We start from the raw sequence: 1,153,433 nt of genomic DNA on the forward strand, positions 1-1,153,433 counted from the left end.
AAAATATTAAAAATGGAAAACAGGATATTGATACAAAATACATTTTAGAATTATACATTAAATATGATTATATTAGTATATTCAATTTTGTGTATTTATATTCTTAGAGCATCCATTACCAGAGATTTATTGTAAAACCTACTAACTGAAAAATAGATTTTGTTTTGAAATAAGTAGATTTTGGGGATCCCTGGGTGGCGCAGCGGTTTGGCGCCTGCCTTTGGCCCAGGGCGTGATCCTGGAGACCCGGGATCGAATCCCACGTCGGGCTCCCGGTGCATGGAGCCTGCTTCTCCCTCTGCCTGTGTCTCTGCCTCTCTCTCTTTCTCTCTGTGTGACTATCATAAATAAAAATAAAAATTAAAAAAAAAATTAAAAAAAAATGAAATAAGTAGATTTTGTTTTAAAATCAATGTAATATCTATAAGGGAGCAATACTTGTTAAACTAAGCAATTTTTCAAAACCAAAGGTGTATTTATTCAATAAAAATAAGTTCTATAGATTTTATAGAAAAAACATAAAATATGTTTTAATTTCATTTAATTTAAAAAATCTCAAATGTTTATCAGCTTACAAAATTTGAATCTTTCAAATTTATTATAGATGTAACTTGTATGCAACCAGAACATAAAGGTGTCAAATACAGATAATACTCAAATTTGGCGATTTATGATGTACTCCTAAGCTATTAACGTGTGCTTGAATTTCTAGAGTGCATATTCTCTGATAACTGTGAAATTTAATGTATTTATATGCTTATCTTATAATTTGTTTACAGTTAATTTGTGTTAATGTTACTATTTTTACCATGAAGTTGATACCCAGATATATTATTATATCATGGAGTGCCACAATGTTTTTCTCACTTAAATTTCCTTTGTAAAAGTGAATATTAAATTGGACTCTTCTTCCAAGTAGATAAAAAAATCAACTTTTGTTTTAAAGATTATAGTTTTAAGTAATTTCTCCACCCAACATAGGGCTAGAACTCATAACCCCAGACCAAGAGTCACATATCTACTGAGTCAGCCAAGTGCCCCCAAAATAAACAACTCCTAATTTTATATTCTATCTAATGTATATTGATTTAATATATATTTTTTAAAATTTTTTACTTATTTATGATAGTCACAGAGAGAGAGAGAGGGAGGCAGAGACACAGGCAGAGGGAGAAGCAGGCTCCATGCACCGGGAGCCCGATGTGGTATTCGATTCCGGGTCTCCAGGATCGTGTCCTGGGCCAAAGGCAGGCGCCAAACTGCTGCGCCACCCAGGGATCCCTGATTTAATATATTTATAAATTTTCCATAACACAAGTCCTATACTCTGACTAGGCTGGGTTTACAGAAGCTTCAAGCCTGAATATGTCAATCTTTCTTCCTAGCCCAGTCATACTCATCTTTTAGCACCTAGTTTAAAACAAGCTATATTTTGTGGTTTTTCCAAGTAACTCCTGGACATATGACTATTATTCACATTTCTTGTGTTTCCCACTTTCACATATTCAATAATACCCATGGCTGTTTCTAAAATATACCTAACTAGAGTTTTCCCATTATGGGAAGTAGAAATTTGTAGGAAGGTGAGAGTCGGGATTCTACTGACTGATGGTAGCCCACAGGCTAAGGAGACGTTATTGAAAGTAAATAGATAATTCAATTTGAGTAGGTGTCATTTTGAGAGAAAAAGAAAGAACGACTTTAGAGTGAGATCCACCAAGTATGAATCATGGTCCTGAATCCTGATACTGATCGTCAGTGTGACCCCGAGAGAAGGAAATTTCTTCTCTGAGCCTCAGTCATATCATCCATAAAATGGCAAAAAAAATATCTTCTTACATTATTACTGTGACACTTTAATAATATTCAATGCCAAACATACACAGGGTTTTAAAAATTAGTTCCTTCCATATAAGGTTAAGCCCCATGTGTGTTTCTAATCAAGACAGTGAGAAAATTATTGAAGCGGGTATGATCTCTGTTTGCAACTCGGCTGAATCTGAAGTTCGTTGTTTTGTGGCAAAGCTTTCTGTATTTTTCCTTTTCAAATGTAACATTTATGTCTGTTCCTAATGGGGATGTATTTATAATCTTGGGACAAAACACTATTTCACTGTAAGAATACTCAGTTAATATACAGATGATAAAATATGTAGTTGCTGTAGATTCCTGAGGGCTGGAGCCTTTTTCTTTTGTCTCCAGAGATTATAGTGTTTATTATTTTGCCTTCACCATTCACCTCAACACAAAATAATGCACACTGTAGGATTCAACAACTGTTTGTTCATGGATTATTAAAATATCAGTTCATGAAGTAAAAAACATTATTTCTTAATAATCGAGATTTTTTTCCCACCATTGATATCAAGAACTATACAGAACTGCTATGATACTTACTGTATTCATATGGCAGTAAAGAAATATTAAAGGCAAGCATTAGAGTTTAGTGATTATTAAAATGATCTCTGGAGTTCAGCCACCATGACTCAAATCCTGACTCCACTGATTACCATCCTTATGATAAATACATGATACTTAACTTCTCTGTGACTTTGTCTTCTCATTTCTAAACTGAGGAAAATAGTATTATCACCTTCACACTATGAAAATATAAGTGAAGTATGCAGCCCTAATTCTGGCATCTAGTAAGTGCTCAGTAAATATTAATCCATTTATTAGTACTAACAGTTGTCGTAGCGATGACTATTGCTATTGGATGAGTAGCTGAGTCTCTTATTTCAAACTCTGTGGCTGTAGTTTCCCTCCAGTTGTTTCAAATCATCAGCTTACCCTAGATGATCTGGGTACTCTGCCTTAATCTGAATCCTGAAATATTTGGCACCATAGATTAGTAAATTTGCCTTCTTCTTCTACCCTTGGTTATTGACATAACTGGTATCCCAGGATATCAGACGACAAGCTTACATTTCCTTAGGCCCTCTGATTTCAATTGCCGCTGAGGACAATCCATGTGGATGTGATCCACTTTCATGTACACGGTGAATCCCCCAAGTGACCGTAGTTTGTCTTCATTTATAGCTCTCAGTCTCCTTTTACATTGAAAAGAATGGTGGGAGTGCCTCCCCTGTGTATATATCTCAAAAGAGGGGTAGGCTAGAGGGATAAGAGAAAGGAGCTTCTGGCCTTTGGATTGGAAAATTCTTGGAGGTATTCTGTATACGTTTCTAGAAATCCCAGTGGAATCAAGCCATGCTACTCACAGTGGCCACTTTGATCAGGCCCATTGACCCTGGTTCTGGTGATCAACTGGTACACAAACCATGTACACACGGAACTTTGATTCATCCTCTGCTTTAAAGAAAAAGCAAGGAAAGATGAATAATCTCCAAGGTTTAAAATACTGAACGCTGATGTTTTTCTTCTTTCTGCTTGTCTACATCTATAGCCTCACTCAATAGCCTAATAAAGTCCTCTAAGTTTTTCCCATGTGATTTTTTTTTTACATTCTTTTTGTCTGTTTGAAACCATTTCAATTTAACAGTAAGTACTACATGTGAAATGGCAAAAGAAAGATGAAAGAAATACGATCTTTACCCTAGACATGCAAACTACCTGGTAGGCAACCTCATCTTTTTGTTGGTTTAAGGTCAGAGAAGTATGAGGTAGATTATAGGTTATATTTTTCCTCAAGATAATCATTGGCCCTTCCGGTTCTTTTCCTATAGGAAGATTACACATCTTTGTTGTACTGACATCATACTTAGTAAGGTGTCTGTGACATTCTTTGGCCAAAGAAATATAAACAGAAATGATTTTCATCACTTCTGAACAACAGTTATTGTTGTTTGAATGAGAATCTCCTGGTATCTCTGTTCTTTCCCTCTTCTATGAGTTCGGGGATGTCTCATTGGCCTGGTTGGGTCCTGGATTAAGGAAGCTGTGAGGCAAAGCTGATCAATCATTGTTGACCAACAACAGATGTATCGAAGAGATACAGATACGCGTTAAGAAATGGATACAAGGGATCCCTGGGTGGCTCAGTGGTTTAGTGTGCCTGCCTTTGGCCCAGGGCACGATCTTGGAAGTCCTGGGATCAGCTCCCACATCAGGCTCCCTGCATGAGGCCTGCTTCTCCCTCTGCCTGTGTCTCTGCCTCTCTCTCTGTGTCTTTCATGAATAAATAAATAAATAAATAAAATCTTAAAAAAAAAAAAAAGAAATGGATACAAATGTCTAGGGAGGAAGGATAAAAGCCTGAACCAAAGCAATGACAGTTGTGGATAAGATAAATGATAAAATGATGACTTTAGGAAGTCGAGTTGACGGAACTTGTTAACTCATTAAATATTGGTGTAAGTATGGCAATGCTTGAGTCCCTGGCCCATATTACATCGTATTTTAATTTTTCACATCCTTGTGATGAATTTTCCTTTCTCTTTATTTCTTGCCAACAGAGTAATCTTCCTACTGTATAATTTTGATGATGTCATTCCTTCTCGAAACAGTCTCCATGGCTCCCCATTGCTAAAGAATTAAGTTCTATCTCCTTAGCCTTAATTGTCTGTCATAATTCTTTTAAATATTTATTTCCTACTTTTCAGGCCATTCTTTCCTTAAAGAAACTCTACTAGTGTTATTGTTCTTTCCTCAAAAATGATGTTTGGGTTTCCAGTTAAATGCCTTGTTCTAGTCACTGCTTTTGCTTTGGCACAGTTTATCTCTAGTTACTTTAAATTTTACCTACTTATTCGAGTCAAGATAGACTGGGTTCCTATATGGTAACGCATGACCCTAAAATCTCAGTGGCTTACAAATCAAAGCATTATTTACCTCTCAAACTACATGTTCATCCTAGGATAGCTAGGACTCCAATGTTCTCTTCATTCAACAGCCCAGAGTGATGGAAAAGTTTGTGTATGAAATGGGTATAAACTTATATTTATTCTTCAGTATTCGGCTTGAACATGATAATGTCCTCTCTATCTATATTTTGAAGCAAGACATATAACCAAGATTAGAAAGGAGAGGTGTATCCCCGCTCCAAGGTGAAGTAGCATTCAATTAAAAAACATATAACAGTATAAGTTACCTCATAATTTGCAATCGATTCCAAATCCTATTGATTCCATTAATCTCATCCTGTCCATCCCATCTTCAATTGTTATTTCTTTCTCAATTCTTGCCAACAATACTAATTATATAGCTCGTCTTATAATGTGTTTGATAGGGGTCAACAGAGTTTTCCTAATGGGGGAGAGTAAACATTTTCAGCCTCAAGTCATAGGTCTCTGTGGCAAGTACTCAGCTCTGCCATTGTGGTGCAAAAGTAGTCATAGAAAATATGGACAAAATGGGTGAAACTGTGCTCCAGTAACAGTCTATGTACAAAAGCAGGTGCTGGTCAGCTGCAGTAATTTGCAGACACCTTCCTTAGAGCAATGACTCCCAAACTTGAGTGTGCGTTGGAATCACCTGAAGGGATGTTAAAACATAGATGTTTGGATACCACTTTTGGAGTTTCCAATTCAGTAGGAATTAGAGAAGGGCTTGAGAATTTACCTTTTCAGTAAGTTCCCAGGCGAAGCCTTAGCTAGTGGTCTGGAACTCACACACGGAAAACCATTGACCAATAGAACAAAGACAATGTTGTATATTTCAGTGACGTGTTCTTTGTGATCCACAAATGAATTCCAATAAAGGAATGCATGTTATTATAAAACTAAGCAGTAAAAAAAAAAAATTGTTGATAATGATCATTTAGTTAGCGTATTCTTTCTTCACAAAAGCCAGGTGACTAGTTAACCAGAGAATGGTTCTGAATAAAATTTTACTGGCTACACGAGTGACTTAAGATAAAGTTAGCTTTCACCTTTTTTTATAGCAACACAGCCATACAGTGCTGTAAATATTACACTTTTCCATGGCTCCTTCACATGATGGACAGGTAACAAAATTGTTTTGTTTGTAAAGTCTCCCCGAGCTATTTCAACTTGTCACGACACACAAAGCTTGGCTACACCAAATGCATCAACCCATTTGTATTACTTCAGTGAAATAAAAAGATTTCAGAAAGACGCATTAATTTTATTCCTATTCAACAGTGACATTGAAAAGACATTCTTATTTGTGCAGTTGTTTGAGCTACCAAGCCTGCTCGTACTCACACAGATTTCTAAAACTGTGGAGATTTCTGTGCTCTTGAGAGTTTTGACATACTTAAGATTAAATGATTATCCCAGATTTTGCTGCATCCTTGACATATAAATGATAGTGACTTGGATTCTTGGAGAGAAAACAAGTGACTCCCAGGAACTTGTTTAAGCAAATTTCAGTACTTAGTAGCTCAGAAGTGAAACTGTTGGAGGAGGTCGATAAGAGGACGTGACCTCCAGTTGACCCGCCTGTCAGACCCAGGTCATCAGAGGCTCCTTACCCTGTCCTTGGGATGTCTTCAGGGGGCACTGTTCCCATATTAGGAGCCACTTCAAGACTTGAGAGGGTAATGTGTTCTTGAGAGCATCTGGACTACATACATGACTGACCCCATTAAGAAATCCATATAAGCTTTTAAAAGTCTAGGGGGCAAGTGTCTAGATTTCCAAGTCTTGGGGCCACCAAACGCAATCCTCATCTGTAAGTTCCCTTGCTTATTAAACCTACCTCTGACCCACCTGGAGCAGCCTGGCTCTTTCTTTGGTCTCCCCAATCCCTCACTCAGCATACAGGGCCAATCTTCGAATTTCACCCACATCACGAATCAACAGAAATTTTGAAGGAAGATCATCACAGATAAACCATGCATGCATTTTTGGAATTTGGGAAGAGGTGGCAGTACTGCGTCCAGCAGTGTCACTTTTCACTGTGGGATCTCTTTAAATCACTGTAGTATTCTGTACTGTGGCGAGTAACCACTAAATAGCTTCCCTCACAGACATGAACGTTAATTCTAAAAAGCTTGTAACACATTTCTTCCCCCTTCCCTTATATTCCCTTTCACTATTATTTATATTCCCCAAATGAATGAGAACATATAATGTTTGTCCTTCTCTGACTGGCTTACTTCACTCAGCAGAAATGCGTGGGAAATATCAGAAAGGGAGACAGAACGTAAAGACTGCTAACTCTGGGAAACGAACTAGGGGTGGTAGAAGGGGAGGAGGGCGGGGGGTGGGAGTGAATGGGTGACGGGCGCTGGGGGTTATTCTGTATGTTAGTAAATTGAACACCAATAAAAAATAAATTAAAAAAAATAAAATAAAAAGCTTGTAACATATATATATATCTGTGCAGAAATTAAAGAAACCAGACTAACACACAGCCTGGACACATTTTAGCTCCTTAGAGAACCGGACCAGGTCCCAATGGCAGAGAAACAGGTAAATGGATTAGTAGAAATGTTTTTTTTTTTTTTTTTTTCTTTTCTTGATTGAAAAGAGAATTGACTGCTGGACTTGGAGATTCCCCCCCCCCCCTCCCTTATTTTTTCAGTTTAAATTCAGTACTTCAATTTGCCAACCTTTAGCATCACACGCAGGGCTCATCCCTTGCAGGGAAACCTCTTGGCCAAGGTTAGCCGCCAAGTAGCAGCGGAGGCAGCGTCTGGAGACCGAGACCCCTTGCAGCTGAAGGGGACAGAGCGACACGGCGGTTAGCAGCGGGAGGGGGGGGCTGGAGCGGCGCAGCCCGGGTGCCCCGCAGGCAGGTGTCCTCGCCCCGCCCCGCGCCCCCCGCCCGCCCTCCCCTCCCCTCCCTCCCCTCCCCCGCGCACGCACCTTGCACCCCCGGGACTCCGCGGCTCTCCGCACGCGGCGGCTTGTTTGGGGGGCGGGGCGCGGCCGGGGGCGGGGGGGGGGTCCCGGGCCCCCATTGGCTGCCGCCGGCCCCGCGCAGGGTGCAGGGGGCGCGGGCGGGTGCGGGTGCGGGCGGGGCCCAGACGGCGGCCCGCGGCCCCGAGCCCAGAGCGGGGGCGGCTGCGCGGCGCGAGGCTCCGGCGGCGCCCGAGGGGACGGGGACGGGGACGGGGACGCTCCAGTGACTGGGGCCGGGACGGGGACGGGGACGGGGCCGGGGACGGGGCCGGGGCCGGGCCGGGAGGGAGGGGCTCACCTCCGGGCGAGCTGGCTCCTTGCATCTGCTGCCGCGTCTGCTCCCGCCGCTGCCGCCCGGCCGCCAGGTAAGGCTGCCCTTTCCTTTCTCCGGCCTCTGGTCTGTTTCCTGCCAATACGGGCCGCGGGCTGCGAGCCCCGGGACGGGCGGCCGGGACCCAGCCTCGCCGCCCGCCGTGGCCCCGCGCACCCCGCACCCCGCAGCCCGCACCCCGCCCGGGTCTCGGTCTCGGTCTGGTCTGGTCTGGCCCCGGAGCGGGCGCGCGCTGCGGGCCCCGGGAAACTTCCCTGAAGTTCTCAGCGAGCCCCCGCCAGGCTCCCCCAGGCTCCCCCAGGCCCCCCAGCTCCCCCAGGCTCCTCCAGCTCCCCCAGCTCCTCCAGCTCCCCCAGGTCCCTCAGACTCCCCAGCTCCCCCAGCTCCCTCAGCTCCCCCAGGCTCCTCCAGCTCCCCCAGCTCCCCCAACTCCTCCAGCTCCCCCAGCTCCTCCAGCTCCCCCAACTCCTCCAGCTCCCCCAGGTCCCTCAGACTCCCCAGCTTCTCCAGCTCGCCCAGCTCCCCCAGGCTCCCCCAGGCTCCCTCAGCTCCCCCAGCTCCTCCTGCTCCCCTAGCTCCCCTAGCTCCTCCAGCTCCTCCAGCTCCTCCAGCTCCCCCAGGTCCCCCAGCTCCCCAGCTCCCTCAGCTCCCCCAGGCTCCCCCAGGTCCCCCAGCTCCCCAGCTCCCTCAGCTCCCCCAGGTCCCTCAGACTCCCCAGCTTCTCCAGCTCGCCCAGCTCCCCCAGGCTCCCCCAGGCTCCCTCAGCTCCCCCAGCTCCTCCTGCTCCCCTAGCTCCCCTAGCTCCTCCAGCTCCTCCAGCTCCTCCAGCTCCCCCAGGTCCCCCAGCTCCCCAGCTCCCTCAGCTCCCCCAGGCTCCCCCAGGTCCCCCAGCTCCCCAGCTCCCTCAGCTCCCCCAGGTCCCTCAGACTCCCCAGCTTCTCCAGCTCGCCCAGCTCCCCCAGGCTCCCCCAGGCTCCCTCAGCTCCCCCAGCTCCTCCAGCTCCCCTAGCTCCTCCAGCTCCCCCAGTTCCCCCAGCTCCCCCAGTTCCCCCAGCTCCCCAGCCCCCCCAGCTCCTCCAGGTCCCCCAGCTCCCCAGCGCCCCCAGCTCCCCCAGGCTCCCCCAGCTCCCCCAGCTCCCTCAGCTCCCTCAGCTCCCCCAGCCCCCCCCAGCCTCCCCAAGCCTCCCTCAGCCTCCCACAGCCCCCTCCAGCTCCCCCAGTTCCTCCAGCCTCCTCCAGCCTCCCCCAGCCTCCTCCAGCCTCCCCCAGCCTCCCCTAGCTCCCCCAGGCTCCTCCAGGCTCCTCCACGCTCCCCCAGGCTTCAGAGGCACAGGTTCAGTTACAGGGGAAGGGAGAGGCGCGCCTTGACCCAGAGGATCCTTACTTTGTGGGGCTGAATTTTCCAAAGGAAAGCATTTTGCAGGGGAGGTGTTGCACTGGTTGTTTTGTTAAATGGCTTTATCCATCTATTTTTTAATGACAAAATTCTGCTTTATTTTCAAAAAGCTTCTGTAAATATACCCATCCCCACTTTTTTTTGTTTGTTTGTTTAACTACAGTAACATCCCCACATCCTTCTCCACTGATGTGTATTGAGACATGTGTATTTTAAAACTTCATTCTCCGCAAGAGAACTGTAAAGCTATTTAAGTACTTTGATAAGGAGTCTCTCAGCATCCAGCTATCCAAGTTTCCTACCAAAAAACTAATTGGAGACAAGTGCAAGAGACACAGATGACCAGATCTGCTGTGGGTTATATAATATGCATTTTTTAAAGAATCTTAAAGGTATCAATCATTTGATCATACACTTAGAAAGCAAGACACATGTGCAGTATAGGGCATGCTGACAAATCTTTTTTTTTTTTTTTTTCGAGACCTTCAGTATTTTGCAAACGTTTTCTCCCTTTTAAACATCATTCTTTCTCCGTGGAAATCACAGTGGCTTCAGAACCTCTGTATTCAGAGTGCTTGATGGCTCTTAAGACCTGTTTCTCTGTATGTACTCTCTGGAGTGAGAACTGACATACTTTTGGGTGATTCTGTGACCATTTCATGATTCTCAATTTCTTATCAGGTATTTTGAAACTCATTCACAAACTCCTCAGCTAGAAAATTACCTTACGTACTGAGGTGTGTGTGGGGGGGATTAAATAGAGCAGGTTCTGAAAATGTGTTTACAGCTTTAAATTACCCTAAACATGACCAAAACATGAAAATCCAGCCATGCCGACCAGGTATTAGTTGGCTCCGTCTTTTCAGCATACCCGATTGGTTTTTAGATTTATAAAATCCAGATGCATAGCTGAAGCTCATCATTCAATGGCATCATTTATTCATTAAATCATCCTAAGCAATTTGAGAATCACTTTAACTTCTATGTCTTTATTATTATTTCTAAGAAGGAAATTAACTGAATGGGTTTTTCTTATAAATATTTCCATGATTCCAGCAGAAAGTCTTTTCAGAATTGAAAGGCAGATGGTTACTCTTCCCAAGCCATAAGCAGTGGATTGACGAATTGTTTTGGAATGCTCGAGAGCTTAGCCACACACCAAGTAGAAGCTTCCACTTAACTGATTTAACTAACTGGCACGTTAGCTTGTTCAGTGACCAGATCTAGGGACAGTTCCTCTACCTGCCGTAGAAACTACTGTAGCAAAAAGAGGTTTCATGTTAACTTGAAAATCCGATTCCAGAATATATTTTCTCTTTTACTAATAATTCTTACTTCAAAGACTGACTTCCTCGTTTAACCCTGTAATTGTTTAGTGCCTTTCTCATCAACATAAAATAATCAAAAACAACAACAACAGCAACAACGTATTTTCCACATTTTTTTTTTTCTTCTGTTGTGTTAAGCAAATCTCCAGTTTCTGGATTCTTAACTTCTACTGCTATGTACCATTTTCAAGCAGTAGGGGGTAGTTTTCAAGCTAAGAATGCTTTTTTTGCTACTGGACCTGATTCTTTCCAATGATCTGCTTAGTGATGTAGTGATGTGATCATTTTAGATAATTCAAATAGAGCCGAATTACAATGGGAGGGAAGCATCATTTGTTTTATATGTGGGATCATACATATTAAGTTCTTATCACAGCAAAAGCAGTGCTTAGTTGATGGGGAAAAAAAAATCCCTGCTGATGCCTCACGTGACATACTTACATCTCAGTATGACTGCGTCCTTAAAGGATGGAGCAAAAACTGGTCTCCTTAGACTGAGCATCTTTCGCATCTATTTTCGAAGAACATATTTCATGTAATAGGCTGTGATATTGATTGAGATCAATCTTTTATCATTTTGTGGTTAATAAGAATATCTGTCACTCACCTCTTAGAATGCTTGGTGATGAACATCAAATCACTCTTGCTGATGAAATGGTACTGCAAATAGTCTGCCGAAACTGTTCTTACACGAAATGTGAAATATTACTGTGTTTTCATACCTATGTCATTTAGATGTCATGTCTTTAAATCTGCCTAACAATTGTGATAGGAAGATGCATACAGTGATGGTTTTCTTCAGAAGTGAGCCATGTTTTCATGTAAAAATATCAAATCTAAGGACGGTGTAATAAAATGACTTACTAGTAGACTATTAGACGTGTCTTCATACTTCCAGAGGAAAAGTGTGATTGCAGATGTCTCATTTAAGGTAAGATATCATTTCTTTAGTCTCTTAACAAAGCTGTGTTTAAAGTCATTATGTCCTGTATTACCATGTCCGTGTTCCCACATCAACAGATAGTATTTTGCACCAGTTCGTGACTCTGTTTGTATTTAACTGGAAGTGGAAACTATTTTATCTTTCCCGTTTAACAAATATGGAATTTTATGTTGATGAATTGGCTCAATTTATATCTTGAAAAGTAAAATAATGAATGAAGATTTATGATTTTACTGGGAAATTTCCTTTCACTTTACTAATACATGATAATTGAGCAATTTGCACTCTTATGGCTTTTAAAAGCATTTTAACTTTTGGCTTTAAGGTAATTGCATTTTTTTTTCTAAATTACTATGCTAAAAGGGTGAGATGTCTTTACCAAACTTTTAAAGGGAAGTGCCTTGTGCACGCGCGTGTGAGTGTATTTATTTGTGTGTGAATGTGAATAATTCCGTCTGTGTTGAATATCAATAGTGGTTACTCAAAGCTATTTTTAAGCATCACATGGTAAGATGACTAATAATATGCAGCAAGTCACATTTTTAGAAAAGACTAAGAAAATTATGAGTACTGTAAAATTGAATAACAGATGGATTTCACATAGTGTTATTCTACTTTTTTTGAAATCCTGGTTAACATCCTAAGAATTCATTAGTTCAGTTATTGATTATCACTTAATTTAATAAGCTTTTGTTAAACTATGGGAAACAAGCCTTATATTTACTATTTTTGTGAATTTAGCTCCATTCAGGTTTGTATCACTTTATATTATAGCTCGTGGTATTAAGGGATCAACTGAGTCTTCAGTATGCCTCAGTTATTTTTTTTTCGCTGAAGGGTTATGGTTTTCTTTCATTACCCTTGCTCTGTGAACATCTAAGTCATTACTCTACAAATGGATTTATATCACCTAGAATATAAGGAATGTGCTATTTGAGCAATGTAAAAATCTTCTTAAAATATGTGTATCTCATGCATAGAGGTATGAAGATTCTGGTCAGAGAAGGAGAGGGACCAATTTGTGCACAGATACCCAATGGAGAAATCCACGACTCGTGTATCAACTCCTAAATCTACATGTTCAGATAGCTGAATGATGCATACTTAATTCCAAGTACCAAAGAAGTAGATATTGGGCACAGGCTGTGACTGTAGACTAACGCACAGAGTAGGATGCCAGTTACAGGCATGATTGATTATACTAGAAGTGTACCCTATACTTCGTAAGTTCTGTAACTTCTATTGACCGGAAAGTTATTATGATATCCAAAAAGAATGTTTTTCTCCAATTAAAGATGAGAATCTTGATTCACTGTCTGCGTGATGATGTGGGAAGATCAAAACTTGGGAGTCAGACGATAGTATGAATCCAAATTTTGAGACTTATTCTGTAGGTACTTTGGGGTATATGTTTTACTTAGCTTTTTGATCTTTGGTTTCTTCTCTTGATTTAGTACCACATAAACAACATTCACTAATAGGTCTTTCTCTTTAGAAATTTCCATGACTATAGCAGTAGATTTGTAGAGATTAACTGCAGCCAGAGCTGGCTCCGTGGGTTAGATGAAAACATATAGTGGCCAGCATTTGTTATATGCTGTAATCTGTTTGCCATGTTGGGATGGAAGTGGTTCACAGGTCATTTTCTAAAAATAATTCCACTTATTTTTTGGCAAGAATGCTTTTTAATGAATAGGCACGGATGTTTCTGGTAGTTTAAATAATCAGCGAGTTTAGATTGTGATAAAACTGTTACCACCATATTTCGAGAGGTTTTTGAAGTCAAGAAAAAGGCGGAATAGATCGCTAAATAGAAAATACAGAGTCAAAAAAAAAAAAAAGAAAAAAAAAAGAAAATACAGAGTCAAGGGAAGTTTGTGGGATTACTATTTTTTATAGAGACTTGAGCATGTGACTAGGTGAGATGGAAATCATTAGAAAGAGAAAAGAATATGAATGATGGATCAAGATCCTAGAGTGTGGGAGGAGGTCATCAAAAGGTTGTGACCTCCTCTTGAGCCTTGAGCCAGATCTGGGCAATCAGCGGCTCCTCTTCATCCTCTCCCCTGTCCTTGGAATGCACTCTCTGCCCGCCATTCTCACACAAGGAGCTATTTCAAGGGCATAGCCTTAAGAAAGTAAAGTATTATTGAGACCGTCAGACCGAACATGTTATTGAACCTCATGAAGGCCTCTACAGAATCTTTTAAGATTCTGGTAGGCAGATGCGGAGATCAACTCATCTTGTGGGCACCCACAACAAATCTTGTATGTAGGCTCTTTTACTTGTTAAAATCCACCACCTACCAATCTGTCTTTTCTTGCCCCTTCATCTCTAGGAATTTCAAATTTAACCTGGAAAACTCTGAGTTTTTGAAACAGTAGAAAGAAGATTAGAATTTACAATAACCAGGGCATAGGGGAGAAGATACAATTAGAAGGTGTCATTAATTTTAATAACACAAGTGAAATAGTCTCCAAAAGCCAAATATCAAATAAGCTTAGCTGACATTTCAACATTTATTAAAATATCTTGAATGCCAAAAAGGATTGTTAGGAGATAATCAACCAAAATGTGATGCTAATTAATTTATCTGAAGTAATACTTTTAAATTTAATTGGCAGAGATCAGGTGCCTGGTAAATGTTGAGAAGTAGAGGAAATTAACATTAAAAGACTGCCCATGGGGAAAAATGGTATTATGTATTTAAAATTATTTCGGGGCGGGGGAGCGCCGGGGGTTCAGTGGGTTAAGCAATTGCCTTCAGCTCAGGTCATGATCCCAGGGTCCTTGGATGGAGCCCCGCGTCAGGCTCCCTGCTTAGCAGGGAGCTGGCTTCTCCTTTTCCCCCTGCTCATGTGCTTGCTTGCTCACTCTCTCTCTCATTCTATCTCAAATAAACAAATACAATTTAAAAAAAAAAAAATTCTGAGTAGAGAATATAGGAATACTTGGAGTAACAAGGAAATAATATTGTATCCAAAAGGAAATGTCCTCCTACAACTTTGTGAGTCAATATTTATTTCCATGAAAGGTAGCCATTACTCCAAGGGATGTGATTTCAGGCCGATTTAAAAGTAAGATTGTGCTGAAACTCTACTCTTCTTTAATTACTAGCAATAAGATTGTGAGTGGAAAGTGAAAAATAAGCTCTTGGCAAGGTTTTATGTTATATTTTTACTTAGGCAAGAATGGGAAGCCAAGAAGACTTTTCTGAAATAGAAGAGAGTCTCACACTAAGACAACTCATTATCTAAATCAATATCTGGTATTTGTACTAAACGGGCTACTAGAAGGTCACCCCTTAAAGGTCCTTACATAGAAGGAGGTTCGGCATTAGAATTGTGGCTGTTGCAACTAGAATTAGAGTTGTAAGTTGTCATCAAGTAATCTTGCATATACAACATATTCTTGTATATACTAAATATAAACAAAATAAATTTTAACTGCAGTATTAAAGAGACAGTTATTCTTAACACATTCTAATCTTCAGTATCTCACATGTTTATTTAACAAGGAATTTTATATGACTATCATTATGTAATACCAGTGATGAGGGGAACAATGGTATAAATGAAAATTTATACGTGATCTGTCCTAGCCCCGATGTTTGCACATACCTCCGGACCAGCAATATTGTAATATAGGTATTACTTTTGAAAAACAAAAATGTCAGGCATATTCAAAATACACAATCATACCACGAGAACACCAGCCCATCTCATAGATTTTTGGCTATGTTATAAACTGTGGAATCTTTTTGGAGGGAAATTTGGCAGCATCCATCACATTTCAAAACCTAGCAGTTTGGATGCTCGCATTATCTTCTGCAGAAATATTTTCACGTGCTTGTCATTGTCTTCTGATTTTGTTCTTTTCTCACTGACCACTTTTTCTCATTTTCTGCTGAGTTCTCTTGTCTTCAGATCTATGAATAGAAACTATCAGGGTATCCCTGCTCACCTCTTTAGAAACTTACTGAAGAGGTAGTCCCATCCAGTAGCATAGGTTTTAATCCATTTTAATGACTCTTTCCAAATCTATGTCTTTGTCTCCAATTTTTGTGCTGAGCATGAGACCCTAACCTCCAGATGCCTACTCAGTATTTCTACTTACACGTCTGTATTTGGCTGCCTGGGCCGCCAGAACACAGTACCACAAACTGGGTGGTTTAAGACACAGAAACTTCTTTTCTTATGATTCAGGAGGCTGGAAGTCTAGGATTAAAGTGCTGGCTGATTGGGCTCCTGGTGAGAACTTTCTTCCCGGCTTGTAGATGGCTGTTTTTCCACTGTGTCCTCATGTGACTTCTTGGAGCTCCTACATGGAAAGCATGGGAGTAAGTTATCTCTTCTCTCTTCTTACAAGGGCACTAATCCCATGGTGAGGACCCCACCCCTATGACATCATCTAACCCTACCTACTCCCCAATGGCCCCACCTCCAAAAACCATCATATTGGGAGTTGGCAATTCAACATATGGGCCCCCCCCCAGAATCACATGCAATTCATAGCAACATGTAACAATCATATGACACATTTTTTAAAACCAAGCTCCTAATGTCTACTCCTCACCACAACCCAAATATATTCATTTTTCTAATCTGCTTCATCTCAGTTAATTAGGTAATGATTTGTTCAATTTCTTAAGAATTTACGGTGAGCACTAAGGCTCTGCTTTTCTCTCTTCTCTCCACAATCAGCACCAATATCAAATCCACCGGCTTCCTGGTCTTACTGTTAAGTACATCTTTAATCCAGTCACTTCTACTTGTATCTTTTATCCAACCACTATGTCCCAGTTTCCAAATAGGTCTTTCAGCTTCTATTGTTATCTCCTCCCCTCCCCCAGTTCATTGCATAGTAACCAGATGCAAACCCTTCAATATCACTGTTAAAGTACTTTCCATGGTTTAAAGACAGTACCTGGCTTAACCCTTTTCTTTTCATTCTCATTATGCTGAGTTTATCCCTGACACAGGGACTGCATTCACCCAACTTATCCTTCCCTTTACATAGATCTTGGTTTAAATATCCCTACTTCAGAGCTACATTTTTTTAATCGCTGTCTATATATAGCATTTCCTTCCCTAGAAGAAATAGCTCCACCTTTATCCACACTTAATTTTCTTTAAATAGGACCTGCTTCAGCTTACATGATGCTACATTATATTGTCTGTCTTCCCTAACAAAATGCAGACCACATGAGGAAAGCCATACAATAGTGTCTGTCACTTAGGAGCCCTCTAGAAGTGTTTGAGTAAATGAATAAATTAATAAATGAAAGAATGGATATGGGCACATAAATTTACTTAAACATACACATGCATATAAATAGAATTTGAATGATTTACATGATGATATGTTAAGAGTGGTAATCTTTAGGGAGGAGAGTGAGGCATTCTTGTGAATTAATGTGACTTTTTATAGTAATATATTCGTGCATATAACTTGGCCTGCAAATATAATAATCACTAACTGCTGATGCCGTTTGTGCCTGTGTTCAGTACTGAAACAGTGTTCTGTTAAGATTATTGAGGGAATAAAAGAATATAATTTGAGTGTCAGCCTACCAAAAAAAAAAAATGGTCTTAAACTTAAGGCAGAATAATTTGGACAAGTACTAGTTATCTTTTCAACTCAAGATTCAATACTGTCCCGGATTCCCCATGGTGTCCACAATTAAAATAAACCTCCCAGGATACACTAAAAAGGGGGAAAAAGGGCCTTTAAAGATTTGTCTTAATTGGCTCTGAGATTCAGTTTTGTTATCTGGAGAGAACAGAGGAGAATCAGTATTAACACCTGGACTTGTGTCTGTGCAAAGTCCAGAGCTCCTAAAGTAACAATTAAATGGCTTAATCTCACAACCCTCCAAGGTTTAATTCAGTAGCTCTCTTCAGAAGGGCATTGCTAATTCTTCCTGAATTGCTGCTACTTCTAACCACACTGCCTTAATTTGAACAGTATTCAAAATTCCATTCTCCCTAATGGAGTTAATTGCATTATGAAAGTCGGTTTAGAGTGGAAACTTATTTCCTCTTGTGGAGTATCTCTCCACAGAGTCCTTTCTTTTCCTTTCAACTTGACACATATCCACATTGATGCAGGATAATCTCACAAATGCAGCGCGCCCTGTTTAAACCACGTTTCAAAGAATATTCTTTAAAATATTTATATACACACCAAAGCGTGTTAGCTGTCCAAAGTGCCTACAATTTTGTACATGCTCAGGCCATCTTATCTGATAGACTCTTAAGTCCTTGGAACATTAACGAATCTCTGAGCTTTTGTACAGGTTATGACCTATTCATTGACAGGGCTGCTTCAATAAACGGAGGCCCACTTAGGTTAATGATGGATCATGGAGCTGTTTGATTTGCAGGGAGCTAAGTTGCCCATTATCCCCTAACATGCATGTGGGTCATGTTATCACAACCAAATAATGAGTCAGGCCCCTTCCCTTGCTCCTGTAGGTTTCCAAGTCATTACAGGAAATCTTAGTGTGCAAGTCCAATGAAGCTTTATGCCTTATAACTCCAGATGAATCATTTTTTGCCAGGAGTATCAAAATTTCAGCGAAGGCTCAATTTCTTCATAAGAATATCAGCTGCTTATTCAGGAGTTCAGCTGGGTATCTTCTGGAACAGAAAGGCAGACATTCTCTTTGTTTTTCCCCCTCCCTCAGTTAAGCATCCCTAAAATTGTGTTCACATTCACTGTCTGTCTTTGCTCCCTTGCGCACATTTACCCAGACATGCAGAGAGACAAGACTGGGACATTGAATCAGTCTTTCACTTAAAAAAAAAAAAAAAAAATGTTAGGTCAATTATAGATGTCATATCAAGGAGCCAAAGATCTGTTATATAATGCCAAATGGTGATTGCTTCCTCGATATGTCTGTTTTTGCTATTAATTATCGTCTCTTTAGAGGCACGTCTCTTTCTATGCTAAGAAATCTTGAAAGTTAAGGAAAATCCACTGGAAATATATTTTAAATGCTTCTCAAAGCATTTCTGTGATGCCCTCGCATTGCATGTTTATCACAGTGTTTGCATGTGTGCATACAGACACAAATGTTAAAAGCAACTTCTTCAGTAACATCTCTACAGCTAGCTAAATGTTTCTGATAGAAGGCAATAAACCCTTTGGCATTAATCCTTCCTAAAAATGAAATACTTCTACGCTATAGAGAAAGCTGTATGAAATATGAATGACAGGAGAAAAACAACTTCATTTATTCTTGCTCGGTGATTTACGGTGCAGGGATGACAACCATGGGGGAGGTGAAGAATGGTGAATTCTTCTGGGTTTGATGCTAATTTTACAGCACTACAGAAAAAGAGAGCAGTGTGCCATATCCTGGATCTCTAAGTGAATTTATTTAAAGATGGTCCATTAGTTCATGTCACCATGGAGAACTAGTAAATTATGAGTGTTTTTACAAATAAACTTGGGAAAAATTCCCCAGTATTGTGGATTCACAGAGAACTACCCTGAAAAATTATTATATTCTGTGTCCCAGTCACAGAGCTATGACTGATAACTTTAACACAGAGCCAAGATATTTTTATTAATGGTTATTACTTAACCAATTTTTGTAAATGTATTTATTCTTCCATTTTTTAATGCCAAGGAAAGTTTCAAACTCCATGATAATAAGAGGCTAATTTTAGGCTGAAGAGGTAGAGACCAAATTCTCTCTACAATAACAAACACACAAACAATGTACCCGTCTTTCCCTCATAAAACTTAAAGAAATGTAAAAACATTACAAAATGTATAAAGGCATGCGTTTTTTACTTTTCCTTTGGCTTATTATGCATGATTTGAAAAGCATTTTAGGAAATGACATCAAAAGGTTTTTATCATGGCACGAATCAGTTTGAGGATTTTTGATGACTCAGTACAAAAATATCAAGACTTCTAGTCTCTAATTCCCCATCATTTAATTCTTGAAATGTTTTCAACCTTCTCTGGTAATTCAGCACTTCCAGTTTTATTATGAGATTCCACGTAGAGTTCTGGGATGACCGCTCACCTTGTAACTTACCACTCTAGAGATGTCTTATTTCTGACTTACCATGTACCTTTGGCCTGAAAGGCGGTGGATCATTGGTTAGTACTGGATTGCGGGTTATTTACTTGACCTGAGCTGGTCCTTAACCCTTCTCAGGCTCAATAATGGTCAATACCGTTGAGGACTCCTTTGTGTAGGGCTCTTGTGGGCCGTGTCCTTCATGGACAGCCTTGTATTGGATCACACGGCCCTCCTATACCCCATCCTCTTCCATGTTCAGTGTCATAGGACGTTCATTTCTCTGATGTTACAGACAGCTTTCGCTTAACTATCTGTGTAGATATAATAATAGTTTTAGCCATCTGTTATTTAAAATATTTTTGAGATGACTTATTCAACATCTATCGCGAGTGACATGTTTACATTTTAAAAGAAGCCATCTGAAGGTAATGTTTAAGGATTAACAGGAGTTTGGGTTTCGATTATAGTTCCATGGATACTATTTTTGAGGATTTATGTTTCTCTTTCCTTTTTTTTTTTTTTTACTCTTCACAAATAACCTCTTTGATGTTTTCATCAGTTGTCATCTAATATATTTTTTTCTTATAGATGGCGATTATTTTTCTAGCATTAGTATATTTTTATATTTCATTAGAAGTGAAATGCATACCCATGGGGAAGGAAATCAGTTATTGCTGGGTGTGTTAAACTGAAGTGTTCTCCCTTCCTGCTTACCTGCTATCTCACTTCCTAGAGATAACTGTTCACGCCAGCAGTTTCCTATGTATTCTTTCAGAAACTTTCTGCCAATTCATAAAAGCATGAATATAAAGAAGACTATTCTCTATATTTAATTTGTATCGTGATTATTTGGTCCAATTAATTTCTCTCTCTTTAACATCATTTCTCTCTCTTTAACATCATTTTATTTATTTTTTAAAAAGATTTTATTTATTTATTCATAGAGACAGAGACACAGGCAGAGGGAGAAGCAGGCTCCATGCAGGGAGCCCGACATGGGACTCGATCCAGGGTCTCCAGGATCACGCCCTGGGCTGCAGGCGGCGCCAAACCGCTGAGCCACCGGGGCTGCCCCTTTAACATCATTTTAAACTAGAATCCTCAGATGCCCATACACCTTTGGTTTTATCTTTTACCTCCCGAGCCATCCCTTCATAGTTTTATTTGGTGGTTTCTTTTCCTCTTCCCTTAATACTGAGGCAGCTTTCATTTTCTCCTGTCTGTCTACACCCACACACACGCAGTGATCTAATCCAAGTTCATAGTTTTAAACACCATATGTTGACAACTCCCAGATCTATGGCTACAGCTCGGATCTCCCAAATTCTAAATCTCTTCTACCCAACTGCTTTCTTGGCATGTGATACACTTGGATACCTAATAGACATCTGAAATTTACATGTCCAAAATGAACTCTTGGTCTTCACTCACAAGTGTATTCTATTCTCAGATTTTACCATGTCTATTGATAAACTCCATGCTTTCATTCAAGCTAAAATTTCTCAAGCTCTCTTACATCCTCTCCTTTCACATCACATATCTCCTCTGCCAGGAAATCCTCTCTACTTCCAAAGCTGATGTAGGATCTAACCCATTCTCAGCAGCTTCACTGTTGTCCCCACGATGCTGGTAGTAAACATTGCTTACCTGGATACTGCAAGAGCCTCCCAACCCATCTTGCTTCTAGTCCTCCAACGATTAGCCTCGACAGCAAGAGACATCTTTTGAAAATATGTTAGATCATGTTACCATTGTGTTCAAAACCAACTGCCATCTCCCCATTTACCTCAAGAGGAAATGCCAAGGGTCTCTCTGATCTGTGCTGCCTCGTTTTATTTCTGATCATTCTTCCTACATTCTTCCCCTTGTTCATTTCTGCTCACACAGTTATTCTCTTGGCTTTTCCTGAAACTTAACAGGCTGACTCCCACCTTTTCCATCCATTCCTTCTGACTGGAATTTTGTGTCACAGATGCCGACTTGGCTAGCTGCCTTCAAGCGTCTTCAAGTTGCCCCTTCTCTATGAAGTCTATTCCTACTATTCTGTTGAATAGTAGTGCCAATTGCACAAAACCCTTAGGCAGCACAACCTGCTGTCTCCTCTTACATTGTTCTTTTTCCGTGTCATGATTATTGTTTATTTCTATTGCCTCTATAAGCACTTGGAGAACATGGATCTTTACATCTTATGTACTAATATATCTCAAGACATAAACTAGTGTCTGGCGGGCTAGCACATAGTAAATACTTGCCATCTTTATAAATAGATTTTATATACATAAATAAATGAATGACTAAATTGCTCTAGATTTCATATATGACTTTTGTGTGTTGTAAGTATATGTGACCATACTTTAGAGTGAGCACACATACTCAGTATTATTTTTAAAGAAAAGTAAAATCACAAATAATCTTACATATTTGCTTATTGTGAGATAAATGTTGCTCTGAGTTCTAGAACTAGGAAATGAAATCTCTGTGGTATTTAGTTCTGGTTTGTGTGTGTGGCTTTAACTTTGTGGTCTCAATTGTACTTGATGAATTGAAATCAGAGTTTTTAACTTGACTGTTCCTGAAAATTCCTTTTCAATGGTACCTTTCAAACAAGGTAAAAATTACCTTCATTCACTGTTTTCTTTCATCTAATATCCATGTACTTTTAAGTGTTCAGCAGCTTACAAACCAAGGTGAAAGTGTGGATGTGCAAACAAGTGTCTCCTTATGTGTCCGTGTGCCCATGTGTTTGTTACTAAGTTGACTTAAAGCAAATTGGAATTTGCAAGTTCCTGGTGGTATAAGTCATTTCAAGTGTAAACTAGACTTAGAAACACATATGTACATATACACATATATCCAGAGAGAGACAGATGGGGGGAGAGGGAGAGACAGAAATAAAACTTAAATGTTGTTTATGAAGGATAAGAATTATGTGCATTTATATGAATTGTAAACATTTTCCATTTATAGATATTTTATATGATATTTGACTCCTTAATTTTTCTAACTTGTTACAAAGAACTTAGGATATATCAAGAAAATAAGAGAAAGAATAAAGAAACCAACAAATATATTTGGCAAAAATAACAAAACAAAACAAAACAAAAACATCATGTTGTGTTAACATAAAAACAACCATGAGAAACCCCCAAACTTTTTTTTTTTTAAAGATTTTATTTATTTATTCATGACAGAGAGAGAGAGAGAGACAGAAACACAGACAGAGGGAGGAGCAGGCTCCATGCAGGGAGTCTGACGTGGGACTCGATCCTGAGACTCCAGGATCACACCCTGGGCCGAAGGCAGGCGCTTAAACCGCTGAGCCACCCAGGCTGCCCCAACCCCCAAACTTTTAAATAGAAAAATTGCATTAAAGGCCAAAATATACATTTCAGGAAATGTCTTTTGCCTTTAGGCAAATTTCCCTTTATCTGCCTTAGTCCATTTGGACTGCTATAAAGAATTACATAAACTTAGTGTCTTAAACACCATTTATTTTTCACCTTTTTAAAAGCTAGGAAGTTCAAGGTCAAGGTTAGTCAAGTCCAAGGTCAAGGTGCTGGAAGATTCTTTGTCTGGTAAGTGTCATACTTTCTGATTCATGGACAGTGGTCTTCTTGTCCTCACAGGGTGGAAGAGAAAAGAGAACTCTCTGGGGTCTTCATAATAAGGGCACTAATCTCATTCACGAGAGCTCCACCCTCATTTCCACCTTCCGTTTCCCAAAGGCCCCACCTCCCATTACCCTCATATAGAGAGTTAGGGTCTGAAGATAGGAATTTTGAAGGACACAAGTATTCATTCTATATAGCACTTTCTTTAATGGAGGTGTTGTTATTGTTCTTTCAGTATTGATAAACTTGAATCAGTGTATTAATTATAATTAGGCTTCAGTCATGAAAGCAGAATGGACTCTAAATTTCATGAGAACAAAGGGTTATTTTTTAGCATGAATTTATGCAATTGACAGTGAGCTGGGGAACTGACAGTCTGGAAGGTGAGTGATGAGGATCAGAGAGAAGCAGCCTCCACCTATTCTGAGTGAAGCACTAGTAGAGGTGGATCCATCACAGGTGCAAGGAAATCTGGGAACCCAAGCAGTGGGGCTATTGAGGAGGGAGATCATGATGTGTTGCTCCTATAGGGTTCTACAAGAAGGCGTAGTCTCATCTGAGCAACTACCTCTATGAGTCGATAACCAAGAAAATAGGGGTCGTTGGGCCTGAGGTTGCTATGTTTCCTTATGGCCAAGCATCAAGAAGAACAGCTAACGGAGGGATGACGAGGACCAGCCAGACCCACTTGTTCACCTCTGGGTCTGTTCATCAAATATCTGTCCACAATGGTCTTTGAGAATAATGGTTGTCGTACCGTGGGTCTTCCAGATTGTGCTTCGAGTCGGTTCTCATGAGAACCATCTGGAAAAGGAATCTGTAAAATCTATCCCCAGCCCTACAAAGCTGATAGAACCCAACATAGCAGGCATTCCTTATCAAGTTGGCATCCAAACATACCTCTTTAAACTTCGTTTAACTTCCACATAAAAAAAGTTAGGAAAAGTGGGCTTCAACCTAACATGATAGTTCTATGGTTGAACATCTAAGTGCAGTTTCCATGTAAGTTGTATTTTAATGTTTAATTGCTTATTATATTTAACCAGTCTGTTCCTACTCTGGTATAGTATATATATTAATAATGAAAAACAACATGTAATAAAATGCCCAACACTGCAATTTACCCAGAATGTACATGGAAAAAGATGTGATCTTTCATTTCTCTTTTCATGACGATAAACATATTTTAACATGACTAAAATGTCAATAACCTAATGGTATTCTCACTTATGGGTAATGCAAAATGTTTATCTGACATATGGCGGCAGGCTGAAAGGCTGAATAATATCCCTGAACCTTCAAAATATTATCATCGTGTGTTTGAGATTCTTTTATATTGAAGCTGAGGTTCTGAGGCTTTATTATTTTTCATCTCAGTTTTCCATTTAGTGAGCATTTATTTAGTGATTAATATATGCCAAATCCTGTTCTAAGTCGTATACATATAGCTAGAGAAGCAACGAAGTCCAGTTATATAGGACTTCATACAATTGTTTCATAATTCTTTACAAAGTTTTTTCTTTAAGCAATATTTGTCCCTAATCCACGTATCCCATTGAATGATAGCACTGTCGGAGTTACAGAAGTTCAGATAAGGAACTTAAGAAAATTAGCTGGTGCAGTTCTGGATTACTCACAATCTTGAAGTTCCCATAAAAGCAGTGGGTAGAAAGATAGTGACCATTGTGGGGTAACTCTGTCAGTTATTTGGTTACTTGTAGTTTCTAGAACTTCCTATACTAAGAATTGTAGCAGTTTTGTTGCAAAGAAAACAAAACACTTATTTACTGTTTTTGAATAATCACCGAATCCGAAAATGAATTCCCATCATTGTTTTTGTTCACATTGCTATAACATTTTTAATTGAGATATAATTGATATAACATTGTATTAGCTTTAGGAGTAGGATATAGTGATTTGATATAGGTATATTAACTTTAGAAATAGAACTGCCAATTATTTTACCAGAAAAAAAAAATGGGCTTATTTGGGAAAAGCAAGAGATTGGAATCTGGGACAAGGTAGTCTATGGCAAAACCATAGGCAAGTCCAACAAAGAAAACGTTTTTTTTTTAATAGAGGAGGAAGAGGAGGGCGTTGGGATGGTTGTTTTGAACAAAAGCCCCTTAGAGAGAATTAGAAGAGCTTAAGGTGGTGACTTTTTCTCATGGCTGAGTTGCAGGTGTGGTCAATTCCTTGTAGAAGATGAGGTGTACATACATTTTCCTGTTGGGACTTGTCATAGATGATTCTTTCTTGTTGAAAGAAAGAAAGATTCTCTACTGTGTCTGTAATTGACAGTTCTTGTAATTGGCATTGAGTAGTAGAGCTCCCTCCTCAGCCTCCCCTTTTAGCATTCCACAACCACTTTAGAGGGTTTCCCTTTATTAATTTTCACAATATATTGCAAAATGCTCACCCTATGAAGTTAGCATACGTCGCCACACGTACTTACAATTTTGTATGTGTGTGATGAGAACCTCTAAGATTCACTCTTGGCGACTATTAAACATACAATATTGTATGGTTACCTGTCGTCAGCATGCTGTACTTTACATCCCCAGGTCTTTCTTATTTTATAACTAGAAGTCTCTACCTTTTGACTAGCTTCACCCATTGTTCTGAGCTGATCACCCACCTGTCTTTGGCAACCACTGATCTGTTCTCTGTATCTATAGGTTCATTTTTTGTTGTTGTTCATTTGTTTTAAGACTCCACATATGAGTCACATTATATATCGTTTGTCTTTTTCTAAGTTATATTACTTAGCATAATGCCGTCAAGGTCTATCTATGTTGTTACCAATGGCAGGATTTATTTCTTTTTTTATGGCTGGCTAATACTCCAGTGTGTGTGTGTGTGTGTGTGTGTGTGTGTGTGTGTAGCACATTTTGGTTTATCGATTCATGAGCAGATGGACACAGGTTACTTTTATGTTTTGGCTCTTACAAATCATGCTGCAGTGAACATGGGGTGCATATATCTTTTCAAGTTAGTGTTTCCATTTTCTTTAGATAAATACCCAGAAGTGGAATTGCTGGATCATATGGTAGTTCCAATTTTAACTTTTTGAGGAACTTCCATGCTGTTTTCCATGGTGGCTATACCAATTCGCATTCCCATCAACAGTGCACAAGAGTTCTCTTTTCTATACATCCATGTCCACACTCATTATTTCTTGATTTTTTGTTTCTTTGGGGTTTTGTTTTTTGTTTTGTTTTGTTTGATACTAGCCATTCTGAATGGTGTGAGGTGGTATCTTCTTGCACTTTCTATTTGTATTATTTGTATTTCTCCGATCTAGCTCTTCTCTGCCTAGTTCATGCAATGGTCTCCCTTTAGATTAGGCATCTATTCCTGGTCTAATTCTTGATTTGACATTTTTATCACACAAAGCACCTATGTATGTAACCTCTTTCAAAGGAGAGAATCGCACAATTGTTTGACAGACATTGTTACCATTGTCCAACAACTCACCTCCCTTCCTGGGAACAAAGGAAGATTGTAGTTTCAACATTGACGTTAGCTGGCCTCTGACTCAGTTTACCAAGTGAAATTTGACCTATAGGGACAATTACTTCTCTCTGGGAGAAGTTAATTGTTGCTGGGTTTTTGCTCTCTAGTTTTCCTTCAGCTGTCAGGTCCACTAGCAATTAGGGAAGCATGAGCTCATTTGGAAGAGAACTGATGAGCCATTGCATTGAGAGTGCTGCCCTACAGACTTGCCCACGTCCACAGTTGACTTTGCATGGGTGAGAAATAGAGTAAAGGGCCTGATCCTGGAGACTGTGGATGGAGTCCCACATTGGGCTCCCTGCATGCTGCTTTTCCCTCTGCCTGTGTCTTTGCCTCTCTCATGAATAAATAAAATCTTTAAAAAAAAAAAAAAAAAGGAAGGTGAGACTAATGGTTTGTTAGTGAAGATCCTATAGTACATGCAAATACAGTCCCCTTGACAGAAATAGGTACTGTTGAAATAATGGCTTTGAAAATTGTTACATTGAAGAGAGATAATGACAACTGAAGAATGATCACTGAGTAAACCCATCTCCTTATTAGTAAGATAGTTCACCTTGATCTAGTTCTTGATCTCTTAGGACAGTCTAGTTTCCAATAATTTATAGATCTATTAATAATTTGATTGTTTTACATTTCCAGAATATTTTCTCTGTTCAAGAATTAGAAGATATAACAGGCCTAAGAATTTTGGTCCTGAAAAAGCAAAAATTAAATATGTGTGAATAGAGTATGGGTAAGAATAGTAATAAGATGATAATTAGATACACATTGAGTGTTCCTCTAAAAAAGTTGTGCATTTTAACAGAGAACTAACAAATTCTTGCAGGAAAAAAATCTTCAAAACCCTTTCTCATTGCAGTATTTTGTTAAATAAAAATGCAAATTTTATTACAAGATTGTGAGGTTTTATTTTATGAGCACATTTGGTGCTTTTTCATTTGTTGAAGTACCAAGCTTTTATTCCATGGTGTCTTTATCTCTTCTTTTTCCTTCCATCCCTCCTCCTTCCTTCCCTCTTTCCTTCCTTCTTCTAGATTTTCTTTTGAAATAAAGTATTCTAAGCTCTCCAGAGGCAGGATTCATTTTGTTTTTCTAATAAATTTGTCTTATCATAGCATTGTCATCCCAGTTTAACTTGGTTCCTGAAAACACCTCTCCATACAGTGAATAATACTATTTTTAAAGAGTCTTATATCTTAATCTCTTATTTAAAACCCTACCAAATTTTTACATTTTCCCTGAAAGTGTTTGTTACCATTTATCTCCATTCTTTCAGCATACTTCTTATTCACATTTGTAGATCTACTGTACAGTTTTACTCACATAATAACACACTGTCTTAACCTTTTTCTTATATAATGAATCCTTATTTATTGAGTGCTTACTATTTTCCATCACTTATTCCGCAATGAAAATAAGTGATGAACAAGATGGACGTATTTCGTCTGTCATAACTCCCCTTTCATCCCTTTCCCACCAGTTTATGGTGAATGACTCATTCTTTATAGAAGTATGGCATAAAAATGTGATCATTTAGATTACTTGCCAATAAAATGTTATATGATATATAGTTGAAAATAGTTGTAGTTTCTTATAGTGTCCCTAAAATACCAGTAATAATTTAGTTGGCTTCCAGGATATTTGATCTACTGAGTGGGTAATTTCTACAGAATGAATATAACTTCCTTTAATCAGGGCCATATTGAACTTTTTCTTGGCTTTGTGCTGAAAGGGAATAAGATTAGTAAAAAGAACTTTTAAACTGCACCTATTTTAAAATAATGGTTAAAAGAGTGCATAATTTTTGTAATGGATGTGCTCATTACAATTAACATACTTCAATTACTACATACCTGCGAGAGCTGTACTTGGAAACATTTTTTGTTAGTGTTGAGGTCAAATTAATTAAGCACTTGAGTTTTCTCAGTATCTCGTCATTCTTTCTTGTCTTCTCTATAATTATTATAAATTAGTTATTTTATTTCCCCATTGTGTTCTCTGAAAGCTACCACTCTGGCTTTCAAACACAGGATATGAAAAAAGGAAAAAAAACAAAACAAAACACTTAACTCTGTTCCCCTCTCTCCTGGCACAGCTGAAATGGTACTAATGCTGACCACTCTGTTCCAAAACATAAGGATAATTCATTAATGAACGAAGAATTTCGCAATTATAAAGTGCAATCGACGCAGCAAAAATATTTTGTGTTCGTAGCCAAAGGTCAAGGATTATTAACTATAACACCTAATAGTCGTGCTGTCCAGCATATCTCATGGGGAAACAGTGAGTGCAGACTTAATGGAGGGTCATGTCCTTTGGTTCAAAACAACACTGAAGAGGATGATTATATGTTTCATAGGAGTGGTTGTATTTAGTGGAAGTTTATTTCCTAATGACTTTACTTGATTATGAAAATAATTATGTATTGTAGCATTGACAATTTGGTCAATGAAAAAGTGATTTTGCAAAAGTGACAAAAAAAAGTACTTGGCAATTATATGTCCCTAAAAGAGTAAATTGTTACCATAGAGAGTATTTAAAATATTTAAAAGTTTTGAGTACATTAAATCTGATACTGTGGTCTACAGTTCCTGCTATCTGAAGTAAGAATACTTCCATGTTTGTACTGACCCTGACTTTATAAGTTCTTGATAATTTAGTGAAAATATTTTGTCATGCAATTTGTAATGAGGAACTTGATGGTCAATCGTTTAACAATAAGAGGGATGGTTTGTCATTGTTAATTGTAATAGGACTTTCACATCAGTTTTGCATACTTTTAATTTAATTTAATTTAATTAATTTAATTTAATTTTAAGGATTTATTTATTTGAGAGAGGAAGAGAGAGAGGGGAGGGGGGAGAGGGAGAGTGAGTCTCAAGCAGGTTTCACACCCAGTGCAGAGCTCAACATGTGGCTTGATCTCACAACCCTGAGATCATGACCTGAGCTGAAACTAAGAGTCAGCCACCTAGGAGCCAGCCAGGCATCCTTGCATAGTTTTCATTCTAAACAAATCATAAAATTATTAAAAATCTGGCATACAAGGCATTTCTGCTGAGTCTTATCCATGTGGCAAGCCCTGTGCTCTGGTCTGAATCGATCCCCATGAAGGCAGTTTATCTTTATTTCCTTTGCCCTGCTCTCCAGTCAGTGTCCTACCAGCAAAGTGCATCGTGACACTGTCAGGAACATAGAGAATATTCTGGATCTTGTTACAGTGATTGTGTTGACTGCATTCCTTGGTTTTGTGAGACATTCCCGCTAGATTCTAAAGCTGAAAACACAATCCAAACTGTCAGATATCTAGTGTGGGGAAATATTAAAAAGTAGTTTATCCAGACTAGGACAAAAAAATTAGTCACACAAAGCCTAAATCAATTACTGGTTATAGATAGATTGCCTGGGAGATATCTTTTCAGGAGTAAACTTTGAATTTTGTGAATCAAGTGTTTGCCGATTAAAAAAAGACAATGGTCTTGAAAATTAAAATAAAAAAGCCTGAATGTTACTAAAGATGTTCATCAAATATGAAAGGATAATTATCATAGATTTAATTAGGATATTAGCTCTGAAGTCCCAGACCAAAAATATTTGTATAAAAAAATGTTTGTTGGTAATTGAGATGTTTGCTCCTTTCATCCTATCCCTGGGTCTCCTGCAAAACCATGTAGTTGTCAAGTATTGAAATGAATTACAGAATAAAGGAAGGGAAATGTATCATTTTAAATTTTGTCCTTATAACAAATATATTTAGAATATTTTATTGTATTCTATTAAATTTTTCAAAGTTCTTCACCCTTTTGTACCCATTTCTTTTTATTTTCTTTCACAGGTATTTCCCATTGGGACTGTGATAATAACTCCGATTCCCATGCCTCTTGCTTGTCTTACCCCATACATTCTTTCTAAGAAAAATCACCAATCTAATAATTTTGATGAGCATATATATGCTATATATTCCTCAATGGACATCTGAGTTCCTTTCCAATGTCTTGAACTTCAGACTTTGCTGAGACCTAGGAATGAACCTGTGACTCCTTATATTTACTCTTGTATTTACTCCCAGTATTTTCCAAAATATTGACTAATGTTTTTAAATGCTTATTTAATGTCAGATACTATATACTAAGTACGTATATTATCAGAGTTAATGTTTGAATAATCCACTGAGTGACTACATTTCCCATTTTACATTTGAAGATACCAAATCCCTGAGAGAGCTAAAGTTAATGGCAAGGTCACAAAACTATTAAGTGCAATAGCTGAGGCTGGAAGCCAATTGTGTCTGGTGCCAAAGTCCATCTTCTTAGGTATGATTTATACCTCCTCTATTTTTCACCACAGGCAGTAATAACATCTCTCATCCAGTCATACAAATCTGTAACCTGGGAGTCTCCCCTATCCTTTCTTCTCCTCCAGTTCCCCATCTAATCAGTCACCAAGACTAGATAAATTAAATTCTAACTATCTTTCAAAGACAGTCCTATTAATGCTTTCATATGGGCTCTAATAATTTTTTCTGCAAAATTAGTTTGTATTTTAGTGGGTCTTATTTTCTATTTTCATAGCTCACTTTTGGAGAAATTGATAAAATAATCTGTCCAGGAAGGATTGACCATGCCCTTTCCCTTGAGCTCATTAGTTTACTCTTTAGCAGCTTAATGGTGAAGTTTGGAGGCCCAACTGTGGTATCTAACATGTTCTATCCCCTATTTTTTCAGGCTTATTTGAAGCACACACTCACATGCACACCTTTATTCCTTCTCCTCTTCTATTTCAATTCTCAAGATGACTCCCATTTTTCTTTGTAATACTCATATTTGAATACACAACTTAATTATTTTCTAAGAAGCCTCCCTTGAGTTCTTCCCACGTTCAAAAAGAAAGGTGACATCTCATTGTTTGTGGAAATCTGTTCTTCCTTTATCTTATAACATTTGATTTATTGATTTGTCTCTCAACTTAGATTATAAGCACTTAAAGGAATCAGTAGGGACTGATTTATCTTTGAAACAGAATGTGGTATGAAGTAGGCATTCAGTTATGCCTGAACCGAACTAAAATATACTATACCAGTTAGGTAAGGTAGGTAATTTAAGGAAAGTTCTGTTGACACAGTTAATTAATGAAATGGAACTTTTGTTGATTTCATTTTTGCTTTTAGTATGTTTTGGTTATTAATATTTAATGCCTATCATATACATTACACACCAGTGGTTCAGTAAAACATAGTCCATACATATTTAAGAGGAGTGAAGAATAAGGCTTTTAAAAATTCTCTAACAGAATCCATTAAAACTAAACTAATACAAAATTAAATAATTGGACTTGGATTTTATTTTATTTTTAAAGAAGATTTTACTCATTTATTTGAGAGAGAAAGAGAGCCAGAGAAAGAGAGAGCACACAAACAGGGGGAAGGGGCAGAGGGAGAGGAGAAGCCCACTCCCTGCCTAGCAGGGCTTGATCCCAGAACCCTGAGATCATGACCTGAGCTGAAGGCAGATGCTTAACCAACTGAGTTACTCAGATGCCCCAGGACTTGGATTTTATTTGTTTTTTATTTTTATTTTTATTATTTTTACTTTTTTTGGGACTTGGATTTTAAAATCAAATATGTTTTATATTAAATTCAATTCTATGGACAATTTGGAAAATCATTCAAAATCTCTGCTCTCTTTGGAATCATAACTAGGAAGATGAAACATAAGGGTGAATATAAACAGAATAAAATTATTTGAGAAGAAGGAGACTGGACTGACAGACTTGAACATGAAGGAAAACATTAAAAATAGATACCACCTCTTTTTTATGTAGAGTTTTTCTTTTTTAAAAAGATTTATCTATTTTAAAGAGAGTGCAGGGGGAGGGAGAGAGGGAGTGAGTGCCAAGCAGATCTGCTGAGTACAGAGCCCGATGTGGGGTTCATCCCATGACTCTGAGATCACCACCCCAGCCTAAACTAAGAGTTGGGCATTCAACTGACTGTGTCACTGAGACACCCCTCCTCCCTTCTTTGGTTTAAATTCCAGTTAGATGACACACAGTTCAATATTGGTTCAGGAGTAGAGTTCAGTGATTGATCTTTTACCTATAATACCCAGTGCTCATCATAACAAGTGTCCTCCTTAAACCCATCATCCATCTATCCTATCTCCCACCACCTCCCTCCATCGATCCTGTTTGTTCTTTATAGTTAAGAATTGCTTATGATTTGTTTCTCTATCTCTCTTTGTCTCCATCCCAAATGTTCCAATGTTTAGTTTCTTAAATTCCACATATGAATTAAATTATATGATATTTGTCTTTCTCTGACTTATTTTGCTTAGCATAATACACTCTAGTTCCATTCATGCCATTGCAAATGGCAAGATTTCATTCTTTTTGGTAGCTGAGTAGTACTCCATTTTATGTATGTGTGTGTATTGTCTTCATCCATTCATCCCAAAATACACATTCCAAGGAGTACATGCACCCTGATGTTTATAGCAGCATCATCAACAGTAGGCAAACTATGGAAAGGGCCCAAATGCCCATTGACTGATGAATGGAAAATGAAAATATGGTATAGTGGTCCCTGGGTGACTCAGTAAGTTTAGTATCTGACTCTTGGTTTCAGCTCGGGTCATGATCTCAGGGTCCAGGGATCAAGCCCCATGTTGGGTTTTGTGCTTAGTGAGGAGTCTACTGGAGATTATCTCTCCCTCCCTCTGCTCTCCTTTGCTGGTGCACACCAGCGCGCTCTCTCTCTCTCTCTCTCTCTCTCTCTCTAAAATAAATAAAATCTTTGGGGAAAAATGTGATGCACACACACACAATGGAAAACCGCCTCTTTGTAATGGGATATTTTTTTCAGTTCAAGAGAGAAGAAGGAGAAATAATGATATTTCAAAATATATAAGTAAATACCTCTGGTCAAAGTTCTGATTAGGTCTCATTTATACTATGGGATAATATTCATGTGCTAGACTATAGCCAGTTACTATTATATGTAAATATATATATGTTTTATATATATATAATATGTAAACATATAATATATATATGTTCTATATAAACAGCTAGTTTTGAAGTTTTTTAAACTATGTAAATAATAATTATACCGTTTTTACCATACCTACAAGAAAGAAAGAAAGAAATATTTTTTAAACCATTTTTCTAATACAATATTTAGAATAAATGAAAATTCGCTTTGCAGATTTACATGACGAAATTCATGTTTTATCAGAAATTAATTTTTTTTGCCAAATAAGTCTTTGATTTAACATTAAAAAAATCTTTAGTAGTGATTTAATAGCTACATTTTATATCCTAATAATTGATACATATATTCTATGCTGATATAAATGCAGAAAATATCTAATGTTACAGAATATTTGGTTTTTCAAATTCATCCATATTAGCCATCTAGTGTTGTAATATTGCTGTAAAAGAGACCATCCATAGCAGGCATTTATTCTCATGCCCTTGTGTCTACCAGTTGAGTTTGAAAAAAAACTATTTTTTTTTATTTTTAAGATTTTTTATTTATTTATTCATAGAGATGCAGAGAGAGAGAGAGAGAGGCAGAGACACAGGCAGAGGGAGAAGCAGGCTCCATGCAGAGAGCCTGACGTGGGACTCGATCCAGGGTCTCCAGGATCAGGCCCTGGGCTGCAGGCGGCGCTAAACCGCTGCGCCACCGGGGTAGACTGGCCTTGGCTAGGCAACTCTATTTCAGGTTCTAGTTAGCTAGGTTAGGTCATTGTAAATGTTTTCATCCTGGAGACTTGTAAATGACAATGAATACTTGGGTCAGAATCTTCACTTTATGAGAATAGAAACAGAAGAGGGCCATACTAAAGCAAAAAAGAACATTTAGCATGTCTCTTCTCTTCATGGTAGCCAATATCCCATTGGTGAAGCAAGACATATGGCCAACCCTAAGTCGGGTTGTAGAGAAGAACATCCCTCTTACCAGGAGGCCAAGACAAAGCCATGGCTATATAATTCCATGACAAGAAGGTATAAGTGGGACCACTAATTCAATCTGGTAAATCACTTCAGTATTTGGGTGGGAAATTTAAAATACAACCACTCCAGGTTTCTCATATTTAAATATTACGTATCTTGAAGATGTTGCAATTGTGAGATACTGTGAATTATATGAATTAGTTTTGATAATGTGTCAAATAGTTCTGAGTTTACCTGACCCTGAAAATAATTAGTGAAGATTGTATATGATAAACTAATTTCCCCAAAGTCTTCTAGCTAACAAAAGATGGAATTTAAAATCTACTTATGTTTGAGTTAAAAAATATACCTCCTTCTTTTCCAACAACTCATCTATTGTTAGAATTCCTTTTTCAGCAAACATATTATGAAATTGACCAAACTTTCTTTGAGTCCTTCAACAATGAGAATTCTTCTTGAAGCTGTGCTTGGACTTACAAAAAAATTGAAAATGGTCTTTGTCTAGTTTCTTTTTGTTACCATTTGTTTAAGCCCTATGAAAATATATGGGGGGAAATCCCCCTTTTTCCCATCAGAATATTTGGGTAACCAATATAATACTTGTTCAAGGAATGGAAATAGAGACACCTCTCAATTTCACTCTTTGCAGCTTTTGGCTTTCTAGCACAGAACACAGTGAAAATTATGACTTCCATCCACTGAAGATATTATGATCTAATAGCATCTAATAATTTGTCCTCAGATTATATTAGTTTGTCTGGTAACCATAAATATTTATTTCTTTACCTGCTATTCTTACTAATTTCTAAATCCTTAGGTCTTTCTTACCATACATTGCTATTACTCACTCATTGAGATGAGCTTTTCAATTTATTTTAGGTTACCAACTATTCCTTCCTACTTTATGTTAACCAGAGGCATGTCTATAACTTCTAACCTGGATACACAGATTAGTGTTTATTTTTTATTTATTTTAGTTTTTTAAATATTTTATTTATTTGAGAGAGAGAGAGAGAGAACATGGGATCGGGGGATGGGCAGAAGGAGGAGGAGAAATCGACTCCCCACTGAGCAGGGACCCCTATGGGAGGCTCGATCCCAAGACCCTGAGATCATGACCTGAGCTGGAGGCAACTGCTTAATTGACTGAGCCACCCAGGTATTGCCCCCCCCCCACACACCATAGATTAGCATATAAATAAAATAGGATTGATGGCATATCCCAGTGACATTTCGGTGAAACATCTAACACGTTTTTCTTTACTAAAAATCTATATAATTTTGGTAAGGCCATTTTTTCAGCTGCAAATTATCTAATTTAAAAAATACATTTTCCCAAATCTTTGAATTTTGTTCACTGATCTCTAATTTATATATATATATATATATATAATATTTACAGATAACTCTTTTTTTTGCAGATCCTCTGGCTTATAAGCCTTATGATATTTTTAGGATGAAGGTTTACTCTTTTTTTAAAGATTTTATTTATTTATTTATTCATGTGAGACACACAGAGAGAGAGAGGCACAGGCAGAGGGAGAAGTAGGCTCCGTGCAGGGAGCCTGATGTGGGACTCGATCCTGGGTCTCCAGGATCACACCCTGGGCTGAAGGCAGCTCTTAACCGCTGAGCCACCTGGACTGCCCAAGGTCTACCCTTATTTATGTCCACTGAAATGAAATTGTTTCATATTTCTAACCAAATTTCTACTATATTTCATCAGAATTTCTACTATATCTACTATTGCTGGTCTGTAGAAACACAATTATTAAATGTTAATAGTACCCAGAAAACTTGTAAAGTTCTCCAGTCTCCATAATATATTTAGAATTGTTATTATTTCCTAAAACTTAATTATCCGTGAATTACAAGTCTTTTCTTCCAGTGCTTATTCATTTTGCTTTCTCAATTGACTAGGAAACAAAACTTTCTGAATTGACTAGGGTCAATATAAGTGGCAATGGTGGGCTTCTTTGCATCTTGCATCTTGCCAGAATTTATATGCTTACTCTGTTTAATTCATCAGTCAGTGAATCGGACGTGTCCTGCAATATGTATCCAGACCAACCAATTGTTAGCACCTACAGATCACGTCACCACCATCTTTATTATGGATTTTTGCAGTGTTCTTCCTCCTTCTGCCCTTTCTTACCTATAATCTATCTTCAATACCACTGCTAGATTGATCCTTCATGATATGAGAGGTCACTTTCTTAAACCAGTCTGCTCAGGACTCTCCAACGGCTTCACATCTCATTCACAGTACAAGCCAGGTGTCTAAGAGGACTTAAAGTGTTTAGAAGACTCAACATAAGGAGCACCTGAGTGGCTAGGAGATAAAGTGGCCTCTCTTAATATGAGCCCAGGTCATGATCTAGGGTCCTGAGATGGAGCCCCGGGTCTGGCTCCATGCTCAACATGGAGTCTGCTTGAGATTCTCTCCTCTTTTTTGCCCCTCCCTCCCGGCCACTCTCTTTCTCTCAAATCTCTAAAACGAAACAAAACAAAACAAAACAAAACAAACAAGCAAAAAAAAAAAAAAAAACACCACACACCCAAAAAACAACTTTACATGATCCACCCCTGCCCACTTTCCTTTTTCCCCTAAACCCCAACTAATCTTACCCTTATTTATTCACTGACTCACTGACTCTCCCATTTAACTCACTTCCAGCCATATTGGTCTCCGCTATTTCTTAATCAAACCAGAAAGACTCCCAGCTCACAGTGTTTGTACTTGCTATACACTCTGCTAAGAACATATTTTCATCAGATATTTGCTTGGCTTATGCTTTAACCTTCTCCAGATCTCTATATAAATATTATCTTTCTGCTCAGGAAGACTTACCTTGATCACCCTGTCTAAAAGTGCAACCTTAACCCAGTCACCAAATCTTTCCCAGGGATTACTTAATATATCAGGTCTGCTGTCTCCTCTTACCAAAAAATAACGTCTGTACCCATCTATCTATCCATGCTTGTCTGTGTACATGTACATGCATACCCTAAAGGTGTTTTCTTTCATTGCTTCTTAAATCATCAGTGGTCTAGAACTGAATATGGCTCTTGGTGAACTTTAAAAATAACTATTGAGTGAATGAAGAAAAATGAATGGGTGAATATATAACAGTAGATAGATCTCTGTCTGTCTGTAGTTGTTTTATAGCTTGCTATGTACATGATTAGAGTTCAGAACCTCTTAGTAGAAGTAAAACTTTTTTTACTGTAGCTCTCTTTATCAGCTAGTTCTTCACAAAGCCTTTCGACTGACCAACGTCACTACAAAATTTCTTTGTATTTTTCAATCCTTTAACTTTCATATTATTGTATAATTTATTTTAGGTATGCATCCTGTAAACATTACGGGCCAGTGTTGTGCTGTTGCTATTTTATTTATTTTTTAAAGATTTTATTTATTGGGAAGCCTGGGTGGCTCAGCGGTTGACCATCTGCCATTGGCTCAGGCTGTGATCCTGGCGTCCCAGGATCAAGTCCCACATCAGGTTCCCTGCATGGAGCCTGCTTCTCCCTCTGCCTGTGTCTCTTCCTCTCTTTCTGTGTCTGTCGTGAATACATAAATCAGATCTTAAAAAAATAAAATATATATATATTTATTTATTTTAGGGAGAACAGAAGTGTGAGTAGGAACAGAAGGAGAGGGAGAAGGAGAATTTAAAGCAGACTCCCCGCTGAGCACAGAGCCCAATACTGGGCTGGATCACAGAACCGTGAGATCATGACCCCAACCAAAATCAGAAGCTCAACCAGCTGAGCCACTAAGGCTCTATATTGATATTCTAGAATCCAAGTTGAAGGCCTTAGATTTTAATTGCTAACATAATGTCATTTGTTTTTCTATCTTATGTTGTGATTTCATTTACTCAACCTTTCTACAGTTTATTTCTACTTCCTTGCCTTACTTCATATTGATTCCTTTTAAAATTCATTTTCCTTTAGCACCATGGCATTTTTAAAAACTTCTCTGTAGTTTTTTAATGATTAATGGTAGGAATTTATCATATATACATAACTTAAAATATCTAAAATTATTACATGTTTATCTTCCTCCTGAAAAATACAGTTCTTTAGAACACTTTATTACTGACCATATTAATTTTCATTTATATTTTTTGTTATTACTTTTTAAAAGACATCTATTGTGATCTTTAACCTTACTAGAAATTATTATTATTTTTCTACATAGTCAAATTTTGTTTAAATTGACCCCCATATTAGGGCGCCTGGCTGGCTCATTGGTTGAGCATCTGCCTTTGGCTCAGGTCATGATCCCAGGGTCCTGGGATGGAGTCCCGCTTTGGGCTCCCCTCAGGGATCCTGCTTTTCCCTCTGCCTGTGTGTCTGCCTCTCTGTGTGTCTCTGATGAACCAATAAATAAAAGATTTTTAAAAATTGAAAAATAAATTGACTCCCATATTTGCAAATTTCTTAGCTCATCATTCTTTCTTGTATGACAGATACTCCATCTGGAAAATCTTCCTTTCATCTTAAATATATCCTTGAGAATTCCATTTGAAAGGAGTTGACAAGTTTCATGATCAGTTACTCTTTGCTTGAAAATGTATTATCGCTACTGAAAAAAAGTTTTGCTGGATATACAGTCATGAATTACCATCCTATCTTAATGCTTTGAGGATCCAGTGTCTTGTATTTTTTTACTGGTGCTATTATTAGTCAGCTCTAATTATAATCTCTTTGAAAAGGATTACTTTTTCCTCCTGGAGTTATTCTAATTATCTCTATCTTTTGTGTTCTGAAGATACATCATTACACAAATTTATTTGCATTGGTTTTAATTCATTTCACTTGGGATTTATTTTACTTTGGATTATTTGGATTAGTAACTTTTATCAATTCTGAAAAAAGTTACTAATTTTCAAATGTTTCTGCCTCTGTTTTCTTCCCACTCTTATTGAATCTTCAATTACTCTCTTGAAACAGTTTTTCCCATTTTTAAATTTTTGGTCTCACTGTGTCACATTGCATATAACTTTAGCTATATGTTCTTGTTTGTTAAATTTCTGTTCAGTTTGTTAAATTTATGTTTATTAAACATATCCGTTTGCTGTTAAATTTCAAAAACATCTGGCGTTTGTATCTGGATACCTTATTTGCCCCTTAGTTTCCTAAGATTTTTTTTCCTGTTTTTTGTTCTTATTTCCTTTTCCCTTTGTATATTTTTAGAACATTGGACATATATTTTATATTGTATTTGATAGTTCTACATTTCTTTTATATATTTGATTCTCTTGTTGTGTTGCCTTACACTTACGGTGGTTTATTTCCATGTAGGGTGCATGTGTGTGTGAGATGTTTTAGTTTTGATATCCTATATCTTTCCATATCAAATGTAGGCATTTTCTGAGGTCTATGTTGGGGTAACTTTGCTCCAGAGAAAATTTACATTTCCTTGTTCCAGATGCCCTAATGGAACTCTCAGCCTGGACTATGTCATAACAAATTCTCAGTTGCAGATTTTTTGGATCACCCAAGTTATTATGGGTGCAAACATATATAAAAGATGCCCTTGGATACATTTATTTAAAAGAGTTTTCTCTCTTTTCTTTTCCTTTTCTTTTTTCTTGTTCTCTTTCCTTTCCTTTCCTAGTTATACTTAGCACCAGGTCTCAAGACAGGACTCACTGCTGAGTCTGAAATGTTGGGTTAATTTCCAGTTCACTTTTATGTAAAAAATTAAATTCCTATCAAACTTGTAATGTTAAGCAGGGCCACTTTGTCACTTGCACCTTTAGACCTATGAGCTTCAAAAAGACTTAAGTTCAGCTGGTGGCAGTACCACCAGGGTATAAACCTGATTCGATTTTCTGCTTACATACTACATATTTCTTGGTCTTTGATTATTTCTTGTTTTTCTTTTTCCAACTCACTGATTCACTTTTGTAAGACTTTTAATCGAGACTTTAAACATATTTATTAAGTGGGCCAATCATGTTTCTGTCATCTTTCTAGAACATATAAGTAGTAACCTTGAAATCAATCTCTTTTCTTACTAAACAACCGTTATTTCCCTTCCAGTTGACAAAGCATACAAATAGGTTACTGAAAGCAAATTACTAGTGATATATAATTCTGTAAAGCAGCGAATGGATTGTATTTTATATATATATATATGTATATATGTATATATGTATATATTTTTTTTAAGTTCATTTACTTTTGTAGTAATCTCTACACCCAATGTGGGGCTCAAACTCATGACTCCAAGAACAAGAGTTACGTGACTCTTCCAACTGAACCAGCCAAGCCCCCTCTGAGCATATTTCTGAAACATATCAAAGTACTTTAAAACCTCACTTAACTATTGCTTCTGTTCAAGTCTCTGGTGGTAAAGGGAAATTATCCTTTATTTCAAAGAATTTTATTGTTTACTCCTTATGCCACTGTCATAAGGAATAAGCAGAGAGACTGCTAATGTGGCATCTTCTCTGGCTTCAGCACCCTTCTCCATCTGCCCTACACACAGAGATGCACATAGTCCCACACATACCTACATTCCCATGCACACACATATACACACAGTCATATGAGACTTAGGGAAATTAAGCAGAACTGTTTCAATAGAGAATATTTCTTGGATGTGAGAGAAAAAGATAGAAGGATGTTGAGAATCAGTGGATGGCAGTGGTGGTGGGTTGGAGGGAATCTTTGATGTGTAGTAGACAATGTGAAACAAATGGAACCATTTGCTCATAAAACTATGATAGAATAAAATCATAGTCTAGTAGAGCTGGCTGGGACCATGAGAGAATGAAGAAAAGGACACTGAGTCTGGACTTTGCAGTGAGTTTGAATGGCTTCCCCTACAGTGTGTTCTTACAGCTTCACTAGGACTGCAGTGTCTATTCTAATTGAAAACACGACTTTGGAGGGGCACACTGCTATTTGAGGAAGGTCTTTGATTCTGGTCTAGTTTCCTGATATTTAAAAGGCATTGTTGAATATATGCCACGCTTTGCTGCTGCTTGATTTTTATGTTCTATTTTAAAGCACAACCCACATACTACACAATCCTTCCACTCTTCATTCTTCAATACCTTTCACTTTCCATGGTCCACAAAATCTATTTCAGGGTTTACTTGGAACATAACTAGCAGTGTGCCTGCTATGAATTTAAGATGAACAGCCCTAAAATTCAAGAATACCAAATTTGTGCTTCACAATTCCTTTTATGAGTAAGTTATGATATTAGGCGATACATTTTTACATTTTTATAGGATAAAGGCTTAATAAACTACACTTATAAGAGACTTATTCAGCATATTATATGGCTGTTTCTTCTCGATTGTAAGTTTATTAAGATCACATGACTTAAACATAAAACATTACATGTGGACTTCTGGTTTATATTATTATAATTGAAATAGATTTTTACTACTTAAGAGAATGCAGTAACATCCAGAATTTTCTGAACCAATGTATAAGTAACAATGTTGAAATTAATTTTATTTTATTAAAACTACTTGAAACTCATTAATTTGACACTTAGCATTTTTGGCTTTTTAATACATTTTTCAGGAACAAATATATAGCTACTCCTCTAAGATAATGAAATCCTTAAAAGTAAGGAATAGCACAGGTTAGTGCATGTATTGCTCTAAATTCTAATATGTATTTTATCCAAACTCATATTTGTTTAAATATGAGTATTTGTTCAATAGTTTGTTAAAGTAAGATTGCAATTTTGTGTCTGTTTCTGTGTATCATACACTGTGGTATATTATTTTTATATATACAAAATATAGCTGTGCTAAAGATAAAAGGTATTTACTACTTCAAAGTAAAGTGTGTGGTTTTTCTTTCATGTTATTAACAGAAGCATCAGAGAATTCACAGAAGTGTTAGGTGAAATTTCTACAATTCATATCTTTTATTATTTCTTTATTATTATTTTTTTAAAGATTTATTTGTTTATTTTAGAACAAAAGAGTATGTACTGGTTGGGGAGTAGTGGGAGAGGGAGAGAATCTCAAGCAGTTTCCCCACTGAGCATAGAGTCTGACATAGGTTCAATCTCAAGACCCTGAGATCATGACCTGAGCTGAGATCAGAGTTGGACACTTAATGGACTGAGCCACCCTGATGCCCTGCTGTTTTATTATTCTCATTCCTTTTAGGGTTGGTGAATGTTAGCTCAGTCCTTGAATTTTTTCTGTCAATGAATGGGCAAACTTAATGGTTTAGATAAATTTCATGGTGCTATCCATGCCCTGAAACACAATGATCATTAGCATAAATGTAACATTCAATAAGTTATATCCTATCGTCCTACTAACAGTATAAATGGATCCAACGTTAATACCACCAAATATGGGCATAAGTAAATTAACAGGATTCTTTTGAAGGAAAACGAGAGGAATGTTCCAAATTCCAAACCATTTGCTGTTTGATATGTTATTTTATAATTCTTACATATGGACTTTTTGGTTACTATTTTATGACTGCAGATACTACCTCTCTGAAATAATTCCTGGGGGATTCCTAAGGATATCAAGCCCTTTAATTTTCACGGCCTATGCATATTAGTCAAATAATCCTTGGCTTGAGTAGAAGTAAGGATTTATGTTTAAATCATGACACGCAGTTTTTATGTTCTTAACCAATGAAGGATTTCAAAGTTGAGATTATATTTATATTTTTGACTAGAGCTAAATAAAGATGGACTAGCTAAATAAATCAACACATCTTACAGAAATTAGATGAATACATACAAAATTACAATTAAAATGTCAACTGACAAATATTTGAATATTTGCGATCTGTTTTTATAATTAACAGGTGTTTTAATTAATTTTTCATGTAATCAAAATGTTTGTCAAACTACTGAAATTTTTAGTTCAACAATAGAGGTGTCTCTGATGAATGTAAAAGAAATACTTGGCTTTGCAAATGTAATCACATCCTTTTATTTTCAAAGATTGTAAGTCGTAAATAAAGAGGCTCATGTCATGGGTTTCTGATGTGAATAAAACATATTTGGACACCTGAGCAGAAACATTACGACTGGTAGCATTTTTCCTTTCGTGTAGAGATCACCTGAGAGAGAGGCTATTGGGAGGTCGGGAGAGATCGGATCGGATATGAATTTGATAAGTTAGTTTTAAAAGAGGGAAGTTCCTCCAAGTAGAAATGTTGAGCATGGAGAAGAAAATAAATGATTAAAATTGTCATGAAAAGGTTCTCCTCAGAGGAATCATTAATCATATCTCTCCCTTTCTTGCTTAGGTGGCAACTAGGTAGAGAGACGCTTGCCTTTTATAGTAGTTTGCTGTTACAGAGGAGCACCTTTCGCCCAAATAGCAGAGGATTGTTTACCCCCGTTGATTCCAAGTGTGGATCCATGTAGAGCTGGTGGGTTCGTTCAGGGACTCAGGCTGAGGAAGGCTCTGGTGTAGCTGTGGCAGGCAAAGTTGTGTCAGTCTGTTGTCTTGGGCACATCTAATCGGTGCTAAAAGTGTTTGAAAAATTAGTATGTGAATGTAAATGTTTTGCATGGCAGCGAGTAAGTGGTCTTACTCAATAGTAGCTATATTGGATTAATCATCCAAGACGAGTAGATGCTTTCCTCCATGGTTCATGTCAAAACTGACAAATTGATCTTTCCTGGACTGTTGGCTGAAATACTCTCATTCGCTTTTTCAGCCTTAATAATTAGGCAAACTCTCCACACCTAAGAGGCATAGCTATTCTAAAGCTGTAAAAAGGAATTCAGCACTCCAAAAAGAAAGAACCCTATAATTTTATGGATGGCCCTTGATTTGGAATCCTCCTGTCAGGGTGACTTCCTTGGGAGGGTTGATTGACTTTCCTAATTCTCATTTTTTTTTTTCTTTCTGTTAATTTGGGATAATAACAGAACCACCACCACAAAGCGCTAGAATTCAATCTGGTTCAAGTCTCTTAACTTTAAACAAATTTAAGAATTAGAAATGAGCTTTGAAGTAATGTTAGCAGGGGAGGAGCATGGAGTTTATGGGAGATGAACCCGATTTTATTCCATAGGAAAGATTTCTCACAACCCTTCCTACTGTATGCTCTGCCCATATGGGACTTCTTTCAAGTCCGTTAACCACTTTCATAACTTTAACATCTTTTTTTCTAAGCCTATAACAAAACTTTGTTCCTCTCCAAACTATAACCAACCTAATTTCTACTCTTTCAGGTTACAGCTTAGTCAGGTTTTCCTCTTAGAGGTCCTCTCTCCGGTAGGATATCTCCATGTACTTTTTCTTAGAGATCTCCCTATTGACCCTCTCATAATCTCCATCATTCTTCTTTTTTAAAAATTTATTTATTTGACAAAGAGAGAGACAGAGAGCACAAGCAGAGGGAGCAAGCCGAGGGAGAGGGAGAAGGAGAAGCAGGCTCCCCCTGAATAAGGAGCCTGACACAGGGCTTGATCCCAGGACCCTGGGGTCATGACCTGAGCCTAAGGCAGATGCTTAACTAACCGAACCGCTCGGGCGCCCAGTCTTCATCATTCTCAGTTATGATCACCCACTGAAATTTGTATCTCCTCTATTATAATTTACGTAAAGGAAAAGACTCCAGAAGTCACATTCGTTTTTGTGACTATAGTTTCTGTGCTGAGACCTCTCAGATAATAGATAATAGATAATAGGCTCCGAAATATAAGTAGTGGCAAAAGCAAGCATGATCTATTTAACTACTACATTGCAAATTCTCAAATTTCACTGTTGATTAAGCAGTTGCCCCCTGTGTGACCAGCTTCACTGGTGACGAATTGTGTGCTGCTTTCTCGTAGCTGGACCAGAAGCTGAATATGATCATCACCAACTTATTTTAGCATCCAATGCCAACCCACCTCTAACTGGCTTTCATTTTCTCTTCCTTAAACAGAAGTCAGACCCTCTCCTCCATGCCAGAAACCCTAGTTGGACAGTTAATATTTTCTGACAAGCCTGACATCTCTAATATTTTATTTCTGTATCCTTCTTTTTCCTCTCCCGAAAATTATCTGGGCGAAGATCATGTAGAATTGGTAGGGTTTTTCATTTATTTATCCTTACCGTTTTCATTATTACCATTCTTCTACATAAACTTTATTTGTATATTTAAATGATCTACTAATCATTGTGAGAAGTATTTTTTTATTTTTTTGATTTTTTAATTTTTAAAAATTTTATTATTTTTTAAAGGTTTTTATTTATTCATGAGAGAGAGAGAGAGAGAGAGAGAGAGAGAGACAGGCAGAAGGAGAAGCAGGCTCCATGCAGGGAGCCCGATGTGGGACTCGATCCTGAGACTCCAGGATCACACTCTGAGCCGAAGTCAGATGCTCGACCGCTGAGCCACCCAGGTGTCCCAGGAGTATGTTTTTAAATTAGACATATCAGATTAAACTTTAAAACTCTGTAGTTAGACCAGGTAAACAAAATCTGAGAACAGCCAGTGAAAACACAGTAATAATCATAATAAGCTGAAAAAAAAAAGATGAAAATAATTATGCGTTAGCTATGATTGAAACTAAATTGAATTTAGACTTTTTTCTTTTCTTGCAATTTGTATTTCCTTATGTTTAGGTAGTTTAAGAATAATTTCATTTTGGGGTCCCTGAGTGGCTCAGTTGGTTAAGCTCTGATTTGATTTCAGCCCAGGTCACAGTCTCAGGGTCATGAGATGGAGCCCTGAGATGGGTTCCATGCTGGGTGTGGAGCCAGATTAAGATTCTTTCCATCCCTCTCCCTCTGCTCATGCATGCACACTCTCTCCCAAAAGGAAAAAAAAAAAAAAAAAAAAAGGAATAATTTTATTTTACATCTATTGAAATAAGAAACTTTGCAAAGTGCAGTTAATAAATGTGCAGTGGTTTTTATGAGTTGGTTTGTAAATGCCAAAGCAGAGATATTCATAGAGCTATAAATCTTTTGGTAATTTTCTTATCTGTATTCCTGTAATAATTGAAATAGCGCATACTGAATTCTTAGTAGCTATTTGCCTGTTTAATATGTAGTTCTTATGGCAATTTCTTTTTATATTTAAATTATCTTGGTGAGGCAGATGAGGCATTTTAATATGTGACTTAAACGTATGTTTATTTTTGACATTCCAAGCTGACGATGTGGCAATCTCTGAGTGGATTTACATCTGGGACTCTGTTGGCCAAGCATTTATAATACTTAATATGTTTAGATTAAGAAAGGAATTAGTCTTTGTTCCCAGACATACTTTGTTTTTAATGACCAAATCAGCAACTACTCAAGCATTCTTTAAAATCTCTGCAAACTTCCAAAAAATAAATAAAATAAAATAAAATAAAATAAAATAAAATAAAATAAAATCTCTGCAAACAGATTAATGTGGAAAAACAGGCTTTTGTTGAACGTATATATAATTTAGGAGAATAGGATTCTGAGAAACCTATTGTCTCTTGTTCCTTAACAGTATTTCCACAGATTTGTATACTTAATGCACACTTGTGGTCTCAGAATTTCTGTGGGTCAGGAGCTAGGGTGGGGCTTAGCTAGGTTCTCTGCTCCAGAGTCTCACAAAGTTCCAATCAAGGGTTTGGTATGGGCTTCAGTCTCATCGGAGGCTTGACTGGGGAAGGATCCAACTCTAAACTCAGGTGATGGTCAGGAGCTTTCAGTTCCTTGTGGGCTCTTTGACTTAAGGACTCAGTTTCTTGCATTTGAACAGTTGATCAGATTTGGCTCTTAGCTTCTTGCCGTGTAGACCACTTCATCGTGGCTTTTTGATTCCTAAAGGCCAGCAGAGAGCAGATTTTCTTAGAAGGATTAGTTAACATTATGTAACATTATGACAGAAATTATATCCTTTGTTTTATTCTGTTGGTTAAAATGAACTCACTGGTCTTGCCCCCACCAAAGAAAAGAGATCACCAAAGGCGGGAAAGCCAGGATGTGGGGATCATGGTTACCACCCTAGTGTTTTTCCACTACTGGAGGATAGTAGAGATAGATAGAGATAGAGATAGAGATAGAGATAGAGATAGAGATAAAATTTCATGGTGGTAGACATAATAAGAACAGCTTTTTATACTATAGGTTCTAAAAGGTGTAGGATGTTTTGAGACAGAATACTTATTATTGAACTTCAGTATTTTTGCAACTTTTTTCACAATATTTGAACCTCACCTCCTGGGCATAATTAAAATTTAGAATCTGTCCATGTTACTACAATTCTATTTGTTACTTATGATATAGGCTGACAATTTCCCTTGATCTCCCAGACCACAGAACCAAGAAGATGTATTCCTATCCTATCAGCTCCATTTACTCACTTATGATCTTGCAAATAACTATTTTTCACTACAGTATGAGCTCTTTCCACTCAATCTCAATATTGTTGCTCATTTTTCCACTGAATTTATAAAGAAATTTGGCACCTGAATCATTGCCTTCCTCATTCTACCTAAGTAATTCCAAATTAGTGAGATCAGCAGCCTTGTGATGGTAGCCCCTTCCCTACTTTTCTTCAGCCACAGGGATCACCTTGCCTGCCTCCCTCATGGTTCTTCAGTCTCCTCAGCCACAGGCATTCACTGTCAGTTGTCATCTTTGCTCTGTTTCATTCCACAATTGTTAGTCTTTGAAACAAGGATCTCTAAATTCTATATTTGACTGTAAATTTTATTCTAGTCTTTTTTCTCCCCAAATTGGTCTCTGTTCTTCAACTTCATTGAGATCTCCAGTCCTTTGCATCCTCTTTACTGCACTTTTCCCAGACCCCCAACATGACGCTTTAGTTGGATTACAGAAACTAATTTGTGGAAGTTACTGCTTCCTTTGCCAAGTTCAGACACTGGCACCTCTTGGTTAGGTAAGCTTCAGGGTGTACAATCTGTATGGTCACATTGGGCTTCCTTTCCAAAGAGAGGCCCTACATTTGGTTTAAGTCTTTGCTGTTCCATATTGAAATTCTTTTTTTTTTTTAATTTATTTTTTATTTATTTATTTTTATTTTTTTCATATTGAAATTCTTAATAACCTTTTCTTTGAACTTGAGCTTTGTAATTGGTATTTAGCGGGGCAGTGGAACAGGTGCATTTGCAAAGGAGGTGTGCTCGGTGGTAGTGCACACATAAGATCAACTCAAAGACTAAGTGTTATATCTTCCACTTCTCAAAAATTATGCACCAATCTAATCTCTACACTACTTTGTAATGGAGCTCAACACTGCAGTTTACACAAGATGTCCTACTTTTTCGTGCTTTCATAGCCCTTTGTACAAGGAGTTAAATCCTTCCTTATCCCAATGGAAGCTAAGTTCAACTGAGAAATAGTTCCTTTACAACCAGCCCAGCAAACAACTGTGGATTGGGGTGAGTACTCACCATTAGCCCCTTAAGAGCCACTATCTTCTTTTCTTTTCTGTCATACTTTCTATTCCAGAAGGCTGACCTTTATGGATTATGCCAAGGATCTTCTCTATCTTCTCACCGAGTACAACCAGGAAGAGCCCTGACGATAGGGAGTTTTCTTTCCTGTGTTTCCTCCTGTGGAAGACAGTGGTCTTATAATTCCTCTCTTCAGGGTCTCAATTTCTCCCACTTGTCGTCACTTGCAGTTTGTGACTGTCCTGCTTCTGCTCACCCCAGGATCCTGCACTACCTACTGTGATGACCCTACACCCATCCTCAGTAAAATAGTGCCTCTGAAAATAAACATTCCTCACGTTGTTTACCTAAAAACAGTAAAAACATTTCCTTTTTGTTTTAGCCACCCCCGACATCCTCCATCCCCATGAGGTAAGAGAACTCATTTCTCTCTTTGTTTCACTTGAGTTCCTCATAGAAGCCTCCATTTTATCACCGGGTAAATAGTTGCCATAAATCATGGTAGCGGCAGTGGTGTGTCTCTCAACCTCAGCTCACTCTGAAACTACTTCTCTGACCCTGGTCTGATCTAGTCGGAATCCTGTGTTATCCCTCTCTGCACCCAGGGCCCGTACAGGATGCCTGTGGCTCATGACATCAGCTTATTTGGGGATTTACAATTGACCAGGAACAGTGAATAGCAGATTCTTAAGACCTGAAATCTTAAGACCATTCCCCTCTGTTCTTCTGTCTATATCTAAAAACTCTCTTCCGCTCCTCTAGTTTTTGTATTGTATAACTCTTCAAATAAACCCGCCTCTTCTGTTTCTAATTGCTCTCATCTTCTGTCTCCCCTTGTCTAGGTTTTAGGATGTAAAGTACTGCTGAGTAAGAAAGACTCCATCTCTCAGTGGGCTTGCAGTGTTCTTTGAATTTTTATTTCTGCTTGAGTTCTCACTGTGAGAATAAAATTGTCCCTTGGAATATAAGATTTTTTTAAAGTAGAAGATGGGAGAAATAATACAGCATTCATATTAATAACAGCCAACGCAGATTTCTACATTTTAGTTTTACCATTAGCCTGAAGCTGCTTGAGGCTTAGGACTGTGTTTTATTCATCTCTGCATACTGAGGAATTAACAGTGTGTTGACCTTTGGGTATGCTTAATAAATCTTTGTTGAATAAAAGATACTAAAAAGATTATGAGAGATTCCTCATCACTAAAATCTGGAGCTTATCCCAAAGGCGATTCTTTCCTTTTGGGTTTCAACATTTTCTTTGTCTACTGCTGTTGAATAAATAAAAGCTAATGATTCGGGAAATACAAATCTCATTTGGTTCATCCTATGTTAAATTAAAGGTACAGAAGCATAATATAAAGTGTTTTAAAATATCCATTATAAACAATACTGGTGTTAACTCAATCTATCATTGTAGGTGACTTTTATAATACCAAATGTCATATAACAGTACAAAGTTTAAGAAATATATTATGGATGTTCTTGAATTGACATATTTATACTTTGATCAACTTTTCACAGAACATTTTAACTGTTTTAACAGGAAATATATTGGTAATTTTACGTAAATATTTTCTACCACTACTCTGTTGAAAGACACCAAGTAATTAAAATCTTTGCAAGCGTTTTTTTGGACTTTAAAAAAACAAGTTATATTTTCTTAAATGTAAGAATTATTCTTCCTCAAAGCACAAGACTTATGTTCTGTAGTTCCTACGCAAGTGCTTCCCTGTAGCTTTTTATTTTCAGCAAACTAGAGCCATAGGTACTGAATTTTGGTCTACTAAAGAGATCACTTGTTTTAAACATCTTTTTCTATTTAATATTAAATATTTCTATCAATGTAAGTCTGCTTATATTCAGTTGTGCTTAATGTTTTATTTACTTTGAGCATGAAATACATGAATATGTATACTTCTAAAATGTATATGGACATATATTTAAAATTGTTTTATACACATATGTTTCTTTCAGAAGAGGTACTTTATAAAATCCCCTTATTTTACATTTTTACATTAGACCACGTGTTTAGGTTTGACAGTAAAAAAAACATGGAATTATTTTATAATCAGAAGTCAAAATATACTTGTGTCTGGCATCACATGACTGACTCTTGTAATAGAAAAAGATAAACTTGTGATAACTTCAAGATAACAAGTGACAATTGATATGTCTTAATGAATAAGATATTAAAATACATTCTGAAATGTATTTACAAGGTTATTACTTCAAATTACATATACTTCAATTTCAGAAATCAAATGACAGAGGTATAGGATCCTTGAATTTTTTTTTTTTTTGTAGTTTCTTTGCAATCAGATGGCTTTGCACAATTTATCTTACATTATTATTGTTTAGGTGTTTATGGTCTTTTATGACATATTTCCCATTGCAGCTACATGCTTTAAAAAAATAGCCAAGCTAATATTTTATACATGTGCCTCAACCTGGAGTTGAATATTTTGAAGATTTGCCTTTTTTTTAGCATATCTATATAAGTTTATGATATTTATAACGAAGTAACTACTCTCTAATCCTCGTTCTGTAGCATGCAATAATAAAAAAATATACTAAAACAAGCTGTTGCTTTTAAACTAAGTCCATTAAAATCTCATTTAACTCTGTTTTTTAATGTTCATCAATGTGAGCCTTTTAAAACTTCTGAAAAAGGACCATAAGGATATCATTCACCTTTCTTATTCATCAAGCATGATTTGAATCCATTATAGTATATAATAAGGTAGTTTGTAAAGCAGAGTTTGGTCTCTAAAGTATCATTTACCTCTGCCTGAAATGACTTCATTGTGTTTACTAGACCATTCAGTATTGAATAGGGAAACCATGGAGTAGATAGCATGAATGTGATTAATTCTTATAACACTGAAATGAATTCTTTATGCAGATAATGTGAATCACTGTAAACAATTGTGTGGAGTCTTTTATTTAATTTAGTGTTTTTGAAATTGTATTATGTGTACACACTGACGCAGAATGTTTTCATCCATTATAGTTTAAAAATTCGCACCAAAGTAACTCCTTCTGTTATTATTTCTTATTTTTGAGATTTATTTAACTATGTGTATATATATATATATGAGTTAATAGTCTAAAAATAGATAAGCATTAATATGTACATGTATGCACTTTGAAGAATGTTTGAAATTTCAGAAAATAGAATATATGCCGTTTGTCATCACGTCACCGAGTTAATCCCTCTTAAAATTTTGATACAGTGTCTCCATCTTATTTCCTCTGTGCATATAATAATTGAATATTTAACAGCTTTGGAATTAGACTGCTATATAATTTCATGTTTAGCTCTTCTCATTAAAGACTTACCTTAGTGTTTTATCTTACACACATAAAGACAATCTAGTAAAATAATGTAATTGCTAATTTTTTGAGAATTTTCATTTTGAAATATATAAGCTATACCAAAAAGGATATAATAATATAAAATGAATATATAATGCTCGAAAATTAACCAACCGTAAACCCAGAACTCATGTTAAAGATAGAATATCAACAAATGCCTTTTAAACTGTTGTCATGCCATTTCTCAGTTGCATTCTAGATCCTCTCCTTTAGATATAGGTATTCTGATTTTTAGATAATCCCTTGTGGTGTTTATTTTTTGTGTGTAAATTTTACATTTCATGTTGCAAATAATCTGATTGTGAGGTCAACTGCATTGACATGTGAAGGTATAGCATATTCAATTCCATGCTGTATCTTACATTATTATACAAATATATCTTGGTTTATCTGCTATTATGTCAATTTACATTTGATTCCTTCTGTTCTATTAACATAATGCTATGAAACTATATATGAAAAGATTCTCTAGGACTGAAAATTGCTACATCATGAGTTTGCACATTTTGAAATGTGTCAGGTCACATTACATTGTTTTCCCAACTTAACAGCATTTTACATTTCTACTAATAGTGTATAGCATTCCTACTGCTTCATATTTTTGCCTGTACTTTATAGCTTTAACCACTTCTAGGCAACATTTTGAGATTTAGTGTCATAAAAATAAATAAATAAAAACAAGAACAAGAAAGAAAGAAACTTCTCTTACTTTCCTTATCTCTATTCAATGAGTTAAATTTCAGTGTCTCATAAAATAGTGTATGTGCAATTTCACGACTATGTAGTACTAAATCGTATTCTATTTGTGACAGTTTTGTGTCAACTTGGCTAGCCTATAATACCCAATTATTTGATCAATCATCAATCTGGCTGTTTCTGTGAGGATATTTTGTGGATATAGTTAACATCTATTATCAGTTGACTATGGAAGATTACCCTTGACAATTTGTGTGGCCCTCGTCCAATCATTTGAAGGTCCTAAGAGCAAAAACAAGCTTCACAGAGTAGAGATTTCTGTCTCAAGACTGCAGTAGCAAATGCCTGAAATTCTAACCTGCTATCCTGCCCTACAGATTGGATTTCAGACTCAAGATTGCAGCATTACTCCTTCTTCAGTTTCCAGCCTCCTAGTCTGCACTATAGATTTTGGATTTGCCAGCGCCCAGGTGCATGAGCCAACCCTTAAAATCTCTTTTTCATTTTCCCTCCTCCTCCCCCACCTCCCCTTCTTCCTTCTCCTCGTTCTCTTTCTTCTTCTGTATCTTCTTCTTTCTCTTTCTTACACACAGTTTTAATTTCTATCTATTCAACAAATTCCAATGTAGAAATTGTAACGTGTTTCTCAGTTTTGCTATAAGAATTTTGTTTCTCTTTTAGTGTCATTTGATTATCAGGAATAAAAAAGAAATCCTTCTGAAGTAGGATGGATTTCAAGCAGGTCATATAAACTTTAAAATATAGCAATAAAAACATTTACTTTTCATAGTTCAGAATTATAAAAGCAGGAAATTTTTTTCATTTTTATTTAAAGTTTTAATAGCTCTTGATTATTTTTTTCTGTAAGAAACATGGACTGATAAATAGCTCTCAAAAAGTCATAGCAAGATTTACATGTTATAGAGTTTTGCAGATAAATACTCTGCTGTTATATAGCTACGACACAGAAATTTAGTTTGTATGTCAGGACTGATAACACCACACACATACTGTGAAGGGGTTTGAGAGGTTTATCAGTCGTAGTATGACGCTTTCTGGGGATAACAAGGAGGCTCCCAAGCACATTCAAAATAGCTTGAGAGACCAGGGAAATGAGATTGGCTTCTGTGTGTTGGGGGGGGAGGGGCGGTTATGCAGTGTGCCCGGAGTGTGGTTTATCTTGTGTAGTTTGAACTTGCAGTGAATGTTAAAGAAGGTTGCATCAGAGCTTTCTTATCAGCTCTTGCAGTTGTGGGACAGAAGGAGAAGAGTTAGGGATAAGGATTAAGAGTTCTTAACAGTCAAACATAAAAAAAAAAGTATAGTCCCCCTCTTCATTACATATGTGTTATAAGAACTAAGCATAGGGTGAAGCCATTGTACTTCATTTTAGAGGGATTTTCACTATCAGTGATTCCTGTAGCCTTAGCTACTCTGGAGTAATTGTAGTACCAAAAAGAACAGACACTCCTTTATTATCAAATTTTGGGAATTTTACTGAACTTAGAGTACATGGTTTTATCATTAGGACCTTCATATTCACAGGTACCATTTAAAAGAGTAAATTCTACAGGTTGATTCCTTAGAAAAAAATTGTAGCTTCTGTTCACGGAAATCTGGCAGACTAAATAATTTGAAATGATGCCTGATGGAAATTTTTGTAAATACAGTCATTTAATACAAAATAATATTATGAGTACAGAGAAGAACTTGACTGGGGAAACACCCATTTACAAAAAGCCATTTGAGGTGGTGAGAAGGTTGTTGATGGAGCTTCCTATAGTAGGGGGTTGTGAGGAGCTGCTGATTTTTGAAACCTAGAGACTTGGGATTTGATGCCCACTTAAAGCGCAGAGCTTGGATCTTTTTGATGAATTTCTATTTCAAGTTATACATAAACTTGTAGCCTTGAAGCAGCTGACAAATTAAAAGAAACCATAGACTAGAGATAAATTTCTTAACAGTACTTTCTAGTATAAAATTCCAAACTTTTCATTCTCCATAAATGTCGGTTATGTTAAAAAAAAAAAAAAGTTTATTTTACGAACTCAAACTTAGATTTGTGTTTGTTGTGTGTTTGGGATTCTCATTTACACTACTCATTGGTCTGGTAGCCAACAAAATGAGAAATTAACACAAAATTAATCTAGAATTGATTATATCCCTGAAACGCCTGGTATAAACAAAGGGAAAGACACTCTAAAAATATAAACCCCAATCTGTTATCTAGAGATTGCTCCCAGAATAAATCTGTCTAAATATTGCCTCACAATTCAATATGACAAATACATGAGAATAGGAGAAAATATCTTATGGTAACTGAGGGTCCATGATGCGATAAACAGAAATAATCTAAATTATGATAAAATAAAACAAAAACAAACTCTTCAGAATTAGAGTTTAATATTCAGTTTGACTAGCACATTAGATAAGGGTGAAGAGAATACCAATGAATTAGAAAAAAATAATTCTAAGAAATGACTTACAGTGTTGTCTAGCAAAATTAAGATACAGAAAATGAAAAGGATATTAAGAACAGAATTTGATTGTACATATATATTCAATAGAAATACAGCATAAACATTTCAAGGAAATAAGGAAGAGGTAGTATAGATGGTATAAATGAATAATAATTTCTCAGAAATTGGTTGAAAAATGGATCAAGCAGAGTGAATTAAAATAAATCCACATCTAACACATCTAAACATCAGATAGTATGACTGCAGAAGGACACAAAGAGGGACCACCAAAAATCACTTATTAACTAATAATAAGAAATAGTATACAAAGGACGACAACGAGGATGACATCAGTCTTCTAAATGGAAGCAGTTGTGGCGGAGATAAATGAAAACCATCTTCAGAATCTGAGAGGTAATTGTCAAAAAGGTTCACATTTATAGATAAATAATTATTAAGACCGCAAAGAAATAAACTTTAAAAAAATCAAATTCTGAGTGAAGTTACTACTGACATTCTGAGTGAAGTTACAACTGAAGAAAATATGTTAAAAGATATGCCTCAGAATTGCAAAAACTGAAGGAAAGATAAAGGATTCAAGACGTTTTGGTGAGCGGAATTGAGAAATACACAGGTAAATCTAAACAGGCAATGAATATTTAAAACAGCAATGGAATTAAAAGTTAATATGTTTCTCACTCTGTCCTATCCTTCTCAACTGCCCTGCCTTCAAAAACATCTTCATGTAAAAATAAATAAATAATAAATAAATAAATAAATAAATAAATAAATAAATAAATAAAAATCAAGAAGGCTTAGGGCTTTAGTCTTTGAAACCTCTTTCTTTTTAAAGGCAGGAATAACAATTGGAATCACAAGTTGCCTTTCCATTAAACAAGGTCAGTAGATGAGAAAGATGGATATGTGTACATATAAACGTTGTAGAAGGTAATTCTATTTATAAATGCTATTCAGAAAGTGAGACACTGTTTGCTCAGACTAAAAGCCAAGACAGGATATCAACAGGATATTAAAAGACAATAAACTTACCAGCCGGAGGAAATCAAAGAGAACCAGAAAGCAGCCTAAAATGGACAGAAAATACTCGCTGACTTAAAACAAAAACATCTTTTTAGAAGTTGATGACCTGAAATCTTTTCAAAGGCTTCCCCAACCGGGCCTGTTGCTTGGTTGATGAAGGCCACATTGTTAATTAATACCTTCGGCAGAAGGGGCTAATTCCTCTGACATGCTGAAGTATTGCAACTAGAAGTCTATGGAGATCAAAAGGGAAGAGAAACCTGACCTTGACCCATTCTAAACAGAAAGGAAAAGAACAATGCCCTTTAATCAAGACATTTCAAGTGCATGTGACCAATAGTTGCTGCCATAGTTTTCCTGTATCATTGACAGCAGAAAAAAAGAATACAAGTCAAAATTGAAATTATGATTATGGTAGTATTTATGACAGACAGCTTGCAAAGTACAAATATAGCTTCTTCCCCAAGCTCTGGATCCTTAAGTCCTCATAGTTGAGTTAGCTACTACCCCCAGCGATGACCAGGCCATTTCTCTAGACCTCTCTCGGAAACCTTATGTCATTGTGTAATTACCAGTGTATCTGCTGTGTCTGACAATAAAATCTATTCAAATATTATTATGAATCAACATTTAATTACATTAAAATGTTCTCACTGTAAACCCATAGTTATTATTTTTTTTTTAAAGATTTTATTTATTTATTCATGATAGTCACACACAGAGAGAGAGAGAGAGAGAGAGAGAGAGAGAGGCAGAGAGAGAAGCAGGCTCCATGCAGGGAGCCCGACGTGGGATTTGATCCCGGGTCTCCAGGATCGCGCCCTGGGCCAAAGGCAGGTGCTAACCCGCTGCGCCACCCAGGGATCCCCAAACCCATAGTTATTATTAAGTAGTCTTTCAGTTTGTACATTTTTATTAAGATTTCCAGGGATTGAACTCTGAGAGCAGAAATTATGCTTATTAATATGTTTTTGTTGTCTTGTATTTTTAAATGGCTATATTTTTAGTAGTTCAAAATATGTGAACTACTATTTTCTAGCATAAAATTAGTGTTTAAGAAATATTCACTAACTGAATGTACAGGAGCACTTTATAATTAATGGATAGAATTACCTGTTGGGGATTTCAAAAGATAGTTGTTTGGAATTGCAAGAAGTCAATTAAAGATAAAGATATTTTTAAAAAGTGTTTCATTACCTGAAACAATTAGTGTTTTCTAATAGTAACATCTCATCATCCCTAGTTAGAAATAAAACTTCAACAGCTATTCCTCTCTGCCTACTTTACTGTATTAGTTTTCAATCCATTACTTCTAACAAATTAATAGAAACACATATATTAAGAGAAAATATTGAAAACACTCTATATTATGAAGTTAGAAATTATAAATTACTTACAATGTTTTTATATCTGGAACCTCGGAACTAGCCTATTCATTTTAGGGAAGAAAATGTTTTATTACTCTATAATTTGTAATGTTCCTATAATATTTTTATTTTCATGGTATATATTCTAAATGCTTTATCAAATGCTAAGAACTGTTCTTATTACAAATTCATTTTCCACAGAGAGAAGAAATGCTTAAGCTACTGATTCCATGAACCTAACATAGGGAGACAGTTTTTATCATGGTCATGAAATTTTTAACTGAAAAGCAAACAGAAGGCCTTTAGAAAACACTATAATTATTTGATAAAGGTTTCCATTATTATACTAAAAATATTTGTATAGAATATGTAAAATTACCAACTTGTGCAATAGTGTAAAGTTGATATTTAAGTACAGATTATATTGGACTATCTTGTGAATATTTTTGAGGTTATTTTGTTAGGGTGAGTCTGGTTATTAGGTTTTATATCCCTATGATTATTCAGAAGCGTGTTTTATGATAAAAATCAAGCTCAAAGTGTGTGTTTGTTTATATTTGTACTTGTGACAAAGTGTGTGTATGTATAGATATAGATAAATATTTGGATTTTAAACAATCCGCAAATAAATTAATGTTTTTAAACTATTATAATTTTTAAGTAGCATATATTTACCAATGATGTTTTCATCAAATTAATGGTCAGAAGATAGTTTATAGGCCTCGGAGGAAATAAGCAGTTGAGGTAATCATTTTTAATTGAAATTGAGTAGGAAGACTGAATGTAGAGGAATAATCTGAAAAAGATAGGATGAGATTAAACATTATACAGTAAAACTGAGCATGACTTGTGAATTTTTTTTTGAGGGAGGAGATTAGAAGAATATATAAGTGTAAAGTTAGAAGCAAAGTAGGAAAAAGTAGGAGGATAGAAAAAAATATTTTTTTTCATAGGTTTGCCTAAGGCTTCCTGAGCAAACCTGGTGAGAAAATGTTACTATTCTACAAGGAATAACACTGAAATAACAATGTGTCTAGCACTGTATGGAGAGAATGTATCATGTTATTTATTCCTCAGAAGTAGCTCTCTGATCCAGGACTATTATTCCCACTTTATATATGAAAGAACAAAGACTCACATTTTCTAAAACTCACTCAGGTTAAGGAATTCAAAATCTCGAACCAGATATTTCCATCTCTAACTATAAATTATCATCCAGTGAGACCTGGGAGATTAAAGGTTAAAGGAGGTAAAATAGTAAAATCCTCTAATATATAAACTAAAAGGATTTTTCCTGATTGTAAGCATTGCTCAGAATCTTTAATTTCTATACAGATGATAATTCCTTCTCAAATTTTTCTCTGATGACTTCCAGAAATCTTTTTTTTTTTTTTTTTTTTTAGTTCTTGTTTCTTGTTCTGCTTTTTAGGAGTATATTCCAGGTATAATATTATCTGATCCTTTAACTTCACTCATGCAATCTTTCATTATTAGACCTAAAAACCCATTAATATAGACCAAAGTTTTCTTGCCTGGTTAAAATAGAACATAGTTCCTCCAGGGTATCGCCTACTAGTTACTAGTTTTCTAGTGCTCCAATAGGCCTTGCCCGTTTTCTGTGTCTGGCATGAATGATTCCAGCCTGTCCTCTCTTGCAGTGTCTTGTGTGATGAGACATCAGGTCAGGTTTAAATAAAAGGTATTGTTTTCCAAGACTTCTTCTGAGATATATGGATGTCCTCACTGACTATTTTACATACATTTAAGACACAAGGAACAGCATGGGAATTTAAAACGGAGGCAATATAACTTAAAGATAAATAAACACAAGTAAGAAGTATATCCATGGAAATATGTAAAAATGTGATGAGTGTCAAATATAGAACAATATATTTTCTCAGACTTAAATCCAAGTTTCATGTTGGTGAAGAAATCAAGACTGTGTGCAGTTTTAAAATGTGCGTAGAAAAATATGCTTGCAGAGACGCTGTAATATATGTGTGTCTTCAATCTCTCAGTCTTTGATTTGGCTCGGCTTCCTTTCCCACCTTCCAGCTTCTGCTCTCTCTGCCTACTGGCCACACCTTACGGTGTCATTTTCTCTTGCAGGGTTGCTAGTCGGCTAGGATCTTCCTGTGTGTGTAGACCAATTCTTTTAACCTATCGGTTTTTGCGATTAAGCTGGAGTCTGAGTTGGTGAATATGATCTAACTCCATATGGATTTTAAATGTGCCCCTTCGTGGTGCTTTCCTACGGCTGCTGTTACGAATTACCAGAAATCTAGTGGCTTAAAACAACACGTATTTCACATCTAACCCCAAACAACATCCAACTTTCTACAAGTCCGAGGTTGTAAAATAAGGATACTTCATTCTTTCAGATCAGAGGTCTTAAATCCAGATTTCATTCCTTCTGGGGTCCAGTAGAGAATCCATGTGTTTGTCTTTTTTCTTTTTTTAAAAGATTTTATTTATTTATTAATGAGAGACACAGAGAGAGAGAGAGAGAGGCAGAGACACAGGCAGAGGGAGAAGCAAGGCTCCATGCAGGTAGCCTGATGCAGGACTTGATCCCAGGACCCCAGGATGATGCCCTGGGCTGGAGGCAGATGCTCAACTGCTGAGCCACCCCAGTGACCCTGGTCCTTGTCTTTATTTCAGCTTCTAAATGCATCTGCATTCCTTTGCTTGTGGTCCTTTCCTCCATCCTCAGAGCTTTCACTCCTTTTCTCTTCTCCTTATATCTCCTCACTGACTTGGACTCTCTGGCCTCCCTCTCATGGGACGTCTTGTGATTTCGTGGGGCCCACCAGGATAATCGGCCCACCTCAAGATTCTTACCTTAATTACATGTGCAAAGTCCCTTTTGCTATGTAAGGTAACATTCACAGGCTCAGGGCATTACATGGACATCTTTGCCTCTGTGTGTGTGTGTGTGTGTGTGTGTGTGTGTGTGTGTAGGATTATTCTGTTTACTGCACCCTCATCTGTGTTTTTCCACAGCTATTTTTTTTATCTTCTATAAATTTTTGTCCCTTTCTGTGAATCTTGTGTTTAAAATAAATAAAAAGATGGATCCTTTCTTTCAGTAGATAAGGGCTATCCTTATTGTTCTGATCATCAGGTGGATTTCTCACAAGTCATCCTGCACAAGGCCTGTTAGACTCAGAACCCAGGCCCTGGTCCAGTGATATTGTGGTGAGAGGAGACAGGTCACTGTGATACAAAGCAGTTAGCCTGTAGTAACCAGAGTTACGTTAGCTACTTTCTTCTGATGGAGCTGGGAATTATGACACTTTCAGAGTTTAGTGGGTTCTTTTCAGAAGCTTTCATTTTGTTGTTGTTGTTGTTGTTGTTGTTGTTAGTGAAATTGGTCAGTCACCTGCTTATCTGTCCAATTGCTTCTGGAAATGAAGATTGATTTGATGGGGAAGCTTTTGGGCAGGGAAACAAGCACTTGTGAATTGTGTGGACCTTTCTGGGACACATGAACTGTTTGGTACAGTTGTCGTTTTGGGACGTAGGTGATCATGGCAAGCCAGATGTGGAGAGTTCAAGAGGTACAGAAATTAGAGCTAAAGAGACTGAGTATGGTAGTGACACCCTGGAGAGAGTTAAATCATGCACCATAACAGATATCAAGGCCTGATAGAAAAAGTGTGGTAGTACTTAAATGCAGATTATCCAATCAGTCCGCTAACAGCCATAGGAAATAAGTTGTAGCCAGTGTAACAAGTTGTTAAGAAGAGACATTGCCAGGACATAGTTAGCACCTATAACTTTTTTGCCTTTTTTTTTTCTTTTGTGTGTGTGTGTATGTTTCCATAAATGGGAAATGCACAAGAAAAGCAGGTAAAGGGTGAGGGCACATAATGAGTTCAGGTTGTATGTTTCTTAGAATTAGTGAGCATTTTTTAAGACTGTGTCACAGCAGTTTACCCTCTTTTTCTCGACACAATGTTAGACAAATTGATCAAAGACAGGCTGTTGATGGATTTTGATCAAAGCATTGCCCTTGAAGATTCTGGTGACTAGGACACAAAGATGTGAACTAGATGGTAAAAAATATGGATTTATACCTAGGTGAAAGACCATACACAGTGGAGTCAGTTATCTAAAGAGAGGGTCCTAGCACATCCCTCAGGATCTTAATTCAGTCCTGTCCATTTCAGTCATCATAACCCATCAAGTTGTCCCTTAAACACTCTAGAGTAATTGTAACCACCAGGTTTGAGTGTGACAAAAGCAGGGAGGCTTGGTACGTACTTGGACTTTATATTACAGAATAAAGAATCCACAATGTTTTGGACAAGAAAGAGGGAAGGACCAAAACAAATAAGCATTTTAAAGTGATAAACATAAGGTATTGTCCCTAGGTCCCAAAAGCCAGCCGTACGAAGGATAGGATCACTTAGCAATCGCATGTGTCACAGAGATTGTGGATTGTAGTTGATGGTGAGATCGGTATGAATCAATAGCGAGATTAATTCCCACAGAGCTAATGGGATCTTCTGTTTCATAAACAGAAATGTAGTAACCAGAGTGAAGAAGTGATAGCCAGGCCGTGCAGGAGTCTTATCAGTTCTGAGTACCATCCCACAGGTGCTTGGTGAAATGAGAATGAATTAAGAGAATGACAACCCATGAAATGAAAATAATTGTTTGAGGGCCCTTAGATACCCAACGCTTCATAACTGCTTCATAGATGTTACCTCCTTTATCTAAAAGGAAAAAGTGGCATAAGTAATGAAGTGTGTGTGGGTGACATCAGGCAGAGTTATCTGCTTGTCCCCTCAGGGGCCTCTTTGGTACAATTACCCCGATGATCCTGACTGTGACTGGGCCAGAGTGGATCCGATCACAACAACAGTGGATCTATCTTTCAGGGCTGATTCGAGTTCACTAATCTCATGGACCCAGATTTTACCCAATTTGGCAAGGCCGGGTGTGGTGGGGGGTGGGTGCGCGGGGAAACCATATCACTTCATCAGCACCTAAAACTGATAAGGGACCAGGACAGCATATTTTTGCCACTATCAACATCATATACCAAATTGCAATCAGAAGGTAACTTGATGCATCTATTGCCTTAATGGGTCTAGATTTGACATAAAACTATATAAATAGGGCACCCGGGTGGCTCAGTCGGTTAAGCGTCTCCCTTCGATTCAGGTCATGATCCCAGGGTACTGGGATCGCATCCCACATCGGGCTCCCTGCTCAGCGCGGAGTTGTCTTCTCTCTCTGCCCTTCCCCTTGCTCATGATTCTCTCTCTCTCTCTTTCTCAAGTAAATCCTAAAACAAAACAAAACAAAACAAAACAAAAAAAAAACAAAAAAAAACAAAAAAAACTGATTTATCACATCCTCACTTCTAAAGGTGCTTCAGTGGACACCACTGTTGTTTATATGATTACAATTAAGGAAATGCTCCCTGTTAATTCTGACAATACCATTGATGAGAAGATGCAAATCAATTTTAGAATACGAATAAAATGATGTGTCCTAAGATGGATGAACTAGGTCACACATAGGTCTTGCCAGCCTGAAGAAATGTTCATTCACATTAAAGAACATTTTCACATCTCTTCTCTGAAGCATTAAATCTGGATTGAACTCTCTGGCAGTGTTGTTACCTGCCTATAGAGATATCCCTTATCTTTGATGGTAGAAGCCCAATGGTTGTGGCCCCAAATAATGCCTAATAGCATTACTGTTTCCGTTCTACCTGTAAAAGCATAGACTTTGGTGAGGAATCTTTTCCTTGGTGACAGCCTCACCATCTATCTCTCTTCGGGCCCTAGGCCTCTTCTCTGGACTATCCCATGTTGCTGTGTAACTAGCAGGCAAGGAGGAGAGTCAAATGCTGCTTAGACTTCCAGTTTCACCAAATTTGTATGAGAACGTAATAGTTAAGTCATTGATATGTAATGTTTCTAAGTGAATTAGTCAAGGTAGCTTACAATTTCCTTGTTCCTTGACTAAAATGCATGTAGACCTCAAGGCACCATCCCGGAAGACTGAAGGAAAACTAACGTTGAGGATGATTGAGGCTCTCTCTATAGGGTTAAGAGTCTGACACACTTACATGATGTCTATCGAAGAGCGGAAGGTCCCTTAGATTTCATCCATTATGGTTGCCATGTATGTCCTCTCAGGAGAAACTGGCATGATCCCTGCCAGGAGAAGCTGGCAAGTGGTGTTCTCTTTGAGCCCGAGCAGGACACACTAGGTCTGTAACTCCTCTTCCTCTCCATCCCCACTAATCCTTGACCACAGGCCATGGGCCCTGGTCGTTGACACTTCGCATAATGGCTCCATTAATTTAGGTGTTCACAGAAGACAAGTGACGGTATGCTCAGGTAAATCTTGTTTGGGCCTGTGAACTTCCTTACCCACAAAAGTCTGACAAATCTTGAGAAACAGATTGCGGGGTAAAGAGAGTCCGAGACGTGGTGCAGAGAAATCTCAAGGGAGTGTCTCTTCTGCGTCTCTGTAGAATAGCTTTCTTCAGATACTTGAAAGATTGCCACGCAGAGGAGGGATTCACTTTTATTCCACACATTTCCCAAGGAGTGATATGAACCCATTGGATAGACTTTCTCTAAAGACCAGATCGTAGTTCACCCAACAAGGAAATGGATAAGTTGAAATTCGCAGTAATGGGCGGCCTGCCCTCTGGGTAGTGATCTCAAGATCGGTTCTATAAAGGGGTCTTCGGGGTTGGATTTGTTGGTGCAACAGAAGTGTGCTGAGCATCCGTCTGTACTAGATACTCTTTTAGGTGTGGTGATGACAGCCGAGGAAATGTTTTCACCAAATGGTAGTGACGTGGATCATTTTGCTAGGTTATCGTTCTAACTCGTAAGTCCTGATTTTTAGGTGGACAGATCTGCTTATAGGAAGGCTATTTAGAACACCTTTGCAGAATTATAAGGTTGTTGGTCCAGAATGGTTTTCTTCTCAGGTGTTAAGATATCAAATTCATCTTTAACCCGTCCTTGATTCTATTATCTGTTTTGGTCTTTGCTGTCTCTAACCTCCCACTTAAACCAGCCCCTGCCCCCCGGCCCCATCCTTTCTTTTTTAGTGGGAAACTTCTCCTCTCTTACATGTCACCTCCCCGATGTAATGCATTTTGTTTCTTCTTGGCAATGAAATGAACAATCATTTTACCGCAGTTTTAGCATTAATTTGTAATATTAATTCTTTTGGAAAATGCACCTCTCTTGTGGGCCATTTAAGTGCTCACGTAAGAACAGGCTGTTGCCTCTGTATGTTTGTTAAAAGTTCAGGAACTGCTGTTGCACAAAGCAACCGATATTTATGTCATTTCTGAGTCTGATAGAAGAGGGTAAGGATTCCTAAATTATTGATTACTTTGCTGTCTGAGGTTTTAGTCTATTTTAAATAAGTCCACTAAGTGAAAAAAAAAAAAGTAAAATTGGAAACTATTTAATATTTAATTTTTATTTTATTCTTAGAAATGAATATATCGCCATTATAGTTATGCTATCACTGGTAAAATGAACTCACTTAAAGGTTCATTTTTCATATTGAACCAACCAAACTTCCTTGTTATATTTAAAAAAGAAATCTTCTTTCAGTTTTAAAATTTCTGCAATTTGAGAGTTTATCATCCAACAAAACTAGCCTGTTGTAAATCAGGGATATAAAATCACAGAGCCTATGAAAAGTTGTGTCAAGCATGAAATTAATACTTCTGAGACACTTTTATGAGAAATATATTAAATCCAATAAGTTGCTTTGTTCCAGAACCCTGCAGACTTTAGTGAAATAACTGTAAATTTGTCTCTTTTAACTAAAAAGAAATATTCATATTAACATTTGTGTGCAGTAAGTTTTATTACACAGTACTGTTACATTTTAAAGAATCTAAATATGATTAATTTCTGTTTACAGATCTTGTATTCCTGAGCTATGTGCAATTAGGTCTTGTAATACAAACTTTTTTCTTTATTATATCACTTTAATTCTTAAACTTCAGGGTGTCTCATTGTTCTGTGATTTAACTGTGTACAGTATATGACATACAACTGGCATAAAACATATCCCAATTCTTTAACTGTAATATCAAATTAAAACTAACCTTCTCCAAAGTTTTATTTCCTCTCCCCTCCTTTCTTCTTTCATTCCTTCCTCCTTTTCTCTTTCCCTTCCTCCAAAATTCCTGCCGAAGTTGTGTGACTTTTTTCCCTTTGTCTTTTTCCTTTCTCTCTGGACAAACTAAGTCCCTAAGCTTTGACCTTTAAAAAACCATTTTAGGCCAATTTCCAGAAAACTCAAAATCCACTAATTTCTTTACTTATTCATCCAACAAATACTTGCTGATTCCCTGACATGTGCACTGAAGATGTAGTCCCTTATTAGTGTTTTGAAAATATGTATATTAATTGAGTTTTAAGGCATGCTGTTGTCCATGTTTGAGTCCATGAAGGGAAGCATGATGGAGCTAGAAGTGTGAGCTTCATAACCAGACTCTCTCGGCTAAAATTCTGGTTCCGACAAGATTAATTTAATACTTCTTCATCTTCAGTTGCCTTATCTGTAGCAGCAGAATAAGAGTATTACCTTCCTCAAAAAAAGAAAGTGTGTGTTTATATGAATTTATATTTATAGAATTTTTGTTCTATGCAGTCTTATATTTGTATAAATCTACATATACTTCTAGATAAACTATGGATAGATGCTTAGACTAGTATATTGAGTATTCATTGCTTTTATGATAATGACCTGTGTTTTCTTTAACTCCATCTCTTCTCTTCCTCCATCCCACACCCCCTTCTGCCTCGTTGTGCTTGCTCTTTCTCTTCTTTCCTCTTTCTCTTTTCCTCTTTCTCGTCCTTATTCCTCATAGCTCCAAACACCTTAATAAATTTGTATCCCATAAAAATGAATGTAAATGTGCCTTCGTGATACAAAAGCAAGATAATTATAGCAAAAAATATTCATGGCTTTATGGCATGTTAAAGTGGCTTTCACAGCTAATAACTGCCTTTGAGAATAAACTGGCAGCTACCAAGAGTCTTTTGCATAAAGACTATGGTAGGTGGGGCATGCTAAGAATCTTGTAAGAAAGGAAATAAGAAAGTTTAGAGAAGTTAGAATAACGCAGGGAAAACGGCCATGTGGCCTGGCAAACATCTTACAACTGTTTTAGCTTCATCCTCTTTCTTTCATTCCTTTGGATTGCAGTGGGCAGATTTGAGGTTGGCCCTCAGAGATCCTCCCACCATTCGTGCCCTTGTATAATCCCCATCACTTGAGCTGTGGATGATGGATTTACTGACTCACTTCTAATGAGTACAATACAGTACGAGTGTGGATATATCGTTTCCAAGGTTAGGCTCCTGCTTTGCTTGCCCCCTTTTGTTCTCATGCCTGCCCTGTGAGAAGTCAGCTGCCATGTTTTTTTTGTTTGTTTTTGTTTTTTTAAAGATTTTCTTTATTCATGAGAGACACACAGAGAGAGGTAGAGACATAGGCAGAGAGAGGAACAGCTCCTTGTGAGGAGCCCAATGCAGGACTCGATCCCAGGACCCAGGGATCACACCTTGAGCCAAAGGCTCAAGTGTTGAGCCACCCAGACGTCCCAGTTGCCATTTTTTGAAGTGGTCTACGGAGATGTCCAACTGGTGAGGACGAATGACTCTGGACAATAGCCAGGGAGGATATGCTTGCAGCCATGTGGTCCACTAGATTTTCCAGTTGGGCCTTGAACTTTCTGTAGATAACACCTGACACCTTGATTGTAGCCTAGTGAAAGAGACCCCGAGCCTACAGAAACCACAAAATAATAAATTTTTGTTGTCCTAGGCCACTACATTTTGACATAATTTGGTATGTAACTGTGGATAACTGACACACTCATGCTCTATGTCTTTCTTGGCATCGATTAGCACTAAAGTCCTTAAAAAGAAAAGATTCTGCTTGTTTCTTACAAATGATAGTAAAATATGTAAGGTATATGGGTTGGGATGACAGCTCGGTGGGCTAGCAAGAGCAGTGTTACATTAGCGGATCAGGAGATCATCTAGTAGATTACAAATGGCTTTTAATTCACATGTAATGGAATTGATTGCATTAAAATTAAGTGCATTAGAATGGAATGTCGTAGAATAAAATGGAATGGAATGGAAGAAAATCAACTGGAGAGTCAACAGAATCAAAAATGCTTGTTTTAGAAGTAGTCCGGCCGAGTACTGGGAGTGTGTATGTGTGTGTTCAAAGCCCTGAGAACGTGTATACATTCAGTGATTTGCTGGAAGGACTTTCAGTACTCCGAGGCACTTGTACCCACAGCCATATTTTATTAATACAGTCAACAAGAACAGACGGGTTAGGCTGAGTCTGGAGGAATCCAGGCCCACACGTCCTGTGTTCCCTCGACCCCCACTCCCACTCCACACTCACAGACAAGTCACACAGGCTGTACTCCTCAATCCAGCAGCAAAGCAGAGCAACATGTGTGCAGCCCAGGAAAGCCTGCTCGACCCTCAGAGTCCGGGGTTTTTACTGGGGACAGGTCATGTACCAGAAACTACCAGCCTCAACTCTTGTCATTTCAGACTTCAGGAATGGAAATCAGGTCTTCAGCAGCCCAGGCTGGTGAAACAGCTAGGCGCCCAGCTGCCGGCCAAGGGCCGACCCACAGTAGGCGAATAACGACTTCAGGCCTGCCGTTGTAATGCTCTCCTGCACAGGGTGTGTATACCTTTGCATATTAGAAAATAGCAGCCCTTCTCTTATATCAGGCCTGAAGTAAAAAGACCCCTATATTCATTTTTGAAGAGTCAGTCCATGGTTTATCTCCCAACTTTTTCTAAACATCTGAGCTTCCTCATGGTATTATTTGCACCTTGATGAGGGGGTGTGTTAGAGTCTTACAGCCTCATGGGTTTCACTCTTCCTGCCCTGACAACCCTGTACTCTGTGGTCATAGACATTAGACTCACATCAGCCCAACGCTCTGTTAGAACAGACCATATCATCATATATGCTTTCCCCTTTTTTAGGTATTAGCAAACTGTGGCTTGTGGGTAAATTTGGACCACTGGCTGCTTTTGTAAATAAAGTCTGAATGGAACAGGGCCACTCTCATTTGTTTAGCTATTGGCAGTGGCTATTTTTGCAATCAACCAGACTGGAGTAGTTGTACTAGAGACGTCATGGCCTTCAAAGCCAAAAGCAATACTAAACAAAATTGCCAACCCCTGCATTCAAAAAGCAAAGTGGCTTGCACAAATATTGAATGAATTATTCAACACCCTTAGATAATGAAAGATTGATAAAAGAAATAGCAATGACAGTTGATAATAAATTTTATTCCGATACTGTTGTTTGTTTTCCTCACGGATATTTGTAAAGCAATTGTGATGTAATGACACTTGTTTCTCTCAAAACTTCGCCAGAAATATTAATTACTATTTTGTGTAGTATTGACTTAAGCCTCCACTAAACCTAAATCTATTAAGCAGCAACCTTTATACTGAGATCATAAGAAATAAATATTAAGAATAAATAACTAATGATCTTTTGGGAACTATTTTCTCAGAAATTTTATTATTTCCAAATGTCAGAAAAAAATATTTGGCAGATATGAGCAGAAGTAGCAGAAAATAACAGATTAATTGGAATGAAGTTTCAGTAGCAGTGGGCTCACTGAGAATTCAGAAGATTTTCACCTTGTCACTGTCATCTTATATTTAGTAAATAATAGGAGATTTGAAGTATGAATCAAAGTTATAATTAGTAGCAACCAGCATGGTTCACTATTGAGAACTACACATTTTCCACAGGTAAGAATGAGCCATTTCTGAAGCAAAGAAAATAATCAAAAGCTCTTCTACCCATGTGAAGGATCATAGAATTTATCTCCTACATGCTAGTGTTTCATAAATTGCATAAAATCCTATTTACTTCCCTTTTAAAAAGTTTATTCACATTTATTTAAAGAAAAACTTAAAAAATGCTTTTAGCAGGGGCGCTGGGGTGTCTCAGTTGGTTGAGCATCTGATGGATGATTTTGGTTCTGGTCACAATCTTGGGGTCATGGGATCAAACCTCGAGTAGGGCTCCATGCTTGGTGTGGAGTCTGCTTGGATTCTCTTACTCCCTCTGTCCCCCCCCACACACTCATGCTCACTTTCTCTCTCTCTCTCAACAGATAAGAAAATAAAATCTTTTTTAAAAATGACTTTAGGGGGTGCCTGGGTGGCTCAGTCTGTTAAGCATCTATCTTTGACTCAGGTCTTGATCGCAGGGTCCAGGAATCGAGCCCCATGCCGGGCTCCCTGCTCAGCGGGGAGCCTGCTTCTCCTCCCATCTGCTCCTGTGTGCACCCTCGCTGTCCCTCCCTGTCAAATAAATAAATAAACTATTAAAAAAATAAAATAAAATAAAATAAAATAAAATAAAATAAAATAAAAGACTTTAATAGTACTGTGAAATAAAATTATCACCACAGAGGGCATACTCCAAAATGAATACACTGAAGCAATATTTCAAAATTTTAATTATGTATTGCTGCTTGCTAGTGCTTCAGAGACCAAAAAACTTTCTTTTTTGGTACTGCAGTTGGGGTGCTATATTGTAATGGATCTAGGAAAGCGAATAGATGAGAATGAAGTGGGATGAAATAGAAAATGATGTTTTCTTTTTATCTACATAAGATGTGATAGTTTTAATAGCAATTTGAGGAATATTTAGGAAGGAAAAATTAGTAGCACTTGGTGGTGACCAATGAGGGCGAGTTGATGAATGAAGGAGGAAAACGATTGGGTAGGGAAGTCTTTGTCTGAAGAAGGAAATGTTTGAAGTGGAGGAAGTTAAGAGAAGTATAAATATGAATTAGAAAGTGGCAAAATATAGTGAGAAAATGGAAAAACAAGTCTTTGGAGTCAGGACAGAGGCTTGCATTATCAAGAAAAATACTAGACTCTGGAGAGAAGCAGGTACATTGTAAATCATAGCCATAAATCTGCTACTAATACAACACTATTTGTACAGGAAGATGAATACAGGAAAGTATATTGCTGTTTATATAAGAAAATTATACAGAAAATGGCTATATTTATGAGGAAAAAAAGGCACATTAAATACCAATAGCTATATTGGCAATACATAGGAGATGAGTTATATTTAATTCTTAATAAAGTTATATAAGAAAAAGTTATCCTCCCCCCAACATAAAAAATGGGAGAAAATCTTGCAGGGAATGGCACATACATATGTGCTTGTGATTTGAAAAGGCTTGAGAGTAATTTATCAATAGAGAATTTGCTCTATTCTGATGAATAAAAAAAGGAGGAGGAACACTATAAAATGACAAGATGATGTCACTTCTGCGTGGGCACATACATAGCTTATTCAGATGAGTCTTGGAGACTCAACTCATCAAACTGAGGTTCTGAAGATGTCATTTGCTTCGCAATATTTCACAGGCACATATATTGCTTGAAAATGTTTCGTTCAGATCAGGACTAGTTACCGTGGCTGCTTTTTCTCTTCTTTATTTATTTTTTTTTGTATTGTTAGCAAATTGGGCACTTTTGTATAAATTTCTGATATTAGGTGAATAGTATTAACAATAGCAGCAATTCATTTTCATGTTGCACTTTATATTTTCCCGAGCAATTTTTGCGGTGATGTCATCTGCCTTTACCCTCTATAGAGTTCTGAGTTCTTAACTATAGAACACTTTTATTAATATCATGGTTTTTAGTTCCTCTCTCTGAGAAAACCCATTTTCATTGAATCATCTGGTTTTAATGAGGCCTACCTAACCCAGTTTTCTACTTGGGTTAACAAAGCCAGAATGAGTCATGGAACTCAGCAAAGATCTGAGGGAATGGAGTTGTTGAACTTGTTTCTTTCTTTTTTTTTTTTTTTTTGGAAAGGGAAATGGGAGGAGAGGGACAGAGAGAGAGGGAAAGAGGGAATCTTAAGCAGGCTCTGTGCACAGTGCGAGCCCCACGCTGGGCTGGAACTCACAACCCAAGGTCATAACTTGAACTGAAATTGAGAGTTGGAGATTTAACCACCTGAGCAACCAGGTGACCCTGAACTCATTTCTATTAACTCCCAGCTTTGTCTTCACTTCAGGATAAAATTCACTGGCCTGGGTCTCTCGTATATTTATAAACAGAAATGAACTTTTCCATGGTATTTTATGAACCTTACTCTTGATAATAACATTTAAAGTGGCAGATGTATATTTATGAATGTGTTTCAGATATTTAAAAGGTTGAAAATATGGGTGTAATTTCAAATTTTGGTGCTAAGTGAGAAAAATCTATCCATTTTCACATGAAATTATTTCCCGGACATAGTTTTTGCATTATATTATATGTAGTCAAATGGTATTCGCTATTTTTTAAAGCATGGGAAAAGGGCATCTGTGTCTACCTCAGTTGGATTCTTTTTGTTACAGAGTGACTCTGTTCTTGTCCCTGATGCACCAAAGAATGGGAGACCTGAGACCAGAATGGGGAGATGGGGTTTACCGGGTAGACAAGTATAGGCCCTTCAGGAGGGAGAGTGGGCCACTGTGGGAGCAAGAGGGACAGTGGCCCCGAGTAGTCAAGCTGCATCCTTTTAAGCCTGCTCTGTGTACCTGTATGTTTGGCTTTCATTGACATTTTTGATTGACAGCTGGTGGACATAAAAACTTTGGCCTCTGCACATGCACCTACTGATGATGCATTCTGTTACAGTTGTGTTTATTGATGTATTGTGCATTTATGAGTGTCTAATGAGCTTTTGTTGTGACCTTAAAATGTAGTAAAGGACAAGTTGCCCCTTTGGTGCACGTGCTCAGTTCTCAGATGTCCCCTGTGGTTTTGCGGCCAGCTGTGCCTAGGCCTTTCCTGCACTGTTAGCCCTTAGAGGTGGCCCTGAAGGAGTGGCTGTTATCCCCCGGGGGTTAGCACCGAGGGGGCGGCCAGTACCTGCCTCGTCCCTCCTTGTGTATGCCCGCCTACCTAACTGCCTAACCTGTTCATCCTCAACAAGCGAAAAGATCCAGCTATAATCCTTTTTTAGTCTATGTGAATGTTACTGGAGTGAAGTCCACCAGAGAAGTAACTGGGATGGCCTACAGCAACTACTGTGAACGAACATGTGATTGGGCCCACGTGTTTCTTTCATGCTGAAGACTTAAAGCGTGTCCTGTAACACATGATCAACACGTGCTGCTCCACCAAATCCAGCCCATACTTGCCCAAGTATGGTAAGTTGCCCAATTAAGAGCAGTTAAAAAAAAAAAAAAAAAAGCAAACAAATGGAAATTCTAGAACTTTATATGCCACAGAAGGATATCAACAAATAGCATTCAAATATTGGACTGTCAATGAATAGGTAACCTAGACCATGGATGAAAATCTAAAGGTTCCAAGAAAAATATTTCTTTCAGCATATTCTTTACAGTAAACCGTTTTCAACATCTTCTCTGATCCACATCCTGACGTTTGAGAGCCATTCTAGAACATGAATGTTCCTCACCTCACCGTCTTCCCCTGCAAATACATTATGGCTCAAGAAGAGGGGGAGAAATTAATAGGTTCGGTTACTGTGCACTAAACAGTACAATCACACTCACTTATTTCCCAAGGAAAGCTGCCCATTGCTGCTGAGAATAAGAGCTAACAAAGGAAAATAGGTCAGTATAAGGGAAGAAATGAGAGAGGAAGGATTGGTTGGTGGGAGGAGATTTGAGGAATGTCAGTTTAGTAACTGCAGAGCCAAAGAAAAGAAACAGACCAGAAGGAGGAAGAAAGGAGACATGTGCAAAAGTCTCTGCATATAAATTACACTTACCCTGTGCTCCCAAGCACTTTTCAGTTTCAATTCTTGTTGCTAAACCAGAAGATTTGTATCAATTCCAGTCCATGCAAAAATATTTAATCTTTGGAATGATTAATGAGATTGAATGTGACCAAGCTTCTTGCCACAGTTTTGAGCAGCAAAGCGTTGCTTAGAAAAATCAAGCCTCATTTTTTTTTTGAGTGCAGCACTTTGCATAACATCATACGAAATTGGAATGCACACTTTATATTTATAGAGGATTCAAAATATATTTAAAAATGGAACAACTTGAGTATTTGAAATAATCAGCTGACTGATCCTTGATCATGCACAGTTCATCCAAAATTCACTCTTTTCATCAGTGTGTCACATTTATAGTGAAGAGAAAGGATTTATAGGAATGAATAAAGTTACATAGAGTTTGCTTTGCCCAAAGAAGTCTTATTGTGTCAGTAGTGATTGTGTGTAAGCTGACAGCGAGCTGTTTCTATTCCTGCTAAAATTACTGTTTACAAGCTGCGAGAGCAAATATTTCTACTAAAAATTTATGGAAAAACCTTTTTATAAAAGTTATAAACACATGTTTGTCCATGGATCATATATTTTAAAAGCCAAAAACCATCATTATAATTTTTTCTATAAGTGATTTTTACTTTGTTATAGAGAAGATAGATTTTGACTACATAAATACAATAATTTAAAAAGTATTTGTGTATTATATACCAGGATCCAATTTCTGGGTGAGGCCCTGATGTAGAAAAGTATAAAAAAAAAAAATTGTGTCTGTTTTCAGCGATAGGGTTAATTATCATCTGAAGGATTGATAATGATTTTTTAGTGTTTTCATGAAGTTCTGTGATCGAATGGGCAACTCAGCATAAAACAAGTAATTAAGTTTATTTTATATGGTTGTGAAACTAAATCCATCTGACCTAAATCTCCATTTAATCTGTTCTCAAACATAGGAAATGTTCCTTGAGAAATGTGTGTGTTTATTTTTTTAAAAGATTTTATTTATTTATTCATGAGAGTCACAGAGAGAGAGAGAGAGACAGAGACAGAGACACAGGCAGAGGGAGAAGCAGGCTCCATGCAGGGAGCCCGGTGTGGGACTCGATCCCAGGACTCCAGGATCACGCCCTGGGCCAAAGGCAGGCGCTAAACCACTGAGTCACCCAGGGATCCGAAAATGTGTGTGTTTATAGTAGAAATACTGTCTTCCATTTCTCTGAAACATTTTTAAATATAAATAATGGAGATAGACATTTCTGCATTTCTTCGTTCTTTGTTTCACGACTAGAAGGCTTTGATAAACATCAAAGTGCTGCTGCTAAAAAATGTAAAATCATTTAGAACCCAAAGCAGACAGTAATTTAGTTCCTCCAGGATTGAAGCATATATAAATCATTGAAACCCATAACCATAAGACAAACTCCCAAAATGCATAATAGTTTGTTTGTTTGTTTGTTTTTTAACTATCATAAGTGTACTCTATTATTTTAATGAGAAGAAATTCTGGACTAACTTTCTGTCTTTGACTTTGAAGATAATACTCTTTTGTAAAATGTTTTTGTTCTACACATAAAATTGTAGTTTAGTGACCATTCAGTAGTTGAAAGACATTGTTAAGTAGGAAAATTGAAGAGAAGAACTGATTTAGGAATGTACTCTTAAGTACTTTAGTTTTTGAACTTTTGATCCCTTTGGGAAAATGACATTGTAACCAAATTATTTCAATTCAGCAAAATCTGTTAAAATTTAGGATCTCTAGAGAATGATTAAAATTTTTCAATCTGTGAAAGTGATCTAGGAGTAGAGATGGGTTCTCATGCAAAATGAAAATAGCCTATCTTCTTGAGTGAGAATAAAAATTAAAGAAATTTGAAGGTGACGAATATTTTCACTTAGATATATCTTACCCTGAGTGATGCCAAACACACTGTATAACTCAATCCACTTGTAATTTTTTATTTACTTACCTTGTATGTTAATTTTTTGGAGCAGAATACCAAAGCCTTCCCCTTGGAGTTGGACTTCTCCAAGACAATAACTCTGGCTTCTTGGGTACTCCCATTTCCCAACAAAGAAGAGATAATGCAGGGGGTAGATAAGAATGACCCAAAGGTGCAAGAAGTGTAAACTATCCTATCTCAGCCTATCCGTCATTTCCTCATTTCCTTTTATGAATATATCTGGTGCTAGCAATTGTAAATTCTCTGTTTGCCATGAAGAGCCCATCCCCAGGACAAGTGCCTCCATTTTGGAATTCTTCTAGTGACTTTTATCTTGTAAGTTGATTATTTGGAGCATGGAGATAGTAGCAAACCTGCAAGGTCGGAAGACCAAAGGTCCCTGACTCAATCACAACAACACCAAACTGAATGAAAACGTGTATACATATTTTTAAAATTTTGGAATTGTGAAAATTTTTCCAAACATGTTAATTAGACTCATAAAGGAAACTATTTAACATCTTTATTAATATATTTATGGTAAAATAAACATAAATAAGTTGAAGGGGAGTTCAGCAGTTGAGAAAGGGTTTTTTGATTCATACAAGAATTAATGATTTCCTTAAAAATATAAAGCATTCATGATTTCCTTATACCCAAGAATTTTTGGCAAAATTACCTGAGTCTCTACCACCAGCACAAAGGGTAAATAATTTAAACAGACATTTCACACATACACAGTCAATAAGCCAGTGAAAGGGTGTTCATGCATAGACACTGAAAATTTAATTCAGTGATTCAAATAATTTAAATGAAGTTATTTTTAATTCATATGCATGTCTATTCTGTAATAATAACAACTCACCTCATAAGACTTGACACCAAAGAAGAAACAATCCCATGAAGTACTATGTCATAGAAAAGAAAAATTGTAGTCTGTCTTAGTGAAAACACCAAAAACAACCTCTATAGAAAAAATACATCTATTGAGCAAGAAAAAAAAATGTTTATGTAAGTAACGGACGAATTAATATTGATGATATATATATTCAATGAAATGCATTAAAAGTTTATATTCATGGACTGAAAAGGAAGAGAAGACTTGATGGGTAGTAGCTGGTGGGAAAAGGAGAAGAGGATCTTTCTTTTCTTTTCTTTTAGGATCTTTCTTTAGAAGATTTTTTCTCTTTCTATACTATTTCTTCTTCTCCTTCTTTTTCTTCTTCTTTTTTTTTTGTTTTTTGTTTTTTTTTTTGTTTTGTTTTGTTTTTTTGCTTCTCCAGATGGTAGGGTAACTCATGGCTATCCAGCACTTAAACTACATCTAAACATGAAGTTACTAGTATTTCTTAAGTAGTAGATGCTAAATACTGATTTTGTTGAATTAATTATTATACAATAAATAGGATCAAAAAATATAATAAGTGGTAGGGTACCAAAAACTTTATTATTATTATATTTATTTATCTGTGGTAGATTAATTGACTTACTACTTATTTTTAACTAGTCCAGATTCTGGGTAAATATTCTCACTGTTCTGTTTATATTCTCACTGTTCTGTTTACTTGCTGATTGTCCATGAACTTGCAAAGCCTTCCTGGAGAGAATGAGCACTGGGGTAATTATGAAGGAGTAATGGGGCCATGTGATGAACAAGTGTGCATGTACTTTGTAGCATGTAGAGACTATGCTATTGACCTTTCACTTTTCCTTTTCTTCCTTCCAATGTCTGCATAGGTCTCAGGAAGCAACTTATACAGTAAGTGCTTCTATCAGTAAAAGGAAGAAAATGTAAATGTTTGCCTCAATGATACTCTTATCCGCAGTTTCCTGTTGTCCGAGTACATTGGTTTTAGTTCAAAATCACTCTTTTAATAGTTCAATATTCTAATTCTCTAAATTAAGTCAAAATGAATGTATTAGGAGGAATGTATTAGATTAGTTAAAATGAAGTTTTCAGTTTGGCTTAGTGGCACGGCCAACACAGGCATCTTCCCTGTTCCTGGAATGAGATTTTCAAGTATATCTTTGTGAACCACCATGACCCCAAGGTAATGTTATGGGTTGTGATTTTGTGTCAGTGTTATATTGATTTTAGAAATGACACAAATCTAGTTTTGATTGTGGCATCCTTTAACCTGTAACTTCTATGTAACAATGATAAATTTTAACATTATAATGTACCCCATGCTGTCAAGGCTAATCCATCCAAGCACAACCAATAAGGATTTCACTTTACCTTGTGAAAAAACAAAACAAAACAACTGTGCTTCTTCAATTTAATTCATTGGAGTAATAATCATCCTTGGGGAAAGAATATATAAGTGTAAATATATAATCATATTCTCTCTATTTGCATAATATACGTATTAGCTATACATATTTATAAGTGCATATGTGTAGTATAAAATTAATGGACAACGTAATTAGTTTTTTATATTTTTTACCTGCATACAGATTTTTGATTCTGAATTTCTCTTTTTAATCCACAATATTATTAAAAGCAAGCATCTTTACATGTCATTAGGCTTCTTACTAGGCACTAGTATTTTTACAAGTCATCGTCAAGCATCATTCATACTACTAATGAAGTATTTTGAGATTGAGCTGTGAAATATATCAGGACTAAATAAATTTTAAATAACTTTAAATATTATTTCAATCTGTTTAAAGTTATGAGTAACTTTAAATTAATATTGTGCAGATATACTGGCTGTGGATCCTTAATCTACATTAATCAGGCATGATTTCTGCCCACCTTGCATGGCATTTTGCTCTCACATGCATTTCTCCCTTTCAGCTAAGTTTAAGTTCAGATTGTCATAGAAATATGTGTAACAGGTTTATTAAAAGATCTAAGATTTGTGAGCTACAAACAGAAATAGTCAATATTTTTCTTTTCCAATGGGGTTTCTCCTGCTATGGATCTTAGGGTTGAATCTTTTACTCTTAAGTGAAATCAGTGGAGAATCCACAACTCTTATTATGCATTGCTTCCCTTATTTGATTATTTTCAAATGAACTCTCAACCTTGACCCCTTACTTCTGGGAGTCCACTATACTTTTGAAGAAAGACACCTTGTTCTTCTCGGTGGTCGTTTGGAATGGGGTAAATTTCAGAGATCCCAGTCTTTGTTCCAGCATTGTGGAACTAGAGCTCACTTCTGAATCAATCTTCCTCATGCACTGTGCCAAAGGCCACCCTATTTACTTGATGGAATACATCATTAATAACTCCCTACGCTGCTTTTCTTCCAAATGTATTCTCTCCCATCTTCAAACAACATCCTCTTGTCAAATCACAGCGGCCTTCTTGCTGTTTCTTGAGTACAAATGACTTAGGGACTTTGGACTTTGTACATAGTTCCCTATGCCAGAATGATCCCTCAAACCTTCCCATGTAATTCTATTTCTTGTGTCAGGTCTTTACTAACATATCACTTTTAAAAATTATCCTCCCTAAACTAGCACCCCTACCAAACCATATTATACATTATTCCCTTATTTCTATTTTCTCATTTTATCTCACTGCTATTTTTGTTTTACCTATCACTATTTAAAATTATGTTATAAAGAATTGTGTTTACCTGTTAGTTTTACGTGACTCTAGAACTAATCATTTGTTTCCCCTGTATAATTCAGAGTTCTGCCAAAAAACAAAAACAAACAAAAAAACAAAACAAAACAAAATAACACAGAACCTGTGTATACATTGTGCATGTGTGTGAGAGAGAAAGAGAAAAAAGGGACTTGGGGAGGGAAGGAAAAGGGAATTAAGGAATTTAAGGAATTGGCTCATGTGACTGTGGTGACCCAAACTCAAAGATCTAGAGGGTAGACCAATAGGTGGGATAACCAGGGGCTTGAAGTTGCAGCTTGAGTCCAAAGGCAGTCCAAAGACCATACAAAAAGTGGCCTAACTTCTGATAAGGATGTATGCAGCTATATTGTATAAGATCCTGTTTGGTCTATAAATGAGAAATAAACATAATTGAAAGTTGGAATATTTCTATACCAACTTAAGTTCATCTTTACTATAATTTAAGTTGTACTTCCTTCAGTTACAAATAGGTGATATTTCTGCTATGCTTATTGTGACAATAGCGTTTTATATTATAATAAATAGAAATTAAGAGAATAGTAAAAAATGTTTCTCCAAGTTTACAGGATCATCAAAAACTGAAGTTAGATCAAGTCATTTATCTTCCCTTGTCATATTTGGTGTCCTCTATTCATTGAAAGAAAGAACTAAATTATCTTCGTTTCTTAAAGATCAGATATAATAGGCTTTTGTATAGACAGTGTCTTCTTTCAGCTTTGCTTTCCTTTTACTATAAAATTCATATACTCATTATTGTTAAGGCCCATCAGCCAAAGACCTTGAGGAATACACTTGGCAAATTTGAGTTTATTACTTGCTGCTGCAAGAGAGACTATACATGCAGAAAACACTGGGTTTCTCAAAGAGTAAGGATTGTTAGTATTGAATATTTGTATGGTTGAGGACATGGAATGAGTCCTAGAGTTAATCTTTTCTTTTTAAAAGATTTATTTATTTAAGAGATAGAGAGCATGAATGGGAGGAGGGGCAGACAGAGTGGGAGAAGGAAACCCGCTGAGATTGAAGCACAACTCAGGGATCCATCCCAGGACCCTGAGATCTTGACCTCAGCCAAAGTCAGACATTTAACCACCTCAGTCACTCCTATTCTTATTTAATCTAAAGATATGTTAATACTAGCATGATGTCAATACTGTGTGCCCTGTGGAAATATTAGTCTATTTTATTTTTTTTTTATGATTGGAATGGACAAAACCCCAATTATAGCCAATTGAAGCCTAAAATAAATCTATATATATTCTCAAACATGAGAAATTTGTAGAAGTTGCTGACATAATCAAAACTTGATAAAAATAGAAAGTCAGAGATTTAGAGCTATCAGCCTTCTTTCCCTGCATGCTAACTCTGATTTCGCTTTACTTTACCTTATTATCCTGTGGTAGACCTCATGCACACATGTCTATGAGAAACAGAGGGTTTAGTCTTTCTTTATCCCAATACTGTTCATCAGTCTGTACTCAGGGACATGCAAACACCTGTGGTACCAGCGACCACAGAGGAGTCAACTTTTGTCGATTACCTTGGTAAGACAAATGAAAAAAGACAGTGTAACTCAGTGAGTGTATTATAGTTTATATGTTTTCTCTTATACAAGGTTCGGTGTGTCTGTCTCTGCCTTTTTAGGCAAAGAAGCTTTCAGAGACCATGGCTTTCAGTTGGCTGAAATATAAGCCATAGTTAAGAGCTAGTAAATATACAAATTACTAGGTGTTCTTTCTACAACAAAAAAAATACTAGAGCCGTATGTTGAAATTCCATGAAATAGTGTAACAAAATACTAGAATAGTTTTGACTACTCACTACCTTTGTACCTAAATCTGCTCATTTGACAAGCAAGTGTCTAAGGAATCGGCTCATGATATTGCCTGCTTAGCCCTTCACTTTCTTCTTCAAGAGATATATTGAAGATATATTTCATGCCTATGGAAATTAGTCAGAGGTCATAAGAAAAAAATATTTTTACTTAGAGAAGGCTGTAAGGTTTTTTTTTTTGTGGATTTTTTTTTTTTTTTTTTTGCAGGGTGGGTGGGGAGGAGAGGTGCTGCTGAAAAATCATATAGAATTCTGATGTTTAAACAGCCTAAACAAAACAGAGTATATAGTTCTTTAATAAGTTATATTTCAAATATTTTAATTTTAGTCTTTCTATAATTTTTAATCTTACTACAAAATAGTGATATTGGAAAAAAATTAGCTATCCTGAATTGTGTAATTTTATACTGGGGAATTAAGTTTTCTAATAATTATAGGACAACAGGTTATCTCAATTATCTCCTTCATTTTATACATAGACAATGAAACAAAAAAATGAAGCCCAGGGAATATAAGTGATTGTTCATGATTAAACACTATCAGTGGCAGAGACTAGGGTAGATCCCATGTGCCCTGACTCCCAAAGTTGGGATTATCCCACCTATTTCTAGATACTCTCTTGTTTTTTTTAATAGGTGAGGTTAATTAAATGTAGCTTCTCTCAGTTTCTACTGAAATGTTTATGTTCTGAGTTCCAGTCACGTTGAATTCTGAGAAAAAAAAAACAAAACCAAAAACACTTTATTTACTATACAACTATACTAATACAAAATCACTACCATATGGAAAATTCATATTCTACATTTCAAACCCATTTAGGTAGTAAATGCTTGAGAGCTGTTTCCTTTCAAAATTGTGTCCCTCTGTCTTGGCTCAGTTCCTGGAACATATAGTAAACACTCAATAACGATGGTTTTGAATGGAGTTTTTGAATTCAGAGTCAGTTCTATTCATTTCAGAATGTGTTATGATACATATTTTGTTTCCAGATGATAGAATTATCCTAACTATATTTTCCTTAGAATTGAATTAAGATTTTTCCTTTCTGAGGTTGTCTTGACTAAAAATTATAGAAGCAAATAAATTACATGAGTTTTGTGGCTTATATGGAACACAACCTGAGATTAAGTAGTTTATAATATTATTTTGAGTTAGTCTTTCACTATCTCCTTGGAATAGTGAACACAGGTTACAATTCCAAATACCGAGATCAAATTTTTATGTAATTTATTCACTAAATTTATAACTGCAGTACCTGATAATCACGTTGAATTACATGATGAGCCCATTAAGAATACTTTCCCTTTTCTAATCATGGACCATAGTTTAAATGACTATGCTCTATATAGAAAATGTGAGGTCAAAGAGAAATACTGCCTTTAAAGATGGCAATATTCTAAATCCCCAGGTATAATTTATTATTTTTATATGAAGCTTTGATATAAGAGGAAAATAATATTTTCTGTAACTATAGTAGATTGTCATTCCCCAGCCTCCAAACGATATATTTTTAAAGAAATTGTAGGTATAATTTTGTTTAATGCTACTCATTGCAGGTGGCTGGATATAATTAGTGTTATTAATTTTGGTTCACAGCTCCTTGCAAAAAGCAGGAGAGGTACATTAAAAATCCATAAATAAATGTTCCACAGTGATTGTGTGCTTCATATTTTAGGTGGTTATTATAAAATGTTCCTTTTTTAAAAAATAAACTCTGATTTAAATAGGTGGCTATTGTTGGCATAATCTGTTTTGCCATTCAGTGGACCTACTGTTCTCTTGAGAAGCTGCATCTTGATTTAATTTGTTTTTTCCATGTTTAGTTGAAAATGCAAAAGAACAGTTCTATCAAAATCAGAACATGATGTTTTCATGTTGAATTGCCATTGTAAAGGAGTCAGCTTAAAATTACTATTGATTAATAATGTTATGTTTACATTCTATTAAATGACATTCAGAGTCCAAGCTAATTTCAGTGTTTGATGCATTCACAGACTTCAAGAAAACAGGGTATTCATTTTGCCTTTTTACCATGCAATAGCTTAGTATTCAAAAGGCCCTGTGTTTCTTTTTTTTTTTTAAGGCCCTGTGTTTCTATATAAATTATATTAAAGATAAAATCAATGCCTAGACAAAATGAATTATTTTAAAATCCACAAACACTAGACTCAGTATAGTCTTATTTTTTCAATATTGCAATTGTAGTCAAATACATGCAATAAGTATAAAAGTATAAAGTGTATTCTGAAATTTCTTGTGCATATAAAATGATAAAGACATTTAACAAGTACTGTGTACCTACCACATGTCTTGAGGAATAAAATACTACATATTAAGTTGAAGTCTCCTAGAACATATTTCATGTTCTATTTCTTTTCGCATTCCATCAGAATGTGTTTCTAGAGTGCCATTTTAATATATTAAAGTTTACAAAATGAACTTATAATTTTCCTATCTTCCTTCCATCTGGTTTTATAATTTAATATTATAGTCTAGTTATTGACCCATACTTACAGATGTAGTTCAGTTTTAGGCATTTTGGCTGTTGGATAGTGCCATTGCAGGTAGTATGGATTTAGCCATTCCCTTGCTGATTTAATTTATTTCTAACTGCAAATGAAAGTGCTATAAAAGTTATTTTTTAAAAAAGATTTTATTTATTTATTCATGAGAGACACAAAGAGGGAGAGAGAGGTAGAGACACAGGCAGAGGGAGAAGCAGGCTCCATGCAGGGAGCCCGATGTAGGACTTGATCCCGGGTCTCCAGGATCAGGCCCTGGGCTGAAGATGGCACTAAACCGCTGAGCCACCCGGGCTGCCCTGTTATAAAAGTTCTTATACATATCTTTCTACACCTGTGCAATCATTTTTCTAGGATATCTAGAAGTAGAATTTTGTGTATGCATATATACTGCAAATGCATATATACTGAAATTATTCCCTAAATTGGGTATGATAATTGACACACTCACTAGCATTTAAGAGTTCCCATTGTTCTACATCCTTGCTAGCCCTTGGAAATTAGGTGATTTTTTGGGTTTTTTGTTTTGTTTTGTTTTGTTTTGTTTTTGGTTTTGCCAGAATTAAGGTTAAACTGCATACTCTTGTGATTTTAATTTCAATTCCCTGACTATAATGAGATTTAGCATTTTCTCAGGAGTTTATTGATGATTTGGCTTCCCTTTCTTAAATTACCTTCTTATACTTGTCCATTTTTTTAACTTTACTGTCAATTGTTTCATTTTAACTTTATAGGAATCCTTTCTATATTCTGTTTAATAATCCTTTATTTTAATGTTTAAACTTTAGTTGATCTTATGAGAAATTTTTTTTGTACATTCATGATATGCGTATCTTGACAAAGAATCGTAAATACTCTAAGGACATAAATGAGATATGTTATCTTTGCTTCCAAAAGTTTTGAAAACTTAGTTTTAATGCACATAGGTTATTTAAGGGATGTGTAATTGCAAAATGTATTTTAAATCTATTAAGGTGGAATTATCTTATAAAATGTTTTAGAAATGAAAATCTGGGGGCACCTGAGTGGCTCAGTCAGTTAAACATCTGCCTTTGGCTTGGGTCATGATCCCAGAATCCTGGAATCAAGCCCTGATTGGTGGGGCTCTGTGTTCCCATCCTAGTACATGCATCACCAGAATTAAAATGATGAAACATGTGGGTAAAATATTTAATATTTTAAAATAAAGTACATGCAGTAAACTAGCCATGAGTATGTATGATATGTTTTGGTGAGGATGAATCTATCGAATGTTCTGTATTAAAATATGCCTCTTGTAAAATTTACCTGCCAGAAGACTAACTTCAGAACCATCCTCTCAGAGCTATAAATTTTACCTGGTCTGACCCTTCCAGAAGGAAGTTATGCATTCACACCCCCAAAGTGAAAACCAAGCTATTTTCAAAAAGCTAAGTATTTGAATGACAGCCCAAAAGTAGTCAATCTGACATATTTCCTGTACTGTAACTAGTAATAATGATCTTACCCTAGAAAATACTGGTAAAAGTTGCTACCTCCTGTCAAACGGTCTCTCACAGTCTTCCATAATCCCATGGATTATGCAGGCCCAAACAGCAAACCTCCATATTTAACCAGATGAGTGACTCTCCACTAAATCTATAACAATGAAGACTTTTTTACATAATTAATTACTCTGGGAGATTAGGCATATCATTCTTCTCTACAACAATAATACCTTCTGGGAATTACACTTAAATTCTGTATGTAATAGATATTTCAGAATTAACTCCTTAGTGTATCTCCAGTGTCATTCAGCTGCTTCGGTTTCTAAGGGTATGCACTTTCTGTGTGGGCTTCAGTCAGTCAGTAATGGTAAACCTGAAGCAGTCTAAAACTCACTGATTAGGCTAGCAGAGATGGACCTCTACTTGAGCACTGTTATTAATCATGAGAATAACAAAGTCGCTATTCTGTACTTCGAGATTGATTGCCATGGATCTTAAATGTGATATTTTTATCAATAGTGCTTTTTTTTTCTTTCAGTAGTGCTTTTTAACACAAACAGAATTACCCTAGTGTTAGTTTTTATGGTATGCTAATCCCTCTTTCTAGTATTAATGCATTCAGTTTCATATATTTTTAATACTGTTTAATCTGTACCAATTTCTCAGACTTACTTTGCCTTTCATGATCTTGATATTTGTGAAACATACAGGCAATATATTTAGTAGAATTACCCCCAGTTAGAGTTTTCCAAATACTTTTTCATAGTTTCAAGTTAAACATTTTAGGCAGGGAAATCATGGGAGTGATACTGTCTTCTCATAGCAGCATCTCAGGAGGAATGTGGTTACAATTTGTCCCATCAGTGGCAATCTTCACTTTGATCCTTCATTAAGAGTTAAATAGTGCTTGATTTTAATTTTTTCAGTAGTTTCTCCAGTCAGTATTTGCCTTTATATTTAACTAGTAATTTAGGAGGAGTTTAGTTGAGATTTTATGTCATGTTCTTCATTACACCTTTACCCTCTAATTTCATTGTAGTAATTGCATTTTAGTAATTTATTCTACATTTATTATAATTCTACCATAAGGAAAAGAGTTTCTTCATTTCCTATATCTATGGAAGCTCTATATCTTAGTTATTGTCCACTCCTAAATACTGTGTGTTCTTTGTGGCTCTTAGGTATTGTCCACTCCTAAATACTGTGTGTTCTTTGTGGCTCTCAGATATTGTATTATATAAGTATTGAATTTTACTTGGTGAATGAATGTAGCTGAAACTTAGAAATGAAAATGTGTGATGAGTGATTAGAAAAATAAAAATATTTTTAATATTATTGCTCAGTGATTAGAAAAATAATAATATTTTAGCTACTTTTGGAATCTCTAGCCAGTGGCTTACAATTCTTATATCATGATTAAATTATGAGTATATGATTACCATTTTCTTTCACATTATTTCACAAATTAATACTGTAATTCAAGTAGGAAGGTAGAAAAGTGTGCTTCCCTTTATATTTTGATACTGATAGCTTCTGATTAATTGTGTTATTTGAGCTAGAGGAAAACATGTCATATTATTATTATTGTTTTGAATTGTGATGCCTGAGAAGGTGGCAAAGTAGGAGGATCCTAAACCCACCCTGTCTCATGTTTATAACTATGTATCATGCACATCACTGTAAATAAACAGAGAACAATCCAAAGGCTGACAGAACAAGCTCCACAACTAAATACAGAGAAGTTGCATCTGCTTGATTAGGAAGGGCAGAAATGGTAGTCAGGACTAACTGAGGAGAGAAGGAGCTGCAGACATGGAGAGGGTGCAAAAATGGTCCTTTGCATCAAGGAGCCCACACAGGGAAGACAACTCTCCAAAACAACTGGGTTTGAAAACCAGAAGGATTTAGTTCGTATAACCAGTGGGACTTGGAGGCTGGAGCTTTGAAAGTCAGCTGACTGGGCAATGGGCTAGCAGGGAGAGTCAGGGATTGCTGGGTCCCTGCTCTTAAAGAGGCAGAAACTTGCAGAGAGCCAATGCAGGAGCTAGAGTCTGCACAATGCATGGGGCAAACAGGTGAAAGATTGGTTTACGCTGCTTTTGGAGATGTTGGGAAACTTTTTCAGGAGCAAAGCTTTTCCTGCCTGCTCCTTGGCAGAAACAGTGTACATGCAGAAGGCAGGTCTGCACGGACACCTGCTACTTAACGTCCCAGCAGTCTATCCCACACATATGTTCCCCTGAGGACTCACTCAGTTCAAGCCTGCTGGCCTTAACCCTGGGCTCAGCACAAATTGTACCAGCACTATGCATGTCCTGCTCCGCCACCTCACACAGACACGGTGTATACCTGGTTGCCACTGCACTTCAGAGGATCTGGCCTAAGACAGGGGCTCAAAACATATTTTACTAAAACCACCCCACCCTGGCCCTCTGGTCATGCTCCTTCAGAACTGGCATGCGGGGTCTCACACCATAGGTAGCAGGCACAATCCAGAACAGGCAAAGAGTCAGTGCAGACATTTGGACTGAAGGAAAAAGCAAGTCTGATGCACAATAGCAGGATGCAAGCAACACACATAGGAGGCTCCCTTGAAGTGCCAGGTTCTGGTAAACGGGGACACTGCACTCCAAGGCACTCCAGGATTTCTTCTTCATAAAGGAGAAGACATAGCTGACTTTACAAACACAGAAGCAGACACAGAGAGGTAGTCAAAATGAGGAGACAGAGAAATATGACCCAGATGAAACAAGAGGACAAAATCACAGCAGGAGATCTAAGCAAAACAAAAATGAATAATTTGCCTGCTAGAGGATTTAAAATAATGATCATAAAGATACTCACTGGACTTCAGAAAAGGATGGAGGACATCAATGAGACCCTTAACAAAGAGATCAAAATAACATATCCGAGATGAAGAACTCAATAAATGAAATTAAAAATAGACTAAATAGAATAAATAGTAGGCTACAGGAAGCAGAGGAATCAATGAGCTGGAGAAAAAGTAATGGAAAACTATCAAGCTGAACAGGTTAGAGACAAATACTGCATAATGAGAATAGACCAAGAACTCAGTGACACCATTAAGCATAATAACATTCACATAATAGGGATCCCAGAAGAAGAGGAAGAGAGAAAGGGGGATAGAAAATGCATTTGAAGAAATATTAGCTAAAAACCTCCCAAATCTAGGGAGGGAAACAGAAATCCAGATTCAAGGGACATGAAGATCTTGTAACAAATTCAACCTAAGTAGATCCACAGCAAGACACCTAGTAATGAAAGTGGCCAAAAAACAGTGATAAAGAAAGAATTTTAGATGTTGCAAGAGAAAAAAAAGACAGTTCCATACAAAGGAAACCCCATAAGGCTATCTGCTGATTTTTCAGCAGCAACTTTGCAGGCTTGAAGAAAATGACACAATGTATTCAATATGATGAATGGGAAAATTCTGCAGCCAAGGATATTCCATTCAGCAAAGCTGTCATTCAGAATACGAGAGATAAGGAGTTTCCCAGACAAGCAGAAGTTAAAAGAATTCATGACCCCTAAACCCTAGAAGAAATATTAAGGGGGACTCTGTGAGTGGAAGATGAAGACCGTAAGTAAGAGTAAGGGCAATAAGAAGAACAAAAGAAAAAAAAAAAAAACACACCTGTACAAATCAGTCAAGAGAAGCATGTAATGAAAGAATGTAAAATATGTTACCAAATATCTGAAAGGTGGAGAGAACAGTAAAGAATGAGTTCAAAGTTCCGTAACCATTAGCTTAATATAGACTACTATATGCAGAAGATGTCATGTATAAACTGAATAGTAATCACAAATCAAAAAACAGTAATAGATATGCAAAAAATAAAAAAAATAAGGAATCCAAATATATCACTAAAGAAAACCAGCAAACTAAGGAAAAGAGAGAGAAGGGGCAGGGAAAAACTACAAAAACAAGCACAAAACAAGTAACAAAATGGTGATAAATACATGTCTATCAATGATTACTTTGAATGTAAATGGACCAAATGCTCCAATCAAGAGACATAGGATGACAGAGTAGATAAAAACAAACAAACAAACAAAAACCAAGACCAATCTATATACTGCTTGCAAGAGACTCATTTCAGACTTAAAGACACATGCAGATTGAATGTGGGATGATAGAGAAACATTTGTCATGCAAATAGATGCCAAAAGAAAGCCAGGGTAACAATACCTATATCTGATAAACTAGACTCTAAAATAAAGTCTATGAAAAGAGTCAAGGACTTGACATACTAATAAAGGAGATAATTCAACAAGAAGATATAGCAATTGTAAATATTTATGCACCCAATATGGCAGCACCTAGATACATACAACAGTTAATAACAAACATAAATAATCAAATCAGTGGTAATATAATAGCAGTAGAGGCCTTTAATAATCCACTTACATCAACGGACAGACTATCCAAACAGAAAATCAACAAGGAAATAGTGGCTTTGAGTAATTCACTGGACCAGATGGATTTAACAGATACATTCAGAACATTCTATCCTAAAACAGCAGAATACACATTCTTTTCAAGTGTACATGGAACATCACGTATTGGGCCACAAAACAAGTCTCAAAAAATTCAGAAAAACAGAAGTCATACCATGCATCTTAGCTGACCACGTTATGGAACCATAAGAAAAAATAAGGAAAAAGCACAGATACATGGAGGTTCAATAACATGCTACTAAACAATAAATGCATCACCCAATAAATCAAAAAATAAATTAAAAAGTATATGGAAAAACACACAAAAAATGAAAGCACAATGCCCCCAAACCTTTGAGGTACAGCAAAAGTGGTTCTAAGAGAGTTTACAGCAATACAGGTCTACCTCAAGAAATAAGAAAAATCTCAAGTAAACAACCTAAATTTACATTTATTTATTTATTTATTTATTTGTTTGTTTATTTTTAAAGATTTTATTTATTTAATCATGAGACAGAGAGAGAGAGAGAGGCAGATACACAGACAGAGGGAGAAGCAGGCTCCATGCAGGGAGCCCGATGTGGGACTTGATCCTGGGTCTCCAGGATCACGTCCTGGGCTGAAGGCAGGTGCCAAACCGCTCAACCACCCAGGGATCCCCTAAATTTACATTTAAAGGAGCTAGAAAAAGAACAACACACAAAACCCAAAATAAGCAGAAGAAAGAAAATAATAAAGATTAAAGCAGAAATAAATGATACAGAAACTAAAAAGAAAACAAAAACGAAAACCAATAGAACAGATCAGGAGACCAGGCACTGGTTCTTTGAAAAAGATTAACAAAATTGCTATACCTTAGCCAGACTCAAAACAGAACAACAACAACAACGAAAACAAACAAATGTATAAATAAAATCACAAGTGAAAGAAAAATAACACCACAGAAATACAATTGCAAGAGAGTATCATGAAAAACTATACACCAACAAATTACACAACCTAGGAAAACTGAATAGATTCCTAGAAATAGAACCTACCAAAACAGAAGTAGGAAGAAATAGAAAATTTGAACAGATCAGAAAGGAGGTTGATTGAGTAATCAAAAAAACTTCCATCAAAAAGTCCAGCATCAGAGAGAGCTTCATAGGCAAATTCTATCAAATATTTGAAGAATTAATACCTATTTTTTCTCAAACGGTCAAATATTTTTTTCTCAAATAATAGAAGAAAAGCTTCCAAATTCATTCTATGAGGCCAATATCACCCTGATCCCCTAACCAGATAAAGAACTCAGAAAAAAAAGAACTACAGGCCAATATCTCTGATGAACATAACTGTAAAAATCTATAGCAAACACTAACAAAGTGAATCCAACAGTACATTTAAACAACAACAACAACAAAACATTCACTATAATCAAGTGAGATTAATTCCTGGGATGCAAGAGTGGTTCCATATTCACATCTCAATCAGTGTGATATGCCACATCAATGAGAGAAAGGATCAAAACCAAGTTTCATTTCAATTGATACAGAAAAAACAGTTGACAAACTACATCAATCCATGATAAAAGTCCTCAACAAAGTAGGTTTAGAGGAAACATACCTCAACATAATAAAGGCTGTATATGAAAACAACAACATAGCAAACAATGTATTCAGCGGGGAAAACCTGAAAGCTTTTCCTCAAAGATCAGGAACAAGGCAAGGATGTCCACTTTTACCACTTTTACTCAACATAGTACTGGAAGTCTAACCACAGCAATCAGCCAACACATGGAAATAAAAGGCATCTAAATTGGTAAGGAAGAGATGAAACTTTCACTATTGGCAGATGACATGATAGTACGTATAGAAAAACTAAAGACTCCACCAAAATCCAGAACTGATAAATGAATTCAGTAAAGTCGCAGGATACAAAATCAATATGCAGAAATATGGTCCATTTCTATACAACAGGATAATGGAGAATATACACTAATAATGAAGCAAAAGAAAGAGAAATTAAGAAAACAATCCCAAATTAAGAAAACAGTTACACCAAAAATAATAAGATATCTAGGAATAAACCTAACTGAGGTGAACGATCTATACTCTGAAAACTGTAAAACACTGATGAAAGAAATTTAAGATGATGCCAAGAAATAGACATTCCATGATTATGAGTTGGAAGAACAAATATTAAAATTAAGTCCACAGATTTAATATAATCCCTATCCAAATCATGACAGCATTTTTCACAGAAATAGAACAAAAAATCCTAAAATTTGTATGGAACCCCAAAAGACTCCAAATAGCCAAAGCAATTTTGAAAAAGCAAAGCAAAGCTAGAGGTATCACAGTTCCAAACTTCAAGATATTATAAAGCTGTAGTAATCAAAACAGAATGGCAGTGGCACAGAAATAGACCTAGAGAACAATAGAGTGAAAGCCCAGAAATAAAACCATAATTATATGGTCAATTAGTTTTTGACAAAACAGAAAAGAATATCGAATGGGAAAAAAAAAAAAAAGTCTTCCCAAGAAATGGTCTTGGGAAACACATGCAAAAGATTGAAACCGACCACTTTGTTACACCAAATACAAAAATAAACTCAAAATGGATTAAAGACATAAATCTAAGACCTAAAACCATAAAAATCCTGGAAGAGAGCACAGACAGTAACCTTTGACATCGTCTATGGCAACAATTTTCTAAATAGGTCTCCCAAGGCAAGGAAACAAAAGCAAAAATAAATTGTTGGGATTTCATCAAGATTAAAAAGCATCTGCACAGCAAAGGAAACAAAAAACTAAAAGGCAGCCTACAGAATGGGAGAAGATATTTACAAATGATATATCTAATAAAAGGTTAGTATCCAAAACTTTAAAAACTGATATAACTCAACACCCCAAAAATGTATAATCCAGTTTAAAAAAAAAGGGCAGAAGACATGACCAGACATTTTGTCAAAGAAGACCTAGCGAAGTCCGACAGGTACATGAGAAGATGCTCAACATCACTCCTCATCAGGGAAATACAAATCAAAATGACCGTGAGATACCACCTCACACCTGTCAGAATGGCTAAACTCAAAAAGAAGAAACAACAAGGGCTGGCAAGGATGTGGAGAAAAAGGAACCTGTGTGCGCATTTGGTGGGAATGCAAAGTGGTGTGTCCACTCTGGAAAATATTATGGAGTCTCCTCAAAAAGTTAAAAATAGAACTACCTTATGATCCAGTAATTGTGCTATTATGTATAACACAAAGAAAAACACTAATTCAAAAGGATATATGCACTCCTATGTTTATTGCAGCATTATTTGCAATAGTCAAATAATGGAAGCACCCCAGTGTCCACTGACAGGTGAATGAATAATGGATAGAGAAAATGTAATATCTATCTATCTATCTATCTATCTATCTATCTATCTATGGTGTATATGTACATATGTGCATATTTACACACAATGGAATATTCAGCCATAAAAAAAAAAAAAAGAATGAACTCTTACCATTTGCAATGAAATGGCTGGAGCTAGAGTATAAAGGCTCAGAAAAACAAGTTAGTCTGAGAAAGACAAACACCATGTGATTTCATTCCTAGGTGGTATTTAAGGAACAAAACAGATGAGCAAAGGAAAAAAAATGGGAGAGGAAAACCAAGAAACAAACCCTTAACTATAGAGAACAAAGCCCTGGTTGCTAGAGGAGAGGTGGGCGGGGCGGGGGAGGGATGGGTGAAACAGGTGATGGGGATCAAGGAGTGCACTTGTCATAATGAGCACTGAGTGATGAATTACTGTTTCACTGTATTGTACACCGGAAACTAATATAATGATGTGTGTTAGCTAAACTGGAGTTAAAATGAAAAATATGGTATCTCACTGAGTTATGTGAAGCATCAGTCATATTTTTATCATTCTATAGATGAAGAAAAGTAAGATCTAGAGAAGCAGTTCTCAGACTTTTGTTCTTTTACTGAGACACATTCACACTATAAGAATGTCCAAGTTTTCAACCTAATTCAGAGACATTTTTGGATTCGTAGGTTGCCACACAGACAAAAAGTAAGTTGTCCACTCTTGGCTGTAGGAAAACACACACATACACAAACACAAAGTGAGTCTAAGTTTATTGGACTTCGAGCAGTAAAATTGAATAACGATGTGACGATTCTTATTAGTGCCTTGGAAGTATAGACATAAACATAGATTGTTTTTTTTTAATGTCTTATGTTTTTAGTGTTTGGGGATGCGGGCTTCAGTGGGTTTTACTTTTTATTTTTAAATTTTTATTTATTGTTTTTCTTTAGTGGTTTTTAGAAGATATTTACATTCAGGGAAGTGGTTGTGAGTGAGTAAAGCTCATAACATAGTAATTTAGAAATGGTGTGTGGGAAAAGGTATGAATATTGAAGCAAGTCATGATAACTAAACTGCTGTTTGAGAAGAAAATTGTTTGCTCAGGTAAGATAACTGATATCCTAATACACATTTTGTTTGCCTAAATGGATAAACTCTTTGTCCAGATAAATCTGTTTACAGGGATTTCCTGAAGTAAACAGTAAAATTATTAATTTATACCCTTATCTTCTTAGAAAAGAATGTTCTGGACAAAGTAATTATGTCAGTTTGATACAAATGATCTAAGTTCTCAGTCCTGATCATTAAGCTGTGTGGATTCAAGGGGTCTCATCTCAATTTTCAAGGTTATAAATGATTCCCTGGATAAAAAGGTGATGATAAAACATTCTGCTTCACTCAGGAAATGATATTGCAATGTAAATCATTGAGAATGATGAATAACTCTAATTTTTAACATAAAATGAATTATTCACCAGTGTTATTTTAAATGAAAAATGCTATTCTATCAAATTATTTATAAAAAAACTTAAAACTAAATGATGTAATACTCTTTTTTAAGAACCATTGCCGGAGAACCAAACTTAAATGCCAATAAATTTGCATGATGAATTAAATTTCCTCTTTTCTAACATCAAGGGAAAGATCTGTTTTATAGAAATCTATCCTTACAATTATTATTACTCCTTATACATAAGAATCATGTACTTTAAAAAACCTGATTTCCTGTATGTACACATAACCAAACAATTAAGGTTAAACACATATGCACACATACCTGGGCATGTGCACATACTCACCTAAGAACTACTGAGGCAGAGGTGCCTGGGTGGCTCAGTCGGTTAAGCATCAGCTCTTGATTTCAGCTCTGGTCATGATCTCAGAGTTGTGAGATGGAGCCCTGTGTGGGCTCCACGCTGGGTGTGGAGTCTCCTTAGGATTCTCTCTCTCTCCCTCTCACTATTCCCCTCCCTTGTCCCATTAAAAAAATATATATATTGAAGTATAGTAGGCTGGGTTTTGCAATTTCATTGCCAATGTTTTGGTTTAACTTTTCTTTTAAATTTTTTTTTTGTTTGTTCTTGATGAAGTGTTTGACAAATTCACTTCTCTGAGCATACCTTTTTTTTTTTTTTTTTTTTTTTTTTTTTGGTTTGTCAGGAAAATTAGAGCATTGAAATTTATAATCTTTAAGATTCCTTTTCTACCATCATTCTTTTGTAAAGCTAGATTGTGTTTGGGTGTATGTGTCTATATGTGTGTGTTTGAAAAACTGTAAAATCTGAAATTCTGTAGAGGCTTACAGTATAATTATCATTAGGACACAGTGAGTCATAGACATGTTTTGTTTGTATTCTAAAACCTTTTGAAAAAAAAAAAACACTACTCTTTTATGATTTCTCATGAATTTTTTTAGAGCTAACCATAAATTCAACATTTTGCAGACATTTTTGATGACCAATTAAAACATCAATTTTACTGATATACGAGTTTCTTTTTCAGATGAGCAGACTCTAGGTATAGATAAATTGGCTTATACAAATTTCCTGAATCAAACAATAAAATATTTATTAGTTGCCACACATGTCTAATGTCAGGTATAAATAGTAAAGTCTCTTTTGACTGGCAATGTCATAGGACATTTGGCACGTAAGGTACAGAGATGATACTGTTGTTAAATTTGTATCATGGATCTCTGACGTGTTTCTTAATATATAGATTGGAAGATGGATGAACCCAGAAAAGTGCCATTTCCTTATGTAGTCATAAGTAGAGAAGGTTTTAGTTCAGTGAATCTTTTAAAATGTTTCCCAGGAACTTTAATTCAATCTGACAAATATTTACATAGCACTTAATATTGTAGATAATAATTCATTGTCATTACAGAGTCCTAGGTGCTTGCCTTGGGATGCTGGTCCTTCATAAAACTCTGCCAGGGTGCCACTTTTCCAGGGAGTTTCAGTTCTTAACCGAAATAAGAAAAATGCGTTGCTTTCAACAATCTTTATAAAGATTTAAGAATGACATATGTGAAAAATCTTTTAAATATGAAATGCTATGAATATAAAGCCCGGGATATAAATCAAGGAGCAGAATAGTTCTTCAGTCTTCCTGAACACGACGGCATCAACTTGATGCTCAGTTATCTTTGTCACCTGGAGCTTTTTGAGATGGACACCTGTAAACACAAGTGGTAAGTCTAGAATCTTGAAAATGTCATTAATTAAGAAATGAGAGGAAATATTAAGGAGAAGTATGAAAAAAATATATTTAAAGGATTACAGCATGCTGGAGCTCTGTTTGTGAAATGTGAACATGCTAAACAAATCACCAAAGCAGCTGATATTTGCATGAATAATGAAAAGAATTTTGAAAGAATGAATTTCTCATGCGAAACGAAATTATTGTCAATCATGGTAAAAAGATATTGAGTGGCTTCTGTGTGTTTTGTGGGTCTAGATATTTGTTTTACACACATAGTAGTTTATGCTATAATTATATGTCTTGTACATATTGAATTTCAATTACTGAAATGCAAGAGAGTTTCCACAGTACATATGTTTACATAATGAGGTCATTTTGAAAATAATCTTTTCCTGCTCTGCAAATAATATACCAGGATGTCTGACTTATTAATTTATTTATTCATTCATCTATCTTTCAGTTAGTTACTTGCTATCAGTTACTGTTTTAGGCATTGAGAATATTACAAAAGTCTCCATTCCTGGGCACTTGGGTGGCTCAGTCTGTTAAGCATCTACCATCAGCTCAGGTCATGATCCCAGAGTCTTGGGATGGAGCCCCGCATTGGGCTCCCTGTTCAGTGGGGAACCTGCTTCTCCCTCTCTCTTTGCCCTTCCCCCTGCTTGTTCTCTCTCCCTCCTTCTCTCTCAAATAAATAAAATCTTAAAAGGAAGAAAAAAGCCTCCATTCCCTCTTGAATCTTATTCTTTCACATAGATTCTGGACTTAAGAAACTGGGTTCGCTTATCAGCTGTGACACTTCTGCATATTTGCATTTCTGCAAATGGTGTGTCAGCTGCCAGTTTCCCAGTAGACCACTACAAACATTGTTGATCAAGCAAAACTTAAGTTTACAGGCATACCTCGGAGATATTGCAGGTGCAGCTCTGTACCACTACGGTAAAGTGAATATTGTAATAAAGAAAGTCAAATAAAGGTTTTGGTTTCCTAGTGCATACAAAGTTATGTTTATACTACACTGTAGTCTATTAAATATGCAAGAAATATCATTATGTCTAAAGAATGTACAGACCTTGGTTAAAAAAATACTTTATTGCTAAAAAATGTTGTCATCTGAGCTTTCAGCAAGTCCTAATCTTCTTACTGGTAGAAGGTCTTGTCTTGACGCTGATGGCTGCTGACTTATCGGAGTGCTGGGGTGGCCGTGCCAATTTCTTAAGATAGGACAACAGGAGTTTTGTTGCATCAATTGACTTGTCCTTTCACAAATGATTTCTCTGTAGCATGCGAGGCTGTTCGGCAGCATTTTATTTTATCCACAGTAGAACCCCTTACAGCACTGGAACCAATCCTCTCAAATCCTCCTGCTGCTTTATCAGCTATATTTATGTAATATACCAAATCTGTTTTTGTCATTTCAATATACTTCACAGCATCTTGACCAGAAGTAGATTCCATCTCAAAAAAAATTTTTTTTCCTTTGCTCATCTGCAAGAAGTAACTCCTCATCCACTAAAGTTCTTTCATGAGATTCCAGCAACTCAATCCCCTCTTCAGGCTCTGCTTCTAGTTCTCTTGCTATTTCTGTCCCATCTGCACTTACTTCCTTTACTGAAGTCTTGCCACCCCTCAAAGTCATCCATAAGCAGTGGAATCCACTTCTAACTCCCATTAAGGCTAATATTTTGACCTTTTTCCATGAATCCTGAATGTTCTTTTTTTAAGATTTTATTTATTTATTCATGAGAGACAGAGAGAGAGAGAGAGAGAGAGAGAGAGGCAGAGACACAGGCAGAGGGAGAAGCAGGCTCCATGCAGGGATCCTGATGTGGGACTTGATCTCAGGACTCCAGGATCAGGCCCTGAGCTGAAGGCAGATGCTCAACTGCTGAGCCACCCAAGTGTCCCCAATCATGAATGTTCTTAATGGCATCTAGAATGGTGAATCCTTCCCCAAAATTATTCAATTTAATTCACCCAAATCCACCTATGGAAGCTGACACCTCATGAAATGTGTTTCTTAAATAATAATACTTGAAAGTCAAAGTCACTCCTTGATCCACGGGCTGCAGAATGGAAGCCGTTCTTAGCAGGCCTGAGAACAACATTTTATCTCACTGTACATCTCTGTCAGAGCTCTTGGGTAGTCAGGTGCATTGTCAATGAGCAGTGGTATTTTAAAGCTTTTATTTATTTATTTATTTTGGAGAGAATGAGAGCCCACGTGGGAGGGGCAAAAGGAGAGAGAGAGAGAGAGGGAAGCAGAGGGTGACATGAGGCTCGATCTCACCACCCTGAGATCACAGCCTGAGCCGAAACCAAGAGTCAGGTGCTCAACTGACTGCACCACCCAGGCTCTCCAATAAGCAGTGATATTTTGAAAGTAGCAGTAGATCTTAACTGTGGGCTTAGAATATTCGGTAAACCGTGTTGTAAACCGATGCACTGTCACCCAGGCTTTGTTGTTTCATTTATGGAACACAGCATTGCTTTAGCATACGCTTTAGGGGTCCTTGGAGTTTCAGAATGGTAAGTGAACCTTGAATTCAATGTGAAGTCACCAGCCACATTAGCTCCTAACAAGAGAGTCTGTCCTTTGAAGCCTTGAAGCCAGGCATTGACGTTTCCTCTCTAAGAAAGTTCTAGGTGTCATCTTTGTGTAGTAGAAGGCTGTTTCATCTACATTGAAAACCTGTTGTTTATTGTAGCCACCTTCTTTAATGACGTGAGCTACACCTTCTGGAGAGCTTGCTGCAGCGTCGACACTGTCGCTTGCTGCTTCACCTTGCGCTTTTAGGTTAAGGAGATGGCTTCTTTCCTTCAACGTCATAAATCAACCTCTGCTAACTTCAGACTTTTCTTCCGCAGCTTCTCACCTCCGTCAGTCTTTGTAGAATTGAAGACGGCTGGGGCCTTGGTCTGGATTTGGTTATGGCTTAAAAGTGGAATGCTGTGGTTGGTTTGAGCTTCCATCCAAGTTTTTTCCACATCAGCAATAAGACTGTTTCCCTTTCTTATCATTCTTGTGCTCACTGCAATTGGACTTTTCATTTCCTTCAAGAGCTTTTCTTTAGTATTCACAACTTGGCTAACGTGTTTGGTGCAAGAAGCCTAGCACTTGGCCTATCTTGGCTTTGGAAGTGCCTTCCTTAGTAAGTGTAATCATGTCTGGCTTTTGATTTAAAGTGAGAAGCATGAGACTCTTCCTTTCACTTGAACACTCAGAGGCCATTGTAGGGTTACACACTGGCCTAATTTGTGTCATTGGCCAATATTATTGTGTCTGAGCAAATAGGGGGGACTGAGGAAAGGGAGGGAGACGCAGGAATGACTGTTGGTGGAACAGTCAGGTCACGTACAACGTTTATTGACTAAGGATGCTGTTTTATATGGGTACAGTTCATGGCACCCCAAAACAATCACCGTAGTAAAAGACCAAAGATTATTGATCACGGATCAACATAACAAATATAATAATGATGAAATTGTTTGAACTCTTACAAAAATTACCAAAATGTGACAGACACACACAGAGTGAGCAGATCCTATCGGAAAGATGGTGCCGATAGGCTGGCTTGATGCAGGGCTGCCGCAGACCTTCAATTTGTAAAACAAGCAGTGTAGGGAAAGAGCAATAAAATGACATATGCTTGCATTTAATTTGCTGCTGTAAGACATGTGACGTTAAGTTTATGTGTCATTTTGGCGAGGCCACAGCGCCCAGGCATATGTTGACATGCAGATGTTGTTGGAGACCTATTTTTAATGCGAGTAACATTGAATTAGTAGACTTGAGTAGGCAGATTAGGTAGGTCCCATGATGTGGGTAGGTCTTACCCAAGCACTTAAAGATCTTAAGAAAAGGACTGTTTTCCTCCGAGGAAGGGGGAATTGCGCTAACACAATGCCTCTGGACTTGAACTGCAACTTCACTTCTCTGGCTTTCTAGCCTTGTGGCCTATCCTACAGATTTTAAGCCGTGGCAGGCTCCCCACTCACATGAGCCAATTTCTTAAAATAAAAAACTCTCTCTCTATAAATATACATCCTATTGATTTTGTTTCTCTAGAGACCCTGATTGGTACAAGTGATAACACCATCTTGACAGAGTTGTTTTTTTTTTTTTTTTTTGACTGAGTTTTAAGAACATTTTGGAAAGGAGAAGTCAGGGACAAATGAGTACAACATTTCATTAGAAATGATTTCTTAATCCAAATAATTTTAAGCAAGTCTTGCAATTCAAGGAACTAGTTTTCAATGCTCAGAGTTTATGGCCCAGTAGTCCTCTATCGGTGGACGTGTAAATGAGACACGTACTGGCAGGCCGGACACCTGCTAGTGCTGATAGCTATGCTATTTCAGTTAGTTCAAAGTCTTCAAGGAACACATATCTCTTAGAACAAGCAACAAAGTTTTTTTGCCTAATCTCAGGGTTTGTTGTTGTTGTTGCACAGAAACAGGAGGGAAAAGAAGTTTTTCCAGAATTTGTTTAGAACTAGGACAAGAGAGTGTGTCCTTTCAGTTCTAAGATTTATATGTGGGTATAAGAAGCTGGAGATAAAATAAGTAGATGAGTACGAGGCTTTGGAAGAAATAATCTGTTTGTGGTGGCCTCTTAGAAATCAGCCTGAGTATTTACTTCTGATAATTGCAAAGCCATCTCATCAGGGAATTACATGCTGGGTCACCAGTCAGAAAGCCAGGTTGCCAGTTCTGATTCCATGTCTCACCCACTGTAGGATTTAGTGAAGTCTCTTAACATCTCTGAGTTAGAGTTTACTTACCTTCATTATGGTATCTTGGCCCAAGGTCTTATTCAATTTTTCACATGATAGAAGTAGAGAACACATACTTAAGTGATGTCTCATGGAATGTTACGGAACGGAAGATTTGGGACACACCAGACAATAATAGCTTTCTCTGTAAGTAGTGACTGAAGCATATTGAATATAGAGATGCTTATTTGAAGCCACCATATCCTAGTCATTCAGTATACAGTTGAGTAGCCCTTCCACTGGCCACTATAAGTGAGGAAGTAAGCAAATGCCAGGCTCTTGTGTCCATGAAAATTCAGCCATTCAATGGATGAACAAACCTTTGCAATTGGAAAAGTTGATGTCAAATTCCAGGATTGTTAAATAGCACAAAGCTTACCCTGCTTGGCTAATACTACTTCTGCCTAATAAGAGAATACTACTTCTTTTTTATTTATTTATTTATTTATTTATTTATTTATTTATTTATTTATTTATTTATGATAGTCACACAGAGAGAGAGAGAGGCAGAGACATAGGCAGAGAGAGAAGCAGGCCCCAAGCACCGGGAACCCGATGCGGGACTCGATCCCGGGTCTCCAGGATCTTGCCCTGGGCCAAAGGCAGGCGCCAAACCGCTGCGCCACCCAGGGATCCCCAAGAATACTTCTTTTTATCAGAAAATAAGAACATCAGGTTCTGGCAAAACCTGAAAATATCTGTGTACTAAATGGATGTTAGAGAACACGATGTTGAAATAGAGAACACGATGTTGAATGTTGACTTTTATAATTCACAATTTTCTCTCTCTCTCTCTCTCTCTCTCTTTTTTTTTTTTTTCATTCAGGACAAATTTTTGTTTTATTGATTTTCTGCGGGCTGGGATGCAGGGCAGCAAGCACGATATTGCTGCTACTCACAGGGTCTGTGGGCGAACTTGTTTAGAGATACTTTGTCAGAGTGGCTAAGAGATGGGCCGGAGCAGTCTGAAGTGTTTTAGAGACATTCTTCTTCATTTCGGTTATATGCTAGATAAAGAAAACGCTAGGCTGCGTGCTATCCATAATGTAGTTATTTGGTGAAATTAAGGTTGCATTGCACTGCATGCCCTTTACCTGTACAGGTCGATGGCACGTGGGTGACAGGGAGTCCCTGCCGCAGGAATCAGCGGCTGCCTCTGCTCTCCGCCTCCAACAGTGGTCCTGTTAATTATCCTGCCTTAGTGTCTGAGGCAGATAGCAATCTCTCCTAAAAAGCAGACAGATTTAAAGAGGCAGAATTAATTAAAATTGATTCACACACTCTGTCATGTGCAGCTCTGCTGGGGACCTTTCTTTCAGACCCCCCTCCCCGTTTTGTGATGTTGTACAACAGGGTACAGGTGGGAATCCCTGCCTTGGGATACTAATTATGGAGCTTGAATGGGATTAGCCACAGTGATTGGCAGTGTGATGCATGAAAGGATTTTTAAAATTTACTTCATTTAAGGGATTTCACGTGGGACCAATTCTTTCTTCTAACTTTTATAAGTGGTTATTGAGAAGTTGACAAAGCTGAAAATCCAAGGTCACTAAGGATTATCAGAAAACTTACAAACGAATTACACATTTTAGTAGTTAATTGTTCACGATCGTATGCTTTAGAAAGGCATAGGAGGTTCTGGGAAGAAAGATAACAGAAGTACAAGTGGACCGGTGCATATTATAGTTTTTTTTTTTTTTTTAATGAAGGAATGTGTCCTATAGAATTTATTATACCTGAATATAGAAACTGGCTAATAAGAAAATAACTCGATGACCACATAAACTTTTTTATGCTCCATTACCAGTTTCTATCAAAAAAAAAAAAATGAAGCAATATCACCTTGAATCAAAACAGTCTAATCCTGAACACCATGGATTATGTTTTCTTCCCCAAGGAAGTGGTTGATACACAGATTTTAGGCTGCTGTAGCAACAACAAAAAAACCCAAACAGGTAAGCAAGATAAATACTCTCTTACATGTCTCCAGTTTGAAGGCTTCAAGAGCGTGAATACTATCTTTGATAGCAGTCCAGAAGAGGGGTCCCGGGGCTGATAGTGTGCCATCCTCAGCACAGCTTTCATCTAGGAGCCCAGATCCTACCTTCACATCTGCAGGGAGGAGAAAAACTAACCTGTGGGAATATTACCTCCAGGAAGGAGGGAGGCATGCTTTGAACAGTAGGGCCCTATACTGGCACATTTCAACTTTGTTCAAATACCATCAACCAGCCATTAGCCAAGTGCCGCTGCCCAGCCAGACGCCCGTTTTGATGAAGGAAGCAAATGGTGGATATCCAAGAACAGACAACATCCGTAGGAAATGAAAAAAATAAATAAATAAAACAAAATAAAGGAACAATTAGAATCAACAAGTTGAAAGACTTTGTAATGGCCTGAGTTTTCATTATATGCCCCATTTAATATATTGGTATCCTAATAAGAGTTAGAAGTTTCATAAGGAATGTAAATCATGATTTGGGTAACAGAATAAATCATGTGATATCTTTCTTTCATGTTTCACTGATGTTGAAATAGTATTTTATGTAAGATGTGAAATTAAGTGTAGGAAGACCTAAGGACTGGAAGAGGCCATTAGTCATTACGTTTATCTTTTCAAGTATTCTTTATTCTTAAAGTTGACTGAAACGTGTCATTCCTTATAACCAAATGAAGGTTTCTGAAGAGAATTTGTTCCTCCTTGAACGTTAAAATTATCACGTGTGACAGTGTTATTGCTATACACGTAATAGTGCTTCAGTCACTGCTTACCATCTGAACATGTGCTTATTCTTTCAAGAAGCATGTCTAAACTACTGAACACGTGTGAAAATCCGGTTAGGAACTTTGAGTCATACACAGGAAAATAAAAGCAGTAACAGGACCTGTTACTTCAGGGCACTTAAAAATCTGTCATTTTAAATTAAGGGGTTTTTCCGATGAAATTTACAGTATCAGATTTTCTTAAGGAAGTATTAGCGGAATCATTCCGTTCAAGAATCACAATTCTAATAAAAGCAAAGATCTACTATTACCTTATAAATATTGCATTTTTTTTTGTGATTCTAACTTGCTTATCCCAAAACATAGCATAACAACTTAGAAAAAATTAAAAGAGTTTCTTCTCTTTTTTTTTTTTTTGCAGGCTACATATGAACAAGTATATGCCCAAAAAGTGAAAGGAAAAACAAAGCCTTGATATTTTAGAAATATAATCTTATCTAATTTCCTATACATCTGGATAATCACAGATTAATAATAGGAACCTTGAGAGGATCCTATATTTGATACAAAAGGGGAATAATGTCAACATGGCTCTGAATTTAAAACTTTTGTTTCTACCAAAAGTGGTTTTATTGTATAAATTAATATATTTTGGCTTTATTTTTTTACATTTTAACTGGATCTTTATGTAATATATTTGGAATGAAAGCAATTGGATTTTATTGGGATTTTTTTAAGATAGCCAGGAGTTAGAGAATGGTAAAATTTGCATTTATACCTCCTTGCAAATTGGAGCCCTGTGCCGAAAAACAGATGTGGAGGAAACGTTTGTTAGCTTTTCCTCAAAGTAGTATTGTTTGGGGGGAATTTTATATTTCCATACATACCCCTGACTTGGTTTATTTCCGAAGCAAAGAAGATGGATAGCTCTCTCTTCAAAGCAACCTGAGGTGGAGACTAGAAAACAAGAACAGATTCGTTGATCTTCAGAATGGTACTTGGGGGTCCAAAAGTCGAGTTCTGCAATGGAATCAGTTGTAGCTACATGACTACACGATTTGTAGCCACATCAATCGATCATTTGTAGCTGTAGGTATATACGAAGGCCGATTTTTCAAATTCACTCATTATTTTCACTTATACCACTCTCAATCATATAAAAACATGTTCCTTGATTATAACCAGTTAATACATTTAAACCACTTAGAAGGAACAACTGCTTATTTTCCACAAGTCCTATATCCCATAGCACACATGTATGGCAAATCACAGTGGTTTAGTAAAGTTAGTTATCAGCATTGAGAAAAGGAGGGCAGGGCCTTTGTGGTTCTAGTCTTCTGAGCAAATATGCCAGGAGGACTGAGGTCACTGGAAACTGTCAGAGAATGGACTTGGGGGTGGGGGTAGAAGCCATGTTTTGCTAACATGGGGAACTGGGGAACTAATTTTACAGTTTGCCCCCTCTGCTTCTCTCCCCCGCACACTCACTAGCTGGAGGATGTGACTTCCTGAATGCAAGCTGGATCAAGAGCAAAGAATGTCCAACATCTCTCACATTCACTAAATTGGGAGAACTCTGTAACAGGAAGCTTCTTTCCAGTATCTGGAAAACCAGACTCTATACCCAAATAAAAATGTGACTGTATGATTTAATGTGTCCTATCATTTTTTCTCATGGCACTATGCTATGAGATCATTTTACTTTTTTTTTTTTTTTTTTTTTTGATCTCCATCTATTTAGCCTCCCCACCCCCACCACCTCCCCTCTGGTAACCATTAGTTTGTTCTCTATAATGAAGGGTCTGTCTGTCTGCCTCTTTGTCACTTACTTTCTGTCTCTCTTTTCCCCTTTGCTTGTTTTTTTTTTTTCTTAAATTCTACATATGAGGGAAATCACACAGAATTTGCCTTTCTCTGACTGACTTATTTCACTGAGCATGATACTCTCCAGCTGCATGCATGTCACTGCAAATGGCAAGATTTCATTCCGTTTTTGTGACTGAATAAGATTCCAGTGGGGTGTGTGTGTGTGTGTGTGTGTGTGTGTGTATCACGTCTTCTTTATTCATCAGGCAGTGAATACTTTGGCTGCTTGCATACCTTGGTTATTGTAAATAATGCTGCTTTATAAACATAGGGATGCATGTATCCCTTTGAATTAATGTTCTTGTATTCTTTGGGTAAATATCTAGTAGTGTGATTGCTTGATCATAAGGTAGTTCTATTTTTTAACTTTATTTTTTAATCATAAAATATCACATTTAAATTTTCTAGTTTAAAATATAACAACATCCTTATGAAACATTTGTAATTATTCTGATGATTAGAACCGTGATATTGCTGTAGTCTTAGTCCCTTTAGCATGTAAGACTGTTACTGAGAAGGAAAATATTTGATTAACTGAGAAAGAAATTCTTTTAAATATTTTATGAAAGTACTTAGTCCTGCTTTCTACTATTATTATTTTTTTAAATTATAAAGAAGGCTATCATAATTGGATCATTTATTTTGTTAATATTAAAGTGTGCCTTAAAGGTTACTATTCAGTAATTTATGTTCTGTTTTTTTTTCATGTTCTGTTTTTAATGCTTGTATTAGTTTTCTATTTGCTACTGTAACAAATTACTACAGATTTAGTGGCTTAGACTAATGCAAATTATATATTTTTTATATATAGTTCTGCAGGTCAGAAGGTTGACTGTGGGTTTCACTGGGTGAAAATGAAAATTAAGGTGTTGGCAAGGCTGTTTTCCTGTTGAGGGCTCAGGGGATGAATATTTTCTTGCCTTTTCAGCTCATAGAGGCCTTCCACATTCCTGGGCTCATAGCCCTCTTCCTTCATTTTCCAAGACAGAACTCTTTCATTATTCTGTCCCAGCTCCATCCTCACATCTTTTTTCTGTCTTGTTGTTCCACTTTTCTGCCTTGTTGTTCCACTTATAAGGCCCTTGTGATTAGATTGGTTAGACCAGATAATCTAAGGCAATCACCCCATTATGAAGTCCTTAACTTGATCAAGTATATCAAAGTGCCAGGAGCAGTACATTCAATACATATTTTCAGTTTATCAATCAATATAAAATTTGGAAGGTTTATTTTTTTTAACTTCAAACAATAAAATGATTTTAACAATGGGATGATTATGTATCTAATAATGAAAATGACATTAGAAAGCTGTGCTAGGAAACTTTGATTTTAAATTTGTCACACATTACATATGTGGTGAGTGAAATGAGCAGTCATGAAAGAGGAATGGGTACAACTAACCGATTTAAAGGACAAAGAACAAAAGGCACTAGAAAACAGTACTAAATACCTACCTTAGATTCAGATTTGCTTGTTCTTCCAGACAGATCTAACTCCAAACCTTGCATTTTTTGGTAGAGATTATCCTCTGTAAATAAAGCAGAAGAACACATGAGAATGGAATATACATATATTCTATATCTGGAATATAATGGTCTATATATTGAATATAATGGGATATAGATATGTAGAGAATGGATATACATACGTAAGGGGGACCTATATTCACAATGTAGAGAGGAGTCCTCTGGGCCCCATTCCCCACCTGCTATATGCAGCTAATATTAAAGGGTCTCATGTGGGATGACAAGATGTAAGTATTTATGTAGATATATAACTTATCACTACAAAGTCCTGATCAGTGTCTTTGACTTTTCCATCTTCTCCCCTCCAGGCCATTTTCCACATGGCTGGCAGACGTGAGCAGACCAACTGCTGTTAGTTCTGTGCCCTCCGCCTCTGTGTCCTCCTCCTTCCTCCTCTTGCTCTGAATAATTCCACTCCTTCAGGTCTCACCTTAGACTCTGACCGCCTGGATTCCCTAATCCTCATTCTGCCCACCATCTGGCATACTCACCATTCTGTGCTGTTCTCGCCTACTGACTTGTCCAAATCCCCCTCGAATGCATAATCTCTGTGAATCCAGAGACACTGTTTTGAGTGAAGCTTGTTTCTAGAACAAGCTACCCTAAAAATTCACTTAGCAAACACACGGACATCCCCTCTCGTTGACCAGTACACAGTGTAATGGCTTGATTAGTCAAATTTTAAAAATGTCTACATTGTTTACTGGTATTTTTTTACTGGTTCAATTGCCTCCATAAAATGATTTTCATTATTTTGGTTTGGTAATGGATGGTTGCTAGATTATTTTTGTCCTTGAGATCAATCACTAACTCATATTCAGTGCTTTTGACCTTAAATAGTCAATCTGGTTGGTTACATTTGAATTAGGCATCACAGGCTTAAGGACTGCTTAATGATACACTTGAAGTTTATAAAAAGAATGTATGGATGATGGTAAACATCTGTTTCCCTTTTCATTAGGAAAAAAAATGAGAAAATGGATGTAATAATTGCAACAGGCAGGATTCAAGTTAGATAATAGGGATTATGATTTCTCTGGTCTTTTGTTAGCAAAATAAATTGTTGTGGAATATTTAGAAGAGCAAATAGAATAGTGATGGTTCTTAAAGTTAAAATTCAGAGGACAGAAAGAGAATTAATCCAGGAGACATCATCTGTTCAACAACAAAAACATATATTCAACTATTTCTTTACCTATCTATTCCATCTATTTCATTTTTACTCCTGTACCGTGCACTATGCTTCTAATAGCAGTTGGCTTCTACACTTCCTCCACTTCCGTTTACTCAACACGTAATGTCAAAAAACATTTATCTTTTCTTTGTAACTTACTAGGTCACCCCTCCCCCCACTGCAAATGTTCTAATGCCTTTGTTCTGCATTTAGAATAAAATCCAAACTCCTCACCAAGGCCTAGAAGACTCAATGGGATCTTCTCTTTGTTTCACCAACTCATCTGCTGTCTTACTCCTTCAGCCCATATATTCAACCCATTGAATTTCTTTATCTTCCTTGAATTTATCAAGCTTGTTCATATCTTAGATTCTTTGTAATTGGTATTTATTCTACGTGATTGTGCACCACCAGGTCCTAACATGCCTGGCTGGGTGTCAGTCTGACCTTTGCCAAAACACCACCTCTTAATGAGATATTCGATGCTCATTTTATTCTAGCCCAGGCTGCCTTCCTTTGTATTCTCCCTATTAATTTCTTTGTTTATCTTCTCCACAGAAATTAGCACTATACAAAACCCTCATGTGTCTAGGTATTTGTGTGTTTATTGTTGTCTTCGTCTGTCTCCTTCAGGAAAATGTGTTCTCCAGGAGAGATGCCTTGTCAGTTTTTCTTTTACTCCTTCATCTCCAACACCTAAAACAAAGAGCAGGCCTAGCTTGATAAATGATACGTGTGGAGATTCTCATGTGTGGAATACCACTGGATTGGAGAAAGAAGATACAGAAGGAAATGGCATAATGTTTCATGAAAATCATTGTTAATACAGCTGTCATACTTTTTGGTTTCTTTGGAAGCCTAATTACTGAAGTCATTCTACTGTTAATTAATTTACTACATGGTACATTAAGGTTCCCCCCCCAACATTCTATATTAACAGATATTAGAAGAATCTCCGTGGGTATTTGACTGCAAACATTTTCTCTAATGGGACTACCCATGGAGAAAATTTTATAAATCTATGCCTAAAACAATATTAATTATACCTGCCGTGAAGCAAAAACAAAATAAATAGCAGCTGTTGCTGTACTATAATACATTTAGTTTTTAACAGCTAGTACTAGGTTTGCTGCTTTTTCTTTTAAACATCTCTAGGTGGAAATGATAGCAATTAACTTCAACTACACAGCGTCTGTGAGCTGACTTGGTTTAGTCTTGTAGCTGATCACCTTTCCAAAGGGGGAAAAAAAAAAAGGATCTAGCATCTGCTAGCTAATTGTGTAGAGAAAACTATCCATGTAGATTTCTGTGTACCAATAGTCTTCAAGCAATGGTTATAGAATGTTTATATACATATAATGACACTTTATTATCCCACAAACAGTAACTGTGTCTAGTAGTATTTTATCATAAGTGTTTCGAGTAAAATATGATCAAAATATTACTGTGAAGTCTCATTAGATTATTGGATGGGTTTTGCTAACTGGCAATATAACCAAACCGAAGAAACTTAGAATTATCAGTTAGCGCAGGACACTGGTTTGGCAGCAGGTGTATTTGAATGATAAGTGAAACTGCTTGCAAACACCTTCCAAATGGGTAGAGGAAACATTAATATTCTATGCGATTATTCTGTTCTATTTCCGGAATGATGGTAAATCTTCCAGAGATAATAACTAACTTTTTCTGTAAAATAACAACTTATATGACATCTAGAGAAGTGATGTTAGTTAACTTAATATGTGAAAATAGCCATGAATATAAAAGACTCTTAGCACTGTGTGGGCATGACAGAAAGAGACCAACTGAGACCATGTATTCTGGGAAGACAAAATAAAGTACTCGGAAGACTTTATATATCTTGGTCATGATGTAATGATGTTATCCTTCTAAATTTCCATGCTACTCAAATATTCTCAAAAGTGGACCACTAAGTTGTCTTGATCTATCTTATAAATATTCTTAGATGAGTGCTATCTTCAAGAAATTATATTTCCTTCTCATTTCTTCTTTGAGCTCTGACCCAAAATTTCCGTTTTCTGCAAATTAAACCATTTGTCTCTCCTTCCTTCTCCATTTTTAATACATTATTCTCAACACCTCAAGTCATTTATTATCCTTTGAACTGAAATTCAAAGGTTTATTTATTTATTTTTAAGTATTTTATTTTATTTATTTTATTTTATTTTAATTTTTTTATTATTTATTTTATTTTATTTATTTTATAGGGAGAGTGTGCATGCAAGCAGCAAGGTAGTGGGTGACTGATGATTAACAGTATTATCAGTATCCCAGATTGGACACTCTAGTATATTTTACATTATTCCATCTCTTCCACTGCCCTATATAGATTAGTCACGAACTCCTTCTCACTCTGACCTAGAAATATCTGTTTGGATGTTGGCTCTTTTCTGTATCCCCATTACCACATCTTGTGGCTTGTATGTTTCTTTTTAAGATTCTATTTTTAAGTAACCTCTACACCCAGCGTGGGACTCAAACTTACAACCCTTGAGATCAAGAGTTGCACATTCTGCTGACTAAGCCAGCCAGGCTTAGTGTGTATATATATATATATACACACACACATATGTATACACACACACACACACACACACACTTTAGTTTTATTCCATTACTATTGTCTTAATTAGGTTATCATATCCTCTTATCTGGAGTACTGCCATTTTTTTCTAATTGGATTCTCTGCCCATTATTCTTGCCTATCCAATCTAATTACTTTGATGATATGGAAAGTAGATCAAGTTATAGCCATAGCTTAAAGACTTCAAATGACTTGTATTTTTCCATAGTTTAAAGCACAATTTCCTTTACGTGGTACTGAGGATCCTTGATAATTTGAACACAGTCCTTGTTTTCAGTGTTAGCTTCTGTGGTTCCCCATGTTACAGTTTAAATAGTGTTCTTCTATAGTTGTTTTCTTATCTCTGCAGGGAAAAAAAATAATGCATGTGCCTTCCACTTTGCTTCCACAAATTAAATCAAATACATCTAGTATATATTTAAATATGCAGTTATATTGCAGTATATATTTTTCTCCATAGGAAGAATGTGTCCCGTAGGTTAAAAATAATGGTTTACCAGAGGGCTATGTCCAAGACATAAAACAGTCAAGGAGTATATGGTGAGTGAAAGAGTGAGAAACTGATAATTCTTATGAATTGGAAAATTACATGTATAAGTCAGTATATGTGTGTGTGTTTATGAAACTTAGAAACAGTGATACATAACATAATGACTAAGCACTATTTGTAATAGGATGTGTGTATATGGTAGGAGAAAGTATGTATTTCTGAACAAGAATCAGGTAGAGAGGGCTACTTCTCAGTACTCATTTTCATGCTCTACAGAATTCAGCTTTGCCTTTTGTTTCATGAAGTAATCACCCTAAATGTTTGGAGAAAAATGGGTACCATAGACACAGTGGATATTTAAAATATCTCCTCTCCCAGTTGGATTTCCTAGGGTACTAAATGTATTCTACTCATACTAGTAATACCAATTTGATCAACTTAAAAATACATATATCATCTTGTCTCTGCATAGTAAATCTGTAACATTTCTTCCTTCGTTTTATAATCTGGCCCCTATTTTGGCATTTGGAACTTTAAGACCATTAAATCATTCCCTCTAAACTAAAGAGAATTTGGGGAAATATCTAGTATTCCAATTATGTTATTTTACACTTCATCAAAATGTAAAATGCTGCACGAGCTTTGCAAAACATTCATTAGGCATTCCATGAATCAGAGAAATTCAAGACAATAGGAAATTTTCAGACATCATCACCATATGTCCCCTTCTATTCTCATTTCTCATGTGGTCTCAGACGTGTCTCTCACTGAACCCTATTAGCGCTCATGCCTCTGTACTCTGGATTATGCTATTGCTTCTGACTATACCTCCAACCTCCTAGCAAATTACAACTCATGTGCCAGTGTATCAGTTGTCTGCTCTAACACACCCACCCGAGCCAAATACTGCACAATTAACTACTTCTCGCAAGTATCTTAAAAACGTTCTGCTTAAAACCAGTAAATCGCCTTGCCGTCCCACATCAGGTATGCCTTCACCATGGTAATTCTGTGCTAAATCTCTCCATGTCCATCTCCCAAACCAGTGGATTTCAGATACTGTAGCTCAAGCACACGGAACCTAGTGTGATGGCAATCAATAATTGATGAACTGAAATCAAAACACCCCCAAAAACGAAATCCTTGGGAGAGATTATTTTTGTTTTCTTTTATTTTTCCATTAAAATTCAATGAAACAGCATCTCTAGAGAAAATATGGTGGGAGGCTCCTAATGTAAATGTAATATTAAAATTTTGTCACATCATTAAAATATCTGCCGTATCTACTAATATTTCTCTAGGATTTCATTTCTGTATCTGTAATACTTGCCATTGAGTCTTTCATATATTCTAAAAACAGGTTGCTTTTGATCTTAAAAGTGTGCTTTTCTCCTTTTGAATTATAAAAGATAGCCCAAGCCTTTCATTAAGTGTCTGGAAATAGTGTCCAAAAGACAACAAAATGCATCTTTATTTCCATTCACACAATATTCTATACTGAGCAGGTCAAGGTTATGAGGCCTTGCTTTTATCTTTATCTTTTTTTTTTCCTCCTCCACTCAGGTCTCACAAATGTTTTCCTTGAGTTCTCATTTTCTGTGCTGCCAGTGTTATCTATATTTTGGGAGCACTTTGCTGTATCCAATCTACCCATTTATGTCTCTTATATTCCATCATCTTCTTTTATACAGAGCCACTTCCAGCCCTGCAAGTGTTTGAGCACTCTCTCCGATATTTCATTTAAAACAGCACGACACTGGAAATCAATTTGTCCAGTTTTATACAGAAAATAGAACTTATGCTCATCAGCACATTTGTCCATTTTCTTTAAAAAAAATCTTTTTGTGTCTTGTGGTTTAGTTTTACACACATGTTATTTGAAGACAGTTAAAAAATAGTTTGTTCCTTGAAAAAGTTTTAAACATTTATTTCTTCTAAAGCATCCCAATGGCAAGGATCTTCATTTCGGCATTTCATCAATGTTGCTCTCAATGATTATAGTATATGAGTGCTTTTTTTATGGGAAACTGTTCTTCTCTTCTAATTTATCTAGATGGAGACAAATGCTTCTGAATTACCAGAATACACGAATATGGAAAATGGAAACGTATCCTCCTGCCACAGCTTGTTACAACTTTATTACCGAATTAATTTCGAAAAACAAAACCATAATTAATAAGAAATTATTGATTCATTACAAGGCAAAGTTAGAAACACTTGGGATTATAGATGATTTGAGTCATCTAATTTGTAACGCTCTTTTTGAAGAATAAGTAAGAGGACTAAACATTTTGAGCCACAAGACCTCTATATGAGGCTTCAGTTATAATTGAACAGCTGGTAAAGGAGGAAAGAAAACCCACTTAAATACAATATTCATTTATTTAGACATTGGTTTTGAATGCTTAAATGTCACCATAATTCTAATAATTGCAAGTTACCAATTATGGATAAAGCCTCCCTGTAAAAGAAACTTAGGATGACAGACATTTTCATCACTTTTCTATTAATTTTCATGTGACCTTGCATTTGGAGTTTTAACTTATTCTTGCCTCATACTTAATGTTTGAAGTACCCATTGCTTTAAAGATTTGGAAGTATCGAGAGACATAGGATAGGACATCAGAATGAAGGTAGGTATCAGGTGATGGAGGTGAAAACAAGTTACCCAGTACCTCACCCCAGTTAAGCAATCATCAATTCTCAAGTGGTTCTGTGGAGAGCTGCATTGGGTAGGTTGCTGCTATCAGTGTCTATCAGATAATGAATATATGGTTCTGTTTTGTGGACTCATAGAAGGAGTTGTAAAAATTCTTTATTTTAAGATATTATTTTATTTAGAGAAAGAGTGCATGCACAAGCAAGGAGAGGGCAGAGAGGGAGAGAGAGCATCTCAAGTTGAGTACACGAGCACAGACGACTTGATATCACAACCCTGAGACCATGACATGAGCCCTGTTTAAGAGTTGGACACTTAACTGACTGAGCCCCACGGGTGCCCCACTGAGTCGTAAAAATTCTAATGTAAACATCTGAAACTAAATTTTCTTATTGAAGCCTACCATAGAATTCTACAAATGTACTTTACACAGAACTAGGTAGCATGCTGATTTGACATATTGCCTTATAACACTGGGCTGAAAGATGTTAATAATAAATAACAATTTAATCCATTGCAATTGTCAACCCATTAATAATTAGAAACTAAATGAAGAAGAGTAGATACACATGATACTTATGCTTATTAAATTTCCAAACAATAATGTGTGGCTTTAAGTATAGGTAGCCCCCTGCAACAAGTTGGCGTGAATTGACACGTGCACTCTTGTAATGTTTAACTGTTCTTGTTGGTGTCCCAAAGAGAAACAACTACACTAAATTCTCTACTTTGGCAAAATTGACAATATATCCATATTTACACCATTTTAGACAAATCTCTGTTAAATCAGGTCTAAACATAGAAAAACAGTGATATTTGCTCTATCTTCCTTATGTCACTTTTTTAGCACTTACTCATTAGAAGAAAGGGAAGATGACCTTATTTATTTTTAAATTGTTGCTATTGTTGTGGCGTTTGGTGGAGTGATAATTGGATATCTCCAAATAGCCTCTGAAGACCAATTAACAAAAGGAAGATATGCAGTGTGCCAGCCTGTGTTTCAATTAATTGTCCACTTTAGTGATACTCAGGAAACATATAACTTCCATATATGCAAATTGTATTCTTGCTATATTCTTACATCATACTTCGGAAAATATACTAAAATATTTTCTTTCATTTGACAAACCAATTATTCTATTTCACATTAAGGTCAATTATTTTATTTCACACACTGTAAATAATTTTGACCTTTGAAATTGCTCTGTCCTTATAAGAATACAGCTTTGTTTCTAGAACAACAAATTAAACACTATTTTAAATTGTATGACTTTGATGTTGCTAGGTGAAAACATGTAATTTTGAAAACAGATACTCACACACGGATCTTTACTTTTAACGTAATTAAAATTAATCCCAGTTTGGTGCTTATTAGTTTGCTTGCCTAACTCTTCATTTGAAAACTTGATGTAATGATGCTAAATTTTACCTATGGAAGAACAATGAAGAGATATTTGAATAATAATGGCATGACATTTGTGATCTTATGATTTAGTGAACATGCTGCAAAGCAAAAATAAAGTTTCATTCTAGATAGGTCAAGGAAGGGTCAGTAATTCTAGAAGAAGATCCAATATTTAAATATATTTAATATTAGAATATATATATATTCTATATATATATAGAGAGAGAATCTATATATATATATATATAGAGAGAGAGAGAGAGAGAGAGAGCTATGCAGTAGTTAATTACTGTGTTAAACTATGCATTAGGTTCTTTTTAAGTTTTCTTCATACACAGATTAACTTATCTTTAATTCCTACCCCATCAAGTATATACTATTACCCTGGTTTACAGATGACACAAAGCCCAGGTACCTCTGAGCTTTCCTGGGGTCACACAGACAGTAAGTGATAGAACGCTTGCTTCTTAACCCTGCACACTTCAACATTATGGTGAAGGGGACTTTTCAAGGCCATGGCAAAAAAAAAAAAAATGACCAAATTAACAAGCATTTTTTAATTGACTGAGGGATTATTTGGAAAACCAGAGATTAAATGCTTACCTAAGAGCATGTGCAGAGATAGATGCTTAAGATTTAAATATAAAAACAAAACTATGGATGGTTATCTATAAAGTTTCTGGGAGACACATGCCTTTTAGGGTGATACCTTTAAATTATAAAATGTTCTCAACTATCAGGAAAAAAAAAAGAAGATTTCTCAATAGAACTATGGACTAAAATGTATAAAAAAGATGACATTTTTAAGTACCAATTGGAAATAACAACCAAATTCAAATTAACAAATATTTTTAAGGACAAAAATGGATTCGTAAAGTGTTAATTAAGAACATTGGCCAGAAGTTGATGACAAAGAGTCTGTTTTATAATACTGGTGTGATCAAGGCAGTATATGTTCTGGGAAGGCAGTTTGTCATCTAATGTCAAAACTATTAAAAATTACACAAATTCTTTGAACCATAAATTCTACTTCTAAGGAAGTATTACAAACACACTTCAAATAAGGTAATGTCTAACAGTAAAAAGTTGACTTAACTCCCAAACATCACATACCATGTAAGGAATACTTCAGGCAATAAGAGACAGTTACTAGAGGTTAGCTATGGTTGTGGTGAAATAATGTCAGCTATTAAAGAGTTTGATTGTTTTAATACAGATATTGTATTTTTTCATGAGTTGAGATAAAAATCACTATAACAGGGTAGGAATTTAAAAATGTATTGCTGCCTTTAATATGTTAATATATACTTAATATATAAAATATAATAAAGTTAATAATTCAATATGGAACTACTACGGACCATAAGTTAAATGTTCAGTTTAATGCTTTATGTATAATTACCTTAAATAATTTATCCTCCCCTCCATATTAACCTGAACACATAGTCTTAGAAATAAGAGTGCTAAAAATCTACATGAGTACAAACTGAAGAGAATAGCATTTTGTGTTAATGTATTAGCATTCAAGGAAGACAAATATGTCTGACATTTTTGCATTGTTTTTGTGACAATTTGTTAAGGCAATACTTCCACTGCCCAAGAGTATTCTCTCGTAAGATTCTATGCCTAATGGAAAGAGAACCAACAGAATGTATTTACATGGGGAGATCTATGTATTTACATACATATCTGCATTTGCACATATATCTGTATAGACCTCTATATTTCTATATTATATAGAGAGATATAGATAGATACAGATGGACAGAAGGATAGGTAGGTAGATAGATAGCTGAAAAAGATTTAGTATGAGGAATTGGCTCATGTGATTATGGAGGCTGACAAGTCCCAAGATCTTCATGGTGAGTCACTATAATGGAAATATAGGGGCCAATGTGTAGGTCTGAAGGCCTGAGGAACAGGGACACTGATATGGTTCCATCCAGAAGGCCCACGAGCTCAAGATGCAGGGAGAGCTTATGTTTCAGTTCGAAAACAGGCAGGAGAAAATTCTCTTTTATTCAACAGTGGATTAGCCTCTTTGTTCTGTTGAGGCTGTGAATTGATACGGTGATGCCCACCGACATGAGGGAAAACAATGTGCTTTACTGGGTTTACACATTTAAAACTTCATCTTATCCTAAAACATCTTGACCCAAAAACCCAGAACAATGTTTGACCAATATCTGGGCACCCTGTGGCCCAGTCAAATTGACACATAAAATTAACCATCTCATGAAAGAATGTAAATGTGTGTTTCTGTATATACGTTATATGTGTGTGTATACTATGTATATATAAAATAATATAAAGGTATAAAATATGGAAATGTCATTTTCAAATTGGGCAATAGATTCTAAATATGTTTATTGATATGCCTGTGTTATTTAGTTTGAGCAGCCTGCTGTGTAGCTTTGGTAGTTCCTTTATTTAAATGTCCACAGTAGAGATTGAAGGCTTCCTGAGTAGAGAATTTTTTATAAGTTACCTGTCTGGCGGTCCTCTATAGAGACATGGCCAAGGAATCAACTTCTTATTCTTTCTTGAGAACCTTTACACAGATTCTCTGAACATCAGACCCACTGTGTTTCTTTATTAGCTTGCTTTCTTTAGAGCAAACCATGTGGACTCTTACTTTATTTTTTTTTCTTACTTTATTTTTTTGTTTGATTTTTGTTACTTTTCCACCTTGGTTTTCTTACCCCTTAAGACAGAGGCAGAGCACACTCTGATCCCTCAGGTTCTTAAGACCTTGATCACAATGAAGATAAACTTCTTGTGACACCTGGGTGGCTCAGTGGTTGAGCGTCTGCCTTCCGCTCAGGGTGTGATCCTGGATCCGGGGATCAAGTTCCGCATTGGGGTACCCGTAGGGAGCCTGCTTCTCCCTCTGCCTGTGTCTCTTCCTCTCTCTCTCCGTGTCTCTCATGAATCAATAAACAAAATCTTAAAAGAAGAAGAAGATAAACCTCTTATTTCTGCTGTTGTTTCTGTTGTTAAGATTCCCAGTCAAAATAATGAAATCTTATATGGAGGTCTCTGTTGGTGACTCCCCGATACTCATTCCAACTTAAGTCATGGTGAACCCATGCATCTGCTAAGGATTGGCATATATCTTTGACACAATGGTGACGAGTGTGGGTGTAGAAGGAAGAGTGTTAAGAGAGCTATGGGACAGTGTCACTACTTTTATGGAGGAGATACGCGAAAGTGTTGCTCCCTTCTTCCTCTGAACATTGCCACATCGGGTTATTACTCTTAACATTTACTGGTGTCATTTTTATCACACTGAGGGAGGCTAGTTAAGCATCTTTTACACATGGAGGCTAAGAAGCAGCCCAGGGAGTTGTTAAGATGCTACATCAGTGAGTTCTGGAGCCCACCCTACCTCTAGACATCATGGTTGGGAATACAAACCAATAAGACTTCAAAGATTCTTATTTCAGCAAGTTTGATTTGAAATTTTCTGATATTTGCTAATCCTCACAGATGTAATGCTAATAATAAAAATAGCAAATACGGGAAATAACCTACTTTATTTCATTAAGTGTACCTTAAATTTCTGTAAGCATACAGATTTAAATTAATAATATAAAAGCAAAGTCTCTATCTCATTGTTACAGATTTTCAAAGTGTAGACAATCCTTGGACCTAATCTTGGGTGTATGTCAAAGCTTCTTTTTATCATCAAAGGTCCTCTAGAAATTCTCCTTCAAGTGGGCTTAGTTTTAGACAGGATGATACACTCCAAGGAAAACAATGGATGCTTCCTACATTCAAATATATAATTCACTCTTCTCAAAACCTTTCGAAATAGATCTCTTGAGTTACACTAAATGTCAGATTCAAATATTCTCTAAATTCTTTTCTTCTACATAAAAGTCATATTGTAGGTGATTTTGAATTAGAGTGGAGAAGGCACTTGAAATCTCATTGTTTCTGAAGTATGTTATACTTTGCTTTTATAAATAGGGCTATTTAAGAATATAGCAATATTTATTTAATGTGTTAGTTTTAAGACAGACGATCTTTCTTACAATAAGTCTCATATATTTCATTTAAGAGACCATTTAGGTTCTATAGATAATACAGTTTTAACCTAGCGAATGGTAATATACAAATGTTCTTTGAATTACAAAACTGTTCAACTAAATCCTTTAGCCTCTTAGCTCTAGGGAGATGAAATATTAAAACATCTGCTTAAGGAATCAGATTCCAGGATCTAGATGATTGTGTTTGCCATACCTTTGCCCCAGTTAGAATATATCCCAGGTATGTCAGCTGTAAAAATAATAATTGATATGGAGAAGCCAGTTTTGGAATCTATCTATATATATTATATAAATGTTACATTTGATAATGGCCAAAAATAATCAAATTAATAGAAATGTTTCCATTCATAGAAATCTTATTTTACTGTCACTTTGAGAATTTCAATTACAGCTAATATCTTTTGTGATTCTTCTATGTGATGTAGGTAGTATGCTTTGCCTCTGAAATAAAATTTCAAGGAAACCTACTATTTAGTGCATTACAAACATCAAATAAATATTTAACAATGACTTCTAACAGTCACTTCTATAAACAGAATGAGAATCACAAACAGTAGCCTCTTGAACAACTCACCGTAAGACATAATTGAAGTTGAGTTTTTCTTGTACCTAATGAATATGTAAGTAGAGATGGTCTATTCAGCATAACTACATGATTGTGTGCATATAAAAGAACAGCACTCTGATCATGTAGGAAATGAGGTTAATGCTGAACAAATTAGTGAAGTAATTCAAGCAAAGAAAATCCCTTAGAAGAATAGTGAATGAGATCTATGTTGTATAAATAAGTGGCAAAAAATTAGGGAAATAGGAGCTTCTTTTCCTGAGAAATACGGTGTTACTTCAATTTCCAAGTACGTAAGACTGCACTGCAATGTAAGGAATCTGCATATAAATAAGGACATTTTGTTTCCTATTAGAGACTGGAAAGAATATTAATATCAATTATATATGAACCCATTCCTATTTGCCCAAAAGCAAATTATTTAATATTGCAATTGAGAAATCATAAATTCCATTTCATTTGACGTCTTAAAATATATTAATCCACGATGAAGACATCCAATTTAATGTCTACATGAGTTTCTACATGAAGCAAGGTCTAGTAGCATAATTTTATCCCTATTTTATACATCTGAAAGACTTAAGGAACTTTCTTAAGGTCGCAGAGAAAGTAAATTTCAGCATCATGTTGGGAACCTAAGTGCGCATAATCGCATTTTACAATTTCATCCTAGTACAAAATACTTAGTAACGGAGGCTAAACTGTTCTATTGGGGCCCTGGGGGAAGGGAACTTAAAACACTAAATACAATTTGACATGGCAATCAGTTGAATTATAATTTAGACAATATGGCATATCCCTTGGTAGGATAACTTCAGTTGCACTATCAAATCTGTTTCTTTTACCTTCTAAATTATTGTTTTCATATAAAATAGAAAAAAAATCAGGTGTATAATAATTTGTACCCTAAAGCTTTTTTGGTGCTTCAGTCTTCAGGTCCAACCAAGCACCTATTTAGTGATTATCCCCCAAGAAACACTCTTGAAGCATCAGAAATAGAAATATTTCAAAAGACAACAAATCAAACAGCAACAACCACAACTGAGAATGACAGGGGGAAAGAACAGCTATAAGCTCTGATGCATTTTAGGAAGACAGAACTCAGGGGGAACCACACTGTGGGATAGGAAGGATCAAAGGATCCCACTCGGAACATTTACAGGAGAAGGCTCTTCTAGAAGCAGGAACTGTTTATTGCAGAAAAACCCTGCCCTGAACAAATATGGACAACTCACCCAGGGAGAGCAGAGAGCAGAGGGATTTTTCTAAAAGTCCTTGGAATGACATTTTACATATTTCTCCACATCTGCCTCTGCCTCCCCACTCCAGTGTCTCCACCCAAAATGTGCAGGAGAGGGATCCCTGGGTGGCGCAGCGGTTTAGCGCCTGCCTTTGGCCCAGAGCACGATCCTGGAGACCCGGGATCGAATCCCACATCGGGCTCCTGGTGCATGGAGCCTGCTTCTCCCTCTGCCTATGTCTCTGCCTCCCTTTCTCTCTCTCTCTGTGTGACTATCATAAATAAATAAAAAAACTTAAAAAAAAAAAAAGTTAAAAAAAAAAAAACAAAATGTGCAGGAGAATACATTTCCTCCAGATGAATCAAGAAAATGCTTTTTTTTTTTCTTAATGTTTGAAATTTAAACAACTTTTATTTAGGGAAAATGCTTCTTAATGAATTGATTTACATTCATTGGAGTAGGGAGATTGGAGATTGGAGCTCAGTATAGGAACTTAATGTAAAATGGGAGAAAATGGGACGTCTGGGTGGCTCAGTTCGTTGACCATCTGCCTTTGGCTCAGGTCATGATCCTGGGGTTCCGGGATCGAGTCCCACCTCGGGCTCCCTGCATGGAGCCTGCTTCTCCCTCTGCCTGTGTCTCTGCCTCTCTCTGTGTCTCTCATGAAAAAAATACATAAAATCTTTAAAAACAAAATAAAATGGGAGAGCATGGAGTGCTTTTCCGACTCCACCTCTTATAAATACTCGAAGGTAGAGCCACTAAAGCAGTGTGCATCAGCAACGTAAGACCCTGGATGTCACCCCTGACCACCAGTGACAAAAGACAATGATGATTAAAATGCAAGACAGATTAAGATGATTCCAAATATATATTTCTTCATTAACATAATTATGGAATTAAGGTTCATCAGAAAGTTGAGGAAATTCAGCACTAAGAGAAGGTCATGAGGACCGTGAAACAAAGATTGGATCCCTTAGGGAATAACTAATATAAACAAGAAAAAAGAATCTTAAAGAGATTTGAATACATGAGAGGCAAGATGATCCAGTAATGAAATAAGAATAGGCTATTTTGAAACATGGTAATCTGAAAAAATTAAAAAATAACATTTTTTAGAATTTTATAGATAGGTAGAGATAGCTAGTTATAGCTATACTTGGATATAAATATATAGATATAGGTAGTAAATAGGTCAGTAGGTCACTAGCTAGCTAAGTAAGTATGACTGCCAAAATTAAAATTAAGGAAGAATTTTTAAAGAAAAAGGCAGTCTTCAAATCCAAAGACTCACCCTACCCACCTCAAGAAGGACAAAATAAATAAAGTTCTTCAAAGTGTTTATTTCTTTGAGATTTCAGAACATATTAAAATTTTGTACACAGACCTTGAAGTAGAAGAGGTATCTTGAAAAAAAATAAAAAAGAAGAAGAAGAGGTATCCTGAGGATTTGGGCTGATGAACATTATGTTAGTTGCTAATTTAATTTGAAATGGGTGGCTCAATAGTTTAGCATCTGCCTTCAGCTCAGGGTGATCCCAGGGTCCTGGGATCGAGTCCCACATCGGGCTCCCTGCATGAGCCTGCTTCTCCCTCTGCTTGTGTCTCTTCCTCTCTCTCTGTGTCTCTCATGAATAAATAAAATCTTTAATTTTTTTTTTTTAAATTGAAATGTAATCCTTAGTTTGCTTTGTAAATTTTCATAATGGTCTATTAGTTATTCAGAACATAAGAACAAAGGGTTAAAATAGAGTTATCTAATTATTTTTTAGCATAGTGTTGTTCAGAATATTCCCTTCTATTCATTTGATTCCTATAGGCAGTGGTGTCCCCTCTTTCATTCCTGATTTTAGGTTTGAATCTTTTCTTGTGTTATTTTTGGTCAATCTATTTAAATTATTTTTCAGTTTTGTTTCTCTTTTCACAAAAACAACTTTTGGTTTTGTTGATGGTCTCTGATGTTCTGGTCTCAATTTCATTAGTTTCCTCTCTAAATTTATTTTCTTCCTTCTGCCTGCTTTTTCTTTAGTTTATTCATTTTTCTGTGTCTTAACATGGAAGGTTAGGTTATTGATTTGAGCTATTTTTTCTTTCTTAATATAATCTTTTACAGCTATAAATTTTCCTAAACACTAGTCTGACTTCATCCCACAGGTTTTGTTATATGTACCTTCACTTTCATTTTTTAAAAGTATTTTTAAAACTTCCTTTGCTATATTTTCTTTTAACCATTGGTTATTTGGGATAGTTTTGTTTAATTTGACACATCTGTGAATTTCCCAAATTTCTTTCCCTTATTGATTTCTAATTCCATTGTGCCGAGGAAACACACTCTGTATTATCCAATCCTTCTAAATATATTGGAGCTTGTTATGTGATATATCATTTATTCTGGGCAATATTTCCTGTGCTTTGAGAAGAATATTCTGCTGTTGTTGGGTGGAGTGTTTTCTACATATCTGTAAGTATAGTTAATTTTTAATATTGGCCAAATCTTCTGTTTCCTTTTGTATGGACTGTATAATTGTTTTCTCCATGTTGGATGTGGGGTTTGGAGTTCTTGTGAAGTATGTACATATATGTAATTGTTATATGTTATTGATATATTGACCTTTTTTAAAAAAAAAAGATCTGTCTCTGGCAAAAAGTTTTTGTTTTAAAGACAAATTAAATTAAATTTGTTTTAAATTATCTTTTTTTTTTAAATTTATTTTTTATTGGTTTTCAATTTACTAACATACAAAATAACCCCCAGTGCCCGTCACCCATTCACTCCCACCCCCCGCCCTCCTCCCCTTCTACCACCCCTAGTAAAAAAATAAAAATAAAAAAATAAAAAAATAAAATTACAGTTAAATGTAAAAATAAATAAATAAATAAATAAATAATATAAAAAAAGATAAATCCAAAAAAAAAATAAAGACTAAATTATCTGATACTAGTGTTACCTACACCTTTCACATGGTTTTTCTTTTTTAAAACTCGTTTTTCTATCCTTCTGCTTTCAGTCTATATCTTTGAATCTTAAACATGTCTCTTGCAGAAAGCATAGTCTTTGAATCCAGTCACTTCTGACTGTTGATGTTGTTTAATTCATTCACACTTAATGCTATTATTGATGTTAGGACTCATATCTGCTATTTTATTTTTTTCTGTGTGTTTTAGTTACTTTTTTTTTGCTTTGTCTTAATGATTTCATTTTTAATTTATTATTATTTTTTTATTATTTCTTTAAATTTATTTATTTGAGACAGTGAGCAAGTGATAGAGCATGAGTAGGGGGCAGGGGCAGAGGGAGAGGGAGAAGCAGACTCCCCCACCAACAAACAGAGTCCCATGCAGGCCACATTCACAGGACCCTAGGACCTGAGGCCACAGCAGTTGCTTAACCAACTGTGCCATCTAGGTACCCCGATGCTTTCATTTTAATTAAGTGAAGATTATCTAGAATATAATTTTAATTATTCAAGTGAATCTCACTATATTTTTGAGTCGTTTACTTAGTGCTTGCTGCATACCATATATATCCAAATTTATCAGAATCTACTTTAGATTTATTCCCATGTTGGGATGCCTGGGTGACTCAGCAGTTGAGCACCTCCCTTCAGCTCAGGGCTGGAGTAATCCTGGGGTCCCGGGATCGAGTCCCACATCGGGCTCCCTGCATGGACCCTGCTTCTCCCTCTGTCTGTGTCTCTGCCTCTCTCTCTGTGTCTCTCATGAATAAATAAAATCTTAAAAAAAGAAAAGATTTATTCCCATGGTAATAGAACTTAACTTCTCTGCATCCTTATTCCATATTCCTACTTTTTAAATATTACTATTGTTATGGAAATTGTATCTGTATATCTTGAAACTCAAAATACATTCTTCTAACTAAATACTTTGTATAACTTTAAATCGTTTTCTAAAGCTGAGGAAAGGCTAGCAACTGATTGTTTATAGGGTCTGTTGTATTAACCTTCTATTTACCACTTTTGATTCTCTTCATTAGTTACTGTGAATTTGGGTTACTATTTGATGTTATTTCCTTACTTCTATACAACTTAGCTTTCACCTTTTTATTTTGTGCTATAATTGTCAAATATATATTATGTATTATAGTCCTAACAATGCAGATGTATACATATTGTTTTATATAGTTGTTTTTGAGCCAGTTTAAACAAGAAGGAGTAAATCTGCATGCATACTCTTTTTTATGATTACACAATCCCCTGTTCTGATTGATTCCTCTCCCACCAAATCTCTGCCTCTGCTGCCGAGATGAGTGTGGGGATAATGGTATGCTTTTCTGAGAATGCCCTTGATTGGTGAGCAAGAAATTGAGTGAGGGAGGAGCCTCTGGTTTCCTTGGTTTTGTTATTGTTGTTGTTTGTTTGTTTGTTTGTTTCTCCTAACATGGAAATTTGATGCTGTGAGTGAGTGGGAATGAGGGCCTTCTGGGCCCCAGTATTCTCAGCCTGTTGCCTACTGGGTAGAGCTTCCACCTTACAAATTGGAACTGAATGGAGGAAGAAATTCCAGACCTCTTAGCCACTCTTGTCTAGAATAGAGCCTCTGCTTGAGATGTTGAGAAGTGGGAATGTCTGTTCTGCCCTTTCTATGGAGATCCTGTAGCCCTGGACTAAAAGCCAGGGGGAAATGAAGCCATGTGTTCTTGGCTTCATGAACCACCCAAAATATATCTCCTCTTATGCTAAACCAGGGAACCGAGGAGGGAGTAGAGCAGGTCTTGGCTCAAATGCCATAGATCCTGGCTTTTCTAACACAGATTTAGTAGATTTTCTAGAGTTTTTTTTCTTTTTTCCACTTAAAATATGTCTTTAGGAAATTTTCCCACAGATTGTAATATTTTTATTGTTTTTCACCAGTAATAGTCATTTTATGATGAAGTGAAAGTCTACAGAATTCCTCACATGACCAGTCTGTATTGTTTTTCTAGAATTAGATTGCCATATAGAAGTTTTATGCTTGTTTCATCATATGTTTCTGTCTTTGCTGTTCAGAAACACCAGAAATATTTTTGTTTTCTTTTAAAATACTTATATATAAAGTAGTAAATTAGATTCTTAAATATAACATTTGCTCAGAAAATAAAGTGGGAAATGGCTATGGATACAGATTGTAGTGGTATTATGAAGCTTAGGTTTTTTTCTTCATTTTAAGAGAAATTAAATTTCTTAAGTTTAAATAAATTATAGTAAGTGTATTTTGTCGTAGTAAAAAAAGTAGGTCCTGGGGATCCCTGGGTGGCTCAGCGGTTTAGCACCTGCCTTTGGCCCAGGGTGCGATCCTGGAGTCCCGGGAACGAGTCCCCGGGCTCCCTGCATGGAGCCTGCTTCTCCCTCCTCCTGTGTCTCTGCCTCTCTCTCTCTCTCTCTGTGTCTATCATGAATAAATAAATAAATAAATAAATAAATAAATAAATCTTTAAAAAAAAAGTAGGTCCTGAATAAAGGTATTTTATGCATAAAATCTGCAATCTTTTTTTATGAAAGTGATTGTAAAATAAAATTACATGTGAAAAATCTTTCAAACCAAACTAATGTAATTATATTTTATTGACATTTGATGTTTCACTTTAACCTTAATTTCTGCCTTAAAAGATATATAAAGAGTAATGGATACTAATGTATAGTTTTCCTTGTATAAAACAAACAAGGGCCCAATAGAATTGGTGAATGAGTAGCTGAGCTTTTCCAAAATCCCCTATAATTATGTATGGCAGTTGTGGAACATGAAGATTTTTCTTCTTCTTTTCTCAGATTTGAAAAAAAAAATAATTAGAACTAGGAAAAAGGGAAATGTATTAGAACCAAAACCTTATTAGCACTCTGATATAGAGTATAAGGTGAATTTGTAACTTACTACTTTTGTATTACACTTTCACAATAACATACACATTCATGTTTTAATTCCCTATTTTGTGGAATGTCATGATTTTATTCCATTTAAATTTATATCTTTAACACATTAACATATCGTGGCAAAAATGCATTGTTTTTATGTGAGTTGATGACATTTCAAATGACATGTCCCTTTAAAATTCTATATTATTGCCTGTGTGTCATAATTTAAGAGATTACCATCCTCCAAAATCTGTAAAAGTTCTAGGATCTATGTCTCGAACAACAGCAACATTTCTCTTAGATGTCCGGCATCTACTTTATCAACAACCTGTAGGGAATGGTAGCAGAGAGAAATGTTGCTCTTCATTTTACTGGTTCAGTTATTTGGGCATAACAGTTTCAAGGTAGCAGTGTTGAGTCTGAGGAAGAGTCGTTTTTCTCAGGACTAAACCAGACATTGTCAATGTGGCTGTACTTTAAGAAAATATGTTTTCTTGAAATTTATTAAGGCAGGTGTCCATAACCATGGGATGCAATAATAAATCAAACTGGAGTAAAGCAAGCAATAGACAAAGTAAAGTATTACCACTGACCTTAAATAATGTAATGTCTGCTCTCCTAAATGGGCCACAAGGCCCATAGCCATGGGATCTGCTGAGACACCTTGCACCACTAGACCTTGCTATGCTTCCTCTTAGATCTTTTCTACTCTGAGCAATTTCTGGCTTCTACTCGGTATTTTACGTTCTTACTTCTGGCTGGGCATCTCTGGCCGAGTTCAATGTATTATTTCCTTGCAGTACAATTTTCAGACTCTCCAGAACCATTTCTTCGCAGCCAATCACAACTAATGCCCTTTATAACCATTTAATCCATTCCCCAAAGTATCTCATTTTAGCTGGAACTGGACAAATGCTTTCTAATAACTTTAAGCTGAATGTGGAGAAAGGAAATTAATGGGGAAAAGAAAAAAGATACGTTAAATTATACTGTGGCTTGGCATTTGTATGATTCTCAGTGGACTGAATGCATATATTTTTCATTAATTATAAATATTTCTGAAATAAAACTAAATGTGAACTTTGAATTTCATAATTGTATGTTCTCCTACATAAGTTTTTGCTTATTATTTTTGTTACTAATTTGCTAGCCAAAGATTAAGTAGGTAGAGCTCAGAGTATGAAATTGGGTTGTGCATGACATTATTAATTTTTTGGTATATCTTAAAGTGAAAATAGGGATATCAAAAGATCAGAAGGACTCAGAATTAAACATGTAAGATAAAATATATAATATTCACTGGTAAAAGAAGATACATAATACCAGCTGCTTTTTATAAAAATCAGAGGAAAGCCGCTGGGAAATAAAAGAAACATTTAGTAAAACCGTGGAATGGTTCTAAAATTTTACTATGAGACGCTTCTGTCTTTGCGTGTCTTGGAAAAAAGCAAAAGTGTAGTCTTAACTATACATTATTTCATAAAGAATGTATTGCTAGAAATCTCCCTAAATGATTATACTTCTTGAATTAAATTTCAAGTAAAGTGTTGCTTCTGCCTGAAGATGGGCTGTATTAACAGTACCTTAAAGTTCTATATTAAATGCACACAGAATTCATTCCCCTACAACTTGGACCAACTCTATGGAGCTTTGAAAATTCTTCTTGTGTGGAAAAGGATAATATGAATATAGCAAGATTATGTTGCTATGACAACTATGGCTTCTCTATTTCTAGTCTTTCTTGCATTTAAACTTTCAGCCTTCGGGTTGTATTGCCATTTTCCCCCTTAATCTATCTGATACATATGTGAAAATGCTGACGAAAGTATAACAAGGAAAAAATATTCATAGCAGTTTTTGAAATATTATCCCTCAATAAAAAGAAACTTTGAAGTAAAAATTGCTGACACCAACAGACCAAGTACTTTATTTCCAATAATATCACAAATATGTATGTGTATATAAGGAATATTATTAAAAGTATACCCTTTTGTTAAAAAACTTAGTCTTGGAAAAGAGCAAAGGCAATAACAAAATTAAATACAATAATTTGGCTTGTAAATACATTTTACCAAATAATGCAGGAAGGATTTTGTTCGATTCAACCAATAGATTATCTCATTTTGCTTAAAAAATTAGCATACATATATACACACATATTAATTGAACACATAATAATTGAACTAAATATCTTTATTTGTGGCATTCATATATATATGTATATATAATATATAATACATATATATAATATATACATGCACAGATAAATTTTAAAGTATAAATTATGTTGCTAGTACGTTATATAATGTGTCATATATAATCTCTACAATCATGTTTTGGAATGAAACTACTCAAATTTTTTAGACAAGGAGTGCCAGGCTCAGCCAGTTTAAGTAATTTATATAATTTAGGTAAAATGATTAAGTAATCGTTAGGTAATAGAAAATCAGAATTTGAGCCTATTATACGTATTTTGTAATTATTCTACAAAAATACATTTGAAACTTGGTTTAGTACTTCTGTCATTAATTTTTTGGAGATTTCCTGATAACTTTTCATATGGATATTTCTTCAGCTTGATTTTTAATAACTTAACGAATAAAAATGTTTATAGACTGAAGCCCAAGCTCATTTCTGAGTAATACATTGATTTTTCAAATAAACTAGAAATAAGTAATATTTTCAGTCACAGATACTTGAAATTCACGGATATTTAATCCATTGATTTTCTTATAGGGATAGATGGGTCAATTTAAATTTCTTTAGTAGTTCTAAAAATATTTCTTCCTTGACATTATTTATAAAGAGAACAGTTCTTCTATCCACTGTGTGTGTGTGTGTGTGCATGTGTGTGTGTGTTTACTTGAGTAGAAGACTACTGTAAAAGTATACATTCTGTTCCCAGGAAATTTTAGGACCAAAAACTAGAATTCAAAAGTGTATTCAAATATGGATTAAATATCTATATTTTAAGCTTCAGTGGTTTTCCATATAAATTTATTTTTTCTCCCCATGATTCTTAAAGATCTGTGTTTATATGTGTATGTGTGTCTGTATATACATACAGACACACATATATACATATTTTAAGAAAATCTTAAAAAAAAAAAGAAAATCTCATATAAGGTTTTAAGTAAGGCATTCTAACAGGTTAACCCAGTATCATTAAATGACAATCTCTCATGAAATCTCTCCTACATTGTGCGTGTAGAAAGAGGTTTAATATAAAGATATTGTTCACATGCAAATCTGAAGGAGGCTGACAGATTAAAAGCTCAAGAAAAAGTCATAGTTGGAATCCAAAGGCAGTCTGCTATAGAACCAGTGCTGCAGGGGAAGTTCAGAGTCAGCCAGGGAATTCAGTCTTGTTGGGTAAGGTCGACTTTTTGTTCTATTTAGACCTTCAATTGACTGGATAAAGCAAACCCACATTATGGAGGGCAATTTCTTAATCTAAATCCACTAATTTAAATATATATCTCATGTAAAAACATTATCATAGAAACATCAAAAAAAAAATCGAACAAAACAAATAGGCACTATGGTCCAGACAAGTGGACACATAAAATTAATTGTCACAGTTACTTAATATATTTATACCTCATATTTCTTATCTTTTAATGCTAAGGGAGCATTTTTTAAAATGAGATAAAAGTCACATAATATAAATTAACCATTTTGGATTAACAATTCAGTTGCACGTAATACATTCACAATACTGTACAATCACCACATCTGCCAAGTTCCAAAGCATTTTCATCACCCCACAAAAATGTGAACCCGCTAAGCACTTAATCACCTTACCTTAGCAACCGCCTATCTGCTTTTTGTCTATTCTGGATTTATCTATTCTGAATATTTCATAGAAGTGGAATCATACAATATGTGATGTTTTGTGTTTGACTTCTTTCACTTTACATGTTGTTTTTTTTTTTAATTCACTCACACTTTAACATTGTAGCATGCATCAGTACTTCATTTTTACAGTAAATATCAATTGCAGAGCATACGTATATCATAATCTGTTTTTCCATTCATTTGTTGATAGGCGTTTGATTTGTTTCTGCCTATTGACTTTTGAGAATAGTACTACTATGAACATCCATGTACAAGTATTTCTTTTACTATCTGTTTACAACTTTCTTGGTATATACCTATTAGTGAAATTGCAGTCATATGGTAATTCTGTGTTTAACTTTTTGAGCAACTGCCAAACTGTTTTTCTAATGGCTGTACCATTTTAGCAATGCACAGGTGTTCTGATTTTCTCCACATCATCCCCAACATTTGTTTTTTTTTCCATTTGTCTGATGTAGACAGAATAATAGCTCCTCTCCAAAGAAGTCCATCTCCTAATTCCTGAAACCTGTATATGTCACCTTACATGGCAAAAGACTTTCAAATGTATTTAAGTTGAGGAAATTGAGATGAGAATATTATCCTGGATAATTAGGTGAGCCCAATGTGAGTGACCACAAAGGTCGTTAAAAAAAAAAAGTCAGAGAAGTGTGAGGACAAAAGCAGAGTGTCAGAGTCAAGAGAGCATTAATATTAATTACTGACAAAGTAGGGGCGCCTGGGTGGCTTAGTCAGTTAAGCATCTGCCTTCAGTTCAGGTTATGATCTCTGGGTCCTGGGAGCAAACTCCACGTCAGGCTCCCTGCCCAGTGGGGAGCCTGCTTCTCCCTCCCTCCTCTGCTCATTCTCTGTGTCACTATCTCTCTTTATCTCAAATAAATAAAATATTTTTTGAAAATTCCTGACAAAATAGATTTCAGAACAAGCAAGATAGGAATAAAGAAAGGCATTACATAATGATTATGGGATAAATTAACCAAGAAGAAATAATAATTTTATATATATATATATATATATATATACCTTGAAAGAGAGTATCAAAATATGTGAGATAAAAAATCAATAGAAATTAAAGGAGAAAAAGAGAAATATATGATGGCCATTGAAATATTCATTACCACTCTGTTAGAAATTGATAAATCAACAGATAAGAAAATCAATAAAGGTACGAATGGCTAACACTCTTAATTAACTTGATCTAATTTAAATGTGTAGAATATTCCAACGACAGCAGAAGACATTCTTTTTAAACTCAAGAGAGTACATTCTAGGCTAAATACCTTAACAAGTTCAAAAGAATGAATACCTGCAAAGCATGTTCTCAGGCTATATTTGAATTAAACTAGAAATTAGCAAAAGAAAAATAGCTGGGAAGGAATCCCTAGTATCTGTAAATTGAACAATGTATTTAAAAATAACTCGTGGGGACGCCTGGGTGGCTCAGCGGTTTGGCTCCTGCCTTTGGCCCAGGGTGTGATCCTGGAGTCCTGAGATCGAGTCCCATGTCAGGGTCCCTGCATGGAGCCTGCTTCTCTCTCTCTGCCTCTCTGTGTCTCTGCCTCCCTCTCTGTATTTCTCATGAATAAATAAATAAAATGCTTAAAAAAGTAAAAATAACGCGTGGATAAAAGATATCCAGAGAGACATAAAATTAATTGATGATTAAATGAAAATGCAACTCTTCAAAATTTGTGGGTTGTATCATCAGCTATCTGTATTAGAAAAAAAAAAAAGAAAAGAAAGATCTAAAATCATTCAACCTTAGGAAACTAAAGAAAATCAAATTGATCCTAAAGCAAGCCAAAGAAGAGTAATAACAAAAACTAGTGCAGAAATCAATGAAACTGAAAACAGGAAGACAGTAGAGATAAAAACAACGAACTGACCATTCAAATAATTAATACAATTAATATGATGCTAACTAGGATAACCAAGAAAAAGATGAGAGAGAAAGAGATGACTGATGTCAGTGAAGTGAAGTGAACATCCATTAATGTGGATTCTGTGGAAATTAAGATGATAATAAAAGAATGCTGTGAGCAAATCTGTGGTTACAAATTTGATAATTTAAATGAAATGATCAATTCTGATAAATACGAACTACTCAAATTTACACAAGGAAAAATAGATAACATGAATAGATCTATATCTATTAAATAAATACATAATTAAAGACTGTACAAGTAAAATACCTGATACAGAAGGTTCCATTGGTGAATTCTATGAAATATTTAAAGTATAAATAATACCAATCTTCAACAATTTTCTTCAGAAAATAGAAGCAGAGGGAATACTTCCAAACTCATTCTGAGTCCAGCATTACTCTAATGCAAAATCAGATGAGACCACCACAAAAAAGATTACAGACCTATATCTCATGAACATAGATATAAAATCCTCAAAATGTCTTTGCAAATCAAATCCAACGATATAAAAAAAAAGAATTAGCCACCATAACCATATGTCACTAAATCCAGGAATGCGAGGCTACTTTAATATTAGAAAATCAGTTAATGAAATTCAAGATACTAGCATGAGAATTTTAAAAAAATTGTGTGATCATAAATATTGATGCAAAAAGAATTTGACAAAGTCTAACATCGATTCATGATAGAGGAGACTTCTTCGACTTAATATAGTTCATCTACAGAAAACTATAGATGGCGCCGCATTTAATGGTCAGAGAATGGAGGCTGTCCCCTAAGATCAAGAACAAGTCAGGTGTATCCCTCACTGCACCTACGTTGTACTGGAAGTATGTGCTGGTACAGAGCAGCAAAGGGAATAATAAGGTATACAAATTTGAAAGACGTAATAAAAGTTTTTGTCCCCAGATAACATGATAGTTATACTTTAATATTATGATTACCCAAATTGTTCATTTGTATATGAATTTACCCTTTTTTTCATGTATTTGTTCCCATGTATTTATTTAATTAAAAGTCACTAATGGACTTTGCCAATAAAAATATAATTTGTGAGTTTGGGAGACTATAGAGTATCTGTTCCTCTTCGTACATCCTTTGTTTTTTTAATATAATTTACTAGATTATTTCAGAAACTCCTGCTGATCAGTGTGTGGATTTCTCTAGCCAAATGATTTTTTTTTAATTTAAAATCAAATGCCACCATATAGTATGACACCCAGTGCTCATCCCATCACGTGCCCTCCTCAGTGCCCCCGTCACCCAGTTACCCCATCCCCCTGCCCGCCTCCCCTTCCTCTACCCTTTTTTCGTTTCCCAGAGTTAGGAGTCTCTCATGCTTTGTCACCCTCTCTGATTTTTCCCACTCAGTGCCCCTCCTTTCCCTTATAATTCCTTTCACTATTTCTTATATTCCACATATAAGTGAGACCGTGTGATAATTGCCTTTCTCTAGTTGACTTACTTCACTCAGCATCGAACCTCCAGGTCCATCCACGTCGAAGCCAGTGGAGGGTGCTCGTCATTTCTAGTGGCTGAGGAATATTCCATTGTATACAGAGACCACATCTTTATCCATCATCTGTTGATGGACACCGAGGCTCCTTCCACAGTTTGGCTATTGTGGACATTGCTGCTAGAAACATCGGGGTGCAGGTGTCTTGGTCTTTCACTGCATCTGTATCTTTGGGGTAAATCCCCAGCAGTGCAATTGCTGGGTCGTAGTGTAGCTCTATTTTTTAGCTGTCAAATGATTTTTTTTTTTTTTTTTTGTCAAATGATTTCTTATGCAGTAGTATTTTCCTCTCCTTTACCCCCAGACTAGTGCATAGGTGCTATAGGAGGCAGCTCCATAATGGGAGGAACATTCTGTTTTGTGGTGATGGCAAAGAGTGATTTCTGCATCCTAAAGCTATGAATTAGCTATATATGGGCAGAAGCTGTATACAAATTATTCTGTATAGTTTATAAAACAACTCTTTGATCCTGCCAAAACTTGAATGGAACTACCACCCTTCCCCAAACTAAAGACTAGAGCCAGGCGTTTTATTGCACTTCATTAGATAATGTGTGAAAAGCTATGAACACAGGAATTGATCTATATGTAGCTCCTTTTCTTCCTATAGATTAGGATTTCTCAACAGTTTTTTGCAAATGTCATCTTGGGAGTATAGTTTCTCACTTTCATTTTTCCTTATTTAAAAAATCATGAAAAAATTTATGATGTTGCTCTAAAAACGTTGGGAATTCAGGCGTCAACAAGTAACTCTACCATTTCCTATACCTAAATACAGAATAATTAAAAACACACAGAAGATCATCAGGGATCGGTGACTATGGATGCCATGCACTTTCTAAGCATTTTTTAAAGGTTTTATTTATTTATTCATGAGAGACACAGAAAGAAAGGCAGAGTCACAGGCAGAGGGAGAAGCAGGCTCCATGCAGGGAGCTTGACATGGGACTTGATCCCGGAACTCCAGGATCACGCCCTGGGCCGAAGGCAGATGCTCAACCACTGAGCCACCCAGGCGTCCCACTTTCTAAGCATTTGATATTTTTTATTAGATCATTTAAATTTTACAAAAACTGGAAGAAGGACATCATAGTGTCATTTTCATCTTAGATTTTAGGAAACTGAAAAACAACGTGTTTAAGAAACTTGTCTAAAATCACACAGCTGTTCTATACAGGAGCTAGAAATAACACTCAGGTAGTGTGTCTTTAGAGATTTAATTTTATGTCTGCTAAATCCTTCACTGGAGATTGGGAAGCCCGTGTAGCTGTTGTCAAATGGGCATACCAACACTCTGCCAATCTTCAAACCTGGGTGGGGTGCTCTGTTTCAGCATATGATAGCAACTAGAATATACCTTTTCTGCAGGCTGGCCAATTCTGAAACAAAAACAGAATATGCTAAATTAAGTGTTCTTTGGTTGCTTCTACCGATCTTACTAATCAGTCTGTCCTTTTTAGGAAAGAACCAGTTAGGCCAAGAGTGTTTCTGAAAAACAAGTGTCTCCATAAGTAAATATGAGAAATTTGGGAGGAATGCCCCCTCAATTAATAACAAGGATATCTTATAACTTGTTACTGTATTTCACATGTGACTTTGACCATGCTACACAATGAGCTGAGTTCATTTTATAGAGTTGGGCTTATGAGAGAAGAGGAGAGGTTAACTTTACATGGAAATGATATGTAGTTCATCAATTTAAAGTTTTGTATTGGCAAAAAAATATGACATCATGTGTGCATAAAAATGAACCAACACAGCACTCATAGACGTTAAAAGAGGAAAAAGTGGGAGAAATGAATCATAACTTGACACACAGGATGAATATGCTGAACTAAAAAAAATAATGATTCACAAAGAAAATGACAATTTTATTTCAATAAAAAAAAATCACAGTTCATATAAATATATGTATTTTTAACTTTACTGGTTTTGTACACATTTCTTTCGAAAATATCCATAGCAGTAATGAATAAAAACTGAAGATGAAACTCATGCCACATTTTCTTTCTGAAAATATTTAATTGGTATCATAAAACTAAACAGTAATGACAAATGATTTAACCTTTTTACTCATTAATGACACTCTGTGAATAACTCAGATAGGAATGAACCTAATTTCAACCTTATTTGAAAGTTCATTTAAGGTCTACTGGTATTTAAAATTGTGTTTATTATTTACTATTGGTTCTTAATAGGGGTAGCTTTAGTTATTTCTCAGTGATTCTGTAGCCTTGCCAAGATATATCTGATACACAGATTATTTCAGATGATTTTTTAAAAGATTTTATTTATTCATGAGAGACACAGAGAGAGAGGCAGAGACACAGGCAAAGGGAGAAGTAGGCTCCGTGCAGGGAGCCCGACGTGGGACTCAATCCTGGGACTCTGGGAACATACCTTGAGCCAAAGGCAGATACTCAACCACTGAGTCAAGCAGGCATTCCATTTCAGGTGATTTTTAATGATTTACTTAATATTCACTTTCTAAGTCTGAAACAAATTGTGTTTTGTTAACCCCTTTGGAAGACTATTTTGAAAGGGGACATACTGGTTTCCTGGGGGTCCTGTAACAAAGTACCATAAACTGATGCCTTTGGACCTAAAATGTATTGTGTCACAGTTCTGGAGACCAAAAATCTGTGCTGACAGTGTCATCAACTTGCTTCCTTATGAGGGCTGTGCTGAAAGATGTGTTTCATGTCTCTCTTTTAGCGTCTGGTGGTTTGCTGTTAAGCTTTGACATTCCTTTGGCTTGTAGATGCATTACCCTGACTCTGCTCATTTTCACTTGGCATTCTCCCTCTGTGACTGTATTCAAATTTCTCCATTTGAGAAGGACACCAGTCATCCTGGTTTATGAACCTAACCTCCTCCATTATGACCTTGTCTTCACCAATTATATCAGTGATAACCTTACTTGAAATAAGGTCAGTGTCTTAGGCGCTGGCACGTAGGACTTGATTGTGGACTAAATTGTGTTCCACCAAAAATTCATGTTGAAGTCATAACATGACCTCAGAATGTGACTATATTTGGAGTTAGGCTCTTTAAAACAGTAATTAAGTTAAAATGAGGTTGTAGGCTGAACCCTAATACGATATGATTAGCATCCTGGTAAGAAGAGTAGATTAGGTCACAGCTATGCACAGAGAAAAGACCTTGTGAAGTTGCAAGGAAAAGGTAGCCAACGACAAGCAAGGAGAATGGTTTCAAAAGAAACCAACCCTGGCAAATACCTTATTCTCTTATTTTGAGCCTCCAGAATTGTTAGAAAATAAATTTCTGTTTTTCAAGCTACCCAGTCTGTGGTACTAATTAGCAAACTGATATAACAAGCTAATACAGACTTAGCAAAGTAATACAGAGGTCAACATTTGAAATTTTGGTGGGTACAATTCAACCCATAAGAGGGAGTTAAGAGTTAACCTCTCTCACATTTTTTTCTGTTTTTCCTTCATTATTGTTACTACGTATAATATATATGTACTTATATATACATATATAATATATATGAAAAACCATATTAACTATATTAAAATCATGTTAATGGTATTAGTTAGCTTATCTCATAATTTGTTTTTCCTTTTTTCCTTCAATATTGTTACTATATACATTTATATATAAGACATATATATAATACTTATATTTTATAAATATATTTATAAAGCTATATGTAATATATGTGGTTATTTATACTGATTTACCTTTAGTTATGGTCAATACTAATTTCATGTATTAGTATTAAAAAAATTGTATTAAGCTGTATGAAAACAATACACCTATGGCATTTTAATTGTTTAAGATGCAGATTATTTTAGTTGAGCAGTGTCATAGTTGTATGTAAAAACTGAAGGAAGTTTAAATTAGCAAGTTCTTATTGCAAATTGATTCATAAGTCAAACACAAAATTAGCTATTGCAATTTAGAAGGACATTTAAGTTCAGTTCAGTGTAAGACCCTCCAAGACCTGAACAGTCATAGTCCTTTTGCCTGTCACTTACAGAAGCAAACTTGAAATAGTAAGAGATTATTGAATATTGATTGATAAAAATTGTCAAAGAATGTAACTGAGATTATGCAGAAAGTTAAATTGGACCACCTCTGCTCATTCTCCAAATCAAATATTTTAGCCTTTTGACTTAAAATCAATGAAAGTAAAATGTATGTTTTAATGTTTATATTTGTATATATTATATATTGACAATCACTACTGATATATTTATTTCTCTACCTAGTGACAATACTATATCATTAAACATGCTCATAAACATAGCTATATGCTTACACAAAAATATATATACCCTCATGGTAGGATTTAAATTATTTGGAATTGGTATGTTTATTACAACAGCCATGTAATACACATACAGGTGCTCAAATCAGTTACACACCAAGCTGCCGTGGGCTGGATTCTTGCCTGAGGGCCATGTAGGACATTTTAAAATAGTTGTTATTAAATAAGTTTCAGGTGTACAACATTATAATTCAACATCTGTGGATACTAGAAAGCAATCATCCCCAAAAGTCTGGTTACTATTAAAATCCTAATATTTTAATGACAATAAGATGCTTCCTGATTTCATAATCTGTACATCCATATTTTTTTATTTTATCCCCATATTTTAAATAGACTTGACTTTCATACATTAACTACATTTGGCCTACAATAATTCTTTTTTTTTTAATTTTTTTTTTACAATAATTCTTAAAACATTGGTTCTCAAATCTGGTTTCACATGAGGATCACTTGTGGAGTTTTAAAGAAATTGATGACTAGAGAATTGATCCTTCTTTCTAAGGATTCTTGATTAATTAGTGTTTCGTGAAGCCAGGCAGAGAATTGTGAAAATATCTCCTAAGGATTATAAAGTGTATCAAGGTTCAAGAACCACAGTCTTAAGGGATGCTTTTGATGAAAATGAGTTAGAGGAGGATGGAAACTAAACAGATCTATGGGAGGAAGTGAGACCACTTGATTCAGGAGAGAACAGTTCCCAATTCCTAGCACCAATATCTTTTTAATGTTTTAATTATCAATTGAGCCAATAAAAAGTAAAGAATTTGACTACACATATATGAGAAAAGGATTTTTAGTGGCTATTTCCTCTATGTTTCAATTTTTGTCTTTGTCTATATTAGTGTATTTTTTTTCCTTATAGAGAAATTTATGTGTAACAGGAAGAAGTTACTTCAATTCTAATAGAAAACTTTCAGGTGATCAAAATTATACAAAGCATCCTTCCTACATTTCATTTTATTCCCAATGATTTTTCCCCCATTGTGAGTTTCAACTCCTCTGAACACCAATTACTTAAGCTTTAGAATTCCTAACTATAAAATGAACGAAATATTTTCAACAGCTTTGTTCAAATCTCACAGATGGCCTTTTGTGCTTTTTTCTTAGTTCTTTATAATTATGTGTGACACTCTTCTTTGAGGATTGGTGTGAATGTACTAAAACATTATATTCCAACTTGAAGTCAAACATGTTCAACACGATTTGCCTTAAAAGCTGTGATCACATCCTGTGTTTACGTAGCTATACAGCTAAGAGTAATTTTTCTTACATTGTTTTATGTCTACTGCTGAAACATTTTTATAAAAATATTTTTATAGACTAGCAAAAAAAGTATAGAGCTTACCAAAAACTGACCCCAGGACAAGACAATTTGTCTCATTTAGGATAATGATTTTCTAAATATCTACTCCAGAGTTTTAAGAATAGTAAAAGGTAAAGAATGATAGAAAGGTATAATTTTGTGTGTGTGTGTGTGTGTGTGTGTGTGTGTATGCATTTGCTTTTTATTTAAATATCTGGTCATAACTCATCCTTTGGATTAAAGTAGGCAATATACAATGAAGTCTCCTATTTCTAAAGATGTGTGTTCTTTGGGAATTAAAATATAGATGAGTAAACTGCTTTCCATTTATCTGCATTTTTTAAATATAAATGCCTTTTTTTCTAAAGTTTAATAATAAGAAATAAACATTCTGAAAGTTAACTTTTATTATATATGGTATAGTGGTCAAAGCCACTGTATATATCTTAATTTAATTCTCACAGTAATTCAGTATTTTAGATAATGTAGTTACAAATTAATAGATCTAAAAAAATAATCGTAAAGAAATGAGAAACTTTGCAAGAATTCATAGAAGAGTAAGTGGAAACCTGAGATTTGAATCTAATTAGCCCATTATACAAACTGATATTCTGATCAAATGGGGAAAATTGTGAGGGAAACTTTTAAAGTACTGAACAAAAACTTTACCTAAAGGAGTTCTGCCCTCAGTAATGAAAGAGTAAGTGTTCAGGCCAATGATTCATCTGAGGATAACTAGAAAAACTAAAAAAATATTTAAAAAATAAAAAAAAAAAGTCTTTCTGAAGGCATTGATGGGTGGGGTAAAGTTACAGCCCCCGAGACACTTCCTGCCACACCTGGTCCCTGAGACTGTCCGTATGAGGAGATATCTCCTCATGTGTTTGCTCAGGTAAAATGGACATAATTAAGATGTAATTGAGATTAGTAAACATTGACTTTGAAGCAGGGGGATTATCCAACTGTACGATTTCATCATATGAGCCCTTACATTAGCCCTTCTGCAGAAGCAGAAAGCAGAGAGATTTGAAACATAAAGATAAATCATCGTGCCTTTGCTGGCTTGAAGATCCAGAGGACCATGTGTAAGGTATGAGAGGAAAATGACCTCTATCAACAACCACGGAGTTCGGAAAGGAGCCAGAAACTGAGAACCAGAGCCTCGCCAACACTTTGATTTTGGGTTTATGAGACTCATGCTGTCTCTGAACTTCTGACTCACAGAAACTCTAAGAGAATAAAGTTTAAGACTGGAATAAGTAAAAGAGCCACCCTGTGAATTCTAGCATGGCTTCAATCAATTTGAGTGTGCCAGTGAATCTCATTCTCTAAGATTGGGTTAAGTTAGTGGATCTTAATGGGTGGCAGGTTATTGTTTTCTATTTTTTGCTTTTCCCAAGGGACATTTGGCAATGCCTGGAGATATTTATGGTTGTCTCAACTAAGGGGATGATACTGGTTTCAAATGAGCAGACACCAGTGAGACTGTCCACTTTCCTATAGTGTATGGAACAGCCTCCAACAACAAATACTTATCTGTCCCCAAATGCTAATAATCCTCTGTTCATAAACCCTGTTTTAAGTTGATCCCATATAGCTACTGCCTGAGATGCCCAGGAGAAGCAAACACAGAACTTCTCTGGAATAATTTAATATTATGCCAGTCCTCAAGATATTACTACAAACAGTTCTGTGAATAAAATATCCAGCCTGAAGTAAAAATTAATAAAGCAATTGAGAAGATAAGACAATATGAATGACAACAAAAAGAAATATGACAATCAAAAGAGACCAAGAGAATTTCTTGGTGAATAAAAGCATGTAGACTTTAACTTCCTTATTGTACTCAAAAGATAAATTAAAAGATTGAAAACTTTGACAGAGAATTAGAAAATATAAAAAAAATCACATAGCAGAATTGTCAAATAGAATAATAGAGGTATCAAATAGAATTACCAGAATTACAATATGGTAACTAAAATTAGGAATCCAATCAGTGGGTTTAAATGTAGAGTGGAGAAGATAAAGAGAATTAATGGTGAGGAAACCCTGTATAAAAGAAACGTGGAGGTAACAAGATGGAATTTATGAGAGATATAAACTATACCGAAAGTAGAATTAAAAGAACTTACATATTTTTTTGGGATCCCATAAGGAGATGAGAAAACAAATGGGGCAGTAGTTGTGTATGAAGAGATCCAAGACTGAGATTTATTTGATATGAATGAAATAGTAACTTAAAGATTCAAAAAACTCAACTTTTAAACAGTATAAGTCCAAGGAAATTCACAATTACACAACTACTACTAGCAGTATGAAAATGCAGATAACAAAAATAAAAGATAATAAAAAAATACATAAAAATGATTTACCACATTCAGATGAACCATTGAGAACTGACTTCTAATGAGAAACAATGGAAGCCATAAGACCATTGAATGTCTTCAGTGTGATGAAAGAAATGAAAAAAACAAAACAAAACCCAAAAACAACCAACCACTTAAAATTCTCTCCCTATCTAAAATACCTTCTAAGGATAAAAGCAAAATAATTACATTCTCAGACAATACCAAAAGGAATTTATTACCAGGAGACACAAACTTAAATAAACATAAACTCAGATAAACATAGTACTGTTTTAAAGGAACACTTGGTTCTGAAGATACTTGAAGCAGTGACAAGGCATGAAATGGTAAATACATGGGTAAATCTAAATGAGTACTGATGAGATAAATAATGTTTTATAAATAATATACTCAGAAAAATGACATGTAAGTTATGGATGCACTAGATAAGTGTTCTAATTTTGCTGTCTTATCTGCCAGGAAGAGTTATAGTACCAAATGAATTAACTTGCACTATCTTCTTTTTTAGGTAAGTGTGAAAAGTAAATAGGGATTAAAATCTGAATCTTCCAAGTCTTTCAGAAATATTTAATCAAGAAAAATATGTAGGGGCACCTGGGTGGCTCAGTGGTTGAGTGTCTGCCTTTGGCTCAGGTCGTGCTTCTTCTCCTTCTGTGTCTCTGCCTCTCTCTGTGTGTCTCTCATGAATAAATAAATAAAATCTTAAAAAAAGAAGAATATGTACTAAAACAGACTGATCAGCAGTCAGATAATCTAAGCAATTGATATTCTCATTGATGTTTTGTATAATTCTACTTAGTACTGAATGGAAACACTTATGAAAGAACTTCAATATCTATCCATTGAGTTTTCTATTTTGCAAGTTTCTTTTTTTTATTTTTTTATTTTTTTTTATTTTGCAAGTTTCATCTTAATTCTTAGTAACACCCCAGATAAAGATCAAAATGATAAGCCGATGCTCATAATCCACCTAATGAATAATAGATATTTTCTTAGGTGCAGAATAATGATAACGTCTCCCATTTATTCATTTCATTTATGTTAAATTATATCTAAAAATTACTTTGAGAATGCTAAAGAAATGTATATGAGCATAATGTTATTTATTTTTAATATAATAAGTGTTTATAAAATAAGACAATGAATGAATATTAATGGAGTTTTTATATGAATGCAGAGTCTACTGCTTCATCAATCCCTATAGGTCCTGTTTGCCCAGCTTCTAGGATGGTCTGAAATTCTTTGTGGTCCTAGGAAGAAGGCTGTCCTCAGTATCTCCAATAATTGGTTCCGTTATATTGAAGTAAGCATAGAACTTTTACAGGCTTTGAAGTGTTCTCTTCTGTGTGTCTGGATATCACTACACATCAAATAGGATGGTCAACATGCACAACCCCGAGACCACCAAATGCTGGTGAGGATGGGGAGCAGCGGAAACTCTCCTTCATTGCTGGTGGGGATTGTAATGTGGTGCAGCCCTTTTGCAAGACAGTTTGCAGTTTCTTACAAAACAAAATGTACTCTTACCATGAGATCTAGCAGTAGTGCCCCTTGTTATTGACCTAAATGAGTTGGAAAACGTAGATCCACACAGAAACGTGCACATGGATGTTGATAGCAGCTTTGTTATAATTACCAACACCTGGGTGTAGCCATGATGTCCTTTAGTAGGTGAATCAATAAATACACTGTGGTATGTCCAGACAATAGAGTAATATTTCAGAACTAAAGAAAAAAAAATGGTATAAAGTCATGAAAGGCATAGAGGAACTTGAAATGTATAATATTAAGTGAAAAAAGCTGATCTGAAAAAAACAATATACTATATAACTACAACTATATGACATTTTGGAAAAAGCAAAACTATGAAGATTGTAAAAGCAATAGTAGTGGCCAACATTGAGACAGGAAGGAGTGACTAATAAACCAAGCAAAGAGGATGTTTGGGGAAATGAAACTATCCTATATGAAGCTGTCATGGCAGGTACATGTCATATTATACTTGTCAACACCCATAGAATACACAACACCAAGAGTGAGCCCTGCTGAAAGACATCAGGGGACAATGTTGTGTCAGTAGAACGTTATGCTCAATTTTGTTGTGAACCTACAACCGCTCTAAAAAAATAAAGTCTACTAAACAATAAAAATTAAAAAATATATATATCATTTCTAAAATGAGTACATGTTGTATATGTCTTTACCCTTTAAAAGAGAATCAGAATCTGGGGTGCCCGGGTGGTTCGGTCTGTAAGCACCTGACTCTTGGTTTTGGCTAGGATCATGATCTAAGGATTGTGAGATCAAGCCCCACATTAGGCTCTGCGCTGACTGTGGAGCCTGCTTGGGATTCTCTCTCTCCCTCTGCCCTTCCCCACCACCTCTCAAAAAAAAAAAAAAAAAAAAAAAGAAGAGAGAGAGAAAGAGGGAGGGTGGGAGGGAGAGAAAATCAAAATCTTTGGAAGCAGGAATTATAGACTTTGTGTATTACTTCATAAAATTCACACAGAATGAAGAGATCAGAGCCAAGAATGAAGCAGAGAATGAGCTACCTTCATAGGTAGCTGCTGTAGTAAACACGATCAGTGTTTCAGTTTCTTGTCCCACACTTAAAAATGTAATTCATCCATTCATTGTGGTATCGACAGCCAAGAATGGAGGTTTGGATAGAGCTTTGCAGTTGGGAGAGCATGCTCACATAATATTTACTTATTTTTTTTTTTTACCAGAAGCCACTGAATTTGAGGGTGCAAGTCACAGACCTCTTAGGGAGGTGAGAAGATCAAAACTCAGAAAGAATTCATGTGTCATGTCCTATAGCTGAGAATTGTGCTCACATCTGGAATTTCTGTTCTGTCATAGAAGAGTCAGAGATGTTGATATATGTCTAATAAAAATTGCCTTAAAGATCACAGAATCCCAACACACTAAAATTAAGTTGGTACTATTTTATGTTACTGAGAATGATAAGCTGCGTCTTTTCATAGGCTCCCGATGAAACTAAAATGGGTAAAATTCTATCAGAAATCATTTGAAAATATCTATAGAAAACATTTTTTTAAGTTCAAAGTCATTAATACAGAAACAGGATTTTTTTTTTTTTGCAGCATTATCAAGGCTGAATTAATGATAGCAAGAAAATACAGTAACAGGATTTTTGTTTTTTTGCAGCATTATCACAGCTGAATTTGTGATAGCAAGAAAATATGTTTAAAAAAAAAAAAAGAATGATTGATTAGGTGAGCCCTAATATCTCCAAAAGATAGAACGTTATGCAGCCATTTAAAGTTATATTTTGAACAATTTGTTGTGGCATCAAAATACGAGTTTTTGGTGGGGGGATGGGATACGTTAACGATGGATGACTGTAAATTCTCCATTGCCGTGATTATGAATTCAGACCCCAATTCCAGAGTGCCTGAGTTCACAGTCTGTCTTTGGCAGTCGCTCCCTATGTGATGCCAAGGAATTTACATAAATTTCTCTGCCTCAGTTCGCTCAACTGTAAAATGGAGAAAATCGTGGCACAGACTGATCATGCTGGTGTGAGGATTGAGGAGAAAATAGACAAAAAGAGCTTAGAGATGTTTCTTAGAACATGGTATGTTTAATGCTTTCATTTTATTGTCATCACCCTGTGGACTGAATACGTGCTTATTATATTTCTTTTCCGTCAGATTTCATTTCCAGAAACTATACTTTGAAAAACCAAAGGAAATAATCCCTAAGATTACTTCCCTCCTTTCCCCTTTCCCATTTATAATTATCCAAATAAATCTTGAAAAAGAACATGAGAGGAAAAGCAAACGACCTTTTCTTAAAGTTAAAGTCTCTGAGTTCAGAATCCACGGTGAAGGTTTTGGGCTTTGAGAACAATGATTGTGTCAGGGAGTGTCCTGCAATTGTAGATCTTGGTCTATGATAGAGGGGATTGTGTTGTCTCATCTGTCCATGGGGCCTTCATGGACACCTTCACTCTTTGCCCCAGACTCAACTGTTTTATATCTAGTATCCTTGCAGATGTTTTTTTTTTTTTTTCTATTCATTAGTAGACCCCAGTTTACTTTTTTAAAAGATTTTATTTATTTGAGAGAGAGAGAAAGTGAGAGAGAGCATGAGTCGGGGGAGGTTAGGGGAGAGTCAGAGGGAGAGGGAGAGGGAGAAGCAGACTCCCTGCTGAGCCAGGAGCTCAATGCGGGGCTCAATCCAAGGACCCCAAGATCATGACCTGAGTCAACGGCGAACACTCAACCACTGAGACACCCAGGCGTCTCTAGACTCCAATTTAAGATTAAACGTTTAATTAATCCTCCATTTTTTTTTTAATAGGAAAGCACATAGACTACAATCCAGTAAAAGTTACTTTCTGTTTTCTACTTGTAATACAGTATAATACATCCATGAGGAGTGTGGGAAGCATGTGTGTTTATTCTTTTTTCTTCCAACAGCTTTCCACCTTTTGTATTTTTGTAAATTTTCAGGATTTTCTACAATGAGCAATAAGAAAAAAGGGCTATAAAATGAGAACCGTGAAAACTTTTTAGAGGAAAGAATTAGCAATTACCTTCTTTGCAGTAGCGTTATATTTTCTGATCTCCCTCAGAGTTATCATCGAGATATGTTGAATTATATTGCCCCTCAAACACGAAGTGCTTTTCAGTGTTTACAAGCTATTTTTAAGGGATGCCCCCAGTGAATTTCAGCTTCATTTAGGGTGATATTTTACAATAACTCTGTGCCAGAAATGATGCAACAGGAATAGAAACATCAGAATTATACACTTTGCTCATATACGACTCAAGGTACGTAAACACATATGGGCAGAAACGCAAATCTAGCATCAATTTAAGAGTTTTCCCTTCGAGAGCAGCTATTTTCATCTGTACACTCATTCTTCTTTCATACTTGATATGCAAGCACACACTATTTCCTGAGTGAATATGGATATACATCTGCTTCAAGAGGACATATGTATGAAGGAGCTAAAGACAGCAGCTATGTGTACTCGTATTTGGCAAGACATCTGGGTGGATTTATTTTACCTAATTTGACTGCAAAATTTATATGTTTCACTTGAATTTGTGAATATTTAAATCGATTGCAGGCTCTTGATTCTTCCCTGCCTTAGGATTTATTACATTATGCCCTATTTTCTGTAGTTAGAAATGAAAAATATACAGGCGAGTCCTTGTGTATTTTAACTGTACACATGTAAAGAAACCTCTCTTATATTAAGACCATGGGCTTTAAAATAAAGAGTGGTTATAAAATAGAGAGGCCGCAACATAGCTTCCTTATGTGACTCCGGAAGGGATGGCATTGGACCTAGCCCGAAGGTGAGCATGATACCACCACACACTCTTTAAGTCTTTATGTTTCACATCGTTTGCTTAAGACAGAACCATGATGACTACATGCCGGGTGTTGCTGGGGGTGCAGAGATGCACGAGATATGTTCGGGATTTCTAGGAGCTCACAGTGCAGGAGGCAAACAGATAAGTACAGCCCAGTCTGGTGGGTTCTCTAATGCCTGTTACAACAGGGTCACAAAGGTGAGAGGAGACACTCGGTATCATCCAAGGGCTGCTTTGATGGTGGCACAAAGATAATTGTTTTATTTTATTTTACTTCAAAGATAATTGTTTTATTTTATTTTACTTGGTCTTTTTTTTTTTTTCTTCAAATTGTAGTGCTGGGATAACAGCACATTGGAAGAGAAGGCACATGCGTAGTGCATTGTCCCAGTGTCTTGTGTGTGGCAGAAAGTAAGGCTGCCATGCTTGGTTCAGCCAAGGTAGGCTTTGAAAAGATTATATGACACCAGTTTCCCTTACAGGAAGCTCTAGCACCCAAGGAGCCTGCTGTCCATTATAGGAAATACACATGCAAACAGGTTATTGGATAAAAAACAACAACAACAACAAAAAGCTGAAGTCGAAAGTATGCATGCAGAGGGCTGGGAGAAGCACAAAAGATATAGTTGCTTCCCTCATGGGGTGGGGGTGAGGGTTGTCAAAGCACAGTTTAAATATATGATGTCTCTTGGTTTTACACACATTAATGTCCAAAAATATATATTTTAGGATTGAAGAAGTGGTGAAATTAAGGTTCCTTTTAAAGAATGTGAAATATCTTTGCAGGTAGAGAGGACGAAAGGTTTTCTGGGGTGGGGTAATGGTATACGCAGAGTTGTGAAATTGAAGAAAGAATATTGGACCTTTCTAAGAAAATTATTTTGTTAGTAAATTGGGTGTGTGCATGTGTGTACAAGACTATTGATAAATATGAAAGTTTAATTATGACACCAAAGGTTGTATAATAATAATACATTTTTTCCAGAAGAAAGTCATCTAATTGTTATATATTAAAGGTATCTCAAAGTTGAAACATCTATGAGGTTTTTTAGACACTTTCTGAATTGCAATTACACACAATACCTCTAAGTATATTCTATTTATTTTCATTTTTTATTTTAACAAAAACAGTCATTATACCTACCAGGTGTAGGAATGTTTTGGGTAAGAACTACTGATTTAGGCTTCTATCTCTCTGTTATTCCATCTGGAGAAGTTCACAATCTATAGCTATTTCTTCCCATCCAAAGTGAGAAGAGGCGAAGGAAGGTCACAATCAGAAAAGTTGTCTTTTCAGAATGAGAGACCACGTTTCTTAAACTTAACAGAAGTATTAAAACTAATACGTTGATTGGCAGTATGACATTTAATCCTCAAAAAAGTTATTTGAAATAGATGCCAATATAGCATTCATCAGGATGAGGATATGAAAGCTAAGTCGAAGAGAGACTAAGAAGCAAGTTCAAGGTCAATTGGTTCAAGCCAATAAATAGGGGAGGGAAAAATCTCAGATCTTGATGGAAACCATAGAGAGTCGGCTAAGCCTTTAAAAAAGAATAGTGAAGATAACATTTTAGGAAATATAAAAAATTCTCCTTTTCCCTGCCCTGTACCCCTCCCCTTCAGAAGAGTAGGTAATGTGTTGCCTCCTTTTGCACTAGGCAAAGCAAATCCAGAAATGATGGTCCATAGGGAGGAAATTTTATGATCCCAGTCCCCCAAGACTGCCCTCATTTTGGATACAGCAATAAGTTTGGGGGCCCCGAGATCACTCTCGCCTTAGAAAAGCTAGATATGAATTTAAGAGTCCCTGCTAACCATCCTCAAGTTTGAGAATTCACTACTTGGACTTATAGAACTCAATGAAAAATGTATGTTTATGCTCAGACTTTATTATGGGGAAAGGGTACAAATTAAATTCGGCCAAGGAAAGAGACTACCAGGCAAGACCCAGAAGGGATCCAAACTTGGAGCTTCCAGTCATTCTCTCTCTGTGGGGTCATGGGAGCTTTTACCCCTTTCCAGTCATGATATGTGACAATATGTGAAGTACCACCAGTCACAGTCTTTGGTGTCTGGAGTTTTAACTGGAGCTTGATCACACACTGCCTTCTTGGCTGACCTGCACCTTCCAGCCTCCCCCAAAAGTTTGGGCTCCTACCTTTAGACTTTAAAATCCCGCATCAAATTAAATAAATAAATAAATAAATAAATAAATAATAAAATCTCGCACCATAAATTTAAATTTATTAAGACTTTCTGGCAGCCAAAGTTCTAGTAAAGCAAAGCTATTCCTATCTGGCAGGACTCCTATCTGGGAGTCTAGAAATCACTTCCTGGTAATCGAGGGCCAGCGTTCGTCACTATACTCGATGTCCCAGGAATTTAACCTTAAAAAAAAAGTAATATTTATAATGCCTTTTAAAAACCTTAACTTTAATTCCTTGATCAAAACCCAGTGAAGTGTAACCTGCAACAACAAAAATATCTGTTCCCAGTAGAAGCAGCACTAGAATTTCCAGGGTATTTTATTCTACATCTGTGTAAAGTGCTTCCATCCACAAACTACTAGAGCTCTCATTTTATTATACAGGTGAGAATGGGGGTGGATGGAAGGAGAGGTATGATTTTTTTTTTTTCTTTGAGAAGAGGGGATCAGAGGGGGAGGGAGAGTGAATCTTAAGCAGGCTCCAGGCCCAGCAAAGAACTGGATATGGGGTTCGATCTCACAACCCAGAGATCCATCATGGCCTGAGCCAAAATCAAGAGTTGGATGCTTAACAGACCGAGCCACCCAGGTGCCCCAGGAGGGGTACGATTTTCAAACTTAGTATTTACCAATTTATTTTTTTTCAGGACAAAGCATGATATAGCTCCCTCTAATCTACACTGAATTACTGAGTATTTATATTATTTTTTTAAAGACCTAAACTGATGTTCTTCCCAGGAGATGGAAATTGAGGACTTGATGAATTTGAGTAGTTTTCACAATAAATGTGTATCCAATAAACATCTGTTAGCTAAAATAGCCATTCCTAAAATGCAGGATGGAGTCAGAAAATGAATGCATTGTTTGGGTCTAGGGTTTTGCTGTGAATTAAACATACCCATGATTTAGAAAAAGCCCGCATAGTAGAAAAATCTCTCTGTCTAAAAAAAAAAAAAGGAAGGAAGGAGGAAAAAGAAAGAAAAAAAAAGAGAAACTCTCTCAACTTAAACAGCATTCCATCTAAGGAAAATGCTTATGTTTTCTCAATGGAGATAGACACTAATTTTTAGGCATGACAAGGAAAAATGTTAACATTTAACCCAAAAGGTCTAAATTAGAAGACTATGAGAGTCCTGTATAGGGCAGCACAGGAAGGAGTTCCTTGACTGGAACCTCCAGGCAAACAGGTCTCCCTAGAATACTAGAATTTTATTACCCCCCACCTGCCCCTACACGCACCTTAGCAAATAATTCAAATATTTACCAGAGAAAGCACCAAGAAACATATTCTAGAAAACACTTTTTCCCCCCATATTATTTATCTACATCCCCTTCCTGAACTTGACAGCTGCTTTCTGTGGCTTTGCACATCCTTTCTTTTTAGGGCCTGTGTTCCCGCTACCTGTCTCCTCATTTCCCCGTCACCGTCCATCAGTAAAGGCTCCGCTACTCTCTTCCCTCTGATTTTGATAATACTTTGGTTTTCCATCCTCGTCTTCAGCTCACAAAGTTGTCCACGGAGCCGCCTCTATTTTAAGGAGTCAGGTTCTGTGCTCTGTTTTGCACTGGGAGAGACAGGCACCCTCTCTTACCCGTTTCCCCGGGCTCCACTCAATCCCCAGTCACAGTCTGGTACAGAGTCTTAACCCAGGATGTGACGGGCGAGCCGCTGACTGAGGGAGGTAACCAGTACCTCCAAATAAGTTTTTCTCAGGGGTGCAGATGCACTCTTTGGATGGAACCGACTTAGAGTGTTCTTCAGTGAGCTGAAGAAATGCTATCAAATTATAATTCATGAAAACATGCTTAGGCAGCTGAGGTCATATCATCAAATTATTTTTCGGGGAGATGGAAAGGGTAATTAACAAGATTTCTTAGATTTATCCATTAATATCAGATGTCTGAAGGAATACTGTGATGTTAAGGCTTAATTTTTGAAAATCACCTGAGTGCCTGTGCTGATGACTAAGGAGGAATAGAACTTTCTAGAGAATAGATGTACCGGATGGCAACTCTAATGTTATAGCACCCGAAAATTTGGAGACACCACTTGCACTTTGCCTAAACAGAAATTCACTTCTCTCGTGCATGGAATAGGCTTCTCAAGGGCTAGTGGTTAGGACCAGCATTCCATCTCGTGATGCACTTTGAATCCATTCAAGTACTCAAAAAATTCCAGATTAAATCCAAGAATTTAATTCCAAATAGCTTGGAAAATAAATTATTTCGGCCTGAGTAGTTATTTTGGAACAGGTTTCCTGAAATAAATGCATCTCGATATGATTACCAGAGAACATCTGATTTAAAATATTATTGCAATATTAGATGGGCCTTTTGAAATAAATTAGCCATTTATTTATTTATTTTTTTTAATTTTTTTAAATTTATTTATGATAGTCACAGAGAGAGAGAGAGGCAGAGACATAGGCAGAGGGAGAAGCAGACTCCATGCACCGGGAGCCTGATGTGGGATTCGATCCCGGATCTCCAGGATCACGCCCTGGGCCAAAGGCAGGCGCCAAACCGCTGCGCCACCCAGGGATCCCAAATTAGCCGTTTAATGTGTGGTGTGGTGGTAATGAGTTCTTCACTAGGGCAGGGTCATTTAAAAGTTCATGGATTATCCTAGTTTCAAATTATCATTAAACTTGTTTTTTTTCTTCCTCCACTTCCTTCTTTCTTACCCATATTTAGCAAAAAGGTCTAAATGGGCTCCTCATGACCCGTCATCAGATAACGAAGTTTATTTCGTGATCATTTTATTGAGAAATATATCAGTACCACAAGTGTATACCAGTCATATGTGGAAAGGGCTCACGATTAAATGAGGAGAGATAGTCTTGCCCTGTGTGCAGATATCTGATTCCTATGACACACTCAAGGGCCCTGAGATCATGACCTGAGCCATAGTCAAGAGTCAGATGCTTAACCAACCAAGCCACCCAGGTGCCACCGACATCACATTTTATGTCAAACATTTAAAAAAATAATAATAATTGTATTTACCATTGTAAAATGTCTAACCCACCCAGATTTCAGGGGAAAGAAATGGAAGCCTTACTGTCAATAAGAACCTAGCGTCACTTAGCATTTACTGTGTGTTTTGCACTGTTTGAAGTGACATAAGGTTAAAATACTGATGCAGACATAGACACATGTGTATGTATACACAAAATTTATGAAATAAAATTTAATTTGAACTCAAAAGTTCTGCATAATAATGTGTGAATATTAGAAAACGTAGAACTTGCATAGTAACTTTTTCTTCAATAATTGCAAGTTAACCTAAGCCTTAGATTATGGATTTGGTTATGTGATGAATGGCCCTCACGTTTTCCTTTCAGAGAGCATGAAGTGATTTTTGTTTCATCTCCGTACTTAGTTCAAGTGTTTTTGTTTTTTAAATCAATCAGTTATTAATTTTTCCTTTGTTATGTCACAAGCTTTTTTTCTTAAGTTTTCTCTAAAGAAAAGGTTGACAAATTATTTAGGGAAACCAATTAAAAACATCCTCTACGAATATGTATATGGTAAATCCCATATTCCACTTAGTACAAATTCATTTACCGGGAATTCTTAAACATAGAGTCAGATTTACATATTATTTTAATGATTTACAACAAAATCTGCTTATTAGTGAATTTCAGAAATTTAATACAAACTTATAGAACTTAAATGCAAGACATTTCACACCCTCAAAAACAAAGAACTATACATTTTTTATCCCTTAAGTTTGAATTTTGTTCCTTAAAGAAGAACCTTCTTGAAGTCTGTGTGTGTTTTTTGTTGTTGTTGTTGTTTTGTTTTGTTTTGTTTTCGGAAGAGGGTGTCATTAAGCCTTTTAAAATATTGTCAGGTTACATAAGGAATGGAAAACCTTGTAGGACTATTTGTACATCCTTTGATTTCATATTAACTCCTTGCTGTTTTGTTTAATCACTTAATTTTCCACCATGGTTTGATGTCTAGAATCCATTGCAGATTTCTCTGTCATATTTCATATGACACTATGGCATATGTTTCTATTTCTTATTTTCTCCTATATTAAAGTTTTGTTCTTTGTCATTCATTTTTCCCCTGGATTTTCTTAATTTTACAAATAGTTGTTTGGGAAAGTACAATGATAAAGAACACTGTGTGATGCTTTAATGGATAAGCAAACAATTTAGAATGAAGACCGTTGATTCTATGTAATAAGAGCCTAATTGACACAAGATATTCATGCATAGTGACCAAGTAGATATTAAAGAAATAATAATAACAAATAAAGAGGGGCATCTAGGTGTCTGGGTCAGTTAACCTGCTTTTGGCTCAGGTCATGATCCTGGAGTTCTGGGATGGAGCCTCAGCATTGGGCTCCTTCTCAATGGGGAGTCTGTTTCTTCCTCTCCTTCTATTGCTCCCCCTGCTTGTATGTGTGTTTTCTCTCTCTCTCTCTCTCTATCTCTGAAATAAATAAATAAAATCTTTAAAAAAAAAGATAATAAATAAATAATATTTCCACTTCTTGATGAGTTATTCCACTCCAGTAAAATTTCTACTTTTTGATGGGTTGTTCATTTTTAATTGTGCCAGTAACTTTCCAATATAATTTTTAGTCCTCGCAAGAATCCTGTGAGGTTATCATGAATTTGGTTTTGTTTTGTTTGTCTTGTTTTGTTTTGTTCTGAGGCCACGAACAGAATCCAAATAGGCACAGTTTTTCCAACCCCAAGTACCATGTCCTCTCCGTCAAGGTTGTCAAATGGAAAAGGCAAAAGGCCAGCTAACTGTGAGGTAGAATTGAAAATTCTCTTATTCTGTGATGGGAAGGTATAAATCGCTTGCACCATTCTGACTGTGTTTCCTCCTTTGCAAATTTTTAATGTTCATTGGGAGCCAGAAAAAGGCCATGACTACACTGTTTATATTAGGTAGGAACCCTACCCCCCAGAAGGTTGAGATAAATACTAAATACAACAACAAATACAACTAAATACAAATAGATAAATACAAAAACAACTTCTTGATCCTAAGTAGAAATCTTATTCCAGAAATCTTTATGTAGCTCAATTGTCCACCGCCCCTCTCAGCTCCTCTGGCTGACAGTGCCCTTTGCTCCTGTGTTAGAATCTCAACAGCACCACATGTGGAATGATAATTTTATTCATTGTGATGAATAAAAAAATGTTTGGAAAGTCAACCCTTACTTTAAATAAACTTAAATGTATTTTATTTCTCTTTACTCAAATGAAGAATACGCTTAGAAGCAAAAACTAAGTATGAAACATACTGACTGACTCCTGGGTGGCTTAGCAGTTGAGCATCTGCCTCTGGTCCAGGGTCTGATCCTGGAGTCCTGGCATCAAGTCCCACAATGGGCTTCCTGCGTGGAGCCAGTTTCTCCCTCTGCCTATGTCTCTGCCTCTCTGTGCGTCTTTCATGAATAAATAAATAAATAATCTTAAAAAAAAAAAGAAAGAAACATACTTCTCAAAGTCAAACTAAGAGCTTGAGGATTTCTGAGGTAGACATTCTGTATTCTTGAAATTAATTTGAGTTCTGTGTTGATTGGGAAGTAAACTTGGCAATGAAACGACACAAAATAATAGGAATTTGATGGAGTATTCTCTTTCCTGTAACAGTCTAGGTTTAAGTGATCCAGTGGAGGTAGTATTTTAGTTCAGAATTGTCAGGAACCTGGGATGTTCTACTATCTTCCATGTGGTATGACTTACATCTTTGTGATATAAGGTAACTCACCTATGTCAAGATGCACTGGCCAGAAATCCTATATATAATCACACCTGAGTGCAAGGAGGCTAGAAAATGCAAACTCTACTCCAGTTGGCTATCTCCCAATGAAAAGAAAAAAGAGAATCAGTGTTCCTGTAAGTGTCATAGAACTACAGTTCTCAGTTTCTACCATAAACTAAGTCATCTGAGCTCTCAGTGTTCTGAAAAAAAATTACATTTTAAACTTTATGACTACTTTGCTTCAGTGGCAATTTGTCAGCACTATGTGGATTTTCCCTTTTTGATGGATTGTTCCATTTTTAACGTACTGACTTCTCTTCAGTGAAGGTGGAGTCTGTACATTTGAATTTCCTTGCAAATGCATTAAGACCTAATAGAAGATTGATTTTCATAAATAGTTCACTTATGTAAGAGAAGAATATGCATTCTTTAATGATGTGGTACAGAAATACACATTAGGTCAAGATTGTTCATATGTAGTTTAATGGGCTCACATTAAAATCTCTATAATTTTTTCTTATTTGATTACCAAATGAAGATGTGATAGATTGCTAAATCTGATGAGGTCAAGGATGGCTCAATATCTCCCTGTAGGGCAGCCCGGGTGGCTCAGTGGTTTAGTGCCACCTGCAGCCCAGGGTGTGATCCTGGAGACCCGGGATCAAGTCCCACGTGGGGGTGTGTGGAGCCTGTTTCTCCCTCTGCCTGTGAGTCTGCCTCTCTCCTTGTGTGTGTCTCTCATGAATAAATAAAAAATATATATGTATATATATATATCTCCTTGTAATTTCATCAGTCATTATATATTTTTCTAGGCCATTTTTTAGATGCATGCACCCTTAAAATTTCTGTACATTTTGGTCCAATTTTACACACTTCCTTCTGCCAAATATAGCTTTTTAAATTAAAGACTATTTGGCTTCTTCTGGTTATTTGTTTGAATTGTCATTTTCCATTCTTTTTTCTATTTTTTCCACCAAATTTCATGAGGATGGGGCTACATTTAGGAGCTTGCAGTGTATCCATCTGTTCTCCTCCTCTCCATCAACACTGGGGCCTGGCAAAGGCTGACCAGCTTTCTTGATTTCCCCTTTATTGGACAGAAAAATTTCCCCCAACCCACCTTTTTTTTTTTAATTTTTTTTTTCATTTATTTATGATAGTCACACAGAGAGAGAGAGAGAGAGAGGCAGAGACACAGGCAGAGGGAGAAGCAGGCTCCATGCACCGGGAGCCTGATGTGGGATTCGATCCCGGGTCTCCAGGATCGCGCCCTGGGCCAAAGGCAGGCGCTAAACCGCTGCGCCACCCAGGGATCCCCCAACCCACCATTTCATAGTTGAGTGCCCCTTAGTGTTTTCTTGGTCTCAGGTCAAGCTGCCTCTTGCTGATGCCAAAGATTTCACCCCTTTCTTCTTTTGGCCAAGGGTCCAAGGCCCATGATCCTGGCCCTTGACTGTGAGTGGCCAGCATGGCAGCAGAGGTAGTGGCAGGTTGCACATTCTGTTTCATTTTGTGTTGTGGCAATTTCCGGAATTTCTTGCGAATTAGTTATATAAACATACTTATCCAGAATTTCTAGGTGTTTTTGAATTTTCATTTCCAAGGCATCTGGTCATTTTCATGTCATGAACAAGAATCCTTGGATTATTTAGTGCTTTTGCTATTCTCTGATATGAGCAAACTCTATTCTTTATCTAGAACAATTACTCCTGCATTCATGATACATGTTTTTGTTTTGTCACCCTTAAAATATCTTTACTCAGTTTCCTTTACTAAATTCAGAAATAAACCTAGCATAGGTTTTGATGTAGGATGGCATCATCCAATTACTCTAAATAACTTCAGTTGTGTACCTCTGGCCACCTCCACATATTGGGCCATCATCCCTCTGTGATCCAGCCACACTTCCCTTGACTGTAGTGACTTTGCACATCCTGTGCAGCTGGACCTTTCCCTTGGAAATGACATCCCTTCCCTTTCACACATTTATTCAACCTCATTGGACACAATACTTTCTCAGAAGAAACATCTTTGACCTCCCTTTCATGATCAAATTACAACTATAATTTCTCAGCACAATTGAAGAGATCTTAGAGTAGCCGTTGATTCACATTTACATGTGTCTGCATGTGTTTGCTTTAAGTGGATGTTGTGAAGGCATAGGCCCTGTGTGTCGGAGCCGTGTGTCTCCCTTACTCACCACGATGTCTAATGTGCGGTGAATCGTATATATGCATCAGTTTCAAAACCGAAATAATGTGTGAATCTACTCGAATGACGAAGTGAGTGAATAGGCTTTGATAATATTTTCATCTTGAATGAATAGCTTATTGTACTGTCACTCTCTCAGATGTATTTGTTTAAGGAGACTAGCTGTGAATACATCTAGCATTGCTACTTCAGCATAATTTTGCACCAACCACCCAGTCATTTTGTTAAGAGTAGATTGGCCTTATTGTACCAGTGTTACAGCACCAATTAATAATTGGAGAAAGACTAGGTTATTTCCCCAATTATTAGTTTCCCTGAACTAGCAAAAGGTTTTTTGAGACTATTTGTTTTAGCATCTACCATACTTTTACGATCTAAAGATAACCCCCCAAATAAAACTTACAGCTAATTTTAACCTAGAAGGAACCAAGCTCTAACATGAAATATGAAATAGGATATAAAATTAAAGCAAATGTTCTGGGTTTTCATTTTAGAAAGGATGGGCACGTTACAATTCAGATTTGAGCCTGGAGCAACTAAATCAAATATTTTATATGTCATAATGGAAAAAAATCAATTCTTTTCTATGAAATTTTCAAGAAAGATTAATTTCCTCACCAAACAGTAATTTCTTTTAGAAGGGTCACTTAATGTGATGGTGTTTTTTCTTGGTGATGTTTGTTTTATCAAGAATGACGTTGTGGTACAAAGACTTAGATACACCATTTCTTCATGGAACTCAATATTTAGAATATAGATGAGAAGTGGTATACAAAAATGGTTAAAAAGTAACTTAGGAGGACATGGTAAATGTGGAAATAAGGGCACAATCATGGTTAAAACTTAACTCTCATTTCAGTAGAGATGTTTCTTTCCTATTAGTATTGCACAATGAAATTTCAGGGAAAAATTTACAAAGAATTTAATTTGCACAAATAATTACGTTAGCGCAGTAAAGGAATATTAACAATCAGTCTGCATGTTCCACATGAATATGACCCTGCAGAGTTTTAATTGAAGGGATTTGTGCATATTTAGTAGGCTTAGTGTTACGTCTTCTTCAACAACTTTGTTGTGTAGTATGGGTGGGTGTGATTAGGTTGTCATATGGCCAGTTCACACTGGTGCATCCACAATGAGGGTCCAGATGTGTGGTAGGTGCAAATGGGATATACTACCGAAGAAAAATATTATGGTTGTAGGAAAGACTGTCTGCACTTGGAAACTTGGATCTGGGAGGTATTTTTTTAAATGAGCCTGTCTTGTTCATGCTTAAACTTGTTTTGTTTTCCAGACACTAATGGGATATTAAAGTGAGATTTTTTTTCCCTTTCAGAATATTAGTGAAAAACCGTATTCACCAAGAATATAATGAGATCACATATTATAAAGAAATTAAAGCCTTAGTTTCTCTGGCCTTGATGCCTATGAACAACATTTAAAATGCCAATAACTTTTGGCCCAATAATTCAAATAGTGGAGCTTTAATGTAATGAAAATTTATATGCAGAGATGCTCATTATAGCAATGTTTATAGTAGCAATATATTCAAAACAAGTATTTATCTGTGGACGAAGGACTAACTAAACTATGATGCATTAAAATAGTTGAACCTTATATACTCTCTAGTTGAGACATATAGCATTCTCTTATGCATGAGAGAACTTACATTACGTGAGAAGTTGAAATATTGAATGGGGTTTGGAAGATAAAAGTGAAAAAAAATAAATTATAGAAAAATGAATAAAGTATAAAAAAATTTATATTGTTTACCAAAGCATCATTCATTATATATGATTTGCTTCCATTCCTTGAACTTTTTAGTTTGTGTATATGTTTTGTAATGACTCCATTGCTCTTATAATATGGTATATACATGAAAAATTATAAAAATCAGAGTATATATTTCAAATACTAAAATTGAAAAATATAAACACACATGTTTTTTTTTTAATTGAAGCTACCCAAGGGAATAATTACAAGTTAATGTCGTGTCATTATTAATAGAAAAATTTAAGAGAACACCCTATGTATACATACTTTAAAAGACATAAAATATGTAGAAATTAAACAGGATGGACATCTGTATCTGCCAGCCAAAACCTACTAATTTAGTTATTGCTTTAGAACTAAGCAGCATAAGCCAACTATACTTTATCTCAAAAGAAGTTTCTTTTTGCCCAAAGCGCATGTAAGGCTTTGAGATACCAAGTTTGCAGCAGACATTTCCCAGCTATCTGAAGCCTCTCCAAAATTAAATGATATAAATAACACACATCATATCAGCTTTTATGACAATTATTCAAGGAAAGATGCAAGTAAGCCATAATGTATGGAAATACCTTTCCATTCACCATATTACAGCATTTTGATAAAGTGTACCATTAGGAAAGGAAAAAAATAATGCTGAAGAAATTTTCATCATTTTTAGTCTTATTAACAAACACATAAAAGTAATGATTAAATACCAAACAATGTGGTAATGTTTACTTTTTCTGTTTTATTATATCTCTTTATCCCTCTGTGTGTATTAAAAACAAACAAAAAAAGTAATTATCATCTCCCTTGGTGGCATACACAGCCTTATTTTTTCCACTGTGCCATTTATTGAATTTAAGGACTGCTCTCTATTTTCCTTTCCCCAAATGCTTTAATATTGAAAGTGTTTTAATAATTCCCATTATGTGTTGCACAAATCGAGAAATATATGTGTGTTTGTGTGTGTGTGTGTGTGTCAGTATTTTTGTAGCGTAATCCTTTTTTCCTCCAAAGAGATTGCTTTGACTTTGTTTTATGAAATGGAAGCTAGAGAGTTTATATTGCTATCAATTTCTTGATAGCTGAGAGCGAGGTGACATGATTTTGGATTTGTTATAGAAAAGCAGTATGTTTTACTGACCTTGTTAATATCCTTGCTGCTCAACCATTCATTAACTTTGTAGCCCTGAGCAAGTATTTTTAAACTTTCTGCATCTCAGTTCCTTCTGTATTTTGGGGGAAATATAAATTACTACCACAGAGAACTGATGTAAAGGATACACACACACAATATATACATAATATATGAATATTCTATCGATATATAACATACATAGAGTTAGGCGGATCTATGCATTATACAAAGATTAATAATTTATTCGATTGGATTTTTTTTTTTGTATAAACCAAGGAGACAACCTAAACCTATCTTCATTTCTAACATTATATATGTTTATACGTGGTGTAAAGAATATGAAGTCTTGTGAACCCTAACTACAATATGTGAGACAAAATAAACCTGTAACAAATGCATCAGAAAATTCAGTTCTCCTAAAGGTGAAAGCCACAGCATATATCACTCGTCTGATAACGTGAATTCAATATCCCCTTAAAATACTTGGATTCCTAATACCCCGAAGAACATAAAAGATGTTGATCACCTTATCATCAATGATAAAATATCATTTCCAATTTTTTCCAGAATATTAAATAATTCTAGTCTCTCTCTATGAATGTAGGTGATTCTGAATCCCCTGTTATTAAAAATTATAAATATTCTAACTTTCTGTTGTTGTGAAGTTGCCATAGGTACTAATATTAGTTCTCCAAAAACCAGCCTTGAGGCTTACTCTTTCCCAGTCTCTCGCCCGTGAATTTCTCTTGCTGGACCTTTGGCACTTCAATAGCATAACCCTAATAATTTATGTAATTTCCCTGGGGAGTATTTCCAAATAGTTCTGCTTTAGCTGAAAGCACTTTTGATTGCAAATAACAAAGTAACTTGAACTGGATTAAGCAAATGGATTTTATCACAAGGAGATAGGACTATTTTACAGTCTCCAAAGGCAGTAGCGCTCCGTAGTGACATATTACTCCCCCCACTTCTCTGGGTATCCTTCTTGGCATGATCTCTTATGGCTTCTCTTTCTGCTGCTTTCCCCGACTTTTCTATATACGTGGCAAGTTTGTTTCCCATCTTTGGAGGAGCTGTTCTATTCAGAGGTGCTTCAGACAGAGATGTGGACGCAGAGTTATTTGGTGGGAAAGGAAATGGGGAGAACATGTTGCCTGCCTCTGTGCATCCAGAAGCTTGAGTGGCTCTGAGCTCTCCTTCCTTCCCTTCCTTCAGTGTGGGGGGGGCGGGGGGGGAGGGAATGACCACAGAGTTTCCATGTTTAGAAATCCTCAGTTGCAACACTTTGGGAATCTAATGGTGAAAAACGTGGGGCGCCTGGGAGGCACAGTCAGTTAGGCCTTTGGCTCTCGGTGTAGGCTCAGGTTGTGACCTCTGGCTCATGAGATCCAGCCCCATGTGGGGCTCCCTTCTTGTCGTGGAGTCTGCTTCAGAGTCTCTCTCCCTCTCCCCCTCCTGCTTGTGCTCTCTCTCTAAAATAAGTAAATCTTTAAAAAGAAAAAAAAAAAAGAAAAATACTGTCAAATTTCTAGAGGAGGAATTTTAAATACCCAAGATTAAACCCCCTGTCAGTGATGTGGCGAGCACCTGGCATAAAGAAAACAATTTTGAGACTCTATGTGTCTCTTTTTTGGTGTGAGGACAGAGAAAGGAAGGTGTGTCATGCTGAAGAGCCACTTCAGAGTATTTCTGCTCTATTAATCATAACTATTTGTCTGGGAGTCTTAATTTTAAAAAAAGCATATATACGTATTGCTTTGACTTTATTTTCTTTGTGAAGAACCGTTCCAAAGACAAGGGGACATTTGGGATAGAAAACCAGTTCCAGCTTTTCCTATGAAAATCATACTTTCTTAAAGTAGCATTGTCTTTTCTGTGATTCTCAGTCCTATCATTTCTCTTTATATATATAACTATTAAATATGTATAAGTATATGTATTAAATATCGAATATATATATATTATTTTGATTCATTTATGTATAGCAAGAATACCAAATTAACCCCCTAGTGGGGTTAAAAATGGCTCAAAGAATTTCGAAGATAAATTTTTTGCCATAACTTTCTTAGCTTTGACTATCATTTTGAGGATATACAGCATCATATATTTCACAATTATAAAGGCTTGATTTAACTTTCCACTGAGACACCCTGTCAATAATTAATTTCGAGCACCTGTTCTTTTAGGAGAAAAAAAAAAAAAGATGCTAGGTATTGTAAAATCTCATTTTAAAATAGTTTTCTATTAACAAGGAGTCAGAAAACTCCGGTGAAGGCCTGTTATCATGGGATAATGTCAGACGGATGCTGTAGGATGTTAGTTCAAGTAAAATTCAGAGAAACGAGAAATCGTGCAAGGCTATACTGCTCAGAAAGGGAGGGATGGTATTTCCAGCTGGGAGTTTAGATAAATAAGGATAATGTGGTATCCAGGTTGGGGAAAAGATTATCTGAAGACACACAAAAGCACAGTGTGTATTCGTTTGAAGCAGAAAGATCCCTTTGACTGTAACACAGGTGCTTATACACAAACTGAGGGAAGAAAAGCTGGAAATGTTAGTAAGGATTAGAGCTTGCATAGATACGTGCTTTTAAATGGCAAAGATGTGGGAGGTTATCCTGTAAGAAATGGGAAGCTAATGAAAATCTGTGAGCAAGGGAGTGAAATAATAGGAGAGATACAGTAAGTTCATCTTCATTCTTTGGCAAGTGAAGTTGAAGCAGGGAAGGGGGAATAAGAAGAAAAAAGATTGTTGACAAAGAAAAGGTTTATACGTTTCACAAGGTTGTTTAGTATTAATGCAACAGGAAGTGATAAGGTTTTAGGGGAAAGATGGTGAAGTTTGGAGCACTACTGGAGAGTATTATGTCAAGGGACCAGGAGTCCCTTAACTCAACCCAGATGAGGTTCAAACTGCTCCAAAGATTTCTATAAGGAATTGCACAGAAAAGAAAAAAGAAAGAAAGAAAGAAAGAAAGAAAGAAAGAAAGAAAGAAAGAAAGAAAGAGAAAGAAAGGCAGGCAAGGCAACTTTTTGCTGTTATCGTGCTTGTGTCCTTATCTGCAGGATAAAGAGCTTTGATAAAACTGGATTGGGAACAAGGCAGATGGAAAAGAAAAATGTTTTCTTACTCCGTAGTCCATCCTCAATGTGGAAAGGTGTCACATTCTCACCAGCTACATAAGAAGTCCAAACAGATCTATGGGAGAAAGAGATATTATTGGTTGATCATGAGAGAGGGAGAATTCTTAGGCCATTGCACCATTTAGTCCTTATGAGTGTAAAGAAAAGAAAGAAAAAAAAAAAAGAAAAGAAAGAGAAAAGAAAAGAAAAGAAAAGAAAAGAAAAGAAAAGAAAAGAAAAGAAAAGAAAAGAAAAACAAACACCAGAGAAAGAGGTGGTGAGTGGTAGTAGAATTTGACCCACTTGACCAGGCAGGAAATGCAATCTGGGTGGTGGGAGATTGTCAGAATTTGCCTTGTTGTTCCTATCAAGATGTCGGGTGGAGGAGATGGAAGTTCTTAAATCTCTCTCTCTCTCCTGCCGTTGTCAGTGGGTGCAGGCCTTAGGCTGGAGAAAATATACGGCTAATAAAATAACCTTCAGCGTAGCTTGAGCAGTTGGCGTGTGCCTGCACGACCTAATGGTGACTCATTAAGCTGTCACTGTGCTATCATGAATTGTATGGGAAAATTGAGGAACGTAAGTGTCATGTAACTTTCCATAGATCGCAAAGTTAGTGGAAGAGGCAGGATTCAAGGACAGACCTTCTAGCCCAGAATGTGCACTAAAGCCTTGATAATTTATTACATGACCCAGAAAGAACTGGGGAGAAAAACAAGAAAACCCTCCTAAAGCAAACTCGAATGAGCTAAGAAACGCCGAGCCCAAAACAACCTCTATGGTCAAATCACTATCAAAGAAATGAATTATTCATACATCCCTACACTCATGATGTTTATTTTGTGCCAGACAAGAGTCCTTATACTGAAGATACTAGAATGATTTCCACAAGCCCGTTTCTTGTTCCCAAAGACTTCGTATTCTAGAAGGAAGAAGTCCAAAAATAAATTATTTCAGAGTGTTAAGTACTGTGAATAAAACACAAATTTTATTCATTTATTTGAATATATGTATTGGTCACCTGCTATGTTCTCGACACAGACAGAGGTAATGCGACAGTGAAGGAAGAGCGACGAAATCCAGGCCTGGAGTAGCTTGAAGTCCTGCGTGAGGAGGTTCACAGTGAACAAGCAATAAACGTTCTATCTCAGACCTCAGTAATAAAATGGCAAAAAATAAAATAGGGAGATTTTAGGAAAGCTGGGAGCACAGTCAGGGAGTTGATATTTTAAACAGCATTTCCCATCAAGCCTCCACTAAAAACATGACATTTGCCTGCTAACCTCTAACATTTGAAACATTTTATGAATTTGCATGAGCGATGTGACAGAGGGTACCGGAAACAGATACTGTCTTAGGTTGGGTAGTGAGGGAAAACCTTTTCAGAAGATAATGTTTAAACTGAAATTGAAATGAAAAATCCTGGTAAGATCTTCGAGGAAAAGGCTGCTCCTAGACTGATATGGAACTAGCAAAAATAGGCAAGGCTTTGGGACATGAAAGGCATGAAGAATCTAGAGCAAATCCAGAGTGGCTGGATTTTACTTAGGGAGGATGAATGCAGTTTTAGTTGAGGTCAGGGAGAGAGGCAAGTCAGCTTCTGTAGGATTTTCCATGATACTGTAAAAAGTTTGATTTTTGTTGTTAGGACAATGAGAAGTCATTGAAAATTTTAAGCTGGGAGGTGACAATCTGATCTGGTTTTGTTTTTAAAAAACCACATTGCTCTAGAATGGGGATAAGGTGATGGTGCTTAAGACAAAGGTTGTGGATTTGGAGAGCATTAGGACAGCTCAGGTTATATTCGGAGATGGTGGTATTTATGGGTTATAAATCAAGGAGGTTGTCAGTAATAAGGAACATTTGGGGAGAACTTGGTGAATAACATTAGCTTTGTTGTACATGAAGCACCTGGGTGGCTTAGTCAGTTTAGCCTCTGACTCCTGGTTTCTGCTCAGGTCATGATCTCAGGGTCATGGGACTGAGCTCCACATGGGGCTCTGCAACCCGCATGGAGTCTGCTTGAGATTCTCTCTCCCTCCACTCCTCCCCTCTGCTTGTGCTATTTTTTTTTCTCTCTCAAATAAATAAAATCTTAAAAAAAAAAAAAAGTATATTGTATATAATCAGTTGAGTTGACCATCAGACATGGAAATGGATGTGTCAGCCGGGAAGTTGATTATGGAAGTCGGGAGACTCTAGAGAAGTCTGGTTGGAGAAATAAATCTGGAAGTTTGGGGTAATTGGATAGAATTATATCCATGGAATCTAATCAGATCACCTATAGAAAGAGTGCGTCCAGGAAAGGTTAATAGGTCAATGACTAAACACTAAAGGAAGACTCATAAAAGGGAAGAAAGGAAGGGTATTCAAAGGAAAATGGAAGAATGTGAGCTACATTTCTCCTCCTTAAGTGGAAACAAGTGAGAAAAATGTGGAGAGGGATCCCTGGGTGGCGCAGCGGTTTGGCGCCTGCCTTTGGCCCAGGGCGCGATCCTGGAGACCCGGGATCGAATCCCACATCGGGCTCCCGGTGCATGGAGCCTGCTTCTCCTTCTGCCTATGTCTCTGCCTCTCTCTCTCTCTCTCTGTGTGTGACTATCATAAATAAATAAAAATTAAAAAAAAAAAAAAAAAAAGAAAAATGTGGAGAGAGATGTCCTGAGATTATTTTACAACTTCCTATTCCTTAAAAAGTGTTTTCAGCGGCAATATCAATACAGCTTCAAATTGGCTCACAGTTAAGGGCTAGTTTATGTCTCATGCATCTGGGCATCCAGACGTAGCACTGCTGCATTCAGTAGGTGAATGATGCCATCGGAGGCGTTTTTATCCGTTCGTTACGACCAATATTGGCCCAGTCCTTAGTGTAGTAAAAAAGGAGATGGCTTATAAGACAATAGCTGTAGCCGTTCCACCTGTGGTATCCGGATTCAGTAATACTCAGGGACAAGCAGCCCTTCTCTTGTGATTTCCACTTAGGAGATAAGAAACTTCCTCAGAACACACTCAACCTATTTCACTGTGCATTTCACAGGCCAGAGTTAATAACATAAACACGTTTGAACAAATCCCTGGTGATAGCTAAGGTAATAATACTGAGAGCAAACCCAAGCCCTATTTGAGTTGAAACTGAGGCCAGCCACCCTGAACACATCCCTGGGTGGTGTAGGGGAGGATTCCTAAGCAACGTCACAGTTCCGGCAGGAAATCCGAATGCGAATCCGGAAAAGGATGCTCTCGTTCTGGAGGGTTCAAAGCAGATCATTTGTCCATTAGACGTTTGAAGGCCACAGGATCATATTTGTGTATTTTGGCAAAAGATCTCTGACACTCTTCTTGGGACCAGATCACAGGCACTGAGCCATGAGTTCCTTCCATATGGGCCTATGTAGTATCTACACAAGGCTTCCCCAGGCACCACTGTCCTCCTGTTTGGTGGAGATTTTTCAGCTTTTTGTTTTTTTTTTTAAATGCCCCAAGTCACGTGTACTTTGGAGATTTTGGATGGCAGGGCCTTTTCAATGTTTTAATATGTCCGTAAATCTTAGATAGGACCCATGGGGGACTCTTTTGCAGTAACTTCTACTTGCCAGTGAACTGTATTCATACAGATTCATTGATATCATTTCTAAATAATTGTTCTTAGCTTAACCCTCTGTGACAAAGATAACCACGATTCTAAAGATATATTTTCAAAATTTTTTTAAGATTTATTTATTTATTTATTTATTCACGATAGATGTAGAGAGAGAAAGAGAGAGGCACAGGCACAGGAGGAGAGAGAAGCAGGCTCCATGCCAGGAGCCCAACGTGGGATTCGATCCCGGGACTCCAGGATCACGCCCTGGGCCAAAGGCAGGCGCCAAACCGCTGAGCCACCCAGGGATCCCCTATATTTTCAATTATTAAATCACTAATGAGTTGTAGGATCTAGAAGATAAATACAATTGGGCGATTTTAGAACTCTTTTGTGTTAAAGAAAACAAACAAAAAAACAGCACCAGATGTATAAATAGGTCTGAATTGTCTCCTTTTATTGCTCTTTTAGCTTTTGATGCACATGAGAAGAAATATGTAGGTGCTCACAGCCTTTTATTTCTTTCTTGGTCGCATCACTGCTTTGGAGGCAATACACCAAATTATTTTTCAGATCAGCACACTCGTGCATTCCATCCACAGCATACACCACTTACTTTCTGTCTTAATAAGCAATGCATATCAAACACAGAGGAATACAGGTGTCACAGCAACCACTGCCTGGCAGTCTTCGGTCATTATTCCTTTTCTCTCATACTCTTTCTATCTGTATTTTTTATATTCTCAAGATAAAGAGGCACTACATTCAGTGGGGATAGATAAAATCCCTCTTTCTTTTTCCAACATCAAGTGCGTACACAAGATTTAGTTTTCCTAATTGTTGATTTTTCTCTCTCTCTCCCTCTCTCTCTCCTGCACACATACTGGATATCTCTGCATCTAGAGATTCTGCGCAACTAGACGTGATGCTCTTCGGTATCATACTTTGTAGGTGAGAGTGATGATGATTAAAACTTGTGTGATTGACATACTTAGGTGGATCCTTTGAGTCAGCCACGAAAAAAGGGCGCGTGTGATTGTCCCCGTGACTGCTACAGCTACTGTCAGGCTCCGGTGAGTTAGCATGAATAAGAGTCTGGAATTACGTAAGTCAGTAAAGCTCTGTTTTCCTGGCAAAATGCTTTCATCTATGTGGCCATTAAAAACGTGTGACCTGGGCAATAGTTTCCAAAATAGAAAGTGAGTTCTATCGTGTTAGTCTGCTCCGTTGCCACACACTGTATGGCCTAAAGTACAGAAATTCATTTTCTCTCAATTCTGGAGGCTGAGTCCAAGATCAAGATGCCACCTGGATTAATTTCTGCGGAGGCTTCTTTTCCTGGCTTACAAATGGTTGCTTCTTTATCCTCACAGGCCTCTTCTCCTTTGTATAGAGACATCAATCCTATGGATTAGAGTCTCACCCTTCTGACCTAATTATCTCCTTAAACACCTTATCTCCAATTACATTCACGTTGGTGAATGTAATTGGGGTGAATGCCCCAATTCACAGGTTGCTTCCACGTGTGAGTGTTGGGGCAGAGGGGGCATAGTTCAGTCCTTAATACCAATGTTTTGCCAAAACAATGGGACTTCTTTAAAAGTGAGTAGGTGATTAGATGAAACGCTCCTCCGGATACGTTCCCTCTTCTATAAAGCAGGGTCTAGCTCTGAACTTAAAATGCAATATCTCTGCATCAAAGCCCTTTACACTGTCACCTGAAATCATCTCTTCTCTATAATTTAATATAATTTGCTTTAACTGTTCCCTGTGAAAAAAGCGTAATAAGACCACAGGAGCATGATGTGTCATCCAATGAGTTTTTATAATAGTACCCTAAAAAAATTCCCCGGCTGCCTGCCACATGGATCTGACTCTGGGTTCAGAATTAGTAGTCCAGCTCTAATGAAAAATGGTTTTTAAGTCACTTCAATCTGCTGCATGAGATGGGAATTATTTTTGAGGTTAACAGTTTTCTTTGAAAGTTATGTTCATGCTTTGCCAGGAAGGCCAGGGATCTGGTGTGGACTTCCTGCTAGTTTCTTTCAATAGCAATGGAATTCCTGGCATTTCAACCTTGCAATATTATGGAGAAGATGACATAAAACACCACATGCATGACTATTTTGAAGACACTAAAATGAGATGCTGATACTGTTGGAATGTGAAGTAAAAGATGTATTGGACTGACAGAAAGGACAAGAGGAGAAGTCATTCTAGCTCATAGAAGGGTGTACCTCAAAAAGAACGTCGCTTTCTTTTAAGAAATATTGTTATTAAGTTACCTATAGTTATGTGAGTGGAAAATATGTACTCATCTCCACTCTGATGATGTAAAAATGAATATGTTGAAAAAAATCAGCCTATGAAGAGGACTGAATAGGAAAAATAATGTATTGACACAAAATAAATGCTAATGGATATTTGACAGAACTTGATAGCTATGCCTGAAAGAACAGAGAATTTCTGTTCTCTCAGTAATATCAAAGGGCTTTTACTTTGATGCAAAAGAAAATGATAGTGAAGTTAAGGGGAAAAATAGTTTTTAAAGGACTAACCCTGGAATGAATTTTTTTTTTTTTTTTGGTGGAAGTAGAGACTAATAATATTTACAGATAAACTTATATAATTTAAAAACCAACTAAAAGAACCAGTTTTTACTGAACAAGTTTGTTAGATACAAAATTAATAATCATAAAACTATGGCCAATTAAAAGAGTAAGTGGACAAATTTAATTCATAAAACTTTCTTGAGAAAATAGGGAGAAATAAAACTTCACTTTTATATATATATATAAAATTTTCCTGAAGATTAATGAAGAAAATTTGAATTATGGATAGTAAGGTTTTAGATGTCACCAAAAATATTATCCAAATTTCAAATATTGCAGATTTAATCTCAGAATTCTAAGTGACTTCAGTTAAGTGTCAACAAAAATTGTTATTGTTTATTAAAAAGAATAAACAAAAAATTGTCAAGAAGTACATAAAAAACCTAGAATAGTGAAGATTTAATTCTGTATTATACGTAATTTAAAAAATATATTAAAATATTCTAGAGTAATGAATGATACTAATAATGGGAAATTGAGTTGGGGGCATAAGAGGTATAGGAAATTATACTGTCTTTTGATATAAAAATAGTGAATATAAAATATGAAAATATAAAAATCATTCCCTGAGACATTTATTTGAAAATGTGTTATAATTCTTCAATAATCTAATTGAAGAAGTACTGAAATAGAAATACTGTTCTGCACAAAAATGATAAGAAGCAAGTTTTAGAATTCGGAAGAAATGATTACATAGTAAGTGTACCATCTAAACAAGTAGGGGAACAATGAAATAATTAATAATTGTGTTAAGCAATTTATTATTTAGAATTGTTTGGAAAAATATTCTCCCTCTTAACATATCAAAATTAGCTTTAAAATAATTTTAAAACCCTAGTATAGGAATGAGGCCGTATCAATAGCATGATCAAAGTAGGTAATATTTTATTAGGTGTTAGGATGTAGAAGGATTTTCTAAGGAGAAAGTCATGGATGGAAGTTGTAAAGAAAATAAAATCATTATCTCAGCAATTTGTCATTTTATGTCCAAGCTTTAGCAACATTTCTTCTAACTTCTCTGGTAATTCTAATTTTGCAATTTATCCTTAGGTAAAAATATCCATCATATAGTTATTTTATTATTGAAATAATCAAGCATTTTAAAACAATGAGGTAGATAAGTCGTGGAACAGTAGACTATTATGCTACCATCAAGATAGTAGTCTAAAAATGTATTTTGTAGCAAAACAGATACATAAAATGTGTATAGGTCTACATAATATATATACTGTATAGCTTCAATAAATACATTTTGTTTGATCAATTATACAGTAGAAAGCTTGTCCTTTGGGGGCACCTAGGTCAGTTAGCTAAGTGTCAGACTCGATTTTGGCTCAGATCATGATTTCAGGCTTGTGAGATCAAACCCCATGTCGGGCTGTGTGCTGGCATGGAATCTGCTTGGGATTCTCTCTTGGTCTCTCTCTTCTTATGTCCCTCCCTCTGCTCATGCCCTATTGGGAAAAAAAATGTGTTTTACTTAATAAGATATCATATTTTATCCATATATCTGATATATATATATATATATATATATATATCATTGCTTTATTTTATATATATCTATAAATTTATAGACAAATTGCATATGTGTACATATAGAGAATTTTTGAAGCCAACTGTATATTGGGTTGATGAATTGTTTATGAAGCATGTTCATTTATTCTTTTTGCTCCAATTTCCTAAAATATTTGTTACTTTGGAAAAAAAGAGAACACAAAGTGAGGTGTTTACCTGAGATAAAATACAACTTCAGTCTAGGTCCACTTGTCCTGTCCTTCTTTTTACTATTCCCATGGCCATGGCATTGTGGCTGGGTAACTGGCATCCCCTGCCACTTCACGGCCTACTCCCCACACGCTGGCAGGGGAGGGGCAGTCATGTTTTTTTTGTCCGGTGCTCTCTGCCTTGCTCTTACCACTGTACCTGCCTTGTGAAAGGTGCTAGATGAGAATATGAAGAATAAATGAAGAAAGGCAAAATGACTTGGCCTGGGTCAATTAAACAGCACCAGGCTAGGATGTTTCCAAAAGGTAGAACAAACTTTGATAAGAAATCAAAGTATGGAGTAAGTCCAAAAGCAGAGACGTATTTCGTGTTTCGAGTAAATTCCAATCTCAAGCTCACTTTAAGATACTCTCTGTAGGTGAGTATCTGCTATTATTCTTTGAGAATCCAACAACCTGAAAAATGACATAACACAGGAGGCAGTTACTTACCTTGGGAGAAAAAGGTTAAGTTTAACCCTAGTTTCTATTAAAATTTTACAAATTTTACCAAGATAATATTGAAACACATCACGAAACAGCAGGGAAAACACGAAGCAATCATTAGAATCACAGTTTTCTCGTACATCCATTTATTTTTTCATAATGTTAGACCAGACCACTACTGCCCATCGTGGTGCGGCTCGCAGGGACCAATGATGCCTTGCTTGTTGCCCCCCCGCACACCATTTCGGGTTCATGGAAATCATCAACTAATTGGGTTCAAACCAAATCCCTCATACAGACACTGTTTTTTTTTTCCTCTCTTTCTTTCTTTTTATTTTCCTTTCTTCACTTTTTTATCCTTTTAAGCTGGCATATAAACTATTTGCTGTCTTTGATGTTTATTTCATTTTTTTTCCAAACTCTTTTACTATCCTACACCTGACATTCCCCTGTATTGGGTTGAGAAGGTGAAATTAAACAAAAATCCCACCTTCAGTAGCCTCAGGATCTACTCAGGAGCCAAGGAAACAACTAGCTGAAATGCCATTCAAAAAAATATGTTGTTATGATAGACAGTGAAGAGGGAGAGAGAACATTTATTTATTCCTTCCTTTCTTCTTTCCTTCCTTTCTTCTTTCTTTACCATTTGTCTTTTTCCCCCTTTGATCCTATATGTAGTTTCTACTAATATATAATTAATTATAATCTCACTAACTTTTCAGGGTTTTAGGAGAAAGGAAACCCTCTCTGCTGAGAGCAGGAAGGGAAGCCAAGAAGTGATGTTTCCAATTTGTCTTTAAGGAAAAAGTGCATCACAAGAGATCTCAAAGGCTTTTGCCTGGAGCTTTTGAGGGTTTGACTTCTTTGAGGAAAGATTTGTTAGGTGCTCTCATACTCTGTGTAACGGAAATCATTATATTCAAAGTTTAAAATGTTTTTGTTCTATAATCGAAACAAACCTTTCATTGGGTATTATGCTCTAGCTTTTAACAGGAGTAATCCAGGATTCAAATAAGTGTGATGTTTGAAGTTGTATTGAAATAAATTGTATTACTACTTGTGCATCTTGCAGGTACCGCATGTCTGAGTCCAAAGTCAAGGATTTCCCCAGCAAATCTCATGCGGTGTGAGGAGCTACGCTATTATACTGAGGGACAGACTTCTCACCGTGTCTTGGTGAAAAGATAGTGAAGTGTGAGCTAGACGATAGTACTGTTAGCTAACACGGTATGTAGTGGGTTTAACAGGAACTAAAGAACACAGATCCACATGAAAAATCACTATTATGCAACTAAAGTATGTTTTTTTTCTGTCCTAGTTAAAAAAAAAAAAAATGACACTCAAAAAATGTCCTAGCCAAAAAATACAGTTTTTAAAATTTTCTTTAAAACATGTTTTATTTATTTATTTGACAAGGAGAGAGAGAGAAAGAGAGAGAGTGCTCAAAGGGGGGGTTTGGGGGGGGTAATAACAGAGGAAGAGGGAGAAGCAGGCTCCCCGCTGAGCAGGGACCCCAGACACTGGGCTCCATCCCAGGATCCTGGGATCAGGACCCAAACCAAAGATGCTTAACGGACTGATCCACCTAGATGTCCCAGGTTTTTGTATTTCCACTTAAAATGTTATATGTTCAGCTACACACATGTAATTTTAGGGCATTTCCTGACCTTACTGAGTTTCTCACAAGTTATTTGTGTACTATTGCTAAGAGAAACAACTACCCAAAACCTGACATCAGTCCTAAGAAGTTTTAGTAAAATACTGTGTGTAGCTAAAAGGAGATGAAGCTCACTGTTACGGGAGAGCTTGGTTCTTGCCTCACGTTGTTGAAGAATGAATCTCGAGGACACAGGATAGTGAGCAAAGGGATGAATTTATTAAGTAAGGATACAGAGAAGGCTCCCAGGAGGGAGAGGGGTCCCAAACAGGCTGCCACTGGGGGCTTGTAGGGCTGGTCTTTTATTGAGAACCTAACCAGGACATTTATGGCCTTGAGATTTTTCTGTGCCCTCTTGAGTGAATGACATGTGGCTGGTTTTGGGTTGGTGAGTCTGTGATTACTTGGTGGCCATCAAAGGAAGATACTCCCTAACATTTTGGAGCCAGGGGGCCAGATTTACTTCCTCCTCTCTGTTTTTGTTGCCTTATCTCTGTTTCCTTGGGATTTATAGGAGCCTGACTCCAGGGCCTCTCAGTGTCCTTTTGGGGTCTTGGAGAGGCCAGAGGTATAGGAGAGCCTGACTCTGGGTCTTTCCTTTATCTTTCCCTGCCCAGCCCCATCTGTCCCTCATTCGTCAGCCACTGAGCAGGGCTTCAGTGGTGTTGAGTTAAGGTCTGGTCATCACAGCTTGAAAGACATTAACAGTGTTGCCCAGTGGAGAACCAGAAGGATCTTGGGTGATCTGGAAGCTGTCTCTGAGAAACAGAGGGAAGAAGGAGACAAACAGCAGAGGCCAGTGTAATGGGGAAAAAGAACACAGAGAAGAATCAAATTATAAATATTGACAATGACTGAACAATACCAGCCAATGATCTCTAAGAACCTTATAAAGGCCCCAGAGGTAAATATCAAGCTCAGAGGGATTAGATAATTTGCCTGAGTGGCACAAAAGAAAAGTTGCATGACTTTCCTAATCTTACAAAAAGGTTTTGCAGATGGCGTATCTTTGGACTCTCTGTCCATTTGGATGCGGTTTGAAGCAGTGGGGTTCGGAGCAGACAGCCAAGAAACAATCCTTGACACATTTTAGATGCCAAAAGGTGGTTTTATTAAAGCACAGGGAGAGAGCCTGTGGGCAGAAAAAGCTGCCCTGGGGTCATGAGGAGTGGTCCATTATAGACTTTCAATTTGGGAGGGGAGGGATTAGCACAAGCCTTCAAGGTATTTTAGAAGCAAGGTTTCCAGGACTTCAAGGGGGCTAGCTGTTGTTCGGAAAAGTCATTTATTGCTGCCTAATACAACGTTAGTCGTGAGACCCTCCAGATGTATACCAGTGGGCCATGTGCTTGGAGGATGGCTGCCAACATGTATCTTGGGGGAGTGGTAGAGATAAAGGAAACTTCCAAAGGAATCTTTATATGTAAAGTAGACTCACAGGATCTGGGGGGTTGGGCTAAGATTGTCTTTTCCCTTTAGCAAAGTGGCAGCTGAGTTCCCAGTGGAAGGTCACTCTGACTATTTCAAGGACTTGTCAGTGGGCTGTGAGTAATAAGGAACTTTAATTTTTCTCTTGCCTTTGTTTCCCACAGCACATTTTTTCTTTCCACCATACTATTTGGTTCTTCTCTCCATGAGTTTATTTATTTATTTTTTCTCTTTTTTTTTTCTCCATGAGTTTATATCTATCCAGATAGAGAGATGATAGATAGATAGATAGATAGATAGATAGATAGATAGATGATAGATAGATAGATAGATATAGATGATAGATAGATAGATGATAGAAGATGATGATTGATAGATGATAGATAGATGATAGATGATGATAATAGATGATAGATAGATGATGATGATAGATGATAGACGATAAATGATAGATAAATGATAGATGATAGATAGATACATAGATAGATACATAGATATAGATGATAGATGATAGATGATGATGATAGATAGATGATAGGAAGATAGATAGATGATAGATCATGATAAGAGATGATAGATGATGATGATAGATGATAGATAGATAAATGATAGACAGACAGATAGAGAGATAGATAGAGAGATAGATGTAGAGCAATGGGATGTCTCTCGACCAGGTGGGAGCCCCCAAGTGTGGGGCGATGATGGAGTGGAGGCTGGTCGCACAGGTGGTGAAAGAATTCACCTGAGACCAAACAAAGACATCGATTGAAGACACCACGAGCGATCGGCAGGCAGGACAGCAGAGGAGAGACTGTCTGTCACAAGGTAGTGGGTGGGAGCTATTTTTAAAGGAGGAAGACGAGGAGGTATGGCAACATATGGGATTCTCTCTTTTTTGGTAATTTTGCCTAGTTGCTAGCCTATGGATATTTTGAAGTGGGTCGCCTGATGGGCCTGTCTGTATTCCCTTGCTCAAGCCTGTTTGCCTAAAAGTAGCCTCTACTATATATATGGAGAGAGTCATAGGATATAGGTGAGGGGAAATAATTTCCTACAAGGATATACATATGATATATCATACATATTGTAGGATAAAATAGAGTATATTATACACATTATATGCACTGTAGTTTCTTGTCTGGAGAACTCTGGTACAGATATAGATGAGATGTATCTATAGAGAGGGACAGAAAGAGAGAGAGAGAAATGATAAGGAACTGACTCATGTGATGATGGAGGCTGAGAAGTCCCCCGATCTGCCATCTGTAAGCTGGAGACCCATGAAAGCTGGGGATGTACTTTGAGTCTGAGTCTGAAGACCTGAGTCTGAGTCTAAAGACCTGAGTGTGAGGCCAGGAGTGCCAAGAGTGTGTGTGATATTATGAGGCCAAGAGGAGACTCATGTCCCAGCAGCTCAAGCCAATAGAGAGAGAAAATCTTCTCTTCCTCTGCTTTTTTGTTTTCTTCAGGCCTTCAGCAGACTGGAAGGTGCTCCGGAATTGGACAGGCAATCTGCTTAACTGCTTCACTTAGTTTATTATGATTAAAATGCTAATCTCTTCCGGAGAGAGGTACAGATATACTCAAAAATAATATTTAACCAGATATCCGACAAATCAAGATGACGTATAAATTAACCAGCATGTTACAGGAGTTAATGAAATCCATTTCATTACATTTATTTGTACCTGTGACTTTGCTCCTGTCTATATGATATTGAAGAATCAAATCCGTGTTGTACTTCTACTATGATGCTAATCCCCAAACCCCATCGCTTTCAACTTGGCTCCTAATATATACAGGCAGCTTTTTAAATTAAATATTATTTGAATAGAACCGAATATTTGCAAACTAAAGTAAGATTTTTGGCCTGTGCCTGTCCAGTGTGAATCTCATGTATTATTCTAATTAATTCAATCTTACTTTGAGTGCAGAGTTCTTGCAGTTTATACAATAATCCCTCTGGAGCCAAACATATGGATAGAATTCTTAGTTATGTATTTCCACTTAATGTGGGAAAGTATCTTCCAATTTTAATGACTTTTATTTTGTTGTCTGTTAGTAAATGACCTCAAAGATATACTCTGAATGCTGTACCTATTCACATATGCCATCTTTGTAAGGCTTCTAAGAACAAGTATTTTCTTGGTACATTAATTATAATATGACGTGCATCTATCCATGGTAAGCTGAGGCCCACGGGTCGTAAGGTGGCCATATGGATACCGCTTAACCATTTTCCATCACACAGTCCTTGATCCAGATATTCTTGTTCCACCTTATGTGCCCATTCCAGAATCTCTGTAATATAAAATGTTTGAAACCAGGACATTTTGCAAGTTCTCTCAGCACATTGCTGAATATTCTGAAGGGGGAGATATGTATTGTGATCTATCCTAGCATGTTAGGGACTGTCCGTGGTGTTAACGTCATTATGTATAAAGTGGTTGTTTTTACTTGTATCTGGGCTACCCTTCTTTTCTTTTTTGTAAACACTTATTTTAGTTTAGGCTGTGAATATTTTTCACAGCTCTAGTTACAAAGCAGACTTGTATTATTGCACTTTGAAATCAATCATTTAACACCTGCTCCAAAAGTAAATAAATGTTAATTGGCAGTTTTGTTATCATTCAAAACACCCTCTTCCTAATTAATTCAGGGTGAGAGTCTCAGTCATCATCCAGTTCTAACCCAAGTGCCAAGAGCCTTAAAAATACGAGATTTTAGTAATTAATAGCATAGAGCATTGACATTGTTTGTGTTTATGTGTTATGGTTTTATATAAAGTTATACAACATCCCATCATTTTGGGCACTATTTTTTCATCCAGTGCAACAAGAAAATATTTCTTCCATTTGCTTTTCTTGAGAAATCCCCTTTCAGTGGGATAATTACACACTCTTCTGATTTTCAGTGATGAGAAAAACACGCAGGTTGGCAGATGGTATTATTGGTCATTGAGAAAAGAATATATAGAAATACTCCATTCCTGCAGGATCCACTATTATTAGCTGACCAATGGATCCAAAAATCTGCACAAGATGAATTCAAAGTAGGGGGGAAAAAGAGTTCCTGGTCCAAATAACTTACTATTGTTTTTATTTGAAAGCTGTGAGAATAATTTAAATATGCATGCAACTCTATAATCAGTTTACATTATTTTAATACCCATAGAATTTATTAGGACATTTGATAATATTCATCTAGGGCTTTACATCTTGCTAGCATTTCCACATACCCTACCTCACTTAATTCTCAAGAAATTCCATATGGCTTTTGGCACTCCCATGCAACAAAATGGGCAAGCGTATGTAGGGGAAAACAATTCAGTCAAGGTCACATAGCTGGATACTTGGAAAGGCTACCTATGCCTTTGATTGAGTCACTTATATCTCTGATTGAATAGCTATGTATTAGAGGTCCCCAGGACTGCCTCCTCAAGTTTGATAATTTACTAGAATATACCACAGACCTCAGGAAAGTGCTTTGCTTACTGCTACCAGTTTATTAAAAAGGATACAACTCAGCAGCAAGACAATGGAAAAGATACATAGGGCAAGCTGTGGTGGGGTGCTTCCTGGGGTGATCACCTGGAGGTGTTCTGTGCATCTCATCGTTCAGGGGGCTTTATGAAGATTTAATTACATAAGAATGTTGATTAGATCATTGGCCATTGATGATTAACTCAAGCTTTAGCGTTTTCCTTCCTCCCAGAGGTTAGGAGGGTAGGCCTGAAAGTTATGAACTTCTCACCTTTGTGCTGATGTGTCCTCATCCTGAATTGATCATGGCTCCAAGAGTTGCCTCATTAAAACAAAAGATGTTCCTATCACTCCTATCACTCAGGAAATTCCAGGGATTTTAAGAATTCTGTGCCAGGAACCAAGACAAAGACCAAGTATCTTTTTTATCATATCACAGTATGGGACACTGGTCATTTAGGAGCCTTCAGTATGCAAAGAAATAATGTTAGTGTTAGGCTACTATATCTATAGCTACAAAGGAACATAGTTCCATTAAAGAGTTGCCTTTTTCTGATGTTACAATTCTGATTCTTTTTAATTTTTCAAATTATTTATTTATTTATTTTTAAATATTTTATTTATTTATTCATGAGAGACACCGAGAGAGAGAGAGGGAAGCAGAGACATAGGCAGAGGGAGAAGCAGGCTCCATGCAGGGAGCCCAACGTGAGACTCCATCCTGGGACCCTGGGATCATGCCCTGATTCCGCAGGCAGATGCTCAACCATTGAGCCACTCAAGCATCCCACAATTCTGTATTTTTAAGTATGAATTACCTTATCAGGTATTTAAGTGGTAACTGAGAGACTCACAGGGAGACCATTTATTTGTGCATTTATTTTAGCAGGGGTCAGAAGATAAGAAAAAGCACATTTTGAGAACCAAATTCTTAAAAAAAAAAAAAGAACCAAATTCTTTCTACAACATCAGGTGACATACTGAGGAGACAATGCAGGGGACACGTCAATCCCTGGAGATTTGTTAAGAGGTAAAATGCAAATACTATATGTTAAACACATATAAAAATAGATATTAGAAATTTTATATGCATTACTGAATTCAATCCTGAAAATAACACAGGCACTTTTATCTATCACCGCATCCTGCTATGGAAGCATAGTGGCATAGAAGAAGCAAATATCTTGTTCTTAATTAACCTGACTTTTTAACACATGTGGAGTAACTGGATGCTTATATGCAATATGTAAAGATGGACTCTTCCTCAAAAGTCTCAAAATATTAACTTAAAATGGATCATAGACCAAAATGTGAGAGCTGAAAAATGTAAAACTCTTAGACGTAAACATAGGAGTAAATCTTCATGAACTTGAGTTAGACAAAGACTTCAAAGACATGATATGCAAACAAAAAAAAAAGCAAAAGAAAAAAATAGCTAAGTTATATTTCATAAAAATTAAAAATATTTGTGCATCAATGAACACTAACAAAGTGAAAAGACAACTCCCAGTATCAGAAACATATTTTCCAATCAAATACATAAGACGTATATGTGGAATATAAGAAGAATTCTTACAACTCAGTGATGATGAGACAACCCCTTTAAAAATGGACAAATAATCCTAATATATTACAATGCCCAATAAGCAAATGAAAATGTCCTTTTTCATTAGGTGTTAAGGAAATTCAAATCAAAACCATGATGAGAAAACATTTCTCACCCACTAGGGTGACTATCTGCAAAAACAGAGACGATAGTGTTGCAGTTTTGGCAAAATTGGAATTCTCCTACATTGTTTGTGGGAATAGAAATTAGTATGCTGCTTTGGAAACCTAAAAGAAATAAAAATATGTATGCAAAAACTAGTTCATAATTGTTCACAATGGCATTATTGCTAAGAGTCAAAAAGCAGAAATAGTCCAAACTCATGCAGAATGATGAATGGATCAAGAAAATGTGTTTTATCCACACAATGGAATATTAGTTGACACTAAAAAAAAATAAATAAATACTGAGACATGCTACATATGGATGAAACCTGAATAAAGCAATCACTAAAGACCACTAATTATTGTATGACTTGATTTATACAAAATATCTAGAATAGGGAAGTTTTTAGAAACAAAATAAATTAATAGTTTCTTAGTAACAGTGGATGGAGCATGAGGATAGGAATGACTACTAATGAGGACAGTTTTCATTAGGGTGATGAAAATGTTCTATAGTTCTACTGTGGTGATGGCTTCACAACTCTATGAATATATTAAAGCCATAGAATTTCACATGTTGTTTAAAAGCCATAGAATTTTGCATTTTAAATGGGTGAATTGTATGTTTTTTAAACTATGTATAATAAAGTTTCTTGAAGCAATTATAGGATATGAAGTCAAATTTTCACTTCAAATAACCAGATAAAATATGTGTATAGAGGGACCACCAAATACCTATATTTTTCATCAAAGGTATAAACAGCCTCATTGGCAAAATTATTTTTTTTAAGATTTTATTTATTTATTCATGAGAGACATAGAGAGAGAGGTGGAGACATAGGCAGAGGGAGAAGCAGGTTCCATGCAAAAAGCCCGATATGGTACTCAATCCCGGGACTCCAGGATCACACCCTGAGCCAAAGTCAGAAGCTCAACCACTGAGCCATGCAGGCGTCCCTCGTTGGCAAAATTAATTTTGCATTTTGGCTTTTGAGCCTATTGGAGGAAAAAACTGATGTGTTATGTCTGGTGTTATTCACTGAGAAACACTGTTTGGCATTGATTATGATTGAAGGTTAAGACGTAGACTGGTATTGATTATGATTGAAGGTTAAAAGCCATTGACTGGGGGTATGTATGTATATAGGCACATGCGTGTGTGTGTGTGTGTGTGTGTGTGTGTGTGTGTGTGAGTTGCATTGTTTATGTAGAAGTCTAAACTGAATGAAAGTCAGACATAACTGTTAAAAGTCTAGTACCGAGTGTTGTACATACAACCTTTTACATCCAGCCCTTCAATCAGAGCATAGGGGCTGAGTTTTCCTACTACAAATGCATTGACACTTTTTGAAGATACTTAGTAAGTCCAGCTTCTTGCAGATTTTCGTTTGTTTCTTTGTTTTGGACTCTTCCAGATTCTTGAAACCAAATAATAAGTTGCAGCCCATATTTTGCATTTTACCTGCAGTGACATTGTTTAGTTAAGTAAAAGGATCAACGGTTTTCACTTAGCCTTCGTGATACTTTGATGGCCGGGCCCCTGTTAACGAGCAGATGTCTAGACCTTCAGCTTTTAAGTCACAAGTGTTTCTTCTTTCCCCTGCTTTCCCCTTCCTCAGGCAAGGTGCTTATTCATCAGTTTTGCTGGTCGGAAACGGGGGGCCTCAGGACACTATGTGTATCAGAATGTCTGTGACTGTTCCTTGCTTTCTGTTTGGAGATCGTTGGAACAGTGGAAAATGGAACTGTTAGTGAAATACATGTTGGAGGATGTACGTTGACATCCTCAGCGTTGTCGTTAGCTGCAGTCCTGTCCTTGCTTTTTATTGACCTTGACCTCATGTTGACACAGAGGGATCCCATTGAATGACTGGAGCGTACCTTCCTCCTGCATGCCTGGCCTTTAGGGCAAAGGGACTCAAGGTTACTTCCTGCGGCTCGATGCTCCGCGTTGTCTCAGGTAAAGAGAGGCTGGCTCCCCAGGGCCTGGGTGGCTTGCTTACTGTTGGAACTCTATGGGCTGAGGGTATAGTCCTAAAGGAAACCTTCCCCTCTACTTTAAACCTGTGGTGCACAAGTTCCATTCCAAGTTGTTTGTCCAATTTCTTCTTGAGCAGGGAAGGTGATAGAAACCAAAGAAGGGAGGGAAAGATGCTGATTTATTTTAGGCACTTAGCTCAATTTGCTTTTACTTGTTTGGGAAATTGCTTTTTCGATGCAGAAAAATGTGTTGCAGTGAAGTAATTCCATGGGTTTGATGACACTGCAGTGTGTTTCTTCCCTGTATCTGTTATAAGGGTAAATGAAATGCACGGACAGCAGGATTACCATTATTTACTTCCCTTTATTGCCTCTCTCTTTCTTACCTTCTAGATTACATGTGTGTTAACTGAAGTTACTGTTCACACTTATTTAACAGTATTGACTGAAATAACCCTGAATCTCCTCCAGTGAGGACTGATTTAGCTACAAATCACTGTTCCAGCTCTAAAATCATTAATCAGCCTTAGGCAAGATCCATTATGTGGGATTTCAGCGTAGAAGAAATATTAACAGCTCCCTGGAAGAAACGTTACCTTCACATTGGCTGCGACTCCCTGCTGGAGCAGCAAATTACCCTCAAGTAATAATTATAATACATTAGTAGAGGTTTAATTTCCAATAAGTGCTGTCTGTTTAAGAAATGGCAATCTCACCATGGCTCAGAGAACAATAGATCATGTTATCAGCAAGAATAAACCTACATGGAATTAAATGAAAGATAATAAAAAATTCATTACAGTTTGAAAACTGTAGAAAAAGAGAAGCCGATGTGAGTTTCTCAGTTGCATTTTTATAGAAAAACTTCATGTTTATAGATCATCTCACTGGATGACACTAGGTATGACTGTGAATTTTTCTTCCTTATTTGATAGCAAAACTGTTAATTTACTAGTTAACATCTAGTAGGATAGGTTAGCAATAGCTTTTTGCTGAGGGACAGAAGCTTTTGAAAAGACTAATAGAACTCCAGGGAAAACACATTCTTGAGCTAACTATGAACAGTGACCCACTTTTTGGATCTAAGTTAATATTTCAGTAAAAATTTTCAAAAGTAGAGAAAAATTCGAATTTTATAGGAGAAATTCTTACCGAGAGAATTTACTTAACAGGCAGTAGGCTATTTCTATGAAGTTAGACCTGTAAATAGTTTAGAAATATCACCGGTTCCTATGAGGTTTTATAATCATCTGTGTTCCAGGGAGGCTGCAAATTTCCATTTAAAATTTTGAATGCAACCTCTGCTGTGTACAGGGTTCCAAATTAGGGATTTTTCAAGTGTATGTTGCCTTCTACCTTTTATCGTGAATTGTAAAACAAGCGTATATATATTAAGGAGAGTTGCTTAACTTTAAGTGCAGTGAATTTGATTTACGGTGCTGTTCAGGTGTTTTTTGTTTTTTGTTTTTTGTTTTTGTTTTTGTTTTTGTTTTTGTTTTTTACCAAACCTCCGTTTCTTCCAAGATTATTAACTATCTAGGCAATGCCTGTGAATACTGATGTAGTGACAGGGATATTCTGAAGTTTTGATAATCAGAAGTGTCTCGTGCTGAAGGGGTCCCTATCGTAAAGGTATTTGTATTTTAACAGCTGAACTCCGTTCTCATATTGGACAAGCTCTAGCACACTGCATAAACCAGATTATGTAGGTGCCAGTGCATGAAAATTGTTCACGTTCAGCGAACTATTGATTAAAAAAATTCAAAAATTAAAAAAAAATCCAAGATGATTCCATGACTGAGTAAAGTGATTCATATTTTCTCAACACAGTAAAATCTGTAGTTTGATTTATGTGTCCATGAATGTATGTGTTTGGAGGGTTTTTTTTTTTCTTCTTTTTCTCTTCTACTGTTTGATGGATTTCATGTCATGCCATCACATATGGAAACCAAATATAAAAGAAAACCATCCTAAGGAAGCGCTGCCCTCATTCTGTAGTAAATAATGCATTAGGATTGATGCATATAAAATTCACCAAAAACAAGTGAAAAAAAAATACACCTCCTCCTAGTTCTATCTATAAATCAGACTAGAAACCTAGCATAAGAATGATCATGTATCTCAAAATCTGAAACAATCACAATGTTTCAAAATGTGTCTTTAGCAGCATTTTTGGAAAACACACCTTGTGCCTTTAGTTACAGGTGTCTTTAGAAAGAAGAGTGTACAGAATTTCGTAGATGATTTAAAAAGTTGAAGTCAGTCTTTAGCTCTAAAACACCCACAAATTGCCCCTTTTATAGTTAAATATGCATCATCCCTTAAAAAAAACTCTCCCTAAATTCATTAAAATGAGGTGATGTGACAGGTCATGATTTTGCAGCCCCTGTTTCACCCAGCGTGTGATGATCCCCACTAATTACCTGAGAAAATATGAGTCAGGCATGCAGCTTATCAAAATGCTTTTACACCATGAAATTTTTTCCTTGGGTGAGAAGGAGATGAAACACAATTAAAAATGAACTTTACTGCTTCATGCTCATTGTTAAGCTATGCCATTCAGGAATAAGAAGGAAATATCTAGATATTTTATATATGTATGATTTTTACCCAAGTAGACCCCTAAAGGCTTAATCCTTTTGCTTAACAGTTATTGCTGTTGTAAAACCGAGTAGCACAAAAATGTATAATTTCACAGCACTCCTGCATTATATGTGATGTTAGAGGTTGTCTACTTAGAAATAATTCAAGTGGTTTAATCATGCAGTAATTAATGACAATTAGCGGATTTCTTCGACACCTTCTATTTGAATGCAGTGCACATAAGCATATATATTTTGCATGTGTGTAACAAAAAGTCAACCTCAAAGTTTTTAAATTTACATTTTTTAAAATGCAATGAGTGCGAAGGAATCATACTTCTCGTAGAGGAGCACTAAAATACCATGGATCAGAGAAGGCATACAACCTTTGGTGTATATTAAATGTGTAGTGATGTGATCGCGCTCTGAAGCTCATGAGGAGTACAGAGGGTGAGGGTCAGTGAGGGGTGCGTTCCAGAAAGAATGAGAAAGAGATGAGATTTGATTAGGAATGCAGATGAAGAGTGAGAGGTACACCCTGTTTAACTCCAAAAGGCTCGCCGTGGCCTTTCAAAGTGTCTTCTGGAAGAATAACTGAATCAACCAATGTCCTAACCCTCATATCCTAAAAACTGGCTGCCAAGGACTCCATGCTGTCACAGGGTACAGTTACGGTTGTCGAAAGAATGGTAAACCTACAGTTAAACAACTGGATTTCATTCTAGATCCTGCCATTTTCCATCTTTGTATCTTCAGGCAAACTGTCATCAAAGTGCCCTGAGCTTGGTTCGTTCTTTCTTTCTTTCTTTCTTTCTTTCTTTCTTTCTTTCTTTCTTTCTTTCTTTTTCTTTCTTTCTTTCTTTCTTTCTTTCTTTCTTTCTTTCTTTCTTTCTTTCTTTCTTTCTTTCTTTCTTTCTCTTTCTTTCTTTCCTTTTTTTTACTTTTTACCTGGAATAGTAATACTTAAACTCACAGGTGTTTTTTTTTTTTTTTTCTAACTCAAAAGAGAAGAAATAGTGAATAATCATATGAATAATGTTAAACACAATGATGAACAATAATTACAATAACGGTAGCAATCATTTAGCACTCATTGAGCTGGTGTGCTAAGCCCTGCTCATGTATTTCACTCATTACATTACCAAAACTATGTGAGATATTTAATGTAGTCAATGTTACTGTTTTCGTGTTAGAGAGAAAGAAATAGAGAAAGATTAAATTATGTGCCCAGGTCATTCAGTTAGTGAGTAAGGCAGGTCCAAGTCCAGAATTTAAACTGGTTGCTAAATGGTCCTCTCCTTGTTGGTTGGGTATTGTTTACACACTTGTAAGCTAGACCTTATAGGGCAATGTCATTCCCTGTTAACTGTCTACTCCTGAAGGGGCTTGGTTCACTGGTTAGGAAACATCAGCTGGACGAGATGAGATGGTGAATGCTTGCCACCTATGCACACGTGCGGCCTGGTGTTGTATTGGACCTGGCACATGCAGAAAAAGATGTTTTTTGTTTGTTTATTTTAGATGTAAACAGCTTATTTAACAAGGATAGCTCTTATTTTAATTTTTATATGTTAAGTGGATGGGTCTTCATAATTTTGCCTATATTAACATCTCAATGTGATGTCTTTCAAGATAGTAGCACCTAGAAAATGTATTATCATCCGGAATGTCAAGTGCTAGGGTGACAAATGATTATACTTCATATATATCCATGATTTTAAGTTATTATAATTATCAATTAAAGTAAAATTGGTATCATATGATATACTCTATGGATTCTTTTTTTTTTTTTTTTTTTTTTTACTCTATGGATTCTTTTTTGATTCAAATACTTTGCCCAAGAGGTCTGCCCTTTGCCCGAAGTAATATGATCAGTATGATCAGAAAAAGCCAATATTAGGAGACAATATACTAGGGGAATTTAGTGTGGTAGATAGTCTGCATATAGATTGACCCCTCAGTCGCACGTCTTTTTTACTAGAGAATCTTGGAAAAGACAAATCCAAGGTTTAAATTTTTTCTAGTGTTAAAACTTCGTGGTGAGAGACTATAACATTACATTTCTTAAAATTCATTTTCTCTTAGAGGAAGAAAAGAAGCAGAAGATGTTTTTGTTGTACGTGAAATTCCTATTTTTTTTTCGTAAATGCAAGATTCCTATAGGATTGTACATGCATAATAATTTCATTTCACCAGTTGTCCAGTTTTATTTACCAATAAATCTCTGGTAGTTTCCTAAAATTATACATAGTAGTTTTTGGTTAAAAGGATGATGACATCATTGCATTCATTTAGGAAATGAATTATTGTCATATGCTTTTAGAATGCCTGGGGGCATATATTTTAAGACACTGTGGTTATGGATTTTCATTGTAGCACACAGCTAGCTATTACTGTGAATATGCCTTCTCTGATTGCCCTATGGATAACCTCAAATATACTTCCATAAACTTGGAAAGTTTAACAGAGATATATTGATTTCTTAATTTAATGGAAAATGTCTGTGTAATATAAAATAATGGATTCATTTAATGTAGTTACATCTAAGAATACAGATCTCTAAAACTCATGCCTTACATGTACTTAAAGTGATTAATAATCAGAAAAGAGGTAGAAAGAACCTTCCCAGTTTGTACTGCGTGGTAAGACTTTAAAGAATTAGCTCTTCACATTTGGAATTCCTAACTACGGAAACTGTGCATTTTTATTGTTCTCTCCTTCTTCATTTGAAAATAATCTAATTGTAAACAAGTTCAAATGTTAGAAAAATATATTTGGTTTTTACTTCTGGGTTACCCCCTTTTGATCCCCCCCCTTTTGTTACTAAGCAATAAAAGCAAAGTTTTTAAGGTGAGTGAAAAGTACGTTTTCTGGTTTAATTTTAGAGCTTTCTTTCCACACTACTTAGAATGGCATGTTTTGAGTGACTTCAGAGGATAGAACTAATGGTCTCATCATACATCATCAATTCATTCTTTATGAATCATGGCTTCATGTGATCTATAAAGGTGGGGAGTGCAGAGGATTAATTTGCCTTAATCTTTAAATAAAAAAAGAATACTTTTAACCTTAGACAATTTTATCCTTTTATTAGTTACATAATATCATGAAGGTTATTATTTCTGTCTATTCGACAGTAAGGCTAACGTTAAACTAAGATTTCATTACTAAAAGCAATCCCAAGAAAATATCTGGGCATCAAAGTTGCTTCTATGCACATTAAAGAATTTAGCACCTAAGAAACCTATTTAATAGAGTTTTTTTGTACAGTAGCTGCTGTTTTGCTGAAGGTTTTCTAAGCCAAGTGTATCCATTATGATTGGTTCGGGATTAAAGACTAACACCCAGTGACTTGTGGCTGCCTAAAGAAACAGTAATGCAGAGGTGTTTGCAGGAATGCAGAGTTTTACAGGCACTTCTGGGAGGCACAACATCTGCAGGTTCTGTTGGGGACCTCTTCTTCCTATTACTCTCTCTCTCTCTCCTTGTCTGTGGCTCCATTGAAGTGTCCACAGTCTCTGATTAACCTCGCTCAGAACATTTGGCTCAGGAATCTGTGGTTAGGGCACATAGTGAGGAGTAGCAGTAAAACCAATCCATAAATCAGTATAAATCTATCACCCAACCTAAGTTTGCATCCACCATCAACACTCAACTCAGCTGCATTTAGCCACTCTGTTTTTGTGGTCAGTTTCTATTTTTAATCAGGGTACTGAGCTACCTCAGAATCATTGAGGCAGAAAAAAAAACTTTTGCTTACCTAATCTCTAATCTATGTTAAGATATCTGATAGGTTGTATAGATGCACATATATCGGACGAGTCTAGTGTCTCAATGAGAGAACTACTATTATTTATAGTTAAAAAGAAGTAAAATATATACCGAGCCAGTAGTTTAAATTTTTTGAAAGTTTTTTTGTCCCCCCCAGAAAATATTAACCCCAACAAGTTACCCTTGTGATATTCACCTAGCTAGTATGGGACTCACAATGCCATGGATGTTTATGCGTCTTGCTAACCTTCTAGAATCTAGTACAAGGTCTAAATCTGAGGATGGCTGTATTTCTTCTTTATATTTTTAGTGTTTGGCAGGAGTGCTTCACAATATTCTGAGTGCCCAGTCTATATATGGCCCTGTGGAGGGTGGTAGGGGTACAGGGATAAGCAAATGGGTGTGGCCCATGCCCTTAAGTATGGGGGCAGATGGATGTTGACACGACAAAGCCCTACAAATAAACGGGAAGTTAGGTATACATTCTCTGACCAAAAGTTATATCATGATGTGAGCATTCATGAAAGGGTCTTCATAGTTCTTATCTAATCACTCCTGACAATGGTAAACATACTGCTTATAGTACTTTAATTTTCTGATGAGTTTTGCCTTCATCAGATTGACTCACTGTTTCAGATTATCTGGTTTGTCCCATATTATAAAAGTCGCACACCTTATGTTTCAACAACAAAACCAACAGTATTGAGGACACATTAATTTATGAATTTGAGGGAAATAACCACCAACTTAAAATTTGGTATAAAATATAATTAATGCACATAGTGTTATCTCTAAATATATTTTGTTTGGTGGTTCTGTTTTCTTATACTGCTTTTCTGTGTTCTTTAATGCATCTGAAGATCCTGCTTTAATAATAAAGCAGTACAATGTAAAATTTAGTAAAACTGTAATAATTTAGTCTCAGTGTCCCCAAAGCATGTAAACTTGCTTGCTTGAATTTTAGCCTTGTTTGGTTATAAGGAAATGAGCTTTTTAATAGGCTACAGGTATGTCTCTATGTTCGTCAAACCACATAAAGATACTGTTTTGCTAGTGTCTCTACAAGGAGAAAACTTGTCGAAACAGTTTTCTGCTACATAGACATGGGCTCCTAGACCTGATATTATTGGTTATGGAGATTCTGGGTAAGGGAATCTTACATTTTTCTTTATTTTCTATGAACTTGTTTACTCAAATGTGTTGTTTAGTATCCATCCAATAATTGATCTTTTCAATATCAGTTTCAGAGTGTGAGTATGAGAGAACTCTTTCTTCTGTATTAACACGAATCTTTAGAAGGACCTTTATGGCAAGTGATCAAGTTCATGGATGGAGAAGCGATGAAAGAACTCTGAGGATTAAGTCCATATTCACTTATATAAATGATTTCTAAAGCTACCTTTAATAAGTATATTTAATTATCTTTGGTTTGGGGGCATCTGGTGAACGTAGGTAAATTAGATACCCAGGTAATCTACACATTTCATTTTTCCATACAGTTAGAAGTAACCTTCCTAACAAAATCCCTGCAAGGTCTGTTATTTGCAGTAAAATCCATTGCATCAAAAGTACATTAACATGAAATCTGTGTTAAAATTGCTCTTGGATACAAAATTTACCATTACTCAGTGAAGAAATAAAACTATACAAGGTTAGTATTAATCAAGTAAGCAGTAATGCAGGAAGCGTATTTACCAAGGGCAGCCTTTTTAAGACTATATCGTCTTTTACAAACCAACAAGATAAAAAGGAAGTGCAAGGACTTTATATTCATAAAGTATTCCAGGAAGAACTTTGATTTTGCCAAAAGTTGTCACTCTACCTAAAATTATGATAGGTGTGTGGAAACAATATAATTGTATTTGTTGAAAAAGGAATATTCGAGTTTGTTTTTAGTGAGAACACTATGAAATGTTCTTAAGAAGGAGTTATCCAATTGACATTATAAAATCAAATTATATGTTGCATAATTTACACTCTAAGTACAATTAGGATCACAGAACTGGAAGCAGCACGATGAGAGCTGAAGTATTGATAATTGGCTGCTTGTGTAAAGAATTCATGAAATATGAAAGACTGGTTTATAATGAAGATTCTATCAGTGCAAGGAGGAAAGTAAAGCAATGTCCAGAGTCCAAATTATGAAGATTTTAGCTGTTTTGGAGAAATTGACGTTGGTTTTAGACAATGGTCAGAAATGGCATTAGTTATCGAAAATAATGCAACATTTTCGAAAACTTGGAGAACTAGGGAGATACATTCAGACTTCATTCATATGATTAAAATTGTGTTTTAGTGAACAGTCATGGACTATGGCAAAGTCCAGACCCCCACACATTTAAACTGAACATTGACCCAGTCATTTTCAAACTACTATATCTGTCCTGCCACACACGTGCTTGAGAAGCAATATCTTTATTGACTAAAGGCAGTCTTCGGTTGTGATAACATACACACCATCATAGATGGTGAAAAAACAAAAATCGATAGTGGCTAATTGTCTAGCTTCATTTGTTGCAGGAAGAAGGGGTGGATCGCTTGTATACAAAAAACTATTGACAGTGAAGGTGTGAGATAAGGAAGCTCCGTAGATGGAACCCATAAAGTGGGTCCAGACAGTGGCTTTGGCAAAATAGACACAGAGCATGGTATGATTTTTGTTTGTTTCCTAAAAAACACCCACGTGTATCACAAAAAGAAAAATAAATGGGGAAAATGAGGGTGCTTTGTAACAGTCACTGACCAAACACTTTCCTCTGCTTCCTTGACTCACATTTAGCTTCCCTTTCTTTGCGGTCTTCCTAGAATGTTGCCTCTTGGCTGTATTTTGGCCTGTGGAACTTAAGAATGATAAGCAGTATTTCTGAGCTTTGCTCATAAAACCTTTCTCTATTCAAGTGCTCCTCAACCTGGGGAGATTTTGCTTCCTACGGCACGTGTGGCAATATCCAGAGGCATTTTTTTTTTTATTAGTGTATCTAATCTGTAGAGGTTAAGGATGCTGCTAAACAACCTACAGTACAAAGGACAGTCCCCACAACAGAGAGAATCTGATCCTAAATGCCAACCGTCCTGAGGCTGAAGAACCCTGCTGTGTTCTGTTTGCCCTATTGCTTCCAGTGTATTTCACGTCTAGAACAAACTTGAAAACCAGATATTGGGATGCCTGAGTGTCTCATCAGTTAGGCGTCTGCCTTCCGCTCAGGGCATGATCCTGGAGTCCCGGGATCTAGTCCCACACCAGGCTCCCTGCATGGATCCTGCTTCTCCCTCTGCCTGTGTCTCTGCCTCTCTCTCTCTCTCTCTCTCTCTCTCTCTGTGTGTGTGTGTGTCTCAATAAATAAATAAAATCTTAAAAAAAAAGAAAACCAGTTATTAAGAAAAGTGTGAGAAAAAAGTAAATTTCTGTCATTATACAAAAATATGTTAATTATGGTAGTAACCCTACCTTAACTAAAAGAGAAATAGGGGCACCTGGGTGGCTCAGTTGATTAATTAAGCCTCAGCCTTTGGCTGGGGGCGTAATCTGGGTCCTGGGATTGAGCCCCTCATATGGTTTCCTGCTCACTGGGGATTCGGCTTCTCCCTCTCCCTCTGCCTCTCCCCGACTTGTGCACATATGCATGCTCTCTCTCTCTCAGTGTCTCTCTCAAATAAATAAATAAAACCGTTAAAGCAATTTAAGAAAAAAAAAGAGAGAGAAATAGATTAGCTTACTCATATGCACATGAGTCTCATAAGGAACTTCCTTCAGTGGAAGGCGGCTGGAGGAAGAATTTTAAAATAAAAAATATAAACCTACTACAACACAAAGTGAAGATTCTACTTGATTTATAACATTGACCATTTTAATTCTTAATGATATGAAGAGTATTGTATGAGAGAAATGGAAAGAAATAAACACCCACATTATTGAGGTGAGTGCAAATTAAAATAAAAAGTCTAAAAAATAAAATAAAAAGTCTACAGGTTATTTTAAAAATATATAAAAACTTGAAAAGATATGTAGTCTAGATGGAATTCATATCAAGGAAAGATTTATGATCTATACCTTTGTAATATTTATCATGGAGAATACCCGTAAAATACCACAATTTCTGAAAATAAGATAGCTTAATAACCCTGTGGGGAATATATCAATATGATGAAATATTTTCTACCATTAAATAACATTGTTATTTAAAAATGCCATGCCAAAAAAAAAATAATAATAATAAATAAATAAAAATGCAATGCCTTATTATATAGAAATATATACATGTCCACTAAAAAGGATTTATAACCCAAAAGGAGAGCAGTGGTTATGTCTAGGTGATAGAGTAGTGGGAGACATTTTTATTGTTGTTTATAATTCTTCTTTGTTCGATGTTATGAAAATTACCATTTTGATAATCATAAAATCTTATTCTAGAAAGTAGCCTTTAAAAAACTCTGCTGAGGGGATCCCTGGGTGGCGCAGCGGTTTGGCGCCTGCCTTTGGCCCAGGGCGCGATCCTGGAGACCAGGGATCGAATCCCACATCGGGCTCCCGGTGCATGGAGCCTGCTTCTCCCTCTGCCTGTGTCTCTGCCTCTCTCTCTCTCACTGTGTGCCTATCATAAATAAATAAATAAATAAATTAAAAACAAACAAACAAAAAAAACTCTGCTGAGTCTACATCCTGTTCCAAGTATGAGGCCTCAGAAAAGCACTGCAGGAGTTTTCTTGCAGTGCCCACTAGTATTTATTTACTTACTTATTTTTGGAACTTTTTCCTGCATTTTACCCTTGCTTAACTCCTGTCACAAACATTATGGCTGATGATCCCATTAAGAGGCCAAGAAAAATAACTTAATCAATAGTGAAAATCAATGCATGGAAGAATTGGAGAGGTGATATAACCAAATATATAATGTACAGTCTCCTGCACTTCATGATTCTGACCTTTTTCTGCACCATTAGAAAATTACTGTACGTTAGAAATAGGCTTTGCTGTTTCTAGCGCAAGACCCAAATCACATTGGCTCACGCTATAGGGAATGTATTTTGCTCATATGAGAAAACATCTTATTCATCTGTGTTGTCACCATTGGCAAAATGGCCTTTTAAAAAGCTAAATAATATTCCATTGCATTGCACTACATTTTCTTTATCCACTCATGTGTTTATGGACACTTGGATCGCTTCCCTGTCGTGGCTACTGTGAGTAGTGGTGCAGTGCACATGGGAATGCATACATATCCCCCAAGATCATCTTATCTATCTATTATCTATCTATCTATCTATCTATCTATCTATCATCCACGTATCATCTATTTTTCAGTTCTTTTGGATTTATACCCATAAGTGGAATTGTTGGATCATATGGTAGTTCTATTTTAATTTTGTCTTAGGAACCTCCACACTATTTTTCATAGCTGTTGCACCATTTCTGTTCCTCCAACAGGCCACAAGGATTCCAATTTCTCCATATCCTCATGGCTAAGTGGAATAAGCCAGTCACAGAATGACAAATACAACATGATTCCACTTAACGTGAGATATCTAAAAGAGTCAAATTGTATTCTCTAGGAGCAGAGACTACAGTAGTGTTTGTCAGGGGGTAGGGGCATATGGAGAGTTGCCGCTCAGTGGGCATATACAATTTCTCTTATGCTGCCTGAAGAGGTTCTAGAGAACTGCTACACAATATGGCATTTACAGTTAGCAATATGGTATCGTGCCCTTCAAAATTTGTTAAGAGGACAAATCTCATCTTCAGCGTTCTTACCATGCACAAAGAAAAACCCAACATATCAAGAAATAAAAAGCAGAGGGGCACAAGGAAACTTTGGGAGGTGTTCATATATTTATTATGATTTTGATGATGGCGTATTTTTTCCTGTGCCCAAACTCATCAATCTGTACACCTTTAATATGTGCAGTTTTTTGTATATCAAGTGTATCTCAATAAAGCTGTTAAAAAAAAAAAGGAGGAGGACAATGAGGAAGAGGAGAAAGAATAATAATCTGGAAGGATATGGTGATCCAGTTTTGGTTCTGGGCTGCACGTTGAAATGAAAGCCCAGCAATGTCCACATGTTTTTACCCTTATTGTTAATCTACAGTATCAACTCTTCCTCTGCAATCAGTCTGTGGGTGATAAGGGAAAGACAAAAAGCAAAATGTTCCTGCAGAATGAGCCTGTGCCTTTTAGAAAAGCTTTGCTGGGAACCAGCCAGACTCTGTTTACATTTCATTGGTCAGACCTGAGTCACATGCCCATTTTCAGTTGCAAAAAAGACCAGGAAAAGTAGCTTTATTTGTTGCATGGATTGTCATCTCTAAACTTGCATCAGAAAGAAGGGGCGAGCAGATATTGGTTGGGCCACCAGCTCCATCTGCCCCAAATACACACTCTCTGATTCTCTAAGAACTCTTTTCTCAGCATTGTCCCCCCGCCTAGCTTTGCCCTTACAGAAAGTGTCTCCAGTCTTGACTTGGGATGTGTATTTAACCATTTAAAACTATTACGGTTTCCTTCAGTTTTGAATGAGCAAATTTGTCTAGCACTAGTTCCTGAGTTGTAGCTTCATCTTACAGGCTACATAAATGTATTTTGACCAATCCACAGATCTGTTTAAGGAGAAAAAATTAGAATGCTGTGTTTGAGAATTTACTCTTAATGAAAAATGGCTAAAAGGGAAAATGCAATTTTATATTCATCAGCTAGAGGAAAAGAGCAAGTGTTATGATAACATATTTGAAGACCTAAACCAGTAATGAATCCTGGTGCTTCAAGTTAAACGATAAACGCTGGCATGATTGAATATTGAGATACTTAAAAACTCTGAATAAAGAATCAATCTGTGTGTGTGTGTGTGTGTGTGTGTGAGAGAGAGAGAGAGAGAGAGAGAGAGAAGCAGGGAGGAAGGGAGAGGGAGGAAGAGGGATTGAAGAAAGGATGAGAGAAAGCACAAATGACACAGAAAAAAAATATAGAAGTGAAGTGAAAACAATTATACAAAGGTTTACTATTTCTATAATAAAAAGCATACGCTGATAATAAAATAAATTAGATGAAATAGCAGAATTTAAATGGGGGGTAAAGGGTGGAGGGAATGTGCATTTTTATGGAAAAAAAGACCAAGTAGTATTTCCATATTTGCTGAACCATTATGGAATTTTAAAACCCTGCATGATTTGAGCAATTAGAATGTTTTTCTTAATATAGTCTAAATATTCTCTTATAATACCCAGAATGAAATAATCCTTTTGACATTAAGTGCATTTCTTTCTCATTTCTTGGTACAAACCCAAAGGCACATTTGAATGGGAAAAGAAGTAAAAGCAAATGAAGCGAGTTGCTGGCAGTGTTTATTGTCAATATGTACATCAAGCCTGGGACATATTTATCCTTAGAGGACACTTCAGGTCTTCAGAGCAAATAGGTAAATAGTTTCTTAAGTTTCTAGGAAGCCTTTTAACCATTATGTTGAAGGCTTTGACAAGAGTCAGTTCATTATGGACACGCTGGCACTCATCCAGCTCAGACCATAACTGTTCATTGTCACCTAGTTGCAAAGCATCACGTAGATCCGTAGAGCAGAAACCAGAGCAATGCAGACCAGATCGTTCTCAACACACAGAGCCTCAAGTTTCGGAGCGTGGACAGAAAGAGGCCCGAGCCCAGTGAGGCTACAACATCAAATCACTGTTGGCCTGCGTATTCCTAACAAGGGGTGGTGAAACGGCTGCCCCAAATCTCACACTAATCCCGTCGCCTGAGGCACCTGACTGTTTAGGATACAATCCCAGTGTGTCTTCTTATCAATGTATACTTCCACCACACACACACACACACACACACACACACACACAAGGTTAGAACACAGAAATGGAAGAGGAGAATGGACAGTGATGATTCGTTGAACATTTGAGTTAACACAGCAGAAACCGTACTGCAAGGGATTTGGTCCCAAGGAAGATGACAAGATAATTATTTTCTTTAGAGAGACACAAAGTCCCCCTTGGAGTGCTGTAGAAAACAGAGGAAGTGCATATTCTTTAATTCTGCAGTTTCTCTTGCACATTCTGTGCAGAAGGGCCACGCATGCCAGCTTCCCGAAGGAGGAGTGAGCGGAAGAGGGCGAGGCATGGCCGGTGCCTGCACTGGATGATCCGCTCCAGTGCAGGCAGAGACAGGGAGTCCGGGGACAGCATCTGCAAGGTGGTCTAGGCCATGCTAAGCATTTTGTTGTTTATCTTTAAGAGCTACAGGAAACCACTTTTTGCAGCGTTAATAAAATGTTATCTCTTTAATGTGCCTGCACACATATAGAACTGTAATGCATGCATTAGTTATTTATTTTATTTGCCACTGAAGAGATTTAGACAATGTGTGTGGCCCCATTTCGGTTTGGAAAATTTCACACCTGGTGATGTGCATAGAACGTAGTGAAGGTAGGAAGGAATCCATTTTTAAAGAGGACCAATTAGGTGACTTTTGCAGTAGCCCAGGTAAAAGTTGGTTGAAGTTGGCCAGAGATGGGAACAGTAAGAAAGGTATGGAAAGCAGATAATAATTATCCCAAAAAACAAAAAACAAACACCCAACCTGACTTGAATATAGGCCAAATATGAGCGGTACTGGAAGGAGCCATTCAGAAAGGGTCCCAAGTGTGTGACCTGCATAGTCACATTTGTATGGGTTTCATTTTCTGAGATAAGAAATGTAAAAAGAAAGCAAAATGTAAAGGAATATCGGGTTGGGAGGTTTGGTAGGGGGTTAGTCCTCAAGATGCTGATTTTGAGGTTCCTATAAGGCATCTAGGTAGAGATGGATAATATGCAATTGAAGGATGAGTCAGAAGACACGTGGGCAGGCTGTTGGGAATGGAGTCAATTTCCAAGGAGGAGGAGATCACCTCAGGAGACTCTCTAGGACCAAAGAGAACTGGCTTAAAGATTAAACTGGCAGGATCCTCAGCATTTAATACCTGCTTGAAAGAAAAAGGGGCAAAGGTCGAGAAAGGTCTTCCTGAAAGCTAGATGAAAACAGAAATACTGTGCCAAGGAGAAATATTTTGCAAGAAAAGGAGATGGTTCAAGTGGTCAATGGCCAGCAGAAGGAAGAGGAAGATGGATGAGGAAAAAAAAAAAAGAAACAATTACAATTTCATGAAATGTGGCAAAATGAGATACCAGATTGTCTTAGTGTGTAGAAGCCTTTCTAAAGCAGAAGGAGTATGTCCAACTGATAAAATCCTATCAGCTCAGACACCCCCTATGTGGTGTTTTTATTTAAGGACACGGACAAGAGGGAGAAAGATGGGTCAGAAAAGGGGATACTTGTTGAAAGAGGTTTTCACTAAGATAGAGATGAATGAAGCATTAGAAATACTGACAGGAATCACCCCCTGAGAGGAGAAAGTAGAAAATACCTGAGGAAAAGGTGATAATCCCATAGCCTAATGTTGCTGAGAAGATGGGAAACCAAAGCACAGATGAAGGAGAAACGTCTCCTTCCAGACACCATTACTTGCGTAAACAGAAGATTTCGAATTAAAAACCAAATGAAATAGCAAAACAAGACTCGTATGGTTTATTATGAAGACCGTCAGAGTGCCTCAACCCTGAGACCTAGAGTGTATCTTAAATATTCTGTGTAATTGTTATTGAATTAAATATGTTTAGGGCATATATATATATAAGTAATATATACAATTTAGCATAATGTGTATAATAACGATACATATTTAAGATGCATGGTTTTTTAAAGATAACTTTGGGATAATTGAATGAATCACCAAGTAATATAGAAATCCAGTTAGTTTTTAACAGTTATTTGGCCTACAGTACAAAAACAAAACAAAACAAAAAAAGACAAAAAACCTTTTTCTTATTTCTGAAATTTGTGACCTGTATCGAGCTAAATTCTTTTTTTATTTTTCAAGTAATACAAAATGACTGTCTAAAAGCGCTTTTCCTCATTTCCTTTAGGCAAAATTATGTATAAACCCAGGTCGAAAAAAAAAAAAAAAACAGGTCAAATTTCTCTGGGTTCAGATCATGAGTATGATCCCCAGTATCCTTGATCCCTGTCCCTGTTAACCTTAAAAATAACTGAACACTTCCCACATGCATCAGATACAAATTCACTCATATTAAAAACAGGGAAATTACTGTTGATTTCTCTCTTGACAATTCGAAGAAGGGAAAAAGCCCATGAAGCATATTTCATGACATAGAACAACTGTGAATCCCATTAGACATTTCTTTCTGGCCAATATTTCTAATTTGGCTTTCATCCTCTGATAGTGGTACCATCTTCTGGCCCTAATCTTTATACTCCTTTCCTCTCCATTTCTCGCCCCCTTCTCTTACATCTTTCTCCCAGAGACTTTGGGGAATACATTTTTCAACCAGAAGAATTGCTTTCCCTATGAAAAGCTTGGCTAAAATAAATTCATACAATCAATATGTTGAGAAGAATATAGAAAGACATCCTCTTGGTGGGCTAATTGTGGGACCAGGAGCTATGGGTTGGTGGGTGATTGTGATGGGAAGTGAGCCACCACGACTTATTTCTCTCCGTGCTGTATTATTGCCCATAGTTTCACGGAAAGAGTGTGAGCTCTAAAAAAACTGTTCTGTGAGGAATATTGCCATCGCATGTAGACATTTAGTTACATTCAAATTAAATCCATTTACATGAAATCTGAGATATTCTTCCTAAATTCCTAGCAAAGTGGCTAGAATACTTATTTGAACTACCTTGTTTTGCAACCTGCTTACATAACCTTAGACAAACTGTTTAACTGGCCTATTGCTTGGTTTTCTCATAAGTAGAATGGAGACGCAATGTTACACAGCGGTTAGTGGTTAAAGGAAACAAATGTGTGGGGGACACAGTAAATATCCAATTACTGTCATTATTACTGTTGTTGAGAATAGAGTGTCCCCATACAGATAAGGCAGTTATTTTAAAAAATATTTTATTTATGTATTCATGAGAGACACAGAGACACAGAGAGAGAGAGAGAGAGGCAGAGACACAGGCAGAGGGAGAAGCAGGCTCCATGCAGGAGCCCGATGTAGGACTCGATCCCAGGTCTCCAGGATCACGCCCTGGGCCGAAGGCGGCGCTAAACCACTGAGCCACCCTGGGATCCCCAGATAAGGTAATTATTAATAACAAATCAGTGCCTATAAGCAAATGCTGAGATTATGCTGTATATGTTAGAGGTTAGATGAATTCAGAACTCAACATTTACTGTTGAAGTAGAAAATTCATTAAATATTTCAATTGTATTTTAAGGCCTTTTTTTTTTTAAGATTTTATTTATCTATTCACAAGACACCCAAAGAGAGAGACAAAGACATATGCAAAAGGAGAAGCAGGCCCCCTGTGGGGACCCTGATGCAGGACTCGATCCCAGGACCTCGGGGTCATGACCTGAGCTGAAGGCAGACGCTCAACCCCTGAGCCGCCCAGGCGTCCCTTTAATGCCTTTTCAGACTATGTTAATGTTTACCGAGCAACATATTACAAAGGATTTTATGTCCTACGGTTCTACCTTCTTCAAAAATGAACACACTGAAGCTTGTGTCATTTGTGTGACTTATACACCAGGCTGTATGTGTGACAAACATTGTCTAGGCTAAGAAAAATGTAGCAAGTTTTTAAATATTCAGATATGACCAAAATGCGTAATTACCTGATTAGTTTGGGGTTTTATATATAATTATGTTACTTGAAAAAAATATTAAGTAATAAAAACTCTATACCAAAAAAAAAATGTAATGTGATAGACTGGAATTTTTTATTCTGGAAATTTGCTATACTAAGTAATTCTCAAAAGTCAAAAACTTCAAATAATAGGAACAAATAACAATTCTCTTTTAGTAACATTTTATGTGCCTAACACAGTGCGCTATGCACACTTTACATGTGTTACAGCGAATGCCCTGGCCTCACTGCTGACATTGAATTTAGTTTCTCTCTCTCTCTCTCTCTCTCTCTCTCTCTCTCTCATTACTCTTCCTCAACCCCCTCTTTTTTACTGGAATATTACCCATATCTGTTTTTGCCTTCTTTCAGCCAGGTTCCTGCCAAAAAAAAAAAAAAAAAAAATCCAAAATATTTGGGCTTAATAACTGATTATAATGTGTTTAATGTTGTAACATTTATTTAATCTTCACTGAATTAAACACAATTATTCTTATAACACATCATGGCTCTTTATGTGTGACCCTAAAATTTATATGGATGAAATTAGGACTTCAAAAGAATTATACACCAAAGTTAAAAGAAACCTATGGAGATTTTACTATATTAAAGTAGGTAACGAAATGTCATGTTAATCAAATGTTCTGAATCAGCAAATGTTATTAATGGGAAACAAAACATTATTACGGTGATCACTTATATGAGGCACTACACTTGTTCTCAGAATAAGTAACTTTTAATTGTGAAGAGTAGTTTGCTTTGAAGAATATAGATTATTTACTACTATTCTTCACAGTAGACAGTGACAACGTAAAGAAGAAATTTCTGATAAAAAGCAATACTCAATGATAAAAAGAAAGTAAAAAAAATAAGTGTGGGGTTTTAGGACATAAGTGAGTTGTCATCATTACCAGTTGCATGACTGTCTTTGATCATGGCAAGAACTAGCTGTCTTATTTGTAAAATGCAAAGACTAACACTCAGGTAGTTGTCAGGAGAAAGTATGTGAGATTTTTTATGCATGAGATGGGATGATTGAATGAAAAGCATGGAATATGTATGACTCTGAGAAATACTTCTTTTTCTTTGTGCCATTTCACTGGTTCTCATAGTTTAGCTAAACATATTGTAATTTTTTGTTTAGGTCCCCTAAATTTAATTTTTTAAATTTATTTTTATTTTTTTAAATTTTTTTTATTTATTCATGAGAAACACAGAGAGAGAGCAATCTTTTATTATCGTAAAGTTGAAGTGAGCATATTTGTCCATAAATTTTTTTTCCTGCATTTAGAATTTTTCAGGCTGAGTTCACAGAATAAAAAACCTGATCCCAGGTATATAAATATTTTTTTCAAGATTGTTAATGTAACAATAAATTACGTGTTATTTAGTAAATGGACAGGAGATTACGGTTGGTAAATTTTAGAACAAAGACCAAATGGGTTTTTGCCATTGTTTTCCCTGACCTTGTAAAGAGATTTACAATCTGTGTGTTCTCCCAATGGGGGAGAGTGACTATCTAGTTATAATTATGCAAATATTGGCAGCATTCAGAGTTGTTTCTCCTTTTGTGCCCAACAGTCCGATTGCAGCACATGAACAAACACTTCCCTGTGAAAAGATACGGAATCCTGTGCCAGAACTGCATCTTCAGGGAACAACTGACAACAGATTTCGTGAACTTTTTAAAAGACGTACTGCCAATTAGCGACATTAAAATAACCTATTTAGACCTTGGCTTTATGCAACCGCCATACAAGTGAAACATTCCTGTAGGTTAACCTAATATTTATTATTTTCTCTCTCTCTCTGACATTTGACTTTTTTTTTTTTTAACAAAATGTTGGCCAAAGTATGTCATTTTTTCTTTTATAGGATTCATGTTAAGGTGCTAGCATCTCTCTTCCCTTTTTTTTCATATGTCTCCTTGGTTATGCCTTCCATGCCCACATAGTTCCCAGTGTCTGCAGGATTCCTGCACATAAAGTTATTCAGGCAGCCTCTCCCCTCTCTTCCCACTTCCTCTCTCTAAATTTATCTCTCAAAAAATTTTAAAAAATAAAATAAAATAAATTATCTTTCCCTCAATTAAACCTTGGGCTCCTTTGCCTTCATCCCTTAAGGCTCTGATCTTCCCTGACCCCAAATGACAACTTCTTCCTAGGTGATGATGGTAAGACATGGCTCAGTGTCTCTCAAACCTAAGTTTTAAATTTTAAAGATCATCTCTCCTCAAACCAGAGGAGTAGTGTTGACAATTGATGTCCATGTGGATCTTCAGCTTTTTTCATAATCCATATTCAGAATTCAACCAAAAAAAGTGTGAAGAGAAAAGAAAACTGTTATAGTTTATTCTCTACACGTGAAAAAATAGTTCTTGTTAAATATTATTTTATTTAAATGTCCATTTCTTGTATAGGTTGAATCAATTTGCCACTGCTAGTAATTAAGTTTTGGGAAAGATATCAGGGAGAGTCAGCATGGTGTGGAAATGAGTCCCAGAAGCCCAGGAATCCACATTTCTGGCCAGGCCTCTTACACTACATGTTAGAGTGACCCAATTCCGTATTCTGGTTCTTTGATCTATGAATTGAAGAACGGGTGATGTGATTTCTAAAATTATTTTAAGATCTTAAGTCCACAGCTAGGACGTACTTGAAAGCAAACTCATCTTAACTAGTTTCTAAGGTTAAAAACTGACTCTTGCATAGTTGACAATGCAATACAGTTCTTCCTTAAAAAAAAAAAAAAATATATATATATATATATATATATATATATATATATATATAATTATCTGCACTCAGAATGTGTACTTGGAAATTTTCTTAAAACTCTGCATTAGGGTAGCACCAAATAGAATAGTCTTTGATGAAAGCTTTAAGGAAAACAAAAGGGATGATGTTAAAAGAGGGATGGGTACTAATAATGAGGTTCTAGCGCTCAACCCAGATCATAAAAAGACAAACAAGGAAAGAAGCTAATTTCGTTCAGTATATTCACTTGGCTGCATCTAGTTCTTTGTTAAGAATGAGATTAAGTGGTGGAGTTGTAGCTCTGAAATGATCATGTATTCACATTGATTGTACCGTCTCATTAGCTTTCTATTTGTATAAACAAGGTTTCTTTACTTCCTCTAATTGCACATTAGAAGAATCAGGCTCTACTGGGAAGCAGAAATCCAAATTCTAATACAAGGTCTACAGAGATGTAATTGCAAAGAATTTAGAAAGCTGCCCAATGCAGATCCCTCAATTCCTTGAAGTAATAAAAACTTGAAGCTGGTTGTTTTTTTGTTTATGTTTGTTTTTCCTCCTGAAAAAGCAAAGTTCGTTTAATCAATGCATTTTAAGCAGTCATGACTACATCAAAAATCGTATTTAATTTTTAAAGGGCCACTGCAAACCAGTGGTATTATTTAAAAACTCGCGTTTTAAAAATTGCCTAAATGGAAGCACCGTATTTAAATCTGTGAGTAAATGAGGTGCAAAATATGTTTAAAAAATGAAGGCAATTAATAAAATAGCGAATTAATGTGAAGTGGTATTGAAGCCTGAAGGAGAAAAAATTCCCTCTCCATACTTTTCTGAGTTCGCAAACAAATTTGCTAAATTTTGTTGGCGTGTGTGTGTATGTGTGTGCATGGTTTGTAACATTATTTTCCCAAAGGAAATATTATCTTAGAACTGCTAGTGTCTTGGTAGATGACACTGGCACAAAATGGGTCAGTATCAGTTGCAGCTAATATTTATCATTTCTAACATAGCACTCTGATGTGAGAGAATTAAAAAGTAATAATTACTGCCAGTCAGGTATCAATCTTTAAATAAGAGACCAGGTTGCAGTTTTAATGTAGTGACGAATGTGAATTCTTGTCTGTTATACATCCTGCTCCATAATTTAACTGTCAACTCATAGTAATAAATGATTGGACCTATGCCACGCTTTACAGTTAGAGTAACCCTGAAATAGAGCAACTTTCCTAAATACATTTTGTGTGTATTTTTATTTTTAGTATACGTGCATTTGCATATAAAGGTGTGTTTACTTTTTCCTATCCAGTTTTTGTGTTAGTGATTGTAAAATGGGCTCTAAAGATCTATTTTTCAGGGGATCCCTGGGTGGCACAGCGGTTTGGCGCCTGCCTTTGGCCCAGGGCGCGATCCTGGAGACCCGGGATCGAATCCCATGTCGGGCTCCCTGCATGGGGCCTGCTTCTCCCTCTGCCTGTGTCTCTGCCTCTCTCTCTCTCTCTCTCTGTGACTATCATAAATAAATAAATTTTAAAAAAAAGATCTATTTTTCAGTGCTTTTGAGACATATATCTGATATAACCAATTATCTTTTCCTTGAACCAATTTAACTCTAGTGCTTTTTTTTTTTCCCCATCTACACTGGATTAGATCCTGGTCAGCAGTAAATTCCTATAAAGACCATTACTGAAACACATGGCAATATTTCATGATAGAATTTCAATATTAACTGTAACTTAGGTCACAGTGCAATATCATGTTAAAATTTCTGATTTGTACATCTCCACAATTGTAATATAAGGGGATATTTCTGTTTCTAGAAAATCACTGAAATTTAAGGATAAATGTGAATGATGGCTGCAGCCTAAATTTTAGTAGCTCTAAACAAGAATATATGCCTAGACATATATTTGTGTCACATGCGTGTATTTAGAGACCCAGTATGTGTGTATACGTGCACACATACCCATCATCTATCTACTCCTGAGAGAGACAGAGAGACTATGAAAACTGCACAAAAGTTAGCAATTGGTGCAAATGTGGTGATAAAGTGTCCACAGATATTTTTTTGTTCCATTCAAGCAATGCATTTGTTTAGTTTTGAAATTATGAAAAAATTGCATATATATGAATAAGTACATATGTATTTTTATCCTGGCTCAAGTTTTCAGACAGCGTGTGCATAGTTAGAAAATCCCACGAGAGCTTTTTCCCAAGTATAAAACTTCTTTCCATTAAGCAGATACAATCCAAACTATCACAGTCTTCTCTAATTTGCTGACTGTCTTTGATAACAACACTGTGAATCAAGCATTATATCTCCTAATCATGTGTCTGATCCACACTTTGAGATGTGGGTAATTTCCCCAAGTTCATAAATGGCGGAAGTAGACTTAATAGGCAATTGTAGATTCCTGTATCCTCTTTCTGTGCTTTTTTCCCATGTGTCTACTGTGTCAGACTTCCACCTCAAACAATACAATTAAAACATGGCTGAGGTTTGTTCTGTTCAACATATGGGGAAAAATTCTGTTTCATGATGAATGCAAAGGAAATTAAACAGATTTAGATCTTTGTTTAAATACTTTGTTCCAGTGTTATTCCCACTGATGTTTTAATTCAAGGACCTAATGTGAAAATTGCCCCTTTGGGTACTAAAGAAGCTAGATAAATTCATCTGTTACCCTCATTGATGATTTTATTAATAGAGATATATTTGAACTGCTGGACGCTAAATGAAAATATAAAATAATCGCCTCTTCACAAGCCTTTGCTTTGGAGAAAATAATAGTATCGAGGAAGACCATTTCCTCCAGTGAAATGTACCTAATTTATGGAGAAGAGCAACTCCCACTTTTGCTACATAGCAAGAATTTTTTGGCTTTTCCCTGACTCTGACTCATTCAGCAGATCTTGACAGAGCTATGAAGGAGTTTTATTAAGGGGTTGGGCAATAAAGATTCAATAGAACTCTTGAGACACGGTGATTTTTTTCTGATGTGGAAGGATGTCTTCTTTCTTAGAGACTGGGACCAGCTGGGATTATCCTATTTGCTGCCTTTGCATTACCTCCAAGACAAGCATAAACTAAAATGAAAGATTGGTGAGGATCGCTTTATTTCTTCCAGAATAAGGACATTTGTTTTATTACAAATGATTTCTTATCACACTTTCTTTTAGTCAGAATTGTAAATTCTATTGAATTTCAGTAGATATCTATAATATATCAACCTTCTACACACATACTACAGAAGCAAATGTGTAACTTTTCGCATTAATATCACAAACTAAAATTACATATGCAAAATGATTATTGTAGATAGGGTAAATTTGCCCCATCTCAGTGGTTCAGAACACCTGACTGAGGGACATAAACCCAAGTGCGGTGCCAATAAAAATATACATAGATATATATATTTAGCAGGGACTCCCTAACTCTTCGTTAATCACAGATAAGCAGAGAATCATGTAATAGGCACATGCTCCCCTAGGGGATCTCCTGCAGTAAAGGAGTTTTCCAGAACATCACTGTATTGCTGTGTTTATTTTGTTCACATGTCTGTATCTAGCTTTTTTTTTTTTTTTTAATCTAGCCTTTTTTAAAACCTAATTTGTATCTCAAGAGTGTAAAGAAGCTTATCAGTCCTTGAAATTCATTATGGATCAAAGAATATAATTTAGTGTTTTTAAAGAAAAACAAAAATAAAATTAGATTTAAGATGTGAAAAAAAAACATTCACAGAAAGCAAATTATAGTGATTTTCTTTTTTTATTTTATTTTATTTTATTTTATTTATTTTTTTAATTTTTATTTATTTATGATAGTCTCACAGAGAGAGAGAGAGGCAGAGACACAGGCAGAGGGAGAAGCAGGCTCCATGCACCGGGAGCTCGACGTGGGATTCGATCCCGGGTCTCCAGGATCGCGCCCTGGGCCAAAGGCAGGCGCCAAACCGCTGCGCCACCCAAGGATCCCTATAGTGATTTTCTAATCTACATAGGAGATTCTGAAAATTTCCTAAGTGTTTTAAATTTTTCTTAGTAGTTGTAAAATTTTACCCAAGAAGCTCTGGATACTGAAGACTTCTACTCAAACGACCCCTAAATTTAATTGAGATTTTAGGGGATAGAGCCTAAATTGTTTTCTAGTGAAGTAAAACAGTGTGGAATGAATAAAAGTGTGATTTTATCTTTAGAAACAACATTTATACAAATGTTTGAGGGTCAGCAATGTTCTCATCAATTATCTTACAGGTAGGAAAAGCAATTTGGATTATTCCATTTTTAAATGAGGGGGAAAACCCCATTGAGGGCCAGAGATGCAGTGATTCAGAGTTTTTCATTTATTTACTTATTTGAAATCACACCATACAACCTACTGGGGCAGATGCAAAAAAAAAAGTAAGAGATGGTGCCTCTCCTCAGGGCATATATCACAGACCAGGCATTAGAGTTGAGATTTTCATTCCTAATCCAGTGTTCTTTCTTCCAGAATCACAGATCCCTATTTTTAGTAACGAAAATCTACAATGCTTCTCAGCTGGGATTTTTTTATTTACTGAACTTTTATTTTTTGAAATTTGTTTTTGAAATTTTATCAATATGATAGGAATATAGCATGAACTAATTCTATTACTTTTGAATCTAAAATGATTTCCCCACTACTCACATGCTTTTAACATCTATTCATGCATTAGCCCAAGGTGCATGGTGCTATTTCTTTGCCTATCTCTGAAGCTCTCAATCTTTTAAAGTATGGTACCAAATGGAACGAGGTAGGTTGTCGCTTGTATTCTGGATAATTATATTTCTGACCATTGCAGTGGAAGACAAGGGTAGCTCTTTGGGCAGTCATCTCCAATTGTAAGCGTCTGTCAACCCTGCAGTGAACTAAAACACCCATGTGTGCATGAATGCATGAGTACATGTCAATTGTGTCTCTTCATATGGATTGTGCAATTTTATAAATTTTAGCTGGGCACATGACACTGCTCAGTAATTATCCACCATTTTTGTGCTGTCCCCTTCTCTCTCGACAATTGTCACAACTTCTTTATTTTTGTGACATCTCTGATTCTTTCTTCCCCATTCTCATTTTCAGCTGTTGCCTTCCTGGCTATTGTCTTGTAGAAATTAAATCCATCAGGATAGATGAAAATATCTAGCCACTGACCAATATCTATGTACATTTCTTGTGTTTTCTATATTTTTTCTAGATGAGCTTTCTGAGTTTTCATCTGAAGCTGACTTCTCCATATAGGTTTGAAAAGCCAACACTTACATACTCAAGGACATTGTTTCAACATTTGTCTCCTTTCTCAAAACTGTTTTCCATTTGTGCTGAATGATTTCATTGACAGGTTTACATGCTATTATTCACTTCTTCACAACATAAAATGAACTAAAGGTGAAGTAAAATTATACAAAATAAACATTTATGTCCCTGTCCGATGCCACTACATTTCTTCCAACTCCTAAAACAGTTGCTTTTTTATTATTATTATTTTAAAAACCGTTGCTTTTACAGATTGCTCTTAGTTCCTCTCCTCTCATGTTTTTGTTTTAACTTTTTTTTTAAGATTTATTTATTTATTTATTTATTTAATTATTTATTTATTTATTTATTATTTATTCATGAGAGACACGGGGGTGGTGGAGAGACAGGCAGAGAGAGAGGCAGTGACACAGGCAGAGGGAGAAGCAGGCTCCATGGAGAGAGCCTGACACGGGACTCGATCCTGATTCTCCAGGGTCAGGCCCTGGGCTGAAGGCAGCGCTAAACTGCTGAGCCACCCAGGCTGCCCTGTTTTAACTTTTTAAAGAAATATTTATTTATTTATTATTTGAGAGAGAGAGAGCTTGTGTGCAAGCAGGGGAAAGAGCAGAGAAAGAGGGAGAAAGATAATCTCAAGCAAACTCCCCACTGAACCCGGAACCTGACTTGGGGCTTGATTCCAGGACCCTGAGATCATTACCTGAGCTGAATCAAGAATTGGACGCTTAACTAACTGAGCTACTCACTTTTTCTGATGTTTTTCTTTCACTACTTTCAAACTATTTTCATCTCCACAATCCACTGAAATTACTCCTGAAATGAATATCATAGTTCTTCACCACGTGCTGTTACCAGTTCTCAATACTCATCCCAACTTGGCCAACGAAATAGTAGATCACTTCTCATCCTGCCCCTGTCTTCACTTCGGGGTCACCAGAGCCTCCTGATTTCACTTCTCCTCACTTTCTGAGCTCTTTCATCTCCTGTGCTGATCCCTTCCTTTCCCTGATATGCTAATGTTCTAATGTTTTGTTTAACGACTTGGTCCTCTTTTCTATATATATTTCCTTTATTGGTGATGTCAGCCTGTCTCCAGGATATAATACCATCTGACCTAGATGATTCTTATATAGTATATAAGTTTTATTATATACATATATATACACACAAACACATATATACCTTATATATATAAGGTAATAAGTAATATATATTTAGTATATATTAAATATATATTTATATTTATAAAATGTATTTTACATTTATAAAATATATATTTATATTTATAATATATTTATATTATATTTATATATACTTAAATTATATATAAATATAATATATATTTAATATATTTATATATTATAAAACTTATATACTATGAGTATATAAGTTATACATATATCCCCAGCCAAAGTATCTACCCTGAATGTGTGCCCCAAGGATTCAATGGCTTACATATGTTATCACTGAGATGTTGAAGAGACAGTTCAAAATATGTGTATGGTAGGCAAAGCAATGACGCCTCAAATGTCCACATTTTAATCCTCAGAATCTGTGGATATGTTATGGATATGTTACCTTACATAGCAGAAGGGATTTTGCAGGTAAGAAAAACTAGGGACATTGATGGGGAGATGATTTGGGATTATTTGGATGGATTCTATATTAAATCATATGGGTCCTTAAAAGGAGAGAACCTTTCTAAGCCGCACGGAAGTGTGACTACTGATGATCAGAGACACAACTTTGTTGAATTTGAAAATAAAGGAAGGGGGGGTCATAAGCTAACGAATGGAAGTGCCCTCTTGATGTTGAGAAAGGCTGGAAAATGGATTTTTACTTAGAGCCTCCAAAAAAGAAAAGCAGACCTACTGACACCTTGACTTCATTCCAGCTAGTTCTGAGGGTCTTTTCCCCTCCATAACTCTAAGATAGTAAGTTTGTATCATTAGAGTCATGAAGTTTGTGGTGATATTTTTTTTTTTTTTTTTTTTTTTAATGAGAGCCATCAAATACAAATACAAGGGGCAGCCTGGGTGGCTCAGTGGTTTAGCACCATTTTCAGCCCAGGGCCTGATCCTGGAGACCAGGAATCGAGTCCCACATCAGGCTCCTTGCATGGAGCCTGCTTCTCCCTTTAACTGCCTCTCTCTGTCTCTCTCTCTCTCTCTCTTTCTCTCTGTCTCTTATGAATAAATAAATAAAATCTTTAAAAAATACAAATATGATATATAAAATTAAAACTTTACCTACAAATTGCTACTGGAATCAGTGACAGATAAGATGACTCATTTGCAAATCCTATTAATATCCTGAAATATTAGGTGTTATGTTTATTCTGTTTAGACTATGAGAGTTGAATTTATTTGAAGAAAGTGAGCTCTCTTTGAGTTTTTGAGCCATTATGAGTCTTCATTGTTCATTTTTCTAATTTGTGAGAAATGCTCCCCATAATTCTGTTTAATCAATCTAAATGTCATTGTACTTGAAAGATAAGTTAAAAGAAAAATTGTACACACTATTTCTTGCTTTTTTCATCAAATAGTGTTAACTTCTACATTCAAAATATTGCTTTATTTCTTCTATATCTTTAATTTGCCTTATTTTGAATGAACTTCAGTTTGTACTTTGGGAAATTCTGTTATAAGGCATCATGGAATAAATTTAGATATATAATTTATTTGTTGATAATAGCTGCCTTATATGGCCATTTCCAGTTAATACTTGCACGCATCTCATCAATCAATATAATCATTACTCTGAGACTTTTTTTGTTCCAGTTTTTAAAATTTCATATGAATGGAATTCTAATTACAACATCTTTTCTCTCTGGCACGTTTACTTAATAGTTTAATCTGTACTTTTTCATCTAGAAATAGTTTATTTTATTGCTATATAGTAATTAATTGTTTAAGAACAGAAAAAAATGTATTCACTCTACTATGAATGGACACTTCTGGTTATTTCTTGTTTTGTCTGTTATAACTAAAACTTCTATTATCATTTGAATATATTTTGGAGGGCATATATGCACTGAATTCTCTTGGGTTTATTTTAGGAATTGAACTGTTCAGTCATAGGGTAAGCTTATGGTTAGCTTTGGTAGATCAAGCCAAACATTTTCTTTTTCTTTCTTTTTTTTTTTTTTTTTTAAGCCAAACATTTTTTTTCAAACATTTTCTTGAAGTGATTTTTTTTTACCACTTTACACTTCTATTTGCAACATGTCCAAGTTCCAGTTGTTCACATATTTCCTAATATTTGATATTGATAATATTTTTAAAAAAGTTAAAATCAGCTACTCTTTTTGTGTTTTTCATTTGCATTTTCCTGATGATGTAGTGATGTTGGGCATATTTTCATATAATCCCTGGCCATTTGGAATTTTTTTTCTGCATTGCCCATTCGTGTGTTTTGTACATTTTGAGTACACTTTTAAAGGGAAATATCCAATTGGAACTCAGTTTTTCCCTCCAAATATCAAGAAGTTATTAGCATAACCACTTTTTTTGAGTTTAAAATTATTCAGAGAGAACAAATATACAGAATATAATATTTGAATTAATATCATAAAATAAAACTCTTGAAATATAAATATTTCAATTAAAAAAAACCACACAAAGTACAGAAGAGCCATGGAGTATAGGAACAAAAAGCACACACACACACATTTATATTTATATTTATATTTATATTTATATTTATATTTATATTTATATTTATATTTATATTTATATTTATACAGAGGCTTGAATATTAAACTCCAATGTATAAAACAAAAATAAATTTGACTGGCTTTGGTTGAAGTCTGAGGTGATAGTGATCAGTATTTGCTTGACTTCTCTTCAATAAGTGATACTTGAGAAATTTCCAAAGCAGTAGTCTGTGTCTTGGTGATTGGTATATTCACCATCACTGCAATGTCCTGTATGAAAGTAATTAAGTGTAAGTAAGTCATGCATGAGAACCATGGTTAGACTTGTTTAAAATTCTGGTTCCCACATGTAGAACATGTTCAGGGATTTCTGTGTGGCTGAAGGAAGGGGATTGTGAAATGAGAGATGATGCTGAGTATAAATAAAGGCAAATAACAGATCATATAAAGATCATGTCCCATGGTAAAGACTTCCAGTATAATTCCTCAGTCAAAAATGCAAAAATAATTTCAGTATCAGGTCAAATATTAGGTCCTCCTTGAAAGATGGAGTAACATATACAAAAACAAAATGGATCTCATTTGCTTGGAGAAATGCAAATAATTCAGTATGGCAAGATACTAGTGGAATATGGTGGGTGGATTATAAGTGAAGTAATTATATGTTAAGTAATGAATGTTTTGAATGAACTAGCTATTCTGGTGCCTTTAAATATTTTTAGAGGTGAGGGGAGTATAAAGAAGGACCATTGAAGTTTTTGTAAGGAAGTGATAGTCTCTACGTTGCATTTTAGAGTGATCATACTGGCATGGCTTGGATGACGGCAGATCTGAACAGAGGGGTATTGGTGAGGAAGCTGTCACTAGCATCTAAGGAAGAGGTGATATGGAATTATCCACAGTGTTGTCAGGATAGAAAAAAAAAACTAAAGCAAATTGAGATATATTCATGAGTTATAAGTCTCTAAACATGATGAATGGTTAGTTGGTTGGATAAAGCCCACTGACATTAACAGTTAATCATGATACTAGTAAAGAAAGACAGAATTTTTGGCAAGATAAGGGGGAGATTAGAGAGGGTTAGTCAATTTTTAAAAGATTTCAAGACAAATTGCTCATTAGGAAATTTAATATTGTAATCTGAAGCTTAAAAGAGAAGTATTAGATGGAAATAAAAGCTTGGAAATAATACATTGGTGATATTTCAAACCACAAGAATGGATAAATATATCCAAGAGAGATTGTGTGTATGCATGTATGTACTTAATACATAATGGCAAATATGATCAGAATAAATTCAGCTGTTAAAGAAAAAGCAAGATCAGAATGGAGTACAGTGAGTTAAGTGAGCCATAAAGCCCAGAAGGGTTAAAATATAGCCTGATTACACAGCTACATGGGGGCCATGGTATAGATTTTGGATTTTATCCACAAACTGTTAAGGAAGTTATCGAAAGATTATAAACAGGGTTCTGACAGTATCTAATTTGCATTTTTAAACAGTTATTCTGGTTCTGGCTGCTTTGTGGAACATTGGAGGCAATGGGCTGCATCACAGGCATCCGGCATGTTAGGAAAGTATTGCTCTAGTGGAGGTAAGAGATGACAATGGAGGACAAAAGGGTTAGTAGTGGATTAATATGAGATTCTGGGTTTATTGTAAAGGTAAAGCTAATAGGACTAGTTGTTAGACCTGTCAGCACTTATGAATTCTGGTTTTTTTTAGTTTTTACTCAGAGTTACTATGTGAATTGCAATTGTACTGGGGTGGGAGGTGAGTGCTTAAGAAGAGCAGGATGGTTGGAAGGTGATATAATTAAGAATTTAATTTTTAAATTCCTATTTTTCACCTCAGTGAAGATGTTAAAAAGGTAGTTGAATATATACAAATTTGGAACTAAATGAAGAGCTGTGGGCTGGTGATATTAATTGGAGACTACATTTAGGAGTTATTTAAAGCCTTAGGTCTGGGCAAGGTGACCCAGGTAATGAGTATGCATCGGGATGAGCATAGGTAGGCATGCACAGCTCTGGAGAAGCGAATAATGATGATTTTGGCAACGCTATAGGATATAGGAAAAGATCTACCAATCTGACAAAATCTATCGTTTTCTCTAGGATCTACAAGTAAGCTCTCTTTTCTGAATATTTGTTGGTTTACGGAAGTGAGTATATTGCCACATGTCCAGTGTCTCCCTCATAAAATTTCCATCTGATATTTCGTTCTACTTTACTTTTTTGAGGAGGGCATAGAGCCATTCAGCCCCCTCCCCACGACCTCTTCTGAATAACCAGTGCTCTCACGTACAGAATTTTCTAGGTAGTTCTCAGGAAGATTCAAATTTCTCACTGATTATTCTGCAGATGATTGTCTTTTGCTTACTCTCTGACCCCCTTAGAATTTCTTTCCGCACCCAAAGCAGTTTATCTAATTACTTCTTGCAAGCACATACATTTTGGAGGAATGGTTGTGTATTTTCAGACATATATTTTGACTAAATAGAAATATGATTTTCATTCAAGTTTGTGCTCATGATATAGCTGTGTAACGGACATACAAAGTTTAAACATTAAATCTAATAATATTTAATTTCAGCTACATTCTTTAATGCATCCGAGGAGTACTGCAAGATGAAATGATAGAAAATGGTGAGGGAAGAAGAAGTAAGAGGTGAGGCAGATTTTATGGAGTTACTTGGGAGTTGCTCTAAAATGCAGCTCCTCAAAATACTGCCTCATAATTCAAGAACCAATTGTACGGTGTATAATTCAGTTTGACTGATAGAGCTGGAGATATGCCTCACTTACTCTTTGATAACAGTGAGCTAAAGAATGTCAAGAAGGAGGCTCTCTTTTTAATATATCACATGTAATTTTAACTCTGGAAAACACAGGTGTTGATTACCGTTGTACTCTTGGATGTTGTTATTATATCACCTCTTAAGTGCAGCACAGGAGACCATTTACATAATGAACTTATTCATCTATTCACTCTCAACCCTCACTATGTTGTTACCTTGTTACCGTCTTATCTCAGAATATCTGTTGCATCCTGTCTTTATCATCTTGGCCCTACTTCACATTTTAATCTTTCTCTATTTCATGGTTTCCATGTATATATGAATTTCAGCCTACTCAACAATCATCTGGAGCCTAGATTTTTGCCATCTACCATTTTCGGACGATAGCTTACCTTCACTCTTGTAGCTCTACTTGATTGATAGTTTTAAAATTCTCATTGCAATGGACTGAAGTTTGTGTTTGCCCAAGTTTATATGTTGAAACCCCCCAACCCCAGTATGATTGTATGCATAGTGAAGACTTTGCTGGGTCATTAGGTCCTGGGAGTGGGGGCCTCCTGATGGGATTACTGTCCTTAAAAAAAGAGACAGTAGGAAGCTTGCTACCCTTCTCTCTTTCCACCTCATGAAGATACAAAAAGAAACCAGGAAGAATGTCCTCAGTAGACACTGGTTCTGCTGGTGCTTTGATCTTGGACTTTCCAGATACCAAAACTGTGAGAAAAAAAGATGTTTTTTGTTCAAGATACCCAGTTAATTGTCTTTTGTTATAGCAGACCAAACTCAGACACCGATGCTTCAGTGTCAGAGAGCGAACTTCCCTATGATCTTCAAAACTTGGAACTTAGATCTTGGAGATATTTATACCTTCATAATTCTTAAATTCTTTTTGAGATTTCACATACTGTATGATTCATTCAAAAATGTGCGTGTACCACTTAAAAGTACACTACTCAGTGGCGCTTGGTATATTCACAAAGTTGTGCATCTGTGATCACAGTCAGTTTTAGAACATTTTATTTGCTTCCAGAAGGAACCGTGTACCACATTGCCATTGGATATTTTAATAGGAGAAAAAAACTAAATCAGAGAAGTAATAACAGAAGTGTGGTTTCTGAGTGGGGGGGGAAGCAGTGTGCAATTATAGAGAGAGTTGTCAGGGAAGGCTGAGAAGACCACATTGAAGTCAAGACTTGAAAGAGCTAAGATCATTTTGGCTTTTACACAGAGTGAGATGCTTTCAAAGCACTCTTCCATAATCTTTTAAACCTCTTTTGGGTGTGGTGGGTCTTGATGATGTAAAGGAACCAAGTCTCTCTCTCTCATCTCCAAGGAAGATGTCTTTGAACTAGAGTTTTCTGCTCTAGAAGGACTCACCTGGTAATAGATATGGAAATCCACTAAATATAAATATTAATTGTAGTAACTCTAAAAGCATACCATGTGGGTGTTGGCAGTGATCCCTCCTCGTCTGTCCTGTTCAGATAGGCTAACATCCCAGGGCTAGTTATGCTTTTAACCTAGTTGCAGTGGCTGATAAGGACCTGCCATTTCCTCCTCAGGAAGTTCTCATGTCAGTGTTGGAAAGTAGTGGCTCAGTGATGGGTGGGTGGCCTGCAGAGAGGGATGGCTCGTTATCCCAGATCATCTCCTACTTATTTCTCTCATTTGTGAATGGGGGGTGCAAGATGAAAGAGGGGTAACAGGCACCATCCGCCCGGGGTAGACAGAGTGCAGTGCTTAATAAGCAAAGAAGATTCCTTTCCCTTGAACTTCTAAATGCTTGTAGCAATTATCTTACCCTCGTAATTATTCTTTGGCAGGTGTCTACGTATGATTTTGTGTGCAGAGCACATTTCTAAAGGAGTGAGGAATTGATGAGCAGTTGCCCCTCTACATGGCACTATGATCATGAAATATTCAGCTTAAACATCTCCGATATTCCCAAGTACTGCTTTATTGTTTGTTTAGACAACGCCATCACAAAATACGCATTCAGAAACTATATGTTGTGATGCGTACCTAAAAACAGCACCACCAAGAACGTAATAAAAGGAACAAGTGTATACCCGGTGCCAAGCTTAAGATGGAATAGAAACCCCTCCTTCGCAGGCCCCTGAGCGTGTCTCTGCTGTGCTGTCCCCCCTCAGTGGCAGCCACTAATCCTGAATGTGTCATGAATCACTTTCTAGCATTTCTTTATAATTTTTATATGAAGGTGTGACTATCACTCAGCAATGAATTTTTTACTTTTCACTTTTAATTTTTAATGTTTTTATACATAGAGGCATACTAGAAGTACTCTTTTATGATTTAGTTCTATACACATGGTCTTGATATTTATCTGCTATACAGATACACTCACACACACACACATATGTATATCTAGGCACTGAAATAGACCGGAAGAATATAAACAAAGCATTTATATTTTGTATATGTGGATATATTATATATATTATATACATATATAGTTATATATATATTATATATATGACTTCTATTTATACATTAAATATTCATGCATTAAATGCATGCAATAAATATTCATGCATTTCCATGGTGAGAATTGAGGTTCTCTTGGAGTGAATGTCTGGATTTATCATATGATTCCTCTTTAGTTTGACTAGGTCACGCCAAAAAAATGTCCTCCAAAGTGATTATAGCAAACTTGTACCATCATCAGTTCATGAGATATATACTCTCTAATTTGGCATTTTTATGTTGTTTTCAGATAAACCTAAGGTGTTTTGTTTTGTTTTGTTTTTTAATTCTGTTTAAGAAAGATAGTAATAAACTAGGCAGTCAAATGTCAAATTACCTAAATGCCATATGGTCCTTCTTACCTGTGAGATCTTAAGTTTTCAGGATGCTAAATGACACAGAGATAAAACTCAACTCTGTTTTCCTGCTACGCCCCATTCCTTTTGTTTTGCTGTGCAGTTTGGATTATTCTGTAAAGAAATATGAGTTTCTTTATTCTTCTACTCTCACGTGTGAGGCTACATAGTGCATGGAAGGAAGATGGTCATTGGCAAAGGAAAACATCCATCCGAGTCAAAGTTCTTCTACCCTTGGGCCATCACCTGACCTTTCATTGACTCGGCCAGTTCATCTATAAAGGGAAAGTAACAAGGCCTCTCCATAATAATGGTTGTTGTAAATACTGGAAATATTATATTCATAAGCCTGGCAGCATGCCTGATTCATTTCCAGGTGTTAATAAAAGGTAGTTAACATTTTTATTATGAGGATTTCATGTCAAAGACCTTAGTCCTCATTTTACCTGTTAGCTTCCTTGCCAGTCTCTTTTTTTCCTTGCCCTTCATTGTCTGGTTTTACTTTATCCTTCCACAGATAGCTTCACAATTGGGTAAAATTTCCACCTTATTTATTTATTGTTAAAGATTTTCATTATTTGAGAGGAAGAGAGAGAGAGCACAAGAGTGGTGAGAGGGGAGGGAGGGGGAGAAGCAGAGTCCCCCTGAGCAGAGTGGAATCCCAGGACCCGGGGATCATGACCTGACCCGAAGGCAGATGCTTAACCAACTGTGCCAGCTAGGTGCCCTAATTTTCCATATTTTCTTAATAGGCCTTCCTTTGAACTGTCTGTGCAGCCTGATTCCCACAATTTGCACTTTGTCTTCTTTTTCTGAGCCCTAGATTTTTTTTTAATTTTAATTTAATTAATTAATTAATTTATTTATTTTATTATTTTGTTGTTGTTAAGCTAAAGTAATTGGCAGGAAAAAGAGTTCTCATTATAAAATGAGAAAAATATCGTGGAAACATTATGTAATTCTAGAAATGGTAAAAGATAGTTGTCAGTATTTACCATCTTCTACTGGGTAAACAGTGGACTCTGCATTGACATGGTGGGTAAAACAGACCCCTCAAGAAGCAACTCTAACTTATAAACTTGGCCTCAGAATACGTTGACCATTGTGTTTGGTCAAAATCATATGGTCTAGCGTGTATCAACGTGAAATGAAACCAGATTACTAGGTTTTAGTTACACCTGAGCATGTCTGAAAAACTACTGGGGAGGGTTGTAAAAAAGGCATTGGTAAGGACCCAAGGGATCTCTTAAAGGGTAATATGGCCAGATTTTTCTAAACCCAAAACAATGACCTCAAGAGAACATCAAACCCTAATTAATGGGGCAAGATGGAGGTGTTTGCAGTCAATACTGGTTGGTATGCAGCCCCTTTGATACTGGTGTAGGTTGTAAGGTAACAGAACAGAAACAAAAGAAAAAAAATGTATAATAAATGTATACGCAATCTGTAGTAAACCCCTATAGGAGATATTGCTGTGTCGTCTTGTGTATATTAGACCTCTACTTTATGCATCAGTAGCACTGAGCATGATAGTAGAAAAGCAGCTGAGAATACTGGGTGAAGAATTATGATATTTGAGTTAGATATGCTTCACGTGGGCACTTCCATGGGCACCTGGAGAGGAGTGTCTGTCCTTAGAAGGGATCAGAAGTTTAGGAGCAAGTGGATGCCATAAGCTAATTAAATTTCACTTTTGAAAATAACTACAAGAGCACCTACGTGGCTCAGTCAATTGAGCATCTGCCTTTGGCTCAGGTTGTCATCCCGGCGTCCTGGGATGGAGCCTCACATCAGGCTTCCTACTCAGCATACAATCTCCCTCTCCCTTTCAAACAAATAAATATTTAAAAAGTTAAAAAAAATCACTACATTTATATACATAATGGAGTCTACGAAAATTCGTCTTAACTTAGACTATGAAGATTAGTGGCATATTATATAGCCAATTCATATACAATTAAAAGTTAGCTGTTAACACCAGTATCCCTAACATATAATTTTGATTTTAGGTGAACAGTTGCACTGAAATTAAAAAAAAAAAAAAAAAAGCACTTGCATCAGCACTTGTCAAAATTTATCCTCTGTTTCTACATTATGGTGGCAGGTAAAATAAGCTTCTTAAGAACCACTACAAATTATTCTAAAGTAAATTATTGGCAAGTCACAGATATTTAGTAAACAATACAGAGTTAAAGGGGCACCTTGGTGGCTCACTTGCTTAATCATCTGATTCTTGATTTCAGCTCGGGTCATGATCTCAGGATGGTGAGATCCAGCCCCACAGAGGCTCAGCGGGGAGTCTGCTTCTTTCTTTCTTTCTTTCTTTCTTTCTTTCTTTCTTTCTTTCTTTCTTTCTTTCTTTCTCTTTCTCTCTCTTCTGAGAAAACATTCTCTTCTTCTGAACAATATTTCTCTTCCTCTGCCTCTCCCCCCACACTCTAAAATAAATAAATAAATCTTTAAAAAACAATCCATTGTTAGAAGTGAACTTTCAAAATGTTGATTAATCAGAGACTGTGATGTACTTAAGCCAAAGTTTATTGTTAAACCACACACACACACACACACACACATTAATATGGACTCATTTTCAACTTAAAAGAAAGGAAACCCTTATAAGATAATATGGAGTGAGACCTTCTATAGAAATATGAGTGCAGGGAATCTCTAGAAATGAAATTTGGTAGACTGTTAGAACTAGTTGACAAAGAAATATGGTAAGTATAATAGAAAATAGTAGCATCAACATTAGAAAACTTAGAAGGAGCTTGATATTTACTAAGTTGTGTCTCTCCCAAATTCATTTGTTGAAGTTCTAACTCCCAATATGACTGTCTTTGGGTACAGACAGAGCTTTTAGAAGGTATTTAAGGTTAAATGAGGCCACAAAGGCAAAGATCTAATCCAACAGAACTGTTGACCTTATGGGGAGAGAGAGTCACCAGATATCTGTCTCTCCCATCCATGTGATGACACAGGGAGAAGGCCGCCATCTATAAGGCCTGTCACCAGAAACAGACTATAATGCTACCTTGATCTTGGATTTCATAGCTTCAGAACTGTCAGAAAAAATTTCCATTCTTTCAGCCACCAAGTTATGTTACTTGTTACTTATTAGTCTGTGCATCCCGCACAGACTAACAGGGAACCCAATTATCACTTTAAAAAAAAAAAAGTTTTAAAAATTTTACTTATTTATTTGAGAGAGAAAGAGAGAACATGAGAGTGAGAGAGAGAGCATGAGCAGGGAGAGGGGCAGAGGGAGAAGGAGAAGCAGACTCCTCACTGAATAGGGAGCCAGGAGGGATGAGGGTTGATACCGGGACCCTGGGGTCATCATGACCTGAGTGAAGGCAGATGCTTAACTGACTGAAGCACCCGGACTCCCCCAAAGTGCCAACTGGTTCATTTAGTTACATAGCTCTTCACTGTCAGGGCATGGTTATAACTCAGAACTGTTTTATTGCTCAAGCAGTTCTTCTTCAGGAATTGAAAACATATCCAACTTATGCCTGGCTGCTAACCTACCACTTAATTCTTAGGGCATGTATAAGAACTGGAAGGTTGGATTGATCGATTGATCAATTGAGCAACTGAATGAGTTTCATTAATTGTATTCCCACCTATCCTATCCCTCTTTTCTGACAGAATAGACCAGAAAGTAGAGTCTAATGTGGATTTTTCCACTTCTGTAATTAATATCTTTTATTTTTATCAATGGATGCATAAAAGACCTATGCAGGACATCTCCTTGACTTTGACAATTACAAAATATGTCTCTCTCGGTACAACAGTCTATTCCTTTAAACCTAGAAGGTTTTTTGTTTGTTTGTTTGTTTTTGTTTCTGTTTTTACTTTATTTCTTTTATGTATTTCCTTTTACAAGTTTGCTGAAGCTATTTGAATCATTGGAATGCTTAATGTGCTCAACTTTAATTTTTTTTGGCAAGAACTTAGAATTGACTTGTCTACATCACCAATAATGTACTGAATAAGTTGTAGAGCATGACATTGCCCACAATCCTGTGCCAGATAAAACCTACATTTCTTGTATATTCACATATAAGTATTCAAAAATGTATTATTGAAAAAAGAGATTTTATTTTCCCTTCTTCCAAGTTGTTTTACTGATGTATTGAAATACAGTGTTTGCAGCAAAAGGAAGCTCTCTTTTTAATCAATGATAGGCAGATCACACAAAATTCAGGGGCTCAATCAGGACACAAAAAAAGTAAATCACAATAGCAAATAGACATTAACATGAAACCAGGTAACTTCCCAGAGTGAATAATCAACGTTATTACAATATAGACTTATGGGCGGAGAAGACGATTGGGAGTCATCATTAAATGCTGGATCTATTTCATGGAGTCCTAATATTGTTAAATAATTGCTATCCCTTTCAATCTCCCTTGCACTTTTTTTTCCCCAATGCTAGGAAAGTCAGGTATCTCTGTGACCTTACTTTAATTTGATTTAAGCATCAATACAAAAGCTTCATAGGCACATTGTAAAGGAAAGTGATTTATTTTTCCATTATTACCTCTGGGAATTATGGAGCATCCTGGACATAAATTCCAATGAGAGTCCTGTTCACTTGGACAGTAACAAAAAGAAAAGTCAATTCTAGAGACAAAAACTCAAATAATAAGGTAGGGATGAAATTGGATTGTGTATAACCATTAAGTTATCCCTTTTAAGGTAGAATTTTTATCTGTACTTAGTTTTATATAATCGTTTCACTTTAACTTTGGCAAGTTCAGTAAATAGATGTTTTCTAGTGACCCTTAGGAAGCAGTATTTTGATGATGTAACTCTTAGTAAATTACATGCATTTCAAAAATTGTTTTTAATAAGATATAACAAAATGATGAAAACTTTGACTAGCTCTCTTGATGAACTCTCTACTGCTCAACTTATATTTCTGGTATTCTCATATTCATATATATCATGCTCAAAACTAAGATTAACCTGGTACCATAAATATCATGAACTTTCTTCTCTTACGAGTCAGCTATCTTTTTTTTTTAATACCAAGGTCATGGATTTCACTCTTAAATCATCTGACTCTTTTTTCAAATGAATGTCATTCCAAGGTCATAGGGAAAAGAAAATTTACGAATCACAGAAAATCAGAGCAAACGAAGCAGAAAGATATAGAGATCATGCCTCCTAAAGAAACTGCCCCACATGCTTTATCCTCATGCCAATGAGCAAATTGAGTTATTCTAATAGCCTAGGGACATGAAATATTTATACATCATTTAGCTCAAGAGTAAGCCATGAATGTCAAATCACTTATTTTTTATGTAATATTTTATTTATGAATGGGGGAAGGGCAAACTACAAATCATCATCCTTATAAAGTATTAGAGATTATTTACATTCACTTATTATTTTATTGATGTTAAGCTGATAAATGATATACTGCTTTTTTCCTATTGTGAACAGCGAGTTTACTCAGCTATTTAGGTGACAAATATTTGGGATCTTACTGCATCCCAGACCCTGTGCATAAAGCTGGGCTGTGAAGATGGAGGCCACATTTGCTTCTGGTCTAGCAGGAGACAGTGCTGTATAAATAAATAACTATATCTATTCATTCACCGGAATATGTGTTACGTTCCTCCTGTGACAGGATTCAAGGAGAAGCAGCAATGAACAAGGCTGAGAAGGGCCTCCTTCTTCTCTCCTGGGTTTATAGGTCAGTATGAGGAAACAGATAAACAAATAAATTTTAAAATATGAGAAACAAGATCATGTGGCTTTGGAAGGCATCATTCTGGAGACGGTGCTTTGCCTGATACCTGAACTACTAAAGTAACTCTCAGTGAGAAGAACACCCTAAACAAACAAACAAACAACAGAAAGAAGAGCAGCCTAACAGAAGCTTTAGTTAGTGCAATGATCCCGCAGCAGGAATAAAGTCTTTAAGGAAAGGAAGCGAGTCCAGTATGACTGAGACAGAACAGGTAATGGTGAAATAAAGCAGTGGGGAGGCACATCAGAAAGAGCTTTAAAATAAGAGATTTTAATCCAGTTTCGAGTGGAGGCTACTTAAAAGCTTTGAACTAGGGGTGAAATGATTATCTTACATTTTACAGAGAAGATTCTGGTGGCTGGTGGAGGATGTGTTGAGCGATGACAAGAGAAAAAGCAGGGAGACTATTATTGCTAACAGCCCACACAAGACATAACTTACGTGCTTAGATGACAGGAAAGATGAGAGAAGCAGCTGGGTTTTGTATTATTGATCATTGATAAGATATGGGTATGTGAGGTGAAGGGGAAATTAAAAAAAAAACATATTTTTCAATGTTGTTGGTATAGTATGGAATGCACAGTTAATGTTGTGGGAGGAAAATGAAAACACTTTTCCATTGAAAATTGTAATTGGGGAGATGCCTGGGTGACTCCATCCGTTAGGCGTCTACCTTCCGCTCAGGTCATCCTGATCATCCACGATCAAGTTCCTGCATCAGGCTCTCAGCCCAGCGTGGAGTCTGCTTCTCCCTCTGCACCACCTCTTGCTCATGCTTTCTCTCTTGCATGCACTCTCTCTCTCTCAAATAAATAAATAAAATCTTTAAAAAGAGAGAAAATTATAATTGAACTATTGAAAATTCAACAGCAGCAAAAAATAGGATGTTAAACTATAGGTACAGAAATGAGCCAAAGATGGAGATACTACGGTCATGTAATTCTGGGCACTCCAACGTGATGAGAACCAAGAAATAGAGATGAGACGAACACTATAATTAGAACAAGTCTGTGATTATGCTAAGAAGTTTGGACCTAGCCTATAGGAATTCAGAATATAGAGAGCACATGTTTTTGAGATTATCAAAATAACATAAAAATAATATTAGATTTTTTTTTGGTAATTATTTATAGTTTTCAAAGGCTTCTTATATATACTATTACATTGCATGATACTGTGGAACCAAAAAAGAAGAAATGGCATGCTCTCTCACAAGGTTTGCCAGCAAGAAGAGAAACTGCCATGGAAGTTGGCAAAACTATAACCAATTTCTGGGCAAAGTGTGATGGAGACGATCCATATCAAAAGCATCAAATGGAGATATGTTTTCACTGTGTGGCTGTCAGCCACAAAGCAGCATAATATTAAAGAATATTTTGTTACAACTCCCTTTGTTGTTGATTTTCTGCCTCTGCATCCCCCTTCCTCCTGGAATATAAACTAAAGATGGTGAAAGTTTTTACACATTTCGTTCACAGACGTATTGCACGCATCAAGCACAGAATCTGATACAGTGTTGATACTCAGTATATTCGATAAATTAGTCAATGTCTTTATCTGAGAAGAATGGAGAAGGAGCAGAGGAAGATGGTTTTATTTGCAGAAATTAAGTAAAAGAACGACCTCAGTTAAATCTTCCGGATTAATAAGTCAAATACATATGAGTCATATTGGAGACCCGGGAATGACATATATTTGACAACTGATGCACGATTTATATTTATTATTATTATTATTATTATTATTATTATTATTATTATTATTAAAATTCTGAGTTAGCTGTGTTGAGATGAGTCAGATTTAAACGATTCATGTTCTAGTACTAATGCAGGTCCTTCTGGGCACAGAGAGCCAACCAGAATGGAGGTACTTGGTGAAGACAGAGTCAAAATACTGAGTCTAACAACTGAAAATGAGAGCATGTTCACTTACAAGGATTTCAGTCCTTGGGAAGTGAAAAGCAGAAAGTTATTTCTAAATCCCACACGCTCACCTATGCAGAACACCTGAGAGCCTGATGACAGCTTGGGTCTCCATTGGCTGTTGGGGAGTCTGCGGGCTGCCTCGTGATAGTTGTGGGCCATGGCAAGATGGGTCCTTCCATGTGATTTGTGGTTCAATGAATAGGAATTTGAAAGAAAGGCTAGATGTCATCTCAGAAAGAGTAAGATTTTTCTCCCTGCATTAGTAATTATTGGCAAAGTTGGAACTAGAACTTAGGTTAAATGACTCTGCATAACTCTGGGGGTGTGAATGGGAAAGACTTTCCCTGCCTGCACTCTTCTCTGCTTCATGTGCTGTGCTGGGCTGCTTGGAATTTCTCTCCACGTACATACTGCTCAGCTTTCTATGGTGGGTCGTATTATTTTCACTCCATGAATCATTTTTGTGATTTTCATCTTCTTTAAAGATAACTACTACTTGGTAGTGGACAGTTTGGCTGAGCCCTCTCCTTCTCCAGGCGTCCTGACCTGACAACCATCACTCTTGAGACGGTGGGTCCTCAGTACTTCTTGTGTAGTATTTTGAGCACATCTCTAGCACCAAGATATATTTGTGTACGTATTAAGCTTTCCCACTAGACGCCGTTTCTTCATGATGATTGTATTGGCTAATCTGAATCTAAAACTCAATATAGTTTCTAATATATAAATGATTTATGTTATTGATAATTATCAATAATATTTGATTTATATTTTATAAATATTTATATTTATTATTACTATTATTTGCATGTGTGTGATAGAGAAAGAAAGAGAGAAATCAGTCTGGTTCTACCCTTTCGTGGTTCCATCAGGTCTTATTTCTTAAAATATAATGTTTTTTGCCAGAGGTATTTTCAAGAAAAATAATAATAACGACAATTTGAAGGTGAAGGAAGTAGTAGTATACAGAGTCTCCATTTGGTTTATATAGTTGATATTGCTGTTATTTTTTTTCCTCTCTGAATGCCATAGTAACTGACCAAAGAGGAATCCGTTTTCGCTAGTATATTCAATATGCTCTGATGATTGAGAGTTTAAACCAAGTGCAATTAAGAAGATAAACAACTTTTATGTCAACTAGAAAGACATAAAACATACCCGTTTGTTCATTTTTTTCAAGAAGCTTTGATGAGACCATGCTCCTTAATCATCTGCTGATTATGAGAGAGGAAGCACAATCTGCGCCATTTTGCTGTTCTGGTGAGGCAATTTGCTGCACTTCATCCCCCGACTGTGAAATTCAGTACTTTCGTCCCATGCTTATGCCGCACTTTATTGCATCTGCTGCTTGTCGTAGTGGATGTTTTAGTTTCTGTTTTGGTTTCCCATTCTTCATTCTTTGAAAGGATTATCATAAGCGTAATGAAGGATTTTTCAGGGTTAACAGGTAGCTGGTAACCTGTGGTTGGCATCCACCTCAAGGGTTGGGGAAGGTTGGTAGTGCCTGGAGAGGAGATTAGCACAAAGAGTTTTCTGATGCACAGAGCATCAATTAGCAGAAAAGTCATCGTCAATGACATCAACTTTTATAAAGATTACTTTCATAATAATAGTAGTAATAACAATTGTAACCTTGTGTTGTTTACTCAGCAATGGGTAGTATGTGTCTCAATACCTTTTTTTGATTGAGATATAATTGACTTACAACATCACATTACATTCAGGAGCACAACATAATGATTCGATATTTGTATATATTGCGAAGTGCTTGCAGTAAGTCTAGGTAACATCTATTACCACACAGAGTTCTATTTTTTTCCCCTGTGGGAACTTTTAAGATCCATTTTCTTAGCAATTTTCAAATATACAATATTTTGAACTATAGTCACCATGCTGTGCGTTACATTCCCAGGATTTCTCTATTTTATAGCTTGAAGTTTGGACCACTTTTACCGTTTCATCCACGCTCCACTCCCCACCTCTGGCAACTGCCAGTCTATTCTCTGTGCCTGTGAGTGTGGTTGCTGCTGCTGTCGTTGTTTAGGGTCCACATATAGGTGAGATCAAAGGTATTTGTCTAACTCCGACTCTTTTATTTCACTTAGTACAATGCTCTCCATGTAATTTTTGCATTGGCCAAATGGCAAATGGCAAAATTGCAAATGGCAAGATTTCCTTCTTTTTATGGCTGAATAATATTCCATCCTTCATCTCTCCTTTTTTTTAGATTTCATTTATTTATTCATGAGAGACACAGAGAGAGAGAGAGACAGAGACAGAGGCAGAGGGAGAAGCAGCTCCCTGCAGGACTTGATCCCAGGACTCCGGGATCACACCCTGAGCCGAAGGCCGATGCTCAACCACTGAGCCACCCAGGTGTCCCTATTTAATCACTTTTAAAAACAGCTTTATTGAGACATAATTCATACGCCATAAAGCTAAACCGCTTATAGTGTACAATTTAATGATTTTTAGTACAGTCACACAGTTGTGTGGCTGTATCACCACAATTGAACTGAAGAGTATTTTTATCACATTCTCCCAAAAAAAGGCAGTCACTCACCATCCAACCCTCCATCTGGCCCCTCACATTCACTAGTTTTATTTCTGTCCTTCTAGATATACTTCTTCTGGACGTTTGATATAAATGTATTCCTACAACATATGACTTTTTTGTGACTGGTTTCTTCCACTTAGCATCGTGCTTCTACAGTGGAGCATGTCTTAATACTTCATTTTTATTGCTGAATAATATTCCATCATAGAGGTGTGCAACACCATATTAATCCATTGATCATTTCTTTGGACCTTTGGGTAGTTTATGCATCTGAGCTGTGATGAATAATGTTAAGGTGAACATTCACAGTCCAGTGTTTTCTTTGGACATATGTTTGCATTTCTTTTACCATTTTTAGCGGTGGGATTGCTAGGTCATGTGATAATTCTGTTTAACATTTTGAGGAACTTCCAAAATATGTTCCAAAACTGCTGTCCTATTTTATTTTCCCATTCAAATGTGTAAGGGTGTCAATTTCTCTACATCCTCACCAGCACTTGTCATGATCTTTCCTTTTGATGATGGGCACTTAATGAGTATGAAGTGGTTTTGATTTGTGTTACCTCAGTGTTAATGACGTTGAGTGTACCTTTATATGCTTATTGACAATCGTTACATTTTCTGGAGGGAAATGCCTATCAAAATTCTTTGTCAATTTTTTTTTCTCTAATTGGGCTTTCTTTTCATTATGAAGATGGAAACATTTTTTAAATATTTTAGATAAAATTGCCGTACCAGATATATAATTTGCAAACATTTTCTCCCATTCTCTGGGTAAATGTTTCACTTGATGACGTCTTCGGACACAAAGGTTTTAATGTTGATGAAATCCAAATTATCTGTTTTTGTTTCTTTTGTTGCTTGTGTTTTGGTGTCCTATTTAAGAAGTTCTTGCCTAATCCGAGTGCACAAAATTTATTCCTGCCTCTATATGTTTAGGATTTTAGCTCATCTGTTTATGTCTGTGATCCACTTTGAGTAAATTTTTAAATATAGTTTGAAGAAGAATTCAAACTTCATTTCTTTGAATGTGATTCATTAGTTATTACAGTATCGTTTATTGAAAAAAAAGCCTTCTATCTCCATGAATTGTCTTGGCATCCTTTTCAAAATCAGCTAGCCATAAATATAAGGCTATATTTCTAGATTCTCAATTTTATTCCATTGGTCTATATGTTTATTCTTATGACAGTGCCATGTTGTCTTATGTTCTGCAGAGTAATACTTTGTGAAATGGAGATGTGTGAGTTCTTCAACTTTCTCTCCCCTTTTTAACTTTTTTTTTTTTTTTTGGTCTATTCTAAACCATTACGTTATATGATCATCATAACAATTTCTGCAAAAAAGCCAGCTCCATTTTGATAGGTATTTTTTTTTAATGTTTTGATAATTCAAGAAGTATAGTCTTCATATTAAGTCTTCTGATTTTTGAGCAAGAGACGTCTTTTAGTTTACTCAGGGCTTCTGTAATATCTTTATGGAATATTTTATAGTTTTCAGCATATGAGTTTTATGCTTCTTGGTAAGATTATTCCTATGGAATGTAATCTTTTTATGTTATTTTAATATTTCTGATATTTATTTCCAAATAGTACAGTGTATAGAAATATGACTTATTTTTGTACACTGATCTTGTATCCTATAAACTTGTTAAACTTTTATATCAGTTCTAGTAGATGAGTGTGGATGTGGGTGCGTGCATGTCCATTCCTTAAGATTTTCTGTATAAAAGAAATAATTAAATAACTACCTCAATGCTTTTACGTGTAATAGTTTATTCCTGTTTCTGTTTCACATTGAGTCAGTTTTGGTAGATTGCAGATTTTTAAAAATTTCTTCATTTCATATGGGTTATTCACTTCAGTGGTATATAGTCCTCCACAGTGTTGTCTTATGATCCTTTTTGTTTTTAGAAGGTCAGTTGTAATGAGTCCACATTCTTTTCCTGACTGGTAATTTGAGTCTTCTCTTTTAATTTTCTTTGTCAATCTAACTAAAAGTTTGTCAACTTTATTGATCTTTCCAAAGAACAATGTTTTGGTTTTATTGATCTGACTTTTTTTTTTTTAGAAATAATTATATTTATCTCCTCTAATATGTCCTTTTCTGCCTTTAGCTTTGGGTTTAATTTGCTCTTTTTTTTCCTAGTGTCTGAAGATGGATGATTAAGTTATTTGAGATCTTTCATTAACTTTAATATGGGCATTTGTAGCTCTATATTTCCTTTGAACATGGACTTGACTATATCTCATAAGTTTGGATATTTTTGTGATTTTATTTTGATTCACCTCAAAGTGATTTCTTCTTTTATTTACTGGATTTTAGGGAGGGTCCTATTTAATAGGCTCATGTTTGTGAATTTTCCATCATTAATTCCTAATTTTACTACATTATTGAAGAAAAACATGCTTTGTATTGTTTCTATGCTTTTAAGTTTATACAGTTTTGCTTTAGGGCCTAGCATATGATCTGTTTTGGAGGAGGATGTGGGCATTCTTGAGAAAAATATGTATTTGTGTTTTAAGTGGAGTATTGTAGGATATCTGTTAGGTCGATAAGGTTTATAGTGTTTGAGTTCTTCTAATTCTTGGTGTCTATCAAATGCTGAAAATGGGTTATCAAAGTTTCCATCCATTATTCTCTAATTGTCTAGTTACCCTTTCATTGCTGTTTGTTTTTGCTTGGTGTATTTTGTGCCTGGATTATAGTTCCACATAAGTTCACACCCTATGTTTTCTGGATGAATTGATACTTTTATCATCATATTCTTTGTATCTGTAATAACTTTTGTCATAATGTACATTTTGTCTATTCTGTTTTCTTCTTTTAAATTTTTATTGGCATGGCATAATTTTTTTTGAAGACTTATTTATTTATTTGAGAGAGAGAGGGAGAACACAAGTGGGGAAGGGCAAAGGGACAGGGAGAGAGAGAATCTCAAGGAGAGTCCCCACTGAGTGTGGAGCCCAGCATAGGGCTTGATCCCAGTACCCTGAGATCATGACCTATGCTGAAATCAAGAGTCAGACACTCAACCAGTGGAGCCACTCAGGGACCTTTGGCATGGCGTGTTTGTTTGTTTGTTTGTTTTCTATTCTGTTACTTTGGATCTATTGATTTCTTTAAATTTAAATCGTATCTAAATTGTATCTCTTACAGATAAATAGAACCTATAAAAGTATTTTTAATGCACTCTGTTAATCTCTGTGTCGCTGCCTTTATATTGAAAGATTTACAATCTATATTTAATATCATTACTAATAATGTAGCACTTGCTCTGTCATTTTGCAGTTTGTATTCTATATTTTTAGAACTTTTTTGTTCTGCTTTTCCATTCCTTCCATCTTTTGCATTAAAATATGTAATTTCTAGCATAACATTTTGATTAAATTTTTTCATAGTAGGCCTGGGGATTACAAATACCATATTAACTACAGCAATCTTGTTCAAATATATGCAAACTTAATTTAATAGCATACAAAGCTTTATTCCAATAAAGCCCCTTCTCTTCCTCTTCTTCTATGGGATTATTTTCGAATTACATGTTTAAATACTATGAATTCATGCAATGATGTTTATAACTATTGATTTATGCCATTTTTTCAAATAATAAAATATTTACAAACCTGCAAAATCATTTGCATAGTTTTTATGTTCCCATGTAGTTACCATTACTCATGTTTCTTATCACTCTGTGTATTTGTGTTAAAATCTAGTGATTTTTGATTTAAGTATGAATGATTCCCTTTAGAGTTTTTTTGTAGGGCAAGTCCATTAGCAGTGACTTCTCTCAGTATTTAATTGAGATTTCTTCATTGCTAAAGGTTAGGTTTACTGAGTATAAAATTCTTGATTGACTACTCTTCATTCATTTTTAATATATACTCCCACTGCCTTCTGGTATCCATTCTTCTGGTGAAAAGGCAGTTCTTTTTTTTTTTTTTTTAAGATTTTATTTATTTATTTATTCATGAGAGACACAGAGAAAGAGAGAGAGAGGCAGAGACACAGACAGAGGAAGAAGCAGGCTCCATTCAGGGAGCCCGACGTGGGACTTGATCCCAGATCTCCAGGATCATACCCTGGGCTGAAGGTGGCGCTAAACCACTGAGCCACCTGGGCTGCCCGAAAAGTCAGTTCTTAATTGAGGATTCCTTATATGTGATGAATCCTCTCTTCGGCTGCTTTCAAGATCTTCCTTCCTTTCTTTCCTTCCTTCCTTCCTTCCTTCCTTCCTTCCTTCCTTCCTTCCTTCCTTTCTTTCTTTCTTTCTTTCTTTCTTTCTTTCTTTCTTTCTTTCTTCTGTCTTCTTTCTTTTTGCCTTTAATACTGTTTATTTTGCACTTTGGTTTCTTTATGAGTTTTTCTTTTTTAAAGTTCATTGAGTTCCTTGAGTGTGTAGATTAATATTTTTCACCATATTTAGGAATATTTCAGCCATTATTTATTTATGTATTCTTTCTGACTGTTTCTCTTCTCTTAAACTGAGACTCTCATTATGCATTTGTTAGTATAGCTGATGGTACCTCACAGGTGTCTGAGGTTTTGTTCATTTTATTCATATTTCTTCTTCCTAGTTCTTATCCTGAATACTCTCAATTGCCCTGTGTTCATGTTCATGGAGTCTGTCTTCCACTGGCTCAAAACTGCTTTTCAACAGATTTTTTTTTTTTTTTAGTTACTATACTTTTCAACTCTAGATTTTTTATTTATTTTTTCTAGGAAATGATTTCTAACTCTTTATTGTTATTCTGTATTTGATGAGAAATTGTTTATAAACTTCCTGCTAGTTCCTTAAATATATTTTTATTTATTCTTTGAACATATTTATGATATCTCATTTGAAATATTTGTCTAATAAATCATCATCTCATAATTTTCCTACCCTTGCTAAATGTTTCCTTGACATTTTAAGTTTAACAATTTTACAATTGAACTTCACTGAACTTTCTATATAGTCTTGCATAAGTTTGCTCCTGGAGTTAAACTTCACTTGGCCATGATGTCTTATTTTTAAGTACATTTCCAGATTGGTTTGATACTAGATACAAAAATCTTAACAATGTACTCTTCACTGCAGTATTTCTCTCTTAAAATCATTTGGCTACTTTTTTTTTTTTTTTTTTCTTTTGTAGCTAACAGTTATTACCTGGAAGATAAATCATCTTTTTTTTCTATTCCATAGAAGTGTTATATAGACTGACACTATTTGAACTTTTAATCTTTGGTAAAATTTTGTTGAAATGACTGAATTAGCACCTGAATTATTTTATGGCAGTTGGATAGGGGCTTTGCTATTGTTCCTTTTTATTTACCATTTATAGGATCATTCATATTTTATAATTATCTTGAATCATTTTGATAAGCTGTGTTTTGAGCAGCCTACATATTACATTTTAAATTTTCGAATTTAATGTTACCAAGTTGTTCATTGGCATACATTGCAGTGATTGTAGTATGTCCTCTAAAAAAAAAAATATATATATATATCCTGGTATTGCTTATGCACATATTCTCCATTTTTCTTTTTTTTTTACGATTTTATTTATTTATTCATGAGAAACACACAGAGAGAGGCAAAGACATAGGCAGAGGGAGATGCAGGCTCCCTAGGGGGAGCCTAATAAGGGACATAATCCCAGGACCCTGGAATCATACCCTGAGCCAAAGATAGATATTTAACTGGCTGAGCCACCCAGATACCCCTAAATATTTGTTTTTGCTGAACTTTGTGGGTCCTCTTTTTATGTTACAATTGTTTTTCACATTTTTTGACTAGTATTTTATTCCTTTAAATTTTTTTTTTTAATTTTTATTTATGATAGTCACAGAGAGAGAGAGAGAGAGAGAGGCAGAGACAAAGGCAGAGGGAGAAGCAGGCTCCATGCACCGGGAGCCCGACATGGGATTTGATCCCGGGTCTCCAGGATCGCGCCCTGGGCCATAGGCAGACGCCAAACCGCTGCGCCACCCAGGGATCCCTATTCCTTTAAATTTAAGTTTAGTCTGAGGTTCTTTTTAAGATTTCTCAGATTGCATGTTTAGTTAAGTAGTTTTGAGCCTTTCTTACTTTCTAAGGCAGGCATTTATAGGTCTAATGTTCCTTTGAATTCTGCTTGCGGCTTGTGCTAGGCAGAATAATACCACCCAAAAGATAACCATAAACTGATTCTTGATACTTGTGAATATGTTATCATATGTGACAAAAAGGTGTGGCTGAATTAAAGACTTTGGTATCTAACAATCATCTCGTATTATCTGGATTGACCCAGTGTAATCAAAAAGGTGCTATAAACGGAAAATAGAAGCAGAGACTCAGAGACTTGAACATGTTATGTTGTTGGCTTTGGGAATGAAGAAGGGTCATAAGCCAAAGAATGCAGGTGGCCTCTAGCAACTGAAAAAGTCAAGGAACAAGATTTTCTCTAAGAGTCTTCAGAAGGAATGAGGTTCTGCTGACATGTTGATTTTATCCCAGGAAGGGTGATTTTAGAATTCTGTCTTCTAGAACTTACAGTTCTGGAAAATAAATTTGTGTTACTTAAGCAACTAAATTTGTATTAATTTGTTACAGCAGCAATAGCCAACTAATACAGTCCATTTACTGTATTCAAAAAACTCTTTTCCCAGTTGTCACCTTTAAATATTTTGCAATATTCATTCAAATATCTTCTTTTCACCATATGATTTCTTTTTTTAAGATTTTATTTATTCATGAGAGACAGAGAGAAAGAGACACAGGCAGAGGGAGAAGCAGGCTCCATGCTGTGGGACTCGATCCCGGGACTCCAGGATCACGCCCTGGGCTGAAGGCAGTGCTAAACCACTGAGCCACCCAGGCTGCCCTTACCATATGGTTTTACACTGTTTTTAATTGAATTATTGCACAAATAACATTTTTTTTCAAGTATAATTAGATTATGGTTAAATAATGGGCCTGTATAACACTAATATTAATGACACATATGATCTATAATTTGATCATCTCCTATTAATTTCATGGTTTATCTACCAGAAATAGAATATTGTACTCTAAAATAGGAAGGATACAATGTTCTATAAACAGGAGTACATTGAGTTGGTACTATTTTCTATTTTGATTTGCTATATTTTTGTTGACTTTTTTCTAAAGGAAGATTTTTTTTTTGCTCGAATAATTGACAAGAGAGTGTACTAAATTCCAGATAATATAATTATTTTTGTATATGATTTTATGTTTCTATTTAAGCTCTATTTTTAGACTATAATATTAAATGCATACACTTTTAGAAATGTTGTATCCTTCTAATAAATTAAAATTTTAATCATTATGTATAGCCACCCTCTCTATTTTTCACTTATTATTTTTTCCTCATTACAAAATCTCATTATGGTTCTCCTTCATGAGTAAATTCAGTGATATATTTTAAAAGTATATTTCAGTCCTTAATTTGTAGTTTCATGTTGAATGACCATTCATTCTGTGTATCTGTTCTTCTATGTTGATGAAATAAAAACTCTAATTTGTGGCTTCCATTCTGACTATCTCATTTCATTTCATAGCATTACACTTAACTATAATTAAAGGAAAATAAAACAAATATTATATTATTATATCCACCAAAATCTTGAAAGAATATTATATCATATATTATATTCACCAAAATCCTGACTGAGTAATGAATAATGAAAATATCATCATGAGAAACATAATTTCCTAGGTTTTCCCTGATAACATGATTCTGTTCAATATAAATATTGCAAAAATAACTATATGATAGCATTTTGCTTCCATTTTAAATGTATACAGTAAATTTGAAAAAAAATAATTTACCATAATTTCCTTGACAATTTAAGAAGTGCTTTGCTGTTTCTAGAGCATGCCATGATGCAAACAAGGATTAATTTACAATGTTGATAAAGCAATCCTGTATACAGTCATTAGGGAGAAATAGAACACTAGTAAACAGAAGAGCAATTATTTGTTCAGAAAATGCTGAATTAATTTGTAGTAGGTCTCGGTGTTATCAGGGGAGAGCTCACTTCATAGGAGAATTAAAGACCTGGTTTTAGTGAGAAGCATAAAATAAATGTTGAAAATTTGCTATTACATACAAGTCAAATAAATTGAAGTGTATGTGTTGGTATCATAAAAAAAGGGATCAGAAAAAAAAAGATTTAAAATATTAAAAAAGGAATTATACAAATCCTGGTTAATTTGTATAAGATACAAGATATAAAATTGTTACTCAGAAATGTGTATTCAGGATTCAGAGACAAGATCATAAAAGTTAAATTGAAAAGCCAAATGCCCATGTAGTTATGACTCTGGTCAGTGTTTAATATAAAATCAGCAGGAGCTGACATACTTTGGATCAAAGTAACAGAACTTGCTGTGTGGTCTAGGCAATCTGCTCAGACAAATGAATTTGTGCCTCTTTTTATAGCAATTATGCAGAATCTTTTGGTAATGTTCAACATATAAAATATATATTCTTTCTTCATCTGAAAAGCAGCACAATATATGAAAGGCAAAGAGATAGAACAAAGCAAAGAACCCCTCACTGATAGAAATTGAGTCTTTTCTGAGTCTGCCATTAGAAATCTGGCTCACCCAAATAGGAAAATCAAATAATGGAAATAGAAGAGGGCTTTAGATTTCACGCTTAGGATATTTTTTAAAAACATATCTTTGAATAACCTACAGAAGCAAGTAAAACACCTCACTCACTGACCCCTTAGATATTCAAGAAATGTGAGTTTTTTTTTTTTTTTTTTTCAAAACGTGGAGTAATATTCAGACAGCAAGGTACTCAGTTACTGCTACCAGTTGGGCAGCACACAATTCAAAGTTCAAGTGTAGTGCCACAAGAGTTTTCTGAAGGATGCCCTGGGTATTGACAGAAGCTTTGCATTGGTCTCCAGTGTAAATCTAGAACTATGTCTACAATTGCCAGCAGGAGCACATCCCTGACTGAGGGTGCTGTAGGTGTCAGCAATGCAGATAATAGGGGATTCCTAGCCCTGGGGCCCAGGCCTTGGAAAAATGCTGATAAAAGTCTGCAGTAGCCTGAGGATATAGCTATTCTTAACTTGCAATTGCAACAACAACAAAAAAGTAAAATGCTGTATGAAAAAGTGAATTTATCTATGTTCTGGAAATCATATTGCAATCATTAGTCTAATGGAAAATGATATATTATTCTGAGTTGTGCAAACTATTTTTTAACTTAAAATAGAATCTGGGATGTAAAAAAATAAAAATATCTAAAAATATATATGAATGAATGAATGAATGAATAAATAAATAAATAAATAAATAAATAAATAAATAAATAAATAAATAAGGCAACCCAGCTCAGATACCTTTTAGGAAATTGACCTGGTCAGGTTAAGTTAGTTTACATCTGATTCTCAGTGTCTGGATCTGTGATATGAGCATAATTTGTCTTCTACGTTCAGTTTAGCATCAATAACGCGTTGAGTACTTATGAATAGTCTTAGCTATTGTTGTCACCTTTAGGTTCTACTTTTGGCAACTTATGGAAACAGTGAGAGTAAGTTCCTGTAGTTGTAAAACTGTAGTATTAGGCCAAAGCCTGTGCTTTTTAGGAAACACAGATTACAACTGAATTTGCAAGTTATCCTGTAATTGGGTTGTGCATAAACTACTTCTCCCTCTTGCTCTCCTCGCGTGAAATGAATTATGTTCAGACATAGGTAAAGAAGGGCAAAGCCTATTTAGTGGGTATTGCTATGAGGAACCTGGATGTTGGTCAATATCAGGTTAAGAAATTGAAACCAGAAGTTCTGAAAATAGTACCTGGTGCTGATAAGATATACCGGGATTGGGCAAAGAGTCAAAAGTTCTGAAAATAGTACCTGGTGCTGATAAGATATACCGGGATTGGGCAAAGAGTCAAAATGTAGGTACCAAGCAGAGAATGTAGCTAATAGGCCGACTTCAGATAATCTTGCAACTTGTGTACCAAAGAGGAAAAATGTTAGGCATTTTAAAGGAATGTAGTTTCCCTAAATGTCTGATCTTCCCTTTCTTTCCATTCCTTCCTTTTCTCCTTTACTTCTTTCTGCCATACCAACAAATATTTATTATTGCTATTCTTTGACAATTTCTCTATTTTTGTTTTGATTTGTTTTGGAAGACCTAAAACATACCGAAGAGTAAAGAGAAAATATTTTAAAAATTCATAAAGTTCTTATCAGATGTTCGCTAGATATACTTTACTGGTCTTTTCCTAAGGAACCCTAAATATAATCACAAGCATCTTGATTTTGCATCCTCAAGTACTTCAGGATTCACTTCTAAAATACAAGGATGACCTCCTACATGTCACAATTACTTCTTACACTAATTCCTTAATGCCATTTAAGTCATTGTTCATTTTCAAACATCCCCTGTTTTTTTTTCTAAAATACCTTTTTATACATTTTTATTTAAAACAAAACACATGGGGCATTTGGGTGGCACAGTCAGTTAAGCGTCTGACTCTTGGTTGCAGCTCAGGTTGCGATCCCAGGTGGTGTGATCAAGCCTCAAGTCAGGGTCCGTGTTCAGTGTGGAATCTGCTTAAGATTCTGTCTCCATCTCCCTCTGCCCCTTCTCCCCACACTCACACACTCTCTTTCTAAAATAAATCTTTCAAAAAAAATAAGCAAGACACAACTGAGGATTATAGATTATATTTTGTTGCTATGACTCTTCTCTTTTCTCCATTTTTTTCTGTAACATTGAACGCTGAAAAGAGCACCTCAGTTGACCAATAGATGTTTACTCAACACAGTGTAAATATATTTGACACTCATACTTCACAGGTGATGCTGTGCCTCACCTATTATTTCAAATTACAAGGCATCCAAATCTCTGGTCATCCCACTCATAATATTTACAAGACTAGTCATCAGTCAAGACAATGGCAACCAGATCCCTGTGAAACCTCACCTTTCAAAAAATGTATGATCTATGAGCCTATAAATAACATGTGAACATCCAGTTCCTCATTAATGCTTTACCCAAAGATTTCAGTATGTGTGGATGATCCACTTCCTCAGAAACCAAAAATGAATTTCAAACTTGCCATTCACCATACATGCGTTCATTAGCTGGCGTCCTTATATAAAGAGCATTTCCTCATCAGTTAAGCTGTTTGGTTAATTTTAAATGTAGTTTGTACACAAAAGGCAGTATGAATCTTTATTTTCATTTACAAACTTTTAGAGTAAGAAAATAAGTATAATAGCCATCTCTAATTGTAACTTTTTTTTTTGCTAGTTTATTAGTTTGTTAGTTTATTTTATCTTGTTTTGTTTTGCTTTTCTTTATCTTTATTTGGTTGGTTGGTTATGTCTTTCTGTTTAATCCATGGAAGGATATAAATTTTATTCAACAGGGAACTCAAGAGTAGCATAAGCACCCATTTGTGAAATCTCTGCTACTACCTAAGATTTCCAAAGCACTAGAAAACTTTCTTTTCCCAGTATTTCCAAATATAAAAGTAAGAAAGGTTTTGACCATTTTTTATGCATAATGAGTGGCTAGGTAGATAGGTATATATGGAAACAATATAGCACCACAGAGAAGGATTTTACCTGGGCCTGATACAAGTAGTGAAGCAAAAATATATTGTTTTCAGTGATTGATTGTGATTAAAAACAACAACAATAACCCAAAACTGTGGTTAGCGAATTCGAGATACATGCGACACTTTAATGTAAGAACCTAATCAAATAAAGGTGATGAGAGTCATGGAATTTTTGTTAATTGCACATGATTTAGAGTGTTGGTTTTCCATTGTATCTAAATGAAACTCTGTAATGGATTAGCCAGGAAAGGAGGTTCAAACACCAGAAGTGCCCACAGCCCTGTCTGTTTACTGCATGATCTGGTCTTTGCTGCATCTCCATCAACTCCTTTCCATACCTCTCTTCCGCACTTAAAACATGCTGACATGTTTTTGATTTTCTTAAATTAGCGTCTTCCCAATTGGATTTTCAGTTATTTCGAGTTAGTTTATCTCTTTGCAACTGCAGAGCCTTCGCAAGGCTGTTTTTCCCCTTCAGATCATGTTTCCACATTCCCCTTTCCCACTGTCTTCTTTACAGTTGATTTCATCCATGATGGCTCTGGTCAAAATAAGTCCAAATAGGGAAATCTTTCCTGATTCCCTCAGGTGAGGTCAGGTTTCCAGCTTTATTAACAGCCTGCTGTTGTTCTGCATGGCATCCACTCAGAACATGCAATTATATAGTTAGTACATTTGAATAATGTGTGCCTGCCTCTCTCAGTTCTCAGAAGACCTGTGCCAGTTTCACCCCCCCCCCCTTTTTTTTTTTTGCAAGAAGCCCAAAAGAGAGCCTGTTGTACCATAGACATGTAATAAATGTGGGGTGAATATATCAGTGGAACCTGAATTCCCCTCTCTATTAGTAGCATCTATACTGATTCCTACTTTATACTTCACAAAATATGGGAAGAGCAAGATTGGAGAGGAGGCAGGCTCTCACTTCCTCTACGTCTGCGTCAGACTTGTTTAAATCAAGAAGTATATTCTGTTTTATAATTAAAATGTAAAATAAATCTAATAAAAGATGTTGAACTTAAGTTTTGTAGCTATACTCTAACATTCTGGGAGTCTGTCTATTTCCGCACATGTGATGCATACCGTCCCTAGTGAATTAAAAGAAGATATTTAGCCAAAATATAACTCACCCTTAATCAAAGCAATCGCCTCTCTATATCACTCAGTATTGCGTTCACACTCATCCTTGCCAAGTTTTATTTTATTTTGTCATGTATGTATTTTGATCACATTTAATCTTTTCTGGAACAAGTCAAGACATGAATAAATACATACATAACACTTTGGAAACAGCATGTAAAGATGTTTTGGCAATCGCAGATCTATACTGAATATTTTCAAATATATAGGTTAAAGCACTGGTTTATTTACTATGTACTGAAAGAGATTTGCGTCTCCTAAATCATTACAACCTTGTCAGAGCACTTGAGTATTTTGACTTTCAATGTAGCTGTGAAAGTCTACAGAGGATGCCCGCTGTGTGGCTATACGGGGTCACAATTATTTAAAAATAATATTTACATATATGTCTGTGTGCATCGTAAGATTCAATAAAGAAGTATTAAAGTCAATATCAGTATGTACATTCACTGTATTTAAAAATATTATTATCTCTTTATCTGATGATTCAATTTGGCACTTAAACCAAAACTTATTCTTGTTTGAAGTCCTCACATTTCAATCAGCCAAGGGTCAAGAGTGATAGATGTTTCAGGCTTTCCACTTCTGTCTCCTATTTACAGAGGTTCATAATTCAAACAGAAAATTAGCTCTTGGATGAAATGTGACATGTAGATTTTATGGATGCCATCACATTAAGATGCTTATCACCCACTTGCCCCCTTTTTTACCTCACCTAAACCGAAAGGATATGAAGGGTATGGGAAAGTTTACAGGTAAATTGAATAAAGAAAGCTATGTTCTGCTATATTCAGTATTCATTATCTGTGGCTTTTTGTAATTTAATTTCTTCCAGATTATTTCTCTATCTTAAACTGGCCAATATTTTCATCATCTAACCTTTAAATAAATCCTTTTGGGAGTATGTCAAGTTTGAGGAATATATATATATATATATATATATATATATATATATATATATATTTTTTTTTTTTTGCTTTGATTGCTTCCAGAAAAGTCTATGCATATTATTGAGTTGCATTGGAAAATCTCACACATAAACAAGGGAGAAGGGTAAAAAATACCAGAGATCTAGTTAAGTAATATAGTGTCAAGGGGAACACACCAGACAGTCAGAAATACTGAATTATAATCTTGATTCAAATACTCAAATATGTGTGACATTAAACATGGAGCTTAAATTCACAGCACCCTAACTTTATGATTATAAGATAGGTAGGCTCAGTCAATGGAATTTATATTTGTATCCACTGCTAGCAGAACATGGTTGCATAAAAGGAAAGCAATGAAAGAAAGGTAAATTTGTTTTTTTTTTAACTTTTATTTTATTTATTTTATTTATTTATTTATTTATTTATTTATTTATTTATTTATGATAGTCACAGAGAGAGAGAGAGATAGAGACATAGGCAGAGGGAGAAGCAGGCTCCATGCACCGGGAGCCCGATGTGGGATTTGATCCTGGGTCTCCAGGATCGCGCCCTGGACCAAAGGCAGGCGCCAAACCACTGCGCCACACAGGGATCCCAAGAAAGGTAAATTTGTAAATGAAAATAAAGGTATTTAGAGAGATACAGGATCATCAATATTGCCACATTTTCTTTACTTAGTTTCTATCAACCATCATTACCTCATAGTAATTAACAGAGCATTCCCAATTCAAGAACGAAGTATAGATATTGTAGATATTCATACACTAGACTATAATAAGACAAGTGTTAATGTATAAAAACATACAGTAATATAAATGATGAGCATCAATTTTTGCTGAAAACTAATGGAACTTTCAAAGAAAATGACTTTTGAGCAAGTTATTAAAAAAAGAAAAAAAGAGGGACACCTGCGTGGCTCAGTGATTGAACATCTGCCTTTGGCTCAGGTCATGATCCCAGGGAACTGAGATCGAGTCCCACATTGGGCTCCCCGCAAAGGAGCTGCTTCTCCCTCTGCCTGTGTCTCTGCCTCTCTCTCTCTCTCGTCTTTCATGAATAAATAAATAAAATCTTTAAAAAATGAAAAAGAAAGAAAGAAGAAAAAGTAAAGAATGGAAGGAAGAAAAGGAGCTCACCAGAAACAGGGTGTTGAAGAGGGTTTATAATAGTATGGCTATTTAAAATAGCATGATTTTAGACCATAAAGTGAGGGTTATAACACATTTTAAAGAGGGGACAGATTTTATTTTTTTTTAATTTATTTTTTATTGGTGTTCAATTTACTAACATACAGAATAACCCCCAGTGCCCATCACCCAGTCACCCCCACCCCCCGCCCTCCTCCCCTTCCACTATCCCTAGTTTGTTTCCCAGAGTTAGCAGTCTTTACGTTCTGTCTCCCTTTCTGATATTTCCCACACATTTCTTCTCCCTTCCCTTATATTCCCTTTCACTATTATTTATATTCCCCAAATGAATGAGAACATATAATGTTTGTCCTTCACCGACTGACTTACTTCACTCAGCATCATACCCTCCAGTTCCATCCACGTTGAAGCAAATGGTGGGTATTTGTCATTTCTAATAGCTGAGTAATATTCCATTGTATACATAGACCACATCTTCTTTATCCATTCATCTTTCGTTGGACACCGAGGCTCCTTCCACAGTTTGGCTATTGTGGACATTGCTACTATAAACATCGGGGTGCAGGTGTCCCGGCGTTTCCTTGCATCTGTATCTTTGGGGTAAGTCCCCAGCAGTGCAATTGCTGTCTTTCTTCCAATGGATAGTCTTTCCTCCTTTATCGAATATTAGTTGACCATAAAGTTCAGGGTCCACTTCTGGGTTCTCTATTCTGTTCCACTGATCTATGTGTCTGTTTTTGTGCCAGTACCACACTGTCTTGATGACCACAGCTTTGTAGTACAACCTGAAATCTGGCATTGTGATGCCCCCAGATATGGTTTTCTTTTTTAAAATTCCCCTGGCTATTCGGGGTCTTTTCTGATTCCACACAACTCTTAAAATAATTTGTTCTAACTCTCTGAAGAAAGTCCATGGTATTTTGATAGGGATTGCATTAAACGTGTATATTGCCCTGGGTAACATTGACATTTTCACAATATTAATTCTGCCAATCCATGAGCATGGAATATTTTTCCATCTCTTTGTGTCTTCCTCAATTTCTTTCAGAAGTGTTCTATAGTTTTGAGGGTATAGATCCTTTACATCTTTGGTTAGGTTTATTCCTAGGTATCTTATGCTTTTGGGTGCAATTGTAAATGGGATTGACTCCTTAATTTCTCTTTCTTCAGTCTCATTGTTAGTGTATAGAAGTGCCATTGATTTCTGGGCATTGATTTTGTATCCTGCCACGCTACCGAATTGCTGTATGAGTTCTAGCAATCTTGGGGTGGAGACTTTTGGGTTTTCTATGTAGAATATCATGTCATCGGTGAAGAGGGAGAGTTTGACTTCTTCTTTGCCAATTTGAATGCCTTTAATGTCTTTTTGTTGTCTGATTGCTGAGGCTAGGACTTCCAGTACTATGTTGAACAGCAGTGGTGAGAGTGGACATCCCTGTCTTGTTCCTGATCTTAGGGGAAAGGCTCCCAGTGCTTCCCCATTGAGAATGATATTTGCTGTGGGCTTTTCGTAGATGGCTTTTAAGATGTCAAGGAATGTTCCCTCTATCCCTACACTCTGAAGAGTTTTGATCAGAAATGGATGCTGTATTTTGTCAAATGCTTTCTCTGCATCTAATGAGAGGATCATATGGTTCTTGGTTTTTCTCTTGCTGATACGATGAATCACATTGATTGTTTTACGGGTGTTGAACCAGCCTTGTGTCCCAGGGATAAATCCTACTTGGTCATGGTGAATAATTTTCTTAATGTACTGTTGGATCCTATTGGCCAGTATCTTGTTGAGAATTTTTGCATCCATGTTCATCAGGGATATTGGTCTGTAATTCTCCTTTTTGGTGGGGTCTTTGTCTGGTTTTGGAATTAAGGTGATGCTGGCCTCATAGAACGAATTTGGAAGTACTCCATCTCTTTCTATCTTTCCAAACAGCTTTAGGAGAATAGGTATGGTTTCTTCTTTAAACGTTTGATAAAATTCCCCTGGGAAGCCATCTGGCCCTGACTCTTGTGTCTTGGGAGGTTTTTGATGACTGCTTCAATTTCCTCCCTGGTTATTGGCCTGTTCAGGTTTTCTATTTCTTCCTGTTCCAGTTTTGGTAGTTTGTGGCTTTCCAGGAATGCATCCATTTCTTCTAGATTGCCTAATTTATTGGCGTATAGCTGTTCATAATATGTTTTTAAAATCGTTTGTATTTCCTTGGTGTTGGTAGTGATCTCTCCTTTCTCATTCATGATTTTATTAATTTGAGTCTTCTCTCTCTTCTTTTTAATAAGGCTGGCTAATGGTTTATCTATCTTATTAATTCTTTCAAAGAACCAACTCCTGGTTCTGTTGATCTGTTCCACAGTTCTTCTGGTCTCGATTTCGTTGAGTTCTGCTCGAATCTTTATTAACTCCCTTCTTCTCCTGGGTGTAGGATCTATTTGCTGTTTTTTCTCTAGCTCCTTTATGTGTAAGGTTAGCTTTTGTATTTGAGTTCTTTCCAGTTTTTGAATGGATGCTTGTATTGCGATGTATTTCCCCCTTAGGACTGCTTTTGCTGCATCCCAAAGATTTTGGATGGTTGTATCTTCATTCTCATTAGTTTCCATGAATGTTTTTAATTCTTCCTTAATTTCCTGGTTGACCCTTTCATCTTTTAGCAGGATGGTCCTTAACCTCCACGTGTTTGAGGTCCTTCCAAACTTCTTGTTGTGATTTAGTTCTAATTTCAAGGCATTATGGTCTGAGAATATGCAGGGGACAATCCCAATCTTTTGGTATCGGTTCAGACCCGATTTGTGACCCAATATGTGGTCTATTCTGCAGAAAGTTCCATGTGCACTTGAGAAGAATGTGTATTCAGTTGAGTTTGGATGTAAAGTTCTGTAGATATCTGTGAGATCCATCTGGTCCAGTGTATCATTTAAAGCTCTCGTTTCTTTGGCGATGTTGTGGTTAGAAGACCTATCGAGTATAGAAAGAGCTAGATTGAAGTCACCAAGTATAAGTGTATTATTATCTAAGTATTTCTTCACTTTGGTTAATAATTGATTTATATATTTGGCAGCTCCCACATTCAGGGCATATATATTGAGGATTGCTAAGTCCTCTTGTTGAATAGATCCTTTAAGTATGATATAGTGTCCCTTTTCATCTCTCACTACAGTCTTTGGGGTAAATTTTAGTTTATCTGATATAAGGATGGCTACTCCTGCTTTCTTTTGAGGACCATTCGAATGGTAAATGGTTCTCCAACCTTTTATTTTCAGGGGACAGATTTTAAAGAGTTTTTTACATTATTAAATATTCTGTAGCTAGGTCTGAAGATGCAGGGATTCCATTCAGAATTTAATGTCGTGAAGAATAAGAATCAGATTTCCCATTTTGAAAGAATACATGACTTTAAGTTAGAATGGAAATTAGGGGCTAGGGAACAAGTTAGGAAAAGAGATGAGACCCTCAAAGGCTCACCTTCCATTCGCCCCTCCAGATCCACTCTTCAGCATTCTATGTCTTAATCTTTTCCCTAGAAGGCTGAGTTAAGTGCATTCGGAGGCCTCCTAATTTCCAATTAGATTCTGGGTTCAGCCAGTGGGAAGTGGTGATAGGAGATTTGGCAACAGACATGGAGTCAGCTAAAAATAATTATTTATTTGGCTGTATCCCTCCTGGGCTATTTTTTTTTGTTTTTCCCAAAGACCACTTATGTCAAGCCACCTCCGTGTATTAATAGCCTCTCTGCTTTCTGGTAAGTGCTCTTTCTCTTTCAAGCTGACTAGTGGTGAGGGCTACTCCAACGTTAATAGTCTAGGGTACTGTGTTGTCTCGGCTGACTTCCCTAAAACTTCCCCTAAAAATAGTTCCTGTGTTAAACATTCCAAATGTAGCAGATTCCGTGATCTTCCTGTTTCTCACTGATACTGTGACTCACACAGAGATCAAGATGCAAGGACAACACCAAGAAGGAGGTCAGAACCAGAGTTGGCAGGACTTGCTATTTACCCAATAGGTGGAATGAAATAGATACACCAGTGGAGGGTGATTTTCAAGTTTGTGAATGGTTTTGCAGGGACTCAGTACTTAATGGAGAAGGAGAAAATTTAAGTGTGTACAAAATGGAATTGGTTTTGGGTTAGGTTGGTGATGCCACAAGAGCGTCCATATCTCAGTATCTAGGAGACACTTAGAAACATGGATCTGAAAATTATGAGATATTTAAGATGAAGATACATATTGGCACATTGTTAGAATAGAGTATGTAAAGTGACGAGAACAGTGACATTTTTGAGCAACAATGAGCACGATATAGTAGTTGAAGGTACCGAAGAGTCTGATAGTAATTCAGCTTAAATTAAAGAGCTTGGGTATAAGGTATATCTTATATACCCTCATCTTTCAAATGGGATGACATGCAGTGTTGTATGAATATGATGCATATAAAATCACTTTCCACAGTATCTGAGTCATAGTAAGTGATCAAAAATATTATTTTTCTTCTCTTCACATTAAGGGAAGACTGGGTCCCATTATTAACCAAGTTTATTAAGAACATATTCAATATACTAGCATAGAAAAACATGTGATATGACAAAGACTACAATAAAAGTTAAAATAAGACATTAAAACTCGAAATCTGGGATCCCTGGGTGGCGCAGTGGTTTGGCGCCTGCCTTTGGCCCAGGGCGCGATCCTGGAGACCCGGGATCAAATCCCACGTCGGGCTCCCGGTGCATGGAGCCTGCTTCTCCCTCTGCCTGTGTCTCTGCCTCTCTCTCTCTCTCTCTCTCTCAGTCTCTGTGACTATCATAAATAATAAATAAAAATTAAAAAAAAATAAATAAATAAAAATAAAAAAAATAAAACTCGAAATCAAAACCCATTGTTCCATTGGGCTGATTGCAATTATAAACATGATGAAGACTTTAATTTCTTTTCTTTTCTTTTTTTTTTTTTTAAGATTTATTTATTTGAGAGAGAGAGGGCACACACAAGAGTGGGAAGGGGCAGAGGGAGAGGGAAAGAACCTTAAACAAACTCCCTGAGGAGCACGGAGTCCATGGCAGGGCTCTGTCACACAACCATGAGACCCTGGCCTGAGCTAAAGTCAAGAGTCAGTGCTTAACCAATTGAGCCACTGAGGCGCCCAAAGACTTTAATTTCTACATTAACAATAGTAAATATATATATATATTTATATTATATTTATATATATTTATATTTATATTATATATTTGAGAGAGAGTGTGTGCACAATCAGGGGGGAGGGGCAGAGAAGGAGAGGGAGAGAAAGGGAGAGACAGAGAGAGAGAGACAGAGAGAGAGAGAGAGAAGCAGACTCCCCGCTGAGCATGGAGCCAATGCCATGTGAGGTGATTCCAGGACCTCTTGAGACCATGACTGGAGCTGAAACCAAGAGCCCGCTGCTTCACCCACGAGCTACCTGGGAGCCCTGGAGGCCTTATTCTCTTTACTTAAATGAGCATGCAGCGGATTCTTTGAGATTACATAAAGTAGAAAATAAGATCACTTGAGAACTTTTGACATGATTAGAATGCAGAGTAGTATACAAACCGCATTGTCCTAGATCTGCAGGAACTGGATTGGTTTTATTTTTTTTAATCAAGTATTTTCCTTATATGCATTAATACTGAAATCATGCGTGTTTGTTAACCTCCCTTAAGATTCCAAATATATGATGATCCAGATGGAATCAAAACTTACTTCTTGCTTACCTGAAATCTAAAATAGGTGTTCCATTTGGTGGGAGGCTATCCTTCAAGGTATGATGCAAGAACTCAGTCTCCTTGCATCGTCTACCAATATGGTCTTTTCCTCCCAACCCTCCGCATCACACCTTGCATTCAAAGAGAGCTCAACAAACTATTTTCTTAAGCAAGGGCAGTTCTCTTCTTAAAGGAATTCTGATTTTATTTGCTTAAATTTTAGCATTCATTACCACCGTATCTGTATGGCGACTTCTATTTCTGTGCATGTTGAATTTTGCAGGCATTTTTGAACTTTTAAACTCTGGGCAGTGAGCTAAGAATTGAAAATGGAAAGATACATAATATATAACAGCTATTCTTAGAGTCTAGCAGGGAAGGCAAACACTTGGGCCAGAAACTTTAGTAAACATTACAAGTGCTACAACCAGAAGTGCCTTAGGAGTGCTATAAGAATACAGAGAGGGAATTTATGTGTCAGTGGTGCGCACCCAGGATGCCACGAGGAAGAAAAGATCTCCTATCTTAAGGAGTGACATGAATGAAGCACTGAAATAGTTTCTGTGCATAAGTATGAGCAAGTGGTTAAGAGGGCCTCCATTAACTTGGGCTGCACGGCTGAGATGATACCCTAAAGACTCTAATAAAAAAGAGAAGAAGAAAAAAGAGAAGATACTGACACCTTGGAGAGAGTAAGGACTGGGTGCATCTTCAAAGCTGAGAGACAGGTGACCACTTCCCCCATCTTGGTGGTTCTTTCAGGATTTAGAGAGATCAGATATCTCTCCTGATCCTGCAGCTGGGTCCCTTCTGGCTTTCTTGCTGTTCTGGGCTTTGGGATGGTGTGTCATGGTGGAGAGAGCATCGGAGCTCCCCCAGACGGGGCAAGGGTGTGGATACTACATGTACTTTGAGCTCCTGGCATCTCCCATTGCTTCAAGCAGTACCTCCAACCAGCTCACGAGCACCTGGGTCCTGCAGCTCCAACCAGAAGAACCAGGTCTTGTTCCAGAATTCCATACAGATGTTCCTGGATGACCTGACAAAGAACAGCCATCTCCGGCTTCTGCTGCAAAACTCTTTGGCGGGTGGGCGCGAGATTCAACTCACCTGGCTGCTAATGAGCTGACACCAGGGCTGGGAGGCCTGCTTGCACTTCTGGACCACCGCGAGTCCCTTCTGGCCTGGAGTACCATGGAGGAAGGCATCCGACTGGTGCACATGGCTCGGCATCCTCAACTGGATCTGCCATGCTCTGAGGCCCCCCTCAGAAGACATATCCTGCAGCACCTGCCAACAGCTGTCCCTTCGAAGTTGCAGCTCTTGCTGGTCAGCCTGTTGGTCAAGGGCATGGCCAGGACTGAGTAGCAATGCAAACTGTCACTGAGGTCCACTTGCTCAGACAGAAGAATGAGCCTAGCCTTGCCAAGCTCATGCTGGGACGCAGCCCAATGCACATGGACTTTGTGGCCTGGCCCCATGGCCATTGCGTGCCCAAGAATAAAAAGAACAGCCCCAACCTTCTTTCTACACCCATCATTCCTTCAGGGAGTCGGGGAGGAACCACCGGTGAGCCATGGTCAGGCCTCAGCCGTGGCAAGGGGGCGGACAGGGAAGTAGGGGAAGAGAGGACACACCTGAGATAGATCATCTTCCTGCCAGGCTTTCACCTTGGTCTTCACCTCCCTCTTTCATGAGTGAAGATGGGAGAGAGAGATTACTTTCCAGGGGATGCCCCGGGCGCCTTTGTGTTCAGGAGAGAGGGCTCAGGGAATGTCATTGTGTGGCCCTCCGGAATATTGTAGTAGCCAAGAGGCCTTGAACTCTTGGCAACCTCTGTACAAGGAGACAAACGGCCCTTGAGTTTCCTGTGAGGAAGATCACAACCTGACTGGTGTTGCAGGAGCCCGGAGGAGAGAGAAATGTCCTCATCTCCAGCCACTCTCCTGGGGGGGGAGCAGCCAAAGCTGATAGTGGAACCAAGTGAGCCAGAGTCAGTGGCCGTGCCAGGTACACTGGGGCCTCTGGAATGAGTCAGGGCCTCAGACGTAAAGCATTTCATCTCCTGTTATGTTTGAACCTGTGCAGCGAGGTGGCCAGGCGAGGGAAAGTCCTCTGCCACATGGTCCTGCAAGCAGTAGAGGACAAGCTGGCACAGCCCTTGGTCTATAACATGAGACCATCTTGATGGTTTCCCCTTTTCTTTTCATCTTTCTTTTCTTTTCTTTCTTTTCTTTGTTTTTTCTTTTCTTTTCTTTTCTTTTCTTTTTTTCTTTTCATTTTTTTCTTTTTTCTTTTCTTTTTTTTTTTCTTTTCTTTTCTTTCTTTTCTTCCCTTTTCTTTTTTTAGTAGGTTCCATACCCACTGTGGGGCTGAACTCAGGGCCCTGAGAGTGCTGTCCCAACTGAGCCAGCCAGGTGACCTGACAAATTTACCCTTTCTGAAGGTCTTTAAAATTGCAATATTATTTTCTTAATCTTTTTTTTAAAGGATTACATGCGTGACCCTTTAGTTTTAATGATGCTAATTTCAGTAGTTGTAATTTTTTTTTTAAGATTTTTTTTTATTTATTCATGAGAGACAGAGAGAGAGAGAGAGGCAGAGACACAGCCAGAGGGAGAAGCAGGCTCCCTGCAGGAAGCCCAATGTGGGACTGGATCCTGGGACTCCAGAATCACGCCCTGGGCTGAAGGCAGATGCTCAACCACTGAGCCACCCAGGTGTCCCAGTATTTGTAGTTTTTTTTAATCCTACGACTTTTCTTTTTTCTGGTAATGCTTTTCCCTTTTATTTATTTATTTATTTTTATTTATTTATTTATTTATTTATTCATGAAAGACTGAGAGACAGAGAGAGAGAGAGCGCCAGAGACAAAGGCAGAGGGAGAAGCAGGCTCCATGCACCGGGAGCCCGATGTGGGATTCGATCCCGGGTCTCCAGGATCGCGCCCTGGGCCAAAGGCAGGCGCTAAACCGCTGCGCCACCCAGGGATCCCTGCTTTTCCCTTTTAAAGTGTACTTTTTTGGGATCCCTAGGTGGCGCAGCGGTTTGGCGCCTGCCTTTGGCCCAGGGCGCGATCCTGAAGACTCAGGATCGAATCCCACATCGGGCTCCCGGTGCATGGAGCCTGCTTCTCCCTCTGCCTGTGTCTCTGCCTCTCTCTCTCTCTCTGTGACTATCATAAATAAATAAAAATTAAAAAATAAATAAATAAAGTGTACTTTTTTGCTGATCATATGGGGAAAGGGAGCAGCAGCCACCTCTGAAGGGTTGGGTTTCTTTGTGGGTTCATGAGTGGCTCAGGACAGTTCACTGTGGGTCAGCTCTGGGTTAAGGAGCGTGTGGAGATAGGGATCATAGCCGCTTTGTGAAAATGCACAGAGCCCTGGCAGCTGGTCTTCGTAGCCACAAGTGCTGGGCGTAAGCGAACCCATTACTTGATGGGCTCAGTGGCTCTTTAGCATGTGCATTTAAAAAAGCTCATATTTACCACCTGTAAAAATGTACTGGGTGTCAGTAACTTTCTAATTGTCATCTGCCATCCTCACAGTCACTGGGGTAGGTGCATCCTACGTGTCTAGCCCACATACTCTGATTTTCTTATGTTCGAGCACATAAGATGTGCTCCCTTATGCTCCCTTCCATCCCACAGCGATAGTGAAGCACCTGTGTTCCCTGGGGAGGCCAGACTCTCCAGCTGTGAACTGGATTGCCTCACCTTTCACCCACTCGAGGACCTCTCATGGCACCCCCCCTCCTGCCTCACCCCTATCACCCTCTGTGGCCCTTTGCATTAGCACAAAGTCCCTCTCCTAAGGACACTTCCCATTTCACCAGTGAGTTCATTTCGTGCTCCCCTTGCCAGGAAAGCTCCTTTACTGCCTGTGATATTTATCATGGTTCATCTTCCATTCTCCTGGAAACCCCTAAAGTCACTCTTATACCCAAGCCTTCAGCAACCTGTTTTTATTAGAGTTGCATAGTGGAAGCACAAGGTCAGGTCAACGATCTGTTTATTTGGCTCCCAGCAGCATTGAAAACACTACATCACCCCCTCGTCCTTGGAACATTTCTTCCCTTGGCTTCTAGGTCAGCAGTCACCTCATTTCCCATTGGGCCTCAGTTTTTATTGCTGATACATCAGATCTCCCTGACATCCACTCTCCGAATGTCCTGGCACTCCCTCGTCGAGGCTGCTTCTCCTTCGTAGCTGTGTGTGTGGTATCCGTGTTTACTCCCACCCTCCGCCTAGACACTCAGCAAAATTTTTTATATTCTTATGCCACTGGACATTTTTACTTGGATGTTTCATTGGAATCCCAAACTTCACACATCCAATGTTTAATATCTCACTTGTACCAACATCTTAACCATGATTATTTTAGAATAGCAATAAAATACTTATTTATGTGAATGTGTCTTTTATGATTTTTTTTTTTTTTTTTTTTTTTGTCTTGGCCACCTCACTCCATCCCTGCCTTTTTCTGTGAGAGAATCCCAGCCCTTTATACTTCAGATGCCTTGCCCTTGTATAAGCTTTTTATTTGAAGAAATTTTTCTGCTTCTAAAGTGGACCAAATGATCTATAATCCTTTGATTTGCAGATAGACAGAATTTTCACTCAAGTCAATAGGAGCTGTGCTTGAGTAAGGAGAAAGTGATCAGACTCTTATATCTAACCTTTGTTTTCTGAGTCGAGCATATGTTTCTTCCGGAGGTGGTATTATGTCAATGGAAAACTCAGAGTCAATTATCTTCAAACAAGATCCTTTCTCCAATCAATAAAGAACATTTTCCTGTTTCGATTGGCAGACATGAGTTAAATGTTGGCACAGCATTCAAATACTTACCACTCTGTTAATGAGGGTATTATTATTATTATTTTTTTGTAATCCCAAAGGAACTGGCATCACAAAATGCCAGATATAATGTAGTGTATTATGAGTGACAAGAGCTTTTAGCTAGAGTAATTGAAATGCACAGTTATTGACATGAGACTATATTACCTGTCATCGCATAAGGAACAATATTAACTTTGGGAAAAAAATAGTATTCTAGTTAGTTCCTATTTGATCATTTTAATCATAATATTCTCTCACCTGGCACTTTGTTTTTTGGATCTTCTGCATGATTTTTATGGGTTCATTCCATGCAAGTCTTCGTTTTTACATTAGGAAGACAATGAATAGTTGAGAAGTTGTTCTTGAATCTGGAGCAAGTAATGAAACGAGAAGCAAGATTCGTTTTGCTTTCCTTTTGTTCAGTACTCGTTTTACTTACTGGTAGGATGATGATACTTCTCCTTAATTGTTGAATTGTTCTGACATACGGGGCTTCTTTTCTTTCACATGGCTAATCTTAGTGGCATAGCGAGATTAAGCAGGACACTGAGTCCGTCCGCGATAGTTACAAGAGACAGAAGTTCTTGGTTGAATGGAAATGTCTGGCACTTATTGAATCAACAAAATCAAAGCAGGTCATAGGTGAAAGAAGTTTTGCTATTTTAAAGAATAACACGAGCTCTTCTGCTTTCTGACAGCTAATTATTTTGACATACATCAGTAAATTATGAATTCTTTAATAGTGGGAGATCATTAATTGGAAGTTATTTGAAATGACCATCTTATTCAACTGCTAATAGTAAAAGGAAAATACATAATTTGAAATTCTACTTAATGGTTGATTTGCATATATGGTTATTACCCTTTGAATGTTCTTAGAGATCTTGCATACTGATTGTCCAATTGTACAGTTGTCATGCACACACACACGCACATACTTACACATTTTCTTTCTTTCTTTTTTTGAAAAGACTTATAATAATAGGGCAATGGGTTTCAGGATACGAACTCATTTTCTGCATTAAAAGGTAAAAACATGGGATGCCTGAGTGGCTCAGTGGTTGGGCATCTGCTTTTGGTTCAGGTCGTGATTCTGGGGTCCTGGGATAGAGTCCCACATCGGGCTCCCCATCAGGAACCTGCTTCTCCCTCTGCTTGTGTCTCTGCCTCTCCCTGTGTATTTCTCATGAATAAATAAATAAAATCTTTTTGTTTTTAAAGGTAAAAACATTACTTCAGAGTAAGGTTGACCTACAATTTAACCCCTTCTCTGTCCGTTAATATCAACCCATTTGAGATGCATATTTGGAATCTCTAGCCTCATTTGTCTGTCATAGCTCTTGAATATACTAACTACACCTCTATGAGGTATAAGGATTAAATATGATCACACATATATAGAACATATCCAGCGGAGTGACTTACAAACAAATGGCTAGCAAAAAATAGTAATTTCATTTTAAAATGGGAGGAAAAAAAATTAAAAAATAAATAAATAAAATGGGAGGAAATTTCAGCCCAAATAAGTTTAATCTTTTGGTTAGTAAAGCCATAATGATGCATATTTAGTTCAACTTCTTGTATGCATGTGTAGTTCAATACTTACTATCTCTCCTTAGTTTACTACTTTATTAGCCCTGTACACTCTCATGTCAGAAACTCTAGGCACAATAGGTCTTCCTTCTCTTAAATATATGTTTTGTTTATTTTTTCTTAGGTTTGCTCTGAATGTATTCAATATTTCAATAGAAATATAACACTTAAAAACTTGAAAAAGAATATCTGCTCAATAAAATTCTTGTCACAATGCAAGTTCACAATAAAAATTCTTTTAAAGATTTTATTTATTTATTCATGAGAGATACAGAGAAAGAGGCAGAGACACAGGCAGAGGGAGAAGCAGGCTCCATGCAGGGAGCCGAGTGTGGGACTCGATCCCAGGACCCCGGGATCACACCCTGAACCAAAGGCAGACGTTCAACCTCTGAGCTACCAGGCGCCCACACAATAAAAATTCTTCAGTGACCATATCTACCCTGATAATAGCTTCATTTTCAAATATTAAATATAAATAATTGTGTCATGTTGTGTGTGTAATACCATATACAACTCTATATGGTATTAGAGGGAAGACATTTATGAACCTATTAGATATATAATTTTGTCTGTATTAAATCTACTGGAATTGAAATCTTTGAAAGCCTAAATTTTGAAGTGGATGTGAATTCTGCATATTATGAGTTGTGCTTTCCAAATATATCAAGCGAAATGGGTATCAGCTTATTAGTCCCCTAAAATATACAATTATGTAAAGGATGTAATTAAAAAGTGAAAAAAAACAACCCTAAAAAATACCAAAGGAAAGCTAGCATTGTTAATAATTATTTTTAAAATGGTAATAAAACCAAATGTGTATTCATAAGAGAACAGAGCATTAATTTATATTATAGTGACACATGGAGTAATATAAATGTGAAAATGAATAAACTACATCAACACTATATTTAATTTAGAAGTATTGACTGGCAAAAAAAAAAAAAAAAGTTACACAAACTACATACCATAATGCAGGATTTTTAAAGAACTCAAAAGTAAAATAAATAAATAAATAAATAAATGCACCATACCTATTAAAACTGGAGATACATGGATGTCTTCTAAGACTGTAAAAATGAAGATAAATTAGAAACCAATTCTGTTATAGTCGTCACTCTGAAGGGTGGAGTGGAATCAAGGGGATGGGACAGGAGAATCGTAGGGAGGTAGATGAAGCAGCAGCGTCAGGGCTGCCGCAGACATGGGACGGTACTGTTTGCCAGACTCTGTTTCAGGTGCCTCACATAGAGTGACTCAGTTAATGCTCATAACCATCGCGTACAACAGGTGCCGCTGTCACCCCCATCATACAGATGACGCGACTCCAAGAGTCAGCCCAGTGTTACACAGCTGTTACCACAGAACCCACATTTAACTCAAACATCTGGACCCAGAAACTGTGTTCTTCATGACTGGGACAAAGTCTGACGTCCATATGATGCTCAAGTTAGCTTTATTAGTATGCTAGTTTATGAAAAATGTATTAAAGTCTGAACCAAGAAAGCAATATGTGGCTGGAAGTTACCATAAACCGTAAGAATCATAGCAATGGCATTTTTCCAGAGTGTTCTCTTTTGAGAAAAGAATGTACAACATATGATTCTATGGGGATCTCTTGTGTACTTGTGAAGAGTAAAAGACAAAGTACACTATAAATACCCTAATGTTAATATACATATTTGATACGTACATATATTTATTAATGTTCTAGTGAACTAATGCTCATTTTCACCAAATTTCATACTTTCTAGCAGTATTTCATACAACCCGGGGTGTTTGACTCTAAATTGGTATGTTCTTTTACATTTTAATAATCCAGAAGTAGTTTATAGAGCTGGCACAATTGAAAATGCCTTCTCTATCCAAAACTATAAAACCCCAATAATAAGGTATGTAAGCAAATTTCAAAAAAAAAGGGGAAGATATATTTTTATTGAGATTTACCAAATACACCACAAAAATTTATTGGGAGAATGACTAGAGGGGCTAGAAATCTGGGCTAGAAATCAAATATCAAATATTTGATTTTTTCTTAAATTTCTTTGATGTTTCATAGTATGTTTTTATTTTGTAAAGTTACTCTCATGAAGGAGATAATTCTGTGTAAATTACAGAAAATGCCTAATTCTCTATCCAGTGATATTGAATTCACCTAGACTAGAAATTCTTAAAAAGAAAAAAATTGTCAGGAACAGAGGGACACTTTGTGTCTTTCCTTTTGTCTTGTTTTCCACTTGCTTTGGTGTCTCCACTACCAACTTTGCCAATTATTAAATGTTATCGGTATTCTTTCCTCTAACCAAAATTGATTGGATGGTACAAAGGATGACTGTCAAGTTTCCAGCACAACAAGTGGATAATGAATGGTGTCATTTTCTTTGTCAGGGAATATGGTTAAATGGGTTTAGGAATGACGTTTTCTGAAATGTTGACCTATAGGCAGTTATAGGATAACCAATTGATAATATCCAGTAGGCCACTAATATATGGGTCTGCATCTTATGAGAGATCCTATGAGAGACATTCTGAATTTTGACTCAAGTGTAAACACAAATGAGAGCAGATAAAGCATAATTGGGCTGCAGACAGATCCAGCACAATGGAGGAAATAGCATTGATATTATTAGTTAGAATATTGACTTAGTCACAAAAAGATCAATGTCTGCCAGCTGTTGTGTATATTTTACTGAATCACTTAAGCTCTCTAAACATCAATTATCTTCCTGTGAGGGATGCAGAGGTGAGGAGGGGAAATGGAAGGATGGAACCATCTCTGATTATACGTAGGGCCATGTATATATTTGTATACATGTGAGGGTCAATGAAGATAATGTAGGTGAAATTTCCTTATAAATTACTAACTAATGTGTAAATTATACCTAAAGTGTCACACAAATGAGATATTACTATAATTATCATGAAATGTAGATTATTGGTAAGCTTTATCTACTTTGCAAAAAAAAGAAAAAAAAAAACCTTGGGAAGGTATGAATTCAATGAACAATACATATTTATCTTTATTATTCTCAAGGATGTGTCAGAAATACCTCTTCTTCCTGAAGTCCATTTCATTCATTGAACCTTAAAGTTGGAAGTAGAACTTCAGGATAACATGATCCAAGCCCTTAATTGTATACACACAGAAGACACAGATTTGGTTTAGCTTATTGATATAATTAGAATTCAGGTCTCCTGATCTGAAGTTTAGTGCTCAAATTTACCCAGTGTGAAAATGGTTAATTGATGGAGAGTAGAGCCGGCTCTTCAAAAACTTCTCCATTCCTAATCACTCCATTCAATTAACTCCCATCTAGTTTATTTTTTTTAATTTCTTTGTAGTGTATTTTTATTTTGTAAAGTTACTCTTGTGAAGAAAATAATTCCTTACCTACAGTAAATGCCAAATATAGCTGAAAGACTGTACATGAAAATATTTGCATGATATTATGGAAATCTGCAGTTTCTGAAAGATGCCTCTTTGATGAATTATTCATCCATGTATCTATTCAGTCATTTATGCTTTTGTTTTTTTTATTGTTTTAACAAATATGTATTGACTATCAATTATTCGTGGGACATTATTTTAGGTGTTTGGGAACAAACACTCTTAAGAGATTGGCAAAACACAAGTTAAAATAAAATAGATGAGGAACGTGGAGATAGTAATATATGCTCTGAACATCATCTGTTGAGCTGGGTCATGAATGATGAGTCAGCCATGAAATGATCTGGTGGGGATGGGCGTGGGAGGAGTCCAAGCATAGGGACGAGAGGTACAAAGACATAGTATGTTCAAGTGAAGGATGAAAGCACTGCACCTACTGTAAACACACACACACACAAAAACAAACAAACAAACAAAAAAACAAACAAAAAACAAACAAAAAGAAACAAGCTATAAGTCTTCTCATCTCTGCAAACAGTATGTAGGGCCTGGTTAGTTAGAAAGATGTGGCTTACTTTGTGCATAAATCGCATGATTCATTAAGCTTAAATTTAGCTAATTAAACAAGATTTCTTAAAATGTAAAGATTTCTTAAATGCATACTATTTAAATTAAGTTGATGTAGAGTAAAACATGTAATATAAGGAGGAAGAAAATGTAAATATGGAACAGGGTTGTTTAACCTGAGAGAGTGATTTTGATTTGTGGTTATGTAAGTTTTTAGAACCAAGAATGTATAGGGGGAATCTTCGTTTTTTTGTTGTTGTTTTATTTTTTGTTGTCTTATTCCTTATTAATGGAAAGACTAATTCAGTAATTATCCAACTTTGGTGTGGATCAGAATCACTCAGGGAAATTAGTTAAAATAGAGGCTTCGGTTTTATCTCAGTTCACCAGGCTTGGGCCCCTGGATCCATTCTATTCTTTTCAAGGTGGTTTTAATTGCACCAAAGTTTGGCATCCACTGATGACTATGTTGTCAGAGGAAGCACGGTAACAATTATTGTATTGTAGAAGATACAAATTGCAGGTTGTCTGATTTCTAGTTTGGAAAATAGAAGACATACTAATCATGAAAGAGGATTTTCAAGATACAAGAAGCTGTTGAAACAGAAGCTTGTTAGTAAGTTCCACATACTGCTAATACCAAATCCCAGGTTTAAAATAGGTAAAACCACGTGTTATGATATCAAATAAGAAATAGTCATGGAAGCCGTGAATCACATTTTCTTGAGTATGAAGTAAATATACTTGCACAGCTCCCATCTAACCCTCCATTGATGTAGGTGTTTTTTTCAATGAGTGGTCGGATAATTGAAAATTGACTATGTAGATTAAATTGGTCTTAGGCTCATCATGACCTGGCATATCAACTTTTGCAATAGAGTATCTATTGCAATTCCAGACATTTTTCCTTGAGATCATCTGCCAAAATGTCTGTGTACCTGTGTTTGACTTGGATACGACCTACAGATAAGATGCTCTAGCTGTGTCAGATACGCTTTTTAGTTTCCTGAGATCATATATGAAGCTCTATATTCAATTTTATATCCTACATTAATCAAAGCATAAAGATGACTTTCTTGCATCAGAGAGAACCAACATCATATAAAATAAAAGTTTATGAAAAAAAGTATAATTGTGTTTAACCACATTTATAAAGTGGATTTTTGTGACAGTTTTTAATGTCACTTCTTTGCATAGACTTTTCATTAAAAATAATTGGCCATTTTTGTTTAATTATTTGAGTCTTAGTTAAAATTGGGGGGAAGGGACATAGTCACCTATGCAAAATATGGTGGGGAGGATTATTTTATCTTTAGGAAAATTACTGAGTTCTAGATAGTTGAAAATTGTACCAGACTGTTACAATGAAATGCCAATTCAGGATAGCTATGGATCATTAACCTAGGGAAGACTCATGGAAAAGTACATTTTCCACTAAATTTTAGAAGCATTCAGAGAGAATAGAGAACACCCAGTCCTTTTTCTCTTCCCCCCGCACAATGTGTTCCAGAAATAGGCTTCAAATATCAAAAATGCAATGTCATTTTTGGCCCTATAAAAAATTAGGCCCATATAAATACTTGGCTTTTCCTCCCCCCATTTATATCAGTACATTAAAATGCTCATATCAGGTACTTCCTGTGCAGGTTCAGCTGCAGAGACTTGCGTTAACAAGTATTTGCTGAGTTGATTCTCTTTGCCAGGAATTCCTCTAGGCACACTTCTCAGTGTTATGCCCAATGCAAGAATTTGGGCTGTATTCATCAAGTATCAGATTTGTACGTTAGATAAATATAGGCATCCACTATTTAGCTTGTCAAGCATTTTCCTTCTTTGGGTATCAGGCCCTCTCTATCCACAGGCCTTTTTTACATTGAACAGATATGAACACACTCCACACTATAGGATGGGCATGAGCCTCAGACTGGGCCAATTCAAACACACCTTCCTGTGGTCCTTCTAATGGGACATATAACAAATCAAGTCAAATCAAATCAATTACTTGGAACTATCAGACAACAGGCATTACATCAATATGTTGCTCAATTACAAATTGATAAACTATACCTGAGAGCACCACTATGAGAACAAACAGGAAGAGGCAAGTAAAACTGAAGCATTTGAGAGACAGTAATGGATGATATTGTCTGCATACTTGGGACCAGTCATGCCTGAAGCTGAAATTTCTTCCAAACTTGCTAGACCCAACAAATTCATTTTTCTGTTGTTGCTCATTTAAACTAATTGGAATTGAATTTTTGCCATTTTCAACCAAAAGAACTGTTACTAATTAAAATAACCCTATGAAGAGAAATAATTAAAATGTAAATTTTTAAATCTGATATAGGAGGACTTGAGATAGGAGAATAAATAAAAGCAAGCAGAGAGTTTTGACATAAAACTGGAAGGTTGTAATGATTAAATTTGAAGATAAAAAAAGTAGAAAGGTAATTATTACTTCAAAGATAGTAACTAAAAGAGGGAAAATGAAAGATGGGGCGACGTCTGGGTAGTTAAGGAGTGAGGAGTTTGTTTTGGGAACATTGTGTTTTGGTTACCCATTTGACATTAATGTGGGATTTTAGAAAGTATTATGAATGTATGCCTGATATGGAGGAGGAGTATTGCCCCCAAGTATATACATTTAGGATTTGTTAAATAGTTGATAAAATGAGTCCTTGGAGGTGAGTCAAATATATTAGTGTCTCAGGTGCCGAGGAGGGAGGGAGTCCCACAGAATAAGATGAAAATTGTGTAAACTCAATAGTGTAATTTTTTTTTTTTAGTAGTAGAATTTAAGCAAAGTGAGGGTGAGTAAAAATTGCCAGATCTTGCCTTTAAATGTTATCATTATTTTCAATAATAACTGTAAAATGGGGAGAACAATCACCAAATTGCAGTAGATTTTGGGAATCTGAATCTGAAGCCAGCAAAGGCAAATCATCTTTTTAAATAAATATGGCAATGGAGGGGGACGCCTGGGTGGCTTAGTGGTTAAGCACCTGCCTTTCGCCCAGGGCATGATCCTGGAGTCCCAGAACCGAGTCCTGCATCGGGCTCCCTGCATGGAGCCTGCGTTTCTGTCTGCCTGTGTCTCTGCCTCTCTCTCTCTCTGTGTCTCTCATGAATAAATAAATAAAATCTTTTAAAAAAATCTGGAAATGGAGGAAAAATATCATATAGGGTAATACTTGAAGGCATGTCAGAAAAATTGTTGTTATGAATTTATGGAAGTAGGAGAAGGGAGACATAGAGGAAAAGGAGAGATGTTAAAGATTAAAGCCACAGCCGAGAAGGAGGTTACATTTTCCATGATTTTGGAGAAGGCAACAAGCTTCAATCCTGGGAGGAGATGGGGGATAGTTTCATCTGAGCCTGGAGGGAAGACAAGGTGATGAAGAAAATTAGTTCTGAGATAGAAGATGAAGAGGAAGAAAAAAGCACTATTTACCTTGGCAAGGGGGAGGCTTGCTGAGAAATTGAGACTACAAGGCCAGTGGGATTTGGGTCTTGAGGTTTCAAAACAGCCATATTGGAAAATAGGAAAAGGCCTAGATGAGTTGACTGGAGGTAATTAAAAACGGAAAACAAAAACTAACCCATGAATGTAATTGGGTTTCCACAGAAATCTAGGAACTTTGTAACTGAAACTTTCTGTGAATATTTCTCTTAATAATGTTGAGCTGCTGGTGCAATATCTGAGACATGAAATGATTGGGGTTTCCCAAGGTTTATTTTGGCCACACAATTTTGGTAGAAAACTAGAGTAGCAGAGAACTCAGGCTAATGGTGGAAGGCAAGGCTAAGTGTTTGATATTATGCACAAGATACAAGCTGAAAAGCTTGTAAAGGGCAGTAGCAAGAGAGCAATACACCAGGAGAGCAGGTGCATCAAAGGACAGGGTTGGTTAGGAGGGAAATCTAGATAAGGATGTGACACCAATGTCCAGTTCTTAAAAACTGTACATCCAGGGTGATGACAGGTTCCATGATGTATCTATCGATAAATAATATTCTATAATATCTATAGTCCTATGCATATTATAGAAAACTCAAGTTGAATAGGACTGAAATTTATTGTCATGAGGGGAAGTAGTATTCTTGAAACCAGGATAGCAAATGAGTTAAAAATATGTGTATTAAAAAAAAAAAACATGTAGTGTGAGGTATTTCAGAAGTTGGAAAATAAAAGTTTGGAAATGACAGGATATGAAGGACAGAAAGTTTTCACAGATTGGCTACATTCAAGAGAATGTGTATCGAAAGAATCTTAACCACACATTCACGGTCATAAATACATTTACGAGCGAGTAATATATTCTAAACTGCAAAATGAGGAGTATGTCATTTTTTTAGTGTTGTCTAGGACATAACTTCTGTGATATTACTTCCTACAGGTCTTTGTTTCATTGAGAAATCTAAACACATTCTATTTATTTATTTATTTATTTATTTATTTATTTATTTATTTATAAATAGGTTATTTATTCATAAGAGACACAGAAAGAGGCAGAGACTTAGGCAGAGGGAGGACAAGTGGTCTCCATGCAGGAGCTAAACGTGGGACTCGATCCCGGGTCTCCAGGATCACTCCCTGGGCCGAAGGCAGGTGCTCAACCGCTGAGCCACCCAGGCGTCCCTAAACGCGTTCTTTTTTATAGCTAAGTTTATTTTTACTCAATACTACCCTTTCTCAGTTGACTATACTTAAGTATTGTATCTTACATAGTGTGGGAGCATGGCACCCCCCAAAAAAGTCATAATATTCCACCTTTCAAGAAAGGCAGTTGACTTTATATTAGTTTGTGGTGTAAGCTTTGATAAATGACCTACATGCAAAGCATTTGTGAGAAATTGCACGTGGGGAAAGGGGAGTTTTGAGATTATAAACAAAACTGCATTAACACTGGGCTGGAGTCACTTAGAAAAGGAAGGCGATAGATCAGGTTTAAATGGGCACCATTAATGGGAGTTATGGGCACACATCTCAAAATGAATATACCCCAAAGAATTTATAGAACACCTCTCATAATTGGAAAAAGACAGATTTTACAATTATCCTCAGGACAAGCCGCCAATAGAATACAATACATAGCTTTAGTGTCAAGAGAAATGTATGAGACAAAAGGGAGACTTAGTTGAAATTGAAAGGAAGAAAAGAGGAAGAAACATGGAAACACAAATGTAACAGAACAGAGCTGCAAATAGGCCCTCACTGGAGTGGCATATATATTAAAAACATGTAGATGCTGGACTAACATAATGTTTAACTGCTATTTTTTTTTAAGTAAATTTTTCGCTAGAATAAAACACAAGAAGTTAATAAGCATTCCGGTCACAAAAGCAAATATATTAGATCTTTGCGATTCTTACTACTTTGAATACATTGTAAAGATTAATCTTTACCTGTGCTTGTCCAGGATTTGTTAAAAGTCACTAAAGAATATTTGGTGAGGAAAGCATTCTCTATAAAGCAATGTTTAGCTATTTCAAACTTGTAATCAGTTTTATATTAAATATTTGCATATTTTGTGGAAGAAAATTATAATCATTAGAAGATCTAAATTTTGGATGTTTTTTAAAATCACTGGATATATCAAATGGTAATTGCATGCCCCATTGTGTAATTCATACTTATTTAGTTGTATCAGATGTTTGAGGGTTTTATTTTTCATTTTCATCCTTTTTTTTTTCTGTTTTTATTTTATGAGACTCATGATCTTCAGATTCAGTCATTTGAAACAGAAAAAAAGCCTACATATTTAGGGAGACGGCCTATTCCGCTACCTTAAAACTGATGTAACTGCATTCACTGCCAGTGTAAAATCAAATATCATTTAAATGCCTTAAGGAAGAAGAGTCTCATTTTCTTAAACTTTTTGTCTTATAATAGCCTTAGATTTATAGAAAGTTGAAAAGGAAGTACAGAGTTCCTATATGCAGCAACCTCAGTTTCCTCTGAATTCAACTCTTACGTTAGTATTATGCATTTGTTCTGATCAATGAATAACATGGTGACATCAAATGCCTACTAGAGTCTCAACTATGTGGGTAATACTGAGTTAGAACCCAAAAGAGAGATGTGGGGTCTCTATAAACTTGGCAGTTGTTATCAAAAAGGTGGTAGGTAATATCATGAGATAAGATAAAATAATCTAGGATGTGAGTTGTAGAGAGAAGAAACATGTGAATATATATAAGGGAAGAGAAAGGGATTGAGAACCAGATTTCGAGTACCCAGCATTGAGATGCCAGGAAAAAGAGGAATCCGAATGAAAATTAGTGCTGGTCAAGCAGGAGTTCAGTAAGTGGAGGAATGTCCTAGAAGCCAAGTGTTCCTTTCAGAAGGGAGTGGGCCCCTCTGTTACATGTTGGAAGAGGGCTGCTGATCACCCATCAGAATCATCAAGGCAGTGGTCCTGGATGACTTGTCGTGAGTAGTTTCATAAAATACCATAAATATAATTCATAAGAAAAAAGGCAAGTACAGAAGTGACAGCAAGAGTAGGTTTAACTGGAGGAGTAATGTACCTCAAAAGCCCGTTGGATTACAATACAACTATTTATGTTTATATCTACATATTGGTTGTGCTTGGCCGATGTGTGCTGGGTTGTTTCAATATTTATACCAGTCTTATTCTTGACCTGGTAAAACTGCAGGCTTCCGGAAGGGTTCAGTTTTGTTTTGCACATCTTCATTCTAGGGCCTAGGCCAAAGGTCCAGCGTTTAAAGATTTCATGTGCTTCTCGGGTTACCTCATAGGAATTCAAGAGAGCAAGAAGAATGACAGGAGAGATTTGAAAGCTTCTGCTTCTATCATGTCCATCAGCATTCCATTAGGCAAAGCGATGTGTCCACACCTCATATGAACAGGCATAGGAAATGATCGCAAGCAAATTTGGAGGAGGTACTAAGGATTCATATAAAAAATATAATGAGATCTATGACAGGACTCTTACATCAAGTAAACTTTTTTTTTTTTTTTCTCCTCTTTGGAATTGGAGTGCAGTGTTGTGACTGTGTCCTAAGGAGAGTGATTCCATAGAGAAGGGGAATGTTACAGTGCAGGAGCAGGGCTCATTAGGGGATGTAGATTGGGATGTAATCCAGTGCAAAACTTAAAGGGCTGAGTTTGAGTGGGATCAGGGGCAGTTAACACACTGTGGTCGGAGAAGGCATAGAATAGAGGTAAGGTCTGGGCAGGCTGGTGCATTGGTGGTCAGCTGACAAGATAGTTATTTTACAATTAAATCTCTCATACGCTTTCTTCCTCATGTTTTTGTCTGGCTCTTATTCCTTCTGCCCCTGCATAATGACGTTTTCCAAAAATATGTCTTTGTGGTCTTTCTGTTACCAGGTACTGTCTTGCTGTGACCGTGTCATAACTGCAGTCATTCATCTATGCAAATCTAACCCAGATCAGTACGACAAGCCTTACATCATGTACGTTCAACCCTTGCAGGTCATATTGCGAGATAGCTTCCATGGCAAAGTTTGCTGACTCCTCAAAGAGCATATGGAAATGAGTTAAGAAACGTAGCTATTATATTTTTTCTTCATATTTTTTTTAATATTACTCTCAGTTTACCATTCTGTAGGGCATGAAATCTTAGTTTATGTTATCATGACTATTATTTAACATGACACTTAGTAAATGATCTAGATTTGTTGGATTTTAACATGTGTGTGATTTTAACATATTCATGTTAAATGTTCTAATTTCTTGTCTGTTGCATTGCTATGCAATAGTTTGGAAATGTCATGTAAGTATGCACATGTATGGGACACCTGGGTGGCTCAGCCGTAGAGCATCTGCCTTTGGCTCAGGGTGTGATCCCAGAGTCCTGGGATCGAGTCCCACATCAGGCTCTCTGCATGGAGCCTACTTCTTCTCCATCTTCCTGTGTCTCTGCCTCTCTCTCTCTCTCTGTCTCTCATGAATAAATAAATAAAATCTTTAAAAAAAAAGTATGCATATGCACAACAAACTAATTGAATAGAGGTCCCCCAAATGAATATTATATATTATTAAATAGTGTATATTATAATATTAGTATATAATATATTTTATATTATTTAAAGTAATGTAGTAGAATATTAGTATATATTATATATACTATATTGTTATATGGTTATACTAAATTTACTATGTATTATATATTTATATATGTATATATTATATACTAGATATTACACATGTAATATATAATATTATATATTATATATAATACATAGTGAAATATATATTATGCATTTTAAAGGTTTATTTATTTGAGAGGGAGAGAGTGGGGGGAGGGACAGAGGGAGATAAAGAGAATCCCAAGCAGACATGGGGCTCAATCCCAGGACCCTGAGATCATGACCTACACTCTAACCAAGAGCCAGCTGTCTAACCAACTGAGCCACTCAGGGGCATCTATCATGTATTTTAGGTATATGTATCTGTATCTAAAGACAACAGGTCTTTCAAAAATATTTTCACAGTAGCTGTTATGTTTAGTAGTAGCTATTGAATATCAATTAACAGAAAAATAATGTGTTGTTCTAGGTCCACATTAATCAGCTCAGAGAGAACAAATGGTAAAGAAGAATAGATAACTGAGAAAATTTATTTTTTTTGAGAAAATTTAAGGGAAAATTGTTACAAAGCTCTGAGGAGAGTTGAGGTGAATCAGCACATACTGCAGCTGTGTCCAGGTCTAGCCACAAGGAAGCTGGAATCACCTCCTGCCCTGAAGAGGTAAAGGATGTAGACATCACCGGACCCAGATTATAATGATAGTGCAGGCTTTTGGACAAGATTATTGGCCTTCATGAAAGATCACAGCCAGTCTCTGAGGAAATAGAATGGAAGATCTAGGATCATGAATACTCCAGCTGGCCTCGCCTTGCCCTCCTAGCTTTTTCCAAAGATTCTAACTAGACAAACACAGTAGAAGTCAGTGAACATAGAACCCCATTGATATGGTCAAAATGGGTCTCAAATCATCATGGGAAAGTGTGGAAAATTGATATAAGAGATATTAAGCAGAGCAAGGGTCAAACTATTTATTTATTGTTTAAGGTAATTATTGGATGTCATTGGCTATGAGCAATTTATTTCTCAAACTCCATACCTCCTTTGCAGAATAATTACTTTATGTTTTAAAATAAAATTTTTAAAAATAATTTTGAAAAAAATTCTCTAGACACCAAAAAGCTTATAAAAATAACAAAGCAGGTACGCCTGGGTGGCTCAGCGGTTGAGCATCTGCCTTTGTCTGGAGTCATGATCCTGCCGGGATCGAATCCCACATCAGGCTCCCTGTATGGAGCCTGCTTCTCCCTCATCTCTGTCACTGCCTCTCTGTGTGTGCGTCTCTCATGAATAAATAAGTAAAATCTAAACAAAAACAAAAACAAAACAAACAAACAAACAAAAAAAAAGCAGATTTGAAAAATAACAATGACAACAAAAACAATTGGAAAAAAAAAAAAAAAAAGTGTAATGAATATATCCCTGGGCAGGTTTAAGAGCAAATTATCCCCAGTTGAAGGGACAATTATTAACTGAAACGTAGGTCAAAAGAAAGTTTTAAAATGTAACACAGAGAGAAAATGTCATTGAATATTCACAAAATAAGTTAAGAGACTTAGAGAATAGAATGTTGAGAAGTAACATGTAGGGGCAGCTGGGTGGCTCAGTCGGTTTAGCATCTGACTCTTGATTTCAGCTCAGGTCATGATCTCAGGATCCTGAGACCAAGCCCCATGTGGGCTCCGCACTCAGTGGGGAGTCTGTTTGAGACTATCTCTCTCCCTTTCTCTCTCTGCTGACCTCCAGCTCTCTCTCTCTCTCTCCCTCCTTCAAATAAATAAATCTTAAAAAGAAAAAAAAAGAAAGAAAGAAAGATGTAATATGTATTTACTTAGAGGCCCAGAAGAACAGAGGGAAAAAGGACCCATGGGCAGTATTTTTAAAGAGATTATTTTGAATCATTACCAAGAATTGTTTAAAGACACTGATCCATAAATTTAAGAAGCCCAACAAATCCTGAGCAGAATACAGAAAAGATTTCTAAGCCTAGTCAAATAATGATAATGATGCATTAAATCAAAGACCAAAAGAAAATCTTTAAAGTACCAAGAAAATAAGGAGAGAGTACCTTTAAGAACATGGCAGGTAGAAATATCTCTTATATCCTACCATCAACAATGGATGATATGAAGCAGTAGAATTAAACAGTCAGGGTGTTGAAAGAAAATGTCCTCCAGTGTAGACTTCTTTACATGGAAAAGTCTTTCAAAGAATGACTAAACCATGCTATTTTTAGAAAACAACCACAATGAAAACAAACAAGAGAAGCTTACTGTACCAGAAGATCCTAATTAAAGAAAAAAATAGACCCCAAATGGGGATGCTTGGGTGGCTCAGTGGTTGAGCAAGTGCCTTTGGCTCAGGTCCTGACCCCGGGGTCCTGGGATCAAGTCCTACCTCAGGCTCCCTGCATGGAGCCTGCTTCTCCCTCTGCCCGTGTCTCTGCCTCTCTCTGTGTCTCTCATGAATAAATACATAAAATCTTTAATACATATATATATATATATATATATATATATATATATATAGAGAGAGAGAGAGAGAGAGAGAGACTTTCAAATGGAGGGGTCTAAGAAGCTTGAAGGAAGAGATCCAAGATGTTTGTAATTGAAATGAAAGGTAGCTCTATTATAGAGTAGTATTCTCTTACAAGTATTTTTTTTTTAATAGTAGAATTAAAAAACAACATAATATGTCACAGGTCAAAGGAGTTAAATGCTTTTAAAAATCTGTGCCGTCATGGTGCCGGTTAGGAGGGTAAAATGATGATGATGATCGGTAAACTATTAAGTGTAGAGTATGTGTATTTTCCTTTTGAGGCTACCTGATAAAAGAAAACTAACAGAACTTAAAGAAGAGAAAGAATGGAATGACGAAAAGTAATCAAGATATAAAAGGAAAAGGAAAAAGCTGTAGAGAAATACCACAACCAAAAACATCAAGTGCATAAAGTGAAAATGATAGGTTTCTAAGTCTATACCCTCAGAACTCATGCACTCATGTACGGGGCACAGATGAGAATATTCATGTCAGCACACTTCACAATTAGCAAAAATTCAAAACAACTGAAATGCCAATCCGCAGTGATGTTGCAGTGGTACTGCAGTTCATTTTTTTTTTAAACGACAAATTGTATAGCAATAAAAATTAGTGATTTTTATTAACAGCTTCCAAAAAATAAAAGAATTATCTTTAAAAAATAATAGCAGAGAGAAAAATCTCTAAAGAAAACAATATGATTCTATTTTTATAAAATTCAAAATTAAGAAAAAAAGTAAACAATATGGTTCAAGGATACATTAGGACAGAACCAAGAAAAAAATTTAGCATATGTTTCACTCTAGGGGAAATGAGTCAGTTCTGATTGGGAAGTGACAAGTTTGTATTTCCCATGGGAAACTGATAATATTCTATTTCAACAGATAAGGCTTGGCTACACATAGTGTTTATCGTATTTGTAAAAATTGCCCAGTAACAACTCAGTACATTTTCCTTATTAATCTCACTTAAAAAATTATATAGTTATGAAAACTTTTTGTAAACTACTGAGGAGTCCTCTTTCTTAATAATTCTCTTTTCCAAGTTAAATATCCTCAGGTTCTAAGGCATTTGTTTCTTCATCTAACTTCTTCCCAGATCCCAGCACTGTTCTGATGTCACTCTTGGCTCTGGTTGACTTTGGTTTTACCTTATCTCTCTAAACCTTGACACCCCAAGGAAAATAACCTCCTCGATATAATGTAAAGAGAACAATGGAGCTGAGTGGATTAGGATAGTTGGCTTCCATTAAGGGAATCTGTTATTCTTTCATCTTATTTTAGCAAATTCAGCATAGTTTTGGCCCACCGTGGCAATCATGCGAAGTTAAACCCATCCATCTCTCTTTAAGCCAGTTCTTCTATCTGTATTTATATATGGAAATTTAAAAATATCAGTAACAGTCTTAAAATTGGTCTTCTTGGTCACCGTCATTCATGGCTATTGAAATCATCTGGAAACACAATTTGACCAATTTCTGTCCTGCTACTTTTCCCAGCTTGAAGTTCTCTTTGCATTTAACATATGCAGTTGCAATGCCTTCACTAAGGAGACTGATTGAAATGTTGACTACAAGTGGGTGTACAACAGAGTCTACAAAGAGAGCTTCAGAGAATCCTTTCTCAGTTGAGAACTTTGGTTAGAGCCCCTCCTCAGCTCCCCAACCTTCCCGGAATCTCCTGTGGAGGCTGCTGTTGGTGCTCCGCTCAGATGCACTGGGGTTCCTATTACTATTTCTATGTGCCTCTGTGCTTGCTCCAATGGGGGTTTTCCTGTAACAGTGCAGTTATTTACTGGTCTAGGGAAGATGCCCAACAGCACCAGGAGCTTCATGGCTTGCACAGAGCCAGAAACACTTCGGGGTGTGTATCACACCGCGTCTACTGGCCCATAGCCAATTACTAACTTCAAGAGTCCATGGGGCACCTGTCTGGGTCAGACAGAGAAGCCAAGTGCCTCTTGATCATGGGATTGTGAGTTTAAGCCCCATGTTGGGTGTAGAGATTAAAACACAACACAACAAAACCCCCAAAACGAGAATCTGCAACCCACTTTTCCTGCCTCCAGTTTGACAAATTCAGATGCTATTTTGCCCATCCTTTCTTTAAAGATAATGTAAGAGAATCACAGTAGCTTTTTTGAACGCAAGATGCACGAGTGTGCTCAGTATTTCTTTTGCCTCAAACATTAATTACAGAGAAATCATACCAATAAGGGAACACAAATTAAAACCACAATGTGATCTGACAATACCATGTCCCACTAACAGAGAAGAGAAGTTTTAAGAATTTGGTCATAACAAGTGTTACTAAAAATGTGGGGCAATGGGAATACTCCTTCCTGTGGGAACAATGTGGGGTTATTTGGTAAAGTTCAAGATGTAGGTTCCATGCTGTTCCGTAACTTAAGCCCTGTGCATACAGATTTATACATTTATCAGGAGGCGTGTATAAGAAGGTTCAAGGCATTATTTTAGTGGAGGAAAAAGTGGACACCATGACATTAACAGTAGAATGGATGAACATATTTTGTCGTATTCATAAATGAGTCAGTGCTGCCTATGTCACTGTGGATGCGTTTCAATAATAGAATAGGCAGTTGATGGGAAGAAGGTTACGCAAGAATAGATAAAATGGGATGCCATTTACGTTAAGAAGAAAACATGCATAACTTTGGTTAGTAAATTCAGAAATGCATAGATATGCTGCAAAATAATATAGAATATAAAAACTGAGCTAAAGGCAAACAAAAGGGGGGTGTAGGTATAGGTAGAAGAAGTGGTGGGGAGTGCCCTGGAGGGCTACAGGATCTGGGGGTGTTCCTTTTGCAGCTAGATGGTAGGCACATGTATCTGTAATTTTTTTTTAACTTCAAGCTATATAAGCATATAACCTATATAACTCTAAACATCATAATAATATTTAAAAGAAAATAAAATTTAGTCTAGAATTGGAATAACTTCTTATTAGTCGTTCATGCTTTCTAAATTTTCTAAGAAGTGATCTCTTCTAAGGCATCCTATAGTGTTACCTGGAATAAAAGTTGAGCTTAGCTTGTATGTAAAACATACCCTCTTTTCTTCTTAAAGTCTCTGATATTTCCCCGTTTCTAATTGTTGCCTAATAGACCCCAGCCTGTCTTGCTCTCATAGATTTTACTGTGAATTTCGGTGCTGTCAGAAAGGATATTTTCAAGATGTAGAAGCGTTCAGGAGAGAAACTTGCTGAAACTCTTCCCTTCCCCATTTTCTAATAGAAATGTCAGCACAGGGCAGCCCAGGTGGCTCAGCGGGTTAGCGCCGCCTTCAGCCCAGGGCCTGATCCTGGAGACCCGGGATCAAGTCCCACGTCGGGCTCCCTGCATGGAGCCTGCTTCTCCCTCTGCCTGTGTCTCTGCCTCTGTGTGTGTGTGTGTTTGTGTGTGTCTCTCATTAATAAATAAATAAAATCTTTTAAAAAAGAAAAGAAAATGTCAGCCCATACTTGTTTTGTCACAGGCATTTGGTAAGAAAACCTAAACATGTAGTCAGAATATTTCCAGTCCAACCTTTGGACTATGTCTCCCTCATCTTGAGTTTTCTTAGAATAGCAAAATGCATAAACAAAACAATGGATTTGGTACATATATAAATAATAAATCATAGCAAAACTATAAACAAAATTTATGTTACCAATCCAGCATAATACCTTACTGGCAAGGCAACGACTTTAATTGAAAGAAACAATTAGAAGACTAAAAAGGGGAAAGGATATTAGTCAGAATAAAAAGAATTCCTTCCCAAGAAAAATCTGTTGTTGACCTCATAATGTCTGACATGTTTGAATAGATTTATTCTCATCATTTTTTTTTTTATGATAGTCACACAGAGAGAGAGAGAGAGGCAGAGACACAGGCAGAGGGAGAAGCAGGCTCCATGCACCGGGAGCCCGATGTGGGATTCGATCCCGGGTCTCCAGGATCACGCCCTGGGCCAAAGGCAGGCGCTAAACCGCTGCGCCACCCAGGGATCCCTCTCATCATTTTTTAAAAAAATGTGTCGTAGGACTAGAGACAGTGTCACCCAGGGAGGCATCCCCAGCAGTGAGGGGGAACCACTATCCATCAGCTCCCTGCTTTGAATTAGATGCCCAGCATAACTACTAACTGTATAGGGAAACAGGAGCACTTAGACAGTGAGGGGGTTGGGAATTTGAACCCTGATGTTCTTAAGCAGTGTAGTTGGTGGAAGTGATGGAAGTTCTAGGCCTTTGTTATGTCTCTAATTGTCTAAACCAGAGAGAAATGGGATGCATGCTGAGATAAACAGGATCACTCACAAAGCAGTTCCTTGGTTAAATCATTTTATTTAAAAGGCGCTCACCACGGGAGAATACCATAATTTCACCTAATTGAACTCTGAACCTAAAATACAGCAACGCAAGAGGAGGAACGATTCAAGACCGAAATGATCAAATCAAATGAAACAACAGTTAAATTTCCTTTCTGGAGAAATAAGTATTCAAGCAATAGTTCTTAAAAAAAAAAAAAAAAAGGTGAGGGCGGAGAACAAGAAACAGTAATATGTTCTAGCCTGTTTCTGAACACACACTGAGCTCAGAGCCAGTAAAAAGGAGAGATTTTGAATTTCTGGAAATAGTAGAAACTATTTATGCATTTGTTTGTTTATGTATTTATTTATTTATTTTGTGGGAATCTATAGTCAGGTACTTTTTTCTGAGCCTCGAGGCATATTGATAATCTGAAACCATATTCTATAAAAGACTTAGATTTGTCTTATGAGCACTGACACATGGTTTGAATTGCTACGACATAAAAGCGTGATGCTGGCTCAGTCACTAACCTGTACTAATATGCTGAGAACATGCCCCTCCCGTTCCATTAAAGAGAAACATTGATAGTTCCTACCAGGGTTTTAGACACGGCTAATCCAGACCTAGGAGGTACGATTTTCATGTCCCTCCTGGAACATGGGCCATTTTAGGATTAAAAAAAAAAAAAAAAAAAAAAAACTGAAAAACTATCTCAAGTGAAAACATTGTTATTTAGGGCCATGGCTATTGAAGCTCTTCCTATTGGTTCATTGATTGCCCTTTACAGAAACAGGTGGAAAGGAGCTGATATAAAGCCTCCATGGAAAGGGGGATATGTAAAGGTAGCAAAAAATAAGAGTGATGAGGAAATCTGACACTTTTAAATTTTTCTGATACTGGGCTACAAAATACCTGCTTCCATGCCCTCGCTGGGTTGTTATAGATGCTAATACATTCAAATGAGTGTGGAGTTATGTCCCTTGTGATATTTGAGCATACTAAACTGTTTACAGAGGTTAATTTGGGACAATATAGGGAAGCAGTTTTCCAGCTGTAATTTAGCTTAGTTGTTCCTTTTAGGTTGTGAGGCAATCAGGTTTTCTCTGCAGTAAAGAACATTTGAGGCCGCGTCACAGATTATTTTGAATACAGCTTCTTTCTTTGATGAGCGCTGCGTAGATGATTCTGAAGATAGAAACAACTTGGACTAATATCAGTACTTCAATATGTTTTCTGTTACCTGGACATGGTTGCTAGCTGTCTAATTTACCTAAATGATCTCCTGGTGTCCTCTGGAATTGAGGATACAATCTTATTCTCGCCATTCCATTAACTGCCTGTAATCTCAGGAATTGTTTACACTTTATCTAGTTTCCTTCTGGGCTGCCTCCCCCGTCGCAGCCTACACATTCTGGAGCTGCTTCAGGCTTATTACGGTGATGTAGGAAGTTATTAAAATATGTTAATTTACCTGAGTGACATGACTTTAAATTTAGCCCTTACAACTTCCTGCCTTCCAGGCTGTCTACACTATGTAATACCTGGAACAAGATATTATATGCAATGGAATAGTTATTCAGGGGAAAAAAAAAAAAAAGAAGTCTTTCCCTTGTAACTGTAACCATTTCTACGGTATCAGTCCTATAACTGAAGTAAAACCTGTAGTCGCTACCGTGTACTGATCCTGCTGGCTCTGGGTCAAGCCGTCTCCTACACACTTTGCATGTTGTGTCATTATCTGTGTTTTATAGATGAGGGCTGAGTGGCTGATTGACTTTTACATCATAGAACCAATCAGAGACACAACCTGGAGTCCTCTCAGGCTGCCTGGCTCTAGGGTCAATGCTCCTATGATATTACTATCATAATATTTCCTTTTAAATGTTATGATACATAGAAAGAGAGGCAGTCCTCCTCTATCATCTATCTATCATCTATCTATCATCTATCATCTATCATCTTTCATCTATATCTCTATCTACCTATCATTTATATCTATCTCCATCCATCTATCATCTATCATCTATATTTATTTGTATCCATCTATCTATATCTGTCATTTATCTATCGTCTATTTCTCTCTATCTCTATCTATCTTTATCTACCATCTATCTCTATCATTTATATCTATCTCTATTATATCTATCTATTATCTCTATCAATCTATCATCTCTATCTATCTGTATCTATCTATCTCTATATCTATCTCTATCATTTATATCTATCTCTATCTCTATCCATCATTTATATCTATATCTATCTATCATCTATGTCTATCATTTATATCTATCTTTATCTCTATCTATCATCTCTGTCTCTATCTATCTTTATCTATCTCTATCATCTGTATCTATCTATCTATCTATCTATCTATCTATCTATCATCTATCTATCCTCTATCCTATATATGTGCTATGGAGATTATAGATAGATATAATTTTGTAAATACGATTCTAATGGAGGGTTTGGATTTGACCTTCAGGAAATGAGGAGTGACTTAAATAGTTTGTAAGTTCAGGGACTTGCTCAGATTTGAGTTCCAGGAAGAACACTGCTGAAACATGGAGAAAAAGGTTGGGAAACATCTTTACCTGGACGCACGTGGTCTCAACACCTCAGTTCTCACTTTCGCCTCCATCCTTTCCCTCCAAATCCAGCACTTGCTCCGTTGAACCATTTTCCATTAGCCCAAGATGCCAGGGCTATGATCCCCTTGGAGCTCTACATAGGAGGACTCGTCAACCCCCTCCATGCCACACCCAACTTTCCTGGCTGCCACCTTTCGGGACTTTGTTTATGGGGCATTTCTTCTGATTCTGCTTCTTTTACATATAAGGCTGGGTTAAGGATCCTGCTTAATACACAAAACTCTATGGAACATAATAGTATAGTGAGTAATTTTAATACATCTATTTCCCTGCTCATATAAAGGCACTAGGTGCCTGTTATTCATCTTTCTGGGGTGCTGTTCAAAATTTCTAACAACTAGTGGGGACAGACACTTTGGTACCTAACACCAACAAGAAGATGACCTTCTCTTCCCCAACCCATCCATGCTCCTACCCAATCTGGTCAGTGAAGTTTGGGAGGTGTACATGGCTTGGTTCTCCAAGGTAAAAGAAGGCAGTGGTGAAGCCCAGAAGCCAGCAGGTGGGATCATTTAATGGGTGGCTGGACATGGTTGTCATGCAATCAGGAATTTTCTTGTCCTCCGCAGTGAAGCAGAGTCCAAGCCACCCCTGCTGGGACACGCATTACACTTTTAAGTTTATAGATAATAGGGGAAGTAGGAGGTTCCAGGGGAATAGCAAATGGGATGAGGGCTTCTGTGGGCAGCGGTTGTTTACCAAAATGTAAGGAAGTCCTTTTCAAAGCCACACAGATGCATACCAGCTGAACATCAGTTGTGCTCATAGCCCCAATTCAGAGTGCACAAAAGGCAATCAGCTCACATTTATGGAAGGATGGAAAAGAGGAAGAGGATGAGGAAGTTGGCTGAGTATGTCAATGGAGTGTAACAGGGCCAATGTCGCTAGAAAAGAGAGAACAAAGGGAAAAGTGAGGAAATGAGTTCAGAAAGGAAATCACACCACATGGCCTTCTGAAGGCCGTCATGAAAAATTCAGATCAATTTTATTCTAAGTGCAATAGGTTACCGCTGTGTTTTATAAGCCTACCATGTGTGTGCCCAAGTGTATTTGACATTAAATCATCTAAAAACTCAGAGAACTTTTAGCTATGCTAATCTTTGTAAGAAGAGATTGGACATGATTTGAATTTCCCTGTGAAGAAACATTATTAACAGGCTTGTATTCAGTAGCATATTAGTAAATTCTCATGTTAAATGCTGCAGGACAGTTTGTAAAATGGCAGATAATATGGATCACCGTGAAGAAGCAATGTTTAAATATATTTTATTTTTTTATTTTATTTTATTTTTATTTATTTTTAAGATTTTACTTATTTTTTTTCATGAGAGACACACAGAATGAGAGAGAGAGAGAAAGAGAGAGAGAGACAGAGAGAAAGAAAGAGAAGCAGAGGGAGAAGCAGGCTCCATGCAGGGAGCCCCACGTGGGACTTGATCCCGGGTCTCCAGGATCACACCCTGGGCTGAAGGCAGCACTAAACCGCTGAGCCACCTGGGCTGCTCTAAATATATTTTAAATTCCCATGTAATGCATTCAGAAACAGATGTGTCACAAATATCTCTCTCAAAAAATATTTATAAAAACAACAAAAAATCCTCAAATGATACTTAAAACCACTATATAAGTGTCTTATTTCCTACTGGCCCATAAATAAAGAGATAGCACTAAAGCTAATAAATGTGTTAAGTGAAAAACAGAAAAAAAAAATCAGAATGGAGCTCCCTGGTTCAGCCAGAACCAGAATGAAGACACATGTAGGATAGTGAATGTCCTCGAAGGTTAGGATAGGAATTGAAACCACAAAAATGTGCTTTGGGGAAAATGATCATTTTACAATGTAGTTGATTTTTTTAATTAATGTTTCTGTTTCAACATAATGCTCTATTCCAGGAAATCTAATTCCTGCCTGTAAGGTTTTCTCTGAGATTAAGTAGAAAATAGGAATTAAAGTTTTCTTGTAACCTGTCTCCTTGGCTTTGCCTTCCCTCTGTGAGGGGTTACTGTTGGGAGTATAGTCTCTGAGCTCCTTCTTGCTTCTAATTTTGAGAAAAGGAGGTAAGCAGGGGAAAGAGGAAAGGTAGAGCTTATAAAGTTTTATCACATCTGACAGAAATCCCTATTAAAAAAATGTCTTTTGCACATCAAGGGGAGTCAATATTGCTCAGTCCCATTCAGTGTGACACTAGTTTCTTGCAAAAGGAAATTCTGTTTCAGTAGCTTAGAATGGGCACACTGTACATCTGACGGTACGCACTCATACCCCACAGCCCAGCACAGGAAGTTCATGGTTTGGATTTTTGGGACAGAAGATATAATCCCTAGTTTCAAGGAGCTTATCTCACATTTTGCTCATCAGAGATCATAGGGAGTAAACAAGAATATTTGAAGAAAAAAATAATAAATGTCATGGTACATAGCATATATAGGGCTAAAGAGCCTGTTCAAATAAAGTAATAGCATTTTCACACTACAAATTACCTGAGTTACTGATATCAAAATTTTAATTTTTAGAAGTGAGTTCTTTCTTTTAAAAGCCCGTTTGTGTTGATAGGTACCAGTCAAAAAATGTATTCTGGTCATTATTTCCTTGTTTCTTTTCTTTCTCATTATTTTGAAGATTTATTTATTTATTTATTTATTTATTTATTTATTTATTTGAGGGGGGGAGAGAGAGAGAGAGAGAGAGAGAGAGCAGAGGGAGGCAGAAGGAGAGGGAGAGAATCCTCAAGTAGCCGTCCCATGGAGCGCAGAGCCCGATGCAGGGCTCTATCCCAGGACCACGACCTGAGCTGAAATCAAGAGTGGGACCCTTAAAAAATAAAAAAAAAAAATGAAAATAAAAAAGAGTGGGACCCTTGACCAACTGCACCACCCAGGTGCCCCTTTTTCTTCTTCTTTTAACCTGTATTTCACCAAACACATATTAGCGTAGTGATGTATATCCAAATGTTCTGTAAACTTTACTGTAATTAATTTGTTCAATATGGAGAAATCCTCTCCAAAACTGAACTTAACACGTTTAAGTTTTGTATTAAATCCCCAAGATATCTTTGAGACCTTGAAACTGGATTTAAAAATGTAGATAGATAGAAAGATGATAGATAGATAGATAGATAGATAGATAGATAGATAGATAGATGATAGATAGATAGATAGATGATAGATAATAGATGTCACACACACATATATGTATCTTTAGGTATATAAATATATTGATTAACAAAAGGAGAGTGTTGTGAAAAGTTTTCCAAATAGTGTTCTGATAATAACTCCAGGTTTTATATTAGAGAAGCAATAAAACAGCTTTTAGTGGCTCCTATAGGAATATCTACTTTTTGTTAGTATGTGCTCCACCAGTAGTGCAAATTTTAAAAATTTCTTACATCAGCAAAACAAACTATTTCATGAATCTCAGAGAGGGATGTTTTGCATTGAGGCAAAAGAAGCATCACAATTTTGTGTTCTCTATTTTCATTACTCAGGTGTTTTTGTTTTTGTTTGTTTTTTGTTTTTTAATACAAAGCATTTCGGTTTCAAAACTGTGAAATCACTTGGGGATGGAATAAAATAAATTGATGCCTGCTGACAGTCCTGAGGATGTAAAACAGTGGTTTTCACCTGCTGTGTCTCTGGGAGATGAATGAGGATAGCATTCAGATATGTTTCTGAACTTGTGTAAAGAAAGGCCCTTTTAAGAGAGCACTTGACAAAACTATAGTTCTGTTTCTTGGATCTATTTTCATTCTTCCAGAACAAGTGAGATACAGAATTTACTTAGAAATCAGATGAGAAGAAGGGAAGCCGGAGTCTTAGCCCTCACACTATTTAATTGAAAAGCAAGTATCATTTTCTATGTATGTTAATGTATAAATGGAGTTGATGTTAACCTGAGACGCCGGCAAATCCAATATAACAAGCCTTGCTTTTTACAGTTCTAAAATGAGTTCAGAGTAAGGATTTCAAAACCTCGTTACTGTCTGGAAAAAAAAAAAATCCCCAGTGTAAAAGAATTAGAAGGAAAGGAACCTTGCATACACAATTATGTCCCACCAAATGCTTTTGTGAAAAGAATAAAATAAGTATGAGGTTTTCTTGTATTTAGGTAATGAGAAGAGACAGTCCCTTTTGATTTGATTACTTAATACTGGCATGTTTCTGTCAAATAAATTTTCAAAGAAGAAAAAAATACAGCTCCACCAGTAATTATTTTAGTATTAAATGTTAAAGAAAAAAGACATTGCATTTCATCACATATATTAGACTTTTTAGCAACTTGATTTTGTTTCGGTAAGTTAGACTTGCAGGACATGAATAGGATATTATATGGCATTTCCTTGAATTTGTTCCTCTGAGGGATGAATCATATTTAAATGATTAGAAAGCCAAATATTTATTATTTAGTCATTTTATGTTATTCGGACCCAGTGTGCTCTTAGCATTGAATCTCTCTCTTTAATCTGTTTTAAGAATATTGGTCTGAAGAGCTTTTATCCAACTTCCTATTGAAATATCACTTACGAATTATTGAATTTGGGTGCAGACACATTTACTATTTAACACATGAAATGACATGTCATGTCAGAACGGAGAGGGATTGTCTTCATTTTTCACAAGTATTTGAAACAACTCTAGCTGAATCTGGGGACCAGGAAGCTGCAAGTGCAGATTGAAGTAGTATCTCCTTCTGTCCTCAGGTTGACTCCGCCTACATCCTGTTCCCGAGATGCTCACGTCTTAATTTCAAAGAATCATAAAACTCTTGGAAGCACTTAGCTGGACATGCAATTGACAGCTTGGGGTTCAAATAAATTTAATAAGTTCTCAAAGAAAGTAAACAGTGCATAAAAGGAAAATTACAGTGCAAAGCATTTTTATTGTATTTCTTTAATCTTATGCTGACACTCTGACAGTAAACTCTCATTAGCATAGGTTTTTAGGCATCTTAAATTGCAAAAGGCTTTATGTAGGGTTCAAAGAGCCATTAGAATCCGAAGTACAATCCATTTATTTTTTTCCCAGTGCCTTAGTAATAAGTCAAAGCCTTTTACATTAAATTGTTATTTTAACATTTATGTGGAAAATTAGATTGAAATAAAGTGTCTTGCAAAGTGGTACATGTTATAAACACTGGATAAGTTAAGCAGCGAGAGTTTATCTGTGTTAAGCATGTCAGGTCTATGCAGGTGTGTGGTGGAGTTGATGATAAATCCAAATATGACATAGGGTGTAAGTGTTAAGAAATGTGCTTCACAATGTGTAAAGCGTGCTGATGCTACACCTGCATCTAGTGAAGTACACACACAAACATTTACTGACTACCAATCGCCAATCAATAAGTAACCCAAATTTTGGCAAAGAGGGTCTGTTCAACCAAAATTTACCAAAGCAAATGTTGTCACTTTCTATTTCTGCACTAAAAGAAAAGAAAGAAAGAAAGAAAGAAAGAAAGAAAGAAAGAAAGAAAGAGAAAGAAGAGAAAGAGAGGGAGAAAGAAAGAGAAAGAGAGAGAAAGAAAGAAAGAAAGAAAGAAAGAAAGAAAGAAAGAAAGAAAGAAGAAAAGAAAGAAAGAAAAAGAAAGAAAGAAAGAAAAAGAAAGAGAAAGAGAGAAAGAAAGAGAGAAAGAAAGAGAGAAAGAAAAGAAAGAAAGAAAGAAAGAAAGAAAAAGAAAGAAAGAAAGAAAGAAAGAAAAAGAAAATTTAGAAAACCAAAGAAAAATAAGCAAAGAAAAAAAAAATCTTTGTGTTTGATTATTATAACAGCTGTAGCAGCAAATATAATCTCTCCATGAAAATACTATTTGGTCAAATAATCTTCTAGGCTTTAAGAACTTTTTTGAGAATGCATATAAAAATTGCCCTAAACTATATGTGGTTTTAAAAAGATGGGAGAAAATTGGGAGGTACCAATGAAATGGAAATACCTTGTGCCCTGACTTTGGGAAATGAGCCCTGATAAGGGAGGGACAAATGCCCATGCTGATCTTTAGAGCAAACACCATTGCTTTGAGAATCTTTTGAGATGGTATTTCTAGGTTTAAGATTTTCAAATCGACTTTCAGGTCGATTGTGACTTACCCTTAAATGGTGCCTCTTGAGTGCACTTTCTGCACAACGGTTGAAAGTGACTTTGACATAGCATGACCAACTCAAGACCTTGGAATAATGATGCCAACTGAGGTATCTTTAAAAAGGTAGTTTTTTTTTTTTTTTTGATACATAGCTATTACACTTAGCTTGAAAATAATTATTTTTCGATATTAGAGCAATTATATTAAAAATACTAGAAGTTGTATTTAAAAAACATTCCAGTCATAGTGGCCATACTGACTGCATGGATTAAGTCTTCTGCAGTCCCCTCACTAAGGTCCTTAGTCACCCCTCATTTGTCCTGACTTGGTATCTGTGTGTCCCAAAACCAGCAAGAGGAAAATGGGCAGAGTTATATTAAACAGCCTCAACAAAGCACACCGCATGGCAGCCTGTTCTGCTTGTGAATGTCTCCTGTCAGCTGCGTTATTAAAACACACAAAAAATGCAACGACAAAATAGCAGACATCTACAGCACCATATTATCCAGCAGTGTTTTTGCCCACCCCCACCCCCCCGCCCTGGGTCTAAACTGTTGAATACTTATACTAATTAATTTGGCATGTAAGTCTCTCACAATATCCTAATTAGGGCCTAGATCCTGAAAGTGCATCTGTTCACTTTGCTTATCAACAGAACACAAAGAGAGAGAGGAAAAAAAAAAAAAAAAGATTCTGAGAAGCCTCATTCTTTTTTGCTTTTAAGAGAATCACAGCCATGTTTGTGTTACAGAATAATTAATTGAAAGACACATAACTTGTACAAATACTTTCAGGTTTTTTCCTTTAATATGTCTACTTGGCAGTCTGCCCATAATATCTATTGGGTTTTCTGCTTTCAGTAGTGGCATTCATCGACTCTTCCCCTTGAATGGAAGCTGGAGCCTACCTGAGACATCAGCCCAACCCACACAATTTACAAATAGGCCTTGGATGCAAAAGCCTTGGATGCTAATGACTTCCCTCACCATTGCAGAACTTGCAAAACAGCCATCCATAGGGGTCCAGATCCAAGAGCTCACCTTGACCTGATGTGTTTTGTTTTCCAAATTTCCATTCTCATTGCTTCATAGATTGTTGTTGTGTCTTGATGGCAAGTGAAATGAAATTTAGAATACACCTAAAATAACAACAACAACAAGTTCCTTTCACAATCACCAAAGATCCTGAAGCATTGTAGAGGATCGTGGGGGATTTCCAAACATCCTGAGCTCTGTGGACCCCCTCTCTCCACTGGGTGCTCAGCCTTGCCGGCTGCCCTCAGCTCTGATGTCCTTCCTCAGGGCGTTGTCACTCTTGAGTGAGGCAGCATGCGCACATACCTGGAAAGAGGTTTGCCCACAACAAGAGCTCTGTAAGTATGACTTTATTTTTTATTTTTTTTAAGATTTTATTTATCTATTCATGAGAGACACAGAGAGAGACAGAGGCAGAGGCACAGGTAGAGGGAGAAGCAGGGGGAGAAGCAGGCTCCATGCGGGGATCCCGATGTGGGACTCCATCCAGAGACTCCAGGATCACACCCTGAGCCAAAGGCAGATGCTCAACCACTGAACCCCCCAGGCGTCCCTAAGTATGACTTTAAATATGGCTTTCCTCCCTCCTTTTCTTTCCCAAGGCAAAGAAAAATGACCTGTTTTGGATAACCAAAGTATATCATTTTCATTCTGCAGGATCCCTGATTTCTAAAGGTTTTTTTTTGTTTGTTTGTTTGTTTGTTTGTTTTTTACTGTTTTGTTTCATACACTGATGAGATGGTCAATTCTTTATTCAAGTAAATGAGCTAAGAAAAAGCACGTAAATCTATAAAGAGTTCATTCCTAAAAACATTTTTAAGAATTTTTTTTATATTTATTTATTTATGATAGTTACACAGAGAGAGAGAGAGAGAGAGAGAGAGAGAGAGGCAGAGACATAGGCAGAGGGAGAAGCAGGCTCCATGCAGGGAGCCCGACGTGGGATTCAATCCCGTGTCTCCAGGATCCTGCCCTGGGCCAAAGGCAGGCGCCAAACCGCTGCGCCACCCAGAGATCCCCTAAAAATATTTTTAGACAATTTTTTTGTATCATCTACTGGTGATTGCTTTCATGACTTTTGAATATCTGGACATACCTATATTTATTTATAAACCCCCAACAATGAGTTAACCTTACATATGAAAAACATAAAGATTTTTTGAATTTCTTCTAGCCCCCTCTTATTCTGTCCAACACAAGTTTGATGTTTCTGTCAGTCCTGTTCTTCTATTGGTGATCTCTGTCACATTAAAAATGTATATGCAAATATCGTTTCTCATTATTTTGTGAAGTTTTAGTGATTTCTTTTAACTCTCTGAAATTTGCCCCAATTTTTTCCCCTTTAAATTTTTTGTCCATTTCACTTTTATTTTTCCCATATTGATGAAAATACCATTTAGATTCCTTGTAGCAATTCTAAACATCTTATTTCATTATGACAAAAATGTAATTTAAAACAATGAAAACCAGGACACATGGTTTCACAACTTTGCATACTCAATTTTTTGGTTTTTAGATATTGGATGAAGGAACGCAGATGGATACACTTCCTTTCCTAGCTGCTCATTTTCACAAACTTGGCCCTAAAATGTTTCTGTCTTCCATGAGGTTTCTTTGACTTTAGCTTTTCCTTTTATTGTTTTAAACATTTATGATTTAAAATCTAAGAAACGAAATTCAAATTAATCACTTAATTTAGGAGAGTTCTTCTGGAATATCTCTTAACGTAATTGATTAAAAATATAATTATTTTCTGCATCCTTTATTGTCTCTCTTTCCTCTCGGGTCAAGATTTTTGTATGCATATTTTGGCATTTTTCTGGCGTTCCTCAACTTGCTAATTTATTTAAAAAGGAGGGACTGCATAACTGGCTCATCTTCCCTCTGTTGAGATGGTAAAAATGTGTCCCACTTTGATCTCCATATTCTGATTTTTTTCTGTGTGTGTTACTTTCATAAGAAAAAATAAATTCAATCCCTCCCAGTTTCCAATTTCTGTAAAGTCATCAACGTTTCATTTTCTTCACTGGTACAGGTTTTTCTTCTCTTGAAAATCTATATATTTATTTTAGCGTTAGGAGAGACCGGTCATGTCAATATCATTTTGCTTTTTATTTATTTTTTTTTATTAATTTTTTTTTTTTTTTTTTTATTTATGATAGTCACAGAGAGAGAGAGAGAGAGAGAAGCAGAGACACAGGCAGAGGGAGAAGCAGGCTCCATGCACCGGGAGCCCGACGTGGGATTCGATCCCGCGTCTCCAGGATCGCGCCCTGGGCCAAAGGCAGGCGCCAAACCGCTGCGCCACCCAGGGATCCCTCATTTTGCTTTTTATTTTGTCATATTCACTTTAATAAATGGAGCTTGTATTTTTTTTTTTTTTATTCCCGTAAGTCCCTTTCATTTTTGCGTTGTCACCTGTTATCAACAGTTAAGTTACAGTGGTGGAATAAATGTCTTTTTACCCTACATATTCTTACGATTTCAATTTTAGAACACTCTATTTCCTACTTCTTATCAATAAAAAGATTGATCCATTCATGTTTCCACTTACCTTAAGATATCTCTACTTGGTAAATATTTAATATTTGCCATTCATTAGTGTATGCAGTAGGATCAAAGCACGAGTAATGCCCAGTTCCCACCTTAGAAGAGCTCACCCAGATGTGATTCTTATGCAAAACTCGACACACTCCTAACTTGAAATTTTATGCTCTGTATGCAGTTTGGAGATCCTGCATTCCAGATTCTATTTAGGTCCCTCTTGACTTCCGTTTCCTTTGGCAAAAATTGCTACTCTCATTTTTTCTATAAAACTCACTTAGCTCAAAGTTGGAAGTGAATTTTTGCCTATTTGTATTAGATAGCCTTCATATTCTGGGAACTCTCATATACAATGTGAAATTCCCACCAGGCTGAAAAATAGGATAAAGAATTACTTTCAACTTCCTGAGGTTAAAAAGGGGGGGGGGGCGGGGGGAATCGTGGACTGATTGTCTTTTTGGAGATCTAGCTCTGCTGCCTTTAATCATTATTTGTTTGTTTGAATTTACATAATTATTATATATATATATATGTATATATATATAATTATTTCAAATTAAGTTATAGTAAGTTCCAATTATTCATTAGGTTAGAATATTCACTATTGAACTGATGAAGGGAAATGAGACATTTGACTACAGAAGGGGTTGTGCCTATGTGTGGGTAAGGAGAACAAGTTTTCCTGGCTACCTGGTCTTAGTCTGCGATACCTATAACTTTTATGAGACTTAGCCCACTGACAGCAACTCAGCCCACTTTTTGAATGTTGAATGTCTCCAAATATGGCCACTTTTTATCAAAGTCACTTTGAAACCCAGAAAGGTTAACAAGGATACTGACAAATGGCGTTGTTTAAAACCTTTATTTTTCAAACAAAGGAATTTATTTTTGAACCTAGGGATTTAACGTAAATAAGTTTAAATCAATTTGGTGTTTTCTTCATTTTTAAATGCAAAGTAAAAGAATGATGTGAGACGTCCTAAACAGCCAAAACGTAGCATTACTGTCTGTCTTTTGTGTGTCTTGCCACACAGCAAAATACCAAGTAGCCTCTCACCTCTGGTGTACCAGGAGAAGACTATTAGTTATGCACAAAACAGCATTCTACTCTAGGAAGCATATAATACAGTTTGCGGTTTAAGACTAAATAAAGCAAGCAATTTTCTACTCTCCGAAAATCCACAATGCAGAAATCAACAGTTCCCTAAAGCACTTTAATATAAAATAAACATCTTTATAAGGAAGATAACCCCAAATTTGACAGTTGCAGCACATTACATCATTTCCTCGGTCTTCTTATTTTACAAAGATTTCTAGAGGAATTAATTTTATTTTATTTTTTTAGGTTCCTTTGAGATCATCTTAAATTTGCAATATTATTTTTGCTGTGACTGTTTTTGTTTTCGATGTTTCATTAATCATACGGTAGGTGGGGAGAAAGATGTTTCAATTAGGTCTATATAAATAAAGCAAGCTGAAGTAATTTTAAAGGTGCTTTTATCAGCCCAAAGACTCCTTCATCCACACAAATTATCACAAAAGTACAGGTTTTCAAGGGGAAATACCCTGGAGAGTAACTGGCACGTACATAAGTACTAGATAGTATTTTCAGGTCATATTTCTGACTTCGGTTTCAAGCAGTCTATGCAATCCAAGATAAAAGACAAAAAGGCATTGTTTCAGAAAACAAGCAGAAATAAAACAAACATTTTATTGGGGCTTAAAAGAACTTTATGGATTGCATCATATAATATGGAAAAATATGAAAACTACTTTGATTGATAACCTTAGAGGTTCTCCATTGTTTAAGGCCAACGATACTTGAGAAACACTATTGTCAAAAAGCATAATGAGATACCAGTGGCGCATGCTAGGCTGGCTTGTCCTTCGGTGTTGTATGCACAGCTCTTAATTTTCATACTGTTAAAATTTCCAGAAGGACTGAGTGGAAAACACGGAAAGTTATCCATGTGGAATATTACAAACAATTAAAAAGAAATAAAAGCTAGCGTCACCAAGCGCCTCTGAGTATTTGGTTAGTTCTTATTTTTTTTGGAATGAAATAAAAGTACTCGCAACCCTATTCCAATTTCAAATTGGAAATCTATGTCCTTTGACATTTTTCTGATATAGGTTCATGAAGTAAAAGTACCATGGAGTCAAGAATTTTTACTCTGCTGTTCCTTTTGCTTTTGTTATTTGATTTCCTTTTTATCGGGATTTTTATACAGCCTAGCCAAGGGTTCCTATGACCTCTAAGTTGTTTTATGGGATAAAGTTACTTATCTGCCAGTTTCACTATCAGGACTGGAAGGATAACCTATTTATTTTTATTTGAACAACAAATCTACAGCTAGTTCCCCAGTACTGAGAACTTCAGGGCTTCAGGGAGTCTGAAGAGGGGTGTCAGGACCCGAGGGAAGGAAAGAAGGCAGTGCAGTCACGTAAGCCCTGGAGAACAAACCAGAGAGGCCTGGCTTCTCTTTTTTTCTCTTTTTCCATTACTAAATACCATTTCTTTAAATAATATTTCTATTGGGGCCCCCAGGTGGCTCAGGGGTTCAGGGTCTGCCTTGGACTCAGGGCATGACCCTGGGGCCCTGGGATCAAGTCCCACGTCGGGCTTCCTGCACAGAGCCTGCTTCTCCCTCTGCCTGTGTCTCTGCCTCTCTCTCTCTCTCTCTCTCTCTCTCTGTATCTCTCATGAATAAATAAATAAATATCTAAAAAAATTAATATTCCTATCACTTTACATAGTTGTCCATTGCTTCACTATAGTACGATGGAAGGATGAACTCAGTTGCACCTCTGCTTTTCCTATTACATTAAAAGAAAAGGTTTCCAGTCACTGTTTTGTAAAATGACAATCCTTCCTTTTCCTTCATTCTTTTCTCCTTTTCAAGCCTTTGATATATTAACTGCACATTCCTGTTTTAAAGATTCTCCTGAGTACATTAATGAGAGATTATAAATTTCTCTTCAGTTTCCTAAATTATCATCTTGAGTACTTGGATTTTCTCTCTTTGTTTATTTTTGAGTGTGTGTGTGTGTGTTTGTGTATTTTTTTTTTTTTTTTTTCAAATTGCAGGCGTTCGGGATCTCTAGTCACTTTTTGTTCGCTCTTGATGTCTAAGAAGGAAGCCACACAAAGGCTACCTCTTAGTGGGTGAGGACTGTCTGCTGCAGACTTCACTTTGTAGTTGGCCGCCCAGGAGCCAGTCATGTCCTTGGGAGTCCTCCCAGATGCTGGAAGAAAATGGCTTAACGCACCTTTGCTCCAACCATTTCTTTTTATGTGTTTTGTAAGTTCCCCCCTCCCTCCCTGCCCCTCCCCAGTCGCTAACAGTCTTCTTATTCCTTTGAAATAAGTGCTTGGCTCCTGTCTCTCTTCGGTTCTGATCCTCCCTTTCAATTCCTCTTCTCTCCTCTGAGCATCATTTCCACCGTTTATTGTAACCGCTCCCTCTGCTTCAGAGGCCTTTCTGCTTTGTTTGGTTTTCAGCCTTATTGAGGTACAATTGGAAAATAAAGTTGTATACGTTTAGGTTGTACCAGGTGCATTTTTTAAGGTGCGCAGACATGATTTAATGCAGGTATACACCGGAAATGATGACTACAAGCAATTTAATTAGCAGATGCAACCCCTCCCGGAGTTACCTTGATGTGTGTGTGACGATGACAGATAAGGATCTACTGTCTTAGCACATTTCGGGTAGAGGATACAACAGTATTAGGCACCAGGCAGTGTATTTGATCTCCAGGAATCATCCTAAACCTCAAAGTTTATATCCTTGACCAACATCTCCCCGTTTACCACACCTGAGATCCTCTGACAACCATGGTTCTGCTCTGTTTTTCTGGAAGCGTGACTTTTTTAAGCATCCACATGTAAGTGAGATTGTAGGGTCTCTGTCTTTCTGAGGAGCCTGTTTTGCAGAAATTTCTTCTGCTTTAATCCTGTGCATATGCTCTCTTCCCTGGCCTCTGCCAACCATGCTATCTTTCCCATGAGCTCGTTTTTTTTGTTGTTTTTTGTTTTTGTTTTTTTAAATTCTGCTTCTTGTGTCTCCTCTTTATTCTCCTCATGATTATGGGGTTTTACTACTGTTTTTCCTTTATTCTAATTGGAGTAAAGCCTTAGGAACAGTGGAAATAAGCTCAGTCAGTCATTGCAAACTTGGAAGCATTTTGATTTTTTTTAGGACATAAATAAATTTGACAAAGATATTTAATTTATAAACTGAATAATAATAAAGAAAATTACATACTTGAAGTTGCTATCAATTCTGTTTCAAAAAAAAAAAATTCTGTTTCCCAAAAGATTGGGAATGATTAACTTATATCAAGTACACTCAGCTGATCTTCATAATGCAAGCTTCTAACTTGGTGTATTATTGATTATTTTTCGTAATTTATGTAAAAACATTAAGATATGTCATTGCCAATGATTGTGCTGTTAACTATAATTCAAGTTAGGCCCAAAGGAAATAATGCAGATGAAATCTTGGCTTGAGCGTTCTCGAAGTTAGGAAGAGATTGCCCACTGAAATGGACTTTTATACGTTATATCCATGTTCTTGTTACTTTTTCGTTTCTCATTCTCCCATAGCCTCTTTTTGTTGGTTTATATGATCACTTCCAAATTCCTCTTTTCTTTGGGAAGAAAGCTGAGAATGCCTTTCTACGATATATAAAAGAATTACAATCATCGTTCAGGTTTCTATTCCAGCAGGACCTCCTGGGTGATGCCATCGTGGCCTCTCTCTACAGAACAGGGCGTGTTTCATCTGCTGCCTATTTTACCTATTGTGGAAATTCAATTGTTATATTCTCATATTTCTCTCAATGCATTTATAAATTTTTATAGGAAATAAATGGACTTTTAAATCATTGATTCCTGTTTTTAAACTTAGTTCTCTCTTGGTTTGTGTGAAAATATACGTATTAAAGAATGTGCATATCTGTAGCACGTATATTGTCATGAAAAGATGCACTGGACAAGTTAAGTAAGCAAGGGAGATTTTATTAGAGACCATTGCAGTAGAGGAGAGAGATTAAATCCAACGTCTCTGAAAAGAAAGGTGGGAGGACTTTAAAGACAGGGTTGAACTATTGGAAAAGCACTGGAGACCTCAGAGAGGACGTTGGTCACTGTGATGCAGGTATCTGTCTGTCAACTGGCCCTTAGAAGTTAGGCTTCTACTCCTACGGAGCATCAGTGATAAGGGCTCTGTCATTCTTGATGATTGAAATTCAAGGGGATGGTTCCCAGGCCTCCAGAAAGTCATTTGTCTGTTATAACACTGGGAAGAGACTAGAAGGAGATTTACATCTCAAAAGGTAGGGGAGAAATTTACAATTGCAAGTTTTCTGAAGTAAATGCTTTAGGAGAAGGGAGATCAGAGGGCTTATAGTCAGAAAGAAACCTGTCTAAAGTCAAGCTGAAGGGAATCTTAGGGCTATCTCTGTCAATATTTTCTAATAAGAAATCTGAACGAAAACTATATATATATATATATATATATATATATATATATATATATCATACAGAGTGTATCAGTGAGAGTATCAACTCAGTCTATATAAATTCAGTCATCAATTAAAATTCTAAAACAGCCATTGGTTATCAGGTAATAAAATACTGGACCTGTTCAGACCTGTTCTCTCAACATAAAATAGTCTGGGTGGAAAGATATCTGGATACATACACTGAATATTAAGGGCACCCCTAGCTGATTCTTGAGAAAGTATCTTTATGTCCTAAGTCACTATCTTCTCTCACTTTCTTATGGAGCTGGAATATCCATCCATCAGGTTGGACTTGTCTATTTGTTTTCCATAAAAAGTGAATATCACAAATTCATGTAATACATATTTTACACATTCCATCGTGCAAATGCTGGGGATTAACTTTAAATAAAGTTAGTTCTCTGACTTCATGGATTTTAAAAATCTGTCCCCCTTGCAATCTGCCGACAGAGCTGCTCTCTGGAGGTGTGAGTGCGCTGTGTCTCTGCCTTTATCAAAAGCAAGTGCACTTGTGTGAGTGACGCCCTTACCAGTTTTATCTGTTGTCTCTCTCTTCCTGTCCTGTTAAATTTTATTTTTGAACTGAATGTTGAAAATATTTCTTTTCTGAAACACTTCGGTGTTTTTTCGTAGCAGATAAAGAGAAGAATATGATTGTTCCTGAACTATGCTTTGATATGCAAAAAGTTTATCAAAGTACGAATCTGACCTTTAGCTATTGTAAATCCTGTATGTGTGTGTATATATGTCTTTTTTAACATTTTGTCATTTTTTATTGTAATGCTTATCTTTCTTGGTCTTGTATTTTTTGTTGATATTTTATTTATTATATATGCTTTTAACAAGGCACCTGAAAATCTTTATGACATAATATGAAGTCTAAATATATGCTATCTTAAATAAATAGATGCTTAAGGAAATGCTGAATTGAGATATGGCCTTAAATACACATATACTATAAAGTCTATAAAAATCAATTGTTGGGCAGCCCGAGTGGCCCAGCGGTTTAGTGCCGCCTTCAGCCCAGGGCCTGATCCTGGAGACCCGGGACCGAGTTCCACGTCGGGCTCCCTGCATGGAGCCTGCTTCTCCCTTTGCCTGTGTCTCTGCCTTTCTTTCTCTCCGTGTGTCTCATGAATAAATAAATAAAATCCTTAAAAAAATTAAAAAATAAGAATCAATTGTTGAAGAAAACCATGAGTTGAAAAAGCATTTTGAAGTACTGGGGACAGAAACAACGACAAATCCAGCATCTGTGGTTTAATTATTTTATATTTAAAACCTATGATTCTAAAAAGCATTTTCAATGAAGAAGACACTGTATATTTTTGAGCTTTTATATTTTGCAGTGTTTTGTATTTCGGGCAGAACAAAAGGTTGGATATTCTTCCCACGTATAACTCATTTTGAGGGTATTTTTTAAAGAAATGGCACTTTATTTTCCATAAGCATACAGACTGCTGCTTTCATGGTGTGGTTGGTTTGTTGTGAAGACATGGTGTCAGTGAAGCATCCAAAGAAAGATTCAATCTGGAACTCTTGGGTTTATTCATCTCTAATCGTTCTCCAGGGAGAAAATTCATGACCTTATTTGCTTTCTAGTCATATTTTGTAATTTATAAAGGAATACATGAGATGTGTCTTTCATATCAAAGTCAGAGAGCTCTCTCCTCTCTCTCTTCTCTCCCTCCCTTATGCATGCATTCATTCATTCATTCATTCACTCCCTATCTATCTCTGTGAGAGAAAAGGTGACAAGAAGATACATTTAAGATTGAACTGGATGGTCAGGAAGGACAAATGGTACTATGAGTTCAATAGACTGAAAAATAACCTTTATTTAATCTTTTCAGTCCAGCAGTATTCTGTGATAGATTAACTGATATATCATCCATTTGAGATTTTCCTTCAAGATAAATATGAATCAAGTATACTCTTCTTGGGGAAGCAACCTTTTGTTTTAATTTTAATTGTAGTATCCTATTACTATGATTAAGTTCTTGAGAGTGGAATAACTGGAATTCTACAAGTAAGTCGTTTTCAGTAGATTTTAGAAGTTCTTGTTTGACTTTTATTTTTTTCTTTTCTACAATAAATGACTCATGTCACATCCCAGGAATATAAAAGAAACAAGATAATAATATCTGCGTGAAATTACATGAAGTCAATAGCAACAGTAACCTGCTTTATGCTCGCAGACATCATTACATAATTAAATACTCTATTGGAGCGAGCATTTTCTCAGACAAAGACATGCCCGGTCCTGCTGTGCTGCATTTAACGAGATAGTCTGTGGTAGTTTTAGACATTTTATTCCATAGTCATCCCTATGTCAATAATTGATTCATTAAACAAATATTGCCAATGTACTCTTTTTTGTGATATATTAATAGACTTATGGTTTAGAGCAGTTTTAGGTTCACAGCAAAATTGAGTGGGACGTACAGAAATTGCCCATATGTCTCCCACCCTCTTGCATGAACAGCCTCCCCCATTATCAGCATTTCCCACTGGAGTGGAACATTTGTTCAAACCTACATCTGATGAGCTTACATTGACACGTTATAATCACCAAAAGTCCCTAGTTTACCTTACACTTCACTCTGGGTGTTGTGCTTTCTACAGTTTTGACAACTACATGATGACATGTATTCACCATTATAGTATGAAAACATTAGTTTCATTCTTTTAAACATCTTCTGTTCTTGGTCTATTCATTCCTTGGTTTTTCACCCCTTAACCCTGGCAACCATTGATCTTTTTACTGTTTCCATAGTCTTTGCTTTTTCTAAAGTGTTAGATATGGACCTTTTTCAAATTGGCTTCTTTCAGTTAATAAAACTTTGCTTTCCAGTTCTTTTCATGTCTTCATAGCTCATTCTTTTTAGTGCAGGCAATGATGTCCCATTGTCTAGATGTAGCAAAGTTTACCTACTGAAAGACATCTCAGTTGCTTCCAAGTTATAGCAACTGTAAAGAAAACTGCTGCAAACGTCTGTATTCAGGTTTTTGTGTAGACCTGTGTTTAACTCCTTTGGGTAAAACCAAAGAGCATGATTGCTGGACAGTATGATAAAAGTATGTTTCATTTTTAAGAAGCAATCAAACTGTCTTCTAAAGTGGCTGCACCATTTTGCTTTTCCTCCAGCAATGCATGAGAGTTCCTGTCACTTCACATCTTCCCCGGCATGTGCTCTTGTTGGTGTTCTGGATTTTGGCCATTATTATAGGTACATAGTGATATCTCACTGTTGTTTTAATTTGCATGTCCCTAATGACATATGATTTGGAACATCTTTTCATATAGTTATTTGCCATCTGTGTGTCTTCTTTGGTGAGGTGTCCAAGTCTTTCTCCTGTTTTTCTAACTGCCGGATGTGCAGTTGTCTCCTTCCTCCTGCCTGGGCTGGTGCTTGTCTAGCCTGCTCAGGCTGCCATATTGGAACACACTGACTGAGTGGTTTAAACAACAGACTTTTATTTTCTCACATTTCTGAAGGGTGGAAATTCAAGATCCAAGTGCCATCAGGGTTGGTTTTGATGAGGCCTCTCTTGTTAGCTTGCAGATGGCTGTCTTCTTGCTGTGTTCTCACATGGTCTCTTCTCTGTGTTTGCACAGAAAGAAAACTGTGGTACCTCTTCATCTCCTTATAAAGACACCAGTCCTTTTGGAATTAGGACCCCATCCTAACTGCCCTATTTAACCTTAATTACCCCCTTAAAGGCCCCATCTCCAAATACATTCACATTGGAGGTTAAGGCTTCAACAGATGAATTGGAGGGGGAGCATAATTCATCCATAACAGTGTCTAATGCAGACAGGTTTTATGCCTTCTGAATCCACTGATGCTGAGTGTGATATAGAGTAGTTTTGGGAAACTGAACATTTGGTTCAGCCTAAGATAGATCCCCTGAGGGTGTTGGAGTAATGTTTATTCGATTTATACTTATATCATGCAATGGTGATAAAAACTGAATCATTCTCGTTTCACTGGTTATCAAGACCATTATCGTCTCAACTAAATGAAATGTTTACTATGTGTTGGGAATTAAACTAAAATCTTTCCTGGATTTTCCATTTGAATCCTGACAGTAATCTAAGGAAGACATCCTAATATTATTGGTACTGCACATAGGAAGTCAAGCCTCTAAAATGTCATAGTCTTTGCCCAAAGCTACATGCCAGTGTGTTGCAAACCCAACATTTTATTAACATAACTTAGTTTATACTTTGATGGAACTCTTACCTAAATAATTTTGACCATCTAATATATCGACACTATAGCGATATGTATTCCAGAGATCAACTTAGATTTGTCATGCGTTTGCATTTATTACTCAACATGTTGATGATTTCCAACATTAGAGTGACTGGGTCAGTATTACTGACTTACTAGTATTATCAAAGATTACCTTTGATCAAGTAAATGCCTTCTGTATTACAGATATTTACACATATTAGTATAGAACACACCATAACTGTCATCTTAAAAGATAATAGAGATCACTACTAATTTGTAGAATAGAAAACTATGGTTTCAAGAGATCAAGCAGCTAGCCCCATATCACATAATTAATTGGATAGAAGAGATGGGTTATTCATGTCCTTCCACTCATTTATCTGATATATATTTAATGTAGATAATTATCTATCTATCTATCTGTCTATTTTTAATTAATTATTTTTTTTTTTTTTGAGCGGGATACTGGGAACAGAATAAAAAGCCCTACCTAGCTAAAGAATAGAGAAGGTAGACTGGGCAGAAAGATGGAATTAGGAGGCAGAGGCCATATATAGAGCTTTACAGGACATGGTGAAAAGGTTGGATGCTATTTATTTGCAAAGGAAAGCCAATAAATATTTTAAGCAGGGGAATGATATAATTAGATTTAAGCAGTTACATAACTACCTTGTAGGCTCATTGGAGAATGGTCAATAAGGACAGGGATAATAGCAAGAAAACCATCAGGTTTGCAGTATCTGGACAAAATAATGATGGTCATTTGCACTTTAGTTTTAATGGTAAATATCTTGAGTAGTCAATTCCGGAGATACTTTGGAGTCAGAATCAAATGGGTGCTTTGAAGCTTTCGATGTAAATTAGTATCTTGGATTTACCCTGAACATCTAGAGGGATTAAGTGACTTTTACTGAGAAGGGGAAGCCAGAGATGAAGGATAAGTTTTTGTAGGAAAATAGGATTTCTGAGTCGGACATGTTACACTTAAACTGTTTTCTAGGCAGTTGGATTTGTTAAATTGGGGATGGAAAATGTAAATCAGGAGTTTCTAAACAAAATCAGAGCTAAAGAGACAAATGGTATTTAAAATCATGTCACTTGATGGAATCAGAGAATAAAAGAAGAATTAGAGGAGAGGATGGAGAATCAAACCTTTGATCTAGATGGGAAAAACCAAGACAGGACACAAAATTCTACTGAGATGTGAGTGGAAACAAAGAAAAGAGGGAATCATGGATTCCAAGGGAATGAAAGGTTTCAAGGGGTTATGATTAACTGTAAAATGTGGCTTTTTACAGTTGAATGAAAGGAAGACTGAGAAATGACCATTGCATTTGGTAAAATAAAGCTGTGGGTGAATTTGTTTGAAGGTGATTTCAGTGAAGTAGTTGGATTTAAGTTCAATTTGGATAAGAATGGAGACAACAGAGTGGTGCTAGCAAATACCTTTAGAACAGTCAAGAGTTTTGATATGTAAGAGACCTATATATGAGAGACACAGTTGAGGGTATTTTGAAAAATGTTTCCCTTTAAATTAAACTTTGAGGCTCCAGGGTGGCTCAGTTGGTGAAGCATCTGCCTTGGCTGAGATCCTCATCCCAGGGTCTGGGATGGAGCTCTGTGTCCTCCCAGCTCTCTGCTCAGTGGGAGCCTTTTTCTCCCTCTCCCTCTGCCTGTTGCTCCATTGCTTACGCGCTCTCTCTATCTCTCTGTCAAATAAATAAATAAAGTCTTTAAAATAAATAAGTCAAGTAAGCTACATTTGCTCTTTTGTAAAACCTAAAGCCTGTCAATCATTACTTTATATTATGAAACCAAAGTTCAGTTACCTCATACAGGATTTTTGGCTTGAGGATTAACCATGACACCAATACGAATAGTGTTCATCTATGAAATATCTGTAAATATCATATGTTTTATTTTTAGAGCTACATAGCCATTACTAGATGAATTACAATCATTACACTATGTCAGTACTTTCTTATTCACTGACAAACCTGTTACAAAGAGAACCAACAACCATATAACATTGATTTGTTTGTTCACTCAAAACCAAATCAACTTTCTTGAAGGACAAAAAGAAAAAGTTCATTAGAGAATATTAAGTGCCTTGGATATGGTGCACATCAATTGGGATTTGATACCTTACACGTAGCAAAGGTGAGAGATCCAATGATGGAGAAGTATATATTTTATTCCTTCATCTCCATCTTTCCAGAAAGGAAGGAAGGAAGGAAGGAAGGAAGGAAGGAAGGAAGGAAGGAAGGAAGGAAGGAAGGAGAAAGAAAAAAAAGAAAAAGAAAGACAGAAAGAAAGAAGAAAGAAAGAAAGAAGAAAGAAAGAAAGAAAGAAAGAAAGAAAGAAAGAAGAAAGAAAGAAAAGAAAGAAAGAAGAAAGAAAGAAAGAAAGAAAGAAAGAAAGAAAGAAAGAAAGAAAGAAAGAAAGAAAGAAAGAAAGAAGAAAGAGAGAGAGACGGAGGAGGGAGGAAGGAAGGAAGGCAGGCAGGCAGGCAAGAAGGAAGGAAGAGGAAGAACAGAGAGAAAAACAAAAATGTCCACATTTGGGTTTCTCTTAAACAAATCTCAAGACATGGATTTGGGATCAAATAATTTTGAGGAGAGGCAATTCTAGGAAGCACTATGATGCAGTGGGAAGTTGAGGCAGGGAGAAGATGGCCATGAAGGGTAGTCTCTTTGGCAACCTTCTGAGGTAAATTGTGGAACTTGCGTCAGAATTTTCTCACTGAGGGATTAGGAATCCGGGATATTTATTTACTGCCTTCTGCCTCCCAGTAGTTGCCCTGCCCCACAGCTGGTCGGATGTGATACGGTGAAGTAGAGGAGAATCTAAAAGGTGAGACATTGCCAGCAGCGGGGCTACAACCACCTCTAGTCAACCTCTTCTTATGTGTTTCACATCACATGGGGGGTGGGAGACCAAAATTAATTTCTCTAACTTTCTAGAAGTTTTAAAACTAGAAAGCACTAGATATACTGCTTTTGCTGTATTTCTATATACACAAAAAATACACTGTGAAGATTCAGATTATATAAGGTAGACGAGCTATGGAAGTGTTGCAGGAGCATTAGAGAAGAGGGTTACAATGATGTCCTTCACACACTCTACCTTCTTTGTTTTTTTAAAGATTTTATTTATTTATTTAAATAAATAAAGTTCACACACACGTGGGGGTGGGGAAGGGCAGAGGGAAAGGGAGAGATAGGCTCCCTGTTGAGCAGTGCACCCGATGTGAGACTGGATTCCAGGACCCTGGGACCATGATGTGAGCAGAAGTCACGTCAGCTGGTTAAGCATCTGGTGCCCCCTACTTTCACTTATTATTATATATTTATTTTATATATTACTTTTATGGCAGGAACAAAAGTGAGAGAAATCTATGTGCATAAGAAAACTGTCTAAGCTACGTTAACAAGACCATCTAGGCCAGCATTTTTTTGTTGTTGTTAATTGACATAGTTTGTTTATTGTTGAAGTCTTTAAAGTTGAGGGAGTATATTGAGTGGCAGGTTAAAAGGAAAAATAATAAGTTGACTATTAAGTCAGTTTTTTTTTTTTTTCATAAATCTAGATTCAGGAAGTGCGGTGACATTTATTAAATAGGCTCAAAGAAAGTTCAAATTCAAGATCAAATTAATTATGCAAGTTGTTTGACAGAATAAGCAAAATAAATTATTTCAGTCCTTCAGACCCAGTGTAGTTATTTACCTGTAAAAACTACCCCAAAAAAGGTTAATTATTGAGACATATGGGCAGAGTGGAGGCAGAGGGAGAAGGTTCCCAGGAGGGAAATATGGTGTTCAAGAGCCGTATTTTCACTCGCTGCACCATTCATGATTGCAGTCCTCTGCTGAGTCCTTCATTTAGTCCTCCACGGAGTATTTATATTTCTTAAAGATTTTTTTTTAATTTATTCATGATAGACATAGAGAGAGAGAGAGAGAGAGAGAGGCAGAGACACAGGCAGAGGGAGAAGCAGGCTCCATGCAGGGAGCCCGATGTGGGCCTCGATCCTGGGACTCCAGGATCGCACCTTGGGCCAAAGTCAGGCACTAAACCGCTGAGCCACCCAGGGATCCCCAGTATTTATATTTCTATAAATACCTTTACCACCTCCAGACTAGTTACCTCTTTAAAAACTGGGTGAACTATAATTTATATGAATTAACCCACTATTGAAACATTGATCAAAATATGTATTAATTGATAAATCATTTTCAAAACTGTATTTTTATATTTCTCTATTAAATAGGCTATATTATTAGCCCTAGAATGTGTTGCCACACATTATAATTTTGTCCCAAATTTAGAATGCAACATAAGTAGAAAAGGGAACTGCTGTTTACTAAGATCATCTTCAGGAAAATGGTATAGTTTAGAAACTCTAAGAGTAGTGTATTATCTGAAAATATTCTTTTAAAAAGAGATTTATTCTTACTAAATTTTTTTTTGAGGAACCTCGGTACTGTTTCCAGACTGGCTGTACCGATTTACATTCCCATCCGCAATGCACAAGGATTCCCTTTACATCCTTGCCAGTACTTGTTATCTTGTCTTTTTGATAAGTTATTCTGATGGGTGTGAGGTGGTATCCCATTGTGGTTTTGTTTTTTTGTTGTTGTTTTGTTTTGCATTTCCCTGATGATTAGTATGCTGAGCATCTTTTCGTGTTCCTGTTGGTCATATGAATGAATGTCTTTGGAAGAAATGTCTATTAAGGTCCTTGGATTTGTTGTTATTGAGTTATATGAGTTCTTTGTATATATTAGATATTAGCCTCCTCTTGGATGTGTGATTTGCAAAGATCTTCTCCCATTCAGCAGATTGCACTTTTATTTTATTAGTGGTTTCCTTCTCCAGATAGAAGCTTTTTAGTTCAATGTACTTCCACGTGTTTATTTTGCTTTCATTACCATTGCTTTGCAGTCAGATTTAAAAATATATATATACCCAAAAAGATATATAAATATCATATATATTTTCATTAAATAAATATATAAATATTAATATATAATATATTAATAATACATATTATATAATATGTAATAATATAATATAATAATATATAAATATTAATATTAAATGAATATATATTTATTTTATTTTATATATATATATATATCTTTATCTCCGGAAGCAATGTCAAGGAACTTATCCTCTCTGTTTTTTTCCTAGGAGTTTTATGGTTTGGGGTATTATATTCAAGTCTTTAATCCACTTTGATTGATTGATTGATTGATTGATTTTGCATATGGTTTCAGAGAGTGGTCTAGCTTAATTCTTTTGCCTGTGGCTGTCCAATTTTCACAACAGCATTTATTGAGGAGACTATCCTTTCCTCAGGATATAATCTTGCCTCTTTTGTCATAAATGAATTGACCATTTGATTTAGCTATTCCACTTCAGGGTAATAATTTGAAAAAACTAACAATAGCAACAACAACAAAACATTAAAAAAGATACATGATCCCCTATATGCTCTCCTATGTTAATTGAAGCTTTATTTGCAATAGCCAAGCTATGGAAACAACCTAAGTACCTACTGATGGATGAATGCATAAAGAAATGGGATATATGGGCAGCCCCGGTGGCCCAGTGGTTTAGCACCGCCTGCAGCCCGGGGTGTGATCCTGGAGACCCGGGATTGAGTCCCATATCAGGTTCCCTGCATGGAGCCTACTTCTCCCTCTGCCTGTGTCTCTGCCTCTCTCTCTCTCTGTGTCTCTATGAATAAATAAATAAAAACTTTAAAAAAAAAAGAAAAAAAAAAGAAATGGTATATATACAAAATGGAATACTACTCAGCCATAAAAAGAGTGGAGATTTTCATTTTGTGACAAGGTGAATAGACCTCGAGAGTATTCTCCTAAGTGAAATAAGTCAAGCAGAGGAAGACAGACACTGCATGATTTCACTTATATGTGGAAACTAAAAGTCAAAACAAACAACATAAAATGAAACATAGACATAGAGAAGAGACTGGTGATTCTCAGAGGGGAGAGGGGTTAGTAGTTGGGCAAAAAGGGTAAAGGGTGTCAGTTGTATGGTGACAAGCTGGTAACTGGATGATCTTGGTGATCACTTTGTAGTGCTTGCAAATATAGAATTATTATGTGATATACCTGAAACTAATATAATGCTATACCAGTTATACCTCAGTAAGGGAAGAAGTCCCTTCACTGAGGAGAAAATGGGCTGACAGCTAATTAATGCATTTATACTCACAGAATAGCTTCTCAAAAGAGATATACCTCTGTATAAACTATTAAGTTGTTGTGTAATTATGTAAAAAAATCTCTTGTATTATACAGGGAGATCCAGTAAATAATGCACTAGACAGTCAAAAGATAACCTTTAGGAATAATTTTCACACTAATTCTCCCTGGGCAGTTTTGCCCTGTGACTGTTTTTGTATTTTAATTACAAGAATTCCAAGGTTAGTTTTCCTCAGGACATTGCTTCTCACATATATTCTATATGAGACACTTCGTAAATGGGCATGCACCATTCAAAATAAGTCAGTGTGATTTAAATTGCGAAAGTGGTCTCCTAACGCGTGACCATCTGAAGCACCTTACAAACCCATTTTCAAAATGGGTATGTATAGAGACAGGGAGGTGGATAGGCCTATTTAATCCATCTATCTGTGTCACAGATGAAACCCGAGTAGGTTAGCTGATTTGTTTTGCGTTTGCTTGAGATTAGAGTAAGGTCATTAGCCTTGGCTTTCGTAATACTCCAAAATACGTAAATGTTAAAATTAGAAGTGGAGCCCTAGAAAACAAATTTACTTTGACAGTCCGTACAAAAAGCTTTCAATATATTATGAAATATGTGTGTACATAGAGGTAGTAGAAATTCTTTCTAGAACAACGCATTACACTTTCTTCCTTCTTGACTGTGTAGCAGTGATGCACTTTACTAAATTGAGATGTCGAGCTGTAATACAATGTTGTCTAACGTAATATGCTCTGTGATTTATGGTGGAGTTCAGTGTAACACCAGTGGAAACATCAAAGAACAATATTTTTTTTCTCCAGGTTGCAATAAAGGTCTCACAATATTTTACTGATAGGGTATTATTTAACATTATCTAAATTAAACAGTGATTGTTTTGTTTGCACATAGAAATTTACGCAGTAAAATTGTCTGAAAATGCTGGAGTGTTTTCAGGGAGTTTTTTAAAAATTTTTTTACTGACCGCTGTTATTGTTTTCATAATTTATATTCATTAATATGAATCTTTTATTTCATTGACTATAGAATTAATAACATGAATACATTTAGCAAAACTGTAAAATTCAGACACAACGAATCTAGATGCTGTTTTACTGACATTATAATGTAACTCACCCATATATTTACTGAAACAAATATTTCCTATAATTATTCACCCGTAAACGTTTTTCTCAGTGGCTCTGATAATTTTCTTGTACTTCAACAATTACATAGGCGTCCAAATAGGCCAACTAGATGAGGAAAACAGAATGAGTATAATCATATTGAACATATCTATTTGTACATCATTTAAATGTGTAGAAGAAGGTATTTTGTGGATTAAAATAGAATTCCTAATGATGGTGCATGTGCTATCTGCAAGACGTCTCTTTATTTTTATAAATGCTCACCAAATGTTCTAAAATATGTGGTCAGAGGCTACAAATTGTAGCCGCTGCTAGCCTTACCTGGTCTTAGTGTAGTTTGTCATGATCCTGCTATTCTTGTTTCCCAAGCAGATCCTGAATTATCTAGGGGTCTATATTATAGCAGTTTTATCTGTCTTTACTCTGCCCTACATGTCTGTTAGTATATTAATTCTTGTCACACAATTTCAAAACAATTTCATGGCTTGAAGTGGCAAAAGCATGGCCTGCCACTGCTGAAGCTAAAGATAGTTCTAGCTGATTTAAATGCTGTTGCAGTTGCTCTTCTGTCTACATATCCAGGATAACCTAAGAACATTCTTTACAGGCGGAGTGGCCCCAGCATCGATGAATATTGAGCTCGCCATGGAGATGGCCTCTTTAAGTCTTTTGGACTACATTGCTCTGAGTGTCTCTTCACAACAACTGGTAATTTTAGGGTTAGGGATCTGTCCTCTCTCTTTGCACACACGTTCACCTCACAGGTAGCCAGGCCCGACTTGTAAAAGCCCATGACAAAATTATGTGCTGGGGTGTTATATGTTGGCAAATTGAATTCAAATAAAATATTAAATAAATAATTAAAAAAAAAAAACAAAATTATGTGCTGTACAGGAAGATAAGTGACTGAAACGCTGTGTTGCAATTTGCATGCTAGTATGTGCCTGGGCAGGTATAGGATTTTTTGTTGTTGTTGTTGTTGTTTTTGCCATTTCTTACTAGAATACAGTTTATACCCATCTTCTACCAATTTAAAAAAGTGAAAAGTGAAAATCACCTGTAACCTCTCATTCTGATGGTGGCATATAGGATATTCTGGTCATATGGTCACTGCCGGGAGGGAGGAAGTGACAGTTTGTGATGTGTTACAGGACAGAGAACTTTTAATGCACTCCCTGCTTACTCAAAGATGGATGAGCCAAGCTTCTCATATTAGGGATACTCGTTTAAACTTTGTACAGAGTGAGACACTCCTTGAGTTTATAAGGGGAAAGCTGGTCTCGTTATATGGTGGAGGGGGGGGTCTAGAACTATTCTGTGGAGTTAGTGGCTGCTGCCAGATAATTAAATCTCATTACATACGGAACTGATCTATCCTCATCAGTTATCTTCTTGTCATTCTTCTGTTTAATCTTTCGTCAGATTTTAAACAACACGAATCTTGGTTTGCGCACATTGTCTAATTTCATACTGGTGTGCATCAGTGCAAGGTGATTGTGATCAGTAGGGGACAACCCAGAGCACAGAAAATTGATCCGTTTTTGCCTCATCATTTTCTTTTCTCACTCCGTCTACATGCCTTTCTTTTTAATTCTTTGGTTTTTGGATGAAGGGGAAAAGAAGAGTCTTAATTTTTTTTTTCAGGTTTGTTGAAATACAATTAACATAGAGCACTGTGTGACTTCAAGTTGTACAGTGTAATGGTTTGATGCATGTATATATTGCAAAATGATTAGGCAGGAATATAAGTTAACACATTCATCATTTCATCTGCTTACAGTTGTGTGTGTGTGTGTGTGTGTGTGGTGAGAATTTTAAAAATCTGCTCTTTAAAAAAATAAATAAATAAAAATCTGCTCTTTTAGCAACTTTCAAATTTGCAACATGGTATTGTTTACTGTAGTCAGCGAGCTGTACAATACATCCCCAGAACTTTATCTTACAACCAGAAGTTTGTACCTTCTGGCCATCTCCCCCCACTTCTCCAACCCTCCCCCCCCGCCCCTGGCTCTGTTCTCTGTTTCTAGGAGTTAGTTCATTGTTAAAAGATGCCACGTATAAGTAAAATTGTACAGTTTGTGTCCTTCTCTGTCTGGCTTATTTAACTTAGCATGATGACTCATATGTTATCACAAGTGGCAAAGTTCCCTTCTTTTTTATGGCTGAATTCCATATATATTTATATTTGGTTGCATGGATTTGTACATAACGGTTTCCTTAACCATTCATCCCTTGATGGATACATGTTTCCATGTCCTGTAGTGAACATGGGAGTGCAGATGTCTCTTTGGGATAGTGATTTAATTTAATTTCCTCTAGATCTCTATATCCGGAAGTGGGATTGCTGGATTATGTTCTATTTTCAATTGTTTGAGGGACCACCGTATTGTTTTCTGCACCAGTTTGTATTTCCATCAACGGTGCACAAGAGCTAAGAGGGAGGCTTCGGATTGTAGATTTGTGCTGAGGCACTAAGGTATCTGTCTTAGGGATGCCAGGAGCTGCTTGAATAAACAAACAAACAAACCAACAAATAAATAAAGTATATTTGGCATATTACAGAATCGCACTAGTGTGGGATTGCGGCTGAAGTTGGAAAATGTGAAATTCAGCAGCATCATTTTAGACCTAAGACGGCTGAGGTACAGCCATTAAACGTGCTTAGCATGGCACAGCTAGTTTGCATTCAAAGTGGGTGTGAGTGCAAATGTGAATGTGTGGTAGAAATGAGCCTAGAATGGCAGTGCCTCTCTTAAAAGTCTCCTTTCTGCATTGTAGGTTCTTAGAAATGAAAGCTGTGACGTGTACTTCTTGGGTATCATTTTAATATTAGCTTTTATTTTCCTTGTGGTAGTTCAGCATTAGTAACACCGCCGACTCCAGTGTCCATATTCAATGGGTATTAATCTAAGAGATCATAGTTCAATTAACAATTTCTATTTTTTATTTTTTAAAATATTTTATTAATTTATTCATGAGACACAGAGAGAGAGAGAGGCAGAGACACAGGCAGAGGGAGAAGCAGGCTCCCTGCAGGGAGCCCGATGTGGGACTCCATCTCAGGTCTCCAGGGTCACGGCCTGGGCCGAAGGGAGGTGCTAAACCGATGGGTCACCTGGGCATCCCTAATAATTTTCAAAAGAGGTTTTTTTTTTTTTTTTTTTTTTTTTTTTTTTTTACTTATTTGAGTGAGAGAGAGAGAGAAATAGTGAGAGAGCATGAGTTAGGGGTGGGGGGAGGATAGAAGCAGGCTCCCCCCCTGAGGCTCAATCCCAGGACCCCAAGATCATGACCTGAGCTTAAGGCAGGTGCTTAACCCACTGAGTCACCCAGGTGCCCCTGATGATTAACAATGTTATTCGTGTAAATGACTGTTTTGAAATACCAAATATTCTTAACTCGATCATGAATTGGTGAACATTAACTGGAAAATTTAGGCTCTCATTGTCCAGTATCTATGTCATATCTGAATTTGCCAGGTTTTTTTTTTTTTTTTATTCAGGTTTTTATTTAGCACTAAACAGGAAAAGAGGTACGTTACAGCCTTTAAGAAAATATTTTAAAAAATTAAAGCAGTTTTGCATACATATAAAGCCAGAAGAATTCACATGCCACCCCACTGGAACAGAGCCCAGCCACGTATTGTCATTGACAAAAGTGTGTAAGTTTAGTCTTTTTATGTGCGTAACATGAAGAAGTTGGCTGGTGATTCACATGTTTGTGTATATTGTCTTCTTTGATCCTGCCATAAACTCGGTTATGTATCCTGGCACAGGCTTTTTTAACCCCACTTGCTGCTTAGGAGACCTAGCCAGTACATAACGTATGTGCCTTGTCTCCCAGTAAGCTAGATGTGGAGATTGAGAATGAGCGTGATTCCCCTGGCTCTAATTTTATTGCTCTTTCCCCTTAATTGAAGAGTTGCAAGAACTTATAGCCAGAGTTTTCTTTGACCTTCTTAAATAAATTGCTGGTAAAATCATCTTACGACTTGAGAAGACTTACATAGGAAAATGCCTTATGAACAAATCATGTTTATTGCTCTTTGCCTATTTAGATGCTCCTGTCAAAAAGTACCAATGCCGATGAACGTAAAATTGAAGTCAAGCATCTGTGAATTCCACGCACACGTTTGCAGAGCGCTGTAATCTGTATCATAGGCATCATTAACTTAAGCAATTAAGTTCAATGTCCTAGTTTCTGTTGACAAGCGTTACTATTTTTAGGATTTTTCTTCATGTCTTCTATTGCTTCATTGCTCTTGCACCTCATGAGGAAAAAGAATCGCGTTTATGTTAATTCTTTTTAAAATTCCCCACTGCAGCCAAAGGGTGATAAACATGAACTGTCTCAGTAATTAAGTCAGAGTGCTACTCTTAAGGAAGTTCCACTTAGAAAAAGCCATTGCTAAAGGGGGTTGCTTTAAATGCAAACCAATTATTAATTTCAGGGCCACTTCTGGGGGCTCTCCTGGTGATTATAAATCACTACAATTGGTTTACGACTGCACTAATATACTGTAAAATAACTTAGAAGAAATCATGATGGAACCACCATTTGGCAGTTGGAACCCCTTTCTCTTCTTTACACACTGATTTCTACCAATTATTCTACAGGAAATTATCAGATGGATTTTACTGGCAACCTGTGTAATTATTTACTAACATATTTTTTTTTTCTTTTGAAATCCAGGTAGAGTTTATGTAATAGGAAGTTGTATGTCAGCCAGAGCATTAGTGCTGGTACCAACGGGGACAGGAATATCACCTTGTCTTACTCGGGTTTGCAGATAAAAACTATTTTGCAGTTGTTAACATTGATCCAACATTATAAATTTGAAACCACGATCAAAAAGCTACCAGGTCTTAAAAGCAATAATGTAGTCATTTTTTTTCCCCTAAGGCATGCACCTCTTTCAAAGCTTAGCAAAGTGATCTATACAAGTAATGCAAAGGCAATGAACTTCATCCTTCAGCAGCTTTGCTAACCGGGCAAATAAAAACAGATGCCCATGAACCAGTTCTGCTCAATTCAAAAGTGATATATCAGTGAGTTATAGGGGGTCTTTGACATTGATCCTGGAAGAGTCCGAAGAAAATCCTCGTTCTAGTCCTAATGTTGGCAGCCCCAAGGCTTAGTTCCCAGTTTCTCTCGCTTGTCATTGGAGAGGCCAGGATGCCTCTCTAAGATACAGGTCCTCAGTCCGTCCTTTGTACCACTGGGGACAAGCAGGTGTTGAAATTCAGACTTTTTTTTTTTTGCATTTTAAAATGACAGTAAGACACAGATGAGGTAGGTTATGTGCCATCACCGCCAGGTTGTGGGGCTGCTCCCCGTCATCCCATTATGATTCCACAGGGGACCAGGGCCAGCCTCACTGAGGAGCCACTTTTGCTCTCCAGTGGCCTTACATGGGATCACGGGTTACCACCAAGGGAGTTGATGTTGAACTTTGAACAAATATCTTCGCTTGCAGGACACGTGGGATATTAGAATTTTAGGAAAAGCCCAGCTTGACAGTTCTAAAATTACGTTTGTTTTAGATGCTAGGGCTTTACATCATTTTGCTAAGCGTTGAGCACTTCATCTCACTCCTTCATGCGCAAGCAAAGAGGCAAAAGCGTGAAATGAGTTTTTGGCAAGGCTCCAAGGCCCTGCAGCAGCTGCGTGTCCAGGTGGGACTTTATGGGGCTTTGACTGGGGAAGTGTCACTCAAGTGTCTGACACCATTGTCTTCTCATGGCAGGAGGTGGGACATTTGATGGCTTAGTGGGCATGATAGCTACAATTAATCCTGCCAGCAGAAATGGCTTTTATACAGGACTTATTAGTCATTTCTAAAAATACAAACCGAAAGATCAGGAAACAAATGACTTCCCCTGGAGACCAGGAGACTGAACATCTCTTCTCTCTCACCAAGATAACCCCGCCAGAAGGGTGAGATCATTTTTTACATATCAACTGAGGAGTATTCAAAATATGGAGAGTCCCCTCTTGAGGCACAGGTGTGTGCAATTAATTAAGGTGTTGAAAATACTGGAGTGTGTGCACGCGTGCATGCGGATATACAGACGTAGAGACTTATATGCGTCCCGTGCTTATATCCATACGTAACCGACGTGCCATATGATAATTTTGCCTAACAGAATGAACGCCTCTTTTTTTTTTTTTTTAATTTTTGGGTCTTTCCATGAAAGGAGCTTGCTTGTAACTCTCGGTGAACAGGTGCCACGGTTGTCCAACTGAAGCTGGCTTTCCATGACACACGAATTCTTTAGATTTAAATGTAGGTGGGATCATATTTTCACCTCACCAGAGTGACAGCGTACTAAAAGTAAGCCCGCGTGAATCATTTTGTTCCTAACACATACCATCCCTTCTGAAGCACTCTAGGCTTGGAATTTTACAAATGAATTTCTTTGCAAAGACTGTAATTTGTATATTAAAAAATAGCTTCGGAGGAAGTTCTTTACACCACAGCTACTAAATGTGAAGGCAGCTGCTTTCAAAATGTGAGATATATTCTTTCTTTCCTGGCTCCTATTGAATAATGGTCATGGAAAATTTTAAATTGCCAAAAAAAAAAAAAAAAAAAAAAAAGAACCAACAAAAACACCCCGTAAAAACAAAAAAGCAAACCACAACCACTACCACCACAACAAACCCTCAGCCTCTTGCAATGGCTTATTTGGAGTTAGGCACCAATCATAATTTCTACAACATTGCATCATTTTCTTCCTAATATAATATTGAATCGATGAACTGGTGATATGGACTCTCTCTCCCTCTCTCTTTCTCCGGGCATAGAATACACCTCATGGTATCTGATGCCATATCTAGAGAGACATGCCCATCCTTAGACTGTCTTGCGTGATTCTTCAGTAATTAAAAATATAAAAATCGCTCGATGCTGGAGAAATAAACATTTTGTCTCCGTCAATCAGCATGCACATGTTTGGTTGTTCACTTGGAATATTGGCTTAAAAACAAGAAATCACAGCAGTTCATCTCATTGACATTCAATAGGAAAATACTGCTGACAGAATGTTACAAGAACCACAGTGGATCGAGGCCAAGAGAGTGAATTAAAAACAGTCTGATAGCTGTCTTAACATTTTACAAGGCAGGCAATATGATCAAGTTGTTGAGCTGACATCATGAAATCATTGGAAACCAAGACTGGGTTCTGGTTCAGAGATACGCTCTTCGTGACCTTGCTGCTTGGATGGCACGGTGCCCCTCCGAAGCCCTGGAGCAGAGCATCTGTACGGGTCCCCTCGCACACACTTTCATGGGTACCCTCGAGGACAAGTGAGCAGACCTTTCCAGGGACTGAGTTCGACCATCGCCTCCTTTATCTGCCCACTTATTTGTGTCTTTTTTAACCCTCTCATATTCATACCAGACTCTGATGCTTATTTTCACAGGACACCTCATCTTGACAGTACAGACCCCGTGGGCAGGCGAAGGAGGTGGTCTGCTGCGCCCACTGACACGAGCAGATGTTTTACTACCCTTTTCAGGAAAAGCGTCTGCTCCGTCAGTCCTTTATGCACTCACACACTCGTTGATTAACGGGCAACAAAATCAAAATTGAAAATAAGCACACAGTCGGTAACTTGCTTCTTTTTTTATTGAGCGATTACTGTGTGCTCGGCATCATTCGTGGGGCTGTGCAGATACGGCCTCAGCTCTCAAAGACCCCACGTCGGTGAGGTATCTCTCATGCAAATCACTTACTTTGTGTACCTTAAAGGAGGGAAACATGCCCTTTTCCATTCATGTAATGAAATATGTGTATAAATATAAGCAGATGCTGCTTTGGTATCATACAGAGTATCAGTATGCGCGTGCGTCATTTACTCTTCTAAAGGACTCACCCCCTGACATTTTGGTGCGTGCAAACTCCTCTTGGGCCTACGTCCAGATCTCTACCCATGTGTTTCAATAACATTCAAGTTGCCACATCTGTTATTATAAAAGGGATTGTTAGTACAACTCCTGACGAGAGGTCCGTGCTACTCTATTTTAACGTGTCCATACCGGGGCTGCTCCTCAAACATTTTGATATCTGAAAACAACGAGACACTAGTTAAGCATTACGTGTTCCATAAATGTTTTAACAAATAGTATCAGTTTGAAATAGATTGGAATTAAGCAAAACAAAAGAAAACTCGTCCTTCAACACGGAGGGTTTAAGAAGCACGGATCTGGACGGGTATTTCTCAAGTAGGTGTGATTTTTGCACCTCCCTTCACCCTTGGGGACATGTGGCAACATGTAGAGGCCTTTTTGGTTGTTACTCCTGAGAGATTGGTGGTAGCAGTAGAATCTAGTGGGTTGAATCCAGGGCTACTGTGAACACCCCACGATATACATGGTAGGCGCCCCCCACCAAAGAATTTTCTCGCCCAAGGTGATGATACTGATGAGAAAACCTGCCTTAAAACTGGTCAGAGGAGTTTGGAGTGTGTAGTAGAGAGGCTATACCATCTTTTTTCATGGTCTTTGAAGACAGAGTTTCCCTCAGAAAAAAATTTAAACAGTTGCTAAGGAAGTGATAGGAGAGGGGCCTGCTATCCAGAGAGAGAGTTGATCGACTGAGAGAACATTGCAGTAATTTAAGGGTGAAGAAGGAGCAGGCCACAACTTGAAGAGATGGGGTTGGGAAAGATGAGCCAGGCTTTGAATGTCTGTCTTGTTGTGTGCCGCTCGGCATCCTGCAATACACAGGGCAGCCTTCGACAGAGAATCTCCCAGCCCATAACGTCTGTCGTGCCAGGGTTAGAAAGCCTGGTGTTATGGCCTGAATGCTTGCGTGCCCATGAATTCATTTGTTGAAGCTCAACTCTTAACTCTTAAATGACATTTACAGTTGGGACCAACAGCAGGTGGTTGGGGTTAGATGAGGCCCTAAGAGTGAGGCCCCAGAGTGATGGCATTCGTGCCCTTGTAAGAAGACAAACCAGAGGGGTTTTGTTCTCATTTTCTTTCTCTCAATCTCTCCTCCCTACCCCTTGCCCCACCATGTGAGGAAACAGCAAGAAGGTAGGTATCTCTAAGCCAGGGAGAGAGGTGTCACCAGAATCCTACCAATTCTGTTGTTCTGATCTCAGACTTCCAGCATCCAGATCTGTGAGAAATAAATCTCTAGAGTTTTAACCACCTCGATTTATGGTATTTTGCGATGGCGGCCCAAGCCGACTAATACAGCTGGTTTAGACAGTTGCAGAACACTAAACGTAACCATCTTCCCAGCCCTTAAGAAAAGTCTTAAGAAGTGATACCAGCATATTAACCCCCTTGAGATTACATGCACAGATTATTTTTATTTGGAATTAACCTTTCTCCTAAACCAGAGATTTAAGTTTGTTTCTTCTGTTTAGCTTCATTCTTCAAGCCGTCTTTAGCAGGTGCTTTATTAACATCGCAGTTTAATGGCAACATGCTCAGCCAGTGGATACTTGGATACAAAGAACATTTCGTTACCAGTATTTAAACCCATTACCTTTTAAATTTTGCCTGATGTGCACATTACTAAAGTTTCGGCCTACCCTAATGCTCATTTTCTACTAACGGCACAGTAAGAAAATGTCTATGTCTCAAGGTCATAATAAAAGGTGCTTATTTGGTCTGCAAGAATTGGAAGCAGAGGCCCTTGGTGTGTCAGCACTGATGGGGTCAAAGCCCAAGGGTTAGGGCTTTAATCTTTTTAATGAATTTTGAATATTCTTTTTAAAATTCAGTGTTATTTCTATAGGTCACACAAAAGGCCATTTATATCAGGAAAACCATCAAAAAGAAAGCTAAGGAGAGGTCTTTGTGCAATCAAGTGGACTCTGAGCTGAGCTAAGCATTGGAATGTGCAGCTTAAAGTTCATATAATTAACCTGCGACGTAAATAAACAAAAAAAAATAGTTAATGGTCCCCAAGTAAATTGAGTTTTCGATCACTAGTTTAATGGCTTTTTCTCTACATTTTTAGTTACGCACGTCTTGTAAATTCAGGTGTTATGTTTATATAGTTTATATACTTAGAATTTCTAAGAAAAAGGTAGCATTGTAGGTAGGCCATTCAGTATGGCCATACTTTCTCAAGGTCATATAAGATATTGGCTGATGAAAAACATTAGCACCATTCCCAACAAATAAATAACTACATTAGGACCTGTAAAAACATCATTTTCAATAGCTGATAAATAAAAATGCCTTAGCTAGGTGACAATAACAATTGCCGACATTGATGGAGCATGTGCAATATGGTAATTATTATTTTAACCGCTTTACATCTACTATATTAAAAGCCTCATAGCAACTATGCAAACTAGATACTCTCATCACTTTTTGGGGGGTCAGGAAAGAAGCTAAGACAGAAAAATGATGAGATTGCTAACCCAAGATCAGAGGCAGTATCTAGGCGCTGAGGATCGTGATGGGGTAAAATTCAAAGTGAACACAATGCAAGAATTTGCTGCTTGAGAACAAAAATTATATATTTTCATAGCCTCCCCCCCAACACACACCCAACATTTATCACCCAAGTGCCTGCAGATGATTTAGTATAAAAGGGTTGTGTGGTCCAATAAATTCTGGGAACTTCCCATTTTATATTTGTCTCCTGGAAAATCGTAACACATTAGCTTACTAAGGCTTACTTTTCCAATTCATAATTTAAAAAGACTTTACTTTCTCATCAGCATACTGCATTTCAGCTTTTCAACTCCTAGTTCTCAAAAACCCTTTTATCTCACCCACACAATAGTAATATCAAGAAGAATTTGTGTTTTGAGTCTATAGAAAATACTTTGAAATTATATTGAGTTAATGAATGTTAGTCTAAAAGCACTGTGTGTGATCAAGTGCAGTAGGAATGCTAACCTGGCCTAGGTTAAAGAATCATAAAATATATGTGTCTATAAAAGTCATTCAGCGTAATGGGATTATATAGCAGTACACGTCAAACAAACAGTGTTCCCTCTCCTTTGGCTATGTAAGTGCCAGTTACCCTGTTTTAGTTTGTAGGACTAACACACCACCCCAAAACTTAGTGACTTAAAAAACCAGGACTACAACACTAATAGGGGTTAATGTATGCAGGTAGGTGTGTGTGTGTGTGTGTGTTGAAATATTTATTCACTTAATATGTATACATAAGATTTATTATGTGGAATTGGCTCACACTGTTTTGGAGGCAGGAAAGTCCCATGAGCTGCCATCTGCAAGCTGGAGACCCTGGGAAGCTGTTGGCATCGTTGAGTCCAACTCCAAAGGCCTAAGAGCCGGGGGAGCCAATGTTGTAAGTCTCGGTCTAAGAGCAGGGAAGTGCCCGTGTCCCAGCCTAGTCAGACAGGAAAAGGGGTGAATTGTCCTTTCCTCGGCTTTTTGTCCTATTCCAGCCCTTGAAGGAATAGAGGCGGCCAAGGGCAGTCTGTCCTGAGAAGACTGATTCCAATGCAAGCTTCATCAGCTGTATCCACACACCCAGAACTGCTAGCGCTCGGCACCCTTGCTCCAGGAGATCTGAGGCATGACCATCACCAGTACGGGGGCACTCAGTTGTGCGCATTTTCTGTTTCGTGGAGTCCTGGCTTCTCTCACAATCGTGAGACCCTTCTCCACTTTCTCTCTTTCTCTCACTCTGTCTCTGTCTCTCTCTTTCTTACTATCTCTCCCCCACCCCGCCCCCACCATGCGGCGTGTCCATCTCCAGGAGTCTGGCTTGGACATACTCATAGCATGGTGGCAGGTCTCCAAGAGGACAGGAATGTTTAGATTCATATAGGTGTGCACGTATTCATTGCTTGCATATACACGTACCGCCTATTCTGTGCTTTTGGGCAAAAATTATAGAATCAAAAATAAAGAATGTTTTAATGAATTAGGACATGTTTAAAGCATAAGGGGAATCAGCCAAGCAAGGCTTTTTTATTGCACATTTTATGTGATTTTGCTTAGTTCCAAAAAAAAATGTTTCACAAAAGCAAGGACCGGAACCTTTACAACTTCAAATATGAAAAATGTGAATATTAGAGATGTATATATTTTTGAAATGAATATATACACACATGTCTTAATCTACACAAGTACCTAAAAATTTCTCTAATTTAACTTTATAAAATGTGCTGAGTTGTATCACCTTTCTCAAAATTCTTAAAATTCACTAATAGCCCAAACTTTTCAACTGTACTCCGAAAATCCCTTAGGGTTTTTTCTTTTTTTTTTTTCCTATGAAGTTGTGACTGGGGCTACCACACTTGAATTCTAAACCAAGAGAGAAAGGAAATGTTTTTAAAACAGCTGGTGAATGGAGAGAAACACAAGAGAGACATAGTGCAATACCCGGGAACATGCATTTTATTGTGATAATTCAACAAGGGATTTTTAGGATACGCTTCTTTAAGGCATCAAATAATAAAGTGATTTGCCCCGTATATTTTTTTGTACTATGATGACAGTAGTTTTGTTTAATATCTTTTTAGTTTATGTATTTTTATTATTGGATGAAATAATGGCATTCTGCAATGCATAAAATATGCTTATTATTTGATATTTTTACAGAGGAGGAGGGGCAGAGGGAGAGAGAGAATCGGAAGCAGGCTCAGCCCAGAGCCTGACCTGGGGCTCGATCCCATAACCTTGAGATCATGGCCTCAGCCAAAATCAAGAGCTGGATGCTTAACTGACTGAGCCACCCAGGCACCACTTACTTGATATTTTAAAATTCTGATTACACTCATTACAAATAGGTCACAAGTGCTGCAAGAGCTGTGTAAGCTTTATGGTTTCGATTTCCATCAATTCTAACACTTTTGGGGATCAGTTCTAGGTTTTTGTCACACCATGTTGATAGCAATTCACACCTGAGACTTTGTATACCAGAAGTCATCAAAAAATTTGAGAGTAAGGAGGACTCAGCATACTATAGATTTACAAGTCAAATCTGGATCTGTGCTTCCCTGTGGTGAAATTAAATCAAGGCTTCATTCAGCAGAAATGTAAATGACCAGAATTGGAGCTCGAATAAGTTATTTTTGAGCTCTGGGAGGCCTCCTTTAAAAAAAAAAAAAAAAAAAGACCAATGTATCCTAGATTGATTGAACCCAGATTTTTCACCAATTGCAGAATTTTTTTATTATTGCATAAGGACAAAAACATGAGATATTTGTCATGTGATTATCAGAACTGTCTATACCAACACAGATCTGCTGGTAGCAGCCGTCCTGCGTGTGTTGTAGTTTCCCAGGTAAAATCCCCTTACTATGTATAAAGGAAGCTTTCAGAAAGTTCAGGAAGCCCAGGCCAGTTGGAAAGGCAGCATGTGATTGTGCCAAGGTAGGAATCAGAAAGCCTGGTGGAGGGCACCCGGGGGGGGCTCAGTGGTTGGGCGTCTGCCTTCGACTCAGGGCATGATCCCGCGGTCCTGGGTTCGAGTCCCACATCGGGCTCCCTGCAGGGAGCCTGCTTCTGCTTCTCTTTATGTTTCTATCAGGAAAAAATAAATGAAATCTCTCTTTCTTTTTTTTTTTTTTTTAAGGAAGCCTGGTACAATATATTTGAGAACATCACTTACTTTTTCTCTCCTTCTTTTTCTACCTTGTCTTATTTTTTGTCTCTTATTCCAGACCTCTTGCACAGCGTCATGTAGCTTGTCCCTCAAAGTCTCTGAGGTGTTGACCCCTTGCCACACGTATGTACTTCCTGCGTTACAATACTAGAGAGAATCCCCTGGCCACCTGCATTGGGGGGATTCAGTCTTTGTCCTCAGCTCTGCTTGGTGGCCTGAAGCCCGGAGACCCCCTGTGACAGGATTCCAGGTGTCACCTCAGGGTCAGTCATGGCCTGGGAGGAGCTGTACCCGGGCCCTTTGGGAAACTAGAGGGAGTTCCAGCTCCGGCTGCTTCTTCCACGGGCTTTGAGCCAACCGGGCTATCTTCACATTTATGTGTTCCCTTAAGTTGGAAGGTACCAGTTGCCTCCTTCCTGAGTCCTTTCTGGATTCTTTGGTGTGAATTGGACTTTCTCTTTATACCTGTGCATGCAGATAAACTAAGTGTTTTTTCTCTGATGTACTCAATCCTTTATCATTGCTCTTTCTACTTTCTAGCATGCCAGATTTTGTTACTGTTTTCCATCATGTTCTTTGGAACCTTGTGGGTGTATTTTTTGTCTTTTAAAGAATAATCTAATTTTTTAGGAAGGAGTAGAGATAACACATGTTCACACCACTATTTTTAACCCTCATGTCTAAATCTCTGAGTGTTTCTTTACACCAGAAAATTTACAAGATAATTGAAAAGTGAGCTTGTAACTTTGATAGAAATTTATACTTACATATACTTATAGAGTTATTTGAATTTAGAAAGTCAACACATTGACAAAAGTGAAAAAAATATTGCTATTTCACGTACTGGTTGTTGGGTCTACTACTCTTTATGTTGATTTATATGAGCTTGATACTCTTATCTGTATCTATTTCATAGCGCTAATATTAGAAACTCAGGATAATATTATTATTTTAATAAAAACACTGTTATTACTGAAATGCTAATTTACATATTTTTACATAATATATTACACAGTAGAATACATACATATTCTAAGTTCAGAGTGATACCCTCACCCCCTGCCTTCCCAGGAACATGGTTTTGCTGATGAATGCAGTGGAGATTAAGGTGAAAATATCCAGCAGTTCATCTTAATGGATGTGAAGGATACAACAGAAATTCAAATTGAAAGCATTTATAAATTAGCAATGCTGTTTTTTGTCTTCTGTTTATAGTTTTTATGATATTTCTAATAGATCATTCAATTATAGACCTAAGATGAAAAACAGTGGAAAGAATTAACGAAGAGATAAGCACTGAGAGGGCATTGTAGCATTTGTCACAATTCTCATCCATCCTTTCTCACTGAAAAGCCTGACCTTCCAAAAATGATTACATGGACATGTGATTAAACACGAAAATGAGACTGAATTGTACTATTTATCTTAGGGTATTATGTTCATTCCTTCCAGTGGCTGGGGAGGTGGGCAGCAGAAGATGATAATGAGAGGAGTAATTATTTAAGAATATGGGGGAAAAAAATATCCGACACACATATACAAAATCTTTTTTTTTTATTAAAGATTTTGTTATTTATTCATAGAGACACTCAGAGAGAGAGGCAGAGACACAGGCAGAGGGAGACGGAGGCTCCATGCAGGGACCCCCACGTGGGACTCAGTCCTGGGTCTCCAGGGTCACACCCCAGGCTGGAGGTGGCACTAAACCGCTGCGCCACCAGGGCTGCCCTACAAAGTCCTTCATGACATGTGCATATGGCTGCATGCATAGGCTCTGGAAGAAATATTACGGTTCTGTAATGAGGAATATAAATTAAAAAAAAATTAGCTCAGGCTTAGGGAACTTTTTCAGAAAGAAGAAAATAGGTAAATTAAAAAAAATAGGTAAATTACTTTGTTATTCCAATAATAAACCTATCTGGATTAATACAAAGAGTAATTAAAAATTTGAGAGGAGCTATTTACTATTTTATTTGCACAACTACAAAAAACGAGAAGATATAGTTATGCTAAGGTTTTTTTGTTACTGATGATAAAACTGAATTTTAAAGTGTATTATTTTTTTCATCTCTGTTACTTTTAAGATGGTCTAAAAAATTCATTCAGCCTTTTGGGGGAAAAGTTCAGTTTAAAGCATTAAATATAGCCTTTTTTTTTTTTCACTAGAAAAGAAATTGCACTTTAAAGTTCAAACTTAGCAAACTAAGCATTTTAATGAGGCAGGTATTTCTATTGGGCCAAAGTTTATTCAAAGAACTAATACTTCCATGCTTTTAGCAAAATGTTAGACGTGTTTAAATTTTGCCCTTCTAAAAACATCTGAAGCCGATATATTTTAATGGACTGTTAAGATAATTTCTTATCTTTTCTTTCAAATGAGTCCATATAAAATTCATCTAGGTTAATGTGGGAGTTAAATGTATGAAAAGACAAATTTGTGACAAAAATGAAAAGTGTATATGCTCTTATAATTATTTCCCTAATGTTACCTTTTCCTAAAATTCGATTGCCCGGAATAAAAATGAGCTATTTTCAAGGTGGAATTTTATTAAGAATCCCATTCCTGCAAGATGCATCCTTCAGAGGGGACTTGCTTATTGCTTGGTGGTTTAAATTTTACTTACAACTGACACCTTTAACTTAATAATAGCTAATGGTTTGAAGCAGGAATGACAAAAGTCTAAATCAAAATAGTTGGGGACTACACTGGATGGGGAACTTGAATCGTAACAGGTTAATTTAATTCTTTTAGAGTTGTCTTTTATCTGTGATGTGCCCCAGTGGGCTGCCCAGGAGAACTTTCTCCAGGTAGCATGTTTGACAATCACCAGTCTATAATTCTTCCAAGGGCCCTTTCATGCTGACCCTGGTTATCAGATCCTGGAATAGAATGATCATTTTGCAGTAGAGAGCCAAATTTTTCTTCCTACCCCCAGTCAGTGCCTCCCAGCACCAGGGTGAAGATGACTCCTGCCTCTAATGTCCTGCCCCAGTCCGAAGGGGACTATGATGGTTAATTTTGTGTGTCAGTGTGACTGGGCCAGGGAGTGGCCAAATATTTGGCTGAATATTGTTCTGGGTGTGCCTACCAGGGTATCTCTGGGTGAACTTAACTCTTTGAATCAGTAGACTATGAAAAGCAATATTGTTCCCCCTAACGTGAGTGACCTTCATCCAGTCAGCTGACGGACTGAATACAACAAAAAGGTCAGACTCCCATGAATGAGAGGGAACCTCCTCCTGCCTGATTGCTTTGAATGGAGATATTTGTCATTGCCAGTCTTTGGACTGGAACCAAAATATTGGTTCTTTCTGCATCTCTAGACTGCCATCCTGTGGAATGGAGCTGTACCATTGGTATAGCATGTATATATTGGCACATATAGATAATCTGACATACATATGTGTGTGTGTGTAAAATATATTGGTTCTGTTCCTCTGAAGAATCTTGACTTCTATATATTTTGGTACAGTGGTTCCAGAGAGATGGAATTTTAAGGATGAGTCTTCTGAATTGGTTCTGGGGTTTCTGGAATTCATTCTCTAATCCGATTAGATTTAAAGATTGTAAAGCCACCTCAGTGGCAGAATTGATTAAGCCGTCAGCTCTTGGTTTCCGCTCAGGTCGTGATCTTAAGGTCATGAGATGGAGCCCTGCATCAGGCTCTGCGCTGGGTGTAGAGCCTGCTTAAGATTCTCTCTCCCTCTCTGCCCCAAACCCCTCTCTCTAAAATAAATAAATAAATCTTTAAAAAAAGATTCTAATGACTATTTCCAATTGCAGAGAGCACACTGATGGTCTGTGGTGTGATCAGGTAATAGAGATACTTGAAATATCTCCTTAGATACTCCTAATTCACCACTGCTAAAATGTAAGGATCTCAGGGACTGTGTATATGATACTTTCAAACACTTTTCTCAAACTAATGAATATAGAGTTGATGGCTGGTGACCAATCATCATCACGTTGCCTAATGTCACTGGACAAAGTAGGAAAGTAAAAGATGAGCTCAAGGATTTGAATTCCCAGCTTTAGTGACCCACAAATGACCTGAAGACTTCTGTGTGTGCCTTGAGGAAACCTTTATCTCCTGTAGCCACAATGCTGAGATTGCTGAAAATCAAATGCAGATTCTCACCCTGGAACCAGCCGACTTACAAATTGAACTCCCAGCCCTGCAGGGGGTTTACTGTTAAAGTGAATCATTGAGAAGGAAGGAAATCCTGAAAGTTGGAATGGGGATGTGTGGGGAGACCTTATGAAGCTGGGGATATTGAGCTTCTAAATTCTGAGGAGTCTTCTTGGTCAATGAAGAGGCCTCTCCACCCTTAGTGTAAGCAACCTCTCCTCTCCTCTCCTCTGAGGGGATTAATCCTACATTGCCTGAGGAAACGGAATGGTCTCCTCTTAGATAAGTGCCATGCAATGTTGATTCTCCTCAGGACCCATCTCCGCCATCCCTTTTTGCTTATTGATCTATAACTGGGACTCAAGTATGAAGAGGCCCTTAAAGTTGAGGTGCACAGCATGGTTCACAACAAGATGTGCTTCATACCAAAAGAGTAACTTAAGTTTTCTAATTTATATAAACAGAAGCCTAGGGAAAATATACAAGAAAGGATATTTAAGGGCATGGGATAATGGTGGAAGGAATATAATATTGGATCAGGCCAAATTTATTGTAATAACCTCACTAAAAAGATATTCTGCATTTAATGTTGTATTCTGGGGAGTTAACAACTTGGTTGTTTGGCTGAAACATGAAGGAAACTGTAGCCCATGATCTTGGAGTTGAACACGCAAGATCTGCCATGGTTTAACATATATGAAGGGATTCAAATGCTTAAATTTCACAATGTTATAATGGGTTTGTCATTTAGAACCTGCTCGAATATCCAGGAAGTATCCACAAGACATACCTCTCACCACAACTCTGAGAAATACAGTTGCGAGAAGAGCCCGAACATCCTTAAACAGCTCTGTAACTACTCTTCTCTATATGCCAGATGAGGTTAACATTTAAGGCAGTAGACTGAGTAGAGATTGCCCTTCTAATGTGGGTGAGCCCTCACCTAATCATTTGAAGGCCTGAATAGAACAAAAAGGCTGACTCTTTCATTAGTCAGTGGAGGGAAGTGGAGGGAATTCCTTCTTGACTGCATGGACTAGATCTTGGGATCTTGTTCTTCTCCAACCTTTGGACTTAGATTGAGATATGAACTTTTGTTGTATCTCTGGCCAGAATTCTTCTTGGCCTTGAACCAGCTGGTGTTCACATAGAACTTACATCTGTCTTGGTTTTGAGGCCTTTGGACTTGGACTAGAATTACATGTTGGCTTTCTCGGGTCTTCAGCTTGCCAACTACAAATCCTAATGCTTCTCACATCTCCAGGATTTACTCAGTGCTCATCTAGGTCATAACTGCCTAATTTTCACTATATTGTAGAGTCCACAGTCTGAAGGAAATTCATTTGTTACAGAGGTGATTTTGCTTATAACCTCTCAATATTGACTTTACTAATGGGTCCTGAATAGGCTGCACTTGTTCCAGATGAGGTACTATCCCTCCTCCCTCCAGTCAGAAACACAACACTATTCTCCAGGCTAAAGTTTGTTCTTTAAGAAGGAACCCACAGTAGGAAAACGTATAAACAGAGAGTGAGAGGAAGTGTTTTGTGGGAAGCGTAAAGGACAATAACCAGCATGTATAATAGAACATTCTTAGCCATACAAAGGGCATCTTTCATGCACTCTCATGTCTATATATACTATTCTCCAGATATCATATATTAGCTCATTGAGGAACCATCTCCTCAAGGGCGTACCATTGTTTCCTGATGTAGATGGTTTATCTGTTCACCAATATCCTCTGCCTCTCTCTGACCAGAGACCTCTCTGAGAGACCTTAAACCTCTCTCAGTTTAAATTGGTCATAGTCACGTGAGTTGTTTTGGCCAATGTAATATGAGATGCGGTATGTGTCACTGGGAGGACATACAGTGTGAGCAAGGAAGATTGGTTTGTGTCATAAACCACTCTAATTTGAAGACCTGAGTTGCAACCATATAGCCTTCTCTATCCCGACTGACTCTAGAGCAGTGCTCCCTTTCTAGGACACCTATTTATTCAATACCCTTAGTCCAATGTGAAGCCAAAGGAATTATCGTTTTATGTTCTCAACTAAAAACCTCATAATAATCAACAAATAAATGTGTATATATAATATGCTTATCACATGTTTACATTTCTATAGTGAATAAATATAGTTTTGGTGCTTAATCATTTTCAAATATGGCAGAGGATATTAGATGATGGGATAATTGTCATAAGAGATGCACAAGGTAGTGACTCCCAAAGGAAAGGGGTGGTGTCTTGCTGAGGAATTAAATGAAAGCAATCACGGGGGAACTAGTATTTGAGATGACTCTGGAAGAATAGGTAAAATTTTTCAACCCTAGAAATTGTACATTAAGTATACACTTCAGGTATTAGAAATAGTGAGAACACATTTTAGAAGTGGGATGGAATGCTTCAGTCTGGCTGGAGAATGATGAGTCAGTCTGATTCAAGTACAGAGAATAAGAAATCGGATATGTCATCCAGGGCCATACTGGACAAGCATGGGTGTTGGAACGGGAAGATAATATCTCTTTTATTTTTAAAAATATTTTATTTATTCACTTGCAAGAGAGGGAGAGCGCAAGCCAGAAGGAGGGGCAGAGGGCAGGGAGCCCCAGTCTGGGCTGGATCCCAGGACCCTGGGATGATGACCTGAGCCGAAGGCAGATGCGTAACTGGTAGAGACACCCAGGTGCCCGGAACAGAATAGTTCATTAAATGGGCTTAAAAGCCATGAACAATGTTTGAGGAAAAGAGAATTACATGATGAGAAACCTGAAAAATATTATCTGCTACTGCTAATAGGGCTTAAATTTTTAAGCTGGTGAGAGAAAAGGTTAACAAGGTCAGTAATGGAGTGGAGAAGCTCGACGATTGAAAACAGCAGCACAGGATAAGAAAGAGAACATTGAATACAAATTATATTGCACGGGTAGTACATGCAAGGTTGGATATCTGGGAAAATAACTATGAAAAAGAAAGAAAAGACTTAAAAAAAAAGAAAGAAAGAAAAAGAAAAGGCCAACAAAGGAAAAGAAAAAGAAAGGGAGGGAAGGAGGAAGGAAGGACTCTGAAATCGGAGCCATAGATGACTAAGAAAGATTAAGAAAGATTGGTTTTCATCGTGGGACTACATGGACTGGGTTTGTTTTAGGCCGGATTGCATTTAAGCGGTTGGTGATATATTTATGGAGAGATGTCAGACAGCCTGCTAAAAATGGAAGACAGAGAATCTGGAGCCTATAGAGCGTATATAGCTGTAGAATCTGCATAGAATAACATTTGAATACATGAAAGTAGATGAAATTCCCATGGAGAGGACTATGAGGAGAGAACAAATGTGACATAAAATCAGCACCGCCACTTGGATAGAGAAAGCAGAAATTAAAAGAAGGCTGTCCCTGAAGAGGTCCAGGGAAAGAACAAACTGAAGGAAAACCCAAGAAAGTATCTCCAAATCAAGAGAGATTAACAACATGAGTTGCCACCAAGAGATCCAGAAACCTAGTGCTAAGTCCAGGTGGGGGTTGGGCTAGTTTCCCCAGAATGGTTGGAACCCTTGAGAGGTCAGTTTCAGCAGACCCAGGGGGGGCCGAAGCTAGAGCTTCGGGGACGTGGTGTAGGAGGGGGTGGCACAGATGCTCAAGAACGGAGACCATTTTTTTTTCAAGAGGTTTTGTCGTGAAATAGATGGGGAGCAATTGGAAATAATGTGAGAGATGGAAGGATTAAGATCAGGCCAGAAGAAGCCGGGGCATGTTTGTAGGCCGAGGATTGGAAGCAGCCGTGTGAAAGAAACAAAATCATAGCTGAAGACAGACTTTGGCAGTAGTGGGAAAAGAGGGAAGCGAGAAGGTTGCACAGGCTGGTTCAGGGAAGTAGGGGAGGATTATTTTGCAGGGAAAAACAAAAGAAAAGAATGAACTACTTCTAAGTTATTTGGAGTAAGAAGAAGTGAAGTTATAGGACCTCCCATAAAATGGTCTTAGAGTCTAGTGAATAGAAAACAGGTTCATTGCTGAGTCTAATGAAGGTGTGGAGAAAATCTGAGTTTTTGGAGGAAAGTGGAAATGCAATATAGAGAAAGCTGGTCAGGGATCACTGAAATTTGCAGTGACTGCAAATAGCAAGTCACAACCCCCAGCAAAGCTTAATCAGACCAGACCCAGAGTGAACAATACACACAGTTGAGTAATATTTTTAAAAAGGTGGTGGTGGTGGGGGTTGAATCAGGCAGGTTTGGAAATGATATCTGATGCTTTGATTTAATTTGCCGTGGGCGTGACCTTGGTCAGTCTACATATTCATGCTGAGCGTCAGACTCCAAATCTGTATTCTGGGGACAATACTTCTTCCTATTTGTGGTGTTGTTTTTGTATCACTTCGGTAGAGTGTATAACTCTAGCGCTCATCTCATATTTAGTTGCCTTCAAGTGGTGACTGTCTGACCCCAGTTCCAAACCAATGGCTCTCCTCCTGTGAAAGCTCTTGTCTTAGGCAGTTGCTACCAGGAGTCATTTGTGAAATGTCATCCTTTCCTGATTCACTTAAGGAGACACCGTGCTCATTGTTGTTCACTGTGACTCAGACCATACTGGACTCTGATGTATTTAAGCCCTTGTCACCAATTTGGTTGTGTCTTCTGGACTTAGACATGGATTAACGCATCATGAAAATGAGTCTCAGGTTTGACAGGAAACACATTTTGGGAGACCTCAAATTTCCTTTAGTTTAGGAGTCCGTAAATCTATGACCTGCAGCTCCAATCTGGCTGGCTATCTCTTTTTGTGGAGAAAATGTCAAATATGCAGTACAGCCACGTTCAGTCAAGTATTGCTTTTTTTTTTTTTTTTTTTAATTTTTTTAACAGTCAAGTATTGTTGATGGCTGCTTTTATTTTTTATTTTTTTAATTTATTTATTTATTTATTTATTTATTTATTTATGATAGTCACACAGAGAGAGAGAGAGAGAGGCAGAGACACAGGCAGAGGGAGAAGCAGGCTCCATGCACCGGGAACCCGATGTGGGATTCGATCCCGGGTCTCCGGGATCGCGCCCTGGGCCAAAGGCAGGCGCCAAACCGCTGCGCCACCCAGGGATCCCGATGGCTGCTTTTACACTGCAGTGGCTGAACGGAGCGGTTGCAACAGAGACCTACTGCAAATGTTGACCTATTGAATGTCTAGCTCTTTAGAAAAAAAGTTGGCTGACCCCATTCTAGGTCATAAACTAATATTGCTAGCAAAATACTGCCTAGCTATCCTAGGTCACCATTGCCATAATTAGCATTTGTATTTATTCATGAACAATCTCTGTCACTTTATAGGGTGGTAGATAATGCATGGATTAGGGTCTTCATTCTTCTGGAAGTTGAATAAGGGTACATAATACATTTGCTTTCTGTATTGTTGACGAAAGACCTGACCGTACATACGGGCGCCAAAATTTTAATATTGTTCCTATTTACTTTTTTACTTATCACATTCAAAGAAAAAAATGTTAAGCGTTATATGCACACACTTCAGAGCTGCTAAGGGACTAGCAAAAAAGATTAGTTTTAAAAATGCAATTAATATACATTACTAAGAAAAAATATCATTAAATATTCATATAATAAAATATTCATGTCTATCAGTTATTTCTGCTTCCCCCATTCAATTGCCCATTAAGTTGTAAACACAGATAAAGTTCAAAATTCTAATTGATAAAGGCGGGAACAAAATACTTCCTGTAGGGATTTTTCTTTTTAATGAGCTCTGTGTTACTAGAAGCATATTAGGGACATGACACAAGCTACCCCCTTTCCTCCTCCCATCTCCTCCGGATAAAGAACTATTTGTTAAAAAGAATATGCTCTGGTAAGAAAGAGAAGGGATAAAGAAAGCAAGCTTTATTGCTTGTCTTACAAATAATGTAACAGAGCAAAGGCATCTAAAAGGTAGATAGCAGCATTGCACAATGAATAATTAACCCAAACCAAGGGCGAAGTATTTATGTGTACCTATAATAAAACAAATGATGGTCCTTTTAATCTAGTTCATGTCTAGCTACCAGATATTTCATTATATTATATGTCTTAGTCACACATGCAGTTATCTACAAATGACTACATGGTCTTTCTAAAACAGGAAGTCCCTTTTGCTAAATACTAGGATCACGGAAGGGCTATGTGTTCCTTCCACGTGAATTGACATCATTAATTAAAACCCTTATGTATTGAGCTCCTACACACCTTTGTACACAGTGTCCTTTATCTCATGCTCCAATAAATATGACTCCATATTTCTTTTTTTTAAGATTTTTAAAATTTATTTATTCATGAACGACACACAGAGAGAGGCAGAGAGATAAACAGAGGGAGAAGAAAGCTTCCTGCAGGGAACATAATGCAGGACTTGATCCCGGGACCCTGGGATCATGACCTGACCCAAAGGCAGACGCTCAGCCACTAGCTACCTAGGGGCCCCTCCATATTTCTTTCAATGCTTTAAGCCAGTTTGGATTAGTGAGACCATACGACTGTGTTATCCATACATGTATGCATGTGATGATATGTACATTGGTCTTAATGGCCCCTCCATAATTTTTCTTAGAGTTAGTTGGATCTAACTTATTTCATGGATTCCTTATAATGGATGTCCTTACGTATAACGAAGACTTTGGAAGAGCAAAACCTATTTCATTGCAAAAAGCCACATGTATATTTATCCATACCTGTCCACGTGTGGAAATATAATGTCCCAATCTGCATCGAGGACATGTCAAGTTTCCATTATATTTATGCAAATCTAATTTAGATAAATACAAAGAAATTATTATTTGTAATTAAGTGAATGATAAATATTATCTTTATTCATGTTGTGTTTTTGTTTTTCTCTTGAGCTAGTTCTGGCTGGGATTGCAAAGCCCCTCATTCAGGGGCTTGCTTAGGAGCTCTTCTAAATAATCTGTAGACAGACTCCTATTTCTGCTCCTAAATCTCACAGCAAAAATGTAATTTAATTTCCTTTTGTTACAGCTCTTTTTCAGCACAGAAGGTAAATTCTAACAAAGTATGATTTTTATATTTCTTAATTCAGAAAAGAAAAATAACGCATGCCTATCATTGTATAAGCACAGATATACTACCTCTATAATGTATGGTGTGTGCTATATTCCAGAGCTGTAATTTACAAATAAAAAAATATATATATGTATTATAATATAGATATATGTATATACGGCATTTAAACCTCACCACAACTCCATCAACTAGATAGTACATCCATTTTATTTGCAGTAAAACGGTGATTCCATGAAACATTAGACGCTGTGCCTTGAGGCATTCTATCATCTTGGCTCCAAAGTTGACAATTACCATAGATTGACAGAGTTAATTAAAAGTGAATATGGATACAGGGAAGTCTATAAGTTGGAAATGAATGTTGGTAACATGAGAAAATCCCACTGTATATCTTCAGTGTTCCTACTAACGTAAAAACTGACATTATCTGGAAAAAAAAAATGGTAATGAAGAGATAGATATTTAAAAGAAAACACAAATAGGTTTAATGGAGCAGTACAACACTTGGCCCTGCCCTCAGCCTGTGCCTTGTGGGACCCTCCTCCAGTGCTTCTTCCAACTCTGATAGTATGTCAGGACAGGGCACAACAGATCCTGTCCCACACATGTCCCTGCCGTTCAAGTGTCTACCTCAAAATCTTTTGTCTCCCTCTAGTGACATGGCATAGCTGGTACTGGCAAAGCCATCTTGGCAGAGTGTGCCCCTGGAAGTTGGCAAGGTCACCCTACGCTAGGCAAGGTCCAGGCCTCATGGCAGGCAGTCCTCCAGGGTTGACTGAGCCTGTCTCCCCAAAGGCTTCTGAAGACCAATGCTCAGTAATCACAATGGTATTCATTTTCTCTCTTGCTTCCAATCAGTGTGATGACTCATGTTACTCAGGGTTCGTCTTGTGCTGTGTTGGACAAGGGACAACAATTCCCTGTGCCCATGAGATCGCTGTTTTTGTTCTGCTATAGTCCCTGCCTATCCTCCCATCTCATGACAGGCTGAGGAGTCAGGGGTGAGGCCAACACTGTAAAATAAAAGATCATATTCTAGAAATTCAAGGATTATGGACTACCAATCCAAGAAAAGGCATGGTTGGAATGTGTCCTGTTCTGCATTTGTGCCATAAAATTCCAAGCAGCAAATTTAACATATCCAGAAAAAAAAAAAAAAAAAAAAAAACTTTAACATTTCTTCCACCTACTCTAGAAAAAGTTGCATTCATGGTTTTCATTATCAAAGTACAGACACAAACAAGTTTTGAAAGAGTCACTGAAAGCCAACATTCGTGGACAATACAATGGGTAGTAATGACATAACGTTTATTAAGGAAGTAGTATTAGGAAACTGCACAGGCAAGATCAGCATAGTTTCAACACAAATGGACTCCCAGGCGCCATGGTGAGTGATAATGCTGCTGCTACTGCTGCCCTGTTGTGGCAGAAAGTGTGCAATGAACCAATAAATGGTGCATTTGAGTAAAGGACACAGAGGTGGTTCTTGGATGTGAAAACGGAGAAATAGTGCTTGGACACTGGGGATCACATGCACTGTTGTGGGAATAAATACAGCGGTATCTCTTTTCTAGTCTTATTTTCAATCTTTATCAATAAATCACTGTACCTCACAGAAGCCCAAAGATTTAGCAGGATGGCTTTTAATCAAAGTGTTTGTATAGACAGAGGCCCGTGAAAATACCTGCCTGGACCCTGCACACCTTAGTGGTAACTGCAAGGAGTTGGTGTAGGGAATGATCATGAAAGCTGATGAAAGATGCAAGGACGCATGGAGGGCCCAGCTGAGGTTGGAGGCCAAGAATTGGGAGTGACATTGGTCTATAAAATCATGACCCAGGGATCCCTGGGTGGCGCAGTGGTTTAGCGCCTGCCTTTGGCCCAGGGCGCGATCCTGGAGACCCGGGATCGAATCCCACGTCGGGCTCCCAGTGCATGGAGCCTGCTTCTCCCTCTGCCTGTGTCTCTGCTTTTCTCTCTGTGTGACTATCATAACTAAATTAAAAAAAAATAAAAAAATAAATCATGACCCAAATGTTTGGTTGTTGAAACAGGAAAGAATCATTTTTGCTTAGTTTCTAGTAAAATGAAAGTGAGAAACAAAGGGCAAGGAGAGAAAGAGAGAGAGTAGAGCCAAGGATCATTAACTTCTACATGTGGTATCATGACTGTATGGGGGTGGGGGCTTAAATAGAAAAAGTAATGGTCTAGTGTCCTTCACAATTTATGGCAGCAGACGCACACCCTATTTTGATGTGGCTTTGCTGGTCACCACTGTAATGTTTCAGCAGGTTATTTTATTTTAAAACCATCCCCAAAGGAGGTTTGTTCCCCAGATCTCATTGACCTCTACACATTTGACTACGTTGATACCTTCCTTCTGAAACTCCTCTCATTTTTTATTTTCTTGAAAATTCATGTTTATCCTCCAAGATTTACTTTAAATTTTTAATTATTTGTGAAAAACCTAATTCTCTTTGCTGTTTCAGTTAATTTCTGCAACTCTTTGTCTCCATAGAACCTCTGTTACGGGACTTGCAATATTTTATTTCCAACATTTGCCAATTTATCAGTTTTATCTTCAATGTTGCACATTTCCTCAGGTCAGAAATTATATCTAATTTATTTTCCTATTTGGTATCTATTCTATTATCAACACTTTGCTAAATGAATAATAGAATAAATACTGGAAATAAAGCTTGGAAAACAAAAAATGACCTACTCTGTCTCTTTTTCCCTTTCCTTTTCTCTGGCCTTTTCTTCTTATATAACAGAGAAAAACAAGAAGGGTGGTATTGTACTGTCCAGTTCAATAAGCATTTAATATTTGATTCTATATATGCACTTTGAAGGACAACATAACTTCCAGAAACACATATGCACAAAACACAAGAGATATATTAACTTGAGATAAAAATTCAAATTACCATTTTGAATAAATACATTTATACTGACATTAGGAAACTTAAGATTTTGAGACGTAGAAGTAATAAGAACTAGAAACTCTAAATCTTTTTTGTTCTTTTTTTTTTAGATTAAAAATTAATTTAGACAGCACACACACATGTGTGCACACGTGATCTAGGAGTAGGGAGAGGGACAAGCGGACTCCTTGCTGAGCTGGGAGCCAAATGTGGGGCTCAGTCTTATGACCCTGAGATCATGACCTGAGCCAAAAGCAAGAGTTGACTTAACTTATTTGACTGAGCCACCCAGACACCCCAAGAGATTTTTGTTCTTTAAATGAAATAGCAGAATGCCTATGTCCTGGGATTCTAATATTACTAATTTATTGTTAGAAAAAAAGGTTGCAAAAATTCTAGCTTTAACAAGTGTCCTAATATGTAAGTTATAAAATATAGATTCGATATCAGGAATTTAATGGAGTTTAATAAGCTCATTAGTCCTGTGGTTAATTTTATAGTTTTAAATAAATTTAATTTTAATAATATGATTTCCTTCCACATGTGGAGGCTCTAAATTATTTGCTTTAACAAAAGTTTTCTGTAGTTTCTTGGCTAATACTGTTAACTTCATTTTGGAATTGATATTTTAAACTCCCTATGAGCATAGGATTTTCAGGTGAGTAAAATGTGACTCTGCTATCAGAATGATAAATAAAAGTACAGAATTTGCATTTTATAAAGATGAAAAGTTTTTAAGTGTGAGAAAGCAAAACTTTAAATATAATACTATTTAAATAAACGTTAAGGAAAAATATTTTTTTTTCATTAAGGGTATTTAAACATTATTTGTAATTATAAATATTAATACCAATTTTCAAGCAATCTTAAATATTTTTAAAAATCTAAATACATCTTCTTATATTTTAAAAATATTTCCTTATTTTTGGGGGGGAAGGGGCTGAGGGAGAGGGAGAAAATCTCAAGCAGACCCCTACTGAGCACAGAACCTGAGGTAGAGCTGGATTCCAGGACCCTGAGATCATGACCTGAGCCCAAATCAAGAGTCAGAGGCTCAACTGACTGAACCATCCACCAGCCCCTAAATGCATTTTATTTAGAAAATATAAAATATTTAAAAAGTATATTATATTTAGTGGTTTTATCTTTCATTTATTAGTTTGCTAGAACTAATACTCTTTTAAAGATGCACATTATATTCCTTTACTAATATGTAACCTTACTATGGGTATTTTAAAAACCTTAGAAAAAGGTGAAGATACACATAATTCAGTGATGGAAGGAACATCATTTTTGTATGTATAGAATTGTTCTCATCTTCTTTCTAGTATTTTTTTGTCCATTTATTTTTTTAACACCTTTCTGATGATTCCATTTCTGTATTTATATCTTGTTGTCCCTTTACTTATTTTCTAGTTGATGTAATGAATATACCATATTTCAATTTTGTTAGCATTCCCTTATGTGTTTGTAATTACAAATGTAGAGTTCTCTGATTACCAGAAATTAGAGTACAGCAATTAACTTCTTAATAAAAATGAAAAATAAAATGCTTAATTTTCATAATTTATTTTACTAACTCCTAGACTTTTTTTGATGTAATAGAACCATTATGTCTCTTCTTCAAAAACAGCAAATCGTGGGTGCCTGCGTGGCTTAGCATCTGCCTTGGGCTCAGGTCATAGTCCCGGGGTCATGGGATCAAATCTTACCTCAGGCTCCCTGCTCAGTGTCTGCTTCTTCCTCTCCTTTTGTTCCTCCCTGAAATCATGCTCTTTCTCTCTCAAATAAATAACATATTTTTTTTAAAAGCAAATAAAATTTATATTACATATCTGTATTTAGAATCATTCATACTTATTTCCCTGTCTTTGATTTTTTTTTCCTTTTTTGTATAATTGTTTATGCCTAAGAGTCACTATTTTGGGTCAACTGATATTCATCTGTTCATGGCAGGATAGTGACAAATTATTATATAGGTGGCCTGGACCGATTTATATTTCTGCCAATACTATAGGAATGTTCAAATAGTTCCGCATCTTCTCAGCACTGGTAATTTTTGTAAGTTTTATTTTTGCCAGCTTAGTTGTCAGTTGCATCTTACTATGGCCTTAATGTATTTGATCTCTTTACTAGTAGGTTTGGGTATCATTAAATAGATTTTAAAAGTCCATTTATATTACTGTTTTTTTCTTAAATATGTTTATGAGTTGCAACTAATTTAAAAGAGAGTGTATTTTTCTAGTTGTATTTGAGAGTTACTTTATATAATCGGAGTAATGATCATTTGTCATATCTATGACAAATATTGTTTCTCAAACTGTGCCATGTCTTTTTATCTTATTACATCTCTTGGTGAACAAATAATTTTAACTGTGTTAAAGAACTTTATTAGCCTGTCTTTGTATGGGTAGAATGTTTTAGTACATTTCTAATAATTTCCTATCCCAAGTTAATAAATACATTTTGTTTTGTCAAAAATTTTATACTACTTATTGAAAAGTCTGTGATTCCCTACTAGTTTTTCAATTTTTTTTTTCTGTATATCAGGTGTTCACATATGGGCATGTGTGTATGTGTGTGTTCTCATCTGTTTCATCATTTTTTTCCCATAATTCATATGACTGTTGTAAGCCATATAAGCCTTAGTCTTGCATAGGACAAAACCATGTGCTAGTTAATGTGTGAACTATTCTCACCTTTATATTATTTAGTATCACTTTTACAACTTTGGTGAAAAACCTTATTTCTTTTGCCCAGAATTATTTGAATTGATAGACTCTTGATACTGATTCAGTAAGGAAGGTGTCTCTCTACATGTATTTAGTTCTTATTTAACAGTTATCAGTCAAGTGTGACAATTACATCAGAGAAGATTTCAAAAGACAAATTGAGGCATATTAAAAATTTTAGGATTTTATTGGAGCAAAAATTGCTTCAAATTTGGTACCACCAAACCAGAAGTCTGGGACTTCTGGAACAATCTGTCAACAAGAGGTAAGGGAGAGACTTCTAACAGAGAAAGTGCAGAGGCCAAAAAAAGGACATTACCTGATTGGTAATAGCTCAAAGCCTCGTTGGCTCTTGGTGATTGGTTGTCCTTGGGTTCAATTTCTTAACCTTGAGGCATTTATAGGCTTCATTTTTGGTTTGCTCAGGGAGGCCGCCATGGCATTTGAGCCCCATCAGTCTAATGACCTCCTTGTTTAACTGGACAAAGGTATTACACCTTTTTTGTTAAATATATTTCTAGCTATTTAATGAATATTTATAAGATAAATGCTTTTTAAATTGCACTTTTTAAATCTTGTTGCAGGTCGAATGGAATGCAGTTATCTAAATAAACATCGTTTGGAAACTTTCCTAAAATATTTTATTAGTTGTGATTTTTCAATGGATGGTTTGATGAATGAAACTTTGAGCTTCTAGTGTAAAATGCAGACTGGCCTCCAAAAACTTTTAGTGTTCTACTTTTATGATCCTGTCTCTGCTGTTTCTTGTTCTTATCTTTTTATCTTATTGAAATATATAGAGCATCTATTATGTTGTGTGATTTTAGACCAGAACCCATTATATTTGTTATAATTCAACTTTCAAGTTTTCTTTGTGGTGGAGGTTGTGAAGTCTTTTCTGCAGGGATTTGTTGTCATCTGGAAGGTGTTATATAGCCCATTCCACTTTAAATCCAAGTTTTGATGTAAAGATTGATTTTGAACCAAATAATGTAAATGAATTCTCCAAATTCAAATGAGAGCTGCCTTCAACCACACATCCTCAGAGCAGACTTGTAGTGTTTTTTTTTCTTCTTTTGATTTGTTGTTGTTGTTGTTGTTTTAAATCTCCAGAACAAAGATAAAGCTGCTTTGTTTCCTCCTTTAAGAAAGCCATTTTTTTCCCCCTGAGTGATAGCCTTCCTGGACTCCAGTTTTCTGCTTTTTTTTTTTTAATTTGCCACTAACTCTGCCAATACAGAGCCTTCATTCACAGAACACTTGGGCTGCCAGCTTCTTGGATTCTTAATTAATCTCTTGTCTACAATATTCACTTACCTCCCTGTACTTGTCTGCCAGCTTGGCTCCTCACTGTCGACTCTTCTTTTATTTTTTTTCAGGTTCATCCACTCATTGAAAAATGTGTTTGTTTCTGTGTGTATTATCATCTTGTTTTGGCTTAGTTTTTTACTAACATGTTTGTCTATTACAGTAAAATTTCTATTCCTCCATTTTATGGGAAATCATTAATATTATTTTAAATGTTATGATACTATCAGTTACCCTAATTCGGACAAACCTATTTTTATACTATTCTAGTCTTTTAATGATTTATCTTTTTGTGTGTGTGTCTTATTTGGCCTATTAGTCTCTTTGAATGTATTGAGTGAAATACTCTTGTCATTTTAAAACGTTTCTTCCTTCATTTCTTTAGCACATTGGTTTTCTTTACATGTTCTGCATTTTAAGTACTCTATTCTTAAGTATTACTCATTCTTTCTCAGAACTTCTAATGTATTTTGAACACAGAGACCTTAAATCAAGCCAAATATACATTGCAAAAGTCAGTATGTTGCTCTTTGAAACATGGGTGATGCTTCAGTGGTCCATGATCTGAAGTTAGAAATCTGGGGACTATGATATTCATTGTCATATTTATTATTCAGTGGGTGTGGGTCAACACCAAGGTCCTGAGAGAGTGCCTATAAGGAAAAACCTCTTTTTTATCCCCCTGCATAAGTAACCAATCTTACACATCTGTTTTTCTATTTAATTGGGCCTCCTTTGCGAGTAATAACTGTATCAGGAGAGAACTTGACCACCTGCAGATGTTCCATTGGTTTGGCTGTGGTTTATTGGTGGACCTCACAGTGTGGTTGCTTCGAAAGTTCTGGAAACAAAGCCTTTAAATAATTTCTAAGTACAGCGTTCCACAGAGGCGCCTCGGTTTTTAAGTCTTTTAATTTGTGAGATATTAGTGGGATTTTATCAGAGCACTCTACCTGTTTTTCATTATAACATTTTTGGCAGAGATAATTACTACAGGAATCTCAAGCTTATTTGTGAAATAGACACATCTCATATTTTGGCAGAGATTTGTCTCTGATCCCTTTCATTACTATCCAGCATTATATAGGTTTTACTTCTTTTTAAATATTTTTTTCATTTTGGGAATGCTATTGGAAATAAGACATATGTTTATGTCCAACTTGCAATCTTTGCAGTGAGTCCTGTCACCTGATAAAAGGTAACTACTAGTCCTCAGCTGATGTTAGTCCTAGGTTTTCTTACCTTAGTTGAAATGACCTCATGAATTGTGCTCTTTCAAACTTACTTGCTTTGAATACTGCCTGGGGTCTTGTTGAAGCACTTACACCACCTGTTTTTTTCACACTTCCCTCCATTTATGGTTTTCTGGTGTCATTTATTTTCATTGCTGTACATCTTGACCACTACCCTGCAATGAAGCAGGTTAGCTGCTAATAAGAGGATTTATCTTTATGGCAGAAGCAGCTAAAAGAACACACAAAAAATATCTGATCCTTAGATATAGCCTTTTTACCAATAAAATGGGTATCTGGTCTTATTGCTTTGTCACCTAAGAGCCTTTACTAAGTATAATTCTCCTGAATCCAGTGTCATCCTCTTTTATGAAAGTGCATGGCACTGGCCCACCATGTTTTCAAATATTTATGTACTCATAACTCATCTTAGTAATACTAATCTGTTTTGTGATTGTTTCTCCTAAGTTAGGTATATTATTCTTTTATTTTTTTTTAATTTTTATTTTATTTTATTTTATTTATTTTTTTTCTTTTTTTAGGTATATTATTCTTAATCATGATTACAATATAATAAAAAAAACACTTTATTTGCCTTATCCAGCATCATACATACTCAACATACAACATAAATCCCTTGCATGCAATTATATGCACACATGCACGTACAAACCAAAAATACTGAAAATGTTTTCCAATAAATTGTAAGTACAAATATTTTTATGAATTTAATCACTGAAATGAACACAATAATTCAAATATATAAAGTAATTAGTTATATTTGCATTTGTTATGAATCAGGTGGTTTCAAACATGCCGATTACTTTGGGAATTTGAACAAAGTTACAGTAAACATTCTTGTGCCTTTCTCTTTGCACATATGTGCAAGGCTTCATCTAGCATGGTTATAAGGAGTGAAATTGCTGGGGCAGGGGTTGCTTGCATTTTCAACTTTACTAGATACTGCCACATGGTTTTTCAAAGTGGTTGTAACAATGTTCACTTCCAACACTCCACATCCTTGCTAATTATTGATCATATCAAGCATTTTATATAATTAAAAGCTATTTTTGCCAATCTAATTGAAGATGGAACAGTATGTCATTGTTATTTTAATTCGCATTTCCCCCATAATAGCTGATGGAATCCCTTTTTGGTACTCTTTTTGGAAGTCTTGTTTTCCTTTCTGTAAATAGTTGGCTTATAATTTCAATATTTTTGACTACTGAAATTCTTATATAATCTATACTTGAAACTTAGTTTCATAAATTGCAAATATCTCCCTGGAATCACATAGCTTCCTTTTGTTTGTGAAATTTAATTTTGAATACATTAATCTTAAGTAAAATTTGTCATTATTTTGCTTTGTGCTTTTAACATCTTTGTTTCAAGAAAGCTTTTTGATTCCTATTTCATAAAAATATGTTCTATATTTTCTTTTATAATCTTAAGCTTTTATTTCCCTATACTGAAAGTTATTTTTGGGTATGATCTGATAAAGGAAACAATTTTGCTTTCTTCTTTTAACTCTGAAAACTTTAAATATATTATATATCTCTTCCAAAGTGTTCTATTATTTCCAGTTCTTAAAAAACAAATTTTCCATTCCATTGCTTCTGGTGATGTTCATTCATGTGTTTTGCTTTCATTTACTATTTTTTCCCTGCGATGGGAGTCCCGTGCCTTCGATTATGAAAGAATACTTTAAAGACATTTTTGTGTTTGCTCAGCTGAGACTCTGATGCTGTCACCAGTGCCATAATAATTTGGGTTGGAGTCCCCATATTGTACATGTGTGTGAATCTGGACCTCCTATACACACACAGACTATGCTAACCCTATGATTTCTCCATGATGACCTCTTTCTGTGATCCTCGGTGAGAGCTAGTATTTGTGCAGCTTCACAGAACTGATGTGCAGAAGGGTTTCTCATTCCCATCCCATAGACGGGACAACCCTCCTTACATTTACCCATTGCATGCAAGTGTCTTGTTCCTAGTTCCTTTAGTTCATATGGCAGCAGTGCATGTGCCCTTAACAGAACTGGGAATTGAAACCTCACTGAAGCCATCATGCTTTTATTTATCTTGGATAATTTCGAACTCCTCAGCTCCTACTTCTCTTACTTGATTGCCAGTTCCTTTTTTTCTGTCAGGTTTCCTTAAAAGTTGACCTGGCATGAGCTATTTTGTAACAAGTATAATAACTTCTAAATGCAGTATGTATTAGAATTTACAAGGTGTTCCTTTTAAAATTTGTCTACAGGTTTACTTAATTAAGATTTTTCTAAAGATCATGGAGCTATAATTCAGAAACTTCAGTCCTGTAGTAGTATTCAACGAAGCATAGCATAATGGTAGATTGGCAATGGTCCTAGTCTACCAGGAAGAGGAATGATCAATTATTTAAGTTACAATATAAGTAATATCCATCCCTCAAAGCAAGTTAAAATTATGCCTGTGTTATATTGTCTTAAACCGTATCTTAAAACACTCTCTCATTGTGTTTGATTATATTTCTAATACTATCAGGGCTACACACATTGTGTTATGTGAAATCGACTCATGAAAAAAGTATTTTGTTCTAGTAATGTTCTCTCCTCTATGGAAGGAGATAGGAAGGTGGTCTGTGGTAGGCTGAAAAATAGCCTCACAAAATATAGCCATATCCTGATTCATGAAACCTATGAATTTTACCTTTTAAGGCAATAAAGGGTCTTTGTGAATGTGATTAAAAAGATCTTGAGATGGGAAGGTTATCCTTGGATGATTTAGGTGAGCCCAAAATGCAATTACATACAGATCTTCCTGAGCAACATTTTAACGAACCCATTACAAGTTGAAAATATCATAAGTCAAAAATGCATTTACAACTCCTAACCTACAGAACATCACAGATTAGTCTGGCCTCCCTTAAACACACTCAAAACATTTCAATTAGCCTACAGTTGGGCAAAATCCTCCAACACCAAGTCTATTTGATAATAAACTGTTGAGTATCTCATGTAACTTACTGAATAGTGTCCTGAAAGTGAAAAACAGAAATGGTGGTGTGGGTGCAGAATGATTTCCAGTGTATCACTTGTTTACCCTCATGATGGGATTGTTGACTGGGACCTGCACTTGCTGCTGTCACCCAGCATCATGAGATGATCCTACACATCTTGCTACTCCAAGGAAAGGTCAAAATTCGGGATTCAAAATTAGGTTTCAACTAAATGTGTATCACTTTCATACCATCATAAAGTCAAAAAATCTTAAGTTGAACTGTCCTCAGTTGGAGACTAACTATAGCTATAAGCACAGGGAGTTTTAACACACAACTGAGGGGAAGCAATGTGAATGAGGAAAGAAAGATTTGAAGATGCCAGCCTTGAGGATTGGGAGGGTGGCCACAAGGCACAAACCGTGCTGGCAGTCACAAGAAATTAGAAGAGATGAGGAAAGAATTCTGCTCGAGGTCCTCTGGTGGAAAAAGAGTCCCACTCTCCCCTTGATTTCAGTTTTCTGACCTCTAAAATTGTGAAAGAATAAATTTCTGTTGCTTTAAACTAATACGTTTGTGGCCATTTCTTGTCACATCCACAGGGAATTGATACAGATTTTGGAATTTTTTAACCAACATTTCTAATATAATTTAAAGGTTTGGGATGGCTTAGAATTTCTTTCTTTCTTTAATGGTTTTTAATCTTAAGGATTTTGTCTGAGAGGTAAAACTGCTGTTAGTTACCAGATCTTTCAGTCTGCTCAGGCTGTCATAACAAATTACCATAGACTGGAGGGCTGAAAAAGAAAACCTCTATCTCTCATAATCCTACAGATTGGGAACTCCCAGATCAAGATGCTGGCAGTTCCTGGATTCTGAGAGCCCTCCTTCTGGTTTGCAAATAGCCGTTTTCTCCACATGGCAGAGAGCAGGGAGGCAAGCTCTCTCCTGTTTCCTCTTATAAGGGCACTAATCCTTTTACTTTCCAAAGCTTCACCTCCAGATACCACCATATTGGGGATTATGACTGTAACATGTGAATTTCAGGGAACATAAACATATGGTTCATAACACTATAAAAACAGAAGCATTACAAGAGTTGATTTTTACTTCCAGAAAACAACCCATATGGATTACCAGTCTAGCCTATTGTTATATTTTCCAGTCAATTTTTGTGATAAAAGTAATAAATGCCTTTAAGTATTACAATTACAGTTTAGTTACAATGTTTATGATTACAGTTTAGTTACAACATTTAATATGCAGATATTGATTTTAGCTGTGTTATAAATTCATTAAACATAAAAATTCTCAGGTAAAATTAATTTAACTCAGATGCTTAAAAAATTTAATTATATGGGGCACCTCGGTGGCTCAGTTGGTTAAGCATCTGACTCTTGATCTCAGCTCAGGTCTTGAGCTCAGCGTCTTGAGTTTGAGCTCCATGTTGGGCTCCATGCTGGGTGTGGAGCCTACTTAAAAACAAACCAACCAACAAATAAAAAACAATGAGCTTTTTGGGAGCATCAGGCCAGCTTAGTTGAAAGAGCATGCAACTCTTGATCTCAGACTTATGAGTTTGAGCCCCACGTCTGGTGTAGAGATTATTTAAATAAACAAATACTTTGAAAAAACATATGCAACATAGGCATAGTAATAGTATCTACTATTAGAAGAAAATATATTAGTTTTTATTAAATAATATATGTTTCTATATGCACCTTTTTTTTGTATTAGTGTATGACGCTTGACTAAAAATTCAGGCAGCTATGGTTGTGTGCACACGGCAATGAAGACTGTTTTTTAAAGTATGATGAACGTCAGTAAGAATAAGTGATAATACATATCCATGGAGTGTCAAAGATTCTCAGAATCAGACACCAGAAAAAAAAAAAAAAAAAAAGAATCAGACACCAGAGATGTATTTTCTAATTTGTATGGGCATCTTTCTTTGAGGCACTCCTTATATATTACCGAGATAGGAACATTTCCAGCAGAAATATAAGGTGCATTTTCAATATTATAGTAAGACCTAAGACACTATTTATTTGAAATATATTATGTGATTAGAGTCAGAGATATCAGTATAAAATAGTGGTTTCCATAAGAGAAACTTTTATGGATAGATATGTATACATGCCAACAGAAATACATATATTTCCCAGGTCAGCCCACAGAAAAGGGTTAGAAGCAATGGCGCCCCCATAGCAACAGGCACACTTAGTGCCTAGACAATGGTTTCTAAACCATTCACCAGTCCAAGAAACCAGGATCCCTGAAAATATTGCTGAGTCTAGGGCTGAGGCAAGAAATACATAAGATTAGCATGAATTTGCTCCAAGTGTCAGAATATAAGGAACTGCTCAATAAACATATTTGTATGGAATGTCAAAAGGTCACAAAACCAAGTGAAAGAGTTCAAAAAGGCCAAAGCTGGAACCAAAATAATCGGTGTACAAAATAAATATCCATGAATTCATACTGATGTAGACAGATTTCTGAATGAATTAATGACTGATTGAATATACAAACAAGCAAACAAATTGGGTGAACAGAAAAATCTTTCTTGCAGAAGAATTCCAAATAAATCTTGAAAATATTTCCCACTCCAGGAGGTGGAACTTCATTCCCTACCCCTGAGCGTGGACCGTGTTTGTTGACTTGCTTCCAAAGGCACACTATGGAAGGAAGACCAGAAATCAGGCTGGTGTCGTGCATCCTCAATGTGAAGTTATGAGAACGACACTACCTGTATGGTCCTCCTCCAAAAACCAGCTTAAGGAGAATAATTAGGACCATCCATCCCCCTGGTCCAGTCATGAGAATATCAGGCAGATTCTAGTTAAGAGACATTCTGTGAATGTCTGATCATTACTCTTCAAAACTCTCAAGATCATCAAAAACGAGGAAAATCTTAAAAAAACATCATCTTCCAGAATAGGCTGAGGGGACGTAAAGGCTAAATTCACTATGATATGTGGAACAGAAAAACGGAGAAAAAGGGAGAAAAGGGAGAAAAACTCATGAGTCAGAATAACGTATCAGTGTTGGTTCATTTGAGTCTGTATATCGCAACATATCACAAGTTACGATAATTAAATCATTGTAATGTAAATGCTAACAATAGAAAAAATGGATATGGGGCTTATGAGAACTCTGACCAGTCTGTGCAACTTTTAAAGTATATCTGAGGTATTCTAAAATAAATGTATATTATTAAAATTTTTTTGACATTACAACTTTATGTATCTTTGTTTTCCCAGCTCTGTCTGACTCTGGGAATACAGTCTATTTGGAACTCAGTAAAATGCTGGAGTTTTAAAGGATGCCAGCCTTTTCAAAGGTAGGTGACATTTAACTACTGTTAACTTATGTGTTGCTGCGTCTTAATAATTCAAAATTCAAATTCTTTTAAAAACATTTACTTTTAAAAATATTTTATGAGAAATCAAAATATTCAAACATTTATATGCTTATAGACAGTTGACATGAACCTGACATGACCATCAAACTTAAGTAGGCATTTTTTTTAAGCAAGAGTTCTATATATTTAAGCTTCTTCACTGAATTTTTCTCACACCGTTTCAATTTACATGCAGATTTGAGAAGACCTAGTGGCTATGTGCCTCCTTAAGAACAGAAATTGATTTTCTCCTTTTATATTTTTATGACACATTGCCTACTCCCTCATAATTAGTGGATATTACTTTTGTTCAATTGGACATGTCTCATTTCAAAGGCAAACTTTAGATGAAGCTCTAACACAGGAAACAAAGAGACACTGTCTCAAATTTTCTTGTCTTTATTAATATTAATATGGCAGGCTAGCTCAGTTGTTTCTTGGGCAGGTGAATTGTAGGCTGCTTTTCCTTTGCTGATGGCAGGAAACTGAACTCTGAGATTTAGACACTTAGAGTTAACCTTCTCGAGATGGTAATTAAAGCACTGCCTTGACACTCCCTGCTTGGTAATTGCAGCATCTGTTCTTAGGCTCTAGTCAAAATAAGCTTCCCATTCTCACTTCTCAATCAGTGATCAATTAAGATTAACCACTGATATAATAGCTCAGAAAGAAAAGGTTAAAGAGATAAGGCAAATGTAATTAAACTAGTGTGGCTTTATGGATCTTGCTGTGATATTTATTCAACTCTCTCTGCATATTCACATTTAATAAATGAGAAACTAAACCGTTTCCTTTTGTTTTTTAGCTTTTCTTTGATGAGACCTATTTATTCAAAAATTATTACAGTTTAATCTAGTTTTATAACATAATCAATTAATTTCAAGTATCAGATTTGAGTAAAATCCATACGAATTTTAGATACAATTTTTCAAGAGTAATAATTTGAAATGGAATCAACCATTTGATATCAAATACTAATTCCTTTTGCCATCTATCTTACTTTTCAATTTGTTTTCATCAATATGCAGAATTTCCATATGGAAAACATCTTACTTTTACCTTGTAAAATTTTCACATTTATATAGAAAATTTGGATACTTTTGAAATCTCTGATCTCGGATAATTTTGGAGTGGGGATTTCATTCCAGATCTCATGCTCAAATTGGTAGTATAAGAGAGCCTCCTAGTTCAGAATTAATTCCAGTAACCAGCAAAACCGATTCCCGTTTTGTCTTTTTCACAAAACCATGATTTCAGCGACCTAAATATTATCTATGATACAAGTATGAGTAATCAAAAATTAATACCACATCATACTAATTATTAATGCAGGAGTTTACGTCTTTTTCTTTGAAGCATTAAAATGTCCAGAGATCCAACTAAAAAAGAAGCACACTCTTCTCAAATGTCCTTTGGTTCTCTCTGTGCTATCACCAAAGTTAAAAGGAACATATAGGAATTCGATCATCATTTTATATAAGAATAGTTTAAATATAGAAACTTGAGAAAGGATAACTTTAAAGTAATTAGAATCTTCACTTGTTTTCAATGAGGCAAGAATTCAAATGAATGCAGAAGGCATTTGTAGAGAATGACTTGAAATTGCTTTCCTTTTAATGTGAGGGTTTTCGTGAACTTCAGGTAAGAAAATAGACCTGAAAGTAATCGCAATGAAATGATATCCAAGAGAGTGGATAGATAGAGTGGTAGGTATCCAAGAACATTGAAGATATAGGTTTCCAGCCCAACAAACTTAGTATTATAATATTTGTCTTTCATTAATTCAATTTTGAATAGAGTAATGCTCTGGGGCCTGTTTAAAATCCTACCATCTCCTTGCATAAATACACTTTTTGAACAATCAAAGAATAAGCAATCAATTTCTCTTCCAGAATTTCATAAAGTTTAGTGTTTGTCCTACTTGTCATTTACACTCATAATTACTTAACAAGTAATTAGATTAACTTACTACAAATCATCTGAAAATGAAAGACAAGATAAAGGAAATGATTCTTTTTTCATATGGCCAGCCCATACTTTGATTACTTAATAATTTTGTGTTCCAATATGAAAAATGTTGTGGTTGCAGAGAAGTTTGGATGAGATTTCTTTGTATGTTATGCTTGAAAGAGGAGGGAAAATGCAGAAATGATGCATTTGAACTGGACTTTAAAGCTAAGTGGCTACAAGTACGTCAGGAAAGGAGGATAGAGGTACATAAGGCATGAAGGTGTAGAACAGTTCATGTGTGGTGACTTTTAAGCCATGTGGACAGTTAGGAAATGCAGTGTATATCAAGTGTAAGCACAGTTGGTAGATAAATCTAGAAGAGTAGATACAACAAATGAACCTTGAAGAAAGTTTAAAAACTTATCTGGGCTGTGAGGTTTGTTAGGATATATGGAGCTATGTTTGTTGTTGCTACTTATTTTTGAGTGTGGAGAAACAACATGATCAGGGTGTGTGTGTAAATGTGTGTATTTAAGAAAATAATTGCTGGCAATGCATTAAGGGATTATATAAATGTATATTTATATATATATATATATATATATATATATATATATATATATATATATATTTGCCAGATCTTTAGGAAGTACCAATATCATCTTACTTGTGTCTAGACTCTATATTTTCTTAGACAATTACTTGTATGTAATCAATATTCAAAAGGCATTTGTTTATTTAGAGATATATTTAGTTTAGTGTAGAAACTAAATCAGATCCTTCAAGATTCCTTTAATACTTCATTTCATGATGCCAAGGGAAAAAGGAAAGTTTTGGAAATGAATACGGAGACTGACACAGAGGTAAACAAATATGAGATCTGTCTTAAAAAAAAAAAAAAAGTCTTTAGGGCATTGGTATGAATATCAGGTCTTGACACCAAGGAACCATGCCTCTCAGCAGTGATGAAGTGAAAAGGAAACTGATGAAAACACAGAGGGAGCAACAGATCTGCTCAGCCAGGAGTGGATTTGAGCATTTCTGGTTTTAGTGCTCACAACATCCTGCTGAGTTGACAATAGGGTTCAAAAAATGAATTGCAGAGCCATCTGTTTAAAAAAGAAATGTACTTTGTAAGGCATTACTAGAAATCATTTTGTAAATTTTGTTAGTGAGGTTTTCCCCTGATGGGTTATTGTTTGCACTGCAATTAGCACATTTGAAAAAAAAAAAAAAAAGGTGCTGGGATATTTCTAATTTGGGGGAACTGTCAAAGGCTAGTCATTTGAGACATGCCTGTAAGGATTTCACAATGGACTTGTCATTAGGAATTATGAGTCGTCATCTGCACAAAATAATAAGCAGAGAAAATAAAGGAAAATACTGAGGAAGTTGACTATTTCTTCTTAGACTCTGCTTGACTTCTTATTCAGGAGAAAGAATTGTTCCAATTACTCATGATTGCTGCAAGTTTCCAGGATTATTAAAACAGGTTTACTACAAGCGATCACAGTAGAAGAAAAACAAAATCTAAAGAGGTACTTCGATCTTCCACAAATTTTCCTGTACATAATTTTTTTTTTTTAAATTTCTTTGTCAGTATTTGGTTCAAAGAACCATAGGCCACAAGATGCTCTTAAAATCTTGCACCCTCCAAGACTGAAAGGTCGCTTAACATGTGTCTTTATTGCACGGCACATATCTTTAGTTAATTTTAAAGGTCACTTTCCTTCTGTGAACCTGAAGGTGGAGTTCCTTAACTAAAAAAGAAAGATATAAATACACTGAAAGGTTTTTCTGTTTTGTTTTGTCTTCTAGCTTGAAAGTAATCCTGTTTATATGTCATGCTGCTTTGATGTGTGACAGGTCCTAATCCAGGTTGTGGTCCTATCATTCAGGTTAGCTTAAAATTTCTTTAGGACGTAAGCAAGTAAAACTGTACATGGTCTTTGTTCTAAAAAAAAAAAAAAAAAAAAAAAAAAAAAAAAAAAAATTCCTGCAGGAGAGATGAAGAGAATGCTTGGTTCTGGTCTATGGGACAACAATCCATAATTTACTTTGCAGATGTCTGTGTAATTTAAGCAGCAGGGGGAACAACCACACAGTTGTAGCTGCTCTGGGGAAAGGATGCCAGGAGGCTCATAAATCATGGTAAGGATTAAAAGCAATGAGTATTCATCTTCTTAGCCTCGTAAAGGCAGTATTGGAAAGCCAAGGGTTAGAACGTACAGAGCCTGGAATCTTCGTGCAGGGATAAAAGGTGTCAAAGTTTTTCAGGCTTTTCTCAATTAACACTGACCTGCCATTTGCAAGTCAGCAGAACATAATTTTAAAGCTGGTTTTAAAAAAGCCTCCTCTCCGGAGAGAAAATGAGTGGGCGAAATCAGAGAGGGTGACAAAGCATGAGGGACTCCTAACTGGGAAACGAACAAGGGGTAGTGGAAAGGGAGGTGGGCAGGGGGATGGGGTGACTGGGTGACAGGCACTGAGGGGGGCACTTGACAGGATGGGCCTTGGGTGTTATACTATATGTTGGCAAATCGAACTTCAATAAAATATATATGCAAAAATATAAAAGGGATAAAAATAAATGAAAATAATTTAAAAATTAAAAAATAAAATAAAAAGATAAAAAGCCTCCTTTCTTTCCGCATTTCAAAATAAGTGATCAGATGTATTTCTAGGGCGGATGAAAAATGGAGTCAAATTGTAAAGAAAGGCCAATCATCTTCTTAGATTAAAACATGTTTCGTTTTGGACGGTATCTGGAAAGTGACCTTAAAATAGCTCATCTGAAAAGACTTTATCATTTAGCTAAACATTTTTGATGTGAAATGTCATGAGGAAATTCTAACTTCACAATAGTCAAATGAAGGAGATATAGACAGCTGGGTGTCTTCTATAACATTTAGTAAACAAATGGCCTGTTACTAATTGTTTATATTTGAAGAATTATTCTAATCAAGGGTCTTTGGATGCAAATGAGTGAGTTGTCCACAGTGACAAGTTTCATTGTTTGTTGTTGTTGTTGAAGATAAACACTTTAATCGAATGTTAAAGCTTTTGAAAAATACCAATTTGCTAATTTTTTCAGTATTGTTTTAAATCAGTTCATGATATAGCCGAACTTGGCAATTTTATAAAAACACAAGTAAAGAGCAGAGAATAACAAAATTGCTTATTCGAGGATAATTATGAGCTTATTAAGGAGACACAAATAGACTCCAGTTTCTGATTCCCTAGTTCAATATCAAATATCCCTTGGCAAGGATTTATTTTTTTATCGTAGCCGATACTTAATTATCTATTTCAGTTAAGAGGAGCGATGGTGTGAGTAATCCAGAGTGGCCTATAATTAAAAATATATATTTGGCATTGAAACATATTTTGTGTCTTGATTTGAACATGATTTCATCTGACATTTTAGAAAGTCTTAACTGCCCTTCTTTGAAAACAACCAGAGTAACATAGCAGACATTTGAATTTGGGCTACTTCTGCACCGAATGTAACCTGTTCTGCACCCCGTGATGGGGACAAATAACCTTTCTTGCCGTTTGGCAGACACTACGATGCTACTCCAGTTTCCTTCCAATACCTTTTTAGCTACACGTTCCCTTCCTCTGGAAGGGTGATCCAGGACCATGTGTTTCCAGACAAGCTTGTACAATGATTTTTTTTGAGTCAAACAGCTTTGTTGTATTGTGTGCCGGTGCATTTGGTTGTTGCTTGATCTATTTTGGGACCACACCACCCTGCATATTCCATTAACAGTTTAAGAGAAGGAGGGTACAGAACTTGGGGACTCAGTGAGGCTTCTTTGCCTTATATCCAGTATCACTGGTATTGATGTTTTTTTATTTGGTGGTGCTAAAGATATGGTGGATACTTAATATGTGTTGTTGGATTAGACATCGACTAAATCACTTTTGACTTCATATTACTTCATATTATTACTTGCTATTTAACCACGAAATCGTGGGTCCTAAAAACAAACAAACAAACAAACAAACAATCTCCTAAAAATCAAACAAAAAATAATAGGCTACCAAAGAGCAAATATTTGCCCCTGAATTACTTTCAGTAATTATTAAATGGGGAAAATTGATTAGAGAGAAATGATATTATTTGTTAAAGGGATCTCAGTAGCATTTTAAAATGCTGTTTTATGTTTAAAATGCCTCTGTAGAATGAGTGAAGTAGAACAAAAACTAAATTACTTTTCCTCTTTATTTTATTTTTCCTTAATAATTTTCTTCTTAATCTACTTAAAGCATCCGAATATGGGGTTGGGAGGACTATAGATGATATAGATGATACAGATTCACGGATTAGTTTACTAAAAAGTAGTTTTGAAAATAGTCCAAGTATTAATTTGTGCCCAGAACTCTTCTCCAGGTAGTGGATAAACTTATGAAAAATACCATTAAAAATTAGTAACCACCATTGGTATTTTCATTCTAGCAAAGAGAAAAATAACCCAAGTAATGAAATTATAAAATTTTTAATTTATATTAAGGTTGTAGATAAAATTCTTTTTAAAATTCATAATGCTATGCAGAAAAATAAGTCAGGATGAGGGGTAGGTAGTTTCTGTGTTGTAGAGGAATGGAGAAATAATATTTTGCTAATTCTAAATGTATATTTGGAGAAGGTCCTCCCAATTAAATAATATTTGAAAAGACTTGAAGGAGATGTTGGAGCAAGCCATGAAGGTACACACGTACACATATAATGCATGTATGTCAGACATAGATGTTCATCTTAAGACATTTTAAATGATCAGTGAAGTAATTAGCAGAGCAACACAAGATCTAACTCTGGAAATAGAAGAGAAACAAAGTGTAGGAAAACAACCACCAAGGGTATATTAAAAATTATGAAAAAAGCCAGAGAAACTTAGTATGAATGTTTCAAACTTTTGCAATGTAAGTCAGCTGGCTTGAAACGGAAGGGGACCCATGGGTTTCTGGCATCAAAGAAATACAGAAAAAGGAGAGTATTCCACTCCCTTCAAATCCCAGAGAAAAACAAAGAAGAAACCCACTTAAACGGGTTTATTACAGGTCAGACACTGTTCTAAGCATCTGCAAATGTTATATGCAAACTTAAACTCACATCGTCCTTATAACAACCCTCTGAGATGACACGAGTTTTAAGTCTATATTATCCTATGTTATAGATAGAGGAAATGAAGCTTGGAGAAGTTAAATAATTTGCCCGCATTAATACTACTCATAAATGGCTATCCTGGATTCCAATCTAGACAATCCAGTGAAAAGATCAGGCTTATAAATTCTACAATTTGGTGCCACATCTACGACCTCTAACTCCTGGAACCTTAAGCTGTTCAGGTGACCCATTAGGGCCCAGTAGAGTAGATGCTACTTTGTTAACCATATGATAGATAATGCATTTCGTTTTATGTTGCTGACATGAAAAATTTGTTTTTGACTCTGAGTTTACATCTCTGGGAAAAGTGGTGAAACATAATGTAGATTTATTTTGACCTGTGTCACTTTGTTATAATCTTTCATTGGTAATTTGAAATGCGTATGACAAATGTGTTTTAGGACTTTTGAACCATGAACCACAAGTATGTCTTTATTTGCTTTAAAATGGCATAGAAATCCCAAAGATAAACTGCTCTTTACACCTAAATAATCTGCATGCCCCCCGCCCCCCGTATTTTAGCTGCATAGTTGGTTGTAATAGGCGCTATAAGAGGGGTGCCCACTAAGGGTGTTTTTACAAGAAAGTGAGAAGGCTACACCACTGAAACTGTACCAAGGGTTTAGGATCAAGAGAAGAAATCCTGAGGGTGGTTTTGGAATAAGATAAAGAGTCATAAAGAAACTCAAAATGGTGGTAAGAGTCAGTGAAAGTTCGTGTTGCCAAATGGGCTGCATATAAAGACAGGAGGTATATGATCAAGAAATGGTGATGGAATTCTGTATGTTGACAAATTGAACACCAATAAAAAATAAATTTATTAAATTAAAAAAAAAAAAAAGAAATGGTGATGGAGGTTTTCTGACCAAAGAAAATGAAACACTGCCAGGCTTTTAGAACTGCCAAAAATGATCGGATCTCAACTTAATTGCCTGGGTACTCTAAAGTCTTTGTAAGAGCCAGAGCATGGCAACAGTGGAAATGAGTAAAAACACTTCACCTATCTTTCCACCAAAGCACCATCGCTGAATATTGAGATTTTTATGGGGTTAGAAGAAATCATACTGTGTCCTTAGTATAAATTAACCAAACAGTTCCATCAAATTTATGGCAGGTACAAATTATAACCTTTCCTATGTTCTTACCTTGCTCTGATTTTCCAAGAACTATAACTTGTGATATCCAAAGAAGAGATCATCAATTTACTTTGAGGCTTCTCATAAGGTAGTTCCATCAATAGGATATATAGTAATTCAGTCTGAAAGGCCCTTGTACCTGCATCTAATCTACATTATCAAAAGTGTATTTTTAAACTTCATCTACCTATATTTTTCACAATAATCATTTATCATCATTACATGTTATTATAATAATATATATATATATATATTATTTAAGATTAGTTTTAGCCAGTGCCCCCAAATGATAAGGAGGCATATTTCCTAAGAATTCTTTTCATAATTGCATGGATTGCAATGTCACAGACTATATTTGCAGTGAGACTTAAATATGTAATGACAATATTATGTCTGTTTTCAGAACCTATATGACATTTCCCGTGAGCAGCCTCTCCTTCGGTTTAAAATTTCATGATGTCCAAAAATTTAAGTAGTGTCTGAAAATGCATATCAGTATCTTTAGGGTATTGTTCATTCGGTCTGTCACATCCTTCCCTGGGCTTCCCTTAAAGATGCAAGGGGCTCATGGGATCTTGTAGAATTGGGAGCAAGAGGGCTCCTTGGAACAGTGATGAGCCTGTCTTGTGGAATGATTGGCATCTGCTCAGTTCCTTTGAGTCCAGTTGCTTCCATGAACAGATTTGTTATATATTATTGATATTTTTGGCTAATACACATGTCATCTCTTCTTCTCAGTTCATTGAGGTCCTTCCTCTGTTACCCATGCTGCTTCAACCTCATGAGTCTTCTGAGGTTGCAGATTTTGAGTGTAGCCACCTTGTTGCCTTTTCGAGTGCCTGAGAGCACTGAGTTTTGACTCATTTTCCCCTCGTGTGTTTGGCTGTACCCATTCGATGACTCTCTTCGTATGTTCTCCATAGCCAGACTTCACTGCCAGATGGAAGCTGCTACTTCAACTGTGGACAGACACAGGGTCCTTGGAAATCAAATACATTGTTTGTACATAATGCATAGGGTCTCATGCCCCTGTTAATTGAATTAATATTTACAAAAATACATCCTCCTCTTCTAGCTTAATAATTCTTTCCCACACATGGATAGCCTATTACCACAGTGAGTGTTCCAAGACTTTCAATGAACATTTTTTTCAAGGCATGTTTATATCAAGAGCAGTAAGCTCCTTTAAAGTTTTTGCTGCATATGATGAGACAGATGGAGAAATTCATTTCTTTAAGCACGATATTTATTGCATCTTTCTATGTTATTTGAAACCCATTCTTCCTCTTGCCCCTAGGGGATGTCTGTCATCTAAGCACATGTTTGAAACTAGATAGAAAGCATATGCCCTGTGCATCCCATGAGGGAGACAGAAAGGGTGAAATATAGGATAACTGCATCTTCAGTTGTGCAAAAGGGAGTCTCCTTTTTGGGACTGAAATTCCTTGCATAGTGCATGATGCTGTGTGGTAGCCTTCTGGTAGTTTAATTATCATTGCATTTCATTTCATAACTAGAATGGGTCTTCTGGAAGCTAAGGAATATTGAAACTTGGCATAAATGTCTCTGGGGTGTAATTATATCTAAAATCGAATTCTTAGGCCTTATCACAGAGTACTCCTTGTGTTTCAGAGCAGCAATAGGTAACTCTAGTGACAAATTTATCCTGACCTTATGTGTCTTACAAAGCTCTTCGCGGTCTCATTTTTGTTTTGCTGCTTTATTTAGAGCCACTCTTCACCCGGTACTCTGTGCTAACACATACACACTACAAAACCTCCAGTTTCTCAGCTACAGCCTGACAGGGCTTTCGCATGCTCACACTTGGCCCAAAACTCCCCTCCCCTGCTGTCCACCTGCACATGCCTTCCCTCCCCATCTCACGGCTCACCACTCAACTGTCCCTCTGTTCTCTGCGTCTTTCTTGTCTCCAGAATCTGTGGCAGGTTCATTAGTTTGGCCATCCCATCGCATTGGATTCTAGGCTGTTTGTTTTTCTGTATTGGATAATAAACTGCAGGTATCATGGTCTCCTGGCCTCATCTCAAGCCCTGGCTCCACGCCTTCCAATCGCCTATTCTCAATCTAGTATGTTCCTGTTAGACTGGCCTTCTTCCACTTACTCGGTCTCCCCATCACCCATCACCTCAGGATATCCATATACTTTTCCATCTTCAAAGCCACAGTTTTATCCCCTTCCATCCATAATTACTTGAGAAGAATTTTACTCAATTTTCAGATCACCTCAATGGATACTTATTTGGGGAAAAATGAAGGTTAAGAAAAAAAAAAAATCTGATTTAATTGAGGTGAGCCTAAATTGTGAGCAACAATTACATTGCATTAGATGTTTGGCTTGTAATTTTGGATTTAGAGGAATGATTATCACTGACTTAAGGGCCTAGAAGAATTAGGTTAGTTTAAAAAGAAAAACATGTTAAATACACCATAAGACTTTAAGAGGGGTTCAAAATTCAATCTTATAAAATTAGTCACTGGAGCACTGCATGGCAATGCGATGGTGGGAGAAAGGAGTAAACATCAGTCACGTTATTTCGGAACTGTGTTATCAAGGGATACATTATCATGCTGATTCACTCCAACAGACTAGCATAAATCTGAGGCTCATTAAGAGATAACAGGAATCTCTATGTTAAGCAGAAAGTTGATTTTTATGAAGAAGTACCTGTTTGAAAGTATGTAAGCTACGGTGGGAGGAGCTGGTGCTGTCTAGACGTCCTGGAATGAGACTCAGAACACCATCAAAGGGATGGGCAGCCAAAGGGTTGTCTCCCTTGGGACAGGAAGGAACGTGGGGAGAAGAAGGTACCGACAGCTCTGGGATAATTCGTAGTCAAAATCCCAAAACTCCCCACCCACAGCTGACTGCAAGAGCACATGGCCTTCCCCACAACCCATGTATGGGGAGTTGCAGCTCCAAGGGCTGGCTTAGCAACACGCCCTCCGGCCAGATGGATACCACTAAACTGGCTGATTCCACATCATCGTCCTCTCTTTTCCTGCTTAACTTGGTTCACAGCTAAATGCAAGGATCTCAGAACGCGTCTCATTGGCAGAAAACAAATCATGTGGAGTCCTAGCTTGACAAAATGTGAAAAGCAAATTTCACTCTCTAGCATCTGCCGGATGTTAAAGCAACACTCGAAGGCAGTTGGTTAACAGTTCTTCAGCGAACCAGTACCCTTTACGTTAAAAGATATTTTTTCAAATATTACTCTGAACCCTTCATAGGTGCTATTTTTTGTTGAGTAAAAAGTGAGTGAATATTGGCAATTTTTTATTATTTGAACGATGTGCATATAAATGTCATATATATGTTATATATATGTATATAATTTCCTTAAATGGAAACCGTTGTCTGTGCCACCCAGACCAGCCTGCTCCGCCTGCAGCTGCACAGCTCCCCACCGCCCTTTTTTTAAAGCCCCATTCCTGCTCATTGTTTTATTTCTCTTGTGCTGTTCCAGTCCCTGAGTACATCAGACATAGGGCTGCGTTAGGACGGCATAAAAAAGCATCAGTTTCACCTCCCAACTCTGCTAACTCCTCCAGTGAACATACACATGGATAATGGTCTTTTAACATACCTGGCAATTTAGAAGTCTTTTCTTGAATACGTTGAGAATGTCTAACTCCTGTTGGAAACTTTAGCTCTTTAAATGTAGAATCTGTATTGTCAAACCGTATCTTTTTTGTACTTGGTAGGAATGGTGTAGTAGACACATCATATTTAATTAAGCAGCAACCTCCAGTTTCTGCTGTGGGGGGTTTTAACATCATTGGTTAGATCTTTTGTTTTATCTTGCTCTTTTTCATCATCTTGAAATACCATATTTCTAGGCTTCTTTTCCATTTCTGGTTTTCCTGACTCTATATTAAAACCTATATCTTCACTGTTGACATCCTGGATATATTCCCTGGTTGCACAAGCCTCAACATTTTCTCCATATTTGACTTTTTCTTGACTCTTCATTGCTAGAATGCCCGCAATTACATGTCGTGTTTCTTGGATAGGCTGAGCCCCTGCCAAAATAGTTTTCTCATAGATTGTGATGATATTTTCAATAGGACTTGTGAGTGGTACAATAGGTACAAGGCATCTCCTAATCTTAAGTTTTTTGGCATCTGGAATATATATGTTATATAAATGTCATCGGTCATGAAAATAATGAAAAACATTAGTTGTTGATAATAGGCCATTGGATAGAGGTAAAACAGTATCTGTAAGTTTTGAATGTATAGTCTGAACCTATAGAAGCTGATGCTCACAGAGAAAGAATAGTCATGCAAGTACAACTAGATCCAATGGTACTGCATTTTGATTGCCTTCTTTTCACCTTGGTAGAGGGGGTGCAGCCCCAGGGTTACAGCCATCACTGAACACACAATACCTGACACTGGGCAGATGCCATGGACAGCAGTTTATTAGGCGCACATACCCATAGCATGGAGGGGGGGACACTGTGCCATATGGGGACCGCGTGGGGAGCATACTTGGGAAGAGTAAACAAGCAAGGGCTGTGGGAGGCAGGCTTGGTAATAACAGGATTAGATGATCTCCTGTGCCTGCAGGAGTGACTTTGGTGAATAATCCCGTGGGCTGCTGGGAACTGACATTTGCTCCCTGGGGGTAGTCAGGCACTGTGCCTGATTCCTGTGATTAGGACAGTTGTTTGGCGAGTAGACCTTATTCGTGGGCCCACAATGAGAGGGGGAAGTTGCCATGAAGACGTTCAAGGCCCTCCTGGTTCCTCCCCCAGCCTCATGCCAAGGAACACACAGTAGCAGGACTTAATTTTAGGCCTTTTACCACAAACGGTGGTATGTTCGCATACATAATGTGAATATAATTCTTTTTTTTTAATTTGGAAGTAAAGACAATTGATAAGTTTCAGATTTCTTGTAGGAAGTGTTTTAAATTGACATTTAATAAGATTATAAATTTAGTTCCTTTCTCTTGAGCCACATTTCACATGTCCAAGAGCCACATGCATGTGATTAGTGACTGTTGTATATAGACCATCATTGAAACGAACAAATGGGCACTCAAATAATTAACATTTATAGCCTAGTGGATGCAGAGATTAAAACTCGGTTCTAAACTTACTTAAACTATCAGATATTTATATTTCTTGTTTGGGATCATATGGTAGTTGGGCTAGAGATGGAGAAAACGATACCTCTTTACAAGAGAATACATCAGAGGAAACACATATGTAATTGGACAACCAAATTAAAATTATACAGAAATAATTCAGGTGAAGTGAGAAATTCAATCTTCTCTACCTAATTTTAAAAAATGTTATTCTAGTTTCAGTAATAATGGCATCTTAAAAATAATGTGTGCTCCATGAACCTTAAATCTATTCTCAGGGCCATGTTTAGTGCCTCGCAAATATTGGGTACATGAATGAAATTGAGCATGTGCATCCGTTCATCGAGTTACTCGTTCATTTAACAGTTTTCAGCCATGCAGTCTAAGCACAATTTGGTTGCCTTGGGATATTTTTTTTTAAGATTTTATTTATTTATTCATGACAGAGAGAGAGAGAGAGAGAGAGGCAGAGACACAGGCAGAGGGAGAAGCAGGCTCCATGCAGGGAGCTCCACATGGGACTTGATCCTGGGTCTCCAGGATCACGCCCTGGGCTGAAGGCAGATGCCCAACCACGGAGCCACCCAGGTGACCCTCCCTTGGGATAATGTTGAATGAACTCGATATGTGTCTGCTCCCCTAGAGTTTTCCATTGTGATGGAGAATGACAGAAAAATCAATGAACGAATTATGACTCTATAATAAGAAATGATTAGAGATTCATAAAGTACAATGAAGTCAGGCAAGTTGATGTGATTGGTAGCATCTGGGAGCTTCACTTCTGATTGGCGGTCAGAGTACCTGTCTCTGAGATGAAACCATAAGACGATGAAGTCCAAGAGATTGTCAGGAGCAAATATGGCAGATCTCGTTGGCACGATAAGGGGCTTGGGTCTTCTCTGTATGACCAGTGGTTGTTAGACTATTATGCAAGGGAATAGTATGATGAGAAAACCCAAAGTTACTAACTTCTGAGGAAAGCAGAGAGGGAAAGTTTGTTTACAGGGGTAGGGGACTGAAGATGGACAGCTGCACACTCGTGGACTCCAAGCCTAGGGTGGGAGATGGTCCAGCAAGGACAAAGAGATGACCCAGAGACAGTGCTCGAGAGCCACGTCTGTTGGGGGAACTTACGTACAGGGAGCCTGGGAGCAGCAGACCGGACAAAGCATCTGCTGCTGGGATCTGCACACAGCAAGCTTCTGTAGCATAGCAACTTGGCCTAGCAACTCTCTGCAGCTTCTCCCTCCTTGCATGGCCAGAGTTTCAAGGACATCAAAGCTTGACATCGGAACACTCTTTGTGACAAAGGAGATACTCCAGGTTGGCCACCCCCTGAGCCCCTGACTTTGAACGCTGAACATGTTCTTCTGCATATTATGCTTGATGGGGAGACAGAGGGAGGATGGGATCTTTGTATCTCAAGATAGTGATTAACAGGAACATTCTGTGCTTGCTTGTGCAAGCTAGCTCTGCAGCGCGTACCGTGCACCCCACCCCTGCACCCCCGCATGCACTGGGTGGCCTACATATTCCCTATGCACCCCTGTCCCTGGGGCCAGGTGTGCTGAGGGGCATTGCAACCAAATCCCACAGCAACAGGACAAGCCACAGCATCGAAATGTAGCACAAATAACTAAGAAAACTATAGAAAAACATTTCTCCAGGGGAATCTAAGGTGTTTCATAGGCACCAGAAAAAGCAAGTCACCATCGTCCAATAGAATTCAGGTGTTGTTGTTGTTCCGGGCTAACACCACCCGAGCTGGGGCTTCTCTCTAGGTTGGTAGCACCGCATTGTTTGCCCTCCTCTCTGGTATGAGGTGGAACAAACCTGGAAAGGGTAGTAGAGGTATAACAATGCTCCATAAGGTCATCATGACCATGTCCTTTTTGTAATGAGAGGCCTGGGGGTTACGCACTTTCCCTGTCTTTGGTGGAGTAGAGCACAGAAACGGGGTGATGGTTAGGTCCTGTTTTATCCCTGTTCCCGAGGGGACTGGAAACCCCAGCAGACCCTAGGTGACCCGTGTATTTGTTACGTGCCCCTCGGCCACAGTGTCCCTGGGGCCAGGTATGTGGAGGGACATTGCAGCCAAATCTTGCGTGCCATCCCCAGGGCCCTTTAATGGCATGTTTCCCTAGAGTTAGATCTTGTGGCAAGGTGACCTTGGGTCCCTACCTGTGGCAAACAACATCCTTCCTGCGTGCTGCCTCATTTTTATTCTTTTTTTTTTAGATTTTATTTATTTGAGAGAGAGAGAGAGAGCACAAGCAGTGTATGTGTTGCAGGGGCGGGGGAGGGGCAGGCAGAGGGAGAGGCTGAGCATAGAGCCCGACATGGGGCTCGACCCCGGGACCCCATGATCATGACCTGAGCCAAAGGCAGACAGTTAACCGACTGAGCCAGCCACGTGCCCCTGTGCTGCCTCCTTGTGTTCTAGGGGTGGCATCAGGTGTTGAGGGGGTAGAGAATAGGCACCAGACCAATTGGAACGTACATGGTTACTTAATACCCGTGTAGCTGTTGACAGGTAGCATGTCTAAAAGGTCAACGAACCGGATATCTCCCCAGAGTTGTTTCAGAAATCCGTCCATGCAGACTGTGTGGTAGATGGACATGCCGGTGGAGGCCCTGAGCCTCGCCTTCTCTCGCATTTCACGTCCTATAGAATGGGAGCGTCGGTTGGTGTCGGTGCCAGGGGGAGGCCTGTACACCGCACGCACTTCCAGACCACAGAGGGTGCCTTCTGCGCACTGCGCCTCCCAGGGAGGCTCGCAGGAGGCCTACGTTTCAGCACACGTCAAAGCACGACGTCAGCTATCAGAGAGGAGCGAGGGACTGATGTCAACATCAGGGGGCCGCCTTCCTTCTTGCTGACTGTCTAGTGTCTGTTGGCAAAGGTCACGGTCATTCCCAGGCACAGGTTGGGCACCGTTGGCAGACGGCTACCGCGGCTTTGTCATGCAGCGGTAGCAGTAGTCCGCAAGGTCCATTACCCGCAGTGTCCCATCTTCGGGCCCAGCCAGGTGGCGGTGTCTTCTGCTGGCGCATCGTCTAGGAGGCAGACACAGGCCAGCTCATGAGCCTGTGGATCGCCAGGTGGGGCGTGTGCCGGGTGTGCATCTGCATGATACACGGTGATGTCCATACCTTGTAAGTGCGTGTCCTCCCACATGCTGTTGCCTTAGAGCGGGTGTCCGCTACCGCTACCATCCAGTCCTCTGCGTCTCGCTAGAGAGGCCGTGTGGTCAGTCCTCTGGGGGATGCCCAGCTGTCTGTCCAGAGAACAGTCGGCAGGCTCCTGGAGCCAGCCAGTCCATGCTGCTCACAGTTTGGCCCTCTGAGTACCATGTCCAGCGCCAGAGTCTACCCAGAGAGTGTCAGCTGGGGGTCGGGTGGCAGTAGCTATCCAGGTGCAGGGCTTGCCCCTCGCTGACCCTTCAGTGTCCCAGGCATGCTCAGGAACTGCTCTGTTCCTTCCTGCACAAAGGATGGCAGCTGCGGTGGCTCTTTCAGAGGTGACCTGAATCACCGGGCCAAGAAAGGACTGTAAGGGGGGCTCTTTGTCGAGACGGTAGGCTGTTGCAAGTAGGCATGCCGTTTGGCTACAGCTTAGGTTATAAATAATCATATAAATGCCTCTGTGATTTGGGCTTTTGGAACATACCCTTTAGCCTTCCTGCTGTAGGATACAGAGTGTGAACAGTCCCTGGGGTCCCTTTGGGGACGCCTTCTACTTTCTGTAAGGCATGATTAGTAGCACACAGCTATTGCTCTAAGACACTACATTGTAGGGGGATCCCTGGTGGCTCAGTGGTTTAGCATCTGCCTTCGGCCCAGGGCGTGATCCTGGAGTCTTGGGATCAAGTCCCACATCGGGCTCCCTGCATGGAGCCTGCTTCTCCCTCTGCCTGTGTCTCTGCCTCTCTGTGTGTCTCTCATGAATAAATAAATAAAATATTAAAAACAAAACACTATATTGTGTCTCAGCTCCTTCCCACAATTGTGACCAGAAGCCCAATGGTACTTGTTTGTGTCCTTGCTGTTACCACAAGCCCCATCCAAACCTTTCTGGGGAACTGGCTGCCTCCAACTTCCATGGCCTTCCCTGTACAAGGGCACCGAAGGCAGATCTGTTTAATGGCCACCTTGGCTTGGTCCAATGCTTCAGTGTCCTCGGAGGACCAGGCCCACTGGGCTTCCATTTTTAAATTGCTCTATAAAGGGGCCAAAGCGATAGAGCCAGGCAAAGGATACATGGATGCCCATTCCCTAAGAGATCTAGGAAAGTTTGCAACTGCTGTGGGGTGTTAAGACATGGGCACGCCTGCATTTTTATTAATAGCTGCTGCAGGGACAACTTCTGTTTTACCGGAGCACGTAACACCCAAGTACTTGGCCACCAAGCCAGCGCCCTGGTTTCCTGTGGATTCACAGCCCATCCTCTCCCTCTTGATGCTCCAGCAAAGCCAGCAAGGTGTCTTGTAACACTGGCAAGTCTTTGCATTTTGAACATTGCCTCGTGAGTTGATGCGCTCATCTCACTGATTTGGGGAAGGAGAAGAAGGATTGGTCTTGGGCCATCACCCCTTGACATATTGAAATTTTTTTTTTAATTTTTATTTATTTATGATAGTCATAGAGAGAGAGAGAGAGAGAGAGGCAGAGACATAGGCCGAGGGAGAAGCAGGCTCCATGCACCGGGAGCCCGACGTGGGATTCGATCCCGGGTCTCCAGGATCGCGCCCTGGGCCAAAGGCAGGCGCCAAACTGCTGCGCCACCCAGGGATCCCTACCCCTTGACATATTGTGGGGCCACGCAGGTAGCCTTGGGGGAGACTTGAAGGGTTTCTCATTGTCCCTCCTACATAAAGGCAAAATGATCTATCTTAGTGATCAGAAACCTGGATTTGTCAAAGTCTTTTCCATGAATATCCTGAAACATGGAGTACTTTTGCAGGAATATATATATATTATATTATATATATTATTTTAATAATATATAATAATATTTTAATTCAATAATTAAATTATTAACAATAAATTCATAAATAAATTATAAATAAATAATAATTTTAATTTTAATAACATATATTATTTTAATATAATATTTATAATGTATTGTTAATAATTGTTAATTATTGTTAATAATTAATAATTCTGATTTTGATAATATCTATTATTTTAATATTTATAATGTATATTAGAAAAAAGAAGAATATATGATATATAATATATTATATATAATATTATTATATAAAATAATATTATGATACAATAATTATAATTATTAAAATTACTAAATAAAATATTATAATATTATAATTATATATTTATAAATATATGAAATTATTATATTATTATATTATATTTATATATATATTATATATTTTTCTTTTTTCTGCCAAAGTGTCAGGGTAAGACAAAGACTCCATAAATAACAAAAGACTTTAAAACGGCCATTGTTAAAGATCTGGTGAGTTTCTTGTAAACCTGGTAAAGACAAAACATGGAAACTTGGTTTCTCTGGGCAGATAAAGGGAAAAAAAGTCACAACACAGTAACGGACCTTTGTTTACAATATCTTGTCAAGAGAAGAGAGAAAAACCAAATCCTAATCTTATGCCAGTGTATTCTTAAAATGTATGAATTTCGATCTTAGTCCTGACCACACACAAAAAAGTCTTCTCCAAAGATTCCCCTTCACAAACCTTCTACAACTTTCTTTTTCTATTCAGATTTTGACCTAAGTCTTCCCTATCTAAACAACCAGTCTTATTTCAGGACAAAAATTACTTTCTTTTCCCTTAACCAAAAAGTACTGTCATTCTTCGGCACACATTTCCTATTTTCCTACACGCAGCGTCGCTTTCCTTGTCATTTCCAGCTGTCTTAATTTTAAAGAGCCTCCCCCGCCATGCCCCTGCCCCCCTTTATTTTTCTTCAGTGTCTGTGGGCCACGTTTTGGTCATCTTCAGGGGTGTTTACATTTTACAGCCATGATCAGATTTACAACTTCAAGGGACAGAGAGGGGAGGTGGTTTCTTCTAGGAGTTTTAGGGATAATTAATTATATTGAAAAATTTCCTTCATATCAAGTGTTAGAAAACGTGGGGCATTTTGTCTGTTTTCTCATCAGTTCCTCGTCAGGCAGTGTTGTGAGTGCCCGGATCTTAACCACGACACCTTGTGCCCTCCTAGTTTTGGAAAACATCTCACTGAGGTCTCTAACTTATCCTGCTCTCCCATCTTGTCCGCCAGTTGGTCCTGAGGCCATCAGCCGAGGGCTACTTTCATTGCCTTTTCCAATCTTAGCTAGTCTCTTAACTCCCAGGCATGAGCCTCAGCCTCCAGCCTGGCATTGCTCATCAGATCCACTGCCCATAGTGGAGGCCAACCCACTGTGACTACCATGTGCTTCCCTCCCTGGCCGCAGAGCACGCTTCCTCCAAGTGCATTAGGCCACCTGGCATTTTCAGGCTCTTCCCATACTTATACTCACAAATATCTGATATGCAGGCCACCTCCCTCCCTGACAGAGGGCAATGGCCAACAAGGGACTTCCCCATAGAGTCCCCCTTTTACCCTTTCCAACATCTTGGGTTTTCCTCTGGCCTCTGGGCTGGCTTGCTCATTGGGTAGCTGCACCCCCAACTGACTCTAAGCCAAGGGTGGGAGATGGTCCAGCAAGGACGAAAAGATGACCCAGAGACAGCGCTCGAGAGCCACGTCTGTTGGGGGAACTTACATACAGGGAGCCTGGGAGCAGCAGACCGGACAAAGCATCTGCTGCTGGGATCTGCACACAGCAAGCTTCTGTAGCATAGCAACTTAGCCTAGCAACTCTCTGCAGCTTCTCCCTCCTTGCATGGCCAGAGTTTCAAGGACATCAAAGCTTGACATCGGAACACTCTTTGTGACAAAGGAGATACTCCAGGTTGGCCACCCCCTGAGCCCCTGACCTTGAACAAGTTCACATGTTCTTCTGCGTATTATGCTTGATGGGGCGACAGAGGGAGGATGGGATCTCTGTATTCTCAAGATAGTGATTACCCAGGGACATCCAGGATGTGCTTGTACAACCTAGTTATCCAGCGCTTACAGATGACATCCGGAAGGCGTTCGGCATGGAGACAGAAGTAAAAGAATGAGCAGTATTTTGACAAATACATTTAAGGCAGGACTGCCTAATGGTAGAGGGAGAAAAAAAAGTGAAGGAGTTTTAGGAAGATTATTTGGAAGAGGTGAACTTCACGCTTAGAGTGTTGTATTTGCCTAGAAAGAACGCTGCAAGGTCACTGGGTGTCTTGTTACCTTCACTGCTGTCTCCTTGTAGAGGACGTGTTCTGCTCCTTCTCTTTTGCATACACCACACGCTGAATTCTCCAGTGGGAAAATATTCTTCATGGCACTGCCGTTTCTGCTTCCGCAAGACTGTCCCTTGGTCACAGCTTTCAATAGTCAGACATGCCCTGTGTCATTGGCTGAACTGTGTCCCTCTCCAAATTCATGTGCTGAAGCCCCAACTCCTAGTACCTCAGAGTATGGACTGAGGATAATGTCCTTAAAGAGGTAATTAAATTAATGAGGTCATTGGAGAGGGCCCTAATCCAATACTCTTGTGGCCTTAGAAGAGGCACTTTGGGCACAGACAGGAGCAGGGCTGATGTGAAGATACAGGGATCACACAGTCATGTGGAAGCCAAGGGGAAAGCTCTGGATTAGATCCTCCTGTGGGGGCCCTCAGAAGGAATAAGCCCCGCTGGCACCTTGATCTGAGACTTCGAGTCTCCAGAACTGAGAGACAATGAATTTCCGTTGCTGAAGGCACCCGTCTGTGATACTGCTACGACAGCCCTATCGCACCATCCCGATGAACTTTCGTAAATCCTAACAAGGGGATCCATTTATATGGAATCCAAGGAACTTGATATTCAAGGGGAGGAAGGAAGGAATGACTAGAGCTGAGCTCCCACACACCCTGCCCACACCATCAGTCTTTGAGGAGTTGACTTCTTCTATATAAAACCTGCAGGGTTCTATGACAAGAGGTACTCTTATTACGTCCTTCCCATGTTTTTACTATAAAAGAAATCTCTTTACTTATAAATGATATCACATTAATAGCAGTTAGTCATTGAAGGAGGTTTAAGATGTTGGTATTTCGTAGAAAAAAAGCTGGCAAGCTGTGCTCATGCCACTATATTTTAACAATTTTTGATTAAGAAAATTCCAAAGCTGAGAAATCTGCAGAGGACCATATTTTTCTCTTTTTTTTTCCCCATTATAGATTTTCTGTCTTTGTGGATCTCCTCTTATGAATGGTAGATATTTATTAGCACTTCTTATTTCTTGATTTTCCTCCTCTCTGACCTATATCCTAGTATGAGATGTCTGGTTACGAGGAATTTCTTGGTTTGACTAAAGTATTGCTATTCAGCGCAGTAAGGAGAAAGCAGTGCTCTATGGGATGTAGACAAAATGGATTGCTTTGAATCTAGGGCAGTGCAATTGGGATTATCAGGGAAGGGATGTAAAGCAATGATATGAGAGAATAAATACTAACTTTATATAATATTCATCTTCCCCTCATTGCAGCCAAGCTTGACTTGAAATTAGTAGTGTAAGTTTTTCTTGTGAGTGATGAACATAACGTCACAACACTGTCTCTACACTGTGGTTGAAAATCTTTTTCCATGCAGTTGAAAAAGTGAAAGCAATATATTTGCCATTATTGTTCCAGCTACTAAGATTGTAATAGTTATATTCGTAATAATATAATTTAAAATCATAATTTTTGTGTCTCAACAGGCAGACTCAAAGAGCATCAAAGAACAATATGAAGTTAAGGATTTGACATACACTTAAGTAAAAGTGCTTCACTGCACACAAGGCATGGTGAAGTAGTCTGATAAAGTTAGGATTTTTTTTTTAAACATTTTATTTATTTTTTCATGAGAGACACAGAGAGAGGCAGAGACACAGGCAGAGGGAGAAGAAGGCTTCCCTGAGCCAAAGGCAGATGCTCAATCGCTGAGCCACCCAGGCGCCCCCAAAGTTAGGACTTTTTAAAGTTATAGTTGCAACTGTAAATTTGCAGCCAGTGCATCTGAGATTTTAAATAAAATCATGTCCTGTTAATATTTAAAATCCTTACAATTATTTTTTGTGGCATTCCTTTAATATCTAAGGTATAACCATAAATATGCCAATAATAGAAAGGTCACTTTAATTTTAATGTCATTATATGACAGGATGAAAAAGTTGTTTTCAAATGGCCTTTCTTTTTAAGATTTTACAGAAAAGGCTGCTGTTTTGATGGTACCTGGGATCTATTTTAATCAGGTACGGTAAGACATGCAGAAGTGAATGAAAATGACAATCATAAAGGAAGAGATTTTTACTCAGTTCCCTGGAAACGGAAGGTAGAGCACATCGGGCAGGGCCTCGTGGGGAAGCACCAGGGTTGGTCAGCAGGTAGAGGGAGCAAGGGAGAAATCTGGGGAAAGAGAACACGTGGAAGCTCTAATAGTTCCCACAGGAAGGAATGGGTGAGACACAATGAGCAGGGATAGAATGGGCTAGTGTCTTAATCATAGGAAACAAACTGAGGGTTGCTGGAGGGGAAGGGGTGGGGGACCGACACCCCCGTCCCTTACTGATGGGCATCGAGGAGGGCACATGATGTGATGAGCACTGGGTGTTATACAAGGACTGATGAACCACTGAGCTCCGCCTCTGAAACCAATAAAATTGGTTTGTTAACCAATAATTAACAAACCAAGATATGTTAATTAATTGAATTTAAATAAAATTTTTAAAAATGCAAAAGAAAAATAGAATTGGCTAGTGTGAATAATTTCCGTGGGCTCTGAAATGTAGGGGTTTTCCTTACTTGCCTAATACCTGGCCTCGGGTGGCTAATGGCTCAGGATGTAGAAGCCCAATAAAGCAGGTGGTTACTGGTGGGCTTCGGGTGGCCTGCATAGGAAGAGTACACTCCTCATGAGGTGTTTGCTGTTTTTAGAAATGTGCTATGAGAAGCAATACCTCCGGGGTGAACATGGATCTACAAACAGAATATAGGCAATAAAAAGCATAGTTCATACAACTGCATTCACTTGCTTTCCTTTACAAAAATTGTGATTTTTAAAATCCATATTTTTTATACAGTCAATATATTAAAAAAGAAGAATCACTGAAATAACAGTAAGGTAAACTGGCACCAGTGAACTAAATTCTTATTTTGTGCTGTATTAGACATGAAAGACCTTTCGTTTATGATTTAAACCATAGAGTCACTTTTGCTGAATAATTTAAAATAATGAAGGAAGAGCAGACAAAGAATATTGTCAGAATTTGTTTGAAGACTTACTTAGCTGTCAGCGTCAGTACTTTTCTGTATCAGCTTTGCCAAATCATGTTAAGTTGGAACACGACATCGATACGTTTCTTCGTGATAAAGGACTTTCCTCTGAGTTACATCGTTCCCAATTCTGGAACGCATTATGTGATTTTTTGTTTTTACCACTAAGTCTTTACTGTGATGGATGTTGTACGAGAAGTAGTTATCAAAGGCAATTGGCATTTATATTACCAGATACGTCTTTTACATGAAATAAATGGTACATTGATGCGACCAGGCAAATATATGATTTTGTGAAAAACTAAACTTTAGTATCCAGGATTTCATGCCGATTGTAGATGCTGTTTTCAGATGCTCACGTACTGTCTGATGTCGGTGTGAGGTGTTTGCTTATATGTGTAAAGACAACAGCACCTGTGTGCATGTTTGGTTTTGCGAGCCCTGAGGGAAGCAGCATTCATCTTCTTCAATGCTGTACCTGATTTTTAGCCATTAACCGAAGAATAGACATTTCTTTATAGGACTTTTTTCATCTCTAATATCTATCACTGACATTTCTGCAATTCCTAGACTCAGTATTTGGCTCAGCTTTATGTTTATTTTTTCCTTTTGACTGTTTATTTAATGTATTTCTGTATATTTTTTGCTTTATGTGTTCTCGGTATTCCATTTCTTTCATCTAGAAGCAGAATTAGAGTAATTCCCTTCAGGACACTTCTGCTTTTTTCTTCTATCATTCATTGGCAGTCTAGGTGACTTATATTTTATTTCTACTTTTCACCCTATTATCCACCATCTACTCTGTTTTAACAGTCAATATTATTTCTTGTCTGATTGCTTGATAAAAAATCTGCTCATTTTTTTTTTTAATACACATTTCCTCTTAAATAGTCTTATTCATTGTCCACTGCCGTGGCGTTATCTGACACCAAAGTTAGGGCAGGAAATCCTCACAAATACTTGCCCTCTCCAAACATCAAAGTCTAGATGTAGAAATTGGAAATATTAGCCTCCTCGCTGTAAAACCCAAGATTAGGTATATGTTAGCATCTCCCATAGTTGGTATATCTGGTGATAAGTAAGGTTGTTCAGTTCTGCATCAGAAGGGTATAAACTTTCAGCCAGAGGATGAAAAAGTCTGTGGATCTAATTTAAACATGGTGACTATAACTGATGACAGTGTACTGTATGATTTAAATTTGCTAAGAATAAGAACTTCAATGTTCTCATCCTCCCCACCTCCCCGCCCACCAAAGGAAGGGTGACTATGTGAGGTGACAAAAATTTTAATTAATAGATTGAGAGTATTCTTTCACAATATGTAACTATATCAGTCATTACGATGTACATGTTGAATGTCTTACAGTTTTTTTTTTTTAAGATGTTATTTATTTGAGAGAAAGAGAGAGGGCACAGGAGCAGGAGGAGGGGCAGGGGGAGAAGCAGAGTCCCTGATGAGCAGGGAGCCCAACGTGGGGCCGGATTCCAGGACCTGAGCAGAGTCACACACTTAACCCACTGAGCCACCCAGACACCTTACCTTACAATTTTATGTCAGTTATACCCCACCCAGTAAAGCTGATTTTTAACTCCCTATAGGAATTTAAGAAAAGAAAGTTATTGGTCAAAATTGTTAGTTTTCACTTCTCATCCTTTTGCCTCATCAGTAATTCTAACCTTGGTTTGCTTGAAGCTTATATCCTTGTTGCCCTGGTATCCTCTTAGCAAAGCACTTTGTAAAGTATTACAAATGTATGAGTAAATTTAAAAAAAAAATAGAAAAGTGGGTATTACCTTCATGATTTTGCTATGATTTATCTCTTATAACAAAGGTGTTTTCCTCTATTTCCTGGAAAGCTAAAGAATGATTTCTTATGTGTTGTAAATGTTTTCTGAGCCCATGGAAATATATTAATTGAGCTAAAATCTTAGAGCTATATTTTATTTTTTATTTGTTTTAATTTATTTTATTTTTTATTGGTGTTCAATTTGCCAACATATAGAATAACACCCAGTGCTCATCCCATCAAGTGCCCCGCTCAGTGCCCGTCACCCAGTCACCCCCACCCCCCGCCCACCTCCTTTTCTACCATCCCTAGTTCGTTTCCCAGAGTTAGGAGTCTCTCATGTTCTGTAAAGCTATATTTTAAACTGAGGGGTAAGGACGCCAGGAAACAAAATGGAAGATAAAACTACAAAAATAGTAGTCCGATTTTAATTTAATCAAAATAATTTGTTGAGAAAATCTGAAGGATGTATTTTTATGTTGTAATAGAAATAAACGTAAGAATAGAGGAAGGAAGCGTGATTCTTTTTTAAAAAGGGCTCACAGAGTAGATAAAATATTTGTAAATAATAAATATTCTGTGAATAGTTCGGTAAAATAAATAATCGATAAATTTTTGTGCATCTCAACAATATTCATGTTTATTGTTCATTTTATTGATATATCAACTAAGAGATGTACACTGATCTTTCTTTACAAAAAGCAAACTTGCACCATACATTTTTCTAAAACAGGTAAATTTTTATTTCCCCTAGTATTCTTTAGATACTTTAAACTATGTATCCAAAGGCTCTTGATGACTAGAGTGCTATATTATCATGTAAATTAAAAAATGGAAGAAATCTACACCATGAATTTGTATAAACATGTTTGTGAAATATAAACAATTGGTAGAATTTGTACCAGTTTTTGTGAAGTTCACACACATCAGCAGTAGCCTGGATGACCATATGTTTTGGTAAAAGTAAAGTGTACCTTAATTCCTGAAAGCCCTCACAGATTTGAAGAGCTAGACAAACGTGTTCATGTTGTCTAAGTTCACAGTGATCACTTATTCTTCCAATTTCAGGGTGTATTGTCTACATTTTCCATTAGACAGATCTCACCATGCTTTCAAAGCTTTTATGTCTCACCCAGAATGACCACGATATAGTAAACGCAGTGGTGTCAGCAGAGAGATTTCAGATGTAAATCCAGCCAGAGCTGGGCCTGCTCTATTAACACTCCAGTTTACTTTATTTTTATTTTTATTTTATTTATTTATTTTTATTTTTAACACTCCAGTTTACTTACCCACAGTTATCTTTCAAATAAATCTCCTCTGGTAAATCCCCTTTTTAAGACTTATCTGTGGAATCTCTGCTTCTTAAGAAGTCAATTGTTTATCTTTTTATTTTTTTTATTATTTATTTATTTACTCCTGAGAGACACAGAGACAGAGAGAGGCAGAGACACAGGCAGAGGGAGAAGCAGGCTCCACGCAGGGAGCCCGATGTGGGACTTGATCCCAAGACTCCAGGATCATGCCCTGAACCAAAGGCAGATGCTTAACCATGGAGTCACCGATGTGTTCCAAGAAGTCAATTATTGATACAACATCAGGAATTAAATGCTACTTTAGTATAAATATATTTTACAATATATAATTTTACTTTAAAAACTATATCTAAAATGTTTTAGATAAATGAAAAGTCAGTAGAAGACAAAAAAAAAAAAAAGTAGATGCCACTCTTAGCCCAGACTCCAAAGATAACATTCAATATTTTGCTTTGTAATTTTATTTTCTATGTGTTCCCCCTAATTTCTAAGCTTAGCAATGTTCAACTCCATAAATTAGATACATCATGAATCATATAAATAATTGTTTATTGTAGAACAAAGTCTGTTCCTGCATTTGGAGTTTCTCGCCTCATATGATTCCTGTTTATCACTCGCTTATTCTTATATCTGTACCTAAGACTTGCCCAATCTTCAACAGGCCAACTTCAGTTCTGTGTTAAGGGTTCCATATTGCCATTTCCTTCGGAGGTCACTTTTCCAGCAGATGTTCACCCAGCATGTTCCCTTACTGTATCTAGATCTCTGATCAGATGTCTCATTGTTACAGAGGTCTTTCATCACTGTGCAGTTTTAGAATAGCAAACCCATCAGCTATCTATACCCTTCCATTACTTTGCTCATTTGCTTTGCAAAATCTTTATGAGAGCAGAAAGCAGGTCCACTGCTATGGCTCACCCATTACCAAAAACAGCTCCTGGCATTCAGTTGTTACTGAAGGGGCGCCTAGGTGGCTTAGTCAGTTAAGCATCTGCCTTCAGCTCAGGTCATGATCCCAGGGTCCTGGGATTGAGCCCCACATTGAGCTCCCTGCTCAGCAGAGAGTCTATTTCTCCCTCTCTCTCTCTGCTCCTACCCCACTCTCCCATTGTACACTCCTAATCATAAATAAATAAATAAATAAATAAATAAATAAATAAATAAATATTTTAATAAATTAATAGTTACTGAAAAACAAAAGAATATATCTTTTTTTTTTTTTGGTTTTCTTTATTTGTTTAAGCTTTGTTTCTCTAACTAAATCATAAGAAAGTTGAGGGTAGCAAGAGTGTCTTACATTCTTTACGCATCTCTTCCCATACTTGGAAGAATGGCTTGACGAGGTATAATTTTTAACATGGCATAGCCTCAGTCAGTAGTTAATATTTTCAAAAACTTTTCTTTACAAAGTCAAATTTCCTTTTGTAACCATAATAGTTTATTTTTGAAAATACAAAAAAAAAATTAAAAACACACAAAAAAACTGTAGACCCTAAAAGGAGCAAAGAGATGAGAAAGAGCAGTAATGAGAAAAGAGAGATATGTCTATCTTCCTATATACCTTCTGAAAGTCACTAGATAATTTTTTTTAGGAAAGTTGAATGAAGTACCAGCTAAGCAAATGAAGCATTAAATTGTCAGAGGGTGTCCATCACTGAAAGAACACTCTGGCCATATGGATGAATTGACTGCATTAGTTTGGACATTTTATGATGGAGATATATCAGTTCATCATCTTCCAAGGTGAATGGTATTTGTTGGGAAAATCTCTGACACAATCATATTTATCACCTTGGTAAAAATTTGATGATGGGGAGTCAGTTTAACATATGATAGGAAGTAAAAGAAAGAATGTTCAGAGGAATGTATTTTAATAGCTTGATAAGGAACAAATTATATAATTCTCTTATATGGACAAAATTAAACCTCAATAATATAGTTTAAAAATTGCCTAAACTATATTTCATTTAAAAAATATGGAATGTGGAGAATTACTGCTTATTATTGATAATTTTATAAAGAATAGATTCAGTTACATAAGGAATACATTTGAAATCATTGGTTTGCTTTTAAGAATGTTTTCTTCTGGTTTTAACTAGTTATGTTCCAAATAAAAGCCTATAAAAGAGAGGTATACTGCTTTTTAGATTAAATTGGAGATTTTTTTTTTTTTTGACAAGAGATATAGGCTAGGTGGAGCTAGGAGAGCAAATGATCAGCTGATATGTCTAGCATGCTGTGAGGTACTTCATAGTAATTTTGTGAAGAATGAATACTCTTTTCACAAAAATTTACATATATATATGAATTCATATATAAAAGTCCTGTGGAATGTAAATCAAGGCTCCTCATTTTTTTAGAATTTGGTTTTCTCATCAATAATAGCAGCCTAGTAAATAATTTTTAAACTTAGTATTCTAACATTTAATCTTTTATAGATTCTTTTCTCAAGTAGTCACTGTCCCAACAGACATCAAGATTTTATAGGTAATCATTGTTTATGAAATTTGCATAGGCTTGATTGATTTGCATTAATTTTATTATTACAATTATGGTGATTAGTGAATTTAAATAGGATGAAAGCAATAACCAAATATAAGCATAGGAGACACCAGACATTACCTACAGAATTATTATAGAACAGCTTTAATTCTTATAGTAATTAATAACTAGCAGGGATGAAATAAAATACTCTGTCTTGGTTGCTTAAAATAAGTCTTAAGGAAATGTGCTGTAATTTAACTCATGCTAGAAAAAGATTTGTGTTTCTTTTTTTTGTTTTAGTGACATTGCACCCAACTTTGCAAATAGAAAGAAGATATATAAAGAGCCTTAGTTATTTTCCATTACTCTTGGGATTCATTTCTGTCTATAGTCTGGCCCATGGGCATTCATAGATGGAAAATTTTAGAGCAGACCTAGTGATCAGAGGCAACTTCAAAAACTATTATTTCAGGAAAAGCTTGTGTGCTTTTGTGAGTTTTACGCTTGTGCACATTGGGCAAAACTCACAAAACTGAATCCCAAAGTGCATTTTAAATGTACTTTGTGAATATACCTAGTGAATTTAAAGGTGCTTAGTGAAACTGTCTAGTGAAAAAGAACAGCTTTTTTTTTTTTCAAAAGAAAATCTGGTATAACAGAACATAACAGCAAGACCATCTTAGAATATACATTTTTGCTTAGTTCTAATTTGCACGTGACCTGCCAATCTTGTTCATTTTGTGAACAAAAATATCAGGAAAATATAGTTGGTGAAATTTGCTCTGGATTCAAATACATTTTAAAAATCTTGCCTGCATATATAAAATCTAGTTACCTTATTTTTCAAAGGAAGGCTAGTATTTTTATTTTGGAATATTTGAAAATCAAGTCATAGAATCTTAGTAATTTTTCTGAGGATATTCAAGTAAAGTCGTGGGAGACTGAGTTTAATGTGTTTATCTTTGGTTTGGTTTCGGTTTTGCATAATGAACACATTTTGTTCTCTTTTTCCTATATGGATGCCAGTAAATACATATCACAATGTGTAAAAGTTAATTAAAAAAATAAAGGTGCACTCCTTTCTAAATACCAGTCTTTGCTATATTTAATGAATTATTATAATTTTTACTGAAATGTGACTTTCATTCAGTTTCTTACCCTAAGATTTATGTCAATATCCATTTTCAAACAAATAGACACCTACTTACCTGATGTTTTAAATGTTTGTAATTAGCTCACAAAATTTTGAGGTGTGAAACCAGGAAGTCTCAATTCAGGGTATCAGTTCCAGTCAACACATTGGTAGGCTCTGTCTCCCCTGCACGTTTCTGAGAGGCTGGCCCTGCCACAATTCTATTGTGGTTTCTTCCTCTGTATCTTGGGTCCCCATCACTGACTACTTTGTATGGCATATTATTTGTGTCTTCTTTTCTATAGGGTCTCCCTTTCCCACTAAACTATTAGCTACATTAGATCAGAAACATATTCCTGTTTTACTATTTTATATGAAGTGATTAGCGTAGTCCTGGGCACTTAGTAGCAGATTAGTAAATGGCATTTTGTGTTTGTTCATTTTGAATAAAAGCATGTTGAACACACATTTGCTATAGTCTATCAGAGACTGTTCTGGAAATTGAGAGTATAAAGACTAAAGGAACCATATTTCTTCTTATTGTATAATGGGAGAGAGAATTTTTAAGTCTATAAATAAAGAAACAGATAAAACTTTCGTTTTGAAGAATGTTAAAGAAAGCTTTTTCACTACTAAAATTTGGTAGAGTGGTGGATTAGTCATTAAAATAATACAATGAAAAAAAAATCCTACAGCAGGTTGTGAACGGTATGTTTAAAACTAATTGTAGGACAGCCCGGGTGGCTCAGCGGTTTAGCGCTGACTTCGGCCTGGGGTATGATCCTGGAGACCTGGGATCAAGTCTCACGTCGGGCTCCCTGCATGGGACCTGCTTCTCCCTCTGCCTGTATCTCTGCCTCTTTCTCTCTGTGTGTCTCTCATGAATAAATAAATAAAATTTCTTAAAAAAAACTAATTGTATTATCTTCAGAAGTTGTATCTGAAACAAGAAGTGTTCACTGTAAACACTCTCCTCAGGAATACCAGGGCACCATGTTTCTGCAGTCTCTGGTTTTGAAATATGAACCTGTTGTTTATGATTGCTTTTCTTTTTCATGTATTCAGTTAATGGCCTCTAAATCACTCAGTGGAAAATAAGAACCAAAAACATAAACTTGCAAGAACACTTTGAAATATTAACATAGTTAATTGGATTTATAGTATCATTTTCTATGATAAAGAGCAAACTGAAAGGCTTTTCCTCCTTTTTCATTCTTCAGTTATGCTAGAAAAGACCTTTCAAAATTATCTAAAGGATAATATCTATCTATTAGCATTTTTACAAAAAGGAAAAGAAAAATAACATCCAGAGAAGGATTTATGATATATAGAGTTTAATTGTATTAGTAAATGGATGTGCTATGTGATTTCAAATCTATAATTAACAACAAATGGGGCTTTCTTTTCCCCATCAATTCAGTCCCTCTAGTAACTAGACTTTTGAGTCAAACCAAGACTTTTAGGCTTGGATAATACAAGTCAATGCCCCATCATAATACATTTGCTTTTGATCTTATTTATTTAAGTACTCTGAAAGAGTGGCTAAACTTGCACTTCTCTACTTGAACATACACTTCTCTTTCAGATATTATTAATATATTTAGCTGCAAATGATTGTTTTCTAGATTGATCTAGACTGCTTAATAAAATTAAATGAAAATTATTTTTCAACTTGAATATTTAAAGTACAAATACCAATGGAAATGTCATTTTTCTTGCAATTTTCAAATAAATTTTGACCTGAAAACTGGATTCCTCCCTGTCAGGAATATGCTAGAAATAGTGAATCTCTCATGGTGTAAAACGTGAGTCAAATCCATGGCTTGGATTAAATGTGTCTTATCATGTTTACAGTGATGTGATCTTATATAGAAAATGCTGGGAGATAAAACTGATAACACAAAGGTGAGCCCACTTTTGCCATTTTCAGACAGCTAAGTTCTCTTACCAGAGTGGGTTTGTGGGTATGACTCAAGACGTGAAACCTTTGCATTATCTTTGTAGCACCATTAATTGCAACCAGTACAGTTGAAAGAGTTGATGCCCTAAGAGTTCTTGTTGCTCATGAGGTTTTTGTTTGCTGTCTTTTGTTGTTATTCTGCATGTTAGCTCTGAGGATGGCCCAATAGTCCTAGTAGGCCCAGTAGTGTGTGTGTATGTGTGTGTGTGTGTGTGTGTGTGTGTGTATAAAAGTGTTGAAATAGGTGGATAAAGCCTAATGAGTTCCTAGGCTTCAAGGAAGAAGGCCCTTCTGCAGGGCCTTGGGATAAGCTTTTGGAAAACCCTCAATCCACCTCAATATACTCCTTACTATGTATCTGCCACCTTCTCCAGTTATAAAAATAGGTAAATAAATGTTTGATTAGGACTCTTCCATTTGGAAAGCATATGAAGTAAGAGATTAAATCATTTATAATACACTATAAAATTCCAAATATCTAGTACACTGCACCTTATATAGTGAGTGTTGGATAATTACTACATATAGGTTTGATACACAAATTTGAAGATACATTGAAAATTGCATTTTAAAATACCTCAATATGTTAATTATACTCTTTTGTGTGTTATCTTATACAATTAAATATATTGATTCCATATAAAATCACAGAATATAACGGTCAATTTAATCTCATACTTTTAAAAGATTTTATTTTATTTATTCATGAGAAACACAGAGAGAGGGGCAGAGCCATAGGCAAAGGGGGAACCAGGCTCCCTGTAGGGGACCTGATGTAGGACTCAATCTTGTGACTCCCAGATCATGCCCTGAGCTGAAGGCAGATGCTCAACCACTGAGCCACCTAGGCTTCCCTAATCTCATCTTTTTCAATGATACTAAGTGGTTATGAAGTGAGAAAGGCAATGGAAAAGGTGGAGAAGGGAGATGAGTCCAAGTGGCATCTCACAGGTATCACCATCAGTATTACTGATTTATTAATTAGGGAAGGAGAAGAGAAAAGACCGGCCTGCTTACTTTACAAAATGTGTGGCACCCCTAAATTTCTTAAGACATGAATTTCATATTCAGTTTGGATTAATCATTTCATGAAATCAATTTAATTACACTATGCAATGCACCATTTAATAAATAAAAATGATCTTGATTTTATTCTTAAGCTCAATTGTCTTAAGGATACTAAAATCAAGTAATTTACATAATAAAAATTATAAAATTCTGAAACACATATATTATCAATTTGTTTTTTTATTTTTTATTTTTTATTTATTTTTATTTTTTATATTATCAATTTGTTTTTTTATTTTTTTATTTTTTATTTATTTTTATTTTTTATATTATCAATTTGTTTATGTAAGTATAGACTTAGGTTGGAATTAATATTGCAGTTAATGAAAAATAAGCAGGATTTCCAAACATGGCAAGTAGACAGCTGATAGACCACTAAATGCATAAGTCAACCTCATTTTACCTCAAATATTTATAAAGATAGATAAGTAGAACAGTTATATGAAGAGAGGCATAATTTGAAAAGCAATTATACAGGTGAATGCTTAAATTTTTTTCATAAAATAGCTAAGGATTTAACATTTAGATGGAAGGCAAATTTTCATTACTATTTTTTATTAGTATATTGATGGCTGAGAGGAAAAATAATCTCTAGGAAATTCTGTGAGTGATATATTAAGTGTTATTTTTGCAAGACCAGGTAAATTACAGAGAATAAAGCTTCTTGTATTTAAAAGTGATCTGAGCTCAGGCAGTCCAAGATAGCAGTGTAGGAAGGTCCTGAATTCACCTCCTCCCATGGTCATCCCAAATCTACAGCCACATCTGGAACAATTCTCTCTGAAAAAGGACTAAAATGTAGCTGAGGAGTCATTTCACAACAAAGAATAAAATGATTACATCAAGATAAGTAGGAAAGGAAAACTTATCGTCTTGTTAAAAACCCCAAACTCACACAGAGAAGAGATCTCACAAGCTTGGAACTTCTCCCTGAGGAGCAAGGTATTGGTGCCTCTCGTCAGGCATCCAATGCTTGGACCTGCACCAGAGAGACATTGGCTCTGAGATCCAATGGTGTTTATGCCCAGGAAACCCAAAGGACTGTAGGAACTTGAGATGTTCCTTGTAAAGGGTTTGCATGCAGACTTACTTTCTCTAGGACCTAACACAAAAACAGATCTTTGAAAAGTACCTAGATGATATGTGAAGAAGATTCATTTTATAATCATCAAGCATCTTCTGGAGGGGCAGGCACCAGTCAGGATTTTCTCCAAGGAGAGAGGTACTCAGGGGATGCTATTTTGCACTCTTCCTCTGTCTCATTAGAGGGGGGACACACACAGACACAGTAACTTCCTGCTGCGTCACTAAAGCCAGCAGGCAAGGGCAGTCCACTGAGGACATCTCTTGGTCACCTGGCCCTGGTGGCCAGGGGATCTTGTGTTCTGTGCCCCACAGGGCTGTTTTCCCCGATTGGTTGCCAGTGAAAAGTCCTATGTATTAGTGCTGGAACTTCATCCAACAAGACAGGCTTCAGGTTTGACATGCATCTTGAGGCTATGGATGTACTCTTAGGGAAAAAAGACAGAGAGACATCATCTTTGCACCCTTCTTTGGCTTCACTAGAGCTTGTTGGTACCTCTAAAAAGGAACTTATATACTCCCTTAAGCCTGGTTTCTCCAACTCTCTCCCAGGGGCTCTCTTCCAGATCTCCATATTTGGAGGCTAGCAGGGTTTATGATTGTGATCTTACAAGACTGTAGGATGTATGCATTTGTGTACTTTAAAAGTTTCAGCCTAAGGATTTGGCATCCAATCAGCCTGAAGCTCTGTGCTTACAGAGATCCCTACTGACAAGTCTTGACAGACCATCAATAAGTGGGATTATACTAAGAATAAATCTGGCTACTTAAATGATCATAAAACCTTTAGAGATGGGGATCCCTGGGTGGCGCAGAGGTTTGGCACCTGCCTTTGGCCCAGGGCACGATCCTGGAGACCCGGGAATGAATCCCATGTCAGGCTCCCAGTGCATGGAGCCTGCTTCTCCCTCTGCCTGTGTTTCTGCCTCTCTCTCTCTCTCTCTCTCTCTCTCTATCATAAATTAAAAAAAAAAATTAGAGATGACCAACAGCTATGGCAAGGTTGAATGATAAGTTTGATTTCTGACACAAAACCACTCCCTACAGGGATCCTTGGGTGACGCAGTGGTTTAGTGCCTGCCTTTGGCCCAGGGCGCGATCCTGGAGACCCGGGATCGAATCCCACATCGGGCTCCCAGTGCATGGTGCCTACTTCTCCCTCTGCCTATGTCTCTGCCTCTCTCTCTCTCTCTCTGTGTGTGTGTGACTATCATAAATAAATAAAAATTTAAAAAAAGACCACTCCCTACAGAGTGGGTATGACTGCTATTTCACCTAATGCATAGCAACAAAATGCAGAGAGCCAAGCAAAATGAACAGAGGAATATGTTCCAAGTGAAAGAGCAAAAGAAATCTCATAAAAAATACTTTATTGAAACAGAGATAAATAATCTACCTGTTAAAAAATTCAAAGGGATGGTATTAAAGATCCTCGCTAAACTGTGAAGAAGAATGGAAGAACACAATAAGAACATCAATAAAGAGAAAAATATAAGAAAATACCAAACAGAAGTCATAGAGCTGGGTCATACAATAATTGAACTGAACAATATATCAGATAGGATCAAAAACAGACTACATGAAGAATAGACCAGGGACCTCGAAGACAGGCTACTGGAACTCATACAAACAAAACAGCAAAAAGAAAAACAAACAAACAAAGGAGGATAGTTTTAAGGGATTTAAAGGACAAAAGCAAAATAACATTTTGTGGTATAGGAGACATAAAGGAGAAGAGACAGAGAAATGAAAAGAACTGTTATTTGAGGAAAAAGTGTCTGAAAACTTCCCTAACCTGGGGTAGGAAATAGACATCAGGTCCAGGAAGCACAAGGAGCTCCAAACAAGATAAACCCAAAGAGATACATACCAAGATGCATTAAATTAACATGTTAAAACTTGAAGATAAAGAAACCTAAAAACAGCAAGATAAAGGCAAATTGTTATTTACAAGAGAACTCTTAGAAGACCATTGGCTGATTTTTTAGCAGAAATTTTATAGGCCAGAAGAGAGCGGTGGGATGTATTCAAAGTGCTGAAAGGAAAACAAAACAAAAAAATTCCAACCAAGAATATTCTGACTTGCAAGGGTGTTATTCAGAATTGAAAGATAGATAAAGATTTTTCCAGACTAGCAAAAGCTAAGGAAGTTACTCACTATTAAATCAGGCTTACAAGACATGTTAAAGGGCTTCCAAAGCTAGCATATAGGTTAAAAGACAAAACTAGTAAAATTAATTATAACTATAACAATTTATTAAGGGACACATAAAATAAAAAGATGTGGAATGTGACATAAACAATACAAAATAGGGGGTTAAAAGCACAGAGTTTTAGACTGTGTTCAAACCTCAGATGGTATCGACTTAAAATAAACTTATGTATATAGGCTATTACATGTGAACCTCACGATAACCACAAAGCAGAAACCAATAGTGGATACACAAAGGATAATGAGAACAGAATCTAGACATGCTAAATAAAGTCATCAAACCACAAGAGGAGAAAGCAAGGTGAGAAAAAGGAACAGAGAAGAACTATGAAAACAGAAAGCAGTTAACAAAATGGAAATAAATACATACATATCAAAAATTCCTTTAAATATAAATGGACTAAATTCTCCAATCAAATGACAGAGTAGTTGAATGCATTAAAAAAAACAGAAGACTCATCTATATGCTGCACATATGAGACTCACTTCAGATGTAGGGTCATACACAGAAAGAAAGTGAAGGGATGGTAAAAGGTATTATGTTAAAATGAAAGTGAAAAGAAACCTGGTGTAGATGTACTTATATCACACAAAATAGACTTTAAAATAGAGACTCTAATAAAAGACAAAGAAGTTCATTATCTAATGATAAAAGAGTCAATCCAGCAAAAGGATATAACATTAGTAAATATTCATGCACCAAACATAGGAACACCTAAATCTACAAAGCAAATATTAACAAACTTTGAGAGAAATTGACAGCAATAAAATAATCATAGGAGATTTTAATACTCGATTTCTTCAAGGGATAGAACAATCAGACAGAAAATTAACAAGGAAACTTCAGCTTTAGAAGACACATTAGGGGGACTCATTAGATATTCCATCAAAAAGCAGGAAATTACACATTTTTCTCAAGTGCACATGGAATGTTCTCCAGAATAGATTACATGTTAAGCCAAAGAACAAGTCTCAATATTTAAGAAGACAAATATCATATCAAGAATTTTTTCTGACCACAATGTTATGAAACTAGAAATCAATTATAATAAGAAAGCTTGAAAAACAACAAAAAAGTGATTAAACATGCTGCTGAACAACTGATGAGTTAGTGAAAAAAGTCAAAGAAGAAATTAAGAAAAATATCCTGAGACAAGTGAAAATGGAATTACAACATTCCAAAATCTATGGGCTATGATGTGATTCCCAAGCAGACCTAAAAAGGAATTTCATCATGATACAGCCCTACATCAAGAAATAAGAAAAATCTCAAGTGAATAATATAACTTTGCACATAAAGGGACCAGAAAAACAACTGGAGTCTGAATTAGCACAAGGAAAGAAATAATAAAGATCAGAGGAGAAATAAACTAAGAACTGGTTCTTTGATAAGATAAACAAAATTGGTAAGCCTTTAGCTAGACTCACCAGTCAAAAAAAGAGAGGGCTCAAATAAATAAAATCAGAAAGAATCCCATTTCCAATTGTATCAAAAAGGGTAACCAAAGAGGTGAAAAACCTTGACAGTAAAAATTATAAGATATTGATAAAATAAATCAATAAGACACAAATAAATGGAAATCTATCCCATGCTCACTGGTTGGAAGAACTAACAGTCTTAAAATGTCGATATTATAAGAAGCAGCCTACAGATCAATGCAATCTGTATCAAAATTCCAATGGCATTTTTCACAGAACTAGAACACACAGTCTTAAAATTTGTGTAGAACCCCAGAAGTCCCCCAATACTCAAAGTCATCTTGAGAAATAACAAACCTAGAGGCATCACACGTTCTGATTTAAAACTAGACTGCAAAGCTAAAGTAATGAAAACTGTACAGTAATGACACAAAAACAAAAACTAGATCAGCAGAATGGGATAGAGAGCCTAGAAATAAAGTCACGCATATATGGTCAATTAATTTATGACAGAGGAGGTAAGCATATGCAATGGCATTTGGACTGTCTCTTCAATAAATGGTGTTTGGAAAACTGGGCAGTCACATGCAAACAAAAGAAAGTGGACCACTTCCTTACACCAAACACAAAAATTAACTCCAAGTGGATTAAAGACTTGAATGAATGTAAGACCTGAAACTTAAACTCCTAGAAAAAAGCAAAAACAAAAACAAAAACTCAAAACAAAATAAACCCAAAACAAACAAACCAAAAACCCAGAAAACAAAAAACAAAGGTGGTAGCTTCTTGACATTGGTCTTAGCAATTAATTGTTAGATCTGACTCCAAAAGCAAAGGCAACAAAAGCAAAAATAAGCAAATGGGATTACACCAAACTAAAAAGCTTATGGACAGCAAAGGAACCCATCAACAAAAAGAAAAGGCAGTGTATTGAATGGTAGAAAATATTTGCACATTGTATATCTGATAAAGGAGATATAATCTATATCTATATTTATATTATTAATTATAACTAATTAATCATATAAATTATTATTTATATATATAAAGATATATAGAGGTATATAAAATCTATATTTATATAGATATACCAATGTATATAAAAACTCAAACAATTCTTCAATAGCAAAAAACCCAAGCAATCCAATTAAAACATGGGCACAGTATTTAAATGGGAATTTTTCTAAAGGAAACAGAGATGGCCAATAGGCACATATATAGCTCAGCAGGGAGCTATACAAGGATGCTCTACATCACTAATTGTCAGGGAAATGCAAATCAAAACCACAATGAGGTATCATGTAATACCATCTTGAATGGCTATTATCAAAAAGAGAAAAAAAGAACACATGTTGACGAGGATATGAAGAAAAGGGAACCTCCTTGCAGTGTTGATGGGAATGTAAATTGGCGCAGCCACTATGGAAAATAGTATGGATGTTTCTCAAATACCTGAAAATAGAAAATAGAATTACCATATGATCCAGCTATTACACCTCTAGGTATTTATGTGAAGAAAATGAAAACACTACTTAAAAATTACATACACCTGTATGTTCCCTGCAGCATTATTTATAATAGCCAAGCTAAGGAAACACAGTAAATGTCCATTGATGCGTGAATGGATAAAGAAGATGTAATATATATATTATGTATACTAATATATATTGATATATTAATATATTATGTATAATATATTATGTATAATATTATGTAACATATATTATATATACTAATATATATTAATATATTATATTATATATATCCATCTAATGACAGGCCCATTAGCATTATCACATCCTTTCTGTTCTTCACAAAACATACATGAAAAAACAAAAAACAAAAACCTCTTCAACAGCATGCTACATACTTTGTGACTTATTATTAAGTCTTTAATTAAACAGCCCAAATATATTCCAATATTGTGTATTATGTAAAAAGAGGAGCTCTGAATTATAATTCTGTTGTTTCGTCACGTAATAGCCATGTCACTTTGAGCCAATTACTCAAATTCACTACATCTCGAGATGTGACTTTTCTTTTTCTTCAAATCTGTGGATTTTTATCATTTTTTGAATGTCGCTCTATGATTTCTTGAGAGAGTGCAATATTATTGAGAAGAATATAGACAGAGACTGACACTGAGAAAAAGAAAGTTCTAATTTATATTATATTTACACCAAGTTACACTACATCAGGCTTAATATTCATGACCTTAAAAATTGAAAAAAAAAATAAAACACATGTGTGTATACTAATTTAGGAAGGTTTATAATATGTATAATCATAATGGTTAAGACAGTAATTCCTTTATAAAGTTAAGGACACTTTCTATGCATTCAAGTTTTTTGTTCAAAATTTTTAGAATTAATATAAGGCAGACTTAGTTTTATATCCTATCTTCTCTCCCCAATTTTAACAACATTACTTCTATATATTAATTCATAAAGGTTTTTATCCTTGGGCTTCTTATATACTTTCCAAAATGAAAAGTGTTTAACTTAGATGAGCACTCTGTGACTTTTATTCATTTAATATTGTGTATTAAATACCTACCATGAAAGGTTTAAAGTATTAGGATACAGCAGTGAAAGAAAAAAAGTCAAAATGCTTCTTATAATTTAACTTATATTTTAGTAGGCCGTAGGCAAACAATATGTTAATAGATGCTAAGTGCTCTGAAGAATATAAGTCAAGCTCTGTACATACAGAGTGATGGATTAGGAAGTGGATCTATTTATATAGAATCTGGAAAGCCTTCTTGAATAAATTGATATGTGAGCAAAGATGTAATTTAAGTGAGGAAATGAGTCATATCCAAAATTAAGGGACAACATTTGGAAGAGGGAATATCTAGAACAAAGGCACAGATGTAGGAATACGTGTGCAGTGTTCAAAACTCATCAGTCATTGTGGCTGGAACATAGTGAGAAAGGCCAGAAAGATGCAAAAGTTGTTGAGGTTGGAAGGTTGAGAAGAATTCCAAGGACAGACTGAGTAAGGCCTCAAAGGTCCTGATAATGAACTTGGATTTGATTACAAAGATCCTTGTAAAATAGAAAGTCATTGGAGGACATTGAGCAAACATGACTTACATTTGAAAAGTATTGCTCTGGTTTCTGAGTGATGAATACAATATGAAACAGGCAAATGTGAAAACAAGAATTGGTGGGAGGCTAGCATAATAATCCGGATAGAAGTTGAAGATATTATGGGCCTGCATGATGTTGCTGGATATGGTAAAATTTTGAACGTCTTTTGAAGGTTGAGCCACATGGGCTCATGACAGAATGGAGGTAGTAACAAAATAAAGTATCAAAGGTAACTCCACAATTTAATGTGATATATGGGAAACACTGAGGGCAGAGGTGTTGGTTTAGGGAAGAAAATCAAAAATTAGATTTGAGAAATGTTGAGATGTCAATTCATATAATGAATCCAAGCAGGCATGTATGGTAGCCAGTTGGATACACATAACTGAATTTAGGGAAAATACTCAGGTTAGAAACTAAAAGATGAAAATTGGAAGAATATAGATTATATTGAAGGCCACAGTATAGGATGAAATCAACCTAGGAATAAATATGAAGAAGATAAGGGGCCCAAAGACTAAGTTCTGGGGCATTTTACATTCAGAACTAGTAAAAAGTGGGATTTGAGAAAGATTCTGTCCTTGACCAAACTTAGGCAGGCCTCCATAATGTCTTTGGCTTTTCCAGCCTAGTCTTGACAAGAATCTTGCTTGTCAATTTAGTGGGGATATTTCCATCCTTGATACCTTATCACCCTTGATGTCTGATCAAGGTCTTCATCCCCCACCTATGATGTATAAGTCCTTGACCAGCCTTCAGCAGGAATCTGAAATCAGTTTTGCAAGAATCTCTCTAACCCTAATCTCTCCTTTTAGTAATTTCTACCCACTGAACCCCCTCATTCTGCCCTTTGGCTGCAAATCCCCAGCTGCCTTGACTGTATTCAGAGTCAAGCACAGTCTCTTCCCCCTCATGCATTTACCTTTATTGCAATAGTGGTGCATAAAATATTCCTTACCATTTTAACAAGTGTCAGAATAATTTTTTTAATAGCCTCAGCAAAACAACCTAAAATGACACAATCTACAAAACTGGAGAAAACTGAAAAGAAGGCTCAGAAGAGTTGACTTCTGGAAATTAAATACAGAAAACACTGCAGAAAATAAGGTGTGATTGATTTGTGGTATGTGGTGCCATTAGAACAAGGTAATGACAGACCTACTGGATGTGAAGTCATTGGTGACCTTAAACAGACCCTGACCTGACGGAATGGGGATAAAATATTTGGAATTTGTTCCAGGGAAAATTTGTGTGTTTTTAAGATGAATTAGAGATGTGTAAAAGATGAATTAGAGACAGAAGGTAGAAGTTTTATCTAATATTAGAGCAAGCATAGCCTTGTATGTAGAGTGCAATGTGGGATGAAGGAAGTATTTAGCTTGGGGCACCTGAGTGGCTCAGACGGTTAAGTGTCCAACTCTTGATTTTAGCTCAGGTCATGATCTCAGGGTTGTGAGATCGAGCCCAGGGTGGGGCTCCACCCTTGGTGTGGAACCTGCTTAAGACTCTTTCTCTCCTTCTCTTTCTGCCCTACCCCTCCCTGCCACTCATGCTCTCTCTCTCTCTCTCTTTAAAAAAAGAAATAATAATAAAAAAATGTTTTATAAAAGGAAGTATTAGGCTTGCTTTGATATGGAACATCATAATACAGAATACTTTCATATCTCTAGTAGTGATAGAAGTTAGTATTTAGTCCATAGGGACTAAATAAAAAGATGGTGATGGAAATATGGCAGACTGCTGTAAGAGTAGAAAGTTTGTGTAGAAGAGAGGTTATAGGATCCCACGCACGAGGAACAGATAGGCTCTGGACTTGGAACATGACCTTTCTTACATTTTGGTAGAATGCAAGGCAGAGAAATACACATTTATATGTACAAGCAGGGAGTGTGTAGATGGGGTGTGGGGAGAGTGTATAACCTTTCTTCAGAAGTCTTCCTATTTTCTAGACAACAGAAAACTCATCAGCTAAGAAGGAGACACGTACAAGAACCTTTTCTCTTTGGTAAGAAAAAAGGTTCTGTGATTCCTCTCCTTTGTGAGAAAAGGAAGGAAATGACTAGAGAAATCTAGTTGGATTCCAGGTAGCACTAATGGTCCACTTCAGGGAGATGCTTATGAATTGAAACTAGGAACAGTTATTGTGATTCTGTCTTTTTTTCCAACAAAATGTAGTTTTACTGTTGCAGCTGCAGAGTGGCAGGGATGTGGGATAAAGTAAGAATTAGGGTTTTGTCGATGAAGCGTGAGGGAGGGACAAAGGATCAAGGATGCCGAGGGCTCAGAAATACCTTGTATTCAACAGCTGAAATGGGGAGACATTCTATCTCTTGGTCTCCCAAATAATCTGAGAACATTATCCATCTTAAAAATGGAAAAGAATGATTGTATCAATTATTCATAACATGGAAAAATGAAGAGCAAAAGAGTAAAAATTTTAAAGTACCCGTAATAGAAGTGCAACCAAATTAGGAAACCGATAGCTTGCTGTGACCTTCATTGGTTCAGGATTCTTTTAAGGTAGTTACATAAGGGAAAAACTTCGGAATCTAACACCCAGATCTTCAAGGAGCTTGCTTATCAGGGGAGGTTCCTTTTGCACCCTGAGATTCAAATGGCACAGTCTGTCAGGGCTGGTGTTAGGAGCAGCAGGTTGTGCTCTTGGGGTCTCATTAATTATTCATCATGACAAAGGCTTCCAAGCCTGAAGACTTTACCTTGTCTTTGATCTTTTCACTTTGGCCAGGGCTAACCCAGCAGTTTTCATTCTCTTGTCTTAAGGGTTCCTGTCTTCCAATAAGTAAATACATACGTACACACATACGTAAAAGAGACATGCAGACTGAGTGGCAAATGGGAAAGAATTGCCTCACACCCTGAGGACTTATTCCAACTTGGAAGTTTTGACAAAAACAAATGAGAAATTTCTCAGAGATTATGAGAACTTTTTGTACTTCCTGTCCACAAAAGTGTCTAGACACATTCACCTCGATCGCAAAGCCAGCCTCTCCACATCTATGATTTTCTCATAATGGTAGAGGGAAGAAAGCTTTTAAATAAATGAGCAGTGAATATATCTCAATTAACAATTGGTAAAATTACATATAGATGAGTAATACTGGAAAATAAATATTTGTCTTTGAATTGTTATGAGTTGAATTGTGTCCCTTCCTTAAAATGTATTTGTTGGGGTCCTGACCCTCAGTACCTAGGAATAGGACCTTATTTGGAGATAGGGCTTTAAAAGAAGTAATCAGCTTTAAAAAAAGTCATTAGGCTGAGCCCCAATCCAATAGGTTGTGTGCTTTTAAGAGGAGGAAACTCGGATACAGACCTGCATAGAGGGAGGATTAAAGTGGGTTAGGGAGAAGACAACTATCCATCAAGGAGAGAGGCCTGGAACACTCTTCCTTCACAGCCCTCGGAAGGATCAAACCTTGTTGGCACCATGATTTTGGACTTCTAGTCTCTAGAATTGTGAGACAATAAATTTCTGTTGTGCAAGCCTCCCACATTATAGTGCTTTGTTATGGCAGCCCTAGCATATTCACTTGGAACCCATTTAATTTTCAGTTGAAAACTATTTATGTGTGTTCCACTCCACAATGGGTATAATTCAAGGTGTTCTGTGGAATGACATGCCTTTTAGAGTAGCAAGTTTACCTGTTTGTTTGATGATGACAGTTGTCCTAGCCACTCACTCTCAATAACTTTGATTCCATTGGTTTGAGTTAGGGTCCAAGGAAGAGTACTCCAGGTAACTGTAATCTTCAGGCGAGTTAGGGAAATTATAATTTACTAAAAGTTGTATAAGTAATGTAAACAGTTACAAAAATTCCAGATGTGTGAAAGAAAGAAGAAACTGGTATATCACATGATGAAACTTTAATTATGTCCAATATATTAGACAGTGTAAACATTTCACTACTTTGGGGAGGAGATAAGAGTATGTATATCTGTATCTATACCTAAAATTCTATCTGTCATATATATGTGCGTCCATGTATCTATGTCTGTACTTATTTATTTAAGATATATGTTGGACACACAATGTCTCACCATAAATTTCACATTAATGGAAAAATTATGATGAAAAGCTATTATTGTTTCAAAACTATATCCCTAATGCTAAAGACATCATTGGCATCCACAAGTATTAAAAACTGGGATACAAATGCTCTTATAAACATCTTGATAAAAGTGAAATGAGTTTTATTTTCACGAAGGAGGTGGGTATGTCATGAATTAATGATAACAATTGAGATTTCTTATTGTGTTTTCCAAATACTGAATGTTATATTTGGAGAATGAACTACATGCAAATTGAAGCACAAAGGTGTTTCACATATTTAGCTATGTTAGATGGTTTATCAAGAGTATATTTGGAAGCCTCACTATTAAACATAAAAGTTTGAATGATATACAGGACTGTGTAATGACTGTCAAGAGCCTTTAAAGTGAGAAATTTGAAGATTAGTTGGAGAGCTATTAATATATTGAGTACTCTCTTTGTGAAAGCATGATTATATAGTTATAAAATCACAAAGATCCAATATGCCAAAGGGGCTAAAGGGGATGGCCAAAGCTATCATTTACTTTAGCTCTGTGAACCTGATGTGCATTCCCCAGCTATTCAAAAGAACCAAAATTGGGGCGTGTGGGTGGCTCAGTTGGTTGAGCATCCTGCAACTCTTGGTTTTGGCTCAGGTCATGATCTCAGAGTTGTGAGATCAAGCCCTGTGTCAGGTTCCACGCTCAGTGCGGACTGTGCTTGAGATTCCTTCCCCTGTCCTCCCTCCCCCGAAGCACATGCTTGATCTCTCTCTCTGTTTCAAACACATATATAAATAGAATCAAAAGAACCAAAAGCTTTCTCTCTGTGAGATTCCTTAGATACTTAAGAGTAGAATGTCTACTGTTGAGGTGTTGAGCCTTAATTCACGACAAAGCCATTTCGACTTGAAATATCCTGAAGACAAATGCTAAAATTAGGAAATTCTAATCTATATTTTGGAGGCCTACAATATCTGACTGAGGAATATGAGTTTTTCTTTGTGTGGGGCTCTGTGCTCAGTGCAGAGTCTGCTTGAGATTCTTTGCCCTGCACATCTCAGTTCAGGTACAGGGTGACTGTCCTCCCATAATCCCTATGTGCTCATTGCCTCACTAATTTCCAAGAACTAAAAAACAAATGCACAAAGAAAAACAAACAAAAACCCCTCATATCATTCACACAGGAAAACAAGGAAACACTGTGTTTCAATTGTTACCAACCTCTGACCAAGGTATGTAGATGGAAAATGTGTCCAGGTCCTAAAGCAAGAGAAAGCTTTAGCTGATTGGAAAAAAAAAATTAATAATAATGAGATGACCAGTTCAATAGAGTTAATTTAGACAAAATAAGAATAAAAACTGATCTAAATTGTGGCAATAAGGCAAATTGTGTGAAGTCCTGTGAACTATGGTAAATAGTCTGAATTTTATGATGGTGGCAGTTAGGAGTTGCTGGTGGGTTTTAGTAAAAGAATGAATTAAAAAAAATAAAAAATAAATAAATAAATAAAAGAATGAATTAATCTGGTCTGCATCACGAAAATGATAAATTCTGGTGTATGTGTAGATACCAAGAAATTTCATGGACTATTACAATTTAGGTATAAGTAATTGTATTTTGGGATTATGGTGATAGTAAATGTTCACAGTCAGTAGTAGATGGACTTGTATATAGTGTATATAGAAGGTGGGTCCACTGGATCTTGGTGGTGAATCAGATGTAGGAAATTCAGGGAAATCAGGAATGAAGAATGACTTATAGATTTTTCACATGACACACTGAGTACATGATGATGCCATTTGGTGAGATGTGATAATGGTATTGGAAATAATTATGGGAGACATAAGTCTGGAGTTCTGCTGTGACATGATTGTTTGGAATATCTGTGAGGCATCTAAATTGGAAACATAAAGTAGCTGTTTGGATATTTGATCCAGGAGTTAGGTCAGGGCTGGAAATATAATTGGAAGACAAATATATTAGATGATTATATCACTAATATATAAATTTCCAGCAAGCAATTAGACTAGATATATAACAGAAGGTCTGGCTGGAAATCAGTAATGGATTTATAGATGCAAGAGGATTCCAGAAACTCAGAGCTGGAAGAAGATTTTCAACTTTTTTGATGTCCACTCAATTTTTGAATGCAAATTGACTTTTCTCACTGCATGTCGGTAGGATATCTGGAACCACTCATCCAAAGTTTTTACATATTAGAGAAATGGGGTAACTTGAAGAGAGAGAGACTATAGAGTTGAGGAAAGGGCTATCCTGGCAGAAAACTAGATGGAAAATGACATCTGCTAACATGAAGAATTGGGTCCTGTAAGAGAAAATAGTCTTGTCACAAGAGCAGAAATAGAATCAATCCCACTAATGTGAAGGGAAAGAAGTTTAAATGAATGACAATTGCTATAAAAAGTGAGGAAGGATAAGAGCTGATGAAACACCAAAAAAGAAATGAAAAATACATTTAAATACTTGTGGAAAATATTTGAATTTTAACATAATAGAATTTTGCTACATAACCTCTGCTATGGACTAACTATGCCCTTCCCAAACTCCAACGTGGATCCCATAACTCCTGATATAATGATGTTAGGGGTAGAACCTCGGGGAGGTGATTAGGATTAAATCAGATTATGAGGTTGGTTTCTTCAGGGTGAGACTAGTGCCTTTATGACTGGAAGAAGTGAACGAGGGTTCACTCGTTCTGAGGAAAGGGCGTGTGAGGGCACAGCTAGAAGGTAGCTCTCTCCAAGCTGGAAAGAAGGCCAGGAACCCAGTCCTTGAGCTTGACTTCCAACCTCTAGACTGTGAGAAATAAATGTCTTGTTTTAGCTACCCAGGCTGTGGCATTTTGTTATAGCAGCCCCAGCTGACTAAGACAACCATGGAAGAAAGTTAGACTAAAATAGGAACATTCAGGGGGAATTAGTGAATATACATATATATTTTTTTTCTGAAGAGTATATATTCTGAATTTTTTAAAAGATTTTATTTATTTGAGAGACAGACTAAGAGGGGGAGGGGGAGCACACAAGCAGGGGTAGAGGCAGAGGGAGAGGGGGAGGGAGAGGGAGAAGCAGACTCCCCACTGAACAAGGACCCACCAGATATGGGGCTCCCAGACCCTGGGATCATGACCTGAGCAAAAGCAGATGCTTAACTATCTGAGCCACCCTAGATGCCCCCCTGAATTTGTTTTACAAAATTATCTGCCTTTCCAGCACCTGGGTGGCTCAGTCGGTTAAGCATCTGACTCTTGGTTTTTGCTCAGGTCTTGATGGCGGGATCATGACATGGAGCTCCAACCTCAGTGTGGAGTTGGCTTGGGTCTGTCCCCTTTCCTTACTCCCTCTGCTCTCTCTCTCTCTCTCTCTAAAGGAAATAAAATCTTAAAAGAATTATCTGCCTTTTTTATTGTCAGTGTAAAATTATACTTAGTTTGAAATCATTAAACAGTAGAAGGGGTAACATTAAATGTATCTAAGTAAGTTAATTTATTAATACATTGATAAATAATTCATTAGGTGATTTACAATTCAATAGCTTTACTTTTAAGAACTTTATGCAAATCGTCTCAAAACTTTATTTGCAGTTTAGTTGGGGGTCTGATAGCTTTCCTATATTTCTCATCTAATGTTATATATACATATACTGCATATATATATTCAGAAGAAAATTGGGGAAAAAAGTCAAAAGGGTTGAAGGAGGAGCAGTATACTGGGTATATATATCTTTGTATAATGTAACCTCATATCGTAAAACATTTTTTAAAAAATATTTTATTTATTTATTCATGAGAGACACACAGAGAGAGGCAGAGACATAGGCAGATGGAGAAGCAGGCTCCCTGCAGGGAGCCCGATGCGGGACTCGATCCCAGGACCCTGGTATCATGACCTGAGCCACCCAAGTGCCCCCATAAAACATTTTTTGTGTATATAGTATCACTATGAATACATTGGAATTTATGGAACATTTTACAGTTCAGATCATTTTCATTGAGTATTGTTCAAAAAAGAATTAAGAACTTGATCATGAGTATTTGGGGCTGTGTGTGAACATAGTGCAAGTTCTACTGTTCAGAAGCGTTGTGCCATTTACACACATATACAAGCAATTATGGAGTGATCCGTTACAGTTGCATGTTGCCAGCATGGGTTAGTATACTTCACTAATTAGATTAGCAAAACAGCTATTATTCATTACTTTGTCTTATGTTTCTCTACTTTTAGTTTAAACAATTTTCTTGATCTATTCCTAACTGCACTCTATCTTTTGCTAAATTGTATGTTTGTGGTCTGGCTGGTTCATTTACTAGAGTCATAGCTGTTTTCTTCTTATATTGTTTCTTCACTTAATGATATATTATTCTCTTGGCATCTCTACTGAAACAAATTTCCCACCATCGATTCTGGTGGTGATTTTGAAACTCCCTTACTAATTCCCCAAGTGACTAAGTTAACAATATTTATATGGAATGAGTTGGTGGACATTCGCCTGGTAGTTAAGTTTTTTGTTTTTTGTGTTTTTTTTTTTTCCCATTTATTTTCTTGTACTTCATGGGTTTGCCTGAAGAGTGTGCTGTGTCTTCTCTAGCGGTTTTGCAGGTGCCTTGTGTTTATAAACATTACTGTGGTCAGATTTTATTTTTAATTCTGATAGAATCCAATGGATCATATTGGTTCTAGTTCAACTTTTTATGGTAATGTCTCCCAAGACTCAGTTTTTCACAGGGGCAGGTAACACCTGATGCTTTTCTTGTGACTATTTTCCTACCTTTGGCTCAGGGGTATTTTTCTACTTGCCACTTAAAACACCGGAAGTCTCTCTCTTCTTAACTCAGTCTTGTGGAGAAAACCCACTTTCATACCTTCTGAAAAATGGGCATAGCCTTATACCCAGAGTTCCACAAATTTCAACTTTGGCTCTTACAGTATGTACCTATTCCTGGTTTTAACTCCTCTCCTTCCCTCTCTCACATCTCTGGCATAGATTCCCTCTTTGTTTCTGATGACTGGTTTGTGATTTTTGCTTTTCACTCAATGATACGTTTTCAATGTTTTTGTTTTATTTGTCAGACTTTTTGATGGTGGATTTTCCTATAATATCCCTAACAGTTTTTTTATTGTTGTTGTTGCTCCAGAATGCATTGTTGTTGGGGTTATTTCTGTTATTTCTGTTAGACCTCAAAGAGTCATAAGCTATCATTCTTTCAGTGTTTGATAAATAATCCTTATGATATATTTCAGTTTGTTTTCAATGACACTTTGATCATCCGGAATGAATAGATGCATAGTATGAGATCATTTTTACAATGAGGTAAGGTTTTGAGTTGGTTTCTCCCAACTGTTAAGAAATATTAGTAGTATTTATTGAGTACCCTTTCTGCGCTCTTTCTTATGCTATCAATATTTTTATATAGTGTTTCATAAATTTGTGTAAAAATAGAAAGATTTAATGGTAAAAACCACAAAGCCCATCAAGATCATCTCCTAGTTAACCACAATTGAAATAAAAAGGTGAATAAATAATAAGCAAATAGAGGCCAAATAATGAAAGTAAGATATGAAATTTCCTATCACCCTCCACTTTGGACCTTCGCAAAGGTTTATATGTGTCATTTATATTGAACTAAAAAAATATTTTCACAAAGGCAATCCTAGTACACACACTGTTCTGTACCTTACTGTGTTCACTAATACGCCTCAGAATATATGCATTTCTTTAGCCCTTAAGATCATTCTTTCATGGACTCATAGTTTTGTTCTGTTTTATTTTATTTTTGGCTTTTGACCTATGGATGACCTATATCTTATTTAACTGGTTGTCCTCTCTTCAATACATGTTGCTTTTTCTAGCAATAGCCAAAAGATTATCCTGTACTAACATCTTCTTATGATCATTGGATCAAAATAAAGCATACTGAAATATTGTTAATATTGTCAACTGTTCTATAAAAATTATATCAGCCAATTTAAATTATCAACAGAAGATTGTGAACATTTCATTTCTTATGCCTTTGATATTACTGGATATTATGAAACTTCTTAAATGTATCTCCTGTAAGTGGAAAGTTAAAATAACATTTTTGTTATAATTTACATTTCTTAAATTAGGAATAATTTTTTAGTTACACTTTAATAATTTCAATGAATGAGACTCAAAGTTAAATAAAGTAACATATAACAATTTTTATTTTATGTTTTTATTTTTTTAAATATTTTACCCATTTATTTGAGAGAGAGAGAGAGAGCGTGAGAGAGAGTATGAGCTGGAGAGAGGAAGATGGAGAGGGAGAGGCAGACTCCACTGAGTAGTGAGCCCAATCCCAGTCTCGATCCCAGGACTCCAGGTCATGACCCAAGCCAAAGGCAGATGCCCAACTGGCTAAGCCACCCAGGTGCCCCACATACAACAATTTTTAAATTCATATTTGGCCTTTCAAAAGAAACAGAAAAAACTTCTGTAGGTTTTCCAGTGTCATTTCTAAAATTTTAGTACTTTATACTTGATATTTACAATTGCCTCTAGTTTCCACTCTTGCCTGTTCCCTGTACTTGCTTTATCTAATTTTCCACTTTTTTTTGGGGGGGGGGGAGTCATCTATTTTTAATTCACAATTATTTCGGGATCCCTGGGTGGCGCAGCGGTTTGGCGCCTGCCTTTGGCCCAGGGCGCGATCCTGGAGACCCGGGATCGAATCCCACATCGGGCTCCCAGTGCATGGAGCCTGCTTCTCCCTCTGCCTGTGTCTCTCTGCCTCTCTCTCTCTCTGTGACTATCATGAATAAATAAATAAAAATCTTTAAAAAAAAAAAATTCACAATTATTTCTTTGCTTTGTCTTCTATATCAATTATTTCATTGTTTTTTTATTTTATATTATTTTCCTTATTATTTTTCTAATGTACTCCACAGGAATATGATTTTCTTCTCCACATGCTGCGGTTTAACAGCAAAGTAATTTCCTGTTTCTATTATTATTGCAGTCACATGCATCTCATTCACCTATTTGAAAACTTAACAGAGATTCTTAGTCTTTATACTTCCTTTCAGCTACTCCTGGCTCACAGAGTAATTGAGTTGTTTGTATGATGTATTATTTAGTTATTTATTTATTATTTGATTAAAGGAAGCATAGATAGACAACATTTTAATGTTGGGATATATTAATTTTTAATTACTTGTAGAAGATTGTATAAGATATATAATAACTGCAGTCTTAATTTTGGCATTAAAGTAAGAATAAAGTGTTATATGACTGATAATTCATTTTAAATTTTATAGTAAAATTTAATTACATACATAAAACAAACCAAGTAAATGATGGGTAAATAAGAAAATTTGTTTAATAACCTGTTATGATGAAATGTCTTTTTAAGATAAAAACGAAAATATGAGTGATATATAATTAATATTTAAATTATGAGGGAGTATGCGTTATACTGTGAAAATTCTTAGAGAAACACGTAAAACAGTTGGGGTACTAATTCTGTTGCTGAGGGTACAGTTTAGCCTCATACCATGATTATAGCAATAAAGTTAATGATATCATTACAGTCACACCAACATTTTTATAGTGCTATTAAATGGATATACTTACTCAAGGTGCATGAAAGGGAGCAGGTTTTAATAGTTTAAAAAATGATGTTTTCTGCCATTTAGATTTTTTTTTTTAATTTGAGATGAACAGGAAGCATGATTAACTATAATGGAAATGGATTAAAAGGAACAATTGAATGAAAGCACTTTGGAGCCTCATGTTAAATATAATTTTAATTTGAATGTACAAAGTGAATGTTACTGAAATATAATTATAAACTAACATGCAACATTAAAATATCTAAAAAGATACATTTTATATTAAATTTGAAAATGTTAGTATCAATTTTGTGGTGTTACCTTCCTTTAAAACTCAGACCTACTGGGGCACTGGTTGCTCAGCAGTTGAGCGTCTGCCTTCAGCTTAGGTCGTGACCCTGGGGTCCTGGGATCAAGTCTTGCATCAGGGTCCCCACAGGGAGCCTGCTTCTCCCTCTGCCTGTGTCTCTGCCTCTCTCCCTGTGACTCTAATGAATAAACAAATAAATCTTTAAAAAAATAAAAATAAATAAAGCACATGCCTACTAACTATGCAGCAGCAATTGTGTCAGCTAAAATCTGTGATACATTCAAAGGAGGTATTTACTCTTTTAGAAGCAGAATGGGTCACACTTAGTAAGGTGTTGTTATAGATTGAATTGCTCTGCAAAAAGATTATGTTGGATATTCCCCAGTACCTATGAATGTGGCCTTTTTGGGAAGAGGATTTTGCAGACATAATCAAAATAAGATAGTCATTAGGGCGGATCCTAACCCAACATGATTGATGCCTTTAAAAGACAAAAAAAAAGTAAAGATATTTAAGGTAAAGTCAGCTCATATTGGAGTGACGCATTTGCATGCCAGCTAACTCCATGGTTGCCAACAAAGCACCAAAAGCTAAGAAGAGGCAGGGAAGGATTCTCTTCTAAAGATTTCAAAGAGAGCATCGACCTAATGTCTTTGATTTCAGATTTCTAATCTCTAGAACTGTGGGGCAATACATTTGCTGTTTCCAGCCACCAGAACGTGGTATATTTTTCTCACGGCCTTAGGAACCTAATACAGACATGGCACATTTGGCATATATCCCCTGGCCGTTATAGGGGCACTTGTTTGACAAAGGAAAATGCCTTGGCTTTGTATGAATTCTACTCATGCCCAAAGTTTCAGAATCTAGGACTGTTTCTGAGGTTTCATGTGAGGAGAAAAACTCCGAATTTTCAGGAGATAATTAACAATGTTTTTCTTTTACTTTAAAATCACTTCACAGCACTAAAAAAAGAGAGAGAGGGAGAGAGAGAGAAAGAGGGAAGGAAGGAAGGAAGGAAGGAAGGAAGGAAGGAAGGAAGGAAGGAAGGAAGGAAGGAAATCCATAAATGATTTGGTGGTTCAGACCCACCGGGTTGAACGACCGAGCTCACTTAATTCTGTTGTGCACCCTCTTGATCTACTTTGCTATGATTACCATACTTGTCTTTTTTTACCTTGAAACTCCAACAAAGGTCAACTGCACAGAGATCCTGTATTCTTGGGTGACATATATCTCAAGTTGGAGAAAATGTGTCAGGATTTTGCATAAATTTTGTCAGAATTGAAATTTGCATGAGCTAATTCATTTATATCATGAATATAACAGAGGAGATTTAACCTTCCTAAGTTTCAAAGTCTTGCACAGAAATGTTCTTTCCACTCAAAATCTTTTAGAGCTAGAAGGAGCTGGTCATAGATATACTAACTAATGGATAATTTTATCAGGAAACTGTTACATGTTTAGATATGTGCTCTTTGATTTAAGGATATATATTACACAGTGAGACATGACTTGGACTTTTGAACAGCACAAATTGAGTAGATGATACAGAGCTAACAAATAAGGTGTGTGTAAGTACACTAAGGGGTTCATAGGATTTGGAGAAAACCTCACTTGAAGCCTTATATATGTTAGCAATGATTGCAGGAGTTGTTTCCTACTGGCTTAGGAAAGATTAGTAAATTCTCAGAATTTTTCAAGATTACTAAATTTTCAGAAATTTTTCAAGGCGGGTGTCAAACACAGCCATTATTAAATTAACTACATATTTATAATTACATATTGTATAAAACATCAATTAATATTAAAAACGCATTTGTTTCTAATTATTTTACTACATTTTGCTATCGTCTACATTTTTGAGGGTATTTTGTATGTAATGCATATATACGGCAGACATACTATATAATGGGCTGCTATATATTTCTTGGCAAATCTACACTGTACAGTGATGTCAGGTTGGTAGCTTGAAGATCGCCATTCTGGGAATTACAAAGTAGAAATTGGCAAACATTGCTAATTTGCTTTTGTTTTCCTTTTTTGCCCCCAGAGAGCCACTTAACATTAACCAGTACCCTGCACGGTGCTTTCTATGGTGTGCTCAATTTCTCAGCTTCCATGAATACTATTTATGTTTCTCCTTTTAAAATCCTTTTCTCAAAAAAATAAAAAAATAAATAAAAATAAAATAAAATATCTTTCTTCACTTAACTTTCATGGTATATATTACATCCCTCACTTTCCTCCTGTCTCTCTGGGTGTTCCTTTTTCACAGACTATCAAAAATTAGAAATCTTGATCTCAGTCTTGGCACTTTTTTCTTGTCCTTCTCAATATAGGTCATTTCAACCGTTTCTTTGCTTTTAAATGGTATTTATATGCTGATCACTTCCATATTCATGTTTATGTCTCAACCTTCTGCTTTGGAATCCTTAAATCATGTGTATGGATTTGTGTAATTGACATTCTCTCAAGTTTAGTCACAGCATGGTTCTCAAACTTTACCTTGTGTTGAAATCAACTGGAATGTTTGTTAAAATGCAAACAGTGGGCCTCAAACCCCAGAATTTCAGACTCAGTATCTCTGGGGTTGGGCCTAAAAACATTAATTTCCAACACTCCTCCACGTAATGCTAGTGAGCCAGGACCCACACTTCGAACAATACTTGTTTACAGAGATTAAAGTCTATCATTTCTAAAAGGTACTCAGTTAACCAGCTACTCTCTTTTAACCCATCCTGGGAAGTGGTAATAAACTTATTTTATTTTATTTTACTTTAGTTGTTTTCATGCTGGTGGAAGCCTCCATCAACTTTCAATTGGGACAATAGCACTGGTTATTTTCCTGGATGTTTTACTTCTAATCCTGCCCCCTAAAAACATTTCACATCACAGCCAACATTAACTTTTAAAGACCCGCATTTGATTTTATTTAATATTCCAAGGTTTCTCTTTCTTTTTAAAACTGAAGTATGACTAACATTCAGTGTGGTATTCATTTCAGGTAACACTGATTCTATACATTACTTAGTGCTCACCATGACAAGTGTAGTCCTCATCGGGCACCGTGCAAAGTCATTACAGTACTATTGACTATATTCCCTGTGCTGTACTTTTCGTTTCTATGACTTATTCATTTTATAAATGAAAGTTTGTACCTCTTAGTCTTTACCTATTGCACCCATTTCCTGCCTCTGAATAAACCATCAGTTTGTTTTCTGTATTTAAGAGTCTATTTTTTGTTTGACTTTTTAGTTCCACATATAAGTGAAATCATATGGTATTTGTCTTTCTTCATCTGGTTTATTCCATTTAGCATAATACCCTTTAGTTCTGTCCATATTCTTGCAAATGGCATGCCATTCATTTTTATGGCTAAGTATTATTCCATGGTGTATATATATTCATTGTGTGTGTATATATATATATATAAAATGTATATTTCTTATATTTATATATGTACATATACACATACATATACACACACATATAATATACCATTTCTTATCCATCCATTCATGGATAGATATTTGGGTTTCTTCCATATCTGCTATTGTAAATAATGCTGCAATAAACATAGGAGTGCATATATATTTTCAAGTTAGTGTTTTCATTTTCTTTGGTTAATTATGAAGTAATGGAATTACTGGATTATATAACATTTTTATTTTTAATGTTTTGAGAAAATTTCATACTATTTTCCACAGTGGTTTACATTCCAGTAGTGCATGAGGGTGCACTTTTCTCCACATCTTCACCAACACTTGTTATTTCTTATCTTTTCCATCCTAGCTGTTCTGATTCATGTGAGGTGACAGCTTATTGTGGTTTTGATTGCATTTCTCTGATGATTAGTGATGTTGAGCATCTTTTCTTGTGTCTGTTTGGCATGTGCCTGTCATGTTTGTATGTCTTCTTGGCAAAAATGTCTATTCAGATCCCATGCCCATTTTTTTTAAGTGGCTTGTTTGGGTTTCTTTGGTATTTATTTGTATATATTATGAATTTTGGATATTAACCCCTTATCAGATATATCGTTATATTTTAAATAGGATCTACACAGGTCTTCATATCTCCACCCTTATTAACCTCTCAAAGTCCCCCCCTTTTTTTTTTACACCTCATTCCTTCACTTGACTACTGTAAAGCTCTTTTGAATAATTCAAGCATCTCTCCTCACTTAGAGTCTTCTCACAGCTGTTTCTTCTCTTTTCTTGTAGGGTTCTCATTTATATTGATAGAATCTCAAAGACAATTTAAAAATAAACACAGAATATTCTTATATCAGGGAACTTAAATAATATTTTACTATTGAAAAGTACTATTAAAAAGTACTATTCTTAAAAAAAAAAAAGTACTATTCTTTTAATACAGAAATCCTACTTCACCTTAAAATGCAAACTGGGCTAAAAACTTAATGTGGCTTCTTAATTTCTAATGACTAAAATGAAGACAAATTCAGATTTCCCTTCCCTATCACCACCATGGACTGCAAGTATTAATGAGAGAGCAGGAAAATTCAGGGATATAAATTATGTTTTGACCACAGCATTTTTCTTTATTTTTTTAAAGATTTTATTTATTTATTCATAAGAGACAGAGAGAGGCAGAGACACAGGCAGAGGGAGAAGCAGGCTCTCTGCGGGGAGCCTGGTGCTGGACTCGATCCTAGTACCTCAGGATGATGACTTGAGCCAAAAGCAGATGCTCAACCACTGAGCACCCAGGTGTCCTAACCACAACATTTTTCTTACAGTGAATATACACTTAAGAACTTACAAAAAGTGGCATTTTCTATTTTTCACTTCATATTCTACTTCTAAAATTGAATATCATATTCAAAATATTAAATATCTTCCTTATTTTGGTTATGCAATAATTTTAAATATAGATGTTCATGGATTAATTAAAACTGCAATTGCAATGCTGAAAATTGTACCTTCCTTCAAAATTCTCATATATTTATATCTACGGTGCTAAGCACGCCTTCCCAACAGGTGATAAATCAGTCTTTGTTAGCCATGGCAGGATTGAATTTTACTTAAAATAAATGAAAATCATTGGTGAATTTGAGACAGAGAAATTATATCATGTAATTTATGTTTTAAAGAATCGTTTGGCGGGGTAGCCCCGGTGGCTCAGCAATTTAGCGCAGCCTTCAGCCCAGGGCATGATCCTGGAGACGCAGGATCAAGTCCCACGTCGGGCTCCCTGCATGGAGCCTGCTTCTCCCTCTGCCTGTGTCTCTGCCTTTCTTTCTCTCTCTGCCTCTCATGAATAAATAAATAAAATCTGAAAAAAATAAAAAAGTAAGGAATCATTTGGCTGGGAAATATGGGGTGAGAACGGAGGGAAGATGCCAAGTTAAGAAGTTATTACAGCATTTCAAGTGCAAGATTCTAGTAGTACTAAGAAAGGAAATAAAAGGAGAGAGGAGAAAATAGGATTTGGAATTACATTTGGAAAAAATATGCTAAAAATTGATACAAATGATAAGGAAAGATGAATGATTATATAGTCTCTATGTTTTTGTCTTGAGGAACTGGTGTTCTTTGTCAATAGAAGACTTTGAGTGAACAGACTTAGAAGAAAAATAGATCCACATTTCTGTTTTGGCCATGGTCATTTTTAGCTCTTACATGCTTATTCACCTGGAAATATCAAATATAAATCTAAAACCTGATATATGGCAAGAACATGCTATATATTATGTGACCACTCGCTTGGAAGGTCATTTGGCTTTGAAGAGCTAAAAAATAATACAGGATATGCTTGTAAAGTAAATATTAGCTGATTTCAATGAGCTTCGAAAGAGGCTATTATAAAAACAAGAGGTCATTATAATTTTTGAGTAATGTCATAGACATAATTGTGAAGTATCTCTAACCAGTTTCTATAATTAAAGAGGGAAGTTGAAAAGGGTGTTTAGTTCATTCTAACTTCAATATGTTAGTATTATAATTTTATCCTTTTATAATGAGGCAGTGTTTTAGACATTTAAAAAATGGCTACATTAAATCATGAAGATAAAAAAAAGGAAAAAAAAAAGGAAAGGGGGGGCTTTCAATAAATAAAACTGTAACCCTGTCCATATCAATGAACTGAAAGGAATGTGTTAGTGTCCTCATGTAGCATGATTCCTCTCCTGTCTAACATGGCCAATATTTTTATTTTTGCAAAAGTGATTTATATTTTTATTGCCTATTTATCATTAAAAGTAGTAGGTATTCATATCTGATATCAAATGTGTTCTTTCTGTTTCGCCTTTCTAGTATTTTCCCCCATTAAGAAGGATAAGTATTGAGTGAAAAGTTAATTACAACCAGTTTCCAAATGATCTCATTTGAATATAGCCAATCACCTCATTTTCAAAGTTATTTCCTGATTATACATCTTTCATTTCAAAGTCAGAAGGAGAGCAGGTTAGACACAGTTGGTAAGTTTTTATGTAAGGAGTCTGAAGACCCCTAAGAAACAGTATTATTTTGAAAAATACTTGTGATCCAAGTGAAATTGATATGACACTCCCATTTTTACAGTTCAGCATATCTGAAACTTTCAAAAACTTTGAACCCTCCAACGATCCTCGTACACTTTGTCAAGGGAGTTAATGGGGTGGGAAATGACAGGAGAAAGCTGTGGTGCACTTTCCCTAAAGAGGCATGTTCACATTGCATTCCAAACAAGGAATTTCAGATTTCCTTAACTTGTATATGAAAGAGGTGCGTATTCTGCTCAAGGATCAGTGAAGACTTTCATTCATTCTGTCAGTGCTGTTTATTTCTTGTCAAGCATTATGCTGGATTTTAGTATAAGGTAGACATTGTAAAAGGTCTGTCCTGTGACACTGAACAAAAAGAATTAATAAAACAATTAATATATTGAAGACATTATATATTATCAACTGGACGCCATTCTTCTTTATCTTTTAAAATTCTTTTTCTTTTCGTTTTCTGCTCTTTGTTTCTTTTTGTTGTTGTTGTTATATAAAGACATTGAGGTAAACAAGAATTCTCCTTGTGACAGTCACACAACTGTACTTAGTACCCAGGTGATATTTATTGAAAAAATGAGCATCATAAGGCATTTATGGATCCATTGTTTCAGTTGCTGTGGCCTAGTAGCAAAAGAGACCTCAAATTCTTATATGTTGTTGAAACCAAAGTAAATATCTTGAAAAAAGTATAGGAAATATAGTTCTTTGCATCTAAGCTGAGCCTATTTTCTTTACTAAAGAATTAAAGTACTAATTTTTGAAAACTTAATGGGAAAAGTGCTTTTATGATTTTTAAACATATCTTAGTGCTGCCTCATTCTAATGTACTTGGAACCGTACAATCAAAGGGAGTTTAAAATTAGTGTAAGAATTCAGGGATTTAGGCATACAGAAGATTAAATCCCTTGTTATTGTTCTGCATTATTTAAATTTCTTGACCATATCACAATAATTTACCGGATAATGGCATTTTGATCTGTACTTCTACATAACTTAATTATTGTTGAGTGACCTTTTAAGAAACTGAAATTCATTCTGATTATCTGGCTTAGAATGTGCCTGTTTTATTTATTTTGGGGGTAGGTAAGGGAAGGATAGAGGAAATTGAACTCACTGATGTAATTTTTATGCATTGACTAATGCTGAAGTTGCATGATATATTGGGGTGTCTGGGTGACTCAGTCAGTTGACTCTTGCTTTCAGCTCAGGTCATGATCTCAGATGGTGGGAATGAGCCCCATGTTGGGCTCAGCGTGGAGTCTGTTTGTCCCTCTCCTTCCCTCTCTGCCTCTCCCATCTTCTCCCTCCCCACCTCAGATGCATGCACATCTCTCTCTAAAATAAATAAATAAATAAAATTCTGGAAAAAAAAAACAAAAAACTTTTATGATATATTCCCTATATTGACCTAAATATAAGGATTTAATTTTCCCTTATTGTTATTTTTTTCATTTACTAATGCTTCAGTGTGTATCCTTTAATATCATTATTTTAAATGAAATGGCTTTATTTTAGATAAGTTATAGCCAGTGGTAAACTTATTTCCCAGATATATTGTTGTTTTGTTTAATTTTGGTGGTTTGCAGATACCAAGACCAATCTTAGTGATAGCTCAAAAAAATTGATATTGGCTGTTTCAATTCATTGATTATCTGGTGACCTAAAAAGGTACATTACTAACTCCTCCTATTCCATGATTAAAATCTGAACAATACTTTCAGATTTTAAAAATATTTATATTATATATATATATATTATATTATATATATAAAAATATATATAAATATATATAATTATATATTATAATATTATATATAATATATATAATTATATATATTATATATAGGTATGTTGTAGATGGTCATAGCTTGAGTACAAAAGATTCTGAAAAATATATAATTTGAAGGCATAAATCAATCCATTGCATGAACATAGCTATATTCAGCAAATCCAAAGTGTTGTTTCTTTTTTTTTGCTTACCTATACGCCATGTGTAGGTTTGATTCTTTCTGGGTTCCTTCTAGTCAAGAACTTTTCTAGACCATAAGGAAATCTTTTCATCTCTTCATTGTTATGTTTGTTTATAAATATCCTGTCCAAGCTACACGCAGATAACCTCCTACAAAAGAGTTGACCGAGCGTTGAAGCACAGGCTTTTTTATTTCATTTTTGGTTGAAGAGAATGTAAATCAGTTATTCCCATTTTCTCAAGTAAGACCACCCAGATAGTGCTAGCAAAACTGTTGATGGCGCTTTACCCATGGGAAGTTATAAAAAGATTCAAAGTTGAAGTAGTCAGAGAACTGTAGATTCAGAGAGAGGTTTTTTGGAGTGCTTCAGTGTATTGTAGGCCCACAAACCTGGGGAGAGTGGCTTTAATGTCACTGCTTGGGAAGACTGACAAGTGTCTCCTAAACTTTAAGGACACGACATAAGTCAGACTCAAAGCATTCCACAAGCAGAGAGTTTAGGGTTGACAATTGTTCCATGGATAGAGTAAATAGAGTTTGCTTGAGGGGGGATTGCTTGCTTGTCCAGCATTTCTCAGAATAGAGGATGCCTGTTTTCCAAGGAACCTTGGATAGAGACACCCTGGATCGTTTGAGCAGGGCTACGTGACATCAGGGGAAAGAAGCTAGAAGTACCCTGAGACGTTAAGAGGCCTACCAGACGAGATCGGGTGCGATCAGGGTGGTATGGCCATATCAGAAAGAGAGACAGAACATAAAGACTCCTAACTCTGGGAAACGAACTAGGGGTGGTGGAAGGGGAGGAGGGCGGGGGGTGGGGGTGAATGGGTGACAGGCACTGAGGGGGGCACTTGACGGGATGAGCACTGGGTGTTATTCTGTATGTTGGCAAATTGAACACCAATAAAAAATAAATTTATTATAAAAAAAAAGAAGAGTCAAACTCAAGGAAAACAAGAAAAAAAATGAACAATAGCTTCTGATTTTTATAAAAAAATAATAAAAAAAAGAGGCTTACCAATGACATGCAAGTAACTCACCAGTTTGTCTGTGAAAGGACACATCTGTCCAAGTAGAGGAAGCTTCAGGTAAGATCCTCAGGTGATTTTAGAATGGAGGAGGGAGCTCTGAGGAGTTGCCACAGTGCCACCTGAAGGAAAGGCCAAGCTTCAAAGAGCATTCATGCCCACAAGGTACCAATGCTAACTTACCAGGACAGCGCCACAGTAGAGCTTTCCTGCCCTTCACTTGTCTCTCCTCCAAGTTTCACCCCCTTTCCATCTTTGGAGGTGGTGAGGGAAATTTGGATGTAGGAAGAAAAAGGTCGACATTCTTTTTTTAAAATTTTTGTTTTTATACATGACCGGATCTATTAATTACAAAAATAGAATGAACTAAAGTAAAAGTTTCTCTTGACTGAATGAAGCAGACATTTTAATTATCTAAACGTGACCAGAATATTCCTTGTGACATGCCCTAGATTTCATCCAAGGGGAAGGAAAGAATGAATTCTACAGAATAGTAAAGTGGGAATGGGGGTGGGGAGAGAAGGGAGTTGTATTCTGATTATGTCCTGTGTGGATAGTTTGTTCATCCGTGTTTATTCAGCTCCAGGATTCAACTGGACTCTTCATTCATTTGGGGTGTGTGTGTGTGTGTGTCTGTGTGTATATTCACAGCAAATAACTATTAGAAAATCATTATATCTGAATTTCAGTGGCATTCCATAGTAAACTGAATTTAGGCTAAAGTTATAGATTCATACTATTTCTATTAGATATTTTTTCCTCTTAGTAGTTGTGTGATTTTACTTGGTTATTTTAATTAAAAACCCCTATTATCATTATTTTATCTCTTATGGCTCTTGATTTGGTTTGAAAGCTAAAAGCGATTCAATCCCATCATTGTTCTACATTTTCTTGAAGTCCTTCCAACCTTACCTCCTTTTTTTGTATATGCCAAAATGCTGGCTTGCATTTAAAACACACCGACACATACATATACAGTATACATGTGTATGAATATACATCTGTGTGTATGAGGAAGAGGTAATTTATTATTTCAGAAAATGAAAAGACTTTGGAACCAAAACCAGTTTTGGAATATAATCATTTCAAATCCCTCATTTGATGGCCAATGTCTATTTAACCAGTACTAGTTCAATTAGTTGCATTTTTTCCTAATAATTATGCATTAATGTATACAAGCTAAGTGGGATAAATAAAACTTTATTCTAAAGTATTTGTATCACGGATCGTGATAGCTTGAAATGTATTTTAAATCAAATGCAAGCATGGAATCAAATCCCTTTACATTTTCTGGTTCATGTTTTGGAGGTTGAATTGATTAATAAATCTCTACGGCTGCTTGTCTTACATTCACAATATGCCATTTATTCGAAAACTGTCATATGAAACTTCTTAAGAACCAACTTTTACGCATAACTGGTGCTACTTTTTATTTTCGTGATAGTTTTAGGATTTAACAAGTCACTATGGGCTCATTTTACATATGACAGCCTATGCCTCAGACTTCAACAATTAGTCATTAATTTTTAAGGCTGCCTTGAACCTTCTCCACAAGATAATTCAGAAATGTATGGCCTAGTGTTGGTGTGTTAGCCTGAATAGAGTGTCTGTGGATAGGAAACACGTCACGGGAAAATCATTTGAAATTAAATGATAATTTTCAGCTAGTTTTCTTTTTTTCTTTTTTCTTTTTTTTCTTTTTTAGTTTTCTTTTTTAAATAAGAAGATTGCTCCAACAGTTATGCCAACATGCTATCTAACATGGACTTTTTCACTAAGTCTGCTTCTGAACACGTAAGCATTGTTTCAACAGTGAAGGGTTCCAGAAAAATAATGTTCTGTTTGAATGAACATGAACTAAAATTGACCTGTGACATGCTTATGCCATTCAACATGCTGTCTCAGATACAGTGTATTGGGATTGCTCACATCGCACTAACTTAAAATGATTAGACTAATGATTCAGTTACCTTATATATACTCAAGTCTGGAACCAGGCATTTTCTTTACACCGTCAGTGGAACACTGATTCCCCTTCACTTCTCAACCACTTCCCATCAAAGATGACCTGTGATAAAACTCTAGACACCTTATCCATTCTTAAGACTCTGGGGGCACCTGGGTGACTCAGTGGCTGAGCATCAGCCTCTGGCTCAGTTCATGATCCTGGGGTCCCGGGATCCAGTCCCACAACAGGTTCCCTACAGGGAGCCTGGGTCTCCCTCTATCTGTGTCTCTGCCTCTCTCTCCGTGTCTCTTATGAATAAATAAATAAATAAATAAATAAATAAATAAATAAATAAATAAAATCTTTTTTAAAAAGACTCTCATTCATTGATTCACTGCAAATAAACCTCATTATCCTTTCCTAGTGGATGGCTACATGTAGAGTGTAGACTTAAATTGAGATGCCTGATTATACCCACACATTATCACAGCAATATTAACAGAATAAAAAGCAGAGAGAGCACAGAAAGTTTCTTGTGTCACAATGAGACATAAATACAAGCCACTGAGACCTTATTCATATCTGGGACTCATAGTCTTCATATTGCCTACTAATAATGCAAAAACATAAAAGGAAAAGAAAGCAAAGAAATGAAGAGTGTCAAAGTAGAAAAATGTGTAAGAAGGGTCAGCAAAATCACAGCCAAAAGGTAGTAACACATATAGTGACTTTATGTCACTTTCATTCACCAGTGTTTTCCTTACTGAAACAAGCTTTTATAATTTAATGAATAAATGAGCAAGATACTATGAGAATGACATTTTAAATATAGCCATTCCATTTGTCACTTAGGATCCTATTTTAAAAAACTCTTTGTTATTTTTAGACTTCCTTGGAGAAAAGATCTCTTGGCATTTCCTCTTTCTACATCTGCAAACCAAGCGTTTAAAGTTTTTATTGCTAACCCACATCTATAAGTAAAAATATGTCTATGTCCATGGTCACAGACATTCTCAGACACATCATATAGGCTAACAAAAATGCAAATCCCACTTTTATAGCAATTCCATTCTCCAAAAAATGTACACTATGATATATATCAGTACTACTTGGTTGTTGGAAGCAATAATTCATCATTTCTTTTTTGGTGTTTGAGTTGCTTTCCTTTACTATGTAGTTATTTTGCTACAAAAATATTTAATAAGGAGACATTTTACAACTAAAATTATACTTGGAATCATGGAAAACACAACATAATTACTTGAGTTTGAAATCATAGCTAGAAAGCCAGAAGGAATCATGGAAAACACAACATAATTACTTGAGTTTGAAATCATAGCTAGAAAGCCAGAAGAAAATTGTCCTGATTCTCTAAAAAAAGACATTCACAGGAAAAATGCAAAAAAAAAAAAAAAAAAGGCAGTAAGTCATTGACTTTTGAAGGTATATTTGAGCCATATTTTCTTTTTCCTAGCAAACCTAGATTTGAGTGCCAACTATTAACCAATGTCTTCACATGAATAAATTGTCAAAAATTAAAAGACTAATTTTGGGAGTATAATTATTATATGTGAAGCATTTTGGGGACAGTTTTCCTGATAATATAAAATATTTGAACTTTTAGTGTTGTTTGACTATGGGATTGTGAATTTAATCATAAATACAATAAATCATCCTTCATCATAGTAGCTGTGATTTCATTCACTATGGGAGACAAACTGATTTTCTTAAAATCTTAAATTAAGGGATAAACATCATTATTTAAACTAATCTGATAATATTCTAGAGGTAACAAATAGTGAATTAAAATATTTTAGAAAACAATTTTTCAGATAATTGGTTTCTATTAAAACTGTGATAAACATCCATGTTTCATATTAATATCTGGACATTCTTTTATTTGTATTTTTTTAAATTCTCCTTTCATAATTCAGGATTACATTAGAACAAAAATAAGGAAGCATAAAATATATACCTATATTATGATTTTACTGTTATGTGTGTGCTTGTAATAAATGGAGAACAGTAAAAAACATGTTAGTTCAATGAATGTTTGGTTGGAATGATTAGAAAAGAATGTTTTACAAGTTAAAGCTACTGACTGGTTTTCATTTATGCAATCAAAATCCACAATTAAAACATTATAATAATGTAAAAAATATATTTTAAGCCATTTTGTAGATTTTCAAGCACGTGGTATTGCTGTGTTCCTCTTATTCCAGCAATTGTATATTTGGATCATACAGAAAGAGATTCCATCAGGTTATATGAGTTGCCTTCTAGAACATACTTTCAGATAAATATATCAGCATCTTAGCTTTAAAAATAACTCTCAGCAACGGAGTGGCTATCAGTTACTTCCCAACAAAGAATAAAAAAGTAAAAGCACAATAATTAAATACATGGGTATATATTAACAACTATTTGGAGGTCTATATATTTTGGAGCATAGAGCAGATATTATCAAATCATTTACAGAATGAATAGCAGGGGGATCCCTGGGTGGCTCAGCGGTTTAGTGCCTGCCTTTGGCTCAGAGCGTGATCCTGGAGTCCCAGGATCGAGTCCCACGCCGGGCTTCCTGCATGGAGCCTGCTTCTCTCTCTGCCTGTGTCTCTGCCTCTCTTTTTCTCTGTCTCTGTCTCTCATAAATAGATGAATAAAATCTTAAAAAAAAAAAAAAGAATGAATAGTAGATCCACCATAAGCAGTTGTACTCTTCTGACCTGCAAAAAAGTCATGTGGCCTAAGGCTTGAAGCACCAGCTGAAATCTAACCTGTGCTCTGCTCCTGAGGCTTTGCATACTCATAACAAAAAAATGAAGCATATTTTTCTAAGGTTCCTTTATGACAGGCTGAATAATGCCTCATACCAGACTTCCATGACCCAATCCCCACAGCCTGTGAATATTTTACCTTATGTAGGAAAAGTCGCTTTTCAGATGTGATTAACTTAAGGATCTTGATATAGGAAGATTATCCTGGCTTTTCGAGGTTGACCCAATATGATCACAAAGGTCCTAATAAGAGGGAGGGAGAATGTCAGTGTCAGAGAAGGTGATGTGAGGATGGAAACAGAAGTTAGAGTGATATGGGAGCACAGGCAAGGAAGGGGCAGCATTTTTAAAAGCTGAAAGAAGTTAAAAAAAAACAAAACAAAAACAAAACCTGGAGACTCTAGAAGAAACACATTTCTGCTGATACACTGAGTTTAGCCCAGTGAAACTGATTTTGGAATTCTGACCTCTAGAACCATAAGATAATATACTCATGCTGTTTTAAACAGCCCATTGGGCAATTTGTTAGGCAGTGGAAACTAATACAACTTTAGAGACTAGAATTGACTTGTATGATAGAAGAGGTTCAAAAGGATAATGATTTCCCATTTTAAATGGACTGTGGCTGTCGTGATTAATTGTGGATAATATCTGTTCCAGCATCTTGCATTAGCAGTCGGTAAATCTCGATCAAACATACGTCTTCCTGCACGTTAATTCATACGTCACATTTCTCATTCATTGTAGTTCAAGGAACAACTCAGTTCCCGCTTCTTTATGGAGCTTTTTGTATTATGTAAACTTCCTTAAAGAATCCGATGCACAAGACTTTAAATTTGCTTCCTATTCTATGCTACATATACTTTGGTGGCACACCGTTCTACATATGTCCTCCACCACTTTCTAGAACACTAGTCTATATTTAAGAAACCAGTCTCATGTTCATAAGGATGAATATCAGACAAAACTTCCTCTTCTGTCTGATGTCGGTCTAGGGGCAAAATTCTTCCCTTCCATTTGCTGGCCAGTATAATAATTAATTTGACATAGGACAGATTAACAGGAGAAAACAAATTTAATTATGTACATAGGGGAGCCCCCACAAAGACATGAAAACTCAAAATCAATCATGCATTTGAGGTTAATTAGAGTCCTGAGCTAAGGAGGAGAGACTAAGGGTCTGGGACTTCAAAGGAGAGGAAGACAATTCACAGGGAGTTGAGAAGAGGAAAGGCACAGTCAACAAATACATGCCACACCAGGCAGGTAAGTCTTTCTGATATAAATAACATTATCTCTGCTAATAGCTGTTTTCCTGGTACAGGCTCCCTATCTGAGGTCTTTTAGGCAATTAAAGGAGAGGTAATAAACTAGAAAAAATTAAAAAATAAAATAAAAAATAAAGGAGAGGTAAAAAGTTTTTCTTGAGTCTGCTGGGTCTTCAGTGCCTTCATCTCAAAATAACCCACATACCAAAGCGATGCATTTCAGCATGGCACGTTCTGCTCCCCTTCATGGGTGTGAACTCTGAGCAGAGTTGGCGCTCATCAATATTGTGAGAAAGAGGTCAGTGATAATAGTTATTATTTTGCTGTTGTCTCAACGGTGACAGTTACAAGTCTAAGTCTAAACAAAAAAAAAAAAAAAAAAAAAAAAAAACAAGTCTAAGTCTAAACAGGAAAAGAATACAAGCGATGAGTTGTTTTCATAGAGCTCCTTTGTCACAGGAACATCAACATATGTTCGTTAATGAAAAGAATCTTTAAGCTCCCTGCAAGCTCCCAGATGATCCTGCTTAGTTCAGGTTACATTTAAGAACCCATCAAATTCTTTCAGAAGACTTAACTTTAGACTTTCACATGAGGTTTCGAACATACTGTTCACCATCCTTTTAATTCTGGAGAATGCCCACCCTCCTGCATGCTAATTTGGTGTATGTAGTTGATAACCAACTCAGGTTTTCCAATTCTTTTCTGAAAGGAGATTTCAAGGCCAAATTCCGAGAACACCATACAAAACAGGATCTAGACTTAGGTATTCCGGAGATGTATTGGAATGAGGCCTTCATATTTTAAAAGACAAAATGTCTGCTTTGCCTCCATCAAGGTTGATAGCTTTTAGTTTCGGAATGTCAAAGAACTTATCTATTTTGTAACATAGAAATTGATAGAATTGATTGTTCATTGTTGTTTTATTCTGAATCATTCACTAAATATATGCAAAACCCATTTGACCCATTAAATCATTTCCATGTTACAACAAATTTTTACAGATTATTAAATGATCTTGAATCTTATAAACATTTTCTTGAAACAATGAATTTTAAGGTATTTATTAAATGTAAGGAGTAATATTTTCCCATTATGTATGCCTTTTGACAAAGTAAGGAGTCATTTTTTATTACCGGATAATATACCTTGTCACTGTCCAAAACATTCTTGGCTTTAACTCTAAAAATTTAATAACTGTTTGTATTAACCAGATAGAAGAGTCAACTTATATGTCCCAAATTAATATTGGAAGTTATCGTTTTTTAATTCTTTCTTTTATTGGCTTATCCATGGTCATCAAATTAACCTGATCCTCAATTTACATTGTGCTTTGTAGACATAAGCAGTATTAAATTATTTGTCTTAATTAAATCTCTCCTCTCTAAGATGAACCTAATTTCTTACTGTCTGTCACTGGCACAGATAAATCATAGGTTCCTTGTCATTTTTACATTACAATATATTTATGACTTTTACGCTGAATGGTAAGACTAACTAGATTTAAATTTACTTCTCAAGTAAATTTTTATTTTTGAACTTTTTGTGGATCTTTAAAAATAATAACTCTCTTTAAGATTAAAGAATTCCTGGGGAGGCAAGAGGCTGTCAGTTAAACATCTGACTCTTGATATCAGATCAGGTCATGATCTCAGGGTTCTGGGATTTAACCCTTTGTTGGTCTCCATACTCAGCAGGAGTCTGCTTGAGGATTCTCTCCCTCTCCCTTTGCCCCTCCCCCCAATAAATAAGTAAATAGTTTTTTAAAAAGAATAAAGAATTCCTAGATAATTACAGAAATACAGACATACCCAAATGGAAATACGCTTAGTATTTCAGTTTCAAGAAGTGCTATTTATTAGTTTTGTATGAGAGGTTTTGGATAAAATCAAGCATGAGCAGTGCTGTCTGGTAGAATTTTCTGTAAAATTGGAAAAATTACTTTGCACTCTCCAGTATTAGTCATTGGTCACTTGAGACACTGAACATTTGAAATATGCCCGGTGTGAATAAGGCCCTAAAATTTTAACTATATTAATTTAATTTAAATTCAGGTTCAAATACCCAGAAATACCTGTGGTTACTGTATTGAAAAATGTAAATCTAGAATAAAGAATTTTGAGCTATGGTTAAATGGTTTAGATCTGAAATGTTGCTTAAACTTTCCACTCACTTAGCCAGTTAGTTCTATTGGAGACCCTCATATCACCTCTCTAAGCTTCAGTGTCTCTATTCAATCAGTGTATATATATTTTTTAATTGAATATCTACTGAATCCTGTGAACTTTTCTAAGTGCTGTGGATACAGTGATCATTTTATCAGAATTGGCATCTCTAGGGGGAAATGATGCTAATGATGCTATAATTGTTTGGTTAAAGTTGTGAAAAAGATTTTGGAAAGAAAATACAAAGTCTAATGAAAGCATATGAGACTGGAGACCTGACTAGATCTGATGGATCTGAAAAAGCTTTCAGGAGGAAGTGATTTTTGAATTTAGCTTAGAATGAATGTTAGACATTTCTGTGTAAAGAAATGAGGTACACCTAATTTGCCATGCACTTTTCTAGTTACTAGACATTCAAAGGACTTTTACTACCCTTAAAAAATTGTGGGGTAACAAAAAAAATAAACAATTTAGGGATTGAGCTATCATCAATCCCAAACAAGTGTTGCATTAAGTAATCTTTATGACAAAAAAAGATGATTTTAATGTTCCAAAATGTTTAGAAAAGCTGGGATTTGACAAAGATAAATTTCTAAGTGCTAAGAATTATTGGAACCTTGGGTATATTTAATGTAAAACTTTATTGGCACCTTGGTTATATTGGAATCATGGGTAATACAAATCTTGGAGAATAACTTACCTAGAATTTTTCCCATAAATCTTGTAACCATAGCAAATTTTTCTTCTCTTCTTTTTTCCTTCCTCCTTCTTCTTATTCCTCCCTCTTCCTCCTTCACCCCACTTTCTCCTCTTCTTTCACTTCTCTTCTTTCTCTATCTTCTTCTCAGTGAGGATTCTTAGCAGCATAGTTCCCATCGTGGAGTTCTCCAAATATAATTTCAGAAAACTCCATTATATTTACATTCATGACGTATGTAATTTGAAGGTGAGCAATGGAATTAAAAATCTGAATAAGATTTAATAAATCTTCTGCTAATTGGCATTGTGTACAATCCATGATATTATATAAGTAATATAATGACAGGATGCAAGGAATATGAGATGGTATTATGATAGACTATGTTGATGATTATCCTATTTGACTGAAAATAATAGAGGTAAAAGATCATTTGTGGAGTTAATCTGATGAGGTCTATTTTTTAAAATTTTTTTGATGAGGTCTATTTTGAATATGTTTTATTTAATGCTTCATTAATATTTAATGAATACATTTTATTTAATTTATTTAATGTAACATACCCAAATGGAAATATCTAGTAAATCAATGGAAAAGGAGGGTCAGTGTAGTCCTTTCAATGTAGGACTAGAAAGAAAATTAAAATGGAGGAGGAAATTTGTATTAGGTGTATATTTTAAGATGTCAATGTAGGGGTATTTGTGGAGAAAATATATGGAGAGATATTCTTGGTAAACATCAAACTCTAAGCTACGCAGACTATAATGATTTGAGGGGAAATTTCTCATCTGATCTGACTTTGCCTTTTCTTTCTTCTCTCCATTAATTTCCCCAAATTCTATCTAATATGTCCACATTTCAACAGATCTTAACATTTCATAGAGATTGTATATTTTGAGTAGCTTTATACATGGACATGGCATCATTTCTGATCCCTTTCTAATTCCTTGATCCTTTAAGAGGTATTTATTGCAAGCTTACTATAAAGGATGATTCTTCTAGGGCTCAACAAACTTATACCTTGAGAAACGATTTTGTGACCAGAAAGACTCAGAACATAGAATGCATAGTCTATTTGGGGAAACAGATTCCTTTACAAAAGAGCAGAGCTACATACCATTTAAGTTTCATTTTAGGTTTCAAAGATTGTGATTCCAAATTCTGAGTTTTAATACTCATGCTCAGCTCATTAACCATTTGATTTTCAAAAAACCACTTCCAAACTATAAAACATGTGCACACCCATTAGTTGAAGGGTACAGTGCCCTGTGGCCAGACTGTCTGCATTTGAATTCCTCCCCACCAGTAAGTTCTTAGTTTCCTTCGTAAAGTCCTTAATTTTCTTAACTGCTAATTCACAAAACAAATGCTACTATTTAACTTATTTTATAGTTTTGATGTAAGCTTAAATATATCTGTATAGATTTTGTGACATAATAGGAGATTGATAAATGTTAGCTATTACTTTTATTTTAAAATTCTCTTGTTATACTGCTTATTATATTGTGGTTTTTTACGCATCTGTTGAATTCATCAGATTGTGAATTCCTTAAGCAAAGAATGCATTCATATGAGCTTTAGCATTTCTGATATCATACCCAGTACTCACTGGGAATCGAATAAATTGTGTGTTGAACTAATGAATGATTGCACAAACATATAGCAGAATGATAATGAATGCTATTTGAATGTGTGATTATGAAAAACAAACTATTGTTGAAAAAAAAAGGTGAAAATATGAGCTTATTCAAGAGCTGGCTTCAATTCAAAACAAAGTTAATCAAGGAGAGTATAAGAAGAAAAGAATGGGAGAAGAACTCTAAGCATAGGAATAGAGACCAACATAAGGGTAATCAAAAACAACAAAAAAATAATTTTCTCTATATCAAAAAAACAAAGTGTAAATTATTTGTTAAGCATTTTGTATCTGTCTATTAAAATATTTTTGAAAATGCAATCAATTAAAATAGCAATGACATACTACTAGGTACCTGTGAGAATGGCTAAAATCTGGAACACTGACAACACCCAATTCTGGTGTGGATATGGAAAAATAAGAAGTCTCATTCATTGCTGGTGGGAATGAAAAATGGCACAGCCACTCGAAAGATAGTTTGGCAATTAATTTCTTACAAGAGTAATCAGATGGATCATAGGATCCTGCAATCACGCTTCTTGGTATTAATGCAAAACAGTTGAAAATGTCTGTCTACAAAAACCTGCACACAGGTGTTTAGGGTAGAGAGATTGGTAGTTGCCAAAACAGGGACGCAGTCAAGGTATCTGCCAGTAGGTGAATGGATAAATAAACCGTGGTGCTTTCAGACAAGGGAGTATGAAGGCAAAAAAGAAACGAACTCACAAGTCATTGAAAGACATGAAAAAATTTGGAGACGTATTACCAAGTGAAAGAGGCCAGTCTGAAAAGAGTTCACATACTGTTTGAGTCGAGTAATATGACATTCTGTAAAAGGCAAAACTATGGAGACTGTATTAACTATGATTTTAAAGCCACTGCAAGCATATGCACGTAGGAATATTTCTTAATATCATACATTCCTATGTGTTCATTTAAATAGGTCATGTTGTCACATGCCAGTGAGAAATGTTTACTTCTCACTCTCTTTCACTTAAAATCAACATACTACAAAGAAATATCTAAAGAATTCTTAATATACAGGAGCTCAGAAGTGAGCTCCTTGCTAAGAAAAAAAAAAAAAAAAAAAACAACAGTCCCTAAATTTAGCTTCTTGGTAGGTGAGAAGCACAAAACCAAATCATTGCTGGCTGCCACATTATATACGGTGGTAAACAATTCCATTTGCCATAATTTCTACTGTGTGATAGCGACTTATTCCTGGTATAGATTTTCAATTGCTTAGTAACAGTCTATTGCAGTATACCTGTGCAGCGTTAACATATGCAATAAAAAACCAGGAGGAGAGACAGCTGTGGTCTTGCAGTTGATTTTTCAATAACTGCAGCACTCAGAAAAAAAAAATACAAAACTGAGAAGAAGGAAAAATGCAGGTTAAATAAAGCGACTTTTATTTTATTTCTTACTTTTATTTTTTTAGAGAGGGAGAGAAAACCACGGGGGGTGCAGAAGGGCGGAGGGAGAGGGATGGAGAGAATCTTAAGCAGGCTCCATGTCCAGCTCAGCATGGGGTTCGATCTCACCACCTGGAGATCATGACCTGAGCTGAAGTCAAGAGTCAGAGACACTTAGCCAACTGAGCCACTCAGGCACCCCTAAAACTGGACCTTTAAAACCTTCTAATGAATTTTGTTTCTCTTAATCTACTCAAATGGGATGTGAATTCTTACTCATTTTCCAAATGAATTTTCCAAAACTCTTTTATGTGTGACAATGTGTTATTTTCTCTTTTCTCTTTAATTTGCATGAGATGGCCACCAGTGTCCTGTTTTTCTTTACCTGAGAGATGCATCGCTGAAAATTCTTTTGTCTCTCTATAAGCCATGAAGTTCAAGAGATCTTCATGAGGTTTGAGTGATCACCGTTATTACCATGAGCACTCTTTGAACACCTCAAATAGCTAAAGTTTCTGGAGCATGCAAAGAGTACATTGGAAGTCAGTGGGAGATTACTTCCAACAAATTAATTTAGCAGAAAATTACTTCCCTACTAGGATTGCAAGAATTTGAACTATTTTCTTAAGTAGTGAAAGGATCTTGAGGATATGTAAAAGACCAATGTAAAAATAGCCAGTCTTTATCATGATAAATGGTAGATACTGTAACCAGTACATTACCCTGGGATAATTCTGGAAGTATCTTTGCATTGAGCTCTTATTAGTGTCTTTCAGTCTTTAATATCTCATTATTTGGCTATCAGTATTAATTGGATACTCTTCATCTCTTATTCAAAGATGCTATGACTTTGAACAGTCCAATTAATTATGCAGTGTTTCAATGTCCTAGACAAAACTTAGTAACTTGCAAATATATCAGAATAACTACATATAGATTTTGCAAAAACCACAAAATTATGTAAATTCCAATATGGATAACTTAGCATGAAGTATCTCTACTTCAAAAAAAGGGTAATCTCTATAGGAATTGTTACACTGGTCTAATAAATCCAACTACAATGAAAATAAATAACAGAATGGTACAGACAGGAGAAAGGGAAAATAAAAATAAGAAAATACAAAGCATCATAGAAAGGTATGATCAACTAGTAAGAACTAAGAACTCTTTCTTCCTTCCTTCCTTCCTTTCTTTCTTTCTTTCTTTCTTTCTTTCTTTCTTTCTTTCTTTCTTTCTTTCTTTCTCTTTCAAGAAAGTTTTCTCTGGAGGGTGAGTTTATTGTTTTTAATTTTTTTAATTGGAGTTCAATTTGCCAACATATAGCATAACACCCAGTGCTCATCCCATCAAGTGCCCCCCTCAGTGCCCGTCACCCAGTCACCCCCACCCCCCGCCCACCTCCCTTTCTACCACCCCTTGTTCGTTTTCCAGAGTTAGGAGTCTTTCATGTTCTGTCTCCCTTTCTGATATTTCCTACTCATTTTTTCTCCTTTCCCCTTTATTCTCTTTCACTATTTTTTATATTCCCCATATGAATGAGACCATATAATGAGTTTAAAGCAGCTAAAAGAAGTTGGGATGTTGATTCACAAAAAGAACATTTATGGCCAAACAAGAGGCAAATTAATAGTTTCAGATTATAATGAAGATATTTTATGTGAAGATTGGTATTAGGTTGGTCTGTTCTTGAGTTATAGTCAAGATATAATGTGACAAAATGGTGTAAGGTTCAAGAGAACATTTGGAATCTTGAAGAACATGTGATTTTGCTTCGAGATATTTGGTATTGCCAATATATTCTTAAGGGAAGTTTATCCTTTCAGTTTAGTAAGGAATTGCATTAAGTCTGGTAAGTGGATTTACCAGAGAAGAGAAGAAAATGCTTTAAAACCAGGACAGACTTTGATCCCTCAGCTAGTCCATTCTGCATCTTGCATATTAGTGTGATGGATTGACATCTAGCTGCTCTCTTGGACCATGAAGACAAGGATTGCACACTAGCAATGACAGACCATAACCTAGAACCTAGAAGATACCTTCACGTGTGAGGGCTTTTTGGGAGCAAAGTTGCTATACCTTCTTTGGCTAACCTATATCTACATGTTTATGTCAGAGGAGAGTTTTGTGTTATGGTCAGTTGGGTGCATCTACTTCTCAGAGTTAAATATAATCATGAATTCTACAAATACATTATGAATGCTGGCCATTGTTTTCTATGTCTTTTATATATTTCATTATGTGCATTTATATTGTAATATGTATTACACTGTAGGCATTACATCTTTACACACAAGAATACTGGTTTTCTTGCTCTATAATAATTAGAAAACTTCATGGAATAAATAGTTTCTTGAAGTTCTTTAAATGCAATTTAGCAAATGAAAGTCATTTTACCTACTAAATATCTTGCAGGCACTTACCATAGGAATACAAAACAGACAATTGGAAAAAAAAAAAAAAGAGAGAAAAGAGAATCCAAGCTCTGTGTTAAATGGTTTTAGTTTTATGACTAAGAGATGTAAGGTAGGTCAGATGGAAAGTATCCCATTTATTCTCTGAAGGGAACCATCTTTCCATGAATCAATGGCAGCTACTTAATAGCTGCCTGCCTATTCAGATATCTCTACAAGGGAGCTGAAGAAGAGGGGAAGGAGAAGCACAGGGAGAGAGGAAGGTAGGGGATGGGCAAAGTGGAAGAAGGAGAGAGAAGAAAGACAAGAAGCTAGAGAGAGAGGTTGAAGTGGGGTGGGAAAGGCAGAAGGGGAGAAATTATGAAATATCAGGATGAGTTTGCTTAGGAGTAGGATGCATCAGGAAAAACATCCAAGCTCTATGTGGTAGTTTTGCCTAAAAGTCCCATTTTCCCCAATTTTTAAAAAGATTTTATTTATTTATTCATGAGAGAGAGAAAGAGGCAGAGACACAGGCAGAGAGAGAAGCAGGCTCCTCGCAGGGAGCCTGATGCAGGACTTGAGCCCAGAACCCCAAGATCACTCCCTGAGACAAAAGCAGACGCTCAACCTCTTGAGCCACCCAGGCGTCCCTCTCCAATTTTTCTGAATGATATAATACAAGCGAGGAATGCCTGTGGTAATGTGATCAACTGCAATGTGAAAACATAATAGACCTCTTGTAATGATGGAGGTCAGTTGTCTGGACACAGGTTGATTTAGTATAATTACATTTAGATTCTTTTGAATGACCAGGAAGCTAAAGGAATTCATCTTCCCAATTGATATTCATATCATCTTCATATTGATATGTATATCAATATACATATCAATAAATATTTATATTTGAGGGTTACTATTTTTGTAGATAACTAGAATCTTTGGGATATATTATCCTATCGTTTTGTGTTGTATGTACCCCAGGGCATCTTTCCAGTTTATGAAGTCAAATAGCAAGATATTTATAAATATAAAAGGAGTGTAAGTGGACAATAGGTATGATTCCTTCCTTCCTTCCTTTCTTCCTTTATACTTTATAAGAACTTATGCTTTGGTAGCAAAAAAAAAAAAAAAAAAGCAATAGCATATAAAAGAAAATAGATTTGAAACATAGGTGAGGCCAAACTGAATAAAACAATTTAAGAGGAAAGTAGCTTTTATGTGTCTTAAACAATAGTTTTACAAATTTATACGTGTAGGAGCTAAATTTTCTAGAAAGTCTGTGTTGATAGAAGAACATATGAATATGTGGCTAAATTTAAGCAACATACTTAATGTGTGTGTATGTGTGTGTTCCTCAAAGTAAATTTGATTTTATGGGATTGGTAAATGGTAGTATTATTTCCTTTAAGTGAACTGATCAAAATGATAGTTGTTTTATTGATATTTTCATTTGTAAGGAATACATATTAAGAAACTACAAACTTTTCCCCATATGAAAAAACAGAGAGGACAGTCTCAACTAATACAGGTTAGTTGTGCTAGCTATATAATGGATTAAAGCAAGTATCTTTGTTCAAGTAAACTGAAAAACTATTTTATCATTGGTTGTTACATTATATTTCATATTAAAAATGGATTTTGCACTTAATAACAAAATATTTCAAAGTATTTGTAGAGCACCTACTTTATATAGTAGCTCGGCTACTATATAGGAATTCCCAGCCAGATCTCTCAGTGATCCATTGCAAAAGAACAGGGTATAAACAAAAATTGTTCTATGAGAAAGTAAGAGCTCTTTTAACAAAATAATTTCAATTCTTGGAAGTTATTCTAGAAATATAATCCCACAAATTATACAAGATGTATTTATAAGGACACTTATTCACATACTACTTTTAAAGCAACTGAAACCACACACACGTACACACGCACACACACACACACATCTCTCAAATTAAAAAACAAAACAAAAGTCAGTTTCTACATCCACAAAACCATAGCAGTAACAAACCTATATTATGATTCCTTTAAAAAATAAATAGATATGAAATGCCAGTGTCCTAATGTCTTACAGACTCTAATACCAAGTGAAAAACACTTTGCAGATATTACTGACATATAACACATGAAAGGAATACTTATTTTTAATTTAATTTTCTGGGTATTATATCTATCTACTTGTTCTGTAGATCTCAAATTTTATATTTAAAATGAATTTTAATAGTTGATTTTTTCTATCTTGTACCTATTAGTAGTTTTAAATTGTTTATATTTTTTCTCTGATTACATTATTTATGCTTGTGGTTAAAAAAATCAACTAATATACATTTTCTATTAAACAGTATATAAAGAACAGAGAAAGAACAGTGTAAGAAATTGAATGAGGAAGACTAGGTAAGAAGGGCAAGGTGAGGATACTCCAGGAAGAGGGAATGCTTTGAAAGAGGAATGCAGTCACATACAAAGAACACTGAATATCTTGTAAAGGTAGAACGTAAAATGTGTATCAGCTTTTGTTTAGTAACAAAACACCACATAATTCAGTGGGTGAAAACATAAATCATTTACTTACTTCCTGATTCTGCAGGTTGGCAGGTTCACCGGGCTCACATGGGCAGTTGTCTGGTACCACTCATGCTTCTGTTCTCAAGTGCCACTTAGTTGGGGTTGGCTGACTTTCAGCCGAAGCAGTAGGGGTGATTAGGTCATATGTCTCTCATCCTCTAATAGGTTAGCCTGGGCTTTTTCACCTGAAATCATTCACAAAGTTCTTAAGAGAAACGAAAAAGAAGACAAGCCTCACTCAATCCACTGCTTACATCCTGTTAACTCTGACCCCTTTGGATGATACAAGGCATAGTATCAAGCCCAGAGTCGGAGTAGGACCCCATTCCTAGATGCATGGTGAAAGGATGTGGATGCAGGGAGAGAAAGAACTTGTGATCATTTTTACAGCCCACAGTCTGGTCCTATGGTCACAGATGTTTCAGGGACCCCATACAAGCATAATACCATCACCTCTTCTGAGTACCACCAAAGTGTCATCCAATCAAATAGACCTACCCCACATTGGAAAAGTCCAGGACGGTGGGAATCAGAGAGGTCCCTGGGCCGTAACTATTCTAAAATTCCTCAGAGCAGGATTGCTAGGCTTGCCTAGGCTGGAGACATGGATTTTTCTTGACTAGATTCCGGTTCTGCCCCCTTAGAGTGGCTTCAAATCCCTTGTCTTCTACTATTTCTTAGGATTGGTTCTTGAATCTAGCAATTCTCAAGAGTGATGCTTGGACGTCTGGGATACCCTAAGACTTTTCAAGGGATCCTGAAATCAAAACTATTTTTTAGGGATTTATGTTTTTAATTTATTTGAGAGAGAGAGAGAGAGAGAGAGAGTAAAGCAAGCCTGTATACGCATTTCTGCTAGCATCCCAGTAAACAAAACAAATCCTATGAGTGGACCCAAGTTATTATGGAAAGCAAGTTTCCCAGAGGGAGAGATGGATACAAGAAGGGAAATAATCTGTTTCCTTTTTTGTAACCTACCAAGAAGCGATATTAATTTTGAAATTATCCCTACCATTATTCTCTAACCTTGTGGACAGCTTGTTCCTTCTAAAACTGTGACTGGAATTACTTCCCATAATTGCAGTCAGTTTTCAAATACAAACAATAAGGTATCAATTTCTTTTTTTTTCCATTTTGCTAAGGTTTATTTTTACGCATTTTGAAAAATCCTACCTACACTAGTTAAAGAATGAGCGAGAAGTCTAATCATTTGTAAAATTTGTACCATTATTTTTACATATTATTTTCATGGAAACTTGCATAGTCTAAAAAAAAAAACACAAAGGTTATACTTGAATTAGACATTTTTACCCATCCTGTGTGTGAGCTGACATATATCTTAGTAAGAAAAAGGACTAATCTGAGATTTATCTGCTGAGGCAAGAACAATGCATTAGTTACTAAATAAGCAAGCTTCATTTTTATTATATGCCTCTGATATATAGTCACTAATTTTATTGAATATATCTTTTAATTAACTCAGGATGTTTTTGAATGGTCTGAAGTTTTTTTTTTTTTTTTTTTTTTTTTACTTTTCTATTTCTACTAAAGATGTTATCATTAGAAAAGGTAGAACTAAATAGACTACATTCCATTTGACTTTTGAAATATATAATTGAAATACAAAAATTACGTGTGGGACATTAGTATTAGAATTGTTAATGTGCAAGTGACTTTTGTTTGTTCATTGAATCAGTGATTCAGTATAATAGGTATAGTGATTCCTACATAGTAAGACTGTTCATTCCAAATATATGAATTACCCAGAACAGTATTAACATTTGGAAAATTTTGAGCACATTGAGAAATTAGTTTTTGTGAGAACCTTTTTTTTTTTTTTGTGAGAACCTTCTAATTCAGCCATACCCTGCTAAAATAAAAAAAAAAAAAAAAAAAAAAAACATACCCTGCTAAAATTTTAAGCTACCCAAACTTCTTTGTTCTTGAAAGTTTCTGCTATTGACTATCAATTATTGTGTAGAAGTATGGCATATATAATGTAAAATCTCTAGTTGAAATAGGAATTTGACTTTGCCATATTGAGCTTGTGAATCTTTATTCAAACTGCAATATCATAATCTTGGAGTAATTTGAATAAATGAGTCCCTCTGCCATTAAAATAGTGATTGAGAGGACCCTGCCTGGCTCAGTCAGCGAAGCATGTGACCCTTGATCTTGGAATCATGAGTTTGAGCCCCACACTGAGTGTAGAGATTACTTAAAAATAAAAACTTAAAAAGAAACAATAATCGATTAAAAGTTGATCTCACATGTCTAAAAATCAGTCTGCATCCTTCTGATAACCTAATCAGCATGAAACTGAATGGCTTAGTTGCTTTCATGTATGTCCATTATATTAAGTGTCTGTGCTGATTATTTAGGCTTATGAGAACAGACTTTTTTTAAGGATTGTATTTATTTATTTATTTATTTATTTATTTATTTATTTATTTATTTTGAGATAGAGAGAGAGACAGAATAGTGACAGAGAGCATAAGCAGAGCGGAGAGGGAGAAGCAGGATCCACACTGAGCAGGGAGCTCGATGTGGGGCTCCATCCCTGGAACTGGGATCATGACCTGAGCTGAAGACAGATGCTTAACCTATTGAGCCACCTTGGTGCTCCATGAACAGATTTTAAATATATTTTAATTCCACATGTTCTTGCCTACCTGAATTAACTCAGATATTTTCAGTTTGAAACAAAGCATGTGAAGTATGTCCATTTATGTATCCACATAAATTATATATGTAAATTATCTGAGTTTGAATTTGGAGACCAAATATAATTAGTTACCAGGCTTAGGGAAATTTTTATTAAATAATATTTGAAAAGTAAAGAAAAAATATAAAATACTAGTGATATATGAAGAGAGAGAAAAAATGTAAAATGAGCTACAAAGAACAGGAAACTTAAATTCACTTGGAATTTTTCCCCCAAATAGTGACATTAACATAATCAAAAAAATCCCAAAGAAAATGAAGCTGGGAAATGAAAAGACAGAGAGTTTTAAATAAAATAATAGAAAGTTGTTAAAGTAATGTGAAGATACACTGTCTGTGTGATATGAATACCTGTATGTTTTGCTAATGTAAAGAAATATTATTACTGTAAAACTTTGCCTTAAGCAAACACAACATGCCATAGCTATTATTCTGTGACTTTCCATCACTGCCAGAGTCCTTGAAATAGAAACGTGCAACTACTGTGTCTGCCTCTGCACAGCCCATTTATTCACATTGCAAAGCAATATAATCTCATTTGTTCTTTCCATTGAGGCCTTTGTCAACAAGTTCACTGTGACTTCAAGTCGGTGTAGTCTATCATCCATACCCTTCATTTCGTGGGGCATTTTAGAGCTCTGATCATCTTTCCTCTGTAAGTCTGATCTCCCAGTGTTCCTCTACTGCTTCGTCCTAATTTTCTTGTAAATTCTCTAGCCAGGCATGCTTGTTCAAGTTTTCTGCATTATTTTTCCAAAACCTCATGAACTCTGAGTTTAACACTTTCTCCCCTGACTTTTCATGACAGGTATAATCCCGCCAAGATCCTTGCCCCTTGCATGGCTCCGACAATCATCTAAATTCTGGTGAATTCAAATCAGTATCTCTGCTCTCACATTTTTCTTAATGTGTGGAAATTCTAATGGATAGGAATAGTAGAGTTAAGCAAATATAGTTTTGAATGAGATATTAAAACATACCAAGAGTGAAGAAGGATTTATCTATCTAAAAGAATGGCTATTAATGTAAGACCAGAGCTAGAATGATGGTTGATGGCTTTAGGGATGTGGCTTGAAGGAGAGTTTTTGTTTCTTTGTTTGTTTATTAAGTAGGTTCCACGCTCAGAGGGGAGCCCAATGTGGGGCTTGAACTCATGACTCTAAATTCAAAACCTGGGCTGAAATCAAGACTCTGTTGCTTAACCGACTGAGCCACCCAGGTGCCTCCTAAAGGAGGATTATTTTGATATTGGAATATCAAGCATTTTAATATTTTGATGAAAACAGCTAAAGGAAGAGAAGTACTGAAAATGCAATAGATTGTGTATGATTGATTGCATACCACAAAGAAAAAATAATAATAATAGGAACCTACACAGAGGTGGAAAATTGGCATTAGGCACAAGGAACATCATTTCCTCCAAGACAGAAGGATGAAAACAAGGATGCTTGTTTATGTAGAGCCTGTATTATCAGCCAGGAGTAGGCATGGATTTCTCATCCTCAACAGTAGGAATCTTCTTATACTTATTTTTTCTTCCTTTAACTAAGCCACATTTTTCTTCTCAATAATGTATATAGTAAATGGACCCAATCCTTTTTTTAGATGATGTTTGTTAAGGGTACATCATAAGGGAAAACCTACACATAGTGAAGATATTTATAAACAATGTAAGCCACAGTTAAATGACTATTGTAGTAAATAAAATGTAGTTTTTAGTTTATATTTTAGTTTATATTTCTGGCAGCATTTTACTTTTATGCACTATAAACTTATTCACAATAACTTTCTATGAAGATAAAATAGCAGATTACAGGTCAACATTAATTTAATACACATTACATTTATTAAGCACTTAGAATTTATGAAATATGATTCAAAATTGCATTAATATTATATATTAAAAGTGATTGTTAGCCCTAATCTTAGCTGTCAGTGATCCTGTAAAATAAATTGAAAAATATGCACACATTTCTGAATTGCAATCAAACTTTGAATTCTGATTCAATTGACTACCATATGGACCCAACCTGGGATTTTTTCTACATGTTTTTATAGTAATAGTATATGAATATTGTGATTGATACTTCATTTTAAAGCACAGCAATGACTGTGTGTGTGTGTGTGTGTGTGTGTCTTATCCCTATTAGAATTAGAATAGTGTGAAGTAGCTGATTCTTATGTATAGTAAAGACTGGAAACTTTGATCAAGGGAATACTGATATTTTCTTTCAAAAGATGACGGAAATTTCAATGTTGATGGGCATCTGGGGATGGGGATGAAGGAAAACATTTTGAATTCAAAATGGTCATGCTTTAAAAACACATAGTACATGAATGTGTGCACTCTATTGTCACTTGTCAACTGAATACGTAGAATGCCTTTAGAGAAGAAAACCAAAACATTGCAATTGAGATAACATTGCAATATAAGATTAAACCATTATCCAATTAATCTAACCCAGTTGTCACCTCAACAAAAAGATTGATGAGGTGTTCCCTGAAGTCTTCATGAAAATGCACATAAACCTATCCTCCAAAGTCATTATTTTCCCGGGATGCTATATAAGAACCAGGGCTATTGTAATAAAGATAACATAAATTGAAACTGTCTTGTCTGAATTTCTAAAATATAGTAACCAAAACGTCAGGTCAAAACTACGTAAGTTAAAAAATAAGTGCACTGTTCAATAATATTAGTGAATGAATTACATTGATTTGAAGGTTACAACTCATGCAATTTTTAGTTGTCCTGTTGCAGGAAATCATATTTAAAAGTAGTAACATAGAGTCATCTTTTGAGGAGTTGTGCTAGCCAACATCTCCTTTAGAAGCTTTATGGCTTAAAATCACAAGGCGAAATGGGTGTTGGGTTTTAAAGAGGACACTTGTGATGAACATAAAAGGTTGTATATAAGTAATGCATCACTAACTCATACACCTAAAACTAGCATTACACTCTATGTCGACTAACTGCAATTTAAATAGAAACTTGAAAAAGAAAAAAAGTGAAAATTTAATAAAAAAATAAACTCACATGATGAAGTGAACCAAAATTACCTGTAAATCCGATGAACTATCAGAAAGATAAAAGTAGGAAGCCTGCCTTTTACCATTTGCTCGTTAAATCATGTGAATGAAGCTGAGTTTATCATCTATAAAATTGACATGAGATAACTGGGTTAATTCCTACCTGGTTGATGCATTATGATAATCACTAGTACTACACAGTCACCGGACTATGGGTTATCAGTTGTTATAATACATCTATTAATGGAAAAAAGTTTGTACTATTAACTGTATTTCATCCATTTTTAAATTATTGTAAATTGATTTTTAGAAACAAAATTCAGCATCTTATTTTCTCCCTTTTTATCTTCTTTTTAAATTGTGTATCTTTTCTCACAAATTTATTTCCAGACACTTTTCATAATTAGAGATGGCAACATTCTCCTTCAATAGAGTGACTTTATTCCAAAAAAGGTGTTCTTGCTCTTTAGACTCCATCTTTATTATATCAGACCCACTTTTCTTTCTAGTTTTCTTATCTATACATTGGCCAACTGGAAAGGCATATTGGTGTGGCACATTCAAAGTCTAGCACCTATTATGCTACTCCTTCCCTCATTATCCTTCTTTTGGCAGATGTTGTCTCTGTTTCATAAAATCTAACATAGACTATCTCTTCTCTATCCAAAATGTATTTTTTAAAGAAATTATCATCTAATCTAGCATTAAATTTCTTCATTGGAATGAACACTCTCATATCCCGCCATTTTTGCTATTCATAATCCAAATGAAATGTCAGTTTTAGTTCTGGTAAGTAAAATTGTGATAATAACAACAATAATGTTATTATCACAGTTTGCATAAAGTAATGGTCATAGTCTGTGCTTTTATCTTACTTGCTGCGTGCTAGCCACTATTCTCAGCATTTAACTTCCAGGTGTGAAAAATAACACTAACTGAACTGACCCAGACATTCTTTAGCAGCATTACCACATCTTAGCCTCAACACTGTTAGTAATACCATACTCTAGGCAATCAATATCATGGTATTTAGGCTTTGGCCTACCCTTCCTTTTAAATATTTAGTCTATTTACTCTTATTTTCAATGGTCGTCACACCATTGAGCTTTTATTCATTTGTGTAAGAAACATTGAGTAGAGGTAATGGATTTATCTTCAATTATGAAATAGAAGAAAAAAATTCAAACCTAGCTTAAAGCAGAGAAGTGTACAATTCTCCATTAACATGGATTTTATCACAAAAAAGAGCAAAGATACGTGACTGTCATCTTGTGCTTTATTTTTTCAAATCAAATAATGTCTTTTCCTTAGCTCTGTAAAATACATTAGTTTTTAATCAGTTTTCTGTTGGGGAAATAAGAAATATAAGTAAATAAAACATGGATATATTGTCCTCTTTTTTTGTTGTTGTTCTTGCATTGGATCATGCTATGTTATGATTGTGTACCTCAAAGAAGTGGACTTAGAAAACAGAGTGAAAGCATATGTAAGAGGTTTCTCTAAGAGGAAGAGAAAAAAATTTTCTAAGTGTCACAATAGCTTAGCTGCTGTGGAAATCTTTAATTTAGAGAAGAGAGTTCCAAGACTATGCTCTCTTACTCTTTGAGAACTTACATAAGGGACTTTTACACTCTTATTTTTTCCTGCACAAAAGATACCTTGAAATATTTATAGGTGATCCCTAGAGATGTATTTTAAGTACTGTATGTGTAGGTAGCTTTCTGGAACTTTTCATTAGTGTGTTAGAACAAATATCCCAGCCTACAGTGTATGGCTTCATACTTTTGGTGATAGGTAAATCAGTGTAGCATATTGTAGAAGGCTGATAATAGATATTCCAACAACTTACTAATTATTGACTGAAAAAGAGTTCACGACATCATGTAGTGGAAACATTATTATCTGTCACCATCATTGAAAGAAAATGGGGTGAAGATAGAAGAATAATTTTACCAATGGAATCGGTTATCATTTCAGGGGCTTTTCAGAACGTGATAGAATCTGCTTCTTCTAGGTATTTTGATTTAAATGATATTGGATCCAATTTAGCAGTGAGGCTATAGTGCATATTATACTATACTATACATATACTATGCTTGCATATGTGTATATAATGTTATTTTGTATATAATCACATAATTTTAAATAACCCATATATATCATATGACTATATATTTATGTACATATAATATATTTTTAATAAAATATACAATGTGAATCTTACAATGCTCATTGGCAGCAAGCTGATGTTTCTGATTGCCTCTGTTGTTCCAGGTCATAAGGTTGCCAGATATTTTGAGGAATGTATTAAAAATTATTTTGACAGCTAGAAACTTGTACATTGGATAGTTGACCTACATTGGGACCAACTATTTTGAAGAGTAAGCACAGGGGAGGAGGTCATGTATTTAGAATCCTTCTGTGCTAGATTAGACCTCACTAGAGTGTTGCAGACATTGATTTCAGTTATTCTTGAAATAAAGTCAAAAGTCTCTGAAATTCAAACTATCTGTAGTTTCTTAACTTTAAGGATTTAGGTTGTTTAATTAGTGGGGGATCTGATTGAAGATTCTTTCTCCCTCTCCCTCTGCCCTTCCTCACAGCACTTTCTCCCTCTCTCTCTCTAAAAATAAATAAATCATTAAAAAATTAAAAAGATTGTTTATGAAAGCATTTTGTAATTTCCAACCACCCTATAAAGAAATGCTATTAGTGTTGGCTTTGCTCTTGTTTTTGTGGACTTCCAATTCATTAGATGAGTCTATGTAATAGTTGAGTCCATTCTGTCACTATTAAGTCACATTGATTGTAACTGAATTAAAAAAAATACATTTTATTTCCCACTCTGCCTACCATTTTCCCACTTTCTATATCTTAGATAACCCTGGTAAGGATTTAAGTTTTAATTTTTTAAATTAATTAATTAATTAATTAATTAATTAATTAATTAATTTCCATTCAGTTCCTGTCTTTGGCTTGGCATAATATTTTGGTTGAAAACCAGCACTTTACTTCTGCATTGAAATAGGTGAGAGCTTTTGAAGGTTCATAAAGAGGTGTCAACTAAATATTTTCAGAATGCTGAATTAACTTTGTAAAAATTATGGACAGTTTTGCTTATTTTCAAAAAATTTTAAATATATGTATTTTTTTCAGTATTAATTCCCAGTGCTATAGAACGAAGTCACTATGAGGGTTTAAACAACAAAGTTAGTAAGATACATAACCAGCCTTAAAAAAAAATAAATCCCTACTACCTTGTAAGCAAAAAGATTGTTAAATATTTTTGACACATAAAGTGAAGCAAAGTACTTAACTTTAAAATATGCTTCGTGGAAAGACACTGATTTTGACACTTAATAGTTTGTGATATCTTGTAATTGTTAAAACACCATGTGGTTACTAAGAATGCAAGGGCACACATAGAAATACTGGCATTTCTTAGATGCATGCCTCTAATTGCAAAGCTGTTTCCTCAAACACACACTTCCTTTGTAATTATTCTTTCCTTGCTCATTTCTACAGGTATTGTAGTGTACAATATATCATGTTAAAGGTCTAGTCATTACTTTGATGCATGAGATTCATTTTACTGGTTAGAAAGGCATGGCTGTTAGAGCAGTTTTAATCAAATACATAATTTAGGCAAGTATGTAAGAACATTTTTTTCTGCCCATTAATGTCCTTCTATGATGTTGCCTCCATGTATTTTAGCTAATAAAACAAACAAACAAAAAAGAGCAAAAAAGTCAGGCTGCTTGATTATAAGGATAAAATAAACTGGGAAGTAGAAGCCAAGTTCATATTTTTTTATATCACTAAAATGAATATTGAAGCGTATAGCGTATAAAAGGTGTAGAGACTGTAGAATGTACAGGAAGTACTGAAAAGGGAACCAAGGATTTTTATTCTAGTCCAAATTCTACTCTAATCTATATAGGTGAGCTTCTGTGTGTCACCTATCTGAATATCCTCAATTAAAAATGAAGGATTTAGATAGCCAGACCTCAAAAAATTTGTGATATTTGTATATAATTTTGTGATATTATATATGTATATATAGGCATATATATTTTGTATATATATGTACATGAATATGTTTTATATAAAGGCATATAAAATAAAATACGTATCATCTGTAATGCTAATCTGATCTCTAAGGTTAATTACTTAGAGCTTTCTAATATGTGCTTGAATCGATTCGATATTGCATGCAAATAAGTATGATAAAAATTGATTCTGTAATTACTGTTCTGGAAAGGTTCAGTTGCTCTTTCTTTCCTACCTGGCATTCACCTACCAGAAGGACTTCAAAACAACATTCCAAGTAAGTATTATTACTATGTAAGCATTATGTAGTAACATACGTAGTTGACTATTGTACTGCATTACACTGAACTATACAATCATTAAAATTTAATGCCATTTGAAAAATCAGAGGCTAGGTGAAGCAACTAATGCACTGAGGTATGCCTCTAATGACTGGTTCAGCAAGAACTAGAACAATTGCAAGAGCCTAAGTCCCCATCATATCTTACCATCATATCTTACCACCGTAACATACATCTTAGTTTCTTTTTTTTTTTTGTTACATTCTAGTTTCTTTATTTATTTTATACGAGCGATGAAAATCTAGTCATACTGATTATAGCAAATTCATGAACAGTACTAAGTCCTCAACATAAATGATGAATACCCTGCTGCCTCTTGGTCTTCACAAGGCTGTGTGCACATTACTTCAATTAAGGTAGTGCCATTTATGATTGAGACTTCTGTGAAATCTTTCTTTGGTGATATCCTGACTCTGATCATAGATACCATGGTTTGTTCCCTAGTCAAATGCATGTTGTAACTCCTCTGGGGATTGTGGTTGCTTAGATTTTTTTTTTTTATTTTTTTTTTTAGAAAAATCTGTATCAAGAACATATTAGAATGATTACAAACTGAATGAATCCCTTCATGATCTGTTCCGTCCATTGTTACACATTGAACTGCTCAAAAAAGTAAAGTGTTTCTCCAGAGATTATTTGGAATATTAATTATCTGGTGTCTTAAATTCTTGAGTACAAAAGCTAACTTTATTTCCAAACAGTTGTGTGACCCCAATGAAATTATTTAAACTCTTCAAAGCTTCATGTGCCCACATGTAAAGAGAATGTACTGTATATCACCTTGCTAGCATTGCCATAACAATGACCATAAATGAGGTGATGTAGAAGCATCACTTACAGTTCTAGAGATCATAAGTCTGAAATCTAGGTGTCAGCAAATTTGATTTCCCTCTAGAGGCTGTCCTCTAGGAGTTGTCCCATGCCTCTCTCTATGCCCTTGGTGGTGGATCCATTACTCTGGATACCCTTAGAGTCGTCCCTCCTTTATTTGAAGGTTAACACACATGTGTTCAGCTGAGTAACTCTTTACCTCCCTGTAGAATCCCAGAAGACTGACAGTCTTCCTTTCTTATATTGAATCTCTTTCTCTTTCAGTCTGGGCTGGTGGTGTTTGGGCTAGTACAACATTCTCAAAAACTTTGCATTTTCTATGTATGTTGAGGAGATCCACAGCATTAGAATGACAATTGTGCCCAAACACTTCCTAAATAATGTTGCTCTATTACTGCCTTTATTAAAATGGTTAATTGGATACATTCATCATACACATAATCTCTTCGACAACAGCTTATCACACTCTTTATCTTGTCTCCAGAGCAGGCTTTACAGTGACATCCTTTGCAATCTGAATAGGCTAAGAACCTCCTAAATCAATTTCTGGTTCCTTCTTGTTTAACAATTATTCATCAATTTGTCTCTCTCTTCTATTTTGCTATAAGCAGTAAGGAGAAACCAGTCTACACCTTCATCGTCTTCTTTAAAAATATTTCTGACAATGAGACACAATGAGATACCACCTCACGCCGGTGAGAATGGGTAGAAATTAACAAGACAGGAAACAACAAATGTTAGCGACGATGTGGAGAAAGGGGAACCCTCTTGCGCTGTTGGTGGAAATGCAAAGCTGGTGTGCCACTCTGTAAACATTGTGGAGGCTCCTCAAGAAGTTAAACTATCCTACGACCCAGCAATTGCACTCCTGGGGATTTACCCCAAAGATATAGATGTAGTGAAATGATGGGACACCTGCATCCCAATGTTCATAGCAGCAATGTCTATGGTAGGCAAACTGTGGAAGGAGCCACAATTTCCTTTGACAGATAAAGAAGACGTGGTGTGTATCTATATATACAATGGAATATTACTCAGCCATCAGAAGGGATGAATACCCACCATTTACATCAACATGAGTGGAACTAGAGGGTATTATGCTAAGTGAAATAAGTCAATCGGAGAAGTACAATTATCATATGTATATGTTTTCACTCATATGTGGAATATAAGAAATAGTGAGAGTGACCAGAAGGGAAGGAAGGGAAACTGAATGGGGAAAAATTAGAGAGGAAGACAAACCATGAGAGACTCTTGACTCTGGAAAACAAACAGAGGGTTGCAGAAGGAGGGCGGGAGGGATGGGGTAACTGGGTGATGGGCATTAAGGAGGGCACGTGATGAGATGAGCACTGAGTGTTATACTATATGGTGACAAATTGAATTTAAATTAAGAAAAAATCGGGACACCTGGGTGACTCAGTGATTGAGTGTCTGCCTTTGGCTCAGGGTGTGATCCTGGGATCTAGGATATAGTCCTACATCAGGCTCCCAGCAGGAAGCCTACTTCTTCCTCTGCCTGTGTCTCTGCCTCTCTCTCTGTGTGTCTCTCATGAATAAATAAACCTTTAAAAATCATTAATTAAAAATATCTCTCTGATAAATGTCTAAGTTCATCGCTTATAGCCAATGAATCCCCCATGAGTAGGAAACAGTCCAGCTAAGTTTTCTGAAATTTTATAACAAGGATCACCTCCCTCTTGATATATAACAACATGTCCTTTATTATATTTTGTGACTCACCAGAAGCACCTTTAGTGGTCATATTTCTACCAACATCTGTTCATAACAATCTGTGTTGTCTAAGATGATAGAAACTTTCCCAGTGATTCTCACCAGAATAGTCATTAACATCCATGGTTCTACCAATCATCTCTTCAACCTTGGGTTTTTCTATTATGTGCCCCCAGTTCCACCAGGCTCTATCTATTACCTAAAACCAAAGCCACCTCTTCATTTTTAGGTATTTTAAGTATTTGTTGGAGCAGTAGTCTACTTCATGGCAGCAAAATGTGAATTAGTTCCCTAGGGACACCATAACAAATTGTCACAAATTTAGATATCTTAAAACAACAGAAATATATTCTTTCAACATCCTGGAGGTCAGAAGTCAAAAATCAAGTGTTGGAAGCATTGGTTGCTTCTGAAGAATCTGTTCTATGCTACTCCCTAGCTTCTAGTGGCAGAGGCAACCTTGACATTCCTTTGCTTGGACACCCTAGACCCATTGTTCTAATCTCAACCTCCAACTTCACATGTCCTTTTTTGTATTCACAAAAGGAGGCTGTGTCTCCACATAGCCTTCCATTCTGTGTATCTTTATCCCCTAATTATCTATCTTTTATAAGGACACTCTCATTGGATTTAGGGTTTACCTTAATCCAGGATGGTCCACCTTGAGATCCTTACTTTGGTTAAATCTGCAAAGATTTTTTTTTCAAACAAGATCACTCTCAGTTTCCTTAGGCATATCACTCAGGGGTTCAACCCACTAGACACTATTATTATTTGTTGGTTGTATAATAGTTTGAAAGTTGAATAAAGTAGTAGAGCATTTGGCATGCAATATACCTCAATAAATGTTATCTATAATTAATGTTTACCTCCAGTTTAGTTTAGTACCATCATTTCCTACCACAACTGTCAAAAGTATATATTCATAAAAATATGAAACTACCATAAAATATAGTTCCCTTGTGTTATAACTAAATCATAATGTTAAACATAATGTTGAACTTAAGGAAGACATCTGTGATAGATGACATTTTTACTGAATGAATATTCTTATAGAAATAAAGACTAGGTTCTGTGGGTTTTTAATGAAGGGGGAAATGTGATTGAGGTGTGGGTTCTAAGTTTTAGATCTTAGGTGGGAGGAATAAGTGATAGATGTAATTAAAACTTTCATATTATGGCTGTATTATATGGAAGGGATTTCATGCACAGAAGAAAATTTCCAAAATGTCCAAAAAAATGAGAAAAGGTTAAAGGTTAAATTTGTCTATTTAATAATTTAATTTTCTAGATCCTTTAGTTATGATTAAGCTTGACTAGAAATAACAAGAATCACAGATAATAATAGCTTGATGGAATAGAACTTTATTCCCTTCATGGAGGAATTCAGAAATATAAAAATTGAGTGCAGTGTGGTGCTCTGGTCCACAAAGCACAAAATCCATTACTTTTATCTCATTCCACCTTATACAGCCTCCATTCCCAAGGTGAACTCACTTGCAGGTTGGTCGGTCCACCACAGCCATCTCATTTGCATTCCAGTCATTGGGAAGGCTTAGGTCAAAGAAGAAAGGACAGAAGTGACATGCTAACTGTCATTTTAAAAATGTTACTGGGTATAACTCTACTTACTTCCTAGTGGGCAGAACTTTTTTGCATGACTACACCTGCAGTAAAGCTTAAAAAAAATTGCTACCTGGACGACAAAATATCTGACAGTCTAATGATAGGAAAGAAATGAAGCAGGGCACCTGGGTGGCTAAGCCAGTTAAGCATCTGCCTTCAGCTCAGCTCATGATCTCAGGGTCCTGGGATGGAGTCTGCTTCTCCCTCTCTCTCTGCCCATACTCTCTCTCTCTCTGTCTCTCTCAAATAAATAAATAAATAAAATCTTACCAAAACAAAACAAAAAAAGAAGTGAAGAAAATACATAAAGTTTCTGCCAATAGCTGTTTAGAACCTTACACACCTGAACATGGCATTTAATTAATTAATTAATTAATTAATTGCTTACATCCAACATTCAACTTCTCTTCTAAGGGCAAAAAAAACCTTAAAATCTCAACTCGTTATTTCATTCAATTCAGTTTCCAAGATCACAGTGTGATAGACAGCCCCCCATCAGGTCAAATATACAGCTTTTTATTGTGCTCTGACCTCCATAAATAATGACCTCCAGTCGTTTTAAAGAACATACAATTAAAACAATTAATTAATTAATAAAAAAACAATAGCAGCAAACTGAATTCAACTCACTTGGTAAGGAGATACACTAATACAAAAAGAAAAAAAATTAAAGTACTTAATGAAGTGGACAAATTAGAGGCATCTCATTGCTAGAAAGGATGGAAAGTATGTTATGTGACTTCTTCTTAGTTATGCTAATGAGATTGAAAAAGTGTTGTCTGGTTAGGAAGAAATAAGTCTAGGGGTCTGCATAGGAAAGATTAAAACAAGAGCCATTGTTCAGTGGTCAGGCCAGTGAGGTTCTGGCATAGTGGGGTCAATTAAAGATCATTGTACTTTTAATAGCTTTTCTTGGTTATAATGGTTGTGATAAAACACAGCACTCAGTTTCAACATTTCCTATTCAAGTACTGCTCTAGATAGACACATTGACTTTATACATGTAAATTGAAATGCGAGTTATATGTCCCTAACACATTCGGTATCCAATTGTACTGAGATGGTAAGTAACCCATTTCAAAACCCGCTTTCAGAAAAAGGAAGAAGGGGAAGCACAAGGCGGTCATTACTCTGGGAAGGAATTGAAGGCTCCTTGCACTGGCAGTGTAGTTAATTCCTGTTAGACCATCTGTTAATCGCTGGATTTGCTTTCTGGCAGGAGTTACCTTTTTCATTGTCCTCTATGGCCTCTGGATCTCTCTTTCTGCAAGGTTTATTTTTATCCATTATACGCTCTGTCCACATGTGAGGTTGGCAATGAAACAGATGTCCTTTTTAGAGCCTGAGTGACTTTAAAATGACAATTATATTGATGTAGGTTTGTTGGCCCAGGGGTTGTTTTGAAGGGTTGCAAACTACACTTGTAATGGTTTTATGCTTATTTTTTATGTTTGTTCTTTGCAATACAGTTCTCAAAAAAAAAAAAAAAAACTTAGAATACTTCTGACACATTTGCTCTTTGTCACATCCTTTTGCCTGTTCTTATATACCTATTAAGTCTGAAACTAAAGAACTTGAGGTGTTACCATACTTGTAAGAATAGATAGACAGATAGGCAGACTGATGGACAGGTACACAGACACACACATATATCAGCAGAAACACCAGATACTGATCCAAGATAAAAGAAAAAAAAAAAGCTTTTTATTTATTCCCAGAATACCTAGTGCTCTCTTGCTATTTTCCAACACCTCAGTCCCTCATGGGGCCACACAATAAAAGCCAAATGTACCCTGAGTGTACAGGGTGGTCTGTACCACAGGATAGACACTCCAAAATTATGAATCTTGAAGCTTATCTAGGTGCTGACACAATCCTCATCCCATCTGGAGTTAAGAGAAAGAGTCTTTTATTCTGAAACGTCAACAGACCTTCTTTTAGAGAAGGAAGAGAAATTTCCACAACCAGGAATGTAAACCTTGGCTCCTCGAGAGATAAGAAAGGCTTTATTATACGTTGAACAGGAGCAGATGTCTCTGGTGAAAGGAGAAAAAAAAAAAAAAAGACTCCGTATATCTTCCACCTTTAAAATCCAAAGAGCAGATGGTATGGAGGGAAAAGCAAAGGAGACATTTTCTATCATTATAGTATGTAAATGTCTGTTGCTGAGGCTGTCTAGACCAAGCAGAAACACCAGCCGACCCAGAACAGACTGCCTGAGGCTACCACCCATCATCTCACTAGAGGAGACTTGTGTCTGAAGGCATACATGGTGTGGCCTTCTTTTTTTTTTTTTTCCTAATTTTCTGATGGATGACCAGAAATAAGTTTCAAGGGGTGGTGGTGCTGGTGTGAAGCAGTGATCCAAATTAGCGGTTTCACCCAGGCTGACTTGTACTGTGTGGCTGAGAACTCCTAACCACAGGTCCAGGAAAGAGCTCTGAGGCTAGGCCTTATCTCCTGCTGAGGCTCTATCTACCTTGAGAGCAGTTTCCCGGAGAGGTACAGCAGCTGTTGACTTTCCAACCCAGCAATGTGCCGTATTACTGGACCGCTGTGAAGATGTAGACGCTGCCTTCAGAGGAAGCCTTCGTTAACTCCTCTTCATCTCTCCCAGCAAGTGGTTATCTATGTGCTAAGTTTCTCTCTTTCTTACCAGGCTTGCCTCATAGTGGCAAGACGAGTAAGTGCACAATATGATTTTGGTTATCTCTGTATTAGTTTTCTAGGACTGCCGTAACATGGTAGCTGGCTTACACAGCAGAAATTCATTTTCTCATGATTCTAGGTGCGGGAAGTCCAAGATCAAGGTGTCAGCAAGGTCGGTTTCTTCTTAGGCCTCTCTCTCTGGCTTGTAGATGGTCCTTTTCTTTCTGCGTCTTTGCATGGTCATCTCGCCCTTCTTAATTTCCTTTTGTGAGGACACTAATCATAGGAGATTAGAGGCTAATCTCATGACCTCATTTTAAATTAATTACCAAAAAAATAAAAATAAAAATAAATTAATTACCGCTTTAAGAACTTTATCTCCAAATGCAGTCATATCCTCAGGTACGGGAGGTGAGTACTTCATCAGAAGAATTTGGAAATACATTTCAGCCCATAGCAATTCCTGATAATGTCTTCTTCTTAGACAACTTCACCAGTTATGAGATAACTGGTGTCTTATGAGTTAAAAGAGAGATAATTTGTCTTATGAGATAAAAGAGAGTCTTGAACCCTGCTTTACTACTGCACCATTAAGTCTGTGACATGAGTCCTTGCCATCTGCGGTCGGACAACATCCATTAAACCAATGACACACGTTCTGTTACCCTCCCAGTTGGAAATTATTAAGAAATCAATATTACCCAAGATTCATTTCATGTATAAATGGCAAAGACTCCCATATACAAGTGGTGCAAGTAATGCAATTCTCATTTACAGGTTCTGAGGTAGGTAGCACCATCTCCTAAACCAGCTCAGCTCGGTGTGTGCCAAGGGACACAGGTCCTTTTTAATCTCATTGCTTCTCTCCTAGTGGCTCTATTTCTGAGTATGACATTATGTCTGCATTCCAGCCAGTGGGAAAGGATCAAGGGTGAAAGGGGCTTTGCCATTATTCTTTCAGAGAATGAGTGTGGGATCTGCTACACGATATTCTACTTGTTTTCTATTGGCTGTGGCTTGATAACAGAGGCACACCCAGCAAGGAGGCCAGTGAGGCAAGACAATGTTGCTTTTCTTCTGGGGGACTAAATGCCCCACTGAGGGAGAGGAGGATGAATATTGGGTGTTGGGAAGCAACCAGCAGACTCTGATACACTGAAGTTTGTGTGCACGTGGGAGAAGAGAAAATAACAATGATTATTCGTTTTAATGCCATGGTGATCCAGAGAGAATTCGAGGAAATTAGAAGAGAGAATATAAAGTCATCTAGGAAGACCAGTGGTGGTGGAGATATTTGGGGTTGGGTGGCAGACAGTGAGAACGACTAGAGGAACCTTTGTTTCAGCCAGATTTCCTTAGTCCTCATCGCCTCCTAATGCTGACCTCTGTAGCTCATCGCTGTTCCTTTGTACACCAGGAACACTGAACAGAAAGACCTTTTTCTTTCCCTAATAATATTGATATGGTTCTTTTGTTCCAGTGATATTTTTACCCAAATCCTTTGTGGATTTTTTTTTATTTTTTTGGGGGGGGGTGTAAAGAACAATAGCAATATACGTTTCAGTTTAAAGAAACTCTACAAAAATGTAAAAACCAATCACCATCAATACAAACCAATCTTAACTTCTGTGAAGGTGAATCCAGTAGAAAGTGGAGGACAGAAGTGAAGCGAGATTGGGGTGCCCCAGTGGCTCAGTTGGTTAACTGTCCAACTCTTGATTATGGATCAGGTCATGATCTCAGGGTTGTGAGGTTGAGCCCTGCATCAGATTCTCTGTCATCTCCCTTTCTCCATTGCCCCCTCTCCCCCACCCACTCCTGCATGCTCTCTCTCTCTCTCAAAAAAAAAAAAAAAAAAAAAAAAAGAAAAAGAAAAAGAAAAAATAAAGAAGAAAAAGAAGAAAGGAAGGAAGGAAATGAATCTAAGATAGGGGATGAGGGAATTCAACCTCATGTTGAAGACTGGAAGGGAGTTGGGTGCTTTCTGGAGCACAAGCCACATAACCTCATTACCTTTCCCTTCTTAGTCTCCTTCCCCAACTCATTCTCCTCATATGTGGAAGTCTGGAGTACTTCAGGCCAGCTTAACACTTCTCATTAACACCATTTGAAGTAAGATACCTCAAACAGCCCTTATCTTTAAATATCATCTTTGTATCCATGTCCCCTACATTTATTTTCCCAGGATTGGCATCTCCACAGATCTTCAGACCCATGTATCAAACTGCTTACATCCCATTCCCACTTTAATGTGCTGGGGGCATCTTCTATTTAGTATACCCACAATAAAAATACTGATTCTCAGCTCCCGATAATCAAAAATATTCTATCTCAGTTATGTTAGCACAGACCCTCACAGAAAGAGAACTCAATATAAGACTAAATTGCAAAGGTTTTATTAGAGAGGATTAGTTTCCTGTTGCTGCCATAATAAATTATCACTAACTTGGTAGTTTAAAACAAAATCAATTTATTCTCTAAATATTTTGGAGGGTCTAAGTCCAAAATCAATGTGTTTACAGGGTCTCACTGCCTACAGACACTGTGGACAAATTCCATTTGTTTTCTCTTCCAGCTTCTAATGGCCATTTACTTCCTTGGAATATGGCCACACATCACTCCAATCTCTGCCTCAGTGGCCACACTGCCTTCTCCTCTTCTCCCTCTCTTTTTCTCTTCTATCTGGCTCAGGTTCCTGTGCCTTTCCTTTAAAATGACACTTGCTTTTTTGTTTAGGTCCTATCCAGATAATCCAGGATTATCACTTTATTGCAAAATCCGTATTATAATTACATCTGCAAAGACTCTTTTCCAAAATAAGTTAACGTTTACAGTTTCCAGGATTTAAGATGTGGAGATGGGAGCCACCACAGAGAACCCCACAAAATTCACGTGTATCCCATACACAAAATGCACCTAGAACATCTACAAATTCCCAGAAGCCTCAACCCACTACAACACAAACTCTAAGTTCATAATATCCTCTACATATCCTGAGGTTAAAAATCAAAATCTTATTTAACTCCTAAATCAGGTATAAATAAGACTCTGAGTATGATATATCCTGAGGCAGAAGTGTTCTCCACTTGTGGACCTGTCAAACTAGAAAACAAATTATTTGCTTCCAAAATACAGTGGGGGGACTAGCATGGGACACACATTCTCGTTCCAAAAGGCAGAAATTCTAAGTACTAAAAGGTTCACCAGTCCCAAGCAAGTTTTAAATCTAGCAAGACAAGTTCCATTAGGTTTCAAGGTCTGAGCATAATCATTTGTGACTTACTGCTACGCTGTCTGCACTTGTGTCTCCACCTTTTGGGTCCGATGATCCATCTGTTTCTGCCTCAGAGTCATTCTTCCATTTCCTCGAAGGAAGACACATCTTTGCAGCTGAGTATATACTCTTGTTGCTTGCCTGTAGGATTTTGGAAGCCCACCAGCTTTGTGCCATATCCCCCTATCTTGTTCCATCCAGTCCACACTGGTGGGATCCCTGCTGATGTAACATTCTCAACAACTTTGTGGCTCTCCTGTGTATCTGCCAATAATCAGACCAGTGGACAAGAGGGGCTCGCCTCAGATCATTCCTGAATAATCTCATCTTCACTCCTGGCTTTCGCTAAAATCTTTGAATTGATCCATAATTTATAAACTTTCCACATAAGGCTGTCCAGCCCCACTCTCAGATCTCCCTCCAGAGTACACTTTCCTGCTAGTGAATTTCCTAATTTTAGCTTCCTTTGCAATTTGGACAGGCTGAAAACCTCTACCATCATCCATGGCTATTGCTTTTTGAACAGTTCCTTCCTCAGTTTATCTTCTTCTCTCACATTTTACTGTGAACAGCAAAATAGGTAAGTGTATCAAGATGCATCTTCAACACTGTGGAAATCTCCCCAGGGTATCACTTAAAAGTTGTTCTTTCCATCCAACGGGAAAACACAATTCAGTCAAGTTTCTACACATGAGATAACCAGGCTTGTCTTTCCTCCAGTTTCCAATTATGTGTTTCTCCTTTCCTTCTGAGCCCCTCCCTGCAGTGCATTTAACACTTGATGTCCATCAATATTCCGATTATGAAAATACATTTATTCTCTAAAACATTACACACTGTCTCTACCATGCTCTGTAATTCCATCTAACTTTTGCCAGAATGAACTTTAGCATCCTTTTATCTGCCAACAGTCTTTTCAAAAGCAATCCAGGTGTGCTTCTCCAAGTTCTTCCAGCCTTTACTCATAATCTGAGTCCAAAACCACATCCACATTTTTAGGTATTTGTTATAGCAGTGCCCTACTTCCCAGTATCCAAAGCCTGTGGCTGCCATGACAAGCTATCACAACAAATCAGTGGCTTAAGACAAGAGAAATTCATTTCCTCACAGTTTTGGAGGCCAGAAGTCTTAAAGCAATGTGTCAGTAGGGCTTCATTCTCTCTGGTAGCCCCGCAGTGTTACGGGTGGAGTGGGAGAGGCTGCTTCCAGTAATTTGGGGAACTCCTCCCACAGGTTGGGAGTGGGGAGTCTTTGACCCTACAAGATTAGTCCTGGAATCATCATGGCACGCTTTGTTCATGGAGGTTGTGCCCACCATGCAAATGCATCATAATGATTCTAGACATTACCCTGAGGCAGAGGTGGAACAAGAGACCACTTGGTCCATGCCTTTGGCTTTTGATTTCTCAGGCCCAAGGTGTCGGAGGCCGCAAGGTCAGGGTGTTCTGCTCCCAGGTTTCCAATATGTAACTTACTTCTCACTGTCCTTGCCTCCAGCCCATGTCTCTACCATTCCCCTTCAAAGACTTCAGACTCTTCCTTGGGGTGTTCCTTCCACCATTCTTGCCCACCTTCTACCTAACTACAGATACTCTCTATTTCATCTCTTCCAGTCTCTGTTGGCCACTAGCATTTCTGTCTTCTTTGGTTATAATCACATCACTCCACTCATTGATTTGGTAAATGATGTTTTCCTCTTTTCTCTGTTTTCTTCTCTGCTATCTCATATTGCCCTCTACCTTCCTGTTATAAGGGCACTTGTCATTGGATTTAAGACTCAGATAATCAAGAATAGTCCCCCCTGTTTCAAGATTCTTTTTTAAATCTGAAAAAAAAAAAAAAAAAACCTTTCATTCCTCAAAAGGTGATGTTCCTTGGTTCCAGGGAGTAGGATGTGCAGATAGCTTGTTGAGAGCCATCATTTAATACACTACTTGTAAGAAAAATCTATGCAAGAGAAAATAGCCTACCTGCAAGTGATTGCAAAAATAATTGGACCACAGCCAAAATCTCTCTCTAATTGTTGCAGGAATGTGCAGTCTTTGGTGCTTGAGGTTCTTGACCATGCTGCTTCATAGAACAAAGAGGTAGACCAGAGGAAGAGTGGTGGGCAGCAAAGCAAAGTTTATTGAACAAAGTATAAAGTTCCCAGAGAGGGTGGGGGCCTGAGAGGGTTGTCACTGGAGTTTAGGGCTTTTTATGAACTTTTTTGTGAACTCTCATAAGTGATCAGCATGCACTAAGTCATGCCAATTGGGGGCTTTGGTCCTGTATCTACCTATTAGGTTGGTGTCTAGGTGCTGATGGTCTTTTTTGGCTGACATCTGGGGGTCTTATGTCTTAATTGCCTCTTGCTCATGATAGGGACAAATGCTTTGTGGTTAATCTTCTTATTTCTTATTTCTTATTTTGCGGAAGTCATTTCTGCAAAGTCTGTTAAAACAGAATGCTAATGTGGTCCTGTCTAAGCTTCAGAACATGATGTTAGTGTTGTTTTATATTAGCTGTCCTGACTTCATGCTTTCTTGTTGAGTACCCTGGCCCTGACTACCTACCTGTCCAATTAACTCCTAACATAATAACGGAGTGTGGTTAGGAAGTTTGAGAGCAATATAAAGATTTTCCAAACTACTCCCTCAACCACACTTGGTCTACTGCTGTCCCAGCTCATACCAGCATTACTGCTCATCTGGATGACCGCATATAACTCTTCTTCCTACTTCTCTGTAATCTAAATGATGCTTTCTATGGTGGTTTTAATCAATTCTAATTCTTTTCTTTGTTCAACAAAGACCTTACTGAGATGAACCTTAGATACCTCCCTGACCTCACAATTAGAGCTATAAAGGGAGGAATAAATAATGTTTCTTTAACATCACTGAAATCGTGCTCATTTTGTGCCATATGGGGCTAATCGCTTTGAAAATAATAGTAATATTAATTTAATGTTCAAAGAAGCATTATCTTCATTTAACAGATAAATACATTGAGATAGAGTTTTCATTTCTTGTCCATTACAAAGCCAGTAATGGTACAAAAGTAGTTGAGAGATAGACTCGAGGATCCAGCAGATTGAGACCAAGTGCCAACTCTATCATCATTGCCCAAAGGTTGGAGAATGGAGCGTATGTGTGATCCTTGCTTTCCTAATATTTACATTAGAGTAAAATAAGCCTACACAACTTGAGGCTTCTCTGCTGGCTTGGAAAGTACCTAGAAGAGAAGAGAACCCAGAGGAATTACTCATTCATGTCCAAGTTCCTTCCCCAAACACTGTTCAATGTCTCCCTTACTTTCCTGGACTAGACTGAACAAAGAGATAGAGCGAGAGACCTGAAAATGGTACCTTTGCATGGAAACATGAGGAGTGAAGAACACATGTTTTTGCCTGACAGTCCCCAAAGTTGTTCACTATCTCTTCCTGCCTTTAGTCATTGTCATTTGCTGAGTTCTCAAGTTATACAATGATATTCCATTAAGTTTTGGCCCATAGTATTATTTTTTGTTTAAAATAAAAGAGCTTGCTGCTTAATAAAAAGTGGTCTGTTGAGAGCAGCCCAAGATGGCCGACTTCGAGGATCGGGTGTTGGATGAGGAGAAGGTATGCATAGCTGCTAAATTCATCACTCATGCACCCCCAGGAGAATTTAATGAAGTGTTCAATGATGTCCGGCTACTACTTAATAATGACAATCTCCTCAGGGAAGGGGCAGCACATGCATTTGCCCAGTATAACATGGATCAGTTCATGCCTGTGAAGATAGAAGGATATGAAGATCAGGTCTTAATTACAGAACACGGTGACCTGGGTAATAGCAGATTTTTAGATCCAAGAAACAAAATTTCCTTTAAGTTTGACCATTTACGGAAAGAAGCAAGTGACCCCCAGCCAGAGGACGTAGATGGAGGTCTGAAGTCTTGGAGAGAATCCTGTGACAATGCTTTAAGGGCCTATGTGAAAGATCATTATTCCAACGGCTTCTGTACTGTTTATGCTAAAACTATGGATGGGCAACAGACCATTATTGCATGTATTGAAAGCCACCAGTTTCAGCCTAAAAACTTCTGGAATGGTCGTTGGAGATCAGAGTGGAAGTTCACCATCACACCACCTACAGCCCAGGTGGTTGGAGTACTTAAGATTCAGGTTCACTATTATGAAGATGGCAATGTTCAGTTGGTTAGTCATAAAGATGTACAAGACTCAGTAACTGTTTCGAATGAAGTCCAGACTGCCAAGGAATTTATTAAAATCATAGAGCATGCAGAAAATGAGTATCAGACAGCAATTAGTGAGAACTATCAAACCATGTCAGACACCACATTCAAGGCCTTGCGCCGGCAGCTTCCAGTTACCCGCACCAAAATCAACTGGAACAAGATACTCAGCTACAAGATTGGCAAAGAAATGAAGAATGCTTAAAAGCTGAATGTAGGATTCTTCAGTACATGGAAAGAAAGAATTCAACATGCGGTCATATGATAAATAAGTGATTTATAAACAAGAGTGATATTTTGCTAGGGCTTTCAGAGTTAACAGGTTTTCTAACCGATAGCATTGTCTTGATTCTTTTGTGTTCTCTGCCTTGTAATTTTTTGTTTTCACTCTATCTACTTGTAAATTTTTTCTTTTTTTAATTCTGCCACATTTAATGATGGAGAGAGAGACAGGCAGACAGACCTATCCTGGAGTCATTTTACTGTTTAGAAAATTTTCCTAGCCATGAAGCCCTGTTACTGATATAGACAGGTAATATGCTCAGTACTTTTCTACCGCTATCCTTCAAAACACTTCTGGTACTTCAGCGGTTTTTACTGATCCACCAACAACAGCTAAAGAGGCTATGCTGCAAACTAGCTGAATGGAAGACACACTCATCCTTCTCCCTCTGACTGCTTTGATCATCATTTATAACATCTCATAATTGTAGTTTTGAAAGTTTAGATTGGGCTTTTCAGGTCCTTTTGTGAGGGCAAAGGAAGTTTTCTGGAAATTCCATTATAGCCAGCTTCTCTGGGGAAGTTGTTTTTAAATCCAAAGACTTGAACCACATTCCCTGCACATGAACATGTTTGCTTTTTTCTCTTCCCTCATTGTCTCCTTCCCATCTAATATCATTATAGTTAGAGACATCTGCATTTTTAGAAGAGTTTTACCTGTTTATTATTATTTTGTATTATTCAAAAACTGCTGACCTCCTAGGGGTGTAGTAGAGTATAAAACTTAAAAAATGCAGATGTTGAAGGAATACTAGGTATCTTGTGCTTTAATACTTTGTGGCAGGATTACACTATAAGCAGATGAGTCAAACAACTATGTAAATCACAAACAAAAAAACTAAAAATGAACCAAAGTGAAAAGGATATGTTCCAGGCAGTATCTTTCTATTGTAACCTGTTATTTAAGGGAATACTAGTGATTCGTTCTAAATAGGATGTAAAACTTGTTCCAAATTACTCCTCAGTCCTGCCTGCCAAGAGCTCAAATGTAACTGTGATATAGCAACCCTTCCCAGGTGTATTGGCAGGTAAATGTGTGATCTCAGAATACACAGGTGACATAGATATGATATGACAACTGGTAATGGTGGATTCATTTACATTGTTTACACTTCTATGACCAGGCCTTAAGGGAAGGTCAGTTTTTAAAAAACCAAGTAGTGTCTTCCTACCTATCTCCAAATAAATGTCAAAAAAAGAAAAAAAAAAGTGGTCTGTTTTTTAAATTCAAAATATTATGTATAACATGGACATATCAAGCTGAAGTTTCCTGCTATCATTGGTCTTATTTGATTGGGTTATATTGACCATGATTTTTATGAAGTGGATGCTTGAATTTTTACATGATTTCTTATTTTTAGCTCTAAACTACACAGTGAAGGGATCCCTGAGTGGCTCAGTGGGTTTAGCACCTACCTTTGGCCTGGGGCATGATGCTGGAATCCCAGGATCTAGTCCTATGTCAGGCTCCCTGCGTGGAGCCTGCTTCTCCCTCAGCCTGTGTCTCTGCCTCTCTCTCTGTGTGTCTCTCATGAATAAATACATAAATAAAATCTTAAAAAAAAAACTACACAGTGAAATATCAAAACATTTTTCTTTCTTTTAGGATTTTATCAGTAATAAATAAACATTTTATATTGGTTATTTAGGGCGGACATTGATACCATTCGTAATGTATTTCATGTAACGTATTTGGTATTTAAGTACGTAGTTATAAAATAATCAATGGGCATAAACATCAATCAAAAAAGAAAAAATATGTTATTAATGTGGAGTGAGAGGAATAAGACTCAAGGAAGTTTCTTTGCACATAAGGCTCAAAATAATTTAAATAGAACTGGTGGATTCAAATTTTTATGAGGTTTTAAAAATATATGTGCACTCAAATGACTGGCATTCAATATATATTTATTGAATAAATGAATTACTAATGAATGATAATAAATTACTTGGAGTTTATCTAAGTATTCCTATTTCATTTTGCCTTTGGGTTTTGAACAATCCGTTCGTACTGTTTAGAATGACTTTCCCGGAGTCTCCCTATTTATCCTTCAGGTTTCATTTTGAATGTCACCTCCTGTGGTCCACATCCCCGACAATCCCAGGTCCTCTTTGACTACATTCTGTGCGTGGGTCTATCATAGAGAAAGATGCAGCACTCCGTTCCCAGCACTACCATAGAGTGACATCACTCCGTTAACAGAGCTGCAAATCTCTGTAATTAACTGTGTCATAGGATTTAGCATCATCTCAACCAAACAAGGCCTAATCCAACTCTGCCTCTTTAGTAACTAAACTTTTTTTGCACATTAACATTTGAGTCATGTTTTTAAAGTCAAATATTAAGGTTGCTATTTTTAAGTTCCCACAGTTTGGGGGCATAACATATATTTAAGATTGTAGATTAAAAAATACTATGCTGCAATGATTTATATGCAGTCCCATGTGATGCTTTTCATGCAAGTAAGGTTTGCCCTTGTGTTCTTGGCCATGATTCTGTCTTTTCCACTGTTAATATAGCAACTGTCAAACCAGCTGCTGTCCTAAACTTGAAGGATACCATTTTTTAAGCAAGTTTTAACAAGTGGCTTTTAGGAAAACATATCCACAAGTATATGCAGAAAAATACTGAATGATGTATGTCTCTAGGATGCTAGACTATCTCTGAATCTGTATCTCTGTCTATATCTATCTACGTTTTTATATTTGGTCTGTAATATTTTTTATCTCAAAACAAATTTCTATGACATTATAAAATATCATGATCATTATGTAGTTTTTTTAAACATAAACATTATTTTTTAAAGGAAGAGAATTTAAATTGGTGTTCTCACCTACATTTTATTTGCATACCAAAGAACGCATTCATATTTTGCCTATACTGATATTTCAAGCAAAACTCACTTCCTCTTGGATAAGAGTATCATTTGCTCTTTTACTTACAACAAATTACGAACGTTACTTATTTTTCAAACTGAAATTAGAGCCTCCGTATGACCCTACATGGATTTCAACCTCCTAAAGATTGTATATGTATATCTAATGTACACATACATGAAACTTGGCAATACATAGTATATTTTGTCATACATAATCTATTTCAGCTTGTTCTTATCTATAAGGTCTTTTTCTTACTTGAAAAGTAAAAGGAAGTAAGGAAAAAGTGGTATTGCTAAGGTCATATTAATCTATAATAAATTAGCTTTAATGTGCCAAATAGTAAGTCCACCCCAAAAGCTCATCACTTTTCATTTTATGTATTCAGGTAAATGAGTCTGGGAGACAGATAGCCACCTAGGAGGACATCACTCTTGAAAGCCCAAATGTAGCATAAAGGAAATGGACATTAGTTGGAGCTTACAGTAATCTCAGAGGATCTTTATAGATACCAGCTTAGTCGTAAATTGACAAAGAACCTTGTTTGCCCTCAGCTGTCAAGAATCATAAGAAAAGATGTTTAAAATGCTTTGAAAAACTTTAATGGATGGCCATTTGTTTAAACTCCAGCTGTGGTACTTTGCTTGCATGATTTCCCTTTCTTGGAAGTATTACAAAAAATAAATATAAGCCCTCTAGCTATAGATTTTCATAACTACTCAATGCTTCTGTAATCCCAAATATTGATCAAATTGCATTTAAGAGTTATCAGAAGAGTTATTTTTAAATAACATCTCTTCCCAAAAACATTTCATATTTAGATGTAGAGTTAAAGCTATTGTAATTTTAAGATGTTTTAAAATTAATTCTATTTTTTAAATGACTACTGTACATATGTCATAAAATTGTTTGTTGTTGTTGTTGAGATGCTTCAAATTGGGACTTACTAAAAAATACTTCATATTAAAAATAATGAATGCAGATCTTAAAATATACTTTTTTCCTTGTCTTGGAATTTGTAATATTGATTAATGTTCTTATCAAATCTTAATATGAAATAGTCTTTTAACCTCTATAATCTCAGGAAGTTATGCTTCTATGTTGGACATTAATTATTTTTTTTTAATTCTCAAATGAATTGTCATCTTATCTCTATTTAAACACCTCTTAAAATAACATGATTTTATTTTTTGACAAAATATATTATAAATGAATAGAATTTAGTTTTCTGATCTCTTTACCTATATTTGTTTCACATGTGAAAGAACACTTTTATATGTATTTTGATGATTTTGAGTGTAAAGTAAAATTCATGTGGGGAAAGGAAGCTTTCAGAAAGTACAGAAAGCTTAGGCCAGTTGGAATGGCAGCATGTGATTGTGCCAAGCTAGGAATCAGAAAGCCTGGTAGAGGGCACCTGGGTGGCTAGTGTTTGAGCATCTGCTTTGGCTCAGAGCATGACTCCAGGGTCCTGGAATCGAGTCCTGCATTGGGCTCCTCACAGGGAGCCTGCTTCTCCCTCTACCTCTCTCTGTGTCTCTCATGAATAAATAAATAAAATCTTAGAAAAACAGAAAAACCTCATAGAGATGGAAGTACTAATTTTTGAAGTCAAATTCAAACTTCCTCTGTGTTCTAAAAGTCTGATCCCACAGTGATGTCAACTTTCCAAATCGTTGTAGAAGTGACTCCCTAGAGATGTGTGTAATTCTTAGTAGATTCCAACTATTGTTAATCAAAGTTAAATGCACTGGAATTATTGCAGTAAGAATGAATATCATCCTAAACAGTCTATTTCTTCAAATGGAGGAATTAGGGGAGAGTATTTATAGGATTGGTTTTGGAGCCTGGACTGGGAGGCAACACTGATCATTTGCTGTGTTAGGCAAAGGTTATCACACAATGGCTTTGGATTTCTGGGCAAGGGGTGAGTTAGGTTTTTGAAATGAATATTTTGAAACAAGTTTCGTCTTGCAATCTGTTTAATTGGTTCATGCTGTAGAAACTAGTGTTTCTTTGATCAAAGTAGTTAACAGTTGTTTGGTTTGGTCTTGGGATTGTTTAACACAGGGACAAAATAATCTATTTTTGTCAATTATCAGCCCCCACCTCCCAAGCTTTTAGGATTTTTAAGCCTAAACTTAAAGTATGGGATTACAATGAGACCTAATCAGTATAGATCTCCACCATTGTATATTTTATGTGTAATGTATAGAGTGGTATTGTGGTAAGTTTTTGAAGGTAATTGTTTCAATATCTGTGTCAGGATTTTCTATTCTCTGTGCTGGAAGATCATTTTTTGGATCATTTGATTGGCTAGCAATTACATAGGAACATTGCATTCTCTTTGAGCATTGCAGCAGTGCACATACCTAGAGAAGGATTATAATCAGAATTTGTAGTTCACTCCTAAGGAAAAAGCCAAGAAAGCTCATATTAAATTACAAGAACCATTTACTTTCCATCAGTCCAAAGAACCCATAAAAGTCCATTTGGGAATATTAGCCAAATTACATAGTTTTTTGTAATTTTTTCTTTCATAATTATTTAGTAATATTCAGTGTAACAGATAAGTCTATAAGAAAGTAAATACAATTATCTTACCCTAAGGCAGCATAAACTCTACCTCAAATCGACACTATTAGTTCTTTAATTGCCCTATTGAAACACTGCTTATCCAACTTCATGAAGCTGTTTGATAGTATTTTGATCCTAGTGACAAGATCTAGTTCTACTTTTCTCTGAACTATAGCATGAAGTAGTCTGCTTACTTCCATGACTCATAAAACATGAAAAGGAGCTTTGGGGACAGAAATTGGTAACACAAACATTCCTTCAGTGGTTGAAGTTTGTGAATTCAAATGGAGGTTGTTTTGTTCTTTTTATAGGTTAAATTATCTAAAGAGCACCCTCTTTCCCTTCTCTCCCACCACATCCACCCCAGCCCTCCCCCCATTCTCAATTACAAGAAGGAAGGGACAAAATAAATTCCAAGTTATATTTCAGACATCCTGAAACGACCATCACTCTATTGAGAAAACATCTCTACTCCAATGTGTAGACACAGCCAATAGGCTCTTATGCCACAAAGCCAATGCCAGTCAGCAGAGCCATCCATCAGTGATCTGTCTTCAGTCAAAGCCACTCCGGCAAAACCAAAGGCAATTCAGCTTTAAAAGACAGCAGGTATGAATTTTAGTAAAGCCAAAGCAAGGAGATTCAGAAGCAACAAGCATAACAAAAAAAGGAACGCATACTTTCACAGACAATACCTTTAAAACAATAATTTTTAGGAATGTAACTTTTTTAAAGCACTGTTGAAAAAAAAAAAAAGCACTGTTGGTCAAAATAACAGGAATATGTCAAAGTTCGAAGAGTTTGTGAATATTTTGGTGTTAAAGGGAACTTCTTCCACCTAGGCATAGGATAATTTGGCCAGTTTACAGAAAAGAAGCCCAAATTCTAATCTCAATTTCTATAAACAATCCAAATCATAATTTGTACTCAAGCCTTAATGAACATATTAAATTATGAATGATTCTTTCCATATGGAGTCAACTTTGTCAACACAATTTAATATAATTGTTTCTCCTAAATTAATAATTGTATGTATTATAGACTAAAGTAAAAATAATTCACATTTCCAAAGTTTTTACAATTATGGCATGCTCTCAAATTTGTCTTTTATTATATTTTGGCTACTAATAATTTTTTAAATTAACCTCAAAGTCCAAATATGCCTATGTATGTACACATACAAAGTTATATAAGTATGCAAATAGATGGTATAATTAAAACTTTTAATTTCATATTTAAAATATAGGCAGTCTTGTCACAGAATTGAACAGTACAATGCATGTACTGTATTATTGATTTTTATCTTAACGAACAATAATAGACTAAATATTTTATATCCCTACTGCAATTTCTCTGTGAAGATTTACATATTATTATATTTAAAGAAACTAATGAACTTCTTTTTCCCCAGATACAAAAGAAACCCAGAGAGCAAGAGAGCAAGAGTTGTTCAAATAACTCTTTTAAATAAACACATATTACATACCACTGTATTTTCTAAGGTATAAGAAATATTGTACTGGACATAATTAAACAGACAAGGAAGACTTTATTCTAGAGATCCAGACTATTGCAATAGAGGAGAGAGATTGAACTCCTCTGCTGAAACAAGGCGGGAGAGTTTTAAGAACTGGGATGAGCTAGTAAAGTACTGCAAGACCTTAGCTTGGAAGTTGATCAGTGTGATTAGGTCATCTATTTACTGATTTGTACTTATGGATCTTAGCCTCTTTTCCTTTCATAGAAATTGGCAGATAGGAGCTCTGTCTCCCTTGATTAGATTTCAAAGGGATAATTCCCAGGCCCTTGAAGGAGATATTATTCCTCATTTGTTAAATCTGCAAGAGGTAGAGAAAGGATTTACCCAACTAAGAGGGAGAGAAAGAGTATCCAACCAAAAGTTCCCTAAAATAAATGATCCTAGAAAAGGAAGGCCAGAGAACTAGAATCAGAAATAAACCTGCCTAAAGTTTAGTCAACCTGAGGGGGACATTAAAGCTATCTTGGAAAAGGTTGCAAAATAAAGAAAACTATGTAATATATATGGTGTGTGTGTGTGTGAGTGTGTGTGTTTGTGTGTGTGTATATATATATATATATATATAGTGAAGTATAATTATATTATAATATATTTATATAAATATATAACTAATATATAAATTAATATATAAATATTTATATAAATATATAATATATGATGTCTAATTATATATAATGTCTAATTATATATGTGTATATATACATATATACACACACACATACATCCCTGCATATATACATATTATATATGTGAATATATATATTTAAAGAGATCTGGCTCATCATGGTCTATTAATCTTTAGCTAACCTGTACATAGAGATAAGAAAGAAGAGCAATATAAAACTATGTACTGTAGCTAATATATATATTTTTTTCTTTTATACTTGGAAATTATCCAGATTTCCAAAGAATTACAATTTAATATTAGTTTAAGGTCTTAAGCTTGACATAAAACCCTTGAAATAACATTTTAATTCAATATATTGTCTTTATGATTTGTAGCATGATAAGAATTTATAAGATTTCAGTCTTTTTAAAAAGACATCCCTTAAAAAAAGGCATACATCATTACAATTGTGTTTAGCTTTACACAATTTTTTGGTTTGAAATAAATTTTATTTATTGCTTAATTTATCCAAATTGTAGAAACCATGATAGACTATGGAATGCATAGCACTCCTGTAGTTAATTTGAAATATTCAATTCATTAGAAATAAAATCTTAGTCTTATTAGCTAATGTATATTGTACCAACATTATTTTAACACTGTTCTACCATAACAAAGAAGAAATAGAGTTTTTTCTAAGCTAAAATCCAATCACTCTGATTTGCTCAAAATGTCATATGTTAATCAGGGTTATTGTATGAACTATCTTTAATGTAAATAAACCTCTGTGGCCGTACATGAAAACTTTTGAAGACATGAATTCATACTAAGAGCTCTAAAGAACCTAAGTATTACCAAGCTCACAGTTAAATTCTTCCTTCTGAGCTTCAATTTTAGTAATGGATAAAACTACTAGAGATAATTTCTTCTGAAAATTCTGTAATATTTATCCAAACTACAGAACAAAGTTTCCTAAGAAAAGACAAGAAAAAAAAAGTGAAAGAATTTAGAGAGAGCTGTCTTAAGACAGATATGAAATAATTACCATAAAAGTCTAATTTTCTTTGTGCTCAAAGTTTGGGAGAAAGCATACAGATGATAGGGAGGGAGGGTTGGAGAGAGTGTGCACTTACATTTCAAATAAGATTTAAATTTTTTTTTGTTTTGCTTATACTTAATCTCCTACAACCATTTTTATATGGAAAATTCCCCAAAGTAACCAATGGAATTTAATATTTTCTTGATTTACTCATGCTAGTTAGAGAAATATACTCATGAATTAAGGGATTATTTTGGCCTGGGATGTTTAGTTGTTAAAGAAAACCCATGAGAAGTAACTGCAATGCTCAGTAAGAAAATAAGCCATCAGAGACTGAAATATTATCAGAAATATTTTTCCTACTCTCCAAGTTCATCCTACACTTTAACCAAATGAAACTATGTGGTGATGTCAAAATACAGATAGATGCTCCCTTGCCAGGACTTTGCTTACATTCTCTCAAAACAATATCCCAAGCATGACCTTCTCCATCTCTACCATACAGTAGTTGTCCCAACATTCTCAACATTCATTATGATCAACACTTTTTTCCCCTAAGTTTATATCCTATTCTGTGTAACTCACTGGATTGGTATTGGCACATTTGTAATATTTCCCTCACTCTTCCTAACAATCTAGTTAGGATGTAGTAGTTAATAAATCTTCCCAATTATAGTGCTAGTCTTCTGAGAGCAGGAATTCTATTCAGTTTCATATCCTCAGTAACACCAATACACTTTTTGTAATTATTTGTTCAATTATGAAATTTTAATACTGAATTTAGCCCAAGATTGACTCAGTCCCAGCGCTTGGAAGTAATATCTATTTTCTTAATATAACACTAGTACTAAATTCTGATTTTACTACTTTTATAATGTAAAGGAAGGCTTCTGTTAAAAATGGAAGGTTGCATAGAGACATACTAGCTCTTTCTGCATACTAAGAAAGTCACTGAAATGTTTTATTAGTGGTATGAGTCAATTAGCAAGGAATTTGTAGAGGAAATACCATCAAAAAACTGTTTTTTTTTTTTTTTTCCTAAAGATGCAATGTTGATGCACTAAGTAAAGCTTACCTAGTGGACCTGAGAAATTCCTAAGACTTGAAACTAGAGGAAAAAGCCAAGAAGCCTCAAAGTGCAACACTCCGTGATTGATGTGGATGAGTGCCTCTGGAAAAGTAGTGACAGTGGATGTGCAACAAGAGGATTAGTTGAAAAGTCATTCTTGTAATCTCTATTAGATTCTCTGATTCTCTTCTTGACTTCATATTACTACATAAAGGTCCTCCCTACTCTGGACAGAAGAATGAAGGTTGATTCTTTGGAGAAGTTTCTTTGGTGTCTGTGACTTAGAGAGAACCAGATATATTTGAGGATAGATGTCTAAAGTAAAAATGAAGGGCTAAATTAAGAATGTATACACTGAAAATGGAGTGCCCCCAATCCATTACCTATCCAAACCCAATAACCATGATTCAGGGTATTACAGTCTCCACGGGAAGTCTTTTCTAAAACTAAATATAGCCAAATTCTCACCAAGAGGTGGGGGATAGGACAGTGTACCAGAATGCCCAACATCTGAATAATAAGAAAACTAATAAAAGAAAATAGAAAGAGTATATGGGAATAAAAATCAAAGAACAAGAAAGATATAAAATGTCCTGGGAAAATGTGAGTTTTCACATTAGAAGAGATCACTGCACGGCCAATCCAAAGGTTGAAAATGTTCTTTTCAGTAACAAATTATCTATTTACAGAATATTTTTGAAAGATTATCTGAATATAGCAGTTTTGATGCTTTTGAAATATTGAAAGTAAAAAGGTTATGGACCGAAAGCATAATTTTTAGTTGACTACTTGAGAATTTGAATGTGTGCATAATAGTTTCACATATTCTGAGGGAGGAGAGTCAATAACTACACTTTTATTTCAATTCAATTCAATTTTGATGAGCATATATAAGAATGACACTTTTCCCCAAGGGAAAGATAGAATAGATTACAATTGTGATCAACTACATCAATTTTTATTCTCTTATGCTAAGATCAATTACCTTTTTTTTTCAATTTAAATGAACATTGTCATAATTTGTCTTCTTTATTGTCATAGAGAAAAAAAGGGGGGCAACTCAGTATCATATCCTCCAGCATTTCTTATATAATACCTTCTTGAATCTCATTTACATCCTTTATGAATATATTTATTGTACTGAAAGCCGATTACCTAATGTTTTCTAAGTTGTTCAAGGCAGTGAGCCAGGAGTTTTCTAACTTATAAGCATATTGATTTTGACAGTTAAGAGAATTTGAGATTTCTGTATTAATTACTCTGTTTACATAAAAATGAGCTTTATGTCATTTGTGCATTCTTATTATGCACATTTGCAAAATTATGGGGCAATTATATGAATTGCTAAAACAGTAAGAGATGCCTAATTTAATTTAACAAGATGCAACTACATCATTATTCATATATCATAAAAATAAGATATATTAGAAATTATAATAAACTGTTCACTTTAAGAATGTAGTTCTTGATTTGTATGCTTATCTGAAAATAATTATTTCATGAAATCTATAGTAGTTTACATTTGTCCTATGCATGTTGTATCAGAGTATTACTTGATAAATACAGATTACTGTGACAAGCTAGTGTTCAAAGCATTATATTACATTACACTGTATACATGACCAAGTGTCAGCAAAGGCATTTTGAGTTGATGCCATTCTTTTCAGGTTTTTTGGAGAGAGGTATAGTAAAAAAAAAACTTTGAGAATAAATAATTTAGAAGGGAGAAGGAAATCTGGCTATGTTAAGGCTTTCTAAAGAAATAATTAGTATGACATACGCTAAGAAGTCCCCAGTGGGGCTTAATCAGTTTATGTTAATGTTGCTTGAGGAATAATGATTTGTCATAAGTGTGTTAACTCCGAAGTCTCTATGCCTCAGCTCTTCTATGAGTTTATATTTCTTTACCTCTGTCCAGCTCTTTATCTCTTGTAATATTGCATTAATATTAAAAAAATAGCTTTTTTTTTTAATTTTAGCATTTCTAAAGTTTGGGTGGGCCTTCACAATTTAGCACATGAATCAAACACATTCCACCACAAGAGTCTTAATGATGGTCCCTAGGAAGGTGTGTTATGATTCCCAATACACTATTAAGGAAATAAATGCTGGCCAGAGGCTTAAGGTTGTGCAGCAGATAAATGGAAGACTTAAACTTTTAAGCGCAGATCCGTTAACATTGATTTCAGTGACATTTCCGCAATGTCACAGGTGCTACTATTTTTATCTCCCACGTGAACAAGTCATTTAATCATGTCAAGGATCTGTAGATCTGTTTGTTTCTTGTCCAGTGGGGATTCAGAGTAACTTGAACCCTTGAGATAATGGAAATTTTGGAAATACTCTTTGTCATTCTAGCTAGAAATATCTAGGGTGCTAGTTTCGTATCTACTGACTGTATCTCTCTTGCACCCCCCTTCCCAAAACAAATGGTAACTGAACATTAATTTTTCTCCAAAACATTTTGTCCTAGGATGTGATGACTTTTTATAAGTCATATTTTACCACAATTTGACAGTTTCCTTCTTAAAGGCAGCAAAACAGTGTTTTTTGGTTTTTCATTTGTTTGTTTGATGCTTTCCTAGGACCACAGTGAGTTTCTTTTTTCTCTTTTTTTTTTTTTCACAGTGAGTTTCTTACTACAATTCTGTAAACCACCCATGACTTGTCCCAGCTTCTGAACAACCATCTATGTTTCTCATGCTACCTATGATATTTACTTCTATAATGCTAAGTGTTTTTTTTCTTCTTAGTTTCAATATGATATCAAAGAAATGACTGAATTTTGTGACCTGGCAAAATAAATATAATTTCTAAAGAGAATTTTGGTAGCTCTAGGTAGTAGCTCAATACCGAGTGAATTTGAGTCAAATGTCGTATAATTCTCCAAAAGTATAATGTAACTCATCTGTTGCTATTGATCTTATTCTTAAGTTTAAAAAATATTAGTGACTCATATGAGGAGATGCTACCCAGCAGCAGTAAGCAGCAAAATATATACAAGAAAAGTTATGTTGAGTGTAAGTACTTACAAAATAATCCCCCCTTTGTTTTTGGAAATTGTATTAGTGGTCATTTTAGGTGATTTAAATCCTAATTTATAGTTCTTTATTTATATCCATCAGAACCAAAAGTTTATTTTTCTCCAACTCTATAAACTATATGATTTTACTTATCAAAACTACTTTTGCTATATATGTCTACTGTAGTTGAGTTATGATACCGCTTGTTCAGTTAATGGTAGCATTCCAAGACATTCATCATTAACCAAACCAAAAAATACTTCATAAATATTTGCAATGAAATAGTTTTGGGGCAAGCTGTAGTAATATATGTGATCTATATTTATCAGAGGAAAAGTATGAATTTTAAGAATGAGAAAAAAGTCCTTCAGCTGTTTCCCTTCCAATACCTTAACGCATTTTGTCTTGAATTTCAATAGCTTCTGAATAGCAACTGATTCTATCTACACCTTCGGGGGTTTTACATGTACATGTTACAACTCCATTCTGGGATGATGAGGTTCAGGACCAAAACTGAAGATACTAAAATGTAAACATCATGCATGTTTTTTCACTAAAAGTAGTGGGGAGAGGGGTGGAGTTAAGTGTTATTAATTATAAAATTAGATTTTCTAAGCCTTAATAAATATTATACCCTCAAAACTATTTTTCTCCATTAGTGTGTGAAATGATATTAGCTTTATAAATTAATCTTTGCAATATTTCCAGCAAATTTTAGTAGATTAACAATATGACATCATACAAATTTCCAAATGCATTAGATCACCTTTGGTATTATCATGCCCACTAAATGAAATGAAGCATAAGCAAGCTCTGAGCGTTAGGAATTTAGGGTGTCATTCATGCCTCCTCCCTTATGCTTTGAGAAGGTATGATACAAGTGTCACTAGTCAAATGAGAAGTGATATATGACTTTATTAAGTATGTAAAATGCTCTGCATCACTGGCCATCAGGGAAATACAAATCAAAACCACAATGAGATCCCACCTCACACCAGTGAGAATGGCCAAAATTAACAAGACAGGAAACCACAAGTGGTGGCAAAGATGTGGAGAAAGAGCAACCCTCTTACGCAGTTGGTGGGAATGCAAGCTGGTGCAGCTACTCTGAAAAATAGTGTGGAGATTCCTCAAGAAGCTAAAAATAGAGCTACCCTATGACCCAGCAATTGCACTACTGGGGCTTTACCCCAAAGATACTGATGTCGTGAAATGATGGGACACCTGCATCCCAATGTTCATAGCAGCAATGTCCACAGTAGCCAAACTGTGAAGGAGCCTCGATGTCCTTCAACAGATGAATGGACAAAGAAGATGTGGTCTATGTATACAGTGGAATATTCCTCAGCCATTAGAAAGGACGAACACCCACCATTTACATCCACCTGGATGGAACTGGAGGGTACTATGCTGAGTGAAGTCGATTGGAAAAAGACAATTATCATATGGTTTAATTCATACAGGGAATATAAGAAATAGTGAAAGGGACTATAAGGGAAAGGAGGGGGAAACTAGTGGGAAAAATTAGAAAGGAAGACAAACCATGAGACTCCTAACTGGGAAACAGAGTTGCGGAAGGGGAGGTGGGTGCGGGGATAGGGTAACTGGGTGACGAACACTAAGGAGGGCACTTGATGGGATGAGCACTGGGTGTTCTATATGGGGCAAATTGAATTTAAATTTTAAAAAAAATGTGAAAAAGAAAAGAAAACTGAAAGCATCATATTGGAAATTTGTCGCAGGGAATGAGGTGTGAAAGGTATAGACTGTATTGCAATGAAGATGCTCAGTGAAAGAGGGGAAAATAAGACCTTGACTATGCAGTTGTAAAACATTTAGCTCGATGAATTCAATAAAAGTAAAGCTTGTGACAGCTTTTCGTGATTGTCCTTGCTATCTCTCACTCTAGATGCAGTTGAGGAACCAGTTGGCCCTCGCTGCACTGGAAGCCATCTTATTCCACTCTTTTTAGACTAAAGTTAACATTGTTCATACCAGGGAAGTAATGAAACTGTGTCCTTGATACATTTGTTGAGATGCTGAATCTACTATATTTTCGTAGACTCTGTACCCACCCCTGGAAAAAAAAAATAAAGAATATCAGTATGTCCTTGATATTATTGAATTGCTGAATGAACCCAAACTGAAACCCACAGAGTCACTCTGGGAGCAAACTATGTATACTCACTTAAGATACAGCATTAAGGAAACTGATAGGAAAAAAATGTTGGAAGTTGTGCACTGAAGTCTGCTTACTATCTTTGGTAAGGTTTTATGATACCTCTAGTGGTTAAGTTATAGGCCAGTGCATTGTAGTTAATGACCCAACCGATTCAAATGTGAATTTCTATTTAACTGTGATGCAGTGCATGTTGGTTAATATTTATCACCCCCCCCCCCATTAGTATGCTAGCCACCCTAACCTAAGTTAGCATCATCTCTGGACTAGTTACTTGTAATAGGTCTTTTTCTTAACTAATTCCAAATTAGTCCTACAATTAATTTCTTGAATTGAATCCTAGGTAAGGAACACTAATCTCATCATATCTAGTTCCAGCTTAAAATCTACCAAAGGTGTTCCAAATCTCTAAAGATACAGGATGGAATCCTTTAACATCCTTCACAAAGTCCCTGAATGTCTGGCTCCTTTTTACATGCTCAAGCTCATTTTTCTGAACTCTTTTACCATGTTCTTTGCTCTGACCAAAACATTATTTTTTTTTTCATTTCCTTGAGGGTATCTGGATTCCTCATGCAATAGCTAGCTGCTTGCCACATGCAATTTTATATATCTAAAATAAACATAACTGCTTTTAAAAGCCAGTTAATTTACTTAATGAGTAATGCCCAAAGATGCTTATAAAAAGATCAATGTCCATACAGATTAGCTACCATATTGATAAAAATTCTACTCAAAGCCCTAGCCAAGGTAGCTGTATTTAAGACTAGTTGGTAATAAAAAAATAATCAGAAGGGATCACATGGAAGACTTAGTGTAAACTCAATCTCTTGTTTGAAAGTAACATCTCAAGTAACATCTTTTTTTACTGAAAAAGTAAAATCATATTATTTTAGAATTTGGAAATAGAACTGTTAATTTCAATTATGGGTTAAATTATATTACTTATAAAAGCAGCATGTTAAAATTAATACAATTTTGCTTTGATTGAGCTTTTAATACATATATATATAAACATTTAACATGTGTTGTACATTTATTGGAGATCTTTTTCTGCTTTAAATCACAACTATTTTCATGGAATTTCTCAGAGTTCAGTAGTTCATCAAATACTTCAATTATGTTCTTAAATTACCACCTAGAAAAAAAAATTACCATCTAGAATAAATTAAACTTATTAAATTCTCCTGCAACTAAAAACAAAACTCTTAGAGACTATTTCAACCTGCAAAGAATTTTCTTCGTTATTAATTGTACTGTGTCCTGTGTTACTATACTTTACCTTGAATTATTTTCTGATTAGATTACTTCCTTACTATCCTTTTGTTATACTTCTCTTCAGTTCTTTACTATATTTTCTGAAGAGAAGTCTAATTTGTGTCCATGTGTGCATGTGTGTGTGTGTTCACTCATACTGTTTCCCAGAATGGGAAGCCTTTTTGTTAATCTTGAAGGCCTTGCTAATTATTACATTTCCTAGAACTTGGCCAGTTGTTTGCCTTTTAGATGGAGGCAGAGTAGGTCAGATTTTCTACTTCTTGGTCATGTCCTTTCTACATGTATGACCTGCTGATTTAGAGTTGCCTTCAGCTTTTAATCTGTTTCATCAAAGTACACCAAAGTTTCCTATTAAACGTGGCCATATTTTCTCTCTGGTGAGTCTATGATCTTGATTAGCACAAATATAGGTACATAACATATGTCAAGATTTTTTTTTAATATGAAGTATTTCTCTAGTAAGAAAATACTTAAGGGCACCTGGGTGGCTGAGTCAGTTAAGCATCTGCCTTGGGCTCAGGTCATGATCTCAGAAACCTGAGACTGAGTCCCCATCAGGCTCCCTGCTCAGTGGGGAGTCTGCTTCTCCCTCTCCCTCCCCCCTCCACACTTGTGTTTTCCCTGTCTTAAATAAATAAATAAAATCATTAAAGGAAGAAGAAGAAGGAAGAAAGAAGAAGAAGAAGAAGAAGAAGAAGAAGAAGAAGAAGAAGAAGAAGAAAAGAAGAAAAGAGAAGAAGAAGAAGAAGAAGAAGAAGAAGAAGAAAAGAAGAAAAGAGAAGAAGAAGAAGAAGAAGAAGAAGAAGAAGAAGAAGAAGAAAAGAAGAAAAGAGAAGAAGAAGAAGAAGAAGAAGAAGAAGAAGAAGAAGAAGAAGAAGAAGAAGAAGAAGGAAAGAAAATACTTAAAAGGTGTTATCCAAAGAACTTGAGAAAAATGATTAAGGATTCCATAAAATGTTTGTTTTTAGAAACCCAGACATTATAAATCCTGACCAAGGAAGCTAGAAATGGTTTGAAAATTTATTCCCTGGCAAAAAACAAAACAAAACAAAACAAAAAATACAACAAAAAAACTGATTCCCAAATTCATTTACATGACAGATTCTATTGTTTGTCTACTCGAAAATAATCACTCAACTATGTTCATCTCTTCTTTGCTCATGTTTGACAAAGGGCCCATGTTACCCGGGAGTGAAGGTTAAATGGTCCAAGCCCATTATGATGATCTACTTTTTCCTGGTGGTGATTAGCTGAAGAACGTAGTGCAAGGAGACACATTTCTCTGGTTAGCAGAGGAAACAGCAAATAGACTTCTGATTCTATGACAGAATCATTCGAACAATGTTCCTGAGGAAATCTTTCAAGTACATTAATAACTCCTGCTGATTAAGTCATTTTATTTGGGATATTTTTCTGTTATTGCACCTGAAGTCACCTAAACTGACATTCTATTTTAGGGAACATTATGATTGATTACAAGTTTTGGTTAATAGTAGTTAGTAACTAGTTAATAGTAATAGTTTTTTTATTATTATTATTCACTATTTTACCTTCTAAGGCATTTCACATACTCTGATGGTAGCTGTGAGTGATTTTGAGTGTTTGAAACTAACACAGAGGACAAATTTAAGTTTTAGTCATCAAATTCATGAGTTGAGTGATAGAGATTTCATGTTTGAAGATCATAGTGGGATGGTGGCATTTCTTCAGTCCTTCAAAGGGAGTGACACTCTCCTTTTGTGCAGCAAAAATTGATTACATTAACTTTAAAGTGCATTTAAGAAGTTAAATAAAGCTGTGTCCTTATAATCAGAAATCTTAAGGACACGTGTTGATTATTTTTTAAGAATCTTATATAAGAAATTTAATATGATATTATCACCAGGATGATACTGTTATGGGGTTTTTTATTTTTATTTTTATTTTTTTAGAAAAAATAAGTGGGAAAATATATCCTAAGTGCATTTAAACAAAGACTAATTTTTTCTTTTGAGTTATTGCAATTTTCATTAAATGCTCTTTATTATTAGAGATGACATTATATTGTTTTCTAAAATAAAGTTAAGCAAAAATGTTTTCTTATTAGCTTTGACATAAGAAGCAGAAGACAGTGCTTTGCCCTTAGATATTTAACAGAGGTTTGAGGGATACCTATTTGCAAAAAAAAAAAAAAAAAAAAAAAAGAATAAAGTAAAGAAAGAAAAAAGAAAAGGAATAAAAATAACTTGAGACACTATTTTAGAACAAAAGTTCTGTAAATGATTTAAATATCTGACAAAAATATAAAATTCAAATATATACCATAAATTTTAAGTTCAAATGTTTATATGATTGCTACTGATTAATAATGAATATGTATTTGCTTTTAATTTCACAAATACAAAACAATTTGTCTTAATATGTTTCTACAGAAACAGAAGGTTGAAGAAATCATTTCACGTTTTCATGTAGTATCAATATAAATGTTTGGAGGTTTAAATTAATTTCATATTTCTGGTGACAATTCATAGAGAAATAAAAGGCTAATGTAAATATGCAGTTCATGTGTTTGTAGGGTAAAATTATGCGTTCATCTGCCTCATTTATAGAAATATTTGTTTTCATGGATATAATGTGGTATATGAAAACAGTGGTAGATACGAATCTGGAAGCAACCCCCAATATTTAACACATTTACAATTCTTGAATCCAAAAAGCAACATCATAATAATGAATTCTATGAACATTTATGAATCTTCAAGTACTTGAAAAAGAAATAGATGAATCCTTATATGACAAAACTGCTATAGTATAATCTTTATTTTCAGAGAGGAATGGATTCCTGTGTTTGCCTGATAAGAACATTAAAACATGAAATATAAGCCCATAAATAAGCCAAATAGAGGAGGTAGGAGGATATGGAAATGTCCGACTCTATCCTAAGTATGGACAAACCTGTGACCCAAAATGTGAGAGAACCCTTGGTATTCTCTGTTGTCCCAAAGTATCACATTTAGCAGTAGGTTTCCTTCCAGGGTAATACAAATCTTTTTCTTTTTTTTTTTTTTTTTTTTTAAGATTTTATTTATTTATTCATGAGAGACACAGAGAGAAAGAGAGACAAAGACACAGGCAGAGGGAGAAGCAGGCTCCATGCAGGGAGCCTGACGTGGGACTCGATCACAGGTCTCCAGGACCTGTGCTGAAGGTGGCACTAAACCACTGAGCCACCCGGGCTGCCCAGGTAATACAAATCTAATGCTGAAGCTACCACCGACTAATGTGTGTTTTATTAAGTATTTGTGGGAATACAGGATGAAGGAATACATAATACCAAAGACAGCAAACTTTATCAAATATCCCCCACAGATATTGCTAATCACTGCTTTCCTGCTTGTCTCCCTAGCACTGAGTTTCCTTCTCCACCAGCACTTCAGCTTTCCAGCACTTCCTTCTCCCTGCCCAGAGGAAGGACATAGAAGTAATTAGGTCAATGAGGTCACTAGGTACCGGGAGCAAAGGTAGGCAGAAAGAAGGAAAAGGTATAAGCAGGACAAAATAAGATTTTACTGTGTGAAAAGATTAAAAGCAAAATTAAAAAAAAATGTAAACAAGCAAACAAAAGAGCTTAATAGTGCCCTCTGAATTATTTACTAGAAATAATTCATTTGGAATTTTTTTTTTTCTGGATAGATACACTGAATGTTATTTCAGGCTAGTTCAATTAAAAACAACTGTTGGATGCTTGTTGAACAAAGAATAAAAATTTTCATGTCTTCCTGCTCTTTTCCTTTTTTTTTTGTTTTTGTTTTTGTTTTTGGTAATCAGTACGATAGCTTGGACTAATATTTGGTTTCTTTAATTTTTTTTAAGATGTAATTATTTTATTCAAAGAGAGAGAGAACATGAGTGGAGGGGAGGGGAAGCCAAGGAGGGAGAGAAACAATCTCAAGTGGACTCTGTGCTGAACACAGAGCCCCAGGCGGGGCTCGATCTGCAAAACCTGAAATCCTGACCTGAGCTGAAATCAAGAGTTGGGAGCTAAACCATCAAAGCCACCCAGGCACCCCAGTTTCTTTCTTTTCCATTTGACTCTAACAAACTGAAGCTAACTGACAGAATAATGATGTTGATGCATTTTCCTTGATGAAGGAAGGGGTTAAAAATAATAGCTACAAGGGAGTTGCTGAATTTTTGTAGATCAATCAATTTTGAAATCAAAGTTATGCTGGATTTCTTCAAGAAGAGAGCTTTTCTCCGCAGAGATTTAATTAATCTGGCCAGTTAACTTTCTCTATGCATTCATAGAACTTCTGTCCTTTTTCTCATGTTGTGACATTTATTAGCGTCTTTTTATCATATCCTTATTTAGACATATTATTTATGTCCTTAAGGCATATAAACTCTTTGAAAATGACAGATTTACCTTGTGTAATCCAGGAGCTGGGCATCTAGAGGTCATTTAATAATAGCATTGAATAAATGTCTCTCAGTGAAAAAAATTGCTTTCTAAATATTACAAACCAAATATATCATTGAAAAACTAGAAATGATATGATTTTACTGGAATGGTAACATTTATCAGCTAGGCCCAATTTCTGTAGATATTTGAAGAGATTAGATCCCGGGTTTCATATTGTTTCCAATTTATTTTCCCCTGATAAGGAAAAGCAAGATCCTCACCTTCAAAATTGTATATCCTTGTATCCCTAGAATTCTACCCACTGGCCATATCTATTGCTGGAAGGAGGATACACATATTAATAAATAAAAAATGAAATGCCCAGTTATTGTATTAAAAATACAAATATTTGAGTTTTGAATTTGAATAAACTCAATCATCTTGAAGAAACGGAGTCAGTTCCACTGTTCACATTTTAATTTGAAATGTTGAAGAATATGTTTTTATTTAGGAAGGAGGTAAATATTTTTCTACCGTTGCTTTCTCTCCTCAATGAATATTTGCATTGATGTCAGTGTAGACAAAAGTTTGAAATAGCTGAATTTTGTTATTGGCCAAATCTCATCTGTTTGAAGCACCCTCTCTGACGTAGATACACTTGTGCAAATTCTGCGCCATCATCACATTCACAATAGAGTGATTCACAAAATTCCCAGACCAAATTCATAAAATTCATGGAGACAGCAGATGGTAAGGTAACATGAATGAGTTATTCTTTTATGAGATTATCTGAAACCATTCATTCATCCATTCAGTTGTTGAGGAGTGACTGTGACTAGCAGTCTTCTAGGTACCAAGAACCTACTTCACGGCTATGCTACAGCTGTGTCTTGGTTTGACCCTCCCATTCTTCTCCATTTATTCTCTCAAATGTAGCATTTTCTATGAATGTAAGCCTCCCGATTTCCTGCTGTAAATTACCACTTAGAAAAACTCCCATGTGGAATCCCAACCACCAAAGGTTCTTCACAAATCTGTCATGAACTAGGGTAAGTGATTTCCCAGGAGATACACAAAATTAGGTTTATAAATCAAATCTCCTTGTATTATATATGATTCACCTAGAAATCTTTTGGGTTACTATTTTAACTCCTTAACTACAGTTTATTAAACCATAGTTTGTTTTTTTTTTTTTCTTTCCATCACTCCTGTGTTAAGGTACATAGGCTTCCCTTTTTTTCTCTTCTGTTTTTCCTTACTCATCTATCCTTTGTACCACATAATGGAGAATATTCTGGGGGGAAAAAAAAGCTATATAATTTCATTTCTTCTGAGTCATGCAATACCTTTTTGGCCCAAAGTAAAATACTCTTGTCTTTTAAACCTGGACTATATTAAATTAGAAGCCACAAATACATTTCTTGGTATCAGTTTCAACACCTACTTTATTGTGAACCACAGACCATGAGCATGAAGGCAGTGTCTTTATACTGCCACAGGATAAAAGTAATTTTTTATGAAAACCATCTGATAAAAGCAGCATGGTGGTTGGCAGCATATGAGAAGCCTACTAAGGAATATCTATTTTCCTTTGTCTAATTTACTCTCTAATAATAGATGTTTGGTTTTACTTGGATTGACTAAAGATGATGCAGATATTGACTCCATTTCTACTCAATATATTTTGTCTAAATCAATATGATATTTCCAGATTCCAAAAGATGCACTTTTTAAAGCTTTAGATCTGTGAAGTTCTTGTTGCTTTGAAGAATTATTTAAACAACAAATGTATTTATGAGCATACAAATGCAGCACTTATAGGTGAATGTTTGTGTCCCCCCAAACCCATAGATTGAAGCATTAAACTCCAAGTGAGAGTACTTCAAGGTAAAGCTTTTGGGAAGTATTTAGGTTTAGATACTGTCCTGAGGGTGGGGCCCTCCTAATTACATTAGAGACCTGATAAGAAGAGACCAGATCTCTCTGTGCCTTGTACAGAGAGACATTTGCTGTCCTGCAAGCCAGGAGGAGAGCTGCTCTAAGTACTGAATCCGCCTCCACCTTGCTCTTGGACTTGTTAGCTTCCAGAACTCAGGAATGAATGTCTGTTGTTTAAGCCATAGTGTATATGATATTTTGTTACAGCAGTTCAAGCTGAGCAAGACAGCAATGAATATTTTCTGCCATATAATGGCAGCAGTTCTTCAGCTTCCCAAGGGCATCCTACCTTTAAAGGGGGAAAAAAGAAAAAAAAAAAAGAAAAGAAAAAGAAGGAGCTTATTAAGTCTCAATGTTTTACATTTTTGGAGATAATTTCATCAATAGAGAATATCTATGAGAAAGACTTTTTAGAAGAATGGAAATGTCTTCTTCATGCCTTTTAATAGACATCACACAAATATTTTTCATACTCTGCCTGTATAACAGACCCAGTTGGCATATAATTAAATGGTTGTTTTCATTCTCTAAGATAAGTGTTTCTCAAATGAATTAACTGCCATTTAAAGATCAAAATATTTAATAAAAATGTAAATACACCTGGAAAAACATATGCTGATAAAGGCCATCTGCATTTCTCCATTAACTTTGCATATTGATAAATTTAAGAAACTTGTAAGGATATTTCCATTATTCATTTACAGACTCAGTTAAGTGTTACATTTTAATTATTTAACCTTAGTTATCAATTTTCTCTTCACAGTCTCTAAAATTTATCATTTGAAAATACATATCTATTTAACTCAGAGTTTCATCTATTGGTATATTATAATTTTTTGGTATATTATAAATTTTAAACATTTATTTAAATGTCTTCTAGGTACAAACATAAGTGCATAGAAATTTTTTTTGAGTAAAATGTTTATATTCTACATTAATAGCAACTTTGTCAGTTTCAAATCTGATGAGCCATCATCAATATAAGCAGAATTCAATGATTCAGTTTATATATACTACCATTTATTTATTTATTGATATGGGAAAACAGCAGATGAGACTTTTGCTTAATTAGTCTTACTGTTACCATGGGTGGAACAAATAATACATTTAGTTAAGTGGTAAATGAATTTTCTCTGTAAACATTTTTTTCAGTTTTTGCTGAATTTAGTAGTTCTGTGCTATAGATGGCAGGCCACATGATATTTGAAAAAATAGACTATTTTTATTAATCTTTGTTTTAAATCATTTATGTATATTGCAATTGTCAAATTATCCAGATTTATGACACTCCAGACACTAAGTCAGGTATTACATATAGAATAAGCCTGAGAACACCGGAATTTGTCAAGTTCATTAAACGGAAGACATTTTTATATTAATTGAAGTCTCTTTTTTATAATCATGACGATGGTTACTATTTTATGCACTACGATATCTTCTATTTGAAATATGGAGCTTATGTTTGATATGGATCTTTTGTGAGCAGACAACTTTGAGATCTATGCAATCACTTTCAATATGTCAGTTTTAAAATAGTTGTCAACTGCCCACCTAGATAGAAACAGAGGTATAACTAAATACCAGAAATCGGAAATAATTGACAGTAGCCACAAGAGTAAATAATGCACTTATCTCTCACGGGAATACCCAACCTAGGCAGTTTTGTAATTCTGCTGTTTTTGTCTGTTTCTGCCATTCTCACTCTTGGCTTATCAGAAATAACTATATTATCAGTTTGTCTTCCTTCAAATGGCAGAAGGAATAAAAAAAATGTTTCTATCTCTCTGCATATAGACACATATTTAGAAAAGGCCCATTCAACCAAAGTCTTCCAGTTGCTCAGAAATTAAATTAATTAAATTAACTCCCCTGAAGCTGTTTTTCTTAATTATTTTAGTTGCTACTGATATTTTTTTCCATTAGAAGCAATCTTTTTTTTTTCCCCTTATAGCATTAATTAACATATCCAATATGGTCTCTAGTTATTTGTGTATACAGTTCATGTCTCCAAGAGAATCACTTGGTCCTTGAGATCTGAGATTTCATCTCAAAGCTAAAATAGTATTGAGTTTGTTTAGAGTGTTGTTAATGAGATATGTACCAAGATATGCTTGGAGTTTATCATGGTTTGACACTAATCTGCAATATGTTCTGTTTTTTTTTTTTTTTAATTTTATTTATTTATGATAGGCACACAGTGAGAGAGAGAGGCAGAGACACAGGCAGAGGGAGAAGCAGGCTTCATGCACCGGGAGCCTGACGTGGGATTCGATCCTGGGTCTCCAGGATCGCGCCCTGGGCCAAAGGCAGGCGCTAAACTGCTGCGCCACCCAGGGATCCCTGCAATATGTTCTGAACCAATATACCAATATATGTAAATTATTTAAGACTCAGTCTGATATACTCACACATGTGTGTATACCCATTATGTTTGTATACATAATGGCCATAGTTTCCTAGAACTGCTATGAAGATTTCTTTAAAAAGAAATGTGGTAAAGCACTTAGTTTAGTTAAAAGGAAGAAATATTTTTGAGTAGTCATCATGACTAATTTTGTTGCTTTCTTTTTCTAAAGTTACTGTCTCCTGATAGTAGATATTCAGTAACTGTGTATTAATAACTGATGGATATGTGTATATATTTGCCTAATATAGATAGTGCTTTAAAATAAATAAACACAATCTGCTTTTGGCAAGGGAAAAATAGATGACATTAATATTTGGGACTAATTCTGCAAAAATTATGTGGCTTAGTTTTACACAGGCCATTTCGATAATGGTAAATGACCTAAAGGCATAGTTTGGCTGGAGAGAGCAAAACAAGGAGATGGAAATAATGAAGGAAGGATGGAAAGCACAATATGTGAAAAGAGTTGGAGTTATGTAGTGGGAGATTGGCGCAGATAAGGATACAGACATATGGTTAGTGATAAAGTGGTCAAACTTAATATTCAGTTTGACTTGTTTGTTATTCTATGTGTAGCCTTCATCTATCTTCCCAGATAGGTAAAGTTTGCTATATATCAAATATGAATATTTTTATGTGTTTGTTTGAAAACTCAAATTAAATTGGGTTAATGTAGATAATTACTATATGTCAGCTGTAAGAGGGAGCTCAGCAGTTGCTGTGATTAAAAAATTTGAGTGACCCTGAAAATTAGTCAGTCTGAACATTAGTAAACCTACTGTGAAAGCCAACCTACACTACTCCAGAAAGTGAGATAAGATTCAAGAAAAGTCTATTTCATCCAAAGGACAGTGCGAATTCAGATGATATTCAGGTTATATATACATTGTAAAGAGAATAATAAACATATTTTAAAATGATCCTTGATTGATTCAAGTAAGTGGTATAATGAAACCTGTGTTTATCTAAATGTTATATGACTATCTTTTTTTTTTTTTTTTTACTTTCAGTGTCATATATGTAAAGTCTTAAAATATGCATGGTTTTATGGATCATTATGAGATGATATGAGATGTTACAGATCTTATTTAAGTAATATTACTATTCTCCTCCCCTAAATTTACAGAAATAACACAAGTAGATTGCCTTGGTTTTACTAAGCTTAAAACAAAAAACATTTCTGAATTTGGCTTTAGTTTATATATATAATCAGTTTTAGGCTTTGGAGAGGAATGATTTGCACTTAACCATGCTGAAAAGTTGTTTGATCATTCTAGTTACTTTTATTTTATATTTGGTTAAATTAATATTAAAGGAATGATCAATGGTTTCCTGTTTTAATAGGGCATCCTCAGTAAGACAGTAATTTGATATGTGAGCTGATGATCTATTTATTTTTTTTAAATTTTTATTTATTATTTATGATAGTCACAGAGAGAGAGAGAGAGGCAGAGACATAGGCAGAGGGAGAAGCAGGCTCCATGCACTGGGAGCCCGACGTGGGATTCGATCCCGGGTCTCCAGGATCGCGCCCTGGGCCAAAGGCAGGCGCCAAACCGCTGCGCCACCCAGGGATCCCTGATGATCTATTTAACTGGTGGGAAAATCCAATCCAAAAATTATTTCTGTGCTTTTATATAAATATATTCCCCAGGTTCTACTATGTAATCAGAGAATTACAGCTCCTTTTTTTTTTTTTTTTTTTTTATTATGAGCATTTGTTGCCTGATTCAAACCTATGCTCATGTACAACATCCTAAGGGATGCAGTGCGAAGAATGCCAAGATTGAGAATATTGGATACTGGATGATAATCTGGATAAGATCTGGAACCAGGATCTTTTTTCTTAGACCATTGACATGGGACAACCAGTGCTCATTTATGTAGAAAAAGACAGTTCATTTAAAAATATACAGCTACACTTTCAATTTTAAAAAAGATTTTAAAAAAGATGGTATCTTTTTAAATCAAAAGGGTAGATGGATGCCAGCATTTAATATGTGAAATTCTGTCGAAAAAAAATACCCAACGACTTAACCAGTGTTTTATTATTATTTATTTGTTTTTTATTAGGACTTCAGGATTATCAGGAATCTTTCTATGTGACAATTTAAGTTCACTAAAGGCAAGCTGTATTCTGATTTCCAGTGTTGCTAGAGCAAGTTTAAGAGGATTATTACTGTAGAATGAGAGAATCTCCCCTGGCAGTAAATTACCTGCAAACAGGAAGATATTACCCATGTAATCTCTACTTCAAAATGCAAATTTATTTACTAATGAAAGTAATTATGATGTCCAAGTGGAGCAGACATTTAAAATAATTTACAACAATGAAATTAACTCTACTTAAAATGAATACCTGGCTATAAATCATTCTTTTTATAGGTTTATATGGTCTTTCAAGACTGCATGGTCCATGTATTGAGCAAAAGACACTAGACTGAGAAGTCTATGGTGTGAGTCCAAGCTCTGTTGGGACTCAGTTGGCCTTAATTCATTCAGTTAGATTTCCAGTGACTTAGCCTCCCCCTTGTTGAACATCGATATCCCTAACCCTGATGATAAAGAACAAGAGAAATAATGCTAATGAAACTGTTGGAAGATTATGAGAAATTACATGGATGATATCTGTTTGTTTTATTTAGGATCATGAAGTACAGTGGGAAGATTAAAGAAAAGCTTTTAAATACTTTTATATGAATCTATAAACATCTCTTTCTTTTGGTCTCTTAAAAAAATATTTTCCCCCTATTAAATTCATCTGAAAATGCTGCCTCGGGAGTTGGCTGTAACTGGTGCTACTAAATTTGAAATAATATACTTCTCAATTCTTTCACTATTCCTTCCTGCACGGTCAGCCATCTAATACAGCCCGAGTATCCTTCAGAGAGCTTTGCTTAGTGCCAGGACCAAGCAGATAATCTTGCTATCAGGAGTTCTCTTCTAATTTATATGTGCTTTCTGAAATAATCTGTTATCTTCTGTCTGAGTGTTCAAACATCTAGGATGTACTATATATTACTAACCACAGAGACAAGTTTGAAAGACAATCCACATTCTGTAGTGGTATTGCCAGGCTACGTATCAAACACGTCTTCATTTATTATGAGAGATAGCCTATGTGTGATGATTTTGGAGTACTAAGACACAGATGGAAAATAAATGTTGTTACAGACATCAGAAGTGTTACACCATTAGGATCTTCCCAATAATGCTTACCTGCTTCTATCAATTGGATGCACTTTCTAGAAAAATGAAGCCACATAATTGATTTTTAAACCCTTTAAAAACTTGATGTTATTTTTTCAGTATATATTCTGTCTATCCCAAGTCTTTCAATCCTGGGGAAATTGTTACTAGTTCTCACACTAGGTAGACTAACTCAGTAGTTTTTACATGTGTGTTACTAGTTCCAGTCCCATTTAGTATATTTCCCAGGTGTCAGAAGGGAGAAGAGGTCCACGTTGTTCTGCTGCACTTCACATAAGTATTTTACAAAGCACCTCACCTCCAGTGTTTATGTTAATTTTGAACCGAGAAGCAGATGCCAAACTGATTCTTTTTGGTGACATTCTAACCATTAATGGTATCCAGAACTTTTTATTTCCCAACTCTTGGTAAAGAAGTCTGTGGGTGAGATTTATAACATTGTCTTCTAGCTTCTATTTTTTCTCTCATTGGTATTCTTTACAGGGCTCATATAAACTCAGCAAGTCAGCAGGCTAATCCTGTCAGATTTCAACTTTTTCTTTTCTCTGTAATTCTATTGCTGCCAGAAAGCAACTTCTGCACTGTAGGCTTTATTTTTTCCCTTCCTTTCCTGTTATTTTATTTTTTTTTCTTTTATAATTCCCTATATCAGTGTGTCTCCTAACACTAGACAACGTATAAGAAGAAAAAAAGGGTCAGAAATATGAAAAGAAGACGAGCAACTACTAACTCAAACTACTGAGTAACAAAAGACCAGTAGACAAGAATGGATTCAATTTTATTGACAGCAGATACTAGGGATAAAATAATGCAGCTTTCTGAAAATGTAAAGGGAGAGCTAGATAATAAAGGGAAAAAATCTGCTGGATTCCCAAGTACAAGAACATGGCTAAAAATATTAGACCAAATGCCAACCAGGGCTTTCAATAGCAAATATTTTGATTTATTTGATGTTACTTGATAAGTTGGAAAGTAAATAGGGACATCAAAAATCAAAGTTGATATGGTGGTGAGATAAAATATACTCTCCTTCATTCAGAGAATTTTTCCTTTCTTTCCCAAGTGAAATGTTTGCTGAATTATTTTCTATCCAATTATTACTATCTAGGTCATTGAATCTAGTAGTAAGAAAAGATGTTATTTGTCAAAAATAGTCTAAAGTATTTCATTTTTACCATGAGTGTAAATTGTAAAATTCTAAATTAAACATATTTTTGAAAATAATTTATGCACATTAAAAAATTGGAAAGACCCTGCCCTTGTGGAATATATATCGCTAAGTGATTATAATAGATTTCTATATGGGGGAATATCTTAAAATAATATTTGATATGAGTATATTAAAAACCATTGCTATTATTCTAAGTTTTATGATGCTGCAACTATGATTTTTGTAGTGTATGTAAATTGGTAAGACATTTATATGCAGCTTTGAAGACTTGCATTTTAGAAAGTATGATGGCGTCTTATTAATTTATTAACTAATTAACTTAATTTTTTAATTTAAATTTAATTAGCTAACATATAGTACATCATTATTTTCAGATGTAGTATTCAATAATTCATCAATTGCGTATAACACCCAGTGCTCATCACATCATGTGCCCTTTTTAATGCTCATCACCCATTGCCCCATACCTCTACCTACCTCCCCTCCAGCAACCCTCATTTGGTTTCCTTCCGTTAAGAGTCTCTCATGGTTTTTTCTCCCCTTCTGATGACTTTGCATTCTGCTTTCCCTCCCTTACCCCAATTTCCTCTGCACTGTTTCTTATTTTCCACATATGAGTGAAACCATATAATTTTCTTTCTCTGATTGACTTAAAATGGCATATGACACGCCATTTTGAAATATTATAGCTTTTGATTCAACTCCTCTTATCCTCAAATGAGAACTAATAATCTTAAGCCAATGTAATAAGGCACCTATTTTTATTTCATTCTTGCTAAGCCAACTTACTATTTAAAAAAACCCTTCTATACACTAAGCTATTCTAGTTGAGCTCTTTTGACAGGACCGCCATCTTTGCTTCACTTGTCCCTACCCATCAGTGCTCAAAGCATGACTTTAGCTCACCCTCATTTTCATTTTTTTCTCTGCTTCCATTGTTCATCAATCTAATGTACCTAAAGACACGGCCTTTATTTATTTTTATCTTTGTTATTTTGTGTTTTTCTTCATTAAAAAAATCAATTTAATTTAGGAAGCTCTTATAGAAAACTCTTGTAATTTCTGTGCAGTTTTGCTGCCATTGAGGTTTTACAGCTACTTGGATATAACATACCACTGTGTAAGCACACAAAAATGGTTGAAGTTAAAAACCTTACCCTATAAACCCAGACTTTTTGCCTAATTCCTTATCTTGAGCTTCCTATTAAAACCTTGTTCAACATGTAACTTAGGCAAAGCCTCTTTTGAGGGTGTAGTTTGATAGCCTTGAGAACCCACTACTCTACTCTGTGAAAACCCTATCCTCTGTTTAGATTATCTCACCATTAGCTACAAATGTAAAACCTAAAGGAACTTAAGATAATAATTCAATAATAATAAATTAGATTAAAATTAGATTTCACATTAATTCTCAACATTTTGACTGTCTTGACTGCATGCTTAGCCACTTGTCTATCTGCATTTTGATTTTAAACTTACTATAGCTGTGAATGATTAGCAGTAATTGTACACACAACAGTGGGAGAATGTCAAGCAGTATTTGACAGATAAAAATTAATTAATTTTTTCTCCAACTTTCTTTAGTAAATAAGGTCACATTTTGTAATAATATTCAGTTAAACATTGGCTAAATCCTGTACAGATCCTTTGATATTGAATAAAAATATGCAACTAAACTATTTTATGATACTCAAATTTAAAAGAGAAAAGTTACCCCTTCTGGTTTCCTTCATAATCTGTTCTACTCATAAGTTTACGTCCTAGTACATCGGTAACTGTGCCGTTCTAATATGACATACATTTTAATAAAAGAAATGGAACCACCATTATGTAAAAATACAATAAAGTCCAACTCTTTTTTTTTTTTTTAGTTTGTTTACTTTTATTCATTCTAAGAGAGAGGGAGTGGGAGGAGGATCAGAGGGACAGGGATAAGCAGACTTTGTGCTGAGTACAGAGCCCAACATAGGGCTCAATCTCATACTCTTGTGATCATGACCTGAGCCGAAACCAAAGTTGGACACTTAATAGACTGAGCCACCCAGATGCCCCAAGGTCAAACGGTTTTTCAAATAAATTTCTCCAGTCTTTAAGAACATTACTTATCCACAACAACAACAACAAAAAATTGTTTAGATAATAAATTTAAATCTTTTATTGTGATACCTATAATTTATATAATTTCTGGAGTAGAATAAAATGAAAATCCTAGTAAATCAAGTGTCTGGAATCATAGATTCAGTATTTTCTATGTATTTCATCTGTTGTTGAAATTATTATTTTAAACTGAGTTAATTAACCAAGTAATTCAATTTATTTAAACTAAATTATTTAATTAATTAAAATGTATAGATGTGTGTATATGCTAATGGTACTCTGTATTAAATAAAATAATAGGAAAGGAGCCCTTGCTTTTGGGAGATTCATAGTCTAGACCTGTGTGCATACTCATTTATTTATTTGTTAATTTTTTAATGAGCTCTTGATTCACACATTAAAAGATTAACTAAACTAGGTTTATGGGGATTATAAAACAGTGGCATATAAATGAAAATACAAGGTTTTAGGAATGCAGAGACCATATTTGGGGATGTGTAAATCATCAATCTTGTCTGATGTAGTAGGAGCAGAGAGAGGTAAAGAGAGAAAGACTTTTGAGAAATGCCTTGAATGTCAGGCTAACATATCATATTGATGCCATATTGAACCAGGACAAAAGGGAATTGAAATTAGGAAGAATCATACTCACTGAGTAAAATGTATCTTAAAAATATAAAACTAAAGGAGCAAGTCCTATACATAGAATTGAATTGTGAGTAAGGCATATATAAATAGAGAAAAATAAATTATAATTTCAGATTGATAGAAATTCAGATATTGTATGCTTTACACCATTAACAAGAGATTACCATTCTTTTAATCTGGAAGGACCTCCACACAGCGGTCCCCTATGGAGGAGATAAAGGCATTTATTGAGTGCCTGCTGTCTGCCAGGCTCTATGCTAACTCTACCTCCTGAGATGTATGCCCAGGGTACCTCTCTGGTTATTGCTGAATTCTGTGTCCCTGATGAGTGCCTGGCATAAGGGACATCTCAGGTATATCTGTTAAATAAGTAGATTAATTCAATCTACATACTATCCTGTTAGGTTGATACCATTAGTACCAGTTTACATATAAGACAACTAAAACTGAATACTCAGGGTAAATGAGCAAGCAAATCCTAGGTTAATGATTTGATTTAAAAACATCCTTGTTTTCAAGTATAAAAGTCTGTCTCTTCATGGTTTTACATGCATGGAAAAAATATATAGACATGAACAATCATTTAACGTTGTTTAGTTTATTCCCACACTATCTAGTTCCAAGGAAAAAAATATATTTCTGAGTTGAAGCTTTAAATAGCAAGCAGAATCTAAGTAAAAACAAAAGCCTTTTTATTCTAATCAAATTACTGTTGCACTGACTTGGTTCAGCAGACAAAACAACTTCCCACACCAGAAATAAATGAAACTGAATACATGATTTCAGGAAATTGACAGTAACCTCTTTGCCATCTCTAATGTTTCGGAGAAGGGTTGTCACTCTCTCTCCTCTGCTTCAGAAGCTCTCGGGCTTAAAGGAAGCTGCGAGGTTTATTTCAGCAAGACGACAGGAGCCAGGGCTAAGGGCAGCCAAGTGAGATTGTCCAGATCCTTACTCTTTTAGAGCTGTGGTAGTTTCTGCTGCCTATAGCCTTGGTGCCGGACTAGACCATACTGTACCAACAGCCTCCTCCACGATAGTAGCTTTCAGATTTTGTCCCTCGCCACAGAGTTGTCAGGCCATCAGCTTCAGTTTGGGTTATTGGAAGAGGAAGCATTCTAAAGCAGCACCAAAGCTCCAGAGGCAGAAAGCTTAACCCAACTTCATGACCTGCAGTTCAGCAAAGCTACAATCAGTGCCGGAGCTAACAGTAGTACTAATGATACTGCAACTACAAATAATGCTACAAAAAATGTGAATCATCAACCATCATATGCCTTAAATAATGTGTAGGTTGTAAATAAACAATAATAGTACTGGTGCGCCTGCCTGGCTCAGTCAGTTAAGCATCTGACTCAAAGTCATGGGATCTAACCCCGTGTTGGGCTCCATACTCAGCGTGAGGTCTGTTTGAGTTTCTCTCCCTCTGACCCTCTCCCTCCTTGTGTACTTGCTCTCTCTCAAGTGAATAAATAAAATTATTAAAAAAAAAAAAAACAGTAATAGCAGTAAATATTTATCCAGTACTAAACATGGCTCTGGTAGCCATAATCTCTTTTATCCTTTGGAAATGAATCCAAGGTACATATTAAACTCACTTTATAAATGAGGGAAGTCCATCTGGAACTGATTTTCTGGATTATTCAAAGTAAGATAACTAGCAGATGGAAATGGGAAACTCAACTCCAGCTTTCCCCCAGTTTGATTCTTTGTTGTTGTTGTTTCCTTTCCAGTTACCTAGAGGTGACCTGAAGTATACGCACTCTAATCTGTAGTGAATAACATTTCAAAGAATCATTAAGACATAAAACTCCCCGGCTTTAAGGGTTTTGACTTTCCATTGACCTTTTCCAGCAGGTTGTACTATACATGAATAGATGCCTTTTAAAAGAGCTCATAGTGGGCAATCGACCCCTGAACAACATTCTACTATCAGGCAATGTCAAGGGCCCCTGGAGTGAGTGCCATGTTTCATGTTCAACTTTCCTGTGATGCACCAATTCCCAGGTTGAAATTTCCTAAACGAGGTATTTTTAGTACATTTTTGAAGTGTGATTTTATGTCTCTAAAACCTGGAATCTATTAACTGAGGGTTACATTCATATACTTTTGTGTGGAAAGGTGACCTATCTGTGACATTTTTTAACAGTAATTTAGGTGGTGTTCTCTCTCAAAGTATGTGAAGCTAATGAGAGGAACAGTTTGTCTTAAATTGGGACCACAATGAACCAATTACTGAGGTAGATGGAAGGGAGAGAAATCTGGAGAGAAAATAAACTTGTCATTTTAGAAATTCTTTAAGAAATCATGTAAATAAACACAAAGATATGAAAATGATACCCTTTTCAAAAGTGGAATAAAATGGATTTGGTGAACTAGGAACAGTTGAGATTGATGTTAATCTAAAGTAAATTTCTACAAGGTCAAATTTTTTTTTTTTTAAAGTATGCGTAGAACCTTAAGATACAGTGCAGAAGAGGTGCCTGGGTGGCTCAGTTGGTTAAGCGTCTGCCTCGGGCTCAGGTCATGCCCCACACCAGGGCTGCCTTCTCCTCTCCACTTGTCTTTCCCCTCACTCATGCTCTCTCTTGCCCTCTCTCAAAATAAATAAAATCTTTTAAAAAAAGAAAAGTTGCAATGCCATAACCACTAAAGCCAGTGTTGGTGTCAGAAGAACATTATTGCAAAAGTTCCATCCTCCTTTTTGATAGATTCCATAGAGCACACAATCTTGAAGTTGCTATGGTTATGTGTAGTGTATCTTGATCTCAGTAAATCTTTGACAAAGTTTCTTTTGATATTCTCTTCTGAAATATGCAGAAATGTGAATTTACAATTAGGTGGTTTTAATTGGTTGAGCAAACATACTCAAATAGAATCAATTTATGAAATTACAGTCATCAATCAAAGGTTAACAAATAAAATGTATTTAATAGATTCATATTTATTAATGTTAAATAATATATTTAACATTAGCATTAGCAAGTTACATGAAGATCCAGTACAGTTTTAAAAATCTGTAGCTGAGATAAATCTAGTTAAGACTCTCATGTCTTGGACTTTAGAATTGTGATGCAGAGAATTTCTCCAGATTGGAGTGATTTATACTATTAAACAAGGCATAAGAGATCTTTCACATTAAATTTCAAGAGGACCAACTTGACAATTACAGGACAGGGGCAGGACTGGTTTAATAGCATTTCCTGTGAAAAAGTACCAAAGGTACTAGGATTAATTGACTGCAAGCTCAGTGTGAGCCAACAGCATGATATGAAGACCAAAAGAAAAAAAAAAAAAAAAAGAAAAAAGAAAAAAAGGCATTTGAGCTGCATTAATGAATGAATAATTGTCAGAATAGGAATGCCATGGACCTTTTTACAATTTCCTCTAGACATTAGTGCTAGAGTGTGCTGTTAAGTTCAGCCTTCTGTCTAATTTTGAAATTAGCAAATTTCAAATCAAAATTAGTAAGGATGCTGGTAATTTTAGAATCTATGTCAATTAGAGAGATGAGTCATCTTGGAAAAGATCATGTTAAAGAGTTTTGATAACTTATCTAAATGACTCTCAGATACATAGTAAGGAAAGGATAAAGAGAATTTTAAATTCGGTGATACACACATATATCTCTGTTCAGGGAGGAGAGGATAGCACATTGCCTTGTGAACTGGTTGTCACTGGAAATATCTACAAATATCAGTGATGTTAATGATATGTCTTACAATTATAAGATATTTTATGCCAGAATCAAAATAACCTTGGGAAATACATGTGACTGTTCATGCTTTCCTTTTTTCCTTTTTTTTTTGCCTTATTGAGATATATTTAACAAATAAAATCATAATATGTTGAATGTGTACAATATGATAATTCATATACGTATACTTTGTGAAAGGACTTTCACCTTTGAGTTCATTAACATATGCAGCACCTCACATATTTGCCTTTTTTGCAGGTAAGAATACTTAACTTCTTCTCTCTTAGCAAATTTCAGTTATACAATACAGAATTGTCAATTAGAATCATCATGTAACACATAAGATCCACAAACCTTATTAATCTTATAACTGAGAGTTTGTACCCTTTTACCAATCCTTCCCTATTTCTCCCACCCTCCGGCCCCAGGCAACCACCAAATCTACTTTATGTTTCTATGAATTCAACTTGCTTTTAGATTCTACATATAATTGATGCCATACAGTTATTTGCCATTCTCTGTATAGTTTACTTCACTTACCGTAATGTCCACCAAGTTCACCATGTTCTCACAAATGGCAGTATCTCCTTCTTTGTAAAGGCTCATTACTATTCCATTGTGTATAAGTCTCACATTTTCTTTATCTGTTTGTCCATTAGTGGATACTTAAGCTGTTTCTATTTCTTGGCTACTGCAAATGATGCTCCTGTGAATATGGGAGCATAGATACCTCTTTGAGATCATGATTTCATTTCTTCAAACATATACCCAGACGTGGGGTAGCCTTAACACGTAGTATTTCTAATTTAGTAGTTTTTAATGTCCTGAGGAGACTCTGTATTGTTTCTCATTATGGCTGTACCAGTTTACATCCCCATCAACAGTGTACAAGGGTTTCCTTTTCTTCACATCCTTGCCAGCCCTTGTTATCTCCTGTCTGTTTGATGATAGACATCCTTAAATGGGGTGAGGTGGTACTTCACCCTGGCTTTGATTCACATTTCCCTAATGACTAGTGATATTGAGCACTTTTTCATGTACCTATTGGGTATTTGTTTTTCTTCTTTGGAAAAATGTCTGTTAAGATCCTTTACCCTTTTCTAAAATTGGGTTCTTTTTTGCTATTGAATTGTGCAAATTCCTTGTATATTATTTATATTAGCTCCTTATCAAAGAGGCAGTTTACCAATATTTTCTCACATCAAGTAGGTTCCTTTTTCTTTCACTGATGGCTTCCTTTGCTATTTCTGTGAAACATTCCCTTAGGATTTTGAGAGGGACTGTATTGAATCTGTAGATTTCTTTGGATAGTGTGGACAATTTAACATTATTAATTTCTTCAATTCATGAGCATGGAATATCTTTCAATGCATTTGTGTCTTCCTCAGTTATTTTCATCAGTATTTTATGGGTATCAGTGCAGAGATCTTTCACCTTCTTTGTTAAAGTTATTCCTGAATATTGTATTGTTTTTGATGCTATTGTAAACACAATGGGTTTTTCTATATTGATTTTGTATCTTGTAACTTTACTGAGTTTGTTTATTAGTTCTAATAGATTTTGGTGTAGTTTCTGGGTTTTCTATATAGAATATTATCTCATCTGCAAACAGAGACAGTTTTGCTCATTCCCATTCCTTTCCAATTTGCATACCCTTTATCTCTTTTTCTTAACTGATTGCTGTGGCTAGGACTTTTAGTACTATGTTGAATACAAGTGGCAAAAGTGAACATCCTTACCTTTCTCATTGGATGAATTTGAATGCCATGTGTTTGAATTTGCCAGTCCTTTCTTCTACTTGTTATAGCCCAATGTTGAATCTGTCTGTTGAATTTTTCAGTACTTAACCTTTGACTTCCATTTGATATTTTCAAAATACTTTCTTCCTCTTTGTTGAAAGTCTTATTTTGCGCATGCATTAGTTTGCTGACAGGTGAGCATCTTTCTGAGTGTCGCTCAGAACTCTCTACTGGGTCATTACATCTCTCCATTTCATAAAGATTGGTTTCTGGAGATGTATCTTATTCTTTTGTTTGAAACATATTCTTTGTTTCTTCATTGTCCTTAACTCTTTGTGTTGATTTCTGCACATTGGAGAAAACAGCCACCTCTCCTCGTCTTAGTACACTAGTTTTGTGTAAAAGCTGAACATCATTACTCATCCCAATCCAAGCTCTCAGTTGCTTCTCAAACCTTTGTGATTGTTCATGCCACCGTCTCATCACCTTTGGACTTGGTGACTCCAAGTAGTTGAGTATGAGTTAAGACTCGTCAGTGTCCAAATCGGAGGATCACAGTAGCACCTAAATGCAGGCCAATTAGAAGTCAGACTCCCAGTCAGCAACTGGGAATGCATGAGCTCAAACTGGTGCAGGAAAGTCTGCGATAGCATTATGCTGAGCCCCCCTTTGATAGCAACAGTGAATGCTTGCATGCCTGTTAACAACTACTTCTTTTGTTTACCTAATACAGCAGGTATCATGAGTGAAAGGCATGTTGGCTATCAGAGTTAAGTGATCTGGGGGCCCATCCCTCAGGTAGCAGCTTAAAAGTTTGGGGTGGTACATGTGTGCTTCAGGCTTTTCCATTTCAGGGAGAAGCTGGGAATTGAGAGTTCCCTCCTGAATATACAGTTATGTTGGGGGAGGGGAGGGTTTACGGTAAGAGTATGTTTCAGCTTTTCCACCTGTTTTGAGGTGGGTATTTTCTCAGTCATTCAATGTATAGGAATCACGCACCTAGTTTTTGGATTTCTCTCAAAGGGAACTTTTCCATGTGCAAATGTATATTGTGTCCATGGCAAATGGGAAATTCAGGAACCTCCTATATCACCAGCTTAGTCCAGAGTGGAGTTTCATGTTTTATAAAAATGAAGACTGGAGAGTGCAAGAAGGTAAGCCATTTTTTTCATGTTCACATATCTAGTAAATAGCTGTTCTACAACCATCCCATCTGTAACTCTCCTTTACTGGCATAGAGGTCTCATAGTTACATAACTGTCAGCTATGGGTGGTTGTTGCTATACATGAAATCTGAATCTCATGCTACCTTAAAATCTCATAATGAATTGAAACATTTTAAATTGTGTTATGGATTAAGTGGTCAAATTAATTCCATTATTGATCATCAAATTAATGACTACATTAATATTGCCATTTAAAAAAAAATCTATTTATTTATTTATTTATTTATCTATTTATTTATTTATGAGAAACACAGAGATGGAGGCAGAGACACAGGCAGAGGGAGAGTCAGACTCCCTGCAAAGAGCCTGATGCAGGGCTTGATCTGGGGACCCCAGGATCATGCCCTGAGCCAAAGGCACATGCTCAACCGCTGAGCCCCCTAGGCATCCCTATTGACATTTTTTTTATAGATCCACCTACTTAGTCCTGATATGACATTTCCAACATTGAAGTAAATGCAGAAACAAATTCAGTTTTTTTTTAATTTATTTTTTTTAAGATTTATTTATTCATGAGAGACACAGAGAGGCAGAGACGTTGGCAGAGGGAGAAGCAGGCTCCCTGCGGGGAGCCTGATGTGGGACTTTATCCAAGGACCTCTTGGATAAAGGACCCCTGTCACGACCTGAGCCAGAGGCAGATGCTCAACCTCTGAGCCACCCAGGTGCCCCCAAATTCAGTTTTCTAGCTTTTCTAACGTGGTGAAGATAAGATTATGGTGTAGGGATTTAAAGTGATTAGTATGTATAATACAACAAGAAAACAAGTACTATTTCCTTGGGGTTCATAAAAATAATTGAAAATGTATATGGTAACTACACATTTGTGAATAAGCTATCTTTGATGTCAAGGACCTGAAGCCCAATTTTTCCTTGTGACAAGGCAATTAGTTTTGGATGGCTTCCTCTAGACATTTTTCCCCACTCTTATTAGAACTTTATTTCCGCTAACCAGAAGACCATAATTTATTTTTCAAGCCCTTCAAGTTGTTTTCAGGTGATTTCCTATATTTAGCCTTTCCCAAAGTAACATTGCTTTGGGTATTTACAAAGTATGAACAGTTTCAACTTGTTATCCTCTTGAATGAATAATGATGCAGTGCACTAAGGAGAAAATTAACCTACAACATATGCCATGGTAAATTGAGCAATTAACACTAGATTTTTGTGTTTAGAGAGACTTTACTGTTGCTGGATAATCCTGAAAAATTGGAAGTGACTTTCAAATATGTTCAAGATGTGCTTTAAAAAGAATTGATACTTATATGTGCAGAGTTAGCTTTTTGACTGACCCATAGTAATCGTTACCAAGAGAGAGGTATACAGCTTATTTTTCCTTTCATCATCCTTTATTCTGTGTTTTGTGTAAGGGATATATTTTCCCTCTAAACTACTTAGATTTATTTTGGTCTGATTTAGAACTCTTAAAAGATGGAGGACCCTGAGTATATAGAAAACTTCCCATTTTATTCTATATCCTACCTTGAAAATACCAGGGAATGTAAAAATCTGACAAAAATCAGAAGTAGCGGGCCTATCTCCTAAAGTATCAAGAACAAACAATAACAAACATTACTGAATTCTGTTCGATTTGCCCATGTCTATTTTCCTACAAGACGTGAAGACACATCATTTATTAATAAATAGTGTTATTGAAATCTCTGATACATACTCTAGTATGTACAAGAGTTATATAGCAGTTCTGATCATCTTATGATGCAATATTAAGTAGAACAGTACCCTTCTTTCCTTCCCCTAAGTCCTGCTCCCAGACTCAGCAGTGGTCCCTCTGTCTCTGTAGAATGAAAAGATTTGGAGAAAAAAAGCACTAGGATTGCATGAAGAATTCTGGGTTTGGTTCCTGGTTCTATCCAGAGGTATGATTGCCTGAGAGTGAAAATATCTTATGAAGAAGTTTTTGATATAATGAAAGGTAAAAGCTGCACTACTTAAACAACTTTTATCTGAAATAGTAGCTTCCTTGATATTGCTCAGGATATTTATCACCTTCCCTCAGTAAATACACCACTGCTATTGTGCACCTGAATAGCCACAAGAAGATGAGTAAATGGGAACTACTAAATAGCAAATGAACCTACTTTTACAACAATTTGTCATTACAGCTTTTTATTGTGGATCCATAATGAAAACCATGTTTGTCTTTGTATCACATCTTAATATGTCCAACACAGTCCTCCTTTCCACAGTCCAAAGGGCATTCCTTATAGATTAGCTTTGCTAGCTTGAAAGCGTGTTCATTTATCTTTTCGGTAACTACTCAAATACAACATAGTCTATATTGTAAGTCTGATCATTCTTTATGTTGAAAGATTATCTGTTCGTTTTTTTGTGGACAGAGAGACACCACGATATCTGAATATTGAGAAATTAAGCAGTTCTTAAAATGGAACAATTTACATTATCCAAAACTCAAAAATACACAGGTTATAGTAAGACTCATCCACACAGGCTAATAGAATGTTTTTAGATTTGTAAACTAAATGACAGGCTGCATGAAAATCTGGAGACAAAAATTAACCTCAAGTAAAATCTCTCATTTATATCACAATTATAAGGAGACCAAGGAATTGAGTATTAGGACCCCAAACGAGGGACACCTGGGTGGGTCAGTGGTTGAGCATCTGCCTCTGGCTCAGGTCATGGTCCAGGGTCCTGAGATCGAGTCTCACATCAGGCTTGCTGCAGGGAGCCTGCTTCTCCCTTTGCTTAGGTCTCTGCCTCCTTGTGCCTCTCATGAATAAATAAATAGAATCTAAAAAAAAAGGACCCAAAAGATTCTGAATAATGGTTTTTGTGGGAAATTGTATTTTTAGAATCCCAAGTCATTCAGAAGAATAAATGAAAAAATAGACTCCAACCCTTCAATAAACTGAGATGGAAAAGCTCTTGGTGACATTTACTGTTCACATCTATAACAGTTTACAATACTTTAGAAAACTTTGCAAGACCAATATACAAAATAGAATTATTGTCCATAAATATTTGACTTAGCTTCTCAAAAAAGCCTTGGGAGGCACTCAATAAATATTCGGGAATACCTGAAAGAATAAGTAAATGAATATTTTCACATTAATGACAACACTTTGAAGAACATTTTCTAGTTTGAAATTAGTAGAGTTTGAAAAACAGTATTTTCAGAAAATATCAATAAATATATTTAATACATTAATGAATACATTAATACATAAAAATATTAACCATAAGTTTTGAAAGGGAAGGCTTTGGGAAAAAGCATTTTTCTGAAGAGTGCTAATGCCTAATATACATATGCATTTCAAGTAGTCTCAAGAAAGTTGTTTAAAAGACAGTCTGTAGATGTAAAAATCTCTAGAGTAAATTCATTTCAGTGTTTTTCTTTCTGAATGTTTAAAATAAGATAGTTGAACAGATGTCTTTGAAAAAATATGTATATACATAGACACCTATATGTGAAGAATATAAGTAATAAATAATTTTAAGTTAAGGAATCCCAAAAATCTATCATGAAAAATCCTTTGTATTTATATGTGTAATGCCTCTCTCTCATTCCTCTGCTCTTTATTTTAAAGGAAAAATAAATGTTCAATAATACCCTGATACTGGCAATCTGTTTTCTTTCATCTGTTCTTTGAGGGCCTGCTGGAGGCTTGTGAATTTTGTTTACTAAAATCATTGAATTATATTTTCACTTTTCCAAATGAAGTAAAGCCAGATTCTGGTGGGTTTTTGTTTTTGTTTTTGTTTTTTTTTTTTTTTTATACTTACGTTTATTTACCTCATTTTTTACTTTGCATGTTCTCTGGATCAAATTTCTTTCAGGGTTATATTCCTTCATGATTTCTTTCTCACAAATCATTAGTTTTCATGTGCTCCTCCTCATTCTCCAAATTAGCTCAATTATTTCTCCTTAAAGAAAAACAAAACAAAAACCACTCCCAAACCAAACATTTATAAGCATAACTAACATTTTTTTTTTTTTTGCAGTCTTACTATGTATCAAGCATTTAACCTGAATTAACTCACTTGCCTTTCACAGTAGTTGTACGAGATAGCTGATACCTTCTTTGACTGATAAAGTCATTGAAATACAGAGAACTTAAGTAATGCTCACCACACTAAAACTTGTCAGAGCTAGGACTTTGAATCCAGGCTCAGATGCATTTTCTGTTTGTTGAGTCACTTAGCTCTGCTTTACCCAAGGCGGAAAAAAAAAAAAAAAAAAAAAAAAAGAAAGAAAGAAGAAAATTGCCTGCAAGATTCCTTTCCAGACTGGGCTATTTTTATACAGTTCTATGAAAATGTATCACAAACGTAGTGGCTTAAAATATGAGACATTCATTATGTCACAATTTCCACGGGTCAGGAGCCCAGATATAGCTTGGTTGGTTCCTCTGATGAGCAATCACAAGGCGGCAGTGAAAGTGTCATGGGACATTGTTTCTTTCTCAAACTCTACATCCTCTGTGAAGGGCACATGAATGTTGGCAGCATTTAGTTTCTTAAAGTTGGAGGACGGAGGCCACTGCTTTTTAGCTGATGTCAGCTAAAGATTGCCTTCTGGTCCTAGAGGCTGCAGTAGTCTGTTACTTCCCCTGCACATGGGCTTCCATGGGCCTCCACCCAACATAACCGCTTCCTTCTTTCAAGCCAGCAAGAGAATGTCCCTCTCCAGTCAGCTACCAGGGGGTCATATACCATTACATAATTCCAGAGTGATGTCACCCGCCATATTCTATTGGCAGGAGAAAACCCGAGATCTTAAGGAAAGGGGTTGTATGAAAGTGCAATTTCATTAGGAAATGTCTTACGATTTTGCCCAATGCTCAGACCTCCCCACCCTCCAGAGCTTTGGGCCTTTTGGTTCCCTTGTTCTTCAGCCTCTAAAGGAAGAGGCTCTATGTGCAGCCTTGGACTTTTTTCAACTTCTCTGTGAGTTCCATCCTATTCAGATCTGACTTCGACACTCAGTTTGGTAGCCTGTTCTGTTTTGGTTTTAACCTACATTCTATTTAACCTCCCTCTAGCATTAATTTTGTGATATTATTGGACCACCCTAGAGAATCGATTATCAAGGTCGGTTTTATTCTAAATTGAGTGTTAATTCATTGAGCTCAGAATATATTAACTACTCAATTTTCTTTGAAAATCTCTGTAAATTCTCACTTCTCGTATCCTAGTTTATCTGTCCCGCCATTCCTCCTCAGTTTTCTTTAAGAGCATCCTGGTGTGGATTCAAGTATCCTTTCAAGTCTCTGGGGCTTCTCACTCTTTCTGCTTCCTTGGAAGATTCTATATGCAAGAATTCCTACAATCTAATCCCTAAACCCAGATTTCTCTAAAAGGCTGCCGCAGATCTGACCCCAAAACCAGTTTAGCATCTTCTCTGTTAATCCTTCCCCATGACCTTCTCCTCTCCTGTGGCATTTTTTTTGACTGCCTTCTTTTGCCAGATGCACATATTCAACACCTCCATTTTTTTTTCTATTTATCTCCTTCTTATTTCTATGCAGACATCAAATCCAATAGTTTTACCACACAATGGCTCTTCAGTCTTCTTCCATATCATTCAGTCACTCTTCTCAGTTGTATATGTTTACCTTGTAAATATAAACACTATCTCAAAAATAATTGGAATTTTTGTTTTCCACATGTAAATATTCAGTTTTATTTGTAGAACAAGGACACAAACCAAAGTCTGCCCCAATCATCAATGACTGAAATGTATGGCTCTCTAGGAATATGTATTGGCATGAGTTGTCTTTAATAAATGTGTATAGAACAAATAAAACAAAATCTAGACAAGCCTGATATGTCTTATAGACACAGTTTTTAAGAATGTTGAATATTGAAACCATTTGACAATAACTAGTAACCACATAATGAACAGTAGTAGAGCTAAAAAGTCTAACCATATATTAAAAAAAAAAAAAAAAAAAAAAGGGTAGCCCGGGTGGCTCAGCAGTTAAGCGTCTGCCTTCAGCCCAGGGCCTGATCCTGAAGATCTGGGATCTAGTCCCACGTTGGGCTCCCTGCATGGAGCCTGCTTCTCCCTCTGTCTGTGTCTCTGCCTCTCTCTCTCTCTCTCTCTCTCTCATGAATAAATAAATAAAATCTTAAAAAAAAGAAAACTGATTTGGTAAGGTAGAAACAATCACTTAAGTCTCAAATAGAACTTTAGGAAATAGAGAGTTTGTGAGCCTCAACTTTGTGTAATTTAATAATCTGTGGAAAGTAATGCCCATTAGGCCTTTCCCTTTTTTCTATCTAAAGCCAACCTCCCATTCCCATTTCCAAATACCATAAATTAAGCCATAGTGACTATATTATTAAATGAGATGCTCATGCTTTTCATTACAGTACATAAATCTACTTTCAGATGTACGTACGACTAACCTACTAACATATTAAACCATTATAATCTATTTACATTTATTACAGAAACATATTTTTGGAATATATTAGCAGATTGGAACTGAGCAAAAGCTCTCAAGGACAGGTCCCAGGACAGGATCATTTTGCTTAGGTCAAGACTGCTAAAAGTCTAAAACGTATAGACTAGGGAGAGGAGAGGAGAGTGACCCAAAAAATTTTAGCAGGAGATGACTCATAACACAATAGTAAAACAGAGAAGGGTATAGATTTTCAAAACTTGAGTGGTCATGGTAACAAGAGGTTAAAGGAAAAATCTCTTTTCCTTTATTTTTGCTGAGGATCAGCCTTCTATGACCTTCCAAAGGAATGACTTATTTAACATGGATAAATCTTGAGAATATACAGAAAGTGTCAGTCTATTTTATGTAAATTGCCTCCAAAATGCAATTGCAATTTCTCATAGGAAACACACTTTACATACACATAAACACATATAGAGAGATACACATAGACACATATTTTATCTTTCAGTCAGTGGTCCTCTGGGTAAACTACTATTTTAATACAAAATAATAAAATACTGACAGTTCATGAAGAATATTACCATTTTAATGGATGTCACTTTTTTTTTGCTTATTTTTATAATAAAAAAATGTGTGTGTGTGTGTGTTATGCGGGGAAAATGCAATTCTTCCCTGGCAAATCTGGAGATATTACACGTTGACCTTTCATTTCACGGAGTCCCTGAGTTGGGGGACAAAGCCATCTGACCTCATGTGACACCAATTAGACATTTCTATTGTATAAATGTCTCATGTCAACCAGAAAAAATATTTTTCTTTATTCTTTTGTGCCCTTTAGGAGAATGATGTCTTTCCTAAAAGGAAGGAGAAATAAACACTGTGAAAGGAAATGGTCACTTCATAAAAAAAGATTTCGCTTTTCCCTCCTCAATGTATTTTTTCTCTTTATTAATCAAAAAGAACACGATTCCAAGACTCCTTAGACAGTATGATTTGTTTCAACTCCTTTGTTGCTTTGCATACCTGAAAATTATTTTTCCAACCAGACTTTGAGACTGCATATGTAGCTGGAATAAGTGAAATGCAGCCTATATTACAGTGTCTTGAATATCTTGAAGCACTGAACCTTGCACTTTTAATATGATCAGTAACCATGGTAGAGCTAGAAATATGACTTGATGCACAGTATATTTTCATTGTCAGATATAGAGGCAGTTTTGTCAGGGTTTCACAAGTACAGCTTTTCACAACTGAAAAGGAAACATTTATTCCTTGTGTCTCTTTCTTGTTCTACAATTCAGTCTGTCTGGGAGAGTTTGGGCCATGTAGTTGATGCAATGTGCTGTTAGATGCCTGGAATGTTAACACGGTTATTCTTTGTAGTTTCATGGGTTGGAAAGCCAACTGGGAAATTGAAATCCTGCAGAACTAGATAAATCCTTGAATAAGGGCGTGAGTTTTATTTTGTTTTGTTTCCAAATACTGACATTAGGAGGGAAAGGGGGAAAAAAAAAACCTTAATGTATATAATGTTTCAAAAATGTAATATTTCACAGTGATATATATGATATTAACCACCTGCAATTGGATTTATTACTGCCCATTCCCTGTAGGATCATCTTCAGTCTGAATTTCTCACTCATTAATCCAATTTATTTATCTTGATGAGTTCCATTGCTTGTGATTACCTGTGTTTTGGGGTTAGTTACACAAGTGAAAAGCTTCACTCAGATTGGAGAGTTGGTCTACCTTCTAGAATGCCGAGAGATGATACTATAAATTTAGATCTTTCAAATTGTTTTGTCTAGTTAATGCGATATGATGGAAATAAAAATTTAGATTACTTTCTGGATGCAACATATATACTTTCTCATAATGGTGTTATATAATATCAACCTAATAAAACTATTATAATTTATATTTATAAATACTATCTGATTAGACTTTCCTCCCCTTCTAAAACTAGACTTTAATGCACTTTCTAGCTTTTTGTTTTGTTATTTAGTATTATGAATTTTATTTCCTGTGTAACATAAAATGAATACAGCCTTGAGTACAATCAAAAGAAGATTATTATTATTATTATTATTATTATTATTATGCTATGACTTATATTTTTACATTATTTGTATATAAATACAAAAACAGTTTTTGGATTTTTGCCAAATTCTAAATGATATATTTTTAGACCATCAGCAGGTGTAATCTTTCTACCCAGAAAAATACCACTATCATTTTCTTACGGGTTAATTTCTGCTGCTGAGACATGTGCACTGGTTTTCACTGACATTGAATTATTACCTACAGCTATAAATCTTGAGTCAATTTTCTATGAATGGCATTTTACAGATATAGGTTATATTAAGCCTACCTCCCACTTAGATAATGGTCTTCCCACTATGCTTTATTAAGTTGGCCAACTTTGGTTTATGTTGTTTAATGTAAACTGACCTCTAAGTTTCCTGTAAATTGTTATATTTGATTATAAGCTATAGTGAAAGAAACCTCATGATCAGATTTGGGATAAAGAAACTTGTGTTCTATTCTTAAAGGACAAATCAGCAATGAGGGTTTAAAAATTAAAGGTTATATCCAGTTATAATTATATCAGTGTCCTCTTTTAAGCTGAAAATAATAAATATAAATATACATAAATATATTTTCCCTGCTATTTAAAGTTAAGCAGTTAAATAAAACACTTAAATATATTTTATGAGATAATACCATTTGATTATTTATTGCGTATGAAAGTTTATTTTCATACATATTATTTTTTGTTAGATTAGGGCTTGAGATCTACTCTTAGTAAAGGTAATCTATGGACTCGATAATTAAGTAACTTCTCAAAATCCGATTTACACAAATGTTTGTTATACATTTCAACTTATAAGGATTACGCTGTCACTCCATAAATGATGTAGTGTAAACAAAGGTGAATTTAGAATATTTCTTATGTGAGACACCTGAGTGGCTCAGTAGGTTAAGATTCTGCCTTCAGCTCACATCATGATCTCAGGGTCCTGGGTTCGAGCCCTGAGTCAGGGTCCCTGCTCAACAGGGAGCCTGTTTCTCACTCTGCATCTGCCTCTCTCTCCCCTCATGTGCTTTCTCTCTCATGCTCTTTCAAAATAAATAAAACCTTTTTTTAAAAAAAGCATCATATGGATGGCTGAATAATATTCTATTGTATCTATATGCCACATCTTCTTTATCCATTCATCAGTCAATGAACATCTGGACCCTCTCCATAGTTTGACTATTGTTGATAATGCTGATATAAACATCAGGGTGCATGTAGCCCTTCAATTCTGTATTTTTGTATCCTGTGGGTAAATACCAAGTAGTACAATTGCTGGATCATAGGGTAGCTCTATTTTTAACTTTCTGAGGAACCTACAAACTGTTTTCCAGAGTGGCTGCCCCAGTTTGCATTCCCACCAATAGTGCAAGAGTGTTCCCCTTTACCTGCATGCTCACCAACATCTTTTGTCTCCTTTGTTGTTAATTTTAGCCATTCTGACAAGTGTGTGCTGGTATCTCACCGTAGTTTTGATTATTTCCCTGATGATGAATGTTATTGAACATCTTTTCATGTGTCTGTTGGCCATCTGGGTGTCTTCTTTAGAAATGTGTCTATCCATGTCTTCTCATTTCTCACCTAGATTATTTGTTTTTTGGGTATTGAGTTTGATAAGTTCTTTATAGATTTTGGATACTAACCCTTATCAGATATGTCCTTTGCAAATATCTTCTTCCATTTCTTAGGCTGCCTTTTAGTTTTGTTGACTGGTTCTTTCCCTGTGCAGAAATCTTGATGGAGTCCCAATAGTTCATTTTTGCTTTTGTTTCCCTTGCTTCCAACAACACAAAGTTGTTGGAATAAGAAGTTGCTACGACCGAGGTCAAAGAGGTTTCTGCCTGTGTTCTCCTCTATGAGTTTGGTGTTTTCCTGTCTCACATTTAGGTCTTTCATCCATTTTGAATATATTATTCAGCCATGAAATGAAAATCTTGCCATTTGCAATCACATGGATGGAACTAGATTATGTTAAGTGAAATAGATCAATCAAAGAAAGACAAGTATCATATGATCTCACTCATGTGAAATTTAAGACAGAAACAGATGAACCTATGGGAAGGGAGAAAAGAGAAGAAGAAAAAAAAAAAAAGAAAGGAAAGGGGGGAAATAGGGAAATAAGCCATAAGTGACTCTTAATGATAGAGAACAAACTGAGAGTTGATGGAGGGAGGTGGGTGAGGGATAGGCAAGATAGGTGATGGGTATTAAAGAGGTCATTTATGATGAGCAGTGGGTGTTGTATGTAAGTAACGAATCACTGAATTCTGCTCCAGAAACCAAAATTGCACTGTATGTTAAGTAACAAAATTCAAATAAAATAATAATTTAAAAATAAAGTAAAATACTTCAGATAGAAACATAAACCTAGGGTATCTTTTTCTCAGAAGTGGTAAATGGTCTTGCTTTACACAAAAAATATGTGTTGTTTTGCCAATAAGATAAAAATTTGACAATTGTAAACAAAATGTTGGAATTTACTGATCTATTTCCTGACTTCCTAGTTACCATTTAGTTTGTAGTAAAATTTGTATCTCTGATTTTTTTATGACCTATGAATTTTTCACAAAAATGAGGGGATAAACTTTCTACATTATAAGATCATCATTGCAATAATTGTCTTGACTAACGTAATCTGATCATTACTGTGAATTTTTTTCCTTTGTATTGAGAAAACAAATGCATTTTATGCTTGTGCAAAATGAACAAAGTGATAAAACAACACTTAATTTGACTATTGGAGGAAAAATTACAATAATGGTATGTTTATTTGAACTAAATTATTAGGAAGTGGATTTCATGAGAGTTAATTTGATGGGCTTCATGACTCTGAAGTTAACTCCTATTATGTACATTTTCAGTTGAAGAAATGAAAGTTGTAAGAAAGCAAGTAATTGATCTAAGCTTAAAGCAATGCTCTGGAAACAAACACTTGTTTGTTTCGAGTTTTTATTTTTATTTATTTATTTTTATTTTTTTTTAAGATTTTATTTATTTACTCATGAGAGACAGAGAGAGAGAGAGAGAGGGAGAGACAGAGACACAGGCAGAGGGGGAAGCAGGCTTCATGCAGGGAGCCCGACGTGGGACTCGATCCTGGGTCTCCAGGATCACGCCCTGGGCTGCAGGCAGCGCTAAACCGCTGAGCCACCGGGCTGCCCTTTATTTTCTAGTTAATTAACATGTAGTGTAATATTGGTTTTAGGAGTACAGTTTAGTGATTCATCACTTACATTCAACACCTGGTGCTCACCATAAGTGCCCTCCTTACTATCCATCACTCATTTAGCCCTTTCCCCATCCCTGTCCCCTTCAGCAACCCCTAGTTTGTTCTCAATAGTTAACAGTCTCTTACTGTTTGCCTCCCTCTGTTTTTTTTTTTTCCTTCAACTATGTTCTCTGAGGCATTGAGATGTGTAACACACGTATGAAAAGATGCATCACTTATGATCAGAGAAATACAAATTAAAACCACTATGAGATATGACTTCACACCTGTCAGAATGCCTAAAATTAACACAGGAAACAACACATATTGGCAAGGATGTGGACAAAGGGAAACCCTCTTGTACTATTGGTAGGAATGCAAACTGGAACAGCCACTCTGGAAAAGAGTATGAAGATTCCTAAAAAAATGAAAATAGACCACCTTATGACCCAGCAATTGCACTATTAGATATTTGCCCAAAGAATACAAAAGTACTGATTTAAAGGGGTATATGCACCCTGATGTTTATAGCAGCATTATCAATAACAGTCAAATTATGGAAAGAGCCCAAATGTCCATCAACTAATGAATGAATAAAGAAGTTGGGATCTAGACTATAGACTTGATGTATGACACATTTCTGCTCCTTCTCCTCTCCATAATTTATTTTTTCTCCTCTCCATAATTTAAAGCAAAAACCAATCAACACTCAATTTTGTATTTGTGTGATGCAACTCCTTATCTTTTTATTTTAATCTTGTTTCATTATTCCATCATTTTCTGCCTCTCCCAGATCTTATGCATACAGACCACTAGTTAGTTGGAGATACATAGCTTCATTCTTTCTATAGACACTCATTTCAAATTTAAGACATCATACTCTTAGTTTCCATGTTTCATATTAAATAACTTATGCCAATAAATATAGAACTTATAATCTTCTATTTGAATTTCTGAAAAGATGAGTATTTATAGTCAAAGACCAATAGATAAAATTTATTTGATTTTTATTGTTGTAGCTAATGAAAAAAAAAATCAGTGTTCATGAATCTAAAACTGCTCTAAAAAAAAGCCCTATAGAAAAAATGTAAAAGTCCATGTAAATAAGTGTTCCTTCTCTAATATAGCTTAGGCTGACATTTTTGCATGTCATAAATTGTGTTAAAATATTTTTATAAGACTTACAATATACCTGATTAAATATTTGTATTTAATGTAAGTTTTTATTGTAATACTTTGAAACATATGGTGATTAGAAGTAGGTCTAGTTTAATTTCTATATTTTTAAGAGAGAAGAAGCATGTAACATTTCTTATGAGTATAGAACTGTTCTAATTCTGAAATGTTTACAGATTTGAGGCCGAATGTACCACTGTATAAGTTAAGCTTTCTGAAGTGATACACATCTCATGAGTGATAAATCATCATGCCGTTGCTGATCAATTACAAATGTGACTGTATTGCAGCAAGCAATTGTCTCTTGCCTAAAACTGATTAATCTTCTTACCTGACAAGTCACTTCACAATTTTAAATGAGAACCGAGGACCAAATATACAGATTGGTTGCACTCTTAGGGTGATTGATAAGGATTTAATTATAAATCATATTTTAATTCAGTTACTCTGTTCAACCAAGTATAACTTATGAAATTTAATGTATAAAATATTAATTCATGCTATAATTGAGTTTGTAGTTTTACAAGGGCTCATTGCCCCAGAATGCGGTGGGTGACATCAAAAAAGATAGCTCACTAACCTGCCCAGTGAATGAGCCTAATAAATAAATCCTGCATCATCAATATAAAAAGCCTGTGTCTGCAGTTTTCTCACTGCTCATCAAAATATAGCAGAGACAAAACCAAAATAAATCTGACTTCAAGTTCTTTAGAAAGACAAATTCAAAGTTAAAATGCATATGGACTTAGTAACTGATTTTTCAAACTGTGTTTGTGTGTCTCAGGGAAGTTATCATCATCATCATCAATTTATATGTATTGAGTTCCCACTGGGTATTTGGCACTGGAGCAGACCAAGCAGAGAAAATGATGATTTAAAAAAAAATATTTCTGGGGTCCTAACCTTCACGAGAGTATTATTTCATGCATTCATAAATAACATTAAATCAAAGCAGATTACCATTTGTATTTTTAAACCAAAATACATTTATAAAACTTGGAGTATTTTTTTTAAAAGGATTTTTTTTTTCTGCTTCTGATAATATTTTCTTTTAAAGAGTGGCCTTAACTCCAATGAAAGAATCCTAAGCTGATGCCTTGGAGAATCTTTTGAAGGCATATTGTTATGCTTCTCTTTCAGCGAACCTAAATGGCCTTTTACTTTTCATTGTCTGCTATGGTTTTTAAGTGCTTTTTAAGTTTTCCTGACTCGCATCCTACACAGGAAGCTTCAGTGAATACACAATGTGTGGTTGCAGTCAGGAAAGTCACACTCATTAAAATGATTTTCTGAGGTTGCCCATTTATTTGCTATTTATGAAATGCATATCGAATTTGCTTATTGTGTAAAAGTCAAGGACTGATTGTTCCGTTAGGACTGGAGACAGCTTTTGATCTGAAATTTAGCTCTCTACCTTCTTTTGTCCTATCATCATAAAGATTTTCTTATTCTGCTCTTAACCTATGTTTGCTTTAAAGATAGTGTGCTGCTTGCGATTGTACAGCAGGAGGCTGTGTGGATAAAGACCTGCTCTGAGCTACTAAAAAAATTAAGTTAAAAATTAACTCAAACTATCCATCAACCAAATGCTGTTGAAATATAAGCCTGGAAGGTAGTGATGCCTTTAATATTTGAATCTGTTGTTCTGTAAGACGATAATTTTCTTCTTATCCCCTATCGGTTTTATGGCCCTTTTACTAAAATTCAAGTTTCATAGAATGAGAGCTATTTTATTATGAACCTTTAGTCAAAACTATTTATTTACAATTTATTTTCTGCAAGCTAGTGTGGGGTAGTACGTAAGCATTTGGAATAATTTCCTTGCCCTGTCTGAAATTATTGTACAGTTGGACTATGATGTACTGCATTACTATTATTCAAAATATGTTCTGACCCTCCCTTCAAGAATTATAGACTTACAGCATCTTAGATGGGGGCCCTTCTACCAGTCTGGAACCTAGAATGAAGATAAAGACCAGCGATGGACATGAGCTGTAAGCAGGAAATAGACCTTTCTCTTAAAAGTCCCAGATCATTGTAAAACTTAGCCTCACTAATTAATGCTGGGAGAAAAGTCAAAGATTTCATGCCAAATGTTTAACCTTAGATCTCTTTCTGACACAGCATTAAATACTAAGTACATGTATCTTCAGTAAATAATTACCAGTGATTTGATTCCTGGGATTTTACTTGTTTGTTTGTTTGCATTCCACTTGGCTACGTTCTACTTTAAGGATATTCAATATATAATCATTCTGATTAATTAATAAAAACTTGGGATCTTGGTATGCCTGGGTGGCTCAGTGGTTGAGCATCTACCTTTGGCCCAGGGCTTGACCCCAGGTCCTGGGATCAAGTCCTGCATCGGGCTTCCTGCAGAGAGCCTGCTTCTGCCTCTGCCTGTGTCTCTGCCTCTCTCTGTGTCTCTCATGAATAAATAAATAAAATCTTAAAAAAAAAAAAAAAGAAATAAAAAAACTTGGGATCTGTATTTAATAAAATACTTTAATGAATTTACTTTAAATAGAAAAAAAAAGCCATTCAAGTTTTAAAACAATGAACGTACAGATATTAAAAAAAAAAACAAAAAACAAAAAACACCAAAAACCTGCTGATAGATTGGACAAGGCCTTGCAATTTTCCCATCCCAAGGTAATCGAATACATGGACTTTATATGTAATATCTTTTAATTATTTTTTTTCTTTTAATTATTATAGTAAAATATATCAATTTTATATCTCCCGTACCTGAAACATAAAATCACTTATAGTTAATTTCTTCACTTTTAATATGTTTTCTGGTCTCTTCGTAGATGTCAATTGATCATTGTCACTTTCTATTTTTTCTCACTTTATTTTTTTAAATACTTTATTTATTTATTTATTTATTTATTCATGAGAGACACAGAGAGAGAGAGAGGCAGACACAGGCAGAGGGAGAAGCAGGCCCCATGCAGGGAACCCAATGCGGGACTCGATCCCAGGACTCCAGGATCACGCCCTGAGCCAATGGCAGGCACTAAACTACTGAGCCACCCAGACATCCCCAATTTTTTCTCACTTTTCCACTTTTTCAAGTCAAATGTTCTGAAACTGATCAAGAAAAACAAATCTCAACCCTTCCTCCTGGGTCAGAATAAGGGAGGACCCAAGTGGCTTTAGTTCTGAAGGAGTTGCTTTAGTTTAAGGTTGAAGGCTTGAGAATATGGTACCAAATATCTGCCTACTGCTCAACAGATGTAAGCCTCAGTACATTTCAATCTCCTTTCCCTTCCTTCCTCTTCTTTTCTTTCTTCCTCCTCCTTCTCCCCCTCTTCCTCCTCCTCCTTCTCTCTGTCCCCATCTCAAGAAATCTAAAATGATCACAATGGAAAGGGGGATGTTTTATTAGCCTAGTTCATGTGTCCTTTGTTTTGGTATGAAATGAAAATTGAAATGAAGGATTTATAAATATAGTTTATGCATATGTTTGCAGAATATTTTATTACCTAATTGCCATATGTTTCTATTACTTTCTATTTCCATAATTAAATTCATGATTTTATTTAGTTCTTCTGATCTACCATACTCTGTGGTCACAGCCCTGAGCAGTGGAGGCCTGTGATGCCAACTATATTCTTTTTTTGTTTCCTTGAAGTAGAGTTGACACACAATGGAACATAGTTCCAGGTGTTCAACATAGTCATTGGACAAGTCTATACTCCATCTATATTCTTATAAGCTGAGAAATTTACCATTCCAGACAGAAAAATACTAAATGCCCATAGAATGCCACTAATCTGTGTAATGTCTTCTGTCTGTAAAAGACACATCCCCTTTCCTTCCCACATCGGACTTTGATCCTGAGCTATTTTCTTAGTTCTCTCATCTCCTTTCTAAGGACTAAGAGACCTTGACGTCCTAACTTCCTTGGGAATTTTTGTTTGTTTGTTTCTTCTATACTCCACTCATCATCCTCTCCTATTTCTAGAGTATCATATGATTCTATTTTTATTCTAATTCATATAATTGGGACATCCATCTGCATTACTTATCCTTCCTTTAACTCACGGTGCTGAATTAGCATCTCTAAAATATTTCCTGATTTGCTTTAAATCTAAGTCAGTCTGACATTTCCTTTGCTGCATCATGCCAATTGGGTGTGTGGTGAAATATATATATTCCTCTGAAAACCAAGGTTATGGAGAATCAGTACATGAAATTGTCGTAAATTATCTTATATTTTTTCTAGGCCCTCAAAAATTTGAGATTTGCCCCCGCCCCCTGAGAGCATAGACATCTAAAGTGTATGATTTGTGTATAAGACCATTAACAACATTTTTTCCCCTTGTGGATCTATGTTTTTTTATGATTGATTTACACAGGCCTGAGGATCTCCATGTATAAATAATTTAAAAAGTTTCAACATTTAAGAACTATGTCTGTGCATATGTAGATGTACGTATATAAGTGTATGTGTATGGACAAAGGGCAAGTGGAAAGGGATCCCTTCTATAGGTACAGAGCAAGGTTGGCCTGGAAGAAAATCTACCCTGAATAAGAATCAAATCTGACACAGCCCCTGCTGGCCTGAGGGCCAAGAGGACAATGGCTTCGGGTCCAGTTTGAAGCCTATTACTTGAATTGCCTCAATCCATACGCACTAAATTTTTGTGAGCATTCACTGGAGGAAAAAAAAAAATTGTAATGCTTGGGAGGCTGTGTAATCTTCAAATGGAACTTTGATAAGTGATACTCATATAGGACTAAGAGGAGCTCCCCCTGCACATTTCACATGGAATGAACTTTGATTCCGAGCTGACAGTTTGATGCAACAGTGTGCACTCATGCCTGGATGGTGGGTCAGCAAAGGCGGTGTGCTAATCCTTGCAGGAGGCGGAAAGCCAGGAATTGGTGATATCGGAGGCAGCCTGAAAAAAAGGCAAATTGGCCAGGTTTATTTGTGCCCTGTGATCTGTCTATAGACTGTGAAATACCAGAGTCAAAGTGAGCTGCATGCGCCTCTTAACAAGAATCCCTTTGTTCCCTCTGGTTAATGAGACCTAAACACAGGAGGACTGTTTTCTAATATGACTTGATTTGACAGTCTGCTTGGCTCAAAAAGTTGCTCTACTGACCGTTTTCAAAATTAAGAATTGAAATTTCAGTCCTTTAATTTCCTCAAAGCAATCAAAACGATTTTTTCCCCTATTAAAGTATTCCGGACTGAGTACATTAAGATGGGAAAAAAAGAGGAACCTGTGGACAGGTTCAGACAGTGCAGCATCTGCTTTAGTTCCTTGGATGGTTATGCGACTTGCTTAAACACTGAAGTGCAGTTCTAGGCCAAACACACTGACGAAAAGTGAGTTTTGCTGTGTGTCAATGCACTGGTGCCAGTCACAGCTGCCTTCGGTAACCTCTTCGCTGTGTGCGTAGAAACGAAATCTGAATTCGCATCTGGCCACTTTGTATGGGGACATTTTATATCATTAATTTCATTATGATTACATTAACACTGTTAATGGCATGAACAAGGATTATGTGTTGCCCAAATGTTTATTATACCTTGAGTTTTCCTTATGGCTACAAGGCACAGAGTAGATAATTATTTAACAATACACAGGTATCCCCCACTTGTCAAAAGTCTCTGTTAAGCCACTTGGCTCTTATGAAAGACCTACATTTAATACCTGTTTTCACCAACCAAAAGGAATTCAAAGATTTTCACGTTTAAGAAAGAAGGTGAAAAAGCAAAAACAGTGTGCTGCATTAGTTTTGGGGGGAGCCTTTATAAAGGCAGCGCGCACCCGAGCAGCAAGGTGGCCCTGTCCTGCTCCTCCCAAGGATGCTACACTTAGTATTTCAGCATCCGGCCACCTTGTTTTAACTGTGTCTGTGCGCTTAGCTTTATCTTGATAGATTTTGTGGAAGCATTAGTCAGACGTGTCCTGAGGTATCAGAAAAGGCTAAAATAGGTAATTTTTTGACTGAGGAAGTCCAAAAATTTTTCTTTTAATGTAAATTAATGGCAATTGCTTCTTCACTTTACACCATTCTAGCTTACAAAAGTTTTCATAGGAATATTGTACATCAAATGGTGTTGGGGGGGATCCTGTATGTAAAAATTTCTCATTGTTTATATATATAAACAATATTTGACATTTATTTGACAGAGAAAGAGAGACAGAGACAGAGACAGAGAGTACACGCAGGGGAAGCAGCAGAGGGATAGGGAGAAGCAGGCCTCCCCCTGAGCAGGGAGCCAGACTCAGGGCTCAATCCCAGGACCCTGGGATAATGACCCAGCTAAAGGAAGATGCCCAATTGACTGAGCTACCCAGGTGCCCCATACATATTTTTTAAAAGTTAGAACAACCAGCATTTTAGGAAGTAGGCATCCAGATTACAGTCAGTTCAACAAGCATTAAAAATGTATGACATTCTGGGACTTTCTCTTCTTGGTATTTGCGGTTTTATTACTATTTATATATGTGTGTGTGTGTGTACATGTGTATGTATATTGTGGGTGAATATTTATTTTTGAATTAAAATATGTAAATAATATGTGTAATAAATTCACTTTTTCGCTCTAAGAGATGGTGTCTTCTGACTTGTAATCTCCCTAAGCTTCATCCACCTTCTTCCTTTCATTTCTTATTAAGTAGTTGGAAAACCATGTAAATACAATCTCATCAACCTGATATGCAATCTAAACTCTTTGCATATGCTGTTATTTCTACTATGATAAAGGGGTAAATGATTTTTTTCCTTATACAAAATATTAAATGAGAGTCTGCTTTCATTCACCATACTGTAAACAAATATACTATAAATATTTCCTTCTTTTTTAAAAAAAATATTTTTTTTATTCATGAGAGACATACAGAGAGAGAGAGAGAGAGAGAGAGAGGCAGAGACACAGGCAGAGGGAGAAGCAGGCTCCATGCAGGGAGCCCGACGTAGGACTGGATCCCAGGTCCGCAGGATCATGCCCTGGGCCGAGGGCGGCACTAAACCACTGAGCCACCCAAATATTTTCCTTCGTAAGCCAAAAAAAAAAAACTCAATGATCCCAATGACCTCAATGATCTCTCACATTTATGATCTTTCTTCACTTGATACTATTTTTTTTTTTTGGAAGGTTCTACTCCATCTCATCAATATAAATTTTTTATCCTCTTGGATAACCTTCTGCCCTTCTTCTCACCTTTGTGTTTTGGAATCCCCTTTCACCCACACTCCAATAGCTATAAGCTCTTCTTAGATGAGGTAGCATCTAAAACCATATGCATTAGTGTGTGAGGGCTGCCGTAATAAGATACCACAGACCTGGTACCTTAGCAGAAATGTATTTTCTTGCAGTTCTGGAAAGTGCTGAAAGTTCTGGATGAAAGCAAGCAGATGATGGCCTTCTCACTGGGCTTCACATGGCGTTTTCCCTGTGCAAGTGCACCCTGGTGTCTCTTCTGCTTCTTATAAGGACACCATTATTCAACCATATTGGATTAGTGTCCCACCCAAGGTACTGGGAGTTGGGACTTACAACATATGCATTTTGAGGGGACACAATGCAGCCTATAACAACATCATTAAAAAAAAAAAAAAACTGATTATTCTGAGTTTATGTCCAGGCTATTCAGATCCAGATTTATACACATTGTCTCTTGCCATTGCAAGTTTGATATGTAGTGCCCGTCTCCAACTCAGTATCTGCAAAATGGAACAAAACAACACCCAGAATAGCCTCTATTCATCTCTTGAATAGATGATTGCCATAGTGTCCTAATAGCTTACACTTTCTGCCACCAACCCCCACCCAATCATATATTCTTCTTGAAGCAGTCAGAGTGATCATTTAAATAAAATCTATATAGCCTGATCAATCAATCTGGTTTGCCTGAGACAAAATGTTCATAGAAAAACAAGACTTCATTGGTGCCTGCGTGGCTCTGTTGGTTAAGTGACAGACTCTTGGGTTCAGTTCAGGTCCTCATCTCAGGGTCATGAGATGGAGCCCGCCTCAGGGCTCAGGGCTTCGGGTGGAGTCTGCTTGGGACTCTCCCTCCACCTCTCCCCACTGATCTTCTCTCTCTCTCTAAAGTAAATAAGCAAAGAAAGAATGAAAAGAAGGAAGGAAGGAAGGAAGGAAGGAAGGAAGGAAGGAAGGAAGGAAGGAAGAAAGAAAGAAAGAAAGAAAGAAAGAAAGAAAGAAAGAAAGAAAGAAAGAAAGAAAGAAAAAGAAAGAAAGAGAAAGAAAGAGAAGAAAGAAAGAAAGAAAGAAAGAAAGAAAAGAAGGAAAGAAGGAAAGAAAAAAGAAAAGAAAAAAAAGAAAAAAGAAAGAAAAAGAGAAAGAGAAAACAAGTCTTTCAAGGCAAAAACAGAGCATTCCAGGCAACCAGGATGAATTGGTTACCTTAAATTCATATTATGTCACTCTGGTCAACAAACCTCCCAAGGGCATTCATCTGACCAGAGTTGCCATCAGGATTATTTTAAAGATCCATGTACCACTCTCACTTCAGCTTCTGCTTTTCTCTTTCTCATTTGGTTTTGACAAGATATTTAGGAAAGCAGGGAACTTCCTCTCACCACAAAGTCTAGCTTCAGAACTCATCGCCTCCATAAACAGTGTTCATACCCACCCTGCGCCTTCCTGGGGCAGAAACCTCAAGAATCTCTCAGGCGATGGTTTGCAACCATGGTCTTCCTCCCTCCCAAGTGACACTTTTCTCCAGAAAACTGGAGACGCTTGGCAAAATCTGTTAACAGTTTCTGTCGCCACAAGTTGGGAAGGGGCGCTACTGGTAGGTAGTGGGTGAGGCCTGGGTTGCTGATTATGGGCCCAGTCAGCGTCCCAACAAGCTCCGCAGCCTATAATAACAAGGGTGCCAATAAACACTGTCCTAGGAGGTGGAATGACACAGGGAGACCTGTTCTAAGAGAAGGGTAAAATATCTCTTAAGCATTTGAAAATACATTCTTGTTATTCTTGTTGACTTATTACGCACCGACCTCTCCACCTCTATACCTGGTGCTTCTGAATATGAGGGGAAAAGACTGCATTCTCACCACTACAATGTTCAGAAAGTAAGTGCTCCACAAATATCTGTTGAATACACGTATGGAGAAAGAAAAGATATATTGACATTTGGTAGGAAGCAGAAAACAACTAGTTTCCAAAGAAATAAATAGAGAACCCCCCCCCAACTTGACAACATGCCGTATATAAATTTATCATCATTGTCATCGGTTTGGAATCCCTGCAGGATCCCAAATGCGCGATAAGGCACCATGAATGAAGAAATTCAAATGCATAATCTCACAAAATACCCTTTTTAGTTTGTAAACCCATAAGTAGAGTGAAAAGCCAAAAGCAAAAAAAAAAAAAAAAAAAAAAGCCAAAAGCATAAGAACACATGAATTTTTTTTTCTTTTTAAGAACACATGAATTAATGAATAATGGTGAACACTTGTATTAATGAATAAATAGGAAGATACAATACAAAAGCCAGAATATGAAGGTACATTTATTTTTTTATTCTTTTTTCCTAGAGTCATCTAATTTTTTAAATTAATGGCTTTAAGCTAATCATCGATTTACATTTGATTGTAAGAAATAATAGGTTCCATGAAACTTTTACCCAGTTTCCCAAAACATCAGATAATATTACAGTGAAATGTGACAGTCAAAATATTTTGACAGGAAGGCACCTGGGTGGCTCAGTGGTTTGAGCATCTGCCTTTGGCTCAGGGCGTGATCCCGGGGTCCTGGGATCGAGTCGCATGTCAGGCCCCCCTCAGGGAGCCTGCTTCTCCCTCTGTCTGTCTCTGCCTCTCTCTCTCTCTCTCTCTCTCTCTCTCTCTCTCCCCCTCTCTCTGTCTCTCATGAATAAATAAATAAAATCTTAGGAAAAGATAATTTGACACACACCACATACAGAACATTTCTGTGATCTCCAGGGACATTCATGATGCGCTTTTATGGCCACTCTCGCTTCCAACCTGCCTCTAGCCCCCTTAGTCAAACCTAGAATTATCTATCTATTTTCCATTTCAACAATTGTGTCATTTTTAGTTTGAAGATCATTATATAAATGGACTATGAAATATGTAAACTTTTGGAGTTGGCTTTTTTTTTCCCACTCAACATAATTCTCTGGAGATTCACCTAAGTTGTGGCATGCATCCATAGTTTGTTCCTTTTTTAATATTCTATGGTACGGATGTACTTCATTATGTTTAGTAATTCATCTGTTGCAGAACATCTCAGTTTTTTACAGTTCTGGGCAATTATACGTTGAGTTGCTATGAATGTTTATTTGCAGATTTTTGTTTGAGATACATTTTTCCTTTCTCTTGAATAAATGCCCAGAAGTCCGGTCTTTGGTCATGTGATAGTTCCATGTTAGTTAGTTGCTTTTCTATTTTTATTTTCATTTTTTAAAAAATTTATTTATTCAAGACAGCCACAGAGAGAGAGGCAGAGACATTGGCAGAGGGAGAACCAGGCTCCCTGCAAGGACTCGACCCCAGGTCCCGGGATTGCGCCCTGAGCCAAAGGCAGGTGCCCAACCACTGAGCCATCTAGGCATCCCATTAGTTACTTTTTAAAAAAACATTTATTTACTTATTTATTATTTGAGGGGGGAGAGTGGAATGAGGGCAGAAGGAGAGGGAAAGAATCTCCAGCAGAGACTCTCCACTGAGCATAGAGCCTGACTGCAGGGCTCCATCTCACAGCCCTGAGCTTGAGACCTGAACTGAAATCAAGAGTTGACGTTTAACCCACTGAGACACCCAGGTGCCCCATGTTTAATTTTATTTTTTAAGAAACTGCCAGTTGTCTGGAATGATTATACCATTTTACAGTTACACCAGCAAAATTTGAATGTCTCTGTTTCTTGGGAGCCTTGCCAAAATTTCGTACTATCAGTATATTTTATTTTAATTTATATAGTTTTGTTTTTCAGCTTTAGGGAGGTGTATAGCAAATTGCACATATTCACCATATACATTTCGGATGATTTGGGGCATATGGATACATACCTGTGATGCATTTCATCATTACAGTCAAGGGCATAAACAAACATATTCATCACTTCCAGAAGTTTTCTTGCTTCCCACTACCCCACCTTCCCCTTTATTTTTCTTTTGATAAGAACACTTAGCATGAGATCTAGGCTCTTAAGAATTTTTAGTGAAAATTGCTGCACTATTAGCTATGCTAACTCTAGGCACCATGTCTCAGAAGATCTCTACGTCTTACTCATCTTGTACAACTGCAACTTTATACCCATTGAATAACAGCTCCCCATCCCCATTCTCATGGGTGCATAGTGATAACATATTATTATTATTTAAATATACATTCCCTAGTGAGATAGGAATTAGTGCTTCTTTTAACATTTTTTTATTTCTTTTTTTAATTTATTTATTTATTTATTTTTATTTTAATTTTTTTTATTTATTTATGATAGTCACAGAGAGAGAGAGAGAGACAGAGACACAGGCAGAGGGAGAAGCAGGCTCCATGCACCGGGAGCCCGATGTGGGATTCGATCCCGGGTCTCCAGGATCATGCCCTGGGCCAAAGGCAGGCGCCAAACCGCTGCGCCACCCAGGGATCCCTTTTTTTTTATTTCTTCACTGAAACTATCTAGCCCTGGAAAATTCTTTTGGGAGAGAGTTTTTAATTATACAATCGATTTCCTTAGAAATTTAGAGGGCTATTCAAACGATCTTATATTGGATAAGTTGTGGTAAATTATGTTTTTGAGGAAGTGGCCCATTTCATCTGAGTTGTCAAATGTATGGGTTTAGAGTTGTTCATAAAATTTGCTCATTACTTTGATGACTGCGCTTTCTGATATGTTATCCCCTGTTTCATTCATGATATTGATAATTTGTGGCCTTTATTCTCCTGTCTTTGTCAGTTGTGCTGGAACTTTGCAGTCATTTGAATGAATGTGTCAAATTATCCATTCTTGCTATATTTATTTCTGTATGGATTCTGTTTTCAATGTCATTGATTCAGCTTTTATTCACATTATATCTTTCCTTGTGCCTGTTTTCCTTCTTTTTGGGTTTATCTGACACTTCATAGTTTTCAAGGAGACAGCTTAGATGATCAATTTGAAGTCATCTTCTAATATATTTATTCAGTGCTGTACATTTCCCCAGTAGCAATGCTTTACCTGTTTCTAACACGTTTTAATATGTTGCATTTCATTTCAACTTGGTTCATATATTTTGTTATTTCCCTTGAAACTTCCTTTTGGCCCATGGATTATTTAGAAGTGTGTTGTTTAGTTTCCACCTGTTCTGAAATTTTTATTCTATTTCACTATTGATTTCTAGTCCGATTATTCTCAAAAACACATTGATATTAGCAATTTGAGGAAGGTTGATTTTATGGGTCAGAATATGCAAATATAGATGTCTTGCCCTGTTATACAGATAGATCCTGTTGGTTGGTGGAGTTGTATTCTGTTCAGATATTCTATCAATTATTGAGGAAGGAATGTTGAATATCATGGCAGTAATTGTGAATTTTTCTATTTCTCTCTTAGCACTATCAGATTTTGGTTTCACATATTTTTGCAGCTCTGTTTTTTGTTGCATAAAAATTTAGAATAACTGTGTGTTCTTGTTGGATTGATCCTTTAATCATTATGTGTTGTCTTTCTGTCTTTGTAATTTTCTTTGCTATAAAGTCTTCCTTATGGGATATTAATATAACATTTACTATTTTAGTTTGATTAATGTTTACATGATATTTTTTCTATCCTTTTCCTTCCTTCCTTCCTTCCTTTCTTTCTTTCTTTCTTTCTTTGTTCTTTCTTCTTTCTCTTTCTTTCCTTCTTTCTTTCTTGTCTTCCTATGGGTTACTTCGATATATTTTAGAATTTTACTCTAAAGTGTTTTTAAGTGTATCTTTTTGTATAGCTTCTTATTGGTTGCTCAGGGTATCACATTATCTATTCGTAACTTATCACAATCAATTTATGTGACATTTTACCAATTTAAATGAAGAAATCTTACCTTCCTTTGTGTTCCCTAGTTTCCTTCATTTATAATATAATTGTTTTAAATATGTCCTTTCCATGTGTTTAGAACCACTCCAGACAATGTTATAATTTTTGCTTCAACCACTTAGAAGACTGTTGAGGAAAAGTTAAATGTAATATATTTTCACATACTTTTATATTTCTATTGTTTCTTTTCCTTCCTGATGTTCAAAGATTCCTTCTCTATCATTTCTTTTTTAGTTTAAGATCTTCTTTTAACCATTTTTGAGGATGTGTTGTTGGCAACAAATTTTCTTAGTTTGCCTTCACCTAAAAATATTTTGGTTAAAAGATATTTTGATTTCTGTGTAATTCTTGTGGTATATATTTTACTAGATATAGAATTCTGAGTTGATAGTTTTTTTCTGTCCGGGCTCAAAAACTTTTCTGGCCTCCATGGTTTCTAATGAGAAATCTACTTCGTTCATCTTAGTTTTTTTTTTTTTTCTCTTATGCATAAGATATCCTTTCTCTCTTATGATCTTTTTTTTCTTCTGCTTTTAGTTTTCAGAAGTTTGGATGTCATGTTTTTAGGTGTATTTATTTCAGTTTATGTTGGAGTTCATAGAACTTAGTGAGTCTGTAGGTTTATGCCCTTGGCCAAATTTAGGATTTTTTTTTTTTTTTGTCTTTGTTGTTGTTGTTTTGTTGTTGTTGTCATTGTTTTAAGCACCTTTCCAACCTCAACTTTTTCTCTCCTCTCCTTATGGGACTCAAGTGATGAGAATGTTAGATCTCTTTATATAGTCCCATAGGCTCTGTTCATTATTTTTTTTTAGTTGATTTTCTCTGTGCTTTTTAGGTAGCATAATTACAATTGTTCCAGTTCATTGTTTCAGTTCATTGATTCTTTTATCTGCCATCTCCATTCTGCTTTTGAGCCCAGCCATTGCATTTTTGTTGTTGTTGTTTCATTTTTAGCAATTTTTTGTTAAGATTTTATTTATCTATTCATGAGACACACATGCACAGAGGCAGAGACATAGGCAGAGGGAGAAGCAGGCGCTATGCAGGGAGCCTAATGCCGGACTTTATCCCAGGACACGGGGATCATGCCCTGAGCCTAAGGCAGATGCTCAACCACTGAGCCACCCAGGTGTCCCAAGTTGTTTAATTTTTTAAATAGCAGGGACTTTCATGGGAGGGGGGGAGGCTGTGGATGGAGTGGAGGTTGACTTCATTACCATCAGCAAGGATGAAATCTAGCCCCTACTTAACCATTTCTGACCTAAAACTCTGACAGGATGATTGGGGCACCTCATTAGAGCCTGACAAGTGTAGAACTCCTGAGCCCCTAACTTGGTCTCTTCTGGCATGGATGATACAAGGAAACTCTTTCTTTCTTTCTTTCTTTCTTTCTTTCTTTCTTTCTTTCTTTCTTTCTTTCTTTCTTTCTTTTTTTCTTTCTTTCTTCTTTCTTTCTTTCTTTCTTTCTTTCTTTCTTCTTTCTTTCTTTCTTTTTCTTTCTTCTTTCTTTCTTTCTTTCTTTCTTTCTTTCTTTCTTTCTTTCTTTCTTTCTTTTCTTTTTCTTTTTTATGTGTAGTTATGCCAAAATACAAGTACTTATTACCTAAGATTTTCTGCCTTAGCTGACTCTTTTATGTACTTTGGATAAAAAGCATGGGTGTTTTTTGGGCTTTCTCTGTACCCAATGGCCTTTCTGGGACACCAGCTCCTTCAGCTTCACTCTAATATATATGAGGCTAAAAGAAAATTAAAAAAAAATTAAAAAAGAAAAAAAAAGAAAATCTAGAACACACATCATTGTGCCATTTCTTGGGTTCTGAAATCCGTAGTTTATTCTCCTTTTTTCTATCTCCCTTTCAAGGGTCTTCTATGTTCATTTTATATATAATGCTCAAGACTTTTAGTGTATTAAGTGAGAGGAATAGGAAAGCATACATCTACTCCATTTTTCTGGAATCAGAAGTCCAATCAAGTCGTTTAATTTTAAAACTTGACATTACTCTAAGAGTTCAACACTCCAAAAGCTGAAGTCATTTTATAGCTTAGAAAATCTATAGCAGTGAAATGAGCTGCTTTGTCCAGGGACCAGGAGGAACTGGCTAATAAAAGATCATAAAATCAGTCAAGAACTTTTTTTTTTTCTTCATTACCACTCTGTTTCTTTAAAATCTAAGAGAAAGAAAACTAAAGATGATTGTATAGTTCTACTAAAGTCAGTTATCATCACAGAGATTCAGATATAACATAGGTAACTTTCCTTTTCTTTGTCCTCTTCTTTATCACCTAGAATAGCTATGGAAGGCAAACACTTGATCTCTAATACCTTTAATAAACTGTTAGTGTAGTCCTACACACCTGTCCTGATACCAGGAGATATAAACCTGAGCTTCTATTGTCTCTTATTCTGTAGGAAATAAGCAGTACCATCTAAAGCCACTTAGAGTCTATTGGAATAGCAGCTTGATTTGTTTATGAAGCATAGTATAATAGCTAAGACCTGGGTTTTAGTTCTAATTCTGTCTGGGGTTTAATCATGATTATTATGTAGACTATGAACTCCTCCAAAGGTTTCCAGTAATGACTGTCTCCAGGATTATTAAAATTATTGAATGAAAGGATGTATATTAAACCCATACAATAAGTTGTGTACTCGGTAAATAGCAGACATCAAATATTATAGTACATATTAGGGGATTTTTAAACTATCTGGAAATTGAAACAGCACATAATGTGAGAAGCTTATGTTTTTTAGAGACATCATCTGTGGTCCCTGCTGCTGACCACTGACCAGTCCTGCAGCTGTGCATCTTGTCATTAAAAAGAAATTACGTTAAAAATTAGAAATCCATTATAACCATTCATTCAGGGTATACCCACCCCCATAATGCAGTCAACATTTTTATAAAGAACATCCAACTTGATGACATATTCACAGAATAATCCGTTTTAGTTCATGATCTCTAAGCATATAATTTATTTTATTAACTACTATATTAATCTTTTTGCCAATAATGTATTTCTGTAGAATTTTTTTTTTCTGAGGCAAGCAGCATATATCTACTTCTAATAGTGTATTTTGATATCTGTCCTTGAAAAGTTTCAAAAGATAATTAATCCAAATATTTATGTATTTACTACTTTTAGCTTATGTTTTATAAGTTGGTCCTTTATGAACATAAAAGTTTCGGGGACTTTTAATATTTAGATTATAAACACCACTAACACATTTAATGAAATGAATTTAAAAAACTGGAATATATATTTTAAATGTATATTAGAGCCTGCCTAATTACAAAAATAGTTTTGGGAAAATTTAATAAGTTCTTAAAATACAATAAAATAACATAAAATAAAGAAATAATATTTTAATAGAGTTGAAAAAAGAGCTGGCAATAAAGTAGAGGGCTTTCTAGCTATAAAATATGCAAATAATCCAAGAATTACATCCACATAATTAATCAGAATACCATCTGAGTTGCCAAGGAAAATAATTTTCATTTTCATTACTGGGTGGGAAGGAACATCTGAGACTTCAGATGGTGAGTAAGGGTGACTTTGCCCTAATTCATGAAAATCAGGACAACACATTCCAATATGATCACATTAAAAAGAGCCCAGGGAGCAACCATGTCGATAAAAGATGACTACGATTAAAACTTGTGTTATTTAGACATTGTTATTGACACCATAAGTATCACCATGTGCTCTGCAAGCTGCAGTGTGCCCTCAAGGTGGTCATATGGATAACAAGATCCATTTTTTTCCCTTTCTATTAGATGGATGCCAGGGGACAAGCTTGCCTGAAATAGAAAGGAAATTTCAACATGTGAAAAAGGAAAACATCAAACAGGAGAGTTATCAAATTAGAGACAAAAGTTTTGATCAGATGAGCTACAATAGCATGACTTATTATATTTTTGCCTTTGTTCTTTTACTGTTGTTTATTTGTTTATTAATGGGAGGACTTGGGAGCCAGAGGATTCAAGATAGGCTTTTAATTTGGTTCACTCTCCCCAAATTAGAAAGCTTGCTGAAGTAGTTTACTTCGGAAGAATGTTGACTGGCAGAAACTATACAACAAAGTACTTGTTAGTCTTTGAGGGACCCACTTGGAAAGAGATCCCCTTGATGACCTACTCTAACCTTAAAGCATTATAGAATCAAAAATTATAGTTTGAGGCTCATCAGCTGCATCTGAGAGTTTGACACATGCACTTTAAAATATATTTAAAGATACCATACTTTTATCCATTTTTATCTACCATTTCCTCTCTTTTTCTCTTTTTTCTTTTTTTAAAGATTATTATTATTTATTTATTTATTTATTTATTTATTTATTTATTTATTTATTTATCTTTGACAGAGAGTGAGAGAGAGAGAGCACAAGCAGGGGAAGCTGCAGGTAGAAAGAGAGAGAGAAGCAGGCTCCTTGCTCAGCCCGAGGAGCTCAAGAGCTGAAGGCAGATGTCTAACCAACTGAGCCACTCAGGCACCCCTGTTTTTTTTTTCTTTTTTTTTCTTCCTTTTCACTTTCTATATTATTATGATTTTTTTTAATATGTTATTTTTTGAGAGAGAGAGAGAGAGATTGGAAGTGAGCAAGGGGCAATGGGGAGAGAAAATTCTGGAGCAGATTCTGTGCTGAGCGTGGAGCCTGATGAGGGGCTTGATCCTGAGACCCTGAGATATTGACCTGCGCTGAAATCAAGAGTTGACTGCTTAACCAACTAAGCATCCCAGGTGCCCCTCTCTAGGGTATGAGTTTTAAGCCTATGCTTTTTTATTGTTGTTCTGTTAATCTTCTAAATTCTTGGGATATTTAGAAAAATACACACTCTTGTATTTCTTCTTACCTGATAGTGTCTGTGGTCCTGGACCATTTACAGTAACACTTTTCCATCTAAAATACCCATTAATAATAAGAAATCCAGCCCAATCTTGGAATAGAAAGGAAATTTAGTCAACATCTCTTTCTTTCTATGCGTTTTGCCTATTCCAGAAAGAATCTTAGATGACTTCCAAAGAATCTAAAATAAAAACAAGAATAAAATTATAGAAATTAAACTTTCACTACAAACTATAACTGGGAATTGAGCTGAAACTGCATACTGTAGTGACCCATATTAGTCATCTGAGTTAGAATAGAATTTGTTAACAACCTTTAGAAAATTGATGAGAGAGGGGACACCCGAGTGGTTCAGTGGTTGAGCATCTGCCTTTGGCTCAGGGCATGATCCTGGAGTCCCGGGATTGAGTCCCACATCGGGCTCCCTGCAGGTAGCCTGCTTCTCCCTCTGCCTGTGTCTCTGCCTCTCTCTGTGTGTCTCTCATGAGTAAATAAATAAAATCTTTTAAAAAAAAGTTCCATATAAAAAAATTGATGAGAAAAAACTCTTTTTTTTATCACAATCTTAAATGGCCTTGCTATAAAAATAAACTAATTGTCCAGGGAAAACATAATACTTCTTGATGTAATAATTAGAAAATAATAATCCCAATTAAGGCACTGTAATAAAATGGAATCATGCTTCCACAAATACTTATCCAGCCTATTGTGTGTCAGACATGAATACTACATGCTTGGGATTCATAAAAAAAAAAAAAAAAAAGTAAAACTGTCTTCACTCTGGGCATCCAGATTTTTTCAACTCACTCCAATGTCCTCTAAAGGGACTTAGAATGAGTTACCTAAGGCACCACCCCACAATCACAACTTAGCGAAAGCAATTATTATAAAGACAGGCTAGACTGTGTCCTTGAAAATCATTTAGCATCACAATTCTTATAGTAAATTTTGGCTGACATTGATTTGAGATTTTACTCCTAGCAAATGCCAGAAATACAGCTCGTCTATGTAGCCATGAGAATTGAGAGCCATGTTCCTTAGGAATAGTCAAGGTGGGGTTAGGGTTATAATCCTTTTATGGAGGCTTAAAATTTCAATAATGCCTTCAGGGTGAGCTGTGGGCATGTCCACATTCGGGACTCAAATTCTCTTTAGAAAATTGTTTTGAATCAACTTCACCCATAGAATTGTGGTGAGCAAGGATTCCAGATTGACTCTATAAAGTAACTTCGTTTTACTTAGAAATAATGTCATATTAGGATGTAACTAAATACACTTGAATAGAAATAGCATCTTAATGAAACACCCATAGAATTTTACACTGAAGAGTGATATTCTATATATATTTTTTAAATCAGACAATTAAAAAAAAAACATGGCAAAGATTTTAAAGTTGTAAGAATTTTAGTGCAGGAGCATGGTACATCTAATTTTTTTTTGCCATCATTTTATTCTTGATATTTAACACATTAGCTTATGAAGCACCGAGGTACTTGATTTTCACACATATCTTTGAAATAACTTATTAAAAAGAGGCTAACAATGTTGCCAGTAGGTAAAAGAGACAAGCCCATTCAACTGATACCAGAACACAGAGTTGTAATAATTATATTTTATTGAGCACAAATTGTCCAGAAACTATAAGTGACTTCCCTTTCTAATGTCTCTATGTGTTATCGCCAGTATTTTATATACTAGGTAAATAAAACTCAGGTAAAGTAACTTTCTTGATGTCACATGGATGATTATTTGGCAAGTAGGTTATTTAAAAATACTTATGTGACTTAAAACATCTCATTTTTAACCAGTTGATTTTCCCCTCCTTCTCTTCCCCATTCTCTCTCCAACCTCCCATTGTCTTCCTTAAATCTCAAGACGAAACTATTGTCAGTGCCCACATGTACTAGGCACTTCCCCAGGAACTGTTCCTACAGATGTGACACTTATATTTCTAAAGAAGCAAGGTAAGAGGTGCCAACGTTTTTGCTTGGTATGGATCTAGTTCAAAGAAGGAAAGTATAAACTGCTGCTGGTGGGCAGTGTTTTGTTTTGGGTTTTTTTTTTTTTTTTTTTTTGTGGGCAGTGTTCTTATAAGAGAGTGAACCCTTACCGGGCCAGTATGAAAGGATGTAAGAAAGAGCCAGAGCAAGAGGATAAAACCTTGAAGATCATGGCACAGAAAGAATTATTGCAATTCTAGGGGACAGTGTTTAGAGAAATGGGAGTCAGGGGTTTGGGTTCTCCCTCTGACCCTCCCTGTCTTTTGCTTTCTCTCTCTCTCTCTCTCTCTCTAATAAATAAAGAGAATCTTTAAAACAAACAAAGAAAAAAAACCCAAGGATCTCACCTCAACCACCATCTCAGTGTCTACTCTCGGAGAACCCCGTCTATGATAAGGCCCATGTAACTCGAATTGAGGCTTCGTTATCAAAATTGGAAATACCAAAGGGGAAAGCAGTAGTAAAACATAGTTCATTCAGTTTTAGAGTATTGTGTTGGGAGGAAACAGTGGGTGAACAAGATGACCTCTTGCACATGGAAAGATATTCAGGGCTCTAGCTCACGAGTAAAGGGTGAGTGGAAATTTGCATTTGGGAAATTATTTTTAAAAAATCCAAAATATATTTCATATTTTTATACACCGTAGAAGTAGTTCCTAGCCTATTTTTCCAAGATTCTAATTAAAAGCAACAAAAAATTCATTCTGCGCTTACTATGCGAAGATTTTAGAAATCTTCTCATTGTCTATTTGAGTATTTATAAATTAATTCTGCTGTGCCACTTGGCATCGTGGAATGTTGTTGATGGCTTACAGCAGACAAGTCCAAACTGAAGTCAAGATTCCATTCCCTGAGCAGCTCTCTCAGGATGTGGCATCCCTTATGTCAAGCTATTTTCTTTATTGCCCAATTTATACATAACTGACAAGGTGTCCCAATTGCCTGGTTATGATATCCTTGCTTCTTCTTTGATGGGAAAGTGATTATGTTTTAAGGGGCTTTCTACACACACATTTGTCAGCTTTTAGCTCTCGCTCATGTCCTCAGTTAGTTATAATTGATGCCCAAGGGTAACTTGTACATTTAAATGAGAACTGTTAGTGATTATTCACATCATATCATCTATAAACACAGAAACAGATACAAGAAGGTTTATTTCTTCACCTTCATATCTCCTCCGTGTGTATTTGAATGCTGAGTGGCATCCTCAAGCTGCCTTATTTTCTATTTAGCCCTTTTATGCCTTTTTGATTTCACATTTCATTAGTTAATAGTATTGGATTGGTGCCAGGTAAATAAGATATCCCTGTATGACTTTGAAGTTAGACGTAAGAGTGCATAAGATGACAGGCATCTGCTACTAATAATCAAATGGAAATGACTTATGTGGACATTGCCATGCACACACACACACACACACACACACGTGCACACGCTGTGTCTTAGAAAGGTGATATGGAGAGATTGAGCCTATAAATGGTACTTAGTAGTTAGATATTTGACAGGAAGAATTAGTGTAAACAATGCTATACCCTCTTTTAGCTCTTTTATCTAATAAAACAGGCAAAGATATTTAAAAGAATGTAATGGAGACCCTGTGTCCTAGTGTGCCTAGAATAGTCCTCGTTCCTGAGTATTGTTCCTACACAGTCACTTACAGCATCCCTTTAATCTTCCCAAGTATCCTGGCTTGCTTATTAAGTCCTGTGGCCACTTTACCTAGAGTACTTCTAGGTTATCTAATAATTTAGTCTCTCAGTAGGCTGGGTAGCATGTGACCTGTCACAAACTTTTTATTAAATGATTCTAGGGGCACCTGGGTGGCTCACTCTGACGACTGCCTTCGGCTCAGGTCACGATCCCTGGGTCCTGAGGCCTAGCCTGGCATTGGGCTCCCTGCTCAGCGGGAGCCTGCTTCTCCCTCTCCCTCTGCCCCTACACCCCTCACCCACCACCACCACTCATGCATGCTCCCTCTCACGATTACTCTGTCTCCCAAATAAATAAATAAGTTCTTTAAAAATAAATAAATAAATGATTCTAATCTATGAATCAAAATATTATTCCTAGAAGGCAATAATGGTTTGAATGGTTTGACTGTTACGGAATATCTATTATAGTTTATTTTGGAAAAATGGGACATTTACCATTTAAAAATTAAAAAGGTCTTAAAATATGTTAGTTTCTGAGTCTTACATCATCAACGTGATGGTACCACACTCCCTGATCCACAATGCAGGAGATTGTGGTATTGATCATTTGCTCTGAAGCTTCGTTGGGACAGCCCCCTTCAGCTTCAGTATTGTCTACCAATGTGCTTGAACATAACTGAAACATCATTTTTTGAAGTAGTGTCTAGGTGTGTAAGATAAAGAGTGAAGAAATCAAGGTCTTGCTTGATTTCTGTGACACAAATCCTTTCAAAATACCCATGATTCTGGAATGCTTGGAAAACAAAGATGTTAGTGATGATAAATGCCACTGCATTTGCGAATTCATACTGGCTTTCATTACTGCTGACTTTATAACGTAGAAACCATGATACTGGTAATAAAAATTGTATCTCTATAGTATGTATTTACTCAGAGTTCTTCCTCTAATTCTGTAATCATCACTCTCCACATAGAAATATGCTCTATCCTCAGTGAGTTTGTGCATTATAATTTTCAAGATTTTAAAGTAAATATTTTACTGACATTATAAACACTCTCAAGTGTTCGATGATTGTACCTTCATGAGTCATCAAAATAATGTGAATGAAAGTATTTATTTAATTTAGAAGTAATCAATAAACCTAAGTAACAGATGTTTTTCAGTGAAATGACTTTTAGACAGAAATAATAATAGGTTTGCATTATGTAGACAAGAACCATTTTTTTTATTATTATTATTTTGAAATCACTGCAAAGTCTCTGACCTTTTAAAAAAACATGTTTTTTTCATATATTTGAGACATTCGTTTCTCAAGGAGTTGTCGTCCTGTCAATTATGACAGTTAAATCAAACTTACTGTCTTCCTGTATCTAATTCAAAATATATTGCCTTAAAATATTTGTATCCACTTAAAAAAAATCTCTAGTTTTCTTTCTCTTCTTTCCTTCTCAGTCAGCTATTGACAAAAGCAGTGTGCACTTCTTGTCTCCCAAACCTCAACCACACTCAGATTTCAACATTTATGATCCAGATTAGCCTTCAATGTTTAAAACTGAATGTTTAAAATTATTCCAATGTTTAAAATTAGTCTATGATGATTGACAATTAGAGAGTTAAGAGAAAGAGAGAGAGAGAGAGAGAGATATGTGAATGCTCTTAAGTGATTTGATATTTCTAGAATATTTGCCATTGATGGATAATTTCTTCTCAAAAGTTTCTCCTCTTTTCCATGTTAGTGAAGTGTTCATTTTACTCATTTCTAAAGTCTTTTTTAAATTTGCTTTTCTCTGTTATGTATATTATTGAAAAACCTGTGCCATAATATTTTTACTCTTTTATAAGCCTATCCTCCTTTGAGGATTTCATATATTCTGATGTTTGAACTTCTATGTAGATGATTTCAAACTCTTTAAACTCTCTTAAAGTGAGAATTGCATTCCCAGCTACTTCTTTGACATCTCCTTCTAGATAGAGTCCTTGTTAAGCAACTTAAATTCAATAATACATGGAAAACTCAATGAATGTCCCTTTCCTAGAAAAAAAATGTCTATTTAATCTACATTCATTACACGTTTTCCCAGTATTCCAGGAAGGCTCTCTTGGAGTCTTCCTTGATGACACCTTTTCTTTTTCTTGTTCTTTTTTTCTCTGCATACCCTGTGGATACTTAATTGCCAACTTATATAAACTCCATTATGCCATACTTGGTTTAAATATTTCCGTATTTGTAATTTCTTGACATATGAACTAATTTGCCTATGCCTCTGTGTGTGTGTGTGTGTGTGTGTGTGTATTTTCCCCCATACTTATACAATCTGCAAGGTACTTTGTACATTTCTTTGTTACTTTTTTACTCTTGTTTTACTCCTATTCATTTTTATCTTCTTGACTGTTTAAATGAATTCCCTTTTCACACATTCAACTACAAGCATTTGTATAATATATAAAATGGACAAGATAATAATATCTTGTATTTTATGAATTCAATTATTTAATTTGAATAAATCATCTTAACATATATGCTTGCATAGAGTGAAATATGTTTCAGTAGTTAATAAGCCCCATTATTATAAAGTTAAGCAAGTTATTCACATGTTTATGTTCTACTGTATTTTGCACTGTATTTTATCATGAGCTAAACTTCAGTTAGCTATTTTGTAGAAAGTGATTTTCTTCATAATCTTTCAATGATAACTTTCTTCCCCTGGTGCTTTAGTCACATTTGTTTATGCATCCACACTACATATTTGATGACAGTAAATGCTTCTTATTATCCTTGTCATCGAAAAGGACTAAATGAGTTCTGGGCATGGCATCACAACCAGTTCCAGGTGCATAGGGTGTCCTTGAAAACTGTTTGTTGAATAAATGGATGAATGATTTTTTTTTCTCCTGGTAGTCTCTAGAGGACAAGGACAATATTTCTATGTGTTATAATAGCCACTGTATTCTAACATCTGACTAACAGTTTTCTAATAAGCATGTGTAGAATTTAAATAGTCTTTGGTAGAAAATCTTGTTCAATAAAAATATTCAAAACAGTCTCTAAAATAAAAGGCAAAATTTGGAACTCTAAAAAAAATTTAAAGGACAAAGAAATTTTTAAACTTTTCTAACTGCTATTGAGAATGAAATTAATTTTAGTTTTCATTGTATGGCCATGGCTAATGATGTCAAAATACTATTTATCCTATCCAAAATAATCAGTTTTATTATTGATACATTCAAAAGGTGTTATATAAATACTATTTAATTGAAATTGTATGTCTCTGTATATATAATTATATATATATATAATATAATATATATATAATTTACCTTGGAAAAGAACTTTCAAAAGAAAATTGATAAACGTCAAAAATGCTATTAATTTTCTACTTCAATTCTATACATCAGCACAATATTAAACATATTTAAAAGATGAGTAAGTTTTATACCTGACCATTATGAACTCTGCATGGAAACAGCATTACACATACAAAATACAAAGATCAGATTGTTAATGGCCGCATTCTTGATTTTGAGAAATGTTTTGTAACATTTCACAACATTATGGTGAAATATATTATACTGAGAATTGATCATTATTGCAGCAAGTTGAAAATGTATAGTTTCAAAATGAATGATTGTGATTCACATTTTCAGTTGGAATCTGGAATAAAGTAGGGCTGATAATCAGTTCTCTGAAAGTCACAGCTGTAATAACCTGGTAGGGAATTCTCAGAGTAGTTCACGATCTTGACCTTTGGAAGGTGTGGATTTAAGGGTGGATTTAATTTGGAACTACAGATGGAAGATGCATCCACTTTCCTTGGCTAATATTGGAGAGTAATTTAAAAAATCAAGAGGAACCAATTATGAGTTTCGCACAGAAGAGAGGAACCAGTGTATACATATTGTGGGTTTTTAATAAATGTTGTTGTCATAGCTGTAGCTCTCACATAGCCAGAGTGCACACCACAGACCCAATGGCACCCACACTTTTACTTTGTGGCTTCTGGCTGTCCACATCTTTAATACAAATAGATGTACCTTTTAGACAAGGCTATTTTTGTGTGAAGTAATTTCGTTTTCATCCAAATGTCATTCTCTTAAGCTTCTATTCACTCCTACCACCATTCCAACTTACTTAAAAAAATGAATTCCATCTAGTTTGGCTTAAATGAATATATGTGGATTTTAAAATGTAGGATTATAACTTCTTAAACTATTACCGTCCTTTGTACCTGCATACTCCAGTGAAAGTCAGTTGAAAATCTAGCCAATTTACTTGGGATTTATTTTTCTAAAAAGTGTGTGAATTTGCAAAAGAATAGGAAAAAGAATAAAAATGAACTTCAAGTTATTACTACACTATCTCCTTTCAGCAAATTAAAATTGTTTCCTACTCTAGTATCAAAAAAAGTAGAAAAAAATACTTTCCTTCCAAACAACAAAAGACAGTTTGACAAAGTGAATAAAACACAACTACTGATTTCTCTAACAACTTGAAAACCAAGGTATAAGGAGTTGACTCAGAGTTCAGAGTCCTAGAAATTTAGATCTGAAATGGAAGAAGCATTAGAAGTCACACCTGGCAATCTCTCTCAGCTAATAGGAAGCTGAGGCCAAAGAGACCTAGTGACTTACTCAGGTTCACAGTACCACATATTCAAGGTCTTTTAAAAAAAATTATTTGTATTACACTATTCTACTTCTTATGTAATCATTTAAATGGCATTTATTTTTATTTTTTACTTCATTTTTAATGGCATTTAAATGCATTTTTAATAGCTGTATTTTGTAATTTTTACAAATTTGTTCAGAAGTAGCTTAAGTACTCCAAAAGATTTCTAAGTCCAACTTTACCTCTTCTTTACCGCAAACCATTCGCTGGCCCCCCATCTTATTCAGAAAAAAAGCCAGGGTCTTTCCAGTACCCTACGTGGTCAGAGATGATCCATTCCACCCCTGTTTTCTTTTAGCCCATCTCCTATTTCTCCCTCCCTCAGCAATTTGCTCCAACTATATTGGCTGCCATACTTTATGCAAACATCTAATCACGCTTCTGATTCTAGGGTTTGCACTTCCTCCTTCCTTTTCCTAGAATGCTCTCCCCATAGATATAGGTGTGATTCAATTCCTTGCCTTCTAGAGATCTTTAAGTCTCACATTCTAAATGAGTCTTTTCCTGACCAGCCTACTTAAAGTTTCTCTTCTATTTTATTCACTGATGTATCCTTACCCTCAAAAACAATGTCCGGGTCATAGGATGCCATCAGTCTTTTTGTTGCTGAATTCATAAATGAAAAAAATTATTAGTTTTTATTAAAGATAAAACATAAATTATGTAAGTCCAATAGGGAATGTCAATCAAATACTCTCTTTGAAGACATAGAAGAATTGCGTATTGAGTTGTTGGCGAAAAACAAATGAAATCTTGGAATATTTAAAACCTTACCAATAACGGAATAAACTATTTCCTATTTTATTCTATCCTATAGCATTCTTGCCACCTTTGGTCATTAATGTGGGCATCCAAGAGATATTTATATCTCTCTTTCATCACTGGTATAAACAACTAACGGAAGGAATGAGAACAGTGAATACTTAAAATCTTAAGAAGATATAAGTTATCTTCTGTAAAAGCTGTATGTACTCTGGAACTTAGTTCAATCTTTGGAGAAAAATAAATAAATAAAAATAGTTATTTGGAGATAAAAATTCATTCAAAGCTTCCAGCTCCTGAATCCATCACTGGAAGAAGAGTAAATAGGCCAAATGTGGTAGCTACATCTTAATGGAGCATTATGCAGTAGTATCGACCAGCAGACTGGACCCATCCTTAGATGTATACATAGAAACATGGATAGAACTTTAAAAGAGGCTAGTTATCAAAAACATAAGAAAGAAATTATATCTATATATGCATATATATGGCATTTGTATATTTGTGTATACATATATGTGTACATACATATATGTAAACACATATATGTGTGTCTGTGTATACAAGCATGGCATGCATACATATGTATATAATTACATATAAACAGATATGTAAATATATGATCTTAAGTTTTAAATGTATATATCAGTATTTTTAATAGAGGTATTTTACATAAATTTATCAAATTTAAAAACATGATGAAAAAAAGCATGGTTTCAAAACATGGTTAAAAATGGATTTTGAAAAATTCTCTGCAAGCAAAACTTAGTTTAAAATAAATCAGAAAAAGAAAAAAAAACAGAAAAAAATAAAATAAAATAAAATAAAATAAAATAAAATAAAATAATAAATCAGAATGTTTCCCGATGATTGGAAAAAGGGACAGAAGATAAAGAGATAAAAGAATAAACAAGGAAAGGAAGACATTTCAAGGACAAATGATGACAGTGTGCCCTAATCTGAGAAATGTGATAAACTAAAATCAATTAATCAATCAGTGTTGCCAGTACAATTAAGACTTTCTTATTTCTGAGAAACAAAATATCAAATGTTTATTAATGTAATTTTACACTTTCATAGTTATTTCTATTAAAAACAGTACTGTTGGCCTGGCTGTCTCACTTGGTAGAGCATGTGACTCTTGATCTCGGGGTTGTGAGTTTGATCCCCACATGTGGCATAGAGTTTACTTAAAATTAAAAAAAAATTAAATACAGTACACCAAAAACTATATTTAATAACATTTTCCATTTTTTTCTTTTCAAAACATGCACTAACCAAATGAATTTGATGTGTATTATACCAAAGTTTTAATATAATTTGAACCCTTTTTTCTAATTATTACTTTGTAATTAAATATTTAACACAGACTGTGACCTCCCAATTTATTGGTGCCCTCCAAAACAAATGAGGAAAGTTTCTTATCTTCAGAAAGTATATATGAAAGTTAACAAAATAAGAATATGCTTTTAGAAAGAAAAAAATTATTTTGGAAAAATTAATAAGCAAAGTGTTGTTAGATAGCTGTATAAGAAAATACCTCTATAAAAATACCTATATATGCATTTAAAACTTATACATATATACATAATAAAATGTAAGATATATATATATGTATGTGCACATATATATATGTACACATATATATGTATATTAATTTTGAATTTGGTTATTTTAAATTTGTCTCCTGAACCCGATCACCTGAACCAAAGGAAATAAGTAAATGGAAATGATTCTTAGAAAACTGGGTACCAGTTGTAAAAACATCCTGATTCCATTGAAAGTTCTCTATCCTATAAAACTCTTGTTTTACAAATGGTATATTTCTTCCATAAATTCTCTGGTTCAACTCTCTCTAACAGCCTCACCATGGGATAGGTATTGCACCTTTCTTGCAAGCAAGGTCAGGGCTCAGAAAAGATACAATTGTTCTGTTAAAAAAAAAAAAAAAAAAAAAAACAGGGCATTTAATTTTGTTGGTAATTTCTAATCAATATAAGCTCATTCTGCAGATAAAGATTCTAATTTTAATCTTACATCAAATAATATTTTAGATTATTTAAAATAGGAATTAATCAATATTCAATTAATTTTACACCACTATTTTTACAAAAACAGTTATAAAACTAGGTAGACAGAGTAATGGAAGTGTTGCTATAGGTTGCTGAACACCAAATAGCAAGGTTTTGGTTTTCTCTTTTTTACAACCAACAGTCAGGGGATAATTTCATTGTTTAAAATCAACATCTCCCATCTATGTTTAAATAAAAGATTTATTTCAAATTTGAAGATAAACAGCAATTACACAGAGATTAAATGATTTAACTTAAAATCAACAGTCTCTTATCTGCATGCTAAAATCTCTTTCCATCTTCATCTTCAATCCAGCAATTGTAAATTGATGTTTGGAAGACATTTAAATTCTATTCAATGTACTTAATAATTGAAGGTAAATTATGAATGCAAATACAATTTGTGTAGTATAAGTCAGGTTTAGAAGCAGCTGCAGGAAGCACTTTTTCACTGTGTATGTTATTGATTACCTTAGATCAAATCTAGGATCATGGAAGGAATGCATAAAAGTCCTAAATCATGGTTGTGTTCTTCTCAGATATCAGTATAAATCACATCTTCTTTTAAAAACTACGCATAATCTAACCGATTGGTATCATTCAACTCATTCAGAAATACACGCACATGCACACGTCACTTTCCAGTCAAAACATAAGTACAGAATAATCATGTGCTTTTCAAAAGGCAATACTGACATTTTGTATGCTTTAATAAAGCTATTTATTCCCTCTGTGATCATACTTTCATAGTATTATACATAAGAGTGAAGGCCTGCTGTTTTGTCCTCAATATTTCTTTGTCTATTGAATAACACGGCAAAACTTTATTGCTTATTATGTTTACTGAGGGGGCACCTGGGTGGCTCAGTATGCTGAGCTCCTGACTCTTAGTTTTAGTTCAGATCATGATCTCAGGGTCGTGAGATAGGGCACTGGTCTCCATAAAGGTGTTAGGTGAGGAGTCTGAGATTCTCTCCCTCGGCCCCTCCCCCCATGTGTGTGCTATCTCTTTCAAATAAACCTTAAAAAAGAAAGAAATATTTGCAGAGAATGGTTTTTCTGAAATCATTTGAAAGCTCTTAAGTCAGAACTACACTCTCCAAACAGATAAGCACAACTTAATTTTCTCCATTAATACTCAATTTCTCTAAGATGCATAGCACATGTACTTGAAAAGTCAAATTAATTACAACAAACTAATGTCTATCCAATAGTTTGCTTGGAAATATCTAATATTTAGTAGTTTCAATACATTTTTTTCTACTTTGGAGCTTATTCATTACAGGAAGTTATAATAAACTACAAAATAAAACCTCTCTGATTTGACAATGATCCATCACAAATTGAAAATATTTCACCTTTAAGAATATTCATGATCTAAACCAAAATCATATTGAATTGATCCTAATTCAGCTAATAGCCCTTATCCATGATGTAGATATAACACATATTTATTAACCCTTTGCCATTGAGTGGAACAGTTATTTGCACATACTAGCCACTAAAATAACATTTTAATAAGTATATTTGTATATATACCCAGAGGCATTTATGCTTTTATTTTTTATAATTTAAGTTACTAAGCGTGATATTGCTGGGTTAAGTATAAATTTGCAATTTGGAGAGAAGTCTCAGATTTACTTTCAAAAGCAGTGTGGCAGTTTGGACTCCACTAAATAATGCCCATTTCTCTGCATTATTGTGCACAATAATAAACACTTGAATCTTTAACCAGATGATGTTTGGAATAAGGAAACTTGTGGTTTTCATTTGTAGAGTCTTAATCAGGAATGAGGTTAATTCTAATATTACATTATTTTCATGACTTAAGTTTCATCCCTTGAAATTTATTATCCATAAATTAAAAGCAAAAGAAAATGAAACAAAAATTGCACCAGATGGAACAGGAAAGAAAGACTTTGCTGAAGACTCTTATAATACCCAAGAGAGACTGATTTCAACTTTAATAAGACAAAGGAGGAGAATTTTTAAGCACTAGAGTGAGCTACTTGAAAAGTACTCGAAGACATTTCTGGAGAGATTAGTCAGTGTGATTAGACCATCTGTGTTTAATAATGGATGCTTATGGAAGTTAGGTTCTTATCTTCCCACAGAGACTGGGAGAAGGGGCCATATCTCCCACTCCCAACTTTATTGAGATATAATTAACATATGATATTGTATGCATTTAGGGTCCACAACCTGTGGATTGGACACATATATATTGCACAGTGATTGCTACCATAAGATTAGCTAGCACCTCCATCCTGTCACATAATTCTTTTTTTTTTTTTTTTTTTTCTGGTGAGGACATTTAAGATATACTCTCTTAGCAACTTTGAAATATATTATACAGTATCATTAACTATAATCACCATGCTGTATATTAGATTCCCAGAGCTTTTTAACAAGTCCATCTTTCTTAATGATTACGTTTCAAAGGAGTGGCCCTCAGGTCTTCGAGAAAGGTACTCCTGGTTGTCAACCTAGCGAGAGGCTGGGAGAAGAATCATTTCTCAAAGAGACAGAGAAAGAATTTGCAACTGTAAGTTTCCTCAAGTAAATCTCTAAAAAAAGAGAAGCAAGGGGGCCGATAATCAGGGAAAACTTGTCTAAAGTTTAGTCAAGCCAAGAAGAACCATAAGGGCAACATTGCTGCCATGGACAAAATGACCTGTGACTTGACTACATCCTCTGAGTGTAAAGTACTTGCCTAAACCTCTCCCCTCAACCACCATGTGGATGAGAAATTACTATCTTTTAGTCTTTGTCCTAGTTATAAATTTTGCTCCGATTGATCTAGCTAGCTAGCTGATTATCTATCTACCTACCTACCTACCTGCCATTACCTACCTACCTATCCATCTATCTAATCTTTTCTCTCACCCACTTTTAAGTTTAGACTATTAAGTATTTACTAAGAGTGTAACACCTCTAGTTCACTAACTTTTAAATAATACTTATATGAAAAATTCTAATTATATTATTGACTAAAATGTGTATTTATAAATATCAAAATCATGGTTTCCTTTTTTTTTTTTTTTTTAAATTCATGGTTTCCTACATGGTTTTTGTATCTTTATTCTCCATTTCCTAACAACTCTGGATTCTATAAGCTACTAAATTAAAGTACAAAAATATTAATTAATTAATTAATTAACTAATTAATTAAGGTTCTTTCCTTAGAGTTGTCCAAGGACACATGGGAAAGCACAAACTCAGAGTTTTTCAGTGTTTGATACTAGCTTCCTTTTTAGTTTAAATATAGAATTATAACAATTTTAATAATCAGCTGTTATAATCGGAATTATAACAATATAGCTTTTTTGAACAGCTGATACCTTATTTCCATCACCCACAGACATCCTTCAATTACCTTTATGTAGATGACAAGTTTCACGGTGCATATTTTGTCTCTTTTAGGAAAACTTTTCTTTCTACCCCAATTATTTTAAGGATTTCTTTCCCTTTTGTTTGGATTAAGGATTTGTGTCAGGATATTCTGTAATGTGTGTCATTTTTCATTAATCTTGTCTGGGACTTGATAAGCACTTTAAATCTCCAGGCTCAGAGAAAACATATCTTTTGTTTGATTTTCTTTTTTTTTTTTTTTTTTTTTTCATTCCTTTCTCATTCTGGAACTTTTTCCTCCATGATGTGTTATTACATGTGCTATGTGATACAAGTCTCTTAGCACTTCCTTATTACTTTCCATTCTTTGTTTTTCATTTATGTTTATTTTTTAATGTTTTTATTTAAATTCAATTTAGTTAACGTATACTGTATTATTAAGTTTCAGAGGTAGAATTTAGTGATTCACCAGTTCCATATACCACCCAGCACTCATTACATCTTGTGCCCTCCTTATTGCCCATCACCCAATTACCCTATCCTCCCTCCCGACCCCTGCCTGCCCTTCAGCAACTCTCAGTTTGTTTCCTGTAGGTTAGGGTCTCTCATGGTTTGCCTCCCTCTTTGTTTTCAACTTATTTTATTTTCTATCTCTTTTTATACTTCTTCAATATTAAGTGCTCTGTGATGCTGCAGAACATCAATTCAGGTTTTAGTTGTGCTTATCCTACATTTTTATGTAGTTAAAGACATTATAAATTCAAAGTTTATTATTGCTAAATATTATGCTCACATATGTGGTCCATTTCTTCTGGGTAAAAATGGCAGGGTCCTCCTGACTACGAAGAATGTAAGCAAGTCAGTCCACTCTTGTAGCTACCAGCAGGTGCTCAGAGTCAGTAGGCTCAAGCAGATCTGCCCAGAGTCAAAAGTCTAACCAGTAGCTCTTCCACAGGTGGCAGTTTGCAACCCAAGTGTCCTTAGACAACATGAAATTTGTCTTTATACCTGCAGGAAAACCCTCTCCCCTGCTTCTAGTTTTAAGTCCTAATCTTAAATCTCTTCTTAAGGAGAAATCTAATCTCTTCCAGGGAGAACAAATCCTTTTCTAGAATATCCTAAGAATACCGTACGTTTAGATATACTTTCCATAGAAGCAAAAGGAATCACAAACATCCTACCCAATCCCTTTACTTTCCAGAATCCAGATTACTATAGATCATCATTATAACATTAAAAACGTTGCCTTGGAGTGAGATGGAAAAGATTTTCTTGACTAATGTTGGAAAATATTTGTTCAGAGCAAGGAGAGCAGAGTGGTCAGATTTTTCAAATACCTATTCTCTTTGTACTATAAATAGATGTGAGATAGTTTTCAAACTACTTGGCATAAACACAGCAGGGGTATTTCTAATATTCAGGGTTATGATAGATCTTTAGTTTAACCCATGACAATTTCAGGCCAGAACATGACATCAACCAGCAAGCCTTCCTCTAACCAGCTCCTGTCTATATATCTCAGCAACCTGTCAAAAACACAAAACGTGCACAAAACAACAGCTCACCCAGATCTGTCATTGACTTATTATCCTTCTTTTCTCCCAAACCCATCTGGCATTCGTAAGTGTAATAATATAAGTAGAATAGAAAAGAGATGCAGATAGAGATATAGATATGAAATTTAATTTTTATTCAAACAAATGACATTATTTTGAAGGAGCATCAGGTAAACTATGTATATATCAAATGCATTCAACGTTAATACCATAACTGTACACTTACATCCATATGTAATTTTAAAAATGGATCATTTTTACCCTAGATATTTTTCACTTCTCTATTAAGCAGCAAGATTTTTGCTAGTGCCTCCCACCCGTAAATCAAGACAAATAAGATTTGAATAGGAGACATAGGGAGACACATTTGCATGTGTTGTCAATGAACCAGAAAATGAATCTGACTTTTACATAACAATCAAACATTTTAATCATGGAATCCAAGGAGATTGTCTTATTGTGCAGTAAAATCTGAAATTACATCTGAGGGTACTCAGAGAGTCATGATTAAATAGAACTTCTACATAACCCTCCATGCCATCCAAGACTCATTTAATTGCATGGGTCAAATGTGAGTATTCAGCACTCAACTAAACATTCAAACGTGGGCTTAACCAGAGAGCCTGCACTTGGAGAAGAGCTGTGTCCTAGAAAAAGAACTGAGCACTGTTCTCTAGAAACTCATTAATAATTATTGTCTTGGTAACAGTTTCTCAGAATATACTATTATAAACAACGACAAACCCAAGTTAATTTAAAACTAGTTTATTTCATATTTTATATAGGGTATATTTGACATACAATATTGTTATTGTAAATTTTGCTAAATTAATGTTTATTTGTACTAAGCAAAATTTATATTTTGAAATATAAATCGGCATTTATATGATCAAATTTAAGCCTCTTTCTGAGTTAGTTTAACAAAAACAATATCAGAACACCTAGTGGAATATTAATGAATCCGAATATTATTTAGCATTCTTTGGATTGTAGGTAAAAGACAATAAAACGACCAGACTTATGGCAAAAGGAAAATATTATTATATGGATTTAGGGATGTATTGTGGGACCCAAGGGCAGAACTTTGGCCATGTAGATAGGTAGAACAAAGTGTTAGAGGCAAACCAGAGGCTGTTTGTCTTCAATGCCCACGGCTGACTGTATCTCTACTTCATTTTCCTCCATGGTCTACCCGCTTCATTTGTTTCTCATTGACATAACACCCTGAATGGTAACCCCAGGGTCAAGTATAAGACCTCTTCCATTGCAATGCTTGTTCAACTTTCAGCTCCTCCTTGAAGCCCCACCTGGGTATTAAAACAAATCGGATTTTTTTTTTTTCTTTAATGTCTCATGAGCCACTGAGGGACTTTCTAACTCTCAGGGACAGGAAGGTAGAGCATCCAGTATAAACTGCATTACATCTCAAATGTATCAGTATCACCAAATCCAAAATATAATGTATAAACAATGGCTTTGTTAGAACTGATTCAAAATACCTTTTCTTTCAAAGAAGCCAATTCAGCCAGATATGTGATCATATCAACTCAAAGGGTCAAATTAACCCTTACTGCAAATTATTGACTCACTAGTTGATCTAAGAGCAGAAAAGAATGTGTGATTTATTGGTTGAAAATGCTGTGTAGACTAACTTCTTTCTATGAGAGGATTTCTGTTACATTCATCATTCTTGACATCCCTGCTTCACATTTCTTGTAGACCTCACAAAACATGGATATTACTTTTTGTTCCTCACCTTGACCATTTAACATCATTGCAGAAGATGAAACCTGACTCTGCTTTTCTTTAACCTCGTATGTCTAGAATTCCATTTTATACTTTTAGGTTTATATAGTAGAAGTGTTATAAGGTAAAGAATGGCCCATCTACTTTAGGTGCCAGCCAAGATGGATGGCTTGTCTTAGATGATACATATTTTTTTCAAGCCAATTGAGTGTCTGATTAATTGAAGGGGGAGAATTATTGCAAAAATTGCTAGCATGCCATTTATTCTCCTTCTGTTTCGCGTGACTTGCCTTTGTGAGAATTACACTTTTGATTTGATTTCTAGCTGTATTGTTTTGTCCAGAGCATTACATCTAAGACATTTTGATTCTGCAGAAATTGGCAAGCAATGTGTAAGGTAAAATGCAGAAAGAAATCTCTGTGGCTGCAGAAAATAAACAACCAGCAAGGTATCTTATGAAGCAAGCTAAGAATATTTATATTGTCAGTATGGTATCAAGTTTCTTATTAATGTTATAAGATAAATGGCAAAGTAATAATAAAGATTGAGATAAAATCATAAAGACAATTCGAAGAAAAGTCTATGTGCGTTTATATTCTATATGCCTACACACGTGCAGGAAAGTCACCCCTGTGACTTTCACTGGCATGCCCTTCTCTGCTTTGTTCAGAGGCAAGAAAGGGGCTAATGCATAGCCCCTTTCCATAAATAGCTGGTGAATAAAGGAAGAACCTGACAATCTTTTAATGCCCTTTTCAAAATTTTCAGGGTACAGTGAAAAAAAAAAAACAAAATTTGAAGATTTTTTTACAACTGAAAATTGACTTTGATAACAAGATCAACATTTTAGAAACTAGATTCTTAAAAAAAAAAAAAAAGAAACTAGATTCTTCCTTTGAATGCCAATTGATGTGGGGTTTGCATAACTCCATATAATACTAATAATCCATGCATCTGATGGGTATTTAGTAAACATTCCTTAAGTGTTCAACAAGGGGCTAACAGTCTTATTGTTAGTTTTCTCACTACCCTAAAATAATTATTCATTTTCATATTTCTACATGTGGGAACAAGGCTTAGCATATCTCTTCCAAAGTTACACTGAATAAATCAAATATTTGCCAGGAAGCATGTAATTAAAATATTGAGGAAATGTATATCTAGGTTTCCTACAGTGTAACCATTCATATACATGAAATTCTGAAATTAAGCTGTGAACAAAGAAAGAACATGTACACCAGACTTAAAAATATTCGCTTATATTTATAAGTCTTGGAAAAAAGTTATTCCTCCTGTAACCATGACCAAACTTTTTGGGGAAAAACTACATTTTCTCAATTTTTAAAAATAATGGTTATGATGGTTATAAAACACATTTTCCTCCATTATTTTTTAAGTGGCAGAACATTATTTACTTATAAATTACTGCCCACAGCCTCTCCCATTTGGAGTGAGAATTACTTGATTTTTGGGTGACTTTATTCCACAACCTTGTAAGATAAATAACCTATTTTTTCAATGCATGCTATCTTGGCCTCAATAAGAGGCTTTAAATTTTAATTATTCACCTTTTTCCTTTATTTAATTTTATTTATTTTTTTTTCTTTATTTAATTTTAATTGTACTTCCATTCATTTTTTTTCATTTCTGATTTCCTTCTTTCTTTCTCCTTTGTATTTATTCTTATTTTCTTTTTCTTCCCCAACTTCTCTGCCTTTCTCCAGGCCTTCTTTTTGTTGTTGTTGTTGTTTTATTTGGTTTATTTGCTTGCATCCCTTTGTTCTTTCTTCTTTGTTCTACATTTTTTTAAGCAAATCCTTAAATAGAATGGGGTTAAGTCCTGGCAGGCTGACTCTAAACTGTGTCTCAATCGTCCCCCACCTCCTGAAACTCATACCTTTCATGGAATCCTCTCCTTGTGAGTGTGGGCTGACACTGAAGTTTGTTTCTCCCCAAGAGACTATGGTGAAAGTCATTCTCGTAATTAGGTTACATAAGATTGTGACTTAAACTTGCTAGCGGACTCTCTCAACTGTCCCCTTGGCTTCCATGCTTTGATGTAACAAGTTCCATGCTGTAGGGGCCCATATGGCAAGGAACTGGTGGTGGCCTTCAGCTAACAGCAAGCAAAAACTGGAGCCATTTGTGTAACATCCTTCAAGAAACTCAGTTGTGCCAAAAAATCAGGTGAGCTCATAAGTAAATCTTTCCCTAGTTCAGTCTGAAAATGAGACAACATAGCTAACTAACATCTTGATTGTAGGATATAAGAGGACCCAGTTAACCTGCACCTAAATCTGCCAACTCAAAGAGATTATAAGCTAATAAATACCTATTGTTTTATCCCAAGTTTTGTGACATAATATTTTAGATGGTAATAAATAAAAAATACATATTTTTTTCTGTGTTACTTCTATATTAATCCTTTTATCATATTTTTAAAAGATAAATAGTCCTTCAAAGGCATATTTTTTACTTCTATTTGATAGAGACAAAGAGAAAATGTTGGTACACTGCCATGCTTTAAATTTTTAATTTTTCTTTGTACTGAGTTAGCTTGAACACAAAATTGATTGCCAATAAAAAAGGTATAGTCAGTAACTCAGTTTATGTATTAAAACACTTATAAAATTAACAATACACTTTATTTTGAATGATAATCATAATTTATATAGACCTGATTGTGAGTTATATGTGCACACAACCAATTCTGATTAAATTCTTAATTCAAAAGAATACTACTTTTGCTCCCATATTATAATCCACCTAATTTTGTATGTGTGTCATTGTTGAACAAATAATTTTATATTTCATGTTGAATTTTGTTACTGAATATCCACTAATACCAGCTCTGTTACCTATGAAAGATTGAAAAGTCTTGAATTTTTTGATACCATGGGCTGGATGGAAATACTGAATTCTAAATCTGAATTAGCAAATTTTCTACTTGAAACACATAATGACCAGGGCTGGGACCAGGGTGAGGCAAATGAGGGGGCTCTAAGGCACAACATCTGGGAGACACTCACACTAAGAGTCACACAGGTGTCAACTTTCATTTAACTGGCAAGATCTAAAAAAATTTTAAAAATTAAAAAATATAACTGGCAAGATCTTTTTCTATTACATGGTTAATAACTACCATTACTTCACTTTTTGTACATCTATCAGAGACTGTAAAATAAAAAAAAATTAAAAAGAGTGTATTTAATTTAGAAGAAATAGGGATCCCTGGGTGGCGCAGTGGTTTGGCGCCTGCCTTTGGCCCAGGGCGTGATCCTGGAGACCTGGGATCGAATCCCACATCGGGCTCCCGGTGCATGGAGCCTGCTTCTCCCTCTGCCTGTGTCTCTGCCTCTCTCTCTCTCTCTCTTTATCATAAATAAATAAAAATTAAAAAAAAAGAAAAAAAATTTAGAAGAAATATTTTTGGTAAGATATGGACTTGCCCACAAGGACATATATAAATATATCTCCCATGGCTGCATATTTTACAGGTAGTCTTGTAACATAACCTTCTTAACAGTAACTGACAACTTTTGAGTAGATGTTAATGCTTCTCCTACAAATTTTTGTCTTGTGTTTTCCATGTTACATTATTGTCGAACCCCTGGTAGATGTCATACAAATAATTTGTGCAAGTTTTATATTCATGACCACCTTTCTTAATAAATAAAATTTGATACTTTCTTTTTCACCTAACATGTGCATATTTGACTTATTGATGCCAGATGGTTTATTGTAATTTTTAAAAGGCTTAACTGAACAAAATAAATGTAAAAAACAAATAACGATTTGGGTTCTTTGGAGATTTATTTATTTATTCGAGAGAGAGAGAGAGAGAGAGAGAGAGAGCATGAGCAGGAGGGGCAGAAAAAGAGGGAGAAAGAATCTCAAGCAGACTCCCTGCTGAGCAAGGAGCCCCACGCAGGGCTCCATCTCACCACCCTGAGATCACACCCTGAGCTGAAACTGAGAGTCCCATGCTTGATTGTCTGGGCTCCCCAGGTGCCCCAAACAAATACACATTTAGATCTTCCAGTCAGTGAATAAGCCATATGGAAGGAACATATCCATCATGTACCCTATCTGTTCTGTTCAAATTAGTTTATTTTTTCAAGTGTCTCTACTATGTGATTCAGCCCCTGCTTCATTCATCTATTTGAGTAATCTAAACTCCACACTTTTGCCACTGACCTCTCCAAGTGCAGCCTGAGTCCTTCATGTATCCCCTGGTTTGCTACATTGGGTTGCAGATATGTGGTTCAGACTTCTGCTCCCCAGCCCTGGAGAACCGAGAGCGTGCATACCCCTGTGTATTTGTGTTACCAGCATGTGTCCTCCATGGTGTCTTTTAAAGTGCACAAGATTTAGAAAGGCTCAGGAAGAGATATGGGTTACCATGGGTCGTCATTCACCTTCAGCCCTGTGTTAAGGTGAAAACCATTTTTGGCACATGTCTCACAGACCACCAGCCAAGCCTGTGCAGAACCTGTTAGTACAAAGGTCATTTATTAATAGGAAGTGACGAACCATTTTAGATTGTTCTGTTGTAACTATATAATCCTTTGTTTAAAAACCCTGTCCAAATGCATAAAGCCACACAGGACCCCGTGACAGCAGGCGCAAACGTAGATTGCTGCAACCACACAAAAGATAGTTTATGAGGTCCATAAAGTGAGTCTGCTTATACCTAGTTTACAAGGAAAGTATCTTAGAGAAACTACACATCCAGATAATTAGTAGTATAGCTAATAATCGAATTTCGGTTATATAGGTCCAGAACCCACATTTTTTTTACATTACACTGTTTTACAAAAACTTGAAAATTATTTAGTAGATGCAAGTTTATTGCTTATTAGTTTTTCTTTAACTGTAGCTTCCATTTCTACAATATCGCATTTTCATTGCTTTTCATGCATAGGCATTGAAAATGATCATATATAGCGTATGTAACAAGGTGCAGTGCATATTGTGACTATTTGTCTCACACTGAACTATATCCTCAGAATTATGTCCTTTAGGAATTCATGAGATTTAGCCAACATTTTTTCTTTGCCTTTTAGATTTAGAGAAATCATACACGCTAAATTAATATAAATAATTTATCAAAAAGACTGGTTTTTATTACCTCAATATAATGTAATAAATTGTAATTTACCATCCAAGTTTACTTGACTCCACTAGTTCGTAGGAAATTAGTAAAAAAAAAATAATAGGGAAAAAGCATTAAAAATCATTAAAAATAATTGTTAACATCAGAGATATTACACATAGTTTCATCTTGGCATAACTACTACTAATTCTAAAACCTAACACCTGCTAAAAGTAATCTGCAAAGCTAACATATTATATAACTTCCATGGAGCCTAAAGCATGCTTCATATTCAATTTATATTACTTTTCAGGTGTTTCCAGGTTTTAGTCAGAATACCAGAATGTCTATGGGTGAGGAAACATATGAATGTTTAAGTGCAGATAAATATTTATATTATTATGAATATTTGTCTACAAGTCTGAATATAATATATATCAAAATAATATATGTGACTACTTTTTTTGCCAGCTATTTTAAATAACAAGGGTTCAGGAAATTTGAAGTGGAAAGATTTTGTTTGTAACTTGTGCTGTTTAGCACCCTTGGAGGTACACTCAAAGACCTTGTAAACTCATCCAAAGAGATTTGAAAAATGTTTGTGCGTTTCTTCTGTTGCAATTTTAGCTTTCTCTGGTCTCTTTAGATAACATAATGACCCCTACAGCTGCTTTCACCTCTGTTCTTTGAAAAGCAAAATTATTTAGTCTTTAAAAGTAAGATAGGAAACTATGCAACTAGAGAATGAGGTATATGTTTCACAATCCATCAAAAATTATGTACGTTAAACTAAAAACTAGAATTATATCGTTGAATAATACATATATTATATTTAAGAAGGAAGATATCCTACATAAGTGAATTTTCAGATAACTGGATTTATCTGTTCAAGTGCAAGAATCTAACTGAAAAAAATTATGGCTATGAAAGATTTCTAAAATGCCTTACACTCCCCTACTTCTCTTTCAGCAGAGTCAAGTGATTTGTGTCTTGTCATTTGTGTAACTCAGCATTTTGCAAGGAGGGAGAGTTAGATACTCATTTGAACACTGTCTACATTGTCTCATTTATTTGATTCATTTTCCCATCCTTCTGGCTGACACAGGTTCAGTAGTTAGGCCAGGTGGTAGAGCCAACAAATCTTCAATAGAATGTAAAGTGTTGGCAAAATCAACAAAGCTCAAATCTTAAATGTCATACTAGCATTTTCATTGGCCTCATTATTTTACTTTATTCAATTAAATGAAAAGTGAGTTGGCTTGTGCATTACTGATTTCTATGATCAACTGTTTCATTTTTTAATTACAATATACAAAATACCTTTATCTTTTAGTAAAGAATGTTGTACTGTTCTATCATTTGCTATTTGGCAATTAGGTCAATAATATTCTTTCCTCTCATCTATTTGTAAGTGAAATGCCCCATCTTTCAGTTTTATATTCAAGTGCCCACATGCCAATCATTAGAAGAAGTGCAATCTTTATTTCTGCAAGGTCATTCCTGTAAGTTTTAATATCCAGCTAAACCGGTGTGCTGCACACTTGTGTCCAGGATGGGGGAGGGATGCCCGTATCACATCAACCATAGTTGGGTATTTTAGCAGAGCATCCATCTTTTATGAAAGTGACTGGCCAAGGAGGTGTCTCAGAGAAGGTGCCCCAGAGAAGAACTCTCTGGTCAGAATGACCTGTCCTACCCACACCACCTTCCCAGGATATGTTCAGTGATGCAAGATTTCTGCTAAACCAGCCAGGACCTTCATAGCCCAGGTCTTCTGTAGTAGGACAGGTTGAATGAAGAAGGTTGTGGGGTCCATCATGAGTGATTGGTGACAGGAGAAAAATGAGCTCATCTGGAGCTAGTTTGTGTGCCACTGAGAGTATAGTTGGCCAAGAAATACAGGTCATCATCATAGAGAAGCACACCAGCTTTAGCAGAGCTATCTAACAAGGCTCAATAGCAGTGGTTGGGAGCAGGTTTCAAAGTTTATTGTCCACGTAGTAGTTAGTGGGATCAGTCTGCTGCCTCAGCCAGCAGTACAAGTCTTAAGGATAAAGAAGCAGAGAGACCTGAGTTAGTTTACAAACACTGAAAACTGACTTCTTGAGTTGAAATTCTAGCAGTATAATTAAGCTCTCCTATCCTGGGTGAGCAATTTAGACTTTGTCTCCTTTTTCTCATCTATGAAATGGGTGTAATATTTGTAACTATACTCATAGGATTATTGTGAGACAAATTGTTAAAATGAAGTATCACAACAGTCCCTGGTACATTATAATTACTCAGTAAATATAACAATAATGATGATTTGCTCACATGTGGCATTCCTGGTTTTAATGTTCATTTGCAGAGTGAATGATTATTTCTGCTCATGGCAAGTGAGTAATTCCTTCAATACGTATCACCTACATGATGAATTGCAGATTATAAATCTTCCATCAAGAGCGTGGGTTGCAACAAGTACTTGCGGTTGCTTCTTTTGATACCAGCACTTGTTTATATGAAATGAGATATCCCCAAACATGGAATATTAGTTCAAAAATTTTTGAACTGATAAACACATTTTTATGGCTGTTTTTTTTTTTGACTGATTTATCTTTATTCCTCCACACTTCAAACAATTATTCATATTTGAGTTTAAGGTACATTATGAGGGTTCTTTTATCATCCATCTCTTGGATCTTTCTTTTAATCTCCTTGAGTATCTAAAGATAATGCTTACACTTTGTAGGATGAAGGGAATCATTTAAATGGCAGTCAGAAAGTACAATGATGCTTTTCAAAACAATTTAATCTCAGAACACTTAAAGCTTGATTAATAAAACCTCAGTCTAAATTACTTAGACAGTTATTAAAAGTAATGAATGTGGTCCAGACTTTACATTCAGTTCCAAGAATAGTTGTTGTCATATTGAAGATCTGTAATACAATATGATCCTTTTACGGTTCTCCATATTTCATTATGACACATGTTAATTTTAAGCATGAAATACATTTGCTTTGTAGGGTGCTTCTTTGTCATGGTGAGAAGAGCCAAGCAGGCAAAAAAAAAAAAAAAAAAAAAATGATGCAGAGATTTCTCTTCATCTAAATTAAGTATTACACCTTTTTCACTGGCTTTAGGAAATCTAATCTCTGTAGTTCTTTCTATGCTTTGATGGAAGCCACATAGTAAAAACACTCTCATGCCTTTTTAAGTTACTCAACAACATGAATGAGTTTGGGCTGGTTGCTTAATCACTGAATATGCAGATGAATAAGGATGTGTGTGTGCCTAGGTTACAGAAAATAGCAACACAAAAATAGTAACAATGATACACATAAATTTATATTTATGTTTAATGTATTTGCCATACAAATAAAGAAAAATCAAGAGTCCAAGTCTAGAGTCTAAAACCGTGCCAAAATTTCAGGCTTGTCAAATAAATCTTATATATTAATTTCAAGAAAGGTTCTAAATAGTAAAGTGTAAAGTCAATACGTGGTAAATTGTTTTTAAATAAATGAAAAGTTCAATGAAATTCAATTATAAAAATGGTAATATTTATTTGTTATAGTTTGTAATGTTAAAATTACCTTGGAAATATTTAATTGGATCTTCCTTTACTCCTTTCCTATAAAACTCCACGTCCTGTTTTCAAAATGTATACTTTAATTGAAAATATATGGCAAATACTTAGCACAATACTTGGCATATTATAAAAGCTAAATAATTTCTCACAATTATTAATTGCCATTATTGTAGGAATAATCGAAATAATGCATATACAATGCATAATAAAGTACCTGGCATAACAAAGTCTCCACAAGTATTAGCTATTATATTCTTATTAAGGATTTATAACTGTGGCTCTAAATTGAAAATAGTTTACATATTCTTTAAAAGCCCCAAGTTAATTTTGGTTGATGAATATTTCTGATATCACTTTAGTGCTATGATTTTATACAGTATAAATCAAGAAAAAATAGAATGCCTCACTGAAACAGATTTCTATTTCCTTACTTTTTAAGCTCTTATTTTAAGGGAAGGAATATAAATGAGTAGATACAGCAAGGATGAGGAAACAATCTAATCAGTCTTCTCATTTTGTTCATAAACAAAAGTGAAGCAACTGATTTTGGAGACATTCCTGGCACAAACTAAGAGGAGGTAAAAGATTATTTCTGTCAAAACAACTTATTGCGGTAATAAATGCAAAGAGAAATAAGGCACTAAGAATTGTCACTGTTCAAATGGAAATATACAAACTATATCATAGTTACGATAAGGCTTAATTAATGAAATTGTGCGCATAAAATATCCAGAACTGTAAATAGTATTATTTGGTTTCCCACCCTCCTTAAGGAGTGAGATGGCCATTGCTTTCATTACTACTTGAGCTGTTTACATAATGTGAGACAGGTGAAAATCCTTTGTAGTCTATAAAAATCCTGGTAATAGGGATGTGAAATTTCTGCCAATCATGAGAAATATGACCTTCCTTCGTGAAATTCAGAGCCTATTCAGAGCCTTTTACTAATTTTTTATTAGAGTTTCAGTTAAGGCAAGGATTTTCTCAAGGCCAGAAACTGCAAAGTTTACCTTGGATACACACTGTTCTTTGCTACGTTTGAATAGGAAAGCATTCCTAAAAGAGCAGAAAGCTCCAAGTCTAACTGAAAAAAGAAAAAAAAAATGCATTTGAACATATTAGAAGAATGATTTAAAAAATGAAGCTTTCAATAAAATTTTATAAATTCTTCAATGTAAGATGACACTATATAAACAAATTTAAAAGTCAAGTCACCTATGCATGGTCTCATTATGCACCTTTTCTCCAATTTCACTTCGGTAATTAGATTAATTTACCAGAGCTTTCATAACAGAATGCCACAGACTACACAGCTTAAACAGAGAAGTTTACTTTCTTACCCTTCTAGAGGTTAAAAGTTCAATGTCAAGGTATCAGCAGGTTTTGTTTCTTCCAACACCCCTGTCCTTGGTTTGCAGCTGGCCATATACAGAGGAAAAAAAAAAAAAACAAACAAAAAAAAAACATATGAAGACCCAGAATCCCTACTGCATGTCCACATTTCCTCTTCTTACAAGAATTCAGATTGGATGGAACCCACCGAAAGGGCCTCGTTTCAACTTAATTACATTTTTAAACACCATATCTCCAAATACAGTCACATTCTGAAGTTGGAGCCTAAGGGTTAGGGTATAAACATAAATGCACAATACAATCATAAGTTAAGATGATTCAGAACATAAAGATATATTTTATTTCCAAGTTTCAGACAAACAGTGAGAAAAAACAATCCAACACTGATAAGTGGGAGAGTAGACTAAATAGGATCTAAAACACTCAATCCTATGTCCAGTCCACTTAAACCCAAATGAAATTAAGTTCAGTACCATGGTACTAGTGCTTGTACTACTACTGGAGGTAGGAAATAGTTGACAAGAGGAAATACTTCAAAGTTTCCAGCTCACTGCTGATGTCGTGGTGAGTAGAAGCCCAGACTATTCCTCCAGCGGGTGATCAGACTGGGGTGACGTGGGGATCAGAACTGAATATCCCAGGCCCTAGAGCCTCTGTGGTCTGCAGTCACCATGGGCTGGCTATGACTTCTCTCTTCTTTGCTGTCACCAGGACATTTTTCTGTCTTTTGAACTTGGCTATTTAACACTTCATATGTTATATTTTATCCAGCACATTCCATGTGTTTTTAGTTTTTAGCAAGATATGGATTTTGTGTAAGGGCTTAGTCTTCCTAAGTTGTCCCAAGTGTGATTTCTCTCTCTCTCTCTTTTTCCCTCTTTCCTTTCTTTTTCCCATGGGTTGTTTAATATTCTTTTCTTTATGTTTTATGGTCAACTGGAGTAGTATCGAGGGGCAAAAACCCATACCTCATAGCATAATTTGCACTTTTTGTTTTTCCAATTACTTTTAATATGTTATTCAATATACAGGTTGTCTTTGAATTAAAGAAACCGTTAGTGGAGATAGTGAGCACAGGATTAAAAGTATAGGGAGTTATTTTTCTCATGCTGAAAATCTGGTCTTGAATCTAAAAGTATATTTCACTTATTAAAGAAAATTATAATGAAAAAAAAATACTTGTTCACAGTACGAAGAGCAGGCTGTTTGGCAAAGAGAAAGATAAAATGAAAAGAAAGTATTTTCAAAACTTTTGCCATCAGACATGAAATATACTCGAAACTGATCTCTAGCATCCCTTTAATTTCAGCAATAAGAATGGAAAGATGGGAATGTCCTGGCAGGAGGTCTCCTTCTGTCATTTCCATCCTGAAAACGTCAAGTTCCTAATGAGTAGAGTGGGATCCAGGACGAGAAAAATAAAACATTAAAACAATAAGCAGAATTCCAGATTTCCAGCCTTTCCCACAGATGGCTTTAATTTAGAAGATACCTTTATGTAAATGGTGACTCAGACGACAAAATAAAAACGCTACTTTAAAACATATGAATATGTATGCAATTATCCATACTGAAATAAGTACGACCAATCACAATTTTATAATTTGAAGTATCCTTCCAGGAAATGCTTCTGTCCTGATGGTGGTGATTTGTTTTTTAAATGAACATTAAAATCGGTCCCAAGCTTGTACTAGACATTTATGTGGTATGAACTTCAGTGTTTCTGAACTATTTCCACTGAACACATTTAGTATCTTTTTGCTTTTTATTTAATACCAAAAAATGAATTATTCATCCAAAGAGAGGTACGTAATTGATCGCATCATGTTCTGTAAGCAGAGGTTCGTTTCCAATGAAGGATGGGGACCTTGTCTGGAGTTTCTCATGTCATCAGCAGACTGTCTGCCTTGCTCCATCAAAGATCAAGGCATTCGATTCTATTTTGGTTTTTGTGGCTTTACATTGGTTTGAACATGGAGTAAATTGCTCTGATATGGATAATATGAGAAAAAGTCTAGGTAACAGAAGTTAAAAAGCAATATGCCTATTTGAGAGAGATGCTGTATATTTAGGGGAAAATCCTACTTAGGATGCAAACGACCAGGCACAGGAGATTCAATAACACATGGGTGAAAACAATGACTTTAAACTGAGGGTTAATAGCATAAAAAAGTGGGGAGAGGGTAGAGACAGCTATGATATCCTGTGCATTCTGTGTTAGATACTATGAAGAATGGAAAAACCTAAACCACAGTTACACGTATGAATTTTGTGTTTTCCCAAAACACTATTTTTAATCAAGCAATAATAATAACACCGGCTAAATGAGAGATGGGAAGAGAATACTGAGAAAAAGGGAGGCTTGCAAATTCACCTGCGATCACGAAGCATCTAAGTAAAGAGCTAGGACTGAGGCCCAGCAGGATGCTCCAGCGCTGGTGCTGTCAACCACTAGCCTCACCAGTCCTTCCAACACACCTGCATGTGCACCCACTCACTCCCTCATAAAATGTGCATAAGGAGATCACATTTAATATAATGTACAATACGATGTAAAGAAATACCCCATAATTATTTAAAACATGTGAATTTTATGTAAGAGGTGCTCAATAATTACAAGCTGTCATTTTCCTGGAAAAATAAAACCTAGTTATTTTTAAAAGATATTCTACTTGCCAAATAATACTACCCTGTGTTTTGCAGATAATAGACGTTAAAGAATTAAGAGCAACGCATAATATAGTTTGAATAATTAAAATTGGTTATTGCCTCTACCTTAACATCTTATGAGAAGCAATAGATTTTTTTTTTTCTAAAAGGAAAATTAGAAGTGTATGTTGTTTTATCCTGTTCAATTCAGACATACTATGTCTTCTTATATATTTTATAATTTGGACTAAACTTTAAAACTTTTCCAACTATACAGATAATACTTCTGTTCTCCATTAGAGTTGGGCATTTGCTTTCTTTTTCCCATGCAGTTCTAGCAAACAGTCTATTGCCCACCGCTTCTCCAAAAGTTTATCCTCTAAAATGCAGTGTACCCTATTTGTCTAAGATGGTGTGGGTAAATTCATAAATACATATACACACACAAATGAGGATGTGAGATAGAGAGAGAGGTGGCGGGTGGTAGAGAAAGAGAGAGATTACTTTGAAACTTCTCTTCAAAGCCATCACTGGGTTCATTTTGAATGACCATTAGGATTTAAGGCAATGTTTATGGATTTAAGGCAGAGTTTATGACTTTAAGGGAATTCCCTTCAAGTCCCTTTACATACTCCCCATTCCCTGTCTACCAAATACATGTTCATCATGCCCAAGAAGTGACAAAGGATTGTTTCACTTCCTTAGATGGTCTTAGAAAGCACTCAATTGATCTTACCTAAGCACAATGTTTCTGTATAATAGTTGGAAAACTTAAAATTTTAAGAAACGAGAAATGCAAAGTAAATGTAAACAATTTTGTTTTTTTCACATGGCACATCTACTTCCAGGCTCCAGCTCCGGTTTCCGTGTTTCTCATGGTTTTATCCACTGCCATATACCATATTTTGATATCTTCATTCAGGTGGACCTGGCATATCCAGAGATTAAAAAAAGTCTTTCTTGCCACCTTCTTTTAAAGATCTAGGGACCCTTATGCACAAACAACAACAGAACAAACAAGCAAAACATCTTTTTGTCTGCCATTCATTGGTTAGAACTATAAATAGGGACCACTACAATTGGTCAACGTCAATCAGATTTTTCCCCTGGAGCATGTTATACTATATTCTAACCTGAATCAACTGATGGATTTTCCAGAAGGCCTATACCTTTTGAAAATAATGGGTTCCCCTAGGGGAAAAAAAAAGGGGTGACTATTTGGCAGGCAGCATAAAGTGTCTGAAATGAGATATTATTCAGTGGTATTAATGGGTTTGAAATAAGTTTGTCTGCATCAGTCTAGAACTAAGCAGCCTAATTTAGTAATCGTATAGATCAAATAACCAATGTGTTAATATTTTAATTTTCACCTGGTCCTGTTGGATTCTAGATCTCATGACCTATTGACCAACATTCACTATAGATTTTGAGGTACTGAGAAATTAATTCAGATTCCTAATAACCAGTCAATCAATAGAATGAAATTATTCAGCTAGTTCCTCCAAGAATAATGGATTTTCCTCCTTTATTGCTTTTCCAATCTCTCCTTCCTGTCTCTACAAACACAAATACAATAGTCATGCATTGGTAGTGAAAGATATGCTGCAAAACAAAGCAGCTTCAGAGACACTGGAGCTGGTGATGGGAAGGGAGTTAAATTGACTAAATTTCTTAACTACAAGTATTTCATTTTTGTTGAGAAATTGCAGACATGTATATAACTGGTGAGGTTTTTTAAAAAATTTTATAGCTTGGAAATGAAAGTGCATAAAAATAATATATATGATTTACTCTGCATGCATCTCAGACAGTCTAAAATATGATTCAAAGAAATCCAAATTATGTTTGACAAAAGAAAAAATGTAGTGGCTCTTTGAGATAATGAAATCCTTTCTTTTTTTCCCAAAGTAAATGGAAATGTAGCGAGTTGAAACAGTTCTGTAGGAAAAGGAGGTTTTACTTTTGTCTAAGTTGCATATAAGTACTTTTCTATTAGAAATACCCACTGATCAGTAGAACATATGAAATATGTTCCCTGCAATGATTAAATTGTTCTCCATAATCTAAATGTTCATTCATTTTTAAAATAAAATGGATGCATAATTTAAATCTCCAGAGAAAATATGAATTATTAAGACTTTTACATATTTCTCCTCTCAAAAAAATGGGTTTACATAGTAGTGGCATGCAAGGAAAGACAGTAGGCTTGTGCATATTGAAATGAATTTAATTCTAGTGTGAAATGTTTGGCGCTCTTTCCAGTATCCTCTCATTTCTAGTTGAATCTATGCAAACTTCCCAGAATAATACTGTCTCCCGGACAAAAACAGTAGACCACCCAGATCACCCCTAGCTGTACTGTCATAGGAAAATGTTCCTGAGATACTGTGTTAGATATCTTAACTTCTCTATCCCCATTATGAGACGATGAGCTCCTTGGTAGCACAAACTATTTATTAACATTATTTCCACAGCATTCATAGCACAATGTTGGATATGTGTGTCAATATGTGAAATGAATCTTTATGGAAAACATGAAAGAAAAAAAGGAAGAAGAAAGAGACTTACTTAATTAAGGATGATCATTTTTTTATAACCAATATCATGTGACTTATTAAATATAAAAAAAAAGTCTTAGAAAAAAAGTCTTAGACACAGTGCATTTCAAATATTTTCTTCATGGTTTTAAAAACTAAAATGACTCGATTTTATAAGAAAAGTAAAGTTGGGGGGCACCTGGGTGGCTCAGTTGGTTAAACATCTGCCTTCAGCTCAGGTCATGATCCTAGGGTCCTGGGATTGAGACCCACATTGGGCTCCCTGCTCAGTGAGGAGTCTGTTTCTCCCTCTGCACCTCTGATTGTGCTGTCTCACACTCTCTCTGCTAAGTAAATAAGTAAAATCTTAAAAAAAAAAAAAAAGTAAAGTTGGGCCACATTTGGGAGATATTAATTCCCCACATATATTTAAGCCCAACTACTGAAAATATTGTACAGATAAAGAACTGTTTATAGTTACATTAATTTTAAAGAGATGTGTATGGACCCTGGTGAATTTTATAAGTAACAATTGATGCAGCTGACAATTAGTAGGTAAGCAACTTGATTTTTATATAATAACTATTCTTGCTTTGAAATTGTCAACAATTTTCCACAAGGTCCCAATTGTTTAGAGACTCCATAGTTTGGCAGTCTCACTGAACCATGCATTTCTCCACCAGCACAGCATGCCGTCCATGAGGCTTTGTCCGTGCAAGTTCCTTATCTGGGGGTAACCTCACATTTACAGGCAGCTCCATGCAACCTCAGAAATCTGAGCCTGGCTTAAAGCCCACACACAACATGATCACACCAGTCCTCAGTGTTGTCTGCTGGGTGTTCACCCAACAGAGACTTCAGGGGACAGGGCCTAGGGCCTGACAGGTTTGCATGGGGCAACAAAATATTTAGACTGTGGAAGAAAATCCAAATGAATCTACAAATCTGTGGTTAATGTTTAATTAAAAGTGGAGGAAGCATAGATAGCATTATGTCAGGTGGCACACACATCATATTTAATGTGAGGTGTAATACTCTATTAACATGTTAGATATGTCACTGACTTAGCCTCTAAAATTTAGTTAGCTCAGGGATGAAGGAAATATTTATGTGACCCTGTTTGTAAGCTCCTCAATCTTTAGTTGCACTAATTCTATCTGCATGTATTTTATTTTGCTTTATCCATCTTTATATCTTACCTTCTGTAGTATCTTAGAACCCTTTGAGAATAGGAAACACTTCTTAACTCCTGTCCAGAGTAAGTCGAGGCTCATGTCCAGACACCCATTGAGTTAATTTCTGTTTTAGCACATATTTCCCCAACTCGTATTATAGAAGTTGTTTTCATATCACCCTTTTTCAATTGATTGAGGGTTCCTAGAAAACAGAAGACACATCCTCCATCTAAGCTAGCATCCTTTAAAATGTATAGATTTCAATGAATTAATTCATTGTAAAAATAATATAGCTAGATAAATGTAGCTGAGTATTCTCTATCAGTTCTATTTCTAAATAAGAAAATTAAATGTGAGCAAAAATAATTTTGCTCTTTAAAGAGAAGTTTGCAGTGTAATTACCACAAAACCAGTAGTTAAGTATTCCAGAAGTTGAGGAAATTATAACTAGATTGTTAAAAATATAATGAAATTGCATCTTAACTGATTATTTCAGACAAAGAAAAAGTGTTTGTGTTAGAATCAGTCACCGTAATTTCTGCTTAAAAAGTATCCCATTTCTCCTATTTTCAATTTTCTTCCCCACAGATATTTCTCCTAACATTCTAAACTTGTGCTGACTGATGTTATACATAATGGTCCTCCATTGATATTTTGTGTGTTGCATTTTGTCAGAGACCAATTCATGTATCTCCAATGTCCTTTGCCCACAACTCTTGTCTGATTTAATTTGTTGTCCTTGAAGTTTGGTGGCTAGCTTCTCGGGTAGCTGGGAAAACTGCAGGCTAACAGAAACTATTCAGAGAAAAGTTATTGTGAAAAGATTGCTCTCAGTTCCCAAACTGAGGGTCATTTACAGTAGCATGACCTTGACAAATGTCTATAAGTCAAAGAATGCCTTGCCATAAACGATTTGGGGTGACAGGCCTATAACACATTGCAGACACAGATTGGATTCCCAGCGGGCCCCAGGGCAGCGCACACATCTTGCCTTATGCAGGTGATATCAGGACAGTTAGAGTTAAGGAAAAAGAAATTTATTTGTGATGTGAAGAAAGCAAAATTTTATATTACAACCAAGTAAGTGAAAGATGATCTTGTAGTCAACTCGCTATCACATTTTAGGTCAAAATCTACCACCACATACCTCAGAGGGCATTCACTGATACCCATTATATTATAAGTGATGACTTTATTTCTTTTTTTTTTCTTTTTTTTTATGGGTTTATTTATTTGAGAGAGGGAGAGAGAGTGTGTGTGCGTGAGAGCCTGTGAGTGGGGGTAGGGGCAGAGGGCGAGGGCAAGAGAATCTCAAGCAGACTCCCTGCCAAGTGCAGAGGCCTTTCTAGGGTTTGATCTTAGGACCCTGATGTCATGATCTGAGCCAAAATCAAGAGTCAGAAGATTAACCAACTGAGTTTTAAAAAAATCAGGTGCCCCTGATTTTCTTGATATAATTAAAGTTCTGGGGGGAAAAAAAAAAAAAAAAAACACTCCTGGACTTTGAGAGCTAAGCATGAAATAGGATTGGATATAGCCTTTTTGTAATGAATCAAGACCCCAAATGCCTACTCAGACTTCACTGAACTGACTAGAAATAGAGTGAGAGAGATAATTAGCTCCTGTGCCCTCTTTATGATGTATGCTGTCATCGCCATCAGGATACTTCCTTTCTGGTCAGGGCCTCATTGTCTGAATATAATAAAAATCACACACTTCCTAGGGAGCTCTTAACTTTGTGGGATGCTGACCCTTTCTTAAAATAATATTTTTAAATTCATCAAATGAGATACTTTAGATTTTTAAAAAATAATCTAAAAAAAAACAGCAGTATTTGAAACGTATGACATAGTAAATAATATATGCATGTCATTACTAATATATTTTTAGAAAAATGCAGCCTAGTGGTGGGCCTAAGAATTACTATATGTGACTATCAGCAGTACTTTGAGATAGTTGCAATAGCTTTAAGTGAAATGAATTAACTGGGGTTGTTTTAGTGTTAAAGTCACAGGCATTGACACTACTACTGTGGTTTGTTGACTAAATATTTAATTGAAGGAAATACTAAATTTCAGTTGGAGATTACTGAGAACAAAGATGTGTTTTCCAGCCAAGGTCATGACCTCTCAGTTGTGATCCATGGACCCATGGAGTAGGAGACAAGCCTTCACATTTAGATTCTCTTGGATAATCAATTCTCTTCCCCAATGTAATCACCATTCACCATTAATGATCTGAGCTATGATTATGTCTTTAATAAGTTCAGTGAGGTGTGATTCATTATCAACCTATTCAAATGTTCAAAACTATTGGCACGTGAAGATTCACGATCTAGGGATCCCTGGGTGGCGCAGCGGTTTGGCGCCTGCCTTTGGCCCAGGGCACGATCCTGGAGACCCGGGATCGAATCCCACGTCAGGCTCCCGGTGCATGGAGCCTGCTTCTCCCTCTGCTTATGTCTCTGCCTCTCTCTCTCTCTCTCTCTCTATGTGACTATCATAAATAAATAAAAATTTAAAAAAAAAAAAAAAAAAAAGATTCACGATCTAGCTGTCATGATCATTCCGGGCATCTCTTCTAATGATGGCCTCTGACAAATACCTCCACACCTTAGACAATAAAGTTTAAGCTAAGTTGAGTTTCTGAATTTTTCTTTTATATACCTAACATTTTTTTAACTCTGTACCTGATTTCTCTATTTGTGAATATAATTTTGCCATCTCTAAATCTAATAAATTTTATTACAAATGCAAGTTAATTTACTAAAGAGAATATGGAATTAATAAAACAGTATGGAGATAGGTTATGAGAAAAATGAGGAAATAAATTTATTTAAACATTTAAACAATATTTAACTTCACAAATGATTAAAATATGAGTGAGGTCTCATTTCACTACTATTTGGTTAGAAGTGCATATTTGTACATGTGCATACTTACACACATACCTAATTTTATACTGACGGGGATATAGATTAATAATTACATTGAGTAAATAGAATACAATCAAACCATATGCAAAATAACATTTTGTTTCACTAATACCACTTTCATTCCCTCAGTCCTGAGGGAGTAATAGGAAACCAATAAACATATTATGTGAAAATGTTCAAAGCAATGCGGTTTCTTAAAAGGAATGGCAGGAAATAACCATTATTTCTAATAGCAGGGAAATAAGTTAAAACAACGGCAACTAGTGAATGGCATCTTAAGATGAGAAATATGTAACATAGTGGTGAGGAACACATTATATAGATCTATTGCCCTGCTTTGAATTTTGGGTTTACTGTCTCATAATCATGAGACCTTGATCCCATTTCCTAAACTCACTAACTCCATGTTTGCTCTTGTATATAAAGTAGAGTTAATAATAATACTTAACTTGAAAGCTGCTGTGAAGATGAAATAAAGATGCGTGAAGCACAGAGTAAGAGCTATGTAGGTTTTAGCTATTATTACGATTATGATTTTTTATCATTATTATGGCCATGTAAACACTATAAAGTTTTCAAATAAGGATGTAATAAGATCAAAATAAAAATTGTATCATTACATCTTTGATAAGAACACGGATGCATGTATTTCCAAAAGGAATGGAATTACAAAAAGACACGGATGTGAATAGGGTGATGAGATTTTGTTTGACTTTTAGTATTCATGATGGGGCCTGACTTCTATTTAATAATAAACTCCTGACTTCAAATTCTTTAATAATAATAGCTTCTCTATGTGAATGGCTTCTCTTGAATTTTCCGAATGGCAATACTCTTGTTGCAATGGAATTCTCTCTCTCTCTCTCTCTCTCTTTTAATTTTCTCTACTCTTTTCATATCTTTCCTGTATTTTCTTTATTTTTATTTGTTTCTGCTGTTGCTTTACACACAAATAAACATTAGTGTGGTTTGAGAATACTTACCTACACACTCTGTGAATGATTTTAGTAGGAAGTATCTTGAGATAGAACATTTTTCTTTCCCAAAACCTTAATTCCTGCATCCAAGCATGGTATAAACCTGCTTCTAATTGACCATGTCTTTGCTTTTGGATGAGTATCTAAAGAAACACAACATTGATATAAAACCATGCAGTGATATCATATAAATTGCTCTTTGCTGGTGAATTCAAAATTGTGTAGAATTAGACAAACATTTGTGGAGTTTTTACAGTATTTTTCAAGTGGTTTTAGAAGGTTGTTGACACGAAAGTTTCTTTCTCTAAATAGAGCCTTAACATATTTTACATAGTTGTATATGTAAAATACTGAGATACTGGGTTGTTGTTTGAGGGTAAACCACCTGCCATGAAGGATATTTATTTTATGACCACATATGTTAGTGTTGGTTGTTTGGAGGAAAGCCACCATTTTTTTGCCTTCCTTCTCTCCTAGAACTATTCTTTCAACACCTGTGTGGGACATATGCAAATTAACAAAGACAACTCAACCGCTTGAAAATAAACATCATCCAAATGGTTGTTATTATTATTCTGGGTGTATATATATCTTCAGTTTTTGATTTATGTTTGCACCGTTCAGAGGATTGACTACATTAATTTGCTTCGAAATTGTAAAACAAATTTGCCTCAGGCTATGACCTTATACACCAAGATGATCTCAGCGTGATTTTTGCAGTTGAGTTACAAACCTTTGAGAAGTTTTTATTACAGAAATGCTAACACCAGTTCAGTTGTAGCAGTGTGCATGATCTGGCTACAGTTTTGTTCAAGAACAGATAACAGGCAAAATAGCTATTAAGAATGAGTATATCTTGAAAATAATAAGACAAAGGTAGGGGGGGAGAGCTGGGGAAAAAATGAGGACAGGAAATAAATTAACAAGGAGAAAAATGAGAAAACTGGGAGGATACGTGATCAATCTTTTTGATATTTACTTTTAAGCCAAATTAAACATATGAACTATACTCTTCAACTTTTGGGAGGGAGTTATATGCAGTACTTTGCGTGAGGTCTGTTGAAAGATGGTCATCTTGGAGTTTGTGATTAAAAATGTTCTGTAGAATAGATAAAAATTAAAAAAATAAAAATAAAAAAGGGATCCCTGGGTGGCGCAGCGGTTTGGCGCCTGCCTTTGACCCAGGGCGCGATCCTGGAGACCCGGGATCGAATCCCACGTCGGGCTCCCGGTACATGGAGCCTGCTTCTCCCTCTGCCTGTGTCTCTGCCTCTCTCTCTCTCTCTCTCCCTCTGTGACTATCATAAATAAATAAAAATTAAAAAAATAAAAAATAAAAAAATGTTCTGTAGCAGGTGACACATTTGATTGTTTCGAATTCTGTTGAAGTGCTAAGGTTTTAGCATTTCTACAATTGAATCATTTGTTATAATGCTCCTTGCTTTATATGTATACAGTTTTACTTAAGGAGAATACATGTGTACATATTTTTTGTGGGAAATAAATTTAATTGTGTATGCACCTGTGATATTTGCCTAACCAAAATTAGACTCTCAGTTTTATTCATGAGAGACACAGAGAGAGAGAGAGAGGCAGAGACATAGGCAGAAGGAGAAGCAGGCTCCCTGTGGGATGAGGGACTCGTTCTTAGGACTCCAGGATCATGACTAGAGTCAAAGGCAGATGCTCAACCACTAACTCCCCCTTTATTTTTATTTTTCCCCTTTATTTTTAAAAAGGTTTTATTTATTTATTCATGAGGGACACAGAGAGAGTAGACTCTCAATTTTTGTTGTGCTATTATTGTAAGAGAAATAATAAGCTAGGTATCTACTTTAAAATTACATTCTATGGTCAGAGTTATCATCTCCTTCAAAACATTTCCCCACTTTATAAAAATAAAATTTAAATTTCACTAAATGATGTAGAATATATCACAATCCTAAGGCTTAAGCATTTCACCTTAGTCAATTCGGTGTCTTTCTCGTTGTATATTTGTACCCCTATTCTCCAAGGAGTAAAATAATTTAGTTTTTCTTTACTCCCTTAACTCTCTAGCATTTGCACACTTCTAGTAAGTCACTTTTTAAAATTCTTGATTAATCAATGAATTTTATAATTCCTTATTTTTCTTCCCATTTGCAAGCCCTAGTTCACTGTTACAGGTGTCTAAGTAGATCTGAGTAAATACTAGGCAAGTACACACTCTTCTGTGTTTATATGTCTATTAAGACTTGATTTTACACCCAAAGGATATGTTTCATCATACCTGAAGTTGAAAGGGTCATTTTCCAAAATTAGTCACAGCTTTTATTTACTGGGCACTTATTATTTGTTTACTGGGCATAACATTTACTCTTTGATGAACTTTATCTTATTTAAATCCCACAATAACTGGATTTCCAGATGAGAAACCAAAGGACAGAGCAACTTCATAATACACTCATGACACACAACTGTAGGTTGATATTGTCTGGATTTTAATTGGTATCTGTTAATTATTTTCCACGCTGTAAGTTTATTAAAATCCAAAACTTGGTTAAGTATTAAAACATTATAGATAGTTTATTAAACATTCAACTCTCAATTGTTATAAAAACTGAAGGTGTTTATCTGGAATAGTGAAGCATCTTTTAGGTTCCCAAATATATTATAATCAACCACAGGTGTTTAATATATAAACATCTGAAAATAATTGTAAGTATGCAATTATGATTTTATGCCCATAACGTGTTTATCTTAGGAGCACCTGCATTCCTTAATATAAACACAGAAATACTGTACTCTTTGGCATAAAAAATGAAAGGATAATTAAAGACAAAAAATGAAACCCTGTCTGAAGGATTAACTCAGTGATCTGATTGATCTTCTATGTCTTTTATGATGTTAAAATATCTCCTTTGAAGGTAGTAACAGGTACCTGTCTTGTTTTAATCCTGAGAAATTTAAAATTAACTCTGTGCTGGAAATATTTACATTTTTAAGTAGTTCTAGGGACGCTACTAAAAAGAACAAGGTATGCTATAGGTAAACCCGGTTCTTTGTTTCTTATGTATCTCTTCCTAGAATAAAAAATTCCTGGAAATTTATGGGGTCACTTTTGGATTAAAAAAAATACACATGTTGGATGGCTCAGTGGTTGAGTGTCTCCCTTTGGCTCAGGGTGTGACCCTGGGGTCCTGGGATTGAGTCCCACATGGAGCTCCCCACAGGGAGCCTGCTTCTCCCTCTGCCTATGTCTCTGCCCATCTCTCTGTGTCTCTCATGAATAAATAAATAAAATATTTTAAAAAAAAGGATACACATGCTAACTTTTGGAAGAAATATTTCTAACTATGTATTTTTAATGGTGCTAGTGCCCTGTCTCTTCCATCTGTTAAAGAACAGCTTTGTTCACCTTTAGGGTCTTCTACTACTAATCTCTGTGTATGTTTTATTATTAATTTGCCAGAATTTTGATCTGAGGATCTTCTATTCGGTCAACTTCAAAGATTACCTCAGCAGAGGCTGAATTAATTACACTTGAATAGTTTGTTCTCCAAGGCCAATATCTTAAAAAATACATCACTGCTAGTTAAAAAAAAAAAAAAAAAAAAAGAAAGAAAGAAAGAAAAGAAAAAGAAAAAAGAAAAAAAGTACTTTGCATATCTTAAATTACCTGCAGATCAAGGGATAATATGAAAGAAAAACAGCAACAAAGCAAGTATCTCAGGTATATTTATGAAAAGGCACAGATAGTTTCATTATTCTAAATTTCAGCTGATAAGCATAGTTGTTTCCTTGGGCTTAATAAATTAAAACCCCAAAATGACAATGTTTATATATCCACTGTTCCATTGTGATAGATAAATTGCTCATAATTAGAATAATGACTACTGACATTCTCATTGTTTCTTTTTGAAATGTTTAGAGCTGGGAAAATATTTCTAAAATCTGAAATAGCCATCTTATTTATAAAAACAAAAGTTATTTTTTATAACTGTGATTAGACCAGACCCACTCTTCAAACCAGTATTAGCAATCTACTGGGGCATGGCATGAGAATTCTAAAACCTCCTACAGGATATTTTCCCATACATTTTTCTTCTTGTTGCCAATAATAATAATCACTTGTCTATAAAGAATATGCATATATCTAATTTTTTTGAAGTCATATACTGGGCATTTGAGAGTCAAAATTAATTAGATGAGTACTTCTTAGATTATCTGGGTGAAGGACATTTTGCTTGTTTTGTTCTAATTTCCTATTTGTCATGAGCTAATAATTGGGTTCTATATAGTGTTCAATGAGAGAAGTCTACTGATCACTGTAACTTGTGCTGCTTACCTAAAATATGTAAGTTAAGCACGTTCCAATGTGCATTTGTTGGTAGAAAAAAAATTCAAATTGAATGAACCAAAAAGAAAAAAATTGAATGAACCCATTGATACTGATTACATCCAAGCTTTGATTGAGGATAATACAGTATGTGATGTGATACATTCACATGAGATTATTTAATAATATTTTAAGATAAAATATAACATTTGGAATATTACATGATGTTTGAAGTATAGCCTAGAATAAATGAAGGTGACTATCTTTCCTTCACGAATACCACTATTTGCTTTAGTTTATAAGTGATAAACAAATAAAACTGCATATGATCTACTTATTTAGGATTCTTAAACTAAAATTAGGAAATTTTCAATAATGATACTTAAAGTCAAATGAAGTGACACGAGTACCAATTTAATTGAAATAATTATAATTTATCACAAAAATGCTTGTCTGAATTATCTAATAAATTATATGCTCTAAATAATTATGTATCTCCCTCCCTGTGCTTTTCTTTCTTTGCCCAAAGGTTTATTTTTATATTTCATTCATATAGTTCCTACAAACACATCTTATTTACACTGAATCCCAAAATATTGACTGTAACTTCTCACCTTCCTCAACAGTCTTTCAATCTAGTTCCAAAAATTTCTGAGATCCAAATACTCTCTTCCCCTCCTCTTCAGTTTTTCCTTCTCTCCCTTAACCTTTCAATTCTTATGCTCTTCTCTCTGGGTGGAGGAGGCTAGAAATTGTAATTAGTAAACAATGATGCATTAACATGAGAATAGAGTTTTAAAACACAAACTTGAAGGTCATTAAATGGCAGTAATTACTGAACACATGCACTATGCACTTACAAATATTTTATTGTCTTTCACAAATATCCACAAATTAGAATCATAATGAGAAATCAGTTGCTGGAGGGAAAACAAACTTGAGAAGCAACTTGTCTGGATTTTGCAATGAAGCTACCTCATTGGTTTCTAGGCCTGCCCCAGCTTTTTTCTTCTCTTGCTTTTTGTTGTAACCTGATTCTGCAGGAACTGTTAGGCAATATGCTTGAATAATTATATTTAGATAAACAAGAAAGAAAAATACCATAATTTCAGGGATTGGACTAAATGAAGGTATAGAATGAAAAATTTCTTTGAATGAACTCTTCTCTTCAAACTGACGGATAGGAAACAATTAAACTAAGATCACAAATGAGGAAGAGTTCTTTTTTTTTTTTTTTTTTTTTTAGAAAAAGAGGGCAGAAAGAATAATCCACTGACACTGAATAGAAAGCACTGAAGCACTGAGGCCCCTGGAAAGGAGGACTACTGGTACACATCAGAGGGGGAAGCCAGTGGGGATACAACCCAGAGACCCCGAGGTATGTGGAGCTTGGGGAGGCTTAAGATTGAGGCAGGCAGTGGTTCAAGCAGGGGAGAGTCCTTGAAGTCGGGAAGCAGGGAGGTAACAAAATGAGATTTGATATTTGAAAAATAAATAAATCATTCCATCTGAAGCTGGGAGGACGATTAGAGAATGGTAATGTCTCCAAATGTAGCTGTAAGAGGATTTGCTGTGATCCAGGAGAGGCACTGGTGGATCTGATGGAGAAGGGAAGAAATGGCAGACACTGGGGGAGACTGGTGGAGGGAAAGTTGTTAAAGCTTGTGATGATCTGGGTCTAGGCTGGAAGAGGAATAGTAATCTAAAAGATAAGCCCTGGGCTTCTGATGATTATTTGGAGGTTGACCATGGCATTCAGCGAGAGAGGGGTGTTGAAATAACAATTTTGGATTAGACAAATAAAAATAAAAGTCCGAATAGAAATCTGTATTAACTAAAAAGCAAGTGTTGGAATCTAATCTCTAATATCTTCTTAATCTTTATTTTTGATATGCAATGACATATACATAATGATGCTCCAAAAAATTATGGTCATCACACATGGGCCAAATAATGTTGTTCCATTTACTATACATGCTCATTCTAATTTTTTTTTACTTCGACATTTTAGAAATTAAGGATGCATCTGACATTAGATAAACAACATTAATATTGTAGCATTTTTTTTTCTTTTTCTGTGTTCTTTTATTCCCAGAAAGCTGTTCTTCTTCTTCTTCTTCTTTTTTTTTTTTTTTTTTTTAAGATTTATTTATTTGCGAGAGAGAGTGAGCACATGCAGGGATGGGTGAGGGGCAGAGGGAGAGGAAGAGAGACAAACATAAGCAGATTCTGTGCTCAGCATATAGCCCCCCATGGGGCTTGAACTCAGGATCAGGAGATCATCACCTGAGCTGAAACCAAGAGTCAGATGCTTAACTGCCTGTACCATCCAGGAAACCCCTCCAAGAAACCTGTTCTTGAGTATGACATTCTTAGGGAATATGACAATTGAGAACCAAGAAATTTATTTATTCATCAACTCACTTGAGTAATGAGAAGTTAGCATAAAAATCATCAAATCTATTTGGTTAGATACTGTTTCAAAGAAGGGACTTAATTGTAGCGTGCCTGCATGTTAAAGAAAATGTGTTATTTTTAAGCTCTGATTATTTCTGGGATGGTTTAAAAACTACCCAAACGTTCATTATTCTACGCTATGTTTGGGAATATATTTTAAAATATTTTAATCACAAGAAATGAATCTGGGTTTTTTTTCCTGCTGTTTGAACAACGTCCAGCTCACTTAAAAATATTTCTTTAAGTAATATTTCCCCCAACGTGCTGAAGTAACATACTTCTACTAAGATTATTAATGTACATTATTAATGTACAGTGATAGTCGATGCCATTGTTTTCTGTGGTCGGAGCACTTTTGGTTTAATACAAGTATTTTTTTTTAAGAAGATTGATTAATGTTTATATGGATACACCATGTGTCCCACGCCAGCCTAAGTCCAGTCCTTAAATCAAGTTATTTAATAAACTCCATCCCTGCTTTCCAGATAAGGGAAGTGAGGCAATGAGAAGTTGAGAAATAAACTCATTTTGGTGCAGCAACTCAGTGGCAGGGTAGGAAGAGATGAGGAAAGCTCCTGCCCCTGCTCCTTACTTGCCAAGGTGTGTACTCCAGCACCAATGTATACTGATAGCTTTCCAAACTCAGTAATTTGCTTCCTAGTCTTGACCAGATTCTCTACTTCACCGAATCGTGTTCCTCTCTCACCTACACCTTATCTGAACCTGTGCACTCTCCATCTGTTGAAGACACCCTTCCTCTGGTGTTAAGAATCACACACAGAATCCTACACATCTACGTCTTACCCTTCCAAAGTAACTTCAGCCTTTTCCAGTGAAATCTCAGCCTAACCCGTTTTAAGACAAGGAATCAAGACAAGTACAAATAAAAGGAAGTGTCAGCTCTCATCCACCTTCTCCAGCTACTTACTATGTAGTCTTCTCTCCTGCCTTGGGTCATTAACCTCTATGTATTTGCACTTCTCAACTTTCCAGTGCTTTGTTAGCCTAAGAAATTGTTTCAATTTGGCTTCCTCTTCCAGGATTTTTTATGCTAAGTTATTTTCCAAGATGTATTACCGTTTTACTCATTTTACCCTACCTCTCTGCAGCACCTCCCTTCCTAGGTCTCTTCTGTCTTTCCTGAAAGTGCATTGTCATCTGACCTTTTCCCCCTTCCCCTGCTGTAACCCATTGTGTCATTGCTACTTTCTGCAATAGTATTTTTTTAACTGTTCCCCCTTCCATTAAATGCAAGCCCTCTCTTGCCAATTTACCACAAAGCTGCCGAGACATATCTGATAGTGCCTCTTGTCTGTTTGAAAATCCCCAGGATGAAAAAAAAAAAAAAAAAAAAGAAAATCCCCAGGATGGATATATTTTGCCATTTTTAGTTTAGAAACAAAACAATAATACCAGGTTTTATTTTTCAAAGATGGCGATGTGAAAATATCTCTTCCAACATGCTCTTCTTCCAAGGTGCTCTTGACATTTATTACACTGAGAGATGAGGTCTAATTTTCCTTCCTGTGCATATAGACTGGAGCGAGTGACTAACCTCTAATGAATAGCATGTGGCAAAAGTAACAGTGCATGACTTCTAAGGCTGGGTGATAAAAAGGTGGTGCCCATCATTGGAATTCAGCACCGACCTGTGAGGGTTCTGATCAGAGCCCCAGCAAAGGTCTCAGCTGACAGCCAGCATCACTTGTCCAATGTAGGAGTACAGGAGCCTTTAGATGATTCTGAGTGCTGAGGCCAAATATGCAAAGATAGGTTGCTCCTTTCAGGCCCTGTACAAACTGCAGATTCATAAGAGGTAAGTCCTTTTACTGTTTAAAGCCAGTAACCTTTAAAATACACACACACACACACACACACACACACTTTTAGCTTAATCCAATGCTCTCTAGTGCTTCCTAAACTCAAATTATATAAAGATCATTAAGGTCTAAAATTCCCTATAGACAGCATATTTATTCAGATCTCAAGGATTTTGAAAATTCTATTCAGTTCTTTCTGAAACACTTTCCAACCTACTCCATCCACTTCATGGAGCTATTATTTAGGTCTCCATTCATGATACTTCTTCTAAGTGGCTCCTCATTCTCGTCTAATGCAGTTTGCATTAGAATTCCATTCTTTCTTTCATCTTAGCATCATACATAATGCGATGTAGATGTTGAATTAATACAGAAATTTTCATTGCATTGCAATTAAAATATGTAATGTACCAAAATATGATAAAGATAATATAGCAAAATTTCTTTGTGAGTCAACCTTAGTAATTAACATTAATTTCAGAATCATAAGTACAAGCTGATAATGACAAATGGAGTGATGTTAGCTCTGCTGTGTTTATGTTTCCTATCCTCTGGGGAAATAAAATTGGTTGATGATTCCATTCATGAACTGTGATCGTATCATTTCAGATACCTAGCAAGTAACTATGGTACTGGCATTTTGTTGTTGCTTTTGAATTGTATTAAAAGGAAACCATCTCCTTGGGGCTCTTTGATGTGCAGAAATGTTCTTCTCCTAGATTTGAGTTATTACAGATCTAGGTTTGTAAACTTAATCTCTACACAGTTGGTCTCCCCCGCCAGCACTTTCATTATTTCCCACCCCACCTCCACTTCGACCACCTTACCTTATCTCTTTTCCCCATGCAGCTGTGTCCAATCACACTTGGGAATGACCACTCCACAGTCTTCTCTTCACTGTCCTAGGAGTTTATTCCCTCTGGGTATACCTGTGACAAATTGTTATGCCTCCTTTAACCATGACAGATAATTCACAGGGGTCCAGGGAAGAGCTGTACGGCTCCAATATTCACAGCTGTTTTATGAATCCAAAATTAATTGACACTATGGTTCAGTGAAACTTTTTTTTTTCAGGTTTTTTCTTCAGTAAAAAGGGATTTCGGTCATGGAATCACAACTGCATTGCAATGTAGTATTTTCTTTGGGCATTCACAGAAAAATCATAAAGAGTTTATAGATTCATTACTACATATAAGTCCCAAGTTTTAAATTTCGTATTTATGGAGTGGAAAATTATAGAAAGAAAGGAAAAATAAAATGTTGAGTAAAGTTGCATATAATGAGATTGGATTTCTGTATAACATTTTTATTGAGAGCATTCTTCTGCTCATTGGAAATATAAAAGATTAAAGAAAACACAGTATTTCATGATAATGTTTGTTATTTTTCTGATAAGCAAAGGAGCATAACTCCAAATTTGGAGTACATAATAATTTATAAATCAGTCACAGTTAACACAAAGCTATCAAATTTGGCGAATGTGAAAAAAAAAAAAAAAAAAAAACAACCCTCCAAAATACTATTGACTAGATTCCTCAGCAAACATAACAAAAGTATGATTCCAAAAATGAGTATTTTGGTCCCATCTTAAGTTTCTCTTTTTTATTTTCATTTATATTTCATTCTTTGGTGTTAGTCAAAAATGTGATATCCAGAAGTGATCATGTTCCATGCAATCAAGTGAAAATAGAATTTTCTGCATGTATTTATATGCAAATACCCTTTGTATAAGACAAAGGACTACAGAGGTTGCAGACACATTATTTTCTCTCTGATTTGAAATATCTCCTGAAATTGTTCAAAAACTCTGAAAATACTCCTGGGAGTCTCTTGGTATTTAGGGTTTGAAATATTAATGATTAAAAATAAGCCAAAATTGGAAAATAAGATATTCTTGATATTAAAATGACCCACCTTACAAAAGGTGTATTACCAAGTTTAAGCTCTTGGGGCATCATGGAAAGATGTTGAATTTTTCATGAATCTGTGCAAGATTTGTTCATTTAAATTTTGAGCGTGTATCTGCTGATAGATCTGTGCACATTTGTTTAGAACTGGAGCAAACATATAATTTTTGCTTTGTATAACTATTCCATAATAATTATAAATACTCCATAATAAAAGAGTGTACTAGACATTAAATGATATAAAGAAGTTTCTCAGTCATGGTATTTATTAATATGGAGGCAAGTTGTAATGTGGTGGTTTTCCCTGATGCTCAAAGAGGTGAAGCTTTATGAAGCATTAGTCTGAGTGGAAGTTGGAATCACTCAGAGTAATGATTCCATAGGAAGAGAAGGCAAAGTAGCTGTGTATTTAGTGGATATTTGCTAACTTTATTAGGTCATATTTAATTTTCCACTTTAGAATTAATTCTGGTGCAACCAGCAAATGTCTTTGAATGAGGATGTCATATAAAGCTTACTTAACCTCCCTGAGTGTACTCTGAACTGATATTGAATGTCTTTTTAGCATTAAAGGTATATATATATATATATATATGTAAAATCTATCTTAGGTACTTAATTGTGTATAACCTTGGACATATGTTACAATTTAAATATAGTCCAGAATTTTTATTTACGTAATTGAGATGATATGATTAACTCAAACAGCTTAATCATTCTATTAAAGTCTTTGAAATATGAAATGTTAACCTGTTATTTCTTTGCATGCTAATTTTAATAATAAAAACTTGACTCATTTTTTTGAAGAATATAAAAATACTTAAGAATAAAATAATCCAAATAATGTTTTACAGGTAAATGATATTTCTAATAAAAGATAAATATAACTTTATTTGGGAATATCTATACTTAAAAAGCTATCCTATGTCATTATCAAAGCCAGGTTCATAAGTCCTTAGGGAGAAAAGGCATTGTATTCTATGGAGCACAATTAATAATCACCTAAGGAGTTACGGGTTTAGCTGAAATACACAACTTGATTTTTACAAAAATAAAATGTTGAAATTTTAGCATTTTTCTGTTTTCTCTTCAAAGATTTATCCAAAATGACTTAAACATTTTGTCTTTGAAAATAATGCCCGAAGAACTGAAATTACATTGTATTTTCAATATTGTCTTCAATCTATATTTCATTTTCTTCAGAAATGTAGTTAAACGAGTTACTAAAGTAGAACTGAAATCTCAAAGTTTACATTGTAGAATGGGCTTTTTTCTTCTTTATTAGTTCAATCTCTTTTAATTTCTGTGACTTATGTGTTGTTCAGATTACCAGACATTAGAGCTCAATGTCAGCTTTATATGGAAAATTGAATAAATAATCTTAGACTCTAAAAATGTTAAGGCTGGCATTATGTCTTACTGATCAATGTATTTTCTTTGGCATCCTATACAGTGTCATTAATAACCATTTATATTTGAATTAATTAGCACTGAAATATAATGACAGACCTATTCAACTGGACTTCAAAAATATAATTCTTCTTTAAAGCATTAAATATCCCCTATATGATTGACATCCCCAGGATGGTGACATAGGAGTTTTCTGAATCTCTCTTCTCCTTTAGATGCACTGATTATACAGATTCACTCTAATCAGTTCTTTCTGAAAGAAATTCAGAAAACCAGTTGAGTGATTCCTACACATCTGGTGTTTGAGAAAATACCCACTTTGAAAGAAGTAGAAAAGCCTGACATGCTCCCTCTATAAACTTTGTTCCTCAAAGAGGGCCTTACAATTGGAAGGTAAGGGCCACCTGTGTGACTCAGTGGTTGAGCTTTTGACTTTGGCCCAGGTCATGATCCCTGGGGTCTGGGAATTGAGCACTGCATCAGGTTCCCCACAGGGAGCCTCCTTCTCCCTCTGCATCTGTCTCTGCCTCTCTCTCTGTGTCTCTCATGAATAAATAAATAAAACCTTTTTTTAAAAAAGCACTTGGAAGGTAACCCTCAAATCCCAGCTTCTCCCTAAGGAGCATAGGATTTGGATCATACATACTTTTAGGATCAATTTAAAAGCTCAACTTTTAAGTCTGTCACCTAAGCAATGGATCTCCAGTTCACCTATTTCTGAGAACCAGGGAGGCTTGATTTTATGAATCCCACAGCACTATAGCGAACAAAGAAGCGGTTGTTAGACAGTTGTGACTATTTATAAAGTATGATGCACTCCAAATTTGGACTTACGCTTTATTACTTATCAGAAAAATTAAGTTGTTAAACACTTCTCAGAGCTATGCCCCCTTACCTTAGTACAGAAGGAAGAGATAAAAAAAAAAAAAAAAAACATGTATTACATAGTTTGTTCCTAGAAGGAGTTTGTATCCTACACAAGCTGCTGCCTGACAGTTCAGCTTCTAACCTGCCTATGTTTTAGAACTAAGTGGGATCCTCCAAGGAACCTGAAAAAGCTGGTGGGCACTTCCCCTGCCTTGTACTTCCAACTGGCTTCAAAAATAAAATGAAGCCCACCATTGTCTCCCTGAAAGGAGCATATCCACACAGCTGTTGCTCCCACTTTTGTGACTGCCACCCAAGGGACATGCCCTCTGATCAGAGTGTAAATAAATGAAGCAGAAACTAGAAAAAGAGTAGAAAAGATCAATGAAATTAAGAGGTTTTTTAGATAAAAATGGACAAATATTACCTGGTTAAGAAAAAAGAGGGAAGATAAATCAGAAACCAAAGAGTAGACATTATAACGGACAACATAGAAATACTAAGGATCATAAGAAACTACTATGAACAAATTAGATAATCTAGAAGAAATGGCTAAAGTCCTAGAAACATACAATGTCACAAGATCGAATCATGAATAAATAAAAAATTGGAATAAACCAATGACTAGTAAGGGAATTGAATCACTAATCAAAAACTTTCCAACAAAGGAAAGTCCAGGACAAAATAGTTCCACTGGTGAATTCTATGAAACATTTAAAGAATACCAAACTTTTAATCTCTTCAAAAAAGATTGATTAGGAAGGAACCCTTGCAAACTGATTTTATGGTTTTATGATTTACTGTGAAAACAAAGTCATACAAGGATAGGAGAAAAGAAAATTATAGGCCAGTAGCTATGATGAATGTATATGTTCTTCAATGAAATAATAACAAACTTAACAAATTTGGGAAGTACCTCAACCCAATGAAGGCCACATGTGACAAGCCCACAGCTGCACCACAGTCAAGTGTGAGAAGCTAAATGCTTTTTTTCTAAGATCAGCAAGAGTACAAATGCCCACTCTTACCACTTTTATTCAACATAGCGCCAAAACTGGAATCCCTAGCCAGATAAATTATGTAAGAAAGTGAAATAAATCATCCAAATCCAAAAAAAGAAGTAAAATTGTCTCTGTTTGCAGATGACTGATATTATATGTGGAAAGCCCTGTAGACTCCACCAAAAACTGTTAGAATGAATAGATAAATTCAGGAAAGTTGCAGAATACAGAATCAAAATAAAAAATCAGTTGCATTTCTGTATATTAATAACAAATCGTTGGAAAGAGAATTAAAGAAACAATCCGTTTTAATAGCATAAGGAGGGATCCCTGGGTGGCGCAGCGGTTTGGCGCCTGCCTTTGGCCCAGGGCGCGATCCTGGAGACCCGGGATCGAATCCCACATCAGGCTCCTGGTGCATGGAGCCTGCTTTTCCCTCTGCCTATGTCTCTGCTTCTCTCTCTCTCTCTCTCTCTGTGACTATCATAAATAAATAAAAAATTAAAAAAAATAGCATAAGGAATCAGATATTTAGGAATGAGTTTAACCAAGGAAATGACAGATATGTGGACTTGAAAACTGATGAAACAAATTAAAAAGGACACAAATAAGTAGAAGATATTCCATACTTGTGGATTTGAAGGACTAAGTGCCTATACTACCAAGTAGAGTCTGCAGATTCAATGCATTCCCTATCAAAGTTCCTAGGGCTTTATTTTTTTTCACAGAAATAAAGAATGCAATCCTAAAATTTGTATGGTATCATAAAAGGTCCCATATAGCCAAATAACCCTGAGAAAGAAGAACAAAGTTGGAGACATCACATTTCAGACTGTATCACAAAAATATAAAAATCAAAATATTAAAGTTATTGACATGAAACCCTTAAACACATAAAAGCTTAGGTGAATGTAACACAATAGAGGGCCCAGAAATAAACCCATGCATATATGGTCAATTAATATTCAACAAAAATACCAGGTATACAATGGAGAAAAAGAATATTCTCTTCAATAAATGGTGTTGGAGAAACTGTGTAGCCACATGCATAAGGATGAAACGGGCCCCCCATTTTACACAATACACAAAAACTAACTTAAAAGAGATTAAAAAACTAAATATGAGATGCGAAACCACAAAATTCCTAGAAAAAAAAAAAAAAAAAAGAAAGGTAATCTCCTTGACAATGATCTGGGCAATTAACCTTTTGGATCTGACACCAGAAACAAAGGGAAAAGAAAAGCAAAAATACACAAAAATAAAAAAAAAATGTGATCATATCAAACTAAAAGGCTGCAAGCAAAAGAAGTCCTCAATAACAGCAACAAAAGGCAAGCTCTAGAATGGCAGAAAATATCAGGAAACCACATATCCAATAAAAGGTTAACATCCATAATATACTAGGAACTCATATAACTAAATAGCAAAAAAGTGAATACCCTATTTCACAAGAGGGCAAAAGACTAAGACATGAAAATGGCCAGCAGGTACATGAAAAGGTGCTTGACATCACCAAACATTAAAGAAATGCAAATGAAAACCACAATGAGATGTGATCTTTCACCTACTGGAATGACTATTATCAAGAAGAAAAGAGATACCAAGTGTTTTGTCAGGATGTAAAAAAAAAAAAAAAAAGGAATCCTTCTACATGGGTGGTGAGAATACAGATTGGTGCAGCCACTGTGGAAACAATATAGGGGTTTCTCAAGAAATTAAAAATAGGAATACCCCAGGATCCAGCCATCCTAGCTATCCTAGCTAATCCTGCTCTCTGAGTAGGTATTGAAAGAGATGAAGTCTTTGTTTCAAAGAGACATCTAAACTCCCACATGCATAGTAGTATCATCCACGATAGCCAAGAAATGGGAACAATCTAAGTGTTCATTGATAGACAAATGGATAAGGAAAATGTGGTATATGTAAAAAATATATAATATATGTATTATATATAATATGTATTATAAAAATATATTCTACATTCACAATATATACATTATATATAATAATATTATATATTAATTATATATTATATAATATACATATATATTTTTGTGGCCTTACACAAAGGAAGTGCTGCCATTTGTAAGAACATGGATAAATCTGGAGGGCATTATGCTAAATGCAATAAGCTCAACACAGAAAGATGAATACTGTGTAGTTTCACTTCTGTGTGGAATCTTCAAAAGAAAAAGTAGAAGAGCGCTTGCTGAGGATTTTGGCAGGGGCTGACGGGGGTTGTGTTAGATGTTAGTCAAATGTAGAACCTTACAAAACGTGTAGTGTCTGGGGGTCTAATGTATAACGTGGTGATCCAAGTTGCTAATATAGTTGTAACTGAAATTTGCTGACAGTATGCTTAGCAAAAAAGAGAGAGAGAGAGTAAATACGTGAGGTGATATGTTAGTTCAAAAAAAATAGGAATCCTTTCACAATTTATACATATATGAAATCATGATGTTGTACCTTTTAAGCATTTTACAATGTCATTTGTAAATCACAATTTAATAAACTTTAAAAAATACCTATTGTATAATTTGTGTGTAAATTGGTGTTAATCATCTTATTGCAAATATAAAAACTGTACGCTAAATGAGACATTAAGATAAACTTTCAGGTTCAACTGTTATGTCCCCGATATAATGCTGCCCCTTCTTGCGGAGCTACACCACCAGTCTCCCATCTCCACACCAAAGCTAAGTTGCACATTTATCATTGGATGTTCTAGGTCATAAATCCTCTTACTATTCTCATTCAAAAATAATTGATTTAGCTTATGTAATAGGAGGGTGGTGAATCTGGACAATCTCCTTAGTATACAGTTACTATTCATCTATCCACTTGCTAATTCACACCTATAACTAAAACTGGGGCCAGATCTCGCTGGAGAGCCCCCAAAATGAAAGATCCTCTCCCTTCTCAGATGTAGATATTAAAAATGTGTTTACCTCAGAAGCACAAGGTATTGATATATATTCAACTCTAGCTTTCATGAATATTGTGCTTTATAAGAAGAAAGTCTTTCAAAAGAGAAAATCTTTTGGAGTGCCTCCATCGAGAAATAAAATAAAGACAAGTAGATCTAAGAGAGCGTTTATAGGGGATTATAGACACCAGACAACTGGGAAAAAAAAATAGGAAGAGAAGTCAGAACTAAAACTTGGCAGCAGGAAACTTTTACCAGAGGAGACAAGACTGAAGAAAAAAGGAGAAATAGTTGATCGAAGCCAGTAGCTGCGTAGGGGGTCCTACAGAGTCGGTGCTCAGCTACCTGCGGAAAGAACGTTTCCTGAATGACTGGAGTCTCAGAGGGCTTGATAGGAGGATAATGGTTGGTTCAGATGGAGCTGGAAAGGGCTGGAGGCTAGTAGCACCTGTCATTGCTTGGGATATCCTGCCTATGCTGGAAGGAAAACAAGGAAGACATTCTTTTACCCCTTTTCCAAAGCCTGCTAAGTGCTCCCAATCGTCATTGGCTAGGAAGTCAGCTGGAAAGAGTTAGGAAATGAGGATCCCCAGTGATCCTGGTCCCAACATTGCACGCAGTACAGACTAGGGAAGAGTGGATATAGAGATGAAGGGTTAGAATATGGGCACCTTGGCTTTCTGTTCTTTGGGTAGGACTATATTAAATTCAATGAGCAGAAAGCTAAGTACCTGAAATTTATTGGCTCTGCCTCTTGCTAAAATGCCTGCAGAATTTTGATTTAATACACAGCCTCAAATGAAAAACAATGAAAGAAGTGGCATCTTAGAATAAAGGAAAATACATGCATACATGTCTGAGAATCCACGTATACAACTTGCCAAAATAATTTAATTATTTAGTGGTTTAATAAATTTCTTTATAAATGTTGGAATAATTTCATATTTTTTCATAATAGAGCACCCACTATTTACCGTTTAAAACATTCCTACTGATTGACTCCTATTTAATACAGATGTAGGAAAGTGTTGGCTAGGAGTATGATAGTAAGTTTGGTAAAAATACATAGAAATAAAACACATAATGGATGTCAGTGATGCTACTTTTAGAGCTTATTATAGAAACAACATTGGTTGTTATAAAAAATTAGGTGAGGAAATATGAGTAAAGATATCATCACTATACGTATCCCTATAAATGATGGTAATAGCTATGGTTAAACCTCTTTGTATATAATGTAAATATTATGCAAATTTGTAATGACCCATGAAAAAGAATCTGCATATTTCACACTTAATTTTACTAAATTAAATATACAATTTATGCAAAGGTTCTTTATTGTTTTCTTTATTGTAAGTCAAAGGCTAAAAATTTGGTTGGAATTAATTTAAGCTATTTATATAATGCATTTTATAGATATTTATCGATAATGTTTTAATTAACCCTCTTGTAGCCATAATGACAAGTAAGCTAGAGTTAGTTGTGTTGATAATGACTCTTGTAATTGTTCTGACACGAAGCAATTTTAACAGGAGGTTCTTTACTCTTCCACTATGATTTAGTTGTAGCACAACAAACTATGAAATGCTAGAAAAAAAAATAAGCGCATTACATAAAATACATTCCGAAAACAGCATTTTCTAAAAATAGTAGTCACCAAAGCATAGACCATAAAGATATGTGGCAAGATTAGATTGTATAATCTGATTTCATTATAAGGCAACAATTCAAACACGCGTGACACCAAACTGTTCCAGAACTGCTCTGATCATAAGTTTTAGTTAAGCCATTCATTCAACATGTGGGCCCTGATGACAAAAATTTAACTTAAAGTTGTTTTAAATCTGAATTTGAAATTATGATGAGCTGGAATAAAGTTGTTATTTCAATATCAAATAGGAGTTTAGTTTTGAGAATGTGGCCTTTGTGGGAAAATGTATTTTTATCTGTCACCAATAGTTTAAATATAAATAGTCTTTATAAAAAAGAATGTATGTAGTAACGCTTTCAAACATTAGCTTCCTAATGTTATAAATTGCAATCCACAATAAGAAAAACAGTTTTACTTGGCGTGTCTACAGTTTTTAAAAATTATGCGAAATAATATTTACCCTTATAAGATCAAACTGTTACTGAAATGTCTTTCTATTCTAGTCTAGTGTAGTCTACACTACTGTGTTCTATTCTGTTCTTTCTATCCTCCAACTATTCCTCTTTCCCTCCTCCTCACTACTACTTCCTCTCTTTTCCTTCTGTATTTTTTTCCTGTTGATCACAGCCTATGATGTGAAAAATTACTATTGTAAATATATGCTAATAATTACTTCAGAAATGTTATTAGTTCATTTTCTTGACCATAATGACACAAATTCTGCTTAAATTTTTAAGTGAATTAGAGGAAGGATTTTCTGTGTTTGTTTCTGTGTTTATGGCTTCATGTTTTGAATTGTCTTCTTGCTTATCACAGACCTGGTGACCATTACTTTATCATTTTTGTGTCACATAATTAGATTACAGTTATATTGCACTATTATTCTAGTGCTCATTGCTGGGTATATGCAGGTAATATTGGTGAAAATGATCATAATTCAGTTGTCTAAACAAAAACAGTAAGGTGTCAAAAATCATATTAAAAATTATTGTGTATCGTTTTTGTAAGTTTATAAGTATTTCAGAAAGAATTGATGGAGGTGACTCTGGAGTTAAGAAATCCTAAAATGGGGTTGGAATTTCTAAGAGTAAATGAATTTTCTTGAAATTTATGTATGCCTTTGTCTATAATGATGGGAAGTAATCTTCTTAAAGATTTATTTATTTATTTATTTATTTATTTATTTATTTATTTATTTATTTATGAGAGAGAGAGAGCACACAGGGAAGGACAGAGAGAGAGAGAGAAGGAGATTCCACTAAGTGCAGAGGCCTGTGTGGGGCTTGATCCCACCACCCTATGATCATGACCTGAGCTGAAATAGAGTCAGGTGCTTAACTGACTGAGCCACCCAGGTGCCTCTGATGGGAAGTAGTTTTTAAAGAATTCTTCTAAGTAGGTGTATGCTACAATAAGTTTTTATTTTTATTTTTATTTCTTTTTAAAATGTTTTAATATAAGTAAAATTAATAAACAGTTTATATTAGTTTCAGGTGTACCAATATGATTCAACAATTCTGTACATTTCTCGGTGCTCATAAGTGTACTCTTAACTCTCTTTATCTATTTCACCCATTCCCTCACCACCTTTCCTTTGGAACCACCAACTTGTTCTGCGCTTTGAATCTGGGTTTTTTTTTTTTTTTTTGGTCTATTTTTCTTTGTTTCTTAAATTCCACGTATGAGTGAAATCATATGGAATTTGTCTTTCTCTGACTTCTTTCACTCAGCATTATTCCCTCTAGTTTCATCCATGTTGTTGCAAGTGACAAGCTCTTGTTCTTTCTTATGCCTGAGTAATATTCCATTGTGTGTGTGAATGTGTGTGTGTGTGTGTGTGTGTTGAACACTTATCCTGTCATCTATCAATGGACATTTGGTTTGCTTCCATAATTTGGCTATTGTAAATAATGCTGTAAATAAACATAGAGGTACATATATCTTTTCAAATTAGTGTTTTCATTTCCTTTGGGTAAATACCTAGTAGTGGAATTACTGGATCATATGATAATTCTATTTGTAATTTTTTCTGAGAAGCACCAGTACTATTTTACACAGCGTCTGCATCAACTTTCATTCCTACCAATAGTGCATTAGAGTTCCTTTTTCTCCGCATCCTTGTCAACCCTTGTATTTCTTGTGTCTTTGAATTTAGCTATTCTGACAGCAGTAAAGTGGTATCTCATGGTGGTTTTAGTTTGCATTTAACTGATGATCTGTGATGTTTTTAATATATTGTTAAATTTGGCTTGCTAGTATTTTGTTGAAGATTTTTGCATCATATGTTTCAGAGATAATGGCCTATAGTTTTGTGTGTTTGTTTTATTATTATTATTTTTTGTAATATATTTATTTGGTTTTGGTATCAGAGTAATGCTGGCCTTGCAGAATGAATTTGGAAGCTTTCCTTATTCTTCTAATTTTTGTTTGAATAGTTTGAGAATAATAGATAATAACTCTTTAAATATTTTCTAGAATTTACCTGTAAAGCCATTTGGTCCTGGATTTTTGTTCATTGGGAATTTTGGGTTTTTGCTCGTTTGTTTTTATTACTGGTTCAAATTTATTGCTGGTAATTGGTCTGTTCAGTTCTTTTTCTTTTCTTTTTTTTTTTCTTTTTTTTTTCTTTCTTTCTTTATTTTTTACCTTTTTCTGATTTGGTTTTAGAAGGTTATGTTTCTAGGAATTTCTCCATTTCTTTCAGGTTTCTAACTTGTTGGCATATAATTTTTCTTAATATTATTTTATAATCATTTCTGTGGCATTGGTTGTTATTTCTCTTCCTTCATTTCTGATTATTTTTTTTAGTCCTCAGTCTCTCTCTTTTTTGATGAGTTTGACTAAAAGACATCAATTTTCTTGATCTTTACAAAGAAGCAGCTCCTAGATTCACTGATCTGTTTGTTTCTTTTTTTGTTTCCATTTCATTTATTTCTTCTCTAATCTTTTTTTTTTTTTTTAAAGATTTTTTATGTATTTATTCATGACAGTCACAGAGAGAGAGAGAGAGGCAGAGACACAGGCAGAGGGAGAAGCAGGCTCCATGCACCGGGAGCCCAATGCGGGATTCGATCCCGGGTCTCCAGGATCGCGCCCTGGGCCAAAGGCAGGCGCCAAACCGCTGCGCCACCCAGGGATCCCTATTTCTTCTCTAATCTTATTATTTCTTTTCTTCTAGTGGTTTTGAGTTTTCTTTGTTTTTATTTTTCTAGACATTTTAGTTGTAAGATTAGATTGTTTATTTGAGATTTTTCTTGTTTCTTGAGGTGGGCCTGTATTGCCGTAATCTTATAACTTGGAAGAGCTTTCGTTGTATCCCCCAAATTTTGTTTTTTTCTTTCTTTGTTTAAGATTTTATTTATTTATTCATGAGAGACATAGAGAAGTAGAGACATAGGTAGAGGAAGAGGCAGGCTCTCTGCAGGGACCATGATGTAGGACTCGATCCCAGTACTCTGGGATCACGCCCTGAGCTAAAGGCAGCCACCCAGGTGTCCCAAGATTTTGGATTATTGTGTTTTCATTTTCATTTGTTTCCATGTATCTTTTAAAATTTCTTCTTTGATTTCACGGTTGTCCCATTCATAGTTTAGTAGCATGCTATTTAGCCTCCATGCATTTGTTCTCTTTCCAGATTATTTTTTGTGATTGATTTCTAGTTTCATACTGTGGTGGTTTTAAAAGATGCATGATATGATTTCAATCTTTTTGAATTTGTTGAAACTTGTTTTGTGGCCTAACATGTGCTCTGTTTTGAAAATATTCCATGTGTGCTTGAAAAGAATGTATATTGTACTGCTTTTGAGTGTAACGTTCTTATATTTGTTAGGTCCATCTGGTCCAGTGTGTCATTCTTTGGTGGTTTTTCTCTCTGGATGATCTAGCCATTGATATAAATAAGCTGTTAAAATTCCCTACTATTATTGTATTACTGTCAATCACTTTATGTTTGTAAATAATTGCTTTATGCATTTAGGTGCTCCCATGTTGAGTGCATAAATGTTCACAGTTATTATATCCTCTTGTTGGATTGCTCCTTTTATCATTATGTAGTGTTCTGTTTTGCTTCTTGCTACAATCTTCATTTTAAATCTTCTATTTTGTCCAATATAATTACTGCTATCCCAGCTTTCTTTTTATTTCCATTTGACATGCTATAATATTTCATATCAAGGAAGATAATATATTGATTGTAAGAAGCAGTATTGGGATGGATATCCTCCTACAAATGTTATCTAAATAACTGGAATCATATTAATTGAACTGAGTCCTAAATTTTTGGTTAAAGTAAAAAGGACATAAAAAGAAAAAAAGTTTTATTCTGCTCTGGTACTCTGTGCATCTGATGCCTGTTAGCTTGTCACTAATAATGGATTGTTTCACTTCATGATACAAGAAATTCAATTTACCTTGAAATTATAACTATGCTGGCAGTTCTCTCTTTATAACTTTATATATATATATATATATATATATATATAGAGAGAGAGAGAGAGAGAGCAATGTTCTCTATTTCAAAATGGGCAAGATAATTATAAAAGTGCATTTAATGAAAATATATGCAATAAGGCTCTCATTTGATATTGTATTCTATGAATTTTGGATTTCATGCAAAATATATGTTCCTCTTGGCACGTTTGAGTTTGTTCTGGTTATACTCACTTTTAAAATTAGCAAGTTTTCTTTCACACCTATTGGATAAAAAAGTTTTTAATTATCTGCCTTATATTAGCACTGGCAAGAGAATCTTCCCAATGCCTTTTCTTTCCCTCCTACAGTCTTGCCCCTTTTCAAAGCAGTTCTTTTAGTAAGGCCGACCAAGCTTCACTGGCTTTATTATGGCCTCCCTTTCAGGAATCACAAATATTCTCATGGATTTTGTTTACACTGAGAATTGTTGGAATGGCATATAAGACACACAAGATTGCTAATTATCTATTTGAATTCTCATAATCATCAAGCCCTCAAACAAAGATGGATTGCTTGACTACTTCTCCAGCTGTTTTCTCCAGGAAAACTTCATGTGTTACACGGGCTTCACCAGGAAAAGACATACAAGTGACAAATGACAGTGTTTGCCAACTGTTAAACACATGCAAACCCTTGGAGAAGTTCTTCCCAGTTACAGCAGGGTGATAGCTCTGTTGTGTAGCTTGGGAACGGAATCTATTTTAAACGTTGCCCGGAGAGGTTGGTCTGCTCTTGAAGCTCCTTCAAGAGTTGGCATTCAGAACAGGGTCAGTCAAGAAGGTTGCTGGCTCCATGCCTGAATCTTCTGTTTTGTTTAGCTCAATTAGATTCAAATACACAAAACATGCCAGTGAGAAGAGAAGGTCAATCATTTGGAAATTATATTAATCCTATCTTGGAGGTAATTTTTGCCATGTCTAGTATATCTTCATTATGAATATGAAAATTAAGGAGAACACTATAATAAACTGCCATTATATGGAAAAATATATTAGAATCAAGTCAAAAGCTTATATATAATAATAAGGCATCCCTGGTGTTATAAATTGGCCTGCTCAGCATGTTGCCTTCATCATCTTCTGTTTCACAGAGTGGATTCTCTTTCTAAACTACATGTGTACCTTGTCATTATCATGCTTTGTAAAAGGCTTTTACCTTAAATTTTCACAAGACAAAGTGAAGTATAAATGGGAAACACTTTGGGCAGATCACTTGAAAAGCCAAACCACCAGTATTAATTTATTTTTTCAAACTCAATATGCACGACCCTCTTTTTTTTTTCTCTTGTTATTCCTTTATTTTATACTATCCCTATTTATTTTTATACCTCCTATCTTCCATTCCGATATAGGAGCCTAAAAGTAGAGAAATAATAACAAAATTAGTATTTTACCAGAAGAGTTAAAGGAAGACTATATAAGATAATTTGTTTTTTAACTCAAGATGTCAATCTGCTTCTGTTTATTATATATACTAATCATCACATGACATATCCTATTATACTGATGTAGTTTGACTTAGTGTATATCCATACATTCATTTCTCCCATGGCTTATAAGTAAAGTTTTAGGTTTTATCAGACAAATTAAGGCAAATCATATAGCATTTATGCAAGATGATGGTCTAAAATGCAAACATGTAAATAATGATGTATTATTTCTGGAGTTTGGTCAGATATTATTTCATATGCTTATAAATAACTTCGAATGTATCCTCATCTATGTATCATGAGCTACCTGTATAAGTCTCTTCCAAGTTTTTGATTGGGATGTCAGACTTTGTTGATTTGTATGAACATTTATATAAAGTAAAATAATAATAATAATAATAATAATAATAACAATAACAACGCTTTGTCTTTCAAGTGGGATGAAAATATTTATAGATTTTACTAATATTTTTAATTTATTATTTTAATATATGTATTGATGCATTTGCCTATGTGCTTTATGGCATCTGAGTTTTCTGTCTTAGAAAAGTATAGGTAGAAAATTTAATACACACACACACACACACACATATATATATATATATATATATATATACATATTCACAGATATTCAAATAATAGATCTAAGGTAGCATAGGTATAGCTCCATCTGTATTTGTAAGGTTTAGTTTTATTGCTTTTTTTTAATTTTTCTACATAAAATATATTATTTGGGATAATTAAATATCCTAAACTGATACTTAGATGTGTTTTTTTGCAGACAAATGAATTTGGAAACCTACAAATTCATTTTTAAAAGGAGATAGGAGGATCCCTGGGTGGCACAGTGGTTTAGCGCCTGCCTTTGGCCCAGGGCGCGATCCTGGACACCCGGGATCGAATCCCACGTCGGGCTCCCGGTGCATGGAGCCTGCTTCTCCCTCTGCCTGTGTCTCTGCCTCTCTCTCTCTCTCTCTCTGTGTGACTATCATAAATAGATAAAAAATTTTAAAAAAAGTAAAAGGAGATAGGTAACTCATAATTTTTTATTTTCTTCATTTAAAATTTTCCATATCAACTTGTAAAATGGTAGACATTTTGTACATTTTTTTGTATAAACTAATCCATAGTGATCATATAAACAATAATAAATGACACTGTTGGGATTATGGATTAACAATTTTTTTAATTGATGGAATTGTGACACTTGGGTCATGTCGAAGTGTACTTATTACCACGATTATTGGACAGAACAGTGTCAACCAGTTTAGTTCCAACTAAACTTCTATAAAATATGAGTCACATTTCTGTGTGTTGTCTTGAAATTTATAGGCCTTATCTAGTTTTTCTTGTCCCAGTTTATATCATTCACTATCAAAAATATAACCATGACACTGATAAAATGTTGCTGTTCATGTTGTTCAGAAAATACTGTACCTTAGGAGAGTCTCTCTATAAAACACCATTCTGACTCCGAAGAAATGGCATTTGGTGTTTGATCACTCGCATTAATATTGTTTTATTTTTATATCAAACAGTAAAGCGGCAGTAACATTGAATTACTGATGACATTTTTATTAGCAAACTGTGGACTTGAGATGATGCTTCTAGTTTACTGGACACAGTAGCAAGCTAACAAGTTAGAGTGTTTGAAACATTCAGGGGCTTGTACATGAGCAAAATTGCCTTTTGGCCACACCCACGAGGTCATTTAAGATAGCCACATATAGAAGGAGCTGGATATTTCTTATAGTAGAACCTCAATAAATATATATTGAATTGGAGGCATAGTTACTAGAACTCCAAGAAAGAGACAGAAAGGCTGAGAAAGATAGAGAAGGAGAAGGAAAAGAGGGAGTTAATGACGGAAATGGAGAGAGAGAGAGAGAGAGAGAGAGGAGTTCTCAACTACGTAGATAAAGAATTTTTTTTACAGGGTATTAGAATCATCTAGAAATTAACTATTTCCAGCTTTATATTCCAATACAAAAATAATATCATTGGACACTAAGAATAACCAGCCATTAGAAATTTGTAATGTTATCTTACTAACCAGTATTTGGTGTCATTGATGTTCTCCTAAAGGTCACCGCTAGATGCAGTGGTTCTGTGTTCATTAGATAGTTATTGGTAGGAGATAAGGACATTTATATTTAATGTACCAAATACTTTCTATCACTTAGAGTTCTTTAAATTTTTACTTTGCCAGTCGTTTCAGGAAATGACTTACGGTTCTGTGATTTTATAACTCAAAGTTGCTTCCAGGATTATATAGGATATATTTCCAAATAGCTTTTAAAACAATACCATTGTTACATACAGTTCTCTGGAAAATAATTGCAATTCACAAAAGATGTTTCTATTGTCTTGAATAAAAAATTAATGACATGTTTATTAAGACAAAATATCAAATAAACAAATTGGAAATAGAAAGCAAAATAGTGATTTATGTTTTTTGATTATTTAATATAATCCTATTTATGAATTACAATGAAATGCACATTTTTCTGTGGTCCTTAAGAATGTAAATGACTAATCCTTACAGACTATGTTTAAAGGGCTTTTATCAAAAAAAAAAAAAAATAGTCCCTATTTTAATTTAATAGTTTAGGGATTCTTGGAAAATATATTCTGAAATTTCTGAAATACCTGTATTCATGTTTAGATTCTTGCTTTTCCAAGAAATTTACCTGTTTTTTTCATGTATGATGTAAATTCCTACCCCCTCATTATTTCATTCATTTCATCAAATTATTTTTGATTGTTATATAGATGATGCATTCATAATGGTGAGTTGACTTTATTTTTGTCATTCAAGCAGGTCAAACAAAAATGTTGTTTTTATTTCCATATATAGTAAACTTGATTTTTTTGTGATTTTTCTATTCTGTTTATTTAGGCACCACTGTTAATATCCCATAAAATGTATAATTTATGGTGAAAAAACATACTTGGTTTTTATGTCTCTATAGGGAGATAGGAATAAATATGCCTCATGGTGCAGTAGTTTTCAATAAAAGGTTTACCTTGTGAAATATGGTTTCCATATGTATCTCTTGGTACCTACTAAATAAAGAGTTGTTTTAGCACTAGCATTTTTCTTACATGCTATTTTAATGATACTATAGATCTTTTTCATTTAATTTTATTAATAGTATTGAACATAAAATTCCCTAATGAACAGTTTTGGAATACCCATTCAATTAAAAAGAAAGAAATAACCATTAAAATAATTAAGAAAACCAGAGTTATTCTTCATAAATTTTCTAGACTTTGTGTTTAATCACATCCCACCCCACAGGAAATTTGAGCCAATAGATGTTGTTCTATTCAAAGCTCTCAGTCCAATTTATAAGGCATAATCAGTACTGTAAAGTGAGAATTTTCCTCTTTAGTGTTAATTTCCAGATAGTTCTGTTACATACTGATATAACACAAACATTAAAATGGAAAAGGGTCTATATAGATAACAATTTCATGGTTGTGGTGAAATGGATTCTGTGTGTGTGTGTGTGTGTGTATGTATATGTGTGTTTGTGTGTGTGTACACCCCATACAAACACATGTGCACACACGCATAGTTTCTCAGTATCATCAAGATTATTATCTTAAGGATAACTAGGTTTCTCTGCTACCTGAAATGGAGCATTCCCATGAAAGCTTTCAAAAGCCAAAATGACATAAGGAAGCAATCCCCATTAATTTATAAGGAAAAATTTTTGAGTATCCCTAGACCCTAAAAGTAACCTATTTTAGGCTGTTCTGATCCTTCACACATATCTTGCTAATGGTTGCACAAAATCAGTAGAGATAAAGCACAGATGCTCACAGACCCAGTTCAAAGCTTTGGGGACATGGTGCTAATCTAAGGTGACTGAACGTGGTTCTCAGAGAGGGAGCTGGGCTGGGCCCTTCTCGTTGCTCCGGGCATGCACTGCCTCTACAAGAGTTCACGGCAAAATGAATGCTGAACACTATTTTCAGTCTTCTTTCTTTTTCATAAAAGCAGAACTCCTCTTCAGATTTCTTTTAGTTATCAAAAACCAGTACTAATTGAAGTCATTCTAAAAGCAAAGTGACCTAATGTGAACTTTCAAAAAGCAGGGGCTACTTATATAGTCTTGTTTTCCTAATGTTCTGTGTGAAATTCAAGTCACAAAATATGGCATTGTTATGTGAAAACAGTAAAAGAACACGCTAATGTGGCCATTTCGATGTGATTTACTATTATTATTCCATTTTATTTATTCATAAATCTGCTAAAGATGATAAGTTAGCATTCCACCCATTTCTTACAACAGGGTTGAAAAAGTAAAAGAGATGTGCAAATGCTTTGTGCAGTCTTCTCCCATGAATCATCTTGGTTATTAAAGAATTATGAACTCATTTTTGTGACAATAGTTTGTAAACAAAACAAACTACTTTGGCACAAATCTATTTTCTAGTGAATGGAAGGAGTAAGAATATGAACAGGGCAATCTGTCTGATTCTAATGTAATATTAAGAATATTGGGAAAACAAAGATAACATTATTATGTATTGTATCACACCAAAAAGGTAGCCCAAACAAGCTCCCTTTACTATTTGCTCACCAGTGTGCCATTTGTCCTTGAAAAGCACTGAATAAAAAGCAGGAAATCATCTCTCTTTCCATTTTTTTTTTTCATGTATGCCTTTGTATGTGTGTGGATGTGGGTTTTCTACATATTCTTAGCAACAAATTTCTACATATCCAAAACAGTCAAATCGTTTTGAGCATATATTTTATGCTTGAATTTCCAAATTATCTTGAATTGATATTCTCAATCAGTTTATCTGTAGTCCCACTCTCATTCATTTAGTGACAGACATTACTTTTTCTCACTCATTTTCATTAACCTTTGAAATGTCACTTGGGAAGATTAAAAATTAACAATGAAAAAGAGCTTATTATTTAAAATATAGCATGGATATAAAGTAAAGTGTGTATGTGTGGAGGAATCAAAGGAGGTCAGCTCACATGGCATTAAGACTTTGGGGGCAGCCCGGGTGGCTCAGCGGTTTAGCACTGCCTTCAGCCCAGGGCCTGATCTTGGAGACCTGAGATCGAGTCCTGCATCGGGCTCCCTGCATGGAGCCTGCTTCTCCCTCTGCCTGTGTCTCTGCCTCTCTCTCTCTCTCTCTCTCTCTCTGTGCCTCTCATGAAGAAATAAATAAAATCTTAAAAAAAAAAAAAAGTTGGCATTCTTGACTCTGCTGACAGATTAAATGCAGAGAATATCTGGAATACAGAATGAATTGTAGATATGATGACCTAGAATTATTTTGGGAGAAATACCTGAAAGTTTAGAAACTAACAGGGAGTTAATTTTCCAAAATCTCGCAAATATCATTACAAAACATATTTTAACAAATAACTGAATACTGGGCATTCCATGTGAGGCATTCTTGTAATTTATATTATTTGCATTTACTTTCATGCTCTTTTAACATGAAACAAAGCCCAGTTCTTATCTTAGACATAATACCTTGTAATTTTTTTTTTTTTGTGAAAGCAGAGAAAATAAAGTAAATTTAAATTGCATGTGCACTTGATCTTAGAAATGAAAGCAAGATGATTGAATAGAATAGGTATAAGTATGCATTTTTACTCTAAAAAATGAGAATGGAACACACCATAATAAATATAATCCAGGGAATTGCATTACTAAAGTTGGAATTGTATTAGTAAAAAGAAGGAGGCCCCTCACAGTGACAGTGAACAAAGGAAAAGATTTGTAAATATGCTAGAAGGAGGTGATAACTGCTGCTATAAATCTGATACTGTAAAATTCTTAAAAACAAAACAAAAACAAAAACTAGTGGTTTGATTGAAGATCTACTCAACTGAAGAATTATGGTGCCTGTAATTATGGATGGACAACTTAAATATCCCCTTCTGTAAAGGCAGTTTTATTAATATAACTATTAAACCAGGTTTATATATAGTGAAACAAAAGTTGTTTCTTTCAGGAGTTCATTGTATCTCTAATTACGTTGTGTTTATTATGGAACCTATAATTTTCATTAGAAGAAATAATTGAAAGAAAGAATGAGGTTTTTGTAAATTTTTTTCAGGATATGATAAATTTGACATGTAGAAGTGGTGACCAGCATTCATCTCTCATATCTGATTAAGGGATTTGTGCTTTCCCAGGGCACATTCAGGCTAATTAAAATCATGCTTGTGTTTTCATTAATGGGAGCAGAACAGTAATTCTTCAAGCTTATGATAAAAATGTATACTACATGATATGAAATTGAGTTCCCCTTTTGATTATCAGAGGTCAGGAGAGTAAATGATTCAGTTTTCCTTTATGAAAAATGTGTAATGCATGTATTTATTTATTATCTGTTTATTTTTTTTCCCAGAGCATAAGGGAAAACTGTTTATATACACGGAGATAATCTCATTTTTCATTTGGAAAAATACCCACTATTAAATATTAAAATAGTAACATTGAAATTATGCTGAGCTCAATTTTTTTCTTATTATCTAACAGAAAAAGATATGTACTGTACTATGATCTAAAATGTGAACACAACATGTTCTACTTCACAATTACATTTGGCCAATGTCCCTTTCAGATCCCTTTCTGTTTAGATCTATTTTTTAATACACATATCGCTACTTGTTATTAAAGCTATATTAGTAATAGTAAGTAACAGCTACTATTAAGAACTAAGTATTACTGAAGCTTTCTTGAATGTGTTACTGAAATTAGCCAAAGATCTTAAATGTAGGTATTGTACTCCCTATTTGACAAATTTCAAAACAAAAGTTTTGAAGATTTACTAACTTTGTCCAGCTTTGGAGTTCTCATTTCATACCCAGCCTAATGGGACCATCATGCCCATATGAGGGTTAATGTTGTTGGAAAGTCAACACCACGGACAACTAGAGGACAAGGGAATCCTAACCTTGCCACAGGTTTTAATATTTTTGAAGTTTCTCAGGCCTTTGAACAAATGAACAAAAATAAATAATAAATAACTGTATAAAATGTCTGTTGTACTGCAATGTCTTGTTTTCTCACACAAAGGAATGTTCTTGGAGAATCTAAATTATACTAGTTGAGGAAAAAAAATTGTAATAGTTGAGGCTTCAAGTGTAGTTGTTCTTCAAAATTCTCACCGTGAGTAATTTGTTAATTAACTTCAAGAAATTCTGGGGGAATTCCTCCCAAAATGAAACAAAACATTCCTTGAGCAACCTATTTCCAAAATGCCCCAAATGAAGTCATCATTAATATGTTTCTAATTCTAAAAGATAATGTATATGGGACCTTATTCACCTACATAAACTGGTTCATTTAATTTTTTAATCTCTGGATCTCTCAGTATCCAGATGATCCCCCAACCCCAAATAATAGATATTTTGCCTGATTCATTGAAGGAGAATACTTACCATATTGGGATTAAAACAAATTGGGGAAAGCCCAGACCTCTGGCCAACTCCACTCGAGATCCATCCAGGTCCTATTTTATAATTCATTGGAAGACAATTGGGAGGTCTTTCTATATCACCCCAATTTTCGTAATCCTGATTGATTTGGATATGTTAAAATATACAACATGTCACATATTACCAAAAATTAAAATGGAATAAGAATACAAATGGCTATTGTCATACTACCTCAAAATATTATCTTAAAAATTGGAAGTACCCGGTCTTACTCTTGTTTTCTACCTGTTAAATTGAGTCAACACATTATCAGAATGGGGGAAAGGGCTAGTCCAAGCCACGTCATTAAAGGTCAGTTGTTAAGGTCGTCTGTGGCAGTCCATTCATTCATGTGATTAACTGTTTCATTGTGAGCACATATCATGTACCTGGAATGGTGCTGAGCACTTGTGATACAACAAGAAATAAAATGTGCTATCAGTAGGAAAGAGGCTCGAGTGAGTTGCAATGGATAATGTTAGTTTTCTGATGCTGTGTAACAAATTACTACTAACTTCACAGCTTAAATGAACACCTGTTTATTAGCTTACTTTTTGGTATACCAGAAGTCTGGGCAGACTTACCTGTGCTCTTTATAGTGTCACAAAGTGGAAGTCAAGGATTTCCCCAGGCTGGCCTCTTATCTGGATGATCTAAGGGAAGATTCCAACCTCATTCAGGTTCTTGGCAGAATAAAGTTCCCATTGTAGTAGGATTGAGTTCCTATTTTCTATCATCTGGGAGTTTCTCTCAGATAGAGGCTACTCACAGGTCGTTTCCACGGGGTCTTCTCTATTTTTAAGCCAGAAACAGGCCCCTCCCTTTTCGAATCTTTGACTTCGTCTTTGTCTTCTGTCCCCTGTTGGAGAAAATGCTCTGCTTTTAAATGGTGCATTAAATTAGATTAAGTTCACCAGGATAATATCTTTATTTACTTTCAATTGTAACTCTAACTACATCTGCAAAAATTTCTTTTACTATTATGAAAGAGTGAGGATCGTTGGGATTATTGTGGAATTCTTTCTACCACCGACACAGACAGGAGCAAAAATATAGAGAATAGAGAAGTTAGCCTTTGCAGAGTTCTCTTTATACTTGCATTTGATGCTGCAAATATCTCAGTCATGCAAACATCTAAACATAAAAAGAAATGTTAAAAAAAAAAAAGGAAAAAAGGAGATTATGAAAAAGTGAGAAAGAAGGGGACCAAACTTCTCTTTTCCCAACCGAACCTAATTAATAATCTATGTCTGAATCTGTTATTCCTTATTCTGTTTCATGTTATACTCTTGATCCCTAGGTGTTTAGTTTTTGTTGCTGCTACTGTTTGTGTTGTTGTTATTGTTAGCTAACCACTATGTATTTGATGTTAACATTATAAAAGATTTACTTCCCTTTGGGAATTTTGCAGAGAGGTTTTAAATCATTAATCAAGTGAGTGTCTAGGTATATCAGTTAGGGTTACAGCAGAGAACAAGAACCAGTAGGCATGTGGATTAAGAATTTGATTGCCAGGAATTGGCTCATGAAAATGTAGGAGCTGGGGGGGCAAGTTCACCATTTGTAGGGCAGGCCATCAGAGGGCCGACTGAATCTCGGCGGCCCAAGCAGAGCTGCTGTCTACAGGCAGAGGGTTTTTATTTTTTTGTTTTTTGTTTTTCAGCAATGCTCTTCAAGACTTTCAGATGATTGAGTCAAGGCCACCCAAATGATTTGGGATTATCTCCCCTACTTAGAATCAGCTAATTATGAGCTTTAATCACATCTCCAGAATACCTTCACGGCAACACCTAGATTACCGGTTGATTACAGAGCTGGCGACTGTCACCTGGCCATGCTGACATAGAAAAAACACCATCGCTAGTTCTTGTCTTTGCTTTTAAACTAAGAGATATGCTTACTTTCCAAAGTGTCATCATGTCACACTCTGTTGGAACCAGAGAGTTTTTTTTTGCATTGATTTCCTCAAATGCATGTTAGAACGTCCAATACAACCATGCAGAAGTGTGTGAGCAAGTTCCTGGTGGCCTGCTACGTGACTTGGCCATCATGGTATTCTAGGAATAATCAGCCTCTTACATTTTTTTTTTTCCATGAACAAAATTAGCAGACATCAATAGCACAAAGTAACACTATCTCTATATATTTTATAAGCTCATTTTGCCATTACAGTAAGTCAACTCACACTTCAAATTCTGGAGCTGGTCATTGGTGTCCACAGTCAGAGTAGTAGAAATGGTATCGGGACAAACGCAAAGCGGCACAATCCTGCATCCTCTTTCTACTTGGTGCCATGTTTGCCAATAATCCGAAGAAAGGTCTTGAATATGGCATGATGAATAAGGCAACACTTATTTATTTGCCAGACTTTTGTGGTTACCTTGGTTCTCCAAGAGAATCTGTTGTTTTTCTTTCTCTAAGCCTTCCCTAAGATTACTTCAGTTCATATATCATACTATAGAATGACAAATTGATACTTTCTTTTCCCTAGGTAATTTCTTCGCGTACAAATAAAGGAGAAAGAAAAGGTCATTCATTTATCTACAAAAATGTTCAGTCAATAAACTTTTCTCTAAAAACAATGGCATTGTCTTAAAAATTTCAAGATAAAAATATTAAAAACCCATAGTAGAGCTATAATCCTTTTTAGTGATTTTTAAATGTCATTTCAGTTGTAGTACCAACAATTGCTGTCACTATCTTTAATTCATCATTTATTCATAGAGAATATAAAGACTTGGAAAAGTGGGAAGACCAAATGATTTGTTTTAATTGCTATATGAAAGAGTATATTGACATTTTTCTTGTTTTTATATTTAATAAAAATCTCCCATTTACTTATATTTGAGTAAAAACTCAAAAATTTTTTTTCCCAAAGTTTACATCCTTAGGCTATTTTTTTTTTCCCTGAGGGAAGAAAAAAACATATTAAAGAGCTATGCTTGTGTATGTTTATAAGCTTAGAATTCCTTTCTACATTATCATAAAAAAAATCATAATTAAAACCACAAGATCATCATTGTCTGGACAGGATGTACAACCCTATTGTTATGAGGAAGAATGACTGAATGACTTTGGTATGCTTTTTGAAATGCTATGAGATATACTGTGTGATTATTTCAATCCACAGATTTTACCTATGGAGAAGAAAATGTAAATATAAATCTATTTTACTGCAAGACATGATAACTTTATTTTGAAAGGGAATATTTGACAAGTGTTTAACTGAAATCAAAATATTAATGTATATAAAATATAGAAATTATTTCCACTATTTTATAAATTTATGGGTATCACTGTTATTTCATAGTGTGTTCTGTGCAAATCAAAATTTATGTTAAATCTCTTCTATACGAAACACAACTCGAGTAAGAGATGCACAATTCTTTTTTTTAATATTTTATTTATTTATTTATTTATTTATTTATGCGATACACAGAGAGGCAGGGACATAATAATAAGGAAATAATAAGGAGATAAGGAATAATAAGGAAATAATATGCATGCCATCTCTTTGAAAAGTTTGTAACACTATAAACACATAGAGCTGGACTTCCGAGCAGACTCGAGCAACTGATGACTTTCAATCCCTAGTAAGCCAATTCCCAACATTATTGATTTGAGGAAAGTTACCCTAAATTAATCTAAGTACTCTACCTAGCAAAAACTTTATATAACCTAGTTCTTTGTAAGAGTTGAGGTACTGCTAAGAAGTAGCTGTTGGTATACCTCAATGTCCCTGATTAGCTCTTACCTGCTTCCCTCCTGGAAAACCGCCTCCATTGCCCTTTGGCACTGACAAATTTCCTGATAATCATTGGTTTCTTCTGGAATGTTCCTCTTATGGGATTTGCTGTCTTTGTGGTTCAATGGTTTTGAAAATACTCGCCCCTCATCTTCCTCCTCAATTCAGGCCGTGTCTTTTATTGCCTGGATATTTCTTCTCAAGTCAACTTTGATTGGTATGTCAGTGTTTCATAGCCCTTCCCACACTAACTGGAAATCTGTCTTTTTTCTGACTTAATCTCCTCCTCAATCATCCAGGATACTGAGGGGCCATTGCATACAGTGCTTGGGTGGGTGAAACCCCAACACTGAATTCCAAATAGATTCGGGCAGAGTTCCTAATATAAGGATTCCCCTTTGCCTACATGAATGTCGTACATCTCACTTGTTTGCTTCACAGCAATGGTCAGGAAAACCTAAGAATGAATTCCTTCTAGTAGATGTTCCCATGTTTTATACCAGGTCATAAAACCCAGTGGTACAACAGGGCTTCTCTGTTTACTTTGTCTGTGAACCACACCAGCAAAACTCCCTCATAAAGAAGCATCTGTGTACTAAATCAAACAGAAATATTTGTATTACACTACTAAAATTTTGGTTTTTATTGATGCCTTCTACATAGCGTCAAGAAAAGAATATGTCAGTTTTCAGTTTAGGGCCACTTCAAGACACCCTCAGCTTCAGCCAGCTTCTGGATAATTCTGTGTCTCTTAGTGACTTACACTCATTACCAAACCTCAGGTCTACTGAGCATTCAATATTTACCCCTAAAAGATGAGAATTTTAACACATTTTTAACACCTTTGACCAGCCTGTGTATTTCCCTAGCTTTTCAAAAGTTGAATTGAGTAGATGATCCTGAGATGGCTGGTCCCATATGGATCCTCAGCTAAGATGTTCACTCAAGGATCACATAAAAACTTAATTCAGAAAAGCATCAATTTTGCCATAAAGTTGCTCATTTTGAAAACAATCAATATTCACCAGAACAAGTATAATAATCTCCCCCTTAATTGCAAGTATCAGAGAGAAAACATAAAGTTTACATGGTAATAATTCTGGAATAAGTAGAATTATTTCAAGTTATTTATAAAGGGGTTACTCCTGTTCTTATTAAAATTTTTATGTATTTAAATTATTGCTAAATGATCATGCTTTAGAGTAAGTCTTATAGTTATGCAATTTTTTTCTTAATTAAAGCCACTAAAAGCAGAGTATAGCAACTTAGTTTTACGATAGTCCATCACCTTACAACTAGTTGTGTTTGCCCTCCACTGTTAATATAATGAATTGTATGCTTTAATTATGAACAAATATGTAAATTATGAAATGTTAATTTTCTCAAGAAATGTTTATTAATAATATATAATTCTTACATTTTCAGATCCATAGGACTGTGTTTAAAATTAGTAAAAACAAAACAAAACAAAAACACAAACCTTAAGTTGACAATTTTATGAAATGAAAAATAACTCATTTTTAAGTGGAGAAGGGTACATACACAGACTGAAAAACATTCGATTAAATTGTAAAGTTGTTTTGTCATGATGAAAGATGACTTGCATAAAAAGGCACCTTAAAATAACTAGGGTTTCTCCATTAGAAATCAAGCCCCTAATTTTGTGTCTTTAGATAAGAAAAATAACACTATGTGATAAAGGTAAATGGTCCTTGTTTTGTAGCTCCTTTGAGATAACTGCCCTGAATAAAATAGTTCTGGTGTGGTGACTTGTGATAGCTTTTAATATACCCAAGCAGGGCAGAAACATCTGGAAGCCTAATTCCCCGAAGAGTTTCCTGTGCTGGTTTTAAACAGAATAGTAAAATGATGGAGCAGGTGAACATCTGCCAGTTACAGGAAACCAGTATTTTGTTCAATAGGGTATTATACTGTGTGTTCAGCAAATATTTACTGAGGATCTATTTTGTATCTAGTAACTACATTGAACACTGTGAGAGCTATCAAATAGTATAGGTCCTTTTATATAAACACATCATGTTGAAATTTGGAAAGAAGTCAGATTAGTCCCAGGAATGAAAATCTAGAGATCAGGAAATTATTTTCTGATAACAATTAGAATAAAGAGCCTGGCTGTTTTCTTTGAAATGGTTGGAAGTCACTTTATAGGCACATCAAGGTGAATTTTTAATTATAGGCAAGAAATTTACATTTTATTCAATAAGCAACTGGGGAGTATGGAGCTTTCCTTGACAAATGAGTGACATGTCAATTATTAAACTTTATAATGAATAATATACCTTCAGTTGTTCTTAATCACGATCAATAGGCTATGTTGGGAGGTAGGGGTAATAGCTTCTGGAATCAAGTTTGAGATATTATTGGCCACCTAACCTCTCTGTGAGGACTGCAAGAAAATAATAACCCCCTATACCACTATGAGGAACATAGCTGCAGTCCAAAAGCTGAAATATAATGAGTTCGACTAAATTGTCATGGTAGGCCCTATTAGCATTAGTCACTTAGAGCCAAAGCCAAAGAAAACACACTGCGTTAATGATATTATGGATATGCCGGGGTGGAGGAGAAGGAGCCCTTATCTTTTACACAGCATACTGAAATATTTACAGATGGAATAATAACAGGTCTAGGATTTGCTTCAAATGTATCCAAGAACAGAATGAGAGAATATAGAGGAAATGAGATTGGCCACAAATAGCCAAAGGATGAGGCTAGATGATGTGGACATAGATGTCTATGAATACAGTGTCTTTTACTTTTTATATTTGTCTGAAATTGTGTAATGGAAAATTGGAAAATAATAGAAACTAAATGAAAGGAAATGGGCTCTTTCTCTATTTCTACTCCAGTACTCACCACAAATCTCAGGTTTCACCCCTTGAATACAGTGACCCTTCCAGAGCTCATTCAACATTTAAGAGCAGATTACACAAAAGCATGAAAGGGACTTTGCTCAATACTAGAATATTTATAAATATATATATTTTGTGTGTGTGTGTGTGTGTGTGTGTGGTTAAGGCTTCTTCCTACAAGCCATACTCTGACATGGTAGCTGCTCTGTTTTTCTATGGGATTAGAATCAGTTTTATTGATTTTACCCATCCTTGATGAAATAAGACAGAGTGAAAATGAGAATACAGTCGATATCACTTCTCACCCCTAAGGAGTTGGTACTGATGGTTTTCAGTTGGTGCAAATTCCAGTATCACCTAAAACTGACCTAGGAGAAAATCAACATCCGCTCTGAAAGAAGTCATATATCTCTAACTTAAAGTATTTAAACTGAACTTTATGAGATTATGTAAATTATAGCTGGCCCCTTCACCTTTACTTATTACAGATATATACAAAAAAAAAAAAACAAAAAAAAAAACAAAGAATTGGAAGAGGAAGAGATAAGTAAAACAAATGAAAGATTATCCTTTTTCTTCATTTCCCTCTAGCTTACACTTCTTACATACAGGGGCCGGTGAGTTAGCCTACCAAAGCTCCAAAGTCAATCAAGAAAAAGTCTTTAGTTTCTCATGATGCATAACCTTCCTTCAAAAATGTGCAAGTAGGCTGTTGTATATTACCGCCTGCTTTTTTCTATAAAAAGACTATGAAAACGTACCCATGTTCAAAATAGATAGATACAATATGTTGATGATGCATTCATTTATCAAATTTTCTTATTTATATTTAATCAGTACTTCAGTATCTACAGTTTTTCACTATTAAAAACAATGAGATACTGTGCAAAATGTTCTCAATAAACATCTCCAGAGTCATCCACTTTATGTATACACAAAGTGACATTTTTGTTACAAATGTCAAAATTGTTCCCTTGAGATTCGTAGCAGTTTATATGTCCAATGGCAATTAGTTATAATGCTATAATTATAACATAATTGCCAAAAAAGAATGAAATGGTATAATCTTATTTTACATCTTTAATGGGAAAAATAGCCTCAGGATTCCCAATATAAAACAACACTGTGACATGTTTAGACTACGTCCAATTGGACATGATCATTATAATTAAAAACAAAATTTTCGTTAGTGTTTCCATAGTGTGTATATTGCCAATTAATGAAAAACAGCCATTAGCATTTGTTCAGCCTTTATTTTCTAACAATTACCTTTTTGGTATTTGATGTCTATTAACTCATAATCCTCTGCCCTCATATCCATGAATTCTTTTCATACTATCTTACTTTCCTTTCTTATCTGAGGAAACGAAGGCAAATGTGGTTTAAGCAACCAGCCCAAAGGTTCACAAGCACTGTGTGCTCCTGTGGTGCTGCTGTGTTGTTTTAACCCCAGGGAGTGAGCCACCCATCTTCCTTGCTATTTTTTTCCTTGCTATTCTTATCACAGTTTTTACCACTGCACCATTATTACAAAAACTTCAATCCATATATTCGATGCGCATAAGGTAGTAAAAGTGTTATCTTAGACTACTCACCAGTAGTCTGGTGAGTAAAGCCCTGTATTCTGTGGATAGTTTAAATTATTTTAATAAGGAAAACAGAGTCAGCAAGACAGATAAAAGTGACCTATTCTTTACGTTGTGGCAGCAAATTATTGACTTTTGCAGAGACTGAGAAAGAACAAGTGGGCACGAGAGGAAACTGGGTATTAGAGTCAGCGTAACCGAGGGTGGAAGGAAATGCAGCATTCAGAAGTTAATGAAATCACCATAAAACCCAAAGAAAACGTTCAATTTAGTAATAAGAGTAAGTAAGAGTAAGGGGGAGATCCTTTTAGAGCCACTGTGTACCAATATCAGGTTTATGATGCTATATAAAGTATTTTCAGCTTCAGGCCTGTCAAATGCAGTTAGAGCCTGAGAAGGCTCAATTATTTTTCTGTAATATAGAGTCACCTGCTGTGGCATCGATGCTGAAGATACGCTATGGTAAGACTTCAATACACATTAAAGAGAAGTTAGAAATAAATGGACAATGATAGATGTGTATCAAGAAGTAATTAAGCATTTCACAGCAGCCATTGTTTGAAATGGAATGGCACTTTATTTCCCTATATAAAATTTTACTGAACTATTATCTGGATAGGTACTAGGACATTAAGTTTAAAGTTGTCTTAAACTGTGATTGAATGAGGGATGCTGTGTACAATGTAAGAAACCTTTAGAAATACAAAGTGGGTGATTTTGTGCCGTCCTCAGTATGGCTTCTTTAGAAAATAGGACACAGAGTTCAAGGTGTGCACATGGTTATCTTAGTATGGATATGAGATAGCATTAGCCGTGTAATTGCATTCATGTTCTATTAAAGAAAAATTGAGGGAGATACGTAGTTTTGCGACTTTATGGAACTTTAACATATAAAATAAGCTGCACATATTTAAAGTGCATGTTAGATGAGTTTTGGTGGATGTGTACAACGGCCAAACCACCACCATCATCAAGATAGGGCACATTTTCATCATTGCTTTGCCATCCTTTTGCCATCCCCTTTCATCATGCCTTGGCTACCCCCATCCTCCATCAATCCCTTTCCTGCCTTCTTGGTTGAATTTCCATATTTTTAAATTTCTCCTAAATGGAATTATATACTCGTTGGTTGTGTGCTGTCTGTGTCTCACTCTTTGGAGTCAGCACAAAGACCTTGTGGCCCGGTTGTTGAGTACATAGGTGGTGTGTTCCTTTTAATTGATGAGTAGTACCTCATAGTAGTTCGCTCTGTGAGTATACCTGTTGGTGCATTTGGATGATCTCTGTTTTTTTTTTTTTTTGTTACTATTGTGAGCAAAGTCAGTCATTTGTATATCAGTCTTTGAATGGAGATTTGCTTTCTCTTCTTCAGAGTAAATACTTTGGAATGAAATATAAGCATCACACAATGGGCATCTATTTAACTCTTTAATAAACTGCCAAAATGTTCTCCAAAGGGATTCTACCATTTTGTATTCCCATGAGTAGTGTGTGAGGGTATAATCCATGGTCTGCATCATTGTCTGTACTGAGTATTGTGTTTTTTTTTTCTTTTTCTTTTTAATTTTAACTATGTTGATAGATGCATGGTAGTAGGAATGACTTTAAACAATTAAACATTTCATTCTGAATTAGAGGCTCCGTGTAAATTAGGATTCGCTAGTTCTAGTTTTTAGTGAACAGCAAATTAATCAGCTACTGTTTTTCACTTTGCTGCTCCCAGGTCTTTCTAACGTCCATAACTTTATACTCTGGACCTTCCCTGCTTTCTGACTACCCACAGAGGGGCAGAATATCTGCTTCATAAAGAAATAAACACATCTTTCTTTTTTCTACTAAGTAAACTGTTCATTACATGGTATTTTACGTGTATTTCTTTGCTGACTTGTGTTTTAATCACTGCTAAAAATGTGTGCGGCTTGGAATTTATATCCATAATTCCAGACAGCATTCGTTTTCGGTGGTTTTAAGTAAATTTGATATGAATTGAATTTAATGATCTTAAGGTTGAATATATTATTTACTTCATTTTGTTTGCACTTAATCATATCTACAAGATGCAAAATAAAATAAATCTGAGCTAACAGGAAAGGGGTGAAATGCCAAGCAATTGTGTCTACTGAAAGCCATTTGTTTTCTTTTAATTATGTCCTGTGCTTGCCTGTTTCACTTTAACTTTATACTAAAGTGTAAATGTAGAAGGACAAACATTATATGTTCTCATTCACTTGGGGAATATAAATAATAGTGAAAGGGAATATAAGAGAAGGGAGAAGAAATGTGTGGGAAATATCAGAAAGGGAGACAGAACGTAAAGACTCCTAACTCTGGGAAACGAACTAGGGGTGGTAGAAGGGGAGGAGGGCGGGGGGTGGGAGTGAATGGGTGACGGGCACTGGGGGTTATTCTGTATGTTAGTAAATTGAACACCAATAAAAAATAAATTAAAAAAATAAAATAAAAAATAAAAAAAATAAAGTGTAAATGTGGTTTTAAAAATACAAAATATATAAAAATAAAAAAATAAAAATACAAAATATATTAATGTTATATGTTCATTTTTAAATTATGTTTCCTAATTTAATTCTCAATCATTTTAATTAAACCACTTTTCATTTTAAATGACCAGGACAATGAAGAAATAGGCTAAGAATCCATTCTAGTTGTAATGTAACAATAATGTCCCTTAAAAGAGATGTATTAAAAAATAAAATAAATAAAAGGGATGTATTGTAGTTACTTAAAAAAAATAGCAACTTTTTTTCATGTACTCCATGTGCAATTCCAAATCAATGACTCGTGGCTGATTCTTAAGTTGCTTGAGCTATGAAGACAAAATTATTTTCCCATAATGTCATTTACAGAATAAAATAAAACTTGCATGACAGAGTGGGAGAGGGGAGAAAAAATGGTTTGCTCACAGCCTTTTTTTCTTGACTGCCTGATTATTTCTGAATTAAGTAGAAAGGATATCCCAAATTGTTACCCAAATAGGTAGCATAATTTAAGAGCTGACTGAAATCTTAGAGATAATATATTCTAATTTCCTCACATTTTCCATGACATTTTTAAATGGAAGCTTTTTATCATTATTAGTTTTAATTTTTTTAAAGATTTATTTACTTAAAACTGTATTTACTTATTTGAGAGAGGGCAAGAAACTGATATATATATATATATATATATATATATATATATATATAGAGAGAGAGAGAGAGAGAGAGAGAGAGAGAGAGAGTATGAATGGAGTGAGGGGCAGAGGGCAAAGCAGACTTCCTGCTGAGCAGGGAGCCTGATGCAGGGCTCTGTCCTTAGACTCATGAATCATGAGCTGAAGGCAGATGCTTAACCCACTGGGCCACCCAGGTGCCCCAAATGATTTATTTACCTATTTTAGAAAGAGATTGAGAGAGAGAGAGAGAGAGAGAGAGAGAGAGAGAGAGAGGAGAAGGGGCATAGGGAGAGAGTCTCAAAAGGACTCCTCACTGAGCATGGAGCCCAATGGGGGGCTTGAGCTTATGACACTGGATCAGGACCAGAGCTGAAATCAAGAGTCAGACACTTACTGAACCACCCAGGTGCTCCATTAACGGGAAGCTTTTTTAAGTGGTTCCAGGTTATAAAGCTAGTGGTGACAGAATTTTGAGTGTAGTCCAAGCTTTCTAATACCCAGTTGAGCTTTCTTTATTCCCAGAAGTTCGCAGTATTTCAAACTCATGAGTATTGGGTGCCTGGGTGGCTCAGTCAGTTAAGTGTCTGCCTTTGGCTCAGGTCATGATCTTAGGGTCCTGGGATCGAGCCCAGAGTCACACTCCCTGCCATAGCGGAGTCTCCCTTTCCCTCTGCCCCCACCCCAGCTCGTGTTCATTCTCTCTCTCTCTCACAAAAATAAATAAGTAAACCTTCAAATTCATGAGTTTTTTTTTTTAAGATTTTATTTATTCATGAGAGGCACAGAGAGAGAGAAAGAGAGAGAAAGAGAGAGGCAGAGATACAGGCAGAGGGAGAAGCAGGCTCCATTCAAGGCTGGGCTACCCAGGCTTCCCGAAAATTCACAAGTTCATATGAATGAAATTGCCCTCATTCATGTGAGCTGGCTTCAAAATGGGGACAATTTACCTTAAAGGCTGTTAAATTCAGCCATTCCACTTCTCTCCTTACACATAAGCAGAAACAGGTATAATATATGAGAATGTTATGTACACTATATGAGAATGGTAGTATTCAGCAAACATTCCTGTGTTAGTATTAGCTCAGTGCTGCTGCTGAAAGGTCAATCTGTTATTATATTGTTAGGCTGCTTGCTTGTTTTACTTATTTATTTCTTAAATTTAAAACCATTAACACTAATGTTTTGGGATTGCCTGTCTCCTGATAATTAAATCACCCCAAAAAGATGGAGGGAGGTAATATTTGAATCTGAAGTCTGGACAGAAGAAGATGAGATTGATGTAAGAATCATAAGACTGATATTTACACAATTATCAGAATAGAATAGAATGGAATAGAATGGAATAGAATAGAAAGCCTTCTTGATCTTGACTATTATTACATGAGAAAAATATGAGAAATCTAAGTGGAGAAATTTCGGGACATACCAATCACAACCTTCCTACTAGCTCAGAGTATTTTTCGTATTTATTACATGATAATCTCAATTCTCACTCTTTAGCACAAGCCCAAGTAAATGAAAGGAAGAGTGGTTTTCTATTAGAGTCTTTATTGATGGCAAAATGACTCAGACAAACATTTTTTTAGATTTGGTGAAGAACAATAACCTTTGTCTGGAAAGGAAGACATCAGATTTTCCACTAAGTATCAAAGACCAAAGGACAATTACTTGGCTCTTTTTATTCCTAATTCCCCATCATTAAAATATGAATAAAATACTTATCGTAACTTATATCATAAGATTCCCGTAAAAATCAAATGAGATAATAGGTGGGAAATTTCTTGGCAAAGTTTAAGGACTGAATTAATTTGAGTTATCATTATTCTTTTCTTTTAGACAGGATTTTTATTATTAGAAGCCTTGAAAAAGTGTGGTTACATTTCTCTGTAAGATTATGAATGTGTCTGATAATTTCAGCAGACCATAGGAAATGATGGAATCAAGTGAGGTTTAAGAAACTTCTAGATAATGCATAAACATGGTGGAAATGAATTCTTCAGGTCCATCATTCCTATGAGCAGTTACTTTCTTCTGCTGAAGAAATGAAATATCACAGGACATCAAAATCTTGGCTTATTATATAATTAAGTGTTCTTGACATAGACATGTGTTAGGGTAAGGTCATTTTCCTGTTTACAAAACAATAATTACCATTTTTGAAGAAGGAGAAGAGATTGCAAAAGGAATTTTTGTGTGTGCTGATGAAATTACATTGTTTGGAAGTTCTAGATCATTTATTTTTTAGGCTAAAGAAATTTCTGTTGTTGGTTTCTTTTGCTGCTAAAATATAGGTAACTATTGTGGCTAAACTTTTATAGGATAATATTTTGTTAGTTACAAGACTTCATTTTTTAAAGATACAAATGTGTATTTTTCACATTAAAAAAATAAGAAAAGTTTCCTATTCTTTTAGAAGCAGGTATTTTTTTGTTGCTGTTGGTTTTAATGTTTGGAAATTTCCAAGCACGACGATTTTACTGTTCAAGTGACCTGAGCTTTAATGTCGGATTAGCTCTGTACTGGCTGGGAGGCATTGATAAATTTAGTTGCTCCTCAGAATCTTAGCTTCACTCATAAAAATCTTAAAAAATAATAATAATACCTGCTTGATAGGACTGTTCTAAGCATTTCATGACAACTGTCACAGTTAAAGTGCGTGCAAGACACCTGACATGTGGTGACAATTGAATGCCTAATATCTAGAGTTATCACTGCTCCATCTTCACCATACTTACCCCCCCATACTTATTCTTTGTTACTCATTTTTTTTACTTCTTTGTAAAATCAATTATTTGTTCAACTTGGGTTAAAAAGACTACCACAGAACCACTGATAGTCTCTGCAGAAAATATATAAGGTAAAAGACACTTGGAGCCTATGAGAACAAGAAGACCCATCATTTAGAAGTAAGATCGGTGCAAATCCTATGCAGTCGGGGCTTTCTGGGTAGAAACGACCTACAACAGCACAGTGTCAGCTGACCTTAGCAGACACTTGTTAGGGCCCAGCTTGTGCAGTTTTTCAAACAGCATTTTAAGTGAGCAGTGATGCTAATTACTAGGGTTCAAGAAAATCAGCACTGTCTTAATTAAAAAGTTCTAAAAAAGAGGTTGCTTTTTTAAGATCTTCAGAACGGGGCTTAAACCAACACAAGAACAGAGTGCTTTCATTGCACGGCCACCCAAACATGAGAACCTTGGAATCCGTCAGATTTTCAGTTACAAGTGCTGTGTTAACAACTCGTCAGGCTCCTCACGGAAGAATTTGCCGTTGTGTTTCCTGTCGACTATTTATTTACAATTTATGTGCATCAATTTTGATTTAAGCAGCCTCTTTTCTACTGGAACACTCTAAGGCCAGTCTATAATTGGATAATGGATTTCCTGTTTAGCAGCCCCAGAAGCTACTCTCCCTCTCCTGGAGCGTATGGACTGGGTTTCTTCGCCTTCACCTCTCCCCCTCCACCAGAGGAGGGAGCAAGAGTCCTCCTCTGCAAGGCACACAGGCTCAGCCTGGTCCTGGGGCTTCTCACCTGCGCCTCTGCTTTATTCTAGGATCTGTCCTATTATAGAAACTCGGTGATGCTCAAGTTTTATTTTGTCCAATAAGTTACAACAAAGAGCTTGCATTTTAATGAAATCCCTTTATCTTTCTTTTTTTTTTTTTTTTGGAAATGTATTTGGGAAACGAATGCTCTATAATGCGTTGCGCATCCCTTTATTGAAATGTGACATTTTTCTAAGATAGATGTTAATATTGAAATATTATGATGCAAAAGCGCCCCCCCTTCTGTCTGTCTTACAGGCACACGTCAAGGGAATGCCATATGTCCCTAGTGAAACCAACTTGGAAAAGCAGAAATGCTGAACATATCACACAGTACCATTGTGAGGGGACATTTGTCAGTTTTCTCCCTGGCAATGAGATTTTTCTCACCCTCAAGACATGCAAATGACTTTTTTTTTTTTCATCTGTTCTTTTTATGTCATTTGGATAATCTTCCCCTATGGAAGTGAGGGCTGTCAAAAATTAACCACTTGGGGCGTCAGCCTTTAGCTACGTGACCTTTTTGAGAAACCAGATCTCTTCAGGGGAGTGGTAACTTTTAGGGCAGAGCTGCCCAGGTGGCCAGTGGGCAGGTACCAGCAGGTTGTTCCCGGCATGTGACTGTATAAAAACGTTTGACATTTTTTGGGGGGAAAAATAAATAAATAAAACGCTTGGCACTTTGGATGCCCTCATCTTCTGGCTTGTTCTTGTTTTAGGAATCACTGTTTGCCCTGATAACGGGAGAGAGGATTCCGTTAGGTGTCCCGCGGTCACTCAGCCTCATGGTATCCTGCAAATGTTTCTGCAAAGCCCGCTGCTCACTTAAAATGCTAATTTGCAAGACCACGTACCGGGGCAGGGCCGTATTCTCGGCGCCTTGGTTTTGAGCATCCCCGTCCTGCAAGCCAGCCTACTGAGTGCCAATACTTTCAATACATCAGAGAGTCGCGCACTCCGGAGGGCTGGGATCAAGCTCCAAAATCCATGTGACGTAGAGCTGGGTTGAAGAGTGTGCCAGGCTTGGAGCGGAGGCAAATGCAGCTCGTGCGCTCTCTCTCTCGCTCTCTCGCTCTCCTCTCTCTCTTTTTATACATCCCATTGCTTTAACCATTTTTCAGCTTGAGCCTTTTTTTATTTTATTTATTTTATTTATTTTTTTTATTTTTTGCAAATCAGCCCTAGCAGCCTAACTGCCTCCGCGGACCTGCCCCCTCGCAGGGTGCCCGGCACCTGAAGTCCCGCGGGCTGCACTGCGCGCCGGCGCGCATCCCCGCGCTCCTCGCAGCCAGGCTTGCGCGCCCCCCCGCCCCCGCGCGCCCTGGGCTGACCCCCCCGGGCTGGGAGAGGCCAGATTCCCAGGGGAGGCCCGGGGAGCCCCTTCGCGATTCCCCGGGGGAGGGGAAGAGGGGTGCCCAGCGAGCCCCCGGGAGCGCCCCCCGCCCCAGCAGGTGCGTGGCCGCGGGGACCCGGCGGGAGCCTGACGCGGCGCTCAGGGAGCCGGTGCACCCCGTCGGCCCCCCACAGCTCCCCCAGGGGTCCTCGCCTGCTGCTCGCTGCCCGCAGGAGCCCCGGAGCATCGCAGGCTGCCCTGGGCGTCCCCGCAGCCCGCGGTGGGGCGGGGAGAGGGGCCCTAACCTGACCGCGGGGAGCGCGCGGGGGTTAGGGACGCAGCGCAGGCGGCCGCGGGCAGGTGTCCATGGCCAACTTGGGCCCGTCCTCCCGGTTCCCGGCTGATGAGACGCGTTCCTCGCCGGGGTCGCAGGGAAGAGCTCCGCCAAGGTAAGGGGGCTGCGCGGGCCGGGCTGCGTCGCCCCGAGTCGTCCGCAGGGAAAGTTAGGGACCCCGGGGCCGGTCTGCACTGCAGCAGGCACCTGGCTGCGGGCGAGGCCGGGGGTGGGGGGAGCAGGGTCCCCCCGCCTCGCACCCGCGCAGGACACAGGGGCACACGGGAGCGGGCCCCCCTGCTCCCTCCCCCAAGCTGGTTAGGGACCTCAAGAAGTGTGCGGGGCTAAGGCGGCTGCGTCCGGGTTGCAGGGGGTGGGGGGCTGCACAGGAAAAGCTTCCAAGTTAAATGAGATGGGAAGAGAGGGTTTGCAAACGAGAGAGCAAGGGTTTTGTGCAGCTTTCTGCTTTCCCGGTGACCCCGGGCTCCCTCCGGGTGGGTGAAAGGCTTTAGGGCTGATCCCTGACTGTTGGAATAGTGTCCATTTAGGAATTAAAATCTCAATGGTAAAGTTTCTGATGTAGCTGTTCACACACACACACACACACACACACGCCGAAAAGGCATTATTAGTGTGCTGATTTATAGTTCTTGCACAAGGGACCGAGTTCTTTCATGAAATAGATGAACAAAAAAAGGAAAGAGAAATTGGCTTCTTTCTAAAATGCTTATTATTTATTATTTGTTTTTTTGAAAGGACACTTCTCCAATAAGGGATTAGGTGTTTGCTGAAACGTTGGCTTTTATGTTTGAGGTTGCTCTTTGTTACCAAACTAAAGTGAATGGAGGCGAAGCTTGATTGTGCACAGTTTAGGGCAATTATCTAGGTAATTAGGATGAGCCAGTCCACATTATTTCCTCTCCACCTGTCTTTCCCATGAGTTCGTTAAGAATATCCGGAGAGAATGGAGGAATTGTTTTCGCTTTTCAAAGTTAGGTTTAATTATCTGGACTTTTTCTTTTCTACTTTACTTTGCACCTATAATCTAACGGTTTTAGCCCATATTATGGTAAATTTCTATGTAATCAAGAATAATAAAGTAATTCTATCACTATAATTATATACGATGGGTTGATTTTGCCCCCTAAGCCTGTGAGTGAATGATAGCAATCACTTAGCCTGTTATAATGTAGTACTTCAACATGATTTTCAAATGATGAAACATTATTTAAAATATAGGCACATGTCATTATAATACACAACTGAATTTCAATAACTAATCTCTTATGCTAAGACATAATCGAAATATCTAATAAGTATCTAGCTGCTTTCCTGTAAAGACGTATAGTGGTATCTTGAATGTGCTTTGTAGAATGAGCACTCATATTTCATGAAATGGTGATTCCACCTTCCTCCTATAGGTATCCTGAGATGTAACATTTCACAAAGATGTCAAAACACTCTTTATCTTAATTGGCTATCCTTCTGAAATTCTCTAGAGAGCTTTTCAGGCTGATGTCGAGGTTACTACTTCTCTCACAGGAATATAATATTTTCAGGATACCCATAGGCATTGACATGTACCTGCTGGTTGTCTGTATGTTTTTAGCCAAAGCCTGAAGACATTTATCTACCTCTGTTGCATTGAGACTTCTGTTTTCTCCAGGGAGTTGGTTTCTCAGCTGATTTGAAGAACCTGAGACAAATGTGTTGACTACAGCTCATTGCTACTGGGTTTGGAGCTTCTCTCCTTCTTCTTCTTCTTCTTCTTCTTCTTCTTCTTCTTCTTCTTCTTCTTCTTCTTCTTCTTCTTTCTTTTCTTTTCTTTTTTTTGTTTTTGTGACACTGATAAACAGAAAGAGGCAGCATTAACCAAATAAGGCCACATTTGCAATCCCCACACTTGTACATTGCTTAAACTATCTCCGTAGTATAGACTATCCTTGGGCCAAGTTCACAACTGATGGTGGCGAACTTATTATCCTACCCAATAATCTTTTATTGGAAGCACTTTCTTGATGTATATGGCCATTGAAAGATGTGGTATAGTAGAATAAAACATTTACGCCTAAAAAATGAAGGCAACTGTGGCTCTTATTCAAAAAGTTATACCTAAAGTTTTTAAAGGGGTTTTATCATTGTAGATGTTGTCTTCATTTGCATTATACAGGCTGAAAAGAAAAAGGAAAGGGAGAAAATCTTGGGTACAATTGAGAATTAGGAGCAATAGCACCTGAATCCTCAATCAGATTTCCCTTTTTGTTTTTCTTCCTTCGCTTATTATATTATCCCCAAGTGCCACCTTACCTCTAGATTCTATATTGAATCCCATTTTTCATTTATTTGACAGTAATTTATTCCCTCTGTGAGATCAGAAAGCATCTTATAGGATAAACTCACTTAGAGTAGACAGTTTCAAAATTCAAACCAAAAAGTCTGTTAAAACTTTCCTTATGATTTATAACCTGCTTTTCAGTATGTGGTAGTTTCAATAAAAGACGACTGGGAGAGGCAGTGTCTTACAGGTTTTCTAGATACCGAACAGCTGGGATACAAACTTTGAGTATATGGTTTTATAATCATTAGGTCAAAATGATAACATCGAGGTTGTTTACCCCAATTCTCCAAAGGGGAGATGTGGGCAAGGAGAGGATAGGTAACTGAAGCGAGGGCAGGCCGAAGTTAGTGGACCCCTGATTCATGCTTAGATCGCGCTGTGTTGAAAGATCCTAATATTTATGCTCTACCTTGTTATCACCTAGTATGTGGTGACCCTTTCCGATGTTTGACATGACACTCGTGAATATTTTAAGACGATTGATAAGATAGTACAGCTTAATTATATTACCTACAAAATAGTTTAACTCTTGATTTACTCAAAATAAGTGACTTCATAAATTCTGCAACTGCCACTGTTTGAAACGAGCATGTTTTGTTCTCTTTGGTTCTAAAAGAGGTCAGTGCACAAGCGTTTGCATCAAGCTGACTCTGATTACTGTGAACAGATAAAGCTCTCTACTATATGGATAATCAGCACTGAAATGTAGTATCAAGAGGAGGAGATATACTCTCACAATAAAATCAAATTATAAAGTAGAGATATGAATTCAATGCCACTTACTCGAAATGAGATTAAAAGGAAGTTAAGGAGAATTCATGTTCATGGCAAAAGACATTCACAATATTAGAAAAGATAAAGGAACTAACAGTTGGAATTGAATGTTGGAAAGTGGACTAAAAAGATTAATACTTAAAGGTACAGAAGTGTGTTTGCTCTACCGACTTCATATAAATCTTCCTGGGTGTACACAGAGGTTTGCTATAGCTAATGTTGCTGATTTGTGACAATATTATCCAAACCAAATTTTTCTTCCAGTCTATGTCAAAAAGGAAGAGGTCTTACAAAACCTGGAAAATCTATCATGATTGGCTGTCGTATCCAAGGATGTACTGAGATGGTAACTGGAAGTTAGTTAGGCAGCATAGTTATAAAATACCATGTATTATGCTCCAACATGTTCTCAAACTTTTAAAAAGTTAACGGTGTAGCAGATATTGTGAATAATGGATGCAATAATGATTAGAAACACGATCAATAAATATATATGTGTATAATATCCAACTCCCAGCCTACTTACTTTCCATTCTCTAGGGGTTATTTTTGGCAAGTGATTGGCTTATCCTAGTTGTGTATAAGAATAACAGGAAAACTAAGTATATATAGTTAATCTCCTTTATTACTATCCCCCCAAAATAAACATGATCGTATTAAAAAGCAGTATTGCAGAGGAGTCTGTTATGTTCATGATACATACATAGGTCTCTCCATCCAGAAAATGTGCCTGTGTCTAGGCCCCCACGTAGGCACAGTAGATTTGACTTGGAGATGTTAAGAGAATCTTCTCTAGGATGACCAATGGTTACCGTGTGGATTACAAAAGAACCATGCCAGTACGGGATACTCTTTACTAGATAATAAATACCTGACTTGGTGACCTTTAATATGAAATTAATATGTATAACAGCAGTTGACGGACGGGCAAGAGCAGACATTGAAAAACACAGAGATGGTAGCCTGCAGAAACCATGAATAAGCTGACGTCATGAGGTGGGTAGGAAGGAAAGAAGAGCTTAATTCCCTTAGGTCAGTTAGAAGAGATGCATGTGCTGAGTCACCATAATGGCTAAGCACAGGAAAGAAAGCCTCTCCCTTGTGGAAGGGCAACGCGTCTGTGTCATCCTACATGATCATTCAGACACACCAGGCAGTGGTGAGGCATTTTCCTGTTTTCCACACTTTTCTCTGTGGTTGTGGTCTCATTTACTAATGTAAGCTGAGTAAATCTTTATTTCTTACAAACTAAAAGATTGTAACTGGCCCCACATCCTAGGTATTCATGGTCTCATTAGGAAATGCATAAGGGCAAAAATCTGTAGTGGCTGTAAGTACAGGTTCTGGATTCAACCACCAACATAGGTTCAAATGACCACTTGAAGGTACTTCCTGGCTCTGTGACCTTGGACAAATCAGTAAAGGTGTTTACACTTTGTTTTTTGGTGGTTTTTAAAATGGATCTAATGATAGTATTGTAATCCTGTAGCACTGTTGTGTGAAATAAAGGAGATAATTCGTATCATGTAATGACTCAGGTGATCAGGAAATTATAGTTATTATAAACAAGAAACCTTGTTATGAGTCCCTCACTTTATCTGTCAAGTGGGGAAAATTAGGGATATTATCTCTCCTTAGCAACAATGCACACTTGGACCTGACCAGAAGCTCCTGGAGCCACTTCTTGACACTGCATTTATATCAGTATTTGGATTTTAGGAACATGTAATTTTTTTCTATTGGATTTAGACAGATGAGTGGATGTTTCTTGAAAGAAAATAATTCAGTAGACAGTTTATAGAAAACCTTTGTCAATGGTTGTTTGCATGCACAAAACCAGAGCTGAATAGTAGAGCATAAAGATATTGTTGGGGTGCAAAACTGGAAATTTTTCCTGTTTCATCTTTTGCAGAAGCTTATTGACTCCTTGCTTAAATGAGAAACCTAATTCATGTTGCATTTTTTTTATTATGAGCATAATAAATATTTGGTGGAATATTTTTTAAATGTTTTGAAGATGATTATCTAAATGTTTATTTCCAGAGAGACTCAAATTTATTTTCTCTTCTCCATGAACTCATCCATATTTTACTATGGGATTTTAATCTTCTAGTTATAAATGTTAAAATTGCGTATATATGCAAAAATATTCCAAATTTTACATATTGATTTCGATTGATTCAAGTAAGAAGTGTAGTGAAACTATAGTTTTTGCAAAGGAATTCATTGTTTTCCATCCTCCAAAGCCACACATTCTTGTATTTTTGGCATATATAGGAATCAATGTCTATGTGTCTTACAACAGCAGCTTCCTGGTCTCATATCTAAAGTATTGATTTAATAGGTCTGAGAGAGAATCCAATAAACACAGTTTTGACATATGAAGGTTATTGTGATAAAATCAGAGTATATAGGAATGTGGCCTAATTACTGGGTTTTAAACAATTTTCCAGGTAATCCTAATATTCAGACAAAGTTGAGGATTACTGCTATAGATCAGCAACTCCAAACTTGAATGGGCATGAAGATTATCTGGGGCTCTTGGTCAAGTGGTTTTGGAGCATTACCTTAGACTATGCATTTCTAACAACCTTCCAGAGATACCAGTGCTGCTGACTGGTGAGAAGTGCTGTTCTCATTCTGGCCGCACTCTGCCCTATGGTTCCCTAGGGGGTACATTTTCTAGGCCCTAACATAAGACATGACTTACAGCTCAGTTTACCTGGGTCACAGGTTGATGAAACTTCTCAAGAAACTTTCCATTGCAGAAGGGTGATGAAGGATCAAAATTTAGACTTTTTTTTTTAATTTATTTTTTATTGGTGTTCAATTTACTAACATACAGAATAACCCCCAGTGCCCGTCACCCATTCACTCCCACCCCCCGCCCTTCTCCCCTTCCACCACCCCTAGTTCGTTTCCCAGAGTTAGCAGTCTTTACGTTCTGTCTCCCTTTCTGATATTTCCCACACATTTCTTCTCCCTTCCCTTATATTCCCTTTCACTATTATTTATATTCCCCAAATGAATGAGAACATATAATGTTTGTCCTTCTCTGACTGACTTACTTCACTCAACATAATACCCTCCAGTTCCATCCACATTGAAGCAAATGGTGGGTATTTGTCATCGATTCCCACTTACCTACTCTGGAAATAGAATGATTGTGTGTTTTAGAAAGCAACATATCTAGGTAAGCATTGCAAATACTTAATTATTTTCAGTTAAGGTAATTGTTGGGGGGTAATTGTTGCTTTCCATTTCCACTTACCAGTGCGTAGAAATTTTTGGCTTTAGCACTACCTAGGATAACTCCATACCAGAGTTCCAAAGTTATTGGAAAATTCTGACTTCTTGGACTACATTTCAGTTTTCTTCATCCTAGGAACGCGGTCCTGAGGCTTCATTATTTATCAGTTCCACTTTCTTCTCTCCCCAAACTAAGATGGAAAGGATATTGATTTCAGCTCTCTCTTCTATTTAACCTTTTTTTTTTTTCTATTTCCACCTGCAACATTTTCTTTGTGTTGCTCAAATCTATAAAACATTAAGGGAAATATCATATTTCATTAGTTTAGACACACATTTTAGCTAATTGATATTATCATTTTAAAATTCCAAACCTGCCCATTGAATATTCCCTATTAATCCTCTTTATTTTTTCCTTCCAGAATGTTTGACATTGCATTAACCATACACCTGTTCATTTATCTCCCCTCTCACATTAAACATGAGAATGTAATGTCCACAAAGGCAAGGTTTTTGTTTCTTTTGTTCATAGCTGCAACCCAGTGCCTAGAAGAATGCCCGGTGTGGAATAGATTCTCAGAAAATATCTATTGAACAAAGAATGTATGGGCATTCTAAATGAATCAATGAATTACGTGTCCCATGTGTCAGGATTGAGTCAAGTACCTAAATAGCCATGGTTGTCCTTTTGCTTAGAACTGTAAGATTCAAGCACACTTCTCATTTCTCAAAAAGCTTACCTTCATGCATTTAATTTACTCCATCACTATTGTGTACCTCTTAAGTGTCAGATGCTCGGCCAGGTGCTAGGGACATATGTTGATAAGCCCCAGTTCCTGTTCATATTTTGTTGTTCTTGTTGGGGAGATGGGGAGTCAGATGAGAGAAAGGGCAGTTACAATATTCTCTGGTGTTCAATCATGGAAAATACAGACAGGGTGTTATCAATCATGGATTAGCTACTGACTTAACTCTGAGGGACCATAGGATACTTCTGAGAAGTTATCTGAGCTGTATATTGAAGGACACCCGGCATTTAGACAAAGAGGCGGGGATGTAAGCTCCTATAATCATAGCAGTTATACTATGTGCAAAAGTGCAGAGATGTGATAAGAGAATCCCTACCACCCTCCAGGACCACATTAGTTCCATATAACATGACAGAGTAATGCTGTATGTGTGAGAAGAGGCAACTTCACATCTGCCTTATGTAAGGAGTTTAAACCTCAACCCAGAAACAGTGGGATCCCATTAAAGCATTTGAGAAAAGGAGAGGCAGATATATGGGTGCTCTATTCTGAATCTTGCATTTTATTTTTTACTACTTCAGGTTGCATTATATATATGTGTGTGTGTATATATATAATATGTATGCATGTTCTATATAGTTTAAATATTTATATATTTATATATATTTGTATTTATATATAATATGTACATATATACAAATTTGTATATATATATTTGTGTATATATATATATATGCAAATTAAAAGAAACATGAAAATGAAAAACAAAACAAAAATACACCAGAGGAGAAAATTCCTTTTTGGTGGGACTCAGGGAGAAAGAGTAAGACACTCTTAAAATGCTGTGCCAAGGATTATGAAAGTTCAGAGGTTGGAACCAAAGAAGGGGTTGAAGGAGGGGAGATTCGGCCAACTCTGTATCCCTGTGTGACTTGTTGGGACTCTATTACATGATTCGGTGAACCCATTTATTTCAGTTTCAGAGTTTGGGGAAAATGGCAGCCCACGGATGGCCATCTCTGCTAGTACTGACATGGAAAAATGTTCACCTTGTCTTTCCTCCAGACTCTAATCTGACAGCAAAGGCCACCTTCTCACCTCTACCCGTGGGTAATCAAACTCAAGGTGAACTATTCAAACCTTATGTCACTCATATTCTCAGGAGGATAACATTTTGGCCCTTCCGTTTCAGAAGTAGAATGCGAGGTGTTGCTCTGGCAGAAACTGCCTCTTTCCTACCGTACTTGATGTCGTTAACGGTGGCTGAAATTAAATAGACGCTATCTTTAATTGCAGATGTTTTCTCTTACCACCCTCTTACCACCAAAAGAGCACCCCCTCCCTTTCTTTTTCTTTACTGCTCACCTGACATTTAGCCCGTATTGCCTGATGATGGGTTCTTCAGTGGGACTATCAGCTCCTTGAAGATAGAAACATTATTTTGTTCATTGTGGAAGCCCCAGGACCTAGATTATGGACTATGCTATAGTTCGTACCTATACATTATAGGAAGGAAATAAAGAAGGAAGGAAAGGAGGAAAGGGAGAGGGGGATCAAAACATCTTCCCATCTTGACCCCCAAAACCTTCTTATTCTCTCTGCACAGTCTCAGTAAGTGACCCTGTAACCTCTCCAGTGGGCCACGTTAAAACCCCAGCTCTCATCTTTGCCTTTCCGCGTCTCCCACCCTCCGTATGCAGTCTAGTTCTTTCAGGTCTGCCATCTAAATCTCTCTCACATGGATTTTGACCTTTGCCTCTCCACGGTTCAGCCACCTTCATCTGTGACTTGCTTGTGGCCTCTATGTTACACTTTCCTTTCATAAAGTAATGCCCCTTCCCGCCAGAATGGTGACCTCTCTAAATACAAACTTGATCTTATTATCCCTGTGGTAAAAGCTTCCTTTGTGATGTCCCATCTCTTTTAGGATGTAATTCAAGCCTTCATGAGGCATCCGTTTATATGCAGGGTCTGGAGGCTGCATCCTCTCTAGTCTTGCCCAACGTCCACTAGTCTCTTCTGCAACCATCTTTTGTTCCCTCAACCTTGAGGTTTCATGGTTTCCGCCTGACATATTAATTTGACTTTTTGCCTGGCTTAATGTCTTGACCCTCAGAACAGAAGATGGCACTTCCTCCAAATACTTTTTGGCCGCTAGCAGTCTGGTTAAAATGTCCCTCCTATCAATTTCCATCACACACTCTATGCCCCTTTCTCTCCAATCACGGAAACTCATTACATCATTTAATAAGACTGAATTCCAAACTCTGATGGCAGGCTCTCTGCCTGTCCCGGTCACCCCTGTATTCCTGGGGACAGACTTGAACGTACACAAAGCATTTGGGAAATGCTGAATTCAAAAACAATCATTTATTCCTAACCTTGTCCCTTCCACTTGGGCACTTAAATTCCTGCCATTCTGAATAGAATTGTGCTCCTCTATGTCACCTCTGCAAAATGTCAATAACAACAACAACAACAACAACAACAACAACAAAAAACCCACAAAAATATGGTAACAACTAGGCTAATTCAAAAACTTGCCATGCCTGGAAACCCTGAAATTTGTTTAATGCATTTCATACATTTTATCCACCTTGTGGACTATGTAGATATCTTATCCTATAATGAACAGCAAAAATTGTTCACACACGTTTGGTAAAGGTCACCTATTTTCAATCAGCACCTTTCTGTGTAATAACTGGGTGACATTTCTCATCCATTTGTGTGTGATCAATGAACATGCATATTCTAACTCAGAAGTCTGTTCTCTTTAAAAGTACCCCTCATGTATCTTCTTATTTCATAACGAGATGGTATTTAGTGCAGGGAAATTATACTAACTCTTATTCTCAGGGCTTGTGATCTTTAGAGGACAATAATTGGTAGGACAAACAATAGAAATGGCCTATACTGGAGAATCAGTAGTCAAAAAGCACACCCAGAATATTCTTTGGTGACTTACGTTTAAGGAATAATTACACTGGTATATTTAATATTACTGTAATTAAACTGTACTTTATTACTTGTCTTTTAGATGAGGCGAGGTGAAACGCTCTAAAAATCAATACGGAGTAAACAACAATATTAATTCTGGAAAATATTTCTTTCGTAGATACTCAGAGGCAATCTTCCTTGGAACCATAATCCTCAAAAAAGAAATCACAATCCTTGCAGAAACAGTTTAGGTCATCTGGGTCTAGGTCTCTGGATTTTTCTTAAAGATTTCAACAAGGCACAAATGACATTTTAAATAGCTTGTCAGGAAAGAAAGTGATTTTTAATGCAGATCCACCAAATATAATGTTTTTTATCAGTGCTCCCAAAGGCAAACATCTGAAAGGCAGAGAAAAACATAATACCAAGATAAATGTTGTGAATACTGTCTAAAGAGGAACATAATATTCAGATATTAGAGAAATATCTCTTGTCAGGAAAAAAAGAGAAGAGTAAACAGGTTTAATATCCCACAATTCTATAATTTACTCAGAAGTATAATTAGACATTGGGATTTTTTTCCCTTACCAGATGCTAAGCCAATTTATTTTTAAGACATTTTAGGGAAAAATCCCCAAAAAACAACCAAAAAAAAAAAAACCCAGACCCATTTATGTTCTGATCAGCAGACATGGGGAGAGGAGCCCAGCAGAGTTAAGCAGCAGGGGATGCAAAGTTAACAAAAACTCTCAGGCAAAGTAATGAAAGTATTACACCGATTCCTTCAAAGATGTTGTGTAGCGATGTTTTATGTTACTCTTGGTCTTGGTCAACTATCGACTTATGAGGTTGCCAGCTCCTGTTTCCCACTACTCCCTTCGAGATATTCTTAGTCCATATTTTTACAGATTTTATTTATTTATTCATGAGAGACACAGAGATAGAGAGGCAGAGACACAGGCAGAGGGAGAAGCAGGCTCCCGGTGGGGAGCACGACGCGGGACTCGATCCCAGGACCCCGGGATCATGACCTGAGCCGAAGGCAGACACTCAACCACTGAGCCACTCAGGTGCCCCTTAGTCTAGTTTTTATGGACTCTTGGGTTATCAGCTCCTCATGACAAGGTAGCCACATACCTGTAGACCTAGAGACCTTTACTGCCTGTAGACCTTTACTGTCTTTTGTTTGTGTGTCTTTGGCGGCACTATTCTACTCTAGAAGTTTGGTGATTGGTATGAATAACAGCAGTAAAATGAAAATGTTTGCTTCTCAAAGTCATTCATTCATCTTTGGAGGAAACTGGGGAAAAAAAATCCCTCCATTTTAAACAAAATTCTCTATTCATAGGTACCATACTCCTCAGAACCATATAAATCAAATATTGATCCTTTGATATTCAATTTGTTCTAAAAAGTGAGACTATAAATTAATGAGCAAATCAATAAGCAAGATAAAATTCTTCCATATGAAAAGCGCCTACTGTATCAAAGGTCCCTGGGCTCTGCATCCTTGCTACTTCATTGCTTCCTCTACAGATAGTGTGTGAGGTCACGTACCTCTCTAGTGTCCCCCTTGGATACACAGCAGCTTGAGGTTACTGAGAGACCATCCATTCTCTTTCCTCTGACCCACACCAAATAACCAAAATTAGGCCCCACTTCCCTGTCTGCTTGGTCTCCAAGAAAATTCAACCTTCTCAGGGTTGATAAACATCTCAAAATGTTGAGGGTTGGTAAGAGGGTGACCCTGTTAGTGTTACACTCACAGAAATGTTAAATAGGTTTTGCCATCCAAGAGAGGAAATTCCAGAATGAAAAACATTTCTGTTCTCCTGGAGCCATTACCAATGAAAGTAAAAGACACCTTTGAAAAAAATCAGCCTTGAGACTTGAGTAAGAGCTACTTGCTGGACACAGCAGAATTGTGACAGTGAGGTAGCAATAAAAACTAGAATTTCCATAGGTCCTGCAAGTACTTAAGTCTGACAAGAGCATGACAACGCATGCAAATGGAAAAAAGCTCAGCATCGAGGCTGCCAGACATAATTCAAAAAGCAAAAACATTTTGTTGGGCATTATGCTCTTTTAGTGTTAGTCATGATTGGTATATAAAAATAAAAAATACTGAAGAATGTCAAAAGTGCCTGTTTGTCGTGTTTTCTACTAGGCAAATTGTCAGATAACATAACTATCTATCATCTGTATACCATGCTCACAAAAGGTGTTCGTTTGGTGTGCAAGATGCATTTGAAGCCTAATTTCAAACATATTAATAATTGTATAGAATGAGGACATCTCAGTGGCTCGTTACTTAAGCCTCTGCCTTTGGCCTGGGTCATGATCTTGGGGTCCTGGGATCAGCTCCGCATTGGGCTCCCTATTCGATGAGGAATCTGCTTCTCCTTCTTCCTCTGCCCCTCCTCCTTGCTTCTTCTTCTCTCTCTCTCAAATGAATAAATAAACATCTTTAAAAAATAATTATATAGAATGAAACTAATAAAAATGTCATAGAATTATTCACTTAGGCAACATTATGAGTGCTTTTTTTTGAGGTGGAGGGTTAGCTGAGAATGGGACCCTTCTAAGGTGCTAGAAATAAGCACTTTCATGTGAATAGTGATTACATGGATAGATAGGTAGGTAGACAGACACATACATAGTGAAATTAAAAAAAAATAAATTATCTATGCTACATGGTTAGTTAAGAATTTTTAAAAATATTTTATTTATTCACTAATGAGAGACACACAGAGAGAGAGAGAGGCAGAGACATAGGCAGAGGGAGAAGCAGGCTCCATGCAGGGAGCCCGATGTGGGACTCGATCTCAGGACTCCAGGATCACACCCTGGGCTGGAGGCAGACACCAAACCCCTAAGCCACCCACGCATCCCAGGAATTTTGTTATGATTATAAATAATCTTGTATTTTTTTTATTTTCAAATATGATGGAGGCTGACTTTTATTATGACAGAAATAATACTTATTTTCTTGGGTTATTTTTGTCATAATGAATTTTATCCTGCCAATTTGCAAGTGAAGAGCACCATGCAAAGTCTTTTATAGTCTTCAAACTAACTGCGCAGAAATACGTAAGAATAGAAAAGAACAAGTGTGTAAGAATTTTCTGCAAGAAGCACACAAATTCATTAATCAGAAGATCCATGTTTGTTTTGATAGCTTATGAATTTTAAAGGTAATGATTTTGTGTACAAGGAGGTCATCTTGGGAGAGTCTGAAGCAGAAATGAAATAATTGCCCCAAACTTTTTACTGTACAGATGTATTTTAGCAAGAAGTGATAATAACATCATAATTTTAGATGAGGACTCTGTAATAAGGGCACTTTCCGGATACATGATTTCATAAAAAGCAATAATAAAAGCCAATTTAGAATAAAACAGAAGAATTGCCTAAACAGATAAAACTGCTGAAATCTACCTCTTATCCCAAGTATCTCCCTGGAGCATTCGGATAAAATCTACACTTCCCAGTATTAGTTCCACCCTTTAATCTGGGGGTACTAAGGGCACTAGTGCTAGAAATGCAAGTAGCGGGATGCCTGGGTGGCTCAGTGGTTAAGCATCTTACTCTAGATTTCGTCCCAGCTCATGGTCCCAGGGTGGTGAGATCCAGCCCTGCGTCCGTCGGGCTCAACATTCAGCAGGGAGTCTGCTGGAGATTCTCTCTCTCCCTCTGCCCCCCCCCCCACTAAAATCATTAAATACATCTTAAAAAATACAGAAATGCAACTAGCTGTTCCGTACTAATCAATGCCTTACCATAGTATGTTTTCATCTCATTGGTGTTGAGAAAAATGGGACTGGTGCACTCTGAACACCAAGCGTTGGCGGAAAGAAGCAAGGTCTATTGTGTGAGATAAAGGGAGAGAGGACCCAACAAGGACCTACAGTGTGTCCCAAAGGCACTGGTACATAACCCGAGGGAGAGAGCAGGGCACAGGACCCCCGGATGGGGCACAGAGACAACTAACCGAGGCTCTGTGAGGAGTTGTCCCAGCCGGATCTGCAGGTTGGAGTAGATTCCCTTATTCCTTCTTGCAGATCTCCATTTTTATGGGCACCTGTAAGATTTTGGAAGCTGGGATCCCTGGGTGGTGCAGCGGTTTAGCGCTTGCCTTTGGCTCAGGGCGGGATCCTGGAGACCCGGGATCGAATCCCACATGGGGCTCCCGGTGCATGGAGCCTGCTTCTCCCTCTGCCTATGTCTCTGCCTCTCTCTCTCTCTCTCTGACTATCATAAATAAAAAAAAAAGATTTTGGAAGCTGTGTAAAGCCTTCTACATACTTGAGGTCAATTCAAGCGACCGTAGATGTGCCTTGCCTACCAGTTGCTACCTGGAAAGGAGCCCTACGGACAGTAATAGAGAAAATTCTAATTTTTCCTTAAAAATATGTGTATATACATATAGCCTATGTATGTGAAAGTACAGGTGTATATACATACACACATATACATGCATATATGTACTTTTATTCATTTAAATATGTATATATTTAAATGAATATATAATATTTGTTTGATATTTGAATATTTGAATATATATATATATATATATATATATATATATATATATATATTTATTTATTTAGACACACTGTTTCCCCAAGACTTCTGGAATATAATGTGCAAAGTGAGATGTGGCATGTTCTTATTTATGTTATTTAATTCCATCTAGACATCTAGAGTTAAATCATGTCATGAATGAATAGTTATCTTATTAATAACAGGTTAATGCTGAGAAAATGTGATTAAGTGTGTATGTGAGGGAGAGAAGGAGAGAGGGAGAGAGAGAGAGAGAGACAAATAGGAAGAGAGAAATGCCATACAGAAAAATGAGTATTTTATCCCCAGACTTTTATTCCCTCATGATGAGCTAAATTCAGGAACAAGGAGAAAAAAAATACTGGTGGAACATTCTCCATTTTGCAGAGAATTATGGAAGAAGAGAAATCTTCACAAGAAAGAAATCTGGTGGCATTGGAGTAAGAGTCAGGGGACTTTTTCCTTCTTTGCGTGTAAGAGGCATAAATCACACATTTTAATATCCCATCTTTGGTGGTTTGAGGATTAAGTGAGATAAAGTGTGGGAAAGTACCTACCATGGTACCTGGTGGACAGCGATGGCTCAAGGAAACAATTGTTTGTCCTTTGCCTTGCCCAACCTCAAGGGGCTCACCAGCAAGCACCACCAGGACTACGAAGTGCACCTGGAAGGTGTCGTGATGTGAACTGAACATAATGGGATTTCCAAGTTCAACAGATGGAAATTTCAATCGGACTCGATGACTTACTCCTTGTGCAGCTTTAGGTGATTTTCTTCCCTTTTCTTTCTCGAGCATACCGATAATCTCCATGACCTCAGAGGTGGTTCTATAGTGAGATGGCGTAACAAACGAGCTTAGCAAGGTGTCGGGCCTGGAGCAAGCGCGCTGCTGCTGTAGATGTTGTTATTATATGAACTGGATGGCCCAGGTCCCCATATTGCGCTGGCATTCCCCATTTATTCTCTCAAGCTCTCTAGGTTTCAGGGTTATTAGGATCTTTACCCGTGACCCCAGCTCCCACATTGATAGCCCCAGGGTCTCTAATAATTTCGAGCTAAGAAAGCCGTCATTTGCCCAGGGGATGAAAAATTAACTTTTGTTGAGACTGGTGACAACTCAAACATGGAGGCCTGAGATCGTCAAAGACCATCTTGTTCTCACCAGTACTGCCTTTGTGGTGGCTCAGGACCCACCGCCTTGATACTCAAGTCTCCCTGGGCTGTTTGTGAAAGCTCCCAAGGTGCTCACTCTTGCTCTCAGAAACTAGATTCTTGGGTTCCCCCGTCTGACCTCCTGCCTCTGCCAGGCCAGACCCCTTCTGCTGATATCTCTTGGGAGACATCAACTCCTCTGGGCAACAGTGTCCCCTGTCCTGGTCTCCATTGCTCACAGGTTTGCAGTTACAGGAAAAGAACACTCCCTTTGCCTTTATCTCTTCTTACCTACAGCCTGAGCATGGGCTTTTCTTTAAGCCACACAGCACTTGCAGACCAAATGGCAAGTTTTTCATAAAGCAAAGAAATAATGGTAGGGAGTAAGATCTAGAAGACAGAAAAAACAACAAAAATAAGTGGCAGGCAGCATGTCAGCTCTCAAGCCCACAGGCCTGGTACTGGAATGTGTCATCTCTCTTAACCCCTGCTTGTCATCGGCCAAAGGTCAGCTTTCTTTTCCCAACTGGACTGCGTTCAAGTAGCTCTTCTGGCACAGAGGCCAGGACGTGGCTCCAGCAAAGGGTCAGAGACATCACTCCAGACTCCATCCTGGGTCTGATTGATTTTGGAACCCTCATTTCCATTTCCAGATTGTAACTTGTGTGAGAATGTCCACTGATCTCAGTGTAAAGCAAACAAGACAAACAAAAAAAAAAACTTCTTTACTTCCACCCACTGAGCTATTCTTAATAGAGAAAGTAGAAGAAAATAATCTCGTCTAAATTCATTCTGTATTAACAATTCTTTAATGACGTCTTGTGCGGGCTGCCGTTTGTCTAAGAAGTCGAACTGGATTAGCCTAGGCTGTTGGCTCTTTTGCAGGGAAACGGTGCAGTGGAGTCTGATGGTCCATTCAATAGTCCTCCTGGGTCTTTGCTCCTGGAAGACAATACATGAACAATCATACAAACATGGATCTCCCCGAGAATTTGCCTAACAAATTTGGCTGCTTAAAGACATTCGTACACAAAGCAACAACCTGAAAAAAAAAAAATGTAGCTCTCATCCCAAATACCAGAAAGATTATTACCTTCTTGTTCTAAGCGATGCACATTCAAGAAGTTGGTTGACATCCATCGCAAAGTAGAATTCTGACCCAAGATCCACTTGTAATCTTCAATGCTTGGGAAAGTGGCCGAGAAAAAGAAGGAATGAGTATATGTTGTTGAAAGCGTAAAGGAAATGGAAGTTTTCCCATCATCTAACACTTACAGCTTCAGAAAACATTACATTGGAATTTGGTTTCAACCAATTTACCCCCTGACATCTCTTTTTTGCTCTTGTTCAGAATTCTGAATGTGCTTTCTCCTAGAAACGCCAGGCCCCAAATTTGGGAAGGCACAATACCTTTAGTTCACGTTGGACGTTCTATGTACAAATTGGCAAGAACATTATTCAAAACCAAACAAAAGACCTCTATATACGACTCGAACTTATGAGTCTGATGAGCCAAAACACGTTTGTCAAACGTACCATTTTGCCCAGCAGGCGTATTGGAAGGATGAGTACCTTCTGTATTGTCCTGTAGGGTAACTTTCCCCTACACTTCCTCCCTGTAGTGTGGTCCTCTGTTGTACTTCTTAACTCCCTGACCCTATAGCCCCATCTGCATAGTTGCTGTTTCTCTCTTAAAGTCAGGCCTTCATTCTTTTTTTTTTTAATTTATTTATTTTTATTTTTTATTTATTTTTTTTTCAGGCCTTCATTCTTTTAGGGACTCAGCCTCCTTGTCAATACCCTGGCCTCCAGTCTCCTCTTCCACGACCAATCTCTCCCCAGCTATGATCCTTGTAACCTTGCCACTTTCTAACATGGAATATGAGGCCACGTCCCCAGCTTCTCCCATTCCCTTCCTCTCTGGCCGTCCCTTTCCCTGTGCAGTGCTCTTTAGTCGTTGTGAATCATTCGCAGCCACGCGAGGGAGCACGTCTGTGCACCTGCCCGAGAACACACACGTGACCTGAATAGTTTCTTTGTCCTCCGTGCTGTCCATGGTGCTTACATGCCTGCACTTCTTTTTTTTTTTTTTTTTAAGATTTTATTTATTCATGATAGACACACACAAAGAGAGAGAGAGAGGCAGAGACACAGGCAGAGGGAGAAGCAGGCTCCATGCAGGGAGCCTGACGTGGGACTCGATCCCAGGTCTCCAGGATCAGGCCCTGGGCTGAAGGCGGCGCTAAACCGCTGAGACACCTGGGCTGCCCTGCACTTCTCCTTCTTAGCCTGTGTGCCTCCATCACGTTCCTGGCTAATCCCCGTTCTCTCTTGGAAACTCAGACCTGCCATCACTTTCACCAGGAAGCTCTTCTTCGTCCCCAGCCATCAGCCTAATTCGACTGTTTGACTACAGGGGCCTCATTACTTATTGCTTCCTAATTTTCTCTTTGTGGCTTTGTGTCACCTGATAGATTATAAACTCTGTGCAGGCTCAGACTGTGTCTTAAGTATGCTGAAACCTCAGGGTTTTGTGCTCTGTTTGTCATGTATTAACACTTGAGTACTGATTTTGTAGCACACGAACACGTGGATGAAAGATTCTTTAGGGACTGTTGATACATATGATGCCAAGTTGTAAGTGCTGAGTAATGACTTTGGGGACCTCTCCCACCTATAGTCATTGGCTACATGTTTTGGTCCTTTTGAATGATACCATCTTATGCTTCATAGATTTAATAGTGGAGTCTCTTGTATGTCAGAAAACTGGGCTAGATCCAGGGTAATGATAAGCTCAAATAATCAGCAAACACCATAGACAGGTACAAGTGGGGAAAGTGCTCTCTGAAAGAAACGTGAGTGGTGCTGTGAGATATAGAAGGGAAGGGCCTGACCTGGTTTAAAGCCAAAAGAAGCATTGGAAGGACCAGTGTCTGAACAGGGATCTGAGGATGTGTTGTTAACTAGATGGAGATGGAAGGAAGATGGTGCCAGGCCGAGGGAAGACGTGCTTCATCCCAAAGCAAGTGGGACGTTGGTGTGCTCAAAAGGTGGAGAGACATGGGGTGGGCGGAGCAGACGTGGAGGGGCGCAGCTCTGTGAGAGGAGGCTGTGACGGTGTGGGAGACAGAGGCTTGGAAACGGGCAGGAATGGGGGAGGAAAACTCTTATGTTACTTTAGAAAAATACCAGGAGTCCCCCCACATTGTGGTGATGGAGAGAAACGGGCGTGACGACTGAGTTTTGGAGCTGGGCTGGGGTGGGGGGGGGTGGACCTTCACTGAGGAAGGGCTGGTCAGGGCGGATCAGCTTCTGTGAGGGAAGGAGCTACCTGTGAGTAGAGGAGAGATCTGACCCGTCTGCTTTGAACTGTTGATTTTTGGTGACTTTTAGCACCAGAGTTGTCCCATAGGACCTTCTGGGAATCACAGATGTGGGCAGGATGTGAAGAGAGATGAGAGAACTCATGACCCAACCATAAGAAATTCTAACATTTGTAGTTCTGTAAAGACAAAAGAGGAGAGAGGGGTCATCTTCAGTTTTTGTTTTTTTTTTTTGTTTTTTTTTTCAGTTTGTTTTTATGTATGTGGTTTTATTATGTTGTAAACTTTGTGGGAAAAAAAAAGGAAAAAAAAGAAAAGGCACCTTTTTTTTTTTAAATGTGGTCACACAGTCCCAAAACCATGCAGCAATCAAAGTGGGATCTCTAAAACAAAAGAAAACCAAACAAGCCTCGTATATGAATTGAATTGAATACTGATCATCTAAGAAATCACTACAGGGACGTCTGGGTGGCTCAGTGGTTGAGCGTCTGCCTTTGGCTCAGGGCATGATCCCGTGGTCCTGGGATCGAGTCCCATGCCGGGGTCCCTGCATGGAGCCTGCTTCTCCCTCCACCTATGTCTCTGCCTCTTTCTTTGTGCCTCTCATGAATAACTAAATAAAATTTTTAATAATAATAAAAAAATCACTACAAAATCTGATTAAAAAATAAAAATTATACATCTATACATAGTGTCATTTTTTTAAAAGTACGTTCATTCTAGGGGAGAAGCGAGGGGTATTTTTGTTTTTTGAGTAAGCAGTGTATAAAGGATGATTTTAAGACTATCTCCGTTTGAATTCAATACAGACCCGGTGGTCATCACCCAGGACAGATCATGATGACTCAATATGAGGATTAATCATGAAAGTAATCCTGCCCGTTATCTAATTATTCAAATCTTAATTGTGACTCTGCTGGCCCAATTAGTCAGAACACAAGGCTGATGTTAAAGATGGGCGGGTACTCAGCATCTGTGCCTAAGTGAGAGGCATCTGTTGCCAAGAGGTTAAGCGATGGAAAGTGTCAGCTCACCAGCTGTGAAGAGAGCAAGGAAGGCACCGGGAGCCCATGGGTGACTTAGCACACGGGGCTGGGGCGGGTTACAGGGAGGGCGTGTGTGCTCCGCAGGCATCCTGAACCCCCAGGAAGACGCAGGGCGCCAGCCACGGCTTGTCTCGCTCTTGGGTGCCACCACTAAAAACAGGAAAAGAAAAGAAAGAAAAGAAAAAGAAAGAAAAAGAAAAAGAAAAAGAAAAAAAAAGAAAAAGAAAAAGAAAAAGAAAAAGGAAAGAAAAAAGAAAAAGGTATGAAGATATCTCTATTCCTTGTTCTTTGCCAATGGATAATGTCATGAAAAGACAGGAGTTAGCAGCACATTTTAAAAAAAATAAATGTATTTTTATAAATTCCTTAGGATCATTGATGGCTTCTCACATTTACCTGATCCACATTATGTCTCATAGAAGAAATTGAATTATCCAGATGAAATACCTTATTCTAAGTATAAATAATAAAATAATAGATTCCTGATTGGTGGTATTGATTATGACTTTAGTAGTCTATGATATATAATATCTCTGCATCTCATATATTTATATACTGTTATTGATTTTGACCCTATTACATAGGAAGGATTCTATTAATAATGATATTGATTTTAAATATATGTATTATTAATATTTATCAACCTTTCCTGTTGCTTTAAAATCTGTATTGAACGATGATCAATTGTTGGGGGAAAGGGAAGCAGTGTATAAAGGATGAAAAAACTGATTAGAACTTCAAGTACGTCAACTTTTGACCTCGCTGTGGATTTGCTTTCACTGAGTGTCGGCGGCGCCGTAGGTTCAATTTTTATTAATTCACATTCACATTTTGGGATGTGCGAACGGGAGAGTGTTTACATTTATTGAAGTCAGAAAATGTTAATTTATGTGAAACGTATACACATCTTGCTTGTGAGCGTGATGGAAACGATTTCAACTTTTCACATTGGTTTCACAGAAGAAAAGTGCATTTCGACAAAATTAAAAGAGTTTGGGGAGCTTTTTCAGCATTGCATCTTCATGCTCCCTTGTTATTGAATCACAATAAGAAATCCTGTTAGTTCTCTGCTACTGAGCAAATTGCTTTCCACAATTATGGTTTATGTTTTAATGGGGATAGCTTCACATTAGGAGAATTATTCCAAACCGGCATTGCTTCTCGATGCCGCGCGGAGCAGCACCCTGCCTACTTTACAAAATCCATGCCTCCCATGTTGCCTCTGAGGAAAATATATAAATAAATGCTTGCCAATCTTGCTTCTGAGAGAGGTTTAATTGAGGATAATGAAACATCCCTAGCTCCAGAATGGGAGTATGATGGCCACAAAGCCCTTTAAAATGCTAGTAGGCAGAAGGCGTTTGTAGAAGTTTTGTGAGATGATGCAGCATGGTAGTAAGTGTAGGCAGGTGACAATTTGTCAGGTTTACCTGCAGTGATCAGACCTATTTTCCCGTGTTCCGATGCCCACTTGAATGAAGGATTTAGGATGACACAATGTCGGCACCTTCAACACTAAGCATCCTGCCCTTTCAGCTGTAGGGCATCTGCTCACCACCCATTAAAAAAGGGGGGAATGACCAGCAAGATGCAGAACCATTCATTATATGTGACTTGATGTTTCTTGGTCCCACTTCCTGTCCCCGTTTCAGTTGTGTTTTGCCCACAGAATACCTCCCTCTTTTAAATCACAGTGACAACACGAACAGCACGGGTATGCTTTAACTAAGCAACTTACCAATTCAAGGGGCTTGCCTCAGCTGTAAGACATGAACTCAGAAGTGATAAAGCATGGCGCTGCTTCAGTAAAATGGAATAAGAAATCACTTTGACAGAGCCTGGATTCTGGTCTGGGTTGCTAAATGTGTTTTTTTACCTCCCTCACCCTCTTTTTTTTCCCTCTTTCAAGGTCGATGTTCTTTATTTTATGTGGAGTATATCTTAAGTGACAGCCCAGGAAGAAATGTCGACAGCCCAGGTTAATGCATTTGGGGTCAACATGGGCTTCAAAGTGAAGGGAGTCAGCCCTCTTGAGATATTCAGCGAACATTCACAAGTTTAAAAGGAATCCTGATTAAATGGCCACCGAAATGGTCAATGCCAAGAGCTATGGGAGGCATGAAAGGAACACTTTCAGTTGCTTGTTAAACAAAAGGAACCTCTTTATTTTCTTTTGACTGGGATACGGTGCAGAGGTGTGGTTTAGAATGCTTTCCTGCTGCAGCCTCTTCCTCCTCAGGGATTTATAAATGGGATATTTTCATTTCTGAGTTGAAAGTGTTGGCCTCTGGGACTTGAAATGACAAGTGTCTTTGCCCACCTTCATCACCTGCCAGCAACTTGAGCACCATCTGCCAAAGTGTCAGGTACTGGTCTATAGTTCCTAGGGGACTTCACCTGACTTTGTGTAAATGTTTCCTGAGGGTAATCATTTGCAAATCACATGCATTTATTGCTAACACCACTAATTTATAAAAAGAACACCTGAAAAAAAAAAAAAAACAAAGAAGAAATCATGAGTTAGTAGCTGAAAATCAAGAGCGGATCCTGATGATTCATTTGTATACGAGCTTCCTTTCTTTTATTGTGAAATTCCTGATTCTCTATTTTGTTTTATAGATTTACATTTCAAATACATTAAAACATTCTGGGACACTTAAACATGATATGTGATAGCATCCTTAAAACCTCGGTGAAATAATTGTCCTCACGAAATCTACTCAGACATTTTTCATTAATACTTTTTGTATTATTAAATACTTTTTAACATACCTTTATTTCTATCTTACTCCAAATTAGAAGGATAAATATTCGAGGGTCTATCAGCGGTGTCATTAAAAATTAATTTGCTACTCTAATGTGTCTCATGAAGGTTCATAAAAAGCTATACATTGTGTCCACGAAATGGCTGTTGTGTCTCTCGAACTACTGTAAAAAAGATGTGTGAACAGATATTTTCACTTTCTTTAGCTACAAACATTCAGCAAGTTCTGAATGATTGTGGACCGACTTCAAAACTTTTCTCTATGAAGTCAAATCAAAAGGAAGTGGACAAACAATCGGACGTGATTACATTGTGATTCAGGGTTTTCCCTGAATGACAATAGTTTTGACTTGTAGAAAGCTCTACATATGTGTGTGTTTTAAATTGACTTTGAAAGAGCTAGTGTTAACTTAACTTAAGTTAGAGTTGAGTTAACTCTGCTGGAGAGATCCTCCTCAAAGGCCCTTAAGGAGAGAAGAGTCCCGTGAGGGGATGCCCAGATGAGTTTCTATCAGGTTTATTTAGAACCAAATGAACGACTAAAGTGTGTTTCTTCAAAATGGTCAGGGAATTAGAAATGTGTTCAGTTTGACTGGGATCTCCTATCTGTTGCTCTCAAGTCCCTCAGCATTATTTTACATTATTCTTAGCAAAAACCACAAAGCATTCACCTGCTTCTGTGAGCCTTAGAATATACAAACGGTTGTATACAGATAAAAAAAAAAAACCCTCTTCTGTGTAACGAATGTAACTGGCACTGATCCCTCAACACCTCCTTCATGTCATATTTCAGTGATACATTATCAAGGCAATTCTTGCAGCGTATAAAATAAACACCTTGCTGCAGTGTTGGGTATTTCTTTTTTTTTTTTTTTTTTTCCATGGAGCCTCTTCCATTACCTTATAAGAAAATAAGCACCAGCGTTCTCTCACTTACACACCTAAATTTGCTTGAGATGAGGAATGGTCCACGTTGCATGAAAAGAGACTTCCTGTGAATGTCAAGATAACGATCTCCTTGGTTCTATGGTGCACAGCTATTTCTTTCAGACAATTTAGGATTCGGGTTGCACGCCGGTAGCTCCTGTGTGCCGTTGCTGCAAGAAGCCTTGATATGTGCATCAGAAAGAAGGAAGGTGCTGTTCTTTTTCTTTTTCTTTTTCTTTTTCTTTTTCTTTTTCTTTTTTTTTTTTGTTCTTTTTTTTTTTTTTTTTTTTTTTTTACAGAGGAGCAAAATGGAATGTTTTATTTGGAAGAGGAGGGAGGAAGAAGATTTATAAGTAAACATCTTGAGATAAACAGTCTTGATAAAATAACGTAATGAAACAACCAAAATGAGTATCTTGAACGCTGATGATGCGTGAGTTTTCCCATTTTAAGGGAAAACTTCAGTTGGATCCAATTTCTAGTTGGAAAAATGACGAATGCTGGTTTCCCACACTAGGAGTGTGACATCCCCAGCAGAGTGAGGAGCACGGCCAGTTGATACCTTGACGTGGCCTAGTTCTGTGCCTGTGAAGCCAGTGTGGGGACTCTAGAAGACACACTGTTCAAGAAGACTTTTTTTTTTCTCTCTCTTTTTCTGGTTAATTATCTCTTTTCTATGAGAAAGGGGGTTTAGAATTTACTGTGTTCATTTTTGTGCATATACGTATATCAAAAGCAATCATTCTTTATTTGCTTTGGGCGACTAGTTGTGTAATTATTAGGAAAGGAAACTTCAGACTTGGGGAAAATGTCTTGCTATAGCTGTTGAGGAGTGAATGAAGTAGTAGCTCCAGGCAAGGGGTGTTTGTTTATGGTCCTGAAATTATATTCTCCCTTGAACTTCAGCCCAGTGGAAGGTGGCCATTGTAATGTTTTTTAGTGACAGTTCGACACCGTATAATTTTGAAAATGAAACACTATTTTTAGTTTCAAAAAAGAGGATTAATTTTATCCTCCGTCCACTATATTCTTTCAATTTAGGACTGCATCAACAAGAATGGTGTTATCGACTCTTAGGAATGCATCACATGCAAGGCGTTTGGGTAGACTGTCTTATTTCTTCCTCCCTGCCATCTTAGGAGTAAGGGTTATTACCCACTTTGTAAGTGGAGGAACTGAGGTGAGAGACATTTCAGGCACCTGCCTAAATTCAAACCCTTAGGGATTCGCAGAGCTGGAAGGTCAGGTTCGTGTCTCTCTGATTCCACACTTTGTGGTTTTTGAATCACTAAGCTATTTAGACTTCCTTTCTAAATTATCCGTCCTTCATACATTAGATCAGAACATTTTTTTAAGAAGCCATTAATACTACTTTCTATTCTGGGCATTGTCACGTGGTATCCTCCTTAGCTATTTGTTTCCTTACTATTATTCTTTTTTGGGGGGGTAGGATTTATGGTTTTTTTTTTAACTTCTTTCTTGATCTTTTCAGTTTAATGTCCTTGCAGAATGCCTTTTATCTTTCTGAATTTTTAACATTCCACTTGAACCCCAGTCAGTTCTGTTTTGCTTAACTAATTTGTCTGTGGGTTTGGATGAGCGTCTCTCTGCTGCTGCCCCACAGTACTTTCCTCCCATTGCAGGACCAGGAAGTGACCTTGGGGGCTAGCATGAGATATAATGGGTGCCGTGGAAGGTTAAGACATTTGGTTTTATTAAATATCACAAGAAAAAACATCTACCCTCCCCCCCCCAAGCGGCCACCAATCTAGCTGCCGCCATATAGTTCTTTCTTTTTATAACCAAAAATATTTAAAGACTAGTTTCTATTACAATTTCTGGTGCTTTCTATCCCATTTACTTTTCAGCCTAATTAGCTTAATTTCTGCCCATCTGAGTCCAATGAGGATACACTTGAAAATTCCAGACAAAAATTTAATCACCAAGTATGAGGGACCATAATTTTTTTTTAATCCTCATCTTGATGCATCACTCTTTTCTTGAATGCCTTTTCTTGAATGTCCCATTTGCTTGTTTGCCATTACCCAACTTGCTTTTCGTTTTCTTTCTACATTTGTATTTTTATCTATTTCTTTGGACTCAAATCCCTTCATTTTTTCTTCTGCAATGTAATTATCCCCATGGCTCAGTCTCTTAAGTGTTCTCAGCATATGACTTTATCTGCCACCAGTACCAAGGACTCCCAAACTCATTTCCCCAAAGTCCACCACTCTCGGGACCACATGCTTATCTCCATATCCTTCTAGACTTCCCCATATCCAAGGAGTCAAATTCAGCCTTTGTAAAAAGCAACTAAGACTTTACCACAAACTACTCCTTCTCTTCTACATCTGATCACTAACTTAGCCAATCATTTGCTCAGATGGCTTCTATTTTCTCTGGTCCAGCTTAGCCAACCAGAAACAAACCCTACATCAATATCATAAATATCTCTGTCTCACCTTTTCCTTTTTAACCCAACTGCTGTTGCCTTGGTTTGTATCCTTCATCGAGGCAAGAACCTAGATGTAAAATAACCTAATCAATTTCACTATTTTTTAGAATAACCTCCCTCACTCCTCCAGTTTCTTTTTTCCTGCTGTATGTAATTTCTAAAAACAAAAATCCTACCCCCAATCCTACCCTGAATAATTATTTTTAATACTTTTCCTTCCAACATAATAAATTTTTATCCTTTTAGGTGGACATTTGTTGATTGAACTATCTACCAAGCTAGATAGTGAAAAATTGATACTGGCACTGAAACAGCCCTAATAGGCTAGGTGAGAGGAGCCTTAACCAAGTAGCTTAGAAAAAAAAAAAAAAGTAAAATTACAACTTAACATATATTAAGAGCATATACTAGAGATCTGAGAAACCTAGGAAGTCAGGCAAGGAGACGTTAAGTTTACAACTGGATAGGGATAAAAGCTAGGTTAGAGGGAAAAAAATTTCAAAGAAAGGAAAGAAGAAAGAAAATGAAGGAAGGAAGGAAGGAAGGAAGGAAGGAAGGAAGGAAGGAAGGAAGAAAGAAGAAAGAAAGAAAGAAAGAAAGAAAGAAAGAAAGAAAGAAAGAAAGAAAGAAAGAGAAAGAAAGAAAGAAAGAAAGAAAGAAAGAAAGAAAGAAAGAAAGAAAGAAAGAAAAATATTCCTTAATAGGAAGAGGCTCTGAAAATTTAAGAAATGAAAGGCCAATATATTTGGACACAGAGCACAAATAGATTATAACTGACTGTTCAGGGATGTAAAAACCAGAAGTCTGTTTTTTTTTTTTTTTTGTTTTGTTTTGTTTTTCTAAAATCAAAGGAAATTGAATGAAAAGACTTAAGGGCTGAGGTGAAAGTGATATGATTAGAAAGGAGACTGGAGAGGCAGGGTGGATGTGGGGAGGCAGCATAGAAGGTATTGACAAAAGACTGTGATAGCGTGGGATATGAGGGCTGTGATCATTATGGAAAGAAGCAGCAAGACTTAGAGGGGATATTTTAGGAGTACTTTCTTAATTTTGCTTAAACGTATCACTATACTTGTTCGTGGGTTGTATAGAGGAAGGGAGGAATCAAAGAGAAGGAGATATCAAGGATGGCTCTTAGATGTCTAATGTGCAGAAATGGATGAATGTAGATGCCATTCATTGAAATTAGGGACCAGGAAAGACGACAGATATTGAAGGGAGGAACAGAGCCAAATGATGATGTCTGCTTTTGTGCTGTTAGATTTAATGTGCCTCTGTGAAATAAAATATAATGATACCAAAGGGATAGTTGAGTATATGGAATAAAACTGAAAGTTTCATGCTGTGAAAAAAACATATAAATAAAACCAAGATTGAAATATAAATCTTGGAGATGTTGGCACACAAATGGTAATTAGAACTAGTTATAAATGTGATTATATATGGAAAGAATATAGATCTCAAAGGAGAGAAAGCCAAAGATGAATCTCTAAGAATTTCATTATTTAATGCTTTTACGGAAGATGAGAAGCCTAAGAAGTCTGCAAAGTGGGGAGGGGGTGGAACAGTAAGAAGAAAACCAGGTGAGTGCCGTGAAACGCAAGTTAGAAAAGAATTCCAAAGCTAAGGGAGGCATCAAGTATCTTTAGTGATATGGAAAAAAAAAAAAAAAAGCCAGTACATGGGTGACCTTAGCAACAACTTTGGTAAGTAATAGGAATCCATAATGTACTGTTGGATCCTATTGGCCAGTATCTTGTTGAGAATTTTTGCATCCATGTTCATCAGGGATATTGGTCTGTAATTCTCCTTTTTGGCGGGGTCTTTGTCTGGCTTTGGAATTAAGGTGATGCTGGCTTCATAGAACGAATTTGGAAGTACTCCATCTCTTTCTATCTTTCCAAACAGCTTTAGGAGAATAGGTATGATTTCTTCTTTAAACGTTTGATAAAATTCTCCTGGGAAGCCATCTGGCCCTGGACTCTTGTGTCTTGGGAGGTTTTTGATGACTGCTTCAATTTCCTCCCTGGTTATTGGCCTGTTCAGGTTTTCTATTTCTTCCTGTTCCAGTTTTGGTAGTTTGTGGCTTTCCAGGAATGTGTCCATTTCTTCTAGATTGCCTAATTTATTGGCGTATAGCTGTTCATAATATGTTTTTAAAATCGTTTGTATTTCCTTGGTGTTGGTAGTGATCTCTCCTTTCTCATTCATGATTTTATTAATTTGAGTCTTCTCTCTCTTCTTTTTAATAAGGCTGGCTAATGGTTTATCTATCTTATTAATTCTTTCAAAGAACCAACTCCTGGTTCTGTTGATCTGTTCCACAGTTCTTCTGGTCTCGATTTCGTTGAGTTCTGCTCGAATCTTTATTAGCTCCCTTGGAATCCAAAACAAATTAGAATTAAGTTGAGAATGTTGGTGAGAGGGAAAGAAGTGGACAGAAACTCAGAGAGTACATATGCTTCTTGATAATTTTGCCTGTGAGGGAGAAGAGAGGATGGTGTGCTATCCCTTAGAGGGTCTGCTTATTAATTTATTAAATGTATTTGAATGGGTTTAGATATACAGGGGAAAGATTTAGCTAAAAATTCAATGTCAAATATATAAAAGGGAAAAGTGTAGTTCAAGATGCCCCAAATTATATGCTACGAGATATCTAGCAAAATATGTGACCCTGATGGGCAAAACAGCCATCTCTAAAGAACTAAATTGTTATAGATTCTGTGGGTAACTGCAGGGTGTGTCCTAAAGGCGTTCCGATTTTAAGACTTGAATTGTCCATCAAGTATTAAAAGCTTTGGTGAAAGGATTGTTTTACATAGGGGAACAAATGATTCACCTGCCATAAAAGGAAAAGTCAAAAAATATAAAAGGCAATTGTAGATGTAAGTGAATCTGTATGTCTGAGGAAGAAAGGTGAGGTAGTTCCCAATGTATAGATCTAATTTTCTCGACTAAGTAGTTAAAAAGATCATCTCCTGAAAGGGGAACTGAAACTTGGGAGTACTGAGGAAAGTACCTGTAAGTACTGAGAAACTGTAGGGTGGCTTAGATGGAAGAAGTAGCAAGATTAAGCTGGGAAATAATTGATGATCTAGGTGTTTCCATGTCATTTACGATGTTAAGAGGTGGGGCAGATGCTATGAGAGGGGTAAAATCTCTGAGAGTTTCCACATTTCTTGATAAATGGGGAAAGTGAACAAGATCTGTTCTTTTTAACGTTAAGTCATCCTCAACTATCTTTCTGCCTTGGACTCACAGTCTTCTATGTCAGGCTTTTCATGCAACCACCCTAGTTTCTCTGCACCCTGAATTTCCTCCCCAGGTTTGCATGCTAGTTACTTCCTCTGCTTAATAATATCTGTCCACTCTGGTGAAATAATGCTACTCGTTCTTGAAGACGTACATTACGTAATTTTCCCACTCTTCATACCTCCCTAGGTCTCTAAAGTCTAGAACGTTGCAAGTGCTCAGTTAATAAGATGGAAGGGCAAATTTGTTCAGTACGTTAATTTAGGTGGGACTCTATTTTAAATTTGTTTCTGAGGGTCTTGTTTAATTCTGAAGTACTGTTGATTTTCCTTCAATGGGAATACTAATGGCCAAACTGAGAGACTTTTTAAAAGTATATTGTAGCACACAGGAGCTCGTTTTGCCGTGTTTGTTTGTTTAACTTTTACCTGAATAACAATCTTTTAAAGGTAATTTATTGCATTTTTTAGAAGAATTGTAATTTGAATTTTAGATGTGTATTAAAATAATTAACTTCTGAAACATTTAATTTGTCTTCCAACTATGAGCAAAACATCATAGTCTATATTTAATTTCAATTAAATATTTTAAGACAAAGTCCAAAAATCTTTAAGTGTTTTCTATTTATAGCACTAAATCTCTTAATATTGGATAAATGCAATTAACCTGCTTCAAAAAATAGTCTATAAAGTTTCATAAACCCATTTATGATAACACAAATAATCACATTCACCAAATTAGTTTTGCTTTATTGTATTCATTACCTTTGGAAGAAATATCACAAGGAATAGATGCTCAAGCACATAGAGAGGTGAAGTTCATTTTGTACTGATGAATGTACAATTCTGAGGTGCTATATTAGTCATTAGCTTCCTATTGTCATGGTTTGTTGACTGCCTGGTGTATGCTGGTTGCATTCAGTTAACGTGCCTGTCCTGTGTTCAGGATTTCTCTAAGTCCTCAACATTTGTAAGACCATTTTTGACCCTAAGAGTTGTTATCACCCTCATATTCTAGATGGTTAACTGTGTTTCAAGTGCATGTGCTTGGATTTGGACTCAGATCTGTGTGAGTCTTTACCTCACAATTTTAACCATTGTTCAAGATTGTCTTTTCAGAGTGAAACCATTAAAGAGATTTTTCAAATGCAAATAATTTTAGTGTTTGTAATTGTTAAAGTGTAATCTAGGGGCACCTTCAGCCCAGGTCCTGATCTGGGGTCCTGGGATGGGTAGAGCCCTGAGTCTGACTCCCTGCTCAGTGGGGAACCTGTTTCTCCCTCTCCCTCTGATCCTCTCTCTCTCTCTCTCTCTCTCAAATTAATAAAATCTTTAAGAAAGTGTAATCCATTCATGAAATCAAATTTGAAAGTAGATTATATATAAACTAAAAAAAGAAAGTCCTTTAATCCCAAACTCATGAATGATGTTAAGACTTTGTTTTCTATTTTCCAACATTCTGTTGGTAAAAAAAAACAAAAACAAAAACAAAAACAACAACAAAACAAAACCACAAAACAACATACATAAACTGTGTCTGAGCATTGTGAAGTTGGAGCAATTCATTAAAACCAAAGTTTGCAGTATTTGGGAGCAAAGGGCCCCTCCATGGGCTATCAGAAGAGTAAGAATTGATACAGACTTTCACAGTGGCAACTTGACAATGTATGTTAAATGTTGACACATGTACCCAGCAATTTCTGTTTCTAAGAATCTAAAGGAAATAATCAGAAAAATTTACAAAGATGTTGGAACAAGATGCCCATTGCATTGAAGTACTATTTAAAACAGAAAAAAAAATGGTTTTGAACATCTGAAATATATATGCATTTAATAAGAAATTTCCTGCAAAAATATTACTATTTATAAATAGAGATAGTTATAATTCTGAGGATAAATAATATCCTCTATAAAAATAATGTATCACAGTAACCCAAGAAAAGCTTTAAGGAACATATGAATAATTAAATCAATGACATCTCTGCACATCCATGGTGCTTGAGTTGAATTTACTCTCCTGTGGAAATTTTTCATTTGGAGAAGGTGGTGACCCATCTGGAGGAGTTTAACTTTGGTCTCTGATTTGCTATCAGATTAGAAATTAGCCAGAAAATGAGAGGTATTAAAATTCGGCTAAGCAGAGAGGAATGACCAGTTAAAACTACAAAGAGGAGAGAAAGCCTTGAATATTTGCAATTATAGCTTTTTTAGGTCTTTTAAAAATTATTTTTTAAAAGTTAACATTTGCATAAAAGAAGTAAAGACAAGACATAAAGAACAAAGTTATCCAGAATTACATTTTGGTGTTCATGGAACATGCTGTGGAAGTAAACCACAGCGGATAGACGTAGCGAGGGGGTGCCTGGGTGGCTCCACTGGTGTAGCATTTGCCTTGGGCTCAGGTCAGGATCCTGGGGTCCTGGGATGGAGCCCCACATCGGGCTCCCTGCTCAGAGGGAGTCTGCTTCTCCCTCTCCCTCTGCCACTCCCCCTGTCTGTTCTCTTTCTCTCTCCCTCTTTCTCAGATAAATAAATAAAATGTTAAAAGAGAAGAAAAAGAAAAAAAAGAAAGAAAGAAAGAAAGAAAGAAAGAGAAAGAAAGAAAGAAAGAAAGAAAGAAAGAAAGAAAGAAAGAAAGAAAGAAAGAAAGAAAGAAAAAGAAAGAAAGAAGAAAGAAAATTGAGAAAAATGCAGAGGAATCAAATCATTTCCTTTCACTATCAGTAATGATACCAACATTTCCTATTGCCTTTAAAAAAATAATTTGTAGATAGTGAAATGTTATTTTATTTTCAGAATTAAGAGTTGACAGAGCCATGTTTATTAATGCTAGCCACATATTTGTCAATCAAAATAATCTATCCTATCTAAAAATGTACAAAGAGTTGGAAAAGCTAGCAGAAAAAACTTCTAATGTTTTTAAAGAACATGTGAAGCAACCCCTCTATAGGTAGGGTATCTCTAAGTGTTTGGCTATTTAATAGGTGGGTGGCTCTTCTCACTTTTTTTAGTTTCATGGAGCAAGGTTGTGCTAGGACAGCAGTCTTGACGACTGTAATCCAGCCATGTGTGCGATTAATTTCTAAATGCAGAAATCAATCTGTATATAGCTTTAATCACTTTCAAAGCTATATACAGATCCAACAGAAAACTAACTTCAAATTAAAGTCTGCACTTGAATATGGATTTTCTTTGAATAGTTGGACTTTCAAGGAATTCATGGAATTTTCTAGGTCGATGCTATATCTGCTTGTTGTGCTACACATTTTAAGCTTGGGATTCATACTCCTCTCCTTGTGAGGCAAAGTACTACAAATGTGATTCCCATGTGCAAGTAAGGGGAAGTTTCGTCTTTTTTTTCTAATATATTCTCATTTTATTAAAAAAAATACAGTTGGGGTGCCTGAGTGGCTCAGTCGGTTAAACATCTGCCTTTGGCTCAGGTCATGATCCTCGGGTCCTGGGATCGAGCCCCAGCCCCGAGCTGGCTCCCTGTTCAGCGAGGACCCTGTTTCTCCCTCTCTTTCTGCCCCTTCCTGTATTTGTGCTCTCTCTCTCTCTCTCTCGATCCCTCTCAAATAAATAAATACAATCTCTAAAAAATAAATAGAATTAGCAACAACAACAAAGCAAAGGAATTTCTGTGTAAAATAAAATAGATTCTAGAGAAATGCACAGTTTGGGAATTTGTTGATTTGGCTGTACTCTGACCATGTGATTTATATAAACACTCCGCTAATGAGTATTTCTTCAGAGTCTTCTGCACTAAATTCCAAGGGTGCGGTAATAAACTAGAAAGTTAAATTCTTTGTTTTACAGCATTGATACTCCATGAAGCAATAAACAAGTAAGTATGTATTATATAAGGTTATTATAAATACTACAGAATAAAAATTAAGATTAAAGGAGCTAGATTATGAATATGTGCCTGTGTGTGAGATTCATTGGTAAGAGAAGGCTTTTCTGATCCGCTGGCCTCTGAGTCAAGATCTGAGGGAAGTTAGAGGACAAAGCATCAAGATATCCAGGCAAAGGGTGGCCCAGAGAAATATGGCCCGAGGATAATGAGAGAAGCAGAGAGGGGATGCTGGATTGTGAAGCAGAAGAGATAGAAAACAGCGGATCCTACAGGGACTTAGTGTGGATCTTGCTCCTGACAGATGAGGAATGGTACGGCGGGACTCAATGAATGCTTTGGCTTTCCCCTGGGAGATTTGGTTTGATGAGAAGGAAAGTGAAGGCAGAGAGACCAGGTGGGATGGCAGTCAAGGTCGAAAGTGATGGGAACTTGGAGTAGGGTATTTGTAAGAAAGAGTTGGAGCCAAGTGGAAGTACCAAGAAAATATCTGAGATAGAAACTACCAGACCTGCTGCTAGACTAGATAAGGAAGGGGGGGAAATGATGGCCTCTAGCATGTCATATGAGAAACTAAGCTGCTGGTGGTTTAAGTGAGCAAGCAGGAAGAAAACAAAATATGCGATAATGGAGCAGTGTCACTCAATAAGCGTGACCACCCAAACATACTATTTCAAGTATAAGAATGACTGTTTCTTTTCTTTTTTTTTTTAATTTTATTTATTTATGATAGTCACACACACACACAGAGAGAGAGAGAGAGAGAGAGAGAGACAGGCAGAGGGAGAAGCAGGCTCCATGCACCGGGAGCCTGATGTGGGATTCGATCCCGGGTCTCCAGGATCGCGCCCTGGGCCAAAGGCAGGCGCCAAACCGCTGCGCCACCCAGGGATCCCAGAATGACTGTTTCTTAAAAGATGTTGACTAAAATATCATAATTGGTAAAAACTTACCTTAAAACAGACTTTCTTTTTTTTTTAAGATTCTTTATTTATTTATTCATGAGAGACACAGAGAGAGAGAAAGAGGCAGAGACACAGGCAGAGGGAGAAGCAGGCTCCACGCAGGGAGCCCAAGTGGGACTCGATCCCGGGTCTACAGGATCATGCCCTGGGCCAAAGGCAAGCACCAAACTGCTGAGCCACCCAGGCATCCCAAAACAGACTTTCAAAAGGGAAAAAAAAAAAAAAAAAAAAGGAAGAAAACAGTGAAGGAATTTATTTGGTTTTAAGTCTTTCATTTAGCATGAAATGTCAAGATTTTGTTTCTACATTTAGATGTAAGACTGTTGTCCTATACTGTGGAGGCCACAGATACACCACTAGCACTATAATACAGGTTGTGTGTGTGTGTGTGTGTGTGTGTAAAATATATAAATTTGGGAGGAAAAGTATACAAACGGAGAAGTGGGATATGACCCCCCCTCCCCGATCTCTCAGCAATCCGTAGAGACTACTAAGATAAAATAAAGCTGGGCTGTAATCACTGCAGGAAAGACTGGAACAGAGAGACCCCACTCTTGTAACGGTCTGCAGATATTTAGGGGGAGGGATCAAAACATTTAGGAACTTTACTAAGATTTGTGCTTCCTGGTTGAAGAAGTGGCTCCATTAAAGGGAGAAAGTTCTGAGCTCTGCCTCTGGTATCATGTTTTTTCTTCAAGTAGTTTAGAAGAGCTGAACTGGTAGCTTGCTAAATTACTGGAAGGGTGAAGACAACGAGCTCCCGGGGCATCCAAATTTGTCTTTCCTCATTCTGATTAGACTTCATTCTCCCACTGGCATTTCACTTCCCATTGAAATGTGACCTACAGAGATGCCACCTCTATTAATTCCTTTTTCAGGATTATCCCATTCAATTTAAAAATCCTTAGCTGCATTTTCTTCAAAAATTAACACCATATTCTCTTTAATTTTGTTACAAAAGTTAACTTTTTATTCTGAGATTTAGCAAAACTTAGGAAATTATATATATATATATGTGTATATATATATATACATATATATATATATATATATAATCTCATCCCATTCTCAGGTTTTCCACATTTTATAAATCAATTTTCCCGTTAATCCTAAACCTCTGTTTGCCTTCAGAATTTGCCAGAATGACCTAATAGACATAGGAGAAGCTAAAGTTTTTTTTTGCCTGTATTATAAACATAGGTTTTCCCCCCAAATCTCACAGTGAATAAATTGTTCACTACTTGTGCAGAAGAAAAACATGGCTATACATTGTATTTTCCTAATTGATGCTATCACTTATGGGTAACAAAATATTGGTAATTGTTAAGCCAGTGAAAAGAGAGTCTATTCAATCTAAAATAAAAAGAATGAGTTTATTTTCTATATGATTCATGAGGCCAAGGGTTTTTGTCTTTTATCTGAAATGTCTAATTAATTGAGACATAAGTATTTTTATATTAAATAATAAATCAGTTATTATATATCTAAATTAATCAATATTTTATTGATATTTTCAATTTAACTCTAGGTAATTAGATATAGACCATTTATAACAGTAACATTTGTAGGGAGAAGAGAAGACTAATATAGAAACTAAATAAAGTCATTAGAGCATTGGGATGGTTCCCAGTGTCTTACATTCATAAATAGTAAAAATTATTTCATAATTAATACAATTTATGACATTTGATTAAATCTTCCAGCTTTGTTGGGACATCTGGGTGTCTCAGGGTTTAGGCATCTGCCTTTGGCTCGGGTTGTGATCCCAGGATTTGGGATCAAGTCCCACATCGGGCTCCCTGCATGGAGCCTGCTTCTCCCTCTGCCTGTGTGTGTCTCTCTCTCTCTCTGTGTCTCTCATGAATAAATAAATAAATCTTAAAACAAAAGCTTCCAGATTTACAAAGTGAGTTGGTATCAGGAGGTTATGTGTATATAAAACATATTTTTCATATTTTTTATTATTAATGACCATAGTGTGAGGGCTTTTGTTAATTACAAATCCACATTAATATAGCCTTTTTTAAGTTTACTTTAGCTCAATCTTTACTTGTCCTTAAGACAAATGGTATTGACTAATTCCTGTGGTTCACTTAATAGAACATGTAGAACTCCATTTATATTCATTATGGCCTGGATTAATCATCCCATTTCTTACCTAGAGCTATGTCAAAACAGACTCCCCAACTCATGATTTACATCTGATTTCTCGCTGAATTCTAGACTTGCAGTTTTGATAGAAAGGAAGACTGAACTTTATGGTCTTGACAAGCTTTTGGAAATATTGTAGATCTTGAACTAATTAATAACAATAATTTTGTTATATTAACGTGCACAAAATACTAGGCACATAGTAATACTTCTTGCTTGTGTGTTTCCTGCTCTAATAATAATTACTATTCAATCAGATGAAATTTGAAGGAAGATTTTTTAAGGGATTACAAAGGTATGAGGCGCTGTCCTTGGTGCTGAAAATAAATGGAGACTTCGTGTGTTTGGAACAATGATGAAACCAGAGGATTGAGTTGAAGTTGGAGCCCATTTTAGTTTTTAATTTGTGATTAAACCTATTTATAACTTCAACTTGCTCATCTACAGACTGAATGTAGCATGGATTATTGATCTAACCACCTTAAACGTTCAATGAAAATAATTATATATATGTACTTCACTCTCTATATATTTTCTCTCTCTATATATATGTATGTGTGTGTATATATAGTATTTTGTGAATTGCAAGTCATGAGATCAACCCTTCCATCAACCCTTCCATGATGGGGATCCCTGGGTGGCACAGCGGTTTAGCGCCTGCCTTTGGCCCAGGTCGCTATCCTGGAGACCCGGGATCGAGTCCCACGTCGGGCTCCCGACATGGAGCCTGCTTCTCCCTCTGCCTGTGTCTCTGTCTCTCTCTCTCTCTCTCTTTCTCTGTGTGACTATCATAAATAAATAAAAAAAATAAAAATAATAAATGTTAAAAAAACCCTTCCATGATGTATTTCATAGAACACTGGCTCTGCTATGAATCAACAGCAGCAACATAAGTGAAGCCTGGTCAAATACTTGGGAAATGCAGCATGGTATCTCCATTCCACTCGAGTGGCATGTTGCATATTAACTTTTATAGGCTCAACAATTTTGTTTAAACTAAAATTCTCTAGATTTATTTAACTGAACTCCTTTATCATACGATACCTATTAGCACTGCAAAAAAATTATTGTACCATGGAAAATGCAGAGGAAATTATACATTATGTAAATGTTAGTTGTGTCTTTATTTTTATAGTCTAGTAGGAGTAACAATGTAATTATATGAATAGCTACAGCACGCAGCAGACTCTCAGTATAATAAAAGCAGTACAAATGATATCTTGCCATCTCACAGAAAGGAAATGTTAACCGATGTTGTGAAAATCAAGCGATTCTTTAAAAGATTTCATGTAACTATTGTGGAGGATTAGACATAAAGTTTTCTAAAGTCCATTCCAACAGTAAGATAGGTGGGCATGTATGTATTTGTATATACACACATGCATCACTAAAGCTACGCAAAATAAAAATTGGAAAATCAAAATGTAGGTTCTATATTAGAGAACAGAGCCTGGAAATGAACAGACTGGTTAGGTGGAGTGTTTTGTTTTTGTCATGTGTGTGTGTTTTATTAAACTCCACATTTTAATATGATATGCAGAAGAATATGCACATCAAACATAAATGTCATTGGGTCTGATTATTAAATCTTATGTCCTGTCTGAATTGAGCTTGAAGAAAAACGGATTATAGAATCATAGAATTAGAAGAAAATTTAGTTTAATTCAGTGCAACAGAATCTAATGGACTAAAATTTTCTGTTGTTTTGTTATATAAAACGTGCATTGAGACATGTTTAAAATTAACAGCAGTTAAATATGTTCATTCTCACATTAGGAATACCAAGTATGGGAAAGACAAAAAGGAAGTACATTCAATAAAATATAAGGATAATAGCAAACTCATACTATTGTCTACCCAATAGACATTTCCCTTTCTTCCGTTTAAGGGGATGATAATTGTGTTCATGAACTACATTCAGTCATGAATCCACAGGATCCAAGGCATGAATCCACAGGATCATGGCAATATGTGAGGAATACAGAGGAGAAACATTGAGTCTAGTCTTTGATGAGGATGTTGAGATAAGGAATTGAAAATTAAATGACTTTATCTCTGGATTTCTTGTTTCAAGAGAGAATGTATTTTATGGTTTTAAACATACTGTTTTGGGGTTTTATTTTTATTTACAGCCCAAATTATCCTAGATGATGAAAGATTAAAGAAAAATCATATCTATTCCTTTTCTAGACACGATAAAATAACTTCATATAACATGTCTTTATTTTTCATGCACTTAAAAACTTTGGAACACCAACAGTACACTATTATACCAAAAGATTAGGAAGCAAATGGCAAGCTTCACATGGAAAAGGATGCTCAGGCTGTTTGATTCTGACTCCCACTCTTGCCTTCTTATGCTGCAATTTTACCTTAAGGTTTTGTTGGTGGTGGCTCCTCCTGGACTAATTTTACAGAGTTTCTCTTTAGTGGGCTAGTTAAGCAAATAGTATATAACTGAACTCTTCCCTTTTCTTGAACAATAGATAAATAACTATGACATGAATGTAAACCTAAAAGGCATAAAAGGCATACAGTATTAAGGAGTGGTCAAGCATGGGTGATCTGAGGTAGTTTTTCCTTTTTTTTTTTTTTTTTTTTTGAGGTAGTTTTTCCAAGGATTGTGTGTTGGTTCTACCATTTATTAGCTGTGTGGCTTCGGGAAGGTCATTTAAGTGTCAGTGTCCCACTTCCCCCATGTATAAAATTAACAAACGACATTTATACACAGAAATATTGGGAAAACGAAGTACTTATGTAAGTGCCTGGCAGAGAGGGAGCACTCTTACACATGCAACTGAAAAACGATATAGAATGCTGTCTTTCACTTAGCTCACTCAAAAAGTCTAACTATAATCCAAAGGATATATATTTTAAATCAATGTGTATTGTACTCAAATTATCAGAGGAAATAATTTTGCTCCTAACCATGGTACAGTCAGTCACTGATATTACACTGAAGCAACATCTTATAATAACAACACTTAATAGCCATATAGCACATTTATTCTAAGTAGCTGGAAGCACTTAACAGACATTATCTAATTAATCATTACAGATCCCTCCATGGTAGGTCAGAGTTATTATCTCACTGTTAGAGATAACGATACTGATATACAGGACCAGTGAGCTACTTGCAAAACCTGAATGATTGCTTCAGCATGTAGTCAGGAATAGATGCGAAGGTCAAGGATGCTGTTAAGTGCACCATGCTAGTTCTTGGACTAGACATTCTTAAATTATTTTCTTTTAAATACTACATAAGGGTATCTGTTAAAACTGGCAAGAATAAGTGCACGTGTACCTCTGACAGCACCTATTTCTAAGCATGTATCTACCAACATTTTGATTTGAGATTCTCATGAATTCTAACAACTTAGACCGGTGGTTAATTAAAATTTTAATTAACTGTAGCTACTGACAATGAATAAAATAAGATAAATGCTAATTTTATGATTCAATCTAATTGAAGGTTAGAAAAAATATCTTACTGTTAAGGTTATTGTTATTGTAAGGAATGTGCCACCAGTTCTCAGATTCAGTGAACTAGTGGCTCTGTTGCCAGAGGGTAGATTATACAATGTTGAGCTAGTTGTAGTCCCTCAGTATAGAAAAGTCAGTATAGGAGGAAGAATGATGATTTGGTGAAAAGTACTGATTTAAAAAAAAAAAAAAAAAAAGAAAACCTCCGCATATATATTCCTCATTTTACTTACCGCCTCTCACCTCTCTAACTTTGAACACAAAACAACCCTCTTACCTCCAGTTAGTCATTTATTTAATTGAGGTCAATTATATCTCCAATTTAGGCTTAAGATCTTTTAAAGAATTAAAATTACCTAACAGAATCCAACCTTTAGATATCCAGCCAATGTCAGTCGAAATGGAATGTGGGAAGCCAATTGAATCGTTTAACATGTTCAATTCTCCAGTACTGATATCCCTAGAAAATCAGAACTACTGATTGATATCCAGAAGTGAAGTTTTAGATCATATTATTCCTTTTCACTTTTGGATATCGATGTCCTCAATGAAATATCTTCAAGAGAAGCAGGACTGGCTTCCCCTCTAACCCCATCAAACAATGGTTTTACTATTTTTTCATGACACTTGGCTTTCTGACATTATACATGTTATTCAGCTATGCCTTTCACCCATTCAGAAATTACTATATGTGAGCTTTCAGGAAAAGATACTAATAAACTCATGAATCCAATGTCTGTAATAACAAATTAAAGCTTAATGGATTCCTCCAGTTTTGTTTATTTGGCTTTTTAAAAAAATATATATTTTACTTATTTATTTGAGAGATAGAGAGAGCAGGGGGAGGGACACAGGAGAGGGAGAAGCAGGCTCCCCATTGAGCAGGGAGCCCAATGTAGGGCTTGATCACAGGACCCGGGGATCATGCCCTCAGCAGAAGAAAGATGCTTAACTTACTGAGCCAGCCAGACACCCCTCCAGTATTTTTTTTAAAGACTTATTTATTTGAGAGAAAAACAATGTCTACATGTGTGTGTGAGAGTGGGGGGAGAGGTAGAGGGAGAAAACCTCAAGCAGACTCCCTGCTGAGCATGAAGCCCAACTAGGGGCTCCATCTGAGGACCCTAACGATCTGAGCTGAGACCAAGAGTCAAATGCTCAACTGACTGAGTCAGCCAGCCACCCCAGTTGGTCCAGTTTTAAGAATATTTTTAATAAGCAGGAGAGTTACATAACAAAAAAATGAAACCCTTATAGAAATTTGGAAACATTGGAGATGGGCTGATGAAAGAGATATTAACAAAGAGCAAAAGGTGTACTTTTAGTACCCCTGAGTCTGGAGTTGAATCCTAAATATAACGCTTCTTAAGCCTATGATGTCAAGTAAGTTAATCTGCTTTCCTAAAACCTAGTTTACTAATGTGTAAGGCATGCATAACTCAGATAAATACATGACGCAGAACATAAAATGCTATATCCCATATAAAACAATTAATATTGCATTTAGTCAGTACTATGCATTCAGTAGTCATTTCTTTTTTCTCATTTCCCCTACACCATATAATGTGGGCACAGATTCAGCCCCGAGGAAGACTGCCTATCGTGGGTATAATTTAGACTTTGAGGAACAGTAGATGCAAATTATTTTTGTTTCAGGTGTTGTTTTCTGAGAATCAGACTTTACTGTGCGATTTGTCAAGGTCATTGTGTGAAACAATTCTATATGCATTCCTGGAGTCAGAGGTCTAAACGGGCTGTATAACAGTTTGATGGAAAAGGCACTATGCAAATCTAATGCACGCTGTCATCATTATGGATAAGACTTTTCATTTTCAGACTCTTAGGAGGTTTGTCGTCTATAAGAAAGAACTTTGACTCAGTAAGTGGGTTAGTGTGATTGATATTTTACTCTGCAAGAGAGCAGAACAGTAATGAGTTTAACCTATAAAGTGTAAATTATCTATCTCTCTATATTTATAAATATGAGAAAGGGATAAAGTAAAAATGAGGAAATATGAAGGAGCGTGTGTGTCTGTGTGTGCATGTGTAGACAGAGAGAAAGAGAGCCAGAAACAGAAATAGAGGCAAAGGAAAAAAAAAAAAAAAAAACAGGAGGAGATTGAGATTGAGAGCCAAAGAAAGACACCACAGAAAAATGCAGACAGACAGGACAGACAGGGAAGGGGGAAGACAGGCAGCCAACAATATGGGGGAAGGGAAATAGTCTGTGATTTAGACAAGAGAAATAGAAATGGGATGGGCAGATAGAGGGGCAAAGAGAGAGAGGGAATATAAAATGCATCCAAAGTAGCAGTGCTTTATTTTTGTCTGACATAAGAAAGGATCCTTATTCTTCCTTAGTGGAGTGTAGTTATTGTCAATGGGAGGTCACCAGGGAAGATGTGTGCCTCACAGCAAGGACTGCTGTCTCTTTGTGCTATTTATTTGTGCACTGTATGCCCCACGCGCACATTATTTACCTTGATTATTCTTTGAAGGAATGTATTAGACTTTTTATTTTTATATATGACATATATCAGACTTTGTACCACATAACTCAAAACAGTACTTGAATCATGTGCAACACAAATAATATGTGTCCATATTTGAGGGCTGCAAGGAGAATCAGGACTGCAAGAAGTTGAAAAGCAAAAAGCACACAAAAGCCAATTTTTGCTCATTTGCTTTTAATTGTGAAGGAATGAAAAGGACATAGGAAAGAAATAAGCATTAATATTGCCGCAAATCTGCATCCATCTGTCTTTGGTTCTGTAATGCATGCTGAATAAATTGTTTTAAAATTAAATGACCTCCTCCTTCAAGTAGCTCAAGATAGCCAAGTCTATCACTATATAATTAGTCAGAGAATTGAGCTCTAACTATGAAATAGAATCCAGAAAAAAAAGGGGGGGGGGCAATATCTGTGGAGACCAGTATATAATAATGGGAGATGAGACATGAAGAAGAAAATCACAAACTTTAATTTGTCATCCATTAAAAATTGCTACATCCTTGCAAATATCCGTGCTATCTCCATGCATATAAACATACAGCACAATCATCCCATAAAGTTAAGAGGCGTGCTTCATCAGAACAAAGGTGCTATTGGTGCAGAATGCACAATGGCTAGAAAGAAAGAAAGAAAGAGAGAGAGAGAGAGAAAAAAGAGAGAGAGAGAGAGAGAGAGAGAGAGAGAAAGAAAGAAAGAAAGAAAGAAAGAAAGAAAGAAAAGAAAAGAAAAGGGAGAGAGAAAGAAAGAAAAAAGAAGAAGAAGAAGAAAGAAAAAGAAAGAAAGAAGAAAGAAAGAAAGAAAGAAAGAAAGAAAGAAAGAAAGAAAGAAAGAAAGAAAAGAAAAGAAAGAAGAAAGAGAAAAATAATTCTTTTCTCCTCTGACTATCCTCAGCTTCCCACCTTCATGGCCTAATTCTCTTGTTCTTGTTCAGGTGCCATAAGTGGCCATTATCTGTATTAGGAGGGACATAATGACTTTTAGAAACAATGGGGAAGTATCCGTTCTTCATGATGGTGTTGTGAAGAGAGATTGGGGAAAATCAATGTGATTGAGAAAGTAAAGGTTGATGCCACCCTTTGGGTCAGATATATATTCACGTGTCAGAGGAAAGCTATTACAAATGGAATATGGATTTTTAAAGCTTAACTGTAATGTCATTAATGAAACCAGACCCAGAAGAGCCCTATCAGAATACTTCATAAAAGAAAATACCCAAACCTACATAAAATGAGCAAATCTTGTTTTCATCATGCTATCATTACCTGTTTATAGCACTATAAATGTGCAGTATTTATATGTTCCAAAGTAGAATTAGAGATTTAAATTATGTCTTTTAAAAATAGTGCCATGTTTTATTTTCTTAAGGTTGATTCCAGACCTACAGAAGAGAAATGGGGCATGCCAGAGCCATTGAGTCCAAAGAGCTATATATTTGAAGAACTTGTCATGATAAACAAAAATCAAAGCTTTTAAAGTTATAACTCCCCAGAGTACGAGCAAACCAAGGACACCAATACCATTACCACTGTCAAAATCTGTCCATGGCATTAAACTTTTCAATCTGCTTTGGGTTGGCAGTGTAAGGTCATTCTAATTCCCTTGGGTATCTTTCTTTCAGCAAGGCATTGGCTCCCCGTGAGTAATTTACTTGATTGGGATTTATATATTCCGATGCTTAAAAATCATACCTGTGACCAGCAGCCCCAGAATATAAACAGAGATTCTAACACATTGTCTCACAAACTGTATCTATTCTCAGATCTGTTTTCTCCTGCTGGTTGAGTCTGTCTAATCTAAAGAAATCGAGGTTTCTATTTTCTTATCCATATGTATGTCTCACGCCATTAAAGGTATATGACTATGAAGGGTGAGTGATGATTTTGATGATTTTGAGACTAGCTTATTAGTGATATAGTGATGATTTTGAGACTAGCTTATTATTCTCAGTTGGAAATCACGTATTTTCTTTCAAAAGTACTTCCATATAGAGCATAACGATTGAGGGTCAACAATTCAAGTTCCATATGAACCTCAAGGTATTTAGACAGTATGACTTATCAGTTAAAAGATTTCTTAGATTTCATTCAAATTAACATTTGCAGTCTTTTTTTCTTTTATTTTTCTTTTTACTTTTTAAAGTTAGTATATGCAAGGTAGAGATCTAGTGATAAGTCAACTAAAAGCAAAAGGATCCCTCCATGCGTGTCCTTCAATAACCAAGGCTGGGGATCCCTGGGTGGCGCAGCAGTTTGGCGCCTGCCTTTGGCCCAGGGCGCGATCCTGGAGACCCGGGATCGAATCCCACGTCGGGCTCCCGGTGCATGGAGCCTGCTTCTCCCTCTGCCTATGTCTCTGCCTCTCTCTCTCTCTCTCTCTCTCTCTCTCTGTGACTATCATAAATAAATAAAAAAAAATTAAAAAAAAAATAACCAAGGCTGGAGGAGGGAGAGGACAAGACAGGATGTTTTGACAATGGTACATAAAGAGGGAGAAAGGAGAGAAAATACCACTTTTCAACAGTAAATATGGTAATTTATTATCCAGCTACCTCCATGATGAAAATGACTATGATAAAACCTATTAAGATAATGAAGATATGCCTATGATTATACATATTTGTCTTAAGAAAATGTCCTTATTTTAATTAGAAAATGGTGCATGGGTGTACCTTTCATGAAAATCAGTTCTGTTTTTTTAAGATCGTAGTACAGTTTTTCTCTAGATACATCTATCAAAGCCATATTATCTCCTTACACAAACCATTCCTCCTCTCCTTTCTCCCTCAAATTCACCATGTCCCAAAAATCTACTCTGGGAAATGTATGGACCTCTTAGAGCATTCGTATATTCAAAAGCTAAAGGACACCAAGGCCAGCAATACAGCTGTGAACCAAGTTTTAAAGAATAAAGTTTCGTTGTATATGTAAACTTTGAAATACTGCAAATAAAGCTATTATGAAGAGACCTGGCACTTCAAAACTGAGGGGACATCATTATAAATCTTGCCTTTATTATTTTTCTGAAGCAATAGTACAGTAGCTAACACAAGCGATCATTAGGGCTAGTTTGTCAGTATGTAGTGGATCAAGCAGTTAAGTGTGTCAGAACATGCATGTGTGACAGTGCACATGTGTGTACTTTTGTTTTAACATGCATTGTGAGCACACAACCCCAAAAAGTATATACCGTGTAATCATGATATTAAAATTGGGTTTACAAGGGCTAGTACTGGAAAATACTGGAAAACAAGCCCGCACATGTAGCGCAACAGACACTAGGTTCAGAAACACTCTCATTGAAGCTGGATTATCTCCATATTTTTAAAGAACACATTCATTCTGCTTCTTATATTTGTTCCTGTGGGAAATTTAATCTCTCATTATGTGAATGTAAGGTCTTCACAAATGGATACTTCAATGGAAGGCAGCTGTGTCGTGCCTGCCTCAGAACAGCTTGCTGTGGACCAACTGAAAACACATGTACATCACTTAAAATGACATTGTGATAAAAGCTCAGTAAATATTTTTTATTCTATTATATCTAAAAATAATGGGGTTTGCATGGAAGAAAGAGATAAAACCATTCTCTCCTCCAAATGGTGCCCATGACCAATACTACACCAGAACACTTTTGCAAGGTACAGTGAGTGGGCTGCTTCCAGGAACCACAGCATAAGCCAGGGTTATCAGAGGCCACATTTAGTGGCACTAAATAGACTTTCCTAAAACAAAACAAAACAAAACAAAACAAAATATATAAATAAATAGACTTTCCTAAGTTAATGTAGGTGTCTAAATAAGATGGCCTTATTTTATTTTTTTTTAGGGAAATTCATCCCAAATTGCAAAAAGGAAAACTATGAAATGGCCATACAAGAATCCATTCTAAAGTTGTAATCTCCCTCTGTTTTATAGATCCAGCTCAAAATATTAATTTGAATCCAATAGAGTGGGACACCTGGGTGGCTCAGAGGTTGAGCATCTGCCTTTGGCCCAGGGTGTGATCCTGGAGACCAGGGATCCAGTCCCACATCGGGCTCCCTGCGTGGAGCCTGCTTCTCCCTCTGCCTGTGTCTCTGCCTCTCTCTATCTCTCTCTCTGTGTCTCTCATGAACACATAAATAAATATTTTTAAAAATGAATTCAGTACAGTAAGTTGTAATACGTATTTTGTTTACATCTAGACATTAGTTTTCATGATTACAGAATAAATGTTAGTGTATTCAAGTCTCAATATAATAAATACCCTGGAGAGAAAACATAGGAATAGACTGGAGTTTAGACTCCTTGCCACATTTTTATTTGATTTGTGGTCCATATAGATTCACAGTTAATTGTAGGTGAGATTCGAATAGGTATACTAAAGACTTCATTATAATTAATGCCGTTGAATTTATTTTTAATTCGAAGATATTTCAGCATTGTCTCCTTGGTTTTTATTTATTTTTAAACTAAGCTATTGCACCAACTAGGAAAATATATTCTAGACATTTATTATCATATAATAATATAAACATTTATTTGACATTTAGACCTTATACATTTTAAAGGTTAGAATAAAATAAAGGGGATTTTTTTTCTTAGATTTATGGACGGCAACCTAAATATCTTTCCCTCTTGTATATTTGTTGGCAAATGATCTGTATATCCATCTTAAGATCATATTTCACCAATGACCTTGCTGGGACAATTCAATTTTATTTGGTGAATGTCAGGTCAAATGCATCAAATATGCCTCCGTGTATGTTACTTTCATTTCCTGGTATATGTATAGGTCTGAGGATCTGTGAGAAAATATTATCATTATGTGATATTCTTGAACCCTAGGAACACCCACAAGATTACTCTTCTCAGTTGAGACATAATGAGCTCCTCTTTATGACCGGGTTCAATCTTCCTTCCTCACGGAACAGGTAACAGGAAAGAGAGAAATTGCTCAAGATGCAAATTATGCAGACTCCTGTGACCCAGGTGAACCAGACCTTACAAACTGCCTGTCAGGGAGATGTAAATTTCTCAGAAGCAACTAGATCACTTGACTCAAAGGAAGTTATTGATTTTCCTGCAATGTCTCCCATGCAGAAATGAAAGACAAGTGTGTGAGGGAAATACCTTCACATCTTTCTTTTGTTAAACTGCCTTTTTCGCCGATTAATACTAGAGTTCATACAGCCTCGAGACATTAAAAACATGTTTTCTCCATTTTCAAAAAAAAGGAAACAAAAAAAAAAGGGAGACAGACATTCAAGAAGGATATGATCGGGAAAATTCTAACAACGTGGCATCTCCATCTATACTTTAATCGATACACATTAACACGAGCTGCATTATGCATATGTAAGAAAATGCTTGCCATCTTAGCAAAAAATGGCACAGCAATTAAAATGTCAAAAAGGCTAAGAAGACAGTGTGAGATTAAGTGCAGTTATAATTTCATTTTAAAACTTCTCAATTCTCTAGTGCTCATTGGAGTGTTTGTTTTTAAGGATTTTAAATTTTGAAACACTTGCAAAACTCAGTCACTCAGTATCTTATGTAAAAATTACATATATTTTGATTGCCTTTATTCTCTGGCCAAATTACCTGATGGTCTTTTACATTTTTTTTTTTTCTCTTCACGAGTTAGATTAAAGGCAGAAAATATTCCGTTATGTATTTTCCTTCCTTACACAAAGGTAGCTGTGACCCCATAAGACTCAAAGAAGGACCCCCTACCATTTATTATTTGGATAAGACTTCAGAGACAAATGTCACTCGATAATAAAAATCACATTCACTAAAATGTATTTGAAAAGTCTGTCAAAAAAAAAAAAAGAAAAGTCTGTCAATTCTCTCTGCCATGTTTTCTTTTTTTTTTTTTTTCCCCCATTCAGGTAGAATTTAAATTTACCTTCCTTTTATTAGTTGAAGCACTTAAGCTCAGCTTGTTTGCTGGCTGCCTCTGAGTAAGCTCAGGTGATGTTATGGCAAAGAGGGAGCATGCTTGTCCACTGAATACGGTTGGAGGCAAACTTCTGATGAAGCACGTAGGATAAAGAGCATGCTTCGTGCACAGTTCTTAAGCCATGCCACATAATCTCCACTTTCATTGTTCTTGGTGAATGCATAAGTGAAACCGGGAGCTGAATATTTAATGCTATCTTTTTTTTTCCCTCCTTTTTTGTCAGTAAGTAAAGATGCAAACCTGCACAGCTCCACCTCGGGGAACCCCAAGGGGTACATTTGCACAGGGACTAAACCATCCACATCAAGCACTGAAGAAGCAGGGTAATGAGACCTTGACATGCTACCGGCTGACATATAGGTTTTATTAGATTAAAAGCTCTGAAATGCCCATAAGGCAGAATGAGTCGTTGCATATTCTCCAATTCTAGAAGGCAGAAAAATGTTCTAGTCCATAAAACAAGTGCATGCAGCTCATGGCTGTAAATCTTTTTTTAACCAGTATTGCCTTTGTTTCCTTCTATTGTAGGGAAGTATATTTCCTTAAACATATTCATGATGCTTGTGCAATATTTCTTATTTGATATCAATTGTCTTTCCTTCTGTAAAACTTTTAATGTTATTTTGAGAGATTTTTGAGTGCTTTAAAGCCTGCTATCTTTTTTTTTTTAATTAAGATTTTACTTATTCATGAGAGAGACAGAGAGAGGCAGAGACATAGGCAGAGGGAGAAGCAGGCTCTCTGCAGGGAGCCCAATGCAGGACTCGATCCCAGGACCCCCAGGATCATGCCCTGAGCCAAAGGCCAAAGGCAGACGCTCAACTGCTGAACCATCCAGGTGCCCCTAAAACCTGTTATCTTCAGTGATTGCTTCCAGGCCTCAAACCTGCACAAAATACATCATTCCAAGAAAATCATTGTGTTTCTAAAATATAAAGGGTTTTTAATTGTTAATACTGTGATTATGTGGTAAAAGATCTTTATATCTGCTTAAAACTGAATTTCTAACCATGAGTGTCTACTAATATTTTGGGTCAGGTTGTAATTTGTATTTTTTTTTTTACTTGAGAATTAAGTTTTCAGCTCTTCAATCACACAATGACCTCTTTTGTTTATGGTGGCCAATAACCTGACTTAGCCCCTGGGACTTGCCTTCCACGGTGGTACACTTCTTGCATGTTCCCAGGGACTGTGACTATGACAGATGTGACTTCCGCAGTTTGCTCTGGTAGAGGGCGGAATCGACCTTAACATGGGACATGATTTAATCACACAATCCTTTTTTTTTTTTTTTCTAAAAGAGAGTTTTCTCTGGTCGGGAGCAAAAGAGGAATTAGATTTGTTGTGTGGTACAGGTTCAATGAGATGGGGAACACGTGGCGTAACCTGAACTCAGCCTTTAGAGGATGTTGGTCTAGGTGACAGCAAGACCACAGGGATCTCAGTCCTGCAACCACAAGAAAATGAATTCTACTGACAGTCTGAGGGGATAATAGAAGCAGATCTTTCCCCTGGTCAAGCCTCCAGGTGATGACGGATTTGGACAACACTTTGGTTTCAGTGTTATGAGACCCTGAGGGGAAGACCTAGCTGAGTGTACTGGACCCTTGAGTAACACAAAGGGCTTGATTGTAAATTTGTGTTATTTTAAGTTGCCAAGTTCATAGCAATGTTTTATATCCCGATAGACAAATAACGCAATGTTATGTAGATTGAAGAAATTCGGTGAGGGGCTCTATTTCTTGAATTTTCTAAGTGGTTTCTTAAGTTAAAAATATCAGTTTAATATATACTGAACCTTTCCTATGTGCCAGGCACTATGTCCCTATTCTCATGTGGTCTTTACCCCCACTTAAGGGTGAATAAGCGGAGTCAGTCTTGGAGGGCTTAAGGAACTTTCTGAAGGTGAGAATGGGTACTCAGTGTCAGGTCCAGAATGCAAAACTAAGCACTTTGATGGTACTATCCACATACTTATGTCTCCCTTCAGGACTTAGTAGAACTTAGAGCCCAGGGCTCCAGTTACATATTCTAAGAGGAAAACAAGCAGTGAAAACTCGTGACTGGAATAAGAACACCACCTCTTGTTAGAGATGCAGAATTCTAAAACTAAACCCAGACCTGCTAAATCAGCACCTTCATTTTAGTCAAGAACTGGAGGTGAAAAAAAAAAAAAAAAAAACTGGAGGTGATTCATCTGCACATTAAATTTAAAGATGCATGTAAATTTCTTCCTTGACACGATGGTCCTAGGCAATAGGGCCCAAACACCCATATTGTCTCACATTTCTATAGAGCAGTGAGAGATTAACAAATATATATATATATATATATATATATATATATATATATATATATATTTTTTTTTTTTTAAGAATTTAATTCTGCCCAAATGCCCAACACATTATTTGCCACGTAATAGGTAATTAACAAATAAGAGGTGTCTTATTTTTTTTTCTTTTTAAAAATTTATTTATTGGAGAGAGAACACAGTGAGGTGAGGGTCAGAGGGAGAAGCAGGCTCCCTGCTGAGCAGGGAGCTTGGCAGGAGGCTCAGTCACCGGACTCTAGGGTCCTGACCTGAGCTAAAGGCAGACTCTTAACCAACTGAGCCACCCAGCAGCCTGTTTGTTTTTTTGTTGTTGTTAAAGATTTTTCTCAATAGCCTGTGAATTAGTGTTGTTACTGTGTGCTTGCTTCTTTCTCTGAGGATAGAACCATATTGATGAAATTGAAGTAGAATATTGTTTTATTTTCCCCAAAATGTAAGAGTATTCTCTTTATGTTCTTAAGACGTTTTTTGTATCATAACTATGTGTTTTTCAAAAGTTGAGACCGTGAGATCAGAGGCTGTATAAACGGGAAACACATTATTCTTCAAGTCTTTTTATGTGGCTAAGGAGTATGTGACAAAATCCTAATAATTAAATATATTGACTTAAACTGGTTTTAGTTATACTCTTTTAAAACCTACTTTTCCTTTTTTTTTTTTTTTCAAACTAAATCATCGTCTCTCTGCATACTTAATCTTCACTCTTGGAATGGCTTCCGAGGGGAAAATTACTTTTAAAATAATTTTCTCTACAATTGAGAAAATTACAATCTTCTAATGTTATGTATTTTAGCTGAGGTCTAACAAGCTTTTAATTTGGGGATTACTTGTTTCACTACTTGGAAATCAAAATTACTAACAGTGGAGAAAAGCAAAGCAAAATAAACAGTTAACCCCTTCTCTGTCTTCAACTTTGGAGAAAAGATTTTAGCCTAGTACAAAAACTATTTAGAAGGCTAAAACTCATGGAATGGTTTCTAAACTTCATATTTAAAAAAAATAATAAATGCGTAAGATGCTCTAAGCCATTATTTCCCAAAGTGAGTTCCTTGACTTAATAATGTCTCCTATTTATTGCTTATTATTCCTTTTTTTAGTAGTGCAAAGTTCTTAAATTTATTTTAATTCCCTTCATCAGAATTCCTTTCATCAGTTTGGAGACAGTATATTGTTCATGAACAGGGTTTTGGTGTCTGATTGCATATATATATATATATATATATAAATATATATTAAAGATTTTGTTTATTCATGAGAGAGACAGAGGCAGAGACAGACAGACAGAGGCTCCTGCAGGGAGCCTGATGTGGGATTTGATCCCAGGACCCCAGGATCACAACCTGAGCTGAAGGCAGATGCTCAACCACTGAGCCACCCAGGTGCCCCTGACTACATATATTTGAAACCAAAATTACCATTTAAAGGTGGTGTGACCTCTGGCAAGTTATTTGAAATAATCCGTGCCTGATTTTCCACATGATCAAAATGAGTCTGTGCATGTATAGATTCATACTGGAATAGATACTAAGAGGGTTAATTCACATAAGGCACTAAAATATAGTCCGTGCTTAACACACATTAAGTATTTGTGCAAAGTGTTGATATCACATTTCCTTACCAAGAAGTCTTCTCATTCTTTGAGCTAAAGCCAGGACCATCGTGTGTGGTTGTTCAGTGTGTGCATTGCACAATGGCATCTTGTGGAAGGAGGCTTTAAGGTTGCAGTGTCATCTCTGCTGCATCACCAAGCCACATGCTCTTTGGCTTGAGCCTACTATGGCCGGTCTGTTTTTCTGATTTGTCTATGTAGGAGGTACAACTCTTGATAAGCAAGGAACTAGGAAAGGTACAACTCTATTAAAAGATATAACCAACTACACCTCTGTCTGCCTTAACTCTGAGGCCTGAAAAGGGTTTTATCTATGATTCAGTAACAAAAAAGACTGAGTTTTTCTTGGCCACTTCATATCTAGAAGAGATTTTATTTTTCTTAAATACTTAAAAAGCAACAGTTGTCTCTGATAATGAATGACAAGCATAGATGTACACAATTTTATATATGTTTAAGTTATGTTTGTTTGCTATGCATATTAACAGTCATTGAATACTGAATGTATAGTATGGTGGGATGAGCGACCATAAGGATATGATTTTGTGTACTTGACTGTGAGGGGCTTACTTTCTTTTTCAGAAGGCAAAACCGGTATGTATAAAATAGTAAAACAAATGAGTTTTAAAAATGTAACAAATATTAACTCTTAAAATGACTTTGTGAATAATTCATGATATTTGTCAGGTTAGAAAGCCAGAGGAAAGAAAGGAAAGAAAGAAAGAAAGAAAGAAAGAAAGAAAGAAAGAAAGAAAGAAAGAAAGAAAGCCAGAGTAGACAGGGAGGCCAAGCACATAATGAAAGAATGGAGAGGACAAATTTTACAAAAAATTTTACAAACAGAAAATATTCATAACTGAGTTGATATTAATACATATATGAAGAGTTAAGGGTATCTCTAAGGTTTTAAGTCAAGGGTCATTGGTATGAGTGTGTGTGTGTGTGTGTACACATGAGTGTATTTTTGTGAGTATGTTGTATGTATTTGAATGAAAAATTTATTGAATAAATGACTTTACAAATGAATTAGATAAAATTAATCAAAGTGGTTTTGTTCACTTACTAATTTGCACTGTATTGAGTTTGGAGACCATCAAATCAGATGTGTGGAAGGTGTAGACAGTCTACTGAAACTCAAGTCTGAGAGTTTTCTAGAGATCACAATGCAGAAGAAACAATAGAACTAGACAGCCATGGAAAACATGACTTATTTGGGGTTAGCTGAGTGATTGTACTTTTTTTTTCAAAATTATTTTCAAATTCTTGTTAAGGATGACTTGAAATTGGGTCTAGAAAAAGCATACAGGGCAAGACATAAGAAATAAGTACAGCAAAGCATTATGGTGGAGACCATGGCAGGAGATATCCAGTAAAGCCGAGGGTCATAGCTCAGAGCAGTGTGCTATATAATTGAACATGCAATTTGAAATCATACATCATATTGTTTTGAATTTTGTTACCCCAAAAGATATGTTCATGTCCTAACCCCTGGTGCCTATGGATGTGACCTTTTCTGGGAAAAAGGCATCTGCAGATGTAATCAAGTTGATATAAGGTCATAATGGATGAGGCTGGGCCCTCAATCTGTAGTTGTGTCTTTAAAAACAAAGAGAGGGATATTTGGATACAGAGACATAGAGGAGCCACAGTGAGAAGAAGACCGTATGACAATAGGTTAGATATTGGGAGTGGTGTAGCTGTAAACCAAGGAACACCAAGGATTGTTGGCATTCACCAGAAGCTAGGAGAGAAGCATGAAATACTTTCCTTAAGAGCCTCCAGAAAGAACCAACTTTGCTGACACCTTGATTTTAGACTTCTGGCTTCCTAAACTGTGGGAAAATGCATTTCTGTTATTTCAAGCCACCAAATTTGTGGTAATTTGTTATGGCAGTTCTAGGAAACTAATACAGACATCCTCAAATGCGTTTATATCTCTCCTGTGTGATAATAGTTACTTCTCAAAATCTTAGTACTATGGTGGTAATTACTTTGCAATTTATAAATGGATCAAACCCACACATTGTACACCTGAAGCTTATACAGTATGATGCGTGAATTATATCTCAACAGAGCTGGAAAAAATAAATAAAAGTAAATAAAACTGAACCAAAATCCATGATAATTTCAGTGAAAGAAATGTAGAAAGTGGCTATACATAATGCACAACTCAGAAAGCTGTGAGCCTAAGTGTGACAATATAAGAACTTAAAGTGATGTCTGAAATACAGAAAATGCTTAATAAATGGTAGTTTTTAGTTATAGAAGTAGCAGTAGTGACAGATGGATGAAGCTCAAAGGTGTAGGCAGTTGACATAAGGAAATCCAAGCAAGCATCATACATCCAGTCACAAGACAAGTCTTTAAGTACTTGCTAGATTTGTAGGTGGTGGTGATGAAAAGAGAGCTGTATGGGAACAAAATCCCAAAGGAGCTGGCGTACCAGTTAGGAAATCAAACAGCAAAGAAAAAAGAACATGATTTGGGGATGTGAGGGTAGAAATCAGGGTATGAGACAGCCAGAATGGGAAACCGGAGATCATAGAACTCTACGATTGTACCATGGATTTCCTTATTACTGTCCGATAGATGCTATTCATAGTTATCTCTTGTCTGGCCTCGGTGGCTCAGTCAGTTAAGAGTATGACTCTTGGTTTCGGGTCAGGTCATGATCTCAGGCTCGTGAGATCAGGCCCCAGGCTTCGCACTCAGGGCCGAGTCTGCTTAAGACTCTTTCTGGCCCTCTCGCTGTGCTCTCTGGCACATGTGCATACTCTCTCTCTCTCTTTCTTTCTCTCTCTCAAATAAAATAAATAAGTCTTTAAAAAAACAATAATCTCTAAAAAAGATTAGGTACTTGTTATGAATAACCAATGTCTGTTTCTAGTGATTATTATTATTATTAATTATTATTATTACTTGATAGAGCAAATCCTGGTGACTATAGCTCCCTCTTTGTGCTGGATTGGGTACATATGACTTCTGCTGAGTCCATTAATAGTTTACCTTGGAGTTTAATGTCAAGTGGATGACAGGGAAAGAGAAGACAAACATCATGAAAAGAGAATGAGAAAGTATTGTCAGCTGAGTGAAAAGTTGGAGATGCAATGCCTAACCGGCTCCATGAGATAAAAAGAAACTGGCAATCATCATGAAATGGCACTGTTTCACTAAGAAAATGGCCCTGGAGTTAAATTTGATTGAAAGGTCTTTTATGAAATAAAAATAGGGTACAGAATCACAAATAATAACGGGTACGGGAATAAGCTGTTACCTAATTTTTACAACTGATGAATTTCTGGGAAGCTAGGACTGGATGCACAAGTTAAGTTTTCATAAGAACACGTTTGGAGAAATAATATTGTAAAAATGTACCTATAGATACATTTCTTATACGTACCCGTTTGCAGTAAACACCATTTCCGGACCTCCCTGAGGTTATGGCCAAGTGGGTCCTATTTCATATGGTCTCGGCTTGTTTATGTGGATGTGTAAATGGAAAATTCATAGCCTCCCAGGAGGTTGTTGCTTCTCAGCGATACAAAGTAAGGATGATATAACTGTTCACGGAAGGACCCATCTGAGCACATCACCTTATTATAAGAGCAAACCCACCTATCTTCCCACTTTGAGTACATAATTACTTTTTATCTCTATTTCTTAATAGAGATAATAATAGTAAAAGTAAACATTGATTTAGGGGCATTTTCAATGTTTAAAATGTACTTGAATAAAAACACATATCTCCCTCTCACTCACACATGATCTCCTTTCTAGTTAGAAGTATGCTATGGCTCCTTCCCTCAATTGGGGCAGCTAACGGTCAGTAATAATGGGAAAATGCTATAAACATAATGGAATAGGGGGTGTGGAATGAAAACTTACAAATGACGTTTTTGTGATCAAGTTATTGTGTCTATGCCTTCTTTTGAAAAAAAAATTACACAAAATGTATATTCATTTTGTGTTAAACTCTCTACGCCCTTTATTCGATCTGTTGTTAAATTATATGAAAAGTTAAAAATGAAATACTGATTGATATAAAGGAAAACATGAAAATACCTATCCCAAGAATGCTTTTCTGGCTCTCTCAGTAGTAGATGAGCATTAGTAAGGTGATGTTATAGGGACTTTCACTTGAATACTTAATATAAGGTATATCATATGCATTTCATTTCATTGCTACAAGATTAAGAACTTGAATATACCATAAACAGGAGAATTTACATTATAATGGCCACTAAGAGTATGTCAAAGGTGTTTTGGGGTTGCTGCTTATTTCATTAACAAATATTGACTGGAATTCTAGTGTTAAAAATATATTGAGTGTTTTGCATTTCATTAAAATTGTTCGCAGCCACTAGAATCATATTTGGGTAAAGTGTGTACTGTATAATTCAAACACATTTTCCTGTTTGAAAAATGTATAAATTGTAAGAAGGTTTTTAATTTTTTTTGTTTTATTTTGTTTTGTATGATGAATAGAGGTTGGCAATCACAGTGTGTCTATTGTAAGGCACTGGATTGGAGTATATTCAGATTGAATTTCTGAGCTATGTTGTACTTCAGAAATTTCTATACTTCTAGCCTCAAATCTTAGATCTCCTCTTTCCCAGCTCATCTGTGAATCAGGTAGTTAATTCCTTCATCAACACATTATTTCATTCTGCCAAAAAAAAAAATATTTGTTTCGGGATCCCTGGGTGGTACAGCGGTTTGGCGCCTGCCTTTGGCCCAGGGCGCGATCCTGGAGACCCGGGATCGAATCCGACATCGGGCTCCCGGTGCATGGAGCCTGCTTCTCCCTCTGCCCGTGTCTCTGCTTCTCTCTGTGTCTCTCATGAATAAATAAATAAAATCTTTAAAAAAAAAATTTGTTTCATACCCACTGCATCCCTACCATGTGCCTGACATGAAACTGCATTGATTCAGCAAAGTACTTTCTGCTACAGTTTACACTGTTTTAGAAATGAAATACTTTACTGAATATGTTTATGCTCATTTAGTCACCATTGCCATCCCCTTCTTCCCTTGTCTCTATTCCTTTACATATCTAAGTGGTCTAAAAAATGGGAAGATAAGTGTATTTATTTTAGGAAGAGTTAGAGAATAGCTATCTATAACAACTCATCTTGGGTAAAAGCATCACAGTGTGAATAACTAATTTAGAGCTTTACTTATTTGGAATCAATGTGAATTTGTTCAGTACCTATTGAAATCAAGGAGACAGCCTGAGTCACCATCATTTATATTATTTTAGTAAATAACCAGAAACCTCCCTCATGAATAAGGTGAAAAATCTAAGGGAAAGAACAGAGACTGAATGAAAAGGCAATGTGATACCATCATTGATTCTCTAATAACTAGTTTATGACCTTAAATAAATGTTGATAACTTAATTTTATATATTGTATGGATGTACTTACACGCATGCATACATAAGTGTTTTTACATAATGGTATATATAACAGTTTTAATATATGATTTGATCACAAACAGTAATAACCATTTTCTCACAAAAGATGACTCTCTTGACATGGGGTTGAAGAAAATTGAGTTTAAATTACCATGTTCCCAGGGCTCCTGAATGGTTTAGCCAGTAGAGCATGCAACTCTTGATCTCAGGGTTGTGAGTTTGACCCCACGTTCCAGGAAGAGATTACTTAAGAAATAAATAAATAAGTCACCATGTTCTTGGAGTCTCTCAACTCTTTAGACAAAGAATTTGAACTGCTTAGAGTTTTAGCGTCTTCCTCTGTACAAGTCAGCTCTAGGAGTCTACTTCCCACCTAGAAATTCAGTTAAATTTTCCAATGTTGCCATAATCTGGTTTGATTTTAAAGAATATATAGTTTATTTGACTGGATAGTACTGAAAAAATATATAAGCTGTAAATCTCATGAAACTGGAATAACACAATAATTTCAATTGACACTCTAATGCATACATAATAAGAAAAGTAAAAAATGATTACCATCTGAATCAAGGTAATTTGAATATAAATGATTATCATTTGAATAAGGTAATATCTGTTTCTAATTTTATATTTTACTTTGTAGAAAGTCCAAAAATATTAACTTAAAATGTGGAAAGGTTGCCATTGTTTTTTTCAATCGGAAAATAGCAGTAAGGATGGTCATAAGGTAAGACAATCAGAAGTCTTTAGTGATCATTCATCATGTTGGGATGCATACAACAATAACAAAAAAGAAAAGAGCCTGATCTTGAGGAACTTGAAATTTTGATAATTCCAGAAAGAGAGAATTCTTAGGAAGGAAAATACATAAAATATGATAGTAACCACTGATAACAAAATGAAAGCTAGAGCGAGATGAATAAATGACAGGGTGTTTGAAGAGGGTATTTGAGGCCAGGCTTTAATAAACTGATTTGAGAAAGGATTTTCCTGGCAGACGGCAGAGAAGAGTCAATGTCATGAGGCCTGACCTATTAGAAAAACAGGGAGAAGGTCAACAGAACTAGAGCACAGGAGGCAAAAGGGAAAGAAAGGACTCAAATTCAGAGACACAGAGACAATCTGGATCTTGTACTCCTTCAGCTACCATGAAAATTTGCCAAATCTCTTATTCCAGGTGTGATGGGATGCCAGTGGAGGGTGGCAAGCAGGGGAGGACATAATCTGATTTATAGTTTTCAATAATTACTGGCTGGAGTAGGAAGAAATCATTTTAAGGAGAAGAGCAGGAGACAATTTAGGAAGCTACTATAGTAATTCAAGTGAGAGAGGGTGGTGGCCTGCTTTAATGTCCCTAATGTGCAACGTGGGATGGGACGAGAGGTGGCCCCACAGGGTGATAGGGAAAATCAACAGTTTGCTGATTAATTCTTAGATTAGAAATAATGAATAAGTTCTATAGATCTTAAAGAAATATAGACAAAACCTTAGCATTGTTCAAAAGCTTGTAGGAATGACTTGGAAGAAAGAAACAGGGGCACCTGGGTGACTTCGTCAGTTAAGTGTTTGCCTTTGGCTTGGGTCATGATCCCAGGGTCCTGGCATTGAGCCCCTGCTTTTCCCTTTCCCTCTGCCGGCAGCTTCCCCTGTTTTGTGCTCTTTGCCTCTCTCTTTGTCAAATAAAAAAATAAAAATCTTGAAAAAAAAAAAAGAAAGAAAATGGTGGCACAGAAGAGATTGGATAATTGCAGGAGAAAATCTGTATCTATATATCTATAGTTACAAAACATTGGATGCTGTAGGATAAAAATACACTATGTAAGTAATTTGGATTTTTTTCTTAGCTATGCTTAGCTGTAATTAATTTTCTCTAAGAATCTAGGTAAAAATATTAAATTTTATGTTTAAAAATTTTATTTGTGCTGATTTTACACATATTTCGTAATCAGATCAAATATTTCAATAAAGTTTCTCTGAAACTTTCTAGTAATCGCAATTTAGACATCCATTCAGATATTCATATGTATCTTCAAATGGTGAGAATATTACCTGAGAAACAACTCTGTGTCCTCCATAGACATTCAAGGTGATGTTTGAGAGGTCAAGATAGTAACATGAAAAACATTTTCAGAAAAGAATTTACAATCTTGTGAAATGGTTATATCAGACAATCTCATGTTTTTGATGTCAAGTAAATTTAACTTAATTTAGATAGAATTGCAATGCATTTATCTACATTTTCCATAAAATCTACTTGACATTTCATTCTGAATCTATATGTTTAATCACATAAACTTAATTTTGGCTGTGTTTTGAACTGTTTCTGGCATGTATATATATATATATATATATATATATATATATATATATATATATATCTGATGTCAGACTATCACTCACTATGCAGTAGACAAGATTGTCACTTTTACCTTATACAAATGTTGTGAGTTGAGAAGAAATATTTATATAATTCTTAGTAATTAATCTAAATAAGTAGAACACTATAATTGGTTAAAATGGGATATAGGGCAGATACCTCTTTGTAACAAATGAAATGCATCACACACTTCAGTCCCAATTTTCCATTTTACCATTAATGCAAAAAATTTAATTAAATTTTGGACCATGGGGCCTTGACCATGACTACAAAGATAATTGAAAGAGTTCATATCTGTGTCTCCATTATAGTTGTATTTAAAATTGTAAATATTGCCGTTTCCAATACTAGTCCAATAATCAAAGTGATATAACCTGCTGGTAAGATAAATCAAAGATCCTTTTCAAATATTAGTTGGATACGTTTAACATTAACTCAAATCTGCTTATTTTTTGGAAAGGTACTTTAACCAAGAGATGTGCTTTTCAAGATTCGCTGCTAGTTGGAGCTTAGAAGTCAAATACATTTCTGAATCAGTTAGTGGATGCAGAAAGAACCTATTATGTTTCTAGAGGAAATAGTGTATTATTTCCTAAAATTTTGGGATCCCTGGGTGGCGCAGTGGTTTGGCGCCTGCCTTTGGCCCAGGGTGCGATCCTGGAGACCCTGGATCGAATCCCACGTCGGGCTCCCGGTGCATGGGGCCTGCTTCTCCCTCTGCCTGTGTCTCTGCCTCTCTCTCTCTCTCTCTGTGACTATCATAAATAAATTAAAAAAAAATTAAAATAAAATTTTGCTCTTACTAGGGTAAAGGAACTGACCTCTTATAGATCACAGTCATAGATTTATGCATGAACAGAAGTGGTCTAAGAACACTAGGAAAAATATATAAATGCTCAAGTGTAGCCTAATGAACAATCAATAAGCCAATAAATATTCTTAGAACATACACGATACAGTTGATGGTCCTTTCCTTGAGAAGGGCTTCCCTGTAGCTCTGTGATAGCCTTTTCTCAGTGTTTTTGTGCTTGCTTGTTTGTTTGTTTCTCCTACTCAGGAGGCAGTTCCTTCCCAGAGTCCCATGCTAGTCCCTCTTTCTCTATGCGGCACAGCATTTACTTTCTCGTACTACATAGTGTAACTCTGGATGATCTCATTTGGCCCGTGGCTTTAGCTGTCATCTGTGCCGTGATGAGCCCCAGAATGCCATCTCCTGCTTACATTCCACTTTGAAATGTCAGATCTATCACCTCCACTTGCACATCACGGAAAACACCTCAAGTTCAGCATACCCCAAATTCGAGTCTTATACTTTACCTCCGCCTCATTCCTTCTTTAGTGTTCTCTGCTTCCATCAACGTGGTTTCCCGTTCCACAAAACCCGGAGGCTGTGTTTAAGTGACAGATTCCAGAGCCAAACCACTAGACTTTAAATACCAGTTCTACTAAATGGCAAAGTGACTAATGTTACTTTGGGCAAGTTATTTGATCTCCCTGTGCTTCACTTTTGTAATCTATGGTATTGGAATAATAATAGCACCACTTCATATGGTTAGTGTGAGAATTAAACAAACTAATACACGCAAAACACTTGAAATAGTGGTAGGTACTGACAAGTGCTATATGAGTGTCACCTATTGCTTTTATTGTTGTTTTTCACTTTATCTTCCTTGACCCAGAGCCTTCATATTTGATCAACCACTAAGTATTCCCATTTCTGACTCCAAAACATTTTCCAATTCTGTTCTCTTTGTTTTCACCATGTTGGCCAAATTCACCGTAATTGATACTCTAGTTGCAGATTTACTCATATCGGTGACCGCTTACTACTGCTTAAGAGCTTCCCAATATTCTTAGAGAAAAGGAGAAAATATTCAGTAATATAAAACCCCTGCTGTGCTCACTTCAGGATACATATATGAAAATTAGAGTGATACGGAGATCTGCTTACACAGATATGACGTAAAAACTTTGCTGACCATCCTGCCCTTAGGCTACTCTTCCTCAATATCTACTACTTAGTTCATATAATAGCATGCTGGGGACTCAAGACCTGATCTAATTTTATTCAAAATATTGACAGTAATAAAGAAAGGTGTTGATTTTTGCTGTACGTTTTTAGAATACAATTCTTAACTTACAGATGCACACGCATGCACACACAAAAATACGTATCCATACACACACACACACACATGCAGGGGGTGGTCTATAAAATATATACCAAAATATGACTGGACGTATGTGAAAATGGAACTATACCATTTTACTTTATACACTTCTTTCTTGTTTGAAATTTTCCGTCCAGCATACCTTTTAGCATTACTTGTGTGATCAAAACTTTTAAAATATAGTTAAACATAAGATGAATATAAATTAAAATATAAATAAGGAAGCAGAAATACGGATTTAGTTCAATATACATTGTATGATAAGTATGCAAAATATATCTTTAGCTGAGAAATCGTCACATAATTACCTTGGTTAAAGGTAATGTGGGACGCCAGCATATCACTAGAATTATGAGCATCAATAGTTGTACGATTTTAATCGCTAATAGTTAAGCCTTGCTTTTTGATGCTGATACGTATGTAGGTTTCTCTGCTTCAAGCCATCTCAATTAGCTATGCAAAGGGGGGAAAGTTCCAGGGATTTGTTTGGCAACATGTTTCTGAAAGGCCGTTTGATGCAGCTGCCTTCCATTTGTTTCATCAAGAGACTAAGCAAAACTAAAGTAGTTCTTCATGATGAACTGGCAGGAAAGTGCCAAGATCATTTTATTGCTTAACAACTTGGCAGTAGGAAATGTTAAAATATTACAATCCCTCATATCTATGAACTGAGACAGGCTTTCAATGGATGGCTCTCAAACTCATATGTGATTAAGATGCAGCCACATGGCCTTGGCTTATAGTTTGGGCTGATGGGAGGAAGATAGAGAAGTTGGATACTTTTAAACGTATTAATAGCAATTTCTTAGGAAACCCTTGCTGGTTTGAGCCAAATGCTAATCTAAGAAATTAAGCTGTCTCCATTTTGATGCTGATAAACACTGCAATCCCCATTGATCAATGGGATTTCCTTTGCATTTGGGAAAAGAGGGCTACGTTTATTGAGAAATTGTGTGCCAAGTAAAATCCTGAGATAAACAACTTTATAGAAGGCAAACTGACAGTTTACCATACATTTCCAGAATTTAAAGAGCTGTTGTGGTTTGTTTTCTTGTCGTGCAAATTGTGGAATGGATGAAAGTGACGCAGAGTGATGACACCAGCTAAATGGAAACATGATGTTGACAGTTACTGCAGATGCCTTATCACAAGGTTCTGCTTCCTGCAGACTTCCCACAATTGAAGAATTTGGGCTCCTCTTTGCTATTGATACTAATTTTGCCAATTGATGAGTGGTTTTCTGCTGTGAATACTCACCTACCAAAGAGCATATGTTAACTGGTCACTGCAGTCTTTTTGTTGTTGCTTAATATGAAGACTGCTTTGATAATTATTATAAATCATAAGAATTGAATTAATAAATCACAATGTTGTTAACCTTCCAGAATTATTATTAATTGTTTTTAAATGGAGGGAAGTAATATTAGAGGAAAAGAAGAGATGACATAATATTTACCAAAACCTCAAATTTTTAGAAGATAAGTTGTAAAAGATATCTGGTTACCTATTTTGTCTATAGGATTTCAGTTTATGATTGATATTAAGATGAACATTTGTTTACCAACAAGATTTCCTTGAATATATAGTCTCTCTGTGAGCATAGATGCATCCTACCTATTTATGTTAATAATTGAAAATAAAAAGGGATTTGTCGTGTCAAAAATTGGTGAATAAATTGACAGTGAATCAAAATATTAAATTTCAGCTTTTGTCTGCGTGGGTATTACAATTAGCATCTTGTAGAAATGGCTCAAAATCTGCTCTTACTCATGTGCAAACATGCATTTAATGTGTTAAAATCAAACTAAATTTAAAAAGGATTCCACTGAATGCAAAGAAAATGAAGTAAAGACCTTTATGCTAAATATAAAAGAAATACCTTTATTTTCATTTTGTTATAATTTTCCCAAGTTTGAGTTACTTTAAAACATCGAGACAGTCACTTTAGGAACAGTTTTTAAGAAGGAAAAGCAACTAATATTTTCACTAACATAAAAAAATTCAATGAATCTACTTATAAAAAAGCATTTAAATGTATCTATTATTTCAGAATCAGTTTGTAGGAATAATTGTTTTTAATCTCCCTATATTTTGTATTATAAAATTAGGCATAATAAAACTTCCATACTTTTCTTCATATTTCTAAAACTTTCACGTTGCAGATGGGTTACATAAGCCATTTGCAAATGAACAACCTTTAGAACTCACAATTCCTGAGCCAAGCTAAAACACTAAATTATTTTGTTTAAATTGTGCATGGAAACAATAAAAGACCGCAAGCACTATTTTTAGTATTAGAGGACAAGGAAGGTTAAGTTGAATTTAAATAGCAAATAAAAGTTACACAAAGGGAGCAAGCTTTTAAAGTGTGAAATATCTCTAACTCTAGTGGAAATTTCATTGCTTCCATATGAATAATTTTTCCATCAACATTTATTTCAGTCTTTTTTTAATTCAAATTCTATACCTTAACAAAATATCCCTTAAATTCGGTGTCTCATTCTTTGTTTAGATAAAATGGCTAATATCTTTCAAAATTATCAGTTTATAAAATGCATGGTGGTATATAAAGAGAAATAAAAGAAGGTTATTCAGATAAATTACAGATATATCTATAACCTAACCTTAATGTGAGTTCATTGTCTGTGCATCGGGCCCAGTTTTGTTCAAGCAATTATTAGACTGCTTTATTTATAGCACCCATGTGCCTCTTTTGGACAATGGGTTCTCAATAAATTATCAAAATAAAATAACAGCACAAGAGCAGACCTTACTTTAAAAATAGATGCCATCAATTACAATGGAAAGTGAATAGTTAGGTGCAGATTTAAATGGCACCAATTGCTCCTGGGAAGTTGATGGGACAGATTGAGAGGAGCATACGTCCGTGAATGTGCATGCTATTTTCCACAATTAAAATCACAAATGTTAAGGGGAACTTATAATAAAGGAGAACAGTCATTGAATCTAATTGTCCATAATCACTGAGAAATACACAGTAGTATATTTAGTAAATGTCCTAAAGCAACACTCAGACTGCCAGAGTCAGGGGTGAGGTGGGGAGGGCGAGAGAGCAAGAGGGAGAGAGAAAATAAATGAATGAGTATCAGTCCTACGAGACTCAAAACCCAACATAAAGATTCAGAATTCTGTCAATTTTAGGTCTTGTCTAATATAGTTTGCATGCACAATCATACACCCTGGACCATATAGAACTTTTAACTAAAGTCTGAATGCCAATTCCTACACAGAATATGAGAACAAAGCCTAAAATTCATAGGATATGTATCGTCAAAACTTAGAACTAAGTTGTAAAGCAAGTTCTGAGTTGTAAGAGGCTTTTAGAAATAGCAAGTATACTTTGCAAATTATACTGGAAGATTCTGGTTACGGAGAGTTTCACATAGTGACATTCATCACTAAGACTAACAAAGGTTCAGATTTTAGAATGATGCATAAGCTTCTGATCTTTTGTTTTTTCCTTTGGTGGTGTGAGCTCATGTCATCCTATTGACCATTTCTTGTCATCTTCCATACAATTCCAGAATCTGTTCTTTCTGCCTTGGATAAGATTTTAGGATCCAAATGATATGACCTGAATCATAAGAGCAGATTTTTGCTTATCTTTCCAATGAATTTTTTTTTCCCTCTGACTCCATAAATACATTACTAAGGTAATGTTGGTCCCTGGATTTAAAACTGAAAATAAGTGATTACTATGATACCACAATGGTAGAAAAATTCTTCTGAGAATAGTAGGAATAAAGACATCCGATGGCCAGTGGGCTTTATATATTGTTATTATGTATGCATGATTGGAAATGGCCATAAGCATGTGCCCAAATAGGTACAAGTCCTTCTTTATACTGATACTTTGGGTGCCACATACAGGCCTTTAAAAGGTGTGTCTAGGGATCCCTGGGTGGCGCAGCGGTTTGGCGCCTGCCTTTGGCGCAGGGCGCGATCCTGGAGACCCGGGATCGAATCCCACATCAGGCTCCCGGTGCATGGAGCCTGCTTCTCCCTCTGCCTGTGTCTCTGCCTCTCTCTCTCTCTCTCTCTGTGACTATCATAAATAAATAAAAATTAAAAAAAAAATTAAAAAAAAAAATAAAAGGTGTGTCTGGTGAACATGATTGTAGAGTGGTAGGGTTAGCCTCTGATGGGCCCCAACCCACGTTAGAAAGAGCTGCTTCATATGGGGACACCACACAGCTAGCCGCTCCTCTGCTCCCCATATCTACGAGAGCTCCTATTGAGCAAATCTGGGAGGTATGCTTTTGCCAATAAATTCAAAGGTTTAAGGTGATGACTCTGCTTGGAAAGCTTTTCTCCCTCCAAGTGTCGATATTGCCAACTTCCTCATTTTTCAGGTGTCACGGCCAGCGTCTTACCGTTTAGTTGAACTTGCATCCTCCTCCTCCTCTCCTACCATCACACCTGCCACCCAGGCCCTTTTACCTAATGCTTTATTTTTTCTATATTTTTCACCATTTACCCCTTTCAAATACATCAGTTATTTCACTTACCTATGTATGTTATATATATCTATATAATATATATAATTATATTTATATTATATATATTATTGTTTAATATATATTAATATATAATAATATATTATTGTTTTTTGTTTGGTTGGGATTTATTTATTTATTTATTTATTTATTTATTTATTTATTGGCTATCTTCCTCCTTCAGGAGAGGACTGTCTTCTATTTATCCATCCTTCAGTACTTCAAAGTACTTAGGAGGAAAAAGCTGGATAATAATATGTACTCATTAATATTGTTTGAAGGAATGAATGAAAAATATCAAACTCCATGTGCATTTTAAAACTTTCTTACTAGATGGGAAAGAAGATTACTGCGTATGCTGAGATCTTTAACATGACTTGTGTTCATCTTCAGATGTGCTTCCATAGCTATGTCATCTGCTATTAAGATGTTAAGGAAAATACACTTTTAAAAAGTTGGTTGAGTCATTTTTACTCACCAGTATTGAGTTATTTTAAAACAAAGACAAAAAAGCACTTTGGGATGCTTTGGGTGTTTCTGTCTTGGTTTAGTTTTAATTTTCCCTTTCCTGTGTTCATCCCCTTTCCTGTGAATAACCATTCTGTTAAACAATCCCACAGCATCCACTTCCAGCCACAGAGCTGCCCTCACATTCTTTGTAGAAATGAAAGCTCAGTTAAAGACACAACTTTCTTTTATGGTGCAATTTGTTTGCTCTTAGGCTGGATCCCTCTCTTTGCCATTTGATTTCCTCGATTGAGCAATTTATGACAGATTTTTAAGGCCTACTGCCCATTACAAACAGCAGGTTTTAAAAACTCCATCATCATCATAAGCTTAATGAGTAAATGGCTGAAAGCTCTGCAGCTTGGTGAGGGGAGTGTGTCGGGGTTTGACTCTGACAGCCGGCTTGCTGTTGCTGTAATTAATAATGAAATGTAACATCTCGTGCTTTTTATGTGGATACAGGGAAAGTGACAGGGATTATGGAGAGAAATAAATTTACATCATGACTTTATAAAGCATCTATAGCTTTAGAGGCTCAATACATACACAATTACTAGAAGATGACAGTTTCCAAAGAAAGTAGTTACCAAAATATTCAAAACTCTAGGCTGAAGAATCAGGACATTGTAAGAATTAAAAAAGAGAGAGAGAGAAAGACACTTTCTTTTATCTTGTCCCTCCTTTCCTGCTGCTTAATTTTTTTTTTCTATCTAGCTGCTTATAAAAAGATCAAAGATATATCTTAGTCGTCTCCCTGAGTGAATCTATTTCAGTCAATGTCACAGCCCACTCACTTTCCAACAGTGACAAAAGTTCCCATCACACTCCCCTTCTCAGCAATTCCGATGGGTCCCCTAACTGCACCCCTCTCCTTTTAGGAAATATTTTATCGCAACAAGGACAAGCTGCGGGGTTCTCTGCATGAATCCTGCACCGCGAAGCCAGAGGTGTTGACAGTTAGTCATGCTTACGGCAAGCTAATAGTCCACAGGCCCGATTTTTAGCCTTGTTCTCCCTCTAAAGTAGTGCATTGGGACACTTTGCTTTCTGTGCACATTAGAAGCGGTGTGTGGAATCCTGCCATCTTCCTGTTCATGAAGTCAGAAGGCGCCACAATGTCAAACTGGTCATGGCAGCTTTGTGAGTTGTCAGGAAGAAACTGTAGACAACGACAATAAGACAGAGGGTTATCTGAAGTTAAGAAAATCACATAATACTGACTCTATATAATTATTTATGTATTTGATTATTCTTTCTTGGTTTTCCCCATGTGAACTGTCACATTGTTGACATGGCTACTTAGGGAGGGATTGTCCTCATCTTAAACCAGTCTTCCATTTCTCTTTCTTTCTTTCTTTCTTTCTTTCTTTCTTTCTTTCTTTCTTTCTTTCTTTCTTCTTTCTTTCTTTCTTTCTTTCTTTCTTTCTTTCTTCTTTCTTTTCTTTCTTTCTTCTTTCTTTTCTTTCTTTCTTTCTAAAACTTAAATTTAATTTTCCAACATATAGTATAACCCCCAGTGCTCATCCCATCAAGTGCCCCCTTCAGTGCCCATCACCCAGTCACCGGATCCCCACACCACCTCCCCTTCTGCAACCCCTTTGTTCGTTTCCCAGAGCCAGGAGTCTCTCATGGTTTGCCTCCCTCTCTAATTTTTCCCCACTCAGTTCCCCTTTTTCCCTTAAAATCCCTTTCACCATTTCATGTATTTCCAATCGATCTGAATACCTTACCTGTGTATATGAATAATTGAAATGAAATTAACAATCTATGAACAATGAACAGTTAGTAATTAACAAATTTCAACATAATTAAATAATTACTTGAGATTAACATTTAATGGCTATTGTTAAAATAATTAATGATATCTTATGCTGAATTAAATAATCTGGTCGGGCAGACTAGGATGCTTTATTTTACTTGTTTTTATCATTGACTGGGGTAAACGTTTAGTTATACATATGTGCATAGATACTCATGTATAAACCTTGCAATGGACTGAATGTTGTTTTCCCCAAAATTTCATATGTTGAAAGCCTAATCCCCAATTTGTGGTATTTGGAGGTGGGGCGTTTGGGAAGGCATGAGGTCGTCAAGGTGGAGTCCTCATGAGTGATTCCTACAGGAAGAAACCGAGTTCTCCCTTTCTCTATGAGAAGACATTGTCAGAAGACGGTGGTCTGTGAATTAGTGAGTGAACCCTCACCAGACACCAAGTCTGCAAGTGCCTGGACCTTGAACTTCCCAACCTCCACAACCATGAAAAACAGATGATGGGTGTTTAAGCCACTCAGTCTTCGGTATTTTTGATACGGCCAACTAAGACAATGCCATATACTATGAACAATTCGACCCTTTTATGAATTCAAATCAAACTATCTCTTTTGCATTCAGGCATGTAATTGCAGGTAATTTCATATGTAGGAATTGCCTTTGTTCTGAAAATGGAACTTACGTGTTATTATTTTATTTAGGATTTACAGGTTAAGAGTCCATAAAAAAGTTAGCTTAGAATGTGTAACTAAAAATACTTCATTTGGATTGAATTACAAATAAGAGTCTGTTTTACCTCCTCTGCCTCATAGGCTTCAACTTAACTAGTTTCTAATGTGTCAAAAGTGCCAAAACTTTCCCGTAAATTTCTGAAGTGGATTTAGGGCAACATGTGAGTTACAACTTGAAACTGATAGATACAAAAATTCACTAATGATCACTCTCTACTGTCTGACTACACCACACTCTCCAAGACAAACTTGCCAAGTTAAATGATCAAAGAAGCCTTCAAAAATTCTTTTGAAGGACCGACTGGCTGGCTCAGTCTGTTAAGGATCTGCCTTAGGCCCAGGTCCTGATCCCAGAGTCCTGGGATCAAGCCCCTCACCCCCCTCCTCATTCGGGCTCTCTGCTCAGCAGGGAGCCTGAATCTCCGTCTCCCTCTGCCATTCCCTTCACTTATGCTCACTGGCTCTCTCTATCTTTCTGTTAAATAAATAAAATCCAAAAGAAAAAAAAAATTTGAAGATACTGATACTTTCTGCTTACATGATACTAGTGAGAATGAGGAAGCCCCCTCAGAAATATTAAATATCCTTTCACTCGTTTCTTATGAATCTGCCGAACAACTTCATATTGGATTTGATCAATCTCTAACTCTTTATGCCAAATTTCAGTTTGTGTGTTTGGGATTGGTCACCAAAGTAATCAAATGGATACTTATATTTCAGAGTTTTACAGATTTTGAAAATGAGATAAAATATTTCCAGGAGAGAATATTTGTTTTTAGAAGAAAACTTGTGATAGGTGAAAATAAAGCATATTTGATCAATACCATGTAGCCTTTGAGAAAAACGGAGCATTGCAGCATAGGCAGGCAATATGAGCCAATTCCAGACTTGGGGAATTTGGTTTAATTGGTGGCTGGAAGGAAGTTGGAAGTTGGAAGGAATTTGGTTTAATTGGTGGCTGGAAGGAAGTTGCAGAGCTAGTTCCATGAAAATAACATGTAATCATATAAAACTAATACTTGCCACCCTACCTCTTTTTCAGTGGTCTCCTTCTTTCATAGCATTTGAGGAAAAAGAGTCCTTGGAACTTTCCTTCTTTGACCTGATTGTAGTCTGGAACTCCTTCACTATTATTTGCCTTCAAAGCTACTGTCTGTTGCTTCCCTCCTGTCATCCTCAGCAAGCTTGTTACTTTTCCTCTGTTTATGCACAGTACCTTGTGGCTGCTGTGTGTCAGAGGTCTCTGAAGTCTGGGAAATAAAAATAAGAAGCCAAAATCAAAACTACTTTAAAATGAGGAAATCATGTAAACACAACATTAAAATCACCCGGTAGACATACCTGATTGCCTAGGATTAGCTCCCTGTTTGCAGTTCTCTTTTCTCTGTTCCACTTCAGAGAATTTTATTTTCTCCCTTCCTTATTCTCTCCTTCCAACCAAACGGTCAGATGCCTCAAGTGGGGGCTTTGGCTCAGCAATCCAGTGATTGGCACTTCCAGTCAATGCCTTCAATGTGGGGTTTGTCTGTGTGTCTGTGTGTCTGTCTATCTATCTATCTATCTATCTATCTATCATCTATCTTTCTGTCTATCATCTATCTATCTAGATGTGTTGACTGAAGACATAGTGTGAGGAAAGTTTTTGAACACAACATAGCCTGCAAATATTTTGCAGGCAGGCCCACCATGGAGATACATGCTTTACATTTTTGTAAAGAATGGTTTAAATTCTCTTTTCCATAGCTTTTTACCATCTAATTATGTCCACGTATCCCTAAGCAAAAGGGGCAGTTTACAATGGCTTTCAAAACAACCCAAACTCCCCATCGCTATAGTAGAGAAACAGTAAAGGATCTGGGGTTGCAGTATTTCTTGATAGTGGGCCAGATCTGATTCTCCAGGCAGGACTTGCCACCCAACAAATATTTCTGTAAATTGAAAGGAATCAGTAGATGAATTCCTCTTTCCTTGGGTCTGGAAAATCTGAGGGTGCTTCTTTTAGTTACATGAAACAGATGGAAAAATCCTCCCACATGCTGCCATAGAAATAGTCCCTTACAAATGAAATTTGGCCGCTGAAAGTGTGTGCATGGATGAGAGAAAAAGAGCCAGGCTCGGGATCTTTCCTTCTCACCAAGGAAGCAGATGACCTAGAATGATAGGAGTAGAGCCATTTAATCACTCAGGAGAGAAATTTTGCCATTCAGGTTCTAAAATTCGATGACCATTTTGAGACAGGCATGCAGAAGGTAAGCTGCTGATACTAATAGCTAAGCCCAGTTTATCCTATCCCATCAACTATCTACTCAAGTTGAGTCAGGGCTATAGTCAGCGCCACACAATTAATTGTCTGAAGAGCCTACATACCTAATTCTTGATGAAATATTTTGTATGTATATGGTATGGTAGTGGCATCTAATATGGTATGGCAGCTAATACATTGGAAAACTAATATCCCATCTAAATATAGTAGCCAGTGCTGGACTCCAGATGCCAGCTTTTCCAGTTTTCTCAGAGATTGTGATTGTTTTTTTGAACTTTCATGTTAAAGCTCTTAGTTAAAACATAGGTCTACAGCGAAATTTGTGCAAGAATGTTCATAGTAGCTTTACCAATATTAGCCCCAAGCTAGAAGACCCTCAAACATCCATGACCAATTGAATGAATAAATTGGATAAAATGGATAAATTAAATGGATACTATTCCTACAAAGAAATACACTGAGAAATAATAAGGAATTAATGATTCATAAACTCAGGGATATGGATCAATTTCATGAGCATTATGCTGAGAAAAAGACCAGAAGAAATTAATACTTATGATATCACTTACATTAAATTTAGAGAAGGGAAATCTTATCCATAGTAACAGAATCTAGGTCAATGGTTGCCTGTGGTCAGGGCTGGGATGATGAGGGCACGAGAGAACTTCTTTCAGTCATAGAAATATTCTATATATTAATTGTGGCGGTGGTTACTGGGGAGCAGACATTTTTGGAACTCATGAAACTATATAATTAAATATAAAGTTTACTGTATGTGAACTATACCACAATAAATTATTATTATTATTAGTTTTTAAAATTAAAATAATATATTAACTTAAATTTTTTAGAGACTAACATGGTAGGTACTTATATTTATATATGAACCTACTAAGCCTCAGTGATATCTACTGGGATCTAGGATTAAAATCTAAGTCTACTTCAATGCATCTAATTTTTTCTTTTTGTACTCAGGTTTTTGAGTACAAAAACATTTCCCTGGGCAGCCTGGGTGGCTCAGTGGTTTAGCGCCGCCTTCAGCCCGGGGTGTGATCCTGGAGACCTGGGATCAAGTCCCACGTCGGGCTCCCTGCAGGGAGCCTGCTTCTCTCTCTGCCTGTGTCTCTGCCTCTCTCTCTCTCTCTCTCTCTCTCTCTGTGTGTGTGTCTTTCATGAATGGATGAATAAAATCTTAAAAAAATAATTTCCCCTTGGATGAAAAAATAAAAATAAAAGCTTTAGTTTTAAGCTCTCATCCTACCTTTTTTGCTTTTTCCACATAAATTCCTTGAAATCATATGTAATATTTATTGTTTCTACTTCCAGAATTCATCCCATTTCTTACATGCATTCTAATACCCATTTCTACTTTTTTTATTGAAACTTATTCAAAGAAAAAGTCCATATGAAGTCAGCATCTCCAAAGATCCTCAACTTTTTCAGTAATGGCTTGTGGTTTTGTTGTTATTGTTGTGGTTTGGTTTCGTTTAGTCCTTCAGAATCTTTTCTGCTCTTGACTGGAGAGTCCAGGTTCAGAACTTTAGATTTCTGGTTCCTTCAAATGTCTGGGATTGCCTTTTCATGATGCTTTTGCTTGGCTCTTTAAACCCCTCTCTGAATCCAGGATTCTAACAAAAGTTTCTTTCTCACATTCTTTTCGCTTATGTCTGCGCTACTGCTTTCTTTTTATTTATTTATTTATTTATTTATTTATTTATTTATTTATTTATTTATTTATTTTTATGATAGTCACACAGAGAGAGAGAGAGAGAGAGGCAGAGACACAGGCAGAGGGAGAAGCAGGCTCCATGCACCAGGAGCCTGACATGAGATTCGATCCTGGGTGTCCAGGATCGCGCCCTGGGCCAAAGGCAGATGCTAAACCGCTGCGCCGCCCAGGGATCCCTACTGCTTTCTAACTATTTATCTCTGGCCTTTTCTTGAGCCCATCTAACTGGTACAGTGTGGTGTCTTGACATTGTACCACAAACTCAGTGTATCTCAGATTTAACACATCATATCTTCTACCCAAGACACTTTGAACCTCAGATTTAATCTTCAGCATAGTACTGAATACCTCCTCTCTTATATCTATCATGCAGCTCATTGTAATGAAATCTTAGTATATTTCTTTGAATATATCTCTCATCTCCACCATATATCTATAATTGTTCTGGTAAACAGTTTACATTTATGATTAGTGTTTTTTGACTTTTTAATTTTTTTTTTTTTTTTTTTTACATTTACAATTAGTCTTAATCATTATAATAGTGCTCCGCTTCTCTAATTTATCCAACACATTCCTGCTAGGTCATAATATCACTAAAGCACAGTTCAGGTTACATCTTTTATCTGCTTCCCAGTTTTCAATGGCTACCAGAATTTTTTTTTTTTTTTTAAGATTTTATTTATTTGAGAGAGAGAAAGAGACAGAGAGAGAGAGAGAGAGAGCACAAGCAGGAGGAGGGACAGAGGGAGAGGGAGATTCCCCACTGAGCTGGGAGCCCAATGCAGGCTCAATTCCAGGACCTTGGGATCACAACCTGAGCCAAAGGCAGGGGCTTAACCATCTAAGCCACCCAGGAGCTCCTCAATGGTTACCAGAAAATTTAATTTGAATCAAACAAAGGCAACTAAACAAATACACCTTGAGAACTGAATAACACCATGCATGCCCTCAAGGCCAGGCATGGATAGATAATAGAGCATGCTCAGTGTCCTCCCCAACTTCAAAGATCTTCAAAGATCTAATTTTCATTTCAAAAAGCAATTTTCTCAGTTATATTGCCCGCAGATAATTTTTCAAGAATGCTTTGAAATAAACCCACCGAGATAATTTTGCCCAGAGCTTGCCCAAGTTTGTATTTTTCTAGGATTTTTTTTTTTATTACTACCTGGAATGATGATAATATTTGCCCAAAGCGTAAAAATTATGTGTTACTTGTAGGGCACTTAATGTAGGCCATCCTGCCTAGCATTTTACACACATGACCACCTTTCACTTGCCCAGCAATTTGTGAAGTCGGATTTGTTATGTCCATTTTACAGATGAAGATATGGAAGCTCGGAGGTGTTGCATCCCTTGTTTTGGTCACCTGAGGAGTAAAAGTGCACCAGTTGGCCACTTCACACACCTCACTTGGCTACGCTGCCTTGCATTTTGTCCTCCTTTCCAGGTTTGCCACGTATAGGATTCATTCCTATCATTCATAAATGATTCATTCCTCATAGAACTTCATTAAACATCTTTGCTCCTTCCAAGTTGGTAGGCACGATTCCTTATCATCTCAAGGAGATTTTTTTCCAGTGTAAACTTTTCTGTCATTTTTCACTTAGAACTTACATTCTAGCCATTTGTGTACGAGTCGCTGTCTCTACAGCATGCTAACAACTTGAGCACAAAAATTAGGCCTCTTGTATCATAAAGTTCACCTTTGCACAGAGAAGAGAGTAAATATTTATAAGATAACAGGATGTGCAAATGCGCATACTTCTGGCTTTCTGAGAGCATAATTTAGAAGACTTTGTTAAGAAAAAAGGAAAAAGCAGTCTTAACTGCTTTTGTTCAAATGTAATTCTTAGTTTATAAATACTACTGCCTCCTGTAAAATTCAGAGACCATGGTTCTCAGTGAGATAGGAGAAGTCCACAAAATTCCTCAATGAGAGATATCTTGGAGGAACAGGTATAATTAAAAAAAAATATTACTCCGTTTCATTTCTGTTATCTTCTATCCTAACATTAAATTCATGATTATAGTGAAGGCTACTTATAGGAGGACATACTTGTTTATCCTGAGAGATCATGTGCTAAAAATGATTGGGTGACACCTTTTCCTTCTTGTCATTCGTGTGGCATAGGAGGGTTTTTTTAATGTATAAATAATATCTACCTTTAACAGAAATAATTTTATGTCCTGTAAGTGGTAAAAAAAAAAAAAAAGAAAAGAAAAAGAAAAAAAAAGAAAGAAAAATTGAGTGGGCCATTTCTCATAGGATTACATTTTGCTTGGTTGACAGTAATAAAAAGTCTCTTCGCCATGTAAATTTGTCAATTTAAGAATACAGTCCATTATCTTATTGAGTTTTAGCTTGCACCCTCAGCATCTATTAAAGTTCAAACTCCACCTTGCCCTTTTCCTCCTCTAATTGGCAGTAGGCAAGTAATTTCTGGTCAAGATCAGGAGCTCATCTGCCCATCTAACCCTGAACATCAATCCAACAAAAGAGCAGATCCCATTAGCATCAGACTTGTGACTAATAAATGCAAAGGTCCGGTGAAGAGCAATAATGCACTTTGGCTCTTCCATCAATCTCTGGCACCTCAGAAACTAAGTGTAATGAACAGTAGGTCACAACCTATAGCTTTCATAAAATGTCCCAGTAGGGATAGCATATTATACATACAAAATGGTAACGTCAGGTCATTATATCAGACATTTTTCGAGTCCGTGTCATTGCGTATCTAATTCTACTAGTAAACCAAGATTCAGATATCTAATGACTACTTATATTACCTTCATAATATCTCACTTAAAGCTATTTGCAGGGATGCATCTACTACTGATTTCTATCCAAAGAAAGACAATGGCGTACCCCACAGAACAGATGACATCACCCTCAGATAATGTGACATTTAGCAGTTCTAAGATTAATTTGCATAATCATGTATTCTGAAAGTGTATGAATGAAGTTGACGTTTTAGAGTGCATGGAAAACTGTGAAAGACATGAATATTGCTCAACTCTGAGGGCCTAAGGGGAAGAAAAATCAGATTATGGGTAATGTGTTATGGTTCGAAATACATTAAAGTCACCCTTGGATTTCTTTACTGAATACTGTTTCTCCCACAATACTTTTCCATTTAATTATTTATTTTTCACCTACTTTCCTCTTTCATTTATTTCTTACATCTTTCTTTCTGTAGTGTCCCCTTTACATGTGCTTATTTGAAAAAGCACAATACAGTTGCTTTTGATAAGCTTAGAAAGAATCTCTATGGAGTGCTATGAATATGCAATACCCCTGCCCACATACACACATTTTGAGAATTTTTATCCTTCCCTGTAAAATTAGCTAGAAGTCCCTCTTTTAACACATGTTCTTTTGTTCCTTCTTTGTTTGATTGAATTTTGTTTTTCCCTTGGCACATCTTTTAACACTGGAATGAATCCATGTGTAGGAAACATTAGGCAACCTGTTTAATAGCCTTTTTATATGGCACTGGGGATAATGGCGGAAAATGGTCATTTTCTTAAGATCTTGACAATTAGCAGTTTGACACTTGCAAAGCCTGTAACCAGCCCTTCTGATGCATTTACCACTTCTGTAAGTGGCCGGGGTGGAGGTAGGGGTGAGGCTCAAGAAACGAGAGACTCTGCAACTATATTCACTCATGGAATAATTGCCCACTTGAGCCGAATGAATTCTGGAAGTGGATCAGGGATATACAGGAAATACTCAATAGCAACGAACTTGAAATTTGTAAAAGTACAATAAAATTATGTGACAGCTATTGCTTTTTTTCATTTTATACAAAATATATTCAAGCTACTCATATGCAAGATAAACTGGATGATTTCAACACAATTTGCGCAACCTTGAGAAACCTATGCTGATGCCCTTCACGGGATGTATAGAATATCTGCCATTCTTTTAATCTCAAACCAAAGAAAGATGTGATGCTGCCAGTAACTTTTTCTTAGTGCCTCATAATACCTAATGGTCGAAAGTAGGTACAGAGCAGAACACATTAGTTTTTATGTCTCCACAGGATGGAAGGGCCACTTAGAGAGCTGATGGCTCCAGGTTGCCTCTAATATAATCTACTGTCCCTGCAACCAGAATGACTGAATGCATTTCCCTAAGTGCTTCACTTAGCACCAAGGAGCAACTTGGAGTCTTTGGAGAATGAAATCCATTATTTTAATATAGATAAATAAGTGTCTACTTTTATACACTCAGTTCTACGCATACTTTAATTCTAGACAAATTTATTAAAACCTTTGGTATGCCTTACATTAAGAAATAATGTGAATTCTGGAAAACAATTGATGATATAAAAATGGTTTTGTACATTTTGCTTCTCAAAAACAGAATGAAATGAGCAAGAGTTGTGTCTTTTTTTTTTTTTTATTTGTTTGTTTTTAATTGCAATGAAAGCTGAAAAAAGTCCAAACTTGGATCATTGTAAAATTCAAGATGTGTCATCCAGACCCCGGTATAATCTTGGAATAAATTTTTAAAAAGATTCAAGAAATCCATGTGGGGCTTCTTCTTGCAGAGGGGGTTGTAATTTTGCAGGAAGTGAGAAGAACCGTCACAGACCTCACTGATGTTCTTGAACTGAGTGCAGGGGTGAGGCATGCTGGCGGGTAGAGGATGGTCAGGGATGGTTTCCCTGGAACTCATTTCAGCATGAATTCGGAGGAGCCTCAGGTCCAGTACAGAGAAGGAAGGCAGTTCCTCACCGATATTATTAGTAGAAATTGAATAAAGTCTAAGGTAATCCACTGGTTCAGCTGGGACTAGAACCAACAAAGAAATGGCTGAACAGGGCAAAACCAAACCCACCTCAAACAAAACAAACGAAGGGACCCTTATAAATGTACTTTTATTTTTATTTGGCCTCTTTTCCCCTTCTATTTTGTAGAGCAAAAATACAGTCATAAAATTGCTCCATCATGGGGCCACATCTTCGTTACCCTCTTAGCTGAAGATCAGAATAAGTATCTCAGAACAGGTTGTTCTGAGGGGAAGAGTCCCACAGCGCCTACGGTGATCAGGAGAGAATACAAGATTGTTTCTTCTGTGAGCCAGGAACAGCTTACCTAGAACTTCACCCAGTAAAGATCACGCCTGGGGGAAGATGACTTTTACAAAGATCAATAGAGAAGAGAACTTATATACTAATTAACTAAACAGAAACAAAGAAGAAAAGCAACATAGCAATAAAAAAAGAAGATAGAGTCTGTTTCCCAAGAACACATATGAGGAAGCCAGAGGAAATTGTGCCAATTTTTGCTTCCAGTATCATCGAATAAAATATGAAACCCATGGATAAAGAGATCAAAGTTTAGAAGGAAAGTGTAATGAGGTGCCAAGGGTATGCATAAATCTAAACAGGTAAATTGGTGATAAGTTCAAATTATTGCAAGAATTAAAACAGGGGCACCTTCAGCTCAGGTCATGACCCCAGGACCTTGGGATCCAGTCAGCATCAGGCTCCCTGCTCAGCTCAGTGGGGAGTCTGCTTCTCCCTTTCCCTCTGTCTCTCCCTCTCTCTCAAATAAGTAAGTAAAATCTTAAAAAAAAAAAAAAAAAGAGAGATGAAAACAATTGAAGAAGTCAAGGGAAATAATGTAGCTTATTGTTTAAATACCTCAATTTGGCATAAGACAAAGCGACATTCGGATACTAAGTCGGCTATTTATTACATGGATGACTTTGTCCAGGTTATAAAGACTTTCTAAATATTCCTGTCCTCATCTTTTAAATTAGCATAATAAGAGTTCCTGTTTATTGGACAAACTGAGAATTAAATTGCTCCATGAAAATCACTTATCACAGAGCAAGAAGCAAAAGCAATGCATTTTTTTTTAATTTAAAGATTTTGGGGGGCACCTGGGTGGCTCCATCGGTTAAGCATCTGCCTTAGGCTCAGGTCATGATCTCAGGGTCCAGGGACTGAGCCTCTCATGTAGGGCTCCCTGCTCAGTGGGGAGTCTCCCTCTCCCTCTGCTCCTCCCCCTACTCATGCTCTCTCTCTCTCTCTCAAATGAATAAATAAATAAAATCTTAAAAAAAGAGATTTTGGGATTTTGCATGTTCATTAAGATTTTATTTTTCAAGAGTGGTTTTAGATTCACATCAACTTTGAGGGTGAGGTACAGAGATTTCCCATACACACCCTTCCCTCACATGTGCCCGGCTTCTCGCATGAGCAACATCTCCAACAGGAGTGGCACATTTGTGACAGTTGACCAACCTACATGGACACGTTGCTATAGACCAAAGTTCCCCATTTACATTAGAGTATCGTCCGGGTGTTGTGAGTCCTGTGAGTGTGGACAAATGTTTAATGGATGTATCCTTCATTAGAGTATCACACAGCACATTTCCACTACCCTAAAAATACCCTGTGCCCTGCCTTATTCATCCATCCGCACCCCGACTCTCTACCCCCTGGCAACCACTCATCTGTAAACTGTGTCCATAGTTTCGATTTTTCCAAAATGTCATTTGGTTGAAATCATACAGTGAGTGACATGTTCAGGTTGGAATCTTTTAGTTCGTAATACAAATTTAAGCTTCCGCCATGGCTTTTCATGGCATGCGAGCTCCTTTCTTTTTAGTGCTGAATAGTATTCCATATTCTCTACGCGCCACAATTTATTCATCCACTCGTCTACGGAATGACATTTGGCTTACTTGCGAATTTTAGTAATCATGAACCAAGCTGCTATAAACATCCATGAGTAGGTCTCTGTGTGGGCACAATTGTTCAGCAACTTTGGGTAAACATCAAGAAGCACAACTGTTGGATGGTATGGTAGGAATATGTTTAGATTTGTCATTCAGATTTTTTTTCATCCTATCATGAATGAATGAGATTTTCTGTTGTCCCACATCCACATTTGGTGGTGCCAGTGCTCTGGGCTGTGGTCCTGCTAGTAGTGGGCTGGTCGTATTTCACTCTCATTTTAATTTGTGTTTCCTTAATGACGTGATGTAGGATAATGTTGACTTCGTGGAGTGAGTTAGGTAGTATTCCTTATGCTTCTGTCCTCTGACAGAGATTAGAGAGAATTGATGCAATTTCTTCCTCAAAGGTTTGATAGAGTTCACTAGTGAAGCCACCGAAGGCCTGCTGCTTTCTGTTCCAGAACATTATTAACTATTGAATGATTTTCTAACAGACACGGGTCTACCCAGATTGTCTATTTCTTTTTGCATGAGTTTTAGAAAATTGTGTGTTTCTATTGATGAATTGGTCCATTTTATTTAGGCTATTGAATTTGTGGGCATAGAGTGTTCCTAGTATTTCTTTATTATCCATAGCTATGTTCCCTCTTTGATTTCTGATATTACTTATTTGTGTCCTTTTTTTTTTTTTTTTTCTTAGTCACCTGGGCTAGAGACTTACTGGTTTTGTTGATTTTTTTTTTTTTTTCAAATAACTAGGTTGTGATTTCAGTGATTTTTCTCTCTTGATTTCCTGATTTAATTTTATCGATTTATTTCTTAATTTTCATTATTTCTTCTCAGATTTGGATTTGATTCATTCTTCTTTTTCTAGTCTCCTAAGGTAGAAATGCAGATTATTGATTTTAGATCTTTCTTCTTTTCAAATGCAGGCATTCAATGCCATAAATTTCCTTCTAAGCACTACTCTGGCTGCAACCTACACATTTTAAAAGGTTGTGCTTTAATTTTCATGCGTTTCAAAATATTTTTAAAATGTCTCTTATGGGATTCCTGGGTGGCTCAGAGGTTGGATGTCTGCCTTTGGCTCAGGGTGTGATCCTGGGTCAATGGATCGAGTCCCACATCGGGCCTCTTGTGAGGAGCCTGCTTCTCCCTCTGCCTGTGTCTCTGCCTCTCTCTGTGTGTGTTTCTCATGAATAAATAAAGAAAATCTTTAAAAAAATAAAAAATAAATAAAATATCTCTTATGATTTCTTCTCTGATCCACGTGTTATTTAGGGGTGTGTTCAGTCTCCACTTGTTTGGGGATTTTCCAGTTATTATACTGTTAACTGAGCTCTAGTTTCATTCCATTGTGGTCTGAGAACAGACATTGTATGATTTCTATTCCTTTAAATTTGTTAAGGTGTTTTCATGGCCCAGACTGTGATCCATCTTGGTTAATGTTCCATGCAAGCTTAGAAAGAATGTCTATTCTGCTGTTGGTGATGAAAAAGTCCATGGATGTCTGTCGTGTCCAGTGGACTGATGTGGTTGATGACATCAAGCGCCTTACACTAACAAAATAAACATAATTTTTCCTGCTCATCACTTGTATCGTCATTGTCCTTCATTTCCATGTCTATGTAATATAATTCATTCTTGGTAATTTTATTTTGAAAAAAAAAGTGTTTCTTTTAGATCAGTTAAGAAAAGGAGAAGTTTTTATTTACCTTCATGTCTTCAGCGCTCTTCCTTACTTTATATAGTTCTGAGTTTCTGAGCTATTTTTTTTCCTCCTCTCTAAAGAACTTCTTTTAATATTTCTTGCAAGCCAGAACTACTGGCAGCAAATTCCCTCAATTTTTGTTTCTCTGAGAAACTTCTTAGTTTTTCTTCACTTTTGGAAGATAATTTGACAGGGTATAGATTTGTAGGTTGGCAGTTATTTTCTCTTAGCACCAAATATTTCACTTCATCCTTCATTCTACTTGCTTAGTGCCCTTTGACCTTCCTGGACCTGTTGTTTAGTATCTGACATTAATGTGGGAAAATTGGGGTGGCGGGTGCTTGGGTGCCTCAGTGGTTGACCATCTGCCTTTGGCTCAGGTTGTGATCCTGGGGTCCTGGAATTGAGTCTCACATTGGGCTACCTGCAGGGAGCCTGCCTCTCCCTCTGCCTATGTCTCTGCTTCTCTCTGTGTGTCTCTCATGAGTAAATAAATATTTTTTTTAATTGGGAAAATCTTTAGTCATTATTACTTCAAATATTTCTTCTGTTCCTTTCTCTCTTTCCCCTCAGATATCCCCATTACATGCATGCTATACCTTTTACAGTTTTCTCACAGCCCTTGGATATTTTCTTCTGGGTTTTTCTTTTCAGTCTTTGTTATCTTTACTTTTCAGTTCTAAGATTTTATTGATATATATACTCTAATTCAGAGTTTCTTTTCTCAGCAAAGTCCAGTCTACTACAGAGCCCATCAAGGGCATTCCTCATGTCTGCTACAGTGTTTTTGTTTTTGTTTTTACCTCTAGCACTTTTTAAATTTCTTTTTTTAAAAGATTTTATTTATTTATTTATTTATTTATTTATTTATTTATTTATTTATTGAAAAAGAGAGAGAGAGAGAGCGCACAAGCAGGGGGACCAGCAGGCAGAGGGAGAAGCAGACGCCCCCCTGAGCTAGGAGCCCAATGCAGGGCTTGATCCCAGGACCCCAGGATCATGAGCTGAGCCAAAGGCAGATGCTTACCTGATTGAGGCACCCAAGTGCCCCTTTTTGTTTTTTTTTTTAATAATTTCTCTCTACTTACATTGCCCTTCTATTCTTATATGCTGTTTACTGTGTTCATTCGAGTCTTTAGCATATTAATCCTACTTTTAAATTTCCAATCCAATAATTTCAGCAGCCTTGCCACGTCTGGTTCTGGTACTTGCTCTGTCTCATCATGTTGTGTTCTTTGCCATTTGGTCTGACATGTAATGTTTTCTTGAGAGCCAGACATGATGTCCTGGGTGAAAGGAACTGCTATAAATAGACTTCTAGTAATGTGTGGTGAAGTGGGAGTGGAGGGGCAGAGAAGCATTCTGTAGTCCTCTGATTAGGTCTCAGTCTTTTTAGTGAGCCTGTCTCTGGACTCTGAATTCCCCAGTGTTTCTCAGTTTTTTCCTCCCTTCGGATGGCACTGATGGCTAGAATAGACACGTGGAAGCTCAGAGCCAGCTGGAGTTAACTAATTACTTTTCCCAAGTAAGTTAGAATCTGTGATGTCCCAGGAGGTTAAGCTCTAGTTAACTAGTTTCCCCCGAGGGCAGACTTTGTTAAGAACAGTGTGCTGGCATATTTCAAAATTGTTCCTCTTCCTGCCCCTGGCTGGAACCCTGAGGGGGTTTTTATTAGATATTTTCTGTGGGAAACTGGTGATGCTCCTGAAGGTACATGTCACAATATTGTGTGGGGACTGAATGCCCTTTGGGGTTTTGAAACCTGGGGCCTGTCCATACTGAGACACAGTCGTTTTCAGGTTCAGGTTTTCTTGTTCTAGAAGTTTCCTGGGATTTGGGGGAGCGGGGGTGTTGCTATGGTAAGCTGCGACTCCCTGTATTCACAACTGTCTTTCCGGGCTTGGGGGCAGCAGTTTGCCCTGTGTCCTCTCAGATGTTATGGATCCAAAAAGAGTTGTAGGTTTTTCGGTCTGTTCATTTCTTTACTTGTTGTTAGGACAGAATGGTGGCTCCTACAGCCCCTTGCTTAAGGAATCAGATACCAGAGGTTTTGGTTTATTTTTCCCCCCAAGTTTTTAAATCAGGTAAAGAAAGACCCATCATTTGTATGCCCAGTAAACATCTGAAACCTGAGATATTTCAACGAATTTTTGTTCCACTCATAAGTGGACAACTGTGGGGAGGGAGCTGAGAGAGGTTGCCCACAATTTAGATATAATTATAGAATCTGAATTCTAAGTTTGGGATTAAGTGAAATGTAAGCTCAGTGTTCTGCTGTAGTGATTTTATAATTTTGTGATAATTGCCACCTCAAAAACTAGACTTATATCTATTTTTGATAGATAGTCAAAAAAATATTTTTAAAGCAGTTTTCTGTTTAATTCCTAAATACTTTTTCTTCTCTTATCTCATTTGGGATTGTCCAGAAAAAAAAAAAAAAAAAAAGCTTATGACTATAAAGTTATCGAATTTGATAAAAAACAAACCTGTGCATTTGAGGTATAGAAGTGGCTTGATCAAATTGAATAAAGGGAATGACACCTACGGAATAGGAAAAAAATACATTTTATTCCATTTGGATTCCAGATCCTTTTATACTTGCGACAATCTAATGAAAGCAAAATAAAACCATGCAGGAAGCTATTATATCTGGTTATCCTTCATAAATTATTTCCTTGCTACACTAATTTCTTCACATTTATGTATATTTAAAAACTAGTAAAATATGTTTATTCATTAGGATAATAAATCATATAAAATCCATGCAAATATTCTTTTGTATTTTCAATAAAAATATGTCAAGATAGCATTTTATCAGAGTGGTTTATTTCTTGTTTCTTTACGTATTTTTTAATTTATTTTTTGCTTATGAACTTGAATAATGAATTGCTTTAAGAACCTCAAATGTAATTTCCCTCATATGCGAAATACTTCAACCAATGATAAAATGTTGGCCCTTTATTCTCCAGGCATTTTGGCATGTGCCTATGTTTTGAAGAGCACCTGGCTAATTTAAGTTGCACTGAATATGTATATTTGTTTGCCTGTCATGATATTCCTTTTAGTTCTCAATCCTGCTGTCAAGGTAAAAATTAACTTTGTGTTTACATAGTCCAACACAACTATGATGATACTCAATAAAAAGATGTCTAACCTCTGAGAATTTGGATCCATGAGGAAATAGCATCACTGGGAGTTTCAGCTACCAGAAAAGAAAACGATGACTCAGTACTGTACAAAACTGAAGGAAATAAACTATCTGAGATTTTTTTCCCCTTGATTTCCTAGGGGTGCAGAAATAATCAATAAGAGACAGCAAGGCAAGTCTGCTACATCTTAGCTCTGCTGTCAGAAAAGCAACCTTTGTCTTTGTGAAATAGAGTTTTCCTGTTCAAATGCAAATTGGTCTCTTCTTTAATGGAATTTTTATTAGCATCCTTTATTTCAAGAATAATACTAATGTTTAACCATGATAATCTGTAACCTCCAAGCAACCCAGAGACTCCAATATGTATTTGAAGTTATAGCCATTTTAAAATTAGAATGTATATCACATTTCCACTTTCCCCCATAAATACTGGCTCTACGTTGTGTGAGTGAATAAAAAAAAAAAATCACTGCATAAATACTTTGTAGAGATTGGTAGTTCTTGTGGCTGTGAAGACATAAAGTATTACAACAAGAACCTCTAATTTATTGATTCAAAGTCAAGCGCTCCTTTCAATGAAATTTAGGAAACAGAAGATTTAGCAGTGCCCAATATGGCACTGTTCTTTGGTGATATGGGTACAATAAAAGCAAAAAAAAATAAATTAATTAATTAAATGCTCTCAACTTCATATCAAGAAGAGAGGGGATTTGAAATTGAGCAAGATCTAGTATTTGCCTTCCTCCTGATATCGAAATCTTCATCTGATGCACTTTACTCTCTCTGGGCTTACAGTATTGATTAGAAACCAAGGGGTGCACAAAAGAAGTAAAAAGTCAATCTTGTTACTATGCTCTCATTCTGACCACTCCTCTTCTCATCATTTTCACTGTCAACACTCAACTTTACGACTTCATCTATAACTCCCCAACACAGAACGCTTGGGTGTGGCCTGCAACACTAATTCATACCCATTCCCCTCCCCACACACACATCCCAAATATACAACCTGTCTTTGTTATAGTGAGAAAAGCAATTAGGATGATTGGAGTACTACCTTCCTTAAAGAAGCTACATGTGACATGTTCTGAGATAATAAGAGAGGGTAAAAAAGAGGAAGGAATTAATATAAAGTAAATAAAAGTTTGTGGATAAGCCAGAGAAGGAGAAAGAATATTGTTTGAAAGTATAATGATGAATGTTCCTTGTCATTTTAGGATCCTAGAGAATAAGAAAAGGCTGAAATTCTCATAAAACGGTTTATACTATGTTATTTATAAAAGGAATATCAGTAGAGTAAATACATAATTAGAGGCGTTGAAGTCAGTCTTACAATTTTTAGTTTTTTAAATGCATTTGCACCAGGAAGCCACTGCCAATGCCTTAATTGTGAAGTGATGTATATATAGTGGTCCAGACCAGAATCACAAGACATAATTGTGACTTTTAGTGAGATGGTGGTTGTAGCAATTGAGTTAATAAATGGACCTGAGATATACAGAGGTTGAACCAACAGACTGGGTGACAGATTGAAATTGTATTTTGTGGGAGAGAAAGTGGTAAAGAAGCTTAATTTAAGTGGCTTCTGGCGTGTACAGCTTCTAAGAGGGAGGCACCATCCACATGGATAGGAATCAGTAGAGGAAAATGAAGTTTAAGTTGAAAAATCATGAATTTGGTTTTGAAGTATCTGTGGGTTTTGTGACTTTGTGCATCGAAGTACATACACTAAATAGACATAGTTGACCTATGTTTCTTAAGAAATAATTGAAAAAGCTACAGGATGATGGCTTGATTCTGCATGGTTCTGAGTTGAGGTCCCTAACGAGGAGTCATTTCTCCCCCATTTTCTAGATATATGACCATAGACAAATTATTTAGATTGCTAGTGTTGCGCTCCGCTAGCTATAAAATAGTAGTAATGATGGTACTTAAATGTATTGAATTATTAGAAAGTTAAATGATATAATATATGTAAGTTTGGCACACTAGAAGTACTTACTAAGGAGAATTTGTGATTATTGGCATTAATGTTATTACTTTTACACCGATTACTGTGCATACGTGTCTACCTCTCATGCTGTAATGGCCTCAAGATCAGGGGTTTTGTCTCATTTATCCTTGTTGTTCTTACGCTGCCCGGCACGAAGTACTTCATTAACATTTATGGATTTAAAGTGAATACCATTTTTACTCATCGTTTAAAACTGGGTTATGTCCAGCTTTTTAAATCAAGGGTCAATAGCCCATAGCAGTGCTATACTTTCTAAGGGAATAGGATAGTCCTTGGATTCTAAGCACATATTCCAGGACTTGATTTTATATCCTCTCACTCATTAAGCATTTTTTATGTATTTATTTAAGTCACTTCGAATTAATCAATGATGTAGACCCTGGCTCTGTGTCTGAAACTTCTTTCATTTTCTTCAGAGCTACTAGAAAAAAAAAAAATGTAGTATGTACCAGAAGCTCAATAAATGTTTCGTAGAACTATAGCACATTAACACCCACATGAAAATTAGGGTTAGGGTTACTTTTTATTGTGTAATGATGACCAGACAGCGGTCCAGAGAGGCTGCCTGACTTGAGTGAGTCTATAGACAGAAGCAGGGCAGAGCCAGGCCAAGAATTTGACCTCGTTACCCCTACCTCACACACCACCACGACATATTGCTTGTCTGTTCACCTCTTTCTCAACAAAGACACACGGAAGCAGGGTAAAACAAAGCATCAGTCAAGTCTTAAAGGAAAGTAATGATGGAAGTGTCCACTGGCATCAAAAATAAGTGTTGCAGGTGCACCAGCAGGGCTGAGTGGAGTTGGTGCAAGTCACTGTCCTGGTTCTCTAGTGCCGCTATAACAAGTTATCACAAGTGTAGGGGCTCGCAACAACACTCTTTTGTTGTCTCATGGTTGTGTAGAGCAGAAGTCTAGTGTGGTGTGGCTGACACTCTGCTTCAGGCATCGCTGGGCCAAAAATCAAGGTAATGGCCAGGGCTGCACTTGTCCTGGGCTCAGTGTCTTTCCCTAAACTCCCTGGTTGTTGACAGAAATCGGTTCCTGGCAGTTGTAGGACTAATGTCCTCATTTTCTTGACACATGTCCCCTTTCCATTTACACGGCATCAGTGGCATGTGGTATCCTGATGCTTTGAATCTCTCTGCCGCATCTTTTAGACTTCCTTTTGTGCTCTAAGGTGAGAAGAAAGGTCTGCTTGTGTGATTAGATTAGTCCCATTCATTTAATCCTGGGTAATCTTCCTATTTTAAAGTTAACTGATTAGTAACCGTACATCTGCAAAAATCCGTTTTGCCATGTAATGGAACTTGTTCGTTGACTATGACACCAGAGGGTAAAAATCACAAGGCCCAAAATTCTACCTATCTCAGTCCTAACCCACGGTTACATCAATGAAAAGTAAAGGGTACCAGCCCTGATACCAAGTTTGCTGCATTTCTAAATGATCAACCAAAGGCAACCATGTATCATCCCAATACTATAGCCAATATATAGAAATTGAACTGGATATTTTATGAATGGAAGATACAAACAGAACTGATAAAAAAACAAAACAAAACAAAAAAAGTCTCATGAAGCAAGTGATGGCGTGAAACACCTTTTCAGCTACAATTTTTATAACGCAGGTCCAGATCTTATCCTATATAGTTTTGAAGCTGAGTAGAAATCTATGCTTGTAGCTTTGTGAATGTTCTAAATACATGAAATGACAGGTTCTAAAATGAAATTAAATCATCCAAGAACAAAGCTGTATGCCCTAAACATGGCTGTTAGAAGCAGACAGTGTGTTCCTGTGGTTAAAATGCAGAGCACTACAGAGTCTGTGTATAAAAGGCAGTCCTAGGAGATAACTGAAAGTCATGTTGTCAATATTATCACGAACATTAAGACTTGATATTGTTTGAATGCTATCAAGTAACATCTATGTAAATAAAAGAGTGTTTATCTGGGCGGTTAAAAGAGAATGTAGATTACCCTGGGATTTACAGCTGAAACCAAGATGTAAACTTTAAATCTCTTTGTTCCTGGATTGTTGGCCTCAAGATTGTTCTCCAGAGATTGGCAGTTGCTGCAACCAGCAGGTGATGCTTCAAAATCTTCACCTTTTTTTTTTTTTTTTTTTCAAATCCATTGGGTTGTTTTCTCTGGCAATCGTTTTACTTCTTATTCACCTAGGAAGGTGATTTGAACTTTTACTTGCTTTCTCCCTTTAAGAGAGATTATAGCAGGCAGTTTACTACTATCCTGGATTTTTTTTTTTTTATGTGGGCCAATGGGAAGAAAGAAATTGCTATAATGTGCAATTGAGTAGATTGCTGACGCGCATACTGATTCCCAGGCATGGGCATCACAGCACAACTATTCCCTCCAATTGAGCAACAAAACATGAAAAAAAACGTTTTACTGCTTTATTTTTTTTTTTGAAACAATATCCAAACATTCATGTTTCACTTTGTTTGTTTGCTTGTTGTTTGATTCTCACCGCAGTAAGCAAACTACATACTGAACTAAGAAATCACCTTTATAGTTCTTGTCTTTCCAAATCTTGTCCCCGGTGACTATTTTCTATAATTAGACACGTTTTATAGATATAAACAATCATCTAAAGCTCTAAGGCATGATCAAAGGCAAAGTAGGATATGCCTTGAGTAAAGACTATAGATGTGTTTATATGTCACTAGGAAATGATCATATAGAAAATGATATTTTATACCATGTAGGAATCACAAAGAGAGGAAGATTTCAATTATGTATCAGTCACACTCTAACCAGGAAAACAAAAAGACATTCAGAATATGAGAAACAGGTAATTCAATGCAGAAAATTGATAACAAGGGATAAAATAGCTGAGAAGCCAATTGGGTATCGTCAGGAAGCCTGGCAAAAAGCTATTCCCACTCTTGTAGCCTAAAGGGACAAAGGGAGGGATGTGCTATTTCCAAAGCTCTGGGGCCAGGTCCCCACCCCCCACCCTGCCAACTGTGAAAGCTGGAACCAACGGGCTTCTCCTTGGAAACTGGAGCCACCCCCTTGAGATGCCACTTTGACTTAGTGTTTGAGGGGAAGAAATATCAGGCTTTTCCCTCTTGCTCTCAAAACACACTCCAGGGGCACCTGGGTAGCTCAGCGGGTTGGGCAATGGACTCTTGGTTTCTGGTCAGGTCTTGATTTCATGGGTTTTGGGATGGAGCTCCATAAAGGGCTCTGCACTAGGGGGGTGGCTGCTTAAAGATTCTCTCCCTCTGTCCCGCCTCTACCTGTGTGCATCCTCTCTCTCTCCCAAATGAATAAGTAAATCTTTAAAACACACTCACACACTCCAAATACCTCCGTCTGAGGCCAGGGAGAGGAGCTAACTGCTGGGGTGGGTGCTTGTAGATCATCCGTAAGTGCCTCCACCAAACAAGCCAAGCAAAAGAGAGCAAGAGTTAGGCAGTGACTGATGGTGAGGTCATGCAGGCTAAGAATTGAAAAAGCCGAATCTAAAGGATGTTGTTGCACAATACTGCCAACGAGTACCTCTGGCACATTGTTTACCGTAACAGGATAGTCTTCATTTATTCTTGGCACAAAATAATAACTTTCTGTCTATGTCCTTCTCTGTGTCTCTCTCTTCTCTTTCTTTCTCGTCCTCTCATGTCTCCAAAGTTTAAGGGTGGTGGAAGGAAAATCACCGTTCAGGGCTTTAAGATAATATTTTTTCTATCTTTTTCTCCCCCTCACAAGTTTCTGTACCCATGCACTCACAGGGTATCTCTTAATTTATTGGTGACTCAGTTTCTCAGCCATATATGAAAAAAGTATCATAGAAAACAATCCCTTTAATTTTTAAAATCCGTAAAAAACTAGATTATAAATTTTTATCAAAGTCTTCTTTGTTCAAAAATACTTTCCCCTAAGTAATGGTACACAAGTTAAACCAAGCTAAAATATGTAAGAAGTTACATACAGTAAGACAATAATATCGGGCAGCCCAGGTGGCTCAGCAGTTTAGTGCCGCCTTCGACCCAGGGCGTGATCCTGGAGACCCGGGATCGAGTCCCACGTCGGGATCCCTGCATGGGGCCTACTTCTCCCTCTGCCTGTGTCTGTGCCTCTGTGCGTGTGTGTCTCTCTCATGAATAAATAAATAAAATCTTAAAAAAACCACGATAATATCTAAAAATCTAGAAATGTAGTTTACTGTGAAACGTTAGCATTGGTTACTCTGGATAGTGAGATTGTAAAAGTGATTTGTAGATTGGTTCTACTTCTTGCTATGTTTCTAAAGTTTCTAAAGTGAAAATGTATCATCTAATAGGGAAATAGAGAAAAAAATAATAATCAGATTAGAGCTTAGTATTTGCATTTTCATGTATATGTTCTTGGTTTTTATTGAAGTATTCTTAAGAGACAACATATAACCCTTCATATAACAAATATCAAGCAAAGGAGAGAGAATACTAAAAAGTAGTGCTAAAAATCAAACAGCAGTACGTCAAGTATTTATTTTTTTAGACTGGGATCTTCTCCTCCCTCAGGGAGAATGTCTGTAAGAAAGCAAGAAGTAGTGAAAGATTATTAAAATAAGAATGACCCCTGCATGATCTCAGAGGACATTATAGTACAGAAAACAGAAAAAAAAACCAGATGAGAGAATGTGAAATTATTCTGTTTTGATGTCTATTTAAATAACTGCTTCTTTGGTCATTATTTAATCTTAATATTAAAATAACCATTGCTATCCTTTATTGAAAGCTCGCTATGCTAGTCTCTGATGTATATTATCCCACAACAATTCTATGAAGTGAAAAGTTCTATTAAATTGTTCCTTTAACAGAAATGAATGTTTGGAAAGATTTACTGAGAAATAGTAGAGAACGTGCAGCCAGAAAGTTACGGAGCAAGTAATCACATGCAGGTTTTTTAACATCAAAACTTTGCTTTGACCTCTAAACTATATGCTTCCCTGACACCACTGCTAGAAAACTTGCTTAATTATTTTGATATCTATTTTATATTTTATTTTGATGTCTATTTTAATCCAGATTTGCTGAGCTTGGAGATCTAAATATCATAGTACTTGAAAGTTTTTCTGTGCAATCAGTTGTTGAGAAAAAAAAAAAGAAGAAGAAGAAGATGATGATGATGATGATGATGATGATGATGATAGACCATCCAATTAATCTTTAAGAGTAAGGTTTGGTAACTTTATCCACCTTTTTGTTCAAGGTAGTTTATTTTTAGGTTAGAGACCGATGCAATCATCCCATTAGAAAATATAACTGACTCGATAGCTTCTTGTATGTTGCAAGAATGGTTATAATTGCTAAAATTAAGAGAAATATGCAAAAAAAAAAGAGAAAGAGAAATATGTGAGTGTGTGTGTGTATATACACATAAGAATGTATCAAAAATACCAGACCTCTGTCCTGAGGGGAAATCCTCCCAGGCATATCAGAAATTCTCATATTAGAGTGTCTTTTAGGAAAAACTAGGCAAAGCACTTCAGCTGAGTTTAAGTCTACTCTTTTTGTTCTTTTTAAGAATGAAAAACTTTGACCTAACATGTACATTTAATATTCTTTTTCATATTACCTAAAAAAAGAAATAGCAGAGAGGCTTAATCTCCCTGATACTCTCGAATGATCTCTAAATACATTAATACATTATAATCTCACAGGGAATGACCTAAAGGAAAATGAAGTGAATAATAGGAACAATATTAAATGATTTTTACATCTCATCGTGACTTTAAAATGAAGTCTAGAATCGAAATCCATGTAACCCTGGCACTTCCATGTATGTTTACACAGGCAAAGGCATTTATTCCAAACAGTTGTTGTGTGACTGTTATAGACCGTGTGTGTGTATTTATACATTTAAGGTTTCATATAGATTCGATGGGTTCGTAGGAACTTTCTCTTTGTTTCTGATGGGTGGATATGGAGTGACTTTCACAGGCAGGGCCTCTTTCAGCCAGTGAGAGCCTAGTGTGTCTTCCCGACAGTACCTAAACGAGACGTGTATTAACAAGAATGGCTTCTGGGGTGGCACAATTACAACGCAAAGTGTTGGAAAATATGAAGCATCTCTTGACCAAAATTGAAGACAGATGGTGAACAAGTATATTATATAAAAGTGCAACTGCACAGGGAATATTCAAGTGGGCAGAATGTGATTATGTAAATGAAAAATTCACTTGTAACCAAGAGCGCCAAATACGTAGTGAAACTCAATTGAATTATTCAACAAAGTGTACAGAACGTTCCTGGATTCATGGTCCCAGCCTGAAGGGTCCGTCTCTGGGAAAATGCAAGAGCAGCTACACGTGATCCGCATTCCTCTTACCTCACCTTTTAATATTTCATTTGTTGTAGAATAAAGGGTGATTTCTAAAGGCACACCCCTCTTTTGTATAACTCCATCTTATCGGTGTTCTTATTTTGTCAGATTGGTACGGTCATCTCAGGAACCAATTTGACAATTGAATGCACATTTAGAGGTAGCCTGTTACCTCCAGAGCGGCAGTACTTGGAAAGAGGTTGTGGGAAAAGGACAGTGGGTAACTTCCCTCATCCACTGTGATACGGTGAATCTTAGAGAATGTATGTTTGGTCATCTAGATGGCCAAAACTTCGTCCACAGGTCCTGGCTCACAGCTCTCAAAACGCTTGGAATTGTCTGTGACGAGAGCCCAAAAGGTGTCTCTTGTTATCTCCATGAGGTGACTTTTGGAACATACCAAAGGATGGGAGCCTGTTGCCGGAAAACCAACCACGTGATCAGAGGATTGAAATCCTCAGTCCCGCCCCGACTCCATCTCCCAACCTCCAGGGAGAGGAGAGGGGCTAGACATTGATTGCTGATGGCCAATCACTTAATCAATAATGCCCATGGAATGACGCTTCCATAAAAACCCAAAAGAAAAGGGTTCCGAGAGCTTTTAGATTGATTAATAGGTGCCAATGTGGAAAGAGAGTATCTTCCCACATACTTTGCCCTATTACTCATCTTTTTCAACTGGTGCTTCCTGAATTATATCCTTTTTGTTTTTGTTTTTGAATTATATCCTTTTATTATGAACTCGTGATCTAGTACGTAAGATGTTTCTTTGATTTTGATGAGATGCTCTACTAAAATTAAACCCAAGAAGGAGGTAGTTGAAAACGTTGATCTATAGCCAGTAGAGCAGAAGTACATCAGTAACCTGGGCTTGTGGCTAGTGCCTGAAGTGGGTGTGGAAGGGTAGAAAATCTTGTAGGATTGAATCATTAAGCTGTGGGATCTGATGTTATCTCTGGGTAGATGGTGCCTGAATTGAGTTGAGCTGTGGGACACTCAGCCTAGTGTCCGAGAATTCCTTGGTTATGTGTGGGTAAACCCTCTCCCTCTTGCCAGCCCTCCAACACACTTCGAAAGTAGTCTCAGAACTGTACCACCCACCCATTCAAGAAAATACCAGGAATACAATGAGTTAGGGAACATTTTGAGGTCCTCAGATAGTGTGATATAGTTTCAACTATCTGTGATGGATTCATGGTTGTATACTTTGGATAATCTGATAAATGTCTCTTAACATCTTTAATAAATAAAATATACTTGTTTGTGATATGGGTGCAAACTCAAATATTAAGAGTTCAGTGTGTCCAGTTTTTCCCTCTTAATTACTGTTAAGAACTGTGTGAGGTCTTGCCCTGCTTGCAAGTTAACACGTTAGCCTGCCACAGTTTCATGGATGCAGGGAGAAGGCGTGAGACTCATGGGTCAGAGACAACAGGTTGGTTACTCACAGTGATGGCGGGAGCATTGTATCAAGGCTTTCTTGTGCCATTCTCAAACCTTGAGTCTCATAGGGTGATGTGAAAAGGACCAAATGACACCTGCATCTGCAGCGAGTTGAATTAGAAAATTAGAATCAGGATGCCCGGGTGGCTCAGCGGTTGAGCGCCTGCCTTCAGCCCAAGGTGTGACCTGCGGTCCTGGGATCGAGTCCCACATCAGGCTCCCTGCATGAAGACTGTGTCTCTCTCTGCCTGTGTCTCTGCCCCCCCCCCTCTGTCTTTCATGAATAAATAAAATCTTAAAAAAAAAAAAGAAAACTAGAATCATGTATAATGGGCAGGAAGCATGTTTGACTTTTGCTCTAGAGGGAGATATTATCTCTGTCTCCCAAAACTATAAACAGATATGCCCCTTGCTCCAGGAAAATACTCTCTTTTCCACCCCTAAAAGGATGATCTAAAAAGGGCAATCAGTGCCTCATTTGCAAGATGTGCAGGAGCACAAGAAAGTATGAAGATTTGTCTTCCTCAAATTCAAATATCATAAACAGTATAACATGAAGTGTAATGATCAGACCCTTCCAGAGCAGGGGGTATTTTTCCACACGTTTTAATGATGCTCCTTTTTATCAAGTATTTGACTCAAGATATTCTGTTAATTGATTTGGTAAAATTTATAAACTTTGTTCAAATGTTACATTCCAAAACCTAAAAATAATTCTCTAAGTCGGCGATGTGTTTGTACTTTTAAAATTAATATAATACTTATATATGAAACTTTCATGTTCTTCAGGGAATTACTGACAAAAAAAAACATTAATTAATGCTCCAAATCCCTTCCAAATTCATTATGAGCCTACTATGGCATAAGATATATTATTACAGAGAAGTCTTCTACAGCCTGTCACCATTTCTCACTTGTGTTACCCCTCAGGATGATATTGCTTGGGAGTAAAATCTTTCTAAGAGTTGGAGTTGCCCACATAATGAGTTTCTAGCTACTTTGTTCTCTAGTCAGACCCCAGGTGTACAAACCTGCATTGACCATATGCATGAGGCCATATGTTTATTCTAGAATATGCTACGCGTGTCCTTCCTATCGTCTTTCCATACTTCGCCTTAGCTATTGCCATAGAAATATTTGTGTCATTTTGATGACTCCGGATTCTTACGTGGTAGAAATTATTTTTGTTATTTTTTTTTCCATTTCATGTGTTTCACTCAACACCATGGTGTTGAGACCTAGCTATGTTGCAGCATGTAAATCTAGTTCATTACTTCTGATCGCTTTATGGTATCTTATCCCTGTAACACATTTTATATCCCTGTTGCTGGGGTGATGAACAGCTATGTGCCTGCCTCCATTTACTTTTTTTTTTTAATTTTTATTTACTTATGATAGTCACAGAGAGAGAGAGAGAGAGGCAGAGACATAGGCAGAGGGAGAAGCAGGCTCCATGCACCAGGAGCCCGACGTGGGATTCGATCCCGGGTCTCCAGGATCGCGCCCTGGGCCAAAGGCAGGCGCCAAACCGCTGAGCCACCCAGGGATCCCTCCATTTACTTATGTATGAGCAGCAGAGTGATAATAATCTTCATGTATATCCTTATGGATAAAATAAGTCATAGTTTATATACATTCACTAATTAAGATCAGTACCCTTTACATTATCACCTGCTCCCCTTGTTTCACATCTTCTTCTTGTTAATTATTATGAATTTCTTGGAAGTTATTGTTATATAGTAAGGCTTTTAAGTATAATGTTCCTTCTTTCCTTTCCTCCTTTCCTTTACTGGGGTAATTAATCTTTTCATTTTGGAGCCACATGGATTTGAGGCCGTCTGTATTGAAAAGAGCCCAGTACTTATCAATTAACTCAAAGTTTTAAGTCTCAAAATAATCCATTTCAAAAAGAGTGGAGACGTGATACTGTGGCATGTCCTAGAGGCTAGCTTTGACCTAATTCATGCACTTGAACTTGGCTTATGGCCGACTGAGACTCAGTACAGTGCGCAGCTAGGAGAAATGGGAAAAGCCAGGGCTGTGCATACCCGAAACCTTCCCGGTTGCTTCTCCTACCATCTGAGTTTTGCCAGAAGGCTTCCTGAGGAGATGTTTAATTCTTTCATTTCAGGATTTTATTTCTACTGAGATGCTTATAACCTCAGTTGTGATGCCTTGCACCACGCAGCCACTGTGTGGTACACATGGGGGAACAGGAAAGACATACACAGACATACAGTTGTCACCTACTAGATATATAGTATTTTTTAGTGCAAACTGTGAAAGAGGCATTCTTTTTTCTGGAACATAGAGAACCCTTGGATTTTTCGGACAGCTCAGGCCATCGGAGGTATGGAGCTCTTAGAATAGGCAGGCTAATCTCACTGTATCTTAATTAACTCATTTGTTAAATATGGATAATTTAAAAGAAAAAGTAAGATTTTCATATGTATTAAAGGACTGATCCTGTAATGTTTTTAGAAGAGTGTCCAGAATATAGTCAAATTCAATAGACACTAACTCTTACTGTATTATGACATCATTACTTGTGTTGGTTAAAGAAAGACAGTAGGACAGTCGGCATTCTAAAACTTTGGCTGACCAACCTGTGTGATGCTGGTGTTGGCCATCATTAGAAATGCATTGTCATAGTCTAGGGAAAGACCCCCCCCCAAAAAAAAAAAAAAAACTTTGGCTGATTACCTACCTCATTCTCTCTCTCTCTCTCTCTCTCTCTCTCTCTCTCTCTATATATATATATATATATATATATATGAAAATAGATTCCAGGAGGGTAGAAAATTAATATAAGAAGGAAACGAGAGTAGTAGGTGAAACATCAGAAAGTTGACCACAACACCCAGGAATCTTCATAGAAAGAATAACAAATTCAACCATGAAAATTAGAAATTTCTGTTATAATAATCCATAGACATTATTAGACGTAAACACATATTCTAACCTACAACTATTCATCTTATGAACATTATATAGTACCTGGAAAGCTTTTACAATTTAAAAAGAAAGAGATGTGCTGTCCTGTGATGAGCTGAGTTGTATGCTCTCCAAAAAAATGATATGTTGAAGTCCCCCCAACCCCCCACCCCAGAATGTGACCTTCTTTGGATACAGAATCTTTATAGAGGCAATCAAGTTAAAATGAGGTCATTAGGGTGGGACAACATGGCTGGTGTCCTTCTAATAAAAAAGGAGGAAATCTGGATACAGAGAGAGACGTACAGAGGGAAGACGACATGAAGACGCAGGGAGGACGTCATCTCTAACCAAGGAACCCCAGTGGCCACAGAAGCGAGGAAGGAGGCAAAGGTTCTCCCTCATAATCCTCAACAGAAACTAACCCTTTGACACCTTAGTTTCAGGCTTCTAACCTTCCAAAATGTTGAGACAATAATGAATGTTTTGGTTAAGCCTCTCAGTTGGTAGGACTTGGTTACAGCCGCCGTAGGAAATTAATAGGCGCCTCACTGAAAAATGAACAGAAACAGTCACAGTTAATTATAAATGAAAACCAAATGCCTTACCTATGACGTAAGATGAGAAGCCTCTGAGATAATTTATAAAGTGATATTAAAACAATTTTACCTAATCGCTTCTTGGCCTTTTGGCCAAGATCAAGTGTAAAGCAGTTTTACCTATTTTTCATCTATTATTAAAGATCAAAAAGTTTAGGAATAAAGGTTTTAGAGGTTAAGAGGCTACAGGTTCTCATGTACGTGCGGTGGGAGTATAAACCGATGTGTTTACTTTGGAGGACAATTTGGCGATAAAAGCTAGTGTTTGAAATACACGGGACTATCAAGATAGATGTTGATTGTAAGGGCTTTCAGGATACACTTTCCTTCCATGGCAGTCCTGATAATAAAGCTAACTTTTAACTTCATTTTCTTTCTCTGTCCATCTCTCCCTCTTCCTCCTCATATAATCTGACTCCAAATGAAACAACATCCCTTTCCTAAGAAACACGTTACAAAGACTGGGTAACATACAAAAATGAACATTCTCCCCAAACTTCTATCTTGGACCATTTATGATGATTCTAATTCTTATATGATCTATTTCAAATATCCCCAAAGAAACTGACTGCAGCTATCAGAGAACCAAAATTCTACAAGTATTTTTTAATGTATTTACAAAGATAACAAATAAATATCTGTTTTGTATGCTATCCTCGATATAATGGGCAGCTATATCTATTTACTTGCAGGGTTTCTAGGATTGATTGATTAGCTTCTTGATCTATAAAGCTGTAGGTTTGCCATTAAATTTTCTCATAATATTCCATTGTGAGTTCACCTAAAGTGCGACTTCACTGGGGATTGTTTCTTTGTTTCATTTCAATGAATGTTGCCCCTACAAATGCATTATTGATTTTTCTTCCAAACCATAATGATGCAAAGTGCAGTAGCTTGACAAATTTACGTTTATTGCCCAAAACCTGACTTGACAAGCAGGTTAGACTTCCTTTACTTACATAGCACCTTTGTTTCATAGACTTTTATGTCACTGATGTTGCATTTGGATAAACATTCAATATGAAATATCATATGAAAATAATGGAAAATATAACCTTCCAATCAAATGAGAGATGGAAACACTGTCCTTTTTACTGCTTTTTATACATTACCTTCCATTCAGAATCAGTGAGTTTGAAAGCCTAGAATTATCCAGATTTTCGAACAGAATTTATGAGTCTTTAAAAGCAATCTAGTTTCTGGATTTTAGTAATTGTTTAATAAGCAATAGGCAGGTAACTGCATAAGAAGCACTAAGGACTCTGCTGGCAGCAGAGAGGGGATGCAATGCAATTTATGAAATTAAAGAAAAACTCAGCACCTGTCCAAGTCAATATTCATCTACATGTTCACACCAGCAAATAGAGGGCAATTTGTTTATCATTTGAGAAAATCTGTGCTGGCAAGCAGCTGCCTAAGTGTTAAGACACCCCCCACCCCCCGCCCTCTTCATTGGGTTAGCCAAAACAATGAAAACCACTTGCGTCGGCCCCTGGAGTTCACGTAACGTATTTTTCACCTATTTTCAGAGCATGACAAGTCCTAAGAGAGAAAGAGACGGGGTGAAAGAAGAAAAAGAATAATAAAGAGAAGGAGAGGAAAAAAAAAAAAGATAGAAATGTTGTTAGATCTGCTGCCTTGAGACCGGATCCATCAAGATCCAAGCTCAGAAGCTGTCAGGGAATTATGGCTATTGTTTCACTTGCTCTGTCACCCACCTGCTGTCTCTAAGTACTGAAAGTCGGAGCAGGCATCTGCTGAAACACTGTATTCATTAATCATGAGAGCAGGGAACATGCATAAGTCACACTGGGGACATTACTTCAGAGCCTCTAATGATGTTGGGCAGCGCAGATTGGGGTCTCTCCCTCGCACCGGGATGGGCTGTGCTTTCTACTCCATGCTGAAGGGTATCCATCCTTTCAAAGCAATCAAGGGACATCATTTAAAAGCTCAGGTCTCAATTACAAAGAATGAATGTTGTGGATGGAGGAAGCTTCCTGGGTGTCACAATGTCTTACTTCATGTCTTACTTCCTGGGTGTCACAATGTCTTACTTCATGCAGGTTCCAAAGTGTGTTTGTTTGCGTGCTTTTCCCCAAACATCTCACGTCTTTGACAGAGAATTAAGAAAACACAATGGTTTCATGGAGGTGTCAAGTCTGACATTCATATCCAATTATCAGGTCCCTTAAAAGATACCTTTCTGCTGTACCTCTCGAAAGATAGCATTTCAAGGATCTTCAGGTATTAGAGGTCAGCACATTACGGTCTGCCGGCCAAATCTGGCTTCCTACCTGATTCTGTAAATATAGTCCTATTGGAGCACAGTTGCAAAAAAAGCAAAAAAAAAAAAAAAAAAAAAAAGTGAAAATATATATATAAAAAAATAAATTTAAAAGAAAGAAACACAGCCACCATTGGTTTGGTTACATATTGCTGATGACTTCTTTCAAGTAACAGTGGATTAGGTACTTATGTCAGGGACCTTAAGGCCCCCATTTATATATATATAAAGATTTTATTTATTGAGGGAGAGCAAGAGAGAGCATGAGTGTGGGTGAGGGAGGAGGAGGGGCAGAGAGAGATGGAGAGAATCCTCTGGAAGCTTCACACTCAGTGCAGGGTCAGTGTGGGGCTGGATCTCACGACCCTGAGATCACAACCCTGAGCTGAAACCAAGAGACAGGCACTTACTGACTGTGACACCAGGTGCCCCAAAGCCAAAAAATATTTCTTATTGGATTCTTTACAGAAAATATTTGCTAATCCCTGGATTATAACATTAATAGAAGTCTGTCTCATATACAGATCCCAGTTTCCTCATCGACATTTTATACCATTTCACTATTCATATGAAATCTTTTTGGAGATAATATTTTACTACTTCCTTAGTTTATGAGATTAAAAAAAACTAAACAAGTATCCCCCACCACCACCGCCCCACCCCCATCCAGGCTTCCCTTTTTGACAGTTTCTTTATTATTCTATTTACTTTTATTTTCACTGTTTCCATTTGTATTTAATGATCTTTACAACGGTGGAAAATTCTTCTCGGCTTACTTAAAGTCTGAGATAGATCTGACTGTTGTCCACAGGAACCCTGGAGCCCTCAACCTTCCATGTTATGGGAAAATGATATAGGCAATGCTGCATTATATATTTTCTAATGAGGCCCTGATATTAAGAAAATTTGGAAGTCTGCAAATAAAAATAATAATAAAAAGAGTTATGTTCCACAATCTTGCATTTCAATCTAAATTTCTTATAATAATAGACATACAGCACATACGCACAGGGTACATGATCAATGTTTTAAATATAGGAATTAAAATATTCAAATAATTACATCAGCATCGTTTTTATTATCTCTCTAGGGAAAGGACCATATGGATAGAAAATTGTCAGTTTTGTCGAGTGATAGGCTGCAAGTGTTTCAAATTGTGCCCAGATAAATATAATAGCTGCTGAGTAAATATTTGTATGCTGAAGAAATGACCAAAACTCTGGAGGTCAACATAAGTAATTTAAATTTTCTTTTTATACTATAGTTACAAATTTTTGTAAACAAGAGATATCTCATTTTCACAGGAAACGTTAGTTATTTGATAAATAACATAATGATATAATTTGGAAATAATTCTCTAGTAAAATATTATAACAAAAGAGATCAAGAATACATTTCACATGGCACAGCTGGTACCTTGATAAAAACTATATGTATTCCTCAACAGTTTGAATAATTGAATAATAAATAAAATGTATGTCAATGAGTGAAATTGTAGAGTAGCAACCAAAAGAAGAAAAACCATCTATGTTCCCTGTGGTATAAGAAAGTTAGGAGGGGGCCGAGCGCCTGGGTGGCTCAGCCTGTTATGCACCTGACTCTTGATTTCAGTTCAGGTCATGATCCCAGAGTTGTGAGATCGAGCCCCGTGCCAGGCTCTGTCCTGGACATGGAGCCTGCTTAGGATTTTCTCTGGCCTTCTCCCTCGCCCCTCCCCGACCCTGCTTGATCTCTCTAAAAAAAAAAAAAATGAATAATAATAATAATAATAAAAATAATAATAAAGCCAAAGAACCATGACGTACAGGGATATTTTAAATATTTTTCAAATTTATTTATCTGAGAGAGAGAGAAGGGGAGGAACAGAGGAAGAAGGACAAGTAGACTCCACGCTGAGCGTGGAGCCCGCTCTGTGGCTCCATCCACCACCCTGAGATCATGACCTGAGCCAAAAATCAAGAGTTAGACTTAACTGACTGAGCCACTAGGTGCCCTAATGTTTAGAAAATCAACAGTGTAATAGAGTAATGTATAATTTAAACATTGTAAAATTTAAAATTGTAAAGGTGGAGTGGGTTCTGTAAATTAAAAATAATAATAATGTTGCATATAGTGGATAAAGAAGCCATAGCAATGTTAGGAAGACTTTATATAGAGAGTTATATAATATTTCTGGAGATCTGCATTTGAAGTTTTGCAGTAAGAAACATCAAGAGTTAAACTTAGAGAAAAATCTGAGGTCATTCTAAGAAAAATAGTGTCTTGTCATCCTTGTGCTATCTATCTCAGTATCATCTGGTGTCACGGAATTAGAGGATATTTGCTGCTTACTGTCTCTCTTCTGTAACAGCTCTCCTTCTTTGTCTCCCCACCCCACCCCTATTTTTCTACCAGAAAAATTAAAATCCCATCTCTTTTTTTATGGTTCTGAATGTATCTCTCATTATCTCTCAAATAAATTGCAAGAAAAACCTTCTCTGTTATTTCATTTAAGGATTAAAAATCATTGTAAAAAAGTGGTTAGTTGGGTTACTCCTAGGTGTTTCCTCAAGAAAAATGAAAGCATATATCGATACAGACTTGGATGCAAAAGTTCTTAGCAGCTTTATTTGTAAGAGCCCAAAACTGACAACAATCCAGATGTCTGTCAGCAAATAAATGGATAACCAAATTGTGGCATATCCCCCATAATGCAATACTATAAAATAAATTTTACTTAGCCATAACAAGGAAAAAATGGTTAATAAGTACAAGCATTTTTAAATTTGAATGCAACATTTTTTTTTTCAGGCAGCTAATGCTTTAGCATTGGATTCTGCATTATTTTCAAGAGTTAGTGAAAGCTTCCTAGCCAGGGAAGCAGGGCCTTGCCAAAGGAAGCAAATTCTGAATCATGAATGCCTCCTGGTAAATCTTGTGTGAATCTGTGTCTCGGGACTGGAAAGGTGACAGCCCTGGATGCCAGTAAATAAGTGTCTGTAGACCACACAGGCATTTTTATTCTCATTGTCTTGACCTTACATGCCTTTCTGTGCAGAGTCTGACCCCAAGTTTGGGGTTGTTGAACTAAGGAAGCGGACTTTAGGGTTTCTAGCATCATGGATAGGTAAGTTTTTGGTAACAAACCCAGTAGTCTGAAAGGGTACCGCCCGCCCCGACTCCCCATCGCCATGGCCTCAGAAACACAAATGTCGGTGCTATCCATCCAGGCCATCGCCAGAGTAATGGGAAGAGGGAAAAGAAGGAAGGATTGCATATAGTCAAAGGAGTGAAGTCTTGATCCATTCCCTTGGGAGGAAGCGGAGCTCCTCAATGTTGGGTCCTCCTCTTCAATTTGATGGAGGTCTCCAGCATCTGCACAGGGCTAGGTATCGAACAGAACCTTCTTCAGCTGGGAGATGTGTACTCAAGGCTCGAGCCCCTGGAGTTTGGCTGTCATATGGGTAGTGATGAGGCCCTGGTCTGGTCCCTTTCAAGGAGATCCAAGGGCAGCCCTTGCTCTTAGTGGTTCCACATCAGAAGGTGGGAGAAAATTGCAAATGTCAGTTTAGAGGAGATTTGCAGCCAGATATTTGAGGACACGGGAACAATTCGGTATCTAGTTCAGTTTACAGGTATGTAACACAAGCCCCAAGACAGTTAACGGGATTATAAATTAAAATGGCCAAAGTTGCAAACAATTTTTCTCTTTACAATTATCCCCATTTTTTTAGCCAGAGATAACCGTAGTAAAACTAATTTGTTTGCATTGAACTTGGCCTGATTATTTCCATTAACTGCCGCGAGACTAGTGATTGACCATACACGTTCTAATTTTGAGACTGCTTTGCTAGAACTTTTCACAAGGAGTCTCAGATTGAACGCTCAAAAGCCTTGAGGCCAGAAAGCCAAGAGAAAGACTGGCCATTAGGTTTACCTATAATATCATTTCGGTTAAAGCCTTAGTAATATAATCGATGTTTCCAACTGTGTCCTGTTACAAGGAGAACAGATTCTTATTGAACTTAATGCAAGTAGCCAACTGTGATGCCATGGAAAGAATACTCGAGAGTTTCCCAAATTCTGGGAGGATCAAATAGAGAGGAAAAGTAAATGGTTTTGTCATAGATGGCTTAAGAAAAGGGTTTCCTTAAATCTAGAAAAACAAAGCATCAAGGAACTAGCAGTGTTTTAAAAGAGTCGTAAATATTATGATCACTGTCTTAGCTAATTCAGCCCGAGGTAATTAATATTTGTTCTGTCTGGATCCAGGTTTCCCCTGAGTTCTGGAAAATCCTATCTAGTTCAGGTTTATAATCTTAAAATTATCAGAAATGTAATTTGTCAGAAGTCCATGATTTTTTTCTAAAATGAGACAGTCTTGTAGGATTGTTCTTGTAGAAGCATCAGAGCAAAACAATAACTCTGTGAATGACAAAAGATTTAAAAATGACTGTGGTTAAAGATCTGATGAGCGTTTATTATAATGCAGTTGATAAGGAAATTTGTTTATTTCTGTGGCAGGCAGCATTTTAAGATAATAACTAGAATGATAACATTGTATCAGGATATGTCAGAATTTTAAGAATTTCATGCAATTTTGGAATGCTTATATGCATATATACTTATACAAATATAAGGCAAACAAGGTTTGGTATTGCTTCTTATTTGCCAATAAATTCTATGTAATTTAATATATCAAATACACCGGATTTATTTAATCTCCTTTTTAGAAGAGAGAACTTTTTTTTAAAATTCAAATATAACAAACCAATAGTTTTAACATAGTTTTAGGTATACAATATGAGGATTCAACATTCTATACATTTCTCAGTGCTCATCAAAGTAAGTGTACTCAAATTCTTTCACGTATTTTGCCCATACCCTCACCCATCTCCTCTCCGGAAACCACAAGTTTTTTCTCTGTATTTGAGAATCTGGTTTTTTGTTTGTCTCTTTTTTTCTTTGTTCATGCGTTTTGTTTATTCAATTCCATATGTGAATGAAATCATATGGTAATTGTCTTTCTCTGACTGACACATTTTACTTATTTAGCATTATACCCTCCAGATTTATCTGTGTTTTTGCAAATTACAAGATTTCATATGTATATATCTGCACAGTGGAAAATAGTATGAAGATTCCTCAAAAAATTAAAAATAGAAGAAAACTAGAGTTACGTATGCCCTAGTAATTCCACTAATGGGTATTTACCCAATAAAAATGAAAAAAACAAATTCAAAAAGCCAAATATGAATGCAACCCAAATGTCCATTAAATCATGCTACAATAAATCAAGAGGTATATTTATCTTTTTGAATTTTTTTTTCATTTTGGGGGGTAAATTCCAATTAATATAATTATTGGGGCATATATAATTGGATGTTTTTTCCTATTTTTGGTTTTTTGAGGAACATTCATATTTTCAACAGTGGCTACACCAATCATATTTCTTCTCACAGAGCATAAGCGTTTCCTTTTCTTCACATCCTTGCCAGCTCTTATTTTTTGTCTTTTTGATTTTAGCCCTTTGGACAGGTGTAAATTGATATCTCATTGCATTTTAATTTGCATTTCTCTGAACATTAGTAATGTCGAGCATCTTCTGGTGTGTCTTGGAAATCTGTGTGTCTTCCTTGGACAAATGTCTATTTGGGTCCTCTGCCCATTATTAATTGAATTCTTTGTTTCTTTGGTGTTAATTTGTGCAAGTTTTTATATATTTTGCATATTGACCCCTTATTAGGTATATTATTTGCAAGTATCTTCTCCCATTTAGTAGGTTGCTTTTTTTGTCTGGTCAGAGAAAATACTGCCATGTTTTCCTCTAGGAATGTTATTGTTTCGAAGTCTCACAGGCCTTTAATCCATTTTTTAGTTTATTTTTGTGTATGGTATTAGAAAGTGGTCCAGTTTCATTCTTTTGCATGGAGCTGTCCACTTTTCCCAGCACCATTTGTTTCAGACACTGTCTTTTCTGCACCGTATATTCTTGACTTATTTTTCTAGATTAATTGACCATATAATCCTAGATTTATTTCTGAGCTCTCTATTCTGTACTGTTGATCTGTGTGTCTGTTTCTGCACCAGTACGGTATTGTTTTGATTACTACAGCTTTGTAGTATGTCTTGAAATTGAGCTTGTGGTATCTTTAGCTTTGCTTTTCTTTTTCAACACTGCTTTGGCTCTTTGGGGTCTTTTGTGGTTCCATAAAAATCTTAGGATTATTTGATCTAGCTCTGTGAAATTTGTCACTGGTATCTTGATATTGATTGAATTAATTGGTAGATTGCTTTGCGTAGTATGGTTCTTTTAGCAATTTTGTTTCTTCCAATCCATGAGCATGGAGTGAGTATCTTTCCACTTGTTTGTGTCATTTTCAGTTTCTTTCATCACTGTTTCATCGTTTTTGGAGTATAGGTCTTTCACCAACTTGGTTAAGTTTATTCTAAGTGTTTTATTATTCTTGGTGCAATTGTAAGTGGAACTGTTTTCTTAATTCTCTTTCATATCAATTTTTTTCCAGCTGTTCTAGGAGCCTCTTAAATGCCTCATATCTCAAAGTTAGTTTTAAGTCAAAAGGACTTTACTCAGAATTTTGGGAAATTTGTCAAAAATATCAAAAGGTTTGAACATTTGATGAAATTGAATCACAGATTATTATGAAATAATACTTAATTACATATTTAACCAAAGTGACCAAAAAAAAAAAAAAAGATTTTAAAGGCAAATACAGAAGGTTACATAGTTGTTATCAAAACTTATCTTTTAATATTAAGAAGATTCAGTGTATTTAAGTAATCAAAAACATGATTAAGATAATATGAAACACAAGACATTATTTTGGTAAAATATGAAAACCTTGTTTTCTGGTTAGATTAAGGGCAAAGACAAACCCTTCATAATCTCTTATTACAAAGAGCAGAACAATAGTCCAAGAAAACTTTGTCATTTTAACAGAGAAAACCATAGTTTAATTTTGTACCAGCTTACTTTGGATATTAAAGCTCATTCACTTAATTAAATTTATTCTAATTTTAGCCAGCCCTGACCCTCCCCCTACACACATTCCTTTCCAAAGATTTATTTTGCACAAGCCTTCTATGACTTTCTTTTTCCTCATTAAAGCACACATTTTACTTTGCTTCCATGTGGAGATGTTTCCTTTATTATTTCTAGTAGCTTTAATTACATATATTAATTAGAATTCCTAACTCTTGGAAGGCTTACTTTCTGGTGAAAACTAGAAGTAAACAATTGTGAACTGTTTGTTATAACAACATTTTTTAGATTGGCAAATTTAGAGATACATTTAATAATTTCTAGAAGCATATGATCTTTTTCAGTTTTCCAATGTAGCACCAACACACCCAAATGTCCTTTCATTTCTCTGTAATAAGAAGCCAGAAATAGATAAACTTTCAGTATTTTTACTTTTTTGGAAATGATCTAGGTATTTAAGGACTACCCATCATCTAGTTTAACTTAGCTAAAATCTTAAGGATTTAAGCCATCAAAAAGATTTGAGAAACTATTTAACGAGACATAAATATTGCTGAAAAGTTCATTATAAACTTATCTTATATCTATTTAATTAAATTTTTCTTAATAATTATATTTAAGTTACTGATGGAAATTTCACAAGACACTGAACAGCTAACCATCTTAAGTTATCCTTTTTGCCCACAAATTCTGTAAGAGATAACATGGACCTATTTGACCTTTAGTAAGCCTAGATAGAATAAAAATATACTTAATGCTGATAACTCTAAAGACATACCTATTTTAATTAAACCAACATACTTAAACTAGCTCTAATACTGAATATTTCCCTAGATCATGGGAACATGCAATTCATTTGGATTAAGTTTCTATTATATTTCTGAGAACTTGATTTTATAGAAGCACTTAATTTTCCTTTAATATAATTAAATACAGCTCTTTTGCCAATTAATTTTGACAGTATCACTTGGAGGCAGGAAATACCACATACCCACAACATACACAGACACATGAACATACAGATAGACACAAAAAGAGACCTTATAGCTTCCATTTTAAAACTGCTACCACTGGGGCTCCTGGAGCAGGTGGCTCCGTTGGTGGAGCATCCGACTCTTGGTTTCTGCTCCTGTCATGATCTCGTGGGTCCTGAGATCGAGCCCCAAGTGGAGTCTGTGCTCAGCATGGAAATCTGCTCTAAGATTCTGTCCCTTTGCCCCCCTCCCCCACTGCAGTTGTACTCTCTCTGTCTTACTTCCCTGGAGTGTGCATACCAAAGAGTTGGTCTGGATACCCCAAGTAGAACAGGTTTTATAAATGTCTACAGCTTCCAGGACCACAGTTCGTATAAGTTAAATAAGCCGATGTTCTGGGGGGACACTCAACTCCTTGGACATAAGGGATTGCATTTCTTTTAGTTAGGCCTTCGGGTTTCTCAGAACCAAACTAATACCTGAGAGGGACATGCCACAGTGTTGAGAATTAATTGTGGGGCGTCTTACAGTACCTCCAGATTGCAAGTACATTTTCTTGAGGTTGGTGGGCAACCTAGTGTCAATCTGATGCATTCTCTGACCAGCTTACCTCCTCATAGGAATCTTTTTCAGGTAGCCAGCACTCTAATAGCTTCTGAATGCTTGACTTATGCCCATCATTTCTTGCAGCTTTTTGGCCTGAGTCCCCCATTACCACTAGCCTTTACTGCACCTAGTCCAGCTCAGATTGGACCTAGTCCAATACTGGCCAGTAACTACCGAACAATCGCCATGGACCCTTGGCCTGGAGAAAATGATTGAACCAACCTACCTCAACATATGTAGAACCCTTGCTGCCACCCGCAGTTACCAATGTGGAATCTGGACAAGGGTCTTGAACAAATAATAGAACTAAACCACCAGCAGCTCCCAACAGGGAATCTGTGCACAGAATCAAGGGCTAGGATTTTCCACTCAAAACCCCTAGGAATCATAATTTGAAATACGTTTAGTTCTTACTGTGGAATCTGGGGACTGGGGAGAGCACTGAACAAGAGACCCTGAAATGAAGACTGCAGACTGGTTCCAAATAAACAGGGAACTGCAGCTGCCACCAGCTGGGTTTCTGATCAGACGGGGATCTGATTGGAAAGTCCATTCGATCAGGAGCTCAGTACAGAGACTGGAGCTCAGAACAGAGAAGGGCTTACCCATGGCTTGTCCAAATGGTAAAAAGATAGTAAACTCAAAGTGGTAGCAGGGTACCATGCCTGAGTTTCTTGTTGTTCCCAAATGTCCTCAGAAGTTCACTTCAGATTCTGTGGCTGCCACCAAATCTCTTAAAAGACAAAAATTCAACTGAGTAACTTTAAGTATCCAATTGGCCTTATTCAACCAACCATTCACCCATAGGGCGGCATCCTATCTAGCAAACAGAAAGGAGCTCGACCAAATGGAAGGATTTTATAGACAGAAATGGGGCAGGGCAAGGTTAATAGGAAAAAAAAAAAAAAACAAGATTATTTCAAGCAAGATTACCTTCCCTTAGGAAAAGGCAGGGGTTGGAGTGGGGGGAGGTTATTGAGCAGATTATTTCACTAGTGCTGAGGGATGTACCAGTCTGATGGAGTTAAAATTCCACTTCTGAGAGAGGTTGAAACTGCAATTTAGTCCTGGTTGGCTGTCCTGGGGTTAGTTTTGTTTTTGTTGCTTTGTTTTGTTTTTCTTTCTCTCTCTCTCTATATATATATATATTTTTTTCTATATATATATTTTTTTTTAATATATATTCTTTTTTTTTAACAGTTTACAGTAGAGAGTAACATCTGGACAAGTCAGACAGCAAGGATCAATGAACTCCACAAATTAAGCTCCTAGCATAATTATCGCCTTGAGACATCTTTTACTCCTAAGAGTCAACATAATTGGTTCACTGTCTCTGCTTCCAGTGTCAAATTCATAAAATACAAGAGTTAGGATTAAAGTTTTGTTACATCAGAGAGGGTAAATTTGCTTTTGATGGGGCCTTCCTGGGACCAAGAGAGGTGCAGTAGGGAAGGCAATGTCATCCCCAATGACATTCCAAGAACTACTTTAATTTCTGAACAAAGGTTAAATATTTGATGGAAAAATGTCTCTGTTAAAACCTTCAGAAAATTTTTCTAGAGTCAAATTCTTGAACCATCAGATTTGCCTCGAATCTTTAAAGAATTATGGATGATGATGAGTTTTACACAATATGAAGCAGAAAATTTTAAATGCAAAATTAAATCACATTGAAAAAAAAAAAAAGCCCTACATTTTTAAGGTAAAGAGTGACATGAAGGCAGGTATACATATTGCTGATATGTGAATAATTTCAAGATTACATAAATTATTTTGTCATCTTTTTAATATGGAAAAGAAGACCTCCCTTTGTATTATTTCAAACTAACATTTATTTAAAAGACAGAGTAAGGGAGAATAAATATTCTTTTTTTCTTTAACTTTAGGAAGTGCCCTTGAAAGATTTCTTAATAGGTTTCAGGCATAATCACCGCTAGAGTTATTCAAGATGCAGGTAGCCTTACAGTGATGCTCATAATAAAGACTCATTTGTAATAACTAACACACCTGTCAGCCTAATAAGACATCTTCTAACAAAGATAGGCCCTTTCATTGTAATTTATAGGAAATAGACCTTTTATCAGGAGCTATTCTTAGAAGCACATACAGCCCAGATTAAGGTAAATAGCGGTGGAAACCACAGCCTTTGGCTTGTGTCTCAGCTTTGGAGACACACTTAATGGGTATTTCACATAGAAGTATCCCCTCCTTTGATATATGAGCATTAAAAAAAAAAAAAAAACTCTCTTCTGCTAAAAGGAATGTTTGACTCCAGAGACTCGTCAGTTTTGGAAAGTCTTTAGAAAGCCACTTTGGCTCCACACAAGTTTAGGAATGAGGGACAAATATAAATCTTTAAACACTATGCCCGAAATCCAATATATGGACTAGAACACACCTCTGGTGATGTCCTTCATGACAAATCCATCTTCTTTAAGGTTCCCGTGTTTCCATAGGGTGCTGACACCTCAGAGTAAGTCTGCTGTTCTTGCTGTTCCAACAACACCGTTGGTGCTGGGCCCAGTGGTCCCAGCTTGGCAGCTCAGTGTGGTTTTTCCTTGTAATTTAGGCTTTGTTTCCTGCCTGGGGGGAGTTGTTACTCTTTCACTTAAGAACCGGACTCTTTCAATCTCCTTACATTGCTCTCGTTGTGATAAAGCACTTTAAAAGCTGACAACCGTGGCCGGAGGCTGGGATCTGCTGGGAGCAGCATCAGGCGCTGGAAATCCTATCTGTTCAACTGTTCCCTAAAGGACCGCTGTGTTAGAGCGTCCGGGAATGGATTTTAGGATTATACAGCCATAGGGTGAGTTAGGAAGCACACAGGCACACCTGTTCTAATTGAATGATGAATTAAAAAAACAAACCCATGATCTCATCATGTATGTGGGCCACACTGAGCCACGAGGACCTTGTTGATTGTGTCCCTACAATTCACCTGCTACTTAGCAGAAAGCTGTGCAGCGAACAGATCTGTCTTGATCCAAAGCCCCCCCCCCCTTTTTTTTTTTTCCAAATTCACCTGTTTTATTATGCTTTGACTAAGTATACCGAGGCTGGAAGCGAGCCCTAAATTCGGAGTTGTCAGGTAGGCCTTCCAGGCTGCCCCCCCCTCCCCCAGCAGCCCCCGGCTCGCATGCCCGGGTCACGCTGACTGCGAAGAAGCCTGCGCAGCTGGAACCCGCCTCACCTTCCTCTCCGTGTGACACCTGCTCGGGTCACCTGGCCTGCCTAGCACCTTGCAGGGTGGACTCGCTGGGCTGCGGCACGGTTTCTGACTTCTCAGCCACCATCCATCCAATTCTTTTAACACGCTAACCTTGCCAATTTTTGCATTTTCCCCCAGTCTCTGCCTAGAAATTGTCTCCTTTCACATCCTGGTGTATAAACAGGGAGCCCCCCCGCCTCCCCCCAGTCTCCTTACTGAAAAGGAACACAGTTGACCTGAGAGCTTCAGTTCACCACCTTTACAGAAGATCTAAAGGAGCCAGAGTAAGCCGAAGCTGCCCTAATATTGAAATAGCGGTTTAGCTTTGGAAAAAAATAATTTGGAAGCGGCGTCTGTAAGCTCATGTTCCTTCTCATGCTGGGATTTGAAACCCCTGGAGCTTTCAACTATTTATGCATTCACTAACCCGGGGCAGAACAGAGTGGCATCTAAGAGGATAAACCCTGGAATCAGACCGTCCAGATTCAAGCCTGCCTGCCTGCCACGCGCTCATTCGCGGGCCACAGCCACTCCGTTTAAGTATCTCATTTGTGCAATGGGCATAATGACAGCACCTCCTCCACCGAGGTGCAAATGCACCTGCATCTGTAATAGAAATTGTTACTAGGGTTGTTAATAAAGTCTGAAGGGTTTGGGCAGCTGAGAGGATGAGGCTCATGCAGAGGTAGATCATGTAGGTCCTGTTAAGCTCATGTATATCGGATTAAAAATCTTAATTTCAAGACGTGCTCTCTTAGCAACTTTCAAATCTATAATACCCCATTGTCTCCAGTGTGTGGTGAGAAGACTTTATGTTGTTTAATTACAGATGTTTCTACCACACTAGGATATGTGACCTTCTTTAAAAAAAAAAAAAAAAAAAGCTTTGTACTCTGTAGAATTTATATTAAAACGGCAGGATTTGGAGCATCTGGGTGACTCAGTTAAGCATCTTCCTTCGGCTCAGGTCGTGACCCTGGGGTCCTGGGATCAAGACCTGCTTTGGGCCCCCTGTTCGGTGGAGAGTCTACTTTTCCTTCTGTCTTCCCCCTCATGCATGCTCTCTCTTTATCTCAAATAAATGAAATCTAGGAAAAAAAAAAAAAAACACAGGATTCAAGGGGAAAAAATAAGATTATGTGCAAATCCCTAAGACTTGTGAAGTCACCCCTAGCAATCATCATCCTAAGGAAATATCAGCAAAAAGAAACAACAAATAAGTAAATTTCCCCTTCAATATAAAATCTTACTTTAAGGAGAAAAGAGAAAGTAATTTGATGGCAGGAGTAGAAGTAAGATTAAGCTCACTTAGAGAAAGAGGAAGCAGCAGGGGCTGACGTAAAAGTGGAAGAGCACGTCATGCTGACTTAGAATGTGTGTCCAAAAAAATAAAATAAAATAAAATATAAATAAATAAATAAATAAATAAATAAATAAATAAATAAATATAAATATATAAATAATGTGTGTCCAACCAGAGTCAAAGGAAAGTCAGAGCGTGGTCGTTAGGGAAATTCCACCCCACCCTCCTCGGCTGTGGTTTCAGCCTTATTACGAGATGCTGTGCTTGGCTCTTGTGTCTGGTGATGGGAACCCTTCACGTCCTGAGGCATTAGCTTGGGCAACAGCACACTTCTCATGTAATAATCACGTCCTCCTCTCCTTGTGAATCATTTCTAGCCAATCCCCTCACACTATGGACACATGGTCTAGCGTAACAGGAGGATGAGGTACACAGAATAGGATTTCTAGACGATTACTCTAGAGGGGGGGATCAAAACTCAGAATTTGGACACCCGTGACCCCAAAGAGGAAAGGGTGGCTGCAACCAGACTGGGGGCAGTGAGGATGAGAATACACCCAGAGGACCAACATCGAATATTTCTGATATAAAATGAAAAAGACACTTGCTTGATGACATAACCTGCGGTGTCAATGCTTCTCTAAACTCTGAGTCTGTACTTCACGTCCCCGAGAAGTGGAGGAGACACATTTCATTGAACAGGAAAGCAAAAATACAACCTAATCACATCTACTAGCCTAGGTTTGGGAAGTCGGTGTCCCCACCCCCCATTTTTTTCTATTCATGTTGATTGTGGCCCCGACTGTTCTGCATATGCCTGGGCTGGGGTTGAAATGAGTATGGGGGATCCCTGGGTGGCGCAGCGGTTTGGCGCCTGCCTTTGGCCCAGGGCGCGATCCTGGAGACCCGGGATCGAATCCCATGTCGGGCTCCCGGTGCATCGAGCCTGCTTCTCCCTCTGCCTGTGTCTCTGCCTCTCTCTCTCTCTCTCTCTCTCTCTCTGTGACTATCATAAATAAATAAAAATTAAAAAAAAATAAAAAAAGAAATGAGTATGGAATGAAACATGGGAGAAACGGAAAAGGTTAAGAAATCAGAAAACTTTGGATATTGATGTTAGTTTTTTAAACTTGAGGACAGATGAGGAAACTCTGTGCCCCGTGTCTACACCAGGCTTACTGAAAATAGTTGCAAATATTCTCTGACCTCTTAGCCGTATTGTCACATAGACCTGATACAGTTCATGTTAGATATTGAGTTTTGAATGTTAAGAATAAATCATTTAAGCGGGAACCACAGTTGGTGATTTAAACTCTTGCTTAAATCAGGGCTGTCCAATAACAGAATAGTGCAAACCACAAAGGTGAGCTGCATAGAGAATTTTAATTTTCTAGGAAACGCATTAATAAAGAGAAATAGAGAAAGTTAAGTTTAATCTTTTTTTTAGTTTAACCCAATATATCCAAAATATTGTCATGTCAACAAATCATAAATATAAAAATTGAGATATCCTACATTTTTCTATTTTGGTATTAATTCTTCGAGATTCAGTATATATAAGTTAAAAAAAAATCTCAAATTGCCACATTTCAACTGAATAGCCGCATATGGCTAGTGGTTGCCATATGGCACAATAGAAGTCTACATTAACTTTTTATGAACATTATTTTGCCAGAATGAAAAGCTGCAATCAAATATATGCCTACTTATGTTCATGTATGGAACAGTCTTATCCCTTCACACAATAGAAAAACTATCATATCCCATTTTCTTTCTTTTGGGGGGAGTGTTCTTATAGAACGCCTTCAAAGTATAGCTACCTTTTGGATATTTCCCATCTCATAAGTTATTTCAGTCATGGTTCCCACATTAAATGATTAAATCTGAATATGTGTGAGGAATGCACTGTGATTTTTGTTACATCGTATGTAACTGGATAAGCATTAAACTGAATCGCAGCTGACAGGTTGACAAGATGCCATGTTTCATAGATGTTTAATTAAACATATATTGATTTTGATGTTAGTTCTCTTGTTTGGGGAGCATTATATATAATTTCTGGCCTCCAACATTTTTGGCTCTTGAAAACCTTCCAATTTTAGGCTGTAGGCATTGAGCCCCGAGTGCCAAATGCATTAAACCATGTTGGCTCGAGCCACATTCCCCCCATGGCTGCTCACACAGTATAGGCTGTTCCTGTTCCTTTAGTTGTCACTGCAATTGTCACCTAAAACTGGCTTTTGCTCACTTATGTTTTGCCATCGGATATTCTGTGTGTGTTTTTTTTTTTTTTTCTCTCTCTCTCTTTTTTATTTTTTTCCTTCACAGCCTCGGTAAATTTGCTCTTTTTTATGTATCTGTTTTTTTGAATTATTTTCTGTTTCTGATTCAGGGAGGCAAGGGCTCTGTGTATTTTCTTATCTACTGTCTAATAAAGGATTTTGCAGACACTCAATAAACCCTAGATGAGTGAATGGAAAAAAGAATTGCTTGTTGTAGGGAAGAGGTTAAAGCTCACTTTACCTAATTGCAGAACAGAGGTGTCTATCTGGTAGGCCAAGCTGCCCACCTCATACAGCATAATCCCCACGTATCCAGGGGAGGGAAGCAATTTTTTTTTTTTAAGTTAAAGCTTATAAAGCCTTATAAAACCATCTGACAGTTTATCAGTCATTTATATTTCAGCAATTTCATTGACTTACATTTAGTAATTTATCTTGTTCTTTCCTGGATGGTCTGATTCTTTCTATTCTCTAACTTTAGGGACTTTTTTTTTCCTTAATTTTTTTTTTTTCTTATTCTCTAAACATGTGGTTCTTAAATCTTGGCCTATTTTGCTTCTTCCAGGAGATATTTGGCAATGTCTGGAAAAATTTTTGATTGTCACAATTGGGAATAGGGTAGGATGCCACTGTGATTTATTGAACAGAGGAAAGAAATGTGGCTACAAGTCAAATGCACAAGATAGCTCGCCAGTAACAACGATCTAACCCCAAATTACAAAGGGTGACATCGTGAAACCCTTCTGTCACGTATTTCACATTAAAAATAGCCACCTGTGTTTTATTCTTAAAGTGATTATGAAATTGAAAAAAAAAATTGCTTCTATTCATGATATGGACTTTTTGCTTCATTCTAACTAGAGCTTTTTCAAGTCTGTAAAAAACATAGTTTATCCAAGTTTGCAGGGTGAATAGCAGTGATGATGCAATGTCACTTCTCTACTCTCTACTTCTTGAAATGTTGGCAGACACAACGGGGGTTTTGATGACTCTCATCGTGTAGTTCTGTCGATTTAATGTATCTTTGTTAATCTGTTTTATAGGTCCCTGTAGATGGAATGTAATACAGCCGAAGCCTTTTCATCCAAAGGATTAATGCCTGCATTATCATTTCTGCAATAAAACAGAGAGTTAAGTGGTGGAGGCCACAGACACCTCAAAGCTGGATTCCACAATTCGACATTAAGTGCTGGAGTTTTTGTTACTCTGCTGTAGGAAAGCCTTTGCCAATGCTTACAAGGAACTGCTTATCTCTGCTTCTCTGGGTCCTGTTTGATGGAGGCCTCCTAACACCACTCCAGCCGCAGCCACAACAGACTTTAGCCACAGAACCAACAGAAAATGTTATCCATCTGCCCGGGCGGCGATCACATTTCCAACGAGTTAAACGTGGCTGGGTATGGAATCAATTTTTTGTGCTGGAGGAGTACATGGGCTCCGAGCCTCAGTACGTGGGAAAGGTAATGGCGTGTTTCTTTTGACAACCGCTTGATAGCAAGGGGGATTATGCATTGTGTATTGTGTGTGGATGTTTTGCACAGGAGTTGAACAAACCAGTGCCTAGAACACTGGAATTGAAATCCAAGAGACCTGGTTTCTCTTCCTGACTCAGTGGCCTGGGTAAGCTTTGGAATATCCTTTAATCACCCTTTACCTCAATGCTCCCTGGTTATTTCAAGGAGATTAGTATATATTTTGTTTTTTTGTTTTTTTTTTTACTTTAACATTCTTTGCTAACGACATAAAGTTAAAATATAAAGTGTCATTAATTAAAAGTGTTTTTACTGCACACTGTTGCTCACAGACATTCCAGAACTGATTACCAATAAGAGACGTAGGAAAAAATCCCCAGGCATAGCTATTCCGACCTGCTGTTGATACCCTTGAACAACCAGGATGTCTCCCTTCCCCTGCCCCTTAAAAACATGACATACCATTTGAAATGTGGCTTTGAAGTATTTGACCCAGCTTGCTTATACTTTATAAATAATTTATTGGTTATATGTTTTGCAAGCTATTTATGAAGCTATTTATGGCCAAAGTGATACATGTTGGAACCCAAGAACATACACCTCAATCTTCAACATAGCATGTCACTTTTAAATTTTATTGTAAGCTCATAAAAATTTATCTTTTTTTTTTTTTTCACAAAATAATGGATGGCAACTCTTCATTTCAGTACATTCATGCTTTACTGCTATTTTCCTTACATAAAATGTTTGGCCTATGTCTAGAATGGATATATTTTATGAATGCCAGCAAAAAAACTTTTTCCCGAAAAATGAATATTTTATTTTTATTTTGTTAGTTAACCATTTTTAAATCTTCTGAAAGATTTTGCCATCGATTTAATAGAAACATACATGCTTGAAAACAAGACAGAACATATATGCTTAAAGAGAGTTTAGAATAAATCCAAAGACAGGAATGGAAAAGTATAGCAGGGGGAGTATTAGGAAACTGACCTAGAAGACTGTATGTATTGCACATTCCAGGCCTCAGAGCTTTCTGGAAGCCTAAGCTAATGAGAAACTTGATGGATCATGATTCCAGTGGTAGGTAAAAGGAAGCAAATCCATTCAAGATTTAAATAATTTGCACTACATTTTTGGAATTTACTTTTTAGAAATGTATTTAAAGAATATTGAATAATACAGTGGAAAAGGTCTACAAATAGAACCTTTGTTGAAAATAAACACATAGCCAGGGTTTCCCTGAGGCATATGGGGCCTCAGGCAAATATTTTCTATCTCTATATAAAATTTGAGTCATGCCAAGTCAGTCTTTGAATACCATTCTGGCAGCCCAATTTTTACTGATTTTTGTCAAAAAGATACTATGTCATTAGCTGAGGCAATCTCCTTGACAGACCACCTACTAGGAATCAGAGCCCGGCCAAATGGCCCTGGGATCTATGGTATTGGCTCCGGAGCTCCACAGGGCATCTGATAAGCCCCAAAATCAAGTAGAAAGTCAGAGAATGCCTTCAAGGGGAGAAATGGACACTATGGCCCAAGGAGTTCCGGCACAGCCCATGGCACCTCACCCAGATGGCACTGCTGCCCGCAAATAGACTTGGAAAAAAGAGAGGTCTCAGAAAAATTTTGAAGAGAATTCTCCAAAACATGGAAGCCCCCCCAATATTACTGTACATTGCTTTTGCTTCTATGATTCCTAAGATCGTAAAATACAATAATCTCTATGGTGAGATGATTTCATGTTCTGGCACACTTGTTTCTTATGAATTAATGAAATATAAGAATCAAGTTCTGAAATCTAAGACAAATGGGTGGGTAGTGTAGCTCTAAAACTTTGCCTCAGGGGTATTAATATTCTCAACTCTGCTTATGATGGAAACTAGACATCCACTGAGGTTCCCGGCAAGTGTATAATGAGAAAGTCTTCTCTCTGGTTTTGATTGAAGCAGATTCATAGCCTTTAGTTGCCTGAATCCAAAGTGAGAAGATTGTTTGTTGAAAAATTAATGAAACCAACTTTTATTCTATCTTACATAGAGTAGCACTTCACCCAGGAGTTGCATATCCAAGTTTTGTTTGATACCCTGGAATCATACCTTTGTAATTGCTACTAGTATAGTATAGAATGGTATAGTATAAAATTCATCCAATTCATTTAAAAGATAAATTAATATTTATGCACCGATTTTAAAGGAGTGTATCTAAGATCTAACTATCATTAAATTAAAACAACATTATTTTCAGTCACACGTTTGTAGCGTGTGATGAAAACCTGTGGCTTTCTCACAATGTATGTTCCTAATGCAAATGAAACAATAGTAGCCGTGGTTTCCTTTCCACATGGAAACTATTTAAAGTTTAATTAAGTTTGTCTTGATGAGTCTAGTTGTGGGAATAGTAATATGATAACATCGGGAGCAATTCAAGCCATTACACGTATGTGTGTAAACATATATAAATATATTTATGCTTCTGTTCTTTTTAGAAGGTCATTGAGACAGTTCGCAGAAAAGTAAAATATTATAAATAATATAGATCTCAAGGCTAAGGAAGAAGGCAAATGCAAAAGTGCCAAGTATAGTGGTCATAGTGGATCAGTAAAATAACACTGAACTACTATAATTGAGCTGCAAATTTCATTTTATGTTTTTTTTTTTTTTTTGCAGCACCAGCATCTCTGGGAAACATTAATTTGTACAGTTCCTATTACAGAAAGTTCCACTTATTGGGAAGAAAAATCTATGTCCCTAGCTTCTAATCTAAAAGAATTTATACATGTGGAAATTTATAGTCAGGATCCTGAATGGCTTAGTGGACGTTAGCATCAACAATGGTTACATTTAAAAAGAGCTGATGTTAATGTTGACACTCTTTCAAGAAAGACCACACTGTGGTATTGCTTAAGATGAATATGACTGGACTTTACATACAAAGAAATCACAAAGGTGTCCAGAGGTAAAGCCAATGATTTTCTCAAATAGACATTTTGGATTTACTACAATACCTGGAAAAGGGTAAGACACTATATTGCATAGTAACACAGAAATTAATCTGATCAGCAAAAACTAACTCAGGTGCTATCAATTGCTCAAAGTTCCCAATGAAAACAAAACAAAAACAAAACAAAACAAAAAACCATATTATTTAAGACACACACAATGTATACTACACATACTCGTAGAGTAAGCTGGACGCTTACACCAACATATATAACTGTGTGCCTATGCCTTTGCCTTTGAGTATGTTATATCATCTCCTCAAAGCTGTGTATCAAGAAAACGGTGCCCAATTATCAGCAAAGAATAATTTAGGAAATTGAATTGTCATTTCAGATGATCTTCGCGAGCAGTAATTCTTAAATTTAAATTATTTAAAACGGCAAAAAGATTAAAAGTGGAAACATATATAAACTCGAATTCTGGAGGTATCTGTTTATTCAACATCTCTTTTTGCTGAGAATGCATTACAATTTGAGAAAGCGTTAAAGCTGGTAGGGATCAATCTAATGAGAAAGGTCCCTAGGTTACATTTATAATTGGTAAGCTTTATTACTGAGTGCTTACTTTGGGCACTGTTTTAATTGTTTTGCATACATACAATGAAGTAATCCTCAAAAGCAAAATGGAGAATTCTGGTTGCCCCATTTCACCCATCAGAAAACTGAGATACAGAAAAGTCAGGTAACTGTCCCAGGGCCCAATAGGCAGGGAATGTTGAAACTAGGATTTTAAGACAAGTAGCTTAGCCCCATTGCACCAGAAAATACCACAGTTCATTATCTTATGAGGGCATTGAGAGCTAACGATAATTTTGATACTGTTGAAAGCACTGTAATGGAAATCCTATTAGGGATGGTGCAAAGGCAAGTCTATGACTATGTCCAGAAGATAGAGGAGTTTAAGGAAGCCTTCACAGATGAGGGAGCACCTGAGATGTGTCTTAAAGGATGACTCCATTTCTTCAGAAGAGAGAGTCTGAGGGAAAGTTTTGTAAGCACTGAGGCTTGAAGATTCAAGGTGAGGCTTAGATAACCATATTTCAATATCGTCAGAGAAGGTGAAGCCAACCATTTAGGGTAGGTAAAGAGAGAAGGTATTAGAGAGGCTCAATTTTGATACCAAGATCAGTATTATTTTATTTATCTCTTTATTTATTTATTTATTTATTTATTTATTTATTTATTTATTTATTTATAAATTGAGGTAGAGTCGATATATAACATTATATTCGTTTCAGGTGTACAGTATAATGATTCGATATTTGCATTGAAGCTGGATGCTTCATCTTTGACTTGCAAGATGGTCACCACAGTGAGTCTAGTTAACAGCTGTCACCATGCATCATTTCAACTTTTTTTTCTTTTGGTTAGGACTTTCAAGATTTACTCGCTTGGCAACTTTCAGATATTCAGTAGGGTACTATTAGCGATAGCCCCATGTTGTATATCACAGTACTCTTTGTTCTTAAAGGTGTTGTGATCCACAAAAATGTCTTGGTGGGGGATTTACATGGACAGAATAGCCGTTGTAGAATGAGCACTCAGAGTGCCACTTACAAGATTCACTGGGGGTGGAGGGACAGCCTTGAAGACAAGCACGTACCAGAGAAGGTTACAGTAGGCTTGTCTAGGAAGCAATGAAGAGAAGGGGATATTAGAGTTGAAAGTTTGAAAGGAAGGCAGATTATAAAAGATTTCAAGATATGTCCTTCATGGGGATATAAAGGATGAGACAAAACATTGATGGATAATTGCATGTAGAGAATGAAAGAACAGAAGTGAAATAAGTGATTGAGATTTCTGACGCTCTTTCACTCGTATCTGGTATAGGTCTGGGGCTAGAGTAAGAAACAAAATGATCACTGATAGACATTACGTACCCATAGTTACTTTAGTTTTGTTTTATCTTTTAAGGTTTATTTGAGAGAGAGAGAGAGAGAGAGAGAGAGAGAGAGAGCAGGAAGAGGGGGAGAGGGAGAAGGAGAGAGAAAGAGAGAAAATTCTCAGGCAGACTCACTGCTGAGCAGGGAGCTGGACACATGGGGCTCTGGGTCCTGAGATCATGACCGGAGCCAAAATCAAGAGTTGGCCACTTAATCGACTGAGCCACCCAGGCGCCTCGCCAAGGTACTTAGACGTATCCAGGTGAAGTATCTCATAGATATTTAGACATGTTAATCTAGAGTTCACAAAAGAAGCCTATGGTAGAGATACAGGTAGAAGAGTAATTGGTAATACAGGTGGTAGTAAAAAAATCACATAAATGGGTAACCCTCTAGGGAAAAATACTGAGAAGGTATGTGAACCCTGGCTTCTAACTGAAAGGCAAGCAAAGAAGAATTAGGTGGATCTATTTAATAAGAAGCAAAGCATAAATATTAAATAGTGTGATGGAAAACAAACTAAAGAATAAAGTTTTGGGGAGTAAGAAATGGCAAACAGATGTTGAAATGCACAGGTCTAATTAAGTACTGACTGAAAAAGTCTCTACTGGTTTTGTCAGTGAGCCCGAGGTGACCTTTGTCAACATGGTTTCAATGATTTTCTTTAGACCTTAAAGAAAGAAGAAAGGATTGCATACAGCCAATAGATTCCAAAAGTATGGTCGAAAGAGTGTGATCTATGCCCTCTTCATATTCCTGGTGCGATCTGATTGGCATTCTATTAGTTGGGGGTCTCCAGATAAACAAGGCCAACAGCAGATGTGCGTGTACATGCATGTGCCTGTGTAGATATGGGAGAGGCAGAGAGCGAGAGATGCTTATTTTTAAGAAATTGCCCCCCTCCCCCCATGATAGTGGAGATTCAAGTCCAAAATCTGCAGGGTAGGCCCCCAAGCAATAGAATTTCCTTTCTTTTCTTCTTTTTGTAACTACATGCAGAATATAGTTTTGCATTAGTAAAATAAAGAATAATAAGAAAAAAGTAAGAAGAGATAGCATGACAGTTTATTAAAATAGATCTAATTGTATGGCAAAAATAATTTGTCCATCCAGAATTTCTTCTAAACTAGCATAAATAAATAAATAAATAAATAATAAACTAACACAATATTAAATATATATATAATATATATTTTATAAATTAACTTTAGTTGACTATATATATAGTTAATATAAATATATAGATATTTTATTTGCTTCTAGCATATATATATTATATATATATAAAAATATATATATATATGCATGCTAACATGATACTAGGATGATATTTTGATGGCTGTATATAACCCTCTCCGCCCAATAAAAATATAAATTATAGTGTAAAGTTATAGTAACACACTTAAAACACATTTTCATGACTCAACATTTTATCTATCACCTATCTATCTATCTATCTATCTATCTATCTATCTATCTATCTATTTATCTGTCTATCTATCTATCTATCATCATCTATTACCTATCTATCTGGCTCATGAGTCATGTAACTGCTGCTGCTGCTTCTTTTTCTTGTTTTTCTTCTTTTTTTGTCCTGTAGCTTTTTGAGAAGCCTATAACGTAGTTTTCATGGTGCAGTTCACTCCTAAAATTTGAGCTTTTTTTTTTTTTAAGGTTTCATTTATTTATTCATGAGAGACACAGAGATTGAGGCAGAGACATAAGCAGAGGGAGAAGCAGGTTCCCTGCAGGGAGTCCGATGTAGGACTCGATCCCAGGACCCCGGGATCACGACCTGAGCCAAAGGCAGACGCCTAACCGCTGAGCCACCCAGGTGTCCCTAAAATGTGAGCTTTTGATATCAGAGTAATTCTTGTTCATTTGAGAGTCACTGTTCATAATACCAACACAATCTTTTTTTTTTTTTCCCAACGCAATCTTTAAACAAAATGAAAAGCATCCTCTTGACTTCTGCCTCACTTACATACCTGAGAACCTTACAGTATATTCAAGTACTCGAAATCAAGGTCTCATTTCTAATCCATTCTGCTGTCAAATGGCTTACCCTTGATGCTAATCAAAGCATCATTAGCTACCTGCTTTTTCTGTAGCAAATAAACCAGAAGGAGCCATTCTCACTCTCCTCTAAAGCCTTTTTGGGTAAACTTGATATTTTATTCCACGTATTGGCCCTTGAACATATCCCTCGTTTTATAGTTTCTCTCAAACAAGGAAGCTGCGTTTGAAGGAGTCCTCTTGGACACGACTAGATAGCAACACATTAGAAGGAAAATTGACACAGGATCTGAACAAATAAATAACACGATATACTAAAGTTCTTATCAATCAGTTAACACCCATGGTGTGTCAGTTCTCTCTCCTTTACAATTTATTTTATTGCTTCTAGCATACTAGTTGCTTCGTAATAGCTGTGCCATGAAGGTTTAATTTGTTTACTTGAGTCGAATTGGCAGGACCTTGAATGAAATCCAACGATCTCTAAATCAACATATGAATCCCTACAGACAGTATTTCAAAAACAGCACGGACAGCATGAAGATTGGAGGCTCCCTTTTATTCTTTCCTACTTCTCCTCTCGTCTCCCAGCTGTTTTTCCACCCTACCTCTAATTCCCTTTCTTTTTTTTTTTTTTTTTTTTTAAATTTTTATTTATTTATGATAGTCACAGAGAGAGAAAGAGAGAGAGGCAGAGACACAGGCAGAGGGAGAAGCAGGCTCCATGCACCGGGAGCCCGATGTGGGATTCGATCCCGGGTCTCCAGGATCGCGCCCTGGGCCAAAGGCAGGCGCCAAACCGCTGCGCCACCCAGGGATCCCTCTAATTCCCTTTCCATCCTTCTGTGTCTCCTAACCAATACTTTGTACTGTCTGTGGATGTTGCTTGACTACAGGTACTTAAAAGCCAGGATAAAGAGTTAGGAGATTTTTATTCCAATTCCAGATCTTAGAATATGATCCACATGAAACTACTTAAGCACACGTGTGTCCATTCACCTGACGAATGATATAGGGGGACATCACATACTCAGATTGGAATTTCATCAGACATATCTTAGATGCATTTATCACAAACTTTGCAATACAGTTCGTTGTGCGTGCATGTGTGTATATGTTTAGAAAATTTTCTCTATAAAATACTAGTTGGATTTGGGGGAACAGTGCTCTCTGTGGCTAACACTGATGAACCCCTACAGCTTGCATATTATATCAGGTGACAAAAGTTAGGACCCAGTGGAATGATCGGAGAAGTACCTGGAAAGGCCACCTGTATGAACATCACAGAAAAATAGGGACTATGGAGTGATCTGAATAATAAAGATGCTGGATTTCATGTTCTCCTCTTCTAACAGCATTGAGTTTGTGAATATATGTCACAGTTATGCCACTCAAACATACACTTGAAATATAAATGGATTATTTTGACACACTTTTAACATAATATATATGTATGTGAGACTCATTCCTCTTTCTTAACTCTGAAAAAGAAGAAACCACTGTCATAAAAAGTACCATCTATATATACTTCATTGTTCGTGAGGCACCACATAATTCATTTCTACTGACATTTAGTCAATACAAATAACGTATGAAATTACTATGATAAAAGCGTATCTTTTCTATTCCTGAATTTCCCATAGAGATTGTGTAAAGGGGATTTTCCAGATAGCATATGTGAGTGTAACACATTGGAGTAGACTTTTAATGCAAACTTACACACATAATTAAAGCATGCTGTTGCTTGTTGTTGTTGTTGCTGCTGCTGCTGTTGTTGTTGTTGTTGTTTTACATCAACCATTAAGAACTGTTAGTCTCCTACAGTTTCATGACTGTTGGAAGAAAACTTGAGATGACTGGGTCAGAGATAAGGACCCTACGGCTCCCAGCACAGCAAGCAGCATGAGCATCTGCTTAGTGACTCAGTTCCCATTGCCCCAAGTACCATATGGGCAAAAAGAGACCCAGATGGATGCGCGCACATTCAGTGGGTTGCATTTATGGAGAGGAAGCCTGCTAATGCCTGCCCTTGTTTGGGAGGGAGACATTATCTATATTTTACTGGGTAGGGGAAGCATGTCTGCCCTTTGCTTTGGAGGGAGACCCTATCTCAACTTTTCAAAGTTATCTGCTATGCATGCATTCTTGAAAATATAGTCTTGAAGAATGGATGTTTAGTGCTTTCTGTGCAAGGCCTGTGGGGTTGAGAGAGACGATGAAGAATTGTCTCCCAATGCTTGTCGTGTGTTGCCTTACTAAAGTGACAGCGTGTAATGTGGTGACATAGTGAAGTTAAAAACAATTTAAAATTCTTGAGCAAGCTAACTGAATTGCTTCACAGGTAGTCAAATGATGGCTCCTTCCCTTTCTACCTCTCTGTTTCTCTCAATCTCTCTTTTTCTCTCTCTTCTCTCTCTCTTAAGCTACTTAGAAAAAGGAAATCATTCCTCTCAGAGCATGTATTCTCTTTCATTCTGAAGCCAGACTTAGAATTATAAATATAAGGAAGGGGTAGGACTCAAGCCTAATTCTGGCTCTTAGCGATGTTAATCTCACAAATTAACTCTCTTCTCAGTAAGTAGTAACCTTTGCAGTGTACCTATGTAGTTTTCCTATCTAGATGATAGAAAATGACGTATTTTTCAGCCACTGGTATGATAAATTGGGAGATAGCCTCGTAATTACACTGATAGTCTCACTCCTTGATTAAAATGTCTGAATGACTTTCTATCACAAACAATGATTTATGATGATAGAAAGTGGGGAGTTACATAGAATTAAATTTCTTTTTATTTGACAAAGTATTCAGTGCTACTAATTTTTGAAATGACCTGAGATAGTTTGGAATGATTTACAGGATGTTATGGTATTTTCGGCCATTTATTATAAAGAACTTCAGATTGTAATCCATAATGTTGTTTTCAAAGTGCTGGGCGTTAAAAGAGGACAATGATATTTTCCTATGATGTATAAAAGGCTCTAAATACAATTCTCTGTTGAGCAGACATAGAAACTAAACAAGGAATTGGTAGCATGGAAAGATGGAATTGGAGTTGTATCAACCCTGTCAGGTACTGTTTTGACTTTTGAAGTCATCCCCAAAGGACCGGTGTTGTAGCTTTAAAAAGCAAAATCAGTCAGTCAATCAATAATAATGATAATAATAATAATAAAAAATTAAAACACAAGGAAAAATGTACTTTGAAAATAAAGCCAGTTAATCAGAAACGGTTCAAAACCGGGGTTTGTGGATGGCTCAATCAGTTAAGAGTCTGCCTTGGGCTCAGATCATGATCCCAGGGTCTTGGGATCAAGCCCCATATCTGGCTTCCTGCTCAGTGGGGTGTCTGCTTCTCTCTCTGCCCCTCCACCTTACCTCCTTCTCCCCCTGCTTGTGCTCTCTCTCTCCTCAAATTAAAAAAGAAATCTTAAAAAAAAAAATGATTCAAAGCACAACTCCGTAGTATTTTTTTTTGCTTTGTATAAAATATTTTGAGCATCAAATAGGAATATATATATATATATATATATATATATCTTACTATCCACTACATGAAAATGATCAGAAAAATTTTTAAAAATCTCTATGCTCAACATGAGGCTCGAACTCACAACCTTGAGATCGAGTCCCATGCTCCACAGATTGGCCCAGCCGAGGACCCCAGAATCTTTTGTGTCACAACTGTCTACAAATTAGAACACTGAGCGTTTTCCTTAAAGCTACAGTTGTGCTCATGTAGTGCCAAAGAACCACATAGAAACTAGAAATAGTTCAATTTTTTTTCAAATAATTGGGAAATCATTTTTATATTAACAGAGCTTCTTAACCCTTATAAATTGTGCCTAACTATAAAACTGCAGTTGAAAATAAAAATGAGATCAAGGTAACCTAAGGTGTAAAGATGATGTTTTTGGGGGACGCCTGGTTGGCTCAGTGGTTGAGCCTTTGCCTTTGGCTCAGGGTGTGATCCTGGAGTCCTGGGGTCAAATTCTACCTCAGTTTCCCTGCAGGGAGCCTGCTTCTGCCTCTGCTTGTGTCTCAGCGTCTCTGTCTCTCATATAAAAATACCTAAAATCTTTTTAAAAAGATATTTTTCCCTCTCTCCCACCTCCTTCTTCCCTCCCTCTCTCCTTCCTTTCCTTCCTTCCTTCCCTCCCCCTGCCTTTCTTTTCTTCCTGAGAGCTATTCCTTCCTTCCTCCCTCCCTCCCTCCCTTCCTTCCTTCCTTCCTTCTTTCCTTCCTTCCTTCCTTCCTTCCTTCCTTCCTTCCTTCCTTCCTTCATTCCTTTATTTTAATTTAGGTAGAGTGGACACACAATGTCACATTAGTTGCAGGTGTACAGCATAGTGATTCAGCATCTCTATGCATTATGCTATGTTCACCACAAGTGTGGCTACTGTTATCACCAAACAACACTATTCCAACGTCATTGGCTATATTCCCTACATTGTGCCTTTTATTCTCGTAACTTATTCTTTCCGTAACTGGAAACCTGTATCTCCCATACCCCTTTACCCATTTTTCCCACCCCCCATCCCCTTCCCTCTGGCAACCATCAGTTATCTATATTTGTAAGTCTCATCCTGCTTTTGGTTTTATTCATTTGTTTTGTTTCTTAGGTTCCACATATGGTTGAAATCAAATGGTATTTGTATTTCTATTGTCACAAATGTCAAGAGCTCATCCTTTTTATGTCTGCTTCATATTCTCTCCCTCTCTCTCTCTTTCTCTCCACACGTACCACATCTTCTTCATCTGTTCATCTATCAATGGAAACTTAGGTTGTTTCCATATGTTGGCTATTATAACATAAAGAATGGTAAATATATGTACAAAAATACAGTAGACTTATAGATAGCACCATTAAAGACTTCCAAGATTTTCTAAACATTTTTTCAAATGCCAAAGAATCACTGCAAGGGACATATTTTGTTATAAATTTTTCATCCTTGGCTCCTCAGAGGAAGCAGAGCTGTAAGTGACACATTTGACCACTTCACAGTCTTTAATCAAGTGGAACTTCATTATTGCTCCATGAATCAGCAAGGCTTTGTCTTCATTGTTTGGGGAAGGGAGTAGTAGAATGTGGAGAAGATAGAAGAAAGCCATTTTAGTGTACAGTGATGATCAAAGATATCTATGTCCCCAATTATTCCTTGTCCGATTTAACATGCTCCTCAGAACCTACCCCCTTCCCTGATGCCATTGCTTTATTTTTCCTGGAAAAAAAAAAAAAGTATCAGACTTTTGATACTAAGTCTGGTTAAGGAATCTTAATTACACTTTTTTTCCCCTTTACTATTGATGAGTACCTAAGCAGCTTTGAAAGTGCTTCCCTGGTTAATGGCTGTCTCTGTTCATGCTATCCTTTATTTCAAGGTCAGGGAGTTCTAGAGAACTGTTTTGTGTAATAAGGAAAAACTTTAGATCTGGGATTGGCAAACTATGGCTTTGCGAGCAAACCCAGCCTGTTGCCTGTTTTTGTAAATAAAGTTTCATGGGAACACAGCCGTGCTCATTTGTTTATATCCTGTCTATAGCTTTTCTCACACATAATAGCAAGGTTGAAAAGTTAGGGCAGAAACTGTATAGCTCACCAAACCTGACATACTTACCATCTGGCTCTTTATAGAAAAAAATGTATTGACCCTGATTTAGGTAATTACATTTGACACAACAAGAACTCTACCTGGATTCAAGCCATTCATTTGTGGACACTCAGAACTGCTTTCTCAGTCCTGTCTCAGAAAGATTCAGGGTTCTCAGACACTAAGGCTAGTTGCCAGAAATGGGTTTCCTGAGAGAGAATCATAAGCAGGTGCTGTGAAGGAATCATGGGCTCTTTGTGGTTTGGAATAGCCTCACTGCCTTAGTATTCTCATCTATAAAATATGAATGGTATGGAAAGGAAAATAGTGAAGTTGTGTAGATTACTTAATCCACATACGGGACAGTATAGGTAGATTCCAGCCAAGTGGCATTAAAATTTACTCTGCTCCCTCATTCCACAGTGTTTCTTCTTTTTCCCCCTCGGTGCAGAAATTAGAATATTTCTGGATGGAATATAGGGATTTGGGCTTCATGAAAAGTGTCTAATCAGAATATATTTCTTCACTCCTTGGAACAAGAGAATCATGCAGGAAGAATCTTTCATATTCTCTTAAGTAAGATATAGACTCCCATTTCCATGGTAACTCCTTAATTCCCCAAGAATGTCCAAGCACCACAAGTATGCCCGAGTCCCAAGCTCGTGTTGCTTTATCCAAGTGTCTCCATGTGTCTGGAGCAACAGTGTCCCATCCCCTTGGACAATAGTCACAGAAAGTGGGGAGATTATTATTGAAATTCATTAAGCTCACAGAGTCCAGAACACAAGGATGCTTGTCATAAAGCACAGATGAAACAAGTTCATTCAAAGTTAACAATGTATTGGGAAAGTCAGGTAAAAATAAAATATATTCATGAGAACAAATGAATAAAATCAAGGCCACGGAAACTTATAGAACACTAAAGATTAAATAAATGTTAATATTTCTAGTGGAGAAAAATAATTTAAGGACTTATTTAAAAGGCTGTTTTATTCTCTCTGGTGAAAGATTTGTTAGGTATAATAGCTGCCCCCTTTGTATTCATTACAATAAATAATTACAAGTGAATTTTATAATTTATGTAAATTTTAAAATCATGCATTTCGTGAAAGAAATCTAGATCTCCTATTTTAGAATGCCAGTGTTTAGGTTCAAAGCTTAGGAGTATTAGTTATGACATATACTTTTATTAATATGTACAAACATGCACTCATTAATTTGTCAAGATTATTTCTATTTTTTGCCTATCATGATTGGATTGTTCTGTAACACAATCTTTGATTAAGTATCAAACTCTAGTTATTATATGGGGCACTGAATATATTTAATAAATAATTATTTAATTTCTTTTACTAGTCAATGTGTTCTGAAGGATAGTCTTACGTGTACTTCTAGAGTAATGCCTTTATTAATGACTATGAACACATACTACTGTGTGAAATTTTTTTGGATCAAGCATTGATCAAGAGCAGCTATTAATAACTTAGTAACTGAATAGGGAACTATTCTAGTTCAATTAAGTAAAATAATTACTTACAGAAAAATACTTATGTATGCTCTCAATACGTGATGCTTCCTGAGTGAAAAATTTGGAAAGAACAAAGAAGGTACAGATAAATAGATAAGAGCTGGGATTGTGAAAATTTTAGGAGGAGTAAAATGTGAGCTTAGATAGAAGGCCAGACTGGAAATTGTCAGGAATAAAAAGTACAGGCTTCAGTATGCTCCCCTTAAGTACTAGGTTTCAAAAATCTAGACCTACAAAATGTGATGATTCTTACTTGCTATTTTGAGATTATAAGAAAACAAGGCTCCACGTACCAGTTGACTGGGATGTCCAGTTCTTTCCCGTGTGGCTCACACACATCATGAGTCAATCCCCCGGGCAGCTGCTTCTGCAGGGAGTGACGGGCAGGCTGCAACGATATCTTCATCCCAGGATGATCAGGCCTTGCAATGCAGGGCTCTGCTGACTCTCCAAGGCCAGGGCTTCTCCTTCTGAGGCAAAGCAATAATCCGGGAGGTTTATTTCGGGTTATGCCCAATGTCAGAGTAAAATCACTAATAGCACCCATTTTTACTTTCAAAAATGTTCCTGTTGGATGACAAATTATAGGCCTACCTTGGTGTGTACATCTTTTAGACAACTGCCTGAGTCTCAAAGGCTACGACCACATTGTTATGGCTCTATTAAATCACACACGTGCACACAGCTATTTTGCCCGGGGCATGCCCATTGCAGTTGATTGGCAGAGGTCTCAAATAAGCTGTTTTCTGGGCCTAAAATAACATCATCCTCCCTTGGCTTACTATTGGTTTTGACACAAAACTTTCCTGATGATTATGATGATTTTCCTATTAAGGGCGCCTGTTATTCTTATGACCATTTAGCCCTGATGAAGGATTTTCACACACTGGACACACTTAATCAAATGACTAGCCTCCACATTACTCCTAGAAAATTATTCTGTGTTTGGCTTTTTTATAAACTTTCAGATGAAACAGATAACTGGAAGAAAAGCTCAGTCTGAGTTTAACAGTCAGTGTTGGCTAAGACTCGGGCAGATCCTGCCAAACCAAAATGTCTTGCTAGAACACTTTGCCCTCACGTCAGTGGGGAAGTTCTGTACCATATAACTGTGTAGCTAACGTACACCATCTACTCATTCTTTCTAGAACTAAGAAAAAGTTTGGTCAAAAGATAAATCCTAGTCTTCTTCTGGGAAAGCAGAAACCAACTGGGAAGTTCTTTGTTGGAATTTTTCTAGTTTAAAGTATGTAAATATCAAAGCCCTGCCAGATACCCAGGAATATTGTGGTGGGAGATCATTTGACTCTAAGTCCCTGGTTTCCTCCAGCTCTGAGTTCTCTTCAACTTTTATACAATTTGAGTAGATGAAGTTGGATTAAGACATATCAAGTGCAGGTGGCAAGTCTAGAATTTTTTTTTTTTTTTTTTTTTTTTTTTTTTTTTTAGAGTAGACTTTCTGGTGTTTAGCAAGTGACCTATATTATAGCTTTGAGGTCAAGTACAAAGGAAGCTGAAAAAGCATCCTCGACCTAGGTCTATAGTTTTTGCAAAAATTACATTATGATAGATGAGCATGACCAAGGAAAGGACAAGAATTTTTAAAATAACAAGTTCTAGCGCTATAGATTCCTAACCCAATTTGATTATCCTGTTGCTCTCAGAAAATATTCCAGCTTCTGAGAAATAGCACAAGATAATTTCTAATAGAAGTGGAAACTTACTCTTACCGGCTGCAAAATAGTAATTCTGGTGTTAAAGAGCTAAGAACCAAGGCACCTGGGTGGCATCTGACATTTGGCTTTGCCTCCTGTTGTGATCTCATAGTTCTGGGATTGAGTCTTGAGTTGGGCTCTGTGCTCAGCGTGGAGTCTGCTTGAGATTCTTTCTCCCTGTTCCTCAGACTTTCCTGCTCATTATCACTCTCTCTCCTCTAAAATAAAATTTAAAAATCTTTAAAAAAGAGAGAGAGAAAAGGACTTAGACATTGTAGACTATGGCTTTGATTCAAGGCTTAGCAGTGTTAAGAATGGGGTACATTTGAGAACTCATGTGAGGTTATGGGCTAATAGAGTCCATGTAATATCACTCTATCGAGTGTTATATAGGTGAGATGAGATATACTATTAGCGGTAATTACACTCATCATTTCATGTTTTCTGCTTTCTATATGGAAAGTATTCAGGAATTATTCATCATTAATTCTCTCTCTTACCCAAGAGGGGAATAGTGTTGTTTTCTACGCATTGAGGATAAGAAAGTGGAAGTGAAGGTCAGTCATTTGTCACAGGTAAACTTACAAAATTGGAGAGCTGGGATCTGAAAGTAGGTGTCCCTGACTATAAAGCCGGAATAGCAGTCACCGTGGCAGAGGGGAGGTGTGCCTGCCTGTTAGACATTTGACATTTGACAGTGTTTAAAATGCTTTCTGACACAGAAAGCATGTTAACCAAGAGTAAAGTGAGCTCCCAAATGAAACCGGGCTCTTGCGAAAAGCCCTGGGAAGGCACGTAGCATCACACATATTATTCATTCTCATGATGTCACTTTCCAGGAGATAAAGAGATACTGTTGAATGGGCTGTAACTTAAGACATATGTTAATTCAGTCCCTGAAGAAGGACATCACAATTACTCAATTATTGGATAAGGAACATCCAAGGGAGTTTATGTTTCAGTGGAAATGAAGAGCTTTGGAGCAAGGCTTATAAGGCACCACTCATTTTTTTCTAGACAAATCAGAAATGCAGAGTGGTACTTCAGATAGTCTTCATTTATCTGGGATGATTTTTTTTTTAAATAAGAGAATTCTCATATTTCTTAATTGAAAAACAAACTAAACAATATAACCATTGAATAAATAAATGTATTAGAGATCAGAAAACCTTCTTCAAGTATCTCCTTTAAAATGATGATGCAAGTATAAAACATTTTGCTATGCAAATATTGGATGGCAAAATATACAAAGATATATTTCTAAGAGGTTTTGAGTTCTGTTTTGAATAGTCCCCTGGTTAGAACTTATGCTGTAAATTTGTTATGGGGTTTTTCTGTATACTCATGTGACAGAGTGTTTTAAAAGCTAATTCTCATGCTCCAACAAACTTTAAGATAAGTTTAACAAATGTAATAAATGTTTATTAAGAGATTTCACAAAGCTGGACAAAGAAGTTATGTGGAAAATACTACACATATATACTGTTTGTCAAAACAAGTTTTGAATACAATGTATTGGTTGCCAAAGAAAAACAAATCTTGCAAATCAAAACAAAATCAGTAAAATTTGTTTATTTTCTTAAAGCAAAGCGGTGAAACAGGCAAGCAAAAAAATAGCCTCAATGTGTGTATGCAAAAAAAAAAAAAAAACTCAAAATTAAATTTCAGGTCTGCACCTCTACACAACTGGTTGTGTGCCTTTGTGAATAGAAGGAAGGCCAGAAGGAGGTAGGGTGGGCTGTCATAGATGAATGATTCCCAAGAAAATATTCACCAACAATGGCTGAAAGAAGATAATCACACCTAGTTTTAGGTTTCCAGTTGTGTTTATTGAAGTGAAACCAATGAATTGTAAAATAAAACAACAAAAGTCCTGTTCCTTCATTGTCGTGAGGTATGTGGGAATGATGTTGCCAAGATATACTTTAAACAAGACTAGGATAGATGAAAAAATCAAAGCAAAATAAAATTTAATAGATAGCATTGTTGATTTTTACTTGTGCTTTGCCTGTGCAGAGCGAAGTGCTGAGGATGCTTCACGCATCACTTCCTTTACTCCTCACAAGATTTTCAACCACAGGGTTAGGAAATGTATGAAGCTGTGACCCACATGTTTAAATCCCAGAGCAGAGCTGCAGTTAAAAGAAAATATTCCATATGATAAGAGAAAATTTCATAGTATTCAAATCCTTTATTTTCTGTTTTTGGAGACAATGACCAAAACACATACGCCCCCAAAGTAATATATACATATTTTAAGTCTGACAAGTTTCTCTCTAAAATCATCTGTATACTTTTCCTGAAATATCTCTTTTTAGGCCACACCCTTCTCAATGTCTGAGAAATGTTTTGCAGTTCTTGTTCTCTTCCACTAAGTCCTCTCACCCTTGTTTAGTCTAATTAGGCATCACAAATGCCCAAGAAATAGTTTCCTATTTCGGGGTCAAATGTAAAGATGAAGGGCAGAGAAATGAGTGAAGTGATCCAGACCAGCATCATCTTTGGAGGCTAATCGAGGAAAAGGTTGGAAACTCTTCTACTCTAATAACTTATACCTTGTCACATGTGTATTATTATCACACAGATGACAAAACAACACTTAGAGAAATGATGTAGGGTAGCCAAGTCACATTGCTTTTGTAAGTGGGATACAGTAGTCAGGGGTAAGTCCCCTGCCTTTTTGAAATGAGCCATATTGATTTGGTCTATCTAACAATAACAACAACCAATGACAACAACCGGAAAGTTGACATAGAATCATCTCTATCTTCCCAGTTGCGTATTCTTTATATACTGTGTATAGTGTATATAGTGATACTGGATAATTCTTTATAGAATAAAAATATTATATTTCATTAAAGATGGTAACTCAGTAAGTTTAAAAAAAGATTCTTGCTTCGAATATAGATGAGTTGACTTTGTGATAGTAAAGTAAAATGGTAACTAGTCTTAATTATTGTGTGTCCTATATAATAAGCTTAGGGTTAGAGAGTTCAAATAATACCATGAGGGGGGCAGTGGGAGGGTCCCTCTTCAGGTGGATCCGTCATCAGGAGGAGTCATCCATGTCTCTGCAAGTTGTCAGATTTTAGTCTATCTCTTCTTACTTAAAGTGGGAGTCATGTGGGGTTTATCACAGTTATGTGGAGTAACTGTTATAAGAATAAGAAAAGCAAAAAAAAAATTAAAAAAAAAAAAAAAGAATAAGAAAAGCAGACTTTCTGATTCCTGCCTGCAGGAGCATGAGCAGTTCTTGGGTTAGAATATGGGCATCTACATTTTGAACAAGAAACCCTCATGAATCAGATTTAGATGTCATGATAATCAAACGTTGAGAGACTTTGCCGTAGAGTTCAAAAAGGACAGTAGTGATAAAATTTTCTCTTATATGTTAATTTTAAGATCAGTGCACATGGGGCAGATGCAGATCTCCCGATATTTGTTGGTTTAATGGTTGCACTCTCAACAGGGAATTTTCGTTTGCAAATCGTCAGCTTTTTCCGAAATTCTCCATGGGAAACAAAGTCTTGAGAACAGACTGTAATTTCCTCAATTGCTCGTAATGTACTACAGAGAAGAGTTTGCAATTGTCACAGTAATCCAATACCAAGTTAATTCCAGGTGTGTGCAGCTTAAAAGGGTGATAACTGGATTGCAGATGGACTGACATAGTAAGTAGAAAATACAGATAATGGTTGTTTAGGAGTGTTTCCTGCTGAGATGTACCATAGAAAGTTTAACTCAATCTTTCTGTTAGAAACAACACCGTTAGCCAGTAAATTACTAAATTTGTGAAATTTATCTAAGCAGATATGTGTGCACGTGTACTGTGTGCATCAGGCTGTATTTTAGACATTGGACACAGTGGCTGGAGTTCACATTCAAAGATGTTAGAAATTCTAAAAGCACAATACTAAACGTTGAAAATTAGTATATGAACCTAGGTTACTGATATGAATGGTTCCAGAAATGAGTGGTTAATTTCGATGCAGTGGTGGAGTGGACAAGGGATTTGGAAAGGCAGGTGAGGAGGAAGAGGTTGGACAAAACCGGGTTGGCTTTAAATAGTAAGTGATAACTGGCCTCAGTTTTTGGTAATAGGAACTTAGTATTTAAATCAACATGCGAGGGACAGGAAAGGAATGCAGATACCACAGGCCACATCTGCAAAGCAGGGGTGCAAGCCTCCCTAGGGACCGTTGGTGAACCTCTAAGATGTTCGGAGCATCTGAAAAAGAATAAATTAAGAGTTTAGGAAAGAAGAGAAATGATGTAAAAGCATTCTAAATGAGCCACCTCGTGAAGGATATTCCGTGCACGATAAGGCCCTTGGTTTGTGTTCTGTAGAAAACAGAGTGCATTTTCTAGATGGTTTCAAGCAAAGGAGGGAAATTATCACATTTTCATTTCAATAGACCTCTCTGGCGGCAACATAGAAGTACGTTGACTATGCATTGAGCTAGAGGAAGGATATCCCAGGGGAGATTGGCACAGGCTTCAGGACTTAACTAGGGCAGCAGCAGTTAGCACGCAGAGAAAAGAACAAATTAGAGATGTATTTTAGAATTTAAAGCAGCTGAACTTGGGCAGGGAAGAAGGAGGAGGACTCAGAATTACTGGGTGACATGATTTGGTGTGTAGTGGTGCAATGACATAAAGTTCGATCAATAGAAATAATTTTTAAAAAATCATTTTGTAAGAGTTCCTAAATCCCGGGCCCCAGACTTGTGTGGGTGATAGATATCGGCACTAATTCTCAGCATATGTATATATCAACCCCAGCATATGTATGTATCAATACCGGCCAGGGGTATTTAATTCATAAATTTACCAAACCAACCTAAGAATTTGTTGACAATGATTGAACCCATACTCTGTAATGAGAATTATATGCAAATTACTCTAGAGTTAATTCAAGCATAAATAAAAGCAACAAACTACAAAGTGTATACTTCATGATGTATAACTCATAAATAATGGAAAAATTATTATAGTTTCTGTTTAGAATATTAATAGATTTATCTTTCTCCTAGATATGCAGATCTTCATTGTTGCATAGATGACTGGTACCACAGTTCTCTGCTGGGTTGGCATTTCCTTTTTTCATGGTCCTTACTGTTAGTTGAAGAATGTTCTTGCTAATTCTGCCTGAAAGTGGTTCTGAAACTTTTATCAATATTTTCTGTACAGGCTTTTAGTTTTATTTGTTTGTTTTTTATGCTTTTCATATTTCAGACTCTTTGCCATGTTACCCAAAATGCTTCCTTTGGTAATACGTCCACACTCTCCTTCATTTTACTCTTATGTCTCTCTTCTATTTCTCCTTGTCTCTCCCTCTCTTTCTGTCCATCCCTCTCTCCCTTCCTTCTTCCTGACTCTTCAATTTCATATCTTAGGCATTCAGTTTTTTTCCCTCTTTGGCTGTGTTGTCCTCTCTGATTAATAGATTACTCGTTTATCAAGAAAAATTATGACTAGATTTTAAACTAAAATTATTTCTTACTATAGTAGCACCATTATAATTTTCATATGCATTAGCACCTTTTAGTGTCAAATGCCCAGTATGTAACCCAAATGCCTCCCAAAAGAGGAATGTATTGTGCCCAAACTATGAATTATGAAGAATGTACTATAACATTTTAAGCATCATTAGTAATCTCTTGACTTCTTCTTGTGTCTTCACCTCTGCTTTTCCTGATTTTGTTTTGTTTTGTTTTTATTATATATGACTTCATTCTGTTAGATCTTGTCTCTGCAAGCTGAAAACAATAAGCACAGTCATTTCATCTTATATTTATTTTTACAGCCTTGTAATGAAAGAGGAAAGAGATGCCTTCCTTGCCAGATCTAGGTTTTCTCTCATACCCGATGTAGGGCCAATGTGTGTCCAGGGAGAATGGGGTAAAATAATTTATCTAGTCTGTGCCATATAACTACCCCGAAAACAAGGGCATCCCAACTGGCAACCCTCCTCACAACAATATTTTCACAGAGAGGCAAATTTGAAGTCTCTCAGAGGAAGGGGATGATAGGGATGAACTTTAAAACAAAATATACATTTTATGCTGCAACATTCTTTACCACACTAGTTATAGCTCAGGGACATTCAGTGACACTACTTCATAGACATTTATCCTGTCACCCATGGAAAGAGAAAATGCTAGAAGGATATTGAGTTGCTACAATATAATGAGATGATGAGAATAATTTTAGATACGTTGAGTTTGAGACGATGACCCATCAGAAGTTCAGTGTGTTAACCAGACTTTGGATTTTGGTCAGACTTAGAGATAATACACTTGGAAATCAACAGCACAGAAGGGACAGTTAAAAACACGCAGACTCAAACATCTGCAAATGACAGGGACTCAGCTTTGAATCTCGTTTACCTGAGTTCTTGGCACAAAGGTGTGGTAGATAGCTAGGACAAAGAGTGTGTGGACTCATCTTTCAAACTTCCATTGATACTTGCATGTAATAAAAAGACATATGGACTTGGATCAGGTTGCTGAAATGTTGGACACCACTGAGCAGAAAAATCTGTGGACTGTGCCTGAGTAGCTTATATTTTCAGGATTTAGGCTTAAGGTGGATGAGGGAGATGTCAACGAATAGTTAAGAAGGGGCCTCAATGAACAGCTGTTCCTAAAGAGACTCTCAAACATCATCTCTTCTTTGCCTTAGCATTTGAGCAGGTGGGATTTCAACATTTAAGCAAGTGGATTGCCAGCACATTCTTGAATAAGCATGAGAAAAATGAGGAGATGTGCTCTAGTTTTTGGAAGATGTTTCCAAGGTGAACACTTTTCTACCTCCAAAAGTAAAAGAGAAGGTAAAGGAGAGTGAACCACAAGGAATAATTTTCTCTGAATGCAGGTAATTTTACGAATCCAGTTTTGTGTGAAACTGTCTCACACGGTGGTGTTAGTATCTTTCAAACATGTGCTACTGCACCATTCCCCCCCCTTTTTTTTTTTTTTTTTTTTAAGATTTTACTTATTTATTCATGAGAGACACAGGCAGAGGGAGGAGCAGGCTCCATGCAGGGAGCTCGACTTGGGACTTGATCCTGGAACTCCAGGATCACACCCTGAGCTGAAAGCAGACACCCAACCGCTAAGCCACCCAGGTGTCCCAACTATTCCCTTTTTCATACCTATTTTATCTTTTGATTATTCAGGGTAATACAGCCACATTACAGATAAAACAAAAACAGACAAAAGCAAAACAAAACAAAAAACAGAGCTAAATGACCTTCCCAAGTTTATAAAGCTAGTAACTGTTTATTAAGATGAGGATAGAAATCTTTGGATTTGGGGTTCAGAGCTCTTTCCAACTTATCAGAACTGATCTTTGCTTGGTTACTTTGGATTAACTATTGCTAAATTGTCCCAAGGCTATAAAATCAACATTTTGATTAAATAGATAATGTCCTTATCTATAAAACTTGTTACACCATGCAAATGACCACTTGTTTTTATAATTGTCCAGATTGTTGGTCTGATTATAAATGTAGTCAGAATAGCTACACTATTTGAACAAGTAAACAGCCAATCGTTTTCTCCCTGTTGTTTATAATTCCGTGATCCTGTCTTGGCATGCTGTTATATTGACACTGGCTGGACTGCTTTCTGATACCAGTGAATTTGTTGGGTGTATTAGTTTCCTGTGGCTGCTGTAACAAATTACCATGAATTTAGTGGCTTAAAATAGTGCAAACAGTATTTTACAGTTTTGTAATTCAGAAGTCTGACAGGCATCTCAGTCAAGGTACTGGAAGAGCTGCATTTCATCTGGAGGCTCTCAGGGAGACTCTGTTTCCCAGCTTTTAGGGACTGCCTGCATTCCATAGCCTGTGGATGTGTCTTCCATCTTCAAAGCCACCAGAAGCCTGAAGGGTTTTTCTCTATTATTCTGATTCTACAGTTTCAGAGCCTGACCTCCTCCTTTGACTCTCCTAAGGAGGTTTGTGATTACATTGAGCCCACTCTGAATATTCTAGGATAATCTCTCCATCTCAAAGTAATTTAGTCATATCTGCAAAATCCATTTGCCATGTAAGGACTAGTCATCAATTCCAGTGATTAGAATGTGGCTTCTTCAGAAGGGAGAATGCATACCTTGCTGGGTTTTGATTTTCCAGGCATTTTCATATTTTATGTCTGTGCTAATCTATGCTACCCTTGTGCTGATCCTACTTCTCAAATTAAGCTATTTTATGCTCTTAGTTCTCTCAGTTCTGTTTTAGAGTTCATCTACAAAAATTACAGTTGAGGATCACAAATAAATATTAACTTTTCTCATATACTCCCCCAAATCAATATTTGTTCCCTAAGTGATCAAAAATAAAGTCATCTTAGATTGGGAAAAATAACTTTATTATTTTATCAGACAAAGAGTTATCTCAAAGCTGTCCTTTGATGTCTTTGGCTGAGAGATACAGTTTACAAAAATCTATTATTAAAATTTTTTTCACATGAAATCTTGATCAAGGGAAATTTTATAGGGCCTTAAAACATCAATTAAAACTTGATTAAATTTTACAGCCCGTAAAGGCTAGTAATATATATTTTTTTCCTTCTGGATGACAAAGAAATATGTCCTGAATCCATAAGGCTCATTAACGATGTCATAGCCCTAAAAGTCTGCATGTAGTGATTATTCCAAAATATCTCTTGGAAAACAAAAAAACTCTAAACTGAGCCCAACAACTGCACTCTAGCTCTCTGTCTTACCATGAATGACGATTCATTAGTGGAAATATTTTGCCACTTAGGACTTTCTGAAATGGTCTCCATTTCCTGATTTTGACTGGGTTCTTTCTTGGATCAACTCATCATCTGTTCATATTCACACCATATTGGAAATGAAACCTGTAATTGTCCAGCAGTTCTGGATATAGTCCCTGGATACACCAGTATGCACTTAGCCACTGCTTTCATCTTCAACATGTTACATGCATTCAAATCAAAGCATTCAATCACTGAAAGCAATAGGTGCAGTGTGAAGTAGTAAGCTAAGGCTCAAAAAATTGATATTTTCCTCCTGCAAGAGCACAAGTGTCAATTGATAAACAGTAAGCCAGAGGAAAAAGCATTTCCATTATTAGTTTAGTGCACCAATCATGCCATCTAAGGTATTTTTTCCTCCACAAATGTGTAATAGAAGACAGTTAATGGTCCTTCTATGTCAATGCCAGCTACCTCTCTCTAAGAGTAGGTAGTTGTTTCTCGTTTAACCTTAATTGATAGGAGTGGTGGATGCTCAGAATCAATCAATGGATTTCTGTGGATTCAAAAAAGGATTCTCATATAATCCTAATGAGTTCTGGCAGCTGGTGTTTGTATTGCTTAACAGCTGTCATAAATATATTGAAGAATTGAAACAGTGGTCAAGTTTCCCTTTAGAATTTTTGAAGGCTTTTAGTTTTTCATAATGTTAAATCAAGACCAGATTTTTAAAAGAATCTTTTTCTAGGTCGTGTGTGTGTATTGTAAATGTAAAAAACAAAAGTAATTATTTTTATTTAAAAACAAAACAACTTTTTTTTCCTTCATCAATATTGAATTGCAAATTGAGGTCGGATCTAGAATGCCTAATGACTGATTATCTAATTTTCTAATGTTCTGTTGGTAATTGCATTTTTAGATACATTTTATCCCTATTACATTAGCCATTCTCATTGTATTAAATAATAAACCAAAAAATATTATGTAGTTCTTTACAGTTTTCACATCATGTTAGCATACTTCATATTTGTTACTGCTCTCTGTAAGATTGGATGTTGGTAAGGCAGTTCATATTATGTCACATAATAAGGCTAAGGCCAGAAAAATTAACTTACCTACTCAAGGTTAATGCTTCTAATAATTTATATAAATTGGATCTTTCCCCTTGATCTGCTGATGACTAATAACATGGTCTCTCTACTGTATCCTGCCACTTGACTAGATCTTTCTATGTCAGAGGGGAAAACGCTGCAACTCCAAATCATTCTAGTTTTTCATTCCATTCCAATTTTCCCAGAACACAGAGAATGAAGCCTAACCTTTTCAGCGCTCGGGGTGCTGTCTAACCAGATACTGGGATACTAGTGAATAATTATACAAAAGCAGATATGGGAAGTTTACATGGACCATCTGGTATCAATTACCTATTTAGAACACTGAGAAGTTTTATTTGTGTTTATTTATTTATTTGAGAAGTTTTAGATTACTAAAGTTACCTCGATCATAAGTGACATTCTAGGCTCCAATATAACTTTCATAATTTGTTTTTTTCCTTCACAACCCATTTTTCTTGCTTATCTGGAAAATTGACAATTGACATATTTTTTTTCCTGACGATCTCCTCAAAAGTAATATATTTTTCCAACTATGAAAGTTTGATTTTCTATAAAGCTCACTTTATATTAGCCAGACTAAAAATAATGTCCTTTCTACTTAAAAGAATGAGACTAGAAAATTCTTTTACAAATTAATGTCTTTACTGTAGTGTAAAGCCAGAAAGAACAGAAATCTTAACCTTGTCATGGGATCTCGACTGCAGGTCATGTCTCTGCAGGTGTCCTGCTGTGGTATATTCTTTCCTTCCACGGGCACTTGGACACACACCACCTAACACATGATTTTACTTGACAACAACAATAACAATGATTCGTTCTCACCCTAGAGAAATAATCAGAATTCACTTACTGATGAAATCATTTTCTAATATTTCATTCAACAACTTTATTTATATCTGGGTTGAGGACTTACAATGTACCAGGCACAGAGAAAAATATTCACACTCCATTGATAGGAGCTCGGAAAGACGGTGTTCTTAATGGAAGCATCACACATATTTATAATTACAAATTGTGGTAAGTGCTACAAAGGAGATGTCAGAGCTCTGTGAGAAAGAACTCAGCGTGGGCACAACTGGGAAGGAAGTTGAGAGTTGTTCTTGCCACTTCATTAACTTGTAAGGACTATTTTATCTGAAGCTAAGTATTTCCTCTCTTCCTTCATCCTCAGGTTTCAATATCCATCTTTGTGATTTCTGCCTGTGGGAGAATTGTTACACTTAATGATACTGGAATGATACTAGCATTCCGATTGTCATGATGATGATTACATATTATTTTTATTATTTTTATTATTGAATTAGAATTCTTACAGAGGCATTTTTTTTCTTTTTTAGATAACCATCAACATCATAGTCGATATTTCTATTCAGGGCAGATCCAAACTGGTGTTTATAGAGAACTCATCGTTCTAAAGTTGACACAGAAATAAGAGATCTCATATAAATGCCTCTCTCTGAGTAAACTGTTCTGCAACATGTTGGAAGAAGATTTTAAGTCTTTATCGATTCAGACACAATTGAGATAATAGAAAACCATGGGCTGAGGCAGTTGCTGTGAAAGAGTTCAAACATGAATCTAAACAATTGTGGTGGAGCCACATTTGGGACAATAGACTTACCCCCAACTTTGCCTGTGTCAGCCTTATAATGCTGAGACCGCAACGGGAGAACATTTCCTGGCGCACATAAATTACGGCTACATTTTCACATACAGAACTTGGGTATCCCAGGGCATTCGGCACAACACACTTTTCTAAAATTTCTACATTTATACTCATTATAAAATTATAGCTCTTTTGTCATTGAAAATGTAAAGTAAAAAAAAGAAAATGTAAACTAGTGTGAGCTCTGAGCTTTTTTTTTTTTTTTTTTTTTTGAAATTTATATGGTCTGAGCATGTGATAAAAATATTCATTTTGGCAATAGAAAGACTTTGAGGAAACTGTCCCCATTTTCCTGATTTCTGTTTGTACCCCTCTGACCTACCACGGCAAGCCTACACACCTCTCCTGTGTGCCCCATTGCCCCTTGATGCTCTACTCTCAGGGCTCTGCACTAGGTTCTTCCTCCTTACTTGAGATGCAAGGTCCTGAGAGGCAAAGAACAGGATCATCTTTCTCAAAATTGAATCCCTTGCACTTAACATATAATAGGAGTCAAGGGGTACTTGCTGCAAGAAATACTGTTCTTTCATTCCCTTAGGCTGTAGAAATTACTTTCATGTTCCATATCAGTAGTTGTAAGATATACTTTTTATTTATTTTTTAAAAGATTTTATTTATTTCTTCATGAGACAGAGAGAGAGAGAGAGAGAGAGAGAGGCAGAGACACAGGCAGAGGGAGAAGCAGACTCCATGCAGGGAGCCTGACGTGGGACTCGATCCCCGGTCTCCAGGATCAGGCCCTGGGCTGAAGGCGGCGCTAAACCGCTGCGCCACCTGGGCTGCCTGTAAGATATACTTTTTATATAGATAAATATAAATGTTATATATGACACTATAATAATATAGTGTTTATGTTTATCTATAATATATATATTGTTCACATTTATCTATCTTTCCATTAGATTTATCCATTAATACATAGATTCTAGAAAGAAAATTCCTTGGGTTAAGAAATTTGTATTCTCTGTTATCTACAGTTAGCCATATGTTACTAATTCTGTAAATTCTAGATTCTGAGAATTCCAAATTCAAAGTGAAAGCCTTAAAATGGATGGTGATTTTTTTTTCTTCCTCTTTTCATATATGTGTGAATAGGCAGGTCTGTTGTGGTGTTTTGGTTTTAATATTGTTTAATCTTCAGTCTCCATAGCTAAGTCAATGAGTTATTTTTTTGTTTGGTTGGTTTTTGATCAGGAATCAATTAAATTGGCAGAATTGTTGAAATATATTTTCTCAGTACGTATATGTTTCTTTGCATTTTTTTCACCTGGATTTTTATAAGGGCAACATAAAATAATTGATACATATGCCCAATAAAAAGTGCATGTATTTGGATCTTCTGTTCCTAATTTAAATATGCTTATGTACACAATGGAGTTTTATTTTTTTTTTTAAAGGTTGTATTTATTTATTAATGAGAGACACAGAGAGAGAGAGAGAGGCAGAGACACAGGCAGAGGGAGAAGCAGGCTCCATGCGGGGAGACCAATGTGGGACTCAACACCAGGACCCTAGGATCAGACCCTGAGCCAAAGGCAGACGCTCCACCAATGAGCCACCCAGGGGCCCCCACAATGGAGTTTTAAAGTTATATTGTTGAAGATGAATAGTTTTATTTTCCCTAGATTTTTAAGAAGCATTCTGTGTCCTTTTAAATGAGAAAATGCAAATGATTTCTTAAATTGAAGATTATTGTCTGCTATTTGTTATCTAAAGTGGAGCCGAAGAGGCCTAAGCAGTTTTACATTGCAGACCTAAAGGATTATTGTGATATGTTAGGTGAAACAATCTGGAAGAAAAAGGGACAAAACACTATAATGTATTATGCAAGGAAAGTGGATAATTATCTTCTGTATCTGTAGCCACGGCCTAATAGAGTTTTACAGGTAATAACATTATATTTTCCTTCACAAAAATCTTAATCACCATTGACCTTCCATTTAATTAATAAATTTGTCTCTCCCCAATACTAAAAATTGCCTCCCCAGACCAGCTGGAACGTATGCAGATCATGAGTGACCCTTGTGCTCCCACCAAATCCCAGACCCTTTCCAGTTAGGTGGTGGGATCACAGCGGGAGTGATCCACTTAAGAACAGTCCAGTGATCCTTCACATACTTCTTTCCCTGCCTCAGTAACCTGGAAGGCCTGTGTTGAGAGGACAGAGCCAAAACAGGTTCCATTTTGAATACCACATGGAGAATTCTCTCCTGTAATGCCCCAGACACACTTCCCACTCAGTGTGAGTTAAACCTTTGTTGTATTTAACCTTATGTGTTTATGACTTCATTTATTAGCACAGATGACCCAAGCCTGTTTTTAATATGCTTGTGAAAATATGTTTTATCTTCAGGGTACCTTTAATTGCTTCTCCACTTCGACTTCCATAGTGGCATGCTTTCTAGCTTCGTAGAAAGCTGCATATACATATCATGGCAAATGAGAGCTTCATGAGTCCAGAGGCTCTGTCCTAATCATTGGAATCTATAACTAAATTAGCAATTTTTTTTTTTGCTTATTTATTCAACACGTATTTTTGAGTACTTCTTTGTGCTGGTTATTAGGCAAACTGTGGTCTGTATAATTAAAAACTCGCACAGTACTGAAATGGATAATACCCAAGCAGAGTGCATCCTTTAAAGAAAGTTTATTAGTGTGAGGAAAGAGGCAGTTCTACAAAGTAGAAAGGCATGTGCAAAGGGTCTGACTCACACAAGATCCTGACTTTGATAGAAAACGAATGCTAAGGGTGGTTGGTAAGCATCAGGGATAATGGCACGAGATGGAATCACAGAAGTCAAGAACAGATCACGCATACTGTGCAGAACAAGGAATTAGGGTGCTGTGCCATATGTAGTTAAGACTTATGGGAGACATTGAATGAGGATGCAATGTGACCCGACTGCTACTTTTTAAAGCTCCTGTACTTGCTGCTTGAAATTATTTGAAGGTTGGTTAGACTGGAAGGAAAGAGACTACTTGGATTATTTTGTATTACTTTGGATATAAGATAAATGAATGTTTGTGGCGGGAATGGAGCTAAAGACAAAAATATCAAGTTCAGATATTACTTGGGTGCAAATCAAACAGTATGTACTGGTCGTAATTTACACTTGGGGAATCAAAAGAAGAGAAAAATTGAAGGCGGCTTCTAGGATTTGGCTTTTAGATTGAATCAAAGTTACGTAGTGTGACCAAGCAAACTATAGGATAGAAGGGAGCTTTATAAGCGTTAATATTTAGAGATTATTTAAAAGAGAAAAATAACCGAATCCAATACCTTGCCTTATCAATTTCATTCACGATTTAATAAAGTGATACCATATCAATAGTAGGATGTCTAAGTGAATAGCCACATGCCTATTGTAACTCCTTGCTCCAATGACAGAGCCAAATTGTCAGGCTGCACTTAGGATTGATCAAGCCAACACAATCGATAGAATTTTTTTCACTCATCTGAAGCCATTGACTCCCGTATTCAATTTGAGTGATGTTTTATTTCCTATTCTCCAGTGTATTGCTCTTTTGACTCACATTTTTTCCTCCCCTTGGCGTGTGATTTGCTCTCTTGATAAAATGAGATCCTGGAAAGGCTCACTGAGAAGTCCTTGGTCACAGCTCTCCGGGCCATTACTTGAGCAGCTTTACGTGGTGGTGTCTGTGGCCGACTGGCTCGTGAGGCTTGCGTCAGCGATTCTAAGCAGGTTATGGGAACCAAGTGGCCATCCTTCGGTAAAATGTTCCAATCTCCTCTTACTACTTCTGTACCCGATAAGGGTAGATGTATGTAAACCGTTCTTAAAAGCTGCATTAGAGTCTCATTCTCACGAACGTGATATGCGTCTGTACGTTTCCAGCTTTTCAGGTTGTCTTGTTGTCTCAGCACTTGGCTGTAGTCACCTGCTTTGCCCACACCTGAGACTGCTTGCCTCATATGTCTGCCTCTGGCAGATCCCATGTCCCCTCTTCTTTCCTCAAGAATAACACCCACCCCCTCCAGCCCAGGATAGCAACACAGCACTTAGAGATCATGGTAGTAGTACCTACCACTTACAAATGTTAAGATTATTTAAGTAAACGCTTCATATAAGGGCCTCCCCATAATCTCTGTGCTACAGATGGAATTGTTTGCTCCCCCAAATTCATATGTTGAATCCCCCAACTTCGATAGCCTATAACTGTATTTGGAGGTAGGACCTTTAGGAGGTAATTGGGATTAAATGAGGTTGTAAGGGTGGGGCCTGAATCCCGTAGGATTTGATGGCTTTATAAGGAGAGAGAGAGAGAGAGACAGAGAGAGAGAGATCTGAGCATGCACACACTGAGGAAGACCATATGAGGATACAGCAAGAAGGCAGCCAGAAAGAGAGTCCTTACCAGGAAGTGAATCATAGGCAACCTTGATCCTGGACTTCTGAACCCCTACAATTATGAGAAACAAGTTTCTGTTATTTATGCCACCCCGTTTGTAGTGTTTTGTTAAGGCAGCCTGAGCAGGCTAGTCCACTCTTCTATACAGTAGTTATCCCATAGTGTGTTATGCCTGGTTTCCTTAACCTTATCTCTCTGGATGTATCTGAAATTCACATTAGATCAAACTATTTCGTGCTCCCAGAAGATTATTCTAGTCTTTCTAACCAAAGTGCCCACATACGTGCTGTTATTGTTGTTGTATTTTGTCTGAAATGTTATGCATCATTTTCTATGCTGAACAAATGATACAGTTCTAATGACCAAAACCATGGCCATGGACACTCAGCACAAACATTTCTTAATGATTCTTTAAATTTATTAAATTATATATATATATATATATATATTTGTCTAGTATATATATTAAGTATATATATTTAGTATATATTTAGTATTATATATATTATATATATTATACATTACATATTTAGTATTTATATATATTTATATATATATAGGTTTGCTTCTTTATCCCCCACCTAAACAGAAGGTATATGAAGGCAAACATATCATCACAGTTGTAGGTCTATCTCCAACATACAGAACAAGACTGTAGCAAGGCAGGGCAGGAAATTATATGTATATATATATAATCATATACATATACATTATACATATAATCAAATATATATATCCCTATATATAATTATATATGATCATATCCATGCTATTATATGTATAATGGTATGTCAAAATGATAAGATCTGGAAACATTGAAACATTTCTGTTTCTCAGTAGATCATTGAAACATTTCTGTGCTTAACACTACAATAGCCCTAGTGTTCTATAATCATATTTTGATAAATGATCACTGATTAACTGGCATCCTTTTTTTTTTTAAGATTTTATTTATTTATTCATGAGAGACAGAGAGAGGCAGAGACACAGGCAGAAAGAGAAGCAGGCTCCCTAGGGGGAGCCCAATACGGGATTCGATCCCAGGACCCCAGGATCACGCCCTGAACCAAAGGCAGACACTCAACCGCTGAGCGCCCCCAGGCATCCGCAGACAGTCTAGTTTCTAATCTCAAGAGTATCTGTACATGTCCTTGTGTATTTGTTAATTTATTCATTTATTCAGCAAATATTATTCAGTGCCAACATGTCTCAACTCATGGTGACCCAAATAAGGAATATCATTGCCATCCTGGCGCTCATATTGTGTTTTGAGTTACATTTACCCAGTTCATCCTCATAAATGCAACTGAGATCATATAACTTTTCTTACAGATTGTGTTAAGACTTATTAACAGCAGGTGTTTTGAAATGGTAAAGTAATAAACATGTGCGTAATAGTCTTTTTGGGGGGAGCTCTCATAAGACTTTTTGAGACTACCCTATCATCAATCTTTATCGTGGAGAGGAAAGAGAGGGCAATTGGATTTTTAAAACTCTCTGTGTTAAGTTGCTTTTGGATTTAAAAATCGAAGCACTTCAAAGTAGCTTAATCAAGGAAAGCAAAGGTATTTATCGGACTAGCACAGCCCTTTCTTACTATCCAAGAAAAGCAGATAACCTGGACTAAATAATGATAAAAGGCAAACCAAGGGAAAAAAAAAATCAAACCATCCTCAATAATCCCTGCAGCTGCTCATCTCAGTTCCTTCCTCTAACCCTTGCCTTTTATGTGCTTCTCTGTGTGGCATTCTTCACCCCCAATGTTTACATCTACTCCACTCAATAGAAGGATATTTCCTGAGATTAGTCTCTTTATGATCTTGCCCCAAATTCACAGAAAATAAAACCATTTTGAAAATTAGAAATATATATATATATATATATAATTTAAATGGAGATCAGAGGCTTTATACAGCACATGCACCTTGAGGAGCGTCTGGAGACCACATAATTCCCTCAGTAGCTGGACACGAGTTTCCACTGAGTGAAGAGAGAGGGCGTGTCTGGCCTCATGGTCTAGCACAGGTTGCAATTTTCTTCCTCTTTAACTACTACTATAGTTGTGGTTGGAACAATTGGATTTTTGTCGTTTTTGATGTCTCTTGTTTCGGATCATTGGTCTCGTCCTTTTCCGAACACTCTCAGGACGGTTCTTATTAGAGCTGTTTCTGTGGGCCTTCAGGGTTATGTATAAGTCAAGATTCAAAGGGAAAATCATTATAAAAAGGGGGTTCAGGGAAAAAGAAGAGAGAAACAAAACGAAGGAGGCAAGGGCCAAAGCAAGGCCACCTACGCTGTCCACGCTTAATCCAGTCAGATTCAGGTGGTGATGGAGGGTCATCGAGGAGAAACAGCCTGGGGTCTTCTTTGAAAGGAGCAGTGGTAGTTTTCATAGAAACTGAAATGGGCTGGCAGACGAGTCTGGCACAGAGAGTAAACAAGATCCATAAAAGTAGTTTCACTAAGTCCAGTCACTGAAGAAAAATACTGACTTCTTAGGCTAACACAATGACATGTCAGTCAGAGATGCACGTAGGTACAAAGGTTTGCTTCAGAGAAGAGTAGAAATCACTCAAGGGGAACTGGATAGATGCAAGCATTGCTGTGTGAGATATCCCTACCCTGAGCGAGGGTTGTCAGCAAGAGAACATGGAACATCTCCTACAAGGGATTCCAGAAAGGGTGCAGCAGAAACTACAAATCTCTACAAAGCCTACATCCACCTGACTGCAATCACTCAGTAGCACAAAAGTGATCCCTTTACATTTTTTTTTAAGAGTTTATTTATTTATATGTGAGAGACACATACAGAGAGGCAGAGACACAGGCGGAGGGAGAAGCAGGCTCCCTGCTGGGGCCCCGATGCAGGACTCGACTCCAGGACCCCGGGATCATGACCTGAGTCAGAGGTAGACTCTCAACTACTGAGCTACCCTGGCATCCCAAGCCATTTACATTTTTAAACAAGGGCATGTCCATTATTATTGGCCACCTACAGAGATCACATACTGAGGAAACTCACGTGGCTTCTTTTATTTTGGGAACAGATTCAGTGATCCCAAAATATCAGTGAACAGTTATTTCAAAACAATTACATCCATACTTAATCTGATTCAATCTAGCTATTATCCATGGCCACAGCTTAATAACAAATTATTTATAAAATATTCTACATAATGAAAGAGAAGTGGAGTTCTACCAAATAGGTGGATATTATGCAAGTTCCTAAGTCCACTTCCCTTTAAAAACAAATTGCATTACAGGCATGTGGTAGGAGATAAAACTATCCTTTTCGACTGTTTGTCAGCTTTTCTTTTTTTGACCATCCCCATCCATGAACGTTCAATATATTTTAAGCTGAATGAATATATACCATTTATTTGCCTCAGAAATCTCTGGTGTAACTCTCTGCCATGGTACTTCACTGTAAAAGAACAAAGTGAGTCAAAAAGAAGAATATATGCAACATTATGCTGGAACTCTATAAAGCCACGGACGTTATATCATGATTATGTATTTAAGTAGCTGAAAGTCATTTGTAGTCTTAATATGCATGGATGATATAATAAAGGACATGATGAACATGGGCCTCAAACCATGTCTGAGCAAGAGATAATGGTGACATTTGTCTAAATGTTGCATATATTCAACACATTTTGACAGATTTTATTAATGCAAATGGTTTTCAGAGAATCACTGTTCAGTTTCAGACATAAAAAATGTAAATTTTCATTTCTCTAGTTGAATTACATTCCCCTCATGCTATGTTAGCACTAATTTTAAAAGGAATTGGTGCAATATGTATATCTCTACTTTGTGGTAAGCTATTGTATTCTGAAATTTTGAACGTATTACTTTCAGAGCAGAAGTATGCAACATAAAAATGTGTACCAAACATGCACTGAGTAATTTTTTTTTTAAATAGGAAAAACACAGTATGTGAAAGACCCTCTTTTCTCTTTGCAGCGGTGCTTAACTGCAAAGCTTGCTAATGTCATCTCCTAATTAAACAAAATCAACTGTGAGAAAATTAGATTGATTCACAATTCATGGTTGAGCAAACATTCCTTCAGTTTATTTCCTGCTTAAGTCTTTGGGAAATTTCCCTTTATTTTTGCTTCCTTACATTTACAGGGAAGGCTATTGGGATATTCATGAATAAGCTTCTATTTGTAGGATTTCTGCTTCAGCTGCATCATTTGGGTCTTATATATGATATTTAACATTTGAAACATTCTGCATAAATATGCTGTCTTTTGAAGTGTGTATCTCATGTTTTTTGGTCCTTTTTTTTTTTCCTTCTGAAATTCAGTACTATCAACCATAGATGTACTTTGGGGCCTATAGCATGAGAATCTGAATGTGCTTACTGCAGATTTTTTTAAGTTAAGTGATTTGTGGCAGACCAGATAAGACAGGTCACTTGGAAGGCAAATGATGAGGTTATTCAGATTTAAACTTTCTTCCATTGTGAATTGTTTTGTACCTACATGTCTGTTTACATAATAGGATGACTTGTATCACGTGCTGTTATTCAACACTGATTCACTCACAGCTAGCACAGGCCTGACCTGACCTACCTTAAGTGAGTCAGTATTCACTAGTCCATCCTAACCTAATCCATCAATAGAAAGCTTTATTCATCCACCTGCATTATTCATTCATGGGATAAATGTGCACATGCAAGCATATATACATCTTTATAAATGCGAAGTATACAAAGTCATTTAATATAGCAGATAGATTCTGTGTGCATATATCCAAATATGTATCCTGAAAATATTTATATATTTTTTATTTTTATTTTTTTAAATCTAAATATTTAAATGAACAGGTACTCAATGAGCTTTCATTATTATCCAGACATAAATCGTATTTCTTTTTTAATTTTTTAAAAAAAAAATTTATTGGAGTTCAGTTGGCTAACATATAGCATAACACCCAGGGCTCATCCCACCATGTGCCTCCCTCAGTGCCCATCACCCAGACACCTCAACCCCCCGCCCACCTCCCCTTCCTCTACCCCTTGTTCATTTCCCAGAGTTAGGTGTCTCTCATGTTTCAGACATAAATGGTGTTATGGGATATTCCAAGCCAATACAAGGCCAGAGCTCTTCCCTTATCTTATATGCTCATGATTAAGGCAGTTCCTTTCTCGAGATACAGAATCTCTTGTCCTTTTCTTTCTTCATGATTCTTACAAAAGCCAATGTTGAAAAAAAGAAGTATATTAAAATAAAAGAAAATTAAAATGCAATTCACAAAAGGCATATGGATCACACGTAAAAAGCTTTATTATAATATAAAAATCAATCAGCCTTTGGAAAAAAATCAATGAAAGCTTAAAAGTCTTCTCTCAAAGGATCTTATAACCAGATTTGTTTGTTTGTTTTGGTGCGTTATCCCAAAAATAGCTAAGAAACGGGAACTTAACCTGCATTCCTGTTATGGATGATGTATCACAGTCAATATGAGGGGACTTAATACTAGAGATTCTAAGCATCTCATGTGTTAGGTAATATTGGAATTTAAGAAGAAGCATGCCTGGTCCTCTGGATCTGACATGAGCTCTTAAACACGTAGATCCCTCACTCTGTATTTGGACACATCCATTTAATGTGACCACCTCTCCTGACATCTTGTAATTTGGTGTAAATTGTGGCAAAATATCCATGGGAATTCACCTCTATCAAATAAAGAGATGAAATTTGTTTCTTCATATGAGATCAAGTTTGCGGTAGTAAATAGTTTTTAAAATAATTTAAAACAAAGTTACAGCTAAACGTTCATGTACATTATTTCATTTTGGTCTTGCAATAATCTGCAGGAAAAAAAGGGTGAATATTGTTATTTTCATGCCACAGGGAGAAAACACAGTTTGAAAGTAATGAAATAACCTGCTCTAGGTCACATATCCCATAAGTAGCAGAGGCTAAACTGAAATCAAGGTTTTCAGGCAGGCTCCCAATTTTCTGCTTTTGATTATTATATAACCCCACCAAGTAAATACGATGTATTAAAGGTACAGAAATATCTTTCATACTTTTATGCTACTACAGTCCATTTATGATTCTCTACAGAATTGCACATGGACAGTTCAGCTGTCCCGTAATCATCAGGGTGAAAGCATTTCACCTATAACGAGCAATCAACGGAAAGTCCAACAAATCTGACACTTTTAAAAAGAGAAGAAATTTAATTTGTAGGCTGGGGAGACAATGATGAACTATGTCATTCTGCCTAAAGAATTCAATTGAAATTAAAAATATATCAATTCATCATTTTTGTCTTTCATACCAGAAATCATTTATTCTCCTTGTCAACATTGTGATGCAAGTTTTCTGTTCTACCAGCATTTAAAATAATTTGAAAATTATATTACAGTGAAATGTTAAGTATTTTTCACTTCTCCTTTTTTCCCCTCTATGTTTAACAATACAGTGTAAACCATGGCAAAGGGAATTTCCATGTCTTTATAGACGCTGTGTGGCATTTGTTGGTTAAGCAGAAATTCCTACAGCAGACATTTTCAGATATCTCTAGATGTGTGGACTGATTTTTAATAACTAAGTAGCAAATCTAGAATAAAATGTGCATTTTCACTATATAAATACATGTGTAAATTTTGAATGCAATTACTGTTTTAAAAATATTTATTTATTCGAGAGAAAGAAAGAGAGCAGTGGGAAGGAGGGAAGGAGAGAGAAATTTAGGCAGATTCTTTGCTGATGGTGGAGCCCTACACGGGGCTTGATCTCAGGACCCTGAGATAGAGACCTGAGCTGAAATTGAGAGTCAGACACTTATCTGATCACACTACCCAGGTGCCCCTGAATGCAATTAATTATTAAACCATTAATCTGATAATAGAGTTGACTTTATTGAGATAAAAACCAGCCTGGACCATAAGCTTTAGTAGTCCTTTGAAATAAAACATATTTGAAGAAATGGTTTTGTTTTCCAATCTCTAGATTTTTAGATTTGTTAAGCAAATGTATGAGGGGTGCCTGGGTGGCTCGGTCACTTGAGTATCTGCCTTCATTTGGCTCAGGTCACGATCCTGGGGTCCTGGGATCTGGGATCAAGCCCTGCATCTGGCTCTCTGGTGAGCAGGGAGCCTGCTTCTCCCTCTCCCTCTGCCTGCCTCTCCACCTGCGTGTGTGCTCTCTCTTTCTCTCTCATTCTCTGTCAAATAAATAAATGAATAATACAATCTTTCTAAAAATGGGAAAAATAAGCAAATATAAGCATTTATACGGTGGCAAATACTGCATGCTTTTTGATATTATGTAAAATAATGAGATTTGAATTGTCTATAGAAAATCTTTTTTGGTATATTTGCTTATTTTATATTTTATGCAAGAAGGGATACTATATCTTATATTACATATAATTTCACAGAATGAAATAAAATAAAGTTAATTGGGTGAGAACATCAGAAAGAAGGGAAAATTAGAGTAAGAAAAATTCTATGGAACCAGGGACTAAATTAGTGTACAAAACTGAAGCCAGAGAGAATTACTTTTTAGAAGTGGCTTCACATGAGGAGGCTCTAAGTTTCCTATTTATCTGCATATGGAAAATATAACACAGAAGACTTTCTGGAATTTAAATGTACACACATATACACACAATTGTTCTTGCTCAGTTGAAAGACAGTTTCTTTTAGATAAGAAAATATTTCCCATTAGGCTTTTTGAAGAGGGTATCCAGTAATGAAAATAATGACCATCCACAATACCCTTAGAGTTAAAAGGAAAAAAAGTCCTTATGGTGAAAAAATCTGGTAAGTTTTAAAGAGCATTTTCTTGTAATATCCTGCCTCTAGGTCTTTGTAAAGGAATTTTGCAAAAGCATTTCTAAAAGATCTTGATTTTGTGTGTTGGAGGATTAATGCTCTAGGCAGGTCTGGTTTTAATCTAAGGAGGAATTTCTAATATCAAGAGGAAATGGTGGGCCTGCTAACCTTTCCATAAGTATTAAACGGGAGCACGCTTGTGGTTACTTCCCCCGAAGAGGAACTAGAGTTCAGCGAATCTTTATTGTATTAAATTGTAAATCATACCCTTAAGAGATAATCCAGGACCTGGTAAGTACACATTTGTGAATCGAAGGTCACTTCTCTGCTCAGAGAGAGATTTCAAAAATTTCTCGATGGCAAACATTCCCTCAAAGGCTTTTGTTTTTTGGTTTTTGTTTGTTTGTTTGTTTTTGGTCTATTTTTGGTTGTCAAATGATCCTTTATTGAAATGTCTTTCTTCTTAGTTCTTAACTAGCTGGGCGGTCCACTCCACCACTATGGATGTCATCTATGATGTCACGAGGGTGACAGTCCCCAGACTGGGCAGTCCCCAGGATCTCTCTAATGTTCCCAAGAGTTCACTGGCTGAAGATCGGTGCCACATCCGTGGGGCAATATTGACAGTTACTTTTGATTAGTGCTATTTCCATGGTGCTTAATGGTTTTCTGCTTCTTTCTGTCTCTTGGTGGTTCTTTGAGAACTTTGAAAGTCAGGCCAGGGACAGAAGGTACCCCTTCAGCCTGGGCCTGTCTGTTCTGAATGGTCAGTGTCACTGTAACCCTCAGGCCCCTCTAATCACCAGTTGCTTTGGTGATGTCATCACCAACCTTTTGTGGAGATGGGCCCAGGGGGCCGATCTTCAGGGCCGGCTGGACATGGCACTGACTTCTCCACCAGTGCACCGCAGGTAGATGACTTTGACCCCACTGGGGTCACACTTAAGTGGTGTCCTGGAGGCAGCATGGTGCAAGTGGCTGATGTCAGATAAACCCGGATTTGGAAGGACCAAAAACTGTCACACCTTCACCTCCCCCTGGGGGAAAGCCATAAGCCCCTCAAAAGCTTCTAACACATGAAGGAATAGGGATTAGACCCCAAAATTCTGAAGCAGAAAGACACAATATTTTATATTTTTCCTATGGGGAAATGGGCACACATTTCTATATTTACATATAGAAATGATATACATATAATTTTAGATAGTAGGTGAAGAGAGAATTACAGCTAAATAAATTAAATAATAAAAGAATATAGTTAAATAATAATAATAAAAATACAGTTAAATCAAAATGAGAAATAATAGAGAGGATTGCTGACTTAGGGCAAGGGAAGTTTATTTATTGGGCACAATTGAGAAGAGTGAATGGAGATGGACAAAGCTGTGTTTTTATCTATGAATGGAAAAAACAGAAAGTCGGAGTAATAATGCATGAACAGTTTGCACATTTTATTACTAAAACTATCAAGGAGAATTAAAGGGGCAAGAGATTAGCTAAGATATAATTGGTTCTGGGAACAGAAGCAGTAGAGTTTCATGAAGCAAAGAGCACTCGTGATTTAGGTGAAGTAGGGCACTCACCCAGAATAAAAGCCTTGGTAAGTCAACCCTGGTTAAATCCAAAACTCACAAAATACGCATAGTTAAAAGGTTAATGGCCGTCAATTGTAGCCCAACCTTCTTATGGTCAGAGGAAAAAGGAGAAAAAGATCTTAATGTTTATGTGAAAACTGGCATGGAAAAGAGTGAAGACGAAGAGTAAATTTTGCAAAAAAATTAATTTTATTAGCTTAAGATGCAGTCACATATATGCATCATTGAAATTTCAGAAAATATTAGGCAGGTCCTGACATACCTTCTAATATGATGGTAAAGCAATAGTTTAAAAAATGTAAAAGAAAAAAAAAGAATACTAAAGATAAAAAAGAACTTAACATATAAAGTTCTCACTAATACATTTTAATGTTCTTAGCCAAAGAGTCTGCTTCATTATTTTTAATTGATAAGGAAGAGATGGAGTTAAACTTCATTTCTAGCATGTAGGCAACAAAAACCTCCCTCCTAGAATACTTAGCATTAAGAATAGGGGCACTTGGGGGGCCCAGTCGGTTAAGTATCTGCCTTGGGCTCAGGTCATGATCCTGGGATCTGGGAGAAAGCCCTGCATGGGGCTCTTTGCTCAGCAGGGAGTCTACTTCTCCCTCTCCCTCTCCCTCTGTGCTCTCCCTCTCTCTTTTTCTCTCATGAATAAATAAATAAATAAATAAATAAATAAATAAATAAATAATAAATAAATAAATAAAATCTTTAAAAAATTAAAAATAAAACAATTTTATTATTTTTATTATCTTTTTTACTTCCCCTTGGTGAATTTGCAGTCAATACGAGTTGCAGCCAATACCAGTCAATACTGCACCTTGTTGAGTTGATGTTGCTCTCAGGTAAATGCTTGGAAAAGAGAGAATCAGCAAATATCATTGCTCTAGAGAATTATGCTTGTCTTAGGAATAGCATTTGCCACTTGTGTCAGTTCTAATTACCAAGATATGATTGCATGTTCAAGAGATTTTAGGGGAAAAGGCATGTGAGGGCTCAAGCAGAAGGTGCCAGAGAAGACAGGGAGAGCCTCTGGATTGTGATGCAGGTCTGACAACTGTGAAGGAAGAAGGCTGTATAGGAAGACCCTTATAGGGCAGCACAGTTCTAAGAAAAATGTCGTTCAGACAGAAGGGGGATTCTTTAGTTAAAGCCATAGGAGGCTGCATTCTCCAAGATCTAGTACTAGTAGTTGTACTTGTTTGTTTGGGTTTTGTTTGGCACTAGTAGTTCCATCTTGTTTAGATTTTATCTGGGAACATCCTGGCGGAAGTATGGCCTAAGTGGTGTGTCATCAGGAGAGCAAGTGCAGGATCAATCAGTCAACTCAGATGCCTGAATCAGAGTCTGTTGAAGGAGACCTGGATGGGGCACGTTCATGGCCATCAGGCGCATGTAGCCTAGAATCTGATATAATGTGCTAGACATGGGCATGAGCTAGAGGACAAGGATATTGGCTCCAGTGCCCCAGCAAGGTCAGAGTTCAGATCAGCAATCCAGACTAAGGGTAAGACTTTCAAAAATTCAGAAAGTTCCACCCCACAGAAGGAGATGGAACATAAGCTTGCCTCCCTTGGAAATTGCCCTGTTGGGTGAAGGAAAGAGAAGGCTCCTCCCAGAATTCTTATCCATGGGCTCTCCTTCACACAGAGTGGTGGTCCTAGAAAAATTTCAAGGAAAAACAGAGTTGAAAAACTGGTCTTGGGTTGGAAGTGATCCCAGGTACCTGGGAGACTCTCTTTCTAGCTCTCCTTCTCTCTCTCCTCACACACGTACTCACATACACAGACCCATAAACATTTCCTCCACAACTGAACATAAGGAACATGAAAAATAATAATAATCTAGAAAAGCCACACGACATCCCCATATGTCCAACAGGTGGTGGAAACAAACCCACACTTACTCGATAGCCTACCTACTGTGTGATCTGGTATAAATGAAAAAAATCGAGGAAGAATTTCTAATTTACCCATTATCTTCTCCCGGCTGCCTGGTTATTCCCTAGTAGTTTCAATTTGTTGCACTATAAAAGCGTTCTCTAAGGATTCTCCACTGGATTTTATTGGTAAATAACAGTGGAATTAAGAAAAAAAATAGAAAGTATTTATGCTTCAGACAAAATAGTCTCCTCAGCCCTAGATTTTGCATAGCAGTTGGTGCAAACACTAAAATGTCTCATTTTTCCAAAGTAAGGATGGCAGAGGAAACGATTACTTTGTGGTCAGTGCGTATCATCTTCATTTTATATTAATGCATGAGAAGCCTGAATCCAGGCTTTGTCTTTTATGAGCATTATTGGTTTCCTTATCTCTATGTACTTCATCTCATTAGATTTTTCCTAATCGATCTAGGAATAGAGATTTTTCTAAAATACCAAATCCATGAATTTGAGCGCAACATGTCATTGAGGCTGTTTCTGTTCTCAAAATGAGTTTATGATTCATAGACCAAGTTTTCCAATATTAAATAATGTGAGTACAACAGATAATGATACTAATATCAGTAATAATAATAGAGACCCTTTAGTGAGGGATTAATGCAAACTTGTTACTGTGCAGACTCCTTCTATGCATTATCTATTGTAAAAGCCCTGTGTGCTGGTTACTGTTAGTGATCACATTATACAGATAAGGACATTGAGACATAGAAAAGATGAGAAGACTAATGAAGGTAATAAAGGATAGAACCTCAAACCAAAGCCTTGGGCTTCTGACTCAAAGCCCAAGCTTTCATGTCTTAGTTTGTAAATATTGCATCCATAGGTCAACTTACTAAAGCCTTGAGACACGCGATTCAGTACGTCAGTGTTGTCACATTTAAATTATGAGTAATATTTATGTTCAACAGACTGGAACTTAAAAGCAGAGGTTGAGATGAGGGGTCTTATTTAAGTGTGTTTATAAAGGATCGAAGCTGTGAAAGTGAATGATGTCCTGAGAAAGCATTTCTTTTAAGGAGAAAAGGGAGGCTAAAACACAGACCTGGGTTATCCCTTAGGTGGGAAAGGGGGGTAAGCCTGCCAAGGGAACCAATGAGAGCATCAGTCAGGCAGACGGAAACTGAGGTCACAGTAGTGTCTCAGAAGCCGAAGAAGGACTATTTCAAAGAGAAAATGGTAAACAGCATCAAAGGCTGGTATGAAGAGGCCTGAAAACGTGTCCATTGGGTTGAGCCAGTTTGAGCACATGGATGACTGTATGGAGGTGCTTTGAGGACAGGCCAGGACTGGAGGTTCTAAGTGAGCTGAACAGGTTTAGAACGACTAGGGCAGAGAGAAGAGGAGCAAGTTGACTAGATGTACACTTCTGGGTTATTTAGGAAGAAAAAAAAAAAAAGCTGGGACTAACAGTCATAGATTTATTCATTACTTCAAATTATTTTAAAGAATCCCAGTGAGCAAGGCACTGTTCTGATTTGGGGCACATTTGGGTATAAAAACAGACAAAACATCCTTTTGTCTTGGAAATTAAGGTCTAAGCAGGGTGACAAAGAAACAATGAACACCTATTAGCAGGTAAGCATCGTTATAGGATATTTTGGAAAGGAACCCATGTTACTGACAAAACACAGGTAGGCCGGAGATGGATCAGGAGTTGGAAGTGAGAGCATTTGCCACGTGAACGTAGGATTGGCCCATATGCCTAACTGTTGTGATATTTGAGCAATGATATCGGCTGGAGAAGTGAGAATTGGCCGTGTCGATATCTGGGAATGGCACCGTGGGCAAGGGAACAGCCAATGCAAGTTCCATGAGGTGCGAGGGAGTGTGCTTAAGAGCCTGTGATCAAGGTCAGGGTAACAGGAGCTTAAGGTAAGGGAAGAGTGGGAATGGGCTCTGGGGGGTCAGATAGCAGAGGGAATTGAGGGCGATTTCAAGGATTTCAACCCTTTTTATATGGCCGACAATGTGCACCGTCCCTCCCTTGCTCCAGTGGTCCTCTGTTTGTGGGTTGTACTCACCCCAAGTGGGCATCACAATTGGTTTTGACAGTTACCACAAAAACAGTGACAGAAGGATTAACTTTTGACAGATGTCTTATGAAAATGCAGGACCATATGTTCTCAGCTTGATATTAAACATAGGGAAGAAAAGAATAGGTGTCTGTATTGGAAGGAAGAGAGGGGGGATGGACTGGCAATTTGGTGAGGATGTTTGTAGTCCTCATTTACTGATAAAAAAGATAGATATGTTCAATCGGGATCTGGAATTTGAGAACTTTTTTTCAGCATTGGACCATACTGGTTCTTCTCAGTAAATCACTGTCATTTCTAGAACTAAATTAGTACTTGGAGATTCTCAGAAAAAAAGAGGAGGAAAAAAAGAGATACTTCTGAACAAAAAAGGTTTTAATAGATCCTTAGGCTTTAACTAATACATTTCAAAACAAAACTAAATTCTCTTCTGGAATTTGGTGTGGAGTAAGAGTAAATTTCCCCCCACCCCCGTCCTACTGAACATTCATTCATTCATTATTTTCAGAACACTAAAAAAAGGAAACATTTATTTACCTAATATGTACACAGAATTAAGATAAATATTGGGAAATATTTTCTTTAGGAAGCTCTAAGAAGCTCACAGTTCAGTGATGAGAATGTCTGGTGTATGAGTAGTGGAGGTATAATATGATGTGTAGTCGATAGAGACAAATTCAGCAGAGACATGAAGAATTGGACAAGGCTTTTAACGGGATACAATACTGGATGAAGATGATTTACCAAGTATTGTAAGATTGCTTATAATATTTTGATTATGAAACCCATCTCTCAGGACCGCACACTAAAGGCAAATCAATATGGCAGCCAACTCATTGTTCTTAATTTTGTTCTAATTAACCAAGAGAGAGAAGTGATAACGATGATAATGTGTCACTTATATTGCAATACATAGACACTTGTGAAGAGTAAAATCAAACCGGTCTACAGAATCCCATATTCTACTAAACCTTTTGATTAGAAGCAAAATAAACTAAAATGTATTCTCATATACCTTGTGCAGCTAAGGAGAAATTGTGTTTCTTTGAATGGGTAGAGAAGAACTAAAGTTGCTGTGTCTTAGATCTCCAGCTCTGACTTTGAGCTGGTTGGACAATACTTTTCTGGAAAATCAAGTCCTGATTCTATGATTTACTATTCAAATTATTTCTTCATTTATTATCTTCACATTTATTTGCCATGTTGTAGTAAAGTAGTTTTACTTTTTAAAGCATATGTCAGTTACCCACCTTATGAGCCCTGTCAATGCAACACTGAGATTATTCAATGAAATGATTCTTTCCTGTAGGGTTCAGAAGGACGACCCACTGTGAATGCAATTGAAGCCATTTCAAAACTTGATTCCCAATAATAATGTTTATACTGTCATTTTCTCCTTAGTTTTCTTTATGTAAAAGACCCACAAGTGAATGAAATTGTTAGCTTTTAGCTTGCTGGATCTATAAATGGAATATTTACTTTGAGCGTTAATGATTGACACTTAAGATTGTTACTTTGAGGTGCTTCGGTGGCTCAGTTGGTCGGGTGTTTAGTCTTGATTTGGGCTTAGGTCATAATCTTGGGGTCGTGAGATTGAGCCCCATGTTGGGCTCCATGCTGGGCATGGAGCCTATTTGAAGTTCTCTCTCTCTGCTGCTCCCCACACCTCTACCCCTGTGCTCTCTTTTTGAAAAAAATTGTTTCAGGTACTTTGATAATGGAACAGAAGCGCAAGAAGAATAATCACGTTTTAATTAACAATGAAAGCCGACTGCACTTACTAATTCCACTTAAATGCACCTCTGATTCTCTCCCCAACTCAAATATTATTCACATGAATACTTGGAGAAAATGTGAAGATTACAGTTCTTCTTATACATGTTTAATATGCATGCATCATCCTGAAAATGTTATATATTATATAAGGCAATTGTTATTCATGAATTTATAGAAACAAACCCCATTCTGACTGGCAGTAAGGCCTTTTGACACTCATATATAGTAAGCACATAGGTATCATTAAAATGAAAAATATTCACTTTTTAGTCATATATATATATATACACTATATATATATTTTTTTATTTAAGTATTTTTCTTCAACTACATTACTTGTGAAAGCACAACTTATAATGTCCAAAACAAGGCCATTTAGGCCAATATCCATAAGTTATAGATGCACTCCAAACTTTTCCTTAGAGTACTCAATAAGCAAGTGCTTCTATTTGTATCCATTGTGAGGCCATTTTCAGAGAATAATACTTTAGTCAGGATGTCTAAGCTTACAAAAATGTTCATTATATTGATTATTTTCAGTATTACTGTGCACACTGAATTCTGCAGGCTGCTGTAATATTTTGTTTCATGATATATCTCCTGGCTAATGAAGGCATGTGAAAGGTTATGGGCATTTTTTATACAGTTATGTACTAAAAGAATCTTCATATTTGCATTTTCCTAAAATACTACTTTTGCTCAAATGTATTATTTATAGATGCTCAAACATACAACTTAAAAATAGACAGTTGGTAATTGGTTTGATTGGATTTTAACTACACAGGAGAACAGATATGGAGAATAAAGCCAATAAAGAACTAATTTCCTTATATTTAAAATATATGTTTAAAATATATATCTTATATTTTGTTAGGAAATATAGTTAAACAATGAAAATTGTAATGTTAAAATGCAAGCTTCAAGTCTTATCTGATTTGCTGCAAAGAGGGTAGCCCTGTGTTTCAGATGCAGACAGTTCCTCTTTAATTTTCTTGTCCTTTAAAATTCTTTACAGACTGGTTGTTTCATTATTTATTAGAGAGTTCATGATAATGTTTTCTTTGCATAAGATATTTATTTAGGAAAAAATACAACAAAGAATGGCTCAATCAAAAATGTTTATTTTTCATGCTCTATTTATCAATTGAATATTTATAGAACAAATTAAATCAGTTTAAGAATTTATAGAGCAGATTAAATCAGTTTAAGAATATGTTTTACATAAATGTGGTTTTTGCTGTAAATTGTAAATAATTTTTACAAACATAAATAGTGTTGCCTGAAGAAAAATATCTACTAAGTCAGAATTGGTTTCAGCTGCATGGAATAGAAATCTAACTATAATCTCTTAAATAAGTAGAGATTTATTTTTCTTGTATAAAAAGTAGTCCAGATTTGGACATCCTGGGTCTGGTATAGCAATTCCAAGATAGCATCAAAAATGGCCTTTTGATTTTCCAGCTCTTCATCTTAAGTTTTAAGCTTTCTTCTCCATGCTCATAGAGTACCTTCTGTGTGTCTAGTTTTTTTTTTTTTTTAAGATTTTATTTATTTATTCATGATAGTCACAGAGAGAGAGAGAGAGAGAGGCAGAGACACAGGCAGAGGGAGAAGCAGGCTCCATGCAGGGAGCCCGATGTGGGATTCGATCCCGGGTCTCCAGGATCGCGCCCTGGGCCAAAGGCAGGCGCCAAACTGCTGCGCCACTCAGGGATCCCTGCTAGTCTTTGTGTCAGCAAGACATGGAAGAGATGAAGGAACAAAATAGGAAAGATGAAAGAAAAACACCAAAAGTACATACCGATGAGTCTGTCCATTTAAAAAAGAAATTCCTAAAAGCCCAAAACATTCTTTTAAAGATTTTATTTATTTATTCATGAGAGACACAGAGAGAGAGGCAGAGACACAGGCAGAGGGAGAAGCAGGCTCTATGCAGGGATCCCGATATGGGACTTGATCCCAGGACCCGGGGATCACACCCTGACCAAAGGCAGGCCCTAAACCACTGAGCCACCCAGGGGCCCAAGCCCAAAACATTCCTTTCCCATTTATGTCATTAGCCTGGATGGAATCCCATTTCTACCCTTGGATTGCAGGGAGGTGGACTTTTTAAGTAAGCATACTGCTAGTGAAGACACAGCCCATTGATAATAGAGACTATGCATATGGAAGGATTCTATTAATAAGGGGAAAGGGGAGAGGGATATTGGATAGACCACTAGCAAGGACTGCCGTACTCATGATCAGATCCCCAAAGGCTAAGATACCATTAAAGAGATTGCTAAGAGGATCAGTTCATGTCGCTTCAGGGGCATCACAGATAGCATATTCACTTGTCTTTTATGATTTAACATCTACTGAGGTGCTCACAGGAGTCATCATTGACAGAATGTTGCAGTGATTAAAGGTAGAGACTGTAAAGTGTGGAGCCTTTTACACCTGCATTGGTCCACCATGTTTCTTAACTAGGTAGGGCTGGGCAAGTTATTGAGCACCTCTTGACATTTCTTTTCTGATTTATAAGATGGGAGGAATTTTAGAGTGAGCACATTATTTTGCATGGAGTAGAGACAAAATTATTAGGCGACTTCCCATTTTTGATCAAAATTCATGTAATCAATAGTGATTTTCAGTGACTGAGTAAGATATTCAGGAGGAATAAAAGTGAGTGTCAATGAAGTTTTGATTACTTTTTTTTTCTTGTAATGTAAGTAAACAATACTTAAGTAACTATCAGTTGATTTTAAGAACTACGGCAGGCCTTGTTTTAAGCTGAGTAGATATTCAGTAGAGTGTGAATGTACTTTTGTAACTAAAGAATATAGTGAAATGAATTGCACATCGACCGTGTTCCTAGTTATGGCAGGAGAAACATTTTTGCATTATTCTGGGCATCACTTCAAGGTTAAATGTGATTATCTTTGCTGCTTCCACCTGGCAGGGATGCCAGGGTCCTCCTGGTTGCTCCAATCTTTCCAGCCAATAATAAGAGGCACGTTGTGACTGGAGATTGAATCAGCAATAATTGTGTCACCTTACACTTAGAAACGGGATGTTGATAAATGGATCCTGAGTTACCAAGGCAAGAACCAAGAATCAGGCCCTTGCTTTTTGGTCTGGGTTAACCGGATAAAGCGCCCACCTATGTCACATCCTCCTGCTCTCTCTGAGACTTACACATAGCCTTCGATTTATTTTGTCTGCGGAAATCATTTGATGTCAGGCAGATCCAGGCTCAGTATCCCATGTGGCATTTTTAGAGTACCCAGAGATGTTGGCTCAGGCTATCAAATATGAGTATAAAAGGACAGAAGAACATTAAGCGTAAGAAGAAACAGAAGGCAAGAGTTTAACCATGACCAAACCTCTATAATAATGGCAAAAGAGCAGATTGGCTCAAATAACAATGGAGATGTGAATATAGACAGCAGCGGTTAGAAGGAGATAACAGCTAATGCTCAGAATTGCTGAAGTTCTACACTGCACTGACCTCTTTGCTTTTGCTATTTTATTTAATCTTCATAGCTGTCACTATCATTCTCATTTTACACAAAAGAAGTTAACCATGCTGGCTAAAATCCTAATACCAAACTCAGGCAGTTGAACTCCAAAGTCTGTGCTTTTAGATGACATTCTATATTATATCCACATAAAAATAACAGGGACATTAAAAATAAATTTTAAAAGAAGCCTTAAACTATCGCTGAGTCCGTTGCTTTGAAAAAAAAAAACAAAAAACAAAAAACAAAAAAACAAAAAACAAAAAACAAAAACCCAACCTTGATGGATTGACCTAGCCATGTTTGTGACAGGAAAATCCCATGGCAGGCAGGCACCTGTAGGCTGGACTCGCAGTTCCAAAGAGATGCCTTTTACTGATATCGTTCTCTAATGGTAAGATTTATCACAGACATTATGGAAGTCATTTAATGGCTACAGTGTTCTTTGAGACATGTTCTGGGAATATATGTTTCAGGCTGCTGCAGTTCTTTTCAGATCAAATCATATTTCTTGTGAAAATAGTGTAGTGTTAACTGATGGATCATCAAACCTGAAGGGATAGTTCAGTGGGCTTGTATTCTGAACTGAAAAAAAAAGTCAATTCTTATTTGCTCTTAGACTCATGTTTTGAATCAAATAATATTAGATGCAATAGGAATGTTAGAGAAAACTGCCTCAAGTTTGCCTGTCAAATGCCCATGCTTCATTTTTAAGGCCAGGATAAAAGTATTTGACAAAAAAGAATCTAGAGACTATTGAACAATGGTTTTCTCGTGATGGAACAGTAAGTCTACATTAATTGATACTTGAAAAAGAAATGCTGAGCCTCAGCTAAGAAAGCATAATAAATAAAAGTTAGTTTGTTAAAAGAGAAAGAAAGAAATCAATAACTACTCCTATTGTCTTAATAAAGGAATGCCTGCAAGAGTCCTGTTGAAAACGGTAAAAGGGAGAAGCACTTCAAATGTTAGCACTGGGAATGGAAATGCAAGGCTCTTAAAACCCCTTTTGAGATTGTTTAAGTATTTCATTTACTATATGTGATGCTTTAAAACAATACATTGGATGTGTGTAAAATATAGTGAATATAAGACTTTTTTTTTTTTGTATGCGTCCTACTTTGAAGGAAGAAATCTTTTCTTCCCATGACTTCCCATGTGAGTATTGTGTGGGGTAATGTACTAAAGGGTGAATTAACTTCTCAGAAGACCAACTGTGGTTCACCATGGATGTTCACTCCAATAACAGAAAACAATAGATTGTCTGTATATGTTTACTTTTTTTTTAATATTTTATTTATTTATGACAGATACAGAGAGAGAGAGAGAGGCAGAGACACAGGCAGAGGGAGAAGCAGGCTCCATGCACCGGGAGCCCGATGTGGGATTCGATCCCGGGTCTCCAGGATCACGCCCTGGGGCAAAGGCAGGCGCCAAACCGCTGCGCCACCCAGGGATCCCATGTTTACTTTTTTTTAAAGATTTTTATTTATCCATGAGAAACAGAGAGAGAGAGAGAGAGAGAGAGAGAGGAAGAGGCACAGGTAGAGGGATAAGCAGGCTCAATGCAGGGAGCTTGAAGTGGAACTTGATCCTGGGGCCTCCAGGATTATACCCTGGGCCAAAGGCAGCACTAAACCACTAAACCACTGTGCCACCGGGCTGCCCTATGTTTTACTTTTTTTTTTTTAAGATTTATTTATTTTAAAGGAAGAGAGAGAGAGCACATGCCCAAGCAGTAGGTGGGAAAGAATATCAAGCAGATTCCCTGCCAAGTGCAGAGCCCAATGTGTGGCTCCATCACAGGGCCCTGAGATCATGACCTGAACTGAAATCAAGAGTCGAGCACTTAACCACCTGAGTCCCCCAATTTTTTATTTTTATTTTTATTATTTCTTTTACTGTAAGAGACTGTAAGAGACTATTTACTCATTCTTCTTCTAAGGAGGGCACTTGATGGGATGAGCACTGGGTGTTATACTATATGTTGGCAAATTGAATTTAAATTTAAAAAAAGAAAAATGAATCTTAAAAAAATTAAATAAAGTGCTGGCCCTGGCAGTATTTTGAAAAGATATAATACCCAAGAGATTTTACTCAGGCAATTCTAAATAAGTAGCCTGATTTTCCCGCTATGTTGGAGAAAAAAAACATGTTTTTGTATTTCAATGTGACTTGGTGTTACAATTACAACATCAAATCATTAGGTCTTATTTCAAGCAGGAAATGATTTGAGTTCTCTGTACTACATAAAATTGACTTGGAATATAATATGAAAGAGAAAATTCATGTTGGTGCTAATAGTACGAACTATTGTACACAATCTATGGAGGCGGAACTAGAATTGCATTGTCATTGGTGTATATGTGTGTATGTGTGTATTTGAAAGCTTAAACTTTCAGATTTCATAAAGAAAGAATGTTCTAGTTTTTTCCCCTTATTGACAGTAGTTGCTGCTACATGACTAAATGTTATTACTTTTTTTTTTCTTTCCTGTGTATACAGGTAGTGCTTATTCTAATTAAATACACAGGGTTAGGGAGGAGGAAAAATAACTGTTATACAGGACAGTGATGAGAAAGTAAGAATAAAAAACAATTTTCACCCCAATATTGAAGTTCTTTTCTCCTTCACACATAGGTCTTGCATTATAACCTCAATCTATCTGACAGAGAGAGTTCAAAACAAGAATAGTCTATTTTGAAACTTACTTTTTATAGAATGTTTTCCTGCAAAGCAAACATGTCCACAGCCCTCAGATCACTTGTATCATGTAATAAATTCTAAAAATTTTATCCCAAAATTGAAAACATCATCATGTGTGAATTCATTGTAGATTTTATAAGTATTCATATATAATCAAGTACACTACTTATTTATAACCTATTAGCTCAGGAATTTATATATTTACTTGGTTTACCTATTTGCAGTATGAAGAGAGATGACTAGGGGCACCTGGGTGGCTTAGTGTGTTAGAGGGGATAGAGCCCCACGTAGGGCTCCCTGCTCCGTGGGGACCCTGCTTCTGCCTCTACCCTTCCCCCTGCTTGTGCTCTCTTTCTCTCTTAAATAAATAAAACCTTAACAAACAAGAAATGATTATTAAATTATGTGTTATTTGACATTTTGATATCTACTGACAGAGTGACTTGTGTCCCTATAAAGACAAAAATTGTACTCCATGAGCCAACTATACACAACTATTTATTGTGTGTAGAAGTAGGGAGCTGAGAATCTTCTTTTTATATTCCAGTGACGTAATTCCAGTTATATCATGGCATTTCTAGCAATTTATCACATAGTTTCCCATGGAGAAATATCACTTTTCGCCTTATCTATCATTGTTTACTTCAAAACTGTATCATGTATAGTAGACTATTTACAGGCAAGATAAATTATATCGCCGCTTTAATTTTTCAGGTTTACTACTCTCGCTGGTGACATAGAAAATGAAAAGATTTAAAATCCATTTCAAGCATGTAACTATAATTTCATAAAATTTTATGTTCCACCATATATAACGTGTGATAAAAGATGTGAAGTACAGAAAATATTCACCAATATCGCCTCTTCATGACTGTGAGTTTGAAGCCTTTTTAATAGGGCTAAATGTTCAGGGGAAAGCTTCCCTTTTCTCTGTTGAAAAATTGATACAATAGTTTCCTGTGAAATTAAAAATAAAATGAAAGAGGAAGTGCATTATTTAGGCTAAGTTAGAACACCTGAGTTTGGTTTCCAGGCTCCCAACTTTGGAGCTATATCAGACAAGCCCCAGGCTCCTCATTCTCAATGCAAAGAAGGAAAGGATTATTAATGATGTCAAAGGAGATAATCCTCATAAAAATAACTAGTACATTTGTATAAATTATTCAGATAGAAAATATTAGTATAATTACTAATAATCAAATGATCCCATTTCATTTTATTTATATTGTTCTCCGCACACATACCGCAGTCTGATCATAAAACTTCCGTCGACTACTTTTCACTCCATGTTATTTTCCCTGTATTGCTAATGGAGCTTGAAATTGATGGAGTCCTTTCTAATCCTGGCATCAATCTATATTCTCCATCCCTGATGCTTTTTAGTGCTACTGACTTCTCCCTCCTATCAATGCTGTCACACGTTTACATATAAAATCTTGAAATAGAGTTGATGGAATTTATCTTATCTGAAACCATCAGAAAACTAAGGTTTTTTTTTTTTTTTTTTTTTTTTTACTTTTAAATGTTTTGAAGTTTATAGATGCAAAACATTTTGATGTATTCAACATTATGAGGCAGCTTTCAGGAGCCAAGTTGCCAGAATGTTGAAGCAGATATTTCCACTGCACATAATGGAAAGAACTGTGCAGAGAGCTGGATAACCTGGTTTCTATTCTGATTTCTGTAATTAACTAGCTCTATGATATTGAGGAAATCACTTAGCCTTTCTGTTTCTCAATTTCCTCCTTTGTGGAATGAAATAATTAAAACAACGTTCTCTAAGGTACTCTCCAGTTTCAAAGGCCTGATTTTATGCCATCAGAGAAGCCATGCATGAAGACCCTTTTTTTCCTTTTTCTTTTCTTTATAAAATCTTGTTCTTACCAACACAAAATATACAAACATTGTTTTTGGAATATCTGATCCCAAGTGTAATCTGGCTTAATTCTAGCCTATGATCAACACAATGGGTAGATAGCCAGAGTGGTCGGTCTCTTCAGTTAAGGATGTATGCAATGGTCTGGACTGGCCCGTTCAAGAGTCATGGTAGAAATAGTTCTAGGACACAAAAGATACAGCTTACACCTTGGATAGGCAGCTTTTATTTATTTTTTTTTGTTTGTAAACTGATATATATCTGAGCTGACTGTTCAAATGTCTCATTACTCTCTTTCCTCTGAATAGGGCCAATAAATTTCAAGCATCATTAGCAGCAAGTGTGTACTCAAAACCAACAAACGATATGCCAACCTCTCAGAGAAGGGTTCAAGATATAAGATGAGTGGAAACCTTGTTATATCTGCAAACACTGATGGATCATAGAAGCAAAAGTACTCAACATTTTATAAGGCAATAAATGCAGCCTATTTTGAACTAAAATACAACATTATTTGTGTGTGTTTTATTTTTATTTTATTTATTTTTTTTTTATGTGAGAGGAATCAAAACTCGGGATTAAAGAAAAATTGTGCTCAGCCCAAAGTGTTTCCTCCCAAAAAAGGTAGAGGATTTGGCTTAGGCAGCAGTTGAATTGTGGTATCATAAAGGTTCAAGCAGAGAATTTCAAAAGCATTGTGTGGATTGCTACGAGTTTCCCAGTGTGTTCCTGTGATTCTGAATTGGGGAAGAGAATTGGGAAGGTACTGCGAACCATGGCCCTGCTTCATTCCTTCTATATTCTACACAATGAGTAGCTGCTAAACTTTCATTTAAGAAATTCTTTGTTTAGAATAAATCCTTAGAATGCATGGCTTAGAGAATACTGGTATGGAATGCAATACAATGAATGAGTCTATGCATTTGATTAAAGTTTAACTAACTGTCATTATTTGAATGGCAGGAACAGAGACCTTTCCCACAAAGTAAGTGTCTATAGAGAATGAGACCACACGTATCATTTGACTTCTCACAAGGTTTGACTTGATAAAAGCTCTGCCCTCAATTCTGAGCTCAGCATAAAAAGATCAATGGCTCAGATTCCCTTTATCCCAAAGTTAAGATTGGCAGATATTTCACTTTGACCTAATACAAAACAGAGTTGTCTCAAATTGCATAAGGGATGAAGAGGTAGCAATAGTAAATCTGCTGCACTTTGGTGGTTTTTTTGTTTGTTTGTTTGTTTGATGACCTTAGATGTAGAGGAACAGATTCTACCTATGTTGATCTTTGAGGCCTTACTGATGGACTTGTCCGCAAATCTGTGGCACTTGAATACAATTATTATTCAATAAATGCTTATTTCATGGAAAAAGAAAGTGGGTGGTTTTATTTTGGGATTTCTTTTGTTGTTGTTGTTTCTTTTTTTTTTTTTTTTTTTTTGACTGGAAAAAGCAAGTTAAGGGTAGGAGATTTATGAGTTCATTCTATGAAGAAAAGTCCAATTTCAGGAATTGATATGATGTTGTCAGAAAGACTGCCTCTCTCCGTCTCTTATTTCTCTCAATCTCCTTTTGTATTTAGACTTAATTTTCTCCTATTTTCAAGGCATCCACATTATGTTGTCCAGGGTGCAAGGTGAGGTGAGTAGTAGTCAGCTACTTCTTTGACTGGAAAGGCAGATGCTAACATTGGCCAAACCTGAGATCTATGTCCATAGTATAGTCAAAGGGACAAATATTACTAGATTACAGGATGTGTTTGTATGGGATCATTCATACAAATGAAAGAGCAGATGTATTTACTAGAAATAGTAGAGTAGGTATGCAGGCAGGGAAAAATTAAATAAGCAAATAAATTATGTGTCAGAAAATTGAGGCACTATGACATAATGATTAAAAGAAATATATAGTTGGTCATTCAGATGATGAAATGTGTTTCTCAGATATAGTTGGTCTTCATCCACAGTTACTGAAAATGCTTGAGAGCCATAAAAATGATGTGAGTGTCTTGTTATTAATTAAGATGACTTCTGGATCCCACCAAAGGGCAAGGGCTGGTTGTAAGGAGGACCAACCATTTGATTAGAGGGTTGGAACTTTCAGACCTACACTCTGACCTCAAGGAAAGGGAGAGGGGCTGGAGGCTGGACTAGTCAATGGCCAATGACTGAGTCAATCATGACTATGCCATCCATGATGGCTCCTTAAAAACCCAAAAGACTGAGTTGATGAACATATGGACACTGGGGAGAGTGGCATGCTGGAGAGAGCATGTCAGCCATAACCCATCTATGTATCTCTCCATCTGGCTCTTGATTCATATCCTTTATCATGTTGCTTAGTAAACTGGTAAACATAAGTAAATGTTTCCCTGAGTTGTCAGAGCAAATTAAAAGAACCTAAAGAGTAGGCTGTGGGAACCTCCAGTCTGTAGCTGATCAATCAGAAGCACAGATGTAGGAACAGCCTGGAGCTTGCCTCGGGAAGTCTGAAGTGAGGGTGTGGGGAGGTAGTCTGGTAGGACTGAGCTCTTAATCTGTGGAATCTGATGCTATCCCTAGGCAGATAGTGTCAGAATGGAGTCAAATTCTTAGACATCTTGTTGCTGTTTGAGAATTGCTTGGTCTTTCATGTGAGGGAACACTACTCCATGCATTGGATTCAGGAACCCTAAAAGAGTTGGTGTCAGTACAGGCACATAACCAAGAAATCAAAATTTCTCTTTAATCAAAAGTCATGCTTTTTTAAAAATGAAGTAACAGTAATATTAGATTTCTCTAATTATACGTACTAGTTTTCCATCACTGTAAAACAAATTCCCACAGATGGAGCACCTTAAGACTCACAGGTCTGCAGGTAGAAATTCACAGAATAATGGGAGTTCAAGGCCTCACAAGATTGAAACCAAGGTGTCAGTTGGATGTCAAGCTCTTTCTTGAGGGGGAGAAAATCAGCTTTCAAGCTCATTAGACTGTTGCCAGAATTTATTTCCTTGCTATAGACCTCAGGTGCTCTTGATACCACTAGTGGTGATGTGGGACAGCCCTCAGCTCCTAAAAGTTGGCTCTCTGTATCAGCAATTTAAATTGAATCGGGATATGAGTGGTTGTTTTCTTCTAAGCCAGCTGGAGCTTGTGTCTCTAACTTCCTCTTTCTATCCCTGTGGGGGGAAAAAATCCTCTGAAGCTTTTAAAGGGTCATATGATTAGAGACATAATCACCCACCCAACATGATACAACCTTAAGAATTAAATCCATGTGCTTTTCTGTTTTGTTTCTTAAATTCCACATATGAGTGAGATCATATGATAAGTTGATAAGTGTCTTTCTCTGATTGACTTATTTACTTATAGGGGAAGAGAGGAAAAAATAGATGAAATCAAAGAGGGAGACAAACAATAGAAGACTCTTAGTCATAGGAAACAAACTATGATGAGGGGGTTTCTGAGGGGGGCATGGGGAGAGGGGGTAACTGGGTGATGGGCATTAAGGAGTGCACATCATGTGATGAATTCTGGGTGTTATATAAGACTGATGAATCACTGACCTCTACCTCTGAAACCAATAATATATGCTAGTTAATTGAATTTAAATAAAAAATGTGCATAAAACAACAACAAAAATAATTAAATCTGTAGTCTTCACAGTCCTGGGGATTATTCCCAGAATGTACACTAACAGGAGAGAAACTTTGGACAATATGGTGGAGTCTAGCCAATCACACCATATTTTGGAGTTCAACCATAATTGAGAATTATGGCTTGATTTGGATTCAATTTTGTATTGAATATGCATAAGTTTATGATCTAAAATAATACAATGAAGTATGATTATATCCTGCTTAGTCTCAGAAATTCTCTATATAGCCTATCTTAATCAGCAGCCAAAGATGTATATAAAGAGGAAAAAAAGTTAGAAGTAGTGAAGGAGATCAGTAAACAAACTTTTTCTTTTTATAGATTTTGGAAATAATGCAACTCTGCAATCTATAATATTCACGTAAGGTTTAGGAAGATTGCTACACACACATACACACAATTCTATGGATTCCATGAATTATAAGGAAAATTTAATAACAAAGCAATTCAGTTTCTTCTGAAAAGCAATTAAACTTTGAGAGATTTATTCATTATTTAAGGTCTCAATGTCAAATTAAGCATCTACTTTTATAATCCTGAATTCATTAAAAAAAAAAAAACTTGACCTTTAAAAATGCAATAGGTTGAAATCGATTTATTTCACTCAGGCATCCAATAATATATATTTGCTAAAAGCAGTCAAAATTGAGGTTCCAGCATCTATGAGAGTTGTTTGAATTTTTCTTTTTTTTTTCTTTTTTCTTTTTTTAATTTTTATTCCTTACTTTTTTTTCTTTTAAAGTCAAAGTCAAAGTGGAACTATTATCTCTTTGGAAGTTTCCTGGGAATCCTTTTGCCCCTACTGGAAAACAAATGAACCCAGAGAATGAGTCCTTCCTTAACGTGATTATAATGATTATAATGAGAGATTTTAGAAAAACATCTTGGTTAACCTGTATTTAGAAACAAGATGCAATTTATTGCGTTTCTTACATTGAATAGATACTATTTTTGTTTCTCATTAGCACATTGCAATTTAGCATTTTCATACTATTGGACAAAAATGAATACTTAATGTATAAATTATCATGCAAATAAGATAATATTTATGACACTGTTACAGGATATAAGACTGAGAGATATGAATTCTTAACAGTAAAATTGACATGAAACAGCTTGACTCACAATACAAAGACAGCAACCTGGTTAAGTACGTGGATTTATTTTTTCTGCATTTGTGATATTATACTTTCAAAATCCATTTAAAGTAGTTATTTTAAAGTGAGGAAAAGAAATAAAAGACTTCAGTGAGGTGGCTTTGTGCTTTCACACATAAAGCAATCCCCACAGTAATGCAGGCTGCAGAAAATGGGTCACCTTCAAACCACCTTTGAAATAAGCAGATAATATAATTTTCAGATTGCGTTCTTAAGAGCATTGTTTTATAGAATGCATATCTATTTGGTCTTTTATGCATTTTGCAAAAATGTGCATGTGTGAGCACAAGAAAGCACATACTAATATTTTGCTTTCCCCTCCCATTTTTCTCTGTCAAATGCATGTATGTACACATCTAAATATTCTCATACAAGTGCAAGTAGCTGAGTATTTGATTATTAGTTCATTGTGAGAAGGCACATGTGTGCTAAAATCTATTTCTCTACTGAAATGAAGTTTTCCATTGTGTTTTTAATCTAATGGATTTCTATATGCTTCAAAGCAAATTATGGTATAAGATGCAGAATCTTTGAAAAAATATTTTTCATGGAAGTATTTTGTTGCCATAACAGTAAATTATATTTTCTTTAACACAAATTTTGTTCACTTTTTTCTAATTGACCATTAATTGTTCCAAATATGTAATTGACATTTAGTATATTATTGAGATGATTCCTACCTATAGATATGATATGTATTTGTATTTTCAATGAAAACACAAATATAACATGCTTTTTAATTATATGATATTTATGCTTATGAAAAACTTCTATAAGACAAGTGTGATTTGAGAGACATTAAGCTGTAAAAAGACAGTGTTTGGGTTTTTAAAAAAGATTTATTATTTATTACTATTTAAAGATTATTTGAAAGAGTGAGAGAGAGAGCAAGGGGAGGAGAAGAGGGAGAGGGAGAGAGAATTTTTTTTTTTTTTACTTTTTTTTTGGGGGGGGGAAGAATCTTAAGCAGACTCCCTGCTGAGCACAGAGCCCAATGCGGGGCTCGAACTCATGACCCTGAGATTGTGACCTGCGCCAACATCAAAAGCGGTGCTTTATTGACTGAGGCCCCCAAGTGCCTAAAGACAGTGTTCTGAATATCTTTTTTGCTATGATCCAGATTGTTGCACATTGGACTCCTGTCTCCTTGAGAGCAAGTACTGCTAGGCTCTCTCTTCTAGTGCCTGGTGCAATCACTAACGGGCAGTCCAAAGTGTCCATTAAGTCCATTAAGTCATTAAAGTGTCCATAAAGTACAACCTGGTTTTGCTCACCAAACCGATGTGTATTACGAAACTAGTATTTGGGTAGTTTGTATCTGTGGCTAATCTGATCCTCTGACCAAAAATTTAATGTTTGTTTCTTTGTCTTTTCCTCTTAAGGGAGACCTAGTTTTAAAAGTTAAGGGAGAAAATGACATTATATGGTTCAAATTCAAAAAGAACTGACTTAGTTGAAGTGCTAGTCTCACAGATGCATGGAGTTAGACTACCTGACTTGAGCATTCACTTTGTGTCTTTCTATTTGTGTCTTGAGCTAAGTCAGCGTCTCTGTGCCTCAATTTATGCATCTGCAAAATGAGGAGGATAATGGTAGGGTTGTCCTTATAGGGTTGTTCTGAGGATTAAGGTGGCTTTAGACATATAAAACCATTAGAAAATTGCCTGAAAAAAGTAGAAGCTCGATGGTGTTTTCTATCATTATTTTGGATCCAATTAGTTTTCTTGTATCTATGAATACAAATTCATGTAAATGGAAACAAATATTGCTATACTGGGCTCATTTGGATGTAAATGGAGAGACAGGAAGGGAAATAGACATCAGGAAGTTTGATTCTCAACAGTATCCTCCAAATTTTATGATATAAATATTAGAATCCACATTTTATATATGAGGATTCTGACATCCAAAGAAATTTACTAACTTATATAGTAACATCCAGGTAAGAAGTAATGAGTTTGGGATTCTAAACCCAAATGGTTCATGTTCATGATCATGGATTTCACATTGTTCTATGTTTTACAATAGAGGTAACGTTTGGGTCTGTCTGATTGATTAGAGTTATTAAATACATATACAAAGAAGTTAGGATAGATTATGTAACTTTGGAAAACTAAATTTTACATTTTGAACTATTAGAATTTCATTACAAAGAGTCCATTTATCCTATTTATCATGCTAACATATCACTGATTAGTTTGAGAACTAAATAAAGCTTCCAAGATGTGTAACATAGTGCCAGGTATTCAGTAAGGGCTAATAGCAAGAGCAATAACTTGGAGCAATACTAACAAGTAACAATAAATCAGTGAATGATATCTACCTATAATAATGTATAATTATTACTTAAATCTCATCTTAAAATTTATTTTAAACCTAGGATAAATCATGCAAATCTACCAGGTATTCTGAAAAACAACCACATTTGAAATCCTACATAAATTCACTTCCATTTCAAATAGAGATTCCATTACTGAAAATTTGATAAGAACAGTTTATTGTCAGGGGATGTTTCGTTACCTAAAACCTGGCTTTGTGAGAAATGTTTTACAGCGTTGGAAACGTAGGGAAGAAATTATTTTAACCTTCTTCCATATTTTTTCTCCCAATTCCAGGCACCACGCCAATGACCTCTCCAACTTCTCCAGAAGTACCTATTAATATGTTGTGACACTCTCAAATGATATAATGTGATCTGGGTGAGCTAAAGTTGTAAAATATGACAATCTAAAGGAAGAGTTAGGATCCCCCTCATATGTAGCCACACATGCAATATTCAAGGAGAAAAAGAAAAATGAAAGAGAACATGGGGTGAAAAGTACATTTTTTTTTCTCTAACACGATGTATAATATATCCTAGCACATCAGATTTTGTTGCTCCCCAGCACTGCAAACAGTCTTTGTTCTTCGCTCTGCCTTGGCATACCTCTGGGGAGGTGTGGGCCTTTTTGAATGGATTTCTACTTCCTTAAATAGAAGGTGAAATACTTCCAGATGATAAATAGCTTTGGGTCTGTAACCCAGGCAGGGGAGTTCTCGACTCACTTTGGGCTGTTAAAGAGAATTCCCAGCCTTGTAAAGTGGTTCCCTCCTGCTCAAATGGCAACAATCAAGCTAGGAAGAACAAATGAGTCCCCGCAGGGAGGAGAATGGAGTAGAATGTCAAATATTCTTGGACCTTCAGTGGCTTCAGACAGAAATTTTGCATTATAACATTACCCAGGCAGAGTTACAGATCATCTTTTGGGTCTTGTCTTCTTTTGTCAATAAGCAACGCACTGAACATAATCAAATGGCTTTGTAAGCCAATAAATACAGTGGCCACTGTGATGTTTCTGAGGACAGGATAAGCCTGAATAGAAAATCAAGCAACCACCAAAAAAAAAAAAAAAAAGAGAGAGAGAGAGAGAAAGAAAGAAATACAGAGTATTTTATAAGTACACCAAGGAGAAGAGGGCAAAAGTAGTCTGTTTTCTACGTAATGAAATTGTTTCAGCCAAAGAAAACTGCATAAAATTTTCTCATACTAGTTTTGGCTACTTTATCTGATGGATCCTGTATGTAAATAAAAGAGTCATGCTATTACTTCCAATCACATGCACTGACTGTTGAACCATAAAATTAAGCCCATCTATGGGCTCTGTAATCATTCGAAAACTGATAATGAGTCTGACAACCTACATGCCACTATTGCACCAAAATTAGCTGAGGCATATCCTCTACAAGGAACTTTTCCCTTGCTTTGAATGTGTTCATGGTGAGGACCAGCAGAAGATGCCATCCCTCACCTTACGAGGATCTCTTTATTAAGTAGGGCCTACTTCTATGCTCAGACATATTTTGAGACTAAAAAGATATTCTAAGCCAGAAAGGTAAAGACATATCAGGAACTTTCATATTCCAGCAAATTCAGAATGGAGACTAGATCCCTGAAAACATCATGATAAGTAGATAAGTAATTATTAAAATGCATGAACCTTCTAAACTTGCAGAAATTAAAGACACAGAATCCAACTGCAGTATTTGAAAGTTGCTTTGATCTATGCTCAAGATATAGAGAAAGAATTAAAAAAGATATTTGAAGAGACCAGTGGTAAAAATTGAATAGGGGCTGATTATTAGGTGATGATAGGTATTTTAAATAATTTTCTTAGATTAGATAGTGACATTATAATTTCATAGGAAATGGGCTTCATTTGCATGAAGTTGGTGCTCCAGTATCAAGTAGTTAATTATGATGTGCTTGGAACATTAAAAAGTCTATAAAAATAAAGCAAAATACTCAGAACGTTGATAATTGCTTAATCTAAGTAGTGAGAATATAGATTTTTTATTGCATGATTCTTTGAGTGTTTTACTTGGTTTGAAGTTTGATTTAAAATATTCTTGGTGAAGGAAGATGGTGTCGGGCCCACACATGTTCATTCTTCTGCTGAGACCATCAGGAAACAAAAATATGAATCCATAATCTTGATGAGAATGATGTGGAGGGCAGGTTTTAAAATAGCGTGTGATGTACCGTGGTTCCTTACGGGCACGATTAGTGATTTGCAAATACATATATACAGCAGATACACACAAATTTTGGTCTTCAGAAAGAAGCTACATTTTCAAAATCATACGCTTCTCCTTCCAATATAAATCATATGCTCCCCATGCCTAGTAACCACCCCCTATCCTGGCAAATAGCAAATGAAAATAAAATCACTGCTGGACATAGTAATGTAAAAAAGCATTTTCTAGTTTGTGTGTATATTCAACCCAGAAAAAATAAGAATAAATATTTTATTTTGTGCCACAGTTTCTAAAATATAATCAAAGAGGTGCTAGTAAACCCTTAACTTTAGATTAGCTTTCTCAAAACTTTTAAACACTGGGATTCAGATTTGCTTATGCTCTGAAGCTGGTCCTCTGTATCTTTTTAAAGCCTCTCTTGGCATCTCATTTTCATGCTCCATCTAAGATGACTTGGGAAACATCAGAAAATAGCAACACCACTTCCACAAAACAACTGCTTGGACAGTGCAAATTTCGATGTCCATCATTTATGGAACTGTGTTCCTGGGAGAGATTTTAAATGTCAATACTAAAGATAATATTATTGGAGTTGGCTGCTACAGTCAATACAGTGAGCACCTACTCAGAAATAGTTTTTTAAAAAAATAATCGGAATAAGAGACATTTCTTGCTGTTACTTTTGAATTGTTATAACGGAAAATGATTCTATCTTTGCGGAATCATTAGCTTTGTGGAATGTGTAGCTTAAAGCCCTGTGTAAAGTGACATCATGTGATTTGTCATAGTTAACACAGTCCAAAGATAAGGCAAGGCAGGAAAAGTCCTTCTGAAACCCTCCCTCCTTCTTTATGCAAACTACACTAAGAAAAAGCTTCACAGTGTTAGCTCCGCCTGAATTCCATTGCCGAAAGATTCAAGAAATGAATTTCATTCTAGAGATAAATTCCCGAAATCATTGAAGTTTCCAATTTTGTTTGATGCATAAAAATTAGGCTGTTTTTTTTTTTTTCAGTTTTGATAATTACTCCTTTAGGGAACTGAACAGGAGAACACACACACACACACACACACACACACATTCATCATATTGTTTATGAAAGGATAAGCAAGGGCCATTAAATCATTAGAACTTCCATGAGTGAAATAATGCACACATTAAAAAATAATTTTGGAAAGGGGCACCTGGCTGGCTCAGTTGGTTAGAGCATGTGACTGTCACTTTTGAGGTTGTGAGTCTGAGGGTAGAGGTTACTTAAAAAAAAAAAAATTATTTGAAGAATTTCAAGTGATACTAAAAAAAGATCATGGTATTTCATTATGGAAAGTGTTGATTTTTTAATATCATGTTATATGTATATATAGTCAGAGTATTATAAAAATATAAAAGTATATATAAAGTATATATATTTTCATATGTATACTCTTGCAGTTATATATATTTTTGTTATAGCAATTATATATAAATGCTGAATATAACTGAAAGTGTACAGAAATGATAGAAGTTTTCTACAATTCCCACGTCAGGCTGTCCCTTACTTAATATTAGAACTGAATTTGGAAAAAAAATATCTATTTAAGTCAATCATTCATGGGCCAGTTCAGTCAACATTGGCTAATTTTAAATATTGCTTGTCAATGCAGGATATTGCAGGTGGTCTCCTATGAGGTATTGTCATGTAATGAACTGCTTTAAAAATTCTAATCTTCTCAAGAGTTTTACATCAATCAGCTTCATTTTTAGTTCAAAATTTTCACGTATTTTCACACATTTCTTCTGAAGCTTTAATCTCTACATAACTCGGCTTTAAATTAGAAGGAAAAGGTAGAAGAATAAGGAGGAACAGCAACTGAATTTAATTTCGATCTTGGATAGAGTCGAAAACACATTTGCTTTTCTATTCTTATGTCAGTTCAAAAGGAAAACAGTTCTGATTTTAGCTAAATGAGAATTTTTTTGTAACTCTACTTGGATCACATTGTAAAAACCTTCTCAGAATTTTCACTCATTTCCCACAATATTACCACATATTCTTTTGAGCCATTGGCAAAATGGATGCAGTTTATAAAGTGTTTGCTTTTGCATTGAGCTTTTGCCTGTCTCATATCTTTAGATAAATTTAAAAGCAAAAGCAATACTCACTGTGTTGAATATCTTTAATAGTATGGGTGAAATACATTAATTTGATATTCCTAAGTCCAAATACATTTATCTACAACTTGATTTTACACTTGAAACTTCCTGTGCTTCATAAGAGTTTGTAAAAATAAAATAGGGGGAAAATTCTTCCTCCCATCATTTATAGCAATTTTTCTTAGACTTGAGTAAAATATGCAGAAATTTTAAAGGAAAATCAAAATCATGTGCCCTCTTTTTGTTTTCTTATTCTCTTAATTATAATACTTACTTAGGCATCAATTCTTTGTTATGCTCTGATGCAAATATACTTGCAGAGCAAGTTTTGAAGTAAATACAAATTCACCAAATGAATGCATTCATTTTATAACATTAATTTGAAGGATGATTTGATTTTACTGAACTCAAACCAGAATGTTCAGTTTAAGGACAAAGAGGTAGCCACTGTTGAGTTTGTTTTTTTCTGTTTTAATTTTGCTAATACTAATACACAGAAAGCCTATTTGCAAAAGGATATTTATATAATTTAAAATATTTCAAAGCCTTTTTGGTGTGGGTGGAAACATTAAAAAAACAAAAAGAACTCATTCTTACCCCCAATTTTTCAAGAATGCTGTGCTTGTATGCGAATTTGGAAGCATAGCCCAAATGACTATGGACACTAAAAGCTTAACATTTTTAATTTGGCTGATCTGTTGACTGGAAGGAGGTTTTATATATTCTATTTTTTTAAAGATTTTATTTATTTATTCATGAGAGACAAAGAGAGAGAGAGGCAGAGACACAGGCAGAGGGAGAAGCAGCCTCCATGCAGGGAACCTGATGCGAGGCTCGATCCCGGGACTTCAGGATCAGGCCCTGGTCCAAAGCCAGACGCTCAACTGCTGAGCCGCCCAAGCATCCCTTGAAGGAGGTTTTAAATGTAAAAATGCAGACACTGAAATCAGATGGCCTGACCCAAATAAGAAAAGGTTAAAACATTTTAGATCAGAATCAGAATAAAATATAGTATTTATAAGAATACATATGCTATATAATTTAAATGCTGTGTATGTTATTATTTGTAAAACATATGAATATGCATATTCTTGGAGAATTATAAATAATGTAATATATATGTATACACACATTATGGAATACTTTATGGATTTGAAGACTATGTTCATCTTCTATTACTTCTTGGACTCTAGTTTGAAAAACATTGACCTACAGTATCATACTAATTATTTACCTTCTTTTTAAAAAATATTTTATTTATTTATTCATGACAGAAAGAGACAGAGGCAGAGACACACGCAGAGGGAGAAGCATGTTCCACTCAGAGCCTGATGTGGGATTCAATCCCGGGACTCTGGGATCACACCCTGAGCCAAAGGCAGACGCTCAATTGCTGACAGACATCCCAATAATTTATCTTCTCTTTGGCCCTTTCCCCCACATTAATTATGTATATCTTATTACATGCTATGATATAGTGAATAATAAATGTGTTGAAGAAATTAGCAGAAGCTCAAAACTTTTCTATATTAGGAGATTTTAAATATATAGAATGAATTAGAGCAAGCCGTTTGTGAATTTGAAAGGATAATCAGTGCTTCTATCCAACATTTGGCTGAGCAATATTGAATAACTCATTGGAAGTCAGTATGTTAAAATGAGACACTCTACTACACATATCTGAAACCATCTGGCATGCCAAAACTCTCCTCTCCTTTCAAACGAAAAGGTTCAATGTTTTCTGAGTTCTTTTACCTTCTCTCTCAACTGCATTCAGGGCATTGATTTTTTTTTTTTTGTTTTGTTTTGTTTTTTCAGGATATTCAGCAGGATTTCTGATTTGGTATTGATGAGCCCATTTATGTTTATTACAACAATTACTTAAAATGAAATAAGTACACTTAAGATTAATGCATTTCATTTTGTGAAAATTGTATTCCCCAAAAATGTGGAAAAGAAGTAAATACAGATGTTCAATTTACGTATGTTCATGTATTCGAGGGCTGTCCTCAGACAGTCTCTGGAATCCATTGAGAAATAAGATGGGTTGATAGAAAGATGAATGGAAGGGGAGACGTGTGATCTATATATGTGATGAGTCAAATACAATTGATCCTTGAACAGCATGGGTTTAAACTTCATGGAGGTTAAATCTCACATGCATTTTTCCATAAATACATAAACTTATGTTATCAGTAAATATATACAATTACTATAATATATTTTCATTTCCTTATGCTTTCTTAATAACATTTTCTATAGCTGACTTTATTGTAAGAATACAGTATATAAGGGGTGCATGGGTCACTCAGTTGTTTGAGCGTACAACTCTTGGTTTTGGCTCAGGTCATGATCTCAGGCTCATGGGATTGAGCCCCGAGACGGGCTCTACAGTCAGCGAGGAGTCAGCTTGGGATTCTTTCTCCTCCCCTTCTACCCTTCCCCTAGCTCATACTCCCTTTCTTTCTCTCAATCTCTAAGATAAATAGATACATAAGATCTTAAAAAGAGAATATGGCATATAATATATATAACATAAAATATGTGTTAATTGACTTACTAAACAGTTATTTTTGGTAAGGCATCCAGTCAACAATAGGCTGTTTGTAGTTAAGTTTTGTTGGAGTTAAAGGTTAAACAGAATTTTCAATTGCACAGGGGTTGAAAACCCTAACCCCTGCCTTGTTCAAGCGCCAACTATAGAGTAAAAGGTAAATGGTGTAATCTCTGGGATATATATATATATATAAATGTTTACCACATATTTTTCTACTTTTTTGTGTGTCTTTAAAATGTTTATATTCAAAGATTTAGTAAAAAAAAAAAAAAAAGATGAGGAAGACAAAAAAAAAAATGAAAAAAGAACCATAAGATTTTTCTTTGACTTTTCTGATAAAAATTTACAGTGCAAGCACCTTTACTCTGGGACCATCCCTTTAATAGCGTTCTCTGTCTCTCTTTCTCTTTCTCTCTCCCCATAAAAGCTCCATTCTGACTTAGATAAAGGAGAGGGCACTGTTAAATACACCCTCTCAGGAGATGGCGCTGGCACCGTTTTTACCATCGATGAAACCACAGGGGACATTCATGCAATAAGGAGCCTGGACAGAGAAGAAAAACCTTTCTACACACTGCGTGCTCAGGCTGTGGACATAGAAACCAGGAAGCCCCTGGAGCCTGAATCGGAATTCATCATCAAAGTACAGGATATTAATGACAACGAGCCAAAGTTTTTGGATGGACCCTATGTTGCTAGCGTCCCAGAAATGTCTCCTGTGGGTGAGTAGGCAAGTCGAAGTGTTGTCAGATGCTCTGAGGCCTCTTCAACATTTATTTTTTGCACGTTGATGTAAACGTCTTATTTGTAAGCCAGAGGATGATTCTTCCAGTATGGAAGATACAATTACTTTCATTTATGTTTTCTTTCTTTCTTTCTTTCTTTCTTTCTTTCTTTCTTTCTTTCTTTCTTTCTTTCTTTCTTTCTTTCTTTCTTTCTTTTCTTTCTTTCTTTCTTCTTTTTTTCTTTCTTTCTTTCTTTCTTTTTCTTTCTTTCTTTCTTTCTTTTTTTTTGTCCTTTCTGCCTCATTCTAAATATACACATAGATACATAAATATCTAGGATCTATAAAATTAGTCACTAGTTTCCAACCTTTGCACTCACCTGAACTCACAGAAATCCTTTGTAATCAAGTACTAGACTCAATGTGTACTAAGATCCATTGTCATTGCGATTCGAGATGCTGACGTGGTGCTGAAGGTAACTACCCCTACCCACAGATGCCAGCGAGTGATTCTTGGCTCAAAGTAAATCATCCAAAGCATATATCACATATGAGTCTGGAAGTTGTCCAGAAAGGAATGTGTTGCATCCTTTGTAGCTATAGATAGAGATTCCAGAAGGATGATATTGTTTTTTGTTTTTTGTTTTTTTTTTTACTGCAAGTAACCCATGGTAGTTACACCATCAAATCAAGAAGTAAATATCATTATCATTAGAATGATTAGGATGAATCTACAATTAGGTATAGTATCACTACTCTTCTTAATAATTTAAATTTGATATAGATTCACACTTCAGAACCAACCTCAATTTGAAAGTTCTAGGATGTGTATTTTGAGGTCAGCGAATCAAGGATCACAGCTTTAACGACAACTTTAAATAGCTGTGATTCCAAAGTCACTGCTGCCAATCCCTTATTCTATTTCAAAGTAACTTCTGGTGTTTGGCAGTTTTGTAAGATAAAGCTGCCCATCGCTTCCAGGTTACAACTTGAAACTCGTATGGTGAGCCATTGCTAATTTTCCTGGCTGACGTTCCTCAGAGAGCTGCTGCTGGCCCTACAAACCATCCCAGACATGTAGAGACTACACTGAGGGCAGAGGCAGGTTAGTAGGTTTAGGAGTTTGTCCCATGGATTTACCACAGATTCACTTGAAATTATGTCTATGACCTTACCCGGTGTTCAAAGGTCACATTCTCTCCATGACCTGAGGAACCAGCTCAAAGTAGTTTACTTAGATTTTAAACATTAGAGCACACGGGTGCAAATCTGTTATTCAACTTCTGCTACATTTTTTTGAGCTGCACTTGTATCATATATATATATATATATATATGATACCGATTGCTAGAGATGTAGAAGTACAATTGGGAAGAAGTAGATCTTATTAAAAAGTAGGCCCCGGAAATGGGGAGAGCTAGTTTTTTAACTGTGTCTTGATTTTACAGGGAGAGGAAAAAGGAAGGTGCTGTTCTGAAAAAAAAAAAAAAAAAAAAAAAAAAAAAAAAAGAAAAGAAAAGAAAAAAGAAAAAGCAAAACTTTTAAGAAGACAATGCTCAAAAAAAAAAAAAAAGAAGACAATGGTCTTTCATACCTAAATGGTTTAAACGAGGGCTTACTTCATGTAAATTGGATTATTTACATGAATTTACAACCCTCGGTGACTATTATAGAAACAACATCCTTAGAGCAAACATACACATAATTCTGCATTATTAGAAAATTCTGTCTTATTCGGTAAATAATTAGGTCTTTTGTTGTGCCAATTGGGATAAAGGGATGAACCATCATGCAGAGGAGTTCCCAGCTAGCACCCGAAGAGAGACATGAACCTGGAAAATCAGGGTAGGTAAGTGAGAAAACAAAGTGGCCCCAGCTTTTGCAGTATTGTGGGGAGACATAATTACCTGTGCTCTCTTCAAGTTTCAGGAGGATCTAGGGAAGAATAGGTTATTTAAAATGTTTTGCGGTATGGCAATACTGAAATCTCTCATTGGTTATTCAAGAGATTCCAGTAAATAAATACTTCACCAGAGTTTCAACACACACTCTCTGCTTTTTCTTTCTTTCTTTCTTTCTTTCTTTCTTTCTTTCTTTCTTTCTTTCTTTCTTTCTTTCTTTCGTTTGTTTAAATAATGGTAGAGCAGTATTTCTTTTGAACGTGATACCACACTGCATGCCATGGGTTCTCCCAGGGATTATTGGACTACCTTTACATAATATGCTTTTTTTTCGAATATATACTAAAAAACTATAAATGCCACTTATGAATTAAATATTAGAAATTATGGGACATCTGGGTGGCTCAGCGGTGGAGCGCCTGCCTTTGGCTCAGGGCGTGACCCCAGGGTCCTGGGATTGAGTCCCTCGTCGGCCTCCCTGCATGGAGCCTGCTACTCCCTCTGCCTGTGTCTCTGCCTCTCTCTCTGGTGTTTCTCATTAATAAATTCATAAAATCTTTAAAAAAAAAGAAATTAACTATCTACCACGTACTTCTTTTGCCATTCCCCACAATCCTGCCTATGCACATAACCAAAAATATAGGAGACCCAGTGAGGCTTGTGACATTTGTTGTTTCTGCTCTTACCTGACCAACCAACCTAAAGCTAATGAACAATACTGTGCATCCATCCAAGCATCATATTCACGGCCCTAGAGCCCCTGAGCTCCATTCCCAAGGTCACCCTTCTGACCACATTGAGGTGGTCACTGCTGTAAGTCACTTAGTCCAACGATTACTCCTCTCGCTCTCTTCTTTTCCTGCATCCCTTCTGGGCACGTCCTGTCTCTTTGTCATTTTCTCTGGAATATCAAAATTGCTTTTGGTCAAGAGCAGATGGAGTTCGCCATGGTGTAGGAGACAGTACCGCTGCTGTCACGGCTTGTCTCACTGCCGGCCTTGTGTATCTGTGTGAGTGCTCTCTGGGAAATAACTGTCCCGTCCCCGTCCCCATAGCTGACAATGTTGTTATTGACAGTGTTGGAGAAGAAGCAACCGATTTACAAATAATAGTAAAATAGCTTGTTTCAGAATAGAGACCAAGACCTATTGGGGCATCAAAACAGTTTGTGATGCAAATGTGAAGTTAGCAATAGTGGACTGTGTGTCTGAAAACGTGACACACTATTAAACATGCACCGGCAATGAACTAAAGTGAAAATTACAAAGAAACTGTGCACAGGGGAGTGGTGGTGAGCAAGGTGGACAGAGATTGGAGAGGAAAATCGATATTTAAGACTTATCAGACTATGGAATATATTCTGTTCCAGAAAGTTGAAGGAAATTCCAGTGAATCTGTGACTTGTTTAAGGGAAAGGCCACTCTGTTACTAACTCGTGCTACGTCCACCCGGCTACAGAAGTAATATTCACAGATAAAGTGCTTTTCCTCTGACCCAAGGAAATTACTTAATGATCCAGATATTCCCTAAATCGAACTTCCTCCTCGAAGACAGATTGGGACGTTATAAATGTGATCTAATTCTTTAAGATCGCTACAGTCACAGTGAGCTCCAGGCACAGGCCTCCTTTAGTACCGGTGGTTATGCACGGATACGGGGTGCAGGTTCAGTAACTTTTCCTAGAGAGCTGACACGTATGACATCTTTAAACTTCTTCATACTTGTATTATCTTCCTCGGCCTGAACTAAGCCATTTGAGGCAGCTGATTGGGTTATTCATAACCAGGTCTCTATTACACATCTGATAAATGCCAGTTGTGAATCACAATTTATGCAATAAGACCTACCATTTCCGGAGCAATAGTTAGCAGCCAGGTGATCCAAACCGTGTTTTATTATTTAACCATTACAATTATTTCATGCAGTGTTGTTGACTCTTGGATCATCATTTTTACATGAAAACTGAACTCTAATTTCAGAAAGTAGGTATGGCTCCCAGCAGCTTCTTTAGAACAATTCATTGCAATCAGTTATACTTTTTAGTAGTGGCTCCTAAAAATGTCTTTGGGCCTTAAATTTGGCTTTCAACCTCAGATGAGCTGGTTAAGACCTTGAAATGCTTACTTTATTTTATATATTATTTTATTTTATTTTATTTTATTTTATTTTATTTTATTTTATTTTTTATTTTATTTTATTATTTTTATTTTATTTATTACAAACCTGAGGATGGGGGACCCAGTTTAAAACAAAATCTGAGAACTAGGTATCTCTTATTCACTGACTTTAAAAGAAAAAAAAATAGTGTAAGAGTAAATAGAATAAGAGACACCTAAAGAGAATTACACTGCTGACTTATTAAAACATTAACATTGTACCCTCTTATTTTTTTTTCCCCATGAACTCTATTTTGTTTTACATGAAGTTTAGGGAAAAGTGCTAAGATGAAATTTTTGGTGGAGTTTTTGGGAGGCTTTTAAACAGAATATTTTCTATGTGGCCATACTTAAATAGTCCAACTCCACAAAGGAAATAGTAAAAATGATGACTGTACCTAACATTAAGTCATTACACAATTATTATAATTTAGAGACATATAAATATCCAAACTTCCTTGCTTTCATGGAAGTGCCATAGGGGGACAGATCAAGAAATCACAAAGCAGATGTATTATCTTACCAGATGAGCTAGCCATGGCCACAGAGAGCAGCTTACCTGCTACAGTAGGAACGGGTCAATTCTCATTGGCCTCTCTCTGTGTGCCCTATAAGCAGTATTTTTGCCAGGAAATTGGAGACAGAATGTTAGCTGTTTTCTACAAATAAAGACATTCTCTATGTAGAACCAAACTGTGATTATTAAAACCAGGAAATTGACCTTAATGATGATGGCATTATTGCCATCTACCCCTTAAACCCCACTTGTGCTCTATCTGTTGTTTCAATAGTATCTTATATAAACACACTTTTCAAGGTCAAAATCACATGGTGCATTAGAATGCCGTATCTCGCTAGTGTCCTTCAGTCTGGATCAATTCCTTACTTTTTCTTGATTTTGTGACAGGTTTGAGGATTCCCTTCCCAGTGACTATTTAGAATGCCCCATGTGTTTGCCTGATGTTTCCTCACGTACAACTTCAGGATAGGCTCTATGTTAGGTTCATCACAGACACGATGCTGTATTCCTGCTGCAACTTATCGGGTAGAACAGGATTTTGATTTGTCCCATGACTAATGATGTTAATTTTGACTACTTGACCAACGTTGTGCATTAGTTATCTGTTGCTGCACAATCCACTAGCCAAACACTTAGCAGTGTAAAACAGCAAACACTTATCATCTCACAGGATCATGGATATCCAGAAGTGGCTTGGGTGGGCACCTTTGGCTCAAGGTCTCCCAAGAGGTTGTATTCAAGCTGCTGGCTGGGCCTATGATCTTTTTTTTTTTTTTTAATATTTGATTTATTTATTCATGAGAGACACAGAGACACACAGAGAGAGAGAGGCAGAGACACAGGCAGAGGGAGAAGCAGCCTCCATGCAGGGAGCCCGACCTGGGACTCAATTCAGGGTCTCCAAGATCAGGCCCTGGACTGAAGGTGGCGCTAAATCACCGAGCCCCCCGGGCTGCCCCTGGGCCTATGTTCTGATCTAGAGTCTTCATTGAGAGGAGATAGGAATTGGCCTCCAAGCTTACCCAAGTGGTGACTGGTAGACCTCAGTCTCTTGCTCCGTGGAACTCTCTGCAGGGTTTCCTCACAACATGGCAGCTGTGTGGCCCCAGGAAGGGCTGAGAGGGAGCTAGAGAGAAGAACATCTCTGATCAAAGCCACAGTCTGTATTTATAACCAATATTTAAAGCGGCATCCTATCATTTCTGCCATTTTCCAATGGTTAGAAGTACGTCCAGCCCAATTCAGGACACGGAATCACCCGAGAAAACTTCTACAAGGCAGCTGAGATCATTGAGGGCCTGGTTATAGTCCACCTACCACAGTGTCCCATCTGGACCCCTTTAATCCATGTTGCTCTGTCATGCAATATGTGCTCAGCCCCCTTTCTAGGACCCCGGGATCTTTTTCCCTCATTGCATGAATCCAAAGTCCAGAAACTCATCATATAAATCAAGTGCAAGAGCAAATGAGATTCCCTAGACTTATTTCCTCTTGATCCGCAGACTTGTGATGCTAGAGAAACCAGCTACTTACCCCCACCCTGACACCTAACACACAGGGGTGAGATAGGCATGAGAAAACTCCTGTAGACATTTTTGAGAAAAGAGGGAAAACTAAATAAAGGAGTCACTGGTCCATCATATTCCTGAAGTCTAGCTGGCAAATATTAAAAGCTTGTTGATTAGGTTCAAGGCCTGAGAATATTTGTCCATGGCTCTCAGTTATTACTGTCTGGGCTCTTGGTTCTACCTTTTGAGTTATACTTTTTAATTTTTTTTAAATTTTTTTTTATGAAATGCAGCACGTACTTGCAACTAAGCAGCACTCTTGGTCGGCTTCCTGCCAATAGAATTCAAAGTGTTCAAAGGCCTGTTCTCACTGTACAATCTCTGACTCTCTGTCTTCAGTTCACACTTTTGATATTGCTACATATAGAACTCTTTATTTTGTCAGTGGCAAGGGTATCCCATGAATCTTTTGGGGGTTCACTGAATTAGACCAAAAAAATCCCTTCAAGATAAATCCTGTCTACCTTGGACCCCACTGAGGGACCTGAGTGACAAAGCCTTCACATGAATTAGAACCCTTATTGTTTGCTAGAAAGGATCTTTGAGTCATACTCACCCATTTATCTCTTAAGAGCGGAATTTGACTAGACAGTAAACCAATGGGCCAGCTTTGATCTTTCTAAGATCTTAACAAAAAGATTTACAGTAACCCCATTGCTTTATCTTTTGACTGTGCTTTTTGTGTGCTCTGGACTTGATTTTTGCCTAGAAACCATTTCTTAATTTTAGCATCATTTGCCATCTGGAAAGACTAGTAATCTTTAAAACCAGCAAGACCTGGATCCTTTTTGTTCCAAGGTCCCTGGGTCTTTTTCTACTGTTCAAATAAATGGGGGCCACAGTTTTGCTAAATTTTCGGCCCCTGCATAACAGTGATCTTCTAGTTTCCAATAAGATAACCTGATTTTCCTGGAAGTCCTCACGCGCAGCACCTTCCAAGTCCCACATCCAATAGAAGAGTGTGTTCAGTGCATTTTATACTGACAACTTCCTCAAAGCCCACGCTGCCCGACTGCAAAACCATTACCACCTCTTAAGTGTTTGTTATAGCAGCACCCCACTACCAGGTACGAAATTGCTATTTTCTACTACTATATAACAGATTACTGCAGGATTTAGAGGCTTAAGACTGCAAGTATGTATTATCTCTTGGGTATCTATCTGGGTCGTGAATTTGGGCTCAGCTTAGCTGGGTGCCTCTGCATCAGAGTCTTGTGTGGATTTAGAGTCAAGCTGGCAATAAAAAAAAAATGTGGCTTCATCTAAAGATTCACCTGGGTGGGGGGGTTTCCAGTCGTGAGGTTGTTGTCTTGTAATTGATATCCTGTCACTTCTGCTCTATTTTATTTGTTAGGATCAACTTGATAAGCTCATTTTACTCTCCAGGGAAAGGAATTAGCTGAAGGACTGAATAGTGGAGTCCGGCGTAGCTGAGGATCATCTTAGAGGTTGTCTACATTAGAAAATGATCCACTGTAAACCTACTCTTTATCTTTCTGTAATTATTACATATTTTATCAAAAGGTTTTTGTTTTGTTTGGTTTGTTTTTTTTGGTCAAAATGTATTTTGAAACCAGGGAAACAACCTGGTCCTCATCACACGTTCAGCTTACCCATCTATTAGTTTATGTCAATGTAGTCTCAAGGTTTCTTATTGATTAAATTGGTTCTAATGTATTAGCACCATTACTGATTTTTTAAAGACATTTATTTATTCATGAGATACTCAGAGGGAGAGAGAGAGAGGCAGACACAGGCAGAGGGAGAAGCAGGCTCCCTGCAGGGAGCCCGATGCAGGACTCGATCCCAGGTCTCCAGGATCGTGCCCTGAGCCGAAGGCAGAGGCTCAACCACTGAGCCACTCAGGTGTCCCATCCATTACTGATTTTAATATTGAAATTATTTCAGTTTTAGCCTTAAATATAAAGTGTAAGTAAAGGCACTTTAAGCTGATTTTTTTTTTGTGCCTTTTTAATATGACATCTTGATTATTTGAAGACTCCTTTACTTTCTGGCCCAAAAATATATTTAGGAATTGTCCTGCAATTTTCCTTCCTCAGCTCTGGGATGAACTATTTCTCCAAGGGGCTTTCTCCCTACCCTTATGGCAAATAATATTTAAAAGCCAAAATCTGGTTGCTGTATATATCCTGTGCTATTGGAAAATCATTGCTCTTAGGCCTTCTCAGGGGGCACAGCTATACGATATATGTATGTGCATATACATATATCATACTTATTTCTGTATCATTCTTTTTTTAAGATTTAATTAATTAATTTGAGGAAAGAGAGAACAGGATCTGGGGAAGGGCAGAGGGAGCGACTGAGGCAGGCTTCTCCCTGAGCAGGGAGCCTGATGTAGGGTTGATCCCAGCACCTTGGGCAGATGCTTAACAGACCGAGCCACCCAGGTGCCCCTATTTCTGTGTCACTCTAAATACATTGAAGACCTCGATTTCATACCAATATCTCCTACTCTACTCTAACACCACTCTTCTAGGTTTTTTTTTTTTTTTTTTAACTTTTGTAATTTACAAGTCTTTTTTTCTAAGAGTGAGAAATCTGGCCGTTGTTATCCTTATTGTATTTTGTTATTTGATCAAGCCCCCTGGGTGCAACCAGTCTTTCACCCCCACACAACCTCCAGACACCTTGCAGATGCTCTGAAGACTCCACTCCAACTTTGAAAATCTGCACTGTCTGTTTCCATTTTCATCCCTATCCTGCTATGGAGATTCTGTGCCCTTCACTAGGGCTCTGAGTCCCCATCCTAGGCTGCATTTCCCACAGGTAACATGCCTTCCTCATGCCCGCCAAACTCCGCGTGGACACCTTTCTGACTGCTCTGGCTGCAGTACCTGGCTCTGGTCTGTTGTAGCTCTGATCCAACTGCTCCACCCCTATAACCCTGCCAGCACAAACGCCTACCTTTGCCTATCCCAGCTAGGCTTTCAGATGAATTATTCTAGAAGATAAGCAAAGAACAAGGGTCCTCTTGGATTCTTAAAAGAACTTAACATGTTTCTAGAAGTGATTATTGAAACATGCATTGTGTTTAAATCAACAGTCCTTCATTTGACTTGAATTTCCTTCATACTTTGTTGAGCTGAGTCCAAATTTTGATATGAGAAGCCAAAGATGACCCAGGAAGTAGATGATAAGGCCGCGTTTGCCAAAATATTGGTTTTTGAAATTTGTTTTCCACATTGGAGAGTAGCTTTTCTATTCATTACTGAGAGACAGAGGACAGAACTCTCTTTTAACATGTTCAAATGTGATATGTAGATGTTAAACTTAAGAGTCCAAATCCCTGCTCTACTATTTCCTAATTGTGAATATATGCATAGGTTATTTGTCCTCATGGTGCTTTGGTTTCATTACTTTCAAATGAGGAATAAAAATACTGAATTCTCAGAGTTCCTACAAGCAGTAAAAGAGAGAACTTATATGCAACATTTACCACAATGCCTGGATAAATGCAATCAATAAATGGGGATGGATCCTGTTGGTAATTTGTTGATCATTCTCGAAACTAGTAGGAGAATGGCTTACTTACAGAGGTTCTAGCTAATTATCCTTCTCCTATTTTTTTTTTTCCATATAGTCCTTCTGTCTGACACGTGAGCTCGATATTTACTGTTGTTTTTGCTCCAAGTTATACCAAGGCTACTTAAAAACATAATAATCTTTCGATCCCAATTTACATTTTCTTAGGTGTGGAGTACTCTTCTATCTTAATTTGTGGCGACAAGCTGTTGATTTGTAAGAAACCTCAATTATCAGATTGCACTTTTGCTTTCCAATCTGCTGAGACGCTTTAACACATTCGGGTGAAATTGAGCTAGGCCTGGTGATCCCTCCGGTGTCAGCAGCAGTGTCCACAGCCCACAGCATGGCAAAACTATTTTCAGGGCCATAGGATGTTATGACTGTGTGTTCAGGGAGCATTTTATTCCTCCGTTTGATTCCTATGTTTTTATTAGTGGTACAATTGCAAAGGTAATGCTATTGACAGTTTTTGTGTGGCCTTGAGAGAAGTGTATGAATTGTTTTAGTAGCAGCACAGTGACTCCCTAAACATAAACCATGCTGCACTGATAGCTGCTTTAGCAGCCACTGATCAGCAATAAATGTTAAAAATTAACAAGAAGTTCCTTTTTTTCCTAACCACCAAATGACTCTAAGCATTAAATATATGTTAGCAGGAGTTGCTTCTTGGCCACTGAGTGGTTCAAAACATTAAACATATTTTTAAAGTATTACTCTTTCCCCAGCCTCCAAGTGGTTGTAAACATTAAATATGCTTTATAAAAACTGCTTTGCCAGCTACTGGCAGGATAGCTATGAACATCATTTTTCTTTAAAGTTGCCTTCCAGCTATAGGACTGTTTTTTTTTTTTTTTTTTTTTTTTTTCTTATTTGCTCGATTCTATTTATTTTTTTGTACACAAAAGCAGGCAAGAGGGAACCTTGGCCCAATTGTCTCTTGCTTTATGATAAGTGATTATGGGAGCACAGTCACACCCATATAAAACCATGCTGGCATTAGGAGTTCTCTGAGGTTCAGTTGCTTCTACTGGGTATTCCACATAGATGTCAGCTACATCTTCCAAAATAATTTTTGTTTCTGCTTTCCATTGTGCGATTGCTTTGAGGTATGAAGATGGGTATAATCTAAGCTTAGTGTTAAAGAAACTAACTTCAGGCAACCAGACATGGTGGCTTATGCCCGTTGGTCAAGGTGAAAATATTCCATCGGGAAAACAGACTCAAAGACAGGCAAAATGGCAGGACTCGTAAGCTAATGAGATCTTTAACCCAAACATGAGAAAAGACTTGAAATCTATGTCTGGAAATAACTCAAAGTGACAACTGTATGCGATTCAGACAGCGAAGAGCATGTCACTCTATGAAAGTCCATCCAGGAATTAGCCCAGAAAATTTGTTTTTTTGAACGACTTTCACAATGAAAATGAGATGTGGCACTTGAGTCCATCAAAAACATGAATCTGCTCTATCATTCAAGGCATAGCGATTCATCATCAAGCCAAATAATTACCCAGTAAAGCTTTATTTCTACAGGGTCCAAGTGTTTTCCAAATCATATAAAATTGCATTTCGTCAAATGTCTTACTCTTGGTACATATACAACGGATTAAATATTTATGGAATACCCATGGTGTACCAGACCCTTCTAGGTACTGGGGTTAGAACAATGAGGAAAACAGGCAAAACTCCTGCTCTCAGAAAGTTTCATTCCAAAGATCTAGTGCAGGGGCAGCAAACTATGTTCCGTGGGCTACGTCTGGCACATCAGCTGTGTTAGTGGAACACAGTCACACGCCATTTACATGTTGTCTGTGCCATTTCACACTACAGTGGCAGTGTTGGCAAAAAACCAGATGACCTGCAAAGACTAAAATATTTACTGTCTGGTCCCTCACAGGAAGTGTGTTGAGCCATGAAGTAGTGGATTGAGTATCAGAGGAAGTGAAGATATTGTCAATATTTTAAATAAATGTATGAGAAAGAGGAGTGTTTACTCTAGAAAATACCTCCCTAGGAAGAAACAAAAATTATAAAAAAGAAAGAGAGGAAGAAAAAGAGGGCAAGAGCCAGAGGTAAAATGTGGAGTGGAAGCAAGTCTCACCAGCATTGGCTCCCATTTAGTTTGTGCTGAAAGGATTGGTTTGACTTGATGATAAGCACTTAAGCCTGGTCTTAATGTATTTAAGGTTTGGATATTGTATTTTTTTTTCCTGCAAAAATAATTCTTCTTTCAATTATGTAACCATATGTATACTTTTTTTTTTTTAATTAAAAGAAAAAAATAAAGCCAAAACTAAGAGGGTAGAAAGAGAATAACCTCCAGATTGGGTGGAAAAAGTCCTTCCTTATTTGAAGTCTCAGGACATAAGTGGGCAAAGAAAAACTGAAAATTACTGGAAGCAAGTTTAAATCCCAAAACCAGCCTTAATGACTGCTACCCAGTAAGTATTATAAGAGACTTTCTCAGAAAGTGAGGTTCAGGTGACTTTATCAAGATTGGCACTATTTTCGGTTCTGATCACGAAACTGAAGCTTGGGAGAAAAAAACTCAGCGGCTACAGTTTTACAAATACTTAACAAAAATGAATATCAAAATATGGTACAATTTGTTTAATTGGCAACAGTACTAGCAGAAAAAGAAACATGTCAATTGAACTGTCATCTATGTTAATTTTGCCTCTGAGAAAAACATTGTAATGGGATAATTTCATGAAATGCTTTGATGGCAAGAAAGTGCCAAAATATGATTAGCTGCTGCGCAATTCAAATTAGACAAGAAAGTAATTGATGGCAGCCTGAATATGGAGAAGTTTTGTTCCATGCCTTTTTCTTCTCTTTTTCCATGTGTTTAATCAAGGATATTTTGTTTGACAGTGAAATGATTTATACTAAAAACATTGTTATCACAAGAAATTAGTAGAAACTTCACTCTAAAAGGAGAAAACAAACTACCATTTTCCCAAATCTCTTAAAAATGAAATTCCTGTCTGAAAGAATGTCATTTTCACAGAAATAATGTGTTTTTTTTTTGTAACTGATATTAAGTACCTAGTTAGCTAAAGGCCATAATTAGAACAACTCATCCATATGATTGTGTTTATATTTCTATTGTCAAATATGTTCACTTGGTATTTAAGCTGGGTTATCTCTTATTATATATAATTCTACTCTGTCACAATGGATACTCTCGAATTTTAAATAGTCATGTCAGTTTTACTACCTATATTTCTTATCCCTAGCTGTTTAAAAAAATGAATCTTGTATAAACCCAAACTAACAGAGTTCTAAAAATCAGAAATACAAATAGGATCATGAAGAGTTCATTTTCTGTTTGATCTTTGCGCGAAAGGTTGCTTAAATACAATGTATAGGAATTCTCTTCTGCATTTTTTAAAATGTGATTTATGTGTCACCTGAACGATAATAGATCCTTAATCCATATCACCAAGAACACTGTCTTCCTATGTTAATTCCTAATAATGGAAGCAGGTTTAGAGTTTCTAAATATGGGAGAGCTTTTAGAGTTAACTAGTGTTGAGTGTTGTCTCATAAGAATAAGATTATTTTATTGGTTAAGCAGCAGGAGAAGGAAGACTTTTTAAGATTATTCTTTGGGCCATACATTGACTTCTCATGGGAGTGGCTTGTGGAAATAAAAAGAACGAGTACAACTGAAAAAAGTGAGGTTAAAAGAGTGTTTGCTGCACACTGGTAAGGAGCAATTGTCCTGATTTTAGGAATACAGACTATTATAGGGAAAACTAAATAGGCTTTTGAAGACCAAAGATCTGGATTCAAACTTTGATGAAGTATGGGGGAACATTTAGAAAAGGGTTTCCTTTTTGTAAAGCTTAGGTGGAAAGTACTGTTTGCCATTAATAGTATGTTTTAAAGGATTGAAAGATATAATTTGGAAAAAAAAGAAAATCAAATCATAAGCCCTAGAAGGGTTTCAATAAATGCTAATCATTTCCTCTGCCCTTCCCTCAGTAGCTTTTTCTATGAGGTTTTAGATTTGGGGAGGGTTAGAGTCTGAATACTTTTCTTTCTTTGTCCTCATAATTGTTCCAAGTAAGTCGCATAAGAAGGACATTTCTAGAAACATCTCCTTTCATGACTACATATATTTTTTTAATTAAATACCGTTCACCCAAAATATTTGAATATTTGTTTTGAGACTCAAAACATAGGAAAACAAGGTATGACATGTATAAAATATCAGGAAATACTCTTGTAGAAATATGTGTAGTGGGTGTTAAAAGTAACATCTTAGAGTTCAAATTCATGAAGATGCACTGCAAAACACATTTATTTCACTTTTGCTCCAAAAACAGCACCGAAATAGCAGAACGTAATGCTTATAAAATATAAACATAGGAAACATGGAAATCTTCTAGTGGACCAAAGAGCAAGGAATTTCTAAAGTATAAAAACGATGTCAGAGGGACTTCTGGTTTGGGCCACAACAGAATTATTGGCATTTGGCTTGACTTTTCACCATAAACAACATAAAACTGGACAACGTCTATGAGGCAACAGTTTTCATGTATATGATAAAGAAGTCAAACTTCTCAACCTGGAGGGAAGAGAAAGACATAAAACAAGACCCACAGTTAGCTGGATTTTGACTAGGGGCACTTTTGCTACCACAACACTAAGAGGAGTCTAAGAATAATGAGTCAAGACATAGAGATTACAGCTCGGAGCTGCTCAAGAGACTGCAATTTGAGACCTGCTGCAGTGGCTGGACTTTGCGTAGGAAAGTAAGGAGAGGGACAGAGAAGCACTGCAATGCCAGGGTGAGGTTTTCACATGGGCTTTCACCAAGGGCTGAGCTATGCACGAACAGAATCAGTGTCTGCATGGCTGTAGGGCTGAGATATCAGTGGTGACACTGGACGGGGAGATGTTGAAGTCACTGGCTAGTACAGAAGAGATGTCATGGAGCATCTCAGACACTTATATTTGGCACCAGAAAGGCTATGCGTTAGGAGTCAGGGCCCTTTCTTTCAATAAAGGCTATGCCCTATGTCTAAGAACAAAAAAGAAAGGGAATTTTCTTAACAAATAGTTAAAATAGGTCTGAAAAATTCACAAGTATCTGCCAGTAATTTGCCTGCCCTCACAGGACTGACTATTTTAAGACCCTTTATAGAAGATAATATTCAGATTTTCTACAGGGTATTATTTAAAATTCCCAGCATGAAATAAGAACAAATAGAATGTATTCAAAAAGCAAGAAAATTTGATCAGTAATCAAAAAAGTAATAATAGACATGATGACTTAGGTGTTGAAGTTAATATCTATTATAAATATATTTTGAGACCAATGGAAGAGATTGCCATAATGATAGAATAACACAAACATAAATTATGAAAAATGGACATTCCAGAAGTAGCAAGTGCAATATACACAATTAATAACTCACAGGCAGGGCCTAATATCAGATTGTAGCGCCCAGAAAAGCTACAAATGACATGAAATCAGAGTCTGTGAACTTATCCAAACTCAAATAAAACGGGAAAATGGGTTAAATAAGAGACTAACATGGGATGATATCAAGCCATCAAGCGTATGTAAGATTGGAGTCAAAGAAAGAGAAGAGACAGAATGGGACAGAAGCAATATATTTAAATAAATAATTGCCAATGCTTCCGATTTTTAATTAAAAATTACAGTGTAAAGATCCAAGAACTTCAAACAAAAGCAATATACATGGAAAGGCTACAACAAACTAGAGAATAATTTAAAATATCCATTTAACCTATGGTAAGACTGGAAAAGAAAGAAAAAGAAAGGAGTAACAGCAATATATAATAAATAAGTAAATCCCCAAACAAATAACATGGTAGATTTAAACACAACCACATCGGTGAGAAATAAATGTGAATGTAGTAACTTGCATTAGTGTGTTAACGTTACTGTAACAAAGTACCACAAACTCAGTACCTTAAACAGCAAGATATTATTTTCTGCCATTTCTAGAGACTAAAAGTCTAAAATCATGGTTTTGGTTTCTCTGGTGAGCCGTGAGGCAAAATCTGTCCTAGACTTCTCTTCTTGGTCTTTAGGCAACTGTCTTCATGTTCACATGTGTGTCTGTGAACAGAAACTTTTCCTTTTTATAAGGACACCAGTCATATTATATTGGGATCCTAATGATCTCATTTTAACTCAAGTACTTCTGTGAAAGATCTTTTCTCCAAATAAGGTCATCTCCTAACGTATTGAGGGTTAGAACCCCAACATATACTTTTGGGAGTAAACAATTCAATCCATAACACACTAACACTAAGAGGCAGTAATTTAAAGACTATAGTAAAGAGGAGATTAAACTATATACTGTCTCCTAAGAATGCACTTTAACATATATAGGTAAAAATAGGTCAATACAAAGTGAAGGAAGATACACCAGGAAAACATTAACCATAAGAAAGAAACCTTTAACGTATAATCAGAGATTTTAACACTCAAATTTCAATACTTAATATATAAAAATGGACGATTTCAACACTATCAACCAATGCAATCTAATTTTCATTTGTAGAACATTACATACAAACTTGCATGGGAACATTTTAATCATACTGACATGGAACATATACAAAGAAGAACTGTGCATTCTAGGTTCTAAAACTATAAATTGCATAAGGTTAAAATCTTGAGATGAAGCAATGGTCTCTACATCGTTTGGGATATTGGTGAAATTAATGTGTATATTTGTGAAAACTCAATGAATTGAACACTTAAGGTCTATGCATTTCACTGTATGTAAGTTCTAATAAATAACAAGTAGGAGGTAGATGGATGGATAGGTAGATGATAGAAAGATAGAAAGATAGATAAAAAATAAGAAAATCAATCAATCAACAAATTAGTAAATACAGTATAAAAATACTGTGTAAAAAAGTTAATCCCTCTAGAAGTGAGTAACCCAATCCTCTACTGGAAAATAAATATAAATGTTACTTTTCATTTGAATCCAAAAATAGCCACCACATCACAAGTAGAAGCAGTGGAATTTTGTTTATCCTGTAAGAGTAGCTCAAGGAATTTATTACAGGTGATCTTCCTTCCTACTCATAGAAAATATATTAAGTCTTTACTTTTTAGAAGAAAGCACTCAATTTAGCTTTCTAAATTATGAGATCCAAAGTAGGTGCTTTTAAGCATTAGAGACCAGTAAGAAGAACAGATCCTGGACACTGGTGAGCATGAGGGATGGAGACGCTCCCAATTTCAGAATATTTGTATAATGAATGCTGAAAGGAAAGCTCACACCAACAGAGTTTTTTTTTTTTTTTCCCTCTGCAACTATTTTAAGTGTTTTCTAAATTTTTGCACAGTGAGATATTTATTGCCATCTAATATTGTTCAATATTCAGTCCTGTGGGCTTATTTTGTTTTATATTGTTTCTGTTGGTTCTAGTATATTTTACCTTACTGTATTGTGTCCTAAGAGAATAATGGAAGATCCGATTGAAGATACCTTTATGAAGTATTTGAGATTGCTTCTACCTGGTCACTACAAGAGTGAGGCTACCTTGCACGATGTTCAAGTTTTGAGATTAACTGGGTCGCACACACTCAGGTTGTGAGATCCAAGGTAGCCCTGGTTTCCATCTAGTTCGTCTTACTTTGAGAAGTGTAGTGTTTGGTGATATTAATCTTCTGGAGAATTCCTGTTAGACTTAATAACGTATTTTTTTTTCTTAACATTTTACACTTAGGCTTTTGTTTCTTTCTTGTTCACTTCCTATGGATTATTTAATGGTTGAAATTAAAATGATGACACTTCATAAGAAGTATGATATCATATTTATCCCTATTTTCACCCATTTAGATGTATTTTTTGTGTGCGTGTGTGAAGTTCCACACCTTCTTCTCTTATCATTCCTTTTCTGTTTTAAGAACATCTATTAAACATTCTTTAAGGGTAGAACAGATTCTTTTAGTTTTTCTTCAATGCAAAATTTCTTTGTTTCCCTTTTATCTCTGGAGGATATGAATATTGGATGTAGAATTCATAATTCATAGATCTTTCTTTGCAGTACTTCAAAAATCTTGTCCACTTCTTCTGACCTTTATGATTTCAGATGAGGAATCTACGGTCACTTAAATTATTGTTCTCCTATAGGAAATGTGCCATTCTTCTTTGCCTGCCTTCAAAATATTGATGTATTCTTAACTTTCAGAAGTTTAATTAGTATTAGTGTTAGCATGGATTCTTTTGATTTATTCTATTTGGGTTTACTCAGTTTCTTGAATATTTTTATATCTTCCTTCAAATTTGGCAAATGTTCAGTTACTATTTTTTTAATGCTTCTTCAGTCCATACTCTATCTTCTCTCCTTCTGGGACTCTGATGATAAAGACTATAAACTCTTTTGTTATTGTTCTACATCGGTTTTTATCTTCCCCAATTTTTGGTTTGTTGTTCAGGCCAAATAAATTATAGCTGTATGTCTTCAAGTTCACCAATTCTGTCTTCTATCTCTCCTTTGCTATTGAGCCCATCCACTGAGTGTATCATTTTTATTAGTACAATTTTTGTTGCATAACTTACACTTTTTTATAATTTCCAAATAATCGTTGGAAATGATTGGAAATTTTACTTTTACTTGCTTCAAGAGAATGCAAAATTGCTAATTTAAATATATTTATTATGTCTGCCTTAAAATGCTTGTCAGATGATTCCAATCTCTGAATCGTCTTGATGTTGATGTCTGTTGATTGTCTTTTCTCATTTAAGTTGTGAAATTCTTAATTATTTGTGTAAACAAGTGATTTTTTTAGTCATGTACTGGGCATTCTTGATATTATATTAGGAACTCTAGATTCTATTTAGTCTTTGTTTTCCTTTTTCTTTTTTTAAAGTAAACTCTACCCCCAATGTGAGACTTGAACTCAGAAGCCCAGCACAAGAGTTGCATGGCACTACTGACTGAGCCAGCCAGGCATTCCTCTATTTAATCCTTTTTTAAAGCATTTAAAAAATATTTCTGTTGATGCATAGCATGAAGGCGGGGAAGGTGTGCATGTTCAACTTCCTGTTGGGCTCTACTGATGTCACTCTACCAAAAGTGGGTGCTGACTCATACTGGCCCATTGCAGACTGATGAGGTGGAAGTTCAGATGCCCCCTCTCCCACTAGCTACTTCCTGGTGAAAGTGGGGCAGTGACTCACACATCTCTGTTGCTTCAACTGGGTATATATACTTAGTTCCCTAAATCAGTCCACTGACATAAGGGAGGGGGAAGTGGGAACTGAATCACACCACTTGTTGCTTCCAAGGAATAGGGAGGGTGCTAGGCTATGCCAGAATTGGGGTGGATAATTGGCGAGATTATTGAAAGGTCTTGTGTTTTAAAGTACTCAATTTCATGGCTCAAGTAATGCATGTCAGTGTATCACCATATAATATATTAGAAATAGTATTACGTATTTTGTTCATGATGTGGACCTTGGGGCAGGACTTCAATCCCAGTTTCACATTTAAATATGAATATGTTTATGCAATAAAAAATCTTCAGATGCGAAATTAGATGGGTCACCCATCTGTGTCTTAATTTTCTTGTCTTTAAAATGGGAAAATTGAGAGCTCATAGAGAGGTTCTGACAAAACAAGAACAGAATGTCAAGCAAAGCATTTAGAACAATGCCTGGCATGTTGTTAAATTTCCTTAGATGTTAACCTTAGTTACAAGAAGGGTAACATGTATCTAGTTTTGATCTCACAGCCCTGAGATTGTGACCTGAGTGGAAATCAAGTCTGATGCTCAACTGACTGAGCCACTCAGGCTTTTTTTTTTTTTTTTTTTTTTTTTTTTTTTTTTTTTAGTAGTAACATTTTCTTAAAGATTTTTTTAAATTTATGTATGAATGTATTTATTTGAGAAAGAGGAAGTATGTGTGAGCAAGGGAAGGGACAGAGGGAGAGGAAGAGTATCTCAAGCAGACTCCACACTGAATATGGAGCTCGCCCCTAGGCTGGATCCCATGACCCTGAGATTACGACCTGAGCTGAAACCAGGAGTCTCACGCTTAACCAACTGAGCCACTTAGGTGCCCCGATTAGTCCCATATTTAAATTTTGTGGGTTTTTTAGCATAAATCGGCATATCATTCATAATTTGAAACATCTGGGCTCAAAACTTAAAGAAAAAAAAGAAATTTCCATACAATGAAAAATTTCCAGTTTACATGGTATGTAAATGAGTATCTTAATTTCTATTTATTCATAAATGTTGAACAATCACAGAAACCATTATCTTGTTCCAAAAATTGTCAAGCAAGGTGCTTTTCTTCTTGATGTCTAGATAGTGAGGTTATTTTACATTTTTCTCTTAGGGATTATGTTGCTATCCTAAAGCTTGCCTTTGGCTGGAGTCCGCTGCCTGCAAAATTTTCCTTACAAATAGTCATAGAAAGATATGGCAAATTAGTGCAGCTTCTAGTAACTAAAATAACCTGCAGCTAGCTTGCAGGCAGCAGTGAATAATAAAATAAGTGTACTAAAGTTCATTTTAGAACTTTAGTCCCTTTTGAAGTGAAGCAAAAATTCATAACTGGGAAGCCTGTGACTCTGTCATGAGCATAATAGATTATTTCAAATACAAATACAGGCTTATAGACTGTTTACAGACAATTCTGAAATTTATGTCATAATCTCAGATGATTTATTTTTTTCAAACATAAGTATAAAGAATAGCAAGAGACAGATTAAGAGGGAGAGAGTCAGAGATAAAGAGGAAGAGAGACAGAGACATTTACAATAATCGCTTTCAAAAGAATAATGGATTTAATTAGAGCCTACATCAGTTTCCTACTAACTTATTTATTCTTGGGAGTGTGTGTCTGTGCGTGTGTGTGTAGGGGGGGTAGGGTGATGGCAAGTTTCTATAATTTGACTATTTTTTGAAATAGTTGTGAACTTCACAAGTTAAGTGAAATAAACTTGAGGGTTTTTTTGCATGTGGAAAATGCAGTAATATTTTCGCATTTGTGTCAAATACATATAAATTGTAAAGATTTTATTTTTTCTCAAAAATAATTGAAAATAAAATTAACACATTATAAGCAAAAGCAAACTCACACCCCCTCCAGGATGCTATCTGAAATCCTAAGGAAGTTTGGCCTGTTTTGGAAATTTGAGACTTACTTTCAATAATTCATGGCTACTTAGAAAGCTTTTTATATTTTTATTTAGCATGAGTATATAATCAGATCACTTTCTCCGTAGCTTTTTCTCAGATAATAATGATTATGGAGAAAGGAAAAATACGTATTCATTAGGTAAAAACCAGAAAAGCATATCCAAAGTAGAAATAGTTTCATAAGCACTTAGAATTAATATTGAATACGTATTCAGGTTTTCAGAGTTAAAAACTCCAATGCATACTTCTATTTTTTCCCATTTTATCTTAAGTATGGCTATCCATACGTAATCCTTGTCACATGTTTTTATACAACTCCCTTCTTAATACATTTTAGTAATTGAGATGCCTTATTTGTGATTATTACTAAAATAATTCCTAGTACTCAGAAACTAATTTTGTTACAATGAATAAAAAATGCTTTATTTTTAATAAGAGGAAAAAAGTATTTTCTTGATCGAAAGAAATTGGAAAAAGTCATGTTAAATTTAATTGTGACCCTGCTATATGTGGAAACTTCACTAAAATATATATTTTGTCTAACTTTCTATTAAGCCCTAACCAAATATTTAAATTTATTAGCTTATTTGCATTTTAAAACTATGATTATCTTATATGGTTGAGGAGATTCAAAGATTCAGAATATATAAAACTCAAAGTGCAGCTAATTTGTTTTACTCTTCATGTACTCTATACTTTTCTGATTGTATGTTTGCACAGATGATATGTCAACATTTTAGTAAAATTCTTATCAAGGTATGGATATTATTTGCATGATGTTCTTTTATTTCTTTGTCAGTACATACACAGTTAACTCAGTTTTTAGAAGGCGCATATTTTCTAGCACCTTGATATACTATAGTTTATTTATCCATATCCTAATTAAGTTGTTTCCAGGTTTCATTATTGCAGTGTTTTGGTGAACAGCTTTCAACATATATCTTTATGCCTTATAAAAGAATAAAACTGTTTCTATATTGCACCTGGAAGTGTGATAGTTACATTAGAGGGTATATACATTTTCAGTTGGTTAGATATTTCAAAAATTTTCTAAGAATTTTTCCAAGAATTTTTGCTCATTCAATTGTTCCCATTCTAAACCTGGGGGAAGAAGAGAAGGAAATAGAGAAAAAAAAAAAAAAGGAGAGAAGAATTCTACTTTGTATGTGTAAAAAGAATTAGGAAGAATTTCTTATAAATCCTTTCCAAGAATTTCTTAGAAAAAGAATTATGAAGAGCCAGAGAGAAAAAGTATTATTAGAGGAAATGTGTAGTCATCAACAACTGAAGTTATTGTCTTGTCCGATTTTGAACCACTCTTCCTGCTTAATATGCTTCCAGTTTTCTTCCCCTGTAGGTAAGGCCTTAGTGACTTGACCCTCGGAACTTACACTGTTCGACTCATGTCACCCTGTTGTGCATCTAGATCATCATAAAATTCTCAGAACTTCCAGGAGCTCAGGAAACTCCTTTATGGTCATGATAGTGACGTGACTCTTTTCTAGGCCTTTTTAATCTTCTACTGTTATGCTTTTAATTGTCTTTGCTGAAATGATTTGCTCTATTCACATGCCAGTTGATTACCATAATGTCCTAAAAACCCTGTTGAAGTGTATCCTCTTTGCTACGATATTCCTGACATCAATATAAAACAGATTTTACATATCCTCCTTTCTCATATCCCATCCCTCTGCGATTAGCAGACCTCCAACACAAGGCTTATCAGGCTTTGTAGATGTTTTAGGTTAAATGACAATATCCTTTATGCCTCTTAAGAGGCATACTTTATCTTCGTATGCCTATTGCTTAGCACATTGGCTGAGACAAGGTATATGGTTGCTATGTGTCTGCTAAATAAATAAGTAAATAAATGAAAAAACAAAAAACAGGTAAATGACTGAATGTAAGGAACTAGAAAGTGGAAGACAGACTTAAAATTGTTTAGACATTTTCCCCCAATTAATTCAGAAATATGAGAACGAAAGTCAAGGGGGAAATGTTACATTTCAATTTACCAGAAAAACATTAGTTTGATCAAGAATCATCTCTGCTTGCTCTACCCTTTCAGACTTGTAAATTTTTAAAGTTTGCCAAACTCTGCATAACTGTGACTGGACAAAAATAAGAATTTTTAAGACACATAAGATATTTTTAATATAGATAACTACAGAAAATGAAAACAAATATATTAAATTATCCTGTGATCTCATCATTGAGCAAACACCATCATTTTGAAAACTTAATATATAGTAAACCATCCAAATATGATTGGAAAAGGTAGAAGAGGGGGAGGAAAGAGAGGACAAGAATGAGTAGAAGTAAGAGGAAAAGAGAAAGAGAATAGATGAACAGAAGTTATTTTATACCTTTCTTTATACATCAATAATGTGTCTGTCTTTCTATATGAACATATACTTTCTCATTCTTTCAGAAATTTGAGTAACCCACTATGTGATTCCACCATATAGTGGAACAAACCCCTGTGGATGGACACTTTATTTTCATTTTTCTTTAGCTACTCTGACATACAATACATTAAATTTTGTCCGGGGCGCCTGGGTGGTTCAGTTGGTTAAGGGTCTGCCTTCAGCTCATGATCCCAGGGGTCTGGCATCCAGCCCCACATCCGGCTCTCTGCTCAGCACGGAGCCTGCTTCTCCCTCTCCCTGTGCCTGCCGCTCCTCCTTCTTGTGTTCTCTTTCTCTCTCTCTCTGACAAATACATAAAACTTTAAAAACTATAATCTAATTTTAAAAATTAGTTTATATTTTACTAAAACAATTTTATACTCATTTGGAACTTTGCAGTTTAAAAATAACAGTCATGGATTATTTAACCTTTACCTTAGCTCATGGCTATAGATAGAATGTGTATAATGCAGCACAGAAAAGATGCCTGATAGAGATTTTAAAGAAAGGAATGACTAACTGAATGGTTACATGTACTTTCTGGAGGAGGTGATTGAGGATTAGCAAATTTTCACATTTTTTTTCTCTCATGCTGAAAGAAGATGTTAAGTAGTCAAGACAGGAGTAGAATTCATGTCTTTGGACTCTTTATTTGTTTGTCATTCTTACTATCCTAATTGGGAATTTATGAGTTTACCCATGTAGGTTATGATGTATCTCAATTACCTGGTCAAAGAAATTGACATTGTATAATATTTGGCAACAATATATATTGATTAACTTAATGCATCACGTCTAACTATGGAGCACACAGAATAGCATTATGCGTAAATACAAGGCAACTCTTCAAGCAGAAATCTATACTTGGGTAACTACTGTATTTCTATTAGGGTAGTAACCTGTGCTAAGGTAACACGGTACATCATTATCTGGAATAAATTGACGCGTGATTGCTAACATTTAGTTGTAAGATAAAAGTCATTTCCTTTCCCCCAGCATGAACTCTGAGATATGCAGATCATTTTTATTCCTTATTTCTCTTCTACTGGAGGAATTGTCTTCGTGAGCTACGAGGATCTTTTTATATTATTAAAATGCTTCTTCAGGGGCCCCTGGGTAGGTCATTGGGTGAGCGTCTACCTTTGGCTCAGGTCATGACCCCAGGTCCTGGGATTGAGTCCTCTTCTCCCTCTGCCTATGCCTCTGGCTCTGCCTCTCTCTGTGTTTCTTGTGAATTAATACATAAAATCTAAAAGATAAAAAATAAAATAAAATAAATAAAATAAAATAAAATAAAATAAAATAAAATAAAATAAAATATAAAATAATAAAATAAAATAATAAAATAAAATAAAATACTTCTGACCAAAGTAACTCCCTAGGACTAATATGACGGACTGATCCTTTTGAAGAGTACCGAGTAAAATGCCTGTTGTTTCGGTGAAGGGTGATGTGCGTGTGTTACTCCAGTATGGAATCATTAAGCTAGTAAAAACTGAACTTGAGGAAGTTGAAGTGACATAATGTTTTTTGAAGAAAAACACCCCATGACACAATTTGCTGCTTTCAGGCGATCCCTTTGTCAAATAAATCTTACGGCTGGGCTTAGAATCCATAGATAGTGAAAAGATTTAGTGGCTGTGCCGTGCTTTTTGTTAGTTTTATCTTCCATCTGATTACAAAAGTTTCACCTGACAGTACACTGCCACGTTTGAGTTCAGTGAATAAGCATGGAATGAACTCTCCCTGCCTTACCGCTCCCCCTCCACCTCTTTTTCTCAACTGTTGCCGTAGATAATCTTCTCCCCTACGTGTCTGTGCTCAGGTCCATTACCATCTCTTATTCTTAGGTCCGTGTTTTCTATCCTTTAATTTCTTTTTTTTTTAATTTTTTTTTTGTTTATTTATGATAGTCACACAGAGAGAGAGAGAGGCAGAGACACAGGCAGAGGGAGAAGCAGGCTCCATGCACCGGGAGCCCGACATGGGATTCGATCCTGGATCCCCAGGATCGCGCCCTGGGCCAAAGGCAGGCGCCAAACCGCTGCACCACCCAGGGATCCCATCTATCCTTTAATTTCTAAGTCTGGAGCAACCTCCTATTTCTCAGAATTTTCTTCTTCCTACCTGCATTAATCTACTGCTAGTCCCATTCATTCAATATTGAGTCAAAGGCAACCCCCCAGGAGTATTATTTGCTGTAGAAGATTTGGTTCATTTTCCAGCAACTGTTGTTTTTAAACCCCTCCTCCCACATTGTGATGATTCTTGATATGCTCCGATTAATCTTACTTAATTACTTGGAAGTACTGTTTGTTAGAAGCTTGATTTACTTGATGTGCATTTTGGAATACTAAACCATATCGCTCATGCCCTCCCTGTTCTTGAACGCACTCTTTGGGGCCCGGTGGGGTTTTCATTTTAGTAAGAAATAAGGTGCATTTGGTCATACAACTTATTGGTCTCATATCTAATTTTGATATATAAGAAATAGAAGTAAATTGACGTTCAAAGTCATAAAATTAATGATAATAGCATAAATAAGACGGCATTCAATTAAATAGTAATAAATTGGGGATACACGCCACAGTGTTTTATTTACTTCAGTTTTAAATTGTCTTGGGGATTGTGATCTAAATATTAAACTCTTATGTGTGTCAAGAGAATGTTTTCCGTTTGTTTATATATTAGCTACTCTACCCAATGAATATTAATGATAGCCTGCTAATGTTAAATATACTGTTTTCCATATTTTTCTCTAAAATTGAAAATGGTTCTGACAATGCATACACTACATATAATGATAAAGCAATGAAGAGTTTGGTTGTACTTTTTACATTTTATATTTATTTTTAACCCACATTACTACTCTGGCTGAGATTAGAAAAGAAGCAGCAAAAATAATGAGATAATAGCAGAGAATGTTTATATTTGATAAGAATTTGTGCATGACTTTGTCTAACATTGCAACATTTAATAGTGGCTCTTTTATTATTTCCTTGAAACAATATGACAATTATATTTTGATGGCAGGTGGAGCAGTGGGAGAAAATGACTAGAAATCACAAAATTCTGGGTGTTTCAAACTTGTGGTGTTAGACTTATTTTCACAGAAATAGCTGAATATTTTTTACGCCAAAATATAATGATGATTATTTCATTGCACAATTTTGATTTTTTTTTATTTTTTTATTTTTTTTTAATTTTTTAATTTATTTATGATAGTCACAGAGAGAGAGAGAGGCAGAGACACAGGCAGAGGGAGAAGCAGGCTCCATGCACCGGGAGCCCGACGTGGGACTCGATCCCGGGTCTCCAGGATCCCGCCCTGGGCCAAAGGCAGGCGCCAAACCACTGCGCCACCCAGGGATCCCTAATTTTGATTTTAATAGTAATGATATGTTACATTTGCTACTTTCTTACAAAGGTGTTTCTTTATCCAGAGATGGCATTACTTCATTTTCAAAGAGAAAATGGAGTCAGTGAACATTGAAGTTCGTTGGTAACTGGGCTAATTAATAGAGAAATTAATATTAAGACTAAAATTTTCTAGAGTCTAGAAAACTTCACTTTTATTATGTCTCCGTTGGAATTCCTTTTTGTTAGGTAGTTTTGCTGGTGCAAATTATATTTGTCAAGAAAATAAGACAACTATGGTGTGCCTGGGTGGCTCAGTCGGTTAAGTGCCTGACTCTTGGTTTCAGCTCAGGTCACGATCTCAGGGTCATGAGATCAAGCCCCTTATCAAGCTCTGTGCTTAATGGGAATCTGCTTGAGATTCTTTCCCCCCTCCCTCTGCCTCTTCCTTTGCTCTTTCCACAGCTCATACCCACTCTGTCTCAATAAAAATAAGTAAATAAAATCTTAAAAAAAGAATATAAGACAACTATCAATTCTTCAAATAAAAATTTCTACAATATTATGATTAAAAACACCAGAATTTATTTTTTGTGTTCTCCTATTGGGTGTTTGGTACACTGTATCCTAGAGATTGTTTTATAAAACCGAACACTGGTGATAGATAATGGACATCAATACCTCTGGTAAAATGCAGTGATTCCAAAACCGAAGAGTAAAACACAACATCTTTTGTCAATCCCAGGGTGCACATTCTAATTGTTTATCATCTGTGCTTTCATAGCATTATTCTGATTTTGAAAATCTCTATGACACCTTTACATTTAAATCAATATGAATGATAAATGAAAACTTTATTAATTAAGTTAAAGAAGAAAAAGACACCATTTCACTTCTCCTGAAGGTTATTCTTAGTAGACAAACCAAGGATAAAAATCTGAAAATGACTGGTCAAATTATTTGGTAGCCTAAAGAGCAGCTTGTTTTGAAATCAATGTGTCCATGTATTTAAAAAACTGGACTTAAAATTGGGGAAAAATTTCGACCACAATGTAGTAGTGAACTTCTGCAAAATTCTCATATGCATAGATTTTCTTTATTTTTTTTTAATTTATTTTATTTACCAATCTACAGGTCAATCCATCTCTGGCAGATTTATTACATATTGAAGGAACAAGTGGCATTTTGATTCTTTCAGGAATAACGTTGTTCAAGTGCAATGATTAGTGAATATTTCTTTTCATTCATTGATCCATTAGTTCATGCTAACTTAACTCCTAGCCCTTTGGGATCTGAACTGCCACTGATGTTAAGTTTATTCTCAAATTACTTCTTTAAAAGTCTATTCTAGGTAGTTTCTAATTAGAAACCCCCAGATGGAATGAATCAAGCAGCTGTAATCCCAGCTGGGAACAAGGGTGAAGAAAATGCTCATCTTTTTTTTTTTTTTTTTTTCATTTCTTAGCTTTTTTCCCCTCTCTCACAACTTCCAGTATTCTCATCATTTTCACAGGCTTTTGAATACTGTAAATCATTGGATCATATGCTCTGGAATACTAATAAGATATCCTGTTCTAGCCCTAAAGATGTAGGTTCTAGGGATATAGTGGGCCACCTGGACCTTTGAATGATCCATCTGGAAACTATTTAATAGAAAATATGCCCTGTATTATAAGTAATGCCAACAACTCTTTACACACTTAAAGCTCAAGACTTTTCAGAGTCTACCTATTTTCCTCAGCTCTCCATGGTCTTCCCAAATCCTTTAAAAATTCTTTTTTAGGTCTTTTAGGTTATGGGATGTCATTCAGTAATCCACTAGTTTGTGTCTATCTTTTAATATATAGATATTTGAGATCATTGCTTCATAATAAAAATAATCTATTTACTACAAAAACCACAAATATCAAGAACTTTATATGTTCTTACTGAGCAAAGCTGTTAGTTCACATGTTATTTCATTAGTCCTAACAACTCTATTTTGTATCCTTCCTATACTATATTCTTACTCTGCAGATGAAGAAAAGAAGCAGGAGAGAAATGATATGATCTTCCAGTAGCTAAGGATTGTGGTAGAGCTGGGAGTTATCCTAATAATAGTGAACAACATTTATAGTGTGTCTGTGAAGAGTCAGACACTCTCCAGCTAAATTCTCAATAAGTATGTTATATTCAAGACCGCCTTATAATGTACTTCCAAACGTGGATATTTTGATCTAGGACAAATGTCAAGTAGTGGGATGATGGGAAATGGCTGTAAACCAGCAACAACTCTGGCAAAGCAAGATGTAGGATCACTATGATTCCATCTTGCATAAAAACTTTTAGATGCATGTAGAATGGAAAAATACTTAAAAAAAAAAACTTCACTCAGCAATCATAACTAGCAAGTAGTAGTATCACCAATGTTTTTTCAGTCAGACTACATGAACTATCCTCCCTACTCAGGGTTATTGGTCAATTGCTTTCAAGGTCCCTTTTTTTGCTCCAAACATAAGTACCCTCCACAGCTCACTAAAGCCCATCCCCCCTTTCCTACCCTCAACCCATTAAATTAGTGATTTGAGAGGTGTTTCTACAAGATCAGAATTGTTTCTTGTATTTGCTTTGTTACTAGCTAACTGATAGTTTCTAATGTGGTTAACTAACACTGAAATACCAGTGAATTGAATTGTATTATCCCAAAGAATACTATTTGTATTCAAAATGAATGATTCCGGGTAGAATTTCAGGACAGCATTTTGGGCATTGGGAATTTTCAGGCTACATGAGGTAGTATCATCAGTCGTATTGGCTCATGGGTGCATTTCCAGACAACAAATCATAATGACCTGAAATTGTCCAGTTTTCTTGTCTTTCAAATATATTTGATTAGCTTGAAAATTAAGCATGTATTAGTTGTGATTATACATGCTTTTATTGGAATGTTCTCCACCTGCTACCACAACAAAAATAATTAGCCTAAATTCCTCACTGCCCACTAAGCAGAGGAAAGAATAATAAAAGGATAGAAGGAAGGAAAGTAGGAATCAATTAAGTACAAGATGAGAAGGAAAACATGAAAAAAATGGCTGTAATATCTTGGAATTGCTGGTACATTCTAATCTCAATCTCTCTCTCACCCTCCCTCTTTCTGCCTTTCTCTGTCTCTCTCTCACCTCACCATCCTCAGTTCCTCCATTAACATGCCATTTGTTTCCTGGCTAGTCGGACAGTAATGTATGTATTATGAAAAGTACCACTCTGTGTAATTTCCCCCCCAATCACAGATTTTGCACATAATTACTCCTCTACATTCTGAAATGGAAAATGTTTTATCTCTGTATCTGAAAATTCTTTTATAACTAGGAGAGAGGAAGAAGTGTAGACAGTTAATTTTCACAAGTTAAAAACTACATTTGGTTCTGTTTTCCAAAAAAGAGAGAACCTTTCTCACTTCATGACCACAAAGACAGCCACTTGATTTCATATGTTTGGTGTTGACTGGGAAATGGAGTACAGAAAACCTTCCCATATGGGCCCAATTTTGAATATCCCTAAGGCCTTTCACTTGCCCTTTGCTCTCTAGGAGTGCTCTCATTACCATAAAGCTCCTATTTGTTTCATCCATCTTGAAAATCTGTGCCAGGAGAGTGAATTCTGACATATATGGTATTATATGATCCAGAACTATAATTTCTGGATGAGCAAAACATGAAGAGGGGAAATCAAGAATGATTAAAGAACCAGGAAAATGTCTGCTTTAAAAGAAAGAACATAAAAATTAAAAGAATGGGGCTCCGGGTGACTCAGTGGTTGAGCGTCTGCCTTTGGCACAGGTCTCGATCCCAGAGTTCTGGGATCAAGTCCCATATCAGGCTTCTTACAGGGAGCCTGCTTCTCTCTCTACCTATGTCTGTGCCTGTGTCTCTGTATCTCTCATGAATAAATAAAATCTTCAAAAAAAATTAAAAGAATGGTTTACACAACAAATGTTACTGGCACCCAAAAATGCAATATATAGAATGTGCATTTTGGTATTTTCTGGATTATTCAAAAGACTAGTAAAATTGCGCTGGAAAGATAAAATATCTAACAGCACTAATCAGTTTATTAGCAGTGAAATGAAACATGCCAAAAGTAAATACACAAGATTCAATTAAGAATTAGCATATATGATATTTTTATTTTTATTTTTTGCATATATGATATTTTTAAAAAGCTCTTGATAAGATTAACAAAAGACATGAGCATATATTTTAAAGAGGGACATGAATGGTCTATAAATCTGCATCACCATATAGTGGGGCAAACTCTGTCTTGCCTCCACTTCCTCTCCTTCTCCAACTCTTTTTTTTTTTTTTTTCCTTCTCCAACTCTTGACATCCATCCAAACTGCTCCTAGGAACATGCAATCCATCATGAGGAATATCTGCCTCAATCTCCTATTTTCTTCATCATCTTGCTCTAGCCCATATGGTGTCTTCCCCAAGTCTATTTTTTTTCCTTGAAAATTCCTATCAAGTGATGGCTGAGTTTTTTACTGTAGCCTTCGTGTTAGGAGGTCTGAAATTGAGAATGAGTGTTTCATTTTCCTTCTTGTCATTTTCAGGCCATTTTTTTTCTCCTGTTCTCCCTAAATCCCCTCAAAACACTTGAATATTTACCTTAAAGCCCACTCCTAGTCCCTTCCCAATACTACCTGGAAGGGGAGAGAGAATTGTCATTATCTGGAAACTGGACTGAAATATTCATTGGTCTGGTCAACAAGTCACAGCACCTTCTAAATGTGTCCAAAAATGGCTCTATGAGGAAGGTCACCTTGTCTATATAAACCTCATCTGTAGAATTTAAGCCACATCAACAATTATGTCATTGAATTGCCTAAGGCAACCCAAAGTAGGGCAGTTTGATTCTCAGGGCACTTCAACAGGATCCCAAGTCAGTGGGTAGTGTGTAAAATTCAATTTGCATTTCTCAGTTGTGGTCTGCAAGAAGCCGGGTTGCTTCCTGAGCAAAAAATATGCACAACACATCAAAGAATCTGACATATGTTTTTTTTTTTTTCTAAAAAAAAAAAAGGTTACAGATCAATCTGAACTTTCAAGCAAGATGAAAGACTGTAACATCTAAAGAAAGATGACAAGATGTGTATTTTCATGACAAAATATAATTTAAAACCTCTTCAGATCCTCCCCCACAAGATGCCAGAAATCATTTCTTTTTTCCCCCAAAAGCATATTATTGGAGTCATAATTCACATTCAAGAAAATGGAATAGAAAGTCAGAAAGATATAACACTCTACTTTCAAGTGTTCTGAATGTGTTTCCTGGCCTGCTTTTGCTAGAGTCATGGGGCAGACTCTGGGCATATTCTTACTTTTACTAATTAAACATTAAATATTGCAAAACAAGTCCCAGTGATATAAATAGTATCTGTTATTGCATATGGGCGACCAAACTGATGTTCATAGTTCTTATGTCTACATTTAGCTCCAGGACTACAAAAATAGACACAGAAGAGCCTAATCAAAGAAGAACCAAGTTGGTTATAATGAAGGAATAAATGGAAATATTTCTTACATGTGACAGTGCCATTTTATGTCGTGGCAGTTGAAACCTACTAAAATGTGACATATCACTTTTCGTTGTGACCAAAAGTGGCTCATTGTCAAAAAAAAAAAAAAAATATCCGAGGATTTTGATGGAAAAATACTCATAGATGGAATTTGAGAGTCACATTCAGAGACATTCATATCAATACCAGAGGCAGGAATCATATCCCACCAGAATGTTATTGTCAAGTATAATTAGAGTTTTATCTCATTTTCTATTATTTCACTTATAAAATGAAGGGCCTACTTAGTCAAATGTTTTAGTAATACAATGTTTTAGAAAAGACTTGAGAGGCAGTTTCCTTTATACTCAGCCACTGTTGAATATATTCATGAATTTTTTTTCAGTTGTCTATTTTTTTTTTTTCCACAAGGAAAAAAGCTGTAAAATGGATTGTGATTTTCAGGAGGAGTCGACATATACTAACCCAGTGTCGATGTGGCCTCAGGAACATTCAGGATTTCATCTTCCAATCTTGGGTGCTGTAGTCATACTCTAAACATTTTCTTCCTTTGTTTTTTTACTTCTTTCTTTCTTTCTTTCTTTCTTTCTTTCTTTCTTTCTTTCTTTCTTTCTTTCTTTCTTTCTTTCTTTCTTTTTTTTTTGTGTGTGTGTGTGTGTTTTGTTCAATTTCCCCATACAGAGAAAAAGATAAATTGTTAAATAGTTAAATTGGATTGTATACCTTAGAAAGACGTGCAATTGCATCTTCTATTGTATTTGAGAGTTCTTATTACCTCCATCAGTAAGAGCATTAGTGAACTGTGACAGACTGACAATGAATTTCTAAATAATACCATTATCTCTAGTATCAACGGAAAACTCTGAGAATATATGGCATTAGTAAAATCTATGTAAAACGTGGCCACATTTGAATAGTTATGGATTGTATGTATTGAAAACAAAATTTTCAAGTCAACCCCAAACTTAACTCACATAAAAGGAAGCTATCACATCCTTGCATTGTCCAGCATTAACATGCTGCAGAAGGGTCTGTCTTCCGGTTTTATGAAATAACCTCAGAGGAGATAGAATGTGGGTTAAGGACAACAGCGGGACAAACCAATCAAAAAGTGCTTTGATCAGGGGGCGCCTGAGTGACTCAGTTGGTTAAGCATCTGCCTTTGGCCCAGCTCATGGTCCAGGGATCCAGCCCCGCATCAGGCTCTCTGTTCAGCAGGGAGTCTGCCTCTTCCTCTGCCCCCCACCCTCATGTGCTCTCTTCATCTCTCTTTCTCCTATAAATAAATAAATAAATAAATAAATAAATAAATAAATAAATATAAATTATATATATATATATATATTTTAAGTTGCTCCGGCTTTAAATAAATAATATATATATATATATATATATATATATACATATATATATATATATATATATGTATATTTTTTTTAAGTTGCTTCAGTCAGTTGTGAAACTTACTAGAATTTGGAAATGATGTCAGGGAGCAAGTGAACAGCTAGCAATTGGACGCATCCTCCCATCTCCGGGCATTCTTATTGTCTCTTTCTTCCCCCGTTCACAGGGGAAAAGCCCTCGATGACTGCAGTTGTAAATTTTAGTTTTCCTATTTGGAAGTTTGCATGAGCAATAGCATTAGCAGAATTATTGCAGTTTGAGCATTGATCGCTTTCAATTGGAAAAGTAAGTGTGAGAGGAAGAAGACAAGAGGCCAGTTCTTGTCTGGCAATCCAAAGCTCTTCACTTTCTCCACTGTGAACACAGCGTACATCTGATACAGCGTAGCTCCTGGCAGCCTATCTGCATGTTCTAGCAATCAGATTCTGTACAAGAGAAACTTTGGTTCGCCCGTGTCAATGGTGATGAAAAAAATATATTGATTTGAAACCCTATCCAATACTGTGAGAAATGCATTCATAGGAAGCAATAAGCATGTAGTGGCTAAAAGTACACCAAAAATCTCTGTGACTTTTAAGCGCTGTCTTTGAAGAAACACTCCAAACGTGTAGAAGCACATTGACAACAGAATGACCCAGTGTTAAAGAGCAAAAGATTTGTAGGCATGAGTGTTCTAGAAAGACTGCTACATATTCTCTACAGAAATCAGTATAGAAACCAGAAACAGTCTAGCTTCCAGAAGACATGGGAGCAAAGGAAATTTAAAAGCTCAGGTATGTGAAGATCCGGAGGGAAGGCTGCACTATTTAATTTCGTTCTGGGGGAAAAGCCAAGATTTACCAGGACCAGAAGGAAACTAGTCTCACCTACTCTTGGGAATAGAAAGAGAGACGAGATGGGAGTGGGGGCTGTGTTGTAAGTTAGAGCAAGAGCTCATCAGCGTAATTACTAACTAGCATTGGGGGAGATTAATACACACACATTTATAAATATGTCTATAATATAATATGATTATATTTATAAATATATAAATATAATCTTTATTTACAGAGAAATTTCTTAGTGTGTTCATACAAATGCAGGAGGCCGCGTCTCAAAAAAATCATAAACCAAAGATTCCTGCATGGGTAAGACTTTTTTTTTCTATTTTAAGATCTTTATCTTTAAAAGATTATGGGTAAGACTTTTGAATTAGACTAGTTGGGATGTGTCTTCCAATCTCCAAATTCTCTGATTCATGTGCCATAGCCTGGCGTAGCTATCTGATAAGGAAGGGGGGACCGTGGTACAGGCAAGGCATTGGAAGCATAACTCATTTAGCAGCTTGATAGAGAGAAAGATGCCGTAAGAGGATTTTGTGATAGCAGAATCCAAGCGGTGTTTTTCCCTCCTTTATGCTCCCTGGAAGTAAGTAAGTGGATTTTGAAAAAGACTGTAGCAGGGTGGACTGTAGGGGGTTTCCAGCAAGGGTATAGAGAGGAGCATCTACAGAAAGGACACAGCAACAGCATTTACACTCACCTTCCTGCCAACCAGGAAGTTCCCCTAAGTGTGTTTCCCTAAGTGTGTCTGTTCCCCTAAGTGTGGCTGAACTTCGCAGGTAGATGATATTCCCCTTGAAATATATGGCTTTATGCCAGCTTATCTTCTATGTCGACCTCAAAAGTCTCCTGGGACAAAGACTTGGACCTCTGGATTATGAGAAAGGGGAGAGGCATGAGCACACTCCTCTGTGTACTCGCTAGGCTTTTTGGTAAGCAGATGTAGATTCAGTGGCCAGAAGTCAGCACTTCTGGAAGAGAAATGATGTAGGACCTTGAGGGGCAAGGGTCACCTTGAAGGTGTTCGCAACAGGATGTCTCATGTTGCCCCAAAAGCAATCCTGTAGCATAAACTCATTCACTGGCTGGCTCTGAGATGCCCCCTAGAGACCCTGCGCTCTGAAATTCTGTGGCCCCTCCTGTGACGCTTGCCTTGTGAATGAGGGATAAAACGCCCAAATAAACGCTCCCCAAGTATTTCCAGTTTGCTGATGCTATTTCCTTGGGGACTTGCGTGAGCTCTTTCAGGACTATGGGCAGGTGGTACCGAAGGCATCGATAATCAGTGCTTACTCAGGGAGCAGAGATCGCAAGGACTTTTTTTTTTTTCTCCCCATTCCCCTCCAGTTGTCAGTGTGGGTGCAACGCATGCAATCACTATAACTGGCTTGGCACTTACACACCTGCTTGTAAAGACCCTCGTGTATCTCCCTTCGTGTTTAGGCACAGTCTGAGGCTTTTCCAAGAGTTGTCTCAGGAAATGCAGGTAAGGGGGCATTTGCTAATTAGCAGATGCCAAAGGAAGGAAAAGCAGCACTTTTACAAGGTGAAAAGCTTTGAATGCGCTTCCTTGGGTCTCCTTAGTGGTCCCAGGTTTCTGGGGATCTTGCTCATTAGGAGGTCAGCACAACGCACGCATAACAGACCTGCAGTTCCTATTTCACAGGGGGACATCCAGAGTGGCAGATTTTTTTTTCCCTCAATCATCTCTAAAAGAGGAAAAAGTAAGTGGCATCCCTGAGGTCTGAGAAAACAGAAAGGAATGTCTTTCTTTCTGCCTCTGGGGACTGACCCTGGCGCACTTGGTGGTGATTTAGCTAATTCGAAAAGAAGCTCCTGGGATGAGATGCTAATGATCTCTCACACCTGCTCTTGGCCTCATAGGGTTTTGAGTCTCTTCAGTAGCCAAAAAGCAGAGTCCCTCTGTAGCAAGTAAAAGAAGACATAGGTTTGCTTAGAAAATTGCATAGAAAATTGCTGTAAGAGGAGCTAAATGAAAGTTCAGGGGAAAAATAAAAAAAGAGCACATCCACTTCCTTGTAAGAATCAAGTAAACAGATTAGTTTTAGGACCAGATGGAAGCCACGCAGGATCATTTACTTATTTATTTATTTATTTTTGCTAAACTTATCTTGACGTTATGGCTAGTGTGTGGATAATGCTAACCATATATAAATTTATCTCATTTATGGTTTTAAAGTCTAAAAAGGAATTGAGGATAGTAGCACGCAAAGCCATATAATTCTGTACTTCCAAAATGTGGGGTAACATGCCTGGTGCCTCCTTAAGTTTCTTTCCTCTATTCCTCACATTTCCTAAAAATAAAGTCCTCAACAAATGCCGTTGATCAACTTCATGTGCCTCAAGGACAGACATAGAGATGAGAGATGACAATTTTAATGCTTTAGAGGAAAAGGTTTTTCTAGATGTAACTGCTTCCTAAAATGTGAGCAGCAGATGTAGAATTAGGGGAAATCTGCAATTTGCAAGCATCTGCTGCAGAGGAGGTTTTCCTTTGCTGAAGCAAATTTGACTAAACATTCATGATCCTCTCTCTTTGCCTCACTACTGTTCCTGTGTCATCCAGTTACTTCCTACATGATTTGGCCTGTTGGAGGCACAGCTTCCAGCTCGCGACGGTACCATTTTTAAGACGGCACGTGTTGCTCAGACTGGCTTCCCATGCCAAGCCACAGAAAGACTACGTTGACTTTGAGTTATTCAGAGATCCAGACTTACCAAGAGTAAGCTTGGTAAGCTTCTAAGATTTCACAAATTTTCTGATGGAACTAAGTTATCTGATTTTAGAGGCAAACCAGACTTTTCCAGTTAAAATCTTTCTACTTATTGTGGTGGGTAAGATTCTTGCCATGTCCACTGGCACCCGCCTTCCACCAGCGTTGGGGCACTTCTCTGGTTTTTGTCTTCTTCACGGAGGCCTTGCAAATGCTACTGGGGCATTGTTTGGGCTCAATGATATTTTGTTCAATCAATAGATGAATGAATGAATGAATGAGTGTCTTCTTAGCACTCTGAACACTTTCACAGTCGATGTTTGATATATGTGCCCATAATTATAGATTTTAAATAATGTATGTCATCATAGCACTCAAAGGAAAATGAGAAACAAAGTAAAATGAATAAAACATGTACAATATTGACTCATTTACTTCTTACAGAATAGGTATGAGGATATTTGCCTTCGTGTCATCATTGCGAGCATCGGGATAGACAGAAATCTTTCTCTCCTTAAATATTTGAAGCCAACTCATTCACAAGCCCTGACTTTAAAACCCTCACCAAGTCTGACAATGAGAATATTTGTTAAGGCTCGATTGTCATGTGAAAGGGTTATCATGATATTTCGGGTAGTAAATATAGTATTAGTCAACATTTTGATGCAGCTGGGTGATTCTCCACAGACTGAGTCAACTTTTAATTGTGTATTTATCGGTTTTTCCTGGACTCAGTCCATCTACAAGTCCTTCTGCGAAGCGAGTAGTGACATCTAGTGGTAACAGTAAATTCTGCAAAAGACTAAGGGTGAGGCCTTGTGGAATTTGAGGGTCAATTTGTTGCGTGAAGCCCACGCCTTTGCTAAGAGAAGCTAAAAAAGGACTTGCATGAAGAAGAAAAGAAAATAGGCAATTTAGGACATAATGGCACATCTTCAGTAGAATTGAAGTATCATTACCGTGTTTGCTTTCTGTACGATACAGGCCATCTTAAATTGTCAAATAGGGAAATAAAACACCCACTCGATTAAAGAATAGCTTATCCAACATAAAGGGGTCAGAGAAAGACCAATATTATACGATTTTACTCATATCTGGAATTTAAGAAACAAAGTAAATGAACACAGAGCGGGGAAAAGCCAGAGAAAAATCAAGAAATAGTCTCTTAACTGTAGAAGACAAAGGCATGGCTCCCAGAGGGGAGGTGGGCAGGAGGATGGGTTAAATGGTGATGGGGATTAAGGGGGGCACTTGGGATGGGCACTGGGTATTGTATGTTAAGTGTCGAATCACTAAATTCTACACCTGAAACTAATATTATACTATATGTTAACTAACTGGAATTTAATAAAAACTTGGGAGGGAGAAAGACTAGGCTTATAATTCAATCATTCCCTTGAATCTCTGATTTGGTAAGGAATATTTCGTAATCCGGCACATACTCTAGGTAAATACGATCACGCGTTTCAGCGAAAGCCGCAGCAAGAGAAAAGTTAATGTGGAAAAATAGCTCAGTTGTGTTCAACGTTACTGTCTGGGGAAATAAAGCCGACATAAAATAGAATCATTCCTACATTGGAAAATAAAGGAACATTGAAGGACAACAGTATTTTCTTGTTGATTTGTTAAATACTTTGGATTTTATTTTTTATTATTTTTATTTTTATGTATTTATTTATTTTTAATTTTTATTTTACTATTTATTTTTTATCAATTCATCTCTTTGTGGTAATTATCATATTGGTTTAATGGTATATGGGGGAGGCTTTAAAATTTAATAGGAGCAAACAGGTAATGCTTGCCTTACTGGTCGGCCAAAGTTAAAATTTCTATTTTTCAAACATCTTAGATGTATGTCTGTCAATATGACTTTGTACAACTGAGACGTATAGAGGCTATATGATAGAGATACTGATAATCAATAATGAAGTAACCAGAACCAAATGTTAAAAAGGTCCTAATTTAGATAATTATATACATTGCATTTGAATTAAGATAAATGACCATATCATGATGTAATTTATACCAAAAATGTTTTTGAATGCTTTGTTAAGACTAGGAAACTAGAATAAAGTAACCTTTTCTAGTGTGTTGTGATATGAATTAAGTTTTCTTTTGTAAAGATTTTATTTATTCATGAGAGACACACAGAGAGGCAGAGACAGAGGCAGAGGGAGAAGCAGGCTCCCTGCAGGGACCCCAAAGCGGGACTCGATCCCAGGACCCCGGGGTCACGTCCTGAGCCAGAGGCAGAGGCTCCACCACTGAGACACCCAGGTGCCCCTGAACTAAGCTTTCTAACCAGTGATTTTGTAAGTGTGTATTAGAGGAAATGAAACGTGTAACGATCTCCTCTAAGTGACATTGTATATCAGCATATCTATTTTCATATTATATGTGAAAATGCATCCTAAAGATATTAAAGGATTATTTTCAGTTAAAGGGCAAATTCATGACTTTCATGAGGAGCTAAAATGAACAAGTGTTAAAGATTTTATTTATCTCATTATTGAAGAGGGGACCAGTAAGATGTTACGCCTGGTATAAAGGAGATACCAAAGGAGATACATTTATATGCAGCAAAGTGATGTTCCAATGAATTTGGAAGTCTGGCTTATGCACGGGGCAATAATCAGTTGCACACCAGCAGCCGTCAGTAATTCGTATTTCTATGGACAAGAAACATTTGCATTACTATCTGTTTTCTCTAAATTAGCTTCTATTTTTCACAGAGTTGTTTAAAATAGCGTAGCCCAAGATAAAGTCTACACCCTTAGGATCAGATAACCCCTGAAAGCCTCAGCACCTAATCTATCTTGCCTATTCCGAAGCCTATTTTTTTTCCTTGCAACATAGACTTAATAGGCCTATCACATATACAATTAAAGATATTTAATAGTTTTTACTTGTATCTTGCACTGAAAGTAATTTCAATTTACAGGTTTGAAAGTGACTATACCTGAGGAGCCTAGGAAGCTCTAAGAATATAGTGGAAACATCTTGAAATTGTCAAAGAAAGATTAAACGTTTTCACTTAATATTCACTTAAGAGCTGCAGAGGCCTGCAAATAAAACTGTAGCAAAAGCCTGTCCTACTGTGTATTTTCCCACTTTGCAAGTGAAAATGGAAAACAGTCTCCTACTTCCCTAATGGGAAGATCATTGTACTGATTCATGCAATAATCATGACAATATTCCTATGATCGATGAGCATCTACAATAGAATACATGATAGAATTAAAAATAAAACAGAACTATTAGTACAAAATATCTTTCTCATTAAATGCCAAAATTTGAAAGATGATCACCCCTTTCTTTCTAAAACTAATCTCCAGACACAAAATGTGGAACCTTGACAAGCACTTTCCTCATTTTTTTTGTTTTGTTTTTTTCTTACGATTGAAAGAGTGGGTTTACATTATAATGGCCTTCGAAAATTTTATTCATTATTTTTTGGCTTATTTGTTGCAGTCGATGAAAATTTAAAATATTGCAGCCACATCGAGCACCAAAATAAATCTGGCGATGTAACGTTAGATAAAATATCACATAGTATGGATTATACTTGGCGTGTTTGCTTATTCTTCCCTCATTTTTGGTAATTATGGTTGTTCTAAGCCTACAATTTAGGTCTTATGATAAAAATATATATATTCCATGAAACATTCTACTCAAATACAGCTGAGCCCAGATTTTGATCCTTCTAATTAGAAATAATCTCACTCCTAAATTACAACTCCTAAATGTTTCTTAAAACATAACGCTTTTTCATGTTGTTGTTTTTTTTTATTTTCTCCATGGCCAACCTGCAAGTTCTGTGAGGGCAACTTGGCACTGTTGGAAGTTCATGCGGGTTGTGTAATTACACAAATCTGTATTTCAGTTTTGTTTTGGCTCTTCCAAGCTCTAAAACCTTGGGCAAATTATATAATCTCTCCCAATCACAACTCCTTCATAGATAAGATGTGAGTAAAATATCTTTCTCCCAGTAGCTCAGAAGAATTTGATTTTTAGACAATATTTTCAAGCTGATACACTGGTTCTAAATGGTAGATGCTGAAGAGCAGTTTCTTGTCCGCAGACTTTAATATTCTTTTGAACAGTAAGGACTCAGTAGATATTTATTGGATAAGCCCCTCTATAATATACAAAGCAAAATCAAATCTCCATGTATTTTTCATTTGGTCTTTGAGTCTATCATCTCTTAAATGAGGCCGAGAATATATTACAATGGTTGAGCTAATGCAACCTTATTGGGCAAATCTAAATGGAAGCATTGAACCTGATAGCACATCTCTGTTTAGAAAAATAGGCACCGAATGCTGTGTCCACGTACTCAGTAGCCTTGGGTGTTCCATAAAGAAGAAATAAAGTCAGACTTACCAGAATTAATTGAGTTGATTTTAGGTGATTTGGCTATTCGACAGGATAGTTGATCAAGTAGATCCCAGGTCATATAATAGACAAGAAAAAGTATATTTCCTTGACAATTTATCTGCCATAAAATAATGGGTAGGATGATTATCTATGTAAATATGAACCCTTATTTCTGTTTTGAAAATACAGTCACCTTCCTTCTTAAGCTCTTCAAGCATTATATTTCAACTAAAAATGAGTATAAATTAAAGGCACATGTCCAATGTTTATACTTACCACCCATTTGAACTCATTTTCCCTTCCTCTGAAGTATATTAAAAATAGCTTAGAGGTAGTTTCAGAAAGTGATAGCAAGGGAATAGTAAGTATATTCTATTAAATACTATTTCGTGCTTTTTTTAATAATATAAATGAATAATTATTAAGACTCTCTAAAAATCATTATATAACTATATCTTTAAGGAAAAAAAATAACTGCCAGAAGAACAAATGACTTTTGCATGTATAAATTGCTTTTACAGAAAGAAATATTAAAAACCTAAATAATTTATCTTTCATTCCTTAGTGGCTCAGAAAGACGAAGTAAGGAAAAGTAAACTGCTTTTAATAGTTTTTATCTTTCTAACCACATTGGCATGAGCCTCAAGATTCTTTCCGAAATTCTGAGATAATTTTCAAATAAGTCGGAAGCTTAATATTAAGATCAAGCTTAGATATTATCTTGTGTGTTTCAAGGGCACCCAAACGTCAGTAGACTCTCATGCTTAGGTGATGACTGTGTGAAGAACTGTGAATGATGGAAGAAATGAAAGTATGAGGTGTAGAAAATATCCAAAATTGTATGAAAACAGGAATAATTGTATAGATTAAATCATTAGTGTCATCAAAACTTTACCTTTTGCAGCTAAACATTCATCAAATTTCTTTTGTCTTTGGGTTTTTAGGAAGTGTCAGAGGAATGATATGCGCCTCTTCTGGGCAAGAGTCTTCCAGGAAGTTCACGTAGTAGGGAAACTAAACAAAATTCTATTTAGGGGTCATCGTTCACTATTTTTGTTTCAGTAACTTAAAAATTTTTGTGTAGAATTAAGGCATGCTTTCAAAATCCTACGTCTGCTAGGACAGGCCATTTTAAAATCAATTAAAATCTTTTAACATTAATTAATCATAGAGAAAATATTTCACACATATTACTTAGAAGACAAGTGACACAGTTTCCATATTCTGAAACAATCGTTTCACAGTGTTGGGTAAATCAGGTCATTTTGTTGTTGTTGTTGTTGTTGTTTTGTCAGAAAGGGCCTAAGTTGTGTGTCATCTGTAATGTCTCAACGTACAGAAGTATTTTCCCTCTCAGCCTCCATCCTCTAAGATGACAGAGCCCATCACTTTCTGTTTATAAAAAGTCCATATTGAAGTGACTTTGAGCCTGAGAAAATGAAGTTAGAGTCACTAACACTTTTGCTCCTCTCCCTGATAGAGTATTTACAGTGTATCCTGTAGATGCAATGTACTCTGAGTGGGTAGCATGTAGTTTGGATCTAACAAAGATGGAAGGGATGGAAGTGATGACATTTAGTCAGGAATAATGGGTGATGGATTTGATAAGAGGCAACATCATGCAGGAGCAGAGAGGAGAGCCAATTGCACCAGTTAGGATTCTCCACAGAAGCATACCAATGGGACGTATGTATGCTCTAGTCCATGTATTTCATATAAATGTATATATATGAAATCTCTGTATCTATCATCTATCATCTATCTATCATCTATATCATCCATCTATGTATCCATCTATCTATATCTATATCTATATCTATCATCTATCTATATCATCTATCTAACATCTATCATCTATCTATCTATATCTATCATCTATCTATATCTATTTATATCTATCATGTATCATCTATATCTATCATCCATCTATGTATCCATCTATCTATATCTATGTCTATATCTATATATATCATCTATCATCTATCTATATCTTTATCTATCATCTATCTATCCATTTATCTATCCATCATTTATCTATATCTATCATCCATCTATATCTATCATCTATATCCATCTATCATCCATCTATTTATCTATCTATCATCTATCCATTTATCTATCCATCATCTATCTACATCTACCATCCATCTATATCTATCATCTATATCTATCATCTATCTTCTATCATCTATATCTATCTATCTATCTATCTATCTATCTATCTATCTATCATCTATCTATCTATCACCTATCTATCTATCATCTATGGAAAGATGTATTTTAAAGACTTGGCTCACATGATTGTGGGGTTGAAAAATCTGAAATCTATAGGTTAGGTCATCACATTGCCAATTAAGACAGGAGTTGAAGTGACAAACTTCAGGCAGAATTTCTTCTTCTCCAGGAAACCTCAGTTGTTGTCTTTAGTTCTACAGCTGATTGGAGGAGGCCCACTTACATATTGAGGAGAATCTCTTTCACTTGAAGTCAACTGATTATATGTATTCATCAAATCTACACTCTCCCTTCATAGTGACATGTAAACAGTAGTGTTTGATAAATAACTGGATACCATGGTCTAGCCACGTATAGAGATAAGATTAACCATCACAGTGACAAACTCTGAGTTGGGAGGGTGGCAAGAGCGGATATTTGTTTAGAGATTAAGAAATGTTTGAATTGTGTGATTAGTACAACAAAACATGTACAATTAGGCAAGGTAGACTGTACTTTGTTAGAGGTGGGTAGACTGGTGCGGGGAGGATGCCTGTGGGTGAACCGCAGGATGAATACTGGAAAGGTAGTGTGATTCAGCCTGGGAAGGACCAGAAAAGTCAATTTTCCTGAAGGCAACCAGTAGCCATGAGAGGTTTTCAGCAAAAAAGTATCATAATGAGAAAAAGTCTAATATTATTTCATAGCATAGACTGAAGACTAAAAATTAGTAGGGATCTGGGTTTAAGGCTACTTTGTTACTTTTTACATTCTGAGTGAGAGAAGATGTTTAACAGAATAATTAATGGTAATAGCATTATGAAGAGAAGAAGGTAAATATAAAAACAAACCCCCCAAAAAACCTAGGGAATTGAACTGCCAAGATCTGACCAGTTAAATGAAAAAGGCAGAGACAATTACTGAGATTTTTGAAAGAAACAAAAAGGAATAATCCCTCTCCTGACCTGAGTTTTGACCCAGTTGAGAATAGGTGAAGGAGGAAGGCATCTGGAGACCAAAATACCACATCTACTTCCTAATAAGATTGATATTAAAGAGTGTAGGTTGTAATCTGCAGAAAGGGAGTTCTTTAAATATGAAAACCTGGATTTAGACAGATTTGGCCATTAGCAATGGTAGGCTGGGTCACAACCTCTACCATCATCCCTCCTCTCCAGTGTGCCAAGATGATTGGCGGGGCAGTCAGCAAACTCATTCCCCTTCCTTGGGGTGGAGGACTGAGCAAGGGTATGGGGGTAGGGAGCAGGGTCACTACAAGGGAACATCAAGAGTAGGTAAGATAATTTATACACCCCCCTCAGTGATAGTTTTTCACAGCACATGTATTTTCAGGGAGTGTCGTAGATGGAATGTTTCATTCTTTGTATTTTTAAATTTGATTCTCATTTGCAACCCTGTGTGTGTGTGTGTGTGTTTAAGGGTAGGAATAAGTGGATAAAACAGGTTAGAAAAGGAAAAACAAAAAAAAAAAACAAAAAAAAAACAAAACAAAAAACAAAACAAAACAAAAAAACAACAAAAAAAAAAAAAAAAAGAAAAGAAAAGGAAAAACAAGAATAAAAGACCCGGGAGGGGGTGGTTGGGGAATAATTAAGTAAGGCTTTAGTACTATTAATTAGCAAAAAAATATGAATTTTAACTCTCAAGTATATACTCTATTACATCATAAGAAATCATCTCTATAATACCGATGAATATAAGCCTAATTTATATTTGTATATTCATGTATCTACTCAATAAATATGTTTGAACGTCTGCAAGTGCCATCTAAGGGTGATGCTGGCCTTAAGAGCAATATTACTATTACTAGTATTAAGGGATAAATTGAGGGATTCCTGGGTGGCTCAAAGGAGCATCTGCCTTTGGCCCAGGGAGTGACCCCAGGGTCCTAGGATCGAGTCCCACGTTGGGCTCCCTGCATGGAGCCTGCTTCTCCCTCTGCCTGTGTCTCTGCTTCTCTCTCTGTGTCTCTCAGGAGTAAATAAATAAATAGAGTCTTAAAAAAAAAAAGGATAAACTGAAGCATATTAAAATTTTTTAAAGTGTTCATTGGAGCAAAAAAATTGATCTGAATCAGGCAGCAGCCAACCAGAAGCGTTTGAGGCAACACAAGCTGGGCAACACAGAAAACATAGGAGCAGTGTAAAAAAATGACTGATTGGGGCTAGCTGAAAGCCTGCTTGGCTGTTTGTGCACAGTTGTCCTCGGGTTTTAGTTTTGTAACCTGGAGGCCTGCACATGCTGAGATTTTGGGCTCCATGGCATTGGTGCCACATCCTGGGCCTCCCAGGTTACCGTGACCCTGGAGCTCCTAGTGGTAGTAGCACACGGAGGTCATGAGGGGGAGGAGGAGGAGGTGTGGATTGTGCCCACAAGAGCTCACAGTGCTGCGTGACGGGCCAGCCCACAGCCGCATCCACGTGACGATCGTTGTCTCCTGCGTGTTTAGCACAGGATCTGACAGTTAGCAAATGGAAGACGAGTTGGAACGACTTGGACGCAGGGAGATCAAAGTTACAAAACAGGTTTTATTCCTTTCTCCCCCGCCGTCGTCAAACAAGCTTTCATTGAAACATATTTCTTGCCTTTGGATTAGAACTTGAATAGCAAATGAGTCCCATTTGTGGGTTTTCCAAAAAAAAAAAAAAAAAAAGTCCAGTTGTCAAAAGTTATTTGCATGTGATTCACATCTCCCCTTTTCTTGCAGATCAGGCCTTATTGGAAACCAGCTTTGCAAAAGTAGGGAGGATATAATTAGTGTCTTCTTCCTCCTTGCTCCGACACCCGCCTGCTTCCCTGCTAACTGACAGTTGTTTCCGGGCCCCTCAGAAGTGGGGCCTGAAATGGTGGGGGATTGAAAGAAAAAAAAAAAAAAAAGCAAAGATTTAGGGGAGAGTATAAACTGTTGATTGCTGCTGTCTGGGTAAAGCTGACTCGAAATCCAAACCATGACTGTCCCCCGTCCAGCGCCTCTGCGGTTCCCAGGAGGTCCCCAGTGGGCATAATGACTCAGTCCTCTAGCCCACGACTTGGTTCATTTTGTTAGCATTTGTTTTTGAGGGTACCACGTACACAGCGTATCTCTGTAGGGGTTCATGGCCTTTAGATATTCTTTTTTCAATGAAATCCATCTCAAAACAACTCCAGCATGATTCCATTTTGGAGCGTCCACATGTGGCCCTTAGAGGCGTTGCCTTCACCCCGCCCGCCTTCCAAGGAAGAGCGCTCCCTCCTGCTAGAGTTCCCCCTTCTGTCCCTGGCTTGCAAGCCCATCTTTATCAGCTCTCCTTCCCTTAAATGTTTTTTTTTTTTTAGGTGTGGTCACAAGATTTCTCTAAGCTCCAGACTCCCCAGTACAACAGCCAGGCCTTTGTGTGCCTTGAGCACCATGAGAAGAGAAAGAGAAAAGCTGGAGCATTGCGGATGGTCTCTGTGACCGGGCTGCACATTGGCCATCCAGGGCCCCTAAAAGCCACCAACGCTGTGTTCTACCCCTACACGTTGGGCTTTCATGTTTCAAGTAGGGCCTGAGCATCTTTGATGAGGCTACTGTGTCGTCAAGGTCTCTAAAGACACCCTTCCTACTGACATCCCCAAGAACGCTTCGTCTTTAGATGACCAGGGGTGGCTAACGGTCTGCCTGTGGCCCACTGGTGTTGGATTACCCTTTGGGCCGACTCCCCATAGGGGGTTGCAGAACTTTACCCGTAGGGAGAGTTTGACACCTCGTATCCTCAGCACTGGGACTTCAGTTACAACTCGGAGAAAGCAGGAGTTCCATTTAAAATCCTGTTGTGTAAAATGTCTGTTGAAGTGACCTGAGCGACACAGAGGTGATGGAGAGCATTAGGAGTTATAGAAGTTCCTAGGAAAAAGATGAGGCTGCTTAACAATTTTCTGGTCCATTTCTTTTCAGTGTCTCATTTTGGTTTTGCTCAAAAATCATCCCATGCCCCTGGTTTTGAATAGAGTATCTACCGTTGACCAAGGCCGAAAAGGATCAAAGCTGACCATCTCAAAATGACACGGCTCGATTCTTGATTTTTCTCTTGGAATCTGTAGCAACTGGTAATTTTTTTATGAATATATTTTTGGGATTCGTCTGTCTCTATTTCTCCCTCTCTCTTTGACTTTTATAATGAGAATTGCACACAAACCCTTGCAAAGTAATTTTCTTTATAAGTCTCAGAGTTTTGTTAGGCAGTGAGTTTTCGTAATCAGGGTATTTAAAGTAGTTCATTTCACATAATATAACAATATGTTCCAAAGAAGTAACAATTTTCTTCCAGGTGGGAAAAAAAAAAAAATACAAGAACAAGCTTTTAGAGATTGAATTAAGCTTCAAAATAAAATGAAACAAGAATTTTAGAACACCCCAGTGGGCTCTGAGAACGCAGCGCCTACACCTGGCAGTTGGTGGAAGTAGGATTCCTTCCCTCTTCCTACTAGTTCTTCCTTCCTCTCCCGTCAGCCCCCCTTTTTTGATTTTCTCTCCTTTAAAATATGTCAGTGTGGTCAGGTGATCTCTCTGAGCCCCAAACGATACATCGATGCTTAGTATTTGAGTAGTTATATAAGGCACTTTATATAAAATAATTTTGCTTCCATTTTCCAGCTGAGATGTGGTTGTGAGCAAAAAACAAAAGCATGAATGTTTTCCATGTCGTTAGAATAAACTAGGCCAAGTTAACATGTCATGGAACCTCAAGTCACATTTTATTTATTTATTTATTTATTTATTTATTTATTTACTTTTTCAGGTCACATTTTAAAGCCATATTTCATTAATTTTCATAAGGGACCTCCCCCCCCCCCCAAAAAAAAAGGGACCTCCCTAATAAGAACATAAGCTCTGGATGATTTCAAATATTTTTAAACATTGTTAATAGTTCTTCTGTCTCTTGTAACTAACTTTTAAATAATAATAAAAGATTGTTCACAATAGTAACTTATCAGTTCATACAACATCTCCTCCGTTAATAGTCTAATTGAACCTTAGGCCAAGTGTTAACTGGTGATCAATAATAAGAATGTTAGTATTTTAAAATAAGCATTGCGCATGATCTCTAATTTATAGCTGGAGGGTGATTTTATTTTACTTTTGTACGATGTATTTTGATTTGATAGTTCTTTTACTACTGGAATTTAGGTTCTGACTTTAATGACAATCTCAGGATTTTCCTAAGAGCTACTTAAACTAGGATAAATAATGGAATGGCCATGAGAGGAGAGAATGGAGAGAAATAGTTATTCTGTCTATCTAGGGCCTTTTTTTTTTTTCTCTAAAGATTGTATTTATTTATTCACAAAAGACACAAAGAGAGAGGGGCAGAGACACAGGCAGAGGGAGAAGCAGGCTCCATGCAGGGAGCCTGATGTGGGACTCGATCCCGGGTCTCCAGGATCACGCCCTGGGATGAAGGCAAGCGCTTAACCACTGAGCCACCCAGGGCTCCCCTGTCTGGGGCCTTTGAAAGGGAGGTGGGCGGGGGTTTGGGGTGACTGGGTGATGGGCACTGAGGGAGGCACTTTGCAGGATGAGCACTGGGTGTTATGCTATATGTTGGCAAATTGAACACCAATAAAAAAAAAATAATTAAACCTAAGTTTTGTTTTAAAGGTGATTTTCATGGTAAACATGTTAGTAAACCACTTAGTTTTAGAAAGTTAAGAAGTGGATAACTATGGAATGCAAAACAAAGAAATCCATGAAATACCATTATTATGATGAAAACTTTCATATTTTCTGAAAGCTTCTGTTTAGTACTTACTATGCCATATTTGATGATGATGAACACATTGGATTTCTGGCAAATGGTGTAAAATCTATACTTTCTACTCCAGTGTTGTTTGAGTTAACTTATAAAGGTTATTCCTGATTTTCCATCTTTCCCCTACTTTTATTCTGTTACCAGCCAGAGATTACCAGCCAAAGGTTTTTTTCATTTACATGTTTGTTTGTTGGGTTTTGGTGGATGTGTTTGTGTTATTGTTTTTATTGTCACTCTTGCTAACTTTATTCTACCTCCGTGTGCTGCGATGTAAAAAACAATTTTCTAAACCCCACCTTGAATGTCCAGAGAAATATTTGCAAAAGAAATCTTTTTTTAGGTTTTTAAAGTCTTTCTCATATATCAGAAAATATACAAATACAAACATATAACTTTACTCTTGGCAATATTTACCATTTATCAATAAATTAATGTATTATTGATTTTAAAAACTCCTCTTTCCTCCAGAATATAATTAAACAAAAAGGGGATATACAGAGGTATAACCTACCACATTCAGATAATTATAAGGAAACCCTCCTGTTCGTACTCAGAATCTGAAAGTAGAGAAAAGGGGATTAATATTAGCTATCTTAATCTGCATAGTTTTGTTTTGTTTTGAATGATCTGGACTTGATAAGCTAAAAATAAAATATAGCTATATTTTATTAAAAAAACTAAAGAGCGTACATTTGATACTTGCTTAGGGGAAAGAAGATAACACATACGTTATTTCCGTTTCTTATAAAACGTCTTTGAGAAATGATTTCTTTTAACCTCTTTTTAAGAGGTGTATTACTAGGCTGTTGCATGTGACAAAGTGGAAGCCTTCCAGAAATATCCCTCCAGAGCATTTTGGTCCTAGAAGTTACCAGTTGGGTTTGCAAACCGTGGAGTCCTCTAATTTCCATATCCTTTGGCTTCTGAGTATTGAGGCCTCCGAAAACCATGTAGGACCTGTCAATCACCCTTCCCTTAGCACAGACCTTTGTTGTAGATAAACTTCAGTGGAGGGTTCACATGAGTTTTTAGAAGGGGGCACTCTGCCCGGTGGTGGCCTGTCCAAAATCCCAGCATCTTCTTCTTTTGGGGAAAAAAAAAAATCTTACTTTTTCTTGAGACCAACCTCTTCCTCCCTTCCTCCACTGCTTGTGTTGTGGGTCCCAGCAACGTCAGCTCCAGAGGTAACAGATTTGGCCAATCAGTTTTAAGTTCAGGGATGACAGTCAACACATGCCAAAGTAAGCAGAGCCAGTGAGTCCCTTTTCTAAGGTTTATGTTAGAGCTATTTTGTACAAAAAGGACATTTTGTTCCTCCTGTAGTGGCCGACAGAACCAATATAGACCTGGAGCACTGGCATTTTTCTGTGTCTGCAAAATGGGACCCTGCAGTTGAAGACCGAGCCCTGAGATAAAAAGCATGAGTCCCGAAGACATCCTTGGAGCCTCTGGTCTAGTAGTGTGCTTGAAGCCAGACCACTCTTGACTCTTAGGCTATGTGAGTCAATAAAGTCCATTTCCCCCTGAAGGCAGTTTGAGTTGATTTTCTATCGCTGGCAGCCGGAAGAGTTCTGAATAATGCATCCACGATGCTCTGTCTGCAAGTACGTACACATTTTCCCAATGGCAACTCATTTAGATAAGTGGTAGCCTGGGTGTTAAATGGGGAATAACTGCTAAGCATACTCCTATAGATAGTAAAATAGCTGAGAAGCATAGATTTTTTTTGTTTTTTTCTAAACGGAGGCAATTTAGTCCTGTGTCAAATAATAGCTATTTTCTCTCTATTCCCCAAAGAGATTTCCATTTGACCCCGTAGCATTTGGAATTCCATACCAATCAAGTACCTCTTGAAATGGGTGAAGAAAAAGCCCTTTAAGGTCACGATTCCTAGGTTCCATTCTATGATGATGTCATCACCAATGAACAACAAGATGGGAAAATCTCGGGACTGGGGCATGCTTCCTCCCCCCACCCCCTGCAGCTAAATTATCTTTTAGTCTGAGACCATTCCTTAATCTAGGGGGCTTAGACGTGTCTCTAAGGAAATGAGCCTATAATCTGTAGTAGATTTTCGTAGTGTTTATTTTGCTTTGTTGACTGTCCTTATTCACGAAAATAAATTTGAACCATCATGTTACCGAGCCCCAGGTTTTATTTGCCTTAGAGTTGTTGTTATGAACATGATTAAAATAGACTGGTTTTAAAAATCTCAAATTAGAGGACCCTGTGTTTTATTGCAACCCAAAATCTCTTCTTGATTAAAATTGCGATGCGTGACAAGTCATTCTTTCTCTCACCACCAAATGGCGCAAAATTGTGAGCCCAAAGTAAAGTTTATAAAATTGTCTTTGCCTGTTTTCCTGGAGATAGTCTAGATTTACACTATTCCCCTTCAGCACTGCCTGATGCAAGGAGTTTGGAGTAGCCTCTAGTCTGGTGCGCGCCCTATGGGGCATTAAGTAAATCTGTTACACACATGCAGACGTGTGATATAGTGACAGAGGCATGGACACAGGCTTCAGTGCTGTGAATAATCATTATTGGAGTTATGACAGATCCCAGATTCAATAGAAAAACTCAGGAAGGGAAGGCCTTGGATGGATGGAATAAAGCTTCTTCGGGAACTTGGGGAGTGGTGATGTTCAGACAGGGCTGTCTCAATTACGGAGCAACAGAAGCGTAGTTTTTCTTTATCGTTTTTAGGTGATCTGTTTGTTATAAAAAGAGAATATAGAAAAATAACAGGCACAAGCAAAGGAAGGACGATGATTTTTCAACATTGAGTTCATGAAAACTGTTAAATCAGAAAAATCCTAGCAAAACCCAAACAAACATCTACTCTTTTTCTGGCCACCCTCATCTAACCTCTGCTCCTAACTACTCGGGAGCTATCCCACAAGCAGTTTCAGGAGACAGGCGAACAACCATCCTGCACCCACCATCCAATTTCAAAAGCATTAAAAAACAATAACAGCCTTTCCTAGGGATTTATTGGTGATAAAGGAAGAGGAAGGAATAACATTGCATGGAGATCAGCACACCTTCCTGTGTTCATGACTGCTGTGATGGGATCTTATCTGCTCTCCTACTGCAGGCAGAAGATGCTTCTCTGCTCCTTGATTTGTGGCTTAGTGATGTGACTTGCTTTGGTCAATGGGATGCTAAGAAGCATGGCATGTCCCGCACAAAAAAAAAAAAAAAAAAAAAAAAAAGCATGGCATGAGCAGGGACGTGATGTGCATTCACAGTTGGGTTTTTCTTGTTAAGCTCTGTAAATGCCACAAAGAGAGCTTGCCCAGGTACCTGTTTATACATTAATGTGGGTCCCAGAATAAAGCCCACTGGACAAGACCATAGCCCAACCCACGAGTGCAACCAAATACAGGTAGATCTACACATTGAAACAGAGCTTCTATGAATAGCCCAGGTTACATTGGTAGAACCATGATCATGAGAGTAACTGCTTATTGCCTTTTGCAAATGAGTTCTAGGGTATTTGTTACACAGCACTGTTGTGACGATAGCTGTTACAATTGCAATTCTAAGAATTCCCTTTAAGTCTCTACAAACGTTCAAGCCTGGCTGGCAGCTACACAAATCTGCACTATCTATACTATTAGGTGAAATTATCTCTGTGTTTCCCCCATGCTAGAATTCTATTCTTCTAGCCAACTACCTTTTAATTAAATAACTGAGGGCCCTTCCAGCTTTGCAGATTTGTAGATTTTTTTTTTTTTATTCATGAGAGACACAGAGAGAGGGAGAGAAAAAGGCAGAGACCCAGGCAGAGGGAGAAGCAGGCTCCATGCAGGGAGCCTGACGTGGGACTTGATCCCGGGTTTCCAGGATCACACCCTGGGCTGAAGGTGCTAAACCGCTGAGCCACCTGGGCTGCCCACTTTGCAGATTTGTATCACAACTTTTCCTCAATGGGAATACTTGTAAGGCCATCATTAGGGAAACACAAGCAACAATCCATCTTCTCAATCAGTCAAGGGAGAGAATATGTAATATTTTCATTTTTCATTTATTGGACCAGTTGCAATGTACTAGACATTATTCTAATCTATGGAAGGTATAAACTCATTGGATCCAAACTCCTACTTATATACCAATTTTATAACAAAAACCTAAGTCTTAGAGAGGAGGATATATATATATTTTTTTTTTTCAAAGTAGCAATATATTTATTTACAAAATATACAGTTTCACAGAAACAGCTTCGCTCTATACACATAAACTTTATAATTACACAGAACCATGTAAACGATGTTAAGTGTCTGGCCCAGCCAATGCCAATGAGAGGTGCTTACTTTTGGGGTGACATCTTTCCCTCTCCTCACTTTATTAGCCACCAACCAGGAGCCCCTAGATGGGCCATGCCTAATTTGCATAAAGCTGATTGCAGCTGCCCAGCTCAAGTGAACACAAAAACCAAGGTGTCTTGACTTCCTAGACACCACCCACAGGGATAGATATATAGATAGATAGATCACAGACTTTATATATATATATATATATATATATATATATATATATAATTCTGGTACTCAATTTATTTGGGTAGAATGTGTTTGCGCAGATAATCTTCCATTTTCCAGCAGAGGGCAGACAGTAGAATCTGCTACAGAAATGTGAAAATAAAAACCCAAGCCAGGAGGAGCAGTAGAAATTTTATCCTGAATCCCTTTTTTACCAATATACTGACCTAGAGGCCTCGAGTAGTTCTAAGATTTTGGTAAGGAAGCATGCAAATGGGTGTTCTTTGGTCACCACCTGGGATAGAGCTGTGATAGGAACTCCTAGATACAGAGTAATCATATTTTACTTTCAACTTTAAATTGGTTGCAGCAATCACACGCTTTTCTGAAGCTATTTCCATCAAGCTTACATTGCATGATACAGATTATCCCAGTGCCCACCTGCAGTCCCCTCCCTTTGCCAACGTGGAAGCAAATTATATTTCATGTGCTTGCTTTGCAGTTTCACATAGAGTCTCCACTTAAATCTTACCCAGTGCTCTCAAGATTAGTGAGAAAATCATGCCCTCTTTCTCCTTCCCTTTCCTATCTGGGTCACTGGCTTTACGCTGCCATATCTTACTCCACCTTTCCTCTCCAGCCCCACTCTCCTATGCCCACTCAGACATAAGATGTCTCTGGCAAAAAGCTTTCAGGTTAATGCTTCCTTATTTGGGTTTAAAAAAATTTTTTTAACCCATTATTCCCGTTATCATTTTCAACTAGTAGTTACATTAACAGGTCTGCAACGATGTAGGTTTTCCGGGGCATGGTGGGATGCCATTGGGATTTCTATAATCAGTCTTCCCGCTAAATAACAGTATCGAAGTACATTATTATCTTTACATAAGACTGAGGCTGTCTTTTGTAATAGCCAGTTTATCACCTTAGCTTGCTGGTTTTCACGGGCGCTGGGCTCTATCCAGACAAAGCCATCATTTCTTACTTCATATTTGTGAATAGTGAGAGGGGTGTTGGGGGCAGGTGGGGGCTTAAAGGAAATCTGATTGTAGCGCAGAAGTGTTGCATCAGGTGGGACACGTCAACACTGGGCACACACCTGTAGACTCAAATAGCATCAGGCCCCAACGTTCTCATCAAGTTGCCTAAAGTCTGTAATTTAATAAACACAGTGAAAATAAATATTTCCTTTTGGGGACTGGAAAAGAAAACAAAGACCATCTGAAGGGTCATGTTCTGTAAATCATGCAAGACAACAGAGTCAGAGAGGGACTCATCTGTGATTATTATTCAGCAGCACCTCTTAACACCCTTCCTTCCCTGGAGAGGGAGGTGAGAAGAAAAACTTCAGAGTTGTCTAGTTCTCTCATTTCAGTATCTGTGTATTATTCTACAGCTAATAAGGTGTTGCTATCTTCTAAACTATGTGTCAAAACCTCATTATGTTGGACATAGAGCATCACAGACTTCCGTCTTTGCTGAATATAAAAAAAAAAGTGTGCTCAATGAATAAATAGGGCGAGGATAGTGCAAGGAATGGCTGAACTTACAAACAAAACAGAACAAAACAAAATAAAGCAAAAAACAACAGCAACAACAACAAAAAAAAACTCTGAGCGGTCTGCTTCCTATAATTATATACACATCCGGGAAATATTCTATTTCAAGAAATTAACTTAAAGTTTTGAACACTGATTCAGTTTTTCTAAAATTACCTAAGATACTAGTTTTTAAAGAGGATTTAAACATTACTTGAAGTTTAGATGTGAAAATAACTTTACAAATATAAATGCTACGTGTAGTAACATGTTTATTTATTATTTATTTATTTATTTTTATTTATTTATTTGTTTGTTTGTTTATTTAGAGACAGAGATCATGCACACGTTTGTGCCCATGAGCAGGGTGAGGGACAGAGGGAGAGAGCAAGAACCCTAAGCAGGCTCCGCCCTCAGTACAGAGCCCAACAAGGGACTCGATCTCATGATCCTGAGATTGTGACTCGAGTCAGAAATCAAGAGACAGAGGCTTAACCCAATGAGCTCCGCAGGAGCCCTATATGTTTATTTTAAACAAACATTCAGTTATATCCATTGTCTTACTTTTTCCTTTGTGTTCTTTTTTTACCCCAAATATTGATCTTGAGTATCGAATATTTACCAGGCAATGCTCTAGACACCACAAAATAACAAACAAACATTGAGAAGCTCTGAGCTTATATGAGGGAAACACTGACAAAAAACTTAAGTAAATGCATGTTAGATCAGATGGTTGCAAGTGCTATAAAGCAGGCCAAAGGGAGAGGGAGAAGGAATGACTGATTGGTAAGTATTTTATTTTATATTTAATTTTATCTTTTTTTCCAGATTCATTGACATATAATGGATGTATAACATTGTATAAATATAAGGTGCACAGTATGACTGTATATATACATATGCATACTTGGACACTCATATATGCATACCTAACATATGCACACACATAAACAGGAGTGTACATACATCATATATGCATACGTGCACATATATACACATAGATACATAGAATGTGTGTAGAACTCGGGGCCCCTGGGTGGCCTAGTGGTTGAGCATCTGCCTTGGGCTCAGGTTGTGATCCCCGGGGTCCTGAGATCGAGTCCCTGCATTGGGCTCCCCGCAGGGACCCAGCTTCTCCCTCTGCCTGTGTCTCTGTCTCTCTCTCTGTGTCTCTCATGAATAAATAAATAAAATCTTTTTTTTAAGAAGCTTTTTTAATTTGACGTAGTCCTTTTTATTTTTGTGTTTGTTGCTCATGTGGTAGGTATTTTAAAGATAATGCTCAAGGAGGTCTCTCTAATGAGATAGCATTTGACTTCAGACTGGAATGAATGAGTCAATTTGTATACTGAAGGAGAAGAGTTTCCTAGCTCAAGAAAACAGAAAAAAAAAGCAAAGACCAAGAGGAGAGTGCATTTGACTGGAATGAGGAGAGTCCAAAGGAGAATGGCAGGAGGAATAAGAGTGGTGACCAGAACCCAGCAATTGCAGTCAGTTGCAAAAGTTCTAAAAACCTAGAGTTAGAAAATGATAGAGCAGATTTAGGTACATGGACTCATTTTCCAACCTACCAAGGAAGAAAAGACAGACTCTGTGAAGTCCAAGATTTGTCTGTTTTATTCACTGCTTTATTTCCAGTGCCCGGCGACTGCTTAGTCGGTACTTTATAAATAGCTGGGGAAGGTCCCTAATAAAACCAGGATAGGGTCACAACTGGTAGGCTATCGTTCTCCTATCTCCTTTTCTATTTAAAATGATTTTATCTTTTCTTTGTTAATTCATCTGTATGTCTTTCGTTTGAGTTTTCGAGCCTTCGCTTTGAAGCAAACACTTTGAAAAGACTGTAGGACCAAGTAATCCTCTAGAAAAATGTCAGTTGTCATCCACCTTCGCCCCCTTGGTTTCCTGTCTCACCGATGCCTCCCTAAAGGCACGTCCCCCTATATTTTCCCCCCATATTTACTTTTGTTTCTCAAGACAGAAGTTTGCGGACATTCAGGGCATATATTATTATGACTGTGCAAATACTTCTTGGTTTCCTGCAACTTAATACAGCCTTGAATTTTATAGGGGAGGGATGTTCATCTCCTGGTGAATAAACCACATTCTCCATACCATAGCTTTTGCCTTAATTTCTAGCCCTGAAGAGGTCTCCTTTAGTCTTTTTCTGACCTGCTGCAATCTGGTTTGTTGGCTCCGCAGGATCGCAGCATCCCGTGGCCATGAGTTCTTCCCTAATAACCGTGTTATTTTTATTCTTTCCACCTGTCTGGTGTTCACTCCCCCATTTCCTGGAACTTCTGACCTCCTTGTGCCTTCATGTACTTCCCTGTTTAGGCTGAGCACACACACCTTCCCCAGTTTCTCCCTGTGAGAGGACACATGGTAGGTAAGATTTTTGAGATCTTGTGTCATGAAAAAAAAAAAAAGGCCAAATACCATGAGACACACATGGCAAAAATGTAAAGTGAGATTTATCGGTATGATTTAGGGCAGCAAAGCAGAGTGCAGTTCTAATCGTCCAACTGAGAGGGGACCTGAGGTTTGACTACAATGGATGCTTCCCCAAAATGACCACAGAAGTGGATCCCTGATGTTTCAAGAATTCCCAATGTTGAGTCTAGCTTTGGGTCTCTCTCTCTCTATCTATCTCTATCTCTATCTCTATCTCTATCTCTATCTCTATCTCTATCTATCTCTATCTCTATCTCTATCTCTATCTCTATCTATCTCTATCTCTATCTCTATCTCTATCTCTATCTCTATCTCTATCTATCTCTATCTCTATCTATCTCTATCTCTCTCTTTTTCTTTTTCACCTTGTGGGGCTCTTAGTGAGAACACATTAACCAGAGATTGATGTTTTTATTTTTAGGGCATAAGTTGGAAAATACATTGTTGATTATTCCAGGTCCCATTTCTGTTCTGTTTCGGGAACTCCTTTTTTTTTTTTTTTTTCGGGAACTCCTTTTATTCAGATACTTGTCTTCTCATTTTGGATCCTGTTTCCCTCTGTCTTTTTGCTTTCTTTTCCTGGAGATTTCCTCAACTATACCTTTTAACTTGTATTGCTCATCTGTATATCGATTTATTGTCTCTCTGAGCTGATTGTTCCTTCTGGAACACACTCTGAGCAGCAAGGATCTGAGAAAGGATCTCATTCCAGCTTAGTAAGCCTTTACATTTGTGTATAACTTGGAAATTTATTTCATAACCCAAAGGGTAAAGACTTCTAGGACATACCCTACAGAAAACAAGACACAGAGATAGAATTTAATAACACTTCTTTGTTTTGACTGCAATAATTTAATGGATTCCATGTACTTATACCTTAACCTGTCCACTTATTTATTCAATAGATATTTCTCGAGGGCTTACTATATAGGGCAGGCATTATTCTAAGCTCTATATATACCATAGCTAATGGAAACCAAAAAATTCCCTTCGTCGTAGAGTATTTGCTTTATATTCAAATCATGGTGATAATAGTTCTAAAAATATACAGACAGAGCAAAATTGTTAGGAAATATTGAATGCCTGCAGTTTGGGAAACCTCACCATGGATGTAAATGATGGAAGGCCTGTGACGTTATATGCCAAGGTCTGGATTAGGTGCAAATAAACTAAGGTGAATAAAAACACCTTTCTCAGGGACTCAGAGTTGCTGGAAAAAATCATATGTGGAAGTGGTTGGTTGAAGTGAAATTGGAGACATGACAAAGACAGTTTCCAGAGAGATACACTAGTGATCGCTCACCAAAATTTGATGGGCAAAGCAGGAGCAATATTATGCAGGTCTGAAATCAGAAAGCACTGAAGCAGTAGTTTCAGGGATGTAAATCAAAGTAAATTGAGATATCACTTTTAAATTCAGTTGGGAGAGCATGTTGGAGAACTAGAACCATTCCAATGAGTTTCTGACAAAAAAAAAAAAAAAAGGATACTTGAAAATTTGAATCTGAAACTATCTACCTAGATTTAAAATGGTTGGAGACTTGAATGAGATCTTACTATGTGTGACTCAGAATCACACAGGTTAGAAAAATAAACCATAATGGAACATAATTACACAAGGTGCCCTTTCTCCTGTTTCACCCACTTTGGGAATTGGAATCTTAATCGTATTAATTAATTTGATCCGAAGTCCCAGGTATTGTCTATAGTGCATAGAGACATTGTTTTCCTTTAATATTGGCCTTTAGGAGACCCAGATGTTTTCGTGAAATGACTGAAGCTACGTTTTGCAGTGAAAACTGTGCAACATGCGCTACAAGATGTACCACCTCACTAGAGATGTGGTGAAAACCTGGAAGAAGCCTGACGAATGTCTCCTAGAGCTGAGTCTAGATCAAACTGTTAGATTCATGCATATTGTATTTTATTTATAATTATATAATCGATGACATTTGTTCTACAACATTTACGGAGGATTTGCTCAGTGACGGAGACTTTGCATGCAGACACTGACGAGAACAGTCTGGAGCCTTTTGTTCACAATGTGGCATGTGTGTTGTAGGCTATGATGTTTATTTATTTTCTGAAGGATTTCTCATCTTTAGTTAGGCACAGTTTTTAAAGGAGCCTGTGCCTTGCTGCAGACCTCTGCTACTCTTGAGTATTTAGCACCATTTAACCTTCTCACTGTGTTCACTCAGGCTCTTTAACATCTCTTGGCTTGGGTTATGATGGCCCTGGGGTTGGAGGCAGGGCTTTCATCAGTTTTAAAATATTTATTTATTTATTTATTTATTTATTTATTTATTTATTTATTTATTTACTGGAAGTTCAACTTAGAAGTGATCACCCACAGTGAAGAACACAGAACTGTCATGACACTTTCTGTGCCGTGTCCAACATAGTTTTATGGTAGACAGCACCCAGGTCCCTACTGGTTTTTCATGCATCGATGTGGTTTTACTCTAATAAATGGTGAAGAGTGAATAGTAATATTTAATATTTTAAAATAATAGTAAGTGTAATAGTGAGTAATAATATCTATATAGACAAGGCTAATGTGAAATGATGTAAAGTTATGTGATACAGCGATTAAATAGATCAGATACCTGTCTTATTTAGATTTTTTATTATCTGGGTGATGGTTTCAGAAACAATATATAACATATCAAGGTTACTTGAATGGCCACTAAAAGTATTTGCTTTGATTCTCTTCCTTCCTTTCTTCTTTTCTTCCTTCTTTTATTGTCTCTCTCCTTTCTTCTATAGATATTGTCTATACTATGCCCTAAGATAGGTATTAGAATTCATGGATACATACTCTGGGATTTGTGACTATACACTTTGGAGAGCTGGTACCAAAGTAGTGTACTTTGGAAATAAAAAGTGTGCAATTAACATTGTAAATTAACTGTTATAAATCTTCAAAAGTGATCTCTAAGTCCCATAACTATTTATGTATATTTTATTAGCATAGTTATGCAAATTAAATATTAAATAATAATCTGAGAAATTAAAAATTTCAGACAAATTCCCTTATCTTGATTTTCTCATCTTTATAATGGGAAGTCTGATGAGTTATTCTGAGAACAAAAATGACTAACATAGTATTCAATTATATAATAAAAATGCAGCACTTGGTTTGATTCAAAATTAGTCAATGTTTAAGAATATCAGAATAATGCTAATAGAAGTAGTTGCTAAATAGTCCTTTTAAGTTAAACTTGCAATAACTTTTTATTTGTATAGATTCACCTTCTATTTCTTTAAGAAATATTTTCATAGATTCCTGGACTGCCACGTCTCAAATGCCTCTGAAAACGGATTTGCCATTAGACGTGCTCAGATATTTGAGGCCTTTTGAATTTTAAACCAGTTCAAGTTTTACGATTGCTTTTTCTCTGCTAAAGAGTACATATCCTTGCCTTTTACAAACAGTAAACTTGAAAGCTTGTAACGTTAGCCTCCTCATTAGCAAACTCTTAGTTAGGTCCTTGGTTGACTCTATGCAAAACCTGTTTTTATTACCTTATATCAAGTATCTACTTTTTAAGTGACAGTATGCTAGGTCCTTTGGTTATGATGAGAGATGAAAAGAACCCAGACTTCCCTTGATTTCAAGAGATCTACAAACCAGGATGTGAAACTAACTGTGCACCTAAATATCTATAATGTGAGGTGGTATGCAATAAATACTGTAATGTGAGTAAAGAGTGTTTTGTAAGCACCGGGGAGTAGAAAATTAATTCTAGCTAGAAAGGTCACCGATAAATCCATGGTGGTTGCAATACTTAAATGTAGATTTCAAAGATGGGTAAATTTACAGCAAATAGAGACAGTGTAAAAGGGAAGAACCCCCAGGTGAAAAGAAAAGTATGAATTAAATCATAGGGTTGGAAGAACCATATCTGAGACGTAAGAAGTGAAGTGTTCCAGGAAAATAAGACAAATTGTGGAAGATAGACTGGATGGAGAGTTTGGGTCATGGAGAAATGCTTTTTCTATTATAGATTCTAGCTCTCACATCGAATCATTTTTCTTTGAATTCTCATGATAAGACTCAAGTTATATGGTGACCACTTCTTCCTTCATTTTTCATGATTACTTCCCTCCAGTCAGCTTGACATTGTCATTCACTTATCCGTTTTCTTTGATAGAACTTAAACGGTCTCTTCCCAAATTGTTTCTTTAAGAAATTTTATTCTACATTTCAGGGACACAGTATGGATTCCTCCCACATTTTTTCCCCCCAAAATAAACAAACCTTTTGATTAATTCTGATTAAACAGTTATTGAATATTCAAAACAGTACTTTTACTACATAAGGTCATACCTGCCATTTAGAAGGAACATGTCAGTTTTATGATGACTTTAACAAAAATACCAAAGCTATTATAAACATTAAGTGTCATATAACCTATGCAATTTTCTTTATACTTTTGATGATGTTTCCTATAATGTAATGATGGTATATATGTATTTAAAGTTCAATCTTTTGGAAGTATCTGGTTATGAACAGGAAGAAACATTCTAATATGTTGTGAAAGATACATTTTAGGAAGTTATTTTTACTTTTTTAAAAAAAGATATCTCTGATATGTGTTTTCTAACTCTGAATTTTTATCCTATGAATTATTCCAGAAATATTTGTGAAACTTAGTATAAAAACCTTTTCATTGCCAACATATGCATATGTAACTAACATGTAATATATTTATGTTTCCATGATTATTTCAGAGTTGGCTTAAATACAATCAAAATTTCCCGTATGATTCCATGGTCCTATCTGTTAGTTTAATTTTAGGTAGCTCAGAAACTTTGAAATTTATGGAATAAGCTAATGGTCTGTCCCTAAAAACTTAAGATAGCCTTTGTCAGTAAATTTTCTTTCAACCTAACAGAAATTCTGTGCTTCATTTCTCTTCAGTAACATCAAGGTATCACTTGGAAGATTTCGTTTGTTTGTTAGCAGAATATAAAAGTGATCAATAACGTAAGCTCTGAGAATACCAGAAGCTTTCTAGCTGTCCAGAGTCATCTTCAGCCAATATTTTTGACCAATGAATTTCAATTCCAGGATTGACACTGAAAATTTCTCTCAACCAGATTTGTAAAGAAAATCTGTGACCTTTAGTTGACAAGGTCATTGAAAATCACAATGCCAGGCTGTGTGATTTTATTTACAAATAAGATTTTTTTTCCCCCTGCTTCTTATTGAGCAACATTTCAGTTGATTATATATTCTGGCAATTTCTATTGCAATAACACTCATTTTATGCTGATCTTTTTCAAAAGAGAATTTCTTTTTTTTCAAATTCAGTCATAAACATTTTGCATCACATTGCATTTTCTAATTATGAATACAGGAATAAAAACAAAGTTCTGCTTATTTTCTTTCTACTTTTTTTCCTCCAGCAATATTCTATATTGAGACTTTTTACTGCCACTTTTAGAAGAATTATATTGACCAAAACAAATGAACAAATAAACCTTGAAAGTGAAAAGCTACCATATGGTTAACATCTCATGGATTGATGGTCTTACTTGTCTACAGTGTCTGGAAAGCAGGGAGTTTCAATAACTTGAGCTATCTGTCAAGTGCTCAATAGTTACTTTTGCCTCACACATTTTTGGTCATTTATCAATGTTAGGTAGTTGATGTTCTCTTGATTTCAAAATGACAGCCACATTATATTTGTTTACACATCAGTTGTGTTGCGGATTACCTTGAAATGCACTCAGGGCCTCTACCAAGTTTAGTCTTTAAAGGTTGTTATGACAAGGGCGCCTGGTTGAGCATCTGCCTTCGGCCCAGGGCATGACCCCGGGGCCCCAGGATTGAGTCTCACTTCGGGCTCCCTGTGTGGAGCCTGCTTCTCCCTCTGCCTGTGTCTCTGCCTCTCTCCATGTCTCTCATGGATAAATAAACTAAAAATCTTTTTTTTTTAAAGGTTGTTATGACAACCTTGTGTTTCTAGGTGAATGTTGAGGCAAGATGCAGAATTTTGATAATCTGCTGAGATTCATTATAACCTGCATCGTGTTGATGCGACAGCTTCTGAAATAATCTACAAATACTGAAAAGCGTGTGCCATCTCCTAGGTGCCGGAGCTGGGAAAAAAATTCTTTTCTGCCACTTCTTAATTACCCAAGCTGTGAAGATAATAATCTATGCTTGAAAACAGAGTTGGTATTAAAATATATGGGTTGTTTGTAAGAAGGATGAATGTAGTATGATTCTCCAAGATCACACATGTATGTATCCGCATTTTTCATCTGGGCCGTTGGTGACTCATTTTTTGTTTTGTTTTGTGTTCTTTTTACCAGAGTAAGTGATGTGTGTGGCTGTCTGTCACTCCAGTTAGCAGGGCAGAGTGTGTGCCAGGGGTCAGCGCTCAGGTCCAGCACAGAGTAGAGGCCTCAAAGCCAGTTCACCTTCCCTCACGCTGTCCACTAGCTCCCAAGGGAAGGCAGTGGTTTCGGCCTGGTCCCTTCTTTTCCGGATGCACAGGTCACAGCTAAGGGCTGGAAATTGCCCTCAATGGGGGTGAGGTTTGGGGAGGTGGCCCATCCAATGCTAGAGAGGGCTCCCACACTCCCTTCGCCCTGCAGCTCGGTGCAGTCTTCCTGAGTTGACCGTCACACACGATTTCTAGAAGGGAGCCTGCCCACCATCTCCTTTATAGTCAATGCCATACACCTGCTGTGGCACGGCCCCAGCCTCCCTTGGGGGGCAGGATTGGGCCCCCTTCCCTCAGAGGCCTTGGGTGGGGAGCAGAGACCCCTGTGGGCTCTGACACATGGCTAATGGCCAGAGCTGGTGTGTGGTCAGCAGCTCAGGGCCCTGGGGAAGAAAGAAAGAGCGAGCGGCAGTGTGCTCACGAGGTGATGCAGGTCTCACGTTGTCATGTGTGGAGCTTGGGAGAAAATCCCTGCCACTCTAGTAGACTGAGGCCTGTCTCTGGAGCAGTAGGTTATTTAACTGGAGAACGAGGCCTCTGTGACCTGCTCCGTCGAGGAGGCCGCACGCATCCCTGCTGACCCCCGGCTCTGTTCCTTACGCAGCGCTACCACAAGCCTGCTCATTTCTGGTTCTTTCTTCCCACCTGGAAACAGAATACCCGTCCTTGCTGTAGTTGTGCTCTAGTCAAATATGTCAATTAACCCCAATAGCATCCCCCCTGGAAAGAGCAGAACGAGGAAGGGGGGTGGCAGGGGCCCCTTCCAGCCCTCTGGGGGAGTCCCTGGGAGCGGCTCGCATCTCCGTCCTCTCCTCCCTCTGGCACAGGCCTTTGTGCTCCCCTCGGCCCTGCCCTTTCACAGCAAGCAGAGCCCCATCGCCTCAGAGTCAGCCAGTTAGTAAGAGAGTGGCTGATTAAAAAGTGCCAATGGTTGAAAATAGGCCTTTTTTTTTTTCCCAACTTCTTTACTATATAGATTCATTTTGCTGCACCTTTTAATTCACTTGGGTGAACGTTAGCAACCATGTAGGCGTCTATGTGGGAGCTAGTGGAGGGATGAGAAGGAATCACAACTCACTCAGAAAGAGAGAGTTACACAGATAATGTAGGATTTCTTTATGTGCGCTGAGATAGAGATAAAAAAGCAATCAGCTCTTTCTCAGTTTCGGAGGTTGGTCAGAAAACCCCTTTGGAGGTCCCGAATGCATTTTAAATTCATAGGAGAAGCAATGCTCTTTGTGTGATTTGGATAGAAATTAAAAACAGGTTTTACCAGCGTGTAAGAAAATCAGGTTACATTTCAAATTGCATGTTTATTTTGGGGTGTGTGTCTGAAATGCATTTCTACACCTATTAAATACCTACCGCATTCTAATTTAACGTGTGTGTGTGTGTGTGTGTGTGTGTGTTTGTATTTAAGTATATTTTACACATAGTAAGTACAATATTATATTTCAAGGTCTCCTTCTTTCACTCACCGGATGTACCAGCACCTAACAAAGCACCAGTGGCAACCGTTAAATAAACAGTTTCTGGGCTGAATAATTAATTAAAGTCTGCAACTCTTGAATCTGTCCTCTATGATGTAAGACCTGCATTCCTGGGTTATAGCTAATGGCAATCAGAGAAAAAATCGTATTTGCAGCTCACTACATGCTTCAGAAAACGTTCCCACTCCTCTGTTTCTCTGACGAATTGATCGCTTTATAAATCTACGCCCCTCCAAAGCCAGTGGTGGGGAAGGGAAGGGGGCCGCAGTTATTTCCAAACGTCACGTTTGCCTCCTTGTTTTCTGTGCCACGGTAGATACGAAAATATGCAGCACTCACTGAAAATGCTCTCAGTGGCAGAGAGAGACTACATGCACACATCTGTAGTGAGCATCTATCCAAATTACAAAAAAAGAAAAATTTGGAATTCCTATTTTTGAAAAGTTGAATAGTTCAAAAAAACCAAAAAACCCTGATTTTGCAGCGTTGCACCAAAACTTCCGTGACCCTGCTCGATGCAGAGGGTGACTGTGGGAGGCATCCCCGGGTGGCAAGAAAGCAGCAGCCCAAAGGCTTCTGTTGGGGGGGGGGTGTCTGGGCTCCCAGGGGACATGCATCCGCATGTGCCCACTTCTTACCTTGCTGGCCCCATGTGGGCCTGTGTTCCCCACTGCCACACTCTTGAACTTTCCTTTTACCGTGGCCATTCGTTTTTTTTGTTTGTTTGTTTGTTTTTATTTTTTCAGATTCTGTTAGTGCAACTCCTGAACCCTGCCTTGTGCCCTCCACTATAGCTTAGACTGAATAGTTCCTGCAGACACCCACTGCCATGACCCGTCCATGCTCGAAATTTTGCAATTAACTTGAAAGGTAGTGACCAAAACTGTTCTGAGTCACACAAAGCGCAGTGCAAGTGGGGTGCCTGCTAGCAGGTGGCGGCGTGCAGAAGAGGGGGGCAGGCACAGGATGGGGAAAACCTGGGTGAGCAGTGCTAAGGGCACCGATGGGGCACCTGGGCGAGAGGCACACGCATCCCCCCAGCGCTTCCATCCAGACCAACTCCCGTGCAGCCTCCTGCTTGCTCAGTTACTCTTTCTGACCACGGGTCTAGACCGTATTAGGAAGCTTTGGGATGGGATTATTCCATGAATTAAGTTGTTACTTAAGTAAACTCACTCAATCGGGTTTAGTGAGGAAGAAAGCAGACACGATTGAGCATTTGCTATTGCTAAGACCCTTTCAGGAAGCAAAACAGTTTCATTGAGGATCAGAGGACCATAGGCCAGATCCCAGAGAACCAGATTCCACTAGAGATTCCAAAAGATTTCTCATTGTAGATAAATTTACTTCGGTACAAACATTTTAATAAATAAATAAATAAATAAATAAATAAATAAATAAATGCGCACACACACATATATATCCATATATTTATGCCCATTTATCTAAATCAAAATAAATATTTTTGATATATGACATGAGCTTTGGCCACAGGAAGAATTTGTGGGTTTTAATATTCTGGTGAATAAAATTAAGATAGAAAAGGAAGACTTATTTCCTTCCCAATCCAAATGAATCTCTGGGCTGGAGTAACTGGCTGCATATGATTGGGGAACCTGAGGAAAGTGACAACAATGAAATATGCCACTTATTCCCACTGCCATCCTAAAATCACCATCCACTCTACAGCTATAGGATTCTCTAAGGAGGGGTCTGTTGCATTCCAGGAAAAATCATGTTAAACCAACAAGACAGCTCATCACCATGATTGATAAGCACATCGCTCCGAGCCTTGCCAAGTATCTACCTGACTAAACCCAGAAGCTTTCAATCATTGGTTTTCTATTCTTAAACAAAAGCAAATAGAACGACTAACATCATCCACAGGAGTCATTTCAAAATATGCACTTTTTTTTTTAATTTCCAAAATAGAGTTCAACAGTATAATCATTCTTACACTTTGCTGAAAATGGTAGGAATTCAAACTTGATTTTATTAACCTGAAATCAAAGAAATTATAATGGATTTAAAACTGAATGCCCTATGTCAGCCTGGCATAATAGTCACAGGCAGCTGAATTTCTCTCTGTACAGAGATGGAACAAGTCCAAAAAGACTCACATTAGTAGCCACCAATTAAGTACAAATTTGGGGTTTTCCTCGTTTTCTCTTCTGTCTTGCTGCTCCCCTCACTCCCTCCCTGCCTCTCTCCCATCCTTCCTTTGGCCCTTCCTCTCTAGTTTTGACTTGATCCCCACACACTTGCACTTCCAATTAACGAGGTACCTTTAGCAAGGAGAATTAGGTAAAAATAGAAACTGTAACCGTGGAATATTGATTTGACCGAGGAACACTTTCACTGTCCCAAATAGAGATAAATTCAGCTACTTTGGCCACATCCAAATATAGATGATTTAATCCAAAGATTGACTTCTGACGTTGTTTGGTCTGTGGAGAGGCCCTGCAGTGTTATTTATTAGGAAAAGGAGCCACAGAAAGGGAGGCACACACCCACTGATTGATTGTACTTGTGTTTGTCTCATTAGCCCCATCATTCACCTGCCCTTGTAGTTTGTCCAGGTAAGAAATACTTGATGGAGTGAAGATTTTTGGTTTTTTGTTTGTTTGTTTGTTTTGTTTTGTTTAATGTTAGGTAGAGGAAAGAACAGTGTGTTGATAATGAGGGAAGAACAAAGAATAGTGTGTGGATTATAAAGGATATCATTTCCTCTCCCAACTGTGATAATGGTAGACCGGGTGAGGGGTACCTTACTGAACATTCTCTAGCTGTTTTCTTCATTTCGAAAAATGGAAGATCAAAAGAGATTTTATCTTAAGCAACGTCTAGCTTAAACATAGACTCAAAGCTGAGTCTACGAAGGATGCAAATGTTAGCGTTTCCTGTTGAATTTTTCCCAAAGCAAAACTGAGCTAAAACGTCCACATTTGTAAGTTGACTTTGTTTTAGGTGGATAAAGGGGATTAGAATATATTATTAAATACCTAAGGAGATTGGAATACATTAGCAAACACCTAAGGATATATTTTCTGGAGCTCTTAATCTTCTTCTAATTCTACTTTATCTCAAACGTTATGCTACCTTAAAATGAATGAGACATCAGGTTTAACATAGAGCTGTACTCTGCAACACTCAGACAACTCAGGAGACGGCCAATGCGCCATTCCTTTGCAATATATGGACATATTATAACATTTGGACTTACTGCCATCACTTATTGGGATTCTAATCTACACTCTATGAATGCATAATGGCAGTTTATATGATTTGGATAACGGTGAAAGCAGACATGCCAATTGTGAAAAAATCAGATTTTTCTCTCTTTCAACTTACATCTATCTTTTTTAGATGTTTCTTAAATATAGAACTACTGCATATTAAATGTTTTTTTTTACTTTAAATTTTCTGTTTTTTTTTTTCTGAATAGTGCTATTTACATTTACTTCATAAGCTGTACTTGACAATGTCCTTTTATTTTTGGTACAGTCTTATAAAATGAGCTTTATCAAGCTGTTCTACTTTTCAAATACATAAGGGATCACAAACATTTTGGTACTTTATGTATATCTCCATTGCAAAAAAAAATCTATGTAGGCCAAGTCACTTTATCTCTAAAAAATTGTGCTTTAATGGATGTGGGATATATCCATATTTATTAATACGGAAATGGAGATAAATGTAAAGCACATAGTTTTTAGTCCTTCTCCATTGAGTTTGAAGCCCAGTGTAAGTTAGATAGTAGAAGCACAGAGAAATACACCAACTGAAATATCTTCTTAACTGAATAATCACCTGGTAGACTGAAGTTCTCTTTGGGCTTATTTTTCATTAACCAAATGATTGGCTTGTGTGTGATTTTACAAATTTACTCAAGAGTTTTAGTCATCAAACAGCTATTCGCTCATTTAAGCAACCATTAATTAAATATCTCTGGTCGATGCTGTGCTGGGTGATGTGCCCTGGATGGGGTGAAGAGTGAGGAAAATATGTCTTAAGTATGAAAGTACAGTGGTTGTTTCGTTCTTGAAAGAGAAGGAAATACACAGACACAACACACAAGTGTCGGTGTTTATTGTAATTAGGCAAAGAGAAAATAAGGTATTTCTGGAACGATTCATTTAGGTGCCAGTCATTTAATCTTGCTTTCCATATTTCCTAAAACAGATGAAGCTTGCAGATTTATATTTTGTTGGTCAAATATAGTTTGTACTGTAAGAGGAAGTGTCCTAGACTACACCTGATATTTTACCTCATTTTGTAGGCAATAAAAGTCAAATCTTGCCCATGTTGGGTAATTGATATGCCAAGAAAAGTAACTCTGGCCTCTGATGCTACCACAGAAAGGGTTTTAGGCAAAGGCAGGTGTTCATCATCTATATAAAGAAACAGTAGTATTGCTTTTACAGATATGGTTCCTTCCTACAGCAGAGGGAAAGAGAAAACAGAAAAAACAAACCATGTTTTTCTGTAATGTCTAGAATGCAAAAGAGCAGGGGACTATGTCTTCCTGATTTTGTTCTGCATTTAAGATGCTGGTGACGTGTGTTATCAAGGCCGCACACATGTGAATACAGAGACTGGGAAGAGGCTTCTTTAGGTAAAATATTTTGTTTCACATTATTTCGGTAAAAGCAGCTTCGGGAGTCTAGCTTCAAAGCATATTCTGGTAATATTTTTCTTTTAAAAGATAAGCCCCACAAAAGCAACGCTGGCCTGTCTCTTTACAGGTGCGACAACTATAGCTTTGCTAAAACCAGCGGTGACAGGGACGGGAATGTGTTCAGTGGCTAATGGGCCTCCTGATGAGAACTGCAATGTTCCTCCGCAGTGAGCCAGGAACCAAACCTCCCTGCTCCCTACTTTGTTTGCTAAATTATATTAATATTTAAAAGAAAAAATATCCCTTACATGTTTTGGGGTTCAGAAATTAAGACTGTATGTATTTTTAGTGATCCAGTTTTATTTTTTTAGAAAATACTGGTCTCAATTTTCTCTCTCCATCATTAAAAAACAGTTTAAGAGATAAAATAGAAAAATGTGATGTACAATGAGGCACATTGATCTTATATTTTTCTGATTAAAAATACAAGAGTAACATCTTAAATATATCGATTTCATGGGATTAAATATTGTGTATTTATTAAAAAAATATGTTGTACAATAATATTTAAAAACTGATTATCCCTATATATCATTACATTTTAAAAGGAGGTTACATTTACTGTCAATAGTGTCTCAAGTTACTTAAATCCATGTAGAAATGACAATAAAACTTTCAAGTGTTATCAGAAATGGCTTCCAGATTTAGGGTCATGAGTGACTTTAATTTCTATGAAGACATGTGGCTTCTATATTCAGATAAAACATTTCAAAGTATTCTCTAAACTGAGGGAAAAGGTAAAATAGTGATAAGGTAAAATATTAATATGAGGTGACCCCTTAGATTTTGCAATTAATTAGTAATCATCTTCCTTATAGCTTGAAAAACTAAGTCTCTATTGTTGGAAGAAATTTACATTTAATAATCTGATTTTATATTAATCCAAATTATGGAAGAAAAAACTGAAAACTGTATGTTCTCTCTTCCTATTTCAGATCTGCTTCATAACTAGGTTGACTTCGACTGAGAACCTAACTTTTGCATGGACTGTAACCAAATATTTGCCTGTAAGCTGCTGCCCCAGTAGCTAATCTAGTCTTCTTTCTGCACTATCCTCAGCGTATCTGTTTTTTATCTTACGTGCTCAGACTTTTTGGTTAGACCAACTGCTCAGTTCATTGGCCTACTGATTAGTGCTAATACAAAAATCAGCGCTAATGGTAATGCAAAAAAATTAATGCTAATGCTGAATGAAAACCTGGGAGAGAGGAACAAAACTGGATTTGTGGCCATCTCCACTTAGGCCATCTGTTCCCAGCTCTGCTCAAGAGTAGTTTTAATCCTAACTCTCATGCCCCCACAATATGTAATTAATTATTAAAGGAGTTCATACAGGTTCTAGTTAATTTAGTACAAAGAACAGTCTCACTCAAGCTGGTACTGATTTTTCTACAACTCGAGACTTTATTTCTGGGTGGCTGCAATGACATTTAGCAGCCTCATGGGGATCAGAGGAGGTACAATTCGGAGTGCATGGTGAAAAACCACGTTATACAAGGAATAGTTGAAGGAGGTGAATGTGTTCAGTTGGAAAAAGAAATGATAAGGAGGAATAATATGAGGGCTGCTTTCCAGTATTTGAAGGTCATCATGTAGGCTATAAATCCTTAGTGTCCCCAGAGAGCAAAATGGGGACAATTTAGTGAAAATCACAAGTGGCCAGATTTTAACTATGTGAAGAATATCGTTTTAATCACTGGAACTGTCCCATCCTACTACTGATTACTTATTAGAGAGCATTTGGTTTGTCTGTCTTTTACGAATATCTTAGCACAGTGCCTACCTGCCATCTTTTTATTAATCTATTGGCCTGTCATCTTAAATACTGGTGAAGTGGAGCAAGTGAAGAATTGGAGATTAAAAAACTAGAGATAAGAAGAATTGGCTTCTTCATGATAATATTATAAAGAGTATTCAACAATTTCATTATGGATAAAGATTATTGTATTGGGTTAAAAAAAATCTTGTTACCATTGTCATCTCCAAGTATCAAAAGCTATTTTGTCTGTTGGTCAAAATAACATAAACAATTTGATTGAGGCTTATGGTATGTTCTCAAGACACTTTTATTAAATGTGTAGATTGAGGACCTTGAGGGAGATACTAGTGCACATGTTGACCACATTTGAGGGAAGGTGTTCATTTCTACTTTTCTGGTATTCTCATCTATCACTTTTATCACTTGGGCAGTTTTCTTCTAGCGTTTCTTTCCTCTAAAACCCATGTTTCAAGTTCAGAATTCAGTTGCCTACGGAGCGCAAACCTTCACCAATACTCTAAAGGTGTAGATAATAACTCTCATCAAGCCATTTTTCCTTTGATTATGTTAAACTTACATTTTGGCTGTCCCATTGTTCTAATTGTTCCATCCCTCCTAAGGTTTGATGGCAAATTTCTTCAAGTCAGAGAATACAACATACATAAAATGGGGCACATATTTTACTTTTGCCCCGGTTGGTGCACCAAGTTGATCAATCATCAAAAATGAGATAGGGAGGGGCACGTGAGTGGCGTGGTTGGCTAAGCATCTGACTCTTGGTTTCGGCTCAGGTCTTGATCTCAGGGGTGTGATAATGAGCCCTGTGTGTGGCTTGACACTCAGCATGGGGTCTACTTGAATATCTGCTCAAATGACATTAAAACACAGATCTAAAGTCATCACCCTTGTGTAAGCTGTTAATATTTGTAGTTGCCTTTGCTTTGCTTAAAGGAGCAGGGCTGTGGAGAAGGCAGCTGCTAAGGACAGGGTAGAGGCATTTGATCGGAGAGGCAGCTTAAAATCCTCCTACATATAGGTGTTAGAAGGTTCCATGATACTGTTACATAGAGATGGGGGCTGTGAAGCTACATGGTGCTTAGAAAAGGTAGGTCATGTCTATGATTTGAATATGGACTTCAAAGCCAATCAGATCTGCAAACGTACACAGTGTTGTTATTTGATATATGAGGTACTGGAAAGTACCTTAGCCTCTCTATTCCTTAGATTTTAATTTTGAATTGATGATCACATCTTCTGGAGATTGGTACTATTCTCACTATTTTGCTGACAAGGAAACAGGCCTTAAAGATGCTAAGATAGCTGTTGAATCAAAGATGGGTAGCTAGCTAGCTAGATTCCTCATGAAATGTGAACATGTGAACAATATACTTATACAGACATAAAAAATACATGTGAACAATATACTTATACAGACATAAAGAATTCTTGATTTCATGAGTTACATCATATCACTACTTATGCAAACCTAAATGGTATTTCAGTGGTATTAATATTGATTGGTTGGTATTAATACTCATTGCTTAAGCTCTAAATAAGATGCCACAAAAAACTACAAGAATTAATAAATACAGTAAAATACAGGATATAATATCAAAGTCCAAATACAGTTTCATTTCTGTCAGTAACAACAAACTGTCCAAAAAATTTATGAAAACAATCCCATGTGCAATCACATCAAAAAGAATAAAGTATTTCATAATAAACTTAGCAAAAGAGATGAAAGACTGATGCACTGAAAGCTACAAAACATTGATGACAGTAATTAAAGAAGACGCACAGAAATGGAAAGACATCTTGTGTTCTGGGATTGGAAGACTTAATATTGTTAAAATATCCTTACTACCCTAAGTGCTCTGAGAGTTAATATCATCCCTATCAAAATCCCAATGGCATTTTTTATAGAACTGGAAAAAAGTCTTAAAACTCATATGGAACCCCAAAATATGCAGAATAGCCAAACAATCTTGAGAAAGAAGAACAAAGCTGGAAGCATCATACTTCCTGATTTCAAAATATCTTACAAAGGTGCAAAAATTAAAACAAGTAGTATATATTTTAAAAGCTCATTTCTAGATTAAAAAAAATTAGAAATAAAATTTTTGCAGCCAGTATTGCCAGACCACATGGAAGAGTTAGTTACTTTGAAGGGTTCCAAGTGTTTCCTGGAGGTGGTCCAAGGTAGGGGCTACAGGCTAAGGCTCTGTTGTCAACTGCCTGAGTTTTCAGAGCTACACAGTTTACTAAATGTAATTTTGCATTTGTAAAAATAGAACTAATTATACAAGGTAAGGTGGTTTCAAGCTTTAAGTGAAATAATGCATATAGAATTTTTTTTTTGCAACATTTGACACTTTGCAGTAGATCAGTTTATATTAATAGGCACATTACAACCATTTTTTTTTATTTTTAGGAAAGAAGAGGAAGCTGCAGATGAGAGTAATTTTCTTATTTTCACAAAAAATTATAAAATAAGCACAATAATTCTTTGAATATTCGTTCTTAAGGGCAGTTTTCTCTGAGTTTGTTGTTGCTTCTTTTTTATTCTTATATTCTCAGCACTTAGTGTACTGTTAGCTGTCCCAACAACAGTCCTTAATTGATGCCCCATAAATGAAAATCTATGGAACTTTTGTTTCTTCCCAGAGGGTATCTGAAGAGGTCTCCTGGTATTAAATGTGTATCCTTAGGGTCACTAGATGAGTGGCTTGGGGTTCCTGTGTTTCTGTATTTGGGGATTATGGAAGGCTTAAGTCTTCACTTTAGTGTAAAAATCTCACCCAGAACTAAGATATGGAGGCCTAGAGACACTGAAGCTTTCCTCTGAGATGGACTATCCTAAGAGACAGGGTTCACTGGGAGCCTCAAACATTTTTAAAAAGCAATATCTGTAAAACAGATATGTGTAAAATAAAGTAGGAAAATGATCCCCATCAACAGACATGACCTAGGTTAGTGCCCTAAAGTCACGGACTGGAAGGAATCCATACTTCGGAGCCTCACTCCAATGGCAGGAACCATGAGAGTCTCTAGACAGGGTAATGCAAGGAAACTGTAGCAGCAGTTAGAGATGACTTTACCTGAGTCACAAACACTCATGGGTTGGAGTTAGGGAATGGACTAACCCGCCATCCAAACCCTTAAAGGCTGGAACCTTCTGCTGACTGTAACCTCAGGATGGATTCTCTAAAGGCCTAAGAGGAAAACTTAGACCCGAGCCTCATTCCCAGCATGCTTTAAGGACTGGTTTGCCAGGTGGACGACTGGCCGGCTGCTGGATCCTTACACACAAGGACATCAAACACTTTCCTGAAATTTATCTTCACAAAGCTTCTTCTTCTTCTTCTTCTTTTTTTTTTTTTAATGCCACTAACGGATAATTTGTAATTATGCCCCCAAATTGCCCTTCACCAAGTTTCCAGTCTACCTTCTAAATCAAATAGGAATAGAATTTGTGACTTTATGATTCTGAATACTCTTGTGCTCCTGGAGCATCATCTCCTGCTGTCTGCCCACTTTTCATTTGGTCTCTTCTCTGCCTCCTCAGCTGGGTCATAAAATAAATTCATGGGTAACCCCGTCGAGCTATAACTCACTCTCTCTTAGACTTTTTAATCCCTTTTTATCTTTTAATCTGCACTCTATTTTATGGCTGGCTTGCAACTTAAAAGCTCTTTAAAAAATAGTATATATGAAATTTTTCACATAATGTGATATAGTCACCAAAATATTGAAAAGGAATCTTTCGAGTGTAATGGGAGAAGCTTCATGGTAAATAATGGAATTAAAAACTAAGAGGGATAGCTTGCATTTGGAAATAATGGCATAGTTAATTCTACTTTTGTCAGCAGACTTGTATTTTTCAAGTAGCATCTATATGTCTCATTGCTTTAAGCAACAGGAATTCCTCCAAACTACTGGTGTATGTTGTATAGTGTGGCGTCCCATATAGTGTGCCTTAAAATTATAGCTTAGTGGCATAAGAGTTCCTGGCTTTATTTTTACATGTTACTGTGAAAAGTTCAAAGTGGTTAATAAATAGATTGCTATTCTACAAAGTAATGATAATGTATATGTTATTTTTCTTTTGCAATGAGTTTTAAGATTCATGCCCCACTTTTAAAGTTTTTTTTTTTAATAAATGAAACTGTACATCACTATGAGAAGGATAACTCTAACTCCTTAAAATTTAAATCTTGTTTCATTCTCAAGAAAGGAACATGTGATATGAAAATTTCATAGAAAGTTATGTGAAGGGACGCCTGGGTGGCTCAGTGGTTGAGCGTTTGTCTTTGGCCCAGGGCATGACCCCGGAGACCCAGGATAGAGTCCCACGTCGAACTCCCTGCATGGAGCCTGCTTCTCCCTCTGCCTGTGTCTCTGCCTCTCTCTCTCTCTCTCTTTGTCTCTCGTGAATAAATAAATTAAATCTTGAAAAAAAAAAGAAACTTATGTGAACAAAGTTGATGAATTCAGTAAAGTTTAACTTGATCAGTGATCAATTTAGTTAGTTTCTTCTGTCCCAAATCACAATATGTGTTTGTATAGTGGAATCTAAAGATCTATTCAAAAACTACATCTATTCAAAAACTACCATTTTATGGATAAAGAAAATGAGATTGGATTATTTGGCTTTCTCATTGTCAATTGTGCATCCTTTGGGAGAAATTCTATTAGAGAGCATATGAAATCTAATAAAGTTTGAGTTTTGTTTAGCTACAGTGCATTCCACCCCGACAGCTGGGTTACAAGGAATCTAGCAAAACAAGTAGGTTTCTGAGTCTTCTATTTTTGTAGCAATTACTAAAACCGAATGCCAGCTTAAATCATCATAGCTTTCAACCACAGCAACATAAAAGGAACAAAACTTTAAAAAATTAAACAAAAAAATTATAATTTACACACAAATGACATACCTTTCTTGATTAGCTAAGATGGTTTAAACAATAAATGCTATAATTATTGTTACTTCAGAGCCAAACCCACTGTGTACCATTGTACATTGGTTTCACAAACATTTTTGCAAATAGTGCGATGTCATCGGGTCATAGTGTCTTTGACGTGGTGAAATAATCCACAATCAAGCTCACTTGGTTCCAGGTAATGTGAACTGCTATTTATTACAAGCATAATTTTCAATAGATATGACCTCAATATAGTTGTTGCTTTTGCAAAAGTCCATTCTTTTCCTTGAAACAGTAGAATTTTACACTCTTCTGTAGACTTTGCAGGGCTTGGTGTGTCAGGATAGCCGAAATACTAGTAGTTGATTTCTTGTATTCTTTTGGCACTGGTTTTAAAGAGTTCTCAAGGCACTTTTGATTCGAAGCTGCTCCTTTGGTTTCTGTAACAGACGGCAAAGCAGCACCACAGTCATCACTGTTGACAGGAGGGAACATTGAACCTTTTGCCTCAGTCAAAAGATACTATAAAGGTTTCATTGTTAATGGCTAACATCAGCTAATCAAAAATATTTTCTAGGCCCAACTCATATATTTTTTAAAAATTTATTCATTCAAGAGACATGGATTAAGTATCTGTTATGTCCTATGCTCCATAGTAGGTACTGGGAGTCCAAAAAGAAATGTAAGCAGTCTTTATTCTGTTCACCATGCTTGCTGCCTTGTGGAAACAGCAGAGATGTGAAACAGACACTCTAAGAACATATGGAAATGAGTCTCTGAAAGAGGAGCTAGTGACACCAGTGCTCACTTTGGTCTGAAGTTCACCTGGGTGAGAAAGGACATTTCTGACACCCATGAAGAGCAGGATATGAAGTAGCACTAGCTTGTAGGGAAGTAATATTGTATAGAAGCAGCAAAAAGGAGACAGAGATGGCAGCAAGAGATGAACCTGGAAAATATAGGCAGAGGCAGATTCCCAGAGAACATTAGAGAAAGTGCTGAGGACAAAAGTCAAATTTACAATTTGAACACCAAATGTGTCCTCAGTGTATAGGGTGGATGGTCTGTTGCGATGGCAGGCCACAGGGAGATTTTTAAATATTCTAACATTATAATTCAAGTGGGAAACAATAAACTTTTGAAGAAAAGTAGTTGCAGAATAGAGAGAACAAGCATATATTAGCAATGCTTACTCAGCGAAAGACACTGGCCTGGTTATAAACAATACGTGATTTTAAAAAATTGAGAATGTGCAGCTCCTGGGTGGCCCAGTGGTTGAGCGTCTGCCTTTGGCTCAGGTTGTGACCCTGGGGTCCTGGGATCAAGTCCCCCAGCAGGCTCCCCACATGCAGCCTGCTTCTCTGTCTGCCTGTGTCTCTGCCTCCCTTTCTGTGTCTCTCATGAATAAATAAATAAAACCTTAAAAAGATTGAGAATGCAGCCAAGAAATTGGGTATATCTTGGTCTAGTTAATTTGCAATTTTGTTATGTCAGAAACTGGACAATAAAAATGATGATCCAGTCGCTGGCACCTAGAGGCTAATTGGAATGAAATTGTGGAGTTAGACATGCAGAATGAGAGAAAACCTGAGGTGCATGAACCTTTGAAGGCCAGGGAAAGGAAAAGGAGCCTGCGGAGAAGACTAAGAAATGGTGATCACAGTAGAAAGGGCAGAGACAAGAATAAATAATGTTGATGAAACCAGCCATAGTTGGAAGCTAACCAGGAGAGAGGTTTTTATCAATCTCTTACATGCCTCCGGACAAAATAGGAAACACGAGGAGCACCTTGCACTCTTGGCAGGAAAGACCAGTAAATGGGTCTGGGAGCAGTCCTGGAAAGCTGAAGGGATGCATTTGTGAGTCTGCACTGCAGTACCAGGGAGTACGAGGCTCCGAGGACAGCAAGACTTCGGTGAAGGGAAGTCGCTGATGAGGTATCCTGTGAAAGTTAACAGTGAGCAAGTCTGTCGTACGTCCAGAAGTAGACTGGATTACGAGAGGTGGCTTGGGCGCAGGCAATCGTGGAAGACACATGAAGGAGGTGATATACATGTAAAAGCTTTATTTATATTTTGCAAACCCTTTATGAAATTCGATATGTGTTTTTAATCCTCACATGAGAGGCTAAGAGTTGTCACCCACAAATTAATTGGCAGAGCTCTGAGTTTTGTTGGACTGTCGGTAAAACAAACTTCCAAAAGATGGGGTTTGGAGAAGCTGGGGAGTTAAATTTTAGAATGAAAAAAAAAAAAAAAACAGATGGATTTCAGACTTGGAACAGTCTTGAAGGAATTCAGATGGTAAGTTGTGATTCATGGCATACCCTTGAAGGATTTGGACACAGCAATAATATGTTCAAATCCTATAAACGAAAGATTAATCTACAGTAATGGGAAAGATATCTTGAAAAGCAGTAAGATTGGATTTTGTTTCAATTTGCACAATTATTAGAATTAGAAGGAAACAATAAAATATTACCCTTTCATTATAAAGTTGAAAAAATTTAACAAAAACCACTTTGATGTGGGCTCCTTACGTGCCAGTTACTATGCTAAGCAATTTACGTGCATTAACCCAAGAGTTTATTCATAAACGAGCTCCATGTAATCCCAAGTATTTATACTCCATCTTTCAATCTGAAGTAACAGGCTTAGAGTGTTTAAGTGACTTGCCAAAATTTTGTTAACTTGGAAGTAACAACAACGACAAAAATCCCAATCCCACTCAAGGTATAAAATCTCATGCAAAATGAGATTTATGGGCTCAAATTATCAAAACGTGTGGAGGTTGAGCTTCAGCCAGGTTTCATCCAGACTCCTCATTTTCTTTTCTGGGATTCCCAAGTTTGTGGCCTCTCGTGTGTCACTGTCTCTACTCACACTTCCCTCGAGGTGTAGAAATGGCTGTAGTAATTGCAGACCTTTGCACAACAGCTTCCAGGAAAAAAGAGAAAGAGCATTTCCCAGACATTCTCACCAAACATCTCTGGTTTTATAGGCTTGAGATGGGATATGTTTACACTTCATAAACATTCGTCATTAACCAGAAAAAAAAGAAAGAAAGAAAGAAAGAAAGAAAGAAAGAAAGAAAGAAAGAAAGAAAGAAAAAGCTTGCATTTGTCAGTTTATACTTGAGCCAAAGGCCCTCATGGGAGTTAAGCTTCTTCTCGCATACATGGAAATGTGAGGGAGATAGTGATATATGAATACTCATATAGACAGTTTTAAGGTAAGGAGGACTAAATGGGGGAGTGGATTACCATACCATCCACTAAAATTACATTATTATCCTTACAAAATTGAAATAACTTGTAAAACAATCATATGCATTTAATTATAGAGCTAGTTCTAGGATCCAATACTTCTGGTTTACACACACACATACAATTTGTATTTTTTTCTTTTCCTAATGATGAATAGATAAGTGGACAGGAAGATAGATGCAGATATATAGACCGATTGATAGATATATAGATACATGATGGAAGGATAGATGGGTGGATAGATAAAAACAGTTAATCCCTAGATAGCCTTTGCCTTAGATGACTGTGCCCAACGATAGGCTAATGTAAGTGTTCTGAGTGTGTTAAGTTAGGCTAGGCCAAGCTATGACGTTCATAGGTCAGGAAGGTGAAATGTATATTCATTCAACTTAGGTTCAACATAGGATGTGTTAATCAGGATGTGACCTCCTCGTAGGCTGAGGAAGGTCTGTAGATGGGTAGATAGATAGAGATCCTCTTTTACCCTTCACATGGCTCAATCATCCAATCAAATAAAAACCAATTTTAAGAGTGTAGAGTGTGTGTTAAATAACTTAATCACATTCGTGGTTCTTAACATCTTGGCTAACTGCATTTAATGAAAAGCATTTTCTTTTTAATCCTTCAGAACATGATACGACACAGAATAAATGCAAAGCTTAGAGAAGTAGAACTGAGAGCTGCTGAACGAATGATTTCCAGACTCATATATTTCACCATGATTTCTATGGAATTTCCTGACAGCATCCAGGAAAATAGTTCCCAATTACATTGGGCACAAAGGAGGCAACATGGTGTCATCACTAGTCATTGGAATTGAGAGTGTCATTGGGAAGAGTCATTAGCATTTTTACTGGTGTATGCGGTACAGAATTCTTGGCGCACAAAGGAGAGATAAAGTACTCATGAAAATGGATTCACTTATCCATCAAAGTACATTTGAATCAAAGGTGTAAATATGTATAATCTAAAATATTTAGTATGTATCTAGAACGAAAGCTTTATAACCTTAGAGTGCTTTTGGGTCCTTGGACTGAATTACCAAATCGTAAGTGAATGCCAAGGCATTAGATGTGCCGAGGGATGCTGTGCGGCCAGGCTGAGCAGAGTCAGAGTTGAGGGCAGTATAAAACCCGATTGCTTGTTCTTATCCTAGAAGCACAGCTCAAGAGGACATATAACCCACCCCGGGGAATTTTTATGACACATACCTTTACTGATCTTTAAAAGTTCTGATGATTTCAGGCAGGTTTAACAAGTATACAAACTCTTTTTTCCCTTGGGTCTCTGAAAAAGTGAGACAGTCTTGTCATAGTCTACTCGTTTGTATTTTCATGTATTTTGAACACATATTCTAAAGTCACATTTTTCTAGCATATAGGAGATAAAAGCCCAGATCAACATATGAACCTTAGAATGGGGGACTTGAGGAGTATGCTGCGTTACATATTTGGGTGTTGTCGCCCTATGTGTGCAGCAGGAGAACAGAGAGTAAGTATGTGCGTGCTTTTGGTCATACACTTAAATAGCACATACTATGTGGAAGACTTATAATTTCTTTATCAATATCAACTCATTTAATGCTGCCGGAAGACGTTCACTATTTCTCACTTTCTCTTCATAGGACAATACTTAAATGGAGAGGCTGAGTAGTTACCTTGAAGTCACCCAGTTGGCTAGTGGTCAATGTAGGATTTGAACATAGGCTTTAGGTCTCCAGAAGCAAAAACAATAATCACAATGGTCGGGACGCCTGGTTGGGCATCTGCCTTCAGCTCAGGTCGTGACCCCTGGGGTCCTGGGATTGAGTCCGGCATCAGGATCTTTGTGGGGAGCCTGCTTCTCCCTCTGCCTGTGTCTCTGCCTCTCTCTCTGTGTCTCTCATGAATAAATAAAATCTTTAAAAAAAAACAGTAGCCACAATGGCATGCAATGCAGTCTCTCCTAATTGGCGGAATTGTGTAGGACTTGGCTCATTGGACTCATCTACAAAGACTTTACAACTTTCTGATAGTGGCACACTAAAAAAATAAATAAATAAATAAATTTAAATTAGATTTCCTGGTGGAGGCCCAGGCATTGCTGTTCTCGGTGATCCTTGTAAAAGCTTTATCTGCAGCCCTTGTGGAAGGTAAGGAGGCTAGAGGAGCCATTTACAACTTCAAGGGGCAAATGCAGACCAGAATCCATAGAAGGAAGCTGAGAGCCAAGTGTTCCTGAGTAGTGCAGAAAGGTCAAATGCAAGATGGGTTAAAGACCTAGTTACTTTAAAGACTAAACTCACCTGCTGTGCATCTGTGCTTATTTTTACTTTATAATTAGCCTAGCTTTCGCAGACTTCATGTTCCAACGTGTCATAGTATCCTATTCCTTCGTAGGATCTCTTACGTGCGCTCTCTGACTTGATCCTGAAAACCCTTCTGCTTTACATTCTCTGCTGCTTAATGTCTTTTTTATGTAATAAAATGTACATTTATTTCCCAGTCCTATTTGGAAAGAAATGTCTGTGTATTTCTCATTCTGCACCTTTCTAACTGGAATTGCATTATTTCTTAGTTATAATGCAATGCATACATAAGGCAAAAGTTGAAAGAAAATTTTATGTCTCTCTTGATAGGATTTGTCTGTCTTTCCTGACTTATACTTGGGTCTCGAGGAGGGTTAAAATCATTCAGAAAAAAAAAATCTTATATTAACTCCCTTTGGGTACGCATTTCATATTGTGGCTAAATCTTGCTTTTATGTGATTTTTTTTTTTTTTCTAATGTAAGGTCATTCATTTTGGTTCTGCTTTCTTAAGTGAGAACAGTGATGTAGTTTAGAAATTCAAGTTAAATGAAACTCACAATGTAGTGTCAAAAATTACCCTAAAGGCCATAGATAGACTATGGTATATATGGTATGTGTGTCTTTTGTACGTTCATACCAGTATTGTATGTATCCAACCAATGAGCATTATTTGGGACTTATGTCATGGCAACCTGGATGTAAAAAGAGCTCCAGGTGGCAGGGTCACTTGGGCAAGAATACAGAGCCATGAAAGAGCCTTGGCTCCATAGTAACTGAGTACGTACCGGCTCCATATGGGGTCTCTGGCAGCAGGGTCAGAAACTAAACCACAGAGATTCTGAAACTGGTTCCTGTCATGCAAATGAGTTTAGGTGATTTTTCTTTCAGTAGGAATAGAAACCCTTTAGGGCCTTTTAAAAAATAACTTATTTTTTAATGAAGTGGAGCAACATGATCAACCTTATGTTATAGGACAATAAGTCTGTGCGAAAGGAGCTAGAGGAGGGAAAAGTTAGGATGCCATGCAGCCTTGCAATTTTGAAAGTGAGGAGCCAAACCAGTTGAGACAGTTGCAGGGGTGATAAAAAGGAAAGGACATTTTCAATGAATAGACTATTTTTATACATCTAGGGAATTAAAAAAAGATTTTAGAGAAGCCACATGTTAAATATAACTCACTTATTTTTCTTTCTTTTTTTTTTTAAGATTTACTTGTTTATTTTAAAGAAAGACAGATGGAGAGCACAAGCAGGAGGATGGGCAGAGGGAGAGGCAGAAAGAGAATCTCAAGCAGATTCCCTGCTGAACACAGAGCAGGACTCCATCCCAGGACCCTGAGATCATGACCTGACCCAAAATCAAGAGTCGGACACTTAACGGACTGAGCCACCCAGGCACCCCATTATCTGTTTATATTTTCAACATATTTCTAGCAAATTTTTTTACACCCCGAGTGTAAAAATGCATAGACTATAAAAATATTATGGTGGAGGTGCCATTTGCCAGAATAAAGTTATGCAACACATTGCTTTTTATGGTTAAGAGTAATACCTGGTATATTGTGTGTGGTTCTGAACACTTGTTGATTGAAAGAAGGAATGAGTCAATCAGCAAGTTAGTCTACTTGGGCAGAAATCATGAGTTCAGGCTCAGTTCTACTTCCGCCTCTACTATTTTGTATGAGTGTCTTTTAGAGTCAACAAGAGGGACACCTGGGTGGCTCAGTGGTTGAGCATCTGCCTTGGGCTCAGGTTGTGATCCCAGGGTCCTGGGACCGAATCCCGCATCAGGCTCCATCTGCCTGTGTCTCTGCCTCCCTCTGTGTCTCTCATGAATAAATAAATAAAATCCTTAAAAATAAATAAATAAAAATAAAGTCAACAAGAATGATTTTAACATTCCTGGGCTTCAATTCTTTCATTGTAAGATGCAGGCACTGTGTGAGATTATTTTTTTAAAAATTCATCCTTGTTGATATTATTAATCTGAAGGAAATCAAATAATTAGAGTATGACTATCACATGACCTACATGTGAGCAGAAGTAAGCTATTGTGGTTGCATTAAGAGAGCCAGCAAAATTAAAATATAAAATAAAATAAAATAAAATAAAATAAAATAGTAAAATAAAGTAAAATAAAATAATAAAATTAAAAAAAAAGAGAGCCAGCTGGCCCATCTGCTCTAGGTTCCAGAACTCATATGCCCGTTGGATAATTAGGAAGAAGACATTAATTAAAACCACTGAGTATCATGAGCCACATTTATAGAATATTTTTGAGATAAGGATACCTACATCTCCACACCCATTCACATACATACATAAAGGAAAACCACATAAAGGGATCACAAAATGAAAAAAAAAAAAGACTACAAAGTCAAAATAAGCTAGTAAACACACTTTTAATAGATGGACAGATAGATATAGACAATGAAGGTAAAATGGGTCAAGAATATGAATACCATGTATATACGTACACCCAAGCACACAACATAAAAATGCTGATAAACGTAAGGTGTTTAAACTCACTCACAATGTAAAAAGTTACAAAGAACAATGAAGACTGATGAGAATACTGGGAAAAATGCCAGGTTGGCAGGAATGTAAACTTGACAATATATATTGACATGTCTGACTCCTATGCCTTTGGACCCAGCTATCTCAGTGGTAGGAACTTACCAATTGCAGATGTGTTTATAATAGGAAAAACAACAACAACAACAACAACAACAAACAAATTCTCTGAAGTGTCCACTGAAAGGAGATTGGTTAAATATAATGATTATAAACTTTTATTATTTTCATAATGGTTATATGCTTTTATAACATGCTTGCCCAATATATTGTTTAATATAAATAATGTAAATAATCATGTGTAAAGTATGGTTCAAGAATATGTGAATAGTTCCATCTTGTTCATGAAAATAAAAATTGAAATATAGGTTAGAGGGTAAGTAGACAGTTATAAGATAAGGATAAATAGATGTTGGAGGGGTATAAAAAAAACCTTTAAAGGGAGACAAATTACCCACATGAATTAAGTGAATTAACGTTTATTTTTCTCTCATTTATGTGGAAAACACTAATAAATGGCATAGAGTTTGATTTACTAATTCCAACTTGAGAATTCAGACATATAGCTCATGTGGTCAGACCACGCACACAACCCCCGAGTGGTTTAATTATTTCTAACGACTTCTCTCAAAGTAATGAGCGTGTATTCAGCAATTCAGGGTCTCGGGGCCTTGTTGTACCTTCTGGGGCTTCTGAGTGGCATGAGTTCTCATGAACAAACCAACAACACCCCTCCCTGCGTTCAAGTCTCCACATATATGAGAGTTCCCAAAAGTTGCTTTCCCTTGATCACCAGATAAGGTCCCTCGCGTTGTCACTCCCTGTTTCCTCACACAGTGATATTTTCTTTCTTGGCACTCCTCAGAATGGAAGATCATGCGTACGTATGTATACGTATGGCTATCTGTACACTTGTTTATTTCAGGATCGGTTCCTTTTCTGATTCCCCTCTGGACCAAATATCATTCTTGAGAATTTTGGCCTCTCAGCTTGTTCCTCATGCTTCCCTAGCGTCATGCTCAGTGTGCCGGGCATATTAGAGGAAATCAGTGGCTATTTGATAGATGAGCGATTGATTGAATTGGCGAATACATCCATGTACACTAAAGATCATATCCAAATTGGTTCTCATACTAGTTCACAAATATTTATTTTTTTATATTTATAATTATGAAATATTTTATTTCAGTGAAACTCTTATAGAGTTGCAGTTTGTATCAACTAGACTTCTCCTAGTGACTGTTCTTTCCAGGTCACAGCTCTGTAACGAGCAATGTTCACTTACTCTGTTCCTTGTTCTACTATGTATGTGTGCTTATAGATGTATTGACTTATATCTTACGTAGAGAGAGTGTTGAAAATTTAGAATTTAACTGTTGCTACAAAATAAATGTTTAAGTGATTACTGTGATTATTATTAAAAATTACATGAATGAATTGACTACTGGTCAGAGCAAATGGGAAATATAAATGGCTCTGGACTCTAAAGTGCATATTCCACACTCCATCTCCACCTGGGTAATAGGAATGGTTTCTCTGTGGGTTACATTCTCTCTGCACACCCAGGTTTGGAGGGGTTACGTTGTTGTCCCTGAATTTGGGTGGTAAGAGAATAAATCCCAGGAGGACTACTACATACAAGCAGACTACGCCACACTTTGTGGCCATCATTGACCATGTTGTTTCCTTGTTGCACATTAAACACGCTCTCTGGTGTAACTCCCTGCTTCCACCTCTTGGATACTCAGTGTTCAGTAGAGTCAGGAACTGCTGTGCTATCCAAGCGCTGCGGAAGGTAGTATTTTGGGATTTGCATGCTTCAGATGATTAACCAAGTCTTCCCAATGAAGGGAACCTTTGTCTTCGCATTAGTCTTTAAAAAGTCATGGAGCATCCAGCAAAACAAGCTGATTTGATGTTTAATTGTGCTCCTGTGAGAACCTATAGAGGAAGATGTAAGAACTCTCAAATAACTTATGTGGTTCTTTGTGAATAACTTTTTCTCTAAACCAAAGATAATCTCTACTGTAACTGAGTGGGAACTCATTTTTTAAAAAGTTTTAATTTAAATTTCTGTTCACATCTAGTGTAATATTAGTTTCAGATGTACAATCTAGTGATTCAAAACTTACGTCCAGCACCCGGTGCTCCTCACAAGTGCGCTCCTTAATCCCCGTTATCTATTTCACCCATCCCCCACCTACCTCCCCCCTGGTAACCATCAGTTTGTTCTCAATAGTTAAGAATCTGTATCTTGCATTCCCTTCTCTTTTTTCCTTATGCTCATTTTTTTCCTTAAATTCCACATATGCGTGAAATCATATGGGGTTTGTGTTTCTCTGATTTATGTTGCTTAGCCTAATACTCACTAGCTCCATTCACATCATTGCAAATGCCAAGATTTCATTCATTTTGATAGCTGAGTAATATTCCTGTGTGTGTATGTGAGAGACAAAGATATCTTCTTCATCCATTCTTCATTTGATGGACTTTGGGGTTGCTTTCATAATCTGGATCTTGTAAATAATGCTGCTATAACTATATGCTCAATAAGAAATACAAAGATGAAAAATATCATATCTTTCCTTTTACATTTTTGTTTATAATATTAATATGAACCTTACCTAAGTATAGAGGAAAATATTTTCCTCCAAAAGTGCTATTAAATGTCCTATGTCAATCACTTTTAAAATTTAAACTCATATATTTAAAGCAGTGAATTAAGAAATATTCCCTAAAAGGGAAGATATTATCTTATTCATCTTTGTCTTTCTTATTGAGCATATGGTGTGAATTAGGTGAAAATTTATTAAATTTGTGAGTAAACATTTCTTAGTAGATATATAACATCTTTTCCTTCAAATATATCCTTAGGGAAGAACAACCCACAGCTTTTAAACTACAATATTTATGCCCAGGATTAGGGAATTATTTAATATTTGTAGACTTTGCCTATACAGCACATGTGTAATGCAGTGATAGGAATGATCCAGGTCATACCAGAAAAATCACTGTGTGACAGAAAGGAGGGAAGAGGGGAATTTAGTCTTTCATCTGTTCGTTCCTAGAACATAAAGGAGAACATCGTTTTGATGAGCATTTAATATAGGTCCTTAATGCCTATTTGTGAAATAATTATTAATGATGATGCAAATATTGATAATGATGCTCATGATGGTGAGGGTGGATGATAAGGGATGCTATCACTCTTGACATCTCAAAAATGTTTGCCTACTTACCTTCTAGAAGTTTCCTTTCCTGGGAAAGATTGTTGAAATAAAACTTATCATTCATATCCTGAGATAGTGAGAATTCACCAAAAGCATTCTGAAGATAAAGCATTTGGTATTGAATACCTAGTCAATGCTATTTCGTATTGAATGTCTACTGAAAGTTATCATTATTTTTTTTTTCTTACCATCCTAACAAACAGACAAAAAGGTAGAGGGGAAGAAACATTTCATTCTCTCAGCTTGCAAGTAAACCTTTAAGATTTAGTTTGTTCCACGTTTGTACTGCCTTAAGGGAAAAGCTTGAATGAATAAATGATTGAAAGGAGAAATCCTTTGTTCCCAACATTGAGCGGTTACTTTCAATGCCTCCAAGAGTCGGAGCATTCTGTCCATTGTGTAACTTTGGGTGTTTTATCACCCCCTTTATGCTCAGTAGAGATTTCCTTCTAGCCATCAGCAACATAATTGATTTTATTTATATTGAACTTGGTAATTTTGATTTTACTTTGTTCTCAACTTAGTATAGTAATACTGAACAGGATATTTAGACATAGTCACAAAGCTCTTAGAGAAAGACTATGACTATGTATATATAAGACAAAAATACAAGAAAAATCGCCTTTTAACTTCTTAGTCAAAACACAAGAAAAGATGCGGAGAATTTGGATTGTCTTCAATGTTTTCCTTTGTCACTGAATCCTGAGGTTAATCCTTGAAGCCTCGAGGTGCTCCTGTAGCTATAATTGCAATTGTTTTTGGTTCCTCAATTTCTCAAATATTCTGTTCTAAGTAAAGTCTTCCTAATGCTTTCTTGTAGTTGTTGATTTTTAAATAGCAGTGCAAGTTACTTATGACCTCTAAGGTTCAGTAAGACTTCAAACCTTTTAACTTTTGTATTGATAACCTAATCATGAAATTAAAGCATCTATAGTAAGCAGATGAGCTAATGTAAGCAGTGTCATGTGTTCTTTGGTGTACAAATCAATAAAGCTATCATGATGGCTTTCAGTTCAATCATCTAGCTACTGGAAAGCGCACATAGCTTTTAAAATAGATTTTTAAAATATGTATCATTTGCACTAACAGCTATATTGTTGCTCAACATTTTGCTTATAATAGTTACATCATTATCAGTGGCATCATATTTTCACAGAATCATTGAGTAATGCCAAATTCCAAAGACAAATGGAGTCCAGCAGATAAAAGATATGACCTTGAGCTCTGTAAAACAAAGATGCTAGAGTCATCCTGTCTTATTTTCCAGGTGCATATGTGCTCCAGGTCAAGGCCACAGACGCGGATGACCCGACCTATGGAAACAGTGCCAGAGTCGTTTATAGCATTCTTCAGGGACAACCTTATTTCTCTATTGATCCCAAGACAGGTAAATTTTTTATTAGAGACAACATTATCACCACCCCTTTCAAATATTTAAACTTTAATTAAATCTTGGCATGGGAACTTACCTATTCTAAAAATGCAGTAAAAATTCTGTTTGCTGTACATTAAGCAAAGGAATATAGGAACTTACCTCATGGCTGCAGAACCGTTTCCCCTGGATTGAGCTTTGTGTAAATGTGGGCCATTTCACATATATGTGTCAAGTCCCAATCCCAAGTTAGGGATTCCCCATATGATTTATTTTAAATTTTCAAAAGCCTGGGCATGTTTTATTTTTTTTTTATTCTCCTGGATAAAATAGCTTTTTATTTCATATTTTCTTGTATGGGTTCAATTATATGCAGTTTTGGGTGTTATCAACATGTGTTAACATCACGGAGCTTCTACTGCTGTATTTATCAGGGATTATGGATAGTTGATTGGGATTAATACTGACTTTTGCCTCTAGCAGAAGAGAGGAGAGGGTTGGCAAACTTGAAACACTCAGATCACTAATTCTTCTGGTCTATGCTTTTGAAGCTAGTGTCATTTAAAAAATATTTATTTTTTGAGAGAGAGAGAGAGAGAGAGGAGAGAGAGAGAGAGAGAGAGAGAGAGAGAGAGAGAGAGAAAGCAGGAGGAGCCATAGAGGAAGAGAGAGAAGTAGGCAACCTGCTGAGCAGAGGTGTGGGGCTCAATCCCAGCATCCTGGGATCATAATTTGAGCCAAAGGCAAATGCTTAACCAACTGAACCACCCAGCTCCTGAAGCTAGTGTCATTTTTAAGTCAAAACATTTGAATGGCAGTTTTCAGGGCCAAATATATATGAATCTTTGGGAAGTATAGAAAGGACAGGATATTACACACATAGAAGATTTTATATTCCCTTTCAAATAAAATGAGGTCCCTCTGTTCTAGAGAATCTGGTTTTTGAATGCTAGATAGTTTTTAATGAGATCCAGCCATGCTGACCAGTGATCAGATAGATGTTCCATGACACAGTTAAAACAAAACTCCACAGTGACAGCTATTTTATAAGGTCTTATATGGTACATTATAAGATATTGAATATTGAATTCAATATTATTCATTACATTAGCTTAAAAAATGAAATAAATGGTTAGCGTACTAGACTAATGTTACTTTTTTCAATTTGTGAGTAAATTTTTAAAGAGTGATATCAAGTTGAAAAGGATTAATTTCACACCGTATATGCAAATAGGCTAACCATTTCAAAAGTAACACTTCCCCATCAGCGTGTGCTAGAATCTGGAATACCAATTAGATGTAGGTTAATTAATAATTAGCCATGTTTTAATGTCACCTAGACACATAAAGTCAATCAAGTTGAAACAGAGAACCTGTGGAAAACTTCCTGCAAACGAACCTGCTATTCTCTCATTTCTTACTGTTCTCATTAACCCCATAGAGGGACAGAAGTCTGCAAAAAGTTATGGGAATAAGGCAGGAAATTGCTCCCTTTTGTAAACCTAAAAAAGAGTAGTTTGTAATGGGGACAGACAGCATCAATCCTTTAAGATGGGAATCTAGAAAGGTTAAGGACACAGAAGTTCTTTTGGTTTGGAAAGAAGGTCAGAGACCAAAAGCCAGGGTGTCAAATGTTAAGACTGAATGCATGATAGGGAAGTTACACCTGCAATATGAGTAATTCTCAAGAAGTATGACAATGAAGATAAGATATTTGGGAGTATCAGTGTTAAGGAACTTTGGTAGTTGTCGCTTAAGTGGGGAATCATATTTATAGAAAAAAAAGGAAAAATTGTAGGGGAAAGAATTTGGGGAAAGAAAATTATAATGGCACCAAATTCTAGAAGGATGAAGATGGTTTGGACAACAGGCTGAATATATAGACAAATAGTGAAGGGAAATTATGTAAAATATAATAAAACCTTTTTTTTCATAAGAAAACATTTTGGGTTATTCCTTCTATGTTTAACCCATCTTTTTTGCAATTTGACCATAATGGATAGTCTAACTAGAAACAGAGGTATGGGCAATATAGTGTCTTAGATCTCTCCAGCCTCTGAGAAGTGCTTCTCAGAGTCAGAGGAGGTGAAAAAAAGAGAAAGGAAGGTATGTAGAGATAAGTGGAGAGGGAATTCAGTGTTAGAGTACACTTAAGTGGGACGTTGTGATTAATTCTATAGAATGGGTGAGTTTACACACTCAGAGTAAGTGTGGGAGAAGAAAGATGAAGAGCATTGGGTGTTATATGTTGACAAATTGAAATTCAATTAAAAAATACCTTGACACTAAAAAAAAAAAAATGAAGGAATTAATAGGGATGAAATGACAGTAGATGTAGGCAGTGTCTAGCTGAAAAGTAAGAGAAAAACATACAAAGACGAACTTAGGCATAGAGCACAGATTAAGAATGTAATCATTATAGTGAAATTAATACGAGACGGACAATAATTACATCAGTCGAAACACTTCCTGTCCCCTTGGCTTTACTGGTTCAATTTCAACTTTAGATGAGTTCTAACGTCTTTAGAAAGTATTCTCTTCCGGGAGAGTGTGGATATTCATACTATGCCTTTAATAACTACGCATTTATGTTTTATGTAATGCTTATTATTTAGAACTAAAGGTGAAACAACTCTGGCATAAACAATGAAATAGATTTTTTGAAGCATTGATTTTCACTGGAGACAGAAGTCTTGATACTAACAATGCCTCAGACCACTAGACAGGAAAAGAGTGGATGATGAGGCACTTCATTAATAGAATGATAACTAGTTCTTCATGCACAGAGACCATTAAGAAGACTTTTTGTCAAATTTATCACCTTGTGGTACATAAGAGTAAATCAAAAATCAAGGATAATTGCAGTTTCTCAGAAATAGTATCCATTTGTTCCAGCTATATAGCTTCCTTTTATGATTCCTTTTGTCGTTATTAAATAAAATGCATGAAAAACTAATATTATCTAAAATTTTCCACGTTTGAGTGTAGAATACACTTAAAATAATTTTTAAAGGGAGAGTCTCATCAGAACTTCTGGTGCCTAAATATTTATGAAGAGATAAATATAGCCATTTATTATTCATTTGGAATGAGAAAATAAAACACATTTCCTTGGTCATATTGCTTTTTGACAAACATTCCTAGCATCTCTATCCGAGTGAATACAGCAAGCTTTTTTGTAAGCAGTATAATTTGATGCTAGTTGTATCAAATAAGCTCAGAAATAGTAGTTCTCTTAAAAATTGGCTAATTTGGCAATTATTTGGTTTAACTGTGAAATTATTTACTGTGAATTAAAATTCACATACGTTCATAAAAATATACTTTGAGTGATTATTAAATATTTGTGAAGCCTCAGATGTGATAAATCTATAAAACATTTTTTAAAAAGATTTCTTTATTTATTTGAGAGAGAAAGAAAGAGAGGGCAGGAGAGAAGGGGAAGGTTAGAGGGTGAGAGAATCTCAAGTGGACTCCCCAGTGAGCCCAGGACCCTGAGATCAGGACCTGAGCTCAAACCCTTGATCGGACTTTTAACCAATTGAGACTCAAGTGCCCCAAATCTATGGCATTAAATAGCATTTATACTCATCATACTTACTATTTATAAAATATTAAAATATGTGTCATATTAGCATGTTATATTATGCATATTTTATACTTAATGTTTTTATACAGTAGAAAAACATCTATAATTTTTTAAAGGTTTATTTGTTTATTTATTTATTTATGAGAGACACAGAGGGAGGCAGAGACACAGGCAGAGGGAGAAGCAGGGTCCATGCAGGGAGCCCGACGTGGGACTCGATCCCAGGACCCCGGGATCACGCCCTGAGCCCAAGGCAGACGCTCAACCACTGAGCCACCCAGAGGTCCCAAAACATCCATAATACATAAAACATTAAACATAGGCATTATGTTTGACCCAGTGCGTGGAATCGGGATGCTAGACATCTCTATAGTATTGATGATAGATTTAGGAAAACAAATATGGCTACAAATGATTGACCTCATGTCTTAATTTACATTTAAAATCCTTTTAAAATACTTAAGTTGTTCCCTAGATGATTTCAAAAACTAGTCTGTGTTGAGTAACCAGATATTGGTATGTTGTGTATTACGTGGTGACGGTGTGTTCTATTTTTCCACATGATCTGAGCCCTAATTGAAAAAGTGTCATTATTCATTTTACTTCAGCAGTTTTTTAACTTTAAATGTTTTTGTTGTGATAAAATACATGTAACATAAAATTTACCATATTAACCATTTTAAGTGTACAGTTTGAGTGGCATCAGGAACGTTCACATTGTTGTGCAACCACCACTGCCATCCCTATCCAGAGTTATTTTTTTTGTCAATATCTTTTCATTTATGTGAATTGTCAAAAACCATGTATATTTATAAGTCTTTACTTTATGTATTTATATATGCTTTTACAGATCCATATGAAAACAATTGAGTGGGGCCAGCACTGAACGCATGAGCTACATTTTTTCCCTTTTATTCACATTCCGATATTTCATGCTCTGTGGTTCCATCCTAGCGTCTGTTTAGGGAAATCTGATAAATGTTACAGAGAGAACTGACATTTTCTGAAGATTTTTACTCTTTGAGTCAGACTGTCTCCTTTTATTCAGGAGCTGTAATCTCCAGGCCTCTGTCCTGCGTGAAACTTCCTGTCTTTCTGTTATTTGTTCTTTTAGGTCTTTAACAATGTGTTGGTGTTTTTATCCCTATAGTGTAATTAAAGCATGGATGAGACTATATTTTGAGCTGCTTTTGGTACTGCCATATAAATATCTACAGTATTTCATGGCTTGAAATGCTTTGGATATTAAGTCAGGTTTGAAAGTTTGAGAGATTCAGACACCTCAGTGCTGAGATGCTGACGAAAGAAAGAATACATTCTTTTTCCAAGAGCAAAATAAGAGTGCTTGTCTACACACAGTCGTCATGCCTTTCATACTTTTTGCATTTAGACAAGGTCTGATTATGGACACGGGGAGAGCAAGGAAAGCAATAGATACTAATAAGTATAAGGCTGGAAAAATAGGTCAAGGAAATGGACAATCATTAAGCTCTTGTTTTGCATATTACCTATTTGGTAATGTCTTGCACATGTGTAGTGAAATCGTGTGACTAACAATGTGCTCCTGTGAATGATTCACCTGTATCCTGCATCGTCTCACTCCCCGAGAACTCTGCGTGAACCTGACTTGCCTTATTTTAGAAATCATGGAATGCACATTTGAGCAGCTAGACCTGAGAATGTTTGGCCCTAAAAGGAAAATACTCCAGGGGCATGTGATGCATGACTTGGGCAAGTGGTAGAGCTGTTATGCAGTAGAGGAGTGGCTGTATTCGCTGCTGCTTGGGAGGAAAAAGGCTGTCAATGGTTGGTGTGAGTTGCAGGAAGAAAGAATTTGGGTTTTATATACATAGAAGAAGATGTCAGTATTTGTCCGTAAATTAGAGGAGTGCCTCATGAGATTGTGAGCTTCCCATTAGTGGGAGGGTGAAAACAGATGATGAACGATGAGCTGGTGGTGCTGGATCTATCTGTTCATTTGATGCATATTTCTCTGGAAGCAATGGCCTTACAGGTGTTTTGCTCCTCGGATACCAAGATGAGTCTAGTAGATCCTCAAATGGATCCTCCTCTATTGGAAGGAGGCCACCAGGTCCCCAGAAGATTACAGCTGAATTCTGTAGGATAAAATTCTCTGATACATAGTATGGCTGGTAGGCACTGATGCAGGCTGAGCGGATGGCTTCCTGAGGATAGAGACCCTGAGAAGTGACTTCTGAGTCCCAAAGTGTAGTTAAGGTCTACTCTAGGTGGGAAGAGGGTCTCTAGATTTCCTTCCTCCTGAAGATAACCTGATAACTCTTCTTGTCCTTAAAATATGTTATTGCATTATTGACAACATTTTTTAAAAATTATACATGTCCAATGTGCAGTGATAGACACAACATTTCTGTTAATATTTTTAAAGATTGAACTAGCTTTTGAAAACCCCATTTCACATCTTAGGCTCACTTAAGACTGTAGTGAAAAGAAAACTCAGTGGGTTTTCATATCAATTGCTGCAAAAGCAGGTCTTATACAAGTATTTTTAAATACAGTTTAGCTGAGGAATTGAAAAACAGCAAATTTCCATTGTCAGTGCTAAAGTTAAGGTTTCCATCTTTAGCTCTAATTATTTTTTTTCTATTCCACCATCTATTAGCAATTCCTAAAAGGTTTGAGCATTAAAATATATCTGCTAATGCTTCCTTCAGTTTCGTATTTTAAAAAGTTAATCATGACATGGCCAACACTGGAGTCTGTGATCTACTAAGAGATATCATTTTCAGGGGTAAAAATAGTATCTAATTTTTTTTATGATATACCAGCTATCATGCACATAGATTTATACTAACCACTCCAGGTCACTCAATATCATGAGTATTCTCATGATCAACCATCAATTATGACCAAGATTACTAGTAACATATTCAATTATTATCTCTCTTGAAGGATATATGGTAATTTTCCATGATTTACCTAAGCTTATTGCTATATGTTATTTTATGTATTTCATTAATATTTATTGTGTGCCTACCATATGCTATGCATTGCTCCAGAACTAGGTCTCCTACCAGGAAAACAACAACAACAACAACAACAACAACAACAAAACAAACAAACAAGCAAACAAAAAAACCCAAAGGCAAAATTGCCTACCTTCAGGAATATTCATGGTATTTAGGGAAATACAAAATGAACACAAGTAAGCAAAATACATTTTATTTTGAATAACAGTAAGGGCTAAGGAGGAAATGATAAAGTAGAGAAAGAGCATAGGGAGTGCTGGGGAGGGTTATGTGTGGTAAGCAGAATAAAGATTTCCCAAATATGTCTACGTCCTCATCCTTGGGACCCATGATTATGTTATATTACATAAGGAAGGGGAATTAAAGTTGCAGATGGAATTAGAGTTGCTACTCACCTGCAGATAAGGTGGGGAGGTTATCCTGTATTGTCTATATGGGCCCAGTTAAGTTACACGTGTTCTTAGAAGTGAGAGAGGGAGGTGGGCAAGTCAGAGTCCAAGAAAGATTTGAAGATGCTATGCTGCTGCCTTAGAAGCAAAGGAAAAAGAAAGTCAGGGGCTAGAGAAGTCAGACATCTTTTGGAAGACGAAAACCCTCCAGAAAGGAATGCATCTAGCCACAACCGTGACTTTGGCTTTCAAGACCCATATTGGACTTCTGGCCTCCAGAATTGTTGGATAAGTCTCATAATTGTCTTTCTCTGATATGATCTCATTCATATGTGGAATTTAAGACCTAAAACAGAGGATCATAGGGCAAGAGGGGTAACAATAAACAAGATGAAATCAGAGAGGGAGACAAACCATAAGAGACTATTAATCATAGGAAACAAACTGAGGGTCATGGATGGGGGGGTGAAGGGATGGGGTAACTGGGTGATGGGCATGAAGGAAGGCACATGATGTGATGAACACTGGGTGTTATGTGAGACTGATGAATCCCTGACATCTATCTCTGAAACCAATAATACATTATATGTTAATTAATAAAATTTAAATAAAGTTCAAAAAATTAAAAGGGGGAAAAAAAAGAAGAGGAAATTTGGAGGGAAGACCAAGTGAAGACATAGGGAGAAGCTGGCCATCCATAAGCCAAGGAGAGAGGCCTCAGAAGAAACCAACTCTGCCAACACTTTAATCTCAGACATCCAGCCTCCAGAACTAGGAGAAAATACATTTCTGTTGTTGAACTCTGCCCCTGCCCCTACCCCCCAAAAGAGGATAATAATTTGTGTTGCCTTTAGGCCATTTGGTCTGTGGCAATTTGTTACAGAAGAAATGGGAAACTAAATCAGCATAGAATTGTAGGTTTCAGAAAGACCAACAAAGTCCTATGAAAAGGGCTTTGAGAAAAGATGAAGGAAGTAGAGGAGTTGTTCATGCATAAACCACAAGAAGAACATTCCCCACAGAGGGAAGAGACTGTGCAAAGCCCTGGTGACCAAAGGAGGGGGTTGTGAAAGGTAAGATCAGAGCGTTAAGTGGGAAGGTGGAGATTATGTGAAGCGTTTACTCTGAGTGACTTGGATTTCTGAGTAGAGGAACAGTGTTAACGTGGTTCACACCCTTGCCTCGCCACCATGACGTCTCTTTCAAGAATAGACTTTGGACTCTAATCTTGAGTGAGTGGAGAGCAGACCCCATCACTGCATTGTTCCTCTCTCGCTCCCTGTAGTCTCAAAATAATAATTAACATTTTTTTCCAGCTTGATTAGGAACGAATTGACATGCAACACTGTGTACGTTTAAGATTACAAGGTGTTGATGCGATGCCCTTAATATTGCGAGATGATTACCACCACAGTGTCAGCCATCACCTCCATCTCATCACATAATTCCCATCCCTTTTCTGGGGTGAGGACTTTTACGAGCTACTCCCCTAGCAGCTTTAAAGCCTATCATATAGTCATATGTACTATAATCATCGTGCTGTACAGTGGATGCCCCGAAGGTATCCACCTCATAACCGGAAGTGTGTACCTTTGACCATCTCCCATTGCCCCCACTCCACAGTTCCTGGTAACCACCATTTTACTCTTTTCCACTGAGTTCATCTGTTTTAGATTCTACATATGGATAATATCATAGAATATTTCTTACCGCTCTCTTGTTTCACTTAGCATAATGTCCCCAAGGTTCATCCATGCGGTGCCAAATGGCTGGGTCTCCTTCACTCTCCTGACTAATTAACATTCTGTGTCTGTGTTGCGTGTGTGCACTCCATATCTTCTTTATCCAATCAACTCTTGATGAACATTTAGCTTGTTTCTGTATCTTGTTTTTTTATGAATAATGCTACAATGACCACGAAGGTGCAGAGACCTCTTTGAGATCCTGTTTTCATTCCCCTTGGGTATATACACAAAAATGAGATCACTGGAAAATATGATATTTCTGTTTTTAATTTTTTTGAGGAACCTTGGCGCAGTTTTCCACGGTGGCTGCACTAATTTACATCCCCACCAACCGTGCACAAGGGCTCCCTTTCCTCTGCATCTGCCAACACTTGTTATCTCTTGTCTTTTGGCTTACAGCCATTCCAACAGGTGTGAGGTGATAATCCTTTGATTGTCATTTCTCTGATGATGATTGACAACATTGAGTACCTTTTCCTGTCCTTGTTGACCTTTTGTATAACTTTTTTTTCGAGAAAATATCTGTTCATTTCTTCTGCCCATTTTTAAATCAAGTTGTTCATTTTCTTGTTTTGTTTTGTTGCTGTTGTTGTTGTTACTGAGTTGTATGAGTTCTTTTCTATTTTGGATATTAACCCTTTATCAGATACATGATTTGTGAATATTTTCTCTCATTCCGTGGATTGTCTTTTTCATTTTCCTGATAGTTTCTTTTGCTGTGCAGAAGCCTTTTAGTTGCGTACGCTGGTTGATTTTCAAGATGCTTCCCAGAGAGTTCATTTGTCTTTGAAATCCCTATGTTATGTCTTCTTTTCCTCTCTGTGGTCTTATTTTACCTGTCCTTCCCATAGCGATGTCCTGCAGCCTCATGGACTCTTCTGGTATGCTTTGGAGGGACCACCCCTACTCCTACAAAGGACTTGCCTACTTCCCTCCCTGGGTTGCTCTATCTGGTGTTCTTTTCAGGTCTGTCTCCTCCACTTCTCTGACACTGCAACTCGAAAGCCTTTTCCCAGAGATGACTTTCCTGACACCACCGTCACTTGATTTCACTTCCCCTATCACACGAATCACCATCTGAAATCAGCTTCATTGTGTATTTCCTTATGGTCTCCTTGAGCCTCACCTGAACACATACCCATTGCAGGTACATTTCGCCAAAGAACCTTGCACAGAGACTGTATCGATTATTATCCACATTGAAGCAGAGGACACCCAGTTCGGTAATTTGAAATTAGTTTCACAAAAAAACTGTTTTTTTAAAGTGCAAACAGACTGAAGGGAAACCATGTGGAATGCAGTTGAATCTGGAGAATGCATAACAGGTGGCTGTGCTGAGGACATTAGGAGTGAGGACACGGTAGGGGCCTGGAGACCTGTGCGGTGCGGGTCATAGCCAGAGACCATGTGGGTGTGGGGCTCTCCATGCAAAGAAAAACCAACCTCATTCTCTTCTGCCATTCGATCCCTTGCCAATTGGGCCCAACCCAACTGAAAAGCCAGAGAGCAGAGAGAAGTCTAGAGAAGTGTATGAGGTGGATCTAGTGTATGAAGTGTAGAAAAGGGTGTACAGTGGCAGATGGAGGAGTGTTCACCATTATACCACGGAATTTAATGATGCTGCCTGAATGAAACGCGTATTTTAGTGCAAATGCTGAGTCTATATCTGAGTCCTGAATTCCAATCCTCAATTCCAAAAAAAAAAAAAAAGAAAAGAAAAGAAAGAAAGAAAAACCATATACTAGATTAGCATGTGTAATATTTTATGATTTTTCTTACAAAATATTGCATTATTTTCATCTCAAAATATTATCAGTGTTAAACCGATTTTTGCAAAGTAAGCTGAGATCCCTCAAGACTAAGGGGCTTGCATCCAACATGAGGGTCACTGCAGAGAGAGAATGTGTCCCGTGGCACAGCGGTGTCCTTTGATATATTACATGTATAACTCTCTTGACTGTGTAATTCCATTCATATTGGCAGAAATAAAACCCCACTATTTCTTCTCTTACTTGTATTTACTCTAATATCTCAATGACGTATGCTCGGAAGTTCATCAGGTACAAGACATTCAAATCATACCAGGATTCAGTGTACACTTGCCTACCCACTTGTTTTTTTTTTTCTATTAAATAAGGTTTGGTTCAGAATTAAAGCTAATTAATTCAATCTTGTGGTATTACTGCTATGGAGTATTCGTACTGTCCTGCAAAATTCAATTTGCAAGACTCAGCTATTATCATGCAAGGCTATTGCTATGTTTTTATATACAAATACTAAGAAATAGGGATGAAGGCATGAACTTAAACCTCAGACAGGAAATTACAGAATGTGGCACTTCCTTTTGCGGGTTCTGTTCTACTCTAGAAGCACTTGAGCTCCATCCTTGGTAACGTTGCTCCTCCCTCAAGACCCTGCAATCCGTTTTTGTTTGCTTGGCTTCAGAGATTAGGTAGTTGTTAAACTGGGTGGTCCATAAGAAGAGGAACTACTTGGAAAAGAGACTGTTCTTCACCAGGCTGTTACAATAGGCCACGATGTTTTAAGATTCTCTTCTCACGTTTGAATTTTGTAATTTGCCTGATTTCCCAGGCTCTACTCTGAAAAAGATTCTACAAATGCCATATTTTATTTCTCTGAGGTAGTGGCTCTTGAGTGGAAATGGTGGTAGAGTAGAAGCAGCATATCATGGTTATCAGTGCTTTTATTTGGAACTACGTATGCAGTCCTTTCCTCTCTCTAAATTCGAACAGATGTCATCCATTCCAGGGACATGACACTAAGGGAGGGCTAAAAGCACCAGATAGGTCACCTCTCAGACACAGGTTGGAACAGGAGGGCAGGGCAGTGACGTCTTGATGATAATTGTAACGACTTACCAGAAAAACAAAAACAAAACAACCCTAGTCTTAAATAAGTGTGATGATGCCCATGTCCTCTCTTTTTCATAGCATCTTAATGTACATGCATATGATATATAATATAAAGTATAAAATTTAAATTTATACATTTTCATATTAGAAATGAACTGAGTAAAGTAAAATTATATATTAAAGTATAAATATACATGTATATAATTTCTATATTGGAAATGAACTGGGGAAAGATAAATCTAGTCAACAACAGGACACTAGAGCATGCATGTAAATTAAACCCAGATGTTTATCTAGAAAATTTAATCATTCGCAGGCAGGCAGAATTCATGTAACTTAAGGCATGTGGGACCAGGGCACTGAAATGGCAGAGATGAAAAATCTTAACTAAGAGACTTGGGGGTGAAACATTAAGGATCCGAGCTGAAGAGAGGAAAAACAGATGGAAATAGTAGAGTGTCGGGACCAATGCATGGGTAAACAGCAGTAGCAAAAAAGTAGAGCTCGGCTCTTCTGCAACCATTTCCTGCTGAGGGTCAGAAGAAATCTCAGATCAGAGTTAATTCTTAATTAGCAACAGGACAGCATTTGGTAAGTCAGTAGTGGAAGGGGCAGAAAAAAATGCGAGTAGATATTCTTTTGGGGTTTTGGATGCTATGCTTTGTGTCGGTGACCAGTATGTATATTTGTTATTCATATATGCTACGTTACTTAACAAACAACACTATTAAAGATACAGGGGTTTAAGACAAATGCTTTGCAATCTCTCCCTAAAACCATTGGCTATAGGTTGGAATATAGTATAAAATTTATTCATAATTTTACTTGCAACAGATCCAGGAGGTTTTAGTTATTTCACTATGAATAAATATAAATATAAATTAGTTCTATCCTTGGAGACAAGGGCAGAAAATGAGTGGGATATGTCGATATGCATATACACTGCATGATTCATGATTGTGAACTTAATTGTTTATATGTTCATTCATTCATTCAGCCAGTCATTCAACTAGTCAGTTGGTTGACACCTTCTTATTGAGTGCCTACTAAATGGCAGACGCTGCCCTAGATGCTAGAGTAACTTGGCGACAAGAGAGACAAGGTCCCTGCAGTGGCATTGCTTAATGAGATCTAAGTGAAATTTCTGTGGCTAGAATAATTAAGAAGAATCCTGAGGGATGAAATAAAATACCCGGAGAAGATATTTTGTGTGTTTAAAATGTTAAAGGAGGGCAGCCCGGGGGGCTCAGTGGTTTAGTGCCGCCTTCAGCCCAGGGCTTGATCCTGGAGACCCGGGATTGAGTCCCTCCTCGGGCTCCCTGCATAGAGCCTGCTTCTCCCTCTGCCTGTGTCTCTGCCCCCCACCCCCATGTGTCTCTCATGAATAAATAAAATCTTTAAAAAAATAAATAAAATGTTAAAGGAATAAATGTATTTCAAAAAATGAAGATTAGAATGGAGAAGAAAATAGCATTCTTTATATGAACCTCACACTCAGTGTAACCACCTAGTTTTTGAGTACATATTTAATTGATCTTGTTTAACAATTTCATTTCCTCTTACAGATAGAATCATTCCTTTTAAATCATGTCTGACCTGGTTGACTTAATGAATGGCCACCTTCTAGAGCTGATCCATTGTTTTTGACCATATCCTACTATGCAGCACAGCATTTCATTATACAGCTGTTCCCATAACATGTTTAATTATATCTAACTATTGGACCTTTTGAATGTTTCACTTTTAGAAAGGTACATAATTTTGTTAGTATGTCTTTGCTAGTGAATCCGGATAGATGGATAGACGCATTTTCTTGTTGCAGACTATCTGATCTCAGAAAACGGAATGTTTGTAATCTTTATTTTATTTATTTATTTTTTTCCTTCAAGGTGTGATTAGAACAGCTTTGCCAAACATGGACAGGGAAGTCAAAGAACAATACCAAGTCCTCATCCAAGCCAAGGATATGGGCGGACAACTAGGAGGGTTAGCCGGAACGACAGTAGTCAACATCACCCTCACCGATGTCAATGACAATCCACCTCGATTCCCCAAAAGTAGGTGCTTTCCTGTTGAGTTTAAGTTAGCATGGCCTAAAAAAAATAAAAATGAAAATAATAATAATAATAATAATAAATAATAATTCTCACATTTCATTGAATGTTATAGAAATCACAATACTTTTCCAGACACTTTTGGTCTTTAGGCAGCAGAAGCCAATAGACAAAAATTAAATGACTTAAGAGTTTCATTTTCCATTAGAATCATGCTCAGCAGGACTTTAATATAAAATAATACAAGTCAGTAATTTAACAGAGTCTTATGTTATTGATTCTTATTAAAGTCTTCTCAATAGGTTAGAATCTTGCTCCAATTTCTTATTTGAAAAAGTAATATAAATATGAACGTTCCATTGTGATTTAAGACTCATATTTATGACACATATGCCATCATAGTATTTGCTCTATCATGCTATTGGCATAAGAATTCTCTGCCTTTTCTTTAACTACTGTACGTGCTGAATCATTTCCATACATTTCCATGTAAGCATCAGATGATATTATAGTGATGCTATTTAACATTATTTTAGTCTTCTTTTATTTTAGTTTTGCAATAGGTGAAAATTGTTATAGTTCCTATGATAATAGAATGGTTCACACCTGTATTTTCTCTGTAACTCTGTGCTTCTTACTGAAAATGAATACTTCTCACTTGTGTTACATCTAGTTTTCTTTCGCAGTATTACTTTTAACACCAATCAGTACCGGTTTCAATTTCTGGTACATTTCCAAGGATTAGTTCAGTGTTCCTGGGACTTAGAATACAGAAACTGAAAGTCTCTATCACTGGTTACACAAGGAACTTGACTGAAGCTCTAGATACTCATTTGGGTGAACAGTTTAGGGAACAAAAACAAAATGATTTTCCTCTTCTGATCTCAGTAGGAGAGTTTGAGTTCATTTGCTAGAGTACAGAACACTGAGAATATGTAACCAAACGGATATTTTATTCCTTTAGCTGTATGGATTTTTATCTTTCATTGCTTTATCATTTTCTCTCAAAATCATCAACATGCATTTTCTTAGTGGGGATATTTTACTTAGTGATCAGAAAGTGTAATGGCCAAATGTTATGAGTAGCAATTAGAAGTCATCATACTTTAGCAAATGAGATATATGTGACAAATGGCTCATATAAATATGCTATAATTAATAATGCAGAGAGAGTCTTATGGCAACACTTTTCCTTACTTTGCTATTAAGGGAAACAGATCAAATATAAATATTAAAAGAGTAGAAAGAAATCGTGTGATTCTCTAACATTTGACATTGATAAAGAATATGTTCCCAACTCAAAAAATATTGATTATTTTTATTTCTTTATTATTATTATTTTTTTTTTACTTCTTAGTTGTGACAAGCTATAATAACTAAGTGAGGGGAATAGTTTGGGAGACTATTCTACTTTTATATAAAAGATATCACTTGGGTCCTGTTTTGCATTTTGTGGATGTAAATTATGTTCATCTGGGGTATAGGAAATAGAGCTATTCCTACGTAGGATCAGTATTCGTATTCGTATTCGCAAGGATGGTAATGAGGCTCTTCAGTGGAAGGATACACTTGCCATTGGTATGGATGAAGAGTGGATTATAAAAATTGGACAGAGATCCAGACAAACAATCTAGGGTACAGGGAAATGAAAATATCTCCATGAGAAAGAGGCTAAATTATACTTAGGAGGCCAAGGTGGTGTGCTCAGATCCTATTGAGACAAGAGGATCACTAGATCTTACCCAGTGAAAAGAGAATCTGGATAAGGCAATAGGCTTATTTGGGATTGATTCAAGGTCAAACACATAGGTGTGAGGGCATCTAAATGAGAACCACTGGGGAGGAATGTGAGGGATGAGTGCGCTAGAACTTTTGGAAAATGTACCTGCTCTGTCAGCAACTTTATTGTTATCTTATTCCCTATTCACCAGGACACTCTGTTCTATATTTTTTCATTTTACTGTTAAGAGAACTGAGGCCTTGGAGAGGTTAAGTAACTAGCTTGAAATCAGCAATGTGAAGTAGCAGATTTCTTTTTTTTTTTTTTTTTTGCTCTGAAGTTCAAATTCCTTCCAGTTTAACATAACATTAAAATGAAGAGTTATTCTTTTCTTTTACCTGCCACTCTAAAACCATACATTTTAGAATACCTGCAAAAAGGTCACATGGCATCTGTTGAATTGTCACCATTCCTAAACAGAGAAATGAGAGGGCAAGGGAAATATACTGAGCAGCTCACCATGATCAAATTATTTTTCCTTGTATTACATGCGTTTTTTGAACTATAGTCTGAAAGTATAACAGGTGTGAGAGATTTTTGAATCATTAGAAAGGAGAGGTTTTTCACATCTTTGCATGAATAAGAAATTAATCCCCTTGAAATTCCACATGCCATTGTGTCAAGCCCTTTTTACTGTATTGTCATCTTGAATTACATCCTTCAGAGAAAAAGACAGAATGCATTTATACACAGAAAAGCCATTTCTTTAGAAGTCAATGCTCTTTTTGCAAGAATATTTCTTATGTGAAGCAATTAAACTGCAGACGTGACCTAACATTACTGCCCGAAACAATGGTCTTTTCAATGTAAAATATATGTATATAGGTATAGAATATATATAGACTATGTGTATTCTATACTTAAATAAGTGAATTCACACAACTAGCTCTATTTGTTCATGCCTGTTAAGCAATTATTCTTAAAACAAAGCAAAACAAAACAAAAATAGAAAACTTCCTTCGGAAGAATTTCATGAGCTACAATTTCTCATTGCTTAAAAACACACAAGACAATTTCTTAAAATTTACTAATCATTCCTTTTTTTTTTTTTGGCTTCAGGTGTGTACATATGTGTATGGGACACTGTTAAATACTCATTTCCATCCATTTCCTTCTCTAAGTCTGTTCAGAGATAAAAAAGAGAACTGCATGGCACGTGCATTCATACCATGCATGTGTAAGCAGTTAACTGTTTTCTTGTTGCAAATGAGGTGCTTCCTGAGACACCAGAACTTCCTACCACTCTGATATGATGATGGTGACAATGATCCTGACTAGTAAATTACTATGTGTCATATACTCCGCCAAGTGATTTGCACGTGTATTCCCATCTTAGTTTTATAATGACTGTATAGTATCTTTTCAATTTTAGAAATAAAGTAGCAAGGTGCATTATTAAGAAAAGTTAATGAGGGATCCCTGGGTGGCGCAGCGGTTTGGCGCCTGCCTTTGGCCCAGGGCGCGATCCTGGAGACCCGGGATCGAATCCCACGTCGGGCTCCTGGTGCATGGAGCCTGCTTCTCCCTCTGCCTGTGTCTCTGCCTCTCTCTCTCTCTCTGTGACTATCATAAATAAATAAAATTAAAAAAAAAAAAGAAAAGAAAAGTTAATGATATGAGTTAAGTTTTTAAAAGTGAAAAACGTGTCCAGGATTATGCAGCCACGAGGGAGAGTCAAGACTTAATCTTATGTAGTGCCTTCAGGTCTCTCTTTGTCAATCTCCCTCTTGACAGGCAGTCTGCTTTTGGTGCCTGTGTTTAGCCTAAAATCTCCTAGAGATAACCCAGAAAATTGTCCACAAACAAATAAGAAAAAAGAAATAGTACCTGACATGTTAAAGGAACTGTACCTGCCATCATAGAAAGGTGAAATAGTTTCTCTGCAAAATCTTTCCATACAGTGATAAAACGACCATCTACCAGCACTAAGGATACCAGCAGAGGTTGTCCATCTATTAAAATAATCTAATGAAAAATGCTGATGGTTTCCATTACTTGAATTTTAAATGACAAAACCATCCAACAAGCTGATCTAAATAATACATTATGAGATCAAATCAATTAAGTGATGTGGTTAATTCACATTAGGCAAAATATTCATGCTTCTCCCACTTGGTCTCTTTCTTCTGTATAATCATTTTGTAGTGAAAAATGAGAACAACTGAAGTGGAAGAAAGCACTCTATAGACAACATTGGATGAAAAGAGATTCTTCATTTATAGGAAATGTACAGAACTGTAGTAAGAGAGTAAGAGAACTATTTGCAAGGTAAATGCATTCAAACGTAGAAATAAGGACATTAATACTTTCTCTGAGAACATTTCTTAGATATTTTAAACAATATTTTAAAGTTATTCTGATTTAATAAAATATCTACCAAGCATGTTTATGTTGACTGTTGGTAGCTCTCAGGATTTTGATTCAGTTAAAAAGTCAGTAATATATTATTTGCACAATTATTACCAAATAAAACATACTTGTCTCCAAATCATAAAGTTTGTTATTTTAATGAGTAAGACATCTGTAGATATTAGACTTTACGGCAGGAAAAGTTGTTATTGTCGTGAAAGTAACATAAAAAGAACGTAAATAAGATTAAAACATTAAATGCATCAGTCAAAATACCTACTGCATAATAAATAATGTATGATCTTTTTTACACAAACTATCAGACAGATACAGATCTATGCATAAAAATACATGTATGCATCTATATATTATTTTTTCTAATATAAATTCAGGATATAGAAAAACTATAGAATGTCCAGGTTTAATTATTGAATCATTAAAAATATAAATGCCAGTAACTATATATTTATTTAGTGTGAGATATTGATGTGTTTAATTAAAATATATATTTCATTTTTTTCATCCTGTAATTACTTTTTTGGCATCCAGGTTAAGATTGGATTTTTTTATTATTATTATTTTGAAGTGTATAATATGGAGTTGTTCATTTTTAAAGCAATATTTATTACAGTATATAATTCATAAAAATTTTCATCAGAACCAACATGAACCCAATTATAACCAGATGAGGACACAAAGTCTACTTCTCTTTACCATTTAGCATTCTTAATTGGAAAACTGTAAGTTTTTAGACAGAAATTTTCTGGGTAGAAAAAATGTAATAAATCTTTTTGACTAAAGAAAAAAAAGCTAATTGAATTTTGACAGTTGACTTAGATCCAGTCATAGAAAATATACCCTCCCATGCTTCCCAGTGTTCAAGGGGATTGTCATGGAGATGACTGAGATACACCAGTTCCAAGATTTAAGTTTATTTATATGAACTATATGCAACCTGAGAGTATACATGTAAACACTATGAGAGCTCACGACTTTGTATGTATTTTGTAGATGTTAAGTTTTTATAAAGCTATAAATTATATATAAAATATAAATTATATAAATATAAATTATATATGTATAATATATGTATATTAATATGTATGTGTGTTATATATTAATATGTTATATATATAATATATAATATACATATTATATATTATATATATATATATATATATATAGCCTCAGAATCCATCATGGAGAAAATATGTCCTGGCCTCTGAGTGCAGAAAAGACATTCTCTGCTGCCCAGCATGTGTCTGAACATGGACACACGGTCAGGATCACTTCAGTCTTTGTCATTCTCTAGTTGTTAACTGGCAGGACGTGAATCGTATAGAACTCACATCCCTCCTTCCTTGGAGACTCCAGCTACTGGCCTGCAGGTCAAGTACAAATAACTGATAACACCCAGCAAGTTCCTAAATCATGTCTCTGAGGGTGAGGCAAAGGCCAAATTTCTGCTTTTAGCACCATCTCCAATCTGTTATCTTAGGGGCAGGAATGGAAAAGAGAAAATGCTGACAAGTACTCTGAAAAAAAAAAAAAAAAAAAAAAAAAAACAGAAGAAGCATGACTAAAATAATGGGTCTTAAGTGAAATCTACCACTTGGGTGAGGAGAACGTCTTCTGGCTTATTCAAATGTTTGAGATTGGGAGGGTGGGGTGGGTCATTTTGGTCTCCAAGATTAATGCTATAGTAATATATTATTTAGCATAGAGGTTTTGACTATAAATACGAGTTGAGGCTTCTTTGAAAACAAGTGAAGATTTGTATGGATTTTTTTTTTAAAGATTTTATTTATTTGAGGGCACCTGGGTGGCTCAGTGGTTGAGCATCTGCCTTCAGCTCAGGGCATGACCCCTGGTTCCTGGGATGGAGTCTCCCATCAAGATCCCCGTGGGGAGCCTGTTTCTCCCTCTGCCTGTGTCTCTGCCTCTCTCTTTCTGTGTCTCTCATGAGTAAATAAATAAAATCTGCAAAAAACAAAAAAGATTTTATTTATTTGAGAGAGACAGAAAGACAGACAGAGAGAGCATGAACAGGAGGGGCAGAGGGAGAGGGAGAAGCAGACTTTCTACTGAGTAGAGATATTAATATGGCTTGAACCCAAGACCCTGGGATTAGAGCCTAAGCCAAAGGCAGACACTTAACCAACTGAGTCACACAGGTGTCCCAAAAGGTGAAGATTTTAAGTAGTAACCCAAGAAAGCGATAATATATTAATGTGTCAAGATAAATTCATGTGTGCTTATGTTTCTCAAATTTGCTGATGGTACTGATTTAGTATCAACTTTAGAACCCGTTTTAATTCTCACAATTGAATTTTTACTAGTATTTATGTAACTTCAAATAGATGACTCTTGTAGCATTCTCTGACAAACATTTTACCTGGTCTTGGGCTCTCAGGGGCTTATTTCCCAGAGGTCTCTAGGATAGGGAGAAAATGCAATTTTCAGAAGTAATATTTTGTATATTATTCCTTTTTTACCAAGATTATGTAGATGCTATATATATATATATATATATATATATATATATATATATATACATGACCTTTTAGGGCCTTACCTCTCACAGATGTAAAGATTGAAAAATAGACAAAGAGTCCTTTGATATTGTGGCATCCATAATACGTGACAATTATATAAATGACCCATATTCACAATTTATGTATGTTGTAGTGTTTTATACACGTTCCTGTGTGTGTGTGTGTGTGTGTGTGTGTGTGTGTGTAACTCCTCACTTGCGGGGAGAAATGTTTAAAACAACCTGAAAAACAAAACTGTAACTTTAAGAGTTAGGAAATATTGCACGAAGAGCCTACTTATATTACCTGGGTCTCATAAAGAGTGTAGGCATAAGCGATAGAAACAGTCATCACATTTGATGACTCTATTTCTATTTTTGAGAAGCAAGCCAAGACATAATAAAACTAGCTTTTTTACTAAGTGAAATAAACACTTCTACTTTAATTCCCAAATGGGTCATTCGTCTGCTCTGATAAAAACGAGCAAGAGATAACTACTATTCCCTGAGGATAAGGCATGCAAATGATGACCTGAGTGGTTTTCACCACAGTGCTCCCAACAGTTCTCAAATCACATTCGCCTGAAGAAACCTGTGGACTCCTCTGCCCCAGTGATGGAAGCTCTGTTTCAAGTGACACAGCTTGGACCCAGACATCTGGGTCTCCAATAAGTCACCTGGTCGATTCTGATATAGGTAGTCTGCAAAGCCTAATTTGAAAATCGCTGGTTTACTTACTGTGATGAACCAGCAAGTGCTGAGAAGGCATTTCATTATTCATTAAATAGAGCTAATGAGTTGATTGCTTCATATTGCATGAGAGTCCTTTTTGTCCATGCAAAGTGCCATGCCTACAGATGTATTCAGGTGAAATCTGAATATTAAAACATATTTATTTTTTGTCTTTTACAACAAAACGCTCCTAGACTCACACTTCTTGCTTAGAAGTCTCCCAAAGAGCTTACAGATGCCAGGTACCGGTGTTTGAGGCTAACACAGGGCTGGATCCCGTTGGAATGCAAGCTCAGTGAATGCGAGCTCCAGTTTCTCCAATGAGAAGGGGAGAGTGTCACTAGACTCCACATAGGCAGATGCAAGCAAATAAAAAACAATTACCACGATTTAAAAATCATTTCTCATTGCTATTATTGTCACATTAATATCACACTCTGTTAATGGGAACATGAATCTTTTTTTAGGTGATGCTGAAAGCTCTTGATGACTTACTTGGTCCCTTTCCCCACGAGACAAAAGGCACCAGATTGCAGTCAGGACACTCCTTGGCCCCATTACCTGATTTGCAAAAGAACTGAGCTTATGAGCTACAACATGTATAGGTCTTTAAGAAATCTTTTAGTTTTAAATTTTTCTGTGAATCATATGAAATCAATTTTAAAATTGAAATGATATTAAAGATACTGTGCTTAACCTTACCCATATTATTGGCAAGAGTAGCAATATCTAAAAACAATGGTCCCTATGAATATCTTTTGGTCCCTATAAATATTTAAAATATTTGTTAATATTAATCTGTGCACTTTCCAGCTCACTTGAGTCATTTTTTTTTTTACAATTAAAATCCCAAAGAGGTGGCTTGAATGTTTTGTGATCATAAAATCCACAATTTAAACCTGAGACTTTGCCTATGATGTAATAAAACTCATAGGTTCCTAAATAGGTAACTAAGGTAATGAGAAAGTATTCCCATCTCCACCTTAAGAGAGCTAATGAGAGCTAAATAGAGCTAATGAGTTGATTACTTCATATTGCATGACAGTCGAAATTGGGAGAAAAATTTCTTTTGTGACAATCTCCCACCAGACAGAAAAAGTAAGTAGATGCCAACCACAGCATTTATCAGATTGAAATAATAAAAAAATCTCTAGGTCTCTGGCTGCAATGCATACATACCTCTTATTCATTAAATCTTCCGATCTGCATGTCCTCAGTTTGCTTTTCTGCATTGTCCTGCTAGAACCACATTATCTGGTTCCAAGGTTTTTTCCAGGTGGTCCAATTGCACTACATTATACAGAATATGGTAACGATTTTAGTGAGGACCGCAGTGAACACTTACTGCACATGTACTATATAAAGGCCTCATTAAAACTGCATATTAACTTCTCCAATCCCTTGGAATAGGTGGTGTTCATTTATACACATTTAGAAGGGGAAACTGAAAGAAAGAGAGTAAGAGATGGAGCCGAGTACTTTGAAGTTACATGTGTGATGGAGAGGAACGCAACTGGGGAACATGTTAAAGCTGTGACTTTTAAATATGTACATTTATGAAAAATATAGATGACAAGCTTCCTACCCCAGAACCATTAGGTAAGAGTGGAAGCCGTGAATGTGAACATGGGGCATTCAATCTACTTCCCTACTAATCAAACTGAGAAGATATTCTCTCCAAGACCATGAGGATTTCTGTTTATCCAATTTGTAGAAGACAGAGAGCCTAGGCTTTGGGGAAGGTACTGATGGAAAGCTCAGCTCTACCAATAACTCACTGGGGCTTGAGTAAGCTAAATAACCTCTCACTGTCTCGTGTTTTTTACAACACCAAATTAAGATAATAAATAGGGGGATCATATATCCTGGTTTGCCTGAGACAGTTCCAGTTTTCACTTGAGGTCCCAAATTAATTACAAATAGTGATTCCTTTTACTCTCAAAAGAGGCTCTGTTTGGCTAGTAAATTAAACAGACATCTTAATAATAATATACGGCGCTTCTGGGAGGATTAACTAAAATAATACAACTGAAGTATCCAACAGTAAAAGTGTTTTTTTTTTTCTCCTCTCCTCCCTCCCTTTTCTCTCTTCTTTCTTTTCAAGCTTCTCTCCATTTCTCTGTGGTATCTAGCTCTCCAACAAGAATATGTCACAGGCCCTTTTTGTATCATTTCTTTGTGTTTTTGCTTTCCCTTTATCAGAATTTCCAGTCAATGGAAATAGATTGGAATCAATTTCCAAACACGGATTGAAGAGAGAAGTAGCTCAAGAAAGAGCTCATGTCTACATTTGTAGTTGAATTTACCACCAGAAAAAAAATCTCAAGACTGATTGTATACCTTTTATACACATGAAAAAATCAATTTCAAAATTTCTACCTCCATAGAAATATTTAGGAAGTGGATTATAAAATGATCTTATCCAAATCAAAACAAAATTAAGTTAAAAAAAATTCTACCACCAAAATAGTATTATCTTTACCCAGGGATATTTGCAATGCCTATTTTTATTTAAATACAATATTCTTATTTTATTTAACTTTAGCCTGGTTAAAACACAGTCGTGGGATTAAGCTAATTTATGAAGTCTCTAGTTGCTTAATACTTGACAAATTACCACAACTCTCCTTTATGGACAAGTAAAAAATTCTTTTTCATGTGAGGTCTTAGGCTTATGTTATTAAAATATTTGGAGGACTGTAGGCTGCCTTAATAGGCTAGGTTGATTCTTATCTAGACTAATATTCACTGGCTTGTTTGTAAATTATTTTACAGTAAAGATTCATGATGCATGTGCATTATAATGATAATGTTATTTTAAAACTTTTTGCCCAGAATAAAGTGTATATGCTTTGATTGTTAATATCATTGCCACAGTTTTTTTTTAAAAGCTTGTTTGTTATTTTTACATTGTATGAAAATCACATTAATAGCCAAAATAAAAATTCTAGCAACTTTTATATAATCATAGACACACACACACGTATGTATATATGTACTTGGTCTTGATTTTTTAAGAGATAAAAATTGAATGCGGTATCTACTTTTTTTTCAGCGAACAATGCATTCAATTAAGACAAATATTTCAATGTATAAATAAAACTATAGTGAAATTCCCAAATAGGAACATGGTCAGACTAATTATTGGCATGACTAGGAATAGGATAAATAGATCTAACTGGAATTATTGGGAAAAATATTTATGAAGAATATAGCATTTGAGAAGAAATGTAGCCTAAGGATTTAACAGCTTAGAGGGAGAGGAGTCTGAAACTGCACAACCCTGAAATGCAAACATGCATTTATATATGTAGGTGCATGCTTTTCAATCTAGGGGCAATAGCATATATCAGCATGTTAGAAAAATAACTTTGATAACCTGGTGAAGACTGATGTAAAGAGTAGATGTGGAGCAAACCCAGGGAAGTTGTCCGGAAGAGATGAGTAGAGTCAGAACTGAGAGAGGTTTCAGCAGCAGGAAAGGAAAAGACTCTGTGCCCTATTGGATTCAGAGGACCAATACGATGAAGAGCATGTGAAGACATGCTCTAAGTAGGAAAGTGGTCTCCCTGTTAACATGCTGAAACTGAGTGGAGATGAGCAGGAAATGGATGAAATACAGGGGCACTGAAAGTGAAGTCAGAGTCGAAGAAACATTTCTAAGAGATGTAAACATAAAAGTAATTAATGAGGTCGGAAGCATGGATTAAATTAGTAAGATTCAAGAAAAAATGACTATCTAAATTTTGAATATAAGAAAATTCAAGAATAAGAAGGAATAAAGGTATAAGGAGAAACTTAAACACAACCACCTCAAACCTTTAATACAAAGATTTCCGACAGTGGTGATAATCTTTAACTGTCTAGGTGAAACATCCAAAATTAAACATATATTTCACAGGGTTTAAATTTCTCTGTTTCTTGTTTGCTTTATTATTGGTCTTAGTTATCATTGATATAGGGAGGAAATTGAACTTTACTATTTCTTTCTGAGAGTTAAACAGACTATAAGCAATAACCATGGACAAATACATTTTGTATATAAGAAATCTAGTTTGTTAACGGATATCAGACACAATACATTATAGCGTTCAATGAATAATGTTCCATTGATTGGTACTTTTATTGAAGTATATATGCAAAAAGGGCTACATCTTTTTTTTTTTTGTCTGTATAAAAAAGATTTAAAAATTTAATGTCGTCTCTCAAGCAGCTCTGTGTAAAATGGGGAGATTAAGTTAATGGACAATTATACTTCTTGAAATAAAGTAAATGATAGACTTATGCACACAATCACACATAAATATATAAGATGGGCATCCAGATCATTACTGAGGAGATCCGAGAGGATTTAGAAGGAAATAATATCCACATTGATTTCTGAAATCTGTAATAAGAGTCAGTGGGAGAGCAAATGTGTACCAACATATTTAGATGATGCAAAAACATAATGTATTATTTAAGGGATTATATGCCTAGAATTGTGAAAAATGGAAGTGTAAAGACAAGAACATTTTTCAGCAAAAATGGCTTTAAGCTACCCTTGAAAGAATGAGGAATAGAGTTTATATTCAGTAAGGAGAAGCAGGCCAGTGAGACAATTTAGGAATAAAAACAGAGAAAAAAATGAAAGCATAAGAAATATCCAGACTAAAATAAAGGCAATGACAGGAAATTTAAACAGTTGTCTACATGTATGATGCACAAATACATGAAGAATATTCAGAGATAATAATTGCAGGTTAATGAATTGGATGTTATTGAAAAAAAATTATTTTGGCTAAAGTCCCAAAATGTTATATAGGAAGAAACTTATCAAATTTCACTTTCCCAGGGACACCTGGGTGACTCAGTGGTTGAGCATCTATCTTGGGCTTAGGTCGTGACCCCGGGGTCCTGGGATGGAGTCCCACAGGGGGCTCCCCCCAGGGAGCCTGCTTCTCCCTCTACCTGTGTCTCTGCCTCTCCCTCTGTGTCTCTCATGAATAAAATCTTAAAAAAAAAAACGTTTTTCACTTTTCCAGACTATCTTCATAATGTTTCAAAAATGCATCAGTAAGAAATCGAACATTTGGGTAAATAAATATTCCCAGGTGAATTTAACCTCCAAACATTTTCAGAAGCTTAGTTTATGAGGTGTCAAATTTATTTATAATTGGTAACAAAAATTCCAGTGTTGTCCATTTTTGTGAAACTAGTGGCCAGTATCACTGAGAATTATGTGTGCCGTGTTCTGTTAGATGGATCAGAAATTACATACACGGAGACAAAAGAAAGGCTTACATATTTAATGGAGGTTTTAAGGGAATATTAAATGTACTCTGTAAAATGAGTGAACAATGGAAAATTACTGATGCACTTGAAATGTTGTGAACGCTTGCCAGGATCTCCATCATGTTTAGTATTATGTAATAGGGATAGCGGTTATATAGATCACATATATTAAAAATACATATTTTTGAGGATCAGAAACACTTGATTCTGGCAATCATTGAATAATACAAGTGGATTATGTTTCATAGTTCATTTAGAATGAGTTTGGTTGGGATTTCCAGTGCAATCTCTTGAAAAAAAGTCATGTTATAAAGTGCAATTAGTATTGCACGGAAATATAGATATGTGCTTATTGGATCTATAAATTAGCAGAACTATAGTATTAAACATAATAATTGTACTTGAAAAATTTGATATTTGAAAGCTGGAAGCTATGTAGTAAGGAAGGTATCATTGAAAAAACAGAAAGAGATGTAATAAACGTCCCTTCCTTTCTTGGGTGCAGAAACAAGTAATTTTAATTTTAGAGACACATCCCCATCTGAGAACCATTTAACATCTACTGTTCTTTTCTCTACGTCTTCATTGATTTGACTCTCTAAGCATTGAAAAAAGAAACTTTCCCCAAGTCTATCCAAACCCAATTGACTCTTAATTGGGATTTGCATTCATCAGTGTAGCTGAAATTAAGAACAGTTTGAATTACTTGCATTTTAAAAGAGCTTATTCCTTGGGGCATCTGGGTAGCTCAGTCAGGTAAGAGTGTGCCTACAGCTCAGGCATGATCCCAGGGTCCTGGGATCCAGCGAGCTCCTCATAGGAGTTCTGAGACCCAGCCCCATATCAGGTGCCCTGCTTCTCCCTCTCCCTCTATCCCCCTTGATATTTGTGCTCCCTTTCTTTTTCTGTCAAATAAATAAATAAATAAATAAATAAATAAATTCTTTTTTTTGTGTGAAATTTTTAAAGCTTATTTAACCCAATATTATCTCTATTTTCATGACATTCAGATAGTGAAACCAGGTGAGATGGGCAGACCAAATGAGGGACTTTCGATCAGAAGTGCCACTTGATTGGTTCATCTCACTGCCTATGAGTGAGTGGTTGTATGTACCCAAATTTCTTTATTTGTAGGCTAGCAGAGTGGTGTGGAGCTGATGGCACTGATCTTCAGAGCCAGTCGTGCACATCTCCCAAGTCTGTTCAGTGACATCACATTGGCCTGACATCAGGCATTTTGGGAGTTCTTTCATCCCAGAAACTGAGAAACACTAAATATCTGGGCTTACTCATGCCTCTTCTCCCTCCCTACTCTGATCTGGTTGTTAAACATTTACTGGGACGTTACTGACTGGGAATCATAATAGTATCTGTCTCATACTCTTAATGTGAAGATAAAATTAGTTAATAATGGGAAAGTGGTTAGAAAAATACCTGGGAATAGAAATCACCATACAAATAATTGCTATGACGATAGTGATGATGATGATGATGATGATGATGATGATGTGTCTATTCTACCTAAAGAGTAATCTCCATTTAAGTTCTTTCTTTCCTTCGTATTGACACTCATAGATTTTCTGAACTTTCATATGTTCTTGCACCAGTCTTCTCAATGATAAAAGAAATTGTGTTTCTACCTGAAAATGATAGAAATGACCCTGTCATATTTCCATGCAATAGAACCAGAAAATAGAGTGCCAGTCAGGGAAGACAGGCAGAGAAGACCTAGGAATGGCAGTTGGCAGATTAACTGTAGTGATACAGACAAACTGTGTGAGCTTTTTAATTTGTGGGATTGGTACTGAAGGTAGTGGTGAAAAATGGCAATACGTGTTAGATTCAAGTGATTTTAGGAGGTAAAAAAAAATAAAAAAAATCAACAATATTAATGAATTTGCTATGAAGAGGGGGATTCCAGTTTGTGGATTTGGAGGGGTGGTAATATTATTTACTGAGACATAAGCTAGGGCAGCTTTTCTAGGGTGATGGCAAGTTTACAAATCCAGTTTTGAATATATCAAAGCTGAGATACCTTGGAGATATCCAGGTGAAATTTTGCATAAAAATAATGTTTTGTCAAGGATGAATGAAACGAAAAAAATGTATACAGACTGGAATTAAAATATAAAGAATGGCCAACATAAAGATAGATTAAATTAGCTAGACGAGGATAGCCCAGATAAAGACAGCTTGAGACAATGGCTTTTGATGTGATTGCGAAGTAGAACATGAGGGAGTTTAAACAATTCTGTGGTTCAAGTCTAAACTCAAAACAATTAAATTGGAATCTCAAAGGTGATCTCATTAATATGATATATTGGGACTTTCCAATTTCCAAAACTAAGGTTTGGTAATTAAAGTGAACATGGGATGGTCTATTACTAAAAGGTGGACAGAAACATTGGCTCACCGTAGGCTTCATTTGAGAAAAGACAGAACTTACCCTCACTGAAAATAAGTCTGAAGGAGCAGTGGAAGACAAAGAAAATAAACATGTTTGTATTACATCTTTCATGTTGTCTTTTTAAATTAAGAGTAATACTAGGGCACCTGGGTGACTCAACAGTTGAGCACCTGCCTTTGGCTCAGGGCCTGATCCTGGAGTCCCGGGATCGAGTCCCGCATCAGGCTCCCTGCATGGAGCCTGCTTCTCCCTCTGCCTGTGTCTCTGCCTCTCTGTGTGTGTCTCTCATGAATAAATAAATAAATGAAGTAAAATAAAAAAACAAATTAAGAGTAATACTGATGTGGGATTGTTTGAAGGTTCAGGGAGCTGAGCTATCTCCTATGTGATATGAGTCTATTTTTTTCTGTGAAATGAGACAGAGTAACCAACTGAGATGGTCTCCAACTTACGACGGATCAACTTACTTTACAGTGGTAACGGCAACTCCTATTCAGTAGAAATTGTAGTTCGAAATTTGATCTTTTCCCAGGCTCACTGTACGTGGTATGATGTTGCCTCATGACGCTGAGGAGAGGCAGTGAGCCACAGCTCCCAGTCAGCCGTGAGATCACGGGGATAAGCAACTGCTGCATTTTCAACCATTCTGATTTTTCTTTTCACCTTCAAAACAGTGTTCAGCAAATTATGTGAGATGGTCGACACTTCATTATAAAACAGACCTTCTGTTAGATGTAATGTAAGGTGGGTGTTCTGAGGATGTTTAAGGTAGGCGAGGCTAAACTATGATGTCTGGTAGGTTAGGTGTATTTTCAACTTAAACTATTCTCACCCTACAATGGGTTTATTGGGACCCAACCCCACTGTAAGTTGAGGATGACCTGTAATAAAAAAAAGTAAAGCAGAGATTTGTGGAAAATAAATTAGTTTAAAACAGAGTTCCTAGCAAATAATAATAAGTTACCTTTGCAAATTTGTATGCTTTGCAGCTAATCTTAAAAGTGCATTTGAGGTTAGTAATCAAAATTCACAGTGCTATCTAGCTGCTTCTCTTGGGTTTTCCTCAGTCAATTGCACCTGCTTGGGAAAGAGGGCAATTGTCATTATCAAGGGTTGAGTTTTACCACATTGCCACAATAGCATGAGCAAGACATATAAGCCATCGGTTAATATGATAGTGAAAGGACATAATGTGTTTTGTTTTTTTTTTTTTGACATAATGTGTTTTGTTGGATGAGGAAAGAAAAAAAAAAGCAACAGCACAATGATAATGAATTACTGGATGTAAAAAGATCAATACAGTGACATTAACTAACATTAAAGTTATTTATATTTGATACTAAAGTTGATATTTACTGTCTCTCTATTAATATATATTTATGTTACCAAAGTAGCATAGTAGTAGTAATTGAATAAACAAAATAGGAAGGCTGAAGATTATGATAATGTTTGGCTTTGTCATATTATTTATACTATTTGGAATGTTTCCCACCAACTGATTTCACAGACCCAACATCATCCAGTTGACTCAATTCAGATTCTCAGCTTAACTGCCATAAAAAGTAGATAGAATTGTGTAACTTGCCTGGTGTTACTTAGCAATTCTACTTCATTCGTGTGACTGTTTAGTTAATACCAACCTCCCTCACTGTGTAATAAATGCCATCCGCATAAATATAGTTTTTGTTTGTTTGTTTTCTTTATCATTCCATGGAAGAAGTGACTAAAATCTGCAGTTGAATCACATATCAATCATCTGAGTTATTGGAAGACTTAACAACTAATCTACTACCCAAAGGAAATTTGAAAAGGACAATCCGTTATCCAGCCCTAAATTTTTGTATTGTGTATAGCTACCCAGAACTAGAACGTTTAGAGGGACGGATTTCTCCTATCTCTGAGAAAAGAATATTTCTATTATTATATAGAATTTATAGAATTTTATAAAATTTATAAATCCATCAATATCTTGGATATTGTGTATATGGCATTTCATGTTCATGGACATAGTTAGGTTGAAGTCTAACCTAAGCAATTATAAAAGTTGTAAAAAGATGCAGTAATCTGGCCAACACAGTAAAGTTCCTGCTTCCAAGTACTGGCCACTTCCAACAATGGGTTCCTCCTAGGCCCACCCCAAGAATGAGCAGGACTGGAGGTGCCTGTCATTACTGAGAGATTCCATTCACTCTATGCTTAGATGCTTGAGTAAACTCTAGTCTGAATCCAACTTTGTTATCAGGATGGATTTTCCTTGTGGACTGTATTTCTATTACTTTAATTTGGACGTATTGAAAATATAGCTTCAGGCTTTTGAGGAAATAGAAGGCATAAAATGTTCTTCAACCACCCAGATATTTTTATTCTTGAATCCTTCAGTTTAAAGATATGGGGAAAATGTTTCAGCTAAAATGAAAATAGCTTTTCAGAACTTTTCGACCACCTCCCTTTCTTTTATCTCCATACCTCTGTTGGCAGTTTCCTGTTGACGACTGCCATTCCTACAGGAACAGAGTATAAGACAGATATGGAGATTATCTACAGAATTACTATTTGAAAAGCAGCCAGTAATAATAGATATTAGTTAGGAGCTTCATGAATTATTATATAAGTGACACCATCATTATCCTCATCCTCATCATCATCATCATTCCAATTTTACAGATCAGGAAAAAAGATTAAATATTTTGTCTCAGGTCACAGAGCTAAGAAGAGGCTATAACAGGATAATAATTTATAGAAAGCTCCTTTTTACTCATACAGACATATTATTTGCTTCCATTTCTTTTTTATTTTCTTTAGATAGAGTGAAATAATTTTGTGTCCTATTATTATATTTGCTTAAGAAACTAAAACAATAAAATCTTGATAAAGCAACATTTTATTTTATTTTACTTTTTAGAGATTTTATTTATTTATTTGAGAGAGAGTGTGTGTGTGTGTGCTGGGGGGTGGTGGGTGGGGCAGAGGGAGAAGCAGACTCCCCTCTGAGCAGGGAGCCCGATGTGGGGCTCCATCCCAGGACCCTGGGATCATGACCTGAGCCGAAAGCAGATGCTTCACTGACGGAGCCACCCAGGGGTCCCACAACATTTTATTTTTATGTGATTAGATGGTAAATTACATACACACACATGTGCGATCACTATTTGAATGTTTGAATGTTTGAGTTGAATCACCGAATCAAAAACTTAATGGTAATACACCTTATTTTCTAAAGTTTAAGCATAAATGTAGCATTTCAAGCGATTATCTATATACATGGTCTCAAATATTATGTTTTCATGTTCCTAAAAATCTTTAACATTCTTATCAATTTGAAATAATGTCCACTTAAACCTTCCAATATTTTTGGTATCCTACTCTACTCAAATACACATTCACACCTGAATTCATTACTCCTCATCTAGGGCACACTCAGTTCTGTGTGTAGTTGAATGTTGACTTCTTTTTTTGTTTGTTTGTTTTATTTTTATTTTTATTGAATGTTGACTTCTTATACGTTGTTTTGAGTGGCATTAGTTATTATAATAAACCTAAAATAGAATGTATTTCAACCTACTGGAATGGATTGTTCTATCATTTTACTTGCCATTCCTATTACTGAATGATGTTATAGGATTATATAATTCATTCACTTAATATCATTTTCAGGCCCTTTAATTTTTATTTCTCAGTAGATTATAGCATATTAACTTATGCTTTGTTAAATAATTATATCTCTCTTGGTATTTCCATCAGCACTTGGAAATTTTTCAAGGAAAAAAAGGAAAAAAATGTTATATATCCTTTGTCCTTAGATATCAGTGAATGCCAGCTGACACACACACAAACCTGGTGTGGGTCCTAATCGAAGTATATTTTTTTAAAAACAACATGCTTCCTGAGAGGAGACCCATGTGGCCAATAAGTAATAGATACTTTTACCTTTGGAGCTAATAGGGAGCCTTATCTGTAAGATTTAGAATCCGATCACTGTCATTCCACTTAGTTCACTGCATGCAATTTTCGCCTTTTCCATGGGAACTTTTTTTTTCTTCTAAGCACAGCATGTATATTTGATAAGTATGTAAGTATATATTCTTATTGACTCTGAGCAGTTTCTTGTCACCTGTTTTATTTCTTAATCTGTGTCGTACAGGTAGTGCCATTAAGATGTTTCATATGCATCAAGAGTTGGGCCCGTAGATGTTGGCACCGTAATTACATAGTACATCATAAGCCATCCAACGTTGGCACCGCTGAAGATTGCTTCAGTTTTGAATTAATCTGAATGACCCCAGCTTTATTGCTGTCGAGTTTCTAGAAATGATAAAATGTCAAGTCACTGGAAATAAACCGACAGAGCCTTAAAAAAAATGACATGACTAATGCAACGTTTCTCTGACTTGTTCCATAGTCTGTAGACTTTATTACTCACTACAATATTTGATTTAGAAATGCTTGTCTTAATGAATGTGTCTTCCGCCTTAGTAAAATGTGCCTGCGATATAAAGAACAGAAAACGCAGTGCTCTGTATATCTGTGTTTTATGTACACTAAAACCGCAATACACAGAAAAGATGTAAGTGGTGAATCACTGTTTCATGGCTATTATATCTTAATTTTGGTGGGGCATCTTGGTGAATCTATTGAGTCAGTCTTTTTTGAAGAATGGCATTATTTCCATTTATCACAAGTTTTCCAACACTGTTAGATCATTATAAAATTTGTGGGCATACCGTACGCTGAGAACTTTTTAAAAAATGGTTATTTAACTTATATTGACATCGTACTACAAGCAATAGCTATCTTCATGTTTATTGTTATTGGCTTCATAAAACGTTCTTTTATAAAACACAAAACTCCTGTCTCGGCCTATTGTCCTGAAAAGGGGAACTCTCATTTGTAGTCTGCATTATCTGATGTCCTTCAGATTACCTTTCAGATTTAAAGATTCTTCTCATATTGGAGGGTCTCAATTCTGGCCATGGTTTCGACTTTCACTAACCATAATCTCCTGATGATGATGCCAGGCTAGATGATTTCCCTCGATCCTTTAAATTCTCTTAATTGGATTTCTAATTGTTCAAATGAAAATCTAACTAATAAAGTGAATGTGTAATCTCAATCGACACCCAATGAACGGAGCAAGTAGAGAGTAAGCAGAAATAGTGCAAGCCCTTCCAGTTGGATGTCCACGATTTCCCAAAGATTCCATCCAACCCTTCCCCATCTAAGTCCTCACCACCATCGCCACCTTGCACTGCTGGCCGTGTTTGAAATTTGAAATCCATTACACGAGGCAGATGCCTATCTCTTTCAAATCTGTCTGCCAGCTGTGTCTTTGATAATTTTTTTCATCTTAAATTTCCTAACTCAATATCCTGTTAGAGGAGGATGTGCAGTACATTATTCAACATAGACCTCTGTTACTCTATTTTATCAGGGAGAAAAAATTTAAGGCCTTTCTTAACACCTATTGATGTACCATGACCTTGGAATATGGCTAATTCTAGTACAGATTCAAGGCTTTTGGCGTTTGTTCAATTTCTTTTGTTACAGTCACAGGACAAGAGGCAAAGGGTGTCGACATGGATCTGACAGGTGATACTTCTACTTAATAGGCATTAAGAGAGAATGAAAAAAGGGAAATGAAGAATAACAAGTGTGAGAAGTTCAGGATAGCCTTAAATGAAGGTTGCGTAATTTCTTGCCATGCCAAACAAGAATTCAGGCACCATGATATTTGCTAGTGTCTCAGAAGTGCTTTAATCAGAAGACGGTTTGATATGGCTGTTGTGAAACTCACACTCTCTAGAAAGTAGACTGCAAACGTCACCTTAGGTTCTGCTTATGCAGTCATGGCTATTGGAACTCAGACAAATTCCACTTGGGTATTTGTCTATCCCTTTCTGGTAGATAATGTGTATACGTTTTGACCTACGTTTTCTTTTCTTTTTTTTTTTTTTAGATTTTATTTATTTATTCATGAGAGACGGGGTGGGGGGGGAGCAGAGACACAGGCAGAGGGAGAAGCAGGCTCCATGCAGGGAACCTGATGTGGGACTCGATCCCAGGACCCCAGGATTACTCCTTGGGCTGAAGGCAGGTGCTAAACCTCTGAGCCTCCCGGGCTGCCCTTGACCTATGATTTTATTCCTCCTCTGCTCTGGTTGCTTCAAGCCCAAACCCAACTTTAAATCCTGCCAACTTTAAGCATCTATCTCTCTATGACAAGCCACTATGTGATGTGTTCAGGGAATGAAATCTTATAAAACATCATCCTAACCTGTGAAAAGTTGCTAGCTTGATCAGTTTATGTAACTTCTTTAACCAGAATTCTTTTGTGATGTCTATATGTAACACTCCATTATTACAGCTATTATTATTATTTGCCTGTGTTCTGATTTTTCTATCATCTATCTATCTATCTATCTATCTATCTATCTATCATCTATCTATCTACTTATTAGACTTTTAAATATGTTCTTTTAGAAATATTTGACATTTTCCCCTTTCAAGGCAAATATGCTGTTAATTAATTATCAAATTAACCAACAACTATTTTGGATCACTGTAAACGTGTACTTTCTCCTTTACAGGGAATCAAGCAAATTTAGGTGGGTATTTAGCTCTTTTTAGGTTAAATAGATGTCTCAATGAGGTCATGTCCATTGAATGTAAATAAGGGTGATTTTAACATTATATGAGCAAGTGGTAGATATCTTTTACGGGGGGTGGACATGAGCGATATATGACAAGGTTTAACTGCTACTGGGGCTGATGAAATGACCACATTTTGAGACCGTGAAAGAACTACAAGACTTATAAAATAATTCGGAGTAAATAGGAAAATATTTGACAAAATCTCCACAAGGCGTGGTTATCTTTTCTTCATGTTCCTTGAAGCCAATCGCTGAAATATCGTTATATAGTTTGATGAATGAACTTTACAGTTCAAGAATCATATTAAAGGCCTTCCTAATTTAATTTATGTAATGTAACCAGAAATTTTAAACGAATTAATTACCCTAGTTGCTCTAACTGTGGGAAAGTACAATCCAAAATACATTAACAGAAATTAAGACTGGAAATCAGATATCAAAATTTAAACTTTGTATTTTCGAAATTTCGTTTTGCCTTCACAGTTTTATTTCCTCCCATACTCCTCCTATCCTTATTTTGACTTAAACAGACTGCCATTTAATCAATTAGTATTTATTTTGATGGCAGATCAGTAAGATAGCTTATCTATTTTTTCATATTATTCTACTCAAAATTTCTAAGACTCTTTAATAGATGTATATATTTTCATTTTTAAAGGATATTATAAATTTTCTGGAGTCTAGTATATTTTACATAGATAGGATTTTTTCTAGGTTTTTCTGACTCAGTATCAAAATCATAGTAATATAGGTACTCCACCTGGTGGTATAAAATAAGCATTCCTTATTTCTTTTTTTTTTTTTTTTTAATGGGAAAAACTTTTATATGTTAATTTTAAATGTGTGTAAAAGTACCGTATAGGATACTCAGGAAAAATCTACTAAACACTAAAAAGAAGTTGAATATTAGTCAATAGTATAAAATACTTAGATCTATTACAGGTTAAAAGTTTTAACCAAACACAATTGTTTCATAGGCTGTTTTTAGCTTAATGGTTTATACTTACTGGGTAAATACTGTCTATCTATGTATGGGATATATATATATATAAGGAAAATATATAATATATCTGTATATTAGGAAATATAACTGTAATTTTCCATAAATATCTGTCAATCATCTTTATTTTGTCTCTGTCTTGTATCTTGAATTCTATGTTATTGTTACCAATTAATTAAATAGATTTTCCTGTCCCTCCATTTGATATTAGGTACAATTTGAGGCTGTTAGTATCTAAAATACTTCCTCAAAGTAGTTTAAATTTGACACACTTTACTATTTATAATCTCCAATTAAAAGTCTAGAACAGGACCTATTGGAGTGAGAAGTGAAGTTATTACTCTTCATCATAATTCTTAACTTGACGTAAATTCCTTTTTGACTTTGCACTATTATGTTCTAAATTGATTTACTTCATATATAGTATATTTTTCAAGCCTAGTAATCTTACTATACACTTTACTAACTCCACTGTCGACATGAATTATACATTTCTTGTCAGGTATCTTCCATCTGAAAGTTCCCGAGTCTTCTCCTATTGGCTCAGCCATTGGAAGAATAAGAGCCGTGGATCCTGATTTTGGACAAAATGCAGAAATTGAATACAATATTGTTCCAGGAGACGGGGGAAATTTGTTTGACATCGTCACTGATGAGGACACACAAGAAGGAGTCATCAAATTGAAAAAGGTACATAGATGAGGTTTTGGACAGTTGACTACCCAGTATTAATTGGGGAACACAATGACTGAAAGCTGAAAATGAGAAAAATTTTAATTTCCTTCAACTAACAGTATTTTAAATAAAAAAAGACAAAGTGACTCCCAAGTATTCACTTCCTCAGGCACTTGTATTCTTCAATTCAATAAATACATGCTTGTTTGTTTGTTTTTAAAACAGGTCTATTAATTTGATTACATTATTAATTTTTTTTCCAGAATTTAATTATAATTTAATTTTTTTTTTATTCTTACAAACTGAAACAGAAAAGGCTAACTGAAAAATAAGATGTAGAAGTAAACCCCACCAAGCTTGGTCTTGCCCCTCTCATGACTTTTTTGAGAAAATAAATATCGAATTCACACACTTGGTGAGAGTTTATATCATAGGGGAAGATTCTCTATGTCCACGACCCTTACTACTGAGGAAAGCGAGAGATGAGCAAGAGTAATGTTGGTCTTGAGGGGGTTTTAGAGAGGATTGATGAGAGAGAAGAAAGAAGAAGAAGAAGAAGAAGAAGAAGAAGAAGAAGAAGAAGAAGAAGGAGGAGGAGGAGGAGGAGGAGGAGGAGGAGGAGGAGGAGGAGGAGGAGGAGGAGGAAGAGGAGTGGGAGGAGGAGTGGGAGGAGGAGGAGGGCAAGAAAAAGAGGATGAGAGGAGAGGGAATGAGACAAGAGAGAAGGAGAAAGAGAGGGAAGGAGGGAAGGACAGTGGTAAATGGACTGGTAAAAGAAGAGAATTGCAGAAGGGAAGAGCACAACTCAAAATATTTGAGGAGTTATAGTCTGTCTCTTGTTGGGTAGTGGCATGAAGAAAAAGGAGACAACTGTGAGAAACAGAAAAATTACAATTATATTCGAGGCCTGTCGATTGTTTCCATAACAGGGGAGCAAATTATAGGCATTTTCAATAATGGAGCGCAGGCAAGAGTGAAACTCAGTTAATTTAGAACCGCTGTCCCCTCTCCTTCTACAGGGAACATTCTATGTAGCCCAAACTGCAGTGTGTCATACGCGTTTAATGATTGTGATAATTTTGGCCTACAAGAAGCATTTTTACAGTCACTCCCATTAATTGGGCTGCTGTTTGCATATTTGCTCAGGAACTCTGAATTGGAAGAAAGAAATTATATATATGGCTATAACAATAACACTGAAAAAGAACACATTTTTCATTTGGATTATTTATCACCTTTTTTTTCCACTATTGCACATAATTTTTACCTTTTCTAGAAATTACTTTAAACACGTGATCTCGGGCTGCCCTGGGGGCTCAGCGGTTTAGTGCCACCTTCAGCTCAGGGTGTGATCCTGGAGACCCGGGATCAAGTCCCATGTCGGGCCCTTTGCATGGAGCCTGCTTCTCCCTCTGCCTGTGTCTCTGCCTCTCTCTCTCTGGTCTCTCATATATAAATAAATAAAATCTTTAAAAAAATAAAAATAAAAAAATAAACACGTGATCTCATTCAGCAAATATACTTTTGTGTTGAATTTTCAAAGTCCATTTTGAAATGTATGTGTCATATTCTTATCAACTTTACTTCTTTATTGTTAGTTCTTGTTTTGCCCTTTTTTCTCTTTTCTATTCAGTAGCAAGTCAATAAAATCTTATCACTTATTTTTTCTTAAAAGATAACTATACTTAAATGACTTACAAATGTTAATTTAATGGAGCAAATACGAATTCTCTTAGTAATAAGAAAAATAAGAGAAAATATTTTATCAACAGTTCATAAAATTTAAGTATGAAATTAAGTAAATTTACAAAGTAAAATAGAGATACAGAAGAGTCAATATGGCGTATACACTATTTTAAGAATTATATATATGTATGTATACTTATAGTTATAACTATATTTTATATTTGCATGTTTTATATTTGCATTTTTATTTGCACACATTTATCATCTCTTCCAATAAATAATTAGTATGTAAGTGTCAATCTGGGAAAATGTGTGGCTTTCTTACTTATTTTTTAACACATATAAAAACGGAATGGTATGCCAACTGTAGTCTTTATATCAAATGACTTAATATTTGAAAGTAATGATTTAAAAAAGAGAGTAGTGATTTAGTCACATAAATCAACTTTTTGTAAGTATTCATTTACTATACATCTTAACTATAGTTGTAAAGACAAGACTTTTCCCTTTTTAGCTAATGAAAGATTCACTAAAACAGTCATCGTTTGTTTTTGCTGCATTTACTTTATTTAACTTTTTGAGGATTTTCCTTCTAGTTAACTAGATTAAAATTGAGATCTGTGAAATGATGACATGACATGAGTAAAACTGATTTACCTAATGGAGAAGAGCGGTCTGAAAAATACATCTCCCAGTATAAAAAATACATTTTCTTCTTGTACTGGATGAATAATTGTCCACGTCGCTGACATAAAGTTTGTTAACTAAATAAAGTTCAGTGTCCATAACTAACCTTCACTCCTTCATTCAACAGGTATTGATGGGGAAGCCACTAAATCCAAGAGCCCACTCTGGATTCTGGGAATAGAGCAGTAAACCAGACAGATCCATTCCCTCTACTCAAGCAGCCTCCACTCAGTTGGGGGAAGACAGCTGTTAAGTCCAAAAGCACTGTGAGCAGTGATAAATTCAAGCTTGAGAAATGTAAAGCACAGTGTAGGGAGACAAGTGCGGGGAGGTGGTGGCTCTCGTGGTGGGGATGTTCAAGGAAGGCTTCTCTGGCAGCGGGGAATTTCAGCAGAGGCCTGAAGGAAGCAAGAAAGGAACCATGTAGTGGTTCTGAGTGATGCATGGTCTGCAAAGATGGGGCAGTTGCTGCAAGGAGGCCAGTGGGCTAAGTGCAGCCAATGAAAGGCTCCCTCGCCAGAGATGGGTCAAAGATGCAGAGAAAGGGCCCTGCTTGGAGAGCCTTGAAGGCCAGGCCAAGGGCTTGAATTAGATCCTGGTGCAAGAAGCCTGGGGTGACTGTGGATCTAAGTGGCCTTTACCACCATGAAACAGGGCTGAGGTGGTTTCCTGAGGAGACTAAGGACTAGGAAACGAGGAGAGAAATAGACTAGTTAAAAGGCTATGGAACTGATCCCAGAAACTGTTGATGGAGCCATGGCCCATGACTTCCGTAGTAATCAAGGTTGCGAGAAATGGTGAGACTCTGGCTAGATTGTAAAGGAACAGCGAGAACATATTCTCATAAATATTCTGATCATCTGGCGAGTTACCCGAGCGTTTGAATGGATTTGTTCTTGGCGCTGTAATTTGTTTTAATCTCTCAGTGAGGAACCACCAGAGGCGATCCCTATCTGTTAACCTACAGCTCTGGTGGGAAAGAAAACTGCAATTTGCGGAGGACATCTATTAAATCTTTACAAAAGAAAAATACTCCATGAGAACACTTCCATAACAGAATTCTAAAATCACCTATCACCTATCTACCCACACACCTACCTACCTACCTAGCTGCCACATATATTATATTTTGTGTGGGTGAACAAATATGTGTAGATAGATGACGTGAGTAAACATGGTGGTGTGATTTCATAAAAATAAAACAATTAGAGAAGTATTCTGTTGCATAAAACCCATGAAAAACTCAAAATTAATTTAAATGACTGTAATTCTTTAGAGGGTTTTTTATTTTATTTTATTATTATTATTATTATTTTACTCGGGGGGGGTGGTAGAGACTGTATTATAGAATTATTTCTGCATATATCCTATAAGTTCTCGGGAAAGTTTACCTTGCACTTAACTTTAGGATTCCTGGAAGAATTAAATGTGTAATTAAATATGTAAACATCCATAGGAGTGTTTCAATTCCAGGATGATCTTTTAATTAGTGTTTTGAAAACTTTCCCTTCAATATCTCAGCATAAAATTGCAAAAAAGCCTTTAAATGTAAAACAAAGTCACATAGGAATTATGTTGTTAATGCGTTCAGAAAGTCCAAAAACATATATTCTCCCTTGAATATGTCATTATTTGTTAAATGTCAGTTACTTCCATTGTTTGGCTAACATTAGCATATGGTGCTCCTTGTTTTCAGAGTTTTTCTTTGCTTAATTTATTTAATAATCCATGAAAATACTTAAAAGTCCTCTGAAGCACATATTCTCATTATTGCTCTGTCTCCAAAATCTTCATCTGCCCTCCCTATATTATTTCCCCTCTCTCTTTCTGAGGAGGGTCAAAGTGGATAAAAGCGATGGCCAGGTTTATATGAGCTGAGAAGAATGAAAAAAAAATAAAAAGCATTCTTATTAATTTATTTTTTAACATCAGCTTGGATTCAGTTTATGAGCACTATGACAGGATGTTATTTCACTGTGTCACTTTGAATTCAGAGTAGCGTCATGAAACTTGATAAATCTTCTCAAGGCGCAAGCTATTTTGGTAAAAGATAAAACACACACACACACACACACAAAACTACTCTCTACTTACATCCTATTGCATTGAGCAAAATTTAAAGGAATAGAAAGGATCCTATTAAAGGATCCTATTTGTTCTTACATGTTATGGCATCAAAAACAGTAACATCAGAATAACAACTTTTTTAAATTTTTCATCCCATCTAAAAATTGGGAGATGAGATACATTTAAAATGAGAGTATAAGGGACGTCCTGGGTGGCTCAGTCAGTTAAGCCTCCGACTCTTGGTTTTGACTCAGGTCATGATCTGAGGGGGGTGAGATGGTGCCCAGAGATGGGCTCCGAGGTGGGCATGCAGCCTGCTTAAGATTTCATCTTCTCCCTCCCTTTTTCTCTCTGGTCCTCCCCCACTGCTCTTGTTCTTTTTCTCTTCCTCCTTCATAAACAAACAAACAGATAAATAAAAAAAAATAATAATAATAAATAAATAAATAAATAAATAAATAAATAAAAAATAATAAATAAATAAAATTGCTGAATTTCAGATGCATTATGTTCCTATTTCATTCATTTAGAGAAAGAGAGAGAGAGAGAGACAGCACGGGAAGGGGGAGAGGGAGAAAGAGAATTGTAAGCAGGCTCATGACCAGTGTGGAGTCCAACCCGGGGCTCAACCTCACAATTCTGAGATCACGACATGAGCCAAAATCAAGAGGTGGGTGCTTAACCGGCTCAGCCTCCTAGGTGTCCCTCGGTAATTTCATTCCTAATTGAAAAGGTTAGTTGAATACATTTTACTCAGTAGTTTTTTTTTTTTTTCCTACTGGATAACTGAGAATAAATATGTATTTATTATATACTTACTTATTTGGTATAAATATAAAATGACATGAGTTAAAAATATTCAAGGATTGAAAATAGAAATACATCTGTAGAAGCACTGGATTTTTCTTGTCACTCTTTAGAAATCAAAGCAATTAAAATCGTGGGGGGTGAATAAGTTGTGCAAAAGGACAATTTTATTATCTTGCATAATTTTTCTAACAGTTCTCTACCATTTCTACCAAAATGTCTGTTGCTAACTCGTAAGTAAAGATAATGTAAGTGTAAGGAATGATGAAGGGATTTCTTTATTTTTAGATAAATGAGGCTTCTTGATTTAAATGAAAAAGAATTCTTACTATTTGATGTTACTTGGAAATATTATTTCATCCCGAATAAATGTAACTATAATCATACTATTTCCAAAGCAGAGTTCCTTTTTTTTTTCCTTTAAAAAAGAAATAAATAAAGGGCTTTATTCTCCAGGATTTTTTAGTAAATAGGTCCCAGGGAACAATTCGTATTTTACTGAGGCCCTGTTAGTAAACCTCTTTCTTTTTGCAGCCGAATGGCAAGGAAAGGCGTTTGCACCCAATGATTTGGTAGCAGAGCACCATCGTGTGGTTAGTTTTTGAATAACTCAAAATAAAACACCTTTGCAATAACTTGCTTTATGTAGCCAAACATACACCTTCGTGTACTGAGTTTAGAACACCCTCTGTTCAGCTGGCCGGCCCGCATGCGTGTGCTGGGAGATGAGAAAGTGGTGTCCTTTGATTCTGTAAGTTCTACGTCCCGGGCTCTGTCCACACCTGTCATCACCTCCTTTCCACATCTTACCTAACTCCGCTCACCAGTCTCCCAAACCCTAAAGGGGCTCCCATGCTGAAATCACCAAGGTAGATTGCTTTGCTGCCTCGCCGTCACCTAAAGCTGTGTGTCCTATGGTCTGCTCAAGCTCTGAACGACCAAATCCCACCTCTTCTCCCAACGAAAGGGCTCCTGGTCAGCTCTCCTCCCGCCTAGATAAGGCTCCAACTCCTTCCCAGGGTCTTAACCCCCAGATCTCGGCTCTTTCTTGTGCTGCTTCCATTGCCATCAGCCTCCTCTTGCCCAATAAGACATGAAGCCTGGCCCCTGATTTCTCCAGAACATGGGTTAAAATCTCCTTCCTCTCCTCCTCCTGGGTTGACGTGCACCCCCATGGTTATTCCTTCTACGACTGCAGTGGCTGTTCTCAGAGTGTCACCCTTGTCTTTATTTAACTCAGCCTCTCTGCTATGAGTAATGATCAAATCTCACTCTATTAACTTATTTTTGTGCTTAAATCCTTTTGTTTGTTTGTTTGCTTCCATCATTAGTAAGAGACAGAGCAAATAGTGTATTTTTTGTTATCATCTCCTGCACACACACAAGCTACCTTCCATCTGTAGCAAATTCACTGCAATTTCTAATTGCAATAACCAAATAGGCTATTTGGTTAATAATTTGAATAATTTGAATAACCAAACAGGCTATTCATCCTTTTGCATAGAAAGACACAGCCCTACATGAGCATCTTAATTGATTCCCTCCTTTTTAAAAACTTTTCCCCAAACCTTACGCCAAAGACTTCCATGAGTCCCTTCCATGAGGCCAAGTTGATCACTTCTTACTTTCTTCCCAAATGTCAGCATTTCTGCTAAAACACCTATGAGACATGAGGCACTCACAGTTTAAGACACCGATTATGTCTACTACATTTTAGCTGCCTAAAGACACTTTATCACATCTATATTTGCGTGGTCATGACAAAGGAAATGCTTGAAATATACAGGGAGTGTAATTTTTTGTTGACTAAAGAACAAATATGTTAGCTTACTGGTTTAATTTATGATGCATCATTATTATTATTATTTTTTGGTTCTCAGTACTATGCAGAGTTTAACGTATTTTATAAATGATATACAAATGGCAGCTAAGAAACAGAAAAGAAAGATAACTTTTTCAAAATCACACAGCTTGCAGTAAATTATTGTACATGTTTGAAAGGCGTATTAACTATTGTAAGGAACCATGTAGGTTAGAAGTGAAATGTGAGATTGGTTATTTGAGGCAGCTCAAGAGATAATTGGCCTCCCTAGATAATCATGGTTTATTCTGTGAGTGCATACAGAGCACGTATTTTGCTTCAGCATTTATAAGGTTTAATGTAATCTTTCATTTTTAGGGAATATATTACCTGAGAACCTCAACTAGAAGCACTAGAACTTCCTTCAATATTCTTTTTCTGTTTTGTTTTGTCTTACTAAATTGTCACTGAATTAGTTACTGAATTTGTTCCAAAAAATATTGTCACTAAAATATGGGCATAGAACTAATAATGCCCGTGATTCTTAAGTTAATTCGTTAAAACTATCAAAAATTTGTAGTGCTACAAAAACCTGGAGTGTGACTGATGCATGGAAAAATTAAACGCGTTTCTAATAAATAGTTCTGTCACAAATTTATTTAGAAGTAGCTTTTATGAAATGTATGTTTCTTTAATAATTTTATTTAGGAAATGCTTTTTTTTTTTTTTTTTTTTGGTCTGGTCATTCTGTAGCTTTTTAAAGATTTTTTGTTTTTAATTGTAAAACTAAGATGCTGTTGAAATTTGCTGAAACCTAAAATTCAGCTTTTAAATAGGGCCATGTTTGATTTTTTTTTCCCCTTTGTTGTTGGGGCGTTCTCACCTAATAGTGTAACAACTTTTATCCCTCAAACTTCACTACTTTTTAGTAAGCTGTGGAGTTGAATTCTTTCCTCAGTGGTTTTAGGATACACACAAACTTGCCCATCTACCCCCAACCCACAAAACATACATCCGTCTCCCATGGTTTACATTTTTCCATAGCATTCATTGTCAACTACCATGCTACATATTTTGCTTATTTCTCATAGTCTTGTCCATCAAGGCCTAGAAGCTCCGTGCAGGTGGTGATTTTATCTGCTTGGTTCAGCATCATTATCCTCGGTAATGATGTCTAGAACATGGTGGGATGTCAAGGAATATTTATTGAAAGGAGGAATGAAATGCATCTGGACTTTTGCCCTTGCTCACCTTCCATCAGGCTAGTTTCCTTCTGACTTCACCATACCTGGTTCTTCTCATCTCAGTTCCTAGTATTACATCCTTAGAAATGCACTTCCTATTGGCCCTATGTAACTATGTTCCCTCCTGTCCATTATCCCATTTCTCCCCTAAATCTTAACACTAACTGAAAATTATGTATTTACTTTTTGGTTGTTGTTCTGGCTCTCCCTCTCTACAACGGAAGGTTCATGATAAAATGAACTTAATTTAACTCATTAACCACTATGTCCTCAACTCCAAACATTTGACTCAATCACTCTGGTTCTAAATCAATTTGAATAAATCAAAGAAGTTGGTGCAGATATCACCTATGGATGATTTACTATGTAACCTGAGTTGTGGTAGAATTTTAGAATAATTTCTTATGGAACGGAAAATGCTAGTAACAAATAAACTGGTTACCATGATGATCATAAAACTCAGTTTTGGGAAACTTAATTTTCCTTTAAAATGATGCTTGATCTGAAAGTCTTATCTTTGTGGTGCACCCTGGCATAACGAGCTCTCTTTACGAGATCTTATTGCTCTTGTCTTTTCATCACAGTTCAGCCTGGTACAAATCTGTTTTCTGCTTGTCTTGAAGAGCATCTACCCTGTTTTGGAGAAGGGTACAGCCCTCATTTGGACTGATTGAAAATTTTCCCTTCCATTGACCAGGAGGAACTATGATCTGATTGAGAAAGTAGAGTCTTATCACTAAAGGATACATTCCATTGAGTGATGACTTCCCTCTGTTGGTGAAATAATACAGATGCAGCTTAGTCATAAAAATTGAAGCAATAGAGCAGAGTAGAAAGTCAAGAGCAATGAAAGCACCGCTATTGTGGGTAAGAGACCACCATGATGGCATCCTCTGTTGAAATCTCAGCTCTCTCAGGCTGAGATCCAGGTGTAGGCTGGGGTGCGATCTGATTTGAAGCTTTGAGATGTTTTCCAAGCTCAGGGGAATTGTTGGCAGAGTTCATTTCTTGGTGTCTCTCTGCCTGAGGCCTGTGTTTCTTGCTAGTCATTGGCCATGTTTCAGCGTCAGCTCCTGAACGTGCCCCTTATGCACTTGCCAGGGGGATCCCACACTCCCAATTTTACTTCTTCAAGGCCAGGAACAATTTATCTGAATTTCTTTTTTCTTTTTTTTTTTTTTTTTTAATGACTCACATAATTAGGTCTGACCCCTCAACTCAAATTTCCCTTTTGGTTCACTCAACTTCAAGTCATGAGGGCCCTTTGTTATATTTGCATATTTTGTTTTTCCATCAAACTTGAATTCCTGGGGTGATATCTGAGGCCATTCACATGCAGCTCACAGAGTCAAGGGAAGGGTATTATAAGAGGCAGAAATCTTGGGGACATCTTGGAATTCTATGAAAGCTGCTGTTTTGCTAATTCCTCCAAATAGATCTACAGCTACATTTCCACAAAACGTTATCTGGACCCATGTTAAAATCCTGAAAAATCCAAGGGAGCCATTGTTTTGCATTTTATGCCACAATCGCATATTCCTCCTTGAAATGAAAAAAAAATGCATTTACCATTTAATATTGTATGTAGTTTTCCATGAGCTGGATCTTAGCAAAGTAAAAGCAGAGAAAGTGTCTAAAAATAAATATGCAAATAGGTGATGTTTACCCAATTCCTCCTTTATACCCTGAAAAGCAATGAAATATACTATATTTTGCTTCTCCATAGTCACTGATTTTTTGTTGTTGTTGTTTTTTGTGTTTTTTTTTTTGTTTGTTTGTTTGTTTGTTTTTACCATACTGCTCCCTATAATGCCAATTGTTCCTTGGAAATTTTGGTCTTACTAACTTTCCTTTCTTGAAACAGCCTTAGGGACTCAATTAAATTCTTTTTAATCAATCATTTTCTTACTTTTCTGGAAAGGTTCACGAAATCCAATGGGCCCCAAGCAATGTTATAAAGGTTTCTATTTATTGTGCAAGAGCTAAATTAGCTCAACTTCACGATAATGGAATTCTGTCATAGAATATGATTAGTTTTCTAGGAATAAAAAATAATCTTGTTTGTTCTATACCTATCTCAAATATTAGAGTTTTTGTTGGTTGTAAAGTTAGATGAGTTTTATTCTTCAGCACCCTCATCCTCAAACCCCAAATGTAGAGGGTAGTTAACCAGATGGTTTGGATAAAGTCAACTAGAGAGAGGTCAGTGTTGATTCTGTTTGCTGTTTCTGAGCTACTCGGTTTTACAAAATGGCATTGCCCAGGGGTCAGGATCATCAAGAAGTAAGGCCATGTAGGATGTCATTGTGGCATTTCTCTTAGAGTTTTTTCCAATTCTTTGATCACTGCACAATACAAGTTTCCACTCTCAAAATAATCTGTATGCACAGAGTCTCATCTCACTCCCTGACCACCAAATATTTGTCTGCTATGAAATGTCAGAAATTCTTAAAAGGCATAGACTATGCCTGATAATATTCTGACATGAGGAAAAAGATATCCTTCTGTTTCTGGACCTGAAATGGACTTTGAAGTGGGAATCAGTCGGTCAGGTGGGTGTGGCATGTTGATCAAGGAGGTGAATGAAATGTAGGTTTTGTCTAGAAAGAGTCTCCCAATCATGAAAATAAGCAGGAGCATGTTAATGTCTAGGGGAAACCAGGGAGGGAATAAGGAAGCAATTGGTATCAGCTCCTATCGTCTAAGACAGAAGTTAACTTTGGGCCACAAAAAGGAGTAAATATAAGCCAGGGCAGCTCCATTAGGTTTCTAGGCAAAAGGACCCAAGGTGATAGAATCAAAATAGTCTTACATGAGAAAATGGGGGTCAAAAAAAAAGAAAGGAGGAGAGGAGAAAAGGGGATGATGATGATGATGATAGAGGGTCACTAAGATGGAAAATTATATTGCTTAGCATTCATTGAGTATTTATAGTTCACCAAAACTTGATGTTATTTATATTTTGTTCACATAAGCAATAGCTATAATATCAAGCATGTCATGTCATGCAGGTCATTCTTTACTGTTGTTGGCTTAAAGATAAATTGACATTCCTAACAGGAAAGTGATGGAAATGGAAGAAATCAACATATTGATGTAATAGGTCAATAGGTGCGAGGCAAGTAACTAAAAATATGGAAAGTAAAAAAAAAACATTGAGCCCAAAGCAGATAAAAAAGCACGAATAAAAATTGGATGAATTAGATAAAATAAGGGAATAATTACAGGGATAATACATATAGATTTCCCCTGAATGAAAATTATTATGGACAAAACCTAAACACCACATCTAGAAGGTATTACTGTTTGCTCTAATAAGCTCTGTGGAATAGTGAGAGGATCTCACAGTGTTTTTTTCTTTTTTTTTTTTTAATTTCCTTTTTTCATCCTCAGAGAAAATGCATAAAACAACACTCTTGTCCTTAAGAGAGAAATATGCCTCCTTTATTTCCCCCAAGTGTGCTGCGGCAAAAAACCAGATGTGTTGACAAAGCAATTAGCCAAGTCATTGGAGTCACACCAGAGGGAATTAATTTAGAAAACAGAAACTTTTAAAGGTCCCTGAAAATCTCTCTGTTAATGTTAATTGCGTGTTGTGTTAGTTTTTCATAGGTGATTAGAAGTCAGGCCATTGACCTTATAGTTTATATAAAACACCACAGCAGCACCATATTTCCAGAATATAGTATTTTCAGTTATTGGGACCATGAAACTACTAGTCAGCATAAAAGTGAAAAGAAGTAGTAGTAAAATAATAGAGAATCGGTGACTTCATGGATGAATGACTTCCAAATACTATGTTTCACAATTTCCTTTCATTTGATCCCATATGTTCAAGGTAAAACATTGGTAAAATATCCTGGAGATGAGTTGCAATGCTTACTAATTATATACACATTGCTGAAAACGCCAAAGACGGAAACACTTTGTATAATTACTACTGTGTATGTTTTAAAGCTTGACATGGTTCTTTTTTATTGAAAAGACCCAAACACTCAAAAATGTCTAATAAAAAATGATATTATTGTCAAAATAAGAAGAAGGACCAAGAAAAAAATATATATTTTGTTTTACCCAACTTGTAACTGGAACGTAGACCGTGTTAACTCCAATTTCAATTTCGTGGTTTTAATCACAGCTTGATTCCACTAGATGTCAGCATCGTATAAGACTAGAAAATGCTGCCCTTAAAATCTCTTTGGCAGCTTTAACTGCTCAGATGAAACGAGTAAGCCCTACGTAAGCACGTGTGTGCGCTTACCTGCCATTTTAATACATGCAACTGATTATCCTGACAGGTTACCTAGACTATTCTATGAATGGGTCCCTCTGAGAAGGTTTCTTTACCTGCTAATTAAAAATTTTGTCACCCCTACAAAATTGATACAAACTTGCCAATGCTCTGAAACCCTGTGCCCCATCTTCCCCGCCTTCTGTGTAAGTGCACCTCTTCATTTTTGATTTGTCCTCATTTCAGCCATTAGATTTTGAAACCAAGAAGGCATATACTTTTAAAGTGGAAGCCTCCAACCTTCACCTTGACCACAGATTTCACTCAGCCGGACCTTTTAAAGACACAGCCACAGTGAAGATCAGCGTGCTGGACGTGGAAGAGCCACCCGTTTTCAGCAAGCCACTCTACACCATGGAGGTTTATGAAGACACTCCAGTTGGGACCATCATTGGTGCTGTCACTGCACAAGACCTAGATGTGGGCAGCAGTGCTGTGAGGTGAGCAAAGGAAACGTTTTATGTTCTGTGGGTCAGAGAAAGCAAATAACAAAACGAAAAACGCTCTATCCAAACCTGGATGAATTGATTCAGTTTGGTGATGGGAGACTTGAAAGCGTGATAATACTGGATGAAAAGCTATGGGATTTAACCAAAAACATCTGCTGTCAGTCCCTGCGACCGGCTTTAGTAGCGCTGTGATGTTGGACGTGTCGCTCAAGCGAAACAATCTTAACTTTTTAATCCGTGATTAAATCTGTGTTCAATCTGTGATTTCCCATGATTAATGATACTACGCTACTTTCACAGGGCCTCAAATAGAGTAGACATGTAATACATTTTTCAATCCCTCCGAAATCTCTCTCACTAAAAGTTAGTGTTTGATAAAGATGGTTTTGCCATTTGGAATTTGCAGTTCATTGTTTTCACTGGCAGTTGTGTCCACTGATAAAAGCAGGTAGTGCCAGTCCTAGGGTAAGACGGATTATGGAATTGCTCAAAGCCCAGACTTTACAAAGAGCTCCTATTGATATAAGGATATAGGGTATGAGGGTACTGTGTAGGGAGGCCACAGAGCTGTCAACAGAGTCGAGAAAATAATCTCTGTCTTTCTTCCCACCCCAAACCCATACATTCCATTTGTACTACTACTTAAATAGGGTGGGAGGTGCCCCAGATCCTGCCACATATTTTGAGACTTGCTATTGATTCAACTATGTTTCTTCTGTATGGTTAAATTCCGTGCTAGCTGTCCACATCCAGCATATATATAGGAATGAGGCTGAAAAGAGAGACACACAGAGAGAGAGAGATTGATTGAAACGGGAGAGACAGAGAGACATATGTGATTTGTTCTGAATCTTCCACCGCAGTGCGGTTGAACCTTCATAAACAAAACCAGACCAAAGAAAAGTAGGCTTTTAATACAAAGACATTTTTGACATAGGGAAAATATATAGACACATATCTCATAAGATTTTATGCCATGGGGCAATAATAACAATTTAAAAAGGCTGAATGATTTAAATAATAAATCATTCAGTGGTTACCTCAATATATTCATAGCATATAGGAAAAATCCTAGGACAGGGCAGGAGAGCATGCAAGGTCTGCTCTTTGTATTCACCTGAATCCATCTCCCAAAGTCCATCTGGGTAATCCCCTTCTTGAAACATCTCGGTGGTCAAGAGAGAACTTTAAAAAAAGCACATTTGTCTTGGGAAAGAGAAGCAAAAAGGCAATTAATGAGTATCCCTACAGGTCAGGTCGAAGGCTGGCTAATTTACTCATTGGATTCAAGTTGTTGGTCTCTATGTCCACATTACAAAATGATATCCTTTCGGTTTAATTCCAGAAAACTATATTTATTACCAATCTTTGTAGGGGCATTCTCAAGAAATCAGCTCCATTGGTAGTTATTATATATTAACCCGTTATCATTCATCAATCCTATACTTGAGGCCCTGGGTGTGCTGCTGATAATCATGAAAGTGGAAAATGCCTGGTGAGTAGATTTACAGGTAATTTCAAGAGTATAAACAGTTACAGAAGAAATATGGAGGGCTGTAAAGAAAGTAATAAGAAGGTAAATAAATATGGATTGAAACTCTCTATAGTTCAATAACTGAGAATTTTGGAACACAGTGAAATACGATACCTAGAGAACATGCTAAGTTGTTTAATTTACTGTGCATTCAACTTTGAAGACTGAGAGAAGCATGATAGAGTCAAAATATTAATAAAATGTGATTTTAATGCAATACATTAAAAAAATAATTCAGGGAGTTTATTAGTAAAACTACCACCTGGTGAAGGTAAGGTGAGGGTTACAGACTTCCAGATATAACATCATGTCTAGAGTGAAGACCCTCGTGTGAGGAATAAAGGAAGCCTGCGTCTTAGAGATACTCTTGAACTACAGGACTGATTTTTGGGGGTGGTGAGGGAGGTGGTATTACTGTCACAGCAGCTCGTGTCTAACAAGACCTACTTTATGTGGAATAAAGTAACATCCCCAGTCTTACTTCTAATGGATAGCAGCCTGACTCGCCAAAGCTGTAGACACAGATGGATCTAATTGATCCCCGGGAGGGGTTGTCAAAAGACAGAGCTGCTTTTGAATCGGCATGAAAGCTGTCTTACTTCCATGTCCTTGGAGTAGACAATAAGCTTGAATCATGTCAGTTGAGGAAACATAGGGTATGAATTACCTTTTTTTTTTGTTTGTTTGAAAACATGTTTGTTCACTTAAGAATGATAGTAAAACTATGTTGTGAAAAATAAGCATCAAAAAGTGAAATTACTTGACATGTTCAGGTACGCTCTCTGCTTGGTTTTCTTTTGCTTAACTGTCTTTTCACAGGGCTGCTGTGCGAGGTAGTAATGTAGGGCTCTGTTCTGCCATCCCAGTGGGTATTTATTAATATTATTATTTTATCATCACTGAGCCACAGCAAAGAAGCAGAGTGCAATGGCATTCAGCAAAGACTGAAGCAAGGTGGAAGAAAGATTCCGTTACGAGTGATGACTCCTCATGCGGTTGACCTTTGAACGGTGTGGGAGTCAGGGGCGCTGGCCCTCTGCAGTGGAAAATCCCCATATAATGTGACCCTCCCCCGAATCTTACTACTAAGAGCCTACTGTTGACCAGAAGCCTAATGGATAATGAAAACAGCCGTTGGACACGTATTTTCTATGATAGATGTACTATATGCTGTAGTCTTACAAGAAGGTAAGCCAGAGAAATAAACATGTTATGAGGAGAATCCTAAGGAAGATAAAATAAATTTATAATACTGTACTGTATCGAAGAAGACCCACGTGTAAGTGGACCTGCATAGTTCCAACCTGTGCTGTTCACACAGAGGATTTTTAGAGTGGCGAAAATACCCTGTATGATGTTACAATGAATTGAGATGTTGGGTGAGTTGGGTGAGTAGACAAATAAGCTATGGTACATCCAGGCAAGACAGTATTTAGCACCTCAAGAACAGTGACCTAAGGACGCCTGGGGGCTCAGGGGTTGCACATCTGCTTTTGGCTCAGGTCGTGATCCAGGGATCCTGGGATCGAGTCCCACATCAGACTCCCCACAGGGAGCCTGTTTCTCCCTCTGCCTGTGTCTCTGCCTCTCTCTCTGTGTCTCTCATGAGTAAATAAATACAATCTTTAAAAAAATATAAATAAAAAGAAATGACCTAGTAAGCCATGAAAAGATATCTATGTTATTTATGGAGGTTTATGTTACTATGTATGTTACATAGGAGAAAGATGCCAATCCGGAGTGTTTACAGGCTGTAGGACTCCAACCATATGACATTCTGGAGAAGTTAAACTAGGGAGCCAGTAAATAGATCGGTGGCTTCCAGAGCTTGGCAGGGGTGAGGGTGGGGGAAAGATGAAAGAGCACAGAGGATTTTAGGTGTTGCCTTTCTTTAATATTGTCAACTACAGGGTGGATCCTGTTGTGAGGAAGAGATTCTGATTGGGTGAGTGACTTGAGAAGATCATGTCTGACCCTTGTATATATACTCAGTTATCTCATTGGGAGGAGCTTCTTCTGAGTTTCTGGCTAATGGTACCCACAGAGATCAAGGAGAGATTGCAGATAGGCAAATCCAGTCATTGATAAACATACGAATTCAGATACGGCATTAAGTGGTATTTGGCTCAGAACTGGCATTAGGCAATCTGGAAATGAGATTCACTGAACTCAACTTTTCTCTTTACCTTTGCTCACACAATTCTATTCCCTCCATTCCCTCTATAGTTTCTCACCTTCTATTTCATCGCCTTCATCCTAGACTTGTGCCATCTTAGGTGGCGAAGCCATAGGTATACTTGTCACCTATTCTAACTCACTTCTTCCTCCAAATATTGTGTTTTTCTTATCTTTTATATTCACTAAAGACATCAGCCATATTGAAACTCTATCATTTTTGCTTATTTGAATGAATACGTATTCACTTTTTGACCACCGTCCCCAAAATGCAGAAAAATGAAAAGATTCTTGAGAGCTGGGGATATTTCCTTGTTCTCTCACATTCTACATGCAGAGTTTAATTTTATTTTAATGTTCTCTTGATATATTTATCCTAATATATAATGAAATATAGAATGTATATGTATCTGTGCATTTGTATTTTTTTCAAATTGACCATAAGCAGATCTGTTCTATGAATATAATAGGTTTTGGGTGCCTGTGTGGCTCAGTTGGTTAAGTGACTGACTCTTGATTTCAGCTCAGGTCATGATTTCAGGGTCCTGGGATTGAGCTCCAGTCAGGTTCTGCACTCAGTGGGGAGTCTGCTCAAGCATTCTCTCCCTCCCTCTCCTTCTTCCCCTCTCCCCCCTATTTCTCTCTCTGAAATAAATAAATAAATATAAATAAATAAATATATAAATATAAATTTAAATGTAAAATTGAATAATTTATAAAATATTAAATAATTTATAAAATATAAATTTATTATTTTTTTATTTTTTTAAAGATTTTATTTTATCTATTCATGAGAGACACAGAGAGAGAGAGAGAGAGAGAGGCAGAGACACAGGCACAGGGAGAAGCAGGTTCCAACCCGACATGGGACTTGATCCTGGGTCTCCAGGATCACACCCTAGGCTGAAGGCAGCGCTAAACCGCTGAGCCACCGGGGCTGCCCATAAAATATAAATTTAAATATAAATATAAAATATATATATATATATATATATATATATATATATATATATATATATAATTTGTTCTTTTTGTTTTTAAAGGTTTGAAGACCTGGGTATTTAGGGCTTAATCTATGCTATCTTAGTACAATACAGTCAAGAGCATACTTTCTCTCTCTCTCTCTCTCTTTTTTTCTTCTCTTTTAGTAAATGGTTTCTAAGTTCCATAACTTCTATAAATGGAAATAATGGAAGCTAACTGTCATCAGTACATTTGCAAGTAGAAGTCATACAAAACTCAACTTTGCACAAATAATTCTCTTGAGGATCCTAAACATATCACAGTAATAGTAAAAAAAAGTTAAATAGGGCCAACTCCCCAGGTATAAATGCATTAGGCTGCTACTGTAGTGTCTAAACTCCACACTTCCTTTTTACTTGATCCCTAAGTTTCTCTGAAATAATCCATACTATCAGGTTCCATCTGCTTTTCCTTCCCATGTCTACCATTTGTACACAGTATCTCTATTTTTTTTTCATTTAATATGTTTTGTATGGTTCATGACATTATTTCCCCTGAATCCTTCAAATGATCTAAATGTTGACTGTATATCTTTTAGTGGTGCTTAGTCCTAGGTATTGTTAATAGTTGATTGACTTCACTTAGAATTAATAAAGTAATTAGTGAAAGATAGTTTCTGATAAAGAGACTACCACACTATTTCTTTTTCTTAAAGTGATCTTTAAAAATGCTTCCTGTGGAAGCATTGAGAGTAGAGTTCAGGTTCTCATTTTGTGTAGCTCAAATCACTCTTTCGTATTCTAGTTTTTATTATTTAGCAGAGAGCAAACTAATTTTATATTATGGCCTGTTTTCTTAGAAAATACTGAAGATTCAGATAGCAATGGGGAGATAACATTTTATCCATAAGGTCATATAAAATATTCATTAAGATAAAACAGTTAATCCTTTTTGAGTACTGCTTACCTTACTTATCTCTTTCCTTTAGCATTCGTAATGTGGATTTTAATATATACATTTGCAAAAGACACATCTGATAAAGGACTTTTCTCCCAAACATACAAGAATTCTTTAAAGTCAGGATGAAGGAGATGAAATAGAGGGTGAGAAACTATTTTAATTGAAGGTATTGGAATTACGTGAACAAAGGTAAAGAGAAAAATTGAGTTTTAGTGACTTTCCCTTTAGATTTCTTAATGCTAGTTTTAAGTTGTGCAACTTATCAGTGACTTGATTTGTATGTCTGTAATCTCTCCTTGATCTGCTTGGGTAGCCATTAGTCAGAAACTCCTCAGAAGGTCCCCTCAGTGAGACAGTTGAGTATATATTATCTTCAGACATGCTCTTATCCAATTATCCATCCATCAGAATCTTCCATTTACAATGGGATCTGTTCTGTAGCTGACAATATTTAAGAAACACGACACCTTTCTTAGCAGTACCTGCTTATTTTGATTGCAATGGAAATGAAGGAAGCATTTCCTCTAAATTGACACCAATGGAATGATTAAGAATAATTCATTTGAGATGTTGTTGGTCAAGAACTTAACTTGCTATGAAGAATGAGAAGATCCTTTGTGAATAAACTCGTTTTGCTTTTTTCCTCAAATGGCCGATCCATTGACAATCTGTAAAAAAGGAGCAACTGCAAAGGACATGTACCAAATGGACAAGTGTTTATTTGCTTTTGTGGCAATTAACTGTCAACATATAGGTGACGTCATAATAACTAATTTGTTCCTGGCTTTGAGCTGAGCACTTCGGTCAGATTTGTTTCAGCATCACAACTGACATCATTTTACAGAGGGAGAAACTGAAGTTTAGGAAGATCCAATTATGTCTTTAGTTAGGCCGAGAATAGTATTTAACCATAAGCAACCAGATTCTAAAAGTCAAACTAATTGCTCCCCGAGTTCTTTTGTTTTACGTATATTTTGCTTATGCATTAAGAGATATTTGAGGTTTTTTTTAAGATTTTTTTTTTTTTTTTTTTATTCATGAGAGAGGCAGAGACATGGGCAGAGGAAGAAGCAGGCTCCATGCAGGGAGCCTGATGTGGGATTTGATCCTGGGACTCCAGGATCATGCCCTGGGGTGAAGCAGGTGCTACTCCTCTAAGCCACCCAGGGATCCCCCAAGTTCTTTAGTGTAATTGAGATACTCACCCAAGTTTTTGAGTTGCTTTTTAATTTTAAGATTGTTGAAAATATAATTAAATTCCAGAGTTTTCAGTAGCTTATTAAACAAAATTGATAAAAAGTCAAAACAGGTCAGTAAAAATGTACCATATTTAATTCCTTAAAATATGATAATTGTGGACCTTATTATATACTTGAAAGTATTCTGAACATTTCACATGTTTCCCTGATTTGAACCTTCCAACAACTTTAACTAAATCTGAAAACTGTTTAATTGAACTATGACATTTCTCAGGCTGGGAAAACAAAACCAAATTATACAGTTGTTTTATTAATATTTTTGGGGGTATGTATGGAAATAAAATCTTATTATTTGAGATTCAGTAGCCTTTATTGTCCTGGACAACCACAAAGTTCTTATAAAGTTTAGAAATAACTAAGGGTTTATTGGTAAAATTCAGTGGATCTGTGATACAGACTTACAGGTCTAATTTTTATTTGGAATGGATCTTGACATCAATGATGAGCCTTTATTTTTTATTTTTATTTTTTTGAGCTTTTATTTTTAAACAAATTTCATATTATTCTAGTTATTTGCTGAAGGAAATCTCAACGGCTAAGTGTCCACATAGCTAGGATGATAAAGTATTTTGAAGGCTTCCTATTGTTTCATGTTAAGTCCTCAAAATGACAAAACATCCAAGTTATATAAAGAATTATAAAATTATATATATACATATATATATAAAGTATATAAAAAGAATTATGTATTCTTTATAACTGACTTTTTGAGTTTACCTTTTGCTGGTTCCAGTTCTTTGCTTTAACTGAAATGCAAAGGATTCCCCCATGTAAGTTACATACATTTTATAGCCCATTCACTTCTATGATTTCTTTAATTGCTTTTGGAAAATAGCTGTTCCTCACCTTTATTCGAAATTTCATATTATTGTGATTTTTCAAAAAGATCAGTTACTTTAAATATATCATAGATATGAAACCCTCTCTTTAGAAAATATTATAAGACTGTTCGATGACTTGGGGCATCTGGGTAGCACTGTCGGACACTGTTTTCAGCTCAGGTCATGATCTCAGAGTTGTGAGATCGAGCCCTATGTTGGGTTCCATGCTCAGCACAGAGTCTGCTTAAGACTTTCCCTCTGCCCCCCCCACCCTACCCCAGCTTGCACACTCACCCTCTCTCTCTCTCTCAAATAACCGAATCAATCTTAAAAAAAAAGAAGAGTATTTGATGAGTTAGAATGAAATCTTCAGAGTGTAAATGAGCCAAAGAGTAAACAAATTGCGAGGGAGATAGGAAGCTCAGTTATTAGAAAGAGAGGGAAATAGGGCCACCTGGGTAGCTCAGTGGTTGAGCGCCTGCCTTCAGCTCAGGTTGTGATCCTGGGGTCCTGGGTTCGAGTCCCGCTTCGGTCTCCCCGCGGGGAGCCTGCTTCTCCTTCTGCCTATGTCTCTGCCTCTCTCTGTCTCTCATGAATCAATAAATAAAAATCTTTAAATTTTTTTTTTTTTTTTACAAAGAAAGGGAAATAAAAGCTGTTTTCTAATGTGGTGCCTATATTTGGGTCTTAAATGGTAAATGACTCTAGTTAAAAAGGTACTTTTCTTCAGAGACATTTGGCCACAGCTAGTAGGGAGAGTGAATAAATCCAACTGTGACCTCAAACAAAAGGCATTTGATTCAGTTCAAAGGAGTAGTTATGTTGCTCATACCTGAAAAATACTTCAGAATTAACATGCTTGAATAATCAAAGATACAAAATAAATAATTCCGTGCTTGAAACGTGATCAGGCCATGATTAACAACAACAGGTGGAGGTTCTCATGAAATAATACAATTCATACATAAAGTACAAAATGCTAGGAACAGAACAACAAACTTGGTGAAGAATCCTTCCTACTCTCTAGAAACTTTCTGTGTCATTAACCAAAGAAAATACAATTATTTTGCTATTCTAATTTGAGAGAGACTGTAAATGCCAATTAAAACCTATAAATAAGATAAAAGAAGTAAGAAGATAGAATTTTGTAACAAGGAAGCAAGAAAACTGCCTGCAGGGATTTGGCAAAAACAGGAGCCAAGGCGTGATCACGTTATTTGTTTATTTAGTCGTGCGGTACTGTCCTGGGTTATAACACATGAGAAAACTGAGACTACCTGTTTAATATTGAAGCTCTTAACTTTGGAACCCAAATTAGATCAATATTTGCCTAAACTTGACTTTCTTCCCACTACAGCAGGCTGCTTCGGAGTTTCTGAGAAATAAACCAAAGTCTGGGTATAAAATTTGGGGGGAAGATAGAGTTGGCATCCAGGTATATAAAAAGATATAAAGTCAGAAGATCATATATGGCTATTTAAAAATGACTTTATAAATGAGAAAATTTGGGGGAGCCTGGGTGGCTCAGTTGCGCATCTGGCTTCCTCTCAGGTCACGATCTCGGGTCATGGGCTGGAGCCACCTTTGCAGCTCTGAGCTCAGTGGAGTCTGCTCCTCCCTCTCCCTCTCTCTTTGCCCCACCCCTCCTCATGCTCTCTTTGTCTCTCTCTTGAAGAAATAAATAGAATCATTTTTTCTAAAAACAGAAAATCTTAAGTAACCTGGAGGGAAATAAAAGTACAGCTACTATAATTTTAATAAAATGTAGATTATGGTGTATTTACCTTTCTTTAAAGATGTGTTTTAATCATATTATGATTGAATATGGAAATGGAAATTTTTTTCCATTTTTTCCCAAATGGAAAATCTGAAGACAAAAGGGTTATGCCTTTTTTCAATCATAAATTTATAAAATGTTTAGTTTCACTTCAAATAAACAAGCGAAACTTTCTAAACTACCTAAGATACAACTTTTAATCTTACTAAGAGGAAAGTTAGAATGAGGAGGAGGATTAAGAAAAAAAAAAAAAAAAAAAAAAAAAAACCCGAGAGGAACTAATAGGAAACTAGCAACTACTATTTAGAATTTCGAGAGAAATGTTGAGATTTCTAAGAAAAAATGTAATTTTGATTCTTGATGAAGCAATTCTAATCTACGTGTTGCTGTATGTGGCTTAGGTTCTCAATAAAATGTTTATGGAAATAAATTTAACTGAATTTACTTTCACTTAATTATCTTTCCCAAGACGACAAATTTAAAAAAACAAAACGATAACAAAAAACAACCAGTGACTAAGAGAAGAGAGAGGGAAGAAATTTTGATTATTTCACATTAACAAAAGAACATTTCCTACCTTGACCTGAATCATTACTCCCCCGTCTTTATTGCTTAAGGAATGAGATGTAATACTTTTAGAGTAACTCGGTACCATCAAGTACTTTTTATAAAATGTGTTTGAGAATTTAGCTTTTCCATTAACTGTGAGAAAGTTATTAGGCAAATTAAAAGACACAATTTTAAGGAGAATGCTTACCTAATGAAGAGAAGAAAACTTTTTAAGGCATTTCCAAAAACTCATTTGCAGAAAAGTAATAAAATTGTACTCTGTCAAGTGGTCTGCACAGATTAGGTTAATGCTTTAATTTTTTTTATTTCTATTCAATTGTTAAAACAGGTTTCTTAGCAACAGTGGCTGCATACTCACATGAACTATAAATGTTTCGTTAAATATAGATCATAAACACCTTTTTAAAAAATTTAAATCTCACCTACTCGCCGAGGAAGGGTAAGATGATTCAAATTCTGTATTTCAGAGTTTTGCCCATTTACACTGGTGAGTGAGGCAAATTAGACCGTCCATATTTTGCTGTTGTGATTAATCAAAATTAAAATATCACCGTACGCTTAGATTGGCTGGGGACTGTGGCAAACCTGAAACCAACGCGTGAGCTATGCTCTGGGAGGGTCCACCTCTGGAAGATGATCTACACATTTTAGCACAGGGGTCATGTCTTCTCTGAAAACATCTAGGAAATATAGGAGCAGTTCCATTTTCATTTGCATTGATGGTCATTTCTTAATTGCTATCTTGGGCAAAACATCACAGTTTAAAGTGGTGCTGGGGGCCCCTGGGTGGCTCAGTGGTTGAGTGTCTGCCTTCAGCTCAGGGCGTGACCCTGAGGTCCTGGACTCAAGTCCCGCATCGGGCTCCCTACAGGGACCCAGCCTCTCCCTCTGCCTGTGTCGCTGCCTCTCTCTCTGTGTCTCTCAGGAATAAACAAATAAAATCTTAAAAAAAAAAATTCTCATAATGATCACATCCAGAGAAGGGGGTTGCCAAAGCATCAGGAGGTGATAGAGCTCAAGATTAGATGCTAGATAATAGTGAATGAGGGACAAACAAAAACACTGTTGCGTGAAATAGGGCCCAGCTGTTTGTGGTGTGGGTTTTAGGGGTTTGTGTGGGAGCTTTGCAGTCCAGGTATCTTAACGTGGCTTTTTGAAGCACGTGGATTGACTAACTTCACAGTGAACAACCAGACCCCTTTGTCTGGCCTGGGGATTTAGAGAGGTCGCTGTCCTCATGTCTTCTGCTTGTGTTGACTTCACTGTGATTCCCGGGCTAGAGTAACTGTGCTAAATGTATTGCTCATTGAGCCTTTTGGGAAACAGAGCCCTTGCACATAAAATGTTCTATTTAAAACTGGTAAGACTGAATGATGATAATTGTATGGGAAACATCACGACCTAGTTCAAGTATCAGCTCTATAACTTTCCAACTATGTGAACTGAGGCAGATTCCTGAACATTTCGACGCTTCTGTTTTCTCACAGGTAAAATGGGGAGATGAAAAATACATATTTTTAGGGCTTTGGTGGGGCTTTAATAAGGTAATACATGTAAACATGTAGAACAGTGTCCGGTACATGCTAAGATTTCAAAATGTTTATTAGTATGATGGAAAATGTGTGTTGGAAAAAGATTTTTTTCCACTCTATCTACTACATAAAGATTTATACAAATTCAAATTTTTTTAATTAATTTTCTTGGGTTATTTTAGTCCAGTTTTTTTTTCCCCCACTCTATCTATTACATAAAGATTTATACAAATTCAATTTTTTTAAATTAATTTTCTTGGGTTATTTTAGTTTAGTCCAGCCGCTTCACATAAAGAAGGTAACATCTATTATTATCAAAAGGGTTCCCTAATAAAGAGGATAAAGAGACAATATTAGCCCACTTCACTATTTTGTTGTTGTTATTTACAAAGTTGTCTGATACGCAGAGTAATAAAACAACCGTGGCTCTTTTCTATGTGTTTGAGGGAAATACTTCTGTACAATTGCCACATTGTTGATTGCAAAATTGCCCCTTAGTTTTCATAATATGATTTTTATTTTTTTCCTCTCTATGGAAAGAAACATTCGACCTGTGTTCTGGCCTGAGCGACTGTCTCCAGATGTCCCCCCCTACCCCCCCAACTGCCCTTCCCACAGCCACCACCAAGGAATCTTTTACTGCTTGGAAAAGTTTTAATATTCAGGAGGTTAAGGAAACCCATGGTCAGCTTTAGAATTTTAGTCTCTGCTGAGCTTTCAAGGTGTCAAGACCCTAAAATAATATGAACAGCAGGAGTACTAAATCTTTCATTATTTCCAGTTTCCCCTTGAGCATACTGACTTTGCAATAAAGAAGCTGTCATTTACACCCTTCTTTATTGCCAGGTGGGTAAGAGCTACAGGGAGAGAAATCAGGAGCTGTGTCAGGTTAGCCTGACTGCCATTATGATTCATGTGTAATCATTGCACATTTGCATCTCCTCTTTTTACACACAGGTACTTCATAGATTGGAAGAGTGATGGGGACAGCTACTTTACAATAGACGGAACTGAAGGAACCATCGCCACTAATGAACTACTAGACAGAGAAAGCACCGCGCAGTACAATTTCTCCATAATTGCGAGTAAAGTTAGTAAGTATGGTGTGGACAGGATCAATGTTGCACTGCGGGTCCTTGGACTGAACACTCGTAGACGAGTCCCTGCTGAGGTGTTTTTCAGTTTTGGCCTGAGAGCTGAGTGGTCTCCTGGGGGAACTCAGAAACCCGTTCCTTCTCCTCGCAGCCGCAGTCCAGGGGAATGGTGACAGCTGCCAGGGAGCCCTGTGTGCAGGCCGCGCGATGGCTCGCAGGGCAGGTCTCGGGTGACCTCATCCCTTGCCACGCGGTCCCCCCAAGTATGCACCGCGTTCCAACTCCTCTTGCACGCCCACAGCCCTGTGCGTGTGACACCGGGAGCTTCAGAGGCCGGGCGGGAGGGACTGATGCTGACACAGAACGGCTCATTCTGAAATATTTTCTGAAACGAATGAGAGCATTTTAAAGATCGCCCCTCTTCCTTCCCTCTCCTTTTCTTCGAATGTAATTTGAATGTTTTGCTCTTTATCATTTATTTATTTATTTATTTATTTATTTATTTATTTATTTTTCATGAATGCCACTGCAGGAGCTTTAAGTGCTGTTCTTTAAGGAGCCGCTCAGAACCGATAGGATTGTTAGAACTGATCCCTTGTGTTGATTTCTGCTTGGTCCAGAAGAGAATCCTCTAGACGGAGAGTGACATAGGTCTTATATGTTCGGAGGGACAATCGGGGATACTCTCAGTTTCCTAAGGTGATAGATTCGGGGAAGAATGGTGACATTTGGTCATCAGCCTGGTTCTTTGCACAACGAAGTGCATCTCCCCATCCATCTGCTGATGGTCTCTTGCGAGATCCCTTCTGAGTATTTTTCCTTTTGTTTCCTTCTCATTTTATTTGGTTCATCTGGTACAAACACTCTGGCAGCTAATTTCATGTTTCCACGTAGGTAGGGAAGAGCTAACTGTGAGTGTATCTGTTGAAGGGTTTCGTTCAGTCTCAACCGAGTGGGATGTAAATATGAAACAGTTTTGTTTATCTTCAGCAATTGCTTCCAAACATGAGTAGTCAAACACCTATTCCCAGGTCTTAATGATCTCTTCGGCTGATTTCATTGCTTTTTGGTTATTCTAAGGGTAGGACAACATAAAAGAACTTGCAGCTTCCACGTTGTTTATTGGAACCTTGACCTCTCATGTGAGTAAAGTGACGGCCCTGCGGCTTCCATACTAGAGAGGTGACACACTGATGGTTGTGGTCACGTTGACCATCCCAGTTCAGCTCGGCCTTCCTGGCACACCTGCCATGTGTGCGCGGAACTGTCTTGGATTGGAATCCCTAGGCCAGGCCATTTGCTGGCTTAATACCACCATGTGGCCTCCACCAATGCCACATGAAATGGAACGTGCACCCAGAGCAATCCTGCCCACATGCTTGACTCACGACGTCGTGAGAAAGACTTAAATAGTCATTAGTCCAAGCAATTTTGAGGTCATTTGTTGTGTTACGCAGCAATAGATGACTGCAGAACTCAATGACACTGTAAGCTGGAACTGTGACCCCTCGCTTGTGGGGGTACAGATTCTCCAGCCTGTTAGAATGGCAGAGACAAGTGGGAAATGCAAATACGTCAGTCTCTCTTAATCTGCCCCCATGTACTATTCCATTCCTTGCCATTGCTTCTAAGGCTAAAGTGGACTGGCAGTAAAGGCAGTTGCCCAAACATTGTCTTCTCAAGTGATCTCTGAGTTATTTGATGTGGGGGGCTCTGGGTATCCCACCTGCATGGGAACTGGATACGGGTACCAAAACAGTAGACCTTCCAACTTCTTAACCCCAGGATCCCCTCATATAGAGGACAGTCTTCCTGGGTGAGTGTGTAGCAGGATTTCTCAATTTTAGCTCCTGTTGTGCCCCTTGACCCTGAGGAAATTCACACGTCCTTGTCCCACTGAACAGGTACTTCACAGGTTGCTCTTCTCTTCAGTGGTTTCTCTGTCTTGCCATAACCTTCCAAATCTGCCCTCTGTGCTCACTTAGGCTCTGATAGAAGATCATCCAGTCAGCTGCCTAAGCAGATATGTCATCAGGAGAACAGAATGCCAGTCTTTTTAGAGGACATCTGCTTTCTTTATGGTATTTTCCTGGTCTCCTTTCACACTTGGCATCTTTCCCCCCTTCTGCACTGCTTCCTATTACAATTATATTTGTTGCTCTTTATTCCTTTCATGTCAACTTTCAATTATTTCACTCATTCTGAATGTTGGGGAATAGCTTAGCCACCGTATTGTAATTAGAAAATAAACTTTGGTTTTCTAAGATCTTTGGCAAGTGTGGTGAAAATAAATTAAGTTATAGAATATAAGACCTCCTTGAACCATTCACTCTAATGACCTGTACATAGCAAATGACGACTAAGCAGAGGGTAGTCTCTTCAAATAACGTATTTGTCACAGACATATTGATCATAATAAAAGAAATTATTAAAAACTATCTAATCTTACCTAAGCCTATTCATGCATGCACAAAAAAAAGTGCATATTTTTTTTGAAATAGGAATAGGAGGCTTCCATATCTTGAGTTAGATGAAAGCCTGCAGACATCCATTAGTAACCTGTAGCTCTGGAAGATCTCCTTCTCCCCAATGGTTATGTAGGCCACACAAACCAGCATCACGGTGTGAGGGTACTTGCAGTAGCTACTCTGATCCCTCCAATAAGAGACTTGCACTTCAACCACTTAGAAAATGGAAGGAGGGTATGCACTTTTGCAGTGGAAGCAAGTGTCACTGATCCTAAATTTTAGACTTTTCATGTTTAGAAAAATCTATTTTTTAAGCTATCAATATGATTAGGACACATGCTGGCTCTAGTGTTTATGTAAATGCGAACTAGGAACCCCTAGCATGTGGATTCTCATTAGTTATGTTGACTCTCACTGGGAAATGTGCAGAACTGGGGCTTAGACACATAATTCACATGTGTATATATTCATATATACATATATATACACACCTATATATATACACATACCATAAATAAAAAATCCATATATATATAAAACCTTATCCATATATATATGTATGTATATATCCATATATATAAAATCTTATACAATGTAAGAGTGATGTCAAGCTATTATTTCTAAAATAGGTACCCGTGTTCTGTTCCAGTGCCTATGAAAGGACCATTGTGTAGATTTTAGGGCCCCAAGGATGTCTGCTGAGGTAAATGCTATTTATCCATGTGAAAAATAAATAGGCTGAACACATACCACATGGTAATTAAAGATTTACAATAAGAATGGCTTATTGTAGGGTTTATTTTGCTTGAATTCACAGAGTTTAAAAGTAAACTCTATTCATATTCTAATGCACAAGGCTGTTTTCATTGATCAAACTAGCCAGCTGAGCAGGAAACTATCATCATGGCGAATGACTGAGAAATAGTTTATACTTGTGCTGCCAAGGAGGAAAAATTATGTAAGTATACCTTATTGCAGATTGAGCTAGCATGTGTTTTGGCCTGACCTTACATAAAAAATCTCAGGCAAATGAAATGTTACAATGATTGAACAACTTCCAATTAATTAAAAAGTAGTCATTAATCAGTGTTGCTGTAGTTGGAGATCCAAATAATTTTATTAGACTCCTAATAATTCTTTTATGCACTACTGCTTTGCTTTTTATGATACTAATCTTGAGAACTTTAAAAAAGATGGAAGCTCCAAAAATTCACTTCATTCAAATTATTAGAAACCTTCAATACATAGATGTTTCCAGTATTTTTTGGCATTATTGTAACAAATGTCATTAGGCAAAGATAATTAAAATGATCTAAATTAAAGCTCTAGAACATATTTTATATAATTATGAAATAAATGACATCAGAGACAATTATTTTCTTGGTCAATCGTTATCCAGATAGCAAAGGATTATTTGCATTTTTTGTGAAAGAGGTCAAAAATCAGTGAACCGACTCCCTCACTGCTATCTTTGGGGAATATTTTCCATGTAAATATATCATTATGAGTTGAGATTAAATTATTGGTTGATTACTTTTTGAAGTTATTTGGTCTGCCGAGCTATTTTGTTATAACTCCTTTTTACTCCAACATAATGCAAATGACATCATTTTCATATGTGCAGAAAAATTAGACTCTGACATTATTGCCCATAATTCAGGCTAAACACAAATTCATACATTTGTTTTCATAAGTTTATATAGAATATCATCTATGTGCAAAACACAATATGTTGTGAGTTATGAGAAAAAAATGAGACCGAAGTCCATGCTTAAGGATAATAAGGTTTAGGAATAGTTGGAAATTGCCCAAAATAGAGAATTTTGGTAAGCTATAACTATGCAAATTATGCTTAATTTTAGAGACTTTGGATTTAAGGGTATTCTTATTCAACCTCCAGGGGGAAGTTGCAAAAAGTTATAAATTACTGGAGTGTGGTCATTAAGTGATAATGGGTTTAAACACCAGAAAATAGATTTTGTTGTAGAATTTACTGAAGAATTTCACCTGCCCGCATGCCACATAGTTAGCTGTGAAATGATGCTCTGAGACCAAATGAGAAGAAGTACCTCATTTTTCTGAAATAACAGTAAGTAATAATAATAAAATAAAATAAACAATTCTACTAGCTTAATATACATTAAATCAAGATGAGTGTTATGGTCTACACAGTGAGTGTGAGGAAATAGAAGCTCAGAGGTATTTTGTTTGTACCCCGTGTCACACCAGGAGTGCTGACCAAGTGAAGATGGGAGTCCTGGGCTCTCATACTCTGATACAGAAGGTCACGGGGACATTGATCACTTGCCTAAGCTTGTTAGATATATTTTAAGTAAGTTATTAGTTGAAAAAAAAAAAGTTATTAGTTGAGCTAGCCAAGGTGGTTTTCATATGCATAGATAATTAGAGTACAAAAGAGTAAAAAATTATACATTTGCAATGTGCATAAAATCAAATTGAAATTTTTATTGGTCTTGACATCTATCTATCATCTATCATCTGTCTATGTTTGACTGCTTAGTATTACAATTCTATAGTGAATTTGCATGTTTCAGAGATTTGATTGTACTGACTTACATCTAGTAACTACTTGTATAAAATCACCTCTTTTTTTTATCAATTCAATGATGGATTTTATTTGCTCTCCAAATACTAATTTAATTTTGCTGTGATTAAAGGAAGTCACTTGAGAAGGATTTTTAAAGTTATAGAGAGTTTAATGTAAAGTTTTGAAATGGCATCTACAGTCTTTTTTTTAATTATTATTATTATTATTTTTGGCATCTACAGTCTTATTGACCATGGGTGAATTCAAGGAAAATATGAGGAATATCATGGTGCCAGTGGTCCACAAAAGTTTTCTGTTTTATCAGCTGTATTATACCCACCATAGCTTCTCAGTTTAGTCTGGTTTTGAAAGAATATCTACTCATTGATAATATTCAGTTTTCTAGAATGCACTAGGCTCTGTGTTAAACCCTAGAGGTTTTAAGATGAATATGAAGTAACTCCTGCTCTAAAAGAATTCAGAATATCTAAGGCTTTGTGTTATTGCAAATATTTAAAATTAATGATAGGTTTCCTCTAGTATTTTCATTGGGGAAAAAAATTGATTGGCGGTATTTTTAAAGGTTCTTTTTTCTTTAGAGATCAGTTTTTGTCACCAGCAGCATAGAAAGTAATATTTGACTTTAGCATAGGTATATATGAATAATTTAAATCCTCTTTATGGATTGCTCGGTCTAGATATAGATCATACTACTGTAATTGAACAGAGCTATTATTAGAGATGGTTCATCTTAACTTGTAATTTCAAAGTGAATTGATTCAAAGGGAAAGGAGAAAGAAAGCTTGTGTTACTTATTCAGTGTTTCTTGCACTCTTCACACTATAATTCATTTTTTTGTCATAAAAAACTAAGATTTCACTCTTGAAGTTATTGTAGTTGCAATTTAGTACATACTCACAAAATTGAATTTTTAACACTGATAGTTATTCAAAAGCAGATGTCATCTTTAAATAAGGAAACCTAATAGCTCCAGCATATTTTAACATACTAGGACCTGTGTTTGTTAGTGCTTCACAGTTTTCAAAACATTTTCAATTACATTTCTCATTGGTTCTTGGAACTCTTCTATTATCTGGCCAGCATTTATTGAATATCTAATACATTATTTAAAAAAATCTTACCACTTGGATTGGAATGCCTGGGTGGCTCAGTGGTTGAGTGTCTGCCTTTGGCTCAGGGCATGATCCTGGCGCCCCTGGATTGAGTCCTATATTGGGCTTCCCACACGGCTCTTGCTTCTCCCTTTGCCTATGTTTCTGCCTCTCTCTGTGTCTCTCACAAATAAGTAAATAAAATCTTAAAAAAAAAAAAAAAAAACTATCACTTTGACACTTGAATGTAAGCTAGACTTTCTCAAGCATGGTGGCCTTGATAGGAGCAGAGACATTACTCTTTGAAAGTAAGTGATCATCACATACATGGGCAGATCTCAGGTGGTATGGCTTCTCATTTGGATGAGTTGATATAAATCATGGAGCAGTGACAAACATAGGAAGAAGACTTGGATTCTAGCCTTAGGTCTGACAAAAAAAAAAAATGTAGGGCAAGATTATACCAGTTTTCTCACCCATCAGTAAGCAATTATAGAGCTGTAATTTTCAGACTTGTAGAACATCACGATACTTTGTCAAATAAAATCTTATGTGGAATCCCAGGATACTACATTCACGAGAACTGTGGATAAAGCCAATGACTTTTCTTTGCCCCTATAAAACTCCTTAGCATTGAGGAGGATGGCATGAGGAACATGCCATCTTATCAATTCTAGCTTCCTTTTTAAATTTAAAATTTAGTTTTCCCATCCATGAGCATGGGATGTTTTTTTCAGTCTTTGTGTCATCTTCAATTTTTTTCATCAGTGTTTTGTAGTTTTCAGAATACAGGTCTTTTCCCTTTTTGGTTAGGTTTTAATATTGCCCCATATGTTAACTAAGTGGAACCTTAAAAACTTTAAAAAATAAATAAAATTCAGGGCTTTTTTTTAAGATTTATTAAGCGTTACAATGCTAGTTACTAGCGAACCATTTCTACAAGAGATTTCTTGCTGTAGGTTCCAAAAATGGGCATACGTTTGTGTCTCTCCCTTCCCATAGGTTCTTCTGACATTGGGGTTGACATTCCTTCCAACAAGAAGTGGTTTCTATTTTCCTTTCCCTTGAATTCATATTTTTTTTAAAGATTTTATTTATTTATTCATGAGAGACACAGAGAGAGAAAGAGGCAGAGACACAGGCAGAGGGAGAAGCAGGCTCCCTGCAGGGAGCCTGATGCGGGACTTGATCCCAGGACCCCAGGATCACACCCTGGGCCGAAGGCAGGCACTAAACTGCTGAGCCACCTGGGGGTCCCTGAATTTGGATTTAATAATGGGCTTATTAACAGTAGTATTTTGACTTATGTTTATGAGTGATATTAACCCATTTTTTGTTTTGTTTTGTTTTGTTTTCTTGTGATGTTTTCCATTGGCTTTGGTAGCAGGATACATAGAATGAATTTCCTTCTCCATTTTCTGAAAGTTTGTGAAGAATTGGTATAATGTGATCTTTAAATCATCGGTAGCATTCCCCCAGGGAAGGCATGTGTGCGTGAGTTCTGTCTCGATTGGGAGATTTTTAATTACAACTTGATTTTAATCATTTGCTTAAGTTTATTAAGGTTTTATTTCTTTTAAAGGTCATTTTTGGTAATGTGTGTCTTTCTAGGAATTTGTTCAGTTCATTTATGTTGACTAGATTTTTGGCATAAATTCATAATATCCTTTATAGTATTTTAACTCATTTTTAAAAAAATATTTTTATTTATTTATTTATTCATGAGAGACACAAAGAGAGAGAGAAGCAGAGACACAGGCAGAGAGAGAAGCAGGCTCCAAGCCTGATGTGGGACTCAATCCCAGGACTCCAGGATCACGCCCTGGGCAAAAGGCAGACGTTAAACCACTGAAGCACCCAGGGATCCCCCCTTTTTTTTATTTTTTTTTTCCTGAAGTTTTATGTATTTAAGTATCTCTACATCCAACAGGGGGATCAAACTCACAACCCTGAGATCAAGAGTCACATGTTCTTCAGATCGAGCTATCCTGGAGCCCCATTTTAACTCATTTTTTATAAACTCATCTTTTTACCTTCATTCTTGTTTTTGTAATTTGGGCTTTAACTGTTTTTTTTCTTAATTTTTTAAAGGATTTTATTTATTTATTTATGAGAGACACAGAGGGAGAGACAGAGACACAGGCAGAGGGAGAAGCAGGCTCCATGCAGGGAGCCCAATGTGGGACTCGATCCCAGGACTCCAGGATTATCACCTGAGCAGAAGGCAGACACTCAAGCACCCAGGCACCCTTTTGTTTTCTTAATTGAAACTGTACTTAAAAATACTACTAATACGGCAATTCCAACTGAGACGGACTCAGAAAGCCGAGGGAGCTCACTGAGATATCATCAAGTGATAAAAAAAAGAGAATATCTAACAGAACATTTTTGAAGGCAAAGGGGATAAAAGCAAAATGATTTCTTGATTATATTATGAGCCAAAACTATTAATAAGCTGGTTATCAAACATAAGTAGCATGCCTCTCTAATAATTTGAGTTTAAATGATTTGACTACAAAGAACATAACAATCCGTTGCATAAGATTTTGGTTATTTAAAATTTACTAAATTTTTACTTGAAATTGCCCTCTAAGTATTTGGTGATAACTACTTTCTACATGGCAAAAATGTTGATAATAATGATCATGCTAAGTTGTGATTAAACAAATTTCATCGTCACTGTCCCAAATAGAGATTAGATAGACAAAAAAAAAAAAAGTCATTATTTCCTCAACCTAATTTTCTGGATGATATACATAAATGAAAAAATCCATTTTACTCTTATAAATCATATTGTCTTCTAAAATGTTCGGTGCTTTAGTACAGTAGTTCTTGAACAGATATGTTACTACTTCCCCAATTGGCATTTAAATATATAAGGTCACATTTTTAAACCTTCCTCATTTTATGAAAAAAATCTACAAATACACTATAGAAGAGATAATACTATGATGAAATCTATAACCCATCACTCATTTTTTGACAATATAAAGTGTTTTTGTTATTATAGTTTTTCCCCAATCCTTAACTGGACATTTATATTATAATTGCCACATAGATGACAAGTGACATTTAATTATAAGTAATTCTACAAGTGCTCCAGGGCACAGAAAACTCTCACACAACAAATATTTGTCTCAGCCAAGATATCAAAAGCACCTTTTGGAGAAACATTTTTAATAATATGATGTTACAACAGTGATTATATTTTTGAGACATTATACATGTGGCATATTACTCATTGGGAAAATGTTAAAATCTATATATATTACAGGAGAATAAATAACTTAAAACTATCAAAAAGGAATTTCTTATAGGAGGAATTGTGCTAAATTATTTTTAACACCATGTTCATACACTATAATGGTAAATCTGTATTGAGGGTCCTGGGATTGAGCCCTGCATCTGGTTCCCCACTCAGCAGGGAATCTGCTTGTCCTCTGCCCCTTCCCTGCTTTTATACTCTCCCTCTCTCTTTCAAAAAAACAAACAAAATGTAAAAACAAACAAAAAAAAAACAAAAGGCACAAAATTCTCCTCTTTGTATGGCCTCAGGACTTATACTTTATATACCATGTAAAATGGAAAGTGGAGACTGATTTTTATGTTGTCAGAGGTTGAATAGGCTAAGTAATTCACATGAATTCACTAATCTGTAATGTTAATTTGTTGTTTGTTTTTTTTCAATAGCTAAATACATTTCTGTTACTTTCCAATACACAATATACAATAGATTAATACAGAATATACAATAGATCTTAAGAGCATGAACTTGGAACTAGAACCCCATCTTATTACTTCCAACTTGTGATTTTTAGAAGAGTCATATCTTCCTTCTGTTCCTCAGAGTTACACATGTAATAATGGGATAAGAATAGTATCTATAACAGAGTTACTGTGAACCCTACAAAGTTAACCCACGTAACATGTTTTAGAATATAAATATACTATAAGCATTATAAAATATTAGGCATAATTTTGTTTGTCTTAGATTTTGTTATTTTTTATAATTGCTAATCCTTTCTTAGGAAAGCAAACTAAATTTAATCAAATTGTTGACTTTTATCTGCAAATTATGCTTTAGGCATAATTAAGACCAAAAATAGATACAGAGCTAGATAACCTCCAAGAAGTGCACACTTGGTAATAAGAGCAATGTAATTTACCAAAGGTGATGTAACACTTTGTAAAATACCACCTCTTATTTCATACAGAAAACCTATGAATTAGGAACTATCAATACTGTGTGTTTCACAGAAAGAAACTGACATGAAGGTAGATTAAATAATTCATGAAAACAGCCAACATTTTCTACCAAATAAGATAATTCCCTGTGGCTCATATTAATTTTTAAATCACAGGTACTTTCTGCATCCTTCTCCATTGTCACCAATGCACCTTCAATAAGTACACCCCATATTCCAGAATATACCATTCATCCTCCATTTGTGTTATCAGTGTGTGTACTGGTACACGATGATGGATTTCACTGTGTCCTATATGAATCTGTGAACATTTATTATGATACTGTTTATAAGGCCCATTGTTTTCTAATAAGTTTTAGCACAGCAGGATAGTGTAGGCTCAGCCGAATCAATCATGTGTTGAGGCTTTATAAGTTTCTTTAAAAGAATCCAGATAGAGGTCTAAAATAATACTAATATTATGAATCTTCAGCAGCACTGCAGATGAAGAATTTGACACATCAACCAATCAACAGAGAAGATATGGTGGCATGTACATGGTATTTGGATTTCCATAGTCTTGGGTTTGAATTTTAACTTCTCATTCCCCTAACTGTGTGACTCTGGGCAAGGTCCTTCAAAAACTTGTGGCAGTTTATTCATCTGTAAAATTTCGTAGGTAAAAATTATAATAGATAGGTAAAATGTACATTTTTATGCTTTACTAACTTAATTTTTTGAGTCTTCTTCAACAAATGACTGGGAGGCAGGTAACATACCAAGGGCTAGGGCTAAAACTTGTGATTTTGGCAGACACTTTTTCAAAACAACCTTTTTTTTTTTCTTTTTTTTTTTTTTAATGTACTGTAGAAGAAAATCTTGCTTATTCTTTCTTAACACCAGCAAATAATTTCAGGGTGTATCCTAGCTTTCCATGATCTATCTGTTCTACTTCCTTAAGTCTGTTTTTAAAATTTTTGTTTATAAAAAACCCTCTCCCCTTAATTTTCCTTGTAATTTATCATCCTTTTCAGGAAGAATCATTTTAAGAGAACTTTTTAAATATGTAGAATATCCTACCAAATAAAGTTTTAATTATGTGGACACGCTTGGAAAACATGTTTTGTGCAGTGAAGAGTACCCCTATGGGTGCAGATGGGTTCTGTGAACTAACTCTGGTATGATAGCTACATGTTTGGTAAAATACTAGCCAAATGGTTGACCTTAACTTTGGTGGTGAGTGAATTTCAGGGATGAACACTGGTATGGTGCACTGCTGGTGCTTGGACAGCAAAACTTTGATACCACACTTACCCATTCTTTTATCATTTATATTTGGCACAATGTCTCACAGCTTCCCATAAAAGAAGCATCATTTGGATCCTTTATAATGGCTGTTTAAAAAAAAAATGTCTAAGGGATGCCTGAGTGGCTCAGTTGGTTAAACCTCTGACTCTTGAGTTTGCCTGAGATCATGATCTTATGGTCCTGGCATCAAGCCCTGCATTGGGCTCAGCACTCAGCAGGGAGTCTGCTTGTCCCCCTCTCCCTTTGTACCCCTTACCCACCATTCTCTCTCCTTCTCTGAAATAATCTTTTTTAAAAAATAAAAAAAATAATACTATTTATTATAAGAGCAATAATTGACTAGATTTTGTCATTGTCTTTACTCTTTTCTATGTTTTCAACAGGTAACCCATTATTAAGCAGCAAAGTCAACATATTGATTAATGTCCTAGATGTCAATGAATTTCCTCCAGAAATATCTGTGCCATATGAGACAGCGGTGTGTGAAAATGCCAAACCAGGACAGGTATCTTATCAATATTGTTGGCTAATAGCATATCAAGACCTACTGCACGCACTCACCCCCACACATATCGATATCAACATCAATATTGATAAATAGATGGATTTTTCCCCCTGGATCATATGTTTACATAAAAAAAAAAATCCCACAAGAGATAGTAAACTCGTAAGGGTGCACTTACGGTGTAGAGGTAACATCACAAGGGATAAAGTGGAGATGGCCTAGTGAACATTCTTTGTATAACTGAAAAGTTTAGGATTGCAGATCTGCTATGTTTTCCAATCTTTTACTATGGAATTTTTAAGGAATCTGTGACTAGTGACCTGAAAGCGAACAACTTTAAAGTGAATTCTTCTAAAGTGTTTTGGTTTGCTCAAATGCCTTATGAAGGTGTACAGAAAAGCTCAGTAGCCCATTAAAAATGTAAGGTTTCTTTCTCTTGTGGCCTTGAGTGGAACATCTGGGTTATTCCAAATCTCCGAATTACATTTTCCTTATAAAGTTAATGCTGCTCTGGTTCTAGTAGAAGATGTCATGACGGGGGACCACGTGGTTATGAAAGTTACTGTCAAAATCCTAGATTTAATGTGAGTGTGTTGGGTAGCCAGTTTGGTTTTTTTTTTCTGGACTATTATAGTTGAATGAATAAAATAATATAATGTTATAATATGATATGATGATATGATATGATGAATGAATCAAACATGAGCAAAGGACGAGAGTATTGTCATGAAATAAGAATATGATTAATCCAGTACTGTGCAACTCGGTTCCAAAGGAAAAATATATTAGTATGCTTGGTTCGCTTTATATTTTAATCACTTCAAAATAGGATTACTATTCATTTAAATTTAAATTTAAATTCATTTAAATAACTATTCATTTAAATTTGAAGTTTTAATTCTTACTTAAAAATATTAATATTTGAAAGTTATTTACATTGTAAAAAGCTATTTTTGATCTTCAGTATTTGTTTTAATTTGAATGTTTTATACTGCTTTGTAGTAAATCTGTCCCATAATCCTAGTCCTGTGATGTCCACTAGCTATGTAACTATTAAATTAAAATTCAATAAAATTAACAGTTTTCTTATTCATACCAGCCACATTTTAATTGCTCAATGGCTGTATGTAATTTTAATTGCTCAATGGCTGTATGTAATAAGTAGCTTCCATTTTTTGACCACGTAGATATAGAATATTTCCAGTACAGAAACCTCTAGTGGACTGTGCTACTCAAATCTTCACTGATAATTTGGGGAAAACACTAATTTTATTGCAGCATGACTTATTTAGTTGGATTTCTCAATGGATAAATTTGCATCCTTAATTTTAAATAGACAAATCAATGCATTAAAACAAAGTTTTAGCCCTTTATCACCTTAAATATATTGACTATTTACATGGGATAAGGCCAGTGTCTACTTTAATGCCTGGAAGAGTAGATGCTACATAAATATTTAAATAAGTAATAAACCAATTTCGTTGAGAAGTTACAAGAAGTTTTCTGAAATTCCACAACTTAGCAATTTCTCACTTTCCAGATTCCCCCAAGACCCAATCTTCTGTTTTTTTAGATAGTTGGTGATACTAATTATCTTATGTCAATCAGACTATTGTAATGCACAAAATAAAAGTTCTTTGGAAATAGAACTACATTTTACGCTTCTGTACTGTCTAGTAAATTGAAGAGTTTAAAAAGTTGGGAATAGTTGAAATGACCTGAGATAACTTGGCTTTCTTATATTTCTTCAAAGCGTTAAGCAACCTGTGGGATACTTGAAGGCTTTTCTTCTAATAAATACCTTTTGGGTTTTCTACTGGGCCACATTTATGTACAAAGCACAGCCCTAAAATGTTACTTGAGTTTTCAGGGAATATGATATGTGAGCATTTTCTGCTTTTGACTCCAGCCATTTTGCCCATTGTCTAGGATCTATGCATAGGAACTGTCTATCTCTTCCAGCCTATTCTTGAATATGTATGCATGCATATATACGTATTTTTACATGTATGTATTACCTATCAAGAGACAAAAAAGAAAAGATGATACTATCTAAACCAACAACCATATATATAGTGAATTACTGAAGTATGAGATTTTTTTTTCCCCTTAGGGCAATGACTCCCAAGTGTCAATTCCAAATAAGTGCCAATTTATACCAAAACTTTCTTCTCTGTCTGCTATTTGAAAGGACATTGCTTCATTCTAAAGATATGTTCTTGATATTCTTTGATGTTAAATTAATTTAGTAAATGATTGCGCTTACGGATAGTAGTAAAAAGCAAAACAAAACAAAATACCTGACAAATCAATCCCCTAATAATTTACAGAAAATTTATGGATAAGATATAGTGATCTGACTGAGCATATTGGTTTATGTGAAGGAAAGTTGAAGTTTTCTAGAATTGTGACTGATTCACACTGAACCAGGGAACTGAAATTCTCATTAGAAAGCCAATTTGTCAAATTAGAAATTACTAATATGGCACCAGGCACCCAAAGTCACAGTATTTATGCTTATGCGTGAGTGCGTATGTGTGTATGCATGTGTACATAAACACAACTATGGGGAGGTAGATCATAGTAATAAGATTGAGTTTTAACCAAGGAATGAGGAATGGAAACAAAAAGTAGTAAATAAATCACATATTTAAAAAAATAAATCACATGTTTCATGGTGTCAGTATTAGAACACATGATGTATGCTTTTGCCCGCGGTGCCCAAGATACAGTACCTGAAATGTGAGATCTTCCTCTGGCAAATTCAAATGTAGTCTAAGAGAGTGATCACCTAAGGAAGTACTCTGCTCTCACTCTTTGCTATACACATTTCCTGAAATTCTTTCTGATGCAAAGCCATTGGATATGTTAATAAATACAACCTCAGAGCTAGTATAATTTGCTTATCTATGTAGTGAATTATCAATTTCACAGTTTGGCTCTCAGAAGTTATTTTTAATCTCCAAATTCTTAAGGGCATTTTCTTGAAGTATCAGAATTTTAACTACCAAATACACAACCTATGGAAGCAATTTGGAAAATATTTTGAAGCAGGGTTGTTGGTGCTTAATTCTTAAAAAAAATATGTTATGAAAATACAGTTAGTATTCTTGCTTATTGGAGGAAATCCAATATAAGAACAAAATCAGATATACATCTTTTGTATTTCTCTTTCTCATCATTTTATTTATTTATGAAAATAAAACTCTCACAAACATAAATATACTAAAATTTTGCTATTGCAAGGGCTTTTTAAATAATCAGAGATTTTTCTTTCCAGTAAGCATTTTCATATTTAGGTTAGAAAGCATTTATTGTATTTAGTTTAAAATGCAAGCAAGTGCATTTTAATTTTATTTTGCTTATTAGTGAAAATTTTCAATGCTGTTTTTTAGTTATGCAGATATTGATTTGGAATTGGCCCATACCTTATAATTGTTATATGCCACTATGAACTGTAAATGTTTGGATATTTGATTATAAAAATTATTTGTAAATAATTGGCCCACTGATTTGAATCCTAAAAATGTCATTTCTATCTCCTTGCATGCATCATTGACTAAACCTATTAGCCTGGTATAGGTAAAGTTCCCTTTGAAACTCATGACTGACTTCAAGTTTCATCTCAACTTTGTTTCAGATAATTCAGATAGTCAGCGCTGCAGACCGAGATCTTTCACCTGCTGGGCAGCAATTCTCCTTTAGATTATCACCGGAAGCTGCCATCAAACCAAATTTTACAGTCCGTGACTTCAGAAGTAAGTTTAACCACATGGAAAACTTACCTCTTATCATGTAACTTTGTAAAAGGACACAAAGGTAGCAATCAGGGTTATTTCTGAAAGCATCCAAGTTCATAAAATATGGAAATCCATATAGGAGAAATACAAAATTCTATAGCTAGCAGTAAATCAAATATTTGACCTATATAGGTTGTATCTAATGAGGCAATTTGCTTCCATTTATAATGTGGACAGTGTCTTAATGAGTCAAGCAAAAATAGCCTATCTGGGAAATTGAATACTTTTCTATGTTTTAAATATATCATTTGTGCCACATGCTCATTACTTCCACACACAAATAGGTGACTTCTTGGTAACTGGTTCATTTGAGTAACACAGGACAGTAGGCTAAGAATACAGGCTTTGTAATTAGAGGTTTTCCTTCCCACTCCATTATCTTAAGTGGCAGATTCTCAGTGTATTAAGCCATAATTAATAATTTTAAACTCATAGTTGAAATTAATCAATCTCAGAGTATTTATATTAAATAAAATAATGCATGCAAATCCTTTAACACAATACCAAGGGGATTTTAGTTATCACTTCCCCCATCAGATCTGCGCTTACATATCTACCACCAATACTGCTACCATCACCACCACTGCCAGCACTACTAATACCTTCACGCCTGCTACTGTTACACTCATTACAAAAATACAAAGGACACTGGATTGAAAATATTAAAGCTAAGTACTGGTCAGTTCTTACACTATTAGTTCTGTGACTGTGGATATTTTAATCCCTTCTAAATTTCCATAGTTATGAAATTGGGATTAAAGACACCTGAGTTCCTAAGATTGGAGAGTAAAAAGTTCATTTCTTACCAAATGCTGTGTTTGCACAGAACAAATAAACCAACTGTGATGAGATGATGATGATGACGATCATGATGATGGACAGAAGTCAAAGGGCGTCTGAGAAAATTTACTTTTCTGCAAATATTTAGAGGAAAGACATCAGACATTTGTCTCAGAAGGAAATTCAGTAGGATTTGCTTCACCTAATACTGTGGTGTGAGGAATGGCTGTAAATGCAACAGGGCCCCAGACATGAAGAGCCTTATAAGTAGAGAGACTACATATTTTGTTATGAAAATTAAAACAATTTGGAGAACAGAAATGGACACCATCAGTCATCTTAATTAGAACAGTTCACATAAAATAAAGCTGTCCGAGACAAACCAGACCATATGGTCACCCTAACTACAGGCCATTTAAAAGGATTATAACTTAAATCCAATGACTTCAGAAGCCTTTGAAAGGTTTATGATAAACACAGTACGTTCAATTTGCATTGGGACATCAGTTTGGATGCAGTGTGGAAAAGATAATGGAAGGGTATAGGATTACTTCTGATGCTATTGCAGGAGTGGGTGAGAGATTCTAAGATTTGGATAATGGCTGATGGAGATACGTGGAGAGAAGTAGAATTCACAGGACTTGATGCTAGATTCCCTAGATTCCGTATGTAAATACATTGGATAAGAAGACTAATCAGACTTCCAGATCCGTAGCTTGGGCAACAAGATAGATGGTCACATCATTCAGGAACATTGACTATTTTCCTCATTGTATCTTTGCTGGAGAATCTATATTTGATTAGTCATGATAATATGAGTCAGATCATTTTGCCTCATAGCATATTTTTTTTTCACAGTTTGAACACCGTTTGCTATTCATATGTCATTTACTATATTCCCTGTTTTATCTTAAGTTATATTTTAAGGGTAAGTGTAAGTTTCTAAAAACTGAATGGAAACATTGCTTTCACCTCACATATTTACTTAAAAAAAAATCCCCCCTGGGGGTAGAACATTTAAGTTCTACTCAGCAAATTCCAGTTCTGTACCACAGTGGTATCAACTGTAGTCACCATGTTATACATTAGCTCTTCAGGCCTTTTTCATCTGATAATTAAGAGCTGGTATCTTTTTACCAATCTTTCCTCATTTTCCCCATTCTCACATTTCTACTGTCTGTTGTTAGGGGTTCTTTTTTTTTTAATTTTTTAGATTCCACATATAAATGTTACCATGTGCAACATTTCTCTTTCTCTCTCTGGCTTATATCACTCAGTATAATGCCCTCCGGGTTAAGTCATGTTGTCACAGATGACAATATTTCCTTCTTTCTTACAGCCGAATAATACTCCATTGTGTGCATATATATTTATGGTTTATATGATATAAACTACCTTTATTCTTCAGTAGAAACCATTTTAAGAATGGACATGAGGTTTAATATCTTTTTTCCCCACCATGAACAACACAAAGAATTTTACATGGTCATATATCAATAGTAATAATAGAGTGAAAATAGAATAGTCCCCCCTTTTCTTTTGGGGGATGTGTTTCAAGACACCTACTGGATGTCTGAAACCAAACTACAGGTAGTACTGAACCCTGTATATATAAATGTCTTTTACTCTACACACATACCTATGATAAAGTTTAATTTACACATTAGACACAGTAGATAATTTACAGCAATGATAATAGAATCATTATAACATTCTGCTCTAATAAAAGTTATGCAAATATGATCTCTCTCTTCCTTAATCCATCTTGTACTGTGCATGCCCTTCTTCTTGTGATGATGTAAGACGATAAAATGCTTACATGATGAGATGAAATGAACTTTGGACCACACATCAGAAAGTGGATCATCTGCTTCCAGGCCACTGTTGACTTGGGGCAGCTGAAATCAGAGAGAGTAAAACCATGGATGGGGGGGAGGGGCCTGCTGTAAGCATAAACAAAAGGGTAGGGCGCCTTTTGATATAATGCATTCAGGAACGTTGAATCCATGGCTCCTCGAGTGCAAATATATCAGCTTCTCCAGCCCCTATTTTTATTAATAATTTTCACCCAGGTTTCGAACTTCAATCCTGACTGTTCCTTTTCCTCAGACACAAGTATTCAATCAGTTACTGAAGATTTCAATGTTAATTCAACTAGTATCCATTTCTTTATTCCCTCTGTCATCATAAGTACCCGACATTACTAAGTCTCACTGGGAATATTATAATAGACATTTGGCATCTTGATTTTTTTTATTTTCTCAATTTAAAAATATCCTCTATATAATAGCAAAGTCACTTCCCCATGGAAAACAGTATCCTCAAGTAGAGTTTCTTCAACTTAGTGTTTCTACTGAAATGAGTCTAGAGAAACTGCCTAATTTTTAGCTGTTGAATCTAGAATACACAAAGAGATGAATGGAATATTACTGAGATAGTAACATTTTCTGACATACCTCTATTTTCATGAGTAATATATATTTCTAAAATTAGTTTCCGTGATTCCAAAGTGGATATCTTGTAAGGCTATAAGAAAGGAAATATTAATACATTTCTTCAAATAGAAAAATATTTCTAGGAGTTACTTTAATAGACACAAAAAAAGAAATGGTGTTATGAATAAAACCAAATTCCCACTTCTTTGTGTAGGAAGTAAAGGAAGTAAAGAACAAATGCATTCAAAATAATACTTTTAATTGCAGCATTATTTGCATTTATATAAAATTTGAAATTTTTATTGCCTTGAATTATTCTCAGTAAATATTGCTCTTATTGATTTTGTCAGTATTAAAAAGAATTATTTTTGTACTTATATTAAAATGGTAATTATTATAATTTATTATGTTTAAAATTTTTAATGAATCTTGATGTTTGTAATACACTTTTCCATTTTTCTTATAACAATTGATATACAAAAGTGAAAGATATATATATATATATATACACATATATACATATATTTTTTACCATATTATGATACAGATCTGGGAAAAATAAAAAATTACTCAATTGATATTTGTCATATTTTAATGAATAGATTTTTACATGAGATCTTTTATAGATTCATGCTTTGTAATCTCTGCTCTTCTATCATGTAAGAAAACACCCACATATGTATTTTTTATCAGAGATTTTGATGTTAAAAAAATGGGTCACACAACATACTTCTAGTCTTACAGTTTTATATTCTTTGTGAATTGAAAATGTAACTCTCACACCAGACAAGATTAATGTTTCTTCTTTTCCTAAGGATTATTTGGATTACATTTGATTACCTTTGGCAGCTTTCAAAACAGTAAAAGAAAGAATTAAAATACGGATGCATTTTGCTTATGCAAGAAGAGCTTCCTACTGTTTAACCAATACCAACTTTAGGATTCGAAGCAAAGCTTTTAGTAACCCTCTTATCATAAATGTCATGTTTTGTAGACAACACAGCTGGAATTGAAACCCGAAGAAATGGATATAGCCGCAGGCAGCAGGAGTTGTATTTCCTCCCTGTTGTAATAGAAGACAGCAGCTACCCTGTGCAGAGCAGCACCAACACGATGACTATCCGCGTCTGTAGATGTGACTCTGATGGGACCATCCTGTCTTGTAATGTGGAAGCGATTTTTCTACCTGTGGGTCTCAGCACTGGGGCTCTGATTGCGATCCTACTGTGCATTGTTATACTCCTAGGTTGGTTTCAATATTAATCACATATTCTCTCTCTTACTCTCAATCTCTCTCTCTCTCCTCTGTGCCGCTCTCTTCACAATTTGCCACGTCAGTTTTTCTTCATTGAGAGTCACACCTGGCTAGAAGGAAGATTATCTACATTGAGTATTTTAATTTATGTATCATCAAATTAATGATAACTTATTAATCTTCTATTTAACACCTCACGTGTATATACCGTTAGGAATAAATAAATGACATCAAAACCACAAAGCTGTGTTCCAGCCCTTAGGGATCGTCAACTAAGAAAACAGTTTGCTGCACTCACCACTGTGTGAAATTTTCTATACTAAAGATCCCCATTTACAGCAGTGTTTCCTTAAAATGGTTTTTACATTCCAGTAATTATGGCTGCCTAATGGGATATTGTATAATTTTAAAAATATACTGGATGCATAGCAGCCCTCAAATGTCAGTTTGATAAAGGAAGAAACGAGAAAGAATAGGAGAGGAGTGAATGAAAGTGAAAGCACCCTCCAAGTTTGCTTTTTTTTTTTTTTCCTGTTTAAACTGTCAGCCAGAAGTAGTTCTTGACTCCATTTTTCTCACATCTCCTCATGTCCAAATCTACCCATTCCCATCAGAATATAGTGCACCGACCTATCTAAGCAGCACTGCAAAGGAAAAGGACTGAAGTAATGTATTCTGTAACATCTCTGTAAGAATTAATAAAAATCTGCTTTAGGGGTTTCCCTCTTCCATCACTTCTGTTTAGCTGGGCCCTCTTTGCTTATTAACTTTCTGGCAGTTTCACAACATGAGAGAGAGCTTTTCTGTCTTGGCAGGCATTTCTTTACATTCAAATTGCAACAGACGTACAATCGGGCACTGGGGATCCGTGTATGTATGCTTTGCAAATGTAGATACCCTACCTTTGTCTTTAAGACATAAAACAAAACAAACAAACAAACAAAAAACCCAGGATGTAAAGCGAGGAGTAACGCATTATATGACAGTTTATACAGAACATTCTCTAAGTCAGAAGCTCCTGTTAGTTTGAAGGTTGAAGTTCTAGTCCAGTTTGCATGGTAGAGATATTAATGCCACACAAGTACCTGTGGGTACAGGGGAAAAAAAAGTTTCCTTTATATCCTTATCATTGATAATAAGTCATCTCTGGCATCTGTTTGTGCTGATGATATGAACCTTACAAGGGAAGATTCAAAATAACATTCCCACACCTAAAGTTGACTGCCATCAGGTAGGTGAGTCACCTCAAATCAAGTCTTTCTTTCTTTCTTTCTTTCTTTCTTTCTTTCTTTCTTTCTTTCTTAAGATTTTATTTATTTACGCATGAGAGACAGAATGAGAGAGAGAGAAAGAGAGAGAGGCAGAAGCAGGCTCCATGCAGGGAGCCCGATGTGGGACTCGATCCCAGGACTCCAGGATCGCGCCCTGGGCCAAAGGCAGGGGTTAAACCTCTGAGCCACCCAGGGATCCCAAGTGTTTCTTTTAAACGCTTCTCTCTTGTCTAGGAGCCACCTGAGCCCCAGAGTGTTTATTTCCATATCAACCTGGCATGATTTGGTGGGTTCCCGGTGCTCACCTTTGGCCTCTTTGGCCCCTTTACAGTGTAGCAAGTAATCTTCTCAGGTCAGCAGCATCCTCCAAGTGCTTCCTGAGTATCCGCGGTGCTCTTTCAACTCTTCCAGCACATGGATTTCAAGTATACAGCAGGGAATGGGTGGTTAGCCCTGCCATGGGGTATACCCAAATATCCAACTATTCTTGGACTTCCTTAACCAATCTCAGACTCCTGCAGATCTTTCTACTTAGTCTTTTTTTTTTTTTTAAGTTTTCATTTATTTATTCATGAGAGACACAGAGAGAGAGAGAAAGGCAGAGACACAGGCAGAGGGGGAGAAGCAGGCTCCATGCAGGGAGCCTCATGTGGGATTCGATCCCGAGACTCCAGGATCACGCTCTGGGCCAAAGGCAGCCGCTAAACCGCTGAGCCACCCAGGGATCTCTTTTCCACTTATTCTTAACCGTTTTCATACCTTCCCCAGGATGAGGGGAAGCAAGAGCATCTTGTGGTGCCCTGGTATCTTTTGGGGAGCCCTCAGGCACAGCAACTAGTAATGCCTTTCTCAGCCAGAGCAACTCTAAAGCCATTGTGTATGCAGGGCATCTCTATGGGGCTTGCACTTTCTCACTCACTCCTCCCGAGGTGAGCTATAGGCTTTTTAGTTTTTGGATTTCCTTAACCTCCGGAGGAGTGCAGTGTGTTAACTGTCTCTCCAAGGCCTGTTGTACAGAAGCTCTCCCTGTATTTCTTTCCTCCCTTCCAGTTGGTCAAGCTTTAATTTTGGAGGAAGAGGAAATAAAGGAGCTTTTGCTATCATGCAATCTTCTCTGATTTCTAATCTTATGACAGGGATCTTCCAGATTCTGCTGGAGTAAATCAAACACACTTTGGCTTTCACCATATTACCATCTCTGTGGAGAAGAGAGGGTTTTATGATGAGCAAAGGTGAGCACTGACTTAATCATTTGGACCCAGGACCATTCACTTCTAGAGGAAATAAATGCTTTCTTTTTTTCTTTTTTAAGATTTTATTTATTTCTTTGAGATAGAGAAAGATTGAGAACACAAGCAAGGAGGAGGAGGAGAGCATGAGGGAGAGGGAGAGGCTGGCTCCTCACTGAGCAGGGGACAAACCTTTGTGATTTATAATGACCTGAGCCCAAGGCAGAGACTTGACTGACTGAGCCACCCATGAGCCCCATAAATGCTTTCAATTTAATGGATTGTTGTGCATCAACTAGGAACAGAAAGAGACTTAAATTCTGAGAGTATATAAATTATTCTAAAATATTATCATGCTTCATGAATGTAAATTGAACACTTCTCAATATGGCAAGACACAGAATTGAAATAATTAGGGGTCTTGGCTGACATACTTTATAAAACTAAGGCCCTTATATTCTATACTCTTTATTCCTTCCTTTCTGCTTTCCTTCCTTCTTTTCTTCCTTCTCTTTTTAAAATGTATTTAAAGTTATCGTCACATGAAGATTTGGGTTTCTTTTGTTAGAAATACAAGTAATGTTGCAACTGGGATATCTAGCTCTGAGTAATATGTAAGTGTTACTTATGGGCTATAATATGCAAGTTTTATTACACCAACCCTGTACAGCTCTCTGTATGCTTAGAACAAACATTCTTTCAAAAAATTCATAACGTACTTTTTAGATGATAGTAAAGTCTTTACATATAAGTTAAATGCAAGACTGTAGTTGCTTGACTTTGTGACGAATTTTCCTGAAATTTGTTAGCTCCAATTTCAAAATGAAGTTGAGATCGAGACAAACACCAAACAATGTAAACATCGATCTGATCCTTATTGCATAGTGTGTTTACTTTGAAAATAATGTGTCGGTCAGCCCTGATCAATTTTATGGAGGGATGACCTACATATTCTCAATTTTTTATATATTCTGCAATTTTTGTCTTGTTCTAGCCATAGTTGTGCTGTACGTAGCTCTGCGAAGACAGAAGAAGAAAGACACTCTAATGACCTCCAAAGAAGACATCAGAGACAACGTGATCCATTATGATGATGAAGGAGGTGGGGAGGAGGACACCCAGGCGTTCGACATTGGTGCTCTGAGAAATCCAAAAGTGATTGAAGATAACAAAATTCGCAGGGATATAAAACCAGACGCTCTCTGTTTACCTCGTCAGAGACCACCAGTGGAAGATAACACAGACATACGGGATTTCATTCATCAAAGGCTACAGGAGAATGATGTGGACCCCACCGCCCCCCCATATGATTCATTGGCAACATATGCGTATGAAGGAAATGGATCAGTAGCAGACTCCCTTAGCTCTATAGACTCTCTCACCACAGAGGCTGACCAGGACTACGACTATCTGACAGACTGGGGACCCCGCTTTAAAGTCTTGGCAGACATGTTTGGGGAAGAAGAGAGTTATAACCCTGATAAAGTCACTTAGGGCAGAAGCCAAGGATAAAACACAACCAAAAGGAGAAATTTAAAAGAAACACAAATAGAAATCTCTCTCTCTCACACACACACACATGCATACATGCACGTGCACACACAGACACACAGACACACACACCAGGCTTTGTAGGACACAATCATTTGATGATCTGGTTTCTAGCAAGTTGCTGTAGTTATCATATTGTCAGTTTTGTTTTACTCTGCCAACACAAGATAAATCCTATTACATGTACTTGCTTGGTTTTGTTTTGTTCTTTTGGATACACACTGAGACAAGCTCAGGCCTATTAAATACAATTTACTGACATGACAACATAGAACGGAGATAGCTATGTGGCATCACGGTGGAAGAGTGTTAGATTTTTCTTAATTCCACTAAAGTGCCTATTGAAACTCTTATCATTTAAAATGGTGTACAATACACTCTGCTGTGATGGCATTACAGGATTCAGAGACACAGAGGACAGAAAACAAAGACACTGTCTTTATGTCAAGGAGCAATAGCAACATGCTGACTTCTAATTCCTTTTGAGGAAGACAGAAGAATACTTTCTGAACTCCATCTTCTTATAACTCAAAGGGTTTTTTTGTTTTGTTTTGTTTTCTTTTCTTTTTTAAACTGTATGCCAAAACACATTTGTTTTTCCTACCCTTTCAGAAAGTGGAAATAAACGCGATAATATAAAATTCATTATGTAAGTCCTGAATTTTAAGAGCAATGTTTGACCTTAACCTTAGTTCCTATTAAAGGTGTTCAGCAAAATGTTACTTTTTTCCAAAAAAAAAATAAATAAATAAATTTCAAAAAAGGAAATGAAAAAAAAAATCCCTCTTTATAAAGAGAGGCCTCAGGGCTGAAACTCCACATTAAATAAATATTGGTTTTGTCTTAATACTGTGCTGGTGTGTGGAAAGTTGGTTTTAACAAATCACCAGATGATGGAAGTCTTCAGTCAGAGACAAAATTTTTAAGTTGTGTTTCTATGAAAATTTTTAAGGAAAAAAGTGCCATTAATTTAAACGTGAGAAGAGAAATTCATTACACAGCTTCTCAGAGTTTCTTGTAAACTAGTGAGTTTTTTGTGAGCAGAGAAAATAAAATACATATCAAATAACACAGGATGGATTTATAGCATGTCTAAAAATATTTATTATGTTACTAAGCAAATGAAAAATCAGGGATTTTAGAAAATTCAACCAGTGACTAATTCGTAAAATAAACAAAAATGCAAAATTAGGCAGTGGATTTATTTATTTAATGAACATGGATTTCAACTTTGTAACCATTATTATTTTATTAGATCTCACAGTTGCTTCTTTAAGCGATCACCTAAAAACAATTCCAATACAAATGACCCCGCGCAGCTCCTGTGCTCTGTAAAGAAGTGTTACTTTTTAATTTGATGCTGATTTCTGAGAAATGTTAGATTTTATAAGCATACCAGTAAACTACCCTCATACACTTTACTTTCAAGTGAGTTGTACACTATCTAGAAACGCACTTCACAAAACAGGGAACTATGAAGTGATAGTATATTTTCTTAATAATATAATTATACAAGTCACTACTCAACTATTGAGACTATCTATAGGAAAAAAATAAAAATTGCTTATAAGATCGATCCTGAAACTGCGGTCAATACCTAGCTGTATTTATGAAATATTTATGAATCTATTTGTATTTGCAAAGTTGTAAAGTAATTCACTCACGGGAAAAATGGGTAGAAATATGAATAATATAGGCAAATTATATTCAGTCCTATTCATTCTTAAGTATTCAAAAATATGTAAGCAAAAATTATGCGGTGGCAATTTGGCTGTTTGCACTTGCACTTCACGTCCTTGTTTTGGTGTCGTGTAGTTGCACACCTTTCTTGTTTTCCCTCATAGAAACAATTACTGAACTTCTTCCTCTCAGCACCCAGATTTTACTTGTGTCTCATCTCTGGGAACCGCACTAGAATATTCATGTAGTGTAACAATTTGCGGCATGATATGCCTTGGGAAATATTTATGTAATTTTTTAAAGCTGGCAATGTCATAACCATACTGGAAAAAAAAAATTAAGGCGACTTCTGGGTCTGTCCTAGCGACATGACTTGCTATGCAGTGATGCATGACCCCTTAAAGAAGGTTAATATGCAAGATCGCTTCCAGCTGACAACATGATTCTTGTCAGGAGCTACTGCATTTTGTATTTTGCTAGAGAATCTAACTGCCTCCGCACGCCGTCATATATAGGAAGCAATGATGGCACAAAGAAAACTTGGGACGGGCAGGTCATTTCAAACCACCTGCCTGAGATGTTAAGCAAAAAGGTGAAATGGGTGAGTCTGACTTTTAGCAAACTAAGAAGCTTTAATTCAGTACTTCTAGTTATTTTTGCTACACGCTGCAATAGTTTGCTAGGGCTGCCATGACAAAGCACCACAGGCTGGGTGGCTTAAACAACAGAATATTATTTCCTTGTGGTTCTAGAAACTAGAAGTCCAAGATCAAGGCATCAGAAGGATTGGTTTCTTCTAAAGGCCTCTCTCCTTGGCTTGTAATTTCTTTTTCTCCTTGGCTTGGCCATTTTCTGCGTCTTCACATAGTCTTCCCTCTGTGCTAATTCCTCTTCTTTTTAGGGTACCCAGTCATACTGAGCCCACTCACATGACCTTGGTTTACCTTAATTAACTCTTGAATGCCCTGTCTCTAAACAGTCATATTCTGAGGTACTGGTGATTAGGACTTCAAAATATCAGTTTTACGGGGATGCAATTCAGCCCCTAACAGTCACACAGATGTTAACAGAAAATTTAAATATATGTGATTTATAGGAAATAAGCAAAGAAATGTGAAAAGAAATAACTTTGAATGGAAACATTTCAGGTACAATAGGAAATCTGAGGAGTGATCTGGTGAAAAGGGATCTCTCAGTGATCATAAATTGGAATGATTATGGGTTATATTTTAGTCTAATCGATACTTGTAAATTGTTTCTAATTTTTTAATCTTTTAAATCTTTTAAAAATTTTTAATAAGCAGCCCCTGGCCTTCATTCAGGAAATAAATGGTATTAAAAAAGGCTTAGAATTTTCAGGGAGAATTTTGGCTAATAATACTAATCATACAAAATTTCTTAATTACATTACATATTTGCCTTTATGGAAATATATATGTACATATTCTATGTAACATATGTATGTAATATATATATATGAAATGCAACTTTTGTGCTTTAAAAAGTATTAAATCAACATACAAAGTGAAACTGTGATATACTAAAAATATTTTAAAATTGCTTTTCTGGCAAATTCTATCACTAACTGGAAATGTACTATTGGGCAAGCACCTTTGCCTCATATTCCATTCTTTTTGGTAAAAATAATTTGTTGCCCTTGGTGTTATCTCAGTTTCTTCTGTAATTTCTTGATGCTTACGTTCTAGTAACAGTTACAGAAAGTCTATTAAATCATTTGCATATTGATTATATAAAATTAAAAGAATTATAGAGATCTTTAAGATATAATTAACAAAAACCTTTGAACTATGGATTTGATTAATTATACATTGGCTCATCATGTACCACATCGGGAGAGCCAGGCAAACATTTCTTAAGTCATAATTGTCAAAATTCTTCAGCAAGACAATAGTAGAATGTGCACAGAAAGAGAGAGAAAGATCCTGAGCCAAAGAGGAAAAACAAGTGATGGGAAGAAAAGGTTAGAATTGTGTGTCCTTCCTGTCTTTAAGAGGAGACATTTTAGAAATCCTTAGAAAAGGTTTAGTGACTAATGTACTAAAATGAGAATTTTTAAAAGATTTATTTATTTATTCATGAGAGACACATAAAGAGAGGCAGGGACATAGGCAGAGGGAGAGGCAGGCTTCATGCAAGGAACCTGATGGGGACTGGACCCAGGAACCCCAGGGTCATGACCTGAGCCAAAGGCAGATGCTCAACCGCTGAGCCACCTGGGTGCCCTGTAAGATGGGAATTCTTAAATTCAGGTTTATTTGCAGCTATATTTAATCTGGGCCCCAAACTAAGAAAATTACTAAGATGTGAGTAGCAGCATCAGTCTCTATCCTAAGAAAAAAAGGACTGGGAAGGAGATAATTTTACAACCTTGTGGTTGAAAATTTCTCTTGCCTCCTCCCCTAATTCATAGTTTAAATAGCTACACAATTCTTATTTGGATTAAAAAAATATTTTGGGGGTATTTCCTATCATATTCTGGCATCCAACCCATCTGACAAAATAGAGGGATGAATGTATCACCCTTTCCTTTTATGTGATATATATTTTTTTCCTGATGATATTCAGAGTTCTTATCCTTTGTGTTATAGAATTCCACACTAATGTATCAAGATGAGTCTTTTCTCATTCTCATGATTAGATACCCAGGGTGTCCTTTCCATATGGAGTCTCATGTCCTTTAGTTCTGGAAGATTTTTTGTATTTACTATCTGATGGGTTCCTCCACGGTGTTTTCCTCTTCACTCTTTGTGGGATTTTTAAATTGTTTGTTAGACATCTTGGGTTTAAGAATTAATTGCATTATCTTTTAACTATCTCTTTCTATCTTATGTTGTATCCTGTTATCATGATTATCTTTTCATCTTTGTTTTTCAGGTTTGTTTGTTTGTTTTTGTTTTGTTTTGTTTGGTCTTCCAGTTCTATTGATAAACTTTCCAGGGATATTTTTTTTTCTGATTTCAGGAGCTTGATATGGTTATGTTGTTGTGTTCCGTCATCTCCTGTTGCTCTGCTCTTGTTTTTAGATCATTTGTTTCTTTACTCCCTCTGATAATGTTAACTCTAGCTGTCTTAAAATAAAATGTGTGACTTTTTTCCCCTTTGAAATGCACATATCAAATAGAATAGGGTAAATAGATGTATAGACATTCATTTTAGTTAATTCTATTCTGATTCATGTCTCATTCTAGGTCTCTGCCATATTTGATATGTCCAAGTCCTGACACATTCGAGGACTATAATGAGAAGACAAGTTCTCTACTGTGCCGCCACACTGGTTTTCTCATTTGCAATTTTATACCTGATTTCATTCATCACCATTCCATTAGCTTCCCAATAGTTTACCCAGAATCCTTGTCTGCTAATAGGCTATATGCCATCTCTCCTTTGTTGTGGAGATGCACACACACACAAACACACAAATAAATATATATGCATATATGTATAATTTAGAAATATTTTTCTATAGAGAAATGTTTGCATCTCTATAGAGAAATAATATATACATATTATTTATATGTTTATATATATTCCCTTATCATTAAGTCATGTAATAACTGACTCAGCATGAAAGGAATTTACCTATATAAATGTAATCCATCATAATGACCCAAAACTTTGAAAAAAAAGTTATTTTTTCTCATATATATTGTTACCAAGCAGGTAAATTTAGTTTATATATGTACACATGCATACATATACACACAAACATATATATGTAATTAGATGGTTGATAATTCCAATTTGCAGTAAATTTTGGACTGCCACCATTTTTTTTTAAGATTTATTTATTTATTTTAGAGAGAGAGCACAAATGGGAGGGATACACGGAGAGGTAGAGAGAATCTCAAATAGACTCCTTCCATGTAGCATAGAGCCAGATGTGGGACTGGATCCTGTGACCCTGAGCTCACGACCTGAGTTGAAACCAAGAGTCAGACACTTAACTGACTGTGTCACCCACATACTCCTTGAACTGTCACTTAATTCCTTTATTCAAGTCCCTTATGTTTCTTAGTAGATTTTCATAACAGTCAGAATCATTAAATTTCTCAAAAGAACTTAAACTGCAATAGGAGCTTAATTGTATTTTTTAATTGTGCTTTAAGATTAAAGAAACAACAAAGACAACAAAAGATTAAAGAAACAGAAAGCAAAGATGTCCAGACAACTTGTGCAAAACCAAGAAATAGTAATGTAATGGGTGGCAAAGCTCTTCAATTGTGAAGTTCAAGTAAATCTAATCTTGATTTCTATTCTGGGATTCTTCTCACTGTTTTTCCAACTCTTACACTGTTAACATGTCACATTTCATTGATGAGTGTAATTAACACAAACTCTTGGGTATTCTGGACCACATTACAACACATTATTGTACTTCCTTATTGTAAAGAAGAAAGAACCTAAACATTGTTGATTCTTATCAGTGTCTTACTCAAGAACAAGAGTTTTAAGACATAAGAGTATCCTACAATACAGTAAAAAAATTATACAATTGAAAATTTTGATCTATCTTACCAAGAAGCAATGTGTTTAAAACTATATCAGTGTGCACTTCTTAATAAAGATTCACATTAATTGCCTAAGTACGGTCTTAACTTTCCCAAACTTTTCAATCTAATTATGTCTTTTTTTCCCCTTCTTTTCACCCTTGTGTCACTTAGTCCTTATTATCACTTAAATTTCCAATGTCTTTCTTTTTTTTTAAGATTTTATTTTTATTTTATTCATGAGAGACACCGGCAGAGGGAGAACCAGGCTCCAGGCAGGGAGCCTGAAGTGGGACTCGAACCCAGGAACCTGGGATCACGCCCTGAGCCAAAGGCCAATGCTCAACCACTGAGCTACCCAGGCATCCCAAATTTCCAATTTCTAAATGCAATTTACTTACGCTTCTCACAATCCATCGTCCAGTGGTATTCGCCATATGGTATTCACCATGATTGAAAATTCCAATGTGTTGTCACTGATTATTATCTGAGACAATTAGCAGTCCTCCCCTTCCCCTCTTCTGCTGTCAATATTTTTAAAACTGTGATAATAGTAACAGAAAGTGCTGCTAATCATTGAGCATATATTCTACAAAAAATATATAGCTACAAACATTTGATGCTCACCATAACTTGATGAGTTAATATTATCCTTATTTTACATGAGTTTAAACTAAACTTAGATGTGGAAAGTCACTTGACTGTTTAGATGCATTTAACACATGATGGAGCCACTACCTTAACACCATTATCATATGCACACTCCATCCTTTTACCCATGGTATACAGGATTCTTCATTTTCCCACCTCACTCACTTATAACTGACCACTTAACAATCTGAAATCTTGTTTTTCTTTCTACCAATGCCTCTTGAAGTAACTCATGACTTCATAATTGAAAACCTCAGTGATACTTGCTTTCACTGTAGAGTTAAGGACATAGCTCATCTTCAAATTTCTGTTTCCACCTCTCAGTTCACCCATTTTTTAAATCTTTTAATTCCTCACATACTCCTCACACAGTTTATATAAATAATTCCACAAAGTTCTCCCAAAAGCTTTCTTGTCTTTTAATATTTCATGTATTTTTCATGTCATTGACAATTGGAGATTCATTATAAGTATGATTCTCACTTTTGTATAAATAATATTCAAATAATCCTCAAATCTGTATTTATATGTTTTCTCTTTTTATGAGGTGAAAGAGTTTTACTTGCATATATTTGCTAGTTTCTGAACACATCACCTAGTCCATCTATTGGCTTCAAATTCATCAGATCCCAGTCTAAATCTTCCTCTTTCAGAACTTAGTACTTCTATTGGTATAGTACTATATATTATATATATATATATAATTATATATAATATGTCATATATAATTCTATTAATAATCATTTATATACTTAATAACATATACAAAATAATTGTTTTATTTATTGATCTGTTTAATCTGGTATATTCATGAATCTCATTTCTAGGTCTGATAAGTTCTTCCTGATAGATTCTTTCATTACATTATTATTTTATTATTGAAATAACCTTTTAAAAAATAAACTTTTAAAATTACTAAGGCAGTACAGAAAGTTCCCATGTGCTCCACACCCAGTCATACTAAAAACATCTTATATTAGTTTGGTGCCTTTGTCATAATTAGTGATAATATTTACACCTTTTTATTAAAGCCCACACTTTGAGATTTTTAAATTTTTACCAAATGTACTTTTCCACTCCAGGATCCCCTAGTTGATAGCACATTACAGGTAATTATCAGGTTTCTTCAGGTTTTTCATGTTATGATGGTTTCTCAGACTTTATGTATGTATGTATGTATTTAATAATCATGACAGTCTCGAGAATTACTGGTCAGGCATTTTGTAGAATATCCCTCAATTGGTATTTGTTGAGTTTTTCCCTCAAGGTTGGACTAGTTTTTTGGGTTTTTGAGAGGAAGACCACAGAGTTAAAGTCCTACTTTCCTCACATCGTATCAAAGAAATGTGCTATGGAAAAGATTTATTACTGTTGACGTAACCTCAATCATCTCTCTGAAATGTTTCATCAGTTTTCTTCCCTGTAAATAATTCATTTTTCCCAAATCCCATACCGTGCTCCTTGGAAGAAGGTCACTCTGTGCAACCCACAATGAAGGAAGTGTAAAGTTATCCTCTACCTTTTGGAGACAAATTACCAACATAAAATATTTGGAGTTTTTCTGCATGGGAGATTTGAATATCCTTCATCTACTTATTTGACTAGGAATACATAACTGTATTTGATACTTTGGTTCGTAATCCATGACTATTTCAGTTAGTGCCTTTGCCATTTGCATATCCTCATTACTGCTTAGTTTTTGTTTTGGTTTGGTTTGGTTGTATGTCTTGAACACTTTCTTACTTTTTGCCACTATAAGCTTCAGGCTCATCTTGTATGTTTCCAGCCCTAGATCTAGAATCTGCCTTTTCTCTGAAAACCTTGCTTCCTTTTGTGAGAAAATTGAATTACCAAAACCTGGATGTTAAGTTACTGAGATCTTTGTGTTTCTAGGTCCTCCTAGGTGGCAAAACAAGGGTATATATGTATCTAACAAGTGTGTGTACGTAGTTAGGTAGGTAGGTAGATAGATAACTCGATATCTAATCATCTGTACTTTTATTAAACTAAAACAGTGCATTATATAAATTATATATAATAATTGTACGTTATATATAATCATTATATACTGCCCTCTCTCTCTCACTTATATGTAACTTCTTATTCCAGCACTGAAAAACCTACTTTCCAATATTTGCTATTTAATTATTTAACTCCAACTCATAGATATAGTGGGTCAGAAATGATATCTCATATTCTCATGCAAAACAACATTATCAGAGTTATTTGACCTTTAGTGTTGCAGACCGGACTCATTTCCGAAACGACTTTGGTCCCAACGTTTCACTCCCATTCCCTTAAGTAAGGTTGTTCTATCCATTTGTTAAACAGATGATTTTGTCACACTCTTCATTCAATCATTGGATCATCTAGCCTTCTAAAAAATATTTTAAATTTTTTCATACATTAAAGTTTACTGTTTAATGCTGGAAAGTTCTTTCTATAGATTTTGAAAAATGCATGGTATTTTGTATTCATCATTACGATTCCATATAAAATAGTTTCATAAATTAAAAAAAAAATCTCTGTTCTTCAAAATTCTTAACAGCTCCCTCCCTGAAACCTTTTGTCTCTGAATATCATTCCATTGTATGGATGTACCACAGTTTATCTATTTATCTATCAAGGGACATTTTGGTTGCCTCAACCAAAACGTTGCAATTATGGGTAAAGCTGCCCTAAGTGTTTGTGTTCAGGTTTTTTGAAGAACATATATTTTCAAATCATGTGGGTAAATAGGAGTTCAATTGTTGGATTGCATGGTTAAACTGTTTTCCTTTGAAAGAAACTGCCAGAGTGTTTTCCAAAGAGGCTATGCTATTTTGCGCTCCCCCCAGCAATGAATGACAGCTTCACTGTTAATTATTCTTACCAACACTGGTATTAGTATAGATTTTACCAATTTAATGCAGTAGTACTTCATTTTTTTTAATTCCTAAAGACAAAATATGTTTGGCATATCTATATCTTTATATGCCATGCCAACTCTATATCTTTTTTTGTTAGGGTGTTTATTCAGTTTTTTTTTTTCCAAATTTTTCATAGTTTTTATGTCTTTTTCTATCTTTTGGTTTTAAGTGATCTTTGTGCATTTTGGATACAAATCCTTTATGAGGTACACACTTTATAAATATTTCCTCCCAGTCTGTGGCTTGCTTTTCAATTCTCTTAAACTGTCCTTTACATAGCACTTTTAATTTTAATAAGGTCTAAGTAATTAATTTTTTCTTTCACATGTCGTGCTTTTGTCATTGTATTTCAATGTCATCACCAAATCCAAGATCACTTAGATTTCCTATGTTTTCTTTAAAAAAGTTTAATTATTCTACATTTTAATTTACATCCATAATCTATTTTGAGTTAATTTTCATAAAAGCTATATTGTGTGTGTTACATGTATTTTATTTTGTAGCATATTTACTTTCAGTTGTTCTAGCACACCTTGTCAAAAAGGGTTTCTATTCTTTACTGAATTGCCTTTACATTTTCATCATAAGTTAGTTGGTTATATTTGTGTGGGTGTGTTTCTGTGCTCTCTATTCAGTTCCACTGATCTCTGTGTACACTCTTTTGCAAAATTAAGCTGACTTGATGACTGTCACTTTATGTAAGTCTTGAATTCCGGGAGTGTGGAGTATTTCAACTTTGTTCTTCAATGTTGACTATTCTAGGATTTTTCCTTTGTTCTTCAATGTTGACTATTCTAGGATTTTTCCTTTAAGGCCAATTTTTTTATATCTACAAGATAGCTTGCTGGGATTTTGGTAGAAATTGCATAGACTATATAGTTCCAAATGGAAGAATTTACATTTAACAATAATGAGTCTTCCAATCCATAAACATGCTTTCTCTCTTTTAATTTAGGTGTTCTTTGATTTTTTTCATAATGTTTTTGCAGATTTCTGCATACATGTCTTGTACATAATTTATTAATTTATACCTAAATATTTTTTTTTGTGTGTGTGTGTTTTATAAATAGTATTTTTCAAAATTTAAAAGTCTGGTTGTTGCAGATATATAGGAAAGCAATTGACTTCTGTTTAAATTAAACTTGTATTCTATAATCTTGCTATATTTACGTATTCAGGAATTTTTTTGTAGATGTCTTATTCAAATAAAGAAATTTTTATTTCTTCCTCTCCAATCAATATATTTTTTATTTCATTTTCTTATTGTACTAGCTAAGAATTTCACTATTATCAACAATGTTGATAGCAGACATCCTCCCCATGTTTCCAAACTTAGGGCTGTATAGAGTCCTTCACCATCGATGATGTGATGTTAGATAAATATTAAAAAAAAAAAGATATTTTCATCAATTTGGGAATACTTCCCTTTATTCCTATTTGCTGAGATTTTAAAAATCCTGAATGGCTGTTGGATCTTGTCAGTGTTCGGCTGTTGGATCTTGTCAGTGTTCTTCTATATCGAATTATTTTCTATATCGAATTATTGATACGGTGGATTACATTAATTAAATTCTGGATGTTGAAACAGATTGAACCTTGATGGAGTTACACTTGCTTGTGGTATATACACGTCATTCTAACATCAAAACCGGGAACATTGTTGAAATAGAAGAAAAAATACAAAAATCCTAAACAAATGTTAGCATATCAAATTCAATTCTATGTAAATTACGGTAGTCTCTATTTTCCCTTATTTTAAGCCATTTCTGGTTTTGATATTGGGGTAATGTCGGTCTCATAAAATGAGTTAGGTATTATTACTTCCTGTATATTCTGGAAAAGATTGTAGACAATTGGTATCACCTTTTCCTTAGCTCTTTGGTAGAATTCTCCAGTGATTGAATCTGTGTCTGATACTTTTGTTGTTGTTGTTGTTGTTATCTTCTTAATTATGAATTTAATTAAATAGATACAGGGTTACCCAGGTTATTTTTCCTTGTGTGAGTCGATGTAGTTTATTTCTTCAACTGATACCTTATATCTTAAATTATCAAATTTGTGAGCATAGAGGTTTTCACAGTACAGAAGTTCCCTCTTGTCCGTGGCTTCACTTTCCAGTTAAACTTACCTGCAGGTCAGAGAAGATAAGCCTTTTTCAGATATATCCTCCGAAGGTCAATAGTAGCCTAATACTATGTCATAAAACTTCATTTTACTTCATCTCATCACATAGGTATCTTATCATCTCATATCATCACAGGGAGAAGGAGTACAGTACAGATTTGAGAGACCATGGGCACATAATTTCTGTTACATTATATTGTTATAATTATTTTTATTTATGTTGTTGATAATATCTTACTGTGTTTCATTTATAAATTAAACTTTATTATAGGCATGGGGTTTTAATAGGGTTTGGTACCATCTACAGTTTCAGACATCCACTGGGAGTCTTGGAACAGATCCCTCATGGGAGGGTTGGGGGGGTGGGTTGTTCCCATTTTATCATTTTGATATTTATACATCTGTAGTGATGAACGCCCCCTTCTCATTTCTGATATTATCTGTTTATGTCCTCCCACTTTTTATTTTTTCCTTTCCTGGTTAGTCTGGTAAGAACTTTGTCAACATTACTGATCTTTTCAAAGAACCGGGCTTTGTTTCTATTGAATTGTCTAGTTCTTCTTTAAAATTTCATTGATTTGTGTTCTAATTTTTCTTAGTTTTAATTCCATTATAATTAACATATATACAGTCATATCAGTTTCAGGTGTAGAATGTAGTGATTTAACAGTTCTATGCATTACTCAGTGCTCAGCATGATAAGTGAGCTCTTAGTCCCTTTTACCTAGTTCATTAATTCTTATATTTTATTTATTTTAAGCTTAAATATTTTTTTTCTCATAGGTCTCTAAGATACAGCTTTAGTTTGTTTCTTTTAGATCTTAGAAAACACTATTTCCACTCCATCTCTTAAACTTCGATAAACAAGATTTTTGTTTTCATTTAGTCCAAAATATATCTTTAATTAACCTTAAAACTCCTTCAATATGTGTCCTACTTAGAAGTGTTGCTTAATTTCCAAATATCTAAAGATTTTTATAGTTATATTCTTTATTATTGATTTACTTTAATTGCATTGTGAATTGAGAACATTTGCATGCTTTTTAAAATTTATTAAAGTGTGTTTTACAGCCTGGAATGAGATCTATATTGGTGACTATTCTATGTCACCTTGAAGTGATGTGTATTGTACTGTCTGAATGGAGTAGTCCATAAATGTCATTTGGATAATAATAGTACTGCTTAGGTTATGTATATCTTTTTCCCCCCAGATTATGAAATCTTATGTATTACAAAGTACTGGGATTACAGGTGATTTTGTAGGTTATGTATATCTTTACTGACTTTCTTCCCTGCTTGAGCTAACATTTACTAACAAAGAAATGTTGAAGTCTCTTATAAAATGAGTAAATTTTTCTCTACTATTCCTTTAATTTCTATCAGTTATTGCCTCATCTACATATTTAATTTTATAATTATTTTTGAGAGTTAACTCTTTTTTTCAATGCCTGGGAAATGCTCTTCTTTACCTCTGTTAATCTTCCTTGTTCTGAAGTCTGCTTTGTCCAATACTCATATAGTTATTACAGCTTCCTTTTGATTAGTATTAGCACAGTATCTGTTTCTCTCCCTTTGCTTTTTTCCTATTAGAGTCTTTATGGTTTTAAAGTAGTTTCCATGTACATAAAAATATCATTGTGTGTATGCATGTAATCCTCTGAAAATATCTGACCTTATATCTGACCTTAACTAGTGTATTTAGAACATTATACAGGAGCCCTTATATGTGGTGGGAGGTGTTGAAGAGGGGGAATGTTCTATAATCTTCTGATTAAATCCCAGTGTTTTAATAAGACTATGTCTCAAGTGTGAGACCTTCATAAGTATTTGTTGAGGGTCACAGGTTTTTATTTATTTTTTATTATTGTTTTTTTAGATCATCCTGCCCCATGCTCTTCAGTGTTTTCCAATCTACTTTTTTAATGTTTTAATTTGTTGCATGAAAAAACTTCATTCCATTCTGTTATATACTCTCATATGTTGTTGCTGTAATTTTTCCATATAAAATATGTAGTTAATATAAGGAACCAAATTTGCACTTCACTGAAATAAACTAGAATAAAATTTAATGGATGAGAACTTAAGAAAAAACAGATGAAACGTTTAATTTTTGTATTTTTCCACATAAATTTTTAAATGTGGTTGCTTATGTGCATGTGTATTTTTACGTACATATATATCACTCAAAATATTGCAAGTGGTGTATCTATACTTTCTGAAATCCAACAGTATTAAACAAAGGATGTGATGTTTTAGAACTGCTATATACATATCTGTTCAACTACAATATAGAATATCATGTTACCATTTAAGAAGGTAATGTGAGAATAACCTTTAAATCACAAACACACACATACGTCATTAAGCTGATGGACACAAAGAATGAGCAGAGCAAAAGTCCAGCCTTTCCTCATTATAGTTTATAATAAGCATTTATTGTAACATCCCTTAAATTCTTGAAACAGTGAAAAGGTCATATGCAGAATAAAATGATAAAAATTCTTTAGGTGCCCAGCATATGAATGTTCCAGCTGTAGACACAGAAATGGAAAGGAATGTGAAATCATTACTTTAAAATGCTGGTTCATTATGGCATCTGTAAACCAGCTTGATAAGATTAAGTCACCTTCAGAAAATATAGTACAAATATATTTAAATCATCTGTCCTTATAAGGTTGTTACATTTGGGCTCAGATCATTCTTTCTCTTACAAATATTACCTTGTATATATATTCAAGTGATATGAGTAATCTACAAAGTAGAGAAACCTGTAGAAATAATCAAGTGGTCCTTCAATAAGAAAACGATTTAGAAATTAGTCTAATTATTTTCGTATGTATATATACACTGAAAGATGATTTGAATAAACATTCAGTGATAATATAATGTATTTCACTCACAGCTATATGTCTTCATACTTTTTTTTTAAAGATTTTATTTATTTATTCATGATAGTCACAGAGAGAGAGAGAGAGCGAGAGAGAGGCAGAGGGAGAAGCAGACTCCATGAAGGGAGCCCGATGTGGGATTCGATCCCGGGTCTCCAGGATCACGCCCTGGGCCAAAGGCAGGCGCCAAACCGCTGCACCACCCAGGGATCCCCATACTTTTCATCTACACAATCCCTCTGAAATTATTGCCTCTCAATTTATAATGCAAATACAATTCCTCAACCTAATTAAATAACATACCTATAGTCACATTGCTTGTAAGTGACAATTATATGGAGAAAAGCAAAAACAAGCAAAAACAGCAGCAACAAAAACAATAGCTCTAAAAGCTCCCAATTGTTTTTATCTTGCAAAGAACTATTTCTACAAAAATGTAAAGAGATATATATGTATATGCTCTTATGTCTATTTTCTCACATCAAAGATGCTTGGCTTCTGAGGTAGGCCATTCTATCAAAAGAATCCTAATTTTAAAGAATATCAATATATTAGAAAAGTAAACCTCTTTCTTATTCCACCACAGATGTCATATTTCACCTGGTAGTTCACTAAAAACAAAAGTGCATTTTCATCACATTTTTAGTTATAGAATTTGAACCTTTAATTTTTTTTTCAAATGTGAACACTGAGACACTGAGAAGTTATATAATTTCCCATGGTCTCAAAGCTAATAATTTTCTGAACTCTGCTACGGACATTTGTTAGACTGACTCCAATGGTTAAGCTCTTTCCATATCATTTCTCTGTCTCCTCTTGACATACCTAAGCTTGATAATCCCTTACTTATCTCTAGCCTATTTCATTTTCCATTCCGTATGGAAGTTGTTTTCAAATTATCTGCTAAGTTCATTTCCAATCACTGCCACACAGCACAATTCCTATATATCTTCCTATGTATCTCTGCAGAAATGCATGCTTCCAGCTTTACAGAGGGGCTATTAATTCTGTTTATTCCACATATTTCCACCCATTGTTCTTACCTTGTCTCATATCTTAGAGGGACTATTTAGAATATTTTCAGGAATGCCATACTACAGTGCCTTACACAAGTATATAGTATCTGTGACCTACAGGCGTTCTGGAATTTAAGGCATGAAGTTCCAAAGAGTATAATTTTCAGGTCAATATACTTTGTTTGATTCTTATTCTTATACAAACTGACTTATTTGTCTTTGGTTTTATTTTGCCTGATATCAAGTAGTTAAGAATTTCAATCTACTCTAAGCAATAATACAGATTTATATTGTCTTGGGTGCTTTCATTGTGATTCATTCATTCTTTCAAGAAATATTGATTGTGGATCTAATTGGCACCATTTAGGGAAAAAGCTACACAGGAGAGACTTATATTTTGTTTTTTTTATATGAAAAAGGCATATTATATAGACAAGGCAGGTTATAAAGAATTTTGAAAAAAATGTCTATCGTTTTTAAAAGTACTCAACCCCCATCATAATTAATATATTTCCAATCATTCTTCTTTAAATTACCACAAAGTGAAAAATGAGCCATTCAAACATGCTTTAATGCAACCCTCTTTCTTTTCTAAGCTATCAGGGTCTGGCCATTATGATTACTTAATAAATTTCACAAGAGTATTTAAGAATAATTTTGTTCTGGGATTCTTAATAAATTATTACAGTCTGCATCAGCAAATAGACTGTCTTCATAGTTGTATAAAATGATGAACTCACTTATCTAACTAGATGTAAAGTTTATTTTCAAAATAATCTGCAACAATGTAATAATATTTCAATTTAATTATTTTATTTTTATACTTTTTCAACATTTTATCTATTAGCCGGCATCTTTATTTTTGTTATCATTCAAAAATAATTCATACAACAAGTATTTATTGATGATCTACTCTGGCAACACATTACACTAAATATTGGAGAAATAAAGTTGTCAAACATTCACATTCCCTGATATCCCTCCACCAATACACACGTATGTATGTATAAATAGGTATATATCAAATAAATGTATAAAACTGACATTCTTCTAAGTTTGGAACCTTCGGAAAGGGGGATTCTCTATTTATGCTTTATTCTTATGACGAATCGATCGTTTTCCTCTATGCATAGTACATCTCCCTAGAATTCATAGAAGGTAAACTATAAACACCATGCAACACCATCATTATTTATGAATTATATAGTTGTGTAATTAAGGGTTCTACTTTCAGTTAATTATTTCAACCCTCAACCTTTTTTGCTTTTGCTTATTACACACAGATTTCAGTGACCTTTTCATTCAGAATAAGGGACAAATAGTATCATTTCATATTATAACCATTAATGAAAAAGAAAGTGAATTTTAGGAGGACAAATAAAACAACCACCTGATAGCTGCCTTTTCATAGATCTCAACTTTAATATATTGGAAAAGTAGTAAACAAAGCAATGGATTTTGATAAGACTATCTGAATACGAAATTTCTTAGCTAGCTTACGAAGAGAGCATGGTATCTCATACAGTGTCAATCCTTCCCAACATCTCAACAGTTTCCCTTTCCTTGTGTGTCAAGAAAAACTGTTCAAGAAACTCTTTTACAGTTGTGGTATTTTTGATAAAAAATATATTTATTTTGTTCAGTGATACTTTGAATTTTAACAAGGTAGATAGCAGGGTGCCTGAGTACCTTAGTCTATTAAACATCTACTCTTGATTTTGGCTCAGGTCATGATCTTGAGGTCATGAGATCGAGCCCCATGTCAAGCTCTATGCTCAGCACAGAATGCCATGCTTGGTATTCTTTCTCTCCCTCTGCCCCTTCTACCACTCACACACCCTTTTTCTCTAAATAAATAAATAAAATCTTTTTTTTTTTTTAAGGTAGATAAAAGCACCTGTTTAGCCAAAGATGATGTAGTACAGTTTTAGTTCTGGAGTTGCAGACACCAGCATGCTGGGTATTTTAAAAAAGTTGAAATTATTTTCTGTAATAATAAGAAAGGATTGTCTTGGATCCCTGATGTGTGATAAAAAGCACTTGTACTGAGTGTGCCTGAAATTTTTATAATGGGTGAATCTGAAGAATTATAACATTGATGACACCCAAAGACATGTGCATCCCTAGATCCATGTCCTGGGGGCTTCATCATGTGACATAATGTCACCATTTGGAAATTTAAAAATGTAATGCAAGGTGGGACTTGAAAATATACTTGGAAATTGGGACAAGCCCCTCTTTTTTTTTTTTTTTGTATCTGATCACCATATAAAGGTGCTTGGGTGGGTTCCCTAAAAACATGTGGCCAGTAGCAAAATCCCTGGTATTATAAGAAAGACTGTCATGAACACCAAGCTCAAGTTGAGTCTTCTGATCACTGCAGTCTCATAAGTGACCACAGGAAACCACTGGAAGAACCAACCAGCTTGCCTGGGCCAAATTGCTGGCCCACAGAATTGTGAGGAAATAAAATGTTGTAAGCCACTACATTTTAGAGGAGTTTGTAATCTACAAGGTACTACAAAGACATATATTTAGATAGAGTCATAAGTCTAATATGACTATAATGAGATAAATGTAATACTAAATAGCATCTGCTTATCACTTTATATATAACACATATTCACTGTGATTATTTTATTTGGCCCCATGACTTTCTAAATTCTTATTGCATTTTTTGTTGTTCATTTGTCTCCTGCCATATTGTAGTCCTAAATAAGTATAGTGTATGATAAAGTAAAAGTAGTCAATGGGCCACTGAGCAGAATCACAGATATGTACAAACCTTCAATAAAATACATTTATCATTTTTGGCAATAATTAGAAATACTTTTGGCAAATAATTTGAATAACTTGCAAGATAGTATTTGAGTTTATTTGGGTAATAAAAGAAAAATTGAATATTGTACTATACAGACTAAAAACATTTATCTATGTCAACACTCAGATATTTGATAAATTAGCTCTTAGCTATTGTGGTAAGGTGAAAAATATTCTCCCCCAAAGATATTCATAGACTAATCTTTGGTATCTGTGAATGTTATTTATAAAAAAAGCTTTTAATGATTAAGCTAAGGATGTTGATATGAGATGTCCCCAAATGCAGTGACATTTATCCTTATAAAAGAGAGGCTGTTGGAGATCTGAAAAACACGGAGGAGTAGGCTATGTGAACACAGAGGAGTAGGCTATGTGTACACAGAGTGAGTGAGGTTTGAAGACGCCAGCCTTGAAGATTGGAATGATGTGGCCACAGGCAAAGAAATCAGGCAGTAATCAGAATTGGGAAGAGGAAAGGAACAAGTTATCTTTTAGAATCTCTTGAGGGAGTGTCTAGACCTCAATTCTGGAGAAGGGAAATTAACTTTGGACTTCTAGCCCCAATGACTATGAATGCAAATTTCTCTTGTTTAAATCTGCCAGATTTGGGTGATTTGTTATAGCAGCTGTAAAAAAACTAGTGGAATTCTAATCTATCAAAATAGTTAAGCAAATTTGGAATTATCTTCCAAATTTACATTAGAAAATTTCCAAAATAAATACAACTAATGACTCATTAATGTAAGTAAATACCTGGTGAACACAAAATGTTAATAACCTGGATTATCCACTGTTGTTTTAGTATTTATAAAAAAAGGTATTCGATGTCTTAGGTTCCATTTAAATGCCTGTTAATAAAAAGTTCTGAGTAGGTGATACATTCAGAGTGGTGAGTCCAGTGTCAGTTCAATTATAACCATGATATTATTACTATAGATTTTCAATTTTTTTCAATATTCAGTATTTTTAGTATGAGGGGAAGCAAAAATAAGATGTAAAGTTTTCATTGGGGGATTGACATTTATATTTGAAAAGTTTACTCTGGCTGGTATAAGGGAAATATTATATAGGAAAGAGTGGAATCTGGGAAAATAGGAGATTGTTACTGTATACCAGGTAAGGATGATTACATTTAATCAATATACCATGAGTATATTAGCCTCCAGCTGTTGAAAATTTGGGTGATTTCTGGTGTGGGGCTATTAATAAAGCTGCTATGCAGACTACTTAAAAATCTATTTGTGTTCTCTGTTTTCATTTGTCTTGGGTTAATAACCAGAAACAGAAATGGTAAGTCATAGGATAAGTGCATGTTTAATTTTTTTGGAAACTGCCATACAAATTTCCAAAGTATTATATTATTTCATACTCCCCCTTCTTTTTCTGAGATTTCAATTAAAAAATCAATAATCACTATATATTTGTCCCAAAAGTCACACAAGCACAAGGTCTGTTTTTTTTTTTTTTTTTTTTCGGTTTCAACTTTTTTTTCTTTCTATACATTGGTTTGGATGGTCACTCCCTGATTTCAAGTTTATTGATCTTTAGTATTTTTAGTTATTTAGTTTTTATTGCATTTAAAGTTTTCTTCAGGGCCAATATCTGCTCTCTAGTAACTTCAGTGAACTTTTAAATTATTTAATGAATTAAATTATTCACTGGGAATTTCATGTATTCATAGTTTCCATTTCCCAATTGAATTTTTCTAGTTTTATTTTTTAAAAATTAAAATCTGATCATATTTTAATATTCTTTTTATATGCTAATTGCACCATATTGTCATTTCTGGACCTTTTTTATCATTTGGTATATCTCCTGGTTGTAAATCACATTTTCTTGCGTTTTTAAAACTTTGGTAATTCTGGGATCCCTGGGTGGCGCAGCGGTTTGGCGCCTGCCTTTGGCCCAGGGCGCGATCCTGGAGACCCAGGATCGAATCCCACATCGGGCTCCTGGTGCATGGAGCCTGCTTCTCCCTCTGCCTGTGTCTCTGCCTCTCTCTCTCTCTGTGACTATCATAAATAAATAAAAATTAAAAAAAATAAAATAAAATAAAAAAACTTTGGTAATTCTGATTGCCTGTGGAACCTAATGAATGCTACATTTTTTTATGTCTAGATTTTGCAGTCTTCCTTAATAGAACATTGTGTTTTATCCCATTGTTCATTTATTTGCAGACATCACATATTTTTGATGCTAATGTTTATAGACTGTTGCAACAATTACATTGCCTCTACTTCAAGACTAGAACAGTATACTCCTAACCTAGGTTATTTCAGGGGTCTCTACTGATACCTATGGTGTTTCTAAGGGTCTCTTAACTCTGACTGCGTAGAACTCAAATATTTCTTAGCCATATATGAGCTCTGCTGCTTGTACCACTGAGAGTTACCCAACAATGATCCCTCACCTAGTTTTGTGAAGTCTTAATGTCTGCCTGCAAGGTGTTGTGTTGCGGTAAGAGCTGAATGGAACTCCTTTTTAGATCCCTGCAAGTCTTTCTCTCTCAACTACCTTTTTGTCTGGGACCTTGGATTACAGAACTTTCACCCCTATTTCCATTCTCTGACTTCTGAATTCTTCTTTATTGTGCTCTTGCCCCAAAAGTGCCTCTAAGCAGAAAACCTGGATAATTCAGGAGCCTACTTCATTTTGTTCTCCTGCCAGCAGGGATTAGTCTTGCTTCTTTTTTGTTCTCCCCTCATGTCTGAAAATAGTTATGTCTCACTTTTCTCTTGATTATGGTGGTTTGTGGTAGGAGGAGGACTCATCTGGTACCCCTACTCTATTGTAGCCAAAATAGCAAGGCTCCTAGCAAGACTCCTAGCTCTGGGAAACGGTGGAAGGGGAGGTGGGAGGGGGGGTGGGGGTGACTGGGTGACAGGCACTGAGGTGGGCACTTGACGGGATGAGCACTGGGTGTTATTCTATATGTTGGCAAATTGAACACCAATAAAAATAAATTTATAAAAAATCTTATTAAAAAAAAGAGAAAAAAATAGCAAGGCTCTGAAGCAATGTTTTTGACCAAATAACAAAGAATGGATCCTGCAGGTGGGGAAAGGGTGAGTCTTAAATAGGATCCAGAAAGATTAATCCAGAAATCTTGAATACTTAAAAAACCAAACATATAATATTTTCTTTTTTTTTTCATATAATATTTTCTTATAATCCTCCTCAGTTGTCTTGTTTTGTTTTGTTTTGTTTTGGAGGTGGGTCACATACTATTTCTTACCACAAGCCTTCTGACAGCAGAGCATCTCCTTTTTCACTTTCCCTTTCAAATCCAGTATCAGATTGTGTAGCTCTCCATGTACTTACCCTATCTGCCCCTTTCTCTGCTTTTCATTGTGACTGTTTTAGCAAGGCTCTCCCATTACATCTTGACTAGAATATATACAATATTATCACTTGCTTTATTATTACACTAACAAAAAGCATGGCTTGAAAGTGACGACTTTAAATATGTTAGTCCATTCAGGCTGCCATAACAAAATGCCACAGATTGAGTGGCATAAAAAACAGAAGTTAAAAAAAAAAAAAAAAAAAGAAGTTAATTTTCTCACAGTTCTAGGTGCATAAAAGTCCAGTCAGTTTAGTTTTTGGTGAGGGCTTGCCTCCTGGCTTATAATTCTGGTTCTTTCCTTACATGGCCTTTCCTAGATGCCTGTATGGATGAAATGGAGGGAGTTGTGGGAAGAGCCAGCTCTCAGGTGTGCCTCCTGATAAAGAGACTAATACATCAGGTCCATTAAGGCCTAATTTAACCTTAATTACTTCCTTAGTATCTCATCTCCAAATACAGGCAGATGGGGTGGGGGAGGGCTTCAACGTATGAATTAGGCAAGGGGAGGACATGGGGGTCATAATCAGTCTCTAATAGACTACTATTAAGATTTATAACACCATTAAAATATTTTTTAAAAAACTAATATAAAATATTAAGACTTTCAGTAATGGTTGTATATATGAAAAACAAAACCCAAAGTTTCTTTACAGTTTTCTTCACTGATTGGTGCATAACAAATCATCTTTTCCTGTAGATTTAGGACATGATGATATACTTTTCTTTTATTTTGCAAATCTATTAGGTATACACATACCCACATAGATATGAAAATATATAAAATTATAAGCATATTATATTAATTACATTCATTAGATACCAAATATGTAAAATCTATGTCTCTATATATCAGTACCAGAATAATAAACTGATTAGGCTATAACTTTCAGATAACATTGAGAGAAGTAGAAATTAAATTATCTTTTCATGTTTACAAAGTAAAGTCTCATAAATTGACATTCATAATCAGAATTATTTCCACATGTTTCTTGTTACCTGAGCTCTGTGATAGATTATTACTAAATGAATGTGATGGACTTCATCCGAGTTCTACATAATTTATCATTGCCTAAAAATTCAAGGACATGACTGGAGAAAATGCTGAGAATATAAAAATTGGGCATGTGATTATCAGGCATGGGTCTTATGTAGTATACCAGGAGAAATTTTAGAAAATAAAATTATATGTATGACAGAGCATTTTTTTTTTTTTTTTTTTAAATATTTTTTTTATTTTTATTTATTTATGATAATCACAGAGAGAGAGAGAGAGGCAGAGACACAGGCAGAGGGAGAAGCAGGCTCCATGCACCGGGAGCCGGATGTGGGATTCGATCCCGGGTCTCCAGGATCGCGCCCTGGGCCAAAGGCAGGCGCCAAACCGCTGCGCCACCCAGGGATCCCGACAGAGCATTTTTTTAAATAAAAATTTGTAAAGCAGGGATCCCTGGGTGGCGCAGCGGTTTGGCGCCTGCCTTTGGCCCAGGGCGCGATCCTGGAGACCCGGGATCGAATCCCACGTCGGGCTCCCGGTGCATGGAGCCTGCTTCTCCTTCTGCCTATGTCTCTGCCTCTCTCTCTCTCTCTCTGTGACTATCATAAATAAAAAAAAAAAAAAAAAAAAAAAAAAAAAAAAAAAAAAAATTTGTAAAGCAGAGAAAAGAAAACATTAAGGAACTTAGAATACTATCTCATTGCACACATTAAATTCTAACCACTAGTTTAAGAGACTACAAACAAGAAGAAAGTACAGAAAATAACAATGAATATATCAGTAGAAATTTTCGTAAAATTTTATGTTAATTTCCACAGAATATATCAGAGTAAGGTCAGCTGAAGTTAAGAAGGAAATCATGATTAATCATAATAATTTATCCAAGAAGTAATAAATTTCACAAGTAAATTTTTTATTTTACAATCTTACCTTTCCACTTAAATCATTTGTGATAATTATAAAATCTACTATACTTACTTACTTACTATACTTACTATACCTGTAGCTAACGATATTTTTCATAAAGTGGTAATAATGTGATTTTACACAGCTAGGAGTATGAACCTCCAATATCTGTCTTACTTAAAAAATATATAAATAACATGTATGTATGTATGTTTATATATGATATACAGACAGAATGCGATTGTTAATAAATGCAACTGATGCTAATTAAATGTGTTCATTGCACAGAAGAAACTGATTACTCAACTTTCATGTACCTCCTTTAAGAAAGTGATGGATGATTTAGCTGAGAGCATTGTGTGAATTGTAACACCCTTCAAACCAGTGGTATCATTAAATTACTGTGTTTCAAATCTTGATCATTTTTGCAAACCTCTGCGGTCTTTTCCTCTTCATCCACCGCCACGTGACTCAGGGGGGAGCACGGCAGCTGCAGGGGCTCGGGGCGGGGCTGGGGGGGCGCAGGCCTGGCGGGGGGGGGCCGCAGGGGCCGCCCCCCTTATTTCCCTGGCAACGCTTTTTGAATCTCCATCTCCCCCTGGGGGGCAGGGGTAAGAGGGAGGTGCACCCTGTGCAGGGGGGGCACCGGGGGGCAGGGGTAGAGGGAGGCGCGCCCTGTGCAGGGGGGGCACGGGGGTGGCAGGGGTGGAGGGAGGTGCGCCCTGTGCAGGGGGGGCACGGGGGGGGCAGGGGTGGAGGGAGGTGCGCCCTGTGCAGGGGGGGCACCGGGGGGCAGGGGTGGAGGGAGGCGCGCCCTGTACGGGGGGGGGGGGGCACCGGGGGACAGGGGTGGAGGGAGGCGCGCCCTGTGCAGGGGGGGCACGGGGGGCAGGGGTGGAGGGAGGCGCCCCTCTGTTAGGGGCGCGGGCGCAGGTGCCTCAGGCCGCAGGACCGGCCCCCGACGCGCGGGGCCTGCAGGGCGGTGCCAGGGCGCCCGGTGTCAGCCCGACCTCGCGGTCCCGGGGACCCGGGTCCGAGCCCAGCCCCCCGCGGAGCCCCGAGCGGGGTGGGGGCCCGGGGGGGGGACCCGGGGGGACCCGAGTGCCCGGGGGCGGGGCGGGCACAAGGCCCGGGAGGAGCCCCGGCGGCCGGCGGAGGGGCCGGGCTGACCTGGTGGCCTCGGGCACCTGCCGGGGCCCAGGGCTCGGGGACTGGGCGAGGGCGCAGCGGGACCCCGGCCTCCTGCCTGCTGCGGGCCCAGCCCCCCCCCCCAAAGCCGGGCCTTGCTGGTTCCCTGCGAGGAGCCCCGTGCCCCAGGTCAGGGGCGCAGGTGCGCTGGGCGGGACAGACCCGGAGCTTCCATGGGCCTGGATTTCGTCCACGGCCCGCGTAGCCACGCGCCGCCTTCTCAGAGCTGCAGGTCTGTCAGGTTCTCTGACTTGGGGCCGCAGGGGATCGACTCAGAATGAGTAGCGGCGACACCGAAGCAGCCTCTCATGGAGACATTGATTGGATGTGCCACTTTTTAAAATTATTATTATTTTTTTTATGTCATTGAACTGTTGCACTGTAACAGCTTCTCTGTGTCTTTCCTGACCTCAACGTGCTTGAAAACATCGTTTCTCGTCCCACATGCCCCCCTCTGTCCACCAGGATTGATCCCAACAGACTGTAGCTTAAAAGAAAGGACAGAAATGCTTGTACTCCGGTTGCTAGTCAGCCAATGCTGAGATTTCCTTGTCCTATTTTCTTGTGTTGCTTACACATAGACCCACACGTACACCTGTTCTTGCTTTTGATAAAGATCTATGGCAATCTCATATTCAAAAGTATCTATGATTTTTTTTCAAAAATATGATTTTTTCTTCAAAAGTATCTATGAGTTAAAGAAGAAGAGCCGTTTTCCTCGTACTGTCACATAACATGACTTACGTATATATAATATTTTCCAAAACCACGCAGCGTCAAAGAGATGATGCATTAACTTTCCTACCTCACGTCTGTTTCCTGTTAGGAAACTGTGTGCTTTGCCCTTGAACTAGGCCCTCCACACCCCAGCCACCAGGGCACAGCATGTCCCCTTGATGGCCAGGCCCTCCAGCTGTGACCAACCCATGAGACCACATTCCCATGCAGATTGCTGCAGGGTTGGGAACAGACTAAAGCCATGAACAAAGCTATTCTAAGGCTTTTGTCCAAATTAAAAAAAAAAAAAAAAAAAGAAAGAAAAAGAAAACAAAAGAAATAAAGAAAAAAAGAAAAGAAAGGAAAGAAAAGAAAAAAGAGAAGAAGAAAAGAAAGGAAAGAGGAAAGGAAAGGAAAAAAGCAAAGAAAGAAAAGAAAAGAAAAGAAAGAAAAGAAAAGAAAAGAAAAGAAAAGAAAAGAAAAGAAAAAAGAAAAAAGAAAAGAAAAGAAAAGGAGAAAAGAAAAGAAAAGAAAAGTGTTCTTGGGTTCTACATGGTATGACCTCAGAAGCAGCTGAGCCCCGTAGTCACCATGGGGTATGAGATGACCTGCTCATGGGACCAACACAGGAAGGCCAAGCAGAGAGAGAGAGAGAGAGAGAACCAGGGCTGAATCTCGATGCCATTTTTGAGGCTAGAGATGCCTTTTAGATTTTTTGTTTTAGGAGCCCACGAATTTCCTAGTTTGCTAAAAAAGATTATGCATTGGGTTTTTAGGACTTTTCTGTAGGTGAAGAAATTCTAGATTAACCACGGGAAGTGATTTGTCCTTTGTCAAACAGTGACAGCGTTTGTAACTAGACTTTTGTCTCTTTAGAGCTTTCTCAGCTCCTGGTTCTCAATACGGGTTTTAGTTGCGTGACCGGAAAAATGTTGTATATGCGAAAGTTAATGTCCCCTCTGTAGTAGACCATGAACACGATCAAAGAGTTGTTTTATGAAACCCACTGTTGTCTGCTCCATTTTGTCTTATTATTTTGCTAAAAGAGTGATCGATTTGGAGTTCCATGTGATTAGGAATAAAGTTATATGGAATCTGAACTTCACTTTATTAAATTATGGTTGCTTAAGATACTACAGAAAGTTGGGTTTTGTTTGCTGGTTTGTTTATCCTTTGAAATTGTTCAACATTTTAACCAGAGAGAGGGAGAGACACTCAAGTGTTCTTGGTACTAATGACAGCTATCCAGTTATGTCCTACCTTGAGGTAAATCAGTTAACAGGTTTGGATTTCCGTATTTGTATGGAAAATCAGAAAAAAATGATTGGATTATCTATAATCGATTTTGCAGTGTTATTAAGGTTAGTGTTAAAACCAGCATGTTATTAAGACGGTGCACAGCGTTACCACGCACCATGTTGGTATTTCAGAGCGCTCAGAAACTGGACAGGTGTTATTTGGCCTCTGATGGAGGATCTTTAACAGATCCTAGCCAACCCTTAACAGTTTGGAAAGTTTATATAGAATTTACGATTTTGTACCGTGTAAAGAAAAAAAAAATTAAGAATGTGGAACTCTGGCTTCAGTGGAGCAGCATGACCATATGTGAAAAATTAACCGCAGCTAAATAGCAGATGTGCCATTTAGTCAGGGCCTGCGTTCTGGGTCACGGTTCACACACACTCCTATTTTTTGGAACTTACTGATTATTAATAGCGTGTGAAGAGTGGCCCTTTTTCAGCCCCAGCATTTTACCAGCTTACTTTATTGCCCGGATCCTGAGGGCATTTGGATTCGTGACCCTATAGATATGCATTGACAAATATGGACATAGATATTCGTGACCCTATAGATATGCATTGACAAATATGGACAAGCTCTTGCTCATGAACGCAAGAGCCAGGCACGCCGTTGCAAAATTATATTCCAAGTAGGGGTTTGAGCAACTTTGAGCATTGAAACTGTGCGCCGAGCAGCATGCATGGTGGCTGCAGGGCCTAATCAGTGGGCGACACTGATGCAGAGCTGCTTACCGGTCAGAAAAGCAGATGTATTTGCCAGCAAGCGGTGTGGGCAGAACAATGCCCTGGGGACAGGGGGGCACTATAGTACGTGACATAAACTATGGGGAAATCACAGCGACAAAAGAGACCTGCTGTGGTGTAGAAGACGGAGATTAAGCTGAACACAAAATTATATGTATGATTTGATTGCAACTGTGTTTAACGTACTCCACTAAGACTGTGGCAAAACCACAAAAGTAAAGGATTCGGGTCTCTTCGGATTTTTGTTCCTTATTTTAATTTTCTTTTTTAAAATTTTATTTATTTATTCATGAGAGACACAGAGAGAAGTAGAGACACAGGCAGAGGGAGAAGCAGCTCCCTGCGGGGAGCCCGATGCAGGATTCGATCCTGGGACCCCGGAGTCACGCCCTGGGCCCAAGGCTGATGCTCAATCGCTGAGCCACCCAGGTGCCCCTCCTTATTTTAAATTTTATTTAATATTCTCTATTTTGTGATAAAAGGGATCAAATGAAAAATCGAAAGTAGGCCATCTTATTTGAGAATAGCCATCTTTATATTGCTGAAGTATAATATCTCAATGAGTTTCATTTATTTATTATATAGAATATTGTAGACCTACTATGTCATAACCTGACCAAACATTCATGACTCAATATGAAAAATATTAAAATATTATCAGGTTATCAGGGTGACTTATGTTTCAGAACAGTATTTTCCAAAAGTTTTTATACATGAATTGCACAATAAAATTGTCATCTTTTCAGTTTAAAAATATGAACATTTGTGCATCCATTTGTAAATCCAAATTATAAACTTGCCTTGCAGTTAATTTATCTATGAAGTATTTGTAATACCTAACCTTTGTTTTCTCAAGTCTAAAACCGTGTATCAGCAGATCCCATCGTTTATTGATATTTGTAGACCATTGTTCTAGAATCCAGAGGACCTACCATGCAAAGGCATGTGCAAAACTTAGAAATCTCCCTGAGAAACACAGGTATAATGAAGAAATTGCAAGGAAAGTATCAAGGATTCCATGGTGTAATACAAAGTCTAAATCATTTATGGGGTGGTATTTGAGAAGGCAAATAAATAAGACATTTTTTATTCATTGAAGCTCATGATCATTTCCAAGATCGTTACAAGAGAAATGAAAATGTTATCATGTGTATTACTGTTAAATGATAACATCAGTGATGTGGGATAGGTTGTGAACCCTGCTATTTATTTATTTGTTTATTTATTTAAAGATTTTATTTAATTATCCATGAGAGACACCCAGAGAGAGGCAGAGACACAGGCAGAGGGAGAAGCAGGCTCCAGGCAGGGAGCCGGACGTGAGACTCCATTCCAGGACCCCGGGTCACGTCCTGAGCCAAAGGCAGCTGTTCAACCACTGAGCCACCCAGGAGTCCCTGTTCTGAGGCGTTTTAAGCAAGAACCCGAGAGACATTTGGATACATGGCCTTTGTTTTAATTGCACAACTCCAAGATTACAAAGAAGCCTGCGCTTGCTTCTGCATTGGCCTGGGGAGTCTGGAGGATATAAATGAGCACTGGGCTCATACCTGGGAGTCTGCCAGTATTCTGCTCAACAAACATTTATTGTTTTACTTTTAATCACGGACACATTGATTCTAAGATATTCAGTTGTCCATTGTCGCTTAGTTTCCAATTTTGTCAAATTTTCAAACATCTGATTCAGATTTCATGTGCTAAAAAATGTTACTGCGTCTACTGTACATCACTGTTATTCTGTTTACAGGCAGACTATTCTTTTTAGCTGAAAATAGTTTATATTCAGATGTAACATAGGCATGTGAAGGACTATGAGGAACGTCGATACCTCCTGCAGTAGATGTGGATTAGGGACCAGTTTAGTATTCTTAGAAAACTGAGAGGTCAAGAAGAGTAAAGGGGAAAATAAATTAATTAATTAATTAAAAAAAAAAAAAGAGGAAAGGGGATGTAGATTCCAAGAAAGCCAGGGTTTCATTTCCTAATCAAGGAAGCAGAAGGGAAAAGGGAACTTCTTAGAAGATCAAGGCAGTGGATCACTGGAGAGGGGAGGTAAGGGCTTTGAGGGGTGTGTGTGTGTGTGTGTGTGTGTGTGTGTCCAGGCTCGACAGTAAGTGTGCACTGACATCCAGTCAGTTCTAGGTTCCATGCTATGCACTGGCAGGGCTCCAATTCATTTACAAGCATTTCATCACAGAGGCTGCTCAGGGGTCCTGCTCAGGGCTGACATTCTTGGTATGTCTTCAAGTGCAAGTTGTGTTAAATTATTTACCAATTTATTTCTGTTCCCTTTATAAACTCCGCATGTAGATAATCTGGTGTTTGTTTAAGTGACCGCCCGGGACCCGAAGCTTAATTGGAAGAGAATTATGTATGAACTGGTCTGATTTTGATAGTAGAAATGCTCTGCACTTGACAATAGCGATGGTAAATAGGATTGCAGGAGTCAAGACCTAAGAACATCAGCACCTAGGACTTCAAAGTTCCGTTAAGCAATAGGAATATTAAATTCTACTCCAGTCAGAGTTTTCTGTTCATCGTTCATAACTGTATATATCACGCCGAAAAATTGGTCACCGGTAAATTATATCGTAAAACATGCAGAAAGCGATTCTTCAAAATAGTTTTAGTATTGAAATATAGACAAAATATTTACAGCAATTGGAAAGGCTGTATATACCATGCACGCATGGCATTTTAAATAAAATAAATACCATGCATCTATTTATAAATTATCAACTTGCATTGCAGTTAATTTAAATATGAAATAGTAATAAAACTTAATCCTTTCTTAAGATTACATATGAATAGAAAATTTAATAATTTTGTGGGGTTTTTCGTTTTGTTTTGTTTCTATTTATAGACCGCAGTTCTAAAATCCAGAAGACCTATGATGGGAAAGATACATAAGCAGCTTAGGATCCGGCTGGGGAAGGCAGTTACGATCTCTTAATGCAGAATTGAAATCCGTAGGAGGAACTGAAGGCAGTGGTGGCGGATGGACTTGATAAGAAGATGAACATTTTCCTGGGCACGCTTCTTAGGCTTGGCTTACCATCTCTGCCCCTTTGTTGCCCCCGTCCATCAATTTAAACCCTTACTTCTCATAGGAATGATTCATTCTCAGATGCCCCCATCATCTTCCCTTTGGACTGGGTTCAACTCTTGATATATTTATACCATTCTTTAAAACAAGAACTCTGTTAACCTCAGTGAGATTTGTGAAAGAAATCATGTATTTTAATCTCTTCTGCAAGACATAGCTCCCCTCTCATTTGTGTAAGTTGAAAAGTTATCATTTTCACAGACTTACCTATTCAATGTCCCTTAACATCAACCTCATTTAGTGAATGGAAAATAAATGGATTGTACATTGGCCTTTGATCTGGTTCCTCAGGATTTTAGGGAAGGCTGATCATTCTATCAGAGATTGTTCCTGAACAAATGGTGATATATGGATTTGTCAGTAAGAGCACACCTTTCCAGGTGGTTTCTTTACAATTAATTGTAAAGAATATATTTTTCAATATATTTTTCAAGAATATAATTTACAATTAATATCATAGAATATATTTTCTTATGCAATCTCATGAAATAATACTTTGGTATTTTGAAAACAAATTGTTGAGATTTTTCATCATGAGTGATCATGTATTACTTTGTCTTTGTCTTTTATTCTTTTAATATGTTGTATTAGGCTTACTTTTAGGGTAGAAACCAATCTTGGATTTCTAGGGTTAATTCCAAAAGTATGAAGTCCTTAGACAGTCCCAGCAATTCCCACATTCTTACATACATCTAACACAGAAAATATATAGAAATATAATGTCCAACAATGTGCACAGGACGATTCTTATACAGAAGTGTAAATATAAAAATCTGTATTTCACCAACCTCACTTTGCCACCACTCACTATCTCATGTACAATGTAACTTTTCTTTAGTGATATTCAAATGATTTCATAAAATGCACTTCTACTAGGCTGAAAAGACACATTACTTTTCTAGGTATTTTTTTCCAAATATGACATCAGATAGTAAAAAAACATAAAATGATTTCAATACATGATCATATCTTTTTATTCACAGCAGCACTCTGAATCTAGCACTTTTACATTGCTGAATTGAGGTCGAATATTAAGAGATGATGTACCAAAGTGGCATGTTCATCATTCTAAATTAACTCAATAATAAATTGGAATCCATTTGGAGAAGGTAATAGAATAAGTGGTAAATACTCCAGTTTCACTCTTGTATAAGATGGCCTTTGTTCTATATTTAATCATAACTTTAGATATTTATCCGTTTTCAATGCCACCATCATTTTCCCTTTCAAGGAAAAAAAAAAGTATGATGTAAAATAAAGTTCTGACTTCTTAGCATAAAAGAATGAACCCCATTCTTTTAGGTATTAAAAATTTGTAATAAGGCATTAAAAATATGTAATATTGCAATATTATAACATGTAATATGGCGCAAAATGTAAATAGCAAGAGAAATAGAATTTGCAAGATACGTTAGTGGAATTTTGTGAAATCAGTTCTGCAAGGAAATTGAGTTGATGTCATTGCTGATTTGCTTGGTTACCAACCCTGTGGACTTCTGAAGTATTAAAGTGCTTGGAAGCCAAGCATCATCAGCTAAAGGATTCATGATCGAGGAGCAGAGTTGTTCCTTGGTTGATTTTAAGTTACACCAAATACCAAGTTCTAAGGGATAAAAAGCAGAGAGTAGCTAAATTCTGGGAGGATGAATATTTTCAAGTTTCCCTGGGTTGAGGAAAGCTTCCATTACTACACTGCTTAAGAGAAGCCAGAATTTACAAGACTCGAAGGAGTAACTAGGGACTGATTCTTTCTCTAGTAGACAAGAATGGAGGAAGGAGGTAAGTAAACTGGAAGCAAAAGGGATGGTTTAAAATATAACTCTGGGAGCGGAGTAAACTATGAGGTATTAAAGAGATTGAAGAAAAAAGAAGAAAAGATTGAAAAAGATTGAGTGTGATCAAGTATGCAAATCAAAGATCCTCTAAAGGTATTAGCTGTAAGGCTGATTTTTTTCCCCTTATGGTTCAACAGGGGTTGTTAATTAGACACTGTTTTGGTTCCCACTCCTCATACATCATGATATTTGGGAAACGTAACCTTTTAATCATGATTTATTTAAGCCTCCATTAGATAAGTGTTTAGCTTGTAAATGGGTGTCATGGTAATGGCGCAGAGCCTAGTTTCTAATCATGAGGATTCTTGCCAGAGAATTGAGGAAAGAAAGACTATCCCCCCCACCCCAGTAATCCTTGAGCCAGAGATACCAGCAAAAGAATCTCCCCAAAACAAGGACCATAGGCTTATTCAACACTCAATATTCTAAAAATGGTAGAACTCATGACACCGGGATTGCTGAGATAAGCATCCCAACAAAATAAATATGTATTTAAGAATAATTACTTTACTTCCACAGCACATCATCTGCAATAGCAACTTTCAGGCAAACTCTTGATGATGTATTTTGATTCGAGTATTGAGGATATGCGGTGACTCAAATTTGAACCCTCACCTTTGCTGTGGGAAAATTATACCCATCCTTTGTAATACCAGTTTCTTAAATCTAATACTGAACACACTGGCCTTCAATCTTTTTTTTTATTTAAAATTAAAAAAAAATCTTATCAATTTATCTGAGAGAGAGAGAGGCTCTGAAAGAAAGAGAAAATGAGCATGGAGAGGGGCAGAGGGAGAAGAAGAAACAGGCTCCCTGCTGAGCAAGGAGCTTGATGTGGGGCTTGATCCCAGGATACTGAGATCGTGACTTGTGCCAAAGGTAGATGCTTAACCCACTGAGCCACCCAGGTGCCCCTCAATCTTTTCTAAATGCATCTTGAACTCAAGATCCAAGGCGCTAATCTATTTTGTTCATGTGTTCATCAATATTTTTTAAATATAGAATATCCATACAGACTAGTTTCATTTATTTAAAATTCATGAGCCCAGTGCCTTTCATCAGTGATCTCCTAAGAGGAATCCTGAACATTTTCTTTATGTTATTAAGAATTCTATAATTTTGGGCACGTGGCTGGCTCAGCTGGTTAAGCAACTGACTCTCGATTTTGCTCAGGTCATGACCTCAGGGTTCTGGGACCCAGCCCTGCTTCGGGCTTTGCACTTAGTGAGGAGTCTGCTTCAGGAATCCCTCTCTCCCTCTGCCCTTCCTCCCACTCTCACTCTCTCTCTCAATCTCATAAATAAATAAATAAATAAATAAATAAATAAATAAATAAATCTTTTTTTTTTTTTTTTTTAAGGAATTTTATATTTCTGTTAATTCCCATTCCCTTTTAAAATTCCCTATCTCCTTCACGGAGAAAGAGAAACCCGCTTCCTAATGGCCACATCTTCCAAACGGCATTTTCCAAACTACGTGGTCTTGTCAAGGATCCCTAATCTCAAAGTAGACTATTTTACTTTACCTGTTCCCACCTTCCTTAGTGTCAGATGGCAGGAGGTGGAAGCCGCCGACTCGTACCTCTGGATTCTGTGATCTATGAGCACAGAGCACGTATGGAGAACTTGGTTCTATTCAGTGCCCTGTCCAGTCTAGGCTATGATAGGATAAGGTCTGGCACAGAATAAAGTGTGTCACACACAGGTCAGCTACACCACCAGTTCAGTGATGTCTAAGTACACTGTTACATTTTTTTTTTTTTCCACAGCCTCTGGTGGGACTTCCAAAATTAGGACAGGGTGTTGTTAAACCTAGTACTCAGGTGTTGTTAAACCTAGTACTCAGACCACTGACGTCTGATTCATACACATATTATAATTATTATAATATATTATAATACAATTATTAATACAATAATATATTATAATACAATTATTATGATATAAGTTCCAGATTGCCATTGCTTTTTACTGCTTTCATCTGCCCTCGTCCAGCTTTTCCACTCTATTTTCTTTTTTTTTGGCTAATAAATATAAATTTCCTTCTCTCTCTCAATTTCCCTGTAACATCTGGAGTTTGGCGTGTGCATGGTTCTCTTTCCTCCATTACTCTTCTCTTTTGCAATTGACTCTCCAAGCAAATACCACATATCTTTCCATAATATAATCGGTTTGCCCAGTTTAAGGAAGAGATTTGTGCAACCTTCCCAAATATCCTGGGCAAAGTTTATTCATTTTGCTTTCTGAAGTATGATCTATCTCCACCACAAAAGTCTTGCCGGATGCCTGGGAAGGTCTAACTTGGTGCTACCTCCCGTACCACTGCTGGTTTCAAGCCCTCCTGGGGTGCTCAGTGCCTAACCTTGGGGCAAGCAGGCGCCTACCCTTCTCCAGGAAAAATTCAGAGATCTTTAACCATTAATGTTGGATAATTCAGAATATATAAACTACCTTCCGTGGGTTCCTTCCTATAATAGATTGCACAAAAAATTTCCTGAAGGGATCAGAGTGATAAACTTATTCAGAAAAGCACAGTTCCAACTTTCTAGTTGGATGGTTTCTTCCAGATACGTATATTTGTGCCACTGGCCACAACGCCATGAGTAAAACCGGCTCCAAGGCATCCTTTTTCTGAAAGAGTAATAATCTTGACACCATTACTACTTATGTTCTATTACCATCCTCAGCACCATTCATTCTCTCTAGAATTAGTTGGCTTCCAGGAACCCCCTCATTTGGTTCTAGAAGGGGTTTTAATTCCAGCAGAACTGGATCCAGTGCCAAAGTTTAATATTCCCATATATTGAGGTACTGCTCCCACAATTCCTTAATTACGCCATAATATGGGCCAGGATATTTAGTTATTGCTGCATTATTAGAAATCTTACTACATGTGAGATTGAGTGTAAAAAGTATTCCAAAAAATAATACAGTGTTTGGCCTATTTCCATTAGGTCAAACAGTGTTCACTTCAGATGATTCTCTGCCTACCTCCTCTTTCTTTGGTCCTTTTTCTGACACTCTTCTCCCACGATCCTCTAAGTTTTTTTTATATTCTAGTTGTCCTCCTTCCCCCACCTCCACCCACCACCTTCCCCTCTCTCATCACCCAGTTTTTTTCATTTCTGTTCTTTGCCTGGGCTCTATCCTGGATGAGGAAAGTCAGAATGTCCTACCCTGTGGGTCTGTGAAAGCGACTCTTATTCCTTTGGATTCTTCAGTTAGAATAATCAGTATGAAAAACAAGCTTTTCCTTGTTCATACTGGCCATGTTTCAAACCTCCATCTAATTCTTCAATATTGTTTAAGGTCTCAGAGAAGGCAAAAGGTTTGGTGAGATCAGAAGGATAAGATATCCTTCTGTCACATATCAGTTTTTACTATATTTTCAAAAAGTGAGATAATATGAAAACTTTGTAGACATAATTATACTAACAAAAGCATTTGTGAATGCCTCAAGTATCCATATCGTATACAGAAAACTAATCATTTAGATTAAGTGTAATTAGCATATATCATTATTAATCATAGAAGTCGAGCAAGACTTTAATTTTTATTAAATTGTGAAAAACTTGGTTAGATAAAATTTATAATCAATTATCAATTTAGATGTCTTATGTAAAAATTATGAATTTTAATATTCTATCATTAATTTGCTTTTTATTTAGCAACCTTTTATTTACCATCTAGATAAGAATGGTTCCAGAATTTATCTCACCTCAATAATTAATTGAATTAGTTTTTTAAATTAGGTGACTATTTTTAAGTTAAAACATATATTTTGTATCCAGAATTATATTTGTTTTAAATGCGATACATATTTTTTTTTAGTTTCATAGCTTTCTATTAAGAACATATAAATAGGATTTCATTGAAAACCATTTTATTAACACTGAGGTACAGCAGGTGATTTTATTATGAAATTGGTCAAAGATTAAAAATTCTTCCAACAAAGGCAAAGGCAAATGGGAGAGACTTCTATTTAATTTTGATTGTGGGACTTTGCAATATATTATAATCATTGTTTCATATTAGAAATATGAGCTTTGTTCTGTGGATTTCTTTAGAAGACTATTTTCCTTCTTTTGGTTATAGTGTTGTGAGTTTCAGATTAAGTTGCAGCTATGTGATGTGCTGTTAAATAAAAATTCAACTTCCAGTAGGTTTAAAATAGAAAGTCACTGCCTGACTCCAGGCTCTCTGCCTGGTAATTGCAGAAAGAACTTCGTTAGGTCCATGTAGAATGAATGAGCCCAGGCTCTCTGAAATGCTGTGCAGACAATCCATCCAGCTGAGAAAAGACTTTGAAGATGATTGCCTTAGGAATTCTTGAACACACAGGCCGAAGGAGTGACTCTAATTCAAAGAATGCAAACCTTCTTGATTTTTATGAAGATAACTACTAGAACCACTGGGAAGTAACTACTTCCTACGGGACATAATTGGCATTTTAAAAACATTTTATCTGACTGGGTTAGCAATGCAGGTTGAAATAGAGACCAATTTACACTTGGAGTTTTATAAGCACATCTATGTCACATTTAAAAATAAGGAATATAAGGACCATGTCCTGAATTGAAAGTTAAATAGTAGCATAAGCCAAAGATTAAAATGGATGGCCAACGTTATGATGTCTTTTCATATCACATGTTAATCACATACATATTTTTTTTCAATTTAGATAACTCAAATGACAATGAAGGAAAAAGTTTAAAACAGTAAAGATTGTAAGACCACAGTTTTCATAGAAACTCATAGTTATGCCCCAGTCCCCATGTTTCCTTCTTCCTTACGGGGTCTTTGATTATTTTGTGGATAAATAGCTGCAATTGAGGTGGTACCGCACTCAACCTGGGGTTAAATTCTGGTCAAAGGGATCTGCGAGAAACACTGAGTAAGTAGACGCTGTTCTCAAAGCGAAGAGAAATGACTTCTTTGTTCTTTTCTCCTCCTTATAGCTGAATAGTGTGGAGTTAATGGTGAAGCTCATAAAGCCTCCGCAGAACTCCCAAGTGGAAGTCATATGTAGAATTGAGTAATTAAATACAAGATCCCATGCTCCCCCTTCCCTAGATTATCTGTTTCAGATTGTTCTGTGTGACAGAGAAACTTCTATGTTCTTTCAACTGTGGGTGTTTTGATTATCACTCCCAGGCAAATTTAATCCTTAGATGATGCACATTGTATAAAATCATGCCCTGCTCACTCATTACATTTGTCAATGAATTTTAATATAATAGTTTTTAACGGACATAAAATTAAACTGCCTCTCCTATCATTGGTCCTATGTATGGACTCAATCTTTGACCAGTTTGAATAAGATACTGTATTCCCTTCACTTTTCTGAATAATCCTTTCAAGAAGTGGTCACTGAGATTCTCATCAGAAAGCAGGTTCCATGCCTTAGGATAAAGGACCCCAACACATGATGAGGCTTGAAAGGTTAAACAAAGTTACACCTGCTACTTTGGTTGAGAGGAATATCTCATAGTGTGATGAACTAGGAAGCTTTCTAATTAGTAGAAAGCAGCTACTCTGAGGGAGATGTGGTTCACATTTCTCTTTCCCTTGAAATTCTCCATAGTCTATCTGCTAATGAGAGAGAGAAAGAAAAATCAAACCAGAGAGCCAAGATGAATGTGAAGTTCCTTTGAAGTCATAAGTCTCCTACAGCTGGAATTTTTATTTAATTAAAATCCAAAAACTAAATGAGTTTGTCTTGTGGTTTGGTCATGACAGATATGCTACACAGCAGTGATTCTGAAACTGGAGTGTGGCACTTGAGAGCTTGTGCACACACTGATTGCTGGGCCCCGCCCCAGAGTTTCCATTTAGTGAGTCTGGGTGGGGCCTAGGGATTTGACATATTCCCAGTGTCAAACCAAATCAACGTGAGTTCATTCCTTGTTGAGTCAGCTACTCAATCAGGTTGAGTTGTCACACAAAGAAAACTTTTATTTGCAGCAACTAAAGAGTACAGGCGGAATGGATTCCAAAGGGGAACCCTCTTGCACTGTTGGTGGGAATGTGAACTGGTGCAGCCACTCTGGAAAACTGTGTGGAGGCTCCTCAAAGAGTTAAAAATAGACCTGCCCTACGACCCAGCCATTGCACTGTTGGGGATTTACCCCAAAGATACAGATGCAGTGAAATGCTGGGGCACCCGCACCCCGATGTTTCTAGCAGCAATGTCCACAATAGCCAAACTGTTGAAGGAGCCTCGGTGTCCATCAAAAGATGATGGATAAAGATGATGTGGTCTATGTATACAATGGAATATTCCACAGCCATTAGAAACGACAAATACCCACCATTTGCTTCCACGTGGATGGAACTGGAGGGTATGATGCTGAGTGAAATAAGTCAATCAGAGAAGGACAAACATTATATGGTCTCATTCATTTGGGGAATATAAAAAATAGTGAAAGGGAGTAAAGGGGAAAGGAGAAAAATTGAGTAGGAAATATCAGAAAGGGAGACAGAACATGAGAGACTCCTAACTCTGGGAAACGAACAAGGGGTGGTAGAAAGGGAGGTGGGCAGGGAGTGGGGGTGACAGGGTGATGGGCACTGAGGGGGGCACTTGATGGGATGAGGATTGGGTGTTATTCTATATTTTGGCAAATTGAACACCAATAAAAAATAAATTAAAAATAATAAAGAAAATCCATAAGATCATGAAAAAAACAAAACAAAGCAAAAACAAAACAAAAACAAAAAAACAAAGCTGTAATTCCCCAAAGGAGAATGAATAAGTTCCTTTTGTTCAGGGTTCAGATGAATATTTAGATAGGGAAGACTTGTCATTGTATGTAGAGGTGGGATTAAGTTTGCAAGTTTACCTTAAGGAAACACACCGACATATATATTGTATGTTATGTAAATGGAGCTGAGGCTCCTCTCAGGTGGAGATTTTAGAATTATAATGAAGTAAAGATATGGTAGGTCATTCTGGAGTTCAGTCCATAGTTCATCTGTGTAGGTACAAGTGTGGGGGGTTATAGCTCAAAAAGGTCTGGGTGATCTGGGCCATTAAGGGACTTTGTCAGGGAAGTTGCCATCATCTGAGGGTGGTTTTGTGTTTCATGTACCTGGGTTAAGGGGTAAGAAGGAAAGAAAAGCTTAAGGATAAATGTAAGACAAATTTAGTGGAGTGGGCAGTAAATGTCTAGTCTTGGGATCTAACTGGCGATACCAGGTAATGCTGATAATGTGGTTCCATGGACAACATTTTTAGAAATTTTTCTCTAAAGCTCTGAGGATTCCTGTTTAGTAATGCAAATGAGTATAGATTGCAGGGTAAAAGGGAGTGCGGTTGTCATGTCTGTGTTCCAGAGAATTCGTATGTTGAGACTGCAACCTTTCATGTGTTGGTATTAGGAGGTAGAAAAACTGGCAGGTGATTAGGTCATGAAGGTGGAGCCATGAATGGGATTAGAATTCCTTGTGAAAGAAAACCCAGAGAGTTTTCTGCAAGTTTTTACCATATGAGGACACAGGAAGAGGATGGATGGTCTGTGAACCAAGAAGTGGGCTCTTCTCAGACACCAAATCTACTGGCACTTTGATCTTGGCCTTCCCAGCCTACAGAACTATGAGAAAATTTCTTTATTTTTATTTATTTATTTTATTTATTGCCGCTCAGACAATGCTCATTTATTGGAATAGATCAAAAACAGTAATACAGAAAAAAAAATCTGTTAATGGGGATACCTGCATGGCTCTGCAGTTAAGCATCGACCTTCAGCTCAGGGCATGATCCCAGGGTCCTGGGATCGAGTCCCACATCAGCCTCCCTGCATGGAGCCTGCTTCTACTTCTGCCTGTTTCTCTGCCTCTCTCTCTCTCTGTGTCTCTCATGAATAAATAAATAAAATCTTTAAAAAGGAAATCTGTTAATAATACCAAAGATCATGCTATAATATTTTTGAAAATATGTGGCAGTTGTGTCAAAAATGGACTGAATTAAAGTCGAGCCATTTGTATTCACAATGAAAGCCTGAGTTTAGGTGCTGACATCAGATAAGACAAAGTCAGATTAACCTAAAAAAAAAAAAAAATGTATATGCTAGAATGACTAGGATGACCTCCTACTGCTGGCTCTTCTGACCGGCCTGAGGATACAGACAAAGTGGGAAGTCTATGTGAGTGTAGAGTATTAAGATAAGCTTTTTGTAGAAGACCAGGTACTGGACTGAAGCATGCATGGAATTATGTGGGGTGCTTTGAAAAAATTCAATTTGAAATCCTCACCTAAACCGCTGTTGAAGTTTAGGGGAGTGATCTCAGTTCACTTGAAAGTAAGAATCTTAGGTTATTTTGGTGCAAAGGACTGTAGACTCTGAGAAACAGTGTTCTTGGAAACAAACAAACTAAACAACAACAAAAAAACAACTTTCAGAGGCAGCCCATAGTACCTGGCTCTCCATTCTCTCCCGGCAGTGGGATCACTCAAGAGTTAGTGCCTCTTCTTCACATCTTCTTTCACTTAGTTTCCTGCTTCTCTGATAAGGACCTTGTGACTACATTGGGTATTCATCTGGGTATTAAGAGGAAAAATAAGCCAAATAAAATATAGGCACAGACCTGTGTGGACATTCCACCAGAGAAAATAGACAAGTATCTATTCACAATCAAAGATGTTCAACATCATTAGGCATTAGGACAATGCAAATTAAAACCAACTTTGGATAGTACTTTCCATTGACACTAAGGACTATAATACACAACACTGTTAATACTAAGTGTTGATAAGAATATGAGGAACTCCCCCCCACAAAAAAGAAAGAATATGAGGAGATCAAAACCCAAAAACCCCATACGTTGCTGCTAGAAATGTGAAATGTATATCCCTTTGGAAAACAGTTTGACAGTCTCTTAAAGGTAAGCGTATATTTGTATACGATCCAGGATTTTACTCCTAGGTATCCACCCAAGCAAAATTAAAATCTATATTCACGCAAAGACTTATAGCAATGTTCACAGGAACAAATTGAAAACACCCAAATAGTCATCAACTGGTAAATAGAAAAAACAAAATATAGTCTAACAATACAGTGATAAACTCTCAGCAATAAAAAGAAACAAGCCAAGGATAAACCTAACAATGTCGATGAGTTTCAAAACCATTATGTCAGAAGGAAATATCAAATATGAAACTATTTCAATTATTTCGTTTTATTTAATATATCTTCAGTCATTTTCAATGACAGGTATTAAAAATTTAGATAAGGGTATAAAAATACACTAATCCACATCGGAAGAACCTAAAGGTCATACACTCTTAAAAACAATGTGAAACCAGTTCCCCAGCTTCCTGCTAAGAGCAGCTTTTTCAGGAAACACATTAAGAAGCTTAAATTTCTAATCCTTCAAACTGACTGGGTGCTTGAAATGTGGAAATGCCACAAACCAGTAAATTGAAACTAGTCCTGTATAACATAAAACCCATGGAGAGAAACCACAATTAAGAAAGTAAAAGATTTAGAAGCAAGGCTTATTTTTAACAAGTGCTATCAGGTTACAAAGCGGGCAGACAATGGAAAGAGCTGAATAAAAGAGAGAGAGAGAGAGAAAAGAAAAGAAAAAATGTCTTTAGGCTCTCGGCGCTCCTCACTTTCCTATTACAAAAATATTTATTAGAATTAATTGTTTTTAGACATACTGTGAAGCTTAGTGAAAATCTTTTAGTTTTACTTCCTCTTAAATATCTATGTTTCTTTGCCAATAGCCGCTCTTTGACTTAGCTTGGAGCCTCCTGATGTAGGGGTTGTATAACCTGACACGCCTGGAATCAAATTCAGATTCAGCTAAATGAACTAATCCAAGGCAAATAATGATAAGAAGAAGAAGCTTCAGTTTTCTCATCTCCTAACGGGCATAGTGACATTCACTTTGGCACGGTCGTTTTTGGGGGAGGGTGTTGGGGTGTATATTTAATAGTCTTCGCAGCAGCATGTGTTTAGGGCAGGTAGGATTCTAAAGTAAGTAAGACCCACCTCCCAATATTCCTGGCACTTGCTTAGTAGACCACACATGAAATAGGGTGCAGCTATCAAGGGATTTTGCAGATGTAGATCCAGGCCAGTCGACCTGTAAATATTCATCCAATACAGATGGGCCTGGCTCAATTAGGTAAACTCTTTTAAAAAGCAGAATTGGCTCCAGCTGTTAGCAGAAGAAAAGGTCAGATTCAAAAAAATAGGGAGGATGTGATGCACCATCACTGCCTTGAAGATGGAGGAAGTCATAGGATAAGGAGTCATGTGGGCCCTGGTGGCGGAGCGGGGAGCGGTTTCCAGCGGGCGGCCATCAGGGAAGTTGGGATCCCCAAATCACAAGACAAGGATGTCAGCCAACACCTGAATGAGCCTGGAACTGGCTTCTTCCTCCAAAGGCTCCAAGTTATGTGACACTAAATGAAGGGCCCAGCGGGGCCTACCTAGACTTCTAGGCTATAGGTCTGCAGTACAGTAAATGGATGTTGCTTGAAACCACTAAGTTTGTGGCAATGTGGTAAACAGCAATTGAAAACAAATGTAACGTTTAATAAAAGAGAGTTCCTCCCTCCCTTTTGTACAGGTAGGTAGAAACAATGATTAAAAACTTTTTTTTTTTTAAGCACACTCTGCTAGGTGTGATGCTTACCTAGTGATAGTAACATTTATCATAATTATTTATAAAATCGTAAAACCTCTTTATAGAGCCCTTTTAATTTCTTACAAGTGTTATATGAAAAAGATTCACAGCCAATTTTAATACCTGTTGTGCAGGTCATGTCATTCTTACCATCAGAGTAGTTTAGTATATGAAGTCCTTCTGTATCCTTAGCTGTGTTTCCATTGGATAATGTGGCCTCCACATTTCAGTAAATACAGGAAATTTCAAACGGGAGGTATGTACTCATAATGAACATATTTAGAGTCATAGTAAAGCAAAATCATAATTTACCTGGCGAGTTTTTTGTGTGGTTAGATTGATTGCAGATAGATAATTAATATTTGTCTTATATCAGGCATATGTAGAGATACATCAAGCCGGAATACAGCTGTTTCTCACCCATTTCTAGCTTCTTCCTATTTGATACGTTGTCCAAGTGGGAGTCAAAGAGGACACCTGAGTCTGTGCAAAGGTCTAGCTTTGGTAGAAATGTATAACCTAGTGAACACCTTTCAGTGTTTCCACAATACAAATACACAGCTACAAAAATATTTGAAAAACACTGCAGCAATGTAGATCCAGGTCTAATTAATTAACATTATCTGAAAAAGTTATTTCATTTGCTTTGACCACTCTTGCCTTGTCCCCACCTGCTGCAGCCCCTGTCATCGTGGCTGCCTGGACTGCATATCACCTCAACCCTGAATAGAGGAGGTCTGGGGTTACTGAGACTGAAGTAATTGATGGCAAAACGAATCCCTGGAAACTAATGGGTAAAGATCAAGGGAAAAACAAGGAAGGAGGCTTGCAAGTCAGAGATAGCAGAGTGACTGGAAAGTGCAAAAAGCTGAGACCCTTGAGCAACCTGAGAATACTGCTGATGTCAAAGGAACCAATAGGCGAGTCAAGAGGAGGGGAGTGGAACAAGGCCACCAGAGGGGAGCTGAAGAATCAGAACATGGTGACCATTTGAGTAAAGGTGATGAAAATGATGGGGGGACATCTGAGGACAAGGTGCGAGCCCAGGACAAGTCCTTGAAAAAGGCAGAGGGACCTTCCTCTATGGACTCAACTGCCTCGATGTTCATACTTTGCTGAGGGCAAAAGTCAATATTAGCCCCACGCCCAGGATCCTCTGAGTCTACTTCAACATATAAAAATTCCTTAAGACATTTCCTTTATCTCTAAACCCCCAAGATATGTGTTGGCGATCATCCCCCAAGCACATGACCCACCGATATCCATCTGAAGGGTCTCCTGACTCAGGATTTATTAGATGGTAATAAGTGACCATTTCCCAACAATAGCCAGTCCCCTCAAGGTCCTGGAAACTTTGCTCCCCAAATTCCTCCAAGAATACGCTATCTTCAAACCCCTCCCAACTCCCAGGTACATAATCAGCCTCCCCTCACAGGCCCAGGGCAGCAGCTCTTCCTGCCCACGGGTCCTGTCCCCGTGCATTAATAAAACCACCATTTTGCACCAAAGATGTCTCAAGAATGCTTTCTTGGTCGTCGGCTCCAGACCTCACCCATATTCCAAAACTGCATCAAAGAGAACACAGAAGATGTCTTTGGAGAGACTCATTTTCCCTCTGTTTTCAGTTTGTTAGTGAAGATTCTGCCTTTGTGGTAGAGCAGTGGCTTTCTTGAAGAAAAGGACCAACGTACTGCCCATGATCCCAGCATCCAGCGACTGCCTGGGCAGGGGAGCCCCAGCCAAGGTCACCAGGAACCTATAAGAGAAGCCACATTCCACGTGGAAAATGTTGATCTTGAAAGAAAGAATGTTGAGCTCAAACAACCACCCGGCAGGAGGTAGGAAATCTTGAGTTTAACTTAAATATTCTGAAAGATGCAGTCGATGGAATACTGGTGTTGAAGAGGAATTGTACTTTTCAAATGAAAAAAAAGTTTGAGGAGGACGATAGAAGTGAAGACTCCAGAACAAAAGCCCTCAATCCTCTCTGCACCTTAGAATTGTCCCTGAGTAAGGGCCAGGCAGGGCTAGGTCTGGAGAGATAGGGACTGGGCCACGGAATCCGCCTCACAGAAATCCGAAAAATGTGGAGATGAAAGGAAACCAGAGGTACACAAAGCAGACCACCCCTGTCCCAGGTGCCAGACGTGAGGCCTTTGTTATAACAGCTACTTGTGACAACAAAAAATTACCACTGGACCCCAAGAAGGATGTAAGCCATTAAAAGTGCTCTCACTGGGCCTTACTCAATGGCGGTACCAATAGAGACGTTGAAAGGATTTAGGTGCCAGGGTTGGCTTTCAGTAGAAGCCCAGCCTAAAGGCCCTGTGCGGCAGCCAGGTCGGGACCCCTCTCACGCCTGAGAGTTTTTTCTGCATCCTTGCTTGCTCAACTTCTATTGCTTTGCTCATTCTCCTTTGTCCACAAGATTCATTCTTCAATTCCATGAAGACAAGAACCTAGCTCTCCCTCTTCACCCCCACGGCATGTTTCCTCAATCCCACAGACCAAACCTAGGGTTATTTATCTTGAGTGGAAGCTTATTTCAGAAGTAAAAAACCTATTTTTAACAGCTTATCTATCATTGGTCTAGTAATAAGGAAAAATGGTTTTAGTCCCATAATTTATGGTAGCCGATTGAGAAACTTTAGGTGATTTACTTGTTTAGTCTTCACATTCGTATTTTATTTATACAGTGAAATGTTTAGTCTATAGACAGCATCTTTGGTATCTATCTCTCTATCTCCCTATAAAGCATATTTTGGAATCAAATTGCCTAGGGGTAAAGGTGGGGACTTCCTCTTTCATTTTTTCCTTTCTCTTTCTTTTTCTTTCTTTCTTTCTTTCTTTCTTTCTTTCTTTCTTTCTTTCTTTCTTTCTTTTCTTTCTCTTTCTTCTTTCTTTCTTCTTTCTTTTCTTTCTTTCTTTCTTTCTTTCTCTTTCTTCTTTCTTTTCTTTCTTTCTTCTTTCTTTTCTTTCTTTCTTTCTTTCTCTTTCTTCTTTCTTTTCTTTCTTTCTTCTTTCTTTTCTTTCTTTCTTTCTTTCTCTTTCTTCTTTCTTTTCTTTCTTTCTTCTTTCTTTTCTTTCTTTCTTTCTTTCTTTTCTTTCTCTTTCTTCTTTCTTTTCTTTCTTTCTTCTTTCTTTTCTTTCTTTCTTTCTTTCTTTCTTTCTTTCTTTCTTTCTTTCTCTTTCTTCTTTCTTTTCTTTCTTTCTTCTTTCCTTTCTTTCTTTCTTTCTTTCTTTCTTTCTTTCTTTCTCTTTCTTCTTTCTTTTCTTTCTTTCTTCTTTCTTTTCTTTCTTTCTTTCTTTCTTTCTTTCTTTCTTTCTTTCTTTCTCTTTCTTTCTTCTTTCTTTCTTTCTTTCTTTCTTTCTTTCTTTCTTTCTTTCTTTCTCTTTCTCTCTCTTTCTTCTTTCTTTCTTTCTCTTTCTTTCTTTCTTTCTTTCTTTCTTTCTTTCTTTCTTTCTTTCTTATTGCAGGACCATGGGCCAGTTATGTAACTTTCTTTCTCTCATTTACCTCCTCTGAGAAAAGAGGGTAATTTCTTTCTTTTTTTTAAAGATTTTATTTATTTATTCATAAGAGACACAGAGACAGAGAGAGGCAGAGACACAGGTGGAGGGAGAAGCAGGATCCATGCAGGGAGCCCGATGTGGGACTCGGTCCCAGGACCCCAGGATCATGCCCTGGGCCAAAGACAGACGCTCAAACGCTGAGCCACCCAGTCATCTCAAGAAGGTAGTTTCTACTTCACAGTAGAGAATAAATAAGATAGTGTATGTATATGTAAACAAACAATACTTGGAGCATATCAATCCTTTAACCAGAAGCTCATATATTTATACGAATTTTAAAATATAATGATAGAATATAGATGTTCCATATTCTCTTCAATAACAGACACATTTATATAGCATAGTATAATATGTATCTATATAATTAATAATATATTACATACATTTTTCTAATATATCCTAAATTTGTATATCACTTATGTTAAGATTTGTTTATGTGATACCAGCACTCAGAGTGTGAATTAGAAATCGACTATTTTTTTTTTTTTATTTTTAGGTGATTCTTTTTTTTTTTTTTTTTTGAGAAAGTATATAGTACCCTCATTTTTACTGGTTTTCCAATATTTCATTTTTTATGGTAAAAAATATCTATTTACTTTTAAATCTAAATGAAAGCCATTCTTCAAATTTGTTGTAGGTAAGGTACCAAACAATGAGAGCTTAACATCAATCTTACTAAATTCTTTTGCCTACCATAATCTGTTTGACACTATTAACACGAACAGTATCCAGGATCATTTGGTATGCATTTCAGATGAAAATTCTATTAGTTTCTTTTCGAAATTGAAAATAGTTAATCACAAACTATTAATGTACTTTAATTTGATTTGCTATTGGAGAAGGTAATTGCTCTATTTTATAATCAGTTAGTGAAATAGTTACAAACAGCAAAATTGAACAAAGAAGGATGTTTTCTCTAATTTCATGAGCTTATAACTGAGAAAATAGATAATTGAATGACATTTTTAATTTGAGTACTCACAGCACCAAATTATTAAAGTATCAGCCTTAATAATCAGAGTAAGTATAAAGGGCTTACTTCTGCTTTTCACAAAACTTGGACATTTATTTAAAAATATCAAACCTGGATAGAATGAGGTCAAATACCAATATGTATATATCTCAATAGATATCGCTGCAATATTAGAACGACTTAGTAAGAATCACTGGAAAATTTAGAATTGGAAATAATGGGAAAAGATTATCCTTGTTTGTAAAAGTACTGATGTGCATGTCAACTGAAAAAAAAAAAAACTTAATGTCATTACCTTTGTTTTAAATCAAAGAAATAGGGGATCCCTGGGTGGCTCAGCAGTTTAGTGCCTGCCTTTGGCCCAGGGTGTGATCCTGGAGTCCCAGTATTGAGTCCACGATCAGGCTCCCTGCATGGAGCCTGCTTCTCCCTCTGACTGTGTCTCTGCCTCTCTCTCTCTGTGTTTCTCATTAGTAAATAAATAAAATCTTAAAAAAATAAATAAATTGAAGAAATATTTGCTTCAATATCTTCTTATCTTAGATGCATTGGTTATTACTGATTTTTTTTACTTCATTAAAAATATTTACCATATTTGGTAAGTTATAATACTAGAAGTGTTATGGTTTATCACACGTTATAAAAGGGACTGGAAATAACTGAAATAATGGTAAGACTTTTAATGGGAACCTGGATGTAATTGTTTGGTGAAAATGAGCAAATATAAGCAGTTTAATTGGCTTTAGTGAAGTGTGTTTCAAGGAAGGTGAATAAAACAAGGTGACAGATTTATGGGTTATATAAAGAAGAGAAAATGAGGGTAGAAAGATAATTTCAGGCAGGTAATGAATATCAGATTAAGGAATATAGCTTTTATTAAGTGGACATGGGGAGAAAGTAAAGTCTTTTGAGAAGAGTAGTGATCAGGTTATTGCAGTGTTTCCAGTAAGGGTGAGAAATGATGATTATTGAGGTCTAGAATGTAAGCTAGGAAAGCATCCCTTCCCTCTACATCACAAAGCAATGTAGAATGAATGAAAACCGATGTCTAGATTCCTAGAACTATCCCAGTGAACGAAAGGGCTGCTTTAGGAAATGGGGCAGGAAAGAGAGGGAATGCTGTTTTGGGCTTTCAATATTCGCACAGAGAAAATAAGAATGAAATGATACAGAAGTGAAGAATGATCCACAGCCACTAATTCTTCTTCCAATATGTGTTTGGAGGCCGGTGAGGATGGGAGATTATAGGGCACACACACACACACACAAAACTAGGAGTAAACCCCCTGGAAGCACAGAATGCGAAGATGGTAAAAGTAAATCTGGCATTGAGACAGAATTAGTCCTAGGACACGCATAGTGTGTCCTAAGCTGCAATAAACCAACACATAATTTTTTTTTTTTCAGTGACAAGGTTGAAAAGGACAATAAGTAAAAAAAAAAATGCTATTTTGTTTGTAATTAGAAACTCACTTTTGATTGAGTAGAAATGAAGAACTAGTTGAAGTTTCTAAAATGAATTTCTAGAATTTTTATTTTATTTTTTTATTTTTTTATTTTTTTATTTTTATTTTTTGAATTTCTAGAATTATACGTATTCCTTAACATACTTTAACAATTTCATCAAATGCTGGAATAAGAAAAGAGAAAGTCAGAGATGTCTTATGCTTTAGACTGACTTGCTAACCATTTATTGAATCAACTATAAGACGATTGACTTGTTGATGGGAAGAACACCAGGTTTGTCGCACTCACGGTTTATGAGTTAGATTGAAGGAAAGATACTAACTAGGTGACCTTGTAAAAATGTTAATGGTATTTACCATTAGAGAGATACTGGGAGCTCCTCTCTGGAACATGCTTCGAGCAGGATATATCTAGTCTCTGTGTGGCTCAATGGAAAACCCAGAAATCATGGGTTTAGGAGTCATGGCTGACAGGCGATTAGGACATAGTAATAGAAACATATTTCCATTTAATGAGCATTATACAGAGAAGGAGTTTTGAAATCAAAACAGTTTTTTTTTGTGTGTGTGGCCCATTACTCAAAACCTCTTCTATTAAGAGGTAATGACAACCTGTTTCAATAAAAGATAAAGAGACCTGCTGGGGGTGCCTGTGTGGTGTGGTGTAGTGGGCTAAGCATCCACGCAGGGTTGTGAGATCAAGGGCTGCAATGGGGTCCACCCTCAGCAGGGAGTCTATTTGAGATTCTCTCTCTCCCTCTCCCTCGGCCCCTCCGCTCCTCTCTCTCTCTCAAATAATAAATAAATAAATCTTTAAAAAAAAGAGAGACAGAGACATTCTTAGAAGTTGCTTCAGACACTTTTGGTTCCTCCAGAAAAAGAAATTTCTTCTGTTTCTTCCTTTTCTCTTTGATTTGTATCCTTAGTAAAGGTTGGTGTGAACACAGCCACGGGCCTGATTCGACGGTTAACCTTTGTTTTAACGCAGGGAATTATCTGGGAGTCTTCCACAAATTAGTATTCATTTTATTCATTGAGAATGAAGGCAATGTGTAGTATTATTTTAATTACTATTGTCCAAAGTACACATATGGGGAAAAAGAGAGTATCCTTTTTCTCTCCTTTTGTCCATCTTTTGAAGAATTATACTTTCATGGGGATTTCTTCTTTACCTGTTCACGTAATATTTATATTTGACTCAATTATTTTGGAATTGCTTTGCACATCTCTTAATTCAATAAACCTGACCCAAGATCAACTGAGTTTCACTGATTATCTAATACATCCTTAGCATTTTACACACAGAAATAAACCTCAGAACACTGTGAAAAGAATGGTTGATTGATTTTACCCATGAGACTAATGAGATATAGGAAAGTTAAGAAAAATATAATTTAGTTAGCCTCAGCAAATCTGAAACCGTTTTTGCCCTAGGGTTATATCTTCCTTCATATTTTGCAGTTATTAGAAAATCGTGCATATTAAGTCACAAAATCCCCCATATTTTCGCCTATGGTCTCCTTTTCATTCTACTTCACCTCCTACCATTTTTGGCTTGGTTTAATTTTCATCTCTTCTTCTTCTCAGTCCTGTCAGACTGTTTTTTTTTTGTTTTTTTTTTTTTATCCTACTTGTGCCACCTACTCAGATCTTCATAAATATTTTGGTTTCATTAAATAGTCACCTGATATGTCTCTAAATGCAAAAATGTAACTTCTAGGGAACTATACGTTTGCTATCTAGAGATCTGAGGTTATGTGAGCAGCAACTAGTTTTCCCTAATTTGGTCCTTTCATATATCAAGGCAGTCTAATTACATCACTGCAATAAATATCCCACGAACCTTAAATCTCGAAGATTTGGTGGTTAGGCAATAGGCTTTTTCCCTGTGTCCTTATTCCAGAATCCAAGTGCCGTTACTTCTTTTATTTTTTTAAAATAATGGTTTTCCACTATTTCATGCATTTTGTGATTCACCACCATAACACACAGTTGTGTATTAAGCGTTTATAAACTATGAACTCATTGCTAGGTGCTTTGCTATCTTTTTAGAGTTAAAAAGTGTATTCATTTGTGTGATATGTTGCTCCAATGTGTTCAAATGACTATCGCACCTCACTTTATAATTCTTTTGGCTTTAAAATTCATTTTTTTCAAAGATTTATATATTTATTTGGGAGAGAGAGAAAAAAAGAAAGAGAGTAGTGGGGAAAAGGCAGAGGGAGATGGAGAGAAGCAGACTCCCCCCTAAGCACAGAGCTGGACCCGGGGCTCCTTCTCAAGGTCGTGAGATCACGACCTGAGCCAAAAATAAGAATTGGGCCCTTAACCAACTATGCCAGCCAGGCACCCCAGTTTTAAAAATTCTTAACAAGAAAAGCAAAGAAGAATTACGTGCTAATGGGGATTTACTCGTTATACACATATCTTAGACATCTTCATATGTCTTCATATGTTTATTCATAAATCATATGTACACATGTCAAATATACCTTCATGTTTATGTGTACATTATACATACGTATAAGACATATAAAAGCATAGTCATAGTATGTGTGTATATATGCACTTATACATGCGATGTAATAATATGAACTTGAGAACTTGATCTTTTAAAAAGTAACCTAAAATGTATGGTACTGTTGAAATACCAATTTTTAGCTATTAGATGATTTACTTTCATTTGCCCACTAACTATCCTAGATATCTCACTTTGAAACAAGAAATTTCAGCAAATAAACTCCTGGGGAGTTTTACTACTCCTTGATCTTCTAAGCAGAGATGAGCAAAACTCAGATCAGCAATATCAATGCCCATAAGCTGTATTTTAAAAGTGCTTAAAAATGAAGCCTATGTATAAATCTACTTTTTGGGTTAATATGTGATGCTCCATGTTAATATTATGGGCTGATTATGTTCTTTAAAATGTAATATGTTGAGATCCTAACCCCCTTGTACCTCAGAATGGAGATAGAGTCCATAAAGAGGTAATAATGTTAAAATAAGATCATTAGTGTGAGCTCTAAAACGGTATGACTGATGTCCTTAAAAGAAGGGGAAATTGGGGCACCTGGGTGGCTCAGTGGTTGAGCATCTGCCTTTGGCTCAGGTCGTGATCCCAGGGTCCTGGAACTGAGTCCCACATTGGGCTCCTGCAGGGAGCCTGCTTCTCCCTCTGTCTGTGTCTCTGCCTCTCTGTCTCTGTGTCTCTCATGAATAAATAAAAAGGAGTATAGTGTTCTACATATCTGAAAAAATATTTTATATATTACAAACAATAATAGTATGAAAAATAATCTGTATGTTTGTACAAATACAAATCTGAGTACTAGTTTATAACTAAATACATACTTTATCAAATAAATGATAATATTTTAAAATTTGGCTTCAATTTGTGAATAATGTGAAAAGGAAAATAGCTAATGATTTGAAATACATTAGTACTAATTGCTCTGCAGCTCAAATATCTGGAATCAAAAGGAGATCTAATTCGGTAAGTTAGAATACTTGCATGTAGCTTCATGTAATTTAATTAACTTTGGAAAACAGGGCATTCTGTCAGAGAATATAATCACTTAGTAAAATGAACAATGGTATAAGCATGAAAAACTCCAGTTAAATTTCTATCCAATTAACTCAATTCAATAGTTTTAATAATTTGGTTCTTATTGATAGGTGTATGTGTATGGTTTATGGTGGCATATGTATAAATGTGCATTTGTATATTTACATTAATACACAAACATATTGGTGCTACCTACTAATTAAGGAAAGAATGAATAGATCTAGGTTTGACACAAGTCTACAACATATTAATGAAAGAGTAATATTTGTTCAGGAAATATAAATGCCTTTGGGAAGGCATGTATCATTTATCTACCAATAATATTGCATTATTGTGGAAGCTGCTTCATCTCTCCAAAGTTATTAATAATATATGCATTTTAATAACTTCTCTGGGGATGAAGTTAAAAGTTAGTAAACAAAATTAAGACTTTTAACGTTTTCCCAAATTGATAAAAAAATAACTTTAAGTATGGCTAAAATCACATCAAATAAATGTAAAAGAAATGGCACCATCAGAAAAATGCAAATGTGCATTGCCAATTGTTCCCTCCAAAATAAATGCAGCTAATATATTTAATAGGCCTTTAGCATGAGTAAAGAGAACAGTTCAAATCCCATTTGAAAATTCAAATGAAATAGTATGCTTACCTCCATTTCATTACCAGTTAGGCAAACTGTCTTTAAAATACACTGTAAATAAAAACACTGCCTTAAAAAAAAACAAACACTGCCTTATTTGCCATTTTTGGACCTTGTGTGCATGTAAAAATAGAAATATCCAACTAGTCTTTGAAGCCAGACAAGAATGGATAACATCCTGAAGTAGTGAGTGTATCAGGAGATTCTCAAAAAGCAACTATAAGCTATTCTATCTTAAGCTATTCTATCCCACACCTGATCTGGGATATTGTAAAGGAGACATACATATGTACGTATACAATTGAGAGATCAGAAATTAATTATATTTATAGATCTCATTCCCTTAAAAACAGTTGGATCGGATTGTCTCCTTTTCCCTTTAGCAGGAATATAGTTTAACCAGAGAGAATGGGTCAAATAAAATATTTTCGGTTTGGGGGTAGGGTGGGGATTTCTTTCTTTTTGAGTGAAGTAAGCGCTGGAGTACACATTCATGACTTTTGGGTAAGAGATCAAAATTACAAATGGTCTTACTCTATCAGTAAGAGGATGCTTTCTATGTATGCTTCCTTTCCTGTTTCAGGTGAAACTGTGAAAGGGAGGGAGGAAAATGATTGTTGAAACATGCAGGAAGATATTTTGGAACTGAACATTGAAAAACGAGATGTGCTGTTCTTTGAATTGAAGTATCTGTAACTAGTGCACGAAAAAGTCTTAGAAGAATATTTTGGCAAGCTCTCGTGAATCTCCAAAGCAAATTGTAGGCCTTGGGGATGAATTTTGATTATGTACTGGATTTCGAACTAAGTTGGAGAAATTTTAATCAAAGCTTTTGCTTAAAATTGAGTTTGGAATAAGTGGACAGCACTAAGGAATGATTATGAAAATTTCAGAATTGTTGCTAGGAGGGTATACTGCGCAATTTCAAGATGTCTCCTCTGTAAGAATGACCTCCATTTTAGCAGTTCCTATGCTTCTCCATATCAATGATATTTTAATTTTATTAGAAAAAGGAATTTAAAAAAAAAAGAAAAAGGAATTTATAGATATCCTTATCTGTTATGTCAGGCACTCAGAAATAAGCATGTGAGGCCAAGATATTTACTGTCATCTATTGGGCATTGTTGAAGAAACAGTACAATGGAGAAGAAATATTATGATTAATGTTGAATTTTGAGTTACCAAACCAAACATTAAAAAATGTTTCCCATATTTCCCAAAGGAGTTTGCTATTTTGTAGTTTACAAAAATACATATAGTATTGGAACATTAGAGACTGTCAGGATAGAAGCAGTAGAGTCTTATTAAACCAGTAAGCCTGAACATAGAAATGTGTGCAGTGAAATTTGGCACAGTTTTTAAATTTGGATAGTGAAATTAGCTTATAGCTTTCTGGCAGCCAAAGCACAAAGAGAATTGGGCTCAGCTACAAGTTTCAAAACTTGTAACTAGAATGTTGGTTTTAGGAACAAGTTTCAAAATTCATAACTTGTTCATAAAATTAATATACCAGTACACTGAGGAATCATAAGTAGGAAAATGGTGCAATTCTGGCTTCTGGCTTACGTTAGGTGGAGATGCCAACAGAAGGAAAAAACAACACCATTGCCCAGAGATAAACAAGGCAGTATTGAATTCACAAGGTTTCTCTAGAAACCTATAAATAACTGAAATTACTTTCCCTTATAACTGAGTCAGTTTGCTCCAGGGAAAACTGCTCTTCTTGATAGTTTTCAGCAAACCAGCTTGCCAAGGGAGGGAAAAATAAAACAAATTCTTACACATTTCTCTTTCCATAAACTCCCTCCATTAAAAAAAAATGAGTACAACTTCATTTTGGTGACAGCCTACGTGACTAATTTCTCTTAACCATGAATAATTTCAGTTTTACATGTGAGTGTATTAAATATCAGTTTTTCAACACTTCTCAGAAAAGGAAAAAATTGTATGTTTTATTGACAGCTGAGAAAGTTAATTTTGGTTACTTCTTTAATAAAGACAATCCTTAGTGATTTTACATGACATATTCAATAGTGTTCTTATAATAAGCAGAATAACATTTTCTGTGTACAGTTATAATATTCCTCAATCAGCTCAATGACATAACTACAGAATATATTTCCAGAAAGCAGTTTTATGTAGGAACAAGCTACTTGTGCTGTTGTGCGATGATCAGCATGATTTCACAGCAAGATTTGGACTATCTCTATCTATAGCTGTAAAGGTTGAGTTTGAGCTAGATTCACTTGGACAGTTTTTAAAGTGCAGATTCTTTTTTCACACCTTCTAATTACAATTCTACTTCTTAGACTTACTTATTAACCAAGATTTTTAAATAACTAACAACGTAAGTCTGATGCCTATGGTGCCAGGACAATAAATTGGAAAACACTGATTAGGGTTAAAAAAAAAAAAAAAAGTTGGAGGAAGTGGGATTTTTAATTCTGTAAGAAAATATTTTAAAATGATTTTCCCTCCTAACTGAAGAGTTTATTAAAATACAAATAGTAGCAAATAGATTATACTCTCAGTCTTGGAGTTGATATAATCTGTGCTCAAGTTAAAACATATCTATTTGTTAAAAAGTCAAAACAGGAGATAAACTTGATATCTTTAACATAATTAAAAATAAACCTACTCAAATCCATCAAGAGCAAAGCAACATGACACAAAATTCACTTTGTCAAGGTGACAGGATGTAAGTTTGAAAGTTTAAATACAAAAAAAAAAGTAAATAGAATGGTTAATAAAGAGATTTTATTTCTACTGCAAACAAATGGAAAATGCAATAAAAGCATAATTCTATTTATAATTGAATTTCAACAAAAACATGAAATGCTTAGTGATACATTTAATAAAATACATGTAAAACTTGTCCATTTAAAATTATAAAGCTGGTTTATATAACTTAAGATTTAATAGATGAAGACACATACCATGATCATGGATTAGGAGGATCAATATTGTTTAGACATCAAGGTCTCCCAAATTGACCTTTATAGTTCAATTAATACTAGTCAAAATTTGTCTAGTAGGGGACTATCTTTGTCCAAAGAGATATTTAACCTTTAGTCTCAGCTCCTGTGAAGTAATGTCCAAGCCTTTGTATTTCCTACCTGATAGGAGTATCTTTGTTTAGTTGGAGGCCTATGGCTTCTCTGCATAATCTCTGCTAACAATGTGATTTATAGTGGAGAACGTTGAGCCACATCATATCAGTTTGACCCCTAAAGGGTCTGGAAACCAAGGTCAACTATGTGCATGAGCAACCATTTCTATGTGATCCAGCCCTAGTAAAAACTCTTGACACTAAGGCTAAGGTAAGCTTCCAAGATTGGCATAGTCTACTTATATTGCCTCATATTATTGCTTGGAAAAATAGTTTCTTCTGTGCAAGAGTTCACTAGGAGAGAACAACCGGAAGCTCTATACCTTGGTATCTCCAGGGCTTTGCCCTATGTGCCTCTTCCCTCTGCTGATTTTCATCTGTATCTTTTTGTTGTAATAGACTACTACTATGAGTAGAACCTGAAAATAATCATGTAGACCATGAGATCTGTCCTTGGCATCAGAAGTGAGACCTTGGGGACTATATCAGCTATAATAGTGTTTCCCCAACATTCACCACTCACCCAGAACCTTTGAGTGTGAACTTATTTGCAAATAGGTCATTATAGATATAATGAAGTTAAGATGAAGTCTTACTGAATTACAGCAGGACCTAAAATCCTATATGAATGGCAATCTTATAAGAAAAGGAAAAAATTGGCACAGAGACATCAATTCACAGGAAGAATAACACATAAAAATGGAAGTAATGATTGGAATGATGCATCTACAAGCCAGAAAAATCCCAAGGATTGTCAGTGACCATAAGAAGATAGAATGAGGCAAATAATTCTTTTGTAGAGTCTTCAGAAGGGTTAGGACTGTGTTGACTCCTTCATTTTGAGTTTGTAGACTCCAGAACTGTGAAAGAAAAAAAATTCTGTTATTTTATTTTATTATTTTATCATTTATTATTAATTTTTAAAGATTTTATTTATTTATTTATGAGAGATACAGAGAAAGAGGCAGAGACACAGGCAGAGGGAGAAGCAAGCTCCATGCAGGAAGCCCAAAGTGGGACTCGATCCCGGGACTCCAGGATCATGCCCTGGGCTGAAGCAGGTGCTAAACCGCTGAACTACCCCAGGATCCCCAATTTCTCTTATTTTAAACTATGCAGTTTGTGCTTACTACAACAGCCCTAGGAAACTAATATAAAGACTCCCAATTTAACAGAATTTCATCAAGAATTTTATAGAAACTATTTTATTCTAAAATATTTATGGAAGCACAAGTGACCCTCCAAAAAAAAGCAATTTTACAAAAGAAGGAAAGAAAGAAAGATAGAAAGAAAGAAAGAAAGAAAGAAAGAAAGAAAGCCAGCTAAAGGGGTCACACTAATTGATTTCAAGACATTCTATAAAGCTACTTTAATCAAGACATGGGATGCCTTGGTAGCACAGTGGTTGAGCATTTGCCTTCAGCTCACGTCTTGATCCCGGGATGTTGGGATCGAGTCCCACATCGGGCTCCCTGGAGCTGGCTTGTCCCTCTGCCTGCATCTCTGCCTCTCTCTCTGTGTCTCTCATAAATAAATAAAATCTGAAAAAAAATGATATTGGCATAAAGATTTACATTCACATCATTGGAAGAGGATATAATCCAGAAAAAAACTTACATGTATATATAATCAGTTGACTTATTTTTATTTTTATTTTGTTCGATTGACTTTTTAAAGTATTATTCCAAGGCAATTAATGAAGAGAAAGGTGATTTTTTAACTAACTGTTCTGGAAAAACAGGAAAGCAATCTGGGGGAAAAAAAAACAACCTTTGCTTGTCTTACATCAATATAAAAATTTACATGACATGTAGATCTAAATGTAAAATGTTAAACTATAAGACTTATGGTGGGGAAAATACATAGGAGAAAACTGTGTCCTTGGAGTAAAAACAAATTTCTTCGGATGCACAAAGCACACACACACACACACACACACACACACACACACAAAAGGAAAAACTGATCCTGTAAAACTTGAGCACATCTACTATTTGAAAGACTTAAGACAAAAATAAGTCAGAAGTGGAAGAAAACATCCTCAATTTTTATATTTGGCAATGAAGTTTTATCCAGGATAGATAAATAATGCTTACATTTCAGTAATTAGAGCACAACAATTAAACAAATACAAATGGGTCAAATTTAACATGAAATTTCACAAAAGAATATATTTTTTCATATGCATAGCCTATAAGCACATATAAAAGTACTAAGCATCCTTTGTACTCAGAGAAATGCACTGAATTTCAACAACACTGTGATGAGATACACTACGCACCCGTTAGCATGTCGGAAATTAAAGAGGGATAAGGTGGCCGGAATGTGGAGTCACCACAGTACATGTACATTACAGGTAAGAATGTAAAGTAATACATCAGCTATGGAAACTATTTTCAAGTTTTTATTATTTTTTTAATAATTTATTTTTTATTCATGAGAGACACACAGAGAGAGACAGAGACACAGGCAGAGAGAGAAGCAGGATCCCTGTGGGGACCCCAATGTGGGACTCGATCCTGGGACCCTGGGGTCAGACCCTGAGCCAAAGGCAGACCCTCAACCTCTGAGCCACCCGTGTGTCCCATCAAGATTTTTTCTAACTGTACAAATACACTTAACCATACTACCTGTCATTTTAGCCTTAATCTCATACACAAGTCTGCACTTGAATGTCCACAGCAACTTCCTTTAGAATAGTCTCAAAGTGGAAAGAAACCAAATGCCTGCCAGCAGGTGAATGGGTACCAAACATACAATGGAATGCTACCCAGTAATAAAAAGGAATGGCCTACTGCATCCATGCCACAAAAGGGGGGAATTTTAAAAGAACGCTGCTAAAAAAATACATAAAAAACAAAAAAGACCGAAAAATAAAATAATGCTGCTGAGTCAAAGAAGCTAAGATGTGATCCTATGTTTATAAAATGTTATAAAATGTAAATACACCTATAGTGAAGAAAGCACTTACATTCCTCCAACTAATGAAATAAATCATTATCTTTGTGTAGTCTAATTTTTAGTTTTATGTATCATAAGATCATTTTAAACACATCACTAATATACATACTAAATAACTGAGTAAGATGAATATCTCTGCATATATTCATGGGTATCAAATTTGTTCTTTACTCATTTGCAATCTTTCCAAGTTGGGAATTAAAAAAAAAAAAAAGAAAGAAAGAAAGAAACAACTTTCATCTGTAAAAGCAATTCAATAGAGTCACTAAAATGTTCAATAATTGACTAAAATTACTACTTTAAAGCTACTTTATAGGTTTTCTCAAGATAGACACTAAGAGCGAAGCACTTCTTTTTTTTCTTATAGAATCATAAAACTCTTATCATCACTTTATCAATTTATAATGATTTTCTGACAGTAAAAGGCAGAGAGGGAATAGCACTACCACCCTAATAACAGTATTCAGGGCCACTGAGAAATTTTAATACTTACAAACCAAATTATGGGATTAGAGAGGTCAGAGGGAGCAAATTGTTTTATACTCTATACGTCTCATTTTGAGAATCTCATGAACTAAAAAATCACTTCAAAGCATTTATAAAATGTGAAATTTGTCAGACACTGCAATGGAATTTTATTTTTAATTTATCAAGTCAAGTAATTTTTTTCTCTTTTTTTATGTACCTCTTTAGTAGATTATTATAAAAAATCTAAACTATATATCACCAAAATTTTCTCATTTACTTTATGATTGATTTTCCTTAGACTTTGCTTTCTCTAGACATTAAATTAAGCATGTTTTGAAATAATGAAAAATGAAATGCGTGGGTGGCTCAGTGGTTGAGCATCTGCCTTGGGCTCAGTGCATGTTCCCAGGGTCCTGGGATTGAGTCTCACATCAAGCTCCCTACATGGAGCCTGCTTCTGCCTGTGTCTATGTCTCTCTTTGCATCTCTTATGAATAAATAAATAAAATCTTTAAAAAATACAATAAAATAATGAAAAATATATTTTGCTATTAACATATTCAATACACATGAATACTAAATCCAGTAAATAAAAACATTGAATTAAAGTACTCAGTGTAGTTAAATTATGTGTCAACTCATTAATTGTTTATAAATAATTTATTTAGTAAATTTAGACAATCTAGGGTATGTTTCATTAACTCTTCCAAAAAGGATAATTTCAGTAAGTCTTCAATGTTTATTATATTAGGGTCAAAGTCCTTGGGCAAACATTTGATTTCTTTTATGAAAGTTTTTATTATTTCCTCATTTATATGTATAAACATTGTTTTCTTGCTTGCATATAGCCGAAACATTTCCTAACTTTTTCTCTTTACTCTCATTTTGAAATGATATATTGTAAAGTCATTATAAAATGTTATCTGTTTATATATCTGTGTTCCTGATTATATAAACTATAAATGCTTACACAAAATAATATTGAATATAGAGAAAAATTAGAAAATAGAAACCTATCATGATGTCAATAGCCAATTACACTTTGTATATAAGTGCATAGGAATGATAGTCGATGATTTTCTGATAGCAAAAAGGACAAGAGGTTTTTAGTTTTTAGTTTTCTACTTGCTGGTATAACAAATTACCAAAATCATACTGACTTAAACTACAAAATTTGCTATCTTACAGTTCTGGTGGTGAGAAATCCAAATAATTCCAAATGCTCTCATTGGACAAAAATTAAGGTGTTGGCATGGCTGCATTTCATCTGAAGGCTCTAGAGGACAGTTCATTTCTTGCCTTTCCCGGATACTGGAGGCCACCAATGTTTCTTGGTTTGTGGGCCATTTGCATCTTCAAATCCAGCAATCTCGTGTCCCTGACTCTTGCTACCACTAGCACATCTCCTCTCTACCTCTCTTGTCTCTCTCTCTTATGTTTTTAAGGGCTCTTGTTACACTGAGCCCATTCAGAAAATCCAGGATGATTGCCCCATATGATGTGTTTTTAACTGAATCATTTCTGCAAAAAAAGTTGTGGATATATGGTAATATATTCATGGGTTCCAGAGGTTAGGATGTGTACATTGTTGGAGATCATTGTTCTGCCAACCTATACAAAATAAAAATAGTCATTGGAATTAATATAATGATTAAAGGACTTTAAATGAAGCTTCTAGTCAAATTTTCTTTTTTATTTCATTTAAAAAATTAATCATAGTTTTTTTCTAATGTTAGTAGTCAAATATCCTGACGGATTTGAGTATTTCTTAGGATAAGCATAAAACCCTTTCTCTCTCCCCAAATGTTCTATAAAAATTTGCCATTCACACCAATATTGTGTCGGTGGTACCTGGAGAATAAAATTAAGGAGTGTTTTTTACACGGTCATTTATAAGAATAAATTTGTAAAAATATCATTAAGGAGAGTAGTGGTGGATATATATGATTAAAATGGAAGGAAGGAAGGAAAGGAGGGAGAAAGATCAAGAACAAGTCATTAGATCAATCATTCCTAAAAATATTTGGTAAGGAACAATATTTCCTTTAGAAGTATTTAGGTTATAAAAATTAAGTATTTGTGTCATGGATTATAGTTTCTCTCTCCCTCTCTCATCCATCTATCTATATCTATCTATCATCTATCTCTTTATCTGACATCTTTCTAACATCAGTCTCTCCTGTAATACTTACATTTATACATATACTAGAGCCATATCTTCCCACTCAGAAGTCATACTATTAAAGATAAACAACTTTTTTTTTTTCCCCAGTAAGTCTCTCAAGTAAGTGCATACACAAACACACAAGTGCATAAAATCCCTTTGGTCTGCAAAACAGTAATATAAAGTTGCTCTTTGAGAAAAGATAATGTGAAAATAGAAATATGAACATCTTTTAAGGAAAGAATTCAAATTTAATTAAATAACAACTATAAAGCTAGTCACCTGAACATAAATGTATTTTATTTATACACACACACTGTGCTGTCAGGGAAACAGAATATAAGGCTAGGGAAATAAAAGCCTTGCTTAGCTCTCACACTGACATAAAGATCTCTTGTAATAATAATTGGACCATGTTTTCTTCTTCCAAGTAACAAGTGAAAGTTTTTCCTCTTCTTTTTTCTTTCCATAAGGAGAAAAGAGATAAATACTCTTGCCGTGAAACCGTTTTTAATATAGACAATTTTACCAATTAAAATGATCAACTTTATTGGCCTAGATATCAAAATTCATGGAATATGACTTGGATAACTGAGAAAAAAAAAGAAATAGTAAAGCTGGTGGGAGTTAGTGATAATTATTAATTATCTCAAACATAATGAGCTTCCAAGGATTTTACTATTGGATTTGCCATTAGTTTCCTGCTTTGTTATAAAAGCTATATAACATCACAATATATGGTGTATTGTTACTTTTATTGTTTGCTATTAAGATACTTAGGTTGCTTACATTTAAAGAAAATTAGCATAGCTCTAGAGTTATCATCTATATACGTGAATCCGTGTCTCCCCGCGCCTCTGGTAGATCCCTAGTGGAGATGTAATTGAAAGTGCTCTGCTGAGGGAATTGCCTTCAGGAGAAATCTCTATAAGACTGAAGAATACAGTTACAGCAAATGGGTACAAGATGAGAAAAAATACAGTCTCAGATAAATCAGGCTTAGTCACAGGGGAATCTGGAACATAAATCACACTAACAAGTCGTCTTTAAAGTAATGTGGCTGGCCTTTTGTATTCTGATATTATTCAATGTTGAAAGCAGGATGCCCCTGCCCAAGGAAGGGGTGCTCCTGAGTAAGGAAGTTCTTCTCAGCCCACAGGCAATGGTCCTGATAAAGGAGATAACTGAGTCCTTTAGCAGCCAGCACATGACCACTGAGAAATGGTGCCCAGGGTCTCTGTCAACAGGCATTTACTATGGCTCACCTCTTGTCCTGCTAAGAGTCACTTTTTTCTAAATTCATTGCATTCAGGCACAGCTACTCTGGGATTCTGGATCATTACATGGGAACAAAGAGAGGATTAATAAAATGCATATAGCCCTCACTGCTGCAGTTGATCCTGGGGCCTTAAAGGAGAACCAACATTTCCCTTCTCTATCACCCATTTAAATTACCCTGACTCCTCACTAGTATTTCTGTTGGTCAAAGTGCAACCAACTTGGTTGGTGGAGATCCACGGAGGTCTGAGACCCTAGCAAGTGTGACTTTACCAAGTGTGGTTGTTCTACCTCCAGACCGAAACTATGTCTTGGATCACCTGAGTGACAAATGTACCTTTCCATGTACATACTACGTAACAGCGAAGCAGTCTCACCTTCCCATGATGATTAAGATCAATTGCACCTGCTGTTTGGTAATTCCCTTCTACGCCTCCTAAATTACTGGCATGAAGGTTCCAAAGGAAACAGATGGCAACTGTATGTTTAGAGAGATTCTTGGTCTCCTCTTAGAACATACAATGCAAATTCCTAAAGTGATGGTGAGCAGTGTTCTTGCTACCTCAACTCCTGGACCCTGGATCCACACATTCTACCTGTGAGGGATGATGTCCAGTAATGGCCATTAGCTTCAGAATTATACAGAATCATGGAGCACAGCTTCCTGTTCCATGTGGACATAATTAAGTGTGCGTGTGATGGGATTCATTCACCAGCGTTCTTAAAGTCTTTGTTAGTGCCAATCATCTCTGCTATTTCTCCAGGATGCCACCGCCACCTCCTTTTTAACCCACCAAAGTGGCCAAGGGCAGAGGTACTGTATTGTGCATGTTTCAAGGATTGCTATTTGGCTTTCTTAATGGCAGAACCAATGTAAGGGACCTAACTGCTAAACATGCCCATTCTGATTTTGTTCTAGGTCGGGAACAATAACCGCTGTCGCTTGCCAGTTCCAGTGAACCTATTCTGAGAAGGACCTGAACCAGGGCTCCATTGGCTATGTGCCCCTTCACTAAGTGGGGGTCATGGTGGTGCTTGGGTCCAAGGACTTGAGCATAAACTCAGACCATGTAAACTGTAGTCCCGACAAGGTGTAAGTATTGCTCTTTCCCAAAGTATGTTTATTTTAATAAAGGGCTATGTATGATATTGGGAGAGGAAAACTGGGAAAACATGCCTACACCAGCCATGGTATTGCAATGTCTTTCCTCATGGAGATCTAGCATCTTCCTTGGTAGATGAGTTCTATATCTGAGAACTATTATCTGGGAACTGCCTAAATATCTGAATTTCAAAAAGATATTTCAACATATTTCTGTGGTCAGCATGCTTTGCAGTTATTCTGATCTTGCTGTACAATAATTATGCTCATTTTGATTCTGTTAAATGAGGTCATTTGGATTTTGCTATGCTAGGACTCCATCATTCTCATGGCTACCAAAGATCCAGTTCTGTAAGAGCATCTCCTACTGTAAACTTAATTCTATAAGAACTTTTTCTTAATTTAAACTTAATTCTTTTGTTGTGAGATGGTAATGATATCAACCAGTCACATATCTTGAAGTACCACATATGTTAATGAAGATTTCTAAATTTATATGTTTGGCAAGGACACTTTCTTCTTTCATGAAGTAGAAGTCTGCAATTCCAACTATCTACTCAATATTTCTCCTTGGATAGCCAGTAAACATTTCAAAAGGAAGCTATCACATACTGAAATCATGATGTTCTCTTTTTTTTTTTTTTAATTTTTATTTATTCATGATAGTCACAGAGAGAGAGAGAGAGAGGCAGAGACACAGGCAGAGGGAGAAGCAGGCTCCATGCACCGGGAGCCTGACGTGGGATTTGATCCCGGATCTCCAGGATCGCGCCCTGGGCCAAAGGCAGGCGCCAAACCGCTGCGCCACCCAGGGATCCCAGATGTTCTCTACCCTTCAAAAGTGATCCACCCATTCTTGACCATCTCATTTAACGATAATTTCATCATTTTGATTTCTAAAACCAAAAACTTTAGAGTTATCTTTAATACTTCTCTTTTATCTCCGTAATATTATCTATTAAGATCTCTATGGAGAATACCAAAATATAATGGGAATCCAATAACTTACCTTCTCATCTTCCCTACTGCCATCATTATCCTTCATCTGGATTATTTAATACCCTCTCAGTTGGTCTTCCTTCCATATACAGTACCCTTCACTTCTCTCAAGCTTACCCTCAAATAACAGTTAGGGTGATCCTTACTTTCATTTTTTTAAGATTAAAAATTAATTTATCTATTTTAGAGAGAGAGAGAGAGAACACGTGCATGAGTTGGGAGAGGGGCAGAGGAAGAGAGTCTTCAAGCAGACCCCCTGCTGAGTGGGAAGCCTGATGGGGGCTTCATCCCACCACCCATGAGATCATAATCTGAGCCGAAACCGAGTCAGATGCTCAACTGACTGAGCTACCTAGGTGCCCGTGATCCTTAAAATAAAATCATCTATGTCACCCATCTGCTCAAACTAGTCATTATGTTATAATTAAAATAGCCACAGTTTACTATTTTTGTGTAGCAGTCCTGGTTACATCTGCTTTATCATTCTCCTTTATTTTTTTAAACAAAATTTATTAATAGTTGTGCTTAAATAAGCCAGAAGGGATTTGGTGCATCTCTACTCTGCATTTTTACCTTCTGCCTTTTTCTTGTCTAGTGTTTGAAAATGTTTGTTCATAGAACAGAATTCCCAGTTTTACACCTGATTAAATTTCAGACATTTAAGAATATCATGCCTGTCACTTACCAAACTTTTCTAGACACAGCGTAAGAAACAACTTTCCTACAAGAACAGCATTTAGTTAATTTGCTGATAAAATACACTGAGACAGGAGTGTTTATGAAAAGCTAACTTTACATTTTCATGAACTGGTGTGGAAGAAACGTTCCCTAGAACTTCAAAGGACACTTAGCATGTATGAATACATAAGGGTACCTGTAATCAGGTCGAGTAGAAAATTTTAGTTTATAAATATGTGGAAAAAGTGCACAGAATAAGTGATGGGGTGCCTGGGCGACTCAGTTAAGTGTCCAAATATTGATTTCACCCCAGGTCATGATCTCAGGGTCATGAGATTGAGCCCTGCATTTGGCTCACTCTGGGTGTGGAGCCTGCTTAAGATTCTCTCTCTCCCTCTCCCTTTGGCCCTCCACCCCCTAAAAAATATTAGTAGCCCTGCTGTAGAGAAAATTGGGAATGGCAAAGGATCATGCTAGAGTGGTTTTATTATTTCTTTTTATTAAGTAAGTATAAGTAAGTAAGTATAATACTTACTTTTTAAAAGTAAGTATTATTACTTTTTATTAAGTAAAATAAAACACACGTGCACACACACAAAATCCATTATCTCAGATTTTAATTAAATGATTTAACATCACAAAAGTGTTAAGTGAGTGTTGTTATGAAGGATGGAGGGAGATGAGGAATTTAAGGATTTTATGCTCATTTGGAAAATAAACCAAAGTTCAGTTTGTCCTAAGAATTGCTCACACATTTCATTATGCCAACATTGACCTTGCAATAGTTATTCTGCTGTCAAATTTTATTTTTCTTATATAATTTAAAAAAATTTTTAAATCACAACCTACTTGGGGCGTCTGGGTGTCCCAGTTAGTTAAATGTCTGCCTTTGGCTCAGGTCATGATCTTGGGTCCTGGGATCCAAGTAGACTCAGCAGGGAGCCTACTTTTCCCTCTCCTTCTGCTCCTCCCTCTGCTCATGCTCTAAAATAAACAAGGGGGGCAGCCCCGGTGGAGCAGTGGTTTAGCGCCGCCTGCAGCCTGGGGTGTGATCCTGGAGACCCAGGATCGAGTCCCACGTTGGGCTTCCTGCATGGAGCCCGTTTCTCCCTCTGCCTGTGTCCCTGCCTCTCTCACTGTCTCTGAATAAATAAATCTTTTAAAAAATAAGAATAAAATAAAATAAACAAGGAAAATCTGTAAGTAAAAAATAAACAAATAAATAAATCACAACATACTTACATCTACTTTAAGTCAGCCAATAAATGAATTCTTATTTTTCACTTCCGACACACCAAAATTTCTTTTAGGTGCACAGGAAAAAGGGGAAAACCATACAAAGTCCATGGCCCCCAAAAGTTTAATCTACATTTAGTATTCTGTATGGATCTAGAGGTAGTATACTGAACCTTAAAAAAATATTACTTGCCAAGTAATCTCAACAAGTACTAACACAGCAGCTGTCTGATACAAGTCCATGGACTGGACAAGGCCTACAAAAGAACCAGTGAGCTTAAAGGTAGGTTGATCAAAACTTCCCAAACTGAAATACAAAGAGAAAAAAAAAAAAATCTTTTAAAAGATAATACAAAACCCAAGAACTGTGGGATGCTTTTCAAAAGGTCTAACATATATGTAGTAGATGACCAGAAGGAGAAGAAAGAGAAACTAGAAAAAATATATTTGAAATTTTGATGGCTGAGAAACTTGTAAAATTAATGACATGCATTAAGTCACAGATCCAGAAACTTTAGGAAACACCAAGCTGGATGAATACTAAAAAAAAAAAAAAAAAAAAAAGAAAAGAAAAAAAAAAGAGAGAGAGAGAGAGAGTCTAAGGCACACTCCCTGCTGAGCATAGATCTCACCCTGATTTGGGGCTCCATCTCAGGACCCTGAGATCATGACCTCACCAAAGCCAACAGTCAGACGCTTAATCGACTGAGCCACCCAGGTGCCCCAAGATAATTGCTTATTACCTTTGATGTGTGTGAAATCATCTGTCTAGATATTGGAGCAATTTTTTTTGTTTGTTTATGGGATCCATCCTGCTTCTTCAGGTTGTCACAACATAAGTAAGGTTGTGAAAAAAAAATAAAAACAAAACAAAACAAAACAAAAAACCTCATAAGCTCAGTCTATTCATGAGAAAAAAGATCATCATGCAAATCCTGATTGAAGGACACTGTGCAAAATATCTGATCTATGCTCCTCAAACCTGTTAGGTGACAAAAAACAATGAAAATCTGAGAAAGGTCACAGCCAGGAGGAACTTGGCTGACAGGATGACTGAGCATAACATGGTGTCTTAGAGCAGAAAAAGACAACAGGTAACAACTAAAGACATTTGAATAAAATGGGGACTTTGATTAATAATAATGTGTCAATATCGATCAGTTGGCTGTATCCGTAATAGTTAATAGTAACACGTATACCATATTGATGTAGAATGACAATTCAAGACATTGGGTTGTGATACACGGAAACTCCCGCACCGTTTTGCTCATCATTCTGTAAATCTAAAATTGTTCTACAGTGAGAAGTTCATTTAAGCATAAAGTAAATGAGACTGTCCGGAAAAGAATGTGGAGCATTCCATCTGGTGTCATTCTTCGTAGGTTCCTTTGCGTCACACAGGTGATGACTATGACTATGTGATGACTATGAGCCCACCTTGTAACGGTCCAGGTAAACACCATTTTCAGAAGAGTGTGTGGGTGGACCGCGGTGGGGAGTTAGTTGAAGAGGCAGGGCAGAGGCCTTGAGAAACACCAAGAGATGAAGAAGAGGGATGGCTGGGGAATAGAAGAGGCACTGCAAGGTGGGGATCACGGCCCCCTTCTGGTTCTCAAGACTCTGAAATGTGAGACGGAAATTCTCAGTTATTTAAGAAACATTCTTATTCCTGGCAACTCTCATAACAAATAGCAAATGGCTTGGTAGAGTAAGATGCTTAATTTGTATCCGTAACATTGACATTTTATTTTTCTTACAGACTCTTTCATGTAAATTGGTCTTCACGTAAATCGGTACAAATAAAAAATGGTGTGATTCTTAATATGCAACTAATTGCTGCTCCATTTAGAGCCAATGTGTAAAAGTTTGAAGGCAAATTCAATTTGTTAACTTAAAAACAGTTGGAAAAGTACTAACATCCAAGTAGAACAATTGGCAGGGTGTTGGGGGGGGCGAATGCATGATCTGTTGGTTCAAAAATTAACAAATTCAAATCTCGAATAAACATGCATTGATCTTAGTACAAATTTCTGTTTAAAATTCCAGCTTGTGCTGCAAAAATGATGTATCTGTTTCTAAGTCTTCCTATTAAAAGAATTCCAAGCCTGATATTATGCAGATTTGAAACTGTTTTGGAAAATAGATGCTCTCATAAATGGCAAGAGGCATAAATAATACAAATTTTTTTGGAGGGCGTATTTTTCACATGTACCCAAATCCTTCAAATCATGCATGCCTTTCGGTTCTGAAATCCAAATTATAAGAATTTAAATTAAGAAAATTGTTAGAAAAGTGAGATTGGGTCTATGTTTAAAAATTAAAAAAAAAAAAAACACCCTCAGATCTATATATCCATTGGCTGTATTAATGATAGGGTGTACAGCCGTTCAGGTGAGGCATTATCATATGAATTCCAATAAAAAGATGGTATTTGTGAGTAGAGAAAAATCTGAACATCATGATGATGATGCCAGCTGGCAGCTGCTGAGCACTGACGTGTCAAACGGTGGTTTTGCACGTAGGTAACACGTATGGGATCACACAATTCTCTCCACCTGCCCCCCACCCCCAAGTGAGCAAGTATTTTACAAAGAAGAAAACTGAGGCATGGGAAAATCAAATAACTTATCCAAGGACACAAAGCCAGGACTCGTGGCTGAGGACCTATCTCAAGCCATTTGACTTTGGATGCCAAGGTCTGAATCAGGATCCTAATAACCCCCTAGATGGACCAAGGATGCCCAAGATGACTCCATTTGTGTTTTGGAGAGAATCAGCAAATGCAACATGTGTCACGAGGCCCAGGGAGCCATCTGTCATCAGAGCAGAAATGGCCATGGTGCATTGGCACATCCATAAAAAGAGATTTTCTAACTCTCCAGTCCGAGGAGAAACTTCTTTTACTCATTGATAATGAAGGCTCCTGAAGCCGACCGATGAGATCTATTTTATAAAGACAGAACAGGCAAGTTTTTGGTTCCAGTATATCATACATCACAGGATGAGCTTTGATTTTTGCAATATTTATTTTGTCTCTGGCTAAAAAAGAAAATTTCATCTTGTCCACGGGTTGTCTAGGAGCAGCATTTGATTGTTAGCTGAGCATCTGCCAGACACTTTCCTTCAACAAAGGAAGAGAAAAATGGACTTTTGAAGTGACTGTGTTATAGTGCAGTTAGCTGGGCTCTTAGAGAATTCTTTCGGGCTGCGTTTAAAGAAGTGTTTGGTTGGATAATAAGGACTTTCCCCTCTCTTGGCCACAAAAGCGCTTGGTAACTAGACTGATGCACTTATAGGGGTCGATACTGAACCTTTTTCTTTTTTTCTTTTCTTTTTTTTTTTTTTTTTTACTTTGTGAAAGTGTTTGGGCTTTTGTTTTTCCTCAAGCTTGCAAATTTTCACAGTTACATAAATTTTAACATGTTTTGCACTGCACGGTCAAAATGTAACTGAACGGAATACTGTGTAGGAAATTCCATTTCTAAGTGAAGCAGGACTTTAGTTGTCTTTCGCTATGTTAAAAAGATAAATAAAAAATAAATAAATAATTAAAAAAAAAACATCTCTCATAGGAATCGGTGGATTGAAACAATACTTTTTGCTACATTTGAAGATTTTCTGGGTCAGGATTGCACCTGGGTGATCGCTGAGCTCTGTGTGGGGTAAACTAGAATTCTAAGCAGTGTTTCACTGACAGCGTGTCTGGTCATGGGAAGTCCAAGGTCATGGAAAGACATCGCACAGAAGCCCAGGGCCTTTGCAGGGCCCCACTCACCCGGGGCCCAGAGCTCCCATGCACCTGTCCTTCAGGTAGTCAGGCATTTCACAGGACCTCCGAGGGGTGCACACCTCCAAGACAGAAACTGCCAGATTTATTTATACTTTCAAGAGAGAGTGTGCGCATGGTGGTGGAGGGGAGTGGCGGCAAAGGGAGAGAGAGAGCCCAGACTCCCTGCTGAATGCAGAGCCTCTGGCAGGGCCTGATCTCATCTACCCTGAGATCAGGACCTGAACCAAAATCAAGAGTTGGATGCTTACCAAACTGTGCCACCTAGGCACCCCAATAATTTGTTTTTGAAAAATTATTATTGTTATTGTGAGAGTTGTTCCGGTTGATTTTAAAATGGTGCTGTTATTGTCCAGGGGTTAAAGACGTATAATAAAATTCATCAATGTGTACATTGAGGCGTAGAGTTTTGTAATTTTCACTAAAAAAATTACTTAAGATTACTCATTTTAAAAATGTCCCTATATTCTTACAGGCATGTAATCTGATTTTTGAGATTCTGTTTGTCCTGGGATTTACTTTGATGCAAGCAAGTGGTAGATTTAGAGTTTTTGTTTTTGTTTTTGTTTTTTTTTGTCGATGAAATTGCTCTCAGGCTCACAATTATAGATGCAAACACCTATGCTTGTGTGCTCAGAATTTACTGTTTCACATCAATACAAAATACAGAACCATAAGTACTGCAGTAAATCTAATTAGTATGCTAAAAACTCGCATGCCATGATTAAGCCTTTCTTGACTAATGTTCTGTAATTGTAATTTATCAATTTATTTCAATTGTTTATCTTCTAAAATCATATTACTTTATAATTATCTTTTATTTTTATTTTTTATTTTATTTTTATTTTTTTAAGATTTTACTTATTTATTTGTGAGAGACAGAGAGAGAGAGGCAGAGACATAAGCAGAGGGAGAAGCAGGCTCCATGCAGGGAGCCCGATGTGGGACTCGATCCGGGGACTCCAGGATCATGCCCTGGGCCAAAGGTAGCTGCTCAACCTCTGAGCCACCCAGGAGTCCCTATCTTTTATTTTTAAATTCTACTTTCCAATGCTTTACGTATATTGAGAGTGGCAGTTTTGGGGCACGTGGGTGGCTCAGTTGCTTATGTGTCTGTCTTGGGCTCAGGTTGTGATCCCAGGGTCTGGGGATCTAGCCCAGATCCGGCCTGGGCTCCCTGCTCAGCCAGGCGTGTGCCTGTCCCTCTCCTCCCCACACCTGCTCTCCCCTCTCTCTGTTATCTCTGTCTCTCATCTCTCTCTCAAATAAATAAATAAAATCTTAAAAAATAATTAATCAAAAAAATAAGGGGCGCTTTGTCAGTACCAAAACACTTTGTTTATTGGTCTTTTTGATTTCTGATCTTAACTTGTATTAGAAAACAAGCGAGTAAGCAAGCGAGCTGCCTCTCAGGGCTAATGCTGAAGGCCAAATGTCTGTAAAGTGGTTAGTGGGATCCAATTTGCTTGAAATTATTACCAGCTTTATATTCATATAATGTTTTCACTCAGCTTGGGCCCTGTCGAAAATCAATATTGCAATGAAATCTATTCTTCGCTACGGTTACTCATCGAAATCCTTCTCATTCTGGCCAAGCTGAGTTCAGGTGGTTCAAGACACCCGAAAAGATCTGATTAAATGAAACAACAAATGATGGATGTAAAATGGAGATTGCTATTTCGGATGGCGGGGCTTCACGGGATTGATACAAACATCAGTAGACCACAAACGTGTTTATTTCAAAAGTTGAACATTTAATTCTAGAAGCCTTTCAGAAATTACTTTTTTTCCTCCAGAGCTTGGACTAATACTCACATTTTAAAAAGTTAAAATGTGAGTATTAACTTAACACTGTTTTTACTCAGGGGGTCCAGTTATTTACCTGTGGATCAATGCCAATGCCATCCCAAATAAATAATGTCGACTGTCTGATTCATTCCCCATGATACTTGAAGTGCAATGCCGCATTTGGGTTGGAAGCTCATAAATCTTTGAGGTTGGGTGTAGAGATTCCTAAGTACACTTTGTTCTGATAGCATTAAAGATGAGATTTGAGGCTCTCCGACTACAGCACTATAGTTTCTCTGTAGATGATACTATTGCAAATGACAGCCTACAAGTAACCTAATCAATAATTTAAGTGTTCTACCCTGGACCAAAATATCCACAAGGAAGGAATTCCTAAAATAATACATTTGATGTTTGGATAAAAGAGATTTGGTGTTTCAGAGTTGTGGTTCATCCCCATTGAAGTGCTGTATTTGCAAACTCTCCCACATTCATTAATGATTTAAAAACATCTACTGTCTTTCAGCAATATGTTTTTCCATTATTTATTTCCGCCAAGGTGGGGATAATTAATTTCACTTTTTTTTTCATTCCAGGTTGTAATTGAACAAATATATTTTATGGCATGTAACCGCATATCATTGTTTTGGCATATTATAAATTTCTCTCACCTGACAGGAGTCTTGAAATTGTGACCCTACAGTTCATCGTTAACTGTTTTCCTTCAATATATTTGTAACTTACCAACTAGCATTTGACCAACCTCATCTACTTTTTAATTTAGTTTCAAGTGAATTATTAACCTAGAATTACGAATCATGAAGTTCTAAGGGAAGAATAAATAAAATTTTAAATAAAAGCATATGTGTTAATTTCCATTAGAAAAGAAAGAAAAAACACTGTTTTATAATAATTTTGAGCTTACCCTTCTGATGGAGTATTAGCAACTTTGAGGTGATCAGTGTCACCTTTTATTTAAATTAAAAATATTAATATGGTTTCCTTAAGACCATTTTATAAAATCATGGCAAAAAGAAAGTCAATTGCATGAGATCATCAGAAATTTAACTGCACTTAATTTTTGCAATTCATGTAAGTTTTTCGGCTTAACTCCTTTGTTTTTTCTGTTTTTGTTTTTATTTTCTTCTAAGACTAAAAGTAGTGGTGTGCCATATTAGTCAAGGAAAACTTAGAACAAGTTAACCCTTTTGTAACAGTAGGAGCATCATTTAATCAATTGTGACATAGGCAAGAATGATTCACATTGTGGAAAAGATTAAACTTAATAATGCTTTTGCCCATTTGCAAAGATATGAGTGTGTTTATGCTTTAGAAAAATACAATCCTAATTTGTTTAGAAAGTTTTTGTTGATTTATGGTTCAATGCAATGGAGCAAGTGTTACCGATAAACACATAAGTATGTTTGGAAATGAATCAGAAGGGTGGAGAACAAGTGCGTTTTTGAAGTCGCTTTTTAATATAGTGGCTAACATTTTCATTTTCAAATATTTTTAGTAAAATGTAACCTGCATGTAGGGAGAAGCACTTGGCGTAAATATACTAGGCAGCTAATTTTGATAAATTGAACACCCCTATGTAATGAACACTGACACTGAAATGCACAATACCTGTGCTTCAGTGTCACAATCAGCTTAATTAACCATGGGTAACAATTATCCTGACTTTCAATCTGCAGGATTCATTGTGTTTGCTCTTGGGTGTGGTTTGCACGAATTTAGGAAGAAAATCTGTTTTCTTTTGCACAATATCTGCTGTGAGGTTCCTCCACATTGATGAATGCTATGTGCATCATTTATCATCTCACTGCTATAGCATAACCAGCGTACTGAGTATGGTGAGCTTGCGCATATATTCTCTAGCTACCTGGCTGCTGAAAAAAAAAATGCACTGGAGACTATTTTCATTTCTTCTTGCTTTTTAAGAATCATACTTTCTTCTGGACAAACTTCCTTTGTGGGAAGATTAAAAAAAAAAAACATTAAATTTCTTGAATAGGTATCAGATAATTTAAATTATTTATTTCTCCTATTTATTTAGCTTTTGTCTATCCATTTCGTCTAACATGTGAAATTTATTGCCATAAGGTGTTCATGTTATTTCTTTACTATCTTTTTAATGTTGGAAGAATCTATTAGGGATATCGCCTCTCTCATTCTTATTTTTTTTTCTTTAATTTATGGTTTTTCAACTCTTTTTTTTTCTTTTTCTTAGTCTGTCTAGAAAGTTATCTTTTTTTTTGCTGTTGTTGTTGTTGTTAAAATCTTCACAAAGAACCAGCTTATGGTTTTTCTATTGATTTTCTATTTTGTAGTTGTGTGATTTTTTTTTTTCCCCAGAGACCTTTGTTCTTTCCTTTCTTCTTTTTACTTTGGGTTTCATTTGCTTTTCTGTTTTGGTTTATTATGGTGGAAACTAAGAAGCATTTCTTCTTTTCTACTATGAGCATTCAGTGCTGATAATATCTAAGCAGAACTATAGTTGCATATAGTTGAATTTGTATATGCTGGTTTTCATTTTCATTAAGCTCAAAATACTTTTTAGTTTCTCTTTTAATGTATTACTCGGTTTATGGGAGAGTTGGAATCTCATCATTTTTTCCCCGAATATCAGGGATTTCCCAGATATGTTTCTGGTACTTATTTCTAATGTAATTGTATGTGGTCAGGTAAAAACTATGTTGTTTGAATCTTCTAGCATTTTTTGAGGCTTACGATTTGACCCATATATAGTTGATCTTATAAATGCTCCATGTATATCTGGAAACAATGTGTATAATGCTCTTCTTTTTTGGAGTATTCTATAAAAGTCAATTAACTAAAGTTGATTCATAATGATGTTTAATTCTTTCATATATTTACATGTTTTCTATTTTATTGTTCTATAAAATATTGAGAAAAAGTGTTGAAATATTACATTATAATTGTGGATCTATTTCTCCTCGACATTCCGTCAATTTTGTTCATATGTTTTATTTTTATTTATATATTTATTTTTGATGTTGCATGGAGTTTTGGGGTTAGCTTTTCCTTTCTTTTTAAGAATTATTTTAATTCTTGTGTAGTTAACATACAGTGTTATATTATTTTTAAGTGTTAAAATACAGTGATTCAACAGATCCATATAGTACTCAGTACTCATCATGATAAATCTACTCTTAATCTCCATCACCTATCTCACCCATCCATCACCCATGTCCCCTCTGGTAGCCATCTGTTTGTTATCTACAGATAAGTCTCTATTGGTTTGTCTCTTTTTTGTTATTGTTCTTGTTGCTGTTCATGTATTTTAAAGTTTTGATTATAAGGTGCATAAAGATTGCTATGTATTTTTGAGAAGTCAATCCCTTTTTTTCTTATAAATGACCATTTTTATCCCTGGTTATATTCTTTGTTATAAATCTGGTTTCTTTTCTGACATTAGCAGTTTTATTTTGATTATTATAAACATTTTGTACCTTTTATTTTTACATACTGTCTGTCTTAATATTTAATGTGGGCTTTTTGTAGGTAGCATATAGTTGGGTTTTACTTTTATCCAATGTGAAAATCTATATTATTTGTGATGTTTAGGCCTTTTATATTTAAGGTGATTATTGATCTATTTAAAGTTATGTTTAAAATTTTAGGAAATAACATAAGGTAATGCAGAATTTGTTAAGAACGTTTATAACTAAAAATTAAGAAGGAAACAGTTAAATGTTGTTGAAAGATTTGAAAAGCCATTTCAAATTATTTCAAATGATGAACCAAAAGAAAGCCTGAAAAGAAAACACAGAATTTAAGACAAAATAATGATGATAAAACACCAAAAGGAGCAAAGCATAATTTCTGACACGAACAGAAGATTAAACAGTTGATATAACCCCTTAGAACATTTGTAACCATAAGAACAGAGTCCTGAAATATAAAGTAACAGAATACATGGAAAATTATCAAAATCTATATTTTAAATATTAATATATTCTAGTAACATAAAAACATATAATATTGAGTAATGCTATTAACAAGCTTGATTATATAGACCTAGATATGATTTTGACATAAAAATAAATGAAATATTTGTTAAAAAGCATTCATTGGATGGTCATGCATATTGAAAAGCCTGTAGGCCATAAATTCCCAATAAATTTTGATAAAATATTTGAGAGTAATTTATAATTTGGATGTCCCATCTTCTGTAATACTTCAGTGCTGTTTGTTAAAAATAATGTCATTCGCCTTCATAACTGCAGTGTAACCATCTTCATAACTACACTATAACCATCATATTAGGAAATTAACTTTGACATATTACTATCATCTATTCCACCAACCACATTCAAATGTCTCCAATTGCACCAATAATGTTCTCCATATAAAAAATCCAATCAAGGATAATGAATTCCATTTATTTGTCATGTTTCCTCTGTGCTGCTCCTGTTTGAAAAAAAATCCCTAAGACTGTTTAATTTTTGTAACATGGCTTTATAAGTTATTGGCAAGTTTTGTTTTACCTGTTATTTGTCATAATATATTGCAAGTATGCTTTTTTTCAAGAATATCACTTCATCCTTTCAAGTGGTATACAACTTTGATTTGTTACATTAGTGCAGAACTAATTTTGATCACTTGATTTGGTTAAGTCAGACAAGTTTTTTCACTGTAAGGTAACTGCCTCTTTGTAACTAATAAGTGTTTGGGGGAGAGCTATTTTGAGATTATACAGTTTGCACTTTCAATGGAATTTCCACCCATGGTCTATACATCCATTGGTATTCTATGACAAAATTAATCATTTTTTACATTGAAATTGGAATTGGAGTCTATACATCCATTGGTATTCTATGACAAAATTAATCATTTTTTCATAATTGCTATATAGTGATTTTCTAATTCCAACTTTTTTACATTTATATATCCTCTCTTACTAAAAGAAAGAACATGTTTTTCCTTGACATATATACATAAATATATATATTTATTTGTCACTACAACTACTTATAACCGTCTTTCCATCTTTCTTAAGAAACTTTGATTCCTTTATGGAAGAATGGAATTAGTATCCAAATTCTCAGTTTTTGTCATGCTCCCAGTTCTCATTTTTTCAAAAGACATCACTAGGACACACACACACGCATGTGCACACACACAGATTTACATTATGTGTTTTTCCTATATCTATCTATCTATCTATCTATCTATCTATCTATCTATCTATCATCTATCTATCTATCTATCTATCTATCTATCTATCTATCATTTGGCTATCTATTGAAAACCATGAGTTTACACTTGTATCTCCAATTCCAATTTCAATTCTATCTTCCTCCCTTCTCACTTTTGGGTTCCCCTACTGTGGAGTACTATAGTGACACTCATTGTTCCCCCAAAGTAATATGTTTCACAAATAACTACTCCATTTATTTCCAAAAGCTTGAGCTTTTTATCCTCCTAAAGTGGGTTAGTCATCTAAATAAAATTCACTTAATTTGAAATTTCTTTGCAGTGATTCTAGCTCACTTTTGGTATCTAACATCATTCAACTTAATATTTTAGTCAAGACTTACTTTTTGATCCTCCAGTTCCATATGTATTTGCTACTTAAATAGTAAAAATCTTACTCTATATTATTCTTTAAAAAAAGATGAGGGATGCCCAGGTGGCTCAGTTGGTTAAGCATTTGTCTTCAGCTCAGGTCATGATCTCAGGGTCCTGGGATCCAGTCCTTCACTGGGCTCCATGCTCAACAAGGAGTCTGCTTCTCCCTCTTCCTCTGCCTCTCCTCTCTGCTCTTTCTCTCTCTCTCTCTCTCTCTCTCTCTCAAATAAGTAAATAAAATCTTTAACAAGAAAATGGAGGTAAAATATCAGAAAAATTTCAATACAATTGTTCCATGGTTTAATATATTTCAAAGGATGGTGATCTGAACCTGTAAATATTCTTAACCACATTAATAGAATAACATCATATTATTAATAATTGTTTTTACCTTTATTATTCTTACTGTATGATATCATTTTAGACTACTCCATGATTTGGATTCAAATTGGGTCTGTGTTACAATTTAAAACATCTCACACTAAATTGATAAGGGAAGCAGAGCTAATAGTTCTTTTTTACCTGAATAAAAGATGTAGAATACTAACCATGCAACACACTAAATAATATGCCATTTATATGCGTAATGTGTGCAGAAAAGCCCACAGTTGATTATGTTAATATTGTCCTAAATCAATAAATGTGGAGGAAAATAGAAAAAAAAAAACTATTTCCAATTCTAAATAGAAGTAACAAAATACCATAAAACAACTTTTATTCATTTTATCACTTTTTAAATAATTTATTATTTTCCCAAGCTTTTAAAAAATACTTATCACTCCCTTAATATATGTTACTCTATTTTTCAAACTCTCATTGAAGGAATTATGTTTTTTTTTTGTCATATTATTTTTAAAAGATGTAATTAATTTGTTCATGAGAGACACAGAGAGAAAGGCAGAGATATCAGGAGAGAGAGAAGCAGGCTCCCCCGGGGGAGCCTAGTGTGGGCCTTGATCCTAAGACCATGGGATCATAATCTGAACCAAAGGCAGACATTAAACCACTGGCTGAGCCACCCAGTTTCCCCGTTTTTTTTGTCATACTCTTTAAAAAAATTAACCTGTGAAAAAACATCTTTAGAAGAGACATCTGAGGCAAATCACAGTAAGACATACATGCTTTCATTTTTTAAAAAAATTAAAAAAAAAAAACCTCTGGTGCCTTATTCTGGCATTATCTATCTATCTATCTACCTATTTATTTATGCGTCCTCATTATCTATATTAGCTTCACCGATGTCATTTTGTACTACTGTGATTTCAACAACTTACTCCTTCAGAATTTCACAAAATAAAATGTGCAATTTATTTTAGATGAAATAAAATTAAGATTATCAAATATTAGAAGCTGTGTGGATGAAATGCCAATTCAGAAGTTTTGCATAGAAATTTCCTAGTTCACGTAGTCCTTTCTTGCAGGTAATCTTTTTAAAAAAATAAATATATTTACTTATCTCGAGGAGGGTGGCTTGAGTGGGGGAAGGGGCAGAAAGAGAGGGAGGGAGAGAATACTCAAGTAGACTCTTCGCTGAGAGCTGGATGTGGGGGTCTATCTCAAGACCCTGAGATCATGACATGAGCTGAAATCAAGAGTTGGCTGCCCAACCCAATGAGCCACCCAGGTGCCTCATGCAGATAATCTGAGTGAGTCTTCCCTCTACAAAGTGACTGAAGTACCTAGGTTCCTTCTATTCTATTGTTCTGCTGTTCACTGGGCCCACAGCATCCAACTAATGGTAGGTGAAAGTGATAGTGCAGTTGTCCTGCTTCAGCAAACTGATCTGAAAATGACATGCATTTCTCTCCATTCTAAAATAAAGAGAATGAGTCATGTGGTTGTACCCAGATTCAAGGAATTCTAAGAAATGTAGGCCTTAGTGAGTGGCCACTCATCAACAACTACATGCTATGGACGGGAAATCACAAATCTTAGTTGAATAACCATCTTTATCTGAAACATTCAGATTATCAACTCTAATAGCTAAAAACTGTGCCTCAAAACATTATTTTCTGCAATATTAAAGAACTAGGATACGGTAGTATTGTGATTGAAAATTTAAACTCTCTTCGCTCCACATCATACCCCCAAATGCTTGTGTTTAAGCTCCTCACCCCCTATGACTAGGTCACATAACTATTATTAACATGTGCAAAGGAAAATATGGGCAATATTTATAAATTGCTGCTTATAAAAATTTTAAATGTTCACTTTTTTTCACAGGCTGAATTCTCTAAGGAACGAAATCTGTAGCAAATGGATTTTAATTTTATACTTAGGAGTACAGAGACAAGGGGCCTACATCACCTCACTCAAGGATGGAAACTAGTTGCCATCAGAACTGGAGGATTGGAGCTCTCAGTTCCAGTCTCCTGACCTAGCAGGAAAGAGGGGCTCTGGATTGAATCCATCACCAACGGCCAATGTTTTGATCAGTCATGCCTATGTAATGAAGTCTCATAAAAACCCAAAAGGACAGAAGGTGGAGAGTATCTGGGTTGTTGAACAAATGGATATGAGCATGGAAACATGTAACCCTTTCCTGTACCCTGTCCTAAGCGTTTCTTCCCCCTGGCTGTTACTGAGTTACATCTTTTTATAATGAACTGGTGATTTAGTAAGTAAAATGTTCCTGTGAGTTTTGTGAGCCACTCTGACAAATTAATCCAACCAAGGAGAGGTCAATGGAACTTCTGATCTATAGGCAGTTGGTCAGAAGCACAAGTAACAACCTGGGCTTGGAAGTGATAATCTGAAGTGTGTGTGTGTGTGTGTGTGTGTGTGTGTGTGTGTGGCTGGGGGCACTCTTGTGGGACTCAGACCTTGACATGTGGAATCTGATGCTATATCCTGGTAGATATCAGAATTGAGTTGAATCCTAGGAACCAAGCTGGTATCAGAGAATTGCTTGGTGCAATCAGGAATCCACCCTCCTCCCCCACCAAATACATACATTGGAACAAGATATGGAAGTGGAATCATTCCAATGATGTTTTTCTTAAAAAAAAAAAAAAGCATCATTTTTGCTAATGTTTGAACTCATGATATTTGAATAAAATATATAACCACAAATACTTCTTGTACATTCTTGAATCAACATATTCAAGTAAGTCCTATGTCTGGGATTGGAATGTTTTATTTAAGAATCCATAAAGAATTTTTGAATTTCCCTTATATTGTCAAATATATACAGCATACCACCTACACAACAACTGCTAATATTTCAGTTCTAGACAAAATTGCATTGCTTATTGTATTTAAAATAGTCTATTATGGTACAAGTCACATGGTTTAAAATAACTTACTATCACCACTTTGAGTTATTTGTTCTCTAGCAGACACTGTTAATAAAAAGCTTCCCATTACATGTTAAATAAAGCGTTAGTAAGATTGACTTTTGGATAAAGGAGAGATGACCTAATTAAAATTCATAATAGACAATGTCAGTAACCTCTCTTACTTTCAATGATAAACTCTCCTTCAAGGATAATTTTGAGAAGCAGATATGCCTGGTTGGTAGGAGCTGTTTTCTTCCCTTTAATTCCAATTAGAATGTAACATTGTTAAAGGCTATAGATAAGTTCAAGTGGAAATTGTACCTTTGCTGGAGTTGTTTGTGTAGCTAAAATGTCCAAAGGCTCAATCTGATCGGTGTAGCAATGGCCAGAGGAATGTAAACAATTACCTCCCAGATGCAAAAAAAGAAAAAAACAAAAAACAAAAACAACAGTGTAATGACAACCAAAGAGCCTTCTGGCTGTTACTATTCAAAATATTTCTGCTCTGAGTTACTGAACCTCCACGTGCCCCAGTCCATAGTCTGCAAAGCTTCCTGGTAAGCCTCACTGCCTATGTGATACGGACTATAAACCTCCAGGTTCAGGTGAACAAATCGTTAAGAGCTCCAAAGACATTCTCGATTTGCCATAAGTATGATTTAATGTAGAAAGAGTAAAAGGTTTTTTTCAATAATCTGCTGTGTCATTTAACCCAGAGGTGGCTGACACTCCATCAAACTCACGTCTGTGTACCACAGGGCCACCTACAGCAGACACCTGTGGCTCTCCGGGGGCTTTATTTCTGGCCAGGTGCACATGCATACCTGCTCCAGTCATGTTTGGAGTGTCATACAATTAAGGGCCTGAGTCATGTAGGAGCCACCAACCCATTGCAGAGAGAGTTGGCTTCCTTGCCCCCAAGAGGGTAACTCTGAGGCGTGTGCTACATCCGTCGGAGCTCGCTAGCATGACCATACCTCATTCACCAACAGCAATAATCTTTCATAAGGCAAGCTTCTCTGGCTTTCTTCCTTCCTTATCCCCCTCTCTTCTCTTGCTACTGGATTCTTACCCAATAAACCAGTTGCACTCCAGTCATTGTCACAGACCCGGGCTAAGAAATGTAACTCCTTCGTAAGGGGTTCCCTGGGTTCTACTAATGCTATCTGTCTTCCAGGACTCATAATCTGACTGAACGTGAGATGTTCCTCTGCTCATTAAGTCCAAAATATGTTAGTTTTTTTCCTGTAGCATTTAGAACAAATCATTTAATTCTTGTGTGCAACATCTGAGGAACTAATTGACTTTCACTGGAGAGATATATTATAGAAAGAAGCTATCTTGAAACCTGAGATCCTATGTAGGATGATAAAATGGTCACACTGTTTGTGACATATATGAAATGAGACTGACTGAGGGAACAAAATATTACAGCATCTTTCTCATATTCAATCTATATGATCTTTGACTGACATGGAGGTTGACCTTTGCCTCCCCCCTCCCTCTCGCCACCACCATCACTCTACTTTCCCTTCTATTTTCGTCCTATTTGTGGAACAAAGCCTTGGTTATTTGATTTGATCAACAAGAAAAATTGAAGGTTATTTTTTTAAGAGTTTCTTCAACAGTAGGGGGAGCTTTTAGCTTACATGGAAGAGAATAGTATTTCTAATTGATTTTCTTGGTAGGGAAAATCAGAAAAATGAAACATTATGGTTCTTTCAAGATATGTTTTAGAAGAATTAGGCAGTCTCTGATTCCATTTTCATGAATGACACGGTAGCTTTCAATTTGTTACCCATTTAAGGAACACAATAGAAAAAGAAGTATTGCTTCTTACTGACCTTACTGATGTGATCTGGTCTTATTCTTGAATTACTAAATGTGGCTTATATCCTGGAGCAGTCAGAATATTCTAGAGCTCTTGGAATTATGTTACAATTGTCAGCTTTTTGTTTCCTAAGGAAATAGAGTTTAGGCAAATGATAGTGAAGGAAGCCTACCCTGACCCAATACATTATTCAATGAATGGATGGATGGATGGATGGATGGATGAGTAAAGAAAGTGTGAATTACCTTAGTCCTCAAAGAGTGAGGCCAATTATTATACACATACATACTTTTTTATGCATTCTGAATTCAAAAACCTTCTGAATAAATAGTCAATTAACTGGAAGGAAAAGACAAATTCTTATAGCGAAGTTTTTCTTATTTCCAAGATGCTTCCCTGCAGAATGGGAATCTATATTGCTTTTTCTTTTCAGCTAAATAATTTATTGTCTCATTAACTACCTAGGTTTGAAATTGTGTATGAACATGAGTCACTAAAATCATACTCAATGACCTGATATTATAAAAATGCAGACTGGAGAGGGAGAAAAAGCTCCAGGGAATTTTTTCTTGCAGGAAACCATATTCTCTCCTTGACTATTTTTGTGATATGAATTACAGAATCCTTTGTTTAGAATTCCTCTGACACAGCATTCCTTTCTGTCACTATTTAAAGAGGCAGTGTGGCACAGTGACAGCACCACAGCTTTGCAGTTATAAAACCTAGGCTCACAAGGGAAGGATACTAACATATTGAATATAGACTATGTCTTAAACTCCTTCTTAGGTGTGTGCATTTATTATTCCGTTTAATCTGACCTTCTGAACATTATGATGCACCATAAATCATGGGTCCGAGCATGGTTTGGAAATAATCTCTGGGTTAGAATCCAGACTCTATCACTTCTAGAGTATGTAATCTTGAGAAAGTCACTTAACTTCTCTGTGTTTCAGTTGTAAAACTGCAAAAAAGAGAAAAATGGTGACGATGATAGTAACTACATTGCAGTGTTATTATGGGGATTAAATGTGTTCTTTGTTTCTAAAATACTTACATTATTATTGGGCAAATAATGAGAACTACATAGTGTGGGTTTCTTTGGTCCACAATTTTAAAATTAAAAGATTATTAGAGTGATAATGGCAACTGTGTATATGGGATATTTTTCTAATGAGTGAATCATGCATTAGTGAGAATTTGCATCAGGATCTGTTTGAGTAGGTAGGGTATCCCTTGCTCTGATATTAGGAAATCATGAGGCAGTAAACTACACAATAATCTAAAGACATGAAGAGGCAAAATGAGAATTAAAGCTCAGTGCTTGTGACACGGAAGACAGTGAAAGTATATTTGCATGGAAGATGAATGGGTAAGTAAGTTAATAACATGTCTGAGTTCTGACTCTTTCCATTATATCAGGTTGCTTCTGGTTCAGGCAGTGTGTATATCAATTGAAGAAAAGCCTTTGATCTCCTTTGACAAGTCAGATGAGTGGTATCATCTATCCTGTCAACCACAACCCTATTACAGATCTCTTACATGACAAATGAGGTGGGTTATGAGAAAGTCCTTTAAAAATTGTGAAACACCGTTTTCAGTGTATGCTGTTATTTGGCAGGTGATATGGTGTGTGTCATAAAACAAACCTGGATTTGAATCTTGCTAGGCTTGCGACTTTGATAATTACCTAACCTTTCTAAACTTCGGATAACTCAAGAGTAATGACTGTAACAGTTTCTAATTTGTACTGAAAACTGAATGAGGCAGATAGTATATTTGACGTAGCTTTCTTAATCCTCACTGGGGTGCTAATCAACACAGTGGGTGTTCAGTATCAGCCAGATGTTATGATCAAAATATTGTTGTTTGTAATCCTTATTGTTGCTTAGTAAGAGACATTGGTAGGCCGCATTTCTTTAGAGCAATAGCATGTGTCTGACATGCATGCTAAGATCTCCCTATCCTATGACCATGGCAGCCGTTGCTCACTCACTGTGATCTTCCTTTTCCTGCTCTGGTGGACAACAACTACTGACTGGAATGGTACATGGGATATAAGTTATTTGCCATCTTTCTCCTATAAGATTATTTTCATGGACTGTACTAAATATGGAAAATGAAGATAATGAATGATCCAAATGCAATTTTTTAGGCAAAAAGTAATCCAAGATGATGGTATGGAAAGTCTTAGTCCTCTTCCCATCCCCACCCCCCGAAGTACTAATGTAACAACAATCTACAGGCCAAAATAACTTTTGGAGAAATTCAGATTCCTATTAATAGGTCACAGTACCCTCAGGTAGCACAAAGTTGACTGTGAATAGTCTCACATAAGAGATAAAAAGAGTAATTTGATTTTACCTATTTCCCTATCACAAGCCCACACAACTTTGTACTGAGAGAAATCAGCTTGCCTGTGACTTCTTCCTTGAGGAGAAAGAGTGGAGCTTGACTCCAATGCCCAAGGCTGTAGTTTCTGTTTTACCTTATCCAGACTGCTGACAGGACTGGCATAGTTTGTATGCCTGGGGGCAGCTAAGAACAAAAGAAAGTAAAGGACAGCTTGCTGCAGCTGGCATTGCTCTGGGAAACTGGGAAAAGGTATAGAACCTCAAGCTGCTCTCCCGAGAGAGGGAAAGGAATGGAGTATCCTCCAACATCCAACCTTGTGGTAAGTCAGAAAACAGATAGGGAAAGTAATTATAGATTCTTAAAAAAAAATCTGTCTAGTTAGTATTCCACCGGCATAAGACCAGAGAGTACAAAGTGATGGCAATATTTATGTTACACAAAATAGATTTTAAGCCAAAAAATGTCACAAGGGAAAAAGAAGGTGACTTTATGACAAAAGTTCTAATTCATCAGATAAATATAACAATTATAAGTATATATGCACCCAACATTAGAGTACTCAAATACATGAAGTGAACATTGACAGAACTGAAAGAACTAATTGATAGGAATACAATAATAATAGAAGACTTCAGTACCCCATGTTCAAGAATGGAGAAAATACACAGACAGTAAATTAATAAGGAAACAGTAGACTTGAAAAATCCTATAGACCAACTGGAGCTATTGCAGAACATTCCACCCAGTAGCAGGGGAATACATATTCATCTCACTTATGCATAGGATAGTCTCCAGAAGAGAGCACATATTAGGTCGCAAAACTAGTCTTTACACATTTAAATAGACTGTAGTCATATCCTCTCAGGCCATAACGGAATGAAACTTGAAATAAGTAATAGTAGAAAAGCTGGAAAATGTATGAATATGTGGAAATTAAACAACACATTCTTGAACAATCAATGGGTAAAACCTGAAACCCAAAGAAATATTAGAAATATATTGAGACAAATGAAAACCAAACATGGCATACCAGAACTTAAAGGATGCAGCAAAAGCAGTACTAAGAGGAAAGATTATAGCAATAAATGTCTACATTTAAAAAGCAGCAATATCTCAAATAAACAACCTAACTTCATACCTTAAGGGACTAAAAAATAGGAAGGAAAAAATCAAAATTAGCAAATGGAAGGAAATAAATATCAAAGGATAAATAAAATAGATAATAGAAAATTTAAAGGATGCCTGGGTGGCTCAGCAGTTGAGTGTCTGACTTTGGCTCAGGGCGTGATCCTGGGGTCCTGGGATCAAATCCCACTGTCAGGCTCCCTTCATGGAGCCTGCTTCTCCCTCTGCCTGTGTCTCTGCCTCTCTCTCTCACTCTGTGTCTCTCATAAATAAATAAATAGAATCTTTAAAAAAAATAAAAAAATATTTAAAAATCAATGAAATTAAGAGTTGGATATTTGAAAAGATGGACAAAATGACAAACCTGTAGCTAGACTAAACAAGAAAAAAAAGAGAAGACTCAGATATAAAAAATTAGAAATGAAGGAAGAAATATTACAACTGATTCTATAGAAAGAAAGGGATAAATTCCTAAAAATATACAACCTATTAATACTTAATTATGCAAAAATAGAAAATTGGAACAGACCTGTAATTAATAAAAATATTGAATCAGTGAACAAAAATGTCTCAAGAAAAACAACAATGAACAAATCCAACACCAGAGGATGTCACTATTTCTACCAAGATATTTTTTAAGATTTTATTTATTTATTTACTCATGAGAGACACAGAGGCAGAGACACAGGCAGAGGGAGAAGCAGGCTCCATGCCAGGATCCCCATGTGGGACTCGATCCTGAGACCTGGGGATCACACCCTGGACAGAAGGCAGGTGCTCAACCACTGAGCCACCCAGGCATCTCTTTCTACCAAAATCTTAAAGAAGAATTAACACTAATTGTTCTCTCTTTTTCAAACTCTTGCAAAAAATTAAGAAGAGGGAACACTGTCAACCACATTTTATACAGACAACATTACTCAGATACCAAAGTCAGAAGAAGGCAGTATAAGGAAAGGAAATTACAGGTCCATATCCCAGATGAGCAATGATGCAAAAATCCTCAAAAAAAAAAAAAAAAAAAAAGCAGTACATTAAATTCAGCAGCACATTAAAAGGATCAAACATTGTGACCAAGTGGGATTTAACACTGGGATGCAAGAATATTTCAACATAAGAAAATCAATTACTGTGATACAACATATTAAAAATATAAAGTTTTAAAATCTCATGATCATCTCAATAAGATGCTGAAATAGCATTTGACAATATTCTACACACTGTCATGATAAAAACACCCCAAAACACAAAAGGATTAGAAAAAAATTACCTCAACAAAATTAAATCCATATATGAAGAGTTCAGAGTCAATGTCATATTAAACAGTAAAAATTGAAACCTTTCCTCTAACATCAGGAACAAGAAAGGATGCCTTTCTTACTACTTATATTCAATATAGTTCTGGAAGTCCTGGATAGACCAAGGTAGGAAAAAGAAATAAAATTCACTCTAAACAGAAGGGATCCGTGGGTAGCTCAGTGGTTTAGTGCCTGCCTTCAGCTCAGGGTGTGATCCTGGAGTCCTGGGATCGAGTCCCACATTGGGCTCCTTGCATGGAGCCTGCTTCTCCCTCTGCCTGTGTCCCTGCTTCTCTCTCTCTCTCTCTCTCTCTCTCTCTCTCTCTGTCTCTCATGAATAAATAAATAAAATCTTTAAAAAAGTCACCCTAAACAGAAAGAAGTAAAAAAAAAAAAAAAAAGACTTCATTTATTTATTCATGAAAGAGAGAGAGAGAGAGAGAGAGAGAGAGAGGCAGAGACAGAGGCAGAGGGATTAGCAGGCTTCATGCAAGGAGCCCAATGTGGGACTCAATCTCAGGACCCCAGGATCATGCCCTGAGCAGAAGGCAGATGCTCAACTGCTGAGTCACCCAGGCATCCCAAGAAAGAAGTGAAATTCTCTCTGTTCACCAATGATATAAGGTTATATGTAGAAAACTCTAAATATTACACACACATACATAAACACTTTAAAAAATTCAGTAAAATTGCAGGGCACTAAAATAAATATACAAAAATCAGTGTGTTTCTGTACACTAACACAAACTATCCAAAATGGAAATTGGGAAAGAATCCCACTTAAAATAGCTTAAAAAGAATAAAATGCCCAAGGAAGTGAAAGGTTTGTACACTGAAATCTACAAAATATTTATGAAAGAAGTTAAAGAAGACATAAATAAATGCAAATACATCCTATGTTTATCGATTGGAAGACAATATAATTAAAATGTTTATACTACCCAAAGTAATCTACAGATTCACAGCAATACCTATAAATAGACATTTTTTATATAAATTAAAAAAAAAACCTAAAATTCATATGAAATCATGGAAAACCTTGACTAGTCAAAACAATTTTGAGAAAGAAGAATAAAGATGGAGGCTCCTCATACTTCCTGATTTCCAAACATGTTACAAAGCTATAGCAATCAAAATAGCATGCCAATTGCCATAAAGACAGACCAATGGAGCAAAATGGAAAACTAAAAACAACAACAACAACAAAAACCAAAAAAACACCCCACACATAATTATCAAATCATCTTCAACAAGTGTGTCAAGACCACACAATGAGGAAAGGATAACCTTTCAGTACATGGTGATGGGAAAAGTGTATAGCCACATGCACAAGAATGAGATTGATTTCTTATCTTCCACTATATATAAAAATAAAAACACAATGGACTAATGACCTAAATGTAAGATGCAAAACTTTATGACTCCTAGAAAACATTGGTGAAAATTTCATAACATTGATCAGGGCCATAATTTCTTGGATGTGATTCAATAAGCACAGGCAACAAAAGCAGAAACAGACAGGTGGAATTACATCAAACTAAAAAGCTTCAAAAAAAAAATAAAATAAAAAGCTTCTACACAGCAAAGAAAGCAATCAAAAAAATGAAAAGGCAATTTATAATATGGGAAAATACATTTTCAAACTATATATCTGACAAGGAGTTAATATCCTAAAATATATAAGGAACTTCTACAACTTCACAGGAAATAACATAAAATAAAAACCAACCAAAAAAAAAAAAACTTGATTACAAAGCAGGCAGAAATCTTAATATATTTACATTTCTCCAAAAAGCATATGAATGGCCAACAGGTACATGAAAAGAATTTAACATCAGAAATCATTGGGAAAATGCAATTCAAGACCACAATGAGGTATCACCTCATACCTCTTAGAGGGGCTAAAACAAAGAAAGAAAAGATTCAAGTGTTGGTGAAGATGTGGAGAAATGGGATCCCTTGTACACTATCATTGGGAATACAACATGGGTGTAGCCACCATGGAAAACAATATGGAGGTTTCCCAAAAAATAAAAATAAAAATATCTGTGGGTCCATCATTCTTACATCTAGGTATATACCTCGAAGAATGGAAATTGGGGTCTCAGAAAGACATTTGGACCCTCATGTTTGTTGTAGTATTAGTCATAATGATCAAAACATGGAAACAACTGAAATGTTCACAACAGATGAGTGGATAAAGCAAATGTGGCACATTATTCACGCTTCAAAAAGAAGAAAATGCTACCCTATGCAAAGAAATAGATGAACTTGGAAGACGTTATACTAGGTAAAATAAGACGGTTACAGAAAGACAAAGACTGTTTTGATTCCACTTATACATGAGCTGTCCAAAATGGTTGAACTCTCAGAAACAGAGAGTAGAATGGCAGGTGCCATGGCTGGGGGGAGGGGAATGGGGAAGAGCTGTTCAGTGAGTATATGCCAGATAAATAAGTTCTAGAGATCTGCTGTCCAGCGTTGTGCCTGTAGTTAACAACACTGTATTTTGCACTTAGAAATCGAGGAAGTATGTCTCCTGTTGTGTTCTTGCTACAATAAAAAGGTATATGTTAATTGATCTGAATAGTCATAAACACGCTAAATAAATCACCAAATTTGAAAAAAAAATCAATGCTCAAAACATTCAAAATTTCTTTAATCTTAAAGATACATATTTTTGAAGGTTTTATGTATGTCGGTATGTATTTGAGATAAAGAGAGTAGGAGCCAGGGGAAGAATCGAGGGTGGGAGAGAGGGTGAGGGGAAGAGTGAAGCAGACTCCGTACTGAGCACAGAGCCTGCTGTGAGGCTCCACCCGGGGTTGGATCTCTGGATTCTGAGATCACGAGGTTGAGTCACGACTTGAGCCCAAAACCGAGTTAGATTCTTAACAGGCTTCGCCACTCAGGTGCCTCAACGGTGCATTTTTGGTGCAGGTGTGAGGATTCCACCAGTAATTGTTCGGAAAGTGATGATTTTTGAAATGTTTTCTCATTTAATCCTCCTTATACCAAGAAATGTTATGTTTTCGAGACAAGGAAACTGATATTTGGAAAGTAACATATTCAAGGTCACATGACAGTTAAAAATTGGAGCCCAGGACCTCAACCTTGCAAGCAGTACAGAGTAGCAAGTCCTCATGTAACCTCAGGATTCCCAGGACATGAAGAAAGTCATGCCTATTCATTAAGGGCTTGAAAACCCAGATCAAACCCAGTCTCCTTGTCTGCAGCCTTATTTACATAGTCTAAGTTTTTTACTCTCCTTCCATTATTTTCTCATTTTAATGATCATTTAATAAATATTTAAATAACTATTATGGATTGTGACTTTAAGTCACAATCTAATGGTAAGAGTTATATTCTAGTGATTATAACACAAGGAAATGACATAAATGCAGTTAGCTAGGTTCAAGTATTCCAGGAGGATTCAGAGGCAGCAAAGGCCACTGTGACTTGCCTGGTTGGAAGTAGCTTCTTACCTAAAATGACATCCGAGCTGAGATCAGAAGGGGTGATAGACAGGAAGGACAAAGAAGGATTGTGAAACGATGAGGTGTATTATAGTTTCCCTAGAATAACTTGGATTCATACTGCGGAGTTCTGGGGAATGAAACTTGATAAACATATTAAGGAGACTCTGGGCACAGATTTGAATTCCGTGTCTAGATTTTGGATTTTGTGGTTGGAGTTGATACCGTGCTGAGCAGCTGAGACCCACCCTTAGGAATGAGAATCAAGTGTCCCTCTGCTGGGGGGTGTTGGTGGCAGACTTCACACACCCATCAAGCTCCCTCCTGGGGCAGCCTGTGTCCAATGCCTGGTTATCTGGCTATAAAGTTTTGGCTCCTTTACCACAGGTCAGGAAAATGCTGATGAGTTAACTTAGCTGCTGTGAATCATCACAGCCTTACTTACTTTGCCGGGTCCTGATTACTTCTCTCACAGCTGGTTATCTGGGAGGGCTCCCTAATGGGCCCCGGCACTAGAACCCAGGGCGTCATAGAATGTTTAAGAACAAAAAGTACATTGAAGAGTTTAGTACGATTGTTTATCTTTCGAGATGGCTCATTGAGTTTAAGCTTTTACTATGCTTCTTTTTTTTCCCCCAAAGCACTAATAAAATGATATCAAAGGAATAATGTCATAATAGAAAAAAGAACTAAAAGGGGACCCTCATTTTCAAAAAGATATTTCTATAAACTTCAGCTAAACAGAAAATCTGTGAGAACCAGCACTATGAAAAAGACCACAGTAAAAAAAGAAATAAAAATAAAAATAAAATAAAGAAGTATTCCAAGATAAGAGAGGAAGGGGACACAATGGGAAAGAAGGCAGATATCGCGAAAACAGGAGGCAGAAATTCTTCAAATGCAATGTATATTTTAAATGTAAAGTGATAGGCGTTAAAATGATTAAAATAATCATTTTCATTGAATGAGGAGAGAGATGTGGTTTTCAATCTGTGAACTAAATCCTCCTCTTTCACAAAGGGCCTCAAGATGATCTATTAAATTACTAATTTAGAAAATATCATTTAATTGTGTAATCCCCCAATATAGGCCTATGTCCAAACAAATATTGCTGAGTCAGAAATGGACTGGGACCAGAACACGAAGGAAAGATCCTCTCTCCTTTAGCATAAGCTCCTCGAAACTATTTTATATTATTTTTTATGTGCCTGCATTTGTATGACAATATTTAAAATAAGGGACATACTGATACAACAGCCACGACTGATACATTTAGAACACTTGAGTGTGGAAAGGACGCAAGTAGATTAAAGACTTAAGAAGTCACTAGAAGTTCAGCCAGGTAATTATGATGACAATGGGAATAGAAAGTACCACTGTCATTTCTCAAGGTCAGACACCAAGGTCAGGCATCTGACACTATAGGAGGAAGGCGAGAGGAGATAGTGGGTCAGTCAGAGTAGCAGGTTTGAAGGATCGGTGTAAACACTTTTTGGTTTAGATGCACGTAGAACAGATGCTAAAATAGGCTCAGCAGGCCACCGGAACTGTGAGCATGATGTGTGGGAAATAATTAAACCGCAGATCCTATTGTGTTCGTTTAAAGAGAAAACAATCTTGAAATATTAATCGTGGTGTTTGTATATGTCCTACTCCTTCCCTTTTCATTTGAAGGGGTTGAAGTACCTTGAAAAATGCCTGGAGTTATCATAGCAGGAATGGCAAGAAAAGGACACAACTTGTATTTAAAAAAAGAATTGTAACCAGGTCCTGAAGTCAAAGTAGTGCAGACAGAGGGGATGCGAAGATCCAATTAATCCCCTAGGAAACTTTAGAAAGAGCATGGAGAGGAAAAGAAAGAAACATCAGAGGCCCATGTAAGAGTGAAGAGGAGTCATATGGGATCTGAATGGGGTGGAGAAGATGATGGGTCATGGAGGCCATGAAGGAAGTTGAGGGTCAAAACTGGGGGCTGTAGGGCTTTGGATGAGAGCATCAAAAGACAGTAGGACCTTATGGAGCCAGACGGGTGGGAGATAAAGTAATGGCTTGACAGTGTTAACTCCCCCGTCAAGGTAGCAGCTTACCTCCCCTAAACAGAGACTGGCAGGGCTTCACCTTCATACAGGAAAAAAAAAAAAAAAAAAAAAGAAAAAGGTTTCCATCAACCATTTCCCATATGTCACCAGAGACTCTTTCAACAGAAAGATGCGCACCCATGCTGTGATTTTGTTCTGCTTAGTACCAGGAAATGCCTCTTTGCCTCGGCCAAAGACCCTCGTGAGCCTCACCAAAGCACAGAAGTCCTTGACTTCTGAAGGGACTGTGGTAGGATGAGCTTTGGAAGATAGTGGGTCTGGGCCTAGGGGGACACACACTCATTATCCTCTGCCATTCAGTGGTTCAACTTATACTGGTATTGTCACTTGATTTTCCAGTGTCTACAAGGGCTGTCTTTCTCAAATTTAGTAAAATCTTAGTGGAAAAGAACGATTCTTGTGTAACGATCTCATGCCCTCGTGCAGAATGAGGTCTACCATGAATACTTAATCACAATTATTGACTTAATGTGGTTAAGTGTAGAAATGCAGAGAAATGTTAAAGAAGTGCCAATGTCAGTTATATAAGATGAATAATATTTGATGTTTTAACGTGCAACATGGTGACTGGTTAACTAATAATACGGTGCTGTATACTCAAAATTCAGCGAGAGGAGGTCTTAGATATCCTCACCAGGAACTTGAAGAATGAGAACTATGCAAGGTGATGCATGTGTTCACCGACTATTTCCTGGCATGTACATACGTATCAGGTCATCAGGTCATAGCCTTGAACTTACATGATGTTACTTGTCAATTATATTTCAACAAATCTGGAAAAAAAAATCCTACACATTAGAAAATGCCAATATATTTCTTGAGAATTTTTAGAACTCCTGCATAGTGTTAGACTCCATTCCGAAAAGACTGACTTTAAAAATAAGTATAAATACATGAAAAAAAGTATTAGTCTCAAAAGGACTGTTCTCTCTCTTCCTTGTTTTCCGCTTACTTTGCTCAGTAGTTCTCTCTGTGAGAACAGGAAACTCTCTTCCAACATAAAAAATACCCAAAGAAAGAGAAACTGTACAAACCAGCTTGAGTTAGTCTCTGAAATATTTCAAAACCTATGCTCACCTTTTTTTCCCCCCTTCCTTCTTTAGGTATTCACTTCCTTGGTACCTCATTTTTCAGTCTTTCTTTGATTTATATTTAAAAGCCTGGGTGAGATGAATGCTTTTGGAACTTAAGTATTTTTAAGGCAAACTTTGCTAGGGAAGGGATTAATAGGGATCAGTAGGGGGAAAGCTGCAGCGTTTGCTGACATAGTTCGAGCAGTGGTGCCTGCGCCAACTCATCCTGGCTGGTGCCAGCTGGCCAAAGTGTGCTACGCATGGGAATCTCACGTGTCAGAATTGGTATCAGGAAAACTTTTGAGAATGTTTTGTTGGACATTTTAATTTTAGATTAATGGATAACAAATGTGTTGCTCTCTCTCTCTCTCTCTCTCTCTTTTAGTTAGGACACGTTGGTCTCAGGGACATTTTATTCTATTTCTAATATAAGAAAGAGCAAATGTCAGGATGTTTTGACCCTCATCTGCCCTTTTATTCAATCTCTTTGGGAACTCAAAAGAGGCCTCTGAGATCAATATCTTATACTCATATCTTGTTATGATGTTTAGATGATGGACTCCGAATTTAGCGTGAGTTACTTTTCTCTCTGCTCTCTACTAAGTTTGTGAATTTTGTTTGTTTCCTCTTCTAAAAAATATGATGGATATTAATAGTGCCAACTATAATGCAGGATTTTCAGTACTGAGATAAATCATTGAAGGCTCTAGTTCCTAGCCTGAGCATATCGACACTCAAAAATCTTGGTTTTGGAAGTATTATTGTAAAGTGAAAATGAAGGCTGGAGGAATGAAGACATTTACCAAAAAGTTACAAAAACAGCATCACAGTCCAGTTGGGTTTCAATGTCATTCTTTTGATTTCAAATTTACCTTCAAAGCTTTTCTTCTATATTCCTTAGCTCAGAGAAGCTCACATCTTTTTTTTTTTATCATTCTTCTCAAACTATGATTTATGTTTTTAAATTTTCATAAATAATAATAGTCAACAGGACATAATACAATCTTATAATCCTGAGTAGAATTAATCCATGTTTGTAACCCTAACATTTTGATTTTTTTTTTTTAATTTATTTATGATAGTTACAGAGAGAGAGAGAGAGGCAGAGGCAGAGGGAGAAGCAGGCTCCATGCACCAGGAGCCTGATGTGGGATTCGATCCCGGGTCTCCAGGATCACGCCCTGGGCCAAAGGCAGGCGCCAAACCGCTGCGCCACCCAGGGATCCCAACCCTAACATTTTGAATTAAAATGTGGAACCCATGCTATAAACATGAAAATTATTTAGACTTCTATATGTGTTGGATTTTAAAGTCCTTGAGTAGGTGCTAATGTATCATCGATGCCAATACAGGCCATGATGTAGTATATTAAGAATTCAATAAATACCGCAAAATAGATTTTCCCTCAGAAAATACATTAATGTTGGTAATCTAATGATTTCTGTGTGTTGCTACACCATGAGATTGACAATGAACATTAACAAGATCAGTATCAAGCTATAATTGATTAATTACCTGCTCTCTAATATAATAATACTATTAACTTTGAGTTATACTTAAATGAATTATTTGAGCTCTAAAAATTACTGAAGCAAAAGATTTTCAGGAGAATGTATGACATAGATAACTATCCAAATTAATAATAAGAAGCTTTTTCCCCATGTACTTGGACAACCCAATTTCAAAAAAAAAAAAGGTGTATGTGAAGAGATAAATATGTAATTTTTTGTTCAAGTAGTGATCAGCATGAACTGGAAAATCATGTTACGCCCTTCTAGCTCTGTGACCTAAAATTGAAGGTTAATAACTGTCCTTACTCCCCCTCAAAAATAGCTTTAATGTGGCTGTATTCCAACATGAGGAACATCAAATAATTCATATGGACTGATTCTTTTTATAATTTATAGTGATTTTTTAGCAATTAAATTTGTGATAACTTTAATATATTAGCAATAAGTTTTAATTTATTGTAAGAGTTGCTTATTTTGAAGTGATTTTAATGATCATATATGATATTTTTAGATTAGTTTCTGCTTAAAAAATATTGTACTTCGTTTCTGATACATGGACAAGAAAGTACCTTATAGTAACATAATTGAATATGGAGCTGCATGATCAAGCAGCCATGCAAACTGAAATAATTAGGGAACAAAAGAGGAAAATGTGCCAAAAGAAACTTCTAAAGGTTCTATATACCCAGTTGTGTAAGCCTGACTTGTAAGAATGAGACTTGAATCTCTCTCACCCTCACACAGCACAACTAAATTTTCACTAAGTACGTCGAGTTTTATCTTCAAAATCTCTCTCCAGTGCATCTGTTTCTATAGTATAAAACCGGAACAGGCTAAAATGTCTCTTGGGTGAACAAATTCCAAATCGACTTTTTTCTTCTTCTACTATCTTAAAGGAATCCAAAGTGATATTTTTAAATGGAAATATGAATATTTCATATCATACTTTTGCTCAAAAGGCAAAAAAATATATATCAGCTTCATTCATTCATCAGGAAAATTCATCAGTTTCCCAGTGGCCTTAGGTAAAAGTTCAGAAATTTTATCATGGTCTACGAGGTCTTGAATAATCTGACACCACCTCTCAACTCCAGCTCATACACTTCTCTTTTATCTCTCTTTCTGAAATTTCCTTCAAACATGATGATCCCTGTCACTACAAAATATTTGCAGATAGTCTTTCATTTCTCTCAAATTTTATTTTTCTCACTATTGTATCTTTAGTGCTTTGTATTGTGCCAAAACCATAACCAGCTCTTAGTATACATGCATATATTTTTAATGGGATGATTGCATGGATAATTGAAAGCATGGGTGAATAAACTAATAAAATACAATGAAGTGCTATTTGCAAATTATTAATCCACCTTATGCATTAGACTTGCGGTGGCTAAGAAAATCTGTGTTGATATAACATCATGCCTGTTGCAGGGTGAGACCTCAGGAGGCATGATGTCTCAGCTTCCTCTTTTGAGCTTTATCTCCTGCCATGAGAAAGCATAGCTCAGGTACTCGGGATCCCAGAATGTGGATACATATGGTGAGGACTTGTACCCCAACCACAGCTTAGAGTCAAGTAGTTGATCTGAATTGAGCTCAGCTGACCCAGAGCTGACACACAAGTACATAAGTGAGAAACAAATCCTTTGTATAAGCTACTCAGTGTTCAGGCTGTTTTCAGTGATAGCTGAATAATTTATAATTTTAATAATAATTTATAGTGGGAAACAAGGCCATCTATTGAAATTAGATAGTATAATATTAACATATCTTAATTATATCTATAATATGTACATATAATTATACCATGTAAACATAAATACCTGTGATAATATGTAATATGTAAATAAATTACCTATTGCTATCTAAGTAAGAAAACCATTCTGACACTCATTCTAAAAGCTTAATTAAAACTTACAAAAAATGTGTTGAATTCCTTTACAGTTGTCAAGAAGATTATTTTCCTTATTTTAACTCCCTACTTTTCTTTCAAGTTACAGCCATATTAAACTTAGAGTACTGTTTCATTCTTTGTAGCTAAATATATGCATTGGAAGAAGTTGAATCTTGTGGATTCCTTGAAATTCTTGCTTTCATCTTCTCAACCATATACCTCTGTTTGGCGGAGAAATATCTTTGAAACATAAACCAAGGCTAGATTTTATTTTCCCTTGTCCTCTTCCAAGAATTGAAGAGTAATTGGAACAATAAGCTTATGTTCTGTAGCTCTCACTGTACTGCTTTAGCGGATTGCTATTACTTTTCATAAGAAGGCAGACTGTACAGTGGTTACCCACAGGGCATGTGTTTCTGATGAATGGCAAGTGTGGGATGCCTCAGTCATTAAAAACTCCGGGCGGAATCTATTCCTAGAAACGCATGCTGATGCTCACAGGCAGTGGTGCATAATAGTAAGAAATGAATAAGAATTATCTTTTTTTTCGATAGCATACACATTTCAAGTTTTCCATAAGGGTATATTTTAGGTTCACTGGTTTCTAAATGCTGCATCATATCAACATCTAATTTATTAGTCTCCTTTCAGACTTCTTTGAACTGCAAGAGACATAAACGTCATTTAACCCACTTTTATAAGATGTGTGGGGGCTTTAAAATATATTGATGCTCAAACCCACTCCAGACAAACTTGGATCATTGGACTTGGGCAGGAATATAGGTTTATTGAAGCTCTCAGGTTAATTTTAATATGCATCCGGGTTTGAGAGCCTTGATTCTAGTCTAATCCCTTTATTTCATTGAAGGGAAACTAAGGCCCAGAGAAGTAGTTTGGTTTATCCAAGATGACTAAGGAAATCACTGTAAACGTTAGTGAGACCCATCCAGTTCCACAACATAATATTTCTTGTAATGTAAGTAAAAAAAGCGTCCTCTTAATCAGCATTATTTTTTCTTTTTTTAGCATTATTTTTTCTATGACTTTTTCCATCCATCTCAGCAAATATTAGCTCGAAGTTTGAATTCAAGCTTATATTACTGTTAAACATACAATCTTATTTTATTTTATATACACATATAAGGTATGTATATACACACCTATAATTTGAGTCAGTAAATGTATTTCAAAAATGTCAAGTTCAAAATTAAAACTATTTCATGTATAAATATAGTGTGAAGATTTTTAATGACGTACCATGTAGTCCTTTTTACACTAGTATAAACCACAATTTGACTCATATTTACTAGGTCACATGGCATCCCCACATAATAACTGAGAGAGCTCATAAGCAGGTCTGTTGCATTTGTTTTACATATGATGAAGACTAGGGAGGAAAAAAGTAAAAAGCAGAAAGCAAAAAAGGTGAGGAGGGTTGCTTACAAATATGAAATAACCCTCAAAATTGTATGATTTTGAATATTATATATGTGTGTATATATGTATGATATATATGTATATACACACACACGACTGTAAAAAATAAATCTAAGTAAATATGGAAAGGGAGTCTGTAAGAATACATATTGTCTTCGTAAGCTAACCTCTTTCAGATTAAGAGAGCTATAACTAGTGGTGAATTAAAGTAATTTTTAAGTAGATTTTACCAAATCCTGCTGTGGTCCCGCTTCTCTTCATAGAGTCACAATAAAAGTAAAGCAAAAAAACTGAAAATGACGTATATTTGACCTATGAAAAAATAAGAAAACAAAGAGAATTAAATACAAGTATTCACAATTAACTTATATTTTCAAAATTCCCCTCTTTCTAAAGAATGTACTGTAATTTAATATTGCCTAATTCAGTATATGGTATTATCATGGAACTTTTTGTTTTCCACATATCCTATTAATACGCTTAGTTACCAGGAATACAGACATTAATATCTCAGGATAGTGAATCTCCCTAGTAAGTGCTCCCTGGGGAAAAGCAGCAATTTACACTCTTAAACAAATGGATCATCTTATTAATGATGATAATGTTAACAACACCACCAGAATCTAATGTTATCTACACTCCATGGCTGGAAGACTCAGAAGTGTCCAAAAGATCCTTTCCTTTTTTGCTGTTTCTAAATGTATCTCTCGGAAGGCTGGGGCTGTCTAATGCCCCTTTCACTGCAACAAGGTCATTTTTAATGAACAAAAGTTAATTAGGCCCAAATGTATCTCTTTTGGTGCAACTGGTGCTATCACAATTTGAATAGTCTCAGACTGCTGGGCATAGGGAGGAAAAATTAGAAGTGTATCTCACTAGCAATGTCAATCGAGTATTTTTAATGAAAGAAATTCCACTGGGAGTGGGAGGAAAGAAATATGAAAGGCCTAGAAATTATTTAAGGGGAAAGAGGACAGGAAATTTGCAGAATGAGTATCAGAAACCTAAACAGTGGAAATAGAATGATTATGGAAGGCAATTGAATATGAATGTTGAACACAGATTCCAAAGCATCACTGACAGCAATTGTTGATGTACTAATTAAACACGCACACGTACACACAACGTTGACGTAGAAGCACTTTGATGGTCTCAGTTAATCCATATGTCAGCATAACCTTGATCTGATTTAACTGAGTTTACTGGTTCACTTATTACTACGATATGTTAACAAGCTTGCCTTTTCTGTTTCTTCTAAAACTTAGTCCTATCATTTTTCAGTTGTATCTTCAAATTGACCTACCAGTTATTTGCCACAGGAATATGATTACCTATTAATGAGAACTAGGGAACTAAACAGATCATGAAGATGGATTTTTATATGATAATAGACATGGAACTATGAACTAGTTTATGTCTACAGATTGAACCACATAAAATTGCTCTTTTGGGTCAAAAATTGTCAATTATCAGCAATTCTGTGTGATTCAGCACATCATGGGGGAGAACTGATTTTGAGAATGATGGAAATACTTAAAGACCTATCTAAATCACCTAAGATTTAATTCTATAAGGAAGACATCTCAGTACATGCCTTGGCAAAAATCATTTTATAGTAAGTGTTCTTTCAAAGAAGTTGTAAGCAGCTCCTCTCACCAACCCAATTCTGCTGACTAGGACATTGAATTTCAAGTATTCTCCAGATTCCTTTGATTCAGCACCCGGTACACTGGCTCTTACTCCTCTTATCTGCAGCCCTCTAGAGTCATTGGAAAACAACTCTCCAGCAGCCTGGTCTCGTGATCTGTCTGCCTTCAAGCACAGCCACGTTTTTACTCTTATTGTTTCACTGACAAATTTCACCTGCGAATTCTTGAACTCTGGGGTTTCTTATATTCAAAACAAAAGAGGTATGAAGTCTACTTTTCAAACAAAGTAAAAATTTACAAAGAGAATCAAATTGCCATATATTTACTTAAAAATGTGAACTTAGAGATTTGAAATAAAACTTTAAGAATCATTATTAATCCTGTAGTTCATTTTACAGCACCCTGTGGAATTGACACAGAGGGTGATGGTGAGGGCCATGATATGGAGGGTAGATTGTACAAATAGATCAATGTTTTTTTTTTTTCACATTTGAAGAAGAGGATGCATATAAATGGTAATATTTTAAATAAGCAAGGAGTCAAATCTCTAAATGAATAATGAATAAATAGAAAATCTTAAAAATAGGTCTAATTATTTCATGTTTTCAATAGAATGCAGAAAAAACATAAAGTATGTGATAATATTTTCAAACTATTCCATGTTATGACTAAGTGTAAATAAAAGAAAAAAATGTTAACTTACATGAAGAGATTTTAAATAATTTCAAATTTGATTTAGAATTGGGAAAAACAGTAAGTCATAATAACAGAATAGAGGGTATCATTTCTAAACTAGAATTGTTCTGCTTATATTGGTTTCTGTTGGTAAATTCCAGCATATTACTTAACCACTCTGTTATTGGATTTCTCATATTTAAAGTTAATAGGTCAAAAATTCAAGACTCCCTTAACAGTTCATAAAGTTTGACTATTATTCTATGCTATATAAGCAAAGCCATTTTAAATTACTCCCTGTTGTTATTTTGATCAAGCATATTTTTTATTGACATAAATTTGTTAGGAAACTCTAGCAATACTAAATAAGGTACTTTTTCTATTATTTTCCATTGACTGTTCTCAAGAGTAACATGTTGGCTTTCTCAGAAAAACCCAATATTAATAGCACATCAAGAAAGAAAATAATCAGCGTAAATTCATCTTGAAAGTTACTGTCTGTAATGCGGATTATTTGTTGCTCCACAAAATAACAGGCTGACGTTTATGGTTCCTAAATCAATCCAATATTAGAAAATAATGTTCTTTGTAAATTCAGGTAGAGAACAGTGCTGAATTCTCAAATGTGTATTACGGCTTTTATTTACTTTATCTAGCTATTTATTTTCTGTTTACAACACAGACTGAGTATAGTTGTCAAACACATTTTGTGTAGATTTTGTAACTTGTTTTAGTACATGTGATTTCATGAATCCATACATTTTTACTGAAAAGCCCTATGTCTAAGACTCTCTGCACTGGACATTTTGGTGATAGGACATGTGCTCTATTCCTATGTGATAATAAGAAACACAGGAAACGGTGCATTCCAATAAAATGTATCATTGGCATGATACCAAGGGACTACTAGAGACACTAAATAGAATGTACAGAAGAAAAGAGAACACCACCAGAGGCAAACCTGACACGACTGGATTTGCATAACATTCCTGAACTTGGGCTCATTTCCAGATATATAGGCCCAAATAGAGAATAATGAGCAAGGAGTGTATGTTAAATGTAGGATGCACCGAGACAAATAAGCATTCAGAGAAAAGCAAACAAACAACACCAAAACAACCCCAAAACAAAATGAAACAAAACCTATAGGAGTGGCAATGTTACCAGTACAGCCTGGACTCAGGTAGTTGGTTCAAATCCTCACTCTGATCAAAATGGTATGACATTAAGGGGGTAAACTTCAGCTTCCTCATTCCTAAGTTTATCTCATTTGGTGATAATAGTGTGACAAATAAATTCAATCATTGTATAGAATCAAGGTGATTGGATAGTGTCTGACTTTAACTAAAAAATAATTGCTAATAACCATCATAACCATTTAATGAAGCAACCTCAAAGACATTTGCTTGTGACAATGTTGAAATACTAGGCTCAAGGGTTTGGGTATTTCATCAGGATTGCCTAGAAAATGAAACTTTATTTTTTTTTTTTTTTAAGATTTTATTTATTTATTTTAGACAGAGAGAGAGAGCACTAGCAGGGTTAGGGAGGGGGCAGAGGGAGAGGGAGAAGCAGGCTCTCTACTCAGCAGGGAGCCCAACATCTTGATTCCAGGACCCTGGGATCACAACTTGAGCTGAAGGCACATGCTTAACCAACTAGGCCACCCAGACACCCTGAAATTTTTTAAAAAATGTTTAATTGGAAATTTTATTTTGTGTCACCATATATTAGTCATTAAAAGTGATTATAGCAGAATAGGTAAAGAAAATAAGAAGCAAAAAATAAAATAAAATAAATAATAAAATAAATTAAAATAAAAAAATTAAAATAAAATAAAATAAAATAAAATAAATAAAATAAAACAAAATAAATAAAATAAAATAAAATAAAATAAAATAAAATAAAATAAAATAAATAAATAAATAAAATAAAATAGTTGAGCAATACTGGTGACTAAAACTGCATAGGGCCACGCACCTGCATATGGAATGTGATGGGAATTTAGAGTCAGGGCTGACTCCAAAATTTAGAATGAGAATGACTGAAGGGAAAGACCTTTGACAGAACAGACGAAATCATAATGGGGAGCGGTTTGGGCAGAAAGGCAATGATTTTAGTTTGATATATTTTATGTTTGAGATGACATCTAAATGTCAGCATATCTGCCAATTTACATTAGAGATGTGTTTTCATTGTGTCAGGTTACTTTCACCATATTGGTTGAAGCCTCATGATAGACACGGGGACACTATACAAACAAAACTGAGAAAATAATCTCATTTTACAGATGGGAAGTTAAGGAAATTGAGACCCAGCCAGATGAATTACCCGCAGAGCCAGTTTCCCTAACTCCCAGGACATTACCTTCCTACTCCACTTTGTGACTCTATGGAGAACAATATTAGGATCTATGAGAATGAGCTCAGATGTTAGGAAACATTACCCAATTAAAGGTAATCTCCTGGTCCAGTATGCCTACTACTTTAAGGAAAAATTTTAAGGAGAAAATATAAAGAGACCATATCCAAATGTCATTACTTAAATAATTTATATAAAACATTGCATTTTCTTTGTAAGAAACTCATTTAGTAAGTATTTAGGAAAATGTGCAATTAAAGTAAGTCTATTATGTGAAATAAAGAGTTTGTTAACTTAAATAAGGAAGTAAACTGAAGCAATCTAGTATTGCCAGAAATTGAGTATGTTTGGGAATAGCAGAATTGCAATTCAGGACAAGTATGCTCTAGCAAGCCACAGGCAAAGCCGTTGAGGGTTTGAGGCAAGCTGTATTTGTGGGCAAATACCACAAAGTTGGGGAAGTCCAGCTGGAGTCCAAGCAGGAAATTCACTGGCTTGAGGAGGGGGAGAAATTCTTAATGTTCATGGGTCAGGAGGTAAGACTCTGTCTTCTGTGAATGAGGCATTTACAGGAAATCAGTTTCTCAGTTCTTAAGTTCTATTCTTTTGAGGGTTGTATGTGTGAACGTCTCCATTTCTTTTTCTCTGGCTCCATTTTAGATTGAAATCCTTTCACAAGTTAAAAACTTCATACGTTGAGGCACCTGGTGCCTCAGTCAGTGAAGCATCCAACTCTTGGTTTCTGCTCAGGTCATGATCTCAGGGTTGTGAGATCAAGCCCCATGTTGTGCTCTGTGCTGGGCAGGGAACCTACTTAATATCTGCTCTCTCTCTCTCTCTGTCCCTCTCTCTCCTTCTCTGCCTCTCCCCCCCCTCTCTCCCTCTCTCTCTCTCTCCCCCTCCCTAAACAAACAACTTCACACTTCCAAACACTAGATTTCTATGTGCAAAGACAGGTGATGCTATCTTGATGGAACAACAGGGATGTGGATTCAGTAGTTCTGTGTTTGGGCTTGTTCATGAATTTTTTTTTTTTTTTACATGTTCTACAGGTGATTCTTACTTACCAAGAATATTGAGAACTACTGTATCCTGGGAAGAGGGAGACCTTCCAAATAAATGAAAGTCCCATTGTTTCAGGGGGAGAACAAAATACCGTCTTCCCCAAACTGTGTAGTTCAGCACCAAAGACAGTTCAAATGGTTACCAAGGTTACACTAGACATTTTTGGAAAGCCTAAAGTCTGATAATTATGCCCCACAATGCTAAGCTCGTTAAGTTTCTTCTCTACCTAGAAACATACTTATGACTCTCTGGAATCTTATCTTATTACAGATTTTACTTCTCCAGGAATTCTTTATGACCTCACATAGGGTATTAAAAACTCCTCACTGCTCTTGTGATCTAAGTATTCATAGGATCCCCTCGTGCACACTTCTTTTCTCAAATATTTCTACTCTTTTCTCTTATATCTTTGTAATGTGATAAACACATGCCTTATGGGATTACTTTCTTCACTTCCTGCTTCCTCCTGAATATCCTGGGCCTCTAAAAGGAGGGAATCTGATAGACTGAAGATTTGAGTCTCTCTAAAAATTCATATGTTGAAAGCCTCCCCTCTGATGTGATGGTATGAGGAAATGAGGCCTTTGGGAGGTCATTAGGTCTTGAGGGTAGAGTCCTCATGCGTGGGATTAATTTCCAGAATGAAGGAATGCCAGAGTACCCTCTCACTTTCTTTCCACCATATTGAGGACACAAGTGGAGATCAGGAGTCTACAACCCAGAAGAAAGCTTTTACTAAAACTCTGGCCATACTGGCACCCTAATCTCAGACATCCGGCATCCATAACTATGAGAAATAAATTTCTGTTGTTTACAAGCCTCCTAGTCAGTGGTTTTCTGTTGGAACAGCCCAAGCTGACTAACACAGGGCCTATTCAGAGTAAATTGATATTTGCCAAGGGTAGCCACTCCTTAGGGACCTCACCAGCACTCTAGGGAAGGAGAGTTGTTATAATTCCTACATGTAGGCCACATGTGGAACCTGTCGGATGGGACATCTGACCATCTTACAGTATTGCATTGGAGCTCATATGTACCAAGGTTCTGGAGAAGGGTGGTGGCCAATTACTACACAAGTTATTAGAGAAGAGCAATTCAGGAAAAGGCTTTGAGGCAAGATGATACCCATCATGCTGAAAAAACATGAAGTGTGACTGAGTACATGCCGGATGGCAACTTGCTCGATTATCTCCACGAATGCAGCCCAGAAGAAGTGACTGCAGTTGTCCTGCTGTACATGGCCACACAGATCTCTTCTGCAATGGAATATCTAGAGAAGAATTTCATCCATAGAGATCTTGCAGCCCGTAACTGCCTAGTGGGAGAAAACCACGTGGTAAAAGTGGCTGACTTTGGCTTAAGTTGATTGATGACGGAGACACGTATACTGCTCATGCTGGAGCCAAATTTCCTATTAAATGGACAGCACCAGAGAGTCTTGCCTACAATACCTCCTCAATTAAATCTGACATCTGGGCTTTCGGGGTACTGTTGTGTTTTATTTTATTTTATTTTTTTCATTGGGCTAGATGACTTTTATTTTATTTTATTTTTTTATAATAAATTTATTTTTTATTGGTGTTCAACTTGCCAACTTACAGAATAACACCCAGTGCTCATCCCGTCAAGTGGCCCCCTCAGTGCTCATCACCCATTCACCCCCACCCCCTGCCCTCCTCCCCTTCCACCATCCCTAGTTCGTTTCATAGAGTTAGGAGTCTTTCATGTTCTGTCTCCCTTTCTGATATTTCCCACACACTTCTTCTCCCTTCCCTTATATTCCCTTTCACTATTATTTATATTCCCCAAATGAATGGGAACATATAATGTTTGTCCTTCTCTGATTGACTTACTTCACTCAGCATAATCCTTCCTGTTCCATCCACATTGAAGCTAATGGTGGGTATTTGTCGTTTCTAATGGCTGAGGAATATTCCATTGTATACATAAACCACATCTTCTTTATCCATTCATCTTTCGATGGACACCGAGGCTCCTTCCACAGTTTGGCTATTGTGGCCATTGCTGCTAGAAACATTGGGGTGCAGGTGTCCCGGTGTTTCACTGCATCTGTATCTTTGGGGTAAATCCCCAGCAGTGCAATTGCTGGGTCGTAGGGCAGGTCTATTTTTAACTCTTTGAGGAACCTCCACATAGTTTTCCAGAGTGGCTGCGCCAGTTCACATTCCCACCAACAGTGTAAGAGGGTTCCCTTTTCTCCGCATCCTCTCCAACATTTGTGGTTTCCTGCCTTGTTAATTTTCTCCATTCTCACTGGTGTGAGGTGGGATCTCATTGTGGTTTGGATTTGTATTTCCCTGATGGCAAGTGATGCAGAGCATTTTCTCATGTGCATGATTCTAGTGGGATGTCAATCCCAAGGGAAACTACATAGACATGAAAAAAAATCATGTTTGAGTTGAGTAAAATTCTGAATAAGAAATTATACTCGAGGGACACCTGGGTGGCTCTGCTATCTAGCATCTGCCTTTAGCTCAGAGAGTGATCCCAGGGTCCTGGGCTTGAGTCCCATGTTGGGCTTCCTGCATGGAGCCTGCTTCTCCCTCTGCCTGTGTCTCTTCCTCTCTCTCTCTCTCTCTCTCTGTGTGTGTGTGTCTCATGACCAAATAAATAAAATCCTAAAAAAAAAAAAAAAAAAAAGGAAATTCTAGTTGAGCATGAGTGTTCTAGGTAAAGCATGTTTTGGGGACATGGGAATCCCCATGACCCAGAGAGTATAAGTCAAAAGAAGCTAATGGTTTCACACGTACCTAGAGCAGCGTCAAATTCTTAAATAACATAGTAAAATGTCCAGCTAGTTAGAGCACAGAACATACTTTTCTGGAATGTTGATGTGGCTCTTATAAAACGGGCACAGCTAGGATTTGTTGGTTTAAGTAAAAATTTGATAAGAATGGAAAATCAGAATCCTTCTTTTTGGGGTTTAACAGTTTTAATTTAAATACAATGTCACGAAAATCTGAAAAAAGAAAATGACCTGTATTATGTTGTCTGACCTTGTTTTCATCATTTAAGTCTAAACCCACAAGGCTGAGGAGTTTCTGTGGTTATCCCAGGACCTACAGGATCCAACAAAAGTCTTTCAACTCTCTCTGGGGTTCCTAATCACAAGACAGTCAGGCTATCTTCAGGCAGTCTGTCTTCATTGGCCGAAGAGAAATACGCCAGCTTTGGACTGAGGAGGGGGCTTAAAGAAATAATAGATGGTAAGAGGATGAAACATGAGAACAATTCTTTTTTTTTAAAGGATTTTATTTATTTATTAATGAAATACACACACACAGAGAGAGAGAGAGAGAGAGAGAGAGAGGCAGACACACAGGCAGAGGGAGAAGCAGGCTCCATGCAGGGAGCCCAATGAGGGACTTGATCCCAGGACCTCAGGATCAACATCCTGAATCAAAGGCAGACACTCAACCACTGAGCCACTGAGGCGTCCTGAGAACAGTTCTGATTAGAAGAAAAGTGAGCAGACGTAGAGAAAGAAAGTTGCCCTATGTCCTTTCTAGTCACTTTCTCATAGGATCTGTTGCTATCATTTTTTGAGCAATAAAGGATTATAGGTAGAGGAAAAGACATTGAAGACAGAAGGACAAAGTAAAACCCTGAAGTCTCATGTTGTTTAAGCTGCAATGTGTTTTATCACCTGAGAACTGGTTTTGTCTTTCTTGCAGATACACTCTCAAACACTCTTTGCATTACATTTACATTACTTGAAACACATTTGTGTCACCTTTGTAAACCCTTGAGGCTTTTGGGGGAGGAAACATAAGGCATTCAGTTAGCCCTAACGGAGAACTCTTTTAAGTGAAGGTGTGAAGACCTGTGGGATATGTTAGCCACCATGATTAGACATGGTCTAGAGGCTGTTAAATAATCAAATGTTCACAGAATAAAGGTGTGTACGATCACCATAGAGGATTACACGTACACACATGCAATTTTCTTTTTACTTTTAAAGCTCATGTTGTGTGTAAATGCCTTGCATTATGAACTTTGGCAGCTTCCTTAGCATGTCTGCTAATTCCTGTGAGCATTTACTTTATAGATCTTATGTATCTACTAACTCTAATTAACTTTGAAATAAGAATATTATTGATAGCATCTCGTGTGCAATTTAGCATCTGGCAGATGGTAGATAAATTAGCACATGTACCTTGTTCCATGGGAAAATGTATAAGCAATGTGTTTATTAGTTGAAGGGTGTATGGCTAAAATTTGTGACCCAAACACATATTTAACCCAGGTCAATTAAAAAAGAATCATGAGGGCAGTGGTTCAGCGCCACCTTCAGCCCAGGGCCTGATCCTGGAGAACCGGGATCGCGTCCCATGTCAGGCTCCCTGCATGGAGCCTGCTTTTCCCTCTGCCTGTGTCTCTGCCCCCCTCTCTCTCTGTGTCTCTCATGAATAAATAAACAAAATATTTTTAAAAAATTAAAAAAAAAGAATTATGCACACTTCCTAATTAATGCTTTATGGGAAAAATTTATATAAGTGTGATAAAATGATATGTTAAAAAAGTAAACTTTTCTAAAGACTGTGCATCTAATTTCTAAAATACAATGATATATACCATATAGAATATTGACAAAATGTTATTAAATAATGCATTCAGGGTAATAAAACCTTGCACAGTTCCTATCATATGCATGATGTGAGAAAAAGGAGTAAATGAAGCAGTCTCTGTGTTTAAGGCCCTGAGAGGCCACAAAGGCAACAGACAGTATTGAAACTATTCAAAAGTGTCACATCAAAGATAGATAGATGATCGCTAGATAGCTAGATATAGATATAAATACACATACGTATAGATGTGTATATACCCATATAAATATATTTACTGGGCAATCAAATTATATAAACCTTTATTTGTTTCCTAAGCTATGATCATATACAACATAACAGAATTTAATGTTCCATGTTTGGTATTTTTATCTTTGAACTAGCAGTTCTCGGTTTATTATCTAGGAAATAATTGCTTGTGTTTTACGTAATTGACACGTATCATGATCTTCCCAAAGAGAAGCATTTCAGTTCTAACATGATATTGAATTCTTTATCACCAGCATTTGATATTTTTAAGTAATCTTGGCCTCAATGTAGCTAAACACATTTTAGGATACATACTTCTTGGACAGAAGTTTTCAACCTTTTTGAAAACTTCCTTCTGCCTGAAAACAACCGAATCGACCGAGAAACATTTATATGACCTCAGAGTAATCTCAGCCTTAATGCCAATCACTTAGTGGTTTATGATTTTAAAAAGGCACTTCATTCTAGTTCAGCATTTTGGTTTGTTTTTCCTTTTTTATTGACGGCTTAAAATTTTTCTTGGTCAGTGGTTTGGCCCTGCCTTGCTGACGAATTAGAGGTAGTTAAGAGATGGCATTCATTCAACATAAAGGTAATATTTTGCTTTCATAGAGATAATATTCCCAATTTATTAAAAAAAAGCTTTTCTTATTTTAATGGCTTTTCCAGTAGTGGGGATGTTTTATTTTTCACATTAAAAAATTATATGCATATTTTTTTTAATTTTTTTATATGCATATTTTTTATTGAAGTTCGATTTGCCAACATATAGTATAACACCCAGTGCTCATCTAGTGGGGATGGTTTTGTGGCTGAAATTTCTCTCCCACTTTACCAGTTTCCTTCGTAGTGCATAAACAAAATAAGTTTGGATATAATACGTGTGCCTGTGGTGTACTTTATTTGTCTTAATATTGATGTACCTGATGCACAGATTTAACCTCAATGTGGGCAGTGCTATGCCTTATGGAATGCCCTTGTGGTGGTATCATTTTCCTAAGAAGCTTTTTCTCTGCAAGTATATCCTGTTTCTTGCAGTCTCTGCTTCTCCCATTTGTCAAAAGGTCTTGTGCCAACATTTTACAGAAGCCTTCATTTTACTGAGCATGTCAGAAAGGAATACAAAATGGAGGTACTACAACCAACTAGAAGGTAATTGTGATAATCCAGACAAGAGATGGCCAACACCTCTCTTAAGTACAGCAGTAGAAATTAGTTCAACAAACACTGATCCACTACCTAGAGGCTAAGTACTATTGGACTGACACTTTGAGGATCCCCACGTTAAATACAAACAGAAAGCATAAGAAAAGCAATAGCTATTTTCAAACCCCTTACTTTCGGGTAGAAGTTGATGGACAAAACACGTGATGAGTTCACAACACCTTAGGAGATAATGAGCGCTGGAAGGGAAAAGAGAATGTGGGGAGGAGGGATGCAATACTCAAGAGAGTAGTCAAAGAGAGTGAGCTTAGAGGGAGGTAAGAGAGTGAGCACTGCTCATACCTGGTGGGGAGGAGTAATGTTCAGGGAGAGGGGAGTGCAAATGCTCAGAGATAAGAGCAAGGGACAGATGTCTGGAAAGCAAGATGGCAAAATGGCACAGAGGAGGTAGGGGGAGGTTAGTTCAGTGACCTGGGAGTGGAGACTCAGACTGTTGTGAGCCTTGTGTCTTCTGATTTGATGGGATTTAAATTAAATCTGAGTGAGAAGCCACTGATGGTTGGAGTAGGGGCCTGAAAAAGATGACACTCATGTGGTTAATTGTACATTAAAAAATTCACAAAATATGCAAAAGCCTTGACAATGCTTTGGAAGGAGTTGAACAGTGACCCTGAAAGCCTTCGTACACCTCCCCCGACGAGGTTTACTGGTGATCTTACAGGCAACGTAATGAAAAGATTTAGACTTCACCTTTAATATAGAATAGCAAAGTACTAAACATCACCTATCACTGGAGATGCACTCGATCTTCCTCTCGTGGTGAAAAGCAGAAGTATCTAGAAAACTATACGGCAATAAAGTCCAGTGCAATTCTTTCTCAGCAAATACTGCTGTAAAAGTAATTGGAAATATTGCTGCAACTTTGAAGGGAAGAGACATTAGGACAAATTAGCCTGTGTGGGTGATTTGCTATATTCCCGTGAGAGTACAGGTATTTCTAAGATGAATCAGCTGAAGGTATTTGCTGGATTCTCCTTCAATAAGGAAAGAAATGAAGAGTTACTTTTTTTATGAGGCACTCAAAGAAAGATATATCAGAGGCATATATAATCTCAACAGTAAATGACTTCTTCAATAAAAATTGTATTTTAGGAGAAAATTGTATACATATAACGAGTGATTGAGTACCTAGACAGCATGAATTTTTAAAAAGAAAGATGTATTGAACAAATATTGTATGCAGTAAGGAATAGGTACTTTCCTGGTTAGTGCTAGGGACTATCTGTACATTTTGTAGGTGAAATATAAATATATAAATGACTATATATATAAATAGATATAAATGACTTTTTATTTAACAAGACTCGTGCTTTGGATAATATCCTATAAGTAGATCTTATATCTGAGTTTAACGAGGAACGTCTTTTATGTTAGCCTGACGGGTTTTACTTATTAGACCAAGCTATGCAAAATGTTAAAATAATAGATCTAGCACCATGCCCTGAGGGTCAGTAATTCTGACTCAGTAGGACAAATGGAGGGATAATATTGCAGAGCTAAGAATATTCTATGGAACATCCTACATTTCTCATTTTCTTATATCCAGCTGGTGTTGGTATTAGCTTCTGTGCCGGAAAAAAGTAAAAGTATCTTTTGGCTGTGTTCTTAAAGATGACACAGGACCACTCTGGATCATTCCTTGGACGTGTTGATGAGTATATTTTGGAGCAACCGCTGGAAATTTCCCTTTCAAAACAAATACAATTTTTGGTGTTCTGAAGACTTATTTTAATTTTATTTATTTATTTATTGCTTTTTTAATGTAATTTTTTAAATATCATGTATATATTAATCCTCTATGGGGGCAATGGCAGTACCTGTCAAAATTTAAAATGTGTTTATGTTCTGCCCAAGTTATTCAGTTTCCGTTTCCAGGGATTTTTTTTGTTTAGGGTGATTCTATTTATCTCTAATCTATTTTTATTTATTTATTTATTTTTATTATTTTTATTTTTTATTCAATGAATTAACATAGAGAGTATTATTAGTTTCAGAGGTAGATGTCAGTGATTCATCAGTCTCCTATAACACCCAGTGCTCATCACATCACAGGCCATCCTTAATGTCCATCACCCAGTTACCCCGTCCCCTCACCTCCATCCCCTCCAGTGACCCTCGGTTTGTTTCTTATGATTAAGAGTCTCTTATGATTTGTTTCCCTCTCTTATTTCATCTTGTTTTATTTTCCTTTCTTCCCCTATGATCCTCTGCTTTGTTTCTTAAATTCTACATATAATGAGATCATATGGTAATTGTATTTCTCTGATTGACTTATTTTGCTTAGCATAATACCCTCTAGGTCCATCCACATTGTTGCAAAGAATAAGATTTCATATTTTTTAATGGCTGAGTAGTATTCCATTGTGTGTATTGTATTCTTGTCCCATTCATCCGTCAATGGACATCTGGACTTATTCTGTAGTTTGGTTATTGGGGCCATTGTTGCTATAAACATTGGGGTGCAGGTGCCCCTTCAGATCACTACATCTGTATCTTTTGGGGAAATACCCAGTAGTGCAATTGCTAGGTCACAGGGTAGCTCTATTTTCAACTTTTTGAGGCACCTCCATGCTGTTTTCCAGAGTGGCTTGCATTCCCACCAACAGTGTAAGAAGGTTCCCCTTTCTCCACATCCTGGCCAACCACTGTCATTTCCTGGCTTGGTCCATATTAGGCATTCTGAATGGTGTGTGGTGTCATCTCACTATGGTTTTGATTTGTGTTTCCCTGATGCTGAGTGATGTTAAGTATTTTTCATGTGTCTGTTGGCCATTTGTATGTGTTCTTTGAAGAAATATCTGCTAATGTGCTGTCCATATCTTGATTGGATTATTTGTTCTTTGGGTGTTGAGTTTGATAAGTTCCTTATAGATTTCGGAGACTTGCCCTTTATCTGATAAGACATTTGCAAATATCTTCTCCCATTCCATTGATCGTCTTTTGGTTTTGTTGATGGTTTCCTTTCCTGTGCAAAAGCTTTATATCTTGGTGAAATCCCAGTAGTTCATTTTTGCTTTTATCTCCTTTGTCTTGGAAACATGTCTAGCAAGAAAGTGCTGTGGCAGAGGTCATAGAGGTTGCTTCCTGTGTTCTCCTCCAGGATTTTGATGGATTCCTGTCTCACATTTAGATCTTTCATCCATTTTTAGTCTATTTTTGTGAAACTGGAAATAATCCAGTTCTATTCCTCTGCATGTGGTTATCCAATTTTCCCAACACCATTTGTTGAAGAGACTGTCCTTTTTCCATTGCATATTCTTTCTGGCTTCATCAAAGATTAATTGACCATAGAGTTGAGGATCCATTTCTGGGTTCTCTACCCTGTTCCATTGATCTCTGTGTCTGGTTTCATACCAGTATCATCCTGTCCTGATGATTACAGCTTTGTAACAGAGCTTGAAATCTGGAATTGTGATACCACAAGTTTTGGTTTTCTTTTTCAACATTCCTTTGGCTATCTGGAGGTCTTTTCTGGCTTCGTACAAATTGTAGGATTCTTTGTTCCAGCTCTGAGAAAAAAGTTGATGGTATTTTGGTAGGGATTTCATTGAATATGTAGATTGTTCTACATAGCCTAGACATTTTAACAATATTTGTTCTTCCAATCCATGAGTATGAAAATGTTTTCCATTTCTTTGTGTCTTCCTCGATTTCTTTCATGAGTGTTCTATAGTTTTCTGAGCACAGATTCTTTGCCTCTTTAGTTAGGTTTATTCCTAGGTATCTTATGGGTTTTGGTGTAATTGACTCCACCCCAAAATTGCTAGAACTCATACAGGAATTCAGCAAAGCAGTGCCCAGAAATCAGTTGCATTTCTATCCACTGACAATGAGACAGAAGAATGAGAAATTAAGGAATTGATCCTACTTACAATTGCAACAAAAACCATAGTATTCTGTAGGCTTAGTAAATATTGGTGAATATTATTTAGGTATACTATAATAATCTGAGCTTGACTTGCTTCCTTCTTTCCTTCCTTCTTTTTTTCTTTCCTTTTCTAATTATCTTTCCTTTTCTCATTCCCTACCTACCCACTTCATTTTCCTTTTGTAGTTAAAAAATAATTCTAAAAATATCCAGGTGGAAATTTCTACAGGCTATGCTAGGCTGCATAGCTATCCCTCATCCCCTCAAAAATGACCATCTCTGAAACATGGTAATACATTTATATTACATGCCAGAAGGAACTTTGCAGATGTGATTAAGGTAAGGATCATGAGATGGGACCACCAGTATCCTGGAATACAATTGAAGGCCCAATGTAGTCATAGGATTCATATAAGAAGAAAGCATGAGATCAAGTCAGAAAAAAAGAGATGTGAAGACAGAAGCAGAAATTAGAACAGCAGGTGGAAGCCCCATAAACCAAAACACATAGTTGGTCTCCAGAGGTTAGGAAAGTCAAGGATGCAGATTGTCTTCTAGAGCTTTTGGGAGGAACTCAGTTGCACTAACACCTTGATTCCAGGATTTCTGACATCAAGAATTATAGTATAATAAATTTATGTTGTTTTAAGCTATAAAATTTATGTTGATTTGTGATAGCAGTAATAAGAAATGAATACAGATCTGTATATGGAGCTAGTGCATGAAAGTTTGAGAACTTGGTGAATCTAGGACATGTTAAGAAATTCACTATGGCTAGTGTGTTGGATGCATGCAGAAAAATGACAAGTTATTAGCCTTCCTGTGTACATTTCTTGACTCTGTTTTGGGTTCTCACATACAATTTTTATACCTTATTTTATTTAACTGGTTATTTTTTTATACTCTCTGATGGATGATCAGTGCTGTTTTAATTGCTGTTATACCCCTAGCACCACTAAACCACTATCAAGATATTTTTTAGTGACTGAAATAACTGAAATAATGTATTCCAGTTTGATCTTGGAAAAGGGTCAAAATACTTATATTGAATGTCAGAAGTACTATAAATGTGCTATTTCCTATAATAGATATATTTTCTCAGTGACAGTGAGTATATTTGATCTTGCCAATGAAATATTTCTTAGTTGGTTGTAAATTACTTGATGCTTCATGATTTCTTACATTTCAGGTGTCCTTCCCTTGTGATCTACCTTTCCAAAATGGCATCAGTATCTTGTGTTTTTTTTTTTTTTTTTTTTTTTTTTTTCATATCACTGGGATGTGCTACACCATCTCACACTGGCCTCAGGACCTCCCTATGGTCGTAGAAGCAGTGTTGGGTTTTCATCACAAAAGTTTGCTTGCTCATCATGACCAATGCCTAATGATTCCCTTCTTGTGACTCACTGTAGTTGTCATGAGTGTCACTGTCGTGGTGGCCTTTTCTTGTCCATGTATCTATCTACTCATCTCACTCCTCCTAATGTGGACTTTTCCCAATGATCTCCCATTGAGCATTCTCAGCTCTATTATCTTTGCCCCACAGGAGCAAATAGGTTTACTGACCTATTTGTTGTGTGTTGTCTAAGAAGAAAGAGGGGAAGTATTTCAGGGCCATCTATATAAGTACTTTCCTTGGCATCAACATTCTTATGCTTAGACATCATATTAGATTAATTGTTGGGGGACACCTTGGCAGCTCAGTAGTTGATGGCATCTGCCGCAGCTCAGGTTGTGATCCCAGATCTGGGATTGAGTCCCACATCGGGCTCTCTGAGGGAAGCCTGCTTCTTCCTCTGCCTGTATCTCTGTCTCTCTCTATATCATTCATGAATAAATAAATGAAATCTTAAAAAAAAAAAAAAAGATTCATTGTTAGGGCACCTGTAAGATTCTTTAAGAAGAGTAGTCTTTCAGCACTGGAGGAGTGGAGGAATGAAATCAGCCTCCTAGGGCTATAACCAATTTATTTTCAGCCAAACCCTTAGCTAGATCTGGGAATAGAGACAGATCTTTTTTTTTTTTTTTTTTTTTTTTTTTTTCTCTCCTTGTCCCATCTTTTAGAAACAAAAATGGTATCCATTTATCTCTTCTCTTTTATCTGAATACTGTCTGAAGAGCTATACTTTTCCAGCTGCCTTATAGAATAAAACAGCAATGAAACAAAACAAAACAAAATAATCATCAACAACGAAACTCTATGGTCTGAGACTATGAGACTCATACTAACATATAAAAAATTCCACTTTGGGAATTCTGAGAAATCTTCCTTCTCTCTATTCAAAAAATATATGAAGCATCTAAATTGCTTTTAGAGTATTTTTCTTGCCTGAGCTTTTAGTTTACCACCCCAATGCTATCTTGATATTCAAAGAAAAACAATGATCCCCCTATTATCAATCAAGTCCTGCCCTTATCATAGACCGTGGAATACCTTTTATTTTATGGCTAATGAAGCCTTAAATATGGTAGGCTCTAGAAATTCTCTGGAACAAAAATATTGTGGTTTAACATCTTCCTTCTATAAAAACTTTATTTGGTAGGTGGTTGAAAGTTATTGAAGGATATTGAGCAGAGGAATGACATAGTCATACCGCAGTTTCAAAAAATACTGTCAATATGTTGAAAGGTTTTATTGGATTACTATAGCTCTAGAGGCAAGGATACCCATTCAACATTGGATCGGTGATCTAGATGGGAAGCAAGAGGGTTGTAACCTTAGCCATGATGCTTCAGATACAGAGAAGGTAAACTTGAGCTATAATTTGGAGATAATGTAGTAACTCAGTGAATATGGCAGAAAAAGAGCAGTGAAAGTGTGTGCCTCTGATAATTCCTTGGCTTTATTAATTTTTTTTTGATATAGGAAATTGAGGAAAGACTTAAATTAAAAAAACCCTAATTATAAAGTAGCCTCTGCCTATGTGCATTATCAATGGGATGGAAATCCGGATGTAAACTGAGAAATGGAATTTCAGCAGGAAAAGTGAAGATTTAGGAAATGTAAATGTATAGGATAAATAATTTTGAATTTAAGGAAATAATTCATAGCAAAAACTATTTTTTAGGGATCCTGGATGGTCAGAGGTTGAGCATCTGCCTTGGGGTCCATGATCCTGGGGTCCAGGATCGAGTCCCTCATTGGGCTCCCTGCAGGGAGCCTGCTTCTCCCTCTGCCTGTGTCTCTGCCTCTCTCTATGCATCTCTCATGAATAAATAAATAAATCTTTAAAAATATTTTTTTATGTTTCTCTGGAGAAAAGAAATTCCCCCCTTTTTTATAGCAGGAACACCAGTTCCTAAGTGACACAAGTCAATAAGCAGACAGGTTTGACATATATTCACTCTGGTCTAAAATCTTTTTATATGTTCACAATTGTGGGAACAGTTATTTGCCACTTTTTATATTTTTATTCTCCTTTGTGTAGTTCTCATAGCTCTATTATTTCCCTCTGTACTTACCCCCTTCACCTTTCCCTCGTAAGCGCGAAGTGTTTATGACATGGCCTCAGGTAATTGCCGTGTTATAAAGTCTTACAATCCACCCGGCACCTACCCATATCCTGCATATAGACGTCTCCATCTCTAGTTTTCAGACGGGGCTACAAGTTATAGGCCTAATAGCTGGGTAGGAATTGGGTAACTAGTTCATTTTATGTGATGATTTTTCCCTCATTTTTTGTGTGTGCCACCTGGACTGCTTGAAGTTGTACTGGCTATCAAGTCCTACCCAAAAGATTGAAGGAATTTTTTGAAAATATAAGCATAGCTCACAAAAGTCTCACAAAATGGACAGGTGACCTACTTGTATCCATACTTACTAATTAATAAACATTCATCAAGATGTATGAAGTACAAGTAAATATTTTACGATATATACAGAAGAAACAGAAGTGGTTCTTTCTAAATTTGACACAAAATGGTTTCTATACTTGATCTGCACATTGGTAACCCAAAATGAAATGAAAGGCAATTCTTTAACCTTTAATATTTGTGACATTTGCTTTAATATTGAACAAGTTTAGTAATTGTATATTGTAATTGAATGAATATAATATTCCTCCGCTATAATACAATCACTATAATTTCTGATAGCACGTTTAGATGGGTGCCTTTATTATAAGAACCAATCAAAGAAAATAAGAAAAAGATCACATACACTTTATTAGTCAAAAAATTGGAAGGGCATTTTATATTTTAGCTTTAGAGGAAGCATAATTTGATGACATTTGAATGTTCCCTCTATTTAGGACTTTGTCATGAAAATTGCCCTATTTTCTATGCACATTAAATGTTCTTTCAGAGAAAACATAAAATATTCCTGGATTAGTTCCCAGGTGCTGTTAAATATGTCCATTCTGCCTTGTAATTTGTACATCATTGTCTCACGTGGTGTTATTTGTGTTATTGATGGACCCATTCATTCTCGGTTGTAGGCTTCCTGTCTTTGTAAATTCTTTAGATGATCCTGCTTGTAATTACCCTTATGCTGAGCCCTTTCACTGTTATTTGAAGAAAGTTTTATAAATCACATTATGCATACACAACAGCATTGCTGTGTGTGGATTCTATTCTGTTCCATGTCTGAAGCCTCATCTGAATGTTGAAAAGAGGAATAAGAAATAGCCAGTGGCCAATTCATCTCCACATCTTTCCTCTGAAGGTAATTTCAGGGAATCTTTTCTGTCCCATTAATAACCTCCTCGGAGCAGCCTTATTGTTTAGGGTCACATTCATCCCTGTCTAATTTGCCTTAAATATTATGATTAGTCATCCAAGTTGTATGTGGATATCATTGACATTTCCAGATTTACCATATCTGGAATAATGAATTTCACATGTGTATTATTCTGTTTAGCAGAGATTCCAATTGCTTTAGACCTTTTATAATCTGTTGGAATACTTTCAGTTTTAAGAATTATAAGACTTTGGGACACCTGGGTGGCTCAGTGGTTGAGTATCTGCCTTTGGCTCAGGGAGTGATCCCAGGATCTGGGATTGAGTCCCACATAGGGCTCCCCACATGGAGCCTGCTTCTCTCTCTGCCTGTCTCTCTGCCTCTCTCTCTCTGTGTGTGTCTCTCATGAATAAATAAATAAACTCTTTAAAAAATATAGGACTTTGAATTTATTTATTTTATATTTTAAAATATTTTATTTATTTATTTATTTATTTATTTATTTATTTATTTGAGAGAGTGAGTGAGAGAGAGAGAGGGAGAGAGCACGAGCAGGGTGAGAGGGAGAAGCATACTCCCCACTGAGCAGGGACCCCCCCGACTGGAGCTGGATCCTGGGACTCTGGGATCATGACTTGAGCTGAAAGCAGATGCTTAACCAACTGAGCTATCCAGGTGCCCCAGACTTTTAATTTACTAATTAATTTCATACATTTGCAAGATTGCAATTAACTTTTTTATTTTTTCTATTTGAAATAATTGGTATTTGAAAACCATTATTTATTTCTTAGTATTTGTATAGTTCCAGTTACCACAGTTCTAACATTTTTTTTTTAGCTGAGGTCCACTTGAAAGAACTTCATTGTTCACTCATTCTTCTGGGATCCTATGGGATGTGTGTATATAGAGAATCTTTAAAAGTGTTTCTTACCTCTTCCATAAATCTAATGAAAATCTAAACTAAAGAATAATTGAAAGGGAGGAAGCTGCTTTGATTAAACGATCATAGTATTTTAGATATGGGAGTAATTTTTGGTAAGGTTCAACATTTTCTTAGGAATATATTATTACTCGAAGATACAAGGAAATAAGTTTTTCTTACTTGAGATATAGTTGAATATATCTCAATAACTATGATAAGTAATGAAAAATATGTACTTTAAAATATTCTATGAGCTTTTGATTCTTTAAAATGCTTAAATATATTGTGATTCCCCAGTACAGAAAATGTGATAAGACATATTTCCCAAAGCTAGTTTTTTGAAGACACTATTCAATGATTCACCTGGAAAAAGAAACAGCAAGACATAACAATATCTAGCTGTATATAAGAAAAGAACTGACCCCAGTGTTGTTCAATAATGTGTGTGTATTACCTAACTCACTAGTGGTAAAATTAAGATAGTACCTAGGCTTCTTGAATCCAATGTTCTGGATTCTCACCTGTGTCCCATTATTCTTAATAAATTTGATCATTTAATTAATAAAACATGAATTGAGTACTGAGTATATACCCTGTAGTAGGCACATTGCCAGACTCTGGATATAGTGTCTAGTGTCTTTTTTTTTTTTTTTTTTTAATGGAAAAGAGAGAGGGATTACCTTGTTCCACTTTTCATGGAGCTTAAAGTACAGTGAAAGATGGGGGAACTAACTGATGACACTATAAAAAAAATTACCACCAACATAGTGACTTTAAAAGGACACAAATTTATTCTCTTACAGTTCCAGGAGTCAGAAGTCTAAAATCAGCTTTATTAGGTTAGAGGAAAGGTGCTGGAAAGGCTGGCTCCTCTGGAAGGCACTGAAAGGAAATCTATTTCCTTGCCTTTTTTTTTCAGTTTTCAATGGCTACCCGGATTCTTTGGCTTGTGGATTCTTTCTCAAAATGTATCATTCAGTCCTTGCTTCCTATTGCTATCTCCACTGACTCGTAATTCATCTTCTGAATCTTATAAAGGACATTGTGATTATATTAGACCCATTTGGATAATCCAAGTGGCTAACTAGCAAGTTAGCATGATTTCACTGTCACATGTAAGTGAAGTCATATAGTATTTGTCTTACTCTAACTTATTTCACTTACCACGATACCCTCTAGGTCCATCCATGTTATTGCCAATGGCAAGATTTCATTTTTTTCTATGAATGAGTAATATTCCTGTGTGTGCGTGTGTGCATACCACACATATTCTTTATTCACTTATCTATCAATGGACATTTAAGTTGCTTCCGTATCTTGGTTATTGTAAATGTAAGGATGCACGTATCTTATCAGATTAGTGGGTTTTTAAAAATTGTTCATTGGTTTGTTAATCCTCCAACTTGAAGGCCCTCTTTACCTTTTGTGAGTTTTTTACGTGGGATTCCCATTAAGATGGGAATCTTAATGTACTCTCTTCTTTATATTATTGTAATTTACATCTATTTTCTATCCCTTTACATTGTATATATTATCCCCCCCAGGTTTATTGAGATATAATTGGCATATAACAATGTGTAAATGGAAAGTGTACAGGGTGTGGATTTGACTCATTTATATATTGCAAAATAATTACCATGATAGCATGAGCTAACACCTCCATCAGTTCATGAAATTACCATTTCTTTTTTTGTATGTGGTGAGAACACTTGAGATCTACCCTCCTAGCGACTTTCAAGTATTTATTATAGTACTATTCACTGTAATCACTATGCCGGACATTAAATCCCCACAACCTAACTGTTCTATAACTGAAATTTTGCACCCTTTGACCGTTTTCTTCCCAAGTCCCCAACTCCCCAACTCCTGGTAACCATCCCTCTACTCTCTGTTCCTTTTAACCTCTTTTTCTTTCTTTCTTTCTTTCTTTCTTTCTTTCTTTCTTTCTTTCTTTCTTTCTTTTTCTTTCTTCTTCTTTCTTCTTTCTTCTTTCTTTCTTTCTTTCTTTCTTTTTCTTTCTTTCTTCTTTCTTTCTTTCTTTCTTCTTTCTTTCTTTCTTTCTTTCTTTCTTTCTTTCTTTCTTTCTTTCTTTCTTTTTTTTGTTTTAGATTCCACATATAAGTGAGAGGATACAGTATTTTTCTTTCTCTGTCTGACCTATTTAGCTTAGCATAATGCCTTCAAGCTTCATTCATGTTGCAAAGGGCAGGATTTTTTTCTTGTGGTTGAATAATATTCCATTGTATATATTTACTACATCATCTTTTCTATTAATCTACTGATAAACACTTATATTGTTTCCATTCTTGGCTATTGTTAATAATGCTGCAATAAACATGACAGTTCAGATATTTATTCTAGACCCTTATTTCATTGCTTTTGGATATATACCAAGGTGGATATATTTTTTGAAGTGTAACATGATTTATTCACCTTAGTCTTTCTCAAAGCACTTAGTATAGTGTTTTAGAAATAGGAGATGGACGTTAAAGATCGGTACAATTGGTTAAACCAATGATATATAGATTCATTATCAATTTACTTGAAAATATTAATTTTTCAAGTAGTTAGCCACAACCAGATGAGATGTAGTGAAGCAAAATGAATCAGAAATTGCTATGGAACACAATAGAAAAATAAATATGAACATTAAAATAGATCACAAATAAAAGTATCAAAACTAGTTCCACAGGATTTAATAAGATTGTTAGTAATGATAAAGTATTAATGAGATCTCTCAAAATATCTTATGATCCATTTTCACCATTGGATGAGTGTCTGGAGTAGGCGGGCATAGGCATAGTTGGGGAGAAGATTTGAGGCTTGATTAATGCAGTGGATTCTACAGCTGGCTCCAATCAGAGTTGAGAAGACATAAGAGGACAAGTGAATCAAAGCCAGTCTATAATAGGCTTATTAATCCAAGGAGATAAATGGAGAATATAAATCAAAGTAACAATGTATAAAACTGTGGCCTATAAAAATCAGAAGGCAAAAATCTAAATATATATGCAAAATTAAGGTAGGTTTAGCTATAGATAGTTAATGTCCATGTTATTGATGTCGACATCCATTTTGCTGATGTTCCTAGTGGTTATGTTGGACAAGATGAAAGGAAAAACGTTGAGGAGAACCGTATCTCTTTCTTCATTCTTCTCCTATATCAACCAATACAGGAATGGGATCAATGGGATTGACAACTAATTTTTTGGATTCTCAGAAAGTTTTCCACAAAATTCAAAGTTTAGGAATCTCTAGCACAAATACGAGTCACCAAGTAGTTAATTTTAGGATATGGAAACACAAATATAATTAGCCAGATAACCTAACTACAGCGATGTTAGAATAGTTATGGGATATAAGCTGGAAACTTACTACTTTACCACAGACAGAGAAATCATTATATTAATTTGAATATTTATATAACATACTGTATTGCTTAAATCTTTCTACACAAGTGGCACAAAGTTATAAATTTGGTTGACGTACCTATTTTCAATATACCTTAATATCAAGGAGTTAAATCCCCTATGACCAAATTTCATTCAATCACCAAAATATTTCTGTGGTTGGGATGCATGCTTTTCTATGAATATTTACTTAGTGGCAATTATGTGTTGTCCACAATTTCACAGACTGGTAAATTAAGTCTAGTCTATGGCTTTATTTACATGCAAACCTAGATGGAGAGACAAGGTAATGGCCACGTATAGTTTAAAGAAACTGCAGAAGGCATTATGAGAATAAAAGAACAAGTGTGTTTTCCAGATTAAAAAAAAAATATTTTATTTATTTATTTATTATTATTTTTAAATATTTTATTTATTTATTCATGAGAGACACAGAGAGAGAGGCAGAGACCCAGGCAGTGGGAGAAGCAGGCTCCATGCAGGGAGCCCGACGTGGGACTCGATCCCGAGTCTCCAGGATCAGGGCCTGGGCTGAAGGCAGCACTAAACCGCTAAGCCACCCAGAGATCTCCCCAAAATTCTTTTAAATGGAGTTGATACTTTATGATTTTCAGTTAGAAAGAATAATTTCCTCTCTTATGGAATTACTTTGATAGGAATTCATCCATAATCTTGTTTTTTGTTTGGTTTTAATGAGTCTGATATAGTAAATTGAGCCCACAAACATCGTTTTAAGTATCTTTGTAGGTTTCAGGTTTTTTGCACCACACACACACACACACACACAATCTCATTCAAACATATACGTGTACACACCTTGCATGTGTGCTTTATAACGTTCAGTGTTCCCATTAGTACCTACTCCCTTGTTCCTCAGAATAAGCCTCTTGGATAGAAAGGAATTGTAAAGGGGAGATAGAAGCTAAATTCTCCCAAGCTATTTCTTGCATCTATACACCTCACTCACAAAGAAAAGTGCAAGAAAGCAGTTCATCTTCAAGTGAGAAAATGCAACAATAGCATAGGTATTTCATGCCATTAATGAGTGGTAATTTACTAGTTTATAAGAATAAAGAAATCTGGACTTTATAAGAGCATATTTGCATACATTCAATTGACACCCAAATAATGTACGCAAAAAAAAAAAAAAAAAAAAAAAGCCAGAAAGCAATTCACATTCAACAAACTGGTGTTAAAAGAAAAGTTTAAAACCTTGTTAGGGAAACAACTGACTTAAAATACCAGTAAATATAAATAGGCGGATCATAGCTACAAATAAATCAAGTGGCTTAATATTCATTGGTTGTGAGGAGTCACAACACTGTATATAATTAGTTATCTGGAAAAAAATAAAGATCACCAGCTAAGGAAACACTGATATATCCAGACAAATTCAGGCCTGATGAAGTATGATCAGTTAGATCATAAAGGAAAAAACAAATATCTGTCATTCTATTCTCCTCAGGGAACGATTAGAGCTGTTAAATCTGTGGGCTATAGTATCAAACTGGGTGATGCCAGCTGATTAGTCCCAGAAGTTCTAGAACAGCTGGCAGTCACCCAGAGTTCACTTGGTAGTGGGGGACCTAGAGTTTCGACTGCACAATAAACTGAGTCATCACAATTGACCTGGAAATAAACCTGGTAAATCGAAACAGGTTTCATGTTTAAGAAATTGTATATGTTTAAAAAGGCAATATATTAACACTGGAATCTAAAGTAAACATATCAGGAACTTTAAAACTAAAATTGGGGTGGAGGGAGCCAAAAAAACTCCCCCTTTTGTTTCATAATGGAAAGGGAACAACCTGTGGTTAAAAACTAACTAGATGAATCTTTTGTAAGATAAAACATCAAGCTCTGAGACCATAGCTGGAAGCCAATAGGACCAAAGAGGAAGTTACACTATTTTTTTTTTGTAATCAATTGACAGAAATTTGGGAGTGTGGAGGACAGAGAGAAATGGGAGACCTATATCGGGTAACGCAACTGACCTTAAGAGAACTGGTGAGAAATTATTGCCAGGCAGATCACCAAAGGAAGATCAGACATTCTCTTACATATTTTGCACTGCTGTGATGCAAAGCCCTTGCATTGCCCCAGATTTCCATTCTGATCTGGCACATACATCACTGTCTCTAATAGTGATAACGTAATAGTAATAATAAAGAAATGAGGAAAACTTTATCTTATCTGGGCCAGCTTGGGGCAGAAGAGGAGAAGTGGAGTGGGGGTATAACTACCTGGTTGTACTGGAAATGTAGAGTGATTTAAGAATAATCTTCTCTTTAAAATGAAAGACTGCATTTTACCACAATATTTTTTTTTTCTAAAATGCTCTATTTCAGGAAATTGCATGGCATCCTCCAGTGCCAAAAAGGGGATGCATGTTAGACTTTTCTTTCCTTACATTTTCTCTAAGTCATATTCTACAAGTTTGTTTTCTAACATTTTCTGAAATTTCAAAACCCAGTGCTTCTGCTGTAATGTCCTGGTTTAATGAACTATTTTGTCATTCATGGATGGATTAATTGAATGACTTTGATCACTGTTGGCTTCCATACAGACTTAAATTCTTCCTTCACATGACTGGGAAGTGAGCATTCTTGAATAGCTAGCTATCTAACACACTCTTTTGGTTACAGTCTTTTAGGGCCTCATCATTTGCAGCTCTACTTTTTAAGTACTGCTCTGGGGCCAACTACTAGTTGAGTAAAAGGGGCGATGGGATCTATCCAGGTAGATGGTTCATTTCATTTTTTTAACATTTTTATTTATTTATTTATTCATGAGAGACACACAGAGAGAGAGAGAGGCAGAGACACAGGCAGAGGGAGAAGCAGGCTCCATGCAGGGAGCCCGACGTGGGACTCCATCCTGGGTCTCAGGATCATGCCCTGGGCTGAAGGCAGTGCTAAATCGCTTAGCCACCCAGGCTGCCCAGATGGTTCTTTTCAATTTGGATTTTAAAATAAATTTAAGAAAGTTTTTAGATTGTGTCTTAGGAGATGTAATATGCTCATGTGAATGGTCTGTTTGTAGAAAAGATAGATTTGGAAGAAATTATTTTCCATGATTACTTTGTCCATTAAACACCTTCTTCCCTTTTCTGTTTCACCCTCAATTAATATCCCATAGAATCCTACTTACATGAACACTGTAGAAATATGCCCTGTGCCTTAAGTATAAATTCAAAGTTACTTAGAATGGTATAAAAGGCCATAATCTTGCCTTTGGCTAAAAATCCAATTACATTTCCCTTTGCTCATAACCTCATGATTTATGTGTTATTAATGAAAAATGTATTTAATAATCTGCGAAAAAATCCTGTTTTGTGAACTCTAGACTGGAAAATCTCTTATCTCCCCTTCTTCTGCCTCTTTTTTTCTTATTAAACTGGCTTAATGCTCTCTAAATTGAACTTTCTGCAAGCAAAGAATGTTTTATAGCAGCACAATTCAACATGGTAGATGTGAGCTACCATGGTGGCTGTTGAGTCCTTGGGGTGTAGGTAATATATCTCAGAGAGTGAAATTTTAATTTTTAAAATTTTAGTTAATATAAAGATAAGTTAGAATAGTCACATGTGTCTAGTGGCTCCGTATGAGACAGTGTGGCTCGAGCTATTTCACTCAGGCTATTAACAAAATCTCTACTGGCGACATACACCAGCTTCCAAGCTGAAGATGACCTGACATTTCTCTTTCCTCAGTGTGTCTAACCACCTCTTTCCGTGTTCTTTAATCTTCTAGTGTCTGACATCACTTTTATTTCCATTTTTTAAGTCCTTTCCTTTCTTAGAAAAAAAGGTTTTAATTCTTACCCTTCTTGACTCAAGGTGCTTCAGATTTTAACTGGCTGGAAATGGAACTCTTACTCAGCTTTGTCTCTGCTGACTTTGACAGGGAGTACGAAGATGCCCACTCAGGGGTCACTGGGGTGATTTCCTCAGTCATGCATGTAAGGGCATTTTAATCTCTCGTCTCAAACCCACCTCAACAACAGCAAAAATATCTTCCTATACAATACATTTTACTTTTATCTTAAATCTTCTTATTTATAAAAAAGTATCTAGAATTATAATGATTAGTAGAGCTTGATACTTCAGCTGCTAGGCTTACTTTGCATGAATCGGCTCACTCATTCCAGAAGCTCTACTTTGGCATGAGATACAGTTGGCAGCTTTGGTGCTTAAATTCCTTGTTGACAGAAAGATGGGTGAAAAAGCATCTTGATTCCTTATGCTAGAAATAAACACAATGCTACTTTAGAAAGACATGCAATTCAAACTCAGATTAGTTCTTGGTATTAATGTCCTACTGGAGGCAAAATGAAAAAGGCTTGTTTGATTTCTGACCTCATATGTTGAGTATGGAAAAGGAAAAGTGGTCATTAAAATATTTTAAGGAGTCAAAATGAGAGTAAAGTAAAAACATGATTTATGACTAAGCAATTCCTAGAATTATGTGATTTAAAAAAAAACAAATTTGATTTAACTATAACAATTATTCATGGAATTATAGACATCAGGGAATATTTTTATCTAGAGTTACATTTCTTGGCTTTAAAAATAAAACATGAAAATATAGCCAATTCAAAGGTATTGTATTTTTTGATACATGCAGGAAAAAAATCTATGCTTAAATGTGAACTTTCTGGAGATTGAAAAATTGTATCAATATAGTTAAAAGAAAACCACTATATAATGGTTCAGTAACTATACTTTACCTCTAATGATGAAAATAAAATATGCTTGGTGGGAAAAAAAAAATCTTTGAAGGCAGAGTCTCTGTCCAATGATCTGTGACCTGAAGATATACAAAAGGACTGAAGCAAAGTAGGTGTTCTATCAATGATTTCTAAGCCAGTGACAGAAATAATGATTGAGGACTAAATGTAGAGTCAGAAAGCAGAGTCCTTTCCGAGCTGTGCTGTCAAATGCTGTTATGATCTGGGCAAACTTCTGTATCCTTCAAGCCTGAACTTCTTTATAATAAAAGGACATTTTGTCCTCGGGAAAAAAAAATTAATTTATTGTATTTGCGTACTGTTTTGTTTCGATTCTTATTAACACTCATGAGCCTGGAGAAAGTGGAAGTTTTTAGGGTATTATGAAAATTTTCTCAGACTGTGATCACAAGTTCTGATATCTAACCTCATCTCTGCTGCTATATGACCTTTTATTTTTATTTTTATTTATTTATATATTTTATATGACCTTTTAAAGTCACTTTGTTTTTTTTTTTTTGTTTTTGTTTTTTTGTTTTTTTTTTTTTTTTGAGTCACTTTGAACCTTTCCACCATTACTTTCGTTTAGAATTGTTTCCACTATCGGTTCTTACACTAAGAGTTGGTGATTTCTAGGCGATAACCTGAATCAGAAGCACATAGGACTGATGAGGATGCTGTAATCACCAAGCATCTCTTTGTAAGACCTTCAGGCTGGTGATAGAATGTTCTTAAGAAATGAATAAAGAGGCACCTGGGCGGCTGAATTGGTTAAGCATCTGACTCTTGATTTCGGCTCAGGTCATGATCGCAGGGCTGTAAGATTGAGCTCTGCCTTAAGTTCTGAGCTGGGTGTGAAGCCTGCTTAAGATTCTCTCTCTCCCTCTCTCCCTGCCCTCCTCCAGCCTAATAAAAAAAAAAAAAAGTGAATAAATGATGCAAATCACTGATGTACATATTCTAAGATGTCATAAAATTATATTCGCTGTTCCTTTGATGAGGCAACATGTATCAGCCCATTTAGCAAAAGATAGCTAATACTGAGAAATTTCAGTTCTGTAGGAGGTCAGGTATTTTCTATGAATTTTCCCACGATGCTAGTGAGTGTCTTCACCAAATTCTGCTGGAGCTCAGTCAGAGATTTACACAGCTGAGAACTTCCAATTTTCTGATATTGCTTGCTATCTAAAAGCTTCATCTTTCTCCAGTAGAGTTTCGGAAGATTAAGTCTTAATGGCATGAATTATATTATATAAGTTCCTATAAAGATATGAAATTTTAAAGAGTAATTTCAGTGTCAATTTAATTAATCCTTCAAAGCTCATACATTTTCAAGCAATTAAACTTAATTTTTAAAGATCTGTTTCCTTGGTCACTTACATTTGTAATGTGAAATCTTTGTAAAAAACTTTGCAAATTTGAAGTAGAGGTCTTTTTTTTAAATTGTTAAAAAATCATTTGCTCTGAGAAAAAAAACAAAATAAACATCAAAAAAGTAATTTTCTCAGAATTCTTTCTGAGATAGTTATTCTAAACTGAAGAAACTGTAAGGTACTTATTGTATTGTATTGGAACGCAACAAAATATTTCTTTGGTGTTTTTTTCCTACTATTCCATTAAATATTGTGATGGTCATATTTATTTGCCTGTTTTCAACATTTGCAGACACAGAATAAAATTACTGTAATTTTCTGAGCCTCCTCATAATCCTATTATTGAATTCTATCATCTCAAGTGGTTTATGCGATGGAAAAGCCAGTAATTATGACTGTATCATTAATTATTACTTGCCATCCTAAAAATAGAAACTAAGAACCTGGAGTTTATTGGCTTTGGTTAAAACCTTTCGGCACCAATGTAGTCTGTGCCCTCACATAAGGAGATGCTGTGTTAGAAAAAGATACTAGAAAAAAGTTGGAAGCTGAAGAATGCACTAAACTTGCCTAATGGCCATAAATACATACTCACCAGTAAGCCATGTACACAAAGGCCTAATCTGTGAATATAGACTGAGAACTTGACTCCAAATGCAGTCACATGGCGGGTTAGGGCTTCAGTGTATGTATTTGAGGCGACACGATTGAGTCTGTAACAGGACACACTGAGCAAAGTTAAGAGACATCCTATAGAAGGAGAGAAAATGTAAACCATATATCTAATAAGGGTCTGGCATCAAAAACATACAAAGAATGCTTGTAATTTTGTAACATAAAGACAACACAATTGAAAATTATATACATTATATTAATTAAAAATTTTAAGGAGCACCTGGATGGCTCAGTGGTTGAGCGTTTGCCTTTGGCTCAGGGCGTGATCCTGGGGTCCTGGGATCGAGTCCCATATCGGGCTCCCTGCATGCAGCCTGCTTGTCCCTCTGCCTGTGTCTTTGCCTCTCTCTCTATGTGTTTCTTATGAATAAATAAAAATCATATTTAAAAAAAATAAAAATTTTAAAATCTATTAATGTCATGTCATTATTCCATGTGCCTATGCACCTGGGAAGAAATCAGTCATCTGAAGGTAGGGAGAGTGGCTTTTGTGATAGGCTGGCAGAAGTCTCTAGTAGTCCTTTTGGCTACTAATGTCTAGATATTTGCTTTTCTGAGTATATAACACATCCATCCTTCCCCTAATGGAAGCAACACTAATGTCATTCATTTACTTATATCAATTAATAGCTAAACCTTCAAGATCTCTGAGTGACATGGAATTCCCCCCAACAGATCCAAATAAGACCTGGACCTATCTTGAAATCTACAAACTGAAATTCTAGATACAGGCCCCATGTACACCCACAGATATTCCATTGAGAGAAGAAGAGTCAGAGAAACACACTAGCGAATAGCCGGTTCCCCTGCTTCCTAGTGGCCCACTTGGGATCCCCCCCCAAAACAATTTCAAGGACTTTTTTACGGTTCAGAGTTTGAAAAACAAAAGCATCTTCTCTATAAACTTTTGTGAATTGTTTGCACTTGTGACTGTTTTAAATTTAAACTGAGTGTTCAAAGCCAAAACCAAAATAAAAATAATAATAAAAACAAAACATGAAAAATAAAGACTGCTCTGGCCAGAATAAGTATCCTAGCTAGCTCACAGTGTAAGAACTTGATTCTTCTCTTGGGGACACGTTTTTCCCCATTGTCCATTGTGACCCTGGATTTGTCTTTGGGAACATTGGAGAGAGGAGACGGGTGTACGCTTATTCAATAGCTTTCTCTGGCTGCCATGTCTCAGATACGCGTTGTGGAGATTGCCATTCTTGGGGATTATAAAAATCTTGTAGCCCATTTCCTATTGGTGTCATTTGGCCATGGAGAGTGTTTAAGGCTTTTAGTTACAAGTCAAAGTAGGTTTCTTTAAACAAAATTCCCTGAAAAATATTGGAAAAATCTTATTTGCTTCTACCCAATTGTATATTCACGTAATCACAGTCAAAGCATTTGTCCAGATAAAATTTTTAAAATGTGAATGAGATTTCTTGTTTCTTTTCTAGCTTCTGGGTTCTGTTCATCCTTCTTGTGATATAGTAGCCATGTCTTTGTAGAGAAGAGGACAAGACTGCTAAGGCTGTAGTTATGTAGACTCTTGCCTGTTTCAGTTTGAGATAAAGGTAAAGCTAGATATTTCCAACTTCAAAGTTTGCCTATCTCCTGTTTGTAGATTCCAGGCAGAGAAAATCTCCTTTAATAAGCTCTGTTTCCTTTCTCTATCTGTTTTCCTTTTACCTCAAACATAAATTAATCTATCATTTGTAGGACTCTTCTGAAAAAGTGTAAAAGCAGTGAACATAATGCAAATTTAAAAAGTAATCTCAGGGGCACTTGGGTGGCTCAGTGGTTGAGGGTCTGCCTTGGGCTCAGGATGTGATCCCGGGGTCCTGGGATCGAGTTCTGCATTAGGCTTCCTGTGGGGAGCCTGCTTCTCCCTCTACCTCTGTCTCTACCTCTCTCTGTCATTAATTAAAAAAAAAGTAATCTCAACATTTCCCTAATATGCCTGAAATTAACATGTTATTGTTTGAAGATAAAGCAGATGACTTACTCGCTGAACCATGACAGGGTTACCAGCTTCCTAGCCTGTAATAACTATGTTTTTACCCCTAACCACTCTGCTAATTCCATACACCAAATCCATAATTTATATTTTGGTTTTTGCAGAGTAGCATTCCTAGTACCATATTCTGTATCTGGGTGGACAATGTTTGTCTGCGAATTACAGATATATTTTAAAAATGGCTTAAAACATAGAAGTTTAGTTTGCTGTGACAGTAGTAATTCCACCTAGTATTTAAGTTGGCCATGACCGGGCTATTTCCCACTTCCTTTCTTACCATGCCCATTATAGCTTTATATCCTCACAGTTCAATATGAAACTGTAGCCCTCAGGTGGCTAATTTCGAATTATGCAAATATAGGTCTCAGAAGCCCTTTCGTACATTTTTCAAGATGGGTTGTTATGTAATATTCCAACTTTTGTTCCTTTGGTCACATGCTGTTCCTCAATTCAAAGTAGGATGAGAATTGTATCTTCTATTTCAGTTGGCTTTGATGTCGGTGAAAAACTAGAGATGTGGGATAATGGAAAAGGCCACAGGGCAGAGAGCCAGTAGCCTCTGCATGGGATATCTTATTGTTCTTTAACTTTGCCACATTTTAGAATCATTTTAACAATTAGTGGGATGACCTTTATATGATATTAAAAGGTTGTAAAAGGGGCATGACCCCCCTGACTTCATGCTTTTTAAACTTTATTTTTCTTTTATAACTTTTACCCATCATCATGCATTCTTCCTCATGATATTTCATGAGCCTGACCTCAAATATAAGAAGAATATTAAATAAGTGATCATGATTATTCAGTTGGCAGATATTTCAAAGGTAGATGTAACATGGATTGAAGAAAATGAATTCCATATAAATAAAGGAAACCAAAGTATGTGACCATTTCTTTGCTGATGTGATGATGATTCGATCTGCTAGGTTAGTTTTAAGTCATAAAGATAACAAAAATACATATAATTTTAATATACAATTTAGCTAGTTTTACTTAGATTGTAAAAAATTAAAACCTAAAAAACATTTTATGTATATCATGTATATTTTATATGTGCATTAATAAGTTTTATATTTATATATTCATGTGATGTATATTTTATATCTACATGTCTATACATGTTTACATTATATATATATTTATAAATGCATGTATATTTTATATACATACAATTTTAAAAAGTTAACTTAATACATGAATAAGTCCATGCATATATGAAATAATTTCCTGTGTTTCTTTTAGAATATGTGTCATAAACTGTACGAAGACAAACCCCAACTTTATTTCAGTGAATGAACCAGTTATTGCACTCTAAAGTGCAGCAAATGCTATGACAAGAACCAGACCACACGAAAGTGAGTATGTTCATGTGCCTACTTTTAGGGCCATATCTACTTGTGATTCGACGCACAGTTTGCAGTTTTTTGATTCTGTGTCCTCCAACATTCTGCCTCCAAATAGTCTTAAAATATTTTCTTACTATTAAAGTACATGAACTTGTTAGAACTTCACATAGCATTTATGTGAGGGGAATACCTGCTTGGCATTTCTGGGAAATTGATTTTTTTTTTCCCCCAGACTTTTAAGCCTGAGAGGAAAATCAGTCCAGAATTTGGAAAATAGGAAAAAAAAAAGATAATTATTTTTTAGACATTGAAGCTTAATAATCGATAAAGAAAATCCTTTCGGATCAAGGATTTCACTGGCATCAAGTAGAAAAGAACAAAAAGCCAGCCAAACAGAGTTGAAGGTGAAAGGTCATCTTTTCTGGAAGGCTGGAAAGGAGTCCATGAGGGAGAAGCAGTCCCCAGTAAGATCAAAGTGCAAATGATGGTTTGGAAAAAAATAATTGAGATCATATCAGGAAAAAAAAAAATTTCTGTAATATATATAAAAATTCTCCATATTATTGAGAAAAAAGTGAACAGTGCAACTACAACATTGGTGAAGCTCATGTGGACTTTTGGAAAAAGAAACACAGATGAATCGTCAGTATACAGCCACGTGCTTATGATCACTTCTCATAAAATAGATGCAAATGAAAACTAACATGATACAGTTCAAGAACTAAGTGATGACAACTACTGGAAAATTTGATAACACATAATAAACTCTAACCCCATTAAAAATTGCAAAAACCTTCCCTTGGCCACTATCCACACTTAATTTAAAAAGATAAATTTACTCCACAGCGTTATCAACATCTAACACACTCTACAGTTTATTTTATGGAAAATGCACATGCATTTGTTTATGTTTATTTGTCTTAAATAAACCCCATATGGGCTATATGAACACGGTTCAAGCTTTTTCTAGATCACCACGCCAATCCTGGGGCCAACAGAAAAATGCTTCTAGGCCATTCCTTTCTCTCCTCTTTCCCTCCTTCCTTCTCTCCACTTCCTTTCCTTTGTCTTCCTGATTCTCTTACCTCTAACTTCATCTTTCTCTTTCTTGCCCAGGTCAGCCTGGCACAACACTTCTCTTTCAATCACTGAGGAGACAGCTTCAGCACAAAAAGCAGAAATCCAAAGCTCACTATGTTGTCAAGAGCCAAATGCTAAAACCCTGTGCTGGACTGGGACACAGATCTTTAGAATTTCCTTCTGTCGCCGTTTTATAGGTTGAAGTATTTTTTTATCAGTGGAGAAAAAGAGATAGACAGCTGTTGTAGCTGAGCTCTGCACAACCTTCACCACACCTCAATAACATAAAATACAAGATTAATTTAGAAGCAACATTCCCCTGTCACTAGAGCTAATAGTAAGTTTGAACATTTTAATGATCATGAAGTTGAGGCAGGAAACAAATACGATGGGTCTGTTTGTCAACCATGATCCTTCTCAACTGTTCTTGTCTTTCTAAATGAATGGGGATGAGAACTAGACATCAAAATCAAATGGCTCGTAGTGAAGTCTTTGCCAGTTTCTATGATCAGTGATATTCTCATCGTTGAATGTAAGTCTTCATTGATCTGTTGGAACATTTTAATTTTAGAGGAAATGACCAGAAATGTTAGCAAGTGCTATAAAAATAAAAAATTAAAAAAAAAAGAAAGAAAAGAAAAAAAGATCCCAGTAAGCAGGCTTTGGAGGGTTAGTGGAATGCAGCAATTTCAAATAAGCTGGTCCAGATAGTCATGACTGTGTTCAATTATGTAATTATGAAATACTTAGTCCAGAAGATCCACTACATTATAGAATTTTTTAAAACTCAACTTTTTATTACTATTTAAGGGATTATATTCAACTGGGAAATAATTTAAAGGGTTTTAAAAATTGATGCACTATGTATATTTAAGGTGAGAAATGAAGCATTTTAAAACAGAATTTCAATTTTATTTAAACTTTCTTGAGGGACTCTTTGAAGACAATAGAGGTAAGAAAGAATTGCGGCATAGGGCCACACAAAATAAACCAAACTACCATGAAACCCATGAGAGATAGGCCATGTGTTAATGGACAAGGTTTCCTTTCAAACCAAGTACTTGTGTACGTGTGTTCCTCCGTTACCTCAGATCTTTCTAGATGTTTGCTCTGTTTTCAAAATCTCCCCTCAACTATCCTCAAATGTGACAAGTAATTTCAAAAGAGGATTAATGTGTAAAAGAAGAACAGACACTCCTTGATTTGGTGATAGCTTTCTGTCCTTAGAGTGGAACCGATGGAGATAAAGATTCTTCAGAGATCACTATAATCTTGAGCCTACACGCCATGGCAGTGAGGTCTGTGAGGCTCCATTTTCCCACAGCACACATGATGACTTGGATGATTTTGCTAACACTCACCTTTCATCATTGATCATTTTTCGATGTCAGATATAAATATTTTCTTTTGGAGAGAAAAAAAATATTATCATGTACCCTTTGTATAAATGTTTTCCTATCTTAAAAAATAAGTTGTTAAATTCAAACATAAAAATAACATAGCCCATTAAATTCTGGAATACCATTGAAAGGGAGTATAACCTTGTCAGTCTCGCTATTGTGTATGCGTTTAGAAGACCTAGAAATCTTTTCTGTTTCAGTTATGTTTCTTTTATTGTACTGTTTCATTCTAGAACACATTGCAGGGTTAACAGTTTTTAAAGTAACTCATAATTTTGTGCACATCTCTGCCATATTATTACAATCTGCATTCTGTTTAAGGTTTAATTTTAAAAATAATTGCCTCTTATTAAAATCCCCCACATTACATTATTGCTGGTCATGCAGAAAATTACTTTGCTGCAGGAAACAAAACCATCCAATATAATCTTTTCTCCTTATAGCAGAGGAGATAATTGGATTAATCACAAGTCAAAATCTTGGAAGTAAAGTACTTTGTTGGCTAAACTGAGCCATGCCTGTCATTTAGAGATGACAGATAATAGAGCCTCAGTGATGCTAGATAATCAAATGCAACTGGTTGCCATAATAATGAATATTTTTAAAATATTAAAAATGTGTTAATTATCCACTGAGTATGAGAAGCTGGATTAGCCCCATGGGGAACTAGTTGCCTTGTTAAGACATCATCATATAACCATGACCATGTAGGAAACTTTCTGCTCAACCTACCTGATACCATATTGTAAATGCTAAAAAGCACTTTATACAGTAGAAGAGGTCTTTTATACTGTGAGATTTGATACTGTGAGGATAACATCGGATCCTAATACTGTCCAGTGGCTTGATTCCTCAACAATTCTCTTTGTTTTTGTTAGAATTAATGATTTAAAAAAAATACTTTTTAGAGCAATGCCTATACTGATTTTTAAGAATGCGATAAAAAATTTAACAAAGCGTTTTACTTGAGAATATTTAGGCATATGTTATTTTGAAATTTTAGATATGAAAGGAACTTTAAAGGATTTCATATTATCCATGAAGAAAATAGAGGCTGCATTACTTATGGAGAAAAACCATTAATGAAAATGTCAGAATGAAAATTCATGTCAACCATGCTTAGGAAAATACTCATCGTACTGCTACTCAAGTTCATCTAGGATAATTGTAAAGTGAATCACTTAGTATATTCAGGAAATTATAGGAGAAACCTCATAAAAATTTAACTGTAGCACGTATAAAGAAAAATTCACACATTTCAAGTGTACAACACAAAATGATGACACCCTGGTGACTACCACCCAGGTCAAGACATAGAATATCACCAGGAAAGCTTTTTTGTGTTCCCTCCTGATCATTAATCTCTCTCCTCCCAAAAGAAAATGACCATCATGACTTCTAAAGCTATGAATTAATGTTATGTATGCAGCATGTATTATTTTATGCTTTGCATAATTTGCTCAAAATTATGTTAGTGAAATTCATTGGATATGACAGGAATGTTTTTTGTTTGTTCGTTGTTTGTGTGTGTGTGTTCAAGTGTATAGCTTTAGTTCAGGAGTTATACAATTGTAAAACAAATTATCATATAAAGGATTCCACAAATTAGTGATGGATTTCTTATATTATTTAGTTATTATGTCTAATGTAGTTACAAACATTTTAATAAAAATCTTTTTGATCAATAATTATGCCTTTGATTATATACCAAGGAGTAAAATCGTTGAGGCATAAAGAATGTTTATGTGTAAATCATGTAGAAAATGCCAAAATGTTTGGCCAATGTAGTCATACCAATTTGCAGTCTGATCACAAGTGCGTAATAGTCGTCTTTCCTACAAATCCTTGCTGAACAATAGTATTGATAGTCTTTTTAATTCTAACCTTTTGACTGGTATGTAATTACTACATTTCCAATAATTTGAGAAGTTCCTACAGAGCATATAACAAGACAGACCATATCCTGGGCCATAAAACGGCCTTTACAAATTATAATAGAAATAATAAAATCTATTTTAGTACCTTATTTATGTAATTCAATTTAAATTTACTATCACTATAGTTGGGTTAATATCTACCATGTTGGTTTCTGTTTTCTTTCCTTTTTTTTCCCCAATATTTTATTTATTTATTCATATGAGACACAGGGAGAGAGGCAGAGACATAGGCAGAGAAATAAGCAGGCTCCCTCTGGGGAGCCTGATGTGGGACTCGATCCCAGGACCCCAGAATCACACTCTGAGCCTAAGACAAACGCTCAACCGCTGAGGCACCCAGGTGGCTTGATTCCTGTTTTCTATTCATTGCCCTTGTTCTTAATTTTTTTGTTTGGCCCTCATTTTAATTGTGGTTTTTATTTGACTCCATTGTCCTCCTCTACTAGCATATTAGCTAAACTTTTTTGGTAAAAAGTTTAGTGCTTTCCCTTGTTTCTACAAAACACATTTTAAAATAACGCTTTATGTAAACAACTTTTCAAAATAACTCTTCCCTTGTAGTACAAATATCTTATAATTAGTATAATTAATTTCTTCCTCCTACACCATGTGACCTTGTTAAGATAATTTTATTTATCTGCTATAATTAATTAACAATATTATTTAAATATCATTACTTAGATCAAGTAAAAATAAAAAGAAAACAATGTATTTTACCTCATATATTTTTTTGGTCAGCTTCTCCTCCATTATTTATGTAGAGCCAAGCAAGCAGACCTAAGAAGCTTTATCTCTGTGGATGCACCTGTATCCAGATTTCAGATTACTTGGTATACTGTGAATGTTTGCTTTTCTGATGGGGCAAGAAAAGTTGATGATTTTCAATTTATTCAACTCTTTCTTGTTGTTATGATGGGAGTAATGACTTCCAAACTTTTTATATAATGGAGATAAAACTAGAACTCTTTTAAATTCATTTTTATGAATTTAGAAACTGCTGGCCTTAGCAGTTTACTATAGTCACTTAATAATACTAATAGTTAATACTTAGATTATTTTAGATTTTGTGCACATTTACTTATGCATCTAAGTATCCACATTTTCTCGTTTTTTCAGTCTTTCTTTCTTTCTCTTTCTTTCTTTCTTTCTTTCTTTCTTTCTTTCTTTCTTCTTTCTTTCTTTCTTCTTTCTTTCTTTTTTTTCTTCTTTCTTTTTTTTTTTTAATTCTATTTATTTATTCATAAGAGACACACAGAGAGAGAGGCAGAGACATAGGCAGCGGGAGAAGTAGGCTCCATGCAGGGAGCCCAGAGTGATACTCGATCCCAGGACATCAGGATCGCACCCTGACTGAAGGTAGGCGCTAAACCGGGGAGCCAACCAGGCATCCTTCTTTCTTTTTCTCTTGTCTTTTCTTTTTTCTTTCTTTTCTTTTTTTCTTTTCTTTTCTTTTCTTTTCTTTTCTTTCTTTTCTTTTCTTTTTTCTTTTCTTCTTTTCTTTTTTTCTTTCTTTTCTTTTCTTTCTTCCCTTTTCTTTTCTTTTCTTTTTCTTTTCTTTCCTTTTTCTTTTCTTTTTCTCTTTCTTTCTTTCTTTCTTTCTTTCTTTCTTTCTTTCTTTCTTTCTTTCTTCTTTCTTTCTTCTTCCTTTTTTTATTCTTCTTTCTCTCTTTCTTTCTTCTTTTTTTATTTCTTTCTCCTTTCTTTCCTCCTCCATCATAATTCTTTCATTTCTTTATTGGCTAGGATCTCAGCCCAGTATTTAATATAATCTAAAGAAAAAATAGAAAAATATTTTAGCTGAACGCAAGTAAAATCTTTGAAATGTGTGGGGTGCAGGCAAAAGAATGGTTAGATAAAAATTCAAAACTATAATTGCCAATAATAGAAAATAGGAAAGGAATTGAAAATCAGTCATATCAATGTCTACCATTAGAAACTAGAAAACAAATTTACATAAGTAAGATGAAGAAAGAAACTAAAGACAAGAGCAGATATTTATGAAAAAGAAAATTAACCAACAATAAAGGGAATAAATAAAACCAAAATTTTAATTTTAAATAAATTATTAAATTTGGTTTAATAACCAAATTTATTTGGTTATTTGGTATAACCAGTTATTTGGTATAAATAACTGGACTGTAAGCAAATGTAATGAAAGTGTAGATCCAAAAACAAAAAAAGAGAAAGTGTAGCTCCTACTACATATATAAGAAATAGTAGGTATTAAGATAATATTGTTGAACAACTTTATGCTTCCAAAACTAAAACATTTCAATAAAATTGGCAATATCATAAAAGGCACAAATGATCAAAAATGATTCAAGAAAAAATAGAAAATCTGAATAGTCCGTCTTCTTGAAAAGGGACACAATTATTCATTAAAAACTTTTCTATAAAGAGAAGTCCAAGCCTACATGAATATCTTGGTAAGTTCAATTAAATATTAAGGAGTAAATAATATAAATCTTATCTGAGAAAGCATAGTAAATGTTTTCTTATTTCATTTAATGAGGCAAAAATTACCATGACACCAAAGTTATAAAAAGTACTAAAAATATTTTTTTAAAGTTAAGTATGTATCTATTTACACAGTAGAAAGGTATAAACATTGATATTTAAATAGATGCAAAAACGTAAATACAAAAATCTTTAGCAAAATATTAGCTAACAAAAAACATATAAAGAATTATGTTATTATAAATAAGTTGTAGGTCTCTGGAATGTAATATTCGTTTGATATTGGAATAGCAATAAATGTAATTCACCACTCTACTAGAAGTTCTAGCATGTGTGATAAAGAGAAATTGAAAAACATGTAGAATAAAAACGAAGCAATAAAACACAATCTTCATTTGATATTTGATATGATTGTGGAGAAAATCCTAAGGAATCTGTAAAAAAATATATTAATAACTAGAAAATTCCATAAGTTCACCAGAAAAAAATTCAACATACAAAAACTAATTGCATTTCTATCTAGTAGAAAGACTAGAATATGGAATAAAATATAATTTACAATATCCAAAACATAATATATTTAGAGAAACAATCTAGCATGTGTAATACTTCAAAACTGAAATCTCCAATAGAATTCTGAGAGAAATAAAAGAAGACTTAGTCATTTTCATTGACTTTAAGACTTAATATTATTAATCTGTTGATTTATGAAATCTGGACCAAAGTTTGAGGAATTTTTTAGGTAGATTGCCAAGATGATTCTAAAATTTATATAGAAATTCAAAGGACCTAGAAGAGCCAGACCAATTGAGGAAGAATGGGATTGGAGGCCTTAGCATTTGACAACAAGTCTTACAATAAAATTACAACAAAAAGGTAAGGTGGTATCTGTTAGGAAATATGTAGAAAAAAGTGGAGCAGTATAGATAGCCAGGAATAGGTCCACAGATATTTGATCGTTTGATTTTTTTTTTTTTTTTTTTTAAGTAGGCTCTAGGCAGGACATGGGGCTCAAACCCATAGCTCCAAGATCAAGAGTTGTACACTTCACTAACTGAGCCAGCCAGGCACCCCAATCATTTGAATTTTTTGAAGATGTCAAGGAAGGCCAAAAAAAAAAAAAAAAAAAAAAAAAAGGAAGGCCAATGGGCAAAAGGAAAGTCTTTTCAAAAAATAATGCTGGGACAACTGTATATGAAAAAAAAAAAAAAAACTTTGAAACTCAACCCATGTGTAAACAAAATTCCTGCAAATGGTTCATAGGACAAAATGTAGATATTATGATTATAAAACTTCCAGAAAAAAAATTCAAACTTTTAAATATGCAAAAACTTCATATACAAATATAAAATAAAAAGATAGACTGTTTTAAAGTCATATGTAAAGTATACTTAAAGATTATTTATAAAAATTAAGCCATTGATAGTTATTGCAAATTACTAGAGAAAAAGACATGGACAGTAAGATTGAAGAGATCCAAATAGGAAAATAATGAAGTGTCCTTGTCAGAAGGTCTGGAAGAAAGCATGTATTACAAAGACAGCTACCCCATGGGGAAAATAAAAACATAAAATAGGATTGAGGGGGAAATTACAAATAACTTTAAAATGCATGAGATAAAAAAACGAGGCAGGACATTGGCTTAATGCTAGCAGTAATCTCATGCTATGTTTAGCTTGTTTAAAAACAAAAAAAGACAAAACAGTCACATCTGAATAATTTATGGAACAGACCCATTGAAAAATTTTACTTGTAAAGAATAAGACATGTCCTGGTTAATAACTTTTCCTAAAGCAATTAAGATTTGAATGAAGTTAGTGTATTCTAAACAAAATGGGTTAGAGATGGAGCTGATAATGAATCATTTTTAGTTCAACATTGTTTATAATTCAAATTTTCCCACCATTTGTGACCAATGGGCCCATGAGTAACTCTCTCAGAGAGAAAACAGCAAATTTTGATGAACAAAATCTACTAGACAATTTTGTTAAGGTTTCTGTGTTAGGTTCTGAAGCATTGGCAAACTTGCTTAAGATAATATGCAAAAATGAGACAGGAAACTACTTCTTACTCTTGATTTTTTGGGAGCATATTGAAACATGGAAATGACAAATTTCCCAAGGAGGTGGAGATTGGCCCTTTTCAGTCAAGACAACTAGTTTACATGATACAGTGTTTTATTACTTCTTTGAATTGTAAAGATTATTTAGTGATATTTTGAGGGATAAGATTTCCTAAAAAGTAGAGTGAAATACCATCAAGGGATTTCTGTTTTCTTTACGTGACTTTGGACATTAATACCCTAGGCCATAATGAAGAGATTGGTAATGGGTAGGAATAGTCAACGAAATTACTTCTAACACTGATAACTCTTTTTGGAATCTGACAATAAATCTAAATTAGGCAAACGGAATATTTTTATTTCTAATTATAAAACTTTTGGAAGCAAAAATGTGCTTTTGAACCTGTCTATCCAATAGCCATGCAGGAGTAGCAGCACGCCAACATTCCAGATGATTCATTATATGTCAGCATACATTCGCAAAGTGAATTTTTGCAGGTATATATTTGCTAAAATGTGTGCTAAAGAAAATCTCCACAGGGTCCTGCCTCCCCCACATCCATTTATTTCCATTAATGACAATCTGTACCCAATTTGTGGACAACACACTCTTCATAAACTCAGTTTCATGTTCATCAGTTCATCATATATAGGCTGATTTTCCTTTTACTTCACTGCAAAATCAGAGCAGATGGATATGAAACAAAATATTTCTCTGCTTAGCTAGAATAGCAAATTCATAACAGTATTTCCAAATATTGAGATAAGTAAATTGCAATCAAAGTCTCATGGTTTATGCATCTTCTGTTCAACTAAATCCATCAATTTATCTTTAAGATTTACATTGTTATCTCTAAAAAAACACTTTTTTTCAGTTCTTATGTTTACCAATTATCTTTAAACAGTAAGAAGAGATGGTAATACAGATGTCATAGTATCAACAAAACATAAATCTTGCCTGTGTAACGTAGTACAGAAGTGAGGGCTATTTCAAAAACCACTTTGCTGGATTGAATTTGAATTTCAGTAGATTGGAGTGATTCTTGTTTTATTTTTTAAATTTAAATCATGTTGAATTTTTGTGGTTACTTTGTAGAAAGAATATAAATCTTGAAAGTATTTTTAGAGACTTATTTAAAGTGAGGAAACTTTTTTTTATTAAGAATGAATGTCAGAAACTCAAACAAATGCAGAATTTTTTAAGTGTTTGCTGAGATTTAATTAAAATTATATTTTACATTAGAATGCTGCTATGAAATTCCATATGAATGAAAATAGCTATGAACATAAATATTTTAGAGCTGAAAAAGGGATCAATTTTTCAGTCCCTAATACTTAATATATGTTACATGAGTAAATTTACACATAGAAATTCATAGAAAAAATCAGAAAATATATGCTAATATGTTGATAATGATTTTTTTAAGTAAATTCAGCTTAAGAATTTTGGATATCTGTCAAGAAAATTGAATTTTATGTTTAATTTGCATGTGCTATTTGTTTAAATCTTTGTTCTAGAGATATACCTTAGGTGCTTTCTAATCACTACATGATATTGATAATATCCAGACAACAACAACAATATTAATAGTCAATTATTATTACAATCTGATGAACATATATCTTCCAATAACACTAAATATTGATTTATTATTTCAGCCTCGCAATAAACAACAGATAGTATATTTAGTATAATTATCCATTCTTTGCCAAGGACCTGAGCTACTTAGCAATGGCCCTAGCATCAGGCAGCCTGACTCCACAGCCCCACTATTCAGAGAAATACACACTGTAACATGTGCAACAGTACTACTTACATAAGTCCTACCAAGTTTCGGCTTACCCTAAGCGCTGCGCCACACTTGAACATTGCCAGGTAACCCAACAGAATTGCTGACTTTCATTCAAGGACCCTTTGTCTCTTGATTCAACTTCTTAACCTTATAAAATGCATTGTGGATTTAGAAAAAAAAAAAAAAACTTATCTGACTCTTCCAGCACTAGATCATTCCTTCAGCTTTGACCCAAAGAAGGTCCTCACCTGCCCTTCTTCTTTACCTGAACTTCTCTCTGTCTACAGCCTCCTAATCTCTACACATCTTGGAGTTTCCTCTATGTTTTGTTTCTTCACCATCACATTGTTTTGCTCTGTGTGTTCAATTATGAGGCTGCAGGCATCTGTTCTCAAAGAATGTACTCTGTGAGACCCACCAGAAATACATCGGTACGTGGTCATCTACAGTGGTCATGGATATGACCGTAATCTGGTTCCTTTATGGGGAGAATAGCAAACATCTTGGAAATGAGCATTTGACTACTTCATCCTATTCCAGTGTCATTGTGTGGGGCTGTCCAATCTGGGACGTTTGTCATTTATGGGCTGTTCTGTGCGTTTTATACCAGCCACTGGACGTCCTTCTCCAACAGTAGCCTCAGTAGCTTAGATTCTTTTCAAGAGAAAACCCAGACGTTGGGTCCCGTTGCTGCAGGAACTGATTTGTAGAAGTATTTGGAGACGGTACAAAGAGACAAAGGCAATACAAAATACAACTCTCCCTCTATGTTTCTATATTTCTTTTTCATTCCCCTTGGAATTGCATTTGCAGAATTTCTTGGCTGGTTGCCAGTCCTATCCTCAGACACTTTAAAGTGCTCTTGACAATGCTGTTCATTCATTATATGAATACAAAAACAGGGAGCAAAAGCTGGAAACTTAGCTCACTGATAACTGCTTCTTTATTTTCCTGAATGTTTCTTTGCGAGCATAGCCAAATTTAAACCATCCTGGTTTAAATTAACCATTTCTGGAGCAGTGGCTTTCTGGGTGGATTTAGAAAATGTCCACTCTGCCATTTTGACCCCATCCTTCCAGGATTGGTCTGCATGGGTATTTAATTTTGATGTTTTTTTTTTTTTTGATGTTTTCAGCATGATGGTTTTGACTCTCTGCTTATGAAATCAATTATTTCTATCATTTTCTACAGAACTAATGAATCTTCAGAGAAAATGTATTTTCTGAAGCTAAATTTTCCATTAAGGGTTTGATGGCTACATCAGTTTTTGGTAAGTTGTATTTAAAATATTTCTATTTACTTTCTCAATATAATTTTTATTGTGTTTATAAGTATTTTCATCAAGATATTGAAACATTTACAACTATTATTTGATTCATTTTTTATTTTTATTCCATGTGAAATTTTTGGCAATTATATTTAAGTTATTGTGGGTTTGCTATTCTGGGTGTTACTCATATCGAGGCTAATTGTTACAGGTAAAAACACGTGCAGGTTTATATTTTCAAAATACATTTTATTCTATCATCAGTTTTGCATAATAATTCTTTTTTCAAATATGACTCTAAGTATTTGTATTTTTATTTATTTTGGCGTACTCTGTTTTCCCAGATAACCACCATCCCCTTTACCTTCGCTACATTGCTGTATATGAAACACAATCATCTACGTTTTTATTTTTATTTATTTATTTATATCACCTGAGTTTTTAAAATATATTTTTCTTCTATGATGCTATGTAACATTCATATTATTTCTTGTTAGTATTTTTAAGTTTATTATGCCCTCTCAAACACTTTGGTACTGTTATGGTTGCTAATTATTACTGTGTATATATTATAATAATTGATTATGCTATTTCTGGTGATACGGTCTATGAGTATTTTGTGCTATGAAGTAGATAAATGATAATAATTAGTTATTAGTTCTTAACTATTGCATAAGAAATATATATTTTTTAAGATTTTTTATATTCATGAGAGACACACACATTAGAGAGAGAGAGAGACAGGGACGGAGACAAAGGCAGAGGGAGAAGCAGGCTCCATGCAGGGAAACATGGGACTCGATCCCGGGTCTCCAGGATCACGCCCTGGCTGAAGGCAGCGCTAAACTGCTGAGCCACCCGGCCTGCCCATAAGAAATTTTTTAACTTTTTTTTTCATAACATAATCTATAACTAGTTTACTTATTTATTTTTGTTTACTTATTTCAGTCGTTATCAAGATGTTCACTATAGTTTTATTTTAAATATTTTGGTTTAATGGTATATATAATTACCAGAGTAAACGTAAAATTGTTAGTCAAATAATAATGTCATCAAATAATAATGTCTAAATGTCTTTGGGTCAAAATATAGAAGTTAAGATCTTTTATAATCTAAAGCCATAGATTATTGATTCATGTTTCAGTAAGGATAATTTTAAGCAAAAGGTATGTCTCAAGAAACACTGTCATTTTTTTAGATTTGCTAAGGATACTATCTTTAAATCACTTAAATCTGTGTGAGAAGCTGCTCATTGATCTTCATGTAACAACTTTCCAAGACAACTATGAGTTAACATGGCCTAAATATTTTCAGAACATGCTTAGAAAATATTGTCTTTTAGCCAGAGGACCTCAGAGAATTGCCATGTGCTAATTCTTCCTTCTCCAAGGAAAAATGGAATCAAACTTGTCACTAATTTTCCTAACACAAGTTGCTGCAAGTATGTTTGGATATTTAAACCCTAGAGGTAACTTTCACATGTTTCAATAAAGCAGAATAAATAAAAATCTGTACTGCTCGGTAACATTCTTATAGTATCTTTATTATAGTTGCTATTTTTAAAATTCTTTTCTCCCCAGCTTTATGAAGATGTAATTGGCATATAACATTGTGTAAGTTTCAGGTGTACAACCTGTTTATTTGACACATTTATATATTGCAAAATGATCAACACCACAGCAGTAGCTAATATCTTCATCGAGTCACATAATTACCATTTTAATTTTTTTTTGTGTTGAGAATTTTTAAGACCTGCTGTCTTAGCAACTTTCAAGTACATGATACAGTATGTTTATGTTTACCATAATGATCATTACTGTGTATTAGGTCCCCAGAACTTATCAATCTCATTTGTTATTTCTCTTCACATTTCTAGTTTTTATTAGGAAAAAAAATGCTTCTGTGACTTGAATAAGGAAAAATATGTTGTAGTAATATACCATCGCTGTCTGTAATTTCTGCCCAAGTGGAAGTGATTAAAAATAGGACACCTCTTTCTTTTGAATCTATTATCATATTTGGCTTCCCTGGTTGGAGGGTGTTTTTTCACTTGTCTACGATGACTAGGATCTATGGGTATATGATGTTCCTCGAATCTATGCGTCCTATATGTTTTAGAGTTCTCTTTTTCCTAACTGTTCCCCTTACTATTCCATTCCCCTGTGACCATTAAACTTTTTACATAAAGCTCTCCCTGGGAAAATTATCTTGGGGTTTCACTCTCCTGATTGGACCTTTATTGATACAGTAGAACATCATGATTTATTGAAAGTAAGAACTAAAAAAAAAACCTAAAAAAAAAAAAAGTAAGAACTAGAATCAGTGGCAATATTGAATGGTGGGCATTTGTTACAGAGATAAGTCATCCCCATGTATGGCTGCTAAGAATACCAGCCAATCTGCATGCACATGCTACTGCTCACACACAAGATGAGTCTATCCATATTCCACTTGACCTTGGACCAGCTTGTGACTTGTTTCGATGGATAGATTGTGACAGAAGAGGTGTACTATCGTGGAACCCACCAGGCATGTTGTATGGCAGCACCATGCTAGATTACTGTATTAGTAAAGACCAGGTGGAAAGTCCTTTGGAAAATAAAAGACCATCATCTCCCAGTCTTTCAGCTGAATGAAACTTTGTAGAGACCCCCAATTGAGACCAGCCAAAGAACGGCATAGCTAAGCCTAGGAAAACTCACAGAATCATGAGAAATAATAAACTGTGATGTTGGATTGGTTTGTTAAGTGGAAACAAAGATCTAAATCAGCAGTTTAGGAACCGTGGCTAAATTTGGATATTATATTGTCAGAGGCCTGAGTCAGCCGGGTTGTATCAGTCAGGCTTCTCACAGCTCTGACATTTATTTTTCTCTCTTCTTCAAAACACTTTTATCTAAGGCAAACATTGTTTAAAAATCCTACATAAACTCTCAGGATCCTACAGTAATTCTTATCACTCACCTGATAATACCCGTAATTAGTTGAAATATGTTGCCAATTTCTTGTAGCCATGGCAGGTGTCATGATAACCTAGTGATTGCAGAAATTAAACAAAATACAGAGACAAGCTGCCCAAAGATAAATTAGATTCTTTGGAGGACTTTGGTGGAAATGCTCCAATCACACAATATAACTTGTTAAGAGGTTAGATAACCAAGGATGATAATAGCAGGTAGAAAAATAGGCAGATTACTATGCTCCAATTTGTGAAAGTGTAAGTAATGATGCACTGCCTGTGGAAAACATTTAAAATGAAAGTCCAGGAAATCAGTGAAGAGCATCTCCATGCTTATATTAATCATTTTGATCAGATTAAACACTTGACAAGATGACTCACCTCCCATTGAAATTTAAATAAATTTGTTTCGTTTTGGTTTTTTTAATGAACTCTATCTACCTTGCTGGAAACTTTTAACCAAAGACAGGCAAAAGCTAAAGTTCATAGAACCGGGTAATGAAGAATTTGCTCAGCCACAGTGACAATTACCTACTCTAGATGCAGACAAGTGTCATCTCAGGGCTCATTAATTTTGGAACTCCAGAAGTCCAAGGTCTTGATTAGTGTATGTGATCACTTCTGCTTGATGCAGCTGCTGGAGTGGAGTTGCTCACAGTCGCAGCCACAGAAACATTGGCGAGGATGCCTTCCAAAAGCAAGAGGCCAAATTGTAAAAAACAAAGGAAAGGGGTTGTGATAGGTTGAATCATGTTACCTCCCAAAAAGATATTTTGAAGTTCCCAATACCATTGAATGTGACCTTATTTGGAAATACCGTCATTGCTGACATAATTAGTAAAAGTAAAATCAGATCATATTATGGTAGAGTGGGCTCCTAATTCTGTAAAATGGATATCTTTATGAGGAGATGATCCTATAAGGCTAAAACACAGAGAAGTGCCATGAATGATGTTTGAATGACGTCATGAATGAAGTCTGAATATTGGGGTGTTATATCTAAAAACCAAGGAACATCAGAGATTGCTGCCAAATCAGCAGGAGCCATGAAGAGGCAGGGAAGGACTTTTGTACAGATTTCTAATGGAGCATGGCCCTGCTGACACCATGATTTCAGACCTCTAGTATCCAGAGCTGTGAAACAATAAATATCTCTTGTTTGAAGCCATGCTATTTGTGGTATTTTGTTACTGCAGCCCTAGGAAACTAATAATAAAGTTCAGTTGCTGCCTGCCAACAACATCAACAACTTACAATCTCTTAGTGGAGACCACAAATTCTATGCCTAAATTCAAATATTTCTTTTTTTTTTTAATTTTATTTATTTATTCATGAGAGACACACAGAGAGAGGCACAGACACAGGCAGATCCATGCAGGGAGCCCGATGTGGGACTCAATCCCTGGACTCCAGGATCACACCCTGGGCTGAAGGCAGGCACTCAACCACTGAGCCACCCAGTGATCCCTAAATTCAAATATTTCTGATGAATACTGACTTTCAAAAATATTTGGGGAGTTTTGGGAAATGGATTATATTAATGAGCAGGGATACTGAAGAGAAAGAATACGGGAAGGCAGAACTTTGCCAAATGTCCTGATTGGACTTAGAGAACCAAGGTGATTTTCTGTGGAGGCTTTCCCATTCTTTCAACTGATACTGAAATCAGTTTATTGTGATTCTATTGGGAAAAGAAGAGTTCTTATTTGAAAGGATGAAGAGAAACAGTGTAGGGACTTCCTTGTACATATTAAATGTCAATCCTTGAAGTCCTCCTCTCACAATAAAATCATACATATTAAGTCATTATTGCCATATTTTAGAGAGAGTAATGTTTTGATTCCAACATGGAAATCATAGAGGTGGGTTATGCCCAATGGTAACATTATTCCAATGATGATCTCATTTTGTCTAGTACAAAAATCAGATGAGTTGTGGCCATTATTTATAGAATAAAATTAGATTCATAATTTGTTTTAAAAAATGGTAGTAATTTGGTAAGAATTGTGACCATATTTTTACATTGAAGGATGATTCATAATTACTGCTGATTGGAATGCAGTCATTGATTTGGCTTAGGTGATCTTACCAGTCTCTGATAATGCTGGATATCAAGAGCAATTTGTTTTTTTCTTGCAGGGCCAGCAGTCTGATTTACTGTTTGTTCAACCACCTGGGTATTTAAATTATCTGGCATGATGTCATAATTGAGTAAGGTGGGCTTTAAACAGGTGGCCTAAACCTAATTCAAATGCTAGAGTTACTCATTATATTGAGGCCATATTAACAGAAAGTAATTGTGAAATAATTGTGTTTGAAGCTCTGCCTTTCTTTACTGATTTTGTTGCAGAAATGGATGGGATATTAAGCAGAAAATAAATTAGACAATTGTCTACCAGACAATATAGCCCCAGCAATCCAAGCCAGATGTGTCACAGCCAGATAAAAACTTTTATTCTTTAGTCTCTTAAACATCATAAATAATGTTTAAAAACCATTTTGCTTATTTCATTTCTGGAAATGGCATTTCTCACTCCTAATGTAATTGTTCCCTTTCAACATATTAATATAATGCATCAAAAGAAACAGAAGTCTTGAACAATGTGGTGTCAGAGTCCAAGCGTGCCTTCTACCTTCTGGCCTCACTTATTCACTCATTCAACAGGTATAAATCATGTACTATACATCAACCACTGTTCTAGAAACTAATGCAATAATCACAAACAATTAAAATATCCATAAGGAGATTATATTCTAAGTGAAGGCAGAAACATATTTTTTAAAAAGTATAAATACATCATTGGAAGATGTTAATAAATACTATAGGGAAAAATTGAGTGTGGTAGTGAATTAGAGAGAGAGATAGGAGAGAGACACTTCTTTTATTTTTTTTATTTTTTATTTTTTAATAAATTTACTTTTTATTGGTGTTCAATTTACCAACATACAGAATAACACCCAGTGCTCATCCCGTCAAGTGTCCCCCCTCAGTGCCCGTCTTTTAAATATAAGGTGGTCAAGAATAGCTTCACTGTCAAGGTAATACTTTTTTTTTTTTAATTTTTATTTATTCATGAGAGACACAGAGAGAGAGGCAGAGACACAGGCAGAGGGAGAAGCAGGCTCCCTGCGGGGAGCCCAATGTGGGCCTCAATCTCAGGACCCTGTGATCACGCCCTGAGCTAAAGGCAGATGTTCAACTGCTGAACCACCTGGGCTTTCTGTCAATGTAATACTTAAGGGAGATACTGCAGTGGTCAGAGAGGCTAGATTGAAGAGAATGGGGGTGACCAAAAAATGAAATTTCTAATATTAATGGATATGGTACATACAGGATAGGACAAAGTCTGGGTCCCCTATCTGTCATTACTTCTGACATTGGCTAGTCTCCCAGGATAACACTAGCATCAGTCATGAGTTACTGTTTCTTCATAGTCTAAAAACTTTGCTGGCTTTCTTTAAAAATGTTGTCAAGCTTATGGCTGTTATACTAGTATTGCTTCTCAGATCTTAGGCGATGATGAATCAGCTTTGTTAGGGAGGTTAGATTTAAAAATAGTTCTCATAGCATGTGTGTACATTCAATTGTACTTCTTACTAATATTTGTTCTTATATATTATTTCTAGACTATGGTAACAGACTGTCCAATTGTTCAGGCCTTTGGCCTTTTAGTAATCATGATGATTGATAGAGACAAATTTATGTGAACAACCCGTTCTAGACTGACTTGGTTGAGGTTATGACAAATTTGAAACCTTTGTTTCCTATATAGATTCTCATGTAACCTTTGTTAAAGCTTCATATTAAATCAATATTTGTTGGTACTCTGACAAAAGCAAAAGTTTTTTTGAGCAGCTGAAAACTCAAACCCAATAGTCTATGTTTGGAGGAAGAATTGCTGTCCAGTATCTTTAAAATCCAATTTAGGGGACACCTGAGTGGCTCAGTGGTTAAGCACCTGCCTTCAGCTTAGGGCATGATCCTGGAGTTCTGGGATCGAGTTCCACATTGGGCTTCTTGTATGGAGCCTGCTTCTCCCACTGCCTGCTTCTCTGTCTCTCTCTCTCTCTCTCTGTCTCTCATGATTAAATAAATAAAATCTTTAAAAAAAAAATCCAATTTGGAAATTTTAGATTTAGCAATGAACCTAATGAACATAGTTTTATGGAGCCATAGAAAATAGCTACAGAGCTGAAATCATTTTGTACAGATGAATTGTTGAATTGCCTGAGTTGAGTTGGCCACACCTTTATAGAGACCTAAATTTTTAGGGAAATAATTAATCTTACATAAATATTTAGGAGGCTCTAGTTGTTCTTTCTTTTCCCAATTTAGATCTGGTGTATCACATAGATTACTGCCAGTTCTTAAGATTAAGATTATAAACTATAGATTTGCATATATATATACATATATATACATATATATACACATATATACATATATATATATATATATATATATATATATATATATATATACATATATATAACTATAGTCCTGGATCTACTTTTATTTTATATTTTATCTTACTTTGGACCAAATTAAATGCTTACTGATAACATTCACCTGTAGCTAGGTAACCATGAACCCAGAAAACACTTAATAGATCTCTTACTAAAAATTAAATTAGTAGATTCAATTTTGGAGTATAATTAGAAATATGCAAATACAAATAATAGGTATAATCTTATATTTCTTTGAACATACAAAGGATGTCCTGTGCCAAAGCTCATCATCCATCTGTTTCTAAAATATGGAAATGATTGCAGGGAAATGATGTTCTAGGAAACTTTCACTCCCATTTTGGCTTTGAGGAGTTTTGAATATTAATGTGCAATAATTCTATTTTCTTCAATAAAAGTCGGGATTGATACTTTCACTAGTAATTGTTGGTTCTCAAATTAGCCCCTGTCCACACAGGGAAAGAATAGATGTTAGAATGAGGCAGACCACTCCAGCTTGGTAGATGGCAGGCTCAGAAAGCAAGGAAACTCACATACCAAGCTTATCTGGAGTGGTCACAAGATGGGTAGATCTCCACACCTACTACCAGAATCTTAAAAGTTTACAGAGAAGTCTTAGCTGGGTTTGGTTACATTTACCACCCATAGGATCTCAACACCTTACTCTCTTAGGCTTTGTCTTTCAAATGGTTCCCATTATGGGAACAACAGGTAGAAAACTTACCTTTGAAGGACAGGGTGAGGGTGAGGAGCCTCGGATCATCCAAGTCCAACTGGCTCAGGGGTCAAATGGTAGTCACTCCCTCTTGATTACTAGACATTTTAAAGGCACATTGATTAAACGGGCCTTTGCATTTCTTCTCAATATACATTGCTTAAGAAAGTAATTTAACTTACAGTCTAAACAAAATAAGATTTCTCTGTTAAATGAAGTATTTTACCCACTGTGTTTATATGGATTAAAGAAAATAAAAATAAAACATGTAAATGAATTTTAAAGAAACTTGAAAGAAAAGTTAAATTATTTGTGGACAGAGATGAATAATGTGGCAAGTATAAGTGCATACCCAGGTGATATAACTAAGCAGTTACACCATCCAAATTTATCTGTCCTTCCAGTCTCTATCCCATTGGTCAATAGATGTTAGGAACAGAGGCTCTGGGGTACTTGATATTAAGAAACTGAAAAATAATAATTTAAAAGCTAATAATCAAGTATTTAGAACTGGAATAGGAAGTTTTAGCTAACAGATATTTACTATCAATCTTGTATAATTTTAAGCTACTTTGTAAAAGAAATTTCTTGTTAATGTGGTTGTGGCACCTTTGAATGTGCTTCTAGGTTAAATTCACTGTAATATTTAGTTATTAATTGTATCAGACAATCACACAAATGTATTTGCTCCTCTATTTGTTCCAACAGTGTGTCAATTAATCCTTGATTAAATAAAATGTAAATGATATCTAGTGATAGCACAATGTATGGTATGGTGTTTAGTGACAAGAGGAAAGGATGGAGTACAGGGAGGAATGGGCACAGTGACCTAAACTTCTTATTAAGCAAATATTGCTAAACAAAAATGAGAATATAAGGATAAATATTTCACATACCATTTCAATATTAGGAATAGAAGTTTAAAAGACGATGAAAGAGATGTTGGGATTATACATGTTGTAGTAAACGAGTGGTGGCTAAATGCCAAAAAGCAAAACAAGTGCAAGAGAATACAGTGAACTTCTTGGTTGGGAGGATTCAGGTGGCACTGCAATTAGCTTGAGTTATAATAATAGAGGGTCTTTGATGGGACTATTTTAGTGAAAAAAAAATATGTGATGACTAAATTGTTCACAAGTTAGAAGTAAAACATTATTATCGCAATGGTTTTATCTATGTGTAATTGCATTTTGAATGCAAAAGAAATTTGAATGAGGAAGAATTTGAGCAAGCAGCCCCCCACCACACCCAGCCCAGTTCAGTCTCACTCCATTATGAGAGAAAAAAATGAGTTGGAGAAGAGCAGTACAATTTTTTTCCAACTTCCATCGGAAGGTACCAGAAGGATCATCTACTAACAAGGAGCTTGCATTTGTGTACACCTGGGTGTGTTGTTATTTCTGTGAAGATTATGGACAATGCCTGACATTTAGCATTTTTGCTTATATGGAGATTATGGCCAACTAGTTTATAATGGATTTGTCTTTCACATCTGGAAAAAAATCACTAACATATACCCAATTCATGAGTTAGATCATGGAGAACATGGCCTCTTTTGCCAATTTTAAGGAGTGACAAATAAAAAGCATTTAGTTCATAAATAAATGCATCCAGAGTCAACTCTTCCCTAATGCAGTGCATTGTTTTGTTTTATTTTCTCTTAACTTCCCATCTTCTTGGCAGGAACATCTTAAACTTTATTTTTAATCTGACCACTGTCCAGAGGTCCAATATTATCTCTCTTAATTGCCCTTTTGACAAGTATAGTGGATTTTTATGCCATTAATCCTGATTCCAAATATCTAAAAAGGACAAATAAAATAAATTCTCAAATTCATCTGAATATGTTTCACTAGATTTAAAATTTGCATTTTGTTTGTGGAAAAAGTAATATGCAATGAATTCCTTCAATGTTTAAAACATGTTCGTAAGAGGGGTATAATGACATTATAAAATATTTAACTTTCATTTATTGGGATATTTGACATTCAGTAGTAAGTATTTTCAGATGCTGTTTGTAGGAACCATGCTTTCAGAGAATAGCCTTTCCATTTCTCTCTTAATTTGATATTTTAATAAACTTACTGGTTTTTATTTGAGAACTGCAATTTTTAACTTTGGTTCAGGAAAGCAGTTTTTATAATCTATTTTTCTAAGCTATATATCTGAAGCATGATCCAAATTTTAATTTTTATTTGGTCTATGTATTAAGTATAAAAAGTTTGCTTTTACTTGCTAAAATATTTAAAGTAAATTAAATAATATGAAACAAATATTACTTGGAAAAAGTTTAATATTCTTATATATTATAACGCTATTACATTATAGTATTGAAAAAATACATCATTACATTTTATAATAAAAGATATAATTGCATTTTATAATATGTTAATATAAAATGTTATTCTAAAATAACTTTATATCGGGGCACCTGCTCAGTGGTTGAGCAGATCTGCCCTATGGTCAGGTCATGATCCACGGTTCTGGGATTGAGTCCCACATTGGGGTCCCCACAGGAAGCCTGCTTTTCTGTCTCCCTCTGTCTCTGCCTCTCTCTCTCTGTGTCTCTCATGAATAAATAAATAAAATAGTAAAATAAAATAACTTTATATCACATTTCATGTAAAAATGGTGAAGGAATCTTTAAAAAATTCCAGTAATGAAATAAATAAATTACAGAGATGAAAAATATAGCATGAGGATATGATCAATAGCATCGTAATAATGTGGTATGTTAATAGATGGTAACTACACTTACTATGGTGAGCAACAAGTAATGTATAGAATTGGTGAATCACTAGGCTGTAGATCTGAAACTATTATGACATCATATCGTAACTCTACTTTAAAAATAATTTTAAAAATGTGTAAGATATTTTATGAATATATACTAATATGTAACAACAAATAATTGCAGTTTTGCTGTAAGTGAAACTATGATACTGAATGTTTTAAAAATTTACATATTAGAAAAATCTCTCAACCCTAGTACATATGTGAGTGAGTTTCTAGGAGACCAGAAACATAATTTTTGAGTCCAGACATAATATGAGCCTGAATGGAAATACTGCAGTTACAGGGAGTTTAGAAAACAATGGCTTAGTATACAATTCCTTAAAAAGATAGGATCCTTAATACTACAGCGATGGCTAGATGTAGGTTTAGGGCAAATTCTAGGATGACTCTCAAACTTTTCATTTAACTGAACTCATGTTCTCATTCACCGAAATACTTCACCATTAGGGATGTTTATTTTTTATTTATTTTATTTTATTTATTTTATTTTTTTAAAGATTTTATTTATTTATTTATTCATGAGAGACAGAGAGAGAGAGAGAGAGAGAGAAAGAGAGAGAGGCAGAGACACAGGCTCCATGCAGGAAGCCTGACATGGGACTCAATCTCAGGACTCCAGGAACATGCCCTGAGGTGAAGGCAGGAGCCAAACCGCTGAGCCACCCAGGGATCCCCATTAGGGATGTTTAAAGAGTAACCAATATCATTGCAGAAGGTAAGGAAGTGGAGAGACCTAGAGCTAGAGAAATGATTGTTTGGCTTTGAATTTGTTGAATTAGAGATTCTATGGAACACATTATAGCTGACAAATGTGTCAGAAATCAGGCCTGAAATAGAGAATGGGAATTAGGGTGGACATTAGCATTCACGGTTGTCTAGGTGCCTTGCTGTGCTAATGGCTTTACATGCATTATTTTTCTTAATCTTCCCAAAAATCTCTTGTTAAATTCTAAAGTCCCATTTAATATTTTTATTTTTTTTTAAATATTTATTTATTTATGAGAGACAGAAAGAGTGAGGCAGAGACATAGGCAGAGGGAGAGGCAGGCTCCACGCAGGGAGCCCAATGTGGGGCTCGATCCTGGGACTCCACAATCATGCCCTGGGCCAAAGGCAGGTGCTAAACCCCTGAGCCATCCAGGTGTCCCTAAGATTTTATTTTAAAGTAAACTCTATATCCAACTTGGGGCTCGAATTCACAACCCCACAATCGAGAGTCCCATGGTCTATCAACTGAGCCAGCCACGTGCCCCCTAATATCCTGTTTAAGAAATGAGCTCTCAGAGAGACATGAATATAAAGACTGCTTCTGGAATTTTCCTGCAGAATTAGAAAATGAAGTAGTAAAAGGCAAATCTTCAATTCTAGTCCAGGTCCCTCTCCTGCAAATTCTGTTAGGGTTCCTTGAGATGTACTGTTTACATTCATTGGCGAGGAGAAATGGAGCGGCCGAAATAGAGCTCTGGGAAACATCCACATTAAAAATGTAGAAAGGAAACCCTCCAAAGCAAACAACTTTAAGAATACCAAGAAAGGGGTGAATTTCAAGAAAAAAGGGGAGTCGGAAACATATACTGTTTTTCAGTGAGTTTGCTTTTGAAAAAGAAGAAGAAAAATGGAATGTATTGCATAGCACAAATACCATGACAATGGAAGCCTGTGCCACAAGTTTGCAAAAAAGTAGAGTTTTCAAGTTATGAGATGGGGGAAGATTGTCAAAAATGTTTGATTTTTTCACGAAAGTTGTACGTGTCCTTGGTTTTACCCAAGTCAAAGCAGCAAGCGCTCCATGAGACTGCCTTCAAATATGGGCAATAAGCCAAGCTTCCTAATAGTGATGGACTGGTATTTAATTAAAGTGAATTAATTCTGATTTTTAATAAAGTAGGACAGAAATAAACACTGGTGAAAACAACTTCATTCTAAATGTGCTAATGTTTATTCAAAAGGTTATAACTCTGATGGTCAAAAGGCTTAGGAATATAATTATGTCTATGATAGAGTAGCATGTGAGAGATTGATTAAAAATAAATCTGAGGTAAATGGGATAATATTAATGCTTACCATTATCGGGGAGAGCCTATTATGATCAAAACTTAACTACAGTATCTAATTCTAACAATTGCACAAGTTGACGGCATTATTCCCATTTTAATTTAAGTAAATAATCTCATAGATGCTAAATAATTTCTATGGATTCACTCGGCTGGGAAATTGTACAACTGGAATTCCAATCTAGTTCTGTTTGGCTGAAAAGCCCGCTGTGTCTAATATAACACACAGGAAAGAAAAGATCCTGATCCCTGTGGAAGATGCAATTCTTTTTCACAGGTACAATATAAGTGCAACATAAACTGAATTTCTCTTCTTAAAATAGTCTAGATTTACTTTCATGGAAAGTTTTGCATGGAGTGTATCAAAGAAAATTTTACAAATTGAAGTTTGAGAAATACACTGGTATAAACCAGTGAGTCTTTGATGTATTTGAAAATCAGAGAGCAATGATGTATTTCTATCTTTACTATCTGTTTTTACTTTACCTCTGATTCTATAGGGGCAAGTATCAAGCTTTTCCTAATAACAATTACTATTATTTAACTTTTATGTTTTTTAATTATCATTTGTCTCCATATTCAACTCTTTGTCATTAAACTGTGAATTCCACAAGTCTGTCTAAATCAGAATAATAGAATAATATTCAAAATTTTCTCAGCTTGCATAAGCATTAGGATATATAATTTGTTTCATAAATTTACAAGTTCAGATCAATAAATCTGAACCTTTTTCTTTTAAAGATTTTATTCATTTACTCATGAGAGACACACAGAGAGAGGCAGAGACACAGGCAGAAGGAGAAGCAGGCTCCATGTAGGGAGCCCGATGCGGGACTTGGATCATGGGACTCCAGGATCACGTCCTGGGCTGAAGGCAGATGGTCTACTGCTGAGCCACTCAGGCATCCCTGAACCTTGATTTTATAACACATAATGAAAACTCTCCTATCCAAGCCCCAACATTATATATCAATCACTGTGGTAGGCAGAATAAGGGTCCCAAAGTTGTTCACATCTTATTGTTCCCAACCTATGACTTCTTCCTTGCTTGACTAAAAGATACTTTGCAGATGTGATTAAAGTCGTGAAATTTGAGATGAAGATTATGCTGGATTATCCAACTGAATCTAAAGTAACCATTTGACTCCTTGGAAAGCAGAAAACCTTTCCCAGCGCTGTTCAGAGAAAGCTAGAGGACAATGGAAGCGTGGTCAGAGAGACATTGTATTGCTACATCGATGGCTTTGAGGGAGGAGAAAGCTGTCCATGAGTCAAGGCATTCAAGCAATCTCTAGAAGCTGAAAAAAACAAAAGCAACTGATTCTTCAGAAAAGAATGCACCTGTGCCCGCACTTTAATTTTATTTTTATTTTTTTGTAGATTTATTTTATGGGTATTTTAACCAGTGAGAACTACTCAGACTTCTGACAACAATAATTGTAAGATCAGAAATTTATGTTGTGTTAAGCTACTAATTTAGTGGTAATGTATGCCAGCCACCATAAAAAAAAAATAAAAAATAATAAAACAACAACAACAACAAAACTAATATAACTACTTGAAGGCCTGGTTTGTGTTTTTTTTGCTGTTTTGTTTTGTTTTTGTTTTTGTTTTGTTTTTGTTTTTGTTTTTTTTTTGGCCTTTGTAAAACCCAGAGTCCATCTCATCTTTCAAGAATCCCTTTGAATTTAGAAGAAGCTTCCTGGAGCTGATATTCCACAGCTGCCTCTCATATATCTCTGTAAGCTAGACCATGGCCTTGGCCACTGTGTCATTGCTTGCTTTTGGGGGCTCAAGAATTCATCCAATTTTCCAGGTAATCTCCCTGCCCCATGTAAGCCCCAGTAGAAGTACATAGTCTGATGATATTTTTATCTTTACAGCTCTGTCATTTCCAAGTTCTCATAATACTGCAGAAGACTATGTATTAGTGACTTCCACTTAAGATTTTGAAAGAAGTATTGAGAAAGCAATGGTCTGTAGACCAGGAGTACCTAAGAGACAATATTAGATATCACCTTTTCTGAAAACCCTTCAGCCATTCTACAGCTTGAAATATGTATTAGATTAATATTTTTGTCTTTTTCCTCATGTACCAAACCCAAATCTCAACTTCCCTTACGTATGCATTTGAGAGAAAGCCATTAAGTTCTCTTCTTGTAGCCTGTACTTAAATTTCACACAAATTATTGAAGGAGTCCTTCTAAATCAGAGCATTGAAATATTATATATATCAATATAATAATTATATATAGTATATAATTACATGATAATATTATATATAAATGTATACATATACTTTACAGAGAATATTCTCAAGTTTTGAGCTCTATATTCTTTTCTTTTTTAAAAAAATAACAGCAAAACCTATAGGAAAATGCTAAAAATGAAATGGAAAATGCCCAGAGCTCAATAATATTCTCCTTTGTATTTCTCCATTGCATTTCTTTGACATCTTTACTCCTTTTATTTCTTTGAGCTTGAGAAAACATACCCTTTGATAATTTTTGCTTTTACATTTTAGCCATGATGAGAGTCCTACATTTTATCCATGGTAATAGTTGAGGAATGACAAAATTTCAAAAAAAAAAAAATTACGTTTGCATCCTAGGATGGGGGGTGGCATTACTAAAAGCAAGTTTTAGTTGCTCCCAATTCCAAGAGAATACAAAGATAAGAAATCAATCATATTTCTATTTTGATACTTGAGATTTCCCAGGGGTATAAACAGAGTGTAAAATAGTATAGACATTCTTGTTATTATAATTCACAGGGAGGTGATATCTCATCCTGTTGGGAGACAATCAGAAATGTTTTGTGAAGGAAGTCAATTACGTATCTGTAGCTAAGATTCAATAGTTGGAAATAAGTGAAAGTGAATTACAGATATAAAAAACAATGACAATAATGGAAATAAGAGATGTGAAAACAAAAAACCTGTATATAATACAAATTGGTATCCACATTCATATGAGGTTAAAGGTTGACAAGCCCTTGACAAGACCCTTTCTAATGACCCTTGAGGCTAATCTGAACCTTTATCACGAGTCTCCCTCCCTCTCCAGCATTATTCTCATTCTCTAACAAGAGCTTGTTTACAATTCACGGAGAAAATTATGACCATCAAGAAATATTTCCTCCAGGTTCTTAGTTCTCTACCTATATCAGTAGCCCTACCTCATTGTAAATACTCTGGTAACTATTACATTTTAATTGCCCAGTCTAGTATATATAAATCTGTTTTACTTACTAAATGCCTCTATTCTTTTGAACTTTACTGTTTCTTTCTGGAAGCTTTCTGCTCCTTGGAGTTGTCTGACCTCACACTCTATTTTTCTTCTAAGTTTCTAGCAATTTTTTTTCTAGTTTTCTTTCTTGTTTCTGCCTGTATAAGTAGAATTTCACCAAAATTCTAATCTTGAGATTCATTTCTTCTTGCATTAAGTATTCTTCCCTGGATTATTGCACAAAACTGATTTTACAACCTGACACTAAAATCCAATAATGTCCAAACCTACACCACACTGCAGAAAGCTCTTCCAAGCTCTATATCCTTAAATAGTATATTCACCTTGACATCTCTTCCCCAAGGATCTACAGCCCTTCTACTCAGTATTTGGAAGCCATCTGGTTAATATAATCACAATCTTTATTTTATTTTACCAATTTTCTTCTTTGTGGTACAATAAGAAAGAGATAAGCTTATTGTTAGCTAAAAACATCCCATATTATTATGATATAATTTCTAGAATAGATGAAAATTTTTGACCAGATAGATTATGTATAACCAAACAATCTATCATCTCATATTAAGTATAGTATATGCCCTGGAAGTGTGATAGTGAGGGCAAAATCAGTTAGAGGCATTTCTGTATCACAATCATAATAAGTAAATAAAAAAATATATTTTTAAAAAACTTTAAAAAGGGGATCCCTGGGTGGCTCAGCAGTTTAGCACTTACCTTCAGCCCAGGGCATGATCCTGGAGACCTAGGATGGAGTCCCACATTGGGCTCCCTGCATGGAGCCTGCTTCTCCCTCTGCCTGTGTCTCTGCCTCTCTCTCTCTCTCTTTTCTGTGTCTCATGAGTAAATAAAAAAAATATTTTAAAAAATTTAAAAAAGAATCATAATGAGTTCCCCTAACGATCCTTTAAAATAAAGGTGTATTTCACCTTCACATAACTTAACTTTGTGGCCACCAGTGACTTGAAGCTTATCAGTTTCAGTGAGTCCCACTTAAATCTGGTTGGAGAAGAGAGAATACCAGAAAAAAAATTCTTTTTATACTTCTGACTAATATATATATATATATATATATATATATATATATATATATAGAATTGTTAAACTTGAAAACAACCAAATTATGTAAAACATAAATATGTGTAAAAATACATAATTAGAGATTATTGCTAGTGATTTATGAAAGAAATAGACTTCTTTTATGTAATTTGTTATTATGTCTGTTAAACTTTTAAAGGAATTCATTCATTTAATGTCTATTAATTGTATACATAGGATATTTAATTAATATATGTTGACCAAGCATATTCTGAAGCTAGTAGTGCTCGATATAAAAAAATAAAAGTACTTTGAAATCATGTGCATTCTGTTCCAAAAATTCACCTTAGCAGTCCTTAAAAGTTCTAATATGACAGTCATCAACCTGAATCTGTGCAGTTAGAAATAAAAAGTAATAATAAAAAAAAAAGTTTGTTGCTGACCTGATGGTATATATTCTTTCATTTTTGTGAGTCTGTTGAAGTTTCAATCCTAGGAGAGTTTGATGACACTATAAGATATCACCATTGGGAAAAGCAGAGCAGGTCAATTGGGTGGTTTATACAGGTAGAACTAAAAATAAAATGAAATATTTCTCTATCCTTAAGTGTTCAAAGATTGCATGAGTGAAAATTACCAATTTTATTGACTCGGGTTTCATACTCAAGGACTCCCAGAACTTGCACTTTTGATGTAGTAGAACCTGTTTGAAAGGAGAAAAAGAAGTTTTAAAAGTAGAGACAAGTGATATTACAAACTGATTTGTTGGAGTCTAGCTTGCTCACAGCCTGGATCCCTTACCCATAGTGACTGGTCCTTGTTCCTGCAATTACCTTTTGTAAAATTTAAGTGGTTTCTTTTTAAATTTTAACGATAAACCTGCTAAATATAAGAAAGTCTTCTTCCTAAAAATACCTTTTTGGTATGATATTTAAAGAACTAAAGGACATCTGAATTTAGAAACACTGAAATGACTTCAAAGTGAACAATGTTATATTCAATATGCATTTGGCAGAAAATATGAATGTACATGTTTTAATAGGCTCCAGATTCAAAGAAAGTTTTTATTTCAAAAAATGTAATTAACCTAATGACCAGGTATAAATTCATGAGCAAAACTCAGTCTTCTTTTCTTTACATATTCAAAAGGGATTGCACTAAAATATATTCTTTCATTAAAATATTTACTGAGTCTGTGAAATACCCAAGTATTTTGATGTATTGTTGTCATTAAGTGTTTGAAATAAGTCTGAGATCTAGTGTTTTTCCCTAAGTTAATTTCTAACTCGAAGTATGTGTTATCTTTGTAATTAAGTAAAATAACAATTATTTAACAGCAAAATATATTGGTAGATCTTTTTATTAAAGAAGAAACTAGGTAGGTGCATTATTTCTTTACTTTTCAAGTCCCTGAAATAGAGCAAGCTTCCTTGAATGGGATTTTAATGAATGACACTCAAAATTATATAGAGTCTCTATTTTTATTGTTCAGACTTAATCTATTAAATAAAGCATCAACAGAAGAAATACATTCAATAATGCGCGTTACTTATCTTCATCATTTAGAAAAAACAATCTTCTTGCCTGTTATTTTTAAAAAGTCTATGTGTAATTTCTATAAAACCCATTATGTTGACGACTAAAAGGACAGAAAAATTATCAGTATTTGAAAGAAAGTGCATTCTCTTTATTTCTAAGTTAAAAAAGAGTGTCATTATGTTTAAAATATAATTGATATTTATTTCATAATGCCAAAGGCTTTAATAATCATTATATAAAGAAAGTATACAATTTCCTAAATGAGGAGCAGCTATTAGCCATTTTATCACTCATACTATGACCAAACTCTTATCATCAGCTAAAATTTTTATATTATTTATACATCTTAATAACACCCAAAATTATGAAAGACGAAATAATATGAGGAAATATGTCTCTTTTTAAAGCACAAAGAATTTTGGGTAAAATGTTTTAAAATGTTTAATTAATTCTAATAAGTAAACTCAAATGTAATGGAAACTCCCTGGAGTTATAAATACAAAAAGGAATGGATAGAGGGTGGGGCTATGAGCTGATGCTGCAGTTATAAATGGCACAGTGCTATATTTTACTTCTCTAGGTAATCGGGAAGATGGTTTTCATGCCTATGAAGGTACACGAGATGAGAACCTGTGTTTGTATGAATTGAAAACATAGACCTGGAAGCTGAAAATAAAGTTAGGACTCATGAACTTACACAAACTTAGAAAAATCAGAAGCAAAAATATTGCTACCAGCTCAGTAAAAACATGAGGATATTTTGCTCAATTAACCTGAGGTTTAAGTGAGAGAAAATGGTTTCTATTGAAAACTGAAACCAGGCATCTAATCTATAAATTGATGTAAAGATCTTTTAAAAATATATTTATTTATTCATGAGAGACACAGAGAGAGAGGCAGAGACACAGGCAGAGAGAGAAGCAGGCTCCATGCAGGGAGCCCGACGTGGGACTCGATCTCGGGTCTCTGGGACCACGATCTGAGCTGAAGGTAGGAGCCCAACTCCTGGGCACCCAGGTGTCCCTGATGTAAGGATCAAATTGACAGTCATGAGATCTCAAAATTCAAAGTCAAGAAACTAATAGCAGATGAAATGGTTTTAGAATAGTGAGATCCTTTCAATACCCACTGCAGGGGAGCACACTACATCAAACTCCTCTGAAAGAACAACTTTCAATCCTAATGCTATCAGATTTTGGCAGAATATATTTCTTAATACACATGACTTAGAGTCAGCAGACAAGATAAACAGTAGGATTATATATTTGGTAATTTGTGTATTAAAAACATAAGTTATAACTTTGAAAAGACATCACAACAGACATTACAGATATGAAAATGAAACTTTTGAAAACTTCTATGAAACTTTGTGCATATAAATTATAGAATTTAAATGAAATGGATGAATTGCTAGAGAAATACAATTTTCTGTTAGAAGGAAAATAAATCATCTAGAAAATCCTATATGTATTAAGGAAATTGAATCTTTAATTCAAAACACACTTATAAAAAAAACTTTATAACCTAGAGAGTTTTCCAGATAAATTCTTCCAAACTACTAAGGAAGTAATTACCTAAGATGATGAAAACAAAATAGAAAAAGGAAACACTTTCTGATTAGTTGTTTGGTACTTATTTTCTAAATTTAACCAAGATATTACAAAAATCATAACCACACATCATTCTCTCTAATGAACGTGGATATAAAAATAATAGCATGCTGAAACATAGATACATAAAAATGACACCTCTTCATGTTTATGGTAAATTTATTTCAAGAATGTTTGGATGATAAAATATGGAAAATTAATCTATACAAGAGCTTACTAGAACACATTCTCTCTGCAGGTAATAGATCTCCAAAGAAATGAGAAAAGGGTACTAACTGACATATCTTAGTTCTGTTCTCCCCAAATCAATCACCAGAAAAGATAAGGGGGCACAAAACTGGAATCTAAGCTACACAGAGTTATGAGCCAGCACTCCAATACAAGCCTATACTTCATAACCAGTTTCTAATAAATTCAAATTTAAAGCAATTTTTAAAACAATGGGAATTTTTATTTGCCTTTCTATTCCCTTATTATATTTCTAATCAATGTCTGTTATAGGTTTCTCAAATGTTTGTGAAAATTTTTCCTTGGTGTCTTCTTTGAGTAGACACTACCTTCAGCATGCTACCTTGACTTCCAAGTCTACTTTGTTAATGTTTTAGTGTTTGCATGAAAAATAAGCCCAGGAATCTCAGCTCAACCATTCTATAAGCTAACTAGTGTGTAACAGGGAATGTGCTATGACTCTATATGACCTAATGGTTGATGATCAAAGATGTTTTCGGCTCCACTAATAGACTGAAACATGCTGTTATTAGAGACTATTTTCTGTTTATAGTTGGGCAAATATTTCTAGTTTACTCAGTAAAATATTATTCAATAACTAGGGAAATGTTTGTCCACAAACATTTGGATACATACAAGGAAATTTTATGTTAATAATTAGATTATGTTAAACAATCTCGCTAATGTAAAGAAACCAAAAAGAGACTAGATAAATCTGGTCTCAAGGATTTCTTTAAGACCCCAAATACAGGACTCTTTAGTACAGAAAAAAAACAACTGTTCCCCCCCCCCTCAAAAAAAAAAGAGGAATATAATGATATAGATGTGGTTTGGAGTGGTGGGGTTCAGAGCTGATGGTCAAGAAAGAATTCTTGAGATGCTTTTGGTGGAAAAAGGTGTTTTTTTATTATGGTGCAGAGGCAGGACTTGTAGACAAAAAGAGTTGTACTGGAATTGTGAGCAGTGACACATTATATAGGATTTTCCATCCTATGGTGGGGAGGATGACATTAGGGTCCCAGGAAATTGAGTCTATTTCTAGAGATTGATTTTTTCTTGAAAATCTTTAAGATATTACAAACTGATGAAGACTCACATCCTGCAGGACTGTGATCTCTATCAGTTAATCTTTGTTTTTCCCTTTCCTTTGTTCTAAGGGAACAGGAGTGACTGAGGAATATCACACACATCCTACCTGGGGAGAGGACTTATTGCTGGGTTCGGCTTGTGCTTTGCCCTCAGCTTGCCTTTACTCCCTCATCAGTATGGTGTAAATTAATTGTGATATATCTAACACAGTTTCTGTACCTTTCTAATGTTCTAAAATATGAAAATTCAATATTATATGTAGATCATGTTGATTTTAACAGATACTAAAAGTATCTTTTAAAAACAATATTTCTTTAAAGTTGACCTGAAGAGCCATCAATAGATGCTAAAATTGGAGGGCTTATTTTAGTTAATTTTGATAATTTAAGAACACTTGGAATATTTGGGGGTAAGATCTTTATACATTATCTAACTTATTTTTCTACAAATAGAAAAATATATATATATATAATATATAGAACTCAGTTTTTAAATTCATAAGATAACTTTAAAGGAAATTTGGGGACTACCTTAGATATACATAGATTTAAGACATATAAGTACCTGTGACCTAGATATTTTATTTAATTGTAGTTTTTAATAATAATAAGCCCTTCCCTGATTCTTCATCTGACATGTAACACATATGCATATATTTTAATAAGCTGGTCATAAATTTATGAGGAATAAATAACTCTGAGGACATAAGTGACCCAACAAAGAGATGAAAATAATAGACGGAATATAGATGAGATACAGAGTTGCTTGACTTGTATTTTCAAAATTTAGTTTGTCAGTGATACTTTCACATTGTTCATGCCTGAATGTATTTTTCTTTCTAGGTTTTGAATGTAAGGCTCTTCATATTCAATGACTAGTCAAGCAATAAATAAATAATGAAGAGAAAATAGTCTTACTTGAACATATAGATTATTTTCCTTAAAATCCCTTCATTTTTATGAGGTCACTATAGGCACTTCTGTCTGTCAGACCCAGGGGAATGCTGGTACACTTTCAAAACAACTCTTCAGTTAGAATTCTCTTATCTCTGTAAATAACAACTTGAGAAAATTAAATTAAGTTCACCATGCCTGTTATCACCAGAAAAGGAAGTTTAGACAAATTTCACCTGGTGATTTTTAAAGTTTTTCTTACCAAATATAACATGTGAATAACTCTTATTATTCATTTCATTCATGGGGCTCAGTAATTAAAGTAATTACCCAATTAACCATGTCAAAGTATTAATTTCCACCTCTTAAGTCAGAGTTTTGATGTCTTTAGTGAGATCCATTCAATGAAGTAACTAATGTCTCATATACTTTTCTCCATTTGAGGTAATATAGTGAACACACAGTTATTGTCATCAGGAGAGTTTATTATCTAGGAAAATGATGAGTTACAATCAGCAACATTAAATAACCTAATGTAGTAATAAAAGCAAGTCAAATGCAATAGTTATCCTTGCTAATTAAATACAATTCATCAGAAAGTGATAGTGATTAAGTGAAGGAATGATTTGCCATGAGCTATGTTGATATTAGAAAAGTGTAATCTATTTATTCATGATCCCTGACATTAAAAGGGCACATGCTAAAACAAAGAACTAAAATTTATGTTAAAATTTAAAATGTCTAAAGGTAGCATAGACTATTTTAGGTATTTTCTCCTTGATTCATGCAGTTACACTGATTGCATGGCAATCAAATTTATTTAGTTTGACAATGCACATTTATTAGTCTTTTAGCATTTATTATGTGCTGAATTCTACATTTGCCTTGGGTTAAAAAAAAATCAAGGCACACACTCAGAAAAGTTGAGAAGTTTACTCATGGTCATACAAACACAATTACAGAAATTATTCCTCAGTTGGACCAGTAGAATCTCATCATAAAACATTATTTAATATTATAGAAAGCATTACATTGTGAATATGTTGTATTTCTGTTTTCAAAATTCATGAAAAATCTTTGAAGAATTTCTGCAACTTGCTGGTTATTCATATCTGAGCATATATACACATTAGAATAGTTTTCTATGATACTTTTTGACAAAAGAAGACTATAACATTCTTATACTAATGAGAGTTTTATTTTTCCTTCAAAGAAAAAAAAAGACCCACATTGAACCAACATGTCTCAAAAATAGCTAAATGTAATCTTTACTAAATAATAATTTATTATATGATTTTAAGAGTAACTGTGGCATGTTTATTTTATTTATACAATGTGTGTAAGCTTTTTCTTTCTGGGTATGGAATGCATTAAAAACACATTTGCAACTTATACTCTCTTGATCCAACAAAAAAGAGAGGAAAATTAAAATCTTAATATTGTTTTGATGTTTGATAATTAACTAACAAGTAGAACTCAGGCAGGATATATTGCATTTGAATAAATAATAAATAGCTTAGGGGATTTCTCATGATATATATTTTTATTTACAATCCTAAAATAGCCAATTCAGCTCTTACTCCACTTTAACATTTACCTTTGAATTAAAAGTAACTTGAAGGAATGCATTTTCGAAAGTGGGGAATTCTATTTTCAGATGAGTAACTCGATGTGTAATTCCAGAGTCAAATTCTAGGTGATTTTGACATTGGCTAGATATATTGCTCAGATTATATTTTGCTATGTGTTTCAATATTAAATGTCAGTAGGAATAACTTTACGATATTTATTTTTCTATATCCGAGCAGATCTTTTTATCGTTGTAAACAGTACCTGGCTTGACAAAATTATCCATAATTTTGTGGGAATTCCCATAAGACCAGTCTGGTTGTGAAAGAATCTTAAAGATGTAGTTGATTTTTGAATGTTTTAGAAAAATGTTACAGATGTCAATAAGTAAGTAGCTTAAAATTGTAGTGTATAAGTAGAGTAACTTATGTGAATGAGCTTATGTGAATGGTCTTTAAAGTATGAAGTAGGAATGAGAAGAACTTTGGTAATTAATCATAAATACAACATGTTCCTCAGAAGAGCTAAAAAAGAAAGCATAACTATATTTTATGTAACGTGCTTTTTTTTTTTTTGTAACGTGCTTTTTAGTAGACTTTCTAGTTGTTTTTGACTCTTATCTTTGTTCTTTTCATTAGAAAGTAGTGTTCTATCACAGTGTAATAGAATTCATTTGGTATTCTAATCATCTTGATTTAATAGAGTGCAAACTTAATTATATTAATATTTTGTACCTTTAGAAAATGTGCAAAAGCAATTTTTTCCATGGTGCAATTTCAGTGCCTAGCAAAGCATTTTGTAACCCGCTGATATTTCTTCTGAATTAATTGTAAATAACTTAAGGTTATCTTGAGGATAGTCCTTCCTTTATTTTAGGTATAATTTCTCTTACAGAATATAGTATTATATATGTTTGCAACATGTTCATAGGTGCTAATTTGCTACCAATAAAATAGACTCTCATCTTTAACATTTATTGACCTTATTCTTACTGTACCCAAAGATGATCATATTGATGATACACAGATTGTGGCATAAAGCTCATATAAAATCTGCATTTGGAATGTAGATGTGGATGTAGGGGTAAAAGGGATTTTTTTTTCCTGCTGTAAAAAAAAAAAAAAAAAAAGAAAATTGGTATTTTTACCTATGCTATTGTTTTAATTTCTGTTTCCAACTAACTGACTAAGATATTTGTAGAAGAAACACATTCCACTTCTAGTGATACTAAAAGGAAGTAGAATTGAGAGAAATATTTCTCAGAAAAGACAGCACAATGCATACTGTGAGACTGATTTATCTTTTCTGTGAAACATTGAAAGATAATAAGCTCTAGATCAGTTAACTAATACTAAATATTAAATGGTAGATATACTTACTAGGTTTGCTTTGTTTTGTGTTTTAGTCACTAAAATCATCTGGGTTCAAACAAGCATGAGAAATGATAGCTCTTGAAAAAAAAGAAGTCCAGAGGTAATTAAGCATAAGATTTGGCTGGTCACGCTCTTCCCTATTTTCCTCAATCTGGTTTTTAATATGTTTTGTTTCACCGCTCCCTATTTACAGCGGGAGATTTACCCTCCACTGAAGAAAATCGAGTTTCTTGTGACTTGGTTAAAAATAAGTTACTCTTTTTCCCAGAAGCCCCCAGCTTACTGCTCCATGGCAATGAGCTTAAGTCTGCACAGCTCAGAGCCAGTTATGTGGAAGAGAGAATACTTGAACACTAACAATATCTGTGAAAGTGAGGACTAGGAAGTGGATTGTGAACAGGCAATCAAACACGCTCACAGGACGACAATTGTGTATAGATTAACAAAAGGTTGTGCAATGACATAGATTAAGGATAGTTGGAACGCAGGTAGGCAGGGACAGGACCCCTGCACCTAAGAGGAAACCACGCTTGAAAGGACTTTACATCACCCTGAAGGAGCCCTCCACCTTTCCACATGCGAGAGATAGAGGACAAAATCCTAATTGGATGACAGGTGCAGGGAGAGCTAATCAGATTAAAACAGCCCACCATAGAACCCCTAGACTTAGAAATTCTGGTGGCAACCTTCTCGGGTCCCCCTCCTTCCTTGGGGGCTTTGTACTGCCACTTTGCTATCGCTCAATAAGCCATGCTTGGCTGCCCATCATCCTGTCTGGTCTACATCTTCATTTTTCAAAGGAATGTGACCAAGACCATGGGCCCCATTGGAGAAAAAAGCCTGTAACAACATGAAGGCGTTAAGAGTGAAGGTGATTTTGGAGGAGATGGATCTGAGAGCCTGAGCCCTCAAGAGAGGGCAGAGATCCCTTGTTTATGTAATATGTTAGCTGGATATCCTCTAAAATAAACATATCTCACTTCTCTCAAAGTTATATCAGCATAGTGTATTCTGAAATGTCCACATTGCATTTTCCAAGAGCTCGGAATATTCTGAAAATAGGCATGATGCGACGTTGCTATAACTTTAAGCAGAACAATCCCACCCAATGTAATGGGAATGAAAAGCACTCCAAAAGTTAAATATATTAATCATGTAGTACTTTAGGTGTTATATGTTTAAAAGTACAATTATGAAATAAGCACGCAATTAATGACGTTTTAGAACTTATGGAGCCTAATAAAAGCAGATGAGATTATCATCATCATTCCACATGATGTTTCTGGGATATCAAATACTTCCCCAGTTATTTGCAATAAAACATAACTAGAGGATAATATATGTTTACAATCCGGTTGGGTATTTTAAATTAAATCTTATCCAGTCTAAATAAATAATTGTAAATTAGTAGAATAGGTTACATATTTGGTGTCATTCATGCCAATGGCAAATTTTAACAGTTAGTTAGTTTTTGCATGAACACTCTAAAAGATATTGCACTGCAATTACACTCCTATAAACATACACAGATTTGCATATATTTTCGATTTCAGTTGTATCTATATTATAATGCAGAATGCATATCAGGTTATTTGATCCTTGAAACTTATAAATCACATTTCAAAAACCAAACAGAATATATTCTTGCTTTTTAAAGATTTCACCATCATTCAATGCTTTTCTATTACCTAAACCATAAATATAAGTATATATACATTTATATCAAAAATGTTATTTGAAATCATTAAATCAACTGGGCAAGCTAGACCAATGGCTTACGTGGCTTATGACCTAAAACTCAAAGAATATCAACATTCAATAAAAATGTGTGCTTTTTATCTAGGTTCATCTATAAAACACGTCTGCAATATGCAACTGAAGAAAATGAATTTTGTTGGCAGTATTAGTAATTGACGATGAACTTTTAAAATATTACTCTTAAATGCCTATCTGGGTTTTAAAGAAAATTAGCACTTAACATCTCTGATTGGATAGAAACACCCCATCATAAAAGAGAAAATTACCTGTTAGTATTATTGTATTGAGTCAAATTTAATTAATCTAATAAATAAAAATTTGGATTTTTCTAATAGGTTTATCTGATATTCTCAACTAAAAATATTTTTTTTCCAAATACTAGATTTTAATAGATAGATATCAGGTGAAAAACCTTGTTTATAGCTCCATCAGACTCTAGCGACCAGATGAAAGGTCTTTTAAGATTGATTTAAGTGTGATGGTAGAATGATCTGTTTTTCTATCAAAGTTTATTGGGCATCCACAGAATAATAAGACATACTCCAAGTGCAGCCAATAAACATGCCAAGCCAGCAATGCTTTATACTTCAAATATTGAAATAGATAGGGGAGTTCATTTTTAGTAATGGCCAGTCTTACACTTCAACCTCTTAACAGTTAGTTCTAATGAACTGGAAGTTATGTGCAACACATTTAAATATCTCTACTGAGTCAAATTCATTGCAGTTTAAAAATGTTTTAGCTTAACATGTTTATTTTTTATTTTCACTTTTGTAGCCTAAAAATGTTAGAACTTAATACTTCTTATCTCTATCTAGAGAACCATCACTTTAAGTTAAAAATATTTCTATTTCTGAATTAAAATATTATAATGTTAATTCTTTTTACTATAACTGTTCGATGTGCAAATGCATAGATGTTAAATTTTCCCTTCTTAATCTGAGTGTGTCTGAGACAGATGTTATTTAGCAATGCAATTTATATGATGTAAGTATGCTTTGTTAAATGCTGCTACAAAATTTGTGGAGTGAGGCCCTATTCATCCTTGATTATACCTTGAATATGCTTCCCTGGAAGTACAACACAACCATTCAGACATACTGAAACTACTGCTCAAACTCCTAATACTGAGTTAGTTCAATATTAGATGACTATAAGAGAAATGGAAGCTTTATTTTTATCTATTTATTATTTATTTATTTATTTATTTATTTATTTATTTATTTATTTATTTATTTATTCATTTATTTATTTTAGAAGCTTTAAATAAAATCAATTTAATGAGTCTGAATGTAAAGATTAACCTCAGGAAATGGTCTTGTTAAGGATCAGACACCCAAGGCAGTGTCTTCTTATAATGACTTCAGTTAGTAACTGTTTTGTAAAATTTCCACCCTTTTGGGTTTAAATGGCTTAATTTTCTTGTTCTAAAATTGGGGATTATTATAACTTGGAGCCTCTACAAAGCAAACCCCAAGGCGGAGGGCTTTTGAGCTAATAATTTATTGGAGAGAAATACGTTTATTCGCAAGAGTGAGAATTGAGTGGCTCAAAGTATCAACAGTTACATATAGAGGTGCTCAGCATCACTAATCACCAGGAACATGCAAATAAAAAATACAATGAGATATTGCCTCACAACTGTTAAGATGGCTATTAGCAAAACGAAAAGGGACAAAAAAACATAGGCAAGGCCATGGAGGGAAGGGGACCCTTGTGCATTAATGGTGGGGATGTAAATGGATGCAGCCACCATGGAAAATAGTTGCTGTTTCCTCAAAAAGTTAAAACTGAATATCAAAATAGAGCTACCATATGATCCAGCAATGCCACTTCTGGATATTTGTCCAATGGTAATGAAATAAAGATCTTGAAGAATTATCTGCATTCCCATGTTTATTGCAGGATTATTCATAATAGCCAAGATAGAGGAATACCTAAGTGTCTGTCTATAGATGAATGGATAAAGAAGATGTAGTGTGTGTGTGTGTGTGTGTGTGTGATGTGTGTGTGTGTGTATTAGCTGTGAGAAAGAAGGAACTCCTGACATTTGTGATAGCATGGATGGACATTGAAGTCATTGCGTTAAATGAGTAAATCACACAGGAAAGACAAATCTTGTATGATTTCACTTATATGTGGAAACACCCAAAATTATAGCCTATAAACACAGAGAGTATAATGGTGATTGCCAGGGTGCAGGGGTTAGAAGAAATGGGGAGATGTTCATCAAGGTGTACAAACTTCCAGTTATAAGATGAGTAAGTTAAATTCCAGTGATCTAAGTGTACAGCATGATGACTATAGATAACAATATTGTAAGTTATCTGAGCAACTTTCAAGTTGCTAAGATAGTAGATATTAAGTATTCTCACTACAAATTATGTAAGATGACGATGGTGTGAACTAAACCCACTTTGGTAATCATTTCATGATATATTTATAGTGTATCAAATCATGACCTTACACAAGCTATGTGCCAATTATATCTCAGTAGAGCTAGAAAAAAAGATTTTGCATTTCTTCAATAATACTAAATAACTATCTCATGTAAATATGAAGTAAAACATGGCCTTTAAATTGGAATAAACATTTGAAGTGTGGAAAAAATATAAGTAGCATCAGGGAAAAATGATTAAATAAGTCTAGAAGATTCAGCACATAGAGCCAAACTTAGAGGAAAAAAATACTATAAAATAAATGCCTAAAATTTTTTTTAAAAGTGAAAGTTTAAAATAAACAAATATAATAATTCATTTTAGATGTCATATTTTAAAGACTAAAAATGAAAGAGAAATCTAGAACACAAAAAAGAAAGCAGATTGCCAACATAATCCTGTGTAAATTTTTAAGAGATAATAAAGAATAATATGCACTGCTTTACATAAATGTTTCAAAAATGTAGGTTAAGTGAAATATTATTTAGGAAAATGTAAGTTTCTTTTAACAAAAAAAGGGTAAATGTTAAGGAAAGTTTTAAAAGTAAAAAAGTAACTTTAGAAATGTCATCAGAATCAAAGGACTTTACAGTCTAGACCTGCAATTTATATATACTTATATATTATTATATGTATTTATATATTATATGGATGCATATTTACATTTTATGTATCATTAAATGTTATAAATTTTTATATATTAAGATATTATAATTATCATATTATTATCCCTGAAATACTTTGAAAATAAAGCTGATAAAATGTTTTTTATACTATTTAATAATCTAGAATAACAACATGACCTACACCTAGTAAAACTAATGCAATAAGGCGTACTTCAGATTAACTTTCATCATAAATATAGATGCAAGATTTCTGAATAAAATCTGTAAGATTTTAGTGTTTATTAAGAATGCTAAAATGTGATCAATTTAGCTTGTTTTGGAAACTCAGGGTTATTAAACTTTGGAGAGAGACATAATTCATCATATCACACAACTCTGCGTTGAAATTTTTGACGGGACAGGTGAAACAGATGATTTTTCTAAAAAAAAAAAAAAAATGAAAATAACCGAAACCCAGAAATGTAGATTGGCTTTAGTGTCTCTCGGTATGTCTCTCACGTAAGTTCCTTGGGTCAAGACAGAATGGCAGACATCCCGCAAACACTCAGGATGCGCTTGTGGAATGAGTTCATAAAGAATGCATAGACTAACCAAAGAAAAATAACTAAAGAAGCAGGGCTTGTAGAACAGAAGACATTTCTTTTAAGTTAATAGCCTTCAGACAAAAGTATCTTTAAAATTGTTTTCCTCAATTAATTTTACAATACAGTTCACTTCTTTCAAGTCCCTACTCTCAGTCAGTTTTTGTTATTTACTCCATTTGTTCACATAGATTCTAATTGTGAGGGAAAGAACACAGTAGCACAATGTTCTGTTCAGTTTTATAATAATCCTTTTCCTTCCTACGTTTAAGAATAAAAGTATAACTTTCCAGTATCCACCATGTGCCAACTTTAAAAATATGTAATGTATTCCAATATCTATATTTGTTTTTTTTCAATATCTATATATTTGTGTTGAAAAATATTTCCCTGGCATTTATTTTTTTGGCTTAAGGAATGATGACATATCATTAATCATTAAAAATGTCCTTAGGAATGATCCAAGATTAATAAACATTCTATCAATTCTGGTGCTTTAACAGGTGATATGAAATTCTAGACACTTTATTGCCTATTTACTAATGCTGTAAATGAATATGTTATTACAAACCAATCGATTGCAACCATGTGAGAAGATACATATTTGCTACTTAAAAGATTTAGTCCCATGGTTTGTAGGTGCCGCCTCCAGGAGCAATAAGTATCTTGGTTAAATATCTTTCCCTCTTTAAAATGTCAGATATCAGGCCACACTAACTTTATAACACTTTATTTATTCCATCCCCACCCCCAGAAGTAATTATCTATAATTTTAATGTGAATCATCATTGATTTTTAAAAATGTGTTTGCATTTCTATACAGGTGACTCTTGGAAATATATGGGTTTATTGTTCTGTTACTTTGTTTATAAAAATATCTTCTTTTTAATGTAAATAATAAAGTTTCTAAGGAGAAACATTTTAAAATATAAATTCAGCAACCTGTGTCTTTCCAATCAACCCCTTTTCTCAGAGAATGTTCCCTCCCAGACAAATGAGATGCCCATTCTCTGCAGTATCTATTATTTTTAAAACAGTTCTCTGCACAAATTCATTAGATTTTCCAGTCTTTCGGCTACAAATCTATATTGCTTACTAAATAATTTGGATGTATATACTGTTTCTATTGCACTTCAAATTCAAAGTGATACTTGCTGTCCTTACGTTTAAGAAAACATCTCATTTTGAACACTCACTTTACTAGTTATTGAAAGATAGTTTTAATAACACGGATCATCTTTCATTGATTACGTACGATTCTCCAGGCATTATAGAATGCGAGTAACTGTGTATCATTTTATCTGATAATTCACAAGACGTGTGAGATATTAAAAACAAACAAACAAACAAACAAACCCTATTCTCATCTCAATATCAGTGAAGAAAGCTCAGGTTCGGAGAATTGCAGGACCTGCTCATGGTCAGAGAGCTCCTGCGCCTGACGGGAGGCTATAAGTCCAGGCCTTGTGATCCAAGGTCCCCAAAGCTTAAATATCACCCTATTTGTCTCCAACGCAGCAATCTCACCTTGTTTTCTGAAAAACTTGGTAAAATTTTTCTTTTTAAATCCCCATTTTGTCTTAATAAAAGTGTCAACCCTGCCTGAAGCATGTGCTTGTGCAGAGCTTCGGGCTTCTAGAACATTATTATTCAATATTTCTCAGTCCTAAAAACAGAATATCATCTTAGCAGTTTCCATGTATTATCTGTTAAGGGAACCTCAGACCATCTGCAGACATGTGAGTCATTTCTTTTGATATATTATAGTTGATACGTGATATATTTTGATATGTTAAACTAACTAGACTGTGTTGAAAAGCCTCTGGCGATGCCCTTTAATAGAAACTAATGTGTGCAATCACAAGAACGACAATGTTAAGAGCAACATGCAAAGGAGTATATGGCCATCAGTGGCTTTTAGTGACCAGTTAGTACCCGGAGGAGAGCACTCACACTAATCATCTCTGGGCTGGATCAGCATGTAATCGATTCAACTGAGATTCAGTCATCAACTCAGAAGGTCATTAAATAAATGGATGAGGCCATGAAGTTCAACTTACCTACCATGGATAGAATTGGCTCGTGCTACAAAGAGTAACAGCGCAACCCTCAAATGCATAAAAAGCTCCAATTTCCAGATTCTTAATGACATACTGGGAGCAAGCGCATTGACAATTAACCCAATTTGCTGTCAGTTCTCAAAAGATAATTGAAATACAACTTTGGAGGCTTTTTAAATACCTCTTCAGGCTGTGTTTCTCCATTCCCAACCCATATTTGCCAACATTTTATTATGAAAACTTACAAACATACAGAAGATGTGATAGAATTTTACAGAGGACATCCACACACCTGCCACCTGCATGCTGACATTCCCACTGTCCTGTACTTGGTTTCTTGGTCTCTCTACTCCTCTACCTGCCAGTCATCACGTCCTAATTCTGGGTGCCACTCAAAGTAAATTGCAGCATGGGTATACGTCACCCACGTACTTCAACACATGATATGTTTGATGTGGGGAAAAAAAAAGATAGAAAATGCTGTTTGGTTTATTTTTGCTTCTTTGGAAAACAAGGGATTTTAAAAATCAGGCAGTTTTTTGGTACTGTTATCTCTTCATCCCTTTGCATGAATGCAGCTCTGCCACTGTCCTGATTTATAAGTAATAAGGCTTGTAAAAGGAAATGACTGTTGTTGTTTCTGGCCATGCATAACATGTCTAAATTAAAAACACGGTTGTAAACTCGAGATGCTGTCACCTTTGCTGCAGCTCAGCAAGCAAATTTAATTCATAAATCCTACAGCAGGACAGCCTAGGACCTCATCTCCAAGCACGCACATTCTCGTCATAGAAACCTTTTAATTACCTTCTTCAACTACAAGTGAGATGTTGATGACAGCAGACTGAAGTAGTCAGCAGGGGTTCGCAAGGTCATTTTGGTGACCCTTTTGGGACCAGCACGGAGGTCTGAGCTGCTGAGGATCTCAGGCATTCGGGTTTTGATCCAAAGAACTTTCTTGGAGGCACTTAAATAACTGCCAACCATGCCAAATTGAAATTATTTCTGTCTACAAAAGACTTTTGGTTGAACTAATAAGACCATGTTTTTGGTTTTTTTATAAAGATTTTATTTTTTCATGAGAGCCTGAGAGAGAGAGAGAGAGAGAGAGAGAGAGTCAGAGGGAGAAGCAGGCTCCATGCAGGGAGCCGGACGTGGGACTCGATCCCCGGTCTCCAGGTTCACAACCTGGGCTGAAGGCAGCATTAAACACCTGAGCCACCCGGGCTGCCCAAAACCATGGTTTTGTATGGACTTTGAGCTTTCGTTGTGAGCAAATTCATTTTTGTTGTCCGGGTTTCTCATTTCTGCATTTAATCAGAGCTCCAACCTTATTAATATAGTTTTCATTTTTGCTAGCTTTTTACCCTCTCATTCAACCATTTCCACCGATGCTCAGAAATATAATGAAAATGCCATTCATTCATTTATAAAAAGATTACCAGCCCCGTGTGCAAATCAACATGATGGCCACAGTGGAGACAAAAATAAACTGCCTTTGAGGGGTTTATAGCTTTTAAAGTAAACACATATGCAGTAATATAAAATCTTTATTTAAAACTAATCCTTGAGATAATTAGCAGCTGGGCACAATAAGTAATAACAATGCCTGCATGTAGAAAATTTGATTCTTTTTGATTAGTAAGGATGATTTAAAAAAAAATCAGTATTAGTATTTATATAATGACAAAATGTGTACCCAATTTCTTTTGTTTTGCCTTTTAGAAACTCTCATTACTTATAAAATAATGATATGGGTGGTGGTATGAAAATAGCATAACCAAGTAATGTAATAAATAGTAAATAATAAAATAATGATAATGATAGTTTCAGGTGTGACTTTGTAGGTTGACCTAAGGCAGTTGGTATAGACATTAGGTAGGTAGACCACTAATTTGACTCTGGGATTCCTGGTTGTTTGTGAAAAATAGGAAAAGATTAGGAATGTGATTTCTGACACTTAAAATTCAAGAAAACCATTTTGGCTGAATAGGAGGCTCGATTACATTTGAAGAGTCATTGAACAAGGTCTCCGATAAATTCTCAAAAAAATAGATGGTGCAAATTAGTTAATTATTAAAGAATAATTAATTTAACAATGGATTAGTTAACAATAAGGTCAACACCATCTCATGAATAAATACAAGCATCACAGAGCTGTTCTTTTAAAAAATCTCTCAAATCTGCCACATGACACTAATTATATAGTTCAATAGAAACATTTCTATGTTGGATCAAACAATGTGGTTGAAATTGATAGTTTTCTGATTACCTGGATAAACCCAAGTATATATTTTGAATATCTAATTAAATGGATACATGGCAAATTCTTCAATAAATCATCTATAGTTTAAATTAAACCTGAGTTCACATGGAGCTCATATCACCATGGCGTTACATTTATAGAGAAATCAATCCAAAAACCATAGGAGCTGAAAAAAATACTAAATTCTCTTGAAGAAAAATTAAAATGAATGCAAATTATAACAGTCCTACTTTTTAAAGTCTCCCTTTTCACCTAGATGCATGCTAAACTACCGTATTCTAGAAATTCCTGGTTTCCATTCCTCACAATTTCATCATCTACCTTCTCTCGATCATATACATCGCCAGTAATAGTATCTGCAAGACCTTGCAATCCCCAAGCCCAGTGTTGAAATGGCTAAACACCAACGCATTTCTGTAACATAACTATGGCAATGTTGTTTATCTCAATCCTTGATAGTCCTTGGTCTGCAATTTTTTTTCAGGATACCAGTAATAATCAGCCTGTACCCACACAGAGAGCGTCCAAAACTCTGTACAATCAAAAGCCCCATTACAAAATTCATTTCCAAGAAAATCTACTTTCCATCTCCTGGGTAAGTCAGCAACTGTGACTTTTTCCCACCATTTGAGGGGACAGCCGCCATTTGCTAATAAGTCACATCCTCAGACTGGTTGTAATAGAAAGACAGGATTCTTCAAGAGGACTGTGCCTCTCGGAGCTAGATCCCAGTTGGCTAAGTCTATAACTGTAAGCCACTCGCCTTACCGAAGTGATTGTTACAGCGATGAACAAGTGAAATGTGTGCTGACCTATGGAAAAGGGAAATGTTATGGTCATACGTCAACGGCATTCAACTCATATGGCACCTTGTGAGACTTGTACTGATGAATAAAGGCATGGACCCTCAATACAAACACACAAACACGTACACGCACAGACACACACACATACAAACGCACACACAGACTTTAGGCTGGTTTGAAAAGCCCACACATAGTTCAATGTATATTTCCAATTTGAAAAGTCATGACAGTTTTCAGACTTCCTAATTTATTGGCCTTATCTAATACCATATATAGGTCTGATTCTCCACCTGAAATATCAATTATTAAGTGTATATTATCTCTCAAAAACGCAGGTTCTGTGTCAATGCTTTGCTGCAGTGTCATACTGACTTTATAATTGATTTCAAGAATCCCAGTATCTCAGCTGCAAATCTCCCCTCATGTCTTTAAAATTTGAATCCAATCGTCAGGCTGTTTTAGTGGAAATTAACTTTTTGTTTAGGTCAAGAGTGACTTTTTTTTATATATTAAAGGCACAATGAGGTATTTGTAAGGTGCGACTTACACTTAAATCTTATAGGTTGGGCTACAAAATGAGGCGCATACAAACTTTCATAAAATGAATAGTCCAGTCCAATAATAAGGTTTGCAGCTTTTACTGACATCTCTTAAATGCATTAAAAGTCACTTGGTTCATAATGTACAATCTACTTCTGTAACTATGGTTTCGCCTTTTCTTTTAATTTCCTTCGCTTCCTAGAGCCACTCCATTCTCATACCGGGCCTTTCCATTCTCCATCATGCCATACAGATAAAAAACAAAAATAAAAGCAAAAGTTGTAACATGAGAAAACTATATCCCTCTTCACCCCCCTGGGAAAGGCAGCACCAGGAGAGGGATACCAGGGCCTGCTTGGCTGGCATAGCTTTCTTTTGCTTTAATTGTATTTCCTCCTGGTTTTTCTCTGTTTCAAAACACCTTTTAGTCTCTTCAGTTATCATTTGTCACAATCTGGATTTTCAAGATTATTGAGAAATGGTGAGTTCAAAGTAAATATTCTTGTCAAATAATTAGAATGTTTTAGAATGATACAGAGCAATAATGTGTTAGTTGACAGAACAGGCAGGAAAGGTTTTGGTGAAAATGAAATGATTCAGACATTTAATATTTCATGCACTGAAGTAAATGAGTCAGCCCTTAAAACTGAGTATTTTGGCTATATTTGCCTGGGCTCATGAACATATAAATGTAGATATATTTGTACGTAGCTGCATCTATTTTATCCATTGTCAAGTGGCATTGAGGAATGATCCTATCTACATAGTAAAGGGCATCTGGCAGAGTGAGAACAAATGCTGTCTCAATCTGCTTGAGAAACTGGTTTGATGAGGGAATACCTCCTGAATGGCTTTCTCCAGTTCAAGAAAACATGTGTGCATTAAATTTGTTTGAAGAATGGATAGTTTTGCAATCCCAGAAATCACTAATTAAAGAATATTTAGAAGAATGAATGTCCAACTCACATGTTAGAGAATGATGGGGAGTGAATAATTCAGGTTAAATTGTATTATATGCATGGGTTTAGTCCTCAAGGGTGAGAGAACTAGACAGTGAGGGAGGAGGAGTGATGTAACACACCAGCAAAGCTGTAGCAAAGACAATAAAATGGAATAAAATAAAATAAAATAAAATAAAATAAAATAAAATAAAATATTACTGAAAGCATGTAGTAATAAAATCTGGGAAGAAACATGGTCTCAGCCCTGGAAATGGCCTTCAACTACTGATTCAGAAGTGTCATAGGGAACATCAGTTCATGGGAATGCTGAAGATCTTTCTCCAGCAGTAATTCGGTTGAGGTGATGGAGACAATGTCCTGGGAAGACTCTTCTCACAACAGAAACAGAATTGAGTTACAGACCTGAAAATGGATACTTACCAGTGAGTTCTGATGCTATTACCAGGAGCATGTGTACTTAATATAATACTGGCATGTTTTAAACAAGAAACACAAAAGGAAATTGAGAATGAAGAGGATTGAAATTCATAAATAGAAAAGCCCCCTTAAGTTTATTATTTCTGATTTCTCAGCTTTGCAGGAAGGCAGACATTTTTCAGATCTCATTTCTTAACATTAGTCCTTTGAAATGAAACTTCTATATATGGTAATCATAGTTCCAGGACGCAATGGAAATTTTCTCTCAACTAAGATTAAGTTCAAAGTAATGGACTGCAGTATGACAGCAGTAGAGGCAGGATGTCTCCTTGGCAAGTGTGTGATCATGATTTCCTCCATCAGTCCTTTTTCCCTTAGGCTACAGCTGAACCTCTAGGTACTTAACCTTGAGAGGACTTGAAATGACTGCTTTCACTTGGTCCTGGCTGGTTTCTAAATATGGTGGATGCAGGCACCTTTTCATGTTATGCATGTGCTATTAATACTTCAAGCTCTTAAAAACCATGAGATGTTGAAGAGTATTGTTATTGAAATAATAGAACTTCTGGAGCCCTGGGTACATGATAGTTATTTCAGTGCAA

At 36.2% G+C, this 1,153,433-nt stretch overlaps 1 protein-coding gene, 3 long non-coding RNA genes and 1 pseudogene across 6 annotated transcripts; 3 read left to right on the forward strand and 2 right to left on the reverse strand.

The window, feature by feature from the left end:
- The first annotated feature begins 7,999 nt into the window (after positions 1-7,999).
- Positions 8,000-974,146, forward strand: CDH12 (cadherin 12). Of its 3 annotated transcripts, XM_077896365.1 has the most exons (14): positions 8,000-8,134; positions 342,857-342,936; positions 560,452-560,583; positions 720,613-721,029; positions 790,316-790,610; positions 880,540-880,659; positions 894,138-894,305; positions 917,527-917,714; positions 930,469-930,722; positions 943,280-943,416; positions 955,420-955,541; positions 959,182-959,299; positions 963,551-963,802; positions 967,306-974,146. In XM_077896365.1, exons 4-14 carry the CDS (start codon positions 720,799-720,801, stop codon positions 967,803-967,805), a joined length of 2,385 nt encoding a protein of 794 aa, XP_077752491.1. In that variant the 5' UTR covers positions 8,000-8,134; positions 342,857-342,936; positions 560,452-560,583; positions 720,613-720,798; the 3' UTR covers positions 967,806-974,146. The 3 variants fall into 3 exon arrangements, with proteins under 3 accessions (XP_077752491.1, XP_077752490.1, XP_077752492.1); XM_077896364.1 differs by lacking the exon at positions 560,452-560,583; XM_077896366.1 differs by lacking the exons at positions 8,000-8,134; positions 342,857-342,936; positions 560,452-560,583 and adding an exon at positions 603,067-603,309.
- On the forward strand, positions 446,421-448,575 carry LOC144313064 (F-actin-capping protein subunit alpha-1 pseudogene; annotated as a pseudogene).
- Positions 974,147-1,024,300: 50,154 nt separating the features above from the next.
- On the reverse strand, positions 1,024,301-1,073,988 carry LOC144313068 (uncharacterized). Its single transcript, XR_013378787.1, has 4 exons — positions 1,073,745-1,073,988; positions 1,068,223-1,068,304; positions 1,036,883-1,037,065; positions 1,024,301-1,025,419 (listed from the first exon to the last, which is right to left on the reverse strand). It is a non-coding gene; the product is annotated as an uncharacterized LOC144313068 (long non-coding RNA).
- On the forward strand, positions 1,036,891-1,049,256 carry LOC144313067 (uncharacterized). The gene is made up of 2 exons (XR_013378786.1): positions 1,036,891-1,037,030; positions 1,048,842-1,049,256. It is a non-coding gene; the product is annotated as an uncharacterized LOC144313067 (long non-coding RNA).
- Positions 1,073,989-1,108,884: 34,896 nt separating the features above from the next.
- Positions 1,108,885-1,119,925, reverse strand: LOC144311963 (uncharacterized). Its single transcript, XR_013377438.1, has 3 exons — positions 1,119,851-1,119,925; positions 1,118,293-1,118,449; positions 1,108,885-1,108,992 (listed from the first exon to the last, which is right to left on the reverse strand). It is a non-coding gene; the product is annotated as an uncharacterized LOC144311963 (long non-coding RNA).
- Positions 1,119,926-1,153,433: the final 33,508 nt, after the last annotated feature.

Source organism: Canis aureus, chromosome 4 (assembly GCF_053574225.1).
Source record: "Canis aureus isolate CA01 chromosome 4, VMU_Caureus_v.1.0, whole genome shotgun sequence".
Taxonomy (NCBI): Eukaryota; Metazoa; Chordata; class Mammalia; order Carnivora; family Canidae; genus Canis; species Canis aureus.

Bases quoted from the DNA above. Each gene is read 5' to 3' on its own strand.
- CDH12 (XM_077896365.1), top strand. From the start codon at position 720,799: ATGCTTACAAGGAACTGCTTATCTCTGCTTCTCTGGGTCCTGTTTGAT. The intron at 790,611-880,539 runs GTGAGTAGGCAA...CTTATTTTCCAG, and splicing joins CCCAGAAATGTCTCCTGTGG to GTGCATATGTGCTCCAGGTC. The intron at 894,306-917,526 runs GTAGGTGCTTTC...ATTTCTTGTCAG, and splicing joins TCCACCTCGATTCCCCAAAA to GTATCTTCCATCTGAAAGTT.